This window comes from Cygnus olor, chromosome 3, assembly GCF_009769625.2.
Source record: "Cygnus olor isolate bCygOlo1 chromosome 3, bCygOlo1.pri.v2, whole genome shotgun sequence".
Lineage (NCBI taxonomy): Eukaryota > Metazoa > Chordata > Aves > Anseriformes > Anatidae > Cygnus > Cygnus olor.
The window spans coordinates 21,386,219-22,539,651 of record NC_049171.1 but is presented as its reverse complement, the minus strand read 5'-3'; the positions used below and the strand labels follow the sequence as shown (position 1 = coordinate 22,539,651).

The window sequence follows — 1,153,433 nt, the reverse complement described above, 5'->3', positions numbered from 1 at the left end:
AGGAACATTCTCACCTGTGAGAATTAAGCTGTCAGTTACAGGCATAACTCACGATCCAAGAGGGACATAAGTACCAAAAGTCCACTGCAAAAGATGGCTCAGATGAACAGCATCTCTCAAGGAGAATGTAATCTTTTCTTAAAAATTTAGGGTGATTTTGGTTTTGTTTATTGTTGCTGTTTTTTTTTTTTTTTTTTTTTTTTTTGGGGGGGGTGAGGGGAGTTAGGTTTGTTTTTTGTTTTTGTGCTGCTTCATTGATATTCCTACTACAGGTAACAAGTGGTTTCCAGCTTAGAGAAATTAAACACTGTCTGGGAAGATACTGTGAGTGCTGTGTCTCATGCAAGAGTACGTTTATAGTTCTAAGCAATTGTATACTGGATTCATATTTAACAACTTAGTTGAAATTTAGTTACTTTGGCTGTAATGAATTTCATGTGAATAAATCTGTATAGCACTCTATCTCCTGCAGAAATCAGAATCCAATAGTGATCCCTCTGGTAGAATGTGTGCTTTACAGATTTTGTTGCTAATTGTTGTAATAACTTAAAGATTAGCTTACCAATAATGACACAGTTGTATATTCAAAACTTATTCTGTTTCAAGATATGTGAGTATTGATAGTGTTTCCCAGCTCAGGCATCTTTCATGATGATAAAGCAGGGGCACCCTTCAGAAATTGCTTGTTTTGCATGATTCTGCTTTTTAACTAGCCTTTTAAGAGAATAAAGAGAAACCAAAAGATAAACAGTGTCTAGATTCCATGTCGTGTGCAAACAACATTATCAAAGTCATATAGGAAAAAGAAGTACTATAGTTCAATGGAACTCAAACTTTACAAGTAAAAGCACAGAATAAAATGAGCTTCATTTGGGGGAAAAAAATGCCATGAAACATAGTTACAATATGATGGAGCTATTATTTTGAACACACACTCCTTTTGATATATAAGGCTTTAGGACCAGAAAAACACTCAGGACAAGGTCAATAAGAGTCTGTCTTCTGTGACACAGGTGCTAGTAATGAACTATTTGTGAAGCAAGTGAAGCCCAGGAGCTGTTTAGCAAGCCTAGAGACCATCTTCTGCAGTGTTCAGACTAGGACTCAGGGAGATATGTCTCACTGAGACAAAGCATGACCTCAGCTCCTAGCTGGTAGTCAAAAACAGATAAAACCATTGCTGAAAATGCAAACGTTTTCCTGCTTTGCAAACCAGAGAAAAACTGGGGCAGAGCAACAGAATTTTCAGGACCATCAGGGCTATGAAATAAGTGAATACAAGGAAAGGTTATTATTTTATTTTTTAAATTATGTTTAACTGAAAGTTGGAGATGATAAACATAAATCAACAAATATTTGATCCATGATGATCATATCTGAAATGCATTAGTGGAATGAGAGAATGTTGACCAAAAAAATGTAGATTGCCTAGCATAATACCTGCAACAGAAATTGGCCATAATACAGAGCTTCTGTAGTGTAACTGTATTAGCATGGCTTGCACAGGTGCAGCATTTAGGAGGGTAGGCTCTTCTGCCAACACTGCCTAAGTACCAAAAACAGCAGAAGCAAAATTCACAAAATCCATACATATTTCAATAGTGATGTGGCTTATTGTTGATTAAAATAAAAAGGAAACAAAATATTGCAGTGACTACCTGATCTTATGAATTTATGGAATTGAAGAAAACTAATGGAAGGAAGAAAAGCATAAAACAAAAATTAAAAGGAATTACTCCTGTACGCATTTAACAGAATGAATGGGTGGATGTCATCTCATTTCTAAAAACTCTTGATTCTATTAAACATAGGAAAATACAAGTGTATAACATCCTCAGAACTCAAAAGAATTAAACTCTATATAATGTTTTCATTATCTGCACTTTCACTGTACATCTTCAAATGTAGCAATCAACTTTTATTACATTTCACTGTATTATCCTTGGTAAAAGTAAGGGTCTTGTGTGTTTGAAGTTCATCATTACTGGAACATGAATAAAGTAATAAAAATAAAATAAAATAATAAAATAAAATTATTAATAATAATAAAGATTACATTCAAGGGGAAACTAAAGAACCTGGGCTTTTTAGCCTGGAGAAGGAAAAGAGAGGAGGTGAACCTAGCAGCACCTAAACAGAGGCTACAGGGGAGATGAGCCTGATTATTCTCAGAGCTACACAGCAAAAGGACAGGAGGAACAGTCACAGTCTGCAAAAAGGGAAAGTCTAATTGGGCATAAGGAAGAAACACATCAAAGACAGAATGGTTCAACACACACTCACAGGAACAGTTTGCCCAGAGAAATTACGGAATCACCATTTTCTGAAGTCTCAGAACTCCCCTGGAGTGCCAAACTTGATACTGTCTTGAAATTAGCCCTGCTTTATCCGCAGTGCTGTGCTCCATCACTTCCAGATGCATCTTCCCTCTCTTCCCATTGAAATCTTTTTATCAGCCTGAATATCTCTAACACTGTTGCTTCTCAGTCTATCTTTGGTTCATTTTTTTACAATTGAGATTTTAAAGTCAGCAAAATAAATAAATAAATAAACAAAGAAAAACAATATCTGTTTGCTCAGATACACATATGAAGATTTCTACACTTTTCCATCACAGAATTTGGAAGCTCTTTCAATCCTATTACTATATAGTAATGAGGAAATTTATTTATTGGAGAAAGTGGTGCTTGACTCCCACAGATACCGGTTTCTTCGAACTTTAACTACAAACCCCATGCTTCTCTACATTTTTGTGTGTAATACATTTAATATATATATTTTTTCATTCTATATGTGTTCAATATAACATATACACATATTCACAATACATAAGCTCAATAAACGTACAGAAGCACAGGGTTTGTAGCAAAATAATGCAACGCATGTATCACACAGTGAAAAATAGAGAAACACAGAGAGCCTGCATAGAAATGTGGTAATCATGAGACTTATAAATTCCATGGGGATAAATTCATACCAATGTGTTGTTCATCTTTATATGACCCTGCTGCACAGATAAACAAGGAAAATTAATTATCATTTTCAATCTTAAAGCGATTTAGTTTATCCTGACTTTTTATGAACGTTTTTTGGGATCGAATACAGATGCAACCAAGATCCTTTGAGAAGCATTCGAGAGGCTTACGCAGACTTTTGGAGAGTCAAAACTTGCCTGATTTTTATGAATTGCTCTTTTTTAACAACACTGAAATACACTCATACGCTTATTGTTTTAGCTAATAAAAGTTACTAATGTGGCACTGATAGGGACTGCCGGTTGTCTTCAGGATAAACCTCAGCATTCAATGGTGAATTTTATTCTGCTCTAGGATTCTTTGTTATCAAATTATAAAGAAAAGAAAACTCTTAACTCTTTAACACTAATCAGTCTTTCTTCAAACATGGACTTGTACAAAATATTTCAAGGTTTCATACGTAAATGCTGATAACAAAGTACTTGTATTTAATCATTCATGAACGGCTCCTGTATGAAGTGCACAATCAACCTTTTTCCTACTTATGAAAGCCTCTCTCCCCTCATTTTTTTATTTTTGTTTGTTATTTTTTTCATGATCTGAAAAAAAAGATTCAACTTTGTGATGGACTATCAGTGGAGAGAACAGCAGTAATGGAGCTAAAGCATTCCCATGTATTTATGGCAACATTCACAGCTCTTAAGGTCTCTATAACTCTAATGTTGCTGTTTGTACATGCATAGTGTTCCTTAACACGTCTTTCAAAGATTCTTACTTCTAATTTTCTTCTGAAGTGTCACTCTAGCACATTTTAAGAGAATACAATGATGCGTTGATCATTTTCTCACTGGAATTAAAACATTCTGTTTTTCTCATTCTACAGTATCTTATTGCAGGCTTTCTTAGAGATACCATTCTAGGTACCACTTTGTAGTCAATATTTATAATAGTTCCTGTGTTTGTGCCATGTTTAAGAGAATAAAATCACATATCTACTGCAAAACCTTTGAGCAGTATTGCTGTGTTATTTCAACACCAAGCTTTTAATCTTACTGAATATCATCTCTATAGTTACTGCCTATCATCTCTATAGTTACTGCCTACGTGGATATCACTGTCACACTCACCATTGCCTAAATAACAGCAGTGCTATGAAAGCTGGTGCAGACTCCAGTCTGGATAGAGCTTTGCAAAGAGGAGAGTAAATTCCTAATTCTGCTTCCCTTATGAAAGGGACTAAATCATATAGAAGAGCCTGACTTTTTGTTTGTTTGTTGGTTAACATATGTTTCTGCTCCTGGGTAACAGAAAAATGCTTAGAGGGAAAAAAAAAAAAAAATCAGGGTCTGAAGGCAGACACAAGGAAACAGTGTTGCTGCATGAGCATTAGAAGAAACAGCAGATATTCTTATCTAAACTGGTGCAGTCTGGATGATTACATTAATTAACTCAATTGTTCCCTTTCAGTGGCACTATTGCTGTACATGGAGATGTAAAGATGGATACCAGAAATCCTTATCAGCAGAGTTCTAATCTCTTTTGCTCCTCAAATCTTATAGGAGATATTTCCCAGATTAAATTTAAGGAATCTCTTAATAAAATATACAAAATAAAAATATACAAAAATTATGAGGCCAGAATAAAAAGAAAAAAAAAAAAAAGGAAAAAAAGGAAAGAAAATCCTCCAATTGTAGAGCTTTATATATCAATGACATCCCAAAGCAATTAGTTCTGATTAAAATTCTTAACATTACAGGAGACATTACTAAATGAGAAATAACTACCAGTGGTAGTTATTTACCACTTCTTGATAAACTTAACCCTCAGGGTACATAATTAACTAAAACTAAGCATCAATCTCAGAAGTCAAATACTCAAACAGTTTTTCAAATTATACTCCGGGGGGGGGGGGGGGATGTAAATTGAAAAAATATATATCCAAAGGCTAGGTTAAATAAATTATTATAGGTCAGTGCTATGGGCAGTGCTGGGTATCATCACATTATAATATTTTCAGGTTTGTTTAAGCATATTAGGACTTTCTCATTATTTAGATAATTGAGAATTAATTTGTTTACATCAAAGCTACTTTGTTTTGTACATTTGATACTGAAAGAATACAATCCAGAAAAGCACTTAACATCTCCTACTGCCATTAAAGTAAATAAAAACTGAGACTGCTACTGAGCCTTCCGAGGACAAGGCACAAACACTAGTAAAATATTTTTCCCCACTTAACACCTAAATTCATTGCAAACAGGATTTTTCTCCTCTTGAGAGGACAGTTTCTAATTTAAAATTTGATTATCATTTCATTAATTTTAGCCAGTAACTTATAAGGCCTAACTAAAATTTTAACACTTTTTTTTTTTTTTTGGAGAAAGAAGATAAAGGAAGCTATATTGAATTAGGAATTAAGGTTTGTTGTTGTCTGTGACAATCTTTTTAGTTTTCATGTTTTCCCTTCTTTGCCCACTATGTTTTGCCCCTCAGCATTGTGCACGTACATTTTCTTCTATATGTAATTTTTCAGAGTATTTTCTAGATTTTTGTCTCTGTAAATAGTACATACACACACATAAATATGTATGCATACATAAAAATAAAGAGTCAATGTGCATTCCTATAGCTTCAGTGCTATTCCTTCCTGATTTCACTCTTCAAATTTACTTTTGTCATCAGACTGTACCTTTGGCAGTGAATTGTTATAGTCCTTCTTATAGATAGAAATTCTTATTTTCTACCACTAGGAAAAGAAACTGAATTAATTCAGTTGCATAGGTGCATTTTTTCAACAATACTAGTCTTAGTTCATTGTCTGTCAAGGCTTAAAAAAATTCTACACAATTATGCCATTTATTTAAAGTCCTAAATTAGAAGGGAAAAGAGAGCAGGATAAACAGCATATTTGCCTAGGTGATAGTTACTGCTATAGATTAAAGGAATTAGAAAACTTATCTCCTCTCTACAAGATTAATTAATCAGGTGTCTCTGCAGTAAAGCGTTCACAGAAAAGCGTCAGTTTAGTAGAAGTGCAGAAAAGCTAAAGCAACTCGATAGCTTCTGAAGGTCATGCACTGCTGCAGGACTCCACAACTTTCCCACAGGCTGCTGGTACCTGTTCCCTTCACTGAAAGGCCCAATTAGTTCTCAAGCCTGAACGTTAACTTACCTTTTGTTTGTACAAAGATAGACTCAACTGCCAAAAAGGGCAAAATCATGCTACTTTGTGTTTCACAGTCCTGGTCATCTTTTACTTGAAGAGTAGAAACAATAAGGTTGCAAGGAACTTCTGGAGATCTGTAGCCGAACCACCTGCTCAAAGTATGATCAAGTGAGATCAGATTGCTCAGGCCTATGACCAGCCCCATTTTGAATATCTGCTAGGATAGAGATTCCAGATCCTTTCTAGGCAACCTGTGGTGTCATTTATCCAACTCACAATGAAGAAGTGCTTCCTAGTCTCTAATGTCTAAGTTTTGTTTGCTTCCTCTCACCGCACACCACAAGAAGATTTTGTCTCTGTCATTGCTATATACATCTGCCTGCCCCTTCCTTCTCCCCCTCTCTACTACATAGTCCTAGACAATAGTAAGATCACTTTCTTGTAAGATTGCTTAAACCTACATCTCTCCTCATATGCACCCCAGCCTGATTGCTATTTAAAGCCTTGTAGCAAGTCAAAATTATACAGGTAACTTCACCTCTACCATTTGCATGGCTGTCATACTCTGGCTTAACAACAGATTCTTAAATTGTAATAGTCTCATTAACAATTTACCTCAGAGGAAGAGAGCAAAACAGAGAGACACATAGCAAAACTTTAATTCCTATTACAATTTTAACACCCTCACTATGTATGTAGACTGTATGCCATAAACTATATTGCCTTTGCTGTAAAGCATTTTGTCATCATGAATGTCAAGTTCTCTTCATTAGTACATATTAAGTACTGTAATGTTATTAACATTAACAACAAATCATTTTCACATGTATAATCTAATTAACTCTAAAGAAAGTGGCCAGTATCAATTAAAAGCAAAGGAGAAAAGTTATTTAACTTGTAATGCTTGATTAGTGAAGCTTCAGGCTCCAGTGATCAATTACAAATTAGTAATTGATTCTGATTAGCATCTTGTTGAGTGTTATTGAGCATTTTATACTATTCCTAGCTATAGTAAAATAGATTTTTTTTTTCTGGCTGCTTTATATAATAAGAGATAAAGGTACTCTGTATAATAGAAAATGATGTATTTTACAATTTGAATAATTAGAGAATTACAGTTATAGTTGGTTTTGAGCCTGAATCATAATTTAAAAAATTGTGAATGGCATGAAGGTGGCTTGAACATTTAATGGAGGAAATTGTATGTCAGAGGGAACTCATTGAACTGTCAGTGAAACAGAGGATAGCTTAGCACATTTCAGTTTATAAGAACATTTCCTCTCACCATCCCTCTTTTCTAACTTTCAGTGTGAAACAGCATCATTTCTCTCAATAAAGTTCTGAGAAAACAAACTATTTCCCTAACTCAAACTAGGCCACTATTGCTCCTTTCTGACAAAAAAGTAAAAAAAAAAAAAAAAATATTTTTTTTCATAACAAAGTAGAGAATCCATTTGCTGTCCTTTGTAGTAGCTCTTTGCTGTGGAGTCTGAAACAGAAAAGCCTTGCTAATGGGGGATTAGGAATTTACCTGAGTCTGAGGTCCTATACTGCCAATCCAATGGCTATTTACTGCATTTGTTTTTCCAAATCCTGATATTTTAAATCCCTAATCTAGAGAAAAAACATCTGTGTTGGGATGACCACTAAAGCCAGGGAAAGAGTGGGAACATGCAGAAGAAACTGTGTGAGGGCAGGAGGAGACAGGCAGCAGCCAACAGTTACATACCACACAATGGCAGCTGATGCCCAGGTTTAAAGAATGATACCTGGAAAGGGGTGCGTATTGCAAGTATGATCACAAGTAGGTGTAGTCTACTTGGGGTAGAGATCCTTCACTTGCTCTTAAAATTATAACTCATCATGACTTTAAATAATGAATAAATTGTCCTTCTGTATATTATTGGAATTTACTAAGTCCTCTAGAGTCTTATGAAATTATTTACATTAAGAAATCACATGGAAAGAAAAACTGTCATAGTAGGACTCTGAAATGTCTATAGTTGCTTCCAATTTACAGTACAGATGGGACTGTTAGGGGGCTCTTCTAATTTCAGTTCTCTACTTTTGAAAAATATGGACCTCCCCTCCATTCAATACATCACCTTAAAATAACATTATTTATACATATACATTATATGTATTTGTGTAGGTTTGCACAGTAATTCAGAAAAATTTGCTTGACATCATGTTTTTCATGGTCTGGATGGGAAATGTTGAAACAGAATCCACTGGTGCAGATAGGCAAAGTGCTGATTTACCCACCCAGTAGCAAAAGAATGTCATGAGGGACAAAAGATTGACTCTTAAAGGAAGAAGGGCAGCAATAGCTAATATCTGGGGAAACATTTGAGGTGACTATTTTTTTATTGTTCATTTCTATCTGAATTAAACTAGGCCCATGATAATGCCACTTTAAATTGTAGGTGGCATGTTGCTGCACTAAAGAGCAGCTAGAGCAGAGTGGACATGAATGGCTTCAACCGAGCAAGCCACCTGGATAGAGCTGTAAATTGGCCCTACGGTCACATGGTCCTAAAAGCATGGCCCTAGATCACAATTCACACTACACTGCTGCTGTGTATATTTCATTATAATTCTTTATGGATCTATTCCATCATTCATTCTTCTCCTCCCTTAAAGAATCAATATATATGCTATACTGCTTGCAAGATGGAGATATTCACCCTCAACATTATGAGTTGTATTTCTTATTTTTCTGCTACTCCAAACTAGTTAAAAGGTAGAAATATATATTAAGTTCTCTTCTATGTCTTGTTTGTCAATTATATTCATATGATGTATCATTTTCTATGATCTCCATTACCATAGTTGTGAATTGCTTCATAATCTCTAACATATTTAACCCCAGACCACATTTTACCAGAGTAAACTCTAAAGAGGGAATTACATATTTAAAAAAATTTGGGAATTTTATACTATTTCATAAGTTTTAGCAGAGCTATTTTAGGATCCAAGCTAGTTGCTTATCTACTTGAAATTTCCTCTCAAAATGGATAGGAAACAAACAGGAAAAATGGATAGGAAAACCAAGTCATAATGAGAGGTAGGGACATATTTAACAGATATGTAAGTGTTTTCTTTGTCTAGATTTTCTATTTTCTTCTGTAGATGGATTATGGAATTATGTACACTGCAAAGCTTAGAGTAAGGATTTAGAAGGGAAGATCAGGAAATCCTTTAATATAACACATCTAATGAGATTAGCAATTTGTAAATTGTTGCAACAAAACTCTTATTCTAAATCATATTAATTTTGGGTTTTCTAACTAAAGGCTTATAGTTAGAAAGCTATATTCTATTGCAGAGAACCTGGCAAGATTCCATTTACCTACGTGTTACAGACAACCCCTTACTTGGAATGATTAGCACCACGGACAATTGTTTTTTTTTGTTGTTTGTTTGTGTTTTGTTGTTGTTTTTTTGTGTGTGTGTGTGTTATTTTTTGTTGTTTTGTTTTGGTTTTGGTTTTGTTTCTGTTTTTGTTTTTATAACAGCAACTTTCTATCTGCACTGAAAAATTTCAGGAGTATATTCTCCTGTGACTGATGGATTTGTGAGGTTGTATTAAAAATAAACAAAATAAAATAAAATAAAATAAATAAAATAAAATAAAATAACATAAAATAAAATAAACACATACAAATACTGACTTCTTAGAGGGATTAAGACCTTTTACACAGGATTTCAGTAAATTAGTATTAAAACAAATCCTTAGAAGTATCTCAGCTATCTATTCAGTACTATATTTGCTTATGAATATTTCTAGCCTAATGTCAGAGCAATATAAGGTACAGCTGGAAATGTGTGATCCATAGTTACATAGGATTTTAGAAGTTATACAAAAAGAATGGACATCTATGGGTATGTATGAGGTAAATTATCCTCAGTTCAGTTCTTTCAGGGCAATAGAAACACAGATCTAGTACTGAAGATCTTGCCTGGGCATGGAGTTATGAAGAGCCCTGCAATCACAAAAGCACAACCACAGCTAAGAGATCCATAAGAAAGAGCAAATGAGGCTATGAAATAAATTGATTTTAACCTGAATTTTAAACTTTTCTTCCCTGTATCATATCCGGCCCTCCACTTTTTCATTTTTCCTGAGCTCTTTTGAGAATGTGTCCAGACTGAATGCATGTGCCTGTTGTTAGACAACATGATTGCAGTTGGTTAAGTAATCCTGATATCTAATTAACACAGCTCTCGTACAGTTCCAGATTTTATTAATTCCAGAAAAGAATAAAATAGTATTGCTGCCATATAATATTTAACTATGATGTTACTACTTTTATTATGAAATAATGTTGCATATTTGTGAGAGATTAAATGAAATACAGATAACAATAATAATAATAATTCTCTGTTTTCACTATGAAGCAAATCAAATCATTTCCTTACTGTTGAATAATACAAAAAAAAAAAAAAAAAGGTTTTTGGTTCAGGTCTAAAACCAAAATGGAGAGTTATATGCTGCACAGATAAGGTTAGCTGTCTTGAAAGAGCCGTTTTTAGGCAACAGAAGTGCTAAAGTAGCACAGCTGCTTCTTTCAGTTTCCTAGTGCACTTAAATAATCTGATTCTTTATATATCAGCTGGAGAGCAAAGCAATCAAACTATTTGGAAATACTTAGGACAAAGTGAGGAGGTGAGTAATGGCCAATAGGGATTTGTTATGAACCAAATATGTCAACCCAGTCAGACGTCCTCCTGTGACAGGGTTGCAGGCCTTATGGATAAAGAGAAAAGGAGACAAGCTACGTCTTGAATATAATAAAGCTTTTTGACACTTTCAGATGACATTCTCATGGATAACTAGGTAAAAGTATAAGAAGGTGGATACGAACTCTTTGGAGAACTGTTCCATAGAAGATCTACTGTAAGAGATTGTGCAGAGATTTATTCCTGTTTTGGGGTTAGTCATATATTAAATGTAATAGAGGAACACCTTATTTAATTTATTGATGATACCAGTAATGGTGTACTACAGATGTTATAGAAAAAGTCCGCTGAATTCAATATTGTTCTAACGAGCCAGGACTTCTGCAGAAAATAATCTTAGGCCTAGCAATTGACCAAGTAGCTGTGAACTAGACAGGCTATGCAACCGTATATAAAATAAAATAAAATAAAATAAAATAAAATAAAATAAAAAGTAAAATAAAGTAAAGTAAAATAAAATAAAATTAAATTAAATTAAATTAAAAAAAAAAAGTAAAACAAAGTAAAGTAAAATAAAATAAAATAAAACAAAAAGTAAAATAAAATAAAATAAAATAAAAAGCACAAAAATTGGACAATTTCTTCAATACCATTCCAAAAGCTTGGTCAACAAAACACATGGTGCAAGGCAATAGTCATTATCTGGCAAAGGAAAAACAGTATTCCAGAAAAGAATGTACATTGCTTGCAGTGATGAGCAATGAGAATAATCAAGAGGTCTTGAAAATGTGATCTATGAGAGGAAATGGAATGAATTTCTCCAGCTTAGCATAAAGAGGGGAAGACAACAGGAAATAAGATAATATATTTCAAGCCTGTAAAAACAAACAAAAAAGATTACTGCAGAGAGGAAAGAATAATCCGTTTTCCATGACCATGATGAATAGGACAAAAACGAATGGATGCATATTGCAGTAAGAAAGATTTAGGTTAGATAAGAATGGAAAATATTATAATATGAAATATAGTCAAGCATTGGAATGGATTTCCTGGGCTTTCCAGTACTGGATGTCTTTAAGAGCATGTTAGCAAAACATCTGTCAGGAGTGACACAAGGTGTAGTTAATCTGACCTTGAAAAGAGGAGTGGTCTGGGTGAAATACTGAATTTTTCAAACTTCTGATTTTGTGTTCTGATTACTTGTTTGCAGTATATTATCTGATCTATTAATTATTTAAAATAATATTACCTTTAAGTCACCCATGAAGTTTAATTATGATTTTGATTTGACCAAAAATGTATTTAGTTGCTCTATTTTATTTTTTTTCTGTAATGTTACCCTTGAAAATGGGTTTTGTTGAAGCTTACTTGCTGTATTTATTTATTTATTTATTTTAATTTCTCTCCATTCTTGGAAGTTCACAGTGCCTTTGGTCTTGATTTTATGATTTGGATCTTTTAGAAATAACGAGTTCACACTATTAGGAACAAACAAGTTATTTGAATTACTTGAGAAACATTTGGCCCTCTCTTTATTTTAAAATTGTTCTTACACAATCTGCATGAGTAGTAGAACCAAACTCCTTTTGGTTCTTGCTTATCTTAAAAAGTGTAACATTTGGAAATTTTACTACTTTACTCCAGATTTTATATCAACCCCTTACTGAATATATTCATAAACATGTTTTTTTATCATGCTAAACTGGACAAATCCACTGCTAACTTTTTTTTTTTCTTTTAATGACTTTGCAGCTATTTCCTCTGCCTGCTTAGTTTCCTTATCAGCCTTTTCCTTTTTTATCAAATGATTTCTCTTTAAAGAGCAAACTCATTATTCCACTGTTTCCTCTATTATCCATCGCCAACCTAAAACAACTCTGCTATAAATTCCTGACTCTTATTGACGGTCAAGTCAATGAGAACTGCTCATCTTTACCAGAAGTCAATGTCAAATAATATGCACACTAGACTAGCGGACATTCTGTTACATACATACAGATACTTCATTGTGTGTATATTCTAATGCCTCTAATGAGAAATTTTAGTCAGCAACTATCTGAAATACCAATTTAATTAATTAATTAATTAATTAGGAGAGAAAGAAATTGGAATGAGAAGAATTTGTACAGACTCTTAAGTGGATAATAACAATACAATTGGAGCCCACTCCGGTGTATGTCAAGACAACTGCATAGTGCATAATATGTGCTCTAACAGATAGGATAAAAACACTAAAATGATAACTACATAAATCTGTGTAATGAACTGCATTTTTTCCTCTTTTTTTCTTTTTTTTTCTTTCTTTTTTTTTTTAAATGTGTTTCTGTGTAAGGAATAACAACTGCCTCACATAATCATTTATAATATGTAGGATGGGATATCACTAGAAAATATTTAGTTTATCTAGAACCTGTGTAACAGGGAAGTTTCCTCCTTTGGGATACTGGCACCATTGTTTTCTTCAGACTTGCAAGTAACAGTTTTAGAGTAACAGTTGAGAATGGCAGGAGGTTTTAGATTCTCTGATGCCCTTCATCAGTTTTTATAAGACTGTGGCATGCCATATGAAATATAAAGGGTTCAATGCACAGAAACTACAATCTGTAATGATGCACAAGAATGCTTCTTCAAATTGGCAGATATGAAAAAACATTGCCATGGGGAAAAAAAAAAAAAAAGAGAGAGAGAGAGAGAGAGAGAGAGAGAGAGCATCTCAGCATTTTTCAGACATAGAAGAAAAACTTTGGCTTATTTTATATTATTTTACTTTTTCCTCCAGAGTACAGTCCCACTGCAATAAAATCAAAATTTAATTATATGATTAAGTAGGATTAGGACAGTAGAACTGTGTAATGGTTTTCCCATGGGAAAAAATAAAAATAAAAAATGAAAAAAAAAATCAACCAATATTTATTTCATTAAAAGTGTTTGTTGTTTTATCAGGCTTCCTTTGGTGAACTTTTTTCTCTGTTTCACATTTCCTCTCAAGTTTTGTCTCAGCCCATCAGTGCTTGAAGAAAGTTCAAAAGGAAAATTACCACTTTTTCTGGGATTTGTTTAAACTATGTAAAGTGTAAATGGTGTTTTATCAATTAGATGTATGTCTTATAATCACACGTCTATTTCATTGTGTCTGATAAGACCAAGTCCATGACATGGTATTATTTCATTCATCTGAAGATGGATGAGAACTCTGTTCATAACTGTAAAGAACAAATCCCATTCTATACAATGTTTATCTGCTGTATCACTCCATCCCCAAATTATTGTAAGTGGAAGCAAAATCAGCTTTACAGTGTATTCTCATTTTAAAACAATCAGATGAATCAACTGTTGCAGACTGACAAATGTAAAATGAAATTATAACACAGTACTTCAGATTAAGGTTGAAGAGTTCTAATGAGTAACTTATTCAGACTCAAATTTGTGCTCAATAAGAACTCATAAATTTAGCTGTAATGTCAATGCCACCTCAGATAAATACTACTGACAAACAGGAAACTATTAAAAGAAATCTCAAATATGTGTGAGTCTAGGACCAAGTAGTCTGTTTTCATAAAAAATACTGTACATATTTAATGTTATCTTCCTCTGCCAGTATTGTTAATTAGGCAATTATCACTGTCCAAGTACTCGGCTCCTGACTGAGTTATGGCCATATTTTTATTAAATCTGCATACAAATGTCACATTGTATGGTTCTTTTGAACAACTTAATGACAGAATTCATTCCAGCAGAAGTAACTACATTGGTGTTCAATGACATATTTCATCTGGTAGGTGTTCAGGTGGGAAAAGGTTGCAAATTTAATTGAGATTAAAAAAGAATGGTAATTAGCAAAATTAAATTAGAAAAACGGGATATAGGGGTGGAGGAAGTGAAGTAAGTTTGAATTAAGCTAGGTCGTTTCATTACTGGATTATGTTTTCTTTTGACCAGTATTTCAGAAATTCCCAATGTTCTGGACAGAATCTGGATTAACATAATCTGGCTATAAACCTGTTGTCTCTAGGTGGGAATAGTGTTCATGGAATAAGGGGATTTATTTCAGGCAGATGTGGCAGTAGACAAGGAAGGATACACTGGAGCAGGAAGGAACTGGTATTTTCAGGGCTTTGAGACGGAAACATTTCTTTAAATGAAGGTTGCTTCATTGTGCTTCTGAAATAAATGCTGTCCTCCCCTTCCCTCTTCTTCCCACCCTGGTTAATGGTTGATCTTAAGGCCAAAGATTTTTGCCCTCTCATCAGGTGATAGGAATGAAGTCAGGAAGGCTCGTAAAGAACTTTGAGACATGGACATAAAAATGGAAATAAAACTAATAATTTCAGGAACATTCTGTTTTAATAGTGTTCATGTGTTAATGACTTCATCAACTTGACTGAAATCCCTCTAAACTCTGCAAAGAAACCTGGATGTTTGTTAATCTTCCTATTCTCATGGTGAATGTTTCTAATAATGACAAATTCTATATGTCAATTATCACAATTGTACAAAAATACGCAACTTAATTTGCTAGCCTTTGTTTGCATCATAACCAATATTTCACATAAGACCAGGGCATATTTCACTGTCTTTAGTGTTCTCAGAAGATAAAATCTGTTGCGTTCACAAGATCTGTGACAAAAATCACAAGTAACATGTCTTCCTAGCAATAAAACCCTTTCTCACTTTGCCAGGAATAGAGATCTTCTGGACAACATGCTAAAATCCTTTCTTGCAAAGACATTGCACACAATACTCGCACAATAGCACCAATGGTAGCTACAGCATGGATTATTACATTTCTATATTACTACCTGCTTTGCCACAATGGTTCTTTATTTAACTGTCAAAGAAAGAGGTTTCTGAATGGTAAATTTTGTTTCAGTTTAGTATATTATGACTGAGCCAGACTTGTGGTAATTACAAGTCTTGTTAATTAACTTGGGGTCAGAAAACTCAGAGCAAAAAGGGGGTTTGGATTTCTTTTTGGAGATGATTTGTTTGTTTGTTTGTTTTGTTTTGTTACATTTTACCAGATAGGACCATCTTCACAGATAAAACAACTTTTTCTTTTTTTTCTTTTTTTTTTCCACCTTATAATTCACATTTATTTAAAATGTATTAGCTGATTACGGGTGTGTGATGGTATTTGAGATGTAAGGATCTCTATTTTGTTGATAGCGATTAATTAGTTCTCACTTGAGTGTTTTTCTAGCTGTGACATTATGAGATGTTCAAAATAATTATTGATAGATTTGGTTAAGTATATTTCAGTAATTAGGGTGCTGTAGGGATTTGTAATTAATTTAATTGAAGTTGAATGAGATAGTAGATATATGGGTAGCATATAAAAATGAACACATTAGACTGTGGGAGGCTGGAAGAGATTTGGAGGCATAGAATAACTGGCTAAGAATTTATGTTTTAAGTCTAAATTGCTTATAAGGACATATCACAAACATGTTTTCCTAATTTTTGTATTGCATGTAAAATTAAGGAATGTTATTTTGTATAACTGGATTTTAATATATGAACTTTTGCTCTTATGTAGTTGCTTTCATATATTTGTAAATATAAATACGCATATATATATTATATACATACATTTATATGCAAACACAGTTAACCTTTTAATATCTATTCTTGTTCCTGTTTTTACAACATGTAAATATATGTTTATATCTAGAAACATACACTCAAATGCACATATGCCATCTTTGTATTTTACATATACCTAAAATGGTAATGAAGGGAAGGAAGAGAATTTGTTTTCAGAGAACAAATCAGAAATTACCTGATAGCACAAACTTGACACAGGGAATCCAACCTTTAAGTAGAAAATACAAATCAAAAAGGTTTTACAAGAAGAACAAATAGGACTGAGCCAAAGCTGCATGACAAATATTCTGCATGCTCAGTCACAGGGACCAGGGAAAGCAAAATATGAAGTTAAGCCCATCGATCATTTGTCTGTCTGTGTTGCTGTATCTCCTCTCATCACTCACAGTAACTACAGGTTTCTCTGCGTGCTGGTGGCTAAAGACTGCAAGGACAGTCGCTAAGGATATTCTCAAAATACTTTGTTTGTTTGCCATAGGGGAGGTAGCAAGGTACCTCTGCTTCTGTGTGTTGAGCTAAGAGCCTTGCTTTGTATCCAGAGGCCAGTTATGCTGGCAGGCAAATTTGGACCACTAGAAATGTAAATAGCTTTCTGCTAACAGTCCAGGATCTCACTTGCAGTACTAGAGAAATTTTTCTTTGACATTCTTAAGGGTATGTGTACATCTGAAGTGTAAATATGTCTGAGTAGATTTTCCTTATTTCACATATTATTCACTCCCTTTTTACAAGCATAACTCAAAACCAGCACTGTGTAACAGTACTCTCTCAATAGACTCTCACAGTTTTTGGAAGTACATTTTGATACCATATGCATCACCAGAGAGAGGAGAGGTGATGTAGCCCAAAGACAGCAAAAACAATTAAGTACATACTTAACATAAAAAACTAAAATAATATTCTTGAAATATTGCCTGTTAGTTTATATTAAACATAGCTTAAATATGGGAACCACTTCCTAAAATGCGTCTCTACAATGAAAATATGAGCACATTTATGGGTCCATAGCCAGTTTTGGAAAACAAGTGTACTGAAAACCAAGGCAGATAAGATACATGAATCTGTTACACTCAAAACCCTGTTTATAGATAAAGACAAAGCACACCTCTCATGTAATGAAAGACAATAATTTGTTGTCAGTATAACTGGAGTGTTACGAGTCTAATCATTATTAGTCCAGATCTAATTGTTATAGGAAAAATAAATATTAATAATGCAGTTAAAATTGTTCTATAGACTCTTAGTTTCTATACATTCCCCTACTCCTGAGAGTCCTAAGGAAGGTGTTTTCATCCCGGGTAGATATTTATAAGAGTTATCAGTCATGTGGTGTATGGCCAAAAGGAGTGTGATGTTCAAGTCAATGGTGTTGTGGTTTAACCTGGCAGGTAGCTAAGCACCACACAGCTCACTCCCCCACCCACCCAGTGGGATGGGAAAAAGAATTATAAATAAATAAATAAACAGGTAAAACTCATGGCTTGAGATAAAGACAATGTAATAAGACAGAAAAGGAAGGGAACATTATAATAATGATAATAATTCATATATATATATATATATATATATATATATATATACATAAAACAAGTGATGCACAATACAATTGCTCATCACTCACCAACTGATGCCTGGCAGTTCACGAGCAGTGGCAGCTCACTACCCTACCCCTACCCCCACCCTGGACACCCAGCTTTTATTGCTGAACATGACACCACATGGTGTAGGACATCCCTTTGGCCAGCCTGGGCCAGTTGTCCTGGCTGTGTCTCCTCCCAGCTCCTGGTGCACCCCCAGCCTCCTTGCTGTCAGGGCAGCACAAGAAGCTGAAAAGTCATTGGCTCTGTGAAAGCACTGCTCTGCAACAGCTAAAACATCCATGTGTTTTCAGCATTATTTTTCTCCTAAATCCCAAACATGGCACATGCCTGTCACTATGAACTCTATCCCAGATGAAAACAGGACAGATGGCTTCTTCTTCCTTAGTCTAAAATCCATATGGGCTCAGTTTTTCATGTGTTGTAACTTACTTTTTTTTCTACTTTGTTCTCCGTTACCCCTAAATACATTTTTTCCAGCTCCAACTCTGCATCTCTTTAACTGACAGCGGGTGATTTGTTTATAGCCATGAGGTCTCCAGTGTCAAGCCTTTGCCCCATCACTCCACATCTGAACTTCCCTATGTCAAATACTGTGTCTCCATTTCTCAAGGCCTCTGCAGTCAAAATAGGCCTGTATTTTTCTGCATGACATCATTATGTCATAAATATCTTATTCTACATAGAACAACTGCTTGTTACACCTATATATATAAAACTATGGTTGCACTACACAAATATAAACAAATGCAAAATAAATTAGTCATAGGCATCCAGTGTACCCCAAGAAGTGTTGATTCATAATGAGTAAGAAAGATCTGAGTGAGAAAAGCACTCAGATTCTGCAAAGTATCTCTTAAAATGCTCTTTACTACAGCTAAGACTATAAAGAAAAACAGGATAGAATAGATAATTTTACATCCCTTCAGATGCTGTGAATTCCAAGTTTTATGGTGTTAAATGGGACACAAAACAGGGAGCAGCAATCTGCAGATCCCGTCCATGGAAATGCTATGTCATTTTGGTCATTTGAGCTCTTACAGTAATTTCTTAAAAGAATGCATTTTTATTCACTATTTCTACTGTCAAATAAAAAGGATGTTCACATAAGAACCTCTTGCTGCACTTTTAGATAAGGGCAGTAACATGCAATTGATGTGGTTTAATAGCAGAGTGGGAGCTGTCCACAACTCTTCTCTTACAACCAGCTTGCTATGCTAAGTTCATCCTGCAGCCAGCAGAGATGTGCAGCACAAGGTGGGTCTGAAAGTCATGCGGTATGAGTATGATGGCACAGCATTGCCTGTGTAACTCAAGTTAACTCTTTTGTTGTTCACTAATCTCCCCGATGTACAAAGGTCTTCTGGTCAGGATCACTACACCTGGTCATTTAGAGAAATTGCTGTCACTGCTAAACCAAGTGAAAAAAAGCTGCAGGCAAGTCAGGAAAAGTTGAGACAGAGCAGCTTCAGTCCTGAGCCTTGTAAACTCAGTACAAAGATTGTGTCTGTCACTAGCAATGGTAGTACTGCATTACACGGCTGTGTGATTACACATCAAAAACTATAACAAATATTGTTGATATTTTTAATTATCTTGATAGAACTTGGGGTTGCAGTTGAAATACGGACACCATAATTTGTACCTTATAGAGTAAAAGATGTTTTCAGGTTCTAGTGGATTAACATCTACAAAAACTTAAAGAGCAATCCTTGTTTACATTTTGAAAAATGTTTCCAAAGACAAAAAAGAAAAAAAGAAAAAAGACATTGTTTGAATATATAGGTTTCTAAGCATTAGTGAAAGGAGTAGAATTTGATTAATTTGATTAAAGTACATTGAATCTAGGAATTTGCTTGGATTATATAACTATGAATTCCACTCCAAACATGCTGAAATTCTCAGGGCAAGTTGGGAGGAATAATAATGTAATGAAAAGGCAGGGAGGGGAATAGAAAGTGCTTAAAGCTAAATTAACATATATGCAAAGGTTGTTCATGTCATCTAGCAATAAATACTGAAAGAGTAAAAAAGGTCAGTAGGGATGTACAAGAAAGTCTAAAAATAATTGAAGTAGGAAAATGGCCTATCAAAGATATAAAATATCCAGCAAGAACTTAGAAGAACATAGAATGAATCCTGGTTGAGAAAACCTAATATGGAAAAAATAAAAAGAAGAATCAAAGTGATGTGATATTAGGAACACATTTTTAAAAAATCATGGCCATCTCTACTAGGTAGGAGGTGTGATCACGGCAACTATGAAACCAACTCTTTGGTTCCTACAGCTCAGAAGGAAATAGATGCAGATGGGCATTTCATTTTATATATTATTTCAAAAGCCCACCACAAAAATTATAAAGAATTTAAACTACTTTGAGGACAGTTTTATCTTGTTCAAGTACGCAAGTATAAAAGCATAAGGATACTAATTTAACTCCTAACATTTTCCTGTTCCCTCCTCCCCTCCACAATATTTGTATTAGGATTGAATGAAATTGTTCATTCTTCAAAATATTTTAATTCAAGTTTAAGTATCAAGCAACAGAAAAAGGTTAATTTAGATACTATGAGCAGAAGTAGAAGGAAATTCTCTTCTTTCCTACAACAGACTGAGCCTTTGTGATTTTAGTTCAGTTATGATTTAATTCAAAATAAAATGTTGGAATGAATACTGGGAGTCAAATATGTGCTTAAAACAGAACTGCCTTTGAATTCAGATCAGGTTGTTCAGGACCTTCTCAAATTTCAGATATCACCAAAGATAAACGATATCATCAAGTTTGGCAACTTTCCTACGCAACCTGTTCCACTGTTTGATCACTTTTGTGGTGAAAAAAAAAAAAAAGTTTCCTTATAACTAACTGGAATTTACATTGCTGCAATATATGACCATGACCTCCTGTTCTTTCACAGTGTTTGAGAAGAAACTGGCTCTTGTCCTTTCCATAACCACCCACTGAAGACATTATTAGATCATCCCTTAGCATTTTCTTCTTCAAGCTGAAAAAAGTCAACTTCCTTGGTCTCCTATCATCCATATTCTTTAATTATCTTGAGACTCCTCCAATGAAGGAATTTCTTTTACAGATAAATGCAAAACTGGACATATTTATCCACTTGCAGTCTCACAACAGCCAGGTAGATAGTGATAATCACTTCCCTTGAACAACTGGCTGCACTTTGCTGATATGGTCCAGAATGCAACTGGTCTTCACTGCTGCAAGGATACATAACCGACTCCTCTTCAACTTGTTGACCAAGATAGGCAGATCCTTTTCTAGTAAGCTGTTTCCTAAGCAGCTCGTGCTCATCCTGTACTGCTGCGTGGCTTTGTTCTGACCTAGGCACAGAACTTTTTGTTTGCCTTTACTGAAATTCAGAAAGTTCCTGTCAGTGCATTTCTCCAGCCTGCCAGTTTCCCACTAAGCGGCAGACCTAACCTCCAGCACATTGATCAGGATTCCAGTCTAGTGTCTTCCATGAACTTGCTCAGGGTCATTCTGTTTCACCACCCAGATCCATTAAACAGGACACTAAATAGTATTCACCCATAGGAAATGCCATTAGTAACTGGACACTAACCATGTCTACTAGTCCCTGTGACAGTTTTTAACCCATGCTGTAGTCTATCTCATGGTCCGTGTGTCTCCAGCTTGGTTGTGAGAATCCTATGGGAGATACTGTCAAAAATCTCAGCAAAGTCAAGATAAAAACACTGAGCAAGTTATCTTGTTACAGAAGTCAATCAAGTTGGTTAGTCAATGAAACCATGCCAGTTGTTTCCCATTACCTTTTTGTTTCATGTGTCTGTAAATGGTTTCTAGGCTTATTTGCCTGGAACTCAAGTTATTTTCCAATGGTCTCCTTCTTTCCCTTCTTGAAGGTAGACAAACAATCTGCTGTTTTCCAGAACAGCCTCACAACAACATCAGCCAGCTCTGTCAGCATCTTTAAATGGAAACCATCTTGTTTGGTAGAGGTAATGTATTTCAAGTTTGTTTAAGTGGTCTCTATCTTGATCTGCCTGTACCATGAGCGTATCTCAGTTCCTCCAAGTCTGTTACAGAGCACATAGATGCTTAACCAAGTCATGCCGTTTTCTCAGGGAACATTTGAGATCTTCTGCAGTCACACTGTTCCATGTGTGTTTCCTGTCAGCTGTAACCCCATCCCTCCATTTCTCTTTTTGTTTTGATCTCCAATTTCTGAAATATATATATATATGTAGATAGATAGATAGAGAGATAAATTGATCCATCGGTCGATCCTTGTTGCTTGATTAGCATGTCTATTGGCAGATATACTTTTGCTCTTCTGTGTTGTCTGTCTCCTGCTCCTCGCCAGCATCTCTTGTTTCTCAAGGAGATAGCCAGGGGGATAAAAGTAAGTCCATAAAAGCCTGTCCATCTCTCACCTGTCATCCATAATGCTGTATAGCCTGCTTGCAACTTCCTCCTATCCCTTCATCAGCTCAGCTAGAGCATACTTTCCCAAAGTATCCAAGGCATTCTGGAAGAATACTGAGCACTCCCTAAAGCCTAAACCATAAATAGCTTTGTCCTGCCTCCTTTTTAGGTCAAGGCCTTTGACATGACAGTAAATTTCTCCAGAAAATTCTACAGGTCTAGGTCCTGTATAGCATCACCATGTTCATTGCACTTCAGTTGGCCTTGCATGCCAACTGTTGTGTTAAGCGCTAAGTCCCTATTTGCACACTCTGTTCACTAGCACTTCTAGTCAACGGGAGCACTGATGCTCCCTAGGTGTTAGTTAAATCAGAACTCAACTGCCTTGTGGGCAATTACTTCTGCTGTTTGGTTTTGCTTGTTTGGTTGGTTGGTTGTTCAGTTTGTTTCTTGACTGCTGCACGCTAACTGTGTGAGTCCTGAATCTCCTCTGGCACATTCCTTCTTGACACCTATGCTCTCTGTAACAAATGCAAAAACAAGTTGAAAGCAGAAACAAAATTATCATTGCTAAAGAGGTACCCTCTCTTTCTTTTTCTAGCTACAGAAAATTGCATTCTTGTTTGCTGATCAGCTGTTTTTTTGTTTGTTTGTTTGTTTTTGTACATATAAATGCATGCATGTGTTGACTTAAAAAAAAATAGGCAATGTGGCTATTTTTGCAGCTTCTTCATAACATAATATACAGCTTCCTCAGCTGTGTATGTACTACATTGCCACAAGTTTATTTTCATGATGTACTCTGCAGAACTATAAAATAAATATCTTCATTGGAAGTGTGAAAAATAGAAAAATAAGAAAGACAAAATCTTTCATGAGGAGATACTTTTCTGCACTTGACATTTCATGTGCTGAAATAACTACATATTCTACTGTTTGGTTTTGTGACTGTGTTGGCTTTTATTCTCCTGTCCATCTGTCTCCAACAAAACAGTTGGCAATAATTTACAGCTTGCATGAGCTTCCAAGACAGTGGCTACTCTGCATTTCACATCCAGAGGAAAGAATCTAGAATATCACTATGACAGGCTGAATACATTTTATTTGTTTGCTCCCAGTTTTTTTGGTATGTTTCTTTTAAAATTAAAGTGACTTGGCAGAGATGAGGAGTTGCTCACCAATATCCACACAGAACACACAAGCCTTTTCTTTCCTAGTCACATTGCTGCTGTGAGGTAATTGCTCTACCTGAGGGCAGAGGTGCTTCAACACTGCAAAGTGCAACACAGAAGAAAGAAGCAAGAACAAGGTCAACAAAGCTGAGAGCTTGGGAAAGTCCAGTGAGAGGAGCAGGGGGCAGACAGGGCCAGGCCTTCATGGTGACAGTAAGAAATATTTCCTAGGGATGAGACCAGAGTTTGCTGAAAGTCACTCAATGCACCAAAATAAGGACCTTCCCAGCAGGGACACAATGGTCAAAAGCAGATTTTCTTGTAAATCTGTCTTACTGCTGTTCTTTCTGACCTGCTCTTCTTTCTTTTCTTTTCTTTTTTTGTTTCGTTTTTTTTTCTTTTTTCTTTCTTTTTTCTTTTTTTCTTTTTTCTTTTTCTTTTTTCTTTTTTCTTTCTTTCTTTTTTTCTTCTTTTCCTTTTTTCTTCTTTTCTTTTCTTTTCTTTTCTTTTCTTTTCTTTTCTTTTCTTTTCTTTTCTTTTCTTTTCTTTTCTTTTCTTTTCTTCTCTTCTTTGAAAAGTGAGAAAGAGGATTAGTCTAGCTTACTTTTTAATAAAAGATGTCTTTTTGAGTGTAAAACCGCTTATGGTTTTCAATGGAGAGTGTACCAGAAGGAAGATGTTTAGGAAGTTTCACTTCAAAGCTCAGATTAATTTATGATCCTGTTGTGGCGCTACGCCAGTGTTGTAAGAAAGCTACTTTAAATTTATTTGGGTGTCATTGAAGGAATGTTGCTTTCAGTGTTGCTTACAGAGAAGTGTATTTATCTCTCTTCTGAATCCAAGACAGGACTAACCCGAGCATTTCTCCATTCAGACACTGCAGAAAACCCTGTAATGCCTTCATGTTTTTGGGCCCTGCTTACAAACCAGGGATATTTGCAATTGGGAAGTGCTAAGGTATTTTTCCTTCTACATATGTGTTTCTTAGATATTTTGAATGATCAAATAATGGAAGTTCAAGAAATATTGAGCTAAAAAATATTATTAGTATGTTGTGGCATAACTCCCACAATATGTATCTTATTTTTCCTTGGAAGAAATATCTATGCTGATTTGAGAAGCTTCATTTTCATTTCTTCTTTACGTTGAATTATCCAGGAAGATAGACTGAAAAGAAGTGAAGCAAATTCCTTTCAAGCTCTTTTTTGGTCCTTTTTGGTGACCAGATGATCTCCAGTTCCCAGTGTGGCACAGAGATCTGCAGAAATTTTTTTTGTAAACAGAGTACGGGTATTCCAGAGCGAGTACATTTGGCCTGCCAGTTCCTCTCACATATGACTTTTTCAGGAAGCTTTTCCTTTTTCACTCCCTATTTGCAGTTCTAAAAACCAATGCATACTCAGGTCCAGTTCTATGCTAACATGAACATATAGAATCTTTTTGTCGTTTTTAAGCATTCATTGTTTTTGTCCCTCATGTTTCTCACTGGACAGTCATTGCAAAATCGGGCACATTTTTAGTTTCTCATTTTTTTCCTGCACTATTTCTCAAACCTTGGAACTCTTCACTATATCTCATACTGGATGTGACAGCAGTGTTTTCATGTTTTCTGCTTGCATAAAAATTTTGAAAATGTTAGATGAGATGTACAATTTTGAAATATATGACTGACAGTTCCTTTATTACATCATCATAAAACATATTTTTTCCACTGAAATCAATTTACACAGTTATGAATAAAGTAAGATTTCATCTTTAGAGTCTCTACTGTTCACTGAATTTTCTGAATTTTCTACTGCTTCAACATAGTTGAATGTTACGAGAATGATTGCAGAAATTAGTGTAAGTATACTGCTTTCTGGACAATCAGCCCCCTTTTTTTTTTTTTTTTTTGGTCTCTGTCAGTGGATCCCTGTGTTCTGAAGCAATTTCTATTCCAGTTTGTCACTTTGTTCTCGTTTTGATTTCTCCACTTCTCAGGAGGTTTTATTCTTTACCTTCTAGACAGACCGGCTTAAAGAATCAGTGTGACAAAGTTATTTGTTGTTTTTATCTATCCCATGGTGCGTGCCATTCTCCCCGCAGCTCAGGCTTTTAAATTAATCCTTAACTTCTCTTCAGGTTTTTACATGCCGCTGCAAGACAAGGGGAGGAGGGAACATATAGTCTGCTAGCTGTAGCTGTCTGTAAGTTACCCGTAGTCTGCAAACAGAAAATTTAGGAGCATTCTTTTTTTGTAAATGATGACTCAAGTTATACTCTCATGACATTGTAAATCCAACTCTATTACTGGCCTAAATTGAGATCAGAATCTTTTCCGGTATTTCTTCTTAGTATGGGTATTCTACAGTCACTTTGCTTTTTAGGCTGGATTTAAGCATGCAGCTGACATAGAAAAGATTCTGTATTCCAAAAGAACAATAAGAAAAGTTATTCCCTGGGGAAAACAATAACAACAAAACTTTCCATTCAATTCAGAGACAAAATATATATTATATGCCTAACCCTGGTCCAAGTTCTTTTGCAAGGAAGGTGTCTACTGATACCATGGAAATGGCGTAGGATATCCCTAGTTAAATGATGAGGAAACTGTGTGTATAAACTCTTGTTACTCGTGATGGAAAAACACTGGTACAAGAATTTCATTAAGATTAGAAAAGGTTAAACAATTGTCTCAACTTGGTGATTAAGAAAAATTTCAACATTCAAGCTCTGAATATACCCTTCTGAGTGGAAGATTAACTCATTAAGTGGAGAAATACTCATCAAGAGGAGAGGGCTTACACAGGACAGACTACCACCAGGCAGCTGTTTACATCTTGCACAATTATCTTATTTCTTTCATGTTCAGATTCCATTTGTAAAACAGCATTCTGATTAATAAATGTAAATCATCTTAGAATACCTCTTTTCATTTCTTCTTACAAGGTGGGCAGGTGCCCTTCTCTTCCTGTTCATGCACAAGCATATTCCCATTAATTTTTGTGAAGGAGATACAAATGCTGCAGTCAGCAAAGCAATCCCCCTCCCCAGTCACAAAATACCAGAAGCAAATAAATGATATTTTTCATGTGCCTGAGATATGAACGCCAATGAAAAAAGACCCTTCAGGCTCTCTTGGAGATACTAAAAAAATCAAGCAAGGCTGAGAAAAAGCCTGAAAGCTGCCAATATTTAAATTAGCAGATTCCAGAGGTGTTGTTTTTGTAGTTGTTGCTGTTGTTGTTTTTTGTTGTTTTGTTTTGTTTTTTTAATAAGAGACTGGGACAATCAGGGAGAAAAATGTCACTGTAAAATCAGAACAAAAATAGCATGTTTAAGAGCTTGCTTTTTTTTTTCTTTCAGTGTTTCTCCATTGGGTTTAATTAAACTCTCCATAGCCTGATGAGCAAACTTCCAATTAAGCTCTTGTAATAAAAGAGTAAACATATAAAATAACTGGCTTCATGGGTAAGCGTATTTGAAATCTAGGTATTCTAGTAAATGTTAGTTCTGTGAAAGAACTGGCTTTTTTTTATATTTCTGGTTTTTAAACTGGTATATCCAGAATTAAACCAATATTCTAGTGTAAATGACTATAGAAGGTAATGAGGTTTAATTTTTATTGTTTATAGTACATTAATTCTCACATCATACAACAACTTAGTACTACCTGCAACATTTACCATATGCATATACTGAAATGAGTTGAAGGGTCAATTCACTAACTCTTACAAAAATTCTGTACAAGAAATATCAGGGGGGTGGGATAGAAAAGTTAAATGCTTGAAGGAGGGCAGAAAAAAAATGTAATTTGTTGCTTCCAAGAAGGTCAGGGGCTATAGATTCTTCAGCTACCATCCAACTACTGGAAGCTATACGGCATTCTACAGGGATGCTACTTAGCTTCTGAATGCTGAGGCCAATCATTGCTATCATCAAGTGGCTACCTCTATGGTATCCAGCTTCTGGAAGAAGTAATAAGAACTGATTTAAAAGAAAGAAAGGACGAAAATGATATACGATATCGATGTCAGGAGTCATGACACCTTGGAGGAGAAGAAATTTTGTGAAATCTCTTTCAGATGGTAGATGAGCACAGGAGCTCAATTGGCTTTATGAAGTTATAAGAAAAAGAATTTCAGATTTGATGGTTTCAGTGCATATGTTGATATTTAATAAAATGTAATATGACTCCAGATACTAGGTGTGTTAACGCACATCCTTCTATAAAATCATCTTCCAGAAAAATGTTAAATTCCTTATAAGATGGGAAGTTTATTTCAGGAGTTCTTATGGGTAGAAAATATTTTAATTGCATCATTGTTTACCTTCACAGTTGTCCCATCCTGGCCAGACCCTAAGAACAATTTTGTGGGAAGGACAGATGACCTTCCAAACCTCCTATTCACATAGAGGCTTGGGATGTCTGATCACATGCATAGTGTTTGTTACCTTTCTACTTTTCTCCATTTTGTTCTTGACATTGTACATTTTTATGAAATGTCACATTACTCTATAGTTGTATGACATCAAGTAATGCCATAACAACCTGAACAATGAACTGCTTTTCCCACATTGATTCACATTCACCTCTTGCAGTGAGCTCATCCTTTCCAGATTTTTCTCCATGGGGAATCTGCTGAATAGCCTTGAATGCCAACGTAATGGTAAACATAGACACTATAAAATAACTATTAAACTTCCTAGGTTATCAAATTCCAAATAATATTCATTTTCAGAAAATGATTAAGATTATTTCTTAGGTTTAAAAATACCAAATACTGGAACATTTGCATTATTATATATATATATATATTAATTTTTGTATTCTAACTTATCTCATAATCCACAGAGTTCCCTGATTAACTGGAAATATAAATGGCAATTTATATGGCAGTTTGTCACTGTGTGTTTTTTTCTTATTTTGATACAGCTATTCCACATTGACTATAGAAGTACAGTTTGTTGAAAATCGTTGAACTAAAAAGCTAATAAAGTTAATGCCTTTTCTTACAATCCAGGTTCATGCTATCATGCACAATGAGGTGAACAAATATCAGTTCTGATCTGCACTGTACTGTTGAGTCTAGTCTTCAATAATACTCTCAGTATTTGGCTGTGTGTCCTAGTGTACCAATCTCTGCATGAGTTTAAAAACAAACAAACAAAAAATTCAGCTCTATTTAACTGACTTGCATGGAATTCTGTGATCTCATTTATTTCTCACCTCTATAAATTCTTGATGATATTTGTTATATTTGTGTTATACAACACACACACACATATACATATGTGTTATATAACACATTTGCAGAAAGAGTCTGGAAAGTTAGTTTTGATGAAAAGTATACTGACATTAGTAGGGAGTATCCCATTATATGAGTGGCTTTTCAATAAGGACACAGGCCTTTTTAACAACACTTAGAGAACAGAAGTGGTTTCATAGCATTGATTAGCTAAACTCCACCACACCATTCACCCTCCTCAAAAAAAAAATATTAAAAAATTGTCACAGGTTGAGATAAGTACAGGGAGATTACTGACCAATTATTGTCATTGGCAAAACAGATTCAGCATAGGGACATTAATGTAATTTATTGCCTATCACTAGAAAACTAGAACAGTGAGAAACTAAAAGCAAACTAAGAACACCTTCCCCACTCATCCACACTCTTCCAGCTCCTCCCCCCAAATGATACAGGGGAATGAGGAATGAGGGTTGCAGTCTGTCCCTAACATTATGTCTCCACCGCTCCTTCTCAGTCACTCTCTTCCCCTGCTCCATGTGGGGTCCCTCCCACGGGATGCCATCCTTCCCAAACTGGTCCTTTATGAGCTTCCCACAGGCAGCAGCTCTTCAAGAACTGTTCCCACATGGGTCCATACCACAGGGTCCATCCCCCAGGAGCAAACTGCTCCAGCACGAGTCCCCCACATGTGGGTGGCAGCTGCCCCCAGACCCCCTGCTCATGTGTGGGCTCCTCTCCACAGGCTGAAGCTCCGGCCCGGGGCCTGCTGCTGCTGGGGCTCTCCATGGGCCGCAGCCTCCTCCAGGCCACATCCACCTGCTCCAGCGGGGGCTCCTCCACGGGCTGCAGCATGGAGATCTGCTCTGCCGTGGGACCCATGGTCTGGGGTATTCCCTCACATTTTCTTACTTCTCTCCTCTTTTTCCCTTTCTTTAACCTGCTTTACTCTTACAGAAGCATAACCAGTGGTGTTCACTGGCTCAGCTTTGGCAGTGGTGAGAAGTGGGTCTGTGAAAACTGCATGAAGGTCAAGTGCAAGGTCCTGATCCTGGGTCAGGGCAATCCCAAGCACAAATAGAGTTTGGACAGAGAATGGATTGAGAGCAGGCCTGAAGAGAAGGACTTGGGGATGATGGTTTTTGAGAAACTCAGCATGAGCTGGCAATCTGTGCTTGCAGTCCAGAAAGCCAATCATATTCTGGACTGCATCAAAGGAAGCATGGCCAGCAGGTCAAGGAAGGTGATTGCCCCCCACTGCTCTGCTCATGAGAACCCACCTGGAGTACTGCACTCAGTTTTGGGGCCACCAACATTAGAGGAACATGGACCTGTTGGAGTGAGGCCAAAGGAGGGCTGTGAGGATGATCAGAGTGATGGAGTACCTCTCCTATGAAGAGAAGCTGAGAGAGTTGGGGTTGTTCTGATTGGAGAAGAGAAAGCTCTGGGGACACCTTGTAGCAGCCTTCCAGTACCTACAAGGAAGCTGGAGAGGGACTCTGTCAGGGATTGTAGTGATGGGATAAGGGATAATGGTTTTAAACTAAAAGAGGGTAGATTTTGATTAAATATTAGAAAGAAATTCTTTACTATGAGGGTAGTGAGGCACTGGAACAGGTTGCTCAGAGAAGTTGTGGATGCCCCATCCCTGGAAGTGTTCAAGGCCAGGCTGAATGGGGCTTTGAGCAATCTGGTCTAGCGGAAGGTGTCCCTGCTCATGGCAGGGGGTTTGGAATTAGATGATACTTAAGAGTCCCTTCTAACCCAAACCATTCTGTTTCTATGAAGTTAATTTCATCTCAAATTAGAAAATAACTTTCAAATAGGAGAGGTCATTAAGTTAACTAGATTTTCCTGTGTCTTTACAATGGAATTAACTCTAGGCATTATAGTGTGTTCATATTAAGTGTTTAAATTGGATTAGCATACCTATGAAGTGAATATCCCAATCATTCCTACTTACTTTCTTTTGGTTCACATTACCAGCTGTTTTGAGACACATGAACTGGATTCTTTTAGGATGAAACTAAAGATGAAATACACTTCAGTAACATGCTTAATGTTTTTCTGAAGCAAACCATCATTCAGTTAGTGAGAACCAGTGTAGAACTAGTTCAAAATAGAAAACTCCTGAAAATGTAGTGGTAGGACCACCAATTATTTTACTCTGTACATCTACTACTTATCAGCAATGCTGGTTATGTTGACATAACATCAGTGTTTCCTGGGGGACGCTAAATTTTGCCTACCTGACACTTTGCTAAGAAACTGGTTGCCAGTAAGACTCTTCTTGCTTTATTTTTGCTGCATATGTGATGCGTGGTGTGCTGGGAAAGCCCAAGCTAAATAGTTCCTATTGGCTTTTATATTTAGGGGGAAAAAATAAAATAAAACCTCAGGATGCTTTAGACTGACAAGAGTTCAGGAGTTCTTTGGCACACCATTTCCTACTGCTTTTACAAGCAGCAACAAAAGGTTATTTATGGGAAAGCTTATTAAAAAGATGTTGTGCAGTTACAAAGTAGTAATACATAGTAATGAATTATATGACCTGTATTTTACATCTGGAGTACTGTGCCTGTCTCTGGGTTCCCCAGTGTAAAAAAGACATGGCTTTACTGGAGCAAGTCCAGAGAAGGGCCAGTAGATGATAAAATTTTTGAACCATTTGACAAACAAAGAGAGACTGAGAGAGCTGGGACCATTTGTTCAGCCTAGAGAAGAGAAGGCTCAGAGGAATCTTATAAATGCATATAAATATCTGATGGTGGGGTGCAGGTGTTATGGTAAAGAAGACTGAACCAGACTCTTCTCAGTGGTGCCCAATGACAGGACAAGAGGCAAGGGGCTCAAATTGAAACATGGGAAAATCAACTTAACCATGAGAAAACTCTTTTTTATTGTGAGTGGTTCATCAGTGAAAAAGGTTGTCCAAAGAGCTTTTGGAGTGTCCATTCTTAGATATATTCAAAACCTGATGGGACACTGCCACGAGCAATCTGCTCTGGATGACCCTGTTTGTACCTGGGGTACAGGAGGACCGGGGTAAAGAGGAGTACAGGAGGACTGGGGTAAAGAGACCGGCTCTGTCCTCTTTGCATCCTCCCTTCAGGTATGTATATATATTAATGAGATCCCCACCCCTGAGCCTTCTCTTTTTTAGCTGTACCGTCCCAGATCTATAAGATAAAGACATATGGTAGTTTGTCACTCTAATTTCAACAGAGATCAAAGGTAATGACTTTTTTGAAACTGTGTCCTGTTACCACTTGAAAATTCACTGCAAGTAGCTCAAAAACTAAATGTTTTTAATTGATTATTCCATGTGTCACTACAATGTTTGCTAATTAAATACCATAGGACTAATGTAGATCTCTTCAGCATTAGTACACATTGTATGCTCAGTATTTTGCCTTTATTTTGTACTACATCTTTTTTATCCAATCTTAACGAGCAACTACTTTTTTTGCTTTCAAAACAGAAGTCAAATGGATAATGTTTCCTCTTTTCCTCTCCAGCTTCATGCAAGTAATATGAAATTTAAAATACATTTTCATTTAGACAGACATCCTATAAGCAGTCTATATTTTCCCACAACTCTTTCTACTTTGCTGCAGATCCAGGGAATTGACATGATTGCACTGATATGACAGTTGCTGAACTACTGTCCACAGCCTAATGCAAAACCACACAGTAAGAGCAACTAGGGGCGGAGGTAGAAAAGCTCTGGCAGGGATTGCTAGTAGTTGGTCTTTGTTGCCTACTTTCTCACTCTGAATGAGAAATGGAGGCCAGACTACTGCAATGAAATTCTAGACACAGCAAAGGCAGAGAGTCAACAGAGGAATTTGAAGAGATGGAGCTTGAATCCAAATAAAAGCTGCAAGAGAAAAAAAAAAAAAAATCTCTCTCCAGAGAGAGAGAGAGAGAAAATTTAGAATAGCATACATTTATCTGTTACATATCTTAAATGTCAGAAACAAAGCTTTCTTAATTTTTCATCTTCAAATATGACGGTCTATTTTCTAGAGATACTGGTAAATGCTATTAAACTAATACTTAATGCCATTAAAGGGAGACAAAAATCTGAAATTTATCAGGTGGCCCCTTTCTTTTGCTCTCATTGTTATATATTGTGGTGTTTAACAACCAATGGGCAGCTCAGTACCACCACACCGCTCTCTCTGTCCCCCTCCTCAAAAGGACAGGAGAAGAAAATATGATGAAAAAAGGAAAAGGTTGTGGGTTGAGATAAGGAGCAGCTTAATTAAAGGAAAAGAAGAAAAAGCGAAGGCTGTGCAGAAGTAAAAGGATAAAACCATTATTCTCTACTTCACATCTGCAAATGATGTTCATCCATGTCTTGGAAAACAGGGCCTCAATTCATGTAGCAGTTGCTCAGAAAGACAGGCATTTTCATAACAAGAGCCCTCCATTCTCCTTCTGCTTCTCCAGCTTTTATTGCTAGGCGCAATGTCATGCAGTATGGGATATTCCTTTGGTCAGTATTGGTCAGCTGCCTTGGCAATGTACCCTCCCCACCTCTTGCCTCTCCCCAGCCTTCTGGCCTTTGAGGGCAGGTGGGTTGGAGATACAGCTTTGATGCTGTGCCAGCACTGCTCAGCAATAGACAGAACATTGGTGTGATATCAATGCTGTTCTAACTACAAATGCAGAGCATTGGGCCGTGTTGACTCCATCCCAGCCAAACCCAGTACAATTCTCTTACAGATGACAATGGGTAGTGTTCAGACTACATAGAGTTTGGAGTATATAGAGTATTCCCTCATTATCTAACATGAAATGTAGTCAATATAAGGACGCATGTTCAGAATGGTCTGGTTTCCAGCAATATTTTTAACTTTCATGTTTTAAAGACAAAATCAGATAAATTTTACTCCCTTCCTGACAAAAAATTGTCTTCTATCTCTACCTATGGCAGGTTAACGCTTCTGAAACATTCCATTTCTCTTTCTACACCTGCCTCCAAAAATCTCTTCTAAAATATGCATGACATTCTGGTTCACCAGAAAGGGTTCACAAAAAGCAGCAATAATTAATTTTTGCTAGTGTAACACAGTTTATGCATGCAGGTACACAATCAAATCTGTCCCACCTATTCAAGATGGACAGTAGGTCTATATCTTATTCAAATTTCATTCTAACTTAATTAATTTGAAGTCAAAATTAAAAGTATTACAGTGAATAGAAAGTTAATAACCTTCCACTGTCTTGGTAACTGTTTTGGACAGAATGAAGCAAACATTTCAGCCAAACATCTGTACACAGTATGTATGCTCTGCTTGGTCAGACCAAATGTAGCACAAAATTTGCTTTAATTATTTATTGCTGAGAAAAGTTCAAGTATCACAGAGATGAATGTGATTTATGTAGATACATACCCATGGGAAAAGATTTCTGAATAGCTGTGTCTTTAAAAGAACAAATGTGAGCTGACAGCATACCTTTAAACATAACATCACAAACCAAACATCTTACTGTAGAATTTTTATAAGAATCCCAGAATGATTCAGACAGTTTGGTAGTTGAGGCAACTTTCTCTACCAGATCATACATGAGATGATACTTGCTTTCTTTTACTTTGACTAATTCTATAAAAATATCCTTCCTGTAATCATATTTTATAAATTAATAAGTAAATAGTACTTGGACTTCCACGGGTTTTAGACTTTCCACGGGTTTACTTAGGTATCTGCATTGCTGGTGGTGAAAGGTTGCTTTCTCACATTATAAGAACATGGAGGTATGCTTCATAGGTACAAAAAGTAAGCAGATTACTTCATGGGGTGCTTCACAAGAAATACTTCAGTTAAGCAGTATAAGAAATAGAGACAAAAACTTGGCACTCAGGTTGTCATGCATTGCTTTCCTGAAAGCACACTGCATTGTTAATGAGTGAATTAAATCTGCTACAGCTTTTGGGGGTGAACAGAAAGATTGGTGTATCATGTGTTAGAATGTATGACAGGCATGGAGTTGCAGCTATAGAAATTTGTACACATTTGCATCAAGTAGTAGCGCACACATACTCTGAAGAATGCAGAAAGCATTTGCTTGATATGGGTGTCCTGAAGGCCAATGACAATATAATGTGACCCAAGTAAGAAAAGATGCAAATAAGATACCATCAGAGATGTGATGTAAGCCAAGTTTGCATACGTGTGTGGCAGAATTAACAGAATCACAGAATGGTTGAGATTGGAAGGGACCTCTGGAGATCATCTAGTCCTATCTCCCTGCTCAAACAGGATCTCCTAGAGCGCATTACCCAGGGCTGTGTTCAGGTGGCTTTTGAATATCTCCAGGGAAGGAGACTCTACAGTCTTTCTGGGCAACCTGTGCCAGTGCTTCATCGTCCACACAGTAAATAAGTGCTTCCTCATGTTCAGATGGAACCTCCCATGCTCCAGTTTGTGCTCATTGCCTCTTGCCCTGTCACTAGGCACTACTGAAAAGAAATGGACTCCATCTTCTTTACATAACCCCTTCATGTATTTATAGATGTTGATGAGATCCCTCCCCCAAGCCTCCTCTTCTCCAGGCTGAACAGCTCAGCTTCTCCTCAGAGGAGAAGTGCTCCAGTCCCTTGATCATCTCAGTGGCCCTTGGTATCATTCACACATACAAAGTCAGAAAAATAATCATGAGAACCGTTGAACTAAAGTGTGTGTTCTTCACTCTGCTGGATGTTATCAAATCTACATTTATGCTATTGTTTAAGAAAGTCAAGTAGATAATTTTAGACCTCAAAGGATGCCATGATAGTGTGCAAACAGAATATACATGAGTGGATTGTTTCAGCCAGGCAAAATATCAATGTGATTTTGCTTAAAAAAAAAAAAAAAAAAAAAAAAAAAAAAAAAAAAGAACATTGATGTGTCAGAAATACATTTAGAAGAAACAGTGAAACTTCTAAAAGCCTAAAACGCCTCTCAAATCTTTTCATCAGATATGCTTTCATATACAGGAGTAGAAGCCACCCTAAACAGTATGAAGCTTTTATCAATATAATCCAGGACACGTTTGTCGTTCTTGGAATGTCATTTTTCTGTTACTCATATTTCTTTAATTGCACTTTTGTAATTGGTAATCCAGTTTGCTGTTCAGTCCTGGCTTAAAGAGGGGATATTATTGAACCTTAGAAAGAAACCAAACAAAGCATCCAGAAAAGGCAACAGAAATGCAAGCAGTGGTAAAACCTTCAAATATCTAAAAATTGTTTTAAAATATTTTTGGATAAGCATAAAACCCCCAAATGAAGGGACAAGTATTTTTACCTTTATAAAGGTTTAAACATCATGGCATGACATGTCAAATCTCCAAAAATCATGTAACTGTTTACTTAGCAAATAGATATAATTCTTTTAATCATCTTGAAATACTGATAGGTTTTTTAATCAAACCCAAATATTATTTTGAAATAAATCTTGTTAATTACTACTTTTTTTTTAACACTAACATCTCAGGCAAGTCATGACTACTGTTTATTATCACATTTTCTGTTTTAAGGAACACACGAGAGCAGCAATGCCAAGCAAGGTGTTGGCTTTTGACCACAGAGCTCCAAACAACAATAACCTGCGGGCTGAGAGAAAATATGTTTAGCATTATGATCCCTCGTGGACAGTAGTGCACATAATAAAACTACCAGACATAAAATGTTAGGGGTATAAAAACTTAAATTTTGCAGAAACTCCCTATTGACTAGCTATTTGAAATACGACCTATAGGAAACATGGAACAAGAATGACATCTAGTGGTCTTGTAATCTTTCCATACAGGATGTTTCTTGTTTCTCTTCATTTGCAAATGTACAGTCATATATCTACATACCCATATACATTTCCTCAGTCTCATCCTTGATACTACTTTTCATACTCCTAAAATCAGTGTTGTTTGTCCTCAGGTAGCCCCTGACTCATCTTGCAATCTAAGATGACAGTATAAACACAAGGCAAAGGAGAGATGTTCTTAACTTTATCCAATTTAAATTCCTCATTTCTGACATTCATCTGCAGAATGCTGGTATGCACCAGCATGTGTATGCAGTTTTTTGACTTACATTCTATTTCATTCAGTAAATAAACACATTCATAATCTCCTACCCACTCCCCCCTTCCCCCCCATGATTTTTGGTTTTATTAACTGCCATATTTCTTTGAAGCATTCCTTGAAGAAGAGGTATTAAAAATAGCAGAAAGTGTTTTTGGACTTTGATTAAATACGGGTATTCCATTGTTATTAGAGAACTTCAAAACCGGCTGAGAGATGGATTACGGAGAAACAGCAAATGGAACTAACACCTGTGTGTAGATGGTAGTATTGAAAAAAAATCCCAGGCATAATTAAAATAAATTAGCATCTGTTCTTTTTTAAAGCTGTTCCAACAGAAGGGTTTTCTAACACTCAGTTTTATTTAGAAATTAATACTGCCGTCATGTTCGCTTTTTTAATATTTACTTCAAAATAATAATGTAAAGTCTTATAAAAACATTTATCCATGAAAAACAGAGAGGGAAAGAAAGAAAAAGAAAAAAAAAAAAAAAGCTTTCCAGAAACAATGTTCCTTAAATAAGCAGTAATGCTTTCATTGGTCCCTAAAATACTGTGCCCTGTGCTCTCCTCATAAATGCATGAATATTGTTGATTGACAAAAGCCTGCATAGATATGAATCAAAACCTTTTGTATGTTAATTTATATGGAGATGTAATGATATTCTACTGCATATTTTTCTGCTTCTGAATCCATTTCCATACCACTAGTAATAAAACGGCACTGCTTCTTTCAAAGGTCCAATTACAAACCTCTAGAGAAAACAGTGCAGTGGAATTTAAACATTGTCACAGTCACTGACCTCAAGATGAACAGAGAAAGCAAATCTGATACAGTCCTTCACTATACTTCTCAGTGGTGTTGAAAACCTACATCTAATAATGGTTATATTTATTTACATGCCATACTACATTACAGTAGCAAGACCTAAGATAATACCTGGTTTAAATCAAAACAGATAAAATATACTCTGCCCTTCATGAACTTATCCTTGGGATCCAATCTTGAGTAGTGCTATGAGCTTTCCTATACTAAGGATAACAAAGAATTTACTGTACCTGAAAAACATGATAGGCTGCTAGGTGTGTTAATATGCTGGTCTTTTCTCTGAGGATGCATGCAGGTTAGTGGGAAATACTGTTTTTATATTACAAGAATTGTAGCCTAATCTGACTGATATTTGTGAAAAGCTCTTGAAGACTGTTGGTATTCTTGATGAGGAAGACAGCTTTCAATAAATTCTAACATAATGGGCAAAACGTCAGTATTTCTATGATTTGCATCAGAAAAGGGGGCTTGTACATGTCCAGTTAAAAGATTTGTAGCTTTATTACTCTGTTATAGCTGTAATTCATTTTACAGAAATGAATTTATTCAATTAATGTAGAAGGATTATGCTCTTCTTTTTCAAGAAAAATGTGATATTTTTATTAAGTTCCTGGAGTAGAATGTAGGATTTTGTGGTTAAGCTTTTGATTTCTGTTTGGACCAAACCTAAATCTGAACTTGTTTTCAGCTTCTGGTTCTCAAAGGTTCAACCAGATGATCTTTCAAGGACCCTTTCAACCTTGGCTGTTCTATGATTTTATGAAAATGGAGAAACTAATTTCTTTCCAATCCCTTTTGTTCAACTCTACCTGGCTAATTTATAAGATCGTCCAAGTACAACATGTATTGACTTCTTTACATGTATAGAGTTTAGCAGCAACAGAGCATTGTTTCTGCTTAGGGCACCACAGGGATCAAACTGATTAGGATTAAAAAAACATGCCTGTTGCCTAACATCTCAGGTCATAGGAGCCTGACTTGTCTGTTGTGCCATCCTCCATGTTCTTCACTTTCTCATGTATATTTGAGTGTATCATACCTCTGTGATATTGAGATAAGTGATATTCATGTATCTGAAATAGCTGGGGAGTGGCATTTTGCAACTTCACAATCAAGACACTAGACAAGATAGTCTTTTCACACAGGCTCTCTTGGTTGTTTGCAAGTGGATTAGAGAGCTAGTTCCCAAACACGGGACTCTGTTATATATTGGACCAGATTGCCAGAAGAGCTCCTTGAACAATTGTCACTTTTCCAAACAATGCCTGGATGCATTTCCAGTTCCACAGCTTTCCTTTTTCCACCATTTCCAGTGGAAATTGTGAGATATATGCAGCAGAATGAGCATGATATGGTCAATGTTTAAGAGAGATGTTTTCATTTTGAATAGTCATCAGCAAAAAAATTAAAAAATCTTTTCTCATCATTATTGAAACATCTGAATTGTGGATTTGAAGCACATATTTGTGAAATTACTTGGCCTACAAACTCAACAAGAAACCTCGGAAGCTTTTCTCTGAAATTTCTGAATTATGGCAACTCCCTTTAGTCTGTTTTTTCAAAGACTTCCTGCATTTTTCTAAGGTAGTAAAGATACATGTTGAAATGAAAAATAAATAATAATAGAAAAAAACAAAGAGAGACTGCCCTAATTTTTCTTACCTATAAATTCTTAATTTAAATGGTATCTAAATTAATAATTCATAGAAAATACATTATGTGATTAATGAAGTCTCCTTTTGTTATGTTATTATGTTATGTTATTATGTTATTGTTTGTATTACAAATACACAGTGTATATTTTCTCAGTATAACTTCTTAAAAGGTTAGTTAGAGAAAAGAGCTGGAGTTTGTCTCTGGGGGGTGTTAGCATAAAAGCAACATTTTAAATGTATTTAAAATATTGTTATGGGGTTCTGTAAATATTGTTCAAATTATCATCTCTAAAATAAATTTACCACCATAGTATTTAGCAGCCAGCTGCAGAGTAGAAATTGAAGACCTTAGTGTAAAACCATGCAAATTACTCCAAGAGGAACTCCATCAGGTTATTTGCAGCTCATGTATACACACAGCAGGTCCTGTGTGTGTACATGTTAGATCTTTGTCTGGCTCACTTAATTTCCTCTATACCAAGTGCATTACAAGGGGAAACTGGACCCAGACCTATACTGTCACAAGCAATCTCCCATATTTCCTATTTGCAGCTTACTGATGTAAAAGTGAGATTATTGTCCCTGAGTTCTTTGTGAATAAGTCTTAGATTACCTTTCTTTGTGGATTCTTGCTAGAAAAGCATTGTACCCTAACTGTTCATTTGAAAGACATCATTAAAAATATGTATACACAGTAAAACAAATTTGAAGAAATATTCATGATAACGCTTTTGTGGTGTTTACCCTACTCCATCTTCAAGTCTGGGATAAAGGTTCAGGTCAGTTCTTGTTCTGTCTACACATAGAACAAAGAAAAAATCAATTTTCCTGTTACAATGTATGTGTCGAAAATCCACTTTAACATTTGAAAAAGCTAGAATTTGAAATAACCCTACCTTACCCAGGTAAGTCTTCATATGACCTGTTTGCTCAGGAAAGTGAGGAGACCATTTCACCAGACTCAGAGGCTGTTGAAGGAATTAAATTAAAATGAAAAGGAAACTCTATTGGACCATTTTATACATTCCAAGGCTTTCTGGTTCTTCATGCAATGAGTCTTGCTTGGAAAAGCATGGCCCCAGGACCTGTGATTAAGGACTGTTAAATACTCAACAAACAGTAGCAGTATTAAACAGAAGGAAGAGAAGAGAGGGTAGGAGGGAAGGAAACCTTGTAGATCAGGCCAGTGTAGGAGCAAAAAGTAAACGCTTATTTCATCAAATGCAGATGACTGCTGCAAACAATCCCTTATGAAAAGTGACTTTGCAAGGAAGATAATGTTAACTGACAACTTGGAAGAAGGAAAAAAATATTACTGATATTCTGAACCTGAATATAGTTTTCTGGGTAAGGGTTGTTTTGTTTGCTTTTATTATAACCCCGCGAGCTCTGGAAATTGATGTCTTCAATTACAAGTTATTTAAATCAGCTGTTCCAGTAATGTATTTGCTATTTTGATCAACTTTTGAATGCTAATTAGAGAATTCTTCCTACTGTTTTTCTCCTTAGGTGCCAGAAAATCAGCTGTGTAAATCAGTTTTTGATGGTGTACACAGTGGTATGTTGGACTCAGACCATTTAAAGAGAAAAGAGATGTTGCAACAGTGTATTTACCATAATGGCATTCTACTTCTCTTTGTCAATGGTGACAAAGAAAGTCAGAGACAAAATAGATAGCCTTGTACCTAAGAGGTTAGGCTGCAGTTCAGGAAATCAGTTGTTTTCAATCAGTTTTTCTGTATGAATTTCTTAAAAGGCTAGGTCAGTTCTTTTTCCACATCTTTCTTGTCTGAACTTACAAATTCTCTGTTCCAGTTCCCTACCGAAAAAATAAGAAATGAATTTTCCTGCCACACCAAGATGCTTTAAGGCTGGTTCTAAAGTTTCCATCATCTTCCTCATAAATTATGAGTGCTACATATGACCTGGGGAGTACTTTTATTTTATTTTATTTTATTTTATTTTAATTTTTAAGCAGTGGCAGGAGAATGAATGACATTTTCATTGACACTCTCCACGCTACCCCTTTCCCAACTGAATTTTCTTCATAATTAAATTGTGTCGGATGAAAAACAGTAGCCAAACCTAGTACATGTTGAAACCAATGTGATTTCTCCTCTCAGGGCCCTAAAGCAAATTCAGAGGACTTCAGGACACAGAGGGACTTATCTTTCCTGGGCTGCCGCAGTTCCTATTCTCCAGGTTCAGCCGGTGAGTGAGACTGTGTGTCTTCCCATTGTACAAACAACCTATACAAAAGCAGCCAACCAACAAACAGATCAATCCCAACATGGAAATAATGCCTTTAGAGCTGAGACACAAACAGCACTCATAAATATGAACTAGCCCATTCAAAGATCATGATCAAATGGAAGCCGATCAAATGGCCCTATCCTGTTCCTATGTGTCAGCTAATCAGATTCAAATATTGCTAGTAAATCTCACACGCACACACACATTCACATGAAGTCCTCTTGCATCTAGTCTAGGCTCCCCATTAGCCAGCCCCCAGATCTCAGGTTTTACTTACAGACTAGTCTACTTTGAAGTTTACTACTGTTTCACAAATGCTCATAGATCTGGCCTGTAGACCTGTGGTCTCCCCAGTATCTCCCAGACATACTTGCCAGCTTGCCTGGCTTGAAGTTTGCGAACTTCTCACATATAAATACACACAAACACAAAAAGCAGAGAGCACGTTCAGACAGAAAAATGTCTAGTGAAGTTAACAGCTATTTGCTTAGATGTGTCTATGTAGTGGGTTTACGTGGCAAGGTTTTGGTAGCAGGGGGCCATAGGGGTGGCTTCTGTGAGAAGGATCTAGAAGCTGCCCCATGTTTGGTAAGGGCCCCACTGCTGACCAGAGCTGAGCCAGTAAGTGATGTTGTTTTGCGCCTCTGTGAGAGCATATTTAAGTCAGGGAAAAAAAAAAAAAAAAACACGCTGCACCACACAGCAGCTGGGAGAGTGAGAGGAGTGAGGAACAGCCTTGCAGGCACCAAGGTCAGTGAAGAAGGAGGGGGAGAGGTGCTCCAGGCGCTGGAGCAGAAGTCCCCTCCGGCCTGTGGTGAGGACCATGGTGAAGCAGGCTGTCCCCCTGCAGCCCATGGAGTACCACGGTGGAGGAGGGTTCCAGCCTGCAGCCCATGGAGGAGACCACGGTGGAGCAGGTGGACCTGCACCGATGGAGGCTGCGGCCTGTGGAAGACCCCTGCCGGAGCAGATTCCGGGCCGGACCTGTAGCCCGTGGAGAGGAGACCACGCAGGAGCAGGAGACCTGGCAGGAGCTGCTGTCCATGGGGGATCCAGGTTGGAGCAGTTTGCTCCTGAGAGATAGACCCTGTGTTATGGACCCATATCTGGAGCAGTTCTTGAAGAGCTGCTGCTTGTGGGAAGCCCACGCCGGATCAGTTCAACAAGGACTGCATCCCGTGGGAGGGACCCCACAGCACAGGGGACGAGAGTGACCAAGAAGGAGCGGCAGAGAAGAAGTGTTATAGACTGACCACAACCCCCATTCCCCCATTCCCCTGTGCCACTCGGGGGGAGGAGGTGGAAGAGGGTAGATGGGGGGAAGGTGCTTTTGGTTTCTTTCCTTTGTTTCTCACTTCTCTAGCTTGTTAGTAATAGGTAATAAATCTTACTACCTCCCTATGCTGAGTCTGTTTTGCCCGTCATGATAATTAACTGTGCGATCTCCTTGTCCTTATCTCAACCCTTGAGCCCTTTTCATCGTATTTTCTCCCCGTTCCTCTTTGAGGAGGGGGAGTGAGAGAGCAGTTGTGGTGGAGCTTGGCCGCCCACCCGAGTAAAACCACCACAGTCTAGTCCTTTTTTTCCTCCTTTTTCTCTAATTTCCCATGCCCTTTCTCTCTGGATTCAGCCTTTCTCTGCTCATGTCTCTTGCCAAAAAAAAAAAAAAAAAAAAAAAAACAGCCTATCTCCAGTTGTTTTTTTTTGCATTGGTCTCACTCTTGCTACAGCCACAGCCAAGTCTGTTGTTTCTGAAGCACTGGAGAGATGCCTACAGGTTTGTATAAGTGAATGTCTCATAAAGGCAAAACCTCCATAGACAAAGAATGACAGTCTTGTTTGACCTGCAGAGTTAATATCTGTACCTGGATGCTTGTCAGTATATGTATTCTACTTTGTATGAACTTATCTGGTCAATGAACAGTGAAGCTTATCTTACTTATGTGCATAATCCTAAACTAACCAGGTGTTAGATGTCAAGAACAAATAAATAAGTAAATCAAAATTAGCTCAAAACTTATAATACTAAGTAAGGAAGAGGAGACAGCATCAGATGGAAAGTGATGTCAAAATTTAATTTGTATTTCATTAATTAAACCTTTTGAATCTCAAAAAAACACAAGCTTTTGCAGCCTGGCACTTCCCTTCATATAACTGAATACCTTTTAAAGCTAGCATTAACCACAAGCTGATTCTGAATTAGAATCAGAATTCTAACTTTACACAGAGAGCCAAGACTTGGCTGGATACCACTACCAGGATCTAAATTGATGTTTAGAGCTTGTTCTGTGGGAATATAAAATGAGTTTGCTGCAGTGGTATAATTACAATCTTCAAAATCTTTTCATTGTTGCATTTTGAGTTTGGGCACTCCTGAAGAGATCGCACATGTGTTACATTTCAGAGCAGTGTGCAATGTTCGTTGTTTCCTCTTGGGACTTGGAAAATAGTGGACTCATGAGCATGAAGTACGGAATAGCAGGTCAAGAGTTTTCTATTCATAAAAATTATACGTGCATATTTGTATGAGTAGTTCAGCGGACATCCATATTTGGTGATTCTATACTTTGGTAGTTGTGTATCTTATTGGCTGCAGAGGTATGCAGTGCTAGGGCCAGGTGCTTTGAATTTAATGGGAATAAACTACAGAAAAGAATTTTTGGTAGTGTGTACTTTATTGACTACTGACTTCAGTTTAGAGGAGCAGCCTACCAGTACAATGATTTTCATTTAATGCGGTCAGAAGCTCATTTGATCTTCTCTGCTAATTTTTTTGATCTCTGGGAAATAAAACATTTTCATTAATTCTTATTGTGATACTCATTGCTTATTTTGTTTATGTCCACTTCAGCTAATACTAGATAATTCAGTCATCATTTATTGAACCTGCCATTGAAAAGTGAAGAGTAGTCATGATGTTTACAACATAAAAATAAACATGTATCATGCTTCTTTTCTACTCTCGTTTTCAGGTTTTCTGCGCTGGTAGATAGTGACTTTAAATTAGTAGTTACCTTTGAGAGAAGCTGAAAATTGGTGTTTTATGGCTCTTGCAATGTGGCCAAGCACAAGTTAAAAACAGAAATGTAGAGAGCTATTAATGTGCTTCTGCTCTTATTTGCACTGGTATACAAAGGGGTTCACGACACTGAAGTGAGGAGAGCTACACTGTCATGAAAGCAATAAACCCAACATATTACATCCCTGGTCTGTCTTAAAACATTAGGCAATGAGCATGTACAGAGTGCTGATTTTAAATGGAGATTTCAGTAGCTTTGTTTTCACAGATCATTTTATCAACATGCACTTTAGGTGCTCTCCTAAGCCCCTGTGGATAAATCATCCTCTTAATATGATCCAAGTAAGGTGAAAGCAAAGGTACTAAATAATCAGGCTGTGCTGAGACTTCAGTTGAGTCAGTAGCAATGAAAAGTGGTAATGGCAAAAATTAAGCTAATGATGATGGGAGCATTAATAAGTCTTTTGAGACACTATTGCAAAGGGATTTTCCACTAGCTATTCCTATTAACACTAATGGGAGCTATGGAGGTGATTCTTCTACTCGTTGACCAATAACCACATTCCTTAGGCATAAAGAGTAAAAAACATGATCTTAAAAACAAAATGCTCCTATACTTTTGCCTCAAAATGTAGGATTCCTAACAAGTTCCCCTGTGAAACAATGGACAGATAGGGCTGAATTTTATTCCAATTTTCAGTGTTGTTACAGCTCTTTTCTAAAGACATCAGTATAAGAGCAAACAACTCAGTGGAGCTGCAAATGTTTCATATGTAAGCAACTGCATCTAATCAAATCTCTGATCTAATTTTATCGTGCTTTATTTTTATTGTCTCAAAGAGAGTATATACTCAAAGAGAGGCAATATTTTTTTTCTGTGGCAAGATTGAGGGTTTTTTATATTTATTTGAAAAAATGATTGCAATTTTATTATAAATAGGGGCTGAATATATTATTTTAAATAGCTCATACATACATTGCATATTATTGCACTGAAAAATATGAGACTGTGTAAAAAATATAAACTTTGAAGGATTTAATTTTATAATGTGGTCTAAGTAAATGAATAAGTATAAAGAAATGTCTGATAATTATAAAAGTCTTCATTCCTGTGCTAAGGACCTGTTGTATATTTTACCATAGGGTACTCTCCCTTCCAAAGAAAAATCCCATCATAAAAGTTTTTTTTTTTTTATGAGCTGTTCTTGGAAAGAGATGTTCATCTTAGTGAAATATAAATGATTGTGCTAAATTTTGAGATGGAGAGAGAAGTTGCTATGTGTCTAAACATGTTTCATATTTTGTAACTGTAATTACAGTATGCTTACGTCAATACAAATTAAATTCCAGGATTTTTTTCTGTATCTCATTACAAGTTTCTAAAATATTCATAATTTTCGCTTGTAATAGCTCTTTAAGAATTGTCTTTCATCGTTTTATCAAAATGAATATCCATATATTGTTATATCATGGGAGATCTTATACCGAGATTAGTATTTTACAAGTATTTTAATTATTTATGTGTCTAAATCAGCCTAAAAGCTGATTTGTATATCATATGTAGAGATTGGAGAAGATCAATGCCCCAGTCTCTGTTTCTAAGGTTCATAAACTGACTCCTCTGAAAGATACATCAGATGGTATCTACAGACTAGCTTTGCTCCATTCTGCATAAGAAGAAAATCTGTGAGAAGCAAGCAATTCTGACCTGAAGAGAACCAACCTTAACTCTGGATAAATCTGTAATCCTGAATAAGTGAGCAACATGTTTTTTTTTTTTAAACAAAAAATTCTTCCAACATCTCAGGGCAACGGCCCATTTTGACTCACATATCTCCAACTATGGCTAGTCTCTACTGATTCAGAACAAAGCAGCAAAACTAAAATAAATAGCATCAATCTAGCTAATAATACACCAAGAAAAAAAAAAAAAAAAAGAAAAAAAAGAAAAAAAAGAAAAAAAAACATTTTCATGAATCATCACATTTTAAAAATTACTGTTTCTCTCAATTAACTATAAAGGGTGACTACAAGGTGACTATAAGGGTGACAAAACTATAAGGTGACTGTCTCAGATATAGGTGAGTATATTTTGTAGGTAGATGAAGTCTATCCACCATGACTATAGAAGTTCTGGAAAATAATGTGTCAAAATCCTAGATCAGTGCAGTTTATTGTATACTCCTGAAGTGGATGTCTTTACAATAACAGCTCAAAGACTTTGTGTAAAGCCCACTCCACTCTGTGCTGGTGCAGCCTCACCTTGAGTACTGTGTGCAGTTCTGGACACCACAGTATAAAAAGGACATAAAACTATTAGAGAGTGTTCAAAGGAGGGCAACAAAGATGGTGAAGGAACTAGAGAAGATGTATGAGGAGCAGCTTAAGTCACTTGGATTGTTCAGCCCAGAAAAGAGGAAACTGAGGGGAGGCCTCATGGCGGCCTGCAGCTTCCTCGAGAGGAGCGGAGGAGCAGGCGCTGAGCTCTGCTCTCTGGGGACAGCGACAGGACCCGAGGGAACGGCATGGAGCTGGGACGGGGAGGGTCAGGCTGGGTGTTAGGAGAAGGTTCTTAACCAAGAGGGTGATCGGGCACTGGGACAGTCTCCCTGGGGCAGTGGTCACAGCACCTAGCTCGCTGGAGTTCAAGAAGAGTTTGGACAATGCTCTCAGACACATGGTCTGATGTTTGGGTGGTCCTGTGTGGAGTCAGGAGTTGGACTTGATAATCCTTGTGGGTCTCTTCCAACTCAGGATGAAAATTTTAGAATTTCCAAGTCTATGAAAATTTTAGTACATTGGCTGTTCATGTACTTGCATAGAAGAGAAAAACACAGGCAAGATAACTCCTGTTCATTATTAGTCATTATTTGTGACTTCTGGAATAAAATACAGGTCTTGGAAGGGCTAGAGAACCTTCTAGAGAGAAGAAAGAGGGACTTCCTTCTTCTACTGACTACAGAAAGAGTCTAGGGTGACTAAGTCCTTAAATTATGCATTTCATTTAAATGTTATGAAGGAGGAATCTGGGCTTCTGTATATTTGTATAAATCAGTGAACCGTCTTCACAGAAGCTAGGAATAAGAACAAATGAGTCTTGAAAATTCAGTAAGATATTAACCGTACATTGTGAAAATATAATAGCAACGCTGTTTTCCTTGTAGGCATGTTACAATAACCTTTCTAGAGTAAACTCTAAAACTGATAGAAAATAGACCAATAAAAGCACATTTGAATGAACCAGCAATGATCTAACAATATATAAATATGTGAATATTCTTCACAATATGTGAAGAAAAAGTCACAGACAGTTAAAATGACTGAGAATAGTGTATCAGGCTGAGAGATAAACATACAAATAAAAATTCTGTCTGAAATTAATTGCAAGGTTGGTTAAATATTACTGCAGAAAATCCATATAGTTTGAGTAACGTTGCCATGGGTTTCTTGATGGACAAGGCACAGAGGTTGGATATGTTGGTGCTGGAATCAGTGGTGCTGAATCAGTCCTTCTATGAAAACAGTTTTTCTTTCTGAATAAGCCCTCTTGCAAAGATAGCAAAATATTTATTTGGCTAGGTAGTACAGACCATAGTATTAAAGGAATTAAGTTTCCTTCTCCTTACTCAATGTCAACTCTTTCAGATTGGAAAGAGAGTAGAACCGTTCCTTGTATTCATATTCTACCACCTTTATTTAGCTTACTCAGTACTACTTTCAGTGCAACAGCTGGCAGATCAAAGTGCTATTTAGCATTGACAAATAAAGAGGGTGATGAAGAGCTGTCACAAAAGTTAATGTTTTTCACACTTCGGTATTAAAGTGAAAGGAGCTGAACTTTATTTCCAAGATGAATGTAAAAGGCAGCCAATCCTGCATTGCTGTTGCCATTCTTAAGAACCCTACAAAGAACTGCTGACATATGTATTTGCGGTCTAAAGCAGGTAGTACAGATTATACAACATCTATACATCGATTATACAACTACAAACAATTATTATTCTGATAGTACCATGAGGAAGCTATTGCATAGAGATACTGATATCTGATAACTATATCAAGGTTGACCATTCTTATCAAGATCATGACTACACTAAGAAACTTCAGTCTGAAGGAAAAAAAAAAAAAAGTTGAATACAAGTCCATACAATCACTAGCAGCACAGAGTGGATAGTGTTTGATTGTTTCCTTTCCCTTTCAGAATAAGAACAATGGAAACCAGAGAAAACCATTTGGGAAAGAGTTAAAAGCCAGCCAAAGGTCTTCTTCAAGCAAGTGGAAGTCCTTGACCAAGCATTTTGTGAATGCTGAAAATTACACAGATCCAAAGGAAAACTGCACAAATTCAGTAGATAAATCAACTGTGGGTTGTTAACTACATGGAAAATACATCCAGCTCAGGCAGTCATACAGCCATGGAATCACTGCACAATTTACATTGGAAAGGACCACCGGAGGTCATCTATTTCAACTTTCTGCTAGGAGCAGAGCTAATTTCAAAGTTAGTACAGGTTCCTCAGACCTGAGGATGAAAATCCCAAAACCACTCTGAGCAAACTGTTCCGGTGCTTAAACAATTACTGTAAAAGTACTTTCTATATATCTGCTTGGAATTTGCCTCGCTATAAGTTGTGACTTTTGACTATTATTAGTTGGCTGTGAATCTCTGAGAGGAATCTGACTCCTTTGTCTTTCTAAGTCCCCATTAGGTTACTAGGTACAAGTCATCCTTCACCAACAGAACAAACCCAGCCTCTCCAATATCTTTCCTGTTATATGGTCCATCTCTCTACCAATTTTAGTGGCACTCTGCTGGACACCAGTTTGCAAATGTCTTTCTTGGACATTAAAAAGCTGGACACAAGCATTATGCTTTGAAAGATTGCAGGTTGAAATTTAGTTTAGTAGAGTAAAATGTTGAGGAGTATCCTTGTTCTGTTCTTATACTCTTTTCTAGACACCCATTTTTGGCCACTGTGGGAGAAAGAACACTGTGCTAGATAGACTTTGTCTGGACCTAGTACATCTGTTCTTATGTTCATTGTTATAAACTTAAGAGTTTTTATGGCTTACTGCTTTTAGTTATTATTTTTATTACCACAGTGCTTTTGATCAGAGTTGTGTTGCACTAAACAGCAAAGCTCAAGGTAAAGTATGACTTGTTCTGAAGGGATTTATTCTGTCTCAGCCAATATCATGTTTTCCATTTCATTTCATGTTTTGTGCTTTATTTCATTCACTTTATTCAAATGATAGTTAGCCTGGCAGTGGTTTAATTATCAAAGACTTCTGTTTTTACTGTATTTATCAAAGACAAGACACCTAAAATACTGCATTTTAATCTTCTGTTTGAATTATGGTTCTAGAGAAATAAAATGTGTAAACAGGCCATTTTCTGTTAAAATAAAAGTGAGTGTATAAGCTCCTTTATTCCCTTTAAATATTTTAAATGAATAAATACATTTAAAAAAAATGCAAAATTAGTGTATTGTATTTAAACTCCACTTTAAAAATTGGGCAACCTATTCCATTGCCACACCTTCTTCACAATAAAAAAATCTTGCTAATATCTAATCTAAATCTACCCTCTTTTAGTTAAAGCCATTACTCCTTGTCCTATCACTACACGCCCTGACAAAGAGTCCCTCCCCAGCTTTCTTGTAGGCCCGCTTAAGGTACTGGAAGGCTGCTGTAAGGTCTCCCCGGAGCCTTCTCTTCTCCAGGCTGAATAAACCCAACCCTCTCAGCCTCTCTTCATACGAGAAGTGCTCCAGCCCTTTGATCATCCTCACGTCCCTCCTTTGGACTCACTCCAACAGGTCCATGTTCATCCACAGAGCTGAATGCAGTACTTGCATGGGTCTACCTCTCAAGCCTGTCCAGAGGCGTAGGCACCCCCAGCCTGTGGTGCCCACTAATGGAGCGAGCGGGGTCCCAGCATCAGCTACTGGAGCAAGCAGGGTTCTTCCGCTCCCTGCCACTGGAGTGGGAGTGGTGTGTGTTCTCAAACCAGCTACTGGGGAAGACGAGAGTGAGTGAGGTGAGTTTGGGGCTCACCAAACTTATGAGCTAGTGCCAGCTGCTGGGGGAGGCAAGAGTCTGTGTCTTCCCAAGCCTGCTATGCATGGTGTGTGTGTGTGTATTTGCTAGCAAACTTTAAGCTGGACTAGAAGGTGACTAGTAGGAACCTGGGGTCTGGACTGGGGTATCAAGCCCCAGGAAACTTGGGAACATGGTGTGCATGAGGGACAAGTGCATGAGTGGGTGCACGCTTGCAATGAACTTCAAGCTGGACTCATTGGCACCAAGTCCATGAGGCGGATAAAGGTCAAGGATCTAGGCAGGGGTGCCAGGAGGACAGAGGGGCTATACTCAGTGAATGTGTAGTGCTTGTGAACCTAGAGTGTGCTCTGTGTGTGCCTTCACTAGTGAACTTCTCTCTCTACCATATAGAGAGGAGGAAGGGGTCTGAGCTACCTATGCCTGCATATTATGCGAGTCCTTTTAAAGGAAGCTGGGGCAGCCTGTGTGTCTGGTCAGGTTAGTGTCCTGTTTTTGTCTATGTATGTTTGTATGTCTTTGGGATACTTTTTCAGCTTTTCTACTGGTTGCACCTGCAAAAGAGAAAGCAGCAGCTGCATCCCCCAGTCTGGGAAAGATTTCAGGTCCCCAGACACTGGGCTGGACACAAGCAGCGGGGCAGAAGCAGTCCTGAGGTAGAGTGGCTGGAGGATGCAGCTCACTTAACAGTATAAACCAGCTGGAATGAGACTAAAAACACATGGCAACATCTACATGTCTAGTTATTGAAGTGCTTCTGATTTTTCATGTTCAACAGTCTATTATGGCTGTATCTTGATAGCACTGTAGGATGAGATCCAGGCAAAATTCGTATCTTCCCCTTTCATCACATGCTCCGGATTCTACTGAGAGGAAAGGTGGGTGTACGTTTGGGATTCACAGCACTCTGCGTGGCTGCCTTTTCCAGGTAGATTATCAGGGTGGCAGGGTAGATTATCAGTATGTTCCCAAGGCAACAATGTGATATTTTCCTACCAGTAACTGGCAACACATTATGTAAAACTTGTATGTCCTTGGAGCACAGGTAGATTATGTTGTCCTCTCAGCAAATATGTGTTCAGTGTAGCACTCATAGATGAGAATGCCCTTCCCAGAATGTATAAACTGCTGATGGTATAAATATACTCAAAAATACTCATTAACTTTGGCATATTTTTTGCTACAAAGATTATTGTCTGCACAGTGAAGTTAAATACAAACATGCAGAACAAAAGTTCAAACCACTGTTCTTACCTAAGGATTTATTTACTGGTGCTACCTGCTGGTAATGAAAAGGTCTGTGTATTCTCTCTAAAAGTTAGTGTCAGTGTTTCAGCTCCAATCATTCCTTTTCATTTTTGCAAGAACACTGTATTTTTCCAATGCTTTATTATTCCTCCCACACACAGCCCCAGGAAAAAAAATAAAAATAAAAAATTTAAAAAAGCCTACCTAGAGAGGTGACATTTACTGAAGTTAAAGGATTCTTAAAGGATAACCACAGTGTTGTAGTGGGGTTAGCACTTCTAAGGAAGCAGACTTCCAACAAACAGAAGGCTTAGACAGTATATTAAGTAGGAAATGGAAAAGAACAGGTTAAGACAACAAGACATTATAGTTATTTTCAAACCAGAATTTTCAAACTCAGAATTTTCCCTGCTCCAGTATTTGGGTGTACACACAGCTATATCTTGATTGTACATAGAAACTAGTTCTGCATACATAATGTCACATTTGCATGCTTTTTTTTTTTTTTCCTAAGAAAACTATGCTCATGGGCCTTTCTTGTGGGTAATCTGGAACCAGATATCAAAGGAGAAGTAATCTGATATCAAAGGAGAAGTAATATTTGTTCCTCTGCTCTCTTCCTAGTATTCCTAGTAAATCAGGAAGGTTTTGCTAATAGTGGCTTTCCTTGAGGAAAAGGTAAGTTATGTGTGCTGAAACACATTGGGGCAGTCTTCGAGCTTTTCAGGTAGAAGATCAGAAGCACTACATGCCACAAACTCCCTTATTTGTTTTGGTCAGAGAGTGGCTTCTATTACTGGGAACACAATGGGCTAATAGCATCTTTGTGAAAAATTGAGAGATGACGCTGCCCCCACAATACAGTATGACAATGAAACTTCCATATAAAATGCAGAAACAAAAATGTTTAGGTGGGACTTTTCTATTTCTTGCCCATAAATGAGCTAGTCCACACCATTTCTATTGCAAGAATAGACACTTCCCTAACAATAAGATCTCCTGATAGTCTCAAAAAGCAATTGCAGAAGATGTCAGGACAAGACTAGGTCTAATGGATGTTGCATGACACTTCGTGATGAGCCTTAAAAGCACCCAAAACAAGTACTGTCATGGCCTTCATCTACAGAGCGTTGTTCTTACAGTGTGTGTTCTCTCTGTTCTTACTGCCATTGTTAAGTCTGGGAAGCAGCTCAGTCACCAGAGGCTCTCAATTAGGGACTCTGGCTGAGGCACCACACAGGAAATTTTGATTTCTTACTCACATAGGGCCAACCAGTCTGACTGAAAAAATAAGTTTTTGTCTATCCTCTGTTCAGAACTCTCAGCAAGGGCTAAATTGGTTACCAATTTCACTGGGATTTAATTCTCTCTAAAATTTCCTAGGGTTGCTTGGAAATATGTTCTCAGTAACCTTTTCTTTGATAGAAATGTATTTCTTGTTCCAACCCTTCCATGGAAAATCTCTTTCCATTTCAATCTTTAACACGCTGGTTAAAATAAATAAATAAATAAATAAATAAATAAAACTTTTATAACAATCTTCAAAATATATTTTATCTTCTCCTACATTACTGTCAGAGGCCAAGATATCTTTCAGTCTGTTTCCCTTTCAAAGATTTTGCCTTTACAAGTATGCATGGGTCTGATTAGAGCCCTAGGCAGGAATATCTCTAATGGCAGAAAGATTGCATTTAGTACTCACACTTAGTAGGAAAGAGTCATAAAGGAATCTGGAGGTGACCAGTAATATCCCAACATTCTTGAAGAATAAAACCACTGAAAGATTTCTCCTTTGTTAGAGGTAAAATTTTTGGACATTAGAAGTCATACATACCTAAATTAGTTTAAATTTGAGCTGAAAAGCAACAGCTTCCTCTGTCACAGGAGCATCCTTCACATTTGCTTTATCCAACTCTCTGCATCTGCAGGGAAGTACACAACATTGTCTCCTAATGCAGTGTAGTCCTTTTGTGTAACTGTCTGCATCTTATAGTGACATAACAGAAATCTTGCTGTTCAGCAAACAGACCCCTTGTAGCACCTGTGTTTCTCTATGACACGCCACAGTGATTGATTGCACTCTGCTGCACTGGGCTCTGTTTATTCTGGAGCTAAAGGCATCGCTGTACTGTACCTAAACAGCCTCCATCCTTCACAGCTCTGTTTTAGCAATTCCAGCAGGTTAAAGGATTAGAGCCTCCATAAATACGTAGATCATTAACCCTGACAAGGTAGTATTTGAAATTTATAGTCACCACCTTTCCCCAGAAATGTTGGTTCATTCATTTATAAACCTAGCCAAGGAATGCCTGCTTAGTAAACTGTAAGATCACATCTATTACACATATAAGATCTCTGGCACAGATGACTTAAGAAGTGAAGTGTTTTTGCAAAAAAAGGATCTAATTACTGGACTCTGCAAGTTCTAGTGTCAGTAGTAGCTTTATACCTCTTCCTTAGGGGCATGTTTCCTCTCCTAAGGGATCTTGTTCCATGATTTACATGACATTACAGTCCCACTTGCCCATACTATTTAGCTTGACATTACTTATAGCCTGACTTTTTTTTTCTCATTTAGTCATACTCCAGTTTTATTTGATATACACTACCTCTTCCTTTCAGTTGTTAGGATAACATGTTATCTACAAATCATTGTAAGGATGACCCAGGCCTTTTACAGACCAACTACCTTTCATTCTGGTTTTGCGAGTGTACACTCTAATGCTCACCCTCTGCATTTTTATTACCAGATACTGGGAGTGATTATAATACTATGTGTGCTAGTTACTCAGACTCCAATATGATTCTGATCTTTTATTACTGGATTTCCTTACTGGTTATCTGTTCACTGTCTCACTCCCTCTTATCCCCTTTTTGATCATTCAACTACCCATAAGCAGGTTCAGCATCACTACCTTTTGCCTCCCATTCTACGTTTTCTTCTGTTCAGGCCAATAGACTATCAAATACCATATTCTCTACTTGAGTTTGTGTTCACCATAAATGCTTTTGGACAATCAGGGTTTTTCAATGGTATCTTCTGTGTAAAGATTTTGGTAACCATTTTTATGATATTGAACAGTCAAATTTTCCCAAGGGGCACTGGCTGCTAAGACTATATATTTTCAGATAATTTTCATCTTTTTTTTCCACAATCCTATATTTAGCTGTTCATGTAAGTTAGGACTGTGTAATATAACCTGTCACACTCATAATGAAGAGCAAACTTAAAGGGAGAACTGCATTTGTCTTTTTGAGTTAAGTTTACTCTTTTCAAGTGATTGCTGGTTATTGTCACCAGGTTTTAGATGTCTGGTAACCATGTTTAAATCCTAATCATCCCTAGGAACTCTCACTCCGTTTTGATGGTTTTACAAACCGATTTTTATGCATCTCACTTAATTCTGGATATACAGGATAAATCCATTAAAACTACCTCACATAAGTTCTTGACATGCTCCGTGTATCTCCTGACCAGAAAATGTCTAGTAAAACCTTATTATTGCCATGAGTTTTAACTCACATATTAATTGTTGATAAAAATGCCTTTCTGGGAACAAAGTGGAGACTCAAACCCTCAAGACACTAAACCATTTCATCAGCAACAGTTAGTATAAGCTTCTATGCTCACTGGGAATGGAAATTAGACTATAAGCTTAATTTATGTAACTGAATACTAATGACTTATGGACCTTGGTGACCTAATTCAGACTTCAATGAACTAGATATGAAAGGCATAGGGTAGAACAATTTTCTGAAGTCACACTTTCTCTGTTTCTACTCTATTGAAAAGGCATTAATTACCTGTTTGCTCAGAGGTTCAGCAGAATAAAAAGCTGCTACACATTTTCAATGATTTACTACATGTATGTGCTCCCCATCTACTTACAATCTTCCTTCATTGAGGCCAGAGAGAGTTCTGGAGTGCTGCAACATATCTGGATGCTTTGGTTTCCTTCCACACCAAAGAGTTAGCACACTTAAATCATGGTGACTGAAAGACCCTCTACAGATGGGACCATTCAAAGGACACTGTGATTAAAAATTACTATAATGCTGTGATGGGAATGAAACCAGCTAAATTGACATATCAGTGTGTAGTAACTTCATTCCAATACTCAATATAAAGGCAGTCTGGTCTAGTGGTTTATGTTCCTTTGTTTGGGTGTACCATTGTTGTTTATGAGAGTAAGAATTTAAATAAATGACCCATAGGTTGCACTAGATTAGAAAATCCCCTGGGGATTTTATCAGGCAACTATGTGCCCTCTTTCTGGAATTCTTGCTCCCTGTACATACTTACTGTACGCATGCCCATTGCTTGTATGAACTACGTCTAATCCCCCAGAGAAATTTTAAAGCCTAAATATGCAGTGGTCATCCTGAAAGACTATCACTTTAGACAGCAGCCACTTATAGAACCACTTTGCTCAGAGTAGGGAACAGCCTTGTGAGAGCAATAAGTATGCAATTTCAACTGTTGGATCCCATCAAAGCAGATGTGCTTAGATTCTTTTTCCTTTCTTTTCAGAAAAGAAAAAGAAGAAGTTTTAAGTATCTTATACCATATACTTTCCTCCACCATGAATGCTATGAAAATAGTTTATTCTCTTCCTGCTCCTTTTCCTTAAAAGCACTTTCCATGTGTTGTCTCTTTTACCACTTCCTGCCATGTCAGTGGGCAGCATGGTAGAGTGTTGAATAACTGGCTGTAAATACAATAGGATAAAATGACACATAATTATAAACTTTGTTATTAAAAATAACAGATATTAAAATGGAGAGGGATAGTTTTAGATTTTTAAGTTTGGGGATATTTAAAGTTCTATTCCTAGTTAATCAAGAGTTCAGAAAGTTACAAAAAAAGATCATTTAATGATCTGTCAATGAAACTGGGTGAAATCCTCTTAGTGACATGTGAACACATGGTAAAAGATGTCAATGTTAAACCAGCAATCCCTTTGATTATTGCAGTTCCAGCTGCAGCAACTTCACTGGGATGGCATTTTTAATGGATGATCCCATTCATTGACATCCTTACTATAGAGACGTATCTCCAGCTAAGTTGTTGTTTGTTTGTTTGTTTGTTTTTATTTAAAACACTCAAAGATATACTCCATGTCTTCCAAAACATTTCAACATTCAAAATGAGCATTGATATGCCTCTGAAAGTCCTAGTGACTGATTCAGTGCTTGAAAAAGTGTTCTCAAATAGCTTTCTGTGCTATTGATGTTAAATGCAGTCTTTTCAAAGCAGCTAATTTACTGGTGATTTACTGAGGAAAATTCTCATTACTGGTTAGCTTCAAAATAGCTTTTCCCTTGAGACATCTTCCCCAAGGATTTCTGCATCCTGAAGCTAGTGTCACTTGCCAATAGCATACGAAGGTCAATCCTATTAGAAAGATTTTGTTTCATTCTGCTAGTGAGGGTGGTACTTTTCCAGGCTGACAATCAACTGACAATCAGTATCTTAGATAGTTTTTGACTAATGAAGAGTTTCCTAGATGTCTGGGTTCCCAGTTTTAATACGGCAAGCAGGTACTTTGTTTTTTGTCCCAAAGACCCGCCAAGGTTGATAGGTTAATCAACCTTCTTTGAAGCTATCAGATCAGTCTACTTGGCTGGTACAGGGATTTAAGATTTCTGAACCATGTTTTGAAGAAGAGAGGAGATTTAGAGTGGCCAGTATCCATTGACTGGATAATCATCGTTATTCTGTATGCAAAATATCTGCGTCCATAGAAAAAAGTTGTTTGCATTCTTTCCTGAATCTAAATTTAAATTCAGCTATTAATTCAAAGGGCAATAAAATCTCACTTAAATACTCATCATACTGATGAAAAGATAGAGATTAAAGGATGCAAGTACTTTATTTCATAAAATAATTTCTGCTTATTGCATTTCAGAGTGAGTCTGAAGGTAGTTTGTGAGTGGCAGAGAACCAGTGTGAACTGAGGCTGTTGTCAGGAATTCTGGACAGATGGATGAAACTCTTACATATTCATGACTGAAACTGAGCAGTTTTGATAAGACACCCCAGATTTTCCTGTGTCATAAGCAAAGAAAGGAGTAACAGGGCTATCACCTCCTCCCTCCCCCTTATCTTTCTAGACAGAGGTTCCAACTCAGTATTTCCTCAGTTTTGCAGAACTTAACTAATTCAAAGACTAATGTAAGTTTACAAACTGTATAAGCAGATGAATAATTATCGCTGCATAAGCTTGGGAACACAATTACAGTTACCATCTATTCTATGATGCCCATCCATGGGCATGTTCTGCTTCTACAGTAAATATGCAGTAACTTTCTCCAACACCCCATGAGCAGACAGGATGTTGTCAAGATTCCAGGTGTCAGAACCTGTCAGAAGTGCAAGTCAAAACTATGGAGCTGCTCAGCAGAATAAAATGATCAGCAGGAAGATAAAACCTCAGTGAGCCAAGCTGAAGTAGGAAAGATTCTTTGCCTGCTTTTCTGAGACTTCAGATAAACTAAACAAGGATTTTTTTTTGGCATGGTGAGAATATTCTTTGGTGGCTTATTTTTTCAATGCAGAATCTATGTTGATCTTTGGGCTGCATGATGCACAAACCTCTATACCTCTCAGACCTTGTCCAATACATGTACCAGATGTGCAAATGGGTTATGGCACCTTCACAGGGAGAAAGTAATTCTGTAGTAATTCCAAATGAATGAACACAAAATTACACTAAATTTTAGAAAGACATCCAATGTCTGCGTCCTCTTTCAGAAAATCTATAGAAAAGTATTATTCAGCAATCACTGAGGAGCAACTATAATTGACTGAAATATAATCATTGCTTGAAAGCATTAGAAAAATGCTACAAAACAGTCTAAGCGAGGGGGTGAAAGAAATATTTTATACTTGACACTATAGGTATGACTATATACTATGACACTATAGGTTTGACTGAGTTAAAGATCCACATACTTCACACTATTGCTTAAAAAATACAGGTGTCTTGTCTATTATTCACAAGGATTCAAAAATGCAGTAGTGGACTTAAAAATAATGTTTTCAGCAATTTGCCTATAGTACTTATTGGAGTACACATGTGGCAAGTAGCTAGTCAAAGGTTAACTTTTTGCACAGAATCTAAGGCCACAGTATCATCTATCCAGGAATACCAAGGGGAATTAAGAGTTAATTCATGAGCTTAATATGCTCACTGCCCAAACAGTTTAGCTAGACTAAGCAATAAATTTAGAAAAGATGGGACAGATACTGGACAACCATCAACGTCATGAAGTTCAAGACAGGAAAATTCTGGGTTCTGTACCTGGGATGGAGTAATGGTGGACACAGGTACAGACTGGGAAATGAGTGGGAAAGGAGAAGTGCTCCAAGAACCAATCATTTGTGAAACCAGGTATCCAGGACCTGGATACCTCCAGGACCAGGACCAGGACCTCCATTTCAAAGCATCTGCCAACAGTCATTACTGTCTTCTCTCTAGTCTTTAGCTGTCACCGGTGATTGCTGTCTCAGGGAAAGGCAGTAGAGGTGAACAAAGAGAAACTGAACCCCAAACAAAATAATAACAACAACAACAATAATAATAATACAAAAACAAAACACACATTTTGTTTGTTTACAAGATGAGAATTAATATTAATATTAATTAATTAATTAATATTAATACAAGATGAGAATTAATATCACTGGGCTCTGCATGTACAAGATGTGTGAGATAGAGTCACAGACAGTATCTCAGGATAGAACAACAGTAGTTGTGATCCTATTAAAGGCAATACGAACAATTCAGTACTCCTCTGAAAAGAAGTAAAAAAGGGACTTAATAGTGTCACAGCTTCCAGAACTGAAAGAAATCAGAAAACAGGATGGAAATATGTTGTTTTAATGTTTGCCTTTTTGTTTCCCACTACCTAAATCTGGCTATTTAATTGAATAATTATTTTTATTTATATTAAATTATTTTTCACAAGTGCCCATGTGCCCATGACACTAACCAGTATATGATCTCTCCGTCTGTACCTCAACATGTGAGCTTTCTTGTTCCTGTTCCTCCTGCTCTTTGCCCCACATCCTGCTGAGGGTGTCTGAGCAAGCAGATGGGTGGGAGTTTTGCTGTTAGCCAAGGCTAGCCCACCACAAATGGCAAAGTCTCAGACGTTATTCTTCAAGGTATATTCGTAACACACTTTCTCTGACAAGAGATCATGCAAATGCCCACAACGGGGCATAGACAAAAAGCAGTAGCCTGTATGCCAATACAAAGTTTATTTGGTTCTGACTCTCTTTTTGTACAAAGGTGGAAACAAGTCACACTAATTAAAACAGTTACTGAAGAGATTTTCCCTGTTTTTCAAACTTTTCTGAACCTTAATCCAAACTACATTCTGATATCAATGTCCTTGCCCTGTATCTATCACACAGACAAAGTATCTCCCTGTATTTACCAAACTTCTCTCCATTATTCCCCTCTGTCAGGACTGCAGACTTTGTACCGACCTTCTTCCCTGCTTAGCCCATTCTTTTAATTGATCAGCTGTTGGTTGCAAACACTATGAAGTCTCCTATGACTATTGCTTTAGCAAAACACTTATACAATCCAAATGCTAAACAACGCACCTACCAATATGTTCATTATGCTTGCAACTTTTTTTTTTTTTCCTTACATTTTGTCCTTTGAGGAAGAACTGTGGTGGGTTTTCTGCGTTTGCTTACTTTTTTGTTTTTTTTTTTTTTGTTTGTTTGTTTTTGCTTGCTTGTTATGTGTTTATCTTAATGGACTGATCAAAAAATCATCCCTCCTGAGTTAGCAGGAACACTTCCAAAAGCACAAGGTGTTCCACACTCAGATAATTAATTTTATAAATAGGGTGGTTCTGTTTTCACAGATTCGTTTTTGTCACCCCAGACTGATGTGTACACTTAGGAATAACCAAGGGCTCTTGCTTTATGTCTTCTTTCTAAGAAATTAGGTTTGTGAGTGTCTGAGAAAAAGGATGGGAGAGTTTTAAAGTGCTCTATACTTGCCAAGTTCTAGGCATAAATTAAGCTATGTAATTTTAGAAAGAACTCAAATCCCATTGGAAGAAAAAATATTAGTGCGATCTAAGTTATGCTGATATGCAGACACGTAAATTCAAATAGAGAAATGAAAAACAGTTTATCATCTAAGGTGTTCTAGTTGATTTCATAGTCATTTTAGAAAAGAATTTATCTTCAGGAAGCACGAGGTATTCTAAATTTGCAACGTGTAATGGGAGAAGCAGATTTCAGTAAATAATATCATTTATAAGTCATAATAACTTTAAAATCTGGTTTCTTGGAAGGTATGAAATGTTTCTGCTTCTTGTTTGATAAATTTAACAGCAGTTAAATTACTCTGAAAATTTATATGCAGGAACTGCAGTCACTAATTGGAAGTTGAAAACATCAGACGCTCCACTAGCACTAGCCTATTTCTGTAGCAAGTAATAGGATTATTGAAAACTCTGTCCTTATGTATTGTGCTCAAGGAGAAAAGCACTGAAAAATTCAAAAGCTTAATCTAGGCACAGTTAGAAATATATTTCAATTCTTGGACTATATGTAGATCAGCAAAACGAGCTACTGATCAGCGAGTAACAAACAGGGTATATAGGAAAAAAGAAAAAAAAAAAAGAAGAAGAAGAAGAAAAGAAAAGTGAATAGCCTTTACCTTCATCTCACTGTATGGCAGGTACATTTCATTACTGCATATATACATTTCGGTCCATAAAATTTGACAGTAAAAGGTGCACATGAAATATATATACCGTTTTCAATTCAGGTCAGGCTTCTTAATGGAGAGGTGTTAATATAAGCTATTTGCTTCACAATGTCCCTGAAATAAAATTGTTCATCAATCACTTCCTGCTAGACTAGCTGAGCAAAAATAACAGACTCTTAAATGTTAACATACTGGTTGTTATAAACACAACCAGTTCACTTGCTAACAAGATGCTTTATTCTAAGTTTCATCACACTAGAGTGTTATTTTCTTTAAGAGAGGTCATCTATCCCACTATTTTCATTCATAGACACTTACAAAACAGGCTGTTTGGGCCTATCCACTCCTAACAAAAAGTAGGAAGGTTTGCTCTCTTCTCATATGCAAGAACAAGCATTTTTTTGTACATATGTAAAATTTCCTTCTGCTGACTCTAAAGGATTTGAAGACTCAGTGAAAATCTATTTAACATGATCCGTGAAATAAGTCCATTTGAATGCTCAGGTTGAAATCAAGTGACTTCCATAAATATTTAATCTTTTTTTTTCTTTCTTTCTTTCTCTCTTCTGAGTAGCACTCAGCTATTCAGCTCAACTGAAGATAGTTAGACTCACTTATCTAAAGGTTGCCTAACTTCATATTTTCTTTATGCATTTCACATTTATGATATCATGAAGGATACTTTTACCTATGAGCAGTTAAATAGCTACTGAAATTGATCTAATTTTCTCTTAAAGGGAAATATTTTTTTCATGTTATGTTATCCTGTATCAAGATGAATATTTAAATGTTTGTATTAATTTGAAATGTACAGCTATAGACTGAATGCTATAGAAATATGAAACAATCTTAGTTCTTTGTTCACTTTGCCAGGCTCGGCCTTTCTGCTTCAGCAATTGTAATTGTGCATTTTTGTTTAAGCACTGCACAAAGTTAAGGGGGTTTTAATATTTTTTATAGTGAAGACATAGATTATTTGATGGGTATCTGTTTCTGTTCAGATTGCCTTTCAATAATAAGGGTATATTGAGAGAATATTCTATATATGATTCAGAAGCAGCCTTTTCTTTCCGGTGCGCAACATGGCAAGGGTTTCCCACCAGTGAGTGGAAAAGCCGTTGCGGTCAGGCATCTACCCCAGCTCTCCCTGGCTGTCTGGGGACAGGTGAGGACCCTTTCCCAGAGGAGGACCAGGTATTTGAGAGCTGCCTGAGTTCACAGCAGTTCTCAGTCGAGTTTGGGGAGGAGAGCTCAGAGCTATCCTGCCTGTGCCCACATTGCAAGGCTGCAGTAGAGCCATCTGTTGCAAAGTGTGAGAAAGAGTGGGATGCTTTGTGGTGAGCGTGCCACTTACGTTCACAGGCCTTGGGAACAGGGGGCTGAGGAAGTGAAACTGTGCCCAGGGAATTTTTAAGTCTTGATATCCATTTGTCCTGGCCCTGATCCTTTTCCTGTGTGTCTGTAATACAGGGGCACATTCCTATGACTTTATCCTTCTAGGGTCGTGAAGAAAAGAAATGAGTCCAGTGCATTCATTCCAAGATAAGATTTCCCCTAGCATGAAGGCTGGATACAATAAGGCAAGAACACAGAAGAGAACATGCATAGGCCTGCTGCTATCCTACACCAAGGGTGCCAGTTTTGTGTTAGGAATGGAAATGAAGAAGACATCTGCCAGCACTTCTGCCCAGTTCTGTGCAATGAAGAGTTGAAAGGGGCTTGGGGTATGAGCATGTTCGTGGTGCCAAATGCCCAGGATGTTTTCCAGTGCTATTACTTTTCCACTCTGCCTGCTGTCTTCCCATCTTTGTTGTCCTTCTGGGCTCAACTGTGCCATGCTGTGTGAACAAGATACCTCCCCGTAAGTGGTGCTGGATGCCTTTATGTCACACGCCAGTGGTGTGTGAGCAAACAACTCATCATTCAGAAATCATGTATTATCACTGCCTGCATGTATGAGTGTCCCCAGGGACTATGTACAATGTTGGCCGATTTGCTTGGTCCAGTATCCTTCATGGAGAGGGTGAGTTTCCTAGGAGGGAGTGTTGTATGAGTTACAGTGGCCTTGAGGGTCTTTTCAAGACAAATAATGAGCCATGTATGAAAAGGTAGAGTAACCCTGTTGTTTTGCATGCCTAGTTTTCCACAGAGATCTTCCAATAAATAAATAAATAAATAAATAAATAAATTAAATAAATAAATAAAGTCTTTCTGATAATGACAGGGATGTTATGAAGGTGTCCAGCGTCCAGGTAAATGCTATGGCCTGTCTGCTGTGAGTGTTTTGGTGGCTAAGTTATCTATTTACAAGTGGTTTTGAGCTGAAATGTAGTATGCATCTGTCTATACCTACATTGTCATAGATTGGCTGCTTGTTACATCTGTTGTTGGGATACAGCATTTGTGACTTTGTTTTCACTGTTATACACAAATCCCATTTCACCAACCTAGACACCAGGTTGGTGCTTGGCCAGCACAGCAGAAGTCATAACTTCTGTCTTAACACTTTTTGGAAACACAGATCCAATTTACACACAGCCATAGTACACCCAACCATTCAGACTTGTTATCCCCTTCATTCCTCATACCTGGAATCTGTTCCAAAAAGATTTGCATACCAGGAGCCACATCTCATAAAGGAGTAACAAATAAGACTTGATCCTACGAAATATCTTGCAGAAGCCAAAGATGAAGCAAGGCTGAAACCTACTGAAGCTTAAAGCACAACCTGTGGGACTTAAGGCAAGACCACTGAGTATACAAACAGCCGAGCTTCAACTAATTTGTAGCAACAGCTAATCCTAGGACATGACTGGATAGTTCTGAACACAATTAAAAAAAAATAAAAATGTTATGGAATGTTAATTATAGACAACACACATCACATCACAATGTGGCAAGTTTATTTTCTTCCCCCACCAAAATCAATTTTCCTTTTTTTTTTTTTTCTCTTTTTTTTTCTTTTTTCTTTTCTCTTTTTTCTTTTATCCTTTTTTTGTTTTATTTTTTCTTTTTTTCATTTTCTTTTTTCTATTTTTTTCTTTTCTCCTTTTTCTCTCTTTTCTCCATCTCTCTCTTTTTTTCTTTTTTGTTTGTTTGTTTGTTTGTTTTTCCCAATCTTATTCCTTGAATATGAAATTGTGTTGGTGTCATCCTTTGGAAGACACAAGGATTCCAGCAAGGTAGCTTTAGAATGCAAATTCAGCTCAACTTCTTTCCAACAAAGATGTCCTGCATCTTTTAGTGTCCTTGTAACATCATATTACTGCACTAAAGAATCTTTGATATAGAGAAAAATTCTTCAAGAAATACACATTTTTTTTGAAACTTGATGTCAAAAATTAAAAAATATTCATGGTATAGAGTGTAATTTTTATTTCTGATTGATTTAAAAAATATAATTTATCACATTCCACTTATATCTTAGCTTCAGCCAGTGTTTCTGTCTGAGGATGATTTTTAAGCTGAATATTTTATTTAAGAAAGAACAATAACATTTAACATTAAAAAGATCTAAACCTATGAGCTTTTTAGACAGAAGAGAAGACTAGTAAAATAAAGTGCAGAAAAGAATTGGTAGCAATTTGTAGGACCTGGTAACCAATGCACTAATGACAAAACAGATATTCTGGGATTAGTTTCAACACAAGAAGGTCAACAAGATATTAAGATTAGCTGATTTTGGAAATGCATTTCAGTAGGATTCTGCATCAGTGAATTGATAACACCTTAAATCTTCTATTCACTGTTAATAAATGTAAAGGTTAAAGAATTCTTTCTGATCAGATAGTAAATTGGACCTATTTTATATATAAAGAGTTTCTGAGGCAGGAATATCATTGGGATTCATTTCCAGTTTTTGTCATTATGAAAGTTTGCCTTACTTTGGCTGCTTAGTCAAAAGTTTAGAGAAATTTCATTTGGATGGGCTATGAGGCAGCCTTGTTTAGAAAGATAAAATCAAACTGTTCTAGAGGCTCCTGTGTCTCCTCTTTCACCACCCAGCTTCCTAAGGGAACGCATTTGCTTACTCACAAACCCATGATGAAACACGGGGAAAAGTTTTTAAAAATATTCTGAAAGACTGGATTCTTCTGAGGGGACAGATGACCTCAAACTTTAGAAAAAGAGGTAGAGGAAAAGCTTGATCATGTGTTGTCCCTGGTTGGGATGTACATGCTGAATCCCATGATCCAGCATGTATATTCTTCTGACTAATTTCAAAGAGCACATGGTCAGACCTCAATGAAACAACAGTCCATTACCCACAAGGAAGGTAGTACTGAGACAACACAGGCAAAGCTCATCTATGCCAGCTCAGGTTTCTGGGAGTTATCCCTAGTAATTGTGTGTACCTTGCCTCACCAGTGCAACTACTTCATAGTGTAGTTACGTTATAGAGTGGCCTATGCAACTGTCAAGCGCATTCACTAGCTGTACACTCAACAAGCAGCCGAAACTTTATGTCAAGTGTTGCAATTAGTTCCGCTCATGTGCTTTCTTTTATGATAAATGCTAAGGGTAAATCCTTATTTAGCACTTTCTAGATGCAAGTAAGTGCTTCTATTGGCTTTTTGGACCTTTAAGTCATGTGGATGGCTGTAGAGATTATTAGCACTATTTTATGGTGGGTGGGGATGCAATTTACTCCCCCTTTTTCCATTTTAGCAACATTTATCATTCTCTCCAAGTTGGAAATGTTTATTCAAATAGCATAAGTAAAGAAAAACTGGAAAGATGAGTTATTAAGATAAGAAAGATGATCCCTATTTTCAGGAGACACAAAATGAACATATTTCTTGAAATGGAACTGAATAGCAAGATAAGCCAGGTGGAGGAGGATTTAATTAAAACTTAAAAGTTGGAAGGAAAATTGAATTTTTTTTATTAACATGCAGTGAAGCTGAAAGGTCAAATACAGGATTCTCTCTCAGTTAAAAAAAAATAAATAAAATAACAGTATCTCTATTTGGTAGGAATGGAAACAATCTTGGTGGTACAGCAAGATGGAAATGGCCTTCCGAATATATATGACAATAATATAATTTACAAGGGAGATGAATCAGCAAGTCTCTTTTGCTGCATCATGCACTTCAAATTGAACATTATTTCACTTTGGCCTGTCAAAAATTATTGACAAAGACCCTGAAGCTTTTGGGAAATCTTTGCAAAGTGAAAGATATTGGACAGGTGAGAAAAACCCTGAGCAGAGTATCACTAAGACAAGGGATTTACCCTTGAGGAAACAACAGTAAGTACTCCTTCATTATGGTTTTCCTTAGATAATTTTCTAGAGGCCAGACTGTGTGGTGAAAAATGAATGAAACACATTGCAAAGAAATTAAAGCCAAATCTAAGAAACAGCATTTAGTGATAGAAGTGATCTCGTTGATATCTGACATCAGTTGTGTAAGTAAGCACTTCATGTTCAAGTATATTAGTGCACACAGTGCTGATGCACTGGGGCCCTCTGAGTATAAAATAAGCACACTTCATTTATACTTTGTTGTTGAATGCTTTTTTTCCTATTAAAGCTAAATAAAACATAAACGAAAAAAAAATTTGGAAGGAAAAAGGTTAGGATACTAAGTGACAAAATCTTAAGATCGATATTTATTTAAAGTCTTACTTTGTAACTGCAAGCAATCTATTACGTCTGCTTTCTTCACATTTAGTGTCAAATACTACTGTGTTTTTTACAGGTAATGCACATGGTCTTACACGAGTCATTTTCCTCATTCTCTTGTTCATGAATGAAGAGAGAGAGATTTTCAAGGGCGGTTCACTTCGTAGGTTGATTAGAGATTTATCTTAAAATAGAATAAACCTCTTTCTAGAAGTGCCTATCCCTCCTACAGACATTTGCAGTCATGTTTAAGGATCTATTGACTGCAGAGATGAACATCAGTGATAGAGCTATGTGGGTTTTCTAACTGTTCCTGTCAAATGAATATGTCAATAATGGCATCACATTCCAGAAAACAGCCTATTTTGAGGGGAATTTGAAGAACTGCTAACAAGAGTGCCTTTTCCCAGCATGTACCTGATGAATATCAAAGGTCCGTGTCGTCATGTTCCCAGAGGCAATGCTGGAATCCTGGGTGGACATATGCAATTGATTACCTTTTATTATTGTTTATTAATGTATTTAATTAGCTTTTATGAAGGCATGCTATGTGAGTCAGGATGTATGACAATAAGTTCAGAAAATCTAAAATAACTCCACTGCCTTCTTACTGATTACCTGATTGATGGTTTTCTACAAAAAGCTTACTACTGTGGCTTGTACTAAGGGAGTGTAATATGTTTTCATTACCTTCAATTGCCACTTCTGTACAGATTACAGAGTTATAAAGGAATCTGTTTAGTGCCTTCTCTTTTCAAACTAGTCATTTGAGGCCAAAAGACAAGAAAAGTAGAAAACAATTTGGTTTGAAAAATCAACTTGAGAATGTATAGAATCCAAATCTTGGATTCAAGTTATTCTTACCTAAGCTGCGTGTGTATACATCTACATGACAGAAACATATCTTGTCAGCATTGTCCTGCCTATCTTACATCCAGGAATTCTTCTTTGGTTTTCAGCACAGTCGAACATGATGTTATCTGTTTCCCGATGCTTCCCGCACTGTTTTATTCACTGATTTAATCTCAAATTACAAATTCTTTAGATTAGGGATTATCTTGTTTTTAAGTGTACTCATGATGTTTGGTACAATGGATCCTTGAACTTCGCTAGTCCATCACATCGCTAGTCCTTGAAAACTGAATGCTGTTAATGAATCTCTGAATACCATTAAAAAAAATGAATTGTGTGTAATGTCAAATCATTTAGCAATTTTTCTATGGGTGAATTAAGCAGAATTCATGCAGTGCTCAAAACACACTAATGAATAACAAAACACGCTGATAACCTGGAAATGACTAAGGGCGTACAAATGCTGAAATCGTACACTCTATATTCATCAGCACAAGAAATTTTAGAAGCTATGTCACTTCTCAGCTGATTGCTCTACTGCTATGTGAGCCATGTCTTAGCCTAATCTAGTCACATCCCCTGCTATGACATCACCTTTGGAGCACTGCAGAACAGCATTAGGCAGTCCTGGAAAGCATTATAAGCCTGGGGAATGTCCTCACAGTGAAGCAATAACAGGTTAAAAATGCAGACTACTCTGTAATACAGACTGGGAAAAGAACTCACTGAGAGCAGCCCTGCAGAGAAGGACTTGGGGGTTCTAGTAGACAAAAAGCTCAACATGAGCCAGCAGTGCGCACTTGAAGCCCAGAAGGCCAACTGTGTCCTGGGCTGCATCAACAGAGGAGTAGCCAGCAGGTTGAGGGAGGGGATTGTGCCCCTCTCCTCTGCCCTTATGAGGCACCACCTCAGTGCTGCAACCAGGTCTGGGGCCCCCAGAACAAGAAAGATGTGAGGCTGTTAGATGATTTATTTAGATTGATTTATTTATTAGTTACACGGCACAAAAAATAAGTAAGCACAAGATACAAAGAATAGAGTAACACAATACTCTTAGTGCAGGTGCAAAGCAAAAGGCAAGAGTCCTAATTTATTGCACAGAAGCAGGGGTCCACAGGTTTATAAACCTGAGTATGTGTGTTAGAGTCAAATTCCAAGATTAACAATATATCATTTTTACCAGAAACTAGGTCCCAACCATCTATTGGAATGCCAGGAATTATAAGCAGGAGACATTTCTTGTCACTACTACAAGAAAAAAATGTATTTAGTGACTTAAATTTCAATGCAAATAGATATACTAAAACTAAGCAAAACTTACTCTAAAATCAGTTGCTTAAACCAAGTCACAAGAATATAACCACATCAATTCAAATGTTCATTTTCTGCCTCAGCTGATGAAGATGAGATTGCAAGAAGAACTTTCATTGAGGGAATAGCTTGGTATATCACTGAGCCAGTGCACTGAAAATCTGTATACATAGTTAAACAGAATTTTCAACCAATTTATTCAAAGTGACATGCTTCATTTTCATTTAAGGTACGTGCTACTACACTTCAGTGCAGAGATGTGTATTATGGCCAAGTGATTATTTCTTCCATTGCACGTTGACTACATCACAAATTCTAAAATGTGAAATTTTATTTGATTATTTGAAGTGGAAGGGAAAAATTGTTTGGTGTAGGTGCACAGGAAATACTGGAAAGAAAAGTTTCTGTACTAATTCATGGCTATTTAAGGCTAATATCCACTATATACTCATTCTGGTAATTTGATTGTTAATTATCCTAGCAATTTTCCACATGGTACTGCACATAAAATATTTCTTGCATTTACTGAAATAGAAATTACTCTTCCATTTATAATAGCCAACCTTGTTTAAATTTGAAGAGACTTCTCCACAGGAGAGTTGGAATAATGGATTTGCCATTTTTTACTTTTTAATATACTTGCTCTTCTTAATTCCTCATTTCCACCTTATTTTTTCACTTAAGAGAAGGAGAAGATCTTAAGAAGTACTAGCAATACAGAAAAAAAATCATTCTGTTTCTTAAGGTCAGGGTTCTGGAGGTTACAAACACTGTATTTCTGGAGGGGAGGGATGGGACTCAAAAATTCTCACTTTTCTCTTTTTCTACTGTCTTTTGCTTTTGGTATCTTTCTCTAAATATTTTCCTTTCTTCTACTTCACAGCACCTATGCTGTTTCTATGACTCATCCACTCCACAGCAGCTGCCATCAAGGGGTAAAGGGAACTATTTTATGCTGGTAGTGAGGAAGCGTGTAAGAATGTCCCCACCTCAGACAGGTTTCAGCACCACTATTTCTACCTTTTGTTTTAATAAAGTTCTCAAGGGTTGCAAGAATGCAATAGCTGAATGCTACTTTGAGGGTCTTTATGAAATGTCTCAGTTCTCAGACTGTCATAACTTTTCTTAAAGCCTCCATGCATATCCGTAGGTGGAGGATTGGTTGCCTCTGTGCCTAACATTGCTGGAAACATCTTTTCTTCTGTTACACAGTACAGAGACAAAGTAGGATGACAGCTTCCAGCCATGATCATGGCAGTGCCTGAATTTCAAGGAATAAAACCTTCTCATGCAGCTTGAAGTTAAGGTTCAGGAGGGTCTCTTATGCCAACCAAGATCTACAAGGCAGCAATCTGAAAGTAGCTGATGGATGTTTGCTTTTATTAAAGAGATTTCAATGTTATTGGGGCCCTTCCCTAAAGCTTAGTGATTGTAATGTCTCTTTCATTACCTTTGAGTCCTCATCAGACAAGATGCAGTGAGGTGGCAGTTCATTCGTGCTACATATTATATAATTTAAAAAAAAAAAAAAAAAAAAAAAAAAACACTTTCCAGGCAAGGCAAAGGCAACCTGTCCTCTCCTCAGCTGTACCTTTGTTACTTTCCTAGCACTAAATGTACTTTCTGTATCTACATAAGTCTCATATGTATACAATCCAACATTTCAAAGGTCAAACATACCTCTCAGAAAAATAGGAATTAGGGCAAAAGTGAAATGATGATAAACCTCAGACACTACACAGTTTTAGTCTTCTGTATCTCTGAATTTTTAGAAACATCAATTATTTTTCTCTGCTTTTTAATCAATTTCTTAAATGATGAGGTAAACTGAAGGAAAAATATGCAAGAATTGTCATTATTCTTTAAACGTTCTCTGACACACAGGCACCTGAATGTTTTGAAGTACGTACCCAAATGTATGGTTCATATTTTAGCTTTCCTTATCATTTATATCTGTAGGATTATTTTGTCATATGTATTTATGGTACCTGTGTCCTTCATAATCTATAATGTATTTAGATTCCTAACATTCCTGGTGGCAGAAAAGTAATACTATGATGGATAGAGAGGTACCAGTAGTAGCAGCAGAAGCAGCAGTAGTAGTAGAAGTTGTTTTCGATTAGCATTATTGTATGGTACAGTAGCAGTATTGTATAGTACAATGTATAGAACAGTAGTAGTACTAGTATTATAGTACTACTATTTTACGTGTGGATGGACAGAAATATAGTAAAGACCAGAATTCTGTAAATATTGAGGCATGTACTGAGGTGACTAGGTGTCTAGAAGGCTATTGGCAATTATTTGAGCTTTTGAATATTTTGCTATTTACAGCTTTAAACATCTGTATAGTTTTAAAAAACTAACTGCAAGAGATAGTATTCTATGAGTATTTCATTGAGATAGTATTCTATGTTCCTGTTACTCCATGCAACTACAGGCACCAGGAGAATGTATTCTAATTTGCACGAAACTGTGAGAGGGGATAGGACTCCAAACAATCCTAGAAAAGAACACAGCTATTTTCACACAATACTGTTCCCACAACAAATGTTCAAAAAGGTTTTCTTTACATTGTATTCTTTACATTTGCACTTCATTTCTTTACATAACATTCATGTTTTGAGCAGCTCAAGGACATATATAATTATTGCTTCAAACTCCAGGTGAAAATACTGCAGATTGTGCAACATTTTACAAATTATTCAAATTTCTTAACTTCAGACTGTAATGTTGACTGAGTGCTCACTGTATGCAGCCATGCCACTCAAGCTCAGTACAGAATTTCCTTTACCAATGTTCAAATGTTGAATACAGGGTCTCTAACACATTGTCCCTTGTCCACATTAAAGATATAATGCAAATCCTTCTCAGCGGGTGATGCCCACCTTTTTTGTTGCTAGTTTTATGACCTCATTGCAATAAAATAATCTTTGTCCTACTGTTAACGAATAAGAGGGATAACAGACCTCTAGAGGGATACCAGTACATACACCTAGATAAATGTGGTAAAAGGGTACTAATACAAAGCAAATTATTCATTTCCATAGATTAGAAAGTCTGTCTGATTCTTGATGTGGCATTGCATTACTTGGTTAAAACAGTGAGGTAATGTAATAACTTACCTGAGTATATTCTTTCATCAGTCAATTTCAGAATCTTTTTGAAATATTAGTAAACAAAACCTTATAATATTCTAAATGGTAGGTTTTCCTAAAGGGACACAATAAGTAAAAATGTCACATTAAAATGACATTTATACAGGATTTTTGTTAGATTTTAAATTTACTATTTACAAAAACTACTTACATTGTACATTACATGTATTCATATTACATCATCATATATTAAGGTCCATTTTCCTGTTGCTAGACATACAGTAATATTGTATTAACACAAAAAAAAATCTGTTTTATTACAGAGTTAATTTAGAATTGGATGAGAACTGAAATATAGATTTCTTCAAATATCCAACACTAAGCAAAATCATGATTTCCTGCAGCTGACTACACTGCTGGGAGCCATAGGAGGAAGTAGGTAGATTAGATAAGAGATACTTCAATTGTAAGGTTGGCTCCCACCTGCAAATCAGCATCATCTAGTGCTTAGTGGATGATTCATGAGATAAGAAACTATGCCCTCCAGGATCTCTTTAGATGGTTACATGCCTGTTAGACAGCTAAGCAGAGAACTATTTCAGTGTTCCTAAATGAATTTGTTCAAGGACAATCAATGGTGGTGCTCAGGGTAGTATTGGTGTCTCATGTGATTCCTTCTCTCCTAAACAACTAGGTTCTTGCTGTCATCAGAGAATCCCACTAACTGCCATTACTGATTTGCACTGAAATAAAATGCATCTCCAAAGAACATTGGTTAAGCAATTTTCAGCCTTCTCTTTGATTTACAGTTTAACCTCAAATTAAAATATATCAGACTTTTAGAACTTCATTGAATATGTAGTCTGGACTTCAACCTGTTATAAAGGAGACCTCAGAAACATTTTTTCATACAGTTTTTATTTCTTAATGGCTCAGATTAAAAGAACAGAACAAAAGGCTAAGTTTTGCTTAGATTTTCAGTGAAGATGCATTGAAGAGGTCTCATAAAGCCTTAATTCCTCAGTACTTTATGAGCATATAACAGCATCTACGAGAGAAAATATTTCATAAAAGTCAAAACAAGAACCCAGGGCTAGATAAAGAGACTTTGGCACTGAAAGCAAAATTGGCATTGACCAGTAAGAAATATATCTCTTCCTCTCTAAGGCAGCAGTCTTGGACTGAGTGCAGGCAGAACACACCCTGAAATGATGTACAAGTAACACACTGTCCCTATATCCTGCGAAAGGTTGGCATGAGCCTGGGGGAACTAGTGAAATGGAACTCCTGTCCAGCCAGCCACCAGCATGAACCAGCCTCCCAGTCTTCACTAACATGGGCTACCAGTCTGCCTGGTCTATGCATATCAGCGTATCAGCAAAGTTGTACCTCCTGTACAACCAGTTGCTGCTCCCCTTGATAAGGGGCTTTTACAAAGCTCAGTTCAGCTCAGAATGAATATTGATAAATAACTGCATGAAATGGTGACCTGCTGAAATCAAGCATCTGCATGTATCTTTTCCAGATGTCTGTGATGGGTGATAGCGTAGCCTTTTCTCCAAACATTAGGTCACTGAGTACATGGCAATTGTTTATTTTCCTATTGAAGGGATTTTTGATGTGACTTCCCATATAAGAGGGTTTTCTACCAACAAACATAAAATCACAATATTGCTTAGTGCAGTAAAATAAAAATGGTAGTGAAGGGAAACATTTTTTACAGCATACTCTGAGTCAGCCTACTCTGATATGACAGCAAGAGCAGGTAGTGATTTGACAGTGAAGCTGTCTCAGGCTTCAGGCTTTGAAGTGTATGAGAAAATACCTTCTTTGATTCTTAGCACTGGCTATTCATCTCTCTGAGCTAAGCTTTTGAAATACTGTGAATTCAGTTTATACACCTTCTTTGAGGTGTGTTAAATAAATTCTGCATCTTTACTGTGGTAGTACATTTGCAGGTATGCTATAGGTTTAGTTTTAGCCCTAACCTACTAAGATACTTGCTTTACACGTTCCTTTGATAAAGACCAGGGAACCATGATGACAGAACAAATTGCTAACAAAACTTGTATCTTAAGACTAGGTTTTCTTTCTCCTGGAAAGACACAGAATTATAGAATCATAGAATCATTCAGGTTGGAAAAGACCTCTAAGATCATCTAGTCCAACCTTTAACCTAGTACTCAAGTCCACCACTATACCATGCATCTAAGTTTACATCTATGTATTTTTTGAAGACCTCCAGGGATGGAGACTCCACCACTTCCCTGGGCAGCCTATTCCAATGCCACACAACTCTTTCAGTGAAAAAATTTCTCCTAATATACAAATCTAAACCTCCCCTGGTGCAACTTGAGGCCATTTCCCCTCATCATATCACTTGGTGCTTGGGAGAAGAGCCCAATACCCAATGCCTAATATACTGAACTGAATTCTTCTTGTCTTTCACTATACAAATTCCACAGTCATAGTCCAGTGAGTTTCACTCATTCTCCCAGTGGCCATTGTACAAATATAAAAGATTTAAAAAAAAAAAAAAAAGATTCCTTTTCTAATCACACTCAGGTCCTCATAATAGTTTCATAAGGTTGATTTGCATGATTTAACACTACTGACAACATTTAATTTTAACTGTGCTTTTTTAAGTTCAGGGCAATGTAATGTAAGGTTTCTACTCCTTTGTGGTATTTCATTCATACAATATTATCAGGCAATGAAAATTATAACTTTTTCATCCAAAGAAGAAAAATATTTTCAGCTCACTCAAAGACTCTGTGGATAGTGAGTAGTATTACCTACTTAAATAAGATCTCCAATCAGATAATTAGAGTCATCAAACTCTTAATACAAAGATCATCTTTAATATATTATATTATAAAATTCATGTATCTGTAGCATTAGAACTTTCTTGGCTAATCTACAAGATGTGTGACAGTGACTCATACATTACTGAGAGGTAAATTTCCTGCCACCCTGTGCTGGGTCTGGCTGGGATGGAGTTAACTTCCTCTGCAGCAGCCCATACAGTGCTGTGCTCTGCCCTTGTAGCTAGAACAGCACTGGTATCACACCAGCGTTGTGTTGTCTATTGCTGCACAATACTGGCACCGCATCAGGACTCCCCCCAAGTCCCCAAGAGCCAGCAGGCTGGGGGTGGGCAGGTGATGGGGAGGGGACATCACCAGAGCAGCTGACCTAAACCAACCAAAGGGATATTCCATGCCATGTGATGTCACACTCAGCAATAAAACGTGGGAAAGGGGAAGGAGAGGGGTGGGCTCTTGTTGTGGAAGCATCTGTCTTCCCGAACAACCGCTACATGTATTGAGGCTCTGCTTCCCAGGACATGGCCGAACATCGCTCGTTGATGGGAAGTAGAGAGTAACTGCTTTTTTCTCTCTCTGTGCTTCCATGCGGCCTTTGCTTTTTTTTTTCTTTCCTTTTTTTTTTCCCCTCTCCCTTTTCCCTTTAACTAAATCATCCTTATCTCAAACCTTGAGCTCTTTGTGTCATATTTTCTCCCCCTTCCTCTTTGAGGAGGGGGAGTGAGAGAGCAGCCGTGGTGGAACTCGGCTGCCCACCCAAGTAAAACCACCACACACCCCTCCTGAAATCTGCTAAAAAAAAAAGTTCTTTTACCCCATTTCCAAAACATGTTTATTTCCATATCTCTTGCATCAGCTCTGGTCAACATGAATTCAGACTAGTTGACAGCACTTACTTCTGCAGTTGAAGTTCTCCCTCTCCTCTCCTAGCTTTCCCACATGTCTTTCCCTGCACCACCAGACAGCAGCTCTTGTTTCTTCCAGTACAAAACCAAAGTGTAAATCTACCTACGACTTGCACAGTACACTGTGGAAAAATGTGTATCTGCTTTCAGCCCTGTTCTTTTTAGCAGTTTTTATCCACAGAGATAAGTAAGGAAGGGAGCCAACCAGATAGGATAAGATCTCTTGAGCTGCCAGGGCCTGAAGTTCCTGCAGTGCCAGCCAGGACACCTGTCTGGGTAGGACTGAACACATCCAGCAATTCTGATTTCTGACTATCAGTCTTTTTAGAATCCCAGAGCATTTTATATTATGAAAAGTTAGCTAGCTATGTAGCAAAAGTATTAAATCATAGATCAAATTTGTCAAGTTCAGTTCCATTCAGATGACTATGTAAGGATCAAATATGGATCAAAATATACAATAAATGATAAAAGCAAAGTAAAAACTTTAAATCACCACAATTCATGCAACAGAAGACTTAGGGACTCAATAATGACAGTGAGTCACTTTTAATAAAATCTGTCAACAGAACACAAAAAAGGACACTGTGGTTGTCATGGTATTTAATATAAAATACATGGTAAGATAGATGGCTGATTTTTAATGAATAGATGTCTGTAATGCCACATATTTAGGCTCTAAAGCCATGTAGCACACACAGCAAATTGTCTGGATACAGGGCTTTGCTACTGGAATTGTAATTAGCCTGTCTGCAATTCCATCTGCACAATGACTTCTTGTCAGAACATGAAGAGATTCTGTTGTCGCAGCAAAGAAAATCATAAATATCAGTAAGAAGAATGACACTCATAATATGGAAAAAAAAAAAAAAAACTAAAAAAATGCTAATCCTAAGCAAAATCTTAAAAAATAAAATGCATAACAGCTGAAAAATTCAAAACCATAACTATAAGAAAGATTTGTACTTCTGTGGGAAAAAGTATCTGGCTCTTGTTTAGAAGTCCATTGGAAAGTTATTCTTGTTTCTGACTCACCTGGAATTATAGAATGGTTTGGGCTGGAAGGGACCTTAAAGATCACCTAGCTCTAATCCCCCCACCATGGGCAGGGACACTTCCCACTAGACCAGGTTGCTCAAAGCCCCAGTCAGCCTGGGCTTAAACACTTCCAGGGATGGGGCATCCACAGCTTCTCTGGGCAGCCTGTTCCAGTGCCTCACCAACCTCACCACATATTAAATAATTTCTTCCCAATATCTAATCTAAATCTACCTTCATTTAGTTTAAATCCATCACCCCTTGTCCCAACAGACACAGTGAGCTGTGTCTGTGACAAGCAACAGTGAAGCCCATCAGTAACTGGGATGCTGTCCCTATTTCTTACTATTCCGTTCTTTCAGTTGATACTTTTAAGGATCTCACTCAGGACTCTTGCATTAAGGGGTGCTAATGTTTATCTGCTGTAATGGTTTCACACTGATGGCTAAACTCCACCACAATACTTTCTCACTCCTCCTCCTCAAAAGAACAGAAGAAAATATGTTGAAAAAAGGGTCACAGGTTAAGGTTAGGACAGGGAGATCACTCAACAACTATCATCATGGGCAAAACAAACTCGGCATAGGGAGATTAATGTAATTTATTGCCTATTGATAACAGACTACAGCAATGAGAACTAAAAGCAAACTAAAACCACCTTCCCCCCATGCACCCTCTTCCAACTCTTCCCCCCGAGCAGCACAGGGGAACAGGGAATGGGGGCTGTGGTCAGTCCCTGATGCTTCATCTCCGCCGCTCCTTCACGGTCACTCTCTGCCCCTGCTCCACGTGGGGTCCCTCCCATGGGATGCCGTCCTTCCCGAACTGAGCCTGCGGGGGCTGCCCACAGGCAGCAGCTCTTCAAGAACTGCTCCCACATGGCTCCGTACCACGGGGGCCATCCCCCAGGAGCAAACTGCTCCAGCACGAGTCCCCCACATGCGGGCGGCAGCTGCCCCCAGACCCCCTGCTCCTGTGTGGGCTCCTCTCCACAGGCTGCAGCTCCGGCCCGGGGCCTGCTCCTGCTGGGGCTCTCCATGGGCCGCAGCCTCCTCCAGGCCACATCCACCTGCTCCAGCAGGGGCTCCTCCACGGGCTGCAGCGTGGAGATCTGCTCCATGTGGGACCCATGGGCTGCAGGGGGACAGCCTGCTCCACCAGGGGCCTCTCCACGGGCCACAGGGGAACTTGTGCTGCGTGCCTGGAGCACCTCCTGCCCTCCTTCTGCACTGACCTTGGGGGCTGCAGGGCTGCTTCTCTTCCATTTCTCTCCATTCTCTCCCAGCTGCAGTTGTGTAGCAGGTTTGTTTGTTTGTTTGTTTCCTTTTTTTTTTTTCCTTTTCTTTTTTTCTTTTTTTTTTTTTTTCCCCTTCCTTCAATCGGCTGTCCCAGAGGCCCACCCAGCATCGCTCCCTGGCATCGCTCCCTGGCTCGGCTCTGGCCAGCGGCAGGTCCCGTTTGGAGCCGGCTGGAGCTGGCTCTGATCTGACATGGGGCAGCTGTAGAGGCCACCCCTGCAGTCCTCCCACTACCAAAACCTTGCCATGTAAGCCCAGTACATCTGCTTACTAAATCCTTTTGTCTATTTTATTTGCCTCTTCATTGCAATTGTAAATACTCCCTTTTACTACTTTAATTACATATCACACATAAACTATTATAGCTGAACAGTCCTTTGCAAGGTGAATGATTGGATCCTGGCACAAAGTAGGTATTTTTATGCCTTGTTAAATGTGAGCAGTCAGTAAGATCTTGCAGGAATGGAGAGGAGCTCAGATAGCCGATGCCACAGAGTACTCCATCTATGACTGCCAAAGTCTTTAGGCATGCTTAAGAATAAATGTGCATCTGAAGAGGTTTGGTTAAAAGTGATGTAATAGGACTAAAAATTGGCCAAAGCCAACTTCTTCACATAAATTTTGGTGAGTAAATAATGAGAAGGTACAGATTTTGAGCCATAAGGGCAATGTTTCATTTAGACCTCTAACTCTAAACAATTACTGGAAGAACAGCTCTTTGAGCAGGGAAAGATCAGAATCAGTAGGCAATTTAGATCAAAACATTAAAGTTGAAAGGGAGTCTATTACCTGATCTTTGCTTCATTGAAGTGCGTATTGTTTTCTGTATCAGGCCTTTTTCTCTCCTTTTTTTTTTTTTTTTTAACTCATCTGTCCAAGTTTGGAAATGCTGTAGGTGTTTCATATTCTCTCTCCAGAAAGTTTGTCCAGGTTGCAGACTGCAGCCGTACAATAAAGCAGATGCATAGCCTTTCTCTCTGTTGTGCTTCCCTGGTCTATGATTTCTTCTCTCTGAGATGGGACACCAAACTCAGTAAAATGCAAACAATAGGAATAACAACAGGAACTGTAACACTAATTCACTGGTTTGGGGTTCATTTCTTGTGAAGTGCCCAAGTGTAAGTACTAGAACATAAAAGAGACAGACAGAATTAAGAGGATTGTACTTTCTCTATTATATTGTAATACAAGCAACATTGTGTGACATTAAATATGGTGATTATTTTAAGATTTTGTAAAGCTGGGAAAGAACATGCTTTGATTAATTACATTGAACTGAGTGTTCATTTAGGTTACACCAGATACAAAGAAAAATAGATAGCATTCATATTGATTTTCCAAATGTGCTCAAAAAAAAAAATAATCCTGAATGCACGCAAAAAAGCTGAAACAGCTTCCCTCTCGTTCTTTTCTTTTCTCAGCAAAAAACTTGCACTGCTCCTTCAATTACCTTTCCCAGTTAGCTCTCAGAGATCACAAAAAAGAAAAAAAAAAAAAAACTTTATAAGGGAAGGAACAATACACCATCTGAACTCGGGTTTCAGTATTTGTGTGTCTGAGACACGCACCTATATGTTCAGAAATACGTTCATATGCCCATATTGTATTCACACAGATGAGTAACAATCTGCTTCTCAGCAGTTCACTTGATCAGCTTCTGTTAGAGGCAAGCATAGCATATCATTCCATTATAAGCTTGTCACTCGTGTTCTAGTATTGCCAAATGGGGACAATTCTCAAAAACAGTGTTTCAGTAAAGGTATGAACCAATTTACAATAAGACATATCTGTCTTTTGAGCATGGGTTTCCACTGAAGTCCGTCATAAATATTTAAATGCTCCTCGTAGGAAGAGGTTAATGGTACAACTGGATGACCGCTATAACTTACAGTTCATTCTTTCAGAAGACAATTTAAAACCCGTAGAGTAATAAAATTTTGGGGACACAGAATAAAAGCTTGGGGCCAAAAAATGTTATAATAATGCTGCAGTACAATTTAAAAATATAGATGATGTGCAATTGTAATTAAGAGTTTAAATTAATGCTATTTCTTTCCTTTCTTGTTGGACAAAAAGCATTAAGAAGGAAATGCCTCAGTATTAGAACTCATTTTGGATGGTCCTCAGTTCTTTGTGATTTGAGGACAAGCTGAGGGCATAATTAGCAAGGACCTGATGTTAAAGTAGCTAAACTAATATTAGCATTTTATTCTGAACAGCTGGTGTTTGCTGAGCCAATCTTTTTATGGAACCTCTATTAAGTACTGTGTTTGCCATTCTGAAATTCTGCATGCTTTAAACTATATTCTAGGCTGTATTTAAACTTTAAAGCTTGTTTGTTTGTTTGTTTGTGTTTTTGTTTTTTTTCTCTGACCTTATAAGTATTAAATTAGAAGATGCCACAATTAAGTGTACTTCGTGGTCACATGCTTCAAAAAATAGGCAGGACAGATATCATTGTTTTAATTCTTGAGCTAGAAATTGCTGTGTGTTTTTCTCTGCATTCTCACTAACCTTGTGGGGTTTGATTTAAACATTTTAGTCACAACCTCCCTTAGTCAGTAATAGCTAACTGAATATACACAACACTGTACCTACTAAAAATTTGGTAATCTCTCTCAGCAGCCCTGAGACTGTCTCACCGAAAATGTCATCAGAGTATTGTGATTTAAGGGGAAAAACATTAAAAGATGTAGTTAGTGTGTCATTTTCTGAAAATAAACATTGTTTTGAAATCTTCAAAGAAATCTTATTACATCTCTAACCTCTTTGGCAAAGACTTGCTATGAGAACAAGTATCGTTTTTCCATTACTATGATTCTTTCATCTTTTTTATCAGCAGAGAAAAAAAGGAAGAAAATTCATGAACCAGCAAACATATTCACATGCCTAAGCTAACTTGCCATGCCACTCTGTTGCTGTATATACTTGCCTCCCATCTGCTCTGTGCTCTCTGTCAATTTTTTGTGGAGGAGCCATATGTTTCAGAGCCTTCTCTGAAGTATCCAGCTTATCTTTGGATACTGAAATATCAGTTATCACACTTAAATTGAGCAAAAGAGCTCTGACGATTTTTGCAGCTGGGAATACTAAGAAATTAATAGTTTATAACCTGTGAAAAGAGACTACTAAAACTTTTCCATCTCTGATAATAATTCCAAATGTGAAGCCTAAAAATGACATCATAATCTCCTTTCATAACTAAAAAAAATATATGACACGGCTGTGATGTTTACGTTTCCTGACTTGTGAGTTCCTGGTTGAAACTCCATGGTTCATGGTTCTTAACTCAAAAAAACATAGTAGCATTTCATTTACATTACTATTCTGATGCTGGATGCTTTGGGAGTGAAAGTGGGTCCAGGTTTACTCTTCTAACTTCAGAGCAAAATCTCACTCCCACCATCTTTCATAATGCTTTTTTCTCTTCTAGGCTGTTAATTTTTTCAGATTCTTTTTATTAACCATTTAGTTTACTTTGAAAATGTTTTCTTTGAGTACCTTTTACCTCTGTTTGGGGCGATTCTGGATTCTGTTTATTTATTTATTTATTTATTTATTTATTTTATTATTAGAAGGTGGTTGTGTTGTTTTTTTTTCATTCTTGCCTTTATTTTCCTCCTTCCTCCTCTTTCCTTGCAAGCTCTCTATTGCCCTTTAGATTCACCAATGTCCACTGTTCTAAGTAGAAGCAGAAAGAATAGAAACGGAAAGTTTTCTTCAATAAGTAAAATTGGTTATCAGTTAAATGTCCTGTTTATTTTATACAAGTACAGTCTTGAAGAAGCAACCAGAATATCTGTAAAGTCTGAACAGCCATCTGAATGTGGTCTCACAACTGTGACACGTGACTGACACTAATCCTATTCACTCATATCCATGAATACCTCTGAATAAGAGCCCAGGAAATCCCTCCTCTTCATATATTTATATGAGAATTTAAGCATTTTTTGAAAATAGTCCATCAAAAGTATCTCATCATGCCAACTGGCAACTACTGTGGTAAACTTCCTCCTTTTCATTATTTTGACAGCTTACAATGCACTGCAAAGGCTAAATTAAGCTTCTTACTAGAATATCAGTATTTGAAGACCTACAAAAAACAAGCTCTATTTCCTACAGTTTTTACTCAAGTGATTATGTATTTAATTTACTCTGCCAAAACATCTTTGTATGTCAAGGGATATTTTTTGTTCCAGAGTGAGTGCATCTGTAAACAAGAAGTTCACTGAAATACTCTTAGCCTTTTGACTGAGGCCATGGTTTTATGTCGTTTTAGTTTGCACAGAAGGAAAGTTATACTGGCATGGAAACCTAAGTCTAAAGGCTGGCACAAAGATGAGAGATGAACAAAGATGGTAGATACACAAATAAGGTTATTTAGAGATAAAGTTTAAATAAAGGAAGAGAATGGAGGACATGACCTTATGGGCACACACAGGAAACATTGATACGGAAAGACTTCCAAAAGATATGTCAAATGAACGACTAGACAGGCAGAAAAAGAGACACAGGTGAGAGTGGTCAAAGAAGCAAAGACAGAAAAAACGTTTCAAACAAAATAAAAAGCAGTGCAGAGGTCAAAGAAGATGAAGATGTATTTGAGAAGTTTCAGATCTTGCTAAAATGTCACTAAAGATTTTGGCAAAAGCAGTTCTCTTGAAATGCAAGGGAGAAATAGAGTATAAATAGGTGGGAAAATCCAGTCTGCAGTGGGCAATTCTGTGTTTAATGAGCTTGAAGTAAAAGGGAGGGACAAGATTGGGCAATAAATGAGGAGAAAATTTATGTTACAAGTGACGTATTTGTAAGGGTGCAAAGTCTGCCATGTTAGTACTGTGAAGTAAAAGATCCAGAAAGTAGTTAGAGATTACATTGAGAATACAGGCAAGGGTAAGAGTAGTGTGGAAGAGTTTTGGAGTTGAAGGTCATAAGAACAAGAGGAAAACTGGGAGAGAACTTGGAGAAAATATGCAGATCAACAGCAAGAAAGAAGGGCGATTGAATTTCAGGAGGAAAATGGAGGGGAGAGAGGGTGAGAAAAAAGTCATGTTGCATTTCAACAATGTAATCTTAGAAGAGTTGGGCAAGAAGTCGAAGGCAAGAGTAGGGTTTGAAGTCTGAGACAATGGTGGGAAAAAGCAGATGGTACTAAGGAGATTTAAATTAGTTGGGAAAATAGTTATTTAGCTAGACAGATGGCCAAAATGAATGGAAAGAGCGGGTTTGTACTGAAGAGAGACTAGCTTCACAAATACTTCACAAAATATTCCACTGTGTGGAGGAAAGTGTGAAATATGCAGATTCAAAGAAATAAGTACATGGTAGTGGTTGAATGAAATAGTGGAGATCCTGATCAGGAACAACGGTGAGGACAGAAGAGAAAATAAGGGAGAAGAGGAAGATGCTAATTCAAATGTAAGATCAAAACTCAGTGGAGTTTGTGAGAGAAGGGGATTCTATAAAAGAGTAAAAAATAATAATAATAAAAAAAGAGGCATTTTCCCAGTTCTCAGTGACACCCACAAGCTAGAGGGAGGGCAGTGTCATTGAACTGTGGGTATTCATGAACTTTTAGAACAGAACAGTTGCTAATGTATCACGTCTAGAAACTTTATCCCCCTGGTACATTGATCCTCCTGCAGAAACTTCTAGAAACTTCTACGCAAAGTACACATTTTTTTTAATGTCCTCAAAAATTTCCGAGGACCTTCATATTTTCCTAAAAAAATGGGGGGGGGGGAAGAGAGAGAAAAAGGAGAAAAGAAAGTGTGAATATCTCTTTGATTTTCTTCAAAATATATAGATTTTTTTAAGGTAATGTTTCAAGCTCATGAGAGCTCAACCCATGAGGAATTTTGCCAATGAAACCAAGCTGTGTGGTGCAGTCAGCACAATGGAGGGAAGGGATGCCATCTGCCATCCAGAGGGACCTGACAGGCTTGAGAGGTGGGCCTAGTATAAACCTCATGAGGTTCAACAAGGCCAAGTGCAAGGTCCTGCATCTGGGCTGGAGCAATCCCAAGCACAACTATGGGCTGGGCAGAGAATGGATTGAGAGCAGCCCTGAGGAGAGGGACCTGGGGGTGTTGGTGGATGAAAACCTGAACATGAGCTGGCAACGTGTGTTTGCAGCCCAGAAAGCCTACCTTATCCTGGGCTGCATCAAAAGCAGCGTGGCCAGCCAGTCAAGGGAGGTGATTCTCCCCCTCTACTCTGCTCTCATGAGACATTACCTGGAGTACTGCATTCAGCTCTAGGGCCCCCAGCACAAGAAGGACATGGATGTATTAGAACGAGTGCACAGGAGGGACATAAAGATGGTCAAGGGGCTGTAGCAGAGAAGAGAAGGCTCCAGGGAGACCTTATAGCAACCTTCCAGTACCTAATAGGGGCCTACAGGAAAGCTGGAGTCTCTTTATGAGGGAACATAATGATAGGACAAGATGTAATAGCTTTAAATTAAGAAAGGGTAGACTTAGATTAGATATTGGGAAGAATTTTTACTCAGAGGGTGGTGAGGCACTGGCACAGGTTGCCCAGAGAAGCTGTGGATGCCCCTGGAATAGTTCAAGGCCAGGTTGGATGGGACTTTGAATAACCTGGTCTAGCAGGAGGTGTCCCTGCCCATGGCAGGGAGATTGGAACCAGGTGATTTTTAAGGTCCGTTACAATCCAAACCATTCCATAAGTCTGTGATTCTATGAAGATGACTACATGCTGCCTCTCAGTTCCTTGTTGCTGTAAACTCTTCTATGTCATTGTTCTATCTGTGCAGATACTTGAATCCCTCCAAGTTATTTTGCCACATTTAGCTTTCCTTCCTATTCAAATTCCTTGGCCAATTTATTAGCTATTTCTAGAAAGGGTCATGTCATAGCACTGTAATTAGCTTTTTTTTTTTTTGCCTTTTTTTTTTTTTTCCTTTGGAAAAGCACTGATAGTTTTCTCCTACTTATTTTTTTTAAAATATCAAATGACAAGTCTTTCATTATTCTTTGATTTCAGCTGAGATACTTAGAATATCCACTGTCACCTGCTGTGCAGCCATTTTCCCCTGGGGAAACACAAAGTTGGTACACCAATAAATAGTGCCTTTTTACCTTCCTTTTTACCCTATGTTTCACCTTAACCACATATTGATTTAATAGAATCTTTACCTCTTTAAGGGAAGAAGGGTTGGTCAGTGCCACAGGGACAACATATGTTTTAAAAATGGCAGAGAAAAGTAATTTCCATTGTATTGATATAACTCATTTTCAAAAAGTGTAGTGTATTCTAAATAACAGATTCCACAGGCTGTAAAATTAAGCAAAATCTCTATAAATCTAAGATCTGAACATCTGAAAACAGATCAAAATTAGGGGAAATCTGAATATTCAAACAAGAATAACTACACTATGAATTTCTCACACATAACCTTGCATTTCAGCAGTGACCTTGCTCCTAATCAAGATTTAGGAAAAAAAAAAAAAAAAAAAAAAAAAAAAAAAAACCTCTTGAGAGGTTTTTAAATGCATACCTCATCAAGTTATCATAATTAAATCATCATTTTCATCAAGCAGCAAAATGTGACCAAATTACCATGCAAAACTATTAATCACAGCACATATACATTTCAATTGCAAACAGTTTAGGATGCATTTACAAAAGTCTTGCTAAAATAATCACCAACTAAAATTATGTAAATGTTTTGCCATTGGTGGAGGAGCTAAAAGTATTGTAAGAAAGATTATTATTAACAATACTTAATTCGTAGTCGAGAAAATTCTTGATATGGATAAGAGATCCATTTTGATACCTTTCTGTTTGGATTGTTGTATCAGCCATTAAGTAGACTGAAAAAGTTGAGCACGTTTTATGTGCCCCATTTTAAGTACGCTACACTCAAAGTTAGCTTCAAAGCTAGCCCCAGATCATAGTCCACAAGTATAAGCATACACACTACCTTAAAAAGGTTTGGTTGCTTTCTCATAGAAATCAGAGGAGTATTAATGCACAGCATCTGAATACCCATGCATAGGAGCTGGGATTTTGCCACTCTGATTCATGCTCAGATCTCTGAACTCAGTTTTCAGTGGAGCCAAGGCGATATCACATCCTGCTGAGAGAAATAAGTGGGACAAACATCCCATTCTCTGGATCCCCTGGATCTACATTACAACTTTGCTGGGAGGTCACAGTGCTTTCTGAAGGTTAGCAGAGCCCAACTTCACATATCTTCACATTTGTGAGCAGCTTAGGCTCCAGCTGTCTCTGCAGCAGACAGTGACAAGGCCATCTTGTCTACCCAAAATCAGCCAACCCAACATCAACTCAGATAAGTCGCGTGCAAAAGGAAGAGAGCAGTCCCAATGTGTTTTGCTCCTTCAGCTCTTTAAAACTAATGAACTAATGCAGCTAATACAATGAACTAATACTAATGCAATAATAAAGCATAAAAATCAGTGTGCTTTAGCGCTGAAAGTATATGTGAAACTTTCTTCTTTTTATTCTTCCCTAAGAAAGAATACAAACTGGATTACCTCAGCATCAGTCTCAAGTGGACTTTCGAAAGTACATGAAACAGGCCATTGGCAGATTTGGCTTTGAAACTGGCTCCAGGATTTTTCTGTGGGGAAACAACAAAAGAAAAAGTATAAAGTCTAGTTAAAAAAAAATAATAATAATAATTTAACACTCTCTCCTATGCCAATAAAGGACCACTTAAAGTCTTATTTGATCAGTACTACTCTGATATAGTCTTGTAGTGTTTGTTTGAAAGATAAAAGTGTAGATCGTATCACGGTGGAGGCAGCTGCCCAGGAGAACAGGCCAGAGCCCAATCTAGTACTTGAACATTATCTTTGAATGAAGTCATATTCAGGTAATGTTGGGGTCAGTCTCTTTTAAAGTTCTTGCCATTTAGAAAAGAGACTGCTATTGTGATTTTGTGTTTTTTTTGCAAAGCTCGGGAGAACTGAGCATCAGGACTCTTTTGACAATGACAGAAATTGGTTCTAACTAAGTTTTTCAGACTGTTTAGCTAATATGCTAACAGACTTAAAAGCCTGTTTATTTTTCCAGCAGAGATAAGTTATGGAAATTGTTTCCTTTGAGAGGACCAGTTTTATTTTGTTTGCTTTTTTGTCCTTATTTTAACTACTGCTTTCCTTCATAAGTAATACAAGGAGCTTGAGGAACAATGAAGTCTGCTGTTGCACTTGATGAAATAAAGATTGTATTTAATGCTGTAGATTCTGATTTTAAAAATATTCCCATTACTCTTAATTAGCGGACAGATGAAATACAATTTGGAGTATGTGAAACAAGATTGCTTACATTAATAAAGCTCTGCTGTGTTTATTACTAACATAATTTTTATTAAATTATTTTAAAATGTTAATCAGAGGAACAGCCAGCTGTTGTTTCTAACATATGGAACTTGGTTGACAGTGACAATATGGCTGAGGAACATGTCTTCATGAATTGTAATACAGCTCGAATATCTGAAATTAGATTTTGAGCCCAGAGAGTTAATTAGTTATAATCTCCAGTCATCAAGGAAAGGAGTCAATTAGAGAAACACACACTCAAAAGTAATCAAAAGCCAAAAAGGAGAACCAAAAGGAAAAGCATAGGACATCTAAAGCTAATGGATAAATATTCACGATCTAATTGGATTTTAAAAAATATGCTAAGTACAATCTAGCCTTATTTTGTTCCCTGACTTTCATTAAATTATAATACACCTTTTAAAATAATAGCAATGGGGAAGGAGACATCGCCTGAGGTAAGGCAACCTAAATAAATGCTTTTAGACAACTCAGTGAGAATCTGTGCTTACCTCTGTGCTAGTAAATTAATATGACAAGGGCACGGGCTTGATCACTGGTCCAGAATTATCACAAAATCACATAGTGTTTAATGTTGGAAGGGGCCTCTGCAGATCATCTAGTCCAATGCCTCTTCTCAAAAGTGTCAGCCAGAGCAGGTTGCTCAGGGCTGTGTCACACCACATTGTTGAATAACTCAGAGAATGGAGACTCCAGAATCAGTCCGGCCAATCTGTTCTAGTGCTTGGCCACACTCACAGTAAAAAAAAAAAAAAAGTGTTACAAGTGTTGCATAACGTTCAGAGGGAACCTTTTGTTTTCCAGTTTCTGCCAATTTCCTCTTGTCCAGCCACTGGGCAACACTAAAAAGGGCCTGGCTCCATTTCCTTTACACTCTCCCTTCAGCTATTTCTGTACATTGATAAGACTCCCCCTGAGCATTTTCTTCTCTAGGCTCAATAGTCCCAGCTCTCTTAGCCTTTCCTCATCGGAGAGGTGCTCCACTCCTTTAATCATTTTAGCAGCCCTGCAATGTAATCTCTCCATGAGCAACATGTCTCTCTTGCACTGGAGAGCACAGACCTGGACACAGTACTCCAAGTGTGACTTTGCCAGTCCTGAGTAGAGGGGAAAGATCACCTCCCTTGACCTGCTGGCAACACTTCTCCTAATGCAGCCCAGGATACTCTTAGTCTTCTTTGCACATTCCTGGCTCATGTCCAATTTGGTGTCTGCCAGGACTCTCCAGGTCCTCCCCTGAAAAGCTGCTTTCCAGCTGGGTGGCACAGGTTTTATTCCTTCTCAGGTGCAGGAGTTTGCATTTCTCCTTGTTGAACTTTATGAGCTTCCTGTCAGCCCAGTTCTCTAACCTGTCCAGGTAAAAAGCAGTACAACCACCTAATCTATCAGCCACACCTCCCAGTTTTGTATCAGTCACAAACTTGCTCATAGTTCACTCCGTTCTGTTGACCAGATAGTTACTGAAGATGTTAAAAGGAATGGACCCAGTATTGACCCCTAAGGTCCATCGCTAGTTACCAACCTCCAACTAGACTTTGTTCCACTGATAGATACTCTCTGAGCCTGGCCATTCAGGCAATTTTCAATCCACTTCACCCTCTGCTCATCTAGGCAATAATTAATCAGCTTCTCTAAGCAGGTCTTATGGCAGACAGTGTCAAAATACTTAGTGATGTCCAAGGAGGCAATACCCATGGCTCACCCCTGAACTACTAGGCAAGTCATCATAGAAGGTTACCAGACTGGTCGAGCATTGCTTCCCCTTTTTGAAACTATGCTGACTACTCCCTATCATCTTGCTGTCCTTCATGTGCCTAGAAATGGTTTCCAAGATTAGCTGCTCCATCACACTCCCAGAGATGGAGGTGTGGTTGACTAGCCCTTGGTCCCCCTTCTTGTCTTTCTGGAAAATAGAAGCAAATTTGCTTTCCTTTGGTCTTCGAGCACATCTCCCAAATGACGATTGATCAAAAATAATAGAGAGTGGCCTCACAATTACATCAGCCAGCTCCATCAGCACTCATGGGTGCATCCCATCAGGGCCCATAGACTAGTGTATGTCCAGCTTGCGTAAGTATTGCCTGACCTGAACCTCTTCCAACGAGGGTACATCTTCCTTGCTCCAGACTTTCCCTCTGGTTTCTGGGACCTGGAGGCCAGTCTTGCTAGTACACACTGGGTCAAAGAAGTCATGCAGCCTTTTCCATGTCCTGTGCTGCCAGAGCACTGTCCCATCCACCAATGGGCCCACATTTTCTCTAGTCTTCTTTTTGCCAGTTATGTACTTGCAGAAGTCCTTCTTCTGTTTGTTGACATCCCTTTCTAAATTTAACTCCATGTGGGCTATGGCTTTCATAACTGTCTCTGCATGCTCAGACAGAGTTAATATTTCTTCCAGGTTACCAGTCCTTGCTTCCAGCATTTGTAAACTTTTTATGTTTGAGTTTTGGCAGGAGCTCCTTGTTTATTCAAGCAATCCCCATAGCATTTTTGTCTGATTTCCTGCTCATTGGGATGGACCACTCTTGAACTTGGAGGACATGATCCTTGAATATCAACCAGCTTTCCTGGGCCCTCTTCCCCCACCCCATCCCCCCACGCCCCGCCCCGCCCAGGGCTTTCTCCCAGGGGACTCTACCAAGCAGATGCCTGAAGAGGCCAAGGTCTGCCCTCCTGAAGTCCAGTGCTATGATCTTGCTTCTTGCTTTACTCCTTCCTAGATGGTCAAACACTGGAACAGACTTCCTAGAGTTGATGCCCCTAGACTTCCTGGTTGATGCCCCAGGCCTGTCAGTGTTCAAGGGGCTTTTGAATAATGCCCTCAATAATATGCTTTAGCTTTTGGTTAGCCCAGAAGTGGTCAGGCAGTCAGACTTGATGATCTTTGTAGGTCCCTTTGCAAATCCCAAACTGAACTATTCCATTCTATTCAAATCCCTCCACCAAAGAATAACCTTGGTTAGCTCATTCTAACAGAGAAGCCTGTAGGCAACTCCCTTTCAAATGAATTTCTATTCTATTCTATTCTATTCTATTCTATTCTATTCTATTCTATTCTATTCTTCCACATAAAAGTAGGTAAGGAGAAAATGCCAGTGTCAAATATGGGGAAAATAAGAAAAGATGGGGAAATAAATAATTTGGCACACATTTGGTTTGTAAATCTTGATACAAAGACATGAGAATAACAACTTTAATATAAGCCACAAGGTATGATATTGGATTGAACAGGTCATATACTGAAACAATTTGAACAGAGGATGACTCTTTGTTAGTGGACTGCTTTGAAAAAAAAAATATATAATAATGTTTGAAAAGTAGAACAGAGCACAAAAAGGCAAACAAAGGAATGTAAAGCAGAGGAAGAAAGATGTTGGGAGAGAGGTTGATAGAAGTTGATAGAAAGAAAGATATTACTAAATTGTGCACTGAAGGTACAAATGCACTAAATAGATTACGTTTAGATTTATGGAGACTAATAAAGATGGACATAAGATCATTAATAGAGTATTATTAAAGTCAATGTATCCAAGTACAAGGAACACAGAAAAGAAATGAGGAAATCTTCAGCTATCTGCATACAGATAAACGTGTGATATTATGAACCTAACTGGAACTTCACTACGAGATAACAATAAAAATAAATTAGTATCATGGGACATCAATTGCTTTTGGAATGAACAGCCAGTTTAATGTTGCTCAGGCATTTAAGACAGAGAGGGGGCATTGTAACTGTAATATATAGGTAGGTAAATTTTGATTTTGCTGATATATCTCTTGTGTATTCTTCAGCTAAAAATATTTGAGAAGAGTTATAGCTGAACAGATCAGCATGCAGACTACATTCAGAGAGTAAGAACGTATTCTTTTGGCAACCACAGGTGTATGCTCCAGATTTGGGGGGATCTTAAGATATAGTGAAATTTATTAAAGTGTTTATCCCAGCTGGGAGACAACTTATTATGCTATTTTCTTTTATATTTGCTAATGTATGTGTAGGTCACGGGGGGAATGTTATCCCAACTAAATTCTTAGCTGCAGTTTAACGTGCCTCTACAAAACTATATCCTCTGTCTGAAATAATCCTGTGGGTTGTCATTTCCTCCCACATTTTTTTTTAACTATGCTTATTTCTCTTTAGTTCCTAAACATAAACACGATATTTTCAGTGAAGGCAATGGAACATGATTAAACAGTTGTCAGTGCCCATGTGCATGACTTACAAAAAAGCACAACATTAATCATTCCGGACATATGATCACCTTATCACTTGTTGTATTGGACTTATACAGCAATACTTTGGTAGCAGGGGGGCTGCAGGGGTGGCCTCTGTGAGCAGAGCCCAGCAGCTACCCTGTGTCAGATCATAGCCAGCTCCAGCTGGCTCCAAAAGGGTCCCACCACTGGCCAGAGCCAAGCCAGGGAGCGATGCTGGGTGGGCCTCTGGGAGAGCAGATTGAAGAAAGGGAAAAAATGTTGTGCTACAGCAGCTGGGAGAAAGGAGTGAGAAAATATGGAGGGAAACAGCCCTGCAGCCCCCCCGATCAGTGTAGAAGGAGGGCCCCTGCGGCCTGTGGAGAGGCCCCTGGTGGTGGAGCAGGCTGTCCCCCTGCAGCCCATGGGTCCCACATGGAGCAGATCTCCACGCTGCAGCCCGTGGAGGAGCCCCCGCTGGAGCAGGTGGATGTGGCCTGGAGGAGGCTGCGGCCCATGGAGAGCCCCAGCAGGAGCAGGCCCCGGGCCGGAGCTGCAGCCTGTGGAGAGGAGCCCACACAGGAGCAGGGGGTCTGGGGGGAGCTGCCACCCACATGTGGGGGACCTGTGCTGGAGCAGTTTGCTCCTGGGGGATGGCCCCCATGGTACAGAGCCATATGGGAGCAGTTCTTGAAGAGCTGCAGCCTGTGGGCAGCCCCCGCAGGCTCAGTTCGGGAAGGACGGCATCCCGTGGGAGGGACCTCATGTGGAGCAGGGGCAGGGAGTGACCGTGAAGGAGCTGTGGAGATGAAGCATCAGGGACTGACCACAGCCCCCATTCCCCGTTCCCCTGTGCTGCTCAGGGGGAGGAGGTGGAAGAGGGTGCATGGGGGGAAGGCAGTTTTAGCTTGCTCAACCCTTGAGCCCTTTTCATTATATTTTCTCCCCCTTTTCCTTTGAGGAGAGGGAGTGAGGGAGTAGTTGTGGTGGATTTCAGCTGCCCAACTGGGTAAAACCAACACACTTGTGGATGAAAGAGCCAGTATTTTAAGGAGACATTTATAAACTCTTTCAGGAACTACGAGGCAATAGATATTATCCCGTGGAATGACTTTAAATAAAATAAAAGGAGAACACATAACTTAATGCAACAGAATGTCAGATAAGAAAGAAAATTATGTTTTGGTTGCATCACCATTTCTCTGATGGAAAGATACTCTGACTCAAGGTTTTTTTTACCACGAAAAAATACATATACTCCTTCCACAATATGCTTCTAGTGGAAGACAGAAGTTTGATAGAAAGTTACCAAATGGTTGACATCAACTTGATAAAATACTGTCAGCTTATTATCTGATACTGAAGAATTATACCTTTCAATAAAATTATGCTGTCAGTCTGTGCTTCCAGTGGGAACTTGGCTAACCCACTGGTTACTTTAATATATATATATAATAAATCAGAGGCTCATGTTCAATTAAAATGCATAAAAAATGCCAAAGAGGAGAACAGAAAATTCCACATACTTACTTTTTGAATTATGAAAGTTATTTATTAGGAGACTTAAAATAAAAATTTGACGGTACAATCAAAGGCATCATGGGAATTTGTCATCAGTAAATTTACTCATATATTAAATTTATATCCAGATTTGATTCCTGCAGTACTTGAGGAAATATATTTCCATGAAGAAACTAAGGACTGGACCTGCCAAAGGAGAAGCCAGTCTGTCAAGGCAAATGCAGACCTTCATCAAAAGGTGGTGAAGAAAGTTTTTATGCATTTAACGTAAACATTGAAAATAGAAAATAGAATAGGTAAAAATAAAAACAGAAATAAAGAAATAGAAATCGAAATCGAAATCGAAATAGAAATAGAAATAGAAATAGAAATAACGGTGGAGAAAAAAAAAAACACAGGTAAAACCTCAACATGTCCAATTTCACAAGTGAATAACATGTTCTTAAAAAAATATTGAAATGTTGTCTACAAGCAAAAATTCCAGAAAAGCTGTCTAAAATGAATGCTAAAATATCCTGTGTAGGCAGCTGGACTTATCCTACCTTCATGGATTTTGATGCAAGAATAACACATTGAATCAAATAGTTTATCACAAAATATTCACTTTTATATTGATTAAATTAAATGTAGTTTAATGATATTAAGACAAAAATTTTCCATCACTGTGAACTTATAGGGAGCTTACTGAGACCAAGCCACCTTAATAATACTTATGATATAGAATAAGTAGTTTGGTGAGAGACAAACAAAAAAAGGCAGCCCTCCGCAGACATACATGCAGTCACCTTCTTTCAGACCTCCTTGAGCTTCCTTCTCAGCGCCTGGTCTATTGAATGGTCAGGTTACTAGAGCCAAGCAAGACATGGTAACCTCTGTTTCCCTTAGGAACTTCACCAACAACTGGAGACAGTGCAGAGGGGAGATGAAAACCAATGCATTAAGGCAGAGCTAAAACGTTATATGTTGAGGTTAGTGGAGAGATTCATATTATCCCCAAGGGGGAAGGAATAGAAAGGATTAGATGCTTCATAAACTCTGAAGGCAAAAACAACCAGCCTAACTTGTTGTATGTACCTACTACCGATAAAGAACACCCACCTGAAAAACTCACCTCATGATATCTCCAAGAGATTATCACCATTACAGTAATAACTAACTATAATATGTAGTATGTTTTATATAACTGAACAAGCTTTCAAAACAAATTTCTCCATTGCCTTTACTTACTATAGTTTCATTCTCGGAGATGTCCTGGTGCATGCAAACTCAATTACTTCTGGATGAAACTAAACTTCACAATTGCATATAACATCTAGTTGCTAATTCAGTCCACAGGAGCAGTCTTGAGATGCTCCAAAAGAAAACTCTCCAAAGAGAGTTTGGATATCAGATCCTAAGCACCAGTCACTTGATTATATCTGTCCTCTCCAAATGCATCACATAACTTGCTTATGTAGACACAGCTTTCTTCAAATCAGTGCTGGTATCAAGGTCCAAGATCATGAACGCATTAAAAAAAAATTCTTAAATCAACAGGTACCTGAGAGCACCTGATTGTGCAGAAGTGATCTGATGTAAAAGATTAAAAAGCAGAGGAACATCAGATACGTACAGTCAATGCAAAGTATTAAAAACAACCCAGGTATATTCATCACAAACAGTACACTGCTTCATTATGTTTCTAACTTGGTGTTTCTTCAGGCTAAAATGTTTTGACTACCATTAACTGAAAAAAAAATAATAATAATAATTAAAAAAAAAAGAAGAAAAGATGCAATTCTTGTAAATAAAAGCTTGGTCTACTAATTTCAGCTTAATAAGACTATGCTGTTAATCAAACTGGATATGTTATTTGATTTGGACCTATTTTTAATTCCAGTTCGATAGCTTTTAAATCAGGTCACTGACCAGTACACTTACCCATCTTCAGTTAAAGCAAATATATCCACATTATGCTTTGTGGATCATTTCAATGTAGTAGCAAGCTCAAAGATTGCATTAGAAAATCTTGGATAAAACTGCACAGAATTTTATATGAACAGCAAAACTATGTCAGTACATACACTTATTATGACTGTTCTTTACTTTTTGTATTTAACACCAAAAAATCCTAATTAGCAGTCAAAACAGTACTAAAATCAGCTGAGATCTCAAGAGTTGCGTAACTGAATAAGCAGGGGCAAAGTTTTAAAAAATCTTGAAGGAAGGAAACTGCATAAGTATGCCCAAACCAAGACTATAATAAAAGTAAGTTTTTCCCTTTTAGAAGTGTTTGTTCAACTGTTAGATATCTTTCTGAGTTCTAACCAGGAGAATCCAATACATGAAGGACCACAAGGAACACATGATGAAGTTTTTAAGCCTTCCTTTTTATCCCCTCATAGTATGCCACAATAAAAGACCTTGTTAAGAAAAAAAAAAAAAAAAAAAAAGAGAGATATCTTATCATAGACATAGTTGATATAAGCAAATTCAGCAGTAGCAGTAGGATGGTGAACACCTATTATAAATCTAATGTGTGAAATCTCTTTCAAAGCATCATGTCTGAGGAAAAAAAAAAGAAAAAAAAAAAGGAGAAGCAAAATTTAAGGTAAAATAATAGAGCAGTAAGTAGGAAGTAACAATAAGTACAGTATAAAAAGCCTTTTTATCTTTCTAAGCATCCTTAGATTCTGGGGAAAAAAACATAGTATGCACATGTTATACAATAATATAACAATTAAAATAACTCATATGCAAAGTGCTTGGTACTTAAAAACAGTCTTCATAATTTACCAATAGAAACACCTTAAGGAAAAAATGAATGCAATTATAAAAATAATATATTTTCTCACATATTAATCTATTTTCTTCTATCACGCTGATAGAGGTGGACAAAGAATAAAGTAATCATCTTGTTGCAAAAGAATATTAAAATTTGAAACTAATCTTATAGTTCATTAAGGATTTTTTTTAAAGTGTAACCTAATCAACATTCAACTTTTATATTCTAATTAGGTGATAATCAGTAATCACCATTGTCTCTGACTACATGAGCTAATAAAAATCTCTCCCAAGTGCACAATAAAGTGCCACAACTTTAACTGAATTGCATAGCAAGCAATTTTTGCTTTTAACATGCTTTAGTAGATTTGGTTGTATTGTTCTGATGGTGGGTTTTTTTTGGTTGTTGGGTTTGGGTTTTATTAATTATAGTGCGTAGGCAGAAATTAGGCTAGATGAGAGATCCTTTTCAAAATTAAAAAATAATAATCAAACTGATTCACAAATCTCATATAATTAGCTTTAGTCAGTTTCTATTCTACTGCAGTGTGTTTCAGTACAGTCTCCAGCAGAATTCTGCAGTGGGGGTATGGGCTACAGCCTGTACATTGACTTGGAGGAAATTTCCACTTCTCTCTCAGATAGCTTTGATAGCAAGTTTTGAATTGAAATGCTGCTGAATTAGTAAAGTCCCAATCTATCAAATCTGTAGATGATTCATTTCTTTCTCTTCTCTCCTTATTGAATAAGTTATGTAGAAATTATTGATGAAATGGTCATATGCTACTACATCATACTGAGCGTACCAGCTCACTCTGTAATTTATGCTTTCTGCTCAAAAAAAAAAAAAAAAAAAATCTATTTCCAGAGAGTGACAAATGTCAACATTCAGTACCTTGTGATCAATTTTAATTTCTGTATGGTATAAACACATACGTTAATTTCCTGTCATTACAGTAATCTTTCAGTAATTATAATTAAAATAAATATGTATCTGCAGTTCCTCTAGAGTTGTACCTTGAGCTATTACTGCTATTTCTGCTTCTAACTGTAAACATCACATAGAAATTGAACAGCTAGTTTTTAGTATAGCAAACACTGAAACAACAAACATTAGCTGTTCCTACAGTCTGGGGCTGGAACTGAATACACTCATGGATTTAATGAACTGATGAAGTGAGCAGAAAGATTTCAAAAGCAATATATTTTCTTATGAAATCAGATTGTTTACATTCTCAATGTCTGCAGCGATTTGTATTACTTTGGTAGATCTTTACTAAAGCTTAGGACAAAATTCAGAAATTGGTTTCTAATAGTTATAAACGTATGCCATATTTAGGAAACTGAACTTTTAAAAAATGCATAGCAAAAGCAACAAATGAAACCTTTTTTCTTGGTGAAAAATACATGTTTTCAATTTTTGTTTGAAAAAAGATTTTAACAATAAAATTCACCTATACCTAATTACATTTTACAAAACCCTAAAAATAGTGTAAAACAGTTTTTATTTCAGTTCAGATTAAATTCTTGGGTTTACCTATCAGTTTTAGATGTACTTATTCATCATTTTGTTGGAGGAATGAAAACAGGAGTCTATATAAAGTCTACACGCTTTATATTCCGGCACATGACCTTGGCTGAGGGAGAGCTGCAAAGCAATGCGGAGGAGATGTAGATTCCTGCTGGCATATTGTGCAGCTTTGCAAAAGTGTTCATCGATCTTGCAGGCTGCAGCTGGCCTCCCCACTAAGGACAGCCTCTGCTGTACTCTAGGACTCTAATTCCCTGGCTGCCATGGTACTTGCCTGCTCTGAAGACTAGCATGGTAGGGTTTCCTCGGCAGGAGAGTCAAACTCAGCAATGCCTAGCCTTATAATTGCATACAAACACCTTCTTAAGCAGGAACCGGCCAATATTAATGAGATATCATAGAAAAAAAAAACCACACTTCATATGTCTGCAGATCTGTGCACCAGTGTTTACTTGCCTTCATGTATAAGATGCTCAGTCCTGGCCCATCTGTTCACAACAAACAGCGCCTGATGTCTTGTCAGAAAGGAAGCTGCATGGCTCAAAAATAAAATTAAAATAAAATAAAATAAAATAAAATAAAATAAAATAAAATAATACAATAAAATACAATATAATACAATATAATACAATAAAATAAATAAAAATCTAATGTTTTATTTGATGTGGCAGTTTAAGTGTCTGCTCTGAGTTTTTGCTGGGCAAAACAAATCTTTCTAGCAATGAAACTCCTGGAAGCCACAAGTGGAGAACAAGTTGTGCTGCAAGTACCATACACATGCTAGAGTTATTTTTGACTCACAGCATCTACTGCACCTGACCATGTCTGATGCGTACTAGGCACATATCTTTTCCCTGTGTACAACAGAGGGGTTGCCAGCTTCTTTGCCTTTTTCTGTCCTCTGTACTGTCCATTAACAGAGCCCACAAGTCCCAGTCTAACTCTTTTTCAGCCCTTCCCCAATCCCCTATCAGCAATGCCGGTCCTACAAAGAGAGGAAAGGCTACACACAAAACCATGCAACAATAAAAACAGGATTTCAATTCTGCCCTTAGGCCACATTTTGCCTCATCTTGAGAGAGGATGCTCACAGCTTTGGGGAAGATAGGATGGCACCTTCTCAACCTTCTCCCACCTATTTTCAAGTCACTCCCAAGCTCTCCATCAAATGAGGATGGAAGTCATCTAGGTGGCTCTCTTTGGGAATGCCAAGCACAGATGCCATCAGGAGTCATCTGCAGTATCTGCAGGTGGAAGAGAAGGAACATGACTTTGCCACTGGCTCTGTACTGTGCATCTCTCCCTCTTTCGCAGTGAGCAGCATGCGCCAGTGAGTGAGCCAGCAAGGACAACCCTGCTGGGCCCACTGGAGACTACGCTGAAGGCTGGTGCTCCTGAAAGCATCAGGAGCCTTCTGTTCTGTCATTTCTGCATGGGGATAGGTATCAGCCACTCTCATGGCAACATTGCCAGCCTAGCCAGGATTACAGCTATGTTTGTAAAGTAAGTGTTGCCAGGGCCACACTTTTGTATGCTGGCAAATCTCCTTAAAACAAAATGGCCATATCCAGGTTACTTACTGGGGGTAGCCTCTGGCCTGTGCTAAGTCTATGGCATACCCAGCTGACTGGGACAGTACCAGATGGCCCAGGCCAAAACTGTGCCAGGTAGTATTGCAACAATTTCATGGTAAAAGCAATTCAGTTCAAGAGCCTGGCACTATTTAATTTAATAGAAATAGCCAACTATTCTAGGAGATGCTATTGTACCATAGGCTTTTAGGGAAGCATTTGTGGATTACCAATGTTTAAGTTAGGTCTCAGTGAAAACGCACCTGACATCCCCATGAAACATGCTGCAAAACAGGTTCTTCTCTTGAGCACTCACAATTAACACACCAGGCAATGCACCTGGAAGCTGCAGGAAGTGGAGGCACAGGGAGAAAAGCACCAAGCCCTATAAAGTCTTATGCAGATGATTATCTCTGCCCTTCTGGCAATTTTGCTCTTTCTGAGCTTTTCTATGTCCATTCCCCCCCGTTCCACAACTTCCTATTTTCATCCTTACAGAGTTTAAACTGCTCACTCATGTTCCTCCGAGTATACATTTAGAGGAAATGAAAAATTCACCGAGGACATCCCTTAGTTCTGAATATTTTTCATTTCCCAGTTTCCCTGAATCACAGTTTAAGGTAAGGGACCTCTGGAGGTTATCTGATCCAACTCCCCTCATCAAACAGGGCCATCCAGAGCAGGGTGCCTAGGACCATGTCCAATTGGCTTTTGAAGGCCTCTAAGGAAGGAGACTCCACAGCCTCTCTGGGCAATCAGTGTCAGTGCTCCACCCCTTCACAGTAATGAAGTGCTTCTTGAGAATTAGTTAGAACTTCTTGTGTTCCAGTTTGTGCCCATTCTCTCTTGCCCTCACACTGGGTACCACTGAAAATAGCATGGTTCCCATAGCTCTCATTTTCTTTTATATGTATATATACTATTTATGGGTTGTGATTTTTAATTTAACATTTGCTGCAATAATCTTTCTCATGTTAGAAAGCCTATACTCAGAAACCAGCACATGTAAGAAGGGTTGTCTTCTTCCAAAGATGATGAAACCCTAATGATGCTGACAGCTGAATCGCTGCAGCCACTTAGGAGACCGGAGGAAAAAAATCCAGTTGCTTAAGAACACTTTCAATTAATTGATGCTTTTGCTATTGCATTCAGAAGTCAACATCTTGGCTGTGATGAAAGAGGAAAATACCTGAAGGAAATTAGAACACTTTCTACAGCAGGTTTTTTTTTCCTAGTTTGTACATATTGACAGTCTGCAAAGAATATTTCCCCTGAGTACTGAAGTTGCACCAGGTTAAAAGGCCACAGGACTGGAAGAGATCTCCTGGATAAAATCTAGTCTCCTACTATCACAGATAACCCCACTGATAAATTGACCAAGATCCACCTTTGAGCTAACTCAGATTTCCCATACTATTTGTAGTGGAGCTTCCCAGAATCTCAGTCCTGTGGTGACAAGACTCTTTCCAATTTCTAGCATAAATTTATTCATAGCCCTTTAACACCTCTTTGTTCCTATATCAATATTGTCTAAATACACACACATTTGCTCTTTTACATTCTTATAAAATATTTTTTTCATCCCTTTTACCACCTCAGAATCCTTGGTCCATCCTTACTGAATACATATAACCAGAACTATCAGATTTTACCAGTGCCTTAGCTAATAATACTTCTTTATCTTTCCTGGAAAAACACATCACCCAATAGCACCCATGATCACATTTATTTTTTTCAGCTACATCACCGTGATTGCTTCCAGTCATCCTGCTATTGATAAATTCACCTTCCTCTTATTGTGTTTTCTGTGGCATGAAACAGATATATGCCCCTATTGTTTAGGACTCATCTGGGTTAAGATTAACTTCAAACGCAACAAAAGAAAATCTCTTTGGTAAATTTACCTATTACTGAAAAAGCATTATGTAGTAACCTCAATAGCTAAGACTGCATGATTTTATGTTTGAAAATTATTTGTTTATACTTACATTAAAATTTACTGAATTTTTAACTTTCATTATGGCATTTTGTGCCTCTGCTTTTTGCCTGAGGCATTTTTGCGTGACTTGGGTGAAAGCAGTTCAGCAATTTTTTAGTACAGTGAGCAAAATGAATACTCTGTTGCCATTATTTAAACATATTAGAATAAATTTAATACCTGTGGCTTGCAATAAACCCTTGATATTTGACAAGAAAAGTCCTGGGACAATAAAGGATCATCAGCTCTCTGTAGGAAATCCACATTTATCTGTAAACTAAGTTGAATTATTTTTAGATCCAAATATTCTACAGTTTTCTTAGCACCAGATGTGTGTCTACAACAAGGAACTGAAATATGGAGGAATCCATTAAAAATCCCCTGTGAATATATTTATAGGATAAAACAGAAACCTTACCTCATATCAGCTGAACTGAGCAACCAAAAGGCCGACAGAGAGGCAATGAAGTGCCTTGAGTCTATTCTAGAGGAAGGTCACGTAAAGATCAACAGTCCAATCTAATATGCTTACAGGAGTCTGCTGTTGTGTCCACTATTTGGACCTTCTAAACAGTTGCTAATTGTCTATCAGTCTCTTTCACTGAATCAGAATTAATCTTAGAAGATTAGATGATTTTTAAGGTCCCTTCCAACCCAACCATTATGTGATTCTATGATTCTAAGATGAATATTGGATCTTGGAAATTTTCCTGAATATGAGTGGTGTTTGTAGACAACAGAGCTCAATTCATAGGCCACACTTAAACCCTGATTTTACTAGTACAGAAGTTGTGCCAAGTAACAACTTTTAATAGAGGCCTGTCTAGGCAAAACAGCTTTCATCCATTCTACTAAATCATCCTGTCCTCCAATATAAGATAGCTGACTGCAGGTTCTCTACTGAGAATGGTCCATGGCCTATGTTGACCCCTGAACCATGCCAAGAAATCATTTGAGAAGTGATTTGAGAATGATTGAGCTGGTTCAAGTTAAACACATGCCACAAACTGCTCCGACAACTCATATGGTGAACTTTCAGCATGCAGAAATTTTCCTTGGCTTTATCTCATTAACTAATCAATGTGGCAAAAAGATGTCTGACTTGTAGGCCCTACAGCACAATTCAGCTTTGGTTAGATGTCTGTTGTAGACATCTACATCTGCCCCTGGGCCACCACTTCTGACTGGCCACCAACTGGATTTAACTCCATTCACCACAGCTCTTTGGGCCCTGACACCCAGCCAATTTTTACCCAGTGAAGTGTATGCCTGTCCAAGCCATAAGCAGTCGTTTCTGCAGAATGCTGTGGGAAACAGTGTCAGAAACTTTACTAAAGCCTAGGTAGACAGCATTCGCAGCCTTTCCCTCATAGTAAGCACATTGTCTTGTCTTAGAAGCAGATCAAGCATTTGAGAGGCAAGATCAGGACTTGCCTTTCATAAACCCATGCCAACTGGGCCTGATCATGTGTTTGTCCTGTATGTGCCACACTTCCGTTTATACATGCTTTCATCACAGCTTGACAGCATAACCTTTGGCTGGAAAAAGAAAGGAAACAAATTAAAAGAAGTGATTCTTTTTTCTTAAGTCCAATTACCAGCCTTACAGATAAATTCCCTTTCTAGGTGCCTGTGCTTTAAAACTCCACTCCTTTCCCAAAACGGCTTGTATATATGCACAGAGAAGGACGGGATACAAAATAATTTCCTCCACTTACATTTTCTTTTTTTTCTGTACAGCTTTTGTAATGTGCAAAACCATTCAAGTGAAATAGTTTCTTGGATCAAACTGAGCTGAAAAAGCATTTGTGACTGCCTAAAGCAACATAAATAAAAGAACAAAGTGATGCTTTTTTATTCAGTGTTTGACTTTTGTTCTTGTTTTCTTTTCCATTGCTGAACCACTCTTCTCAATGAAAAAGACACTGAATGTTTGCACTTATATAATTTCACCTGGGGACTGCAAGCTTTAGTTCTCAAAAATCTATTCCAAACCCAGTAGAAAACAAACTAAAAGATCAGGCACTTACAAGCACTGGGAAGTTTCCAATTTGAATTTTCTGTAAAGGAAATACAAATTTCAACACATAGACATCAAGTTAGCACCTTTGTAAATAAGTCTTGAAGACTGCCATATCCTCAGAAAACCTGCACAGAACTGCAGTAAATAGAGAGATTCAGATGCAAGGGCAGTACTGGTGAGGAGGGAGCAACCTTCTGGGAGGAGACACTTCTCAGCTAAGATCTTCTTTACATTACCTATGCACGTACGTCATCTCTAGTGCTCATGAAAGACAGGGATTTACAGTTAACTTACAGGTCACCCACTGATAGTACGGTAATGATTATCTGTCACCACTTGCCAAGAAACAAACAGACCACCTTACAAAATTTGATTTTCATTTTCATCACTGTAACCTCAAGCACACCCTAGACCTGTGTAAATGGACATTCTGTTAGGTATTATGATTCTTATTTAAATGAAGTGAAAAAGTAATAATTCCACATATTGCAAAGCAAAGTTAGTGATCTTATCGTCCCATTGTGTTGCATGCGTATTTGTTTATCGGCATGAAGCAGCTTCTTATCTCTTTTCCAAGCCCAAGGCAAACAAAGTTAACATTTAATTAGAAACCTCAGTTTCTGAACTTATAGATGTTGATGCCTTACAGTGATCTCCCTGTTCACAGATGAACACCCAAACAGGGAACTTTCTAAACAATTGCATCCTACTGATGCAGGAAAAATTGTTATTGAGATCACTGATTGCATTTTCTTATGCAAACTCCTTTATTTCAATGCCATTTGAAAAGCCATTGATCAGACATGGGTTGATGGTTAAGCTTAATAAGCTAGCCACTAATGTTTTAGTCTTGTGAATACATATGCAAATAGATGATGATGACTTAAATAGAAGTTTTGCTTACACTGCCCTCTAATTGTTGGGGTTTCGGAGAGAAGTGGGAGGGTAGGGGAAGAGCTACTCAGAGTTTGGATCCTGTGGTTCATACACCTTTTAAAGGAATGGGCCTTATTGTGCTTTTATATACTACTTCCATCACTTCATAAAATTTGAGGCTTCAGGGATCTTCAGATCATCTAGATTTCCTGGATATCACAGGCCATTTATTTTCATCCAGCAACACTTTTATTAGTAGAAAAGAGAAAAAAATAAAAAAAAGAAAATTAAAAAATTAAAAAATGCTTTATGTTAAAGCCTTTCATCCTCAGAAGCTGGAACTGCTATATAGCACAAGTAGAGAGGCAGGGAACCTTAGGGTACAGCAGCAGAACTTCAGGACCCCAAAATAGAAGAGAACTAAATAAATGGCATACATCTTGGTAATCCTGCAGGTGCTCTTTGCTTCATGTTGCCAAGGAGAATAATAAAAGGAGGAACTCTACAGCTCTGTGAATCTGAATGGCAAGAATATTTTTTCCTGATTCCAACACTGACAGTTGCTCAGGCTGTATTTTTCTGAATATGAATGATTGGTTTATTCCCCAGACAGGCAACCCAATCCACCTCAGGGCACTGCCTTACACTGTCTTTGTTACCTCTGAGGTGAGAGAGAGGAAAACAAAATCAAATAAAAGATATAAACAAAATACCTGCTTGGTTGTGCCTAGAGGAAAGCCATCCTTCCAAACCCCAAAGAAAATATTAGAAACAGTATTTTCTTATCCAGTTTGCGCTAATGCTGAATTGAACTTCTTTGGGAAATATGAATGCTCTCATAAAATGGAAAAAAAAAAAAAAAAAAAAAAAAGCTTTTATTATTATTTTTTAACTATCCAAACTTGTTTATATTTATCTAAACAATAGTGATTCCATCATCTCCCCATTGTTTAACTACCCACACCACAGATAAAATTAATCTTACCTGAAGACCCAAAATCATGTCTAAATTTTACTTTCAGACATTGAGTCCTCTTTTGATTTTTTCTAGGAAAGTTAGAAAGTTTCTAAATATCAAAGTCATTTGTGTGAAATGATCTTTCAGCCTGCTTTCCAATAAGTACAATAGGTTGAGTGCCTTAAGTTCCACATCGTTTTCCAATTGATAGTTCATTTTGAGTGTTCTCCTTCAAATGGTCTCCATACATCCCCCTTATATTACAGAGGCAGATTATCATTTCAGCCTTAGCAGCCAGAGGCAAGCTCATGACTCTATTTCTACTCCTTACCTATAAAAGGACCACATTAGCTCTTCTTGCACCCAAGATTATACTGTGGAGAACATGAGGAGCTGGCTATTCTTGGTATCTTGAAGCCCTGTTTTCCAAGATTTATATTCACCTCCTGTAGACCATCTGCATTTTTTACCTAAAATAACATTTTTCAGCATTGAAGTGTCTTTTGTTGGCATTTGACCATTTAACTTGGCAATTTATATTCCTGTATGAGAACATGCAGTTCTCATTACTTACTCTTCCATCAATAGTCATGTCATGGATAATATTTTCTGTTAAATTGCTTCACTATCATCATCACGAAAATTGCTATATAAATACATACTAAAATGGTAGTCCAAGGAGACACTTCTGTAACTTGGAACAAATAACAAGTAAATTTAGACAGTTGCAGAAGACTAGCCTTTAATTCATCTGATACATTTCCTGTTAATTTTATAGGTCAAACTTCTTAATTAGTATGTCATTGGATATCATATTATACCACACAATTTTCAACATAAATAGACATAATCCATCCAAAAGCAGTTCTTACTATGTGTCTATAATTATATTTTAGGCACTAAAATTCTTCAGTAAGCTCTAAATCCCAATCATTTTTCTGAGGATTAATGTCCAGAAACCAGTCCACAGCTTAAATTCTTTTAACTCCAAAAATCACAGCCACAGCTATCCATTTCTTCTGAAGTTCAAATATTAATAAATGAATATTTTACTTAATTAGCTAAAGAAATCTCCTTAAATAGTACTTTTAATATTCTCACATGTAATATCTATCCCTATTAATCTCTTGAAAAGAAATGATATCTTTTTGTTGTTACAAAATTTTAACATCTCTTCCTCCTTTTGTTGCTAATATATTTATGGAAGTACTTTTTACTGTCTTTAATGGAAGTAGCCAGATTAACTTCCAGTTGGACTTTGGCACTTCTAATTTGCTCCCTGTATAGCCTTGCAACATCTTTGTAGTCCTGAGTGGCCTGCCTCTTCTTCCAAAATGCCCTTTTTTTCCCTGATCTCTAGTCACAGCTCTCTGTTCAGCCAGGCCAGACTTCCCCACCAGCTCATCTTTCACCACATGGGGACAGCCTGCTCCTGCACCTTTAAGATCTCCTTCTTAAGGAGTGTCCAGCCTTCCTGGACTCCTTTGCACTTCAGGATTGCCTCCCAAGGTACCATGTCAACCAGAGCACTTTGACACTTTATTTAATCAGGGTTGTCTATACCTGACTAAACCATTTTAACTCATTTTAATACAAAAACATTCTAAATATATAAAACTGATAACCTTTTCTGCATCAGTTTTATTATTGGCCACCAACTGAAGGTAAGTTTTTAAAAAGATTGTTCCTCAAATGTATCTAAATCCATGCAGTCAATATTCAAGGATCACCTTCTACAAGCTCAAGAATGGTCCATCCCAGCAAAGAGGAAATCAAGCAGAGGCAGCAGGAGACTTGCATAGATGAACAAGAAGCTCCTGACTAAATGCTTATGTAAAAAGGGAGCATAAAGGATGGGGAAGCAGGGACAGCTAACCAAGGAAGACTATAAAGATGCTTTGTGATTGTGTAGGGATGGGGGTAGGAAAGAGAAGGCCCACCTGGACAAATAGACTGCAGAAATATTGAGTCCATAGGGCCTGACCGGTTGTACCCACTAGTGCTGAGGGAGATGGCTGTTGCCATTGCAAGGCCACTCTCAATTATCTTTGGACAACTATGGTTCCTGAAGACTGGAAAAGAGCAAATGTCACTCCTGCCTTCAAGAAAGAAAAAAAGAAAGATCTTGGGAACCACAGGTCAGTCAGCCTCACCTCTGTCTCTTGGAAGGTGAGGGTAGAGCTGCTCCTGAAAACCATTTCAGCCACAAGAAGGACAAGTAGGTGATTAGGAGTAGTAAGCAAGGACTTGCAAACAGGAAATCATGCTTAGTCAACCTGAGTCTTTAACAATGAAGTGATTAGCTTGATGAAGCAGTGAGTGTTGTTTACCTTGACTTTAGGACTATTGATACTATCTCCCATAATATCATCATAGACAAGCTACCAAAGTATGGTATAGATAAGTGAACAGTGATGTGGACTGATACTCAGAATCCAGCTGGATATGGTCCTGGATAACCTGCTCTGACTGACCCTGCTTGAGCAGGGTAGTTGGACCAGATGATCTCCAGAGGTCTCTTCCAGTCTTAACTGATTCCATGAACCTGTCAAATTGTCATTTTTATTCCATCAGACCTTAATATTCCATTGAGTCTTTTAGCTTTTCTTTTTAACCATTGACAACAATAATACAAAACTCACTTGAATTGCTACCCACTCTATTTTTTGCAGAAGCTGACACATTCATGCAGACTGACTGAATACTGCCAGGAGGAGGGGCCTGACAGCAGCAGGGTGCAACATCCAATACTCTGAAGTAATGGAAAGAATATTTCCTTAAAAATCCACAGGACACTGATTGTGATTCTTTTTAAGAAACCCACTGATAATAACTAGACTGGAGAGAAGACTAAAGGACTCAATCTGACAAAAAAAAAAAAAAAAAAAAAAAAAAAAAAAAAAAGACGCAATGGGTAAGAATCATAAGTTTTCACGCTTTTTATTTAATCAGGGTTGTCCATCATATCTGATTTTCCCCTTGTTTAAATTTTTTCTTGTTCCAGTTAATCATGCTTTTAAAGCACTGATTTCAAGCTTGGAAAACACTGATGCTTTTTGATGCATTCATTCTGAAGAACAGCTCCAATCTCACTGTACCCCTATGTACTTTCACCCATAGTTGTATTATGATGATTTCAAGATGACTGGCAAACATCATTATGCAACGTTCATGCATTTTTGTTTTTAAAAATGGAGCAGAAGTTCATTCATCCTGTACCCAGTATCCCAATATCCTCAAATGAAATGCAAACAGGATTATTTTACACTAGTTTTAAATTAACCATGTATAGTGTGTCCATAGCACAATGGAGAGGCCAGGGCTGCCCCATTCTGGACACAGCTGGTTCCAGCCAGCTCTAATGGCCCCACCACAGGATTTTGATATGGTGAGACCTGGCAAATTGACTACATCGGACCACTCCCACAAAGCCGCCAAGGCAAGTGCTACATAGTCACCATGTTAGAAGCAACTACTGGGAGGCTAGAAACATAGCCAGTAAACCATGCCACTGTCAAAACACCATCTTGGGCCTGGAAAGGCAAGTGCTGTGGCATCACAGTACACCAGAGAGAATTGAATCTGACAATAGGAGTCACTTCCAAAACAATCTTGTAACCTCCTGGGCCAAGAAGCACAGCACTGAAAGCGTGTATCACATCTCCATCACAACCCCTATCATCCACAAGCCTCTGGAAATGTTGAGAGGTACAATGGACTGTTAAAGACTATGTTACAAGCATTGGGTGCTGGGACATGGAAACACTGGGACTTCACCAGAATTTACCAGAAGCCACTTGGCTAATTAATACCAGAGGATCTGGCAACCATCCTGGTCCTACTGAAACAAAACCCCTACCCACTGTGGGAGGAGCTAAAGTCCCCTTGATGCGTGTAGGGAAGTAGCTGGGGAAGGCAGTGTGGTTTTCTCCTACCTTGGGAAAAGGCAAACCCACTCGTGGGATTGTCTTCGCCCAGGGACTGGGACACACCTGGTAGGTGATGCAAAGAATGGGGATATCAGGTGCATACCTCAAGGAAATCTAAGCTGTGTGTTGTATGAAGACGTTTCAGAACAAACAACAGGTCAACTTCACAAGAAGTGGGCAAGTACAGCAATGACTTGAGCTAAGCTGATGCTGGCATCCAGAAATCCTGCTCCACCAGTCCCGAGTGACAACTTTGGCAGATGAAGCCTAAGTCATCAACAGTTCTTATGGACATTTTGGGAGAAGCGTATAGAATGAAAAGAAGTACCTGAAGATATATCTGTTAAAGGACAGGGAACAGTGGTGATGAGAATACCAATGTACTGAAGTATGTGGAACCTGAGCGTGACACAAAAGTTGTAGAATAAGGGGTGGATGTTATACTGGGTCTGGCAGGGATGGTGTTAACTTTCCCTGCAGCAGCCCATACATGGCTGAACATTTCTTGTTGATAGGAAGCAGAGAATATTTTTTTCTCTCTCTCTTTCTTTGTGCTTCTGTGCAGCCTTTGCTTGTTTTGTTTGTTTTTTTCCTCTTCCTTTTCCCTTTAATGAAATTATCCCTACCTCAACCCATGAGCCTTTTATTTCTTTCCAGCATACTTTCTTCTTTCCTCTCTCTTCTTTTGAGGGGGCTGGGGGGGGAGGGGAGTGAGAGAGAGGCTGTGGTGGAGTTTGGCTGCCCAGCAGTAAGTAAATATTTCTACTAACTGGAAAAAAAAAAAAAAAAAAAAAAAAAAAAAAGTTAATTTCTCCAAATCAAGTCAGTTTTGTAGTTTTGTTCACAAGAGTAATTGGTAAATAATCTCCCTGTCATTATCTTGACTTGTGTTTTATCACTCTTTTTTTTTTTTTTTTTTTCCTGCTATTTTATCCCCTGCCCCACTGAGAGGGAAGGGAGAAAAAGCGGGTCCTTGGCTGCCAGCCAAAGCCAACACACCACAGACTGGGGGACTTCTGGCATGCAACTAGAGCACTTGAAACCTCCAGTCTCCGAGACTATTTGAATTTGTGTAGCCACTGGAATCAGAGTGTTTAGGGGCTAGTATCAGTTATACTGTTAGGAGGGACTCGTATTTTAGGGTGAGTTAATTTTGTTTGTTTTCAGTATAGAAAATTAGCTCTAGAAAATGTAACGATTCCAGCTGATGTTGCCTTTTGGCAGCAGACTGCATATTAGCATATGGGAAAGGACTGGTGGTACATATCTAGCTTCCCCTAAAAGTAGGCACAGTGGTGGAGTACTCAATGTTCCCAGTGTACTTGAAACAGGATCCCCAAGTTACACCTTAATTTGTGGTTATATTTGATCTATAAGCAAATGTCTTCTTCCCACAATAGCATTCTCAGGGTCAGTCATCGTTCTACTTTCAGCTAAGCAGATAGTCATGGGAAGGAAGCTAGCAACAAGAGATCGTCTGCTCATCACTTAGTGCTGTAGTGCTTATGTAGTCTTAAGCTGAAGAAAACAAGGAAACCTTGAAGAAAACAGGGAAACTGGTAGCCTTGAGCTAGCAGAAGCAAGGGAGATGAGGGATGAAAGCTAGAAAACACGAAGCAGGAAAACAGCTGAAGGAAGATTCGCAACTGAGGTATGGTAACCTTTTGCTCATTAAGGGCCATTAACATATGAAAAAAACACCCATCAAAATGCAAATGTATGGAAATATGTGATTTAGTGCTGCATCCTTCTCCCCTTCCCTCCTCCCCTCCCACTAGTCCTCTAACGTGCATGTGCATGCTCAACAGAGTTAAGTTGGGCAAGCTAAAACAACATGTCAGAAGGAGCCAGATAGATAGTTTCACAAGTTAGCTCTGTGTAAATAATGGTAGTTCAAGTCAGAGGTGTGCTTGTTTTGCAAAAGATCACCAAGCACCTGATTGTGCAGAGAAGATTCCTTTCAGGTCCTTTAACTGCAGGCATGGGCCAAGCTTAGAAGTTCTTACTGGAGATTGCCAGTGGGTCTGGAGTTAAAGATGACCTTTACTTTTAGTTCAAAAATGAGTGCACATTGAAGCTTCACTAATATTCAAGGACTCTCTGAAGAGATTATTTGAAGTATAGTCTACATGAATGGAAAAATTAGTAATTAGCCTTCTTTGTTTTGCAATGCATTTCCAGGGAAGTCATTGTTGTTACTGTTCTTTGACTGCGTTTCATTGATTTGCAGAAGTGAAATAATCAAGTCCTCAATTTTACACAGTGTTCCTAAGGGACAGAAATATTACTGCAAAACCAGAAAGGTCTCAAAGGTCCCAAGACTTATTGTCTCCAGAAATGTTAAGGCTCCTTGCACAGAAACATTTCTTTCAAGCCTTATTGATAGCTGCTGATTCAGAAACATATTCAGTAAAACAGACAGGCAACTTGAGAAAGTGGCAATAACAAATAATGAACACTCCATTAGGAATAAGAACATCTGATCATCTGAAAGTGTGGAGTAAAATCTGCAACACTTAAGGCCAAGTTCCCATTGTCTTCCGAATATTTTATCATAAGAATACAAACTTACTCAGCTCCTTCTGTAATTAATGTCAAAGAAAGTATTTCAGAGGGCTTTATCACAAAGCAAAAGCACAAAAGTAGTATAGTCCATTAAGAACATAATGTATAACTGAAGTAATGACCATCAAATAAAAGTGCTACAATCTCAACTGAGAATAAATTTTTGGTAATCAAAGCTGTCCAACATTCTTAGGTAACCTAAAAAGACAGATGCATGTTCTTTATCCAAAAGGCTTCTATAAAATAACACTGTATTTATGACATTGCTAAGAGCAGGCAATTTGAAACATAAAACATCTTCATATATTTGAAAGCATTGGGACAATACTATGTATTTCTTTTTGCTTCTGTGATGTATAGTGACTTGGTTTACCTGTTTAATCTGCTGCAAGGGGCAGTGGTTAAACCCTAATATAAAGAAATGATTTGTTTCAACAGGCATTCCCTGCAAATTTAAGTGGCCAATATTAATGCACGTTCTGTGCATTTCATCATATCTGTTTAGACTAACCAGACTGTGAGAATTTACAAACTTTTGAACTATCTACCTGTGTAAAACAAAGATATGCAAGATAAACAAAGCAACTACTGTTCTTGTCTAAACTTGATCAAAAGATTAAAAGCAGATAAGATGTGGTAGAATGAAGCTTAGATATAATTCATTGCACATACAGCATCTGTGTACTAACATACTCCATTTCTCATTTGAGTAAATTAGCCTTCATTTAGCTATGTGTTATGCTGCCAAGTTGATTCCAAGCACTTTGTTTTATCTCTACTTAATCCTGCAATTTAGACGTTCCATAGAAACTAAATATGAGTGCAGTCTTTAAAATCACAGATTTGGGAAAGGAACTGTAGAAACATGCTCTTCTGGTAGAGACATGAATGATCATAAATGGAGAAACAGAAAAAAAGAGAGGGAGAGGTGCTCTATGAGTTTATGACTGAAAGAGAAGGCACATTTAGGAAAGGGCATTCTGGAAGGCCCAGACCATATGCCAGAGGTCATTTCCAGGTATTGGATAAAATAAGCAATCTGTACAGCTGGTTTATTTCTTATGTCTGGACCAGCACATCATTTCTGCCATCAAAATTAAAGAGTAGTTGTCCTATAATCCTTCTGGCAGTCTTCTTGTTTTGTGGTTGTACTACAGATTGATCATGAACAGATTTGTTTGATGACAGACACCCACGCAGCAGCCACAGTGAGCACTGTCCCCAGGCTGTAGGGTAACTGGATCATAAAACCGAAGTGCTGTGAAGATTAAATGAGTACCTACACAGCACAACAATGAGACTGAGGAAAAGGAAAGTTATGGAACCCATTTGGGACACAGGAATCTCAATAGTCATCCACAGGGATGTTCAAGAACAACAGATTTGTACAAGTCAGAAATTTGGGGCTTGGGACTTTTAAGCAAATCTGCCTGATTCTGTGAAGGATAAGCTCCAGGTACAAGAATGTGCTCTATGTACTAGCGTATAAACACACAGATACATCGGAAAGATCCCTATTTCAGAAATTAAAACCCCAAGAAAATCAGTACACTGGATATGCCTGGCAATTGTGATTTTGGTCCAATGGCATCAAATCCTGAGGAACACGTACAGTGTTCAACCATGATAAGAGATCACAGCCCTAGGAGAACGGAAAGTACAGTACCAAGAGCTTGCAATGACTAGCTTGAAATGACTAGTTAGAATCAGTACAGAAAAAGATGCTGAAGTCTTCCTCATTGCTTTATTTTCTTCATTCAAGTACTCTTTGCCACAATGGCAACAAGAACATAGACTACACAGTATCTGTTGGCATGCAGGATTAGCACACCTCTCACTGCCTTCTTCTACACATCTTTTCTTGTTCCTCTGCAGACTCTGAACTGTCAATTCTGTTGGGTAAGGACTATTATCCTGCATCATATTTGCACGTAGCTCCTGTTTCATGCATCTGATTCCTTTATATTACAATATAAGTATATTACAGTACAAAAGTATTGCTTTTTATAACATAGCATATTGCAAAGATTTTATTTTGTAAAAAGATTCACAAAAGTTAGACATTGCTATACTTTATGTTTTATTGTCAACATATATACATATGTTCCTATACCACTGCAAATCAACAAACTTACACTTGATATTGTCGCAATTAAACTCTGGTTTACCACCAGCTACTTTTACTGTGGAACTAGATTTATCAGACTTTGTACCAGAATCCAACCCCCATATTAACAACTGAGATGGAACCAAGTTGCTTGTACATTTACTTTACCTCTTCTAATTAGGGGGTAGTCTTCTCTTAGCAATTTATAAAGATGCAGAAAACCTGCCAAATCAGTTTGAAGAAGTAACCCCCAGCAATGAATTGCCCTAGCCATATCCATGCAGCCAACAAAAATGCATAATCTAGTAAAGAAAAGAGGAATCGGTTTTATTTTAAAAGCAAGTTCTGCTTCATTAAACATTTTTTTTCTGAAAAATCAAAGTTGTATTCATATCTGAACTGAGCCATCGAAGAATGTTCACATACTTTCTTTGGCTTTATTTTAAACATCTTTAATGAAGTGAAGAATTCAAATAATTATAATCATCCTTTAGGAATAAAGAAGTCTGCATGTAACTTATGGTAAATTCCATTAAACTTTTAATATCTTTTGAATATGTTATTAGTTAGATGATTCGAAGACTGAAAGAACAATAAAGTGAAAAAGCCAGTTTTATTTTTACCACATTTATGTGCGATTGGCAGCTGTAACCCAAGGCTCTTCATAATATAGGATATTCTTTTAATTTGTCCTTCAGCCAGGCAAATGTAATTAATTGTATATACTTATTTGTGTAGCTGTGGAATTTGTAGCTGTGATAGAAATGCATGTCATGTCTTTTGGCACTTCAGCCTTTTGAACTTTTCTAAAACCCTAGCAACAACAAGAAACTGAGGTGGTGAATTTTTGTTCAGTAGACTACTGTCACACACTTGTACATTTCTAGTAATTGAATGTGTTATCTGCACACACAGAATCACAGAATGACTGAGATTTGAAGGGGATAGTGGAGGTCTTCTTGTGCACATGCAGAGTCACGTAGAAGCCAGTTGTCCAGGACCTTGTCCAGGCAGCTTTTGAATATCTCTAAGCATGGTCACTCCACAACCTCTCTGGACAACCTGTGCCATTGCCCAGTCCAAGCTTACATATAGGCTTCTTCAATAATTTTGATACATCGTCATGCCTTATTCATTCTCAGAAGACCTATTGGAAATGGGAGAGATTAGCCAAGAGATCCCAAATTCTCAAACATAGTGGGGCACTTCATGGTGTTCCTCTCATCTAGCCTCAGGTGTTGACGTCTACATTACTTTCGAGGACACAAGCCACCTTCTTCCTTCAGAGAGGTGGTCACCAGCTTGACATTATAGTCAAAGTAAAGAAATCAGTGTTGTGTTTTGGTTTATGTACAAGTCATTTAATGCTTTTAAAAACAATGAAAAAAAAGTTTATGATTAGCACATCACAGTAAAATGATACTTGTAGTATGACTACTTATTAAATCAAAGGTGTGAGTCATAATTAAAAGGAATACATATAGAAGATTTACACAAGTTGTTGTTGTTGTGTTTTTGTTTTTGTTTTTGTTTTTTTTTTATATATATAGGAAAGATTTCTTAAACTAGATTGGATCTTACTAGTCTTTTAATTTTGCAAAGCATGGCTGGATATTCTCACTACTTCACTTAAAACATCCATGCTAGAGATATTGGCATAGCCGACCACAAAGAGGAAAAAAAAAAAGTTTGCCTTCCTAGTGTTATTGCCAAAGAAAACTGTAAACACCTTTCTTCTGTCCCTTTCCTCTGCTTTCACTATTTCATTTCTCATTATCTTCTTAGTCTACTTTTGTTTTTCTTGAAGAGCTCACTTGGGGTCTCTTTCAGTATCTTTTTGCTGCATATAATTCAGTGACTCCTCTTTTTTCCTCCTTCTAGCTCCTTATGCAGTGCTGTCTCTACTCCAGTCCCTAGATTCAGTATAAGAGAATTATTGCACAGTGTTTGTTATGTGTGGTACATGGTGATCCCTGAACTTCCTTGGTGGGCACCAGGAAAACAAGTTATTTGCAATAGAAGTTAGTGTGTGGAAAATGAAGAATTAGTCAGATATAAAAAACATACTCCTAAAAGCTAGGGCAGACCCTCAACCAGAGTAAATGACTGTAGTTCCATTCTCCTCAATTTACTGATGTACCTTTGAGAAGCTGTTTATTGTTTTCTGCTTTGGAAGTAAAAATATGTTGTGGAGATTAGCTTGAGCCAATAGCTTCTGAACAGTTTTCAGTTGTGGAGAGAATGAACTGGATAGAGAAGCACTGATCCTTTCACCTTACAGTGAGCAAAGCCCTCCTCCTTTGCAAAATAGCATCTTGAGTAACATCAGCCAGGCAAGATTTGTGTGAGTGTGATGACACGCATCACTCTCTGGGAATGAAGGGGAACATCAGGAGGCAGCCTAAATGGCAGTGTATTTACTTCGGTGCTATTCATATATTCACACCAGCTGAGGATCTGGCTCCTGAAGCTCCTTTTCATTCCAGGGAAGCAAAGTGCCTCATCACAGAGCAACAAACTGTTCACAGTTGGTGCCATTCAAGATGCTTTCTTTACAAAAGAAGTACTTTGGAAATACTGGAAAAATGAAAGGACATTGGTTTCCTATCCAGTTCACTCTTACTGTCACTGAAGTACTCTCCTGCCAGATTCAGGTGAATCACGAAAGCCCTATAAGTGGTCCATAAACCACTGATGAAGCAAAAACCTGAATATGTACTGATAATCATGTTTGAAAATTAGTGACTCTTCTGTTAACGTGCATATTGTTCCATAAAAATCCTAGACAGTGGTTTGTGGTTATGAGATTATCTTGTTTTAATGATTCACAAAACTCCCTTTTTCAAGCAGGCAAGCCACTCAAGTAAATGTATAAATCTAAAAGAGGCAGATCCTGTTCAGATGAGTGTAGTTCAGCAGTGCAGAAAATATGCTTTGTTACAGAAAAAATATTCCTCTATCAAGGTATATGAGCAAGTAAAGTAATGATATTGGATTTTCATGTATTTCTTTATCAGGAATTGATTTAATTTACAAGCTAAGGCCAGGAAATGCTTACAGAAGTAGCATTGTTCAATTACATATTGTTCAAATTATGTTGTTTATTGCTTCTCAGTATGAGTGGATTTCTCTTGCCTTATTTTCTGAGCACTTTCAAGTATCGTGGGCCTAATTCATTCTACAGAGGAGGTTGAGGTTAGATTTTATAAAGATGCCACCGAACAGGGGACAACAGATTTGTTGTCTCAAAGAGAAGCTACATTTAAGTACCAGCCTGCCTCTGTGCTCCTTCTACATGTCATGTACACATAGAAAAGGAAAGCATACAGAATGGGAAAGCACTCTGGCTGTGGTAAATCCAGCTCTCAGCAGCCCTCTCCCTTCGTAGCAGGCCGGAAGAGCAGCAGTCAGTGAGGAGCACTGCTGTGACTTGTGCCAGGGAACATTTCTGAATCACAGAAATGAAGAAAACCATCGAGGTCAGGTGGCCCAGTGCTTGTAGCAGTCTGCAGTGGACTAGTGTTCAGTCACACTGGGAGATCTGTCTTTGCCTGCCTCCTCTCACCTTTTAGGATATCTGTGTGTATGAATTTGCAATTGATTTCTACACAGTTCTTCAGAAAACAGTCCCCTCTCCCTCTTTATTTTAACGAAAAAGAAAGAAAAATGGCAGAGAGGACACTGATGAAATGCCATGACAGCCATAGGCAGAGAGCTTATAGAAATCAACTGAAAATGAGGGGATGGTAGATTAAGGCAGCGAACTTGGTTGTGTATCCCTCTTGTCAGAAATCTGCACTTTATTGCTGGTAAAGGCTTCACCACAGGCTTGACAAAATCTAGCCCATAATGAAGACGAGAGCTTAAAATATGCACCTGTTCAAGCAAATCATATTTAACTTTTTCCAAAGTAATTATCACACAGTTTAGCAAACTCTTTTCCTACATCACCATCCCTCGAATGGGTGGGTTGGGGAGGCTGAAAGAGTGTTAACATTTAAATGGAGAGACTAGTAACTGATCTATGTTCTAGAAACCACAAGCTACAACTTTTCTCCACAACTGCTTCTCCAGCACCCTTCCTTCCATTGGCAGGACCTTGGCTCCCAGAGCTTGACCCATTACTCTTCTTCTCCATCATACTGCAAACCGTCTTCAGCAAGTGATTTTGCTCCAAATGTTTCACTGTGGGTCTGCTTTCATACAACTGCACGCAACCTTGCATTGCACTAGCCATGTTGTGCATGCCTGTGTGCAAGCAGTTTCTGTAGAACACATGGAAGCTATCTGAGGAAAGAGGTTGTAGCTTCCTTGGTCAAGCCTGTGTCAGGATCTGCCTGTGCATCAGAGTGGGGATTTGGGCAGGAGGCTTGTAAGAATGGGAAGAGAGCAGGAGCTGAGGGAGGGGGCAGTCTAATGGGACAGGCTGTAGGAAATTAAGACAGGCTAGTTGTGTGTGTGTTTTTTTAAACAACTATCTTGCAAAAGGTCTAGTCTCTGCATCTTACATTAAACCTGTATTTGATGTGTGCCCGTGTTATGTCCTCTTCTCCACGCTGGAATCACCAGTCTGGATATGCTTTCAAAAGCCATCTGTAGACTGTATATGTGGTCAATATTCTTTCTGCATGGCCAAGACCTGTTGTTTAGCAGGAAAAGCATGGAAATAAAGTGATTAAATATCATGTACTTATTTCTGCAGCCATAATAATACACCACTGTCTGAGCATAACCCATATATTCGCACTTTAAGGTACCGGCTCAAAAATGAAAGATGAAAACTTTCAATGTTGCTTGTTGCCATATGTTCAAAGGACAAAAATCTAGACAGAATCAATCATCTTCTGTATAACACAAGTATTAATTGGAGTGAGACTAATTAGTTGTCTACCTTTCATGAGAAATGAGAAATGAGATATCTTCTTCCCCTCTTTTTTTTTAAGTGAAAGATTTACTGCTCAATTTTAATGTCATTTTAAACATTTCCTTCTCTTTTAATCTGTGATACAAGTTTAGTATAGATATCTCTGCAGCAGAAAAGCTCTCTGCCAACTGATTCTGATACATAAGGTGAAGCAATATCATTTTTCAATGAAATGTAGGAGTCAACAGCAAGCTGAATATGATGTTCTGCTGTTGAGATCAATTAATAAATTTGGACTATGGATTTAAAATGTCAACAGCTGCTGTAAACTCTAATATATTATATTATAATTAGTACCTCTGACTATAGCATCTCCACTGCAATCTCTCTTAAAAGCAAACAAACTAATATACCTCTTGATTTGGTGTGCTGACCCAAGAAAGCCACACTGATTACCACACAGTAATGAATACATATATCGTGAAGAGTTTCAGTGGATTGAAAAAGATGTATTGTATGTAAACTACATATTAATGTCAAACGATCTTTTTATATACAGTTTATTAAGATCTGCTGAATGTAAGAAAAAAATCCACTCTTTCCAGTGGCTGAGATTTGATGAATGATATAGCCACCAGGTGTTGAATGTATAAAACATTTTTTTGGAATGTATGCTTCTTTGCTAGGTTATTTAAATGAGAAGGCTGAGCCTTCTGAAAACTTTTATATCAATGAAATAAGTATACAAGATTTCTCTCTTAGATCTTGCTGGATTTAGTAGGTTCTAATGTTGCTAGAAGTCTGTTGGTACATCTGTTTTTTCAGTTGATAGCATGACAAGTTGAAGAGAAAAAAAGTTTAACAAAAGCTTTATGGATGACCTCAAGTCTCCGGAGACTTTTGCAGAACAATTATAATTTTTCATGTCATGGTTCAGTAGACTCCACTAGTTCCATGCCTTTCTAGTGCACTATGATTTAACTTAAAAATGGAGCATCATTATTTTAGGCAACAATGTGATAGATAGAACATTATTGGCAAAGATTTACAGGGATCCAACTATATCCTCAGGACCTTAGCCTGAATGTTGATGTTCCACTGAGGAATTCACTTTCCCATAATAATTCATTCAGAGGTCACCAACCCTGTAGGAGAAAGGTTTTCTTGCACATATTTATATTTACAAACAACAAAAATCAGCTTTTCTCAATCTGTGTCTTTTTAGTATTATATGTCTGGATTTTGTATAAAAATAAGATTTTCCTTACACATTTTTATTTAATTGGAAAATTTTATAACGTTACGTATGGGATGAAAGTGCTGCACATTAAAAAAGACTTTTGAAAAAAAAATGCTTTCTGTTCTATAATGGGACCCATGTGCATATAATATGTTATTAGGGATTTACAATAATGATTCTTAGCATGGTAGTTTTGTCTATAATTTCCATTCTGTAATTTCTGAAATACTCCACTTTGTGTGTATTATTACTAAGGGAAATATTGCAATGCTGAACTTGGTCAAGAAGTGTGATTTCGATGGAAATATATTGGTCTGTGTTAGCTCTGGATCTGGCTCTAGATTTTTTCAAAGTAGCATCAGAATTAATTCACAATCAATTATCTAGCTACTACTGTGCCACCTTAAAATATTTGTGAAGGTTTTGCAGTACACTAAACTAGTGAAGGTCTGGTTAGTGTCTTAACTTATTTCACAAATGAGATTAATTTTTAAAGTCTCTGTATGCAGCCTCATGACAAAACGTAAACAGAGGTAAAATTGGACAGTGTGAGGGCTTTAATTCTGCTGCTGTTCCTACCTTTGGTTTTCTTTACTAGTAAATCACTTAATTTTTGGTGCCCTATTTCCACATCTCCAAATTAAAGATGATAAAATATATCTTGTACACTTTGGAGAAAATGCAGAATTGACTTCTTATATTGACTCCATTTCACCATATGGAGGTTACGTGGCAGAGGGGATCTGTAAATCTCCCGTCTAATCCACTGAAAGCCTGGGGTCTCAGGTAAGCGTTATTTTGCCCTTGTGTTATTTTGCAGCTAGAACATACCACCACTAAGACACTGCAAGAAACAACTCTCCTGCTGACCACCCTGGTCATCTCCTGTCTTAAACTCCATCCTCCCCTCTTTGTCCCAAGATCCAAATTACCTGCCTCCATGCTCCGTTAAATGCCTTTCCTAATGGGGAAAAAGCAGGCATTGAGGGGAGGGAAAGGGAAGCCAGGGGCAGAGGTTCCCTCAACTGCTCATATTAAGCATTGTTGAAGACACTCGAGCAAAACAAGTCCTGGTTCTCCTGTTAGTGCTTCTTGCCTCTTTGTCTTCATTGGCTTTCTTCCTGATAGCTATTAATTAAGAGGCACATCCGAGTTCAAATATTTGTTTCTAAGAAAAACAAACAAACAAAAAAACTTAGATGTTGAAAGAAGAGATGGAGAGAGAAAAAAAAACCTGTGTGTGGATGGAAAACCAAATGGAAAAAGCTAGTTCATGAACTGCTGAGAAGAAAGCTTTGCATGATTAGTTATTTGCTTAGAAAGAAAAAAAAAAAAAAAAAAAAAAAAAAAGTGTTTTGATATATCCCTACAAACTGAGTCTAACACGAGGCACAATATTCAACAAATCGAAGATATTTAAAATGCAATTTACACTAAGGTCAAAAACAAAAAAAAAAAGAGATAATTAATGATGAGATGATTACACTTAACAGAGTTCTGTTTATGGCTTTGAGATAGAAGATATCTACAAATGTCAAGCATTTGCCATCTTTCTGAAATCAAAAGAGTAAGTAAAGCCCTCACATGCTTTTCCTAAAACCTAAAGCAGTGCTTGTTACATCTGTGTATTTTACCACAGAGAATGTATTCTCAGGGAAATTTCCAACTTCACCCTTTACTTTTATAAGTTCTTTTAATTACAACACAAGTGCATGCAAGATTATGTTTAGCTCTTCATAACCCATCGTGTACTGACAACAACAACAACAAAAAAAGCTTTTTTCTTGACAATAAAAAAATCACATACAGTTCTGTGTGGTGATCCAGTAACATAACTTGCTTCAGTACTGTTGAAATACTAGGCCTTTAAATGTCTATGGAAAGGTAAAGGGATGGATTTTGATCCTCATATTCATGCTGACTCCTGCCCCAGACTATAGGGAGTTGCGCTAAAGCTGACTGCGGGTATCTAAGGTACAACTTATTGAAAGGTGAGTCAGAGCCAGATTTACGGTTTAATTTCCATGCAACCATTTTAAGAAAGGATAAACAAGTTCTCATAAGTATCAGATGGTCTCAGAGCTCATCAGGTGCTTTTAAACCTTAGCTGGGAGACTGAGGCAAACCAGAGGGCTGTGGTCAAGCAGACAGATTCAGAGAAAATGTTACACCTGAGTGGGCCTGCTAATACAGCAGGAGCTTAAAGCATTAGAGATGAAAAGAAATGCAGTTTTGAAATGGCTGTGATTGGTAACAGAAATCAGGCAACTTCAATTAGACTTGCCCCAAGGAGATGTCTGAAGCTGCAATATGAGTACAAATTGCATTGCATTCAGAAAATACAGAAACTGTCTCTTTCAGAACCACAGAATCTACTTTGAACAGACAATAGGCCTACTAGAATATCAGCTGGAACAAATTAAAACTGTCAACATCACAGCAACTGTTTTAAATCGCTAACTTAGCGTGACCCTAAAGCGGAATAGAAATTAGATGTTCTGATAATGGTCCGAAGAGTGAAGGCAGCGATCAGCAGTCTGCCCTAGCAAATAGCAAAGTTATAATATGTGGAGCCTTTCTAAAAAGTGTTGGCTCTCCCACAACAAAAAAAAAAAAAAAAAAAAAAAAAAAAAAAAAAAAAAAAAAAAACAGCTTTAGAAACTTTTAGTTTGTGCAATAATCTCCAATAATCTCCAATAGAATAATCATCCAAGGAAAGGAAGTCATTGCCACTGATTAGTCATCATATGAGTGATTTATCTCTACTTGTCTAAATAATCAGTCATGGTGACTGTGAAAACTTCAACTAATATTTTGAAAAATGTTATGGAATCAATATATAATCTCTGCTCTATTGCAATATGTAATCGGTAAAAGCATGAAAGGTCTGTTAGCATCTACCACTGCTGTCTTCCTTGTGCTGTTGTTTGGTTTAAATAGAAAATAAAGTTTGTGTATATTAGTAAATTCAAGAAAATTAAGCTCCTGCTCTTGGCATGCTTTTTCAATTTAACAAACTGACAATATGACAAATTCATTGAATAGATTTTTTAAATGTAGCTCCCAAAACACGCCCCATACACAAAGCAACCAGGCAGTATAAGAACCTATGTGAATACAGGAATCAAAGTGCTAGGCAGTGCAGTGCCTAACTTTTAGGTGCCCTGATGTAGGACAGCTAGATCCACAAATAAATAAATAAATAAATGGCATACCATACAGAAAGCAGCCTACAGGGATGTCCAGAAGAGTGGGTTTGTGCTGAATTAGTGCCTTAGCACGACCAGGCTGCACTGGACTTCCATTTGGGATTTGCAGTGTGGAAACTTCCTAGACTCTTTCTTCCTCGACCCACCCCACAAAAAAGAAAGAAGAAATAACTGCTTTCTTTCGGGGTACTGATTTTTGTAGGAGGAGAGGCCTGTACATGCTTTGTAAGTCAAAGACCAAGGTTCACCTCTCTGCAAACACTAGCTCAGGACACAGGAGGAAGAGGCAGATTCATACAGATAAAAGCTAGTCCCAGGGGCATCCCAGACACATCACAGCTGTAATTTTAATGCTCTGCGCTAGGTATTTAGCAAATATAAATGGTGAGGATTAGACAGAATAAAAGCTGAGTGAGTTTGAGGATCACAGTTTTGGTGTTAGGTGTTTCTATTCAGTCTAAATGCAGTTGGCTTCTATAGGTACATAAAAAGGAAGTCAAGGAAAACAAAGCATGGGACTGCGGCTCATTTCACGCTGGTCAGATAAATGTAATAATGTATTATTACGCTGAACTGATATGCTTGACTGGTTGCTTGCTGCCTGGCCCAGAATGTGCTGGAACTGCAGTATCTGACCTTTCAGGGGTGAAAGTTGCTCCATGGCATTGACATTTACCCAGGCTTTGGGAGTTTCTGTCTCCTGCCACAGTGACTGCTTTAAGACGTATTGCCCCACTCTGGTATATCCCAGGGAAGGGAAGGGAAGGGAAGGGAAGGGAAGGGAAGGGAAGGGAAGGGAAGGGAAGGGAAGGGAAGGGAAGGGGTGTAAGGAAGGTCTTCAGAAGCCAGGTTGCTGGGGTAAGAAAACAAGAATGCAAGAAATCTAGACATGCTTTTTTGTAGGCTGAACATTATCCCCAGGGAGTGGCAGCTCACCAAAACCCAATTAATTTTACAGCTGTGACTAAAACTGCATGGATGTTATTGCACAGATGAACGGTGACTGTTCCCCGCTAGGTCTGTCCTACTTTCACATGATTCAGCTGCTACCTCCAAACTTCTGTTTGTTGGTGTCCCTGGCTGCAGATGTTGCTCCCTGTTCTTCAACTAGATTAATTTCTGTTACTTTGTCTGTAACAATTATCAGCAGGTGATAAAACCTGAAATTAAGATCTTGAAATAAATTCAGAAAACTGCAAAATATACTAGGCTCTGACCAAAACCCCCTGCAATATAATAGATAATAGTTATCACCAAAAAGCAGGCAGCAGAGCAGGCAGGCAGGCAGCTTTAACATGCATTAATGTGATCACACTGTGGAAACTGTAGAGAGGATGCTGTTGCATTTTGTCAATAACATCACTTTTCAGTTACTGTCTCTTACACAGATTAATAGCCTTTTGATACTACTAAAAGCATTTCCTTGGATCTAGGCTTTACAATTAAAGCAAAATTAGTGTCCATGCTATTATGATAAAATAGGACGTAAAACAGAAACAAGTGCAAATCGAGGGAAAGTAGATTGCCTTAGCTTTTACCCTGTGTTCGAGATGATTTACAGCATTTTACTGGATTAAAAGGGCCAGCAGCAATCCTCTAGTGCGGCAGAGAAAAACATAACAGCTCCTGTGTTGCCTTCAACGGGAAGGCAAGGGAAGGGAAAAGCTTCCTTGCAGAGATTCAGCACTGTGCTGGCATTGCAGAGCTGCCATAATGGCCATTCAGGACCACTCACAGCAACAGTTTGAGTACTGTAACTTATGCCACCAGTCTGGTCTGATACACAGCTGGCCCAGGGTCATGGTAACGGCATCCAAAGTAATTTACTGCATCTGTGCACCTCCCCCAAGTTACGTGGTGTGCCTCACGGCTGCAGTGAAGAATCTGGATCATTAACTTTAGAGTCACTTAACTTATGCTTGCATTATGACTGCTGCCTGATGACATCCTACTCCTCTATCTGCTCCTAGGTTGCCATGACAAACTAAAAGTCTTGATGCAGTGAGAAGTTAGTAAATCAGATGAATTCCATGAGAATTTAGGTGATAGCAGCTCTGCCTCCAACATCTTACCAGATAATCATTTCCATGGCCACTTGACAGTGGCAACAGTTATGACTTCTGCGTACTGCTTCATTAACATTTCCAGGACTCAGCAGTCTGCAGAGATGCTGCCACTCTGATTCATGAACACTGCAGCAGTGCATAGAGACTACACATGGCCAAATATTCATTAACTTGTACTTAAGCACTCATGTGCGTGGCCTGCTTTTCAGCATAATCAGGAAACTTTAGCACGTCTTTTTGGCATCATGAGAGTATTTCTACTCGTATTTTAAAATGAAGTCAGCTCCTCTTCCTCATCTTTGCCTTCACCCTTCATATAAAGTGACGTTTGTTTCATAAAGTGTAGGTAGTCATTTTAAATATTAGCAAACTGTTTATTTTACCAAAGAAGGAGAGTTAAACTGGTTGAATTATGCTTCTTTTAATGAGCCCATCAGGTACTAGGTATCTCCTAGACCTTAATTTTCCCCTCTAAACTGTAAATACTAAAGGTTTTTACCTCCTGCTTTAATGTGAATTGGGTTCAGACTAACCTTTTTACAAAAAGAGTCATAGAAGTTATTTATTTAAAAAGTGTGAAAAATAAGGGCTTGTATTTTTCTTTTAAGGAGCAGAGACAGTTATGTTAATAAGCATAAGCATATAAAATTTGCTTTAGAGGAGAACAAGAAAATGTTGCAACATTGAAAAGGACAGAACATTTCATTGGATAAAGATGCTTATTTATGACTATGGCTAAAGATAACAGTCTGTCATTAAAGCTGTGCATCATATTATTGTATATTGCAGTAAGTAGACTGAAACATGAATATGATCAAAAGGACTTGCACATTGTTTTCCCTGGAAATCAAATCCATCCATGAGTTAACCTTTGGGTTTAGGTTTTAAGCAGGTTCTTTTCTGATAAGTCTTGATCCTCACACAACTTTAATTTCAGGTGAAGGTAAAATTAATTTAATTGTGTTCATATACCACTAGCTATCAGCCAAATGCCTTCAAGTTTATGGTGGTGTTGTAAGCCAGGAATGCCCACAGCCTGTGGGGCTACACGCGGCTCATTAGAACAACTCATTTGGTGTACCACTGCTTCCAGCATCCATCTCTCATCAGGCAGTTCAATAGCCACCAATGCGTGGTTTAAATCTAATAAATTGATTATCCCGTTGTCACGTCATGAGAGAAGGATTACAAGTAAAAATGGTGATGAGGAGCAGGTTGCTTTGTAACAAAGGCAGCTCATGCAGTCTGAGGAGAGCTTTTCCCATCTCATGCGGCCTCCAAGGAAAGAGGCTCCATAACAGCCAGTTCTGCAACATCCTCCAGTGGCACCAGTCTGCTCCTGGATCCTGGTTGCTTTTGTTTAGATGTACTGGGGGAGGATACTCTTTATGTGGTTAGAATGGACAAAATAAAACCACCTCTCCTGGGAGATGTAAAATGCACCTTTTTTTTTTCTTTTTTTTTTGTCATTCCTAAAGGGTACATACTCTTCTATTTGCTATCATACTCTTTCTATTTCTCATTTTTCTAGTTCATATTCTCAAAATTTTTCTGCACTACTACAAGGTTAAAAATGCATTCCTATATTTCAAATTAAAACAGATTATGACAGCAGCCTGGGACCTGGAGTCTAAATTATGAGGCGGTACAGTAGAAATTGCAACCATTGACAACATTGCATCTCATTGATAGGTCTGGTTTATATTTGTGCAGCTTCTAGCACCTTTCAGGTGTGAACTTTTTGAGAAATATGAGTGTTATTATAATAAAAATAGTGAACTTATATTTTTAGTATGATTTTTGGACAGTTTTTTAATCTGCCCTGTATCACAAACACCGCTTGAAAGGTAAACCATCAGGCTACTGAAATGCAAAACGATTTAATGAGACACACTGTTGTACTCTCTTACTCTCATCAGCCTTTTTCATTATCAGGGGAGCGCAATATCAAATTAGTTTAACTTCTTGACGTGCAAGAGAACACAAAGAGCTCACAAATTAAGATTCTCCTGCAAGAATGTTTTAGTGTCAGGATTAAATGTGAACGACCAGTTGATTGATTAGCAGAATTAGCACGGGTGAGTAAAGTCCTTGGGGGCCAAACCTTCCCTGTGCCCAAGAACATGTCACTTTGTATGACCCCATTTATTTTAATAATATGGCAAGCCTGTGACTCAGAATTTCAGCCTGAAGATATATGAGGAGTTGCACCCAACTCATGATATTTAATGATCCCCATCTCTTGATGCAAATACAGCTGTTTCTCATTATGTATCTGACACAGAAAAGCTTCACTTCTCCTCCTCTGTAAGGGAAATCTCTCACAGGAACATCTAGTCAAACTTCCCATTTTGGTTATTTCTCACTGCTATTGAATTGTATATCCTTCATGACGACAGTGCCACTGATTCTTTTGTTCAGGACCTGTCCCTAAATCCATGAGCTGAAGAAAGGAATTAGGGTTTCACTTAATACCTTAAGATCACCTGGGACTACTGCAATTGCTGTATAGATTTTTAAGGCAGGAAGAAAATAACTGCCTGGGGGAAAAAAAGAAAAAAAAAAAAAGAAAAAAAAAAAAACTAAGTTGGCAGGAAATTCTTAAATAACTTGTGATTTAACTAACATGGAGATATTCAGAGAGACCCTCTGTCTCCATTGCTATTGAAATCTATGCCCCACATGTTAACTGATCCTCACTGTTGAAAGTGAGCAACTTCCTCCAATGTGAATTCTGCTAGCCTCAAGGAGGGTTATTTCCTCCTAATATCTGATTTTGAATGTTTATCACTTAGTCATGTTGCAAGCAACAGAATGAGGGCTGGACTTTAGTACTGCTGATTTTCACAAAGCACTTTTTTCACATGCTTCTGTGAATGTGAGAAGCTTTCATGAATGTGAATGTGCTTTTTCATCATACAAGACACAGGATCATCTATTTGTTTCCAGAGTTATGTTCAGTGGCCCCTATGAAGAACCTAGAAAATGGAGAGGGAAGGATACCTTTGGAGAAAAATCCAGCAAGGACTCCTAATGCAGTCTTGTATGTCAGGGCACTGGAGGAGGAGGAATGAATACAGGACAATTTTTTTCTTTTAATTTCTTCTATATTTAGTAACAGCTGGTACCAGCTATAAAATAACTATTTCTATCAGGTTGTTTACAATTGTGTTGTCAGAATATCCTACATTCCGACTTGCTAATCTTACTCCAGCTCACAACTTCGATTTTTTCAAGAAAGTCTCGCTTGCCCACTTTCATGACACTTTTTATGCTTGAAGTGCACTACCTTTTCTCTGTTATCCTGTGCAGTTAATTTTTTTCTCTGAAGATTTTAAACGGTGCTTTGTTAAAGCATTTCACTTTAAAATATTCTTACAGTAAATGATAGCTAAGAAGTTGCCATTTTGGCTTGAATACGAATGTTGCAGCAGTTGTTGTCAAGCCTCCCAAATGTGATTCATACTGCAGAAGAGTTAATGCACTCAATTAAATCCTTGTTAAAAAAAAAAAAAAAAAAAAAAAAAAAAAAAAAAAAAAAAAAAAAAAAGGATGTGATACTCATGCCCCATCCAGGATTAGCCACCAAAATAGAATAAAAAGGAAAATTAGACATACTGAAGGAGCTTCCAGTTTCTCTTCTAAATTATGTTTAGGTTCATCATTGAGGCACTTTATTATTATTCAGGAAAATAAAGAAATCTAACAGTGCAGGGCTTAAAAATCAGAAGATTGCCATTAAAGTATATAAAATTGGATTCCTGCAAATGCAATGCTGCAACTATACCTTGAAAACAAAGTGCTTCAACAGATAAGAAAAAATATATGCCAGATTCTTGGCAGTTGTTTTGTACCATGCCATAAGAGCAAGAGAAACATTACATACAAGAGAGTCATAACATTAATGCTATGGCCACAATGCATCACTGGAGCTGGGTACAGAGAACCTGGAACACATTGTTGAAATTAGCAGCCACTGTATCTCTGATTATTTTTTCTATTAAAGGTATTGTCTTTATAAAACCAAAGCAGAAAGCTGTATGCAGCTTGACAGATGAAATCACTGCAGAGAAAATAGATGTGCAATTCCTTCTCTGCCCTATCTGAGATCCATCCTATTGCCAGTCAACCAGAAAAGAACATTTAATCGGGTTGTGTAGCCCAGGCATGAACTTTCTTTTGTTGGTAGTTCTGTTGTTCGTATTTGGACAGCTGGTGAGGAGAAGAAACTCCTCAAAATAAACAATTCCCTATCAGCATCCCCTCAGGAAGAAGAGAGCATCCCACTGCAAACACCATCATATAGCCACGAGTATACCCATTATCAATCTCCTCAGCTTGCAAGCTTGTTTCATTTCTTTCTTTCTTCCCTGCATACTCTGGCTGGTGTTATTGCAAGTCTTGCTTTAGTACTGCAGAGTTAGATCCTTTCCTTATCACTCTGGCTTGTGGTCTGACGTGGTCTTCTCCAGTCACAGCAGCATCTTTCTGCCAGGTTCTCACCAGTCTCTCTCGTAAGACTTACTGCTTAGATCTTTCCAGTCTCAGACCTCTTACCCCACTCACATATGATGCTCTGCACCCCTAGAAACTACCACAGGTGATAACACTGGGGAGTCAACAGCAGTTTTTATCAAATGTACTCATTTCAGATACACAGAGATCTCTATGATCTCAGGCTCTGCAGAGAAATACATGTCACCCAACCCCTGCTTCTGTGCTGGATGAGCTCCCGTCCTTGCTGCTTTTGCACCTTCCTATCCATCTGCTTTCTGCTCCACTGTTGCCTCTTCCACACATATATCTCAGCCTGACTGCCCTTCCCTTCGCTGCCGTCTCCCTCCCCTCTAGCTAGCATTCCCCATCATGGTTTCAAAACTCTCCTCTCTCCCTGAAGCTGCCCCGTTCCCTCACTCTGTCAGTCATCTGCCTTGCCATGGGCCCTCTTCCCCTCTCCTCCCTGGGCTCAAGGCAGTGCCAGCCTTCCCACAGCCATCTCCCGTCTCCCACCCCTCACTGGCAGCAACCAGCTCCCTTTTCCATGGGGAAGAAGGAGGAAGAAAAGAGCTGCTCCTCACTGTAGCATCCATTTAGGAGGAGAGCAAGAGTTGCCTTCAGCATCCCAGAGGAGTCATCTCAGGGAAAGGGCAAGCTGCCTGTCAGCTGGAGTCTGACCTGTGCACACAGAGCCATCACAGACTTTTACTTCTAGAAAATCTCTACACATGTGCTAATTACAATTTACTAGCATGGCCAAATTTAGACAGGTTTTCAGGAGGACAACAAGAGGCACATTTCTTCTGCAAACCCTCTTTCCCACTTCTCTCCATTCAATCACCTCAAGCCAGATTTTGAGGTCACGTTCAAAGCTCTGGGAGTTAGAAAAGAAAGAGTTTTGAGGGCTTTAATTTTCATAACATGGGTAATGAACACATTTTGCCGACATAATTTTGTAGATTTTTTTTATAATATGTAAAATATATGCATGTATGAGTATATGTAATAAACTTAACATAATTCCTCTTGAATTCGGTCACAGAAACAGCTGATAACAGCTGATATGTTTACAAACAACAACAACAAAAATATCTGCCTAAAATAAAATAATAGTAAAATAAAAACAACCTGAGGCAGAGACTTGTCATAAAGAACTTCAGAAAAAAAAAGAAAAAAAAGAAAAAAAAAAACATAATAGTGAGTCACACGTAAAAGCAAATGTAAACAGGATTTTTAAAAAGGAATCACTAGAGAGCTTTCATACATGCCATCTTCAGTCCGTGGGAATGTTGATTTCAAAGAGAAATAGATTTGATTCAGTTTATTCACATAAGTAGACCAGAGAAACAGAAATGTTCTCTTGCACAGTGTTGCTACTTAAAATCACTTCAAAAAGTGTTAGGATTGTTAAACTTGGCTTTTAGAGTGCATTTTCTTACACTGCAGATAGGATTGGGCTGACAGTGTTTAAACGATGAGCAACAATACTATTATCAGTTAGTACAAAGTCTGAACACACTGTATGCTTTTGTGTTTGTGTGCTTCCACATGTTTTCTAGCTGACTGTCCTTAATAAAACTACATCTTTAGTGGGAAATAAAAAATAAAAATTGCATAAAAGTGCTTTAAGGAATACATTTTAAATTAAAAAAAGTTGAAGAACTGACAATAAAAATATCAGGGTTTGGGGGATTTTTTAATTTGCCTTTGCATATATTGTCATAACACCATTGATTATTGTGCATGAATATTTTAAAAAACAGATTTAATTGTCATTTTTACTTTTTTTTGACCTTTCTCTCAGTTCAGGCAATGAATATAGACCAAACAATTGATATTCTGATTGCCTGTGGTTTTAGTAAATTCTAGTTTCTTTGGCACAGACCCAGTGTTGCACTACTTCAGTTGCAAACACTGCAGAGATCTGTTTATCTGTTGATCCAAAATACTTGAATAGATTGGGAATGTTCAGAGAATAAGAATGCTACTAGTAGTCTTAGGTTCTCCAGATTTTCTAAAAATATTATAAAACTCATATTTCAAGCATATTTGATATGAACAGACTTGGAATTTATTCGGTGCTGTTTTAGACTTAGTTTTCATTTCCAATTTATTTTTTTTTTGATTAGGACTTTGAAATTAAAATATGCAGCGCGTGAATTTTCTGTTTGACAGCTGTTTATACACAATAGCATGCCGTGAATGTTAATAGCACAGAGATGTTTAGGACATGAATGCAGCCACTCCCTCTACTACCCCATCCTTCCATCTCCTTAAATGAGCAAGGAGAAGGGCAAGAATTCTGTGCATATATTTGACTATATGTAGTCAACTGCATATAGTGGCCATATTCTAGGGAAAGGAAAAAAAAAATCAGAAAATAAGTTAGTTCTCAGTCCATAGCAAACCAGTAATTTTGTTTTCCTGAGTAGCAATAAATAAATTGAATAGTCAACTGAAGCTTGGCAATGTATTGTAAAACCTTTCAAAGCTTAGGTGTTGCTAGCACGATGTACGCAACTTCAAGTTAAACATGCAAGAGGAATCAAATCCCTCCCACAAGTACCTATTTTTTTATTGACAATGAAGCCATGTGGTCTTTCTATTCCTTGTTTTCCTTTTTTCAGTTATCTGCTGCATAAAGGGAATAAACACAAAACAACACCCTTGTGCCAGGGTTTTTTGCTGTCCCTAATCATTTTGATATACTATGAAGAAAAAAAGACTCCTGGTATAAAGTAATTCCAAAGAAGGTGTTGAGAGCAAATGTTCTTCCCACTGTCAGCACTTACTAACTCTACTACATCTCTGAATAGATCCTGAGGAACTGAGAGCCTTCAGGAAATGTCTAGAAAAGTACAGGTGCAGCTAGCAGTTTTTCTACATTTTGCACATTCATATCAGCCATTCGTGAAGCTTAGGAATAGGTAAGAAGCCATAATGTAACAAGCAGACCATCAGGATACAAGATCATCTGAAAGAAGAGAGATGAATATGAATAAGCTGTCAATCCTATAATGCCTGTGGAGTATCTGTAATTACAGCCCGAGGCCTCAGGAGGAGAGTTGGGAGCACAGTTGCTACAAAGTCATTGGCCCATGGCATTTTCAATTAAAGCCTGTCAGGCCCAAAGGGACTGTGCTCAGATGGAAGGGGAATTGCTAGCTGTGCTCCTCAGAATGGAACTGTCCTATCAGTTCACATTTTGGCACAGGATGGACGTGAGTGCTGACCGCAACCCACCAGGAAGCACCATGGAGGAGAGGCAGCTGAGCTCTCAAACCAATTTAAATTATGTTTCTGAGCCTTTAGTCCTGTGAGGTAAGGAGAAAGTACTGACAACAGAAATCGTGGTTAATTAAATGGGCTCCAATGCAGGTGACTTGATGTTACAGGACACCAAGGTCTGCAAGATACACTCTCTGATGCGCAATGGGACACTTCAGGCAGTCGCAACAGGATGGAGCACACACTTCAGACGATTCAGCCTGAAAGGAGTAAGACCCATGGGAATTTACCCACCTGAAACAATTAAAAGGAGAGCTGTGCATGTAAAACAGGATTGTATTTAAAGAGAACACAAAAGCAGGTTTAAGACCTGACGGCAACCTAAAAAGGCTCCACATGTCACGCTTGAAGAATGAAGGCCTGTCTGAGGCAACCTGGGAGACTATTTACCTGCCATAAATGCCAACCAGACGGGAGCAGCTCAGGTAAGCACCAAGATAAGGAGAAATGTCTCGTGACAGCCCAGCCTACTCCTGAAAGGTCAGAACACAACCGTTAGCAACAAAAGCTGCTACCAGTGTTCACTGAATGTAAGTTGGAGGCCTATCCAAATTACGAAAATCAGGAAGCTCTTAGGGTCTAGGCCTGCAAAGTGCTGCGTACAGCATTACAGAGGAGTTCAGGTACTAATATGCCAATTTATCATAACTTTTTTTTTCCCTCAGGTTACCCCAAAATAAGTGTATGACAATCAGTGGATGGTGATAAAAATGCATCATGAAGAGGAACGGGTCAGCATCTAGAAATGCTGGCTTCAGGACAGTACAGAAACACAAAGATGACTGAACCAAACATTTCATTAAGTTGGGCTTTCTTGCTGAAAGTGGTTGAGAACAGCAGGCCATGTTGACTCAATTACATACTTACTAACAGGACACCAAGACTCGATGCTATCACCCAAACATTTCATACAGCTGCTGGTACTTGGACACTTCAGTTACAAACTATGCTAGTAAATTAACCAGTGCCAAGGCATCAGCACTGAGCTTAACTAACTAGTACTTTTATTTGTTCACACTGACCTTAGCAAAGTTTTGGACTTAGGGTGGGTAAGGACTATCCCTGTTGGGCAGTTCTGATGAAGACACACTTTGGGGGGGGATGCTAGAAGAAGTTAATGTGCACAGGAGGTTTGCCTAAGAACTAGATAATCAAGCTTGGCACTGTTTTATTTACTGAATTAGATTCTGCCATTAAGGCAGTATCAAAAGACAGCAGACTGAATTACAGAGAAATGCAGATAATATCAAGTAACCATGAAGTCTAGAGAGTAATAGTTGAAAAGAAAGATAACAGGGAACTAACTAGAGACAAACAGAAGACAAGAGCAGACCAGGTCAAAGCCAGGACCAGGAGGATTCAGAGCTTTGGCCAGTTGCTTAGCTGCCTTCAGCGCAGGGGAAGATGTTTGGCACATGAGCCCCATGGAATCATGCTTCTGCAGCCAGAAGATGTGCCTGGCCAGCTCGACAGAGAAACTGCACAAGGCACATCTTATGGGCTTAGCAGAAGGGCACTAATTGACCATGAAGGGCTCACAGCCTCTGCTGATTGAGGTGTTGCCACAGAATGATGGCACTGAGAGGAACAAGGGCAGAAACAAGTCCCACACTAACAGCAAGAGCACAGCCACTCTGAACCTGGGTCAAAGACTTACATATTTAAAAGAACAGAAGGCCTGACACAATGTCTTGATAAAGGCCAAATCATGAGAGCCGATGATGAATTGGGACCAAGTGGCAGCTGGAAGTCTGCAAAGGCTTGCCCAGAGATTTCAAAATAACATGAAAATCAGAGAAGGGAGTAAAGACTGCAAGATACAAGAGTCTGCTGGAGGAAGCCAGCCTGTAAACACATGGCAAAAATTCCAGCTATTATGAAGCATCTCTGTAAATAGATTTTTCGACTAAAGAGCCAATTCAATTAGAGAAACATGGTGCAGAATTTATCACACCTAAATTCAAACATCAGCCATGTAGATGTCTCCCATCCAAGCTGGTTATAGTAATCTCCCTTTGCAGTCAGTGGAAATAATAGACATGATTCATCTCAATTATTTGAGACACCTACTTTAGAATTGCATGACTTGTGCCCTACTAGTACTTGTTTCTCTCCATTTTCTAAGAAGGGAGTTTCAGTGATTAGCTCAGATGGAGACATCTGCATGTGGCCTCATAACTCCCAGCCAGGGAGTCGTCTTGTGTTTTACCTCCCATTAAGCACCATGCAGGAGGCTGATTGCCATTTTCATATATGGAAGGCATTTTTTCCCAGACAGCAAAAGTGGCACACGACTATGTGGAGTTCTTTTTCACACATTATCTTGCAATCAGGAGGGCTAGCTTTGGGTTGATTTATGATTGTTGGACTGGCTTTTAGTGCACTTCATTCAAAATGGTCCAGCGGAGGTCACTAAGTCAGCAGACTAAGATTTTGATCATCCTTTTTACCATGACTTAACGTGTTAAAGAGCTACATTGGCCCCGTGTTTAACAGAAGTTGTAGCTCTTTCCATCTGCCTCTCTTCTACATGCTGTGTGCACCACCGTCATCGGATGGATAATGGCCTCCCACAGAGGCTCTTGGTTGGGTGGAGGGCAAATTCCCTGTTGGGGGACACTGGTGACAGGTGAAATCTGCATGGGACAACCCTGCTGGATAGTTTAGGATACCATGGGAAAGGTTTCAGCTGCGTCTATTAACCATATTACTACTAACTGCAGTGGGGTGTCTAAGTCTTTTTTTTCTACCAGGTGCTGCGATGTACAATATTAATGGAAGATAGGAGCAACAATAACAGAAAGTGAAGTTACATTAACTTAAAAAATTAGACAAGTTTATTACAATTCTTTAATGCACCCACACAAAGTTCAAATGTTCGTAAAGGAAATGAGGTGAGGTCAAGTGCGCTATTTTTAAAATATAACAATCTGATAAACCTTGAGCTAATATCCAAGGACAAAGCCAGTACTGAGTTACTGCACATTCCAATGAAGGAAGAAATATTAATATGGAAGGCTACTAGTAGTTTCTTACAGGTCCTAACATCACTGAATCTTGCAGTGGCAGTGCTGGGCACCAGATCCTGCACTGTCTGCTCCCAGTCCTTCTGTTAATTTCAAATGGAATCATCCCTCTATAAAGACTGAACAAAAATTGTAGGGCAAAGGGCCTCACAATATTAGAAACAGTGGAGGTTGCTTTGTCCAAGAGGTTTACCTTTAGAGCTTGAATTCGTATCTCCCCATGTCAATACAGTTGATATGCTATAGTTTTCACATCTTAAGAAGGAACTTGCTGTAATGCTGCAATATCTTGCAATATTTTACAAAGGCGTGCTTACCCTCTTAATGTGTATTATGTGCGGATTAAGAGGCAGCATTATTGCTTGCAGAATCACCTGCTATTTCCGGGAAACAGTCATTTGCTGGACCTGTCCTTGTCACTGGCATAAGTGTAATGCTTTTAATAATCTCCCATTCCCTAAGTGATGTGTTTGCATCAAAAAGATGGATATGCTATAGCTGGCAGAATTTTTTAAGACCTGTTCGTTTTTATATTGTTCTTCTGGTGCCATCTAGAGGTTTGATTCTCATTTCTACTAAACTGAAAATAAAGTGCTTTATTATATTTCAAAAGTTTCCTTTAGAAACTGTCTGTGCGTTAACAGCAGTTAGGGTGCTATTATCACTGAACCTCTGTCTCCCTACAAGAGCAGATTAATGTAGTATGCATACATTTTTGAACTTTGGGATGCAAGTGAACATTATGGGCTGGGAAAGATTTACACTGGAGGCAAATACTGTCATATAAAAAAAATAAAAAAATAAAAGACACTTTTTCTCATAAAAAGCACCTGTAAATTTGCCTTGGGAGGAATTTTCACAGAACTTGTTTTCAAGCAAATAAACAGTAACATATTAAAGCTGATTCAAAAGAAGCAGGTGCTCAGAGAAAAGGCAGCCTTGCCAGGCTTGTAGCAGAATGCCAACACAACAGACACAGCCACGGTTTTGGGCCCATCAAGACAACTGGCTGACATCTTATCTGCCTCCCGTGACAAGCCAGCGATGCTCCACGCTAGCACTGCCTAGAAGAGTGCAACATGAAACTCAGACAACACAAAACTCACCAGAGTGACAGAAAATCATTCTAACAGAAGCATTTCTTCTTGAGGGTAACAAATAGCTAATTCACTGTAATGGGCATCTGAATTTGTAAAAATAACAGGAGAGATTCATATTGAGTATAAATGAGATCCCCGTTTGCCTAGGTGGGGGTAGGCTCATTGACGTCAGACCCTTCCCAGCAAATCTTACTTTCTTCTCTTCCTCTTTCAAAGTGTTTATTAACTAAACTAATGCTGACAGCAAGTCTGTGATGGGTGTGTGCAAATGCTAACATGCCTCATCATGAATTCCATCTGACAATTACCAGAGCATCCTCTTTGTCCCTCTGATATCCACCCAGTTATATAGCCCCACTGGGCAGCTAGATGCACAGTCACTCTGAAAAGATAGTCCCTTTTTTAACAGAGTTAACCTGATTAACTTTCTAGCACTGATAACAAGGTTTTTAAATGTGTACAAGAGAATCAAAGGTACATTGAACACTGGAAAATGTTGCACAGTTTATAAGAAGTCCTTAGCCTTTTGAATACACTGTTCCTGTGAATGATAATTTCTGTACTTCAGCAGAGGATTAAGTGTCATAATAAATTATTTCTTTTTGCCTGAAGGGAAATAAGTGAGGCTTGCTTAACTAAGAAGGCCATCTAAAGGTATAACTGAGATGAGGCTAACCTTGTCTCCTGTGTCCAAGGATACCTCTGAAAATCTGCCATAACATGCAATAATTTGATAGTCTCAGCTAAAATTAACCTGTAGAAGGAGATAAGAATAATATTAAATTCTTGCTGATACTCACTTTGTATGCTACAGAGACTGGCTCTGATGCTTTGTGAGCCTGCCATAGAAAGATTTTGAAAACCTTAAAGGCCTTAACTACTAAATTAGGATAGAAAAGAAAAAGAATTTGAAATATTTTATTGAAAGATTTGCTGAAGTTCTTATGATAGCAGGTTCATACAAAAAATATTTTCTTGTTTTGATAGATATTTGGAAGATAATTCATCACTTTGCTTTGTGTTCTAAAATCTCTTAATTAAAATACCTTTCAGTAATGCCATGTTCTTGAGTGTTTAACCCTGCCAGATACTTGTCCGAATAAATGACTCGTCTAGTGGGAGGTGTCCCTGCCCATGGCAGGGGAGTGGGAATTAAATGATCTTTAAGGTCCCTTCCAACCCAAACCATGATTGTACAACTGGTCATGTTGGTTCCATAAGCACAGACGTGTTTTTTTTTTTCACCCAAAATAAGCATATATCAATGTTTAATGTAATTCCTGTTTACCTAGTTATACAAAGTGACAAAGGATGAATAAGTGGGAGAAGCAGCACTTCCAAATACAGGGAAGAATGGGGATTCATGCACTACCCTTGATGGTCAGAGAGAGAAGCTCAGATCCCCATGGACTGAGAAGAGTTGGAAGGGGAATGACTAAATGTTGCTCTCCTGTCTCCCATATGAGTGCTCCAACCTACTAGCTCTGGCAGTTTGAAAATTGGCTTCTCATTTCCTCTGCTGTTCAATCCACCTCAACAATAATATATGTTTGAATCAAGTGAAGTGTTTCTTTGCCAGACAAAAATTGGAATTTCTATGTCACTCAGATGAGAAAAAAGTGGGAGAAAAAAGGGAAAAAAAAAATCCCTGAGGTTAAATTTACTCTGGAATTGTTTGTGGTTTTTTTCAGCTTGTCTGCTGGAGTAAACAAACAAAAATAAAACAAACAAACCCAGGAGAATTATTTCCATATTTTCATACCTATGCTCTGGCATTCAGGCATGACCCCAAACAAAATTTACAGACCTAACATTTGCACCAAACACTTTCATCCAGGCTCTCCAGTGCCACTGGGGAATTTGCTGGAAGCTGTTTAGCAAATTACAAAGGTACATCTAAGCAGATAAACACACTTGTACTTAATAGAGAACATGTTCTAAAAACAAAAAACAGTGCTGTAGTCATCTACTGTGTATGAAAGATATGTGAGTAATCTCACTGAAGCCCATTCTACTTGAAGATTTCATGAAGCGTGTATATTTAAAGCTTTGCCTGGCAGAACATTACTCCACCAATGGAAGAGTTTTGTTCATTTTGTATAGAGGAGAATCAAAGACATAATTATCCTAAGTGACTGAGTTGTATACATGTCTTTTGGTATCAATTTGATCTTGCATCTTGACCTGTACTGTAAAGAGTGAAATTAATATTGTAAGTGCCACCCAGTGACTGTGATTAACCATAATTTGCATTCTTTATTGAAAGTCGATTGTCTGCATGCTACCAGCTGTGAAATTGTGCAATAAGCAATAATTAAACAATGAAAGAGTAAACAAAACTAGTTAGGTGTGATTTGGAGCAGTGAGTAGCAAAGGTGACTTTTAAAGTTTTATTAGCACAATGCAAGAAAAACAAAATACAACCATGTAACCTATGCTTCAAGGCGTAAACAGTGAACATCTGTAAAACTCTATTAAACTCCACTAAAGATAAATTCACACTATAAAATAACAATATCATTACTAAATAGGGACTATCCACTAAACTTGTGCAATCAGAGACTTCAAAGCCAAGGGGACTGTGTGTGTAGCAAAGCAGGAATCATTTCTGAACATGTGTCTAACTGCAGTTCACTACATTTATTGATGGGACATTTGTTCTCAATGTTCTCAAGAGCGTGCTGGATTGGTTGTTGTTTTTTTGTTGCTTTTTTTTGGAGCAGGGTGCAGATTGTTTGGTTTGTTTACTTTTCAGAGGAGTGGGGGGTGGGGGAGTGGAAATGGAGTTTTACTGTGGGTTTATGCAATCTATCATTGCACATGGAAACTTCTGGCAGGAATTTGGCTTTTTGTTACTTGCAAGTCCCACCGTATTACATGTATTTATAATAAGATCATTGCACATTGCACAGCTCTGTAGCACAACTACCTTCCTAAAGCAAAACTCCTAAAAGCTCAGTTTGCCTTTGGAGAGTACCAAATAGTTATGTGGGGGAATACCTCAGCTACAGCTCATGTATACTATTTTGGTTGTCAAATGTAGTTACACGCATTATTTATTGGATTTTGTCTTGCTCTCAGGTTCTAAGAACTAACTTCTGATGGTGGTATTGGTCTAGGTTTTGCAAGCTGGCCAGGTTTAACTTCAGGCATTTTTTCACCATGTCTGTACACACTTACAGTGACATCCACTGTTTCCCCACCATATTTGTTCTTGACATGAATGCTAAATTTGCCTGAGTCTTCTGAGGTCACTCCCTTGATTGTTAAACTGGCATATTTTCCTTGTTCCAGTGAAACCACATAGTGCTCGTTAAGTTCGAGGGCCTTGTCATTCTTGAACCAAACCACTTCTGGGTCAGGGTTTCCAAACACAGTACAGGTCAGATTCAGAGTCTGATGGAGGGAAAAAAAAAAGAAAAAAAAGAAAAGAAAAAAAAAAAAAAAAGAGAGAAATATTTTTAAGGGTTTGGCAGATTTGTTTAACAACAATATTCTCAGTATTGCTTTCAGGCATTTCTTATTCCTAGTTAATTAAAGTAAGACAGTTATCATGTTTCTGAGGACTGAAAAGTAGAGTTCCTATTTTGTTTGTTGCTTTTTTTATTTTTTTTTTTTGATTCCTTTCAGTCTTTCTACCATCTTACCGGTGACTGTGAAGCAGTAATAGCCCCAGGGTAACAGATCCTGAAGATGGTAAGTTGGACTGTCAATGCAGTCCTGCCTGCAGGAAACTCCTGGCAACCCATTAGTTTGACATGATGTTCAGGCAATGATAGGTTTAAAAACATCTTTGAAGATTCCTTGTACGCACCAAGGAGAACTGAGCAAATCTTTTCTGACCTAGGCCTCCTGAGGTTATTGCTTGAGATGATAAAAAAAATCACTTAAAAAATAGTACATAACATGAATCATTGGTCGTTGATTCCAAATGCTGCTGATTCGTAAAATGGAAATATTTTATGAAGACTAAATAATTCATAAAGGTTGTAAAAGTGTTGCATGCATGTACAGTGTATTAATAGAAAATAGCTGAAAAGACCTAGTAGGCCATCCTGGAAGTTCATGTATTTTCCAAGGACTGAAAAAAGTGTCATTCTTCCACATTTATATGGAGTTACCGCTAAACCTATTTTTATCACTGTATGTATATGTAGGTAAATTTTATGTATTTAGGTAAAATGATGATAGAATAGGTTTAAGAATCATTTGAGAAGGTGCATTGATAACTACCTACTTTGTTCACTTTTGCTTGAATCTCATTCTGCCCAGAATTCTGGCCTATATAATTTAAATCAGCATAATTTCCCATATGTGTTAAAAAATAAATACAAAAAAATGTATCAGAATGCTTCTTTATATTCCCTCCCTTCAATATTACCCTTCAGGTTCCACAGAATTCTAATCTAGAGGGAGGAGAGAAAGCCCATCTGTGCACACATGTGCATGTTTCTGTGCATTATTTTTCTTGAATTCTGATTAGATATGATATATAACTCAGTGGGGAAAAAAAAAAAGAAAAAAAAAAAACAGGCAGAAATTTTAAGTGATCAAAAGTACCGTACATTCCCAAGTAGAAGCAGTTCTGCATACTACATGCCTCCAAAATCAGAGAGGACCATTGAAGGAAGATTTACATGCTCTGGGTGCAACCTGGTGACAACCTAAGTGTGTGAGTACCCTTAAAGGAATGTCTTCATGTAGGATATAAGGTTAACTAACGACTATGGGAACTAGCTTACTATAAAATATTTAAAGGAGTAATGATGCAAAGATGAAAATAAAATGTTGGGAAATCAAACTAAATCTGATGGCAAACAGCAGGTTTAAATCTTACTGTCCTTTCTGTAGCTCAGGCAGCATTTCACAACTATTGCCTTCAAAAGTGATCTCATTTAAGAGTAATTAATAATTAATTCATTAATCAAGTCTTAATATGTTAATATTAAAAGCTTGCCAGAGAGCAGATATTTTCCACAGTCATTTTAAATCATTTGGGCCTGCTCTATTTACTAAATTATAGATGTGACCTAAAATCATTTATACCCTCTTAAGAATCACTAGTAAAACTTTGTCTTGTGTTCATACATTTGCACAGATAGACCATTCCATTGTATGGGGAAAATTCTCTATTGTGTGTGTGTGTGTGTGTACATGTGTGCATGTGTGTAGCTACTTCTCTCTTGTACTTACATGAATCTTGCATGGTAGCTGTTCATATTTAGTGTAGAGATGATTTTAAAATTTCACTTCCTTCTGGTCCATTTTGTTTTGCTTGATTTCAGGAATCAGAGGTTTTCTGTTCACACATTCAGTTATTTAATCCTCACACGGTTAGGCCTCCTTTGAACCCTTCTACTTCTGGAAACTTGTTATGTGGCATTTCCCTGATTTGAGGTCATGCTTTTTAGGGCATGATTTTGTATGAGGAAACTGCAGCTAGTATGTACATGCAGTTGGGGTGGGATGACGTTGCCAGGCTCTTTCCTAACAGATTGTTTTAAGATGTTGGTCTTCAAGTGGTTTATACCTAACCTCCTAACAGATTAGCTCTCTTACAGTGAAGTGCTTTTGCCTACTACAGTAAGAAGGCACCTCATGTGAATACTCAATAGAGACAAAGGAAGGAATAGGCCAAGAAGGAAATCATGTCAGTTTTGTCCAAAGTTGGGTAGCTTTCAGTATCCAGTGCAAGGCTCACATGATCCTCCAACCACTTTCTCTGGCAATAAGGACAATTTCCACATAGAACAACACAGCTGTAGTCTCTGAAGATGCACATCACACAAGAGACATAAACACCCTGATCAATATGTTCTCGATAGCCAGCAGATGGTATGAGTCACATTGGCTCACAAGCTAATCTGCTACAGTCAGAATAAAAGTCCATCTAGCTCTTTTAGAAGTCAAAAGAAACTACTTGAGAAAGCATACAAAAATGAGAATGAATACTGCTCCCTTCCTACTTTCCACAATTTGGTGGGTTATAAACTAGTTATAAGCATGAGCTGTATTGAGACAAATGTGTTTAATAGCCCATGCTAGACTTCTCTTCATGACATTGCCTGTTTTCTTTTTTGGACTCAAATCTATTTTGGCCTAAGGTACTAAGGAACAAATTAATTATGAAACACTTGAAAAACTACTTCCTTTCAATTGCAGTGACCATTAAATTAGGCACACCCTAGTTCTTGTGCCATGAGAAGTGCTGGATAGTCATTTCCAAGTACCTCCTCTGCACCATGCACAATGCTGTAGATTTTTGTCCTTTCCCCCCGTTCTCTTTCAGAGATTTTTCTATCTAGGCTGAGGAGACCTAGTTTCTCCCCATAGGGAAGGACAGAGCACACAGTAGAAACAGGCTCGTTTCAGGAGAAAGTGGTGTGGAAAGGATGAAATGAATTTTTCTGGACTGAAGACTTGGGTGTCTGAAGCCTAGAATTCACCCCCAAGGATGGAGAGACTAAACCCCAGAGCTTTCTTGTACTAGTAAGTACTGATAGCAGCTCAGACTAATAGTCTTTTCTCATCTTACTGTCTAGAGAATTTGGGCTCAGGTTGCATAAGATCCCACCCCACCATGACAAAAACCTCAGTGAGGGACACCTCCAGATGTGAAATTTCATCTCCACCAGACAAGCTGACCTAGGAGGGGACTCTGGGAATATTTACCAATTTTGACTTTGTTTAGTTATTACTAAATGGGTGTTTAGTTATTACTGATGTCAAAAAAACACGTGTATTCACTGGCCTTCAATCTCTTGTAATTATACATTGAAGTGGAGCTATCTGCCAACACTTATGCAAAGAGTTTAATCCATTGGACCAGGTAGGTTCTTTACCCTGCTTTGCTCTTACCACACATAAGGCTCTATGACTGGTCTGCTGGAGAATGGGACCTAGGTTTTCTTTGTTTTACACTGGGTCTCAGAGAGTGGCTGTCTCCTCCTCCTTCAGTTTCTACTACAGGGAAGGAGTGGACCCTTGAACTGTTCTGATCAGTACACAGAGCTGAAATCCAGCCCAGACTGGAGTATGCAGTTAACTCAGAGTCTCTACATAATCATCACAAAAGACTAGCACCAGGAGGCTGACCTTGCCTGCCTGAGAACTGAACTAGGCTGTGCCTCCCCTGACTATGTAGACAGCTTACGGTACACATTCTCACTTATGACTTGCATGTGCCTCAATTAAATAACCACCATTAGGTGGGTTAAATTCTCCTCCTTTTTCTCTCAGCTTCTGCAAAATCATCTGTATTCCTCCCCTTTCCACCATTAAAGCAAATATCTCACCAGTCAACTTGGCTAATTGACAAAAACAGTCCTTACCTTCCCGTCCATTATAGTAACAACATCAGGCAAGCCACCAATGACTTTACCACGATCTAGGAGTTAAAGAAAAAATATGTGGATTATGTGACGTTTAGAACTCAAAATGACTTATTTCTTCATGATTTTATAACTTAGTGACATATCAATCACAGCTGTAGTTGGGCTTATCTTAAAAACAAACAAACATCTGTAATGCTTGGTTAATGAAATGTAAAATAATACAATTTTTGAAATATTTTGTGTTATTTCCTATTTATGTATTTTATAATCTTCTCAGATTTTTAGCAGAGGTTGTGCTATGGAGTTCTAAACTGATACACTTAACATCCTTGAAGCTGCTTCCAAGCTTGACAGCTGGAGCTTTGAGCACCAAAGCAAAGAAGATGCTTTTAGCAACTTGGTGGTATCTAAGATTAGAGAAAAATCTATTTTGCCACTTTGTTTGTGGGTAGAAACATCTTTTCATTATCAGGGAACTTAATATCAATGTACCAGAATTCATGCAGTCCCTAACAGTAACAAGCTTCCCCACTATCTCTCTCTTAGCATCCATTGTACTCCACAGTCATTAGCATGTTATTTTTTGCTCAATAGACAGATCCCAATATAATTATTTGCTTTCAGAGCCAACACCTCCTTGTGTGACACCCAGAAGCTCACACCTCACCAAAACTCTGCAGACAAAAACAGACAGAGGAGCATTGCAAAATGCGTAAAATGCACATCAAGTGCAAACCCACAAATGGTTACTATTTTTGCACTATTCCTCAGTAACAGGAGATTTCTGCAACTTCAGAACTCTGAAAGCTATTCCAACATATGATGATAGATGCCTTAAAGAGAATACTAGACTAGATTGTAGAACATCTTTGATAAAATGTAAAATAAACTTACTCTTCTCAGCAAAAGCAGCTGCCCTAAAATTGTTGAGGAGAGGAAGAGACATACATAATGTTATTAATAACATTATTAATAAATATTTTTTCTGTAAATTAAGATTGTTGCTATAGCATTAAAATGCAAAAATTGTAGCACTTACTTGAGTCTCTGGAATTCTGCATAGGCATCATCAAAAGCTGTAACAAAGCAGTTGACAGAGTTATTGTACGTGAACATCACTTACATATGGGGCTCAGTATAAGCATTTAAACACATACCCATACTAAAGCTGTTTTAAAAACATTGTTACACAGTACCAAAATGGAAAACCAAACCTCTGGAACCCAACGGTGCTAGTGGTAAAAACAGATTAGAGACTAAAAAGATCATACCAGTTATGCAACTAAATTGCATCTGGTTTTGACCAAAGGTTTTCCATTTTTACTACATTGCTCTGTTTACTCCTGATTAATTCTACCTAATCCATGAAGTGGATTTAATCCATAAATTATGGTCTTATAAATATACCTTGCCCGGACAGATCAAGTGTTCGTTTGAAGGATTCCTTGTCACCGAAGATTTCAAAGGTGTAGTTCCCTTTATCCTTTTCAGTGGGTTCAGTTATCTGCAGCCAGGCAAAATTCTCTCCACCTCCAATCTTCATCTTTTCACCAGAAGAAATCTTAGATTCCCTTGAATGAATAGAAATGGGTTTGAACATTATTTTCATGTATATTTTCTGTAGGAGACCATCTATAAAAAATTACAAAGGATAACACGCTATTTCTAAATTACAAATAAAATGCAACTAATGAGAGCAATTTCACAGGAGATTCTTTTCTTTCTAGCATGGGTATGAAATAGAACAGGAACAAAAAATCTTTGCCTTCCATTAACTTCAAAAACTAATTAAGAAATCCGTGGAAGACTTGCATATAATTTATTATCCTCATATCAAGTCAAAATATACCTTTGTTTGTTTGTTCATTTGTTGTTAAGAACAAGACAAGAAGCAAATGTTCTAATTGCAGATAATTAATAAACATGTCTTAAAAGAAAAAATGTAGCATTCAATTGACTTATCATCATTTCCTAAGTTAAGAATATAAGAAATGCTCTGTTGATTCAGATTAGTGGTTCTTCTGGTCCATAATCTCTCCTGAATAATGGAAAAATGGAAATAGAAGAAGCTATTTAGGGAGAGCATGCAAACCAAGCTATTTTCAATGGTTTGCAAAGAAATTTCTTCTTTCCCTCATAAACTAAAGACATTTTTCTCTACTATCTTCCTCCCAAGCATCTTTAGCTGGATATTTATTTTCATATATATATGTCAATATATATATATGCTCATATATATATATATGCTTGATATTAAAGTAATCATTTGCTTCTCTTTAATGAGTTAATTTATTTGCATAGACAGGGCTGATGTGGCTTCATAGCTTGTTTGACGAGGAAAAGGAATTTTTACTATTTCCCTTTCTGTAAGAGAACTACATAGAGTTCAATGTACCAGGGTATATACTTGGATGGAAACTGTTATTTATTACAAAATACTACATTCCCCACCATGCCATGACTGGATAATGCATACTGGCTTTATGACTTATGTTTCCTGCAAAGCAGTATAGTTAATTCAAAGTTAATTCAAAGCAGTATAATTCAAAGTTAGCCGGAAATTTGCATGCTGTGTTTTGGGATATGCAGACAATAGTTAAAAAAATAAAAGGAATTATCTAACCTTTCTTTTCTCCAGGAGTAATTCTTTAAAATTCCATTTGAAAAAGCAAGAAGGTTTGGTGAGTCTGGAGGATGCTGGCTGGTTGGTTGGTTTCAGTCTTTGTTTTTGTTTTAGCTTTTAATAACAACTCTAGCTTCTAATCATAGTATTTAATGAAATAATTGAAATGTTATTTGTTCAAAATCTGTGTTTAATGATGTTCAGGATGATCAACATGTAAGGTTTACCATAAAATCTGGAATATTAGTATGTGGGGGAGGGAGGGAGACAGCAAATACAAATATGTATGCTGATTGTTTCCCTATTTGCCATGGAACATTCTCTAGTTTTACATTGCTAGGAAGTGGATGGTGGAATGGAACATCCCCTTTAAAACTCAAGAAGATACAGTAGAAGGCAAAGGCAAAAAGATATTTTTCTTCACCTTTTCTTCATACAAATATCACATTTACTGAAAGAAGGAGCAGAACCTGCTGAATACAAAGCTTGAATTATGAGTACAGCTGAGTACCCTTGTGGAAGCCTGCTTGAGCTCCCTGAACCTGATGATCACTGACACTTTTCTTACATTCCTAATTGACTAAGACAATGTGCAGCCAAACCAGCCTCTTCCTGTCCTGGTCAGAACACTTCACTGTGTGTCATCTTTGGAGGTCATCAAGGAATGTGAAAGTTAAAAAAATTTGAAGAGTTTTAAAATCCTTCAAAGCCCTACCTGCAGTTTCAAAAAATGAAGGCCTAACATAGCAAAGTATTTGAACATACATTTAACTGTAAATACACAGATATATAAAGAGTACCTCCAAAGGCTAACATTAATGCAACAGAAGAGACTGGAAAAGTATCTGGAATTTTCCAGCTCATTTCTAGTCATATTCTCAGCTCTGAGGGCTATTCTCAAAATATTCGGTACTTCTTGCCCCTCCTCCCTGTGTCGTTGAATATATTTTCAAAGAAAATGAATAGAATTAAAATATTTGGGGTTATCTAAGACTATATATTGAAAACTGTTGTGTTGTTTGTTGTGTTTTTTTTGGGGGGGAGGTGTTGTTCGGTTCAGGATTTGCTTTCTTGGTACAGGCTGGTGAGAGCAGATGTTTGGTATTCACCTACTCCTGGAAGAGAAATTTCATCTATTTATAGAAAAGGGCAACCCTGAGCAGAAAACTATGCTCCAATATTTTACTATCTTTGAACCAACTAGATATAGTGGAAGACAAACAGTCTGGTGTTGAATAAGAGGTTGAAATACTGTTGATTCTTCTTTTCTGGACATTACAACCAGGTATTGGACAAGTCTATTAATATTTCTTTTACCATATGTACTATGTGAAAAGGGAACATAAGATGCTGGAAAAAAAAATCACTAAAGTGCTCCACTTCCTAAATGAATGCCACAGCATAATATATAGTAAATCTTAAAGACTATATTTTTCTCAAATAAATTTGAATGTACACATGAACTTGAAAAAATATTCTTACCTACCTGTGAGACCAGCTGACTTTCATTTCTTCATTGTAGTACTTCAAGAAACACTGAAGCCTTATTCCTTCTTCAGTGCAGAGTATCTTCAGTGGAGAAGCTGTCTTACCTACATAAAATAGAATATATGCAAATCAAACAGGATAATGGAATAAACAGAAAACAGTCAAATGGACTGTTTGCAATACCAGGACAAAAGGAAATTCAAGATCTGATCCACTGTTCTCGAGTACCACAAAAAGACAGTGATTCATGCTTCTCAAAGATTTGCTGATTTACATCAGGTAAAAGTTTAGCATGAGTTTATGGTTTTATTGTCATATACAAGCATTATGACTGCTTTGTGAAGTAATAAGCTACTTATGTAATTACCATGAAATAATAGTACCATGATTTTATTTGCATACAAATTTTATTCCTGTACAACCCCTGTTCTTTCACTGGAATGACTCCCAGTTTCTTTCTGTCAATAGGATCAAAATCTAGTTCTCTCTGTATCATAAGGCTCGCTTACTAATGGGAAGTATGAAGAAAATGACTGCTATATCATCGTCACAGTACCTAAACCAAATAAGCCAGGTGGAACAATTCTTTGTTCCCTTTTAATAGTGTCAATTAGCAAGGTTGAATGCCTGTTCAGAACCTTAATAACATGCCCATAAAGATATAAGCATCATGACTCCCATAGATTTCCCACTTACAATAAAAATTGTCTGCCTCAGGCTCAGATGACTTTTTAATAAAAAAAAAAAAAAGACATGAAAATCCAAGAGAGACTTTGCTTACCACTGATTCTGCTCAATGCCAGAATTATATCATCATACACTGAGGAGAAAAAAAAATAAAAAGAAAGCATACGATCAAAGTTCAATCAGAATATAGCTTTGTTATGTTTAGTTTAATTAAAATGGTATGGGAAATCTTCACATCCTTAGGCAAAGAAAAACATTAAAATTGCAACAGGTATACAGGACAAATTGGAGACTGTCTGCGTACATTATATGAATTCTGTGCTGCGTTAATGAATATCTCTGCTGTATGCGGAGTCAGATGTGCTGTCAAATTTTTTCTCTTTGTATCCTTCATGCCAGAAACAATAGAAGGTCGTTAAAACTTGATAGTTCACATACAAAGAAGAGTTAAGAGAAATAAAAATTACTGCATTTTTAGAGAAACAGTTTTCACCTGCTCCCTGTAGGATGGCATTTGGCAAATGTAAACTTCTCGACAGCAGGAAGAAAACAGGTATCATATCAAGCTTTTGAAAGATGACAGAGCTGTTGGGTTTGTGGAAGGGGAGAACCTCAGACAAAAGGTCAGAAGACTAGGGCACTTTCTGTAGCACAAGTATCCTATTCAGTGTTACTGTGTAGGATGAAAAAGGGAGAGAATATCTGGTAACACGTAAAACCTTGTGTAGATGCCTATCATCAGTGCATTTTCAACTAGATCCTCTTATCTATGTTTGCATTTATTTTCATTTGAATTCCAATGAACATTGAGCTCAAACTAACTTGCCTCATAGAATATGCAGTTTCAAGAGCCCAGTTCTTACTCAACTTCTCTGTTTATCAGGGTCAAATCAACCATTTAGGGGATCCACTGACTGGTTTAATACTGTAGTTCCTGTGGTTTTGCTGGTTAACATTTTCAAAGCCTCCTGGTTCCACAAGTTAGACATGATATTTTCTCAAAACAGGCATTTCACTGTCTACATTTCCAGCACAGGCTAGTTTTTCTGTAACTGAAGTATACATTCCAGAAGTAGGAAGGGACCTCGATCATAAGATGGAGAACTACAGTATCTTCTGTTCATTCCAGTGATCAGGATAATTGTTACTTGAAAATCCTACTCTGATGAGCTGCAAATTCAGTTGTGTATGATTTTTATTTCTCTACATTTACAACTGGATCTGTTCTTTCACACTTTCAAAATTACAGCTTTACCATTTTACAATCAAAATAACAGTCAACGAGACTTCCACCTCAATGTATTTGGCACTTTGAAGGTCCTGGTGCCGTTAGCTTTTTTGTAGACATTAAAACTTACCAAATTTGACGGAGGGAAAGAGCTCTTTACAAAAAAAAAAAAAAAAATCCCACATAAAAGGGGAGTGTCTGATTAAAACTTACTTCTTGCCTGTGAAGGTGTTAAAGAGTAACCATTACAAAGCCCAATGTCACCCCTACTAAACTGGTCATCTGCAGATCGGGCCCCTATAACATAAGAAAAGAACTGAAAAAGGACCCCAAATATGCGTGCTGACTTGCCATTTGCAAAGATAGATCTTGAACACCTCTTCAGAGAATGTACATTATTTCAGTGCAGTAAACGGAATGTTACCTTTTCCTGATAATTCAAGAGTAGATACATCATGACCTCTATCATCTGATAGTGTTGCCTTATAAACACCTTCATCTTTGCGAGACAACTACAAAGAAAGCACAGGATATTTACTGAACAACTTAATAAGAATATATTTGCTTAACCACTGCATGCATTCACAAGTTAAACAATACACATTCTACTGTGTTCTGGATAAATAATCTTACTAAACTATAAGTGGCTTGTGCATGCTTTTTTATGCAGCTATAGTTAGTCCCTAAACCTAAAACATAATCTGATTTCAGTTCAATTGTCTTGAGAAGCTTTTTTTTTTTCCTTTCTCTCTTTTCTCTTGTTCCATAGAGACAAATAGGATTGATTCTGGTCAATAGAAATTATAAGTAGCTTAGTAAGATGTAATAAAGGGTAACTTCAACCCACACAAATTTTAGAAATGCAGTTTTTCTTCAACTAAAACTATTACTTTTTGGAGTCACTATGTGTAGAGCATGACAATTGATACATATCCTTTAACTGTCCAAGTATCAACTAAGTGGCTTTCATTCAAGTAGCAGCTGTAGTCAAATTATATATATACTAAGTAAATAATGCATTGATTACCCTTGGAGGGCTTACTTTCTAAAATCTAACACAGTGGTACTGCTTTAAAGGCAGTAGTTTCTGTTTGGGTGATCTTATTTTATTTTATTTAAAAACATGATGGGAAATATCTAAATACTTACATTCAGGTTAGAGGTTGTTTAATTTAATCTTAGATTTATACAAGCTCACAAACAACTAAATAACGGAAAAAGAGTCATATATTTAAATGATAAGTAATGACAGCAATTCAAAACAAGCTGAAACTACCCTCCCCCAGAAAAGTCTACTCAAAAAAAATGAAGTGACTGGAAATTCAGTATCCTATTGCAAGTGAAATGAAGGGAGTAAATAATAAGAATATGAAGACAATAATTAAATAAAATAATTAAATGGAATGCACATTATTCTGAAAGCAGAAAGACTTGGTCCAGGGGCGGTTTTGGCACTTGAGAAAGAAAGCAACTTTTTAAGGTAAAGCTTCAGACACAAGTTAGGTTATTTTGTTTGCATAAATATAAATCTTAGGAAGCCATATACCTCAAACCTATTTATTCTGGTAAATAAAACTGAGACAACTGTCAAATATGAGGTGCTTGAACAAATTGAAAAACTAAGAAGCAAGAAGAAAAAAAAAAAAAGAGTTCAACAAAGGATGCTGAAGCAACTTAAGCATAACCTGGCTGAGCTGATAACAAAAATATACACTTTTTTTCTAGCAGTAACAACTCACTAGCTAATTGAAAGGCAGCAAATACACCTTTTCTTAAAAATGGTTCATAGAAATCATGATAGCTGTTTTAGTGCTCTGCCTGGCAAATCTATAACACATCAAGCAGAACTGTCATTTCTAATCAGTAGGTGATACTGTACCCTGGGAATACGGAGGTGACATTCTCCCTTCTGCAGATCAGGGACCTCATCGACATCAATCCCAGAGCCATCCTTATACCACTTGAAAACAGTCTCCTTCTTTGTGTTCGCAACCTGTACAATAAAAAAGGCACATAAGCATGGCTATATCTTGATGAAATACATTGTAGTGTATGTAGTTACACAGGTATTTTCAGCATAAGAAGCCCTTTTTTTTTTTTTTTTAATATAATGTACATCAAATAGCTAAGTAGAAAAAAAACAATTCCTACTCAGCAAAATCTTAGTCCTACTTAGTCCTACTCTGTGCTGTATTTTCAGCACAGAACTGGTCAGAAGAAGTCAGCTCAGAGCTTAAGAGCACTATCAAATCCTTAAAGGCAATCCTGACAGTCTCCTCCCTTAAAGGATTTTGCATCCTTGTTTTACGGTTGTAGTTTGTCTAGAGATATCTATGAGAAGTATCTTTGAAATTACAGATGCTGAACTCTCCTTTATCGTTTTATGTTTGCCATGTGTCTCCACAGGCCTGCAACACATTCTAGGCCCTATCTGGGAGAACATTCAGCCAATTTGCAGATTCATCCTGGCCACCTAAGCAATGCCTTTCAGGGCCAAACCACAAAAAGCAACTGAAATTACTATTCTGAAAGCATTTTACTTTCCTTCAAAAAGACTTCAAAATTGTGAGCTGCACTAGAAATTCTTTTTTTACGCTACATTGTATCATATGGGAAATACAAAAACTTCTACAAATGAAGTCTCTTTCAATACAAAGGAGCTTAACAAAATGTTGCAGATACAGAGAAGGTTCTTGAAAGACCAAATTTTGCTGTAATGGTAGCAGCTGGTCTGAGCAATGCATAAATAAACTACAGCTATACCTAAAGTACTGCTATAATTTTGAAATATAAATTGTCTAATAGTGACGCTTAAAATATTGCTGGATGAATGGTCTCAAAGTGTGAATTCAAAGAAGTTAAAAGCCCAGATCTCCTTAGAAACTTTGGTAATATATTTTATTTTTCTTCCTTTCAGAAGCACTATGGTTTATTTGATATCACTATCCCCATACCCTTGCAGAAATCACAGAAATACAGTGGTATTTCTGTGCCTAGCCTGAATCCCCATCAACATGGCTTTGGTAGAAGGACAGGGCTGGCAAGATGTTTAATCCCCAGGCAGTCGCTTAAAAAAAAAAAAAAAAAAAAAACAAAAAAAAAAAAACATAAAGAACTGAACAAATGGATACTGGGCAGCCCAGAAGTTAGTTTAGTTCTGAGTTCTGAAATAGTTTTCAAGTGGCTTGCTAGGAGGAAAATATATGCACCAATTTCTAACCCTAATGTGAAAACATTAGAGGAGCCTTATTCTGTAGACGAACAGCTCTATGAAAGCTCTCTGTAGAGATGACCAGACAAATAGGAGGAATTTCCCCACCACCACCACCTTTCTCCTGTGCTGATTCCTGGAAGCTCTCTAAATCCTGTTCACATTAATCACGTATATTGCTGTTTAATAACTAGCATGGTTGCTATGTATCTCTGACAGAGTATTTAGGATCACAACCTGGCCTAAAGCAATGTCTCGCCTGAAAAAAAAATGAGCAGCATTTTACATTTACCAGTAACTACAAAGTGGCTGTTCCTGTAGTCATATGACATGAGTGGCAATTTTATTTGAACAAAGCCCGAAGGAACAAGCCTTTAATGCTTTTCAACAATTTTTCATCAAAGACTGTTAGTACTCAATCTGACAATAAATAGACTGAGATTCAGACACATGCAGTTTGCAGTGCTGAAGTTATTTCATGTTGACATTTACTATGAAAAGTTACCTTTTTTACTGTTTAACCACACACCAAAAATCTTGCTTTTAACAAATACAGTACAAATAAAGGTCAAGGCTATGCAAGAGTGGGTAGCTTCTGAACATTCTGAAATTTAGAACTACTTGAAGAAAAATGATAGTAGATGCTGGCATGTAAAGAAAAATAAACATGCAATAAAAAGGAAACACCATCAAATTGTTATTGAGATGGACAAACATGTCCCCCTCGCATTCAGGGTCTAAAAAGTTCATCAGTACAGTTCATCAGCCTCAGCTATTACGGAATTAATGATTAAGTCAAACAAAAGTCAATCAGGTCCAATCCCATAGAATGGAAGTGGTACCTGAGTACATATGCTACATTTTATGTTCTATTACATAGCACAATCTATATTTGTTCATTATTATTGACAGCACAGGAAGGATATGGACCTATTAGAACAAGTCCAGAGGAGGGCCACGAAGATGATCAAAGGGCTGGAGCACCTCTCCTGTGAGGACAGGCTGAGAGAGTTGGGGTTGTTCAGCCTGGAAAAGAGAAGGCTCTGCGAAGACCTTATCGTGGCCTTCCAGTACCTAAAGGGGGCCTAAAGGAAATCTGGGGAGGGACTCTTTGTAAGGGAGTGTAGCAATAGGACACAGAGTAATGTCTTTAAACTAAAAGAGGGTAGATTTAGATTAGATAAAAAGAAAATAAATTCTTTACTGTGAGGGTGGTGAGGCATTGGAACAGGTTGCCCAGAGAAGCTGTGGATGCACCATCCCTGGAGGTGTTCAAGGCCAGGTTAGATGGGGCTTTGAGCAACCTGGTCTGGTGGGAGGTGTCCCTGCCCATGGCAGGGGGGTTGGAAGTAGATGACCTTTAAGGTCCCTTCCAGTGCAAACCATTGTATGTAGAACCATACCTTACATATTTTACATATTTTTTTATATGTAGAACCATATAATTACTGTTATAAATCTGGATCGTACCATCAGTTATCTGTCTTACACAAGCTACCAGTTTTTAAAGTCTTCTATTTTATGCCATAGTCTTTGAGAAATTTCTGGTCAAAAGTTCTCTCTTGCATGTCACATCATGTCCTTCACATTATTCCAGGCTCTTTCAAGAGGTAAGAACACCCACAAAGATTATTTTTGCACAAAGGCACTACAAAGAGGTTAGAAGAGACCTGGATCTAGGCAAGCCCAGTCTTCTCTACAGGAAGCCAAATGAGCAGTGTGAATATGAGCCACTCTGAAGGAAATGGTATGGCCTAGGAAGGCAACAATTGCTCCTGGGATATTTTTATTACTGAAGATAGAGCCCAGGTCAGCCACACCTCTGACTTGAATGTCAAGTACCTGAAATTAGTCAGACAAATCCAGGTTTTATTGTTCATCTTCTTCCTATGTATAAATACCAGTTAAACGGCCATAAAAAACAATGGCCTGAACCTAACAGCCAGTCACATACTAACAGTAACAAACATTATAAGGTCAAAGGCATAGTTAAAAGGATGAATTTGCAGACTGCCCACATCCTATATTGTATTTACATAAAATGTTCTGACAGAACAAATGAAAAGTACACTGGTAAAAAGCATATAATCAGCCTTTCAAAATTTCTGTGGTATAAACAGGCTCTACTGTCAAAGACAAGAAGGATAATTTCAGATTAATTTGTAGAGAATTAACACTAGTATAACTGGTTCAGCAACACTTAATTAATGAAAGGATAAGCAGAGTTCATGCCTGAGGCAAATGCACTATGAGATTATAAAATGCAGCAACTATGCAGCGCAGTACCAGCAAAGGTACTGTGTTAGCTAATGAGTCCTGAGCACTAAAATGGGGGCACGCAGAATGGCAGCTTCACCACCTAGGTCAGTTCTGCTGGGAATAAATTGAGGTTAAAGGCCTCCTAATTAGTGAGCAGAGGAAAAAAAAAAAAAAAGGAAGAAAAAAAAAAGTGCATGTATATTACTCATAATGAATGATTCAAGTTAATCTAATTAAAAGTCAAAAACTTATTCAAAAGAATGAAGAAAATGAATACAGTAAAGTCTGTACAATAGGAAAAGGCAATGAAGAAGAGTTCAATGCTTGTTGAATTCAATTAACTTTGTTATTGAGACCTCTAATTAGTCATTCTAGAAAAGAGCAACAAAAATGAAAATATATCAGTTCAGAATGGCATATAAAGACCTTAATAGCAGAAGTTACTCTGAATTCTATGCACATATGCATAGTTATGATTCCAAAGTCATTAGCCAAATATAATAAAAATCCTGCTCTATAACTTCAATTCTAAAAACTTTTATTGCATGTTTGGTTACAGTTGATTAAATAATGGACAATTTGTTAGAGGAAGTTCCAAATCAGAAAACTGTAAGGAAAAGAGTTTGAACTGTGGCTATTGTTTGAGGAAGGAAGAAGGACCACTTAGGGCTGATTATTTTATTTAAATAATTCTTATGACTCGCGGTTATTATAAAAGATTAGATTATCTACATATTTCCAAAAATTGTTTTTTTCTTTTTTAATTTTTAAGACTACTCCTGTTCTACATTAAGGATTTGATCTTGTTTTTTCTTTTTTTTTTTTTTTAATGAAGACTTGCTGAAGAACAACAAGTCAGAAAGTTTGATTTAAAATTTGTTCAAATAAAAATATTTCAGTAGGAATTTTTCCATTGTAAAAACATCAAAATCTTTCCACACATTTTCCTACCTCAGCGACTAAGCAACAAATTCTAAAAATTATTTTAAGTATATTTTCTCACCTTACAAGCAAGTAGAACTTCACATTCTTCTGTAACTTCCCAATACAAAAACTCTGAGAAGTGAGGACCTAAGAAACAAAATAGTCTTAAAGCATATTTTGTAAAATGAAAGAAAGGATAACAGAGAGTTCTAGTGAAAGAAACAAAAAGGCTGATAATTACATTCTCACATGCCTACACCAGAATGATCAGAGAGCACTCCTGAACTACCCATGAACAAGAAGGAAAATCCTGCAGTAAGTATTCATTGTATTAACACAGGTGTCTAAAGTATAGATTAGAAACCTGAGGCATGTATCTATCGGTTTATAGGGTAAATCATGTAGCATTCCAAAATGTAAAACTGAGAAAAACAAGTAAGTTTACTAACTAAGTTTATGCCCAATTTCTAAGCAAGCATAGGAAAGAAACAGAATAGTTACAAACAAGATGAAGTGTTTAATGCAGGTGGAACTTGAGAATAAAAAACTGTATTCAAATGCTCACCAAACTACACTTTCAAAGCAAAAAACCCATGCCAGACAGTTTTTGTCCAAATTAATTGAAGTTAAAAAATATATATTAATCATTACAAGCAGAACAGGAAATATCCCTGTTCCCTATTTAGGTTCCAAAGTCAATTATGTATGTCCTTCAGTAAATTTACTGATATACATACTCTTTGAAGTTATTGTGGTTACTCATATCAGTAAACTTTTGAGTATGTTTTAATGTCTGGAGGATCAGGGCCTATAATTGCAATACCCACACATAGGAGGTAGCAAAGTCCTAGACTTTCACTTAAATCATTGATTGTGAGTATATATACAGTATAATTTCTTCCCTAAATCTACTTTTATCTTAGACACTAAAACAAATGTATGTACATTTGGTACCTGAAATTTTGCCTGGACAGAAACCACAGGTTCAGGATTTTAATCTTCCTTTACTGATGTTTTGCTGTCAGCTCTTCTGTCAATTATAATGAATGGACAACTTGTGTGCTTAAAACTAAACGTGCTGAAGTGTTTTGCTGGATTGGAGCCTACAGTAAGCATACTTCTCATGAATATTCAGCAAAAATAACCTCTTGTAGGGATTCCCACTTTATTTCTCTACTTAATGAAAATTCTGTCAAAAGTTGCAAGTATTATACAACAATGTTAGAAAATAAGATCCACATCCAGCAAGGGTTCAATGTCCCCTCCAACTGTATGATATACTTATCTTCTAATGAAGTCGACGGAAGTTAGAAGCACCTAGTATTCACCAGGAATGCATCATTAGCTGCAAAATGGGCCAAAAATCACTAATCTGTTCTCTTACCTTGCTTCCTGAGAAATTCCTTTCGTTGGAGCTCAGACTCAGCCAATACTGCCTTAAATGCTAAATTTCAGAAGAGGTGAATAAAAGATCAGTTAGTCACAAAAGTACTCAAGGAATAATTGAAGTTCATTTCTTCACCTGACTCACTGAAAGTTTCCATGTTTCAATGAACTTACCATCTCCAATGAGAACCAATGAAGACTGGTTCTTGGCCTTTCCATCTTGAATCTGTACTGTGTAGGTACCTTCATTGTCAATTGTGAATCGGTCCATCACCATTTCTATAATACCATTTGGACGGTCACAATTTATTTTATGCCTCTGAAATAAAGAAACAATAACTTTAGTATAGTGTTAATTACTTATGATTCACTACCAAAGTAGGCATGTTTGGATCCCCCAACTCCACACTTGATCTTTTTCATGTTTCCATTCTTTTTAATCATAAACTATAGGAAGAGGGCTGTGCTTTTATTTGCTATTGCACAACAAGGTCCCAGAGGTGGCAGGAACCTCTGTGTGCATTTGGAATCCTCAAATCATCATAATACAGACGTTTTAGATTTAAAAATAATAGTTTATTGTACTATGCACATTTGAAGAAGAGCCTCCACATCCAGCCTTTAGCTGCAGTACAGCTTCCAGCTCAACAAAGGGTTTTGCTAGTTTGAAACACTGTTCCTAGCAGAGTACAAAGATAGCTGCAAGTGTTAAGTTTGTAGACACAGACGTGGATCTTCAAATATGTACCTTGTAAATAAATCCATAACAAATTCAAACCATCATAACTACTAAATACCTCTGAGACATAAGTGGCAGCTTGATACAGGATTTTTTTCCTCACTAAAAAAAATATATTTAGAAAGGATATAATGATTTGCTCATCTTCTACTACATATTCTTTTTGGGGAACGCTAAAGGGTAAGACCACGACAGAGAACAGTAACTTGTGGCTTCCCTGTTCAAAACCAACAGAGATTCTGGGAACTAAGAAGATCAACAAAGTCCAGCAAAAGAGAATTAGGATTCTGTCAAAACATCTAGCTACCTACTAAAGTCCTTGGAGAATACCCAAAATACCAAATATTGACTTGACTTCTAAGATAAATATGGTTTTCACTGTTTGTGTCCTTTTTGTGTTTGCTTTAAATAATTAGCAGGAATCCTCAAGAAAATAGAAAATTATAAGCAAATATTGGACAATAATTGCAAAATGTGTTTAGAATTTGCAGGTACTATTTTAGACACAACCATATTATCCTAAATAATATCTCTTTCATTCAATGAGTAAACTATGAGGACCGTGTGTCCCACTAACAATGACGTTGTTTGAATCTCAACTAAAAAATTCCTAAAGTAAAGCAAAAAACAATTCACAGAATATACTTGGTGAATGTGTTTGGGTAACTAATACAGCCAAGGATGTTACACGACAATTGTTCCATTTATGAGGGAACAAAAGTATCACTTTTAAGTGATGCAGTAAGTTATTACAGAGCCTGTAGTTGTTATAAGGAGACAGAAGGTCTTATGAACAGAATATTTTTATTAACCTTCTTCTTGGAGTCCAAAACCAGAAACAGATAGATAAAGCCACAAGCTTTATCTGTGTGTTTAGGAAAGAATAAGAAAGAGGAAAGGAAAAAAAAAAAGGGGGGGGGGGGGGGGGGGAATAAAAATAACACTTGTTGAACTCTCTGGGACCAATTCCTTAAGTGGAAGGAACTTTAAGTACTTGTCTAAAATTAGAAAGAATGACCCCACATATATTTCTTCTTCACCTTTGAGGGACGCCTCCTGGCCAGCTTCAAGAACAGATTCACTATTATAGGGACAGCAAGCCTGGTAGAATAGCTCCCACACAGATGCGGGACTTAATGCAATGTGTGCTCACTTAAAGTATGTTCAGTACACCAAAACTACCAACTGGGGAAAACCTGCAAAAGTAGTCAACTGAAGGACAGCTATAAGGGTAGGGAAATCTGCCACACTTGCAGCTACCTGAGGTGCCTATCTAAGAATAGCATTGACATATTCAACGTTGTTAGCATTCATTACTGGTGCTTTCAAATGTACCAACAGTACAAGTGTAAATTAGGGTATGAATTTGTAAAGTGCTGTCAAGTTTATAACAACGTCAACAACAACAACAAAAGGAAAAATGCATAAATACATCCAATGCACATTATAAACCATATGATATTACAGAATACCTGAAAAAGGAAGAGTCAAAAGCACCTAGGATAAGACAGAACTGAAAACATGAAAAATATTGTAAATGCCATAAATGAATGAAAATAGAAAGCCATGGTTCAATTTAACAGAGAAAAAAAATACATGGGCACTAAAAATGAGACATAAATCCTTTAATGAAATGTCTTTTCATTCCCCTTCATCTTAAAACTAAAAGATCATTAAAAGAACATGTATTATGGAATTGTGAAATGACAAAAAATATCTTAAAATGGGACAGTAGGACCAGATGACATTCACCCTGTTTTGAATTGAACAGAGGTGGTGTCTGCCCTCTTCTAGAAATCAGAATAAGGAACACTGAGGCTTTGGGAATGAAAAGACTTCAGTGCAATTCATATGGAAATAATGGGCACCTGAAATTCAGAAAGGTGTTAGGAAGATATGGCAATCAATTAGAAAAGAAGGGAATGTGTAAGCTTCAGAAATTATTTATTCTCTTGTATAGGAACCTGTGCAAAGTGAACAGTTCCAAAATAATTAATATAACCAAAAATAAGTATAATTACTTATGTAAGAGGTTATATATATGAGTGGAGAAGATAGGCCAGGTAGATTTAAAAGAGAGGGTATAGTTGCAGCAAATTGTCAAACAGCGCAAATTCAAATTCTCACTTATAATTTCTTGCCCACAGAAGTCAAGGACAACACTTGCATGAATTTAATGAGTTCTCAGAGAGAAGGTTAAATTGAGATTTTCCAGAAGCAGAACAAGAAAAGCAAGGTGTATGTTTCAATCTGATCCTTTAGCACACTTCCAAAAATGTTTGCATTTCTTGCTTTCGAGTAAAGAAAAATCATTAAAAGATCAAAATTACAGCTGAGTAAGTGGGGCTCAGTTCATTCCATTCTCAGATTATTTCAAAATGTTATAGAAACTGTTCCCTTTGTAGGACCTAGAAGGAAAAAATTATCACTTTAGCCAGTGTCAAGAAACAGGCTACAATTCACCAGCATAATGGTCTATTGAACATGTTCAGTGACTGTAGTCCAGTCTCCAAGCAGGTTTTAGAGTGTAATTAGGCTTCTAACTACTGCCATTATGCAGCAAGATGAAGTTCAATGATTTTATTGGCACCATAAATACCAGGCTTTTATGTGATTTTCCACAAAAATATCATCAATCTCCAAAAGTAAATGTCACCTGTGGGTTACTAATTAAAGAGGTGAAATAATGCAGATCCACTTCAAGGCACTCTCTCCCTCTGAAGTCAACACTTTCAGAACATATGTGAACTAAAAATAGCTTATTCTGTTCCACTGAGACTGCCAAGACAGAATATTGCAGTTTCAATACATCCTAGTCTCTAATATTTAGGCTTTCAGTGCTAGAGTTTATTACTTCTTAAATTAAGAAATGCAGAGAAGAGAAGTATTTTGCTGAGGAACACTTCCTCTTCCACCTGTCAATATGTAATTAAAGGAAATGCTCCTTGCTTTTCTATGGTGTAAGAATGCTGACAAGCTTCTCTGGCCAAAAACAGGCTTTGCAACCTCAGGAATAAACTGAAACTTTCAAACAGCTGCACTGTAGGTGGATTTCTCACAGGAAAAGATATTTCCAGTACTGTACTTCACGCCCTTTATATGAACCATACTCCAGCTTGGCAAGGACATGACCTTGCTTTCTTCTCAGCCCAATCTTTTTAGTGTCCCTTAGCAAGAATGGTCTTCCTAGACCATAAGACCATGCATTCATCCTAGACCATGCATTTCTTCTGTTCTTTCATCTTCATGTAGCCATTCAGTGTCTATTTACTGTCGAGGCCAAAATTAAAAATAATAATAAAAATAACGGAAACAGCATCTAAAACTTTTGTATCTATGATTATTGTTGCATTGTCAAGTGCCTCCCACATTATACATAGAATTACTAGCAGTGGCCTCAGAGGGCCTCAGGGAAGAGCATCTTGCTGTTTTGCAGTCAAAATCTGTACGTGAAGCAGCTTTTTTCGGCTTGAGTTCTTTTCCTAAAATATTTGGGTGCTACTTTTAATCAGATGCATTTATTAAGGGTCTAACTTCTTTTTTGCTGTTGGTCATCTCGCTCCCCGAAACGAACATGGACTTCTGAGGGTTAAACTTTGGTCTCTTTTTTTTTGGTATGAATAAGATCACTCTGCAACATGAATTCTACATTATAAAAAAGATTTAGGCTAAAGATTGACACTGCTTTCAAGTATTATCAGACTGATACTAAGTAGTTTTAAACAACTATAAAAATAGAAAAAAAAAACACTATTAGTGCATAAACTGTTATTAAGCAAATTCACACATATATAATACTCAATATGCACTTACATCACTGTTTTCAACTTCTTTATCATTAATAACAAATCTGAAGGTAGAATCTGGTGATAAACTCTCAGCTTGAATCCAGAAACGAACTTCACCTTTCTCAAGAACCTCATAAGCTAATTCTGATTTCAGAGGTATTGCTGCAGGGAGAAAAAAAAAAATAAAAAAATAAAAATAATAAAAAAAAAAGGTAATCAGGAGTCAATAATGCATGAACCCTTCTTAGAAAAGAGACTATTGTAGTAAAACATTAGTATATCCCCATTATTTTTGGAATGCTGAATATAGAATTAATTTTATGCAGGGAAAATGCATCTAATGTTCATTTTTAAATTACTTTCTCAAAGAGAGAGCAGGGTTTACAATTTATTGTTTGCACAATGTTTAAGGAATCTGCTAGTAGCAGCCTATAACATATTGTCAAAGTAAAGTTAAACTCCAAAAAGACTTATAAGTAATGACAATTTTTATTCAATGCAAACTAATATTCTTCTAAATGAATAGAAAGACAAGGAAAGCAAGTTGTTCCATGAGAAATGAAGCTTCCATTGTCTCAGGAAGAACCTTTTGGGAACTCTAGTCATAACCACATAATTATATTTCTTCTAGAAATATAGAATAGATTCAGATCTTCAACTTACTTGGATTTTTTATTTCATTGCTTATTGCCATCAAACGTTCCAACTCTGAAATTAAGAAAAAGATGCATGTTTTCATTTATTCTGAAAAAGTAGTCAGAATATGAGTGTCAAAGAAGGTAGATAAGAGCATCAGCAAATAATTAATCTCCTTACGTCTTATATGTGAAATACTCAACTATCTTCAGAAGACAATGTCTTAAAAATAAGATTTAAGAAACTTAATTTCTGACGCATGGATTTAGTGAATGTTCCTATTTCAAGCATACTGTCTTATGCGAGAGAATCTAAACAGGGGATGAAACCTATTTTAAACTTCCTGTGGGACTGAAACTAAGGATGGGAGACAATAGCTTCTAAACAGTGCATAAGGCTCTTTTATCTGCTGACCTCCTTTCTGACAAAGTACCTGAAAATCTGGTTTTACTGGGGCAGGAAACAACATTGAGTGCAAATTTGTCTGAAAAAGGTGCAGAAAGTTCTACATTAAGTAGAACACTAAATCCTCACGAAGTCTGTGCAAGTCTAGAAATCATCTTCTTAGGTTTTCATACTAACCCTATTTATCATATTAATTACTAGTAAAGATCTGGAATATGAACATCACTGCCAATTCCATATTTACAGATAACACAAAGACTGATGAAAAATAGCAAGTATTTATGACATAGTTGAGGATTTAGCAAAATTACAGAAGAATTTATAGCATTTGAGGAAGTTGGCTGTGATATAATGGTTTTCAGTACTAAGACAAAAACTGACACTCGTTCAGGGACACAGTACAAATACAAGTGTAATTTTGAGTGACAGATATGACCAGAGAAGACGTGCTAAAAGTGGGTCATGAAACATCTTATCTTGAATAGAAAAACCTGGAAATATAAAACCGAAGGCAACAAGACCTATAAACAGTTTTCGGAGTGATGCTTCAAAACTAAACCAAAACGAAGTTCTCATAATCAAATGCAGGCCTGATCATCAATATCAAAAATATTAATCAAAAATATTGCAAGTTTACCTTCCCTAGCAAAAGCAGATATTGGTAATTCTAAGAATATACACAAATGGTCCATGTCCTGGAGAACCATTCTTTTTGTGGCTGCACAATAATTTATTCTCAACTTTGAATGGGATTGATGCGTTTTACACTGTGACAGAAGTCCTGCCTACTATCAGACTTGCACACAGTCTCATTGCTTCTTCTTGAATGTCAAAAAGAAGGTAAGTGGAGAGATAATCATGCTTAGTTTGGGAACTGGGCATAACAACTACAGCCTGTGGGCTGGGAAAGCAACAGTCATTTTTGTGAAAAAACAGCAAAGTTCTTCCCTTCACCTTTCACCTCAGTACCCCTTCATGGAAAACCAAAGTCAGACTGAAGCAAATTTGTTGTAACTCCAATGATATAGAATAGCTAAAATGAAGTAAAGCAAAGCTAATTTAAGTTTCTGTGCATCTCAGCTTTATTATATCATATGTAGAGCCTCAAGTTCTGCCTCTGTCATATTAGATAAGACTCCTTGTTAGGCAGCTAATGAAGAACCAATTATAAGGTATAAAAGGCTAGAAAGTCAAAGCACAGCATAAGTGACATACAAGATGAAGAGGTTCACAAAACAATGAAAAAAGAAATATTTTCTAGTGAAAGTGAAAAAGATCTTTGCGAACAGCATTATAGTCCCAGCATAAAGAAAACAAATCTAATTGGATGTATTTTTTTTTATTGCCTTAACTTATCCCAACTTTCATTATTGTGATAATCAGAAAAATAACTAATCACATGAAGTCAGTTGAGTTGTCTTTTGTTCTTCCTTTATGCACAGGAGAGAATGTGTGGTTTGATTGTTTTTCTTTCTTGGACAATTTTCAGTGCAGTCAAGGTGATAAAATGAAGAAGCACTTGAGATGGTAAGACCCTTACCTTCATCATCCATAACAAAGCTGGATGAAATTCCATCAGTATCACTAACTGAGATAGAATAAGTTCCCAAGTCTGATTTATCAGGATTCTTGAAGTACAGCTTAGAACTAAAATAATCAATAATGAAGGATATAATTAGTGGGTTTTCTCATGTTATAGAGATTTTTAACAGTACAGGCTTCTGGTACTTCGATACAAACTTGCATGACTTACTGATCTCCTTCTGTTTCAATCTTAAATTTATCAGAGTCTTCAATCTCTTCATATGATTTACCCCACGCAAAATGAGATGCGTCTGTAGCTTCTTTGCACTCAAAAGCCAGGTAAATATTACCCTCATCATCCACACCTGAAAAGATTTCTTTCGTTCCTGCAAAATGGGAATCAAATCAAATGTCAAAGGTACATTTCTTTTTAGGGTTGCAATTCAGAAATGATAAAAGCCTATGCAGATTCTGTCCTTCTCCACTTACATATATTGTTTTATTTGCATATATATAGAAGAATGTTTATGTCATATTCCGATTCAGCATCACATTCTAGCAACATTCTTACTCTGCACACACAAAAAAAAGGCATGCTAAAATATTAAAACTTATTGAGAAACAAAGCTATAAAATGAAAATGAATATGAGAATATGTAAACAATTTTATTATCAGTCTTGAAGTTTAAATAGACATGTAATGTTATCCTTCTTTTCACTCAGAGCAAGTAGCACCTCTGTTTATGAAAAGAAAAACTAAAATAACTGATTATCAAAATATTTCCTGCAGTAAATAAAGCAACAAGGCTTGGCAGTACCTCTGTACCCACAGAAGTTTTTAAAGTTTTAAGCCTAAGAGCTCCTGAACTCTCAAAATACTTATCTGCACTAAAATATCAAATCAGATTGATCAAATCCACCTCTAAGTATTTCAGTATTTTAGAAGTAGAGAAGATAAAACAGTTCATTACCTGGCCTTGCCTCAACAAGCACTGGTTCAGATACCTCAGATGACTTGCCTACCCCAGCATCATTCACTGCACGAACTTTGAACACATAGGTATGACCCTCATGTAAATCTGTAACCTTGAACATGATAAAGATCATAGTCAATTTAAGAAGACAGTCTAAACTCTTTTGTTTAACTATATGAAAATGTTAGCAGAAGCATATATGCATATATATCTATATATATCTTTGTTGTACTCAACCATGTGTTCTTAAAACTCAGTTTTGAATTAACACTAACTACAATGTAAATGTTACCTTAAAATAGCGTTGTGCAGTAGGTTTTTCATTAGCAGTGATCCAGTCCTCTTTATCTACTTCCTTATAGTCCACTAAATACCCAGTAATGGGGCTTTTGCCTTCATACACAGGAGCTTTCCACAGAAGAACCAGTGATGTGTTTCTAACTTCACAAACCGTGAGATCATAGGCAGGACCTAAAATATTTCAAATATTGGAATTTCACTTCAATATAATAAACTTTTAAAAAGTAGATATGGAAATGCACAATTTTGATTTTGTTTTGACTGTGTTTGCTTTCAAATATCTCCTCCTATACAATAAACTTAGTATATGTGATATTGAGGCACACAGTAATACCTGCTTTTTATGGTGAGTGACATTAGTATTTGAAAGCATGCATTCTTAGCTGGATCTCAACAACTCCATTCTAAGGGAAAGTTATTCATCTGGAAAATCCACGAAGTTTAAAATTTTCCAACGAGGAACAGAGGTTTCTTGTGTATTATTTAACTTTCTAGTCTCAAATCAAAGTTGTTTCACTGAGCTTAGACTCAGGTTCATAATTTAGCATCAGGATTTTTTTTTCCTGGTATACAGGAAACATGATCCTTCAGCCTGGTCCAAAACCCACCAGTACAATAGACTTGGGATCAGACTTCATGTGCCCTGGCAGAAAAGTATTTTTAATTGTGAGCTGAATAATGATAGCCAAGAAGAACTTCTGAATAGAGTATCTGCTAGGAAATTTATTTACATCTAAAGCATTCCAATGCTGTAGGAACATGTGAGCATTCTTACTTTTGAAGCTATCGGGTAATGTTCTCACTGCGATATTTTCCTCTCCCTTCACTTAACTTTTTTGGTTCCATTCGGTTTAACCTGAAGTATTATTCTTTTTTTTTTTTTTTTTTTTTACTACACTCTTGATATTTATTTATATCTTTAGGCTATAAAGGCATAACCATATCCATTTACTACCATACTGACATCACCTGTGACACAATACTGCTATTCAGCCAAAGAATGTAGATGGCAGCTTGCCTCTTGTAATTTAAATTTAGAGTGAGGGAAGATGAAAGTACCTGAGACTTAAGGATATACCAGTGTTGTCAGCTTGGCCTAAATAAAGGTAATACTTTTCCCTAGTTATTGTCTCATCATGTAAAACAAAGGAGAAAAAACTTACATGGCTGCCATTGCAGCTTATATGATGTTAACTTGTGAGGAACGAACATGAGATTTCTAAAGGTTGAAATTCAGCACATTACAGCAAAAACAGAAGGAGTTTCTCCATAGTGGATAAACACATTTCAGAAAAAAACATATGAGTATCTGCTGCAGATCTTATGAGGTTAAATATTACATTTCTTGTGGAGAGACTGCAATTTTCAGGGAGCCTAAAGTCTTCTCTCAGGGCTCTGGGAAAATCCCAACTTAAATGTCTATATATCCAAAGATACTTAAATTTCCACTAGCAGATGCACTTACTAGAAATCTAGATAGCAGAAGAAAATGCATAATGAAGTATGTTCTATTCTGAGGAGTTTGAGTCCGCAGATGTTTCTTTTCTTTTTTTTTTTTTTTAAAGTCATGTAAAATAATTCATTAGATATCATCTCTAGCTCACAGACGCTCACAGATATACCTAAGACTGAAGTTCTGTAGAATGATGAAATAATAATGGGCTCTGGGGAAGGAATACATCAGTCACACTGGAAGTCTTGCAAGGGGTTTTGGTCATTTGAAGGAAGCCTCTCTTCCATATCAAAATGTGGAAGAATATTTTGTTGACACTGGGAGTATATTGCAGTCACATTACATTAGTCTTCGATATCTTTAGTCAGCCAGGGAAAAGGATCAGCCTCTTTCTTCCAGTCTTAAATCTCAAATATTTCTTTTTGCTGTTGCTAAGCCACTGTTTAAAAAAGGCTTGGGAAATATTTTAACAGGTTTGGATTTGGGGAGACAAGGGGGTTGTTTCCTTGTGGTGTTTTTTAAGCAGGAAGAATGCAATACTCTGCTCAGCTGTTTCATAATGAGAACAATGTAATCAGCTAAGGTGCACAAAGGTCAGATTGTTCATTATGAAAATGAAAATTTCATTCTCTTCATTTCCTGAAAGTACCTTTTACTTTATTTCTTTATATATCATTTAAAATGAAGGATGAAGGATAGTCTTCATTGGTTTACACTAGGCAGTTTCACTGACATTTTCAAAACACTATAAATCACAGATCCATCCTTTCTTTAAGGAAAATATTTGTTCCTCTGATGATGTATTTATACTAAATATTACAGAATGATAAGAAAATGTAATTGACACAATGAAAGTTAAGGTCAAAAGATTAAACATGTTGTTATTGACAGCTTTGTCACGTCATTAAATCCAGAAGGTAAGATTTATGAACTCAGAGAAGAATTTAGCTAGAAAACATGGAGAACAACTCTCTGACACGTCGTTTTGCAGAAAAGAATCTGGATATTAAAAAGAAGTAAACCCTAAACTTAGTATAACAGTGCAATATTTTTTAAAAGACAAATAGAAGAGGATTTATAAACAGGTAAATAATTTTATGATGTGTGGAATTACTCTTTCTCTGCTCAGTATTGGTAAATCTTTATTTGAAATAAGGTCTCCAGTTTGTGTGCTGCCACTCAAGACATGAACCAACTAGAAACAGTTCAAAAGAGGAAAAAAATATATTTGTTTAGAGATAGGGAATACATGATCCAGGGGGAAATACTGCACAAACTGTTTTTTGTTAACTGAAGGAGAAAGCTGGGGCTCTGATAAAGTTTTAAACACAGGAAGTCTGTTGCAAAAAGGAAAGGAACAGTATCTTCTTCACATCTTCAGTGGACAGTACAAGGAATAAAAAGGATTAAATTGCAAGAAGAAAGATTCAGGAATATCAGAAAAACTTTTGTATTGTAAGCACAGTAAGATTAGGAATAGATCCTGCCCAGAGAACCTGGACTTCCCTCATGGGTGGAAGTCTTTAATGATGGATTAAGCAAGCCTCTGTCAACAGCTAGATAAGTATAGCTGATCCTGCATGGGGGCAAGGAGTCAAATTAGATGACATCTGAGGCACTTCCATAGTAAATGATTTTATTATCTCACTGAATTATTACTTGTTTCTAGTTCTAGGCAATAAATACATGTTACATAAAACAGAAAGGGAAAATGAAATTTTCTCGCCTTCTTAAGCTAATTATGCCTTTTTGAAATAACTAAAAATTCCAGTAGTTTTACAAAAATAATTTAAGGCATTTGTTTTTGCTTTATAGAGAAAAAATCTGCACGAACATTTAGGCATGAAGCAGATGTGTGTAGGTGTCAGACAGATCCTGATTACTTAAACAGGTATTAGAATGGATCCTTAATTGTATTCCGAAGCTCGGTGTCATAAGCAGGATACATGTTAACAACACAGCTGTGTTTTACAGCATTTAGGGGAAAAGAAGGTAGAAATACATAAAAGTGGTAGATGCCTGTGTTTCATTATGGGCATATATCATTATATATATTGTGACACCCTTTGTTTAGGGAAATCAGTACCAGACATAAGAACTAGTTTCAGCAAAAGTGATGCTCAGCACTAGTGAGAGTGTTATGAAATAAGCATAGTGGCCCTCAAAAGCCCTTTCACAGATTATTTACAGAACTCAAGCATTACTGAGGGGAATCAATTCCCTAGATGTCTAAAATTTAGGAACAAATTTATATGCTCACGAGATACCTATAGATCAACTTTTTATCTGCTGGGGGTCTCGAATTCACAATACTTCTTATTTAACTTTTTTTTTTTTTTTTAAGGAGATAGCATTGCAATTAACAGGTTTGGGCTGTATCTGCACTGTTAAACTACAAGCAACCTAAACACAGGTTTGAGTACCAGTGCACAATTGTTCCTACTATGTGGTTGTTAGCACATTTTTTTCTAACACTTGGCTAATAACAATCTGTCAGGTAACACCTGGGTACAATCTGAGGTAATCCCATAAATAAGGGAGCACAGTAGGTGAGGCCGTGAGAATTTAGCTGTAAGTTGTGGGGTATGTTGTGATACTTGCCCATAGGCCATGAAATAGGCCCCTGCTGTGTCTTATTTATGAACAAAACCGTAGTTTTGGGGTATGAAGCTCCAGAAATAGTCTTAATATACTGAAGTTATTGTCCTGGGTATAACACAAAAACAAAATATGTTGTACTGGTGAAGAGGGTGAGATGGAGCTTAAAGGTCTGGGGATAAAAAAACTGACAGAAATGAAAACACACAATAAAGGCTGAAGACTTTCTGTTCTGATATGGGCAGTGAAAGAAGGTGATGCTCAGCAAGCTAAGTAAGGGTCACCTACTTCTCAGGACATCCAATGTCATCAGCAGAGATGTGGAGGCAGCTTTTAACAGGCGATCTCAGAAGCAGTGGCAAAATCAACCGGTAAGTATGGCAAGAATGGACCAAAAGACATCCAGCAGTTCGGCTGGAGTGTTACAATGTCCATGTTTTAAGGACTTTATATTAAATGTAAATCCATGAGAAACTAATTAACTTACCAGGTTCTGGCATAGTCCAAGCTTTACACTTAAAATGCTCACTAGGATCTGAAGGTTGACCTATTCCAACTATATTTGCAGCAGCAATTTTGAATTCATAGAAGGCATCTTCTGTCAAATCCTCTACCTTTTTTGAGAAAATAAATTGATATTATCAAAAGCTATGATTTACCGTGTTTAAATAAATGAAACTCTTAAAAATAAACATTTTGCCATTGTTTAATTCATTATCAGGATTTACTGCTCTGCTTGGAGTACTGACAGGCTCTAATCTAGAGAATTTTACTCTTAAACCAAACACGCTGTAGTGGTCTAGGCTGTACTTCCACATTTCTGCCACATCATCCTAGAAATAACAGCACTCAATGCATGGGCATGAGAGGCTGTAAAAGATTAGAACAAAGGTCTTGGGAGCCCCACACAATGAATGGCCACCAGCAGGTAATAAGGGAAGAGTGTTCTAAGATGAAATACCTTCTTTCACTACTTATGAATGATTATTCATAAGCCATTCACTTCAGGAAGAGTTCCAATGGTGTTTTGGCCTACAGACGTTATAGTGGACTGAACGGGAGAGAGGAAAATGGGAAACTAAAGGAAAAGCCGATTCATTCAGTTCAGCAGTGTGCTGGTATAACACTGGGAAAGTCTCTCTTGCCAATTTTTTTCAGGCTTATGTGTCTTTTTCTTTACATTACCTACCATTACAAGATGAGGAAATAAGTATGGAATCCATGCTATGCCTCTGCCAACGTCCCTAGTTAATGAACCTGGACTTTCCCAGTGAGTCTATCACCGCATCACCATCTCAGATTTTGAGGTCAAGGTATGTAAGTTATAAGACATGAGATTTTTGACACCCTGAGCACCTCATTCCTTTCCCAGACCACAATAAGCAAGTGTTCTGCAACTCAGTCCTCTGGGTAATTTTCCCAGAGTTCTACTTAATCATATATCTCAAGAGAAAGATGCATCTGTGGTCAGTACATCTAGTAGCGGTAAATCTAGACTGGTTTAAATTTTCATGAATAAATAAACTATGACTATATTCTCTGGGAAAAGAAAAGAGAAAGGATTTTAGTGTGATATTTTTTATAGGAACAAACATATGATGGGATGGTTATCTGAGGCAAGACCAAAGCAAACAAAGTAAGCTAGGAAAGGCCAGGCAGTGATACAGTTTAGATAGAATTTCCTGACAATAGAGAGCTATATAGTATAAATTACAGGAGACAAAAACAGCTCAGCTTGTAAATATAGTTTTGAAAACCCAGATTACTACAGAAATAATGTCTGTGGGTTCCCATAGAATTATTTAATCAGAGAAGGTTACACTTTAGTGATTTCCTGGTGCTGTACTGTGTATCTGAGGGCTTTGTCTGCTTGTAGTATCATAAATATTCTGTGCTACTAAAAACTGTCTTCCTTTTATTTCCCATCAGTATTTCAGATTCCAGTCCATCAAAATAATGTATGAAGATGCACCTTCAGGCACAAATACAGCTACTAGCAGGACTGAGATTTAAATATCATATTAATTAAATTCTGAATGGTTTCCCTTAATTTACATTACTCATTTGTTTACAAATGCATTAAACAATGAAAATATTTGGAAAGCATTGCTTCGCATTGCCTTTTTGAGCCTATCCTATCCACCCTTTTTTTTTATTTCTCACCATCCATGTTCCATCTGCTATGTCAGAGATGCCAGTTATAAACTCAGTCAAAAGCATTCATACACCTGAGTATTGCCAACTGCCTTTTATGCATGAAATATTCTTCCTGAGCTCATCTGAAGCATTTTCTACTTTAGCATCAAATTTCTGCTAAAGACCTACTTCTGCCCTGGCATTTATGGAAAAGTTAATGGCTTGCAAAGATAATTTTAAGAAGCATTTGGGGGAAAAAAAAATCTGATTAACTTAATGTAACAAGCATCATATTGATTTTATCATATTGATAATAAGTATCATATTGATATTAATTACTTGCTATATCGTATCTTACTAATCTTTCCTCTTGGAGGTTAACATCAGAAACTTCCTCTGTTAAAAAACATTCAACACATAAGAGCTACCAGAAGTAATTTATTTCAAAACTAAAATTATTGATCTAGTACTCTGGAAAGGAGGATAGTAGACATAATGGTATGTTTATCAATATACTCCCCTTTCCATTTGCAGGCAAATGTTGAGAGAAAGAGCAGGGCCCGTTACATTCCAGCCCATCTCCATTTCATTTTCATGTCTCCAGTTCTACAGACAACATGGTAATCTGTCCTGCTAAACGCTTCTTCCATCTTTTCTCTGCAAGTTATTACAGTGGTGATACACATAGTATTCATTAATGAATACAGTTTATGAAGCATTCCATAGCTTATCTTGTCCTTTGTAAGAAACGTGCTTCACAACTATTTCTTCAAAAGTTTCCTCATCTAGATGGAAATATTGGTCTTTGAATTCCATAGCAACAGATGTCACTGATTTATGGTATCTCCAGCCCAGTTTTTAGGCTTGTTGCACTCCAAAATACACTGTGGGAGGGCCTGTTTGTATTGCAGTAAATAAACTTTAAATAATTTATCTGTAAGAAAACAGAACTCTCCCAAAAGCAAAGAAATAGCCCAAGTCCAGAAAGCTAAGGATTAAAAAGTACCAACCGTATAAATTGTCCGGGTAATAAGGGAAGAATTGACTTCGTGCCAGTTTTGATGGTTAGCTTCCCGTTTATCCATATAATAACCAAGGATTGGGGAACCTCCACTGTACTTCGGTGCTTTCCAGCCAAGAGTCATTGAATGACCATCACAGTTCAGAAGCGTAATACCATGAGGATATGATGGGCAAGCTATAAAGAAATAAGCATCCTGAGAGTTAGGACAGTCTAAAACACTGTAGTGTAGTTCTAAAGTTGCTAACAAACATTAATTTTGTCTCCAGGCATAAATGTGGAAGCTCCTGTATGAAACATCTGCCTAATGTGCTGCCCTCTCAGGAGACAGTAAGAAGTAACAGATGAAGATCTTCAGTATTGGAAACAGTAATGTCAACAAAAGTGTCTCCAGACCAAATATTATGCTGAAAGATTGAAATGGCTCAGAAGACATCTTCCTGCTAAGAACCAAATAAACTAATTAAATTTTGGAATGCATTAAGAATTAATCAATAAAAAATGGCAATGAACTTAAATGAAATGAAGTCATATGACTGTCTGATCTATGGCTTTCATGTTTTTCCTCCTATCCCCATGTTACAAGCCTACTATAGACTAAGAGTGCTATCTGCCCTTTAAGGAATAGAAAATATTTAGGCTTTCATTAGCTTAACCTATGTTAGACAGAAAAGACATTTCTTTCATGAGTTTACTCCCACCTGCGGCAGAAGCATAATTTCCATGTAGGCAGCTTCCTATAAAGAGAAGTGTTTTCCTGAGCTGCTTTTTAGACCTATCGAACTGGCAAACACCCTTTCTAGCAAGCACCATTTTGTATTTGCCGTCTGTGTATGACAGTTTGCCAGAAGACATGCCTTTCTTGCCCTGTTGTGCTACAGTCAGTACAGCCTAAGGTCCTGCACTTAAAGCTCACCTGATCTTTTCAGTTGAATTGCCAGTATAACTTGAGACAATGTGACTTTCCTCATGTAGAAGAGAGTATGTTAATAGAGACCTTGACACAGACCCTGATCTTGTAGCTGTACTAGTGATCAGCATGAAAACGGATAGTAATCAGCAGAAATGGTCTTTTTGTTCTTTTTTTTTTTTTTTTTTCAAACGTGGTGTGACTCTCAGAGGCCATAAAACATGGCCTTTGCAATTACTAGCACTTTGCAACTAAGAATGAACACAACAAACTCCATAAACATCCTTAAAATAATACCGCAGAAAGATTCTTTCCATGCAAATGTAAGTCACTTATAAATAGTCATGCTAAATTCCTGTTAAGGCTACTGAAACGGATTAAAGCCATTCACATCCCATAAGTGTTTATAAGATCCATGTGCTTTGTGTTTGGTGACATACCCCATGCAACTCTCATTTTCAAAACACACAGTGACAAATCAAAAGGTGTGAATGCATTTATGACTGGGTGACAGACATAGAAGTGTTTGTGTCCCACCTACCCATATGAGACACACTTTGTCCTAAAAAAATTGAAGAGTAGGTTTGTCAGTAACATCTCATTCAGAGTTAAGAAGGCATCCTCTAAGAGCTATTCTGAATTATAAATCTTTTAAAGGATTATTTCTGACAAGTATGTTTTTTGGTTATCTTCTCTAAGATATGGAGGCTATTCAGGGTGTGGGAAGTTGTTCCATTTTAAGTTTTTCAGTAAGAAACTGAAACTATGCAGAAATGAAAGTTGGACAACAGAAGCCCAGATCTGTGTTCTAAATATTTTTCAGCCCTCCACTCAGCACATATTATTCCCATTGAAGGTAGAATAGTGGATTGTTCATACGCTGAAATTTTGTTTGCAGGGCACAAGTGCAGGTAGACTGTTCTCTGATCTAGACCAGCCAAATGCAATTTTCTGTTTGGTCCAGCCACACAGTAACGAAGTTTCCTAACAGTCTTCTAAATGGAGCAAATGCCATACTAAATTGATTTTCACCACTCCAAGTCACTCAGAATCTACTGTCTTAATCAAGTTTATTTCTTACAGCTGAGGAGCCAAAGGCAGCCTGAGCATTAGAGTGAATCTGACCCAATACTTCTAATAGACTTTATGAATAGCATTTTTTTTAACATCATCTTTTCTCTGTAGAACAGTTACATGCCAGAGCATAAACTTCATTGAGGAGATGTGCTCCATGGCTACAAAATAAGACCAAAGGTGCTAGTTGCTGAAAATAGGTCACTCATCAAAGAAACATGAGACTGAGTTGCATAGAATCATACTTACTGAGGGCTGCCTGTACTTTTATAGCCTCTGACTCCTGTGAGTTTTCACTGAATCCTACAGCATTCACAGCTTTCACACGGAAGATGTACTGCTCACCAGTTTCTAAACCATGAACAACAAACCTGGGTTAAAAAAAAAAAAATCGCATCACATATTAGCATGGTTCTGATAAGATATAGTCTGCTATAACATGAAATCTTGGCAACAATAACTCAACTTCATGAATGCTTCACAAAGGAAAATATTTCCAGGAGGAAAACTGAAATACAATCATATGAGTTAGTACAATATAATCGGATGGGGCACTGGAACAAAAGTCATAGGACTCATATTAAATGGATAGTGCTGATCTACTGGGTAGCATCATGTAAACTATCGTACATTTCATCTGGACTTGGCTTGACAAGCTCCAATCTATTCCTTTTTCACTTTATTTTCATATTAACTACCCAAAATAGCTTTCAGTTATATTCTGAGGTTCTGGGCAATTACTGTCACATTGGAATAGTCAGAACTATCCTATTGTAGGATGTGTTTACCTATGCATAAATTAAATGTTTTTTCTTATTTTTATGCTGTCCCAATCCCTTTGACCAAGGACTTTTCTGCTTCTCGTGCTGCCCTGCCAGCGAGGGGGTTGGGGGTGCACAAGGCGCTTGGAGGGGACACAGACAGGACAGCTGGTCCAGGCTTACCAAAGGGATGTCCCACAGCATGTGGCGTCATGGTCAGCAATAAAAGCTAGGAGTGTTGGCCAGAGAGGCTGCCATTGCTTTAGGACAGGCTGGGCATTGGTCAGCAGGTGGTGAGCAACTGCATTATGCAACACTTGCTTTGTACATTCTATTGTTATTATTATTATTATTACTATCATTATAATTTCTCTTTCTTTTCTGTCCTATTAAACTGTATGTATCACAACCCACAAGCTTTTAATTTTTTTTCCTCCTGATTCTCTCCCCCATCCCACTCGGGGGGGAAGATGCTTAGCTGCCTGCTGGGTTAAACCAAAACAGTCCCCTCTCCTTCTCATATGCTTTCTCAAGTGCATCAGGTTTGTTCACCCCAAGGGGAAGTCTGCCCAGCAGTCTGAAAAAAGTCTAGCTCCAAGAATCTGCAGACTATTTTTCATCACATTCATTCAACATCCACCTCCCATGATAACACCTTTGCTTAACACATAAACTGGATTAAAATTAACTACAGTTTTCAAACCTCCCCAAAATACAGAAGTACTGTCAATACCTGTTATATTTAATAGGTTTATGGTTACTAGGTTCCCAGTGATTTGATCCCACCACAGAATAGTCAATGTAGTAGCCATACAAATCTTCTTCATGTTTTGGTTTATCCCATTGAACTACAGCTGATGTTTTTGTATTCCTTGTGGCCACTACCCGACCAGGTGCAGATGGAACAACTAAGAAAAAGAGAAAGACGTACTGTTATGGAACACATCAAAATAAAAATAAGTAGATACAATGCCGCATGCTGTTACTATGTTTAACCACTTTAGCTATGATTTATCCTACCATGTCAATATTGCTATATGATTTATATTTTAGTGTATTTGTTTTGCTAAGTCACTTGTCTCGATACTTCTATATGAATGCTTATAAATATATTTATTTTTCAATTTCTTTAATTACAGTAAACTTAGTCTAAGCTGCTAGGCTTCCTACAAGTCTGATTTTATACAGGTTTTCTGAAGCGTGAATTATAAGGGAACATATTTTCAAATATCAGTGTGGATAAAGGCATACAGGTATGAAAATGCTCTCTCAAATATTCTTTCTCAAATATGAAGTTTATATATAGTTCCTGTAGCACTACTGCATCAGTAAAAAAAAATGCACTTAAACTGTAAAGGTACAAATATCATGAGAGTTAGGAAATACCACCTGTCAGTCAACTAATGATGATGGCAATTCAGAAAAGGCCAACTTTTCAGGACAACTTCAAGTATATGTTTGAATGCTAAGTGGTTAGCTAAACTTAGCAAGATGGATTTCACAGAAGCATAGGAATGTTGGTTGGAAAGGATCTTAGGGGGTCACCTAGCCCACCCTGTCACCTGGTGAAACTATCACCAGCACTAAGCGAGATCAGTCATGGCTTTGTCTGAGTCTCACAAACTTATGACAATGGAGATTTCACAGTTTTCCTGCATAACCTGTTCCAGCTTTGCACTATTGCACCTTTTTCACCAAGAAAGTACTGTCAAACCTTGATCTTCTAAACTACAGTTTATGGCTGTTGCCTTGTATTTCATCATCTGGCACTGCTAAGATCAGTGTGGTACCATCATCTTTTTAAGTGACCACCCTAAACAAACCCAGCTACCTCTGGGACCCTGGCCAGCTTGGTTGCTATCCACTGGAACTCTTGATTTGTCAGTCCCAAAAGAATACTTACATACTCTTATAATGTATAAGTACACAGTACAGCAGTAAGGCTGTAATATCAAGTGGGAAGTGGGTTCAGCTTGAGATAAAGGTACCTACGTTTAGGAGTTTATGTGTGTCTACAAGCACGTGTTCTTAAGCTGGCATTATAGTCAAAGTTCTAGGGCTTCATTCAGTTACCCAAATTCATTTACTACCATTTTAGAGCATCTGAACCTTCTTCATGGAGTTGGCAATATGACTCAGGAGATACTGAACACCTGCACCCGTCTGAAATGGCAGAATGAAAGCATTTCAAAGGTTAATAATGTCTGCTTGGGCAACTGAACTGAGCCTCGGATCAGTGGTTGGTAGAGTGTTTGAAATGATTCATCTCACTCTGACGTAAATACCCCATAGCTGGTCAGCCAATTTATTCTCCAGGCTCCACTCACTGCAGTGAAAGGAGAGACATCCCAAGCACCTGAAGATGCCTACATGGAGATACTTAAATCTGGATGTCAATCTCAAATTGCATCCACTTTTACCACTCAAGTCAATTGTCTAGTACTAAGTGTCATTTTGGATGGCCTAGCATACCCTTTTTGCCCTCTAGTTTCTGCTCAAGAGAGAGAGCCACCCATAACTCATGTGTAATGTTTGGCAGCCCCATGAAGTTGTCTCAGCTACCCTCAGGAATGTGAAATGGCACTGTGTGCCAGCAACTAAATGAAGCCATGTGTGTCTGATGCATTTTAGCTCAGGTGGTTAACTCCATCTCTGAAAGTACTCCTACAGTTTCTCTTTAAAATAGAATCTTCTCTTTCTGCTTTCAAGTATGACTACAATTTATTCAAAATGTTTTTTTGTGTGTTAACCCCTAAGGGGTAGTCTATTTTCTGTACTAAGTTAAACAAACACAGTATTTTTCTTCCCTACCTTGGGGAATGTTGAACAGTTTAAATAATTTATATGCATTAATGAAACATCAAATCAAGAATACATAAAAGAAAAACATAATTTTGTTTCATTTTGCATAGCTACAGATCAAGCTGAAGGCAGTGGGCTACATTTTTTTAAAATTATGATAAATATTAAGAAGTCTATATCTAGCGATATTTAGTGAGCTATGGGTATATCAGATACTGTATTCATTTCTTACATTTCTAGCAAGTGCACTAATAAGATGTGCTCTGAAAGTGACAGCCGTCAATACATGAGGCTGTTATCTGTGACCTTTGCTAAATTGCAAAAGTACACCAAATATTTGAGCAATGCATTGAATAACCACTCCCTAAATTTTCATTTCTGTACTTGAATGTGGCCCAGAAATAAACACTTCATTTTCATTTGGAATTTTACCACTGAATATGAAGATGTATCTTCCCCCATCACTGAAATCTACTCATCTGCATGCCACAGGAATTCTGCACCAACAGTAACTTGCAACTTAGAATACTAAGGAAGAAAGGAAAGACTACTTTATCTAGCTAAAAGTGTAGGGAATTAGGTAGTATATAATTACCTGAGCCAGACAATACAATTACCTAAGTTAGCAATTAACACATATTATCTTATTTTTTGACAAGTCATATTAGTAGAGCACTCTGAGGAATGACTAACTAAAATTAATTTAACTTTTTAACTTTTAACTTTTTAACTTTTAACTGATCTTAGCAAGGAGATTTATGATCATTATGAAAAATTTTGAATGTTTCCAAAATTTAACATCTTGGTATTTTTGAAATTCAAAATGAAATTGATTATTATTATTGTAATTATACTAATCTAATTATAGGGAGAGTTGTCTATTTACATTTTGTATAACATCAATTGTATTTATTATTAATGCCTTACAATTAATGCCTTACCAACAGTATCTTGTGGTTGAATAGGTTCTGTGATTTCAGATGGATCACTGATGCCATGCTTGTTTGCTGACAGAACTCGAAAGACATATGATTTTCCTTCTGCAAGGTCAAACACTGCATAGCGAGGAGATTTTACAGCAACCTGTGCATTGACTCTTTGCCAGCTTCCACTGCCAACCATGGACTAGGAAAAAAAAAAAAAAAAAAGCTGCAAATCACTTCTGGGAACTGTCAAAAAGTGAACATATTGCTATATTGCATACTGTCATGAATTTGCTCATGAGCTAAAGGAGAAGGATCATTCTCAAATGCCTCACTTTAGCATATGCAAATTCTCATAGCTCATGCATTCAAATTCTCTACAATAAAGGTCTGAGTGCTTCACTGTCTCCCTGTCTGCCTAGACTTTGGTATATGTACTCTTGTACATACAGCTAACCTTCAGCTAGGGCCATAACTGTCACCCATGACTGGTACCAAAAGAGTTACTCTCATGTCCTGCAAAATTCACTTGAACACCCAAAGGTTCAGTATAAAGCAAAAGTCCTAATCCAGATTCAGCAAAAAGGTAGGGAGGGGCATGTTACTCTACTCACTGACAAATCTTTATGTACTCTGTTATGTAAAGTTGTTTCTCTAAAGCATTCGTCAAGTGAAGTAATTACTTCTGAATATTCTCTGTTGCACTGCTTTTGGTATAGTAGCTGAGCTAATTAGCATCATAACTGTACACAGAAGAGAGCCAGCAAACCAGCACTCTGGGAGAATTATGTTGTCCATTAGATCCCCTGGATAATCTGTTGGCCCAAAACAAAAATTAATCATGGTGTATTTCAGTGATTTTAGTAAAACTCAAGTGCCCACTAAACAGCTTAAATAAAATTACCTTCTGACACAGAAAGGTGCATAAAAATTAAATTTTCATAAGTTTTGGAACAGAGAGTCCATGAACAAAACCTGATAGACTGTAAACTTCTTACAGAAGAAGCAATGTTTCATGGGTTCTGTGAAATTACCCTGTATATAATGAGGCCTACTGTAGATAAATAATGAAAAGGTAAACAGCTGGAGCCCATATATCAAGATCTTTTCCATAGATACTGAACTCACCTACTGTTCTCAATAGCAAAAAGGAAATGTAACATCCATTTTCTTCATTAAACAGAAGATGGAATATATGAAAACAACATCATTTTGTCGTATATTTTACTTTCTAGTATAAAAAACATTAATTTTTGCATTTCAGTTTCACAGAGGCATGAATTAACATCACATTTTACTCTGTAGTTTGATTTGATCTATCTGTTAAAGAATGCTTTAAAGGAACATTGCTATTCAGCATGGAGAACTCAGTTTCAATTTGTGTTTCTTGAGGCCTTTAAAAACTCTTTTTGTTCCTCAGCACTGAGACTTCTTTATCTGAAATACATTAATTAGAAATCGTGCTTTCCTAAATTAACAAATGACTGTGAAAAGCAAAAAAATAAAAAGTAAAATAAAAAAATAATAATAATATTCACCTATGAACTGATTGGGCTATTCATATATATAAGCTATTTATATGCCAAAGGATTTTAGAGTCAGGTATTAATTAGTATAATGAACCTTTTTTTCTAATAATAGCCTTTTACTCCTCATTCTCAGTTTCACTCAGTAAGTTTGGCATTTAATTAAGATTCATTTGTTCCTCATTGCCACTTCAGTACAGTGTTTCTGAAGATGTAAAGCTATTCCTGTAAAACATGCAGATACATAAATTTTCTAATTCATACTTAGACTGAAATTCAGCTAAGTGTAAGTATCCACTCAGTAGACATTAACATCTGAACTTTTCATCCTGATGAGATCTGATTCTGAAAACAAGTAGGTATTTTCAGACCACATTTCATCCAACAGTAGTCTTCTAACACAGGATATCCGAACCATGACAGAAAGTTCCAGTTTCTCTTCCATCTCTCTAGGAAAGTGTAGCTAACTAGCTCAGATGTACAATTCTAAATTATAGGCAGATAAAGTTAGAATAAATCTTGTACTTGCCGTCAGATTGTGATCGAAAGCATGCTCCTGATGAAGGGCACGTTACTTATATTGCCTTTTTTTTTTCCTAAATAGAGTCAGTGACCAAAACTTCCCTTTCAGTTGATGTGTAAATACAAGACAAAGAGCTGGTTCAAAATGCTTAATTTCGTTGGCATGAAATTTATAGATAAGAGCAGATGTATACAACTAGGAATAAATACAAAGAAGCAATGACATGATATTGCGTGGCATAGAGAGAAAACAAGATACTTATTTAAATGGAAATTACCATTACCTTTCTTGAATGTGAAAGGCAGAGTGGGAGAAATCATAAATGTGCTTAGTTGAAAATCTAACTAGTGAGTGGACTTCACTTTATCCTTATTATTTCAACTCCCGGCAGGTAATGGATGCTGAATACAGTAGAGATAGGATATGAAGGGCTTTTGAATTGGGGATTTTGAAGTGACTGAGAAGAAAAAGGCAGGATCTGGTGACCTGCAAAAAGTGGGGTGATGTGCACAAAATGGTTAGCTAATAAATTAACTTTAAAAGAATGTGCTGAACAGTTGTGAGAAGAAAAAAAAAAATGCGTGGTAAGGATCTGCTGACACAATATTCAACATGGAAACTGAATGTGTGGCAGTTTTATGGACGGTTTCACTGTCCATGGATCATTAAGAGGGGGCATATGCTAGATCCATCATTCATAAAAACTAAGTATAGCTTGGCATGTAAGAGTTTTAGAGGTCAGGTATGAGGCCCATTTTACTTACTGAAGTAATGGGCAAACTTTGGAGCAAGAAGGAAGGATTACGACCTCTGGCTGTAATTCAACATATTTAATTTACACAGCTGGCACGGGGACAGATTTATCTAAATCTTAGTAGCTTAGATGGGAGAAGAACAAGCCTCTTCTACTGTCATCACCCAAGTTCCCTATCATGTCTAAGGGATGAAGAAGGCTGCCAGGAAGACTACCAGGGAGCAGTGAACCTGAGACAGACATCTGCCTCACTACTAGCCTTTTAGGGAATAAACTGAAAATATCAGGTTATAGCACAGGGTGCAGTAAGCCTGCAAAAAGAAAAGTGAGAATCAAGTTACGAGTCACTGCTTATTCCTTGCTCTACTGCAGGACTACCATAACATTCCTTGTAATACAGGCAAACTGCAAACTGGAAGTCTTGCCTGTAGGGATGTGAAATCTAAGATTTTTTTATTTTTTTTCCCATTAAACTGCTACCTTACACACATAGTTTGCTCTCATTTTAGACAGCAGCAAGCAAATTGCACAGGGGTATCCTTTTCCCTGGACCTTGAATTTCAATATTCATTAAATCATGTAATATGACATTTGATTGTCCATGCCTCTCTAACATCTCATTACCAGATCCTGCGAGACCTCAGAAAGTGTTAGTTTATTGCTCATTCTGCAGTTCTAAAAATGAGTTGAATATAATTGCATGTGGCAATGAAACCCCTCATAGCTGAATGCCTTTGTGCAGTACAATGTACCTTCTCAATGAAGTACGTCAATGGCTCCCTGCCACGGGGAACAGGTGGATCCCAGCTGAGTACAACATATGTTTTGCTGATTTCTGAAGCATGTACATTGGTGGGAGGGCCTGGAATCTGAATATCGCCTGGAAGAGTAATAAATGTAGCGAGTGTTAAACAGCAGATTAACCTCAGGGTCAGCTTTTACACTACAGCTCAACTTTCTGAACACCAACCCTGCAGCATAGTGCTTAGCTAGGACATCATCCATGCAGTCCACTTGCTCACTTCAGCTCCATTTTGAGGAATGAAGTATCAGCATTAAAAGTTAGTTATTTACTTTTTCAGTTAAAGTTAAATATGCCCCTGAAAAGCTGTGCATTTGTCATACATTTTTTTTCCTTTGATCACATTTGAATTACTTTTATCTGCTGGGCAGAAAGCCTTGGAAAAAAAAAAAAAACTCCCCACTATATGCAAATAAGATATATTTTTTGATCAAAGACAGAATTCCAATGTGGCATTACAAGAACTTAGGCTAGAAGATACCTGCAAGCGAAGTACAGTAAGGAGAAGAACAGCAAAGTGGAAAACAGAAAAGGAAACAGAACCTATTAACAATATAATGTGATGGTATTACCAGCTAGCATAGTCTAAAGCACTTTTAAAAACCACGGATCAGAGGCAGACGAATGTCACCAGCCCTTTGTTGACTCCATCAATTGGAGTGGCCTAGCCGAACCCCCTCTCCTCACTTGCCCTACAGTGTTACCAGCAAGGTGAGGCATGACCTGCGTGCCAGGTTGGAGGCAGTCAGCATGGCCATTCATGTCCGCAATCACCCACAGCAGCATGAGAAGCCAGTTCCCCTACAATGGTGTAAAGCAGTACTACATAGGAATGGCTCGGGACAATGAGAGACAGCCTCAGGCAAAACTACACAGCTCTGAAGAAGCTTCCTCTTGGTAATAGTTCAGAATTAGCAATTCAGCAGATACCTTCAATTTCTTTTTGTTTGTTTGTTTGTTTACAGTGGAGAAAGCAAAAAGTTTCATTCTTTTAAGCCAAATTTTGTCACTTCTCATGTTACCAGGGAGCATATGTCCTCTAAATGGTCAGCATTTGACATCAAAAAAGAGAAAAATGATTCTATAATAATCTCTAAATTATGGAAGTGATGTTTTAACATTTTATAAACATCTCTAGAACAAACAAGGCTCAAAATTCACACTAGTTATTTCATCATATCAATCTCCCAATCAAAACCAGACTTTTTAAAAGTAAATGGACATATCCAAAGAAAATTGGATACGCACTCTCTCAGTGCTTTCTAATATTTGATTTCCTACAGATAACCTTTTTCTTTAAGAAAGGCACATGAACCAGATGAGTCTAAGACAAATTTGCCAATTTACAGTCAAGAAAATAATGTTAATCATTAAATACAGCTATCTGCAACACAGTGCATACAGTCAAATGTCTTCCAATTGGTTTTACATAAGTAAATCTCAAAATATTTTTTTTTTACATTATTGAAAAACCTGAAGCTGACAAAGTTTCTAATGATATGACATGATAGTACAGCCCACTTGCTCAGAATGAAAGGTCACCTGGCACTGAAAAGGAAATACATTTGTGATCTATGAGATCACTTTTTCAAAAGAAGTATCCAATTTTGTGGATGAAAATAATGATCTATACAAGCAATAGTATGTGGAGCTTCATATTCCTCTATTAAATATGAATAAATGAAACATGAATCTCAATCTTATTATTTGTACTTACACCAAATTGGCTGTTTAACCTCCTGATCATTCTCAGGCAATCCTGAGAAGAGGAACATACCCTTTGAAGCCAAACAAGTTAAACAAATGTGTTCTGATCCTGTATTGTGATTCTGATCCTACAACATCCCTATCAGTTCATTTAGGATACCATCATCAAAATGGAGAAATTTCATCTGTCCCACCCATGCACTGGAGAAACTATTTAATGTCTAATTCTCTATTCAATTGCACCTGTCCTCAGGTGGATTTTCTTATATTATGTTATTATTGGAGTTACAGGTTTATAAGCTTACTTTGTTGAAGATAGTATAAAGATTTTTTTTATCTACTATGCCATTATAGTTAACATTTTTGACAGGTTAAGTGAAAAGAAAATCATTATGCAAGCCAAAATAAAAAATAAAAAATCATCACATATAGAAACAAACAGATATGGAAGACATTTGGGCTTTACTCAAAATTTGGAAATGATCTCTCCAGTTCTTCTGAGGAAAAACAATGTTTAGTTATATACTAAAGTTATATATACATTTTATGTATATATATTTATATATATATATTTTAGTTATATAAAATGTTTAGTCTATAACCTTAACAACCTCTCTATTCAGGGAGAGAGACATTAATTAAAGAATTGGGATGGATTTGCATAAGGTGTTTTTGTTTTGTTTTGGTGTGGTGTGGTGTTGTGTGGTGTGTGTGTGTGAGAATGCAGAAACAACTTGCTCAGATCATCAAATTCAGTCTAAAAAAAAAAAAAAAAAAAAAAACTATATTTAGCTCCCAGAAGGATAGCTGAAAAGGAAATTTGGGTGATCAAATATGTTCAGCTGTTCAAACTCAGCCTAGCACTGGCCAAAGCTAAAAGGTGAGGAAACTCTGTCAGCACATAATGAAACTGGTATGGTACTGTCTGTCCTTTTAGACCTTTACCTTTCACTTGTGTTCTCTTAGGCTTGCAAGCCAAAATATCTGACTATATACGTTCCTATAAAGAGTTTACTCAGTAGGCGGATTTCTTTTAAAGCTATGTTTCAAAATAAATTGCTGAAATCCTGGGATACAAGCAAATGGACTGAAATAATAGAAATACAACATACCTTCAAGGTCATCTTTACTGATTACAATCTTTCTCCCTTCATCCACATGAATAGCTGTTAAGCAAAGCATTCAGTTAGTTTCTTGAACCAGATTACTATATTTACAAATTTTGCAAATTACTGTTCATCATCTATCAAAAACCCTGTATGCCTCTATTTCTGTAAAACTCTGCTTTAAATCTTTCCACAGACGCAATCAACTCAAAGTCACACATTGCTTCTTTAACTTCCATAGGAAACCCAAACAAGACAGTACTATCTAAAGATGTGCTAAAAGTAAGAATCACAGCCACAATAGATTTATTCAATTGTCTGGCAGATTGGCAAACAATTGTATATTGACTTTTGCCATAGGTATTGGTCATAAAGCCAATGGAAGCATATTCAGCTCAGGTTTTACAAGCAACATTGGGACAGTGCTCTGCAGTCTTCATAATGACTTTAATTCCCTTATGTATAAAAGGAGCACACAAAACAGAAAGTGCACAAGCATACAATATATGGAATAAAAGTACTCCCCAGAGCAAGACAGCTTACTGTACTCATGGAGGAGCTCTCATAAGGCTCCTTTGCAGACTGAAGTGGCCTTTAGCACAAGACCTCAAAAGGAGTTTGTTTATTAGATTTACTTTTTCCATCTGCCAGAAAAGTCACAATACCAGATACCCCCAACCTGTAGCAGGGGAGCTTTGTGCCAGTAATGGCACTTCACTGAGGAGAAAAAAAAAAAAAAAAAAAAAAAAAAAAAAGTGGATAAATGCAGCAGTCTGTGGGATGGTGATTTTTTTTTTTTTTTTTTTTTTTGCTAAGATGGACATTTCAATTACTTTTTCAAATGTTTCTGCCAGCAAATATAGAAGTTTATGGGACCTCAGTGCCTGTCTCACATTAAAAATGTTACAAGCTTCCAGGGCATACTGAAAGCTTGAAAACATTGTTCCTGGTAGTAATTTATATTGTTTGTATTTAAAGCTAAGCAAAAACAGCTAAAACTGAGATGGAATCTCCAGGTCCATGAAAAATTGTCCATGTGGACCTTGCCATTCCAGCTATACACTCTCCACCCCACCCCCCACCCTCCCATTGAAATTAGTGAGATATTCATTCAAAGGAAGAAGTAAGCACTGCTGCTTAGGTTAACTAAGCAAACAGTATCCGAAAAAAATGTAAGATTGCATATTCATCATCTGTTCCAGCCTCGCAGAACCTACTTTGTGTTCTTTCCAGGTCAACAGGGTCAAGAGCTGCAACCGGTTCAGAGACTCGAGAAGGCCTGCTAATGCCAGCATTGTTCACTGCTCTCACGCGGAATATGTAGGACCGTCCCTCATAAAGACCAGTCACAGGATACTTGCAGATTTTTACGGGAGCATCATTGCACTGGACCCAGTTTTCCAAGCCTACTTCACATCTTGGAGTAGCAGAAGACAGCTTTTATCAGTGTCATCCCACAATAAAATACATTGTCCTACATACTAAAGCCAGAATCACAGAAGCCACCCTCATTAAATTGAAGGACTAAACCATGTCAGTCATCAATGAAACACTCTTTATACACTCTTTCCTCTGTTCAGACAACCAATTCTCACCTTGCTCGTATTTATTCATAACGCAGTTGCAAAGGTTATTTTTTTGTCCTTGTCAACTCTCTCTGCTTCCCTTCCATTTAGTTCTCTAACTTGTCATATGACACAAGTTATTCACTTTTATTTTTAATATGCATCTCTCCAGAAGATGCTGAAATTGGAGCTTTCACCTATTTTTTTCCATCTCTTTCTTGTCATCTTTTTGAGCAAGCACCGTTATGCTTTTCCCTCTGACAATGGTTTGACCACTGAGTCATCATGAAGCACAGTGATGTCCCCATAGTGGCTCCTTTGTGTGTACACATCTGTTTTGTCTCCTATTACTGTAAACTTTCATGGAGAAGACTGCCTCTTGCCCTGACAGTACTGGGAAAAATAGGGTCATGATCAAAGGCTACTTGGTACTGCAGCAATCCACGCAAAAATGTCAAAAGAAGAGCTCGCTAGATTGTACACAAAATAGGTGAAATACTCCTGTGATCTATGCACTGCACAAATTAGATATAAGTGACAGAGTCCCCAGGGCTTAAGTTAATTTCCTCATGCTGACTGCTATTCATAAGCCAACATTTTCCAGCAATTCCCAGACAGTTGTCTCTGAACTAGACCAAATTATAGGGTAGCAAATAGCAATGAGCTACAAATGTTGCTTTTGAGTGCAGAGCATTATACACTGTGAAATCATTTCAGTAATGTTTTTGCTGACTGTCAGCTTCAAATACTAAAGATCAGATGTTCTGCTCTGGCTGCAAGGGGCAAGCCTGCACTTCAGTGGAAGAGATGCAAAACAGCACTTGGGACCCTGATCCTGGGCTGCCTGCACTGAGCTGAAACCCCAGCAAAGTGCAAAGCAGACTAGAAGAGGGAGAGAACTGCCATTCTGATTTAAACAACCAGCTCCCAAAAGCCCATGACTTGAGCCCCTGATATACCACAGTTATGGCTGAAAGAAAAATATATAATAAATCCTAGATTCCAGTGTTTACAGTATACAGATTAAAGAGACTAAATCTAATTTCAGATACCTATGGATTCTGGCTTCTATAAATTAAATAATGCTAGGGCTCGTTCTCTGATTTGGCCACATACATACTATTGAACATTTTCATGGTCTGATAAAGTGTGGCTGCTTGCAAACGATTACTGCGAATGGCCCCTGGTCCTTACTAACTCCCTGACTGTGCTCAGAATTGCCTGAGAAACAACTAGATTACTAGAACTAAAAGTGTGCCAGAAAACATTCCAGTCATTTAACAAAGTAGGCAACCTACAGTGGCTGGGGTCTGCAAAAATATAGCTAAAGAACCTAAGTGGTCAAGGATATGATGGCATTTTTGTTGTTAAGTATATGCATGGTTTGGGCAATAAACAAAATTAAATAAATGCCAATGTTTACATACTTGTCAACAAAATATCCAATGACTGGGCTCTGAGAGGTCGTATTTGGTGGCTTCCAGGTAACAATAACATAGTCTCTGTTAGCATCATGGCACTTCACATCCATCGGTGCCCCTGGTGCTCCTGCAATCAGTGCATCAGCATCTGGATCACAAATAAAAATAAATCAGTTTTGACTGTGACTCCTCTGAAATCTACAACAAAGACAAAAGGGAATATTTTCAGTTCACTCTGCTGGTCTTTTACATGAATGGGAGCCTGAAGATTTCATTATACACTAATTCACTGCACTAATGAATCAAGCTCATGTGTCTCTCTCCCCATGGTTAAAAGTTTTCATGGATATTTTTTAGGGTGTGGAAACAGTTTAAGCATCAAGCCCCCGTTACATCTCACAGGAATTAAAAGCCCTACTACCCCATGTGTTTTTGATCTTTCCCACTGAAAGCTGTAGGTCAGTGGGTTACTGACCAGACCAAGGTACTCAGTAACAGCTATGTAGCTGAGGAAAATAAATCTCTTAGGAAATGAAAAGTTTCCGAACTCCTGGTACATTTCTAAGGCTGCTTTTTACTTAAAGTCTTAAAAGTAATGAATGTACTTTCATTAAGATATTTTTGTGTGGTTTCATTTCTAAGGTATTGATTGATATAGACCCATGACTCCTAGTGGAGTCTCCTAACAGGTTCTCTCACTTCAAAGAATGATTTCTATAATACAAAAACATCCTGTATAAAGGCCAAATTTATCCTTGTATGGATTTTTTTTTCTGAAATAACAAAGCAAAAGCTGCAAGTTTAATTTGAACCTTAACTTGGTGTTTTCCCAAATTTTCCTAAAATATCAGCAAAGAACCACTGTGATCCTATAACAATCTACCTCCCGCAAGGATAACCCAGACTTTGCTGTCCTTTATGCACATTTCTTGCAGATGAATTTGAGGTATCTTAGAGGAGGAAACCTAGGGACTGAGAAAATCATTTGCCATAATGCAAAGGCAATCAGTTTTGAGGTGGCTGATGCTCAGAATCAGGCCTGTAATCCCTTACAAGATTTATTTTCTATGGTCCTGACTGTACACGTGACAATGACTTTGTAGCATCAGATCACAACCTACGTTAAAAAAAGATGAGAGAAAGACCAACAGAGGACACTACAGACTCTGGAGGACATAGCTCAAGTCCTGGGTTCTGTGCATGTGAATGCATTAGACAAACTGCAAAATGGACCATAGAGTTACCTAAAATTGACCCACCAATATGCAAAAATCTTCTAGGAAAGTTAGTATACATTAGTGAGCATTTTTCGCTTGAGTAGTTCCTTTCTTAGAAGGTAATTGGGAACTAAAAATCTTCAGCAAATTGTTTCCAGTGAGATAAGGGTGGCTTGTTTAGGATATATTGCAAAGCTGATGAAGTCCATGTGCTAGTCCTGTGAGGAAGATGGACCTTGACCATTCAAAAAATCATTCATTGCTCCATGCAAACTGTCTGGAAAACACTTCTGCAAGACAAGCATTTTACAATACATTTCCAAGAACATCCCAGATCTCTGTAGGTTTAAAATTAGTACAGCTCTAATGGCTTCAGTGGGGCTGCTTCAGCTTGCCACTGCCGAACACGTTGTCCAATGTATTTAAGAGAGTGAAAGCATTGCTCAGCTAGAGTTATTCTCATCCTTCAGTAAAAGAATTTAAAAGGAAAAACTAAGTTTTATCTGGAGGTGCATGTGGGAGTTCATTCTCCCTTCACTGGGAGTTGTATATGCAAATGCAAGGGCAAATTATGACCTTTATTCTATTTTAATACATTTATCTTCCTTTTAACTATGTCTCTTGTGAAAACTGTATTTCTTCAATGAGCTAATTTCTTACTTTGCTTCTTTTCTCTGATTATTGAGCTGACTGTGATCGGTACATTGGTGGGAATATTTCTGTTGCTTTGTGCTGTCTCTCCTCCTAAGGCCAGGCACAGAGTATGAGAATGCCCAACGAGACTCATTCCCACTTGGCAATCTCTATAAGCAAAACAGTCACAGTGAGTACTGGTGCCATATGAAGATGTTTAGTTCCTATCAGGAAAGGAGAAAACAAAGAAACAGGCGCTTTCTTCATAAGAATGATTTATCTGGTTCCCCAGGAAGGAAGATAACATCAGAAGCATGTCCTTTTGAAGCTCCCCACTCATGTAAAGTGACTATGTTGTTTCTAGCACAGACTACTGTATACATCTAATGACTATGGAATACCACAATGCCAGCTTTCTTTTCTGCTTCATTATTTACATGTGACTTTTTAATAAAATAGTTCTTTCTACTGCTCTTTTTAATTTCTCCCAAGAAAGGAATGAACACCTTACCTCTGACAAACAGGTATGCACTGCATTCATTCACTCCACCTTTTGTAATCATACGCAGGGTGTATAAACCTTCATCATCCTTGTTCAGATGAGTAAAGGACAGAGCTGCCTGGCCTTCTCCAAAATACAGCTTTGTCCACTTGGAGTCCTTTATCAGCACATCTGGAACAGAAGACCCATCAGACCCGTCACCACACTGGCCAGAACTGCAAATGTCCTAGTGCAGCTGTGCAGCTCTGTGCTAATCAGAGGTACCCACTATGCCAGCTTTATGATAGCTTTATTCAGAGTGACAGTGCTTTGATGCTATGAAAACTCAAGCTGAGGAAACTTGTTTCCTCAGTGAATTTTACAGAATATAAAGTCTCAGAATACCCTATATAATGCCAACAGCAGAATTTCCATCACTGACACTTTGCATATGCTGACAGAGAAAAATATTATCCACATTTTGAAACAATTATGTGAAAACCTGTCATACCCTGTAATGAATGCAGGGTGGAACTTCATTTCATTATTAATAAGTTTTGCTACCTGTTCAGGTCAAACGTCAGATTACTCAATTTATTTCTCCAAGTTTAAGAGACGAGATTTCAGTTTAATCTGGACTACTATAAATACACACTAAATTTAAATCCTCAAGGCATGCCTGTTGAGCAGAGAATGAAATTAAATCTGAATTTCTCACAGGTGAGAGGTGGTGACCCATGATTAATGCAAATTAATCTGATTGCCTAGTGAAACCTGAGCAAAAGAATGGGCAGGATATTTTATGCTAGCCGAGAGACTTTCTTCATATCACCTTTTTAATAATTGATTGGATTATTTTTAATACCTAACTCCCTAAGACCTATTGCATACTAATTTATTCTAATTGATGCAGAAGAATTATATTTAAAGAAGCTGAATATCTATAAATGTTTATTACTCTATTGCTTAAATACACTCTGGAACAGGCTCTTGAATGATTGTAAAGGAATCAGGTTTCCCAGCTACCAGCTCAATTGCATAAGAAGGTATAAAAAATGAAACATGTTCAGATAATAAAGCATCTATAAGACACACTACTAAAACTTACAGCAGTAAATTACATGATCACCTAAACATACAGTTGTTTAGTGAGAAGAGTACAAAGTAAATTCAGTCACATTTGTTCACAGGAGATCCTTTTTCATGAGATCCTTGCACAGAAAATCTGTGTGTCCCCTTTCTGTCATGCCACAATGGTACGGATACTTTGTGTAGAGAGACATGAAGTACTTTAGATGAAATCAGAAAATGTCTCCACCTAGAAACTTTAACTAAGTGTGATTTCTGTGGAAAATCCTGAAGAAAAAATGAAGTTGAACAACCAGCACCTTTGAATTGCAGGTCACTTATTTAGATTCCAAGCTTGAGTGGAATCATAGACATTCTAGAGTGAATATATAGAAACAGCAGGAAAACCTATTTTGTCTATTAAGGCCAGAATCATCCGTTCCCACTGCTTATGTGCACCTTAAACCAGAAACTATGGAGGCAGTTGTGTTTGCTAAGAGCAGAAAAACTTCTTTCCTTCACACAAGGTCAAAGAAACACCAAACCCCTTAAGAAAATAAGGGGACTCTTTTTTAATGCAGTCTGGATGGATGACAAGAGAAGGTAAGAAGAAGATGAGAAGCCAAGAAGAACAGTAAAGGTATTCACAGGTTTTAATAGAGCAGGTATTTATGTACCTGTGATCACAATAATTTTACAATACGAGGGCCTCACTGTGGTGATCAAATCCCCAGTCTACTCACATGTTGTGCTCTGTCACCCCTATCAGAATTTACCAAGGAACTAACCTGGAAGAGACTAGCACTCAGATTCAGCGTGACTCAACCCTCACTTGCTGACTTCACTACATGAGATATTTTTCCTAAAACATTGTTCTGCTGAAAAACATTCTGCTGAAAAATCGCATATAGAGTGGGGAATTACTATAAGTTGAAGTTTCTCTTCATCATGTATTTTGGTCTGCTGAAATATAAGATCAGTTCTGCACTCTGTGATTTTTTTCTCTGAATTAAATTTTTTTATTCTAGATTACAGTATAAATAACTGCAGAATGCTGGTTTGTACAGCTTTATAATGTTTATATTACACTAGAGATCAATAACAGAAAGCTCCAGTTACCAGCTGAACTCACATCAAGATTGGATATACATTCCTGAAGTATTATTTTGATTTAGTTCTTTCAGTATCTTAAATTGTTCTAAGTGGGCCATGAATTGTAGACATCATACTCATGTTTGTCAAATCCCAAAACACTTTAGAGGATTTGATTCAGTTGACTTATATGCCCCTAGGAGTCTAGTAGACAACCTCAATAAGCTTCACTCATGTGAAGCTTATTAATACTGGATAAACACATATTTCTCTTGTGTATAATTATTAAAAGTAAATCATACAGATCCACCTCAGGGCTTTAGTTGTTATTATTTGATTAATAAAAAGTGAAAAATCTTAGGAAAAATACAGATTGTCTTAATACAAGAGTAGAATTAAATATTACCTCTCAAAAGAAAAAAAATAAAAATAAAAAAGAACATTGAAAGCACATAATGTTGTACAAATTATTAACCTTCTCATCATTTATATTTATGCATTGCCTCCAGCTCTCAAGAGACTCAATACAGGGAATTGTAGCACATAGCAAAGGTTCATAGCTCAAGAATTCCTGCTGTATTTGGAAACAAGTTCTGCCAGTTGATACATCTGTACACCTCTTCAAAATATTGTGATCCATGTAGGATCACAAGGAAAGACAATCTTAAGCTTGTTCGTATCATCATATTTTCCTGTAACATAAATAGAATAATGGGATGAAAGTCTATCTGACTCACTAGCAAAATCCCATTGCCTTCAAAGAGACCATGTTTTCATCTCAGGTTTTCATGGGGAAGGTAATCTTACGGCAAATAAGGGGAAAAATAGATCATAACTTTTTTACATATCAAGAAGAAATTATCTTGGCGACGTAAAGAATTAATCTGAAGGGATAAATTACTGTTCAACTAGTGCAAGAACATTTTACAGTGGATGAAAATTCAAACAACATGCGGCATCCCTTGAAAATTAGTAGTTCTTTATGGCTGTAGTTCCCAAAACCAAAGTTCAGAGATTTGGCACCTAGAGAATCTGGGTCCAGTAGGAGACAAAGTAAAAGTACCATTGAAAATAATGGCTCACCTCAGAGTCTATTGATAGCAATTTACAAACCCCTGTGCACTTCAGTGGGAACAGAATCTGGGTTCAAGGACGAGCCTTGTATTTTAAGTTATTCACCAAACAAAACAGCCATTTTTATTACTTCCTAATTTCATTTAATATCAAATTCATGTAAAACGATGTGCATGAAACAAAAGATATAACTATCAGCAATAAAAGACTCCTTTTTTGATTTTCCTAATCTCAGATTTTCTCGACTTCCTTATTAATCTTCTTAATACTTCTTTGTTTATGCACCACATTTTGTTAGCTATGGAATTTTACTACCTTGTCTAGGACCAATCCAAATACCAGCATTGGGAGTCTGCTACTCCCAAATGTTGTCCCTCTGGGGAAAGGTCTCACCATTCACTTGAATCCTCAGAATATTGACTTTAGGATCCTACACTGAGACTGTAGTTGGTGAAAAGTTGTAAGCTGAATATCTATGATAGCCTACTGTCTGTTAAAATTTAATTAGGTAGTTATATGTTTTTTGGTTTTTTTTGAGGGGGGTTTGGTGAACAAATACTACTCCTACAGGGTTGCTATACCATTAACGAAACACTGCAGTATGCTTCAGGGATGCTTTTTTTCAGTACTTCCAGTAAAGACTGCTTCACTTGGCATAGCATAATTTTTCACTGACAAAAGAGGCAAAGGCCTACAAATGTGGTACTTACACAGCAGAGCAAAAGCCTGTATTTCAGGCCTGATTCCTCTAAGTATTTCTGAACTATAAATTAAATATGTGTTAACGTAAAATTCATGATAGTGGAGCAAGATGGAAGGAGAGAACCACGCCCACACTTCAGTGCTTCAAACGTTAATTTACTGCTTTGTGAGTACCCTCCAGTTCAGTGGTCACAGCATTCAATTATAAGTTATGCTCAAATCTAGGAATTGACTTTGTTTCTCCACCTACTCAGTAAATGTTCTAACCACTGTGTTATTAGTTAATATGAGATTACCTCCTTTGCTGTAAATGTGCACTCACGAAAAGGTGGACAAAGTAATGTAATTTAGAAAGATATCAAGTCTGTAAATTCTAACTAGAGATATTTATTTGCTCTATTCTGAAATTAGTTCTGCGAATCTCATGTTCCAAGACTGATCAGTGTTTTCTCCAGCACTTTCCAGATAGCTTCTATTCAATGTACTAACTTACCATCTCTATACCACTCAGCACGGGGCCGTAGTCTTTTCAGCTCTGGGGTGACCAACACAGAACACTTAAGGGTCAGTGTTTCACCTTCAGTTGCAAAGGTGACTCCAAATTTCTCCAAAACTGGACATCGAAGTGTGTGAAGCAAACATCATATGACAGGGGCACTATGCATGAGAAAATGAAAACATTCTTAAGTAACTTCTAGTTATCACAAACAGATTACTGTCGAATCTGAAGAGGAGATAGAACTCTCTAGTATACTACATGCTGATCTAGAGATGCAAATGGGAAAGAAAAAGCATCTGGACAGCTCAGGTTGCTACTGAGTGCTTAAAGAGCAAAATCAGAAGAACCAAAGCATACTTTATTTTCTCATCTGTAAAACATTATTCTGACTTTTATTAACGATAAGGGTATACAAACTATCTAAGCAAAAAAAATATATTTGCTTACAGTGGAAGGGCATTATCCCAGCTGGGTGAGGCTCTTCACCCTCTCTGAACCCTGTAAAATACAGACAATAAAGATTCAATGACAAGAACATAATATTTATTTCTTATTTTAATCATGAAGTAGGACTTACTTCGTACAATCACAGCACAATTAGTTGATGCCTGCCCATGGACATTTGTTGCAACTGCTGAATAAGTAGCAGAATCATCAAAATCAGCTCTGAAAAGGGAAAATGGGAAAATAAATGAGTAGGCAAATACAAATGCTCTTAATGATCAATATTACAAACCAAGCTGTGTCAACCCTAAGCAAAGTGTATAAAGCTCTTTGCTCACATCACACTGTGCAAGAAGCTGATGAAAGACAATCAGAAATCTGGTACTGGTTTTGCAGTAGTTTTATCACAGATTAGTGTGCGGGCTGCATTAACTTAAGCAAACTGGAAATAACCTTTAAAGAATGATCAAAAGGAGATAGCTGGAATATGCCAGTCTGGCTCTTTCCTTTCTCTATGTAACCTTCTTAATCTGTCTTGCTCTTCTGCCACATATTTTAAGAAAGAGACATGGAAGAAAAGGATGTGATGCTTGCAGAAAATTCATCCCTCTGTGGTTATCCCCAGCAGGTAGATACAGGTATTTTTTGCCTCTCTCATACCTCTTTTTAGGCAGTACATATGAAATGATACAAAACCACGGAATATGACCTAAATTCTTTATAGGCACAAAAATTTTGGTTTGATTTATTTTTAGTGAGAAAAGATATTTATTATGTAAGGACAATAAAATAAAAAATAAAATAAAATAAAACAAAATAATAGTTAATTCATGCAACATAGGGCCCAGTGATGGAATGCCTTATTTACTGCATCCTCTATTGAAGGATAATTTATGTTAGCAGATATATGTCTAGTTAAGATACAAGTCCAAACCTTGGTTTCCCAATTCTTTACTTATTTAAAATGGGTTCAGTCAGGAGAAGTATTACATCCATGGATACGACATAAAATTGAGGTAAAGGAAAGGAAACTAATTCCTTACGTGCAAATATACTTTTGGTGTGATTACATGAAACTACAGTTAAATAAACTTATGTGAAATGTGTCTAATAAATATAAATATAACTCCCTATTGGCTAAAAACATTAAAAATACTTTAGATTGTTCTAAATACAGATTTAGGTAGAGTGATATCCACCCCCCCCCCCCCCCCCCCAAAAAAAAAAAAAGGAAGGAAGGAAGGAAGGAAGGTAGGAAGGATGGAAGGAAGGAAGGAAGGGAGGGAACTTAGTCTGGAGGAAAAAAATTATTTTGAAAAAGTTGAAATATTTCATTTTGACATTTCACAATTAACATTTCAATTCAAAAATATTTCAGAATTTACTTCTGCTTTATTTTTAGAAACATACTAAACACTCAAATATGAAATACTCCAATATTTTGGTTTTAAATAAACAAAATGTTTTATTTGGCCCAATTTGATATCTTTTCTTGAACTTTTTTCTTTAGCCAAGTATTCAAAAATATGTCTGTGTCATACAAGATTATTGAATTTTTTCTATTTCTTGGAATTTCTATTAGGTCTAGCCATCAGTTAATCAGAATGCTGAAATACATACAATTAAATCCTGCTTCTGTGTAGTTCCAGTGCATTTAATAGAGACACTCTCAGGAATTTCTGTTGATGAGATATAATGTCTGCATACACTTAGTTTCCTCTAAAACGAACAAATTTGTATCTTCTTGGCAACTGCCAGATGAAAGGGATGAAATTATGGTTGTACTTGTCTTCTAAGAGGTCATGTATTCCAGGTGTGAAAGAAGAAAGAATATGTAAAAGTGTTTGATGTAAATTGTATAACAGGATGCCAATTTGGGGCCATGTAGCACTTGTGATAGTCACATCAGACACCTGTTTTCCAGCTCTCGCATATATTCTGGACAGTGTCATATCACAAGAATGATACTATCTGTACTGTGATGCCTAAAATACAATTTGATAAAAGCTCTCTTAAATTTAGAGTTACCTCCCTAAACATACAGGAGTAACAGCTCCTCCTAGAGGTAAATCTTCGGCCACAATTTTCACAAAATAAAGCAGCAAAATACCAAGTCTATCGTACAATTAATTATTAAAGCCAGAGGAGTAACTCTTAAGATTAACCCACTTAACCAGAAAGCCCGCTGTAGAGTATGAAGCCTGTGAGTGCTCCACTACAGTCTGTATAGGAAAAGTCTGAAAAACACTATAGAACAACTGAAATACTAAGCTAAATATTATTCAATATCTTGGGGTTTTCAGGAAGGATTTAAAAAATGACCATACCTTTTCACAAACCTACATAAAGCTTAACTGATTTCTGGACTTGCTTGAAAGTTGTTGGATTTGGTAACACTAACTTAAAAACAAGAACAATTTTTTCCTATTCTGGTTTCACGGTATTAATGTTTGTATTATAAGATGCCAAAAGCAAGATAAAACTGTGGTACAGGATTTTTTCCTAAGTCACATTGTAATGTCTCTATATTGACATGTACATAATTCATACACTTTTCACAGCCAAATACAGTGCCTTGCTATAATGAAATAAGCTAACAGCAAATGTGGCATGTCAAAAGTTTTTTTAAAGGGGCATTGCAGAATTGACTGTAGTGGAACAATAAGGTTACTCTGCACTAAATCCATACTTTAAAGGAGGTATATATAGTATATAGTACATACTATACTGCGTATATAATGAAATATATATTAAACAGTGTTAGGGATTGTCCCCTGAAATTGTATTTTGATTACTCTGGTGTTGATGTGCTAGAACAGCCCTAGACATGCCCTGGTGTGTGACGGGTCCCCAGAAAGATTCCTGGGCACAGCTCAGGAGACAGCAGGATTCATTTCCCAGAAAACATTCTGGATGTAGCTGCCCTGTCCTGAAAGATAAGATAAGCAGCACGGATATAGTGCATCCCATGCCAGGGGGCCACTGTATCAGAGGATGTTTTTAGGTTACCATGGCAGGCAAAGTCTAGGACAGCAATTCCTGGTCACTGGAGGGAGGTATAGCATACACTGCATGTCCCCAAATGCATGCCCTATAAAGGATTCCTGTCCTCCTGCCCACTGTCCAGCCCCCTCACCATCCTACCTGAAGACTATGGAGGTGCACAAGGTCTTCCTCCAGCCTAGGTGTCCAGGCTTCTCCTGGAGAAGCCGTACCCTCCAGGAGCACAGTGCACACTTCCATCCAGCAGCACGTGTGCTGGGGGAGCCATGCTGCAGGTGCACTGTTGATCCATCCCTGGCTGTACACAAGTTAGGCAGCTTACAGCTCCCAAGCTCTGAGTGATGGATGACTGCCCCACCATTGCCGTACTGGGCTGTTCCCTTACATAAACAAAGCATTACTTCAGGCTGCTCTGCTTCATCAAATACAACTTAATTGCTCTTTAACATTTTGTTGTTACAGAGCGTTGGCACAAGAATAAAATAACAGTGTATCTAAAGTGAGCTTAATTCTGATTAACTATCACTTTAAAATAGTTATATTTTGCTCTCAGTGTTGGCTTCATTTTCTAGCAAAACAGCAGCTAAAACAGTCAATAGGAATTAATTGCCTTAAGAATTACACAGGATTCAGGATCTGAAACATGATTTATTATTAAACACCGGATGGCATAAAAATGACCCAGAAACTTTAGAAGCATATTCTGAACAAATGTGAGGCCACAGTCTGCTTGACCATGCCAAACATCAGAAATTTAGAGGTGTAAGAATTGCAAAGCTGTCTCCCTAAAATGAGGAAGCAAAATGCCAAATACCTGATTAATTTTTCAAATGGATGTGTAGCTGGGCTACTCTCAGTCCCCTCCCCATTGTCTTGCCATCTCATAACGAACAGCAAAATGCCTCTCATGATTTCCCTGATTGTGAGGGTCTCCAAAGCAGAGGAAACAGAAAATAATCATTAAAGTCTCCAGACAGGAGATTCACAAAAGGATTGTTTTTAACCCAACCAGCTCAATGTCTGAAAGCAACTATTTGACAGAGGTTGTCTGGATTAGTGAAGGAGTGAGAATTAATTTTATCAGAGGGTACAAAAGAAAGAAGAATTACTGACCCACTGACTGACCACACTTTTTTTTTTACAACACTTTTGTTTTATGATGAGAAACAAGGTCTTTATTGTTATTATGAACATATAAAAATAAGTCCCCAGTCCAGGCACTTTCTTCTCCTTAAGAGATCCTAATAATTCTACCTATTTTCTGGAGGTCACTGCTTTGAAACCATTTTATGGTTCCTTCTTATGATCTCTAACCTAGCTCGCCAGGGGATAAATCAAATCATCTTAGATAGCCTAATACTCAGTGGTCTGCCTTCAAACCTAGTATTGGAAGTGTATGGCATTAGTGGGTAAGGTCTACACAGCACATTGGTTTAATATACACTCTGAAAAAAAGTTGAACAGGATGGCAAGTTACTTCAAGCCCTAATTCTTCTTTGGTGCCAGGTAATACTTCGAATGAGGATTATCCTAAAAACTATTTGCTTCCTTTTATGCTGAAAATAAATAAATAAATAAAGTTTCCTAATAGCACTGCAAAGTGCACTGAGTTAAGACAACTTAGAAATCATATTTGAAGTACCCAGGAGGAAAGGTGTGGTCTCTCCAACAGTTATTCTTGCATCATGATGAAGAACGTGTTTTCCAACCTTTACAAAGGTCAGATAAAATATACAGAGTACATTTAGATAGCATGAAGTGTGAGGGCAGAGCTGTTTCTGTCCCAAGGTACTAATACTTTTTGTGAAAATTAAATTGCCCTGAATCCACATGAGGTTCTGAAGTGCTAATGTTTGTGCGGGGAATATTCCCCAGGCAGATACATCTGTTTAAAATGCATGTATTCATCCATCTGCCTTGTGGAGATTTAAACACAGGAGTTGAGAGTGAAGTAACATTTTTCCTGAATTAGAACACAATTTGGTGCATGTCAAGAACAGGAAGCACAACGTAGTAAATTACACAGAGTTAAAATTGCCTCCTTTGAATTCAAATGACAAAATTTTCAGTGTAATGTTTAAACGACACCAAAATGTGGAAATACTCTGCAGGAACACCATCTCATAGATTGATTCTCCAGTCAGACTGAATTTGACTTGTTCTTTTTGTTTGGTTGGCTTTTGCTTTTATTGAATAGGGGAGCTCTATTTTGGGGCTGCATCTTCCTCAAGCTCATCTCAGTGGCTCCCAGTTATTGCAGCTGATAGGGAACAGTGACTGACAGGCCAGAACATCACAGACCTTTTCATTTGGGGGATGTTGTCTGCGTTTCAGCAAGGAAAGAAGAAGAGAAGTACACCATACATGCTGACTATGCACACACTGGCACTGCATATCTGCAAAGCCCTGGGACCTGCAGTTTATCACCATGCAATCAACCCTACACAGCTCCCAGGATTTGCCTCCTGAACTGGAGGACTGCCTTTGCTGCAGTGCCTGCACTCTGTCCCGCTTCCACCCACAGCAGGAGAAAGGGCAGCCCTCATTCTCTGTATTTCCATTTTAAATCATTTTAAGCCTTCTGTTCCTAATCAAACTAAAATAGCACTGTACTGACTGCATAGTGTCATTTGTTAAATGACAATAGTTAGAAAAGAAGGCTCGTTCCATTTTAAGCTTTTTTTTTTTTTAAAGCAATGCTGACAGTGCTTAGGAGCTGAGCGCTTGATTAGGGGGCTATCTCTGCCTTCTGGCAGCAGGTATTACACTGCACTCTGCTGGCTTTGCCACACATTTTTGCTGATGCAACCACGAACCCTTTCTTGCCGCAATTAGAACATTTAAGCAATGACCTACTGAAACAGGAAAGGAAGAGGGCCCTAATAAAAGATAAAACACTGCCAATCTTTGAGCCTTGTACAAGTGGCAGTGTGCAGCCACATCACACTGACAGAGCTCTGGAAAATCAAGCTTCCTTCTCTGCTTATTCTACCATCCAACTCCCACCAGCTCACCTGCCTGCTCATTGCAGGGAGCCAGGAACAACTGGAGCATACTGCTGTCCCCTCTATGCCCCAGTCAACGTATCAGGAAACGTAATATAGCCTTTCATAGTTGCATAAAGCCTAATGATTCATTTAAGGAACAACTTAACTGTCATACCAGTGAAAAAACTATCCTATTCATCATAGAAAAGCAAGCAAACAAACAAACAAACCTGTGGCTAAACAAGTAGTGCCAAATAAGAAATTCAGCATGTTAGGATGTACTGCGATATACACTAACATACAAAATATTTTCCAGCCATGTTATAGAGCAGCAGGGTATACTCAACTATCTCCAATACAGAAATCTTTTCTTGGATTATATGCCTATCTCTAGTTTAAATTAGGTGGGATAAAGAAAACATATTAACCAAACCCACACATTTTCAGGCACGTATCCATCACTTCAGCTACCAGTAGCTTTCCCTGAGAGAATTCCTTTTAGTCTCCTCCAAATCACCTATCAGAAGTGAGATGAAAGATGAAATGAACCACTACCTCAGTGCAGGCTCCTATAACTGTGAGACGTGCAAAAATTCTAATAAAAGCTTCAAATCCCCCTTTGTTTTACTGCACAATGGAGATCTTGAGCCCAGGCTCCCAGCTGAGGAAGCCCAAAAGGAGCAAGAGAGTGGCACTATATGATATTGATAGCATTAAATTAATGCAGAAAATGTGGTAAATTGAGCACAAAGCATCATAAAAATATGAGACAGAGAAATGAAAATGATCTGGTTACTGTATAGGCTTATGGGCCCTGGAAGACAGCAAATGAGAGGGATGAAATTGTGTCCAGTTACTACTTTAAGATGACAAAATGACGTTCTAGTTTTGGTGCCTCAAGAATTTTTCCACTGGGATCAAGGAATACTCATAGGAATAAATATCACACTTGCATCAGAAGGAAAAGTTCACTCCCTAAGCTTCACTGAAGCACTAAAAAGGTAGCCAAGAAATTCCAAGGCCGTGCTGAGTGGCTGTGGATCAGATGACATGCAGCTCAGCACTTTGGTATGAACAGCTGAGAAGAGCACAGAAGAAGTGGATAGGTAGAAAATCCTAACTGTTCTACTTCTAGGAAAAAAAATAATACTTCAAATATGCATGTATAGAGATATTTATGGAGGATCCAGAGTTAATTGATACATGTTTATCATTAAAACATTAATAATATATATATATTAACCAAATACATACCATTTCATTGCCTAATACTAATACCACTGATACTAGTAATGTAAAACACTATCAAAACATTCTTCCATGTCCTGCAAGCTGATTTTCCATCTTTTGGGAAGCACAACACAGTTGATGGTCAAATTTTGAAATAAAATACGTTAGTAATAAAGATCTATATTCAAGCTTATATATATATATATTTAATTTAATAAACTGTATAAATCTATGGTAAATAAATCATAGCTCTGGGTCTATAATCCTCCAATGTCCTTTTAAGTGGAGAAGGGAGACCTGTCAGAGAGCAGCTGGGCATCTTTAGCTGGCAAAAAGATCACACTACCAGAGAGAATGAAAGAGAAACACAGCAACAGTCTCTGAAGATGCCAGCTTGGTTGAACATAAGGGACCATGTATGAATACATACAGATCTACACCTAGTAAACAGTGGATGATGATAAGTGTATGTGGGAATCAGAGTGGGTGCCAATAAATGACTCTAAGGTATGTCTGAACAATCCCAAAGCTGGTTGTGAATGCCATCTACATGACTGATAACCAGTATAAGAAACAAAAAAGCTCCAAGGGGTTATAAGACAATATCACCCTTCAGCCTGATGGTTACTGATGCTTAGAAAGCACCATCCACACCGATCCTCATTTCTTCAAAAAGCCATTTATTCCCAGAATGTCACAAAAGGGAACTATGCTACATATCAAGCACCAGGACTCACCAAGCAGCCACTTTTGAACACTAACCAAGGGAGATAAACACAAGCACAATCATTCATTGTCAAGAAGTCACCCAAATTTCATCCATCTCCTCACTGTCACTCACACCCATACAGAGGAGAACATTTTCCTTTTTACCTGCTGCAAGGAAGACGATTGCAGGAGGACAACCTGCTTTTATCTTTTAACCTCCTGCTCTCACCTACAAAAGTAATACTAGTGGGATAAAAACAGCTGTGTTGAGATATCTCACAGAGAGCAGTCAGCAAGTTACTCATGTCCTGGAAGTTGAAGACTTCAAGTATCTCAGAGGTACCTGTAAGTACTACTAGTCCTTGAGAAGTACCCCTTAAGAAGCAACAACAGAGTATTTCTGGCTGAGAATTTCTGTACAGGAATATGCTTCTCCCATCCTGAGCTATGGAAAGGTGAAGAGTCAAGATGGACTTCATTTCAGGATGACAAAGGCGTGTAGTCCTTCCCAAAAGTACAAGGAATGACACATTTATCTTCTGTACTAATGCCACAAGGCTGTGCTCAGGGCTGCTTCCACTGCTGACACGTGAAGACAAGGTAGAAGATGAATGTTTGGCTAAACAAGTGCTAGCCACAAAGATTCCAGCTATGTGAACACAGCTGATACTCATGTTCTGGAGAAATTAAAAACATCTTTTTTGTGTGTCTCTTCTCTAGATGTTAATTTTTCCTTTTGAATACCACTGTTATGTCCTCATTTTAATTTGGGTGTTTATATTTTTTAAAAAATCTTGTACTGAGTCATAGGTAACAGGTGATATTTCAGTGTTTAAGACAATCTAGTATTAGTTTTAGGAAGCTGTTTTACACAGGCATTTTCTATACTGCAAGATTAACATCATCGTGAAAAATAAAATGAATTAAATTATATATTTTCTCTTCTTTAACTTAACACTTCTTTTTGGAGAACAAACAAATCTAGATCAAAAGGAAAGAGAGCCTACCATATAATAAAACAAAAACTGATGATTGGGTATCTTTGCCATGACCATCTAAACTTCTGATTACCTTAAATAGTTTCATCATGACAAGCTCATAAAATATACAGACAACTTTCCACTTTGACTGCCAAGAAAATAAAATTCTAATATAAAAGGAACTACTTCTTTCGGCTACTTACCTCTAGTTTGCTACCTTCTTGTATATCGCTGGAGCTAAATAACAAAAATATCTAATTTTTCTTTTTCATTTCATTTTCATGATCTAATATCCAGCTATTTAGTGAACCTTCTATAGCCTAAATGTGAGTACCAACAGAGAAGTGTGTTGAATTTAACAACTCTCTTGCAGCATTTGTATGATTGTTTTATTGTATTTGATATAAAATATTTTGTGTAGAGTATAAAAATCTGTTGAATTCCTCAGAATAACCTACCTGTTTATATGCAACACATGTACTCCATATTTGCTTTCAACTCTGTACTTTGCTGGATCACTTGCAGGTGTAATCAATTCCTCATTTTTGTACCTGACAATCAAGAAAAAAATGAACTAATAAGCAGCTTCTATTCACTGTAATAATTCAGTTGATTTTTACGTAGAGGTATAATTTATTAACATCTGAGTTATATATTTATAAATTTTCTCTACCTGTGTACTTTCCAGTGTGTATGGATAGATACACATTGGGCCATGAAAGTGAAGGATAGTCATCACTGCAGTAAGAATGTGGAAAGAGATGTGGAGCCAAACCAGAAAAGCTAGCAGTAGAGAGAAGGCAGGACGTGACTTGAATTTTCCAATCCACTATCCCTGACATTAGATGGGAAGCAAATTTTGTCTTTGATCGCAATAAAGCACTTAAGCTCAAAAAAGAGAAACAGCAACAGAATAGTGCCTCGGGTTAGTTATTCACAGTCTGCTCTGTGGATGTCCCATATACAGGACGGTGCTTAGGCAGCTTCAGGGATATTACATGACTTTCCACTTCAACAGGGGCTGACACAAAGTGAACACGCAGGCAGTCTGTGAAAACAATTGTCTATGACAGCAATGGTGCTGTGCAAGTTTACCCAGGCTTAGCAAGTAGCCTGTGAGCTTTGTGTATTGGGACATTTGCTACTTCATCTTCAGGAAAATGAATGGCCAAAAAGACTGGAATGCCTTCCACAAACTGCCTTCTGAAATACCCAGCTCTGCTTCTCACAGTGCACAGGGCCATTCGGCAAGCTTTCCTCCCACTCCTTCCACTGTGGTATCAAGTGCTACAATCCTCATATATGAGGATTAAAAAGGGGTTTTAACATAGCCATTATGTATGCAACACTTATCAGTTATGCCATAGCTTCCAAATGGAAAAAGATTAACAACATTTTTAGAGGCCTGGATAAGGCCAGTCTCTTACCATTGTACAACAGGGGTGGGAAATCCTTGTACAGTGAAGCAAAGACTCACAGACATCTTCTCCCAGACAGTGTGAGACCTCAGGCGCACCAGGATTTCAGGAGCTCGACTTATTCTTTCCTCAACAGCATGTCTTTCCATAGCCATATTTTCTTCTACCTATTAAACAAGGCAAAATGATAAAAGCAGGTGAAGAAAGGAAGAATTTAGCACCAGACTCAAATGGGATAGAAGATTTAATTTTAAATCCACAAGATTAAAAGATGCTAAATCCCTAACGATATTTGAAACACAGACCTAAATTTTAGTATATCTTATAATTGTGCTTGCATAGGAACAAAAAAACTTCAGTACTATACCATCCTTTGTATAGCAAGTCTATCCAGTTGTTCCCTAGCACGGTGCCTGGCTGTGTGAATCTCTTTTTCCAAAGCCGACAACTCACTGGCAAACCGGATCCTTTTCTCTTCGCTAGCATGAGACTTTTGTTCATGAGTCCTGTAGGAAAAGAAAAAGGATAAGAGTGATAATCTTAAAGCTTTATGTTGATTACTCATATACATTAGGCAGCTGAGGGTTCTGAAACAATATCATCAGGATGTAAAATCTAGTTTAGGAATTATTCTTGGAGTCTATCTGTCTATCCTAATCTAAGAGGAAGCAATGACTACAATTTTTTCAAAATTCTTATAAAAAGTTCATCAAAGTTTTTAGGAGGAGCTAGCTCAGGCTCCTTCAATTGTGATGACTATAAGCAGCTTATGGTACTCTGCCTTGCCAACAGCAAGAAAGTAAGGAGCTGACTACCAGAAATTTCTAATATGACTGTCATTCTAGACTCTCAAAGTATAACGCAACATGTAGTAAAGCAAATGAGAAGACTTATATGAACTTCACCAATCAAGCCATGATTTCTCTGGTGTTTTTTGAAGTATTTATTTTTACTATTTCAGTGTACTTTGAATACCAGCTTTGTTCTGCCATGTATAATTTTATATTGATAAAATTTAAGATTATTTTTAAAATAATATATTATGCAAATGAGTTTGATTTTCCTGGAACATTCCACTTCCAGGGTATAGCCTTCAAAACAGTCAAAGTACTAGAACCCTATGTATGTGTACAATTCCCTTGACATGTTTTCTACAAAGATGGTAGAATTCACTCTTGTAGCACATATTCTCTACGTCTTTGTTACAGTCACTGTAAAGCATGGCAGAGCAGAAACAGTCAAATTCACTAACTGTAATATTGCTGTCAGCACATTTACTCAAAGACTTCATATCAAGTCTGTAATTGAGACATGATGACAAGTCCTCTGGTATTATGGAAAGAACTCAATGCTTAAATTGATCCAATCCAGAAATGCAGTAACAGTGCAGTAGATCTGTTTGAAAATATTTGGGATCCTAGGCAGATACTAATTTCTTTTGGTATTAAAGCTGTTTTCAAGGGTCAGGCTGGGGATTAGAGGGAACAACTCTGGGTTGAAATATGAGACTGAAAGTAACACTCAGTCATTTAGTATTCCAGCCAAAATAGATTAGAGAAGAACAGTGACAGAGAAGATTCCAGTCTTGCCGACTTTGAAAGGAGCCCTGGCAAAAGAGAGATACTAAATGGGACCAGAGCCACTTCACAGGTCAGAGCTTTACCTTTTCCTGGATTCTTGCATTGTTTCATGAGCCAAGGTGCGTGCCCTCCTGGCACAGAGTCTACATGTTGTTTTTCCCAAGCCAGATGATTCATAATAAGCAGCCTGTCTAGAAGCAGCCCTTCAAATATAAAAGACACCGTCATAACCCAGCAGATGTGGTAAAACATGAACTCGCTAAAGTCAAAGAAATTACTTTAAATGAGCTGAATTCTATGACTGAGCACCATTCAGTAAGAATGCTAGTTTATGCTAGTGCCCTAGTAGCTCTGATTCTCACTTGTCCTTCAGAGGCCTAATGTCCATCATTTGTCGTTGGGGATTGTTAGGCATTTTATTTCATTCAGTTCTATTAAATTTATACTTAGTCTCCAATCTTTCAAGTGCTATTCACTGTGCAGCAAATCATGAGGGTACCAGCTCGTCTAAGAAACAAGGCACACAGAATCCTTATAATACTGTCTATTTCTAAATATTCCTGCCTCTCTACACTTCACATAACCTTCCTCATAAACTCTCCTCTTTCAGAAGCGAATCTGGACAAGCTGGACAGTTAGTTAGGCATCTTAATTACTGAGGAGGGAGGACAGTGATTTTTAAGCAATCAAGATTCAATATTCCAGGCTTCAAGATAAAAAAGAACCTGTATCTTGTTACTAAAACTCTGAGATTTCACATAAAAGAAAAATGTTTTGTTTTGTTTTGTTGTTTTGTTTCGGAAGGGAAAAAAAATAGAAATAGCTAACTTCAGGAGTAGGAATAGCCAAACTTAGGAGAAGGAATATCCTCATGTTATATGGAAGAATGGGTATTATGCTTCTGTGATTTCCAATTAATTTCATAGCAATTTTTCTTAAGTCATATTGAGTTCAATCAGAGCTTAAAAAAAGGAAATTCCAAGTTGGAGGTAGTAAACAAAAATGATTCTCAGATAAAGGATCTGTGTAGATGAGTTGCTGCATAGCTAGAAAGTCTAGCTGTGGTGGTGGGAGAATACAGACAAGTAGCATCCCTGTGGGAGGACTTGGAAAACTAACATTCTGATTTAGTCACAAATGGGGGAGAGGAGAATGTAAATATCTTGATTCTAAGAACTATTTATCCAAAATAGAAGCATCTCTGTGCTACATATGTGAAATACACAGTACTCACTTTCTTGCTGCATATTCCTCAAGTACATATCTTGTCTGAATGTTGCGATAGGACTGATCGAAGTGTTTGTGCCTTCTCTGGTAAAATGGCACTGCTAGTGATGACATACTTCAGTTTGTTACAATCAGCAATTCCTGTAGTGAAATCACATTTAGCCATATATTTCAGACATTTAGGTTTGATATTTTTACATACATACATATACGTGTGTACAGGAACAAATGTATAAAATTTCATCACTTTGTGACAAATAGAGCCATCAATTTTATATATGCACATCTCAGACTGTATCTTATTAGCCACACAGTGAGTCATGGAATTACAGATGATAGAGCTAGAAGATAAATTGTTGGATCATTTTTCCCTTCTTTGTAGATGTCATTTAACACCTCCTTAGAAATTTTCAGGGACAGAAGTTCGCCAGTTTTGGGGGCATTTTCTAGATATTTCAGTTCTCCATTCTTCAAACCTTTTGCTTTGTTCCTTGCTGCAATATGCACTCACTGTTTCTAGTCCAGTTCACCATGACAACACAAAATAGACTATATCCACTCACTTTTGTAGCAGCCTGTTGAAGGTTTGAAGACTTTTTTTAACATCTTTCAGCTCTCTTATTTAAATCAAACAAAGCTAGGTTTTTCAATCATTTCTCATGTTTTTTTCTAGACCTCCAATCATTCTGGTTGTCCTCCTGCATAATTTCTCCACGACAAAGCACAGTTTGATCAGTATAGAAAGTTCTCAGGAGCGTTCAGGGAGCTCCCAGAAGCATGTGGGTGGGAAGCAAGTTTCCCACTCTGTTAGACAGAAGCAAATTCCCAACTATGGTGTTAAAAGAAGGCAGAGGTGTCCACATCCCTTTATGCTCATTAGGAGTACGATGATAACTTTTCGCAAAAGTTGGGAGTGCTACCTGCCATGTCCTGAGTAGGTGCCAGGTTGTGTAACTACGATCTGCTTCTGTAAGTCCTGTTTGCATTCTCATTTGGATGTGGGGCCACTTGGTCTAAATGGATGTGAGGGACTCCAAAAGGCAAATGAACAGCCAATGCTTTCCCCAAGAAATGGCTGCACTTTGGTGACAACAGAAGCAATTTCCATTCACAAAGTCTGTAAAGCAGCTTGGGCCAAGTCCTAAAGTTTTTAGTTAGGCAGATTCACAAAACAACATCTGATTTCTTCCTGAAAGGTAAGGGGAATGCCCCAGTTGTTATGTGGGATTTTGCCAGGGTCACACACAGAGGCATGGCCTGGGACCCACCTCAGAGATAAAGCACCACTAGTTCACCCAGGGGACACATCAAGAGGGTTCCAAGGCCCAGGGGCAGTCATGGACCTGACTGTCCCTGCTTAGCCCTCCCAAGGCCTTCCCCATGGCCCTGGATCCCATGTCAACCCCCAGGCCTCAGCCCGTGGCCCAGCTCCCCACAGCACTGCCCTGCCTGGCCACGGGCTCAACTGAGAAGAACTGGCCTGATTGAAAGCCTCAGAACCACACCAAATGTCTGCATTGGTCACAAAAAGCCCCAGAAGTAGGCAGGTTTATGACACATATAAAATGAAAGCTCAATGGAATTTGAACAGAAATCTTATAAACTCATTTTAATACAATGTGAACTCCCCTTAATTAATTTGATACTGACCAATTCAAATCTGTGTTCTGTTTCCTGTTGTATACCTGGAAAGGTATACATGCTTTGGGGAGAAAAATGAGTAGTACACACTTTAAAACTAGAGGAATAACTATTTCATGAAAACATGTTTCTGGTAAAATGAGATCTAATTCAAAATTAAAGAAACTCAGTCACTACTTGATTGTCAGCTTTCATATTTCAAGCATTTCTTTTTGTTTCATTTATCTTTTTACTGTGTGAAAAGTACATGCAATCAATTTAGTTCAGTAAAATACTGCTGAAAATAGTTTTTTAAATGTTTATTATTTATGCTGAAAGCAGTGATGTTTTCTGTCAGGTAACAGAATTTTTATTATTATCTCATGTTTTGAAAAATCATTTGCAAAATTTCCATCTAAGAACAGGAAAGCAAATATAAAATTGTTGAAAATCATGGATAGTATCAATAAATTTGCATTAATTTTAATGTGACTTTTTCATGTTTTTCCTAATTGTACTACTAGCCAGACTGTACATGCAGGAGTAATCATTTTGTACGTTTTGTTGCAGCAATTTATTCTTGAAAAATGAGTGCTAGATTTCTTAAACATCATATCATGCTTTTAGGAAGAAAAACATAAGATGATTCATTGAAAAGCTGTAATTCTCAGTTCCCTAAGTCTCTCCTTTTTATGTGTTTATTTGGCAATTTTGCCCGAACCCTTCAAAATCACACCCTAATTAATTAAAAGCAAACAAACATGCTTTTAAGTCTAAGAAATTGGAACTTAAAATATGGTAAATTATCTGCAAATACCCTATTTCCAGTATATACAATTATAAATTCCATCTGTGTCTGATAGTTTGTTTCGGGTATTCAAAAGCTGAGTCAGATGCCCCCATGTCATGACATTCTCACATCAGGTAGTCTTACTTTTCCAAGAAATATCTCTCTGCAGGTATATTTAGGTATATTTAGGAGGTATAGTTAATTGCAGAAACATCTTAGGAAAAAAAAAAAAAGCCGTAAGATTTAGAGGTGAGGTTTTATAATTTACCACCTGACAGCTGCACCTTCTGCACAGCCTATAGTTAGTTACCTTTTCAATCCTTTTTAAAGAGATATGAGAGCTTCAAGTCACGAGTGCAGGAATGAGAACTTCAGGCAAAATACCAGGCACTGCAAGACAAAAATAAAGCAGGTTGACAACATTAGAAACAGGCGTTGAAGAAATATATTACCACATTTCTAGAGAAATAAGAAAATTAACATCATCCGAATTAGTACACCATGGTTCAATACCCTGCAGAGGTGTGCAATGCTGAGCTGACATGATCCTATTTAACTCCTTATATGAGTAACACATTTTCTTGGCTACATAAACAGTTACACAAACACATAAGTAGCTCTGACTTCTCCTACTTTTGGTATCCATACATGACCCAATGCCTGCAGAGATCTAATACTGATTTTCTTCCTGCAGTCTAACTGCGTGGCTATTGTGTACATTACTTTTGACTTTCCCCTAAGTTTGTATGTTAACCAGACAGTTAATGGTATAATGTTCCCTCTGTTCTATTTTTAATAAGCCCTTTCACTTAAATGAAGGTGCAAATGGCAAACCCATGGATTCAGCTGACTCAGCTGTTACGAGCTACTCATGTTTACGTGTGGCCCAGTTAAACAATTCTGTGAATTTATCAAGATGCAATTTATGCGTTGCTATGTATATAACTCCCCCTGAGATCTGACGTATAAAGGTTGCAGAGTAATGCCTGTGTGTCTGGATGGATCACAGTTTGGGTTATTTTCATTTCTGAGAAAATATCTTAGCCATTTACAGTTCAGCCTTTTCCACTGAATGTAAAACTTCCATTTTAACTAGTGTATCTTCTTCTATTAATCAGCACCCAGGGTTTCTCAAAATTTGGGTTCAGATGTTCTTTGCATTTACCCAAACATCTATAGAATAGAAACAGGCATAGCCCTTTGCTCCCAGCCTCCATGCAAGCAATTAACTGAGCTTGTTAGCAGCCAGACTCATTTTGCCTTCTGTTAACACACAGGGGAGCTGCCTGGCAACAGTTCCAAATGTAATAATCATCATCAGTTAATTACAATGATGCTTGCAGAGTATGTATTTAATACTTAACAGAGCTGCAACAATGAGTATCTGAAGAGAAAAATCACAGCCCCACTGTAAAAACAGCTTTAGCAGAGTCTACGGAGCCCATAGGGTATCTTGAGTTTGGGATAAGATATAAGTTTCTATTGTCTTCCTAGGAACAAGATGTTGACTGTTTTTCCAGTTTTCTGTTGATATACATTTATGTGAGATGTTTGAAATATATAACAATATTTATTCAACATGCCAGTAACAGAGTTAGGTAATATGATACACAGATGACAGCTTAGCCCCACTGAAGTTACTGACTTAGGTAAATCAAGATTTTATTACTGGTAGTGGCTGGAGACATACTTATGCTGGCATGTCACTTGGTGGAACTGACCCAATAGCAAGATGCAGGCAATGCTCTGACAGAGGCATCAGGGGAAAAAAAAAATCCATTTCCCAATGAGAAATTAAAAATTTCATAACAAGATTACATAAATAGTCCAAGAGAAAGACAAATTAAAAGTTTGAATAATTGTAATAAATTAAAAAGCAAATCTCAAGTTTTGGTCACCAAGTTCTACTAGTATGTGACTGCAAGAGTGAACTGGGTGAAATATATAGTCTGTGTGTCACAAACAACCCTTGAAGTCCATCCATTCAGATTCTATTAACTTCCCTGGATTTCAAGAAAAAGATCTAGAGTTACAGGCCAAGGATTTTTTAAGATGTTCCTCATTTAGTTTCTTATCTGACCTTCAGTCTTTTGGCGGAACACAGCACAGTTGTATACCTACATTTTTATTTTTCATTCCTATTTATTTCTGTGTTTGTAAACGGTGGTTCTGACATCAGCAGGACCTAAACTGCACTAATCTGTGTGCTGTATAAACCACTCAGAGGACTATAAAATGCAAACAAAAACATTAGGTCAACCAAAATGCCTTTAAAGATTAATGATACAAAACATGGGTGAATTAGACCAGTTTACACAAATATACATTTCCTCATGTTTAGTAGCACGTATTTAACAATTTATGTACATGAATAAAAGAGTAAAACTCACAAGTAGAGGGCAGAATTCCCAGGCCAGGATATGCATAGTTTCAAGCCATAGTAATACTGACCTGAATAGAAAGCAATAATCTAGGACCATGTGACAGGGGGCCACATTCTTGAGCTGGAAGCCAAGGGTCTGATATAGAGACATTGTTAGCTTGATAAGTGAGTTAATTTAAGATTGAAAGGACAGGCAGTAAATTCTAGGATGATCATTCACCTAGCCTCAGAGAGCAGGCACACCACCAAATAAATTGATGGATGGGATTGACAAATGCCATGGGAAATAGAACATGGTTGTGCTCACCATAGATAGACAACTTGCACTCGGGAGGTTCCTGTCATGAGAGATGCACTATACAGCATGTACTTTCTCTGCCTGACCTGACAATGCTATACCATGCAACTTGCACTTTCTTTGCTCATCTCTGTCCTTGTCCATCTGCAAGTGCCAAAATGATTCTCAGGCTCTTGCCTGCCCTCACGTAGCCTATCTTCCTTATTCTGGCTGAAAGATCAGTACATCCTGCTCCTAAATGCATATCCTCATTCTTGAGCTTCCTCTGCATCTCATCTTTCTTAAATGTCTTTGAACATTTGCATTGAATCAAGAGTTTGTCCTGATTTTCCCCATGACATAGGAGCTGGTCCCTCTACCTGTCCGTGGTTCTGCTTGCTGTTCTCCACATCACTCAAAGTTTTTTTGGAAGCTCTGGTTTTCCAACTTATATGCCTATCATACATTAAAGTCCATGATATTTATGTGATAAAATATATTTAATTCCACACTACCTATATGTCACAACAGAAGATTAAATATATATATATATAAAAAACCACCTCCCAGTCATCAGTTGCTTTTAATGACCATTTTAAAGAATTATCACTCTGCCTCAGAAAACATACGGTCCTTTCCAGATGGTTATATCAATCCTGTAGAAATTACAGCAGATACATAAGAACATTTTCCTCCAGGAAATTCACTTTGGTGGAAATCTTGTAAAACCTGCACGAATCATTATGTGACTCATAGACACTGCAGTCTAAAACAGAATGGTATACAATGGTATATATAACAAATGGTAAAGGGTCTGGTAACATCTTCCCCATTTCAGTAATAAACTTATAAAATGCTAATATTTCTCTTCAGTCTTTTATCTCTGTGTGTATGTGTGTATTTAGATCTTAAACAGGAAATTAATTTCTGTGTATGAAAAAGGATGAACTAAAAAGAAAAAAATCTACTGTCATTTTCAAACACTTGTCTTTTGCATTGAAGTTTTTTTGTTTCTGCATAATAAAAATTCAGTTTCAATTTTTTGACAACAGAATACAAATGCTTCTGAAATTAAAAAAAGCATATGGAATTTCCAATGCTTAAACCATATGGAATTCCAGACATTAGTCATCAAGCTTTGAGATTCCTTGTCTTTTCTTTCCTTGTCTTGTCTTTAGCTACATCATTGCTGGTCTCACATTTTACTGATCACACCTCCTTTGTCTGGGAACAGTGTTAGCCTAAAAACTGGTTTTAAACAAAAATCTTGTGGACAACAGCTTTGATCTGGTTCAAGTCATCTCCGGAACTAGACACATTACTTGCCTCATTAAAGCTAAAAAAAGAATTCTCTCACTGATTTCTAGACAACTGAATGTCCAACAAAGCAACATTTTCACATCACATGTCTATTTTTTGTTAATAGATTAATAAGTTTTGAATAAGCAGACATTTAACAACTCATGAAATAAACCTGCTTGCAAAGACATACAGGTATATTAAGCATTTTAATGCAATCATTTGGCTGTAGCACATGTATGATTACTTAGAATGTGAATATTGACCTTGTAATAGTCCCTGAATGGTTTGCTTCACCTTCTAACCAGTTAGTGTGGAGGCAATTTGGCATATACCATGGGTGCTGATGGTCACAGCTGTAACCATTGATGGAGTTAACCCTCAGCTATGCTCTGCAGCATGTAGGTAGGAGGCAGAGCCATGGCTCTGTCCCCCTCTGTACCCTTCCCTCCAGTGAGGTCATTGCTGTGCAGGGGAGCACCAGTTCTTGCATGCTTGCTAGTCTAAAAAATACATAATTTTGGCTTTTCCACAACTCTCACAATGGAAGGGCGTTAAGATCCCATCCCCATCGTCTAATCAACGTATAACCCAGAGAGGGTACTGATGTAGGTGCTTTCTTATGAATTCATAATATTACTTCACTGGGAATTGAATGAGGCTGAATTTGGCCACATTGACCCGAAATTTTGCCATCCTAACACTCCAAATACAGATAGAGTTGCAACAAGTTCCAATAAAGTTTTAGGATTTCCCTTCACTTGGCTAGTGTACTACATGCCCTCAGCTGGACAACAAGGAGTGTGAGACAGGGAGATGGTGAAAGTCAGTCACTTCCCATCATCCCAAGCTTTATTATCTTTCATTATGATATTTTCATTGGCTCGCAGGTATTATCAACCCACAGGCAAATATTCAAGAGCATGAACATGATTTCCCAAGACGCTATCAGTGGTATTTAGCTGGAATTTTCATATGGCACAGAACACATCACGTAGCCTAAAGCAATACAGATACCAGAAAAGTGTCTTCTGAAGATGTATTGAAAAGTATGATAGACAAAAAGTAGAAGTAGAACTTTCTGTCCCAGCTACATTCTATTCTTCAGCACACCAAATAGTTTTGCCAGCTACTATAGAATGTATTTTATGCTTAATTATTTGTGCACAGACTTCACAAATATCATGCTTTATCTCTTCATACAGTATAAACCCATAAAAAACTGGCACTGTCAATATATGTGCAACTGTGAAAGCACATTGGCCAATAGAACTGGAGATTGGTATAATGTAGTTCTGTAAAAGCAGGGAGAAGAAAAAAAAAAAAAAACAGGAAATGTAATATGCAGTAAAATCAAACTGACCACGCACAAAATAAAACACTTCCTTTTTTTTTTTTTTGTCTTTTCATCAATTAATCTGTGTCCTGCTTATTGCTGGTTCTCCCCAAGGAAGGGTAATAATAATTCATTTTGCACAGAAAAGCACCCAACGCTTTCCCCATAATCCCCATTTGTTCTGAACAAGAACAAGCTAGATGAAGAAGGGACTTACCAAGGATATAGAAATACTGCAAAGCAGAGAGGAAGACCAGCCTTTCCCAGCTTAGCAAACTCTGGCTGAGGAAAACAAAAATAATTCCCCTCTCTGAAGGCTACTGCCCCTTCACTCCCATTTAAGGGCAGATGCAATGCTATATTTAGCACTAACCAAGTGATTCTCCCAAAACTGAGGTCAGCCTAATAGGCAATAAGAGTATGATATAAGGGCAGAAGAAAAGCCCTATCCCATACGCAGTTTCGAACTGTATTTTTATAAAATATAGACCTCACTTCTAAATAAAGCAGTTTCTTTAAAAGTGGGGTTTGTTTTTTCAGCAACACCAAGCACATGGGAATCTGCTTAATGCGAGAAAACAGTTTAAACATTTTGTTTAGAAATGGTTGAAGTTTTAAAATAATCAGTAACTTAGAAGACCTGTGAGGAGCCATAAACTCCAGAATCTTATTAGAGACATGAGATTCCCTTAGTGCCTCAGGCTGTAAAATGAGCCTCCCCATTGCCTCCTTAAGAGCTCCCTGGATTTTGGAGAGGACGGCTGCAATACGTTAAAACATAGCAGCTGTATAAAAAGCCTATTAACATAGGCTTAAAGAGAGTCCAATTCCTACTCACTGTTTCCATCTCCTTAATGTCACCAGTCAACCCAAGAGAGATTTCTCTGCTTCTTGTAGGTAAAATAGGAGAAATTAATAATCAGAGGCATATACAAGCAGAGAAAAAAACATACCCAAAGCTCACAATTCTGTGAGACTGATGGTCCCTATTGTCAACTAAAATGGAGGTTCGGTGCCTGTAGGGCTCGTAGATTTACATCTGGCAGCTCCAAGGCAGAAGCATGGATGCTATCATCGCACAGCACCACTGTGGTGGCTCAGACACATCCAGAAGAGGTAGGGGAGCAGCATTGCGCTGCAGGGCTGGTGAGCATGGGCTCAGCGGTGGTGCCCTGCTCTGGTGGTGAGCAACCCTGTAGGGTTTTGTCTGGTGACATGAACACATATGGGATGAGGGAAGGGAAGGGAAGGGAAGGGAAGGGAAGGGAAGGGAAGGGAAGGGAAGGGAAGGGAAGGGAAGGGAACTCCGACAAGTCTTTGTGACAAACATAAAGAAACAATCACATCCTCTTATTCTGTATGGAAATAAGGATAACATGTCTGGGAATATATGGCACACCTAATCACACCTCATGATTGGGCTCATAATGACATAAATAGTAAGTCAGCAACATCTAATAAGTAAGTGATTAATTGATGTCCAAAATATTGAAAACAACAAGAGCCATTTTCAATTCACTTATACAAGAAGGGGATCAAGACCAAAGTCACTAAGTGGCAATTAAGATCTTTCAGTGCATAAGTTTCATAAGAAACTTTGGTACATGGACGATGCGCTTCTAAGTCACGCTTTTTTCTAATGCATACATGTCAGGGAAGCAGAAAAAGATGTGGAAAATCCTTTAACAAGCTGATTCTAATCACATCTGCAATATTCATCCGAGGTGCCTAAATAGGTCTGGTTAAAGATCTTTCCCACTTTCTTATCACCATTTGCTTGACACAGACTTCTGCCTTCCTCCCATCGATCTTAAATTATAACTCAGTCTGACAGAATTAGAACTGCAGAGACAGACGCAGTGGAATGAGCACATATGCACCAAGCATAGATGTTACTTCAGAAACAGCTGTCAAAGTGATTAGTGTGTAATAAACCAGAGCAAACCCACTTTACTTACACAGCTCCCTCTCTCCTGTTTTCCTTTGGGAGGTAAGAGGTAAGTTTGCAGGAAAACTTTAAAGTTCTCATTACACTCCCTGCTTTTAGTTTCTTGTACTATATTTATTATCTATAAAGAAACAGAGGAATGTACAGCCTGCTCTGTCTGCCTTTGCACTTGAGCTCTCTTCTATTTTAAGTTGTTTCCTCAGGGTGTGGTTGGATGTCAAAAATGTGAAAGTGCAACCTGAGGGCTGTGGGGAACAGACCAGAGGCAGGACCCAGTCATGCAGGGGGGCCGGCCCTAGGTCATCTCCAGGTAAGTCAAAAAATAAATTATCCTTTTCATTATAGACATTCACAAAACAGGGTGGAAGGGGAAACTGCAATATCATGTTATTGAGTGGTAATGAAATTTAGGTGGCAAAGCACCTACCAAAAATTATCCAGCATTTTAATCATAAAACAATTTACATTATGGCCTCACACAGGCTTCCTCCCTGATATTGAAGGCATCTTCCCCTGATCCCTGCACTTCCCAAACAGAAATTCTTCCCCAAGAGGTACTTTTTTAAAGCCAAGATTAAGCAGGGTATCAAAAGGATTATTCAAGCACTTAAAACTGAGCATGTGCTAAAATCCTTTAGTGAATGTGGTCTTTCGGAATTACCCCTCAACCTTATACCAGTCCCTTGATGTGGGATGTTTAAATGCATGCAAGCTTAAGTAATGGCTTAGCTATTCCCATTAAGGGGGAGATCAAGACCTGAAATGGAGCTTAGGAAAAAAAAAAAAAAAAAAGATGCATTAGCTTTGTAGCTACTAGAGGAAACATCAAAACAGTATTGAAATGAAATGTAATGGTGTTCAAAGATGTATGTTTTTTGCCTTCAAGAGTGCCTTAATGGTGGCCTTGTGCTTTCGCCTTTCTCTGTTTCCAAGAAAACCTTATGCATCTTCGTAAGGCAGCTTCTGAAGACCGGCTTTGTTAATATTTTAGCTCTTGATTTCTTCAAATGTTTTTAGTATATTTGTAGTTTCATATGAACTAAGAGTTTGGAAACTAGAAATGAAATTCCTCATTTCAGCAGCAGTCCTAATTATTTACAAAGCCCTGTGGTGAGGTTTTTAGAGCCACATCATAAGAATAGATCTTGTACACTGGAAATCGTTTCTTGGATTTTTCTTCACAGCTACCCAGGTCCTAGCATCTCCCTTGGTGTTACGAATGAAAGACAAAACAATAGATAAAAATCCAACCATATAAAAAACGAATCAGGCTCTTTCCTCAGTTACCACCTTCGGTCAGAAGCTCGAGATTATAAAGTATGGGGTCCAGGTATATGCCAAGTATAATGTACCTTATCCAAAAGGGCAGAATATATGAAGCATCCTAAAATTGTCTTGTGAATCTAAATGATTTAATTCACAAAATGTTGGGGATCAATGCTCTTGTTTATCAAGGTTAGCTAACAAGAGAGCAGTAACAGCTGCACATGACTGCTGACAGCCCTGTAAATGTGTTCCTACAGCTGAGCACAGATCCCCAGGGGAAAACACACCTGACTGCCTCTCACAGGTGGGCAGAGGACAACCCCATCCCAGCTCCTAAGAAGCTTGCACAATTTTTTCTCTACCTCCTTCCTTCTGCTGCTTTTCTTTTTTTTTTTTGATGCAATTTCTTTTCCTTTAGTAGAACCTTTTTGTTTTTTGTTGAGTGCCCAACTCACAAGTATTTTAAGGCTGGCTACATGCAGTTGCACACTGCTGAAAGCTCAGACTAACTCCCCCAGAAACGAGGACAGGCTGCATCAAGATGAGCCCATGGGAGAGTGAGGATGTTAGCAGGAGAAGGAGGAGACACTTGCAATCAAGGGAAGGCTGTGCATCTCCTGGGAGAGAGGACAGCAACAGCTGCAAAAAGCACTTGCTAGAGGCAGTTTTAAGCAGCCAGATGAGGATTTTCTACAGGTAATTCTACAGAACTAGTCTGAACTGCATCCAGAACATCAGACACTGCCAGTATGAGCCCTCAAACAAATGCTAAAATACCTGAATATACAAAACATTGCGTTTTTTCCCCTGCAACATAAGGTAAAGTGAGCCTCTCGGCAAGTATCCTTATTTATATTTAAGGCAAGCATGCCCATGAGTTACAGTGAGTCAACCTTTTGAAAGATATTTAAGCTGTAATGTGTCACTCTGCTGTCCAAGGACCTACTTTGGAGCACATCAGAGTCAGCGGTAAGGTTTTACTGACTCAGGAAAGCTCTGAATCATATCCTTCTTGATTTAATGCCTCTTTAAAGAGTTGACAGAGGGTTAGGTCAAACACAAACTGAAAATATAGGGTTGCCTCATACAGCAAAATGTTTCAACTTCTTATTTTGTGAGTTACTGGAAGTGGCAACAAAAATATATTTTCCACTGCTTTGGACAGCATGAAATACTCTAAAGCTGGTAACGGGCTGACAGGGATATTTTAATCAAAATCAGGGTTTCACACTGTAGGATTACTTAACTAAATACGTTTTGCTAAATTTTAAGGTAAGCCAAGCAAGTTAGTCTCTTGCCAGTGGCTTGAAGTTACTGCACATATTGCAAATTATTTATTTTATTCAAATCTTTTGGAAGTGTTTATGATAAAGCTTAATGAAAACAGTAGCACTGACTACAATTAACTAACTGTAGTTAGTTAGACAAGCCATACCATGGGAGACCCCACTAACAGTATATAAGCAGCTCTTTCTTCATTTACCATTACAACCTATTTTTCAACCAGGTACAAAGATAAGATAATGATTTTGTCTTACCCTGGTACCTTTATTCAAGTATCACACAATACCTAGTGAAATGTTCTCCAGGTATGTGCTATAGCAACCGTAACCTTTATCAACTAATCTGAGCATCCTCCACCCACCTGATACCCATGCCTGGACCCAGGGCCCATTGAGTCCATCTTAGGATTTCTGGCAAATGACAGACGTGCACATCCCACACACACTCAGGTTGGGGAAGATATAGACACTTGGCACCAGGCACCCAGGCTGTCACCCATAGCCCTGCTCCAGGCACCCAGTTGGTTCCCCCCGTAGCTGGTCTGGGGACACACACCATTCCTGGCCTAGTGGCTGGAGGTTAAAGGCCCCCACTGGTTCCAGTCACTGGCTCTGGGGCCTCGCTGGCTCCAGCAGCTGGCACCAAATTCATTCACACTGGCCCCCCCCCATTAGCTGGCACTTCGGCACTCACACACACAGGTTGGAGAGTGAGGTTGCACCGGGAGACAGTTAAGAAAGGATATAAAGAAAACAGGACAGACAGCTGTGATCAGGCACAGGGCCCAGCCAGACAAGTGTGCTTACAAGCAACAGGTCCCTTTAAAACCCCTTTCTATCTCTTTCCTCTTTTGTTGCTCCCCCATTCCCTTCCCCTAAACACTCCTTCATCAGTTTGCACAGTTCTACCGGATTCTACCCTCCCACCCAGCACTCAGGATCCCCCCACAATTCCCCATATCTCCCCAATTTACAATCGTATCAGTTGCAAAGTCCAGGTTAGTCTTTCTGGGATAGCCCATCAGTCAGTGTGACTGGCAAGTTTTGTTTCTTCTCACAGTCTCCATCACTGTTTGTCAGGTCTGTATCTCTGTATGTTTGTTTACTATCACCTTTTCTAATCATCCTGATTTTAGGAGCTCCTCCATCAGACCATGTTGCTGGAATAAATGTTCTCCACTCCACTACCCTCCTCTAAGTAGTGCCACAAACCAGGTTTGTTACTGGTTATTGACTTTGTCATTGTTAGTCAGACAGGTTGTTTGTCTCTGTTTGTCTCTCCTCTTTTCCTCCTCATCCCATTTGACAAGGTCACATCACCTTACTGAGAAAAAACATTTTCCCGTTCCACATACACTCACGCAGATAACATGGAAATTATCTGCTCCTGTTTCACAGGGAAAGGGAGAAGGAAACAAGTACGTAGCAGATCACACGGCAGATCACCTGCACAACGAGCCCAATGTGAGAGCACGTGTGAACACATCTAATGGTATCGCGTTCAGGCATATCCTGCTATTTAGGGTTACTGAACTTTGTGTGACATGTCCATCAGTTTGTGTCACTGAAAGCATGTAGCTATGCAGCGTATGGCCCGTGCCACACATGATACACTATCTGACTTACATATGAATGTAAATGTCTTCTAGAGCTGTAAGCCTTCAGTATATTCCTGGCAGCAGGTAATTCTCATTAGAAAACATGATATTATTTGGTTCCAGGATTAAATTGTTCACATGCACAGCTGCTTAAAAGAATGATACAGTGGAAATCTGACCAGGATTTCACTGTAAACAGGCAAGAACTATTGATAATGCAGCCTGGGAACAATTTTCTTTAGGAATGATAGCAGTTGTACCCTGTAATTCCCATTCTTTGCTACTGCTGCAATTCTTTGAAGGAATTTGTAAGTTATATAAGTTGTGGAAGTTATAAATGAAAGGATTGAGTTCAACACAAATAGATACAACAACAAGTACGCTGACATTGTTGGTCCAAGTAAGGCCCCCAATTTACACTATTTTAAAAGAGAGAATTTGGCATTTTTAGTGACAACAAGGGACGAAACCCCTGTTTTGAAGAAATGCCAATAAGTCACGTTGATCCTTTTCCAACTGCCCTGCAGTTTCTTCTCTGGGTCTTTAGGAGCAGTGCTGCAGTCCTCCTAGTGCTTCAAACTAAGATACATTTGGCACTTACCAGCTCTCACCATTACTATTACCACTCCTCAGTCATTACACAACTGCAAGTGTTCCTGATGGGAGGTTTTGCTGGATTCTTTGCCCATGCCATTTAGCTGTTAATTTACTCTTCTCACTCTCTGGCATTCAGTTGTCAATAAATCAGTCACCCAGTGTAGTTGACACTAGCATCCTTCATCCTCAAGTTAAAGAATTACTTGACTTTAAAGGGTGTTTTCACCCAAGTAAAGGTAAGTAGGTTTTCCCACGTTAACACTCCTCACTTTCAAATGCAATTTATACAAGTTATTCATATTTTATTCTTTTTAGTTTTCTCCATAAGTCATCTAACCTGTGTCTTGTTTTGTGTCCTAGGCTTGCTGACCATTCTTCTGCAACTATATTTTTATCACGAGGCAATATTTACATCGCTGACTAAAGAACTTTTACAGATAGATGTATATATATTTTGGCTCCTACCTTACTGATATCTGAATCAAATCATTTGTGCATTATTGTAGACTTCAGATATACAAATAGCTTAATAGTATCGCAGAGATGGCAGTATATTTTATTCTCCACAGGCAGCATAAAACCTGTTTCTTTCTTGAATTTCTATTGCAATAAGGCAGCATTAGGTACCACTCTGGATTCTACTGTAAAGTATCTAAATAATAGGTAGGCAGATTCAGTGAGCTGCAAGACCAAAAAGGGCCTTCTTCCAGCTTGATAAATGTCTTGAGACCCAGATCACACCAGAGCTGCACAGAATGTAAAGCTTTGAATGCTTAGGACAGCTGTTGTCCCTCCCTGCCTCAGTGGCCTGCTTGGTTATGCTTATACCTGATCCAATCCGCTGGCAGCGTTCCCCAAGTGACACAAATACTACAGCAGAGGAGGAGAGGAAAATATCTCGAGCTGAGTGCAGTCGTCAAGATGTCTGGGCATTTACAAGAGGACAACAACAACAGCAACATCATTACATGGCAGCAACCATTGGGATTGCTTAGGACACCTCAGGGAGTGACAGATACTTGCCCTCTCCCTGAGAAAGGGACCCAAATTAACTGTTCAGTTTCCACTGCATGGGAACTCTTGAGTGGAAAGATAAAGTTTGAGGCCAGAGAATCATCATGGCCATCTTATTTGTACCTCACGGTCTATTCAGTTATGTTTGCTACTTTGGTAGAGTGACATCATGAAATTAATAAAATGTGCTGAAGTACATTTTCTAAAAAAGGAAATCTGTCTTAATTTGGATATGTACAGAGATTAATTCATCCCTGTTCCTTGTACTTTGCTCCAACATTTAATCACACTTGCTGTCAAAAATTGTACTTTTTTTCTTGAATTGGAATTTTACCTAGTATTGCCTTCCATTCAGTAGTACTTGTTGGCTTCTCAGTTTACATTAAAAAAGAAAAAAACAAAAACAAAAACAGTATTTTCTTCCTCTGAAGGTGCTCACACACTAATTCTACGGCCAGTTATAGTAGATTGGGAATGTCCTACGTATGTCTCAGTAATAGAAAGTATTCACCAAAATGTTTACAGAATAAAACCCACTCTATCAGCACTGGTGAGGCCACACCTGGAGTACTGTTCCTTGTTCTGGGCCCCACAAGTATAAGATAGACATGGACATACTGAAAAGAGTCCAACATAGGGCCACAGAGATGATCAAGAGATTGGAACACCTCTCCTATGAGGAAAGGCTGAGAGAGCTTGGACTTTTTAGCCTAGAGAAGAGGAGGCTCAGGGAGGATCTCATCAATATATATAAATATCTGAAGGGAGGATACAATGAAGACAGACCCAGGCTCTTTTCAGTGATGCCCAGTGCTAGGACAAGAGGCAATGGACACAAACTGGAACACAAGAGATTCCATTTGAACATCAGGAAGCACTTTCGTGCTGTGCAGGTGATGGAGCACTGGCACAGGTTGCCCAGAGAGGCTGCGGAGTCTCCTCCTTGGAGATCTTCAAAAGCCACCTGGACATGGTCCTTGGCAACCCACTCTGGATGTCCCTGCTTAAGCAGGGCCTTTAGTTGAACCAGATGACCTGCAGAGGTTCCTTCCAGCCTCAATCATTCTGCGCTTCTGTGAAATAGAGACTATAGGGATATAGGCAGATAAAGGAGTACCAGACAGTACTGATCACCAGCGAGGGATTTTCTGAGGTTGTGAACAGCACTTCACTTTCCCACTGCAACTGCTGGACAGAATATCTGTTTCTGACTATGATGCTGGTGCAGCCCACTAGCACACAGAAGTCAGGTATTCTATGAAATGCTAGAAAGGACTGAAGAAGAAAAAGTTTTGCTTTAGGATGTTTATAATTGTCATTTTCCAGACAAAGGAGAAAATACAGCAATTGATTAGACAATATTAGAAGTAGGCAATGAAATAACGAGGAAGTTTGCATTATATGTTGACCTTTGGAAAATCAATTGGAGATGAGGGAGAGACATAGGTCATGATAAACTTTAAGCAATGGAAAAAATAGTTTGCAGTGGTACATTACAAAAAAAAAATCTTGAAGAAAGAAGAAACTTGTTGAAAGAGGAACCATGTCAAAAGGACACCTTAAGGTTATGATCTTTTCAGAAGCTTTCCAGGGGATACTAACTGAGCAAGACTGCATTGCATTCCTGTACTGCGATACAAAAGCCCAAACTTGAACTTTAGCTGCCTGCATACAGAAAGATAGTATACTGTGATTTGTAGGTGTTTTTTTCCTGTTTAATCTTGATACAGTGAGTATAAATGTGTAAAGAGTGTAACAATGATTGCGATAGCTGCTGGCTGAAAGTCTGGCTGACAGCTTGGAAGGTCATTTCTTCAGAGGAATCATGAAAGGAGCCAGCAAACAAAGGCATGTGGAAGGGAAAGTAAGAACGGTCTTCTGGACTTGGTGAGTTTAAATGGGCAACAAGTGAGGCCAGTTTTTTTGTGGATCTCTGATCTGTTGTGTTTTAAGCTCACACATAATACATCTGGTACAGAAATAATGCCTTCATTCCTAGTTTTTTGTTTTGTTTTGTTTTTGTTTGTTTGTTTTTTAATATGGCACTGAAAAGAGAGCAAATCACTGCACATATATATCCTTTCTAGTAGAAAGGACATGTGAAGTGTCACACCTTTTCCAATGAAAGTATGGCAGAAATTTCCTAGTGTGTCACATGCCCTGGAAAATAATTATGCATAATGAGAAACACATGCAGATAGTCCATTAAAGCCCCAGTCTCAAGTAATATAGAGCAGCTGTTTCAACATTTGGACTTCTGCCTCACAGTTTGCCTTGCTCATTATCACCTTTTGCTGTTCCCCCCACATACCCCCAACTCCCTCCCTCCTTAATAATCTTCAAGCAGCAAAAGAAAAAGAGGGTGTTCTATTATTGGTGCCAGCCAAGGAGATGAGAGGAGGACCAGGAAAATGATACCATCTTTCACCACTCATCAAGACACAGAATCATCAGGGTTACATAGAGCTTACCAGCAAAACTAGTTGTGCCATCCCTCAATCTACAGGCAGTCACACGTCTGTTGATGGACCTCAGTGGCGCCTGGAACACAGTGGGCTGATGCTGGTCCTGAAAATAGCCCTCCACATCCAGCCCACCTGAACTCACAGCTGCAGAGGTTCCATGATCGTCTCAAGGATCCCTTAACCTGCAATTGGCTAAGAGGAAGAAAACTCTGGCAAGCAGCACAACGCATATATTTGCCCTGGTCTTCAAATTCTTCCTAAGCACCTGCTATTTGCCACAGACAGGGAGAGGACACTAGATGTACCTGTAGGCCTGGTCTAATTTTGGTCATTCTTATATTAAGATAACACGTGTAAAATATGCACCGAGGAATCTTGAAGAGGAAAGTGTCAAAGAATTGGTTTGTATTCCAGAAGCTAATAAACTTTTTTTGGTGAATGTAATCTGTTGAAAGAAACAACTAGGAAACAACAACCAAGTAAGGAGGTAAGATGAATCAGAGTGCATATAAAAGATATCAGAAGAGGAGACAAGTACAATGACGTCTTTCTAGGTAGATACATTACAGTTAAAGATCAAGACCAAAGATCAACAACTCCCTCCAGGAAAGAATTTTAATAGTAGCTGTCTTATATAAGGTGTTTAAATTTCGTAATATTCAGAATCATCTCAGATTTCTTTAAACACTCAAGGTAGTTTCATGACTTGATAATCTTTCCCTCCATTTACAAGACTACCGATTAATATTTCATTTGCCATCCTTGGATTAATTGTTATGTACATTATTAAAGTTTGCATACATAAACATTTCCAGTGAAATGCCATGAAAATGATTAAGGGATTGACAAATGAGGAGAGGCTGAGAGAGCTGGGACTCTTCAACCTGCAGAAAAGAAATCTCAGGAGGGTCATATGAATATGTATAAATACCTGAAGGGAAGGTGTAAAGAAGATGGAGCCAGACTCTTTTCAGTGGCGTCTGGTGACAGAACAAGAGGCAATGAGGACAAACTGAAATGAATGACAGTCTGTTTACACATAAGAAAAAGTTTATTTGTGATAAGGGTGGTCCAGAGATCCTTTCCCACTCAACCATTCTGTCATTTTATGATTATCTGCCTGGAAATGTGGCTCCCCAGGGCAGCCAGGCAGGGCCTGACACCAGGCCCCATCTCCACGGCAGCTGGGGGCACCAGTGCAGCTCCAGCCCTGGGCACTGGGCACCTCCCTGGGGACAGGGACAGGCCGAGGCTGGGTCAGTCAAGACATGGGCCTGCTCGTGAACCTGGCTTAGGAATTTTTAGATTAAATTTATTTTTATTGCAAAACATCTGTACCAAATTGACTTACCTTTACCTCCAGGGATATGGAATTATTAGAAAAGGCTTCTCAGGTCCAAGGAAGAGTTTCAGGCCACACTGAAGATATATTTCCATTGTTAATGAATTCCTGGGTTACGCTCTTTACTGTCTCCCCTTTCATGCTGGGAAAGCACAAGGCAGCAGATTAGCCCTGGATGTAGGGCCTCACCTGTACTGCCTAGTTGGAGGATGAGGTGAGAGGCCAGGCATGTACCAGCCATGTGGCTAGTTGTGAAGCTGCTCCCAACAGTCTTGTAGCTGTTACTGCTACTGGCTCGCCAGGCCTGAGCTCAAGGTCGGAATGACGGAAGCAGAAGACCTTTACGCAAAGGTATCTTCTGAGAGAGCCTGCTCACTGAGCTGTGAGAGGAGAAATCCATGGCACTTGGCCACGAGTCTCAAGGCTTAGCACCCTGCCCTGCATCTGCCCCTCAGCCCCATGCTGTTTGGGAGCATCTCTGTCCCTTCCACTGCCACTCCTCCTCTTTGACATTAACTGCTGCATGGATTTAAAAAGAGACTAAATCTCCCCTCTCCAAATGGCTGGTTTTGACAACATGCCCAGCTTCTCTAAAATCTGAATATTCACAGAGCAGTCAAATAAAAGAGAGAATACAAAGATTAAGGCCAGGACTTGAGCCTCAGTATGGGCATTGGAGGGAATTCTATTTATCATGAGTATCAGTACTGTCTCAATTTGAACACTTCTTCTGAAACTCAGAAATTACCTTATGGTGAAAAAAATATTTTCTGTTTAGTCTAAGAACGGAATATATCTGCAGTACAAAGGCTGTCTCTCAAGTAAGATCTATTCCCTGAAAACATTATCATCATTCACCTCTGTCAGCCCTTCACGCCTTTCCTCGGGAGCTGAACTAGGACAATTGTTGGACAGTGTAATAGCTCTTACGGGACCATTCCAGCTGCTGTAACTCCAGCACTGTGTTTCAGATCATTTATTCTGAAAGTCATTTTTTCCAGGATCATTTATTTCAGAAACTTTTTTAGCCCTTACAGACTGAGAAACACAGAATATGAGAGAGAGAGAGAGAGAGAGAGAGAGAGAGAGAGAGAGAGAAAAAAAACTTCTCCACGCCAACGAGCATAGGATTTGCACAACTAAAGTTCTGGCCCAATCTCTACATGACTCCTGAGACAGTGTAAAATGAAACCAGTCTATCAAAAGAGAGAAGTGTAAGTATTCTGCAAAAAGGATGTCTATTGTAGAAGGAGAAGAAAAAAAAAAAAAGCTAAAAAAGAGGCTGAAAACTGATGGATAAATGGATATGGTGTCAATAAGAAAAAAGGATAGGTCATCTGTCAATCACTCTTTCACACACACACTCACGTTTCTCCTTATAAACTCTTTCTCTTTTATAAGCAGTAAACTGAAGAGTTAGATTTTCAATGCATGGAAAGACTTCCAGACACTAAATCACTTGTCCTTTTTTTCCCCCCACTAAATTAGAAAAAAAATGCACAAAGGAAAAAGTGAAGAGAATAGCAAGATCATGGTTAAACAGTCAAAGTTAAAAAAAGGTTTCTTTGCCAACAATGCTCTTTTTATTTAAGTCAGACACTCATTTGTTTTGCAATATCTCTTCCTTGGGGATTTCATGCAGTGTGTTTAAATAACCCTGCTATACATTTTAATGAAAATAATCAAACCATCCTTTGCAAAATAACTTTTTGTGAAATCACCCTGTTAAACAAATTCAGGAATATTCAGTCTCCACCCCTTGTGATCCTCTCTGAATGTATAGAAAGCACAGAAACTCTTCAGAAATTGCTTTCAGCAGGGTTTATTTTAAATTGAAAGACTGGGAGCCACAGACACTTACAGACACTCTCTTGAAAATAGCTAGTTCTGTAAAACACATTTGCCAGAGAAAACAACTTTATCCTTACCAGATAGTTTAGCTATTTCCTTCTTTCTTTTCCTTTTTATTTTTTAAAAAAAGCAAATTTTTACACAGCTAGGGCCATATGTTCTGTCTAGCTATCCATCTTACTCCCTCGGGTTACACTGAACTAAAGTGCAATAGAAACCCAAATTTGGCCATCTGAACTCATTTGACAGATGTACTAGAAAAAATGTCATTGGTAAAAGTAACTTTGGAATAGTCCTAAAACCTTTTCCATTTCTCAAGCTACTTTATTTTCCTTTCCTAATATACATGTACAATTAACGTTTCATAACAGTGCCTATCTGAACGTGGTTACTGTCTTAGCAATCAGGCATATAAGCAGTTCTCTCAAGATAAAATACAGGTTTAAAATGTTTGGCTCCAACAAACCTTTTAATAGTGCTGGAATGCTTCCTATTTTCAAGGTTACCTAATAAGCCTCTTAATGTACGGATTACTTTACGGAGTAATACTGACATCCTGGAATCATTTACCAAGAATTGTGGAGTACTCAGTGAAATATTGCAGCCATTCCTTTAAAATAACCCAAGAAATGCAGGAGTACAGAATGAATGGACATTTTTGTTTGTTTCAGTTTGGTTGTTTTTTGTTGTTATTTTGGTTTGTTTTTGTAGGATTGAGATATGCTTCCACTGTCATGAAAATGCTTTGGCACAGAACGCAAAATAGCGTTGTCTATATAAAGAGAGGCAGAAACCAAATGACAAAACATCAGCAGGAGATGAATGAACAGAGTGATTTTGCTTGCGATTATTAATCTCCATAGGGATCTTCATATCAGCTCCTTTTAATGTTTTCTGTTTCCCAAAGCAACACAAATAAAACGGGTTTTGGTGCTGCTCAATGCAAGCTGATGCCCACTAGATGGAGGCCTAAGGCAAGAAGAACTGAGCTCACACCGCCGGTTGCACACCGAGCAGCTGCATTTCCAAAGAAATAAGGCAAAAAGTGGTTTGAAACAGCAGAACTGCAAACTGAGATCAAGCTGAGTTCGGAACTCAATTCATAAGGGCACTAGCATCTACAAAAAACGATGTCCTTAAATACAAAGTCCCCGTATTTTACCAACAAAATACAGAAATATTTATATATCTGTTTCTGACCACATAGGACTAAGGTTTTACACACCCACATGGGGGACATCAACAAAATTATGTGATACAAAGAGCATCATGTAATACTTCCCTGGTAGTCCAGACAACAGCAATGCCAGCATTCCTTAGGAAAATATGTTCCCCACAAGCAATAGTCCTTGGAGGCCTTTCAGTTACAGGCACCCAGCCTCTTGCAGAAATGCATCAGCTTCCCTGCCTGGCCTTTGCTTCATAGATAAATCCCTGCAGAAAATATTGGTATCAACATTATAAAACAAGAGAAGGGGACAAGAAGCAAAAATCTGTGCTTCATAGCCAGTGCCATTACCACTGATCCAGGACATTATTGGGATTCATATTCACTTTGGCCCACGAGTGTTGTTCATTTAGTCCATTCACAGGTGATCCCCAGCTGATGATTTGCCACCTTACTAGGTCATTTTCCTACAATGTGAATATAGCCTACTATTACTATAAAGGTTATCCCTACAGTTATACCTGAACTCAATACAATGGGCTACCTTTACTGCCAGTGCAGAAAGGCACTTCACAAATGCAGTTCATCCCCTTCTGACATAAATGTCTAAAATTGGTTGATCTAGGGCAGGTAGTTCAGACCCAGATGTCAAAATTGCAGAGGTCTTAGAGGTGGGCAAAAGGGCCCTTGTACCTACTTCTCAGAGGAGACACATTTTCTTAACTTTTTATTTAACAGCAGACGCAGTAGCCTTTTTTCTAATTAAAATCACAGGGTTTTCTCTCCTCAGGTTCATCAGATTTGTAAGCCAACTTTAAAACAAATAAATATCTGAAAATATCTGATTCTTTTCTGGGAGCCTCCCAATGAAGTGACAGAATTTCCACTTTTAACTTAAACTTTTAAGCCTAGGGTTACAAAGTCAGAAAGTGTTAACTGCAAAAGCTTCAAAGGTTTTTTTGGAAATTAGGAAAATGTGGGGTGGAAGATTATTAACACAGTAAACCTCATGCAGGAGAGAACATAAACCTTGAGCCTTAAGCTAATTTTTCCAATAAAAGATTGTCACATGATGATTTGACAGTACCATAAACTGCCCCACACAAAATTCTGTATGCTCTATGGTCTGCTTCTGTTCTGATGAAAAATCAAGCTTCTGACATTAATCAGCTTGCGAGAAAATGAATTTTTCATATCAGATCTGCACAGCAACATGTGTGGTAGGGGCCACCAGCCATTTAGGTGAAGACAACCTGGGCAGGCCAGACATCTTCTACTTGCTCGTGCCAAAATGGACAGCAGCCAGACCAGGGCTGGCGGAGTTGCTATCCTGTTTATGTCTGTCTGGTTCAGACCCTGGAGAGCCAGCCTTCACCAAGAGCAACTTCTGAAGGCAGAACTCAGTGGCTACTCATGAAGCAAACAGGAGATTCCCAGGCATGGTAATTCAGTCATCAGTACTCTTACAGTGTTAGAGTGCTCCTTGGCACCCTTTTGGACTAGGACACATTACTTTCCCAAGCAATTCCTGAGTACAAGTGGGTTTCAGCATGAGCAAGGGAGCATTGCCTGTGCAGGTTTGGATGTGGTCCTAATTTTCTAGTGGCGTAGAGAGCTCTATAGTGCAGACATGGCCATGCTAACTGTTTTAGGGAAGAGCCATGACAGACATAACCCTATTTATTTGATTTGTGTGTGTGTGTGTATACAGCTAGTGAGTATATATATATATATATATGTATATATATATATATATCGTTAGTCCAGACACTGGTGGATTTAAAAAATGGAGCACTTGCTGGGAATGAAAAACTTTTAAGCAATATTGGCATTTCAAGTGAGGCTAGGATAAGAGATGAGCACCTCAGAAGGAGTACAATGGTCAAGTAGCTTGTGCACATTTAGGCAAGGTCACCAACAAACTTAGAAGCCTGTAAGCAAGGGAGAAACATATTCAGTAACAGAATTGACAAAATTAAAATGAAGGAATGGAATCATTGAAGTGCAAATTCAGGATGCAACAGGAACAAAGAAACCAAAAAAGACCAGACTTTTCTCTTTTCTGTGTCCACGTAGGTTGGTACAGGAGAAGGAACATGAGCTCCAGATATCCTTGAGTATTTGTGGTGTCAAAAATAGGAAAGTGCACCTGAATAGGCATGCATGGAAAGAGGCAGTGGTTTCTGATGACACTAAGTCTTCCTCAGGAGCTGTGTAGGGCGCCTCCAGGCTGAAGAATGTTTTCTGTTTTCTTTACAGTTCTTTCAAACCAGACCCCACCTCCTATCCAGTAATTTAAAGAAGTGGGAAGGAAAACTATTACTTCATCCCCATGTATTTTGCAGCTTTTCTTTGCTGCCTCCTACACTTCATCTGCCACTACTTTGATCTGCCCACTCTCCCATTTTCATCCATCTCTTTTAGAGCTCTCTGTCAGGAAGATTTTCCTTCATCACCTGCTTGCCTAGCTTTGCTGAGGTCACTTTGCCACGTGCCTGCGACTGTTTCTTCTCCCCACAGCATCTTCAGACATTATTTTCACTAACCATTTAATCAATTAATTATTTCCCATGTTTGCATTATTAACTTCCTTAGGAGTTTTTGGTTTTCCAAGTTACTTTTCTTTTGTCCTTGAACAGATTATAGCATGCCTAGCTCTCTCCAAATTTCAGCATCAGAATTAACTGTGAAAGCGTGAGCCACTCAGACAATGCTCTCCAGATAATTAGAAGCACATATCATTTGGAATATGGCTTCTTCAAATTATCCAGGAACTACTCAGCAGACCTGCGTGGCCTGAAGATACTTCAAAAACTTACAACATGCAGAGTTAGTGTATCCGAAACACCTTTTACCACTGAGATTTATAGTAACAAAGTAATAAGGAAATGAGGATGTTATGCATCCTTAGGTAGCCTGATAGGAATATTACTAGTTCAACATACTTTCCATGGTATCCAGCCCGAGTCTTTTTAGCTGCAGAGTAAGCAGAAATAAATCTGATTTCTTTTTGCACCTCCAAAAGAAACAATGAGAAAACTGATCTTTATCTTCTTCAATAGCAACCTTGTACATAATGGAAAACTTTTCGTCTTCCTGACTAAATGTTTCATTTTCTAGACTAAACATAGACTTTGCTCTGAAACTTCCCTTATTTCCTAATCCTCTTATTCATTTTGCTGCCCTCTGAATTCTCTCTGGTGGGTCCACATTTCCAGCTAACAGCAATGCCTGAAAGTAGGTGCAGTATTTCAGCAGGTCTCACCCCTGCCAAGCAGAGAAGTTAAATTAATCTCCATTTTACGAATAATGCTGCTGTTCAGATTTTTCTTAAGGCAATTGTGTTTTTTTTTTCCTTTCGTATACTGTTTATGACACACTGTTTGTAATCCAGTTTCTTTTGCATTCCAACAACACCCTGAAGGATGTGGTGGGATTCTGCCACCTGGCCAGCTGTTCCCCACCTCCATTTCACATTCAATTTCTCATCTGGAAGAGCAGCATTTTATGCCATTCATTACTTTTGCTTAAGCTTTGAGGGAAATACTTCACTTTGTCTCCACTTAGGGACAGTCCACAGGTTTTCAGATCTGATTTCAGACCTCTTGCTTTTTACAATATCTTTTCGCTGCATGATTCCATTTCCAGAAAAGAAGATCAGAAAGAAAATGCATTCTGTTACATTCTCTGTGATAAAACAGCTGTGAAGAGCAGACTCCTCCTTGCTGTCATGAAGCTCATTTTTATTGCCAGCAACAACATATGGAAAAAAGCCACAGACACCCTCTGTGGATGATGCAGAAGGTAAAATCTGAAAAGGAAACAGGAGGAAACTGGTATGCTTGTTACTACAAGACAGGGACAAATATGAGACAGACCAAATGGTTAAAGCAGGCAGACATAAGGTGTCCAGGACCTTGTCCAAGAAGTTTACATGAAACATTATATTACATCAACAACTTAAAAAATATAAACCCTACATTGCCTAAACAGTCTGGGAATGGGATGCAAGAAAAACGTCCCTTTATTATGTCCAGGAGATGAACATTGTTCTGGTGAACTCCAGGAAGAAAACTCAAAGTCTGAAGATCTTCAGGGGAATAGTATAATCAGATCAGCAGCCTGAGCTCATGCTGGGCACTTACAAAAACAAATATACCACAGAGAATATGAGTTATTTACTGCTCACCTGGAAACTTGTGTACAAGGCAAGGCAGTCTCAGATGTGTTTCCCCGAAAACTGCATGACTTCAGTCATAACCTGGGACAGCAAAAGCAACGTCTGCATCTACCAACATATTCACATCATTTTTCTTAATATTCTAGACTCTATACTGCTCACTGGTTAAGAAACTTTATGTTCTCTGTTGGTATACCTTGAAGCTCTTCTTACATTTACTTTATGTTCTTTGTGCTCCCTCCTCTTGACAGAATTGCAGTCAGCTTGACCAAATCTATCCTGCAATTTCCTACATGTTTTCAAAGCCATTCTGGAAGAGAAGAAAGGTAAAGCCAAGGCATTTTATTTAGCCCTAACCTGTTAAAGCAAAGTCCTCCAGAAAAGATGAATTTCAAGTATACTTACTGATCATGAAATGAGATTTTCTCCCTGGGATATTTCTCTCAGTGCTTGTTTGCAAACATGACACCAGCGTGTCCCTGGCAGAACCACAGAATGGTTAAGGACACAGGGAAACTCTGGAGGTCACCTGGTCCAACCTCCTGGCTCAGGCAGGGACACCTAGAGCGTATGCTTATTTTTCAAAAAAAATACCCCACTGAACCCCTGGGTGAAATCTGATCCCCTGACTTTAAGAAATATATATAAATAAATAAATATTTGCGCTTTCCATTGACTCAGCTGGGTACAGCATTTCACCAATAAGACTGTTTTAGTACTCCTAAGCATAAGCACAATAGCTTGCAGATACAAAGGTTATTCTAGTCAAGGTTTAATAATATTTTATACTTATTTAGGAAGAAAAATCATTCATGTATATGTTACTATTCAGTACTCTTTAAGGTTATTAAAGCTACTCAAATACAGGAAAAAAAAAAGATGATGTGACAGAACAATAACCCTTCTGAGGAACTGGATATGGTTTTAAGAAGTCCGTGTATTTTATGTAAGTTGCAACGACCCCTTTGAACAGCAGAGGACTTTTAGTTACCCCAATTTGTCCCTTGAATGGTATCCAGTGAGAAGAACAGTGGGAACAGTGAGGAAACTCAGCTTCAAGGGCGAGCAAAGAGAAAGGCCCTTTTGTGCGACTGCCCAGGCAGAACTCCACACACTCACTTTCACACACAGACAAAAGGGGGACGTGAACACTTATCTCTTCTGTTTTTTCTATATTTTTTTCTCCAAGGCCTGCAGCACAAAATCCCTCACAGGCAAGTTGTCAGCAAAGAGGAAGCATTTTGTATACAGAGGCCCAGCCTGAAAGATTAGCAATATCATTTACCACAAAACTGACACAGCAAGAGAAAGTGCTGTGAAAGGGCTCAGCAGAGGAGAGGGCTGAGATCTGTGTGAACAAATAATAAGTACAGCTGCTGCTTTAATGATTGTGCTGAGCTTCCAATGATGTGCTCGATTCTCCATACTGCTGAGCCAATATGAGACGTCAGAGGAACTCCATGGTAGTCAGTGGAGAAGCTGGGGTGAATTAAAACTGAAGTAAAACTAGCATAGCAAAGTTAAATATAAGTCTAATCCTGCTCTCCTGCATGCACATCACGCTGTGTTGGTTCCTTTTGACTTCACTTGTTAAGCAAGACAGATGCACAGCAGCAACCGGGCTCTTTTGCTGGGAGGAATGCAAGTGCCAGGAGATCAGAGACAGCAAGAGACATCCCTGCCCGCAGCGCTGATGGCCCACAGCCAAGCAAGGGAAGATGGTTTTCATCCCTGACCCCAGGGCGCTCATGCCTTTTGCATTAAAACTGTGCTGCATAAACAACTGAACAACACTGAGAGCAGGGACCAGAAGTCTGGACCTGTCTGCAGCTGGGTGCAATGTCAGGCACCTTCTTGTGTCGCCTCTCTCTTGTCCTGTGTCTCTCAGCATCATGGTGCTGTCCTGAAGAGGGGTGAGACTGCCTTCAGCCTGCAGGGTCTAGGTGAATACAAAAGGTGCTAGGATTGGTCTCAGTGACGAAACTGCTAAAGAAGGGCATGGCAGCACAACTGCCACAGATTTTAAAGGAATAGAGCCAGTCTCGCACTTGCAAATAGTGATTTTAGGCGGCTAACACATGGGGTGAAATTCCACTGTCAATCCCAGTGAGCTGGAGCACTTTTCCAGAGAGACAAGATTTCAGACAAGCCCACGTTTCCTGTTCATTGGAAGATACTGCCTCCTCTGTAGCACACCTGTCATTGTGAATCTAATTCATCAGTGCCCTGAGAACCTAAATGCCCCCTTGAGCACCATCAAAAAATTAACAACACTACTGCACAGATCCGAATGTACGTGATCTCTCTGTGCCATCCAAGTCCGCCAAATACCCCTATCACACTTGTAAGGTCTCATTTACCTAGAACCTACATTTTGGATCACGTTTTGCACAAAATGCAGGGAGGGAGATTAGCCTTGTTGGTCAGAGGCAAGTTGTCAGAGCTAATGTGAGTGAGGGAATAAGAGTTTTATCCCTTTTTCTCTACCTGGGGAAATAAGAACTCTTATCATCACAAGGCCTTTGTACAGACAGCAGTCACAAAGGTTTTCTAGATTTTCTCACTCTTTTCTCTGCAAACTGCAGCACATGGCTTTGGATAATGAAATACCCGATAGGCCATAACAGGGAAATAACCATATATATAGACTAGTTTGGAGAGTAGTCACTGGCAGAAAAGGGACATGCATTCCTGTCAAATGTTCAGAGACTCCTTCAGGATCTTTTAAAAATAATCCAGAGTATTGACATTTCCAAGCTTTTTGATGACTGAAGCTGTAATGTTTTGCCCATACCTGCTTTACCAGTTAGCTCTACCATGAAGCTTCCCTGAGTGAAATGCAGCTTTTCCTGGCAGAAAAGCTTCTCTTCTTAATTATAGCATTGAACTTTTCCCCGGACTGTAATCGATAACACAAGCAGAACAACCTTCTGCCAGTTTAATTTACTCCATCCACAGCAGGCCATTCCTGCAATCAGCTGTCTCCAGTTTGAAGACCACACAGCTCCTGAGATCTATCACAGCACATCCAGCATCCATCTATGTGAAGCACGAGCCCACCCAAGGCGAAACCCAACCTGCATACCCCTCAGCAACACGTATAGGTAGCATCAGAGTTCTTCTAGGAAGGACACCACCATCTAGTATGTGCATCATAAAGGTCACTGACTTTGTTGTGAGGACAGGTGGGAATGATGGAGGTGGCTGGGAGGGACTGAGGGTGTCAGGAGCTGCCCACACAGCAGGGAACCACAGCCTTCATGAGGCTCTGCAGAACTGGGCGTTCTCGGCATTTCAGCATGAGTTTACATTAATCTGGGTGTTAATTTGCTTTGGATACAGCCCAGAGAGTGGAAACAGTGTGGAGAGCCAGTGGGCTTGGCATCAGAGGTTTCCTCTGTCCTGCAAATAGGATGTTGACACTACCAGAACCATAACAAGGGCCATAAGTCCCGTTTTATCAACCACCCCAGCAAGCTCCCACAGCCAACATCTCCACCACCACAACCTATCCCCTCTCCCCTCAGTACCCCCTGCCCTCCGCTGCTGCCACTGGAGCTGACGGGAGCAGCACCTCCATGCACTCAGAAGAAGCCGTAAGGAGCAAGAGGGACATAAGAGCAGGCTGCAGCTCCTGCCCTGGCTCATCGCAGGCTGCTAGAGAGACTGCCCTGGTGGCAGCAGAGCCTGTGGCTGCAGAGGGATGTCTGGTAATTCACTTCAGCTCTGGATTTAAGCACTTTGGATAGACTGGAGGCATACACAGCACAGGTTTGACGCCCTCCTCCCACACAAATTCCACCTGCCTGTACTTTATGCCACCAGTGCTTCTGAATTTAGAATAAGCTTGCAACAGATAACACAACTCTGTTTTGTCAGGGCATCCAAATATATATATATATATATATATATATATATATTCAAATATTTGAAATGGTTAAAACTAAACCATTAGTGAAACCATCCATAAAACTGCCTCAAATTTGGTTTCCATGTTGAATATTGTGTCAGCATGTCCCTACGACACTTTTTTTTTCTTCTCACAACTGTTCATCACATTCCTTCGAAGTTCATTTCTTAGCCATTTTGTGCACATCACCCCACTTTTTGCAGCCCACCACCTTGCCTTTTCTTTCTCAGTTCCTTCAAAATCCCCACTTCCAAATTCCTTCATATCCCATCACAAGACATTTTTGCAAGCATTCCAGTCGTTTCTCCTTATCCTGATCTGAAGGCAAAAAATACAAATGGTGCATCTTCTTCTGATGCAACAAATGATTTTAGGGAAGTGCAATAAGCAACGGCAAATATGTGACCCAGGGGAGGCGTCTGAGCAGGAGCTGCACATCGCTCCCAGGCGCTCTGCAAACCTTTCATCTGTCACTCTCAAGCCTCTGCTTTGTTTGTGCTAGGAGTTAGGAAGCAGAGTAGCAGTTAGCAATGCTGGTAAAGGAAACTGAAGGCTGGGTGTAGGAACAGGCCTTCTGTCTGAACACATTTCTTCTTATCTTCCCTCGATGCTTATGCTGCAGTCATGTCACATCTACTGTGACAGATCATTATCCCTCCTGCGTGTGCAGCACTCCTGCACTGACGGTGTCACTTCACTATTTGTCATCAAACCCACGGGTTCACATGTTTATGCACGTCTCAGCTGTCTTTTGCTTTACTAGTGCTCACTTCATTTAGATTTATATGCCAACTACTAGTAGTAAGACAATAGTTTTTTTCTTTCCATAATAAGTAATTTACTTCTGGAAGAACTTGATTTTTTAACAGTCATAGGAATATTCATCAAAAGACTCAAACTAGTGTTTCTTTGTCCTGGGATATTTCTGAATATTTTTTCCCCTCTTTTTTTTTTCTCATCTCCAAACCAGTACCATTGATATTTGCACTGATCAGACACACAAGCTAAATTAAACTGTTGCAACCAGCACTTTAGATTCTGCCTCCCATGTTTCTTCTTGAGCTGGGTTGGGAAGCACAGTATTCACAGTCCCAGCAGTCTCTTGGAGTTCTTTGTGCTAGATATCAAACCACACTATCATCCTCATAATTCAACCAGTAATTGTAACCATGGGATATTTTATTTTAAAATATGTTGGAGCATGTGTAGTCACAGTCACCTAGGAGATGCTGAGCGAGTAGGAGTTTAGCCACAGAGAGTTTTGACAAGTTGTGTTTTGCAGGGCGAATCAAATAATCCTGTCTTTAGCTGGGAAGTTGTCCATGTGACTATGGTAAATAAAACATTACAAATTATTTCTTCTGAAAATGCAGTTGCTTACAACTGTGCTAACATCTGGAACTTTATAAATAGTAGCAAAAGGAGTTGGGTAGAAGCAGAAAAGGGAAGAACTGTGTAAAGTGAGAAGCAACACACAGTCTGAGGAAATTATTGATATCCCAGTTACCTAACAACAGACACAGAAGTGAAATCTATGGGTCTTGTGTATAACAGTGTGAGCTATTGCCATCGGTGCTGTGCCCATAAAAACACGAGTGAATACAAGAGAAAAAGTGTCTTTTGTATATAGTGTACATAGATGAGAGAGAGAGAGAGAGAGAAACAAGCAAACAAGCAGGCATCCTTTAAAGAAAATTATAAACTTAAAAAGGTCATGTGAAAAGTGTCCTGCTTTTCCAAACAGAATAAAAATGTGGAGAAAACCAGAACCTTTAGGCTTAGCTCTGTTTGTCAACACAAACACTGCCCTGCAGACAAATCTCTGCCTACTGCCCCCTAATTAAAAGAGCCGTCCTGTAGTTTTCTGAGATGAAAGAGAGAAACAAAGGGAAAGAAAACTACATGGGGAGAGAGGAAACAATAGCGTCTCTGTTTCCTTTATGAAATTTACTGGGAGAACCACAGTTTTACTGCAGAACCACAGGCCTTTTCTATTTACAAAGTCAAAGCCCAGTGAAAAACTTTGGAAGATCCTTGTGCCAGATGCTGTTTCCAATTACCTGCACTCTGTGTTTTCATAAGTGGAGTTTCTACTGAAACCATAATCAGCCTGAAGTATGTAATGTCCAAAATTGCACGCTTGGATCAGCAGGCTCTTCTCCATGTCTCTGGTAGCCCCATCCTGCAGGAAAATACCTTTTTTTCCTGTCAAAAGAACATAGCTAAGCTTAAATACTTGGCTTTAATTTTTATGTGGGCCAGCAGCCCATGAGAACACTGGAAAGTGGACATAAGGGGAAAACGATAATAAGGATCCTTTCTATAACACCTTTTCATGGGTTTTCCCCTTCTCCCAAACAGCTTGCAATAGTGAACATCACAGGCTACTTCTGGGTGCTAAAGTGCCCTGTGTAACAATTACTTGCTGTTTGATAAATTCAGCATCTGCAGAGGATTTCCAGCTTAAAAGACTTCAAAGTTTCCAATTTAGGAAGGAAGGGGAAGCTATATATAGCAGAACTGCAGGAAGCAGCACTGTAGGTTACCAGGCTGTGCCCTTGAAACGGAGCAAAGCACCCTGCTAACCAGCTTGGATGAGGACAGAGTTGCCCATGTTGCTGAGGGGAACCGGCCAGGGTTGCCCCGTATTTTGTTTTGAAATTTTAAGCCAGAAGTGCTGTGGCAATTAGCAGCTGGCTAGCAGAACCAGGAACTGAACCAGTGAACTACCCCAACAAAAGCTTTTAAAATCCAGGCATAGGGATAGCTAGTCCATTTTAGATATCCTTACACCATCAGCTCCTTGCATCTGCACCTGGAAAGACGCTGGCAAAAGTCACCCAGCAAGCAGATTCTTGGGAAGCACAAATCAGCACAGTCCTGCTGACTTTCTGTATTCAGATTTGGAGCCCTTGACAAGACCTATGGAATCTAACAAAAATGCAGACCTTTCCAGGAAATGCGTTTGGCTGTTTCTTTAACCCAAATATTGGGGTGTTTATTTATTTTTTATTATTATTTATTTTTACTGACAGAATTCTAAATTCTCTACAGTCCCCAAAAGGAAGCATTTCAAAGCTCTAACAATATTTTATCGTTATAGGACTTCATCTGGAAAAGAATAAAAATGGATGTCCCACCTGTCTGTATTCACACGATGGATTCTAATGAACTGCTCAGTGGTTTTGGCTGTTACAGCTAAGACAAAGACATAATTAGCCCCAAAATCTTAAAAATATAGTTTTTTTTAAAAAAAGTTCAAATATGAACATTTGTAACTTTAGTTATATGTAAACTGTGAAATATTGAACTTCTCTTTAGAAAAGGGGAAGAGAGAAGACTGAGAGAAAGAACCCCACTTTCTTTCCACTTCTCTCCAGACTACATATCCTCCTACAAGTATACAAGAGGCGAAGGTAGAGGAGTAGGAGCAGTATTACCATTCCCAAACCATCTATTCCCATGTATTAACTCACCTGCTTCCTCCACCACAGACACCTGAACATGAACAGAAAGACAGGCATCCCACTGCCTTTTCTGAGCTCACCGGGTCCTGGTTTCAGAGACAAAGGATGCTGCAAAAGGCCACAGATAGGGACCAAAGTAGGAACAGTTTCACTCTACTATTTTTATTTTGTTCAGCTCCACAGGAAGAAAATATTCTGTTCATATGGAGCAAACATAGTAAAAAAAAAAAAAAAAAAAATGGAACAATGAAATAATGTGCTCTGCAGTGTCACCCAATATTCCCATAGTGCTTTACTTAAGCAAAAAAAAAATGAATTTATTTCCAACACCTGATGGGATGAATCACCTTCTTCCTCCCCCACACACTTTTCAGAGAAAACTGGAGCTTAAACAGTTTGTACCCAGTAATAAATAAAAGTTTATGGCAGAACCAGAAATAAAACCCATTGCCCATATTTCCTATTGTAAGAGCTCTAGAAAAAAAAAAAAAAAAAAAAAAAAAAAAAAAACACAACTCCGTTGCTCAGTCCTTGCTCATACAGATTTCTGCCTTTTTCTTTTTTAGACTGAAGATGTAGGAGTAAAAAAAAAAAAAAAACTTTAATAGGGAACTGTTTCCCAGGTAATCTGCACCTACGATTTCTTCTTGCTGAAAGTGCTTTTCTTAAGCCTCCTTTCAGTCCTCGCACTCCCTTTCTCCTCCACTGCCATCAGCATTGGCACAGCCATGCAGGTAGTCCCTGTCCCAACTGGCTGAGCTTATTTGCCTCTTTAGTGGCTTCAGAGAGCTGGTCAACTTCAAAAAAAAAAAAAAATAATAATAATAATAATTGCACATTGCCTCAACCTCTTTGCATTTAAACTGTGCGGGAGAAGGCCTGAGACTGATGAGGAAACCTACAGGATATTCCAGCTGGTTCACATACAGTAGCAACATCAAAAGCAGCCAGTGAAAATACAGATTTTTCATTGCCCCTTCAAAAATAACTTCCTTTAGAAGTTCTCTTTTACCACATGTAATCTGAGCTATTCTTTTGGCTCTCAGGAATCAGAGGCTACCTCGTAATTTGAGTTAGAGGAAGCCTGGAACTGTGCTCTCCCTGGAGATCTGCAAACAAGGAACAACTGAGCTGCTGTTCCTCTCTTGTTCTTGGGAGAGGGAATACACAGCTTCACTCCTTTCGGCTGGCATCAAGCCAGGCAGTCTGGTCAGGAAAGCAGAGGGAGCCAGAAGGGCTTCTGTTCCCTGTGTCCTTCCAGTTGTGGCTTACAACAGGGAGTATCAGGTGAGCAGCCTCTGTTCCTTCCTGTCTACAATGCCTCTTTCTAGACTGGGATAAAAGCAAGTTCTAGGCATATATACTGATAACTACACCGATATATGCCTACACGCTGACAGCCTGCTTGAAAAGCAGAACCCTGCAGTGCCAGCATATAGGTTGAGCTGAATGTGCTCCCTGGCTTCAGTACATCAATGCCAGCTGAATGAGAGACAGCGTAATCCTGTCTGGCTTTTCAACCAGACATTACATATGGTAATTAACACGCGTAACCATCACACCTGCAAACCAGAGTTGGACATAGCCAAAATCCGCATTAAAATAACACTTAGTTAATTGAGGTAGTGCTTAACAAAGAGATATGAATGAATTCAGGTGCTCCTCTCATTTTTCTCCATTAGTATTTTGACACTTCATTTTTATTTTAGTAGAGAGTGATAGAGTACTGTGCCTCTGAGGTATGCTATCAAATCACAAAGCATATTTAAGTTGACTGTGAAGTTAGAGTCGGTGTTTGTTTCCAAAAGATATGCAGGAGCACAGAAATAGGAAAGGAAAAAATGTTAAAAGAAAGAAGTGAAACCCTTCTCATTAGTCTGTAGAAGTTCCTGCACAGCACTGCTCCCGTCCAGGACATCTCCCACAGACATGCATAATTCTGAGAGATTTTCCTAATGGTTTTAATCGTATTTTTAAGAAGACTCTCTGCCTGCCTACAATTTCATTGTGATCTAAGAAGAGACAGGTAGTGCTGGCAAAAACTGATTGTCTTATTTCGTTTCCTTAAAGTTAATAAACTCTCAATCTCAGCTCTTATTTCTGATTCTAATCAAGATCCAGCATCTTATTTAATTAGAAAAATATGGGAGAGAAGTATAATCCATCACTGCAGATGACAGATTAATTTACCCAGGCAAAACATGTAGAAGTCACTACATATTTTCTACCTGCAAACTCTGCAATGATTTTTCACATGTGCAAAGAACTGCAAAGGGAAGAAAAATGTGGGGAGGGAGGTGGTAACCTTATTCTGTAATGCACTAACAAGTTGTCAGTAAATTAGGCCCTGACCACTGAGACAATGGTTTCTAGAAGGTGCGGGAACTAACTTAATCCTGCACCAGTTTGTGCTCCTCAGAGACCTCCCACTCGCTCAGTACTTTAATCCTGCAGTTACTTTTTCTCTGCTAAACCAACACTAACTGCAGTCTGTAGTGAATAAAGAATAGATGAGCTTAACAAAAGGAGTCGAACTCCTGCCTTAAGTTTGCACTGTGACTAATTTAATTGCTTACAGCTTGCTTTCCTTCAGAAGCAAGCAGCTTGGCTTTATTGTACTGTTCTGCCCAGGAGCAGGTGGATTAAGCCTTCCCCACCTGAACTGGAAATGTAGGGCTTTATTAAGGGGAAAAATAGCAAGCTAAGGAAGGAAAGTTCTTCCTGAGAAAAAGAAAAGGAGTTTCATTGGCTTTCAATAGGCAATTTTTCCACAGTCACAGACCCCCATATGGCCTATTGGAATATGCAAGCAGCGACAGAAATCCAAGCAACCTACAAAAAGAAGGGGGAAAAAGAGAGGGGGAAAATAGAGAAAAAAAGTGGTGGAAGAAAGGAACATGAAACAGAAAGAAAAGAGAAAGAAAAAGCAGAGGAAGGAGGAAGACATCACCTTCAAAGCTCCCCATGTGTGAGCTGCTCCCTTGCTCACGCAGAACTGGCACCATCAGAGAGCACAGCGATGGAGGGACCAGCAGTAAGGCTGCCAGGCATATATCGCTTCCTTCCTCCTTTCCAAGGGCTTCTTGTCAGCTCAGCTTTCATCCAGAGGATGCTCCTCGCTCTCGATCAGCTCCTTTCTTTTCTTCTTTGCTGCCTGAGTAAGCTGTCAAGCAGGTGTCACTGTTGTGTCATGGCTCGCTCCCTTCCCTCGGCAGCGGAGCTCACTCCGAGTTGCTCCCGGTGATATTTATGAAGTGCAGATGCTCTTCATGCTCATTTCAGAAACAAACCTGCAGGTACTGCCGTATCTGAGTAATAAATGCCGCCTGACCTACTTTTAGCCACTTAGTTATATTCAGGCTGTGGCTTCTTTCTCTTCTCTTTACAGGTGCCTGGACAACACAACCCTGAACCAGGACCCTGGGTTATTTCTAGGAATGTTCCCGGCAGGAACGAGTACTAATTTGAGTCGTCTTTATCCCCACCCTTAGGTTGTAAACTCATGTTTGTAAACTCATGTTGTAAACTCAAGTTTGATGACGTTGTTTTGTAAGTTTTGATAATTACTTGGTATGTCACGGGAGTTCCCAGATATACGTCTCTACCGCTTGCGTAGCCTAGGACCAATTTGTCTTTCCAGCAAGACCTCTCTGCCTTCAGGTGAATACAAGACAACACTGCACGTCTCTGGATGTTTTCATACCAAAGCCTTTGTGATTTTTGAACTCCAAAAATGGACACCAGTCATGCTAAAAACATGCATCATACTTGGACACTGATGGTAACAGGGGACGCTCTGCATCCAAATCAGGATGGCTTTCAAACCCAAATTCTTTGTGCCATGACCGGTAGTTTCAGTGATTCAGAACTGGAAAATTAATCCTGTGACATGACACAAGTCGTTGGATCCCACCACATCATTTACCAGTCTGTGGATACAACCAAAGCTAGAGCCTATGGGCTAACCAACCTGAGGAACGCAGGTGCCAAATGTTTAATGAACTGAAGAGTAGCACTTAAGATATAATTTCATTGGCACCACGCTTCCTAATGTCTAGTTCACAGCACAGAGAAAAATGAAAAATGAGATGGTAAGAAATTCACGTTGAAATTAAAGGAATTAAAGTTTTTAAAACAAACAAACAAGCAAACAACGACATTTTCAAATTAGTGATTGCCTGAGTCGTAATCTACCAGCAGCTTCTCCTTTACAATACAGGTCCCTAGTAAATTACATCAGACTGAACTCTGGGGCTGAATGAAACAAGTCTTCCGGCAACCTAAAAAAAAAAAAAAAATATATAAAAAAAAAATTGGTTGAGTTATTCCTGGTTTAACCACAGCAAAATTTGGCTGTTACGAAGAAAATGAAAGAAAGCTGCAATAGGTGGAGCTTGCATGTTGGGGTGGCTAAGGAAACGATGGGAATGACACCAGGTCAAACTCCACCTAGACTCTCTATGAATCTTGGTGTTTTCAAACAGGTTGTATGACTTCATTTCAGCAAGCTATTTGATGAGAAAATATGTAGGAGGCAACATACTGAATCTGAGTTGTGTTTGTTTCTGCTTTTACTTACACTGCTGTAAATCTGCTCTAGTAAAAAACCTGATGTGTGACACAACACAGGAGAGCATACTGCGAAAACCTACATATAATCTTCATAAACAAATAATACAGTTAAACATCCTGGCAGGGAAAAAGAACATAAAAGGAAATAGAAATTAACGGAACTGGAGCTTATGCAAATCTGAACTTAAGAAAGTGCTTTCACCCCAGAATATTTCACATTCGCAATATTCAGGATATGGCGAAATGAAAAAAAACATATATTTTTTGCATAGCATTAGAAACATTTCCTGAAGTTTTTTACCTTTGTGATAACCCGTATAATTTTGTTGGGTTTACGATAAGAGCAACGATGTTGTTTACTGGTCGGATGGATGACAAAGAAACACCAGTTACCCAGAAATCCCTATGGGGGAGCATAAGCTTTTTGTATGTATTTATTTCATTACAGCACAAGTTGGAGTACATAAAAAGCTTTACAGTGACCTTACCTATATATACTTCAAAAATGATCTGTTAATACATCAGTTACACATGTAATTCACCTGAATAGTGAACAGTGTCTAAAGCATTTGCATTAGTTAATCTGTTTTAAGTGGCAGCATCAACATTGTTATTTTATAGTTTCACAAACCCGTCAAAGGCTAACCCACTAAGACTTAAAAGCAAAGCACAAGACTCCTGCAAAAAAGTAGCTTATTAAGCACTGTGGTTGTTTGAGATGTACTGCAGGTGCAAAACGATAAGACTAATAATAATGGAAGAGGTAAAAACCCAGGCTGCTTCACAAATAGTTGAAAAAGATTGGTCATGTAGTCATCACTGTCTCAAGTACGACTCTGGTTTCCTTCCCCACTATTTATTTGTTCCTACTGAATATATAGTAGGTGGTTTTGTGTCCCAAATCTTTTCTCCCTCTCTCTCCCTCTGCCCCACACTCCCATTTCCTCCCACTGAGTAATTTATGAAGCTCAGAGAGCCTCCAAAATGGCCTGCTGCTTCCTCGTACTGATGGGTTCATTCCAGCAGCTCTTAAAACAGCATTCATTAGGCCAAAACAAATGAAAAGTCTGCCATTATACATTCCGAGTGCACAATTTTACTGAATTTGGGTGTCAATCTCTGCTTTTAAGAGCTGTAATGTAAATTCAGAATAGTTCCATTAATCTACCAAATTACAGAACTATTACAAACTCCCATTAAATTATCTCAGGGTAGGAGTTGAGCCAGAAATATACTTAAATAAAAACACACTTTGCTGCAGTGGTGCTTAGGATCATACTGGTAACAGCTACACAGAGACGCTCTTGTTCAGCCCAGGGTGAGTCTGAGGTGCTGAATAATGGCAGACACACACAAAAATAAATCATTAAATGCTTGTTACTACAACTGCTCAATGGTACTACCGTTTCCCTTCTTGTGCTTTCTTAGGTTTCCCAACCACTGAAAAAAAAAAGCCCAGGGAAAGATAATTCTAAATCTCCTGGGTTCATTCAAGTAGAAAGCACTACATGTCAGTCCAGACACAAAGCAAATCACCCCGGTACCACGGTTAAGCTTTGTGATAATAAAGGGCAAACCCATCTGTGGAGCAGTCAATGGGATGGCTACCACAAAGCAAGAAAGCAACAGGCCACTCACGAATAGTGCAACTCGGGATACAACACTCTGAGAGCCAACCAAACAGCACAGGAGAGTTACAGCTTTCATATGAATAATTTATTCTTTTATCACTTTAAATTTTACCAGGTACTTATTTACAAATATTTTATTTTTTCTCTGGATAGAATTTACATCCGCTACGGCACAATTTAGTTCCTTAGTAGGGTATGATTAGCATCCTTCCCATGTTGCTTAACAGTGCCTGTTTTGATCAAATAGGGCTATTCTTTTGCCAATTATTCCTTTGACTTGCTTTCCAAGTGTAAACAGAATTTGTACAAATGGCTTTGCTGCAATTAACATTCTTTTTACAGAACCAGTTAATAGATGGAAATAGTACATTTCCATCTGTTATTAGCATTTGCTAAGGCAGCTTGTTTCTTTATTCAAGCAGGGATTTAGCTTTAGATGCAACGAAGGCCCTAGGAATTTCCACGTCAGGCAGCGCAATGCCTCTTTACTACGGCATCGCCCCCGAGATGAACCCAAACTACCTGCTTGGTCTGCTGGTACCAGGCATCCAGCCCCTCACCTCAGACTGGCAAACCAAAATACAGACAAAATACCCACCGCTCAGGGTGCAGGAGCCTGTGTGTGCTTCTGAAGGATTTGGATGCAGGAAGGATTTGGATGCAGGAAGGATTCGTCCCTAGAAAAGAGCTATAGGATGTGGTCCCAATATTCTTCTAATATCAGGAGAATAATGTCATCCAGGTTTGAGAATATGCACACATGAAGTGGGAGTCCTGAGTTCCCTCCAGGGAATTCAAGCCTAAATCTTTTGGAAGATGACCTTGAAAACAGGAGTGCCCTAGGGAGGAAGAAGCATAAAAAATATTTTCTACATGTCCTGGTAAAGGAAAAGGTAAAGAAGAGGACTGTGAGATTAATGAAGAAGATCAGCAGAGAGGACTACGTCTCTCCACCTAGTTTCAGATCGTTCAGTGAGGACGGAGGCTTGAATTCACCAACCTGGATAATTTCCGAGATCTTTAGCCAATTAATGCATAATACAAACTATGTAAATATTAGCAGATCAGAGATGAACTCCACGAGGTCCTGCACTCCTCTAGAGACGTGGATGAAATCACTGCAGGCTAAGAAAGCAAACACTGTCTCCGTGCTCCCATGCAAATGCAGTAGCCTTCAGGCAATTACATAAAATAACTGGTTTAGAAGCGAAACATATGCAAACACAGTTTGAGGGTGGCCTGGCACTTCAGTTTGGACCATACATGCAAACACATTACAACAGTGGCTCCTGGCTATCACGTCACCTCATTTCCAAGGAGTTGAGGCAGTAGCTAGGCCGGTGCGCAGCTGCTCAGACACGAGCAGTGGTGGATGCATGGAGAGGGGCGTGCTCAGCACCTCTGCAAGCCAAAGGGACAGGGGCTGCTCAGTTTAAGTTAAACAGGAGAGTTCTGGGAAGATAATTTTGGTCTTTGGTGCCTGAAGTCTGCCTAAATTCTGGTTTTAGTACCCAAGTACTACATTTTGGCTGTGCTGAAGATGCAAGTGGCAGGAAAAAGAAGCAAACTCAGAGCAAACCTGCCTCAGGCTTACCAGGGAGGAAACAGAGGCCAGAAAGTAGGAAACGTGGCCAGAAACACGGTGCTGCTGTCAGTCACCAGGCTGTGAGCATGCAAAGAGGGCACAGAGGCAACAGACTCGATGGACAGCTACTGACGGAGGCCAGGCTCCGCTCTCACGCTGCATAAACAAACACAGGTGGGTAGGCACTTGATGCAACCTCTGCTAAAGATGTAAGCTAGCAAAAATACAAACCACGGAGGTTTGTAGAACGCTTCGTACTACAAAGATTATTCCCCAATGTATTTCCTCATGGAATATAGCAAGAAATTTTGGAAGAAAGGACACGTTTCATTCCTTCCTGAGAGCCTGTGGCATATTTTTGCAGCTCAAATCATGGAGACTTCCAAAAAGTCACTTAGCAACATTTTCATGCATTAATACGAATGAAAATGCTTACTTAATGATCAGTTAATAGGAGTGAAAAAGCTGGCTTGCTTCCTCACTATGCTGTAGCATAAAAACTATACTACAAAATATTTTGAACTAGGAAATTTTATTGTACTGTTAGATAAAACTGACATTTTCTTGTGTGTTTCTGGTGACTCCGCTAATTCAAAATCTGGCCTAGTGCTTATGCCTTTAATAATCCACCTAAGCACTTCACTACCCAGATTGAAATACTTCCTACAGCTAATGTAAAAAATGATGCTGAAGGCAAATACATCATTTTTCTTTCCTGCTCAGGCTACAACGCTGTAATTTCATTGAATCGGTATTTCCAAGGATTCTTGTCTGAGAATTAAGTCCATCATTCAGTGAAAAAAAAAAAATTGTTTCTTTGTGAACGGCTGATGAATATGCCATCTGTGGCATTAAATTCCTCTGCACCAACCTGTACTAAGGCCAGGATAAACACCACACAGCAGACCTGCAGCTCCCACCTGGGTGATGCCTAAATTATCTCACTAGGGAACGGGCTCACTTGGCTAAGAACTTTTAGGACCGAATCACTGTTTGCTAAAGGATGGCTAATCGGATCTGCTGTGTTAAAACCTCTGTGCAGGACAGATGGAGAGAAAAAAAAAAAAAAAAGGAAGGGAAGGGAAGGGAAGGGGAGAGAAGGGAAGGAAAGGTAAAGAAAGAAGTATCTATAAGCTTCACTATTGTCCTCTGTGAAGGTGTCTCTTAGGACAGAGCCTGCTGCCTTCCTTTGGAAGCAGCAATAACATATAAGAATGCTAATGTTCTGGTAATGGAAACATCTTAATAAAACATAAAAAGGTCTGCTGCTCTTTGATGTAAGGTCCCTATGTCTCTCTAAAATATGCATCTCTACTAGAACTTTGAATATAAACAATTCCCTTCCATAGTCCATGCCAATTCCAGGCGGAATCACTAACAGGAAAAACATTGGTTTTGTTTTCCAGAAAAGGTATCTCAGTGGTTTACTGTAAAGCTAAAACATTTGCTTTGTCTTCCGATCGATTTTTTTTTATATATATAAAGTGTATAAAATAAATGCAAGTGCCCTTTTCAATATAGTTTGTCTGTGTAGACAGTTTACACTTTTCCAGTTCCGAGTAACACGACAAAAAAAGTATGCTCCAACTTTCTCCAGGCAGGAAGAACCCCTCTCGGGCTATGTCTCCTTAGGATGCTGCTCCACAAACAGCATAATCCCATGACAGCGTGTGCCATCAGCATGTTCTGCAGTCGACAAGGGCTTATCGATTACAGCAATCAATCAGAATAAATAAAGCAGTCTCTCAATCAAAAGACAGGGAAATAACACCATGCCAGTGCACAATAAAATCAACATGTGTAGGACATCCCTGTTTTCTGTGTCCGCCTTTGATGGTCTTGCACCAAGTTGGAAAAGCCTCTTGTCACAGGGTACTGAACATAGAGCGAAACATTTAAGCTGTCTACAGATGGTTTCAAAGCATTTACATTTGGTTTAGGTTAATTTTCCTTGACCTGCAGTTAATTAAAGAGCAGTTGAAGTACAAAATATTTCCCCCAGCTCTAGTGGTATACATGCTCATGTCAATCTGTTACAGTCCGAACAGCTTCAGTCCGCTTTTGTTATAATTTAAAATCTCTGATAAAAAAGTAATAAAACAATGTATTTTTATATAGAAACCATTGCCTTTTTCAAATAAAGAACATATCGACATTTCATATCTGCTATAACAAGCCACATTTTAAAAAGGTAGCTTGCCCCCTTATTTTATTTTATTTTTATATTCCAAATATGAACATGTGGCACACATTTGTGTTGCTTAAAACCTTTCAGTCTGGTATCTGTTAAATATCTGTGGTTGAAATTCCTGGGACCACACAGTGCCATGTCTTCCTCAATCTATTGCACCACCAACGAAAGGCTGCAATTGAGACAATCCTCCTGTACTTCCCTAACACAGGAAATAGTTGGTTTAACATAAAAACGAATACAGCTAAGCGATGCTGCCAGCAGTGTTTATCCCTTGGTATCATCCAGGGGAGGAAAGAAAACAAATGGCAGAAAAGGCTCCAGCCCCAACTACAACTATGTGCATACACACAGCCAGCACTAACAGTAACATCTCATTATGACACTGTTGTCAGGAATTTTTAGGAATCCAGGTGTACAGAAGTTTTCTGACATCAGGAATTGGCACAAATGTAATCCAGAGATTATCCTTTATAGCAGCTTTTCCTTTTGTTTGCTCGGCTTTTCGCAGAAAGCACAGCAAACATTAAAGAGTTACGACCGAGTAACACCTTGGGAGGGGAGAGGAGGAAAGGGGGAACCCCTTCTCTCTGCAGACATGCTGGAGGGGGTCCCCTCTGTGGGAGGGAGATGGTGGGTCCCCCAGAAGCTACAATCCAGCTCCCTGCTTGGCAGCCCGGAGCCAGGCTGACCACCTCACAGTGGGAGAGAGCCCTCCTGGTCCCCTGCTTTCTCCAGCTTCTCTGGCAGGGTAAGCACAAAGGGCAGGAGAATGCCCTTGGCGTCAAAGGGAGCTTTGAGAAGCTCCCCGTCGAAGGTGCCCTTGAGCCCGCCATCTGCCTCCACCTCGCCATCCTGGGCTAAGCAGAAGCGGAGGGTGCTGGTCCGGTTGACGCAGTAGATGGTGTTGCCCAAGGCGGCGCAGCGGAAGGGCTGGACGGGGCCACCACTAGGCCGCAGGCTGGCACACTGGCTCCAGCGTTTGGCCACCGTGTTGTACCGGAAAACTTCCACGCCGCCGCTGGTCCCACCGCCTGGGCCCTGCTCTCCACCGCGGCCGCTGCTGATGTCGAAGCGGTAGATGAAGTTCTTGAAGGCCACCATGTCAGCGGAGCGCCGGCGGCTGCTGTTGTAAGGGCACTCCTGCCACTCGTCGCGCTTGGGGTCATACTTGAGCAGGCGGTAGAAGAGGGACCCCCCCGAGACGTAGATCTCCCCATTGCAGGTGGTGGCTTCGTGAGCCACGGCGAAGGCACCCTTGGGCAGAGGCGCCACGGTGCTCCAGCGGTCAGCCCGTGGGTCGTACTTCTCCACAGTGAAGAGGCACTCGCCCCCCACAGCATAGAGGTAGCCGTCCAGAGCCAGCAGCTTGAGCTGCGAGCGGGGCTGCGCCAGCGGGCGCACCTGGCTCCAGGTGTCGGTGAGGGGGTTGTAGCAGAAGACCTTGTCAGAGAGGCGGGCCCGGGGCTCGCTGCCCGCCGGCCCCGCCACGATGCCTCCCGCCAGGAAGAGGTAGTTGTAGAGGACGCACATGGCACAGCCCTTGGCGTTGGCCTCCTCAGGCAGGCGCGTCAGCACCCTCCACTCGCGGCTGGCCTCGTGGTAGCAGTGGATGAGGGAGCCGCTCTCCTCCAGCGACACCACGGAGGAGGGGCTCTGCGGGCGGCTGCTCTCGCGGCTCTGGGGCCGGCTGCCGCCGCCTGGCCGCTCGAAGGCGTCGCTGACCTCAGCCACCAAGAGGCAGCGCCGGCCGGCCTCCAGCCGCCGCTGCAGAATGAGGTCCCTCTCGGCACCGCTGAGGCGGCCGTAGACGCCCGGCTCCCGCAGCACCTCCAGGTAGTGGTCGCTCATGAAGCGGTAGGCGGCCTCCCGCAGCTCCGCCAGCCGCTGCTTCTTGGCCAGGCACAGCAGCTGGTAGCAGTTGTCGAGGCGGAGCTGGGCACGCATGGCCTCGGCAGCGCAGTGCAGGGCGCAGGGCATCTGGAGGACACGGGCGCCGCTCACCACCTCGGCCAGGTTGTCGTGGCGCACCTCGCCCATGCGGGCGGTGTAGACATAGTCAATGAGGAGCCGCAGTGCCCCATAGCTCACCCCCTTCACCCGCAGGATGTCCCGTGAGGCGCGGGCGCGGAAATAGTCGCTCTTGGCCGCCAGCACCGACTTGTGAGCCCGGATGCGCTGCCCTGACACCTCGATCACCAGGTCGGGCTCCTCCACCGGCCGCCCTATGGGCTGCGTGCCCGCCGGTGTCCCCTGTGCGTTGACGGCCTCCTCCTCCTCTGACTCGGAGGCCGCGCTGTTGATCTCCCACTGGCTCTCCACCACACGGCCACCGGTGGAGGCCGGCGGCGGGGCCCCGCACTCAGTGGCGGCGGTGCTGAAGCACAGAGAGGAGCTGAAGCTGCAAGGGGAGGCCAGGGTGAGCGGTGGGGTGCCGGGCCCGGCCCCACTCTCCTCCTCCTCCACTGCGCCGCTGCCCTCCATGGAGCCGCCCTCCGCCACGGCCAGGCTAGCTGCTCCGGCCCTGCGCAGTGCCGCACGGGACGGCTCTCGGCCGCACCGCTACGCCCATCACCTGCAGGTAACAGCACAGAGCACTGAGCCTCCGCGGCCCAGCCTGCACCGGCTTCCTTCTCCCCTGTCAGATGCTGTCGGTGAAAACCTAAACCTCTTCCCGGTGTGGATATTGCACCTCGATAGCCTGAGAAGCGGTTCTGGTTTTCCTGTTATTATATGAAAATGTTAAGCAGTTTTTATGCGCGGCATCCTTTTGTGACAACCGGTCCCACACTGTGCTGGGCAATGAGGAAGAAATGTCCTCTGAAGTCAGAGAGTTAGGAGTACTATCATAGCTTGTTCACCGTGTGCAGCTATTTCAGGGGAAGAGAGTGGTTGCAATCTGTTCTGGAAGGAGATTCCCCACTAGCCAAAGTCTCCTTGGCATGAACATCACAGAGGTTTCTTCATCTCACTGCTCCTTATATGCACTCCACCTGTTGAAAAGAAAGTGTAAAAAAAACAGTCAGTTTTAAAATAGATATATTCTCAGTTCACTCAGAAGTTCAGGAATACTAAAGTTATGTTTCCATTAACGGCACATCAATAGTATCCTGAAGTTACCAGAATTATGCTAGTAGAACTCTGTTTACAAAACGTAACAAAGGATTTTTTTGTTATGACAAAAGCAATCTGACACGTATGTAACAGCATATGTAGCTAGAATGACAATGTAAATCAAACTTCACAGGAACCGATTCAAGGTTTAAGATTTCTGCTAATATAAAGCAGAAGAGAGCAAAAATCACAATAGATAATTCGAACATGAAGGTTGTTTTTTTTCTGGGAAAATGTCAGGCTACAGGACACGGCTGTAAGTAGGTGAGTCCCTGTCAGCACAATCGCTACTGAGCTTTATCTTCATTTCACAAATGTAGTTTTCAGAAGAAAATGCTTTTTGACTCACTTCTTTATAAATTTCCTGTGTGGTTTAAGTTTTGATGAATCACATATAAAAATGGCCCAAATGTACTTAACTTCACATAATGAGGACCTGCAGGTCTGACTCTATTTTTAAGAAGGTCAGTAATTTCCATTACAATCCCTGTTGGCATATTTTTCGGAGTCCTGAAGGAACACTCCATTCTGTGTAAGATACAGCTTGTGATTTTCTTTCAGTAGAGGTGAGCTATTTACCTTATTAAATTACTGTTAGAAGAGTCAAACTTCTGGAGTTTTTTTACATGAAAACATAATTGGTAGATGGCATTGTCCGTACATCCCTGACATGGACGTAAAATTTAGAAACCCAAACTTGCACAAGCAAACTTCACTTAAATGGTAGCATCAGTCTTCTCTTAGAGGTTTCTGTTCTGTGCACTTGCCCTGCAAAGGACTTTCTATTACATTTGAGGACATTCAATTAGATGACAAATCAATTCTGAGGTCTGATTTCTGGATATTTGAGCCTGAGACCATAACAAGGCCTCGGCAGCATTTGAAAACTCCTTACTAAAGAGATCAGATTTCACAAACTTTTTATTTCTCATTTAGCTATTTTAAAATTTGGCACTTAGGAACTTTGTAAGAAGTTTTATGAACTTGGATATAGTCTCAGCAGCAAGTTTTCAAGGTCCAGCCCCTAACTCTGTATGTTAGGCTTTCTGCAGCTTTAACTGAATGAGCAGAAACACAGTGCCCTCTGCATGCGCTTGGTCTGTGAGATAAATTGCTTCATTAATGACTTAAAACTGGGCAGCATCCTTCTTGATGTGATTTTATTTTTCAGTGAGTCTCCACAGTACCGAATTCACTATCTAACCACTTATTTTAGTTTATTATACTGTAGATATTAAGATTAATCTATTTTCTTATCCAGGCCTTCAGCTTTGCTGGAGAGCAGCTACTCTACGTGATACTTGCAAAATGACAAAGGCCAAATGGAAATGGTTTGAAAATCACTTAGAATATCAAGCTCTGATGTACTGTTATATTAAGAAAATTGCTACCAGTATAACATCAATGTCACATAAGTAAGTACGTGAAACATTTTGTGTCTGCTCTGCTCCTCCGGGGGCTGAGCACCCTGATATTCTGCCCGTACCTTGCTACAGTTCCGGACAGCCTGACCTCCTCAACCGTTAACATTTAAGGGGTGCTAATATGCTTTCTCCCACTGCTCTCAACGTTATGATCTTTTGTAGATCCAGACAGCTCATTTCTTCGGCCACTTCTCCCAAAATCTCCTCGGGCTTCACATTCCCCCTCTACAAGAAGGAATGAGTGGCTTTAGGCAGCTTCAAGCTCTCAGTCTACTGCTTGATTTTGCAAATGAAACAATAAAGGAGGACTAAAGAGAATGCTCCCCAAAACAAAGCACGAATAAAAGTGAGAAGTCAAAACCAGTTATCTGTAATACCACTATTATCTATGTATAATGAAATGTATTTCCTGTGTCATGTCTCCGAGGAAAATCACCAGTTATAATATTTGAAATTTTAAAAAATGGCATCCAGGGAAAGCGAGCCTTTAAACTTTCTCCAGTAATGAAAAGAAAAAGGATGAGGTCCTCCTCAAGCACAGCAATCAACCTTTTCCCATACACACATATCTGCTGGGCCGAGAACTTTGACCTGCCACTGAAACCACCCACCGCAGTCCTACCAAACGTCTGCGTTACCATCCCCTTGAGCAGTCGCAGTGAGGAGGGAGGGCTGATAGTACGGCTTGCTAATGGCAGCAGCAGAATTCTGAAAAAAAAAAAAACACCTTCTGAAAAAAAAACCCACCTTCTGTTATATTTACAGCTAAGTACCATGAATATGTCGAAATTCATGCTGAGCATAAAGAGGATTGGAATCAAAGTATCACACGCAATTTAGTCAACAAAGAACTCTACGGGGAAGCCGAAGAGCTGGGAAAGCTACAAGAGGGTTTGGAGGACTTTGTAAGTTACAGACCAATGGCTGCTCTTCTAGTCTCAGCACCTTTGTCTAGCTGCAGGGATTACACAAAGATAAAGCTGAAAAAACAACTCACAGAAGCTGTGGAACCTTTCCATTACTGAGCAACGCAACCAATCCTCAGCGAAAAGGTCGTGGATTTATTGTAAAACAGGAAGAAGCTGGAAGGGACAGATGGAAATACAATACTGAAATCCTTCTTCATTTTTTTTCCCTATCTACAGCGATCGGAGTTGTATTGCTGACAGAGCATTCAAAAATTACAGAACCACAGAAGACACTTGATAACTTGGCTGATTTGAAGAGTTTGAAAAGTATGGCTTAAAACAAACATGGCTTTAGTACTTTTTTTCAAAACTCACAAACGGGATAAGTGCTGGAATACGAAGCAAGAGTACATAGCATCCACGGACTGATGTCACCTTTTATACCAGGGACTTTTAAGCCAGAAGCTAAATTACATGAGCCGGAGCTGTTTTCATTATCATGGGTTTGGTCTGGGGATGATGTAATGTTAATGGCCAGAGGAACTGCCAACAAACACGAACTGCATTTACAGGCTTGGCAATGACACGCTCCCAATGTCCTGGATGCGTGCCCCCAGCCTCAGATGCTGTGAGACGTTGCCCTAGGAAGAGAACAGATAAGAAGGCGAAGCTTTTTCTGACAGAGGAACTGTAAGGAAGACCTGCAGGTAGAGTTTCCTGGCATGGCATTCATTTGGCAGTTCTTCTGATAAAATCCAATTAAATGCTTGTTTTGCGTTGTTCTCTCCCTATTTATTTCTCTTCATGAGTGCAGTGCCAATAACCTCTGACCTAAACCCCGTCCTCTAGCAAGACGCACTTTCTCTGGGGAATATGCACATGTGGGAGGAATTGGATTATTGCTCTCCAGTTCACAAGTGGAAACTGCTCTGACTCAGTCTTGGGGTAAATTAAAGCCGTGCTTTCCCTCTCGTAAGCAGCTCTAATTTACATTAACAGGCGATCCTTCCCGCGAGACCATAGAACTGACAGAGTGCCACGCTGCTCCACCTTAGTCCAGGAAATGCTTTTGTAAAAACTTGTTCTGCCAAATTTCACTCCAGCGGAGAATTCCCTCGGGAGAGAGGAGTCATCTGATGGAGACGATTAAGGAGTCCAAAGAGGCAGGATCATCAAAAGAGAGAAACATCCCTTGTATTTATTAAACAAACAAACAAAAAAAGGTAAAGAAGGCTGTTAAAAGTAGAGCTGGCCAGTACTATCATGCAGACTGAAGATACCCATCTCTGTCTGGGAGAAGGCAAAATCTTCTGGAGGGCTGAGTCAAGTGTGAAGAGGTTTGCTTACTTATAAAAACGGTCTGTTGCACTCCTGCTCAGTGAGCAGATCCGTGAAATTCGGGACAAAAATGCTCTCTTCCTTACCGGAGAAGACATCTGGAAAATAGAGATGCCAATTCTCTGAAAGTGGCTGCTTGCAGCACCTGAAATCCTGCATCCTATTACAGATGTAAGCTCTAGATCTTAACTACTTGAGTTACCTCTTACTTGTCAAGAAAAAAAAAAAAAAGATTGTCTTTCAAAGGCCCACTCCAGGAAAATTGTAGATTTTTTTGCTTTTCCTTTATTAAAATTAGCAGTGCTCAAAACTGAGGTGACAATACACTGCCAGTGCCTTCGCCTGCCTACGGGATGTATGCTTTGTATCGTACCCACACTTGAGCTGCCTGCGCAGCTTCCCTGTGACCTCGTAAGGTGCTGTGATTTTCTCACAACATGCAACGGAGGTATGAGCTCTTTTATCTCTTAACTGCAACATTTTCATACAACCAGGATGAAAAACAACCATTTAAGAAGCGCAGCTTATGATTACAGACCACACAAGAAACATGTGGGTAGCAGTTCCTCATCAGGAGCCCAGAGGAATAAAAGGATGTGTGCGTATCGGGCAGGGTCGGGGGGAGAGGAAATCAGTCATAATAAAAACGTTATCAAAATCTTGATGGAATAGATATTCTAGCTAGCAAATCAAAACTAAAAATAAACAGAAGTTTTGAAGAGTCATCACAACCAGAGAAAAGGCTTCCTATCAGTGACATCTGTAGAGAATAACATTCATTCTCTAGAAAGGAAAATATCTTTTTGAGTTCCTTCCAGGTCGGACTCTTCAGAAGTAGTTAGGAAGGAGCAGTGTCTCTCAGGAGTTCTCACACCGAGAAGGAAACAACACTCCCACAAAAGCAACAGTTAACAAAGGTTAAGTGCAAGCCACCTCTAACATCTCTTAGAAGAAAGCCTAACAAAAACAGAAGGATTAGGAACGAGGCTTTGAATGACTGCAATACCCGTGGGGAAAACTCCAGGGCTGGTGTCTGGCACTAGTGCCCTACAGATCAGGAGGTAACGGTATGGCAACACCACACTGACTGCAACAAAACTTTTTTTTTTTTTTTTTTTTTACGGAGAATTGCTGCTCGATCTAGCTATGGCCTTGGAATTACTCTTCAGACACGAGGTGAGAGCATGTGGCCATGACTGGGTTGAGCTGTACGTAACACCCAGCGTAGTGCTACAGCTAAAAGGATGAAGGCAGCCTTTGAACTGGGAAGTAAGGAGCAGCAGTAGGGTAAAGGATACCTCTTCATCTACAGCATCGGTAGGTTTATGGGGTGTGTGAACATGCATGGCACGTGTATGCACGCATGGATGGACGGACACGCGTGCTCTACGTTTTGGAAGCAGCAATGAAAAATCTGTGAGGAGAAAGAGTACCAAACGACTTAAGAGCTATCAAAAAACACTTCAGGGAGAGACTGAGACTCTGCAGCCAGACAGGGGCCTGCTGTGGCTCCCCACAGCATACGCCAGACTTGAGCCAACCCCCAAGCAAAAAGGTGATACGAGCTTCGGCACCAGCTGGCAGCCACGCTTCCGAGCCTTTGGAGAAGGTGGTTTGTGCTAGCAGCTTGGAGAACTGGTAGCGCAAGCCTGAGAAACGCCGTGCAGACACTTCTCCAGGGCTTGGTATGTTTATTTTGTGACTTGATGACTGTGAACAAGTGTAGACACATGAACGGGCTGCATACTGATGGCCTTCTGCGGCTCGTGGAGAAAGGCCTAAACAAGCCAGTGGGTGGAAGCTTACACAAAGCAAAATATTTCCACCACTGAGAAAAATAACTAAAAAACACAACAAGAGACTACCACAGCATATTGTGAATACTGAAAGTTCGCATGTATCAATGGGGAGAGGGAAGAACAAGCTCATGGAAGGGAAATCTGCTGAAGGTGATTGAATACACGCTAAACACTAAAATTGTGTCTATCCAGTTTAGGAGGATACTGAACTGGAAAATGGTCAGAGTACTAATATTCAAAGATAAATTAGTATCCCAGGAGGAAAAACACATTTTTACCTTGCTGCACACTTCTTTTAATACTGGACTGTGGTCCGTGAGGGAGGCAGGATGCTGGACATCTGATCTGACCCTTATTCCGATGTGATTCATCCCTGACACAAATGAGGAAGGGAAGAGCTAGCTTCTTTACCTCTAGGTGATCCCCAATCACAAGCCTTGCTGAAAGACTCTTTGGGGGGATGAAATTCGACAGGATCAGACTAGTTGATCTCGCGATCCTTTCCGACTTAAATTCTGGACGTTGCCACACACCAGGAGTGCTGCCATCAAGCAAGGCATCAGCTTGTGATGACTGAAGGCCCAGCTGGGGTGTTGCTGTGGTTAACTGCCCTAACGTTGATGGCAGAAATGCTTTTCACCATTAAACAGTGTTGTGAACAAATAATTGCAAACGTTCAAAGTTACTTTGGTGATGATGATATAATAAAGGAGGGGGAGAATATCCATCAAAAAGCCAAGTCAGGTAAAGACTGAAGATTTCTACAAATAGATTTTTTAAAATAAAAGAAGATTCAGGTTTTGGTGTGCATTACAGAAGAACATTTGATCTCAAAGAACCTACCACATTTTTGCAACACACCTGCTATGTGTTGCACTTTAATACAGAAAATGGCTCCATATATATGGGCAAAATGAAATTCCTTGCTTAAGATAAAACTGGATTTCGTTTTTAATTTCATTACAGAACGGACATACAGATTAAAGAGCTGAAAGCACCGGAAATCTGTCAAAGTCTGTCACCGTTGTGCTTGAGGAAGAAAGAACTTGAGAAGTAACAGTATACTTCAAAGGAAAGCCAACAAAATCCCATTTGTCTGAGACTTATGCCTAGGAAAAGAAAGTAAAAGGAAAACTTCTAGAGAAGGGAATAATAAAACTACTTCTTTTTCCAGACTGAACAGGCTCATTGATTTCTTGGCAAATTATCTAAGCGATGCTTTGAAAAGCAGACATCCTTCAGATACGCAGTGAAAGGCATCCTTCTCATTTTTGGAGAACATACATTGTTTCTTTGCTATTTTTACCCAGATACTTTTTCCAATTGAAGTGAATTACAGTCACTCTAGCCACAGTCAAAAATTACAGGACATCTAGTTAGATTTACCAAATAGTTTCAGATTTCTCTAGACATTATCTCTACACAGACTTTGGACCAGATTCAAAGATGGAGAGACGTCTTTGTCTCAGCAAAGGGTGACTTTGAGGGCAGTTACAGATGGCAGGAGGCAATGCAGCAGATATACCTAAGACAGCCAGATCAGATAGCAAAGAGAGCCCAGCACGACAGCACAGAGCCCAGACTCCCTAATCTGAAAGGAAGCAAAGAAAAAGCCTGCAGAGACTCCCGTCTGCCATTGCAGTGCTGCTGGTAGAATATGCTGTTGGACCTATAACCGTGAATTTTTAGGTGACTCATGGGAGTCTGACATTTTTCATTTATTGTTTCGCGGAAACCAGGCCAAGGTAGAGGGAGATGGTGCAGGCCTGGGGCCATATTTCCACACAGCACCGATCTGTGGGTGGGATGCACCTCCCAGTTCTCCTGCAGAGGCAGAGGCAAATGGATTTAGTGTGTCTGAGCTGCGCTGCACGCTGATCTGTCTGCAGCCAGCTCCTGTGCTGGAATCTGGGGCATACGGACACGTTCGCACGCCATGTGTAGGCACAGATGAATGCCAGTTGATTGGGATCCTCAAGAACCAGCATACGAGAGCTACCGAGGGCTAGCCAGTGGAGAAATAACAAAGATTATGGTGATGAAACGCTTGACACGGATGACCAGGAGGTGTTAATTCTTGCTTTAGGTGTCTTAGCCCAGAATCGTCTCCAAAATAAACCTAAAGTGTTTTAAAATATACCAATACTGACACTTGCTGCTACCTCCCCTTTCTCTACAGTGAACAGAGCACCAACCAAGCCCCAGAGGAATCTTGCTGCTGCTCGTTCCTTTCTCTAACAAGCTTAAACCCCCCAGATGCCAACTGGGGGGCTGCCCAAACCATCAGGCTATGGACTGTGAGAGGAGGGTAACTCTTCTTCAGTCTAAAGCTGCAGTACTTTCCAAAGAAACAATCAAAATGTTACCGAGGGAGAGAAAAAAGAACGTGGGGTTCTGTTCCCCGATGAAAGGGAACTTTCCCTATTCCTTCCCATTGCATCCTGCGGGGCAGGGCTCAGTTAAGCTGGCTGGGGTACAGTTCTTCCCAGCTCCTGCTAGGCTTCAGGCTTTGCTGATCTGGAAGCAGAAACACGTGCTGGAGTCAGAGGTACTTCTGCGGCACGACTCTCCTGTCAGAAATACCTGCGAGCTGTCAGCACCGACTCCACCAGGCAATGGGGATGTTTTTAGCAGCAGTGTTGTAACTGAGGGCTGAGCAAAGTATGAGGCGACCCCACGTCGTCATCAGAGCTGAACAAGGGAAGAACAAAAAGTGAATGAGATGCATGCTGCTAACATTACTAGAAGGGAACAGTTGCAGGCCAGTCTGACACAGAAATAAAATAGGTTCCTACTAAAATACTTTCATTTCCACAGCCTGACATGTTTCTGCATTTGATGCATAACATTCTTTTTAATGTGAACTCCATAAGCAGAGTCTGGGTGTTGAGGCAAAAGCCTTCTAGCTGCACTGGTTTCTCTGACTGTACTCAACTTTGACATTTAAAATTTAGTGCAAATGACTCAGTATTTCTCATGATAAATATATTTTCTTCATTTAGCACAGCAAATCACTAACATTTAAGACGACTGAATTTAAAGGTCTGAAACGACTGCCTGGTTATCTAATTTTATTCCTGCAAGTACAGGCGAAAGAATTTTACTCCTGTACCCAGCCAATAACTTCTGGTTGAATTAGGTCAAAGCATTCTTCTGTTCAAATCATCCGTCTCACAGCTATACAGCTTCTCTGTTTCAGCTAATGACCTTGCTGGAAAATCAGGTGTCAAATGGATCACTGTGGATAAGAAATACACATGCTATGCTTTATTTTAGACTGCGCTTTTTCATCTTCTGTACTTTTATACCTGCTGACTTGCCAGCACTCTGTTTTTCCCAAATGATCCATGCTCTCTCTGAAGAGACATGCAGACCGGCAGCAGCAGCATGAAGGACGATGATGATCACAGCTATCTCAGGATTGTCCCGTCTGCTTTTTGAGTCCCTTACATAGAAGAAAAGCAAAGACTGTAGCATGACTGAGTAACCTGTGTTACAAACGTGTCTCTTCCGTGTGCTACAGGATGAAGGCTCGTTGATGGACGCGGTTAAGCTTGCATCAGACGCAGCAGCCATGGTGCTACTCTTGCATTTGTTAAGCAGCAATGTGGGCAGAGCTGAAGACAGCCAGGACGTGCAGTAAGAACCAAGACCATCGGATCAGGATGTGAGGAGAGGTATTTGGTTTTATGGCTAGGATTTGGGAGGTGTGAGAAAAAGCACAGATTCAGGGGTCCTGATTTACAGTTCTTGACCATTTTGAGATTTTGATCACTGGCTCCTATGTCTAAAGTTTTGCTGTCTCTGACTAGGCAGAGATTTTAGATACATACCAATGACATCTTCTCAAAGCAGATATTAAGGATTCAGCCACTGTACTCTGAAAAGTTGCCTAATATTGGGGGTGTAATAAAAGTACTTATTTCCCTCCCTGTAAGGCTGCAACAATGCTGTCTTGGCTTTGGGCTGACACATCAACAGTCTAACAGATATTTGCACCTCTGCTGCCCATCATAAAGGCCTTCTGGTTCTCTGCCACAGAAGTAGGAGAGCGGAGGAACAACCTACCTCATCCTGAGCAAGCAGGAGGAGCACCAGTGAATGTCACCATTTAAACATACACGAGCAGTCTTTGCCTTCCTCTTCCTGTACCACAGGGTAAAACATCTTGCGACACATGGAAGCAACTAACTCCAAAGTTGACAAAACAATACACTCAAGTGACATTTACTTTACTGCTTCGGCATTTGCTGTGGAAACCAAAAGCCTTCAGCACTCTATTATCAGTTGTTATTAAACAAGAAACACGTTGTCTCAGTACTGCCCACATTATCTACGTTTCACGGTGTCTTTTGGTAAGGGCGGGGTCTCACTTCACTTTAAATCCCATCCCTGCTACAGACACATTAACTTCACAAGCATCAGGATTTCCTAAACTGTACGTACTAATATGTACAGTAGCTTTTTTTTTTTTTTTTTTGAACTGAGGCCACTGAGGGAGCTGCAGCGAAGGAGATGAAAGAAAACTACAGGATAAGAGGAAAGCTCTCCCATGACGAGATTTGTCTTTGATTGACTGAATCAGAACATTTATTGTTAGCACGCCATTCCCATAGCAAAGGGCTGGGTTTAGGTTCTTACCATCTAACACTTTTAAAAAACGGGTCGCAGAAATCATAGCTTATCTCCAGTGCTCAGGCTCTGTTCCTCCAGTCTGCTTACAAGAGAGGGAGAGAGAAAAGCAGAACCATTTCCAAGGGAAAAAAATTAAAATAAAAAACAAAAAACATTGCAGATCTCTAACACGCTGATAGTCTGAAATGATTCAAGGGTCCAGGAGCCTTCCAGCAGTTAGGGATCCGCCGGCAAAGCTTACTCTGCTCCTTAAATACTCCTGGGGGAATCAGCGTCCAGAGAAACAACAAGCAGCTTTTGCTAATCTGTGAAGGTGTACGTGCAAAAGAATTTCAATGCTATTAATTAATGCAAATCGTGTTGTGACAGACAACATAACAGCATGGAAGCTGCTTGTCCAACTTCTGTGGAGTTGTATGGAAAGGTTGCGGTTTCTGGCCCGTTTCCAAGTGAACTAAGCAAGGCTGTCAACTGGGCTGTTTTAGCCAGAGGCACAGCAATGGCAGCTCGTGAAACACTGCACCTGAAAAGCATTTACGTGACACATCTTCTTCTCCTTCTGATGCACGCTGCAAAATCTGTAGAACTACTGGAGTTTTTTCAGCTTGTTTTGCATAAAATAAACTGACTAAACCGATCGTGAATTCCTGCTGTACTCACTGATGAGGTATAAGAAACTGGAAAGTACCAAATGTGCTTCGTAGAACAAAGCATCCAGCCAACACTTTTTATATTACCACACAGTTGTATTAACATATACCATACTGACCCAATCTTGTTATTCTTTCAAAGCCAAAACTGCCAGTTAGCATCCATGGAGGACAGAGAATAGGCTACAGGATTGCCAACACTGCTTAGTAAGAAAAAAAACAGCACAGCAGCATTTATGGTCCCAGTCCTGCAGGGATTTAAATGCAGATTTAAATGCTAGTCGCAGGACTAGCCCCACTCATAATGCTAACATGAAAATGTACACGTAAACTGTTTGCTCAAGTAATTGCAGGAGGAAGGCAAAATCTCTACCCATTTACTGTATCATCACATGCTTACTGGCACTGGCATAAGGCAGAGGGCAGAAATATACGGTCCAGGCTAGGGAAGGAGCAAGGTCTCTTCTCGTTCAATGAACGCTCAGTCGTGGGATCAGGTTAAACTGGTTGCCAAATCCTGAACTGCTGTAAAGTAATTCTTTGTCAATAAAAGGAAGTAAATCACGCCTGTTCTCTGACAAAATGACACCGAGACCAAAAACAAAACAGAAAGAATAGATGATGACAATCCATTAAAAAGTAAAACAGCAGACTTAACTACTGTCCTCAGAACACTGAGATCAAACGCAATGAAAATGTGCTCTTTTTTTAAAAATAGGTATTTCCAAGGACCTAAAGTGGTAGAAAATGACTTCTCAGCTTCTGCTGATGGGAAAGAAACGGCCTTCTAACTGCAATGCTGCAGAATCTCAGCAAGCATCAACAGCAAAATCCCTGTAAAATCCATACAGGATCTTACAAGATCAAAAACAAGCCAACCCCCCACAAAAGTTTAATTCTCCTCTAAAAGGAATGGCACAATTTCCTTTCATGTTTTATTATACCCATCTTTAGCAGCCAGCTGCCCCTAATATCCTCTTGCAACAGGATACTACAGGATGCTGAAACCCCCAGTAAGTAGGATCTGGATCCAGTCATCTAACCACATCCCTGTCTCTCAAGTAACCTAGGCCAGCCCTAAATACTATAATCCCGCTTTACTACAGTAAAGCCACTTAATGGCTTTCATTGAATGTGCCTGCCAAACAATGGTGATCTAATATTTATTGACGTTTCCAGCCATCATTTTGCCTACCTATTTGGACTATTTGTTACACGGAAAAGCGATGCGAGGAAAGAGTTTGTAGAAGAAAGGAAGCTATTAAAGATTTCAGACTTTCCAAATTGAAAAGCTGACCCCTAAAAGTGCCACTTCTGGCAGGAGTGAGACCCTGCGGAGCGAGGGGAGCTGGGGCAGACCGGGGACTGGTCCTTGGCACCTTGACAGACCCTGATCAGACAACACCATTAGTATGGGATGGCTGGCGGATCCCACTGGCATGCATCAGATGTCCTAATTAAAGAGGGAATGGATGGTGGGTGATGGGCCCCGGGAAGAGGAGCACACAGAACAGGCAGCAAAGGTGACGAGCCAGAGCAATGTTTTTTTTAAAAAAATATTGTTTTGCCTATACTAGTGACAGATTAATTATTATTTTCTATAAACATTTCATCTAATTCCTTCTTGGCAGACAGACGGTTAAATCTGTGAAAGATGGAGGAGCTCTTTAGCTTCTCAGATCATGTAAAAGGATTGTTCTAGTTTATAGCTTTTCTAATTTTTATTGTCCTACATTTCCCAGGTTTTTGTTCTAGTTTCTATTGTTCGCTTTAATTGCTGTGGAAAAAAAAAGCTTTACAGAATATTATTTCTAGAGGGCTTTTCTCCTCGACGAGTGAAAAAAAATTAGCTGTAGGATTTAATACCGTCATGTGCTGTGCTATGTGTAAGTTTGGGTTTGGGGGGTGGCCTCTTTTTGAAGGGCCAGGCGTAAAAACCTGATTTCAGGGGAACAAAACGCTGTAGGACTTGCCCTGGGGCATCGCCACCTTCCGCGCTGCCAAGCCCTGCGGTGTGTGCACACCTGGGGCTCGCCCCATCCGTGTGCTCTCGGTAACGGGCCATAAAAATATATATCTTGGGGAGCAACTGTGGTGGTGCTGCTACACAGCCCTACGCAGCAGTGCAGGGAGGCTGGGTCATTCGCATTTGCAATGGGTCGGCGGGAGTTAGGAGGAAGAAAAGATCATACACATGAAAAGCAAAGGCGTAGGTGTGATTCGGCTCGGCTGTGAGAGGCAGGAGGGTCGGGAGGTGCCCGGGGGCACGCTCGCAGCCCCGGCGGCAGGGGGGCCGCTGCCGATGGGACCCGACGGGGCGCCAGGATGCCGCCGTGCCGCAGCCGCGGCTCTGCCCTCCGCCACCACAGCACCCCCGGGGGTCTGCTCCCCGGCCCCTTCCCCAGCGCCTCTCCGGGACTCCGAGCCCTCCTCCTCCTTCTCCTCCTCGTCCTCCTCCCGTCTCCCCGGCGGCCCCGGGCTTACCTTGCGGCAGCGCGGAGACGGGCGGCGAGCAGCGCGGCGCTCCCGGCAGGGCTCCCGCAGGGCTGCCCGCCCGCCTCCCGCCCCCGCCCCGCCCCGCAGCCCGCAGCCCGCAGCCGGCCCGGCCCCACCTCGGGCCCGGCGGAGTGGTGGCGGTGCTGGCGGTGGTGGTGGCGGCGGCTCCGAGGCGAGCCGGAGCCTGCGCCGGCGGGGAAGGGGGAGGAAGGGGGTGGGGAGCGGCGGGGCGCTGCAAATGGCTGAACGCGGGAGCCCGCTCCGCGCTCGGCCCCTTTGTTCGCCTGGCACGCCGCTTGGTGGCCTGGCACGCCGCGGGGAGAAGCGGGGTCCCCCCCCCCCCACACACACACAGAGCCCCCTTCTCCGCCCCCGGCACAGACCTGTTGCTGAGGCGGGCGGCCCGGAGGCGGGCGGCCGCCGGGGAGCGCTGGGGAGAGGCTGCCCCCCCGGGAGGCGCCGGGGTCTCGCCTCAGCGCGGTCTGAGGTAACCGGGGGGCTCCCTGTGGCCGCAGCCCCTCGGCTGCTCCCTCGGTCCCTCCATGGAGAGGTGTCCCCACAGCAGGTACCTCCTTGGCTGTATTGTTACGTAGAATCATAGAATCATTCAGGTTGGCAAAGACCTCCCAGATCATCTGGTCCAACCATCCCCTTACTACCAATGTCACCCACTAAACCATGTCCCTAAGCACCACGTCCAACCTTTACGGGTCTGCTCCTGGTGAAGGCAGCCCTCCATCCCTCATATCCCGCTGCAAGCTTCAGCCAGACTTCCACCAAGACTTCCCAAACACCGATACCATGTTTTCCAAATCTTTACAGACCATGAGCGGTGCACAGATATTTCATATAGCCATCACAATGCATAGTTTTCCTGCGACACTTCCTTAAAACATTGTGCTTCTGTAGCTTTTCTCTTTTTCACCCTCTTTCCACTCACTCCAGTGTCCCGTCAGGCTGGTTCTTCAGCAGCAGCCCATCTCCTGGCCCTCGGGGACACTCCAAGCAGATGGGCAAAGCCTCTCCCTTCTCCTCATTCACAGTGAACCTGACTCATTTCTTCTTCTGGTGGCAGTGTGACCATTGCAGCTGTATCAACTTCCAGCTTCGCAGTGACGGTGGTTAAGCATGGCTGGGTGTCTTCTCAGCCATTTCGTCCTATTGCCCTACTTCTGAAGCCTTCTGGTTTGCAAAAAGTCTTACCGCATTATGTGTTGAATTAGTCCTTAATACACTACAGCACTTGCCTGCAAAGCTGGATAAGTGTAACCACTTGAAATCATTGGCTCCACTCATGTTACACGCTTAGTTAAGTGGAGTTCTTAACTGGAATGCTAGTTTTCAAGCTGAGGTCATGTCTCATCTCTGCTGAGAGAGGCCAGCATGCTTTCTGAGGCCACAATAATACAGTGTTGTAGGGGTCTTAGAATAATTGGTGACTGCAACACGTCTTCAGCAAAATTGTGAATTTCCTGCTATTTCCTCATTTGGATCAATTACGTTACTGGAGTGTTGGTTTCTGTACACGGTCCTGTTCCTGGCTAGCTGGAAGAAGTTTCCATGTGATACAAGGAGATCCATTAAAGCCTGCCAGAAATAACTCATCTCTCCTGCATTAGGAACTAATCTTCCTGCTATTTTGTGTTACTTTACATACTATATATTTCAAGATGACACTGAAACTAGACAACTAATATAGGTCTGGGAAATTACTTTCGGAATCCCTGTTGTTCTGCTCCTATGTGGACTATTATCTCTCCCTGAGATGCCTGACTTCTGTTTACATTAATGAGAGCTACGTGACTGCCAACAGTATCATAACCGAGATCATTCTGACTCACGCTTTCTGTCTATGTGGTGATTTTAAGCACTGCTGAATTTGTTTAGCTCCTCTTCAGGTTTTACTGTCACATAACACTCCAGGCTGGGTTTACACAGAGGTGTCTGAGCTATGGTTTCGAAAGACAATTGAGAATCAGTGGCTAGGAAGTAGTGTATTTACGTGTATTGATGGGTCATACTTGCCCTTGTTTGCAATTCCCAAACTTTCTGAACATCAGTCTAATGTCCACCCTCCGGTTCTGGTTCTCTCATTTCCTTGCAACTTGAATTCACTGAGGCTCCATTTATAATTAACGTACAGCAATAAACATGTCTGCAAGGTGATATTTCTCACCTAGCTTAGACATTGTATTTTAGGATGAGGTGAATCATCCTTTGGTGTTGCCTTTTTCTCTCCATTAGCTGTAAAGTCATATTGGTGTAGTAGTAGACGATTAATTTTAAACACCTGGATTACAAGGTGAATCATTGTCCCAGGGTAGAGAAGGCTCTGTCCTGAAGGCAACCAGGTATCACACACCTCTTCTGGTATCTCATTTGGTGCCTGTCATGCATTTTTGTAGCCCAGCCAACACAGCAAATATTCAGGGGTGCCGACAGCTTGTTATTGCTGCTACTGGCCAGCAGGACTTGAGGAGAAACCTATGTTATGAAAGGGCCGATTAGCCTGGAGCAACACCTGGAGAGTGGTGAAGACAGTGAGGTGAGTGAAGGCAGAAAGGGAAGAGCTGGGTGTTAGCTATGCTCTGCCCCAGAAACCTTAGCTAGTTGCTGCCCAGTTAAGTCTTCTGGACATACAGCCCCTCCTCTCTGTCTCTCATATACCAGCAACAGTGCTCAATAACAAAAAAGGGAACCGTTTGCTACAGCTGCTTGTCTGGTTAAATAAATAAAAGAAGGAAAATCCAGGCGGAGAAATAGGAATAGGAAGGTTTCTTCATCTTATGCACATAAAGTTGGAGACAAAATATGCACCATTCTCTCTGTTTAATACGATAGGGACACCTGGTAGCATCCAGATGTGGACAGATGTACATGTTTCCAGAGCCAGTCAGGGCTCTGGTCTTCCTGAGGAGGTAGCACATTTCTCATTCTCCCACTGGCTGCAATAGCAGCTGCACTGCTGTGATTCCCAACTCCATTGTGCAGCACTGGGCTACCCTGGTAGATGGGCAAAAGCACTCTTCTTTGGTAAAATTAGCAAGCAGTTCACATACAAAATTTATCATCTCATTTTCAGGGGCTTTGACTTCTAGCCAATGAAGCTCCTGACGTTCTCATTTAAGGAGGTTAGGAATCATTTAACAAAATCGTTTTTTCACCCGGATGAAATACTCAGTGCATATCCTACGGACCAAGAGGCTTTAAACCTTCCTAGATAAAGGGCTCAGAGTGTAGCCCATGCAGGCTAGATTTTTCCAAGAGCCTCTTGGACAAATAAATGTAGCAACACCAGAATTCTGGAACTGGCATGGGTAAAATCCAGCAGCATTGCACCTGCACATGCTGGAGCAAATGTCCGACAGATAGTGGCAGTAGCTGGGATCAGCAGTCCCTACAGTATCCAGAGATCCAGTTCATGGCCAGAAGCCAAAACGTAAGCAAACCAAACAAACAGAAAAGAAAACATGACTCCTTTTGCTCATCCTGTGTTTGACAGCTGAAGACTCCCATGTGAAATGCTTCTTGGTACTATAACACAGAGGCCTCAAGCATTGGTTCGGTTGTTACTGCTGGCACAGGGCAACAGTTCGTTATATTTCTGCTGAGCAGCCAAAGATGACTAAAATAAATCTTGTATATCTGGAATACGAAAAGTATACATGCTGCAGGCATGTTACACAAGCTATATTGTATTCAGAGAACAGTAGGTTTGATGACTCAAGCTGATCTACCTTTGTGTATTACTACATGCATGTAATACACCCAAATAGGAGAATGTAAAGAAAAAGGAGCAGAAAAAGGGCAAGTTACCCTTATTGGAAGGGTAATCAGCTTGTGGGAGACAGAGTGGTATTAGCCATAAGGAAAAATAGATCATAAAGATTTCTTTAGGTTTTGTTTTTAAAGAGCAAAGACCAGATCAATACTGTTTTTAATATAAGAAAAAAAAAAAGAAAAAAAAAAAGAAAAAAAAAAGAAAAAAAAAAAGGCAGAACAAAAGAGACTGGCTTACTGAGAGTTTTGTCACCTGGAACAATGCTCTGAACAGGTAGAACAGCTTTTAATTAGACTGAAAGCATTTGATAGGGTTAAAAGATGGGGAACATGCAGCACTTACTTAGATGAGCAGTTGGGAAAACAAGCACATAATCTCCCAGTTCACTAAAAAGATAATAAAAACCAAAGGATTTGAAAAAGAGAATTAAAGCCTACCCTTGCTCTTTACTGGAGGAGATTATCCAGGCAGCGTTTCTTCCCAGCCACAACCAAGGACTGTCACAGCACCTCTCTCTCCAACGTACCTCCATGGCTGGCGCTACGGCATGTGAGCAAAACACCTCGCGATCAGCAGGTTTCTCCCCAAATCCTGATACTCCCGTGAGACATCTTCAGGTAGAGGTGGAGGCTGTAACCGGCTGCTTGCCTGGACGGCTGGGTTCATGCAGGGAAGGGGCCGGCACGAGGACTCCACCTGATGCAGCCTCGGGACACGTGCGAGGGACAATTGAGGTGCTCTCGTCTCCAGCAGCACGGAAGCAGCTGACGTTAACTGATGGTGTCACTTGCATCTGATCTGGATTAAGAGCAGCACGGGCTGCTTGTAGCAGCGTTGTAGAAAGGTTGTTGCACTTACAGATCTTGGCTGAACTAGGATCCTTCTCACTGAAGTACGCGGTCTGTACTATCCAACTCTCCACGAAAGAAATCCCTTTCAAAAGAGCACCTTCAAAAAGCATTCAGAGCAGCTGGACAGGCACGTTCTGCAGCTTGAGATGCCACCAGAAGGAAACAGAAAAGTCCAGAGAAGAAGACCTGCACAATTTGCTTTGGTATGAGTACATTTTTTTTTAAGTGTGAGTACATTTTTTTTGTGCCAATGTTTGAAGTGACTCTGATGCCCAAGATGAAACCCGTTGCATTTCTCTCCAATCAGGACAAATGGAGAGCAAAAATGAGAAGCCTGGACCTCGTGTAGCCAAGCTGTGTCTGATTCCTTGAATTTAAAACCTTTCTTGTAGTCAGTAGTCAGTCATGCAAATACACAGATTTCAGCTGCAATTTGGTACTTCAGCACTTGTAAAAACTCTGCTAGCAGCTCACCTGAATCTTTTAATGTCAAAATACCCCTTAAATAGGGTTTCCAGTGAATACTTACAAAGATTTCATCTCCTCCAAGGCGTGCCATCTTCCTCCTAGGTGTTCTGGCTCATCCTCCAGGTCGGGACACACTTTAATGATCACTGTGATTATCCCCAGTGTGTAACAATACGTACAACAGCAGAATGTGCAGTTCTGCTGTCAAGGCCTGTTTTGCTGGAGGAAAAAAATCCCTTTGAACACCTTGGAAGGTCGTGCTGTGAATGACTAACCGCCTCTTACGAAGCAGTTTATGGAGCTTGGCCAAAGCACTTGAAGTGCTTTGGTCATATGTCCACATTGTTGCATTTAAATGGGCTTGCACAGTAAATCTTCCTTTGCCTGGGAGAATTTCAGATCCTTTCAGAACTGTTTCAGTGTTGCTATTTTTTTATTTTTTATTTTTTGCCTTAAAGGCAATGAGTGTTTCTGGCAGTTTGATAACTGGGCATGCCTCTCAGCAAAAGGCTATGATCAAGTAAGTACAAGTGTGGGGAAGCAGCAAATCAGCTAATTCTGAAGATCTTGAGCCAGATTTCTCAAATCAAATAGCAGAGAGATCTAGCAGAGCACGCGCTGCATTTGCAAGAAAAATAGAATATAGATTCCACATAAAGATCCTCAGTCTGAACGGCAATGGAAGTAAGCTGAATTCTGAGCTCTGGCACCATGCACTCAGCATACGATCCACCACTTGAGTCTCCATGTACCAACCACTGCTATCTGCATGGTAGGTGTGAAGTCCACGCTGATATCTACGCTCCCCATCATAAAGGCATAAAATAAACGTTTAAGAGCGGTGGGAAGAACCAACCTCTAAGTGCACCTATTTCTATTCCCCGTGTGTACTAGACTTAGGGTCTCAAGATTCAGGCTGCTAGGCTCCATCCCATGTGAAGCACGCTACATGGATATGCGTTAAGCTTCATCAGTACCAAGAGACCAAAGAGATTGACGCGGTTAATCGGCCCCAAACCACCCAAGTGTCAGTGCTGCCTGATGGGAGAAGCATTAACCCCCAAGAGCCTGCCGTGACCAGGACATGACCAGAGGCCAGCAGCGCTCGGGCTGTGGCCCTGGTCCTGCCCAGTTCACTAGCACAGACAGCTCAAGAGCCGCACGTGCGGGATGCCTGCAAGCAGGAGGCACAGCTTAAAGGGCTAATCATGGGTTTAGGCAGCAGTAATGTCTTTAATCTGTTTTCTTGTACAGGCTCATCATGAGGCTTCAAGTCAGCCACTTTTCAACTCAGCTTATTCCAAGCTACAGATATCAATTTACCTTCTTAACAGCACTATTATTACATGAAGTATTATTGCTGTGAAGATATACAAAGCAATCAGAAATACTGAATCAGTCCCCTGGTAACACTCATTGAAGTACAGATCAACTCTTACAGAGCCCTCCCTTGACTGCACCTTTCAAACTGCAGATTTTTCTCACCCCAAAATGCATTTCATGAAAAGTAATTCACCTTTATGCATTTCAAAGATCAAATTGGACGTAAGAGAGAGGAGAAATGAAGTTTAAGCACTGCACCACACTTCAGATCTTTCCCCGTATTCTCGTATGTGTCTCAAAGGGGCAGCATGCACTTTTAAACACCCTCATCCCACCCATAAATGAGTTGTAAATGCCAGTTGGGACAGAATCCAGCCTGAAGCGTGTGAATTTACAATATCCTGCACCCATGGAATTTGATTTCATTTCGTATCTTTGCTACTGCAGCAATAAGAATGGCAAGGAAACTCAAGAAAATACCAATGATCTTCAGAAGAGGGAATGAAAAGCTGGTGTTTTCCAGAACAATAAATAAAATAGATGTGGTATTAAAAACAAGAACAAAAAGCCAGGCTTTAATAGCTATTTATTTTACTTCAATAACTCTCTTCTTGTTTAGTTATAACAGTGCAGGTACACACAAAAAGGCTATTGCCGAGCCTGATGAATACAAGCCTCTGAATTTAAACACAATCAGGGGATTCTGTATGCATCCTTTAGGGCAGATTAATTAGGATGAACTGCCAGTTACCAACTGAAAATTAATTTCCTCTTTTAATGCTTTTGCTCTGCCATACTCATTTGGAGCATTAATGCATCTCATTTTTCTATACCATATGCACTGCCCAAATGCTGATTCATATTCCCTGTAGGCAGCATAGAAGAAATTTTGCTGCTTGGGTACTATTTGTGTCTATTCATACAGGGGTCAAACTTATTATGAGAGTCTGCATCACTTGCAGAAATTGCACTTGATGGTGCTTAAAACCTAGAAACTATAAGAATTCAAAAATCTCTCTCTCTTTTCCTCATTACATATCCTATTTTCCCTTTCATAACTTAATTATTTTTTATATATATATATAATATTACTCATTAATGCATGCCATGGATTCTAGCCTTCTTGTTAAAATGACGACCCGAGAAATGTACTTGTGAAGTTAATTTTTATCACATTTTTATTAAACATTTTTTCAGTTTATGCTTTGAACATAAATACATAAGTTTTATGGCTCATGTTATAAAAGACCCTACTATGTGTTAGAAAACATATACAGAGTATATCATAGTGGTTACACTTGCTCCCCTTTTTCCCTAATATTTTCCATAACTTCTATTAATCTAGAAAAGCAGTATCAGAAAGCAAGATCCAACCTACCCAGCAGCAGTCTGAAACGGCTATAAAGGTTATTTGCCTTCTGTAAAATAAACTTTGGTTCCTCTCTGCTTTCACAGTAAGGTAATACCTTGCTACGTACGCTGTGTATCAGAAAATAAGCATTGCACGTTGTGCTCAGTTCATTACTGAAAATCCAGTTCATGACAATGTGTGTCTCTAACAAAAGACATACAGCTTTTCTTTCTCTAAACCACTCAGTAAGACAAACAGATACGTTTGTTTTCAAAACAGTGTAATGTAAATGTGGTGCTGGTCTTACTGAAGTCAGTGGCAAAATACTGATGGACTTTCAGAAGAGCAAATTTGGATTTGTTTCTCCTGTTCTGTTGTCTGAACTGAAGAAAACATCTCAGCTGGAAGATAGGATGAATATCGCTTAACATTTTAAAACTCTCATGCATCGTTGCCAGCAGATTCTGTAATAGCTCCATGCATGGATTTCCAGTTGAATGTGTGGGGGACTCAGCTTACCATTCTCGGTGATAACGAACCACGAGAGAGTGGGCATAATCGTAATTCCAGTCCCAAAAGCATGGACATGGAAGCCCACACCCAATGGGCACGTAGAATCACACCTTTAGTCTTTTTGCTGTAAGTGTAGCAAATGGACGCTAGGTTATATATGCTTTATACACAGAAGAATCTTTTAACATGTTTTTCAATATACATACATTAAACTGTACGATTTAGTACTTCCACACAGTGGGCAAAGAGCAACTCCCAGGGCCATAGCTATGGAAGAGTGTAGAAAACACTACCAGCCTTGATCCCTCAGGCAAGACCAGGCACTAGGTCAGGAAGAGGAGGAAAATTTGGGGAAAATGTTACTGGCTGATGGCTTAGAGGCACGCTAAATTGTTTTGCTCAAGGACTCACGCCAACACTAAGCCCACACCAATGCTGACAACACCCAGCTGAAGCAGTGAGATGTAGATGGTGAAAGACACAGTGTAAAAGCACAAAACAGTAAGGAAGGACCTAAACCTACAATCCAACCCATAAGAAATTTCCTTCATGAGTTATTGAAGTCGATGTTATTATGGCTTAAGAAGCCCAAACTCATCGGGATGTAGGATGTGGGCCAAACCTCTGAAAAGAAATGTGCATGCATATCTGATTTTTGAAACGTCTATTTTAGTGCCAGCCAGCAGGCAAAGGTTTTCCGCAGCAGCATTCCCTCTGTCCCGCATACTGTGTGTCATGTGGCAGGAAGACACGATGGTCTCGTACTGCGGTGCTCCATCAGGCTTGGTGAGTCAGCCCACCCACTGACTTTGGAGTCAGCTTGATACAGGTTTGCTTTTTAGAGCAGACTGAGAATTTAGAGAGATACAAATTTGGTGAAAAATAGCAAAAGAAATTTCAGTAACGCTTATAATGCTGCTGCTATTTAAGAAAAAAAAAAAAAAACTATCTTATATTGAACAAACTAATCCAGTCTCTAGTACTGTTTACTTTGAAATATAATGTGCAGGGAAACCCTAATTATGGCTAACGTTGATTAAAACTATGCAGACTGAAACAAAACATGGTGTAATCAAGGAGTTTGTATTATAAGTAGCAGAAATAATTTGAGGGAAATCCATCCCCTTACTGGGATTAGAAGAGTTCCGAAGCAGTCAAAACTTGCACTTGACTTTAGTCAATGCAAACATCTGGCAGACTTTCTGCTTTGGACACAATTTATATTTTATTGAACTGATGGACAGTATTACAGTTCCTAACATATCCAAATGAAACTTGAGTCCTGACTTCTCTGCATCTTCCAGTCTATTGACAAGGGAAAAGGATGTTCCCCGTTCCTTCACTCAACACACATTAAATGCATTTTGATTGAATGCCGTGTCTCATCACCATTTTTTACGTCTTTCTGAGCTGAAGGCTTTGTCTTGTATTTCACATGCACAGAGACTAGTGCAAAAAGCAATGTCAGTAGTAATCCCCAAATTCAACATTACCTTTGGAAATATATTGATTCATGAAGAAAAGATGATTAATTAGGTCTCTGTTTAGATTTCAGCCCTCTAACAGCACCAAAGCAACACCTTTCCTCACTGAGTGAATGAACGCAAAGAAACTGTGCACACTATTTTCACAATATCCGCTTGCAAGACCATGTTTGGCTGAATATCTGGGTGAAAAGTTAGGATCATATCTCTGCTGTCTGCAGTTGTGCAGTGACACTTTTTGATAGGTGTTTGCCTGAGGATGTAGCAAAAATCAACTGACGTAGGGCAAATGCCCACAGTGATTACGTGCGCTTCCTATACGTATTGCAATGTTAGTGTATTTCTCATTATTTATATACTCGTTATGCACACCTAATTAAAAATGGCACAGTCCATGTCTAGCTTTGATACCAAGCTGCCAGGAGGGAATGTGTTACCAGCACTACAATGCACAGCTGTTCTACATCTGTATTTTCTATTTGCCCTATGCTGTAACATCCTTAGAACTTTCTCTATGTGACAGACACATTGCAACTACTGAGAAAATTAATGCACTTTTTATACTGCAACTTTTTTTTTAATAATACTGAGCATTAGAAATAAAAAACATCTATTTTTTACGCTGAAATAAACACGTGTCAATTAAAATAACTGCTTTTGTTCAGACCAAACTCTGGCATATGGAATGATGTTACAAACTATTATGGTAGTTACCAAATTAATATTAGCTTGCATTAGAATATTTATTGTTTAAAAATATTTGCTAATTTGTTAAAATCTACAGTCCATGCAATATGTCACTTTGGAAAAGGAAACAACTGCTGATTTACATAACCGAAAACGGCATGCGACAGAGCACATGTTCCTTGCCTTCCCTAAGTGCTATAGAACATAATGATATTTATAAATGTAAATATAAATAAGGTTTCTAAAGTCTTTAAAAGTGTCTAACAAACCCTTTCTGTTCTAAGTATCAAAGACAGAATCAACAGCTAAACTTTTTCCAATACTCTTAACACTGCAGAATGTTCTAAATATGTGAAGACTCTGCCTTGTATCTGTGATCCAGTCCTACTGAAACTGCTCTCATGTGTATAAGGTCTACTGGTTTGGGTCCTAGGCTGGCATTTGCTGTAAAAAGATACCAGACTTTGTTTAACAGTAGGAAGTTTTTTGGATTTTGTTCACTCAGATATTTAATAGTGGGATCTGCCAGACCATCACTGAAGATACTAATTCATCTTGTCGTTGCTGTTTGGTCTTCTTGTTCACTCTTCTGTGTCCTTGGCCACCAGAAATGACTAACACTGAAATTGCTTTCATTTTCTTGGATTTCTGTCTTTTACTTTTAAGTGAGAAATTTTGATCCTTCAAAAGCTCATAAATGTTACTGTCCTCTGGTCTATGCTCTAGGGAACTTGATCCGTGAGACAAAGTAAGGGATCCTGAAGATGAAGACAAGTCACTTTTTTGTGCAATGGATCCTACTGAACCTCCCAGCCAAACTGAAGTATCAGGGTTGTTACTAAGGGAAGAGCCTGGTCTGTCATTGTGCAGAACATTCTTTTGGTCGTCTTCTTTAGATTCTGAGCCAGGAGGCAGGCTGTTCCTCAACTTGTTTTTGTTTTTCTTGTTTATAGACGTAGCCATTACAAGAAACTTGACTGGCCCATTGTGTGCATGATATGACACCATTCCTCTTCCTGGAGCCAAAAAAAAAAGACAATTAAAGGATTAAGAATAAATAAATAAATAAAACACATAGCACTCTGCCCTAAGTAGTCCATTAAATTTGCTCAGGAATGCATAACTCTTAAAATTCTATTATATGCTTCCAGTCTGTCTGTAGCCTGTCTGTTGCCTTGTATGTACACAATTTACAGAAAAAAATGTAGAAAGAAAAAATTACCTATTGTGCCATAAAGGTGTTTTAGGACTGTGTTAATAAACCAGCTGAAACGTGACAGTATGAATTCAAATTGACTTGTGCTGCGTTCACAACAGCGTGAGTACAGAAACTTTCTACTAACTTTTTTTTTTTTTGGCATTGACACAAATATAACATCATGAGTTTTCTCCAGTAATCCACAAACAAAATATGTGGTTTTCAATTAATCCTACTGCAACTCTGTACCTTTCTAGAATAGCATACGAACATCTGTCTCATTGTAATAGAGCTCTCCACGCTATAAAGCAGGAACTAAAGCTCATCCTTCTGAATGCTTTTCTGGTTACCATGGCAGATTCATAAGGAAATGGCTGAACAATTTCAATTATTTTTTAAAAGTATTTAAACAGGGGGATGCTGGTAGTACAAAGAGAATTTACACTGTGCAAATCATTAGAATGTATGAAAAATAAATTGTATAGTGCTAAATTCAGAAGCTCAACCAACATCAGTGTATGTGGCTTTTACGGTTTATATATATATATATATATACATACACACACACACACATTATACAAAATCAGCTACAATATAAAAAAGAATTAGGCTATCACGGAAAAAAACAACTCTACAAATCACTCTGTCCATCCCTAACTCCTTAATACCTTCCAGGTTATAATAAAAAAAAATCTGCTTTTACAGAAAGTGCAATGATATTAAGATGAATTATCACTACTGGAAGCACAACTGGAAAAAGTCAGACATTTTTGGTTCAAATTCCAAATACTATATCTGAAGACTATAAAAATGTAATGCTGCTAGACCTGCGAAATCTGACAAGTCTTGACCCAAAATAAATGCAAGAATATGCAGATGACATAAACCACATCAAAAGAGAAAATGAGACAATAAAATGAAATGCTTTTTTGACTCTACGACTATGCATTTTTTTTTTTTTATTTCTAATATTGCTTCCCTATCTTTTAAGAAACATTCATCTGTTGTCATACTGGATTATTGCTGCGTATCTTGCTCAACACAGAGGATTACGTTTTCATTTTGAAAAGTTACATAAGCTTTTTTTTTTTTTTTTTTTTTTCTCCCCTGAAGGAAGTTACAAATAGCTTGCCTCATAAAATCTGCCAGCTTCCATCCACAGCTCAGCAGCTCTGGCAGAATTCTGAAACCAAAACGTAGAATGGCAAAGGGGTGTTTAACTGGAATAAAATATACTTAAACAAATGTTGTTTCTGCTAGCAGCTTAAACACTTGCAAAATGATACAGCAGCATTCATATATATTTCAAATAGGGCAATGTGAAACTAACAAAAGCATCTCTCAATGCAAAAATACTGATCATTGTCCAAAAACCAAAATATATGTTCTCATATATACCAAGTCTACAGTTTTGGAAAGAAAGGGTACAAAACCAATTTACTGAATAATCAGAAAACATACTACATTTTCAGTACCTATGTATCTAAACCTAATGCTTTCCCCAAATCTGGAAGAAAGATTGTTTGCACCACACTCTCTTCTCCTTCTCGTATTTTTACTGTACTCCAACAGGATTAATGCCTATCCTATTCTTATTCCCTAAATAAAAACAGTTGTCCTGACTCAAACAACTGAGAGAAATCTAGGCAAGTATCTGGATATGTGGCAAAGCTAAGGAAGAATGACAAATACAATTTCATCACAAAGCTCTGATAAGTATTTCAACATGTAATTTGGCAGTCATTTGAACTACTGACAGAAAAAAATTAAAAAGAAAAAAGAAATGTTCAGTATAACACCATTCTACTCAATCCATTTGAGAAATTTCACTCACCAGTTACTTTGGGAATCCCCTGCAGGCGTGGCACGGGCAATGCTACTATTATACCCAGATTTGTTCCAACCAGTAATAAACCATGGCACACCAGAAGGCTGGTCACAGAAACACGCTGCTGCCCTGTGAGGTTTAGGAAGCACTGCGTTATTTCAGGGTGATGATCTTTGCCTAGATCAAAGTAACCTCAAACACACACAGCTGTACTGTCTCATTCAGCAAAGCACTCATCAGAAAGGCAAACATTTTGCTGGGTTGAGGTATTAAACTTTTGTCACTACGTGGCAATTTAAATACAACTGAACTTCTTGTATAGTCTGTCCTTAATCTCAAAACCACAGTATCTAGAAGTAGACATAGAATCACAGAATCATTAGAGTTGGAAAAGACTTTCAAGATCATCTGGTCCAACCATCCCCTTACTACAATGTCACTCACTAAGCCATGTCCCTTAGCACCACGTCCAACCTTTTCTTGAACACCCCCGGAGGTGGTGACTCCACCACCTCCCTGGGCAACCCGTTCCAATGTCTGACTGCTCCTTCTGAGAAGAAATGTCTCCTAATTTCTAACCTAAACCTCCCCTAGCACAATGTGAGGCCATTCCCTCTAGTGCTATCACTGGTTATCTGCGAGAAGAGGCCGACCCCCAGCTCCCCACCATTCCCTTTCAGGTAGCTGTAGAGAGCAATGAGAGCTCTCCCCTGAGCCTCCTCTTCCCCAGACTAAACAACCCCAATTCCCTCAGCCGCTCCTCACAGGACTTTTGCTCCCGGCCCTTCACCAGCTTCGTAGCCCTGCTCTGGGCATGCTCCAGGGCCTCGATGTCCTTCTTGTAGTGAGGGGCCCAAGTACGCTTTTGCAAATACGCTATGTGTATTCTCAATTAAAAAACAAAGCAAAACAAACAAAAAACCAGAAAGGCATTCCACTTCCTAATGTTCAATAATGTATTACTATAACACGCCATACTCGAGACTCAAACCTGTTCATAATTACTTTTTTTCTCCTAGCTTTTATTTTGTGAAATACTATCAAAAGTGCCGTATCCACATTTGGGTTCCCCCGTACAAGAATGACATTGGCATACTGGCATAAGTCCAACAGAAGGTCACCAAGATGATAAGGAAACTGGAGCAAATAATGTACACAGAGGGATTAAAAAAAACACCTGTCTAATGGGACGGTACACAGAAGACAGAGTCAGACTACTCAGATGTGCACACTGACAGGAAAAGACACCATGGACCAGATCTGGGACATGGAAAATTGATATTAAATGTAGGGAGAAGTTCCTTCACCATGAAGATGGCTGAACACTAGAACAGGCAGCTCAGAAAGGTTGTGGAACCTCTGTCCTTGAAGATAATCAAAATTTGGCTGGACAAGTCCTTGTGCAACCAGATGCAGTTTGTCTTGTTTCAGGAAGACAGACAAGACAACCTCCAAAAGTCTTGTCCAACCAAAATAATTCTACGGTTTTCTGCAACAGGTTATTATTGACAGGATTGATGTTTTTCTTACGAAAACAAAGTCATTTTTTTTGCTTACAATGAGTACTAAATATGTTTGATTCAGTGTAGATGGATTTTCAAAACGATCTTGACAAGTTGCATAAATGGAAAATACTGCCTTCCCAAACTTCTGCCATGACCCAAGTTTACTCCGAGGAGCATTTAAACTCTGCTAAAGTCATCAAGGTTCAGAGCTTACATGTTTTTGGATTTACAATTAACTTTACATGCTGGGAAAGCAGTCATTCCTATCTTTATCATAGCTCTCAAGTTGTTAATCACCTTCATCAGTAAGCAAGGAATTTGGATTCTGCATCTGATATAACTTTGATGAACCTACATGTTCCACACTTTGGAAAAGCACCTTAATTACGGTGTATCACAAATTAATGCATTTTCCATCTCTTCCCTTGAAGCTAAGCCAATTTACAGCCAAGAACATACGAATCACAGACCCGGCAGGAAAGCAGGGAAGAGCAGCTTGACTGCAGCCCAAAGGTTAAAACACTCAGCTGGAAAGCAGCAGGTGGACCACAGTGCAAGTCTTTCCTCACAGAACTTTACAAAACCAAAATATTTATCCAGCAATAGTGTGTTGTAAAAGGGACACGTCAGCTGCAGGGCCAGATCTGGAACCTCGGCTTAGAAAACACATTCTAAAATACCCTAAAAGCAATTAGATCACCCTCGGCAGGTGTAACAAATATGAATAAGTTGAAGAGGCTCCATCTACTCATGCAGGTTTTCAGACACTGGCTTCCCACCAGTAGGTATCTCAGCTCCACCACACTGCTCTCTCTCTCCCTGTCCTCAAAGGAACAGGGGAAGAAAATACGATGAAAAAAAGCTCGTGGGTTGAGGTAAGGACAGGGAGATCCCTCAGCAAGTAACATCAGAGGCAAACCAGACTCAGCATAAGGGAGATTAATGTAATTTTTGCTTATTGATAACAGACTAGAGCAGAGACACCTGTGTTTTTCCATAAACTGTAGGTATTTATGCGGGTATGACGGCATCATCCCTCTTCAGGTAGGTAAGCATAAATGGGTTATGTCTATAGACAAATTACAAGCCCTTTGAAGCCCTTTTTTTTAATTAATGAGATTAATTTAGTTTCCAAAACAAAGTACACAGAAACATTCCTTCAACACTGGTTTGATGGAGAGCCCTCTGGAGAGACACAGATTTCTACCTCAGGAGTCTGAGGGTGAGGGACAGTAAGGCAACCACACAGTATCAAAAACCACATCAAAGCCTAGAGTGATGACACAGATGGCAGCCCTGAGAGTGAAAGAAAAACACTGAAAACCCCACAATAAAAACAAAAGACTGCTTGTGCTGTTTTCAAAGCTGTACATGTAAGAGGTGATAACCATTCGGCTGTCCTCAACCATTTGCTAATATAAATTTTGCATTTACCTTTATAATAGGTCAAAAAAAACCCTCCATATATTGGATTTGCCAAAAAGCAAGTCTTGAGTTTTGTCATTTAAAGCTCAAACCTGCTCAGGTTGCATATGATATTTAAAGATCTCCCACAACCTGTGTCACAGCAAATGCAAGGTAACTGCAGGTTAGCTTAACCTCACTGCATTTCGCCTACAGCTTGTTTTACAAAGTACAAACAGAAATAATTAAGTACATTTTTTTTTTATATATTGTAAAAAACACCAGCTGTACTTTTGCTTGTCAGACCCCTTGCAGAAGCAAGATGCTCATATTTTTAACAATTGATCTTTAATGCTTTTTTTTTTTGGAAATGTTTGAAATATAAAATAATATGCATGATTTTATACACCAACCCTGAAGCAACTTCTAACAGGTAATTGTTACCAGTGAAAACTGGTAATGTGCATTACTGTTTCCATAGGTGAAAAGAGCAAATTACAGCCAGCAACTCAGAATATTAAACACCAAGCACAGCCTCAAGCACGAAACATCTCTAGTGAGGTCAAAAGGAGTAACGTGTGCTTTGAAATCTGGGAAGAGCAGGAAACATCTGCATCTGAAAAAATCCTTTGAAACAGCACATAATAGCAGCAAAAAATACATATATAAACAAACTATTAAAATAGATATTAATTTTAAATACTATTTTAACTGTTACCCAAGGATTAACTCATGTTTTTCTTTGTTATTTTGTGACTTGCTTTGATAGAGTTCAAATTGAGAGAAAAAAATGTAAAACCAATTCTCCAGAAAGTGTTAAGCAGTAAGCACAGAAATCAACAACTTAACAAGCGAAAATCATAAACAGAAATGCCAAAACCAAGTATTGTTATCTTTATATGAAAACTTTTATTTCACTCTGTCCCAGTGCAATGATGCAATTGTTAAACTCATGAAATAATCTTACCAAGATCTTGACTTTACCAAGAACTGAAGCCAACAATTAAGTTTACACACAGACAAATAGTTTTAACTATGTTTCTGCTCTGTGTCCGATCTTTCTCAGGTCGCAACTTCTGACCCAGTCCAAACAACCACATGAATCCTCATGGTTTTCCACAGAGACCTGAATTCAGCTTTAGGTACTTGCAAGGACATAATGGTGCATTATCCTCTTACAAGAACTTGCTCTTCCTGTTATATAAAAAATTGTCTAAAAAACACACTGCACAAATATAATGGGCTGACCTCAAATCTTCACCCATCTTTTAATCATTTCTCAGCAGTAAAATCATAAAGCAACCACGTTTTATGGTGTGGCACCTGGTGGGATGGGGTCAAAATAAAGCTATGAGCCTCAAAGTATAGTTTGTTTTTTGCAGAGAGGAAACGATATATTTTTTTCTTTGCTCTTTCCATCTGTTTCCAGGAAACACACATGTGCCATCAGAGGATATATGGATATAAACAGAACACAGCAACATCAACAGAAATCACCTCTTTGTTAAACAGGTAACCCTTCATCATCCCCACGAGCAAAGAAATTACATCTATCAAGGTCACAGCAATCTTTTTAAAAGGCATGCTGGAGGACACTTTTGAATAATGAAATATTGAATACGAAGACAAAAAACAGGACTATTAATAACAAATGGACTGCATACCCATGTTCTGTACAATTGATTGATTGATTTAATAACCAGGCTATGTGAACAGTGATGAAGGTGGGTGAAAAGTTGCCTTTGTTGAAATTTCCACCACTGATCATAAATACTAAGCATAAATTTGCCCTGCTAGATGAAGCAGATTTCATTAGCGAGGTGTTTCTATTTGATTTTGAATGTTCACAGATTTGTTTCTTTTACTCCGCACGTCCCCTCTCCAGCTAACAGACAGCTTGCGCCACTTAAAATCAATCTCACTGTACTGTACTGTTGTGTGACCTATAATGATGATGATGTTCCTCAACTCAACAATTATCTTGTTTTTTCACATTGCATTTGTGCTTTCTGGTGGTTTTTGTTGTTGTTGCTGCTGTTTTGTTTTAATAGAACATAAGCTTGTTACGTACTATTAGGAAGTATGTTATGGCTTGTATTTTTGATGATGTATGAAGCAAAGGTTCTGTGGAGCATTCTGTACTAAACATACATCCCACAGTTGCCTCAGCAACCCAGGTTTACTTTCCAGTCCTGTGCTCCTACATACAAACTTCCCATAACTCCAGAAACCATTGGCCTGAGCTCAGACCAGGGTTGTTACTTACATCCCTTGGTGTATATGGACTGCCTAATGACTGAGCACAACTGCGCTGTATTGTAAGCTTTGCAGGGACATGGTTGATAGAGGATGTTCTGGGATACAGTAGCTGTTTAATACCTGCTCAGATGTCTCAGCATTTTAAGCCATTTAGCTGACATATATGACATGAACATAACCATAATCTGATCTATAACTTGGGGGCATTTTCCCAGTCAAGCTGTCTTTCTTTAGCCAGACCTTTGTAAACAAAAGGTGTAAGAAATCCCTACAAATGAACCATGATAAAACAGTGGATCTAGAAAAAAAATATTTTACTTTTGGTTCATGGTCTGTGGCTCTGTTTGCTTTTCTACATTACTCAACTTTGCCGAATTGTAATGACAATTTCCTGCTACATTTCACTTACACTTCATTATTCTGTCCTACCCAGTTGACTGCTGAGCTACCTTTTTCAAAGTAAAAGAGGCACGTCCTTTAGAACAAGGAGAGAAAGCAGTCGTGTTTAAAGCTGTCTTCTCCCCAAAACGGGGAAATCTAATGTTATGAGAACTGCTTACTGAGGTTATGAGAACCTCCTACTCTTCTGTCTTAATTGATTACTACAGCCATCCTTTAAATATAGCTTTGTAATTCACAGTGACCATTCCTAACACAGTGACAGTAAATTTTTCTTTTACTTTTACTGTGTAATAACAGAATAATTATAATTTCATTAAGTAAATGTAGTTATGTTCCTCTCATTTACATTGCTTTAAATGAAGATGCAGATAACTTGGTCAGGTAGCCTATTAGGCAAATATTACACATCACTGCTCCTACTAAAAACTTGGCAAAAGTAGGCCAGGTTTTTGGAAGTTATTTCATGATCTTGCACTCTCTTTTTTTCTTAAGATCCTTAGAAATATTTTTACATCAATTTCTTCTGTCTCATTTTAATACAAATTGAATGGTTACCCATCTTTTCTTTTTGCATATTAAAGAACTCCTGTTGGATTTCACAAAACTAAGAGTTGTTTCTTTTAAAACTAAAAGATGTCCTGTAGCACACTTACCCTTCCAAACATTATTCAGTCCCTAAAAATCCTTAGAAAAGGCGCAATACACAATTCTAACTATGAAGCAACTTCACTCCTCCTCCTGTTTCAGTTTTTTCTTCTTTTTTAATCTCAACATACAGAGTTTGATTTATTCTTTGTCTTCTTTTAGTTCCAAAAGTTTTTACTGCTGTTTATTATGTAAACCTCCTACTCCTCTGTCTTTTAGCCTTTGTTGTTGCAGCATTATTGGGATCATATAAAAAGGCCCAAGAGGTGCTGCTAAATAATTGAGATTCATTTCATTTATAGAATGGAGTCTTCCCTTGGAACACTTGCTGTAATAATGTTCTACTCCTGAAATAAATTTCCATTTCCATTCACTGAAGCACATTTTGTGAAGAGACAGAAAAGGAAAAGAAAAAACACCAAGAATCTAAAATGAGTAAGAATGACACCAAGGAGATATAATTAGCTAAAACTCTTTCACGAAAAAAGAAAAAAATCATGTTACATCAGCAGTTTTATTACCATGGCAATGAACACTAAAGCTAAATTTGTTTGAAGATTTTTATATGCAGGAAAGATGTGTAAGGGAGGCCCAACTTCCTTTTTATCCCCCTATAAACAACAGAACATCTTGGAAGTTGATCTTTAAAAAATCTAATCTTGATTTCTTTGCATAAGGCTGTTGAATTAAATCATGCAATCTATTTAAAACTATTTAAAGGCGGGACATTTGCTGTTGTTCAGTGTTGGTGCTACAGTCAAACAACACATGTGAAAAACACCCAGGCTAGAACACTGTAAATGGACACAATTTAAAACAGAACTTTATTGCAAAGCTAAGCTAACGTGCTCTTAAAGAAAAGATGGTAAGACTGAGACTGAAGAACTGAAACATTTTGATGCAAGATTTATACCTAATTCTCCTAAGAATATAAATATAATGTCAGTGCTGGAAAAACTGACGTCTACTAAAAGCAAAGCAATGAAGCTGGCACACAAATTCCAATAAAAACTGCAGCAGTTCAGTCCATTACAGTCTATAAACAGGGACATACAGAAGGAATGTTTCTCCCCTCAGAGACAACTCATGGTCAGCCATGCCAGTATCATTCTTCTGTCTCTGTCTTCTCCTAACATTCTCACATCCCCTACATGATGTGCATCTGCTTAGTACAGCGTAAGCCAAAGACATCCCAAAGCACTTACCCTCCAGCACTACATAGTCCATAATCATATTAGCCTACATCAGTCTGTAATAACACCTGTGCATGGCAATTGAAATAAAAAGTGCCAGAAACAGGTTTATCTCACTTAGGCACTTCCCACGTTATTAGAGAGCCACTCACTTGCAAATTTGATACAGGTCAGTGCAACTGTCTATGACACTGATGATTTTGGGATGATTAAAAAGCTTCTGTCTTAGAACACTTGAAGATCTGCTAAATGTCAACCCAACAACCACAGGTTCCATCTTTGCCTATAACACTAACCTTTTAATTCAGCAAACTACAGCTCCAAACAGCAAAACACTGAACAAACTCCTAAACGGAAGAATGTGAGTGGTTCAGCTGACTTCACTGGGAATACTGATGTAACTAAAATTAAGCAATTGCCTTGGTGGTTTGGATCCTAGGCTAATTGACTCCATCATGTACTTTGATATCAAGTTCCAGAAGCAAATGCTAAATTTTGCAAAGCAAACACATTTTCTTGGTAGACTGCACTGCCCTAATGTTTTATAGTCACAAAAAAAGAAAGGACAAAACAGAATACTCTGTCTGCTTATCTATATAATTTACAGCCTTTAAAGGAGAAGAACTGCTACTCAACGAGCTCACTGCACACATTGTTCTTTGGGAAGGCAACAGACTGCGACTGACTAAAGTAAATAGTCACAAGACAGTTATCAAAGTCTGAGACGGATGTTCTGATTCTGGCCTTATCTATAACACTCTGGAAAATAACATTGACAGAGGCGAATCAAAAATGTTTAATCATATGGTATGATTCAACTACCTGGCAACATATTGTGAACAGGCGTGGCAATGTTAATATCTTGGAGGTGTTTCAGCGTCTCCGTGTGGAAAAGGCGAAGCGTAGATCCAGATGTGAAGGCAATCCAGACTCCCACTCCAGCAACAGCCATGTGAGAGATTACCATCCCTTCCTCTTGATGAGCTTCAAAGTGGCTCTGTAAGAAAAACAAGATATAAGTATAATCTTCTGTATAAGATCTGTTAATTTTTCCTGTTACTTTTTTTCTGGAAAACACAGCATCATTAGTATGAAAAGATTCTCAGCTTTTGAACTAAAGTTCTAACTAAAGATAGCGTAACTTCACAGTAACTTAGATGGATGTTCAAGTGGTGTAGTAGGTTGCTAACTATTTCCCGTTCGATTTTACGGGCTTCATTCTGCTCCCTGCCTCTGTCTTCTAGCTCAGCAAGCTGGATACCCCGAGAAGAATTAGCTGAAGTAATAAAGACTGAGGCAAAAAAGTAATTAAGTATCTCGGGCTTCTCCTCTTATCTTGGCACTATGATTCCCCTCACATCCAATAAAGGATGCAGATTCTCCTTAGTCCTCCTTTTCTTGTTTATGCACTCAAAAAACCTTTTTTTTTACTGTTTTCTTTTTTTACTGTTTTTTTTTTTTTTTCACTGCAGTGGTCAAGTTAAGCTCTAGCTGGGCTTTGGCCCTTCTAATTTCCTCCCTGCATAACCTCACATCTTTGTAGTCCACCTGAGTTGCCTGCCCCTTGTTCCAAAGGTCATAAACTCTGTTTTTATTCCTGAGTTCCAGAAGAAATTCTCTGTTCAGCCAAGCTGTTTGTCTTCTCCATCAACTCATCTTTCAGCACACAGGCATTGCCTGCTCCTGTGCCTGCAAGACTTTTCTTGAAGAACGTCCAGCCACCCTGGACTTATCTTTTAGAACTACCTCCCAAGAGACCCTGTCAACCAGGTCCCGAAATAGACCAAAAGTAGCTCTACAAAAACCCAAAGCAGCAGTTCTGCTGACTGCCCTTCTTGCTTCCCCAAGGATCGAGAACTCTATCATCACATGATCACCATATCCAAGAAAGCATCTTTTTGATTGAGACATTTCTGAATTTAGTAGTAGTATTGGAAGATAATATTTAGAAGTATTAGCTATTTTGTATCCCTGACCTTCAAAATATTGATGCTTCTTGTTAGAAAGATCAAAATGCTCCTTCTGAAGAAAGTAGTAATGCCAGACTTTCAGGATCTAGTGCCTGAATTGTTTTCCTTGATCTGGTGATTTCACAGTTATGACTTCTATGTGGCTCCAGGAAGGCTGACACATGTTTGTGTAACACACAAAATAAAGTTGTAGTGAAGGTCTTTAATCATTTACAAGAAGTAAAGATTTTTTGGTTCCTTTTTTTGTCATGTCAGTAAACTGTTTATAAAGTTAAACACAGCCTTTTAATGTTGCACCAGCTATATCAAATACAGAGAGCTAGTCTGATAAACAAGACTTCCGTGATTAAATAAATGGTAAACTGTTCCTTGCATACAAATCCCTACCTGAAGGATATGTAAATAAATATCTTCATTAATATTCACAGTACATATTATATTTGCAGATAAAATGCAAAAGTACCCTGTTGCTCCAAGTGAAAGCATATTTCAGTTTTCTATGTGTTATAATTAAAAGTTACATCTTGGTCATTTTGCATGCAAATCTAAATTACAAATTTCTTGGGATAAGCCTAAGATGATTATGTGTTGAATGTAGTTGGGTTATATAGTTCAATTTCTTCATCTAAATTCAATGAATAGATGAAGATCACAGATGAAGAATAGAACTTCAAGCTTTCACAAAGCCTAACTTTTGATATTTTACTTAGAGGCCCTTTTTTATTTTATTACTTACCAGTACAAAATGATCCGTAAACTAGTACTTTCCACTGAGAAATTAGCTGCTTAAAAATAATGTGATTTTTTTTAATTTTGTTTATGCTATTCTTCAAATGTTCATTAAAAAAAATGAATAGTTTCTCTCCAGCTGTTAGGCAGTAGTTCAGATTTAGAGAGCATTACTATATTACTTTTTGACTCTTCTAATAACAACACTGCAGAATGCAAGGTAAGCACCTCTGACATGTACATTTATATTCATCGCTTTCCTCAATCTCCACTTATCTTTTATTTTTTTTTTAATCAAATAACATAGCTTTGAGCACCCTGATCTAGTGGAAAGTGTCCCAACCCATGGCAGCGGGGTCGGATCTAGTTGATCTTTAAGGTCCCTTCCAATCCAAACCATTCTGTGATTCTATGATCATGCAATTTACTCAACAGAAGTTACCCACAAACAACATCTTTTAAAGCCAGAAACAGATCTTATGACTAGATTTCCTGATATTCTCACAATGCATGTAAATGTTTTATTGCAGACAGCTCTTCATAACAGTAGTTTTACCCATCTAATTGACCAAGGGAAGCCAGCAGAGGTAATCTTTTTGGATTTCAGCGAAGTTTTCAATACTGTCTCTCACAGTATCCTTCTGGACAAAATGCTGAGCTTACCGCTAGACAAAAACATAATGTGATGGGTGAACAATTGGCTGACAGGTCAGGCTCAAAGAGTTGTAGTAAGTGGGGTTACACCAGGCTTGAAGCCAGTCGCTATTGTGATCCCACAGGTTTCCATTTAAGGGCAAGTCAAATGCTCACAAAGTGAGTTTGCAGATGACACCAAATTAGGAGGAGCTGCTGACTCCTTTGAGGATGGAGAGGCCTTGCAGAAAGATCTTGACAAATTAGAGGGTTGGGCAATCACCAACCATATGAAATTTAATAGGCACAAGTGCCAGATTCTGCACCTGGACACAGGCAACTCTGGCTATATATAATGGGTGATGAGAGGCTCAAGAGCAGCCCCATGGAAAGGGATCTACGGATTCTGGTTGATGGTAAGTTGAATATGAGCCATCAGTGTGTCCTGGCAGCCAGAAGGGCCAACCATACCCTGGGGTACATCAGGCACAGTACTGCCAGCCAGTTGAGTGAAGTGACTGTCCCGCTCTGTTCTGTGTTGGTGTGGCCTCACGTTGAGTACTGTGTGCAGTTTTGAGCACCACAGTATAAAAAGGACATAAAACTATTAGAGAGTGTCCAAAGGAGGGCAACAAAGACGGTGAAGGGTCTAGAGGGCATGATGTATGAGGAGCAGCTGAGATCCCTTGGTTTGTTCAGCCCAGAGCAGAGCAGGCTGAGGGGAGGCCTCATGGCGGCCTGCAGCTCCCTCACGAGGGGAGCGGAGGGGCAGGTGCTGAGCTCTGCTCTCTGGGGACAGCGACAGGACCCAAGGGAACGGCATGGAGCTGGGACAGGGGAGGGTCAGGCTGGGTGTGAGGAAAAGGTTCTTCACCAAGAGGGTGGTTGGGCACTGGGACAGGCTCCCCAGGGAAGTGGTCACGACACCAAACCTACCAGAGTTCAACAAGTGTTTGGAGATCATTCTCAGAAATACAGTTTGAGTTTTGGGTGGTCCTGTGTATAGTCAAGAGTTGGATTCAATGATCCTTGTGGACCCCTTCCAACTTGGGATATTCTATGAACTTTTGTTTATAGACTCATACATCAGTACACTGATCACATAATCACAGAATGGTTTGGGTTGAAAGGGACCTTAAAGATCACCTAGTTCCGACCCCCCTGCCATGGGCAGGGACACCTCCCACTAGATGAGGTTGCTCAAAGCCCCACCCAACCTGGCCTTGGCACTTCCGTGGATGTGGCATCCACAACATCCCTGGGCGACCTGTTCCAGTGCCTCACCACCCTCACAGCAAATAATTTCTTCCTAACATCTAATCTGAATCTCCCTTATTTTGGTTTAAAGCTGTTACCTCTTGTCCTATCATTACCTGAGAAAGAATCCCTCTCCAGCTTTCTTGTAGGCCCCCCTTAGGTACTGGTAGGCTGCTATAAGGTCACCCTAGAGCCTTCTCTTCTCTAGACTCAACAACTCCAGCTGTCTCAGCCTCAAGGGTAACCAATTGACTTTTAAAAACTTCTCAGGGACAAATCCAAGGCGACTGAAGTAAATCTTACCAGCAATTTGCACTGCTTGGAATAAGAAGAAAAACGAAGCTGATGATAAAAATTAATTTTCTCTGGTTTTCTGACCACAGAGGACAATGCTGTGAGTGCAACTGTAAACAACTTGCACAGGCATTTTTGTCACATTCCATTTTTACCAGCTAACTCATTATACTCCCACTTTGTCTGCCTTGCAGTTGGTAGCTGTCTGTTGAAACAGACACATTTAAAGGAAAACTGTAATATTGTCAACACCACAAGAAGCATAGAAAAAGAACTATTCTTCTCATTCAAAGGGCCTTCTGAGATGAAGCAGGAACATACCCAAACCTGTATATTCTTTTACAAACCACAAGTTTTTGTATAGAGGATAATTTTAACATCTGTTTCAATTACACGTCTATCTGAAATCCAAGAGCCGTCCTTTTTCCTCAAGTTCTTTTTTTTACACATTACAGGAAATACAGATATGAGAGGACAAAAATGTCTCATTCGCTTTGTTATTAAAAGAATTGAATTCCATTTTACTATTTTACTTTTCATAAATACGTTAGTCTCTGCCTTCTATTCAGAGCCCCCCCCCCCCTTTTTTTCCCCCCTCAGGCAGTCTTCTCCTAACTCTATGGCAACACCAGAGCTTCAGAACACATTCTGGATGCCACAGCAAGCGGAGTCTGACATAGCTAACTATTGTTTCAACAGCGCGGAGCATAGCTGAAATGTTTCTTTTGAGGGGTTGCCCACTTGTACCGAACAGCTGTGCCAAGAACTGAACCACATTAGTTCAAGGTTAATGAGAGATGCATAATGGGTATCATTGTCCACAAGGTGAAAGAAATTGTTTTTACTTCTTTAAAGAAGATACTATAGTTGGGCAACACACACTCAGGTATAGGGACTTTCATTTGTTTAGTTTATTCAGCTAAATATTTCCGTTTATTCTACTTATACATTGTTAAAACTAGAGCAGATCATAAATAGTTAGCCCAGTTTTAAAAACAAGACGAAAGAACAGGATGGAATGCCATTCAATTCTCGACTTTATTCTGTTAAATTCTCTAGCTTTTTTGTTGATGTTGTTGTTTTTAAACAGACTGCCTTTGCAGAGCTTAAGGGTCTACATGCACAGAGAACTCTATAGGATCAAAACTGATACTAAACAGCAATACAACTGCCAGACCTGGGGTCAAGGCTGAGGACAAGTTTCTTCTTCATAGGAAGAGTATCAGAAAATAAAATTAATACATAACAACAATTGATGTATTTCTCACATGGCCCTTGCCAAGTAGCTTGAGGCATTGTGCCAGTATGGGGCACTGTGCCGATAAAAGTGATTTCCTGAAACACTACAACTACTACAATAACATATCATTAAAACGATTGAATTGAAAGTCTTATCCAAGGGTGTTAAAAAAAGCAGGAAAAGTGCGTAACACCCAAAATCAATACATCGGATGCCAAATCTGCTCATTGGGTAATAGTTGTTTTTTTTTTTTTTTTTTTTTTTTTTTTTTAAGTTTAAATCAGAGTCTTAAAAAAGCAGGGAGGTGTGCAATGAGATTGTGTTCAGAGGATAATGTACTTTGCACTTAGAAATGCACGGGCAGTTAAATGAAATACCTATGAAGCTGGGAGTGCCTTACAAGGAAGGCGTTTATGAAATGATCTTGAATATATATGCTCATGGGCTTGCATAAATAAGGTCTTCAAAACTAGTCAGGTACCTTCATAAATAGTTTATAAAGGCACAGAGCACATAAAATGTATGCACAATAACAGAAAGCAATCAAGAAAAAAGCAGCAGTAACTTGAGGAATATGGAGAAACAAAGGACTTGCACAAAGGGAAGAATAACAGTTGAGCCTTGTGCAACACCTGCATTCCTGTTGACAGAGCAAAGATGAATATTACCGAACTTGACTCTGAAATTCTCGACTCAAATCTTTACTACTGACTGAATCTCCTCTCAAGAGAGGACACAGAGGGAGAATACACATTTCTTTGCTGACATTCCCCTCCATACAGGAACGCTTCTGCTCTGCACAGTACAGAAGAGGTAGCTCAGATATATTCTGTTTCTGATATTGTTAAAATATATCCTATAGAGAGTGTCTAAACTTCCTTGTGTATTAAACCAATATGGTATGGGCATCATAGCAGGTAACTTTTGGAAATATAAAACCAGGAAGTTATCAAAACAAGTAAGGTAACTGAGGAGAGCAATAAAAAGTAGTGAGCTGTTTTGTCTGGTGAGATGATAAAAACAAGATCAGTAACTGTGTATATCTTAGGATCAATAAAAAGCAACAGAAACCCATCATTTGTTTGCACCTCTGTGAGGAAGAAAACATGCTATGGTATGAGTATTTCTGTGAAATAAACATGATCATCAGCTAGTCATGCAAAAATTCATTACATTCTTGAATACAATTATCTGTGCTGCAAAAACATTATTCAACCCAGACACGCCATTTCCAGTTGCACCGTTTCTTATCTGTTGCTTGCTGCAGCATTCATTGCTTGTGTGTTAATTATAGCTATAAAGTCAGTGGATCTATAACAATCTAGGCTCTGAAAACAATGGATGGGTTAGTTTACAAAGCATCTGGGAAATGGAAAGAAACCTCCTGTGATGTTTTTGCAGGAAAACATGAAGTAAAAGCTAAAAAATGGAGCTACCATGTCTGAGAGAGATTGATAGAATATTATTTGTATCTCTCTGAACTTCTGTTTTCACTATTTTAATCGACTATGCCATGCTGTATTTTGGTAGCGTAACCTTAATATGTTCTTTAATCCTCCAAGCTTGTCTGGATTTGTTCTGTGCCGAAATAGCACACCATAATCCCACCTGCAGGCATACCACCTGACCTGGGAAGAACTTGGTAATTGAAACAGGCCAGAACTTCCAAAATTATTTACAGTGATCTGGCTTTATAAAACCAATTTCAGGAACAATCTGACTGTGATCTACTACTACTGCCATGAATATCTTGTGAGAATCAGAGAGATCAGAAAGATCACAGAATCAAAGAATATCCCGAGCTGGAAGGGGCCCACAAGGATCATTGAGTCGAACTCCTGACTCCACAGAGGACCATCCAAAAATCAAACCCTATGTCTGAGAGCATTGTCCAAATGCTTCTTGAGCTCTGCCAGGCTCAGTGCTGTGACCACTGCCCTGGGGAGCCTGTCCCAGTGCCCAACCACCCTCTTGGTGAAGAACCTTTCCCTAATACCCTGTCCCAAGGTGTCCCTCCCCTGTCCCAGCTCCATGCCGTTCCCTCGGGTCCTGTCGCTGTCCCCAGAGAGCAGAGCTCAGCGCCTGCCCCTCCGCTCCCCTCGTGAGGGAGCTGCAGGCCGCCATGAGGCCTCCCCTCAGCCTGCTCTGCTCTGGGCTGAACAAACCAAGGGACCTCAGCTGCCCCTCATACATCTTGCCCTCTAGACCCCTCACTATCTTTGTCGCCCTCCTTTGGATGCTAACAGTTTTGTATCCTTATTCTGTGGTGCCCTAAACTTCAGGCAATGCTCAAGGTGAGGCCACACCAGTGCAGAGCAGAGTAAGAATTCCTCACAGATGTCTATAGGACAGTAATTCCAGGTGCCCCAGAGGCTACCCCACACCCCACAATTAAGGTAATTGGAAGTCCATCACAAGAACCTACCCGAGTCACCATTTCAAAATCTGTTTCTCATAATAATATCCAAACTAACAACAAAACAAGGATAAAAGAAAAATAAAAATGAAAGGAAAACAAAGAAGGAAAACATATGATTCTAGCATTTACTTAGATGAAACAAGTCACCCAGAAATCACAGATAAAAACAGGAAATTAGGACATTTGCTCTCCCTGCAAACCCATGACAATGACTCACAGAATCAATTGTTCCAAACAGACAATTGTTGGGAGAAAACAGGATCATCAATGAAAAAAAAAAAAGCAGCAACAAAGCACACACAGAAGGAGGCTGTGATCTCATCACAGATTCCCGCCTGAAAGAATTTCATGGCTGTAAACATCACGGCACTCAGTATAATTGTACCGTAGGTTGAAGGAGAGGCTTTAATTGCTCACATTTCATCAACTCTAAACTTCAGGCGCTGAGACATTCTTTTGGTGGAGTGCTGCAATTTTAACAGAATTGAAGGCTTCATGCTTTTTAGAAAATGCGGTTGTAAATATGAGTTTGAATCCTTAACATTCTTCTGTCCTTCCAGAAAAGCTGACATTTGCAAGATCATTCATTTGAAAATGTTCTTACACAAAGGACATTTCTGTAGACCACTGAGAAACAGAAGTGATCCGAAATATGCTAAGAAATCCTCAGAAAGTAGAAGTCACATCTAACTATGCAGAGGCAGTGTTTTTGCATTAAAACCTTCTGGAATCAACAGGCAATTCCTACAGGCTGCTTTTGTTGCTGCTTTTCCTTCCAATCTCATTTTTAAGCAAACCTCTTCTCCTAAATACCCTACAAACATTTTATGTGGAAATGTGGGGGGTAAAAGAAGTAAGCCTAGATCTAATCACGCATCAGCAAAGAACATCATGGTAGAATTTCAGACTGCAGTATGTGGGATTTAACACAATAAATGAAACCATAGTTCACGAAATGCTTCCTAAATCTTCACATTTCTTAAAGAGATTTTAATGTTTAAATTTTACCACTTACACCTTGCAGCATAGCATGTAAATAATAATTAATTTCAAAAGCACTTACCTCTATGGAATGCGTCACTGTGCTGATTATAAAAATTTGTCCACCACATGCAGCCCAAATGGTATCTTCCATCACAAGCAGACTTCTGACAGGCAGAACCCCCAACTTAACTGTCTTCTGAGGTTCAGTGTTCCATGTCCCATCTTTAAGAAAAAAGAAAGAATGTGCACAATAAAATTGCAATCGTTATTATAAAATACTTTTGAAAACTCCGTGTTTTTGAAAACTCCGCAAAGCTGCACTTGGATTTACATCTGTTTAATTTTAACTTCCAGGGTAAGTTTGTAAGGGTAATCCCCTTACCTTAATGTTTTAAGAGGAAAAAAAAATGCTCGTGTATTTGTTAATTGAACAAATTTTATCTGGATTAATTGATAAACATGGAACCAAACCCCACGTTGCTGTTCTCATATAAACGCTTTTCTTTCCAGAGGAAGTAAAGTCAGAAAGCCACAACTGACACAGTTTTCTCCGACTCAGAAGGATCTCACAAGTGAACTGTTTCAGCTGAAATCAAATTCCAACTAGGACAGAATCTTACTTCAAGAAGTTAGGTTATTGCGGTAGGTTTTAATGAGCTCCAATAACTCTCTAGCTGCATATTGATGGGGAATGGATTTTCTGTTACTAGATGCTTCATGTAAGAAGGTGGTTTTTTTGGTTTTTTTTGGTGATGGTTGTTGCTGTTTTTAATTAAAACTGAATTCTGTGCTGTATCTTCACTTTTTCCGTTATTCCCCTATCCTGGTTTTGGCAGGGATAGAGTTAATTGTCTTCCTAATAGCTGGTGTGGTGCTTTGTTTTGGATTTAGGATGAGAATAATGTTGATAATACACTGAAGTTTTCGCTGTTGCAGAGCAGTGCTCACACAGAGCCAAGGACTGTCAGCTCCTCGTGCTGCCCTGCCAGCGAAGGGGTTGGGGGTGCACCAGGAGCTGGGTGGACACAGCCAGGACAGCTGGCCCAGGCTGGCCCAAGGGATGTCCCAGACCATGTGGCATCATGATCAGCAAAAGCCGGGGAAAGATGGTCAGGGGGTTGCCATTACTGTGCGACTGGGTGGGCACAGGTTGGCTGGTGCTGAGGAATTACATTGTGCATCGCTTGCTTTGTTTATTCTTTTTGTTGCTTTTTAAAATTATATTATTATCCTTTTCTTTCCTTCTTATTATACTGTCCTCATCTCAACACACAAGTTCTTGCATTTTTCAGTTTTCTCCCTGACCCCTCTGTGGGCTGGAGGGAGTGAACAAACGGCCACAGGGTGTTTAGCTGTCTGCTGGGTTAAACCACGACATCCCCCCAGCTATAATCCACAGTGTTTTCTGTGGACCACATTTAGCAGATCCAAATTACAATACGCAGTACATGTTGCAGAATCAGTTATTCAGAGACCTTTTAATAAGAGCTGCATGCCACCGCTTACTGCTGTGGTCACTTACATTTGACATCTCTTTGAAACAAGGATTAGCAGACCATTTGTCTAAAAAATTTAACAGCTAGCAATACTGTTGAAATATTTGCAGCTGTCTTTTATACATACATTTTGCCATTACTATTTTAATACTTTTATGAGTTTATATCTATTGTAAGAACTCACTGAACTTTCTCGAATACTACCTTTCTGTCCATTATTTAGTATTACTATCAAAATTTGATAACGTACCTGTTTTAACACTGAGATAAATTGTATTGAAAAGGCCCCATTTCCTCATTTGAAAGCCGCCTTCCTGCATAAGCTGCAAAAATGTTGTTTCCTTTACTTACACTAGTTTCAACTCGATAGCCACTTGAATTTTGATTTATAAGACCAAGGTAAGCACATCTTTAGTCAAGCACTTGAGCACATTTTTTTTTTCCTGTAACAAGTCCACCTTTCGTTATCTGCTTAGGCATTATCTGCTTCACAATAACAGCAACAATGATAAGCCTCTGCTTTGGAGTGCTTCTAATTGCTTCTGCCATCTGCATTATGCAGTCTTCACTGAGTCATTCCCAGGATGTGGCTCTGTTCTGAAAGCATCTTTGCAAAAATGGCATTTAGTTTCAGACTGTCAAAATCATTTTCATGATTTCAGCTTGCAAGTAAGAATGTTTCCAATTATTAGCCTGCGAACTCTCCCAGCAATGCAAAGTCACTATGCTCTTCGTGACTCATGTGTACCATTAGCAATAAAGAAACTTCTGGAAAAGTTTGCATTTGCTAGCATTCACACAATCCTCAAATTAAATTCTTAACTGGAGGCTGCCCATACCCTGTGAATGCTTTAACCATGGCGTGCAGTTCAGTGCACACAGAACTTCAGAGAACAGAGCTGTATGTGTGCTTATCCTGGCTTTCATTGCCTGTTATACTGAGAGCAGAAGCTGTAACAGCATCTAGTACATAGCACCCTCACATTTCCTTTTCGGACATAAACCCAGGATAATTCTACTACATACTTACTGTCTCTTCTGAAGGATATGCCAAACAACAAGCTACCTTTTTTTTTCCCTGTAGTCATACGGCCCACACTGAACACCACGTTAATGTACAGACAAAACTGCTCAAGGAACTCAATAGCTCTTTTTCTTACACACATTCAATCTATACATCAACCTAAATCTAACACGCAGTTGACTCTAAACTGACAAACGAGTGGGGATTGTCAGCATCTCAACTGTGGACCCCGGGATTTAAATTTTGTTTAAATTTCTTATCAATCACCTAAGTTTATTGTTTTTGTTTTGTTTTGTTTTGATTGAGGATCATGAGCATCCTCAAATTTTGTACAACTCCTCAGATGGCTTAGCATTAAGCCACCTCATTAATTTTGATCAAGTCTCATTTAAAATCATTATCTAGCATTTGCAGCAGTTTATGAGTAAAAATGAAAATCAGTACTGCTGTCAGGTGGATGTCAATTTTGAAAGAAAAAAACAACTTACTACAATGTAAGGAGGTGGAGTTCAGTGTCACTGACAAATAGCAATGTTATGAATATTTGATTTAACAATTATGAGTATCAAAACTCACTTATCAAAAACATTTTCACTCGGTGCTTTTAGCATAACACTTTATCAATTCAGTTACTTTTAAGATTTCAGGGGATCAGAAAAAGGTGAGATAGAGACCTGATGTCTTTTGCGTTTCCATGACTTTATGCAAAGAAACAGCAATCCCACTTGACATCAACCCAGGAAAAATCTGGAGCTCAGTATCATTCTATCCAGATAACCTAGATAAGTATCACCCTACCCAGATACCCTAGATATGTGGTAAGGCTATTCTGTAGTACTTTTTTTATTTCTTTTTGCAATCATTGCTGTCCTCCAGATCAGCCAGCATCTGAGACAGACGAAGTTAAAAAAAAAAAAAAAAAAAAGAAAAGAAAGAGGGCAACTGGGAAGACTCTCTAGCCTGGTAATGAGGACAGGATTTAAATGATGGGTAAGCTGTATTCTTATCCCTGCCTCAATGAACGCTTAATTAATTATACAAAGTGGGATGACACCAGGAGGAGAAATTAAGCTTTGCTTCTTTCTCCTTATTTTGTGACGGCTGTTGAAATCTCTTGAGAGTTGGAACCATGGGTACAAATCCTCTCAAGCAAGGCAAGGGATTAAGCTTGGTAATCCAACATGCTTGTGTGAATGCTTTAACCACAGACTCCTGGCTAAAAGCAAGGTCAGGACTTCATTTTGCTGACCAAGATTACTCCCACCGCCACCCCCTGCCCAACCCCCAACCAAAATAACTTAACAGGTCCGAATCTAGTTTACAAATAGATTCAAGACCACCAAAATCCCACTTTTGAGAAAACATACTGCTGTCTCTGCCTCTCCTTCGAGACCTCACCAGGTTCTATTTGATACTAGCCTGCACAGATTTCATGTTTGATGTTGGCTTTTTCATGTTATCTGTCTAATCCAAAGTTCATTGCTTCTAAAATCTAAGTGAAATACTATCTCCACCTGTGTAAATGGATGCAAATTCAAGACACGGTTATGTAAGTATGCTCAGTAAGTCGCACTATCTATTTAAAACTACACACAGCCCTTGCAAAAGAAATGGAAAGGCTTCATTTGAAGTTATAAATACTTGGTTAGATACTCAATTAATATATTGGTTTCCTGGTAAGGAAAAGAAAAGAAAAAAGAAATCGGAAATAAGAAAGTAGTAGCTGAAATAAAACTTTTGTCAGTAAAAAGTCAAGGCATATGACAGGACAAAGCCAGACCAAGGCTCCCAGCATGACTTCTTGCAGAGTCTTCCAAACTGTTTCGTGAAAAGCAGGAACTGATCAAAAGAAAAATAAGTAATGGAGATGTATATAATGCAGCTCACAGAGAGCTGGCTAGACAATGCCCTTCAGAGTGTCCACAGAAATGTGGCTTAAAATTCTGTTCAGTCAATGAACAGAATTTGTTCTTGTTTCTGTTCTCTAAATAATCATTGTTTTAGTTTTAAGATTTTCTGGTCATCCTTATCTCTAGACTGCTAAAAAGCCACAGACAACAAATTCTGCTTTAACCTACAGGGTAAGTATATAGATACCATATGAGATACAATACGCAGTACATTTATCCCATAACCAGAGGCTAGTCTGCATGTAGAAAAATCAGTTGTTGCACCCTGAGCTAATAGAAGATCAGAGCCTGACACCTGTGGAAACAGGAAGGGGAAACAGTGGGAGAAGAGAGAGGACTTTTCCTTCTGCTCTGTGAGAAAAGTCTGTGAAAGTATTAACAATACATAAAGATGAGCATATTTGCAAGTTTTAGTGGACTCAGATGTTAAACTGAGCACATCAAAGCAGGTATCGACTATTAATACAGATATATCAAATAGCTAGTACATAATGCACGACAGTCTCTGACAGTCTTTACAGACATCAGTTTAATAGAAGACATCAGTATGGACTGCAGGCAAGGTATTTATTTGCAAGAATGAAATGTGTCTACAAAACCTGAATACAGGGTCAAATATGTAATTTAGTATAGGGGCTTCTAGAAATAAGATGTGATAACTTCTGATATTTGTATCTTTTATTAATGTTTAAAACATGAGAACAGTTTTTAAGCACTGTTGTATCCACACACCAATATATTTTATGCCACTGTTTATAATACACTTTGTAAATTATATTTTTCCAGCAGTTATGTGCCATAGTTTACATCCCAAAGTTGAACAGTATCTTGCAATGCTCATATCAGGCTGCTTAGCTGCATCAACGTAAGATATCTTATGCACAGAAAATGTTTCTAAGCCCTTTACATAAAAGGGCATTGTTTCTATTAGTGCATTTTGCTATGTCTCATGATTTTTACGTATTTTATAAAATCAGTTATCCTGCAACTCACTCAAATTTAATCAAGTAGGCAAGAAAACTTTTAAAACAAATTTCATTTTATAAGAGAGAATAGTGACTATTTTATGATTCTGTGGTTTGTTTCCACAAAACCCAATGCAGTAATATTACTTTTATAGATGATTATAAAAATAAGTTTATTATTTAATTTTTAAATGATTGATTTTTAATACTTTTATAATTTGTGCGTGTTCTCAAGTCTTGATATAACCCGATAAAATACAGCTTACTTCTTCAGAAAGTCTTTTCAAAGTTTGTAGTAGTTTTCCCCTCCCTTACGCTTTCAGTAGAGCTGAACTAAACACGCTTTTTTGTTGGTAACTTCCTCTCTTGCTTCGCAGCACTATTCATTATTTCGACAGAGCTGCCAACACAGCCCTGGGAACAGTGGTTATTGGTTAATTTGTGCAGTGGAGCACAAACATTTTTTCTATCACATGGTATATAAACCAACACAGTTGAGAAGTAAGATAGTAGCTACAGAACTAAAAAAATTAGCACATTTCTTATCACATGGAAATAAGCTGAAGGACTCAGGTCTGCTCTTCTAAACAAGGTGTAAATAGGAATGTCCTGTGCTGCACATGCATATAGTTGATTTTTCAAATATATGCAAAAATTCTTCATGCTATATAGCTTATAGAGCCCTACCTAAAATTACAGATGGAGGTGGCACTGGAAGCCCCAGCATGAGATATCCAAATAAGACTGATAGCAATGTCAACACATTTCTGGTAGCAAGTATTTGGAAATATTGCTAACAGTGATAACACAGTCAAGATAACAGTATTTATTTCTTTTTCAGTATCACTGCTTTTCCCTAACAGCTTGGTACCATTCATTACTTTTCATAGCAATACCTTTCATCACTTTCTACCTCAAGTGTTGATCGTATACCAGAACCACACTCTTCAGACACACTGCAACTGTTCTTAGATCCTTGTGCTTCAGACCCAAGCTCTGAAGTTTGATATCAACCCTTTACATTCCACATTCCCCCTTTCTTCATTTGTCAAACTACATATACCTTGTTCAACTTGGCAAAATATCCACTTTGCTAATGAAATGACCTGCTCTCCCTTAACTTTTTAACCTGTTTCCCCCTACTCTTATATTTCCTTTTAATTTTGTTCCTTTTCCTTGATATTAATCCTCTGAAAATAACTAATCAGTGTCCTGAGGCCTCTTCAGACAGGGAAGTCATCAAACTCGTGACTAACTTCAGAGCTGCCAACATTTTTCCTAGTGAAGTCTTTCTAAAGAATGTAAAACTCTGCCCCGTGCACGGCTAGAATTGCCTCAGTTTTTGTTTACACAGCACATTAACATTCAATTGCAATCCTCAAAGCTGAGCTTTCCTTTATTCCTTAGACCTCAGGGCCAGAACCTAGCAGCATACATCTACACAGGCTCTGAAAAAAAAACCACTGGCAAACACTGCTTTCATTAAAATATATGAGGCTTCCACTTATAGATGTGTGGGTCAGTTCTTGCTATGGCAAAAGAAGATTCAAATCAGCATCTTCTGGATTCCAGGAGAGACCTCTAGCCACCTGGGTGAGCGCCACTCAAAATGGAAATGGCAGCAGACCCAGTGTCGTCTTTGTGTTAAAACTGAGCCACTTTTCAAAAAAGGTGAGAGGGCAACAGAGCAAATACAATTTAATACAGTTCATGTATTAAATCATCATTGGGTAAAACAGAGATCTCTCCACTTGAGAGCCTAGTGCCTTTGCCATTAGGATACAATACGAAAGACTGTATGTCCTCTTTCTCCTAACCTGTTTAAAAAGAAGAGGAATGATTCATCCTCAGCTTAAAAAACTAATTATAGATGCAAAGTCTCCACTGTGAATCACAAGCGGAGATTGGCACTTCTCTAGCTCCGCAACACCTGGAAAGAAGATGACATTAAGAAATGCCTTGTTTCAATTCTTCATTGGCTTGCTTGGATATTACTCAAAGAATCACAGAATGATTGAGGTTGGCAGGGACCACTGGAGGCATCTGGTCCAACCCCTGCTCAAGCAGGGCCACCCAGAGCAGGGTGCCCAGACCCATGTCCAGATGGCTTTTGAAGATCTCCAAGGAGGAGACTCCACAACCTTTCTGGGCAGCCTGTCCCAGTGCTCCGTCACCCACACAGCAAAGAAGTGTTTCCTGATGTTCAGATATTCAGTTGTGTCCGCTGCCTCTTGTCCTAATCCTGGGCACCACTGGCTCCATCCTCTTTGCACCCTCCCTTCAAGTATTTATGTAAATTGATTAGATCCCCCCTGAACCTTCTGTTCTCCAGGTTGAAGAGTCCCAGCTCTCTCGGCCTCTCCTCATAGCAGAGAGGCTCCAATCCCTTCATCATCTTCATGGCCCTCTGCTGGACTCTCTCCAGAAAGTTCATGTCTCTTGTACTGGGGAGCCCAGAACCAGACGCAGTACTCCAGGTGTGGCCTCACCAGCACTGAGCAGAGCAGAAGGACCCCTGAGCATGCAGAGTGCTGTGAACTTCATTTTCGGGTTGAGCATGCAAGGGCTCGCTGCAGGTACTGCACATGGAAGGGAGAGGCTGCAGACTGCAATTGCAGGCTCAGAAGTTAGGCACTGTAATCAAAGCAGCAAGTAAGTCTTTTTAGTGTATCCGTTCTCTCATCTGAACCAAACTCTTTCTGAAATCACTAACATACTAATTGTTCTAGTCTTTGCCACAATAATACTGAGATTTTATTCCTTTTTCCTGTTTCTATCCATACTCTTCATAAGTCTTCATGGGAAGGAAATGTGCATCAGTGTCCTGAAGAAAGGAAGTACCTGGAACTGACTACAGTACACCAGGGACAATACACCTACATTTTATAAAGATTGTGATTTCCTTTTCCTAAGATACTTTTTGAATGGAAGTCAAACATATGCTGACCTTTTTTTGCTATTACGTCACTCAGAAAACACATCTGCTGGTCTGTCTGCAATCAGCACAAGGAGGTTTTTGTTACATTTCTTACACAGACAATGCAATGTACTTTTTCCTTAACCTCATCTAAAAGTGTTTTGCCTGGAAATATTCCTAATAATTTGGCCTGAGGCAAACACTGAATACACAATATTTCAGAACGATAACTGTGCAAACTTCCTAGCACTGTAAACAAGTTCTCAATATGCGAAGTGTCAGATAAACACTACAATCCACATCACTACCATTCCCATATAAACATTTAATGCACTAGCTGTTTTATGGTTTCTCAAACTAGCTTTCTCACCCACAAAAAAAAATTAAGCATGCCTAGAGATAATTATTAAGACTCCTATTTCTAGGATTAATACACTAGTTCACCTGCCTCCTAGACCTTCTGTGACATTTTCACAGACCACCATGCTAGCTTACATTTTGGAACTGAGTAGATTTTAAGATATTACTGCCTCGCTGCTTTTAATTTATTTTCAAATACATTCAGGTTCAAATACTTTTTAACCCATGAGCGAAAACCCACCAACACAGAGGCGTCTGAGTAAACATGAGCGCCCTCCATGAAGGAGGAAGTTACACTGTGAACCTCCAACTCTCCCATTACCATGCCATGTGTTCTTCAGTTCACTATACGTGCTTTTTAGTTCCCATTTTAAATTTCTCCATGAGAAGACTTCTCTGTAGCCAGAGAGCATTGCAGATGCTGTCACCTGGACAAAGTTCTCTTGAGAAGAAAGTCGGAATAGAGTACTTGCTATTTCTAAACAAGCTGGATGCTTTTAGGTATTAAGCCATCTGAAAACAACAGGAGCAATTAGACTTCTTTGGGTAATGAATACCAAATGACAGAAGTCACAGATCTCTGACTACATATGTGCAGGCATTGAGCTTCAGTGACTGAACTGATCCACAAAACACTACCTATAACGGAAGAAACAAGGATCATAATTCTAATAGAAACAGGCAGATGGATTTTTCACCCCGGAAGATTACTTACTCCCTTTTATTCATGAAGTACCACGATAGGCTGTACAACTATCTTACCTGTGCATCCCCAAACATTTGTCTTTATCTGAACACAGGCTTCAAATCAGGATGTCTTATAATGCAGTCGGTTATATTTCACTTTCACTTTTAATTTTTGCCTTAATCTCCTTTATGCTGCCAGACCAAAAAAAAAAAAAGTTGGTTCCTATATGGTTGGAAGGTAACCCCCTCTGTAGAAGAGGGGTGACACTGACAAATTACACAAAGCTCTTATTAGGCTGCATTCTCTGTCCCTTCTATTTCACTGCTCAGATTCCTTTGTTTGGTAAAATAGGTCAGTGCTCATAAAAACACCCCTTCAGGGCTGAAGGATCACATGACAGCAGCAGAGAGCTATAAGGAATCCGAATGCTAATGTGGGGGCAGCTGATTTGCACTACTTTCATGAGGCACGGAGAACTGAAATAACAAACATAGACCAAACTGCAAAGGAAGGCACTACAGGATGAGTCAGGAAAATTTTTTTTAAAATGAATGCACATTTTGCATCTGAGCTTCAGCTATCCTGAAACAGAATGTGACAAGCTCCTTGAACACTCAGCTGCATAAAACCAGTGTCTTAGACGATGGGGTCACTATGATCCTGGTCAATCCTCCAGCTCATAATTCTGTCTGATTAACAGCTCTGCCCCATTTTTATCTCGCTCTGTAGATATGCAACCCATGCATCCTTTCTTACTTATACTGCTAAAGATGCCACTCTTGTTTTTCAATGGTCTTTTTCAGAAGAAGTTGAGCGACAGCAATTGCAGCACACCCATCCCTTTCAGAGAAGATGGCAGTTGCAATTTCTACCCCACACAGGCACATACAGAAACTGAAACATCAAAAAATGATGTTGCGAGACGAGGATCAAGGATCCTCTGCCTCCGAAACAAGGAGAAATTTGCTATTCAGTGGGGAAAAAAAAACTAAAGGCTCTGAAATGTAACGTCTGGCTTCAGATAAGAGAAGACAGCTCAAGAAGGAATGAGGAAATCCACTGAGTTGAAGATGGCAGTTGGTGAAAGAAAATCTCTTTCTCAACACTTCTTTGAGATTCTTTGTTGCTGGAAAAGGTATTTCCCAAACTCTTCGTATTATCTAACACTGGACAATACAGGTGGCATATCATTTGTTCCACAGATTTAAGATACTGAAGTTGGCTCTCCAGTTAGAGGCTGGCAGGATTCAGTAGTTGAGGTGTAGTGCCACACAAACGCAGCTGTACTGTTCACAGCACCTGTCTTATTAGAGAAGCACAGCATCAACACTTATGCACCTCAAGTTAACAAGGTATATTAGGTAGTAGTGCCAGCTCTGCACTTTGCAAGGTTAGGTGTGTCTGTGCTAATATCTCAGAGCTGTTTAAAAACTCAGGTGTCACTGCTCCCCACTGCTTTTGAGCTGAACTAACCGTACGTGTATGCAGTACTGCAGGAAAGTTCATGAGAAATCCTCAAAGTGCACAGACTTGCACCCAAGCCAGCTCTGAAGAAGCCAGTTCTAGTTCAGAAGTGGTACCTGGGATTCTCCTTTACTCAGATTATTTTGGACAAATATTTAGCTAGACAGAGCACAAATGGCCATAATGGCGATGAAAAATGAGTCCTACTGGGAAATAGATGAAACGCAACAAACAGGAAACGCTTCCATCTGAAAAATAAAAACTGACTCATCATTTCAAATGAGATATAAAGAAATCTCTACCATTAGGAAATCGTCTTACATGTACACAGATATTGAGAAGTAGAGTGGAATTAGCATAGTGCTATGTAAAATACAGCAAACAGTGTTATCAAATATAGTGAGTACATGACACTGAATACCTATGGTTTTAAGCTGGAGCACTGATCAGTTTTCATATGTATTTTATAGTACCAAATAAAAAGAACAGTATCAAATTATGTAGTATTCTTCAAAATAAGAAATGAAAGTGTGAAATATTTTTTCATAAGTATTTTTCCCCTGTAACTGCAGTAACCTTACTTCAGCAGTTCTACAGAGAGAAACAATATAGTAGTGGAAAACTGCTTGTGCCAAAATATACTGACATGCAAGTTCCTCAGGATGTTATCAAATCATATCACTACATTACCTTCTGCTTTTGTGTAGATTGCAATGTTTCCATTTACCAAGCCAGCAAACAAGTATTGCGACATATATGTTAAACTCATAACAGTTGATTTTTCAGGAGTGAAGAAGTGTTGAAGTCGAATTTTCTTTGAACCTTGGCAACTTTTGTAAACAGAAATGCTACAAAGAGAAACAAGAAAAAAATAAAACTGCAAAATTGTATTTTATTTAGTTCTTAATATGATAGGCACCAAAGAGTATATAACAAAATGCTAGGGGAAAAATTTACAATACCTAAAAATTAGGTTGCAACATTACAAAAATATTTATATTGTTCAGACATGATGTACAATGAATTAAGCCTCTTTCATCAAATATAGGTATTATTTTCATTTTATATAGTACAAAGTATATTTCAAAATCATGTGGAGTGTATTTTGTCTTGATTTAGGTGGAAATGATAAGTTCAGGTCATTGGGTATTCATGAATACATTTTTAAAAAGAAAACGTTCTAGAAAGTATCTCACACATTTTTGCTACAGAGTAGTAAAGCTAATCATATATAGTATACTAAAAATGAGAATCACCTTCCTTCTTCCATGCCAAGGCAAATAGTAGGCACATTAGAAGCTTTTGCAGGAACATTTTCAGAATCTAGAGACGTATTGCGTTCTTTTAGTTTCTCTTCCTCTGGTATGTAGACCATGCAAAGAATCCGTGATTCCACATTGAAGCACTCAATAACCTTAGGGCCAGAGCTCTGAAATGAGACTATTGCAATCTGGCCCATCTGATTAGTACAACTGCCAATCTGAATCAGGGGAGAAAAAAAATAAAATAAGACAAAGTCTGATAACTGTCTCCAGCAAGACCACCATTAACAAGAAGGAATACTGGAAAGTTAAAGAGTGCATCTCTAGTTGAACAAGAAAACATTTCAGCACAAACATAATATGTTTTTAAAGATCACATAAGAACACGGAATTCCCTCATATACTTACAAAAACACTTTTTTCTTTGAAGACAAGTATTATGATATGAGATGTTTAACTCATATGCATATGTACATACTGAAAGCAATGCAATTACAGAAAGTACCTGTGCAATATATTATTTTAATAACCAGTGTTCCTTAGTTATCTCAAATACACTTGACGTCAATAATATAGCTGAGGCTTGTCCTTTGTACAGTAACAGGTCTACAAATAAATGCTCTACTGCAACAGAAAGGGGGATTATTAATATCATCCCTTTTGTAAGCTTGCTGATACAGGCTCTTAAACTTCTAAATATCAATATATCCACAAATTGGTATATTTTAGGGATCTAGGAAGCGTGGAAAAATAAATTATCTGCCTGGGCAGCAATACACATTTACATAGTATGTTTAATTTATAACATACTTTTTATGTTTATATGAAATGTTTTTATGTTTATATGAAGTGAAAAAAACATGGCAAACAGGAAGAAAGAACATTATGCACTAGTAGAAAGGCTTTATTGGCAGGTATTTGTGATGACTGTTTACAAAGACCAAAGACAAAAAGAAATTACACAAGTCATCCTGAAAATGACCGCCAACAAAAACTTTTAACTCTGAAAGGTTCCAGAATATTGCCCCTTAAAATTTTAGTATTGAAGTAAGAAGAAAATCTACTGAAATCATTAAAAAAAAAAGTTTTGGCTATGTCACTTTGTCTGCTGGAATATCAGCATATTTGGGGTTGCAATAAGTCAGAATAAAACTATTTCCTATGTACAAACTTAAACAGATTATTTATGGCTAAAACATTTTTAAAATATGGCAACAGACAAAAGGACAGTGTGAGCTCATATGGGTTTAAGTAGCCCTCATTAGAAATTAGCACATAACTCATGTCTAACTGTGCTCAGCGCTTTGGAATTCATTCTGTGCCACACTAACAAATCACATACACATAAATGAAACCCTGCAGAGTACAGTGAGATCATGTGGACAAAATTACGATTTATCCTTTACAGAATTCCATCATAACATGATGGTAACAATAATTTCAGATCCATATGCTATTAAGAGTCACAATAAACAATTCAAGAAAGAGGAGACAAACCCCTTTGTAAGGCTAAGCTTACCCAAAGAAAACCGTGTTCCATAGAACAGGAATCTGACTCAGTTTCTCCAGAGAGGTACGGTTCAGGATTATAAGCAGCACATTCAATCTTCAAACAAAGAAAAAAGAACAGTTAACACATTAAAAAAAGATACGCTTGATTCTAGTTAATTTAGTCTGTAATTAACTAAAGCATTTAAGGATATCACAATGACAGAAGAGAAGGCAAGAAGTCAGTCTAGCTCAACCAGCTTTCAGTGTGCAGGGTCAACTGCATGTGCATCAATCCTAGCACATTCTTTATCTACTTTTACAGATATTAAAGATTAAGACTACAAATTGTATACCTGATGTGCTCAAATGCCTCATGACTTTTGTTGTTTTTTCAAACACCCAACCCAAAAACACCCTTTATGTAATTGCTAGCCTTTACTTCCCATGTTAGCCACTACATATTTCCTTCACCTCAGCAGTGTTCTTTTATAAATAAGGCTGCTATATGTTATGAACCTCCCTGAGTTTCTTCTTCTTTATGCTAAATGAACATTTCTGCTTAAATCATTCAATTATTTATAAAAATCTTGTTTTCATTTTTTAATTAGTTTATAAAATTCTTGATTATGATTCCTGTTTTAGAACTGGCATCTCCCTATCAGCTCTGAATATTTGAAAGTGCAAAACTTTCTAGAACTGAACACACTGTTCTAAATGAACCGTTAGTAACACTACATAATGATTACCTTTTATGAACTGTGTGAACCCATTGGTTATTTGCTCTTTGTAACAATATTACATTCTTAACCAATTTTTGCATTGTTGGGTTTATTAAAAATTACTTTTACAGACTTTCTACTCAACCACTTCCTCAATATCAACTTGTGAAGCTGCTTATTTCTGCCTGAGCATACCTAACACGTGCCTGTCCTAGTAGCTATCATCCTCATTATTTCTGTTTTTTCAGATTATTTCTCCAGGTGTTCTACTCATTTTGAATGATAATGCTATGCTCCAAAATACTCTCACTCACTCCCAACTGCATGTCATCATATCAATGTCAGTAAAGTAATAACCACACTCATGATTTTATCATTCAGGCCATTTAAAAAGAAAATTAAAAAAAAATGAAAGCTACACCAGACTCTATGCAAGTCTGTCCCATCTCAGAAAATCATTCAAGCACCAATACACAGCCTCTGAAAAAGGCATTTTTATGAGCAGTCATGGATTTCTACTCTCCCTGATTTCCCTAATATCCATGGAAGAGCTGCACAAAGTTTATGTAAACACTTTAAAATATATTCAAGCAATTCATAATAGCATACAGAGTAAAAGGTTCCTGATGAGGTGTGATATTATGTTTCTAGACAAGATCCTCTACAATTCACGCTAACGTTATTGTCTCAGACACCAATGACACTATGATTATATTGCTCATGGTTCTGCAGACTACTTGGTTAGTATTAACTTATACACTTCAACAGAACCTTGCAACATCATCTCAGTACAATGAATAATTTAGAAAAAAAAATAAGGAAACAAGAGCGCACATAAGTTAGAGTACTAAATTCCCACTTTATTTAATTTTCAAAAGTGCAAAGAATTTCACAATTCTCCATGAAGTCAGCAGGCATCACCAAGTGACTAGCAGTAGTAAAAATAATGGTATGTATTCACCAAAGCAATATACTACATGGATAAGACAGAAAGATCAGAAAAAGAAAAAAAGAAGTATCTATGCCAGTCTTAGCATGTCTCATTTAAAAAACGCTGAAACTATCTACTCACAATGGTGATTTGATTTTCTGTAACTGTGACAGCTAATTACATCACTAAAGAAAGAAAAAGTCTGCTGCTTGGGTATTTCTTGGGCTGTTTGTTACCTCTCTATGTCACTTTGTGTCTTACTCAAAACTGATGATGTTTTTCAGTCAAATCCTGGTAATTTAGCTCTCCATCTTGACTGAAGCCCTTTAGAGAATGACGGTGTGGGGTGTAAATTTGCTCTGATGGAAGTTGCAGACTCCCTGTACTACAGCCTGGGCATGCTAAGAGCAGGGTCAGCCAAGCAAAGGACTCTTCCTACCCCACCTGTAGGCCTACATCCAAACTGCAGCTGAAGCGTAAGTAAGATGATTTCATCCAGTAATATCAAGGCCTTAAGAGCATCAATATTAACAGCTGGGCTTGTATGTTCTCTTTAGGAGCTGTAAAACTGGTAGAGCTGACCTGAAGCTCAGGCAAACTCTGCCATGCGCTGTCTTCTGCTGAGGTGACCATAACAAAGACCATTACACAGCTGTATGGGCACCTAACCTTCCCTTCCTTCCAAAACAAACAGATCCTCTTGTAACTTGATTACAGGGGTTGAACCTGGGCCTTCAAGATAGTTGGCATGGACCTACAGAACTTGTAAATGCCTAGCAGTAAGGAAACGTAAGTGTTTTACATTTCCTTAAAAAAAATTAATCCTTTTGGTTATTTACCTATGGTGACATTAGAAAGTATTCAATACAGATAAATCTTAGGTTTTATTGAGATATGAATGACTACAGCTGTACAGGAGACTGGATACTTTCAGCAGACTGGTTGCTGTAAACTGCAGCTCTGCTCTGATAAAACAGGATAATAGGCATGACTGCATTTAGAATTGCTATATACATTTTGAATGCATGTCCAGGTAGCAATTTGCCCCTTAACATCCAGCCCTGCATACTCATGCTCGAAGTGAAGCTGTCAGATAAACTTCTTTCCTGTTTAGACTGTCCAAGCAACAAGAATCTACAGACTTATTCAGGCTTCAAGCAGTACTCATGTTATAACGTTAACACTGTCATTCTGGCCACACATACATAATTTTATCTCCATCGGTGTTTTTGTACAAGCCTAATTAACTGATACTCAATAGAAATCCTGCTGATGCACAGGAAAAAAAGAGTATCCAGCACCCTTTCATCTACTAGCTTTGACATGTTGTATTTATTTTCATCATTAAAGTCAGCGGTCAATATGACTTCAAACAGATTACTTTAGAAAATGTGCCATCAAGACAATTTCTGCATCACCTTTCAGAACAGGACTACATTTTATATAAGACCCCATAACACATAATTTTAAAAAAATATTTTAAAATTTACACACTGTGCATTAATTCAAATTAGAAATTTGAGCAGGAGTCAGCATAGTTACACCAGTACAGGACAGCTAACATGGAGACCAGTTTGCTGCCCTGATTGTAAGCTGAGGTTTACTTTGGAGCTTCAAATAAACATTTGGAAACCTCAAAAGTTCAAAACTCCTACCAATTTTGCTTTCATTGAGTGATGAGCTTACACCTGAAAATAAATTTCATATCATATAAAACTAAATACTATGTTCTCTGAAGTCTCGAATACTGCAGGTATTGTTCGTTCCTGTGACCCTCTTGGACCTTATATTGCTATTGGTCTTACATCCAAGAATAACTTTGTAAATTAAGGGAACTAATATATATATTTACAATATAGTATTCCTTAGAAGAAATATCACTGAAGAAAGGCAATTGTAATTTTGCATATCAGTTCTGTTCACCTTAAATTCCTGTTGCTTGGCCATCATCACTGGCATGTGTCTAACAAGGAGAGGATGTTTCTCCTTTTTGATTTGATTCCCATCATCTTCTACACAGAACCAACCTAGCAGGTTATCCTCCGCTGTAATGGAAAGAAAAAACAACAAAAATCCCACAATACTTTTACTGAATAATCGCTTACACCTCTCTACAGAACTAGAAAATAATTCCAGAATTGGTTAATAATGACCAGACTCTTCTCATGACACATATACTTTTGTTGGTATAAAGTTACATTACTACCATCTAATATTCATCATAATTACAAGGATCCACATTCTGCAATTATGGAGGTGTCCACTTTCCCTTCCTGTTTTTATTATTTTGTCTGCCCTCAGTGAAACATCATGAAAGTACCATATTTTGAGGAAATGCTGGCAAAAGTTGCTTTCTATTTTGCATATCCTCGACGTTTCTCAACTTAGGCATTCAACATCCCAGGTAACTATTGAAACTTAAGCGCCCTGTGGAAACACAGGAAACTATTAACCACACAGGACAGCACATTCTTTATTGCTCCCACTTAGATCACACTTGTTAGTAATAATTTCTTTAGTGAAGAGTAAAAGTTTATACTAAAAAACTGACCCTGGCCTCAAAATGAAAACTTGCTTCATGTATCCAACTAGAGAAATGTTTTATTAAAATTGCATAAATGTTTATTTCACGCTCATAATGCTGAACACGAACCCAACAGCTTTACTGCCATTTCCTAGCTAAAATAATTTTTGAGCTAAAACACAGGATTTTGAACTGAAAGGCATATGGTTGAAAAGTTTGTAAGATCTGAAAAAAAGTTTACAATGAAGTAAATTTATCAACTGTCTTGTAGTATGTTTTGTTTTGATTTAGATATACCAATTAAAAATGATTATCATAGATTTCATTAAAGTACTGTAGAAATTATATTCTTTGACAATGACATCCAGATCCTAATGTGTCCTAGTGGATCCCTGATGCCTAGATCATGATTAATCTGTAATGATACAAAATCTCTACTATCTACTTTATTAAAATTTTAACATCTGCAGATAGAATTTTGCCCCAAAAAATCTAAGAAAAAAATTGCACTGTACATTGAGAACTATCTTCTCAGGAAATGTAAGTAACTAAGAATTACCAAGGGCTAGTTTAGCCATTTGTAAATTGTTGATCCATGATTGTTTGATGGCAGGGGTAAATGTATTGAATACAGCTGTAAAGAAAGTAGGCCGCCCAGACCTGCAAGACAAATAAATAAAATAAATGAATAATAAAAAATTAAAAACAAACTAACAAAAAAAAAACACACAAAAACAGGCCATTCTAAATGCACTATGAGATACAGTCAAGGCTAGAAATGTTGAGCAAGAAGAAATTCCATTATTTTCTAATACTTAGACAAAGACACAGCCCTGATAGAAACAGAGGCTATGCAGGCTATGATATGCCATATGCCCCTGTTCCCACCCTTCACATGAAATGGTATGAAAAGAACAATCCTCCTTGGTGAATCGAAATAACAGGGTCTATTCCCTGTTAACTGTCATTGCCATAACTCCTAAGTTTCATCTTGCATCAAGAGCATAATGTTGAGGAACAAGAGAAAAAATACAGTGCTGTCCTGCAACATGCAAATTGCCAACACTGTGGTATGACAGCAGAAGTGAGAGGCTAACCATACAGAGAGAGGAACAGGAAGACCTAAAGACTCCCATAACCTCCCTGGTACATCTCTACCCACTTAGAAAGTTTTGCAAATAAGGTTACTACTGACTTGTCCTGTTTTCCTGGAAGCTGCAGCTGAATTCTACAGCGATCCGCTGCTCTGATTTCATCTTCTTTTTTCAAGATCAGTTTTTGTAAACCTGACGTCCAGTCATGGGCTACTGATTGGTTTAAGTTCTGAAAGAACAAAAAAATGGTAAGGTTCAACAGCCACTTACTGACCTATTTCCAATAAGCTAACTGAGGTAATCTCCACATATCAGTAAACAGTTCTTGGCACCTGGGTCTCATTTTAATCATGGATAATTTAGCCAGATTTGTAAACACATTTCAAAAATATCTGTAAAAGTATCTCAAAAATATCTGTAAAAAGGTTAACATTTTAACTGATGATTTACTCTCACACTGTTCAGAGTTTGATGATACATAAATTATGTTCCCAAGCATTTGTCAGATTAAGAAATGTGAATTTACATCTATTGCACGCGCAACCCTTTTACTTCATTTCAATGAATAGTTACAAAGAACCCACAAATTTTCAAATGTTTCTAAAGAAACTTCTGTTCTCAAGAAAACCTCTATAAATCATACTTCCAATGTGTTTTTGTTCAAATCTTTGAAGCAAAAGTATTTTTACACAGCCATCATGAAAGCTCTCTGTGTAGTTGCAATCTGCTTGGGTAGGATGCTGAAACAACCACCCTCTGCAACCTCAGTGTTCAGTCACAGAGGGCAAGCAGATCTGAGTGACACTGAAAGCATCAATAGTAACAAGCTATTTATACACAAGAGCACATGAAATGCCAATAGTCAGAATTTTATGAAAATTCAAGTATCTTTTAAAAATAAAGAAGCTGACCTCATCTAAACTGTCCTAATTATTTTACATGTTTCAACCTGGAAACATTGATCCCATTTTTAGTTTTTAGAAGGTGGTTGGCTCTGACTAGCAGCATAGGTGGAGAGGTTTTGTATATTTTAGCAGGTGAAATTCCCATAGTATCTGTGATATATATACTTCCAATAATGCAGCTAAAATTCACCTCCAAATCCTGGTGAAATTTTGTCCAAATGTACTGCTTCCAAAAACTTCCTTCACAGTACACATTTTCACAAAGTTCTGTGTTTTATTTAATGCCCTTGATTCTGAAGGTAAGATACCCCAAGAAACTCAATTTTCATATACATACTCACATACATTTATTTACAGCCTACGGTGGCAGGTAGGAGTTTTAAAATGTGTTTAAGCATACATAAAACATATAAAACAGAGGGCAAAGAAGAAAGCGATTTTTATTTATTAAGTCTTAAGAATGTGGAGAATGAAGAACACATTCTGAAATTCAGTGTTAACGTGCTGTATCTGCTTGCCAGAATAAAAGCTAAATGAAAGGGATGTGAACAAAAATCAAAGCAAATTGCTTTCAAAATTCCTCTGAAAATCCATTAATATTTTTGTGATTTGCACTCAGTTTTAAAAACACAATTCCACCCTGAAAGCTAGGATTATAAGCTTGTATGAGCATCAAGAGCTTTCTCCAAAAAACCACCCTCCTACTACACTGTCTAACTGTAAGAATCCAATTTATTAAGATCAAAACCTAATTCTGTTTCCATATAAGCTTATCAGCTACTGAGGAAATGCAGACAATTGTAGTATCCACCTACACTTAAAAACAATAAAGTAAATCAATATTAGAAAGACAGTTGTAATCTACTTATAACGCTAAACATTTAAAAGCAAATGAATTACTGGAGCTAAACATGATTTCTTTACAGAGAGAATTACATAAGGTCTTGCACAGACCCTAGGGAAAAACAATTATGCTACTTTACAACAGGAACTTATTTGGAAAATAAAGCCAGCTTTGTTTGTTACCTGATAGTTTCCTTTAAGGCTGCTTATTAATTGACTTATTTGACCAACTACATTCAAGTCATGCAAAAGGTTCTGCAGATCATGGTATAGTTGCCCTGGTCCCATATACAGCTTGTCTAAAATGAATAAGAACAGAAGGTTATATATAATAAAAAGAGGTAATTCACAGTTAAAGGATAAAAGCATGGCAAAGATAATACTATTTACATATATCATTGTTTCTTAACACTAAGAAAATTAGGCTTATCTAAATAGGCTTTGCTCTCCCTAGATCGTAAAAACAACTAATGCATCAATGTGCAGGTAGGTTCTTCGTTGTTTTAGTTATCGTAGCCATTTCATTTTGTTGCTCCAGGTGCTTCCAGTATTCTTAATGACAGATAATTGTAAAATGCATCATTGGAAATTACAGGTAGTAGTATATGTTATTGTATGCTAGCTTCGCATATACACAGGCGTTACCACAGCCATTTCCTTTCAGTTCAGCTGATTGTTCATTAGTTGTCTTTTTCAGTTTGCTCATCTATTAGGAAGAAGAGCATCATCTGTAGCTTTAAAGCATGCATGAGAATTGTGACAAATATCAAAGCTCCACTGGCTCCCAAACCTCTAGGTAATACTGAAATTTTGCTTAGCACCGACCACCAAATTTGCTGTCACACATTAGTTTGAACATCCTTCAAGAACATTGCTTTTCATCATGTGATGAAGCAAAAAAATTATTTGTAGCCTTCACTATGATGGTTTAAAACTCAAAGCTTGTATTATCTTGAGAGCAAGAGAATGCAGGATCATATGCCCACATCCCAACTCTAGCATGAATCTGCAATTTCACTGAACCACTTGAAATGTTACTGCAATCATGCTAAAGTGAGAAAGGAGCTGATGTGAAAACAGCACCAAGTCTTAGCAGCAGCAATATTTTGCCCTAGCCATCAAAAAGTATGCACGTTCACAGAGTAACACTGACTCGGAAAAATATTCTGACTAGTAGAATGAACTGCCTATTTCTATGCACAATGTTTTCAAAGCCCTGCTAGCACCTTGACTCCCAGACGTGCTAGAAGGATGGCTACACAGCTCTTGCAGAAACAACACTCTCCCTCTCCCCCAAAACCTCACACCCTGACTCATACAGAGGCAGCATGTTTCCCGCTGGCTGAATGACAGGAATCAGGCTGGATTACTTTTCCCAGGAACCCCCTGCAGATTATTTAGCTCATGCAGTGTGTTATCTGAACTATGGCTCCTTTACCAAGCCACAATTTTGGAAGCTAGTCTATGGGCAGCAAACTACCCTGAGCAGAAGGATTTCAACCCTGCGCTGGCAAGAACACGATTTAAACATAATTCTGGCTACGTATGCCCAGTCTATAGACAGCTTCTGCCTAAAAGTAATGCCAAACACTCATTGCACAAGGATTACATGGATATTATTCCTAGGACTGCAGACCACGAAGATGCTCTTGGAGGGTAAAATTACAAGGCCTAAGGAAAACGTTACAGGTTACTTTACCTATGAATTCTCCACTGCAGGAAAGCGCAACATAAACTGAAGATGTTATGCGTGCCCAGAAAATTGCAAGTTATTCCCTTGCCTTCAGATGTTCTGGTAAATTGAACAAATGAAAGGATTTCGGAGTATTGCCCTTGAGCACTAAGCAGGGGAATGACTGCACTTACTACTAGTTACCCAACCAGAGAATAGATGCAACTTTCATCCACCCTCCTTTGCTGTTCTGAATGTTAATTAAAAGCACAATATAGTCTTTCTTATCCTCACAAACAAATCAGTCTGTAAGAAAAGATTGTTACATTCATTGTATGCAACGAAAAGAAATAATTCCAAAGTAGACCTCAGAGGAAGAGTTTTTAAGATTACCTTCAGCTGAGAAATGATTTGTTTAAAACAAAAATTTAATACTTTTCTGGAATGGCAGACTGTGTACTTTCATTAAGCTGTATTTTCACTTTCTCCAATCCAAATACTTGAGAAAAACAATATCTGAAAATTGTAAACTCTTTTCTCCTTATATCCCTCTTCTGCTAGCTTAAAACCTTTTACTAACTAATGTCTACAGTAATTATAAATTATTAAGCACCAGAATCGCTAGTTCCTAGACACATCAAATTGTTGATTTCAATGGGGCTACTTGTAAAGAAAAGGACTGTTCAGTGTTAGAAGTCTGGTAAAACCTGGCTGGAAGCCATGGTAACATGTTTGTCATTGTAAAGAACACAAATGAAACCATTCTAGCCCAAATTTCTGTAACAAAAAGTTAGCTTCTGCAAAACAAAATTTAGAGTGATTGTAAGTAATTGGCAGTTAGCTGAGCTTCTGGCAGCAGTCCATTCACTTACCTGTCATTTATAAATCCCACAGTCAAACAAACCAAACTGCTGCACTGAAAAACCTACCACAGATATTTCCAAAATTTATACTTGTGGGTCTGATCCAAGAGAAAATTTAAAACTGCCACGCTGTGAAAAGCCGAAAGTTTGAGAGAATTCACTTGTATAGGATGGATATTTTCACTCGAGGGAATTTCAGCTACACTATTTTTAAAGTTTAAAAGCCAGGATCACTCTTTGCAGCCTCATAAAGACAGAGTTACCTGAGATTTCGTTTTATTACCGAAAGCAGGTCAGAGACAGGACACTAACCTGCAACAAATCAGGCAGCAAGCAAGCAATCTGGCAGCTCTTAGATACTGCAGGACTTTGTGCCATAGTCTTCAACTGAGGCCATAAAGCAAGCTTTAACTACTTACACTGACTGACTTCCCTTGTGTAGCATATACATCCACCACACCTGGAAGCAGCTGTCCTCTCCAGTCCTCTTCCTGGACCTTCAAATGCTTTTATAGATATCCTAGTTCCAGCATTAAGAGTAATAAAGCTTCAATTCCCTTCACTATTTGTCATCTATTTTGTTTGGATCATGCATATTTTATACAATTTTAATAAATCAAGATTTAAAAGGAAGCAATGAGAATGTCAACACAAATAAACTAACCTGGCATATGAAATGATGCCATTTAGAAAAGCCAAACGGAAGTCAGTTTAGGCTCATTCATTAAAGACCAAGTTCTTAGCACAGAAAAGAAAGCCAAAAACCAAACCAATCAATAATTAAAGAGAGCCTGACTCCATCCTCTGATATTCATGCATGACAAATGGTCACATTAAGAAGAAATTTTAATGGTCAGCCAAGGAAGAGATCAATAGACATGGCTATCATCGCTTCTCCCTGAAGGTCCTTAGTAGGCACAAACTGAAACAGGGAAAAATAACTGAGATCATTAACAATATATACTTCAGAAAAGAATTTTCTCAGAATTTACCACTTGATTTGTGCCTAGATATTAAGTTACAAGTTACAGCAACTTCATCTCTGAATCAGGTCCTGTAAGGGTTACTCATAATGAATTTTAAAATAGGATTAGCTTACTTGAATCCTTGGTGGCTAACAATGTTTTAACTATCAGTTGATTTAGCTGAGAGTTGTCTGAGTGTTTTTCCTGGGTGAAGGAGATGGTGACCGTGGTGGGGAGCACTGCAGTCTGTTCATCAGATGTGTTTCTCAGGTCAGAGCCAAAGGTTTGCCCACTTCAGCCTCCACATGTTCCCTGACTGTTAGATTGTTGGCTGGTTTGGGTGGGTGTTTGCTCTTTCTTTTTTCCACAGAGAGCACAGATAAACTCTTGGCTTCATTCCAAAGCAGATGATACGCTGTTGTGTGGGGGTGTTTTTTTGTACTTTGAAAAGTTTTACAAACGATAAAGTCATTTCCTTCCCATTTCTAAGCCACTCTTGCTAATTATCAAGTTCCAAAACAATTTTTTTTTCCCAATGTGGAAAAAAGCAGGAATCTAGAGAAAGTTCTTCCCAGCTGTACACATCCTACGTGTTATGCAGAATGGAGTTAGGAGAAAATGTCATGTGCTGTAGCCAATAACCCTGTGTATGGCTTCGGAGGCAAAGCTTTCTGCATTCCGCCTACAGACCAAGAGTGAAACCTTGGCCACATGCAAGTTAGCAGGAATTTTTTTCATCAACTCCTCTGTTGCTAAGATCTTACCAGAGGAATTCGTGCCTCCCTGCAACAGGCAAGTTTAATGCCAACAACCAGGAATTCATGCAAAAAAAAAAATCACGCTCCTTGCTCAGCATTATTTTGAAATAATATTCAGGACAGATTTAAGGGAAAAACCTGCCACTTATTTTAGAGGGAAGAAAGGAGGTTAACATTTAAATTAATTTTTACTCTAAGTAAAACCGGGGTGGCAGGAATGCTTTATTAAAGCAACTGATCATTAGTTGAGATATAGCCCACATACAGATATGGAGTCTAAGGAGTTGGACTCAATGGTCCTTTAGGGTCCCTTCCAACTCGGGATATTCTGTGATTTGAATATAATACTAAACACTTCTACCTGCTCACATCTCAGTCTGATGCTCAAGACCACAGCTTTAAACTCATCAGTTTTGCCTGATCTGCAGTAATTCTTGTAACTGTAGCAGAAGCTATTTTAGCCCATTTACATCAAGCCATTTACAAAGCCTGCAGGAAACTCCCTGGGTGTGGTTAAAGTCTGCTTAGTTTGGCTCAGGCAAAATTAGGATTTGGAAGGTTGTGCATAAATACACACGTAGAAGTGTCTTGGGTGTGGGCAGAGGGGGAAACAATCCCTTACCATCTTTATTTAGAGGATCTCTGCCACGCTTTGGGACCAAGAGGAAACAGGAGCTGAATTCACAACTCTCGCAGCATTGGAGGTTTTCCCTTTCCAAAGCAGCCGACCTTCCTGCCACAAGCCCTGTCTGCCCCCTGTGCACGGCACGGCAGAGCTCTGGCCGCACGCTGTTTGCCTCGGGAGCAGAGCCAGCAGCTGCAGCTCTTCCAGCGCGCAGCCAGCACAGCAGCAGCTGCCTTAATGGGTACCGGCGGTGCAGCCGCTCCCTGGGGATCGCCGTCTATGCGGTTCCTCTAAATTTTCAATTCTCACGGGCACCACGAGCATATTGGGTATTTTAATCCCGAACGGAGCACGCCCCATTCTGGCTCTCAAAGAATTACTAAGGGACAGATTTATTTAGTGTGGTGATGTGTTACTTGTACGCGTTCTTCCACAAGCTTCTGCTGTGTTCTGATTCTCAATTGTGACTTACTAATTTATGACAGATTTATGCTGCTAAATGGGGAAAAAAAAAAGTTACAAAGCCTAGAGTAGATGCAGATACCTATAAATTAAACATCAATGACTGGGTAAGCAGACATAATGGCTCAGGTGGTCCTTTCCAATTCCAAACTCCTGTTTAATTGCTAGTTAGGGGGATTTTTCAAAGTAATATCACATAAATCCAAATGGCATATAAATAAAATAAAAGCTTCATTAAGTATAGTCTCAAAATTACAAGTATTCTTGAAAATGTTCCTGAACCGTGTGTCATATTAAGCCAAAGATGGTTAACAGATACACACAGAATCACAGAACATCCCGAGCTGGAAGGGACCCACAAGGATCATCGAGTCCAACTCCTGAGTACCTCTTTTACTGCAGAGTAACCGATATTGACAAGATCTGCTTTGAGTACGATTATAGTAATGACCTTTTCCCCTGTGTGGTTCAAAACCCACAACACACCAATACAATGTGCTTTGAAAAAAACACAACACATAGACATGAATTGAGAACTGATGCATCAGAGAAATTCAAGGTCCTGAGAGAGATTACTTCAACTGATAGATGCAGAGCCCTGAAGTCAGACTATGCAGGATACAGAATGGAAGTTCATGAATACTCACACAACAAAGCCAGAGAAAGGCTATTTTCCCAACTATAGTTGCAGCTTTATTGAGGGGCAACACAAAGTTAATGGTACACTTGAAGAACGTGCCAGATTTACAGACTACGCTGAAAGGCTGATAAATCCCAAATCTGACTTGCCATTTGTGATTTGGTCTTTGAGGCTGACTGCACTCAAATTGCTTCCTCCCACTGAGCCATCTGTGTGTATCCAGGCAGCATACCGAAACGTCAAGTGTTATGAAGGAAAGAAATTTGGAAAAGATTCAATCCTCATCTTGAGCATAAAAATCATCTGGGATCTGAGGAGAAGTTATATATGTGGGAGGTAACTTTAAAAGTTGCTGTGTCTGAGGAAGGCATAACAAACTGGTAATCGTATAGAACCATGCACTCAGAACAAATAATAAAAAATAGGCCTCTTCCACAACATTTAAGTCTACATTAACACTGAGAAATTTGTGCACTGGGCTGGAAAGCAAATCATCACGATAACAGATGAGTTCTTGATCACCTCATAATAAACTGGACAGATGTCTGAGACAGTTTAGCCTGAACATGTTAACGATGATGATGTAGCAATAATATATTTAAAACTATTTCAGTGCTATCAGAACTGTCCCACTGTTTTGTTTTAAATGTGACTTTGTGACTATCCTGGAAAATTTTTCACTGATTTCTCATAAAGGAACAGTGGGCTGAGAGCATCACATTGCTCAGTTCTTGATGGCCAACCTTCAAGATGGACAAGAATGGAGAGAGAATCACATCAGAAGTAAAATAGTGCCTCCTTAGCTCTAGCTAAGAGCTAGAGCTAAGGAGGCACAGACATAAGCCATCTGTTTGAGAACTGATCAACGGAGTTGGCAAAAAGATTACGAATACTGGGAATATTGTCATTCATTTAGCAATTAATACTAATGCCCATTGCTAAATAGTACAACCCTTCCCTTTGCAAAAACCTTTGTCATTAAACACTTAGCTTTCACTGGAAGGTGGGTGAAGACAACTGCACCGCTGCTCCTAAACCTGCCCCCTGTACAGAACATGACAAATGAGCTCAGCAGCTGCACACAAGGGAAGTGCCTCCTTAGCACTGTCCTGTCTGAAAATTCTTCACAAACGTTAAAGCCGGTGACAAAGCAGATGAGATCTGATTTTTAGATGCTGAACTACAAGCTTCCTGCACACGCTGTTATGTAAGCAGAGTACTTGACAGCTCCCACACAGCACCACTCCTATTTGTGTCTTTCGACTTGCTTACACACATTGTTCCTGTTTCCATAGGCACCTCAGGAAAGCATGTGTGTAGGGTTTGTTTTCTGTTTTTTCTTTCACGAGTGTTTTAATAGCCAACTGAAATTCCAGTAAAATACCCAAAAAGTAGTCTTGGGAACCAAAACCCAGCTTCAGGGAGGGAATCTGAAGACAAACTTGCCTAAAGATAAATTTGAAGTTTGTAAAAGAAAAGCAGAATTTTATCTTGATCCCATTTGTTCCTTCATGCCAAATCAAACTCATGATCTCAACAGTTGTATGCCCCTGAAAAACCTAAGCCACTGACTGTTGCTCAAACCTAGTTCACCCTAGGTTTCATAAAATTCTCAGATCCAAACTAAATAAATATTTACAGGGTAGTGTTGGTCTCTAGGTTGGGAAGTTGAAGCAAATAGGAAATGAGGAATGATCTCAAGAAACAAAAGCTTAGCTGGCAGCCATCAACGAAAGGGCGAGCAGCTGTACTCAACGTAGCTTTTCAGCACAACCCTAAATAAGGTTTATTAACATTATTAACAACCTAGTACAGGGAAGAAGCAGCACAAACATATACATAGTATTAAGTGACAAGCAATAACACCCTGAGATCAGTAGAACATAAACTATTAAATTCAGACATGGGGTAAGCAAACCTAATTACCAGTACTGTCAGGACAGACCATCATCATCAACCACCATGAAGAGCATTATCATAAACACGAGGAGACATTATTCAAGCTAACCTCTGCAAAGGAAGAAATCTTAACTGCACTTTAATCATGTAAGCACCTACAGGTAATTTCTCAGAGCTAAATTACTGAATATGATAATCTGAGTTTCTAAAATTCTTTAATGTATTTATTCTCACTGAATAAAGAACCAAGTCCCCAGAGCCACCCAGTATACATAAAACAGAACTGGAAAACAAATCTCCCAAGTCTTCATTCTGACAAGTATTTTTAACATGCTTTGCATCCCTGTCAGCTCTTAAGTGGTAACTGCATGAGTGCTGAGACCTGCCTCAATACATGCTCAATCTATCAGATCTGAACACCAAAGAACTAGGTCACACAAAAATTACTGTCCAACCACAAAAGTGCTTATTCACACAGCTTGAGTAATGTGCACATAAAATCAACAGCTTGCAACTGCAAACACTGTGCAAGGTATTAAATGCAAGCAATTTATAGTGCTATACCATTCATGAGTAAAATTATGCAAGAACAACAAGCAAAGCTTTTTAAGAGGGTGAGAAGTAGCTCACACACTGTGAGCACGGTTTAGGGATTACATTAAACTTCAGCTAATCTTGACAGTGCAGGGAATTTTAGAGGTAAAACACCATAAATATTTTTCCTAGTGACAGGAACAGCTCTGCCAGTAGGGAAGAGGAGGGAGGGAAACAGGACGACTGATAGATGACATTCAGCCCGCAGCCCAGTTCCTCTGCAGCACACTGGGAGACAGCTGCAAAGTGCCTTCCTGGGCCGCCTACTGACTGCAGGTGCAGGTCAGAGCACCTCAAGTTTCTGCCTCTGTTTCTATGAGGAAAAAAAAATCCTGCAAGCAAAGAGACTGTAGAATGAAAGCAAAGAGGTGCAACAGCTCTTTCCTCACCCTTTCCTCCTGCAGGGTCCAAAGGGAGGGCAGAAGTAAGCTGGAAGCCTCCACCTCCTAAGAAGAGAGCAAAGCTGCACGGAGCCTCTGGAGCGTGACTGCATGGGTATAAAGGATATGAGAGGAACTGGTGTATTGGGCTTACTTGCCAGAACTTTGGAAGCATGGGTGCTGCAGGGGTGGTCTCTGTGAGCAGAGCCCAATAGCTGCCCCACGTCAGATCAGAGCCAGCTCCAGCCGGCTCCAAAAGGGACCCGCTGCTGGCCAGAGCTGAGCCAGGGAGCGACATGGGGTGGGCCTCTGGGAGAGCAGACTGAAGAAAGGGGGAAAAAAAACTGCTGTGCAACTGCAGCTGGGAGAGACGAGTGTGAAAACGTGAGAGAAGCAGCCCTGCAGCCCCCAAGGTCAGTGCAGAAGGAGGGCAGGAGGTGCTCCAGGCACGCAGCACAAGTTCCCCTGCGGCCTGTGGAGAGGCCCCTGGTGGAGCAGGCTGTCCCCCTGCAGCCCATGGGTCCCACATGGAGCAGATCTCCACGCTGCAGCCCATGGAGAAGCCCCCGGTGGAGCAGGTGGATGTGGCCTGGAGGAGGCTGCGGCACATGGAGAGCCCCCGCAGGAGCAGGCCCCGGGCTGGAGCTGCAGCCCGTGGAGAGGAGCCCACGCAGGAGCAGGGGGTCTGGGGGGAGCTGCCGCCTGTGGGGGACTCGTGCTGGAGCAGTTTGCTCCTGGGGGATGGACCCTGTGGTACGGAGCCATGTGGGAACAGTTCTTGAAGAGCTGCAGCCTGTGGGCAGCCCCCACAGGCTCAGTTGGAGAAGGACGGCATCCCGTGGGAGGGACCCCACATGGAGCAGGGGCAGCGAGTGACCGTGAAGGAGTGGAGGAGACGAAACATTAGGGACTGACCACAGCCCCCATTACTCTTCCTCTGCACTGCTCACAGGGAAGAGGTAGAAGAGGGTAGATAGGGGGAATGTGGTTTTGGTTTGATATTTGGTTTGTCACTGTTCTAGTCTGCTATCAATAGGCAATAAATTACACTTATCTCCCTGTGCTGAGTCTGTTTTGTCTGTGACAGTAATTGGTGAGCAATCTCCCTTGCCCTTATCTCAACCCTTGAGCCCTTTTCATTGCATTTTCTTCCCTCATTTGTTTTAGAAAGAGTGAGAGCAGTACGGTGAATCAGCTCAGCTGCCCATCAGGGTGAAACTACCACAACTAGATGTGAGAAGATAAATAACGACGTGAACAGGCAGTGAAAGTGCACGTCTGAATGTACTTCCATGATTATAGTACTGCAACGAACGATCTTGAGATAGGTCTGCAAGGGACCGTATGCTGGCCAACCTGCCAGTGGTTTCCACTGAATTTCAGACTAGAATATCTATAACTCGTGTGGAAATTGTACTGTGAGGGAGCTCAACCTCCTTTTTTCATACTCGTTTGCTCATAGTTTCTACTCATTTTACTACTCTGTGTCAAGATGTGAATAAGACCTCTGCCAAGCCAGGAAAAGGTTTCTGTGTGCTGAATGTCAAAGCCCTACAACCACTAAAAAGCGTATGAAAAGCAAAAAAAAAAGTCTCTTCTTAAGTGGGTGAGATAAAAATGTAACACCTAATTTAATCTACGCATAATCCACCAGTTGAAAACACGTATCTGCTTAACCAGTGAACTATGTAATGTCTCTAGGTTTGCTTGGCTGAACAGACTGTGTTTGGAGTGAGATTTATTTAAAATCTCTGGTCTTTTGTTCACATATATTAACAATAGTTCACATTTATGAACATGTTACGTTACTTTAGTATACAGATTATTTTCACTAGTTTTGAAACAAAGATTTACATTGTTAGTCCATACATACATCCCAGAGATGGAAGTTAGGTCACCTAGCAATTCATACCATTATCATCATTTTAAAACCTTATCACCAACGCTAGAGTTGATGCAATGTCCAGAGTAAGCAAGACTGAGTATTAAATAATGTATTACAATTGTTTAGCCTGAAAGTGATGACAAAGCAGCTTTATTTCCTTCCTACTATTTTCCTCCCCTAACTCCACATTTCTCATTAGACAAAGCAGCAAAAGTCAGTTTCATTGGCAATGGCTTTTACAGCAGCATTATTTCTGGTTTTGAGGAAAACTGTTCTTCCATTGAGTAAGAAGACACTGACAGAAACACAAGTGCTCACACGCTGTAGCCCATCAAGCACCCCTACCTGTTTCCCTGGTAACACTTGGAGACCTACATGAACTGACTGCATAAAGCAGAAGGAAACGCAGAAGAATCACGTCTGCACTTCAGTGTTGTGTTACACTTGACAACAAACAAAAACAACAGAGATCAAGACCATAAGCAAGCAGAAATGGAGTACAAATTTATCCAGAGACTGATCAGGAAAGCAGAAAAAACACAATTTAGCAAAGCTGAGGTTTGGTTTTTGCTATGAACTGAAAACCTGTGAAACAAACAAAAAAAAATTAAAACTCTGCCATAAACTCAAACGTGCTAAATCATTTCTTTCTTTTTACTGTTATCTCCCACACTCATCACTGCATGATATATATTGTACAGATGGGTCTTGCTCATTTTCTCTTTCAGCTTTTAGCCATATGGTTAAAATTAAATGGTTCTCTGCTTAAGTAATAGCCTATGCTGTATATCACTCCTAATGAACACGACTAGCAGCAGAAAGCCAAGATGCTGCTGACAGGCACAGGCTTCTCACTCAGTGATGGCAGTATGTTTAGGCCTCTCTCTTTGCTTCTGAGCCTTTACAGTGCAGTCTTCTTAAATAAAACACTGTGTAAAACTTTTACGGCTCACGCTGTTTGTTCTTGAGCTGCCCTGAGCATCAGTAAACAGACAACTCAGGGTGGTCGCGGTCACTGCAGCACCAAACAGAAATTCATCTCAGCACAGAACCCACATTTCACCACCCGTCAACAGTCCGCAGAAACTGCAAACTCATAAAAATACATGCTGGGGTCTAAGAAACAAACTCTGGAGAGTATATTTACCTATCATTCCTATATACCCCTTTAAAGAGCTGTGAAATATATTTTTTCAGTGATTCTATTTACAGAAGGGTGATTTGCAAGTGAAGGTCAACTTCTCATTCTTCTAGAGTGGAACACATTACATTTTAATGAGAAGTTAAAATTTTGCCTTTGACCATATTTTTATAACTTTTGGAGACATATTTAGGACTGGATTAAAAAACAAGCTGTGTTCACTGCTCTTTCACCCACCCTCTTTTTCATCACACGAATATAAGTAGTATTTAACTTACCTGCCACCCTCTTTCTATAAATTCAGTTGGCTTTTCCTTTTTGATTGAATGAGTATCATTCATTAGGATACAACACTGCAGTAAACTTCATCAAAAGCCAACAGAAAAAAAATCTAATAAACATGAAAACAAGGAAATAGCCAATAGGTAAATCCTTTCAACTACTAAGGATCATTCAGGATAAAGCAGCATATAACGGTGAAAAAAGATGGCAGAACAAATCTATTGATTGCTTTAGATGCTTAGAACATTAAAAAAAAAAAAAGACAGAAATTCAGGTTAGCAATACCTGGTACTTGAATAGCCTTGGATTACTTTTTCCATTCTTCTATGAGATAATACAATTATCAAAGATATTGATTTACCTGTGGTTGGTTTTAAGTGAACTGTGGTCTCCATTAGATTTCCACAAGATGCATTACATGCCTGAGATACTTTGACTGCTTAGGCCTCCCACCCAGACTACAGATCATTTTATAGGTGAGGAAACCAACGCACAGAACAGTAAGACTCACCTACAAACAGACGGAGCAAATATTAACATTCAGGAGCCCTTAAACTTGATGTTCGTTCCCTCAGGACCATAATAAGCACATACCTGTCTTGGACAAAAGCAAGCAGAAAAAGAAAGGGAAACCAAACCAAATCAAACTAGTAGTCCAGATGTGAACGTTGAATCTGTCACTATCAGTAGTGCAGATAGAGGAGGTGAAGTCAATGCACGTATCAACAGAACTGTATGGAAGAATGGAATTCACTAATTGACATTAAGTATTGAAGATGTGTAATTAAGGTAAGTGTCTCTTCTTCTGAGCTTTTCAACCATTTATTACCTAGGGTTCTCCTCACATTACACAATCCCTTTGCCAAGTTCCTTTTGGGTCCTGAATCACAGTTCTTGTTTCTTGCACTTCACAACCTCACCTAGCATTATAGCATCTTCCATATCTTACCATAAAAACAAATCAAATGCTCTCATAACCACCTAAAACATACTTCAAATACCAATTACTGAAATCTGTTATGAAACACAATTCTTCCAGCACAAGTGAATCAAAACTTCCTGTTCATGACAACAACATTCATTTTTTTCCAAATTAATTCAATTTTTCAACACTGTAAATGTGTCTATGCTTCTTCGCATGAACCAACGCCATTAAAAGGATTGGGAAGTAGAGGAGAATCGCAACAGCCTACCACAAACAGTATGTGGATTTACTGTGGAAGAACTTCATCTTGCATCCTGCTGCAAATGGTTCCACTGAAGAGAATCAACACATCAGACCTCTTTGGCACACAAAGTTAAGGTAGCTATTTCTCCAGGAACCATCTGGTCGGGGTGCCAGAGGCTTACACTCACAGACTTTCAAAGACTAACTCCAACACAGGGAACAAGACTCTGCCTGATTCAGTCAAAGAAATGAGATCCCCATAAACATGATGTTGTTTTTTTTTGATTGTTTTTCCTGAAAACTGAGAATATGAAATGGTTTGTGCTTTAAATATTGTTACAGGAAGCAAACAAGTTATAATTGTACTCCATGACAAAACAATATCAAGTACTGTACAAATATAAGGAATCTGCCAAACAGCTGAGACTTCAATCTTTCTCCATGTTCATAATTAAAAGACCTCATAATCTACTTATGGTGCTAGGGGAGAATAACAGGAATAAGGCAAAAGCACATCAAAGACAGAAGGATCATAGCAGGACAAGCTCAGAATTTTTTTTTCTGCTTTCCCCACACACACCCTCAGGCCACACAGTATCTCTTGGCAAGAGACAAGAAAGCCTTGGAAAAAAAAAAAGTTTAACTGAACAGCCCTAAATGGATTCTCCTCTAAAATTCAAAGACAAACGACTGGTACACAAAGCAGAACTGAGTAGAAAACTGCAAATTTATGATTTTGCTAACTGAAAACAATGTTCCCACAACCTTTGTTTTTCTACTTAGAACAGTACTAAAGCTAAATGGGAGAAATATTTAACCTAGTGTTAAATATTACACTAGGAGATGCAGACACAAACCTTCTTTTCTCAGTTCTCCAGAAATGGAAGAGGTGACCCCCTATTGCTTTTACACAGAATCATCATTATTCTGCACTTCTCCAGTTTCCACACAGAGAAACGCGAGGTGAAAACACAGACCTACACATGGTTCTACTTCATGGAAGCCAGGATTTTGCCTGTAGCATCCCAAATTGCTCTTGATCGTTAGATATTTAGGCTGTCTTGCTCTTGGACAGATTAAAATCACGTTCTATGAAGCCACAGCAGTTTCTTGGTATACTTCAAAACCAGAGGGAAACATAACATAACTTTATAATGACTACAAAGTGATGTATTTTCAGGCAAGCAATGATTGAATATTTTGCCAGTAATGCTTTGCCGTTTGTGTTAAACACCCAAAAAATTTCACTGACTATGCAAGACCAAAATGATAAGCTATAATACAAGACTACAATGATGATGCGTCATCATCAAATATAAAATACGGTATCTTGGTAGGTACAAATAAGCAACAGTGAAGCGCTACAGTCTTACCAATCCCTTCTCTCTGCAACAAGTATATTTTCTGAGCTTCTTTAATCTTCTGCAGCCAAGAAAACTGGAACTAAGAGAGCACCTCTACAGAAAAACTAACACAATTAAGCATCTCTTCAAACTTGTCTATACAGGTCATTTCGGACAAGTCTGCATTCAGAGTAACAGCTAGTGCTGACACAGCACTATATGCAAATAGCAAAGCTAAGCTCATCTCTTTCATGACTGATTATAATTGATTTAGTTGGATCATTTCAGAGAAATGCTTGATTAAAGTTGAGAGATTTATTCATTTATATAACCAGTATCCTTCATAAACTTTTTAATTATTACCTTTCAATCCTTTTTATTAGAAGACTGAATTAATGCAGTGATCAGAGCTTAGTAAGCAAACAGTAAATTCACCTTGCCTTTTATCTATTGAGTACCATTTAAATTTAATTTAAAGTTTGAGACTACAAATGATGTACAAAGTCCTTTTTTTTTTTTTATGATGTTACCACACATCATGAAACAAACCTAAAAACCAAGAAATTCAAGTAGGTTCTACAGGATAGTTCGGGTAAGGGTTTTTTCTTTCTCCCTTCATCCTCCACTTCCCTATGTGATCTTGTTGACAGGCAAGGACTTGATATAATCAATTATGAAGTTGCTGCATAAAGTTGCACTAGTAATATTCACTAAGCTGTTCCACCTACATACTCTTATGAGGGGAGCCCCAATTCTAAGTTATATGCTCCCTTGTACTCACTCCTCTTGGGGTCATGTATACAGCACCTGTTAATCTATAGTTTAAGAGCTCTAATCTCGTTGCCTAAACAGACCATTAACGTTTTAAAGGAGTTTAAAGAATGAGGTTGTCCTTGAAAGAGAGTCATAAATACCTATAAAAATGTTCTTAGGCTATTTACAAAGGGAGGAGCAAAAAGGCCTGACACTGTCATTGAGAATAAGGGGGGTATTAAATGCTGCAGCCACACCTCAGTTCTGAAGCATACTATTTATGTCTCCTTACAGCACAACTATGGAAAAATTCATGAGGCCAAGAGTGCAATATTAAATAAACGTAGTGTGAAATAATGCCCAGAGCTAGCACTGAAACCAAGCTAAATTACAATCCATTAACGCAGTTCACAGTCTAGATATATTAAATATGCTTACAAATACAGTATTTAGAAAAAATATATAAATATAATTCATTCTATATAAAAGGCTAGCTACTGAGTAAACTCTTGAAATTCATACATCTCTTGAGGGCAGTTGGCAAGCTTGTAGGAGGGATTAATAAGCACAGAAAGGACCTGCAAACTTCAGAGCCTTAGGTCATTTTTGGAGAGAGGTCGGGGCTGAGAGGAAGTTACCCATTGGCATATTTTTTCAAAAACATTCATCAAAATATTACAGTGCTTGCTTTTTCTTCCTCGAAGAACTTGCTACTGTGCTCGAAGGGCAGGATACTATAGACGTCAGAGAAGTATCTTCTGTCCTTCAGTAACCACTTGTGGCCAGACTCTTATGCCACAGCAACAGGGTGGCTTGTCATCTTTTTACTGAAGACAAATTCCTCACTTTAACTATGGGATAAGAACATTTGTACAACTAGCTACCACTGGATAACTGCCATACCACACCAAGAAAAATTTTCTGCATGTCCATACACATTCATGCTTTAAACTTCTAGAATTGTTTATGCATTCATGCATAAAACTCCGAAATAGGACAAACACAAGTAATTCATGTTGCAAGGCAAGAGATTGTCTTATCACCTGATGGATTCTCAGTTTCCAAAGGAAGAGGTTATGTTTCTGTCCATGTTACAGAATTCTTCATGCACCAAATGCTTTGTATTCTGTAGCCTGCTGTAATTGACATACGTATTTTAACAAAAAAATGAAATCTGTAAATGTGTAACAGCTGTCACTTACTTGGCTTAGAGTTAATGATGACATTTTCAGCAGAGTGCTGGGGTGGAAACCTGCAGTTCTCTCCTTGGCCCTCACTGCTGCCATACTCTATGACTTCCACTTGTCCCAGTGGTACGCTCCATTTTAATAAATACCTCTGGCCAGTTGTCACAGTGCCACTGCTTTCATAGGATGAGCTGGAAGATACACACAAATTATTGCTGTGACATGTCAACATGTTTTATGGCATTCTATTTATTAATTCAGAAAATCTGCTGCTTAGCAGACTGAGTACTGTGCAAAACTTTAAAGAAATACATGCATCAGGATGACTTTGTGACCGACCTTTGCTGCGAGTACAAAGATAGCTACGCAGGTGCAGATAATCCTGTTTACAGACAGCATAGGACTGCCCCACAACAGACCCTACATTTCTATCATTGCAGCTTTTCAGTATGTAAAGGGGACTTATAAAAAAGATGGAGAGCAACTCTTTGCTTAATCAGATAATGACGAAACAAGGGGGAATGGTTTTAAACTGAAAGGGGAAATTTAGATTAGAGGTTAGGAGGAATTTCTTCACTCAGATGGTGGTTCACTGGAACAGGTTGCCCAGAGAGGTTGTGGATGCCCCATCCCTGGAGGCCTTCAAGGCCAGGTTGGATGAGGCCCTGGGCAACCTGATCTAGTGGGTGGTGTCCCTGCCCATGGAAAGGGGGTTGGAACTAGATGATCTTTGAGGTCCCTTCCAACCCAAGCCATTCTGTGATTCTATGATCTTTTAAAATCAATGCGCATCTTGCCATCCTAATAGAAGTCCTTAGGATGATACTATGGCTCCACTTTTTCCTAATTCTTTTTGCTTGTACCATCTTTTAGGACAGTACTTGAAACAGTGCTAAAAAGCAGTAACTGCTACATTCAGGAAAGCCTGGATGACGGGAACTTCAAATGACTACCAGGAGGAGGAAGGTCAATGCAACCTCTCAAATGCTGACAAGCCAACATTTCTGCAAAGTCCAAAGCCCAGGATGTTCTTTACAGCAGACCTTTTGCAATTGCTGTGGTTTCTAAGAGGAATCTACGTGTGAGCTGCTGCTCACGGAAGTGTATATCACAACAGGCATTTCAGAGGAAACAGCACGCTGAGGAAGCTTACTTGAAATAGAAATGGTATTCACTGGCTCCTTTTCCTTTGTTTCTTTCATTCTGTTATTCACACATTCAAGCATATGTAACAAACATCTACTATCAAGCACAGAAGAGATATTAAAGGAAACAGGAATGTTTCCTTCACAGAAAGCACGGCTGAAGTAAGCAAAATAAGCGCTTTGGAGAAATCAGCCCTGAGTGTTTAGTGAGAACAGTATCTGGACACCAACGTTCAGCTAGTCAGATAATTATTCACCACACAGTCATACTTCTGTTTCAAAGGAGGGACAAGAATGAACAGAAAAAACAAAAGCACCACAACTTAAGGAAATATTTATGAACTCTAGATCTAGTTAAAAAGAAAGAAAACACACAGCTGTTCAGTCGCTAGGGACAGCATCCACCCTGTCCATCTCCTGCTACTTAAAAGTTAGGTCTCCAGTTTGAGCCGGTCATCTAGGCTACATGTGAAGAAGGACCTTCTGAGGGTCATGGACTTGCAGAATTGTGTCTTTTGTCAGCTACAGAATACTGTTCTGAAACCAATGGCTCCCAGGCTCCTGGGATGTCTGACTATTTCGGTAAAGATTGACAAAAGGTGATTAAGAAAATTGAGCTGACACGTGCTGTTCTGCTACCTGTACATGTAAATTCTCTGAAGTTTACACCTCCAGGGATCAATAGGTAGGCGTGCACAAAGCTGAGTTTGAAAACCACCCCTGTAACAGAAGCCTAGCTTAGATTAGATGCCTAACTTCTACACAGCTAAAACAAAAACAAATACAGTTCATTTGGACCCAAAATTCTGAACTGGATACTGGTGTGATCTATGAAATTTAGCATATTATTTCCTTCAGTCCCTAACTATATTTTGCATGACAAAGGTAATTTCTCCTGCACTGAAAAAACAGTTAATGTCAAGAACAACAGTGCTGTTAGTGATAACTGGAGCTGTTGACTTAACAAGGAACCCAGAGACTTGGCAAAATCATGAACTTTTCACATGGAAAATGAAAACAGAGTGCACATTGCCACTTCAGGGCCAACTACAAAAAATCCAAGACAATGATGTCATGGAAAAAGATAAAATAAGTGGTCAAAAGCTACTAAGGAACTGAATAAATTGTAAAGGAAAAGAATTGTGATTCCTGGGATAACTGGATATAAGCTTTTGCCGTGTAATAACTGCTCTTCAGAAAACGTACTTCTTGCTCACTAACGTGAGACCAAGCATTCACACTACTGCAGAAATATGTACTGCATTCAGACTTCATCAACGAACTAAGATATCAACTTATATTACGCTTAAGAAAAGCTGTTCTTGGAAGATTTTAACAGTCTACATTTTCTCCGTCAGAATGTACCAACACACAACGCAATTCATGATACAAGCAACATTGGAATGTGAGTGTGACCTTGGCATACACAGTGCTATAGTAACAGTAATAGCTACAGCCAACTAAAACAGAAGGCATGTTAAAAAAAATGCTTTCTTCAAAGCACCTCAACTTTAATCCTTCAATGTTTGGTCTCAGAGATAAAAACCCTTCCTCAGCTGGAATTTCATTAGTGAGTTCCTTTTTTTTTTTCTTCTAGCTACATGCATTAGCTTTGGTTTTGTTTTAACTTCCAAATCGTGTCAAGTTACAGATGTGTGACAGCACGAATTTAAGGAAGAAGGGAAAAAAAATCCTACAGTGGTATATCTGCACTCCACTCCACCCTAATGCACACTGATAATTCTACAGCACAGCACATTTCTAACTGCAATTTCCAACTGATATATATATAGAGAGAGATATAGATATATATATATGCACACACACATATATACGCTCACACACAAATTTATTCTGGAACTTCAAAATATCAGCAGGCAATTTAGAGGAGTGTATAAAAGCCAGCCGTCCATTCATTATGACAACTGATAGAGATCATTAGACACAGTAAAAACAAAACAACAAAAAAACTCTTTTCACCGTCATTTTTTCCAGCTTAAACTTGAATGATAATTTAAAAAATATTAATCAAGTCTTACCGTATATTCACTGTTGCACACATCAGCACATCATTTAACATGAAAAGTCGCCGTTCTTTGGTTTTGATAATTTCTCCTTTGTCGTTGTAAACTGTTTCAACCATATCATCAGTCCGTACAAGGTATCTGTTTCCACTGCTAAGTAGCTAGAGTTTAAAAACAATCATCACCATCTATTATATATTGTACATCTAACATCCAGAACAACAACAAAAATGCAATATTGCCATGTGACTACAAATGCACACAAGTGAATTTGCCAAATGAATTAAGTGTCTTTACTGATTTGTTTTTCATTTCCCGCAGCAGTAACATATAACCCCAGGATATGTCCTGCAGGGGTTTGCATTCTTCATATGGAACATGTAATTGCTCTGAAAGTCTTCCATACTGATAAAGGTCCTCTAATGAAAAAAAAAAAAAAGTCATAGCTTCCACAGTTTCCATTACTTCCTTCCTTCACCTCTTCTTTCATAGTCCATTTAAACGTTACACCTGGTTCCAGTCGTCCCAAAGGGGCAAGTCAGAGTGGGTGGAAGAATGCTTTTAGCTTCTCTGTCTACATCGGCTTACAAAACCAGCAAAGGAGTGCAGCTGGCATATTTCCACAGACTGCCAAGAACATGACATGTACGAAAGGTGCAGGACATGTAAACTGTTCCTGCAATTTTCCTTCAAGTGCTGAGACTCAGCCTTACGTGCAAGCATGAACCAATTCCTTACAGGTCAAATACATCTCCATAGTGGCAGAGAAAAAATGGTCCACAATGCACCCATTTCCTATCTATCAATTTCCTTCACCACCTGTTTCACCCTGCCTGACATTGTATAATGGCATTGTCTAAATCTGTATAAGCAAATATTAAGTCACAAGTTGCACAAGGCGCTAAATGATTTGAAGTGACTATGCAGCTAGATCTCAAATCTCCTGGTACAGAACGTAAGACTTTACAGTCACTATCAACTGATAAAAGGAAATCTGGACCACCTCCTAAAAGGCACATTCTGTGTCTTTAACTCCTTCAGTCATTTGTAGATAATCATTAGTAGCTAATTCGAAAAGCAGGAGTATGAGAACTAGAAAAGAAAGTAAATTACCTGAACCCGTTCTTTAATGCACTTAGAATGGAAATATTATGCCAGGATGACAATAAATTCAGTATTCCTTTTTTCATAAATAGCTTAGCAGAAGTATGTTCTGGTTGACTACTTTCAGTCCTTAAAACTACCAGGGTTTTTATGAATCACAAACAAAAGCACTCCTTGCACTCCTTTAGCATGCCGCCATTACTCCATGCCAGAATAAGTACAATCATCTATAACTTCATGAAAGCAATAACTGAAGCATTGGGAAAAACAGAAGCATTTATGATGCAAATAAGCATACATATATCTACAGTACAGATAGTTACTAACAAACTCAAACAAAGAAAATTGTTACTTCCCCCTCACTGAATGTTTTCTGCAGTTCTTCAAAAATGTTTCTATTATATGATCTAAATATATGAATGAAACAGACTGGGGTGTTCTTCAAAACAAGAAAGATATTGGACACATCCAATAGCACGCTCCCAACCACTCTGCAGTTGGAAGCACTGCTGTGTAAGAAACTGGTTCCTTCCTTTACATAGGACTAATTCCTTGGTTCTAGGATAAACTCAGAGTTGAATTTTCTCATGCAGAAGATCTGCATGAAAACTTGCTACAGAAAAAGAAAACAATGTTATTTTCTACACTGCCACAAAATACCAGCACTGCCACTGCTATTTCAGCATTTTACCCACCCCAGCACACAGTGGTTTAAACCAGTGAACCCATTCTGTCTTGAAGGTAACTCACATCTCACACCTACCACTAGAACAACCCCATGGTGTCAAGCACTACAGAAAAACCCGCAGGTGTCTCTTCAGAGTCCATTCTCAATATTGTTCAAGACCCAGAAACTGATAATATACCAACTCTTCCATCACACATTTCTACTTCCTAACCTTATTCAGATAACGTTCGTTCATTGCTTTTGCTATTTGTTTTATTTCACAGCGTTGATCTGCGTCCCTTTTCCTTTCATTTAACTTCTCTGCCAGTGTTTCAAGTTCTGTAAGAGCCATCTGTAGAGGTAATCTGTCAGGATGTCCCTTATTAGTGTTCTTCAACATATCCTGTAGGGAAATGATAAATGAAAACAAAAGTCAGAATTAACTCCAAACTCAAGTTCAGAAGACTACAGGATGTGCTGTGGACTTGTGTGCAGAAGTTACTGCTACATTCCATACCTGAATACTACTAAAGAATAAGACCAATGAACATCTAATGAATATTCAGACAGTGCATCACTTATTTTCCTGAATATCTTAATAGTTATTAAGAAAGAAAAGATATTGAATGGGGTCACATACAGCTTACTTATAGGAAGAAAGTACAGAAAAGAAACATGAAAATAAATGTAAAACCTCCAAATGTAACAAAAAAAGATTAGCGGAAGTTGCACACAATAGAAAACGATTTGAAAAGCAATATTATAATATGTAGGTGTCTAAACAATCATTTAAACTTAAACTTCTCTGATACTTCCTATTATAATAATTTTCAATTATCTTTATTACTGTTATTATTCCTCACTAATACACTGACAGCAAGATCATACTAAAGTAGGAGACCATACTTACTCTATGGAGGCTGCTAAAAACTCTTCCCTTTTGTAGGCACACATTGGAACAATTTGAATGACATTTTTGCTCCTTCCCCACAGCACTTAAAAATCACCACGTATTCGCTATGGCTTCCTGCCACAATAAACTCCATCTCTTGTGCTGTCTCAAAAGCTCTTACCACAGCTACCTACCCACAAGCTCCCACCACAAAAAACAAAACACAAAAAACCTCCAAACCTTATCCTGCATTAATTCCTGGACGTTAATCCTGAAACCTGCCCTGTGTCACACCTGCAAAACACAGCTAACTTCTAGCGCTCTCTGGGATAGACTTGACATGGTCTGGAAGGAGTTCTAAACACTGAAAATTGGTCTGGAGCAGGTCTACACAGGGGAACTGTGAATTACAGTGAATTGCCTGCCCATGCAATCAGAGATCAGTATGTAATGATGCACTGCAATTTTTTTCCTTGATATGTCCCCTGGATCCAGTGGTCGCTGCCACTGCAGCATGGTCTTCCAGCAGAAGACAGCTACCCAGCAATCCCACAAACAAGCCATGTGAGAATGCAGCAAGAACACTTATTGGGTGAATCTGTTTGGTAAATATTCTTTACCTGCAATAGCAGAATGAACTGTGGAAAGCGCTGGATAGGTTTCATCATTAAACCATACAGCGTAATCCGATCGGGGCTTGACTCCTGGCACTGCTGCAATGCAAGAAAGTCACACAGTTTACTCCCATAAGTGTATTTCCATCAGTTACAGAACGAAAAGATCTCTTGTGAATATTCTGTATCGTTTACATTCATTATAACAGTGGTACTGCAAAGATTCCTTCTTTTCATTCAGAAGTAGTAAATTTTTTTAGAATCACTACTAAGATGATGGTACATCACCAAACTGAAATGTCCTCCTTAAATAACTGCAGCTGGGATGAAGCCTCACCAGCAATGTGGTACCTACGTATACAGTGATAAACCACATTTGTGTTTTTGTTTACATAAGCAGTGCAATGAAACGTCTGCTTAACTTCAAGTACAACAAGATGAACATAGTTGTTCCAGTTCTTAAATCTGTAAATCCAAGTGATTTGTCAATTTATACTCTGCAATTTACTATTGCTGATCTGTATCTTGGGCCTAAGAGACCATAAATGTGTAAAAACCAATGTGTTTTTAAGAGGAAATCTGAAGAAAACATCGTTATCTCAGTATTGTGGAAAGAAAAAGAGACTTTCATTTTCTTTGTTAGAAGAAACTAGGGAAAAGATCATTGATTTATGCTTGGAAAGAAAAATATCAGAATCCATTACTTTGGTTTTCAGGAGTGGGGGATAAGAACAGACAAATTTCATTTGCACATGCAGAAGCCCCGTTTGTCTAATATATTTCAACTTTTTGAATATTTTGATCAGAATCACAGAAGATTCAAAAAAAGAAGTATAGAAGAAACACTCCATATTAAAAACCAAGCAAACAATATAAAACTTGTGTAGTGCTTACATTTCCACAAACACTTTTTTGCCCAACCACTGGTAGAGAAAATTCTTGCACGAAGTCTGTTAGTTGCAGTTGGACAAAAGAGAAAAAAAAAAGAAGGTACATAAATTCACTCTGTCCTAAGAGGTCAACTGCGACTCCCTACGTGGGAGCAGCACCAGAGCTGGTACTGACAAGGATTGACAAGAGTGTAAACAATGCCACTGCTGGAACAATGGGCTTTTACCTGTGTGAGAAGTAACCTTATAGAGCTTCATCTTGGTGGTGCCTAAGGCTTCCGGAATATAATCCTGTGTACTGCTGCTGCCATACCTCCAAAATGCTTTGAATTAATTTTAAGATCTGAAGATAGATTAGGAATCAGCTCCCCCCGCCACCCCCTTCCCAATCCTCTAGGCAAGCTAAGAGCTTCACTGTTTATTTTGCCGAGGGCACCCAACTTCAGCGTTTGATGGACCACTGTGGCAGACCTGGCAGAGTGACAGCTCTGAGAGGCACAACTCAATCCAAGACTCTCAGGAAAATGGGACAAACTGAGCTTCCAGGCTCTTAGCAGCTTAAAAGCTTTGCAATAAATTTTGCATACCCTCTGTAGGGCATCACCCCTAAGGCTTCCCAGCAGTTCCACTGCATGTGCCAGGCTCACGATGCACATTATCACATTCATCAGGGCAGTAAACATTCTGCACAAAAAATGACAATTTTATCCCCAAATTGTAAATATATATATATATATATATATATATATATAAAATAATAGGAAATTCTTGTGGAATGGAAGTATAGCTATATGACTCTGCACAACAGAATAAAGAGGTTAGAAATAAAATAAATCCCCAATACGAGGACTCAGATGGTGAACTATTATTTGAAGCTCACGTGATAAGAAAGAATCCCAATGTTTTGCCAAGTACAGTGATGCAAACACCAATAAACTGATCTGAACAACACTTTCAAACACATTCAGGATCTAAAATCAAGTTATTCTCAAAGGAGTGAAAGTGAATTCTCTGTAGACTTCGTATGCCTAAGCCACAAAATCAAAGTCCATAAAAAGTCACACAATATACAGTGTTATAGTCTAATTTCCCCCTTGTAATTTATACAGTCTCGTTCATATCACATGTCCAGCTGTTTTAAGCTTGAGTGAACTCACCTTTAAGAAATCCAGAAAGGCAGGTTTGGTGGCACATGTTTTCTTAAGAATCCCCACTGCTGTACTGAAGTTGTTCACATATTCACTGTACGCATCTAATACCATAGATTTGGAAAACTAAAAACATAAAAAGGTAGACCATAACTATAAGCACAAAGGATGCCTGACAGTATTATTTACAGCCCTGACTCACTTTGTTAGGAGCTAAAGGCTTTTGCTTGGCCTAGTGCTGGACCTACAGAAATACTGATGATACCCAAAGTAACTTTTCTGTAAAACGCAGGTTGGAGATCTGGAGATGTAGCAGCTATAAATTATAAAATGTAGATTTACAGAAATAGCTTCACCTTGGCTACAATCCTAGGGCAAAGCCTGGGGACTCTGGGTAATCAAGAGGCCTCCACTGAGATTCAAAGCAGCTGGAGGAATCCCATGACCACCTCACAGTGGTAATGCACTGTTGCCTATCTTCCAGATTCAATGAACAAGTCAAGTCCCAAAGCCTACACACCCCATCTTTAGCTTGATATTTAGCAAGAAAGCAGGTTTTGTAGCCTGCAAACAGCCATATGAAGGGCAAGATCACTGCACATTGCCTCCTAAGTAAAGACTCTGCAGAGCTCGTCTATTAAGTACGCCCCAACTTGCTTCAGTCAAAGCAAGACACATCTGGTTTAAAGAAAGAATCTTTAGTAAATATTGCATTTTTACTGAAATGGGGTCAAAGCACTCAAAACTGCACATCCCTGCTCTCTTTCAGCTGAAATGAAAGGGCGGGAGTTTCCAGCAGTTGGGTAGCAACAAAGCAAAACACTGAAACCAGCAGGTAGGCAGCTTTTTCCATCCACACACCTGCTGTGGGAATAACGTCTTTCTATCAACCGTGGCAACTTTTTGTTTCCTCTAATTCAAGCCAGTGGCTAGTTCAGTTCTTCACTGCATGAACGTTCACTAAGGGATTTACAAATACTCTTTGTGGGTGCTCCAGGCTGAGTTCAAACTCAGGAATTCAGGACATCAAGTACTGTGTTTGTTTGTTTTTTCTATTCCCAATAAATATGCAAAGTCCCACATACATAAAACTACCTGCTTTTTAAGAGAAATTGAGCTTTAATCTCATCTTAATTACGGTGAGTTTTTGAATCTATCTCATCTGAAAAAGAAACTGCTTACTTAAGTATCTCAAAGCTTGATCAAGGCCTGAAAATTTTGGCCACAATGCTTTCTCATCTGCTAACCAAGCTGAAGACACCTGTTGGTGTCAGCTTCCTTACCAGGGTGGTACATACATACTCAGACAGTTGCTGCAGGCATTGGAGAACATGGGAATAAAATGGTCAAGTTCAACAGAAAGATACGGAGACTGAATAACAATTCTAAAATAAAAATAGATTATCTGTTCCGATGCATTTGCTTACTGAAGCAACAAAGACATCGCCAATCATTTCAACAGAATCCCATTCAGATACACGACTCGCCAGTGCTATTTGAAACATTGAATGGCACTGAAGAATTTCCTTAATACGGTAAAAGACCATTTTGAGTTTTCTTTCACTCAGTAATTTTGGTTCCATTTCTGACAGGGGCTTCTCATATTGCTGTGGAAAAAAAAGATACATAAATATATTAAAATCACCTTAAATGGGGTCTTGTATACATAGAAAAAAAACAAACAAATTACATAACAGCACATACGCACAAAATCTCTCTGAACATTTGGCATAAAGCATCTGTAGCAGAACCTGTGAGTCACACTACAGATTCTTTAAGAATTTGATTAATTTTCGAATTTCCAAGCAATAGAAAGCAAAAGTCATTGCAGTACCTCCAAAATTCTTTTCAGAGCATCCACATAATTCTTCTCACTATCAACTACAGAGCCCAAAATATATCTTCTCACAACCTGTTGAAGAAAAAGTTTTCCTTGAAACTGATCAGGTAACACGTTCATCATAATTGGGAATGCTCATGGTAAAAATCTCACATTGATAAAAAGCAAGAAACACAAAGCAATTTAAATACTGGCACTGCCATAAAATAAACACTGTACCTCTTCAAGAGTCATTAAAAATAATTTTAGGGTAATAGTAAGTTTAAGACAACAACAGTTACTATAAGCCTATATAATCTTTGCTGATTGTTCCAATTTCAAGCTCTAATTTTGAAACATCTTTTATTTTTTGATATATCAATTTATTCATTATGAGAAATTATCTTAGTTGGGATTTTTTTTTTTTTTTTTTGGGGGGGGGGCGGATATTAATATGCCTACGTGAAAATCTTATCTATATTTATACCAATCAACAGAATTGAAAGTTTCAGGAAATACTATCATATTTCGTGTTTACAAACTCCAGGCTATTCATCATATATCCTTCTTCACTCCCTAATTCTGTTATTTAGCTGAAACATACTGTATACATGTGCAGGTAACATGAGAGGAAGGACAAAGAAATTGATCTCATTTAAAAGTAAACTTCCAACTGCTGTGGATTATATTTCTTGCTATTTTTAAGGATTTGTCTTCACCCAAATCCACCTCCTAATCCAACTTTTAAAAGGGGTGTTCTGCTTGAGGGAGAAGACGGTAGGAAGGCAGGAACACGCCACTTCCCCAGAAGTACAAGGAAAGGCAAAACTGCTTCTTTTACTACTTTAAGCTAGCCTAAAAGACCATGAAATTCACATCTCAGACTTGCTTCTCTTGAAACTCCTCTGCTTCTGTACCCCATGGCCTCCTGCTTTCTTCTCCACAGCTGCCTTTAATTCTTCACACTTGTATTTCATATTATTAAATTATGTGTAGGTCATGTAAGGATTTTCTTTCAAGTTCTGGCATTTCAAAGGAAGACTTCAAAATTATCTGAGGCCTTGCTTAAAGACATAAATGGTAAAATTCGTTGTGTCTAATTTGTGCTTAGACTAGATTTAAGTTTTTTATTGGGTGTAACGTATTGGCTGCTCTAATAAAAGATACTATCGCTACTCTTAGTCACAGTTCACCCTTTTGAAAAGAATAAATATCTTTGAATTATGTTTTTTTCAGGCTGTACAATACAGAAAATAAATGTTTAACAGCGCCTATTGTTCATCATGATATATATAACTTACAGTAGGCTTGCACTGAAGTCTTACATTTATATTAGCATTTTTGCTAGTAAAAATAGCATATAAACATAAACAACTTAAAATATGAATTCGAGTCACAGTCTTAAAATGACACAAAAGCTAACGTGATTGAGACCCGAAGCAGGACATAGTATTTAAACAGGAGCTTGCTTTTAAACAATAGCTACCATGCCACCTACTGTTTAAAGCAAGAACATCCACAAAGGCAACTCACTGCAGAGTAATTCAGGTTGGAAGGGGCTTCCCAGTCCAACTGGGACCCCCAGGGCTGCTGTGTAGCCTCCTGTCCCCTGCCTGTGCTGTGTGTGGCACAGGGATACTCTGCCCAAAAGCCAGGACTTGTGTTTGCCTTTGTTGAACCACTGCAGCTTGCTGTCAGCCCAGCTCCTCGGCCCATCACGGTCACCCAGAAGAGCAGCCCTACCTTCCAGCATTGTACATGCTGCCTGCATCAGTTTGGTTTCTCCTGCAGACATGCTGATGGGAGCACTGCAGCTGGTACCCAGACCGCTGATAAAGACATTAAGCAGCACTGGCCCTGCATCACCTCCTGAGGGAGGGACACCACTAACACCGGCCACTTCCTGGACTTTGCACCACTGATTACACCCCTCTGAGCAGGGTGTTTCAACCTGCTTTCCACTCAATTTATAGTCTGCCTATACGAATTATATTACACATACAGCTACAAGGATACTTCTGGAGATTGTGCTGAAGGCACTGCTAAAGCAAAAGTGGAATGACACCCTCCTTTTTCCCCATCCACAAGCTAGCCATCCCAAAGGCACCACGGCTGGTCAGGCACAAATGGACTTCCTGAAGCCTGTTCCCAATCATCCTTCTGTCCCTCACAAACTCAGAAATAGCTACTAGGAGGATTTGCTCCGTAACCTCCCAGGGACGATGATAAGGCCAGCCAGACCCTAGTTTCCCAGGCCCTCCTTCTTGAGGATGAGTGTGATAACTAAATTTTTTGAGTCACTGTGATCTTACATGATCAAGGCCATACCTTCAGAACCACTAAACATATATCACCCAGTTTCGCGGACAGGTACACGTCCATCCAGCCAAAGTACACCTTAACTGTATCTTCTACAACTTCCTCGCGAAGGGGAGTGGAGAGGCAGGTGACCTATTCTCTGTAAACACCAGTGACAGGACCCGCGGGAATGGTGTGAAGCTGAGGCAGGGGAAGTTTAGGCTGGACATCAGGAAGAGGTTCTTCACCGAGAGGGTGGTCACACACTGGAACAGACCCCCCAGTGACGTAGTCACTGCACCAAGCCTGTCTGAATTTAAGAAGAGACTGGACTGTGCACAGTCACGTGGTCTAAACTTTTGGGCAGACCTGTGCGGTGCCAGGAGTTGGACTTGATGATCCTTATGGGTCCCTTCCAACTCGGGATATTCTATGATTCTTCCACTGCAGGTAATGCTTCACCCTAACACAAGCTGCCTCTAGGCTTGGGGGCTTCAAAGGCCTGAAGAAAAACCTTACCAGTAAGAGCTGAGGCAAAGGTGGCACTGACTTCCTCAGTCTTCTCAGTATGCTTTGTCACTAGGGTCCCCTGTCCCATCAGGCAGAAGACCCATATTTATATCAGCCTTCCTTTCGCTGTCAGTGTACATATAAGGAACCTTTCTTGCTGTCCTTCACATCTCTCAAGCTCCAGATGAGCTTTGGCTTTCCTAACACCGTCCCTGCTCAGCTGGGCTGCTCTTCATGGGTAGATACACAATATATATCATGATCTACACAGCAGTTAACAGCTTACTCCAAACTAAGAGCTCTCTATCTTTCCTGAAGAAAATACAACCATTTTTAATTACCTACAAAAAAAACCAGTGAAACACTCAAAACCGTATTTGGAAAGAAAGAAAATACAGCTTTCAGTGATGCTGGGATGTTACAGTAATATAATACATTTGGTAGTTGTATCGTTACAAGATCTAGCACTACATTGTGCTAAACACATTAGAAAAACGGAACTCACCAAGCAAAACAAATGCCTGTACCACTCTTCAACTGCTCCTTAACTTATTTTTCAAGAATACCCTTAGCCTTGCCACTCATTTTTTTAAGGTACTGACCAACTCATGACTTCACACCACAAGATACTAAAAATTCTCACACAGTTATTAAACTGTCACAACAATACAGTAACACGAACCCACAGGATTTATTTTCAGCCAAAAATTCAAACCTATGCTGATTTCAGTGTCTTCTGACGTGGTTTCCACAGTGACCATAGAAAATGAGGTGGTGAACAGCAAACTATACTGTTCTGTAGACTTGACTTTATTGTGGACAAGTTTTTTAGATCAGGAGAAATCTTAAGATGCAGAGAGCACGCAGAATGTTCTCTGCATTTAAAAGAGAACTCCTAGAGCACCAGCAATGTGTTCTGACTCAGCAAAAATGCTTAAACTCTTATTTTTTATTCCAAACCATCACATTCAGCTTTAACTGTTTAGGCAGTAAAATGAAGTAATTACTGTAGTTCCTAATTTTATAATGCAAAACATTTTGTACCTCTGGCTGAATTCTGGATTGATACAATTCACACACACTCACCAATTTTCAAAAAACTACTTATTCAGGTCTGAATTTAATCTCCCTTTAGTTTATATTATATTATGTGCCAGAATGTTTGAAGAGGAAGGCACCTGAGAGCCACTGGTGCAAAGAAGGGGGAGCAAAAAAAGAGGTAAAAGACCAGGTTTTGAAAAGCCTATTACCTGCTGCTGCGATAATCCTTCGGGCATAGGGGTCATGATTGCTTCTGCATGCATACAGTCCACATCAATAAATAAATTTAGCTCTTCTTCTTCCAGACATGACGATCTATGATCTACAAATAGTTGAATAACCAAAACGTCAGCTTTTACAACATAGAGATTGAAAGACAAAGATACTTTTACCTAAGAATAGTATTTACAACGTAGCCTTATTTTCACTTACTGTACAAATGTAATTTTCTCAGCATTTCTGTATTACCTGTGAAATCACAAAAATACCAGCACTGATAGGCGCTCTAATACAGAGCATATTTCAAAAGCTATCTCAAAGTCCTAAAATCCACACAGCAGGAGATCCTATGCATCTTTTGCATGATTTCTCCTTCCTCTTTACAGCTAGGAGCACAGAGCTGTCCGGATTGCAGGACATGACAACTAGGGTTAAAGCTCTGCAACTCCAGGGCCTGCAGTTTTAAAACAAATAACCTTTGGGATGAAATTAAACACAGACATAACATGACTCAGTGTCAGAAAATTCATACAACTTTCTATTAACTGAACTAAAAACAGTAGCCAAACATATCAAAATATTGGCCTTCAAAAGAAATGAGAATAAGGAATTCTCCATTGGTCCCTATGGACTTCTCAATGCCACTAATTTCATTTGAAAAGCACCACCAAAGTGCAGTGATAGGTGGCAGTACACAGCCAGCAAAACAGCCAGACACCAGCAGAGGAGAGAGAAGGAACTGTGTGAGAAACTGTGGCTTAGAACACAAAGAGAATTAAGGGAAGCAGTTTTGTTGGCTAGAGGAATTAATGAGATTAATCAACAAATTTGTCACATGCTCCCTGCTGATTTGGTAAGTGGCTAGAGGATTAAATCTTCCACAGATATCCTGCATCTGCTACCTAACCTCTAGAAACGTTAAGGAGGAGTACTGGGTCCATTGTAACACTAACGAAGATGATTTTCTCCCGTGTAACAGCAAGAGGGTGAGGATACATTTTTGATCATTAAAGCTTCTGCAAATAATCTTCTATTTTATGGCTGTGACTCATCTAAATTTAGAACCAGTTATTAGAGGCCATAATGAGATGTGCACTAGTCCTTACAGATAGGATGCAGCTTTATGTTAGCTCACTTGCTAAAAACATCTTGTTCCAGTCTTGCGGTTTTGGCTTCTTAAAACTGTAGTTTTAAAAGCTCTGAAGTTACAACCGTTTAATTAGCTGGGCAGAAACTTGAGCAGAAAAACAGACTACCTCTCAGACTTATCCTGGAGAATAAATTTGTGTACAGTCACTACCACATGCAAAAAGTAGCTGTGGACTGTGGCTACTGAGGGTCATGACACAGGACTGATGTCTGTTTTAAATTAGAAGAACATAAATACTTCTAGCTTTCTTCTTTTAGAGCCTCTTCTGTTGTGACAGTTCCCAACTCAAAACTCAGCTTTTGCTAGAAATCAGCAAACTGATAAAGCAGAAGACTCTTTCCCTGCTTCCACTCTCAGGCACAGAGTTTTTGTTATCCTTTTTGGTCGTTATAGACATTGTAAATAGTCAGCTATCACTCCACTGAAATCCAGGTCATAACAGCAGAATTTCTTACTAACAGACACTCAGCAGTTATTAGATGTAGGGAAGTGGACAGGCTTAGTACCTTAACATGATTTCTATAATCCCCATATACCAGTATCCACCTAGCATCTATGACACTGTTATTTTTTAAGTGGACCCTTCTGTGTTGTCCTCAGGTTCCTTAGGTCACTGGGGCCTGCACCCCAAACATAAAACTACTCAAGATGCATGACCGTACTGTGATCTGAACTGAATGTTACACTATTGCTGACAGAGCTGATTTGGCAACCTGACCTAGTGGGTGGCATCCCTGCTCATGGCAGGGGGGTTGGAACTAGGTGATCTTCAAGGTCCCTTCCAACCCAAACCATTCTGTGATTCTACGATTTGATGCAGCCAGTACTCAGCTCCTAGTATAAGAAACTGCTAGGCCATTTGTTTCCTTTGTCAGAAATGACTAGAAAAAAACAACATTAGCACAGTATAACCGACACATACATACCTTGGGAAATAAAAGACTTAGTTCTAATGAAAGAACGACCCTTTTTCACAGCTGCTTTTGTTTTTTCAAGTCCATCTTTGGTACCTTCTCTAGCAGCTCTCATGAGCTTTTGCATCTGTAAGATAAAAAATACAGTCTACACGTTCAGCGAATAATAGCAACTGACTTGAGCATAACATGCAGAATGCTTTTGATCCAAATATCTTTTAAAAGAATGCTGTCAAGTGGTTTAGGCTATAAATACAGCCCAAAGTCAAAGAAATAGCTATAGTAAGTACACAAATCCATCAAACCACAGATCTCAGCATCTGTACTTCCTAATCAAATCAAACCTTGAGAAAGGGTCTCACTTTCTGACAACCTCATACGCACACCCAAAATAACAGGAATGCTTTAAGAACCCTTCTGCTTCAAACATCTGAACTTAAAATAGTCTCAAAAGCTTGACTTTACAATATATAACGAATAAACACTAAAAACTTATCATTAATGGTAAGGGTTCTTATTCATCTTCTACTAACTCTGCCAAAGTATTTCTGACCTAAAAATTCGGTTCTGTATTAACTATATTCTTGAATAAACACTGTGTTTTGCAGAAAATGTTACAACTAATAATTTCAGTAATTGAAGAAATCAGTAAGTTGATCTAATTAAATATATTTTGTAGTACAATACTACAGCAAAAAAGTTTAATGAAAAAAAGTGGTGCTGCTTTGCTAGGAAATGTTCATTAAAAACTGCTTTGTACCCTTCCTTTCCTAAATGCTGCCAAGGCAAAAAAGAAATATATATATATATATATAAACCCACTACTGCCAGAACCGTGCTGACATCATCAGCTGCACTAGAATACAAACAAAGCTGTCTTGCTGCACTCAGGCAGTTTTTTTCTGTCTGAGCTCAAGTTTTTAGCAAAAAAACAGCCTTTTCATGCTGGCTCCATTCAGAATGGCCAGCAGCGAGATTCTCTGTCCTACAATTTGATCCGACATGGACAGAGTGCCAGGGTCATGCTCGCCCTGTGGAGCTCACTGGGGTTTCACAAAGGCACCAGGGCTCACTCCTCACTCAGACTCTGGGATAAGGGCAGGCCAATGCCCTACCTGATCTTCTGAAACTGTTACAATTGACAAATAAACATGAGAAAAAGTCCTTGACAAAGCACTTTTAAGACAAACTACATAGCAATCCAGCACATTTAGAACTATTTTAAACAAATTATTGTCCACTTTTTCAAGCTATTATTAAAAGCCAATATTGTCTGTGATGGAAAAGCAATCATTTAAAAATAGCTAATTACAAAAATTAACTACACTACCTTCAGCTCATGTTTTTGCTTTAGTTGCTGAATCTCTACTGCTCCCACAGTGTTTGCCATCAAATCTTTCATCTTTTTTTCATAATGCTCCTTTAAACGCGTTAGGTCATGAGAAAGCTACAGTGCATAAAAAGACACAATCTTTTCAAAAAGCCTGTAGTGCAAATGTTATGCTAAAGTACTCAAATACATCATGCATGTTGCCCAGTCTGCCTCCTGACACACAGATAACTGAGAAAACGTTCGTTCAGGGAAGCTCCAGCCCGACGAGTGGACCGTTACTGCTGCAGATTGCTGGACTTACCAAAAGTCGGCCAGGCACCTTTGCGCTGTGCTGGCAACTATGTAAAGAGAGGGACAAAGTCACTTAGTCTAAGCTAACTGCATATTATTTATACCGTGCACATCTCTTGCAAACCATTTGGAAACGACACATCAGCTTCAAGCTCATCATTCAGAGGAGCACCCCTTGCCAGTACATTTCTGGCTCTCTCAAAACAGCAAATCAGAGGAATTCTCAAGGGCTGAAGGAGCTGCAGAAGTTGGTGACACCTGAGAAATTGGAGATCTACTGTACTAGCAAGTTGGGTAAGGAGAAAATAAGAAGGGAGGATGCACAGGCTTGTAGTTCCCACATGCGTGGGAGTTGGGAAGCATGCATCTTTGCTTCGTCACAGCCTCATTGAATGACTGAAGGCATAAGCACCTTGTACATGAGCACAAGCACTTGCAAGGTAAGGAAGTTCTCACGGAGAAATACCCTGGAGTACTAATTAATCCTCACTAAACATTTTGAGAAAGCAAGATAAAAGCAGCAAAAATTCAATCAGAAAAAAATAAATGTTTTGTGTGCCTTATAACAGAAAAGAAGCCTAATGGAAAAACCCTCAGCTTGATGTCAACAGAATTATCTGGCAAACAATCAAAGCATCAGGAAAGAGAAGGCCGGCTGAGCTGAAAACAAAGGGGCAGGTCCAGCATTTAGCTCTGCTAGGCTGGGTCAGGATGCAATTACCTCCAACAAGATGATTCTGGCATTACAGCAGTGTAATTAAGAACAGCATCTAGTTCACAGCTGAGAAATATTTGATAGTACAAACATTTTCTATTCTTAAAAAATAAAATTTAAGATAACAATTCAAAACTTATAATAAAAGTGACTTTGAGGGAAGTCATACCACCACTTACAATTAAAATCATGCCTCCAACCTTCCCATGCTTTTCAACCAACAGAAAAAAATAATAAGACAAGTCCCTCACAGGCTCTAAAAGACTTTACAAGGAGACATGCTGGGAAAACACTGCTAACATCCATCACAAGACCTGAGGAGAAGTGAGAGTTAGTCAAAGGAATGGATACAGGTAACAGGTATAAAGGGGAGTGGTTTCTGCCTATACTGAAATGCTGATGCAAGGGCTTGGTTGTTTATCTTAACAATCCTAACGTTTCAGTCTTTCCTCATCCTCCTCCAAACCCCTTCTCTAGCTTCCTGACTTCTCCAGCTCCCAGTAAACCCATACAGGTGTGGGTGGTCTCTCCAACTTCTCCATCCACCAGCAAATTTATTCCTAGGCTCCTCACCCCTATCCTCAGAAGAACAAAGCAACAGCCATGCTAAGACTTACAAGCTCAAGTGCAAAGTAATTCTCAGTCTCTTCCAAAGGTATTCAAAAACCAAACTCAGTTTTCTTCAGGCTAGTCCAACACCTCCCCAGAAAGAAACTGCTGCAATAGTTTAAACTTGTTCTTTCTAGTCAGGTCAAAAAACAAAACCAAAAAAAAAAAAAAAACCCACACTGAAACACACAACATCAGCACTCAGCTTACAAAGTGCTGATTTGAGTGGGATCAAGTTTTCCAGCTAATTGCTCACTCCCTGATTTCCAAAGGGCACGCAGCAAGGATGGAGGTCAGGGGAAAGCAGGTAAGGGGTACTGAAGGGAGACAAAGACAGTGAGGCTTTTGTTTTCATTAAGATAAGAAGCCTGCAAAATCAAAATAAGGGTGCCATGGAAGAACAAGTGCTGAGCAAGTTCCCTAATGTTCTTGTACATTTTCTTTTTGAAAGTGCAAGTGTACGTGGGGCCGCAGTCCCTGGAAGAACGGTGTAAAATGAGGTGGTAGTAGTTTAAATCAGGATAAAAAATATGCAGAGCCAAAAGCAGAAGGCAGCTAAAGAAAGCGAGCACACCTACGTTAATGAGAAAACAAGCAGAATGGGCAGGTTCAGTCCCCAGCCTTTGGTTTTTCCTCTTCCTACTGCTGTGCTACCCCAGCCATGGCAGCCTCCCTACACCCTACTGCCACTGGAGCATTTTGCATGCTGACTATACTCAATTACAAAGTAGCTTATAGCATCTCTTACTGCTTAGCACATGCCCAGGAAGCCCTGAGGCTTTTGCAGTGATTCCAGGCACCAGACCCCGTCCCCCTTCTCAAACAAGCTGTGCCCAGTCTCTGCACCGTGCCTGCATCCTCCAAGCCCTCAGAGCAGGGAAATGGCAGCGGGACGGCTGCCCCAGCTCCCACACAAGACTTTCTTCTCACAGAAAGGGCATGAGGGCAAAAGGAGGGTAGCTGAAGGAGACAGCACAGGAGTCCGGGTCTCCTCCCAACATGCAGTCTAAAAGATGCAGGGAGGGCACATACCCATGTTGTCAGTGTCTTCCTGGCTCCTGTGGCATGGACCAGAGATGTCACAGACACAGCATTTTAACCACACCACCTTTCTTCTCTCCTTAATAAACGGTACAAACTTCTCTTTCACACACACACACAAATATTTTCACACCTTCAAACAACCAAAGTGAATGAAGACAGAACCAAAGTGACCTAAGACAAAAAGGCAGGGAACACTAGCACAGTTTTATGACTTTTGAGTGCCCAAAGGATCCCAAAACTTCAAGTTTTGTCAGGCTTATCCCATTTCTTCTTCACATTATTTTCCATACACGTTTACCACTTACACTAATACAGTAGCTGCAAAACAGAAACTGTGAGGAACTGCCCACAAAGAAAATTCATCCTATTTTTAAAGACAGTCTCTTTAAAGGAGACAGATTTCTGTCTCCTTTAAAAAGATGTTGGTATTTGAAAGTGGATTGAGAAGAAGGGAAATACAGGTGAGAAAGGCAGGTGTTGAAAATCAGGATAACCTCAATGACAGCAGCACTGCAGGATACATACATGTCTTTTGTGGTTGCCTCGCAAAAAGGAGCTGGGCATTCCATTCTTACACTCAGAATCACTTTGTTCTTCATAGCTTTCAAACTCACTTGAACTCCACCCATATTCCAGCGAGCTGTTTCCACCATCATCACCATTTTCAACATCATCATAAATCATTTCTTCTGTAAGAATTAAACCAAAGTAAAAGAAAGCTACATTGAAATACCTTTTTGTTTAAACAACAAAAACCTTGTTCAGATGTACCATAAGGAATTATGCAGACTTTTGTATGCACGCTTTTTAACATGTTTAAAGCAACCCAAATTCAAAACATCCAAAATGGCAATTTGTTGGCAATTTGTTGTAACAGATTACTAGAACAGGACACATGACTGGTGTTCTGGGTACATACCATGATACCTTTAGAAACATGCCATGCTCAAATTACGCTGTTCTGTCCAAATGTTACAATATTTTTTAGAAGAAATTCAATGGAAGCTCAAACTGTAGCTGTGAAGATGTCTGCACTGAGCAGTAAACTTCCAAGCTTGCTAAGAATTTTTCATGATCAGCTCAAAAAAACAAAAGCTAAAACACTCTGAGAATCAAATGAAAATGTCACTATTTCAAGCAGAACAGACCAAAGTAGCAAGAAATACATTACAAAACTCTGGTATTTTATGACTCATCATTCTTGCAGTTATACTGGCACTCCTCCTGTGACTAGGATTCTCTCCTGTCTTACCTTGTCCATCAACTCTAAGAGCTTGAAGTATTAACCTTCTCAAGATCTAGGAAGCTATTATTTCAGAGGCTGACCAAAGTACCACCCATTAAAGTCACTGGAAAAATGTTTCCAAAATAGTTACTGAAAAAAATACTACAAATAATCACATTGCTTGGGCAACTTTTTTTTTTTTTTTTTTTTTAACTTTAAGCTTTCCGTCATTACCTCAGCTGCTGTTTTAGTTGGCACAGACATGTAGTAAATTAAAACAAAATGGAATTTTTTTTATTACCAAATATTTTTCAGGAAACAACCATGCATGCACCCTACATGCAGAATCCTTTGTTAATACAAGTAGAAAAGTATGGACAGTTCTGCCTTAAGAGGTTATAACTTAGCACTTAAAACTGTCTCACATTAAATTCAGTAAAAAAAAGCCATATGTTTATTTTAAGATTAAAGTTTTACTTAAATTGAGAAAAAAATATATACTTGAAAGAAAAGCTGACATATTCTACACATCTGGCTGATCCTAGGATTTTATGATTTAAAAAAAAAATACATTTTGACCAATAAAAATCTTCCAATATTAGCATTAATTAAACTATTTTGAATTACCATGAAAGAATCTCCTCTCATTTGAAATAATAAAAATGTAAGTTTTTTTTGTCTCCATGTATATCAAGATTGTCTTTAAAATAGACTGCCTGAAGGACCACATTTTAGTGGTAAACTAGCACAATGAATAATTTAAAAGAATGATCATAGTAAATCAAAATAATTCAAGACTTAAACAGGCCAAAATTTTGCAATGCAATTATTGGGACACACTATACCCAGTGATTTAGTGGATGTATCGTGTTTACATACTAATGTAAACTGAGCTCAGACAGATATTTTTTCTTCTTGAAACAGGAATGTCTGCCTGTCAAAATATATCAGCAATAAACATAAAGATCATGAATGTACAAAGATGAAATTTCCCCTGCTACCTATTTTCTCAGAAACTTTCAGTAACTCTGGGGACAAATAGAATGTCAAAATTTTAATTATTAGTTTCTGGGATAAGCTGAAAATTCTGACAGAGGTCTTCAGCAGAGCATCCACGACACGAACATCTCCTCAGGTCAGCCTCTGGCCTCGGTCTATGTGCTTCCAGACCAAGCAATCACAGCGCAAAGACATCTCTGCCCAGAGTGGCATAGTCCACTACGGGACCTTCCGGTACTAAAAGTATTCATGCCATTAAATGCAACATAATACATTGAAATAATAAACAAAATGAATGTTAGCAATAAAGTTTGCGAAACGTCTTGCCTGGATAGCACTAAGGGCAAGAAATGAGTAAGTTAAGGCTTTAAAGACAATTTTGTGCTTCACACCAGAAGTCCCAAGTGTTTTCTTGAACCATTAACATGGTTATAGCCAACTTCAGAATCAAATAAATGCCTGTACCCTGAGATCCATGACAAGTAGATGTAGTTTCCAATAAGCAGATCCATTCAGTTTGTTAGCAGCAACCAAGCCTTAAGTACAGACACTGTGAACAAAAACCACCCAACAAATCTGACCAAAAACTTGTTTAAATAGCCTTCTTGAACCCCCTAACTCCACTATTCCTTCCCAGTAAAGGTAAAATCTAGGCTTCAGCTACTACTTTAAGATTTATTCTGCCTCTTCCAAACACTGTCGCACAATAAGGAGCTAGACCACTCCAAAGCTGAAGAAAAAACATTTCTGGAGAGTCAAAGCCAGAAAGGTGAATAGCTGCCCTGAACCTCCTCTTCAAGTGATGTTCAGTGAGCTGAACATGTTTCCATCTAACAGGTATTTTTATGTGAAGGGGTACTTCCAAGAACAGAGCAGTTCTCTGTGCAACTGTGATAATGCTGCATTGTACTAGATAACTCTTTAAAACACTCCTTCCCTACCTACTTTGCTTTGTTTAGGTCACTACAGCTACAACACCCACCACTGTAATTTTCTAATATACAGAACACAACCACTTAGGGATTTCCCACAGTATCTATAAAACAAAGCAGAATTCAGCTTATGGGCAGAGTGGTGTAGGAGACCTGCTGAGACAAGACCGTGTTAAAAGTTAGTTTTAATTTTGAACTTTGTAAGACCTATTGATTACTGTCAGAGTGCTAATTCTCTTTACATGGAACTTAGTTAACGTATCTATTCATTACACATGCACATAGGCCATATGACATTGCTTTCAACTTAAACTAAAATATGCGTGGTCTGTATTACAAAGACTTCAAACCTGGTTCAGAGTCTGAATTTTCTCTTGGTACATCATCATAAATTACTTCATCTGGGTCTACAAGAAAAACAAAACAAAAAAGACATGAGCAATCACCCAAAATCTGAACAGGAGCAACAAAGAATTTTGGTTCCTTTTCCATGAAGTGCTTTTTGGAGGCTATGGAATAGTTCATCACTTTCTAAAGGAAAACACAGAATCATGGAAAAGTGAATGTCAACTTTGTTTTAAAATACAACATTTTGTTATGCTACTGAATATTTTTAACTGGGTACAACTGGGCTCCAGAACATGCCTGAAAAACCACAATAAAAGTGAACATGGACATTCCCGTAAAACATACGTGTGTGTACACATCACATACGCTGTTTATCACAACTTAAAACTGACCTTCTTCTACAGTTTAGCTCTGAACTCACTGATACTTACTTTCCATCCATGCAGTGTTTGCAGGATCTGCAACCCACTTTGCCAGAGCATCATCCTCTCTCTTGACCTGGTTATCTTCACTTGAGGGGAAAAAAAGGGGTGGGGGGGGTAGGGAGGTCATAAACTCATTAAAAGCTACAAGACAATACTTTTAAACAACCATGAAACCAAGTCAATAAATAAAAACATCTCACTGCCTTCCAGTTTTCACTTTTAGGTTGCTAGTTACTCAAAAACACTGCTTTAGTATGTAATTAGGATTTAATAATCTATTCTATCTGACAATTTTAGTCAATAAATTGAAAACACTTCCCCTTCCAACCTCAAGAAATGTTTTTGTTTTTATTTACTAGAACACAAAACTCTCAGATAGCATTTCCACTGTAAATAAGAGTAAAAATACAAAGAGGTACGCAGCCATTGGGCTGGGGGAGGCTGTTATCCTCCCTCTGGCTGCCACAGGTGAGGCTGAACCTGCAGTAGCCCATCCAGTTTTGGCACACTTCTCTTCTAGAGAGATGTGGGGAAATTGACTGGAGTACAGCACAGGGTTACGAAAGTGGTCTGGGACCAAAGCTCATGCCCTGCAAGAAAGAGGTTGAAGACAGGGAGCTTACTTAGCCAGATGAGAAGAGTGATCCAGCCGCAGCTATGACAATCTTAAAGAGAGCTACAGAGGTGATGGAGCCCAACTTTTTTTTTGTGTGCAGTATCAGATGACTTAGAGGTGGGGAATGGTCAACATATTGCAACATTTGCTTTGGATATTAAGGAAAAAAGAAAAATATGTAAAGGGTAGTGCAGCAAGAAAGACACTGCATTGGAAAGCTGCCGCATCTCCATCATTGGAGGTTTTCACAGCTACCATGCCATAGCTGGTCTGATCTCATGTTGGCAGTGGTCCTGCTGAGAGAAGCAGGCTACAAGATCTCCACAACTCTGGCAGTTGTTATGACTCTACAAAAATTATATCTTATTCCTTCAAAAATGTCACACATGGTTATACATATTAGACCTCAATCAGTGCAGATTTTGGTAAACAAGCAGAGCTATGGATTTAAGAAGATGAAAATAACAAAACATGGAAGCATCAGACATGAAAAATGAACTATTTGATTTATCAAATGCAAGTTTTCTCAGAAATTGAGGTTTTACAGATCATTAAAACGTGCTGAACTGGCAATCACCTATTTTGGGGTTCCTCTGAGTTTAAAGAATTACAATGACATTCTTCAGTTGCTGACTGCATACCTGCGAAGTAGAAAAAAAACATATAATCAATAAAATGCTTGGAATAATGTCAGTGAGGTTCAAATGGTACACTTTAGTATAAGAAGCTGATTTTACTAATATTGTTAATAAATAATCTACTTCCACACAACACTTTTATTCTTAAGTATGTCTAAAAAAAAGTATGAGTTTCTTCACACTACCTTTTCTATTTTTGCAACTGAAAGAATTCACACAGACGCAGCAATTTGGTATAAGAGTTACTAAAACGAAGTTACAATATCTGATGTATATAATTCTAATCTCTCAATCATATATTCCTCTTCAGGCAATAACAACAAAAATTTTGGTTTTACTCTCCTATATGCCAAATGGAAGTAGATAGCAAAGGCTGCAAAAAACATATAGTAGATAGAATTGCAGTAGAATTGCCTCCTAGATAAAGAGTAATGTATTCAAAACAAAACAAATTAAATAAAAAAAAGACAGGATATGGAAAGCTTTCTGTTCTTCCTGCTCTCTTGACATTAAGCTGTCAACTTTGCCAATTCTGGTTACAAAATAGGGGGACTGTTCCTGTTTCTGTAATAATCCATAGTTATTCCCCTTTCCAGTTTCCTCTTCCATCTTACAATCATACTAAAGGACAAAGAGAATTCACCAAATTATCAAGGAAAAAATCCCACAGCAATTCTAAATCCACAAGGTTTAAAACAAAACAAAACAAAACAAAACAAAAAAACAGAAGTGCATACAGAAAAGGTAAAAGGGACAGGAACTCTGCCAGGACCTAGATCAAGCACGATAAGGGTTTGCAAAGAAATCACTTGGCCTGAGCACTGAATTATTACTCTGGAAATTATTTCATGACATTAAGAGGGAATTAACATTAATCATTTTTAATGGCAAGATAAGACAGGAGTCCTGACTTGTGCTTTATGTTGTGATACGGTGCCAGCAAACTAAAGGTCAACCATCATGGACTTAGAAGGTTGGAAAAGAACTGGCTGTGTACATTCGTTTTTTTCTTAGACATCTTAATTTAACTATCTCAATCCTAACATGGCAGAGTCCCATTAAAATGTTTTCTTTTTCCCTTTTTGTTTGTTTTAATAAACTGATACTTCTAAGTTCAGCAAAATTTTAGTTCCCACCCCACAACAGAGCTGTTATTCTATTTTGACACCAAATCCCCCAGAGATGTCAAGGCTGAGTGGTACATAAGCATTTACAAAGCAGCACAGATATCTGAAGTTAAACAAGGATTCCCCATCAAATAAAATAAGCTGCGTAAATACAGTACCTTCTTCATCTACAGAAACACTGCGTATTATAACAGGGCTGGAGTATGCTGGCAGTATCAAAGGTAAATTGGATGGCACAGCATAGCCACAGGGCACGGGGACAGAATAGCCACCGGACACATTCGGACTTGGAGGTTCATCTTGAGGACTTGGTTCTGGGGAGGAGGATGGATCCTTCTCTTGCATTGGGGAAATATTTATGACTGAGTAGGGATTTACTTTTGTTGGAATGCCTTCCGCAGCAGGTTCTGATGCTCGTAGCTCCCCATTTCTTTCTAAGGTATCAGCCCCTTTAGTTAAAAAAAAAAATCAGTTTTATTTTTTATACCTGTTCAAGCTGCTTAACATTGTTCTTTGCAAATATCCTAAACATTTACAGGATCCTCACTATACAATCTGCTTACAGTCTATGACACAAAATTCCCACACAGTAATGCTCTCCTCCACATTTTACAGATCAGGAATGTAACGGCAGCAAAACAACTGGGTTACAAGGATGCCTACAGAAAAACAATAACTTGATCCTAAATATGGGATAAGAAGGTTTCTGACAAGTAGCCAGGGTCCCCTCTTGCTTGCCATAAGCACACAGCTAAAAACCGTCTTAAGCCCTCAAGTTGCAAGTCATATTTTAGAGGAATTTGTGTCTTATATACACAAATATTAGGAATAGCCATGAGCAAAGAAAAAGCTCACTGGAGGGACGCTCTTCAGAGAGCTGTCCTGAAAATGCTCTGATAAGAAAAGGGGAAAGAAAATAACTTTTCATTTTTTCCTCCTTGAAAATAAATTATTTTCTGATACACAAACTTCCTGGTATCTCTAGAGACAAGCTGGGGCTCAGCACAACCAAAGGCTACTCTGAAGCAAGCTACAGAATTGGATCCCAAGCGATCAGAAGTTTTCAAGCTGTAAGCATGTCTTTACAAAAGGATGAGCAAACAAGATTTTTTTCAGGGAAAAGCCATGTTTTAAGTTCCAGGTTGTCAATCTGCTCAATCACCTGATGAGTTATTTATCTCTCATTGCCATGAGCACAATGACTGCTTACAAAAGGAAACTGGATCAAAGTCAGCAAAATCAGCTGTTGTCAATTTGAGCAGAATACAGCGATTTCCAGAACACACCTCAGCACTGGGAACATCTGCAAGCGTAAAAATATTTTAATGTCTAATAAAATAAGACTCCTGTTATGAACAAGATTTTTACATTCTGACTTTATTTTTATTTTTTTTTATGCACATCATAAGATCAGCAACCAGCAAGCTTAGCTGTGAAGGCAGGTTATCTCGAGCCATCTTCATGCTATTACAGCTGCAAGGGCGTAAAAGTTTTCCTGTAGCATGGCACTAGGACTGAGACTGGTACGTTGCTTTACATTGGATGTGGATGGGAAACCTGAGAGGAATTGCGTGTGATCATCACTTGCCTTGTCAAATCTACCACAAGTACAGCTAGCACGAATAATCAAAACATTTGCACAGCTATTCTATGGATCTCTTTTTTACAAGTATTTTTATTCCATCATCAGTCTTGCCTCTTTACTTAGCCTAAGGGAGGCAGAGCCCATCGGGGTGACTTACCGGTGCCGTTAGCCTCTTGGTGCTCTGTGTTACTTCCAGGATCAGGAGGAGGTGGCACATGGGCTTGCCTGTCTGCTTCTGGTATCTCATCTCCACTGTCGAAGTCAAACTGCTCTCCCTCGTCCTCCTCTTCATCATTCGTACCCGTGGCTTTAGGCTCTTGCTCTAGAACTATGCAGAAAGACACGCTTTGTTTTTTTGCTCTTTAATAATGGATGTCTGATGTTAGGCAGGTGCTCTACGTTATGAATGAAGCCCATAAAATGACGCCTGAAAATGTTAGGTCACTGGAACAGAACAGAGATTTCTCAACATGTTGATACCCTCTGGCAGTTTACAACAAATCCTTTAATATAACTAAATTACCCAGAAAGCAACAGAAACTGACAATACAGATCCCTTTTTGTCCTAGTTCATTATGGCAAAAGCAAACAAGATTTACAAAAACATTAAAGCAGCCGATTCTTTAAACAAGAAAAGTTCACGAATGAATGTAGTTGGACAGGGACTCTTCTATATCAAATCACTTTTCCTTTCTAATTCCAATTTTCCATGCCTATTCTTTCTTAACAGAATCAAAATGACAGCGACCATAACTTTCTTCACGCACATCATTAAAGAGCAGCAGATTGTTTTCCTTACCCCAATCTGAGACGGTATGTTACACGAGGTCATTGGTTTAAATCTATTAACCCCATTAACACACACTTCAGTCATCGAGGTACATTTTGGAATGGGGGGGGGGGGTTACCTTTGAAAAATGAACAGCTTAAATAAAGTACATCCTAACGTGGCTGGGACCTGGAGCATTTGGGCTATTTTTATCTTTGCTTATGAGCAAACTGCATCACACCCTTGCTAACCCATGCAGGGGTGGGGAGCAAGAAGAAGAGCTGAGCAGTCTCCCTTGGTGCTATTGTTCTTATCCACATGAGCATGAAGAACCCACGAGGATTTTAAACTTCTCACTGCATTATCTATCTACTGCTCTTTTTACCACGTAATTGCATCGCATGAAACTTGAGGGCAGGATCCAAAGCTTCTGCTGGAGATGCTCTGCAGAGCAGGGGTGGCCACTGCAGCTGCAGGGAGGAAGCCCAAACCCCCCAGACCCCTCTGTTTCCACAAAAGGGCTCCACCCCTCCCCTCCCTAGACCTGCCACAGCTGCTCCGCTACCATCTGGAAAGAAAACTCGCTATCAGAGGTCTCTGTGCAGAAACATCTGTGGAAATTCTTCAGCCCAACTAACCTCTCAAGCTCCTCCCCAAAACCATTCTTAGACAGGAGTTCAACAATGCATTAAAATGTAATAAAAGCACATAGTTATAGGACAAAAATATATTTTAATAATGTAAATACACAAATATTTTATAAACAGATAAATGAAGTTCATAGGGTTTTCCCCCTCCTTCAGGTAACACGATATTAAAAACAAAGTCATGCAAGGACAACTGGATCTCCTGAATCTGGATGCTTATCAGCTGTTCTGCCATGCAGGACTGCTTGGATTGTCATGGTAATCAGCATTCTTGCCAAGGCTTCTGTTTCTTCGGGCAGGCTGAGCCAGCATATTTTATCACAGCCGCAAATAACAAGATCTTTCATGCAGTCTCTCTGTAGGAGAGAAAGTGAACTAATTGCAAAAATATTAAGGAACAAAAAAGGGGTTTCCCTGTGTTTACGGTCACGGTTTGTGGCTGAGGCAGCAGGACATTCAGTTTAATTTTGATGCTTTTTAAAACCCTTTTGTCAGAATGCCTTTGGATTGAGGCTTCTCATATTTGCTTTTGGCCATTAGCAATACTTTTCTTCTGAAAGATGAAAAAACGCTACTGAGCTCTTCCAAGCGACTTAAGACAACCACAGAATTCTTCCTGATTCAGCATCCACCTGGACTGCCTTTGTACTGCTTGCTGCTCAAAAGGAAGGGGAGAAAAAGTAAGGAAAGGGTTCTATTATTGTCGGTGGGTTTTTGATTTGTTTTTTAAGGTTTTCAGTTTCTCTCTATAGTTCAAATTTAGTATTTCACAGGTTTGTATTTTCCAAGTAGAGCGTTTTTTGGGATTACCAGTGCATGAAATAGTGGTTAGTCATCCAGACTAGGGAGACAAGTAAGTAGATGGCACTCAGAAGCTGGTAACAGCCAGAATATCACAACTTAAAGTGTGCACGCACTGCCACGGGCCACTCCTCTTGCTGTTCTATACAAGTGAGCATCAGCAGCAAACCCTACCAACACATAAAAACGCTCTTCTGCATTTCATATAGTGGGAGGAGAAGGAAGATGAGATAACCAGCAAGGGTTAAACTTGCTCTGCTCACTTCTACAGGATTAGGTCACACTCAAAACCTGGGTGGTGCTTGAGCAGGGCTGAAGGAAGAGCAGGAAACCCACCTGCTCACCAGAGGTCAGCTCTAGAATACATACATTTAATTTATGAAATATCCACACCTTGCAGGCAAACATCTAGGAAGCAACATGAAGTTTTGTGGCTGCTAGTTACGGAGCTTCTGGATCCATGTTTTTTTTTTCTTAGGGCCTATAAAGGTAGCTTAGGTATCATATGCCTGGTTATTCTCTGCTCCAGCACTTTCACACTGATGCAATTCCCCGGGCACACAAATCCAGCACAGTGTCATTTGTCAGAGACAGACAAAAACTGCCACTGGCAAAAAAAGGTAATTTGAGACACTAAAAGCAAAAGGAATGACTCAGGAGCCAGGAGCAAACCCTGGTCAACTGATGTGCAAATTCCCTTCAATTTTCCTCTCCATCTCCCCCCCAACAACCCAACCAACTCATACGTTACAACTGAGGGCAGAAAACCTAACAAAGAATTGAGTTCCTCAACTTAGATTAAAAAATAAATAAATTGAAAGGTACTACCTGATTTTTATTTTTTTTTCTGTCATGTTTGTTAATGCTGCCGTGTTGTGTTTACATTTACTTTGCATTGGAAATAAACAAGGTGCAGAACTCTGCAATAGGGCACTACAGGATAGAAAGAGCCCCTAAACGGTATCAGTGGGGGGTTAGGATGAAAAAAAGACAAAAAAGAAAGAAGTAAAGTTCCTTTCCAGATCACACATCCTTTAGTGATGGCATACTGGAGACGAATAACCTTCCACCAGCTAGTTTTAAAACTGTACTTCGGCTTTGCATCACTTCCACGTTTGTTTAATCCTGCAGGTTACGTGAATTCTTTGAACTTAGTGATCCTGCCAGTTTCATATGCAAAAGCGTTCTCCTTTGAACTTTTAATTTCCAGGGAATACTGTTTCGTTTTATGGAAACAACGTGTTTTAATAACAAAAATAAACAGAGGGTGGGGGTGATTTCTATTTGCTTCAAGTGAAGAACTGCTCAGAGCTGCAGATAAATACAGACTGTTATACAAAAAAGACATTTTGAGTAACTACAGTTTTGAAAACATGTACTGTTTCTACGGTTGTGTTACATCAAAACGGCACACACAGGAAAACATATTTTTGCTCTTGGGGAGTTCTACAATAAATTAGGAAGACACAAAACATAGTTAAGCTTGACCTGAATCTGACTACCGAAAAAACCAACATGTATCTTGCAAAATGTAATGCTTGTGAAGAAAGTTACAGTTCCTCCAATCCTTTAGGTGTAAAACAGAAAGTGGATTTCCAGGCAATTGTGACTGCAGAAAAATACGGGGTGGGAGGGGAATGTGGTAAGTGGTGTCCAAAGATGACAACTTTTTAACATCACTTTAAAATTCATTATTTTTTGGCCTAAGTTATAATCGTTTGGCATTACAGACTCTGCCTGAAATTACTTTGAATAATTAAATTGGTTACTAAAAATCCAATTTGCCTCTTCACTACTACTCACATTCTTAACTTTACAAGTGCAATGAGCACACAATAATTGATTAAACCTCTTCATCCTACGCCAATACCATTCTGCGGGGAATTACTGATCTTCATTAAAATCTATACCTGGAGTTTTAAAACATGGGGAAAAAAAAAAAGAAGAAGAAATCTGAAATAAAAAAGTTTCCTTCAGGGTAAGTGTAAAAATGTGATTTTTGAATTAGAAGACGGAATAAATACTCTCATAATTGTTAGCACAGCATATGAATTTATGACCTTTCTGTGGTATGTTATTCAGGGAAATTACTTTTTTTTAAGCTAACTTCAAAAACAAGCTAACTTAGGCTACGTTTACAGGGACCTGCTGGGGCATAAGCAAATTTAAACAATTTTATTTTGTTCTACCAATTGTGAAACATTCTTGGCACCATCTGCTTTCCCATTCATTTCCCTTAAACTATTTATAGTTTTAATAGCACAGATAAATAGTTAGATAAATAGAGTGGCATTAATTTTAAAGCTGAGATGAGGCTAGTGAAGCTTCACTAATAATTTTCTTTTAGAGATAATACAGAATTAAAACAAAATAGATCAGCACTTACACTTTGGACGTGTGTGAAGCAAACACACTTTGAATACAGTGCAAATAAAGGAGAAAGAAAAAAAAAGTAAAACTCTGACCTTCCTTGCAATCACGTAAATCAGAGATGATCCTAAAGAAGTCAGATGAGTTTTTTTTCATGCAAAATAAAGGAAGAAATTATAAGAATCCTAAGCAGGAACAATTCAGCAGTTTGGGACACTGTGACAATAACCCTGGAAGCCCTGGACATAAGAAGACACACCACCATCAAAATACTTGCATTTGAACATATCTGTTTTAAGGTTTTAACAGTGCCTTTGAAGACTGAAAGAAGGCTTCTACATAATCAGGAATGTAGTCATTGCAATCTGTTGTAGGTTTTTTTGTTTTGTTTTTACATAAAGGTTAGCAGAGAACTATGGAACAAAACAAGGAAATGTATCTACTACATTTGAAAAACTCCACAACAAAGAACAGCCCAAAGACTTCAGGACATGGTAAATATCCATGTTACCAGAAGGGCAAACTACTTTTCCTTTTTCCCTTTAGCAAGCAGTTTTCTTCCAATGCACTTTTTTTTTTTTCCTCTCAATTTTGCCTCTGGAATGTCTGTGATCTCTCTCGCATATTCACTGAATGCCAAATTTTCTTTTTTTCTAAATGATAAATACTTTAGTCACTTTTATCACATCACCAACTACACTGACCATAATGAAGAAAAGAAGTAGACATTGCTTCAGTAGGAAAATATCATTTAGTGAAAAAATATTAATGCAGCTGAAGCTAAAGCAAACTGGAAGGAGCTGCTTGTTCTTATTCTGATGTGCAATCTGAAAACATTTCTCTTTTCCACTCATGTAGTTTGGATTGCCACTAGATATTTAGGACAACACAGACCTGTTGTCTCCCTTCAAACTGAACTCCATGAATCCTTTACCTTGCTACAAATTCTTGAGTATCCTGAAATAGGGAAAAGCTTTCACTAAAATCATTTACTAAATAATAATATATTTAAATACATTTAAATAATTTAAAAAAAATAAATTTATTTAAATTTAAGTTTAAATTTATTTAAAAATAAATACATTTAGATATTATAAAATGCTAAAGTGAAGCTTACAAATCAAAGCAAACAGCCAGGCAAAACAATTCAAGTATTTATTATTTAACCTTGATGCATTCCAGAGATGTTCTCTTCAGCCCTCTTTTAAACTGAAAGATATGTTTGCTATTTCAAACCCTTATTTCTCAGTAGTCAGAGTCTGCCCAGTTCCTTATGTAAGTCTACAAGACACCGCATAGAAACAAGGAATGGAACTGTGCAGATTTTAGTGCTTTGCTGTTTTCTACCTGGGAAAATGCTCTTCATTAAAGTAACTGAAATAAATAAAAGTAAAAATATCTTCGTGAAAATAATGAAAGGCCTCACAATTTAACTTTCTGCAGGAATATATATATATATATATATATATATATATATATAAAATCTTGATTCCAGGATATATATAAAAAAATCTTGACTCCAGAAGGAAAAAGAATTACTCTCCCCCAACCTGAAAACAATTCCAGAAACTGTAGTTCCCATGTGGGTAAGTATATAAGCAGGAATAGATGAAAGCAGATACTTATTTTTCTGTCTCTTTCAAAGCCAGCCTCAAGCCAGAACTACTATTACAGCTTCAGAAAGAGAAAAAACACACATAATAATGAATGTAATCTCTCCTTAACAAAGGTAGAGCTGCGAACTCTGTTTCTTTTCAGAGTCTTGTAACAGAAAACAACTGTTTTTAAAATCATTATTACTTTTGCAAAACTAACAATTTGGGCCCAGATACATCATGCTGACTAGCTTCCAAGACAAATGAGCTCTGGAGAAGTTCAGTTTTTATTTCAGGTGAAATTTTGTAGCAGAGACTTGATACTCGTCCGTCCTGAGAAATGCTAGGAAGTAAAAGGAAGAACCTTAATTGCTCCTGCAAAAATTTCCCAATTTGGCCAACTTCAAACCTTTGAAAAACTGCAGCTGATTCATATTCAGCTGAAACTTTTTAAAGGGTGTTAAAAGACTTGGGTCACCACTCGATTAATCTCACAGCTTTTCAGTGCTGATTAGATTGCATTCCTACAGCTAGAAAGCAACAAAATATTTTCTAGCTGCTCACATCTCCCACTTGAGACAGCGACTTCTTCAGTACCAGGAGACAGAACTGAACTTAAACATTCTTTTGCTATGGTACTTGGCCTGAGTGCCTCTCTCCTGCTTTCGTCCCCGAGCACCTATACAGGGAGAAAGGTGAAGAAGAAAGCCAGCTGGCTCACATGCGACTTGCTAAATAGCTGGATAGGGAAGGATGGAGACAAGTAAGGTGACTGGTGAAGCTGGAGTTCTGGGTGAGATGGAGAAAGCACTTATTTCTGGGTAAGGAGGGGAGGCACCTGGGTGGAAAGGGGCAGCCCAGAGGGCAAGAACAGGCCTGGGACCAGCAGAAGAAATGAGGACTCATACAGAAGACACCACTGCAACAACAAGTTTAAAAATAATAGGCAGTCAAGCCATTAAAACCTGTTTCCACAATGAAAAAAAAAATTTAAAAAGCACAACTTTTTAAATTATTCAAGTAACTTTCACGTTTGGAATTTCTAATGCCCATTCAAGATCCCCAGGAGCATGCTGTACTAAGAGCAAGCAAAAGCAACGGCAGCCTCTGAGGTACTGCATTAGTACTTAAACGAACCTAAGGGCACAAGAGGACAGCTGGCTTTCAGAAACCACTATTTACTGACACTTTAAGGCCACTGACTGACCATTTCCATAAGTATGTCCTTCCGGGCACGCGTATGTGCAATTTTCTTCCAGAATGTTCTTGAGCACCAACCTCCACACTGCTCAAAGCCTGCAAAATCACTTCCAACCACTAAGTGTGGCTTTAAAGGATAAAGTCAGGCTGTAGAGATACTGTAACAGCATTTTTACTCAAGGCATCTTTGACAAGACACAAACATCCAGGAACAAACATTCAGGAGCTACCTCGTCACATCAGGACTCAGCAAACTCAGATCCGCTCCCTCAGTCCTGCCTACCCAGCGCTGCACCCCTGGAAAGGATGGTGGTGCGTGGCCTCCTCCTCTCCCTGTGTGTAACCTCCAGGCCCCAGCTCCCCCACAGCGCAGGCAGGAGCAGCCCTGAGGCCTGTTCTGGTTCCTGCCAAGATGTCACTGCGATGTGTCACCACGACAAGATGTCATGACAGCTGAGCACCCTCCATGCCACGGCACGGGGTCAGCCATGATGGCGGTTGTGGAGGAAGGCCCTCCACAAACAGGTGCCCCGGCAGTGCTTCTTACACTTTTCCAGCACACCACCAGTACCCACAAATTAGCTCCTTGTACAGTCACACAGGTGGAAAGCGTCTCCTTTGCTGGAAAGAAGAAAAAAAAGTCTAATCCAAAACCCCAAAACACGTGAGCTCCCCTCAGTTTACTTCCCTGGAAAGCAGATGGGAGCCAGAGGCTTTCATTCCCTGCTCACACGCAGTTGTGCTAAGCTGGTGTTACAGGAAACCCAGGTCCCCGCGGCATAAACACATTGCTAATTACTCAAAGCTCACACACACATCCAAAGCATGACCACAACGTGCGCATTAAAGGTCTCTACGGAAAACAGTCACAAAAAAAAAACCAAAAAAAAAAAAAAAACAGTACGCATTCAGAACAAGGAGCATTTCCAGTGGTGGAAACAAAAGCAAAACCACACAAATTAACAGGCCCTCCCTTCAAATAAACAACAAAGAAATAAGTAAAAACCCCTCTTTGGTATTTCATAAATATACAAATTACATACTAATTACACTGTCAAGCATGTACAACAGAAATTACTCTTCTGGATAAAACGCAAACTTCAAACTCAAGTCAAAAGAACGATAAATCTGCCTGTTCAAGCTTAAGAAAGAGGCTGCTACCAACAGCAGCAGACGTTTGGAAAGATTTACACATACTGCTCGCAATGCTAAAAATTAAGGTTGAAGTTAGCTACAAATTAAGAGTTGCAAAAACCAATGGGCTAAACCAAAAACCTTAGATATGAACTAGGCTGTCCAGAGAGTACTGACAGCAACACAAACAGACCTGTTCTCCCTGACTCTACAAGATGTGTTTCAATGCTGGCTACACTATATTTATATTTTGACAGGACAAGGGGTAATGGCCACAAAATGGAGCACAGGAAGTTCCGCACCAACATGCAAAAGAACTTCTTCATGGTGAGGGCGACAGAGCACTGGAACAGGCTGCCCAGGGAGCTTGTGGAGTCTCCTTCTCTGGAGATATTCAAGGCCCGTCTGGACGCCTACCTGGGCAGCCTGCTCTAAGGAACCTGCTTTGACAGGGGGGTTGGACCCAATGGTCTCTTGAGGTCCCTTCCAAGCCCTACAATTCCGTGATGCTGTGATTTACAAAGTGATTTAAATTTCTGCTACATAAAACCAGCATTTCGTGACTGTTTAACTGCCTTCATACTCTGCACACTGATGACCACTGGTATTGAGTGCCGCTGCCAGGAGCCAAACCCTGGTCCCTGGAAGGGCCATCTTTCCCACCTCAGAAGTGTATTTGCAGATTCTGCCATTAACATTTCACCAAGAAACATCACTGACGTACAGAGAGGGAAGTCCTTAAAACAAGGGGCTGCTAGGACAGTATGGACGGGCAATATTTTGAAATCTGCATGAATACATGATAAATCCCTATCTACACTGAAAAGCATCCATCAGTATTAAAGGCTACTGACTTTCCATTGGTACCGAAGGGGTTCCACCACATCACACTGCTGCGGTCACTGGGACTGAATCCATGTAAACACCACCTCATTTAACACGAGGAAGAGACATCAAAACAGAGGAACTACACATGCAGCATGACATGGCTGTTGCTAGTGATACGTGTAGCTGAGCACAGCCAAGGCTGCCGTTTATATGAATTGCTGAACTCGCCCTGCAATATGCTGCCAAATGCACAGCCCATGCATGGAAAAAACAGTAAGCGTCCATAAAATGGAAATCAAACAGCAGAAGGACAAGTCACTGGGAAAAATGAAGCATCCAGCTCTGGAAGAGTAGGGAAAGAGCAGGCTAGCTAACCACAGGATGCAAGTGTCACGTGAAGAAAGAAAGACAAATAAAGATTTTCTAGGAAAACTTTTTTTGACCACATAGTTGATATATTTGTGGGAAAATAACCATTTTTTTAATAATATCTCCACGAGAAAGCACAATCTGGCTTGTCCTTTACTTCTCCACTTTTTTCATCTATTATATCTAGTTTTCCAAATAATTACTTTTATATTGAAGCAATTCTTGTTTAATTGTTTAAGGAATATGCCTTTCTCTAATAAAGCCTGTTTAACTCTAATTAGCATTCTGAAGCTGCTACGTCATCTAATAATAGTTTGAACTGAAATGACTCGGTAGTCCTACAAGGCAGAAAGTGTCACTCATCCTAGGGGCCAAAAGCAGGTGTACCATGAGATCCCACTTCCACAGAAAGAAAACATACAGTTCAGGTACATGAACTGTATATCATACTAAAAAGAGCTGGAACCCACCCAAAGCAAAAAGCTGAAGTACCTTAAGTCTTGGACCATGTTTAGCAACATCCTTCCACCAGGCTGACATGTTTTGGATATGAAGTAGCAAGGCATTTGCCTTCAACTTTGGATTTGATTTCTTTCTCCTACCTTGTCAGCACCATGCCTTCACGTGATGTAGGCAAAAGGAAATCTGTACTCTGGATCATTAGGCCAGGGCTGAACAACCCTTTATCCAGCAATGTCAAAACGGAAACATTTGCAGTCACTCCCAAAAGCAGAGCTTTTAACACCTAAAAACCTTGACCTTCCTTGGAAGTGTTCACACGCTTAGCCTCCTTCCTTCAGTGGTAATGGCCGAGGTGTGGTCCAGAAGCTGCATGCTGCTTTGGGGATCGACTTGTCCTTTTGGACACACTGCAACAGGTTACTTTTCCCCAAAGATAATTCCACCTAACACTGCTCTCAAAGCAGTGCAGGCAACCTGTATCTTCTCCTCAGTGTACTCTAAACAATGAAAGACTTTAGAAACGCATCTTTCACAGAAACTATCATCTGGTACTACAGAAAAATGTATGTGTTAGGACAGAATGGTTATGTGTTGTAAACTAAAGAAAAGCACTGGAAATATGTTGGGTTTTAGCTGGCTTCTCAGCTAATTTCTGTTGTTCTCTCTTCCCCCAGCCTACAAAGCACTAAAAAGATAAACTGACATGTAAACAAAGTTTAATACACACACTGATGTAATGATAAATTCATTATCCCAGAAACTAACAGGGAATAAGTAGTCAACATTAATGCAGAGTTTTAATCCCCTGTTTTTAAGCTCTTTTCTACATTGTTATTTTAACAATAAGGATCAGCAGTATTGCCTGCCTGATTTCAAGCTTTATTTCAGGCTGCCATGGGTATGAATCATCTGATCTCTGGCTTTGGTTTACAGGCTCAGTACGGGAACTCCCCCAGGCATGGTCAGCAGGAGTCCAGCTGCTCCCAAATCCTGGCTACCACAGCTCACTGAGGTGGGCATGGTGATTGCTATAGCCTGCCAAGCTCGAATTTTATAGCATTCCCATTAAGTATTGTTTCAATGTGTCTTTGGAGCTCTTCTTTGCCCTAACACATGAAGGTTCTGCTGTAAGTCAAAAAGTACACCTGTAGAATTCAAGCAAACTCATGAAAAAACAGCAATTCTTACCATCCAGATTCACTAACCAAGCTCTCCAAAATTCTGTTTCACAATATCCTTTTAACACGGCTTCCACCAGAAACTCTATCACCTCAATATATATTAAGGTTTGAGCTGGGCAATGATGGTGTTTCCTTGGGATCTTACAGTCCATTGGCATCAGAGTCCTCCTCATCACCTCATTTCATCAGCTATGGAAGGGAAAGAAAGCTCTGCCTTGGCCCCAGAACTGGCCACAGACAGCTGACATAATCAAACCTCGTGCTTCATTGCTGCAGCCAGTCCACTTGGGAAATCACGAAGGGATTCCTTCCAACATGAAGAGTCATCTTAAGCACTTAGCTGGCAAACATTCTTCATATGCAAACATGAGAGGGTCACCGAAACAGATGATCAGATATGTAAGAACACTTCCAGCCAAAGTTAATTTTTCTTCCACCGTACTCTGAAATACCAGAGGTCACAAAGACCCTCTGTGCACTTTCACTGAACCAATTCAATGCTCCCCGGAGAACTTCGAGTGTCAGCACCTGAATTTCCCTTTGTCTCTCCCTACGACAGCCACGCACAGTTAGGGAAAGCCACCTCTCAACGTGTGCATCTCCATGGCCCAGCAGCACAAAGATCCTTCCTCCAGTCCCTGGCAAAACCTGTGCGAGCTTAAGAATATTTTTCAGGAACTTTCATGGTTTCACCTAATCAGTCACTGAGCAAGAACAGACTGTTTAACAACGGGATATATTCCTGCAAAGACCCTTCTTTAACTGCCTAAATCATCTTCTGTATTTCGTGAAACCATGACAAGGTCTCATTTTCTTCTCCAAGAAGAAACTGTATGGAGGGTTGTAGGGCTTTTTCCCCCGAATATTCATTAAGTACATTTTCTAGGCATAGTTTCAGTTCCTCTCTGCAGAGAAAGTAAGCAGCACCTAATAAACGTTTCATTCAATAATTCAGACACTTTATCTAACATATCATAATGCAAACAACTTTTACTGGCTCTCATACACAAGATAAAAGAATTCTAACAATGTATGAAAAAAAGCTAATCTCTCTGCATAAACTATACAGATGGAATCACTGCAGCGGTCTAAGGCATGGTTAGTGAATATTTACTGGGATCTGTGACATGGAACTAAACCAAGCCAAACAAAAATCCCTCAGTTATTTGGCCGCAATTTATCCTGGCCAGTTAGCACTAGATACAAATCCCAAAAGGCAAAAGAGGCAAAGAAAAAATAATTCGTAACTTTACTTGTATGCTGGCTCACTGTTTGAAATTAAAATTTTAGAACTTGGCTTCCACAATTACCCTTTGCAAGATACCCCTAATTCCTTTACAGTTTGCTTCTTCATCTTTTACAGAAAGAATATTAATTACCCCAGGAAAAAAAATAAAGTTTTGCTGGCATCCCCTAGAACCCCCTTATCTCTTCATCAACTGTCCTTTTCAATCAGGATATCTGGGCCTTCTCCCTACCCACAGCTGAGCAAGTTAAGTCCAGATGTGAATCGTATTACAAACCAGCTGAATGAATAGGAAAAAAAAATACACCCTATAAGTTATTACTCAGAAATAAAGCACTAAATATGATCAAAATGACAAAGTTAACCTCTCAGTTCCATGACAGTGAATGACACTTCATCTAACAAATCATAAACATCCAGCAAAAAAATTTACAGCATTACTTCTAAAAAAAGAAAATGTAATTACATCTTAAATTTTGTTTTCTTTGTAGATAATAAAAACAGTAATAGGTTTAATTAATCTATTTCTTTTCATTTTTTCCCCAACTCTCAAACATGTTTGGCTTGAAGAAAAACACATAATTAGGAGGGACATGTGACACTGTAACTGCATTTCTGCATTGGAAATATTCTTGTTCCTCTTTGTTACACAGCTTGTCTGAACTGTCACACGAAATAATTGATCCTTACCTTAACCAGTGCATTTTCCTTTATTTACTGAGAGCAACGTGATCTTTAGAAACAAATAAATTGTTCTATTACAAATGGGATGTCAGACACCAGCAAGCTATTGCTGGCTTCAAAAACAAGGGACCATTCATAACTACAATTCATATTCTGTTCTCATTCTCCTGAAATCTTGGCTCCCCTTTTACCATCATTTGTAACTGTCTGCATGCTGAAAATAGATATCTAACAAACAATGCCATTTAGCCTAAGACCAACTCCCTTTATAGCTGCTGTTTAATTTAAACAATGTTCTTACTTCAATCCCCCAATCATGCTAAGTAACATCTTTTTGTCCTACTCTCGTCTGAAATACAAGCACATTTCCCCACTGTTCTTTGCTTACATAAACTAAACTGTAAAATAGACAAGTGATTTTCTTAACAAAAGCCCCAGTTTAACTGCCTCTGATTTCTGTGTCAGTCACAAAATCAGCTTGTTAAAACAGCTAAATCCTAAATAAACTATGAAATCCTTCACTAAACAGGACAAAAGTTAATTGAATTATCTAAATTATTTTATATATAAATATATAAATACATATTTCACAGAATAAAAGTTCTTCTAGCAGAGAAATACACTTATCTCTACAGTACAACATTGCAGCTACTCAGCTGCTCCTTAATCCTTATTCAAGGGTTCTTCTAATTTTTTTTTTCCTTGGAATATGCAGTCACCTCAATGGGAACTTCCATGAAAGTACAGTTATTTCTACTTCTGTCTTACTGGAGAGTGCACTGAGATTCAAGGCAGACTTCCTTGTCAGGGACAGAGGAATGACGACTATTTTAGTGTTCCAGCACCGGCAGGAAAACAAACAAACAAAAAAAAAAAGCAGGAAGACACAATCACAGCACTTGATCACATACAGGATATCCAGATTTAAGCCCTTGGCCTCCTCACTTTATATCTTGCCGTAATGGAAATAAAGAAATATCCCACTTGCAGCCCTAGAGAGCTGATCGTTTACATATAAAGTTGTATAAAATCTCCTAGACACCAGTTGTGAAAGCATATCTTTTTTTTCAGCTTAAAAAACACATGGAAATGTCTCTATTTCAACCCACTGAAGAACATTTCAATCCACAATCTTTGGCAGAACAGAACAAAATTTCTCACCTGGCTTTACTCAAAGCATTGGAGACAGTGGTGTAAGTCAGTAAAAGCAGTAAGAGAACACACACCCAGCTTTAACAGCACCTCATGTTTCCCAAATGAAGTAGAGTTACAGACGATTGTCTCTCAGGTAAAAAGTGTTTGTCATTAATATGGAGACTACGCAACTGAGTTTTGCACATGAAAATTTGCACATGAAAAATAAGGAGGTGATTCATGACCGCCAACATGACTTCACTAAGGGCCATGTTCTGCCTGACAAATCTGGTGGCCTTCCACGATGGACTTACAGCATTGGTGGATAGCAGAAGAGCAACTGACATCAACTACCTGGACTTGTGCAAAGCATTTGACACTGTCCCCCATATCTTCATCTCTACATTACAGAGACACGGATTTGATGGGTGGACCACTCGGTGCATAAGGAATTGGCTGGATGGTTGCACCCAAAGAGTTGCAGTCAATGGCTCAATGTCCAGCGGGAGATCAGTAACAAGTTGTGTTGCTCAGGGGGTCAGTATTGGGATCGGCGCAGTTTAACATCTCAGAGTGGGATGAGTGCACCCTCAGCAAGTTTGCCAATAACACCAAGCTGTGTGATGTGGTTGACACGCTGGAGGGAAGGGATGCCATCCAGAGGGACCTGGGCAGGCCTGACAGGTGGGCCTGTGCGAACCTCATGTTCAATAAGGCCAAGTACAAGGTCCTGCATCTGGGCCTGGGCAATCCCAAGCACAAATACAGGCTGGGTGGAGAATGGATTGAGAGCGGCCCTGAGAAGGATCTGGGGGTGTTGGTTGACAAGCAGCTCAACATGAGCCGGCAATGTGTGCTTGCTACCCGAAGAGCCAAATGTATCCTGCGCTGTATCAAAAGCAGGGTGGCCAGCAGGGCAAGGGAGGTGATTCTCCCCCTCTGCTCTTCTCTCCTCTCGCGAGACCCCATCTGGAGTGTTGCATTCAGCTCTGGGGCCCCCACCACAAGAAGGACGTGGATGTTTTAGAATGAGTCCAGAGAATGGTCACAAAAATGTGCAAAGGGCTGGAGCACCTCTCTTACAAAGACAGGCTGAGGGAGTTGGGGTTGTTCAGCCTGGAGAAAAGAAGACTCCAGGGAGACCTTGTAGCAGCCTTCCAGTACCTAAAGGGGGCCTACAGGAAAGCTGGGGATGGACTCTTTGTCGAGGAGTGCAGTGATAGGACACACAGTAATGTCTTTAAACTAAAAGAGGGTAGATTTAGATTAGATAAAAGGGAGAAATTCTTCATTCTTCAGAGGGTGGTGAGGCACTGGCACAGACTGCCCAGAGAAGCTGTGGATGCCCCATCCCTAGAGGTGTTCAAGGCCAGGCTGGATGGGGCTTTGAGCAACCTGGTCTGGTGGGAGGTGTCCCTGCCCAAGGCGGGGGGGGGGGGGGGGGGGAGGGTGGAATTGGGTGGTCTTTAAGGTCCCTTCCAACCCAAGACATTCTATGATTCTAAGAAATTCTCTCTCGTGATGTCCTTGTATTGAATACTGAAATTCTACTACTTCATTCTAACATAAATAATTTTAATCTCCTATAAATACGAAGCAAAATATACCATCTGCTCCTGACTCCAGAACTGTACTGCAATGGAGCCACGCTCCAAGCCTCATCACTATACATAAACCTACCTTGAAAGACTCAATTAATTACAGAACAGAGCATAGGTCTTAAAACTGTTGCAAAAGGCAACTTAGTTTAGGATGACTGGGATGAATTATTGATAAGCATACTCAGGAAATACACCCAGTGCTTTCTAATAGTTTTCACAGAGAAATCACATGAGACCATGTCACGTGAATGTGAAGAATATGGGAACAAAGAAGAAGGGACACATGCAGAGAACAAAGTGCAAAACCAGGAGCCTGTCAGACACAGAGTACCTACCCTGCCCCACTTCCCTTCGGCAAGAAGCTTCTCAGGTGTCCATCCCCTGGGGCTAACAGAGATGCCTTCCCTTGTGAAACAGGCCTGACAGACCCAAACACTTAAAGGATAAGGCTTTCACTTTGCAAGATCCCAAGATGTTTTTCAAGTAAAGAAATAAACAGACAGAGACCTTATCTCCTCCCAAAATAATAGCATAAGCACAGACCGCCATAAGCGAACACCACTCTAGCATTCAATATCCAACCTCAAGTCACTGCTCAGCATGAAGATGACTTCTCATCAGGAGAAACACTACATGGTTCCCGATTCTGAGAATTACAAGCTCTTTAATTCCTAGCTGCAGACTCTGCAGCCCACAGCATATCCTTGTTGTAGGGACAGGTTTGGTTAACTGCACACCAATACAGCAATCAATTAAAAACCTACTTGTAACTTACAGCCATGATAAAATTTGTTTTGGTTCAGATTTCAAAGAAGAAAAATATTTCTGTTTTATTTCACAAAATAGCCAGGGAAATTCCTATGCGTATAGGCATTGAAGAAGTGAACACAAGCTAGTACTATCATCTCAAGTGTCAATTTTGAAGCAGCTTCCAGGTTATTCTCTTAGCCAAGGAAGCCTTTGCATCTGCTCCCCGGCTACTAACACATACATTCATTCAGAATATGTACAGAGAAAAATAGCAGGGAATTTTTAATCATAGCTAGAATTATTTTTTAAAAACATTCTGGAGGAAGGAACATAAGGATTTTTTTTTCCTGAAGTTCTTCAGTACTTGAATTTGCTCTGGGGTAAAGGAATTAACTAGCACAAACTTGTCACTGCCTAATTAACCATGCGTGAATGGAATGTCCAAACAGCTATAAGCAGCTATGTTGCATAAGCATAATAAATGAAACAAATAAAGGTTAAATTCCCTTTTTTTGTGGTCATATTTTCCTATCATACGTAGGTTTTTCCTTTCAAGAAATGGCAGAAGAAGCTCTATTATTGACCTTTACTGCACCTGAACTCATATTTCTCAAATGAGGTAGAGATTCAGATGATTATTGCTAAAGAAAAGACATTATTTAACATGAATTTAATTGCGTAGCTTTCACACACATTCTTACAACATCCCTATTGCGAAGATGAAGGTTTATCATTATCTTACCCCTTTTTATCCATAAGGATTGATACAAATAAGTTTGTGGAAGTTACTTGCCCCAAAACACAGGAAACCTATTAGATAAGAAAGAAAATGAGATTTATAGTACAGGGTATACACTATAAGTAGAAAAGAATCCACACCACTTTCAACTTCTGAAAAGATAGCAAACTATTCGATCTGTCACCACAGTTCAGGACTTTAGTTATGCAACAGCTAAAAAGATAAAGCTAAAAGATGTTGCAGAGTGTCTTGGACATAGCACACCATGGGAACCTCATCCTCACTACGAACCACAATATCCCACCCATCTGCCCACATTCTGCTCAGCACCTCTGAGCAGACCCCATGGGTGGGCAGTGTATATGCACACCAAGAAAAAAACCTCAACCATTATAAACCAGTTCTATACCTCTTATTCTTTAGATCCAGGTATGTGAATTTGCAGTTGTACTTGGCCCTAAAATTCTCACCTGCTTCCCACCTGCAAAATGGGTTATAAGAATTACCTAAAAAGTGAATTAAAATGTATTTTAGTGCAATTAAAAAATTTGCATTCACTGATACACCCTTTATAAATATGCTTTTTAAAAAGAATTTGCATTGGTAAAGTTAAAAAAAATATTCTAATTCTGATAATTTTGGACAAAGCTTTTTCAAATGACAGGGAAAGCATCCACTGATACAAGATCAGGCAGAACAGTACCTTGAGCAGAATCTCAATTTATGTTAATAAGCCTAATGCCAGCATATTAAGGAGAAACATGTCTGAAAATAAGCACACGATATACATAGTTCTACATGTTATGAAGAGCTTTGCAGCTGAATTCTGGAATCATATTGAACTACGTAGCCCTGAATTTTTGTCAGAGTGCCCCACGTACTGACAATCTGTACGAAGTTAGGGCTGTTGCCACAATTATTAGATGTCTTCGAACAATGGCAGCTCCTGCTCGAGTGGAAATATTGATTCCTTACAGATGACTCCTTCTCCACAGCACTACATTTCTTTGGAGACAGATTATCTGATAAAAGACAATTTCACAGTAACTGTCACTAAACAAAACAGAGTTAAATTCAGAGTCCTGATCACAATGGATTAGTACAAGCACAGGAAAAGCATTTTGCCAGCAATAACCTCAGTGGTATCTTGGAGCATAAATAAAACTATCAACAACTTTGTTCAAAAAGCTAACCCATTAAAAGCTGATTTCACAATTCTCTCCTTCTCTCACATTCCCAGTTTCCTAGGTAGTATCTAGTAACAGACCTCTGCCTGTGGCAGCGTCCAAGCTAGTGGGAAAGCAATTTTGTACCTAGGATGTTTATTCCAAAATTCCTAAAGAGTTATGACTGAGGAGAACCAAGATAAACCCTCTTTCATACTTAAAAAGGTTCATATAGCTATGGTATGAGTTAGTCTGTGAATAAACAATAATACGCTTATTGGACATTTTATTTAAAGTGACCTATACGTGTATTATTAATATACATGTGCTAGCATATACTTTATAATATACATTACCATATGAATTTATATACATGTTATTGCTCATTGAACATGCAAGTCCAATGTCAATATGACAGACAGAGCAGAAATTCATGGGAAGACTACAGAAAGTCACTATCTATACAAACTGTATTAGCAACTTTACCAAATTAAGAACAGCTGTACTGGGTTCAGCCACAGGTCTACATAATCCATGTCTCCATGAATTAATGCTTTGGGAAGAGCAAGGTGAAGACAAGCATATACAATACTTCTCCTAAGAAGGCTCCCAGCACCCAACTATTAAAAGCCAAATCCTTTCAAGACTTAAAATACATTAATACCAAACGACATTCAAAGGTGTGTTTACAGGAAATCAAACAAGGGGAAAAACAGCTATAGGCAATATTCTCTTAGAGCAAGCAAAAACGGATAAGACAATGATACAGTGTTTTGTAAATCCAGCCTTTGTGCCCTCTGAAACCTGGGCTGAACTAGCAACCATATGGCTGCCAGCACACAGCAGCCAAGTAGCACCAAGGGCTAACTTTACAGAAACAGCTCCACAGCCCAGCATACACAATAATATTTCCTAAGTTCATGTGCTCTGACCACAGAGAGATTTAGCCACGCACGCTTCCCCTCTGCTTCCCATGGGGACACGTGTTGGCTGAGCACAGAACTGAAGATCTGGGGCTAGAGAACTGCAGCATCCGAAGGTCCTTCGTCCACAGCCCTCAGCAGACATCGTCCTGATTAAGCAGGCCCTGTGGAAGCAGCACATGCCCTAACAGAGAACAGTTCACCCCCCTCCATCCTTCCAATTCAGACTCCAAATCTGTCCAGGCATTTAAGACACTGACCCAAATATCCTGTCCATGCTGCAGTCTTTGCTTGTTTGCTCTCTACAGGGCAGCACGTGCTGGAGGGCTCATAGCCAACGAAGAACAAGGTGAAGGTGTGATGATATGGTCCAGCCTAAGCTGCCTTAGAAAACGTTTATTTACAGATTTGAACTGTAAAGACCAATTCTGTCCCTGTTTCTTCCTCTTACAACACCAGTGCGCAACCTCCAAGAATAAATCAGGGTAGATGGCAGACGCATACGTTTCACTGGGGGCACAGTTAAATACCTGCAGGAGTAAGCCCCAGGGTGATATAGGGGGAAGGAGCACTGGGGAGGTAAAAATACTATTTAAAATATAACCACATTGTTACTAGGAAAGTACTTCCACAATAAAAATTGTTTCCGTTACCTTCTGGAGGTGGGGGAGGGAATTCTTCTGTGTCCATCCTAGTGTATCCACTGCCCCTTCAGCAGACTGAAAAACCCTGCAAAAATAAAGGGAGAATGTTTTTTAGATGAACATGATTTTCCGATATACAGACACTCCTTTTCAATTTGGCCAAGCTCAAACCTATTAGCTAATTCCATTATGGAAGAGAGGAAATGTGCTTGGCCTCTTGCTTCAGAAAATATCTAGTCCAAATTTTTATGTACATAGTCCTCAGTATTGGAGACAGTTCATGTAATGATCTCAATAAGCCAGCTGAATAAAGTTTTCAAACTGTTTAATATTCTGCAGGTCCCACTGTGACAATTGCAAACAGATTATTAAAACATGTTATTTCAGCGTCTGTTTGTGGCACATATTCTGCTTCAAAATCTTAATGGGAGAGAAGGAATTCTAGGAAGCTCAGAAGTTTTGATGATCCCTTTCTCCATTTGGGAATCAGAAATCCCAAGTTCTACCTTAGGAGAGGAGAGGACTATCTTAAAAAACTCTTTTTGAGCCACTTCATTTCAACCTCGCCACTGATGAGCAAAATAGCTCAAAGCCCTTAGAAAGCCTCTACAGACAAGGTATGAAAAGGGTAAGTTGAAGGAGATGGCGAAATTCAGGAACAGCAGAGAAACAATCAGCTAAATAAATCAGGATGCGGAGGTCAACTCATTTGCCACCTGCAGAGAAGTTGACAGTGGATGAAAGGAAGTGCCTCAAAATAGGATCCAACCTTAGAAGGTAGTCGAGTCCAGGACAAGAACAAGTAACTTCAGAGCCAGGGCTCAGAAAGGATTCATACACACACACACACACACACATCTGTCTGTAACATACAAAATGCTCCACGACACGCCTTCGCTATACAGCGTCCCCTCTAAAGCCTCTCTCCTTATCAGTTGTATCTGTAGAGCTCAAAGGCGTGCTCCTACTTACAAATGTCTGGAATGCATTTTGCCACACCAAAACTGACAGGCAAAATAAGGGAAAAAATAGTTTGAAGAGAAAGCTTTTTTTCTTTATTCTTCCATTTTCTTTATTCTTTTGAAGTTGAATCATCACCGGAACATAGGTTTTCAAATCTGAAACGTGCAATAAATGGTAAACCTCTGGAAGTTTGTCTCAACTCCTCTGCCAAATGCATGTTTAGAAGGAGAGCTAAAAGGCCCTCCATTTTTATTTTTTTTATATATATTTAAACAGGTTGTTAGTTTTCAAACACGCGGAACTTACTTCAGCAACGATTTTGAAAATAATTGTCTTCCTCACAAGCAAATCCTAAGAATTGGCATACAGAACTGAGCTATGGAAGCTTTCAATTTGCCTTCTCTTTTGATCCAGCTCAGCGACATGCTTCACATTACCCAAGAACTGTGTAGAGGAAGGTCACAGACCCAGTGTCCGAGTCCTAACCGCTGACCTGCTTTCTCTCATACGAACACTGCAGTTATTCACAAGAAGAAAGATACACTTTCTCTGCCTTACGGGTTGGCTTATATGTTGCATTAATTCATCTCCACGTTCCACAGATTTTTATCTACTTTTTAGATACAGAGAAAAACGTTCTAGCAGCAAAGGGAGCTTGTGCATTGTGAATTCCAGTAATACCCTCCATAAAAGTAAAATAATTGCCATTTCATGTGCCAGATATAACCATGCCAGCATTCATGGCACACCTTCCAACACCACCATACGCAAAACTTTTTCACTCTTCTGCTGAGAGACAGAGGAGCTAACTCAAATCAAAGGGATTTAGATCAAGATTAAGCCAGGCAATTTAACTTGGCTAGGAGTACACAACCTGTTTGGCATTTGTAAGCTCCAGTATTTTTTCCCCATTGATTCCAGTGACCATTACCACCAACAGAAGTGTCAAACTGTGTAGATACTTATTTAAGGACAATCACAGAAATCAAAGAACGAATTAAATTGGAAGGGACTGCTGAATGTTCTCTCATACACTCAAGACAGGTCTAACTTCAAAATTAGATCAGGTTGCTTTCTTGTTCAGGCAAGTTTTGAAAGCCCCCAAAGGTGGAGATTTCACCACCTGCTCCTGTACTTCACCAGACACATCAGCAAGAACTTCTCCACCACATCCAGCTGGAATTACCCTTGGAGCAGCTTGTGGCCATCAGCTCTCACCCCCCCGCTGTGCACCCCTGAATGAAATCCAGCTGCATCTTCTTCACAACAACCCCCTCTTTTGGGAGCAGATTCTATCTCCCTTAAGAGGATTCTACCCTTTCCTCCTAGAGCTAAACAAACTCTGTTCCTGCAGCCTTTCCTGACCTGGCCCAATGCTCCAACCAGGGCAGCAGCCCTGACTGGACTAGCTCCAGTTTGCCAGTCCCTTACTCATACTGGGTGACCCAAACCAAACATTTCAGAGCAAGATCATAAGCATTGAGTAGATGTTACGTCAGTTTAACATAAAATCATTCAAGAAACTGAACTATGTGCTTTTAAACCACAGGATACCAAAACTTTGTTCCAAAGGTACTTTTTTTAATTGCAGATAAAAAAAATAACATAACAAACATGGAACACATGAGCTATTATATTCGTGCTTATCACATTACAAAATTATGTACCTGAATAGCTGAACAATTGGCCTGAAATATTGGGTATGACAAAGTACCAAAATACAGAGCTTTTGTGTTTTTTTTCATTTAAAATCGATTTCTCAGGCACAGTATTACCACTAATTACTCAATTACTCAAACCGCTTCCTTCCAGGCTTCACCGAAATCACAGAAACACAGGGATAGAAAGAATCTCTTGAAGTTACCTAGCCCAAAAGTTAAGATTTCCCACTGGCTTCCAGCTGCCCAAACAGTTCACCTGACTCAGTGCCCATCACCTTTTTTCCTTCAGGTGCAGGTTAAGAGGTAGCAGTGGGTGCTGTGGACCATGGTGGTGCTCTACTGACTGCCTCCTTGTCATCTCTTTCTGCGCATTTCCCCTGTGTGCCCCAACATACAACAGATACAGGGTACAAGGTCAAGGCACATCCTTTCACAAAGGCAGGTGACCCTTCCTGGCCAAAAAACTCTCTGCTTTCTCGTATTCTCACCTGGTCCTCTCCTCTCAAACCGTTATGCGCAATAGGTAACGTTCATATTTACAGAATGAAAGAGGGAAGGGAGTTTTCTAACTTCGTAAGTTCCCAGTTTAATTCTCCACTTGGAATGGTTCAAGCAGATCTACACAAAGAAAATATTCTGAACCTACGAGCAGCCTAACTACTGCTATTAACAAAATTTGTAGCAGTGCTGCATGCTCTTTTTCCGGAAGTTTTGCTAGTAACTTTGTAAATTTGACTATCTTTACAAATCAATAGCCATGTTAAATGCAAGTATTTTGGAAGAAAAAGAATTATATGCCTTAATACACCGCAATACACTTCAAAATTTAGGTATCATGATGTACTTGGTAAATTGATACTTAAGAAAATATAAATATATTTAAAGTACCACATTAAAATCAGATTTTTTGGGGTGATGTTTCTCATGGAGCGAAGTCACATGCAGTGAAAGCAGTCAGATCTGGAATGGAACTCAAATCAGAAACGTATGAAAACAAAATTGTCCGAGTGTGTCTCCAAGGCCAGCTCTCAATGTTTATTTCAAATTTCCCACCAGGAGTGCTCGCCTGTGACCACAAAAGCCGCTATGGAAGGAGATGGGAGCCTGCAATGTCCCACAACAGCCCTTACAATCTCAGGAGCAGCAAGACCTCTATAACACAGACCAGCGGCCTGACATCCATAAACTGAAGTTCTGATTCCACTGCCAACAGCAATTTTAGCAAAGAAAACAAAGGCACCTTTGTACTTGTCCAAAGGCTACAGAAGAAAGTTGTATTCCTCTCTGACTCAGTTTCCCCTCCTGTGACATTGCTGGGATTATCTCAGCTGAGGCTGTGCATCAATAATTTCCTCTAACTGTGGGATAAATAATTGACCACCAGTTTTCAGCTATCAGCATACAAGTAATGATCAACTTGTATTATTATCACTAAGAAAATTATATTTTCTTTAAGGAATGTGCATTATATCTTCAGCGACATCAAGATTCTTTATTCTTAATGGTACAGAAAGAATGAGCCAGTGAGCATTAATAAAATTAATAAAAGCCAGAAAAGATGAAGCTAGGAGATTGATTTCACAGGTTGACTGACTGTGATTCATAGAGTGCTTAGTGTAGGCAAGCAGCAAAGTAACTTCTCTGGGGAAGTGTGCAAGCCTAAAAATTGAATTAAAACAAAACAACCAAACTGTGAAGATAAAGCCTGTGAATGTCCAAAATACTTTTGTGCCCTTGCCACCTACTCAATACAGCTGTGTAACGCCCAATTGAGTTTCAACCTATTCAACCTATAACTACAGAACTCCCACTCAGTAAATCTTCCTGAAATTTGATGGATAGCCTCTTTTGGGGGTGCAGAGAAGCAAGAAGAGAAAATAATCCAGGAGGAGGAAGGTAAATTTCTTTTGTGTGTACATATTTATTTATTTATAGGAAGCCTAATGTCTGGCTCAGCTAAAGCCAGGTGAAATTTTCTTACCAGCTACAATGCAAACAAGATCAGATCCACAGATCCGACATTTTTCAGAGCGCATACGGAATCCACTTGCCTGAAAGCCACCTCATTTCTTCTTCCACCACCCTTTCTCACACCAAGCAACATCCTGCTCAAACCTAGAGAAAACACAGCAGCAAGCACTGAACAAGAAGCAATCTACAGGGACACTCGAAAAACATGGCTGAAGATTGGTATTCTCTTCCCCCCTTTTTTAGGCAACATTTCTTCATCTAGAGTTCCTGCCCAGTACATCATCTGAAGGCAAAAAGCAGAAGACAAGAAGGATTCCACTTGCAGGTTTGTCTGAGGACTCCTACCCATGACGCAAGCAGAGAACACTACAGACATGTCAATATTTGCACTCTTATTTCACTCTAAGGATAGATTAGTACAAGGCAAACCAGAATCACTGATTCATTCAGGTTGGCAGGTACCTCAGATGGTCAGGTCATCCAACCTGCTGCTCAAAGCCAGGTCAGTTGTCAGGTGAGACCAGGCTGCTTCATCTATCGGGATCCTGAAAACCTCCAAAGACAGATACAGCACAACCTCACCAGGCAACCTGTTCCCCTGCTTGGTTGTCCTCCTAGAGAAAAATACTGCTCTCATACCTAGTTTGAACTACCCCCGTTTCAGTTTATGATCATTTGCTATTCTCCTGTCTTGATAACCTACCGGCGGGTGGGTGCAGGCTGCCGTGAGGCCCCCACGAAGTCTCTCTTCTCCAGGCTGAACACGCGCAGCTCCCTCAGCCTCTCCTGAGGGGGCAGTGCTACAGCCGGCAGCCATCATGGCGGCCTGGTGCCCAGTTCCCTCCCATTTATCCACATCTTCTTGTAGTGGGCAGGGTGAGGTGGGGACTCAATACTGGACACAACATTCTAGGTTTGGTCTGAACTGCTGAGTGAAAGGGAGTCCTTCCCCCTTCAGGAGCAATTCCTTCCCAGGTGCACAACCTTGCACCTGTCCTTGCTGAATTTCACTCAGCTCCTGTCAGCCCATCCTGCCCACCTGCCCAGGTCCTGTTGATTTCAAGAACATCCACTGCTGCTCCCCTCTTCCCCCAGTCTGGCGTCACCTGCAAACTTCAGAAACAAGGGCTGGTCGCCTTTCAAGTCACGCATAACGCTACAGACACATCCAACAACAGATAACTGGTGCATTTCTCTTGTAACCAGCCCCCAAAGAGGGTACAACAAAAGCTACCTCTAAACCCAGTCATCCAGTCAGTTTTCACCCTTCTAGTAGTACAACCCCCCCCCCCCCAAGATCGCAACATTATTCTGTAGAAGGCCTTGCTCAATCCAAAACAAACATTAACACAAACATTAAGAAACATTATTAAGCTCAGTAGCACTATGCTCAGTTTACAGATGGGAAAGCTGAGACCTACAAATATTTATGGAATGAGTGGGAGTACGGATGAAAAGTAATTGAAACCAGGAAGCGGAATAGGTTCCTGAGCATGCTCTTAGGGAATTTCACTTCTGCTGAATAAGCCTTTGCTTCTGTCTCTTCTGATGGCAACAGCTTGAATGCACACGGGTAAAACAGAGGCATCACCCTGGGTTTTGGATTCCATCCTGGAAGTCAGTTGTACCAAAACAACCACAAGCACCAAAGGAGCTAAAAGTGAATGCTGGTGCCACCTTTCAGTAAGGACTGACTTCTTTGTTCTGTGCCACACGAAACAGAGACTGCTGGTTGTTGTTGCTGGTTCAGGACCATGAACTATGTCACACACACAAGCAACACGGAAATATATTAATATTAGGAGAATATTTCTTAATTTGCCCTAAATTTGATTAAAATCAAGTAACTAACTTCATCGGGAAAAGTAATCTTGTTTCCAAAATTTCCACTTTCAACCTTCGTTCAAATTATTCTCTCCCAATATTGGAGATCAAGCATGACATTCAGTGGAAACATTCTAATGAAGATTTCTGGGTTTAAGTCAGAGAAGATCCTCACATCCTTCATAACTCTTCAGCTGTGATGCAAATTTATGTATGGTTTACATTTATACATGTTATTATAATACACACAGAATTATTAGAGACTCTATAAATGTTACTACAAAATATGCATTTACTCTAATAATTCTGATCAGCCTCACATGTAAAATATTTTTGTCACAGGGAAAGTGTCCCCTCCTGAAAACAGATTCTTACTCCAGATCAATCTTAGCTTGCAAAAAGAAGGAGGAAGAGGAGGAGATTGAGGAACATACTGGATAAGACACACAGAAGGCTTTAACACAAAGCCTTAAAATACATAAAATACAAAGTCAAGAGCCATAAACTCAAGGCTCAGTGCTCCTAGAAGGGGATTCACATACTGTTGTCTAGTTCTTAATAACTTATGATCCCATTTTACAGATAAGGAAATAATGTTTATTCACCCAAAATTTCTGAGGTGCATACTTGTTATGTATCTTTAATGAGACGATCACGTGAAAAAAAACACTGAAATCTTGGAAAACGTTCACATTTTCCCACATTTTTGCCAGCAAACAATATTCATATGATTTTTGCAATCTTTTCTAAAGCATTTCTAAAAAACAGATTAGAGAACAGAAATGAGAGTGAATGTTTGACCTTGAGCTTGGGTCCTAATAGCTTGGATTCATGGTTCAGTCCCAAGTAACAAGTATTGTACAGTACAGTAAGTCACTGAAACAGATTTTCCCCAAGATAATGCCCCTATTCACCACTGCATAAGTAGAACAATTTATTTTGCTCTGGTTAACTGCTTCACCCACACATTTGACATTAAGCTTCAGGCTTTCTGACCGAGCAGCTAACGTGTAGGACATGAATCAATGTTGTCCAGTTATGCATCACTTCCCACAGTCTTGCTGATTCGGGCAATTCAGAATAAAAACATGAATCAAGTTTTTGATCTAAAACCACAAATTTGCAAAAATATTTTTCAGATCTTGTTTAGCATTACTTGTCACCGTTCCCAGTGAAAACAAGTTGTACTTTTACGTGACTCTGGTTTCGAGATCAACTTAAGTATTTTGATGAGAGTAAAAGCCAGATTCCTGATTATAAGAAAATATCCAAGTGATTTAAATCTCGGAAGATGCTCCTAATGCAGCAGTCTCCTTCCACAGATGTGTCAGCTCTTGACTCCCAAGATCCTGCTCTCAACTCCCAAGATCCTGCTCTCTTCAAACCACATACGCATGCAATGACATTACTCAGAAAGATGGGAAAACAGAAAGAATATTAAATCATAGTTTCATACAGGACCGCAACAAGAAATTTGCTCTGTCTGCCTAACGTGCATCCCTACCTCATCACAAAGAGCCCCTCAGATCATGTTTGCAGTCTCCCTAACTAATTCTCGGGCTTTGGTTCATGAATTCCTGATATTTGCCAGGTTGGTAGGTTTTTGGAGGTATGGCTCTCCTGCACTTTTCTACTCTTTAAACTACTTCTAGAGTCAGAAAAGAATTTCCCAATATTAATTTTCCACTAACAGTGTAGTAACAAGGGGGGCTTAATACAAATAGGAACAAGGGTGAAAAAATATCCATGAGTTCCTATTTTAACAAAAGAAGATCTTGGATAAGACAAAAAAAAAAAGATGCCTCACTCCCATTCTGTAGAATACATACAAACTGAAAGACTAATTCATGCCACTATCATTGAAGCCTCATTTACTGCCCCATTAGAACATATAAAACATTCAGAAAGTATGATGCACTCCACAGTTATGTTCCCAGCACTTAACACTGTAACTCCAAGTGAAGTTTCTATAGGGGACAACTGTCACAACATATATTCCACAAGATGCATCCACCCACAGCATGCAAATCCAATTGCGGCTCAAAAAGCCATCAGAAAGCTGAACTTACTAAAAGTAAATTTCAAAAGTGCCTTTAACTTTAGAGGCTGTACAACAACTGTCCCCATGATATCCCTTTCACACTTCTAAACTAAAACTGCAAAATGGAAAGACATGATTAAAGAAGTCAAAAATGAAACAGGTGTCACTTGACAGAAGCAAAAAGAAAACAACTATCCACATATGCAAAGAAAAGTAAATACTACACACTGCTAATTTCTCCCTCACATACAAAACTGAGAGCAGTGCAGTATTAAAAATGCACAAAGAATAAACTGACTGCAGCTCCGCACAGTACACAAACTTTAATGTCAAAGACTGAATCAAAAATATTCCTCTTCCTTCAGATTGCAGAATTTGTTTCCTGGCTTGTTCAGAAATAGACAGAAGTTTATATATTTTCTACAACAGATTCTAAAAATAATTTCTCCTTTATATAGAAGCAATTAAAAGACTTCCTGTTATACAAATGAGTAATGTACTATTCCCAGTTGCATTAAATTCCATTAACATTTATGAAGTTAGAAAATAGTTTTATAGGTTTTAGACAAGCTTGTTGTTATTCCTTCAAATGTTTATAGATTATGCGAGGAACCCTAAACAGCTCAGAATCAAATGAAGAAGTCCTCTGGTGCTGGTATTTCTTCAAAACAGCATTTATTAATGCTGACACTAAATATCTTCAAGCAAAATAAAAAAAAAAAAAAAAAAAAAAAAAAAGGAAAGCAAAAGAGAACCATTCCCCATGAAGGAGTAAGTAGTAGCGCGTCCTGGCAAAAAAGAAATAATCAGTACAAGCTTTTACACACATAAAAGAATAACCAGAAAGCAAACAACAACAAAATAGCAATGCTGAAAAGCAGCTTATATAGACAGACACAGATACCATAAATCACAAAAAACATTTTTAAAAAGCTGTGATGTCTGAATTAAAAATTCAACCTACTCAAAACTAAGGCTGCATACCTTATAAAGTTTGGATCCTGGAAATCTTTACTTAAGACATGTCATTGAGCTACTGGGTTTAGGACAATCAGAACCACTTAATATTTGACATATTGACTACGATATTGACTAAAATAAGTATTTAGACTTAGTATTTCAACCTGGTGTAAATCAGCACACTTCCACTGAAGTTAACAGGGTAGCAGAAAAAGACGAGCCAAGATGCTGAAGAACCTAGACCCTTGATTTATTTTTCAAATATAATAAAGATGAGAACTTGAATACTATTTACTTAATACTATGGATTTTTTTAAACTTAGGCTCAAGAAACATTAAAGTCTGTTGCATAGTATTCCACTCGAGGAAAGTATTGCCAGGAAACTGCTGAAGAGCAAAACCATACCCTGTCTGCAGAGAGGAGCTGTGGATCCTGGTCAGAGAGGGAACAAGATGAGCATCTCTTTACAAGGGAAAGAGCATTTCCTGTACCTTGCTGCACTAACCACTGACCTGCCAAATCCAACAGCACAAGACTTGCACGTTTGCTCTCAATGTTGCACAGCTGCAACACCAACCCGCTGCACAGCACCACGGCTTTGCTCCGTACCCCACTGCATACAGACTCCCAGATCCAGGGGATCCTGCCCTGTCCATGTGCTCAGCAGGAGCTGCCGGACAGCACACTCCTCAAGCACCCACCTGCTTCCACAACCCTTCGTGCCCCTATGTCCACACATGGGCTTCAGCCACAAAAGCCCCGTGCGCTGGACACCCGCTGCCTTTCCATCACAAGACACCTGCAACATGTCATGGCTCACGTACTACCCACCCCACAGGTAAATCAAGATGTCCACAGCTTGCATTGAAATCTCCCTGTAAAGCCTTCAGGAATATCAAATTTCAAGATAGTGTCTGAAGAGCTACTGTTCATAGCCAGATAAACACATGTAACTAGTTCATGGGCTACCCAGCCTGAGGGTGGAAGAAAAAAAAAAGACAAGATGGATTAAACAAAGGAAGTCAGAGAGATTATCAAGATCAAACGGATCACCCAAGTGAAAGGAAGGAAGGACCCACTGAAGAAGAGAGCCGAAGAGCCAGAACTCCCGCGCAAATAATGGGCTTGCAACTATAGACGCCCAACATGCCCCGTGCTTAGGCAATAAATCTGTCCCTCCCAAGTGCCAACAGAAAATGTAAAAAATGCAATACTTCATTTCTACAACAGTACAGATTGCTCACCAGGTTCCTCTAGTAAAGAGCAAAGGCTTTTGGAAAACATTTATTTTCTTGACAATAATCACCAACTAATGTATGTTGATATATCCTCTCCATATTTATTCAGCACTGAGCAGTTTTTAAACAGCCAATCTTTCTTATTCTTAACTCAAATCTTTCTTATTTTGTGACTCATGCAGCAAGATGTATACATATACAAACCTTTTTACTGTAACAGTGAAACTGTATGACTGAAAATAAAAGAAAATACTTTTACATTGCAATCAAACAACTTCACACCTGCTACCATGAGATAAAAGCCATTACCTCAGAAGCTTTGGAAAAATAAGATAGGATTGAATAACGGCTTAAATGGAAGAAAACAGAATCTAGAGTGATAAAATCTTTTTGGTCAAAGACCAAGCACCACCTGAGGGGCTTTAAAATAAGCCCATGCAGTGGACAGATTATCAATACCTGTCTTCACAAACACCTGGCGTTGGCCACTGCCAAGGCTCACCTACTCACCAGGTGCCTGACCATCCCTAAAGCTCTTCTCGCCTCACCCTGTGAGCACCCGGCATCCTTCAGGAGCAGCTACGTGGTCCGGGATCACCACAGACAACTCGGGAACTACTTTGATAGTTTAAGCGTTAACTACAAAGAAATCGAGCGCGATTTTAATACCTCCTTTGAGAAGGAAATAAAAATGAGCGGTGCCAAAGTGTCTTCCCTTGTTTCTAGAAAGCCAATTCAGTTGCTGATTATAAAGTTGGTGTCGAATAGATAGGTTTAAAACAAGGAAAGCGGGGGAAGGAGAGGAACTCCAGGCAGCGCCAAGCCCAGCGCCTGGCTTTCCGTAGCCCTGCGCACCCCGGCCCCGAGCACAACCCCACGCGTGGGTGCCCGCACCCCAAAATCCTGGGATTTGGGGGCTGGGATTTTTGGAAAGCCGCCGCGGGGTCCGCCCGCACCCTGTCTTCGACACCCCGCCTCTGCTGCCCACCCCGCCCGATGGCTCCCGCTGCCAGCCGAGGGCAAAACACCGAGGGCCGGGGTGCTCGCACTCACCGCCGCCCGAAGCCGCCGAGTCCCGGCGGGGCGCCGCTCGCCCCCACCCCGCTGCAGCCCCCTTCCTCCTCCTCCTCCTCCTCGTTCTCGTCCTCCTCCTCCTCCCCGCCCCGCCGCCATTGGGGCCGCCCGGTTGGCGCAGCGGCCCGCCGCTCGCCATGAGGCGGGGCCCGGCCCCACCGCCCCATTCCTGCCTCAGGCTCCAGCCATGGCCCCCGGGCACCTGCGGGCTGAGGGGGAGCGAGAGGAAGAGGCGGCTGACTCGCTGCAGGCCTTCAGGACGGCCGGGATAGAGAAATCGGGACAAAAATTGACTTTTTCTAACGCCCCCCCTCCGCCCCCCCCGACCGCATTCTCAGGAGGAGCCCGCTGGTGTGCGCTAGGCCACCGTGGCCGTTTTAGAGCTTCATCTCATTTATCACTCTTGCATAGTTTGTGGAATTCAGCCTGTTTAAGCATACCAAAATAAAGGTTTCCTTAAGATCCTGCCAAGTCCTCCTTAACCCGCAGGTCTTCGCTGCCCTCTCCTCTCTCACTGCAGAGCGGTGTTGATCAAGTCACTGGTCAGGCTGTGCTGTGCAGGCATGTAATGCTTATCCCAAAAGTAATCCATCCGAGCTAACCCTCTGAATGTTCACATGGATATGAGTCAGCACCCCCTTCATAATTTACAATCATTTTGAAAACGTACTGTACTATACATCCATGTACCTCGTATGTACTATACATCCAAGGTACCATCGTACCTTGGGGTGAAAAGTGTTCTTAAATACATTATAATTTCTCAATCCCTGATATCAATTGCCATTATTTAATATGTATAAACACTATTTAAAATCTCTGGAGGAGTTTTAAGCATGAAAATGCCAAACTAAATGTTATTCAAAGATCTATGCATCACACAGTGATGACCCTAGCCTATTTAAGGGCATTCATGCTACGGCCAGTAATGAAATGTGCCCAAATATAGTAAATTCCTTACCATTACAGGAAACCACTATCCTATTTCTACCGTTTATGTTAGAAAATGGTAGCATTTCAAAGGAAAATTGATTATTCCACCTTTTTCCCACATTTTTCATTTGTCTGTATGACTGTCTAACACCAGGTATATGCATGACTGCCCCGTGCGTTCATATGGGTCCATACAAACTTAAGTCCAAATTAAATAATTGAAAGTGTTACTTTCAAAAATGTTTCAGTTTTTACAAAGTCATTTGTTTTTCATGCAATTTGTTACAGTACCACCTCAAAATAGTTTTCACATAGTTTTATAGGCCCTCTATGAGAAAGAAAATGAGAAGAGAAAATTGGGCCATATAGAAAGGTCAAGGCCAGAAATCCCATTATGGCATTCAGTTCAATTTCCAGTAGAGACCATTTTACCCTGTCATTTCTGTAACATTTAAAACATGCTGTATTTCACTCACATCCAGCTACCATTTGAAGAGCTGAAATGGCAGAGAATCTGTGTTTAGCTAACTGTTTAGTAAGTACTGTCATTAAAGGCCCCGCTAAAGAACAGGCATATATCTAGATTACATGCAACTTGCTGAATTCCATGATTAAAAATACCATCTACTAGCAACAAGCTGCTTCTTTCGGCAGCCGCCTCATAATCCATGTGCATTTACCTGTCCCTTTTGCATGTATGTTTCACTGTTAGAGTGACAAACTTCAAATCCTTCCTGTAGTTCTTTTCTGAACCCTTTTGACCTTTGACAACCACTTCTTTGATTCTGGTGACCATGCTTAAATATACTTCTCTGATTCCAGTAAAAAAGTTGCTGGGGATACCTGAGTATAACAAAGCAAGATACTAAATTCCAAAATAACTTCCTCTCTTCCCAATAGTTTCTACAGCAATCTCCTAAAAGCAGTGGTCATCTAATTCAAAATTCATTATTTATCTATCCATAATTAGTTGTCAATAATTATAATGCAGCTCATTCCATTCTCATTATGTAGTTTCTCTTTTTTTTTTCATTCTGTTTACCAGATGACATAGCAGGCAATTTCTCTTTCAGAGTTTTCATCCACTGAAAATTCAGAAAGTGTTTCTCCTGTTGCTCTTAACCACATTCCCCACAAAGAATGTATGTTTGTATGTCACCTGTAGTCCAGAAACCCCTTGGAGCCAGGACACCCAACAGCCTTGCTCAACTTGAGCACCTGCAAAACTCATGCTGGAGCTTCCTAGAATATAGCTCCCCTCCATTTCCCTTACCAAACACGAGTGATGAAATGTATATATATTAAAAAATAAAATCGTAAATCCAGACTATTACATCAGAATAGCATTCGGTTTAATAACAGCATTGCTCATCTTTCTGATATGATGCCTGCTGCTGCCCAGTCTTCCAGGTCCCCCTGAAGCATCAACACTACTACTGGGAGACAATCTGTTACTTCTGAGCGTACCAACTTACCCTAACAACTTAGTTTTATAATACCGTGATGTTTTACCAGCACTAGCACCTTCTTCATGAATGCCTTCAGGAGCTCTCTGCTTATGAGGAGTCTTTGCAAGTCAAATTCTCTGACTGCCAATTCAGACAGACAAGGCACACATTTCCATAAATTTTAATACTTCCCAGCACCAGAACCCATGTGACATCGGCTCCTTGTTGCCGAGGGTGGCACAAGAGTTACAGGACAGTTGATGCCATAACTTACCATGGTGGGTTGACCTTGGCCAGCAGCCAGACCCCACCCAGCCGCTCTCTCAATCCCTCTTCTCAACTGGGTGAGAAATAGGATGGAAAGCTCGTGGGTTGAGATAAAGGCAGGGAAACGACTTACCAATTACCATTAGAAGCAAAATAGATTCAACTTGGGGAACATTAATCAAAGTTATTGCCAGTTCAAACAGAATAGAGTATGATGGTGAGAAAAAGACAAAACTAAAGCACTTTCCCTCACTCTTTTTCCCAGGTTTAAATTCACCCCTTCATTCCCAACTCCTCTTTCCTCCTGCTCCCAGGCAGCACAGGGGAGATGGGGAATGGGGTTTGCGGTCAGTCCATGGCCATTCCTCTTTGCTGCTCCTTCCTCATCATGCTTTTCCCCTCCTTCACCATGGTCTTCTCCATCAATTGCAGGGGAATCTCCTCCTCTCCTCTGACTTTGGTGCTCACAGGGCTGATTCTCACTATTTTTCTTCCTCCCTTTGCCTGTTTTTTTTTTGTTGTTTTGTTTTTTTTTTAAAACATTTTCTTAGTTTTCCCCAGAGGTGCTGCCATTTTGGCTGCTGGGCCCAGCCATGCCAAAGTCCTAACATAGCAAAAAAACATCAACACCCTAAATATATCTAGGATGGATATCTGACATCATCCATCTGACTGAGCTGTAAACATTTCTAGGAACAGGGCAAGACTGAGAAATGTGGAATAGTCTCACATCTAGGGACTTAAGAAAAAATGTTTCTTTTAGCTGGAATGTTTACCATGGAGAAAGCACCAAGGAAGGAAAAAGGTGGCATGAATTAGCTGCCATGGGAGGACTACGAAGAACTAAGTATATACAAATGTAAAAGAAAGAAAAATGCAACCTTGGGCTAAAACAAAGCTACTTTCAGTGAGGGAAAGGAAATAGTAATGTAATAGAAGTTAAAGAAAAGACTTTATATGAAATACTATGTATAACTCAAAGCCACCAACATTTCAGAGGAATTCAAGTGGGAAAAGTGGCAAATAATAAGTATGAGGATAGACAGGAAAATAAAAGAGCAGATTGTTTTGTTCTCATGAATATGCAAGAGAGCCTCCAGGGGTAAAATTAATTATGTAAGATAAAAAGGCAATGATAGTACAAGAGTGAATGATTATGAATTAGAATTCACTGTAGGCTCTTTTGGCCTTGGGCTATACATTGCTTGAGAGTTCTGATGTCCTAAAAGAAGTCCTCAAACTTGGCTTCATCCAATATATGTTTTGATACCCAAAACATGCTGCTGAGAAAAAAAGAGTTAAAGCATCAGACAACCAACTTATTCAACACCCAGCTGCAACCTGATCAGCACTGTATAACACAACAACTGGTCTCAGCAATCTCATCCAAAGCCTCTTAATTTTTTTCGTACTTATTCCCTATGACTTCTCAAAAAGGCTGCTGCTGCTTTCAAGGACACACTTTTGCCCTGGAAATACAACTTTTAAGACAGACTGACCAAGCTCGTTAGATGCCCCCTGTCCATTCTACACAAACCACTTGATCCTACTTTTATAGTTTGTCTGCATGGCTTCGCTTTTCAAGGTATTGTAGTTATCACCTTGATTTCTCTTAAAAGATTCGGCCAGCAGAACTGTACGATCCAGAAATGCAGTAAAGTCAACCCTCTACCTTATACACGAGAAAAAAAAATGAATGTACAATCACAAGGGCAAACTTAGTCCTTTCTCTGGTATATTTTTTCCACATTTGGTGCAAGCCCTATACCTCAACTTCAGTGAACACTGTTTTGGTGACAAAACACTGTTCACATGGCGAAGTGCTTTTGGCAGCAGAAATAGCAAAACAGGAGAGGAAAAGTTGCAGACCTATACAGCATTTACAATATGAAAAAACAGGCCCAGGTGAGCAGCTGGAGCTGCTCTGATCAAACCAATACTAAAACCATGCACACGCTCACAAGTCTTTAAAGTAAATATCAGAAGACATTCACAGCATTCACAGCATCACTTCTAATGCGATGTGAGCATTCAAAGCAGCAGGGGAAGCTAAAAAGAGGATCACGTGAGGAAATAAATATTCCAGACGAGAAGTAATGCATACTGTATCAGATGAATCTAGCACTGAACTTCCGCTCCCTCTGCTCAGGTCATGCCCTGAAGGACCCAGAAGTGACCCTGGCTGACTCACCCGAACGCGCACAGACAGGGCAGCAGGTGACTGCACAGCCAATTTGCCTCATTTCTTCTTCGCGCACACGTGAGCAGGTCCCACTCCTCTCAAGTTAGGCTCGTCTCTGCCACTTTGAACGTTGCTGTTCTTGTACGTCTTGCACGTGTTCGTGGCGTTATTATCTTTGTCATCTACCTCACTCAGCATTGTTTTGCTCTGGGAAAACAGGAAGGCACAATGTGCTGCTTGTTTCTGTGACACCACCACTAGCAGAACACACTAATTAGTCGATCAGATCAGAGCCTGCAATGTCTCTTCCAACACTGCAAACCCATCTGGGGGCTGACAACTAAAGCAACAGGCATAATTTCCTTAATTAAAGACTTTCACTTATTTTTTTGTTCCAAATTATCAACTTAAATACCAGTGCCACGACACGAGATCAAAAGATTGCGACTGCTGAGTAACGCTGTCAGCATAACTGTGTGCTAATACATTTCTGGGAATATGGCAAGAGCTACAAAGTAAAATATATTTATCTATCAATTGAGAACATCTGAGTAGCAAAATATTAGCAACATGTTCCTTTCACAGATTGTTTACAAGGAAGGACTTTATTCATACAAGCATTGTTCTCCTCACCCCATTCTGTGCCCACACACATTCCACAGCTAGTGGAGCTTTGCACATGAACATCTCTGCTTCTGCCTCAATGAATCTTGGAGACTTCTCTGCAGAGGCAGCTACCAAAATTATGCCAGCCAGTTGCTTGTACAGTGCATTCTTATAAGAATAGTTGAAATGCCAGTAACGGCGATATTTTCCTTTAGCTCATTAATGCTAAAAGGCATCAGACATTAAGTCCTGCAGAGCACCACTCAAGATGCACATGTTCAGTGTTTATAACTGTATTTTGCTACTCAGAAATTAAACTTTTTTTTTTAAGTGATGCTAAACTATGAAGCATCACGTGGCTCCAGATGATGTCTTCATAGTTACAGCCTAATGCAAAAAACAATCACATGCTTCAAATACACCAACAAGAGTTGCTAAATGATACTTTTTAGCCATTTTTAGTACATGCCCACATACACAGGACAGTTTCTAGAGTTTTAACCCAAACATGCTAATGTTAAAAGTTGACGGTGAAAGGACATTAGTTTACAAGGCTTTAGAGCTATTGCCATGGGTATGACATTACCCTTATCAAGTTTAGGAGAGCATTTCCAAATAAGTAAGTCATCTTTAAATACATATATTTCAGACTGTATCAGCTACAAATAGCAAGTAAAAATAATTGAGGCATTATTTTCAACAGTAAAAAAACTCATGGTAGACAACGTTCAATAAAATACTTTTATTTATGCACTCAGTGTAAAGACGCATTCAACAAACGTTGCATTGTACAAGGAACAGACTTGAATTTATTAATTCATTAACATTTCTAAATTCACTTTAAGTGGGAATCTCCCTGAGGTTAAGAAGGGTGTCTTTCATAACTGTACAACATCAATATTTAATCAGTGTTATCAGGAAAAAAAAGCCAAAAACCTGAAAGATTTGGACTTCGGTATTTAACAGAAGAAGAGATCAACAGTAAGTGCTGGAAACTGTTAGCCAAAAACGTCGCTGTGGTACCGTGCCTGCTGTGGGATCATGACCAGGTAAGAGTAAATGTAACAGGTTTTGGAAAAAAACATAGGATGTAAGACACAAACGGAGGAAAACAAACTGTGATTTAGGGAGGCTGTATGAATACAGCCAGAACCAGATGTCTGGCCAGGGCGCCTTAGATCAGACACTTTTCTGTTTTATTTATTAAAAAAACAGAAACACCCCCAAAACAAACAAACAAACAACAAAAACAATAAAAAACACCACAAACCAAAACACAGGTTATCTTTTCAAAAAAAACTTCACCCAGAAAGGTGACACAAACAGCACTCCTTGGGTAAGCCTGCCCAAAAAGAAAGGAGGATGAAGTGTCTAACAGTCACCTTGGCAAGCAGAAAATTCACCCCAAAAAAATTATGCCAAAGGTTTCCAAATCATGGCAGTGGCACCCCCTGTGACTTGATCCTGTTCCTGCTGAAGTTGATAGTGAATGTTTTCTACATCAGACTGAAGATAAGACCTTACAAAAGAGGCCTGAGAAGGACTGGGATTAATTTCACATGAACAAAATTTATAAACAAACTGTAACTAATTTTTGGGTTGAAATGATTATAAAAGTAATTAGACAACAGAACCTTCAGTGTTTTTTTTTTCAGTCCTTTTCTTCAGAGCAGTAAGACAGTCACTCATAGTCATAAACCAGGAAAGGTTATTCTGAAGGGAGCAGCCAAAGAAGAAAAAGGAAGTAAAGAAAACACTTCAGTAGAAAAAAAAGAAGAGGCTCTGTGTAACAGAACTGATAACTCCACCTGCTGCCCTTCAAGATGGAGAAGGAAGGTTGTCTGTATTTCTATGTCGTGTTGTATTTCTAGCTGGAATGTAAAATCCCTTCACCCCTCCAACCAACAGAAATATGAAGTGAATGCTGTCATTTGTATTATTGCATAGCTCTCCTGCTCTAGCAGGTGTAGCAGTAGTTAGGTTAGCAGGCGCTCTTAGGTATTATTCATTACATAGTAAGACATGCAAAAGGTTTTAGAGATATACTATAAGGTGGTCATTACATGGAAAAAACTTGCACAAAGATGCGTATTAAAAGATTGCTCTATTCTGATCACAATACTTTTAATGAAAGATTTAAAGTCCACTTAAATTAATAGTTAACACGTCAATTAATAATACAAATATTAAGCATTAGAAGTCTGGTGTCACTGACTTAACTATCCACCTGTCTGCCTTGACCACACCTAACCTTATTTTTCAGCCCCAAATTCACTAATCCCAACCTTTCAAACTGCTTTATTTTAGCACATAGAAATTTCACTTCCTTTAGCCAGCCACTGTAAAAACCGAGCACTTAGCCCAAACTTCTTTTCCGAAGGTAATTTTCTGTTAGGATTCTTCACACTTCTGTAGCTAGGACTTCTGGTTATTACCATGCTTTATTGAATCCAAACCTTTGAATTCTGAGCTACAAGGAGCGCACCATCACCTTGATGCCTAGTGACTTAGCATCCCCCTTCCCCAGACTCGTATTCTGCACAATGCGCATTTAGATCACGTTTGCTGGGGACCGCCCAGCTGGAAAGCAGCTTTGCAGAAAAGGTCCTGAGAGCCCTGGTGGACACCAAGTTGAACATGAGCCAGCAATGTGCCCTTGCTGCAAAGAAGGCTGATGGCATTCTTGGCTGCATTAGGCAGCATGCTGCCAGCAGGTCGAAGGTAGTGATCTTTCCCCACTCTTCAGCACTGGAGAGACATATCTGCAGTGCTGGCTCCAGTTTTGGGCACCCCAGTACAAGAAAGACATGGGCATACTGGAGAGTCCAAGCTGCCCAGAGAGGTTGTGGAGTTTCCTCCTTGGAGATCTTCAAAAACCACCTGGACGTGGTCCTGGGCCCCTTGCTCTGGGTAGCCCTGCTTGAGCAGGGGTTGGAGCAGATGCCTCCAGAGGTCCTGCCGACCTCAGCCATCCTGTGATTCAGTTCTCTTTCTGAGGAATCCATTCCTCTTCTTTCTCCTAAAGCACTTTCATTATTACTCTCTCTCACGTAACCCGTCAGGAGAAGGACAATTTCTAGCTTCAGAGAACTCTTTTTTTTTTCTACAGCATGACATCCAGGCAGGCCATACTGCCAAAACACTACAACCTCATTCTGGCCTGCTTAGAAATAAGAAGATAGCACAAAATTTACATCTTCTGTACTGAATATCAGCAAGATAATAGATACGGTTGCTGTGTAAAATTACAATGATCTTCTCAGCCTAGTTTTGAACAGGCAATTTCAGATATTCACCACTATCAAGATCTGGATATAAATTTGTGACCTAACAGAAAGATTCCTCACCCTACCCCTTTGAGAGCAGTTCTTCAATTCTGTACTCATGCAAAGTGAATTAGGGAACACAGCAACCTGAACGCTAGTTTCCCTACCTTCATCCTAACAAAATCCAAGACATTTCTGCCAAAATTAATTAAATGGGCTTGTTTACACCAAAAAGTCCTCCCCCACCTTAATTTAAAACAGTATGTTTCACCACGGATCAGCAGACAAAGCCTCAACCTAAAATTCCTCACAGCCTGGGCTTGTCCAGTCATATTACTTTGGAAAATAAACCTGCGCAGCAGCAATGTCACAGCAGATGACAATGTTTCAATAGTTCAGTGCAACAGTAATTAAGCATATTTGTCACTCTCCTGCCACTAGGTGTCACTCTCTTCTATCGTGATCTCTATACCCTGATCAGCTGTCCAAAATTATATCCAGGACTGAGTGTTATCAGCGGGAGAAAAACCACCACAATTTGCTAAGCCCCAATCTAAAAAGCAGCTCTGTTCCCTAGGTCAAGGAAAGATTTAGAGATGTGGTAGATAAAGTGCAGAGGACTGTTAGTCTCACTTTGAGTGTTCTTCAAAGTAAAATAAAAACATTAAAAATAAAAATACTAAAAGAACAACAGAACTTCTAAAAGAGGTGGTATGGGCTTCCCTCCAAAATGGAGTCACCTCAGATTCTAAAATCCTCGATAACTACTAAGAGGCTTTCCAAAAATATGAGGAACTATAACAGGAGTACTAGTGGATCTAATTGCACAACTACTCATTTGGGACCCACAAAGAAGATAATCTCACCAGTCAACCAGCAATTTTTTCAAGGATTAAACAGCCAAAGGTTTTGTCATTGATTCTTGTTATCTCAAGTCCAGAAAGGAGCACCATGATTACCTAGCTCGACCACCAGCATAACGAACTGACACTCCCACTCCTTACTACATACATGTTTGTGGTGGATATGAACTCCCATACAAAAGGCAACCTGGAAACTACAACTCACTTTGACAGCAAGCACTCAACCCCCTATTCCTTTTCATCCTGTGCACTTAAAAAAATAAAATAAAAATCCAGCCATAACTACATTCTGCCACATGACCAATTCAACCACCGGGAACAATTTAATAGCACACAGGAACTAGGTACCCACACATACCTCATTAGGGCCACAGTTGATCTTAATAAACTTCTGAACGAGATTTTCAGTATCAGTATGTCCTTCACAGGTGAAACAGGAATCAAGCTAAACTTGATTCAAGCTGAGATCAGTGGACAAATTAACTACAAAGCCACTTAGAAGCATTAGGACAAAAGATACCATTAGAGAGCATGTCATTGCTAAATCATGAAATACCAATTGCTAAATCATGAAATACTGTTCACCCTGACAAAACACCTGCGTAATTCTTCACTAAGATGTTGAAGATCTTAGGTATGTATGAAATACAGACAATGATTTTAAATACTTCTTATGCTTACAGAATACTAACAGCAAGGAATGACTTCGTTAATGAGCTTCTTGCAAAAGCTTCTACATCATGGGCAGATTACTTCGCAGTGTATTTTTTCTGCTGTATGCTAATATCATACTAGGAAACAGATGTTTCAGTGTTACATCTTCTTTTGATGTGTGTCACCATTTAATTTTCCATTTTCTGTCGCTTTACGTTCAAAGTTCCAGTCAGTTGGGCTGAGGAGCTGCTGAGTTTTTTTGTATGTCCAGTACGGGTTAAGTATTAGTGTGACGGCAAATAATCCAGAGAATGAAACAATAAAATGAAGAAGTCCCAGATTTTCTATCACAGAACTCCAGTTGAAAATGAGCACCCACCACATGTGGTAAGTAAGAATCATGCGGCAGTGGAACAGGTGGATCATCACCCACTGGTTGGCCTTCCAGAAAAAGGTATTTGCACAGCCAGCCTAGAAAAACAAGAACAGAAAGTATGCAGAAGTGAGATTGTTATTTCAAGATAAGGAAGCAAAGAATCCCTAGAACTAATGCAAACACCCAGCTTTTGCATACACATCCCCTCAGGCATTTTTTCACATAGAGATATGGTGCTTCACATAGAGCTATGGTATTTTGTCACACGTACATCATCCCAAACCCAAACTCCAAACCATCCCACTATCCAAACACGGACACCATCACGCAGAAGTCTGTCTGGAGGACTACAGAAACGTGATCATGACAAAAACAGGTATCACAATAACATGGATGTCAGTTAAATGAACAGCCCTGCTGCAAAGTTATCTAGGCAAACCACACAGATTATTTACGGGGAAGTGAGATGCACAAAAGCTCTTACAAACATAATTTGGAAATTACCAAGTTCTTACCTTTAGAAGCATCCAGGAAATGCACGTTGAGGGAGTGCTCATCTCCAGCAACATTCCCATCAAAGGTAGATAATGTCCAGATTCTACATTGATTACTAGACCAGCCAAGCCACCAAAAGCAAGTAGGTGATGAACTACCAAGAACACATCAAATGTTCTAAAAACAATGTTGGACATGTGAACAGCTACATTTTCAAGCAAGAAAAATCCAGCAGCTATTAAACAGTTAAACCAGCTCCACTTTTGCTGTGAATACACTTTGTCTGCATGAAAAACGGGATCTATGAGCAAAGCCCATAGGCCAGAAACACAGCTCTGAAGTCCAAACACACCACGTGTGACTGCCATATTCCAAAACACCTTCTCCCTTGCATGCAAGGCACGATAAGTGGTACTTATCCAGGAAGACAACCAGTGGGACAGAAGAAATACTCCCAGGTAGATTAAAAAACCAGCAGCTAAAAAGGCCAAACGAACTTCCCATAAGAGATAGTCCCAGTCAAAAATGGTCCCAAACACTGGATCATCATTTGTGGGATTCATTTCTTCTTCTTTTTTTTTTTTCCTTGTAATAGATCAAAGTCTTGCAAGGGGCTGGACACTTCTTACCCACACTATTGTCTCCTTTATGCCTATTCAGCCTCTGCTAATATGCAAACCAGAAACCATGAACTCTTTTTTTTCCATCTGGAAGAAGAAGAAAAAAAAATAGAGTGAGTCTTTTTAATAATCATCTGTATACACAGCTCCTGAACTACATGAAACTCACTTTTATTGCAGTAAGACTTTGGTCCTGTTGCCATTAGGCACAGTCATCCCAAAGACAAGTAAATAAATGAAAAAAAACCAAACTTTTTTTTTTTAAGATTAACAACTGGCCTGGAAAATCTCTACTAGTACAAAGTAATTCACTGAAGCAAAAGAAGAAGAGGGCAAAGAAGGAAGGCAAGAAAGAGGAAGAGAAAACACAAGAAGCAAATCCTGTTTTCTTACTCACGAAACTCACATTTCAACAACAACGGGCTGTCACTAACCATTATTCTTCTGCTCCTCTGCTTTTCCCTCACTGATTTTCCACAACTTCTTACAGCTTTGAGAGCGATTCTGAATCTCACATACACCCCTGGGACATAAAAATATGAAAAGTTATCCCTGCATATGAAATAAGTCACATGGGATAACACATGGGATAACTCGTATGGGATAACAGCACAAAGCACAAAAGGGTTTTCAAGATCATGTCTCAAAACATGGCTTAGCAATCAGCCTCCAAAGATTAAACAACTTTCCAACAGAAAATCTATTCCAAAAATGCGAGAAGAGCGTGGAATGCAGACAAGCAACGTTAATGTGTGTTATTAGCAGCATTATCATAATTAACTGAACAGTCCTGCAGTAGGCACCTCAAGTTAGCTGAAACTTCCTGAACACACCGTAGGTGATGATCATGGACTTGTGGGGAGGGGATAAGAGGGAAATGTGCGAGTGCCACTTCGTGTTACAATTTACATGACACCAGCAGGACCACCAGCCCCACCGCCACCCGGCAGACCCCAGCGTGGCAGGAGCTAGGTTTCGGGGCTCAGAGACCCCAGCGAGCTGCACCCCCCTCGCCTCACCCTACAAAACGCCCCCACCAGGGGACGGGCCGGGGCCAGGTGTTGGGCGCTGCAGGGACCTGCTCCTCCCGCAGCTCCCCCGGCCCCATGCAGCCCCTGAGGGGCCCCGAGCCCCTCGGCGCCACACGGGCAGGGCAGCGCCCGGCGGCACCGACCCCAAACCCCCTCTCCTCGCCCCTAAGAGCCCAGGGGCGGCCCCGACGCACGCACCTCGCTCGCACCCGCCGCTCCTCGCCGGCAGCGCTGCCCGAGATGGCGGCCCGGCCCTTCCCGGCTCCGGGGCCGCCTGCGGCCGGCGAGACACCCCCCGGCCCCCCGGCTCGGCTCCGCCACCACCCCGCTCCGCTCCGCCGGCGCCATGCACCCAGCGCGCAGGCGCTAACACCGCCCTCCTCCTCCTCCTCTCCCCCCGCCCCCCCCGCGTGCCGGCCCGGTGGTACGAACCGCACCGTGCTGCGCCGCGCGGGTAGGGCCCGGCCGTACCACTGCCACCCGGTGGGGGGGGAACCGGTCTGCAAGGGCCCCGAGGCGTCTTGACACAGAAGGGGCTCCAGGAGCAGCAGGCACCCTCGCGATTTTCCTCAGAGGAAATCCATGAGGAGGACTGGTTTTTTTTTTGTTTGTTTGTTTGTTTGTTTGTTTTCCACTTTAAGTTTGAAAACAGCCTTGTTTACATTTTTCCCCCACTGAAACAGACTCCTCACTACCACTGAAAAGTTAATCGTATTTACTAGATGCCTGTTGGAAAAAAAAAAAAAAAAAGCAGCACCGATGCCACAGCGAGTACCCTTACCTGTAATTATCCAATTTCATTAAAGACAGCAAATTATAAAGGGGATGTCACAGAGTGCTGCTACATGATTCTTTCCATACTTGTCAAAAATGATCTTGTCATCCCCGTGACTCAGGCTGCCTGGTTCTGAGAGCAACACGGGAGGGCCCAGCGAAACCACACATGGAGGTTTCCTCAGCGGTGGTGCAAACCCATGTCTGGGTTTCAGTTTGGATCACAAGTCCTATGAGGAGCAGCTGAGGGAACTGGGGTTGTTTAGTCTGGAGAAGAGGAGGCTCAGGGGAGACCTTATTGCTTTCTACAGCTACCTGAAAGGAAGGTGTGGGGAGCTGGGGGTTGGCCTCTTCTCACAGATAACCGGTGACAGGACTAGAGGGAATGGCCTCAAGTTGCACCAGGGGAGGTTTAGGTTGGAGATTAGGAGACATTTCTTCTTAGAAAGAATGGTCAGGCATTGGAACGGGTTGCCCAGAGAGGTGGTGGAGTCACCACCCCTGGGGGTGTTCAAGGAAAGGTTGGACCTGGTGCTTAGGGACATGGTTTAGTGGGTGACATCGGTAGTAGGGGGATGGTTGGACCAGATAATCTTGAAAGTCTTTTCCAACCTTAATGTTTCTATGATTCTACACAAGTCACTGAGCTGACTGAGGGTTTTGCCAAGGGGAAGCTCAGTTCCATGGCTGACCACATGATTCCACTGAAAAATAAAAATCAAGCCACAACTTCCCTTACACGGAAAATTGGTCTAGAACAGCTGAAACCCTAAGCCGGGCGTGCTTGTGGTGAAAGACTACACCTAGGAAATAAAAGTCTTCGAAGTCTGACCGGTGCTCAGCTTCCAGCCCGAGAGGCAAGCAGCACTGCTGTTAGTGGTGGAAAACTGGGTGCTGCCAAAGTAGAGGGATATCTGGGGAGGAGGGTTTTTTTTTTTCTTTTTCTTTTTTTCTTGTTCATGTGTTTTTAATTGTTAATGTGATAACTTTGTCCCTGATGGACTCCCCAAGCTTTCTGAAAAGTTAAATCTGTTTATGTGCCACCTCAAGAGTTTAGACATGAGCAGCCATCCTCGGTTGTTCATATGAAAAATCCAGAAACAAAATCTACTGCCTTCTACATGCTGGGTGTGAGGCATTGCAAGCTGCCAGTAGCCCTTCTCTGAGCTCCTCTATAGACAGCCCCAAGGGACACCAGGCTTTGGTTGAAGTCTCGGGAAGCCTTGCCCACACACCCAGACACTATTTATGTGTCATTTGGTGAGTCACGTGTTGGAGCATTCCTGCCATGTCACTACGAGCAACCTCATCCCTGCCCGAGAGGCCCAGACTCAGCAGTAAGTCAAGGCCAAGAGATTTCAGTTAAAATAGTTATTTTGTACAGAGAGCACAGTCATGATCAAATGACAGAGATCCTAATGACATGCATTGGCAAGTTTCTCTTGCTGGTACAAGGATTCATCTTTGCACTATAGGAAATTTGCAAATAGAGCAAATTTGTTGCAAAGCTTTGTGGCCCCACTTGGAGTACTGCATCCAGGTCTGGGGCCCCCAGCACAAGAAAGATGAGGATCTGTTACAACAGGTCCAGAGGAGGGCTACAAAGTTGATCACAGGGCTGGAGCACCTCTCTTATGAAGAAAAGCTAAGAGGGCTGGAGGTGTTCAGCTTGGAAAAGAGAAGGCTCTGGAGTGACCTTACTGCAGCTTGTCAATACTTAAATGGGGCTTATAAAGAAGATGGTTGGCAACTTTTTGCTTGGACAATAACAGGACAAGAGGGAACGGTTTTAAAACTAAAAGAGGGGAAATTTAGGTTAGATATTACGAGGAAATGCTTCACTCAGAGGGTGGTGAGGCACTGGAACGGGTTGCCCAGAGAGGTTGTGGATGCCCCATCCCTGGAGGTGTTCAAGGCCAGGTTGGACGAGGCCCTGCGCAACTTGATCTAGTGGGTGGCATCTCTGCCTATGACAGGAGGGTTGGAACTGCATGATCTTTAAGGTCCCTTCCCAACCTTCTTTGGCTCTATAGATCTATGATACTGTCAGGGTTACCCTGATGGAGAAAAAGAGCCATAGAGTCTGAAGGATGCTAAGCAGATTTGGGGGAGCTGTCACCTGGGAAGTGCTTTCTAGCTGGTGGTGGGTATCTGTTTAATTACCTCTGTTCCCCTACCGATGCCAGTCCTGTCCTGGGTAACATAAAAAAGGATGAGAAAGCAGAACAAACAAAAGCTGAGTGAGCTATTGTTGAAAGATGTTGCATTACTAAGTGATATAGAATCATTGGATATCCTGAGTTGGAAGGGACCCACAAGGATCACTGAGTCCAACTCCTGACTCCACATAGGACCATCCAAAAATCAAACCCTATGTCTGAGAGCATTGTCCAAACACTTCTTGAACTCCAGCAGCTCAGTGCTGTGACCACTTCCCTGGGGAGCCTGTCCCAGTGCCCAACCACCCTCTTGGTGCAGAACCTTTTCCTCACACCCAGCCTGACCCTCCCCTGTCCCAGCTCCATGCCGTTCCCTCGGGTCCTGTCGCTGTCCCCAGAGAGCAGAGCTCAGCGCCTGCCCCTCCGCTCCCCTCGTGAGGGAGCTGCAGGCTGCCATGAGGCCTCCCGTCAGCCTGCTCTGCTCTGGGCTGAACAAACCAAGGGATCTCAGCTGCTCCTCTTACATCATGCCCTCTAGACCCTTCACTGTCTTTGTTGCCCTCCTTTGGACACTCTCTAATAGTTTTATGTCCTTTTTATACTGTGGTGCTCAAAACTGCACACAGTACTCAACGTGAGGGCACACTGGCACAGAGCAGAGAAGGACAATCCCTTCCCTCAACTGACTAGCAATGCCATGCCTGATGCACCCCAGGGAACAGTAGGGTCTTCTGGCTGCCAGGGCACACTGTTGACTTATATTCAACATGATATCAACCGGAATCCCCAGATCCCTTTCCTTAGGTATGCTGTCAAGCCTCTCATTCCCCAGTCTGTACGTATAGCCAATGTTGCCCCATCGCAGGAGCAGAATCCTGCATTTATTCTTGCTAAATTTCATGTGGCTTGTGATTGCCTGGCCCTCTAGTCTGTCAATATCTCTCTGCAAGGCTTTCCTACCCTCAAAAGAGTCAACAGCTCCTCCTAATTTAGTGTCGTCTGCAAACTTACTGAGTGTACGTTTGACTCCTGTGTCCAGATCATTTATAAAAACATTGAAGAGAAGTGGCTCCAAAAATGAGCCCTGGGGAACCCCCCTAGTGACTGGCTGCCAGCCTGATGTAACCACATTTACTATAACCCTTTGAGCCCGACCCATCAGCCAATTGTTCATCCGTTATATTATGCACTTGTTTAGCTGTATGATGGACATTTTGTCCAGAAGGGTATTGTGGGAGACAGTACCAAAAGCTTTGCTGAAATCCAGAAAGATTACATCTGCTTGCTTTTCTTGGTCAACTAGGTGGATTGCTGGAGCTGTCACAGTGCGGGCTGCTGTTCTGGCTTCCCCTAATTTTATTTTTCTCATCATTGTCTTTAAGGAATTCCTTTAAATTGTAACATGTTGAGGCAGGAGATTTGAGTTTTACGTACATGTAAGTTGCTGTGATCATACTGTAAAAATAAGGTCACAGATACGTTGTTTTTCTGAGTTTTTTTTTCTTCTCTGCTGCCTTTCTTGCTATTCTCAAGCAAAATCTATTTTTTAAGGGCTACCAGTCTTAGCCATGATGTAATAGTTTAGCGTTACTTTCTCAATCTACTGATACTACAACCGTACTTAGTGACAACTTTTTAATAGCTGTCTCATTATGGTAATTATGATCACTTCAAGTATTTCAAAATAGTTCTTCCTGTAATGAGTCTCATCTTCCATTTTATGTCATGTTCAGTCCTCCCTTTTACAGGCAATCGAGCTGGATCCTACCCCATGCCCTGTTTAAAGCTCAGTTTCCTGACTGTCTGCGCTGCCTTGGTTTTAGGCGACTTTCTTGGCATCTTCTGAATGCCACTGCTGGAGGAGCAAAGAGCACCTCCAGGCAGGGAGCCCTGCACATACACTCTGGATGATCTCCCCATCGTAGCTAGGAGCCTCTTTACAATGGCAGGGTACTGCTTGCTTGCTGTCAAGAACTAAACGGTATTTTTTGCACAATATTCATGTTTTGTTGCCTCAGTGGCTACATCTATACTACTAGATAAAGAAGGCCAAAGTCCATGTAGGGCCTGCCTGTTACTTTGAAATAGGGCAGCTACATCCAAACTGCCCATTGAATATGACTTTGGCATGAGCTATCCCCCAAAACATCCATAGAAATTCTGACTTCCAAGGTCATTTTGACCAGGCTTCTGCTCAAAATGGGACCAATGCCCCAAACCAGGAGCTGTCTAGAGAAGTACAAGTTGGCACAGGCCAAAATTCTTCCAGGCAGCATATTGATAATTGAATACTGCATACAGTAATGAATCAGTAGCTCCTCTGTTGTACTTACTAATATACAGATAGCCGATGACGGTTAACAATGTCTTTAGTTTTATCACTTTTTTCTTCTTCATTCTGCAAATCAGAGTGCCACAGTTCCATGTCCTTTTCCAAGTCCTTGTGCTCCCAGAGGCAGACTAGTACCCTCTCACTGGGGCATCCACAACCTCTCTGGGCAACCTGTGCCAGTGCCTCACCACCCTCTGAGTGAAGAATTTCCTCCTAACATCTAATCTAAATCTCCCCTCTTTTAGTTTAAAGTCATTCCCCCTTGTCCTATCATTATTTGCCCATACAAAAAGTTGCTCTCCATCTTTTTAATACCCTTCTAAAATATGAGGAATATATATTAGAATAAGTCCTGCCTGATGAGATGGGTCTCTGATCGTTTTATAGCTTGCCAGTGACCTCCATCATATTGCCACAACTGTTGATGGCATGCTTCATGCTTCTTGTTGAGCCCACCATACAGCCAATGCTACAAGGCTTTCTTCTGACTGGAGATACACTTGACAAATACGAGACAGGAACTGGGACCATGACAGAGCTCCCTATGGGTCCAGCTCTAGGGAACCCTGCAGCTCTACCTTAAGTTCCCACTGGAACAACATCACCAGTGATGGCAAGAGCCTTATATTATTATATTATTTTTAATAATCATTAACCCCTTAAAAGAACACTGGGTAAAAAAGTCATATATGCCCTGCTGCAGCATATTTTAGGTGGTGACCAATCAAAAATAGTGCAGAAATATCAGTGTGGCTAGACTAAGTAACAGATGGGACCTTTAATCTCTTGTTCATGTTTCATACATGGTTCAAATGAGACCACGCTTTCAGGAGAACCACAAAAACTTGGCTGATGAGGATAGGAAAATTTCGTATTACATCTGTGGTGAAGACTGTCCTATGTGTGTTGCAGTCTCAACATGACTTGTGCTCTCTGACAGTCATATTTAAGCCTGCAGCATGAATATGAATGAAATGTTTGAAAATTGGCCAGTCTTTCTGGGGCAGCACTCGAGCTGTGCTATTGATCAGTACAGATGAGTCCCAGACAAAGTCTCTTTTTCTTCATATCTATACTGTTTTTGGTAATGTCTAAAAATCTCAACCCTGGCTCCCTGAGAGAATGGAATTAATGAATGAACAGAGAGGGGGAAAAAAAATCTCTCTGAGTAGCATTTGAAAGTTACTGCCTTAGGTTCTCTTAGTTTTAAATTCCAGTATACCAAATAGCTGTAGTCAGTGGTACTATATGTAGAACTAAGTCCTATCAGTATAAATAAAACATGAGCTGGCAATCTTCCCCATAGCAGATTAAAAGTCTACTACTACTTGAAAAGTCAAGACCCCATTGACTTTTCAAAAGGTTTTAGCCCTCTCTTCCCGAAGAAAAAGGCTGCCTATTTGCAGACACAAGTATGTACATACACAAACAACTTCTGCTGACCTGTCACATAATCATATATTTTCAGTGGCATGCTTCTTGAATTCTTTTTTTTAAACCAAAATTTGTTCTTTTACCACTTGCTAATCTGCTGTCTACATTCAAATCTGTGGGAGCTGTACCACATACACCCTGCCTGAAGGAACTCTGTGGCAATACCAAATGTGTAATCTCACTTTGTTAATATTTTACACATACTCTCGAAGTTCTCCTGATTCTTGTCCAACAAGCACTTATGCAGTATTCCTACATGCAAACTACAGTTATTCCAAGGAGCACTTTGAACGTGCTTGTTTAAGGCATTTTGCCTCTTAGCTAATAGGAACCATACTCAACTTCTTCCAGAAAACCTGTATTACAGGGCTTTCATGTGTGCAAAGGATTCAGAAAGTCTGTATATTGCATAACATATTCATCTGCCCACGCTGGTTTGCTTTCTTCAGTACTTGTAGATCAGCAGGAGTTTCTGCACACTCTTTCTCTATTTTACTTACAGTCATTTTTAAATGAGTTAATCAACTTTAACTCCTTATGCTCCAGAACAGATAGTGATAGTACTCTTTATGAAGCACTTGATAGTCTCAAAATTTTATAAAATTCAGATTTGCTGAGCATCCAGATTTGGAACTAACAGTTTCAGCCTGCTTACATCTTACAAGATAATTCAGATAATGTAGAAGAACTGGAGATTCTTGGCACAATCCCTCTCAAGATTATCACCCATTTCTGTTCTCCCTATAAACACATTATGAAAATGATGGATGTATACAACTGCTGTTGAGTAGCGCTCTACTCTACTACGTGAGTAGACACGGTTCAGGATGTTTACCCTGCCCCTGCTGACCCTGTGACGTCTGGCCATTCCCTGTCCACTGCTTACTTGAACCTCACCAAGTACAACCTTTGGGCAATTATTCTTTCAGCCTTTCCTCCCTTCTCATTCTTTTACTTCCTTTCAAGACAAGATATCCTACCCCTTTTCCTTCTAATCCCCATTTATTTCCATTTTGATAAAAGACACTCTCAAGCTCTCTTCTGCTTGGCCCAATCATTTCTCTCAAGACTTTCTCTAAATCTCAGCTTCTCTCTCCCTTTAGTTCTGCATTTAATCTGCAATACCTGAGGTGTTGCTGCTTCACCTCTTCTTCGTCTCCTTAAGTTCACACCTCACTCCAAAATTTTCTTTTTTTCTATTTTGCAAGCTTCTCTTTATGTTCTATTTATCATAAACATGTCTTTTAAATCATTACTTACATATATTTCATCATGTAATTTTTCCTCTCTCTTCCCCCCAGCTCTGAGAAGGAGAGCCGTGGCCAGTCAGTACCTCCCTGAAGATTTATGCTCCTCCCTGAAGATTTTCACCTGCTAGTGCCCAGCATCACTCATGACACTATAACCACTTCCCATACAAATAATAAATAAGAATAATACTGACTGTGTCCAGTCCTGGATGCAAGTTCCTTGGTTGCTTCTGGTTGGCTTCAGGTAACTAGCATGATGTGATGATACAAGCTTGGGTTTCCAGTTGAACCTTTTTATTCCTCCCTCACAAATCCACATGTCTTAACAATGTTAACAGGAACAAGTTATTCTGCATTAGTAGTTAGGTTCTTGCTTCACAGCTGTGGTCATGAAGTGTGATCTAACTGGTGTTTCAGGTTTATCCAGAATCTCTAGCCCTTCTTTCCCATTTCTCACGCAGGTACCTCCTTTGCCTCTTCAGGAATCAAAAGAAAATCCTGTATCTGCCTAAAGGACTATATGCTTATCCTTTTGGAGCTTTGTTTAGCTCCAGATAGTCTCACTTGAATAGAAACTAGGGGCTTCACCAGGAGGCAAAATAATGTTTGCCAAGTTAGAAACAGACCAGTCAGTGGCTGGCTTAGATGCGGGTCTCTGCCAAGGATCTGATCCCACGTTACTACCCCAGACCATCTTTTAGTTGTGTCTGTAGACAGCTTCAAACAGTTCCTATGGAAACTGTCTGAGACGAAGTCAAGGGCTTTACAATTAAAGCTTGGTAATGATGGGTGGAAACCACAAACATTTCTGTGGCCTCAGTCACCAATCTAATAAGTTTACTTTTGGGGATTTCAGTAAAATGCCAGCAAATCCACCACGTGGACTAGGTTCCCAACAGCTTAAATGACTTCTTTGAATAAATAGTCCATAAGTGATAAGGAGTTTGTAAGGTGATGACTTGTTTTCTAGTTTCAACTTCATCCAGTTGGAGACACTCAGGCATTTCGCAATTTTCAGTGCTGTGCAATAATGACAACAGTATAAAGCTGATATCCTTGAGAATGAGGCAGGTGTCCAAATTTAGCAAAGCAACAATTAACTTCAAAAAATGGAGAACAAATGAAAAGAAAAAGGAAGTTTATTAAAATTAGAGATTGCTAGATATGGTTGGGAGAAACATAAGAGGTGTTTAAAACAGGGAGAATGAGCTTCTTTCATGGCAGGTTATTCTTGACTTGAAAAAGATGGAGATCCTTTTATATGTAATATATTTAAATTTCTTTAGAATAAGAAGATTCTAACTACGTACTCCAGGTATTCCTAAAAATAAATTATACTAACCCGAACAGCAATAATCCTGTCTCTTTTAATTGTTCATACATTTTGTAATTTATCTAAGCCTCTGATGATGAACAACCTTTTTGATGCCTCCTTTCTCTCCAAAGCTAGGTTCATATGCAGCAGTCAAAAGTCAAGCATTTGATCTCTGCCACAAATCTATCAGTGTTGAATGACCCTGGAGTTTTCATCATGGTCTTCTATATGTACCACAGCAGTTCTGTGGTGTACAGAAACAGGGGGCATCATCCAGCACATGACCACTGAAATGATTTATATCAGCCCGTGGTCAGACCCTGTATGGGCTTTTTATGTTTCCTTGTATTTCATATTTCCTGAATTTTCACTTTCAGTAAAATGTAGACTGGCCTTCACAGTGTTTCACTAGACTCTTGCACACTACAGTAGCTTCTTCAGACAGTTTAATGTGAAGAGTAAAATTTTAGGCCTTCCATTTACGAGTGTCTTACCCACAGAGAGGAAAGAATATATTTCAAGAGTGAGAAAAAGAGGAAGAGAAATGTGGTAGAGAACGTTCTGCCAAGTTATTCTCTCCTATTTCTTGCAACCTTAATCAAAACCCCACCGAAATAAATCATGACAGAATACAGATATAACTCATTATAGTAGCCTTTAGAAGATTTTAAGAAGATTTAAAGGAAAAAGCCACACAACTAGCAAATGATAAAATTTAAGGGAAATGAGATTTTATGTAATCTTACCCTTTGTGCGTAAGGCCATAGGAGATTTTCATAGTACATTTTGAACCAATTCCGGTTTCATCCAAAGTAAATATGTTCTTAAAAGGTACATTAAAAAAAAAAAAAAAAAAACAGCAGAAAAGAACTCCAAACTAGCACCCTATGAAAAGAAAGGTTGCACCATGAAACAGTAGTTCTCTATTCTGTTTGGCTACAGGTCCACCAGTCTTCACAGTTAGCCACAAAAGCAGAACCAGCCACAGGAGCACCTCATTCTGCAAGTTGTCAAGGACCATGGAAGACAGATGAGAGTAATATGTTAAGGAAGTATGAGAGAAATGTGTGGCAGAAAAATATCAGGAAACAAGTTTCCTTTGCTTTGTTTTTCAGAACAATTTTATCTGGTGATTGGTGATGGCTACTCAGAAGCATTAAGCGGCTTTTCAAGCCTAGTTCTTAGAAAAATTCTCACCCACCTTTTTAAAGATTTTGTTGGGATTCCTCACACTGAAAAACATGAATAATTCTTTGTGGAATGATGGTGCAATCTATTAATTTCTGTGTAAGTGTTTCCTTCCATTCAAAGGATTGGGCTGCAGCATAGCCCCACTGGTAATTGGCAGGCAATGGAAAGACCAGTTCTTAGTGGTCCAAAGACTGAGCAGTGCTACAGTTACATACACATTCTTCTTTCTTCAAAAAGTGATTATGCTACAGCACAACGCCTTATCTATTTGCTAGGTGCACACAGGATATCTGACATGGGTGTTTGTTACTGCTTGTTACATCCTTTCATTTTGGAAGACTTAGGTATTTGGAAAGAGAGCATAAAGCAAATTAGAATATAGTCTGTCATTTTGCAGTTCTAAGCTGATGGAGACATCTAAATGAAGCAGGCCTCAGTGCAATGAAAAACTTTTTACTAGACTATCTTTTCATTTGCACAGCATGACTGTGTATGAAGTCAGCCTGGTTTTCTCGTTCTTGTAAAAGGATCTCCATTTTATAAATATTTGTTTTAACTAGCTTGTAGTCTTTCTATATAAATTTTCCATGTAAATCTTCTTGTAATCAACTATGTTAATAAAGAAAACAAAACAAAACAAAACAAAAAACCCACTGAGGATTATACTAGAGGTCTTCACTGTAACCAGAGCTTTTTTTTTTTCACTCCAAAGTGACTGTCTGTACTGAACTTTGTACTAAAGTTGCTATTTTTGTGAACTGGCATAAAAAGTTGTACTCACTCAGACAAACTGCAGAAGTCAGTGGCCCTGATCAATGGCAACCTGCTCTAGTTGGCAACCTGCCTGAGAATGGGGGTTGGACTAGCTGACTTCCAGAGGACCTTTCCAACCCCAACCAGTCTGTGGTTGTCTGTAATTATTCACCAGTTACTTGCAAAAGAAAAACAACCCCCTCCACATCAGTCTTATCATATATATGAAGGAATCCAAATGAAATAAATGCTTGGAAAAGAAAAAGAGAACTCATTGTAGGCAGAAGAAGCTGATTAATTAGCCAAAACCTGTACGGTAGGGAGACAGTTTTTACAGCAGCAAGGAGCAGGATCTTTGCTATTCCAGCATCTCCAGCTGATAGGTTATCCTCAGAAATTAGATTTTATCTGACAAGTAATTCTCATTCTGATTCAGTCTTGAGGCAATTCCAAGTTTCCTAAGGGACAAATAAAAAATCCCCCAGGAAACATACTTCCAGCTCAGGAACAGAAAGGGGTGAGTGAAATGGTTGTGGGGAATGAAAGCTCCCTTAAGGTTTTTCAGCAGGAGTGAGCTCACTTTTTGCTATAAAATGAAACCTAAATTTCCTCTTTTACCTACACTACTAGAAATCAAACCGAGTACCAAGTAGATAGCAGGTGTGCTCATGAAATCATTTTAGGAGAGTTTGCTGAGCATTCAAGCCCTCAGCACGTATAAAGAGACTCTGCTCTGACAAGGCAATAGATTCCCATTTGCTAAGGTTATAGTTTCATTCTGCTGAAGTCACTGGATTTAAAACTGTGTGCCAAGAGAATGAGATTAATCATTACCACTGCAGAAGAGGATAAACTCAAAGACAAAAAAATACTGTGAGTATGTAAGAATGACAGATTTCTAAGGAAATTTGATCTTCAGCAGCATTTTGCAAAAGCAATAAGTAATAAAATACCAGCTTTACCTGAAGCCTGACCAGAAGGATCCAGATACCCTCCTCTTATTTTACCCCTTTTTTAGAAGTAATTATATGGTCCTTGTTCTCCATGTTGTTTTTACTGCAGAGCTGGGACTGGTAGTTGGAAGCAGCATGAAAGAAGTGAGTATATTGCTCATAAGCAACAAATCACTTGTTAAGGGCAAGTTGTTAAATTAAGTTTTTGTGACTTGAGTTATTATGACTTGTAAAGTCATCGTCTATCACAGAAGGTGACTTTTTCATGAACAGACCCTGAAGAATAGAAATGAGAAAATACCTCCAGCTTCATCCAAAGTAACAGGAATATGTCCAAGTACTAATTAGAGTGGTACTGCTGCATAACAGAAGTCACAACATGATCAAGACCAGTGTCTTTAGAAGTGAGTGGGAAGTGAATAAGAACAAAGAAGGGAGCTTTTAGAGTGCTCTATGGGCAAATTACAATTCCTCATTAAAGGAGAAGCACGCAGATTACATTGGGGTAGGTAGAAACTGCCAGAGGAAAATCCTTTTTCCTATCATGCTCTTTATTTTAGAGAGATGAGAAATCAAGAACTAAGGCTGGGGCACATACGTGTTCACTCCAAGATCTGGCTGTGTTCACAGAAGCTGTTGTCTTCAGCTGATCACCTTTCTTCTCTCCCGCCATCCATGTTGCAGGTTGCTGCTCCTTCTGTTCTATTCCTGAGCAGCTTCAGTGTCCACCAAATTGAGCTTTGGTATTTCGAACAGTGACCCTTTTCTGACCACTCCCATTTAGCTCCAAGCAGGTAAGGAACTATTCCACTATCAGCTCAGCTTGCAGCTTGGAAGGAACTATAGCGTCTGCCAGGAGAGACATTTAGCTGGAGAGACATCTGCCTTTTAACTGGCAGACCCAGCTGCTGGAGAAGTATCTGTGTCCATTGTTTGGCTCTCTACAATTAGTGGTGAATTCCACAACTGCCATTTGGCACAATTTCGTATGCAAAAGATTCATAAAACATAAACCCTTAACGGTAGAAAAACACTGTAAGAGCTTTACACCAAAGAAATCCCTGAGCAAATCCATACACCATAGACCTTAATCCATACACCATAGACATTGTGTGATGTGGCTATAATTGGCAAAAGGAAGGGCACATCGCACAAATGCATATAATTTGGCTAATACTAAGCAAATTGAAACAATCTTCTCCCTGAAAATACAGTTCTTTTTATCTACATATGCCAGATGTGTAGGTGTTAGCAAGTAAGTAATGGAAGAGAAATGGCAAACTGTAATAAAGGTGCTGTGTGAAACTTTACTAATGAGAATAGCTGATACAAACATTATGGAATGACGGTATGTGTGGTGAACCATATCAATATGTCTGTCCAGTTCCCAGAGCTTCAGTTTTTCATTTGGTGTATGAGAACAGGATATACCTTTACAGCTAAGAAATGTCACTTAGAATAAAGCCAAGTTGTCTAGGATGGTTCTTGACACACATCAAGTCATCTTGGTCACTCATCACTGATACAGGCGAGAGACAAGTCACTGTGCTGTTGTGTGTGAAATGCTGAGATGGGGAGCCAGTCATGTAACCTCAGGTTACAGAGCACCACATAATGCTACCTAAATGCTCCCAAGCCCCCAGAGAGCAGATTATTATTGTCATTTGACACACAGTCACAGAGAGGTTAAGTGAATCACAGCCAGCCAACAAATGGCAGAGTGATGATTAGGTTTCAGAAATGCCTGACTGCGAGCTTAACAGAGGCACACTTAGATGTGTATTATCTTGACAAATGAGCACATTGTTCCTAGGCTGTGCTGCAATGCATTTTAAAGGTGCAACACTAACAGAAACGTCACGGGACCTCTCTCGGTAGGATATAGTTACAGCCCCAAATAATGTCACCTGCTCTGAAATCCTTTTGGACAAGAGTGCTGGTGAAAATGTCCTTACCTGATCTCAGTGCGACCTCTGCAAGGGCTTGTTGACAAAGGTGGCAATATGATTTAGAGGACAGGATGTGTTCTAATGATCAATTTTATGGTCGTTGCTGGCTGTGGGAGAAAGGAGATATCCTCTGCAAGGATATCTTGATACTGTGATTAGGCTAAACAAATCAAGACATAAACCTTGTAACACATAACCAAGCTATGAGGTTGTTATTTGCGGTAGATAAATTAAAGAACTCAGTGATTAATATTGGCTTTACAATTATTTACTCCAGCCCTTTTAGTAACATCAGTCACTGGACATCTATTAATTCATTTGCTTCAAGCCCAATAGATGTTGTTGAATTAAAGCGTGTCTACCGAATAAAAATCCGATGGTGATTGAATTATTTTTAGTGATGGACAATCTTTGACAGATTATTTCAACAGTTAATATGCACACAGATAACTAATGAGAGCATTATTTATGGTCTGAATTAGTTTAGCTTCATCTCCCAGATATTGAATCCTATTATAGCTTCAACAGCTAGATTTGGCATTTATAAATTGTGATCAAGGGAACTTTAAACTTTGATTGTTTAAATAGATTAAGCTTTTAGGATGATTAAGCAATCTGTAACAAGTTTTGTATTTCTCCTCTACAACTGTTTTTTTTGGATCTTTCTTTGAACGTGGTATTCTAGTAGTTGTTTCTCCAGTAACATAAAGGCAAATAATAAGAAAATGTTATTTCAGTTTGCTAACCCACTTTTTTTCACTCAAGGATTACCAAAAAGACCTCCGAATTTCTTTCCACATTCCTGTTTCCTGAACACTATCATGGTGGTACGTCCTACGTTCTTTGTGCCTTACTTCTAGAACAACTTACCTAGGACAGCTGTGCAGACATTCCCTATGTGCTCAAGCTGTTGATCTCCCATTAATTCGCTGAAAGCCTGCTCATGTGTCAAGTTTGCATTCCTGCTGGACACATTAGTAGGTGTTAATACTCTTCATCTGAGTGCATTTTTTAACTGGGATGTTGTAGCTGAGAAGTTCTTCATCCGTAACTCTTTGTGAGTTCTTTTAGTGTATTCCCAGAAGACGGGATGGTGAACTGAAACCATTATTAAAGGACGTTTGTTTTGACACAACGTAGAGATTCTTACTTATCTACATCCAAACAGGCAGTTAAAGATATGGTTTTTAGAGATAAGTGTCTTTATACATGCATGCATTTTTAAATTAAGTCATTAAATTACACTTACAAGTATTGTCAACACTCCTTTGGACAAGAAAATGTGGTATAGCTATTTTATTAAAAAGAAGACTTTATGTTTAGAAAAGCTTGCTTTCTTAAGATGGTATTTATGAAAACCCTTTTGTTTTCAGGAAAGCAGCTCATAGGCAAATACTAGATGAGTGAAGCTAAACAAACCAAAGAAAGAAGTATGATGTGATGTGCCAGATCCATAGCAAAATAGGTGGGAAGGGCAGAAAAAATGTGAAACAGGCTGCTGTTCCAAGTTTGGTGTGAGTCTCACCCAGATGACTCCAGACAGTAAGAATACTACAGCTAAATTCAGAGTAAGATGGTTTAGCTAACCAAGTGGGTCACTAGGGTCTTCAGCTTACCAATACCATGCTACCACTAGGCAGCCACAGACAGTTAGCTATTTACAGTGCAGCAGCCACTCAACAGAAAACGTGCATCCTGGAATACAACAGGTTTAGCTATTTCTGAACAAAAAGTGATTATTCAACAAAAAAGGACAGCTAATCTGCTACTGCAAGCATGTTTTAATGTGCACCAACTCCCTGTCAGTAACGGCTTGCTCAGGAAGAAGGGATGGGGGTTGTGCCTGTGTTTGCACTGACAATGATCAGTGTCATCAAGCTTGTTTAGTAAATACTCCTGTTACATCCACTCCCTTCTTCCATTTTGCAATACCCTGAGGCCCAATTCTCAAATCCCTCTCACCTCACTTCAGTGTCCACCTCCACTTTCTTCTGCTGCTGCAAAGGAAGAACACACCCTCGTTGTCCTTTTTCCTTCCCTACAAAAACAATAGCCCAGTTTGTACCTCTTCCTTTCCCTGTGCCCCATCCACAACTCCCTGCTCTTGAAACTGTCAAACTACCAATCTATTCTCTTACAAGGCCCTTAGTCCAAAGCAATGGGAATGCTCCTGGGTCTCCTTCTCCCAGCATCTCCACACCATAGTTCTTTTCCTGACCTACCCCCGGTATTCCTTTCCTATGTTTTGGCCTCCTCACACTTGACAGGTCAGGTTGTATAAAACTTCTTTAAAAGACAGAGAAGGAGTGGGTTAGAGATTTGCTTCTTAGAACAAGGCTATGACAGTTCTGCTGGTAGCATGTTTGCTTTTGTTCTGACAGGATAACAACTTGAGATGGTCCGAAGGGAATCTTTTGAAACTAAATCTTCACTCTTCTGCAATTAATGCTTAAAAGAGCTCCTTCTTCACACAAAGAACAAAACTTAAGCTAGGCCAAAAGTGAGGCCTTACGCATATTTCTTATTCAGCATTTCTCGACGTCTGAGTGATGTTTCTTTGGGGGCTGAAACCCTGAAGGAACAAATGGCTTGGCGCCTTATCTGCTTTTAGCCCAGACCTCTTGCTAGATGTGCAATAAGATGTCAAAAGGGAATGGGAGCTAATTCAGCAGAAATGTACTAAATTTGGGAAGAAATATGGATTTGAGCCCATACAAGTTCATAGCCATAAAAACATTTATGTGCCCAGTTTTATGAGCTGCTGTGCAGTGCAATCATTAAGCACCATCTGAGGACTATGAAGGCTGTGCCACAGATGATTTACATCACACGTTTCACAACTGCCTGAAGTAGAGGACAGAAAATAAGCCCTGTAAAATTCAGGGACATTTTGCATGGAGAATAATTTAAATATGAGCATTTCTGTGTATGAAGAGTAGTGTCAATATTTGAAGAGACTATAGCTGAGAGGACAGAGATAGTGAACAGAGCCTAGATAATGTGGTAGAGTCATCAGGCTGTCAGGCAAATGTTTAATGTGTAGTGTTGAACATCTCCTCTGTTCAGCACATTAAAAACGTCTGCAGAGGAAAAAGGGGGAAAAATTGAGAAAAGACAAAACCGATTATGTGAAAAAAATAGCTATAAATGTATTTGGGGCATAATAAATCAAATACCAATTTAAAATATGTGAACTATGTTTATAGTGGACGGCCCCATTGCAGGAATTTTTGTTATTTAATGTTTCTGTTTCTGGTGGTGAAGAAACATTCTAGAAAGCATTGGAAAAATAAAAGGAAGAGTAGAATTTTTATTTTTGAACTTGGGAAGAGTTTCCGTATAAAACTTATTGTCTATATTAAACCTGGCTGCTGTTAGAAAACAAATGAAAAATGACTTTGAAACAGAGATTTTGCACCCTGTCAGTGTTGCAATTTGATGCCTTATTACTCAATCTTATTTTCTACAATAGTTAAAAATTTAGATTATGTTCATTGATGTGTCTAAAGGAGACTTGATTTTCCATTTCTTTGTTGTGATTTAGTAAACATGCCAAATAAGATAATGTTACAAAATGTTTATTTCTAAACACTTTAGGTCTGCTTAAATTTTGTTAGAACATTGTTTAACAGCCACTTGTTTTTCTAGAGTAGGTTTCCCTAATATCTCTCAGCTGTTTTGAGTGCAGTATGTGTTAGTTCATTTGAACAAATATATTCTAAACAAAGCATTGATGATGCATTACAGGGTTGCTTTAATAAAAAAATGTAATTTTCCTTAAGGCAAGCTGTGGGTGTACACCCAGCACATGGAAACACAAGTAGATGTGTTTGGGATCTCTCTCACTTGAATGCATGCTTCAGGCATGTAAACTAGAACAAAATGTAACTTAGGTATTTGCTTTATTTAGGAAATAGGGGTTGAGGGAAAAAGTGTCACAAGTGGTCACAGTTCAATTTGGTCTTCAGAAAGTCAGTGGGTGGAGAAGAAAAGGGATGCAATCCCAGAAGTCTTCAGGGAGGAGCTGGATCTTAGAAATAATAGAGTACAAAGGGCATTCATGGCGTCTAAGTCTGATGAATCTTATCTCCCCACTTTCCCTCTTTAGCTGATGCAGAGAACTAGTCTCCTCCAGGAAATGTTTCTCAGCAGCTGAGTGCTTCTCAGTGTGATCTGGGACCCAAAAGACATCAGGGCCTTGGTTGCTATCTTCTAGGACCATAACTCTCCTGAGGGCTTAGCTGTTGAAAATGTAGAGACTCAATTGTATGGAGATGCTGTTGCAATCAGCATAAGTCAGCTTCACATGGAGCAGAAAGGTGACTTAACCAGGCTGATGAAGAGAGAGAAAGAGAGGTGTGTTCCACCCCCCTTCCCCCACCCCATCTCTCTGGATGGGAACATACTGGGACACATCAACTGCAGAGCCAGTGGTGTTGGTACTCCATCACATCCTCAATTTCCCCATCTACTTACAGAGACAGCTTGAAGCAGCAGAACAGTCTTAATCTACTCAAATCAGACCAGTAAAGACAGATCAAGGAAATAGCATGGCATACCTTTGATATCGGGGGTATATCATACGAGCTCATCTTCTCACACTTTTTCTAGACCAGTTCCTTTTTGTCTGCAGACTAACCTGCAGACCACTGCAGCTGTGCAGGTCACTAGTGCTGATCCTGGAGTGCCTCCAGCTGCCTCAGGCTCATGGGATACACAACCAGTATGCCATCCTGTGTGGCGTGCGAGTGAGCATGTTCTGGTGGTGCGCCAGCACCAGGCCCTGCCAACCCAAGGCTCCTCAGTGCGAGGTGGGTGAGGGCATAACCTCGGAGATATGAAAGTTTAGGCAAATCATAACCAGATGACAGGCAAAAAGGGGACCCCCTTTGAACCCTTTTTTACAGAAGAGTTTTGAGAAAAGTGTGCAAGATCAATAGCCTCTTAGATAGCTCACTTCAATGTTCTTAAATAACAACTTTGTTCAATTAATTATTTTTATTTGGTTGAAATAGTGTACTTCTTTTTATCTCCTCAGGGATTTCTGAAGCCCTCGTGATCTCATTTTTGCCCTTCCCTGGCCTGGAGCAGTGTAGAGAGCAGGTATCTCCCCTGTGAACAGAGGGCAGAGAGTCCAGGGTCCAGTGCACAGCTAGTACCAGAGAAGTCCCTCTGCAAAGAAAGGAGCAATGGAGATGGATGACGACCATGACTCCATCCTGCTCTTCCTGTGGTTGTCAGGGCCCCAGGAGACCATAACTCACCAAGCAGGGGCTCAGCTACATGGGAGACACAGACGGGGACACAGTGCACACAGATGTCTTCATAGTCCTAGCATTTATGCCCGCAGTGGGAGAGGGTCCAACGTTGGCAGTCAGCGAGCATGTCTTCTGACCAACTGGCTTTGTAATGTCAGGAAGTTTTATCTTCCCATATCGACGTGTTTGTGTGCCCTGAGGCACCATATGGAAGCAGGCTTTGCTGAAGCTTTGGAATTCCACTGGAAAGGAAACAGCTCCAGTTAACATTTGTTTTCCACAGTTTTGTTTGCCTTCTTTAATTAAAATAGGATAAATAAAACACTCACAAAAACTACTGCAGCAGCCCCAAATAACGTAAACCAGATTCTTTCATAAATAAAGATCTTCAAGAAGCCAATAGGGTCAGTGGAGCCCAGGATGGGCATGAGGACAAGCAGCGTTTTGCTCTTCAAAAGTGTAATGCAGTGTTCCCTGGAAGAGGCTGATTAGATTCCTGTACATGAGCTCTACAATTTCTTACTGTATTCTTACTGTAGTCTGTTCTACAATCTTATGTAGTCTAAAAGCAGCCGATAAGAAATACAATGAAAGACTTTAATTATTGCCCTACTATCCTTATCCACTATCAGGTTAAATTATATATCCTTGTACATGATATAGCACTATGACAAATAAGGTTAAGAACAGGACAGGAGTGAGATCTGTAATAGAAGCTTCATAATAAAAACAGCTTTCCAAAGCTTCATAGTAAAAGTGATGTAGTTACCTTATGAAAGCAAGTTTTAAGATACCTTATGAAAGCAAGTTTTAAGACTAAAACTATCCTGAGTTTCAGTGCTCAGAAATTCATCGCCCAGAAGTTTTGGGTGCTGTTTCGAAGTATTTTGTGTACAAGGCACTTGCTTTATCTCATATGCTAAAGATTATGGCCACTCCATTTTTGGAGTGGCATTGTAATACACCATAGCAATAGAGATTAAAGGGTAAAATAGAATCATAGAATCACAGAATGGTTTGGGTTGGAAGGGACCTTAAAGACCACCCAGTTCCAACCCCCTGCCATGGGCAGGGACACCTCCCACCAGACCAGGTTGCCCAAAGCCCCATCCAGCCTGGCCTTGGACACCTCCAGGGATGGGGCATCCACAATAAATGTAATGTAATGGGGCATTCACAATAAATGCAATGTAAAAAGATGTTGTCCTTTAGATGGGAACTCAGATGTGGTATTTTGGTTACAAATGTCTGGCCTTTTTTGTAGAACTCTTCATGGGATTTATCACTTTTTGGCAAATAATTGGCAAGTAACCCAGTTACTTCTTTTTGAAGGAGTCACCTGCACTCCCATTTTTCTTTTCTTTTCTTTTTTTTTTTTTTTCCTTGCTTAAAAATATGGAATATAAACATAAAAATAGTTATCTCCCAAGGAAAGAATTACCCTGCCACGTCTCCCTGCCGTTTTAAGTCCTCTCTGCCCGAGCACCCCCGGGCTCGGCGCTCCCCCCGTGGCCGCCGCTCTGCTCCTGCCCCCTGGCGGAGGCGGCCGGCAGCCGGGCTCCGGGGGCAGCTCCGAGCTGCTGCTGCTGCTGTTCGTGCTGCTGCTTCTCCTCCTCCTACTGCCGCTGCTCCTGCTGCTGCTGCTGCTGCTCTGCTGTACAAAGTCTGAACTGGGAAGGGAGATCTGTTTGTCTTGCCATTTTTTTTTCCCCTTCTCGGTAGCATTTCTCGTCTGACGACATCTTATGATGGGCTTGTCAGTGTCTCAGATTTGTTTAAAGCTCAGCAATCCTAAAAGTTATGCGTTTTTTTCTGCAGAAGCCACTTTTCTGTATGTACAGGGGCAGAGAGGACTGGCAGTGCATGACAACACTCTCTCTTCATGTTTGAACATTAATCCTGGCTTGTTGGAAAGAAAGAAAAGAGGAAGCTCTCCCAGCAAGCATCAAAGTAGTGTGTTACCTGTTTTAACACGATAGCAGCCCCAAATGTGAACTAGGGGCATATTTGTTAGTGGTACCCAGACTCCTAATACAACTCACACTTGTCTTTCACAGCACTGCTGACCAACCTTTTGGTGCCTAAACCAAAGCTCCAGACCATAATATTCTCAGCTGATGCACCTCATGTCTGTCTCTGTGCTCATATAACCCATTTCCTCCACCGCACTTCCCCTGACCCACGTGGGGATGGGGTGCTGCTGCCCAGTGCCCTGCTCTCTGCTGGCACCCTGAAGTGGTGGGGCAGCTGTGGCCTCTCCCCGGTACCAAGAATCACGCGTGGAGGGGTTTTCTGGTATTTAAACAGCAACACCACTGGGCTGGGATCTGGATTTAAAATGCACCACATGCATATTCAAAATGAGAACCGATTGTAAAGGAACACAACTCTTCACCTGAAGAATGGCTTGCCAAGTAAATGGTAGCAGTGGCACTTTTTGATCCTCTGTTTCCTTGCTTCTCTTCAACACTTCTCACTCACATTACTAATAGCAAATCCGCTCTCCATTTAATCTTATCTTAGTGCTAGAAACTGTTGAGGAGTGGAAGAGTGGAAGATACAGTGGGGTGTTGCTTTGCAAACAGATCTGGTAATATCACTTAAGAAGATATAGTAGGCAGAAGGCTGGTGTGGGAACACACATGACACAAATCCACAGAATTTAAATTTTCTTACTGTTTTGATATTTATTTATTTATTTATTTTAAGCAAAGACTTACTTAAACATTTGCTGCTAGTAATGACATGAAATCTGATGCTCCCAAGGAGTCCCTAAAATCTTGCCATTTATCCCACATACCTGAGGCTACAGTATGCACAGTGGATGTTATTTTGGTGTACTTTGCTGTGATAAATGCAATGGCCCCAGCTCTAGTTTGTGTTAATGTCATATTAGTGTCAAAGGGTCATAAAATGAATTCAGTTTCTTATCAAGGCTTAGGAGCATATAGAACAGCAAAGCAATCATAGAAACACAAATGGTAATTGTCTCCCTGTTTTCTGAAGAAAAATGTATAAAATGGAGAAAAAGGTGGATTTGCTGAATTCTGATCATTACTCTGGAAACCAGTACAATGCTGTATTTACTCAGAGCGTTTAAGGACAGATGATATCACTGGAGCATGTAATCTAACCTCCCACACATCACAAGCCCTTACCATTCTCAGTCGTTCCTTTATCAGGCTTCATCAACAGAATTTGACTAATTCTTATTTTCATAAAGCCATTTTTTGTGCTTTTGAAGGCCAAAAGAAATGAAGAATTTGCTGCTTTTATTAGCAGCTTGCACCAGTGACTAATCTCAGCCTTAAAATGTATGCCTTCTCTGCAGTGTGAAGCAGTCTAGCTTCTCTTTTTGCATTGCTGCTAACACGTTTCCTTGCTAGATTAAGAAGCCTATTCATTCTCAGTATTTCCTCCCTGGGAAAATACTGATATATTGTAATCAGATATTGTAATCAGATGACATACTAGTCTTTTAAGGCTTTTTTTTTTTTTTTTTTTTTTTAATTTGGCGGTGTGAGGGTGGTTTTTTTGATAAATTGAATAGATTATTTTAATGTTCATTCTGTGAGGCATTTTCTCAAGTATAACTTGCAAGACTCTAAATTTGCCAGTGTCTTTTAAAGACTGTATCTCAACTATAAATAGATTAACAAATGCATCAAAGAAATTACTTTATGCCTAATTCCAGCTGAACTTCATTTCCTAGCTGTTTTACATTCAAATACCTGTTTAAAAATACTTGTTTCTTTTCATCATTCTTTTCTTTCCATCAGAATATTCTGATTCATGCATGCTGAGATGGTGTACCAAACCAGGCTGTTTTAGGAAGAAATTAGTAATGGATTGGACATTTCATTGTGAATTGACTTTCTTTTTGTTGTTTTGTTTTCTCAATGATTTTTTCTTTCTTTCTTGTGCAGACAGCATTCACCCAAAGAAAGTAATAGTAATATCCATAGCAATGGAGCTACTATATTCACCCAATATAGTGCATGAGAAGCCTATTTATAGAAAGAAATTGCTGTGAGGATTACATATAAGATAAAACCTACCCATTGTCATCTCTGCTTTCAACTAGGATGTCTCTTAGCACCCTGGCTGCCCCATTTTGACTCCTTCTGACTCAAGCTGTCCTCTGCAACGTAGCATCAAGCTCCAGTAAATCATCCTTTATTAGTGCTCTGAAAATCCATCTGTAGCCCATTAAAGTAAATCTGGAAGTGCCCCGTGTCTTTTCTCTAAGTGGATAAACATGACAAATATTTAATTAATATTTCAAGAATAGGGACAGAAAATTTTCCCAGCCCCAAATACACTAAATGATGTTACTTTCCTCATTAGAGAAATGTTACTCAGCACAGACTGAGCAAAGCTGCCTTCAGTGATTCTTCTGCTTGGCCACTGCCTATGGAGTTGGGCTGGAGCATGGAAGGGGGGCATTTGCAGCCTTGGGGAGGAAGACGCTTTCTCATGACAGTTTTTATCTTGGTCATCCTGCTTTTACCACAAATGTAAAATGTACATAAATGTTGTCAAGCTGTTGTCAACCCTTTTCTTCCCGAATTAAATTAGCTTTTTTTTTTTTCCCCTTTTCTTGCCAGTATTCAGAAAGATGTCACATATGCTTGTGCCACAGACCCTCATGCGGTCAAATAAATGATAATTTGTTCTCCAGAGAAGTCTGAGTGACTATGTGCTTTCATAAGACTTGATATACCTGAGACTCCATTATGTTCAGGGAATATACTGCTCACTCTCACTGACCATGACTTACTATGCATTTCTGAAATTAAATTACTTCTGTGATATTTTGTGGTGGGTTTGATCTGTTATTTTATTTTTTTACAAGCTCTGACAAGAACTGCATATCATGTAGAACTCTGAGTGGGGTATTTTTTGTAATTTGAATGAAAAAAAAAACACCCACAAATAAATAAAATGAGAAAAAATGTATTCTATGATTCAGCATTCTTGATGTTTTTATTTATTCGTTTATGCGTCTTTGCTTGTCTGGTAATTTGCAATGTGTCTGCTGGCCATTAATTAAAATTATTGAAGCTCCTCTGTGCTCAGGTAGGAACCTGGTTTAATTTCGTTATGTATTTTTCTTCTTGCTGTATTACAAAGCCCTGTGGTTACGTGTAGCTTCTCACACTCACTTATAATGTGGCAACAGTGGCAGTGGAAAAATGCGGGGAAGGTGCTGAGCTTGGTCCTTCTGCTTTCCACCAGCCCTTTTAGCCTAAGGTAGAGTTGTATTAAATCTGCTCTTTACTGGATGAGGAACAGGTGGGGGTTTGTTTGTTTGTTTGTTTTCTTGAGCTGAGCTTTGTTGCAGACATACTATGGGCTTCCTCATCAGTATGGCACTGGTGAAATGATTCTCACATTTCCTTCCTAGTATCACTTATAGAAATGAATTCTTCTGCTTGAAAACGTCCTGCCAGTAATTTCATCAGATGCTGACAATTGGCATGGAAAATTTGAGGTTGAATTGGCTTAACAAGAAGCACTTGGTAAAGGGGACTTAGTTTGTGTCTGTGCACACAGATGCATGCCTGATGTGCATAGCTGTTATGGCAGGTGAAGCTGAAGGGAGGAAATTGAATTAAAATTAAAGCAAAGTTCTTTCAATGGCACAGGCATGATGCAAGGAAATATTGGCAAAACTGTATGACAACCTGAAATCCCCCAAACTCTCTGGAAAATAATCAGATCAACACCATTCAAGAAAATACTTTGTATTGCATCAACCACTTTTATATTGTTTTGATACTTTTTTTTTCTTTTTTTTTTTTTTTTTCCCCAAGCTCTGTGTGCAGAAAATCACAGATTACACAGCAACATACACTGATGGTCCAGATGCACCAACACTGTTCCAAATTTTTGCTTCTAACCTCATTTTATGGGAGTCAAGGCTCCCTTTGCACCTGCCCTGCAGGTGCTGTTGCTTCCAATTATGTGGTGAAATGTGTTTTGTTGTCAGGCAATGGGTGTTCAGCCTCAGACATTAAGAAGACCTGAATTTTTTTTCTCTGCACCACTGCAACACGCTGACATCTGGAACAAAAAGCCTGTGGCAAAGGCACAAAGCTGGGGCCAAAGTATTCTTGGCTGAGAAGAAGAAGCACAGAAAATTCATCCAACGGCTCCACTGATCCTTGTCTTTGAAATGCATTTCCACCCCAACCTACACCGGCACACTTCAGAGCTCCTGTTATTCCCAAATATACCCGTTTGCAAGGAGAGCTGTGAGTCCAGAAAGGGAAATGTGCTACTGAGAACAAACTCTAGCCAGCAGTTCACTCTCAGTTTGAGGGCGAATGTGCTCAGAAGCTGCAGTGGATGGCAGTATCAACTTCTGCAGACCTGAGAGCGTGTTTCAGCGGCGCTGGCTGGGCTTGCACACACCGCGAGGAGCTCTTGGCCAGCAGCCATGCAGCCCTGTGGCCTAGCTGCATTTCTGCAGCACGCCGCCCGCCTTTGGAGGGCAAGCTGGGGAAGGGATCTGGTGCATTCCTCTCATTGCTCATGTCTTCCAGAGGAGGAAAACCAGGACTGCCGAATACTTGTTCCCTCCCATTTGACATTGCCAAAGAGAGCTGAAGATTTTAATGCCTTGCCAGGCTGTCCCTCCATGCAGTGTTCTCAATCCACCTGTGTCTGCATTTCTTTCCTGACCCACTCTATGTTATACTGTGTTTGGGAGAACCACATTTATGCTGGTTTACATTAAAGGTGCCTTTCATTTAGCTAAATGTAAGAAATAGTGAGGGTCCTTCTGGAAAAAGGTAAAATAAAACAAGACAAATGTTAGGGTTTGCTTTTAACCAGAGCTGCTCATGGAGGGAACTCCCAGGACCCTGATAGTGTCTATTTGCTTAGGGCAAAAGGAAAATAGCACCTACGCCTTTTGAAAACTCCAGAAAGGTGGTCAGATTAGCAGGCAGAGCACTGTGGTGTGACGGGCTGAAATGGCTGTCAGCCCCTCTGATGCTTTCTGAAATCCTGATCTCCCTGGGGAAGTGTCAGTTAATGCAAGGAGAAGAACTATAGCAAGTTAGATCCTATTTTGGTTATAATAGGTGTTCATTTTTAGCTACTGGAAATAAGCTTGTGACTGAAAAGCAGCTATTGTTCCCTGCTATCCATCTGTGACATGTCCCACCCACTTCCCCAGGAATGATTTCGCCTGTATATTTTACCTTGCAAACTACACCCTTGCATAAGTTGACTCAGAGTTACCACTCATCCTCTCCCTGACCTCACCTAGCCTTTCCTGACAGCTGAAAAGACAACAGCAGCTTCACCGGAAGCACTTAATCTTTCCTCAAAAAAGTTGAGTCCCCATGTACAATCTAACACTGCTACAGGACGGATCATTGCAGAAGACATTTGCAGAAGCTTCATTTGTGACAATAAAGACAAATATTAAGCAGCTCACGGGTCACCCATTCCATCTGCTTTCCAGAAGAGAAGAATTTGGTCCTTGAAAGAAACCAAACAAGGGCCACAACCTGTTAGGTCCCACAATGGAAATGTCATCGGAGTGAAACTCGTGTCACAGATGGTAAACACGTCCCAGAGGCTTCCTACATCAAGTCTGTCAAGGGACCAACAGAGTCCCTTAAAGTGCTGCTGTCTGGCACCTCCTTGGCCCATGCCATGTCCTCTCATGGTATTGCCTCATCCCCTTCCAAACCAGTTAATTCAAAGGAGAACTTTGTAACTCCCAACTTACAGCAGCATTGTGATTACATGTATTTTACTTTGATATTTGAAGATAAGTGAGTGGGGAAATGGCACACACGTGGAAGCTCCTCTGCACAGGCTGTCATATCTAGTACATTCATGGCCTTACGTGGTCCTTCCAACTGAAAGGATATAGATTCACATTTATCTCCACATTCACATTTATCTTTTATTAGCCTGTTTTCTTTGGTTTAGTACCTTCAGAGAGTAAAATCCTATGGAGAATTGTCCCTTCTTACTCATTACTACAAAAGAGGAGGCTTTAGCAAAGTTTGTTTATTCCATGTCACGTTAAATAAGTCAGCTGATAAAATGTCTTTTGGAAAGATTCTCTCAGGACAATGGAGTGAGCCTGGGTGCAGGAATACAAGAATTGGTTACGTAGAAGTTTCTCCCAAAACAGCACATCTACCTGTTCTAATTCAGGCTGGAAGGTATCAAAATTCATGATTTAGCTCATCTCATGCACAGACTGTTTGATTTCTTGTGCAATATGTGTATATTTGATTTAGGATCTGTCTGTAGAGATAGATGTCATGTGAATTAACCCCAAAATGCTATTTCACATGAAGCAGAATTATGGAAAAATGATGTTTCATGTCAGTGATTTTTTTTTCTTTATGGGTTTTTCCTTTCCTCAGCCATATTCTCCTCAGCTTTCTTTTCATTTCCTCTTCCTGTGACTTGGACAAACAAATAACTTCATCCCCATCCAACTTCATACAACTTCATACAGATAGCTGACACACAAAACCAAACCAAATAAACAGTTTTGTCTTTTTAAGAAAGTAAATGTATATAAAATTTACAGTTGATCTTGGTTTATTTCTGTATGGATAAATATATACATACATATTATATATATACATATACATATGTGTATATATATACATACACACAAACAAAGCTACATAAACTCATACAAATATATAAATATAAACATCCATAAAATTCTAAATACCAGATTTTTTTTCTAAGATGTTGTCAATGCTTCATAAATTTATAAATATTTTACAAAATTTACTTTGACATATTGAAATCCCAAAGCATAACACTCATCTGCTTCCCTCACTATTCACTTGTGATTTATTTCCTGTCTGGCAAAACTGATTTATCACATCTATTATGATTGGTTTTATGTCACTTTTTAATACTTAGAATCCTTGATTTTTACCAAAACTAATTTCCTTGTTAAATTTGTTTGAAGTAGTCTATTATGATATACTCCTCCAGGATCTGCATTTAAATTTGTCATTATTTTCCAAGTCATTGACCTAAGTCCCATCCTTGTCAAACATTTAATTGCCAAGTTCTGCAGTGAGTAGGATGAGATTCAGTTGCAATGAGTTCTTCTTGAACTAGCCAGAGACAAGTAAGACCCCTTGTATTTTTTTTTCCGGATTGTTTAAATAGCTCACACCTATGCAAATGAGTTAGTGTGGGTCACGAGGAATACATTAACCACACCACAGCCACAAGGACTTTCTAAGACATTTTGGCTAAGCAAGTTCATTAGTTCCAAGCTTGATCAGGATCTGAACTTCCATTAGGGGGAAATACTGAGGTGGTGTTACTTCTCATGGGAAGTGGAAACTTTCTTTTGATTTTTTTTCCCCTTAATTAAACATCTCAAGTGAACCAGTGCAAGCTATTAAAAGAAAGGAAAAAAAAAAAAGTAATATGAACCTAACACTGAGGAAAGAACATTACTGATTCAGCTACTATTACCATTTTCCTATAATTTCTTTATTTAGCGTTAAGGTCTTTTATCCAAGAGCTGCTGAGCTTCATTCCTTTATGACCTGACAGACCCATGCTACACAGTAAAAGGATCAGGGATCCGGCCTTGGCCCTGAGCATCCCACAGTGCTGAGCCTGGCTGAGGTACCTGTGAGCAGGGTGGTCCTGCAGGACTGGAAGTGGCCACAGACCAGGAGAGCTTCTGATATCCACCCATCTGGTCACCCTCTCCTTCTGGGAAGAGATGGGGAGACCAGCTCTCTCAGCAGCACTGGCAGCTTTGGCAGGTGAATAGAATACCTCTTTTACACCTGCAAATGGCCAGATGCTTAGAAAGAGGATCTCACCTCAAGTGAGAGTTGGGGACCAGCACTCAGGACGCTTCCCTTTTGGAGCTTGCATGGTGGCCCTGGTGGTTCTCCAGGGGATTCTGAAATGTCACGTCTGCAAGGTTGGCTAAGGTATGCCTGCTGCCTTGAATTACTGAGCCCATGCACGAAGTAGTCTTTTCCAGGATTCACTACTCTTACACAAGCAAACAAACAAAAAAGCTAGATTTTTATGTTAATTGTGAAAATAACCTTCTTTCAGGGGATGGGGGAAACAATTGTATTAACAGTTCATAAAAACCTTTCTTGTGTTGAAACAAGTCAATCTTTTCTTGATCCATTTTCTCAACTCTGTTCACTTAGGCCATGCTTTCTAAACCTCTTACAATACTTGTTGCTTTCTTCTGAATTTTCTCAATGTGCTTCTCAATTACTCCAAAATAGCGTTTAATACTCTAACCAAAACCTTGCCAGTGTTGAAAAGAGGGAAGCAAGCACTTCTCTGTAGCATACAGAGGATGTCCCTACAGCCCCAGAATTCAACCTGCCTCTCTCTCAGTGGCATAACTGACGGCTCGGTTGTTCAGTATCACTTTTAGATGTTCTGATGTGCTTCTGCCTATCTCACTAGTTCACGCTTTGTATTAGTTTTTGCCTGAGATTTGAACAATAATTTCAGATATTTCAATCTTCAGAGAGGACTTGAGTGGAAGTGTCTAAGCTGAAGACAGTGGGATTCAGAGAGTTTGTATCCTGCCACTGCCCAGACATGGCAGCCTGGTTCCTAAATGCACGCACACAGAAAGCACCCTGCCCTCTGCCCCAGCCCCACTGTGTTTCAAGCCTAGGACAGAGACATGCTTAGTTTTCACCTCACTCCTTAAATAGTCTTAGCCTGTTAGAAGTCCCTAGACACCTGACATGCAGCAAAATGCAATGGCCATGGAGATTATTGTTAAGCAGCTTGGTTGGAAGAGGAAAAGGCATGCCTCAGCTACCCAAGTTTGACTTTTCTGTCTCTGAAGTCTCATTCTTTCTGTGGGTAATTTGTTTTCACTTGGTCTGCAATGTCAAGTCCAATAATGTGTGCGCGCCACAATTTAAGTTTGTGTATACAAGGATGATTACACAGCAAAGTAATTTGTTAAGCCACACTAATTTAATGATATGCAAATGCATTCACTATTAGATTTCCCCTTTCTTTAAGAGCTTGCGTTGATTTAGCATCATGTTGACTCTTATTTCACTTGTGATCCACCACAGCACATCTTTGCTCTACTTTTTCTAAACCATATATTCCGTCACCTCTGAGCTTGATCACAACTTTCTTGGTATAGAGTTTTGCATTTACTTCTTCACTGAATTTCATCACACTGGATTTAGAAAAGGTGTCCATTTTTTTGGAGATCACTTTGATCATATCCTCTATATCAACTATAACCTCTCCCAGGTCAGCATCAATGAATGTTACATTTTTTAGTCCCTCATCAAATTTGTCAGTGAAATTACTGCCCAGGACTGAGACCAGCTTAGATTCCCTCATCAAATTTGTCAGTGAAATTACTGCCTAGGACTGAGACCAGCTTAGATTTTTGTAGGATTCTTGCTTTTGCTCCCACTTCTGATTTTAAAATGGGTCAAGCATATATACATAATTAAAATAGTATTTTCAGCTGCATCAGATTTCATTTTACAACAACTCCATTTAGATAATATTTTTCTAGTTTTCTGTTAAAATGTTACATTGGACCTTTATCAAAAGCCTTAATGAAGTGAAGATCTATCACAACCTACTGCTTTTACCTAATCCATTAGGCCATTACAAATTGTTTGTTCAAAAATTCACTGCAGAATCTGTCTGGGGATTATGTTAAAGCTGCAATAGGTTATGTAAGGCACTTGTCTACATTTCAAAATTTTCACACTTCAGCTGTGCTGCTACGATTAAAACAATAACAGCCTTCCACAAACCCACTGCCAGTGTCAATGCAGTTCAGCTGGAATAAATATGCTAATTCCAGAACATGTATTCTGCACCTGATTATTTGGTTCAGCAACTGAAATAAAATATGCCACATCCATGCTCCAGCTTTACTGACCTTACTAGTTCATCAGCAACGACTGTCCTCATTTATACTTGTATGCTTATAATGCTAAGGCTGATGTGTAACCATCTGTAATACTGTTGTACAAGAAACAGCTTGCTTGTTAGTCTTGAGATCCTTTCCAGATTGAAAAAAAAAAAAAAGGATCACCCTATTTTAGGGAAGTCAAGAAGGCTAAGACAAGCTAAATCATCATTGGAATTTCAGCTAGAAGTGATCAAAGTCTTTCTTAGTTGTAAAATATCACTACAGGACTGATGCTCTAGGTCCTAATATCCACTGCTAGGAGACAGACAAAAAGAAGTTTTGTTTTCATTAGAATTGCTGACATACAGCAGGAAAATTTTGAGCCTTCCATGACAGGTATTAAGGATGAAAATTATTTTATACAAATAATGAGCCAGCAGAGTACAGAATCTTTAATTTTATTGGTCTTTACTGCCAAGACTTTTCACAGCTTCTTCGTATACCACCTGTCCACAGCGTACCTAGCGTCATTCGTTAATTACTGAGATGTCAGCTTCTACCTCCAGTTCACTCATGCCAAAATTCATCATCTCTGTGTTAAATCTGAAACAAACATCTTTCTTGGACTCCCTTCCATCTGGGGTAGAGATCCCTGAGGGTAGCTTCCAACCCACTTCATTATCCTCTTTTTTTTTTTTTTTCCTGATAGCTATGAAACAATTGACAACTGATAGGCTGCTGGAGTGCTGCAACCACCACCCCTCATTTTAACGAACAGCATCTCGCTGTTTCACTCATTTTTTCTCCTATGTCTTTCTGTCTGCTGCATCTTACCTAATGGCTAGGTTAACTCTTCCTGTTAAGGGAAATCTTTTTGTTTTGCAAATGTACAGTGTTGTCTTGGTCCACAGCTAGGGATCCTAAGTGTTGTGGTAGTATATATGAGCATATATATATGAGTATATACTGAGCAATAAAAAATCTTATGATTTAAGGAACTAAACACTTTGACATAGCATTTATTGTACCTCCTTTATTTAGACTCAGACACTCCACACATCTTCGTTTCTTGCCTACCATGGCTTCTGTGAAGAAGCCACTTCTGCCACTTCTACCAAGAAGTGTAGCCAATGCAAAGCATTGATCACATTTTCTGCTAAGGTGCTTATGCCATTCCCAGAAGGAGACTTGTCTGCCCTGGAGGGAGCTGAAAAACATAAAATGGGCTCAAAGTTCCTTTTGGCTATTAAAACAAACAAAGAAAAACATACAGAGACCCTCCAGGATTCACTTTTCCAAAACAGTCTTCCAGTTACTTCTGCCTTATAACAAATGCTTTACATTCAATATCAGATATTTTACACAGAAAAGAGACTATTATTCTTTCTATTAATGACACGCAATGGTTAAAACCAGTGCATGATATTCTCTGCTGATAGTGTTAATCAAAACGTATTGATAGTGTTGCACAGCCATTATTTGCCAAATTATTTCAGATTTTATTTCAGATTTTTTATTTCAGATTTTTTATTTCAGATTTCAGATTTATTTCAGATTTTAAATGCCTTCCTTTGAATTCAGATAAAACCCAATCAAAATATTTTATTGAAAATGAATTTACAGTTTTTTTTTACTCAAAATTCTACATGGCTAAAGTAATAATTTAGTGTGGTCTACAAATTGCCTAATTGGAAATGGAATATTTTAACTAATGCAAAATTTTAAATATAATAAAGAGTATACTCTATTTTTCTCAAAAAATTTAATTGCAGAATTATTTACAGGAGATGAACATAAACAATACATAAACCAATTGAAAGAGGCAGCTTCATAAAAGAGCCATGGGGCAAAACAGTGAAGCACATTTTCTTACAATCAGCTGGAGGTGAGTAGAGAACCATGAAAAAGAATAACTCAATAATAAAACAATTCTCAAATATGTCTTCAAAGTAACAAATAACATTCTGGTAAAGAAGATATTACTGAGAAGCAAGAAATTATTGTAGCAATGAAACAACATACTGTACATTCAATTTAGGTATCCTGCATGCTACTAAATAGAATTTATCAAAAGAACCATAAAAGCATGAGAAAGAGAATTACATAAAATAGTTTAATTCTAGTGAAGTGTAGCTTTATACAGATGGTGAATATTTGGCACTCAGTTCATCCTCATTGTTGATATGATTTCTTATGTATATATATATTTATATATATTTATATATACTTTTAATGATAACTAAACAGCTAGTTTCCTGGTTCTAACATTCCTTGAAATTCTATAGGAGGCATTTAATTTAGTCCTTAGGCCACACATTTGTTTATTTTGGCATGTCACAGGGCAAATGAAAATACGTGTTTTGTCTCTGTGCAGAAAATCCTGCACAGTCATAGTGGCTTTTCTTCAGGAAAGAACAGTTCTAGAGCAGTATAAGTCAGATTTCTTGAAAGGGAAATTTTGTTAATTCAGGAAATTAATGTCTAAAGTGGACTAAAGAATACATACGTGCGGAGCCCTTTTAAAATGAGATGGCCATACTCTTAAACCTCCAGAGCACAAATCAAAGCATGGATATGAGCATGTGGATTCCACTGCTAACTATAAACAAAGCTAATATTTCTTTGTGAGAACTATGGTCAGAGACTTGAACCTACTAGCAAGCCCTCTGCTCGATTGTGACTGACTTGAAAGGAAGAACCACATCCTACAAAACCATTGTGCAGTAGCTAACACTTGCAGTAAGTCCCTCCTACCTCAGCAGGGCTTGCTGAGTCAGATGTTGACCTGAATTTTATTGGTCCAAATCTGACCTTCCAGATTTCATTTATATAATTCTAAGAAGAATTATATATTCTCTAATGCAACTGAGATAAGAACACAGGCCAAAGCTCTGCCATAATTCATCTCACTAATAAGACATTTTAATGATAGTTCATCTTTAAGAATGGGGAATGTTGTGCTGAATGAGAGAAGAATAAGGGAAGGAGAAGAAAAATTCTTACTTAACAGGATGTATTGGTGAATAATGACCATACCTTCAAATAAACCTCCACTTCATTTAATGTTAGTGAAAATATTCATGTTTTTATATTAGAGAAGTAAAAAATCCCCTCCAGCAACACCAATTTAGAAAAATAACAATTTGGCCTTAATAAAATAGAGAATTAAATTGCCAGCTGATGAAAACTGATCTGTTTGCTCAGTTCAAGTGCAAACTGTGTAGACACACTAATTTGTATTATCTGTGATGTGACTTCAGAAGCCCAATTCTGTGTCAGCAATGGATGGTAATGGCAGAAACACCCATGTGTGGAAAGGAGGTTCTCTGAACATGCAGTCTTTTTGTGTGATCATAATTTATAAAATGTGATATACATTTAATAAGAAGGGAACTGGAATATGGTTTTTAGATATAATGAATGTCATGGCCTCTTGCAGCTATTAGAATTTTATTTTGTTAAGGGGAGCTGAATCAGCCTAAATATTCTGTCCAAATTCTCTTTTGGGCAAGTTTCCATTTCAATTTCAGTTTTCTACTTGCTGTCCCGAATAGCCTATTATGTGGTTAAACAGCTGCAGCATTACACCATAGAGGTAGCTGCATTACAGAGAAAAACTAAGCAATTTCTATGTATACAGAGGGCTTAATTCTTGCCCGGAGTCTGCATATGCATATGAATATGCCATAAAACAGCTGTTCCCAAAAGATGGTCCCTGGAGGTGAACATGACGAGCAGTTGCAGATGGGCCACGGGACTGCATGGGACAGTTGGCCCGGCACATGGCAGTGCCATGGCTCAGCTGCAAGGAAGCCACACAGTCTGCAAGAACATGAGCCTTGACTGTGGTTCCTGGGTCCAACAGTCTGGGAACTGTGATGCTGAAAAATTATTATTATGTATATATGTATAAAATCCTCCTTCTGTTATCTGCAGTGTGAAATGGCTGCCTCTGATCTGCCTCTCCTGCCAGTGCTGAGAGGTGTCCCCATTGCTCTGTCATACAAAGAACCCTTAGGGTTAGAGCCGACTCTCAATACAGAGCAATTGCCTGAACCAAAGCATAATCCTTATGCCTAAATCCTGTGCTCCATGTTATCCCTCATGCTATCTTGGCTAGAGGGAAGAAGGGGAGAGAATAGGGCACTCTGAAGTTGTGCAACTCGTGGTGGCTGCTTTTGCAGCACGTGCCCCAGATCCATCTCTCTGGTTAAAAAAGCCACGGGGGATGCGCTTGTGAAGGAGAGACCTGCTGAGATCTCTGAGCAAGAGGGCTCAGCTCTTGCGCTCACCACTGCCCAGGGCTCTCCTGGCTCCCCGAGGTGTCCTCCTGGTGGAGCTCCTTCATCGCCAGGACCTCGCTGCTGTCACAAACAGAAAAGGCAGAGACTGTTCTGAAAATGTAATTTGATGTTTTTCTATCCCTGCCTACATCCTGGAGGGACACGATCAGCATCACCCTCTCCCCCTGCTTTGCTCAGGTTTTCCTCTTGCTTCATCAAGTATTCCCTACTCATTTGGCACAGGTGTGGACCATGTGGGTCCTCCCTGGGTGCTGGGAGGGTGATGTGGAAGGAAGCTCCCCGGCAGCATGGGGACAGGCAGGAGAGCCCTTGTCCATGCAGGTCCCCAGGCCAGTGTCCAGCTGCAGGCAGGGTGACCACCGTCCCGGCACCAGCTGGGGCCAGACCTGGGGATTGCATGTCAGCTAATAAAGTGCTTGGAGATCCTTCTGGATGAAAGGCACTGTATAAATGTAAGTCGACCTGCGATACGCCAGGAAGCACCTCTCTAGGCATTAACGAGTTTACTCCTGCTCCTCACCTTGAATGTAGCCTGCCATGGTGTCACCTCAAAGCCATCTGCTCTGGGAACAGCAATGGGAGTAACACTGCTTCGCATTTCACTTCAGCTCTCTGCCTAATACAAAGGCTCCCGCTCCACAGGATTTCACGGCTTTTCAGCACACACACCCTGGCACCTGGAGCTACCAGCTCAAATTCAAGCGCTCGAATGGCCGTGCACAAACCATACCTCGGTCAAGCTCTGATGTGTACCCTGCCTGTAATGCCAAAGAGGAAGGACATCTAAACCCACTGGCCAGCCAAGGCAAGCTCAAGAGGCAAGCTCCAAGGCAAGCATCCAATGATGCAAACAGCTGAGATGAGTGCATCTGGAAGGATGCCACTCCACCGATCGCAGTAGGGCCTGGAGAGACCGCAGGTCACTTATGGCACACAATCACTTAGGAAGAAAGTATTCGCCTTGCTAACCACAAAATGACCAAAAATTCCCTCACTAGATGCAGTGCCAAAGGAGTAGAAAGTAGAGTATTAATTTACTGATACAGCAGGACATGGGCTTATTTTAAAACAAATAATTTATATTATATGAAATGTATTATATAGACATGAAATCCACACACCTTCCTATGCACGCTTTAATTCCTTCCTGGTTAATCTCAAATCTAACATCATGACAAGGTTTAAGCATGAATTAAAATGTTTTTTTTTTGGTATTAAACTGTACAACATTATTAGTCTTTGCACACTGCCAAAGGCCATTCTGATCAGGTCAACAAGAAATAGTAAAACACTCCATAATATACTTCACCAATTTACAAAGAATTTCAAATCTAAAAAAATATACAAAGCAAAAAATAAGTATGGCAGATATCAACCAGTCAGGTCTTTTTCTTTATTTAACTTTTCACAATTCTGTTTATTATACTTGTGTTTTACAGGCAATGAAGAAATGAACAGAGACTTTCTATAATTTTTATCAGTTAAAATAAATATTAGTCCAATTAGTATTCAGTTAAATACTAGACCATTTTGCTGTATCTGGCTGTTCTGTGTGGATGTACTCCATGATGTCTCTAAGTAGAAAGTATTCTACTTTCTATCTTTATGTTTATTTATGCTCCTCCTGCATTGGTTTTATACTGAATTCTATTTTTATGATGTGGGGTCAGATTACAATTGATCTGTTTCTATGTTAAGGTACCATGTGCTGTGTTTCTCATGTCAGGGAATGAAAAAATTTGATTTATTTGCAACACAAGTATGATAAGCATAATGTTATTTTTCTAAACTAACAAAATGTACAATATGTAGATAGAAATGGCTTTCTTGCCTTCTATGATAGAATGTTACCTGTACAAGAATTTAATATATTGCACTTTGAAATATAACATGCACAGATAACATATTATCAAATCTTTCAGTAGGCTTCTAATTAAATTTTGATACTTTTTTTTTTTCCATTCTTGTTTTTTGGAACAAAGGTGGAACAAACAGAAATCATATGCATCTAACATTTATGTTGAACATTTGCTTATAATGGCATGGGAAATGTAAAATACAGGGTTGGCATCATTCTTGCAGGCCTATTTTTGCCTGAGAACATCCATTAAAATTGTAACATATCAAAAAAACAATGAAAATATGATTCTAAATTAAAAACTTAGATGGACTGCCCCAAGTAAGCATTATTAGGTCAACTGGGATCTAAGCACATCTGTAATTTTTTTTTTTTTTTTTTTTTATGATTTGTCTTTACAATTGTCAGACTTTTAAAGTCTGATTAGTGGCAGGATCAAATGCGACTTGTCTTATCACGTGAGCTGTCCCTGCAGATAGGAGTTTTCAAAAGAGTAAGTCAAGTGTGAAGTGTACAGGGAAATTAGAGAAAATGTATCAGCTGCCATATATGTATATAACAGCTCTATATATTTAGTTGTGTGTGCCGATTTTATATTTCCTAAAACTAGGAAAGACACTAGCTTTAGTTTTATGTGGATATTTCTAAATAGCAGCTCCACATTAAATAATATATCAGTTTTCGACACTAAAGATGACAGTGTCTGCAAGTACATTTGTATTTAAAATAGTACAACAAATATAGAAGTAGTATCAATATTGTACACTACCCAGAATTCAGCTCTTTCCTTAATAGAAAATGCCTTGAAAACACAAGGGATGGGAAAGATAATGTTTCCATCTATAGAAGAATATTTCAGGGAATTTTTTTTCTTTTTTTTTTTTTTTTTTTTTTTTTTTGCATTTTTGAAGGATATACATTCGTCTTGGTTTTTGCTTCCAAATATGGTTTAAGGCTATTTGGCAAAGTATATACCAGATATCAGGCTCAATTTACAGGGCTTTCTCCTCACAGAGACATCTCAAAACTTCATCTCTAAAGATTCCTATCTTGAAGCTAAACGTGCTTTATTAGCTGTGCTCCAAAGACAGAACTCATGCTTAGTACTATGCACTGTAGGAAAAAAGATAAAAAAGAAAAACAAAAACAACATAAAAAAGCAGAACCAAACCAAAACAGATTAGAAGCAATGTCAGATCTGCATAACCTATGATAATTCATGTTTTCAGTCATCTGTCAGGCTGCAGGGTGTGTGGGACACGGATTTAAAGTGCTTGTCAGGTGAAGAACCAAAGTGCTAGAGTATAATTTAATAGCTGTTCTGCCTATGGCTAAATACATTGCATTTGTTAAAGCAGGTAAACAGGAAATGCAGTAGATGGGACTGTCTGTCTTACTGTGTTAATATTGTTTTGACCTAAAGTAGTATTCAGTAGCGTTCCAACCTTGGGTCGGAGTCTGTGGGTTACTTATCTTATTGCGTCTTCACCTGAAGACTTCTAAGTGCTGGGTTGCTCACTTGGCTCTGGAAGGTAGGTGAAGTGGCATAATTCTATCTCAATTTGTTTTGATTTAAAGCCTCTTAATTGTGGGAGTCACCACTTCTATCTTCTGATAATGAGAGGCTTGAAAATACATTATTTTCCTTATATTCCATGGCTGGAAATCAGTTTTCTCTTGAGTCATGTTTGTTACGTCTGAAGCAAGCAAGAAGCTTATTCTTGCTGTAAGTGATACTGCATAGAAAAATAGTTCTAAAAAAAATACAACTGTAAACCACAGTTCACCTTTACCTTAACATAACCATTTAAACTTAGATATACTTACCACTCACATTCATATTTCTTAAACTGTTTACAACATCACAACTGGCATTTTAAACAAGCAAGATTTTTTTTTTTTTTTTTTTTTTCTCAAGGATACCCTGGAAACTCAATTGATATAACATTTTGAGAGTTTGAAATATTACATGTAGCGCAGCTCTTGAAATAAAAGAGAGAAGGTTTATAAAATAAACGTTAACACATAAAAGAACTGTTAAAAATGTGATGAGTGTTCCAAAGGAGTAAGTATAACTTTTTCTTTACACATCTTGCTACAGAAGATCTAACTTTTTAAGGCTTCCATTTTCCTTTCACCCATCACTCGAGTCCTCTTGCATTATAATTTTGCTTAGGTTTCAAAGTGTTGTTACACTGCTAACAGCAAACGTTTCTCAGTGGGCATTCCCAACACCACCAGACTTGTATGCTTCTTGGTTTCTGATGAACTTTGGAGTTTTAGTGGCTGGATATCCCTGTTCATCTCCAGAAACTTGACATGACATGAGAGGCCTAATGTTATTTTGCAGTAACAAAGATGAGGAGAGTGGCAGAGCACATGGGTAAATATTTTAGCTGGGTTCTAGGAAAAGAAACTGGAGGTCAGAGAGATAAATGGGTTCTTTCTTTCCTGCTCTTTACATTTGTAGCACCTTCTACTTGGATTAGCTAATGCCTCTAGTGAATGGTGAGATGCACCCATTTATAAGTTTGTTATTCTTATCCCTAATTATCACACATTTTATAAAAATATAAATAACAAAAAAGTAAGCTGGGTTCCATCTCAAGAGGTGTTTCTTGTTGTCCTCTGAGAATATACTGGATAAGTCAGGTCTCGACAAGCCCTATCCATTGTAGCTGATTGTAAGTCAGACAATAAATACAAAAGAAGTCGTTCTTGCGGTGAGCTCAGCAAATTCTGAGGAAATCAAAAGCATTCCACTGTGCTTATGGCACAAAGAACACAACAGCAAGGGCATATTTAGTGGAGAGAATGAGACAAAAATTACCAGGTAATTGACAAACTGTACAAGCATTTTGTTTAAAAAAGGAACTCTGCAGCATTCTGTCTTTAAAGCCGGGTTTGAGCCTCTGGGATGTAAATCTCGATGCTGTCTGCACGCTCTGTGGCTGAATTCTGCCGGAAAGATGCTGCTCTCTTCGCAGCCATGAGCCGTCTTCTGGCTTCTTGTCGCTGCCTGTCGGGTAGGTCCAGAGATTTTTCTCTTGTGATGGGGAATTTTCCTTTTGGGGGCTTCTTTGGTACAGGAGGAGGAACCTTTCTTTCTTCCTGCAATAGGAGGTGAATGAGTTCAAGGTGAATGGCGTGTGGAAGATACCATCAGCAGAACATGCAAATTGAAGACATACAAAGCAAAATACTCATTACATACATCAAGCATGCTCACTTTGTGCTCTCAGATCAGCTGATTAATGGATTATGTGAAGTGCTACCCATTCTAGAAACACTGACAGAAAACCATTACTTCAGCACAAATTCGGTCGTCCTGTGCTTTCAAATAGCTACGCTTCCTTTTACTGTACTTACAGGTGTCCTACACATGCAGTCTACATACCTCGCTTTCACATGAATTTATTTAGTTTTAGCTGACACACTATTACATTCATTATAAACAGAAACACACACTGGCTCTCCAATAAGAATTCAGCGCATCTGTGTGGTTTGATCAAGTGAAAAGACTGTCTAAGATTAGCAGGACAGAATTTTTAATTAAATTAATCATACTGAGTTTAGCCTCAGCTGGATATGAGATAGCAGCTGTGTATACATGTCTGTTAGTTTACTCTCCTCTATGAATTGCTAAATGGAAACATGCAAGCACCAACCAGAGAGAGAACATAGGCTGATTGTTCTCCTTGTCAGCCTGGACCATTTTAAAGAAAATTATACTGAAGAATTAGCAAACTATAAAGTGAAAGTCAATAGATTTTGCTACCAACGTAGCTGTAAATGGCTTCTGCAGGTTTTATATCAAGAACTTTTCTGAAGTATGAAATTGATATTTTACTCCATTATAGATTGTGGAATATCACATAAGGACCTTAAAAAGATATTGCAGAATCACAGAATCATATAATAGTTTAGGTTGGAAGGGACCCCTGGAGATGATTCAGTACAATACTCTATTCAAAGCCCACTTGAAATTAAACTCAAGTTTGAAGTTAAAACACTTTTTTTGTCATCATATTTAATACTTGGCTGAATATCTCCGAAGATGGAGATTCCACAACTTCATATGTATTGTATGGTTATTATGATATATCTTTCTGCTGGATCACTTACAGTGGTTGTAATAGTTCAGAGTATGGGCTGTTCCTTATGGAGAACACAGTTAATTTGAGGCACAGCAGGATTCAAATAATAATAAAAAAAGAACGGATACACCTGTGGTTTGCAGAATCATCATTACTTTTTTTTTTTTTTTTTTTTAAATTCTGAGTCTACTACCAAAATGCATTAGCCAAGACTAGAGTTAAATTTAAGAACATATTTCAATGTTCTCAACTCAACAAGAACAGTGCAGCAGCCTAAAATGCTGTTCTCCATGACAGTCAGCTCTTCCAGTCTTTATTTTTTTTATTTCCTGTTTTTAGACAGGAACATAAGGGCTCCATTCCTGCTGTCCCATCTTATTATTTTTTCACTTTTAATTATTTCGCTCTCAGGAACACCACTGTTGCTGTCACTACAATAATTTCTTACTTCCAATTGTCACTAGTAAGCAAGAGTTGCAAACTCACCATCCACCAATCAGTTGGCTGAAAATTAAAATCCAAGAGGAGCATGAAGAAATGAAAGAGTTGTCAAAATGCCTCCTAATCCCTCCCAAACCAACCAAGTATTCACCTGAGGCCAACAGTACTGACTCAAACCAAATGCTGCCTTCATCTGACTGATATAATAATCAGCAAGGGCAGTGGGATAATTTGGGAGCGGGGCTGGGAGTTGCTCTGGGAAGGGGAAAGGCAGTTTCAGGTTTACATTGTGCTCGTGGCCATGATGCCACCTGCTTTGGAAGCCTGGTGGCCAGGGGTGTTTCCCAAGCTGCACCACAGAGGTGCAGGCAGTTTGCCAGAAATTCTCCCCCAAACTTTCATAGCCAAGCTTTAGTTTGACCAGCGCTATGCTTTGTCATATGCTTTTGTCTCACTCGTGTTCCAGCACCAGTCATCTCTTGTGGGCAGGATTAAGCACCGTAATGCTCAGGTTTGTGCTGGCCCAAATGGAGCAGCATGGTGCAGTTTACCTTGACTGAATAATTGGGCTATTGTCCTCAGTCTGAATTAATCAGAACATATTTCAGTTGTAGCCTTTTTAATGTGAATCCAAATAATTTCAACACAAATGTTATAGAGCAGACAAACAGGACTTAGCAAAATCCATTTTGTTTGTTACACAATTCAGCTCAACATTACTAAAAAGAAAATAAAACCCCCTCACACCTGATGAAGGTTTCCATGTATAAATTGGGCCATACCAGTTAGGTGTTTTCTATCTTTGGGCTAGAAACCTTCTACACTTCACTACTGGATTTAACACAGGGAGACCACAGTACTATAAGTGGGAAGTAAATGGTATTGTCCACGGTCTGCTTACCTTCCTTTCAGGTGATTCTATTATTTTCCATTCATTGAGTTTCAGCTGGTGCAGTTCATCAAACTTCATGCTGACATCTTCAATCGAGAGCTGCAATAAGTCCCAGAAACCTGCGAGGTCCTGGGAAGTTGGTCTCGGCATGGCACTCGGGTCCTGTCACGCACAAAGGAGAGAGCATGAATAGAGCAGGAGGCTTTAAACAAAGTCCTCTGAGGCAGGAATGGAGCCGTGCCGGATGCTGTTGCTGCAGTGCTGCTCAGGGCTAAGGCTACACATGCTCTGCAGCTGGGAGCTGTGCCTGGGAAGCTGTGCCTCCTACACAACCCAAACACGAACAAGTTACATGTCCTGCGCTAGCCTTTCTGCATCCGTGCAGCACGGAGAGCTCCTCAACACCATCTGCTGTGCTGATCTGCATTTCTAAAATGTAGCACATGCTGACAACCTCTCTCTGCTAATTATTAAAGGAAATGGGGATGTGGTTTGTATTCCAGGAAGCCTGAAGTATTTCTGGTTAAAAATTACATCTGCGATAGCTGAGGAGAAGACAAAGCAACACGACGGGGAAGTTGTCAACTTGTGCTGGATTCGATGTTTACATTGTCTTGGGTTTTCAAACATGTGTGTAAGCGTTAAAATCCGGGTGGGTATGTTAGGATTTTGTTCTCCATGGGGTCGAATCATGCTCAGGAACTGGGCAGGTATTATTCTCAGGTACTGCATTAGGTGGCGCTAATAACCTGGTTATTAACCAAACGTTAATGCTGGATAAAAATTGCGTTAAAAGGTAGCATACAGACTCTGTACCTCATGTTTTATGAGAACTGGTACTGTTCAAGAAGACAGGTTTGTCACTTTAGTGAAATAGGGCTTAACTGGTAAACATCTCTATGAAGATGATGGAGAAGTAATCTCCCAGGGCAAGAGGAAGTAGTTAAGGTCTCTGCAATGGAGCTGGGAGAGATGCAGTTGAAATCAGGCCAAAGGAGCTCATGATTTCGCCCTCACTAGGCAAAAGCTGTAGTGGCTAGTTTACTGAGTAATAAATAAACTGTGGTGTTATTGATGAAGCAAGGCTCTGTGCCCTATATTCTTGGAATCTAATGGATGAGGACATTTTAGGTAGTGATCATAGCTCCACACAGTTATCTAAAACCTGGGAGAGAGATAAATCAGAATTTTATTCATTCCTAGGGGTATTATACTGGGAACTGCTACTTAAATTTGGGTTTAGACCACTGTGGGAGCTGAGTGGCTGGAGCTGGGCATGACGATGTGCAGTGTCGCCCGTACCTAAACCCCTTTTGGAACCCAGGCCAAGAACACCTGCCTAAAAGCCTATACACTTCAAAACCCTTGCTAGAAGAGTTTCCATTTCATAGGGAGTTTGGGGTTTAACAGAAGTTCCAGTACAGATTATAACAGACTTCTGGCAAACATGATGCAACTCCAGATTAGTGTTCACTGAAAATGTCTGTGTTGGGTAGATCCCAATTTATTCCAAAACTATTTACAGTGTGTGTCAGTGGTATTAGTTATTGTACAGAGGTCAATATCAGAGGCTTCAAGAACCAATTCCTAGTGTGAAATTTGTCAGGACAGTCCCACAGCAATCTGTCTTGCACTGCGATCTCTTCTCTCTGGCCTGGTCTCCTCAGTCCTTTTCCCCACTTTCCTCTAAACAGCCACAAAATGATGCCACTCATTGAAATGTCATTGCCTTCTGAATCAAGGCTAATTGCTCTTCTGTACCTTTGTGCTCTGCTCATCCCTGATGCCGAAGAGCACAGCTTCCAGAGCAGCTGGGAGGAGAGGAGCGTGCAGTGCATTGTGCGGACACAAGAGGGCTGCCTCCTGCTGTTATCATTTATGGATTCGCAGCCCGTGGATAAACGCTAGCAAAAAATGATTACTATTACAGCTAACTGGGCTTTGAAAAGAGTGGCTTAAACCTGCTTCTTTTCAGAAGTGGCTCTTTTATTTGTATCGTATTTGGAATTCAGCTTTGCAGCCTCCTTCCGAGGGAAGCCTAAAGCTAGCAAAAAGTACCTGGCCCGTGCTCATGATGCTCTGTTTTTGCCTGCAACCTTGACACACCAAGAGATGATTTCAAGAGCTGAGTAGGATCTGTGCTGACTAGGGTATGGAGGAGGACACTTCAAAGAAAGAGCAGGGTATTACAAGAGATAATGTGAATAATTCATCAGGGAGGAGTCATTAATCAGTGATTTAATTTATTAGTATTTTTTTTTCTAGTTATTGGGAACCATGTACTGTGTGAGATAGCCAGCCAGATTCTTGTAAAAATCAGAAAATCATAGAGTGGTTTGGGTTGGAGGAGAGCTTAGAGATCACCTTGTTCCAACACCCCTGTCGTGGGCAGGGACACCTCCCACCAGACCAAGTTGCTCAAAGCCCCATCTAACCTGGCCTTCAACACCTCCAGGGCATCCACAGCTTCCATGGGGAACCTGTTCCAGTGTCTCACCACCCTCACAGTAAAGAATTTCTTCCTAATATCTAATATAAACTTACCCTCTTTTAGTTGAAAACAGTTACTCCTTGTCCTGTCATTACATTCCCTGACAAAAAGTCCAGTTGTACGAATTTACTCTGAGGAGAGATCTTAACCAATAGCATCATCAAATATGTTGCCTGAAGTTCCTGTGACCCTTTAGAAACATCCATAGGCAACGGTTAAATTTCAGTTTGAGTAAGTACGTTCCTGTTCCTAAAACTTTGCTGCATTTTTGTATTGGCAAAAGTAGATGCTGTTGTTCTCTGTTGTACATTTATGGTTATTGTTGTTGAATACTGTTACAGAAACTGCTGTGCTGTAGCCCTGTAAGCACTAGTTGTTCTCCAGTGGGGGACTTCATAAACTGGCTGCTATCTGCCAGCATTCCCATGGGGCACCAAGATGCTGCCTTTGGAGAATATGTAAAGCCTGCTGTAGATAAGCACTAAGTGACTATTTAACAACAACAACAACAACAAAAAACCACCCTCTATCATTAAGCATAAGAAGAAAAGCCTCAAAACATGAACGAGCTAGAAGTCCGGTTCTGCAGTTGCTGCTTTCTGCAGAGCCCATTGCTGATTTAATGAAGCTGAAGAATATTCAGAGCTGAAATATCCAGAATTGGGTAAAGCTGCCATTAAGGAGTTCAAAGGTTTATTATCCAAACGAGAAGGAGAGAAAACATTGCCATTTTTTGGTCATGTTATCTGCAAAGCGGTAGATTTCTCCTACTGCTTTTGCAGTAACGAATTGTCAGCACTTCCAAACTGCCGATGGCTGTGCAGAGCAGGAGCTGCTCTTGTTATTACGGCAATGCTCTCAAGCACAAGTGTTGGACCCACTCGAAGATAAATGAAGTGCAATGGAGGTTAGGCTCTCCAAATCTTAGTTTGCATAGCTTAATCAATCAGGTAATGGAAGACACTTTGGAATTTGCAGTAAGAAACTTCTAGGCATTGATGAAGATTCCCTTCTTTCACTATCAAAAAAAAATAACGTATTAATAGTAATACACATGATATATTTGATACTACAAATGTGGTCATCTGCTTGCCTGACTTTGCATATTTCCTCTGTCATTCTGTGATAGCTATTAAATTTCTTGTTTTGACAGAATCTTTGAAGTGGATAATTGGATTCTTTCCTAAAGAAGACTATATATCTTAACCTTTTCTATCAGAAGGTGGGACTTTTTTGGCATGACTTTCTCAGCAATATTTGATTACAGTTTCAGGAATTTTGGATACTTAACCTTAAGGATGGAAAGTAGTATATGGGTCTCTGCAGAATGACTTTTACCTTAAAAATTGTGCAGCAAATACTAACAGAAAAAGAAATGTATCTAACCAGATATATAGGTCATGTCTGCTGTCCTGCATGTAACAAAATTCAACACATTTAATGTATGATGTGTAGGGACAGTCAAGAGGTGAAAGTTACACTTAGTTTTCAAGTAAGCCAAAGAAAGTATGTTTTGTACCACTAGCCTTAGCTAGAAGCAGTATGTTCTTCTATTGCTTAGTATCATCTTGCCACAACGTTTACATCACTGATGAGTGCTGTCATATTAACGAAGATAACATTTCGAATCAAATTAGTGTCTAATGAACTTCCAGAACAATAGCAGTAACTCCTACAAGTAATATACTGCATCTGTTCCTTTAGCCCTAGGACATCTTATATATAATTGGCAATGCAAATCATAAAACCCAATTTCATGAACAATATGAATGTTCCCATTTCCAACATCAGTCCTATTTTCAGGTAGGTAGAAAGCTGCATCATGTATCCTACTATTCTCTGCCTACTATAATTTGAAAAATTCCTCCTTTCTTACCAGAAATACAGTTACTATTTTAGGGTTTAACAGAAATAAGCCATAATATTATGTCTCAGAAAACTTGCATTTGTTCCCTTCTCATTTTTTTTTTTTAAATAAAGACAGCAAAAGAAAAAAAAGAAGACAACACCCAACTAGACTAAAATTACTGAAACTACATGTTGGCTTTAATAAAAAAATGTACTAACACTACACTTAAAGATTAAGTTAAAAAAAAAAAAAGGAACAATAAGACAAATGTGAGACATGAAAATGACATTTCAGAATGCTACTCTCTGGGTACACTACATCAGTTTTTGTTGTTGCCTTTGAAGTAAAGATATTCAATTCTAAAATTTACAGTTACATTTTGTGGAATATTAAGTATGAGTAGTCATAAACTCTTCAAGAATGGCCAGACATGGTGACTTACCAGATTTTGCTGACAGAGCCAATAAAATTGCTGGAATTTCTGAGACATGAGGAGCTGAGCACTTCCAACAGCACTTCGGATCTTACCTAGGACTAAGCATACAGAGAGGTTATTACCAGTAGATGTTTTGGCAGTAAATGTAAATGCCAGCTCAAAGAATATGTAGCTGAAATCATAGCTTAGTTTATACTGGAAGTAAATATTTTGCTGCTTTTGATTATACACATAAAATATTTTTGAAAAGATATAGATATAGGAAAGCTCTGTGGCATCTTCCCCTTTGTAAATAGTAAATGATATATTAATAACTCAGAACAACCAAGACTGTTTGCTTAAGAAAGTAGAAAAAATCAAAGGAACACAGCTTCCTGAAGTAGGCATATATACATATGTTTTTGAAAACAATCTTAAATTTTAAAGTAAATAACAACAAAAATAAAAAGTTAGTGATAAGCATTATCATCCAGATTTTTTATTTTTTATTAATCCTGACCTAACAAAGCACTTAACTACAAATATTTACTGCAAATGGTTCAATAGGTCTACTGACATTGAAACTAGGAAGTTATCACCAAACTTAAAGCTCTCTTTAAGTTATCACCAAAATTTAAGTCCATTAGCTTTTCTAGACTTATCTCTTAAGCACCATCAGGCACAATTAACAAAAATAAACTTACACTACAGACCTGATCGAGGAACATCATTTATTTATATGTCTACCCTGGAAAATACATGAAGACCTAAGCATGGGAGATTCAGACAGAGTGGGATGCAAGCAAATGCTCCAAGATTTTGCTGAATCACGACCAACCCGCCTGGTTTGTTGGGCTTTCCCCAGTCAGTGTGCTTGTTATTTACAGTGTGCACAAGCACAGGGGAAATGAACCCAATTCATTTTACTTCACTTTGCTTCCAAGAACTAGCTGTCTAAATCAAAATTTCTGTATGTTATATAATCAAAGACAGGAAATAGTCAGCTCATCAGCTCACCCATGTTAGGCACTTGTTTTTAGACATGATGAATCACCTCCTGAAGATGTTTCTTTCTATTGGCTAGAGTGCCTAAGGGGACTGGCTTATCCTGAGAAAACCAGCTTCTCCTGGAGTCCCACATTAGCTGGGATAGACTTCAGTTGGTAGCAATATACTTTCCTACACCAAATTGCACATCCTTCTCTATGCTGAAAAAGCAACATTTTAAAAAGCGTAATAAGCTGGGGTTTCAACGCAAGATTGAGTTTTCCAGAGAATTTCCTGATCTTTAAATAATCTTTAGGGGAATGATAGAGGTAGGTATAGGGGTAACATAATAAATACTCTGGCATCTTTTAATTTAAACAGTCTGCTTATTTGAGGGAACCAAATCGATAATTTAAAGAAGATGCATAGGGTAGAATGAAGCTATAATAGTACAGCAAAACTGAACTGCAACATGAGCTAGAAAAAAATGAAATTCTTGCAGGGCTTAAAATTTTGTTGTTATTTTAAACAAGCAGAGGAGAAGACTGAGTGGTATATGAAAAAAAAATATTTTGGTAATAGTTACATTTTAATTCTGCTTACTCCAGACCAGTAAAACGTCTGCTTAACCACAAGACGCAGTAAGAGAGAACCAGAAGTTTTAGGCTCAGTTTCTGTGAAAACATATGCATTTCATAGCTTTAAAAGCATAGATTAATTTGTAAAGCTATTTCTCAAACACTATTCTGTTTTCTGGTAGACAAACAGTTTGCAGCTGCGCCACAACACTAAATTAAACAGCAATATGCATAATTCATCTGTCCCTTGTGACACCCATTTGTGAAAGGGTTAAGTGTTTCAGGGCTGCATGAGCAATTCACTGGGGTTTTGTTTTTGTTTAGTTGGCCAAATGAAACAAAACATTTTAATTGGTTTGGGGTTTTTGATCACCAAACCCCTCGCTTTCCTCTATGGAGCTACTGGCTTAGGAAAAGCAATGTTTTGGGTGCTTTGGGTGCCCCAAACAAACACACAGAAATCTAAATTAAAAAGAATTGTTTCACTCGATCTGAAATAAATCACTTTCAGTAGTTTGTCAGCATTTTTAGCAAAGGCAAAAATGTAAGTGTCAACCAAACTTGTATCCTCCTTGTCCCTGGATGCTCTATAGCACAGGACATAGGACAAACTCCCAGTGTGGGGTCAGAATCCCCTCTTTCCTAAGATGAGGAATTCTGCTGTAGCAGGTCCCTGGCATTGCCTTGATGAAGCTGTTCCACACTCCATTCAACTACTCACCAGGCAGAAAAAGAGTGACAATGGTTCTGTAGGCTGATGGTTGTAGTGCTTGTCTCACAGGGAATAAAGCTCAGTTTTAGTTTCCTCCACTGAATTTTGTAGCTCACAGCTCAAGTATTTAGCATGAGGAAAATGCATTGGTTTGTGCCCTACCACAGAAATTTAGATCTTGACAGAATCTATATCTGACTGACATTTTCTAGTGAATCTTGCGGTTACTCCAAACCCCAAATTAAATAAACATTTGCTTGATCTTCATTATCGTGAAGGATCTTGTTGACAGGCATCTGTGATTTAAAGCCCAGGCAGACCAGACAAGACTTTAGGCACTGGCCATGCAGTGTTTTGGAGTGGTACACACCTCCATTTGGGATGTCAGACACTGTGGTTCTGCGCTACCTGCATGTGTCACCAAGTCAAGCTGAAGACTCCAAAGAAGCAACCTTATGCTGGGTGATGCTCGTGTCTCATGAAGCACAGAGGTTCCCCATTGTGCCCAAGAAAAAGACCACCAGAGTAAAATATGTGCCTGTGGTTCCTCTCCCTGACTTCACTTGGAGCTGCCTAAAGCTGTCAGCAAGGATCAGGTTGGTCAGACCCTTATTCCACTCAAGTTTTGGAAACCTGCAAGGAAGACAAACCTTAGCCTCTCAGGGTAGCCTGTTTCTTGATCACCCTCTTGGTGAAGAGCTTTGTCCTTCTGTCCAGTTGGTATTTCCCTTGCTGCAGCTTGTGCCCACTGCCTCTCCTCCTTTCAGTGTGTACCTCTGAGGGGAGACTGCCTTCACCTTCTCGGTTTGTACCCACTAGGAGAGCTGTAATTAAACCCCTGATTTAAGTCCTCTTCTCCAAGCTAAACAAACCTCGTTCCCTCAGAGCTACTCTACAGATAGCAGACTTAAACAACTTGCAGAACTAGAACCCCACTGCCAGGAATAAGGTTAGTTTTGAAGCAGCATATAGCACTAGTGAGCAGTCTTTCAAAAAGGCTCCAACAGTGATGAATACACATGTATAATTACAGGCCTACCATTTACTAAAGATCTAACTCTATTTCCATTTCAATAAGTAAATCAGACTTAATAAGACATAGAAGTTAGAATCTCTCATATTCATGCTACTCTGCTTTGCTGTAATTAAATTAAAGTATTAAAACACTTCAATTCATAATCTTTAGCACAATATTAATAGACAGCCAAAGCCTTGTTATTAATTTCATGCATTGGGGAATTATTCTGATGAGTGCAGATTGATTATCTCCATGAAAGAATGATGAATGTTAGAGACTGGAGAGATTGAGATGTTTGGTGATGCCTCAAAGATTTTGCTTGTAAATAAATGATGATAAAATCTACCAACATAGTTAAATATATATAATTTTCATATAATTCCTATACGTTCTCCCCTCCTTAAGATAATGTTATATTGACTTGAAAGTCAGGGAAGAGTCACACCACCTTAATTCTGCTCCCTGAAGCATATAAAGCACTCTATTTTTGTTGTGTGGTCCTGTATGACTTTTACTCTGAAGACAGACAAAACTCTTACTGCGACTGCAGTAGATGCAGACTCAGGATTTATATCCTGGATAAAGATTGTACAAGTTCCCTGTATACAACATGGAAAATTAACAAAATGGTGTCTTTTCCCCTGCAATAAGCATATTACAAGAAAATTGCAAGTAATATGTATTTATACATGTTGTATTGTGTGAGGAATGCTACAGAGTCTTATAACTGAATACAGTTTCACATCACAAAGGCAGGGGAAGAAAAGTTAGAATTATATTGATCAAACCAAGACCATAGTCTGATGCCATAACTCTATCTTTGACAGGTTAAAAGCTTTGTTCAGTTGCACCACTGCAATGAGATACTATAGTAATCAGTCTGCTTCTAGTATTAGTGTTATTTAAATGGTGAGTTTTAGTTTTAAATTTTCATTTCCCTTGATTGCTTTTATTTTTTTTTTCCTTTTATTTTTTATTCCTAAGCTTATAAATAAATTGCTCTACACACAATCTGAGAAAGTATGCCTGGAAAAATATTCTGTCACTTAGCTCATCATCCTAACGTAAACCAGAATATTTGTGCAATCTGTAAACCCAAATTTTTCTGAAACTAAGCCTAAATCTGTATGAAATATATATCTTTTCCACCGGCAACATATCAGGCAGGCATAATAATAAATGCATAATGTTTGGCATGAGATGACATTTTAGGACAGCACAGCCACCGATGTGTAGTGTTCTGGAGTGAAGGTATGGCAATGGGATCCTTGTGAACCCTGAGCCTCTGTGCATGTTCAATTTTTACCCGAATGGAGATGAGTTCAGAGAAGAGAAAATTTAAGCTCAGCAATACAAATGCTAGGAGGAATTCTTGGGTTCCTCACTATGGGACTGTCCTGTATTGATTTTAACTACTGTTTCAGGGAAATTAAGACATTCTGTAGTCATTTACAACACTCCAAACGTCAATTTCAATAGTTTCTGAAGGATAGAGTTGTGAAAGACATTAGGAAATTATGTCAGTAATCTCTCTTTGGTTAAAGGATAACCTGTGTTTGGTCAAATACCTAAGAAAGCTTTTATGGATGATTAACTATGAATGTACTGAAATAAATTGGTTGTGAGATTTCTTTTTTTCCAAAGTGCGGGAGATTTAACTCTACCTTTTCTGCTACAGTTCTTCTGTGTTACTAAAGCCCTTGCAGTACTTTGGAAACACCAACTGGAGGATTAGCAAGGACAATTCAGCATCCATGGAGTGAAGGGGTAAGGGGAGAGAAAGGTGATATTTTGATCTCTCTCTCTAATGCCTGATACACTAGAGATCATTTTACTTCAATAGGGCATAGCTGTACCAGCAGAGCTCCTAAAAATGATGCAGAAGAAAAATATTAGCAAAAAACCTCTTCCTGCTGGTATAGTTTATACTGGGCTTAAAGACTCTGTTCTATGAAAACAATTTTTTGTGCTGTGTTATCTTAGGATTTTGATATGAGAGTAAAGTCTGGGTGGCAGTTCTCCATTTGACCTGCGTAGTGAAATATCTCAGTAGAGGAATCTGTGGCATTTGGGAGCCTGTGATATCTTCTGTTTCCCTCTGCCACATCATGCCTGACCCCGTAAGTCACAGCTCCCCTCTGGGCTTGCGGGCTCTGCTCCTTCCTGTGCAAGTCTCCCTGCTCCCATCACACAGTGCAAAAAGCTGAGCTCTTGGGCTGCAGAGTCTTGGCCCTCTGTGTCTTCAGTAGCGGTGTGACAACCTGGAGCATTTTTCTTGTCATCACTTACATGCCAGCAATAGCCAAATACAATTTTCAGGGTGTAAAACTGAAATGCCAGTCAGCACCCTTGAGAAACACATATCTTTGCTGGAAGGCACCCTGCTGGTACAAATGATGAGATAGCTTACCCTGGGAACACTTCCAGCCATATATATGTTATATATATATATATTCTGATAAACACTGAGAACACAAATAACTGCCCACATGGACAACACTTGAACTTTACAGAGACTCCAAAATACGATTCATGGCAACTGACCAAATGAAAAAATACTGTCTGCAAAAAGAAAGTGTGAGAGGTTAGGTTATTTTTGTTGCAGTGATTATCTTCTCCTTTTCTAAGTCCTGATGAGTGAAGATCTTAAAACAACATTATGGGAGAAAAGCTACAGTGAAAGAAAAAAATCAATACAGCAATCAGACAGCTTTCTGTGATCTCAGGGCTATTGTGCTAACACAGAAAATGAAATTGTTTTCTAAAATGCAGCTCTGTTTTAACTCTTCCTTTGATTAAAACAAAATAGAAGTGGTAGCATAAAGACAGCCTTCTATGAGATGCAAAGCTATATTTGTTCTTCAGGTACAATTAATATACCCTGGCCGAAAAAAAAAAAAAAAAAAAAAAAAAAGATTCAGCATTAACAATGACAGTTTGAATGTGCAAACTTTTCTGTGAAGTGTCATGGGAACAGTAGTCCTGCTGGAAGATGGAGAAAACATACTTAGTTGCTTCTGGCTTCTGTATTTCTGAGTATTTTCTTCAGGGAACTGAGAAATGCTTAAATATGTCAAGTTACATTTCATGGTGGGATATCATTAAACTTGAGTTCTTATGGATACATACCTTCCAACCTACATAGTTTAAACAGAGGATACAAAATGTGTCAGAGACTCAACAGGAAAAAAAAAATCACACAGAAATTTAAAAATGCTCATTCCCTCGGTGAAAATAATTCTTTGATAACCTCCTTTTGCTTGATGTTAGTTATATTAAGCGAAGGGATACCATTTCAAAGGTAATGTAATTCGGAAATGATTTCAGGAGAATCTCTTGAAATGAATCACATAAGATGGAAAAGCAGAAGTCTGTGTGTCACTTTTTACAACCAGCTGAAGACAAGCATTTTATTTCATTTATGCTATACAGATCTATTCTATACTTCCTACTCTAACCTATTAGGGAGGCCAGATTATTCCCCCAAACATAGAAAATGAACCTATTTTGGTTAAGTTAAAAAGGGAATTGCAGAAGTCCATTTCAGTTGTATTTCAGTATCTATATGTCAGGGAATTGCCCTTTCTTTTTCTCTTATAGAGTCACTCTGCAAATGAGGAAACATAAAATACTGAAATTCCATTTTGTTTTCTCTGAAATGATTCTAGGTTAAAAGGGTCTCACTAACTGTGAATATTAATAAAAATTAGCAAAGTCCAATTTGTCTTAATGTCTTATCCTTCAAGTTCTTCTCTACAATTTTTGAAAACTTCCTAGCTATTGCAAAGTGTTTAAGGGTATTTCTGGAGTGCAAGTGTAGCTTTACATGGTGGAAGGGAGGGTCATTCTGCACCCAGGAATTGGTAGTCAATTAAAATCAGTTCCTCCAACTTTTCCTAACATAACACGTAGACAGCTTCATATTCTAGAGAATAACAGCACTAACTCCCTACCTGTGTCTGTGAGTGAGGAAGACACGAGAACATTTCCACTGCTAATTTCAGGTGGTTGCAAATTTGTTTATGGCTGTGCATGAGGAAGAGCTTGCAAAGAAAGGAGATAGCATATGATCACGAGCACTGATATCCCCACGTCAGTACCAGGCAACACTGAAAGCTCGTGCTTTGGGATATTTAACGATGGCAGAGAAATGTCAGCATTTAGCAGTGCAAAGATTTGGGGAATACGAAAATAAGATGTATATGGTAAAAATAAGCATTAAAAATAACCACTATGAAATAACATTTGGGAATCCTAACACAAGCTAAGCAAAGCAAAATATTTTATTATTTGTACTTAAACAGCACCTAGGAGGGTATTAAAGTCTTCATGTTATCAATGCAAAGAGAGAACTCTCAACTCATATCTGCCATAATGAAAATGATGACAAAAAGCTAAACTCTGGAAAGCACTGGAGGCTAAAGGAAGAAAAACAGCCTTATGTTCTCTGCCACGCCAAAAGCTATCTTGTTAATGGCAGACTTGTGCACAATCTAGTGCAGAAATATGACTGTAAAATGAAAATGATGAGGTAAAAATACAGAAGTTCCTTCTTCTGAAAAGGTCAGTGCAAGAAATAGAAATTGGCCTTTTAGTGACCATGCAGGCCTGGCCCAAGACCTGGGGGTAGATCATAAACAAGAACTCATTGAGGGGGAAAGAAGACAATTGGGAAAGAATATTCAGAGGTGATGCGTGAGAGTTGTGAGAGTGTAGGAAAAGATGCTAGTAAGAAAACTTAATATGAACTAATTTGTGATCTGAGAAAATCTGGACTGAGACAATAATTCAGATTGGCAGGGATTGAAATATTTATAAAACTAAGACCGGAGAACAAGGATAATTGACCTCAGAGGGAATCACAGGGAGCTGGCTACTGAGTGCTAGGACCACTTTGATGTATTACTATCATTAGTGCTGGCTTGGATCTTGTTCCAAAATAGTCTACATTATTTTTCACTTTTTCCCATCACTTCTTTCAAGGTGTCCACAGGAATTGAGAGAATAATAATGATTCTTGACAAAATTATAATAAGAAAATGCTGCTGAACTATGTGGGATTGTAGCTGCAGAAGTACTTTAACTACTGCTCTTGCTTATTCCTTCCTGTTCTTCTAACGGCCCCTTTATGATAGTCTCAAGTGTCTATAAAGGAATGAAAACATGTTTAAAATGCCTGTTCAAAATAGGAGGCAGATTCTCAGGATTCAGAAAAATGGCAAACAAAATAACTTCACAAAAGACCACTTTGTGTGCTATGGCAAAGGATCAAGCACTAGAGCCACAGAAGTGAGTGGGAAGAATGTGCCAGAGCTGGTGCTACAGATGGAGCTATTGCTCCACTCAAGCTGTATCTAACGCCAGGCTTTGATCCTGCACTTGGCTCTATGCAGTTGGCTCCTCAACTGCTTCCATAAAACCTTACTCTGGCAAAGACCAACTTGCACAGTTAGTAGCAGGACAGGGGGCCTATATCTAATGGTTCTGTAGAGTGTCTTTGGTACTGCAAGATGAGTAAGGAAAAACAACACACCATCAATTTATCCTAACAGTTTTCAGCAAACATCTGTAAGAAAAGATACCAAAATGTTCTTACTTTCCTCAGAAAGATCATTTTCTTCTGCCTCTCTTTCCATTTCTTTACACCATCCTTCCATTCTCTTAGTTTCAGTATGCAGCAACTTCATAAACCAAGATCCGTCCCGTCGACAAGGAGACATTCGACCAGTCTCTACTGTCTCAATGGCTGGCTCCAGCCAGGGTTCTGGCGGTGGAAGGTTTGAGGTGTCAACGGGGGTCCTGTAATCTTCTCTGTAACTGAACAGTCCCTGTGTCCGTACAGTTCTCACTGCGCTGTATTGGGTGGGGGTGCTGGGCTCTGAGTGCTGCTGGAACGACGAGCCAAACTGAAGTCCCTTGTCCTCCATGGTGATGTGTCCTGGAAAGCCCTCCAGCTCCAGGTCAGCCTGGACAGCTGCTGTTACACTGTTTGAGCGCTTAAATCTTCCATGTCTTGATAAAGAAGGAGGAAAGGAAAGGTATTAAGTCATATAAAGGCATATATGTTCATACTAGGCACAGAATAATATTTCAATGGATGGATTTTGGTTTTCTCCTTATATTTTACGCTAAATATTTTTTCTTTGTGCATATTCCACTAAAATAAGACAGTGAATAACAGCAGAGAGGAAAACCAAAAAGCATAGTGGCATCATTGATCTCAGCAAAGATACAAAAGAAAATCATTTAAATTATCTCTGGAAGCAAATATTGATTTATTCTCGTACTACAAAATACCATGTATCATTACTAAATGAACTGGAAATAACTAGCAGAACTGCAGGGTTGCATCTCCTGGTGGAAGACTGCTAAATATATGTATAAAAAATCCAAATATTAATGATCATAATTAGATAAAATGTGAAAATCTGCTAAGTTAGGACTGTTAAGAATTCTTTGAAAAAAAAGAAAAATAGCATCAGGTTTAAGAGTCTTTTTTTTTTTTTTTTACTAGCCTCATAGGATGACCGTTAAATGTTGATTTTCTATTGTAACATGCCAAGAATAATGACATTTTAGAAAAGATTTATGTTATAAAGTCAGATAGACGCTTAAAGATTATTTGTGAAATCTTTTCACATCTAGGTCTATTGTTTCAAATTACTTCTAGTCAATGTTGGTAAAAGGCAATTAGCAGACAGATACTGTCTGACAGCTGCCGTGAAATGAGATAATGGTCCCAGTCCGGTACTTAACAGGCAGTGCCTGCCAGGGATAACCAACCAGTGGGTTAGTGCATTGGCCATCAGTTTTACAAAACTAGGTAAAAATTGAACGAGCATAGAAGCTGATTCCAGCTTAGGATAAAGATACCATGCTAGCTAACCACTGTACCTCCCTAGGAGGCCTGGGAAGGCCTGAACCAGTACGAGATGTCCTATCAAACAAAGAATACCCCAATATACATCTCTTTGTATTTGTTCTGCAAATAATGAAAGGATATTAATACACTAATTTAAATCTTTCAGTTCCTTCATTACAATTAAAGCTGTAAAGTTAACTGAATGTTAAGCAACTGCTAAGTATTCTCTACAAATTTTACCAAATGACCAGCATGCATATAAGAAATTTGCTTTATGAATTATTTAGGGACAGAAGTTGCCAGATGTTTGTTATTAACACTGTTTATAAATGCACTTTGTTTTATGAAAGCCTACAGATTTTTGTATGTGCTTGAATTACCGTTTTTCATCTTCTACTTGTATTCCAACAGAGTGGTATTCCCGTAGGCCTCTGCTCTCAGTATCCGAATCGGTTGCTGTTTCCACCTAATTCAACAGAAAAGATACATCCACAGAGTGAGCACTGACAACTCAGCATTACCTGCACTTACTCAGAATAAATTATATATTTCCTCTCTTACTGCTACAAAACACCCAGCAATAAATACATAACTTAAATAAGTATTCAGCCTGTTAACATTGGTTTGGTGCTGTGTTTTCTAAAGCTCTGCACAACTACTTGTTTCACTGTGCAGTTCCCTATTTCAGACCTAAGCAGATGCAATTACTCAGGTCAGTGGAAGCAGGGAGTAAGCAGGGTGGCCTGGAAGAGCTATTGTTAGAACAAGGAATGCACAAGATTGTCCCTTTTTAAATTATTATAAAAAAAATATCTCATTATAGTCCATGATTTACAAAATAAAATAAAAACTCAAGTAGCCCCATAAACTTGCAAGTAATAAAAAGAAATACTGCAATGAAATTTTATCGACAGCCGTGTTGACAAATATAAAGCCATTTAAATGACGTGACGGATACATCAGAATGCCATATCTCACCTTTTTTAATAACATGGTCCCCAAAATGCTACATCAAGCAATTTATGCACCTTTTAATAGGATTCCCACCTGAAATACACTCACCAAAATACATACATTTTTCTTCATAACAGTACAGTTTTCTTCATAACTGAGACCACATCGTTACTGCAAATTTCTGTGGGATTTTATATAACACTCCCCACCACCACACCGCCCCCAAGTCTTTGACACAGACATAATGAGTGCCGCAGTATGCAAATTGTATTGAATCAAAGGAGTCAGGAAAAAAAAAAAGAAAGAATTGAACAGACTTTTCCTTTTGAATGATACTTTCTCTGCTAAATTAAATATATATATATATATATATTATCAGCAACCAGTTTTTCCACATGCACAATTCATGGGTGCAGTAAAAGACTATATCCTATAGTGAAAATAAGATAACTTTTCGTCTTGCAGTAGTGACAGGCACCCCTGGGCCTTTTTAGCTGCTTATTAGCTGCACAGTCTGAATCCCACTAGGTTTCTGGAAGCATGCAGGGAGAAGGTGGAAGGAGGGTGAAATGTGAGATGTGGACTCTACATCTTGAAGAAGCCAGTTGCTGATAACTTCTCTTTCAATCTTCAAGTGGTATTTCCACGTAAATTCACACTGAAGGGAATTCCAGTCAGTAATCAGTGTGCATTCATATTTACCTGGGTGTGGGTGATGGTGACTTTTACAAAAACAGCTAATGCAGAAAGCCTCTAGTAAATGTTACAGTAGGTTTGAACTGTACAGTGTAGCATCAGGCACAGGTTTGCAAAAAGCTCTGCATATCAGTGTGGTAAGTAACAAGGAAATATTTTCCAGCAATTCCATCTATTCTGCATGAGTTCTAGAGAAAGCACACTCTGTTGACTGTTCCCACCTCAGGAACTGCATGGAAGTTGGCTACATTCACTTGCACAGTGACAGAACTGTTTTTTTTTTTGTTTGTTTTTTTGTAAGTTATCAGTCTTGGTAGCAGTCTCCAAGATTTGGCGTTGTCTGTATAAAAAGAAAGGTCCCTCTTGACACTGGCAGTGAAAAATAGACTCAACCACAGAGGTAGGTCGTTTGTGGAAAAAAAAAAAAAAAGACAAGATTCCTCAGGGCTCACATCATGGCTTAATATGGAGGGACAGGACACTACTTGTCTGGCCAAAGTCAGACAAAAGTAAGAGGATAGCGGCCTGCATCAAAAGATATTTTGGGGTTTCTCTGTCTTCAGAAAAGGAGCTTAAATGATCGGCAGAAAGAACATCAAAAATGCATTTCGAAGGATCTTCTGATTAGATGCATATAAATGTCTGTACCAAAGCTAGTGACCTAGACTGACGTTATGGTCAATAGTGAGACACTGACAATGTATTAGATACTAGGTCCATTCCTCCCCTTTGACTGCAATGGAAACATCTAGGGTGTTACCTTAGATGTAAATACTATATATCTCTATTATAGATATACTGTTAATTGAAATTAATGCCATGTCTGGCATGTGGGTCAGTGGCAGAAATTCAAAAAAACACAGAGATCCTAGTTAAACAGATAGATAATGGGAAAAGGATGTGGATGGTCCATGACTAAATGAAGAGAAGCCAAAACAAGGAAACCATCTATGTGAGAAATTACAAAAAAGGCAAAAATTTGACAGAAAGCTTGAAAAAAAAAGAAAAAAAAAAAGAAAGAAAAGTTGCTGGATGCATCCTCCTGTGGGATGTGTCCCATTCTTGTGCCAAATATGAATTAGATTGTGGTTTGACAGTGCCCTCAACAGGAACTGCAGATTTCTCTAGTCTCAGGTGCTTGGGAGTACACACACAGCCTGAATACAAAAAGTAGCTAGAAAATAGAAAGTAATTATAATAAATTTTCAAAAGTATTTGCCTACTGGTAGAAATACTTAGCAACTTAATACAATTTCAATTTGTAAAATAACTGGAACAATTTCATGCTTATTTTTTTTTTCTTATTTATTCAGAAAGAGCACTATAAGCTGGCTTAGCTTGATCAGGTATTTCTAGTAGCTTTACTGCTGCTAGCCCTCTTCAGCTTTCTGAAGCATGATAGATATTGTTAATTTTAGTCATTTATCATTATTTATAAATTTCTGCTATGGAACTAGATATCTGTATTTCAGTAAATTCTGTGAATGCCCTTCTGCGGAACTACGGTAGAGGTATTTATTACCTGAAGATCAAGTTCTGGTCTGACATTATGGAAATAATTTTGGTTTAAAGTATATTTAATGTTAAGTTTATAAAAGAACATAAGAAACTAACTTGATTTAGATTAGGCAGGTTAGATTGTCGGATTAATGGTCAGAGTTGGTAATGTTTATGTTAGAGAAGTACATTTTATTCAGAAATCATCTAGGCATAAACCTGGACATATACAGTATTTGAACTGGTCAAATCAATGCTGAATTTCTGAAAGGAAAAGGGTACTTGAGAAAGAAAACATCTATAGTTAAAACATCTATTTTAAAAAGAGTTTCTTTATTAAAGCCTATTTTATGTAAGCATCTCTGTCAATAGGAGAGCTGAGAAAACTTTTGAAAGACACTAAAGGAAGAAAGGGCTGAAATGTGCTTCAGTTCTCACTGTGCAAGCCTGAATGGACTTTTCTTCATTTTTTAAGCCTGGAATTTCACTAGCAGAGTAGTTGTTATTATATGTCAAATGAATAACACATCAGGTTACACCAATGAACAGTCACACAGTCAGAGTGGCTGAAGTTGGAAGGGACCTCTGGAGATCAACTGGTTCCACCCCCCTCCTTAAGCCGGCTCACCTACGGCACATTGCACAGGATCATATCTTGACGGCTTTTGAACATCTCCAGAGAAGGAGACTCCACAACCTCTCTGGGTAACGTGTTGCAGTACTCTCTCACACTCACCATAAAGAAGTTTTTCCTCATATCCAGTTGGAACTTCCTGTGCTTCAGTTTGTGTTGGTTGACTCTTATCCCATTGCTGGGCAACACTGAAGAGTCCTTCCCCACCCTCTTGGCACCCTCCCTTAGATACTTGTATACATTGATAATATTCCTCTCTCACTGTTCTCTTCTCTGAGCTAAACAAGCCCAGATCTCTCAGCCTCTCCTCATATGAGAGATGCTCCAGTCCCCTGATCACCTTTGTAGCCCTCCTCTGGAGTCGCTTCAGGAGCCCCAGGTCTCTCTTGTACTGGGGAGCCCAGAACTGGACACAACACTCCAGGTGTGGCCTCATGAGGGCTGGGAAGAGGGGGAGGATCACCTCCCTGGATCTGCTGGCAATACTCTTCCTAACGCACCACAGGATACCATTGGCTTTCTTGGCCACAAGGGCACATTGCTGACTCATGGTCAACCTGCTGTCCACCAGGACTCCCAAGTCTTTCTCTGCAGAGCTGTTTTCCAGCAGGTCAGCTCCCAGCCTGTACTGCTGCATGGGGTTACTCCTCCCTAGGTGCAGGACCCTGCACTTGGCTTTGTTGAACTTCATGAGGTTCCTCTCAGCCCAACTCTCCAGCCTGTCGACGTCCCTCTGAATGGCAACACAAACTTCTGATGTGTCAACCACTCCTCCCAGTTTTGTAACTTCAGCAAACTTGCTGAGGGTGCACTCCATCCCTTCATCCAGGTCACTGATGAGTAAGTTGAACAGTATTGGACCCTGTACTGACCCTTGCGAGACACCGCCATCTACAGGCCTCCAACTAAACTCTGTGCTGCTGATAACAACCCTTTGAGCTCTGCCTTCCAGCCAGTTCTCAATACACTTCATGCCCACTCATCTAACCCAGACTTCCTGAGCTTACCTGAGGATGTAGTGGGAGACAGTGTCAAAAGCCTTGCTGAAATCAAGAAGACAACAGCCAACAGTCTCTCCTCATCTACTCAGCTAGTCATCCCATCATAGAAGGCTATCATATTAGTTAAGCATGATTTCTCCTTGGGGAATCCATGCTGACTACTCCCAATCACCTTTTCTTCCACATGCTTAGAGATGACATCCAGGATGAGCTCTTCCATCACCTTTCCAGACATGGAGTGAGGCTGACTGGCCTGTAGATTACTGTAGTTCTCCTTCTTTCCCTTTTTGAAGACTGGGGTGACATGGGCTTTCTTCCAGTCCTCAGATACCTCTCCTGTTCTCCATGACCTGTCAAAGATGATGGACAGTGGCCTGGATATAACATTTACCAGCTCCCTCAGCACTCGTGGGTGCATCCCATCAGGGCCCATGGATATGTGAGTGTCATATTTGCCTAAATGATCTCTAACCCAATTCTCCTCAAGAAAGGGAAAGTTTTCCTTCCTCCAGAGTTTCTCTCGTCTCCAGGGCCTGGGATTCCTGAGGGCTGGCCTTAGTAGTAAAGGCTGAATCAAAGAAGGCATTCAGTAACTCTGCTGTCTCTGTATCCTACGTCACCAGGGTACCCACCTCATTCAAGCAGCAGGCCCACAGGCCCTTTTGCTACTGATGTATTTGGAGAAGCCATTCTTGTTGTCCTTGACATCCCTTGGGAGGGATGGGTCCAAATGGGTCTTAGCTTTCCTTGTTGCATTACTGTATACTCCGACAATATCCCTATGTTCCTTCCAAGTGGCCTGTCTCCTTTTACATATTCCATATACTTCCTTCTTCTGTTTGAGTTTTGCTAGGAGTTCCTTGTTCATCCATCTCTTTGCTTGACTAATGGTGATGCACTTGAGTTTGGAGGAAGTGATGCTTGAATATTAACCAGGTCTCTTGGACCCCCCTGCCTTTTAGGGCCCTAACCCATGAAATCTCTCCAAGAATGTCCCTGAAAAGGCCAAAGTTTGCTCTCCTGAAGTCTATAGTTGTAATCCTATTCATTGCCCTGCTTTCTCTATGCAAGATTCTGAACTCCAGCATCTCATGGTCAGTGCAGGGGCAACGCTCACATCTCCAACCAGTCCTTCTTTGTTAGTACAAGGTCCAGCAGCACACCTCTCTTCACTGGCTCCTCCACCACCTGTGTCAAAAAGTTACCATCAGTGCCCTGCAGGAACCTCTCGGACTGTTTGTACCTAGCTGTGTTGTCTTTCTGGCAGATATCAGGGTAGTTGAAGTCCTCTATGAGAACTAGGGCTGGTGATCATGAGGTGACTTCCATCTGTCTATAGAAGGCCTCACCAACTTCTTCGTCCTGATCAGGTTGACCTGTAGCAAACACTCATAAGAGTATCATCCATGTTAGCCTGCCCTTTTCTCTTTACCCATACGCTCATAAACTCTCTAGCACTGTCTTTTGTAGTGTAGTCTAGGTGGAGATAACACTTTAAATGAAGAGTTTAGTGTGAGACTATGGTCATTTTCCCATTTTTCTGATGGGAAAGATGGTAAAAGTACACCACAGCAAAAATTCAGGTATGCTTCTAGAACTGAATGGATCAAGAATCTGGGAGCCAGAAGTGGGCCAAGAATCTAAGCCGACTTATTGCAAGGAGGCCTTAATTTTGCTCATTGGGTCTAATCCACTGCATCAGAAATCTGTAGGAATGGACTGGAAACTGTCCTGAAATTATGGCCCAAGGCTCATCCTGTAGGAACAGCAGCAAAACTCATTTAATAGTTTCAAAGGATTCAGTGACCACATTTTTTGCAATGGTATCAACTGGTGTGATGATGTGAGAAAACACTTATGTGTACAAAATATGGTAAATCATTTTCCTTTTGTCTATTTTTGCCTTTTTTTTTTTTTTCTGTTAAAGACTGACATTTTCCTACCTGGCAGTCTTGTGCCTTCCGTTCCTTCTAAAGCACTGCACCTCCTTCACAGGGGGATGCCCTCAGGATGACCATTTCTGCATACCATGCTCCTTAGACCTATTGAATGAGTCTTGCGGGATGAGGTGGGCGACAGAGCACTGGAAATGGAAGTAGTCTAAGGAAGGTCAGTAGTATCATACCTGCGGGGCTAAGGTACAGCTAGTAACAGACTGTAGAGGTCAATAGACAAAGAAAAAATTGGCTTCCACAAGGATGTCTCAGTGGCTCATACATAATGCTGTTGGAAACATGATGGTCCAAAGATGTAAACAAGAAAACGTCCATATGGAGAAGATCAGTTTGGCCAACTGATATTGTCAGAACAAAGCAGGCAGACTGGCAACATACACTTTTCTTCCGTTTTGCATATCAAAAGCATATCTGTTTTTGCCAGCTACATTGGTTTAGTAACATATAGCATGTCTTCTTTTGAACTCTTCTTCTGATGTGTGGAAGCCAATTTCCCTTTTATATTTGGAATGGGCTGGTGTCTTTCCATTGATGTAACATGTCCAGGAAAAGTCCTTTTCATTTACCTGTTTTTAAGTGCTTTCTTATTTGTATTTCACTTAGAAGTATATCCTGAATAATTTGCCGAAAATATGTAACTGTCACTTGGAATTACAAGAATAGTGGAAGTAATATACTCTAAAATTTTATTCAAAACAAAATTATCAGGAAAGTGATGGTCCAGGTACCAAAACAGAAATGGCATTGGATACCTATAAATATAAATACTTACCGAATTATCCTTCCCTCCAGTTTGCCAAGAGTGACACTGACTAAATGACCTGACAATTGCTTTCATATTTTAATGCTTTCATTTCATTTCTGTGCTTTGTAACAGCAGGAGAATGCCAAACATTTTTTGTGTGTGTGTGTGTGTGCAATCTAGTACTGCAAATATTGTAACAATCAAAACAAAAAATCTAGAAAAAGGAAGCAAATGCCAATGCAAGTAAAAATGGGAAATAAAAATATTCACTCACAAAGAAACAAATGAATAAATAAATTGCATTTCTGAGTGACAGATAGTAAAAAGACCGCTGCTAGAACACAGCAGGAAACTCTTTAAGTTAAATCAGATTGGCCAAGCTAGGTTCGAATGAACAGAGTAGAAAAAGTCATATGTTTGGTTTGATTGTGTGGCTCCTGAAACTTAAAGAGGCCTTAATAGATCTATTGTTAGTATCCATGACTCATTGTTTTGTATTCTAAAAGCCTTGCATGCATCGCATGTATTCTAAAAGCCTTAATATTTGAAAATTGGGCCAAGATCTCAGCAAAGCAAAATATTGTGACAAATTATATGTCTATCTGGTTAACAGGGACTCTCACAAAGAAGAGGAAACAACAAAATCATCAGAAACTGACCAAAAGCAGAAGAATGGGAGTACATCTAAACTATCAGATTATCTTCCTCTCCTCTTGCAAACAAAGAACTAAAACTTCTTTAAAATGCGGTCCTTTATGCTTTGAAAAATGTTTTATGGGCTAATAGTATGTCATTCACAGTAGGTGTATTGATGCATTTTGTTATAACTTCTGTCTTAATTGTTTTACCTTTCACAAAGACCAAATACTCCTCTCCACTGGTTTTGCTATCAACACATGGAGCATACAACACTGTAAAACCTCTGTGACCAGTCACTACTGAATGATCTAGCTCAAAATTTGAAAGCTAAGTAACAGATACTGGCACTGACTCAGTAATAAATGACCCACGAGTAAATTATATTTACACCAAATTATTTGAATAAGTGCACGTCAGTATTGCACATAACTTACTTGTTACAATCAATCTTGGTTTGTCTATAGACACTCATTCTAGTAAAGGAAGTACACACTGACTAAACTATTTCCACAAATTCTTGGTAAGCTTTCCTAGCTGGCAATTTTTAGCTGTGTGAAAGCAATCCTTACTTTTGTGTTAAAGTATTATTCTGCTCTTAAACATGAGCACTGCAACATAGCTTTGCAGTGTCCTAAAAATTACAGCCTAAGTAAGCTTCAATACATACTGTCTCTGAGGGAAGTTCAAAGTTAATATATGCAGCGCATAAGGAAACAGATTTTAACCTGGTATCTTTTGCTTTTCTCTCATAAGCATCAGTAATAAGAGTCCTTCAGGCCACATTATCTCTCCCCATGCAACTTCACTGCCCTCAATGGGTTTTCACTGCTGTAGTCGATGTGTTCTATAATTAGAATTTAATAAACAATCTCTCTGATGATGCACAGAAAGGAAAATAATTCACCTTCCCTCTCTTGCATAGGCTTCTCAGTGGTAACGAGAAAAAAAAAAAGAAAAAAGAAAATACTACATTTGATACTAGATCAAGTAAATCCAATTGTGAATGCATAAAACCATTCTTAGGTAAAGAGATCTCACTTGTATGCAGTGATTTCAAAGCAGGAAAAATACTTCAAATAAAACTACAGTACTAACTTCTGCTGCTTTAATTAACTAAAAGAAAGCTTTCATCAGCCAAAAAGCATATACTCTTTCAAAATGTTTTTTTTAGAAACACACGAATTATACCCACACTTGCATGCTGATGATTTTTTGTCTTACCACAAGGCACAATTTTGCTACTCTAGTACTTCCCAGTAGAGCATCTGGACAGGTCAAATACCTTTCATGGAATGGTTAAGTGCTAATTACACAATACATCATACAACAGGTTGAAAACTTCCACAGATCTTTTAAGAAAGTGCTTTGTGCTAAAAATTCTTGCCAGAGTTTAGAAATGGGGTTTGTGTCAAGCTTATATGAGATAGTAACAACAGAGTGATGCACACAGCAGTGATTACTCGTAACTTTTTTGGTTCCACAATGCTATGTGGCAAATTGTTCCGAACCAATAAATGTTATTGTTATGCAAGGCAACTTTCTGGGTCTTCCCCACTTAGAAAGTCTCATTATGTTAAATGGCATTTAACAAAATGAGCAACAGTAATTTGTGAAAAGAGTGAAAAATTAGACGTCTTTAAAATAACCATAGCTTTGTTTTAACTACTACTCCAACTGCTAAACTCCTTAACATTAAAGGAGGCTGAAAGGCAGCCACTGGCTGGGAACTCTGCTAACGGGCTAAGCCTGTGAATTGTCACTCATATATATATATATATATATATATATATATATATATATATGTATGTATATATATATATAAGGGTCTTTAAACTTAAGACCAAAGACCTTAACTTCAAAGGTCAAGTTTTAGCCTCTGTACCATGGATGCACTACCAAAATTTTCGTTGACTTCTACAGGCCAAGGACTTCACACACTTGTCTCCCAGAGCAGCAGTCTGAACAGGATTTTAAGAAAACCTCAAAGATTTTATGCTTACCTCTAAAAGATTGGATCATTTATGATTTAAAGACCAGTGAAATCAATAGGAATAATTCTTTTGATTGCTATGTGTACACTGCAGTAGAGCACTGGCAAGGACGATACAACCTAAACAGTACAAAGAAAATGAAGATACTCATCTTGGTAAGTATGCTGTGTGGGTGTACAATGCTTTGCCTTAATGGTACATTCCAGTTTGAGGCTGCAGAATTTCTTGAACCGAGTTTTTAACATAACGTGATAATTATGTATATATAATATACATGATAATTATATATATATTCAAAGATCACCTTATGACACAAAAAATTAAGCTGGCAAGTTGTTGCAAGTTATCATTCCTCCTGAATACAGCTTTAGATTTAGAACAATTTATTCAATGAAGATCCTGGAGAGAAAAAAAAAACACCACAACCCTAAATACTTTGAAGATCGATCTCCTGATGATAAATGAAGATGACAGAGTCCATTCTCTATGCTACAATTAGTACTCATCTCCAAAAATATCATCATGAATCAGTCTCCATACTTACAACATTTGTTCCCATATCATCTACTTCCAGGATTTCTCATCATTTGGAGAAGTCCTGATGTCTTTTAAATAGAGAAGAAACAAAGGACTACATATTTTGAAATACTTGAAATAAACAAGAAACTAATTTCTTGACATGTTTTCTTGTATATTTTACAATCCAAATGCTTTTAATTTGAAATGGTTTATAGCTAGAGCTGTTTTTGAATGTTAGTCATTAGCATATATACAAGGATATGCTAAAGAGCAAAGAAAAATCCCTGAAAAAGTATATCAGTAATAACCTTGCTCTAGACTTACTGGTTACTCTAGAAAATCTCCACCCTCCATTTTAATTCAAATACTTTGATAAGCCTTCAGCTGTCATGAAAGAAGACAGATATAAAGATTAGTGTTACTGGTATCACCAGAGTTTAATTATTTATTATATATATATTCTTAAAAATACCAACCATATTTTTAATCCCAGAATCAGTATTTTGCAATTTGCTTGAATATGTTAATTGACAGTTTTTTTTTTTTTTCATATTCCTGCTGATGTGTCTGAAAATATTCCTCTTGATTTAAATATGGGTGTTAAAAAAAAAAAATCAAACCTAAGACCAACAGCTATTTTTTGTACTTTTTTGGGGGGGAAGCTTTGTTTCTGAAGCTTTTTTTGTGTGTGCAAAATTCTCAGCTAGATAGGGCTAACATACCATGAGTTGGGTTACCACGGCTGTGCTGTTCTCTGTCCTTGTAAACCGGATGCTACTGATAATTTACAGAAAATCCAATGCTCCCTTAGAGAGTTGGGCTCCCTTTGCATGTGCATACCAATCCTATGGCACATACATACTGTGCTAGGACTTTTATAAAGGACATTTGTTAACAATATGCACAGTACACAAATCATGTATCCCAAAGACATGGCAGCCCTAGGCTGTGTCCGTAGCAGTTCTACACTCAGAGGCAGCACTGGTCATTCTCTATCTTTGTGCCTCTCTGCTACTGTATGAAGCTTTGTGGGCAAACATTCTCACACCAATATGTTAAAGGAATGAAACATCAAAAAAATGCACAAATTAACCATCCTGATAGCAAAATAATTAATGCAAATTAATGCAAATTAAATGCATTACCCTAGCATGGCATGCTAATGAGAAAACAAGTCATTTAGTCAATCAAAGAAATATGCAAATAAAAAACATCCTTTTCTGAGGTGCTTTGATGCAGAAGTCTAAAAGAAAAGAAATACCTCTGCTGTATTTTTGGGATACTAGTTACTGTTTATGTAGTTTGCAATAAGGGTATACTAACCTGTGTTTTTATTCCATACAAACTAGGCAACAAAAATATGACAAAATGTATTTTCTGCTTAGACATGCTGCAGAAAGGTATTTTTCACACTAATGTGAAGCTTGAAACTCACTGCAGGAAAAACAAAACAAAACAAACAAACAAACAAACAAAAAAAACACAAAAAAATGAACAGCCCTAAAATACACTACCAGGATACTGTGCTAAGAGTAATTTCTCAATTTTAACCTTATTTAATGTCAAATGTTGCAACTAGGGAGCTAGTACTTCTCATAAGATAACAGCACATCCTTCTATGACATGCTGTTGCAAACGTTTGCCATTTTCAGTGTGTGCACCTGAGGACCAGCATTATGGGCCAGGCATCAGATGATGGGTTGATACAGAAGATCCTCTGCCTCCGTGGAAATTATTGCACAGATGTTTTTGCAGATTAGAAACACTTATTCTTAAACACACCAAAAAACAAGAAGGGTCAGAACCCAGTGAGAAGTGGATGTCATCACCTGCAGTATGAAACAGGATCAAGTGATGTAATCAAAGTTTCAGAATTAATTGTTGAAATACCAGGACAGACTGAAGCAAGACACTCTTAATGTTAAATATTGCTGCTGTGCACAGCTGCTGTAAAGAAGAGATAAGAACAACACTAGATACAATTCCTTTCTGAAGAGTAAGTTTCAGGTCAGAGGCTAAAAGGTACCAAAAATAACTTGCTGCTCTTTTGAACTTTTCACCTTTATCCACTAAGCCCCTTCTCTGAACGATATAGGATACTCTAATTACTTTTTAAAACATCTTAATAGTAGCCATCTGCATATTTTACCATTGCTGTAATTTTTAAATTGCATTCTGCTCTTCTGTATGTAAAGAAGCAGAAGCCAACACTTTTTATGATGAGAAATGGACAAGCAGCTTGCTGACAGAGGCTAGGTATTCCTGTTAGTCTAACATGTTGAGGAACAGCAACATTATACTACAGAGTGATGTTCAATCAGTAGCTGTGACATGCTTAAGCCACATATTTTTCTCTGACTGAATCTTGAAATTAATGGAAACAGAATACTCACTTTTTAAGAAAATAATAATAACTTTTATGCACTTACTTCCTTGTAGATGAACAGTCACTCACTGGGCTTAGTTGCATGGGCCCAGTGAGAGAACAGATCACGCTATCAAGATCTATGCTGCCATCTCTACTATATCTGTAGCTATGCCATAATACATAGCATTTCCGCTATCACTGATTTGGCAAAAGTAGAGATTTTTAAGCACAAAAGCGAACCCCATGATGTAAAGGGGGATATTCACATATATAAAATTAAATACGTGTTTAAGTAAAAGTAGAACAGAAATGTAAATTTCCATCCACATCCTGTGTTTCAACAGAATGAACTTTCTGAGAGTTCAACTTTCTGATTTTTATTACTACTTGGTATTTCCTAGGTATTTAAACAAGTTATTACTACTACCTATCTAGTGCCTCCCATTCAATGAAGGAAATATCATGCAAAATCTGCATTGGGAACCATTTCATTCCCTTGACACAACACAATGTTGCTGAACTTTCTGTAGTCTGACAGACATTTTGCAAGATGTGATTACATGGTGGGCAAATGGGTGAATACTCAAAGGCTGTCCTTGTTGATGTTATTTCATTACTAGCTATACTGTAGCTATATCACTAAGTTTCTTTCCTTTCCTTGGTACCTTCTCCCCAGCAGAACACCTGTTACTAAAAGCAGGGTGGTGATGTTCTTTTTAGGTAGAATAATTGTTGAGGATCCATCAGCACCACACATTTTCCAAGGTCAAAAGAGAAAGATAATGGAAAAAATACAGTGAAGCATTTTAGAGCAGGCATAATTCTATAAAAAGGACTGAATTCATGGAGGGAAGGAGATGAACATGCTGTTCACCTGTAGCTCTGCAGTATAATTTTCATATCAAGTGCTAATGACAGGTAACCTCCCTAGAGATTTATTCATTCATTTTCTTCCAGGTACAGCATATTAGCGGAAGACTTCCCCGCACAGCCACGTCGCCATGATGTGAATTACAATTAACGCCAGGCAGCCAGGGGTTGTTTGTTAGATTATTAGAGCCAGCGAAGCTGAATGACTCATTCTATGCTATTTGCAGAAAGAAGGCAAGCAATTCATCACAAAACAGATGCTAATGATAGGCTACCTGGATCCCTATAGAGGAACGCCGGCTCTTGAGAAACTCCTCTGCTTTTGTGACGAGGATGGCCTTGTCACTGGTTCGTATGGAGGCGCCCTCCGACGCATGGCGCTGCGCAGCTGCAGTCTCCAAGGCAAGATTCATGGCCTTGTTACTGTCCAAACTGTCTGTGGAGTTGTACATCCCTCGCCCATCCTGAGGCCACGGGGAAATCCTCTGAGTCCGGCTGTCATGGTACGCATCCTGGGTGGATTCTGTGCTGCTCTGGGCCGTGACTGAGATCAGTGGCTTGGACGTGGTACGCGGGGGTACCGGTGGTGGTGTTTTTTTGTAACTTGTATAAGTTACAGCTATGGAAAGAATTAAAAATAAAAAAAGAGAGAAATTGAGATTAGTCTGGTGGAAAACTCACAACATTTTCACCTTAACGTTAAGGTTATGCTACTTGAAAATGAAGACGGTAAAACATAGCGTTCCTTGTGAACCTCGCCGTTAGTTCAGAGCATCTCTCAGAGTCAGACGGGTATCCATAGCAACATTTTATTTCATCCAGGAAGCAAGGGGTGGAAATGGGAGTCCCATATTATGGTGAAGATGAAAGGGAGTTAGTGAGGATTTGTGTGTGTGTGTCTAAGCCTCGAGACTAGGGCCAGGTAGGTACATGCTGGAGCTGCTGAGGTGGTTTCTGCATGGGGTAAAGCTGATAAGAGAAATAAAGGGATTTTTTTTTTCTTCTCTTGTATTAATCTGAACTGTAGGCTTGGTATCAATGCAGTGTATTAAAGAAAGTAATGTCAATATACTGGAACAGAACAGAAACTTCTACTTCATGCCACACTTTAACCTCTAGAAGTACTTCCAGGTGGACCGATTACTTACATAAGAAGCCTCTGTTTTAAAAATATACAATATATTTAACACAAGAAATTTCAGGCATGCAATATTTTATTATATGAAAAGCTACTAGATACATGTATAGCAACAACAAAAATAATAAATAATACCAAAACCAGTGACATTTTATCTGTTGTCCTGTAGTAAGCCTTAAACCTTAGAACATACGTTGAAGAGTTATATACTTAAATGCAGATAATATGGAAATACAGATATAAAAATGGGTCTGAAACACTAGGAGAACTGGATACACATGAGCAGTAGTAAGAATTTTAGTCTGATGAGCAGAAAATGTCTGAGGCTGCTTTGATGTGGATCCTGTCTTGCAGAAAAAGGGTCAATAAAACATGCAAGAAAACTCTACAGGATGCAGGATTCTGCCAGTACTGTGTCCTTATAAAATTTTTGAGATTTCATAGAGATAGGTAATTAGTGATTAATATCACACAGTTCAGTTATCTAATTGCTTAAGCCCTCTATACTATTCTTGTACTAATATAAGCATTTCTGTTGTGGAAGTGTTTTTTCCCCCAACAACATATACTCATATAATTCGTAAAGTTATTGACTGATACAAAAGTGCATTGTCATATAGCTTTCTACATTCCTGTACAGGAAAATCAAACCCAAATCATATCCCATATAATTACAGAAACATAAAGAAAATTATTATATTTTCTTGTATCAAAAATCCTGAAATAGCATATTATATACATGCAGAGATCAGGATAAAGAATGACTTTACATAAAGGTTTGCTTTTTGCAGGTGTTTTTAAATGTATTGGACATTACAAGGGTGACTCTGGTAACCTTGGAATTGGGGTTACTTAAGTCCAACAGAGATCCTGCAGATGTTCCTCTTCTCATTATACAGACATGACGTGATAAGCAATGCAGTCACAAGGAACACCTTTCCACTTGTGCTTTTTAATATCAGTCTATGTTGCAGCTCTCTGGAGGGAAGAGACAGGTTTAGGAATTTGCTAATACTTGGGACCACTGAGCCTGATTGACTAGGCCAGCATAATAGAAAAGTGAGCCTAGAGAAAGCTGTTCTTAAATTTTGATTCTTGATAATCATAAATTAAGCAGTGTTCATAAATAAAAGAGAGTGAGGCAGAACTAGGAAGTGAAAACCTTCATTTGACACACATTTTGAATTACTACTGATGTAGCTCAATTCTGGTAGAGATTTAAACAGAGTCTTGCTCTGAGCTAAATTGCTCTAACAGAGGGAAACACGTGAAAGCATGCTCTTCAAATTCAGGGACTGTGTGCATTTCTGAAGTGCAGTTTTGTTGTCCTATCACAAATCTTATCTCCTGTCAGTTTTGTAACCAGCAGTTAAGAAGAAAGAAAAACCCAATATTTTTCAACTGCTTTAGGGAATACAGAAAGCTCATGAAAGAAGGGAGAGACTGTAATACTTGGAAGTTATGACAGTGTCTTAGGAGCTTAAGCAATGTCTTTAAGTAATGTTTCCATTAAAGGAGTTGCCACAATACTGTTCCCTCACTTCCCCCTACAAATGTAGATGCAAGTGATCAAAATGCTGGGAAACATTAGAAATAGAGAAAATGGGAAAAAATAGAGTCAGTGAAATCCAGATATGAAAGCTACTTTTATCTATAGCATGAGACAGGTTATCACCGTTATAACTAATTTACTGTTTTTACCAACTATCTTCACCCAGTGAATAATGAAACATATGGTGAATGTGATAATGAAACACCACAAGCAAGTGTATCCCTGCTACTCTGGTAGCAGATCACTTTTCTAGCTAATTAACATCAGTGTTAAAAATGTTAAAATTGTGTGGCAACCCTTCATAGCTACTTCATTTTCATTCACATTTTTAAAAAAATTGATTCTCCATGTGGAAAAACCAAAACAGCAAAACAGTAACTTGCTCTTTTTTTTTTTCTCCCTAGGATTGAACATCGAATTTTGGAAATTCCCGATTTTTTTTCAGTGGGGTGATACATCTTAGAGTCACTAAATATTGCTGTTACCGTGGGATTCTGGCAAGCATTTGATCATGAACACTAAAAAGGAATTAGATTAAAACAAGCAAACAAAAAAGCCACACGCATATTCGACAAGGAGAAGTAAACAGTAGAAAGACTGAAAGTCCATGAGAAACTGTATGCATATTCACAGTGAAATATGGCAGAAAGAAATCCAGTTAATTTCTAAGCTACAATCACAGAGATCAAATGTAGAGCAGGGAATAACAAATCCATCTCTGCACAGTTAATGAGTTCATAGATGGACCAACAGTTTCAGAGCCACAGAAATCTGGGACTAATTGGAGACTAACAAAATCAGGTAAGAGGATGGAGGCGTGAATTTACAAGACAAATCTTGCCACCAAATTCTATTTGCTTTAATCACTCAAGCTGTTCCAGCGAAGTAAATAGGCTAACTTAAATGAATAATGTGACTGAGACTGGTCTTAGATAATCTTGGCATGTGTTACTGACTTAAGAGATAACTGTAATAAATTAAGAATATGCTACAGGAGGAAAGTAACCATCAAACCCATATTTTTATTGTTCATTCTTGGTCTTAGGTCTCTAATAATAAGTGTTGACTTAAGATCCAAAGCATGAAATTTTATGTCATTTTCAAACATTTTTGTAATTAATTGTTACGTCAGTGAATGTTCCTGTTATCAGAAGTAATGTGTGTTTGTATCAGCTCTAATTCTTGTCCCCAGTGGACATAAGTACCATGGGAAGTCCATATATTGGAAGAAACATTTCTTTTTCCTAATAGGAAAGGAACTTCCTCTTCATTTCTCATCCCCTTCTTATGCTGGTGGAGAGAAGCTCCTGTCAGCTTTGCATGATTTGCTACTATGCAAATTTTATTGGTCTTAGTGGTTACTAGTTCAAAGTAAGCATATAAAACATCCTCAGTGTTGCTTCATGTCTTCCCCATGTTTTGGTCCATCAGCCTACAAACTCCAGAGCTGTGGTGGGTTTTGTAAACCCAGCACTGAGGGTTGGCCAAGGGCAATGCCCATGGCCTTACAGGGAGTCGGGGCAGAAAACTGAACTGGGATAAATGGAGATGGAGCATCCTAGTCTTAAGTCAGGGTGTCAGGGGACAAGCAGGGTGTCAGAGCCAGCACAACAACTGCAGAGGAAATACAGCACAAGGATGGGGACATGCAAAAGCAGAGCATCAGGAGGGCAGAGCTGCCTCGGTACAACTTCAGACTGATTTAAGTTGTGGACATCAGCATAAGTAGAGGCATGGTTCATATTTTGACATACAAAACATAAATCCTGGATAATCTTTTTTTTTTTTTTTTTTTTTTTTACAGGGCTCACAGAACATGACCTGAGATTTCTGTTTATTTTATTACTATTTTCTGAGGAGTTTTGGTGTGCACATGCTGGGCACTCCTGATATTTCACCAATCCTGCTGCCGAAGAATGAGGCTCAAGCAAAGCAAAAGCAATGCCATTCTGTCACACTGTTAATCAATTTGTAAAATCTGCAGCTGCTCTGAAATGCAAAGAGAAAAAGAGTAGACAGCATGAGAGGAAAATATATCTTTTTAATGTTTAAACTGAACACAGAAGGAATTATGAAAAAGAAATTGAATCTTTCCTTCCTTTTGTATTCAAAGGCAATTTTAATATAGAAAGCTGATTTTTTTTTTGGTCTTTTTTAATAAAGCAGGAAAAATTATTTTTGGAAATCAAAGGAGACAGTCTGTCTCCATCTGTTAGCTAATAATAATAATAAAAAAGATAAAAAATGTCAAAAAACATTCTTCTAATTCTAACTGCATGGCTATTTCCGACTTCCATTTCAATCAAAGCATTAACTGTTCAGGCACTTGCACTTCAGTATAAATATGTGCAATCAGCTCCACTGGATCTTCCTTTAGGAAAGAACATTTGAAGACAGATGGAGAGAAAACAAAATGGTTCTGTGCTGCTTCATGGTGGGCTAGACTAAATGATGATGAAAACCATGTATAAATTGTTTAGGTAGCATGGCAGCATAATGTGCATTAATTTGGCTCTCAGGCAGGAAAAGGTGTAACACATCAATTTGTTCTCGTAAGGATCATTGCCTTTATGCAAAGAGGGCAGTGCCCATTTATGTCGGCTCCAGTTATCTTCTCCCAGCACGCGAGTTATGCTTGATACCTTAACAGCCAGATGACCACTTCCCCCCTCACATACACAAGATTCCCTGTCAGTGCTGAATCTGGCACAGCAATGGCTACAAGTGACATACTCTGTAAAGCACATTAATCTCTTTTATGTTCTTTGTGATACCAGCTGGGAAGCATCGGTCAGAAGCAGAGAATCAGGTATTATGGAAACAGCAGTAACCAAGAAAACAAACACAGCACTGGAGAACTAACGGTTTGGACATATACAGTAGAACTGCAAGGAAAGTTTCCCAATAGTTCTTAATTAACTGGAAGTTTTGTTATTTACTTCATATACCTGGAGCAGAATATCCCTTTTAATCTGCACTGCATTTGACTAAACTTGCTTAAGGTTGCTGTTGCTACTGTAGAAATAGCTGTAGAAATCAGTCAGTTACGCTGCCCGTATTTCAGTGCAAACACAGCTTGTACTAGAAATAAAATGACTAAAATGATTCAATTCAGATATAACTTCAGGTTATCCATAGAGATTTAAAGACAAAAGAGAGAAGGAGAGACTTGAAACATTTGATGAAATATCAGTGGCTGTAGGTGACATTCAGAACACCTTTCAAAAGGCAGCCTTTTTATAAATCACTGCTGTTGGTCCATTTGCCAGATATAATCACCTGAGGGGCTTTCACAAATCAATATAACCACTAAGCACTTAGTCAAAATAACATTATTTAGGCTGAGATCACAAAGTTAACTGGATGATGAATTTACATAAAAGCACCATCAATTAAAGGAAACGGTTGTCCCTTGTGACACATGGCAGGAGTAAACCGTATTTTTAGTTTTGCAAGGAGGCTGATTCAGAAGCAGGATAATTACTCTGCAGGGAGCACGGCGCTGCCCTGGAGGCAGAGCTTCCCGGGGCACGCTGCTGCAGGCAGACAGGATTTCTCCGAGGAACCACAGCACCGAGGGAAACACCGTGAGGGCTCCTAGGCTAATGCTAGGTCTTCTGTTTCACACAGGGAAGGTGAATGCTAATGCTACAACCATTTCAGAAGAGGAAAAAGAGACCTTTCTGTAATGAAATGCCACAGTTAAATCTAACCCTGCATGAAAAGTTTACTCAGCTGTCGGTATAGCCTTTTGACCATGCTGAACATTGTTCTAGGCAAAGGTTTTCACAGTCACAGATAACATGGCTGTTCTTCAAATGCCCCGAAGTTTCTTCATTATGTGGCATCATGGTCATCAGGACTTCTGATCTGCTCTTAAACTAAAAAGGCACTTGTGGATGTACAACAGCTACCTCTCAAAGCAAAGAATGATGAACATTTCAATACCATCAAGAAATGAAACAGGACTGCTGAGAAAAGACATCCCATCCACTGAAAGAGTTAATTTCACATTAAGAGAATAAACTCTTCGATCATTTTTCTACTAATCCATGCACGTCAAAAATAAGAATACAAGACCCTATTGAAAAGAGAGGATGTTGGGACACATCTTCCTATTTGTGACTATTGTCAACTCCCATTATACACTGGTTTCCGATGAAAAATATAATTAAAAGCAGAATGAGGTGTCACACTGGTCAGTTAATTTTTACAAAACCAGTCTGTCTTTTCCTAAAGTCAGATGCTAAAGTGTTAGAAAAGGGGTTTCCTTCTTGGGTTAGTTGTACCTTTAAAGTTCACTCCAAATGAGGTGATTTAGAAATGCCTAGTTTTGTTACGTGTAGCGCCTTGTTACTTAATTAAGAGAAAGTGATCAGCTACAATGAGGGGGAAACATTAAGATAAATTAGTCTGTTTGTACCTAGTCTGCCATTTTAGATATGTGCCATCAGTGGCTACCTCAAAACCTACACCTTTGATTTGGGAGTTACTTCCTTTTTTCAATGCTGCAGCAGGATGTGCTCAGGCTCTACCCAGAAAAAAAACATCTCGCTCCATTACTTGACCCTAGGCAGTGCTAACTGAATGTAAATGACTGTCCTTCAAAGCACACATCCACTTCTTACTTAAATTGAAACCACAGCTGCATGTGAATGTAGAGCAGGCAAGGAAGATGCCACATTCCAGTACAATCTTGATTTCTCCAGCCTTTCTCTTTGCTGCTCCCTGGGAAGATCCACACTTTTGCTTGTTGCTTTGCTAGTGAAAGATCCTGCCGTTTCTGAAGGATTTTCATGTTCAAGAATTTCTCCATTTGCAAGGTTATGAGAGTGCTTTTTTGAACTGTAAGGAGATTCAAACCTTGTAAAAATAGTCATTAAAACTTACCGATGTCATACTGTGCTTGAAATTCAAGAGAGAATTTTGTTTTTAAATATATTAATAATTTTAATGGAATCTACGGTTGATTTCCTTCAAACACAATCAGAGGGTTACTTTGTTTTTATTACTGTATCTTCCTGCTTTCTGCCTTTTCCTATTCTGTCCTCCACAGTGAATCCTAGCCAATAAAGGAGCCAGGAATCTTTCCATCTCAGTTGAGATAAAATATTTGCATGCTTGGATATCTGTGAAGAGAATCCTGTTTCTTGCTTTCCAGACCAAGCAGTAAGAAACAGATGATACATCTATGATGATATTTTTATGAGATATTTTCTCAGAAAGACTGCTTGCACCCAGATGAGATTTACCAGCATGTTTTATCTGACGGGCTACATTTTGCTTAAGCTACATAAAGCAAGGCATTGTCTGGGTGGTAAGCATTTATAACATTATTATTGTAACTTTATTGTAACATTATTATAACTTTATTTATCTTTTTCTCCCTGATGGGTATTTTACATGTATTATGTTTAGGTAAACTTGGATATTTGTCAGACACTAAAGTCAGATGTTAATTGATCGGGATCTCACATTGCTATGTCTCAAGATGATGATCTCATGTCATAGGCCATGGGAGCAAAGCACTGCATTTATCCTGTGCCATTTTTTAAAGTAGGATTTTATAGTAGCAATCGGTTTTATCATACTTTGAAGACACAGTCAGTATGTGAGAACTATGAAGTGGAATCCATCTCACCTCACATTAGCCATTTAAAAGACAGTCATCCAACTCTTGTCTGATCTCTTTAGAATTCCCAGGAGAAAAATAAGCAGTTCTGGGGGAAATTCTATTTTCATCTTAGATGTTTTTATTATTGTTATTATTATTTTTACCAGGCAATGAATCATCTTATGCAGGTAAAAAGAATCAGGGACAACCAGCTCAAATCAGGACAATTCTGAAATGCCTACATAGCTGAGATCCAACCTATGTACTCCATCCAGCCACTCTGTCCCTATGAAGGCAGTGGTAGGACTCTGGCATGCACTGGGACATAATCTCTCCTGTCTTCTGTTACCTGTGTTCATTGGAAAGGTGGGAGCTTCATCGCATCTGCTCCCTTTTGAGCTTGTTGTTAAAGCAAGGCTGTGTGGAATTTAAGTGTCTAGCCAAATCTGAATTACATTACATTTCTTAATCCAGCTGTCCTAAATGATAAGAAGTTCAGCTTCCAAACCCTTCTCCTGGACCTACTGCATAGCGACTACTAATGGTTTGGCCCAAGGTCCCTTCGAAGCTTCAGAGAAGTACTAAAAACAAACTGTGTATTTCCATTGTTTTAAAATTGATTGTACAATGTTAGACACTGGGATAGGTGATGCTGTTTAGCCCTGCTGAAGTTGATATTGAAAGTCAGTGGAATCAGACCAATTCACACAAACTCAGGATCTGGACCTTTATCATAATGTATTATTGATACAGGCAGGGTTCGTGCTTCTTATAAATTACTTTTTTTTTTTTTTAATTGCTTTTCAAAATGACATGTCACTGAGAAACTGCAGTCATATGAACCCCATATAAAATGTTATTTCTATGCAGCATCTGGTTTTGACCTGTCTCTGCTAAATAGAACCTATATAGCACTTGTGAAGAAAGAAATCATTTATATTTTATATGACACATAACCTCAATAACAATTTACCAGCTTAAGGCAAAATTACTGGATGCTATATTTTTATAAATCTGTGTGCATTAGGTTAGACTCAATAATCAGAGTAGATCCTTTTAGGCTTAAGTTCTGTATATCTATCTGATTTTGTACAGGAAACTAACAATTAAGTGGAAATGTGACCATTAAATTTGGAAAAAGCTGGAGTCTAAGAACACACTGCAATCTCCCTGTTAGAACTTGGAGGAGAGCGATATAAAAGGAATTAGTGTAATCAAGTAATTCAGTGCATAAGTCATTACCGCCATATTGAGGAAACTTAGGTCTGTAGGCAGCCCATGTTACGTAAACGATAAAATCTGTTTTGACAGTGTAATTAATGTTAGTCTCAAAACAGAAATGCAAATCAAACAAGACATCAAGGTCAGGAACTGTAAGCCTTTGCCAAAGTTAAAAGAGATATGGGCAACATAAACCTCATGGATTGCTGATGGACTAGTTGCAAAGGGTTCTATTTTAGATCAGTTAATTAGCGAAAAATTATAGCCTAACCAGCATCCTGTAGATGGCAAAGCAAAGTGCTGACAGCTGTTTTGCTCTTCTAAACAGTTCCTGTGTGCCTCTAAAATATTGAAGTTGCCTTAAAGAACATCATCTTAGTTTTTCAGTTGCAGGAAGGAAAAACTTACCTTGAACTATACTCTAATTTACAGAATGCATGTGAGGCTTTTCTGGAATACCGATTGCATGTCATACCACCAAAACAGTGAGAAGCAAAGAGAAAAAACAGCTCCAAAAGCTAAGAGCTGCTGTTGCCGGGTTACTCTTTTCACATTGAGAGCAATAGAAATTTTGTAAATGTTTTTCAGTAGAACAGATTCAAACCAATATTGCTGTCATTCTGTACTTAAAAAAAACTCTTTTCTTGACCTCCCACATACCCTTATCACTCAAGTCAAATAATTTCCAGCAGCCTCTTGAAATGCACTCACAGACATATTACGTAGGATTATCATTGTTTTTGTTTGTATATTTTCTGTTCACATTCTTACAGTAACTATGTGTAGTTTGTAGTTTTCTTTAACTTTCAGAAAGGAATTCCAGACTGAGTAGGATGAGAAAAACAATTTGCTCAGTTAACCTTAAGGAAGTGTTGCACAGTAGAATAATTTTAACAGTGCGTTATGATAACGGTCCTGTGTTAAAGAATTGAAATGATTACAAAATATTTTAATTAAGGATAATTTAATACTTTTAAATCATTCTTTTAATCTACAGAGAACTGCAAGTCTGGACAAAGCTCACTTTCGAGATTGGTAACAATACATGCAATAGTCAAACCAAGAAATCATTTTACCCAAGATACTCTTGGAGTTGGTGTCAGTGTGGAAAAAAAATGCTCAGAAAGATACTTGCAGTCTACTGGTCCTATATTTAGGTGCAGCAAATGACGCTACTGGGTTTTGAGCTCTCAACTCTGCAAGTCAGAGCATGGCTCTCTCCAAGTCAGTTATCCTTGTTTTTAGCAGGACCAGGATTTAATCTTTAGATTTATCCTATAATGCAATATGAATAGGGCTGACTTTTACCTCCCATTCTATGTCATCATTGTAGACTATTTTTATAGGCAACAGGGAGAAATAGGGATGTCAGAGAACAACTTATCTCATAACAGATACCAATCCTAAAGGAGATAAATCACATTTCATTGAGTATAATAGGACATTAATGTGAATGCATTTGACAGCTAGCTACATTTTAGATATACGTATTAGTTGAGATGAATTTTTATGACTGAAATTTTATTTTTTATTATTATTATTTTTTTTTTCTACTGGGGGATGGAGACTAGGAGTGGAAATATACATATTTTTCTGGACAAAGAACTATCCCCAAAGGTTCATTTGTATTTAATATAAGAAAAAGAAATGCATATAAAAAGTCATGACTCATTGATATGCCTTTGGTATTGTGTTCTTAGTCTCAGAAAGGCAAGCGATAGGTTACTCACTTCAAACTCAATATCTTCCTCAGACTTGTTTGGATGTCTTCTAGTTGCCTTTGAGGAGCAGTAATGAGCAGCTTGGATTGCTTTGGCATTTGTCTAAACTGTGGTTTCCACTGTATATAGTTTTTACATACCAGATTATATACTGATACTAAGGTTTGCCCCTTCCACATGCTGGAACAATTCATTTACAGAGTACAGTGTTTGTTGGTAAGTATGGTCTTAATTTTATTATGTTCTTAATGGTCTGAATTTTTGGGTAGACCTGTGTGGTGTCAGGAGTTGGACTTGATGATCCTTATGGGTCCCTTCCAACTTGGGATATTCTATGATTCTATGAAGTATCAGCATGCTATTAGGTAAGACACCTCTGTTAGTGCTCAGTAGGGTCCATACACTGTATTGAGTCTGAGTCAAACTCACCTGAACATAGATACCTTATACCTTTTTAGATGTCCTAGGCTCTTCTGCCTAGCACATTGCAGCTTGTCCAGGAGGAGGCAATTCTCTTGTAGGTCCCATGTAAATGTCTCAAATGGTACAAGCCACTGATCTTTGAACTGAATCTGATTATTTTTGCCATGGGAACAGACAACTAGTTTGCATTAAAGTACATACATTTACATGACTTGATCTGGAGCCAAATCCCCCTTCATCCAGCTAACCTGTCTGGCCAAAGGCAAATTGTCTGGTTATGCCCTGGGAATGTCACCAGTTATAGCATCTTTACTTTTAATGAAAGTATTGGGTTTACCAATTGCCCTTCCAGGGTTGTCTCGAGTCTGAACAAAATGCCTGGCACAGAAATGAAGACTTAAGTACAAGCTTTCATGAAACTCCATTTGAGGGAGATGAAAATAGAGGATGGGAGTTGCTGAAGGGTTGGCAGAGATGTGCAAGCATCCCAAAAAGTTTTTTACATTAACAAAACAGAGAATTTGTTAGAAGTAAAACTGAATGTTACTATAAAAGCTTTTCCGTTTTACTTCTGTGTCTCTCTACTCAAATCTAGACACAACTTTATTTAAATAGCAAAGAACTTGCTTTGCCTCTACCTTCATGCCTGTCTGTTACTAAGACGGATTTGAGTGGCAGCTGCCCACTAGGAATCTGTTCTCCTGGAAAAGGCAATTTTACAAGTTAGAAATAATATCCCTCAGGAGAAGCACATTTGTAAGTGGTGAGCATTAATCAAAACACCCTCACCGTAAAGCAGAATAGTAGTGAAAGCACCTAAACTTGCTTCCCTAAATGTCTGATAACATGTTTTTAGAAATAGTTTTACTAGCCAATGGACATTCTAGTGGCAGAAGGCACCCTATGGAAGCAAGACCTGCCCTGCCATAAAAGGGCTTGTCGTAATTTTGAAGTGCAGCTCTGTCACTTCACACACAGCCTTTACAGGCCCCCATACCTTTGCTAGTGCCCAGAGGAGAGGAATTCCCCAGTGTCTGCACACTGTTTTTTTTTTTTTTGAAGATTGTATGTACCGTAAAGAAGCTACAACACAGCTCACATCCCTGTTGTATTGAAAGCATAACAAAGCTGAGGGCAGGTTTGCCTGCAAGCAAAGTGTGGTCAACTTGAATACAGTTATTAAACTAGCTGATGGACCAAGGCCCCCAGTGGATGAAATACTGCATGCGAGCTTGTGAAAATTCAAATGTCAGAACTCAAAGTGACCTCTCCATACCCAGCACAGAAAGCATGCTAATTCCAGTGCACATTCTGGCTCCTGACATCCATGCCTTCAACAAAACCCAGGACTGAACATATGCAGAGCTTCCGAGAAGGCTCATTAGAGGGATTTTATTCATTCACTGAGGAATGCAGAAGGAGAATTGCTGCCAGGAGAAGGGTCCTGCCTTCCTTTTTACTACAAGTCAAAAGAAGCAGTATTCAGCACCAGTTTCAGCTGGTGAAGGCTCACCCACCCTGCAAGCTTCTCCCAGCTGCACAGACACACCTGCGAACAAAACCTCCTGCCAGCATCAAGCTAAATAGCTGGGTTGAGATTTACCCCTGCCACTGTTAGCTTCTATCATGTCAGGAAGGCTTCAAAGACCTGAGTAGTGAATCACCTTCCTTGCATGATTTTTTTTTTTTTTTACTTTCTTACCCACTCCTTTTTTTTTTTTTTTTTCTTTTCTTATACCATTCAGAAAATGAAGCTGAGGAAACTGTGAAAATTCATCCCACAGACAGCTTTGAAACCAATTCAGCCAGGAAAGGGGGCATGGGTGGCCTTTTTAATAAAAGAAAAAACAGCTGTCTGGCAAATCTAATAGGTTATGGAGGAATTATGTCAAGCACAGAACAGCAGGAGCAAGGGAAAGACAGTCATTACATATTTTTTAAACTAACCATAGATGCAAGGCAGGGACTTTTTTTTTTTTTTTTTTTTTTTTTTTTTAATCTTTGCCTTTGCAGATCATCTGCACGAAGGAGAATGAAAATTATAAAAAGCTGCTGGTTACTGCTCCAACTGTTTTCATGCCTCATCAGCCTGAAGAGGCCAGGCAGCCAGGCAGCCCTGATTAGCACAGCCTTCCTCCAGTCTCAGGGAATCCCAGAGTTACAAACAGTTGCAGTGACCCCTTGGCCATCCCCTGTTGAACTCCTCAAACCGAAGAACTTGTGTCACCTTCATCCCAGCGACTCCCTGGGCCACTTTCGTGATGTAGAGCTGCTATAAAATGCCAGTGTCAGCATAGCATCAGAACTTCAATATATTTAAAAGAATTAAAGACTAATTATTCCCCCCAGATACACCCAGAGCAATGAAAATGATGTGTGCATATCCAAGTGTAGAACTGGGCTCATTCTTTGTTAGTATAAGATTTATTCTCACAGTATAAGCACACAAGCTGGCACAGCATCAAAGTCTTAACTCAGGATCCTCAAGTGCTCCCACAGATATATGGCATGCTTCCTGCAGAGAATTAGAGTGCCAGATAATTCCATGGGGCCCCAACAGTAATTAAGCAAAGTCAATAGGCAAATTATAATTGAGAAAACAGCCTTCTATATCTTATTTGGATTTAAGATTGTGTGAAGTTTTAAATGTACTTGTTGTGGACACCACTGCAAGCTATCACCTAGCAATGGTTACCAATAATAACCCCTAAGACACAGCGTTTATTTCTATTCTCAGTATAGAGAAAACAGAAACTGTGGACCCAGTAATTCGTGCATATGTTTTCCCCCGTTTGGCTAGGTTTTCCCAGACAGTGCATTGGGTTAAGAAGATCTAAACAGCCACCTTAATGAAGTATCTAATTCTTGAGAAAATTTTAAAAAAAATCATGAATTTATAGATCATAAAGCATTTTTCTTTTAGGAACTGAAGAGTGCATTTTTCGGACCTTGAATATATATAGATAGCACTTGAGGATGGAGTATTATGACCACAGCAGCACTGCAGTAAGTCAGCACTGCATAGTCAAAATCAGTGTGGCACAGAATCATAGACCGGTTGAGGATGGAAGGGACCTCTGGAGGTCGTCTGGCCAACCCCTGCTCAAACAGGGACTCCCAGAGCAGGGTGACTAGGACCGCGTCCAGGCGGCCTTTGAAGATCTTCAAAGAGGGAGACTCCACAATGTCTGGGCAACCTGTGCCAGGGTTTGGTCACCATCAGAGTAAAAAAAGTGTTTCCTAATGGTCAGATGGAGCTTCCTGTGTTTCAGTTTGCTTCTATTGCCTCTTGCCCTGTCACTAGACAACACTGGAAGGGGACTGTCTCTATCTTCTTTACACTTTGTCTTCAGATACTAAAATACATTGACAAGATGCCCCCAGAGCAGAACAGTCCCAGCTCTCAGCCTTTCTTTACAGGACAGGTGCTCCAGTCCCTTCACCATCTTCATGGTCCTTTGCTGGACTCTATAAAGTAGCTCCATATGTAGCAGCTCCATGACTTCACCATTGCCTATGCTTGCCTATCCTCATATCTTTGAAGCAACCAACCAAACAAACACACATCTATAACTATTGTCATTAGTGTTCAGATAGCAACCAGGGAATTGGCCCTTTTGGCTTCCATAGGGGTGATGGTTCTATGAAACAGTATGACCTCCAGATGAATTATTACATTCTCATGCTCTCATGTTTGTAGGTACATGACTACGCAATCTCTTTAGTGACAATGTACATTTTCTGGCTCAATATCGAACATGCACTATAAAAATTCACCCTGCATAGCCCCTTATTTCGAAAATGGAAAGCTGAAAATAGCTTTAAGCCAGGAGAAAGGAAACCTGCAATTCCTCAGGCATTCTGAGCAACAGTATGAGCTGTAATTGAAAACTCCCTCATGCAATGTGACCTTGTTTGAATTAATGGTTTTGGAATTAGTGCTCAATAGTTCAGTGAATGTGGAATCCTCTAACATTTACTCATTGCCAAGTAGAGTCCTACTGGCTGAGAAAAGTAAAATGCACAAAAGACAATTTCATATTTCTGATCCTTTTCAGTATCATCTCTTCAGTAACCACAAGTTTAGTAGAGCTACCCAGTGTGAATTAGCTGAAAGGGTGTGCTTATACAGCTGATCCAAAAGGTTTGTATTATGCTACATTTTCTAGAGAAATGAGGTAAGTGATTGAAATAGAGTGTACTGACAACTTAGGGCCACTTAGGGCCCTATAGTAACTATATCCCCTAAAATTAGCAGTCCTTAAAATTTCTCTCTGAAAATCCCTGAAGATGGAGAAGAAGTAATCTTGGACTGACACTTAACATTAGGAGAACAAATTCAGGATTTCTTTATGTGCGATGAGCTAATCCCCATTGTGCTGAAGTCCATAGCCAGGTGGAGGTTTTTATTTTTTATTTTGTCATTAAACCATTCATCAAAAAACACTCTTTGTTGTTGCCAAATAACTTGGATTACATGAAAATGTGAACTAGTTTTAAGAAACTGATAATGATGCTTCCCTTTTATTCATTTATCTTAAAGCTAAAGAACTTAACTTAGGCCACACAGTCACTTCCTTTTGCTGGAAGAATGATTTCCTACCTGAATGGAGTACTTTAATTCCTGCATAACGAATATGCAGGAATATGTACAGTCTCTTCTGTTGAAGCTGTTTTACTTTGCCTATAAAAGCAATATTCACTGAGCAGATATCCCACCTGACAGGAGAATGTCCTGAGGAGCAGACTAGAGCCACAGTGTCTGTCTCAAAAAAATGAAAATGCCACCAGGAGAAAGTGAGCATGTCCCTCACATTTGAATCTACAATGACCTGGGGTTTGGGATGTCCACCTGGATGGCCAGAGGTGTGAATTCCAAATTACTCTCTCAACATGTTCTTCTGCTTTGCTACACAAGATCCTAACTGCTAGCTCCAATGTCATTGCAATTCCGTATTTCAACATTCATGGCAAAACCAAGCAATGTCAACAATATCAACAGGAAAAACAGAGCAAACATCCTGAAATATTATATGATTTAAAGAGGATGTTTTATACAGGACTCTATCGACATACAGAGCATGTAACATAAATAAGGTGACCTTTTGAGACAAAGTGGAAACAACCAGAGAGTGGTTAAGATCTTCCACACCTCTTGTCAGCTATGGTTTCAAAGTACAATCTATGCTGTACAACGGTATTTGAATTATTTTTCACTGAGACAGGTATTGCAAGTGGGATGAAGTGCTCTGTGGCACTGCTCCCAGCTAGCAGGCTCTGTTTCTCAACAGGGTTACACAGCCAGCACCCATTCTGCACCCAGCTGGTGATCCAGCTCCGCTACCACAGGTAGCTTGCGCGCCTCCCTGCAGCACTCTGCTGCACTAGCTAGACATTACCAGGCAGGAGCCTTCCACGCTGACAGCGAAATGCATAATACATCCAGATACACCTGTGCAGCAGGGAACTGAGCTGGTATTGCCTGGAAATGCGACCCAGATTTTATGCGCTCCTGAAAAGTGAAGCATTGCTTGCAAGAGCAAGATGTAAGGTGGTAGTAGTTAGGATGACTACTGCACTTTGTGACTTCTCATTCAGGAAATTACATGTTGTCTGTGATGGAGGGACGAGGTGGGAGGCAAACACAGCTGGAGCTGTATTTTCTCAGCTGTGCATCTGGCAGCTGCAACTGAATACAGTTTAGAGACAGAAAGGATACTCCATCATTCAGGACTTTTAACACGAAGTATTTTTTACTGGGTTCATTATCTCTTTACAGAATGAAACAGGATGGATAGAAATGTCCTAACCACAGAGAAATATGAAGAGACCTAGCAGGGTTCACACTGAGTCTGGTCCAGCTTCCAGCATGCCCACAATGTCGGCTGCCTCCACTGCATTGACACTTGTCTCATCCATTTACACCTGGGGCAACAGGTAGTGAGTGCCTTATACCTTGTCACACAGTCTCCATCAGAGATGGAAAGCCTGGTTCCACACATAGCTCAACTACGTGGGTCTGTGCAAAAGTTATGTGTTCATTAGAACCATGGATATTACTGATGAACCATCTGACTTTCTCTGTGAAGTTGTATGCACGTAAGAAGAGCTAATGGTAAATCTTTTTCCATCTATTAGTAAGCTGTCTTAGCAGAGTCCATTAGCAATGTCCCACATAATGCTCATTATGTTTGCAACCTTCCTACCTTTTGCTAGCTGTACATGCATTTAAGGAGATTTTAAGAAAATGCGTGTTGTAAATACATATTTTAGTTTTATAATTGAATTCATAGATCAAATGTTAACATTTTTATTTTAGATTTACATTTTTAGTTACATGAATTAATTTTTAGCTAAGCCTGCATATTATGATTTGATTGCTTTACAACATCGATAAGAGGCAGTCATGACCTATATCACTAAAATTTCAAGGAATAATTAAATTGCAATGACTGCTAATTTTCTAAGAAATTGCTTTAGTTTCTTTGCCAAGAAGAGTTTGTACATCAGAAGCTGAAAAGGAATTAATGCAATGCAATTTTCCTAAGAATTCAAAAGCTGAATTGGAATTGAAGGCTGATGCAAAACTTTGACCTTTTTTGACATTTACTTGAAGGAAGCACATATAAATGTTAAATATCTGCCAATACCATTTTCATATTTCAGACAACTGCTTCTTTTACAATTTTCAGAGAGGGGTGAAGAAGTAAGAATTTTGAATTATAGTAATAATAGGAAATGAAGCATCTCCTTGTGATGCTACAAGAGCTGAAGGGAGAAATATTGAAGAGTTTACCCCTAGGGTTTTATAAACAAGAACTTATCTGGCAACTGAAATTTTCAATTAATAGTGAATCACATAACCCTTACTCTTCTTGTAAATCAGATAAATATTTCTAATTCAAATATTTGTCTTATATAAAGCTGAGGACAGTGGCACAGAGATAATAATAATACAAAATCACACTCAGGTATATAGTCCATAGGCTTTGAATCACGGTTTTGGCTTGGGAATACATCTCAATTTTTTTTTTTTTTTTAATAAATAAATCTTTTTTCTCCTCAATGCCAATATCACCTCACCACAACAAAGAAGAAAGATTACATATTTGGGCAAGAAAATCTATCTGATAAATCATTCCTGAGATGAGACAGAAGCTATGAGTGAAATGAAGATTAGAGTTTTCAAAACCTCATTATTTAGCCAGCAGACTGCTAATCAATGCAAAACATTTTTCATAAGTATGAAAATACTGGGATGCAAACATGTTTATTGCCTAATCTAGTTATTTTCCCAAACATATTCTATTATTTGGCTTTGTTACTCCAGAGAGAATAATTTCCTCTCAGAGGAGAATTTGGGGTTCATCTAGCATATAAACTCAAGACAGCTTAGGTGAAAACCAATTAACTTGGTAACCAAAATAATTCTGAAAGTGTTCCAATTCAGTACCTGAAGTCAGATACCAAAACAGATATTTAGTACTGTCCCTTGCCTTAGAAGGTCTCTTCATGATAATCACACAGTACTATATGACAAAGATGAAACATTAATCTCTGAGGTAGCAATAAAATCTCATTTTATATCATGACAGCATCTCTATTAAACAAGGGATAGAAACATCCTTAAGAGTTTGTCACAGTAAGCCACAGCTCCTGATTTTATGCAAAGTTATATGCAGGAATTAAAATGTTATGCTGAAGATAAAATAATGTCTTATACTACTTATGGGATATTTAAGGAAAACTTCTGTTATTCGGCCTGGGTTTAATTCCTTTTTTAAGATCCCACTGGTCTGTTATACAGCACGTGTGTCAAGCAAATAATTTTAAAAGCATTTTTGCATGATACATTTTGAGCTATGTTTTTACCTCCTGTAGATGGGCAGCCTGCACTGCAATGTACGTGGCAAGGACAATACCATAATTAGGAACTGATACTAAGGTATTTGGAAACATACATAAAAGTAAGTTTGGATCACTTAGCAAGGAATATGTATTATATGTATTTGTTAATAGATTTCATTTTAGATATTTCACTGCTATCTGTGCAATCTTTTCTCTACCAGTACTTTAATTCTAAGTACTCTATCATATTGATATTCTAAAATGAATAAAGATATCATATTTGCTAAGCAACTAATAAGAGAGAGGAAAGTTGCTACAAGAATGTTAAAAGATCCTAAAAATGACTGGTGTAACAATGAATGCTAAAGGCTATTGATGAGTATATAATATATATATAATAGCAAATGCATGAAGATTGCCAGCGTTCATGATTCAGTATATTGATGCAACTGGCTATGCCTTTTCTAAAGTAAGCAATACTATTTGTGCTTGGAAACCTGAATGCAGGGCAAAGAGAGGTCAAATTATGGCTATGCTGAAATTCATCTCCATTGTATTATGCACACCGTATTCTCCCCAGTAGGAGCTTATTCCAAGCTGCAGCCACAATGTATTCTTAGTATTAAAAACCTAAGAATACTGGTATCAGATATTATCACTGCACAGGAAATTGTTTCCAGTGTCAAACATCCTTTTACAAAACAAGACTACACATTTTAACATGCAGAACAGTGGAAGGATCAGTGTAGATTTGCTTACCTGTGGTTGACCTGATAGTTGACGTGATGTTGGAAGATGCCATCGCAGGTATACATTCATCATCTTGGGAATAGCCTGCCTGAATGGCACGCAAGTAACTGTGGCTTCTTGTTCGGAAACATCCAGGGAGGTCAAGGGCATCCATTGCCTGAGCTTCAACTTCACTAAACACTGATTCACACACCGATTCAAATTGCCCATTAACCTCTGCTTCACTCATCTGAATAAACAACAACAATGCATTTGATTTTTGACTTGCTTTTTTTGTGATCATCACGGCCTCAACATCTCAAATGGACACCTGTACATTGATGAAGAACTGTTTTAGCAAATAGTTAAAATTTAGTAATCCCTTCTGATCACATTCACATTTTTTTTTACTTGCATCAGCTGTTTATATGTATATAGTAAGTACATTACACATGCCATACAATTAATTGTACAATTAATATCTTTTAGCCTATTCAGAAGATTATAAATACATGATTTAGCAGTAGCCAACCAATCTCAGGTCACTATGCGCAGAAATCCATGTTCTGCCTGCACCAGAGAACAGAAATTATCTACACTAATATTAGTCCCCAAAAGGTGAGGATGGATTGCCTGGGCTCCTCACTAACCAGCAAGGTTAAGACTTGTGTGGACATTCAACCTGTGCAGCAGGTTGTTTTCTTAATCTCATTACAAAGGAGCTCAGGGAAGTATCTCATACTTGGTTCTGCGAGTTCAAAGGAGGTGATGCTTCTGAAAGGTTTGAGAAGTATTGCATCTAAAGTTGTGCCCAGTGAAGCATGTGAAAGAATAACCATTCTTTGAAATAGCGTGAAAGGTGGTCAGATGAGAAAGTAATGCTTGGACCACCTTCAGGTGAGAAGTGTCCTACACTAAACTCTCATTTCTTGGTTAACTGTGAGCCATTCTACTACCGTGCAAAAATGAGGTACCGCCACTACTGCCTTTCCTTCAGCAGCATTATTTTAAGTCTGACACTTCCACCACCATGTTTGCTGCCTGTCAGAGCACGCTAGATGTGCCGTGACACCACCTACCAGATTGTCCCTCTGAGAGGTTTCAGCACCACCCTCCAGCTCCTCTCAGGGCTTGAACAGAAGCCAGTGTCTACCTGCTGACCCTGCAGGTTGGGCGTGAGACAGAACTGTACATTTTGAGGAAGCTTTCATGATTAAGAGGGTTTAGATGGGCTGGCTTGGATTAGGGAACGTCTTTGCAGGAAACTGAATTGCAATTGTGAAATGAGTGCCTAAATTCTGCCTAGACCATTTTTAACAGGTCAGCCCTGACTATCTCTAATAAACATAATTCAAAATGATCTTTATCCAAAACCAGATAGGAAGCATTTAAACACTGGACAGACAAACACATGACCTCCTGATAACTGCTTCTGATAAATTTTTTTTAAAAAGAGAGTGCTAGAAATCAGAATCAGTATAAATACCAAGTGAAATTAGTAGTGCCACTAAACGGTGCATCCATTTGATTTTACTTTTTCTATATTGGTGCTAAGTGCATTTTTCATTATTACTGTTCCTAGCACATTATTCATTATGTAAATAGAGTGAGTGCAAATGTTTCAAACGTTTTAGGATTTTGATTAAGTAAATGGAAATTTCATACAGAACTTCTGATGATAATGAATAACTGATATTTTAATTTCATGTAAGACACTTTGGCTACTAAATCTTCTCTGAAAGGAATTACATTACCCTTCATGAAATTTGCTTCTAATAAAGTTAAGTAGATTAATGCAATCTCAAAAAGATTTAAAAAAAAAATCTTACTCGGAAATATTTTGCATACATCATTGATCAGGAAATTTATGGTAATGTAGTCCATAAACACAGTAAGTCCTAACCACTTCTTTCAAACTAAGGTCACTGACAGTAGAAAAATAAAAGTTTTAGAACTTAAATTAGAAATATAAACTATGGAATCCAGCATCTTTCTTGACTGGATCTTTGGTAAAGAGTGAAAAAAACAAACAAACCATCTCATGAAAAAAAAGATATTAAAAATATCACAAATCATACAAACCGCTATTATGTAGATGGGACAGGAAAGTGATGGTGTCATGGAAAAATAACAGGAGACAGCAAAGGTTCAGAATGTGTTATTTTAATACATTTACTTCATGTAGTATCTACCAAATGCAGTTATTACTGATCTGGAAACAACTGGAAAGTGAGGTAGAAAGTACGTGGTTGACATAAAATTATGTGGGTTATTGAAGACTAAAAAGAAAGTAAGGAATTATATCCAGCAGGACTTAATTAATCTGGCCAATTGAGCAATCTAACTGCAAATGAAATCTATTGTGGACATCTTTGCAGGTAATGTGCATTGGAATGAAGAATTTGAACCACTGCTGAAACTAGTTAGTCATTAAGGACAGCTCAGTGAACATTTCCATGCATAGAGATGGTCAAAAAGGCAGAAGGTGTTAGACTAGTTCTATATTATAGCATTATCTTTGACAGCCAACAGCACTTGCTTTGAATGCTCTGAATGCAGGATCTATTTCTTGACAAATTTTCTCAAAAACATAGTAATAAAAATGGAAAATAAGCAAACCAGGGTAATGAAAACCAAGGCATGAAAATGTTGGGGACAGATTTCACAAGGAAGCTTATGAAAAATTTTAAAAGGTTTGGAAAATGACTGGCTGTTTCTAATTCTGATGTGTGCTATACAAGATTATAGTTAGATTTGTCCCACAAAAATAAAGGAAATTGACTGAGGGGCATTTGTCAGGCGAGTAGTACATCCCAATGCTCTACAGTCCGTGAAGACTGACAAGCACTTCCAGAGGGCTCTCAGCTCACTTAGGATATGCATTGTCCTGGAAGAAACTCTTTCACTCCACTAACTAAAGAGGAAGCGCTAGTTGTTGCCTCCGTTAAAAGCCTCAAGTTAGATGAGCTGAATCCAGGCCTGAATAGCCACGCAGTACAAATTGAATATGAATGAATAAAAATGCTTAAAAAGATTTTTTTTTTTAAATCATAAGCATCTCATATAATTAGCTACTATATCCTTAGGTGCCCCACTGAATGCTCAAAGGAAAATAAAGTACGCGTCTGAGAAGAGAGGAGGGTCCTGATGTCATGAAGCAACACAGGGAAAAAATGTTATGACCAATGAACATTAGAAACATTGGAAATTTTGTATAAAGTCCTCTATTAAACAGAATATCCACATACTTGATAAGGCTGTTTGTTCTTCAGGCCTGATTCAACATGAATTAGTACTAAATAACAAATATAAAACCAGCAGGATGTAAAAATGTCTCTTTTCAGAAACTCCTGTACACAGAATAATTGACGGGACTTATTCTTTCACTCGAGAAGAGTGAAGGGATTGATTTCAGAGATATCTTAAGCTGGCAACCCACATTTTCTGAGTCAGAATACATCGTTCCAGAAGATAAGTATTACAGGAGTGTGCCACCCTATGCTTGATCTGAATCTTCTTCTTGACATTTAAATATTTACTATAGACTGAAAATAAAAATACCAGTACTTACATTTTTTTCTGGAAAAAAAAAAAGGAAAATATTGTCTGTTATGGTGTCCCTGTGCTTCTAGCATTCAATATTTTTCTTTAAATTATGAACAAAGGTAAAATTCTTTAGAACTGAATTACTTTGACAATTCACATCCTCAGTTTGATATTAGTTAAAATGAACAAACAAACAAACAAACAAAACCCATCCCAAACAAACAAAACCCATCCACTCGTAACAACTCTTGCATCTGTGATTAACCCATAAGAAAAGTTGTAACAAGAGTTTCCCACCTGACTAACACAGCTGGCCTGACTGAGTGTGCTCACTGCTCTCATATAGCTCTGATTCCTTGAGCGAAACTTTGGGGAATTGTAGTTTGCAGAGGGATCCAGGTTATGACCCCCAGGCACGTCACTTGCAGTTTGAAGGTAGCTCTGACTACAAAGGAAAGAGGAAGAAAAAAGGAAAGGGTGTAAAACTATAGATGGAATCAATTAGGACACTAAAGACAATAATTTGCTGAGACTCACAAATCCATTCCACAGGGTCAAAAATCTTTCTCGGTATAGAACAGCATAGATCTCGTGTAGTCAAACGCCTTAACACAAGCAGAGAATCTGTTTGCAGTTCTGCCACCTGGATGCGATGAAATTTTAAATATCTTTACCGTATTTAAACATCATCAATCCTCCTGATTATTAATGTTGAACTTTCCTAAAAGAGAATGTCTAGGTCAACAAGAACAAGAGGCAGAGCTAAAGCATAAACCAAAGTAACCCAGAATGTTTCTTCATAGATAAAATCTGTTACTTGTCATCTGTTCTTCATCAAGGTGTTAGGCATCAAGAGACCTTTTATTTTCAAACGATACATTTTAGCAAAAGATCAAAATACTGTGTTCAGTTAAAAAGAAAAAAAGATGAATAAGGTACCCCTGCACAAAGCTTTATAAATGCTTTTCTTACAACACATCTCCCAGTTTAGGGGACCGGGACCCTAACACAATGCTGAGCCCCCTTCACTATGCTTTTACTACAGGGGCATGTTAGTCTTCATGTTTTATGTCAAATATATTGTTCATTTATCATTCCAGGAAAATAAAGGAAGCCTGGGAAAATAACTATGTTTTATTTTGAATGCAGAAGTTTTTTTTTTTTTAAAAAAAAAAAAGGTGTGAATGAGGCCTACCAGAGTTCTCAGAAAGTCTGAAAAAATATTTCAGGAGTCTTGTGTTGTTCCTCCCTAAACAGGAGTGCACAAATTAAAGAATATTTCAGAAATTTGGAGTTTCATGTGGTAAAGAGGCAGTTCTTACATTTATTGCTTAAAGGTAGCTTTAACAGAAATGCAGTTTCTGTGAAAAATGGATTTGCACCAGTTAAATGCCTATCAGTATTGGCAATACAGTTATTTCAGGCCAAGTTGGCAGTTACCCAGTGCAGCAGTGGCTGTAATGTGTGCCAGGGCACGTTCCCCCTGAAAGGGGAAGTTTCATCTCTGGAAAGACCAGACCACTCAGCAAATGAGAAAGCAACAAGTTTCATTCCTGGTGTGAAGGGCGGAACGAACCATGACCTTGCTTATATTTAAGAAACATCGAGCATGACCACAGGCCAGTGCTTGAGGAAGGACTCATCAACCTTCCTTGCTAAGTGGGCACAAACCTGAGCTTGGGCTGGGCTGGAAGCAGTCCACAAGGAGCACTCAGGGAGGAATCTCAGGCCCTTTATCATGGTGCTGACTAAAGGACCAAGTAGCGTTGAGCTCCATCTCCCTGTGTGACCACCTCCTTATATGTCAGGCATGTAAGACAACCCAATGTCCCCCACATCTCTAGCTGCAAGAGCAGATGGGATTATAGACCCCCTGACCTTCCACTTGGGAGATCTGTTCTCAAGCACTTCCATGTGTTGCTATCCCTGCCGTGGTCATTTCGGGGTCAACGCAGACATAGCTTTACTCCCTCAGTGCATCAGCTAGGCTATCTGCTTCTCTAAAATTGGCTGCCTTTTTCTTTTTCTTCTTCAAAGAAAAAGAAAAAAAGACATGTTTCATGCATTTTTTTTTTTAATTCTTAAGAAATTTTCTTCGACACTTTTTCTACTTCCTGCCTTTATTCAATGCCTTCCATAGAATACTTCTGTAACCTCAAGACAGGGGTAAACTATGCCATAACTGCTAAAACCAAAATGAAAATGTATGAGATTGATGCATGCCTCTGAACATAGGTTAATTAAATCATTACTGTCAAAGTGATTTGCAGATTAAGATAGCTCTCTGATACTGGGTCTAATTTGGTTTTAAGTGATGAAAACAAGAACAGTAGCGGCATTTTTTTTTGTTCCCATAGGTATGAAGACAAATATAATAGATTAGGCAAAGTGATGTAGAGCCTCCCTATCTATATTTAGTTTCTGTAAGTAACTAAACCTCCTTTTCTCTACAGGGAGCAGGCTGATGATTGTCACCCACTTTGTATCGTCCTAAATCTTTGCACATGCTTTACTAAATCTGTCTGGTATTCCTAATTTAGTACTTTTCAAAATAGTTAGATGAGTCGCTTCTGGACCCTCCGCTTGTCATCAGGTGGCAAAATGTTGGATTCTGAGTTCAGAAGCAGTTTGTGAAAGAGGTATTTGAGGTTTCTTCATTAAAACATGGGCCACATTAAGAAAAGAAAAAGTCAATAGAATTAAATTATAAATAAATAATTATTTTATAAACTGCTTAGAAATTAATTAAACTGGCTCCTTTGCTAAGCAATGCTTAACAACATAGCATTTCATTATGGAGATATGGGTTCCTTCTGAGGTATTGCTATCATTAAATACAACCAACAATTTCTACAGAAATAATGTATTAAAGGAAGAAGCCCAATATACCATGGTACTGTTAAACATCTGAGTTTTGATGAATGAGTTTGGACATTACCTGATAGTTAAATAATTTTTCACTTATCAGAGGAGGGAAATTTATTCAAAGGACTGTAGCAAAATAAATGTTACACATATTAGGCTGTAAAAGCAATTTCACATCCATTCAATTACTACTTTGAACTCTTTCCTGATAAAAAGAAATGATTAGTTTTCATTTCTAAGATATACACTCAAATTAATCCTCTAGGATAAATGTCTCAATCCATAGTAAAAATTATGATTGTGCTATAACCACGATCCAGAATCAAAATGTTATTCATTCAAAAGTTACAGAAAGTTGCCTTCAAATATCATTATCCATTGCTCAAGGAACTTGTTCTTGTCAATAATGCTACAAATACACACCGCATGCGTCTGAAGCAGCTGAACAGCAGCTGAACAACTTCAGCATGTAGTGCTGGGGGATTTCAGGCATTCCCTCTGTGGTCTTTACCACAGTACTTTGCAGAACTCACTTTGTTTGTCATTTTGTGTAGTGCTGAGCCTATGCTTTGTCATCACTGAGTTCAGATGCTGATGAACACCCAGGACAGTTTGCGGCTTGTTTCCTGAAGCCTGTGTCATCACTCTATGACTAACATTACTGTAAACTGGAATTACAGCACACAGTACTGTGCTGTGACTTACATAACAACTGGATGTTCTGCAGAAGACGCATATTTTGGTTATTTGGTTAAAAGGCACATATAAAGTAAAACAACATGTTTTACGTTTTAGGACACCCTGAAATTCCTGATTTAGTGGCTGATGTGGTCTTACACCTCATAGCTATGCCAGAGTCCAAGCAAAAGTAACAAACTCCCCAACTTCTCCCAACAAATTCAGATTCCTGGGTAGCAGTACTTGACAGTGAAAGCAAACCAATTAGAAAGAGATCTCTGTCACCCTATTTCTCGTGTTGTTTGCCTGTATATTATTTTCTAATGAGTGATTGGTATCGTATACTTTGTCATAAACCTAATAACTTTTTTTTACAAAAGTATGAACATGATGTCAACAATGCAGCAAATGTGGTAAACTTGCCACGACCACTATTTGATATGCTCACATACATTCAAAATAGTGATCACTCCCCAGAACACCTATTTTCTGCCAAATATTCAGCTACCAGTTAACCCTGTGTCAAGGAGGTACCAAAGGTGAATTAACATCTTCCAGGGCCTCTAAAAGTTGCAGCAAGAAAGTCGCTTTCTCACTCTGAAAGGACTTATCATCACGTTTATTAAGAGAGCATTGGATATAAAGAAAATCCATTTTCTGTTGAATTAATTTCTGGAATCGTAATATTCTAGAATCACATCTTTATATTTGCATGATTATTCCTGCATTTGTCAAAAAATCTAAGAATGAATGGGAACATTAAAGAAGGTACAATCGCCTCTGTTTAAATCAGTCCCTTCAATTCAGAAGTATCATTCTGGGACAAAAAGATAAAATTTGTAAAAAGAATTCATCTTGGGCACTGAAAAGGCAGGTGCATTAGGATTAGCAAGGTAACATAAGTTATCAAAACCTATTTTATCAAGAGATTTGCATTTCAATGGATATTCATTTCTCTATCCAGATCTATCTTAACTATGTCTTTGTAGGTACATGAAATAACTCATCGACCAGAATCTAATGATTAAGCTTAGCTAGCAGTGCCATTGTATAGCAGCTGTGAGTCATACTGTGTCTCTGTGGATCCCTGCTGAAGTCAATAGAGCTCTGCATGAGGGCACAGATGTGCCTGTATGCAGTCCATTGGAGAACTTGGAGTATAGACATTAAGTCTGATTCTCCCTTTGGAATAGCACAGTTAGGCTGGTTCTTTGAAAAATTGAAAGTACACATAAATCTGGAGAATTTAGTGCAGAATTTCTTTTCTAATCTCTGCCATACAACAGCCTCCTTTTTGATCAGTGATAGATATGAGAATTTGGGCCAAATTAAATTTTTAAGAGGCCTATATATTTCATCATTGACCCATAGCCTTTTTTAAAAAGGTGTCTGAAAGATATCGAACATTTGATTTATTACAAGAACATGGTAGGAAAGAGGTGGAGACTGCTGTTTCCCTCCTTATGAAATGTCCACTAATCACTGGAAGGAGAGAACCCAGTAAGTATTTAGGGATTTTGTACAACATGAACCAGAACAGAATGAGAGGAAATCATTCAGTACAATTAAAAAGTTTTCTCACTCTTTGCAAAGATTCAGAGGATGTGGACTCGATCAAACCTGTACTCCAAAACTCGCAACATGTGGATGTAATAAAAAAAGTCTGATGTGGAAATCTAAACTCAAAGCTATTGTTTATAAGAGGTGACAGATGTGCACATATACCTAATCCTACAAGTCTTGTCCCAGCATCCTATTTTGAGCTTGCCCTAGGGATTAGGCAGCAAACTGGTCAGCAACAACAAAACTCAGGCAGATGCTACCATGAAAACTTAAAGGCATTTAAAGCATCATGTAGCAGTTCAGGAAAGGGGTCTGAGGATGTAAGCAGAACTTAAACGTTGGATGTGTGTTCCTAAATCCCGTTATGGAATGAAATATTCATGATTTTTTTTTTGTTTGTTTTTCAGGAAGCTATTTCACTTTGTTTATTTTTTATTTGCTTTTTGTACACATGTGTACACATGCATGAAATCATAACTAAGCAAAACAAATGCCAACTACAGACTATCAGGACTCAGTAAAGCATCTGAGCATGAGCTTAAGTTAAGCACACATGTAAATCCATTGAAGCCAATAGGCCTTAAGCAAATAAGTGACTTTCTCATGCTGATGTTTAGGATATTAATAAGACTACATAATTTCTGAAACAAAATAAAACAAAACAAAACAACAAACAAAAACATAGAATTGGGAGAAATGGAAATATATACAATTTCTGCTTTTTAACAAACAGAACCTTATTTTTTAAATCCTTACCTGAAGTGTTTCTACACACACACTTTATAATTTATTTTTACTAAAAACTATACAAATGAAAAAAGCTGTTCTTGAATCATTTTTTACAAATGAAAATAAAAGTAACATATTTGTTGGAAGCAGGAATAGATAAGCACCCTCCTATAAAAACAAAACAAAATGAAAAACCAGAAACATATTTTCTTTTGGGTCTGAGTACTTATGCTTGTGAGACTGACCCGAATCTTACTGTATTTTCATCACAATCCATCACATAATTGCATCCTTCTGACAAAAGCCTGATTTATTCTTGAGAATACTCAGCACTTTGTTCAGACCCTTCGAATCCCCTTTCTGTCCCTAATCCAGGGTAATAGGTTTCAGCCCTACAACATAAAGCTGGTATCCGCTACAATAAGGCAGGAGATCTGGTTCAATTACTCCCTGGGTTTCAAGCAGACACTGGTGAAAGGCAACTGTGCTACTTCTAAGAGAACAAGGTGTCTTACACTGCTTAAGAGAATTTCCTATTATTCTGCAGAGGAAGAAAGGGTAGGGACCTTCTTCTGACCCCATAAAAGATGCCTCCTAGGTAGCCAGATGACTAGTTGCCCTTCATCAGCATTCCCTCTTAACCCTGTGGACTAATCTAACCCAGATCTTATTGACTGTGGCAGAGAACACTATCGCTGTGCCAGTGGCCCACTGATTGCATTATTAGTTGATAAGGCTTTGTAATTAGGCCTCAAACTCTCCTCAGTAAATCTCCAATTTCACCCCTCAGAGACTCTGAGTAGATGCTACTACACTACAGGGCCTCAGAAAGCTGCTAATGAAGTGTGTAATGAGGCTTTTTAGAGTCAGAAGATTGAGGAAAAACACAAAGATAAATAAAAAGCATATAAAAGATGAGGATTACTTTTCTAGTGATTTTTCTCAGCTCTTCTTTTCAAAACACACCTCAGGAACAGCTTCTAAGCCATTCCTACTTTAAAATGCAGAAGAGGATTTAAGGGTAAATTGAAGTTTACCTTTAAAAATTAAAATAAAGAGGCTTGCAGCAGTGGTTTGCAGCAATGAATGCCATAGAAATATGATGTTTTTCTAGCAAGGAAGCTGTGCTAAAACTTTCAATCTGTGAAGATTTTTGCAGCACCCCAACTTCTCCACATGTGCACACTTATCCACAGCCTGCAATATCAAGACTCCTCTCTGTGCACCTACCAAACAATATTTCTCTAGGAGAAACCCTCACAAAGCTGTCCATCACTGGAGGGCATGGCATTGGCACTGTCATGGGCAAAGAGAGATGAAAGGACAGAGGCTTGGTCTAATGCAGAGCTTCCAAACTTCTTTTGCTTTCACTTTCTTGCATTGTATGTGTGCTGTAGTTAGCACAAATGGTTACAAGTGCTATGACTTTTATATTTCTTTTTAAACAGAGATTTCCCACATGTCCTAGAGGCGTTCCATGTTACCTGCTGAGCCAAGGGCTCTGGCAGATAAGCGCTGTCAGATCTTGTTGCAGTTTAACCCCCTTTCTCTTTACTTTGACAATATTTTTGTTGCCAAAATAGAGTCTGCAGAACAGAACATATGGACCTGCCTTGGGTCATAGTCCAGATATTCTTTAAGTCAGCATAAATCATTATGACCACAGAGAGATGCAATCTCTCACTCTGAGAAAGGGAAGGGCAGGGAAAGTGTTTTTTTTTTTTTTTTTAACTCAGATCACTGCTTTAATTTGGTTTAACCTTGAGCCCCTTGAACACTTGTGGGTCAACCATTTCAGGTTAGATTTAGGCATATCAGCTTAAATTACTGAATAAAGTTGTTTTGCATTGAGGTATCTGACTGTGAAGTGGCTGAAATGTAGACATGCATAGTAGTCTTCCAGTGTGCTGTGAACTTTAATAACATCTGATACATTTGAGTGGAACAATGCTGCTTTCTCTGTAAGCGTGATTTCTCCATAAACGTGATTTATGAGACACTCACTTCCATAAATGGCCAAAAGATTGCAGAGGAGAATAGACGGAGAATATAGCCAAGAGAAAATAAAGCACCACTGATATTGTACCGTGGTTGTCTACCAAATAATTTGTGCTATGGCAGATTTCCTTCCTCACTGAAACACTACATCTTTATAGTACCTATCTGTTTACATGCCTTTCTGTCTGCTCACCCATCATCTTAAGGTGTCAGGACTACCAGCTGCCACAATAATGTCTGCCATTAGAGGATCAGGAAACAAAAGTACACATTGCTGTCACTGTTTTTATTTTATTGTAGTTTAACCTATTTCATCTTTATGTATGCAGCATCCAGTTTCCCATGAGTCACTTCAGAGCATAATGGAAAACTTCAGCACAGCACAATTATTCATTTGCATGAGTGATACCAGTATGATCTTCAAATAGAGCATGTTAACTTTGGGCTAAATGCTATTGTTATCCCTTTTGACTAAATGGTTAGACGGTTTTCAGAGTCTTTCACAACACTTCAAAAAGGAGATACTGAAAATGGAACTTGCTATTTCTACAGTGCTATCCTGTTCATTTACATAATCAGTATATTAAGTCCTCTTTTCCTGAATATTAGAAGCATCAAATAACTGGAACGTTTCCTTCAGTCACAGGTTTTTTGTTTTTTTTTTTTTCAATCACATAGACCAAAATTCTTGTTTTCTTTTCAGCTTTCCTTTCCAGATCTCAGTGTGTCTGATGTTTCTATCTCTCAGATTTGCTTGTTTTAGTCACAAATACAGGAAAATGACATTTACTAGGTTACAAATCACGTAGGTCAGTCTCTCTTCAAAATTTGTTTAGGATATTCCCTTTGTTTCAGCTACCATTTCTATTAACTGCTCATCTGTTTTGACCTTTATTATAAATGAAAATACCTAGCAACATGGGTATGTTGTACCTTCTACAAGCTATTTTCTGCAAACTACCTACCATCACAGTTTAACTCCATCCCCAGTAGCATCCCAGCACAGCAAAAAACAATGGAAAAAAAAGGCTTGCATTTCACCTCTAAAACACCTATATTTGTTCACGGGATACCAAAATTGACATCCAAAAGATTTTGTATGCCTAATCATAAAACAAACAAACAAAAAAACTAACAAAACAAACAAACAAAAAACAAACAAAACAACAAACAAACAAACAAACAAAAAGTTTAATATTTTTCCCTGTGATAACTGTGAGTCTAGATAATTTCCACGATAAATGGGACTGCTGGCACTATTCCAAGAAAGGGAAAAGTAGGAAAGGAAGCAGATTCAAGTATGTGTCTTGTCTCCAGCACAGCAAGCCTTATTGTATTATATTTCACTCAAATGCAATTTCGTAATAATAATATATTACACTGGCCTTTGACTTGATGTTATAGTAGCAAACAGTGTGACATACTACTTATTCTTTTGAAACAATATTCACAAAGAAAGAGTTGAAATGCATTTATCTTCAGTGAGTAATCTATAGATATCCAGATGCATTTAATTTTTGAAAATTCTGGCAAAATTTGAGTCACTTAGACTATATTTTTGCTCAGAAACAGCCTAGCTCCATTCTCTGCCCCTTCGGCTAACTTACCTGTGTGGTTTAAGTTTCTTATCCAGTAGAGAGGGTGGCTGGATCCAACACGGTTAGTCCCTGAAACGTGCCTGGGTTCTACCTAGCAGAGAGCCAGGTGGCCTAGACTGCAAGTGGGCCAGGGATCACGCTGGCTTTGCTAACAGTGTGACAGAGGTGGGGATCAGATGGCAGTGTTTGAGTACATGCCCTGCAACTACCACCTGCGTAAAACACCGGTGGGCAGGCCCTGGATTTCTTTTTAATTCCCACTTTACATGGGAAATATTCTCCTTTCCAAGAGTTCTTAAAGACAAGATCTCAGAATTTTAATGCTTCTGTTAAATCACATTTACCTATTTGTATGTTGTTAAACAAAATTATTTACTCATACAAATATGCATATTTATTTTTTATGATTTTTTAATGTTCAATTTGCTAAATCTTCAAGCAACATGAACCAAAAAAATAGGGGCTTACTTTTGTCAAAATAGAAGCAGAAATTAAATCAGTGAAAATTCCTTGAAAAGATACATGATAAAGCTCGGATGAGAAACATGCATGTATATCAAAGTTCTGTTGAAGGTTAAGTGAAAACTTTTCTAGTTTCCATTTTATCCTGTTCAGGATAGTGACAGAAAACTAGGCACATTCTTATGAAGCCCACCTATTGCAGCAAATGCATCTTTTTATACCACTGAAACTATCAGTATTCTTATTACAGGTTTGCTGATGCTCTGTCAGACCCCGGTTCTGAGCTATCCTGTCCACCCAAGCAAAGGACTTAGAGACTAAAAGCCCCATTTTATTTCTGTGCATTAGCTCCCTCCACCCTAGTAAACAGGCTAAAAACCAGCTAACGCAGCTGACATCTCGAATTATGTAATTTCTCATAATACATGCCAGAAATGCTCTTCAGTCCTGCTATACATGCAGGAATGCTGTTCAAAATCTTGGCTTCTGGCTCGGCAGCATGATCAGCAGTACAAAGGGCACTCAGCATGCAAGGGGGATTACTGAGCCGTGTGGGGAGGAGGGAGGAAGGCTCCATAACCATCACCCCTTGATATACCCTTTATAGCAATCTGCCAGACTTAACAGGTAACCACAGTGAGACACAGAAGGACTGGAAGGAGATGGCTTGTGGTGAAAACCCGGGTTTAGCATCAGCGCTTTGTATTCCTGTGAGACAAGAAATTTTCTGTCTGTCTGCTTGCCCAAAGAGCTGCGTAATATTAAGGGCTTCTGGAATTTGCAGACTTTTGCAAGGCAGACATACAAGAACCAGAATAGTTGTCACATTTCTGTCTGAAGTTCACTTGAAAAAATGTCTATGGCAGGCTGGCAGATTCAAACTACTGTCCCTCAGTTTAAGGATTTAAAGATATGTCAGCAACAGGCTGGATGCTCAGTTATTACTAGTGCAGTGTTTATAAATTCTCCACAGATCCCCTAGTAGTATATAACAGCATCACAACAAGTGTCCTTTTCCTACTGCAGTTAGTGGTAAATATGCCATTAAATATTTTGGGACCAGGAACAGGCACAGCTGTCAACCCCACTACACCACATCAGCAATGCACTGGGTTTTTAATCAACTATATTTTGAGTGGTATATTTGTAACATGGAAAAATGACAGAAGGCACGCCATTTGACATTGACCTCTGCCTTCAGAATTTAATGGATTGGAAAAAAAAAAAAAGAAAAGAAAAAAAAAAACCACTTTCATTTTCAAACATTACTTTTTAGAATATGTATGTCTTGAGACCCAGCCTGAATCTGTTCTTGGGCTTTGTGGGTGTAGGGTAGGTACCAAGACCTGCTGCTCACGGAAAAGTTTGTGCTTTTACCTACCTTAGCCTGGAGGAGGGCCCTTCCATAGCCCAAAACAAGGAATGGAATAGGAAAATATTTTATTTGGTTTAAATAAAAACTTGGAAAGTTTGAACTGTGTCTGAGCAAAGCTTTTAGCTTGTGTTCCTAGTGAAAAAGCTCATGGATGTGGTGCTAGCTAGCAAGGTTTCTGAATGAACCATCTTCTGAGTTTGTGTACAGTCTCCCAAATGCCTCCATCCCTGACAGCACACCCGTGTCTCCAGTTCTTCTGGAGCTGGATTCCATAATCCACCTGCTCGCTGACAAACCATCTGCCCACCCACCAATCTAGCAGATCCTGTTGCCTTATCAACTCTGAAAGTTAGACCTGTTGACATGATAACCAATATCACCATGCAGTATCACTGATACACACGTGTCAACTCTAAAGCAACACAAGAACTATTTTGTCAATGCTTGGAAAGCACACAGTAAGGCAGACCCAAGAACACAAAGCTAAGATTAGATGGATGCTTGGCTTTCACATTAGTCACTAGATAACACTAGTGTTCCCTGACACTTTGGGATCTAACTGGTGGGGTACTTGCTATTCTCCTCTGACTCAGTGGCCACATCTGTTAAATACATTAACCAGTGCCAGTGCCTGTCCTCGAAGCCAGCTGGTGTTGTCCAGCCATGACCATGCTCTTAATCATGCTCTCTCCAAAACAGGCTGGCTGCATCCAACCTGCCTTCTGCGAATGATCCCTGGCCTACACCACTAGCCAGGCATTGCCCAGGCAGTGGTTGGGACAGTGCCCAGAGGCCCAGATGACAACTCGGCCAAGGGACCACACCAAAACCCAGTCAGCCTATGTGGTCAGGTTTCTGTGCTCAGACCTCTGCTCTGGCACTCTTTAATTTACTAGCAGAAATACACCTGGTTGATATGTGAGAGTCTGAGAAAGTTGACTACCTCTTTTTTCCCCATTGCCTTCAGAAGGATCACTCTTAGCAGGCTGTAGACATTAGATCACTCTCCCTTATCCCACAGGGACATCTGCCCTTTTGCAGGACCCACAGCTTTCACGGCCACTTAGAAAACTGAGGACCAATGTATTCACGAAATATGCCTTTGCCATTGCTGAAAAATGTGGGCTCCTCATACTGGAAGACCTCTGCTGTCCCACTGGCATATACTCACAAACTGAAAATAAACCATCCTCTTTGATTCCCAGAGACTTTCATAAACCCTGACTGAACCAGTCAATACGTCCAGTGTGCCTCAAACACCAAATTCAACCCAGATACAATGACTGAGGGTATCACAGATTTCAGTATTGATTCCAACAGCTGCCTTTAAAAGCTCGTCTTCTGATCTTTGGAAATCAGCCTAGTAAAGGTCTGACAGCAGTACTCATGGTATAGGCCACGCTTCATCTTTGGAACTAATATTTCAGCAAATCCTTCAGATTCAGAATTTGGTTCAGTTGCCTCAATGCAGGCCTCTGGCACCTTTTGAGGTGGTATCCTGACTGGATTTTATCAAGAGCAGTCTTGTTTCGTGATGTCTCAGAAATCTTACACCATCTCACAGTACAAATGTTCTTTCTTTATGCATCTGAATGGAGCCTACAGAGTTGCATAAGCAAGCTACACAAAACAATATAGTTACTAAGTGTTCTCTTCCGCAGTGAAAGTTGGTACTTTTCTTCTAGATTGCAAGCTAAATAATTCAATTTAATTAAGCCAGGGGGATTTTTTGCCTGAGGATTCTGTTTCGTTTCATTTTATTTTATGAAAGGATGAGTCACTATGGTATACTATGCATGGTATTATCAACAGAACAATAAACAACAATCAAAGGTTTCACTCTTAATTTCTTCATTTTATGTATTTCTTCCAGGCAAAAAGATCAATTTTCTAAGTTGTGAGAAACACCCAATCACATTAATAGAAGCAGATTTGAAATGTGGCTACTACCTTTAAATTGTCTTCTGAAGTACACTTACAGCTTACTTACAAAAATGATATATTGAAAGATTGAAAAGAGAAAAACAAAGATCTATTGGAAAACATATAAAACTACACATTTTCCCATAGTCTTAAAATTTGCATTAGTTATTTAATAGGTCATATTGCAGGTAGAATGAATGCAAAAAAAAAAAAAAAAAAAGAATCACCCCCCCCACCCAATGTGTCAAATGCATATGATACAGTATAGCTGATACACATTGAAAGTACTGTATGGATAAATAGGACATAAGATGCCAAGTATATCTACAATTATCTGTTTGTTATTATAGCTATTATAGAATAGTGTACTTTCTATTTCAGAGAAAGCCATAAAATAACAAAGAATTAGAATAAAATAATCCTGCTAAAGAATATTCAGAATTCTAAAGATTTAATGTAAAGATGGATATATTTCCTTTAGTAGACATAATAAACTCTTTCTTAGGTAGCATGTTTGTTACATGAATGGAGGAAGACAGCAGTTTTTCATCCACTAATCAAGAGAATTAAACCACTAATTAAGTTAATTTAAAATCAAGTAAGACATAGTTAGCTTTTTACCTACTATCTTCTCTCATGGATACTGACCACTGCCAATAAGACACAAAGAAAAATGGCCTAAGTCATAGCAATTTTCAGAAAGGTTTATAACATGGTATAATAAAACTCACTTTTGATGATCTCCCAGTGGTCTTTGTCCAATGGATTTTAATAATGACTCGGGTCGAACTGCTAATTTTGGTGATGTCTTGGGGCTAGTATCAGAGTCTCCACTTTCTTCATCTCCCATGGCCTTAATATAGCTCCCACTTCTCATTCGTCTGCAGGGTATCTCTTCATCTTTCCCACTGGCAGGGTATCCTCCCCATTCATCCTGAGGTACCTAATAGAGATCACCAAACACACAGGCAAAATGTGCATTTTTTCATATATTTAAATATGCTTTCAATTTTTCATTTTACACTGACAAATTGTGAATTTTTTATTCTTCAGAAATAGATCACCTAGAAAGAAATTCTAAGGCCCACAGGAGATTTGGTACTTAAGTCCAATTTCAAGATGGGAAATGTTCAATCTATAAATGTTAGGACCTAGGAGACAAGCAAGTCATTGTTTGTAAGCTCAGCCACAATATCTATTTGTACACATGCTGTAAAATGCAGGAAATTTTAACCTCTTAAAAGTTTGCACGCAGATTTTCATCTGATAAACATTAGATTGATCACATGTCTCAGACATAAAACTGAAAGCTGAACACTTTATAGTATTTTGTCCACTTTCCTAATATGGGGCTTTGTCAGATTTTCAGGATGAAGCATTTAAATTGAGCTAAGCCATGATTTTTGCATAAATGTTCAGGACTGTGATTTAGGGCAAACTTCTGGAAAAAAAAAGGCAAATGTGGCAATCTGTCTTTTTTCTTATTTAGTTCTTATTTAGCAACTGCGAAATACTTCACAGAGACTGTGACATATCAGGAATGTAGTCTGTTAATTATTAATACATTGAAGCTGAGGCTGAGGCTGCTTTCATACGGTTGAGGTGGTTTTTCAAATAGTAAACCTGGTGGTCAGATAATCCATATCTGGTGGGTGTATATATGTCTGTAGTGGCAACAAATTGAACAGGAGTAGAATTTCCAATCCCCAGTGAAATTAGCCTTGTTTAAAGAGTTATGGATAAACTCAGCAAGTCTGTCTCTGTCAATATTGCATAGTCTTTGCTTTTTGTTTAATCTTTCAAGATGCTGACTCCTCTGGTCCTAATCCAGTAATTTAAGCATTTACTTAACTTAAACGATACAAGCAACTCACTCAAATCCATTATAATGACTCATGGTTAAAAAGAAGGATGCAACCGAACACTTTGGTAGACCAGGGTTGATGCACTTGGCAGCATCAAATACTTTATCAGAATAATGACTTCATATATATTACACCGTACAATGGCATCATTTACCAATACGACAAATCGGATCTTCAAGTTAAACATACATTAGGAGTTTCTGCAGAGCAGGATGCCAAATAAGATTTTCAAGTCAAATAAGTTGGAGACCTATAGAGAGAGTTCACTGTGGAGCTAAAGTAAATGTTCCCATTGATTTCAGCAGGACTGGAAATCAGATTTAAAGAACTAACATGATCTCCCTGTCATCCTTACAGCCCTTTCAAGATACATGCATTAGCCACACACCACATGAACAGAACTGGTGGTTTGAGTCCCAAAAAGGGACTCAAAGGGAAAAATGAAATTTTTAAAGAGGGTGAACAAGTAAAGATAGAGATATTAAAGAAACAAGCTCGGGAGAGAAGAGGGACTGAAGATACTGTCAGATTAGTTGAGATGAAACAGCACAAAGATCAGAAAACTGTTGGAGAGAAATATCACACAAATATTATGAGTTATATTCTTATATGAAATAACAAGATGGAGCATGTATTTAAATGAAATAGAGTGTAGATCATGCAAGGAAACAAACCTTAAATATTCAGCTTTGGATGGTGATTGGAAGGGAAACATGAGAAATTTTCCCAAACTTGAAGCCTGTAAATATGATACATCATCCTAACTGTTATTCTAAAACCTAATATATATGAAATTCATGTCAGAGGAAGGATTTTGGGGATTCTGGGAGACCTAAGAGATATTTACATGTAACAATTGTTGTAGTAGCTAGACTCCTAAAATATAGAAAATAAATATATTTTATTAAGCTTTGTTGTTCACAACCAGCAATACTGGTAACTGTAAAAATCTGAATTAGAGTACTATATTAAGAAAAATTAATTGATATCATACAAACATGCTCTCGCTTCTAATTCTTCTTTACTACCTCAGTATCAACAAGGTTAAAACCAAGATCCCAATGCTGGAAAAGTTTTTATGGACATCTAGATGAGTGAGCTATACTGTGTAATTTTCTGTATTAAAGCTGAATTATTATGTTTAATCTCAATACTTTCTTTTAAAAAAACACATAATTTTTAAATAGAATAATTATTTTGGCTTGAAATTTTTCTCTTTCATTTTAGCTCAAAGATATTTAAATAGAAAGTTCAAAAAGACAGATCAGCAACTTTTTAGTTACTCATGTAAAAAATGATTAGTTTCTCAACGTTTTTGTCTGAAATTCCACATTCAAATAACTAGATAAGGATTGGATTTAAATGAATAAACATAGATTATTTGCTGCTTGACATTGAAATCTTATTTTAAAAGACAGGGATGAATGATTTTTCACATTACAGTGTTTAAAAAATAAGTTTCTTTACTGTGATAGAGCTTTATGAGAACAAATCTTACAATGATGTGCCTGTTTTTGTTGATTACACTTCTTTAACTTTCTGAATTCATAACTTAAATGAATTCAGAAGAAACCTAAGAACTGAAAAATCCTTACTCCATTTGTGCTTGTGATGTACTCACTGTACGCACAAATGCACCAAGAATTCTTTTCCAACCAGAGTTGACTGTCTAACTGGTTGACTATCATAGAAGCCTTTATGATTGAGAAAGAAACATTATTTACAATTAAAATATGTATACTTTTTACCCTTGAGCCATTCAAAGGAGCAGAACCCAATGAACACAGGGGTAATGGTTCTGGAGCCTGGCAAGGAAGTTTCACAACACATTCTTTCAGGGTTCATATAGAGCCTATGAAAACATCTGGAGTCCTTCTGCTGTCTTCAGAAGCCAATGAAAAGGCCCTTGACATCGTTTTTCCTCATGGTCTGAGAACAGAAGCAAAATTTGAGTCCTAGTTTGGCCAGCACTGGTTCGTCATTCACTTTAAACGACTGGTTTAATACTTGGAAAAATCCAGGCCATTTCAGAGCCCAGCATAGCTTTAAAGAAAAGCTGAAGTGTTATAATAGTGTGGGAAAGTTTTTTCTTTATACTGAAGTGTTAACAAAAGTGTTTTACGGTGATTGCGAGGTTCATTACATGTATATTTTTCAAAACATGAAAAGTGCTTTGCAGCTTGCAGAAATACTTTCTTACAATAGTTACCAGTCCCTGAAATTCCCATCTGCAGGGTTTGTAGCTGCTAATTGGGAATAATTACCCTAATTATCTACTTGCATATAGCAATGAGTGCTGATATTTATAATGTCTAAAAAGCCTTCCTCCTGTTCTGGATGTTAACGTGGATCCTTGTATATGCAGTTTTTATCCACAGAGGAGTTAGACTGCATATTACCATATGAATTTCCTTTTGTAAGAACAACGAGCTGACAAGGTCTAGATCTTTTCATTTAATTTTGTCACCGGCTGCTGATTTGGTTATAACTACTATGGAAAATGATGAGTCTCTTTCATAAATTTTATGCACTGTTGCTGTGAGGAGCACAAGGAGGTTCGGGAAATGTAGGACTTCTTAATTGTTCTGCTGCTGATTCACTGTGATATTTTTGGTTAGTTACCTAGGGCCAGTGATATTACAGCACCTGGTAGTTAACTTACCTCACTATGTTTTATGCAGCTGATCCTGGGAGTGAACTCCAGAACCTTAGCTAGGAGCCTAAATTTGCCATAAAAGGTATCTAGGAGAGTTAGCTCCTTCAAAATAGCATCCAAAAGAAACCAAACTATTTCCTTAATTAATAATGGTCGGAGTGCTTAGGAAGTAGAAGACTTAGGGCTGATAGATAAACTGGCATGCTCTTCACCTCTATTTGTAAACCATCCCCTTTTCATGAAATGCTCACAGATTGCCTGGGGAGGGCTGCTTAGAAGAAGACTTTGTATACAAGAAAGGGTGTGTTGCAGCCTCATGATCCAGGCTCTTGCCTAGTAAAAGGGAGCTTAGTTATAGTCCCTGGGCTAAACACTCACATGAATTTTATGTGCAAGGGTCTTTAGGTAAAAGCTGTGGAGAATCATAACAAAGAAATAAGTGCTCACTCTAGACTGCCTTATAATCTTCTGCTCAGAATGCTCTTTGAAGAATTGGGAAGATGTAGGTATGAACTGATGCATGCTCAGGAAGAAACTCAATTCATTGCTTAACTGTGAGATTCTAGACTATGATTTCTCATATTTCCCTCTAATAGAAGAAAAGCCACTACCCTTGTGTTTTGTCAGAAGTCCTTCATGTTGGTTTTGCATATATTAGACCTGTCAGAAGAAGAGGGCAGAAGAAAGCCTGGCTTTGGACAACGGATTGGAATTCCGCAGTAGATCTGTCTCCTGATTCTCAAATTGCACAAATTCTGCATATGTAAGCAGAAGCATGTTTCTGTGAAAAAACAAGGATGAATTTACCAAGTATCTGGAAAAATCTTGTAATCATGGAATTGCTGAGACTGGAAGAGACCTCAGAGGTCTCTAATCCAGCCTCCAGCTCAAGGCAGGGTCAGATACATCATGTTACCCAGGACCACGTCCAGCTGGGTTTTGAATGTCTCTGAGAATGGAGACTCCAAAACTTCTGCAGGCAACTTGTTCCAGTGTTTGACCATGCTCATGGTAGGGAAGTCTTTCCTTATATCTAATCTGATACAGGCAATCCAGGCTCCCATTCATGCACTCCTGTTAGCAGTGTGAATATCCAACTTTGTATCTAAAAAATACTGATGTCAAAACTGGAAGAATCAATGAATTATTCATTCATCTGGAATCTGACTATTTTTAATTTGAGTTTTCAATTTAGGATTTAGCTAAAGAAGTCAAACCAGCAACTGCCACTGACATTTCAAAATAGATCTGCTTCTGTTGTTCCACCCACTTCAGTGGCATTTGCTCCCAAAGCCATGAGTTTTAAAGGTGTTCCACCACTTAACTGCTGATCTGCTTAAAATATGGCATATCATTTTACTATCTAAAATGAAACACTTGTAGATATATGGTTTCAGCTGAGGGAGTTATCACTTCTTCGTATTTCTCATTCTAAAAGGTTAAAATGAGGATTACCTTCCTCAGAGGAGTCCTGTGAAATTTAATTAGCATGCAGATGTAAAATGCACCAAAATATTCATTTTGACCTAAATCTTATTTTAGCAATATAAATTTCACAGAAGCAGAAGCTGTCTGTGCGTGAAATCAGACTATAAATGATAATAAGAAGGATAAGACTTGAAACCCTACATGGTAGATACATAGTTGTTATATTTTTATGCTTTCTCTGCCTGGTCAAGAAGGTGACCCAAAAAAAGAAGAACCAAATCTGAAATATAGGTAGGAGATTTTCTCTTAAATCAGGTCTTCTCTGAGTAGCTTAGAACAGCCTGTAGGCACAGCTGTAAATAGGTGAAAATAGATGACGATCTTGCAAGGCAGACATGGTTTAAGCATGGTAGAAAGTTTCCTTGATATTATAATGGGAGTTAGGAGCTGGATCTCCCATGTTTTCAAAAATTTTGCTGAAGAGGCAATGCTGACCAATGTACTATAATTTTCTTCTGAAGTTAATAACATTAATGGCATTCCATTATTTACTGGCTGTGGATGTTAAAACCTATTGGCTTTTTACAGGATGGAAGAGCATGCTGTCTAAAAATAAAGCCTTGTTTCATCTCAACACCTTTCTCTGTGCACAATTTTATCTAGTTTTCCTAGTTTTCCTTTTATTTATTTTTTTTTTAATGTACTGATTCATTGTTCAAACTATGAATTATACAATGAACCCATTCAAAAATCTCTACAAAATATGTCAGGGACTCCTCCTCACCAATAACAACGCCAATTCTCTTAATTAGCTTTAATTTTCACATGCCATCCCCTACTCCCTGAACTCCTTGACAACTCAGACGCAGGGTAAGTTCTTTCAGCATTCCCCACAGGTTAGTCAACACCACCCATCAAAGCAAGAGCTAATCTGAGAAGGCAAGAGACGTCTTTGTCTTGCCAGCAAATCTCTCCAGACTTTGATATGAATTGCCACAGTACCACAGGAAGAGGAAGAATATCACGTAGATACCAAACAACATAGGCTTTACAATGGTTGAAAACAACAGCATGAATTCAGGAATCTGGGATGTGGGAATGGATGGATACCCATGCAGATCACAAACTGCAAGTACAATACTCCAGCTGGAAGCTGTTCAAATAGGCAAAGCAGTACCAGCATTCTTTACTGGCTGATTTTATTTTTTCATGTGTAGTCCCAAGAAAGGTTCCACTAAATGATTCCTGGTGAGAAGACTTAAGTCCAGTGCACTCAGGATTGTTTAATCACCACTTTTGTATTTTCTACAGAAGTGTTCTTTTCATTAAAATAATACTTATCTCAACAGTGATGAACTAGAAAAAAATGAACCAACACTATGTTTCCTAAATATTTCTCTGCGAATTGTAATCCAAGGATGGTTGAAAGCTGTAAACAGTGTTGTGAGGACTGTCTGGCAATGTTATATTGTTTGGAGGAATGTGGGGCAAATGTCCACCTGTGCTTGTACTACCCACAAAGAGCCCAGCTGTTCAGCCACCTGCAAAACCTGTGCTCTGTTGTTGGGTCCCTCTGGGGCCCACTGGACTCCGCACCATGCTGAGATGGTGAAGCAAGGTGCAGTCAGATGTCAGTGGTGGGCTTGTCCCCACTATAAGTGATTTTTCCCTGCTAAGCCTGGGGCTCACTGAGAGCATACGTGAGATAAGCTTGGACTGAAGGGAGGGCTTGGCTTGTGCTTAAATGAGAATGTAGATACAGCCTGTCAATACAAGATACAAAAATTGTAGGGATTCAACCAAGAAACCTAGGTTCTGGACAACCACGTATTTCCTTTGGTAAGTGTCTTGGGATGCTGCTTCATGGTCAGCCTAAGCCGCTTTAAAAATATACTACCATTAACAAAAGTGGGGCAGGTTTTCCTTAAACAATATTCAGCTTTCCCAGCAACCCTAATAACTGTAGTGACTTAGAGTGCTGGCTGGAAAATAACCCTAACAACAATAATAAAGATAAGTAAAGAACATTTTCAGCTGAACCAGTGATTTGCTACAACTTGCTGTGGTGCTGCAGAATCATCAGTACTAGAGAGACCGAGAAGGATAAAAATGGTGTGATGATTACTTTAGGGTTGTGTGTTCATTAGTAAATGAAGACCCGCTTGTAGCCTGGAGGCCAACAGGGCTGTAATATCCCACATCCACACTATTGTGTAATCTGCCTCCAAAGAAGCGCGACTACCAGGAATGGTCCCTGTCCTGCGGTAAGTCCTGAACTGTACCAAGGATCTGTTTACGGAAATAGTGGCTGGCTTGGATCAAAACAGTGCCCAAGACAGGTTGAGCAACACAACAGTATAGAAGATCAGGTTGCAGTGCCAAGGAATCTTTCCTTACACTATTCAGTTTGCTAGTATGGATGTAGTCTAAGGTAGCGAGTATTTTAAAAATGCAGAAGCCACAAAAGCACCAAAGACTGAAACTTGGAACTTCTCATGCTTCCACAAAATACAGCATTGCTGCCAATTAATTTGCCATAGTCATGCACCCAGAGTTTGTTTTTCTGTCTCTTTGCCTTGTTGGGCCAGTTATTGCTGCCTTTTCCTTCACATCTTTCTCTATGAATTGAATTAATTGAGCTACAATGCAAATCCTGCTAAAACCAGCAGAACCAAGCATCAAAGTGCTACATAACTAAACTGGAATGAAGCTCCTCACTCACTGCAGGTGAAGGGGAGCCAGGCATATGCCTGCTAGCAAGGCAGTAGAGAAGTTCCAGGGGACTACAGTGTCAGCAACTGAAGCTAACTACAAGTTTTCCTGATGGATATTTTTGGAAAAAGTAGACTGAGCTAGCCATAATACATTTGCAGAGTGGGTGGAGCTCAGCTATCTGCACAGCACAGTGAATAAAAATTACAGAAAAAGAGAAAGCTCTAAGTTGAGTTTATGGCAATTAATAAACTCATGACCATGAGTATTCGTGAGGGTATAGGAATGATAAAGTATTTCAGCTAAGTAATAAACAAAAATATGGTGCTGCAGAATTATGAGCTGGTTACATATTATTTGCTCTCCATGTGCTTCTAAGATCACAGGCTCCAGGAAGAGGAAGGAAAAGGTCTTCTATTTTGTTGCTGCAATTTAATCAGACGTTAAGCAGAGCTAAAGAAAACCTGAGTGGAAACTAACCTTCCGTGAAGAGCTGCAGGGCATTTCTTCTGTCATGTGAAATTCTGTCTCTTCCCTTTTTCTGGACTGTGTGGAGTCCAAACTGAGTTGATGTGCATGGGGAAAAAAATGCATACAGGGTGGAAGACTTTCATATATGATAAAACCTAATTTGTGGGATTTCTGTTGTATCTTCCCTATTAATCCAAGACAGAAGAAGTGAGAAAAACAGAAGTTTATTGTTGGGAAGCTACCTCTTAGCTACTGTTTAAACCAAAGTCCTGGAAGGGCCCTCAGATGCAGCCATAAAGAACTTCCACTGCAGCTAATGGGCTTTGGGAAAACAGATAGGCCTGATTTTCTGCTGACTTGGAAACCCACACAGTAGATTTGGCTACACATGCATTGATGCGAAAGAAGAATTCTGGGGCTTTAATGAGCAATACAGTCAATTTCTTCTTGAAGAACATTCACTCTAGAAAAATCCGATTGACCTAAGTGCGTTTGCAGCATACAGTCTGTTTTTTATGACCGATGAATTTGGGGAGACAAGACTTCCAGAGTGCATGAGGTTCATCCTCCTTCTGCTATATCCTTTCCTTGTCACATTCAGAAATAAGAAGATAAAGCATCATGATCAGTCTATTCAATGCAGAGTCTCTACACCGCATGAAGTATCAGCCAAAACCACCTATAGGTTCCTCTGGAAACATCTTTGCTTTTAACAGTGTAAATGCAAAGGGAAATTCAGAGTTGTTACCTTTTCGTTACCCACATGCAAGGCCCCAAAGACCATTTATGGTCACTGAAGTGTGGAGTGAGAGACAAAAAAGACCTTAAAGGAAGGAAAGGAGAGGTGCTCCCCACATACTTAAAACACACAGCGTCTCCAAAAACACAGAGATGACAGATATAGTGAGGACTCCCACATTGTAGACCAACTATAAAGCTAGACATGCAAGAAGAGCTTAAAAGCCAGCATCCCCGGGCCTGACCTAAAAGAAGACCTGTAGTTAACAGTGACTTCTTTAATCTAAGCAAGAAATGATGCCACTTCTTTCTCTATTTATTATAAGGCTAATAGTGAAAAAAACAGTCTTTAAATGTCTTTAGAATAGTATTAAAGACTATACAAAATATATATTTGCTTTTTATCCATTTTTTTTCTCTATTAAGTGATTGTTTTGAATAGTAAGCTCCAAATGACTCCAATTATTTAGCTTACAAAGTGAAATGGGTAGTTTTGTCTTGTCTAGCTACTATGTAATGCTTAATTATCTGTACACTTTTGAAAAGATCAGTTCCCCTGCCAGAAGTACCAGGGACCTTGTCCATGTAGACATTCAGCCATTTAAACAGTCAAGCAACTCCACGTAAAAACCCACAACCTTTAAGTACAACACCGTAAGATGGACAAAAAATAATAATAATAAAAAAATAATCAAATGATCAATGACTACTTCACCATTTTTCTACAGTCACCTTCTTGCAGGAAAAATGGCATTGGCTGCTCAGGAGAGGAGCCAGGTGTGCCCAAGGCAGCACTCCAGCTACATAGGAGAGTGTGCGGTCATTACAGCCCCAAGCCTGCAATCCTGGCAGTCTCGTTTGACAGATGTGACTGGCCCAGGTGTATAAAATATTAAGTTACCTCTAGCTGAAAATTTCTTCAGACCCAAGGACACCTTTGAGTAACAACTGCAAAGGTCAGCCTTCAGCTTTGCTGAGGTTAATGTTGAAAAACAATTTGGCAACACACACTACTAACATTTTAAAGGAGGACAATTCCCCCTGATTAAAGGGCAGTGAGATCATGGCCTCCCTTTTCTACTCCTAGGTTTGATGTTTCTACTGTAATAGGGACTTATTTTGGCTGCTTTAAGAAAATACTAACTCTGAGATCTTCCTACTCCTCTTTGGAAAAAGAAGCTTCAGCAATTTATTTAAGCCAATATGAGCTTTCTAGAAAGGAACATGGAGGCAAGTGCACTGCTGATATCACTGGTTACTGCAGTAATTCAAGGCACCAGTAATGTGAGACAACAGTTTGGTCAGAATTTACACTATTATTCATTTATTTATTTATTTATTTCCCCTTGGAAGGTGTACTTATGAAGTATTCTGATCTTTGTGAAATACAAAACCTTCAGCATTCTGTAAATCCAGGCAAGCATCAGCTTTATGTAAAAATCTTTTATTTAATATTGTTAAAAACCTAAGTGCAATGTTTCAGAGATATGATGCATAGAGGGAGCAGCTATGAATAGATGAGGTCAGTGCACTGCATGGGAAGATGAGACCCTTACTGACCTGTGCAGAATGGCCCAGGTGCTGCACCAGCTGTTGCAGGTGGACACAAACACTGCCACAGGGCATGAGCCGTGCCATCCCTGCCCTTAGTGTCCGGGCTACACAGCCCTCTCTGGCACATATTCTTTTGGGGGCTTTGGGAGGGCACAGGGCTAGCTGAGGCATCCTTGTGGGACTGTAATGGGCTGCAGAAGTGAAAGCAGTTCAGCACATTGCCATGCTGACTTAGGATGCAGACTGCCCTGTAATCTATACATGCTTTTCCTGTTGTGGAGGCAACCCAGTTAATTTGGGAGTGGAGGTTGGTCATAAATCATCGTGTAGGTAGCGCAGGTGAAAGTGGCTTGGACACTAGTATCAGAACTCTGCTAGCACTGCCTGGTGGAGTATGGGATGCTGTTTCTGTAGTTCGTATATGGGTGTTATGTCAAGCTAACAGATATAACCTAGTTTCACAAAGATGAAGTGCTGAGAAAGGTGCATTGGGCTCAAATCCATCCTTGCAAACCAGGCTGAGAGTGCAGATCAGCTGCATGCCTCTCTGGGGCAAGAGTCTAGTTCGTGGGACTATGTCCTCTCCCCAGAAGAGTTCCTGGAAAAATGCATCTGAGGGTTTAATGCCAATTACTCCATTAGTTTTCCTCCAAACTCTTCTCCATGTAGGCACAACTTAAACCAGCAAAAAACCTTGTTGAAACTGCTTCTTTTTTTTTTTTTTTTTTTCTTTTTTTTTTAGGAGACCAACTCTTGTGCTTTTCTTTCATTCTGTAGAGTACACAGCTGACATTATTACCCACATGCTTAGCAGTGCCAGTGCTGTAACGGATGACGCTAGTACTTAAATGCACTAGGAAGACAGGAGTGGGCTGAAGCCATTTTTAGAACAACATGCTATTTTCTTTTTCAGTGCTGACTCATTCACTGTACCTTGTGGTATGTTTACCTTGATTGCTTGCTGCTTCACAGGCTGTTGAATGGCTGAGGGAGGAATATTAATCAGGGACACGTAGCATTGTGCTCCAGAACTTCAGTGATGGTGACTGCTATGCTCTTGCCTGTCTTTTGGTGTTAATGTAGGAATTAGTTTTCCTTAACTAGCATTCACAGGTTTTTCAGTCCTGGAAACTGTAAGCGACACTCTTGTATTCATAGTTTTGTACAGCTATCTAGCTCATATCCATTTTTTTCCTGTTGAAAATCTTTGATCCTCACTAATACTCATGTCAAGGTAAAAATAATCAGTCATTGTAGTGTATATCTGTTGAACTTAATTAGCCAAAACAACCAATGAAGATAAAATAGATCTCAAAACTCATTTATCTTTTTTGTTACATATTTTATATTAAAATCAAAATGTTATGGAAAGCAGTAGCAGTCACTGTACCTAAAGCTATTAAAAAGTATGCTTATAATGTGTGATCTCCATGGGCTCTTATGCCTGTGGAGTGAAATGACAGAAATGTTTGGTGCTCAGAAATGCATTTGTCTACATTCAAAAAAGAAATTGAAGGCCCACAGGAAAAAACTTGCTAATCATTCACAAAAGTTTAATAAATGCTATCAGTGTACAGTTACGAAACGGCTGCTCCCTGCTCTTGAACTGACTGGCTTGCTAGCCATCTGGTCTGGGTTCACATTGCAGCTAAGCTGATTTAACTAGCTGGAGCCCAAAGGGGCTTCCCACTCAGCCCCTCTCCGTTCTCTCTGCAAGCTCCCACCATCTCCACTGTAGAAGGAACGATGCAAATCTGGTCTGGTACTGAGCTTTAGATGAGAAAAATAATTACTACTTCATACAGATTTATGTCTACCAACTTAGTTCTACAAAACTGGCCACTGTAGGACTAGGTGACCAGCTCTTCTGAAACAAGACAAATGGCAGGGTGGCATGGAGAGCAGCGTGGCCATCTGGCTGAAACACCTCTAACTTGCACCAGCACACTGCCCAAGCAATGGGCTCCCCCAGCTATGAGGGCTGTGGAGGAGCAGGGACATGAGAAATCCTAAGAAAAAAGCCAGAGACCAGGCTTGGACAGATTAAAGAAATACCTGCTTTCCAGTCTAGGACATAACTTGGACATATAATGCACAGACGCTTTCAAAACCTCTTTTCTCATCTCCTGTTTTCATCAACTGTGAATCCAGTAGAAATTCACTTCTTAGAAAGAAATTTACCTTGTTCACTCTTCAAAAGTTTTAAGGAAAATGCAGCTCAGTAATTACTATGGAAGACAAAATGGAAGCTCAGAAACAGAGAACATGGTTTCAAGTACTGGCCTAAGACACTGCCATGCACTTACAGTTTGGGACTCTGTATTCCTGAACTCTCCAGTGGAAAACGGAAGTAGCAATATTTTATAGAGGTGTTGAAAGAAAGAACAACAAGAAGACTGCTGGATAGAAAAGTGAGTCAGATCCAGTGAATCTTCATATAAATACATAGCAGAGTAAGAACTATATATATAGTAATCATTGATAATATATAAACATGAAAAAATATTTTTTTAATGCTTGAGTATATGCATGTATTCATATAGAAGATCTTTGAAGGACTACAATGTCACTGTTTTGCTTTAAAAAGAATTTAAAAATATATAGCTGACATCACTAAGGGGAAATGCCTTTTAGTGTTTTAATTCTATAAACACAGAAATCCTACAAAGGCCCAAGGGTTTTATGTTAATCTGTTCACTTGTGCACCTCAGGGAAATCTGCTGCTACACAATCACCTCCATAATCCCTTGAATATTTTCATTTCCAGATATTCTGGAGCTCGGCAGTAAACTTTTCTGGCCAGGGATCCTGAGATGTTACTCTACCATTCTCAGTTTCTGAACCTTGTGATTATTTTCATTCAAACATTATTTACTGATGCTTATTTCACTGCTGTAAGAAAAGTTAAATATCTTTCCTCAGTTTTGCGGACAGAGTAATTGAAATGTATGGTGATTAACAGATTACATTTCCTGGGTCAGAGAAAAAGTTCATGGCAGAGCTAATAATGGGTCTTATATCTCGGGTCTTAATGATTACATTGTGACAGTGCAGCATCCCTCAAAGTAGAAGTTTCAAAACAATGCATGTAGTTACAACATTGACAGAATGGGGTCGCTTCATTCGTTTGCTGACCTTGGGCTAGTGAGTAAGCCAGACGCTCAGTCTGAAGGATATCTGTGTTCTGAATGGCATATTCAGATTCTGCAGAACTTGTATTTTACTTAAAAATTTTGTAGTGAGAATATTCCTGACAAATAATTCCTGGTATTACTGCTTTGGACACAGGTTTGGATCCTTTACTGTAGTAACTGACCAATTAAGTCTCGACAGATTGCCATTATAGCATCTCTGTGAATTGGGGAATGATTACTATCCAATTTGTTAAAAGGGTTAAAGCTGGATGAAGTTACTGGAGCAGCAAAAATTTAAATTCACATCTCTTAGATTTTAAGCTGCTTGAACCTACCAGCTGATGAAATGTGCTAATTCACTTCAGTTATCCCAAATTCACCAAAAGGATAAAACAAAGAATTATGAAAAAAAAGAAAAAAAGAAAAAAAAGGAAAAAAGAAAAAAGAAAAAGGAAAAAAGAAAAAAGAAAAAAGAAAAAAGAAAAAAAAAAAAGAAAAAAAAGAAAAGATAAAAAAGGGCTTTTCTGTTCCCTAGGCCCCCCACTGGGCTTAACCTAAAGCACAGTGATAGTTTGTGAACTCAGTGTTTCACATTCACTTGAGGATGCTGATACAGGTTGGAAGTAAGGACAAGGCTCATGAAAAGTAAAAAATGGTTTACAAAGAAAAAATGAGGTGTAAAGATGGGGGAAGAAGAAACAATGAAACATGATGAAAAGGAAAGAAAGACACCCACAGAGATATAGAGGACCCAGAGTTCTCTGTGTAGAAGTATGAGTATGGGATGGTAAGAAAAAAGACAGCAAAACGTAAACTTCTCTTTAATACCCTTGATTTTGTAACACGGACAGAAGTGGAAGTCTCTGCACAGGATGCACTCCAGTTCTAGCTCATTGAGTTAGATTAAAAACTTCCAGGGAAGGGCAGGCTGTTTCACACAGATGAGAACTGTACTTGGATATGAAAAAATATCATTGCTGTCAGACTAAATTGGAATCAATTTGCATGTAAATGCTGTGAGGGTTGCAAGTAATTATTTTCCTTTCTCTGCAATGAGGAACTTTTCCTCTTTCAGCAAGGAGATTGACCCTGGATGGCTGCATGTGCATTTGAAAAGATTTGGCCCTGCAAGTGTGACTCATTACTATTGGTTCCCTATTGCTCAGAGGGGAGAGAGCTCTACACAGAGGTAGACAACAGTCTGTGTCTGTTGGCTTCTGCAGAGTCCACAGGAATCGGACATCTCTAAATACATAAATCTGGAGTGGAGATTTGCCCACGTTAATGTGGGAATCAGTTAAATTCTGGAAAAGAGTTCATTAAAAGGAAATAAAAAGAGAAGACACTCAGAACAACTTTGGCTTTGCAGGCTGTGCTTGTTAAAAACACCAGAAGGAATATTTGTATAATATACTTTTTTTTCTTTTTTTTTTCCAATGGCAATGACAGCTGAAGAAGTTACCGTCCTAGCTACTCCTTCCTTCCTGTACTGCTCCCAGTGCAGTTCTCTGTACAGCCTGATGTGCTAATGACACTTGTCAAGGGACTGTGCTGGACTTAGGCCATGTAAGTGATGTCAACATCCAAAAAGACCTGTTTTGCAACTTTTTTTTAAGCCCTTATCACTTCAAGATCCAGATCATTGTGCAGCATCATAAATGGCTACACTAGCATGATTTTGGGGTGGCAAATGGCAGCAAGCAGCAGGTTTGAGTTTAAATGTAGGAGAGGGAACTGCTAAAGAAAACGTGTGTGTAGAACACGACCACAAATAGTCTGAGTACCAAACCTGAGATATCTCTCTTCCCAAGGTACTCGTGTAACTTTCAACAAAGATAGCTTATAATATGAACTCAAAAGAGGCTCAGTTCAACTTGATTTTGGATGACCCAGTCACTAAAAGGATATTTGTGAGTAATTATCATCACGAAAAAGCAATTGAGTAAGCCAGTAAATCTATTATTTTGTTACTTAACCTGGAGAAAAGAAACACAAAAACTGGATTCCACATAACCTATTTTTAAAATCACTCATTTACAGTTGTATTTGACACATTTTTTTCTTGCCCCAGACTTTGGGAGAACTGCCTCTTTTTCAGCTTGATTTATGAATTTTACTGAGATGTGCAACATGAATTCTGAAGATGACAACAAATCTACTGACTTTAAACTAATTTATATCACACCACTTTTATTTGTGTTTTTACCTGTGCCTTATACACAAAGACTAAAGCAAGATTTTTTTCACTTTAATGGAATGTCTGAATTCCACACAGATACACTTAAGAGAGATACGCACAGGACCCTTGCATTTTTACAATAACTTTATGACATCAGCTGTGTTTCTGTTTCCATTACAAATATTAAGAAAGTCTTCCTCTTACCTGAAGGTAATGGCATGGCCTCAAGGAAGGTTTGATTTCCTGATGAACCAGAGGCTTATCTAAGTTCAGTGATGATTTGCGATAAGCTTCTTTAGCTTGACTTACTGTAAGCGTGGACCAAGAACTCCTTTTCATGTATTTACCATCAGGGGTCATTGCTAGCCCTTCACAAGCTGAACATTTCACGTCATTGTTACTTTTGGAAGTCTTCAATGAGAGATCCCCAAAATGTCCCTGGAGTGCCTCAGGGTAGCAATGGGATATATGATCCGTATGGTGCCTATTTACCACGCTAGGGGTTCGATAAGTGCTATCGCTGTCCAAATTATCATCAGAGCTCCACCAGCTGCTCATTCCAGATTTATGCTTGCTTTCTGGTTTTCGCTCCTTGCTTTTACTCCTTTTGCTATGCTTGGAATGGTGCCCATGATGATGGTCATCCCCTCGACTGTCTCCCTTTGTTCCATTAACATTGCCCTTGGATGATCCTTCCAAAGAATGAGATTTAGTAAAAAGTTTCTGGACTGAATGAACGAGATGGCGTATTCTTCCTGGGCTCTCACTGCGTTGTTCTGCAGCCGTTGAGGTCCTCTGGTACTGTAAAGTGTGAAACCCATCCCGGTGAAGAGGAAGTTGTTTTTCAAACTGGTCCAAAAGATTTGCAGGAATACGGTTAATCTTAGGGTTACCGTGAGACATGGCGCAGTCGTCTCTTGTGTCGTAATGAGAGCTGTAGTGCATTCTGGGGAAAGTGCTACTTGACATGTGATCGCCCATTACCATGGGCATCATCATGCATTCAGAATGAATGGAGCTGCGTGGTGAGCAACGATGGTGGTCCATCGGGCAACTCTCCGTGGGGCTGAGAAGATACGATTGCCTTGGCTCCTGCCCATGGTGGATATGGTCGTGGGTGTGTTCGCAGTCTTCAGGGGATGCTAAGCCACAAGTATGAGCTGAACATAACTGTGGTTGGTTGCGACTGCCAGATAATCCTTTCATATTCCTCGGAGCAGGAGAGTATCTTTCTTCATTGAAGTGCTGAGAAGGCGACCATGAGTACTGCTGGTCTGTCAGGAGAACACATAAAATGTATGTTATCTGTCTGATTAAAAGATTAACTTGCAAAATCCAAGTACATTGCAAAACTAAACTAATTTTCTCTATAAACTCAATGGAAGGTCTCATCATTCATAGGATTTCATTCACCATTTTAAAATGATAAAATTACTCACTATAAGCAATTTATGAGGTGAATGCAGTCTCCTTCCTGTCTGCAAAATTGTCTGCTAGAGGCTTTACAATATCATGAAGTTATTCATTATGCAAATTTACTCAAATGCATTTAATGGATACACTCAAGTATTCAGTTTATTATCTGATATTTGGAATTCATATGTCAAGCTTTGTGTCTAGTCATTTAAACAATGTGGGTCTGATTTCTATTTCTGGGGTTCCTCAGTTGGATATATTAACCTAAAGATACATAAAGAGTCATTTCCTTATCACACACAGCTTCATTTTCTTAAATGAATCTCAGCTTCAGGATCCCAAGTTCACTGTTCATAAACACAGAAAATAAACAGTACAAAGAAAAAGAATATGAACATGCTGAAACCAAGCTCAATTTTTAGATCAATAAATGGCTTATGAATAAGCTTTTCATACTATTTGAACATGTATTATCATTCGTCCAGATCTATTATCACTATTCCCATACATGTACAAACATGTCTATTAGAGCATTTTTTTTCCTTTGTTATCCAAACTACAAAATATTTATTTTAAAAATCTGTTATTCCTGATAGAACAAATATCTTTAGGTACAAGCTACTGATTATTATATACTAGATTACTTGTTCCTATGGATCATGCGCTTCAAGCTGTGGTTATTAAACAGGCATGATTACTCAATAAATGTAGCTTGTAAGTAAAGATTTGGATACTTGAGCCTTTGATATTTTTTTCTTTCATGCAATTTCTAGCAGTAGTCAAATGCTACAAACAAAAAATCAAACACTTTCCCTCTTCAATTTCAGCTTATTTAAGCAACAATTCAAAATCTGACAAACATATAGGATGCATGACAATCCTTTAGAGGATCAGACAGATGCATATGTGTTTATGCTTACAACCCACTTAGCTCAGTCTTTCTGTAAATTTGCTCTAAAAAGCAATCTTGCACAGGTGCCTGATGTAAAGAATTTGAAGGCCTGGACCAAAATGGAAACCAGAGAATATTGTTATATATAGCAATATAACCTGACACTAAGTACCAACCTCTAGAGATAACACAGTAGCCAAAGAGCACTCTGAAGGATGTCTAATCATATATAAAATCTGTCCTAAAAGTTCCCACTGCTGGTGAAAGCTCAACACTTGCATATTGTCCTGAAACAAACCAAAACCTATTCAGCATTCAATCTTATAACCTAAATGCTATACATTTCCTATAGTGATAGATGCTTAATTAATTTTATTACATCTTAATTTCAAAAAAGCTCCACATAATGTTTTAAAATGAATGTAGAATTAAACTAATAAACAATAAAATATTCTTCATCCTTGGTGCAATCCTGCTACGCTAAAGTTAAATATGGACTTGTGTCCAAACTTCACCTCTAGACTTTATCATGGTATATGTATATGTACATATCCTTTTCTGCTTCCAGTTTGTTTTTGTAACAGTTTCTTTTACTTAATTTTTCACATTAAAATAAAAACTCATTACTGTTCATTACTCAATCTGTTGTACTATTCAGCTTATAATACCCTGCATAAATATAGTTACAAAAAGGAAATATAACTGTTTCCCTGAAATAACATAATTTGGATTATCCAATTAGAAGTACAGCTATATATAGACAAAGCAGTAAGTTATAACAGTGTATTGGGATTCAGCCACATAAGCAGCATTGTAATAAATGGCACTTAACCCAGCATATTACCAGACATTATCAGGGGAATAATAATGATCAATGTGTTGAACTTAGACTTTACTTCCCACAAAGGGTTTCCAAAGCACCTGACAGAAATTACTGCATTAGCTCTTACGATCCTATGAGATGTGGAAGGCACTATTCTCCTTTTACAGGAAAGTAAACTGGAACATAGTCAACGTTTTCTGAAATGCTTGTGGATTTGCTGATTTTTGTTTTCACAGTTGTATGAGTCAAGAGAGGTGGAAGGAAGCTCTTCCGTCAAAGTGACACACAAGAGCCATCCCCAAGCCTTTTCATCACCATCTTGCACATCTACGAATGAAGGTAACTCTTGCACTACATCTGTGAATTGCCATTGCATTTCAAAACAAAAAAGGAAAGGCATGGCAGACATGCAGAAGGAAAGAAAGAGCTAGCCAGGAGCAAAGAACTCATTTAAACGAGTTCCCTAGAACAGAACTACTGGCCTCACACAGCATCAAACACAGCCCAGAAGACTTCGAACATTTTAATCCTGATACATCCCAAGGAATGTGATACAGCATAACTTGATTGCACTGCAATGGGCAATCTAACAGCTTTTTCCATCCCTCATGATTCTTGATGATTCAAGCACAGAGCAACTATAGAAAAAATACAATTTTCTGTAAGTTGTTTTCATAGTTGTATGGCATTTTATGTGCCTCATGGAAATTTTGATTTTTTTTTGCTTGAGATATAGTAGCTGAAAAGTGCTATAAGCATTTAATAAGCATAATCGAAATAATTAAAAACTGAATTAAAAAGGGGTACTTTCCAAAAGTAATTTTCGCCTCTAAAATCTGCCAGGGAGAGTAACTGGTACTAAATAAACTCTCAAATTACTTACACGTGCACCTTCTAAATTTATTGCTCCAGTTAAGTCTGTGATTTGTTCGGGACATTAAACCTGTTTTTACACACCTTTACTTCTTGTTATAAAACCTCTTAAAATATTCAAAATTTTGCATTATTATATATATATTTGTCAAGTCACCCGTGCTTTGTACTATTCATTCAACTTTGTTTGGGAGGTCTGTTTCAGGGCTCAAAGAAACAGTTGAGCTATGGCTGAATGAATTACTGTATGATACCAGGCCAGTGTAATTGACCATGTGGTAGCTCTTAGCCTGCCAGAAACACAAAGAAAAATGTGCTAGCTTAAAATTCAATTAAGCTAACATGCTTTTCTAACATTTGTAAGAGGCTGAAAGTGTGTCTATGGTCAACATCCACAGCTCAGTTGATTCATAAAAATTTGTAAAGCCACAATATTAATATATTTTTTTTCCTGATTTGTTTAAAGAGAAAGGTAAGACCATAAAATTTTGTATAAAAATAATAAATGCCAGAATAATCCAATAATGACAGATTGGATAATGACTGGAATGTTACATATTTCTTGAAGATAATAATATATGTAATATACAAATTTATTATTATTATTATTATTATTATTACTATTACTATTACTATTACTATTACTATTACTATTACTATTACTATTACTATTACTATTATTTACATCAGCTCCTATAATTTCTTAGGGCAATCACTATAAAAATACCAAAGTAATTGAGGACACTAATGTGTCTAGTACCTTAAAGAAATTGCTACAATCAGAACCAATGAATTGAAGGAACACAGAAGAACAAGAAAACATAACTCCAAGCAAACAGAGGAATGGAATAAGATAAAAATACAGGTGGGCACAGGAATAGCTCCTTTTTTCAGGTTCAATCACGGAGAATCCAGTAGTTCCAAAATCCTGAAAATCCCTCAAAGCTCTTCTTTCCAGAAACTACTGCACAAATATAAGTAAACCTTTAACCTTGACATACTCAAGGATTCCTGTATCCTTTCCTGTCTCTTACACCTCTTTCCCTGTTAGGCCATGTCCTCTTCTGCTCTTTTTTCCTGGTTATTCTTCTCTACTTTCTGATGCTAAAACAGCTGCTCTCCTATTCAAGGTAGATGTTAGTTTTATGTCTTCAGGGACTGGTCACAATTTATAGAGCATTCAAGCTTCTTCCTTGTGTCAGTCAGTATCAAGGAGAAAAAGAGAGATAAAATGACCAACAATATTGTATGAAATGATGAATTAGACTGCATGTGAATGTGCTAGGGCAAAAGGGACAAAAAAACTTCAAGAAATGAAAAATTAGGATTTTGCATCTCTGAGTTCCTGGAACACTGCTCTTTGCTAACAGGAATCAGTGCAAAAACACTGGGAATCTCTGACTTTCAAAACAAGTGTATGCCTCCACAAATCTTTTTGGTACAAATCTTTTTTGTCTGTTATGCATTGAAAGCAAGCTTGTGAAGCATCATAATAATACCTGGAACTACTAAATGGTGCCTGATTTTTACCTTTTTGATTTTTTTTTCAAAACACTTCTTTTTATTCAAAACTTAATTTAAATAGCTTTAAATTTATAAGGCTTGGCAAACTGCTTCTAAAACATTTGTGCTATTTTCATTGAAGAAACAGCTCTTTACGATGGTGTAACAAATAAAACACAGTGCTGAAAAGGGCTACCTAATCCAGCTCTGAAATAGATGTGGTATAGAGACCCGGGCTGCTGCACTGTGCAGTTTCACTCAGTTTAATTAGTGCTGCAATGTATCATGAAAAAAATCTTCACAGCCTAACCTGTAACTAATACAAATATTGAATGTTGTAAAATCAAGTATATTAATCAAATAAGTACATATTAAATCTTACAAATGCATAAATAAAACGTGTTAGCTGGAGATTTGTCTGTCCAAGGACTGCCGTCCCCAGAATTAGATGAGCACTGTTTCCTCATTAACTTGTTGTGATATTTTTCTCTGTTTTAGTTTGACCATGAAAAGGAACACTTTCAGGGATTGAGATGAGTGACTAACCTGCCAAGTGCAAGGAAGAAATTCTGGAAATGCCCTAAGTTGTTATTCTGAGATTTCCAACCTATCTATGTAGCACAATACCTCATATAAAATTTACATTAAGGTGGAAAGACTGGGTGATTACCTGGCTTTAACCTCCAGCTTTAGAAGATGGCTTGTATTTTCTGTTACATTGGCTTGATGCATTTGCACAGCACATGGTACTACCTATCTGTGACTTCTCATTTAACACCTCAGGCTGCTTACTTGAAATATCGAAGTTTGAGGGGTAGCATATCCCCAAAAATAGATAATCAGCTCTACCAGGGCTATAGCAACAAGGTTGTCTATGCATCCAATGTCTCTGTACAGTCAAAGGAGAGAAGTAAGCAGTTCTGAGGATGTAAAGCCAAGCGCCAAAATGCTCAAGGCTATCAAACAAACATGAGTCACAGGCTGTATCTGAATTCCTGTCTTGTTCTGACACTTAGGCACCTGAAACAAGCCTGAAAAATAAATGCCTCTCTGTTCAGTACCCTGAGTGGTCTTTGTGGTAGGCACATATGGCAGTGTTTATATTAGTAGACTAAAAAGAGCTAAAAGAGGTGATCAGTCCATAGTTAAATGGTTGCCGTTGTAGTTTCGGACAATGTAAATAGGACTTTTCCAACCAAAATGTAGATATGATTTCAAGCATAGCACGGGCCAAGAATTATTGCAAATAGGACATTTGGATGTGATTTTATTTTGGAATGTGAGACACCAGCATGATTCATCTCATCCTGAACTATGTGTCTCAAAAATGTCGGATGTATACCATCCTTCAAGTACATATTTATCTCTGCTGACTATAGGGAAAGATGTGGGTGACAGGTTCCAATGCAGAAAACTACATCATAAATATCTAAAGTTAGGTGATCTGAAGCACGCGTCTAATGCTAAAATATGGAAAATGATTTGACAGCCCAAGCTAATTCAGTGGAATCACATGATGAATAATGACCAAGGATAAGCTGGTTTTTATAACTCCTGCGTTAGATAAAAATGGACATGCAAATTCTATTCCTAAAACAGCATCAGTGACCAGAACATAATAATTTGGAGCAAAGTCAGAAAACCCAAAGGGAAAAATAAGGAGCATGTGGAGTGCTGCCATGTATTTAGTACATTCACAGTTTTGAGCACTGACGCAGATACCTGCAGGTGGAACAAATATTTGATGGCACCCGATTATATCTTTCAGCACAACAATTCTTTTACTTCAGCTCCATCCATCTTTCAAATAGAGATTAGTAGATTGGCAAAGTAACAGCCCAATGGATTTATTTCTCAGATACTAAGGGTGTATAGTAAAGGAGTGAACAGTAACACTGTCCATGAGTGAGAATGGGATCTTTGATATGATGGTGGTTATAGGGTACGGGGGTGACATATTGAATTTTGGGGAACACAAAGTAGTATTAACTGGTAGGAAATAAACACCAACAACCATGATCACTAGGGAAATCTGCGACCAGGGACGTGTTGAAGCAGGGTTACAACACAGACCCCTTAGAATGGAGAATGGGGCATGCCCTAAGTTAAAAAGGAGAAATGAAAGAAAAGGAAGGAAACATGGATTGACACCATACCCACTGCTTACAGGTGGAAGAACGGGACCTTGACTTGTCTGGGAGAAATGAGAGGCACAATGTTGCTTCCAAGGTTGCAACAAGGGACAGGACAGAAATCCCAGAGAGTAAATAAGGGAATTGCAAGAAGCTCCAGGGGTTGAAGTGGAGGAATGCAGGGAGCCCTCAGAGTGATGCAAAATTAATTTCCATTGGCTTGAAGTATATGATGTCCTAGTATTGATTGGTATGTAACATACAGATCTGCATAGTGCTTTTCACGTTCAAAGTACATCACCACTATTCACTTTTACAACAGTGCTGTGACAGAGTTAAGCCCACAAAATGATTCATGACTGCCACTTTTTCACAGACTGTGATCATTGAAGCGATTGACAAAAATATAAAGTACCAGAATTTGATTGATCTAAACTAACTAACGTGTAAACATTTTCCTGTAATCTGGAGAAATACAGTTGTATGTAGTTAAACAGGGCTTCACTATGTGAGTACTATTTAAAAATAGGCTATAAGAAAATTGTCTGTGATGATTCCAAATACTGACCAGAAATGCCAGCCCAACACCATTAAACTTCTTTTGTTCCTTCTTGTACATGGTTTTACAAACTTATTTTCCCAAAATAGAAAATTTTGGTACTTCTAGTTATTAGTTCAAATGTAGAGGACAATCAGATTCCCTTTGTGTCATTAAAATGCAACCACTTTCTCATCAGAGACTCTGACAAATGTGTTTACTATGCAACTAAGCAACTAAAGAGAACTAGAGTAATTGGGTAGTGGAGCTCAAGGATTTATAGAGGAATCTGCACATAACTCTAGAAGAAAAGGGGAAATCCTTGTCACATTGATGGCAATGACAAATCTCCCATTAACTTCACTGGGACTGGAGTTAGTCCTAAACATTTTGCTGAGAAAAGTTCTTGTTTAGTTTACCCATGAATATCGTCACTTGAGGAGGATCACCTCTGATCAGGGCTCTGTATCATAGAAAGCAGAACTCATCCTGGGTTGGAATAAATGTACAAAAAGCCTGCAAGGGTCTCCATTTGGAAAAAGGATGGAATGGGGGTATGAAACTGGCATGAAACTGGTTCTTCTGGAATCCTGTCATGGATGTCAGTGAGACCAAGATGTAATCCCAAGGATCCAAACCACTTGGACCAGCAATTCAGCCGAATGGACCTACTGAATTTCCAAGGTTTATTTTCTATTAGATGAAAAATAAACATAATAAATAATGCTGGTATTTATGAACTTCTTCCTTGAATGATTTTTTTTTTTTGGCTTAGTATTTCTGAAATTCTTCTTAATTCGTCCTTTATTCATGACTATTCATGACAGGAAGTTTACCATTCTCTGTAGTACCACTCTCTAAGGGGACTGCAAGAACTTATGTTTCTATATCCAAGCAAAAATATTTACTGTACATTCCTTCTAAATTGCTGCTATTATTCCATAAAAAACGAGCGTATTTTAAAGATTCACTTATTTTGTCAAGAGCTCTTTTAGGAAAGAAATAACGTAAGCATTAATTCTCAGAAGCATTGATTATTGCCAGAGAACATACGGCTGTTCAATTTAAAATACCTTTCTATTTCAAAATACCCTTTACTTCAAAAAAAACAACAAAACACATTTAATACAACCTTTAAATTGTCAGAACAGAAGAAAATTATTAAGAAAATTATTTGTTTTTCTGTTTGTTTCATCATCAGTTCTTTGTAGTCTTATATTCACCAAAAATGTCAAAGTTTCAGCCTTGGTTTAACCTAAAACAATATTTTTTTTTCACTTTTAAGAGTTCATCATTATCTGCTTGGCTGTACACACTTGGTGCTGCCTCTTGCTGCTTTGTCATTGTATTGTGAACTTTTCTGCTCTGCTCAACCCACTGAGATGGAGGAGGTCTCATCCTGATTTTCCTATGGGGTGCAGGAAGAAACAGCAGCCTGGTGACAAGTTCCCTTTTAAACATGTTGCCATAGTAACAGGCAGACAATCTCCCTCTTTCCATAACCTTCAGACTGGGAGTTTTTCAAATCAGGGTGCTGTCTCTTTTTCTGCCTGACTGAGCTCTATTTTGGGTCTGTGAGAAACACTGCAGATATTCATTGCCTTTTCCTGCAACCTTTAGCACCCGTGGATGACGGGTCCAACTGTGTTGGGTCCGACTGTGAACCCTGCTCCTGGAATGAGGTGGTGGTGGTGTAAGTTCCATACACCCATACCAAATACGAGACAAGACATCTTATTATGATGCTGGCTGGTTATTTATAAAGAGAAAATGACTTTGTAGAAATGTATAGAAATGAAATGGAATGGCACGAGAAAGTTGTTGTGAAAGGTGAAAAAGAACTCAGTAGTGAAAGTCTGGACTGTATAAACAGTATTTGCTGGTGTTTATCCTGCTACAGTCACAGTAGTGCAAAGCTCCTTATGAAGAAAGACTAAATCAGTGGCTGGCACTGTGAGACACAGCCATGGTCGTGTACATCCATGCTGGAAGTACCTCCACCATCTTGGCTTTACCAATACCAACTGTCTTGCTCTAGACAGAGTCTAAGCAGCCCATAACAAACGTGTGGAGGCAGAGCATGTTTTTTTTTTTTTTTATTTTTTTTTCTGGAGGATTGACAAGCACATCATTTAAACTGCCCATCATGGGAATACCTTTAAAAGGCTGCACGTTTTATCCTGTTAAAAGGAAACAAAGAAGGGAAGACACTCAGTGGAGAAGGCAAGCATGGTGAGGCATTCAGATGAGTCACTCTCTCATCTTCACTGGTGCTGTTCCTCTGTCTGTAGAAAAGTAAGTGCTTTTGTCTATAGAAAAGTAAGTGCTGAGGATCAGCTGTATATCCAGGTGTTACAGAGGTCATCAGAGCATGAGGAAGAGAAAAAAAGTCCCTCATTTGCTAACATCCCACATTCCAAGCGTGAAATATAACTCAAACTGTTTCATCACCTTCTCATGTCCCCTCTCTCTCTTTTCCTTGGAAACGTCTTTCATTCTTTCTAGTGCAGATACTGGAGTTAGTATTCCAGATGTGGTCTAACAATTGGACTAAGTTTCTGTTTGGAAAAAATATTTCCTCTGCTACTGAACTTAGGAGCCTCCCCAGCTGGCCAGTCCTGTCTGAATGCATAACTCATTTAGACCAAAAATATTTTGCCTCTTGGTAAAGTAACAAATATGTAAACTCTTTTGTATTTGGTAGTAGAAATGGATGAATAATTCATAGCAAATAAGCCATTTGATTAATCTTACACCCTTAAAAATATCTTTTTGTGTTTGTGAATTGACCCTGGGCCTAATGGGATTTTTGCAGAGTTATCTGATATCTGAGGTGTTTAATTTCTACAAATAGCTTCTGGTCTGTAAATTGTTTACAATCATTTGTTGCCAACAGCATATAATTAAAATGCACAGTAGTTTGTTTGTATATGATGCTCAGGCCATATGATATGATTCTGTTCTGTGAATGAAAGTAATTCAAAGAAATCTGCTCTCAAGCATAAGTTCAAAATTTGTTCTCTGACAAACACTCCCCACTATCTTCTGAGGTCTTGATCATCACATCCATAATTTTCTACACTACAACTTCTGGGTATAGGAAAAGCGAGAATCTGATGTTAAATTATTTAGAAATATGCTGGAGTATTAAACAAAGAAGCAATTTTTTTTGCAATATCTGTTCAGCTAGTCTCAATGAGCAAACAAGAGACAGGTGTTGGGGTGTCTCATATTTAAACCCACCCATAAATTTAAAAGACTTCCATACCTCTATACCAAACTCTCTGTCGAAATAATTTTATTATATGGAAGAAGGATAGTGCTGTGGTTAGAACTTGGGAAAGTTGCAGCCAGGATTTACAGTCCAGCTATGATTTTTCTTCTGTGGTCTGGGATAGGGCCATGGGAAGTGATAACAGCTACAGACAGGCTTGCCCTTGCCTCACTAGGTTAAAGCCAGCCTTTGTGGGTATCTCTTGCAGACTCCCTACCTCAGTTCTCCTTAGCACAGGTATAAAAGTAGTCTCAGTACCTCTGAGGGCTAGTGTCAGAGTGGAGATACATTCAGCCCACTGATATATATATGTTCACTTAAGTATTAAGTATAATGCCCAAGTAAGTATTTAAGATGAAGCACCTGTTACTATGCCTGCTAATTACTGGAATAAGTGTTTCTGTAGCAGTTTATTCTGTGTGGCCAATCCTTCTGACTGAATGAAGTCCCATCAGTTCCAGCCCCAGTTTACACCTGTTTAACTATCCCTGGGTGCTCTGAGGAAAAGTGGACTGAGGCGTGGATCTGGCACAGAGGATAACTGAGTGCACGTCTGTCCTTGGGAAATTTTCTTGTCATGTTTGTTATAAGAAACTAAAATGCGTGAAAAGTGCACAGTGTTCAGACTGACTGTGCTGAGCAAGGCTGGATAATTAGGTAGAAAGACAGACAAACTGGAAAGTCAGGCCTTTATTTATTTTTTGATTTCAAGAACGGCTATATCTTTTTTTTCCCTTTCAACACGTAAGGTCATAATGGCATGATCATGCAATCAAAAGTGATTGAATAACCATGAGTTACTGGCTGACACTTGAACCATACCAATTAATCAAAAGCATGACTGCAACAACTGTGAAATAAAAATACATTTTTCTAACCCGTCCCTAAACTCCCTTACAGTTTGCTTTGCAACTAGGGCAGGTTAAGAGCACTATTAGTAAATGCAACCCGTTTTAATAAGTTTTAACCTTCTACCTAACATCAACTCAATATCCTTTCATTTCTTGAAGTCAGAACAAATTTACTGAAGCAGAAAGCCTTTAATGCAAATTTTCTTTCTTTGCATAACACTGGAAGCTAAATGTTTAACTCTTGTAAAATAAATGCTTTTCTTGCCTATAAAAAGGAGTCAAAATATATTTTCAATAATCTATTTTCCCTCTGTACTGTGTGCGTATAGTACCAATTAAAATCTAAATTTACAGAAAATTCATCCTATCTTCCATATTCCAATGTTGGTCGTTTTTATTCTATTTGAACAGCATTTAAACATGGCACATTTTCCATATGCCTCTTGCCAAGATTGCACTATTTGTTTTTGACACCCAAAGCAAATTGTTGCTTTTTCCTACACATGCCTAAAATGAATAAGACTGCGAGAAGTTTCCAGTTTATACAGAAAAGGGTAGTTCCATATGTGACATTGTTCAGATTTTATAACTACCGAATAGAAGAAAGCTTGGAACTGGAAGAAATCCAGTTTCCATGCTCAGTGACATAGAGTGAGTTGCTTGAGATCATGTTATGTCAGAGCTCTTCCTCCTGCTACCATGCCCTGCTACCTTATTTGCTTATTCCAGACATTCCTAGTGAAAAGAACAGGATTTTCTGGTGAGTGTGAACCTTGTAACCATGAAAATACTTATCACCCTGACCTCTGTTAAAGAAATGGTAATGGAAAAGCTGCACAATATTGTTCTTGAGAAAAGACTATGAATGCTTGGGTAAGCTCTTTTAAAAGAATCCATTGCATTTCTGCCTGTATTAACTAATGAGCTCTTTTAGAGAATCAATAATGTAACAGTTGAGATCAGTCCCATCCCTTGATACCTTTTCCCAATTAAGACAGTGGATCATTGTATTAATAATATTTAGTGATTATTCAGCATTTTCACTCTGGTGAAATACTATGCAAACACTAATTAATTCCCACCAAAGCCCAGAAACCTCAGTAGGAAATATTAAGCCTATTTTACAAATAAGGGCCTGGAGCCAGAGATCTTTCAATACCAGAGAGATTGTAGCTTGAAGATCCCTGAGACAGTGAGCAGGTATAAGAATCCAACATAATGAATGGCTCTGCAGTTAGAACTACCATAAAGAATATCATCTCTACTCTGCCTTGACTTGGGGCAATTACTGTACTTCTCAAGGAAAGCCCTTTCTTTTTCTTTTTTTCTTTTTTTTTTCTTTTTTTTTTTTTTCTCTAGCAGTCCTTCAGACTGAGAGACTGAGACAGTTCATTCAAAAAAAAATATTAAATAGTCACTTGGATAGAAAGAGAGAGACCTGTTCCATAGCCCAGTGATTACAGCATACACACAGATTCATATTTCTCTCCATTGAATACTTATCTTTGTACATGTTGGTATCTTGTGCACTAATAATGGATCATGGATTTGAAGTCAAACTCTCAGGTAACAACATCAAGAGACAGACAACTAAGTCTCAGCTGTCTACAATAGCACAGCTGCTTTTATCTATACTGAACTCAGCTGACTATCCCAGAACTTTCAGAAAGCGCTTCACAATTTCCATCTTCCATACTATGCTCCTTTTTAACAGAGGTTCTTTATAAAGGAGAATAGGACGTCATATGCTTTTACATTACTGGTGGGATCCAGTCCACCTATTTTTGACATTTACAGTTTTGCAGTTAAGTAGGGAAGACAGTATTTTCCTTCTAGAAATAATAAAGGTATTCACTTCTCTCCATTCATTATCTAGTGAACTTTGGCACTTATTAACGGAGGACATTAAAAGGGACCCAACATTTAGGAGCAAAGATAGTTCTTTCTTTGATTTTAGTGCATTTTTTCTGTCCTCTGGCCAGAAACTTCAGGACAGCTGAAGTTTTCTCAAGCAGTTTAGTTTGTTTGTAGAGTGGTTCTTTGTAGAAAGACTTTGTTCTTGTTCTTTACTTTCCTGTTCCTCATTTTTTTTGACTCTTCCCCCCTCTGCTTTGTAATGAGTGCTGGATAATTGATCAGTTTAGCATATATCTTTGTGTTAACCTTTGATTAACTATTTCATATGAGTATCCTTACTCCTGTAGACACCTAACATTTAATATTATTGACTTATACTTGCTCTGACTTCAGAAATCCCCCATTTCTTTCTTAAACAAATGGGAAGGAGAACAGTTTTGACATACATCTAGGGCATGATTCATTTTACCCTATGTTAAGCTTCTAAAGTAGGTCAAATCTGCTATGTCCTAGAAAAGTCCATCACTCTTCATTGACTCTAAAGGAAGTCCAGATATCTACAGTTTAGATCTACATCTGAACTACTTTCCAGCTGTTAGAGGCAATGAATTCTGCATCTGAACTTCTGGCTATGTCCTGTGAAATGGGACAGCAGGACAAAAAAAAAAACACAATAAGACTGAGAGACTTTCTCTTGTGCCTTTCTGTGACTTCTCCATCGGATTCATTTGTGACATTGCTAGGGAGCCTCACATTTAATTATATCTTCCTTCTTTCGCAATCATAATTTAGACAGAAACTGAGAAACCAGTAACCTTTGCCAAACTTTGAATGATCCCCAGTCTCTTCCTTAACACGTCCATTGGTCCAATCTTTGGAAGTTAACCCCCCCCCCCCCTTTTTTTTTTTAATCTTACTTTTTAATATTAAGTGGATAAACAAGGCCAATATAGATATTTTTACACCAAAGGTTTACAGAAATCCTTGACGTGAGTGTAACTTAGTCATGGCAACACTAATTGTTTCGGAAAATCCTGTTCAAAGAATTTATTTAAACTTACTGACATCCCTTGTCTGAATTCATGCTCCTTGTTCAAACTGTTCTTTTTTCCCCTTAATATAGCAAGTATGATTTATCTTCCTATCAATATGCAACATTAAAGTCAAGGTGAGAGTCTACAACATTGTTTTCATATACAAAGATATAATAATAACACAGAATAAACTGTTGTAACGTATTAACATGAACATATGCATAAGAGGACAAAAATTACTATGTTCTAAAATGTAAGTGTGCTCACTTTGAATAAAGGGAGCTTTAACTAGCAATCATACAGAAAACACTTTCTGTAGTTCTATTCCAAAAATAACTACATAAAGTAATTGCATATAAAACAATTTTTGATGGATTTCACATAAAACAGTGACAATCTGAATATGAAATTCTGGGAACAGAAACTCAATTTTGCACAACATAAAAGGTATTAAACTGGCTGCACAGAAGCCAACAGGGTATTTTACTAATAGCTTTGAGATACAGATGTATCAAGATTTCACTTAGGAGCTCTACGAGTTTCTACTTTCTTTGTGCTTCTGTTATATTTTAAATTTAAACGGTAACATTAAAAAACTCTTTCTGTAATTATTATGCTGTCTGGAGGGTAAAGAGAGAAAAGACAAAAGAAGGAAAGCCGATAATTTCCTTGAACACTTTCTTTTGAATTTTCTGCCTGGACGTTACCCAGAGCTGACGTCTTTCTGCTTTCGATTCTCTAACCTTATGTAGCAGGTGAGAAACTCCTGGAAGGACGGGGCTGAGAGGCTTTTGGCCACTCTCATTAACACCGCCTGGTGCCATGCTCGCTGTGGGCTTTGTGGCTGGAGAAAGGCTGTGCCACAGAGTAGCCTCCTGCCTCCTCACCCCCACAGCTGCACCCAGCCTTGGGGTACAAGCAGTACAAGTGACCTGAGAGACGAGATCTGTACCTAGCTCCTCCTCTGGCGTCCCTGGAAAACTGAAGCCCGACTTGAGCAGATCGCCACCCTCTTCTTCTGAAAAGACAGAAACAAAGTAGCTATTTAATAATTCTGATATTTCTGTTTATCCAGACATAAACTCGCCGCTGGTTTTGACATCCCAATGATACCTCTTACCATTCAGTGTCTCTGATACTGTGATGCTGTTGGGGTGCTATTAGCTGCGGTATTTAATCTTTTTTTTGCCACTTGTTCTAGTGGTTTTTGAACTTTAAAATTTTGCCAGATTTTTTTTCCATTATTAATTGTTCTTTTCAACTCAGTCACATTAAGTTCTGTTTCTTTTCAACCTTTTTTAACCTTTTTTTTTTTTCTTCATAAAATGTATTTATTTCAGGAAGAATCATTGTAAGTCCTCCAGTTGTACCTTTAGTACTTCCCAGCTCTGATGACAATAATGCCACTCTTGATTCTCAAGCCTCTTTCTCTACTTTTTATTCACCACCTTTTTGATTCTGCATTTTTTTTCTCCTATCAGTAACATTTACTTTTGTGCCACAGGCAAATTCTGTAATTTTCGAAGAGTGGCTCAAGCCCAGACAATATGTCTGTGCTGTATGAATGCAGTGAGGTGCACAGAAACCCGCTAAATGGCCTGAGTGCAGCTCTTAGCTACCCTGCCTATACAGCTTTCAGAACTGCAGGCTGTTGCCTCTGCCTTTCACTCACATCATGCTAGCATACAAATTAATTTGAATCTAAATCTTCTATTTCTAACATGGAGCTATAACAAGAGTCAGTAACACTTAGGTTACAAGAATGGCTTGAGAATATATAGATTAGGTTGCAAAATATCACAGTAATATGTTTCATGTATGCACACAAAAACACATTTTTATTTATCATTTTTCAATGCTTTTGCCCCAGTATTCATATTTACCAGTGTTTTAGCCAAATGGAAGTAGTTTCATATAATTCATATGGCCTTCTGCTATACTCTTTCTTTCCGTCTGTGCTACAAGCACAAATACCTCAGAGCAGTAAAAGAATGAAGTACTCCATAGTCCACCACTACACGTTCAACTAGCAATTCCTCAAAGAAAGGCAAAATCACGTATTACAGAACATGGTTTTGCCGTGCACGACTGAGGACTGATGACTTCTACGTAACTCACAGGCAGATATCCCTGCAAATTTAAACCGACTCAAACTTTTCTAAAGAATACCTCACTCTCTATATCAGACTTTTATTTATTTATTTATTTATTTTATTTTTGTTTGCTTGTTTGTTTGGTTTGGTTTGGCTTACAGGACACACCATTTTGCCTGGTTTATTGCTCCATTTGACAAATACATGCATTTTGTATATTTCTTGGTCTTGGTTGCACTTTTTATTTATATTATGATTTCTTGGCAATTATGTCACTGAAAGCAAAATGACTGAATATACTCATGTAGACACTCAAAATATTGTTCCTGGTTTAGACAATTCCTGAGGTTAAGAATATACAATAGATACCAATGGGAAATATAGCATAGATAATGCATAGAAAACAAGTCCTGAGGATGTTAAGAAAGTTGATAAAGCTGATCTGTCAAACAAACATCTTGTTTATAAACTCACTTGTTAAATAAACTCACTCTGCTAGAATACAGCCTACTAGAGATCTCGTTAAGTGATGGATAAAAAGTCATACACAATTTAAAAAATGACTGGCATATGAATTCAAATTAAATTTCATTTTGAGAGGTAATGGACAACTCTAATTAAATAAAAGCACAAATTAGGCAGTTTCCATGGAGACTTTGCTCATGTGATTTGGCTATATTGTATAACTCATATGTTTATCCTCTAATTTGGCTGCACAGGACTAACGAATCAAATGAAAGTTATAACAAAAAAATATTCTGAAGGATCCTTTACATTCACGTAAGTAACTTAATCTTACATATAACTTCACAATAAATTGTGATTGTTTACATTGAAACAATAGTTTTGCATTTTTGAAAAAGAATCTATTGATTCATTCCAAAATTACACAATGTATTTAGAAACACTTACAGAATGATCTAAAAATAAATAAATAAAATAAATAAAAAATAAATAAAAAAATAAAATGCATAACATTATTTCTCCTGGGCCAGAGGTCAACATTATTCTCACAAACACTGTTCAAAACTAGACTAAAATTTCAGGGATGGTCTAAGCTAGAGTAGATATTTATGGGTTTGATATGTTTGAGAAAAAGACAATTTCATTTTCAAAACGAAAGATAAAGGCCACGCAACTGGATCCATAACTCAGATTCTGACTTTGCTGTAAGACTCCTGTGTAAATTTGGACAATTCAGTTATTATTTCTGCCTTAGTTATCCTTTATATTAAGCTTATAATTTGTTTCTTTTTGATAGCTATCCTGTATGAACACATTTGTTAGTGTTAGTGAGTCTGTTGTCTAAAAAGCCTATAGAGAACATAAAAAAGTTAGAACTTCCATTCTGCAAAAAAGCAGTATTCTGTTTTGTAGAGGGTCAATCATAAATGTTTCAAAGGAACTTAGAATTCCCCTGTGATATACTGAGATTTATGAATCTGCATGACGGATATGAGTAGCTCTTAGTGATTAGTTTACTTCCTAAACATGAGGAGTTCTTATTTCTTTATACTTTATGACTATACCTATTCACATCACTAATTCATTGTTTAGACTGTCTTTTCAAAAGGCTACTGTCAGTGCCTTCAGTCCTTGAAGAGATTCAGTTTTTGTATTCTGCACTTATGAAGCATAAATTAATCTCAGTGGTTCTTGCAGTATTATAAATACAATCTTTGTGTGAGGTTGAACTGTACTTCAAAGTCATATTATTCCTTCAATAACAGACATACATAGTCTTTGTTTGTTCAGCTTACTTTTTTTTTTTTTTTTTTTTTTCCCCCTAAGAATTACCATTTTTATTACGGACCATAGAAATGAAAAGCCTATCTTTCACTCGTGAGCACTGCAGTAACCTTCACATCTCATGGCAATGAAGCAAGGCATATCATCACAGAATTTTCATGCATGCTAAAATTCAAGTGTCATAAAATGCATGTATTCATTTTATGTCATTCACCTCCTCTGCCTCATAGATCAATAGCATTTCAGCTTGCCAGTTGGTCAAGATGGTTCTGCTGGTGCAAAGTTTTACACCACTGGATATGCGTAAAAATGGTGGTCTTAACTTGGAGTATTTTGACTGGCAATGAATTGCAAAGAAAGATGAGATTATTAAAATAGGATGATTTACAATTTAAGGTTTCAAACAATGTGAAGAACATATAGCCACTAGGCAAGGGCCACAATTACTAGCTAAAATCCTTTCTACATGTACAAATGGCTGCATCACAGACTGGTCTAAATAGAAAGCAAAAACTTGTGTCTGAAATTGAAAATGAAAAATAGTGGGAAATTTCTTCACTCTCAACAGGGCTCAAAATAGTGACAAAAATGATAGGATTTAAAAATATAGAGATATCTGCTTCTGTGAAAGCTGGATGTATAGTAAAATGATGTTGTGATCTGCCTAAAGAAGAGAGCACACACTGTCGTTTACATTTAATATCTCTTTTTCTTTCTGAAAAACTTGATGGATTTGTCATGCATTCCAGTGCAACACTGCACGGATGACACTCGAGACTGCAATAGGAAGCTTTCACAGCTGCAGTTCTCCAGACTTATGCTTCAAAATATCAGGAGACATTGCTGAGCTGGAACCAGCCTGACAGATCCAGACTGCTTATTCAACCCTGAGGCTACTACAACTACAGTGGGAAATGAAATGGGCCAGTGCTTGCAATCAGCTTTTTTCCTCAGAAAAGGCTGGATGTCTGGAAAGTGCCTCAGCTCCAGCTTTTCCTCACCCTGCTGAAGAGACACTGCCTCGGAAATGTTCATTGACACGGGCCAAAGGAGCAAGAGAGTGCGCTGTGGTGGGGATGACTGTGTGCCATTGCTCAGGCAGTGCAGGGTGTTTCTGATGAGTGATCAAGCACAGAGTTAGCCTTAGGTTCTTCTATCTGCTTCTCTGTGTCTAGAGATTAGGTTGCACTACAATGTAAGTCCAAAATAAAACTGCTGAAGGGCACAGAATTACATCCATGAAAGACCTGGGTAAAGGAGATGCAGCTGATCTCTTGCGGTCAAGTTTTCATTGTGCCTGAACTGCACTTGGTACTGGACTGTGAGTCAGTAGGATATTACTTTGTGTTTGTTGTCAGGGAAGTGAAATTTCTGTATGAGCTAACAGAGGTATTGTCTCTTCTACCCCGTTCTCTTCTGTTTGCGTGTGGTCTAAGTGAGCATTTTGACAGGCCCTGCACAGAAGCCATCTGCCATCGCTTCTTTTCCTCGGCTTGATAATCACCTTATCCATCCATCAAATTTTATCATCTCAGTTTTAACCTTTCAATCTGTTCTCTGAACCTGACATATCAGTTCAAATTTGCTTTTTTCACCTTCCAACTCCTGTACCAAGATGTGTCTCTATGTTGGCCCTCATTTCTTATGCATTCATTCTGCCCTTAAAAACAGGCATGCTGTTTCCATCTCCAGAACACACTTCTTCCATAACCCATCCATCCACAAAATAGGCCCCAGTATCAAGAGACTTACTGTTCACATACTTTAGAAGGCCCACATCAGCAAGACTTATAATCAATTAACTGTCTTCTCCATCACAATATGAGAGCAAGACAGAACTACAACTGCTATTGAATTTCTCAGTTTATTGGATTTTAATTTATTTGTTATTGGCCTTCCCTGGACCTCCCACTGATCTTTTTCTCTCTCTCTTTTTTATTTTATTTTATTTTTTTTTCCAGCCTGTAAGCTCCCTATCATAGCTGTTCTTTTTTTTTTTTTTTTTTTTTTTGATTTTATTTATTTATTTATTTTTATATAGCACCTGGCGTATTAACTCTGACAATGGATGAAAGAAAATGTCTGGATTAAACAGCAGGTGCAACTTCATTTGATCACATAATAACCAAGCATAAAATGTGTCCAGAGTATGAATAGAGGACTCTCACCATATCACTCCATGATCAAAGAAAACCAAATCACATCCTCCAGACTAGAGATACCTGGATACCTAGAAAAGAAACCTCCTGTATCTCAAAGTCCAGTAGCCTGCTATCCAATTAAAGTATTTCTTGTCGCTGTCCTTTGACCCTAACCAAAGATATCCCCAATCTGCTAAAGGGTATGTATCACTGAGAACTGTCATTCTCATCCTGACCTAAGTGAAATGACCAAATGCCTGCATGCCCGCGTATTGTTATGCAGCCCCTACCTGGGAGATAACTAATTGGCTCAGCTTGGACCTTCCCCAAGTAGCCAAAGTCCTTTGTGGCAAACTTTTTCTAGCCCAGACTCCAAGGGTTCACATCCAAACAATTCTACAACATCTATATGGTAAGTTAGGCATGGGGAAGGCCCGTTCTCTGGCCATGAAGCTAACGGGCATGGTCATGCCATATCTTCTGTAAGAGGCTGGCTCCATCCAAACTGTGTTGGGAATGGTCCCTTGCCCATGCTAACTTCCCAGTCAAACCTGGGAATTATTTGAGAGATTGCAAATTAGTTGGCCAAGGACAAAACGAAGGCAGGGGCTCCTCTCTAACAAACATTGTAAATAATCAAATTCCTGTTTGTTGGGACTTTGTCCTGGCTACATTTAATTGACTATTACAGATGTAGTCCAGGTGGCAGTATTGTCAAATAGTAGAATACTCTTGTCATTATTTTTGATAGCATGCTGATAAAGAGCAAATACACAGAAGCACAGCAGGGCTAGGTAAATTCTGATTCAAGTAAAAATTAAAGGTGATGATAGGCAGTTTAAGATTATTGTGATTTCCTTTGCAAGAGGCCTGTGTGAAAACATTAACAGTAAAAAGAAGTCATTGTTTAAGTAAGTTGCTTTCATTTTTCTCATCACAGCCTCTTTTTTTGGTTATTTCTATTTTTTCTTACACACACATAAAAGTGTCCCTGATAGATCCAGCAGAGATCCATTTATCCCAGAAGCTGGTTCCAGCACTGGTCCAAAGTGGATGTCAGAGAAAACAGAATAAGAGCAGGACAAATATGTAGATTGCCTAGAAAACCTTTCCAACTGCCTGAAATGAGCACTTAAGGGACTTCCTGAGATGTAAGTTTAATCTAGATCATCGTTTTTAATAGCTACCAATGGATCTATCCTCTATGGATTCATCTAATCTTCTCTGAGCCCATTTATACTGATAGCCTCTACCGCATCCTGTGCCAATGCACCTCAAAATTTAATTATGTGTTATTTGAAAAAGAATTTCCTTTTTGTTTGTTTATCAGGATGCCCGATAACTTAATTAAGTGCCCCTAGTTCTTCTGTGATGGAAAATAATGGATCATTGATTCCTATTCACTTTGTCTATATCATTTATAATTGTGTAGACATCTGTCATATCCCTGCCTCAGCTATCTCTTTTCCAAACTGAGGAATGTATCTGTTTAGTATTTTATCATTGTGAAGCCATTCTAAATCTTTCATCGTCCTTCTCACTCTTCTCTGTTCATTTTTGTTGCTCTGCTATGTCATTTTCAGACACAGCATCCAGAAATGTAATTGGCTTTACAGTATGTATTTTTCCAGTCGTGAGATGTAGTTCTTTGCTTTTTAAAATTTTATTTATTATTTTATTTTAATTTTTTTCTTAATATTTTCCTCTGCCCATTTCATAACTCAGAGAATTCATTATTCATATTAAGTTGTGCCCAAGAGAGACAATTTGTTTGGCTTTCCAAACACAAACACATTTCTCTTATATATTACTCTAATAAATATTGAAGAATCCTGGCATTTTACTTAGCTTGGGTTACTAACAAGACTGCTCAAACCCAACAATCAGTCCTCCCCCGCCGCCTCCAGAAGAGCAGGACTGAGGAATTCCTAGTCTCTTGCTTTCATTGAATCTGTCCTATTTTATGTAACACAGTGCCAGAGAGCAGGACTGTGAAACCAGGATTCGGATGTCACAGAAAGTAGCCAGGCACACAGCCTGTTAAATCAAGGAGAGGAAGTTGGCAGTGTCCCTGATGTCCTATCTCTAAAAAAGCGTAAAATGAAATATATTGCAGGGAATCACAGAAACTGCCAGGGGTCATCTCGGTCTTGGCAGCACCAACTCCCACCCTCTGGCTTTTGGCAGCTGAAAATTATCCACAAAACCCGAGTTGCCTTAGCAATATTGTGGTGATCACCCTGAAAGGCTTTGGTTCCCCACAGCAGCCTTCTCTGAGCTTGCCAGCATCCTTTAGCTCCTTGGAAGGAGCTTTCTGAGCTGCCTTACCCCTTTTACCCTGGAGATCTGCAGGTTCCTCTCCCTCTTCCCTGCCCATCTCCAAACAACAAATGCAAAAAGGTGTAGGATGATGCTGTAGAGCATTAGGTTCATTTTTCAGTCATGCTGGAATTTAAATGATTAATTCAGTTAAATAACTGTATCTCTCCTTATCAAAATTTACAAATGTCTTCAAGCAAAGAGAGAGAGACAGGGATAACATATTGTGTTCAGACACAGCTCTGTATGATCATGCACTTCAAACAGCCTAGGAAATTCCTAAAGCCCTTTCCTCCCTGATTTTGCACAGCTAAAAGGCTGTGTCAAGTTCCTGAATGAGCCATTTACCTTTTACTGCTTTTCAGGATCTGTGAGAGAAATCCCAAATCTTATATATTATAAAGTGAGAACATTAAAGAATATATTATCTAATTATTGTGAATAAAACCCCTTAATCCCAAGCCCAAGACTTCTAGATATCTCAGGAAAAAAAAATAAAAAAAATATCTCTAGCTCTTCCTGCCTGCAGTTCTTGAGAATCCACCCTTTTTTACATGCATTTGTCCTCCACCTACAGTGACAGCTCTTGGAAAGACTTGCAGCGGCCTCCACAGTGGACATTTGAGGAGGTCCAAGAAGTCTTTCTTGGGCCTTCACAGGGAGTAAATAGAAAATGGAGGTCAGGAGCACAGTTTTCATGATTTTGCCAGCTCTTAAGGCTTCACTGTGGTGTCAGACAGGTAAGGGGATGACTGAGTTTATTAAAATGCCTGAAGAAATTGTATGAAAACATACTTAAAAGAGACCAAAGGGAGGAATAATACCAGGACAAAGTGTAGGACATGGTTCAGTAGTTAGAGAGGAGTGTACGAGTCACATAACTTGGCTTATACCTCTCCTAGCAGTATGCAAAAAAATGTCCCTGGATTTTCCTGGTTTGTGATAAGAAAATACAGGATATTTTTAGTAGTGGACAGATGTAGGTACTTAATGAACTTCTTTCTATCATCTGCATATGCATAGAAAATACAACAGGCATTTAGAAAGAAAACACTGTAGATGCAACAATTAGTCTTTTAAATGTATTTCAAATGCTTTCTGATGAAAAGCATTTCTTTAAGACTCTCCTTAAAAATGACTGAGATCTCTAATACAAAACTATGTTCGTCAGAGCACATTTTCTATGACCTTTCCACTTTCAGGTTAAACCTAGAGAAACAGTATGCTCATACCACGTTTATTTGACTATTTGGTAAAAACCACAGTCAGATATACAACAATTGTTACTAGCTGGTCTTGGTGTTGTGTTTTTACGGGTTTGTTTTACGGTAGGGCAAAATGTCTGAGCACTGTCCTTGTCTTCCAAATGTTCAATAAATAAGATCTTTCAACATTAGAGAACCACTGCATTCGTTACACTGACCTGGGATATATGACAAGTCAGAGTGGTCACCGGTTTACCAGCACGGGCGACATTTAGCATGAAAAACCTTTGACCCTGCTGGGACGTGAAGTCAGCACTTCCACTGGAGACTGAAATTAGCTGTCAGTAGCTGCAGCTGTGAAAACCCTCAGCAAGGCCTTTTGACATTAGATGATGAAGCTCTATATTACCAGAGACAGAATGAGTATGGGTTTTCCTCTATGTGAAAGGTTGAAAGGGGAGCAGAGGGAGGGCTCAAATATATTTATTCCTATATTCATTCCTACACAAACCAATTTTAGTGAGGACTTCTGTGAACACATAAGTGCTGGGGTGGTATGATTGACAGCTCATGGTTTTTTATTTAGTAAATATGATTACATAAACTGTAATATGCAGCTTCTTTTGGCAATTTAAGGAGATACAGAATGCCAGTATCTTTTGAAAGAGCTGTTTTTTCCTCTTAAAAATAGCAATAACCAAAACAAGGTTACTTCCTAGAAAGCACCACAGGTCTGGAGCAACTGTAGCAGGCAAAGACTGACAGATAGGGATTTGTTGTCCTATGTTTTCATTGTCCCGTGGATATTACTAAAGTTATGATCAGCAGCTCAGATTCATCCCCCAGACTATCTTCTCCTAGTGTTTGGTCTTCATTTCTACCCCTTCACCCCCCAGTACTCTTGTAACAGAAGTCTTGCTCTCTCATCTGCTTCCTTTCATCTTTCCCCTTTTAACCAGCTCCATTTTTCCATCTCCCATATCCCTGTATTCTTTTCTTTTCTTTTTTTTTTTTTCCCCATCTCCTTCAGAGGTCTGCTTTGCTTTTTTCTTTTTCTTTTTAACACTTCCCCACCATTCTTTCTCTTTCTTTTCTATTTTTCCTGATCTCTCTTATTTACCTTCCAACTTCAGCTGCAATACTGTTGAAGTGCAAGTAATATGTCACTTGTTAAAGCTCACCTGAATATCTTGTTCATGCATGCATGCTCCCAACTGTTTGCTCTACTCTAGTTATTTGTATCTCAGAGTCTTTAACATAGAACTGCAAATAGTTAGAAACAGCAGAGAAAATGTTTCCCCTTCCCATAGCAATTTTCAAATGAAAATTAAAAAATCCCAACTTAGAATCAACTTAAAATTAATAAATTTTTAAAGTTAAAGTCTCAAATGAAAGCAACTTCTGTATTTTTGAAATAACTACATACAGTTTTGACATTTTTCATGAGGTACAGAATATCAGAAACAACACATTCAAGTTGGAAAAAATGGAACTTTTAAAAACATCAAAACAGGGAGTTTTGACAACTGAAAATCTTTTTTTTTTCCTTCATTTTCAGTTGTAGAAGGGATTTGTTTGGAACTGACCCATAAACCAGCTTCAGGGAGGTTGCACTTTACAACGAAAAGGCTTCTGCCAGGTTCCTCATGGTGAGCTTTCTCACTAATGCACTTGTTTAGCACTCCGCACAGTGGGTGCAAGCCTCCTCAGGTCCTCACTGGTTGCCCTAGAAACTGTGTACTATATAGGAAGTATTTCTGTGATCACTTAGCATACACAGACACACTGATATTTTGCGCTTACAGCCCAGAAGGCCAACTGCATCCTGGGTTGCACCAACAGAGGAGTGGCCAGCAGGTTGAGAGAGGTGATTGCCCCCTCTGCTCTACTCTTGTGAGGCCCCACCTGGAGTGCTGCATTCACGTCTGGGGCCCCCAGCACAAGAAGGATGTGGGGCTGTTAGAGCGGGTCCAGAGGAGGGCCACAATGATTATCAAGGGGCTGGAGCATTTCTTCTACGAAGAAAGGCTGATAGAGCCGGGGCTGTTTAGCCTGATGAAGAGAAGGCTCCGGGGGTGACCTTGTTGCAGATTTTCATGTCTGCATTTGTATTTGAAGCTGTTATACTTGTGGGGGGAAACCAAAATTTTTTCCACATTTATATGCTGCTAGTCCTACTTCAGTTATGCATACAAAATAGGTTCAAGACCTTGCTAATATAAGAATTTCTGATGAAGACCATGCAAGACCCTCTACCCTACTGTTACATTTTGGACAGTATTGTTACCTTAATACGGTATCGTTGAATTGCAATCTTGCTTTAAATCTGTTTAGGACACCCATTTTTTGCTGGGATGTTACATATAGTAGCAGTACGTGGGCAGTATTTGAGCCAGGGCTGCGTTTAAGGGACGCCTTTTCCAGGGAAGAAGAAAGGCTTGCCCTAGAGTCTTTAAGCTCACATTACAAAAGGGAAACAAATGGTTGCTGTTGGGCTCATTTTACTTCTTCATGTCTTTGTTTATTCAAAGCCATAAATAGGGCCACCAGAAAGGTCAGGGAGCTGCAAATGGAAAACTGAGAGTTTCATTTCTGGTGCATTGCTCAAATCAAGCCCAGGCTGGTAGTGACAAAGTCATTGGCTGAAAATGAATTAGCAAACTCTGTCAATTGCCACAGGAGACATGTCCATCACTAAAAAACTTTCACCTACTCTTTGTTGTCTCAGAATGAAAGGGCAAGGGGAATAAAATAACTTGTCAGCTCCCCATGTTCTCACCCCATCAGAGTCAAGTCACATCAGAAAGACGGTATTGGGAATCTTGCCTCCACATACCCATTATTCACCCATGTAATTGGATATGGTTCCTAGGCTGTAATTCTGGTATCTCTTAAGGACATTTGAGAGTGCTTCAGAAAGCAAAACTGTATTTGTTCTGCAGAAATCCATGAGTAAGACCTCCACATTTTTAGCAAATTTGGTCTCCCAGTAATGGGATTTCAAATGGGTTTAAATTTGTATTTAATTTCTGCTCTTTCAGGACAATGGCAGTGATTAGTAGTAATGTTTGACTTCCAGTTCCAATTTTTTTTATGCAGCTGTAGTGCCGTCTGAATTTGACTGCTGCTTTAATGATTACTAATGACTTTATTTTGAAAGTAATACAACTTTTTGTATTCATTCTCTGGACTGTAAGCAAAAAGCCAAATTGAGTTGAATTATGCAGTCTTTTCATACAAGACCTTCAGTTGGATAAACTTTATTTGGAGTCAGACCAAAGGAAAATGCCAAAGCCACTGAAAGCACACCATGTATTTAAACAAAAGAAGAAGAACACGACTGTGTGAAAGAAGCAGCTAAAACTAAATACAGCACAATCACATCATCCTGATAAACAGAATACATCAATGACTTTACAACCATCAGTTTCTAACATTGAAGGTGTTTCTTGGGTTAAACTTGAGAAGTGGATCCATTGTTCTTAAACACAGAATAATCTCCCATAGGACATCAGTTCATATGATCAGAGCTATGCTCCGTGCTGTACACACAATTTCAGTTTCTTATTCAAAATATAGTATGCCTTATCGTATACATCCCATCTTCTTGGATTTCCTGAATAATTTTTAACATGACTTATTCCTCGAGGGAATAATTCCCTTTTTGCTATTCTTAGAAAATACCAACACTTTGAGACCTGATTTATTTATTTATTTATTTTTTCAGGAATGCATCAATTTTTGATGAAGGTTTCCTATCCAGTCAAAGAGAGAAGGAAATCTGCCTCAGAAGAACTTGCTAATTTTGATACTGGTTCAAATTCAGAGAAGCAGCTGTCAGCTGTTAGTTTATCAGAGTCAGGTCTGGGGCTAGAAAGCAAGTCCCCCACACTTTGATCAAGTGTTTAAATATCTTTATGTTCTGCCCTTGATTTTTCCTTAGTTTCTTCTGTTGGAGATATTTGAATTAATTTAAATGAGTAAATATTCAGTAAGACATAGGGCGGTAGATACAGCATGCCAAAAATCAAGTAAAGCTAAGAAAATTTTAAAAAGCAGAAGATGGCATTTGGGTTTCCCATACTGTCACCACTGGCCATATCCCTCTTCTGCTTGTTATTAAAAGCAAAACAAAATGAAACAAAACAAAAGAAATAAAAAATGATGAAAAGTTTTAGTGTGTACTGGGTGCATCTGGCTGGGATGGAGCTAACTTTGTTCATGCCAATCCACAGGGTGCTGTGGTTAGCATTTGTGGCTAATAGAGGGTTGGTATCTCACCAGCGTTTTGCCTGTTCCTGCACGGTGCTTGCACTGTGCCAAGTCTTTCTCTTTTTCCCCTTATGGAAGGGGACACAGCCAGGACTGATGACCCAAACAGACCAAAGATATATTCTACATCATATGATATCGTATTTGGCAATAAAAGCTCAGGAAAAGAAGGAAATGGGGACATTGGCCATGGTATTTCTCTTCCCAAGCAACCATTATGGGTGCTGAGGCCTTGCTTTCCAGAGAGTGGCTGGACACCTGCTTGCCAATGGGACATAGTAAATGAACTCCTCATCTTGCTTTGCTTGCACCTGCAGCTTTTGCCTTACATATTGAACTTTGATTATGTCGATCCCTGAGTGTGCTCGCCTTCCTTCCTGGGAGTGAGCAAGCAACTGTGTGGGTGTTTGGCTGCTGCCTGGGCTCAACCCACCACACGGTGTTGTTGCAATTCTGAAAACTTGCAATCACGACAAGTCCTGTGATAGTGGAAAACTGCTTTCTCTTCAGACCAGTGCAAAGCAAATGTTCAGTCCTTCAGATAAGACCAGTAGCCGTTTGAATATCCTTTGCTTTTATTTTGCATTACCACTATGTGCATCACACAAATGCACAAGTATGAGGATATATTTTACAGTTCACTCTATAAAATGTAGGGAGAAGGGGTCTTTTCTCCAGAGACCTTTATCCAAAGTTTTCAGATTTATGGATAAATGGGGAACATATCTTGGTTGAATGATTTCACTGGTACAAAGGGACACTAAATTTTACTCTACAATTCATTTTTTTTTTTCAGAAGTTTACTGCATCATATAGGCAGTGACGGCAAGACCTCCTATGCCATCAAGTTCATTTCTGTAGTTTTCCATCTCCCATATGCGATTGTTTTAGTCCATCTCCTTCAGCTCTCTGTTCTGACACACATGCACACACTTGCTCAGTATCATATGTCTTTCTATTAAGAATGATTACAGCACATGCAACTATAATCTGGTTAGAAATCAACAGCTGCTAAGCAATAGCAACTCAGGCTTTAGCCACCAAGAACATAAAAAGGGTCCCTAGCAAAACCTTCAATGAACCCTAAATAGCCACAGCTGTATTACTATCAGTACTGGAGCTAACTACATCAACCAATCTGCAAAACTAATCAACAGAAATCACACTTGATTGCAATATAAATATGTCCAGGGATAATATTGTCCAGGACAGCTTGACAGGGCTTGTTTTGCAACACCAGTGTTCTAAATAGGTGGGGCAGACCCAGAAGCCTCTCAAATTTCTCCAAGTGTTTTGTTTGTTTTTTCACTTAGCAACACCTCTCTTCTTCCCAAAATGCCAATTAAAATGTATAAATAACAAGTAAAACTCCAGTAAAAGAACTCACAGGCATAGAATTATCACGATATCTGCAAGTTATGACTCAGTCTGCATATTGTAGTAATTTCTCCCTGTATTTGCTTATCTTGGGTTTATGAATTATAGGTACTAGTCTTCCATATCTGAAACATCCCTATAGTTGTGCCTTGGTCAGCTCATGGTCTCCTGATGTTACAATGACAGACTTAATGCATGAGTAATAATAGGACCAATTTGTACTAGACATTCTACTAGTACTTGCTAGTAGTAGAAAAATTATTAGTACTGACAAAAGTGCATGAAGAAAGTGCACAATTTGGGACAGCAAGGCTCTGAAATGAAGGTTAGGGCTGCCTGATGTAGCATGGAAACACTACAGCTGTAGAATTTTTCACCCTGGTCTTTTTTATGAAAACTTCTAACTTCAGGGCAGGGCTGAACAACAGCATCAGAAAAATCAATACAAGCAACAAAGAAGCAAGCACTTGGGTGCAATAAGTAGGAAATTAACTCTTGCATAGACAAAGATTCATGTAACTGGAAGGTAAACATTTTGATGATATACATGTTAAACTTCTAGAAACTAACTCACTAGCTTACCATTAATGCTAAGTAAATGGACGTGTAAATCAAATGGCAATGTAGGACTGCAGTGTCAATTTGTATTGAATTCAAGGGCCATGATTAATTGGCATATATATTTCCATTTACGTGAATTTGGCCTCCCCTGGAGATATACCTAAGCTTAAATAGAACATGTATAAGAATGAATAAACGTATTTTATTTTTTTTTCTTATATTTAAATCTGTAGTTTATGGAAAGTACTGCAGACTTTTTGTTTTGCTTTTTTTTTATGTAGTATTTTATTATAAACTATCTCAGGGACTCTTTCACAAGAAGCCACTGATGCTTCCCTTGTTTGTTTCCACTTTTCTTCCCCATCTACAAATTTGACCATAATTAGGAGAAATAACATACATCTATGGGAAAGAAAACATCTGACTGAAAAATAAAACTTTCTTACATTGTAATTCTACAGATTATGAGACATATATTTTCCAGGCATAGTGGTAGGCATCTACTGCCTGCTTGACAAATGCAAAGTGTAAAAATAGTATAATAAGCAGGAGCATCACATTTAGAATTGTTCCTATCTGAAATGTTTAAGACATCCCTCTGTAAAGTATATGTAAGATGCTGCTTAAGAGCCTTTGCCACAACTACTACAAATCCACAACTACCTCATACAAGTGTTCTTGTTTTTTTTTTTTTTTTTTTTTTTTTTTTTTTTTTTTAATAAGCCAAGAACATATTTCTACTATTTTTGGTAATTCACTTGAAGAAGTCTCGTGTTTTGTTCAATCTTCTGTACTTTCCTTGGCAATGAGGTCAAAAAATAGGGGGCTAACCTCTCAGAAGATAATTGGTAGGGTCTTTCATCATCTAATTACATGTCCAACCTCCTTTTGTTGCTGGCATTTCCCTGAATGCACCACTTACTTCACTGGCTTCCTTAGATTTTTTTAAACATGTCATCAGGCATTGGAATGGGTTGCCCAGGGAGGTGGTGTTGTCACTATCCCTGGGAGTGTTCAAGGAAAGGTAGGACCTGGTACTTAGGGATATGGTTTAGTGGGTGACATTTGTAGTAGGGTGATGGTTGGACCAGATGATCTTGAAGGTCTCTTCCAACCTTAATGATTCTACGATTCTATGATTTTTTTCTTATGGCTCCAAATTCTTCTTGGTGTCTCCTTTTTGAAGTTAACTTTCTTCTCAAAACTTGCTCACAACTCACCTCTACATGAAATAATAGTCCTTATAATAGCCTTGCTTGTCTCAAACTCAACTTTTCTCAGTATTTCAAACCTATCCATTATGTGCTGAGAAAAACAACAGGCATTCTTACTTTGTACTTATGCTGTGCCTTAATTAATTTCCTCATTAAACTGTAAGCAATTAACATTCCCTGGCATTTAAACTGCATTTTTTATATCAGTGATTATTTATCTAAAGATGTTCAAGATTTTCTCATAAACTATCAACACTGTTGTTTGTTTCTCCCCATTAATCTCACATAAATTTTATCATTCTGAGTCTCCCATAACATGAGGTATCAATATACCCCACAAGCCAGTACACTTATCACAGCTGTTGGCCATGCATATGCCACTGGTGAGAAAATGTTAGCACCAGCAAAGTTAAATGGAATATTATTTTGTCTGGATTAGTTGGAATGGGTTAAAGGCCAACATTTATCCAAGAACTGTTTTAAAAGTATAGCATATGAGGTGAAAGACAGTTCATGAACGGATGAGAAAGACTAAAAGGTTCATACTGATAAAGAGCTTGGATAAAGCCAAGCCTTCATGTCAAAACCCAGAAGGAATCTGGTTAACAGCAGCAATTTCTGGCTCCTGTTCACTGGAGTCAAAATGTTTTGTGGAGATGTTTTGGTCCTGAGAGAACTCGGGAGGGGAAACAAATTAATTCTCTCTTGAATTCCTCCCTCTGCAGCCCAGAGAGCCACCAGGTGGCATCTGAAGCTTTGAGACTGGCTCGCAATGGGAACTACCCAATCTCTTAGAATTCTTCCATCTGAAGAATTTGAATCTGTGGGGAAGGGGGGTTTACATTGATTTAGAATTAAATGCAATTTCAAAATCCTCCATGAATAGATCCCTAGGTCTACTTTCAGTGTTTACTTATTGAAAAAAATACACTGTGTTTGGAAAAAAAAAAAAGAAAAAAAAAGAAAAAAAAAAAGAAAACAAAAGAAAAAAAAGGCCCTCCTGGGAAAGGAAAAAAAAATAGAAGAGCTTTTCTGAAAAGAAATTGAAAAATATTCCTAGAAATAGAAGGCGGGAGTAATGCAGAATTCAAATAAGGATGTCTTTTAGAAGTAAATGGTATAAGTCCAATGACTCAAGACGTTTTAAATGATTGTTCTTTAGACATTAACCAGAAGAATTTGAACACTGATGATAACTCAGTGCTTGACTGAGACATCAGTTTACCTCTTTAGTCTGTATAATAATAAGCCTGTACCATAGCAAGATGTACAGGTGTCCACCTCCTCTCACAGAGTCAAAAAGTAAATGCAAATGGACAGTCAGGTGTCTAAGACATACATGTAACTGAATCCAGCCTGATATAAAGAACAGAGGGTCTTATTTATGTGTCCCATTTTATTTGTCTGGATGACTACTTAAAGACAATATATTACCCTCTCCCTTTAATTATTAAAAGCCTACCTGAAGACAATAGCAAAGACTTCCCAACTCAATACTCAGTTAAGCATTTTAAGATAAAAAAGTAACTTTTAAAAAACTTACAGAAAAGCTTATTTATATTTTAATCAGTTTCAAGTAACTTTTAGTATCAATGTTCTAATACGTATATAAAATAACATTTCTGGCCAAACTGAACCTGTCATTGTTTACTCTTGACAATGACTTCTGCTTGATGAATTAATATGAATTGATTTGCATTTTGCATCTGTGTGGGTTACAAAGTTGCAGTAGGCAGTGTTATCACCTGCTTTTCGAGATTTTTTTTTTTTTTGCTTTTAATCATTAGCAAGAAAAATAGAATTTAGTTTACTACATGACTGGAGTCCTGAAACTATTCTCTCCAGATATGCCAACTTTTGTATTTCTCTAGGCAAAGCCAACCTTGTGAGAAAGGCAAAGCAAAGCAAAGCAAAGCAAAACAAAACAAAAGAAAGCTTTCAAAAACTTAAAAACTTTGCTTAAACTGTATTCCAAGTAACTAAGTCAATGGAAAAATATACTTTGGGGATAATATCCTGCATTAGCAATGACTCACCAGACAAACAATAGATCTTTTCTATTCTAGATCTCAAACTATGTTCCAGAGTATCCTCAATCTGAGTCACTATCTATTTGGGGCCTATTCCTGCTATAATAAAATGTTAATATTTACACGCAACTTGCCAGCACTGTGCATCAAAGTTAAAAACTAAGTGAGATGAAATGTTGTCAGCTCATCTTCCTTTTCCATTTCTTCATTCTGTACTCTTTTCTCCCTGCTATTCTGGTATTCCTCTTGATGATTTGTACAGGTTCCACTACGCTAAAACAGCTGCAACTTGCTTTTTCTTTTTTTTTTTTTCTTTTTGCTTTCTGAACATCATTCTGTTTGCACTGCACTTCTCACTCTGGGTCTTCTATTTGGAGAGTGATGTGTCTGTAACAGGGAGCTGATTTTCCACATTTGTAGGGTGCTCAGAGCAAAAGGAATCAGATGCAAGGCTTGGAGTGTTACCTCTCTGCAGATAACAACAAGAAGGACAAGGAGAACTACAAAGTCCTAAAGATAAAAAAGATTAATTGTGCTTTGTAATGTATAGAAATATGTGAAGGGAAATCCAAGAAAGGGAGTACACTGCTGTAGAAGAGAATCTCTTCCTTCATGCTGAGGTTTTCTTTCATTTCTAGAAACAAATATAAGGTGATGACAATGACCAAAATGCAAGGGAAGGACAGACAGGAGTCAAAAAAAGCACTGACCGCAAGTCTGAAATGATAACAAGTATGAAGGCTTAACTTATTTATGTCTGAGCAACTGGAAAGCTGCAAAAAACAATCAAACACCAAAAACAAACACATTTTTCAGGGTTTGGGCAGACAATCAGCTGGCAAAATGGGGTCCAGGAAAGTTTTAACTTCTATCAAGTAGGAATGGGTGGAAGATTCCCACAATATTTTTTAAAAGATCACCTCTGGATAAGGAATTGGAAAGTTGAAGAAGCTAGATAACACTTCACTGTCCAGAGAATTTACTTCCACAGAACTGCTGTTGGGCATGCAAGAAAGGCACACCTGCAAGCATGAGGAATTTATGAAAAGAAAAACAATAAGTAGGAAATGTGAAGCATGGTTCTTGGAGGTGAATTACAATGGAGTCAAGGGGATGAATGGCAGTAGGACAAAGTTTGATGGACTAAATGAAGAATCTGCATGGCAAGGTTAAGGAATGAAGCAATATTTTTGCCTTAGCTATTCACTGAAAATCTGTGCTGTCCTTTCTGCTGCTAGACCACAATGGAAAAAGTGACCTTTCAGTATCTTTTTCCCAAAACTTTGTGTGATAAATATTTCATTTTAACATGCAAAACTGAGTTCAATATCCTATTCTCAATTTTCAAGAGACAGGTTAGTACCACTGCTCATGCTTTCCAGCGCATGTTGAGGCTCTCATGCTCTGGTCTTTCAAAGGGAGATGAATTAAAATTTACAACTACAGTTAACTTTCTGGGGAAAGAAAAAAAAAAAAAAAAAAAGCAAGCTAAAGGAATGGAGAAGTGGCAGCATCTGGGCAAATGAGTGAAAGCTGTGAATCAGGAACTCATGGTTCCTAATTACTGTTTTTGCTGCTGGTTTGATTTGAAACCTTGGGCAAGTCGTTCTGCCTGAGCTACTCAATCTCCGTAACATTAAATACAGCTGTACCCTTTGAAAACAGCTTCCGAGTTTCTCTTTTTGACTGTATTCAGGCCTTCCTTGCCAAAGTGCCTCTGATGGGCCCACCAAAAGCACTGCTGAGGAGATGGAGTTGAGTACATGGTACTCATGTACCAGGATGGTACATCCGCCTGTTCTTGTACTGCTTGGACAGACCCAGACAGCTCCTGCCCTTGCACCTCCCCGAGCTCTGCCTGCCCCTCTTGAGCTCACAGGTTCATAAATATAACGGTTGCAAGTATAGTGGTTATAAAACAAAATCCAAAGTAACTGTTAGTCAGGCACTGTGTTTTCATTTTTGTGTCCTATATCCTAAAACACACATACACTGGGTATCCTAAAATACTATTACACCTCATCCAAAAGCAGTAGGGAAAGAAGCTTAAATTCTGTACAATTCTTTTGGATATAGAATTTTATTTCATCAGTCTGCTATTTACAGATCAGAATGGCGGTAAGATTTTCAAAAATATAGGAGTAGATTATACTGGTAATAAAGACAGTGCAATATAAAGACTCAACACAGTATGCAAACACCTAAATCTGTTGGTAGTTGCAACATTTCAGCAACACTTGGTGTAAAAGTCATGTGCAAAACAAACAAAAGAATGAAATAAGGGAAACAATCTGCTTTTCATTTAAATTGAAGTAATTTTAAGAGAAGATGGCAACACAGGTATTAAAAAAATGTTGCTATTCACCAAATACATATTTTACTGTAAAAGCTAGCTGTTTTCCTTTGACTAGGCTGTCTGCATAGGATCGTTTGAATTTATTTCTTTATCTGCTGTCATAATTTCAGTTTGCACTGAAGTGGGTGACGAGAGAGATTTTCAGCACACTTAAAGCTGACTATTATTCCTTCAGTAAAAATAATAGGAAGAAATCACACTGGAGAACATATTCAAATACAATACAAAAATACCTGAGTTACCTCTAAAAGTCAATAGGCACAGCACTATAAAGTAACAAACTCATATTTCAGTACCCTGTGAGTTATATCTTTGTAGGGGTTGATTTTATTTTTATTTATATTTTTTAGAAAATAGGCTAACATAAACATAGTGAGTTAAGCTGTATTTTCATGTAAGAATCATTCAAATTTAGACTATATTTAACATAATTATTACATATGCTCTGTCAGTCCTATACTATGGTGCCATCCTGCTCAAGGCAATGTCTAAATTCTGTTTCCATGGCACTATTCATCTTCCCATACTACTTCTTTGTGCATTGCTAGAAAATCCTGAGAAATGTTGCATCTTATACTGAGTCATCATTATAAGCTGTGGGAAGGTGAACCTTATTCCCTGATTTCCTGGATCAGTGTCTGTTTTTTTTTTTTTTTTTTTTTCCTACATCGATAACCAAATCACTACATTTCATTCACAGCACTGTGACACTCTTCCAGACCAGATATACCACATGGGATACAAAGGAAAACTGTTCAAGTTATACAGATAAGTGCTAGCTACAAGCTGTAACTACAATAACAAATAAAACAATTGCCAGGGACATTTCCAGGTTCTGGTGCGTAGTCAGCTATATGGATAAATTGTTAGATTGGTCTATGGCATGCCTTTTGCTTGTGCTACCCAGAAAAAAAAAAAAAAAAAAGTTCTAAAGCATTCCTGTCATAGGTATGGAAATCAGAATCTTGCAGACAGACTAGCAGATCTCTTCCATGCCCAACAAACACGTTGCATACAGGCGTTCATGTGCACAGACAAGTTGTGGAGGCTGACAGATTTACCAGCAGAAGGTAGGTCAGGCTATGCCAGCTGGCATAACTGCCCGGCACCATTCCTGGGCATGTTTAGTTTACCTGAATGCATTTAGCTACAGTATCTACCCCATGCTTGAATGTTAAGGCCAACAAATGGCTCTGACAAGCTGTCTGACCATGTTAAATAAAGGCATTCACCTTCTGAACATCTGGCTGTCATACTTAATTCTTTTGGAAGATATTATGGATGAGACTTAATTCCTAGCTGCATACTTAACGTAGGTGTCTACATGTGTGCTATGCATCTGAGCTGCCATATACTCAAAGGAGATTTGTTCAATATGGTCAATGGAGTCTGCAGTGTGAGCTGATGCTCCACCACCGAGTCCTTCACAGATTATAATGGGATCATAGACATCATGTCCACATGTGGATACCTGTATTTGACATTCTAATTCAGAAATGAGTTCTGCCCCAAATATTCCTGTTTGCCAGCATTACCTGAGGTCATTCTAAACATACTGGCACTAGAAAAGCAGAATAATGTCCTTGATTTCAGCATTGTAAGTGAAACTGGAGACCAGAAAGATAAATCAACAAAACATAGTTTTAATTTATACCTGAAATCTCGTTCCTTTTTCTCTGCTCCAGCATTTTGGCCAACATTAAAGGCAGGCAGCTTAGGGTGTATAGATCAATTCAGATGTGTCTCTCATTTATGACTCGACTAGAGCATATTCCAGGAATTCATGTTCCATATTGCACAGGAACAAGGGCATGGGAAAAGCAGGTCACTCTATGTGTCTCCCCCTCCTCTCTCCCTTTTGGTGAGGATGGAAAGTTTCAAAGTCCAAGTTATTCATAGTACACAAGTGCTGTTTTTGAATACCTAAATTTAATGATTTTCATAAGAAGTTACTTTTGAAATTCAGATGTATGAAAGCTAGCTACTTGTAACTATTAAACTGCTAAAATGATTTTAGCCAGTATTTCTTTGATGACTATCACCCAACGCATTTAAAAGATTTATATATCAGAGAAGCATGCGTTCCATTAGTAAAACCAGATGATTTTATATTTTTAACAAAGGCCCAACTTACATGACTGATTTTCATTTCCTTTGAATTGCAAGTTAATTTATTGCTCAAATGATTTTGTAATTCCTAAAATGATGTTATTACAAGTGTCTGACTGTGACTGGGCAAATACTGGCATCCTGACCTATTTATAACACTTTTCAAATATAGTGTAATGTCTGATCTCCATAAGCTATGCAGCAATAAAAAATGACAAAAAGAATAAAATATTCCCAGTGGACAATCTTCCAGTTATTCCACCAGTAAATGGTCTAGAGTGTTAGCATATTCATAAATACATATATTTTATGCAATTTAGTGACAGGAGTGCACGATTATCACATTGACAGTTTCCCTCATAATATATTTGCCTTCAGCAATTTAGGCTTTCTATAATGAGAATCCTGGCCATTTTATTACATTTGGCACAAAGTACTTAGATAATATTCAGAGCCTGGAGAACAACATAAGATAAATACTCTACCATTAATGGTGTAGCTTTCCTCCCCCTACACTTAGGAGAATTCAGCTGTGCTACTGCTGTTACCAAACTATCACTGAAGAAATGAGGCAGTTCTCCCCCCTTCCCCTAACCTTCATTTATTGGATTTTCTTTTAACTTTTCACCGAAAATAATGTTTTCACATGTGAAAAACATTATGAACATGAAGATAAAGGCAAGCTGTGCTAAATTACATACCGTTCCAAAATGTACCCTCCACTTCTCTGTTTTTCATTCTTGCCTTTTATTCTCTACTAGAAATACAAAACTGAAAGCAAGGGAGATGAAAATGGTCTCAGATACTATCTGTACAGTAGTTTCCTTTTCTACAGGCAATAATTACTGCCTGCTTCACCTCTGTGCACAACCGTATATACATCTGTATTACGCATATGAAGTTCATACATTTGCTTATAATTAGTGATATTCTGGAAAGAAATTTGGTTCAGACCCTTCTTATGGCACTAGTATAGACGTGAGAATTCAAGTAGTCATTTTGACAAAGATCTATTTCAAACTTAGAGAAATCATTTTCAGAGCTAGATTTACAAGAGGATCTAGATCCTCAAATTTTGTCTGAATACATACATATAAATACTACCTATACGTCTAACAAAGGTCTATATACCTAAGTAAGAATCCAAAGGTTTAAATCTGAGATCCTTGCTCATCTACCGTCTCTCCATCATGTTGCTACCTCTAACATTCCCTCAGAATGAAAGACTTTTTCATTAACTGTATTCATCTCAAACACCCTGTGCTAGGTAGTGAGTTGGAAGTACACAGGCCCCTTCAGGATACACACAAGACAGGTATTTTTTTTCACATTTTGCCTACTCCCTCAAACTCTATTCCTAATGCACTGAGAGGCCTCTCAAGATATCTATAAAATTTCCTATCTTAACACTTAAGATGCACTAAATATTATCCAAAATTATTGTTCAGTGAACCAAGAAAAAAATAATTTTTATAATAATACCTCTTCCTAGTATGTGCCTCTCTTCATCAGTGCATCAGTACATCTCAGAATGCTTTATGGGGTAGTTGGGGTGATTATTCACATTTTATGAACTGTGAAACGGTAAAAAAAATGTTGGGCTTTTTTTACCTAAGTCATGCAAAAGGCTACTTTAAGAACCAGGTCTCCTGAGTCCCTGGTTAGGACACTATTGAGACAATTTATGAACACAAGAGAATGATTAAAGACAGAAGCGATGGGACAGTTCCTCGTAGACAAAACACACAAAAGGTTTTTATGCTAGGTGGAAACCTGAGATCTGGGATGCTTTCCACTGAGATGAAAAAGCAGCAGAGGGAAACTCAGCTAAGGTAGTTCTGCATTCCAGTTCCCTTTCACATTTCACTTTCACTCTTCTGAGCCATGCAGTATTTAGGCTTTTATAGGAAAACCAGAGCAGACAGTTGGGCTCAAGAAGTGGCTGTGTCTCAATCTCATTACCACCATATAAGTTCAGTGTCTGAACAGTTATTTATAAGCAGACATGTTCACTTGTCCATTCTGCATAGCTCATGTTTGTGAGATACAAAAAGCAATTAGCATGGTGATGAGCCTGAGCTAATACACCCATTGTGAGGGAGGCTATATTATTAGCTTAGGGTCAGCATGGTGTTAGCCACATTCAAGCAGCTTTCATTTGTCCTGGAGCAGGACACAGCATGCTTGCTCTATCCAGAAAACACTTTTTAGACCCACAGCCAACAACTGTTTTGTCAGCTCTGTCAGCTTCACACAAAGTTTCTGATTGCATTGCAGTCAGCAGCAGCTCCCCCTAAGCTGGCGTTTCCTGGTGCATTGCTGCAGGTGTACTGAGTAAAGCCAAACAGAGCTGTAGCCTAGGATGGCTGCTGTGCAACCTGTACTTACAAAACAACCACTTTCACAAGTACTGAAGTCTCAGGACGGGTACATGATTTGCAGAAGCGTTAGAGTAGGACAGACATACAAAGTCTCATTCTGAACATTTATTATCTGGATGTAGCATCCAAATGACTACTTCAATATGTGACCTCAAATTCTGATAAGGTGATTAGTCTTGGCTGACGACTTCAAAGAGTACTACCCTTTGAAGTGGTTTTGAGCTTTTGCACATATCTCTGTAAAGCACCCATTACGGCCATTTCCAGGAACCATATGAGGATAACACACATAAACTCTGTCTTGAAGGCTCAAATCCACCTTTGGGCATAAAAATACAGCTCTTGCTGAAGTCAATGAGCTGCATACATATGGTCCTCACTCTAATCAAAGGAAAAGATTCCAGATCTTGAGCCTGCTATTGCACAGATCTCTCAAGAGCCTCCCTGATTATGTGTAATCGAGGTATTTTCTGATTCCCCAAGAAATTCTGTTAGAAAAACTTTCAAGAGTTTTGCTGTAGCACAGAGCTTCCACAGCCAGCCTGAAGATATAAAGCCAAAATATGCCTGAACAAGCACAGCTTTCTAAAATGCTTCTGTTAAGAATAACATATGTACTTGATTACATGTAGAAAAGTACCGTACAGCTATGACCTGTATCTATGAAGATACATTCCAGAATAACCCTCGATGATAATGGGAAGACATTTAAGTGCTGCCTTCAGCTGTTTCTTCTGCTTTCCCAAACAGGCTACCACTTTACCTGAGTCTCCAGGTGTTCCAGAAAGGAAGAAAAGACCTTGACTGACCCTAAGAGTGGCAGATCATCCAGCAGAGAGCATCTCTTGCACAAGGAATGGTAGAACAGCAAAGCCTTGAAAGTTCAGCAATAGGAAATGGGCTATAGAGAATTATCCGCTCTGAGGACATTCCTCTAAAATGAGAAAGAAAAATTTCAGAACACCTACTAGACACAGGCGTCGGTAAAGTGATGTTTCTGGATGATCTCTCCTGACATTTTTCCCTATTCTCCCCCTGCAACTCTTCCAGTCACAAACTCAAATACTTACACCCCTTTAATAAGTTCAATTGACTAAATCCACCAGATTTTGCATATTCAGTAGGAAAAAAAAAATCACTTAAAACTGTTTCTGAACAGTGTGTCTCTTCTTCATAAATAATATTTTTTAAATGAGATTTGGGTCTTAATTTTAATCTTCATTGGAGCAACATCAAAACATTTCAAAATTTATCATGAGGGACATGAGACGTAAACACTGCTGTTAGAGAATAGCCAACAGGCAAATGGTCAGATGCCCAGCTTGGTGCCTATACTCTGCTTGCCTTGAAGTCGGGACTTGACTCTACATCTCTCAGTGACAGCTGAGTACCCTAACCACCAGGCTAATGTTATTTTCTCTCCAGTTGGAGCTGTTCCATCTTGTTTAAATAATTAAGAATCTAGTGACCCATGAAGTGTGTCTCTTTAATCCAGTGACTAGGGCATTCACCTGGCAAATTGACCCGTTCATCTGGTAAGAAAGCATTCTGCAAAGACATTTACAAGCAAGTCATCCCTAACAAAAAGGAGAAATTTGTGCTTTTTCCCCACCTGTGTGTTAATTCTCTCAATAACCACCTACTGTGGGTTGCCACACTACCGGTAAGTTAGTAAGTCTCTAAGCAGCGCAATGGCAACGTGTAACAAAATGTGTGCATGTAAAGCCTGTAGAAGGTACCAGAATAATATTAAATGGATTTAGAACAGTTACTCCCAAAATTCTTGTTACAATTTGTTTTGGAAATGGCCTAGGGAAAAGTGGTATATACACACTAATAAAGTGTACACTACATACACTTATGTATGCTTACTCAATGCCTGTACATGGAGTTTCCATCTTTCATGTTACCAGTGCCTAAAAACTAATCTTGAGGAATATCTAGAATGCTTTCACAGGGTAGCCCGTTAGATCTGAAAGGCATCCATATGGTGGTGTTGAGGGTCAGGAAATTTGATCTCTGTTTCTGCAGGAGGCAACATCACACTTAATCCCTTTCTGAACCTTATTAAGCAGGAAAAGTATCAAGGACGCTAGAAGAATCACATCCTGAAGTAAGACAAAAAGTTTGCTAGAAGATTGCCACATGGCTACAACATGTTCCTACTCAAATTGGTGTGATGAACACCACTTACAGCTGCTCACTCTGCCATCTCTTCAATGTCTCTGCTCAAAGTGCAAAACTGTAAAAAAAAAAAATATGCATAGCCACCATTTATGCCACATAGACATAATGGAGTCTGCTCGTTTCCAACATTTTTATCTGAAAACTAATGAAGAGTATTGGGGCAGACAGGTAAACATTGTTACAGTTACCTTCATGGGATTTAACTCTTTTAACACTCTGCTGGCATGGGCTTAAGCCTTCCCAACTGGTGTCTCACCAGGCAACAGCCAGCCATGTTTTGGGCCTCGTCTTTTGGGGCAGTTTGGCTGAGATAACCCTGAGAAGGGGGAGTTCAGCCACTCAATCCTTACTAAAAAGGATTCAGTGAAAGAAGTCAGGCACAGCTGATAACTTCTGCAGACCTGGGTCTTCTGCTCAGGGATTCATGCTACCTGCTGCCAACAGCCTTTTTCATTTATAGCTTGGTTTCAAGTGGAGCATGCAAGTATGCCTTTGGGAAGAACCACTAGGGTGAGCTGGTGCTGGTACACAGCTCTGGGAAGACCCAGGGAAGTCTGTCCTTCCTCCCTGCCCACCAGACCCACAGTGGGGCCAGGCTGTGGCATGCGGCTGCTGCTGGGAAGAAGGGTCTGCACCATCTGGACTTCACTTCTCCCACTGGCCACCCACCATGCTATAGTGAGGACTAACTAGAACAACCCTTCAAAACATAATGAAACAGAGTTTAAAAGTGCAGAGCCCTAAAAAGTCTACACAAAGTCCATGACTGACCGCATGGGCAGGTTTTGTAAACCTCCCCCTACTCTTTTTCCTGTGTGCCGGCGGCTGGCTTGTTTTCCCATGTGCAGTTTTTCGGGAGGTGGCACGAGGCTCAAGCAATGCAGCAGTTGCCATGGCGAGAAGCTGGGGTTTGCACTTTATTTATTTAATTTATTTCTGAATGGCAGCGTGATGCACTATGTAAAATCTGCACGGCTCACTAGCACACCGGATGCCACGAACCTGGGGCTGTATTTAAGCGTAGCCCGTCTATTGAAAAGCACAGTAAAAAGCTGAACCTCATTTGCAGCTGATTCTGTTGCTTTTGGGACTGAATTTCCCTGGAGATTCATTGCTGAAATGTCCACTGAAGCAGAATTAACACTTACCTCAATTAAATCACATTTTTTTACCTGATACAAAGGCAGCTTATGTCAGTTCTTTAAATATGCAATTTCAATGAGACTTTCAGGGGGAATGCAGCATGGTCTTTTCATCTTTGTTTTATTTATTTACATAGCAACTGGAATCAAATAGAATCCCTCCTTGACAGAACTTGCAAGGGAACATTTGCAATTAATTAACAACGAAAGACACTCCTGAATTTTGTTCTTCAGCAGTACAGTAAATCTTGTCATGCTGAAGTGACACTGGAGGAACCTGTACAAATATATGAAGGTCACTTTCCTTTCAGACTCACTAAATCTAATGACACCAAAGCTGTGTGCAACTGTTGGTTAAAAAATGTGTACAGGATAATGAATCTCTTTGTCCTTCTTTCACTTCCTCTCCACTATTTTTTTGAAGCTTTTAGAATGGTCATTGTAGAATGGTCATTGTATGAAACTAAAACCCACAGAAAGAGTGAGTCTTTATTTGTGCCGCTGTCACTAAGCAAAGAGGGTAGAAAGACAAAGTAATTTTTTTGAATTAAACGGATAGAGAGCCAGCTGAGGATGTGAACATGGGACATAGACTCTGATCTATCTGAATATTAGAATTCTCATCCTTTTACATAAAAACATACACAGCTTTTATATATCTATTCTTTTTTTTTTTTTTTTTTTTTTTTTAAATATATATATATTTACAGGACTACAGTGCACTGGATGTATGTAGAAATCTTAAAACTCACATTATCTCTCTGGGAAAATTCGGCTGTTCATGACACAATAGCTGGATGGGACAGCATCCTTCTTTTATCCATTGTATCATCTGGTGTTCTGTGCATTCCCTGCTGCCTGTGAAAACAGGCGTGCAAAACAGCAACAGAAGCTCTATAGGCCAAGCACTATGTCTTTGTTCTTATTTTCTACCCATTATATATTTCCAAGTTGCTTTGACAGTGCTAGCTATCTTTTTGTTGGTTTAGTAGGTATTATATGGTTTAGTCATACGCACTGATGATTAATTAAGCCAGCTCATATCTGTATTTAAATTCAAATCTAAGGAGCAATATTAAATTTTGTCCTCTACAAGATGAAATAGATGTGTAATCGAAGAATAAAATAATAGAAAAAGATCTTTTTCTCAGTTATAAAGTGATGGAAATTAATAGATTGACTCTGATTGGTGACTGCACTATTGGAATTATTTAATGATGCACACACTTGCACAGTATTATAGAATTAATTTTAAAGTAAAACATTTAATTAGCACAACGTCAAAGAAGTATTATCAAGCTTTCATTGTTATGAGATCCATACCTAAGAAAGCCAGATGACCTGTCGTCCCTGCATGGGGGAGTAGGCGAATATTTCAGCACTAGAGCTTTTTGCCCCTGTTCTGCACAAAGTTAGTACTGAATTTTCCAGAAATGTGCTTAGCAGTCTTACAGAACTGAAGCAAACACATAGCAGACAAAAGTCCCTGAAAGAGTTAGTCAACAAAATGTCCATCTTAAAGATTTTGGAGACTCTAAAAGGAAAGAAACCCCTGAATGTGCATATGAATGTCTTATTATGTGGCACTTGCTTTCACCTGGATTTTAGAAATCAGATTCAAGATTCAGGCAATCTTAAATATGGACATAAGTAGAATCATCTGCTAAGGAAGATCCAGAAATTATCCAGCATCTCCTGCTCTTCACTAGTAACTTCTTGCTTGCTCAGAAAATTCCCTTCACGATATGTATTACTGTTTTTGAATAGTTATTGGTAGAGAACCAGACCTCTGAATTTTTCCTGAGCTCCATTACAATCTAAAAATCACAGGCCAGGCAGCTGATTTCTGTCTGCATTTCCACTAGCGCTTGATCTTTTAGGCACTCATGATAACGCACGTGGACAGTGTGGGGTGCAGCACAAAGCACGCCAGCACGCCACTGTCCTGCAACAGGCAGGAATCCTAATCCTCATCAGCTGGGAGCTGGTTGGCAGCATCATGCACTCCTTCCACCTCCTCTCTGAGCCCCCCATTGGAGGCAACCACAGGGAAAGTGAAGGTGACACCCACCCCCTGCAGAGCTGAGGGGGCCTGTCTCCTGCTGGGGACTGCCATTTGGGAATCTGTCCCTACACTTAGTGACATACAGGATATCGACAATAAAAATCACCACTCCGTGAAACAGCCCTAGCTTCAGTTTTCATTATTTACTATAACCTTTCAGAAATAGAGCCTAACATTTGATTTCTCTAGGCTATGCTTACAAAGCCCAACAGCATGCAACCAGCTGCAAAGCACAGTTAAGTGGCTGAAATTGCAAAAGGGAGGTCTCTGGGCTCTTGCTGGACAAGTTGCTACAGCAGGTGATACTTCAGCTTAGAAGAACAGCAGTAGACTTGAACAGATTTCTAAAATTTTTTTATTTTTCCTCCTTTGTGATACTATGGTGGCATACACCTTCTCCTTCAGATGTGAACTCTCTTGCTGAAGGCTATGCTCTTACAGACTAGTGACTTGAAAAGGGTTAAATATATTAGCCACTGCATTCAAGAAAGGAACAGGATTGAAAAATGCAACTCAGACCAACCTATTCCCTAGACAAACCTCTCATATCAATCATTAGGGAAAACAGGGTCTACTTCTCTGAGGATGACAGACAGAAAAAAAAATCCCAAACTCCAACTTACATTTATTTGCCAAACAAATCCAAATGAGTTCCTTGAAAGGGTGACCGAGGAAATAGATGATAGAAAGGTGATGAAAGCAATCTGTCTGTATTTCACCTAGGCATTTGATAAGCTGTCACATCAGAAATTGGTGGGAAATGAGAAGACAGGAATAAGACATCATGGATTAAAAAACGGCTGTCAGCCCAAACCAGACAATGTTAAGTGTTTAAGGTGACTAGTTAATAGGTGGAGAGGCAGAGGTCTCGATGTCACCATGTCCCAACATCTGCGTTCATCCTGAGATTCTTTTATTATATTTTACATGTGATTTCTTTGGAATTATTTCACATGAATTAAAAAATAGATGAAGCGAAACCTTAGAAAGGAGGACTGTAGCTCCTATGATTTCTACTACAATTGAGAAAAGTATCTAGACTCCACACACGTATTTTCCTCCTCAGATTTCTATTTAATAGCCTTATTCTTTCTCATCTGCAGAAGTAATTTCTCTTTAAGGACTATATGAAGTGAAAAATCTATCTTTTGAATTCAGCAGAAATCAAAAACTGGTCACAGAAAATTATTTTTATTATTTAGGATTAGGACCATGCTGTATAAGCTGCACAAAATAAGAGTATAAACAGTAAACTGTTTCACTGAAATAAATGGAAAGCCCACACATTCAATTTAAGAAAACACACACCAAAAGATTTCACTCCTGCTTCCAACCCCAAAACCTCCTAAGCTAAAGCCAAAACAGTGGGGAACCTCTGACATGTCTCCAGAGCCAGCTGAAATTTAAAGTGTTATGTGAAGACAAATAGGAAAAAAATCAGGACAAATGTGGGATTTGCTTCAACTTGAAACAGAAAAGAATTAAATGAAGAAGTATGAGAATTTGTTGGGATTTCAACTAAAGGGCATGTTTCTACAAAATCTCTTTTACTTCCTTTCCTTTTTGTATGATTCCCTATGTAATTCCGTGGAATTGCAGCATTTCAATTTTTAAGAGATATTCATAATCCAGTATCAGATCTTGTATGATCTGTCAGTTTTTTAATAACGTATCTTCAGTTTACATTCAGACGTCAAGAAAATTGGAAACCTGAAAAGATTAAAGCAATTGTGACAGTCTAAAGCAACGAAGTACACCTACCCAAAACAAATATCTTCACTTTTTTCCTACCTTATTATTAATAATACATGCATAAAGTATATTAAGAACTACAAAATACTAACATGTCACACTTCTTTCTCTACTGCAGTGTTCGAAGTAGCTGATTGCTCATGAATAACAGCTTCAAAAACTGTGTGAGGATATACTTCCCACTACCTCAGCATTACAAAGAGCTTTAATCTCGTCTCAAGACGACACATCTACAGAGGTATTACTTAAACATAAAAATCTGATCAATATCCTAAAAGACCCATGTACAATGTAATCTTTCAATGTACCTTCTGTACCTCTGAAAAGATGGTAGATGTGAAAGATGCACTTCATTACACAGAAAAGTCCAAATTTGGTCTAGTTGATATACAGAAGTTATTAGACTGGTTATTATGGAAAGCATGATTATTTCTCCTCTCTTACTTTTTTTTTCCTCACTGAACATGGGGAATAATTCTCTACCAGAGTTATGTGGAGCTACTGCAGTCTAAGCAACGATTATCAGCAACAAAGCAAATGTTACTCCTGCTCAAAACCAAAAGCATAACAGTGATAACTCTCCCAGAGCAAAATTGGCAGCGTTGGGCAGGTAACGGTCCTGATTATATTTCTCGGATGCTTTGTGCTACCGCTATTCAGCTCGCCTTTTGTAGCTGGCAGTGAGGAGGAAGCTCCTTCTCATGACCACACAGTGCCCTCATCATCAGTTCCTGACAGTGCTGACTGCTCGCCAAGCCAGTGTGTGCACACTGCCATAAATTTCCTCCGCTCAGTGCAGTTACAGTGACCTACATTCGATGCTGAACTTCTCCAGGAAAGCAGCACCTTCCGTCATCCCTCAGCTGTGGCAGTGTTTCTTAGCGGGGACCATTTCAAACAGCGAAGAAAGAACAACTGCAGCGTTTGAAAAATCAAGATTGCACTGTAACACCAGAAATAAAGTAGGAAGTAGATCATTGGCCTGATCTGTCTGTGGGTGCATACAGTATTTTAAGACAAGACTATCAAAGCGTATAAGTATAATGTAATAAGTAACTTGTAAGGAATTGCACAGACCTGAGTTATACAGCCTGCTTTCTGGTGCAGAAACCTGGATAGAACTGACCAAATGAATATGTGGATTTGGCTCAAATGATTACAAAAGCCCTTTCAGAGAAATAACTCTTTGGCTTTTCATTTGTGTGCTTCACCTTCCTTTACAAAGTGTATCAGGAGTCACGCTTGTTAATTAAAAGATTCATGAACGATAACTGAAAGTAACAGTGTAAAAGAAAGCCTAGGTAAATACTAGACCTGATAACAGACTTTGAGGTATAGTTATTGTAAATAATGTGCATCTCTTTTACGAAAAGGTGGCTGAATCATTTTAGTCCAGGGGCCCTTTAAAATCCTTCTCTCTTTCTTCCTATTATTATTTTAATCAAGTCATTCCACCCTTAGCTTCTATTTTGTGTTTATATATATATATATATATATATATTTATATATGTATATCTTAGGGTGATTCCAACTAGAACATCACTTCTGAAATTTGAGCGTATGAATGAATATAAAAATGAATATAAATCCTTCTCCACAATACAGCTGTGCTTTAGGAATGGGATTATATTTGCTTTAACACATATAGGTAAGTGTTTATATGTGACTCAAAACTTCTAGAAGCATCCCTAATCCTATATTACTCGGAAAGCTTCAAATTTCTAGGTGAATGTATACAAGCACACATTTTTAAAATGCAGATAAAAATGTTTTTATAGATTCTTTCTGAAAGATATTGTCCTATAGGAGTGAAATTTGCTGTGAGCAAGTTTCCAATTTGACAAGAAAAGGAAAAATAATTCCCCCAAACAGCAAAGGTAGCCAGAAGGCAAAATTGTTGTTCTTGGATATTTCTCAGAGCACCAGAGCTTATCTTTGTGTGCATGTATTTATACTTCTTTGGTGTTTTTTCACTATAATATCTCTATGCTAACACAATACCCACTCTCTGCACTAAGAGATGAGTGGACATTTCAGGACAAGGAACCAAGTCTCCCTTCATACTTTTTATAATGCATATTTTAAACATCCCATGTGTTTCCAAAATTCTTTTGAGCATCTTGTTTGGTATCCTGGCCCAAAGCATTACTCCTTCACCTCCTATCAAATTCTGTACGGCAATGTGAATATTTGTAGTGAAATCTTCTTGTAAATTTAACAAAATCATATAGATTAAATTTTAAACTACAGGTATTCATTCTTAGGATGCTTCCTTTATACTCTGCTTTTCTGCTGTTCTCACCAGTTCCTCAGTAATGTAAGTTCATTTGTTTAACAAATGAACTTGGGAATTCAGTGAGTCTCATTTAACACCCAGAAACATTGACTGGACTATTTTCAGTGATTTCAGCATTCTTGGGATCAGGCCTGTAGAGATTTAGCCACATAATACTGCCTCTAGAAATTATCTCTTATCGGTCCATCTGGAGCAGTACTCAAACATGGAGTAAGATAATATCTGTATCCGAAATACCCAATTCCAAAGACACTTTGAGTTGAAGTGGAAACAGCTGCATAACCAGAAACATCTTAGTGTACTGACTACTAATAATGAACTGAAACAGACTGTTTTCAGTGAGAATGACACAAATGTAATGCATTAATATTCATGAATATCACATATGTTATCAGCATCATTAACCCCTATTCATACGTCTGTTGTCATGGTTTTGGATAGGTGGACAGTCTATCCTTGTAGTGGGTGGAAAAACACTCAGGACTGCTGAGTTTGCAGTGTTGTGATTAGTAATAAAAATTCCAGCTGGTATCTGGATACTAGTGGCATCTCCAGGGGTTAAAACCAGGTTGAACATCTTCGTTAATGTCTGGATGAGGAGACAGAGTCCACCATCAGCAATGGTCTCAGAACAAGGGGAAAGGTCAACATGCTGGAGACAAGGACGGCTAACCAGAAAAACCCAGGAGGGCTAGAGAAACAGGCTGATACAAAATTCAAGACATTTAAGACAAATGCCAAGTCCTTCACCTGGCACGTAATAACCTTGTGCCACAGCTGAGGCTGGTGGTCAACTGGTTACAAGGCTGTAGAAAAGGAATAGGGGTTCCTGGTGGACACCAAGTTGAATGTGTTTCAACAGTGCACCTTTGAAGGATGTCAAAAACTATAGCAGGTTTTCCAGGAAGACTGGAGAAATCTCCATCTTTGGAGATACTCAGAACTTGACTCTGCAAGGACCTGAGCAACCACTCTGTTGGCCTTGCTTTGAGTGGGAGCTGAATGAGATGCTCTACCAAGGTCCCCGGCAATTTTATGATTCTAGATTTTAACTACCTGCTCATAAAAATATGGAATACTACACTTTAATACCAAAGATTACAAAAGTACTACTTCTGTTATGCACTACACCCATCCTTTATGATGGAATAGAATTGTGCTTGAGTATTCTTGTGTAGTTTGATGTCCACTTCAATTTCCATTTTAGAAAAATAAGATGGCATATTTGTCATTCTTAAAGCAAGAAATAATTTTGCAAGCCTGACACTGACACAATGAAAGTATAGTTTATTTTAAGACAGATATTTTCTAGCTAACAAGATATTTGCTAGCGTCTGTTTAATATGATTTAGTTCACTACCCTCTGCATAAAGCTAGCACACCATTCGTAGCATATGCTCTTTGTTTAATAAATAGATTGCCTTCTGTTCATTTGATAACACATTTACTTGTCTTTTAAAAATGACTTTGAATACTCTAAAAAAAATCCCTTGAAGAATTGGATTTACTTTATAAAACATGGCATTTTTTTGACTGTATCATGCAATTAAAGGATGAATCTCTGAGCGTACACAGTTACCTAGAAAATAAAAGTTTACTGTACTCATTTCCTCTGCTAACTGACCTCTTTTCCAGTGTACCTCTCCATGAAACTCTGCTTCCCGTGTTTTGCTTAGAACTGCTTTTTAGCACCCCATGGATTTTTATTACTTGCATACTAAATGTTTGGCTGCATTTTAGTTAACCTGAAGCCTTTGAAGAAAAAATAGAGACTTTACTGTGTGGTAGCTTGGAGGCAGCAGAGTTCTTTGCTATGGAGGTATAATATGCACTTGTGTTCTTGTCACAGCATCTGTATAAATATCAAGCTTGTTCTCTACTGCATGTTGACAATTTTCTGGCTCTGCATGGTATTCCTCCTGTCTGACACCATGTTCTAGGTGTCATCTTTCCTGCGCTTCCTATGGTTTTTCTCTACTTTGTCTCCTTTTGTCTTTCTGTCTTGCAACAGAAAGCAACATATGAATGTTAACTTTTATCTGACACAATGAATGTGACTTCAGATTGTATTCATTTTTGTTTATAGTTGCTGTTGTTTTTACCGTCACTCATTCTAATTCTCCTCTGCACAAGAAAAATATATCTAATTTTAAAAAAGCTGATTCTTGAAACCCTCTAGGAGGTGATGATCCTTTAATGCTGGTATCCACCAATTCAGTACTGACAAAAGTAAACTTTCCCCACCACCCAGCAATTTCATTTCAGACATTACCAGCTTCTAAATAAAAACAATGAAAATAAATACCAGGTTTTCTTTTAAGAAGTAGGATTGAAAGAAAGCAATCCCTGTGAAACTCTTCATTTTCTGAGCTCTATACTTTGGACCAGTTTTCCTTTAATAAAACTCTGTGTTAAAAAGTCAAATAAACCAAGCTTTAATTCAACTGCAGTGATGTTTCCCCGTGGTTCTGAGGAATTACAATGTCTCTGCTGAGAAACAAAGTACCAACAGAGATTAAATTTCACACAGCCATTAAGATAACCATCCTTCAATAGCCCTCCCTGTTTCAATTGGACTTCAAAGGGGCAACAGCAACAGATTGCCGGCTCTCGATATTTTATATAGGATTTATGTCACTGCACAGGTTTTGCAAATTGATGAAACATTGCAGACAGTTCATTTGCAATAGTGAGTTCTGAATTTCTCTCTTTCCAGAGTTTATTTTTCCTACACCAGCCATTCAAAAACATCTCATTCACCTGCTGATGGTACATAAAGCAACGCAATTTAATTGAGATCTCACAGCTTTTCCCTCTGAACACATGTCCAAATTCTGAGGTACATAAAGACTCCAAAGACAAAAATAACTTAACACATTTGAACATTCAGTTTCTATGGAGACAAATAAAAGTAAAATATCTAATGTGAGTTCTTATTCAGCCTGATACCTTACAGATTAGAAACACCTCACTAAACCTTAGGGACAGGTATTATTCCATAAATAAACAAACAAACATAAATAAATACAAGAAACACCCCAAATCCTAAATCTGGTGTTTCTGATATGCACTTGTATATTCTAGTTATGCAAGAATTACTGCTGGCAGTCAGTTCTTCTTCTATTCCCACCCCACATTATAGCCTTATTGATGTACTTGAGGTATGGTTTGTGTCATTTTCAATAGCAAAATCTTTTTGTTGAAACATGAGCAAATTCAAAGCTCAGGGCTTTGAGGCTTCTAGCCTTCACTTCCAAGGGGTTAGAGAATAATAGCTGCAGAGTTAACTGCTACAGATGTCTGATGCTGCTAGGTCAAAGTGATGAATGATACATGAACTGTCTGACCTTTTAAGCCAGTATCAGCAAAAAAAACAGGCCTGAAAAGCACAGCGTCATGATTAGAGCTGTAGAAGTGCTTGTGAGACTTCTCGCAGGCAGCTGGATGCAGATCCTGCTTTTTAAAAGTGCAGTTTAAGTGGCACTCTAGTCAGTCTTAAAGATCATATTTGAAGAGGTGCTGTTCACAATTATCATCAGCTTTAATGGTGTTTTCTGAATCCTGTGCCTCTGCAAGGCTTATTAGTTAGACTAATGTCTCAGTCAGCTCTTCCTTCACACAAGCTGCAGGTAAAATACAACATGAGATTACCAGTACTGAGGGTCTCTAAAAAGCTTTCTGCAAAAAGATGGGCTCTGATGATTATGTGTGAGCCAACTTCTATGCAAAAGCCATGCAAGTTGTCATTAGCACAGCATTGGACTTCATCTCACTTCTCAGCGGAGCTTTATTAGCTCTATATTGTATCACACTAATTATGGCTACATGGTTTTTGGCCTGCAGTTTGCTCATGAATGACCAACTCTGAGCCTGAGCAGAATGAATTCATGCATGACTAAAAGTATAGACAGATAGAAGAAATATGAAATACAGTGCAAGGGTATTGCCTCAACCACCTTAAGTTGACCCAACTTACTTGATTTTCATACTGACAAGGCTCTTCATCTATCCATGGATCTGCCAAACGTGTTGTGTGAGAAAGGACTATATATCTGGCCAGGTAAAATTTACTATGCACAAAGATCTCGAAAAGCAGGGTAAAGTCAGGGATGGTGCTAATTGGACAGAAGTCTGCTGAGTTAACCAATTGTAGCACAGAGGTGGGCAGGAGCCACATCATAAGAGGTCCCAGGTGAAGGACAGCAGTGGCAAGGTCCCTCAGGCCTGCTGTGGGCAGTCTGCAAGGTCTGCCCCTGCTCACTACCAGCCAAGGATCTGCTATGCTGCAGATGCGCTCGAGGAAGTTCTGTACAGACTGGTCCCGGTCTGCAAATAGTATAGATGCGTACCCACGGAACTGTGCTATGAAGAGTTGCTAATCAATTAAATAGTGATTTAGGGATATCTGTACTTCATATTCCACAGGATTATTAATGTTAGTTGTCTGCAACTGCACGTTCACTGTGGATTCTTTTAGCTTTATTTACATGTCTTATTTGTACTTCTAGCACAGAATAATAAGATCTGGTTTGTGCAATTGGGTAGTCCATTTGTCTGGCAGTTGGCAGTCTCCAACTAACTCAAGGAATTCAAGGGCTGATGTAGAAGAGAAACAGAATTCACAGAGATAGTCGTAAAATGTGCAAAGGAGAGATGTGCAAGTTAGCGTGTCCACTGAGGCAGAACTCAGCCATGATACCAGAGCTGGTGGAAGGCCAGTGCCCAGATAGCACAGGGATATTAGTAAGGTAATGCTCAGGCAGCTCCGGGTTAATGACAGATTTGCTTCTGTATGGGCTGTTATGTGGGGAAATAAAGGAACAAGGTGAAGGAAGGGATGAAAATTCAGACAGAACACAAATGCATTGGAAACTAGCCATCAGTACCTCTATCTGTCTAAACAGGAATTGTTTTATGGAGATTACCCTGTTCATCAATTATCCTGATTAATTAAGGCTTGCCTGTACAACAAATACATTACCAGTTTCACGAAGAGTAGCTCATGGAAAAATACATTTATTCATCATTCAAAAAACAAACAAGCAAACAAAGAGATGTATGTTACTTGACTAGAATTCTACCAAAATACTGACACGCTTTCAAGTCCTTTAGAAGCCTTACTTCCTGAATTTTTCTTGCATGTTTATTTGACTCAATAGCAGCAAGATTGAACTGCCTAAATGAGTTTTAGCAGTGTCTTGAGTCCATATACAGGTAATGTGGAGACAAAGTGTTTTTAGGGTGCTATTCATCTAATCCTAAACCAGACATCTTAAATAGGTCAGATGAATCATATCCTGAAAGTACTTGCTTTCCTCCATTTAATGTAAAGTGAGGCTGGGGCAACTACCTTTAACACACACACACCTGTAGTGTAAATACTTAGGTGAAATGAATGTCACCTTTGAAATTCATGTGTAGAATCAGATAGCTAATGCATAACTAAATGATGTCAAAGTGCCAGTAGTAAAATTCTTTAACAAGAAAACAAAACAAAACAAAAACCCACAGAAAAATCTCATTAAATCTCAGGTGATTTTTTTTTTTTTCTTCATAGAAGTAAAGCCAAAGACTATACTTCTCCACTGCCTAACATAAGGAAATCAGCCTCCAGAGCTCAACTACTTGCTCCAAGGTAGGTCCTGAGAATTGCCCCAGCTATTCTCATACTTCCATACCAAGGTAAGGTAATAAAAACATAGGCAAGCCTGCAAAGTAATTTTCAGGAATTTTGAACTTTGTACCAGTGTTTGAGAATAATACCAGTTGCCATAACAGTCTGGATGGAAGTTGTACCAAGGCTGGTTAGGAGCCTTTGCAGATTTGTAACATTTCTATTTTTCATACTTTAAAGGAATTTTTTGAATATGTGTAATACCAGGAAAACAGTTTAATAGCAATACAAGCTATAGCTTGTATTTATATCTTGTCCTAACATGTACAAAACCTTAACTAGCATTCTTTGCATATCCAACATTGATGGAAAAATAGATTTGACTTCAGCCAAGTAACTATAAAAAATTCCTAAAATCTTTTAGCACACCTCTATTTTAAGAAAAAAATTATTTTCCCTATTGTGCAAATCAAGTATGATTTTGTTATCCATTTGAGAAAGTTTCTGTTTATAAAATGTAGTTTCTTCTCATAAAATAAACAAGATGACTTTGAAAACACAAATAAGATTAAAACAGTCACTTTATCTCCATAATTTTTGCTGCAGACATATTTCCTATTGCATGCCATGTTGGAGAGGTTTGCAAAAGGTCATGCAAACTATATGTAATATTTTAAAGACTAAGTATTGAAATACAGAAGAGGTCAAGAAAACACAGACTATGATCTTAAACACAAAAATAGGAACACACTTTCTGTAACTTTTTAGAGTTTATGAGGAGTGAATAATGTAACATCTATTCAAAGCACAAAGTTCACTAATATCATTAAAAAGGTGTGACAATCACCAAACACAGCTATAATCCACCTTGGCAGAAGTTAGAGCATCAAGCAAATCCTGACCCAGGAAGCGGATCATACTATAAAAGTTGTTTACAAGGCAGTGTAGGAAGACCTTTAAAGCTTTTCAGTTAAAAAACAAACAAACAAACAAACAAACAAAAACCAACAAAACACATCAGGCTATTCTGAGCTTGATCTTGAATGTATCTCTAGAAAACTCCACAGGAATTAGAGAGTGGGGATGAATAGGGTTATAGTGCCATAGCTCAGTTCAGCTCAAAGGTTCCACAGTAATGTATAGCAAAGGAAGAACTGCCCCACAATTTTATGCAGGCCCAAAGAAGGAAAACTCAGCTAGCTATCTGGTGGCCACAGGAGAAACAAGTGCAACAGTCATAATGAGAGAATATGTCAGTACAAGTACAAACTGTTCCTCAGGAATATCAATAGTGGCTCTGTTCATGCTTGCAAATAAAATGGGCCAGGGACATCATGCTGGCCTTGAGACAGGCAGACACAACACAGCTCTTGCTTGCATTCTACCATTGAAATCATGACACTTCTGTCTTCAATTTCTACAAATGAGATGCCTGCATCAAAATTGTCTTTTGGGACAGATGCTTGGCCTACCTGAATTCTTGAAACATGCTGAGACACATGTTCAAGGAGTGTGCTAGCGCTGTAATTACACAGATGGCCTCACAGCAATGGACCCTGGCCTGCTGTATCTTGCTAGTCAGGGGCAATCCATACAATGAGTGGTATGGCCCACTCAATGGGTACATGGGACTCAGAACCGACAGGCACAAAAGGGATGACCCAGTCCTACAGTAAGAAAGGTTGGATAATTATACCTACAAGGAAGAAAGAAAGGAAGGTTTGATCCAGGAAAGTAATGAAGAAAAAACAGATGGCACACTGTGCAAGTCTTGTGTCAGTGGATACCTCAGTTGCCCAAGGAATGTATTTGTTCTGCGGTTTCTTTGAGGTGAAGACAGCACAACTGCAACATCAAGAAAAAAATATCAAGGCAAATGGAAGATGAAGAGCTTAAAGAAAATAAAAGCTTTGTTTAATGGGGTTATCCCACATTGTAAGATGACTGAAAAAAATAGTATACTTTTTAAGGTTAAAATGCTTCCTAGATTCTTCAGTGTGTTAGTGAATGTATCACCATATTCATAAAAAATTGTTTTCTTCTCATAATATTTATCTATTTTAATTGAAGCACATGCTTAACAAATACAGGGAAAATATTGTTTGCTTGGCTTGTTTCTGGTCTCTTGCAGGTAGATAATCCTCTGTTTATTTAGCAACTACATAATGTCATAAAATAGTATCGTGGGGAAAGTATAAGTTCCAAATTCCAATTTCTGATATTGAGACAAATATAGCATTTTTTATTGAATAAGAAATGAACAGCTACTGTGTATCTTGCACAGTGTAGAAGTGTGTTACAAGAATGTAGGTAATTCTCTTCAGGGAAAAAAACATATGTTTGGCTGTATTCAATGAGAATGTCTTGTAAGATAATACAAAATTAGGTTCTGGTTAAAACTCATGAGGGATTGGGCTACACTTCTGAAGGCTTTTTTAATATTGATTATTTTGGGGTACGCCTCAACTTGTGACAAAAATGATGTAAAGGGGACAGGAGGCAGGCAGAGTCTTAATTGCAACATGCAGAATAAACAATGCTTTCTTAGACTGATTTTTTTCTTTTCTTTCTTTCTTTCTTTCTTCTGTATCTACACGTTTAAACCATCGGCAATGGAGATTTAAATCAAATTCAGGGTTGGTATCTTCCTGATTATGTTGCAATTGGAAAATTGCTCAGTTAATGATTATGAAAGATATTTCTATGGAATGGTATATTATTTCAGGATTTACTCTTGGGGATTACTGCCCAATATTATTTTTAAAACAAAGCAAAAACCTGATGCTGGATGAAGTATAAACATTTCTCTGTTAGAATAAGATGTCATAAAAACTGTAGCTCAAGTGCTTATATAAAAAAATTGTGAGCTACTGTTCCCATAGTAACAGGCAACATATTTTAGCTAACATAACTGCTTTCTTTTCTAGGGACTTCATTGTCATTGCAGTTTACAAAATACAAAAGTAATTCTTCTAAGACTCTGACATGGTAAACAGGCAAAACATTGGAAACCTGTTGAGGAAGGTATAGTTTTCATTTCGGATGCAGTCTAATAGATTGTTTGTTTCTCACATCACCCGTATTTCATAGCATTCCCTCCCATCCTCTAGCTATCATGCAGTACTTTAGTTCTCCTTACGGTGCAGGAGATCCAGTGAAAGACACCTGATGCTGGCCTGCCTCTACGTTAGTCTGATTCTTTCTAGAATGAGCAGAAGCTTCTTTACTGGCAGATTCCCTCCTTCTCCCCTTCCTCCTCTCAGTTACCAGAATAAGATTCACTTCAATGCACAGAGTCAGCACAACATATCTGGGGCACCTGTTAAGCCTTGCGTTGAGCCTACACAGAGTTACTAATTTAATATGCTGCTGACACACTCCCATAGCCACAGGTCTTTTGCTTCCCCAATGGTTCTGAGAATCTTGCTATTAATCTGAATAAAGTGTTTTTTTTCAAAGTGTTTTTTAAAACATCTGGCTCTACAGTTTTCAATTAAATGACTTAAAAGAGACACCAGAACTTATATTTTCATTAAAGATACCCTGAAATTTCACACTTAAGTGCCTGCAGTCCAAATGGAAAGATTAGGGGGAGCACCATTGATTTCTATCTACTGGAAGTTTAGCATTGCCAGCCTGCATTCCTTTCCTTGCGAAGAATAATGTCTCACACTATTTTCTCAGTAAGGCTGGAAGATTTCCTTCTGGAGGAGAGATCTAATTGATGTCAGCAAGTGAATCACCACATGTCCATGGGTAACTGATGCTTTTGAAAGCAAGCTGTATCGGCCACTGAATTTGATAGACTCTGTAATGAAGTGCTGGCTCTGTCTCTGAAGTTCTCCTGTTCTGAGCTCCTGACAGGGACCCTAAGGCACCTACCTCTTCACAGATCTTCCTTCCTGAACAAATATATGGAAGATAAAAGCACTAAGTGGTTAACTTCACAGCTGAGAATTACTTATGCATGATATTAGGATGCAGATAATTTATCTGACTTTGAAGGTATTTTCTCATTTTGGTGAGTTGGGCTGTGCACTAAAGACAAAGGCTGACACGGGGCTGACATCTGTGGTGCTGGAGTACAACCATCTGTCCTGATGGGTAGGGAACATGAAAATTTGACAGCAGCAATTCAGGCATCAACGTGTGAGATGCAATATATGCTACTCATGAAGTTCACCTACAAAAATGCAAAGAGTAACCATGGCAGCGATTTTTTTTTATTTTATTTTTTCCAACTACAACACGGTGCATGCCTTTTTCCAGACAAAGATGCTATGACAAAGAAGAATAATCCTCTACTTACTTCCACATCCATCCAAACAAATATACAGAACCTGCCTATTATTTCATTCATATCAACTAAAAGTGTATGATACAGCACCTTGATGAAGCTGTGTTTGACCATTTAAAAAATAAATAATAAAAAATAAGCATTACACCTACCACAGTAATTATTACAATTTTATCCTGCATCTGAACATATACAATAAATAGCATTGGGTTACTCTACTCAAATAGTGCATTAGCATTTACTGTCCTACAGTACAAATTCTGCAATCCCCTGTCACAGATTTCATTGCAGCAATTTCATGTTCTTGAGCTGCCAGGCAGGTTGAGTGTGCCTGTCAAACTAAAAAAAATAGTAAATATCCTTCTTCTGCAAAAAGTGATCAAGTGGTAACAACCAGGGCTGTAAAAAAGCCATCTCCATATTAACTGGCAGTGCTAGGTCTTTCATTAAAATCACTCACATACAAGTCACTGATCTTGACAGATAAGTCTAACACTATCACATTCAAAATTTCTGGTTATATTAATCACAACTATGTTAAGTCAGAGGTAGAGTAAACTATGCAAAAACTCTAGCCATTATATCTCTGATCCTTAGGGTCATTATGGAGTTGGACTTGAAGATCCTTATGGGTCCCTTCCAACTCGGGATATTCTATGATTCTATGATTACCAGTGCTGAGACCAGAATTAGGAAAGAGTTCTAGAACTATCCAAAACTGAAAAAATGTCAAAAGAAAAATTTAAATTCAACATCATTTGATCTGGATAGGCTGGAGCGATGGGCTGAGGTCAACTGTATGAAGTTCAACAAGGCCAAGTGCCGGGTCCTGCACCTGGGGCGCAACAACCCCAAGCAGAGTTACAGGCTGGGAGATGAGTGGTTGGAAAGCTGCCTGGCCGAGAAGGACCTGGGAGTATTGGTTGATAGTCGGCTGAATATGAGCCAGCAGTGTGCTCAGGTGGCCAAGAAGGCCAACAGCATCCTGGCCTGTATAAGAAGCAGTGTGGCCAGCAGGTCTAGGGAAGTGATTGTGCCCCTGTACTCGGCTCTGGTGAGGCCGCACCTCGAGTACTGTGTTCAGTTTTGGGCCCCTCGCTACAGGAAGGACATGGACGTGCTCGAGCGAGTCCAGAGAAGGGCGACCAAGCTGGTGAGGGGTCTGGAGAACAAGTCTTACAAGGAGCGGCTGAGGGAGCTGGGCTTGTTCAGCCTGGAGAAGAGGAGGCTCAGGGGAGACCTTATCGCTCTCTACAGTTACCTTAAAGGAGGCTGTAGTGAGGTGGGGATTGGTCTGTTCTCCCACGTGCCTGGTGACAGGACGAGGGGGAATGGGCGAAAGTTGCGACAGGGGAGTTTTAGGTTGGATGTTAGGAAGTACTTCTTTACCGAAAGGGTTATTAAGCATTGGAACGGGCTGCCCAGGGAGGTGGTGGAGTCACCATCCCTGGAGGTCTTTAAAAGACGTTTAGATGTAGAGCTTAGTGATATGGTTTAGTGGAGTGCTTAGTGTTAGGTCGGAGGTTGGACTCGATGATCTTGAGGTCTCTTCCAACCTAGAAATCTGTGTCTGTGTCTGTATCACATTGATTTGGAAATAGTAAGGACAGTGCATGACTTGTTAACTTTGACTAGTGTCAGTTAATAATTTCAGAAGAAGCAGCTTATATAGTGTTGTGATTTATTCTTGTCAAAAATCTTGTAACAGCATTGAAAACCTGACTCATGATCTATGCAATACATTAAACATATGCAGATTTTGTTGGTTTGCATTGACTTGTCTTTAACATCTATTCTCCTTAGCATAGCCTTAGTAATTCACAGATGAGACTGTTAATTACAAAAGAAGTAAAAAACTCAACATTTTAAATAAATGTTATAATGTAATTACAAATTAAAAAAATATTTTGGGTTAATACTGATTTTGGGAAAATAATGTTTAAGAAAGCAATTTAATTAAAAAAATAAAAAACATTTTAGAACTACAATATAGAATTATTATTTTAAAATTTACCTTCACTTTTAATTTAAGGTAAATTAATTATTTTTAATAATAGCGTATGCAGTCTTAAAAGTTGTTGCATAAACTTACAACTAAAATTCATTAAGATGCATTACTTCATCACTTAATTGATCTTGAGGATCATAGTGGGCATGATTCACATTGTGTCCTGGAAAACAGATACATACCATAGAATAGTATGTACTGACATGAACTGCTTATTTTGTAAAATATTCTTGTCATAACCTTCAGCTGCTTCAGGTTGGCCTAAACATAGGACTAAGGAGTAGAATTGGAAAGTATGTAATCACAGTTAATTAGAAACATCGTCACTACAGTATTTCATACTTGTCTATTTTAAGCAGCTACCACCCGAAAATTTCCAAGCAGTTCAGAAACTGTAAGATAAACTACTTTTAGTTTAGCTGTGAAAAAGCTATGTTTTGAACAGGTTATGAAAATGAGAAAATTAAAGGAAAAACATATTAAGTGAGGAGGTAAAGATCACAAGAAGTCAAGCTTTAACTTGGGATTGTTAGACTTCTGTTTCAAACTTAAGACAATTCTTTTTATTTCCTGACAGCATTAGAGAGAAAATAGCCAACAGTTTTTCTCAGAAACATAGGATCTACTGCAAAATTAGAACAAGATATTTTTTAATAGTAACTACAATGGAAAGCTCAATAGCTATGCACAGGACTTCATAGATCTGTCAGAATCTATAAAAACACCATATTTTGGCAGATTAATGTCAAATTTATGCCTTGAGCCAACATGGTTGTCCTCTTTTCAATTCACAATCTAAATTATCCTCCTTAAGGATTTGCCTATGGCTATAACTCCAATTTAATAACTTTCTTCATATGAATTCTTGTGGACTATAAAATTAGTTTAAAACATCTCAATATATTTCTTTTAGCAGACTTTAACATTTCATGGGCTTCATTTGACCTGTTTCTCTTAACATTATAAAGTGCTGGGGCTATTTAAGATGTTCTGCAGCATAATAGGTTCACAACAATTTCCAGCAGCATCACAGGCTAAACAGAGAGCAAGAATAGTTGAATGACAGATTAGAAAAATCTCTGCCTTAATATACTGTTCGGGATAATGTGACAAGCCCAATATCATAATTGCTGTTGCCCTTGTAGCTCTCAAATAATTATGTTTCAGATTTTTTCTAAGAAGAAATGTTTAATTAAAAAAGAATCAAGGCATGAATTTATGTATTTGTAAATCAGAGATACATCGTGCAGCTCTGCAGTAACTGGTAGCCAGAGTCCAAATCTTTTTTTTTTTTTTTTTTCCTTTCTTCATTTTATTTCCTTTTAATTCTGTTTGGTGGTAATGAATGAAGTATATAATTACTCTGATTCATCCTGTATCCTTAAATGAAGTTTTGTTCCCCAGAGCACTTCAAAACAATAATTAATAAAATATCAAAAAAGAATAAATTAAAAGCACAACTAAAAATTAAACCCTTAACTTGATATTAAACATGATCAAGAATTGTAAAAATCTCATAAAGATGAATGTTATAGAAATGGTTAAGAAATGAAGTCATCTGTACCTCTATACCAACAGCTACTTATATAGTTCTTACTGAAAAAATATAGAACAGGGAAGAACCAAAAAAGGAGTCCAAATAAACCTAAAGAGTAAAATCAACCCATATAGCAAAGCACCTGTGTCATATGTCTCTCTGAAACTCCTCATTTTAAAGGATGTATATATAGGTCCTTCTAATTCTGAAATTACCTAATTTTCAAAAAAAAAAAAAAAGAAAAAAGTGTCCTTTTCATTTGCCTGTTTACCCATATTTAAGACGGAAACCAACAGCTAAAACTGAGGGCACAAAAATCAGTATTTAATTACTGCCATGAAATCTACACAACTGTCAGGTTCTCGCAAGATTAACCATTTTTGACTGTTTTCCTGTCTCTGTTAATAGAAACCTGAACTCTGGAGCAGGGACATGACACCATGCCATGCACATCCCAGGTCAGGTCCCAGTGCACACCCCAATCCCAGGGAAGGTTTGCTTGGTGCCTTCTTGCTCCATCACCCATAAGAGGCTGGCTCCAGAGCAACCCAGCTGGGAAACTCATCAGCTGTGTTGGACCAGGAGCCTGAAAGACCTTGGAAACAGAAAAAAGAAAATCTCAAATTTCAATCAGTTTGAAATATTTTTTTTTATCTTTCCCTCCCCTGTGCAAAGTCTCATATCAGACTTCTTTTTGGCAGGTTCATCTGGCATGTTCATGCAAAATTTGTTTGCAGGTTCATCTGGCAGCCTGATATTTTGAGCAGCAGGACTATGTACTGTTAAATCCTACTCAAGACTCAAGGCAACAGAGGTGCAGTGTACACACACCTTCTCCTCACTGTTTTCACTTGAGACCAAGAAGTCAAGGGGCAAACATAGAAGTGTAAGAAGAACACTTTCTGTGTAACAGAACTGAAGAATTATGAAGCCAGATAAGACTTATACCAGATGAAGTGTAATAGATGAAAGAAGGCTTATTTCTTCTTTGAGAACCTGTCCTTGAATTTTACAAAACAGGAAGCACAAAGGGAGCTCAACTGTGAATGACTTTTTTGTTTGTTTACTACCTTATCATGCTCCATCTCCCTGTGGCTTGTTGGCTTTCATTTTGTTTTATTTTTTTAATCAAGATTATGTTCAGCCTAAGCAGAAATATTTTGCTCTTTTTGAACTCGATGCAAATCAAAACTAGTGGCACTAAACTTCAGCAGAAAGGTTAGGAAAAAAGTCATTCAGACAGCCTTCAGTTCAATGGGCAGACAACTCCCTGGACAAAATCAAGAAGACAGCTAGCCAAAAGCATCTCCGAAATAATAATTTCTCCAAATTTGTTCTTTTAAGATGTCACCTCTAATCAAATAACTTTGAACTCTGATATTCTGTTATTGATACTCTTAGACTAGGTTCCATTCAATGTTTTTTGTTCTAAAACACCCATTCTTCATTAATATTCTATCCAACTTTAAACGTGCTTTGGGCAAAGGCAGAGAAAAAGGATAAACAAGGTAAGGACTCTCTGTACTTCTGACTGAATGCTACAGAAACTGCAAATAATATGGCTGAGCAGACATTTTCAAATAAGCTTTGATTTCAGACACAAAGCCCCAGTACTGGTATAATGAATGAGATGTCCATTTAACTTCTAGACCTAGCAGATCTCTGAATAGGAAAGTGCACAGTTCAGTAGGCAATTAACTAACCTGTGAAATGATGCTCATTATACGGTCAAAGTGTTACTTCTTCTGGAAAACGAGCAGGTCGCCAACCAACTTCCTTGATCAGATACACCCAGGAATTAGAATGGATATTTTGTGTTCACACTCGATTAGCATTTGAGATCCTCTTTCTCTAAACACTTTCTGCAGGACTGCATGTGCCAAATTCCCACCGTAGCTCAAGCTATTATGCAAAGACCTGAGAATACTAATTCCATTTGGCTCTACCTTAAGTCTACCAACAGCGCTGAAGACAACATTATTTTCCTCAGACTATGAAATGACTGTCAGAATAAAAAAAAGAAATATTTTGAAGTTGAATTGTAGCATTACATTGACGACTATGAAGGACTGTTAGAATAAATAACCAGACATAGTTTTGTTCCTGAAGTATTTTATGAAACTTCAGGTCTATTTAGATAGATTGCAACAAAATAGTATTTATTATTAGGACAATGAAAACTAAAGTCTGCGGATCATACTAAAGAGTTTGGATGCTTTAGTTTGGGGTGCTAGTAAGTAAAGGAGAAAACACTCCAAAGTGGAATTAAAAGAAACTGCAACAGAGAGGTAGAAGGCACATTTTGACTAAGTACTGCAGATTCCTAATTCAGTGGACAACCAATTAATACATACATGATTCAGAATATGAATTCACAGGCTCATTCACAGCTAACGTAAAACAACCAGAAAACTGCTATTAATTTCCCTCTCCAATGTGTTAAAGGTACATTAATAATCTGTTAAGTGAACTAGTACAAGATATTAGGTATAGGGATGTGTATGAACTAGGGCATAATTTAGTGTAGAAATAAGTACCTCAGTACCTTTACAATTTGAAGGGCCTGAGTTCACATCTGAATATGCAAAAGTAACAGACCTGAAACACAACCTTTCTCCTTTAATATCAGTGTTGCTGCCTCTGTCTACAAGAGGATTGAGCCATTCTCCATCTCATGTAAAGAATTAGGCTATTGTGCAGAAAGGGAATGCAAGATCTGTACTCGCACAGACATACTCTGAGTGAGCAGTCCACTCCTAAGGACACTCCCTTGTGAGTCAGGGATGCATCAGTTTTACCTTTATATTCACCATAATTTATGTACTTATCTGAAGACTTCAATACCAACTACTTAACTTATCCTTCAAGTAAGAAACAGAGTCATCCAAACTCTATTTCTTCCTCACTACCCATGAAAAAATGTCATAAGGAAAGCAAATAATTGCTTTGGACAAGCTGCTGCCACCAAAATGTGTTTTAAAGCAAACAAACAGAAGACTGAGAAAATGTGACAACAAAGGACTTGGGTTAGACACACAGCATGGGAGATTCTGCTCTGGGAGGTAAAGATCAGAGGAAGGGTGTAAGGTCATTATAATCTGGTCAGTTTTGTGGCACATTTACCATTTGGATAGAAAACCCTGAAAGCCAGATCTCTCATGGTTCTGCTGTGAAGGCATTACGGGATTAAGAAGGAATGTAATTACCTGAGTAGTTCGGTACGAACACTCAGGGAAAGCCTTTGGTTATAGTAGATTGACAGCACCATATTTTCTGATTAGCAGGATCATGAAAATTAGAGTAAGAATACATATTCTTGCATGTTTTGAAGTCTGTCATTTTTTTCATCCTCCTTCCTAGAGGCATGCTGGCTATTCCTCCTTCCTCTTCAGATTAATGACCACCCAAAGCTGACTGCCCCCATAGGCATCAGCAGGTTGGAAAAAGCTGCTTATTTTTTACTTTCATGTGCTGCTTATTCATATAAAGAATGCTTATTTCAGTAAACATTCCCTTCCACTTCTGATCTCTGTCAACCACATCAAACTGGAGGGAAAACCATTCATTCCTAGTCTATCAGCTACATTTTGGGATTGACACTGGATTGCTTGACAGAGACAGTCACTGCAACCTGAGCTGTCAGTTCAGAACTGTACCTAAATGCCTAAAAAGGGGGAGAGAGAAAGGAGGCATTATGTACAAAAAAGAAATGACTTTGCTACTATACACAGCATTTTCAAAATTTCTACATGAATAGATTCTCTATGGTTCTCATAGGTTTTGAAAAAAAAAACAAAAACAAAGCTTTTAGGACAGCTGTCAGAAAACCAGTCTTACAGTGTGAGCCTTGAAGAGTACAACATAACTTAGCAAAACAAAAGTTGAAAGGTGCCTTGATTGCTATATATAAAATTTTAGTTGTAGTAGGGGTGTTGAAATTGTGTTTGTACAAAGATATGGAAGATGCAAGGTTTGTAGGTCAGTAACTTCATTAGGCCAGATGGCACAGTCAAAAATGGTGCACAAGCTTCTGTGCACATAGGCTTTTCAACAGGTCTCTGCAAATAATCAATTTTTCACAGACACTTATTCAGCAAACATATCTGGGAAAGGGAAACTTTTCAGTCTTACTGACAAAGGCATAGCAAAAGGAAGACTGGCAACTGAAATTAGACAAATGCAACCTTTCCACAACAATGCAATTTCCTAGCACTAAGGGTAATTAAATATTGGAACGGCTTACCAGGGGAGCTGGTGGACTCGCCATTGCTTGGAGCTTTAGGACGAGATTAGATATCATTGTAAAAGAGATGCTTTAATCCAGCTTCTGGAAGTTCTCAACATGCCCATAACACTTGCAGCTCTGCATTAAGACAATGACTATAATCAAATCTCGTACTTTAGGGTTTCAGCTGATCAACTGCAAGGGTTATAAAGAATTTATTTTTCCCTTGACATAAAAAACCAAACTTTTTGGTGTGGCTTATGTCCTGATCTGTCTCTGAAGCAACAGAGATTGCCCACATCTACAGAAAACACGGGGGAAGCCGATGTAGTGGCTAGTGGTGATAGGGAAAGTACCTTTTCTTAGTCCAAGCAGTCATATCCTAATGTGAGCTCACTTTGTTTGAATTTGAAGCCATCTGGACGCAAACCACCTCTGAACTGGGAACTATGTGATCAGGTCAGTGCAGACCAGGTTTAATCTGTGTGCCCAGCTAAGGGCTTGGCATTCGTTCCCGCTCAACACTGTGCTAACGCAGCTACGTGACTTTTGGAAAAGAGCCGCTTCATGCTTGGCCACTGCGGAGGACTGGCAGAGGGTCAAATGAAAAACTATTGGCTTACCATACCCTTAGAGGTTTTGTTAATAAATCTTATTGGACTGGCTCAAAGGGAGTGCTTTCCCCAAGATGAGATAAATAGAAATCTCAATTGAATTTGTTTTGTGTTTGTTCAGCGTGAGATCCAAATCATATGTTAATACTCTAAGATCATCTGGGCATATCTCATCTAATTAACTCCTTGATATTGAAGAAGTGTAATTAACACCTTGATCTCTTTTGTCTCCTGAAAATTAACATGCTTTAGCCTAACTAGTTATAATACTTATGCACAGGTATCAGGATGAATTTAGTGGTCTGTGATTTCCATTATAACTAGACACCTAGGCATCCTTTTTGGTGTTTAATTTAGTTATGTCTGTAACTACACAATCTTCACTATTTTAGCAGAATACTGTCATGACTTAATTATTAAAGGCAAGTAAAGCTGAAGACAAGACAGGACATTCTGCTGCTATTATAGTTTTGTGTGAAAAGAGTATGTCTCAAGTCTGTCAAACAAAGCAGAAAATGAGAAATGGTTCTTCTAGTGATTTCCGTGAGTTGCACAGCGGCATGTTCACTCTGTGAGTCTCCAAGTGAAGATCTATTTAAGTCAAATCCGCATTTCCAGGCTTTTATTCTTCACAGCTACCTATAGTATTCTTCTGCATCCCTTTGTGACAAAGAGTTAGATTCAAAGATATTTCTGTCTGTGCAAGCCAATGGGCCATTTGATGGAGCTGTGCACAGCTGCACCTGCAATATAATGCAGGAATATAATTCTCCTATCCTCTAATTCAGGACGTTTTCCATATAGAATAAAGATGATTTCTCTTACCCATAATTCTCTAGTATACATATTAGTGTAAGGCTCTGTTGTCAGGATTGGTCATTATGTTAGAACTGCTGTATTTCACTCACACACCATGATAGCACTATATAGTATCATAAAATACTTATGTAAAAAAAAAAAATAAAAATGAAAGCAGACTCAATTTTTAAAAAGGAGGGGGAAAAAAAAGAGATGCATTCATGCTGCTCCTCTCAATGTCTCTCTTGGTGACACATGCATATTTGACAGCAGTCATGAAGATCAGATTTATATGTTAAGCAGTACATTATTCCATGAGCATCCTTACTCAAACCAAACCAGACTACTCAGAATAATAGTCTCCTCATCTGGGATGAAAATGGCAAAATCTGCACTTACAGAGTTCTGATTTCTCAAACAGACTTCACTTGGTCTGTTGCTGTATTTGAGTACAAATAGCCCTCACAGATTGTACTGAGATCTGGTCCACACTGCAAACAAATGTCATGATGAACTTCTAATTTTATTTTTTTTCGATCATTTGTTCTACTGAGATTCTTACAGCATACCCAATGCCCACAATGCAGAAACATTTGGAAAACCTCAGATACAGCTACTGTCCCGTTATTTTTATAGACTACTGTTTAAAGGGCAACTGAAGGAGGAATATCATATTATGCAGTAGACAAATTAGAAGCTAATTATATAATAAAGACCAATAATTTTGTAATGACAAATATCGTCACAAATTTTGTTTTGAAAACTCATTGGAAAAAGAAAATTATGCTTTAGTTTTTACTACCTATTCATTTCAAGGAAATTCAAGAGAGAATTTTGAGTACAGAAAGCATCTGCATGTTTGCAAAACATGAGACTTATCACAAAGAGTGCTCATTTATGTTCTTCCTGTCCACAACTTTGACTCAAGAAACACAGAAGTTCACATGATCACTGAGCATCAAATTCTCCTTTCCTGTATTTCTGCTGAAAAATTCCAAACTCAAAATTTTTGAATTTTTTAAGTCATTAGAGGTGCAAGAATCTAAAGTTTTTAATTAACTGAGTGGACTGTTTTTAAAGTTAATAAAGACTGTTTTAAAATTAATTTCCACACAGCATAAAAAAATGGATGTGTACAGTAGAATTAAGAGAATAAACATAATTGCATTATCCTCTTGATTCTCTACTGAAAATGATGCTCTTACTGTTCAAAACCTGTTTCCTACACATTTCTAGTAAAAGAACTTGAAAGTGTCTTATAATTCTTGAATCTTAGCTTTGCTTAGCCATTATAGGGTGTTTTTTATCCTTCCTTACAGAATCACATGCCAGTTTGAATAAAATTATAAAATTTTCATTGGAATTTGATATTTTGTAAGGGGCTTTTACCCCCTTAGCTGGTTTAAGATTAAAGATACTACAGTTAACAGGTAGTTAAAGCAGGTTTTCAACTCTAATTTTAAAACTAGTACATGTAATATCTCTCCCCTACATTTATCTGAAATTAAAAAACAACTATCAAGACAATTTTGACATAACAAAATGCTGTAAGAATCACACCAGTTAAATTTTAATCCCCCCAAATAAACTGAATAAACTCATTTTAAAACATGACATTAACATAATCTAATCTAACTGTCCACGTTACCTGGAAATGCATGCCCTGTTAGAGAATCCAAATCTGAAATTAAAACAATGAAAAAATAATCTTTAATTTAATATTAAAAAAACAAATCCACAATCAAATCTGCCACCAAATATCACATTATCACCAACATCAAATTTGAATCAAATATATGAAAAACAAAAATAGCACAGTCATCATTAGAATATGGAATTTTCCCTCTCCATAGTTTAGTACAGATGTAAAATAGGAGGTAAAACTGAAAGTCCTGAACATTATGAGAAGCTAATTTACTTTACTATTATAAGACAGACAATGATTTTTGACAATTTTACACTTTTTTAATGAACCTGTGCTTTCAGAAGCTTATATCATGAGTATAAGTACTTGTTCTAAGGTTGTACATATGAGCAATAATTAGAAATCTACTGAAAGCTCTTTAAATCATACATTTTGAAAGGAAGATTTTCTTTCTTGACTGTAACAAATAACAAACCTCATTTTGTCTATCCTACTGCTCATTCTTTCAGACTTTTTCCAAAAACTACCTGTTTTAAAAACAGGAGTGTTAAAGAAAAAAGAACTGGAGGTATTCCCGCTGACCCAAAAAAACATAAATTAGAACTTCACTAGTTGACCTCACCTGAAGAGAGAGCAGGCAGGCACACCAGTGACACCAGTACAGCTCCTCCCCAGCTCACACTGGGACCAGAACTGCAGCTTTGTAGTGCACTGCCCCACCTTTTGACATTCCATGATCTTACCAGAGACATATTTAGTAACTTTTGTACTCAGAGATTCACTTTTAAATCTATAGCCAGAACTAAAGAGTTGTTAGCTCTAATAAGGTACATTCACAATATCAGCTAGGATTGCTATTTCATAAAGAAGGTGTAAGACTAATTCTTAGATACATGCATCCAAAGAAACTTTGTTAGGTGGTGTACTTACATGGAACCCAAGCTCTGGAGCCAGAAGCAGTCCACCAATAACCAATTGGCTTACCAAGACAGGATAAAGCATGTGTGACCTTCAGACTCTGCTCCTTCCCATCTCACAAGTGGGATGGGAAGAGGGATGCAGTTGCTGGGTTCTCTTGGGAGAGCACAACAGGCAGATCATGTCTTACCAATCTAACCTAACATATGTATACATGAGCTCACTTGACTTTTGTAGGAATTGAATGTATCTATAAGCACTGCCTGGAAAAAAGTAGCTGGGCAACCTCTGCATTTTATTAGAAACTTCTTGTACCATTTTTAAACTGTCATGGTTTGGCTGGAGTAGCCAATTTTCTTCATAGCAGTTTCTATGATGCTATGTTTGGGATTTTTGATGAAAATAATTGTTTCAGTTGTTGCAGAGCAGTGCTCACACAGACCCAAGGACTTTTCTGCTTTCCTGCCAGCGAGGAGGCTGGGGGTGCACCAGGAGCTAGGAGGGGACACAGCCAGGACAGCTGGGGGAAAGAAGGAGGAAGGGGGCTGGGGGCTGGGGGAGGCATTTTATCTTGCCACGAAGAGGAGAGATGGCGTTTGTCTTCCCGCAAAACCTTTCTGTGTGATGAGCCCTGCTTTCCTGGGAGTGGCTGACACCTGCCTGCTGATGGGAAGCAGCAAATTAATTCCTTGTTTGGCTTTGCTTGTGCATGTGGCTTTTGCTTTCCCTAGTAAGCTGTCTTTATCGCAACCCATGAGTTCTCACACCTTTACCTTTCCAATTCTCTCTCCCATTCCATCTGGCTCCCCAGGAGAGTGAGCAAGTGGCTGTGTGGTACTGAGTTGTCTGCCAGCATTAAACCAGAATAAACACTAAACCATCTAAAACTAAACCAAAGGATTTTCATTTCTCATTGGAACAATCAACAGAATCAAGATTCTTGGTTATTGATTGATTCCACAGAAATCCTAAATTTCTTGTAATACAATTACTGATTCTGAATATCAGTGAGAAAGTATTTACCAGTGAATCCTTTGAGGCAGGAGGGAAGTGTGCTTGGCTTTAGTAATTTATAAGCGTTCAAATGAGATAAATTTCCTGAGGGCTGAGAACATGCTCAATGTTGTAAGTGAACATGGGGAAAAAACAACCCAAAATGTGATAAATATACTTTCCAAAATCCAAGATAGTGAACACAATGCACTATCTAACACTCAAGCATGTGGGGTCACAAGCTTTATCATGTCAAACTTTATCCTAACCTAAGCTAAAAGAAGAACAAATCTCAGCGCTTTTCCTTCCAGAGCCTGAGATAAAATAATGTTGTGGCCCCATAAAAACACAGATTATGCATAAACAGAGTAAATGGAGCTATGAGGTGATTGCTGTCTGTAAGTACTGAGACTGGATGTGGCCATCACACAAATCTGAGCCATACCTAACAACCTCTTAATACTTGAATTGACCAAACTGCTGTCACCGTGCACGTGCTGTGGCTGCACATCCTGCCACGGCATTAATGCGTTTAAAAACATCTGTTCTATATCATTTTACTCATGCAAGTGCCCCAATGTAAAACATTAAAAATCTAGGAAAACAAGCATGAAAAAAAAAAATATAGTCTACCTATAGCCGTAGAGCAATATCTACTCAGACACTGGGACTTAAAAGAAAACCAAAAACAACAAAAAGTAGGATTTATTTCTTAAAAGTGAATGAAAATATTGAGACTTGCAGAAGAAATCACTGCAAAAATGTCATTCTGAAAATAATGCAGATGACAATGTAAATTATTTAAGCGCTTGTCCCGGCATAAAACAGCACTCCTGTATAACACTACACATCAAGCTAAAGATGTGAATTGTGGATGTGTTTGATTTCTTACACGTTAACCAACACAAGGTGAAAATGAGGCAGTTTTTAACCCAAGCACGTGTCCTATGTGAACTGTTAAATAAAATCAGACCTACTTTACTAGCTGAAACCAAGTTTATGGGATATTGAACTCAAAAATCATGGTCCACATGGCCCATTTCCATCACTGCATTTCACTAAGACTGATATGAGCTGACAAAGCATAGGCAGGCCACATAAAGTTTCCCATAGAAAGACAAATACAGTGTGCAGCATTTCCCTGCTAGACTTCAGTGCATGCAATTACCGCAGTTACAATGGAATCAAACCTTTGCTGTGACTGAAACAATTGCGGCATTCAGTCTCTGCCATAAGATTTCTTCTACTCTTCTATACTCAAAGAACAGGAGAAAAATCAACATTTCCTGTAATTGTTCTGAAGGCTTTGCAGTTTCTTGAACTGATTTTCAATTAAGTCTGGTCAGGTGGAATGCAATTTTCCTCCATTCCATTTATCTAATGAATTGCCCTGATTTTGCATCATCCAATTTTATTTTCATACATAAGATTTTCTAAGCAAAGAGCAGGAATATGAAATGGAAATGGAGAACATGCAAACGAAACACATTTCCATCCCCTTTTTAGGGAAAAATAGCTACCATGTCCTCAGTAGCAATTAGCAATGAATTGCATTCATGCAATCCATACCTGATTCATACTATAAATCATTTATATAAGTAGAAAAAGCAGTGATTTGAAGACAAAGCTGACTTCCAGTTATATTATATAGCATGTTTTTTAGAAAGGGAAAGAGGATGTACTTCTCAGCAGGCTGTATCTTTGGTATGCCACAGTGATTTCATTAGCTCAGGGCAACAGACATTGGAGATGGTACAAGCTTTTCATGCCAATAAGCTAATTGTTTTTTCTTAGCGCTGATTAGCAAAGATGAAGTCCTGTCTATGTTTTGCCTCCAGGGCCCTGTTCCTCCTATTTAAAAACAACATACACTGCACAATCATCCAGTACACAACCTTTGACTTCCACTTGCATAGTACCCTTAGCGCTGTGCTTACAGCAAAATACCAAAGCACAGCGAAGCTGCCTTCTGCGACAACAGTACCACTGACAGGCATCAGGGGAGTATGAACACCAAAGAACTGGGATGGACAGTTTTTAAGTTACAAGGGAAAACATACTTAAGGTACAGAGCACATTTAAGTCACTTAACATCAAAGACTCTCCATGGGATTGTCAGGGAGACGATGAAATACTAAACTAGATCTGGGAACTGGTACCTGCTTATAAAGGTTAGGAGAAGCTCTAAACTACGTTCTTTCAAAAATAAAATCTTTCTTCTTGTTTCTAAGTGTTTCAGATATATTGCCAGCAGGAACTGAATGACTCTGCTTTGCTAAGCTTCCGCAGTTGGACTCAACCTTATTTCACTGAAAACCCATAACTGGGCAGCAGAACTTGGGAGCCATGGTGGAAGTGCAGAACACACAGACCATGAATTCTGCAAAGCTTGCGCCTTCTTTAAACCAGAAGAGAGGTGTGAAGTCCAGCCCCTCATAAAACTGAGGATATAAAGGAGGAAAAATAAACAGGCTGATCACAAAGAAGAAAGCGGAGAGTTGACATGCAGCTGCAGTGGCTAAAGATGTGAGATGGTTTCCATTTATCACAAGTTGCAACTGTAGCTCTGACAATTAGCTCGGTGAAAAACATTGACATATAATTCCTAGTGTTGAATTGGATTGTCAGTTTGGAAGTGTCCAGGTTTAATTTGTCATTACCCAAAACTAAAGCCAGTGGCTGAACTAGAAGTAGATAAGCAGTTCTTTGCATTAGCCTCTAGAGGGGGAAACTTCCCTTCCACTTAAAAATTATGTGCATTATTCACTACAAAGTTGTTCGTGAAGGTAAAGCAATTCTTATCCAGTCTCCTTGCTCAGACTGGGATCTGCACTTCTTACATTACCTGGCCACTGTGCCTCAGCCTACTGCAGTAAAACTGTTTTCAGCTCTTGCTTATTTTCATTGATATATTATTGCATTCATTTCCCTTTAATCTTGTTAACAATACAATTATCATTTTAATGTGAACATAACCTTTTCTATGTGTATTTCCCGACGATGAAAAAAGGAATGAGCTTAAAGATTGCACTCAGGAATTCATAATCGTACAGTCACCATTTTACAACACCACTTCTCACTTGCATTGGTTGCAGGAACTGGTTTTTAACGTTGGAGATAATTCAAAGAAAAATACAGGGAAACAGATGAACATATTATTATGAAGATACAGTATAGTGTTAAAAAAAGGCAAAAAATCATTTCTCTGATTCAACCTTTAATCTATTGATTAAAATTTGCATCATATTGAGACAGGTAGACCACACCTACAACATTAACCAAGGTTTATTTTCTTTTCTATGATATCGTTAAGAGTGAGGTTCAAGTTTACATTTCCTCAATAGAGGTGTCAACATGTCAGCAAAGTATCTGAGCTTCTATTAGCTTCAATGAAGAAATAGTTGAGATGCAGTCGATTCATTACATTGAAAGCTAGAAATCAGATTTGGTCAGTGGAAGAGTTAGAACAGCTCTGTTCATTGATAAGATCTCTAATAATTCTAAATAGTGAGAGTTCAGACATCTACTTGCATAATCTTTACTGTACTGTAAGTATTTGGAGCTGGATCTCAACATGAGAATATCTTTAAGCATGGATTTCTAATCTGAGACAGACATGAGAACAATATGTGAATAATTTGGGCATGGAATTCTAGCTGATCTGCTGTTGGTAAATCAGATAGCTGCAGATCTTTGAAATAGCTAGTTAAAAAGTCCTGAACTATAAAAAATACTGTTGTCAGCCTCCGAAGCAGAAGGCATTTTCTCCAGGTTCTTAAAATCATGGGATAATTATATAGGATGATGCTTGTAGTCTTAAATTTTGCCTTCTAGTTTAATATTGCAGCAAGAACTTTAACAATGGGCACAAACTGAAACACAGCAGATTCTGTCTAAGTATCAGGAACTTTCACTGTACTGGTGACAGAGCCCTGGCACAGGCTGCCCAGAGAGGCTGTGGAGTCTCCTCCTTGGAGATCTTCAAAAGGCACCTGGACATGGGTATGGGCACCCTGCTCTGGGTGGCTCTGCTTGAGCAGGGCTTGGACCAAATGGCCTTCATAGGTCCCTTCCAAACTCAGTGATTCTGTGAAATAATACCAATTTTGAAAGAACCCAAGAAATGAATGTCTACGTTGTTGTAAATTCCTTTTTCCTGATGTGGGTGTTGAACTGAGAGAGACAGGTCACAGCCAATATTTATTAGAAGAGCTTTTAGTAAAGCAGCTCTTATTAACAGAACCCACCTGCTATCATTAATAGCAGGTAACCCTCCACACTGCCTGTGTGTGTCTTCACTCACGCAGTTCACCCTTGCACTTGCACATCCACAATTACCCACTGGCACATGGCTGGGAGGCCAACCCCAGCTGTTTGTGCCGAGGCACAGCATCGTACTAACTTCCTAGTAACTTCCATACACCTAGGCATCTACAGAAACCATTCACACAAGCTCACACAGAAGGCACTTTTATGGCAATGCAGCCTCTCCCATCCTGTGCAATATGCTTTAGCAGAAGCAGCGAGTGGCAGAGCTAAAATCCTGTTATTCCAGATGCAAACCTATCCAAATATAGGAGTTGTGAAAAATCACAAGAGCTGGTAATACTACCAAAGGCAAAATCTCTAAAATATTCTATTCAAAACAACGTGATAAATGAAGAAAATACACTTCCAGATTTGCTAAAGCATCCTATTAAAACAAATGCTCTCTTGAAATACAGTTAACTATTTGGCATCCTCCTCCATTGGATAACAAGTATTAATTAAATGTATTGTCCTTAGTTTCCTTAGGATAAATTAATTTCTGTGTTCTTGGAACCGTATTTTTTATTTTGTCTTAAAATGCCACCACCTTCTGTAAGGAATAAAAGTTCATATCACATTCAGAAAGAAAAAAAGATTACATCCAAAAATATTTGGAATAGTGGACAGAGTTGATCGTAAACATATCTTAAGTCTAATTAGACTTGACTGAGCTCCTTCAGTAGGGTCATAGTGGGTAACATACTTTGAAGGAAAAAAAAAGGGGGGGGGGAAGGGCGGATATACTGACCCTGGCCAGTTGAACTAGCTTGTGGTCTGCTTGTCTTTCTCCACAACTTCTGTTTTCCTCGGTTCTTTACTCTGTCTCACTTTCAAAAAAATAAGAAAAACAACCCCCAATAACAAAAACCATTTCCTTATATTCGGAAAACCATCATTTATCCATTTTCTTCTTTTGCTCATCTTAAGCAAGCTGCTTACTTCATGCTTCCCAGTATAATCATGGCCTCGGGACCGCTTTATCCAAACTCCATACAGGGTTTTAAAATAACATCTTAAAATATGTTGTAGAACCTACAGCTGCATACAGCCATCTCCAGATCTGAACATTAATGCTTTCCAAAGTAGCTCTCACCAGGAAACCCAGAGTACATTACGGCAGAAATTCCAGCCCTGCTTTCCTGCCGTGTTGTGTGCTGTGGTAGCAGCACCCACTCCGCTCTGCTGCGGAGATACTTAATTTAGGCAGCATTCAGCAGCGTTTAGATAGCAGCAATGAAGGACATGTATCACCCGTAGTAAGTGCACTGTAATTTGGAACCCCCCACAGTTCACCACGGATGCCCTGTGTCAAGCCAGAGGACTACAAGAGGTGTGCTATCCTCACCACTTGTAATAAACCCAGTGCCTTGAGGAAGGCATGCTTTGACTGCCAGTGCTACAGCTCCTAAAGCCTGCTCCAGCCCACACTGTAAATTTGTGAACCAAACACCCACACAAAAAAGTTTCTCAGAAACATCAATAAAAATAATATTTGCACTTTCCCCTTCCTCTCATGCAGCTGGTATAGGCATGAAAGATGTGAAAGAATTAATTTCTTGAGGTATATTAATTTCTTACCATGTCTACAAACATTTTTAAGCTGAGTAAGTAAGACTTTTGAAGCGATGCACGGCTGATCATTGAACAATTAACAACTGACTTTTGAGAAAGGCTTAATTCTAACCAATTTATTTTAAAGACATTTGTAAAGTTTGTGCAGTCAGGCCAAATCTAAAATCTGAACACATCCAGGATCTGTGGCGCAGTGGTTACACATTACAGCGCTATTCTTGAGCTAATAACGTAAGCCTGAACTTCAGGTCTGAGCTGATTTCTATCTCACTGCCTGAAAGGGCAAGTATAACCCTTCCGTATTTGTCTAAAAAAGACCACATGGGCCTTTGTGTTGTATCCCACAACACAATTTCCAAATTAAGGAGGCTGCTAACAGACAGCCGTGGGTTACTAACACTCATTTAACCTTTGAGAAATTGTTTCTTGTAGGTGGAGTTTCAGTATCTGACAGGAAATAGCTGGTAGAGTTTTGAGTCTAGGTGAATCTGAACTATGCATTCAATCACGCTCTATTCCCATATGAAAACGTAAATTTTTTTTGCATTAACTTGGAATATATGTATTCCATGACCATGGAGAAGCAATGACATTATACACATCATGATATGGGGATATTTTGACCTTCAGAAATATCAAGCTATCAAATTTTCCACACCAGAAAACCATATAACAGATTAAGTAAAAAACATGTTAAAGAAAAAAATAAATAAAAAATTAACTCATCTGTTCATATAAATACTGAGAGGTTTATAAAATCTTCTGATGAAATTCTGGAGGCAGGAATCTCACACAAAGGTTTAACAATACAATAATAAAAAAATGGTTTCCTGAGAAGTAAACCGGAAAATAATATATCTGCTCAGTTTTATTTCAGACCCTTTCTAAATCTGCTTTCTGCATGAGGAAGGCAAGAAATCCTGTGAAATGCAACTGTTCCACTTCATGCTGCTATTCATGTCAAACACTCTGACATGTCTTTCAGAAGGTGCTTCCTCGCGCTGTCAGATTCTTTCAGTTTATCTTACTTCCTTTTTTTTTGTTGTCTAGAGATGCCTCTTCTCTGACACTTCCCTGTTTTTAGTGACTTTTTTTTTCCTTTCATTGAAATATATATATAAGCTCTTCAATCAGCAACCATTTCTAACCAAAAGATAATTCTCCAATTTTCACCTCAGCATCGACTTCCCTTCCTCTAACTCATGTCTGGTTGCTTTCAACTTTGTGCTCAGCTTGTCCTGATCTTTCATATATCATTCATTATCTTCTGTTGGCCAAGCCATGGGTATTCTTTCATGTTCATTCTCCTGTCTTTTTTCCTTTCATTAGATTAAACCAAGCACTTGTTATTCTTTCAAGCTTTTGATGCCCTGGCTGGTTTCAGAGGGACTAAATAATTATTTTTATAAATTGACATGTAAAGCATCAACTTCAGACTTATATGACACAGCTGGCTCAGTGATTTACTAAATATTATGATAATTCCTGTTATACAAGCTGAGTCTTCAAAGTATGCTGGAATTGCAAAAGTCAGTAGGAAAAAAAAATAAAAATCAGCTACTTAAGTACTGAAAGAAAAAAAATAAATCATTAAAAGTGTAGGCAATGAAGCGTTTCAATGAGGCAAGCCCAGGAGTGTGCCAATAGATAATGTCTTTTCAGAAGGAAAAGTCAGAAGAAATTTGGCACGGTCTATGCATATATTTTTGAGATGTGCAAAACTGGTATATTAGAAAGACTGATTAGTGCTAGAGGAATGCTTCTACATAAGACATACAGAGAAAAAAAGTAAGGAAAAAGAAAAAAGTTGTTCAATATTAATTTAAAAAACCTACAAATTTTCTGAATTTCTACATGTAAGACAAGTCTATCACCAGTTTAAGGACTAAGGAACTTAAGGTCTGAAACTGAAAGCATAAGAAATCTGTTGTAAATGGTATGGGAGTTGAAACCGATAATTTGAGAACTACACTAGTGAAACTACACAAATGTAAGTAATGCTATTTGGCATTAAATCTGCTTCCACGTTATTTCAAAGAATAATTGCACAGATCTCTCAGGGCTTTTAAATCATTGAAGCTAAAGCAGATCATTTTGTTATTTAAAATTAGTATTCTGTAGGAGGTTTAAAGTTTATGTCAGGTCAATAAATACTTGGACTTCATTTCTTTGAGAAGAACATCCTTTTGGGGTCCAGCTGTATGATGTGCACATGCATGAAGTCAGCTTCCATTGCAAAGTGAGTATTTATCTCTCACCTGGATCTTCGTTTAGAAAACTAGCATGCTCTGGCAACTGTTCTGTGCACTCTGGAAACGAAGGATGTTTTCTCTTAATTATTTTAAAAATAATCACTTGACATAGATGTTAAAAGATCATGCTGCAATAAGATGGTGACTGCTGTTTTGTTTTTACTTTCTCTTTACTGCTCACTGCTTCTTCAAACTTTATGTTTAGCTAAAACTTTTCAAGCCTGTGGCAATGTCTGAAGAGCTTGTGTTAAAATTAATTAAATCTTTGAAAATGTTTAGCCACAGTCCTGCTGTTATCAAGTTTTCTCAAGAGTGACATCAATAAGAAGAGCAGCAGGTGCAGGTTTTCCTTGTATCCTATCAAATCACAGTATTCAAGATATAGATGGATTGTGGTATAGGTTTGTGAAAGACAACTTTGTGGGGGGAAAAAGTTACAGAAACTTTTAATTGTAAAATTGTTATGATTTCACTGAAAAAATAATTAAAAAGACAATGTATTTTTTCCCTGCTAGGAGCATAAAGGGCCTAGAAGGAGTTAAGAACCACGTAAAAGCCATGTACCACTAAACTTCAGAACATGAAATAAGCTACTCCATTTTACTGATTCACTCCATGCAACAAAGAGATGTATGAATTAGCCAAGCTGTCAAAGGAAGCAATGGAAATTAGGAGAGTTTATTGATTCCAAGCAATGTATGTGGCACTGTACAAGAAGCACGAGCGTGCCTTGGCTTATTAACACTGGATACAGGAGCAAAAGCAAGCACATTGCAGAGCCCCTTTGGCTCCACACATACTGACCATAAAGTAGTACATTCATGACACACTGCATCCAAGCCAATAAGCCATTTCCAGATTAATAGCTGTAGTCCAAAGCCATCTGAACATAGCTACAGTGCTTCAGGGCCTGAGTTGACAAGTCCTTATCTTGCCAAGCTGTTGCTTTCTTTGCATATCTTACCCTGAGAGGAAGCCTCTACTGAAATTAAAATAAATAAAAATCACAGAACTTGCCTTCTTAACTAACTGACCTCTTTCCACAACCAGAATGGAGAGACAAAGGGACGACAACCTTTTTTAAAAGGACTAAAGGAATGGGTCAACAACCTATAATGCAAAGCAGCACTAAATGAGTGCCATAACAGTGTGTTGTTCCTGTCTTGTTCACTGAACAATATTCAGCTTCTGAAGTGGTGAGTTAAGAAAGTTGTCAATGTTTCCAGTGATGGATGCCAGAGGTGGATAAGAAACGACTGCAAGACTCCCTTTGATTTCATAAGGGTAAGAATTGCACTGAATTCAGAAAGAAAAAAATGAAACGGGAGTGGATTTCATGGGAAAAAGTTTGTGATAATATAATTAAAATCTCTATGCACAAGGGAACAAAGTTAAGGATGAATTGGCTTTTGCCCATAGGCATTTCTAGATTTGATTGCTTCACTCGGTTGGTTTAGCATTCTTTCAGCTGAGTTTTGTGCGAGCATATTTTCAGTGTTTTCTCACATGGAATATAACCAGAGGAGAAAAATGATTTCCAGTATATAACTCAGTGAAGTCAGTGGAATTATTCCTGTCCAGAATATGGATCACCATCAAAAGTAGTTGAATATTTAAAACCTATAGAAATCAAACATTAGATGAAATAACTATTTAATAGTAACCTAAATCCTGGGTATGACTCTTCTGATTGTTACTATAAAATGCATGGATTCACAGGTAAAACAGGGCAAACAGTTATGTTATCATACCTAAACCCAGGATATATGTTTACGAGATGCACATTAATGAATAATTAATGCAATGAAATGCAAATAGGCAGGCAGCCAAATTGCCATGGGTCCATTTCACTTTGACTAATTCCATTTTGTCCTCAAAAAGCTTTTCCAAGGAAAATGCCACTGCAACTGCTTTGTTGTATGGGATAGACAGTCTTGAAAAATCAGCAGTTTCAAATGGAAGGAAAAGGTTTATCAGAGTATTATAAAATAACTATTTGAAGGCCAAGCTTGGTCTGCAGTATGTAACTTGATTTCACTTTCTCTAAATGACAAAGGCTTTCATGTAAAACTACACGTCTATGTTATACGTAAATGTGTGTTCTGTACTTAACAAAACACCTAAAATAATAATAATGAAAACTTCCTATTTTATTTTTTTTAAACAACTCTGATATGGAAATAGATCTGACTCCACAATGAACTGGATAAGCTTCATAAAACCAATGTCCTCTCATCTGGGTATATTATTAATATGAAATTTCATGTAACATTAATTTTCATATCATGAGAGTCATAAAACAAAACCAAACCAAAAGAAAACTAAAGATCTACAACTCTGGAGGTGCGCCATAAACAAATTCTGGATTTTCCAAAATGAACAAACATTCTCAAAGTTGATTGTTAAGGATAGCAACACTTGCTTCTATTGGCAATGGTAACTGACTTTGGTAGCATGTTTTTTTCATTTTATTTTATAGTGGGCCTGTCAGGAATTTTGGTTAAAACAAAAATGTAGAAAGAAATAAAAACAAGGAGAAAAACAGTCAAAACAACTGCTGATTCTTGTCCTCACTTTAAACTTTGCATTTAACCTGACACAATTACGTTCTTTGAGAAGGCCTGTTGTTAATATAATAAAACATGTAATTTTTACTGCTCTTGTTCAAAAAGATTCAATTGTTTTCAGGCACTTATTATCAATGAAATTATTTTCAGGAAAGGGAGCTATATTTTGTGTGTCCTACAAATCTTGCAGTGATTTAGTTGTTAGAAACACTATTGCACTGATGTAAAGTGGAGAGGATAATATCCTTCTTCCACATTTCTTAGCTTAATTGTCTTACTGCAACTGAATATGACATGCAATGTAAGAAAGATTAATGATGAGAGAAATCTAAAGTCAGCAGCCTCAGGCAAGACAGTTTCTCAGAACTGGCTTTATAATCTCAGAAGAGACGATTAACTTTAAAAGATTTTGATTTTTTTTTTTAAACCTCTTCCTTCTTTTCTGAGGCAGCACTACAAAACTTGTTTTTCAAATCCTTCCATACTCTGAAGAAAACTTCCAGCTTTCCAATTTTTGAACAGATTTTAAATTAATTTAAGCAGTATTTTAGCCAACCATATTAGGCAGTGTCAAGAATTTGCTAAAACTGGTAAGTTTTTTTTTTTCTTTTTTTAAACTTTTATTGAGAATATCCCTATCACATCTGAAGTTTCTTCATTAGATTCAGCTCTGTACTAAAACAAACAAAATGGGATCTAAGCCATTAAGAGCATCAATAGTAAAAAGTATTTTTTTGCTCCTGTCCCTAGAGACAGACACCTTCTGTCCCCACCCATTTCTCTTCACAATGCACTTCTGTTGTTCCTCTTCCCTGGTAGGTTGTGCCTAGTCCCTGGCCCCTGCTCCTCCTCTTCACACATACTTCTAAACCACACTTCTTTTCTCATCAGATAGATATTAGGACATTGACAATTCATCAGCTTTCTCTCCAAGTCTTGGCTACGTGGGCAGCCCAGCCAGGTCTTAAGAGAGCTAAGCCTGAAAGAGAATAGCGTGGTGTTATGGTAATGTGAGTAACAGACTAGCTGAAGTGATGGAACAGCGGCTTCTGACATACAGCTCAGACTGCTTCCCCAGAAAACTAATCCTGGAATGGATCAGATGTTGCTCAGAGAGGTTGTGAAATCTCCTTCCTTGGAGATCTTCAAAAGATGCCTGGATGTGGTACTGGGCAACCAGCTCATGGTGGTCCTACTTGAGCAGGGACTTGGACCAGATGCCTCCAGAGGTCCCCTTCCATTTTGTCTTTCTGGTTCTCTCTCTGTTCCATTCTGCCCCTAGATTCTACTAAAGGATATGTGCCCTAATTCTCTTCCTCATAAGGTTTCCTAATTTTTAGCAATATCTTTGGTATTGTGTGGAGGGATTCACCTTATTTAAGCAATTATTTGATTATATTTTGCTTTATACACAAGATACTAAAAATTCGTATAAAAACCTTTGGAATGCTGAGAGGCTTTGCAAATATTCTGTCAAACAATTTCGAAGACCAAGGGACAAAATACTTAAAAATAAAAGAATGAGAGAATAATATACTTCATATGACTTTCTTTTTTTTTTCCTCTCTCCAATAACCTTGTTCCACATTGGCCAATAAAAAAAAAATAAAAAGTATAATCAGTTACATATAAAGTACTTCAAAAAGCTGGAATCACATTGATCTCCATTAGTATAATTAATATATACTATCTCAAAGTCTAACTGTGAGGGCAGTTTTCAAAATGGTATCTGGTAATTTGGTACATAGTACTTAAAGTTGGTGCTGGAATCAAAAATTGCTTTAAAAATAAAATTGTTATATTCCATTACATTCAACATTACCCAGATTTTTGAGTCCTCAGTCCTGGAGGAGAAAAAAAATTCTATGCATAGGCTTAACAAAGGTCGACAAATTTTGAGATTTTACCAGCACGTTGAAGCTCTCCTTTGTAATACAGTGTAAAAGGAACAACAATATAAAATATAGAATGGCCAGATCAAGGTATTCTCTGTTACTGGCCTACTCAGGGAATAATTAATTGCAAGATATTAGGCACAGCAGTTCTGCCTAAAGCATCTATTCTATAGAAAAGTGATCTGCTACTACAGTATACCAAAAGTTAAATATGAGACTATATCATGCTATCTGTGGAAAAAAAATAAGCTCTTTAGTGGGATGTATAAACAAGAACATAAGGTATAAGATATGGAAAGTCATTCTTCTCCTACATCCAGTGAAGGCTAGGGCCACAGCTGCGTACAGATTCAACTCTCCATGTACAGAGAGTACAGAAGAGAGAGCGATCAGAAATCTAGAAAACATGACCTATGAGGAAAGATTGAAAGAGGTATTTTCCATTATGTTTTAAAAAGATAAGAGTAACAGGGCACAACACAGGCACCCAAAAGGTGCTGCTAAAGGGAAGGAATAAACTATTTCAGATTTCATATGAAAAAAATAAGCTTACTGCGAAACAGGGAAGACTCAGGTCAAACATTAGTTGGACTTCTTAACACTAAAGATCATGAAACAGAGGAACAGATCTGCAGGTAATCTTATGACTTTTCCATTGGAAGAATTGAAAACCAGGTTGAAGTAAACATCTTGTCAGGATCACTGACCCTGTAGGGGCAGGGGACAAGCTGGGTGTTCTGTGCAGTTCTTTTCTTGCCTTGTTTTTTTCTGAAAGAATATGTTCTGTTCATTACAGTGATCTATTAGCTATATTGTGAATGAATGTTAGATTGGTCCTCATTAATTAGTTTACAAATCTATGTATTTTCTAGTTTATCAGGATAAGAGGAATCTCAATGCAGTAAAAATAGCTTAAAATAAAAATAAATGCAAGTTTAAAAGGTCCCTTAAAGAACTCCTGAAGGAATATTTCAGGACACATAATGCAATACATTTTCAAGCAATTCCTGTGCTGATTCAGGTTAGACCAAATGAATTAAAAAGGAAAATGGAATATCATAATTACAAGCAATAATGAACTTCAGCAAGCACTGTGGAAAACACCAAAACCTAAATAAAGTACCTGCATTGTTTAAAAAAAAAAGATTCATTTACAGACTACAGCATGGTGCTTACTTGAAACTCTCTATTAAAGTTAAAGCAACTTGAGACCAAAAGAGCAATGTTGGATAAAAAATTTAATACCACAGCAAAAGCAATGGACATAAAAAAGATTTTTGTATGTGCAATTCTGCATTTTATTTTATAAGCTTAGACCTGACTGAGATAACAATAAAAATGCAATTTATCCCTTGCTTATAGACAGGCTGTGGAAATAAAGCCCTGGTTTGCTCTTTCATTGGCCTTAAGTGATTAGCATCTACTAACACAATAATTTTGTTTCTAAGCACATCGCTAATGTTATTTCTGAGCACACCACTGTTGTTATTTTTATTTAGAAAGTTTCTCTATTCCCAAGGAATGCAACTGTGACTTACTAGAAATACCAAGTTTCAGTGAAGCTTGGAATGCTACAGGTGGTCTTCACCTAAGGTGAGCAATAAAAACAGCTATTAGGAAGTCCTTCTTTGGTTTATCTAAAACAAAGGAAGACACCGTAAAGGTCATCATGATAAAAGCTGTAGTAAGAACTTAGGTAAAATATAAGGGTTTTTTCTTTTCTCCTTGGGAGTTCTGCCTGGGTAGTATTCCTTGTAGCCCTTAATCACAAATGATGGAAGAAAAACAGAACTCTGAGGAATTGTAACAGGATTGAAGGGAAAAGAAGAAGAAATCAAGAGAATTTATTTACCTCCTCCCTTGAACTATGGCTTGGACAGCAGTGGGACACCCACTAGCATTTCATTCAGGAATGCTAATCCTTAAAATATATAAGCTTAACACTTTAAAAAATACACATATTGTTAATATTTAAGACAATTTTAGTAAAATGAGGTACCATGAAAATAGGGTATAGGATGAAGAACTTTCTTCCTAGGACAACCTTACATTCTGTTTTTATCACAGTTAATGCCACTGAGCTAAGAACTCAGATACTGCTCACAACATTTACACTCCAGTCAGCCCCATTTCACCAGCCTCCCACTGCTGCTGCAAAAGCATACAGAAACTGTGCTGGTTCTGACTGGAAAGGACTTTGAGACCACATCTACCAACAACAGAAACTGTGTGAACAGCTCACATGAAACCCATGTATAAATGTTTCAGAAGTACGTTATTTTAATTGCTAAAGCACAGCAAAACTGGTAGGAGATGGTAATTGAGAGGTTTTGTGCTGAAACAGTTGTATTGGTACAATTGAGGAGACAGCGTTTGATAGTACTGTGACAAAATGAAGCATTCATGTAAGGAGGGGTGGCTTTAATTCCAGCGGGTCCCCAAAGAAAACCAAACACTGCATAGCTCCCTAATTTTCGCCTAGTGAATCATCCATCTAGAAATAAGCATCGTAGATAGTGTCAAAGAGTTAAAATCCTTGACTGTCTTCAGTGACACATGCTTCTCTCTGTTGCCTATAAGTATGGGACTCAGATACTTTAAAAAAAAAAAAGGAATTTGAATCAGAAGTTGTGAATATATTATATTATACTCATAATAAGACAACCTAGGATCGTCCTAAAAAGGTCAGTGTATTAATTACAAAGAAGAGAGCATACTATGATTTTCAGTTTCAGAGTCTGGTCCCCAAACCATCTGCTGAACTTCCCTAAAGAAAGGGAAATCTATTTGACTGTAACGGACAATGCCTATTTTATTTGTCTACTGTATGCAATGTTACATTCTTTTAAAAGATTTGGTTGGGCAGATGTAATGATGGAAGAAAACTCCTGTTTGTCTTCTGGTGGCTGCACTATCCATCTAGTGTAGAGCACGGAGCAAGGTGGAGCAAGGGCAGGACTGATGCTCCCCAGGGGAGCACAGAGAGGTTTCCAGCATGGGACCAGAAGGAGGACAGGTGGACGTGGTGTGGTCAGCTAACAGCCTACGGTACAGTCAGGCCTCATGCAGCTATGGCGGTCATAGCACAGACATTGTGGCAGGCCCTAAGGAAAGAGACTCCCCAGGGATCAAGAAGGGACTGCACACAATTGCTGCAGTGCAGAAGTTGACTGAAGACTTCCTGGCCTGGGTGCAAGATGGAAAGAAAGTACCCCTGCCACCTGCAAGGCCATTGGAGCAGGAGGAAAGTTAGCTTGGGAACTCCATTTGTTTCAGTCAAATCACTTTGACATTTTTATATTATTTTCAAATGCTGTTTGCTCTAATATCAGGTCAGAGAAAGCTAGCTTTACAATGTCAAGACCCTTGACAGCATTTCTGAGGTTCCCATTAAAGGTGCAGTATAGGTCAGAAGGTACACAGCAAGAGGTCTGATTGACTCAAGTCCCTGAATCTTCCCTCTCCCTTCCCTTTTCCAACTGATTTTGGGATAGCATTCTTCTAAAAAATTGCTTAAGAAGCTACAAGGTTATACATATACTTCAGTAAAAGCAATTGTTTTGCATCAGTAAATTTCTCTACATGAAAGTCCAGAGTAAAAGAAAGGTACGTTCTTTGAGAAGATTGACAAAAAATATTGTAGTTGTGTGTAGTGTGCCTCTATTTAAAGCTCTGTTCTTATTCTAAAACCATGTTTTATGTTAGGTTTTGTGATTTATGTATGTTATATATACATTTATATTTAGTATATATATTATATATAAAATTTATGTATATTATATATATCTCAAATGTTTTGTTTCTACTATAACTATACTCCTCCAGTGTGAACAAGGATTTTTATGTTCTCAGTTATTTGGAATTTCTGGGATTGTCTGCTCACTGTGGATGTAGAGAAACTGAAGAATTATTTATTGTCACCTTGGTCACCACATTCAGAAAATACAATAAGAATCCGCGATAGCTGTTTAACAGAATAATGAATGGTTTGGAAGAACAACTCTAATACTGTGAGCTTTCAAATACTGCATCTGGAGGTCAGTTTTGCAGAGAATGTAAATGAATAGCATGTGGAAACCAGCAGATTGTTAGCACAATCTGGTCTTATGTATTTATATATAAAACTGTTCATACATAAGAGCTCTTCAAACTCTCAAACATTTGTGGAAATGAAGTGATACTTCAGAAGTTTTGAGATAAGAACTTCAAAGGCATTGAAAAACACTTTACCATACCATACAAGAGCTTGTAACTTCCAACACGTGCATTACCTGCAGAATCTAGAAAACACAGCTTAAGGACCTGTCCAAGACCAGCCACTTGAATTGTACTAACACCAGGAAGAGGCCTTCAGCAAACACAAGAGATCTGGATCACATTTTACCCACAACTAAAGCAAGTACGCTGAAAGCTACAAGGCAGCATAGCCTTTCTGCTCTACGAAGTCAACACAAACAGAGCTCAAAGAACACACGGAAACAGAGGCTAAACAAGGTGAAGATTTCCTGATGTACAGCAAGGCCCAGCACTGATCCAGCAACAAGAAAAAATATAACCAGCCACATTTCTTCAATAGGTCACCCTAAGGTAGGAGGTTTCCTGCGATGACAGTGTCTCACGTAGTTGGTGAGAAAGTTTCCTGTTGATATTAATTTTCATTTAGTACTTCAGTAACTTCATGCTATTTCTGGTGTTTTCCTGCTAAAGCATGAACAGCTATGTATCTCTGAAGAACACAGAAAAACAAATGAAAATGGGGATTTACTGTCATTTAACTAATGGGTATTTCTAGTACCTTTTATCAAAAATAAAATTTAAATATCACTACTTAAAATTAAAAATATATATATACACTATTAGCATTGTAGAAACTTTGACATCATTCTAAGCAAATTGAGGTGTGAAAGAAAACTGAGAAACCCAAGGAAATGTAAGCAGACATTTAAATCCCTCTTATAAGCTTGAGGAGCTTACCTAGCACAGTAATAAAAGAAAGAAAGAGAAAAAAAGACAATCGAGGCAGTGATAGGAACAACTGTGTATTGCTAGGCAGGATAATAAACTCTCTAGTAGGGAGAAGAGCACACAACAAAGCTTTTTCTAGATGGAGTGGGTGCCAATATGTTGTTTTCCTTCAGGTACCTCTTACTCCCTGCAGTAGGATACAGACTTAAAACGACTGTTGCTCTGATCAAGCAGAACAGCTCATAGGTCCAGAAGCAATCCTCCATAGATTCAACAAGAAACATCAAAAAGTTTATCCCTCCTAAAAAGCAAAAACAAAGTCTGTTCTTTTGTTCTCCCGTTGATGTTTCTTGTGACATGAACTCATGCTGTGAACGGTCCTTCTGGGAAATACTTGCAAGAGAGCATAGAAAGCAAGCGGAGCAGCCATAACTATAATCACCAAAGAAAACATGGTCATACTGATAATAATGCCTTCTCATTTCAGTAACCCTGACTGCAGAAGCTTGAAAAGGTGCAACAGCTCCTGAAAAGTCTATTACAAAACTGAACCCGTCCTGCTATCTTGTCACAAAGGGGGAAAGTATGCAGTACTTGTCAGAGCCCATGGCAAATTAAATCACCCATTAGCTTCTTCCCAATCCATCCCTTGACAGAGTTCTTGCCAGGAAACACTCAGATGTCGAATAGCAAGGAAAAGAAGAGCAAGAAGAGGTCTTTTAATAAGCAAGGTATTTTGACGCCCCATTTTAATAAAGCCTCTGACAATTTAAATTACTACAGGTGATTTCAGTTTAAATCCAGAGTTTTCAAAGTAAATGCATATAAAGCACTAATCCATCAGAATGAGGTTAAAGGGGATAAAATTCCTACAACTGCAGTTTTAAATTACTAATTAGCTACTTAATAGAACTATTGCAGCTGTTCTTTTTGCTAACCATTAAACTATAAAGATATGAAGACAATGAAAGGAGAATGACCTTCTATATGTCAAAGAATATTGCTGAAGGCATCTGCAGCTAATGGGCCTGTGCTTGCTCGTGCAGAAAGAGTAAATAGGTTTATTAGCTTATTCAGCTGGAAAATGCTTAGCAGCTACTGGTCATCTGATAACAAATTTAATTCATAGTTCATTTAGCTATAAAGGGAACTGAATTTTTTTTATACTGTTATTCAAATGTCCTGAAACATAATCTGTACCCAGAGGGGGTTAGACAGACTCATGAACCCTGGAACAAAATGTTATCTACTTATTCTGACCTAGTTTGCATCCTGTACCACCACATGTGAGTTTCTTACAATTGAAGCATTGATTTCCTAGGAAAAGATTAGCTCTTATAACTAGAGATAACAAATGGAAAAATCGAAACCTTCTTGAAATCCGTACAAGCCTTGTTGCAAACATACATCACGTAATTATGGAATTTATGAAAAAACAAACGTGTAAAAATATTCTGTTGTTCAATTTAAAGCAACATAGTTTCAGAGTACAATTTTCCTTCCTTTCAAAAAACACTTTTTTGATTTTGTTTGAAATTATCATCCTTATGTTAATTGTGTTGTACTAGATGTTAAAACAAGATAGGGTCATGCGCACAAATGTTTGCCTGTAGCTACTTCAGTGAACCCTTCCCAACCACTGATCTTCTCCTGAGAATTTTTACTATATGCTGAGGAAAGAACTACTGGTAAGAAAGGGGAAATGAACGCTCAGGACAAAGGTACAAATTTCTCCCTACTCAAAATATCCTCATAAATTAGTCACAAAAATCAGTGCTACAAGTTCACCTGTGTTAATTTATTCCCTACAGAAGCCAGGTCAATGACAAAGACTAAAGCAACGAGAGAAGTTTTTCATAACAGAGTTCAAATGTAACCATGTTATTGAGGTACCAGAAGACAGTCATAATCTATCTAAAACTAGTGCTAAAGCATGTTTTTTTTCATACCATATATTGTTCATGGTAGGAAGGAAGGGAGAGAAAAAGGAAAGAATCCTATCAAAGCTATGAGTGATTTCCTTCATTGACTTATTTTTTTTTTTTTAGTTTAGTTTTTTTATTAAAGACATTCATTTTTAAGCCAGGTATCACTTCTCCCACTCCAGTGAAATCTTAAATGTTCACTTTTTGTTCCAGTAATAGGTTTGTTCATTACTGTTTGCTTCTTCTATAGGCTTTTTAATGTCAATATTAACTCACAGAATGGGTGGAAAAAGTAGAAATATTTTTCTAAATTTCCAGAATATTTACAAACTACATTAATTAATTCTCTGGCCTAATGTATCAATAGGATTTTGTAACTATCTAGTATTCTGGCAGTTGAACAGCCATTCTGAATGTTTCCACAGTCATCCTCATACCCGTCAAGTAACCCATCAGAAATTTTCTTATTCGTATAACACAGAAAAGAAAATCCGGTTTGCTGAATGAAACTGCTACTGCTTATGACAGGCATTTTTATGATGGATTTATTTCTACTTTATTTATCATAGCTTTAAAGCAATTGAAGGAAGACCCTTTAATTATCTTTGCAAAACTGTGTGAAAAAATATCCCACTGATAAATGAAACTGAGAGGTTGGATTACAATCAGTCTTCAGCACATCTTTAGATATCAACAGTGCTGAAACCTGATGTAACAGAAAGGACAGAATTCATTTGTCACCCTGTTTGTCACAGCCTGATCTTCAAACAGGGAACAAGAGGAGCTCTGTCATTTTCTGGTTTAGCTCAGAACAAATCTAATAATGCTAGTCTCACAAACCCTGTGGCAGTGTGAGCCCTTTACATGGGTTATGAGGGATTGAGCCCTGCTACCGCAGCCGTATTTCCTTTGGTTAAGTTGCATAACCCACAGATCATGGTCACCTAGGATGTTCTTTAATCTTCACTCAAGAAATGGCATGACACTGTTCTATGGCAGTACTCTTTTTAGATCTTAAATGGGTATATGCGCATGTATTTTCTTTTTAAATGGCTGCAGTAGTAACTCATCAGAAGAAATGAAATGTTCAGACTACAGCAGTGTCTTTTATGTGCTTTTAGAGATGTCTCGTGGCTCAGAGATGTTTTGCATGCAGACTGCCAGGTTTAAACGCCCACATGAAAAACATAGTTTATATGTGAATCACACACTGCAGCGGAAAAAGCTCATCAGATTTCTAAAAGGGATTGTATTTTTGTAGAAGTAAAGATGCATTAGTCTTAAAATATCAGCAGAGGACAGTAATAAATATATCCTATTTACACACATCGCTCCAGCTCCACACAGCCTGAAGTCAATCAATGCTCTGGTGCTTGTTTTTCCTATTAACTACCTCTAAATGAATAGCTTCCCACCAGAGGAACTATAGCTAAGAGGAAATGGCAGAGTCTGATGTGCAGATACACCTTAGATTGGCTGACTCAAGAAGAATTAGCAATAAGCTAGAAGCTAAGGTCTCTGTTCACCAGCAGAAGCCTCATCTCCTACAACCTCTGCTAAGGGAATGAAATGTTAGGTGTAGCATAGGTATGAGCTTACAGAAGAGAGATGAATAATATAGGAATTCAAGGAGTGGAGAGGTGAAAGGGAAAAAGAAAAGGAAAAACTTCTCTGAACATGATGAAAAGGTGAAGAGGAGAAGAACAAGCCAGCCTAAGAAAGAAGGAAGGTCATGTCATATTCTGTTTATTTTCTGTTGGAAAAAATAATCAGAAAGACACTATGAAAAGAGAGAGGTGGAAGCTTTGAGAAGCAATTCAGAAGCATAAAGGTTGCTGGAACTGTGGGTATGGCATTCATGTGTGCTGAAGATGTAGAGCTACTGTATTCACATGCATTTGATCATAAAACTCACAGAGCAATAAAATCTTTTTCTTGCTGCACCCTGCCCTTTTATCATACCTAGAAATGTATTTGCGTTTGGTACTTTTTTTTTTTTTGGCTTATTGCCTTTTGGCTTATATATGTTAGACAATCTTTATTTTTTTCCCCCTTCATCAGCCTCAAAGCCTGAAGAAGCCCAAAATTAAACTGATGTGGGAGTTTCACATCTTGTAAACAAGCTAAGCATGCGGTGGTCCTTTTTAACTCCCCCACATGTTCCCTGAATATACTTTATGGAAAGAAGAAGAATTAGGTGAACAAAACAGCTGAGTAACTACACTAGGAGAACTAATACCAGGCACAGTTTGGTTCTCTGGAATCCTTAATAGAGACTAGTAAAATATAAATACCTAAAAATATTCTATGTATCTTGCTTGTTTTAATTCACTTTCTTTCCCAGTATGAAAGATTTTTTTTCAGTCTGATATGAGTAAGTATTTGTTGGACTCCGAATAATTTAATCGTTGTGTGAGGCTAAACACTGAGGAGCAGTAATAACTACTAACTAACTATTTCACACTATTTTATTAATCAGAAGTTTATTATTGCAAACAAATCTGTTCTCCTAAAAAAAAACAAAAAACAAAAAAAAAACAAAGTGGAAAACAAAAACCAAGGTATTTTAGCTTTGGCACTGCGTATCTATTTACCAGTATAATGAACTGTATTATTGCAAAAATTTCAGCTCTCGTTAAAACACTGAAGTAGAAAACAAAACCAAGATATTTTTGCATTGGCACCGTGTATTTATTAACTAATATTCTGAATTGTTCTTATTTTTTTTTCTTAAATGTTTCTCATGACAATTTTTTCCCTTGTGGCAAAAAAAATTTCTTGCCCCAGTCCAAATCTTGGAAGTCCAGTGCACTTCACACCAAGCTGTTGAAGAGTTATACAACCACTGTTCAAAAAAAAAAGGTCCATAAAAATTACAAGTAGGCAACAAAATCATAGGCATTTAAATACAGTCAGCTGGCTCTTAGTTGATGAGAACCTTTATTTTCCTTGGGGTAAGAAAATGAGGCTACTTATCATGTAATATTCAGTCAGCTAGGACTGAATATTTTGGATGGTATTTCACACAGCCTTCAATAGTCTGAAAACCCAACTGAACCGAAGTAGCACTGTTCTGAGGATTAAGAATTTATGAAAATAAAGCCATGGGATAAGACAGTAAAGACAGAAACTCCCAGAATATAATTGCCTTTCACAATTGGCTAGACAAAAGAACACTGGAACTTACAAAACAGAATACTGGGTTCTTATCAATAATTTGAGCATTATACCAGACTAATTCCACAAGTTTTGTTCTGCCAATATATTCCACTAATTTTTGTGAAACTGCAAGAAAAACAGCTCGATGTCCAAGTGATGAGTGGTGTTCCTCAGGGGTTGGCATTGAGACCAGTGTTGTTTAACATCTGTATTGGTGGCATGGGCAGTGGGATTGAGTGCACCCTCAGCAACTTTGTCGATGATACCAAGCTGTGTGCTGTGGTTGACACACTGGATGCCATCCACAGGGACTTGGACAGGCTTGAGAGGTGGGCCTGTGCAAACCTTGTGAGGTTCAGCAAGGCCAAGTGCAAGGTCCTGCATCTGGGCTGGGGCAATCCCAAGCACAACTATGGGCTGGGCAGAGAATGGATTGAGAGCAGCCCTGAGGAGAGGGACCTGGGGGTGTTGGTTGACAAACAGCTCAACATGAGCCGGCAATGTGCGCTCGCAGCTCAGAAAGCCAGCCGTATCCTGGGCTGCATCAAAAGCAGCGTGGCCAGCAGGGCAAGGGAGGTGATTGTCCCCCTCTGCTTTGCTCTCGTGAGACCCTACCCAGAGTGCTGTGTTCAGCTCTGGGGCCCAAAGCACATGGAATATGTGTACAAAGGACATGGAACTGCTGGGGTGAGTCCAGAGGAGGGCCACAAAGATGATCAAGGGGCTGAAGCACCTCTCCTATGAAGACAGGCTGAGGGAGCTGGGGTTGTTCAGCGTGGAGAAGAGAAAACTCCAGGGATACCTTACAGACATTCCTAAAGGTACTGGTACCAACAGAAAAGCTGGAGAGGGACTCTTCTCAGGGAGTGGAGTGATAGGACAAGGGGGAATGGCTTTAATCTAAAATAAGGTAGATTTAGATTAGATATAAGGAAGAAATTCTTTATTCAGAGGGCAGCGAGACACAGGAACAAGTTGCCCAGAAAAGCTGTGGATGCCCCATCCCCGGAAGTGTTCAAGGCCAGGCTGGATGGGGCTTTGAGCATCCTGGCCTAAGTGGGAGGTGTCCCTTCCCATGGCAGGGGAGTTGGAATTAGATGATCTTTAAGGTCCCTTCCAACCCAAACCATGCTATGCCAAAAAATGCTGAAGGAAAAAAAAAAAAGGCAACACAAAAAACCCCAACCATTATTTATGAACATTTTATGTTTCAAAACAGTAAAAAGTACAGGGAGGCAGTAATGTCTCACATAATGGAACTTTTCAAATATTTTTATAGACAATGAAAACACACACATGATAGAGGTATTTAAAAATCTTAGTCTTTTTAATGCAGTATACACTGTACCAGAGGGAAGATTAAGCAGAACTGTGTCTAATGTTACTACGCAATACCCTGCAGAAACAGCCTCCTTTTGCCTAAAATGAGTTTCCAACCAAACAACACTTGAAGAAAATCTGAAAAAGATGTGAGTATGTGGAGGTTTTGAGGAATTATTTGAAGGTCTATGTGGTGTTTTATGTATCCACCTCGAAAAAATGCAGTCCTCTGAATGTAATACAATTGCTACTATAATGAACAGAGAAACATGGCCACATTTTTAAGAGCACAATATAACATTCCATACCTCTTCCAATCGCTATTGACTCATCCTACATATTATCCGTTGGATCACTGGCAGAATTATTGAGGTCTATTACCAATTTTAAATGTAGAAAATTAGGATGATTTAATGTGATAACCAAAGGCAATGCCCTGTTTGTGGTGTGAAAACAGTTCTTAAGACTGATGATAGTCTGGGTATATAGAACCTCAGATTAGGAAATTGTCAGGAAAAAGTATCTATTGATATTTGGAGGTTGTCTTTAGAGGTCACTCTGCATCACCAGGTTAGATATGTTATGAATTTGCTGGATTGTGTCAGAGAGAGTGAAAAACATGAAAATGTATTTTTACAATAGAACTATACCTACCAGGTGTCTATTTCTGATTGAGCAGTCATGATTATAGCAGGTGCCTTTCAGGGTTAAAACACAGGAGGATAGCAAAAGCCTTAAAAGACAAGCACAATATGGCATGAAAAAGCCCAAGGGTAGGCACACAAAGCACAAATGGTAAATTAATGATCATTGAAGGAATATAGCTCTGAGAACAGGGCTGAACCAGTCTTAGGCCCTAACAGAAGACAAGGAAGATGCATCTAAGACACAAACAACCTAAGTTTAGTGAAAGTACATAGAGGTAACAAGAATGTTTGAGAACAGACTGCAAAAACGGGAGCAGAAGAAGAGGGAAGACGAACTGCTCCAGCAGTGCCTGTCCTAGTTAAGTCTGCTTTGATTGATCAGCACCCAGAGGTCTTCCCTCCCCTGTGGCAGAGAAGGCAGCACTGCCATTCACCAAATTTCACTGCTGCAACTCAGCAATTGTATGTTGTGTTATCTTTTACTATATAACTGGGCTAAGCAAACAAGAATTTTAAAGAGGAGCGTGCCTCTGTTTTCTGCTTCAGTTTTCCCACATGACAAAGTAGTTGATCCTGTGGCACTGAAAGGTGGGATGCAACAGGTGAATAATGTTGTTGGGTTACTTATGGAGCCTATTTATCCAAGGACTTCCTACTGCTCTGAATAGTGACATCTGCATCATAATTATGAAATCATACCTGAACAGCACCTAGATCCTCAGTCAAAAGATATGGAGGTGTTAGTAACTGCAAATGGGGATTACCACAATACCTGAGCCAAAAAGCTCCTTTTTTAAAGCTCCTCAGAAACCACAACAATAACTACAAGGCAATTATTTTACCCTGAAAGCAATGCAAATAATTCTCTTGTTTTTGTCAAATGTCAAGTTTGCAACTGGACCTTTGTGAAGTATTCACAATAGATGTCTTTAGGTACCCAGACTTCCTAAACTGATCGAAAGAAAAATAGGTACCTGAATTAGGGTCCTCCACCTAGCCTCTAGGAAACCAGCTCTATTTCTTGACAATGTTGGAAGAATAATGAAAATAGCTAACTTAGGCACTTACAAGTCTAATGTTAGGTCCTAGGAATACTGCTGTATGTTTCCAGGCTAGAGTTATTATTAGTTCAATGTATACAATATAGAGTGTTTGCTGTAGTATATGTGCAGTATTCTTTGGTGTCAATCTGTGTTGTCAAACAGCTATGGATCGATGTTTCTGCCTTTTCTGAAAACACTCTCAGGAAAAACGTGACTAGAAAATGAAAAGCAAGTTTAATGAGCAGATTTCTCCTGCATCCTTCAAAAAAAAAAAAAAAACTGATCAAGTCACAACACCAAAGATGACATTTTAGTATTCCTGAAAAAATAAATCTATCTATAACATGCCTGAAAACAAGAGGGTGCCATTCTACACTTACTCAATTACAACACACTGTTTCAGGGTCACTTTTTGTTACCTGAACAAATGAGGTTTTCTGGCTCATCTAGCTGAGTGTTGAGCAGCAATATACTGGAGTTTGAACTTAGGAAGATTTTTAAGGGTCTAAGTTTCGTGGGTCTTCTTAGGTAAGTTTTTTATTCTAATTTATATTGAGAACTTTTCAGGAATTAGTAAGAAAATAATTGCTACTTGCTAGGAAAAAAAAAAGTATAGAAATCTCTTTTGTAAAAGGATGGGTGTCTGAACAATGAAGCATGTTGTGTTGAAAAGTGGTACTAAAAATTATCTTTAGAAGTACATTGCTGTAAGTCACAGTTCAGCTATGAGTGTTCCTGCAAAAACCTACAGGTATAATTTTTGTATTGCAAAAAGTGATCTTAGTATATATTTATAATAATTAAGAGTTATCATGACAATACCTAAATCTCAGAAAAAAATGCCAAGGTTACAAGATGTGACAGTGAAAAATAAGCGGGCCAGATTCTGCCATTAACACCAACTTTGGAATTAACATGAACACAGGCTTTTTGTTTTCAGTGAGCATATCTCCTTAGTACTGCACAGCAAAACACAAATATTAACCTGATCTCACATGTATGTACAAAATTTAACACATTTTCCTTTAAAAGCAATATACTATAGTTCCTCTAAGATACTGGATCACCTATTAGTAGAATGCCTCCTCTTCTACTTACATTTCTCTCTCTGAGAAACAACTGTTGCAGTAAGTAAAAGAAATGGCACTCAGAATCTGTATTTCTATCCCCTCTGTCTGTGTGCAGGGCATTGGTGCAGAACAGACTCTTGTTCCCTGTCTTTTATGTAGGAATCTCCTTCAAAACTTGAGGCCCTTAGAGAAACTGGTAGGACTTAGAGATCTACACCAGTAAGTCTGTCTTTTGGAAAGACATAGTGATTTTTTTTTTGTCATATTGATGCATCAAATGCCATGGCGTCTAAAACTGTGCATTGTCTCTACTGGGAAAGGGCACAGACGTGGATGCTTCCACAGAATGTTTTTTTTTTTTTTTTTCAACTAGTTGGCTGTTTTCAAGCTATTCTTCCGTGTTACACAGATTCTTTGTGTCTTCTACACTAACAGAGACTGCTTTACTCTAAGTGAATGCGTTACAGGAAAGAATCCATGAAGAACATAATGTAGTTAGTTATATACCAAATATATACCAGAATTTAATATTGAAAAAAAGTAAAAATAAAATGACGGTGAACGTTGTTGGCCATTTGAAAAAAGTGTTAGTTGCCAGTAGACCTATTTAAAAAAATAATCTGTCATGTCACATTAATATTGCCTTTTTCCTTGTCATTTGCTTCTGAACAGTTGGTTAATAGAAATGAATACAGCTTGCTAAGCATCTTCAAGAGCAACAAGGTGAAAAAAGAGGTCAAAAGATAAGTAGGAAAAAGCCTTAGGCACTATTCACCATGGAAGAAAAGGACAATTTTCTCTTTTCCATGCCTGAATATGAAAAGGGTTCCACAGGTTACAGTTACACAGGTGAGGAGACAGTGATTTGGACATAGTGGAAATCTTATTCTACAGATGCAATAAAATCTCTTGTATACATGCAAATTAGGAAGGAGAGCAGAATGATGTTTGTGATTTTGGGATTAATATATTTTAAATATTTTTTATATATTAAATATTTTAAAATAATAAACATGCTGCTCTATTAATTTGAATATGTGTACTGATTTATTTATTTAGCCCATGTGGTTGCATTGCCCAAAACAACAACCCAATGTGTTCCTCCTCCTTCTTCCATTCCTTTCTCAAAGATACAGAATTAAATTTAAGCATATAGAACTCAACAAGCTATTTGTCTGAACAAGGAAATTAATGAGCAAATAATCTTTCATTAAAAGCATTTCTGAAATTATATTAAAGATTTCTTTGACAATATTCTTGATTTGTGTCAGTTACAGCTTTTGCATCCTCAGCTGGCAGTTCATTAAATGGGGAAATCACACAGTCCATCAATCGTTTGACTGAAGGAATGAAAAATGGCAGGCTGTTATCACATCTGTTTATTATTATTTTAATGTGGAATGATCAGCTGCACTGACAAACAAAATTCATTGATGGTTAACATGAAGAAGGCACAGCTTGTGAACAGCTCAATAGGAACATTTGGGGATCGTCCTTGCTGCCATTTGAATTAATGGAAATTTTGCCATTGAGTTCAATAGAAGCAAGACCAGATCCTATACAGTGCACTCATAATTATGCTAATATAATTTGAAATTTCAGTGATAGAAAAGTAAATAGCATAGTTAAATTGGTTTAGCACGGATAGAAAAATGACATCCCCTCTCTTGAGCTCCTAGAACTTCTGCTAATGAAATACATCTACTTAACTAAATACATATACATATGTGAATTTATATATTATATTCCAAAGCCTTCCAAATATTTTTTTGTTTGTTTCAGAATGTTATCACCTGAGATGTAACACTAGATTGCATTCATGAACATTTGAAATTTTAACTTGTCATATTCTGTCAAGGTCAACGGAAACACACTTTTCCAGAGAGACGATACCACTGCCATGAGATGGAAACCACTTTTTCCATTCCAGAATTGAGTACTATTTCTTTAAAAGGTCTGTTTTTTCTTTCTCTTAAGGATTAAAATCAAATTTAAGAATTGGCTAGCCAACTTTCCACAATACAGTTTTATTGGTACAAGACCTTACAGAAATCATGTCATATGCAATAAGCATAGGAATTTCGTAATTGTCACAAAGATGTAGAGGTAGATTGCAGCATTTTACAAAACCAGTTAAAATGGTTGCTCAGTCATGCATCTGTGGCCACTGTTTCTCTGCCTCCAAAAGCTTAGGCCTTTCATAATCACCACTGCTTTTTCTTTTTTTTTCTTTTTTTTCTTTTTTTTTCTTTTTTTTTTTTCTTTTTATTTTTTTAATGCCATCCAAATACAATTGCTAATCTCACTCTCTGTTTTACCACATTCCTCCACATACACCCTAATTCTCTTCCTCTTCAATCCTGTTTCATACTCAGTTATTTCTGTGAAACCAAAAGGTACTGAAGTTTTTTTATATGTTTTAGGTCAGTATATACGGGTCAGTATAATAGTTGACTGCTGCTAGGCAATCACCAGAAAGGATGGCTAGTTTCTAGAAGAAACATCTTTCTCCACAACAGGTGAGCAACAACGTAGTCACAAGCCACCTAATGAGGTAGGTGAGATAAGAGGAGTGAATGGAAAGTTCCACCAAGTTCTGTTTTCTGTTTTTTAGTCCCATGCAGACTAGAGCACAGGAAGCATACCAGTTTATTCACTAATCTGCTTACTGCTTCAAAGATACATAGGAGTATGAATACGGTAACTAGAGAGAAATGCAGAAGAGAGATTCAGAACAGAGCTACATTCATTTCTAAAACTAAAATGTATTTGTAGACACAAATTAAAAGACTTTTTATAAATAATACTTTAGTGAAATCAAACACAGCAGTTGCTAGCTTGAGAAAGAGAGAAGTTAGGTTACTTGGATTTTATGATTGTTGTGTCTTTGTGAGTTTTAGAATCTATACTCTTTCTATTATATTAATTCAAGATAAATGTGCATTTTTCAAGTTGGATGAAATGAAAGGCTTTTTTAAATCACAAATTAAATTAAAGGAAGGAAACTGGAAGTACTGTTCTGGATACTAGCTTAACTGATGGCTGTCAGTTTTTCTGTTCTTGCGTATGTCACTTCTCTATTGAGTTTTGCTCCCTCTGCTCCTCAAGTTAATGAAACAATCAGATTTTTCTTTTAGAAATATGATTGAAAATATAGTATTGCCTGGATCTACTCATTCATTTTCTCTTTCAAGACGTTCAGGTGGTTCTTTTCTGTCTTATGGTTATTCCCTAAAATATTCTCCTAAAATATTCTAAAGACTTTTTTATGCCCACCCCCACCAAAAAAAAAAAAAAAGTAAAATTAACTATTTTTGTGTTTAGATTTTCATTCCTTAGATAGTTTTTGATGGGATAATTCAAAAAAAAATGTCGCTCATTTAGAAGCAAACAAAAAGTATGTAATTCAGAGGTGCATTTAAAATAATGTCATTTTCCATCTGCAAAGACCTGGTCACTATTACTGTGGTAGGAATGGGAAGTCATAAGGAACTCATCTTTCACTAAGGAATAGCCAAATTAATGTGAGTAGAGCAGATGTCTCAGCAGATCAATAATATCCCCTTGACAGTCACTAACATATGCCAAAACATAACATCTGAACAACAATGAGGAAGAACAAGACAATAAGCACCTGTTACACTATCCCAGTTTTATCGTTAAGGTGACACTTACCAAGTATTTCAAGCTGAATACAAATCATCCAACAGAAAACTTGTATATTCTGTTTAAATATTTAGTACAAATTTAAAGGAAGAAAATTCAAAGACTACCTTGGAATTTACACCACTGTGGCATGGGAGGCACAGATTCAGTAGCAAGGAGAAAAATAATATACTATCATGTTTTTAAGAGTTTAAAAACATTAGTATACTGGAGAACAGATTAAATTCAAGTTGATGTGAGATTCTGTCACTAATATTATTACAAGGTCCTGATTCTGCTGCTCTTACATTAGTTTTTCCTTTATTCATCAAACCTATATGCTAATATGGGGAAACATTGGTAGAACCCATCTCTAAAATAAGTAATACAATCACACTGGAGTATGTTGCTTGATGGAGATATGAACAAGGACAGGTGATGAGAAAAAACTATAAGAGTGACTTCCTTAGAAGACAACAGAATAATTTTAATTTGTCCACAAGTGTCTATTACAGATAGTAGCTAACTTTTCAACGCCACTACCACTGACAACTCCATCTGGATAACTATACTGGGCTTGCCAAAACTAAGTCAAACAAAAGTTCTCAACATTCATTATTGCTTATTTATTTTTAGGAAAATATTTCTAACTTCATAATTTAATTTACAAAATAAAATTAAGTTATGAACACAATGCAGATTTGCACGTTTGGAATTCAAATGCCCAGCTTCTGAAGAGAGTGTATAATTACAATGCATCTCAGTGTCTACCAAGCCGAGGTTCCTCAAGAAGAATGAATGGAAATCACGTGCACTCCTCTAAGACCATTTTTGTCAGGGCACTGAAAGCACTAGCAGCCCTTTATGGCCTGCCCAACATCCCGTGTCCTTGCCCCATCCCCTGCCCCTGCTTCTGCTCAATCCCAGGCCATTGGTCCCTGCCTGAGCGATGTTGTAAGTGTGTGTGAGTGTCTCCAATTCTGTCTTCTTTATAGGCCTGGGACCTGAGCTGTTGGTAACTGATTTAATCCATGGGCCCTTTGTACATATGCTGCAACTTTCCTGCAGTTCTGACTTTGGACCTGGCTCCTGCATGGACATTAGACCAATGTTATAGCCCTGTCTCTGGCCCTGTCTCCTCTTACTCCTGGCTAGAGCCTCAAGGCACACCCTGAACTCGATTCATTGCTTGTCTTGCCTGTGTCCAGCCCGTGTGACTTCACCCCATGGATAAAGGGGCAAACTCTGCTGGGTCTCCCTGGTGCCCTGGCCCTGAAGAAGCAGCCAGCCCCCTGCTCCCTGACGATTCTGTATCAACCTCTATATATGCAATAATCCCTAAACAAAAAATGTTAACTTCCTATTTGGTATCTAATTCAGCTATGTTCAAAATTGAATTTATGTGCTAATAATCACAGAATAATAGAAAAATGGTCTTGAAAGAACTATGGGATAAACTATAAAGTTTATCTACTTAGCCCGCAGGAAGGATAAATGATATCTACATTGTTTCCAATGTTACATCAGGAATCTGGAGAGGTCCCAGCTGACTGGAAGCTGGCAAATGTCATTACAATTTTCAAGAAGGGCAGGAAAGAAGACCCTTGTAATTACAGGCATGTCAGTCTCACTTCAGTGCCTGGTAAAATTATGTAGAAAATTATTCTGGGAGGTACTGAAAATCACCTGAAGGACAATGTGGTCGCTGGTCATAGCCAACATAGGTTCACAAGGGGAATGTCCTGCTTAACAAACTTAATTTCCTTGTGTGACAAGGTCACCCATCTAGTTGACCAAGGGAAGCCAGTTGACAGAATCTGCTTGGATTTCAGTAAAGCTTTTGATACTGTTTCTCACAGTATTCTTCTAGACAAAATGCTCAGCATACAGCTAGATAAAAACATAATGTGATGGGTGAACAAATAGCTGATGGGTCAGGCTCAAACTTTTGTAGTAAATGGGGTTGCATCAAGCTGGCAGACAGTCACTAGTGGGGTTCCTCAGGGCTCCATTTCAGGGCCAGTTCTCTTCAGTATTTTCATAAACAACTTGTTTTGAGTAAGTTTGCAGATGATATTAAATTGGGAGGAGCTGTTGACTCTGTCAAGGGTGGAGAGGTCATCCAGAGAGATCTTGACAAATTAGAGAGCTGGGCAATCACCTACAATATGAAGTTTAACAAGAGTGAGAGCCGGATTCTGCACCCGGGATGGGGCAACCCTGGCTATAGATATCCCTGGCACAGACTGGAGGATGAGAGGCTGGAGAGCAGCCCTGCAAAAAGGGATCTGGGCATTTTGGTCAACAGCAAGTTGAACATGAGTTAACAGTGTGCCCTGGCAGCCAAAAGAGCCTGCTGTACCCTGGGGTGCATCAGGCATGGCATTGCTAGGTGGTCAAGGGAAGTGACTGTCCCTCTCTGCTCTGGTGTGGCCTCACCTTGAGCACTGTGTGCAGTTTTGCTGCCACAGTGTAAAAAGGAAATAAAACTATTAGAGAGTGTCCAAAGGAGGGCTACAAAGATTCTAGGTTCTCAAAGGTTCTAGAGGGCAAGACATATGAGGAGCAGCTGAAGTCTTTTGTTTTGCTCAGCCCAGAGAAGAGCAGATTGAGGAGAGCAGAAGGGCAGGCACTGAGCTCTGCTCTCTGGGGACAGCGACAGGACCTGAGGGAACGGCATGGAGCTGGGACAGGGGAGGGTCAGGCTGGGTGTTAGGGAAAGGTTCTTCACTGAGAGGGTGGTCGGGCACTGGGACAGGCTCCATAGGGCAGTGGTCACATCTTCGAGCCTGCTGGAGTTCAAGACGTGTTTGGACAATGCTCTCAGACAGATAGTATGATTTCGAGTTGGTCCTGTGTGGGGCCAGGAGTTGGACTCAGTGACCCTTGTGGTTCCCTTCCAACTCAGGATATTCTATGTTTCTATGATTCCAAGTCCTGTCTATCTGAGCAGTTCTTAAAAATGTCCAGTGGTGGAGGTTCCATCATTTACCAAGAAATCCATGGCAGTGCTTTATTGACTTTGCATTTGAAAGTGTTTTCCAATAGTGAAATAAGTCACAATTTTCAGAACTGAAATCTATCTCATTTCTTCTGGACTATGTCCACTGGACCCTATATTTCTCAAGTACAATTCCCCAAATTGCAGTTGTCTAGCTGGCTAGTCTAGCAGAGACTTCATTTATTCCTGAGTACAGGATTCCTTCACGTATCTGTCTTGTTCTACTTCTGCTTTGTGCTTGCTTTCTCACAACACTGTGTGTTCATACTCAGCTTTTTCTGAAAAACTGCTACCAAAGCAGCTGTCTTCATTTTGTATCACTGCAGTAAATAATTCCTGTGTTAAGATTTCACGTGCTTTGCCACTTTGTCAAAATCATTTTGAATTCTAATTTCATCCTCCAGTGTACAAGCAGTCTCTCCCAGGTTTGGATCATATGGAGATACAATAAACTCACTCTCTATTCTATCATTGAGGTTGTTGATAAAGGGATCCTAGACAATGTATCGCATCAAATATAAGACACATGACAGCTAGTGCTTTGCTCCTCTACTCTATTTGACTTCTTGCTCTAGAATTTTTCTGAGGATTGATGTTAACTGCCAACAATTGCCAGATTGTTCTCTTTGTTCTCTTTACAGTCAAGCGCTGTGATTGCCTTTTTCCCAATACTCTAGACATCTTGTCTCCTTCTACAAGATCTCAAATATTGCTAAAAAGAGTTCTGGATGTGGACATATATATGGGGTAGTAATAATCTTCATGCCATGCAACAGCACAGAAGAGTCATATTGCTAACACAGCAGAAAGCCCTGGAGTTCTCTGCTCTAAACATGAATCATGAAATACACTGGTCTATGCCAACCTGGCACGATGCCATGCATTTGTTGCAAAACTGATCACCAGGGAAGACCAAAATTGTTTAAATAAAAGGAGAAAAAATTGTGCTGCAGCTGGCAGTCACACAGGACACAGGGCACATGCTGGGTCTAGAATATCATCTGCCACAAAGCAAGGACTGAGAGAGGATAATGAAGAAACATATTTCTAAACATAAAGTTATTAGTCACCTAACAAAATCTATTCCTTGGAACATAAATAAGGATGATCTCTTAGAAATAATAAAACAAAAAAACAAACAACAAAATGAAGAAAAACAAAACCAAACAAAAATGGAAAAAAATAAAGCCAAGCAACATTTTATTTTGAGATAAGGGCTGCATACAACTACAACAAAATAGCCAATTAATACTTAACAGTGAGATGAGAAAAACTCACTGATGAAAATCTAGCAATCTCCCACAAAACAGAAAACTCTATAAGAGTTGTTAACAGCACACAAGAGCAGCTGTGCAGTTCATCAACTCACTAGGGAGTCAGTACAGGTGTACAAAGAAATAATGTCAGAACAATGTACCAGGGAATTGCCCCACATCTAGATGTCAGTCCTAACAGCAATATTAGTGTTTGCGTCTCTTCAGAAACAATTCACGTATCAATGCAATTCAGAACTGGGCTTAAATCTTGACAGTAAGTAACCTGCTAACTACTCTTTAAGAAAACTAGGAAGAGCTGGTAAGAAAACTATGATCAGACTTCAGAGCTATATAAAATACTTTGCAAAATGGATATTGAAAACTGGTATTTAATGAATACATATGCATTTAATCCAATAACGTTAATGAAGTTTTAATTATGTTTTAATTATATTTAATATCATACCAAATTTTAAAAGTAAGCAGCCAAAACTGTAAATTATTTACTGCATCCTGGAAAAAAAAGGTTTTGAATATTCAAGGAAGGATAAAATCTGGATTTCAGCTGAATTGCAGGATTTTGATTGGGTCTCTAAAAGCAACAACAAATAAATATATTTATCATTACATATACTTTCAACCTGTATGAATCAGCCATCCTTGTCAGCAGCAAAGCACCTAATGGCACTCAGAATACATCAGTGAAACCCCCTCTTGTCTCTGTCCCCAAACTGAATGCATTTAGAATGACAGCTAAAAGTTGGTAATAAATCCTGCATCCACTTAAGTCCCAGACAAAGTGTCTAATGACTGCAGTGCAGCCAGGATTTTACATCTTAGATCTTATCATTCTTACATCACAGTAGATTTCCAGCCTTACTTTTAAACTTCCTTACAATGGTAGCTAAATCGGAGTTTTTGTATGCTGATATCATCAGCAGAATTATAAATGATAAAGAAAGCAAAAGTTTATGCATCAGGTAAATATAATGTAGTATATTCCCCAAACACAACAGAATGCAATGCAAAAAAAAAAAAAAAAACCACAGCGAGGTGACCTTGGTGAAATAGTCCTTACCAAATAAGAGTCCTTAGCTATTTGGTATACACATAGTGCTTTACAAACATATTGTAAAACTATTCAAAGGCATTTTTTTCCTTCCAGTCTCTCTCTCAAATATTTATTTTATCTGCAATTCTGCATTTCTTGGAATGCACCCCACCATACCATTTCCTGTTTATTATATGTTTCACATTTCATTTTAGAAATAAGCAATAATTTTTTTCCAGCAATTTCCGAGGTCCTACCATATTTCACTATCATGCCTTTTATCTTTTGCTTTGTAATTGGAAAAAGGAACACAGAGAGAAGTTTGAAAATATCTGCCAGTGCAGGATGTTGCTGATGGAATGTGGGGATGTTTTATCAGTCTTTATTAACATCAGTTATTTAGTTTTTATTTGATGTCCTTCTGTGTTGGGGCTGCAGAAGCAGAAATTAAAGGATAATTTATCCCTTGGAATTAATCACCTCCTGATGGCTGGATTGCAGTTGTGATTGTTAAACAATGAGCAAAGATATGAGAAAGGTGATCACAAGTGTCATCAAAGAATACAGGCATTGCCTCATTCAATTTTGAGCCTGCAGAGTCTGTTTTAAGTAGGATATATGAAAAAAAGTAATCACAGGCCCTACAATCTTTCTGTAAGTAGAATCTTTTAACATATCGTTAATGCATCATTAGTTACATAAATTACCTGTTATCTTACTTATTTCCTTTTTCTACCCCATCTCATGACTTCTCCAGCCCATCAGGGCAAGTAAGTAACAGTCAATTGCAAGAGCGATCTATAATGCACCATAAACTGCACAGACACGTTTGGAGTGCCACATCGTTAAGCCAAGGTCTTGACAAATGGCCAGTTCAGTGGTAAGAGACTCATCTAGTGTGGTATTCCCGTACCACAGGAGAAAAAAAAATAGCCATTCTGTTGTTGAAATCACTTCAGAGCAGGAAATAGTAGAATGAAATATCTGCAAATTATTATCGTGTTGCAATGGCAGAATCTGTTGTAATTGAGGTTGCAAAGTACTTTCCAATCTAGTTCCCGTTTTCACATCCTCATTTTAAAATATTCACCCTCTGGGCTTGACATTTTCCAGGCTTCTTTGGTGAAAAATACATTTGTTGATAACATATATTTGCAAATATACTTTCTACTGTTTTTAATTTTAAAAGGAACAATTGTAAGTCCTTGTTCTTCAAAAGGCTACAGCACAAGTGCCTCGGCAATGCTATCACCTTCTCAATCTCACTGTTGCTCAAGACCAAACTCTGATCGCCTATGCAAAAAGTAAGAATTTTTCCAAATAGGCAAATGAGCCAGCAGCAAAATCCCCATTGCCTTCAACGGGGCCAGAACTTCACTCACACTTTAGAAGCTTAAGACTGATAAGAGGGTGATCTTTAGGGAAGAGTATATAATTCATTAAGTTTGTAACAGAAGTATTTAGTAAATACTGGTAATGTCTGAGTGCTGTATTGCACATATGAAAGATGCACTTCAAAGAAGAGGCAAGTGGGGCGCAGGCAGAGCACACAAAACAGAGTAGGTCCTGGTCTCTATAATATTCTTCTGTTAAGTCTCACCTTCAGTCTCTTAGGTGTTGCTTCAAACCATTTCCATAGTTTCTTTCTGTCTTTAAACGAGGCAGCATTAAAATGAACTAAATCCTCGAAAGCCATTAAAAAACTTAACCTCTCCAAAGTCTCATACATTCTACATTATCTGAAATATTAGACTGCCTTACATTAGTTAAAAAATAAATAAATAAAAGCATCGCAAATTTGATAGCTACATAGCCAAGAGACAACATAATTTATGAGAATCTTGTACCTACCTAAGGTTATATACAAGGAAACAGGAACCTAGTCTGAAATCCAGCCTCTTCAGAGTTCTTCAGAGTAAACCTGGCTTTTTGGAAATAAAATATTGCTACTTCATGATTTTCCATAGGAGGGATGGTTGGCTAAAAAGTACTTGACAAACTGTAAGTTATTTTTTCTATGGAAATGTTTGTGGAAGTTCAAAGCTGAACTGGGATTCTACATTTTCCTTGGTACTACAGCATGTTGTCATAGCAGCTGACCTCTGTGCTGTTTGTGTGAATTATGGGGCCTTGCAAGAATCAATCATACATCTCTCAGGAGAAAAAAAAAAAAAAAAAAAAAAAAAGAGCAGAGAATAATTAGAAGTCGGGACCCCAAAATCATGAGATTGTTTCAGACTTGTCTTTCTTCAAATCCCATAATGACACCAAAAAAGAATCTGAAGAGGGGACTGAGGTGTAAAGGGAACAGGGAGGGATAAACCTAGGGCATCCAACAGAACTCAGCTTCTAGGTATGGGTTTTGCAGACCACAGGGAATCCAGATGAACAGTTCACAGGTTACATGGCTGTGCACAACTGCTGTTAATGTAAAGGCAAAGAGACAAAGTAATATACACAAGGAAAAACTCGGGTTAGATCACCCACAAGCAGGAACCCAGCCTAAATCCTGTGCCTCACACCATATTTTCCATTTTGACAAACTTATGCCTCTGAACAGTATTGATCTTCTCCTATGTAGATTTAAGCAACAGATGTACAAATAAAAAAAAAAAATGAGTTGAAACTCGTATGTTTATGCTGTAAACAAGAGAGAGCTATTATGAACACTACTGCCTCCTTCATCTCAAGTATTTTCTCCTACTTTATCACCTTTGGTACCCTTTCAACATTCTGGCATTTCAAAAGAGGCAAATTCATAATATGATTAGTGACAAACAATTTGGAAATAAATAGCTCACATAGGAAAAATAACATATTTGTAGTATCACACTTCATATTCGTTTTGTTGGATTATTATTATTATTATTATTTTAGGATTTAGACATTTCCTACCCCAAACAGGATTAAACACTTGTTTACTCATTAGTGGTATTTATACCTAGTTATTCCTAACAGCCTCACACTGGCATGTTTAAAAATACTGTTATAGAAGCAGTGCTACATTTCAATCCTCTTTGCAAAACAGGAGGAAAAAAAATCAATGAAATATTTATTTTTTAAATGGAAAGCCATTTTTTAGGAAGACACAGGTGGTATCAATTTTAAGAGAAGTCCTCAAGAGAATGATAAAACGCAATTGTACATTGGTTTTACAGCTGAAAGACTGAACAGATGGTTCAAGGATGGTTTCAAGTGAGCTTAACATTTGTGTACTAGGCAGAACATGGGCAGAGGGTTGTATGATTACTACATTAACACTGAAGCACTCAGAAGCCCAGTTTTGGCTTTTTTTTCTCCATAAAATGTATTTAAGTACTCCCTAAGTTCACGATCAGTGGGAATCAAATTATACAAATCTAACAGCAAGAACAGATTACTAGACTAAGAAACGTCATTCAAAAAAAAGAAAAAAAAAAAGGCCTTGATTAGTGGTCAGCACTTGTTAAACACAAATTTTCTTCATACTTAAGAGGTTTCTTTGCATTATCCTTCAGGAAAGATAGTGGTTGTCTAGAGGTAAAAGCAAGGTTTAACTCATTACATAATAAATATTTTCATACAATGAAGAAGCTAGCTATTTTTTATCTGGAATATGTGAACAATTAAGAGTTTGAAGCACAGAAAGAAACTAACAACTTACTAAGCATCTTTAAAAGATGTGTGAGAAATCAATAATATTACTCTTGAAAGTATGCAGCTAGAATCATGTAGTAAGGTTGATGATAACCATTAGTTAATGTTATTGTTTGTGCACACAGTGTACGGAAGGCTTATCTCCATATGAAGCACCTCACTAAAGATAATTTAACTAGGTGAGATGCTAGGATAAAAGAAAGTTTCTTTTTATCTGTAGTGATGAGCTCTAGCTTTCCTGGGGTTTTTGATACATCTGAGCTAAATGGTGAAAACTGATGAAAAGGAACATATTCTTCCTATGTTTAAAAGGTACGATTCTAAATGCTGTGTTCAGACTTCATATTGCCAAAAACTTCCCAATAAGATAGAACTATCATTGTGACTCCAAATGCAAAAAAAGATCTGAAAAATACCCTGCCAAAACCATACCATCCAAAATCATTGCAAGTGGTGAATAGTCATGTATAAACCATAAGTAATTTAACATATTTACAAACATTCGGTCTGCAACCCTGATCAAAGTTGAATCTGCTCACAGGTTTCCATATACATTCACCTTGCCCGCTCTCTGCCAAGGCAAACCTTTCTGGTGCATTGCTCTTGTGCTTTCAGTGCTGCCCACAAACAAGAAATCCTCCCACCACAGCCTCTTTCTTTCTCACTCCTGGTTACTCTAGGAATAAATTTACCGTCTTTCTAGCCTTTTGCTCATTGTTCCCTCCAGTCAGCATCTGAACCACACCAAACGTGGCACAAAGCAGGTCTGAGTCAGGCTCTGTCCCAGGCTAGCAGCACAGCTGCCCACCTGTATTGGTTTATGTGACACAGCTGCTGGGCTCCACAGTCAGGAGGTCCCTTCCAGTCAGTGCCCCGCCATGCAGTGCAGCACATGCTGCAAGACACAGTGGAGAAGGCTGCCAGGTGGAGAGGTCCCTACCTGTCCTGAAGACCTGCCCTGACACTGTCCCCAGCATCTCTGCTGAATCCCAACCTGGACATTCCAGTAATGGCTTTCAGAAGTGACTATCTGCAATTTTTTTTCATTTAACTGGGGCAGGAGGACCAGCTTTTGTCTCCATTACACTGCACCACAGTGACAGCAAAGCCACATATCCTTAAGCTAATAAGAAGAACAAGTAGCAGTGTGGATGCATAAGTGGGTAATATTTTTAGCATCTGGGCTTATCAAGCACAGCCACTCTTAATTCTCCACACGTTTCACTGACAGTGGTGTCATACTCTTAAATTAATGTGTGAGAAAAGAAATAATCTGAAAGAACAGCAGGAGGCACACATGACAGATAGGGAAAACAGAAAATTTGGGGATGGAAAGGGGCTGGGAGTCTTCTACTCAAGAGGCTCTGACATCCGTTTCAGAATGCAAGATAATAAAAATTAGCATAAATTGTAACTACTACCAAACTTTTTAACAGCCCATTTCAAATTTCAGTCTGTCAGAACAGTCATGTTATGTAATAGAGTATGAATAACACTACATGTAAAGGTTATTTGGCAGGCTGTACATGTGGTTGTATTTGTATGTACATGAATTCATCACTAGACGTTACATCCTATTCTAGTTTGGCAAAGACACAGTTAGACTTTTTGCTCAGTACACTGTGGAGGGACTGACAATGCAATCTTGATTTCTTCAGTTTGTTCCTAACCCCTCAGAGCCACACAAAACAGCAGACAGGAGCCTAAAGTATTCCTGCAACAGGCTCTGTGCTCCCTGCTCAGGAAATGGAAGGGCAGACAGGAGATGGCTGTCTTCTCACATGGGATTCAGTCCCCAGATGTATGAGCAGATTATGGTCTTGCTTTACTCCTTTTTTTTTCTTCTTTTTTTTTTTTTTTTTTTTTTCCTAAAGATACCAGTTTTGGACAGTGTAATATTCTGTTTTGATACAGACTGCCCTCATTAAAGAACTGAAATTACATGAAAATTTCAGTACATATTCTTTTGTATTCACACACTTTTTCTCCTTAGGCTACAAAGTGGTGAGCAACGTAAACTCAAACTAGCATAGGAAGGACAGTATAGGAAGGAATAGAGTGTTCCCCTGACCAAATATAGATATTCAAAACAGAAATGTTACCTACTATGGTCATCTAGGTTCCCTTTGAAGTCAGTGATGACAAACAGGCCATTCTCTGGCATAATTTTACCTTATCTTAAAGCTGAGGTCAGATGAATTACAGTCAGCAATTGCCTACTTCTCTGCCTTGATTATGAAGATTGCCTCAAACAACTGATCCCCATACAGAAATCCAAATTGCAAAATCTCATGTTAAATGAGATTAATTCCTTCCACCTTCTTCCGCACTAAACACCTGCACACGTACCACATTTTTGTTTCAGACCAGATTTTTTACAGGTATTTAGATTTTGAATTTTCTCCTTTTATGTGTTTTGTAAACCTATTAAATGGCTCCAAACCATCACAGAACTCATCCTTAACTTACATATTCATTCTTTATCTCTTTAATCCACCATCTATTAAAGGTTCCTAGAACCCTTCCATCCTTCTCAACTTCCCGAATGCTTAGAAATTGCTTATTCCTAAAAACAGAAGTTTAGCCCTTCCAACTTCACTGACTTGTTGCCATCTCATAATCACATCAAAACAATTCCCATCTCTTTACTACACATGGTCTCTTCACTATCCTTTCTTCTCCACTGCAGATTTATGCTTTTGTCACCCTGTAAAATTGATATAAGTTCATGTCTTTCTATAAATCAGAGTAAAATTTATCTTCATGTGCTTCAGTTTATGGATTTCTATGTGGAGCATCTTATGATAATATTCCTTGTGAAGGATTGTTTGTAAAGCAATAGTGTTGCTTTCTAGAGTAAATATTGCTTTCCTATAAACTAAAGAAAAGAAACTAAAACTTTTTGCATTAGTTCACAAGTCAGGTGTGAGTGCTGAATACATAGGAACAATTTACAGTAAGCACTAAAGCTTTTGACAGAAATTCAACCACAAAATATTAAAAACAACAACAACAAACCACTCACAAAAACAAACAACACCTCAAAAACACCAAAACCCAAATAGCCTCGTTTCTCATAGATACATTAGATTTATAATTTGATCACAACAGACACAGAGAACTCATTTCTGCATGGATTTGAGATAGCATAGAACAAGTGTGTACTAATATACATATATAACTAATACACATATTGCTCCCATCTGCTCCCATATCTGCACTGGTTCTGCTGTAATTGTACTTAACACATTGCTTTATGAACTGCCTTTAAGAGTTCGAATACAAAAGAAGTTATTCTCCATTTTATACTTCCATTCTCTGTTAATATTTTATTTTCAATACCAGTATTTTCAAGCTGACAACATATTTTTGGAAAACACAAGTTTTGATATCATGGAGTTTAAGCAAAGAAAAAAGAATAAGTGAAGAAAAATGCAGATGTCATACTCTTAAACCTGAAGTCATTTTTTAAAGCATTGCTGCCAGTTTCTATTACAAAATATTGGATGTGCTATTGAAACTATTAAGATAAATGTAAGGAGTAGCTAGTGTTTGTGTACGCATGTATCTATGCTTTAGGTGGACTTTTACATCCCAGGAGAAGCGTACTTTTTCATAGCTTGGACGTGTCAATAAATAATATGCAAATAAATGTGTTCTAGTAAATAGAACATTTACTTTTTTTTTTTTTTTCCAAATTGACTCAGTTTCTTAATATTCATTTCACAAGAAGTAATAGAAATATTTACTTTTAGAAATCAGAATAAAAATTTCAAATTGTTAAAAATTCACAAGTTTTCGTTTTCACCAGTATATGACTATGTATGTATGTGATTATATATATGTATATAAGAATATATATGTGATATATATGATACATACATATACAGTGTGCATATACATATGCCTAGTGTTGTTATGGTTACAGTACCAGCTCAGATGCTTGTTCTTCTTGAATGTACGCACTGTATTTGCCTTCCAAGGTTTTCATTATTAATTCATTATAGTCTTTTTCATGGGGCCCACTTTTAACATTCTAATGAAGTTTGCATAGGCCTGATTGAACTTAACATTCTCTGTTAGTACCAGATTTACTCCGTCTGTCCAGATTTACTGTCATTTCTTCACCAGGTTTCCCAGTCTTTCCTGTGCTCCATATCCAACCATGCCAGGGATGCTAAAAATCCTTTGTCCTAAATCAGACCTGAAAGCTCACATTTCCCCTTTGTGCTCTCAGTCATTTTGATCAGCACTAGAGACCACACTATTAAATGAACGAACACCTTGTGTAAAGTGCCTTGAAATGTCACTGCATGATACAGCACATAATTCAAAGCTGTTTTCTCTTCCCTCTCCCATTTTTTTTTTCTCACTCACAATGTACATCATTTCCCTGGGTCTAGGTGGTATAACTTAGACACAACTTAGCAAGCGTTAATACTTCTCATCAACTCTGGGTTGCTAAAACACTTCAGAAAAATGCTCTCTGTGCTAGGAGGCCAGTCTTCAGTATTAGGTTTTAGTAACAAATTCAGCCCAGAAGCATACTGACATTTTTCAAATGATGAAAACACAAACCTTTTCCACAAAGCATCATTACTTACTTGTGGTGGATAAGGTGGATTTTTTTTTTCCTGTGTGTTAAGTTGTATTATCAAAGGTTAATCACCTCATGGTGATGCAAAGACCCCAGTGAGGATTGGAGGAGCAGTGCCATGCAGAGGAACCCAAGTAACCTAAGCAGTGAGGGGCTTGCTGAACTGATGGCTCCCTAGGGCCACCAAGGAGACCGGTTAGGCCAGTCTCAGGGGTGAAACCCCCTGAGACGACCTGAGGGAAGAAACTCCCCTGCATGGCCATGTTCCACACCAAGGGGGATGGTTTTCTACCAGGGAATGAGACTCACTGTGGGATGCAGGGGGGTGAACATCTGGGGACTGTAAAATTTACATTTACTTACATGAGATGTACTGACATGAGATGTTTTAAGGTGATTGTGGGAATATTTGAAATTTATTATGGGATGTTTAAAGGACAGACTGCAAGTACAGAAAATGAGGTATCTAGGTGTCTCAGGGAGGAACAAGAATTGGAACATAGAGGGGAAATAGGATGAAAGGGGTCAGCAAGTGGAAAGAGACAGTGGTAAAATAACCCCACCTGACTATGCCCTGTGCTTGCAATCTATCCTATACACACATTAAATCCTATTTTTACCTAACTTCTGTATGGATGTATGCTCTATTCTGAATGGGCATGGGTGAATGCTAGCAAATGTCAATCTGGACCAGGTAGTGAGTAGGATAAGAATACCAGCAACTGGAGCAGGGTTGCATGCTTCAAGTCTATGTGCCAGCAACAGGGAAGACCTGGGATCAAATGGGCAACTAAATGGTGGGTAAATTGAGTGTCCAATCCCAGCTACTAAAGTGACTTGTAGATTTCTATTGCATTTGTCTATATATACATACATACACATATGTATGAATGTGAATAGTGATACACTATATATAGTATATCTATATGTATATATATGCATGCACATATGTATATATTCCTATCAGAAATATGTGCCCAGCTTTGCTGAGCCTGGGGACATGGATCCATAGCAGCCATAAACCATTGGGCTACCAGATTCTGCAACCTCTTGTAGCATCAAAAACAAATAATCAAAGGTTCTGAACTTAGGAATGTCTACAATCACAGACATCAACATACACATGCTCAGTATCTGAGTTGGAAAAGAGAAAAGTAACCAAATGTAGATGGCTTTGGAAAAGGAATCACTCTAGTAACTGGAAAGATCACAGCGCTGTGGTGAGAAAGCTAGATTGTTTAGGGTGTAATGATAGAAAATGAGGAAGGAAAAAAGTGAAAATTTTAGACAGAAGCATAACCTTAAAAGTACTGGTGAAAGGAGAAAAAAGAATGAGAAGAACCTAGCAGATGAAGAAATTTGTGGTGGTTCTGGGGGAAAAGAAAAGTAAGGCAGTATAACAACACATTTGGTGTATAGGAGAGAGATTACCTACATAACTAGAAAAGCCAATGCAAAGGTGGAAATCATTTGGCATGATGAGGACGGTGTGGAACTATCTATTATGATGAGATAGGAGCAAGCAAAAAATATGTGAAAGGGGAAACCACCAGTCATGAGAGTGAAATGGGACTCCCTCAGGGAACATGACCTTCATAGATAATTCGCTTCAGAGAGATTATAGCTACGTGGGTACCCTTTTCTGCATTTCTTCACTTTGTGTTTCAAATGATCAGAATTACAGTAACAAAGACAGACAATCTTAGCACTTTAACTACTTTGCACAAGAGGTCTTGGTAAACTTTGATTTTCCAACATAGTACATAGTATTCATAGCTTCTGAAGTTACTATTTCTAGCTCTCCACAGCTGACATATCTTAAATATTTTAAAACGTGTGAAAATTCTAGTGAATATTTAAACATAGGTGAGCCCACACTTCAAATCTGAAGTATCATAAATAAATGTTAATACTTATTTAAATACAAGACATATATTGATGAATTGGAAAGAAAGTGATCCACTACTGACATGCCAGAAAAATGCCATCTGTCCATTCTGGGGGAAAAGAATATATGAGAGAAACACAATGAGATCCTATCACACATCCCTCCACACCATCCAGTAGGAAATCTTCTGGATGCTTGCATTTGCAGAGGAATCTGGGCAATGATTCTAACACGAAGTTTTATAAGAACTTGACGGCTTCTGTTCTGCACTGCTTTGTTGCAGGAAGCAGTTGATTTCACTGGACCAACTTCTGATCTGTGTTTCAGTCTTCTAGAGTATTTGATAGCTATGAAAAGGGGGATGTTCAGTCTGTCAGAGGCAAGAGATACAATAAATTGTGCTTTCTGAAGCATACCCTTGACACTTTCCCACAGCCTCTGTTCTCAGTTTTTTTGCTATTTTGTGCACAACTACATACTTGGGCTTAGGTTTTTGCTGCACACATATCACAGTGAGGTTGCTATGAGAGATGAACATTTCTTAGTCCTACTATTTCATTTTGGCAGGTTTTCCACAGTGCAGCTCTCGCAGCTTTCTCTCTTTCTGATTATAATGTGTATGGTTCCCCCACAGGGTAATAGATGCCAAGGAAACAGCCTATGCTCCTAACTGAAGCAGTGGAGAGAATCTCATCTTGCTCTACACAGTCCTGTGGTCCAGGCAGTTGTACACGGTCACCCAAATACCAAAACTCCTAAGCTGGGACAAATACAAGCTACAGCTCCCTTTGTAGAGGACATTGAGGGAAGACATCCCTTTCTATATACAGCATTTTCTTCAGAGGAAAGTTTACAAGTATTCCTAGGTTCATAAATTGGAGCATTTAGTCTCAAGCATGTCTACAGCGCCTACAGCTGTTGCTTGCACCTCCTACTGAAATGTCCACGGGGGTTTTGTTTGTTTGTTTTTGTTTGTCTTTTTTGGACAGAATCTATTGCTCACAGTGAAAATTAGGACAAGCAGCTTGATATTCTGGAAAGGCATTAAAAGATATCATTCTGCACAACAAATAAAAATAAAAATGGTATTTCCATTGAAAAGCAGTAGGCAACGTAACAATTAATTAGACTTTCAATCACAAACAATAACCAACCAGCAGCAAATATATTTTATACACATACACATACGCCCACCAAAAAAAAAAAAAAAAAAAAAAAAAGCATTGAAGAGCATTATTTTCAAAGTGATCCTTTCAATGGTCAGGAAGTGCAAGAACTACAGTTTCCTGGGGTCCTTAAATTTGCCACCCTGGCTTTATTTTGCACAGGGTTCCGGCTTCACTCAGAACTCCTGATGGTGGGTGCTCACTTAACTTGCACCTGTACAATATTCTATTGTCTCAATGAGCAATCAAATGACATCTGTACTTATTATTACTGTCACAGACTATACAACTCCAGAGTTTAAGAGCTCTTCACAAACTGATTTTTCTTTACTTCCCAGATGTTGCATGAAAAAGAGAAAAAAGTCAGAAGCTTCAACTAACATTGAATGTCCATTCTGAACTGCCTAGGAGCCAATCTTTCAGATAGTTTAGTTTTATGTAGCTCATCTGATACTCAAAGCAGCCTTCCCAGTGACCTCTGTCCTGGCCCAGGAGGCTCAGCATTCCCCTGCAGCAGGCCCCACCATCTCAAGCCAGGTGTGAGGAAAGAAAGAACACAGTATTTGTGACCCCTTGTAGAAAGCATGGTGAAAGAGTATCATCTAGGAACCAAAAGATGTACAAAATTTTCCTAGATTTTGTTTTCTTCCCAGTGTTTTTTCCAGAGTAGCTTAGCAACCCCCTAATGGTTAGAACACCTTCTCTTCCTCAGGCACTGAAATCACTAACAATGTTCCCTCTTGCTTTTGAAGGTATTTTACATTAAGCAACTCTCCTTCCATTGGTAAGATTACATGTAAACTAATATATGCATCTCTCATTCACACGAGTAGACTCAAAGAGGTTCCTCATACATGCAAATGAGTATGTAAGGGATTAAGGCTTGCAGATTCAAAACCTATTGAGTCCTTCTTATGAAGAAACATCTGTGTTGTCTTTCATGTCCCGTGTAAACACTGTCACTTGTGGAAACGAGTGCAGACTGGATGTAATGAAGCCACGCGATCAGAGTAGTGATATTCACTCTTCTTCCTGATTAGCTCTCAAAAAAGTGTGAAAGAATAAGTTCATACAAAATACTGTAGTGCTGCTTTCTGACTTTACTGCATTTGCAAACAGCTCCATGACAAACGGTGAGATATTATGCAAAGCTTTGGAAATCCACATAACACTATCTGACAAAAATTCTCAAGTAAAATGTATTGGTGTCTGCTGCTGCATGATAACATTTTTCCTATAGAGAAGAAACTGTTTCAGCTGCCTAAAAAATAACTGGTGCCCATACTCTGTAGCTTTCAGATTATTTCCTGACTCAAGCAAGTTGCTGCTTGTATTTTACAGTCCTACCAGAGCCTGGTACATACTTGTACTCTGGAATTATTTGTGAAATCATTTTCTCTTAAGATAGAACATTCTATCTTTCCTACTAAACAACCAAAGTAACAGAAAAACTGTTATCACGATTTCGTGTTGAGACAATTCACAGAATTGCAATATTGACCTGAAACTTATGATTAGTTTTGTAAGGGCAGGCAAAAAATGAAGTGTTATACTGCATAACAAGAATGCCTCCTCTGAATTCAGGAGGAGGGAAGAAGGTAGTTTATTCAGTGCCATAACAGGAGGTCTAAGAAGCAAATGAAGATGAACAAGGCTTTCCTTTAATCGATCCAGTGAGCAGCTATGTTAGTTTTAAGTTTGATTAATAGAGAGGAATTGATTGAGGATCCAGAGGAAGAAAATTAATAGGGAAAACAGCTATTATAGTTACTACTTGAATTAATTGGAAGCTTCAATAAAATAAATAGGGATAATGGACTTCAAAAACCTCAAATGTCTCTTGAAAATAAAATCAAAGTTGGCATAAGCAAGCTAAGATAGAGATGCTGAAGACAGCAGAGGTACATAAGTAGTGCTAACAAGGCACCAAGAACTAGGAGTGACAGTATCGTCAGAGGCAATCCAACTGCTGGTTCCTGCTGAATCCCAGGCTCTGCAATTGGCAAGAGCTGCTATCTTGCATAAAAGAAAGTTGTAAGTGATAATGTGATTGACAGCATCTGTCTCTTTGAGAAGCAGTATCTTCCAGTTCCTGCTGAGACTTACCCTTTGGGGGGGAAAAAAAATGCAATCCAATTGCTTATGCTACTCTTGAAATAGTCCTGACCAAAACATGAAGTGCAGAAGAGCTGACTGCTCTTGGTTCTTGTAAACAGCCACAAAACAAAACAAAACAAAACAAAACAAAACAAAAACCTCAAACCGTAAAGAACTTGCTAATAGAAGTGACTTGGTTTGCTGAAAGCTGAATCCTTTGCTACTTCACTACCATCAATGTCATGAGAAGTTTATCATCTTTCTATATACACTTCACAATCTGTCTTGCCTTGTCCTTTTCTGAAAGCACACAGTAGTATATTTAGTAGCTTACTCAAAAAATACATCCTAGTAACTACAGGAACACAATACGACACATTTCCACTAATCTGAGAGTCATATAGTTCCAAAACATTCACATTAGCAAGATTTACTTTTTATTATCAAATGCACAAAGGCAAATTATGTGTATGTGAAGGAAACAGAGGAAGAAAAGTTAGACATCTTTCTGGCTGAGTCAGAAGCTCTTTAATGATCTGAAAGCAGAAAAGGATTCACAGAAACATATGATAATGAACATGTATCACTAAGGATAATGGAATAGTTTAAATTCATGAGAAAAGAAATCAAAAAAGCTAGTATACAAAAGAAAAAAAAAAAAGTAACAGAAAGGGTCCATAACTCTACTTGAATGATGAAAACGAATGTAAAAGAGGATGGAGACTGCATTACAGATTATAAAAAGAAGGGTAACCTGTTAATTGCCCTTTTCCCAAATTTCCATGCAAAAGATAAATTATGAAAATCCACTAAACACAATTAATTTAACAAGCACATTAAAAAAAAAAAAAAAGATGGAGAAAACATGCAGAAAAGATACAGTTCAGTCAAACGTGAGCATTGGAGTGGAAACTGAAAATATTTACTTTGGAATTTTTAGGAAATCAGCCATTGGAATTCTGAATATTATTATTTATCAAAGACCTGTAGGAGAAGAAACAAACAAACAACAACAGAAGTCCTACAAATTCTCAGGGCTAACTGAAAGCCACCAATTTAATAAATTTAGAATACAAGTTTTAAACATTATATCCATGACTTCCTAGAAGACAAGATAGTAAAACAACCTATATTCATGTCTTAAGAAAATAAATCATGTCAAGCCAGTCTACTTTCCTTCTTTGACAAGCTAACTGGATAAAGGGGAAGTTGTGCATATGATATATCCTGACTTTTAATTAAAGCTTCTGACAGTATTCCATATAATATTCTCATAAATAAGCTAAGGCAGGAGATGTAATCACCATCAGGTGGGTGGACAACCAGTTGAGAAATTGCTCTCAATGAACAATTATCAATGATTTGCTGTCAAATGGAACGAGAATTTCAAGTGGGACTAGATAGGGGACTGTGAGGGCTGAGATCTACCAAGCATTTTCATCAGTTCCACAAGTATCAGCACAGACAAAAGTAAATTTGATCATTAGACTGAGGAGGGGTTTTAAGGACCCTGGATGCTGGAATGAAAATTATTTTTAGACTAAGGGTTAAAATTTCAGCAGACGGCTGAAATTCAGTAGAGGCAAGTGCAAATTGTTACACCTGGGAAACAGCAATCAAATATACAGTCATAACAGGGTAAGCAGCAGCCAAGCAGATAAAGATGCAATAATTGTGTTCAGTTCAGCACCAGTGAGATCCAAGTAATGCAGTGTCCTCTTTTCACAACCACAGTTTAAGGAAAATGGAGACAAAATTGCAGGGAATAGTAAAAGGGTTTAGAAGAAGAGTAAGAAAACATAACCTGCAAGAGGTATCATTTACTTAGTTTAAAAATGAGAAGACTGAGTAGTGATGCACTAATATTCTTCCAACATGTAAAAGTGTGTTAAGAACAAAACAATGATCTGTTTTACAAAGTAGTCACCATAGGATAGAGAAGAACCAATGTAATTTGGAATAAGCACTCTCTAAACTACAGTCAGAAACTTTTCAGTTGTGAAGGTGGAAAAAAAATAGGAATATTAGAGAATTATTTCTTTGGAAGTTTTTAAGAACAGATATATTCCTGTGACAGTTTGTTTAGGTATAGTCAATCCTGCCAGGCAAAGCTCAGAGACTGGACTAAATGACTCTTCAACTTTTCCTCTTAATCTCATCTGCTTGAATCTGTCATTTGATATTGACCACGACAGATTAAACAAGTACGAGGAATTAATATATGCCACTATCAATATGAGAGATTTCTGATGAAGTCTCCTCAAGCTTTTAATTTATTTGAATCATTGGGATGAATCCGTTATTTTGGTGATGCCAACTTAATAGCTGAAGTATGTATTTAAACAAATGGGCAATTAATTGCTGGGAGGAGTATAATGTCTTTATACACTAGAGTGTCTGTGAAAACCTCTGCTGACTTGCTTGACTTCAGCAAGGCTTTTGACACTCCTGGAACATAGAATCATATCATAGAACCATAGAATGGCTTGGGTTGGAAGGGACCTCAAAGACCATCTAGTTCCTGCAATAGGCTGGGATGCCACCCACTAGACCAAGGTGGCCCAGAGCCTCATCTAACCTGGCCCTGAACCAGGGATGGGGCACCCACAACTTCTCTGGGCAACCTGTTCCAGTGCCTCATCACCCTCAGAGTAAAGAATTTCCTCCTAACATCTAATTTAAATCTCCCCTCTTCTAGTTCAAAACCATTCTTCTTTGTCCTATCATCATCTGCCTGAGCAAAAAGTTGTTCTCCATCCTTTCTATAACCCTCCTTTAAAGTACTGAATAGCTGCAACGAGGTCTCCCCACAGCCTTCTCTTCTCCAGGCTAAACACCCCCAACTTTCTCAGCCTTTCCTCATAGGAGAGGTGCTCCAGCCCTCTGATCATCTTTGTGGCCCTCCTCTGGAACTGCTCTAACAGCTCCACATCCTTCTTTTACTGGGGCCCCAGACCTGGATGCAGCACTCCAAGTGGGGCCTCAAAAGGGCAGAGCAGAGGGGGACAATCACCTCCCTCAACCTGCTGGCCATGCCTCTGTCAATGAACATCTTCATAGGTAAGCTCAGGAAGTGTCAGCTAGATGAGTGTCAGTTAGATGTCAGCAAGATGGATTGAGAACTGGCTGGATGGCAGAACTCAGAGGGTTATGATCAGCAGGTCCTCTAGTTGGAGGCTTGTAGATAGCAGTGTCCCCCAGCAGTAGTACTGGGTCTAGTCTTGTTCAACTTATTCATCAGTAACCAGGATGAAGGGACAGAGTGCACGCTCGGAAAACTTGCTGATGATACAAAGCTGGAAGGAGTGGCTTGCACTCAGAAGGTTGTGCTGCCATTCAGAGGGACCTGGACAGGCTGGAGAGTTGGAAAGAGAGGAACCTCATGAAGTTCAACAAAGGCAAGTGCAGGGACAAAGCACTGGAACAAGTTGCACAGAGCGGCTGTGGAGTCTCCTTCTCTGAAGATATTCAAAACCCACCTGGATCCATTCCTGTACAATGTGCTGTAGGTGACCTTACTTGAGCAGGTGGGTAGAACCAGATGATTTTCAGAGGTCCCGTTCAAACTCAGCCACTCTGTGACTCTGTGCCCATGACAAGGCTGGTATTGGAACCATTACAATATTGAATGGACTGTGCCACCCATCACTTTAAACTATGAAAAGGTTACTAATTTTAACATCGTCTAAGTTCCTGAGACAGTTATTGGGAAAATTTTCTGACAAAGGAAGTGTGATACAAAATTAAACCAGAATTCCCCATATGCTACACCCCTTCTAGATAACACAGTTCTATTCTGATGTCCACGCAGTCTAGATAAGCTGAGACTTTCTGCATGACACTGATTACCCTGAAATATTATGAGGACATCCTGATTCAGGCTATTATTTCACATAAGCTTAACTACTAAGTTACACAGCAGTGTACTAAGGTACAGGGGAAGATTTCTATTCATCCAGAACCCAATTTAGAACAGCCACCTGAAGGTTAAAAACAGGGACTCCCATCAGTTTCACTACATATGTAACATTTCTGCAAGAATAAATAGCTTAATTTACCAGAAAACAATGACATATAAACAAAACAGCGCATACTGGTAGATACAATATGATGCAACATGAAATAAAAACAAAACAAAACAAACTCTAAAAGATCATCAAAAGTTATAAAATCTTAACAATACTCAAAGCACTCTAATTTATGTAGAAGTAGATTTAGTGCAGCTACAACCAAAGGGTCATCGTCGCTCCCAGGGAAATCACCAGAGACATTTCTTTTAATATAAATAAAGTGGGATTTCATTTTTAAATTACGTCCTTCTGAAGATATATTGCTACTCTTAGGGGAGTGCTACATAAAGAGTATTACCTTGGTTCAGAATTTGCATTGTTACCTCAATCATAGCCCTGTGTTTGAACAGATAAGCAATCTGCACACCTCTAGGTCCTGAAGAACACCTCTAGCTTTCAGAGGGAGAAATGAGTTGATTTGTTACTATGCTCAAGTCAAAAAAAATATATATAAAAGAACTTTGTGATTTCTAACATGGCTTTTTGAAGCAGACAAAACGGGAATCAGAAAATCATCACATGCCTTTACTGTTCCTTCTAGTCCTTTTCTACTAAAAACATTAGTTTGCTCTGAGTTCCTCTTTTTCACTTTTTGTTATGTGCATCCTCAGTGAACTTGCTCACAATTTGGGAACAGATCTTATTAGGCAGTCTTTGGGAATTCACTCTTCAGCAACCCAACAGAGAGCCACAAAACCCAAGCGGAGACATTCCTCTGGGTATAGCTACATCATCAGGAACTTCCTTAGAGAGAATTATTTCTCACATAGTAATAACATGCCAAAATATCATCTGATACATATATATAATATATATATATATAAAAAAAATAAATAAATAAATTATATATATATATTTACTTGGTAACTTGATTGTTCCTCTTGAAATGGTAAAAACTTTTAGGCAATAGATACAATATTGTTAGTTGCTGTTTCATCTACTGTTTTTATTGTCTATAAGACTTTGGCTTATTTCCATGAAGTCTCTATGAGTATCCTACTTTACAAGACTGCTTCCTTATCTCCCTGTGTACTTCATGCATTAATTTTGCAAGAGACTACATCAACTTTTTTTTTTTTTTTTTTTTTAACTAAGCTAGCTATGAATGAGAGACAAGGAAGTCACAGTTGTCATTATGCCATGGTGAGATAAAATTCAAACAAGAATTTGGCTACATTTGAAGTGAACGTTCATGCAGATTTACTCCATTGTCCATTTTACCTGATTATAGGTAAGAGCTAATTAAAAATGCATAATAAAATTGAATATAAAATTAAAGAAGGCCCTGAACACTAATGTTGTAAATTGTAGCTGATTTTCATGAGAAACTATTACAATCCAATTGATACTCCATTTTTCCATGACACTGAATTAGCACTCTTGTACCATGGCAGGGAAAAGGTATCGATAACATCCCAGCCTCTGCAATATGAACCATCTATCAGCAATTACTGAATTATACAACATAGATCTGTTTATCCAATTCAAGCTTTGAACAATTTGTTCCAATTTAGAGAAAGGTAAGAGGACATGTAAAACTGACTGCAATAGAAAACGTCATACCTTGTAAATACACTTTATTAAGAGAACAGAAGACTCAACAGACCTACTTTAGATGTTTGGCTTCATTTAGCTGGAGTACAGAGAAAGAATACTATCAGATTTTTCTGCTTTGTTTTAAATCAATAAAAGACATTTAAAATACCTTTATAATTTTTTTCAAGTACATGAAATTATTCCATTGCTTACTACAACATAAATACTAGTGATAGTCCTAGTAAAAGGTAATTAGCATATCCAGTGATCCATGACACACATAGCTTTCAGAGTGGAGTTTAATTACCATAGCCTTACTCTAGGCCAGATATTACATTGAAATTTATGAGAAAAAGAAAAGATGATGATCTTGAATACACTTTTGGCAGAAATAGACTACTCATGTAGACTGAGAAACATAAAAGGTCTTCAGGATGGAATTCAGTAAAACAATTCAAATCATATGTTCAGGACGCAGTGTTGGAGGGCTCTTACTGGCACTAGCACTGCTAGGGCTAAGTAAGAGTTACTGTCTTTGTGTCCTTAGTTAACAAAGAAACTCATGTATTCCAACAGATACAATTAATCCAAACCACACTGAGGATCTTGTGTGGTAGATTTGAAGTCTTACTCATGCTCAAGGGCACATCAGTGTATACTGGCACTGAGCATTATATCCAGCAAGAAGACATTAAAATGAAATAAACTCAACTGTAGAACAAGAAGCAACTGAATGCACAATGGAACATATTAATATAAACTCTAAATTACATAAAATAGAAAGTATTTCAGAACATATTCTGAAATTTAGTTAGTCCAATACACTTTTTAAGACCTTAATAGACTTAAATGGCAAATTTTCCCTTTGTTACTTTGGTTAAACTTTCAGCTAATTTTGTAGATAAAAAGATAAGGCAGATGAGTAATATAATGGAATGAAGCACTGTAGTCATGTGATAAATGTAAATATAATCTATGGTGATGCAGCAAACACACATAGAAGAATCTGAAATATTATGCAGTTTCAATAATTCAAACTTATTTTGTACTCTGAAGTTGCTCCTGTATTTTCGAATGTCAGAACCTATGGCTGCAGTGGAGCTAGGGTTGCATATGGAGGAACTGACTGCTCAAGTAAAAGACTGGAATGGACAGTATTGTTTAGCAAGAATAATCCCTTGCTTCTGAAATAAATTCTTTCAACTTCTTTGGAACTGTTTTACTTAGCCCTCATATATAGATACCGAAATAATTAGAAAACATGTAAGAAAAATGATGTTGTTCCCTTGCAGGTCAAGAAAAAATCAAGCCAAAGTTTTAGAATCTCTCCATTTCAAAATGAAAGCATCTGCATTGAAAAGGACAAATATATTTTAATGAAATTGTGCTTAATTACAAAACAAGGAAAAGGCCAATCCAAGTAGGTTAGAATTGATGCACTGAAAATTTGAACTTTCATAAGGGCACAATCTCTACTGCTAAAATACGTTTTCCTTTGATCCTGATCTATTCATCTAATCACATTGGCTAGTCTTCAGAAACTAATTTTCTATGGGTTTTTCACCAAAATTGGATATATTATATACTCCATTATGAAAGTAAAATTTCTTCTTCAGTCACACAGGTTTCAAACACAATAAAAGTGTTTTGTTTTTAATACAAAAAACTCCAACAAAACATTTCAAAAGCATAAAAAAGCCATATTTGAATAAATAGAAGAAATGTGATTCCCATTAGAAATAATATTGAACCTTGCACGCTGAGGATAATGAAATATTTTGATCGTGAATTAAAGTCTTCCTAAATTAAGAAATGAAAATGAAAACAATCAAATATTTTTTAGCGTTTCTAACTAGAAAACTCAGAAGAATACTCCAAAGACCTCCACAACAAAAGAAGCATTAGGAAAAATGTTACTTGTATAGCAACATCTTTCTTTCCTCAACTGAGTATTATACCAGTTTTAGCCACCTTTAGAGTTAGAATAAGGTCCTGTAATGCTTGATTTTCCGGGGCTGAAATTAGTGTTAAAGCAGAGAGTAACACAAAATTGTAATGTGAAGCTGACAGAACAATACTCTGTATACTAACAAACATGAAAATTGAACCTGGACTACAGAAGAAAATGAAGTATTTTGAATGAAGTTGAGCTGGTATTATCTTTTGCAGCCATCATTGGAAAAAAAAAAAAAAAAAAAAAAAATAGAAACCTAAACTAATGTTAACTTAATGAAAGAAATGAAGACATTTAGCCAAAATACACTTTTGATTTTAAAGTCCAGATAAGGACTTCTCTTGTCTCAAGATTCTCATTAACTATATAATGTTTTCAGATAAATATCTTGTTCTAAGTACCAATAACACATTTATACTTCCTAATGGAAAAGCAAAACAGGTATTTCTCAAAAATGGTACTACAGAAGCATAATGAGTTTTAGAAATGTACAGATAGACTTTGTCCAAAGAAAGACTTTCTAAAAGTGCATTTCTACAACAACTCTATAACTGGGAATCTTCAGACTCTCACACTGAGGTCCCCGAGTGCTATGTTGGGCTGAACCCCTGTTTTTCTCCAAGCCTTTTCCTAGTAACTGCACCACCAGTTGAAGGAATTCAAGGTTTGCCAAAGGTCTCCCCACCTTTTTGCAGAAGACTAATTGCAGTCTTGAGAACAGCAGTGCACGAACCACAGAATGGATGGTTCAAGAATGAAACTTCTGCTATTCCTCTGAGGTCTTTCCAAGGACATGTTATTAAATCAGAAGTGCCGTGTTAAGGTCCTAGTATGCCTGTAAATACTAACCCAGCTACTTAGGCTTCCAATAGCAGTGATAAGTCTCTTCACCCTGCAATGTATAAGCAAGAAACATTTCCTACACTCTAAGCACAAAATGAGAGCATTAGGAGTCCGCGAAGGCTCCAGAGGAAGAACCAGGCAATCCAGACAGCAACAGGTCATGACTGAATGACTCACAGACTGCTGTATCAAATGATCCAGGCCTTGCAAGAGCACATTTCAAAGAAAACTTACAGTTTTCTTACAGTTTCAGAGCAGTTACTGGGGGTGGAATTCATCTGACCAAGAGCTGACATATGGAGTTTCTGTGGTGTCTGTTTCTGTCATTGCTTTTATAATCAGTGAAGATTCATCTCACCTTAGAGACATCTTTAAAAAAAAAGATCAGATGAGAAGACTTGAGGCATGGGTATTTCCCTTTGGTGCTTGTAGTGGGAGGAAGGTGAAGGATATTAGATTATGGCTAAGGGTATAAAAAAAGCAAAACTGAACAAAAAACAGAATTCATGAACAACATGCAGAGAGAAAGAGTAGTACAGGAATAAAGTGGGAAGAGAGAATGAGAAAGCTTTAGAGGAGAGAACTAGAAACAGAGAATAAGGAAAGAAATAAAGAAAAGAGGGCTAAGAAAGCTTCCTTGCTTGAAAAACAAACACATCCAAAAGGTTAATAAATTCTACTTATTCATGTTCCTAATTACTTGAATTATTCATTTTTTACAGAGTGCTATTGATGTTTTTGGCACTTAAGAATAAAGCTGAGCCTCTGTATATGAGAAAGTCACAACTTTTTTTTTTTTTTAATTTTATTTTAATGGGTGAACATGATTAACCACTGTCTCACTTAAAAGAAGAAGGCACACTTTTCCACCTTGCTAAATCTGTCAGTCAGAAAGGTACTTAGATAACAGAGGACAACACGCTGCTTTTGTTCATCCTCTGCACAGGAATTAGTGTTCATGTGATAGGGCTGCTCTCCTGACACATAAAAATCTTAACGCCACCAGGAAGAAAAAAAAATCCACAGATAAATAGTGAATGAAGAGCTGAGCTGGGATTACACTTTCCTAACTGCAGTACTTTATTTCTTCAGTGACTGAAATAAATAAAATTCCTGCCTGGTTAAAGAAGGTAAAAATAGGGGCTTGACAGTTAAGTCCTAGCAAGGATTCAAAAGGTGGTTTTGAAGGAGAAATATTAGGTTGCTTGTTGTAATTGAAGAAGGAGGCTGTTCCAGGCAATGCGAAAATACTGCAGAAATTAAAGGCTCTGCAAGGCGGGCAGTCAGTAACGCGCCCAGAGTTCTGGATGGGTGCATTTTAATTAAATCAAAGTAAACAAGTCACAGCAGGGCCAAGTGTGAGCCAAGCCGTAGGCAGGCTTGACAGAAGAGGTTTGAAGGTGAGTCTGAGGAAATCTGAAGTTGCTAAGGAATGAGAAGAGAAAACAAAAGAGAGAGAGAGAGAAGAGCTGGGTGATGTGCCTGGGGCAGAAAGGACAGTAACTGTATCTGGAAAATGATTAGTAGCCCACAGCAGTGAGAGATGACGGGTGTACAGGATGGAAGAGAGATGGTGTTACCTGTCAGCATGTGGCTGAGATATATAACCCACCCAGGACATATTAGGAATGGTGCGCATAGTTTGCATGTTTTTTTCAGTCCTTATCTTTACTGCAGACATCAAAAACAAAATATCCATTTGAACCATATTTTAAGGTTCATATATAGGTCACTGACCATATTTTGCATTTTAAAGCAAGTTGGTCCATTTCTTCATTCTGTCACTGGTGAATTGTGCAGCATCTGAGTAAGCAAGATATGCTCTACTTTCTGGAAATGAGTTTACGAAGAAGTTTATGAATGTCTGTAGAGATGACATCAAAAAAAGTTCCTCAGTTTTGCTCTGCAGGAATTCTACAGGTTGGGACTAGGAATATAAAACAAGCAAACAAAGAACATTCGCCTCTTTCATGACAGACGTCCAATTCTTTAGGAACTGCTTTATGTTAGAGAGGAGAAGTGCAACATGATGGATGGGTGTAAAAAATGTATACAAAATGGAAAACAAACAAAAAATCTACAACTAACAACACAGAAGTGATAATCCTGAGCTGTTCCCCTTGCAGTACACTTGTTTCCCCAAAATGTTTTCCTTGGATATTGGACTGATGAAAAAATAAATAGAAACTTAGTGAAAAATCTATGCTAATAAGAAATAGCACATGGCAACAAATGGTAGGATAACTAGTAAAAATATGTTTTCCCCAGATGTTTCACGATATTACAGGAAAAAGTAAATATTTACACAACTTGAATGTTGAAGTAATCTAATAGTTGAAGCTGTGACATCGTTTAATCTAAAATGAGAATATAACTTTTTATACTAAGATGATTAAATCTAAGGCCACTTATCTTATGGTGACTTAGACTTTGATTTCACTGATTCACAGATAAAAATCATGGACTCAGCTGAATGCACAAAATAATTTCATGTACCTATGGAAAGCAGACTTATCAAATGCTAGAATATTCCCAGAATGCTAAGTTTCAAGACATATTGAATTAAATTAATCGTGAAATGCTTTTACAATTTACAGTTAAATGAAAGAGTTTGGCAAGTCATTAACTGTTCATACTTCTCACCTTACATTAAATTACACTAAACATATTAGGCTCAAAATTGATTACAGTGATGAAAATGCTCATTTTGAATACATACATTTTTGGCTGAATGTCGCTTGCAAGAAAAATGGGATTTGGCTGCTTTTGTAACAACAAAGACACCTGAAAGGAGAGTTTGTTCAACAGCAAATTAAACTTCATTCTCTGCATTTATGATGTATAAGGTAACCAACGGAGGTGTCATGGTATATCTCTGTATAGAAAATGCACTTGTTTGATAACACAGATGTAAGCATCCTGACTGTCAGTAACAGCAGCAATGTTCTCATGGAAAGTAGGCTTTTAAAATATGGCTTTGCATTCAGAAAATATTTCATAAACAGACCCCATCTCAGATCTTTTTTCTTTTTCTTTTTTACCAAGACATACTTTACTTCAGCTCTATTTTGTAATTAACTTGATTATGCAAATACAGCAGAGATGAGATGCATACAAGCACCCTTGAAATGCGCAATGTGTAGTCCTGAACCCCCACGTTTCCACCCCATCTCACTTTGTGTCACTGTAGTCATCAGTCTTGAATTCTTGACAATTAAGCCTGACTTAACAATTATGAGCCTAGCCAACACTGACTTTTCAATGAGAATTCAATGGCAGGTGAAGCAGTCCTATTGATCCGCAAAATAAATAACCTTTCTTTTGTCACAGCTGTCAATCAAATATACCTCATTCAACAAAAAAGACAGCATGGGCTTAAATTGCTTATTATTGAAATGTAATGAAATGTTTAAACGTGACTGCTTAAGAAAAAGCATGTGCTCAATTGCCGAGCCGAATAGACACCTAAATAAATAACGTACTAACCTTTTTTCCCTGACACTAACCAGCAATTTCACAGTTGAATTTTATATGTAAAATTGCATATACTGTTCAAGACCTTACAAATGTGTACTTCAGAATACCTCCTGAGATCCTGCTGAGGATTTGTTTTCAGTTTCTTCATGGAAACTGACAGGTCAACAGTCAAATGCACTTGTGTCTTGTGATAATAATCTTTTGACTAACTCACAAGTCCAGCTGCTAGATAATACTGCATCAGCAATATTTTTGCTGCTTCCATGGCATTGCCTTCCTCTCTCTTGTTTTGTTTGTTTTGTTTTGTTTTACCTCTTTAGTTCTGGATTTTCTCCAAGAATAGATTTTTATCACCTTCCTCTAGTAAAGGTGTCAGTAGGCAGTTTGCTTATCCTCAGCTACTGAAATATTTATTCTTAGGGTTATATATGCATTCCAGATACAGAGCACTTCAGCTGTAATTCTGCAAGTGAGCTTTTTTTGCCTCCTTCACAGCATTGCTGTGCTTTGGGAATGGCCAAAGCTCTGACATGCCTGTATTCTGTAACTACTGAAACACTCCAGTCCCACCAGACCTTTAATAGGGATGCCACAGTTGATCAAACAATTGCCAGTCTGTTGCAAATCTTCTGAGAGCCGCAGCAGTTTTCATTCATCATCACACACCCAAGTAATTGAACCTCCAGGGCAATTCTGTCAAGCATCGTACTTACAAGCCTATGACACTTGTGGTATTGTTATGACTGCAATTCATGGACATTTAGGGAGAGAAAGCAGCGGAAGTGTAGAGAACGATTTGAATTATTTTTCAAAATATTTGACACTTTTCTATACAAGAGAGAAGAACTATATGTTGGTCTTAATTTATTATTTCTTTTGTGGTAAGTTTCCTCCCTGTCTACCTTTCCAGCTATTTTGTCCCTTAAGTATACAACACTGTAAAAAAAAAAAAAAAAAAAACAGTTAGTAATCAAAGCAGTAAGTGTTAACATTCTGTTATTTGATTTAAACTTTTACAAGTTTACTTGGTAGAAATAAGATATACAGGAAATCACTGAAGGAAGAGAGGGAAACCATTTGTGGACTTAGTCAGCCTTCTTTTGTACATGAGTTTGATAAAAGAAAGAAAATACAGAAATGGATTTGGGTGTCAAACTTACCTAAGAAACTGAGATGTTCTGCTCGTTCTGTTTCAGGATTATGTTTAATTCTTTTATATGTTTAATTATAAAATTTACTTCTTTGCATTAACACCTTTTTTTTTCTTTGCTCATAAAAAAACAAAACTAAAAACAACCTACTCTGTGATCTGCACTCAGGCAGCAGATCTTTGAGCTTACCTTTGTTACTTGATGTAAACACCCAGATGTGTTTTGAGGATCAAGGCTGTTTCACCAAAATGGTAAGAGACACAAACTGAGAGTAAATGAAGCATGCTGAAGAATAGAGTACTATCTTCTCTTTTGGTTTCTCAAATGCATTGAAAACACAAAATCCGACATTAAACGGTCAGGCTTGGATTAGTCAGTCATTGTAGGAGGGCACTTGTTCTAGACTGAGTTCGAAATTAACCCTTGGAAACTGATGAATGGTAGGATATGGCAAGGCTAGTGTGGTGATCAATGGGACTAATTAGTCCCATCCCCTTAGCCAGGGCTGTATATTCAAGCCCCTCAGTGCGCACAGTGGCTTCAGTGTCACACTCAAATGAAAGCTGCCTGTCAGTAAGGAGAATCCAAAGCATACAGGTTGAAATCACCATCATAAACTTCATCCACAAACCTAATGGCAACTAGCAACCAGCTTCTCCTTTAACTATTCCAAACAAGATGCAGCAAAATTGCCTTTGTAAATACTGAGACATTACCCCTAGTAATCCATTCCTTGGTGTCTCTGAAATGTTATCTTCCAACAAATGTCTCCTAAACATATTGGGATATATACGAAGAGGCCACACTTTAGTTATGATTATCCACATTAACATTTGTTAAATTGGAAAAATGTGAATAATAGCTTCAAATTGTTTAGTTTTTGCTATGAAAATAGAATAAGTCACTGAAGCAGAGCTCATCTCCATGCAATTTCTTAGTTTCATTTATATTCCTTACAAATGGCATCACAAGAGGTCAACTGAGTTTTGTTTCTGTTTTTGGTTAATGTGTTTATCCAGTTCTCTTGCACCATTATGGATAAACAACCATCTACTGTCTCAAAGAAAGAATGATTGATTATATAGGCCACTGGATAGGGCAGTCACAGAAGAGACCTGTTCTACATGAGGCAATGATACAGACCAAGGCATTCATCTGGAAGTTGGGCTCTCAGCTTCAGTGTCACTTCTCTGAATTAAGTGGGGACTGAAGGGTCTCTCACATCTGAATGCAAGCTTGTCAATCAACGACTGAGTAAATTTATTTTACGAAACATTAGTAAGCACACAGTCATCTGAATTCCCACATTTCCATGAAAAGTTTTCTTTTCAACAAGTTTGATCTTTTTTTTTCAAAGTGAAACTCCACCTAAAATTTTAGTTCACCTCTTTAACATTAATTATAGTTATTTGCCTCAAGTGAGGAGAGATGCTGTATCAATTTTACTTCGCGGAAATTTCAGTTGGAAAGACAAGGCATACACTAGAAACTTGGCAAAAGCTCAGTACTGCTGGGAAGCTTAACTTATCACCGCATATTACCTCTCCAATAAATTATGCAGTATTTATTAATCAATGTATTTACCTGTTTAAACAAGAAACAAAATCCTCTACTGTGCATATATTAACAGTAAATGGAGTATGATACATTATGCTGCAAGGAACCAGAAGGAACGGTGTGGGAATTTAGGGCTCTAAATTCACGGTGAGACAGGAGAGATGTTTACCACAGAGTGAAAAATGTTCTATAAGGAGTTGGTGAGTTGAAGAGAACATCAAAGCTGTGAATATTACAATGCATTTATCTATTTCTAAGCCAGTAAGGGAGAAAGATCCTGGCACTTCTTGGAATTGCCCTGCTGTGTTCCCACATTTTAGTGTGAAAACAATTATCATTCATTTCTTCAAATTACATTGAAGTGTTGCTTCTGCTAAATAGTGTCACTTTCACTTCACAAATTTATTTTGGCTTCTCTGTACATTTGATCCATTTTTAGATCATACGGTTTGTTAAGTGGGTCTCTGTGAACTCAACCAAAACATCTTAGACATTATTTGAAATTGGTAATTTAGTAACCAACAAATACAAAAGAAGCACAAAATCCTGACCAGTGCATACACATTTCGTATCTAAAACTAGCTATATCTATCAGCTTCAATCAGCTTCTATCAGCCTCCTATGATCATTGTCAGCCTATTGAATGGCACAGCATTGTGTGATGTAATCACTGCCAATTAGCAATAGCTTAAGATTGAGCATTGACCTTTTAAAATATTTGGATTAAAAAACAAAACAAAACAAAAACAAACAAAAACAACAATATGCACATTTTCCGAAAGAACCCTTGTTAGCAAATCAGGCTATAAACCCACAAAATATCCTTGTTTGGGATTCCTAAACATTTTTCAGTAATAAATTGCAGTGTTTAAATGCACTGTTTACTACCATAGTGTTTAAACTTTAAAAGCCATCCAAATGCTGATTTCTTTTTTCTAGTTCTCAGTTGGAACCACTTAATTCTCTGGCAGAAGATTTTTTTTTGGAGGAAATACCCTCTAACAAAACAGAAATACTGAATGTCTTATAAGAGTGACTGTAATCTTTTATTTTCTTTAGCTATAATGATATATATTTAACAATGGACCAGAAGCAGTGTCCCAAAGCACAATATGGAACTTCACTATCTCTTTTTAATTTTAAGTAATTTATTTATGTCTCTGGAGTTTGTTCTTTTTGAATATTCAACTGAAAATACAACTCTTCAAATGTTAATAGGTAATCTAATTTTCAGTTGTGGGTATAATTTAGGTTTGCTGCAAAATGCTAGTTATTTAGAGCCAAGTAGTAAGTGTACTTTGATCACAAGACCCTGTGATATGTCAGTTGGGATAGCAGCTGATTACACAGTCAGCTAGGACTGTATTTTGTTTCTGCTTCTGTCAATGTCCCACTTTGGATCCTCCTCCAGTTCTTCTGTTATCTCCATCATTCTTGGAGACAGTAACAAATTACCTACTTCCTTCCCTTGTGAGCTGGAATGAATAATTTGTCAATGTCTAGTTAAAACTTACTATAAAGTAACCAACAGCTTACAAATGTCTTTATATGTCTTTATATTCAAAGGCTGATCTATCTGAAGGATAGTGCAGGGAATAGAGCACAAATGCAGGCACATCTAAAACCTCACTTCTACTTCACAGTGGTGGCTTCTCCTTTGTTAAGCTAAATTTGATCCCTTCGTTTCCTGAAGTTCTCCATCAGCCAGTTATTATGTTGGTTATTTACCAAACATGTGGAATGCGTATTTCAAAACTGAGTTTATCCTCGGCAGTATGTCTTGGTCTGTGGGTGCTACTATTAAGTCTCTGATTGTTGAAACTTAGCAGACCTCCATTTTCAGTCTTCTGTATAAAGAAATATTTTTTTCTGTTACCTTTTTTAAGGTTTTAGATCAATACAGAGACGTTTAGAAATACCAAGTATAAACAAGACCAGAGAACCTCTGGTATCAAGCGGAATTGCTAAGTTACATAGTGATGCCCTCAAAGAATTTCTAATGGAAGAGACGGTCATAACATGTTCTTTTCTATGACCATTTTTACAATATGAAATAAATCATTCCAAGAAATCCTCTCCCAGGCTGGGTTTAAACTCTCAGCAGCTGGCTAGCTAGAAAACATAATGCACACATAAACTTTACAGTTTCAAGAATCAGATTGAGCTAAAAGGACAAAATTGGAACTTCATGGACTTTTCTTGATCTTAAAGTGCCTAGCATGCTAACATAGGCCAAAAACAGCAGAATATTTTGGCATAGCTTCAAGAACATACTCCAGCATCTCTGTGCTGTTTCTGGGATACAAGGCAAATATTGAAGTGGTTAAACAATCCCTTAATAAGCTGCTTCACCACTGCCAGGAAAGTGAAAATCAGTATCTCTAGCACAAAACTATTTTTAAAGCAATTTCTATACAGTGAATACAAAGGAAAACAACAGGAAGAAGAAAACACCCACGTGTTCTTTGTTGGTACTATGGGAATTCATTTTCATCTATATCAGTATGAGCTGAAGAGAAAAAGGCAAAAGTACAGTCTCTATACTTCAGTTCATGACCACACAGAAATGTCTTAAAGTCAATTTAGAGCCTTATTTCAGTTCATAAAATCCATAATTTACAATAATGTACAAGAACGTTGTTCCATTACTAGTTCTGGATTCTCTTGTTAAAGCACGTCAAAGCCTGTTAAAATGGAATTATATCAACAGTAACTCTTTTACGTTAGTTGAGAAGCACTGTAAAGAGAAGTTTCTTTCCAGAATGGAATCTGGTTTGCAAACACAAGACGTTCAGTTCTCAAAAAGAACACTGCCATGTTATACTTACAGTCAAAAAATGCAATGGCTTAATGAAAATGCAATCCTTAAAAAATAGAAACCCCAAGAGCTTACTATCCCTACATATTCTCAAAGATAAATGATTTCCAGGTTTTAATAATTAGTTCATCTCATAAAGGAAGCTGATAATGGGCATTAGTGAAACTGACTGCAACACTAGAACTTTCTAATTAAAAAACTAGTCCATTCTAAAAAGAGAAAAAAAAAAAGACAAGAAAAGATTATTAATTTGCATCACTGAGGCAAATAAGTTGTGAGAAAAGAACCCACACTGACTCATGTTTCAGTTCTATTGTGTGGGGTTAAAACGGGTAAAACCAGTACTGGGGTAGGAATTCACTGTGGAGGTGCCTCTTGATACACCTGGAAATCAAGTTTTTAAGAAACCGGAACAATACCATAGAAATCAAGTTTTTAAGAAACTGGAACAATACCACGTCAAGATTTTATGGAAATCTTTTTCAGAGTCAAGCACTGAAGAGCTTGCCTAACATTCAATTGTACAAGCTAATTGTTACTAATACAGCTGTTGCCATCATGTTATTCATTATTTTCATGGAGATTCAGTCAGCAGATACAAGAAAGTATTTCCAACTACATATCCAAAGCTGGTTTTTGTCACTTATTATTACAGACAAATGTTGGCTTTAATATTTTATAAGGTGTGTGACAATTCCAGTGACTAAACTTGTGATGAAATCTGATGGAAAATAATCATTAGGTACAGAAGGCTAAGTCATTCTGCTTGAAGTTCTTTGCTGTGAAAGTCCTTGGCCTTTTCCTACATAATACTTCCATTAATATCAGTTGTAGCTCTGCACGGGATAAGAACTCAGGATTTTCATACATCATTGAGGTGAGTGTTGCCAGAAGTTATCTAAGATTTATGCAAACACACTCTAGGAGAAGTCAGTGTTCCTTCTGCATGGAAGTCTCATTTAAATTAATGCAGTTTTTGGCTTAAGGAAAGGATTCCTTTTCCTAGCAGACTGTTTCTTGACTTTTCAGATTGATGACCCAGAATCAAAGAAAAAAATCAGTCATGATCTGCTCTGTCAGAATGAAATGCATACATGAGTGCAATTATAATCATATAATTTATTTGGGTATGGGTTTCAAAAGATGGATAGGAAATATTCAGGCTTGAAGGTCACTGTGTATGGTGATAGGGAAGGAAGTTTTTCTTTGCTTTTTTATTACAACTGTACTTCTCAAACCTTACAACATTTGATTCTTACAAGGTTTTTCCCCTTACCCAGAAGAATTTAACAATGAGAAACTGTAACTTAATTTTGCATACAGAAGATCCCTTGATACTATACAGCATTTTTGCATCTCCCTGGTATTCAACTGCTAGAATTGGCTTCACTAGAAGAAGGAAAATATATTGATGATTCCACTGTAGCACAAGGTTCTTCGATCTGCTAGATTTTGAGCTGCAAGCTAAGGCAGGTCTCGCTTTCCTTAAAAACCAGTTGTCTGCAGAGGCCAGACTGATTATCTGAGCATGCCCTGAGTTTGGGACTAAGAACAGATCCAGGGAGTGATTTGGTGAACATCAAATCAATCTTGCAATCTATCCTCCCCAACTTATCCAGTGCAGAATTTAAAGTTGACCAGTAACATCTGCTGCTTCACGTTCACTCAGTCAAGTCCTTAGTGATTTAAATAAGAAATTAATATTGAAATATGTCTCCTTTATAAACAAACAAACAAACTTACACATTGGTAAAAATCCATCACATTTCTTATCCTAAGACACAAAAGGATCTTTCTAAAACATAAAGTAAGCTAAAAGCTGCATGCAATATTCAGGAGACATCGCTGCTCAACTCGAAGAGGTCAGCTATGTATATGTACAAAGGAGTATTACAGTTAAATAAATACACAAACCCTAAGCATTGCAGAGCATAAAAATTAGATGCTAAGGGAAAGCAAATCATTGTCAAACACAGACAGTTCAAACTATATGAGATAAATGTTCTCATTTATGATACGTCATTCCAAAATAACATCTTTAAGAGAAATGTGCTACGGCAGAAATTAACATACGGCAAACACATCTGACATACAACAACGACCGCTCAAAACAGGGCATGTCATTTAATGTAAAAACATGCTAAACAGTTAGCAAAATAAGAACAATGAAAAAAACAATAAAACAAAAAAAACGCCTGTATATTATACACATATATAATTCTCTTACAAGGCTGATTTAAAATATCAGCATCTTCTATGCTGCACTCACTTTGCTTATATTGGTTCCTACTCCTGCAAATGCTCTGACCTCTATAGGACTAAAAAACACATGTAACTTCATTCACTGCTATTGGAGGGAATATTCACATTACTAATGCTGCATGCAACCTAAAGCGTGCACTGACAATAACCTTTGAGACCAGCTCTTCCCACACAGAAATCAAATGAGCTTTCCATTTATTCATTCATAATGAAGCAGGAAAGATGAGACGATTCTTGTGTTTGCTTTTGTTTTGTTTTTTAATCACAACAATGTAAAATGAATGTACAAATAATACGTTCTGCATTTGGGATTACATCGTATTTGTCCAAATTAAATCTTTTTTTTTTTTTTTTTTCGTTTGCACAACCCAGGAGAGTGAATTGGTAGATGAAAAGAAAACAAGGACAACCATGCTGTTTTGAGTACAGCCGTTTCACATACATACGAGAAAGAAAAAAACACTGAACAATGAATTTAATTTATTTGAAATATAAATTACAAATGAAGGCCTCAAAAACACTTTTTAAAGAAAATAATTTATTTTCTTAAAAGAAACCTGAGAACTTTTTCCTTTTATTTTAAAACTTTGTTCTTAAGTTACCACAAAAAGCTCCATTAAAGAAACATAAAAATTGAGACCATCATACCTCACAGTTGGCTTATATAGGTTCTAGTCCTTTAAATATCCCATTCCTGACTTCAGTCTTTCCTAAAAATCATGACACACATCTCAACTCTTTGTTTTATATTTAAATTTAGCATACTTTAAAGCATAATACACATTGTGAATATACTACAACTTGTTATCCTAAAGAAATTAATGAGTAAAATCAGACACATTAGCCTAGTTAGAAAGAGATTTAAAGATATTTAGGTTCGTACATTCTCCAAATTTTGCAGATTATTTTATTGTGAAAAATGTCTAGCATAACTTGCGTATTTCCTTTTGCTCTAAGAGTAAAAAAAAGATTTAATATCTACAGACTACACAATGGAGAATGATAGCAATACATTTCTATGCCACTTGAAAAGGTTTCCATGAAGATGAAAAATAAAACTACTCTGCTTTAAGAGAAGTAGCTAAAGCATTAAAAATAAAAGACAGCTATATCAGCCATACTCTGATCAGGAGCGAGTTTTATACAGTAAGAGATTTTACCAGAACCTATTATTAAAATGTTAGCAATGAAGTTCACACAGGCGTACAAATGTGACTGTTCCTGAAAACCAAGGAGCTGGCATGCAAATGGATCAAAGCAAAATTCACTTTAAGACCATGACTTTGTATTTTCGTAAAATCTTTCATACAGGACAGAATAAAGGTGGAATTATATCAATCTCTTCAAGTATTAACTATGAATTATTATTAGGTTGAGAGCAGGAACACTTATCTATATACCTATTTTAATGGTACATATACAGAAAAAGAAACTCTTTCTAATTTAAACAAATAATATGAAATATTTTTATAATTAATATGTAAACAAAAATACTAAAATTAGGCAAAGTGGTTTTTATTATGTATTAATGTTTCCTTAAAAATGTCAGGATTATGTGTTGTGAAACACAATTTGCTTCCAGTAAAAACTTCAGGTTTTGTTACTAATAATTGTTGGTTCAATAAATACAACACAACTATAAAAATGTTAAAGAGTACAGGACTCTCGAAAGTCATTGCTAACGTTGGTAAAACTGCCAGTTTTCAGTGTGGATTACTGAATGCTAAGATTAGTGGAATGAAGATTAGCAAAATTCTCTGGAGTTATTAATATGCCTGTAACAGTTTTCCACTAGATACCAAGGGAAATGTTTATATTTGGAGCCAGAACTACCCAGATGGAGCACTGTCAATATTAAGATGTATCACCAATTTTAAGATACTTTTCTGAACTGCCTACTGGCCAGAATTCTTTATCTTAACAAAAAACAAACAAACAAACAAACAAACAAACCAGATTTATTTCCCCTCAATCTCCAATACACTAGAATTAACCGGAATACAGATGGCACCAAAGCTGGCAATACCCGAAACAAATCCACCACTCTGATACTGACATTTGCATGTACATATCCTAAAAAGCCAAGTTTTCCTTCACTAAAGAAAGAGGTTTTTGTTGTTCCTGTCAATTATTTACAATCAAAAGTTAAAGTTCCTGTATTTCCCAAGTTCTGCTGAATAATTTATACATCTTCTGAGCAAATGCACTCAATACAACAGTACCTTTTGTTTTAATAGTAAACATTAAAAAATCTTTTACTAAAAATAATTACTTGCATCCTCAACTTTTAATCATATTAAAAAGCCTTATATGTTTAATTGACATAAACTTTTGTATGGGTAAATGAGTCACATACTCCCTAGCATTCTTGTAACTGCTACAAATTTTGCACAAACTCATTTCTTCTCACCAACAGAAAATGTTGATTGAAACTAAGATGTTGACATCTTAGTTTGAAATTATAAATCAACAGCAAAAGACAATCTTAAGCTTCTGATACTTGAATTTACTTATTTTTGTCCTAAAGAGGAGTCATGCATTATCTATGCACTGGCTGTTTAAACTATTAACTGGTTAACTTAAAAGAAAAAGCATACAGAAAAAAAATAATATTCATTTTGAGATGAATCAAGAAATAGGTCTAGACTGTCCTGTTACATGGAACATTTATTTTATTATTTGACAGAAAGGGTTCTAGGGTTGGTATCACAAGCTTGAAGCCAGTAAGTCTAGCAGTGACTTCTTGTGTTGGTTAATTGCAAGAAATAACGGGAGACCTTACTTCAAACTCTAGGTACACACCACAGCCCAGAACGCATGTAAGACACTGAGGAATAATCTGAACTATCCGGACATACTCCTAGGAAAACTGTTGAAGGTTAAGAGCATACAGGAGAAAGAAAGAAGTCAAAGCACCAGGAAGTGCATGACAGAGTTTGCCAGTATATAGATTCTCCCTTAGGAGAGCTTTGCAAAAACATGCTTTGGATCTACAGTGCTAAATATGAGAAGATGGTTACTTGTGGGAAAGAAAATTTCTCCTGCTTTGAACCCTTCTTTGCCCAGGACTTCCTAATTCCTTGCAAGCCTACAGGAGACTGTTAAGCAATCCCTAACTTCATTGTTAGCTCCTCTAAGCTGGGATAATGTGTAAGACTCCAGTTCTGGCTGCCACTTTGGTCACAAAGGATGGAAATACTAAGAATATCACAGTCTATCTGCCCTGATATCATTGGCTTTTCACACACATGATGTGTGCAATACATGCAGCACTATATTGGTCTGGTCCTGTGGTAGGTGCAATGACTGTCTCCTCTTCTCATGTCAGAGCAAGACCTCTCTGAACATCCTTGTATCCTTTGGTGGAAACCTTAGCACGTGTTGAGAGAACTGCAGTAAGTCAATATATATCCTTTGGATAAACAGCTGCCTCACAGAATGAACATACCTAAGAAGACCCACTCATCAAGATGATGTAGAAAAGGGGGAATCTTTCCAGTTCATTCTTCAGAGGCTGGCTTTCAGAAACTCACAAGCCTTTCATAGAAGTGATATAAAAATTTCCACAGTGAAGCAGGCCCAGTAGGGCATTCAGTTTCTGGCTACAGTCACTAACAAATTAATCAAAACCAGAGATGAATAAATGGCTTATGAAACAATAACCTACCCCTAGGGGAAGCATATCCTTTACCTATTAAAAGAGAAGTTATTTTGTTTGTATAAAACCATTACTGATAATAATGAGACTTCTTCCTATCCCAGATCCATAGGAATGTTCTTACTGTTCATTGAAACATCCAGTGCTAACTGATCTTGAAGTCAATCTCAGAAGTCACATTGTGGCAGCAAATTCCACAGCTGTATTTGTCTTTCCAAGTTATACTTGTTCTGCTTTTGAATATTTTCTTGCTCAGGATATATTACAAAACTGGAACGCATGGTTTTCATGATCCCATGGAAAACGGATGCATCATTTATCAGAAACATGCAGTAGTTGTATTTTGCTTTCTTTTAATGGTACTTTCTCTAAATTACACAGAGCAAACCATCTTGATGTTCATTCACATGGGACTGCTCCTCACATATTTTACCAAGTTTACTATATCTAGATTCCTAATCTCTTTGCTATATTCTTTTCTGGTGGTGGTGGTGGGTGGGTGGGGGGGGCAGCAAAGATTCAACTCAGCAGTATTTCAGGATAGGGTACTTCTAATATGTACAAGTGGTGCTTTAATGTACTGCATTGTACTCTCCATCTCATTCCTTACAAATACGAATATTTTGTTTTTCTTTAACTACCATCTTAATTAGACGTCTTCACTGAACTGTTCATAATGAAAGTTGTCTTCTTTCTATGCTTTTAAAGCAGATCACAGTAAAGTACAGAAGTACTGTTACTCATAGCCTTTGTGTATACCAGTATCTTTTTGGAGAGCTAGACTTGATTACTAAGTGCTGTGGAATTGAAAGGATATTTGCCAGATTATATATGCAGTAGAATGAGATATGCATATTACAGCCTGTATGTAGACTGCAAGATCAAGAGGTACCAGATAACAGAGAGAACAATAGGTTGAACTGCCTACTACCTACTCCACAGCCTTTGCATAATTGCTCAGAGTATTCTATAACTTTCATAATGCATCAGGAGCTTCTACACAGAGAAGCTCATTTACATCATGTAATACTTCTAAATAAATTGGAAAGTGCTATCAGCATCACAGTAACGGTGGAGAAAGCTTAATACCTACAGCAAGGTTAACATGGGTTTTCTCTTCCATGGTTATCAAAAAAATATATATATATCCATTCAGAACCACTATTCTTTAAACTCAAACTGATAAGAACACAAGCCTGTAAGAACATTAACAGGGTCAGATCAAAGGCCAATACTCCCAGTGTTCTGTCCTCTGTGATTGCCAGCAGCAGATACTTGGAGAAAAACATCTTTCCATGCTCTTCTTAGATTTAGGACAGAAGTGTCTAAGTAGAAGCAGAGCATACAATGATGTTTTATGTGAATCCAGCAACCCATAGCTTCTAGTTCCCACTAGCTTTAAAGATTTCCTAAGGCAAGATGAATCATTATCAGTATTTTCTTCTGCTGAAACGGGTGATAGCCTGGACAGAACTGGAATTTGTATTAATTCTCAAACTTAACTAGAAATGGCTCCGTGCAGAGGTATTTCTCTTTAACACCACACTTTCCAGATAAAGCTTGTGCTGTCAAAGAATCAGTAGAGGTGACTCTTTATTAAAATGTTGAAAATACTGGTATTGTACAGGACTGCACATTTATCTTTAAGGAGGAAAGGAACAGAATAATCATACTGAGTACTGAAGAAAAGAACCATGAATACCAGAATACTGAAGAAAAGAACCACAAATTGAAACAGTCACTACTGGAGTTGTGAATGATATAAAACAGGTCTGGAAGAAAGCTTCTATTTTCACAGTCTTTGAGAAGACAGAGTGGTCTACCGAAATCTCAGCTGTCACAGAATTAACTTGTTTGCCATTTTGGTAACATAGCAAAATATATTTGTTAATATAACCCTTTTGTGAACTTCTGTGAATAATTGACAGGAGTTAGGAAGAACAGAAACAACATCTGCTTGAGTATTAATGGATGTAACTGTGCTGAAACATCTCATGACTACACCAGTCCTTCTAACATTGGCTGTCACAAAGACTCAGTCAGATGTGTGTCTATAACATGTCACACTCACTTGAGGAGGAGCAAAGAACAACTCCTAGCAGGAACCAACTTTCTTATACAAGGCGGAAGATGCTGTTCAGAAACTCACCCCTAGCAGCCAGTAGTTTTTTCAATAAATGGCATAAACAGCTTCAGAGGAATTCAGATGTGGTAAGATGTGAAGTCTTGTCTCCCTCTCTTCCAAATCAGGGAACTTCCTCCACATCTACGTGCTATTTCATGAACGAGTCTCTGCTTAACATTTTGGAAATTAACAGAAGAGGCCTATGCCATGTCATATCCGTCCTGCTATTTTGAAAATTCATCTTAATATACTAAAGTAAATTAATGCACTTAAGGTTATAAGGAAGGAAAAAAAATGGAGGCAAATGGTATCTATGATTAGCTTATATTTTTGAAATTTTCTTAGATATCGAAAATTCAAAATACAAGCCCCAGGGCATCTCAAATTTCTGAAGAAAGCTACAGACAAAAGTCATAAATTCCAAGTAAAACACTTCAAAAAGATGATTTTTGAGTTCTTCCCTAGTTTTCTTAGCAACTCAGTTAGTTTACCATGAGACCATACCATAGTTCCAGAGGAAAATTATATTTTTTGAGGTTTGAGTTTTTTTTCTTTTCTTAATTTTCCATGTATACACCAAAGATGTAAAATTTCTTTTAGAATTGCCTTCTAAAAACTGAAATTATATCTACTGAGCAACTATTTCTTCATCACAAAATGACATACAAAACTTCTGCAGATGTTCAGTATTAGGTTAGAGATTGTGTTAATGTGACAAAGAAAAACCTTAAGATTCTACATCTTGTCACTAATCTAAGCTGACATCATTGTCAATGTTTTAAAATTGAGGCAGAGAATTAATAAGCAGCATTCCAGTAATCATGTGCAGAGTTTGGAGATCCAGGAGACATTCACTGGGGAAGTTCATTTCTACACAGCTGAAAACTAAACATTACGTTCCTGAGAACTGTTCTTACAGCAATACAGATAATTATCTTTTGATTGTGAGATTTTAGTCACATAAATGTTAAACATTTTTATTACATATTTTTTTTGGAATTCACTTTTTTAACAGTCCTTATGCATTTATTAAAGTTTGCAATGCTGAATAGTTATGAAAGTGCAGTAATGAAAAGAAAGACAAATTATTGTTAGAAAGCAAGAATAGCATGCAAGAAAACAGAACTAATCCAGTGTCTAACATTAAAGTTGGACCAACCTATCATGGAAGAAATATCTCGTGAAAGGCAAATAAACACCTGTCTTATTTTAACTTTACTTATGTGTGTCCGTGCTATTATAAATTTATCGAATAAAAGACAATGAGCATGAACTAATCAAGAATTGACTGTTTATAAAAGGAATGCAAAGTCAAAACCAATTCTAAAACAATTATTTTTTTTCAGTAGGTTACAAAGGAGAAGATGATAATGGATTTTTAATTTACTGAGTTATATTTCACGAGATGCAAGGTCTCAAAGCCTTTCACTTCTATACTTCATCCCCTGCTAACTTCTCCCTACTAAATTTATAAAAAGTTACAGGTTTAAACTGTGTTTCAGAAACTATTCAAGATACAAAGCTAAATCTCTTTGGGAACAGCTCAGAATCTATAATTTTTTTGAAGAATATACTTTGCTTCAGCAGTTACTTTTGCTATTCCAGACTACTTTTCTTAGAAAGACTCCAGATGGTTGATCTGAAACTAAGGTCAGTTTTTTTTTGACATTTTCTTTAAAACAGCATCAATATGTGTGTGTGTGAGAGAGAGAAAGAGAAAGAGAGAGAGACACAGAGAGAGATTTTCTTCGATGATGGCCTACCTCGAAAATCATAATCTCATTACTGCAATGTTTATTTAGGTAAATTGTGGGTCTCACCTTGGCATTTAATTAGTCACTTGGAAAAAAAACCAGCATACACCTTCACTTGGGCATATATTTGCACTGCATAACAGTTATTGCTTAATTATCCGTATTTCAGAAGCAATATTTATTAACTTCACCTGCTAAAAAGTGTTAGCCTCTCTGTTCTCTGTAAACCATATCAAATATATAAACATTTTCTCATTTCCCCTTTATGCCTAATCTCTTTGTTTTCCATCCTCAAAGTGGTGTCCTTAAATGTCTCTTCACACTGTCTCTTACCCCAAATTAGTTTGACAAACACACAAAAGAATAAGAAGTAAATATTTCCATTTTTGCTCTAATGGAATATTTGTCCTTTAAGTTATTTGCTGCCTGGAGCATGTACTGTGCTTTACTCAGCTTAATTCAATTCATTTTTGGTATCTAACATAAGGAAGAATGTCTTTCATTGGTTCTCATCATTCAGATTCCATTTCCATTCTATTGTACACACGTATCATTTGAGTCAAGCGTTCATCACTAGTTGCTTTGAAAAATATGAAGAGTAAAATATGCTCACCTTCAGGCTCCCCACAGAGTGTACACTGTGACTCTGCAAAGAAAAAGAGAAAAAATAAAATTTCTTGTTTTTAAGATCTGTGTGGTCTAGAGTTACAAAATCATAATTACATTCAAATAAAACAAACCTTATGGAACTCAAATTTAACATGGAAAATGTATTTCTATTTTCAGCAACTGCTTTTTTTTTTTCCTTTTTTTTTTTTTCTTTTTAAACAGCTGCAATATAACTTTCAAAGAAGAATTTTTGCTGGAAGAATTTTCTAAATAGAACTATGTAAGTCTCTAGTTATATTTATGTAACTATCATCTCCACAGATTCCAGCTGAACGAATTCAGGTAGCAGGAGTTTTTGCTTCCACATGACTTGTTTTGTATTTGTGGCTGTACAATACTGAAGTGACAACAGCCATTCAAAGTTTAAGCCTCCTAATATTCTATCGTTGGAGGTAGCAGACAATAACAGAAACAAAATTGTTACATTTCTTTGTCATAAAAGACTTCCAAGTCCTCACAAGCAAATGATATAAGTCAAATTGTCAATGTGCTGTTATACAAAGTATTCAAGTATAGAAATGAAGAAAATACAACTCGATCTTAATAACCACAGGGTCTCCAAATTTACAAGTATTATTTTATTCATACATCACTATTTGGAAGTTGGTTGTCAATTATTTGGCATAATGTACAAATATTTGCACAGACGTTAAATTATTTAAAGCATCCCTTGCTTGAGATTTAGCTTCTTCAGGTGTTGATATCAAGCTGAAGAACAAAGTTATTATTTAGAATCCAAACACCAGAATCAACTGAAATCACAGGGATTGTAACCAAGTTGGCAGATAATTCTGATAGTGCTAGAAAAAGACTTGTTCAAGACAGTTCAGTACATGTTTCAATAACAAACCTTTGGAATCTCCATTTTAAGACTCAGATGAAAAATGACAACTAACAGCGAAAAGTATGCTGAAGAAAAAAATACATATACACGCACACACACACGTATGTGTGCATCTATCTTTATACAAATTAAGTGCAAAAAACAGTTTAACATTCCTGGTTATATACAAATCCCTTAACTCCTGTTAATATTTTTTTTTCTATCAAATGGCAAATAGAAGATTGGACTTTAGCTGTGATCTTGTCTTTAAGGGAAAAAAAAAAAAAAAAAAAGCACCAGAAACTAAAATATGAGATGCATGAAATGCATGAAATGCATACACTGAGTTGATTGACCTTTACAGTGCTTCTGTAACATTGCCAGTTATTTAGAAGTACTTCCTCCATACAGATAAGAGGCTATCACAAAATAACCCATTGTTGCAATGGTACTTGACCCTACATCTTCCCTCTATTTTAAAAATTTTAGTTGTTGCTTTTTAATACTGTCAGAGATTGTAGTATACATGATGGAAAGGAATGAGAAAAGTTATGTTAATTCAGGCAACTCTACTACTGCTCTTAGGTGGATCACAGTTTTAAAACAGCATAAAATGCCTGAAAAAAAAAAAAAAAAAGAGAGAAATTAATTTTGATGCAGGTCAGCACGGTGAAGCATGTAGTTGAATGATCTTTTGATAGACTCATTGGTGTCCCCAGCAGAACTGACAAACTGCAAACAACGCTCCAGTGGCAAGCTTGGGAAAACCCACCAACGAAAAGCATAAAAAATTTAGTCACAGATATCACAGGACAGTTTTTTCCACGGCTGAATGAAAAATGCACTTGCCACAATCCGAAGTGATGCAGAGGAAGCAGCTCAGAAGATTTTTTTCACTTTTAATTCAAAGACTTTCTGAGGTTTGACTGAGAGGGGCTGCCTGTCTGTGTGCACTTTATTATCCTGATTGATAAGGAAGAACAAACTGAGACTTGGTTTCTGAACTCCTGGCTTTTTGCTGATCCTCTATGTCCTGCTAACAACCACTTCAGTGGCTTGCTACAGTCCAAAGAGTCTGCTTGACATTTTTTGCAGCCCTCAACGCCATTTTCCAAAGGTCCCCATTCAACAGCACAAATTATTAGCTTCCCTCTTTTCCCACCAACATACCTTAGTGCCAATACTTGAATAGAATAGTGCAGTTGGAAGGGACCTACAGAGGTCATCAAGTCCAACTGCCTGACCTCTTCAGAGCTAACCGTAAGGTAAAGCATATTCATGAGGGCATTGTCCAAATGCCTCTTGAACACTGACAGGCCTAGGGCATCAGCCACCTCTCTAGGAAGCCTGTTCCAGTGTTTGACCACCCTCAGTGTAAGGAAACTTTTCCTAATGCCCAGTCTGACCCTCCCCTGGCACAGCTCTGTGCCGTTCCCTCATGTCCTGCCATCAGTGACCAGGGAGCAGAGACCGGCACCTCCCTCTGTGCGTCCCCTCCTCAGGGAGCTGCAGGGAGCAGCGAGGCCGCCTCTCGGCCTCCTCTTCTCCAAACTGGGCAACCCCAGGGTCCTCAGCCTCTCCTCACAGGACATGCCTCCCAGCCCTATTACCAGCTTTGTTGTCCTCTGGATGCTCTCAAGTCCCTTAATACACTGCCACAGAACTACTGCAGTCTGGAGCAGGACAGATAGTCTGACCGCGAAATAAGGCTTACAGATAAGACTGGTGCCAGAAAGTTGTCCAAAAGCTAGCTCTCAGCATTATTCCTGACGGGCAGCTGCTTTTTTTGGCTTTCTTTCAGGTGTTTGTTTAAGGTCCTGTGTTGACGGGCAGGCCAGGTGTTTCTTCTCTTACCTCATATACATGCTTGGAGAAGGTTCATGTGGGGATTTTGTTTTAATTCATCACTGTATCCTTCCAGAAGCAGGGAATCATTGCAAGCTGACAGCAGCGCTGGTAAGAAGCAGACTTTGTGGACGTGGATGATTCACCAGTAATCCTGTGCTTACAAATTCCCCTCTCCCCATACTCTGCTGCTGTGGGGGAGGACTAGATACCCATTTTGTTGTGCTTGACACATACGATCAAGCGACAAACAGAAACACAACTCCCTGTGCTAGGCACGTGAACAACATGACAGGGAGGATGTACGGAGCATTGCTTCCCACGGAGCCCATGTGTGCATGTGCCTGTGTTGAAAATCTCAGTGATTATAGCTACACCACAGAATGAGGAAAAAAAAAAATCAAGACCACACTGGTTTTGCTACTATGAATGGCAGTTAAAAGACATATTTGTACTTAATGTGGGAAATAATTAAGTCTATTCTATGGTAATTGTTGAAAGATTTTATGTCCAATGTTTCTAACCCAAAAATCATATAAAACATGCATATCACACTCAAGATATTTGTACATTTACATTACACATAAATACATAAATCTTTAAAATCCTGTAAAAAGATGTGTCTTGAAACTTATTTCAACTGACTTTCTCTGGAAGGAAGTTGCTGCATCTTGATAGAAATGATCTCTCTGGAAGATAGGTCAATACTAAATTCCTGTATTAATTTGGAAATTTATTTTAAATCTCAGTTAAATTTCTGAGATGGGATGGCAGCAATCAAGGACATGACAACAGTGGAAAAAGTTACCGTTCCATCAGCTGGAGTGACATTACTCAGGCTGAGATGCACCTAACCTAAGGATGGGTAGCTCAGCATTAATGCTCCAGATCTAAAGTAGCCCTTAAAGACTTTTCTAATTAGAGGGAAGAAACACCTAACCTGCTGTGGAAACCTAAGTTAGCATGAATTAAATCACTTTTTATAAGTACCCACTCCTTCATTTTTTTTTATGTTGTTACAGGTCTTAGATGTAGGCTCTGTCTTCACAATAACATTTATAGCAAGACAGAAATGTTCACTGGAAGCGATATCTGGAGGTCTTGAAAGACCTCAGCCTCCCACTGAAACAGGCTGCTGTCACAAGTTCAGCTTAGCCACAGCTCTGACAGACAGGTCTTGAAAGCCACCAAGGATGGAGTGGCAACCTCAGTGGGCAGCCTACATTAATGCTGCATCAACCTCCTACTGTGCTACTTGAACCTTTCAATATGCAGTTTGTGGCCTTTCTTCCTTATTATATCACCCAGTACTGCCAAAAAGACTTTGGATCCACCACCTCTGCAATTCTCCTTCAAACAGTTGTAGGCTGCTATTGGACCTCCACTGGAATAAATGAGCCCAGCTCCCTCAGTTATTTTCCTTGTAGGCCAAGTACCCTGACCAGAGGGCCCTTTGCTGGACCCCCTCCAACTTCTCCCCATGTTTCTTGAAGCAAGGAGCTCCAAACACTGAGCACACATTCCAGGTGCACCTCACCTGCACCAAGCAGAAGGAAAGAACCACCTCCTCAATCTACTGATCATACTCATTGTGGCACACCACACTATTCAGCTATTTGCAATGGGAGAACGACGTTGGCCCATATGCAACCTGCTTCCTTCAGAAATAAACAAATGAAGAAAATCAAGTCTTAGTGAGAACAGTCCCCTGACCCAAGTCAGCCGTCTATCATAGCAGTGCTAATGTATGGCACAAGAGAGGGAGGGAGCGTGTGGCCAAACATAGGCAGACCAAGGCTGCTCTTTTCAGGGGCCACCAGACCACAGATCAGCTGCAGGGAATTGTGAAATTTCAGTCTCAGGCATACAGCTGTTGTATGACCATGCTGGATAAAATGAAGTCTAAAGTGAAAATGCTTAAGCTACTGCACATTGTAATGGAATAGAAACAGTGACATGTCCCATTCCAACATTTCAGACAAGAATATTTATTAAACATCTCTTTCTGCCATTTCCTATTAATGGATTATGCCTCTACATATCTGATTCATCTGAAGTATTATGATGATATATTCACAGGAGGTATTCTTTCTTTTTAATACATTGCTAATCAGCTTCACTTAAAGATGTTCACTCTTGCAAACACTCATACATGTGAGAAACTTCTTTGTCATTGTTCTCAAAAGTAAAATGACTAAGATGGGCAAGTGTTTGGAGATTTGGGACCCAATAAATCAATAGAACAAGGAAAACCTGTATTTATATTATTAATCTCACTCTATCATTTTGAAATTGGCTAGCCAGCAGAAATAATTTCCCCAGATATAAGAACTTGCTGACAAAATAGGTCATAAGAAGGATCTTTTGAAGAAACAAATTTATCATGAAGACACAAGCTCTTTCTTTTCCCCAAATAATATGAAATTTATTTTATTTTGATAGTTTTTCTTGTCTAACCTAAGTAATAAGTAAAACTAAAGTTCATAAACCCAGACATGTAAAAGCTGACATTCTTTCTCCAAATAGCTGAGTTCAGTATCCAATTTTAAATTAGAGTGAAGATAAATTATTCTGCTAAACATGTGCACCCTTCCTTGCTTTGTGAATAGCTTTTTTGGTATGGTTGATGCAAATACAATAAAATTCACTATAAAGGGCTATGATAAAGAATACAATATATGGGCCAAATGAAAGACACGGAATAGCCATTATGAATAAATTACAATTCAAAATACCTGTGCAAGCTATGTAATGTAATAAGACTAAGACAAAACAGTATTAGTAATATTCAAAATCAGTTTAAAGGAGACAGTGAATTATATTTCTTAGTTAACTACACTTTAAAATACAGTATACTCTCAGCAGGGTCTACCCAGATTATGGAGTCTATCTTGGATGAGTTTTGACCAAGATGTACAGAAGTGCCAGTAAGACAAGAAATCATATGCAAGGTGAGGAGCAGAGTTAGGGATAACCTCAGCACGGCATTCTGGAAATTGATGCGGTCAGCCCTTCTGACTGCCTCTTGAACAATACCACACATCCAGCTTGTATCCCCACTTCATTGCTGTTAACACTATTTTCTGTCTCTCAGAGGCCCTTTGCAGCCACCCTTCTCTATATTATTTTAAATTTTAACTACAAGCATAACTTTGTTGGACTCATCGAAAACAATCCTTAGGTTTTTGCTTTGTTTTGTTTTCATTTTTCATTTATGCAAACTAATAGTAAAAATTAAAAAAAAAATAGCAGTGAAAAAATGGATTGAGTTTCAGTAAGGAGGTTTAGCTGATAATGGTTTAGGTTTTCATTTCACTGGTTCCAACGGCAACAAGTGCAACAGTTTTTGGCACTATTCCAGCAATGTCTCTTCGCATCATTTTACTGGTGCCAGTGAAAGGAAACTCCACAACACCTAAAGAGACATAGAGTAGCCATGCATTATATTGAGGTTTAGGGCAGCTGAAAAGCAAGGCATAATTTAAGGTTATGCTGTGGGACTTCTAATCATTTTCAGGATTTTAGTCCAATATTTGTATCTAAACATGGCTATAATAGTGGCAATAAAAGCCAACTGTATTATGAACAATGTTTTTCATTCTCTCTTTACATGTCTATTTTTTTCCCCTGTACCTTTTGCCTTATCTGTGTCTGTTTCTCCTGTTGATATCTCACTGTTGCACAATACCATCGGGTGAAATATTGATGTGACAGACCTATAGGATATATTTTCTCATGTCTGCCAAGAATCCCTCATTCACAGTTATCCTCTTGCTTGACACTGAAGCCAGAGCAAATCCTCTGGACATCTCCCACTCTGTGTTCAGTCATCCATGTAGGTAAGGTGTTGAGAGATACCTACAAAAACCATCTAGTCTAACCTTCTGCAGAGTACACTAGAGCTTTCCCTACAGATTTTTTTTTTTTTCTAAAATATTCCCCAAAATCTCTGATGACAGGAAATACAACCCTCTTCAGGTAAATTATCTCTGTTGCTTTCCAGATGGGGAGTTTTTAATATTAAAATCAAATCATATATACATATATATATGCACACACACACACACACATCCCAAGCAGACATTGTTTTCAACTATGCAGATGGAAAATAAAATCTCTAATGCACTTACCAAATAAATAAATAAATACATACATACATAAATCTATTCCAGATTTTCCAGATACTCTTTATTTTCTTCAGGTCTTGTTTTTTCTGTTCTAAACCTTGTTCATCCAATTTTTCCTCCCCAGTCACGGTTTCTGATAATCCTCTCATCTTTGCTGTTCTCCTCTGGACTCTTTGCAACTTTGCCAATCAAAGTTTTAAGTTCCTGACACTGAACACAGTACAATACTGGAACCCTTCAGCTGCCAGGTAGAGCAGAATAGTTACACTCTTGCATATTTTTAATATTTCTAAGAGTGCCACTGGCACTCTTTGGGTATCACTATTTCTGCATTTTGGAGAAAAGAAAAAATACAATAGAAAAACAAACAAACAAACAAAACAACAACAAACCAAAAATGAAAACAAACAAACCAAAAAAACACTGCCTGTGAGAGACTAGCAGTTGGGCTATATTGGGAAAGACAGAGCAAGGGGAATAAGTAGCCCTGGGAGAGGAAGAGACTGAAAGAACTTTAAATAAAAATAGAATATAGAATAGCCATTATTAAAATAGAATGAGCTTAAAGCAGAAGAAAATCAACCAACCTGGCAGCTAATTTTGTATCGTTTTGAGCAAATGAACTGACATCCAACCAAATACATAAAGCAAGCACTAAGAGCCCATTATTTTCCCCAGATAAAAATATAAGGTTCGTGCTCAAAGCAATGCCAGAACTTATTCACAGTACTTGCACATCAGATCCTTCTCCATACGGAGTTTACACATTACATGTGCATTAACCAAGCCAAAAGATATTTCAGAAAAGAATGATGAGACCAGGCAATCAAATATTTTCATAGGAAAACAAAAGTAACTGAAGCAATAAAAAACAAAATACAAACCACTCATAAAAAAAATCTAATGTTTTCTCTCTTGATGATTTGAACACAAATACTTTCTTTTCAGAGTAGCAGCCATAAACAGTAATAAAATGGATGTACGTTAGCACATTTCTGACACACATTTCAAATGCACACTATTGAAGTGGAGAGTTCAAATATCCTTGAATGAGTCCAAAAAAATAATAAAAAATAAAAAATCAGGTGTGCTTATAAAGAGCAAATCTACATGCTTTTCTCATTTTTCTATTCATTTTCTAGTATTTGACATTCTATGGTTATAGTGAGTCATCTTCCTCACAACTGAGGGAAAAAAAACTCACCAACCCCTAATCACACTGTTGCATCTTTATGAAAAGCACTAAGTAGAGGAAGACTGATGATAAAAAATTGTGAGACCGTAGATACATGAGAGTGCTATGAAACACCAAACTGAAGGCATTTTGTGCCACAGGCTTGCTCCAAACCCTTCTGAAGCCAATACAAGTCTCATTGGAATTCAGTGGACATGAGGTCAAACCTCAACAGCATACTAATGCAAATAATTGCTAGGCTATCTGTCACCATTCATCCCCCTCTGTCTTTTCTCTCTTCTTTTACTTAGCTTACATTAAAAGATTTCATCAATAATTTCGCAGCCTCATAAGAACAAGTAAAAATGGTACAAATCCAAGCTGAGCATGATATAACAAAGAACCAGATAGACAAATGGCAAAAATATAGGATGGGACAGCACAGTTATAGACTAGATCACATAGTCTGATACTCTGGTACTCTGAAGGTTAAATTGATTTTATCTCCCCTTTCTTTTCTTATCTGTCATATTGGAATCAGATTTCAAACGGACTTGAATGGGGTGGAGAGCTGACAAACGGATTTAAGGAGGTCATTTGAAATACCAAGGGTGTACAAGAAGTGTGAAAGAGCATGATGTAACCACTAGAGTGGTAAAAACGAATTTAAAATGAAAGCAGATGAAGTTCAAGGTGTATCCACATCTGAGCAAGAGAAAGTCTCCTCACCAAGACTGTGGAATGATACCCTAAATGTAAAATCATCAATGTACATGGACTTCGAACAACACAGGTTGGAAGAGATGTCTTGAGTCTACCCCTCAAGACAGAGCACTGTCAATTTCAAAGTAACATGAGGTTGCTCATGGCTTTGTCCACCCCAGTTTTGAAAATTCACCAGGAAGGAGAATCAACAATTTCGATGGTCATCTGTTGTGGTGTCTGAGCACCCTTACCCTGAAGATTTTTTTTCCTCATGTCTAATTGAAATTTCCCTTGCTGCAACATCTGTCCCTTCCCTCTCATCCTTTCACTCTGCCTGTCTGTCTGGCTCCATCTGATGTCTGGATCCATCTTCCTGTATTGACCCATTAAGCAGCTGAAGACAGCAATTATCTCTGCTCTCCTCTTAGCTTCCTCTTCTTCAGGTTGAACAAACCCAGGTCTCTTCAGCGTCTCCCTGTGCACCATGAGCTCCAGTACCCGACCCATCCTGGTGGCTGTATTCTGGACACACTCCAGTTTGGCTATGTCTTCTACTGGCGCAGGAGCTGGGCAGGGTTAGAACTGGGCTCTACTCCAATTGCAGCATCTCAAGTGCTGAAAAGAGGGGAATAATCACCTCCTTCAACCTGCTAGCTGTAAAGACACTGCTGAGATTGTAATAAAAGGGCATTTAAACGTGGAAGGACTCTGATATACAACTAAAGCTCTGAATTGGTCCAGGCCCAAATCACCTCACATGCTAAGTGATTACTTGAGGAGGTTACAGCAGTTACCCTAATGTGCCAGGCAATGTGTCCCAACAGCTATAGACCATAGCTCAATGTCTGACCTGTCATATAAGCCATTGATACTGTCCTAAGGCTGGGTGGAAACAAAGCCTGTTTATATGAGGCCAGAGCTATCCTCTGTAAGGATTTCTGTCTTGACCAGTCTATAATGTCTTTTGGCATCTAATGGCACCACTAATTATATCTGCATACTCATTAGAAGAGCTTCCACATAATCTCTGCTCTCCATTAGAGATGTTATCTTTTGGTGGGATAGAGCAAATACACAAGAAACACAAATTAAGTGTGAAACATTAAACTTAATTAACAAGCAAACAAAAATCTGTATAGCCTTTACCACCAAACTAATAAGTGTTAATAAACATAGTATGGAAAAAAATTTAAGAGTGAACTGACCAAAATATGCTTCTCCTTTTCTCTTGAACGTTCTCAAGAGTCTGCTCCGTGGATGAGTCCAAACATTTCCATTTTACTGGATTTATAAACGATCACTACCACAACCATTACAAAAGCACAGAGAGCTCACTGCAGGGCTCAGACTAAGCTCAAAGTAAGAAGAGTGCTTAATTTTGACTTTTACAATAGAAACTAAAGATTTCTTCACAGTAACATAAACTTTCCAGTGGGTTAAACAGGAAAAAAAAAAAAAAAAAAAAAGCTTGTCATTTTCCACAAAACTACTACTAACTTCAGCTCCAAGCTCATAACTTGTTCTGGTGCAGTGAGGCTCCACACCTGTCCAGAACCCCTATACTAGAACAGATTGTGAAATTGGGCACATCTGGAAATTTTTTATGCATGAAGTTTTCCACAGCGAACATTCCTCAACATTCATAAGTGAAAACAAGCCAAAATTCCAGCTGCAACTAAATGAACATTAATAAGAACTGGAAATAGGTCCTTTGACAAAAAGATGTAAAATTGAGGAGTTGAGAGTCCAAAAATGTTTCATGAAGCTACAACTGAGACCTTGAATTCAGGAACTAAAAAGTCTGTTTTTTTTTTCAGAAACACTCATAAATTTAGCCTTAAATAGCCAAAAGCAAAGTTGAAACAACAGATTTAAAGTTATTATTTCTCTTTAACTACGTGAATAGTTCTTTTTCTTTCTGCAATACATCATGTAGACAATAACGGATACATCTTTTCAGCCAACCTCACCTTTTACTTTCCTGCAGCAAACCAGTATTCACTGTCACTGATCTGACCTTCACATTCTTAACATTTTTTGTCATGGTCTGGTGATTTCTTTGATAGTTAGCTACAAGGTAGTCCAGATCTGCAGTGTTAGAAGTCTATATACAGAGCACATTCATCAAAAGGAGCCCGAAGGTCTAAATAAAAATTGTGTGACTTGTTAATATGCACTATGCCATAGTCGTAACTGCTAAGCATCATGCATCATGTGTTGATTAGAAACTTTGGGGAACATGGAATGCAAACACCCAAAACTCCTATGGGATGCTTTTGTCCGACTATTAAACATCATTGAAATTAGAACCTCACTATAAACCTTGTAAGTATTTTAGACGTTATTGATACATTCATAAAACTCTCAAGCTCAAATTAATGTATAAATACTGACCTAATTAAGTACAAATCATTGGTATTATCATAATTGGAACAAACTTTCACTGACAAGCACAGCCTAGGGGTAAGATACTGTTGCTAGCCCCATCTGAATGTTATTGCATTTTGGAAATAAAACATTTTGTTGTGTCAAATATAAAATGAAGTTGTATGATTACACATCACTTTTAATACTATTAAAAGACACTAGTCCATATTAAGTGCTTGTAAATTCTCAGATTAGTCAACTGAGTTTGCAACAAAATCAGTTTATCTCTACTTTTTTCCCCAAAAATCATTAAATAAATTTCTATTGTAACTGAGAACACCTCTTTTAATCTTAGAATAATACAAACTTTTCTCTACTTCCATACAAGATACTGGAAGCAAGTCTACAGAAAAAATGAAAAATTACAGATTAACTGAGCAGTTTCTCTTATAAGATACATGATCCAGTTCAGAGACTATGCCAAGAAACTGCCACCCTCAGTTTTCTTTTCTGTCTGAGTATTTAAATGGGAGAAAATTTGTTTCAGTCACAAAAAAGTGTTTTTAATGTAGCTTTTCTTTTAGATAGTGATACTATTCTCTGCAAACTGACCCCTCAATAGCCTCTTAAGTGAGGTTATCTGCAGGACCAGGCATGCATTTAGAGATGATAAACCCAAAAGTTATGTGATTTCCATGGCGTTACTGGCCTCCATCAAATTATTTACAAGATGTAACTAAGGGGTAAACGACTGAAAATTTGAAACTAAGGGGATTCTTATCACCAAGGATATAATAATGAATTACTTGCAAGAGACAGTGAAAAAGTTAAGATCCAGCTTTCAACAGTAAAATGATAAATAATTATACACAAGTTACTCATAAATAAATGTCACAAACTACTAGTTTGTAATGCTAAATTCTCTTAATCACAGAAACACTGCTGAATTACTAATCAAGACAAAACAGACACAAACAGGTGTGAAATTAGCTGTCTGCCAGATTTAATTCTTCATCCTTGGAAAAAATAAATAAATAAATAAATAAAAGGAACATGATTTACCATGGCTATTTTTCAGCACTATTTATCTAAGTATTCCTATTTAAAATCTTTCAATCATTGGGTGATGTACTTAGACAAGTACCATTTGTCTTCAAGAAACAATTAAGCCTCAGATTTGGTTGAAAAACAGTAAAGCATAACACTGGCTAAGATGGAGTCCAAATGTAAACAAGTTTCCCAATATACATAACTCTTCATTAAAATCTCAGGCCCCTTTAATAACCATATAATCTTCATGATCTAATTGTATGATGAGCTAGTAATAACACGAATCTATCCATTAGACTTAGAAATGCTTTGGCTTAAGTGAAGTATTATGGTATAAATTGTCCTGCCTTGTTCTATGATATAAATAACAATATAACAAAAATTCACTTAGCAGCTAAACTACCTGGAGGAATCTGAATGTTTCCTTGGAGATTATTCATAAAACATAGCTTCACATATATTTTTGATCTCTCCATGCTCTGAAGGCTCACAAATTTTTCACTAGCTTTGGGATTTTGGTTCTGTCTGGTCCCATAGCAAAAATTAATTTTTATTTTTTTTTATAAAAACAAAATAAAACTCTGGATGTGAAACTACATGCTTTCACATACACACAAGGAATGCCAAACCTACAGAAGAAACAGCTAAATACACTGAATTTTAAACACATGATTTATTAACACTGATTTCATCAGAACTAAGTACTCCTTTATGTATATTTGATGTTGAGGAACTGAGGCTGGGAATGATAAGGCTGAGTCTCTTTGGGTTAGGATCAGAGGGAAGGCCAACAAGGCAAGCATCCTGGTGGGGTCTGTTATAGACCGCCGAACCAGGATGAGGAGACGGATGAGGAGTTCTACAGGCAGCTGGCAGAAGCCGCGAAATCGTCAGCGCTTGTTCTTGTGGGGGACGTCAACTTCCCAGACATATCCTGGAAGCACAACACAGCCCAGAGAAAGCAGTCTAGGAGGTTTCTGGAGAGCGTGGAAGATAGCTTCCTGACGCAGCTGGTTAGTGAGCCTACCAGGGGAGGTGCCCCGCTAGACCTTCTGTTCACAAACAGTGACGGACTGGTGGGAGATGTGGTGGTCGGGAGCTGTCTTGGGCAGAGTGACCACGAAATGGTAGTTCTCTATTCTTGGCGAAGTCAGGAAGGGGACCAGTAAAACCGCTGTCTTGGACTTCCGGAGGGCTGACTTTGAGCTGTTCGGGGCACTGGTTGGCAGAGTCCCTTGGGAGGAGGTTCTGAAGGGCAGAGGAGTCCAGGAAGGCTGGGCACTCTTCAAGAAGGAAATCTTAATGGCTCAGGAGCGGTCTGTCCCCACATGCCCAAAGACGAGCCGGCGCGGAACTAGACCGGCCTGGCTGAACAGAGAGTTGTGGCTCGAGCTTAGGAGAAAAAGGAGGGTTTATAATCTTTGGAAAAGAGGGCGGGCTACTCAGGAGGACTATAGGATGTTGCGAGGCTGTGCAGGGATAAAATTAGAAAGGCCAATGCTCATCTGGAGCTCAATCTGGCTACTGCTGTTAAAGATAAACAAAAAAAAGTTTTTACAAATACATCAACACAAAAAGGAGGACTAAGGAGAATCTCCATCCTTTACTGGATGCGGGGGGAAACTTAGTTACAAAAGATGAGGAAAAGGCTGAGGTACTCAATGCCGCCTTTGCCTCAGTCTTTAGTGGCAAGACCATTGTTCTCTGGATACCCGGTACCATGAGCTGGTGGAAGGGGATGGGGAGCAGGATGTGGCCCTTACTATCCATGAGGAAATGGTCGGCGACCTGCTACAGCACTTGGATGTACGCAAGTCGATGGGGCCGATGGGATCCACCCGAGGGTACTGAGAGAACTGGCGGAGGAGCTGGCCAAGCCGCTTTCCATCATTTATTGGCAGTTCTGGCTATCAGGAGAGGTCCCAGTCGACTGGCGCTAGCAAATGTGACGCCCATCTACAAGAAGGGCCGGAGGGCAGACCCGGGGAACTATAGGCCTGTTAGTTTGACCTCAGTGCCAGGGAAGCTCATGGAGCAGATTATCTCGAATGTCGTCACGCGGCACTTGAAGGGCAACCAGGGCGATCAGGCCCAGTCCAGCATTGGTTTATGAAAGGTAGGTCTGCTTGACGAACCTGATCTCCTTCTATGACCAAGTGAACGCACCTGGTGGATGAGGGGAAGGCTGTGGATGTGATCTACCTTGACTTCAGTAAGGCTTTTGACACTGTTTCCCACAACATTCTCCTCGAGAAACTGGCTGCTCGCAGCTTGGACTGGCGTACGCTTCGTTGGGTTAAAACTGGCTGGATGGCTGGGCCCAAAGAGTTGTGGTGAATGGAGTCAAATCCAGTTGGAGGCCTGTTACTAGTGGAGTCCCCCAGGCTCAGTGCTGGGGCCGGTCCTCTTTAATATCTTTATCGATGACCTGGACGAGGGGATTGAGTGCACCCTCAGTAAGTTTGCAGATGACACCAAGTTAGGTGCATGTGTCGATCTGCTCGAGGGTAGGAAGGCTCTGCAGGAGGATCTGGATAGGCTGGACTGATGGGCTGAGGTCAACTGGTATGAAGTTCAACAAGGCCAAGTGCCGGGTCCTGCACCTGGGGCGCAACAACCCCAAGCAGCGCTACAGGCTGGGAGATGAGTGGTTGGAAAGCTGCCTGGCAGAGAAGGACCTGGGAGTACTGGTTGATAGTCGGCTGAATATGAGCCAGCAGTGTGCTCAGGTGGCCAAGAAGGCCAACAGCATCCTGGCTTGTATAAGAGCAACGTGGCCAGCAGGTCTAGGGAGGTGATTGTCCCCCATGTACTCGGCTCTGGTGAGGCTGCACCTCGAGTACTGTGTTCAGTTTGGGCCCCTCGCTACAAGAAGGACATGGAGGTGCTCGAGAGAGTCCAGAGAAGGGCGACAAGGCTGGTGTGGGGTCTGGAGAACAAGTCTTACAAGGAGCGGCTGAGGGAGCTGGGGTTGTTCAGCCTGGAGAGAGGAGGCTCAGGGGCGACCTCATCGCTCTCTATAGGTACCTTAAAGGAGGCTGTAGAGAGGTGGGGGTTGGTCTATTCTCCCACGTGCCTGGTGACAGGACGAGGGGGAATGGGCTAAAGTTGCGCCAGGGGAGGTTTAGGTTGGATATTAGGGAAGAACTTCTTTACTGAAAGGGTTGTTAGGCATTGGAATGGGCTGCCCAGGGAAGTGGTTGAGTCGCCATCCCTGGAGGTCTTTAAAAGACGTTAGATGTAGTCCTTAGTGATACGGTTTAGTGGAGGTTTGTTAGTGTTAGGACAGAGGTTGGACTAGATGATCTTGGAGGGTCTCTTCCAACATAGACATTCTGTGATTCTGTATTTTATAAATTTGTCTACTTTGAAATTGACCCAGATTAGGAGATCCTTGAATGTCCATATAGCAAAACCAAAATCTGAGGGAAATGAAAGAATATCCATCCCTCCTCCTTACCTTTGTCGATTAAGAGAGAACACATTCTGATTATGCTAATATAATATCAAGTTGTGGCATAAATACATTAAAAAAATGGAATGGAGAAATACACACGTGAAAAAGTTAAATTGCATTGGAAAGGGGAGAGGAAATAATCACTCACATGAAGCTTCAGGTAAATTCCCAATTAGCATTGCCTCATGTTGCAGACATTGAATATGATGCTTACAATTACCATTCAATTGGTATTTCTTTTGTTAAGTGGAAACATCGAGATCAGTGACATCTTGCTGTTGAAACAATATTAGGAATACAAAAGGACTGGTAACTCTGAGGAAATCCAGGCATTTTTTAAACATTTCTTTGGCTTGCATTGTCTAGCTAACTGGAAGCCTAGGCTCTGCTTTTAAGAAGACCTTCAGAAAAAAATATTATCATTGCTGATGTTCAAGATCAAATGTTGCAATAAACCTGGATTCACAATGATTTCAAGTCCTTGTCATGACATTTCAGTCACGTTGCCCAAACTAATGACTTGCAAGGGTTACACTTATATGAAACATTTTTTCACGGTGGGAAGAAACATCTCTATATAGTTTTGTATAGGAGATCTCTTTACAGTAATAACTCCAAATTCAATTTATCTGATTTGGAAATAAGAGAGTCTATTGTGAAAGAAACAGATTCTCCCATGTAAAATTAGCAAAAGATCAGCAAGTATACAGACAGGAACAAAGACGAGAAATGAGCTTTGTGATAAAAAGCTAGGTAACAAGAATCTAGGATGGAAGAGAGCAACTTGCAAAATGAACATATTTGTCGTCAAGTAAGAGAGCAAGTACCGAGAGGTAACAAGCACCCACCGAACCAGAGCTGAAGGCTTAAAACAATTACACCAAAATCATATACAGAAAGGCTGAAAAAAAAACAATAGATCCAGGGAAAAAAAGAAAAAGATATAGATGAAAATTAAGTGTGTTGTTGTCGTTTTAAATGCTGAAAGCATCGGCATTGTAAAACATCTGCAGAAGTTCACATATGCATAGCTACAAATGAATGCTCTGCATTAAAGAGTTTATGCTTACTGAAACAATGAGGCTCTGCGGAAGTACTACGAACTTCCTATGAATTCCCTGGAGAGAGTACACTCAGAGTACAGATAAATGAAATACTCATTCACAGTAGGAGCTTGGTCTAAGTGTGGGAAACACAGCACCAATACCGTACGTGAAAATTGAGAGAAGCATGACTCAGACGTTTATTTTTTCTGAAAGACGGGGAACTTAAAATATACAACAGTAGGAAGTGAAAGATCAGGATCTCGGTATGTGTCACCATGGTTCAGCCAAAAATCAAAGGAATCTCACTGTTTTTTATCAATTATTGGCCCAAGATCTTCCAATCTGTGGGTAATAACGCAACTGGAGACAGAGCCAGTAATTAGGAGAATGCAATTGGATTCAAAAGGTTTTCCATTATTTTTTGTGACTGGATGAGCAGATGGCAAATGCAGCTTAAACACAGAAAAAATGTGAGATAATTAGCAGGGAAACCAAACACCAAGTTAGAGAATATGTACTAAGTGGAAATCTCATCTAGCAAGCTAATCAAGAGAGGAATTTGGGGTTATTATGAAAAATAATTAAAACCATCAAATCATTTCGCAGCTGCTGGAAAAAAAAAAAAAAAAAAAAGAAGGCAAAGATGATAGCAGGTTACATTAATAGATGGATACACCACAAAGTAAAGCGATATTATTAGTGTTCAAGGCACTTATTAAGTAAGAGCCTCTAGAATGCTCCACCTGGCCTTGCAGGCGCAGGGCTGCATGGCGAGGCAGTGCAATAGGGATGAAAATCTGGCGTGCTGCTGGTACTCCCTGCGTAGCAGGCTCCCAGGGCTACGGAGAACGAGCCTCTCCCAGCCTCATTCATGACTTGACAAATTCCACCTGAGACCCAGTTAGGTTATTTTTGTTCCCACTACTCTTACAATGCAGTTTCAGAGCCTCGGTCTTGGATGGTTAAAACCATCAACCTCCATTTATTCACGGCCGGTTTATTCTAATTGCAGCAATATCATTTAGGCTGTATCACTCTTCTTTCTTCCTGCTGTTTACCTCCTTGATGTATCCATAGAGAGCAATCATATGCCTTCTTGGCCTTCCTCTTGCTGTGTAAGACTTGTCAAGACATTACATTTTTCTCTTGTAAAGTAAGCTCTCCACTTTCTTGATCACCACAGTAGCCCTATAAGCTCAAGTGCACACTTCTACTCCAGTGCAGATTTCTGCTGTGAATAGTTCTTGTGCTTGCAAGGATCTCTTACGACATCGGCATGTGTTAGCAAGCAAGGAGCCCCAGGAAAGGGACACAGTCAGCTGCCGTGGCAGCCAACAAGCCCATGAGGCTGCTTGTTGGGAACACCCCCAGAACGTGAGGGCAAGGGGTTATTTCGGACATACTGGCATCAATTGGACCTGGTTGGGGTAAGAAGAGGTGGGTATGGAGCTCTCAGCTTGGGAGCACCCTGTGGGAGAACGGAAAGAGGGAGACCGCAGAGTGGGAGGGTCGGTGTTGGACTGGAGGCCGGGGTTTGGGACCAAGGCTGGGGCAGGGTTTTTGGAGGGAGAGGGGACACTATGGAGAGGGGATAGGTGACTGGTGTGGGTAGGGGGAGTCATTTTCAGGGTCAGAGAGGGGTGTGGGTAGCTCCAGGTGGGCTGGGAGGAATGGAGTTGCTGGGGAGGCTCTGGAGCAGTATGGAGGCCATTAATCAGGAGTCCACTTGAGAACAGGAACGCACACATGCAGACTACTCCCTTGCTCCCACTTTCATTCTACTTTAATTTTGCTTTGACAAGGAAATTAGATCCATGACCCTTGCCCTTTGGCAGGTCTCGAGACTCCTTCTATGCAGTATTCCCCTCACCTGCGCCCACTGTCCTGCATTTCAACAGGGAGCTTGGTGCCTTGAAGACAAGTTGCTAAAAAATCTGACTAATGTTAGCATCTGGGCAGAGGAAACAGACCCAAATTAAGACCCCTCATTGTAAAGGCAGACATACAAACTCAGCAACTATCAGATTTGTTCGGTCTCCCAATCAGCACAAGTATTATGTTGAAACCAGCTATTATACAAGCTGCTTCTTCCCCAGCAGCTGGGATTTAGGGGACATGGGAGAGAGCCAAGCGTATTGTGAACAGGGAGGCTTAGCAGATGTTACAGAGGAAGTGAAGATACTACTTGGGATGAGGGGAAAGTTATTAATAAGGAACTGGAGGAGAGAGGACTGGGCTACCATAACACGGGAACATAGGTCACGAATCCATTAGATGCTATCATTAGTTCCTGCATCAATCAAACCACTTGCTTACTTTCCAAATACAGTGACTTTGTTCATGTGGCATTGGAGTGTTCAGCATAAACCTAATTTTGAACTAGTAAATTACTAGAAGTCAGAGCCAAGGTATTCAGCAGAAGAAATTTAATATAGTGACTGATGTATAGCAGGTCTGATCGCAGAACAGAACACATTTATAAATGTTTCCCTTAATTGTGTCCCTTAAGCTTGCAGGGAGTTGGTGATATCCAAGTACTTTTTAATCAATATTGAAAAATCACAACAAAGAACCTTAACAAAACAGAGAATCTCTAAGTTACTGTTCTTCAGAACATTTTCCTAGAGCTTGACTGTCCTTGGGAGTGCTTTCAACCCACATCTACGGGAGAGAACTAGACCTTTACTGTACATTTTTGTACGCAAACTGTTTCTTTCTTGCTCTTTAACCTGCTTCCTCTTTTCTGCCAGGTAGGTGGGAAGCATTCAGTCTTATCTGCATATAACAATGCAACCACAAATTTACTTGTACTGGGTAAAGTGGCACTTTGCTTCTGTTATTGTCAGCCATCTGATTAGTACTTCACTGAGCAATGGGAGTGAAACTGCCTCAAAGAGACTTCATCCCCAGGATGCTCCTAGGGTCATATACTTGCATAGAATTAATTATGTGTCATTTTATTTGGGAATAGCATAGTTATTGTATAAATTAAGACTAGTTTTAAAGTGACATTCTAATTCACTAACACCTGGTGTACTTAGCATCACGTCCAGGGCAGGTTTAGTTAACGGGGCTCAGAATTTCTACCTGATGGTGAAGTTCAACATTTCAGCAATTGCTTTTGTGCCCAACTGGAGAAAAACCAAAACGCCAACCCATTTGTAGATCAAAGTTCTCCTGTTTAAGCTGAAATGTTTAACTTTTGGCTTATCAAAGAGAAAGGAAATATCTTTGTTACTGTATGATTTAGTTTGGTCAAAGTCTGTTGTGCTGCTCCCACTTCTCAGACCTCCTATCACATTGACAAGCAGAGTTTCCCAACCACTGGGTAACTCTTGTGAGGCTGTCTAGCTCCTATGAAAACACAGGACTATGTATATCATGGGAGAGAGCCTAGTCCTGGAAACCTGATCCAAAAAAGTGCACAGCTACAAGGAAGGCCTTCATAACAAGTGTTAAACTGCACAAGTTTGTGCAGTTCAGTGCCTGTTGCAGAGAAAAGCATTCCAACACAGCACAACCCTGTTAGTGTGGCCGATCCACCTTGATGTGGAAATGATTCTTTTCATTATGTCACATTCAACAGAATTCAACACATTTGGCAATTTTTGATTTTGCAGGAAATTCTCTCCTCGATCATGAAATATGCAATAAACATCATGGATCTTCTTAACAAAAATCAACTTTAATAAAGGAGTCTACCACAGGGCCACTATGAAACCTGCACTATGTTAAATATTATTAAGGCAAATTCATGTTTTTACCATCCAACAAGAAGATTTTCTCAATGCTATCAATATTTTTATTACTATTTTTGTTGCAACCCTTTTATTTTTGTAAATATATATATATTTAGGTAGAAAATGAGAAGAAGGAAACAGAAGTATGCCATTTTAATCAAAAAATAAACTATGAAAGGCTACTGAAATCTGTTATATCTCCCTTTGACCCTTCATCTGGGTAATCACTGTAACTTTTCTGCTGGGTCATTCAATGCTGCCACGCTGCCTACCAGCCCGCAGCCAGCCAGCCAGGCTTAATACAAAGGTTCCCCCAAAAAAGCAGCTGCATTTTCCCTTCTGTAGGAAGTTGGAGAAAAGAGCACTGTGCTTGAGAAGTGTTAGGTATTTTTTACAAAACTCTGGTGCATTTATAATCTAATCATGTAATAATGCCTTGTGCTCACACGTTCTTCTAAGTGCTTCCATTGCTTTATCCCCAGGGGGTACTATCAAGCGAGGTTATTTTTTCACGTTGACAGCCTATTGTTCAACAAGTAGTTAGAGAAAGGACCACGGTTTTTTCTGAATGTGAACGAGTGGCCATTGGGGGATACAAATGTGACGAGCACGTGGGTAGGGGTCACAATGTCCTAACACACATTTCATAGGGAACTGAAAGACTCTGCCAGTAAGTAGTATTTCGCTGAACCCTGTACAGGACAGGCGTGACAGTGCCATAAGGGGAATACTGGAAAGTAAAATTCCTCCTTCAGCTTCCTGATAACAGTGGTGTTTACTCATTTCTAATCTCAAAAGCACAGTCAAAGGTGTTAGAAATAAATACTTTCTGCACTTATCGTTGCCCAGGGAAGGAAAATATAATGATAATAATTATTTTAATGATAATTAATGAATTTGCACAAGGGCTTCTTGCTCCCTGAGTACAGGTTAGGTCTCTCTATCTTCATTGCCTGTGTCTTTAGTGCCATTTTTCTTTTCCAAAGGGGCAAAAAGAAAACTGTATGTGCTGGCTAGCAGCATATGTTTTTTTTAGAAAATTAGCTCCACATCCTCTTTGCTGGAAAATTGCACCAAAAGAGTATCTTATTAAATTTATTTGTTTAATCTGTCATTATAAGCTAAAACAATACTGTTACAAATCACTGAGACCATATTAATATATTAAATTGCAGTAGCTGAGGAATAAAGTAGGCATTCATAAACAAGGAATTTTGATATTGATTTTTTGTTAAAATGGCATATAGAAAGGCCATTAAGTTATATAAGGTTTGTGAGAAAATGGATAGGCACTACTGTTTAAATTTCGTATGATTTAGCTCAGATTCCTCTGGGTTAGCAGAGCAATGTTGGACAAACAATTCTATCTATTTAAAATATTCCCACTCTAATATGACCTCTCTTCTCCTTTATCTGACGTAGAGCACATGCAATGATCCTTCCTTCACTGCCTATTGAGAGCAAGAAGGTGGCTGTCAGTGACCCTATGGGCGATGGCATCCTTGAGGCAGGGTTAGGGTGCCACGCGTACACAAAAGGTGGCAGAGGTGCAAGGAGCTATGCAGCACGACCAAGTCACCCAAGCCCCAAGGGCACGAGGAGCACAGGCTGTGCTGGCAGCCACCGCTGCCACTCTCAGGTTGGCGAGGACATGGCATAACCAGCCTTCCTTGGTGCGAGGCAGCATGCCAAACCATCATTCCAGACAAGTGCTTTTAACAGCTGCAATTAAAAATATAGCAGCATCTCTAGAGACATGTATTTTCCCTCCTGTTAGTGCATTTTTCCTGCCATTCTCTCACTTTCGTTCCTCCCCCATATGACACTATCCTAAAGGTCCAAAATGTACAAAAGGAACCGGTGACAGGCTTGACATTCAATATCTGGCAATTCCCACCGAGACAGCAAAGGGCACTCATGTTACTGGGAAGTGAACATTCCTCAGAGGATCCCAACATATGTCTCACAAACACCCTTAAAACTGAGATTTTTTTTTTGTTGCTACTGTACAGAAAGCTAGCTTAGATCATTTTAAGTCAGATCTCAGTAGTTTTCAGTTTATAAAGACAATGGAATACATATTAAAAAAATCCTAACACATTTACTCAGTATATTACAGAGACTTCAAAGTTGTGTGTGGTTTTTTCTCTTTTTAATATATAGTCTACAGAGGAATACACGATGATTCCTGATGGTACAAGTGTTCTGTGTAAATATACATTAATCTTTCAACATAAAAGCTGACAACAATTGTTAGATATTGCATTCACAGTATATCACCTATGTTTTTTACTACACTTTTTACCATACATCCTCAGAAGTTTCCTAGGCAAAAATTTTGGGAAAATAGATGGAGAAACTGCATTTGTATAGATATCGAAACCATTCCGTTTGTTGAAAAATCAATAGTATATTGAGCCATTGCGCTCATCTGCAACACAACTGAGATAGCAAAGAAAGGTAAAAAAAAATGATTTCTATATACCATAAATATTAAAAAAGCAACATTGTTTAGGGAAAAAGATATATATATATGTGCCCTTTTTTCTTTTTTTCTACTTCAGTAATAATTTCAGCAATTCTTACATACAACAGAGGAATTTGTCCAAACAGATTGCAAAGAAGTCAAGGAGAATTACTGGAACACCTACAGCTTTGCAGAAAATTAAGAGGGATTTAACCACGCTGATTCTTGTTTAGAAACAAAGAGGTAAAGCAGCTCTGTAAAGGGTTAAGAGAAAAGCAACTATGGCGGTGTCTAGGAAGTGCTTCTGACTGCAATTTCTTTATTTTAAGAGCTAAAGGGAAAGACTTGAAGTCAGAGTGATGTTCCATGCTGTGTCAAGTTGCTTGGATGGCACATTTACGTTTTGGTCTTTTTCAGTCCTCTAATTCTAGTATTTCTGAGCTGATCGACAGAAAGGCCGAAAACACAGGGGCTTTGCAGGCCACAAGAGAGCAGAGATGCAGATGGCAAGGCTACCAAGGCCAGCAGGTGAGATAGCAGGGACAAAGGTATTATTCATAACCACAGCGGTGTCAAAACGTTATGAATCAACACCACTGGCTCCCACCTTCTTATTTGTCTGGTTTAGATGGGGTCACGAGTACTTCATCGTATGGCAGCAGGTACCAGTAGTCTAAAACCAGGTTTTCTATGACTACAAATGACTGAAATTTGCCAAAATTACATGTATAGGATGAGCTGAATTTTAAGTCAAATATGCTTGATTAGACAAGAAACATGTATTTGGCTAATTGTTTTTATTTTTGTGAACACAGCACACTAGAGGACAGTAGAAAATTTCATTTGGGATCTGCACAATAACAGCTCTGGAGCTGTGATATACACATACTACATTCTTTACCCAAATGAATGACACAAAGATTGCTTGTCATAAGTGAAGTCAGTGAACATTATATGGAAAAGACATCAGAACAAAGAGATATATTTGCAGATGATGTTAGTTCTGTGAGAATAAGAGTGATATTTATCAGTGCCGAGTCAGAACAATAGAAATAATTTTCAGATAAAGTTTGAAAGAAAAGCAAGGAAAAAAATGTATTTTTATCACAGTTAAAGTCTAAAGTTGTGATGATTGCTTTCCTGATAGACTAGGATGATTCACTGTGAAAAAAGGAAGCTAAATAAATAATTCCCCCTTCACCTAAAAATGTGTCGGAGGAAAATCCATGGGATTGAAACACGTTCCATACACAGGGGCAAAAAACCACATTTTTGTTGGTTTTGTTTCTGACTATGTCCTGAGTCCTTACATACCCCTTACTGTATTCCAGGTTCTCCCTGGGTAGTAATTGCAGTTTCTTTATATTCACTTTTTTCCTTAAAGCAGATCCAGGCCTCTGCCCAGCTGCTGCCCAGCTGCCGTGCCAGCACTGTGCCGCGGCTGACCTCTGCGCTCAGACAGAAGTCCTTCTGGCAGTCTGACCCAATTTGGGTCATTCTCCCTTCCCTTGCTAACTAGCGGCTCCTACAAAACCTAAAATCTTCACAACTTCGAGAGTTATAAGCCTTTGGAAATGGAATCTCATGACCCACCATAAGGCCACAGGGGTAACTAATAGTACCTGAGGGGAAGCAAAGAGAGTTTTAAGTTGGGATGCTGGGCACCTGGGTGAGGTTGTGCTGCCTCAGTATGATGAGAGGAAATGGTTGCAAGAAGCCTTACAAAACAGAGATTTAATCATAAAATACAAATCTAGAAATCAGACAATGTAATAAGGCAATAAGAGGAATAAAAGTTAGAATAACGGAATTTATCTGAATATTCCCATAAATGCCAGATATTAGGGTATAGTAAGGAAAACATAAAAGCATCTATAAGCACCGTAGGTATCAAAAAGACATAGAAATAAATGATTTTTAGCCAGCACAGGCAAGGAGGTGTTGAGTTGCATATTCTAGAACACTCAGTCTGAAATTCAGGAAGAACTAATAAGCTGTTGGATGTCTCTGTGTTTATACAGCAAAAGCAAACAAAGTCATTGCCAAGAAGTGGCAATGGGCTTGCGAGACTTTTTTTTTTTTTTTTTTTTTTTAGGACTCACAGCTCATCAAGTATTCGTTGCAAAAGTCAGTGAGTTACAAGAGGTGGTAAAAAATACCGGGGAGGAACTATATTAGATTTGGTTTTAACAGGGGAATCAACTGACAGTCCAGGGCTACAATGGGGTCATGACAAAATGATGAAGTTTACCATATGAAAAAAATAATGAAGTTCTTGTTCTGAGTTAAAAAACAGGTTATTAAGAGAGAAAGAAGAAAAACACCACATTTAAGATCTCTCAGAAAGATAATCTAAAGGATAAATTGAGCACATGAGACCCAGTACACACGGAGAGAAACTATGTTGAATACACAAAAGCAGACCCCTTTTGAAGTGTAGGAAGGAAAAATATGAAGAGAATATTCTAACTGCATGACCTGAAAGTTTTTAATGACCTGAAAATACAAAAAAAGAAAAAAGAAAGAAAGAAAGAAAGAAAGAAAGAAAGAAAAAAAAGATCATTATACAAGTGGAAAACAAGGGCACATGATTAATGATAGGCATAATGGATAGCTCACCTGTTCCATATGGATAAAAATCAAAAGGCTGGTGTTGCAAAATGTGTTTCAATTAGCTAGAGACATAAAAGACAGTGAGGAAATAGTCTATAAATACATTAAGTAGTAATGGGAAAACAAAAGAAAGGAAGAGAGCATTATTTAATTGGAGAGGAGACAAAAATATGGACGATAACAGAGAGATGGCTAAAGTATTCAACACCTTGCTTCAGTTTTCATATATAGAAAGCATTAATTAAATTAGCTACCAAACAGCAGACCAGAAAAGCAGAAAAAGCTGAAGGCGGACATATATTTCGGAGACTGGATCATTGTAGAGAACTTTTCTAACTAGCCAGATCAGTCTCTCAACAGAGACTTCACCTTCAAGAACACATGGAGGAAGTAGCAGAAGAGCAACCAGAGTGCCTTTCTCTACTGGGATAAAGAAACACTTGAGGCAATTCAACACACATTAATCTAACTTGGAAAGTCAAATTATTGCAAATAGTATCAAACAAACATGTTAAAAGAATAATAAAAGACAATCTTTAAATATCTAGTAAGAATTTGCCAAGCATAGTAAAGCCAATGCAATTGCCTGCTGATCAGCAAATATGATATAATGATGACTTTAATACGGTTGGCATTACTACTGCAAATTTCTATAAAACATCTTGGTAATTGTAAGAAAACAAAGCATTCCTGCCATTATCAATTGTTGGTCATCAAACCTGGAATCACCAAACTTGGAGGACATCTTCAGTGCAGGTCCAAGCCTGGGTCTATATTATATTTTCAACAATGATTTACACAAGTGCAGAAGAAGTGCATTCATACCTCTCTAGGGATCAAAACTATTTTGCCAGACAAGGTCAGAATCCAAAAGGATTTTGACAAAGTGGAGTGAGTTCAAAATTCAGAAGAAAAAACTGAATAGAGACCAGGTAAAGTATTGATATTAGAAAGGAGCAATCATGCACATAAATACATGAGGGGAACTACAGGCAAGAATTGACGGATAGAAATCTAGGTGCCAACAGGGAACACAAAGTAAACAGTAACATCAGTGCAATTTCCCCAAAAGTATGTGCCTCCTTCCTTCTAGGTTGTTATAGGCGATGCCTTAAGACAGGGTGCCAGTCATTTGGCTTCCTGAGCTAGTGAACCCCTCCAAAAGTTATTATATTTTAAAAGGCAGTTCCCTTTAGGAAAGCTATAATCTAGAGCAAGCCCAGGCGAAAACAATAAGACCAGCACACTTAAAGTGTTTTAACCAGGCTGCAGGATTGAAGGAGATGTCTTAGTAGTAGTGCACTCATATTATACGGTACGATGCTTCATGCAAACCTCTTGTGGGTAACTGTACCACAGCATACTCTATAAAAAATACCTGTCATCAGCACACAGATTTTCATAACAACTCTCTTAATACAATACAGAACATTCTCTGTTCCTTCTGATTCCCCATTAGGGTAATGACCTCAAACTGAGAAAAAGATACGTAACACAGTTAAGTAGAAAAATGTAGCGCTGCTGAAACAACGTTTGGATCAGGTATATTTGGCAAACAAAGTAGAAAGTGCATTACAATTTACTGTAGCATTCAGTTTATTCTTCAAATGGTTATCGAGCTTCAGATATACTGGAGACACTAAGCAGGGCATTTTTACTGTAGGGGCTTTTAATCCCTCCAGGCCTCCTGTAGCTCTTAACAAAAGGCTTCTCCATGTTTTTTATGCTTCCTCTTCTTATTTTAAACATAATTTTAATAATTTTAAACAATTTTTAAACAATTTAAAACAAACATTATCCTTCCTCATCTGTACAAAACATAAAAACTTAATCACGATTCAGCGTAAGACACAATGTTGAGGTCTAGACTGATGTATGTGCAAATGCAGCAGATTCCCCCCCTGCATTAAGAGTACGAAATCGACCTTGGCAATGACAGCACCAGCTGTGGTCAACAGCAACGTTGCAGAGTTTTGTTAGAGTAAGTGCTCAGTGGGTGATAGAGTCTATATTATATATCTATATCTATATCTATATTAGACCCTCATAATGAGGTCTGCGTGGTAGGAGGGGTCCTTGAGAGTAAAAGCAGAGGATGACAACAGATGTCTCAGGTAACACAGGGAACCCCACGGGAGTAAGCACATCTTGCCAATGGTCGGTTCCTGGCCACTAGAGGAGTGCAACTTGGACACCCCCGGAGAAAAAAAAAGACAAACAAACAAAACACAACACCATACAAACAAGTAAAAGTTGCTATTTATGGTGAAAATTCAAAGGAGAAAACAAAACCAGTATAGAAGATCATAGCCCATACAACAATGATAACAGATGAAAACAGGGAGCGCACTGCTGCAGCGGTATCTCCCTGGTAAAGGATGCTGAACCTGATCCCCCTGTGCCCCCTCCAAAGTGGAAAAGAAGTGCTTTTTGGTTTGCTCTTTACCACATTTTGCATCCGCAATTCAGAAACTGTATGAAATGTTATTGGCTACTATATAACTGCGTTAAGTAAATCAGAACTTTAAAGAACAGCATGTGCACGTGTGTGTTTTTATTTACCAACGCTCACCCACATGGCAAGGTGATTGATACTGCGGCACTAAATCACAATGAACTTGGATGCAACAGTATATCATATTTAGACTTGAACTGGAGAAGTTTTGCGTTGACATATTAAAATAGAAAAATATATTTTTTTTCAGTGCAGCTATAGCTTTATCAGTGCTGATAACTGGCACCCAGTTACCCTGCCATCCTTCCTACAATTGTATCAGGTCTAACATGCCCATTCACTTCCACGTGTGATGTGCTAATCGCATTCAGAAGTGGCAGAATAAACCTCTGTGGGTTGACGTCACTGAGTAAAAACGTCAAGAAGCTTCCACTCAAACTGGCAAGAGTCAGGGAGGGGATACAGCTCTAGATGTTGATAGACAGTGTTTTAGACTGTATTAGGACTGAATCGATTTGCTAAATAGAAATCTATTTCTAAAGAAAAAATAAATCCATGGATTGGTAAACAATTTCCAAATTATCACTCCTGTTTTACATGAATGACTGAGCCAAAATAAAATGTTATTTATTTTGTTTAGCCTGCTGTATCACATCCGGATTCATCTCTGTAAGGTTTAGTCTGTAAGAGAGGATGGAGGAACCCTGCGATAGAGCCCTATGCAAACTACCCAAATGTTAGGCCCCAGTGTGTAGGAGTAAACCAGACTATTTACCTAGCTATATCTTCTTTGAAACAGGTGGGCAGAAGGAAGATAGAGAGGGATGGGGGAATGGGAGGAGATTAAAGTCTTTTTCCAGACTTCTTGGCCAGAACAGCTGCGCCACTGCAGAGAGATACTAATTTCCAGAAGTAAATTACTATTCCCTCTGAGCAAGGAAGAAGCAGAAGTGAAAATGTGATTCAGAGGAATATCTGAGTCACCATACTTCCCCAGGCTGACATTACACGGATGCAGTTCACACACTGCCTCTCGCTCGAGGCTATGCCAATAGGCACAATCTTACCCTAAATAAAGAACAGGACAGTTGTGTCAGCAACTTACAGTTTCCATAAGTAAGCTTTATATGCTGCTGTGTTTAAGGTTTAAGGGAAGATCAAGAATCTAGGAAGCTATAAGACAGAGCATTTGTTATGTTCTCATACTAAAATATCCCTGTGTCACATGCTTTGTGTCTTTTCATAGCACAGAAAGTCCCCTCTGTAGAATAAAAACCCAGATGGATCATTTTATAATGATTAGGCATCACTGTTTAAATGTAGACACCATGAATCACTCTGGAACAGCTGCCAGCGATTTGCCTTGGAAATAAAGCAATCATCCACCAAGTTTAAAGAGCTACTTTATGAGAAAGGGATGGGATACGCGTGTTCAATGGAAAAAAAAAAAAGACACAAAAATCCAGAAAAGGGAAGTGATTTAAAAGTTTTTTCAAAATACTCTGTAGTGGGTACAGCCTATCATCTTTTATATTGCAAGGACCTCTGTGGGGTGATGTGGTCCAACCAGTGGCTGAAATCAAGACCTATTCAGACTAGTCATGACTGTAATAATGATATTCACCATTTAAATGTGATTAACACTATTGAGGTATTCATGTTCTTTATTATCAGAAATAAAAGGAGGATGTGCTACTATTAGCTACTTGTGAACAACATCTGTTTGGCATTTAACAATAAACACATTATACTTCAAGACAATATTATTCTGTTCTGAGTCTATGATTTCTAAGTATAAAAACTTCTCTTGCTATATCTGAGAAAATAGGAGTGGTCCTACTTTACCAGATTTTCTGCTAGAAGAACGGAATTAGCATAAGAGGAGTAAATGCAAACAGCAGACAAAAAGTGAAATATCCTACTATGTACATGGCTCGCCATTTTATTAGCAGTTTTGTAAGACTACCATGGAAAGAGTTGGCTACCTGAATAAGATTATTTTTGCTCAAATTCTTAAAACTGCTGCCATCTTTGAGCCCCTACAACAGTACCTCTTCAACTACATTCCCTTCAAAGGCTCAGAGGTAGGCATTCTCAGGTAGAGAGGTTTAGAGCCTGTCTAGGACACAAAAAGCCCTTAATTCAGCAATAAGATCTCTGCATCAGTGGCAACTGATATCAATAAAACCCAAGGGTGGCAAGTAAGAAGGAAGGGAATTGTTTTCATCTTTTCTATACCAGCCTAGAGCCGGCCTTATCTAGGAAGTAGGATTCTGTCACACTTCTCTTTTCCCAGGAAAGTGACCCAATGATCAGGTTGGAGGCAAGGCTGGAGTGGGAATAATGGTCCCATTGAAACTGTTGCATTGGACAGTAAATAATGAAAAAATCATGGGATGTGTAGCTAAACACAAGATGCAGTATGATTCTGTATCTGTTAGAAGGACGTTCACTTGGGAATAGAAATATCTTTTTTCCTGTCCCTGCAGTCAACCTTGTTTATGTATACTATCCCCCAGCTAATCCTCTGACAGCAAACGCTGCTGTGGGACTTTGGAGAATTCATCTTACTACAGAACATCACAGTGAAAAAAAATAGAGAGGATATCATAGGAGTCCTTTGCCCAGATGATAGGTATAGCCCAGGCCCTCAGTCACTACAGAAACAGTGGTACTTGCTGCCTTATTTCACTGATCTCTGAAATATACCAGCATGTTCCTACAGTCACAAAGGGAAACATCCAGTTTACTGTTGTTCCAATAAAAAGTAACAACCTGAGAATTTTGACTTCCTGACCAGGCCACCCATGAGTTTCATGTTCTCTGTAGGCCTGGCTTCCAGTGTCCTTGATATGTCTGACTCCACTCTGCCCGTGGACTCCTTCTGCTCCTTAGTATTCTTCCATTATTTCCTTACCAGAACAATGGTAACTTTACAGCAGTGATGTGGCAAGCCGGTCATCCATCCCTCTATCTAGGGAGAGGATTTACTCCTTGAATGGCAGAAGACACTGCATCTGAGACCCTTGTCCAAAAACTCTAAATTGCCTGTCAAGAAGCTGTAGAACACGAGGGAGATGTGGGAGATGTTCCTCTCAGCTTACTCCCCTACAAAACCATCTGGCCTGCTGGTTAGCCCACATCCCATGGAAAACTGAGCCATATGACTCCATTCTCCACACCGCTAAAGAAGCATCCCATCATAGATCTGAATGGTTTAGAAGCCATGCAATCCCCATTATAACAGAATTAATTTTCAGCTTTTTATTTACAACACAAAAAACACTTCTCTACTTACTCTCTGTTCATGTATAGGATCTGTCAGGATGAGACACATTCTTATATGCACAGCCTTTCTCATGTTTCTAGATAAATGATACTGTGAGATTAGAGACAAAAGTTCCCCTAACCACAAATGACTGTGCTGTGGCTGTATTTATCTGACTTTTTTTTTTTTTGGATGAAAAGCAATCACATCCATTTTGAAATCCTGCTGTGAAAATTTAGGTTCAAAATATCTGACCACATTAAGAAAGAAACATTTTTCTAAGACTATATATTTATGTGGACATTTTTATTATCTACAAATGTGATGCTTAATGTAAAAAAAAAAATGGGGGGAAAAAAAAGAGTAGCAATGTATTCTGCAAGACTAATGGACAGCTAAACATTGTACATTAGACCAGACAGGCAGCATATAGAAAGAGAAGTTAAATCAGGCAGGAATGACCTTGGACTGAACAGCTTTTCTAAGCTAGTCTACTTGATTTTGAATTTATTCTGGGGTGTGTCCTTTTTTATTATGCAGCGAACACTATAGAATGGGATTCATATAATCAAATGTGGACAACTACATTGAATTGCATGTAAGCTATCTGGGCCTCCACGGTCACTTTAAGGGCACAACTCATCCCACGCAAGAGACATGAAAAAAGGCAGAGCTAAAACCACCAATTTCTCACCATCCAATACAAGAAGGGAGAGGTGATCAGTTCAATAAATAGACATCTCTATTATACCAGTATTAGTTGAAATAAAATCCATCCAGAGGGACTAAGAAATTCTGGTCTTTATAGCTAGCTTCAGGCATCCAGCTTAAATTCCAGCCAGGGTTTTAATTTTAGAACTGGGGATGAGGAACATACCAGATACAATAACGAGGCTTACCTCCTACCTCCTTCTCTAAAAATACACAATTTGTCTCCCAACTGCAATATACCTCAAAATGAGCAGACTACTGAATCATATAACGGAAACTGTTCTTCTCAGGTATCTCTCTTTTTTTTTTTTTTTTTTTTTTTTTAAATCATAAGGAACATTTTTATCCACCTTGCAAGGTCTTAATTAGAATACAAGGAAAACTAATATACGAAGCTATATATTGCAACAAACTTTCCTTTCAAGAAAATATTAGAATAATAGCAGAGAGCACTGCCTTTCTCACTTTCTGCCTTACAGACTTATTCTCAACTGCAGTCTCTTTCAGCATCTGGCTCAACTTGTGCCGGCAACATAAAGTGTGTCAGGGGGAGCAAAGAGAGTCACAGCATCAGGTCTGCACTACTCAGAACATGCATGGCGTATCCCTATATAGACCCTATATAGTTTTCTAGCTCTTCTCACTATGTTTTATATCGTAGAAAGCAGCAAGGCTTGACATATCTGAATATAGTTAGTAAACACAGGTATCCAGCTGTGATGTTGTGAGGTTTTTCTGTGTTGTTGCTACATAATGACTTAAATAAGGCACGGGGCATAGTTTTCAACAGCAAATACCGAATGAGCAATGGAACTGTGAAAAATGAAGCTTTCAGAATGTAAGACATTATTCATCTGTCAAAAGCATAAAAGAATCTTCCTATATGTCCTTTTCTTCCTAGAAAGAAGCACCATCCTACTCACAAGATATACTGAAGTACTAGTTATAGTTCAGCTGCAACAGCAGAAAAAGCTTTGAATAATTTATCATTCAAAGGTAACATTTTGTAAATGGAAGAAAAAAAAAGAAAAAGGAATAACCCTGACATACTACTTTATGACCTTCTCATAATTATTTTAATTAAGCTTATTGGCTCCTTTCATGTCTAAGAAATATATATTCTTATATATTTATATGTATTTTTGGTAGTAAGTTAGATTCCAGTGACTGTTCTTGTGCTAAGCAATATACCGGTACTAAAACGGCTAGGAAACGTCTGAGTCAGTGCTGAGAGATAGTGACAAAGCGCTTCACAAGCTTCAAGTCATTGCCAAGACACAGTTGTATTAAAAAGAGAGTAGGCTGAGGGCAGGACTACTGAGTACTGATTCTACTGCCCTTGCCAGTTTCCTCTTCAGACTCTGTCAAGTTGGTATATTTTTATTCTGAGTTTTCTGTTTAGAAGTCTTTGATTAGATCATTAGGTCACCTTAATAAAGACCTCTGAGATATAGAGACTGCAAGTTTAGGGAAATATAGATCATTTTAATAACACAAACCAGACACATATATAGTATGAATAGTATAAACTTCTTATCTGCTAAAGCCAAATGATGACAGAAAACTTAAATTTCTATAAAACGTTTCAGTAAAATAGGAAAATATATTTACCCCTACAAAATCAACAGCTTAAGGGCCATTTTGAAAATGACTTCAAAAGCTTCATATGCAGTGACGTTCAATGAATCAAATTCTCTTTATTCTTTCCACATACATATCTTCCACAAACTGTTTATTTTGTTTGTTTTTCATTTGTTTGGTTTTGTTTTTTGAGATACACAATGAACTTGGTCCAGTTTTCTGTCCTTTTGTTAGAGTATTCCCATTCAGTCAGTGAGTTTAAGACAGGGAAACCTACAACATTTAGGTCCTTAACATGGATTAAAACACCAGACTATAATGCAAACAGCTTGCTTGATTTCCTGTGCACACTAATTCAAATCCTCTGAAGCACTCAGAATTTTCTTCTTGCTGGTACTGTACAAATTCTCTCTCTCCATGCAGGCACTACAACGATAATATTCCACAGCTTCCCTGGTAACTTTACCAGAGCACAATTAACATTGCACAATCCCAGCAAACAACTATTTGCAAAGGCATTTAGTCATACTTCTAAAGTTAATAATTATTGTCTCTTTTCATTAATTATAAAAGCTGAAAATTTTGCTACAAGTGTCTGTGTTAAAAAGATCTAAGGAAGACAAGATTTGGATATGTTACATAAAAGCATGCACTGTAAGAGCAGTGTTACATTTTTTAAAGGGAAAGTTGTCTTTAGCACTGAAATTCATCAATATTCACCCCTTTGAGACATTTGACTAGGAAATAACTGACCTTGAAATAGGTTATGCATCTTCACTTTAGGATGCATAACAAGTCATGGTCAATTAATACAGAACAGAGCCCATAATCATGGAGATTATTGCCTGATCTGGAGAAAACATACTCAAGGGCATTACAGCCTAATTTAGCTTCACAGTCAAATTGATAACTTCGGCACCTCAAGTACTCTGAAACCACAGTGATCAGCACTCTGGAAACACACACAGATCTCTAATAAACACTGACACTCTATAATGATGTTTAAAAACGAGCTGTAAAACTTTAATAAAATAAATATTAGGCCCATAAACCTCATTTCATAATCTCCCTAACACATAATAGCATGGTCCAGAACTTGTCCCCTACGGCTATTTCTCGACAGAAAGCAGCCACCCAAGACAGAGGATTCAACCCTAGGCTTCTCCTGCCCAGGGACAAAGAGATATCGGCCAGGAAAAAGGACGCCAGGCTGATTACTCCCTGATCCAGGCCACTGAATAGCTCAGGCCAGACAACTGCTGGAAATACTCTTCCTGCTCTTCAGAACTCCATACTAAGCAAGCATGATGGATTGCCACCCCTCTTCTCCTCAGCATCCTGCTTAGATCTGCTCAACCAGAGGAAAGACTGCCAGTGCCAGGAAAAGAGGATGAGTTAAAAACAAGGAATAAAGCTTGAGGCTGCATTTATTTTTAATTTGGAGTTTGTAAGAGAGCATTGTTTTTAATGCCTTTTCTTTCTTTTTTTTTTTTTCCCTGTAGAGGATCTGAACATCAATAAAACTGTGCTCATTCATTCCCGCTGCAATTTTTGCATATGCTTTTTCACTCAGAAGATGACTCCCCACCAAAAAAAAAAAAAAATCAGATGAAAAAAACTGCGCCCCAAATTATGATTGTCTTTTAAATTAGAAAAGAGTTTCACATATATCCTGAAGCAGATGAAAATAAATGAATAATAAATAAGCATGCCTTTTACTTACAGTATTTGGAGCCTTTAATCTAAGGATTTTAATAGTGCTCTAAAAAAGTATTTACTAATTAACCTTGACTTCAGCAAGAGCAAGACAAATCCTCGTAACATTTCTTTTAGCTCAGATAAAAAAATAAGAAATAAAAAAGTAAAGAAATTGTGTGACTTTCCTATTTCATGCTCGCAATCAATAATGCACGGCATTAGCTTGAGGTAAAAGTCCTTGTCACCATTCTCCATGCACAGAAGTCTCACAATGAAGCACTGCTTTAAACTCCACCTAGCTCTCTGATCTGGAGGTGAGGATCAAAGCTCAGATGCTGGTGGTACTCCGGCTACTACAGCAGTGAGGAATCAGTGTAAGAAATGGGTAAACTTTTCCTGTTGAACCACACCAGGAGGCTGAGGAGCTACAGAAAAATGAAGAAAGTCTCTTCAGACCACCGGCCAGAAGATGAGATGCTGAGGTTACGAGCCCCTAAGGAAGTCATTGCTTTTAGTACGGCAGGACTGGAGAAGCTTGATGGCTGGGGCTTACATGTGAGAAGTAACCTCAAACATTTCAGTCTGAGATGGAAATTCCCACTCTGAAACTCTTCTAAAAGAAGGGCAAATGGGTGAACCAGATTGCTGGCACCATCATCCTCACCTACACCAGTGGTTTTAGGGACCAAGCAAAGCAAAGAGATCTGCAAACAAATACATTCCACTCAAATGAGTGGCTTGCTTTGAACTCCATGAAACTGGCTAAAAAAAAAAATCACCCTGCCCGACTCAGCTAGTCCGTGCAGTTAATCCAATCGCTTTGTTGCACCTTCTCAGTTACTTTTCAGTTTAACTTCTCTCTCTCAAGGCAGGCTGAATTGACAGAAATGAACTCAAATTCTGATTTTTCAGCACTTGTGTCAGTCAAGTTCAATAGGTATTGATTCCTCCCTTTTCCACATGAGCTGCTGGCGTGGGGTGGAGGTCCAAGAAAGAATAAAGGAATCTTGAAGATTATCTGAGATATGACTCCATCTTCTCAGGGAGAGGAAAGGGGACAGTGGTCTTGATCAGCAAAAATGCTGACTGAAGACTTCCAAGCCGGTGAATCCTAGGACTTCTACTGATGACAATGATGACTAGGAAATGATGCAGATGGTCATGCACCCTATCGTCATAAAGTAAATCATGAAGTTGTTTGAGTTTCAAAAATGATAATGGGGAAGAGGAGAGGGAGTTCATTGTCACAAGCAAAATAGTAACCAGAAAAATATGCATATCTGTGTATTCGAAATACACATGGCAAGTGCAATAATGTGTCTCTGAGTCCAAACTAAAAATAAAATTTCCTGGAACTAGTTCTAATCCTCATCTTATTTATTTTACAGGGTCACTGAGATCACAATACTAACCTTATTAAATTCTATATTTGTTTATCAGTAACAGTTCCACGTTTAATACTGAGAAGTTAAAACTGAGGGACACAAAACAAGATTTCTATTGATTTTCTTATTCCACACATTTGGTCACAAAATTCAAGCAATTTTTTTTTTGTGTGTGTAATGTATTTACTCATCTGTTGAATCTTTTACTGGCTTTCAGTTGTAGCTACCTGAAGAAAGACCAGAAATGATAACCAAGTGCTTTTTTTTTTTTTTTTTTTTTTTTTTAATCCAAAACCCAACCAATTACCTAGCCTAAGGTTTGACATGTCATCCTCCCTGCAGCCTGCCTCTCACCACCATGATCCCTAATCTCTTTCATCTCTCTTAGGATGCACACCACTCTTCCACACCTCCCCACTTACACCTCCATCTCGGAGCGCCCGTTACACTATACACTGCTCCTGTTCCAAAATTCACTCTACAGACTCTCCATTTAATTTCTGTGGTCTCTGTGTTCCTCCAAAACAGAGGTCTTGCAATACCCTCGATCCCTTCCATCAATATTTGCCGCCTTGACATCAGGTCAAGATACTCTGTCCACAGTATTAGCCAATACACGTGCTGGTTACTCAGTTGAGTGCTCACAAGTAGAAATGATTCCGGCTGAGCCATCCTTGCCCCCCATCTTGTATTCCCTCCACCTTCTCCTGCCTTGGTGAGGCATTCCTCTGTCAATCTTAGCCGTAGGTTCATAATGATAAGGGAAGAGATTGCTAGACAGAGCGATCATACGAACCTAGCCTTCTTAGGAAACAAGGGCACAAAAACAAGGCTACAAAACAAAAGAGGTGAGGACAAACAGAACACATAAAGCTGAGGAACATAATTTAAGGCAACTGCATCATCAATATAAATTTACTCTGAAGACAGATTCACAGCTAGCTACTATTACACAGAGCACACTGTGACTGTATCAAAGGGAGATGTCATTAAGCCATCCTCATTAACAGCGCCTGCCAAGGACAGGTAGAGCACAACTCAACAGAGCTGCAATTCGTATCAACCGGGAGCAGGAATGAAGGAGCTGGAACTGTTCACAGCATAACAAATATTTACCAGGCAACTGGGCAGGACACAGACAGCTTGGGACACGTAAATGGGGGCTGTTAATGGGGGATGGCTGATGGTCTGGTACCTTCAGGGGATGAGATCAGTCTCAGACTTCTTACCTCGGAGCAGCTGCAGGATCTGCAGTGCCTTTCTGCTACAGGCACCTCAACACGCGCCGTGAGTCAGGAGCCCATGCGCTCCCATGAGCAGGCTGTTTGAGGAGTGTTTGGCAGTTCGCAGCGATGCCTCCCACCTGATCTAACTCAGCTCTGCTTGTGACTCACTGAGCCTGCTAATCCAAGGAGAGGCAGCCTTTAACTCGTGTGCATTCCTGTTACTCTCGCTTTGCATAGTTATTGTGGGATGGATTGGAGCATGTTACAAAGTTGCCATGTTGCTGATTGCTCATTTTCATACTTACCTTTGTCGCTTGGATTTTGCTATGGTACATCTTTTTCTGTTTCCATTATCCCATCTATTCTACATCTTGAGAAATAAACCATTCAGCTTTGAACGAACTTCCCCCTCACCACATATGAAATATGTAATTCAGCACTGAGTGTTTGACCCCATTTACATTTCCGTTTATCATCTATGTATCATTTTTGCTAACGTGTTCATATAAAGAACACTGACCAAATACATCAGTTGATACTGCCACAAGTTTTCCCATACTTCACACTACACTTGCTCCCTGGTTTTATATGAGCTAGCCCTCTGTCCATTTCAATATCTGGAGCTACAATGTGGAAACCTTGGAAACAGATTCAGACAGAGTATGAGGCACTCTATCAATACTGGGCATGTCTTCTGTTGGCTCTTTTCTGCCCATGAGCTTTACTAATATTTTTGAAGTTTCTGGGATTAGGTCTTATTTTTCTGGTATGAGTTTATATAACCCCGTACAATCTGACACAGACAGTAACATTATCCTGGATTAACAGATGCAGGTAGACATCTCCAGGAGTAAGGTATGGTGCTGCAGCCCAGTAAATACATTCTTCCATGCCGTGTGGATTACTGGGCTGCACACTCTCACTAAAATGTGACCTGAACCACCCCACACATCTGTCTGGCTCATGGTGGTGACAGTAAATATGACATGTTCTGCCCTCATCTCAGCAGACCTAGCCTAGCATTACATGTAAAACACTAAGTAAGGACCACTTACAGACTGCGAGAAACATACACTTTCCTTTGGGGAGTGCCGTTAGTCTCAGAATTTCCAAAATGTCTAAAAACTATCATTATGTTTTGAAGTGAGAATTACCATTTCAATCTCTACTATATAGATATTTTATGCTTTCTTTGCTGGAGTTTGTTTTTAACAGAGTCATACTGCAGATAACAGAGACAGGAAAAACTACTCAGTTCACTGTTATGACCAGTCGATATTGAATGTCACACAGGCTGATTTTCTTCTTACTCATCACAAACATCAGGAGCGTTTTACATTAAAGTATGAGACATATGAGGACCCTTTTGGAAAAGGAAGGAAGGGAGGGAGGAAGGGAGGGAAAAAGTTGTGTCCTATTTTGAAAAGGAACTGTGTAAAAACTGTGTTTTTACTTACATGTATGTATTTGGAGTGTGCAAAGAGCAAACTGGCTTATGCTTCTGCAGATGCATCTTAGGACTGTTCCATTAAGTTCTACATATTTATAACTGTGCATGCCTCTTAAAACAAATAAAGCTTGGTCTGATAACAGGGTAGTCTTTTTTTTTTTTTTTTTTCATATTGCTATATTATGGAATAAGTGATCAGAATAATAAGAACACTTCAATGAATAAGCAGGAAACTTTATACTCTCAGATGTTATCACTTCCCCCAAAACAGAGCTGAGTTCAGATCAAGAGACTTTAATATAATGTTTTCAATTTTATGCTAAGACTAAATTCCTTCAACAGAGCATAGCACATACAGAGTCTAGGTTACCATCCTTTTAGCATAGTTTTGTGGCAAATTATACAGCCTTATCTGAGGACTATAGAAATACAGATTTGGGTAACTTTACATTACTTGTGAGAGTAGTGCTTAGCTAAAAAATGAAGATTAGATTTTGAGTCCTCTCTGAGATCAGTGTGCCCCTATGGCACAAGGTCATCTTAAAGAGATCTGTCAGAATGCTGTAACTTCATGGTGTTTTTTTTTTTTTCCTGCAACTTCCTGGGATATCAGTTTACAACAGAACAGAAACTTCCAAAACGGTGAAGATACTCATACTGGTAAATGCGTATTATTTTATGAGATATTTAAATCTAATTAAAAAATATCTTTTCTTAATGATTTCTTTGTAATTATTTACAGGAAAGTTGTCTGAGAAAAAGCAACTACAGTTTAAGTGTTTTATGATGTTTGCTTCAGAAATAAGTGCTAGCTTACCATCTCAAAACATCAGAGGCAACATTTTAACTACCATATTAATGACTAAATACTTTATTAGGCGAGATTGTTACTAAATATATTCAGAATATGCTCCTACTGTTCTTCCATTGAAGCAACCCATTATGAAAGAGATGCTGCTCCCTAAGCATCTGGAAACAACTCTTTTCCTTGTGTTAATTAGAACTAAGGTTTTAAGAGATGCCCAAAGAACCACAAGTGCCTGGCAGGCACTTTAGAGTTTATAGCATTTTACACTGTTAATTCATTGCCTTTTTCATACTTACAACATGAAATATAAGCTTTAAAGACCACAGGGAAACGATAGTTAAACATGGAACAAAATTACTAGTCTCTATTGTATGGAAGATATTTGTAAGAATGCAATCTCACCCTGTCAGGGTTAGATGAATTCATAAAACACTTGTCTTCACCTTTAGCCTTGACAATCTTGTGATATTTATGTTCTCTTGTAAAATAAACATCTCTTAGCTGATCATGAACAACCAACAGAGAAAATATGTTTTGGATTTGCACGACAGATATTGAAGTAATATAGCAGAAGGTTGTGTGGAAGACAAAAAAGAAATATTATGTTATTTATGGTCTCTTTCATGGATGGCCAACTTTCCTCTCTTATTGGAACATCTATTAGTATGTTTTCTCCTGAGGACACTTCTCTCAAATGTGTCCTGTCTTAATGTCTGTTTTCTCTGCTTCAAAATATTGAGTTTACACTAAATCTTTTTCCTTTTAAGTCATATAAATTCATTCTTCAAAGAACAGAAAAAGTGGTAACAGGCTTTCCTGGGAGAAACTTTACTCTAAAATCTGATTTATACTTTTGATGAAAGCAGATACTTTGTAAACTTCTACTGCACCTCTGTACAATAGATGACTAACATACGGTTGCCTAGAAAGCAGATAAAGGATTTTCTTTTCTTAACAACTAGATAAAAAGACTTTTCTTTTATTCTGTATGCTTCCACGTTCAGTTTCCAGCTCAGAATGGCTAAGTCCATACTGGATAAGCTCATTCCTGAACTTCCAAATCCATTGGGGTCCACTGTACCACGCTGGCAGCAAGGAAGCTTTAAAATAAGTATAAATATAACTTACACCAGATTATTTTATATTGTTTAAGAGTGGAACTAGGAAGCTGAACCTCGACCTCCAATGGCAACTCCTATGCTCTCCACACATGGAGAGAGTAACAAGTTGCATGCCCAAATATTTCTAAACTACTGTTAAACCTTTCTCATGAGTAACATTGGTAAGAGTGCATCATGCCCAAAGCAAACACTGCCAGCCACAACTGATTATTTAATAAATATTTTATAATTCAAGCTGGATTTTGTTTGTGTGCTTCCTCTCTGCAAGTATATACAGTTATGCTAAACACTTTTTTATCCCACTTCACCTCTTCTAAGTGGTCTCCCATCTCTACTTCCTGCTATCCAATTATTAAATCTTTATGATCTCTTGTATAGTTTTCTGTCTTACAGAGAATACTCACAATTTCTGAATTAATCTATTTGAATCCTACCTTTACAGTCTAAGAATACTATTTTGGTTCTTTGAAATAAATGAGCAATTCATCATCACATATATTTTACTAAGAAAGGTATACTTTGTGTTCTACAAAAGACTGGGAAAAGTCAAGCCCCATGCAGACAGACTGCCAGTACAGTTTCTACTACTGCACAGCAGATGACAGTAGCCAACGCATAGAGTGGTCAGAGAGCAGAGAAAGGAGCACCACAGAAGTAACCACTGAGGTTAGGAGCATACACTGGAAAAGGTCTACTGTTTTTCCTTTGTTTGGTTATTATTTCTAATTTAAAATAATTAATAGATTTTTGATATCTTTGTACAGATATTGCTGAAAAGAGTTAAGGATAGAAGCCTTCTAGATATGATCTTGAGACTGGTTTCTATCAGAAGCTTTACAAAGAGTTAACTATAAAGCTAGCATAAAATATTGATGAAACTACCAAAAGCTGCACATATTACTGAATGCAAGGTTTGAAGTGTGAACAACCAACCTACTACCGCTGACAATTATAGGCTACATAAAAATAATTTTTTTATCATCTTATAATGCCAACATATTTGCAGTGTTTTGCACAGTATAAATATAATGTAACACAGTGACAAAATTTGCAATAGCCAGAAACGTTGTTATGGTAAATATTACCAAAGGGTGGCAAACAGCAGAGAAAACTCTTTATGTGTGCATTACTGCTGAAAGTATGGTCAGGAAACCAATTAACTTACTTACCCTGTGTAAGACTAAGCAAAAAATGGGAATCCTGTAACTGTGTGTGTGCATGTGGATAAAGTCTGCAGACTTACAATATGATGAGTCCTTTCACACTTCTGTTGCCTTCCACATGAATAGAAGGCTCTCAGCACCCAGAGGATCTGCACTCCATTGCCTTGAGCTCACGCATATCAATGAACAACAAGTGTTAGGATCTGCCCTAAGTGGTTCAATTGGATTTAATGGGACAACAGTGCACCTGAGTATTCGAGAATTCTGATTCAGTAAATAAGGATTCCTAAGAGAAATTATCATGCTAGCAGTAAGAAACCTGTCACAGAACATAAACCAATATACGATGCCTATAAAAAACGAGTATTTGACTAGAAAGTGCTACGACAACTGGTCCTTACACTGAACCAGAAAAGTAAGGCTATGCCTCCAATAAAGCAATGCCTACTCCATTTTTTAAAATTTATACGTTTAAATGACAAAATAAGATATAGTACTAAGAATTTAAAATGTTCTGTGTTGATTGAACAATTGTGGTAATTCTGAGCTATTATTATTCACTTAGTTCATAAATTTCAGTAGAGTTCTGCTGACTCACACAAATGGACACCCTGGCCAACTGGGTGGATATATGACTTGATTACTATACTGAGACCAAATACGCAGTTATGTTTCTGCGTCATATATTAGCTTATTGATTTGACTATACAGATTGTGCAATTCAGATATTCAAATAATTGGAATTTAAATTCATCAAACAACTTGTTTCATTCATAAATATATAGTTGAACTGATAGCCATACATAAAACAGAGGAAAAAAATATGCCAGAGTAGATGCTTTCTACACATAGTATCAGCTTCAAGAAGAGGTCTCCCATTTCAAGCCTAGAAAACACTATGTGACATATCACATGTTGCTTCTTAGCCATCCTGCCAACCTGAAGCCAAAAGCTGTTTCCTTTATGTGGTTGTACAGTGCTCTCACCCTTTCTAGACGGAAGGTGCTGAATTTGAAGTTGGTTTGCCTAAACCTACAAATGTCTCTCCAGTAGGAGAAATGAAGATAGCAGAATTGCTGAGGATGGTGCACAGGCAAAGGGCTGTAAGCAACTGGCCTGGAAGACCAAGAACAGAGACATCCTTCAAACTGTGTCTACAGAACAAAGCACTAATGCCACCTGGACCTGTCTGAAAATAAATAAATAAATAAATAGATAGATGGATAAATTCTAGTCATTTAATACCTATTTTGTTTTTACTAGACACGCCCATTTAAAAAGGGATATATATCCTAAGGGTGGCCTGAAAGAACAACAATATACAAATAATAAGTGATGACAGACATTCATATTGCTTACTTATGTAACTTTATCCTGTCTGAATGAGCCCTTACTGTAACTGCAATTTCATATTACAGTTTCAGTGAAACATAAGGAAACATGAATTTCCTGGGCAGTAAGCAGTGGATCAATGCCAGCTTGGTTTTCCAAGGACTCAGTTATTTCTGAGTACATTTTACAGGTCATGCTACCTTCAGTATTTTTTTAATAAAGGAGAAATTCTTGGGTGAGTCAGACAAAACAAATTTTCAGTATAAAAATGACCATACCTTTAAAAGAGTTTAGTCCATGCAAGTTTCCTACCATTTGGGTTTCAACTCCATCCACCCCACCTCAGCTTCAACATGGGCTGCTTTGGGAGGTGATCACTTACTAGCCACTGGGCTGCCACTAAATGGTCACTAAAGTAACTTAGATATATGTTACCTTATATATATTACTTATATATAACTTATCTATATATAACAATTAACTTATGTGTGTATATATATATATATACATATATATATATATTATAAAATATATATAAAGACTTCACTGGGTATAACTAGCAGGGTTCAGCTGCAGGATCTGCCCAGTACCGGTGTGTGGCAGGCAGCTGTGCAGGTCTCTGTCTTGGCCCAGCTGGTCCAATCCAGTCCCAGCTGGTCTCCAAGCATCTCTACAACCCACCCCACCCTGCCCAAAGCATCAGCTACTCAGGGGGATATTGCACCTCCTTAGAGTCATTGCGAGGAAGGGATGGCAGCCACCAGGAGTAGGACTGCAGGAGGAGATGCACCTGTGGAAGGAAGCACCTCATACCTCTGAGCCAGACCATGAAGAATCTGCACCAGAGTAGAAGAACCGAGCAAGAAGGAAGAAGTCACAGGAAGAAACCATGACACCCTGAGCCCACCCTCCTGTGCCACCCGAAAGGCCTGTGGTGGTAACAAGGGAGCGGGGGCCAGGAAGTGAGGAGAAGTGTCTGGCCTAGAGTTCGGCCTGGGGGAGGAGCAAGAAGTGGTGTCTTCCCTAAGTGTTTGTTTAATTGTTTTCTTCATTTCTCAATGCCCACATCAGTAATTATGTCAATCGATAAGATACTGAGTGAAATTCCCTTAGTTGAAAATAATGTGCCAGGCCACACTATCATTTTGAGGGATTAATGGTGTATGTACCAAGATGTTGTGTGCCTTCTGAATCTCCGATATCCTTTCAAAACACTTCTATGTATACAAAGTGATTCACAGTAACAGCCAACAGAATAAATTACCTAATGTCCATATAAAATATACACACTAATGGACTAGCATCACTTCTGGTCATTCATAATCATATATGGTAAACTTCATACACTATTTATGCATACATACACCTAATACATTTGCTATATTGTATGATCGCACAAAGGGAATCTCAGTCATTACACTAACAATATACATGTGCAGTGTTTGATGTGCAAATATGCTTCTTTCTTTCTATTTGTCTGTTCTCATACCTTTAAAAGTAGTGACAGGCTGATGACACCCACTAAAAGGTGGCAGAAACGGTACATGTCTTTGGGAAATTCAGCAGCCTCAGTTACCGCGGGGCAGAGGCAGAAAGAGCAGAGAGAAGAGCACACCCAGATCCTGCAGCTCAAAGAGAGCTGAATGATTGCTAAGAGCAGCTAAAGGGCTACAAGGAGGCTGAGAGGAGATACTACCAAGGACCAATAAGCACGGTCATAGTTTGTGGGAACTGAGCAGTGAGCAGCTGACTGAAAACAAAGATTGTGCTGGAAGGTCACAGGGAAAAGGGGGTCACTGGTTTATGAACCTTGTTTCTTTCCATTCTGCTTCATCAGGCTACTTCAAGTTCTCTGTAGCTTTTTTAAACTATTCCAGTTCATAGCCTAAAGAACCTGGCTTTTTAAATTTCAAAGTCATTTGGATCCTCTTCGGAAAGTTCTTTATGAGAAGAAGGTTCAGGAAGCACTACCTCAAAGCTCTGGCAGTTTTAGGCTCAGACAGTTCTCAGTTCTCAATGAAAGCTTAACAGAAAGTACACTTTACCATAAGGAACATAATGCCTTTAACAAACTACAGAATGGAACCATTGACAAGTACAACATAAAGGACTTGTTTGAGTGTGTCCTGTATCTCCTACAGATTTGATTTACTCAGCCATTATGATTCTTCATTCATGTTGTTACTCTCAAAAAGGAAAGAAATGCAGTAGTATCTCTGTTACAAAAAGTCCAGGCGATGAATGCACTGCAAGTGTCTACAGTAAACTGCCTGTGAAGCTGGAGTCCAAGCTGGGACAACAGTACATTAAAACACAGACACCTGTAATTGTGCCACCAATATCTGCAGTTGTACAGCTAGAACAGTACTTTAGTGCCTTAGATGCTGCTTTCTGGTATGAATTTTCATTTACAGTATTTGGTCTTTAACAAATGAACATTTCACTTGGAGGGAAGTCAACCTGAAACTATTTGAAGTGTACCCAATAAAGGCTGTCATAACTGGCATTAATTTCCAAACATCTACTTTAAAATTCTAAAGAATGTTGCCATGATCAAAGAGTTCAGGTTCCTCATCAACTCTAGATGTTATGGATTATTGCAGTAAGTCTTAGAGAATCGAATTACTGTGATGCTGACTTGACATGCCTTCTTACTATGTGCCAGTGTAAAATGTCATGCAAATATAAAGCAGTGTTTGAGAATAATGCTGCAAAAGTCCAATTCTATAATATTGGAAGTTGTCAGTTGAGCAGTAACATACTGTTATATGTTTGTTTGTATATGTTATGTTTGTATATATATGCCTGCGGGGTTAACAGAAAATAGAAATGAAAAATATCCTTTTATAGACAAATTCACTTGATCTCGGTCATGTAAATTGCTTGTCAGATTTATGCTGTGGAGAACAGAAAATTTGGTCCAATGTTTTAAAGTTATTTCTTTAAAAATGAAATAAAGCAATATCCTAACACTGGCATTTGGAATTTAATATAGTTGCACTTATTCTGTAAAGGGAGATGTGCAGATAACTCCCCCTGCTCAAAAATAAGTAAATAAATAAATAAGTAAATCAACTGAGAAAAGATTCTCTATAAAGATGAAATAGGATATTTGGATTAATTAATACTATAAAATATTCAAACCGTTAACACTATGAATGCGCAACCAGCATATTAGTAGAACAAATAAAGTATCAGGCTGGATTAATCAGTATTCTGATGTTACTGATAAGAAACTTCTCAGTTCAAAGCTTTGGAGAATTTGCAAAAAAAAAAAATATTCAGGGTTTATTCTTCTCCAGTGGCTGTTCAATTTGGGAATTAAATTGATGAAAACTGACTCAAAGCCTTTTAAAGATTTCTGAGATTGTCTCAGGAAAACTTATCAGGTATTGAAAAGTGATACGCTGTGGAATGACTGTGAATTTATTCTGCTCCTAAATTTACAGAGTCATTTAGAGTAAGGTACAAAGTGGTATTCAATTTCATTCACCTTCAGTAAGACAGATTTCTTCACAGCTCCTTGTGTGATTAGTATTGTTTTACCTTTCAGCAGTGGTGGTGGAGGCTATTGAGATCCTCAACCACATGGCAAAAAACAGTTCATTTTTATAGAATCATAGAATGGCTCGGGTTGGAAGGGACCTTAAAGATCATCTAACTCCAACCCCCCTGCCATAGGTAGGGATGCCACCCAGTAGATCAGGTTGGCTAAGGCCCCATCCAGCCTGGCCTTGAACACCTCCAGGGATGGGGCATCCACAGCTTCTCTTGGCAACCTGTTCCAGTGCCCCACTATTGTTACAGTGAAGAATTTCCTCCTAATGTCTAGTCTAAATCTATCCTCTTTTAATTTAAGACCATCCCCCCTTGTGCTATTATTATCTATCCAAGTAAAGAGTCCTTCTCCATCTTTTTTATAAGACCTCTTTAAGTATTGAAAGGTCACAGTACTGAAATTTTCTACCTTCATGAAGAGGTAGAAAGCATTCTGTGACTAATTCTTCTACTCCTGCATTCTTTTTCCTACAGAATAAATATTGCTTCAATACATGACAGCAAAGATGGCAAAATTTTAATTTATTTTTTGTGGGACCACAAAATTCACAGGCCGTGAATGTGATCTGAATTTGTGGATATGCAAAATGGATGACAAGCTGTTTTCCTGAGTTGACAGTAGACATATAAAACAATTGCTCTATCAAAACACAAAGTTAAACTAATGGAAGATATGCAGCTATTTCTTCCCACTTTTTTTTTTTTTTTAATAGGCTGTCTAGATCTCCTCATATCAGCTTATCCACACTACATTAACAACAAAGGCTTTGCTCCTCCACTACATCTTTCCATTCACACATCATGAAACATACCACACATCACAAACTTCATAAAAATAATTTTAGTAAAATATTAGTAAAAATATTTTACTAATGAGACACTGATGAACACAAAATTAAAAATATATACACATATCTCATATATCATATATCATATATATCATATATATCATATATTGTACTTATTTATAGATTTCCCAGTTCTTTACAGAGGCATAAACTGTTGGATTTTATTTTATTAGATAGGGGAAACCATAAGATGAAACACCCTCTTCTTCCCAAATTTAGAAGCTTTCAATACAATTGATAGTGTAGGGCTTTAAGATTTTGCTATTTTTGTTCAAAACATTATAAATAGAAAACATTATAAATAGAAAACACATTCTGATTTCTCATTACAAACTCTCTAAGCCTCTCTACCAGTGATGTGCATCACATCTAGAGAATGGCGAATGTATGGTTCTTCTGAAGATAAAGATGCATTTGCTTAACAAAACTCTGAATGGAAAAAATGAGGTATTCCTGAATATTTCTTTTGTGTCTTTTTGAGAAATGCAATGTCCTCAAGCACTGGTGCAGTTATTGATTGGTACCATAAGAAAGCGATATTGTAATACTGCACAGTTTTTACAAAGCTCCTTTAATAGGTGAATATGTCAAAATAATGTACAAAGTAATTTAAAACAATTACAAATCCTTCAAGCATACCAAGCAAGATGAAATTAAATAATGTTGTACTGAAAGGAGATTATTTTCATATGTGTATTGAATACTTTAACTCTTCAGTGAAAATCTGTGATGCAGATCGGCAGATTCAAAAATAATACACTCCTTGATGTCTGCGAGTGTCTTTAAAAATTACAGATGGTACTTACTTTCTGTTTTATATGCTTACCCAGCACCTGTGACTGCATTATTTGGGTTCTTTTCAGCCCCATTTACAGGTGGGAGAAAAGCACAGAGAGACTAAGATCAGTGTCATATTGACCATGACGCTTCTTAGGATAGAACTTAGAACCTCACATTTAGGGCCAGCACCTTGACCATCAAATTTCTGATTCTCAGTAAGGCCCTTGAATTCAGTTTACATCAGCTTTGTTTTCTGGTCTGAATCCTGCAAATGGCATCCCATCTGATGACAACCCAGTGCTTCTGCACAGAGCCGTACAGATTGGAGAAAGTCTCCTGGAGAATCACAGCTAGAATACAAATGCAAATTATTTTAAACTGTTTACAGATGGCTATGTCCTTTGGAAAAAAATAAAGAGAAAAAAAAGAACAGTGTTGTGTGGTAAGTGCTACCAATTATGTTCTATGCCTGGAGTGTGTGGATAATTTTAAAGATTAATAGAGATGGGTGTTAGCAACAGAAATCCTGAGAAAACTTTGAAGGCAAGTAGGGATAATACATGAACAGTTTCATATTGAAGGGCTTTTGCTTCAAAGGAATGGGGAAAATCCATGGCTCCTAAAATATGCATTATTTTTGAAGCTGCATTCTCACAATATGCTGTTGTTTTCATACTTAAAATGCTATGCACTTCATGTTAACATATTTACAGAAGTCTTTCTGGCAAATATATATATATATATATTCTTTCTTTGTACGTCATGTTATAAATCATGGCTATAAATCATGGCTACCCCACCATTTCCTGACATTACATGTATTTCTAATGGCACCTGGTTTTGAATATCCACTCTGGTACTGAAGGTGATAAAAGTAAATTCAATTCCATTAAAACTAATGGAAAGATGTAGAAAGTTTTCTAACAGCATTTGCAGCTAATTTTACACATTTCTTACCTCTAAAATCATCAACTTAATCTTAAAAATGAAAACTTCTTAGTTTCTAATGCAATACCATGTTCCTCATCCTACTCTTACAGCAAGAATATAATTACTGATTTCCAAAGTTGGAGTTTGGAATGTTTGTTACGATGCCATCTATACAATGTCACTGCCAGACACCAAAAAACTATAGTAGGTAGATATGGAGATTGTGAAGGGAAGTAGCTATTACTGGTACATCTTTATGACTCTATACAACAGGCAAAACTCAAAGTAATTGATGGGATCTTCAATTTCGTAGTTTTCACTTGCTGTTCCTCCCATTGACTTAATACCTATTCAGTGGAACTTCTGAATCTTTGTCACTATTCACAGAAATGGCGTTGGCCATTACAATGTTCTCGATGATTTAGGCGAAAACCACAGCTGGAAGAGGATGAAAAAGATGTAACTGTCATCCCTCTAAAACAAGGTAGAGAGAGATCAAAGGGCTAGGTAAGAAGAGCTGACACAGCTAAACAAAGTTTAAATCAAAAAAAAAAAAAAGGTAATCTGAGTGAGGAGCTTAGCTTGTTTTATTGGTGAGGAGCTTAGAGGCTTAGCGTGTTTTATTGTACACTTGCTATAAAAGTCAAATAAGGGAGCAGAGGGAGTATTCTGACTAAATGAGTGTGCAGGCTGCCTTTTAACCTGTTTTTGCGTGTCTCTTGTAAAGAAACCTGAAACAATCTGTACCACTGCCAAGATTAAGATTTTAACTGAAAGACTTCCCTTATGTTAATAGCTATGTAGCTATTTAAATACTAACAAATTTTGTCCAAATGCTAACGCTAAAGAATAGTTATAGCTAAATGGATTCTTACAGTTCGTCAACAGCTACAAGAGTTGCTCTCTATCCAGAAGTGAGCAATGAATGGAAGAAGTATTGATACAAATGCTTTCATTGTTCTTCTGCCTTTCTCTCAAAAATAAATAATGAAACTATAGTAAATAAATAAACTCTAATAATAGAAACCATTAAAGTATTTTTTGCTTTTTACTTACTAAGCAGAACAGTGATCTGAATCTTAATATCCAACTAAACTGTAACAATGTAAACAAAAGCTTCTGTAAGAACTAAACAGATTATTGAATTAAAATATGGCTGAAGGCTGTACCACCACTCTAATTTTTAGATATTTCACACTGATGTTTTATCAGACTCCAGAAATAAACGCTTTTCATAGCATTAAAACAGTACAATTATTGTTCCTATCCAGGTAGATGCTGGAGGCCCATTCTGTTTCCAAAATTAACTCAGATGGTAGGCAAAATCATTCTGTCTGCGTAAATGTGTATGTAATAATAATAACAACGCAGAAGGGAACTATGAAGTTATTAGGAAAAGAACATTTGATAACAAGTTGCTAAAGTTTCACCAATAAATTTATTGTGAAGACAGAATTTGTTTTTCCTCAATGTATGGTGTGCACATAACTCCAAACCAGATTCTCCCTCTTTGAAAATTTTCAGGCATTGGAAAATTCATATCCAGAGCAAAGAAAATCTGTGAAGTATGAGTTTCCCTACCAGTTGATCCAAACCACTAATGTTTGTCTTTCTCTATTCAGAAAGATGAAATTTCCCGCTATGTGACACCTTAATGTTAACAAAACACAAAGAAGTAAGGCAGGAAGGAATAAGCTTTCACAAGAAAAAGAATGGGTTAGTTTCAAAGAGCTATAATTTGACACATCGCCTCTAATCTTAAATTTCCCTGGGGGGAAAAAAAAAAATAAAATAAAATAAAAGCCAGGGAGAAGAAGAAAGGCAACATGGACATGGGGATTTGCCCTTCATTGCTTCACGGCAGGACGAAGGAGTGGCAGTTGCAAAGGTGTTCCTTATGCTGTGTATAGCCTGAAGGGAAGACTTGAGTAAAGAGCACTGTCAGCCTGGCTTCCTTCAGGGGCACTACATTCATTTACACAGAAGATAACTCCTGAGACTAAATAAGGTGCTAACGAGAATCAATTTTTCCCTGGCCATGTAAGATCTAACATTATTATTATCAATGAACCTTCTACATTCTTTTTACGCAAGGTGGTAAACTCAAACAAAACATAGATTTTTACAATAAATGAAATATTTCCCCTAAAAGTATCCTGACCGTGTTAGGCATGCATGAACGAACCTATGTATTTATTAAGCCAAACTAGTAAGGACTAAAAGGAAGAAAGCTGCTTCAATGTTCATCACGTTATCTGGACTTAATGAATAGCTTCTATGTCATCACCACTTTTCCAGTGTCTGGGTGATACATGACATAGGTCCGAAAGCATATTGCTGACTCAATCAGAATTAATACTAGTACGTGCTCAAAATGTAGAATTATCAAATTTGTTAAATAATTAATATAGGAATTTTATAGTCTTTCTTTTTACTTTCTTTCCTGGCCCCTCACTTAGTGCAGAGGTCAACTCAATGCAAGAAAAAAAAAATCATCTGAGAAAAAACTCTTCAGATGACATGCTACTTCCAAGCAACTAATGAGATTTCTACTGAAATGATTTATCTCCTAAACTGGTCGATATATATCCTCTTTCACAGAGAAAAAAATTAACAAAGAGTCATGTTCCATTGGCTTAGTTAGCCCTTCAACTGGGGGCTATGTTTTAAATAATGTCAGAATAAGTCTACAGTTCCAAAGTAGTGACCAAATGGGACTGTAGCTAAGTACCTGTAACTAATCTAGGATTGTCTTAGTTGTAGTGCCTACATAATCCAAGCATAACTTGTTTCTGTGCCCAACACTAACTGTACCTCAGCAGATCAGAATTCCCATCGATTTAAGTTGGAAGGAAGAAAAGATCTACAATTTGCTAAAGTTCCAGCATTCAACTGTGTGATAATGATTTTGTTGTCTGCTTAGGAGACAAACTGGTTATTTGTCTAGTGAGAAAGTTCTGCAAAACAGCAATATCCACTTTTCACTAAAATATTAATTAAGTTTATAGTAGCTAACCACACTCCCACTACATAATCAATGGGTTATTTCCCAGTGCTTCATAGTGTGGGTGATATACAGAGTGCTAAACTCTTGCTTACTTTATTTTGAGGTTAAATTCACATGTATGATAGATCCAGTTGCCATTAGGTAACATTTCTCCAATATTCAAACAAAACGAATTTCAACCTCTCAAAAAAAACGTATTTTTTGTAGATTGTTCAGATTGTTTGGAAGAAGACCTTTAGCATAATATTCTATCTTCTAACAAAACATGTTTTTCTGACCTATTTTTTCCGTCCAAGATAAATGGAAAAGTAAAGTTCCATTTCCTAGCTGTACACAATATCTCTCCCATTTACTACTTTTCGCTCTGCTATATAATACCTGTATTGGTAATAAACTGTCTTCACATAGATATAAAAACTATTACTACCTTTACTGTATCTTTAAGTCTGTTTTCACTTCCTATTTTTGTATTATTTTTTCCTTCAACTCTACTGTTCACTATTATAATTTGTTATTCTGGTAACAGCCTTGATGATACATTATTAATAAACAGCTAACATATCTAGTTTTATATCTCTATATTGCATGTCATACCAAAGCAAGTATTTAAGTTGATAATCTACTAATAAATGCAATTCAAGTATTAATATGCAATTATGCCTATGGCACAAAAATGAGGAATATAACTAACATAGCCCTTCCAATTGGAAAAAACAAACAAACAAAAGCATTCTTTTTAAAAGTTCTCCAAGCCTCCAGGACCTTATTTTTGAAGGTGTGATATTTACAGCATCATAAAGTTAATTTTCTTTAGTGTTCTTCTAGTTTTCCGATTATTAACATTGGATTTTTTTTTTTTTCCTGAATTTTAGCCTCCTCTCTTGCACTGTCTGAAATTAGCTATTTTTTTTTCACTGTCTGAAATTTGCACATTTCTACAGAAACGTATTTCTGTCATTTAACTATGTGAGCATGATTTGCTTACTAATGCTTTCCAGTTAACAAAGCATTTACTGAGCTTTCACAGTCAATACTCTGTGATGGCAAAACTAGCTCCTGAAGGACTAAAAAGTTGAGACCAAGCCCACTATTCAAGGATGCCATGAGATAGGGCAAAATGTATAATCACCAGCTGGCTTAGCATTTTTAATATATATTGAAAACAATTTTGTTGCAACTGGCAAGGGAGTACTAAGGAAAGCTTAATTCCATTAGTCAGCCAATATGAATGTATAATAGGAATGTCTTGCATAACTAAGCTGATAGAACTCTTTGAAGATAATGCTGCTGCGATAGATAAGAGAGTGACGTGGACAGTAGGCATTTTTCAAGAAGAATTTGATAAGGATACACGTCAAAGATAATTGGTTATCATAAGGAAACCTGACACAGAGTATAACAAATTTTAGAGAAATGGAAAGTGTGTATTATCCTAAATATACAAAATTATTCCTCTTGGCAACCATAAACTACAAGACAAACTCAAAACACACAAACTTAAGATGCTTAAGTAGCACAGACAACACTGGACACATGAGAACACAGAAATAAAAACACGTGGAAGCGCGTACAGTCACATTCTGCTACACTGAAAGATACGGGTACGTACTTCCCAACATTTTAATCCTTGTGAAAGGCATCCCTACTCTGGACCATTGACATGAATAGGAATAAATCAATTATTTCAATTTTATGTCAGTGCTTCTAATAAATATAATATATGTGGAGGTCTAACACTGAAGTTGGTCTCCATTTTTTTAATTGAAGGCAAGAGGTCACTTGTCTACTGATATTTTTATTTGTGTCCTCTTCCTCTTTTTTCTTTGCCCCCTTTTCAAGAAGCTGCACTAAGATTATTTTAGCCACCTAGCAGTGGAATTCACTGAGCTATAAAACAACCTCTAAATAAAAGTACAGAAATCTTTAGATGCCTATGTATAAACTGTATAAAGTATTAAAAAAACACGCCAGGCTGACAGTTCTGGTACTGCAGTGTAAGAGTAAGAGATTAGATGGTTTAAGTGCTCTCTGAACTGTGAATAACCAGATTCACAGATAGTCTACCTCCTTTGAAATTAAGTCCCCAAAATCTTTGAAGCTCCACCACTGGTCAGCTCATACCTTCATGTTCTCAGCACACACATTCCTTTGAGATCCGTGAATCTATCATTGCTCCAGAGCAAATACGTGTACATAAACCTGCAGGGCCAGTACAGTATTCAGGAAGTGTCATCAACAAATTGTAATTATGGCTTGAATTGTTACATTGCTGTTTATGCCTGACAACTAATAAAAATGCCATTTATTCATAAACATTAGAAAACTAAACATAGTCTTTGTGCTTTTGATGAATATTGAAAAGTTAATAGTTACTGTTCGCTTAAACTCATATGACAAATTTTTGCATCTAACCTCTGAAACTGTTTCATAATGAGCTCTCAATAATGACAGACTCCACTGAATTACTGTCTAGAATATCCATTGACTGACTGAACCCATGATGCTGAAGCAATTGTTTTCCCAGGAGCATCTGTGCTTATACAGCATATGCAGTAATACATCTTTGCTTTGATTTTATTTTAAACCTTATTGTGAATTCTTTTGCCTACTTTCCATATGTCCGTATTCTTATAAGAAATATGGAAGCATTGAACCTAAGTGCTTATTTTATCTACTGCTCCCATTAATCAGCCCTCTAGTACCTGCTTGCAATCTATCTTGTGTACACTTGTTTTACTTTTACCATAAACATCTTTCTTTATTTGGAGTTGTTTTAAAAATATTTTATAGCATCGCTATTTTAAAGCTATATTCTGGTTATGCCAATCGTTCTAGTCAAATGCTGATAAGATTGGAAGGAAAGATGATGAACATCAGGATTAAAGGTTGTTTACTCTCCATTATTCCCCAGTGGTCTTTCGCTGCCATTTTTGCACAAATAGAGACTCAAAAATGATAAAGGGTAGACCAGTAGGGACATGTCTAAACTGTTGAGAGAGCATGAAAAGCATGAATTCATCTTATGCTTAAAAGTATCCTTCATATAGTTTTGCTGGCTTTGACAGCTTTTAACGTTCTTTCAAGTTTCTGTCACATGACAGCGTGGTTTTGGGCTCACACATTTGAAGCATCTGCTTTTTAGCAAAATATGCTAAGAAGTACTGGATAAAAAAACACGTTCAAGCTTCCCACTCTCACAGATAATTCCTTTCTTTTACAGCTAGAATGAGCACTGCTTTTGTTTTCACCGACATTTTTAATCTAGCAAAAGTCCACCTATAAAGGAACTAGTAGAAATTATTCACCTGAGAGAAAATTAGCTTTGCAGGTTCGAGAAAAAATAAGAAAGGTATTAATGTAAAAAAAAAGCAAAATGTCGATTACTATTACAGTCTTAAAACATACTGTATGACAAATTAAAAAGACCTGTCTTGTTGTGACAGTTAAAACTAAAAAGAATCACGTAAAGATATTTCTCTTAAAATCAGGAAATTATTTTGGTCTTATTTTTCATTTTATCCTTCTGATTCACCTTATTTAACCAAAGTTAAAATGTTTCAGTTAGATGAAACTTACCCCAGAATGAATAAGATGAATTATAGTGTACAGGAAGGAGCCTTAGTATGATATGTCAGTACATCACACCTTTGGGCCTTCAGAATAGAGTTTAGCATTTATTTTGACATGAGAACATTTAACTTCCAGGCCTTTAGTATTTCTTTGCATTCAGAGATGGAATCAATGTTTCCATATGAGTATGCAACAGCTCATAGGATGTAGCCACCATAATCTCATTGCTCAGCGATTTCATACAACAGACAGACTCACAGAAATATGTTCCCATGCAAAGGCATGCAATTAGAATTTATATTTTTGTAGATATATTCATAGAATTCATTTCTGATAATTTGATCTAATTCAATCTTTTTAGACATTTGGCTTCATAAAACAGATGTAAATACATTTGGATGTCATTTTGCAGCACTGATGTCAAGATAGATCTGAATCAGGAAGAAAGACGTTCTGGATGGATGTGAATGAGCCAGAATAAATCTGACATTAATATATGTACAGCTGCACAGTTAAGTACAAAAAGGTATCAAAAATGTATATTTTGCCATTAAATTTTCAGTCAAATAAAGACATACATGAAAAGGACTTACACTCACTGCAGTATCACTGTGACAGAAAAATTATGTTCGGGAAAACAGGATGAACACAATTGTGAACCATAACTTGTAAAGTGCAGTGAAAGAGAGAAATTCAATATTAAAGTAGACTCATATCCCCCCAAATCAAACCAAAACAATACTTCTAATGCAAGAGAGTGCCCCAGCTTCCCTCACTTGTTTTAGAAAGTATTAATAGCTTTTAGAAAAAAAAAAAAAAAAAAAAAACCCTTACTGTTGCTATCACTGTTGCAACAGAAATCATAAAACCTTAGGCCATTTTTTGTTTCCAGAGATTTCTGCCTGATAGTAGCCCTATCTTTGCTACTCAACATTGCTGTCAGAGCAGAACACTACCTTTCCTTACACCTGAGTTCAGGACGGGGTTAACATTCAGTGGAACTAGAAACATATGAACAGATTTTTTGTAGTTAAAATTGCACAGCTCCATTCCATTCAGAAAGTTTCACAGAGTGACATGAGTATTTCGATTGTATCAGTTACAAAGATTATTGGTCTGTTATACAGTTTCAATTCTTACCACATAACCTTGAGCATTTCAGTAAAATGGAAGCTGGAGACATTCCATGCCTCTACAACCACTAGGGAGAGACAGAGGTAAACATAAACTAGCTATTACCTCTGTCATCTTAAGCAAAGCATTGAAATTTACCTGCAATAAATATTGATTGTTCTCTATCTTCACCCTATTGTGTGAGCATAGGATAATCTTAAATTCTTCTTCAAAGAATAAGGAATTATTAATCTGTTAAAAAAAAAAAAAAAAAAGAGTTTCTTATAGGCAGCAATCAAACCCACTGACATATACACTTTCATAATCACACATCCCAGGATTATGATATAATGGCTTCAAGCCATCCACATATGTGAAGCATTATTCAGCTCTACTCTGATGGCAATGCTGACAGCTGTTAAAATGCTCACAGAAACCATGCTGGATATTCATCTTTTGCACTATGTATGCCTTCTAGAATGACCTGAACTTGTAAATTACAGTATCAAAAACTGTTGGCTGATTTTCATAATAGAAAGTGGAGAAAAAGGTTATTCTGGAGAAGAAGAAACGTAATTCTAAATAATCTTCCTAGTAAAACATTCGTTATGAATAGGTACCAGAGGACAGCCAAAAATCTTCACTCATTTATAGGTATTAATATTCTGTAAATAATGCACTGTAGTTGTCTTCATGCTTTCCTCTACATATCAGCCTGGATCATGATAGCGATGAATTCCTGGGTCACAAAGCACAGCTGAAGGCTTTTGCCCTAGATCTTCAACGTCCATGCTTACTTGCAAGAGAAAATTGGCACTTAACCCTCTTGCATCAAGACATATTTGTGACTGAAGCACAATGATATAGGCAACTGCTACTACTACTCCAACAAAGCTACCAGGACAATCCAGGTCGTAAATTATTCTGAAATAAAGGAAAAATACTGCAGAAGTCCAAAATTACACAGTATCTGATTTTCAGTCTTTCAAGTCATTTGGTTTAGAACAGCACTGAATTCAATTGAGGGACAGGGATCCATTGAACTTGTTTAGAGAGCACGTTGAAAGTGAAGGATTGATTTGACCTCTCTTTGCAAAGGCATAAAGAAGTATGCAAAGCATCAAGTTCTGATTTTTCCTCACATCTCTTTTCTATCTACTCCAGTTTGCTCTTTTTTTTTTTTTTTAATGAGATTATTGTTCCAGATTTAAACTAAAGAATAGTGTGAAGACAATAATGATAATTTTATTTCTTATATATTCCTGTGTATAGATATTGGGTTTACTTGGGAAGGATTTGGTAGCAGGGGGCTGCAGGGGTTGCTTCTAAGCAGAGCCCAGCAGCTGCCCCACGCCAGATCAGAGCCAGCTCCAACCAGCTCCAAAAGGGACCTGCTGCTGGCCAGAGCTAAGCCAGGGAGCAATGTGGGGTGGGCCTCTGGAAGAGCAGACTGAAGAAAAGGGGGAAAAAAGTCTGCTGCACCACAGCTGCTGGGAGAGAGAAGTGAGAAATGTGAGAGAAGCAGCCCTGGAGACCCCAAGGTCAGTGCAGAAGGAGGGCAGGAGGTGCTCCAGGCACGCAGCAGAAGTTCCCCTGTGGCCTGTGGAGAGGCCCCCAGTGGAGCAGGCTGTCCCCCTGCAGCCCATGGGTCCCACATGGAGCAGATCTCCATGCTGCAGCCCGTGGAGGAGCCCCCGGTGGAGCAGGTGGATGTGGCCTGGAGGAGGCTGCGGCCCATGGAGAGCCCCCGCAGGAGCAGGCCCCAGGCCGGAGCTGCAGCCCGTGGAGAGGAGCCCACGCAGGAGCAGGGGTCTGGGGGGAGCTGCTGCCCGTGGGGGACCCGTGCTGGAGGAGTTTGGTCCTGGGGGATGGACCCTGTGGTATGGAGCCATGTGGGAGCAGTTCTTGAAGAGCTGCTGCCTGTGGGCAGCCCTCGCAGGATCAGTTCGGGAAGGACGGCATCCTGTGGGAGGGACCTCATGTGCAGCAGGGGCAGAGAGTGACCGTGAAGGAGCAGTGAAGGAGTGGTGGAGATGAAGCGTCAGGGACTGACCGCAGCCCCCATTGCCCATTCCCCTGTGCTGCTCGGGGGGAGGAGGTAGAAGAGAGTGCATGTGGGGAAGATGGTTTTAGTTTGCTTTTAGTTCTCATTGCTCAAGTTTGTTATCAATAGACAATAAATTACACTAATCTCCCTGTGCTGAGTCTATTTTGCTTGTGATGGTAATTGGTGAGCAATCTCCCTGTCCTTATCTCAACCCATGAGCTTTTTTTTTTTCATCATATTTTCTCCCTTTGCCCTTCTGAGGAGGGGGAGTGAGAAAGCAGCATGTTACTGCTTGGCCGCTCATCAGTTTCAAACCACCATGGTTTCCTAAGTAATGGAATTTTCTACAGTTTACGAATGAGTAACTCTGTCCCTCTGTTATACTACTCTCATTACTATCTGGTAACAGGACAAGAAGCAAGGGGCAGAAATTGAAATACAGGAAATTCCACTTAAGAAAAATCAAATTACTGTGAGCGTGGCCAAACACCAGCACAAGTTGCCCAGAGAGGTTGTGGAGTCTCTGTCCTTGGAGAGATGCAAAACCTGACTGACATGGGCAGTGTTTTGGTCAACCCAGTCAGGACTCTGCTTAGAGCAGGTGGGGTTTGACTGGATGGTTTCCAGGGATGCCTTCCCACCTCAAAGATTTCTGTGATTCTATGAAATAATTCCAGTGTAAACCACCTGCTGAAAATGCACTACCAGCATAAAAGCTGAGATCACAACTATGTTCCTGTAAGAGAACTGAACATCTATGAGCTCAAAGACAGCTTTGACACTGGAAGTTATTATAGCATTTCTAGCCTGATAATCTGAGGCTTTACCCTACACTGAAGTTGTTGGTTTTGTTGCGTTCAGAAGGGAGCTTTGTGAAGAAAATGTTGCAATGAAACAAAACTTTGCCAGTCTAGGCAATTTCTTTAAATAAAGATGGTAATAATACAGTAAGCTTATATTCACTATTTTATTTTAAAGATCGTTCTTAACTGATGACTCAGTCTACTTCTTTCCCTCGCTAATCCTTCTCTTACTGAATGCCACACTGGAGTGAGATAATTGGCCAGTGTTTGAAATAACCCAGTTTTGCACATATAATTTAGAGGTCACTGAATGGTCAGAAAGGTATTTCAGAACTGCTTTATTATTCCATTTGTGGAAGCATGAAATAATAGTGCATAACCTGTTTTTCCATCAAAATATTTTCCTCCTGCTTCACTACACAGGCTACCTTCGCAGAAGCAGTCTGCCATTTCTTAAGGTCTACCCGTAGGAAGTATGATTAGCCACAATGCAGAGGATAGAAACCATTCCAAAACTTAGTTCTGTCTTTATTCTGGGGGACCAATACTGCTTCACCACTTCAAAGCAAGAGCAGATTCCTTCTTTTATCTATGTCTGGGCACAGATGTCCAGGCAATCAAGATGCAGAACTTCTTTCAGATCCATCTCTTCCTTGCCCTTTGGTTTAACTTACAGTGCCAGTCATTCTCCTGTTCACGTACAGCTCACAACAGCTCACAAGAGTGCTGTGTGTGAGGAAGATTCCCTTTCCTTACTTCTTAAATAGCCAAAAATTCAGAAAAGATGTTTGACATTAATCTTTTAAAATTGATAGGTAAGTTCCAGTGTCTGAAACACGTAAAATAACAGTATGTTCCCCCAAAATCTGGAAGTCAGTTTAAATCTAAACATTTAACCCCTCTTGCATAAATGAAAGCTATTAATTAAAACACTTGTTACTTGCCAGCACAGCTTCACCAAGGGCAAATTGTGCCTGACCAATCTGGTGGCCTTCTATGATGGAGTGACTGCATCAGTCAACAAGGGATGAGCAACCAATGTCATATACCTGGACTTCTTAAGGCCTTTGACCTGGTCCCACACTGATCTCTAAATTGGTGAGATCTGGATTTCAAGGGTGAACTATTTGGTGGATAAAGAATTGGCTGGATGGCTGCAGCCAGAGAGTTGCAATAAACAGTTCTATGTCCAGGTGGAGGCCAGTGATGAGTGGTGTCCCTCAGGGGTCCGTCCTGGGACCAGTGGGTCCATTTATATCCCAGAGGGGATATAAATGAGGATATATGGAGGATAGAGGATCTTTCTTGTTTTTTGGCTGGAGTACCTCAGAAGGAAGAAGATGATGCTTTGTTATCTCCAGCCTACTCAGCATTTAAATCTTTCTGTCTTGGGTGAAATTTTATCTGCTATGCCTTCTGCCTGGCAAGGGGAGGGACACAAATAATGGAACCAATCTGCCAGCTTGGATGACTTTCTAAAAAGAAAAGGATTTGCCCTCGGTCCTTTTCTCTACCATCATGCATGTTTATCTATTATCTAACCCTAGTGATCTTGCTGAAACAGAGACAAACAGGCATCTGTGAATGCTTAATGCAAGAGATGGGACACATGGAGCAAGAGGAGAAGGTGCACTGTTGGCACAACCTGGGAGGGGGGAAAGGGACAGAATTTGGCAGAGAGAGAGATTGTGCAGTAAGAAAGCCTCCAGTATTTCCAGCTACCAGCAGAACTGTTGGCAAAACTCATGTCAAAGAGTCCTTAAATTACTATCTACATTTCGTTTCCATTCATTCTGATCCAGCCACAGCTGGGTGAGCCCTGCAGTGTACAAAGGCCTGAAACATTACTAAAACTTGCCCTGAGTAAGTGAGAGAGGTACTACCTGTTTTAAAGAGGGCAGTCAGAGGATAAAGCAAGGCTCATATCGACACCTGATAGAAGAAAGAAAGCATTTGTTGTTTGTTACTCCAGTTTGCTATTAGTTGGCTAGATTTACTCTGTTTGCACGTTTGGATAAATTCTCAGATAAGCTGCTTTTCTTCCTTAGGTGCTGCCATGCATAGCTTTATTAATTCCAGCCTGGATTTCTTCATAGCACTCTACATCCTACGTCCATTGTGAAGTGAAGCTGATGCAACGCAACTGGTAAATAATATATTAATACCAACACATTGACTTGTAAGGGCTGCTGCTAGATTGAACTGAAAGGCTTCATTTTTATATAGGGAGTTTTTAGCAGCCTCATCTCTCTTTGAGACTATCTTTCAGCTACTTCTGTTCTATTAGCGATCAAAGGTATCTGACTTTAATAAAACTCTCAAAACAGGGAATTTTCCACGCAGAATCTCTTTTAAACATTTTTTGTTTTCTTCTGTTCCTCTCTGAAACTGTATCAACTTGAAAGGGACCCTTTAGTCTTCAAAACCTCCACAGAAGGGGGAGAACAAGAACACACACCAGGTACGGAGAAGAACATCATTATGATTCATTCCGTGGTTGGATAATTCTGTGTAATGATGGAGTTGTGATGAAATTTACGTATGAATTATTTAAGACTTTAAAATATAGGTCATGGCTTCTAAACGTTGAAGGAAAATACTCCTCATTAATCTATGCGGAACAAAATAAAGACCGCTAGAGTCATCAGCTGTGCAGTCTGTCCTCAAGCCTAATTTCTACCTCGCCTCTGACTTCCGCTGAGTCACCTCAGGGCTGAAAATTGCAGAGCTGCCTTCGGATGCCACATTCCCATTCACCTTGATAAGACTTGGGTGTCCAAGGCCTTTGGGATGCCTGAGGAAATTCTGACATCAGTCTGTGACTCACGTCATGGCACCCGGCCACCCTCCGGGGTCCGCAGCTGCCTCTGCTGCCTGCCTCACACGCAGCTCCTGTTGCTCATCCACCGCCATCTCCTAGCTCTCCTCAATCCTACAATCACATCTGCTCCACAACTGCGGTTACCTCTCTCCCAAGTCTCCTTTTCTGCACTTCTTAACACCCAGATTCAGGCACAATTCAGAGCAGCTCTAAAAGTGGTGTCGAGCTCTGTTCTCCGGCAGGCAGGACAAGCCCTGATTCTACTGAATCGTGTAGGAGTTTCTGGTTTAATTCACTGGCTTTAGTGTCAGCTAGAGCAGAATTAGGCCATTTGATACTAAATTCTTAGGATGTGCCTGAATAAAAATAGTACAAATGTTGTGGAATTCAAGCTCTTCATCCATAATATATTCATCTTGAAGTGCACAGCTGCCATGCATATATTTATGTAACTGCTATCCGTAGAAATATTTAAGCATTCAGTTCAACTCAGAAAAAAATATTTAGAAAAGTTAAGGATGGCTAAATGGTGAGAGCAAGGAAGGGGAGATAGCCATTAGATAGGTGTGGCTTCAGAAGGCAGGAAACCTTTTCATCTGAATCACTGAAGAAATGTACAGAGAGGGACAAGCATGATCAGAGATATGGAACAGGGGGAAAAAAATAAGGAGACCACATCTTTTCAGCCTACAATTAGATAGCTTAAAGTGGCAGTGATAAGCATCTCTGTGAGAAATATTATCCACTTTTCACAGTAAATATACTTGAGGCAATCAGTAAGACCCTCAAACAGCAGGCTTGAACCAAAGACAATGTGATTAATTTAGAGACCCCATTTCCAGAACATGTTTCTGAGACCAATAACGTAAACAGGTTAAAAAAAAAAAAAAAAAAAGTTGGATAAATTTATGAACAATTGATACACCAGAAGCTTTGAAACATGGTATGATCCACAGCCCAAAAAGATCTGACCCAGCAGAAGCCAGATGAGGACCAGAGAGGAAGGCAGCAGCAATCTCTCTGAAACCCCTCTCCTGTGTTCGCCTTCACCACCAGCTACCAAGATCTCAGGTCTCTCCCACCACAGCAGTTGTCACACACTTGCTCTACCCAGTTCCCAAGCTCCAAAGATAAAAAATAATGCAAATAACTCGTTCTATACATGCAGTGAGTACCAAAGGCTGCAGGAACATCTGTGCCTCCCCACTCTGCCCAGCTGCCTGACAGCCATGAAGAACCTCATTACACCTTCATCCACTTTTTCCAGATTTCTGTTTCTTTCCTCTCTAAACTCATCTGTGACAAAGTCTTTAGTATCACATGGTGTTACAACACAAGCACAGTCGTATTAATCAGCAATATTTTTATCCCGTTGCTTCTCTGGCAGGCTCCTGGCAGTATAGCAACAAACATTCCAGTAATAAATGAGCTTTTAAGTGCACCAGACTTTACTATTCCACTGCTGGCATGTGGTCTCTGATCAAAACTTAACTTATACAACCCCTGTATAGGCAGCAGACCAAGTAGCAATAACACCAACAACACTAATAAACAATATAAGACATTGATCTGACCTCAGTTTAAGAACACAGGTCAACTCTCTTCCTAACCATACCAAAATCTATTACTTTAGAGCCTCTTTTCCGAAGCTATACCAATACACTGCTGAATTACAGTGCTGTAGGTAACTAGGAGTGTGATGCCCATTAAATCTCCATAAACAATTAACTTTCGCAGCTGAGCTCTACAACAAAACACCCTGCCTGCTGCCGTGGGATGCTGCTTCGCTTCATGTAGGTCATTGGTGAGGTAATAGACAGTTCTAACCAGCAACAGCAAAAATGCAGCAAAATCCCAGCACAACACATCCTGTGATAGGTCTTAATAAAAATATAGATCAAGTTTATAGCACATAAAATGAAAAAAAAAGCAATTACCTCACTTTAATGTATTTTAAATGTTTTTAAAGTACAACGAATTTTACTGCTAAAAATACCCCAACAAAACATACATTCAATGTAAAGAAAATGCCTTAAACTTACCTCTTAGTTTACACTGATTTAATATATTTTTTCTTCTACTTTTCAACTTTCCTTGCATCTTGGGAATATAGTGGTTTTCTCCACCCGCTTCCTTCCTCTCACCTCCTCCCCCTCCAATCTGGCCTCCTTTCCTTCCTTGGAGGTTTTTAAGCTTTAATTTGAGAGTGTAAAGCTGAAAAATATTTGATACAATTTTTTTTTTTAATTAGAGAATTGAGCTCCTCACCATGGTTGAAGCATTTCTGGGAACAGCACCAAAAACCTTGCAGCTACTGCACTGAGTAGCCACAGCATCTCTTAAAATCATCACTCATTTATTTTTCCCAGACAACTAATGTTTCAGCATTTTACTTACAGACATGACTGCAGTTTAGGAGACTGAGGCTAGAAATGAGTCTCTTTGTTCAGTTTTGGAACATGAAAACCAGATTCCCAAATTCCAGCGTGGGCCCACCTCCAGCTGGAACGGGAGCAAGACTCACCAAGTGGGATTTGACAATGTATGAGCTGAGACTTTGAGTTAGTCACATTTTCAATGAGCTCAAAAGGGTATTTATGATTACATGTTCTAACTGGAGGAGGTGGTTGTCAGTCTGCCTGCAGTGTGCATGTCACCGCAACAGGGAAGGGGAAGTATTTTAGAGCTTGTGTGGGATTGGGCTTGCTGAATGGAGCATTTGGAAAGTCTCCTGTAATTTGGATATTGTTGGGGAAAAAAAAAAAATGGTTAGATATAACGAGCTAGGGCCTCTGCAATGCACATTCACACCGAGGGGTGCTGAAGACACTCTGCATTTCCAGGAGCTAGTGAGCAGCAGCCTACGGCCTATTTTAGGCTTACACTTACTGACGCTGGGTTGTGCTTTACAGCCTCAATGTATTCATTTTTTAATTCTTCATTTAATATGGCAAGAGGTTGCTTTTGCCCAGTAATGAACTTTTTCCTGAAATTATATCAAATTCTTGGCAATGCTGAATAAATCATATTTTGCCTAAATGCTGACGGATATTTCAGTGATGCAGATTGTTTTATTCTTCCTCTCCATTCCTTGCTTACTCGAAGCCATTACATTTCAGTCTTTCCTCCTAAATCAGTCTCCTAAACCACTGATTTTTATTTGCTGTTGCTTGAACAACAGCAAATTGCTCGTGTTGGTGTCAACTTCAGCAATTACTTGTCTGCTCTTTGACAGTATCTCCACATTCTTCCAAAGACAGTATTGCCCTTTGAGGTATTATACTGATCACAAACTGGTCCTTTGTCAACCAGAAAAAAATGTTTTAGCATATTTTAGTGTGTATATTTCTCTATACTTAATATGTATTAGCCATATAAAATCAGTTCTGAACTAATTTATCCCAGACACATTAGCTTCTCTTCCTTCTCAGTCTGAATATGATACACTGATAACCCCTCTCGCTCATGTTTCTAATCTCTAAGTATCTTCTATTTTCTGTTTCCTGCTGTTTACATCATCTGCTGACTTCATTAACATGCTGTTCACTTGCTTTCTTTAATACTATTAATGAATCTGTTAAATAAGGTTGAAACAGAGACCAATTGTGATGGTACTGCATTGGACAATTGGGATGTGTCATCAGCCAGGTTTTCTGCAACAAGGCCTACAGGCCCGTTTCTCAAAATCATTCCTTGTAATTGCTTTCAATAAGGTACTGTTTATAGAATTGACTGTTGTTTAATCGTGGCATTACCAAAAAGCTGTTTGGGAAACCTTAGCATGGAAAAGCTGACTGTTTATGTAAGCGCTCTTGGTTAAACCAAGCCTACAGCAAAGTTTGGATTGGGTTAAGAATGGGATTTAAACTGCTGTTTGCTTCAGTTCTCCTTTCTATTTAATCTCTTCACACTCACTGTTTCATTCCATAGTTTACCTTTACAGATTTGAAATATTTCAATTAACTCCATGCAATTGATAAAACAATTTAACTTGCTTAAAAGCTGTACAGAAGGATACATGCTAACAAACGATATTAAATAAAGGTAATATTATTTTTTCAATAGACACAGATAGTGTAAATATATATGACTGTACGACAGACACAAACATTTCTAAGTACATTTCCAGCGTAACTAAGGGAAGCATGAGAGGTTTCTCTCTGTTAAACACTAAAAACAGATAAACACAGAGAAGGAAAAGACCGATTTTACCTAACAGTCACCGGTGGCCTGCAAACAGACTAACTGGGAATAAATTAGGCTAGAAATGAGAAGGTATATAACAACCATCAGGAACGTGAGGCTCCAGATAAGTCTTCCAATACATGTAGTCAAGGCAACGAAACTAATGTCTTTAATACAAAGCTGGATTGGTTCAGGGAAGGAATTGTCGAGTGGTTGCTCGAAACAGCAGCATTCCCAGCCCCGATCTCACACATGCCTGTCCCTGTCTTTCCATCATCTCCACAAGCACAGCAGTAAATAACAACAAATCTTGAAACCAAACTTGCTCTTTGAAATTACTGATTGTTCGCAAGCACCTTTTCTTCATACTGAAAGTCTGAAATTAATACTGCACATCTTTGATGCACCTAAATTGCCTGAAATCTAAACTAGGACAATAAAATTGTTATTCTTTATACTAGGTAGAAGGTAGCAGCTAAAATTTTAAGTGCCAGAATTCTGGCACCTCAAACGTTAATTATCAGTGACTACACGAAGGGAAAAGCTTCACAAGCAAGGGCACTCCTGAAAACAATGGACCTTTGTATTGGCCAAGGTCTTTGCTGAAAAGCTCAAGTTCCCTCCTCCTGCCTGTTGCAGAGCAGCTGTGTCGGGTCCGCTGCCTCCCCAGGTGTATCAGCACACACCTGGGAAATAGGAAACAATCCAGACTACAAGAACACACCCTTGCTGTTTGCTCTCCATTCAGCCCCAGAAAGCATGGAAGTCTCTCATGGGTCAGAAAAGATGGAAAATATTTGAATCCAGGTCCCTGGATCTATTTTGGATGTGTTGGAGTGTCAGAGCTGACAGCAAAAGGACAACTGGGCATTTTTGTTCTTGAAACATTTGGGGTATATAGGTCATTTCATTCTGAGGTTTTCATTTCAGAAAAAAAAAATAAAATCAGCAGATCCCTTTTTATACATTGAGCACTGGTTTCAATTAAAGAGAGTATCAAAAGGTTTGCTCATGGATATGTATGAGATTTCATGGAATGAAGAGTTCTTGGTCCTGCTTGGAGCATTCTCCTCTCAGTTTTTAAATCTTATTGGTGGGAGAGGGACCATCAGTGAAAGGACCTATTTAACCTTTATAGTGTATTATTTACACAGACTACTCAAAGAAAACTAACAGGGCTGTTACTCTAGGTATGATCTCTTTATATGGTTGAATAGTTCTTAGCCTCTTGAAAATACACGATTCATTGTTTTCGATCAGCCTATGATCATAATGATACAAAGAAAAATCACAGTAATTATAGAGCAGTCTTCATAAGAGCTATATTTAATAAGCTATGTTCATCTCTGTTCCAACTCCACTAGCTTCTGTCAAAAGCAAGGATATATTTAACTGTTATGTGCTAGCTTGCATAGCTACAATAATTATTCTTGAGAAAGCAGTAATGCTCTTTGGTCCATTTAGAGGTTAAACCTTGCTCTCTGTGTATGTTAACAAAAATACTGAATAGTTAAAATGAATCAAGAATGCAATAAATGTTCACAGAGTTCAAATAAACCATTCTTTCTGAAATGTCATATTAAAAACGCTAGATTTTATTTTTCACTTTTTAGTTTGGCAACAAAAAGGGTAACAAAAGGTAAGCACTTACATATACGTGCACGCATGTACATATACATGTATCTATGTGTGTATACATTCTAGGCTGCTTGCATCTGCAACCCAGAAAGCCAACTGTATCCTGGACTGTATCAAAAGCAGCGTGGCCAGCAGGTTGAGGGAGGTGATTCTCCCCCTCTACTATGCTCTCATGAGACCCCACCTGCAGCGCTGCATTCAGCTCTGGGGGCCCCCGCACAAGGAGGACATGGAAGTATCAGAACAAGTCCAGAGGAGGACCACAAAGATGATCAAGGGGCTGGAGCACCTCTCCTATGAAGAGGGGCTGAGGGAGTTGGGGTTGTTCAGCCTGGAGAAGAGAAGGCTCCTGGGAGACCTTATAGTGGCCTTCCAGTACCTAAAGGGGGCCTACAGGAAAGCTGGGGAGGGACTGTTTGTCGGGGGTGTAGTGATAGGGCAAGGGGTAATGGCTTAGCGGGTAGGTTTAGATTAGATGTTAAGAGGAAATCCTTCACTCAGAGGGTGGTGAGGCACTGGCACATGTTGCCCAGTGAATCTGTGGATGCCCCATCCCTGGAGGTGTTCAAGGCCAGGCTGGATAGGGCTTGGTCTAGTGGGAGGTGTCCAAGCCCATGGCAGATGGGATGGAACCAGGTGATCTTTAAGGTCCCTTCCAACCCAAACCATTCTGCAATTCTATGATTCTATGAAATACATATATAAACATATTGGCTAGAAATACCAGCCATCAGCATACCATCAAAACTCTTTGTTTTTCATTGGATTACTGATTACTGTAGCATTTAAGAACTAGATTCAACATCAGTAGTCCATAAGAAGTTGCAAAAAATGAAAGAAAAAAATACAGTCTTTGTCTAGAGGAGACTACAATCAAAGTATGAGACAGCAGGAGGAGACAGACAGCTGTGTAGCACAAAGAAAAAATGGGAAAAAAAGTTTCTCAGAATACATCACAGCACATGAATACATAAGCTGAGCATTAGACGTTCTGTTGCCATCATCAGGCAGTGTAAACATATATCAGTTATGAGGCCTCTGCAAATGCTATTTCAAATTTTTTCTGGAAATTTATTTCAATATAATATGAACCAATAACAAAAACCTCATGGTAGCAGCAAAGCCAGGTGCTATTTTAGCTGTTGAATTTAACTGGGGGAAAAAATTCAGACGACACTGCAGTAAGAAGAGGCTGGTTAGTGACTTCAAAGGGCTCACTAACAGTAACATACATCTTCCAGTCTGGCGTCATTTCAGGCTCACTGACTCTTGATAATTAAAAATACCATTTACTTCATAATGTATTTTTAATAAGAAACAATGTAATTTATTTTGTGGTGCTTTTTTTTTTCTTTTTTTTTTTTTTTTTTTCCCTTGTGCTCCTTGCAAACACATTGTGTTCTGCCACGCACGTGTTTACCAGCCACTGTCCTGAAGAGAAGCCATGTGCACACCGGGGAGGAAGAACACAGCTTGGAGAATTAAATGTAAAGAATCATCATGCGATAATTCAAAAGTAGGGTTGAGAGGGATATAGGGGGAAAATTCACATAGAAGTTATGAGAGTTCATTGGGGCTAAACAGAAACTCATGTAATACTTAAGGCCACGCCAGAACTCCACACTTGTTAAAAAGCATGGGGTATCCCAACATCTTGCCATCTAGCCTACTGCATACAAGATATCCATCTTCCCACCCTGCTATCCAATACAGCTCAGGATTATAGTCTTATTAGCCCCAAAATAACATGTGCTATTCTCTAAGATAAAACTTTGAAAGCATACATTGTGTTTAGAGGCAGGCTCACTCGCAGGCTTCATATATTTATGTGCTTGTATTTGTGAGCGTATGAGACAAGAGCATTGAATCTATTGATTAATTTCTAATTAAAAGGGAAGAGAGTGAAGCGTTGGGAAAATTCTGAAGCAACCTTGTATTGTGATATGCAGAAGAATGCGAGCTGCAGTTCATTGGTGTCTCCATAGAAACAAGACATATTGGAGGGTGTAAGACATTGTCAAAGGACTAAAAAAATTCAGCTTCAGCAGAAAACAGAAAAGCACCTAAGGGATTTTTTTTTTTAACCGGGAAAACAAAATTAATTATTCATTTCCCATATATGAAGCATCTGTTTTCTTCGATGAGTTACTTAATATACATCAGGATAAACTTATGGACTGGCTAATCCTATGATTTTCTAATCCATAAAATCTGTAGCAAATGCATGGTTACACTTCTAAGTATAACACCAAAAAGGAATATAAGTAGGCTCTCAATGAATAATTGAAAGCTGTATTCAGTGTGCTGTTAATTCTTGGTACCATTTTCACACTTGCCTTAGACACATTGCTATGCATTGCTCTGAATACCGGCCCATCTGCAGGACCCTGTCGTGGTCTCTGCGAAAAGTGTCCCCAGGAAGATGAAAGTCAGTGGGGAGAGGTTGCTTCAATATGATGCTAAGCTCCAAACCTACTCAGCATTCCTCCTACTTCCAGGCTCGCAGCATGCAGCTGCAGTGACTATTTTTAAGATATCAACCCCCCCCACAGGATGGGTTAAAAAAGGCTCATCTCCTTACGCCAGACCTGAAACTATGGTTTTTCATATGTGACCAAGAGACCCGAGCCAGCTGGTAGCTTCACAAGCCGGGTTGCTTTTCCCTGATTTTCTGCCCAGGCCTGGCTGCGGCAGCCTCCGGAACAGTCTGCCAGCTGAACCGGCCTCACCACCGTTGGCCTCCTCTCCTAAAGATGTTTCTCACCCATGGAGCTGGAGACAACTCTACCTCCGTTACTGCTGAAACTGAAACACCAGGGAAATCAGCTAGCAGTTACCCATCAGGTCGCCCCTGCTCCATTTTCACAGAGGAGCGGGAAGGCTGTCAGGTTGCCTCCATCGCCCTGGGCCACAGTTGAAGTATCTTCACTCTACTCGTGCTGCATAACCCAACTGAATTGAACAACAGCCATTAACTTTTGACTGGAGGTCATGGTAAGCTTAGGAGCCTTGCTGAGGGCTGCATTAAGAGAGGGCATGTCAGACTCCAAAAGAGAAAAGGTCCTTCTGAATAATCAGGCCTTGTCCTGGTGGTATTGCGTGCCACCATGCCATGGCGATGTCCAACCCTCCCACGACAACTAGCTGCTTCAAGGGAGCTTAGTCACAAAGACGAGGATTAAGGAACCGGATGAAACGCATGAGATTTCCCATCTGCAAATGAGAATTAAAGGTTCCAAAAAGATGTATCAGTCAGTGGAAAGGAAAAAAGAAGGCTTAAGCTGAAAAGAGTTTTTTGGGGGGTACTTTGGTGTGCATGTCACATAGCCAAGTTCTGTACACAGCACCCATGTTAGCAGAAATATTCAAAGGACAAAGTGGAGACTATTATACGTCTTTTTTATCATTTCTGGCTTTCATCACAAATATTCAGGCAGTAGAGCTCTGTCACAGGATGCAGAATGATTCTCTAGCCCTCTACAAACTTGCAGCAGGATGCAGTCAAGAACAGACACATGCCTGTAATTAATAAAACATGGCATATTCCACTCAGTTCAAAACACAAAAATGGGAGTATGAGTGACTATGGCTCATGTGTGTCCAGCTGTGCTTTTCAACATTTGTGAAAAGTCAAAAATCCTTGCTATTATATGACAGAGAAGTGTGAAGGGAAAGACACTCACTTACACTACCAGAATATGTACATGTTCTCCAATCCATGCACTAGAGCTGAAAGCACTTTACTTGCTTACAATCACTTGTCTTTCACAGACAGGATCACAAGCACGTTGCTGCCTGCACAGGGTCATTTTCCAGCTAAATATCCCTGAAAAAGTGAAAATTGATAGGTACACATGCAAAAGGAAAATATTTTAAAAGACCTGGAAGATTATGAGAAATAGTTAACGTCACCTATATTTTCTAAGGAGGATAAAAAATACAAATTACTGGGATTTATTTCTGCTCTTATATGGACCAATACAAAGGCCTTGCCAGTGTTTTTTGGGGCTTCTTATAATCACTGATCATCACTATATCATCCTATGCCTTTGCTTGTATGTGCCGTTCTTCCCCAAATAATCTGTCTTACTGATGTCAGGGCCATTTCTTATGCAAGTAAAATTTACAGAAGGAATAAGAGATATCACCAAAACCATGTTGTTCTGAAGGACTCAGTGCAAGGCCGCACCTTTAAGGAATCTCTTAAACTCCTTTTTTTTTTCTTTTTTTTTTTCTTCTTTTTTTTTCGTATAAAGAAACAGGCAAAAGAGCTGTGTGATCTCTAATATTCTAGCTTTACATCCTTCACAGTGGTCACAGCTTTATCCTTCCGTCTTACTCTTAGGCACTGATGTAAAATGAGGAAAGGATATACTAGTATGAAGTTTCTTTTCTCTTTCTTGTACCTCCTACCCATTTTCCAAACAAGTCAATTAAAAAGGGAAATGATTAACACTGTCACTAGTCATATTACTTACTATTAAAAGTCAGATTGAAGGGACACTAAGAAATAGCACTCAGAAAGGAAAAGTTATGGTGCCATAACACCTGGTACACGGTTGCTGATGTCTACATCATGATCGCGTATTACTGTAATTCCAGATTAAATTAGATGGAATTGTGATGACATAGCTCATGAGACAATTAGCTATAGCCCAACCAATAAAGTCTTTATTATCTGTGAAGTATGCTTGACACTTATTTTTACTATGTATGATACTTCCTAGTAGCCTATCCAAACCATCTGAATAAATGCTTTATCCATCACAGTTTATAGCTGCTTTCTTCGATATCGGAGATTTATCGCATCAAAAGCACATATCTGCACTGTGCACTGATGCAACTGAAGCATGATTCTGACATTAGCAGTATACATTGTGTTCCCAGTAATGACTCAGTTTGTTTAGTCCCATCATGCTTACATGCATGTGTGAAGACAACTTGCACACTGGAGAAACTAGAAATGATCCTCCCATACACTCTCACTCTCGCTAGCTCAGCCAAGAGGCAAATCTATTCCCAAACCTAAATGTTTTGATTTTATGTAGCAAACATCAGTGACCCTAATGAGCTGTTTGCTCCCAAGACTGTATTAGAGACAATGCTGAGGGAACACAGCTGAATTTTCCTACGCTCAGTTCTAGGAACAATGAGATCAAAGATACGTGCCAGATCTTCTGTGGTCAGATTCCAGACGCACACAGATCCAAATTTTCCAGAGATCCCAATTATCTGAGTAGCCAGGGCTGGCTGAGTCAGCACAGGATATATGAAGTCGCAGCACAGTTACTGGAGGAAAAATATTGACCACATTGGCTGTCATAGAATTTGGACACACACAGCTATCAGAGGTGGTAAGAAAATTGTGAATAAATTTTATGAAAGATTGAAGACTGTGTCCATCACTTAGGTCAGTGGTTACAGCTGTAGCATGAGACTGGTAAATAATGGGTTTAATTCCATCGTTTGCCAAGGGCTTCTTAAGAGATATGACGGAAGTTAGAGAGCCTTCGTTTAATACTTAAAGAAGGGATAATGATCTTTCCCCACTTCAGACGTGTGCTCAGATGAAGACTGAGGCATGTTGTTGTAGTGTGAAACAGGTTCACATTAGTTTTTATATAGTATACACACATATATACATACACACACACACATAGGTATCTGTATTTCCAGTAATGGAACGATGTCAAGGACCACACAGAGTGAGTTTAGATAAATGACCCAATTTCATGTGCTTTCCCAAAAATTTGAAAGCAGCAATTCTTATTTAGAAGGGGAGATGATTTTGTAAATATAAACATCTTCACAATATGCTTCTTAAATCCATTGGGGACAGCACAGTGCAATATTCTTCCTTTAGGTATTTTACCACTTTGGCATATAACATATTGATTGTGAGCATATATAAGTGGGTTCATTTGGGCTTTTGCATTTTGTATTTTTAATGCAAGCTTCTTTGAACAACTTTACTACTTCCCTTAATTAAAATAAAATAAAGCAGAAAAGGGACACATTAATTTTCCTGCCAGAGTTGCATTTAGCCCTAAGCACACTGAGCAAGGCACAGCAATGCACAATATGTTGCATAGTAATTCTGCCTGAGTAAAGCTCCTGATACTGAAGAATAACCATACATCCAAGAGACAGTCAGCCTCAGACACAGACAGATTGACACAGCATGGTGCAACTTTTTTTTGGTCCAGAATCTGGAAGTGCCTGCTTGCAAAACTTTGGCAAGAGTAAGTGTGCACCATGTGCATCTCCTTGTAAGTTTAATTGTCTGTATATAAGCTATTAGTCTACCTTCAGGAGTTACTTTTCTTAACGTTCTCCTCCTTCTTTTCCAGTGTTCTGGCTAAATGAAGATGACTGTATCAGAGAAATTAAAGCCAATCAATGGTAACTTGAGGCTTTTGAGCAAGCCTGAAGCCAGAGCCGATGAGTAAGATAAAAACAATTTTGGCTCCAAACCAGTACTGCTATGTCACTGGCTGAATTGTCGAAGGCAGAGGTTCTCAAAAATTTCCTTTTGTGTGAACCACAGTTCTCCAAAGCTAACATGTTCATCTCCTGACATCATTGCACCATAGTGCAGACCTCATTCTCTTGTGTTCCTCATTATTATCTCTTCCTTGTAATAAATACTGGAGTTATGTCTGATGAAAGGGGATATATATATATATATTTATATATATAAATGCATCTAATAAAAAGTTGCAGTCAGAAACAGTGTGGTCAATCCCGTTGCAACTGCACAACAAATCTGCAGCAAAATCAGAGATTTTTTAGAATTTGTATGCTGATTACTTATTTGTTAACAATAATCAAAAGAATGCTATATAGACAGATCAGGACACCTACAAAGAAAAGCCATTTACTGAAAATAGGCACAATACATTTCATGTCTCCACCTTGCATTTCAGAACCACAGCACAATGAATCACCATGTGTAACTGGTTCTTTGGATGGTGTATCTATCTCCCTGCTAAACAGGATGAACTGTTTGTGGGCTGAGGTTAGGACACAGGGCCACATGCACTGTTCTGACTTGTACAGTGCTGGATGCATGCTGTATTGCCTCACAGGGTCTGGGTCATGTTGGAGATGGAAAAAAAACCACAGTACAACATGAACCTCATTGCTTCTTTAAATATATTTTTCCTCGTATTGAAAAGTTTTTTAAATAGTTGATCCATGCTATCAAACTGGAGTGTTTTTTTTGTTTGTTTTGTTTTGTTTTGTTTTTGGCAAAAAGTACAGGGGAATAGTACCTAAAAGAGCATCTTTATGAACTGAAAAACTACAAAATCTATCAAAACAGTTATGCAATATTTCACTTCACTAAAAAAATGGGTTTTCTCACCTGAAAATTTTCTGTGACGCTTTTAAAATCCAGTGCAACAAAATCTCCAAAGACATCAGAATAAAACAGATTAAGTTTTAAAGAGAAGAAATTCAGGACAACTTTGAAATTTCAGATCAGGGTTCATTTTTCATCCAGGTCTGTCCTACACTGTTTCTCTCTCATGAGAGAAAGGCAGGATGCAACTCCAGAAAAAGCTTATAATACTGAATTTTCTATTTAGTTTGCCTACACATCATTACCTACACATCACTTCTATTACCTAAGACTCTAAATTGTTGCTCTGTACTGTGAAAATCACATATATTTAGAACTTTATATTTTAAACATTTCCGAAAAAAGCACTGTACTGGGTGTAGGTGGCAAGGTGCTGGCAGCGGGAGGCTGCAGGGGTGGCCTCTGTGAGAAGAAACCAAGAGCTCCAGAACAGCCCCACTGCAGGGCACAGCTGAGCCCATCAGCCGAGCTGGTGGCACATCTGTGAAAAGGTATTTAAGAAGGGACCAAAAATGCTGCATGGGCAGTGAGGAGTGAGAGTGTGAGAAACAGGCCTGTGAACACCAAGGTCAGAGGAGAAGGAAGGGGAGGACGTGCTCTGGGCTCCTGGGCAGAGATTCCCTCGGAGCCTGTGGAGAGATGATGTAAAGCAGGTAGTTCTCTTGTGCCATGGTGGATGTGCCCTGAGGGAGGCTGCAGCCCATGGAGAGGAGCCCAGGCTGGAGCAGGTTTATCCCAAAAGACTGCGGCCTGTGGGAAGGACCCATGCCAGAGCAGGAGAGAAGTGTGAACAGAAGGAGCAGCAGAGAGGAGCTGTCATGGACCCACCACAGCCCCCATTCCTCTTCCCCCTTGCACTGCTTGGGGGTGGGAATGAAGGAGCAAAGCTGAGCCTGGGAAGAAGGAGACTCTGGGGAGAAGGTTTTCTTTAATTTGTCCCCATTTCTCTCTATCCAAACCTATTTCTAATCTGCGGTAAATTAAATTAATTTTCCCCAAGTCGAGCCTGTTTTGCCCATGATGGTAAGTGATCTCCCTGCCTTTAGCTCAACCCACGAGCTCTTTCATCTTATTTTCTACCCCATTCTGTTGAGGTGGGGGAGTGGGAGAGTGGCTGGGTGGGCGGCTGGCAGCTGGCCCAGGTCAGCCCACCACAAGCACTGAACTCAGAAATATACACTGTTCTAGCAATTAAACACTGCATCACATCAGATATTTTGTTAATTGAATGAAAAGCACTGTTTTAAGTCATCAATACAAACATACTTTAGAATTGTAGAGGCTCGTAATTATAGCTCGGGATTACAGAAGAGGTTAACAGATAAATGTTTATCTATCTTTTTACAACAACAGTATTTCATAAAATTGTTAAATAACTCGGTGGAAAATGCACTGCTCCTGGTTGCTTTCTCCAGACTGAGCACTGTGGAAGCCTTCTTCTGTTGGAGGTTATCTGGCAAGTTTTGATAGCAGTGTAGGGACAGGGATGCCAACGCTCTGCCTAGACAACTGATCTTGGCACTGGAAATGGCACGTTTAACCCCTGCAGTACATCAGAGGCAAGTGAAAGAAAAATACCATGAGCGGAGTAGGTGGGGAATGGACCATTTTCTGGGGCTAAGCAATCTAGTCCAAGCTAACGCATAGGGAAATCAAATCAACTCCCCAGACTAAACCTTAGTTACAGTGATGTAAACTGGAATAATTTAAACTAATGCTGTTGTGATTCAAAAGATAATCTGCTTCATAAAATGCTAAGTCACTAACCCCTCCACCAAAATGGATCGCAGGTTTTACAAGAAGATGATTTAAAAGCATGTTCTTATTGATGTTCACGAATCAACGTTGTCTTGCTGAAAATAAGGATATTTCAGCTCTCAATTCAGATTTATGCTTGCTTCTTGAGCAAAAGGCTTACTTTTTCCCTCTCTAAACAGCATATGCTACTTCTTTCTTATTACCACAATACATCTGTCCAACATCTTTTATTCTTGCAGTACCCTAAACTATGTTCTTTTTTTTTTTTTTTTTCATTTAATGTTGCTACTGTGATTACCAGTGCATCACCATTTTTGTTTTATTCTTGTTTTGGTAGAGAGAAAAGAAAGCTACACAAAAGTCTCCAGAAAACCTCTCCAGCTGATACACGACTGTTGTAATTCTGATTTGCCCAGGTCCCTTTTGATGCCTCCATAAATAAAGTGTGTGAGGAAAACCAAGTGAGTTTTAGAGCTTTCTATCAGCATCTTCATTAATATTATGTCTAACCTGGTTTGAATATATGAAAAGCAGCTAACAGATTCCCACAGCTTCCTCATTTACTCCCTAACCCCATTAATATGATTGCTAAAAGATGTTTTTCATAAGTCAGTCAAGGCCAAAGTCGTAGCTTAAGATGGCAATGTGTTGAGCAGAAAGAAGCAAGTTCATATCTTCTAGGTGAACATCAGGCTACTCTTGCATCAGATTTTGCCTAACACCCCAGTGATTTGATGGAGCGGGTCTGTAAGTTTTTGCTAAAGAGTAAGCAAAAATCACAGTAACATTGTTCTGAAAACAATCTATAGAATACTCAGTCATGTGCCTGAATCTGACTACCAATTTTGTAGATTTAGGGGAGCTTCAGTAGATCCTCAGATCCCTTTACATATATTGATTTTATTCCTCTCAGATTCTGTACAACTTCTCCATAAGAGTGTCCTTCATTTGAAGAGAACAGCTGCTAGCAAGGTAATCACAGTGTCCCCTTCTGTGTCTGAAACGGTCGCTAGGAATCCTGTTCTCAATTATTTTTCTGTTCATGACACATCACAGCTGCATGAAGAAGACCACTTAAATTTAAGCATGAAAACATTAATTTAAAACGTTTTGTTTGGAGGAATCTCTATGAGCCAATATCCAATACTGTTTTGATCTGTTCACAGATTTCAATGTCTCTGAAAAAATTCCAAGCACGTCAGCTTTGTCTGAATTCCCTTGGAGCAAGGGCACAGGTGCCATACCCACGTGTCTGGGAGCTATGCGGTCCCCCAGCCTGCAATTCCATGGAAATCTCATCTTTTCAAAACCAATTGACTACCCCAAAACAGATCCTTAATGGCAAACTACCTGGAAATTCAAGTGCAGCCTCTTTTATTTTCAAAGTAATCCATTTGAAGGCAGACAGTTAAGCTTACTTGTTACGACCATTTCACATGAGTGAAAATTCTAGAAAGCAAAAAAATATAGTATTTCACCCTTGGGGAATAGTGGGAAAAAATGTTCATATTGTATTCTGAAAACTGGCAGTGCAAAAAAAAAATATATATATATATATAATGGTTGATCTCATGACAACTAGCTGCTAATAGTATTTGGAACTTAAATCAATAAAATAGGAATTGTGCCATTAAATTAATATTATGGCAATACCCTTGACACATAATGTCAGATATCTGGGGTGAATTCCAGGGCTGAATGCTACTTATGCATATCAGCTCTCCTCTTTCATTCTCATGCCCAGTGCAGGAGGACACGGTGCCTTTGGGGCTATCTGCTTTTCTCGATGCTTCAGTACTAAAATACAAGAACATGCAGAATGTATTGAAAAGTTGCATTTAGAAGAACTTCTTTACAATAGTCTTCAACCAACTCAGACCAGCAGCACCACGTCTCATGTATTTTCAATTTCCAAACCTTTACTTTTGGAAGCTAACTCAAACCTAGATTATTTATTAGGCCTTTAAGCCTGTCCTTGCTTGACTACTCCTAAATCTAAAGAATTGCAAAAATATGTTTGAAGAAGAGGTTGAAAAGTGAGCACAGTAGCAGCCAGGTTCCCTTGGTGTCTTCACTGATATTTACATGTCAAGTCTCTTTCACTGGACTTTTTCAACCAGACTTCCAGCAAACTGACAGGAGCAAATCAATGGAAAAGCATGCCCTTCTGTGAGGATAATTTCCCCTTCCTCAGCATAGACAGAAACATTTATGGACACCATCAGATGTAATTTCTATCAATTTATGTCGGCAGCACTTCCCAGATATATCAAGTGGCCAACTCCTGCGCATTTATCTCAAAGAAGACAGCCTTCTGCTGCCTGGTGAAGAATTACCATCCCTACTTCACAGAGGATTGACTTGCAAAGAAACTGCATGGCTTGTTAACAACCAAAAATGTTTTCAGCACGGTCATATCTCCACTTTCCACTACGATGCCTGACAAGCTCCTTCTGCTTTTCTTTAATCAGCCATAACGTATACATCCCAGAGTTTTTTTTCACCAAATATTCAAGTATTAATTCATTGTTTTATATGCTGTTAACGTCACGAGCAAGTAAGTGAAAGAAAAATACCTGAATGAGAGGGATTAACCTGGTAAAGAGCCAATATGACTATTTTGTTATTTTCTGAAAAAAAAATCATGTATTGGTTTCCCAGGGGCCCAACTTGCAAAGACCATAAAAAACAGTGTCATTGCATGAAACGGTGAGGACTGAAGTGTTTATGAACTGGTTAATTTGCAGCCCTGGGTCTGGATGAGGCTGTTAATTATTCATGTACAAATTAGGAGTGGAAAATGTATTTACCAATAACCTTATTCACTTCAGAAGTCCGTCACTATACAACAGTTATCAGTCCAAAACCTATCTCTTACTCACTTGGTTATTAAAAATGTGAACAGTTGCTGAAAGGGTTTATCTGTGGATGGCATGCCCGTGTTTAAAACAGTTAGGTGCAGAACCCAAGCCTGCAGGGTGCATGCAGGCATCTGGCTGTCATGGTCCAGGCTACCTGGCAGTACCTTGGAGGAGGCACACGCTGCTCTGTCTGCTTCTCTAACTGAAAGCGTGTTTGTGTACATGAACATGAGATCCGAGGAGAACAAGAGAGATCAGAAGTGAATCTCAAGATCGTGTTATATCCAATATATATCTGTTCTTTTGCTTACTTATATCCATAAAGCCTCATGCTCAAATTGGACACTGAGGGGTTTAATACAAGGCAGTTAGAGTCTCGACAGCTTTGTCCTATCTGGGAATCGTGAGCATGATAAGAAGCAGGCACTCCCTGCACAACCGGCACAGGAGGGATCCATCAAAGCAGAGCTGCAACTAGCTTCAAGGGAGACTGAACACAAAAGGCTGAGCTGATGTGCACGGTCCTGGGAACAGGGGTTTCCTATGTCAGAAAGCATTTCCTTTTTCCCACGGGGCCTTATCCCCGAGCCTGCTAAAAACAAGGGGAAGCTCACATTCATTTTCATCTACAATGCACTCACACTGGTGCTGATTTCTCTTATAAGGCAACGCTGCATTACAGGACACAACGCTAATTTTGACACAAATAGATTAACAACCTTGTAACTGATTGCCACGAAGCTACACGCAGGTTTTCACTGCACCAAACTCTGTGGGATGTAATTCCACAACCACCTGCCAGAGCATGGCCGTGGACCTATGCACAAAGCCTGCAGAGCACCCAGAAGACTGCACAATGCTACTGCATACCTTAACCAAAAAGTGTCTCGGGGCATCTGACTTCTCTGCCACATTACTTAAAAATCTTTACATTGCAGCAGGTGTGCTGGTGTTGTTAGCTCGACATCCCAAATCTGGTTTTGTCTGTTTCATCAGCCTGCTGAACCCATTTTGACAGCCGCACTGTCAATGTTAAGGAACAGTGCTTGCCTTTGCTTCCACCTATGAAAGCAAGGTTGTACTCGTATGGTGCTTTGTGCCAGGAAGTCCTCATCCTTCATTTGAATTATAGGTGCTGTTAGAATGGGAATTATAACCAAGTCACCCTGTTTTGCAGGAATATGAAAGAGAAACACCGTATCGGAACTGGCTGCAAAAATTTTGCAGATACTTATCCCCTTACTGGAGGTTATTAATTGGTTATCCATTCTATTCCTCTTAGGAATCCAACATTTAGATCAGGTAAACTTACCAAGCTAGTTACTTTGGCTGTACATCTGATTTAAGAGGCTCTTACTGGTAGCTGATCTTGCTGCTTGTTCCAGATCTTTTCCTGTACCAGCCTCAAAGGCCCCACGTCGTGCTGATCAACAAGTTATCTGCTGTGCTTGGAAGTGGAACTGTGAAACGGTGCATTCAAAGAAAATGGAATTATGCAAAGGAGAGAAAAAAAAAGGAAATAAAGATTTTTTAAAGGCCCAATTAGCCTTTCTCTGTGTGCTTTCGAAAAAGCCAGCCACTTCAAAGCCACTGTGGTTTGGAGCGTGGTCCCGGAAAGAGCCGAGTCAGCACAACCGTGGGCGCTTTGGGCAGGGACTGGGAAAGAACAAGTGTCCGTGGGCAGGATGTGAACCTCTTCAGATGGCTCTGCTAAAGGAAGAATGAAATAGTGCCACAGCTTAAGCTAAAGTAGGGGGGAGATAAATGCTCAGTGGGCTGTTCAGAGCAATAGCACAATCGTCTAATTGTAAGACATAATTTAGGCTTTTATTATGTCTATCAAGAGGTATACAGATTATGTATTTATCAGAAAAATACCATTGACTCCACATAATCAATAATATCGAGAGTCCCTATGAGATTCAGCTACTTTACCTGCCAGTCTTTTTGACATTACAGTATTATTCCTCTTGCTTTAAGATGTTTTCTCCTTTCAGCTGCTACTAAGCCTGCACAAATGGGAAGGAGCCAAATGATTGCACTGAGGAAACAGTGAGGCTGAATAGATACAAAATGCTGTCAAACACACCGAGTGAACAGAAAAAATATGTCTTTAATTTCTTTTAGTTCTTGCCTATTACTTCTACCAGCAGTTGGGCAGGGGGAGCGGGAAAATAAATCAGATGTGAGAAAGATTGTCGGGATGACAACACCACACTTAAAGAGATACTGATAAAATTTACAGGATTAAAAATGCATGAAGAAAGCTGTGTCTAAAAACTCACTCTTGAAGAAATGTACAGAAGAGCCCCCCAGTTCTGTGCCCTCTCCTAGCTGATGTGAGCAGGGAGGGATGTGAGGCTCAGGGGTGTTTAACTGAATCCTTGTCTCCAGCAGCAGAGCGCCAGCACAAGAAGGGCTTTCTAAGAACAAGAGTCTCCCAGCAGAAGTCCAGTTCCACCAAAAAACAAGATCGCAGCAAGGCCCAGTCCTCAAAGCAACGCCGAGCCCACTGCCCCCTCCAACCCAGCAGCAAATGAACTGCCTCTGCTCGGGTTTGCTTGTCGTCGCCTACAGGAGGAGCCACGGCAAGGGAGTTACAGTCGCTTTGTGCTGAATTAACATCTGATCATGAACACTAGTGTGGCTTTTTGATCCTCTGCTTCGAAAGCAGAGGACTCCACTGGTGTCCTGGTGGCAGGGTGCTGAGGTTCTTCAGCTGTGCCCCCGGGGAGCCCCCAAGCCAGGCGTGCACCAGTGGTGCCACTGCGAGCCCAGTCCTACAGGAACATTTGTCTGGGCCTGCCCGGCCTGCCCCTGGCCCTCCTATCCCCGTGGGCAAAGCACACAAAGTCTGGAGGACTTTGTCCTCCTCCTGAGGCAGTGGGAGGTTTCTGCCTGCAAGAATAGCACTTGCATCTGACAAGTGGAAAAGCAGCCTGATATCTTCCGGCCTGTGTTATTAAATGGTGGGTTGCCCTCATCATGGTCCCAGTTAAGCCAGTAAGTGTTTTGCCAGCAGCTTCAGCAGAAGCGTGTTCAAGCCCCAGGTACCAAGGATTTGATGATGGCAGGTCACCTAGAAAATGAACTGAAATTTATAAAGGATGGTGTTGCTCTCGTATCAAGAGACAGAGTGGTAAGGACCGGGAGGACAGACAACACATGACTGTTTTCACAACACATTACTATATAGATCAGCTAAAACTTGAGCCTGGTAACAAACACCTTTCTCAGAAATTGCATCGAAATGTATGATCCTGACGTGATTTTCTGCTTCGGATCTCTTTCTCTCTTTCTGTTGATGGCCAATGGTCACCTTTAAATCTGCGATACAGCAAATAAAGATTTCTACCGCAAACGCTGTGGTAACATTTATTAATTGCAAACTGCATCTCTCAGGATGTTAATGGTGACTCTGATGCAGCTTCACTTTCCTTCAGCGAAAGAAATCTTTGAATTACTATGTGGTTTTCTCTCTATACCACTAACTGCTCTCCTGTGCGGGTTGCGTGACAGTAACAGACTTGTTACCCTATTTGTACCTTGGTAATATGCTGCTAAGAGGAATTAATAGCTTGCTAAGCAGAACGACTTTGCTACTTTCTGCATACTTTGCTGGTATTCACACTGTCTTGTATGATGTTTGGGCTTTAATATCAATTTTGTAAGTGTATCTGTCAAAGACAATTAAATTATATGACAGCCACAATCTGTATTGGACCAATCCATGCAAATCTTTCGTTGTTGCAGGTATGAATATTTTATCTTACACAATAAGAAACTAAAAGCCATTCAATTTGATTTAGCCATGGGGTCTCCAGTCAAGGATGTGTGGTTTTGCACATAATCCAGCCTTCTTCACTGACCTTGAGCCGAATTTTTGAAGTATATATATTTAAAAAAATATTGCCTGTGGTATTTAGAGAAAATGAAGCTGGCACTGACAGACCCCGTGCCATACTAAACTCTTATCAGTGAACACAACTTCCCTTTAAAACAAGCATAAAAAGCCAGTTGGTTTTCCTCACCACTCTAGAATACTTTACTAGGATTTTATTTTTGAGAGCCAGGAATGTGGACCCCATATTCCTTCCTTTGTGTGCACACTCAACTCCCTTTATATTCGTGTCAGAGACGTCTGATCTCACTTACACTATACTCATGAAACTTGAACATACATAAGTGCAGTAATTCTTGATTTTCCCTGATGTGCTCCAGCTCAAACTCTAGCCTTTCTCCTCAAAAAAAAAAAAAAAAAAAAAAAAAAGAACAAATTATCACCTATATGAACTTATTGCAGTGACGAAGCTTAGAGCATAAAATTAAGTATGTAAGAACAGGAATTCCAAGCATATAGATTCAAAAGTTTTCAGAAAAATGTCTGAGATTTATAACATATTGGTAATATAAGAATTAAACAAATAATACCTATAAGGAAAATTTATGGAGCATAACTAATATAAATGTTATCTATGTTTTGCCGTTGTACGACTCCTGGATATATCAATTATGAACTCATTAGATAAAGCAAAAGTGGAACATTGTATGCTCTGTGCTACAGTCATTCCTCCTTCCTTATATTTGTTAAATTCAACTAAGAGCTGTATATACTGTTTTAAACACATTGGGTGGAATGCTTTTATTTATATGTCATTCGGTGTGCTTATGAGTCTAATTATATTGATTATCTTTCCTATTATTTAAAAATTATTTTATTGTTTTTGAAAAAATGCTGCCAAATCTCTTTTCCTTTAATGGAAAATCATACGGCAGATGCAAAATAGACAGAAAATTATTAATGCAATTAAAAAAATATATTAAAATAGTAGGCGGACTACAAGAAGCAATGACTACACAATCATTTCTTTACATTTATTCTCTAAGTGATGCACCCTGCAAACCGCTCAATATTTGAAATTTGATCAGCTAAGCTACCAGCGGTTGTATGCCTGAATTACAGAGCATGTAATTTGGCCTCTGCATCCAGTACATGCCACTTTCCTACAGCTTTTGCTTTACATGCATAAATGAAATCTGTGGAAATGTCTTCATTTTTCTAGATCACTTTAAGAGGCATTTGCAGTGAAATAACTTCCATGAAACACATTAAGCAGATCTAATTATGCAGTTCTGAGAAGAAAATAGCCTGTACTCAGTGTTGTTCTTTGGATTTTTTTGACAAAAGCAAAGGATAACGTCTGGCAGAGTGCTACTGTTTGATATGCTCATGTGCTGATGCACCTCCACTTGCCTTCTAGCATTTTAAAATAGGATGTTTCATTTAAAAAAGGATGCTAGTAGTCACAAAATTGACTAACCACATAGATTTTGTACACCTAGTACGTATTGTTTAACTGCTTGTACGTTTCTGAAGATACACTTTAAAGTGCACTGTGCTGGGCACTCGTGATCATGTCGATCACTTGTTGCTAAATTAAAGGGATGTAGGCTGTCTCAAATGACAGGGAAACATGACAGATATGGATCCAGGAACTAATTATCAGCAAATGTAAGAGCTGACACTAACGCGTGCCTGTAAAATTATCACACTGGTAATACAGAAATCAAACCCGAAAACTTCTCAGCAGAAGTGGAAAAGCCACGGTAATTACAACTTGTGAACTGATGACAGTCAGCCTCTACCTTTGTTCTTATTTCATACAGACCTCACTTCTTTTTCCCTTTCTTGGCTCTGTTCCTGAATTAACTTTTAAAAAGCCATCTATCTTACTTGAACATCGGAAGCCGATACTGGCAAATGCAAATGTATTGATTTTATTGATTGATTGACTGATAGGCATATCCAAAACCAGAAGGGCTAACCCTCTACTCTTGGAAAGTTTAAGACATGGAAGAAAAAAGAGACAGAGAGAGAGAGAGAAGGAGACAACTGCCCAAATCCACACATTTCAAGCCATCTGAACACTGTTCACTTGCGGCAAAGTTGCCCAGCTCTAAAGCCAGGGCTGAATGAATCTCACTAAAGGAGACCTAGTAACCCAGTGATCCTTCAGACCTCTGCTTCAGACCATTGTTTCCCTAAAAAATTCTGATACCAGATTTTACCCTTTCTGTATGCTTGATGTTAGCTGTTGGAAAGAGTGCATGTTATGTGCATGTGTGTGATCACAGTGCTATTTTAAAGCTCTTCAAAGAATATTTCTGCCTGATACCATTTTTGTCAGCCACGTTTCTGTAACATAGAGGTTCCTACTGCTGTGCAGCGAATATGTGGGTTTTTTTTGCTCTTATCTCATGTAGTGCACTTGATAAGGGGTACTACTGAATCTTCTTCTGCACGCTGCATTACAAAGAAAACTGTCTTTTTGCAAGGCATTTTCTCTCCACTGCTTGCACAGAAAATAAAGGCTCTTGTAACTGTACAGACCTGACTGTATGAATTCTCAAATGAAAACTAGAACCCTTCTACTTTATCTGAAGTATAAATCCCCCAAAGATTCTTGCCTTTCAAATCGTACTCGCTGTAATAAAGGTTAATATTGGACTCAACTTATCGTATTCTAGCATCACATGTGAAGTTCCAGATCTGTGTGTATGATCTATTTTCTTCTTCATTGTTGAAATTAAAGAATAGGACAAAACGCTGTATATATTATTAAAAATAATAGAACAAGAGTATTTTACTTAAAGACAGTTCAAACCTACTGCTTTCATGAGGAGGAAAAAAAAAAACATGGTGCAAAGTACCGGGGGGAGGGAAGGGAAGAGCATCTGTTGAAAATTAACTACTTCAACATTAATTAACACATAATTTTCTACCTGATGAGATAGTGTTGTAGAAAGTATAAATTGAAGGCACAAGAGTAAGAAATGAGTCATCTTTGACTTACCGTATCAAAGACTATTGCTGTATTGCAGTCAGCATCCAAATACAGAGCATGAAGCTTCTCACAAATCAGAAAAATATGCAGTCAAAGAACGAATCACATTCATTGTAAAAATAAAGGCCAGAGATTAGAGTACGTATCCAAGGGTCTGGTTAGTCACAGCTTTGACTAGCCTGCTACAGAGCTCTGCAAAACAAGTATACTGCAGCAGTGTGGCAAGCATAGGATTGCAATGCATGTCCCATATATTCAAGCATAATAGAAAACATGGTCTGGAGCTTATTCCATGTGGAAGTGGGGTTTGTTTTATGCAGGCTGAAAAAAGAGATTTTTTTTTCCCACATAATAGAATTAGAAATGAAGATTTTTCTTGATTATTGTACACAATAATTCCCCAGGATATCAATTACATAAAGCAGGTGCCTCTGTCTCCTGTTTCCCAGATAAATGCCTGTAATCTCATTTCACAAATGATCCTATTTAGACAGGAGCCACCTATTGTGATGATATCATTTGCTCTAGTATCCATAAATGGGCAACTTCCTACCAAACGTCATGACCACTGACGACACAAATCTTTATAATATTGAGTGGGCAGGGTGGTTGATGGGGTCCCATCAATCTACAGCAGCTTCTGCTGATGAGATCTCACGAAACCTGCAGAATCATCTAAAAAGCTGAAAATGAAGAGAAACAGTAAACCTGTCTGGTGGAGCTCATTACAAATAAATAAATAAATAAATTTGAAAGGAACTGGAGAGGTAGTAAAGGCAAATAAAGCATAACCACACAGCAGTGGCACCTTTTCAAATGTCTCATGCACTCACAAGGCTACTGGTAGATATGATATGAACAAAATCACTCTCAGTTAAGAAGTGCAGCTGCCAGTTTCCTTTTAGCAGATCCTAAAGACTGTACATACTCTTTCCTTGCAATTGCAAAATATACACTGACAGCAAAAAGGACCGATGCTTCAGTGATGCACAAATTAGCCCACTCTTAGGGAATATTTTTAGAATTAGCAACTGCTTGTCACAGTAGCTTGGAATATGAACTCTGTAACAAAATCTCCTCAGACTGTTTGAAATCCAGTCTGCTAGACCGGTTTGCTTCATGCTCTAACTGGGCGGATCATGCATGGATTTAATTTCCCAGATCACTGTTTTCGTAAGAAAAATCATTCCATTAAATACATGAATTTGGGAAATATTATGATACTCACAATTAGCAGAAATTAGTTTCCATCTGCCTGCTTTAGCACATGGAGATTTGAGGAGAGGTTAAGGTGATGCAGGGTTCATTGGCTTTCCCACCCTTTCTCCAAGGGACTCAGTTGCTCCTAGTGGCTAAAGCAAATTGCTGAAGAACCTTGTATGGAATATTTTTCTTGGCAGAAGTTGGCAAGAACTTCATATCAAGGCCCCCAGTTTCAAAGAAACAATATGAGAGCATTTTTCAGTGTTATCTCCACAGATCTTGGTTTACGTAGTCCTTTTGAACAGGGGCACAGCATCCAAACAGCTCCTTTTTACTACACAGGCATAACATGATCCACCCACGTTACTGTTTGGACAACGCTCACTAGAACCCCAGTCAAGCTGGGGATTTGGGGTAGAAAACTTTAAAGTTTAAAAGCCCAGAAACTGTGATGCTTGTCTGTATGCCTGATGTGGTTCCATCACAACAGGGTCCACTTCTCAAGACCCAGCTCCTACACTGAGCACAGTGCTTGTAATACCTTCCGTTCACTTCATAGCATCTTTGGGACAGGGGCCATCTTCTGCTGAATTTCTGTTTGATAAATAGAGAGGGTCCCAACTGCAAGTGGTGTAAATGTTAATAATAAAAGCAGTACTGCCACAGTGACTCACATCAGGTCTAGATGGGGTGGAAGCAAAATTTGAGCACAACATCCATGGCTTCAAGACAAAGCTATGCTGTCAAAACAGAAAAGTTAATGGATTTTCTGAAAACACCCTAAAGAGTTGAACTCCTTTCTCAGAGACAAAAATCAATGGAGAAAACCACTTCAGAGGACTGAACAGCAGTTTAGACATGAGCAGGTGCTTTCCTTCTCCCTCCCGACTGTGCTCATCTTCAAGATATCACTAGCTGATCTCCCTAGATAGGCTGTCTTGGCAATGCCATAAATGTTGCTTTGACTCTGGGGATCATAACCCCTTCATTTCTGTACTGGGTGGAAGTAGAAAAGCATATACTCTGCATGTCCAGATGGCATAAATATTTTCCACATGTTTCCATGACAAAAGATAAAGATAACACAAGAAATGGTTAGAAAGTGGAAGCATGTGAGAGTGTAACAGAGATTGATGGTCCAGAAGTTTCTCTCTTGTCTAGATAAAAAATGATGAAATGTGAGTGAGGGGAGAAAAAAAGGCAGAAAATAGCTTAAAAGAATATTCATCATTGTTCCATCAAACTCGGTCCTGCCTTGGGAAAAGCCAACTGTCAGATTTTCTTGGTAATGTACAAAGACTTATAAGGCTCTTCCAGACCCTACTAGAAAAGCACGAATTTTCTTAAAGCAGTATATTTTTGAGCATCTGAGCTACTCTTCATTAACCTAGTTTTGAGCTTATCAAACATGCAGTAATGAGCAAGAACGGCTTTCCCATACAGAGCAGGATGTTAAACATGGTCCAGTGGAAGATACCCTGATGGTTCTGATCTTTGCTTAAAGACATCTGGACTTTATAGGAGATAAAGAGAGTGGGACATGATTTCCAAGAAGTTCCCATTTGTGTTGGAAGATATTGTGAGAAAATACCCCAAACCTATTAGTATTTTAGGAATGGGCTTAAAGACTCTACTGAAAAGAGTCACTTTAGAGAAAGGAAAGCTGCTGAACTGGGTACAGGGGAAACTGCCATAAGCCACAACATCCAATGTTAAGCAAGCAACCAGTGGACATGTAACAAAACTGCAGACCACACAAGACAGTATTCTGCCCCTCTTTATATCTTTGCTTTACATTTGGGATCATAACGAAAGAACTGAGACCCTAACGAAGAAGCTGGAATGTCCTTAGACTACCTTTGAAATTCCTACTTTACTACTGTCTTCCTTTTATTGGGCTTATTCTTTTCCAGCACACTTGGAAATGAAATCTCTCCAGACATTCGGTCCAGTCTATAAATCTGCACGTTCCTGGGCAGAGAATAAGCAGATAGGACTTTCTTTAAAATGTTTAGACCTTCCACTAATGAGAAGTGGGACCCAAATAATAAAACACCACTGGATTTTTGAAACTCCATTCTGAAAGGGAAGAGACAGCAAGGTGTTACCTTCTCGCATTATCACCATTAGCACTGCGCTTCTAAACACCTACTGATATTTTAGTAGATAGTATCTTCAAAGAAGAGATGGAAGAAACTGCTTCAGTTAAATAAGCTTTGTCTGCTTATTTGAGTAGCAAGAAACCCTGCCATCTCCAGTGTCACTGTGGCATTTATTAACTAGTGGGAAAACATGGAGACAATCAAAAATTATACTAAAAAAATTGCAATGCCTTCCTCTTTAAACTGCAGACAACCAACAATCAGTGCCAATAAAAAGTGTATCTTACATGTCATCCTTTTGCAGACATGGAGTAGGACAACAGTTACTGCAGTTTGTGCAATGCTTCCTTTAATTGTGTTAGTAAGATCTGCCCTTGTTTGTGTCAGTTAACGAGGAACATGCAAACTAAGACAAAGAAAAGCCTTATAAGAACTTGTACCTCCACTCATTTCTATGGCAAACAAACAGGAAAATTAAACAAGGCTCTTGGACAAGGAAAGTTTAATCTGCTATCCTTTTCTAATATTTACAGTCAGGATCAGAAACACTAAAAGCTAAAATGTGAATCCTCCTTCTTTTAGCTAGGTCTGTTGTGCCCAAAATCTCTTGAGTATTTGAACCTAAGTGACAGGGCACATTGGACAGACATTACTACAAGATGCATTGCATTGCTGTACCTAAGCAAACATTCTTCCTTAAATCTCTCTGAGATTCATCACTACTGCTTTTCAACAAGACCACAGAAAACTCCGAAGGGGGATTTCAGCCTCTTAAAGCCAAATGCAATTTGGCATAATATAATAATGATGTGAAGAACAATCTATGGGTTTTAATTACTTGTCAAAATCCTATTACCCAACAAAACCTAGAAATACCTATTGTCAATATCAGACCTAAATGAATTCTCAGGAATATCAATCCCAATATATTGTTGCTTAACAGACAAAATAATCAGCAAAAAAACCTCTGTTCATAAGCTCATTTCTATACCACCAGCTGCAGTGCTGGTACCTCAAAGAAAACATGAATGTTCATTTTAATTTCACACTCCATTAGAAATACAGGTGTAAAAATATCTAGAAAGTGAAAAATGACATTTTCTAATGGGAAAATACATAATTTTCATGTCCATATCAATAATAAAATAATTGAGATCAGAAATATTTAAAATATTTAAGGGGGGGCTTTCCTTTCTTTTTCAAAGCCAAGATAGTCCAGTTTTTGATCGATAGGGTAACTACCATACTTTGCATCTATTGACCCTCTTATACAAATCACTATCATTTGGGAGATTGGAAGAAATTGTTAAAAAGTTCTGTCTGACGCAATTTTCCTTTTGAAACTGTGCAGTTTACTAAGTCACTGTCTCCTCAGTATAAGTCCCCACTGTTCTGAAACAGAATTGTGTTGAAACATTTATGGCCCAGTCATCTGTGCAAAATGCTGCTTAATGTACCCTCTTCTTCCATAGACCTCAATCCTGTAGGAACCTAGAATGGTCCTGCTATTGACCAACAAAGGTGATCGTAAATCTGTGACATGTAAAAAGGTTATTGCGGGCAAGGATGTCAGCAAGTCTTTCTATTCTTCTGATACCACCTAGGTGGAAGATGCAGCTGTGAGCAGGACTTTTTGTGAAAAATCCCCCACTAAGGGGTGATGCAAGACAATGTTTTCATGTCAGATTTTGCATTTTACACTTTCCTAGTGTTTTTGAGGAGCGAACAGGAGACTTGATGACAAGACTGGAGATGGCACTCTAAGAAGTAGAATTGATAAGATATTGGTAAGCAGCAAAACCACCAGAACCAAGCTCCTGGTTGAGATCTCACCCAGTCATACAGTTTGAAGCCAAAATGTCATAGAAATAATGGTGAAAAAGATTTCCTCTACTTACCTTTGGATTGAGTTTAATTGTTTTTACGTCACAATAAAGAAAAAAGTACTGGAAAAAAAGGAACGCTTATAATACCAGCCGAACTTCTGCTTGCAGAGGAAAAGAGGATCTGAGGTTGTAGCCCAGGGAATATGAAGAGTATGACTTGGAAAGCTGGCTTTGTGTAAGAAACCAAGGAGGAAGAATCAGGGAAAAGCAAAAGCAGATAAACAAGGCTTTGAGGAAGGGGAAGAGAGAGGTACAATGGCAACTGCAGAGCTGAAAGGCTTTCTCAAGGCCCTGCACAGCCAGAGGAGCCCCCTGCCGATGGGGCTCTCCTGTGGAAGCACCAGCTCTGGGTCATGGCCAGTAGGGTTAGACGGCAGGTTGTATGTAAACACAACTCTTCTTCACGTAATCCTTACCTCCAGCATACAAATACGATTACTATGTATGCCTAACATTACATGTGTGCTAGAGCACCAGAGTTTGGGGCTTTTCAAGCGTAAACATACTGTAGGGATTGACATTGTGTTCAGGTCCTTGTTCAAGCTGATACACAGTGATCTGAGATGACAAACTTTCTTCTGAAGGTGAAATAAAGTCGAGTTCTGTAACCGCAAAAGTTGCCATGAGACAAAATAGTTGTCTTCTGGCCATATCTCATCGCAGACACTGGCACTAATCCATTTCCAGGCCTCACAGCTCATAAACTCAGAACTATTATGGACTCGATAAAGGCAATCAATACATTAGTTAAGTGAGATGGAATGATTTAGCTCTTAGGAAAAAAAAATATAGGGCTCAGTATTTTTGTCACTGTTTTTGAGCATCTCAGAAGAGCATATTAAACCTCAAGAAAACTGAGTTCACACAACAATGCCTTGGCACATCCACTTGAAATCGAATCAGGAAAAGAAAGATTTTTAGTTTTGTTTAAATAAACTGAGAGGTCTTCAAAGCAAGGGCTGCTTCTGACTGTTTTACAAAGCCCTCTTGAATGGCTTTTCTTCTGAGGCCCTGCTTCATACTGAATATATGCATCAGCTTGACAAAATGTTGTTTTCATTCCCTATAAATTTAAGAAGTCAAACTTTAAAGTATCCGCATATCACCGGCAAACGTTTCAAAGGCAGAAAAACCTACAGCGCTTAAATGAGTTTTCCCCAGTGTCAAACCTAAGCTAGATAGAAAAAACATGGTACAGTGGTTATGGGAGGAAATGTGGTGCACCGGGTCCCACAATATGCATTAAAAATAACATTCTGATACAAATACTCTTCAATCTTACGTGTTAACTTAAAGTAATAAAGGTAAACAGCTGTGTATATGACAACATAAAAATAATCAATAGTGTTTGCTGACTTCTCACAGTATTTAAGAGGCCTATTTTATCAGCGACTCTGCCTTTTCCTTTTGAAACTAAAATGAATTGTTTTAAATGCTTCTTTTGGGGGGAAATATATATATATATATTCACAACATGGGATAGGGAAGCTATGTTTTTGTAATGAAGGAACCTCCAGAATACTTTCATGAAATTATATACAATATTCAGTATTACAATATTCAATACTGAAATACACGGTAATTTGACATAATAGCAATTACATCTTCTGCCTCCCCAACCAGCCTACATTTTCCTTGCAGGGAACCTTGCTCCCACCCCAAAACAAAGTTCTCAGGATGACCCGTACCACAACTTTTAATCCATTTTTTTAAAATCTTGAATAAATCTAGAGGCTTCTAGCATAAGCTGTGGCTGTTAAAATGTGCAGTGAAAGGACTGTTTAGCAGGTCTACTAAAAATAGTAAAGTTATTTCTGACACAGCAAACAACATAGAAGAAATATGCTTTCAATAGACTATTCCTATTAAGTTTCACATTTCTTGCAGAAAGACAATGGATTCAAGGCTACTTATTAACAATGGTAAGGTACAAGAGGTAAAATCCTCTAACAGCAGCTCAGGAAAGCATATTACCATACAACTGTCCACCCGCTCTTCCTTAAGTGTAGCTGAGAGCCAGGGAACAATACGACAAAAAAGCAGGTATCACCGATAGATTATTTAACCCTGCCAGCACGCAAAGGAAAAGCATCAGCAATAACATTAATATTCGCAGCGGCAACCTTTGATGCTTTCATAATTCAGGTTTGACCTCAGTGAGGAGCTTGGCAGAAGACCACTGTGTTTCTGTGGCTGTAGCCCTTTATGTAAAGGACAATGACCCCCCTGCACCAACCCTTCATTGTAATTGCCCAATAAGACCCTACAAATGTTTGATAACTAGGATTTTGCAGACTAGAACTGAAGCACACTGGCAAAGCTTGTATGTGTAGAAGTCACTATGGTTACTGCCTACACTTGCTTTGCCTCCAATAAAATCTTTCATTTCATAAGCATTAAAATTCACCAAATGCACCAAAATTATTCAGACAGGAAAAAAAAAAATCTCTTTGGTTTATCAGCCTTTTAGCTGTGCTGCTTTTACCTTTTAAGTTGAGACCCTTAGCTGAGGCATATTATTACGCATCTGGGTATGGGGACAATTACTGCAGCAGCAACCTTGCGGTGGGAATGCTTCATTAGGCAGCAGCTTCAGCAGCGTGTGCGGAGCAGCTCGCTGCTCTTGGCCAGCGCAAAGCTGAAACCCAGAAAATGCTACAGCTGGTGCCAGATGAGAAGCATTAGCTGGGGACTGAGCCAGCCAAAGTCAGAGGAATACACTTAGCATTGTTGTAAATCTTTCCGTTTCTAAGAAAATTAAAAGTTGGTCTTCCCTGATTAGATTCCCTGTCCATTGGAATAAAAAATAGCCACACGTAAAAAACTTTTTTTTTGTTTGTTTTGCTTTATTTTATAGCAATCAGCATGATTCTTCCTATCAAGTATTCTTACATAAATACCAAGCTGGCTAAGCCTTACATTTCCTTAATTCATTGTCATTTGGTATACCATAAAGCCACTAAACCCCATTTCCTACTTCTATTCTTTTACTGCTGGTAGCTTTCTACTCAAGTTCCTCCCGGCATACTAAGAGATTTTGCTCACTGCTATTGTCTGTTACTCTGTTACTCTGCACAGCTGCCTGAAGCACCGTCCCCACTCCTGCGACACCCAGGTAACTCATTCCTCCTCTCTTCCCCTCAATATCTCCTCACAGCTAGTTGCCTTTAGTCACCAAGTGACCCGTCTGGCAGAGGTGGATCAATGCACTCTTTATCAGTTCAGCTATTTCCCTTCATTTCCCCTCTATCTCATTTCGCTGATGATCACTTTAGGTGAAAGCTCTTAATATTACTCTTCATATCCTCAATGAGGTCCTCTGCGAAGGTCTCATTGTGAACCTTTCCCTCTTTTACAGGAAGCACAGAGTGCTCACTGGCAACAGAAAATGCAGGCAGAATGCTTGAAATCATCAGAGGGAATTGCACCGGACTACAGCTCCAGTTTATACACGATCTACAATCCCTAACAACACCCAGTTTCACTTAATTTCTTCTAGCTCTGCCAGCCAAAAATACTGAGACAATACCACCCCAGACAGCCACAAACAGAGCTTTCCCATAATCACAAACACTCTTACAAGATGGATATGCAAATCGCAATTGATGTTGAGTTTTGAGCAGGTAGGGTGTACTCAGATCAGATTTCTTCCTCACTCTGAGGTTGGTGGGGCACTGGCACAGGCTGCCCAGAGAAGCTGTGGGTGCCCCATCCCTGGAGGTGTTCAAGGCCAGGCTGGATGGGGCTTTGGGCAACCTGGTCTGGTGGGAGGTGTCCCTGCCCATGGCAGAGGGGTTGGAACTGGATGGTCTTTGAGGTCCCTTCCAACCCTAACCATTCTATGATTCTATTTCCAACCTGTAAGAACTAAGAATATTGTCTGTCATGCCATTACTTTCTTATTCCAATAGAAAACCAAAAACTTTTCCTGTAATCCCTCAGTTTCAGAATATAAAATATTGGGCAATGCATTAGGTGTCACATGAAACAACAAACCAGCTGTGGCCACCTTCTCATAATTTCCATTCATGGCATACATTAATTCATATGTTAAAGAGGAAGGAAGGTACTTCCTAGAAAATCAAAGAGCTTAGCTGCTAATTTAAAAGAGTTTAATCCACGGCCTGAAATCTCCACTCTCCAAGGACAAACATGTCACAACTACTTTATGCCTTCAGTAGAAGTCATCAGTATCTATACGAGTAATAGAAACTGGTTTGAATGATATTGAAGAAAATTGTTGTAATAATAATGAGAATGAGAAAAATGTTCCTTCTGATGAAGTCTTACTAAATAAACGGACTTGTGTCCAGGCTTCAGCAAAAACAGAATAGCAGATTAGTGGGAGTTTACAAAAGCTGGGTAATTGTGGAAGGAGAGCTTCCCAAAAGGCTTATAGTTATTAGTAGAGAGCTACTCTGACTTTTAAGCTGTTTTCTGTTATTATTGCCTGCATACTTGTGCTACCATCTTCTTTCCTGGGAGAAATGACAAAAAAAATAAAGTGACCTCTGTATACTAACCATTAAGTATGTCACATCGTGCTACTTAAAATATGTTACAGGCTGGCTGGCACATAAGCACATTTTCTTCTGTTCAGAAACACACATACCCAGCACAATGAAAATTCACAGCCCCAGCTGTTTGAGATCCTAAGTAGGCAGCCCTAAATATGGCTTAATATAGGGGTTCAGCTACAACATTACAAGATAGGGACCAGAAATGACAGAATATCCTACTCCATGCACAAGCTAAACCATAATGAGACAATATTTAAGGCAAATACAGATCTTGTTCAGATGAATTCAATCCAATTTAGCAATGAAATGTCCTATAAAGCTGTGAGTTATGCTTTAGAAAGCATTCCAAGTGAAGTTACAAGCACACAGAAGACATGTCCTCACTTTACCTAAAGCACAGGCAAATACAGTGCCCATTCACAATCACAGCAATTGAGTACACAGTACAAAGAAAATACAGCTATTAAAAAGGCATTATCATACATACGCAGCTGGCAGCTAGATTTAAGTAGACAGTGAGGATGCTGAGGAAATGGCAGCTTTTGTGGGCCTGGAAGATGCTAAGAGACAAAGTGACCTGCAAGAAGTGAACAAGGAGAGGGGAGTACAGGAAGCCTGAGAGAAAACAGCCAGGGGTGGGAACTGGGATAAAAGGCTTTGCTATTAGCAGAGAAATCTGTCCCACAGCCTGCTCTACCATACCTACATCTGTGCAAGAGGCAGAGGGAAATCTGCAACTGCTCTCCCCTGTCATGCTTGAGCAGGGCATCTGCTGGCAACAGGGCTCTGGCTCTGCCACCCAGCCCTCCAGGAGAAAGATTTCTTCTTTAATCTTCATGCTTAGAGTCAACTCAGTTATAACACAAGGGAACAGCTCCATCTAGAGGGCAACTATTCCCTCAGCTGTTCTAATGGCATAACTGCATTTCCAATGTCTTTTATTTATCCACAGGTCAGCGCATACTCCAAACAGCACCCCAAGCGCCGCTCCCTTGGCAGCGATCTCCAGCGGGAACATGCGGGCTAACCTCAAGCCTCAGCTGCCTCACCTTCTGCAAAGTCTGAGCAGCCAAAAAAAAAACCCAGCTTTCCCTGAAACCTACCTCTTTGTTTGAGTGGTCTCCAACACCGAGCCTGCTAGCGTGATTTTGCAGCATCCATAAAATGCCACAGGTTGAAGGCTACTCCCACCCTGGGGAACTGCATGGAGCCCGAAGGCAAAAGACTTGTGAACTCTTTGCCACTTAAGTCCCTGAAGAAATAGGCAGCCAACCTATTTCTCACTAATGTATTCATAATGACATATATATTCAGTAGCAAACTGAGCATCAGTAGTTAATATCAAGATAAAGAAATGTTTTAAAATGCTGAGATTATCAAAAAAAATGTTTATAATCCTTTCCGTTGCAAAGACTTTCTTTAATAACGAAAAACAATTCTTTTTTTTTTTTTTTCTATCAATCAGTTAACAAATATCTCCAGCAACATGCATGGAGACTTTTAAGGAGTCTGACAATCCTGAAAGCATCAAATCCCACTTTTCAAAAATGCTAATATGCAAGTTTAACTTCATCCTCTCCATTACCGTGATGTGGGCTGTGTGCCAGGCTATTCTCACCATGCAGTTTCTCTTCTGCACTGATCAGGACTTACAAAGCCCTTGAGTAGATGTCTCTGAACACCCCTTTCTCCCTGTTGCAGGCCTGTATCACCATGTAATTTTAAAAGCTTAACCCCATTGTAGCTTGCTATATTCCTATAAGGGCTTATTTAGGTAGCCAACCAGTTATACCAACATTCTTCTTAGTCACTGTTTTGCAGGCTTACAGGATATGTATCACCAAATACGCACCTTTTATAAATCAATATATTTAGATTCAGGCAAGCTGTGTATCTGAGCAACAGCAAAGTGAGATTGTTGTCCATGCATTAAATTTCCTCTGATTACTCATTTATTATACAATAGTGTTCTAAATTTTACCCATCACTTCCTTCTTGTGTTTGTTAGCGAGAAAGAAAATTTCAACTCAGACAAGTTTTCTTTTTTCATAACGACATATTCTGTAAGCTAGGTATAAGCAGTTGCTGTGAACCAATTTAAGATTAAAACTGCTGAGCTCATGACTGTACACAAGACATGCTTGGGAGGAAAAAAAAAAAAAAAAAAAGAACAGATGACTGCTCCTTTTCCTACAAAGTTTATTCACACTACTGGTTACTCTTTTCTTATCTTTGTAAGGGATTCGGATTTTAGAAACCATCACTTAAAACAAATCTGGCAAACTACAAAGTCATTTCTTCCCTGACTTCTTCCTACCGTAGGAATTCTGATGCAGTTCACTGTTTCTCAAAACAAAATTAGTTGCAGTGATGAGTCACATTTTTATGGTAGCAAGGAATATGAGATGTATGGCTTTTTGTGTATCAAATGTAGATTGGTGCATCTGAAGATTTTTAAGGTCTTTTCTAACAAAAGTTCAAGATCGTGGATGAACAGCAGAGTCAATGGTGGCAAAGAAATTTCAGTCACCCAGTGGACTCAGATGGTTATGTAAATACCACATATTACTCAATGGCACTGAACCTGTATAAATATCTATGGCAAGAGATGGGTATCAATCACATGAAAACACCAGAGTGGACCTCCAAGCAGGTATACTGATCATCAGTCATTTACACTTGAAAACATTCCCACCTTGCCATACAGTAATAGAATCACTAAGGTTGGGAAAGCCCTCCGAGATCATCTGGTCAAACCATCACCCTACTACCAATGTCACCCACTAAACCATGTCCCTAAGCACCACGTCCAACCTTTCCTTAAACACCCCCAGGGACGGTGACTCCACCACCTCCCTGGGCAACCCATTCCATTGCCTGACTGCTCCTTCTGAGAAGAAATGTCTCCTCATTTCCAACCTGAACCTCCCCTGGCACAACTTGAGGCCATTCCCTCTAGTCCTATCACTGGTTACCTGGGAGAAGAGGCCGACCCCCAGCTCCCCACACCTTCCTTTCAGGTTGTTGCAGAGAGCAATAAGGTCTCCCTGAGCCTCCTCTTCTCCAGACTAAACAAACCCAGTGCCCTCAGCCGCTCCTCATAGGACTCATGTTCCATCTCAGCTTCATCCCTTGGCTTCAGACCCAGACCAGGCCAGTGCTCGGGCAAGTCCTGCCTCTTTGCAGCCTCTGTCAGAGCTGCACTGAAACTAGTATCTCCAAACTCAGTGGGCTAGATGGCCACAGAGGTGGCACCACCAGTGCACCTCAAAAACACACCTCACTGCCCCAGTCTTTACATGCGTGGTCCAAAACTGAAGAAGATGCAGGTGAGAGATGGACAACAAATTTTGTTTTTTGGAGGCAGTCTCTTTGTTAAAACCTGAATTAATCTAGCTGGATAAAAGAGAAGAACAGCTTAGGTCAAGGTACAGTGAAATGTGAATAAAATACGGAGGGCAAAGTAGCCAGCTCAGAAAGATGGATAAGATGGTCTACTATGGTACTTATCTAAAGAAGTGGTATAGGGTAGAGATCATTTACATAAATATTACCCGGCCTTCTCTGTGTGTCAGGAATATGCACAACACACAAAATCCTACCTTTTCTTTGACATTTAGAATCGTTTATCCCTTTCTTGCTCTACCTGAAAATGGTTGAATATATGAGCAGTGACTTCCGCAGACCGAACTACAGAGGTATAGAGTGTAATGCTAAAACTTCAAATGTCAAAAATGAAACAAGACTAAGACTATTTCAGTCATTGTAGATCAGTGTTCTTGGTCTAAATTAGTCAGCTGCCTGTTATGCAAGATCATCCTCCTTGCTAGTCATTCTCACAGGGTATTTACAGAACACTACATGGGAACTGGTGAGAATCTCAGTGAAGGTACCACCAGGAGGAGGCTACTTAAAAAAGAACATACTGCATGCATTTCCAGGCAGACATTTAAATAGACATTTCTAAAAAGCATTTGCTTTTTCATATTCCATCCCATAAGCACACACATATATGTAAATACACACATGCACAAACCGTATTTGCATGTCATTGCAGGTAATACGAGAAGAAAGAAATATGTAAATATGTTTTTAAAACTATTTCTAAGCCTTGAAATATTTCTGATACTTTTGGATAGCATACACTTATTTGGAAGTAGTTTTCAAAACGCAGCCTTCAGAGAAGAGTATTTCACAAATCAAACTGATTCACTCAGAGCACATTTTGCCAAGATAACATTTACTGGAGTAGGGGGAAGAGGGAAGAGAGAAATCAGGGAAATTTGTTTTTTATATTAACCCAGTGGAGTCATATTTTTCCTTTTCTGGATGTTTGATTCAATGTCCTGAACAAGTTGTAAACCATATCATTAAAAAGATCACAACCAAATGCACACAAAATATTTTAGCACAATAATCTGTTGCTCTTCTACTGTCTTTCTACCTTGCTCTCTGATTTCCTTACCCTAGCTGGCTTGGGGTCTAGGTACAATTTCATCTGTATAGGATAATTCCTACCTGCTTAACACTTGCTAAAAAAATTCTTTTTGGGAAAACTTAAGAAGTGAAGTGAACATGAACTTGACTAGTCAGAAAAATCTCTCCGAATAGCCTTTAGCTCCTTGTATCATACGACAGCACTGTTCTCTGTGCAGTTATCTCAATTACTCTTCTATCAATACACTTACAAAGAAGCCAGGGAAGAGGAGACCAGTAACATTTCAGTTTGCCATCATCATTTTTACTGATGTTTTCATTTTTATTTCTTAAGAGGTATAGTACATGAATTAAAAATAGTTTAATTCATATTATTTACACAGAATACAATCTGATCTGCACTGATTCAGGGTCCGTAGTATCTTATTTTCTAATTCATGGGATACGAAATTGGGATTGCTGAACCAAGCCAAGAGGTAGGCTACTTTTGTTTGATAAATAGAAGTATTTTTCAATAGCACTTGACCAAAAATGCAGGAGTTTCAGCAAAGCCCGCCAAACTCCAAATGGACTGTCTGATGGTTTGGCACAACTTGAGATAACACTGAAAGCAAGTATGGCCAAATTAGTACTTGCATTCAGTTAAAATGAAATGGACTATAATATAAATAGATCAAAATTGGGCCCAGATCCTGCAATTCACTATGCAGGCAGATTGTCAAATGCAGAATCAGCACTATGGTGAGCTGAAAGCTAATGAAGGAAAGCTCTAAAAAAAAAAAAAAAAAAAAAAAAAAAAAAACGAAAAGAATTGCTAGAAGAAAAACTCTTGAAATCCTGCATGTAACTAATATTTGCTAAATACCATAGACATTAACAAACTTTTTAAGAGCAATTATTTCCAGCCCGTAAGCAATTCCTTTACTCAATGTAGTGAAAGGAATTTCATGCAACAGTGTGTCAAGCCGGTTTGGAAAAAGCTCCAAAATAACCCTGACCACTATGTTTACCCACAGCAAAGCAAGTGTTTTAATAAGTATTAACCAGTCCAAGTAGCAGTGCACTTCCTGATCAAAATCCAGGTGACGAGATTTTTGAAGGAGATTAAGGATGAGAGAGGAGTGAAAGGTTAAACATACAAATCACAGAAAGAAAGGAGTCTGTAAATGCTGGGCTTTTTTTGAGAATTACAGCCTATAATGCAGTTCCTCTGCTTCATGTTTGCCCTAAATTAAGAAAACAAATGGAGCAGTTCAGTACTATGAAAGACCCAATTTTATAGATAAATCTATTTACATTAAGACGACAGGTTGCATCATGTTATATAAATCCAATCTTTTACTGTGACTCAAGGATCTGCTAGGGAAGTCAGAAATTCAGTTGAAAGAGATGCTCTGAAAAATCGGCAAACCTAAACACCAAGGAGAAAAAAATGAAACAGAAAACAGAACATGTTTCTAGACGTTCTACAGAGAAAAAATATGTACAAATAATAAAGGAACAACAACAACAATAACAAAAAGCCTTACCATGATGTTTGCACAACTGTGTGTCTGTAGCCCATGCTATAAATGTGGATCCCTTCTATTCCCATCATCTCAGCCCCTCTAGTGGCCAGTACCTGAAGATCTTGCCTTCAGGAGGGACAAGATCTATCAGTATGTACCATTTGCTGCTGCTCTGGTATCTTGTCAAAGATTTTTTTACTTAATTGTGTAATTTTTTCAGGAGATATAACTTGTCACCTTTTATTAGCATTTTTGTCAGTGCTGCTGCTACGTGCATACATTTAATTGCTAAGCAACAAAGAGTAAGCTCTCACAGCACATTCAATTACTGCACTCCCTTTGCCATGCATTGTTACTGGTGCACTTACATAATCTGAAATACAAAAAAATGTTGAAAATATTTATTTCTGTTTCCATAGCATCTAGAAGCCACAATCTGGAAACAGACTCCACCGTGCTAGCCACCAGGCTGAGAGCTAGCAAGGGAAGCTGAGAGCACATGAACTGATGCAAAGTGGAGGAAAGTTAAAAGTAAAGCTGTGTTTCAGCATTTGCATAGATGAATAGGCTAAAGTGCTCAGAGGCGACTGTCCACTTACAGCTAGACAGCAGATGTTTTCAGACATTGGGAAACTATCCCTCTGGCTAAAATTCTTTAAATATTCAAGGCATTTGTAAGCATGGTGGTCTCAATGTGCAGATCAATAACGTTGCGAAAGCTTATCAGTTTGGAAGAAGAGATACATCTGCACTGTGTCATGAAATGATCTCTCTTCTCCCTTCTCACTTCAAGGTGAAGAAGAAAAAACAGGGCAGGCACTATTTCCTCACCAAAAATGTACTTCCCCATCTATTTTTCCCAATCAAATGTATATATGCCCCTAAAATTGAAGGATGCCATCTCAGAAATCTGTGCTTAGCGTGAACCTGGATTTTTGGTTTTATCATAAGAAAAGATTGCAATTCTGTCATTTATTGAAGAACAGATCAGATATGTTTGTAAAAGAATTTTTTTTTTCTCCTGAAATGTAAAAGGCCAGTGCTCCATGCTTGCCGTTGGCATTATTACTAGCCATTATACCCATCACAGTCAGAATTGCATTTCTAAATAAAGAGTGCTTTATCTGCAATATTCAGTGGGAAGAGCAGCTTGGAAAATGAAGCCATTACTGTTTGGGTGTATGAATTTGCACAACCACATATAACTATTTTTATTTCTGCAGTGAGATGGGAATTTAGGCATTGGGCCTGACTCTCACTGTGTCCCTTTGACATCTCCCACGTAGCACAAACTGCAAACTGCCTACAATGAAGCAGCTGAGAAGACCTGCTAGAATCACCCCAAACTTGTATTTCAGGATATCAAACATCAAGTATAATAGCATGGATAATTTAAAAAAGGTATCTGATCTATTAGTCCCAAGGATCCAAGAGGAGTGTTAGTAAAACAGGCAGTTGCTATTAAATCATGGCCTTTCAGTACTTAAAGGGGTCTGATAAGGAAGATGGAGACTTTTTACCAGGGCCTGAAGTGACAGGACAAGGGATAATGGTTTCAAACTGAAAGAGGGTAGATTTAGATTGGACATAAGGAAGATTTTTTTTTTTTTTGATGATGGAGGTGGTGAGGCACTGGCACAGGTTGCCCAGAGAAGCTGTGGATGCCCCATCCCTGGAGGTGTTCAAGGCCAAGCTGGATGAGGCTTTGAGCGACCTGGTCTGGTGGGAGGTGTCCCTGCCCATGGCAGGGAGTTGGAATTAGATGATCCTTAAGGTCCCTTCCAACCCAAACCATTCCGTGATTCTATGCACACAGTCCTTTTGAACAGTACCAATACTTACTTGGGGTTCCAACATTTTAATTTAAGCCCTTCCAATTAATACTTTCATAGAAAAAAAAAAAAAAGAACAATTTTGCCCACCCCAGCATAGTAACTCATATTTGGTAAGGAGCTATCTGAAGGAGGAGATACAAAGAAATTGAACTTCTCCAACAGACAGTGAGTCTTGTCTCATTTGGAGGGACAGAGACAGGTCTGTGGTTGTGTCCTAGATGCACTGTCCTGCATACTCCCATGGGAAGACCAAACAGCATTCTTCTAAACGAAACACTGCAGGAGCCCACAAAGAACATTATCAAATTCCTAAACTAATTAATTAAAGCGGTATTTAATCATACAAAGTGCTTTTGCATTAAGCTACTCAAAACATTAATTATTTAACTCCTAAAGTATCTGTGTGAATATATTCTTTTTATTATTATTTCATAAGAGGGGAGACGGATGCTCAGAGAGGCCATATATTTCCAAGAACCATGGAAGTCAAGTTCTGTAGCTTCTTGACCCAAAACAGATGCCAGGTGGGAGATGTGGTTCCTGCTTCCTGGGTGACTTTGGATGATTTCTCTACCCAAGGTAACAAAGTCTAGCATCAGTATGCTTAAGCTGACTATACAGTGTTGATAACATAGGCTTTTAAGACAGAAATTCTGAAAACCCTCTCAATCTGGTATATTAATGGCATACTATACTCCATGTGCTGATAACAGTAAGGACTTGATCTTTTCCTCACCGTTTAATCTCTGAGCATTCAAAAACTACTAAATGCATAGGCATGCCTCTATATTTCCTAAACATAATTCATTTCTGAATTCTCACATTTAACATTAATAGTTTCTACTGCTTAGCTCAAGACAGCAGGTTGTTTGATGGGATTTTCCCCAGGCATTGGCCTAAACACCAGGCACACCTGGGCCCAGCACAGGCATCAGGAATTCAGTGACAATCTTATAAAAGTTTCAGGGTCCGCCTCTTAGTGATGACTGCAATGTGACTGTGGAGCATTCAGTGCACTATGTATCCTCTGAATGTGGGTTCCCGTGACAGCATGGACAATACAGCCAATAGGGAGGAAAAATAAAGGTTACATACGACCATTTCAATCACACACTACAGCACAGAGTTCTGATAAATGCTTTGTTATTCCCACATTTTTATAATTGCCTTTTCATTCCTTCGGAGGAGAATTTTAGCCATAATCTGTTGGCTTGTAGGAGCTGAAGAGGAAATCATACAAGTTAAGTGTTGGTTATAATTGCTAAAGACCACAGGGTGATGCCCCTGTCCAAAGGTGTGGGCTGCGGGCATACGTGTATCCGCAATGCAGCAGCTCTGAGCAGAGCTAATGGGATTTGGGAAGGCAAATTTTTTCCCTATAGAGCCCCACTACAGAATGTGCTTGCTTACAATAATAATGAAAGGGAAATGGACATTAACATTGCATTTTCCAGACTGGGACTCTCATCAGTTAATCATCTTTTATTTGACAGAGCACTGACAGTAGCAGTAGGCTTTGCTCATAGATGAGCAAACACCCAATATCATGAGTGTTAATGGGGCCACCTTTCTAAATGATGTGGCTGGAGAAGGACTTACTGGGCTCAGAAAATGTTCTTTTGCTGCAAATAATAAAATTGAATAGTTTTCTGTCCATTACAGTGGAGTTTTTCAAGGACTGCATTCATCTCACATAAACCAGCAATAAGATAATTTTCAGCTAGTACTGAGCTTATATATATACATATATGTATATATATATATGTATGTATGTTTATTTCTAACTCAAAACATGTCACCGAAGACTAAGTCCAAGCCAAATTAGAACTGTGGATTAAAAAGACATTTTCAAAATGTATGTGTGCATAAAGCTCAAAGATATTTCTCTGTTCATGACACAAAAGTTGTGTTTTGGTGCTTTCAATTATAGACAGATGATTCAAAGTAAGACAAAACCACACGTTCACTGAAGACAAGCATATGGACCTCCTGATGGAACCCTTTACATTTCTTTTTGTTTCTTAATATCAACAACTTCTATGTTTTTCACTGAACTATTATTTTCACTTTTTCTATATCTACTATTTTTGAGAGGTATGTCTTTGAACCAATCTGTTAGCATATGTGATCAGAGTGCTCTTTTTTGCCACTCCATTGTGGGGAAACAATTTTATCCTTTATCAAGTCTGGAAGTACTCAGGACAGAAAGCAAATGAATAAAGACCTGAACAACAGCTGTGAATTTTATTGTTGTAATATTATTAATTTAAGCCTTCAACAAAACAGTTTGTTAGGGATGGGTATGACAGAGCAGAGAATTACAGAAATTTCTGTAACATAGTACCTCAGAGCTATGAACGGTACAGGATATCTTCAAGAACTTCTCTCCAAATCAGTGCTTCCTTGCTTGTAATGCAGAGGCAGGGAATGTTTTATTTGCCATACTTCAGAAATGGCTAAATGCAGCTCAACAGACAATACTTTTAGAATCTGTAAAACACTTAAGCTTTGAACCTGCTAGAGACTGATAGGATTTACACATTACAGAAAAATGAGATCTTGAGCTCGGGAATACTAGGGTATAGTCAATCTCAATTATATTCTAAATTTTGCTATCAAAATGGTAAATGAAAAATCCTTCCCAATCCCAAATGTTTAATTTAATTGAAAGTAGGTTATGGGGCAAGTGAGAGATGGACATGACACATCCCACACAATCAGTATCAAACGTAAGGAAGTGAGGGGGTACAATTTCTAGAAATAACTCAAGTTGTGGAGTAATATCTCTCTGTATAAAGGCAACAAATATTTGATGAAGTTTATCAATCTGTAGAAAGCACTTTGTGACACATGAAAGAGGTCTTTGCCCTTTGGACGCATTAGTTCATAACCAGAACAAAATACAAAAACACATGTATAAATGTTCACAGGACTTTATTACAACATACATATTTGTATATCCAGGATAAAATTCAAATGCTATCATCTACACTTCCCAGAGGAAAAGGAAAGGAAGGGGCTTAAAGTTCAAAACCTTTTTTTGACAAGACTGTTTTGAACATAGACTTCTACTCTTTGTAGCTGTTGCCGTCTATCAGCTCTTATGCCCATGACATTAGTTTCATGATATTTGGTAATTTTGTTTATATCTTGATTCAGTCCAAAGTAGTTCTCCAGCAGATAAGACAGGAGACCTGTTGGGGAAAAAAAAAAATCTAATTAGAAATGTTCAGGTATTGAAGACCAGACTAAATTTTTTTAGGAAAGAATATTCACTAGGCTGAAGAAAACCTTCATTCATTTTCTAAAATAATGAATGTATCGGATGAGGTTCACTTTGAATTCTTTACTATAATAAAAGTGGGAACAGATTTGTATTGCATATTCTAATGTGAAGATGAAAACTGTGGTGTTCTACTGGCATGCAAAAAAAGCGTATCTGCAGTAGTGTCATATTATGTACAATATAAAATTAAATACAGCAGAATTATGCAGCATGCTGTCCCTCACTAGCACTGATAAACATCAAGTGTTTTCACAAATGGAACAATAGCATCCATTATGTTGTCTCAGATTATGTGTGCTTCATAATTAACATTATTAGAAGAGGAAAACTATGTTCTGTAAAAGCAGTGCAGTTAAGTGACATTCATAATACCTACCATGCAGTCCATTAACCTCAGCAATTTTAAGTAGTGTCATAGTCATCCGTGGCATTTCAGATTTCTCACAGCTTCAAATCTGTGGGCAGCTTCACAAGCTTTTTGCAAAGTTTCTCATGACTAGGACATCTGTAAAATTCCCTCCAGACTTTTCTTCAATTAATCTCGTTACACACCCGGTAATTCATATCTCTGAATAAGGATAAAGGTATGACCTTAAAACCATGCTCTACTATACACAATGTTTTCATTTTTTCTTAACTTATTGATAATTTGTGGTGCAATAAGATATTAAAAGTATTCTGTTTCTCAATCTTACCTTTTTGTCTCCATTTCAATGTGTTTTTGACGAGCAGCTTTCCGAGTTGAGTCCTACAGTGAGGAGTCAAAACAATCAAATATCGATCTTCTGGCTTTTACCAACTAATCCACTGTTTAACATAGCTGTCCTCAAAGGTTTAAACAATCTCACTATTTAGGTGAGAAAAACTGTATATATTTTATAGTCATATGAAACAGTGCAACACTGACTGACGTGTTGCTTAGAGACAACAACTCAACGCAGAATCCTAAAATATTCAACGAATTACAGTATTGTGTATCAGTGGCTAGTATTTTAACATTCTCGTTTCATATTTTGTAAAAGAGATTTTTAGTCCAGAAGACAGCAGAGGGAACCCATTTCTCTTTTGATAAGTAGCCATTGAAAGTTCTCATGGTTTTTAATTTCCACTTAGTTGCTCTTGAGTTTGGCCTCTCTCCTGAGGTTCATTTTGCTGAACATTTTTGTTATTCACTAACTGTGAAAGAAAGAGCATTAAACACTGCTTCACTGTCAAATTTTCTTCCTGGATGTGTACTCAGGAAAGATGTAAGGGTAGTACTGGGATGCTCAATTTTGGCATGCTGTTTTTTTGTTAATTTCTCTAATCCACTAAGGGGAGAAATTGGTGCCTCTTCGTTAATTCTAATCTCATGAAACTGGTATTCTTTTCCTGCAAGGAGCTGATGCAGATTTCATCACCAAAACTGAAGCAGAACTGCTATGACAGTAACACCTTTAAGATACTTCTCTTAGGAAATACTAGTCGTCCTGCTTTCTTAACATAAATACTTTTATATTTATGATACAGATGTGTAAGAGGATGACGCATCTTCCCCTGTGGCTGGCAGTGCTAAATAGCGTTCTATAACATAACTCAATGTGATATAATATGAAAAAGATATTTAGATCCTCAGACAATGTTAGTGTGTAAGAAACACAAAGTGCACTGGGTCTACTACCCCAGACCATACACCCAATTCACATCAGTGCTAGAAGACTGCCAAAAGCCAAATCTTCTCTGTTCACCTTGTATGATGCAGGCATTACATAGACAGCCTCCAAACAGCATACAAGTGCACAGCTTTAACTGGTCTGGATCACACATAAAAAGACTCGTATCGGAGGGGGTGTAGAATTTTGTGACTAAGCTGCAAATTCCAGAATTTTTAAGGACTGCATGTGCTTGTAATGTCATGAATGGGGAGAAAAAAATATTGATTTGTGATTTTAGTGCAAGGGACAGGCAGTTGCTTTGGATCTCGGTTCTACTACCCAACTAAATTTGCTTAACTAAAAACCAAATTTGCAATGGTTTATTTGTATGAGGGTAGTTACAATTTGCCAACTTGTAATGAACACAGGCAGCAATCGTACTGAATGGCTTAGCATGCTTCATCAGAATTGTGCCATGCCAAACCATGCTGTGCCAGCAGACCACTCATTTTGAGCTGGCAGCTTTCCCATTCTATCTATTTGCCCTTGTTTAAGCAAACTTTTTGACAGAGTGATGCCTTACATCTCTAGGGGGGGGTCTGGAAAAGGATTCTCTGGAGCCACTGGCCCCTGTCCCCACAGCAGAGGAGACCAAGCCCCGCAGCCGATTGCAGTGCTCTGCTTGCCTGCTGCTCCCACAGGCGCCGTGAGCTCCACTTCCACAGCTCACGAGCACTCTCTGAATCACACCTTGTAACGTAAAACCTCCCTCTGCAAAAGGGTTTCTTCCTTGCAAGGAAAGGGAGATGGTACTTTAACTAGGAAAACAAAAATAAATAGCCAAAAAGTGGATTTTGTCCTAGGAATGATGCTGTAACCAACATCCCAGACTCCCTGTCAGCTCCATGCTTTTTCGAGCCTGTACAAACATGGCTTTAGAAGGGGGGAACCAAATTTAATATTTGCTTGATTTATAGGAGATTGCACATAAAATCAAAGACAATGATGTATAAAGAAAATCGTTATTTCTACTTTTGACCATATTCCAGTGCTGTCTACAAGTCATTTTTTTTTTCAAAGAGAACTGTAAACTAACTAAACACTAAGAATGTGTATGATAAAACAGAGTATCCAAATTTCTAACATACAATTTCTAAAGGTAATTTTCTGTAATGTTACACTGATTACCACCTGATTAAATTGCCTACTGCTCCAAATTTAATGAGAGACTGAAAATTCTCAATGGTAATTGGAAGAGCCGATGTCTTTAAAGAGAGAAAGTGAGTGGGTAGCTAGTTGAAGCACAGAAGAATACTTATTAGTGTGGAGGTGGAAGAAGTCCTTACTGGGAAAAACAATTAAAGACTATTTTATTTGGAAAACACTGATTTTTTATTTGTACTATTTCATTGGAGTCCTGAATACAGTATCTAGCCAGCACCCTCTTTTCTGCTTTCAACTGCAGACTGTATGATAAATGTAATGATTTCACATTTTTCAGTATAAAAGGTTTTTGAATATTGTCAACAACTCTCTAACTGATTTGTGTCTTGCCCTGTATTTCTTAAAAGTAAAAACCTTGTTACTCAAAATAAAGCCATTCTCAGGAAATCCAAACACACATAAAAATACAAAGACAGAAACAACAACCTGAGTTTATGTTATACAACCTCTAGATCAGGAAATAAGAAATAATTTCAGCTTAATTAATATGAAGTCCTGTAAAGGCACTAGGTATTATTTGTGCTCTTGCAATAAGATATATCGAAAAAGTATTAAAGGGGATTGAAATGGCTTTAAAGTAAACTGCTGTTAAGGATGTGGCTCAGATGTGCATTAGGGAGACAATGACAAAAGGCCAGCTGTTATTAAAATTACCGTATTTTTTTAAATCATAATCAGATTTTTCCCCTAAAAAATACAGTCTACATAAATATTACTTAAAGGAAGTCCTCTGAACTGTTTTATATAGAAGATCAGGCAAAGCAATTGCAATAGACCTTCTGGGTTCATACTCAACAGAATTACTGCTATTATTATTTCTTTAAGCCTGCAACTCCATCTTGATATCCATATTTTACCCTGAGTGCAAAATGCATATCGGAAATCTGGACTGACTTATTTGCAAGTTAAAATGTAACATAAAAGCAACATTATAGCTTATTAAATAAAATTGCAAGCAGTTAAGACTTTAAAAAATATCATTGAAAAAGGGTAACTCAGTGGTTCTAAATTAGAGGGAAAATAGCATAAGGAAAATCTTTAAGTCTGTCCTAGTTCTGTGAAATGACCAGTCCAGCTATCGGGAGCTATGATCAGTTAGGATCCTCAGGTCATTGCCAGAAGAACTGCAAGCGTCCCAGCAGCAAAAGAGCTCTTTCAGAACCTGTATCTGATGTTCCTTATCCATCCTCTGCTGGGAACATGCCAAAAGATAGATTAATTGTCACTCAAAACTGGGGTTAAAATCTGTCCTCAAGCATATGACTGTGGTTTGTTGCTCAGCTGAAAGACTGACTTGTTTTCGAGTTCTCAATTTTCTTTTCTTTCAGAGCAGGTATTTTATTTACAGTCATATCTGGCTGGGTGAAAAGGACAGACATCAACTGTTATTCATTGGTCTGGTATAAAATGTTTAACAAGTAGGAGAGCGGCAAAACGTGCAAAACAAACAGCAAGACCAAGCTGTAAGCAGCAGAAGAGATTGAAGCATGAGCAACCACAAACATGAGTCACCCGACCCCTGTTCCAAGCAGCCAGGAGAAACGTGCCTCAGTAAAATGTTATTTCCTTTTTTTTTTTTTTTTTTTGAAAGCAAATGCAGGTACAGGCAATTCCCTTCAGGTCTATTGCTATTTACAATGGATGCAAACATCACTCTTAGCGTGGTGTTCAAGGAGAATGGGGAGAACAGCAACAATCAGCAGAGCAGAGACTTAACTCTTAACTCAGCACCATCTTTCTTGTGGGTGATACAAAGGGACTTGGCTAATTATGGCTTACTGATGCTATTGCATTATCAGTTATCATAAATAATTGAACAATAGAAAAAAAAGAAAAATGCCCAGGCACAGTAGTACTTTCAGATTGCCCACAGAAGGGCTTCAGGATAGAAAATACGTTGCTCTTTTGAAAACTTTTTGCTTATCTTTGCTTAAAAAGACTGAGATCCTTTTGCCTGTACCATTAATCAATATTACTTTCCTCTAGCCAAATGGTGTATTGGCTTACCTCTGCAGGCTTGGAGCAGATACCCCAGTCCCTGGTAAGAGGTCTTCACTTCTCTGCCCTCAGACAGAGCAATTTGTAAGACTTTTGATTGCAAATGGAAAAGGAAGAACTCTTCACAAAGCCGTCTGCTCACAGGAAGATTACTCTTGCATTAGAGGTCCCCCCAACACCACCAAACCCTCATTTCCTGCAATAGATGAGAGGGACGCAGCAGAACAAGATGTCTGTGCAGGTGAGAGGGTCACAGAGCTGGTATAAGCTCCCCAGGAACATTATTTCATCAATAGCTCAAATCAATCCTTCAGCTCCTCTAACTTCAGGAAGTGTCACATAGCACTTGTTGCCTTGTCAACCTCATGTGCCCGCGACCGGTGTTCAAGAGGGATGACACACGCCCGGGGCTTATTTGATGTTTGGAACATGCCATAAACTCACGCCAACAAAAAAAGCAGCACGCTAAACTAAATATCTATACTCCTTCACCTCACCGAATGCCCTTACCAGGGCTTTGGGTTGTTTTTTGTTTGTATATTTGTTGTTGTTTTGGTTTGATTTGTTTTTTTTTAGGGCCTGTTTGAATGTAGTTGTGTGATTATGATTGAACTCCATTCTGATGTAGAGGAGGGAAGATTGGAGAGGTTCCCCCCATCACCCTTAAGCAAGGGACAGTGAGGAGCACCCATAGTGGAGTCCACTTTTCTTTTTTTTTTTTTTCCTAGTTTTTCAGTCTTTGAGGAAAAGTTAAAATATAACAATTTTTCTGCTTTAATAGAACTTTCAAGCCAATGTTTACCAAATTATTTCTAATTCTGGGGAGAGAAAAGGAAAGAGAAAAGGAAAAAGGGGAAAGAGGGAAAGGGAAAATGAGACAGAAAGAAGTGAGAGTATAAGGGGTAGCTTAAATGCTCAAACCATAATATTTCCAGAACTGCTTATATATTGCCCAGATTTCAGTGGAATTATAAGAAAACTATTTAGTGGACTAGTGACCAAATCACTGCCTTAGAGAAAGACAATCCTTGACAGAATAGAGAGGAGAAAGGTGAGGTAAGCACAAGACAGGTATGATTACTAAACTACACAAGGGGTTATTCATTTCACCTCAAAAGAAAACATACTTTATTATTTGCTCCATCCAAACTCTGTTGGGTAAGCTTGATTCTTTAAATACTAAAGACTACTTTACTAAAGTACCAAATGAACATAAATAACATTTACATTCAACTTTTAGGTCCTGTGTCACAAAGCTTAACAATGCCAAGTAGATAAAATCAAACAAATCTAATTCACATTTCATGACAGAGAGATTCAGGAATAATAAAGCATAACAGTATAATAGCAGAAAGGAAAAAACAATAAATCCCTGCATCATAATGGGTTTCATTTTCTTCTCTGAGAGATACCCATTGCCATTAATTTTGCAGGCTATATACTAAGACAAGGACACTTAGTCATGAAATCACTGTCAGAGAACTGCTAACTGTCAAGAATCTGTTCATCACAACACTTGTTTCTTCTTGATTCACTTAAACTTGAACAAAACTGAATATTAATGCACAATAAAAATAGTAGTCTTTGCATGCAAAACTTATATGTTTCACTGAAGACACCCCCACTTCCTCCTACCAAACAGCTGTGTACAATAGTATATTCCAAAAAATTTACTTTAATGCTAGAATACCAAAGAATGGCTGAGGTAAAAGGAAGTCTTTTTGTCAAATGCCTTGTTTGGTGAAGGCACTTGAATGTATTTTTATTTTATTTACCAATTATAAAACTGCTAGTGTATTGCATAACTTATTTCAAGCCAGAATTAATCCACAATAAAGCTATGATCTGAATGAATCTTTAAAGAATTATCGTCACTTTCTACACCATCTATTGGTGAGCTAAAAAGAGGCAACAAATGAAGTCTTACTAGGAAAATAAACGTTATGGATAGACATAAGAATCTGTTATTAATCAATTATTCAAGTGTGCAGGGGGAGCAGAGACGTGTTGAGAAGCATACTTTGGGTCCAAAACAGGAAAAGCAAACCTCAAGACAGACACATGGACCAACAAAAGTAGTTCACAGAATTTATCCTGAGGCTAATCAGTGCACTGAATAAAGGATGTTATATATCACTATGTGCAAGGTTTTTGATGGCTCTGTTATTGGGAAAATTTGTATGATGGATACCTCTTGTGTGGATGTGTTAAGTTCACAAGCTCATACTAACATCTTGATTCATTTCAGCCTGCAGGGAGTTTGTGCAAAATGACATTAGCCAAACCAGGGCAGTTTGAATGCTGAAGGGTTGGTTCTGGGAATATTTATTTCAGGATTTTCATCCAGTAAAGCCAGCAACTGCTTAGTGATGTACTGAATACCTTCCAGGCTGGAAGGACATGCAACGACCAGGTGTGCAGAACCAACACCAGTTTTCTTTTATGCTGTAGGGAGTTCATGCATGGTCACCAGGTGGTATACTCACAAGCTTGACCTATTTTTACTAATACAGTATTCTCAAAGATTAACAGCTTCATTTAGACTGTGTACTGGGCCTTATCTTCACTAATTTGCCTGTTCATTGTGCACTATCCTGACTGTAATCATGCTGGCTACCCATTTAGCATTAATTTAGGTTTCCAGCAGAAATCCAAAGAAGCCACATTTTTATTGAAGGACAACAGAGCTGTAGCTAATACCGTTGAATGAAACAGCATTGCACTGAGGCTGTAGATCCAAGAAGATAATTTTGCGTCTATACAAAACTAAAGAAAACTAAAGGATGTTCCTACTATTGGTGAAAAAGTATTTGTGCCCACAGCTTTGCGTCAAGGAAGAGATGGCTGGGAGCAGTGCTTTGGCCTCTAAAGCTCTTGCTTCATTGAGCAACGTCAAGTAACCGCTGCATGGACCACCAGGCCAAAATCATCATACTTCAGCAAGGGGATTCCCAAGGGCCCAAACTTCTCAAGTCAATGCAGGCAGCAGTCAGGATCTGCTAGCGAGCATGGCTCAGGAGGTCACAGAGGACAGGTTAAGTCAGAGCTTGGGCCTGGCACTAACACACAGCAGCTGCAAGTGGGAGAGACAAGAAGAGGATGGAGTAGAGGGAATCCATCATGGTACTTTCAAGGAAAAGAGACAGCATGGCCAAACTGGACGCAAGCATGCCTGAGTGTGCCCTGTTGTCAACCAGCAGACAGAGAAAGGGCTGTGCAGAATGCAAAGAGGAGAAAGAAAAGAACCTGTTAGAGATATTTGCCCATTTGACATTTGTGCTAGCAAGTGGAAAACTTGGGACGAGAACTACTCCTGAAGTGAAGCTGGGGCGTCTCCACTCCGGCGTTCCGCATACTGTCAGGGAAGCGCTGCTGGAACTAGTACATGCAGAAGAGAATTTCATCATGTTTCAGTATTACAGTTTGCAAACATGACCATCAAATACCATAAAAGGACACTTTTTCTCTCTGGAACAGCAGGCAGAATAGGTGTTTTAGGCAAAAATTATAAACTATCAGCCTCGGGTGGGGATGGCGGGGAGAAATTGACGATAGCTAAACATCAGAATCCCAGATACTAAAGTTGATTTTTAAGTTGTTTTAAAAACCTGATTTTCAAGATGCTGAGTTCAGCCAGTTATGTGTATTTTCCTATGCTTGATGTTCACTTCAGCTGAGCTCTGCTAATTATAACCTCACTGTACTCACCCTCTCCATGGGGCTCCTATTTTGCACAGGGCCACAAGTTAATCAAAGAGAATGTTTTCTTCTGCGCCGGTGATGCCCAACCAGACCTCCTTGCAGAGTTTTCCTGTGGTCCAACTGTTTACATATATAACAAATGGGTGCAAAGTGGTAAAATAGCTGCAGTCCTAATGTGAATGACAAAAAAACTTCAGCCTGTCTTGCTCACAGGCTGCCTCCTTTCTTACTTCAACTTTCAAATCTGTGTGAACACTGTTCTGCCTCTTTTTTTAATTTATTTTCCTTAGAATTATGCTGTAAAAATATTGAGACCTCAACAATTCACTCCAACAATGGTGAGGAATATTTATATTAATTGACAAAACTGACGGAAGTGAGAATAGGAAGATTCTTTCTTCCTCAGACCTAAAGATTTCACTGAAAGAAAATTACATTTGGTGTTTTCCTTGCATGGGCTAGGCTTTTAGGCATAGACCCAACAGGAGAGATTAAGAACTAATTATTTCCATTTACCTTGCAATATTCAAAATACAAGGTGCTGCCATGAAGAATGTGTATGAGACCTTAACTGGAATAACAACTATAATTCCTTTTCCTAATCTTCTCAGGTAGCAAAGAAGTAATACTAGAGTTAGCAAGAAAAATATTCTTATGTTAACATTTCACTGAAAGATTTTGTACATTCAACAAATTTGAAAAATGTATTTCCTGTTTGCACCATAATTCAAGCTAATAGCCTAATTAAATGTCTGTAAATTGTAAATTACATTTCTCTAAATTATAATCAAGAGAAAATTCTTAATACTCTAAAAAGTTAAAATTCTGTAGGCACAACCTTTTTGCACACAGGTCTCTCACCTTACATAGCTCTATAGTTTTGTATGTCAGATCACAATTATTGGTCACAGGTGATCCTCGAGGTCTGCTCCATGCCACAGAACTGGCACTAAGCCGCTCAGTGATGGCACAGGAACAACTTACCCAGGTGTCACTAGCCTGGGTGGCATGGTTATCCTCTTCCCCCTTTGCAGTAACCAATCTCCTAGTGGAAAAATTACTGCCTCTACACTTCCTCCAAATCATTTGTCTATGTGTAATTTTGCCATTTTGCTTGGAATGATGGAGGTAGCTGTATATAGCCCCACTGTACAACGTGCATTTCTGTTCTAATCAGGCTTAATGGGCAGAAGCTGAGGAACAAGCTGACAGAATTGGAAACCTCTGGAGGATACACAGCAGCGACCACTAGGGCAAGGGACACCCCTACATTGGCAGGACAGTAGCGGGGTCTAACCCTACCCTCTCCCACTCCTGCTAGTCCATCCTCGGATGTTCTCACGTACACTGCCAGTGCGTTACTACCTTCATTCTAACATTTAAGCAAAAGCCTTCTAGATGAGAGCAAGCTGTAAGTCATTGTTACTATTTTTCATCAGAATGCAAGATGCCGGTGATTCAGCACCCATGCCCTTTTCAAATCCCAAGTTCCCAAGTTCCCACCAGCTCCAGCAGAGGCACTATCAATGTGCCAGGAGTGTTTGCTGCAAGAGCATTCAAGTACTAGGGAGAAAGACTTTTTGCACCCAAAAAGTGGCTGAGACAAGAAAATTGCCAAAGAATATTACAGAAAATAGGACATTAATAAAGTCACCAACTGAAAAGGACCTTTAGAATAATATAGCCTCCATTCTTAAACAAAATAGGTCACTGTCTACTTCATTTACCTTTTTATTGGGGTAAACATGAAGAACTCAGATATTTGTGGCCAGGAACAATTGAAGGCAGTTCTCTGAATTCAGGGCATATTCATATGTTGTTTATATTTTAAGAGATTTATTGATAGACTTGAATGCCCACATATGAGCAATGCCCATTATTATTCCTACGTGTGTATGCAATTACCAAGAAGCAGTGACCTTTTTCTTCCAGGCACTACGTTTTCTACAGATACACAGCTTGTCAACTTCAAAGAGCCTTTCAGTACAATGTGAGGACCAAAGCAAGAATATATGTCATTTATTGCCTTGATCCAAACTTTTGAAGCCTTGCTTTGCTTCAGTTGGCTCAGATCACTAGTTCACAGTCGTTCTCAGAAAAAATTAAATTCTTCGTAAGAACAGCCACACTAAGACACAGGGTTCAAAGTACGTCTGGTATCCAGGGAACACCAGTATTGATTGCAATGGGAAGTTCAGAGGTGGTGACTCAGATTTCCTCAGCAAGAAGTGAACCCGGACTGGGCAGCCTGAGGAAGAGAGACAAAAAAGAGCAGTGCTAAGGTGCAGAACCACCACCAAGGTGTTGGAAATAGGAAGACAGAAGGGATAACCTTGATCATTATCAGGAATTCTGGATACTCAACATTATTTTCCTAGGGTCACAGCAAGAACCTGTGAATCCCACTTGTGCTTCCCAGGCCACAGACTATAAAAAACCTGGCCCAGATATCTGTTCACAAAGGTCTGTGCCCCATCAATACCAGTAAATAACTTTCACCAGGGAACAGTCTCTCACTATGATGCCAACATGCACAGCCTTTCCACACAGCTGTCTTACACCCCAAAATAAAGCGGCTGCATTCAAGAAGCTTCCCACTGGGCAGCTCCTTAGCCTCAGCCACCACCTGCCCATGTCTAGGCATTGTCTGAGGCCCCAATCAAAAAAGAAACCAGTGCCAAAAAAAAAAAACTTATGCTAACAAAGGTTTTGCATGGAGCAATAAGAAGATCTGCGCACTGCATGGTCCTGTTTACTAGTGCAGATGTAGCCTCAGTCCTTATTTACAGTCTGGCTGAAATCATATCCATAATTTCTAATTTAAAAGAAGAAAGAAAAAGGAAAAAAAAAGAGCTCAAAGCAACAATCTGAAAAGTCAATCAACACAAAATCTAAGTTAAAACGTACTAAGCAGAACCTGTTCTCAAGAAGAAGAGCTCATGTCAAACTGTTCTGAGGAACACAAACATCTAGCTACCAGCCCTGTAAAAACAAAATCCTGCAACCAGACTGAAGTTTTGCAGTCCTAGATAGGAACAAAATACTCCTTTCAGTGCTAAACACATTATTATCTGCACACAAACCTGGAAGACATAACGTGGTGAAAAAAAAAAAATAAATTTTTTGGAAATTCAGTGAGTAGCTGTTGAAAAAATTTAACTCTCTACTTTGCAATAATTCTCTGCACCTAACCCTGCAGATCCAGGAGTGCTTAGGCTGGAAACCTCAAGGCAGCTCTGCCACCTCAACATTTGACCACTTGGTTCTTCTGGTGTTGTAACGGGACCTGCAGCTGCACAACTGGGAATCAATGGAGGTTAAAAAGGTAAATTTTCATCTGGATTGGTTCTTTGCATGTGTTCAAATGGACATTTCCACAGCCCTGGCAGTGGGGGAGTTTAGGATTGGTCAGCCAAGATCAGGACTGACTCTTCTCACCAAGGTAAATCCCTGCGGGGACCGTAGGGTGATGACAGGCAGCCAAACCTCCCTGCAGTGCCCCTGCACGTGTAACTCCAGCAATGTGTGCCCAGGTTCATGGTGGCCTCACCTGTAAGTTTTCAGAAATATTAATAAAGGTAATCTGAGGTTCCAGAAAACCTGTGGGAGCTACCACAGTACAAGGAAGAATGATATTTTGATCTCTCTCTTACCTAATTTCTCACTGCTGAATTTTAATATCGCTGCTGAAATGGGATAGTACCACAGGCCAGAACTGGCACTGTGGGAAATTAATTTATGAGCAAGCATTCAAGACATGTCCTGCATTCAGCCTCGCAAACGAAAAAGTGGATTGTGTGCCCCTATTGCCCTACCCTTGCTGTGCTCCCAGCACAGATACAGAGAGTGCTCAGGCTTGGCAAGCCCACCGATTCTCCAAGAGGGCAATCTCCTACCACCTCTAGTAATGCTGCAGCACAGCTCACAGATAATTACTGCCTCATCAAGTTTCCAAAATGTTCCCCATCCATCTTACCCATTCTGCTCACTAGCTATTGTCAGGAGCTTTACATATTTGATAGCGTAATCTTCCCTTGCTTATTATTTGTTTTTATTATTATTGTACCATTATAATCTCATTATAGTCTTTTCTAGTTTCAATTATTGTATTTATTTTTTTTCTGAGTCACTGTAATTGCTTTTAGTTTTTAATAATGTTTAAAATTTCCACTCTCTGAAGCAAGCATTATCATTCCCATTACAAAATTCAGTTAAGAGGTTGTCAACAGTCTTGGATTGCGCTGCTCTTGGATTGATCTTTTTGCAGTGCATGATACATGGAGCATGTCTTGCCAATGTCTCCAGCCTACAAAAGTAAATTCACTACTAAACAACAGACTCATCAACTTATAAGAACTCGTTGCAGAACTTGTCTTCGTATTTGTATGAAAGAGAAATATGTTATAAAATGCTTAAAACCCAGGAGCATTATGCATTTATTTTCCAATTCATCCAACTGTGGGAATTACTGGTTTTCTACTCTGGGTGTGCGCGGCAAAACTACAATTTTATGACAAGACTCTGAACTTCTGTGACTCAGCAGCCACCAAGCTTCCAAAACATAATCACATCAATAAAGTAATAAAGTAACTCCCCTCTGACAGAAAATAAGACATTCTCCTCATTTCCCATGCTGTAACCTGTCAGGAACCCACTTAAAATCAGTACAACTTTACTCGGTTGCATGGCTTGTCCATGAGAAATGTTTGCAGAACCACTGCTTGAAATTCTAATGATGCCATTATTTATTTAACATCGAAAACTTTGCTATCACAGCTGATTAAATTAATTTACATGCTTCTGACATATCAGGATTGATGTTTTCCTTTAAATTTAAAATGCATTGATATTGTGATTTTTTTTTGTCGTTCTTGGTATTTTAAAGAAATTGCTTAATTACTCTCTTGTGTAGGCAAAGCACTTATGTAGTAAAAATACTTTTAAAAGAATTGGGTTTTCTTTTTGAAAATAAATTTGGACCTGAATTCATGAATAACTTGGCAACAGCTTGAGCCCTCCTTTATCCAGGAGAATTATTTAAAGACGTGTACACGTCCCACTGCAAGAACGACACAATTCGCACATGCAACAAGAAAAATATTGCACTGCTCTCCTCAAGAAACACTTTCCAATGTTTTGAGAAACATGCCTCTGCACTTAGTCTCACACAAGTCACATTCATCATATACATCATAAGCATGTAAAGTTTTCAGACTTTTAAAATTTGACTTTGAACTCAGCAGTTAGATGCTGAATACAGCACTTATTTGTGTACAGAACTAGATTAGGAAAGTTTCTGAGTATTTGTTGGGGAAAGACTGCTCCAGTGGATGCATGTACCTCTCAGCAAGCCACAGCTTGGCATCCTGTTATTCCGTGTTACACTTAACAGCCAGATACATTCAGAGGTACTGCAATGAAACTGCTCTTCAGGTTGTTCATCTGATCAACTAATGATCACTTTAAAGACAGAAAGCTCTATCCATGATAGCATCAAGATGAAAGTTAAGAGCTGTGAAGTTAAAGACAGCTGGGAATAAGATAGTAATTTAAGTGTAATTTTCAGGAGCATACACAGGCTGCATTGTACAGGTAGTAGGCTCTGATGAAGAAAGAATTTGGGCCTGCCCCTGGAGCCCTTAATTACTGGAAAAGCCACTCACATACAGTTCATTGTTTCACAAAGACCTGGAAAGGATCATTAAATCATCTTGCTCAGTGTGTATTTCTCCAAAGACATCTACATTTTACACAAAAACTCCAGACAACTTGGTTGTCTAAAACATAACCTTTTGGAGGCACTCATCAGCTCCATGTAATCCTGTTATTGGCACCAACACCTGCAACTTGACCACTGAAATTGCAAGGCACAAAGCATTTTCAGAAAAAACAACATGCAATAACAATGAGAAGAAAAAAAAATTGGTCTACATGGAATAGCATTGAGAAGGAAGGATTTTTCTTTTATTTTTTTTTTAAGTTTAGTGGTTACCTCACTGCAGCTAATATCTAATTTTATATTTAGCCAAATTGGCAAACAGTAATTACAGTCTTAATGGCAATCAGTGTATGCACTCAGTTGCACAAGTAAATAAGTAAAGCAGCACAGATGAAGATCTTTAGATTTACCTGAAGCGCATTAGCGAGGTATCTGAATGACAAGTAGTTTGCAATTGCCAATAAATGAAGATGAAAAGGCCTGGTGTTCAGAAGGGTTGACATTTGGATAGGAATCACGGCGCATGTCTCATGCATATTCTATACATACACCTCTGACTAGACAGGCCTGATCTCCCTGAGCTGAAAGGGTCAAACACAAATTCCTTAGGTACGATAGGTGTGATACAAAACAGATCTGAAATGGAGAAATGAACAATTTGTTATGGGAAAAGGCCATTCCACTGGCTAACCGTCTTCACCATCAAAAAAATAAAAAATAATTAAAAAAATGTATGCAGTCTGTCTGTGTTCTTGTTCTACTTTTTCCAGATAGATTGAAGAACCTTGTATTAGAAAATGTTTTTCACCCTGGAGTGATATTCATCTTGTTTAACCCAAATACACCTAATTTTCTGAAAACCCAAAGATCAAGCTCTAAGTCAAACTGTGAGGCATTTTACCCAGATCTTAAGGTGTGGTGTTTTTTTGTCTTTTTCCTCTTTTCTACATGTCCACACGTTTATCCAAGATTGCTTGCATACAAGAAACCTGTAATGTTCGAATATCAATTCAAGAGTCCCATTTTTAATTCTCTTCCTATTCCCTAGTTCTCTATTTAAATACCCTACCAGCAAGTCAGACCTTTAACTCCCACAAAACGTGTTGAGTCCATCACCACAGAACAGAAAAAGTTGAAACTTCCAAAAATATTTTATTATGCTGCTGTAGTCAATACTAGAATTGTGACCTTCCTTTATTGGTCCTAATAGACCACTTCGCTTTCCCCTAAACCAAAGCAGCTTTGTTGGAAGGTGTCCAGCTTACTAGGCACATATGAGATTGATTTATGTAACTGGCTACTCTAATAGCTAATTCATGGTGTTCCAGTTGTTCATTTCAGATACAAACTTTAAAAGATATTTTTTCCCATTTTTACCTCCAGGTTAGTGCTGAATACGGTTAAACCTGATGGCACTTGCTTCACATCTGTTCCACAAACAACCCTGTTTCAGTGCAGTCACGACAACATTTGAGGTCTGTCTTTTAACCAGCATCTGGCCCATTAAGTCTGTGTTCTGCTAAAATAGAACAATGGTTTTAAAATTGTCTGCATCGAGTCAAACTGCTTACAGCACTCTATACACATTTGGCTGAAATGAACTAAAACCTCAAAGAAAAAATCCATTGGCAAGACCTACTTTCAAAGAAACATGAAAAAATTACAGAGTCTAAAAGTGTAACTGTTTACTAACAAAAAATATGAGGTAGGATTCAGTTTTTGTACCAAATGAAACTCATTTGTTTCTGGAACTATCCTGATTGCTACTGGGCATGCTGGTTTAACACTGACGTTTACCTTTATAGATATTTCTCAGTTCTCTCTGAATTATTCCAGTATCAATAATGAATCAGAAAACTTTCTCAAATAACTCTTTTCATATATCTAGGTATAAATGACCTGACTTTACAGATACTAACATTTTTCTTAAATAGCACTGGTGTGGACAGTCTAAACAACTAACATCATACAAGGCCTTCAACCTCTAAAGTCATATACAGAATAGACTAATTTATTGAAACCCTCTGACTCCTTTTTTAGCATCTTCCACCTTCTCCAACTACGATGGGCTTATTCCTCTGCTAAAACTTTTTTTTGCTCTTAATTTTTTTTTTTTTAAATTAGACTTTTCTCTACCAAGTATGTACTTTTCACTGATGCCCTTGAGCTCACTGAAAATGATGAACACTTTCAAGTGCTTTGCTGTATCAGGTCCTAATCAAGGAAGAAATCAGGCCTACAGAAACTTTCCTATCTGTGATGACAGAAAGCCCAGAAGCCAGCTCTGCATCATTTTAATTTACACATCCATATTTAGAAATAACCTTTGCATTTGACAACCAGGCTGATGCGATCCTCAACAAAGACAAACTCACCGAACTTTAAAACATTATTTTAACACACTTCCCGGATGCATTAATGAACATCCCAGACAGAATATAAAGCTATTTTTGACTTGCACAGCAATAGTTGGAACTAAAATTCCGTATGCAATAAATAAATAATAATAATAAAAAAAATAAGATTTTAAGTAAAGGCTTTCAAAAAACCCAAAGCAGCTATAATTGGGCTACAGTTTCTTCAGACTCCATTAGAAAAAAGTAACTGGCACACACAAGGTGAAAAAATGTTTTAATACTAAAAAATTTGCAGGGGAAGAAACCTAGGTGGAAGACAATTATGCAGCTTTTACTACATACATATATGATCTTTAAATCATTTGCATAAAATACTTAATGTTCAAATTCATTATTGCAGCAAGATGCCTAACTGAATTTGTATATTTTGTATAACATAAGAAAACAGAGCGATTAAACTCCTACATATTTACTTCTTATTGTGTAATTTGAATGTGACCATATTCAATTAAAAATACTTAAGTAAAGAAAACACAGATTACCACTGGGATGGTAGTTATTTTATAAAAATATGCCAATATGGAACGTAGAAATAAGTCACTGTAGTCAGTCATCTGATTTTTGACTATCACTTACTCATTGACTGGTGAACATGCAATATTATCTGTGCACCCCAAAGTCAGTAACTACAGCACAAATTAAACTTTTGTGTTAAAAATTCCAGTGCTGACATTAATGAGAACATGCTAAATGTTTTTCTTGGCTTTCTGCAAAGATCACTTCTAAATTAATTCAATGGAATGAACTAAGTACTATGGATAAGGATACAGAAACAAGAATTCTTTTAAAAAAGGCATGATTTACCACAGATGGAGGATTTCAGGAAGGCTAGAATGGAGAGAGGATATATTCGATAATGAAGAACCAATCTATAAATGAACATACAACGGCCTTCCTAAAACTGAGCTTTTAAACTGAGACTTTCTTCTTACGCTTCCAATTCACATAATTTAGGAAGCATTAATACTGCTGGGCTGCTGTGTTGGCCTGCATCATTTGCTTTTCAATTAGTGTCAGAACAGAGGCAAAGCTTAATAAAATTTTTAAAAGTTTGTGTTTGGGCAAAAACAAAACAAAACAAACATATATACACACAGAAAACAAACAAACAAACAAACAAAAACATTGAATAACTACAGGACAGTCTTGGAATCAATGAACTCTGGTCACATTTTGTTCCCACTGAAAGAGCATATTTCAATGCAATCATATCACACTCCAGAAAAGGACTTTGTGAATGCAAGATTTACCTTTTCCCATCAGGTTTAGAAAATACAGTCAAGGGCCAAGAATCTATTTCGATATTTTTTCCTGGAAAAGAGAAATCTCAAATGCAGGGTAAGTTTCCTGGTACATAAAAACACCACTGCAAAAATAGAAGCACTCATCTATCCTCTGTGTCCATGACGGACTGAACAAACACCAGTAGGTTTAAAGTTGCAACAGGGTACATTCAGTTTGAAGAGTTTTGCACAATATCTAATTGTAAGGCTAATCAAACATGGACCTTTCTAACATAGCCTTAGAAAGTTGTGGAACCTGCCCTAAGCTACACAGCCATCAGGAGTGACCTCCCAGTGGGTACAAACAGAGTTTGCATTAGCGAAGGATGAAAGACTATATGATCTATCATCTGAATGAGTTAAAATGGAAAGCACGGGAAACCCATGAAAAGCCATCAGATCAGATACAATTACGATGAAAAAAAAAAGAAAAAAAGAAACCTAATTTCTCCTACTACAGTAAGTTTTAGATTAGATTAAACAATATGCCATTAGGCAGAATTCTTGTATATTTCACATTCTCCAGACAGTCCACCCGAGGAGAAATTATCATTCACATTGCCATTAAACTATATACATATAGCTTACACATACATACATACATACATATATATATATATAACTATATCCTTCCAGTATCTAAAGGGGACCTACAAGAAAGCTGAGGAGGAACTATTTATCAGGGAGTGGAGTGATAGAACAAGGAGTAATGGTTTTAAACAAAAAAAGGGAGATTTAGATTAGGTATGAGGAAAAAATTTTTCACACAGACACAGAGAGTGGTGAGGCATGGGCACAGGCTGCCCAGAGAAGCTGTGGATGCCCCACCCTTGGGGGTGTTCAAGACCAGGTTGGACGGGGTTTTGAGCCATGTTGAACCATGATGGGGCTTTGAGCGGTTGTTCCATGATTCTGTACAGAATTAGGCAACAATTCCACAAGAAGTTGTGTTCATAGGCAGATTATACTGTAAGTTCACAGTCGCCACCCATAAGGAAAATACCAAAGGTGACAGTACAGAACATGCTCATGAAGACAAAGATAGAGATATTACTAAACTGTACCGGAGAGCCTGAATTATGGACAAGCTTTATTTATCACCTATCTAGAACTTAGGAAATGTAAACCATGATTCTTGGAAAGGAAGAATATTTCTGAAAAGCAAACCACAGGCAATAGGAATCAATTGTGTTAGAGAAGACATGCTGCTTGTGGGAGTTTGAAAACTCAATCTAAAGAGCAACAACATTGTGGCATGACTGACCTGCCTTCACTATGGCTGGCCAGGGTGCAAATAGGAAAGCCAGAGAATGTAAGCATGGATGATGCAAGTTCCGTCCTTAACTTTACTGACCACCCACAAAAACAAAGAAACAAAATACAGCAACACATTTTTGTTTCTTTTGCAAAATGAACAGACTCTTGGCACTCCCATTCTATCCTACTCACATGTCTTGAGAGACAAAATTTAAGACCTACTGTGCTGTGCATGCATGCCCAATGCCAGGGGGAAGTGGATAACCAAGAAACACCAAAAGATGTGTAGTGCAAGCAAAACCTCCCAGGTTCTCTTAGAAAGCTTAAGGTTAAGCCTTGCCTTCCATCAGATTCCTTAAATGGGAAAAGAAATATTTATGGTGCAGCTTTTATACCTTATTCAAAAGATCCAACAGTGAGGCAACAAAATTCAAGACAAATAACAACACAGTTTTTCAGGAAGCCATATGTCTTCTAAAATGCCAAGCAGAGATGTCAGCGAGAGTTAAAGATGCTCTGCAGTTTACTGTTGAGAGTAATTTGTCAATAACTTGCATGACTCTATGTTAAAAGATTTTTTTTCAGAGAAATCATCCCAGCGTTACCCAATGCCAAATAGTTAAGAATGTGCTAGCCGCAAAGAGTAAAGTACTTAAGTTTAAGCACACTGAATATCAACCTAAGAAGTGTCTCTTACATGATTTAAAAAAAAAAAAAAAGTGAAAAAATAGGTAAGTTACAAAGAACAAAATCAGATAAAAAAGAAGGACGCAAAACTAGAGAGAAAAAACCTACAGGGAGCCACAAAACATTAGGCATGGAAATCAGCAAAATATCTAATAAAGTGATAAAGCTGACAAATAAATAAATAAAAAAAAAGGATGAGAAGAACTACCAACAAGGGAGAAGACTGGAATTATTGACTATGCTGAGTTGTGAATGGCCCTAAAGGAAAAGGAAAACACAAAGCATCAGAGAATATATCTGTGATCTGTGATGCTCTTGAGTTACAACTCAACAAAATAAAAATAATGAAATGACATAGGATGTCTTCCACAAGGACTTATACAATAGAGTTTGAAAAGAAGAAGGATGACTACAGCCTCCCCACACATAAATTACTTGAGTAAACAAGTCAGAGACTAGCTGGAGCAGAAAACAATGAATACAGACCAGCAACGATTACTTGTAATGGTTCCCAACAGAACTGTATCTTTGCGGCTACAAGGTTGGGGTTTTGATTAAGTCCACCTTAAGGGCAAAATCTGCCTTCACAATGAAGGCAAATCTCATGCAATTAAAAGGACAAGCAATCAAATCTATTTCAGATCTACCTTTTCTTGAACTTCAATTCCCAATGACATGAAGTCCAATCAAAACTAAAAAATGGACAATGCAAACTATTTCAAGGTAATGTAAGAAATGGAAAGACAATCATATCGCAGGCGTACAGTCTATCTTCCATGAAGGAAAAAAAAAAAAAAAAAGAACAAGTAAAATAAAATACTCTCCTAATATAAATAAAATACCCTCCTAAATCATCTTTTTCTGCCTATACAATCTGATGTTCTTGTATTAGCACCTTGAGTTCATCAGTTATGAGGGCTCCCTCACACAGCTAGTCTCTCTGAAGTGACAGAAAGTATCTGAAGAGTTTCTGCCAAACTTTATGACCTGCCTAAAGAAGCTGTCTCATTTGGATGATACCAAGACACTTGTGTTTTTATGGACAGAAGTAGACACCTATTTCTAGCCCCATCCAACAGCCTAGTTCTTACTGGATATCAAAGGATTCTGTTGCATTGGTCGCCATTGTATCCAAAAAGTTTCTCGAGTAACAACAACAATAAACATAATACTGTTAAAGAATCTGAAAAAATAAACCTAAAAATTGGGTTTTTGGTGTCTCACTACTGCCACCAGGAGAACAGCAAGGTTTTGAGCTGTGATTTGTGTTTCTCAGGAAAGGACCAACATCTTTCCTTAGCCCCAGCATCCACATCAATTTCTCTTCTGCATTTTCAAAACCAACTACCACTAAAAGTTAGCAATTGTTTTTGTCAAATACTAACACAGCCGTTCTTCAATGAATTAAGCATTACACATTGTCCATAGCAATGAAAAATATGAAGTATCTTGCTTATTGGATGTCAATTCTCTGTAAGTTGTTAAAATGTATTTAATATTACAAACTGAAGTAAAGGTAACGGCCTCATTGCAATCCTACTTGACAGAAAGAGTTCAGAATAAGTTCCCAGCAACTTGAGTGCCAGCAATCTCTTCACCACACCAAAAACAAAGAGGCTTACCCCTTCCTAACTTTGGGTATTTCAGTTTTGACTTCTTCATTTCCAAAAAACCACTCAAGCACAGGTCCTGCTCAAAGTTAAAAAGGGAGAAAATGTCCTATTTTGGTGAGGATGCCTAAATGAAAATAACTTGTTGCTATGACAGTTTAGTTTACTCATTTTTCATTCATCAAATCTCTACATTTTTGAAGAGTTAGACTCTTTATCATCCATGAAAAGTGAAAGAATCTAGCAAAGTCATCTTTTTGATATAGCACTATCTGTTCAGTCTGCCCCTGACTCTTGCTATAGATTTCACTAAGCCACTTGAATTCTTTCACCACAGTTTTTATCTTTAAAAGTCTGACTACCTCTTTCAGCAGCAGGGGAAGGCTCATTCCTAAAACATAAGGCGAGATCAGTAATCCTGCAGGAAGTTCATTGTATCAACAGTGAGTTGAGAATTTGCCTCCTCAGCTCAAACTCCCTGGTTCAGCACGTGTGCCTGCAACACACGTGGCCCTCAACATGGCAGGGGACATGCTTCATGCTCCATGCTCCATGCTCCTTGCTCCAGTGCTGCCAGGCAGAGGTGGAGGCCAGCCTCCTCACCATCTCTGTGGTGTTTAGCAGTCCAGAACACACACAGCTCTCCCTGCTGCACAGAATGCCTCTAGGACCGCAACAGAGCATCGCTCCAGAAGACGACACTCCACCTTATGAGATGTAATTTGTTCCACGAAAGGCATATCGGTTATTCTTAGAAAGCAAGACCTTTACAGCTACGCCCCTGGAAGACAACAAGCAGGTTCAAAAGAACCCCAGGCAAAGGAAGTTTTGTTTTTCTGTCATTAGCGAGCGACAAGTTTACTTCTGCACTTTAAGATTTTCCTGTTTTTGAAGCACGTTAAATGTTATTAAGCACCCACTACTCTATGAGCTAAGCAAGTATTACCAGCAGTAATGAACTAACTACTGACACATACCACCCCACCGTCGGTTCAGGAAAATGATTAAAGACCAAAGCAAAAGCCCTCAAAGGTAGCAGGGAAGTCTTCAGTGAAAAGGAAGTAGACACATTACTGTTTGGACGGTCAGACGCACAATACCTGCCACCAGAATAATGTGGACAAATATTAATAAAATGAATGTCCTACTGAAGAGGAGGCTTATAATACAGCACATTTGTTTATTGTGTCTTCTTACTATTACAGTTTCCATAGAAACTGGGAGAGTTCGAAAATTTCAGCACCGGGCAACAAATTCTAATGATCTTTTTTAAAGAATCATTATAGCATATATTTAGTGCACACAGAACACATCAGCAAGATTTATATTCAGGTATATGAAACACGGATCACCGGTCTTAATGCAGAGGTGCTCCGGACTGTACAGGATGTCTAAGTCTTTGTGGCAACGAGAGAGAGATCGCTCCTTTTAACACATTAATAACAGTCCACGCCATGCTCATTCCTGCTCTTTAGGCTTTTCAATTTCGTGTTGCTTCCTCCAATTGCCCTTCAAACAAGCACAGGAGCAAAAAGTACTGAGGCGTTTTCAAAATGTGCTTCCCTTTCCCCAAAGCTTATGTGATATCTTACCCCCTACATTTATAATCACCTACAGTTTAACCATGATGTAATTTCTTGTGCCTTGTGGGCTGACTTCTGTGACTCACCATTTCCAAATATATTTGTGAAGGTGGTTCATGAATTAAAGTTCTGTCAGCTGAAGCCTCCAGCATTGTTCTGCCCATGTTCAGTATGGAGGCTCCTGGCTCACAAGAAGTTTTAATGGTACAGTACAGAGGATCAGTCCTCAGTTTACAAAGGACACTCAAGAAGCCGTTATATAATGTAAGACAGCCTGCAAATGCCCCCATGGCTTTCTGTCATGCCATCGTTATTCTTTGGGAAGTTTAGGTTTCCTATATATACCACTGAAAATCTTCAGATGATTCATCCCCAGGGTTTGCTGTCAGATGAACACTGTTGTGAGTTATGCTTCTCGTGGTTTCTGCGGGGCTGTGCTCTTGCCCATCGCCTCTTCCCTGATTTTAAGCCACGTCCGAATAACACCCTTATTGTTTGCTTGTTCACAGCACCCTCTTAGTCAACTACAAATTCACAATTCCTCACTTAAGCAGTTAACTGCCTAAGTCTAGCAGACTAATATATTTCAATAAAATTAATAGCATCTACAAATGACAATGTGCATCCAGTCTTGCAGAATTACTTTCACAGAGGTGTACGGAAATGCCACTTTCCTTCTCTGCCCCTTCCCTGCCCCGGTGATCCTTGCCACAAGGGAGATAAGCTAACAGGACACTTTTTGCTGTTCCTGAGCTCTTCATCTGCTTTTCCTCCCTGCTCAACAGCATTCCTCCTCTTGCCTGCCAGTTTGGGAGAGTGTCTTGTCCAAAGCAGAGTCACACTGAGACACCTAAACCACATGCATGGAAGCATTTGCTACGTTTTAATCTCAAGTACAGAGGCCACAGAGCTGCCTCCCGTCACGTACTTCTACAATAACCACCACTAGCAGCTTCGGGGATCGGATGCCTTATTGGTGCAGAAACATTTGATATTTCCCATCATGACAGAAAGGAGACAAGTGGTTAAATTACTGCCTGTTGTGCACGATTGTAGACATTAGCAGCTGTTATTTATAGTGCCTATTATGTTATAGTATCCCAAAAGACAGGAGAACCACGTCATGCAGCATTACTACAAATAAAACCATTCTAGCATAGAACAACCCTTTTAAGCATAGAGAATATCACTGTAGGTTATCTTTAAATGGAAAGCATGAACAGCTCTGATGTTTTGATAACAAAATGTAGTTTTAGTTCTCCCACCCCCCCAGCTAATAGAAGAAGAAGAAAGGAGGACGGGAAAAATTGTACATTAATAAAGTCAGGTGAAAGAAAAAAGGTAGATCTGGCAGAAGTCTCCACCAGTGCATCAGTGGAAGTGGGATGTCTTTTTCTGGAAAATGCACAGCCCATGTTTTTCTCATGGAGAGGCTTGTATGCCACAGCTTTTTAAGTCTGTTATTTAATCCTAGGGAGTTAAATACAAGTCCTAAACATTTGGCAGACTACTTCAAATTAAGCACCATGCCTTAGAGCAAACCAAGCATCGCTCGGGCATCTTATGAAAATAAAAATAAAAATTATATAATAAATAAAATAAAAAATAATAATAAAAAAAAAAAGTTACCTAACACTGAGCATCTCAGACACAGGACCCAATTCCCCATACTGTCCCACTCTTCTAGTAAAAATGGGGGTAGGGGAAGGACAAAACAAAGCAAACATGATTTCTGGAAATATATGTATATATATTTTTAGGAGTTAGCAATGTGAGCTCTATTCCTCATTTTTTCTAACTTACATCCTTTTTACAAGAAAACTTTTAGCTAATATCCATTATTCCCATGTTCCCTGAAAAAAAAAGAAATAATGTTTTGTTCTTCAAAAGAGGTTCCACAAAAATGGAGATTATCGTAGAACTGAACTGAGTCTGGGATAAGAGCCTAACGGGCACTTACGATGCTGTCCCTCCTCTCAGAACTGGGATTCTTCCCAAATCAAAGAACAATATATTTTTAGGACAACAAACTAGTTGAAAAATTGAATTTAAATTTAAGGAGAAAAAAAAAAGTATATAATGTTGAGGAACTGGCAACAAATAAAAATGTGTTTGTTACTTCTGTGTGTTGCACAACTGAACGATTAATGCATACCAGTCAAAAGATCTGTCCTAATTTTCAAGTTGCCTCACAGTGGCTGAGTGAGACACGACACTAATGAAACAGGGAGCACAGATAGTTCAGCGTAGGCACTGAGACCTTTAAAAGGTGAGGGAACAGTTTCTTCTGGCCCACAATCAAAGCCAGATCCTCCAGTGGGAACGAAGTCCCAGCGTGGCCTGTTGCATCCATACGAAACCGATGAATCCAAGACTCCTCCAGCTGCATTACAGCTATATTCCTCCAAGAGCAATATGAATTCCCTGTGCTCCTCGCCATTAATGGGTGGTTGTTCTACAAAACAGTACTAAGATTTTATCTTCTTTAGAAGCACATTTTACCTTACAGCATGAGTAGAAATTTGTCTTTCGATTTCTCTGCTCAATTACATGCTCTTTACCTCTACCCACACACTGCACTGTGTTGGCAACACCGTACATTTTGGCAGTGGACCTCAAAACTGTATTCCTCTGCAAGAGAATGCCTGTGTATAGTACACTCACAGACACATACACACCCCCTCAGTCCACGTGACTCATATACTGCCTGGGCAACCATTTCACAGATAGATGGAAGCACTGAAAAATAAAAATCCTGACCTCTGGCATATAGAAATCAGCCATTCTACTCGCTGTTTTCGTTTAGCAATGCTTAGCCACATTATTAACATGACTGGTTATCAGAGCTGTATGGAGTTTATGATGTACATTTGTTATCTCTTCCTTTGGTAGCCAAGCTGTACACACTGGGAACGCTTTACAAAACATCTCAGAAATAAAGGTCAAGTAAGCTTTCCTGCAAGAGATGCTGTTTTCTGAAGAGAATTTCCTTCCTACACACCTTCAGCCACCAGAGCTCTTCTGATGCTAGACAAAGAGATGGCAAACACATATGCCCACTCACATCTCTGCCTCTAGAAGTAAGCTTTACCAAGTTAGAGCCCCTTCTTCAGCCCCTGCTCCCCCACACATATCCTCGTCAATGCACATGAGGCTGAGATCGCTGTGAAAGTGGTATTTTACAGCTCATGGGTTATATTTAGTCCCCAGAGCACCAGGGCTAGTCAGCCCTGCCTTTCAGGGGAGGATGTTGTATTGATCTCGAAACATGTAATACGACATCCAAACATCTGCGAACTCGCTTGCTCAGTTTTGGTTTGGGGACTACGTAGTTTGGGGTGAAACACAATCATGACTTCCAAAAATGGTAATGAGCGGGAAAAAACATCAGAAAGGAGGGAGGAACTGGGCACAGTGAAGGATGCTGAACACCGAAAAGGACTTCCAGCCAGCTAGGGTACTATGAAAAGGCTGAAGCAGTAGAGCACTGTGCTAAGATGGTGGTTTTGGCTTCATAATCCAAACGGCACAGAGATCTGTGCCAGCTAGAGTCTTAAACAATTTTATCCTCACACATATCCAGAATCTCCTGACCTGTCCAACTATTGCATGTAGAACAACAAATCTTAATTAGCTCTAAAGCTGAAAGCATTGAAGACATTGAAGTATTCAAGGTTCCTGAATACTGGAGCACTGGCACAGGTTGCCCGGAGAGGCTGTGGAGTCTCCTTCTTTGGAGATCTTCGAGAGACGCCTGGACATGGGCCTGGGCACCCTGCTCTGGGTGGCCCTGCTTGAGCAGGGGTTGGAGCAGATGCCTCCAGAGGTCCTGCCAACTTCAAATTCTCTCTGATTTTGTGAAGATACTGAAGAACTTGAAGTATTCAAGATACTGAAGCCTGAGGCCCTACCAACCTTGAGATAATAGCCCTGTCCCATTTGAAGTCTGAGTCTACACCAAACCACCTGTATTTTTGCACCACACAGAAACTGGATTTTAGTGCATTAAACTGGACAGCCATAAGTAGAACCAAATCCAATACGACAGGGTAGTCTTCTGTCTGGTTTGAGACTACAAGTTCGCAGTTCCTTATTCTAGCTAGACATCTCAAAGCACTAAGAGGTCCAAATGACCCAAAGGATGCAAACTAACATTAGAAAATGATTTCTTACACAGCCTGCTGGCTCCCCCTTGACATCACTGCAAACTATCTGCTCTTCAGCTCTTGCCAGTTGCTCCTTATCCACACGCTGAATCATTGCGAGAAGTGGAACCAGCACCCTGGTCCCTTACAGCCGTTCTCCCTGTGCTGCTGATCCTCTGTAGGTATTAGAAAAGCTAGAGTGAAACACTGACTGAAGACCCAAGTTGAGGTAATAGGCTTGTATTCACCTTGTGGGCTGGGTGAGGGGAAGAGAATCAGGAAATCCAGAAGTGAAACCCCACCCACTCAGGAATATTAAAATAAAAAAGTTCAGTATCTTTACCCAAACCTCCTGATTTTTAACTATTTTAATTTCACTCATTCCTACCATCAGATCATCTTTCCAAAAGAAAAACAAATAAAAAAGCCCTTCTTTTCCAAGTCTCTAGCCAGAGTTAACATGTTCAGCCAAGTCAATCAAGTCTTCTGGAAGAAAGGACACAGACAAAAGTATATGAAAGTTTATGTAAAGTAAAAATGGAAAATTAGACATGAGCTAATCAACAATCATGTCACGTTTAGAGAACAGTTACACTCTGCACTCTTTTCTAAACAAATCCAGGTGGGAATAAAAAAGGCTCATTGAAAAAAAAAAAAAAAGGCAGTTTTAGATGTATGCTAGTGTAACATACATGGAAGAGGGGGAAAAGGGGAATTTTTTAGCCTAGATGACAAAACCTAAGGAGAGGGAAGACCAAATAAAGCCTTCAGACAGGGTATCTACAAGGAGCTGGGGAACAGAAGGCACCTATTGTCCAGATGAATTAACGAGCTCAAGTTGCAGCAAGGAAGACATGGGTTATGAATAAGGAAAAGTCTTCAGTGTTAACGTCAGGAAACCTGAAAAAAAGGCCTGGAAAGGCTACCAGACATCTGTTAGGAAAGATGTGGGTATAACTGATCCTCCCTGGGCACGGCGGAGGCTGGGTCCCTCCTGTTCCTGCCTCCCTGCTAGCTTGGTTGATCACTGCTGGCAGAGTAAGGAAAACAGTCCAGAGAGCCCAGACCTCCTCTTCCCAAGGAAAGGCTAACATTAAACATAGGCTGAGGTTCAGCCAGTGGGGAAAGGGCAGAAGAGTGAACATAAGCATGAGTTGCTTGCATTAACTAGGACATTCACTCCCCCATACACCCCTTCACACAGCTTCTGTTCTGCAGCCCTGACTCTGCTGGTCAGGTCAGGTCAGTAATGCAGGGGAAAAGGGGCTGGAGAGCAGGAATCTCTAGGGAGAAATAAGAGTCCAAATTATGCTTCAAATGCATTTGAAGGATATTCTTTGTTTCACACTCAGACTGGAGCATTTAAATTAGATCTTCTCTGGCCAGGATGTTTTCCTCCCCCAGGTTCATTCTCCAATTAATTGCTGTCAACATTTTTCACAATGTGAGTTACATTTGACCAGAACTTCTGTCACAGCTTATCACCCCTGCCATGGGATATCACTTCACACCCTTTCATCTGTTTATGCTTGCACAGTCCAGTTCAGTTCTCCCTTCTCTATCCTTTACTGGTGACCCCATGCACCTCTACAGAGTTATTGTACCTGGAATTGCTCACAACAGCTCTAAATGAGAGGAATTTATTTATTTTTTATTTTGCAAGGGTTAGCATCACACGACTGGCCAACTAAAAGCAAACAACCTTGATAGCAAGGTATGAGAACTTCCGGATTAAGCAGAAGATTAAGAAAATACTTACTCTTGCTTTATTTTCACCCCTCTAATTCTCATTTCCATGGAAACAGGGCTGGAAAGTACCAGCAGGCAGCCTGCAGCTGAACATCTGAATGAGAGTGCTCGTGTTGAACTCAGCAAGCAGGCAGCAGGTGAAGCCTGCAGGAGCTGCCTAAAAATCTATAGCTGCGTTTTGAAAGGAAAAGGACAGCCTCGAGTCAGGCAAAGGACTTCTAAGCAGGATTACACGTAACCCTAGTGAATATTCTTGCGTTGCAACAGCTGCTAATCTGACTTCATCTTCTGTAAAACGTAAGGATAAAATTTCTTTATCTCAGCTGCACCAGGCAAAAATCCATCACAATTAATTAAGTACCCTGAAACGTTCAGATGGAGGATGATATACTAGCAAAAAGGGTAACTTATATTTGTAACAGAGCTTTGGCTTCCAGACACTGTCCTGTAATTCCTTCTGTGAAATCAAACTGGCTGCTGCCCAGTCCATACACGTGTTGTTTTGAGCCCAGTCATATGGATGGCTCTTTTCATAAACATCCATTGCAGTTTAACAAATGTATATATGGGAAAACAAACAAACAAAAAAACTAGAAGTTAGTAATGTATTTGCTAGCTATAAAGCACATTGGTTCTGAGCACCACTCCACATTCCCTGTGTTATAAAAGCTACTAGGGCAACCCAGTTGTACATATTAAGGAGGAAAAAAAAAAAAAGGCAATGTTAACTTCTTTACTCATTTTAGTAAAGTTTCATAGAGGAATTCTTTTTAATACCATCTTAGATTTTTCTCCTGTTCAATATTTGCTCTTCAAGCAACAGGAAGAAAAGCAAACAAAAGAAGGATGAAACATTACTGTCTTGGGCTATGCTTTACCCAAACAAGAGATCGGTTATTATTAAACTCCTGCTTTTGTATCTAAAGCAATTACCACTTTCTCAAACAGATATTATTCATTCTTTGTAGAGAACAGAACACTGGTCCCACTTTGTGTCAATGTAATTTCAGCCAATATAATGGACAAAACAGAACGATTATAACGAAGGATGTAATGTCTTGGGCAAGTTCAGTATCAGCACACAAGAGCTGACCTGAAAATGGATGATGAAGAAACTTGAGAAAACATAAATCTTTCTTTTCTCTTTTTTTTGAAGAGTGTTATTTAAAGTTTAACAGAGCTATTTATCAGAATCAAGTCATCCTGATAGGTGTGGCTGTGCTTTATTTTACCTCCGCTCTCCTTTGCCATCAGAGAGGAAATGCGAGCTTAAAGCACCAGAGAACGAATCAACACAAGAAGCTGTTAGTGACTACTGATTCATTACTTCCTCTGGGATCTTCAGCAGAAAAAATGAGCCCAAATTTAGCAGTCCACCACGTATCAAACTCACAGCTATGACGGAAAAGGATAGTACAGAAGCTGCTTGTGCAATTTTCTTGCATCACAGGAAACTAATAACTGTGCTTCAAGAGCACATCCACGGCAGACACAGCATACACCCATCAGCATCTCTGCGGTGCAAGAATATTCATTTAACAGCTGCAGCAACGGTAAAAATTGCACAGAGCACACTCTGTTAATGAGTCCCACTGATAACTCCCTTTTTGCTATACCAGGTATATTTGTACTCACCTTGAGGATCACTTACAGGGCCAGATCACAATGCTGGGAGCCCTGGCACAGGCAAAAATCAAACTCCAAATATTTCACTGATCTAGTCTGAGCCTGCTTAAACATAGCATACACAAAAGCGTAAGCTTTCAGATGTATTTCCTCTTTTTCTTTGTGTGAAAGTATCTATAGCTAAACAACCCACATGCACTGCCTAAGAGCTCTACTTCAAGCAAGACCAGAAATAAAACAATTTAAAAAAAAATATTTTAAGAAGTAATCCACATCACTGAACACTGACTTCTCTTTTTCAAAGCTGCATTTCTGCTTCTCAATTTTTTATTTTTTTAATATTTTTTTTTAAGGAATGACAAGATATTCTGTACTTAAAGGCTATCTTCATTTCAAGGGTAGAAACCAAACGCGCTGCTCGTACTATACAAACAGCTCTCCAAACCATCATCATAACTGCAAACCTTGCTAAGGGGAGAAGGGAAATGACAGCCTTGGCATCTGTTTAAGATTTACAGAAGTGCTCATACAGCAAGAGAGGGACTTGGCTGACGAGTTCCAGTAGGCTGGGGATGGATCATTCCTGGAAATATTTGTAACGGGAATTATGGCTGGCTGCGCTGGCTGCATGCATGCACCAAGGGTGGTGGGCATCCATCAGTAGGAGTGGCTTATTTCTTCCAGCTGCAGCTTGAAAGAGAGAGGAATATAATTCAAGGAAATAAGCAAGCTGCTCCCTGCCAGGTCATTAGTACCTTCACACTGTTTCCCCTTATGAACTTGTTAGTAACACCTGTACAGAGCATGTAACTGGTTTTCTTCCAATTAACTTTATACCTGCTAATGCACCCAGTTGCTGCTGGCTGGTTAACTTAAAGGAGATGGAAAGAAACCAGGACGGGATATCAGTGAAGCTCTTTGTTGTGCTTAGGGCAAACAAGAAGGAAGTACAGAATAAAGGTGTCTATCTGGGATGTTTTGCCTCTGGAGGCATGGGTTATGTGACAAATACAGGTTCTGGATACCAGCTAACATGGTAATGAACACATGTTACGCCAATACATGCCGTATGAATTTTTTTAATTTAGTAATGAAAATATACTTGTGATTAAAGGAAAGCCACAAATAAATTAACACTTCAGAAATGAAACATCATCATCTATTAGAAAAGTTTAATGCAAGCACTCAACTCAGACATTGAGATCTTGTAACTGCTTTACTTGTTTAAAAAATAAAACCTTCCACCTTTGAAACACCTAATCTTGTTAAATACGTGTCTTCCTCCAAAACTGCATTGCTAGATAGCAGCTGAATTACCTTCTATCCTCCTTTTTGAAAGGCTCTGCATTAAATGTTTTCATAGCCAAGCTATAAGCACTGAAAATAAAAGTTTGCAGTAGATGGGGAAGGTGATCCGTGCCCCTGTGTCGTTTCTTCCCATGCATAGCTCTGTCCTCTGGTTTACAAATGCAGAATATTGACACCAAGAGAGTACGTGGTGGCACTTCAACTTTTTCCACAGTGAAGGAAGCGTCAGTGGGACGTGCAATTTTCCAGGGCATGGGCAAGACAGGGCCATACTAATTCAAAGACTTGTTACATGTATTCCCTGAGGCTCCAGGACAGACAAGGCTTGAAGGGCAGCCAGGTGAGGGGATGGCCTGGCAGCACTGGCTCCACCATTCCCCAGGGCTCATTTCCTTCTTGGGGGTGCAGATCCCCAGCAGCTCCTGCGCTAAAACTGTGAAAGAGGTTGGTCAGAGTGGCACTCTTCAACCCGTAGCTGAAGACTCCTAAACTCCTGTACTGCTGAATAGATATAAACAAGTGGGGAAACTGCTACTGCTTCTGCCTTTCACCCGTCCTCCTCCCCACATCTGTGTTCTTCTCTAGTGGTTTTGGAGGTCTTGTTTTATGCTTCTTCCTCTCTTTCATCTCCCATCCCCCCGTCCATCTCTTTCTCCCTCTCTTCTTTTCATTAGGAACAACACCCAGCTCTGCACATCCCTAAATTCCTCCAAACACCAGCAACTGAACACAAAGATCTGAAGCTTGCAATCCGGCTGTTTCTCCAGACTCAATGAGAACAGAGCTGGCCAAGATTATATACAATGTACACGTCTGAATTCAAATAGCACTTTCCAAGTTTACGGAAATTTAATGAATGCCTTCTTCTTAGTGTGGACTCGTGGATTCTGACACAATCAAACAGGAAAATGGCTCACCTATCTCTAATCGACTCCATCAACCAAACTCAGCGTCCCAGCAATGTAAATCCCCCACCGTGAAGTAGTTCCAAGCTGCCTCCATCAAGCAGACACGCAGATGACAGGAAGGAGCAAAGAAAGGGCAGACAGCCTTAATTATTCACTCTGGGTTACATGAGAAAACGTGAATGGAAGGGGATGCAAACTGAGCCCTTCTTTTCAGGGCTGCAGAGGGCAACCCCCCCTGCAAAGGCCACAGCTCCACCCGTAAGAGCTCCTGGAGAGCACAGCTCCGCTGGTTGAAAACAGACTGACAAAATGTACCCCCACAAAATCCTGGCAAGAGGGCTTGCAGCTCAGACAATACACTAGTAATCTTCTCACTTCTGTTTAACCTCTTTTGTGTTGGGATCCTACAACTGCACCTGCAACCTGCTAGAAATTCAGTCATTCCTCTCCTCCAAGAAGAAACTGAAAAACCCCCCACATCCTCTCTGAACTCTTCTTCTCCTCCTTTCTGCCAAGGATTTAAACACCATAAATGAGGGAAACAGGGAAAATGGAACACAGACATTATCTACTTTGCACCTGCTGGCAACTCCCAACTACACAGTAGGTAGGCATAAAAATACTTGTAGCAGTCACATAGAAGCAGTAGAAATGACAACTATTTTCATACCTAAGTGTGCTTGGGTTGTACAGAAGTTGTTACATGCCAGAAACTGATAGGATTCTTCTTCAAAGAGCCTAGGTCAAAAATCTTCAAAACAATACCAGCAATACCAATTTTACCAGCAAGCTTCTCTCATGCCCAAATGAACGCACTTCCGAAAGTGAATGGGATTTAGTAGGTGCTTGGTATTCTATATAAATGGCTTTCTTGATATTGATTATGAAGGCATATTTCACCCTGTTTAGCCAAATGGTCAGATTCTCAGTGCCCAACACCAGGCCATCACACTGGCTTTGCCCTCTACTTGCTGCACTTCTGTACAAGTCAAGAAGAGTTTGGTCATCGATGGAACCTGGATCAAATCTTTCTACTACAGATAAAATTTAAAAAGGTAATCAGCACAGGATATTAACACACAAAACAGGCTTTGGTCATTATACAGTGTCTCCTTGGCAAAGTTTTCAGGAAACCATGAAATAAATACAAAGGCAAAATCTGTCTGCAATCTGTTCACTAATTACAAACTTTCAAATTCTTTCCAGAAGAGGTGTATTATTAACTGTCTTACTATAATGTACTCCTCCCATGTTCACAGATGAAAATGGAAATGAGATTTTAACTTTTCTTTGAGGAGTTGCAGGTAACCACAAGTTGCACTACAGTTCAACACAGTCGTCAAGTTCTCTATGCAATTACGCTCAGCGCAAACTGCACCTGAAATACAAGTAACAGCAAGCCAGGGAACAAACCGGTTTGTTTTAATTGTCGCTACTGGAAGGGGGGGAAAAAGAGGGAAGAAGTCTTAAGAGCTGCAAGCATTCATATATTATACACATATATACACATATATTCATATAAAAAGGTACTGAAAACAAGCTGTGTTTTTTTCTTTTGCCTCTCTGAAATTAGTCTGTTAAATCAAACTCACAATTCCATCAATATTCTGTCAGTTTCACCCAATTTATAACATTCTAAAAAGGATTTTAAAGCTAATTTTAGAAGAAATTGTTTTCCCTGTAATAAAAGAATGTAAAATTACTTAATCGTTTTCTTCTTGTCCATGTTATTGTTCTCATCAAGTGATTTGTTCTGGTCACAAACTTATTATTTAAGTCTCCTCCTGCACAATAGCAAGGCATCATTAATGATACACCCTGTGTCATATGCTAACCCCTTAGTATCTAAAAACTAAGCACAAAGCAAGCATTTATCTGCAGTCAGAACTAGCACAAGACTTACTGCTTAACACTTTTGTGAGTCAAGAGGACCGGATTTCAGACTCTTTCTCTTTTCTCTCCAGAACTGTAACTTTATAATTAACAAGAGACACTTCAGAAATTCATACAAGTACCCTTATAAGCAAGACCTGATAGCAATCTCTACAAAAGCAATAGCTCCAGAAAGCTAACAGAAAACACAAAATCTTCATATGAAAGCAGATGATTTAAACAAGCTAAGTACCCAGTCCATCGCTAACTAGAACAGACTTCAGTGACTCTAAGTAGCAAACAGGACTTCTCCATATAATCCAGTTTGTGTTTGTATTTCTCCAAACCATAATCCAATATTAACTCATTAAGAGAAAAGTTTACCTGTGTTCCTGTCAGGCAAAATACAGCAATGCTTCTGCAGTATGCCAGGCAGAACCTGTGGAAACAAAGAAGCAGACATTAACATAACATGTATTTTCAACATCACATGAAGAAGAGCTGATGATTGTCAGAGTGCATATCTGATCAAGCTTTGTGCTTTCATTCTCAATGCAAATTAACTGTTGTACGGTGCAAATTTGAACCTTACTCATTAGGAACCACACACTGAGAAGAATGGTACAAGACTACCTTCTTACTACTAGGTAAAGGTACTGATACCCTCTCCCATAGACTACAATATTGAAAACTTGAGTAAAATAATATAAACACACAATTAATTGTGCTCAACTTAGAAAGATAGCATGTTATCAGTCAATGCTGCTGCTATTCCTTATTTTGCACGTTTAGCCCTGGGGCTATGAGGTTCAGCGTTTCATAAATCACTGAGGATCAGACTCCAGATCACAGCACTTCACTTCTCAGATGCCCATTTCCAGTAGCTAACACAAAACCACAGAAGTCTGAGAAGAAAACTCAAGGGAATGCGGACAGATGAGGTCCTGTGCTTGTGGTTCACCACATCCACTGTGCTGATTGCCACTGGCAGCCACTGAGAAATGCTGAAGAAGCTTCCCACTACCGCTGGCCCTTTCTTCTGGGTAGGGACCTACATTTCTTCACAGGTTTATATACTGGAGTCACTTGTTTTGGTGCTCCTACCAGCAGCAAACTATACTTGAAGCACCCAAGACCTATTTTATTCTGACTTTTACATCTAGAATTAACACCCTCTACAAGGCTATCAGCATCTGTAAAACTGCAGCTTAAAGTTTAACGGCTCTTCCTTTGCTGTTTCAGAGAAAAAGCCAATTAAAAGCCATGCTCTGAGATGTCCTCTATAAATTGTCTCGTGGGGGTCAACCTGTACCCTTTAAAGTCTGAAAGGCTCAAAAAAAAAAAAAAGCTTCTACAAACAGGAGATCAGCATAACCACTGCGTGGAAATGCCAGCCTTCTAACCACTGAGAACACCCTAGGCACACCACACAGCTCACGTTAAGTTTTAGAAATTCATGACAGAAGATACTTCAGGGCCTAGGGACCTTTTATCACAGACTGCTGTTGCAGTTTGGCCAAGGTTAACAGCTAGGGATGAGGGAATTGGACACGCAGTGCCCTGCAGCAACACCACAGGGCCCCGTCCCTCCCTGCGGCCTTGTCCAATACACACACTGATAACCCCTGGGGGACCGACACCTCGGCTCCTCTGTCCTCCAGCACAACGAATTAAAGTCTTGAGAAACTTGCTGCACCATGCTTCCTCCTGAATGCACACATGCAGTGGCACCACCACTGCGAAATTGTGCTTTTATTGGCATTTTAACTTGAAGAGCCAGTCTGAGGGCAGAAAGCTGTCCTGGACACAAGGCTGCAGTGAGAAGGAATCCCCCCCCAGCTCCTCCAAACTCTACTGAAAACAAAGCATTTAAATATAAGCTCTTGCAAAAATAAATCTGGCATAATTCTAAAGATAAGCGTTTTGATAAAAGGGAAAGCAAGGTGGGTTTAAGTGGTGGATGTTAGGCATAGAGTAATCAAGTCAGATCCACAGAAACTTCTCAGCATATCCCCCCAACTAATTATGAGGACACTGCTTTGTTGGAAATTCAATTTATGCTCACATTTGGGGCTTTATCACATTGTAGCACCTCTTGTAAACCTTTGGCTTGCTAAGCAGCTTATTTTTCTCAGACTCCTTCAGCTCACTCTTGCAAACATACAGACATGTGCTTTTGTCCCTGCGAGGTGCAGGGCTGTAGCTGCCGGGATTTCTGAAGGCTGCCGGGCCAGTGCTCCCTTCGCTAGACATGACATCGGTCACCAGCACCACTCTTGGAAGTCCACAAAATTTGATGGCAGAAGGAAAACCTAAGTTTCAGGGGGGTTCTTACCAATGTCTGTAACTACCTGAAGGGAGGGTGCAAAGAGGAAAAACACAGGCTCTTTTCAGTGGTGCCCAGGGGACAGGACAAGATACAATGGGCACAAACTGAAGCACAGGAAGTTCCATCTCAATATGAGGGGGCACTTCTTTACTGGGAGGGTGACTGAGCACTGACACAGGTTGCCCAGAGAGGTTGTGGAGTCTCCTCCTTGGAGATCTTCAAATGTCACCTGGACATGGGCCTGGGCAGCCTGCTCTGGGTGGCCCCGCTTGAGCAGGGATTGGACCAGATGCCTCCAGAGGTCCCTCCAACCTCAACCATTCTGTGATTCTGTGATAGGCTTACAGCTACCTACTTCTGAGCCATGTACTGCTCCTTTTACTTCACTCTGTTGTTACCCTGTTTAAAGAGGTCCCACTGCCCTTAATTTAACGCTGTCAGAGCCAAAGCCAGGTTCATGCCTCTGAGCCACAGGGCTTCAGGAGCAGACTCACATCCTTTTGCCCCTGCAGGAACAAAACAACAGGAAGGTTGTTTTGGATGCATGTAAAAAATAACCATTTAAGGAAGCTCTATCAAAAAATGTTGTTGCAAGCTCAAGCACTCAGTGTTAGAGTCATTACTGTCCGCAGACAGACAAAGCTGTACATGCATGTGCATGTTTGAGAGCTGATACTCCCAAATTCCTGTATGCAGCTAAATACTGCCCCTTCTCATCTCTTTTGGAATACAAAAGACCTTTCAGCATTGCCTCCTTAAGCAGAAATCCTTCTCACTTGAAGTAGTCACAAAACTAGCCTGCTTGCTTCAAGTAGGACTATTTAAGGGAACAGAGGAGGTAGGACTTGAACCAAAGTATCAGCTTGCCTTACCCACACTTACAGACAGCAGGAAGCCTGTATTTTAAGAAGAATCAATAGCACAAATAACAATATTCTACTAGTAAACTATACGTCATTCTATACTGTTTCTTGAACTTTAAAAAATAAAATAAAATAAAAAGTGATTCTTAGGAGTGCATCATAACACTTAGAAACTATAGCATTTTCCGTATGGCCATGGATATAAATAACAACATAGTCCTATAGGCATTGAAAGCATAAAAATTAGAACCAGAGAACAAAGAAATCCTAAAATGAGCGGAGACAGTCTTTCAAAGCAGTGTAACACAAAGACTGAATTTTGAAAACACCCTGTCTTACTCAGACACAAAGTAACACTTAGTTCCTAGTGAATCTGTCATATTTTTTTTCCCCACATTCACGAATCATGGAGAAGCATTATGAATTTATTATGAGCACCCAGTTAATCAAATTAAGGCTGAAATGAAAAGAAGAGACAGAAAAAAAGCAGGTCTGGAATAGCAAGACAATTTCATTGGGAAAAGAAAAGCTCTAGAACATATTTTTTACATTCCTGGTAGGCATGATACAGATAAGAGAACAGTCACACTGAAAGGCACAAGCTTGAAAAACATTTGCTTTTGCCTTCCCTCTGCTGTCTTAAGTGTTAAGTAGGCAACCAGCATGGAAGAGGCTAAAACAATGCTGCCTTCTCTCCACCCCTTACCATGTTTACCCTGTACAAAGCCCGTTTCTGGCTGGTAGGAGTTTGATATCAACCTCCCACTTACTTATCTACAGTATACAGATTTTTACACTGTACCCATCTCCATGGTACCCAAGAGCCTCTTCACACTGCTCTCCTCCCACCTTCTCCCCACTCCGTTCCTCTCCTCCCTAGGGAAAATGACATGAGCATTCCTCAGCAAAATTGTCACCTTTCCCTCTCTACATGTCTCTTCTTTCCCCTGATTCTTGCTTTTCATTCATTTGAATGTTGCAATCCCTGTCTTATTCCTTAAAATGCCTTTACATCTCAGAGTTTTTTCCTTATTTTCATAGATAGATACTGTATTTTATTATTATTGTTGTTGTTATTATTATTGTGGCTTGAAACTTTACCTGAACAGGTACAATCTGAGTGACAATCTCAACCACAACCAGACCTGGAGTGGTTTCTGATAAAGAAGTCAAAACATAGGAGCAACAGCAGGGCTTCACATGCAGAAAAAAAAAAAAAAATGTACAGAGAATAGAAGATTGTTTTTGAATATGCTTCTTTTTCCTTGGGAAAATTAAAAAAAAAAAAAAAAAAAACAGGTATCAATTGCATTAAGCTGAAGATTTAACCTTCAGTTGTTTTATAAGCTGTCAGCTGGAAGCTAAGGCATTGCAATACTAAATTAAAACTGGACGCAGAGACACAGAAATAGAATAAATAACACAGCAGGTAGTGTGTCCTTATCGCCAAGGTGCTTCCCTAGCAGTAGCCAAATTAGTTCTGGCCCCACAATATACAATTACGTAATCGTGTAGCAAGAGAGCAATCTTAGATCATGGTGTCAATGTGAAAACTTCCTCAGATTCAATGAAAACTTCTAATTGATGTCAGTGGATATTCGTCAGGATCTGTTCATAATTGTTTTCATTACAGCTTGCTGTGTGTATGTATATATATATACACACACATATTTAGATGCCATAGTTAATGCTCAAATTAACACAATGTTCAAAATAATATATAGATCACCTATAGATATAGAAATCCAATAGGGATATGCAGAAAGCTTCTCAGAGCAGCAGAGTACATATATATATACACATATATTTATATAATATTCTTATATGTATGCTTCTTTCATTTCACAAAAATAAGACATTTGAGTTCTCTGCATGTTCACTATGCAATACTTTTTTAGTGTGGTTTAACAAGGACTAGAATTAATTCTTACAAAATCTGTTTAAGTTTGGAAAGTACTAACACCTAACACAGTTTCAAAAAGGAAAGAGAAAGAATCATAGAATCATAGAAACATTAAGGTTGGAAAAGCCCTCCAAGATCATCTGGTCCAACCATCCCCCTGCCACCACTATCACCCACTAAACCATGTCCCTAAGCACCACGTCCAACCTTTCCTTAAACAACCCCAGTGACAGTGACGCCACCACCTCCCTGGACAACCCGTTCCAATGCCTGACTGCTCCTTCTGAGAAGAAATGTCTCCTAATTTCTAACCTGAACCTCCCCTGGCGCAACTTGAGGCTGTTCCCTCTAGTCTTATCACTAGTTATCTGCGAGAAGAGGCCGACCCCCAGCTCCCCACACCTTTCTTTCAGGTTGTTGCAGAGAGCAATAAGGTCTCCCTGAGCCTCCCCTTCTCCAGACTTAACAACCCCAGTTCCTTCAGCTGCTCCTTGTAAGACAAGGAAGAAAGAGAGAAAGAGAGAATGAGAGAACGAGAACGAGAACGAGAACGAGAACGAGAACGAGAACGAGAACGAGAAAGAGAAAGAGAAAGAGAAAGAGAAAGAGAAAGAGAAAGAGAAAGAGAAAGAAGGAGAGAGAGAGAGAGAGAAAGAAAGAAAGAAAGAAAGAAAGAAAGAGAAAGAAAACCTTACAGAGAAGCTGAAACATGAAGTAAAATAATCCTACCATGAAAAAATGCCTCTGTGAAATTGATACCTACCCACTTAAAAGGATCTGTTGCAAGAGTATGTTCAGACCTCTCAATGCTATTGAATGATAAAGATGTTCTGATTGCTTTCTACTCCACTTATACTGTTAAAATGGCTATAGGAAAGTAAACTGTGTATTATTTTCTCTCATCTATTCACATTTGTTTACTAAATTAAAACATATTGCTGGAAAGTAAGTTAAATGAAGATAAACAGTTTCCCAGGTCCAAAATTACAGAACTCCCAAATCTGGAGTCAGAGCAAAATTCAAGGCAGAAGTTAAAGGGTAGTATATACATTTCCAGAAGGGAAGAACGTCGGCTTGATTTTCAAGTCCCAAACTGTGATGGGATATTTGTCTCTGCTTTTTACATCCTAGAAATCCAGTGATCCCAAAGATTGCAAAGGTAGAATATCACCTTTTGGCCATGCCAACCATGCTGGCCATCTACATTGTCCATGTGCTTATGTTCGACCTCTGCCAAGGACTGCCTCTGAGATAAATCCCTATCCTCTTAACCTCCCTCCCCCAGAAGACTATTATAGTTAGCATGTGAAACATTTTAGTGGCAAGATTATGGTAATATTCAGAAGAAAATCTGTCATACATATGGTGGGCAAATACATATAGGTTTACAAAAATATTGAGAAAACATATTACAGAATTTGATCTTTACTCATGCATTGATGATTACAAAGAAATGGTCCTTGGGCAGAGCCATCTCATAAAGTGTCCCTTGCATTTTATTTGGAAGCAGTACTGTACTGGAGAGAATAGAGTTTAGATGTTTTGGTGTGAACCAGTGAGTTCCTGTATTTTTGTGTTTTGAATGTTGTGTCACTTTTTTAAAAAAAGTCAGGCACCCCCTAGGCATTGCTATCTGCATTGCTCAATGCTAAGCATTGCTTCTTTCCTACAATCCGCACAAATTACAAAGAAGGAATTGTAATTTTTTTCATTCTAAGGATCTTATCCATTATATCTCCATATTTGCTTTTCCTTATATTTGTCTTGGAACTTATGTTTTAGGGAAGATTTCCTCATCAGCTGCTACAGAGATGTTTTGAGATGGTGTTTGTAACAACTAGATCTTATAAACATTTGAAATTCTGCACTCACTTCTGTGAAGGTCTTTTGCTGTCTCTTGTCACTGCAGAGGCATAATCTATTTGGGTTTCCTTTTTATTACTGTTTCTCTCTTTTGGACTTGATACCTGAGGATTTTAGACGTCTGCATTGTCAGTGGCACTGTTAAAAGGAGAAGGTCCTACTCATCTGTAACCTATTCCCTGCTTCTCATTCAGCAAAAAGGAAGTGTTCAAGATTCGGCCTTTCGTTGAACCACAGAATCGTTTAGATTGGAGAAGACCTTCAAGATCATGAAGTCCAGCAAACAACCTGACCTAGCAGTCAATGAACAAGCAGCCAGTTATCTAACAAGTCTGTAAAGGTATTTGCCCTCAGACAGGGCATGAGAAGTAGGCAAGGTTTCGTGTTCACAAGCTGTTGTGTGATATGGACCATCATAAGCTAAAGGGTTATCATTACAGCATTACTCTGTTTCTTCTTTCAAACCAGTCAGGTACTTGTAACCAGGTGCTGAAATGGAAATGCTTTATAACTGTTTGCAGTGGGTTCAACCTACAAGAAGCTGAATCTGCACTTCATTCCGTTCTCACAAGCATCATTAGATTTTGTTATGCTTTTTAAGAGTTATCTAGGGATTGTATCAACACAGTATAATGGTATCATTTCAGCTCCTGTAAGTACTCAGAGGCAACCTAAGATTACCAGTGGCTCTTTTTTAAGTCCCACTTGAAGCGGTTAATGGATACAACCCACACTGCCATCAGCAACACTACCAAGTTAGTCAACAAACCAGCCCTTGAAACATCTAGTTCTTGAGGAGAGCGGCAGGACCAGAGGGCCCTGACCTTCCAGCTCTTACCCAAACATGTGCGTGTGTGGTGCCAGAGCAATACCAACCCCATTCATAAGTTTTGGGTGTCACAATATAAGAAGGACATAAAACTGCCCAAGGGAGGGCTACGAAGATGGCAAAGGGTCTGGAGGCGAAAATGTAAGAGGAGCAGCTGAGGTCCCTTGGTTTGTTCAGCCCAGAGCAGAGCAGGCTGAGGGGAGGCCTCATGGCAGCCTGCAGCTCCCTCATGAGGGGAGTGGAGCGGCAGGCGCTGAGCTCTGCTCTCTGGGGACAGCGACAGGAACCGAGGGAATGACATGGAGCTGGGACAGGGGAGGGTCAGGCTGGGTGTTAGGGAAAGGTTCTTCACCCAGAGGGTGGTCGGGCACTGAGACAGGCTCCCCAGGGCACTGGTCACGGCACCGAGCTGCTGGAGTTCAAGAAGTGTTTGGACAATGCTCTCAAACATAGGGTCTGATTTTGGGGTAGTCCTGTGTGGAGCCAGGAGTTGGACTCAGTGATCCTTGCGGGTCCCTTCCAACTCAGGATATTCTATGTTTCTATGATAACGGCAAAGCCAGAGGAAGAGATCGCTGTTCACATGGAAAATATTGACTCAATTTTTAGTGTATCTAGTGTGGCTGAAAAACAGTGGAGCTTTTTTAATGTCTTTCAATCATTCCCTGCTGCCTGTCAGCTCCTCTGCCCTCCCAGGGAAACAACCTTTCACCATGACTCCTGATGAGCAGCACCCTGCTGCAAAGACAGGCTGTGCCAAAATGTTTCCCACCCACTGCGGCTCGAGTAGGAAGGCTGTCTTGTCAGTTTATTCCATTGTATTCTGATGAGATGTCCCAGGCTTGTCCAATTACGTTACTTCAAGACTTCACTAGATTGCTGTTGTCCAATATCCAATTTCACATATTCACTGGTGAACTTTCATGCTAATTTAATGCCAAAACAGAAGTTGCTAATGATTCATCTGCTTTGTGTTCTTTGGAGTGAAAGTATTCTCTTCTCTTACCATCCTGAACCTTACTCTACCATTCCCAGTTAGATACCAACAACATAAAGAAAACATGTTTATTGAAAGGACAAGTTATATCGAAAAAAAAAAAAAAAAAAAAAAGACAAATCATATTTACCACATATCAAATACTTTTATGTTGTATTAATGTATTTATCATAGCATATCAAATCATATTTAAATACGTATATTGTCTCCTTTTGATTTTGAATAAAAATAAATGTTGGGTTAAGGAAGATATATCCCAGAATTATTCTGAAAACATTACAATATCCATACTAATATGTTGGTGTTTTTTTTCAGATTGTATTGCATCTCAAGAAAATGGATTTTTCTTAAAACCCTTTCCACAATTAAAGGAAGTATTGATACCAACAACAGAAGCAATGTTTCTGTAGCAGAATTTTCAAATAAAAGTGACAGACATTTAAGTAATGAGGAACCCACTGACTGCGTAATCTATTCTGTACATCTGAATCAAAACTAAATAAGGGAAAGAAACACTAGAAGAAAAGTTGTATTGTTATAAAGCTCCATACACTATCTTTTTTTTATTCCTTTTATTGAAGTCACCATGGCAAGTTAAGCTGAAACACGAGTTTGATCAATTTTTGACGGCCCAGGAGAGAAAATATTATTGTCACTATGACACATTTCAGATTCATTTGCATTAGCATGAACTAATTAGAATTGTCCTGTGTTTAACAAGCACTTATGAAATATTTTAAAAGTTATCATCTAAAGTATGCTCCCTTCACATAGTTCTCATAAAAATATAATATGCACACTAAACAGAGAACTAGGCAAGTCTCTGGAAAAAAAATAAATTTATGTGTTCCGAAAGTTAGCGCACATCTTGCTCTGAAGTGACCCAGTTAAATAACTTAGAACTGCCTTTTCCCTATATCATTATATTTAATGATTTAATGATATAGGAAAATAACTGGTGGTAGTAGGAAGAGCCTGTAAACCTATTGCTTTCTGACTTCTTCTTCAGTATTTAGACTCTTTGAGAACAGTACATTAGCAACAATAACACCTCCTTTACATCTTTCACTTTTCAGAAGAGTACACTACTCACTGACAGACCAAGACCTTGCTATAGTGACCCATGTATTTGTGAACTCCAGGTCCAATTACCGTAATTGACTGCACTTAAAAGAGAATCTACAGATTACTTATGATGCCTCAGACTAAACACAGTGTGATAAACACAGGTCCATTGGGAACGCATCAGTTTGGTGTCAAAATAATTGCACTGCTGTCAAAATTAAGACCTTCAAAAATCTGGAACAAGCAATGTCAAAGTGCTCTGAATCTGAGAGATGATGATGCCCCCAAATGTAACACTGCTGGGAGGAAAAGACCAAGACGTTTCAATTGATGCTATAATTTCTTTTTCCAAAAGCAAATGAAGAGGAGGATAAATCTCAGGACAAGAGCAATTATATTTTCAACTTTCCTTCAAACGGTGTATTTCTAACAAACTCAGAAGAACAATCACTGCACTACATATAAAGTGACATAAACAAATTCACTTGCACTTGCAACTGGACCCGAGAAACAGGTTTTGGTGTAAACTAGAAATCACAAATATTTCTTTCATCTGTTACCGCCGTATGCAGCAGTAGCATCTCCTACCTAGTGGCAATACCTACATGCAGGATATCCTACTCTCTGGTGTGGCTTAGGTGATTCACAGGTCAGAAATAACTGTAGCAGACCACTAATACTCCAAACGTTGGTCACAATTCTCCACAGATAATCTGCAGAGGCATGAGCCCAAGCGTCATCTTCTTCTGAAGGAGGGAGAGCAACAGACTCCCCTTGTCAAGGGACTGACAAAGGTCCCCACGGTGGTGGAGGGTGGCAGCTAGTCACTTACGGGGGTTGGAAGGGGAATGAGCCTGATCCACAGGTCACAGAAAGGAAGCAATGGGTAATAACAGCTGGATATTCTCTTCTGGGGAGTCAACGACACTTATCTGCTGACCAGACCAGCTGTCTCAGGAGTTTGCTGCTTGCCTGGAGCCCACATCCTGGATGTCCTACAGCAATGGAAGAGGTATACCCGTCCCCTGGCGTCACTCCTGAACTGTGTGTCCAGGGGGATCAAAGAAGAGATCACTTAGGCCAGCTGGATATGGCAAGCCCATAGAGCTGGGTGGGATACAGTGATGAGTGTGAGTCCTTGTTCTGCTGTCTTTGGAAGGTGGTGACCTTCTCATGGTGAGGGACTGGGGGGATCCTGAGAGAGACAAGAGGAAGCTAAAGAGGGATCTAATTGCACTGAAAGCATTATGGAGAAGACAGAACAAGACTGTCCTCATAGGTGTACAGTGAAGGGATGCAAGGCAATGGTTTCAAGTTACAGCAAAGGAAATTGTCTGGACAGCAAAAAAAAAGAAAATCCCAGAGAGGCTGTGGAATCTCCATCCTTGAAGATTTTCAAAACTGAGATAGAAAAAGTCTTGAGAAACCTGCTCTAACTTTCAGAGTAGCCCCACACTGATCAGACAGTGAGACTAGACAGCCTCTAGAAGTCTCCTCCAACCCAAATTACTCCACAGTTGTAATATATTAGATTTAATGTACTAATGGAGTCAAAAATCACAGTATGATATCCATTAAAAGGCAACAGTTCCTCCATCCTCCCCCAAATTTATGTATAATAGACAAATGCAATTTCTATTTCTACTAATGAATCTTAAATGTGAATAATGAGCACATTCACATCTACATGCAAAACCCCAAACCCAAAAGCCGTACAGAAGCATAGCAGCTTTAGGAGTCAGCTAAAGACAGCTATTCCCTCCGAAGTTACGTAGTAGTCACCCCGGGGCTGCAATTGTTTAATTAATTTAAGAGTAAAATGTGGAGAGTGATTTGGCAGAAGAATTCACTTATCTAAAGAAATATTTGACTGAGTTATTATGATTTATTTATCTTTAAGCATCTGACTGTTTAGAGAAAACAAACAAACAAAAAAATCTAGCGCTTGCATATATATTTTTGACCAGATAAAGCAACTTCATTTTCATTCGCTAAAATGCAAAAAATGCTAATAGTAATCCCTTTTCCCTCCGCGTTAATCTGTTTAGCTACAAAGTATGCGAGTCCTTTGCAATGCCTAGACTGTGAGGTCTCCTAGTTGGAGATTATGGTACTACAGTGGTACAGATAAGCGATGATGTCGTGTGAGAGAAAGCGGTCCTCCAGGGGAAAAGCCTGCCCTGTTGCTATTCCTGGCATTGTGGTGCTGTGAGGTTCCCCAGCGTGGTCGGTGCAGATAAAAGCAAGCACAGAGCAAGGCCACAGGACACCACAGTAAATGATGTCAGCCTGGAGAATTGTAAACCCTTTAGCAGAGAGGCCCTGGCTACCTCCCCGCGCTCCTCCTGCACTGAAGTCGGCTGATGGGCTGTCAGCACGCACGTGGGAATGCACACACACTGCAGAGACAGGTGCCAGAGTCCCCGCAATGGAGATTTCTGGTCTCTTCAGTCATTTCTCCGGAGCAGAAGTCACAGTCCTCATCATGAGTCACCTTGGATCCTAAATGCCAACCTGTTCTGCTCACAGGCCTCGGAGCTGAATCGCTGTCAGACAGACATGGATGCTGCTGTGGCTGCAGCAGCCTGTGACAGAAGCACACAGAGGGAAAAAAACCTTCCCGACTCAGGAACACCACAAAAACAGTGCTGGAGAATGTGGAAGCACCTGGCAACTGAGGAGAGGGCTGGACCTGGTGGTACCAACATGCGTCATGCTTGTGGTGCCTCAGTGGGCAGTATTTAACCCCTCAAAGGTTTTGTCAGAGCAGAGGTGAGATGATCATCCCGCTTCTACCTCGCCCACACACAGCTGAACAAAGCCAGTCATGTCTTGGTCCCCTCAGGTTTTGTTAGAGGAAAGCTGAGATGCTCTGCTGGCTTTCGTCTCACCCACACACCACAAAGCCAGCCGTAACTTGGTCCCTCAGGTTTTTGTCTGGGACAGTGCTGTGGAATGCCTTTATACTGTGGCTTGTTACAAAAAGTCTTTTTAATTCACATCTTCAATAAATTATGAGATTCTAATGCACATATTATTTACACAATAATAATATATGCAAGACAAATGCCAGTGAACCCTGAGTGTTATTCCTCCTTGCTGTTCTGGAACTCTACTTAAGATTTACATGTGAAGCACAGGGATCCTAAAGATTTTGATACCTGTATTTGCACTGGAGAAGCTCATCCATTAAACACATAAAACAGAGTAAAAGTCCTCCCCTGCATCTTTGTTAGAAGGAAAGTAATCTTCATTAAAAATGAAAGTTTATGGTTTTGTACCGGGTCCTGGCAACAAAACTCTCCCAATGGCCTGCTTTATTCTACTGTGTAGGAGTCACATATATACAGAGAAATTCAGTTCAGAAGTTATGAGTAAGATGAGCAAAGTTGTTTAGTTGTTTTAAGCATAAAAGTTAACTCACACACACACACACACAAAAAAATCCTGTTTACATGCGTTTATGGTACTGATTTCAGAGACCTTTCTCACTGTGAATCGAATCACAACTCATGTATCAGAAGGGAGTGGTGGGTCATGACGTGAACTAGCAACGAAGTCCCCTAAGAGTTTATAATTTATTACTGGTATAACTATGACATATGGTTGCTTTCAGAAGGTATTTGCTGTATCTAATTTCAAGTTTATTTATAGCTAAGAAATAGAAGTCACCTATACATACTTCCATCTATACACAGTGGGAAAATTGAAGTCCCCATTGTATTAGGACCAGAGTATACCTGTTAAAATTATGTGGTATTGTACTTCAAAGGTGACTTTTATAATTCTGTCACTTTGGAGCACTCTCTTTCCTCAACAGGACAACGGAAGAGATGAATGAGGTGTCTGCAATTTTACCTAGCTGTCTCCTCTGGCCAGGTGAAAGATGGCCTGAGAACTGCAAAGCAGGCATAGTTTACCCAAGTCCATTCTATCATCTCTTGGCCCAGCATACTGAGGTAGCAGCACACTACAGAATTCATGCATACACGGAACTGGGGCATTTCACTCCTGATGGACAACTGCAAGTGACGGCAGAAAAACAGAGAAAGAAGGGTTATTTTTAGGAATACTTATTTCGTAGATTTAGGTTACACAAGTCTTTCATGCAAAGACAGCAAACAGAGAAGGATGTCTGAGCCTTGTTCATGCCCTTAGCAATGTTTGATGGTACAGGGGGATATAGATTTCAAAACACGAAGTGACTGCCCATACCTCCATCCTCAACAAGCAAGCATTCTCATGGAAATAATAGCTTTCTCTTTAAAAACAAAATTTATCTTTATTACCCATGTTTCATTCAATATTGAACAATATGACAGGTTACTGCAAGACCCAGTCATCTGGGGAGATTTTGCTGAAGGTGAGATAAAGCAAGGATAGGTCTCAGATAGCAGGGTATAATTTTTTCAATTCCAGATGAACAGATTTTCTTCTGGTGTGGATTTTTGAGGAAGGAGTGCATAATGTGTGCAGTCGGGTTTTGAGAATACAAATGGGAAGAGCAGCAGGGCAGTTTTAATCTGTGAGCTGATGATACCATGCTGTTAAAACTGTGTTGCTTCCATAAATTGTTCTAATCTTTTACCAGCTTGGGGTCTATGTACCACTAGAAAACTGGAAGATGTACCCATAGAAAGGTTATTTTTGATGCCTATAAAGGTGAAAAGAGAGATCAAAAACCTGCACAAAGGTCTCACCTGAACTTCACGGTGCCTAGTCCTCAGCAGGTGACACTTCTCCAACACTGTGGGATGAGCCAAGAGATCCTACATAATCCCCAAGAGCGTCAACAAAGTTGGTGGTGGAGATGACAGTGCTGCCTCACCTCTTGAGGAATACACAATGGAGGCACAATTTATCCACAGTCAGGGCGACTGAGTTGCAAGTCAAACATCTGCCACACGGACATGCTAGGCTCTTAGCTTTCAAAAGGCTGTCATGGTCCGTTATTGCGAGATGAGATGCACCTTTTGGGATGACGATTTCCTCCACTTTGCACAATTAGCAAAATGTTACTCAGATCACAAAGGGCTCTACAATTTAGCACTCAGAGGACTTTCTAAAAAAAAGCAAGTTCCTGCCTCTTTGCTAACAGTCATTTAAGTATTTTGTACAATGAAGAATTACTTTCACAGGGTCCAGTGAAATGTCCCCAGTGATCCAGTACCAGAGTGGGTTAGAGCACTCTCCCAAGAACAAAGAAGACCAAAGGTGGACACCTGAGTTTGAATTAAGCAGAGTGTTCGGACCTGTCTCAGCTATATCCCAGAAGAGCACGGAAAGTACACCTTTAAAAATAAGCAATTACTCTTTCCTTCAGCTCTGTATGCTTTGGGAGTTTGCAAGGGGCAATGGGGCTGCACAGTTTTCTAGTTTTCTTACAATTTTTTTTTTTGCTGTTCTTTTGCAGTGCTTCTAGAGCCTTCATTTCTATCAGAGAAATAAGTACAAGAACTGGTGGAAAGATAGGGCAACATTTTTGTTTGTAGATACATATGTGGAAAAACAGCTTTTATATATGTTCTTTCTTAACTATAGGCTAAAATAAATGTAGTTTTAAAGGGTTTTTCCCCTTCCTTCTTGGCTATCCAGTTGAAAATACGTTGTTTTCAATCTGTTTATTTTTAATTCTTCCTTTCATGCTGCTTTCAAGGAAACGTCACCTCCTGAGAACGAAAGGTTAAGACACGTAATGCTGAAATATATAATCAGTCTGCTTGACAAGCCTAGCCTGCTGAAAACATTGAAGAACTAGTAACTGACTAGTAGACAAACCATCTCCATTGGCATATGCTCCTGTTTCAGCATTTTAATTATTCTCATGGGTCATCTGACCTTCAGACACTTCAGCACTGACGTTACCACATCCCTGGTAAACTCTAGCAATTTGTGTTTGTTTGTTGTTTTGTTTTGTTTTGTTTTGTTTCAAGAATGGAATTCTGCCTCTTCAAACCTGAATCTAGAATTAGCAATGAAGTTGCTTGAGCCTGTTCCAACAACATGGTCCTGACAAAAATACAAAGGGGCTCTGACACTCACTATTCTTACTGCTTACTCAAGCCAAAATGATATTAAGTTACCCAAAATGTTGGTCTGATACCAGCCAAGACTCCAAAGGGTAAGTGGCCTGTTTATTTACACAAATATTCTGAAAGGCATTTTGGTAAATCAGTGTGCAACAGAGGTGTTTGTGTGGTTTCTGAATGTGTGACAAGCATTAAAAAAATCCTTGCTATATTTGAAGGTTGTAACGATATAAAATCTTTCAAAATATTGCCCACTCAGAGTTAATGGGGAGTACACACCTGGACTCTTCTGACAGCTTAGGAAAGCACTATTGTAATGTCTCAAAAAATTTCAGACTGCCTTAGACCAGTTTTTGTTATTTAAATACACAAAAAGCCAAGAGGTTAACTGCAAGTAATTGGCTGTCCAGAGTGCTTGGAGTAAATCCTATGAAAAGTAGGGTGTATGTTGCAATAAGTACAGATTGTCCAGAAAACAGTATGCAGTCAAATGCTAGGAATCTTTGGATGTTTCAAAGTATCACCCTAGAATCTTGAAAATTTTCAATCCTTTCTGATTTTCCTGTGATTACTTTATATTATCTCACAGCAGCAATGACAACTCATTTTGTTGAATTCTCTCTTTATAACACTAACAGGTGACAATTGTATTTATGAGAAAGAGGAGAAACATTATTGTTATGTGACATAATGAAGAAATTCGTATCACTGCAAATGTGAAAAAATAAGTGTTAAATAGAATCAAAGTTTTCTAAGAAAAACTACTTTTTTTTTTTTTTTTTTTTTTTTTAATACTGTGGGTATTCCCCTTTGACTCAGCTCTAGGAAAGGATGCTCCTTCCAATACCATAGTGAATTTTGTGGCAGGTGAATAAACATTCCCTGTCAAAGGTGACCTGCTATTTCCTGACCATTTATTTACATGTAAGATAAAGGGAGCAAGAGGAACAGCAAAATTATGTTTATGATCATATAAGGAAATGTGGTCGTTTGTATTTTTTCATACATTGGGATACTAATGGAAAAATACTTGAAGACCTCCCTCATATTCACTTATAAAAAATATTTCTTGCTGCAATCTATTCAAGTTCATGGGTATGCCATAGTCTAAAAAAAAATAGCATGAATGCTGGTCCACTTCTCAGTGCTGGAATCCTCACTGGCACGTATTGTGCACTTGTCATCTTGTATAAGAAAGATTTAGAGCAATTTGTAATGGGAAGCAAACACTTGGCATCCTTTGCAGGAAATCAGACACTTAAAAGCATGAAAAATCGAAAGTCAGACTGTGGTTAAAGATTTAACAACTGGCATCAGGGATGAAACAAAGCAATAAGGCTTTGTTTAAGATATTTGCACAGTAATGTCAGCAGAGAGTAAGATTCACGAAAATTGACATGTGACTGGCGGAAGGTGTGCTTGCTCTTATACTCAGGGCAGTGATGTCCTGCTGGAGCACAGATGCTCACTGCAGTTTAGTATTTTGCTGAGATTAGTATCCTCTCATGAGTCACTTACTAGAGTCCCAATTCAGCAGTCTCTCCACATTTAATCACACACTTAACTTTTAAGTATGTGCTTTAGCATTTTGTTAGGACACAGCATAGATGTTATTAATAGTAAATGCATTATTAAATTAATAAATATTTAGATTAGTGAAACTAGTAACATTCACTACATACATGTTTGGGTCATAACTTTAAAACCAATGAGTATTTCAGCTGAGAAACTTAATGCACAACAACATAATGCCAAAAGTAAACAATTGTCCCCATTTGCTATCATTTCTTAGATAATATTTAATTCTGTGACCAGCATGTCAAGGGAGGTGATTGTGCCCCTCTGCTCTGCTCTCATGAGGCCCCACTTGGAGTGCTGCATCCAGATTTGGGGTCCCCTGCACAAGAAGTGGGACTGTTAGAGTGGGTCTAGAGAAGGGCTACAAAGACGATCAGAGGGCTGGAGCACCTCTCCTATAAAGGCTGAGAGAGCTGGGGATGTTCAGCCTGGAGAAGAGAAAGCTCTGGGGAGACCTCATTGCAGCTTTTCAATACTTAAAGGGGTCTTATAAAAAAGATGGAGAAGGACTCTTTACTCGGGTAGGTACTGACAGGACAAGGGGGGATGGTCCTAAAACTAAAAGAGGATAGACTTAGATTAGACATTAGGTGGAAATTCTTCACTGTAAGGGTAGTGAGGCACTGGAACAGGTTGCCAAGAGAAGCTGTGGATGTCCCATCCCTGGAGGTGTTCAAGGCCAGGCTGGACAGGGTCTTGGCCAGCCTGACCTAGTGGGTGGTATCCCTGCCTATGGCAGGGAGGTTGGAGTTAGATGATCTTTAGATGTTAGATGGTTGGAGTTAGGTGATCCCTTCCAATCCAAGCCATTCTATGACCTATGATCTGTGATCTAATACAGCTACGATGCTGACATCAATATCTATACCCAATGTTTTGCATCCCCTGCATCACCTTATAGGTGCCAGCCCATCTCATGGTGGCCCTGAGCATGGTTTATTACACCTTTGATACTTTTGGAGCCTTTCGCTGAGAAAGAGAAAGACCACACTGGACAATAGAAGATGACAACTAATTGGCTATTTTTTGGCTTATGGAATCCATAAACAGGACTGTGAGTATGGCTACTTTGAATACTCAACACATTTCAGACTTTCTTTGCAGAAGCAAATTAGGAGAACACACTGCTGATCTCTAATTATTAGTGTCATATATATATATAATATATATGTATGATGATCGTTCTTTCATTTAAGGATACTTCACTCATAAATGTAAATGTAAGTTCTGAAGGATTTGGTCAGTATTTTCCTGTTTTAGTGTCTAAGAGTAAAATTGATCCTTCAGGCACTGCTTTGACGATGAAAACATTCACTAAATCAGAGGCAGTCCCATGAGGACAGCAACACCACTTCTGTTGACTCTGTCACACTGGAGCAGGTGGGTTTGGATTGAGAAGACAGGCGTTGCCACCAGTATAAGCAAAACAGGGATATATAGTGTATGTTCCTGTACTTAAAAATTTAAAGTTTTTATTTCATACAATGTTAGTAAAATGAAAGAGTTTGCATTTTCTCTGAATGTATGTGTGGTTTTTCTGTTTGTTTTGGTTTGGTTCTTAATTTGTGTTGTTTTGTAATTGGCTTATTTATCATTTTTAAACTAATGCTGGTTACATTTACTTTTTTTTTTTTTTTAAACTAATACAAACTAGAAGAGAATTTGGCACTACTCTCTAAAGAGCTACAACAATGTAGGAATGAGAAAGAAAGTGTGCATAACCACTCCTGGGATCTGGGGCATAATGTTTTGCTCCCTGCTGCTTTGCCCAGCACCACAAGCCCAAAGAAGCAAAAGCCATAATGTTTACATAGTTCAATGGTCGAACTTGGCTCTACCAAGTGGTGCAAAACAATCATTACTGAAGTATCACAGAACAGCTAGACCATAAAAATGAACCTGGCTGTGGTTCAAATTAACACAGTCTTTCACAGTATCAGTACATTACTAATAGGATTTGTTATAGTAACAGCTAGGAGCAATAACCTTTTGTTCTTCTAGTTTACACAGACATTTTCTGATGTACTATAGTGAATGATACTACAACAAACTAGAGGTGGTTTGGTTTTTTTTTTTTTCAATGAGGGGTGATCACATAAACAAGAACATAGAAAATGTGAATGTACAGCCTGAACCACCTGAATTTTGGGTGCTATTGTACTTCAGAAAAGCATTATTAGTTTGTGCTTTTACCAAACAGGCAATTACCTTATATATTTCTATGTACACCTTTACAGCCTACATGGTATCCTAGGTATGTTATTCAATAAACTCTAAAAATAGCAGAGTAAATAGACAAAACAGCAACTCCTTAGTCTTCCCACATTTTACCTGATTAGACAGCATTATAGCTTTCACAGCAGCAAATACTATAATTAAGTCTATCAATTTCATTACATCTTCACTGTGTTCACCTGCTCATTCTCCTTCTCCAAAATTATCCTTCTATAGCTGGTTTCATCCAAAGTAGCATCTGGGATCTGTGATTATAGTGTTGGCTTTATTGTGGCTGCTGGTTTTGGAAAGTCCATAAAAAACCTGTTCATCCCCATGAGTTAGGTATATGGGATAAAAGAAAACAAAGATGGGCTCACATGCAGACTAGGGGACGGTCTGCTTTGGGACAGCTGTTGAGGTTGCTGCCCCTCGCTACCCACACCGTCCTCGTCACAGAAGTTATGTCCACATCGGAGGTAGCTCAGCTATCAGACCATCAAGCAGTAGTCGCTGAGCTGTCCCTGCTTGCAGCACGGAGTACTGGAAGGTGATTAAAAGGGATGAGAGCCAATGTTGCCGGTTGCAGAAGATGCTGTCCCGCTGCCCCGACACCTTCTCTTACGCTCACTTGGCTGCTTATCAGGCCTATGCTGAGCCCATTCACTTTGCTGGCAGAAAACGAATCCAGAAATAAATTAATAAAAAAGTAAGCTAATTTCTGCTGGTTACTGAGCTAGATCACCTTCAGGGAGAGGGCAGGACCACACAGCCCTGGCTGAGGGGAGGTGAGATGGAGCAGAACCACCGCATCTGATGCCAGCAGGCCAGCGGCTTGACAGAGATGAGCTCTGTGCTCACCATCCGACTTCACCCCAAGTGCTGATTTTTACAGCAAACCCTTTTGTTAGGTGTTTAAAAGTTAAACCAAGTCCTTTAGATGAGACAGCCCTAGATCTGAGGGGACCTCGGCAGGAGGAGTGAAGGCAAGAAGCACGTGGAGGCAGCCCAGGGCCTCAGCCTGCCTGGCTCAGCTGAGGCAGATCACAACCTTTCTTCTCCCTTCAAGAGAAAACTTGAAAGAGCTTAAACATAAAAAATCGAAACTTGACAGGAAAGAAAAACAGCAAATTCTGCAAGAATTGGAGACAGGAGTAGTCAGAAGAATTTTCAGCTGAAATCTGCTTAGCACGATGAAAAGCAGGCACCAGGCCTGGCTGTATCAAACCCTCCTAGGGGAAACCCACGTTGGAGCCCTTACACCATCAGCTACACTTTGATAAGAACAAAGGTCATTTCTCATAGTGTTGATATAGCCAAAACCAATTTTAAAAAATAAATAATCAAAATCACAAACTAATAATCAGGTTTCCAGAGAATTATCTTTGCCCAACACTGTGGCTGTCATTTTTGCCTTCTTTTTCCTTCAAACATATCTGATTTTTTTCAAACCACCAGGACAGTGAAACTGCTATATGTGAATGACTCCTTCTTGTGAAAAACTCTTCTGTGTTCTGTAAGCATTATAGGAGCTCAAAAATTATGTAGATATCTCTTCTGAGATTGCCAACGGAATTTATGTGCAGTTTGTAAAATGTACGTGAGGTTATAAAACTGCCATATCACTGAAAACATTAGTGTATGTGAAGCCTGCTACTTCTGGTAACACTTCCATTAGGTAACTCCCAGGACAGTGAAAGATTATTACACCCTGAAGACATCCATATAGGTAAGATGATCATGGAGCAAAAGGCAGGTGAAGGACCAGGCATGACTGGGTAGAGCAGTTCGCTGCATTTTTCTTCAGAAAGAACATGTGAGGCAGGGAAATTTCCCTGGATAGCTTCTGCATTTCATTCGGTGACTATCTAAACACAAATACACGAGATAGCCCAGGAAGCAGGGATCAGAACCACACACCGTCGCTGCCAGCGGAGAGCCCTAAGCAGACAGCTGCACCTTCCTTATCTCCTCCCGGAGAGCAGCTACATTTCAAAAGAAAAGCAATACAGAGTTTTTCTTCTCAAAAATGACCTATAGCAGTTACAAGACTTATTATGACTCATGTTTAAACCTCCAAGGACTGAAAATAAGACTTCTTCAGCTGCCAGGGAAGGAAACTACTCTGTAATAAGCTAGGGCTAAGATATACCCTGTGAATTCAGCTCCTGGAGACAGGCACCTGACTTGAGATCCTTTCAGATCTGGACCCGAGAGTCTTAACTGCATTCCCTAACTGCACTTATCTAACATTTTTCATTAGTCAGCTGCTCCAAAGCAGGTCTTGTTCTTGTACTGCACACAAAGATCATTTTTCTTTAGGCAGATTGCTCTTGAATTTAATGTTACATGTTGTAGCATATGGACACATTTGCAGATAAATTCACAATATCTTACAAAATTCTGGCAATGGAATAACATTCTGCTGTATGTGCTTTGGCCTCAAGAAATCTTCTTGTGTGCTAAGTATTATAATATTAAAATGAATATATTTGATCTCTCATTCTGTCATTATAGATTATCATTATGACCTCACGCTAATGTGCTATCTTCCACATGTCCAGCGATTTACAAGGCTCCCTCATGCCTTGAAACAAGCTGTTAAATATGCAACAAAAGCATTATATCTTTCCATTTCCAGTCTAATCATGTATTGCTGCATCTCTGTTCTTTCCTGAGGCTTTTCTGTTTTCCAGAAACCAAGGGCTGTAGTTACAAAAGACTAATGTAATTAGTGCCTATTTCTCTACAACATCCCATGTAAGATGGCAGAGGACAGCAATAACACATCATTAAAATCAGAAATACACCGACTCACTCTTAAAAACCTTTTTCTTTTTATTAGTCAGATAGTGGCTTGGAAGAGGAAATGAACAACAGTTCTTTAGAGCATCTTCAACGGTCCTTTGTAGTTCACATCCAAAGCACTGGCAACTGAACTGTTAATGCATGTTATCTAGAGAAGAATTGAGTAGACTTGTCCTTTGCTACTCTTTTTTTTTTTTTTTTTCCCCTCAGAAATGCTGTGGAGCTCTTACAGAAATCCCAATCCCATGCTCCAGATGGGAGAGCATAGAGGAACACATGATGGCTCACTCTCTACTTATGTGTTTGGGTTTCTGTCCAACAAACAGTGACGGTCTGGCCTGAGTACTCAGTTGAAGGTGCTGGGAAATGCTCCAAAATCCCCCAGTTCAGATGTGCCCAGAGAAGCTCTTCTGGCTATATTTGTTACTTTTAGCATCTCATGCAGTCACGACTGAAACACATCTCACACTGATTTCAAAGCGAAGCTAGATGAATCCATACAATGAAACTGACATTTGCATCACACTGACCTTATGTTTTTATAAATCTATGCATCTTTACCCCTTCCAGAAGGGCTAGAAACAGGTACTTTGGCTAATTGCTTTGTGGTGGTGGCTGCTGTTTGAACTCTACTAAATGAGCTACTCTGGAAGGTTATGTGGAGAGGCTGCTGAGCTAAAACACCAAGAAGAAATGAATGGTGTGGATAAGAAGCTACAACAGCATTTGCAACTGGCAGCAAGAGGTCTGGAGGAGATATCTGGTCCGTGCGGAGTAACAGGGGGAAAGATTGTGAGGCAGGGTAGAAAACAAAGCTGATGAGAGAGAAAGAAGGAGAGAAACAACCTCGGAGGCACCCACAATGCATATTGCTATAGCTCATTCAGAGCTAGCTCAGGTGCTAGAGGAAGGTGGTATACAGGGCTCCAGCACTGCTGTGGCCCGAACCGCTGCCCTAGGGCTAGTTTTGGAGGAGTACAGTGACAGCCAGCTTGTTCCTTTTCCCTGTGATGCAGTGCCTGTGACATGGTGAGATAACGAGTTGCAGCATGGGGAATCCCATGACCTTCATGTCAAGCAGCAACCAGGCAAGGTGTGCCAAGAGACACTGCACTCCGTCAAAGTCATCGGGAGTGCAGCAGAGGTTGGTGCAAACATAGCAGGGATCTGCCCACTGAGAGCTGTAAAACAGACAGTGGTTGCTGGAGGATGACCAGATCAAGCAGCAAAGGAAGATCTGGAGACAGACCCAGGGTGTGGAGAAGGCTTGGAACCAGGGTGTGGAGAAGGCTTGGAAGAGAAGACAAATTCTGCAGCCTCTCAGGGGAGCACAGTCCCAACACAGTGCAGGCTTTCCCACATAAGCTCTGCCCAATGCCTTGATGCTGGCTTTCTTCTTTCCTTAAAGTCTGGTGTCTTAAAAGTAAAGACAAGAAAGGTGCTACAGGGAACGTATCATCTGCTGATCTTTAAACACAACCACCAAGAATTGAGCCACCTACCTGTATCTCCCTACCTTTTAAAGCTGAATCGTTAGCTTTTGCCCAACTGGCAAAAAATTTGAAATGTGGCTTTGAAGGACTTGCTTAGGACTGCTGCCACCTTAGTGAGTGCTCAACTTGTGGAAATGTTAGGCTGCATGTCTTGGTGGTGATGAGCACTGGCATGGTCACAATTTGCTCTAACACAAATGCCAGAAATAAAGGGACATACAAATCTTTTGAAAGGTTGTTATGGCTAAGTACAGACGAGTGTTGTACAAAGAAGGCCTTGGGATGTGAGCTCTTGATAGAGTTACCTACAAGGACTCTTGTTGATGTCTTGTTGATGCTAAGGAATGGTCAATGGGGTGGGAAGAAACGGCTCCTGGCCTGTCTCAAAACTAGGTTCAGTTCTGAGGTTGAGTCCAAGTGCAAGATATTTCAAGTACAAAGTATACAAGGTATTTCAAAGCTGACTCCCAAGCATTCTCTAATTTATTTTTATTTTTATTTTTTGAATTTTCAGTGGTCTATCTCCTAGAGAAAGCAGCATATCTAAAACGTATAGATAGTAAGAAGAAAAAAAAATGTTTTTGAAAGCAAATGCTGGCTCAAGATAAGGGCAGTTTGATATGGGAGTCATGCACGGGTTAGAGGATTTAGTGCCAGGTTGCCAGCAACGACCGATATTATAGAATCATAGATCATGATGTCATAGAATATGATATGAAGTCTTCCATGGGATTTAAGCTGTTCATCTTGGGATTTGTGCCTTTAGCTAAGCTGCACCTGGTACTGCTTTTGAGGAATGTAAGATAATCATGACATTTACTTTGCTTTCATGCAAATTTTTATCATTTTTATTTAGATTATTTGTTGTAAGAGTGACTCTGTATAGACAAGCTTTCTCCTAGAAAAGAAAACGTTATGATTTATAATGAGCAATGCCAAAACGTTAAGAGTTCAGAACTGACAGCTGCCTCACAGACACATTTAAAAGGTTTGCTCAAAATGGACTTTGCCTTCTGTGCTCTTCCACTATTACCCAGGTAGGGTGCTGATGATGGAAGCAGCATCAGCAGCTTGACGAAGTGCTGTGGAGCCCAAAGAAGATAAAAAGTGGCTACAAATCCTGAAATCCTTTGCCTGGTACCTTCAGAACCAGAAACCCAGAAACCCTGCCTGGTGCCTTCAAACCAAGGTGGGCCACGAGCCCGACAGCTCACTCTGGCGGCCATGAAGGTCATTTCTCCCTTGAGGCCTACAGAAGCTAGACAGGGCAGATCGAAGCAAGGTGAATGCCTGGTAGAATGATGAATCAATTGCACACCACCATCAAAAAATGGCTATGGGATATGGGTGGTGTGAGCTGCCCCAACAGGTAACACACAGCTCATGGGCTGGTCACGCCTGATCTAGGAGACTTCTACAGGCACATTAAAGCAGAAATGTGCCTGAGTGAATTAACTTTTGAAGGATGGCAGCCCATCACTACAAAGATTATATTTGCACATATATATATGCCTCATGCATATGAAAGGCTGATGTCAAGTTCTTTAATAATGTGGTTTCTGTGGCTTGATTTATTGCCCAGTTGAGTTAGCTTGCCTTTTTTTTTTTTTTTTTAAACTTTCTTACACTCATTTCCGCCCCCCCCCCCAAGGGGGCTGTAGTGACAACATTATGAAACTGAAGCCTAGCACATCTCACATTTTAATGTGAAGGCTTTAAATTATTTGAATTTAAATAAATATGGAAAAATGTTATCTCTATTCATCTTTTTTAGTATTCCCTATTTCTTGTGCTGAAATTTTCATTCATTCAGTAAGATAACATAGTATAGCATTGCTGACTCATGATTTTATTTTACTTTCCCATTATTTTTCTTGAAGATCCAGATCATTAAACCAGGAGATTGCAAAATAAACATAAGTTTCTTAACTAGAAAGTTTTCTAATCTACAGTTGCAAAGAAAAGCTTGAAAACATGAAGCAAATGAAACCCAAAGGCCAAGTAGAAAAACAAACTGCAGAAGTATTTTTAAAGGCAAAAAAAAGAAAGAAAAAAAAAAGCCACATCATTTTTAAACAATCCCATGATTTTTTGAGACTGACTCATGATTTGTAATGTTTAAAGTTGGCAATACTGATACCCTGTGATTTAGATGACTAATCACACACTGAAAAGCTAATAATCAAAGTAAGCAGTTTGTGAAGTACCCACAGACTAGCAAATATGTATCTCAACTACTCAGCAAAGGCTTATGCATAAATTGACAACAAATAGAATCAGTTTATATAACTGCTTCACAAAGAGAGAAAAGAGCTAATCAGTTAATCAGTTATTTTATTTGTATTGCATAATGCTACCAGCTGCAGCAGCGAGCGCGAACAGGAGAGAATATGGAATAGACCCAATAAGAGGAGAGCGTTTAAGCAATGCGTTCGCAGGGAACAGGGAAGGATGTGCAGGGTTCAGCAAGCAAAATTCGAGAGTGAAAACTGTCTGAAAGAAGACTGCAGTGATGTTGCACACCAGACAGGAAAATACGTGGGGGAAGGAGGGAAGCAAGTACAAACGAGTCGGGAGACAAGTGGTCAGCTGGCTGCAGAGAGCTAAACCTCGGCACAGTGTGGAATCCGTGGAAGACGACAATGGGTAAAAACAAAGACAATTGAAGTAACAGAGGAAATGTCATTCAAAGGCAGGTGGAAGCAACGGGGCTGAATCCTGGCTTCTCAGTGGGTTTTCTGATTAGATCGCTTGTTAGTGTGCAGTAGTTCTCAGCTGGATTCTTGCTAATCTTTTATCCTATCTGATATTAAACAGGCAGCAGAAGGAAGCACATTTAGGGCGTGCTCAGTACCAACTTTGTGTCCTAACAAGAAGATGGATTCTTTTCTGAAACATCGCTCACAACAAAATGGCGTTAGTAGAATTTAAACCATCTACAGGTGCTGATGCTGCTCAAACAGCTAAGGTCCCTCAAAACAAAAATGTTGAAAAAGGACGACTTCTGAATTTCAGAAGCTCTTTAAAGAGAAGAAATATAGTGGACGTGGCAGAACTTAATTTGTTGACTTGGGAAGATAGAAAACAAATTTTGAAAAGAAGCACTACACATTTTTGTAGCTACTTCATTACAAGATATAACAAACATGCAAGTTTATAACTTCTTTATCTAAAATTTGTAACTTTTTATTTAAAATTTATATTCTCTTTATCTAAAATTAAATAGGGTTGTTAGTAGTTTTAGATTTTTTTCCTGCAAAGGCATATTTAATTACAAGTCTGCCAAGTGGCAAAATTTTCTTTTGAAGAACATGATATAGACAGGACATTACATTAGCAGGATCTCTAGTCTGATCCTATATGGAAGCTTCCATATCCCTAGGGATAAAAAGAAACAAACAAATAACGACAAAAAATGCACTATTTGAAAACAAAGGTCAAATCAAAGCAAGCAAAACCAAGAAATTTGAGTGAATGAGGCTGAACGATCCTTCTGTATTAGGGCTTTCTATAGAGGCTGTCACCTATCAGCCATCGCTGGAATGTCTGAGGTGCTGCATAACTGCAGCGGATGCTAAAATCTGAGGGGAAATTACAGGCTAAATGGGAAAGACAGAGGGACGTATTTCACAGCTGTCCACCAGATAGGAAAGATATTCCACTTCTTACTCCGGCTGGAGAGCAGCTCACATTTCCATGTGGTTTGGGGGTGACTGAAGCACACAAACTCATTCATGAGCTGCTCTCGCAATGCAGCTTTTTGAAAATGCTATCGCAGTGTGCACAGGAAGGGGAAGGGGTGTCAGCAAGATGAATCCCTTAGTGAGAACCAGGAGTAGGGTCACTGAAACTGAGTACTGTCACAGGATACATTTTGGATTCACAGCCTGTCTATTTCACTTTATATTTTTAAAAAATGCCTGAACATTAACTATGGCACTCTAGCTGCAGGAGACCATCCTCTGGTGACAGCCTTCTACCTCTGTTGACATCGTCTCTTAATTACCTGCAAGTGTGAGGTTTAGTCAGAAATATTTGTATAGAAAGGCGTGAAAGCACACAAAGGAAACCATATTTAAATAAATATATTTGAGGGGGGCAGAGAAGTCAGTGACTAAAAGGCCTAACAATGTGTCATGCAGAAAAAAAAAACAGAGAGCACGTACATCAGGTGGACAGAAGTTGCTGTAAACATTAGCAAAGAGCAGCTTGCTATGCAAAGCACTGCCAACACACTGACAGAACAGCCCTGTGTATTTTCAAGGGTGCTTTTAACATCCAGAACACTTCTATGCATCTATTTTCCTGAAGCAAACCATTCATATTTTTGATGCAAAACATGCAAAAACTAGAGTGAAATCAATCTTCATTATTCTGCCTTGGCAAATAGACTTTGAACAGCACATTCTGCATATTCCACTTGCTCTAACTACTCATAACTGTTGAATATGTGTCTACATTGCACTGCTTCATATTGTTCCCACCTAGCTCACTTCTCCCTAGGTGCCTGTAAACTAACATGCTGATCTAATAGCAGACATTAAATATGACAGTTTGTGGATCTGCCTAGGTGAACTCATACATTTCTATTTTATTTCGTGAACATTTTGCAAGCTTGTAGCCTTGTTTATGTTTTTTATTGCACTCTTGAATCATTTGTTTTGTTTTAAGGAAAGGAGATATTGATATATGAGGGATGGTTTGCATGTTCTTCGCTCTTGTATTTTGCCTAAGTATGATTAATATAATAATAACTTTGCCAGGATCCTGCTTACCCCTAACTTAAACTTTCACAGTCCCTAATGAATGCAACAGCAGTCCAGAATATGGACATGGGAGAACAGGAAGAAATTGTGCACAAGCTGTTGGGAGAAGAGAGTCCCAGCACGGCTCGGGAGGGCAAGAGGAACTGCACCACAGAGCTCAGCTCTCCAGAGGAGACATCAGCCTTGGCGTTTGCATCCTCAGGAGTCTTCAGGTGCTGCCAAGGGCCAGGTCAGGGCCTCCAAGGGTTTGGACAGAGCTCAGGGAGTCCTGGAGGACCAGATCTTCTCAGCACTAGAAGGTTACAAGGGGAACTTTGGACAGCAGAGAATGTCACTGCTACAGAAGCAGTAGCCCAAGAGCACTGCCTGGTGCAGCAAGCTCTGGTGTCATCCTGCGGAGGAGAAGTTCCCACCAATCATCTAATCTAACATCAATAACGAACCTCTTTTATTCCAGGAAATGCTCTGCCCTTATGATTATTAGCTCTATCTGGCTGATGTCTTCTCTCAAAAACTGTAAACATGGACATCAAATGAAAATTAAACCAAAAAAAAAAAAAAAAAGGCACAACTTTATGTGTGAACATGAATTCTTGTACTTCAGTCTGCATGACACCTCACAAAAAGCTGCCTGGCATCCACCATGACCTCCTCCTTGTTTTACTCCACACGCCTCATGTGACTGCATGCTCTGCAGCCTCTAAAGTGACCACAGAAGCCTCCCTAAGTAATGTTCTTCACCGAAAACCTGTTAGCCTTCACCAGATCTGTGCTTTGTGCTACAAAAAGAAATTACAGGCAGTCATCACACAGAACCAGCAGTGTACATTTTACAGCTAAGAACTGCCAGGATACTTCCACCCTTACCTTCACACTTACCTAAGGATCGATTATCCTTATGGGTCCCTTCCAACCCGGGATATTCCATGATTCTATAATTACCTTCCTTCACCGGTCCGTGATGGGTTTAGATCCCTTGAAGCACAAGCAACGTATTGTTTAAAAATAAGCGACCGTGCCCTGAAGGAAAACGTAAGAGGAGACAACCAGCACTGTCACAGTGCAAAGGCTCTAGGCCAAGGTGTGCAGTGGGCGAGCTCCTCTCCTAGCAGCAGTGGAGCTGGGGATGAGATGGGAGCCCATGGGTGATCAAGAGCCTGCCAGGCAGACAACAGACAGGCTCAAAGAGCTGCCAAAAAGGCTGCGAGCAGCAAAAAGCCAACCAACCACAGCTGGATAGGTGCTGTAGAAACATCGGATGGGACTCATATCTGCTTGGTTGGGATTCAGATTCTGTTCAGCTGTCAGAAAGCAGTATGGCTAAATCTTGGTTTGTCACCCTGGATACTCTCCATAGGCAACAGAAAGAAGCAGGCACCCTAAGAGAGTGATCCAGATGGGTTTCTATGGCAGAGAGATGAGCCATCTCGGAAAGTCTGTTCCCTCCATTGACTGCAAAGGCTGACTACACAGGATCCACAGCAGTGCACTCTGCCGCCCAAAATAAATTGAAAGGATTTCATCAAAGTTAGACTAACTATATATATATTTTTTAAATCGCTCAATATATAATGCTGGATTTTTATGGCTCCTGAATTTTGAAAACAAATCACTTATCCCTGCTAGTTTAAATACCACAGTCACCTGTCAGTCAGTTTCATGTTTTGATTCTTTTATATTATATGATAAAAGGCACTTATTTTTATTATAATACTTACAATTATAAATATATTCACACGCGTGTATATTTAGCCTACATATACACATAAACATGAAAACTTTTTTAAATTCCTCTGCAAGTCTTCACCATCAAGTTTGTTTTTTTTAAAAAAGCTTACATATGAATATTTACATTTGAAAGAGTGCTAGGAGAGATTTACAATATGCTTTTAAATAAGCTGTATCTCAAATGCACAGAATTGCATACATCTCATTTTTGCTTTTTTCAATAGACTGGCATAATCCATTTTATATTTTGCTGGGCTCTTGTGCAGCGATCAATTTGCAGTGATTTCAGTGGGCTTTGGATTGGACTTTGTATTACCTTATTAACACAGGCAGCCAAGCTCACTTCTATTTTACAATTCTCCCCTGTGTTTGGAGCTAGAATAGCAACGGTGTCACTGAGAAATGCCACACAATTTACCTGTGGGGCAAGACACATCTCTTGTATGGACATGGTTAGAGACTAATATATTCATTTGGAAAGAAAACTGTAGTCGTAGAAGTCACAGCCTGGAAGTGAAGAGCAGTCAATGTAGTGGCTCCTCTCTGCTTTCTCATCTGCTTCATTCTGCATTTCTACCTAGGTTGATATCCACACTGCAAGCTCCACACGAAGAGCTCTGGGCAAATCCCCAAGTCCCAAACCACAACTCTGTTAATTTAACTTAATCTCCAGCCCCAGGTTCTTGCTGTGCCTTTGCCTGCAAGCCAGAAAAGCATGCTCCTGTCAGACACCTTTATCCTGCTCGAGTGCTCATATTGTCACCTGGTGTCCCCTCCACGGCCCCTTCAGTCTGAGCAGCTGGAGCTACTGGCACTGCCCTCACAGAGCTCCAGTGCTGGGACATCCCTTGAGGACCTGCAAACCTGCTGTGAAAGGCCAACAGCAGACCACGGAACTCTGACAGCAGTCCTGTCAGTTCGGGACAAAATTTTTTCTCAGCTTCTTCCTCATCGCCCTCCCTTATACGTTCAAGAAAGCAATAGCTCTGCAGCTGGAACATTTACCTCAGCTCACCTCCAGGCAGCTCTCCACACCTACCGCACGGCCTCTCCCACGTACTGCCTCCCAGGACGGCCCTTCCCTTTCTCTGCTAACAGCCTTCATTCCTTGTCCTCAATTCCTTACGTTGCACTTGGGTTAATCACAACAAATTTTTGAACAGAAACTGTTTAGAGAAGAACTCACATCACTTCCCAACATCCGTGTGCCTTCCTCAAACTTTACCAACCATGTTTTCACATAGACCATGCCAAAAAACACGGAATAGCTTTCATTCAATAACCGGTCTCTGCAGATCCACTCAAGGAAAAGACACAATCAAACCTGCAAATGAGACAGTTGTTTATCCCTCTTACACACCTCCAGGTTTTAATCAAAGCACCCTGCGATACCAAGCCAAATACCTTGGAGAAATGAAATTGCCTCTGTATCCACACAGTTGCTTGCATCAACCAATCTATAATCCTGTCAAAGAAAGATAACACATTTACTTGACAAGATTCCCTTTCCATCAAACCATATTGACTGATATTATTTGTATTTTCTAACCATCCTTTCCAAGCTAACCATTCCAGCATTTTACTGGAATCTGAATTCATACAAGGAGTCAGTTTCTAGGTCCTGTTTTCTACCCTTTTTAGACATTTGAACTGCATTAGCACTTTTCCAATTCTCTGAAATTTTCTTAGCTCCCCAGGATCCACACTGGTGATTCAGAAGTTGCCTCAGCTACTTTCTCCATAACTCTTGGGAGCAAATTACCCAGAACTGACAACCTGGAAGAGCCTGGAGGATTTCCATCATCTGAGGCAGGCTCACAGCTTTCACAGAGAGCTGTCTGCATTTTGCTGAGACAACAAGAGAGCTCGGCCACTTCACAAACAGAAAGGGAAGAGAATCAGGCAGAGCTGGGGATAGAGAAACAGGGGACACCCTGAAGAGTCAGGGTTATCGGTCCCATTGCTGTTGTTCCTATGCAACCCTCCTCAGCAGTTGGGGTGCACATGGCCAGCCCAGCCTTGGAGAGGCTGCACAGTGTCACCAACAGCCCATCTAGCTTTCCATGGCCATCACATACCCAGAGCCTAAAGGCAGTGGCTCTTTTGTGGCACTTAAACCATCTGCTTGACCTCTAGATAGAGCTGACCCAATTTGTGTCTTACTTTTTTTTCTTACCGTGCACTGAAATGACCCAATGATCTCTTTGCTCTCAATATACGTTTGAATAGTGCTTTAACTGGGTAGTTGGCTATTGAGATTCATGGGCACTTTCAATAAGTTTTATTATTCGTCCACAGCTTGTAATTTATACTGCTACCAGTTTTCTTCAGTATAGCCATATATATACCACAGCAACATAAGTTGCTGCGTGCGTTTATTACCATTTTGCCATTTTCTTCTAAATAAAATAATAACTAGTGAAATTATAAACCAAAGAGACCAAGAACTTGCCACTCTGTCATTGCTACCTGTCTACACAGTTCCATCAGAACATGCACAGTTCCAGATTGGTTTCTTGAGAAGTACTGCTAGTTACACAGCTTTTACCACAACTACTACTAAGCATAAATTCAATGGAAGAAAATGAGGAAACCAAACTAGAGTCACAGTAGAAGAAAATAAGAAGAAATAATTTAGATTTTACCATGAGGACAGGAAGGAAATCAAAGGACAAGGATTTGTCTTTTGTCTTTTAAACGAGGTATTTTGTCTGTCAGACTCATTCATCTTATACAAAGAAGAGGAATAATATACATTTCCAAGATAAAATCAATTATGCATTATCTTAGAGTTGTACAATCTGATTCTCACAGAGGCCTTAATACAACTTACTTGTAGCATAATTCTTATTCCAGATCTCTGAACAAAGCTAAATTTCACTGACAGTTCATTGTGCAAATTCCAATTTACAGTCAGTTTTTCCAATATTCTCAGAGAGTATAAAATTGTAAAGGCCATCTCTGCTTGAACCAGAATATGAATTTTGAAATATAATAAAAATAAAGTAGCAAATTAAGAGACCCATTTGATTCAATTCATTACCTCAGAACACTTTTGCTTAAAATACCCTCCCATATTTTATGTCAGTTTTTTAAAGGAGTGAAAAAAGTTTTTTTTTTCCTCAAAAACTTCTGAACTGTGGCCAATTTAGCTGCACTTTAATTAGTTTCTTAATTTATCTCCATTATGAAATAAAATAGGGAAATAACTCTTGTTTCTGTATTCCATTAAAATGGTCCTGTACAAGTTAAAGACTGTTTTGTTATTATAGTATTCTAAGTTTTAAGCAACTTATTTTTGTAAAAGCTAAAAATAACATATCACACTTTAAATAATCTTTATTTGCCGAATTTTGGAAGAACTCACAAAGGTACATCAGAACTTGCTGGAAAATTTACAGGGTTTATAACGCTTAACCCATTTTCAAAGGAAAAGATGATCCTTATTCAGTTCATTTCCCTTTCCAAGAAGACTTTTTTAGAAACACAGCCTCTTTTTTTAGCATGAAGCATTTCAGACAGTTGAATTTGAGCTTTTTCTTGACTATCCTAGCTGTGATCATGTTGTATTTCAAGAGCGTTCTCACTGGCAAGTTGGTGGCCAGCCTATTTCACTCATTCACTCTGAGCAGACCTATTCCAATTAAATCATGCTCTTGACATCTCTTACGCAAGTTGGAGATGGAAGGAATGAAAAAGAAAGCTACAAGGTACTGGGAAAGTGAGCCTCACTGAAGCAAGGCAAAAGATGATTTTGAAAGTGTGTCCTACCCTGGACAAAATTTTGCTTTGAGAGCATGGACGAGGTAAGGTACATTCACTCAGGGTGTCCAGAGCTTTTCTTTTTAAAAGGACTATCACAAAAAAAGCAGAATCACGCAGTCCCTACACAGAACAGCTGAGTGGTGTGCATACAGAAGAAATGTGAAATTTCAGGCAGCAATGAGAAGTGCATCAAGCCAGCTATGTGTACCGTGCTTCTTTAGCAATAACCATTACTTTCTAATGAATAAGACGTTTTTCAAGTTGTCCTCAGTGATAGTATTTTATGGAATAAAGCGTAGGTAGGTAAGCAATCATCAGAAGAGCATTAATTGTAATGGACAGTACAGAATCATCAATATATCCCTCAAGTCTACTAGATGTGGGAGTACTCACAGCATCCATACCTGATGAGAAGGACTGACATGAACCCAGAAACCCCTGCAAGATGCCCTAAGGCAGCATGGTCAAACCCAGCCACTTGCTGCCAGCTCCTGTGGATGACAAGAGATGCTCCCCCCACACTTGTGCCTCCAGGGACCTGTACCAGGAATCTCTTTGCTGCCTCTCTGCCTCTACAGTCCCTCAGTGGACATGGACGGGGCACACATTTTGAATAATATCCCAAAATAGCAACTCTCTATTTTGCATAACTGTGATATTATGCAGTTACTGCTTATTTAGTGCTGTATGTTTTACCAACAGATAAGGAGACAAAATGAGAGTCATTTACGGGCTTAAGTGCTGCAAGATTCAACGCTTCACTCGTAGCCTGCTGCAACCCGCAAGGCTCCTTTAGGGACCTAGGAGTGCAGGTTCTCTATAAAACTCATGAAAACAGCTGCATAAAACAGGAATCACAAGACCATAGCACTGAGTGTGGGCATTGCCTAGGCCACATGGAAATAACTGAGGGAGCAATGTGAGGTGAATCCTAATTCTCTCAAGCACTCAATTCCAGGCTGCTGGACCTCCCCAGCTGGAATTTTCTTCCATACGTGGGTGCCCACAGCAGCTCTTTCCCACAAAATAGAGCTGGAATGCTTCAAACTCCAACACGAGGTGAAAAAAACAGGATTAAAATTTGTGCCACAGCTGACTAGATTCAAACAACCAGCGTCTTCTGTCAGCAAGGTGAATGCTCTTGCTAAACCACTGTGGAGTTTCATGTCCATGATCCCTATTACAGTTGCTATATCATGCATGTTTTTTTTTTCTTTAATCAGCACTTTTTTTTTGTTTTTTTTGGATCTGAGCAGGACAAATATGCAGGATGGGGGTGTTGCAAATGAATTCCTCCTTTAGTGAGTAGAGCTATTCAAGTGAGTACAGAGTAGTAAGCATTCGCAGAGAAAGCACAGCCATTCCCTTGCCCAGACAAGGATCCTCAACAACAAGCCTCAGCATCTCTTTTTTCTCTCTTGCCCCAGTAAGACTTAATTATTCATGCTAAAGACGAAATTCCAAAGACTTCCTCCAAGATGAGGAACTAGGGAAGTCAGCCCTACTGCCCACAGGAAGCCTGGAGCCTGTGTCCCTTCAGACAGAAGAGGGAACCAAACATCACTCCATCTAGCCAGCAATGCTGCAGCTGTTTTACTGCTGGAAAAGGGGTCTGGTCTCTGGCATGCTTTCTTGTGCAGACTACTAATAGGAAAGCAGCTTCTCAGAATGAAGCCCACAGGCAAATGAATATTTTAAAAATTCTAGGATTTAGGCAGGAGACCTTAGATGCTGCAAAATTACCTCTCCATTTCTATCACATCTCCTTGATGTACAAAGCAATTTGGGCTTTGATGGAAAGGAACTGTGTTCGAAGAGCACAGCTGGAGTGCAGTTGTGTGGGGATGGCTGCTCACAGTACAAACATGGGAAGGAAGAGGGCAGTGCAGAAATCAAACCCAGCAGCCCCAGGAACGCAAATGATATAGCAGTAGTTCTCCCTTCCCCTCAGAGACCTCCTCAAGCAGCACAAGACTGAGTGCCCATCCAGCAAATGACTGAAGGGAGCCCAGACCTTCTGATTCCCATTACACTTACTCAGTAGTATTTATTTTTTTTTTTAATTTTATTTTTTTAATTATTATTTATTATTTTCTTTACCATGTTTGTGTTGTTTTGGTTTTGTTTGGTTGTTGTTGTTCTTTTTTACAATCTTCATGAGAGTTTTTGCTCAGTCAGTTGTTAGGATTTGTACACTCCTTGCTTGACTTCATCAAGACTCTGTTGAAATAACCTAGTCTTAGCACCTGCTTTGCTTTCACCTACACAAAAACTAGCCAGCGTTTCTAGTATGGTACAATGCAGTGTTCTATAAAATAAGTGGCACCATTTATAGATAGCAATCAAACTGTACTTTACAAATTTTCCAGCATATATAGCATGCTTAAGTCAGAAAAAAAAGGACTAAGAAATATATTTACAAATACTCTAGGTTATTTCTGCTGATCCACAGTGGTAAATCCCACTCAGAACTAATTTCCTTATTTGCAGCTTAAGAAAATACCATGCAATCCACATCACATACTACATTCGTTGACTAGATAATAGCTGGGGAAGACAGTTCATGGAGAAATACATGGGAAGCAGTAGTAAATTCTGTGACAGGTGCCTCAGCATGCTCATATGTACATTTATACATATATGCACACTTACACAGTCTAGCACCTGTAATTAACTGGGATATCTAAATTATCCTGCATAAAGCTCTAGGCTTCCTATCTAGAACTTAACTGGGCAAAGCTAACCTCTAGCTCTGCAAATATACCGTCGAATTCTGGCAGGTAAACAACCAGGAACCACAATATTTGTTAGATTACATTATTTGCACACATGGTGCAGCCTGACCATTTACAACAAATTCATCAAGACACTTTTCTATTAAACTTGCTTAATGGTTACCAAATTCAAATGTTTAGAAATTAACTTGAAAACTGCACTCTTTTATAAACTTTTTGTCTTCAGTGTTTGTTTAGGACCGTATCAAGTTTGTTTAGAATAAACAAGTTTATAGGATACTAGTTTGTCATGGTGTATGGGATGAGCTAGTTGTCAAAGCTGTCTTATAACAAGACAGTTTATCAAAACTTGGGAGTACGACTCAGATTGCAAAGCAGGGTCATTGTATATATGATCCAAACTGTGCACTGGTTTATAAAGCATCGGGCAGACTCAACAAAGTCAGCAAACCTCCCATATATCTGGAGTTGCTCGTTTCAATCTATTTCAACTCCATTAAAATAATATTAGTATCAGTGTGCACTAGTTAGAGCCTGTGCAGAGCTTTATTTCAGAAAATGTTGCAACAGTCAAATCTTGTGACTTTCAAAGGGGGCTTATAGCATGTGCAGTGCTCAGAAAGCACTTCATGAAATCCACAGTAAATACCAAGTAATAGCAGTACGAGAGGATGTGGGACTCAGGAGTAAGATTGGCTGTAGCCAGCCATTAGCGATAGATGTGTTTGCTTGCTTTCTGAAGGTAAGTTCTGATTTAACCACCAGAAACAGCACGCTACCCGCAAAAAGAAGTAACAACAATGCAAGCTGAAGTGGTGTTTTGTGTTTATGTGCTTTCAATACATAAATTTTACCTTTTCAGGGCAGCAGCGTTGGGATTGATGCAGAGTGATCACTTAGAAGCTATCACCTCTCTCCTCCACACTAACAGCTGAATGGTAAAAACAAGAGAATAGCAAGGAAAACAGCAAAACCCTAAAATAGCTCCAGGAATACTTGTGTAAGCCAAGATACCACATATTGAGAACTAGGAAGCAAATTAGGCTCTGGTTCTCTGCATCTGAGCTCCACTGGCTCTGAGGAAGGGATGCTGGCTTCTGTGAAGTCAAGGAATCTGGTGCAGGGTGAATTACAGACCTACAGAGTCACTTAAAATTTACCATTGACGCTGCCCAATTAAAAAAGGCCTTTAATAGTATTGAAATTGTAATGAAAAATAGAAACAGCTGACCCAAGTCAACAAAACTAGCTAATCCTATAAAAAACATTTCAGAGATTTGACATCTCCTGCCAACCCAACAGATACTTAGGAAATGAAAACTTATGGCTTCTATGTTTCTCCTCATTTCACCACTCTGACAGAAAACTCAATAGCTTTTCTTCCGTACGTGTCACAATACAGCACTTGCTTCATTTTAGGGCTATTTACATTGTCTTTTACTTGCTATCTGTGCCCCAGTGAAACAACCGTATCACCTTTCCAGAGAACAACTTGCCAGCTGAGCTGACCTGCCAAATCTCATCGGAGCTACTCGAAGCCGGGGACGTGGCTCTCCCTTCGCCAGGGGGTGTCTGTGTCCCCCAGGCTCATGGCACAAGGTGACCCTCAGAGGGCTCACCAGCAATGTGCTGCACCCCGTCCGGCGGTGCTCCACCACTATAGGTGGTCATTGACGGCAGGTTTGCCACCACGTGGTCTCGTCTGAAACAGACTAGAGGGTCTTGGTTGGTATCCCACAGGCATCACAAGCCATTTGAGGTGCCCAACAATAGCGCACCTGGCCTCCAGCTCACTCTGCAGAAGCACGGAGCTCCACCACAGATCCAGTGCCAGCCCCACGAGATGCCACGGACACCCTCAAGTATCTCAGAAGACAACAAAAGACACAGGTGCTGGCAACTGAATTGAGCCCTTTGTGTTTAATAGACCTTCACATATGTCCCTTACCCAAATCAGTCTGATTAGAAAGCTCTGAAAATTTTGGCACCTGAAGGATCCTGCAGCAAGGAGCCTCACACCTATGTGCTGTATACAGACCCGTCTCCTTTCACATACCGTGAACCTGCCACCTGCAAGTTTTAGCTGATGACCCCTTGTCCCCATGTGGGTAGAAAGAGATGTTTTCCTTGTTCACTTTCTTCTTGCAACTTTTAGACCTTTCTCAGCTGCTTCTTTCCCAATCTAAAGCATTTCTGTATATTTAACTATATAACCAATGGTTTTTCAGAAGCTCTTTCATATTTTCTTCATCTTCTTTCCTCTTTGGTGTTCTCCACTTCTACAAGACCAGGCAAACAGCTTTCTTAGGTAAAACTGAAGTGGCTGCTCACTATTTACCAGTGCTGTGTGACCTGAAGTCTTGTTTGAGTAACTCCAAGCTTGATTACTATTTATTTTTATTTTTAAAAGGAACTGGTGACTAATGGGCTTAGTTTTCTCTACAATTTGGATAAGTGGTGAATTTATGTGTGGCCAGATTTGAATACAAAAGAAGTACACAAACAAATCTGTAGCTTAAGCTTGCAGCATGCACACCTGAGGGAAAGAAGTGCTTTGTATCGACCATGGGGATAAGTAACATCCATGTCCATAGTCCTGGAAATCAGCTGCTTCTGCCTGAATTTTAGACTGTCACAGTTCAGCAGCCTAACCAAAATGAGACACATATTAATGCTCCACTTTCAATGGCAATGGTGTCATCAGCTCTTGTAGAACAGTTGCTGTAAACTTTTACTTCCCCAGTAAGAAAAGGTATCATTTGACCTTGGGACGTAACTGAAAAATAAGCCATAAAGCTACACTGAAGAAAAAGCTCTTTAGGGGCATCACGAGGTAAACTAGGCCAGGTCAACCACAGGCAGAGCTATCATCCGATCCTCATGATGTTTTACCCTCTGAGAAAAGCCCACAGGGCTTTCCTACAGTGACTTTATCTCAGGATGGCTTGTGTCAGTGAGTTACCCTGCAGCAAAAACACGTTTTTAAAGCAAAAACTACATGCTGTAACCAACGAGTAAAAGCAGAGATAAAGAAAGCCATCAAGTCCCTTTTCGGTGTTTGTTGAGCTGTTTAGCCTGGCTGGCAGTTGGGCGCAAGGCAATTATTGATGTGCAAACAGCACTTTGCACACAGTTTTAATTTATATATTTAAATAGAAATCCCATTAATCTTTTATGTGCATACACTTCCCCTGCAACAAAAAATTACTCTTACAAAGTAAATTCATTTGATTGCAATATGAAGTTTCAGTACCACGCTCACCAGAAGCAAATATAATACACTTCTCCTGTCCCCAGTTTTATTGGTGCCCTTCTTTCTAAAGAAGCATTATGTTACAACATATTTCTGGTTTTCAGCGCTATTTTGTTGTTAATTCTGAGACTGAAATTATTCCCATAGTAATTTATACCCCTCTTCTTCCACATCCTTCAACCAAAGGAGAACAGAAAGATTTCAGATAGGAGAAATTGTCCTTTCTTTTCCTTAGGAATAGACTAGCAAAGGCAGTAACATTTAAGGGGAGAATCCCCAAAGCTTGCTCTGTCATTATATGCAGTCACCTAAAGTGACACAACTTCAGAATCACCGGTTTTGGTACAAAATGGTTTATGAGCAAGGGGAGAGTGGGAGACCTATGAGTTATTCAAACTTAGCTTACACCATCAGAGAGCACAGACCAGACCCTGAGCCTTTACAAAGCCATAGCTTTCTTGTTTTGCTTGTCATTGCTGTGATTAGCAGTGGGTGCTGGGCATAGTGGCTCCATCAGGATAACCATATGCAAATACAGCAGATGCTAGATGTTTTATTAAATAAGTTGCTAGAGTTGCAGTTATAAAGTATTTCACGCTGAAAATAATTACAAGCTGAAAAATAAAACTGAATAAAATACAGTTAAAAGGCTGCTGTACATTGGTGCCATATATGCATAGGGTATTGAAAGCATGATTTTAGAGGTCATCATATGTTTGTAACTAGTCTTCTCCAGAGAACCTGTAACATTTGGTTGTTATGTAGGAAAGCATGTAAGGAAAAAAACACTGAAAATATTAAGATTTTCATCTAGGTCAGCAAGAGTGGCTATAAAAGAAATATGAAAAAAGAAGGCAATGGAATAAAGACGATAGCTTTCAAGATTATAACTACCCTATATTCAACCCAATATTTTTAAATTGCTAGGCTTGGAAAAGGTCACAATCTTTATGATTCATTCACAATGTATTTCTTACTGGGTTACTTTTTATATGATAACATATATCTTCCTCCTCATAATGACACAGATTTACATCTCAAGCAGCTCGCCCATACTAATGGCCAACAGTTTACTTTGCAAAGCTGACCACAAACAGAGCTGTTAAAACTAATAGCCTTCAGTATTTTACAGTTACTGAACCTATACTATAAGGAAAATACTAAGATTTAAACAATCTGAGGCATGTATCTGGAAAAGACGGGCTTGGATTAATTTCCTTTTGCATTCTCAAGGTTCTCTCCATGAAATTCCTGCATTGCCACTTTAATTCCTCACGAAACACTTCTCATGCTGAAATATATTCTTAAAGAATGTGAGACAAGTAACTTAAACTGTGTTTTGTACTGTATCCATCACCTCTTCACTTTCATTATTCATTTCTCACCATCATATTTTTACTGTGTAATTAGAAACTGAAGTCAAAGCCTAGAAAACAGACGGCTTAAACAGGCTTTGTAAATGTCGCATAACAACTGTTCTGTGATCAGAGTTTTCAGATGAAGCTTTCATCCATATTTTTAGATATACTTTTGATAGTACATGGAGACTATAGAAATATTAATCAACTAGATATGACCACACAGAGAAAATGGAATCTACACAGCTGTATAAAATCTACTAGGTGTATATTCTGCCATACTTGACGTTATTTATAGTTCATATGGTTTATAATCCACCCTACCACCAGCTACCATAAAATTCAATTTCAGGTCCTACTCTTCTACTTACACAACCATGGCTTAATTAATTATTAACAAAAAAAGAGGAAAAAAAAAAAAAAAAGAAAAAAAAAGCCTACACTTAGTTCAAGCATTTTCAGAATTACAGTAACATATTGATTTTTTCAATGTAATAAAGCTAAATCAAATCCCAGCAGCACATGAGCATCTAGAATGTACTTAAGGCTTAGAATTTTTATTTCTTGAGCTTTAAGTTCAGGGGAAAGAAAACCTTGCACCAGAAATTTATGGTCATTCCGTAACATTATTCGGTCAATTAAAAGTAATATAGGTAACTAACACATACTCTCATATTGCTAGGAGAAGGTCAAGTACCCTGAATCTGATCTTTTTCTAATGTGTTCTGTGTCTAGGGCAAGCAGAGAAGGATAAAGCTGTCTTCGGTACAATGGGATCTTGCCTGGGAAGCAGCCACACTTTATCGAAAGCAACGCTAGAGGGCATTGCTGTAATATTCTTAGCCTGGAAGCTGACAACTTCAAGGCATTTCTTCCCATGAATGTTAATTGCCTCCACTTTTAACAGAATTGGTCTGTTTGTTAGCTGTTGCAATGCTGAAGTGTTAGCCATAAAAACTTCACTGCACTGAAGCAGCCAACGAGCTTTCTGGAAAGCGCTGTACTGTGCAGGGCCTGCTGCCAGCAGCCAAGGCCCGTGAGCAGACACGAGCCAGTCCCTTTGGGCCATGACCTGCCACTTCTGTGAAGCTACCACTGGTCCTCCCCATGTGTCACAAGTAACCCACGGCTGGCACCACCTCAGGGCACACCCAGGGCGGTTCTGGTTGCCACCATCGGTGCCCACTGGTCACCAACCGTTTTGATCCATCAGCAGGGCCTACAGCTCCCACAGACAGCCGCACCAGAAGCCCCCCCTGAAGCTAGCCCTGTCAAACCGATCTCAGCTGCAATCCATCTCAGCTGGGAGGTTTTAACAAAGTGCTCGGTGGGTTTCTATGCGGCAGAGAGCCAAGGAAGGAGGGTTTGGGGCAATTTGGGGAATGTCACCACGAAGGGAGTGATAAGCATTGCCCAGGAGCAATGACCTCTTCTTGGTCTCACCACCCCAGAGGCAGTCAGTATTCCGTGCTGTTCCCACCATCATGCCGAGGCCCAAAACTCATACGGTATTCTCAGCCCACTGTCTTTGCCAGAAATAAAGGCTTTTGCCCTAGGAGCTTAAAGCAGTACCTGAGATGTCCCCATAATGTGTGAGTCTCGTGCCTGCTGCAGGCATTCCCACGTAGCAGCAGTAGGTGAACTCGTGGTAGCTACTCTGGTGCTTCAGAGGATGAGAAATCCTAAGATAAGGAATGAATAGGAATGGGGAAATGCAATGAAAAAATGCAGAAGACCCCACCCCACCCCCACCCCCCCCCAAAAAAAAAAAAGAGAAAAAGAAAAAAAAAAAGGAAAGGGTTTTAAATTCATATTGTGTGCACACAGAGCAAAACCAAAAACATGGTCCCAAGCAGCTTTTAATTCAATTAAGCACAGCAATGTAGCATGAAACAAGCAAGCACAGGGACACATACTGCATGGCAACAATCGTACTACAGAAAAACCTTTCTGATGTATCCAGTTTTGCTATAGTATACTGCAAAGGTTTACAGCAATCCTTTTGCTCTTTACATGCAAGGTACAGGAAAACTGCAAAAATCTGGAACTGTATGATCTAATCATTCATTCACAAAGCATGTTGGACATTATCTTTTGAAAAGATTAAATTAAAGAAAGAGCTGAGCTTGTTTAGGATGATCAGCATTGAAGCACAGGTAACAGAAGTCCAGTGAATGGAAAATGCAATGTATTACTATATTGAACCCTCCTCTACTCAACTCAAGAAACATGATACAACAATGGAAAAAGGAAATGTTATGTCATTAACAAAAATGAGTTAAAATAATGATGCTAACTAATACCCAGAACCTCCTGGGTCAAATCAATAAAACCACCTGTGCAGTCAGACAAGTTTTATATTGGCATAAAAATAGATAGATAGATAGATAGATAGATAGATAAAGCATGAAGGTGCACTTTTGGGGAAGATTGTTTCATTTTTGATGAGAAATTTGCAAACAGAAACACACATGGAAAAAACTGTATATTGAATCTGATGTATTTGAAAGTCATCAGACTTATTGTGTGTACCCCAAGAGCTGACCCACACATGAGCAGGCATCATGTCTGGACAACAGTGCTGTTAAATCAATACACATCAAAGCTCTGGGGATATCCAAGGGACACTTTGAACAACATGGCAACTCAACTGACAAACAGAAACTTACTAATCTGCCACAGTTCAGGCTCATTGCATTATATACTCACACCCTGTCCTTGGTTCACTAATTGATGAAACAACAGAAGCTGAATTTCATGGCAAAATTTGATCATCCCCAGCTGAAGCTTCACTGAGGTGGCCCTGAGGGAGTTCCCTGGGAGCTGGTGGCAGATGCAAGGGCTAAGACACTGACATATTGGCAGCTATTTCTTCAACTGTCTGTGAAAGGAGCTAAAAAGTAAGGAGAGAAGAAAAAGCTAATAACCTGGACCCGAAAGGACACGGACAAGTCCTCAGATGCCATTATTTGTACAGTATTCAAGGAATTAAGGTTTTGGCTTTCTTCCATTATGCTAAGCAATGCAGTACCTCTATTCCAACTGGATGCCCAGACATCTTGAGTCAACAGCATCCAAAATTCAATATTCTTTTCTATTCTACTCAGTTTTTAGGCTTCCTATACCATATCCAAAGAAATCAGAGGTACCTAACAATGTGTCCCACCAAGGGCAGTACACCAAAGCAACCTACTGCAGGCTATGGAGATGGGTATATTTTACTACCACTTTTTTTTTTTTTTTCTTGAATTCAAGAGCTTTCCAGAAAACAATGGGGAGGAATTTCATTCTCTTTGGGGACTGATGCACTAAGCCCTTAGTCCTGGATCCACATTAGGAAATATTTTCTTTTTTCTTTCATAAACTTTAGATGTCCTTTCTTTCATAAAAGATGAACAGAGAAATCTGACTTGGTAGTGGCAAGATTTGGGCTCCGTAAAATATTCCCATGAATTCTCACTGTAAATATGGCCACTCCTACATGTAGGAGCAGGTGGAGCCTTACCAACAGAAACTTGTTACTTCATGTTACGACTTTCTTTGGATTTGTATACCTACCTCCTGCCTAGAGTTCTTTTAAGATTTAATTCTTTATGTGCATTCTTAGTAGACCAGGCTGCATTAAGAAAAGAGCTGTCTTACAAACCTGTAATCCCACGGAGCCTGGATGATGCCCAGACACCACCAGAAACCCCTGCAAGAAAGAAAACTGAGCCGTCTTCTCAGCCACACCACTCCAAAGACCAATACAACAGCTGAAGACCTGGAACCACTCACTCCTAAGATAAAAGCACCCTGAGGAACATGGTGACCTTTTAATAACAGGGATATCTCAGTTCCCTCCTCCCAAAATACAGGGCTGCATCAGGGCTACTTTCAGGGGGTGCTCCTGCAGGCAAGCAATGTGGATGTGTAGCTGCATTCGCCTTCATCTCATCCTGAGGCTGCATACAGCAGCATAGAAACAGCCATAAACAATTTTGTTAGATACACTGGCATTTAAAACTGAGCTAAGCTCTTTGGTTTGATTTACAGTAGAAATGGAGCATTTTTATTTTAGCAAAATCAAATCAAATCTAAACAATTCCTACTCAGAAGCCAGTAAAATCATTTTTTCCATAGCCTTTAGAAATGAAATGTTAGTTTGACTTGCCTGTCAGCACTGAACACTGAATTACAGCTCATCTCCTCTCAGTCTAACAAATACTATTTGCACATACCAAGTCAGTCTATATGATGTTGGAGAATTCATCCTTGCATCCCACTAGTTTTCCTCTGTACAGTGTGGTCTACATTCTTGCTTAATGCTTATTTCCCCACTGCTTCACTGTACGCTGGTTCACAGAGAACAGACAGGCTGGCTTATATGGGAAACAGATTTCACCATTACAGGATAAAGTGGCAATTTGGCTTTCTCTGAATTTTATCCCAAACTCCACCGAGATGACAAAAACAGCATTGACTAACCGTACTACCCATGGCTACGATGGGAGGGGAGCAAACCCACAAGGTCTCAAAAACCTTCTCCTCCACCTGTGTTCTCCTACCTTTGGAGAGACACTTGGGGACAGGATGATGAGAAATATATGTGAAGCTAGTAATTCCCCATTAAAAAGTATAAATATTACTTGTGTTTATCATTGTTTATATCCTTAATTGCTGTTTTTAAACAACAGACTGGATTCATTTGGATTGGACTGGATTGGATTGGTTTGGATTAATGGAATTAGTTTATCGAAATTGGATTTATTTCCAGGTGCTCCCCATCCCTCAGTGCGGAGGGGTTGAGACCGACCACCCTCCTGGCATCAACCTCTCTGTCCGCTCCTCACCTTGTGCAGGGCCAGCAAGCAGAAAACCAGTGGACTCTTTGGTTATACTTACTTGCTCCTGAAGCTAAGCAAAGGCTAGCAGAAAATTTTTATCATCTTAGAACTCAGCTGCCTTTGAAGCATACTGCTGCCTGGTGCAATGGCTACTTTACATGACATTATATGATATATACAACACAGATCATAAGTACCGTACACCACAGTTTACATTCTTCTTGCTGAGAATATCACTGAAAATCTAGTCCATGTTTCCTAAAACTAACGATTTGCCTGGACCACTTCAGTTTTGTTGATAAATTCACCGAAGTATATAAACAGCAGTATATTCACCAAAATATTTTCAAAGGCTCTTTTTGGAATAAGGACTTTCCAGTACCATAGGACTATAGAAGAAGACTTTCTAGCATTACAGGCCCTTACTCTCACCTACACTAGGTCAGTGGGAGGAAGCATGCTACCAAGCAAACAGATGCAATGCTTGCAAGAGGCCCAGAGAATGCCCCCATAGCTTCAAGCATCCTACTTGGAGGTGAGAGGCCATTTCTCTCAGGCAGGGCAAGAAGATGCCTCTTGTGAATACCCCAGGATTCAGAACAGGACTAAAACCACAGCAGGGTGTTGACTTTGTTTCAAAACAAAACCTTAAAATAAAATATATTTTTTTAAAAAAAAGGAAGAAAGGGTGTCATAATATGTGCTTAAGAGAATTTAATATTATCAGAGCCTGAATAGAGGAAGGTCCCCACCATATGCATCTAAATCTTGCAAAAGTCTAAAATTTAGGTCACATCTATTTAGGACACTGAGCATCCCTTCTGGCTAGTTCGACAAGACTTCACACTGAGCTACGTGAAGAGCTGTCTTGTTTGACATGCTAGCCACTTCACATCCAATCCTGAAATGCTCTTTTCTCCCCAGGTACCATATAAAGTTTCCATGGGCTTCATCTCAGGACTGAGGACTCTGCTCTCAGGAGATGGGACCAGAAATAAGGAACTGCAGTGCTGGGGATGAGTGCACACATCTTTCACAGTGGCATTCCTGAGATCTCTCAAAGTGCTTTGTTGGCAAAGGTGCCTAAAAATGAGTGCGCTACTCTAAGTCATCTGAATAGCATGCTGTGTCTTTGTGTAAAGAAGAGTCTGGCCAAATTTATCTTAACTATAGACTTACTAATACTTGGGTCATACATTAGGAAAATCCATCAGGATTATTAGGAATTTTTTCTCATATGCATATGCACAGTCAGTTCTTAATCCTCAGCGTTCTTAAATTAGTATTCCTCCAAATTGCCAAGCCTAAATTCCTCCAAACAGTCATTATCTGAAAGCTTTCGCATGGAGCCTATGATTCATTCAGTCCTGTGTATATTCTTTGTCTGATCCTATGCCCCCAATGGTTCAGGAGAATATAGATGCAATTTCAGAGGGCCATTTGTATAAAGTATCCTTTGAAGTATGAAGACTACAGGATATGTAATAACTCAAATAAAACCAGTACATCTAAGAACGGGACAGCATGCATCAGTTTAATGTTTTCCTTTTACTCTAATCTAATGCATTACCCAAGTGCTTACTAGTCTTTGAACTAACACAAAACTTGGGGAATTTTAAAGTAGGAAATACAGGAGATAAATGGAATGGAGAGCATCTCATCATCAGCTGGGGTTGTACAACTACCAGATTTAGTGTAAAAATTGACATTTGTAAGCTCATTGTTTACACTGCAGTCTAGTTTTCAAAGTAGATTCTGCATTTGGGCATTATTTTAGACTTTGGCCCAAGCAATAGCAAAATTACAAAAGGAGGATTATTTGGATAATACGTAGCAGGAGGGACAAGCGTAAACAGGCAACGGTAATGTTTAATTTGTGAACTAAAGCTTTCTCCTTCCACGCAATAACTTGTGGTAACATCGACACAGGAAATATATGCCCTCACTGCTAATATAGAATACAGAAGGTGTTTTTCAGTTCTTTTCACAGAGTAGTCCGACTGTCTAGTTACCCATGTGTGGATCCACTGCAGGCTAAGGAAGTATCAGGTATCAAAAGTTATCCAAACTTGAGAGAAGAAGCATGTTGGAGTGAGAAACAAATCAGCTATAAACCACTAATTGTTGAAAAAAAAATCATTTTCTTTGGAACACAGTGAAACTGAGTTATTACCTTCTCATTTGCTCAAGTAGCCATCTTGCACTTCAATGGATTTATTGATGAACAACTTAGAAAAAGACCTAGTAAGTACCTTGGAAACTTTAAGGCACATTTTTATTGTTCACAAGTGAGATCCCTTGAGCTTGCAACACTGCTGCAGATGAATAAGCTGGGTGACCATATGTGAAGAATGTAAGAATTTACAAGCTTTGGCTTTCCCTGCTTATTTCCTTATTATTCAAATTATACAGGTAATTCTCTTGAATATTCATGTAATATATACACAGATATATTTTATACACAAATAGATTACACAAATATTCAAGATAATTACGACAACTCTTTTCTTTCATTGTGGGAGATCCCCATGCATCAAGGAAGACACTCACCCCTGTAGCTATAAATCCGTACCTATTGTCTCTGCACGTGTGTCTCAGGTCTGGAACAAAACTTTAAAATGCCTGTTTTGTTTACTTATTTGATAATCGTTTGTAAGGATTAGCTAGTGTTATTTTAGGCATAGGTAGAACACTTCATGAAAACCTTTAATTAGGTATTATTAATATGGTATAATTGCTAAGTGATATCTGTAGACAATTTATTCAGGAGAGCAAGTGAATGTAAGACTTCTAAAAATAGAGAAAGAGAGACAAAAAGAGAGACCTTTTCTTGTGCAAATTTCAGACTGCAATGGGTATGGTCTCCACCCCAACATTTTTTTTAATACTCTTTAAAAGAATACGAAGATGCTCTCCATTTGTAATAAAGAGAAGTGAAGCCGAGGAAGGTGTTTTCAAAATATCAACTTTGAAAAATAAAATTCTTTACATCATCTTATCTTCATCTTAAAAGAAATCAACTTTTAGAAGTTCTAGAACTCTTAAACACACTGTGGTGTTTTTTTATAAGCACATCTTTATCTCCGAACTCCAAGGAGACCATGCCCTTGGTATGATTTGGAAATGCTTCATTTAAGGGAACATTTTATTGACACTGAAATGTGAGTATATAAGTAGTAGTATAACCTTTTATGTACATTTGAATCTGGTTTCGATGTAATAGCAAGCTTTTATACAATAATTGTTTGATGCTGTAATTATGAAAGTAGTAAAATGTTTGATGTTATAGATACAGCAAGTTCATCTGCAGAATGAGTTTGTTATAGAGCAGCAGCAATGACTCACCTCAGCTACCAAAGACTGATGAAATGTAGGGGTAGCGCTGGCAGAGGCCTGATACAGTGCAGGAAACCTAACGATGCTCTGAGAGGTTCCTCACAAATGAAAAACACTTTCAACTCTGTGGCATATGTATCAGCAGATTGCAAATTCATGTGCTGGAGAGGCTTCCAAAACAATCTCACAAAGACTGCTGAACACCAATGAAAGGGCAACAGTGCCTGGTATTTGAAACCAGCCAGCCCACCAAAGTATGGAGATTTTTTCTTCCTTTCCTCTTTCTTCAGAATGATTTGGAAAAGAAAGGACATGAATTTCTCTGAACAGCAAAAATAAAGAGCAACACTTTCCATTCTAGCCTATTAATTTCCACAAACTAACAGGAGCCGCAAGGAACAAAGAAGAGAGAACAAAATACCAAGTAGCATTATCCTTCTACCAGTACTTTTGCAATGAGATGGCACCCCTGAGACATTAATATCATTGCTGAAAGGGATTTTAAGCAATGCACCAGAGTGCAAGATCACTTGGAAATCGCATTATTGCCTAGATTGGTTGAAGTTTGTCCTCATGTACCTTACTGAAGTGAAAACTGAAAGTGGCCCTGCCACTTGCATCAGTCAGGGGAGAGCTTTGTTTCCTGTTGTCTTAAAGATACAGCCTAGGAAAACTATTGAGAAAATATTAAAATAATGCGACAACCCTCTCTGGGCTGGAGGAATAAAACAGCAGTCCACAGTGAAATTTTAAAATCAACCAATTTATGAATCAAAATAATTGGAAAAGGACTTTTTCAGAAGTGCGACGACTAGCTGTCACCTTTCTACGGACCAAATGGTTTTAATAATGAAATAACATTGAAACTTCCTAACCAAACAGATTGAATCAGTTCTGTATTAGCAGTCACCTGCATAAGTGCTGGCACATCCCACGGTGGATGTTGACCCCTGCCCAAAACACAGCTACAAGTTGATGAGTTAGAACATCAGAGAGTTCAACAATAATAAACACTTCCAAATAATTGTCCCAGACACAAAGCAGCAACCAAAAACCTTTAATGTTAAATGGGTCTAACAGGCAAACTATTGAACAACCATCACAGACTAACTGGACATCTAAGGAAAAAAGGAAGTTTGATGCAAAATTTCCCCTCCACTCAGCAGCGGTGAGGCTGCACATCTATACTGTGTCCAGTTCTGGGCCTCGCAGTACGAGAGCTACTGAGCTACTGGAGAGAGTCCAGCAAAGGGCCATGAAGACGATGAAAACACTGGAGCATCTCTCCTATGAGGAAAGGCTGAGACCTGGGACTGTTTACCCTGGAGAAGAGGGGGCTCAGGGCTCTCATCAATGTCTATAAACAGCTTAAGGAAGGGTGCAAAGAGGATGGAACCAGGCTCTTTTCAGTGGTGCCCAGTGCCAGGACGAAGGCAATGTCACAAACTGGAACACAAGAGGTGTCCATCAGGCAGCACCACGAGGCATGGCGGGGGATGGCTGTGGGATGGGGAGCTTCCCAGCCTCTGTTCCACAGCAGAAGTCTGGGAAGGGTAGGAGAGGTGCGAAGGAAGATGGGGAAGGGTGGGGCTGGGAGTGGTGCTAACCCAAACGCCACTATCTGGATTGGCTCCAAGGGGACCTGTGACTAGCGGGAAGGAGCAGACATGGTACTAAGGGGAGAGGAGGATGCAAAGTCACCGAGAACTGCCTAGAAATGTTAGGAACTGCTACATTAAAACTAAGTAACCTTCTTAAATTAACATGAATTCGCTTTCTCCCGTGAAAAGAGAAGTCACTCTAATGTGTCTGGATAAGATAACATACAAGCAGATAAACATACAAATTGACTATGGCTTTCAAGTACTTTCCTTTAATGTTTTGTCTCACTAGCTAAATGCTTCCTACATAGTAGCTGGGGAGTAGCAAGATGAAGATGCAGGAGCATTCAAGCAGACTTGAATAACAGCAGAGCTGGAACGGCACCTAGATTCTGGTAGCAATGTAGGTTAAAGGCTGAGCTTACCTCCCGACACAGAACAGGCATAAGACCTGACACCGGGAGGACTGGCTCCAGAGGGACCAGAAATGGGACAGAGATACTATTAATTCCATAACTGTGTCACCAGTCTCAAGCAAGGACTTATGGCCAGAAACTTCTCAGAACTGTACAAACCCATCTCATGCTTCTAGTCCTCTGTCTATACAATATATATATGATTGCCTACATCTTTAAAGATATGGCCAACCATTTTCTGGTACGGTAATACACCTTGAAATACTCTCTATTGGTATAATAATAAAGATAATACTCCTTCATGGAAAGAGATGTTCTAAAAACTAGAAATCGTTCATATAGGAGGCACAGATTAATATTTTAATCTTTTCCCCACTGGTTACTGAGAAAAATGGTGTAATAAAAACAAAGAACTCCCAATTGTTTCTGAAAACCTTCTGAGCAAAAATAAATCACTTGAACTCCAGAGATATTTTTGACAGTGAGCTAAAGGTGTATTATAAGAGAGTAGGAGGCTTGGTGGGTGAATATAATAGCTGCTTACCTAGGAGGGGTGTATTGGAATCTATACAGAGAAATGTGTCGTTGCCCCCATTTTATGGACATCAGCCAGAACAGCAGTCCCATAATTCATTTCTGATAGCAATTCTGGTGAGTGTGGTAGGTTTTTTTAAAGCAGAGCCATGTATCAGCAATAAACACAATTATTCAGTTAGATGGCAAAAGATGGTGTAGCACCTCTGCTCCCAGTAAATCCTATTTTTCTCATTTTCATAAGAACAGAAGAATTGAAAGAGTAAAACTTTTCAGTTTTGGTGTTCCACTTCACATTTCTCATCTAGATCTTCACGTAGCTAACTATTACTATCTCCTCAGTATTTTCTAATAACTTCTTAATGACCTAAATGTAAACCTGCATTCAAGCACTGACAGTTTGAAAAATGTTTTGCCCTATTAAGAGAATTCCTTTGAAACGCAAATAGTGATTTATCTTAAAATATTTTGTTAATTTATTGTGTAGTGCTAGTACATGTAGTGCATTATACACCAAGCTCTCTAGTGAGCCTTGACAAAACAGATTTAAAGGAGGTATGAACTAAGATAATATGGTTTGGTTATATAAGATATTGTTAAATTCTCTTCCTGTCTGGGGTCTTCTCTTTTATAGACTTCTGTTAGGACTCTGTCAGGATTTTGCTTTGGCCAACTTGGCTAATACAAACAAAATTACAGTTGCGCCTCCACGTTTACCATGGGCAATTTTGCTCAGATTCACGTCACTCATACAGTAAACTAAATAACCAGTAAATTGTTTCAATATTCTGAGTTAGAGGTGGCTTAAATATCTTTGTTAATCTTTAATTATTTCAGCTGAACCTTCATTCACAGTGCAATGTAATCCATGACTAACACTTCTATTACGATTTTTTTTTTCTGCTGGAGTGTTCCTTACCTTCAAGACTCATCTTTGCTGAATCTTAGCATCTGATTTGCAAAGCCAGGGATGCTGTCCAAAAATATGTTCCAGTTTCCGTACAGTATGTACTCCCAACAAAGTGTTTCACATGCATTTTTAGTTAGTGCTCAGTATTCCACATTAAGCTTAGCTGTCAGTTCCAGCATTCATAATTACATTGGTTGACCATACAAACAAAGCTGAGGTCTGTTTGTTTTTCACTAATGTGACCAATATAATTAGCACTTCATGAGCCCTGCTATAAACAAAATATTGGGTCAAATCAGTTATTGGTATAACTCCATTGAAAACAACAGAATTACCCCTGAGAATAATTTAGCCTATTTAGTTTTCATTTAATTGCAAATACTTACCTGTAATCATCTGCTTATTAAAACACAGCTACATCCATTTTAGTTGATAGCTCTGGGCCACATCCAAAGGCCATTCTAATCAGTGGAAGACTTTGCACTGACGTCAGAGGAACTTAGCTTGTGTCCAATATATGCTACACTTGAGACTTTGAACTCCACAGAAAACACACTATTCATTATCTTGGTCACAGAGCTGAGGGTACTGAATTAAACTGAGACCACCTTTGCCTGACCAAACAGCCCTACGGCAGGAGAGGCTCAACAGCTGTCCCTCTCCAAAACCCACAGCCAAGGCAGTGTGATAAAACAGGAAAGGCAGAGGAGGGAATTTAGAAGTGGGATTATAAATCATCGCATGAAATGGCAGCCCAGAATAAAAAGGTTGATGAATACCTGGCAGTGCTTTATGCCATCTCAATACCCTGCTTTACTGCTTCCCCAGCAGAAGAAAGTCTTACACAAGCACCTCCTGTCACAAGCAAACAGGCACATTTAGGAGTTTATAGCAAGAGTCTTGTGGCCTAAATTTGAAACTTCTGATAAAAAGAAAGGAAGCACCTGAGTCTCTTATATACTATAATGAAAATACAATATGTTTCAAGGTGGGAACCAAATGTTGGCTGCGACCTACAATGCCTTGTGTGATTTGGGACCATATTACTTGAGAAATTGCTTCTGTCCCTGTGAAATCATACTGCAGCCAAGATCCACAGGGATGTTCAACTGTATTTTTATGGTATAAATGAGAAAGATTTTTTGTGATGGGGTCTCAGTTTGGGATTCATTTACCCCCAGGGTTTCTGAATGCTCAGGTCTGTTAACCTTCAAAGTGTGCTGTAAAACTCCTCTCTCCTCTCTTTTCTTAGGCTATGGTACAAGGACATGCTAAAAGCAGTGGAAAATTCATGAGCTGTCCTCTAGTACTACTTAATGTCTGTTAACGTATAGAAAAGATAAGCAGAACACAGCTGTACTTGTTGCATTGCCTGTAATTACAGCTTATGTATTAAAAGGAAAGGGGCATGTAGGACAGGTGAAGGAAAAGTGCTGACTGGTGAGTTATTAAACCCAACTCACCAGTGCTAGTCGCGTGGTAAGCTCAGAACTGGAAACTCATCTAGTCAGCCATTCTGCCCCAAAACAGTATTGTCTTCCCTCTATTGCTACTTCATTGCTACTGTCTGCTTTAATTTCTTCTGTTTGGAAAAAGAAATCACTTACTGTAATTCCCTACTCTATTTTCTCTCATTTCATCTCTGTCTTCTTTGTTCCTTTTCTCTCTTATTCTGTAGAATAGTAATTTCCATTTTTTTTCAAGAAGTTGATGACTTGAGGCAGGAAATCTTGGATGCAATTTAAGGGGAGGAACCTCCCACTCTTTGCTGACCGATGGGTAACAATCATAGCCTGGTAATCAGCTCTGGTAAATGTCATAATTTCCTCTGTCAGCCTGTTTCAGACTTTATAGCCTAAAGTCTCCATGAGCAACAAGAGGCAGTCTTGGGAGGAGCATGGGTTGAGGACCACTGGTCCCTGACAAGCAACATCCAGGAGTCAAGTTCAGATATTCAAAGTAGTACTTTTAGCTCTAAAATCTATGAATCAATAACGCTCTACTCTACACCCCACAGTGTCATCTTCTTTCTAGACCACAAGTGTAACTGGCCACTACACCTGCCTCACAGCAGTGCCTCAAGCAGGGTGAGCAGGCCACCCCCATGCTTCATGCAATGTAATGTGCAGCAGAAACACCATTTGATGTGGAGAATTTATAGATTGGATAAGATATTTCTACAAAAGGAGAAGAGGGAAAGCCAAGTGACGATGGAAACACTGAAAGTTCCCATGACACTACGCTGGATATGAGGAATAGGGTTTCCTCAGTGATACATCCTGCCCAAGAGAATTGAGTGTCAATTAGACTTGTCGAGATATCAGCAGAACTGCTTGAAAAGATAAAAAGTGACAGAGGACTCTAAGGTATAATTCATGAGGTCCAGGAGAGGAAATCTGACACAAGAAAGGCCTGAAGGGAGCTAAGGAATAAAGGTACAGTGTGAAATCGAGGAAGCTGAAGCAGCATTTAGTCTGTGCTTAGAAACCTGTGTGGTGGTTTCACCTTGCTGGGCAGCTAAACTCCACCACAACTGCTCTCTCACTCCCCCCACTCAAAGTAATGGGGAGAAAATACAGTGCAAAAGGGCTCAAGAGTTGAGATAAGGACAGGGAGATTGCTCACCAATTACTGTCACAGGCAAAACAGACTCAGCACTGGGAGATTAATGTAATTTATTGCCTATCACTAGCAGACTAGAGCAGTGAGAACTAAAAGTAAACTTTCTCCCCCATCCACCCTCTTCTACCTCCTCCACCCCCTCCACACAAGCAACACATGGGAACAGGGAATGAGGGCTGCAGTCAGTCCCTAACGCTTCATCTCCTCCACTCCTTCACGGTCCCTCTCTGCCCCTGCTCCATGTGGGGTCCCTCCCACGGGATGCCGTCCTTCCCAAACTGAGCCTGCGGGGGCTGCCCACAGGCAGCAGCTCTTCAAGAACTGCTCCCACATGGCTCCGTACCACGGGGTCCATCCCCCAGGACCAAACTGCTCCAGCACGAGTCCCCCACATGTGGGCAGCAGCTGCCCCCAGACCCCCTGCTCCTGCGTGGGCTCCTCTCCACGGGCTGCAGCTCCGGCCCAGGGCCTGCTCCTGCGGGGGCTCTCCATGGGCCGCAGCCTCCTCCAGGCCACATCCACCTGCTCCACCGGGGGCTCCTCCACGGGCTGCAGCGTGGAGATCTGCTCCATGTGGGACCCATGGGCTGCAGGGGGACAGCCTGCTCCACCAGGGGCCTCTCCACAGGCCACAAGGGAACTTCTGCTGCATGCCTGGAGGACCTCCTGCCCTCCTTCTGCACTGACCTTGGGGGCTGCAGGGCTGCTTCTCTCACATGTTCCCACTCCTCTCTCCCAGATGCTGTTGCACACCAGTTATTTTTCCCTTCCTTCAATCTGCTCTCCCAGAGGCCCACCCAGCATCGCTCCCTGGCTCGGCTCTGGCCAGCAGCAGGTTCCTTTTGGAGCTGGCTGGAGCTGGCTCTGATCAGACATGGGGCAGCCGCTGGGCTCTGCTCACAAAGGCCACCCCTGCAGCTGTCCCGCTACCAAACCATTGCCACATAAACCCAATACAACCTGCAAACATAAAACTATATTAAACCACAACAGTTAACTTAATTAATTTAAGTGGGTAATTCCACAGACGGAAGTATTGGCAGTATTGGGTACTATCTTTCTGTAGACTCTGAGATACAGGGAAGAAGCAGTAACCCTTAGAAATCAATTACATATTAATTTCCACTACAAAATATTTGCCATTTCCTTTGAAATGTTCTCTCCACAATTTTCTCATACTTCAAAATTTAGCAGGTACATAAATCAAGGGGGTACTTTTTGCGTTGCCTTGGGGGGGAAAAAGAAAAAAAAAAAAAAAAAAGGAAATTATTTGGAGAGGATCACAGAGCACTGACATTTCTCTTCCATGCCCCAGATACCACAGGGCACTGCTGTCAGTGGTATTACTCGCTATTTTACTTCTACTATGCAAACGTTGCTTTAGAATTAATATTGGTTAGGAAGAATTTCATAACGTATATATTTCACTCAGAACAATATCTGGTTCTTGAAAACACTTTTTAAGAGAGTTATTTTAGTGATACTGGGAAAAATAGCTAATAGTCTCTTATCTTGAGCACTGACCAGTGATGTGGAAAAGGCAAATTAAGTTAAGCCACTAATTCTATTTGCAGTAAGAGCTGAATGCTGCCCTTTCACTTTATAGGGAAACACCTGAAGCATCCTGACAGTATTCAGTTCAAAGGAAATGGAAAGCTAAGTGCTGTCTGATATGGGTATGAATAAATTTAGTTTGTTTTAAACACTTAAAACAGAAAGCATCTAGAACAGCATTCCGAAATATGAAAAAGAGGGCAAAAAAAAAAGGAAAGGGAAAGGGAAAGGGAAAGGGAAAGGGAAAGGGAAAGGGAAAGGGAAAGGGAAAGGGAAAGGGAAAGGGAAAGGGAAAGGGAAAGGGAAAGGGAAAGGGAAAGGGAAAGGGAAAGGGAAAGGGAAGGGAAAGGGAAAGGGAAAGGGAAGGGGAAGGGGAAGGGGAAGGGGAAGGGGAAGGGGAAGGGAAGGGAAGGGGAAAGGGAAAGGGAAAGGGAAGGGAAGGGAAGGGAAGGGAAGGGAAGGGAAGGGAAGGGAAGGGAAGGGAAGGGAAGGGAAGGGAAGGGAAGGGAAGGGAAGGGAAGGGAAGGGAAGGGAAGGGAAGGGAAGGGAAGGGAAGGGAAGGGAAGGGAAGGGAAGGGAAGGGAAGGGAAGGGAAGGGAAGGGAAGGGAAGGGAAGGGAAGGGAAGGGAAGGGAAGGGAAGGGAAGGGAAGGGAAGGGAAGGGAAGGGAAGGGAAGGGAAGGGAAGGGAAGGGAAGGGAAGGGAAGGGACTTAAATCAGTTTTATTGAGGTATATCATGATGTTATCTCAGCGGTCCAAGTGACTTTTTTCAGTCCTAGATACTGTGTCCCTGACAGGGTAATTTTTAATGAAATTCTTGCTTTTGGGGCAGGCCCATTCCAGTATCTCACCATTACAAAATGAAGCAGCCATGTCAGGTCAAAAGGAAAAAAAAGAAAAAAGGGAAGAAAAGGAAAGAAAATCATCAAATGTTTCTGATGCATCTTTTATGTCTTTTTCTCATGCCAGTCTTATCTGGCATGGTAACATTTTGTGGAAAAGGCACTTGTTGTTTTGCAGCCTTAAACAAGACATTACCTTTCTCTGTCAGCATGTTTGCTTTCTCACCACTTGTGTTTTAGACCGTGTTACTCATGCAGATTTTAAGAAGCAAATACAGTCGGGACCTTTAGACATATGTTCCACTGCAATGCAAATAAAATAAGAGAAATGCAGCAAAACTAAGCCATGTAGCTACAGTGTCTTTCAAAATCATCCAAATACCTGTGCGTACTGCTGAATGCATTTCCCACCATTCCCAGTTATCACCCATCTTCTCCCCATGACTGGTCTAACTAAAATAAATGCCTTCTGCTCCTATTGGATCAATTAATTCTTAAGCATGAGTGACAGAAAGTATGGTAGCTAATATGTATGCTAGCGATGCACAATTCATTAAAAATATTAACATTTTTTAGTTACAGAAGGATCTAGACAAGTAAAATGAAATATTTGTTGTAAAGTTGTAAAGTCAGGAACCTGAAAGTCAGGGAACATGAAATACTTTTATTTGGGCACTTCTGAATATGCATTAGGATGCAAACTGAAATTACACAGTGACTGACTGATGATCAGGAGGACTCCCATTTCATTTATTAAGTGTACAAAATAATTGTCACTCTGCAGAAAGCTATGTTAATGATTAAGGAAACTCTGTTGTTGCTAAGGATAATAACAGCCATACTTCACTAAGTATACACCGAAGAGGACATTAAATTACTTCAGAGAACAAGATAAATGAAACAACACAAGAACATCCAACATCTAGGCCACATACAGAATTGCTCAGAAGAGATTCACCAAGCCCTAACTGCAAAGTACATGAGGGGCTGAAACTGCAAGCAAAGAAATATTTCCATGTTACTCAAGGAAGAGGAAAAATAAAACACACACACACACACACACAACAACAAAGAAGGCATTACTTCAGTCTCTAAAATTTACCAGGGAAATCAAATGAATTCTATGCTCCTATAAAACAAACTGAAAAGCTCAAAGAAGGATAACCTTTTAATCTGTAAAGGGATAACAATTAACAATATATAATTACAGATTTAGAAAGTCAAAACCTGATAGCGAAAGGCTTACATGGGATACATTAATTAAAATAGTTTTGATAATTTACTTTCTTTGCTGATGAGTAGTTTTTAAAACTATTGACTGGGAAGCTCTTTTATGCAAGTCATTCCTAAAGACCAGGATTAAATTCTGTAAGTCCCTACGCATGGTAGATACTTTCAAAGAAATACGAGATGCTAAGGCAGAAACTCGATTTATGTAAAGTGCTTTAATTTCTTTAATGCAAATATAAAGAATTTTACTAACTCAGGATTTGGCCAATGTCCACGTCCTTAAGACATTAACGCAAGAATGGCTACACCAGCTCAGAGCAGCGTCCATGTACCACTAGTGTTCTCATTTCACCAATGGTTAGCAGGGGACACTTAGGGAAACAGAAGAAGCAAAATGATCCTTCTCTGAATATATACTGGCTTTCAACAGTCAGCATGTTCAGTAAAGTAACTATTTTTGATCAGCAAACACACAGAAATCAATAAAAAAACCTATATGAATGAAACGACTTATATGTGTAAAAACCTAGTCCAGTACAAAGAACCGTTCTGAATTTTGCCATGTTCTCCGCTCTTCCGGTTCCCCAGTTCCTTCCTAAGTCAACTGTGCACTTGCCATCTTTTGGGTCTGACCTATGATGATAGCTGAGCATTAATGACCAAAATATAACTCCTTAAAGGCTGGAAGAACTGTGTTTCCAATAGCAGGTCCTCTTGGGATGATTAAGGAAATCATTAATGATTAAGGAAACTCAAAGCACTCAGGCTTTGAAATGCATTGTTCACAGAGAAATTCCCAGAAGCGGAGACATAGCTAAGTGATGAGGACTGGGAAGCAGTAGGAGTAGAGGAAGGCATGTCCTGTGAGGAGAGGCTGAGGACCCTGGGGTTGCCCAGTCTGGAGAAGAGGAGGCCGAGAGGCGGCCTCGCTGCTCCCTGCAGCTCCCTGAGGAGGGGACGCACAGAGGGAGGTGCCGGTCTCTGCTCCCTGGTCACTGATGGCAGGACATGAGGGAACGGCACAGAGCTGTGCCAGGGGAGGGTCAGACTGGGCGTTAGGAAAAGTTTCCTTACACTGAGGGTGGTCAAACACTGGAACAGGCTTCCTAGAGAGGTGGCTGATGCCCCAGGCCTGTTAGTGTTCAAGAGGCATTTGGACAGTGCCCTCGTGAATATGCTTTCCCCTTTGGTCAGTCCTGAAGCGGTCAGGCAGTTGGACTTGTTAATCTCTGTAGGCCCCTTCCAACTGCAGTATTTATTCTGTTCTTTTCACTGAACGGAATACGGCTGGATGATTAAGAGCGTGACTGGAGTATGATAAAACAAATAAAAATGGAAAATGGGGGAGAGATGAAGAGAGCCAAAAACCATACAATAAAAGGTTTTGTAGACAATATAAGCTCTCATTTGATGAAGCTTAGTGTTGCATTAAGCTCTTTTATTAATGTGATCACATTTTGAACTGCTTCCCTATCTTTCATATATTGTAAGCTTCTTTTGTCAACTCTCACTTTTTACAACAGCTATCAACACTTCCAGAGTAATTTTTTTACTACAGACATATCCATTCAAGATTTCAAAAGCTGCATTTTATGTTCTTATTATCCTGAGGTAAATTTAGAGAGAAAATCTGAATAGAAAGTGAAGAGGTTGTGCTGCTAGTCTGCTTTTCATTCTCCATTTAGGACAGGAACACCTTGATTGAAAAGCAATCACATAAAGGCACACTACAATATTTCAGAGGAGTAATCTAATTTTTTTTTTTCTTAGAGAAAGACAACTGTGATTGACAGAAATTTTAAGAGCTGGAATAACAATGCAAATTCATGTACGGACTAACAAGGCTCCCACTGAAATTAGTATCAGGACTGCAGCTTTACTATTGTGTCAATTCCCAATTCAGAGCCTCTGAAACAGTTTTCCTCTTCACATATCAGCAAAACTATCACAACATTGTGTTTCTGATGTCACTCCAATGGCACAAGAAATTATTGAACAGAGCGTGCACACCAGACATCTCAGTTTATCCTGTTTAGTTATTTACTTACATCTTTTCTAAGTGAGGGCAAGGTGACTATAATATACTATCAACCCAACCTGTTTACCCTCTGACCAAGCAAAATTTTCTCCACAAATACAAGACAAAAAAAAAAAAAAAAAGAAAGAAAAAAAAGGGGATTGTTCTGTAGGAAAATCACAGTGCCTGAATTGAGAAAACAGGTTAATCCAAAAAGATAGTTGTATATGAAGTCTTATAAACCTCCATGAGTTTACAGACACTTAAGTTTTAAAATAGATTTTGGAGTGGTGCTACATGTTATAGAAAGCTTCCTTTCCATATGGCCAGTTTGAAATATTTGTTAATTTCTAATATTTATCTCAGCGTAAATGCCAGTCATTTCATGTCCAAATATACACGATGACTTGCTATTTTCCCAAGAAACACGATGACCAAACCCTTATGCTCATCAGCAAAAGCAACAAGAAAAATCACTTGAAAAGAATTAGCACATTCATTCACAGACACAGCAGGGTTTATTACACTGTATAGAGCATTGCCCTCACACAGCTTCACAGCTTTTGGACTAGAGATACTCCTATACAGTCTGGTTTACCTCCCCTCCATTTCGTGCAGTAGGTGCGGGCAAAGCAAATACACATTTGTCCACTGCTACACTTAGATACACAGGTTCTTAACAGGATTCATGCTCATGTAACTCCCACAGTTTACCATTTCCCTTTTGTGTGGATTCACTTGCAAACTACTCACACTTCTGGCCTTTCATCTTGCCTGGCATTTTCACTAGCAAAGACAAAGGGCTTGGAATTTGGTACTAAATCCAGATTGCTACTAATGGACTTGCCCTTCCCTATTTAAGTACATTTGAACTTTCCTGAGTTTAAATATTAAAAATTGATGATCAATTTTAAGATACAAGATATTAAATACATTTCTTGTGGCTACAGCACTTGAGCAGGTTTGAGGATATCTGAGTTCTCTGGCTATACTGACTTTACTTAGATTATTTATTCCTTAGGAAAAACACTCTGTGAATCGCTTAGTATAGTTTTGCAAGTACTATGGATATTCCACTATGCACCACTTGTGGTTTCACAGCGAATGTAAAGCTTAAATATTCATCCACTTTAATGTGAATTAGCAACATGCTGTTTCTTTTTCATATTTAAATCATTTTTTAGCCTCTGAATACAGAGAGGAATTTCAAAGAATTTCCGAGTAAATTGAGTGAACAGCATGTGAATAATAATATTATTCAAAAAACAAAACTGTAAGATATTCAGCATCAACCTAGTCATTTGTTTCAGTAACTGAGTGATGCAAGTCCCACACACACAAATTTACTAAAATCTTACATGGAAACTTTCATAGTGTTTTAAGTTGCTTCATGAGGTTTTTGGGGGGATGGGGTATTTTTGTTTGTTTCATTGTTTCTGACCTCAGTAAAAGCTGGCAGAAAAATGTCATAATTCATAGAATCATAGAATCATCCAGGAGTTGGGCTCAATGATCCTTGTAGGTCCCTTCCAACTCAGGATATTCTATGATTCTATAATGCTGGAGAATAACAACAAATATTCTGTAAATCCTACTCATTAACTTTGAAAGACTACTGTATTTTCCTAGTAGAAGTATCAGGCATGACTGTGAAGAAACATGGCTCTAGGACACCATACATAATTAGGATGAGAGTGAGAGTGAGAACTCAGATGAGTAAATCTGTGCAGTTCCAGCGTGGATGCCCTGTGCTTCCTCTGAAATCCTCATTGCTGCAAACTGTATAGAACATGATTTTCTTTTAGATGAGAATAACTCAGTGTTCAAGAGATCTAAATATAGCTGTTTACACAAATATGCCTACAGACATGCTAGGTGAAAGGCCATTCTTCTCAGGTGAGATCTAGGAATTAATACAACTGCTTAAATGCAACTGTTCCAATACTGCTCGAGATGTTTTTGGAGACAAAGCTAATTTTTTGCTCTGTGGATGGACTTCCTGAGTTTAGATGCCTCAGCAGTACAGCAGATGCAAGGCAGATGACCCTCTCCCCCATCTCCTGAGCATGCATACTGCTTTCAGTAATGAGTTGAATCGATCAATTGACCATGAAGACATAACCACTTAGCATACTGGAACCCACTTTCATGTAGACAAGTAAGTTTATGGATGTTAATCTTGATGAAAATCTTACCAACTGTCCACATGTGGACGTCCAGTGCCACCTGAACACTCAGGCACCAGTACCCAAGTCGCATGCACAGTGACCATCACAGGTGTGATGCAGAACCTATAGAAGACCACACCTTCCTTAAGTGTCAGCTGGACATAAGCATGGGTACATGAGGACAGGATTGCATGAGATGTGTGAGGAAACTGAACAAAGCTCAGAGACCCCTTTACGGAAGAGCACGGAACTCCTAGAAATCTTCCTCAGTCCTGCAAGGCAAAACCTTGTTCATTTCCTTTCTTACTGCTCTAGATGTCCACACAGACATAATGGGTATTGGCCTTGTGTTTGTATAAAATGATGAAGCAATTATTTTGTATTTTTAATTAAATGAAAATTCTGATACAGCACTGTGGCAAATGCTTAGAACAGACATTCTGAGACTGAGTTAGCACACATCTGGTGTGCTAACTGTGGCTCAGTAAAATTAAATGTATATTTTTAAAGACGAAATCATAGCAGTTTTGCCCACGGAACAGGTAGGAGGAGATTCAGTTCTCCTACATCTGAACTACTCAGCCCCAGGCATCCTTTACAGTCAGTCTGATCTGTTTAGACACCTACTTTAGAATGAGATTAATTGCACTTTACAATAACTAGATCTTGACTATAAAGAAATCCAAGAAGCTCAGATGGAGACGTCTGCACTATACGAATTCCACATATTGTGATAAATGTAAATAAGACGTGTGTACTGCCTGCAATATTTTTGGCTGCAACAACACCCCTGCACTTGCCATTTTAGATGGACTAGCATACCCTCCCAGCTCCTCACTGAATATGGAAAAAGCACTACTATCCAGCTGAAGGAGAAGGTAACAGTATGAATGATTTTCCCAAGGTCTCAGAATGCGTTTGTAGCGTCTTTTTCATTCACTACTCATTCTCGAAGACATGAGCACAAGCTAACAATACACACTTTGCTCTGTCGTGATGTTAATTAACGTCTGCAAAACACTTTGAAATCCTTAGATAATCCAGAAGTGTGAGGTACTGCTATTGTAGTTATTACATAGTTTGACTTTGGCCCTGACTTCTGTTCATACTTCCTAGCAGCACTTTGATGAGAAGGTTGCCATAAACCTCACATTTCCACACTTTACGCTTCACAAAATTGAAGCAACATTTCAGTAGTAAAAGGTCAATAAAGGACTTGAAAAGGAGCTTCTAGGCATGGTTTGCCAATCATGGTCCTAGCTACTTGGATGCTGGTTCATCAAAATTAGTGATACTTGTTCAAAGATTTAATCAGCCACAGAAGATGTACATAACAAGGTGTTGTTCGGACGTTAAGTGAACATCTTGAATATGATTTATAGGCCAAACTCTATAAATGGGTTTGGCCTATATGGGACTCTTCAGTTGATGGACTAGTAAAGTAGTTCATATACATGACAATGAAGTTTTGAGTTGCCAAAGACAAACAAAGAAGAGAAAGATGCTAAATCAGTATCCAAATCCTCAGTAAGGTGGAATTCAGCTCACAGATCTACAATACCAAAATTCAGGCGTCAATGTTACCACAGTGCCTGTGCCTCCCTTAGTCTCAATGGAGCCTGTGAGCACACAGTGAGGGCTCACTTCAGCTGCTCACATATCAGTGTCTCGTGTCACTGCAGGTGCCCTCAGGTATCCTGCCTACCCTCCATCTGCCATTCCTAAAGAACATACATCCTCTGCAGGTCCTACAAACCCCTTCTAGCCCATGCAGACGTCCCAGATAACCTAAAGCACCTGAAAGACCATGGGATGCCTAAGTTTACTGCACACAGAGTGGCTGATGAACTGAATTTCTCTGCTGCCTTCCCTGTGCTGATCGGATCTCTGTGCACTACAGTGGGAGCTTAGGCATGTAGGAATCAAGTCAGTGATTCAATCAATCAGTACAGGTGTCTAATAACTTCTGAGGCTGCCTGTTTACTCAGGAGTTCTGCTAAGGCTGAGAAAAATTACACAGGACCTAAGAAAGATTGGAGCCCTTTAGCCTAGCTGAGAGCCACAGAGAATAACTTAGGGCTTCTGAAAAGGCGCTAGATGTCTGAGTTTATGCAGCTGAATCCCCTCATATATAGGCAGACAACTAAATTTAGGTATCTTAATCCTGAACTGAATATCAGACGTAAATTTACCCCAAGAATTTGTAGCTAGATGGTAGAGTTGATTAGAGCAATTGAATATACAGATGTGATTTTTCAAAACTAACCATTTTGCTCAGAGAAGTGAAAAAGGGTCTGATGTAAGGAAAGACAGTGGTATGTACAACACTGAAATTTATTAATTAGTAGAAAACACCATTCCTTTGATACAGAATTTATACAAAAGTGCAGAGCCTCACCTCACTTCTTTTCATGATGAGGGTGGTGAGGTTCTGGGTGAGGCTGCCCTGAAAAGCCGTGCCCCATCCCTGGATGTATTCAAAGTTGGGTTGGAAGAGGCTTTGAGCAACCTGATCTAGGGAAAGACATCTTCATCCGTGGCAGGGGTTGGAACTGGATGATCTTTAAAGTCCTTCCCAACCCAAACCATTCAGAGATTCTATGAAAACATTTTAACCTTTCCTTCCACTTTCTTTCCATAAAATTCTGTATGGAATTGGAAATGGAAAGAAAGTGCTGGATTGCAATATGAAATTCAGCAGGAAAACAAAAATATTTTAACTGAAATGGTGACAATGCATACAGGCTACAGTTATGCAGAAGTAAAAAAGCTTAGTCTTCCTCCCTGTAAAGTATTATCTATCAATGCTTAAATCAAATTTAGAGATATGTACTACACCTACGTATAGTAACTATACCTATAAACTACTTATTTACCTCATTTTAGGAATAAAAAAATGTAAAAGTTTTACTTAAATATTTCTGCATTATCAGTATACAACTGATCATGACAGCGTTGATGAGGATTGGAGGGAGAATAGTCATAATTGTATTACACAGTTATCTTCATTTTCCTCTGGGCACTGCAGAACTAAGCTAAACCAAATATTCAATAATCAAAAGCAACAGAAAACAATTTAGAAATCAGCTGGACACAGAAAAAAATTAAGCTGCCCAAGCAGCTTAAACACAAAACACATAGGCTGTCTGGAGGAACAAAAATGTTGAATATCCAGTAATAAAAATATCTAGGGATCTATTGTAAAACCTTTTGAATACAGAACCACAAAATCTGATTTGATTTCATGCTTACAGAACAACAGAGAAGAACAACATATTTATGAATGTACATGTTCCTGTTGAGGATGCTAAACTCAGCAGGAAAGGGATCACTTACAGATGTTTCATTTGGAGTAATATCAATATCTATTTCATTTAATTAGAATGTTTTTATAAACCTTGAAAATCATTAGATATATCTGCTGATATAATGGGTATGTGTATAATGATGTATATAATGTATGCTGACAATTTATCACTTTTATGTTAGCTGGATTATGGAAGTATAACTTTTTGACTAAACATACAGTAAATGGCAATTTTCTCTTTAACATTACAACAATCAGCAGCAGTTTTAATTCACAAAATGCCAAAATAAGTTCAGTTAGAATTAAAATGAGAAATGAGTTCTTTTTCTAAAAGGCCTTTCATTACCACTTACGATTCATTTTTTAAAACTTTTTGTTTTTCTACCTTAATTCTGGGTTAAGTTATTTTAAAATTGATAGCATATCAGCCATGCAAGTACAGGATGCATATGCCCTAAGAGCAATATGGATGGAGTTCATGTTTCCAGGTCATTATAAAGCTTTCCACTTTCTAGAGTTTTGAAATCAGTACTACAACTAACTAAAAATGAAAAATTATGTTAAAAGAACCAGCTTTGAGATCAAAGGTCTCCAGTTCAAATGTGGCTGATGAGAGACCTCAAGCCCATTCCTTACAAGACTGCTAAACCTCCCTCACCAATATTTGCAGCTTCAGGCAAAGGCAATGTCAGGTATTTTAAGATGACACTTTTGCCTCCGCTTTATATTCCTGGATTCTTAAGTGTACCCTATTTCTTTACCCATCTACTTCTCATGCCAAAATATTTTATGCATCTGATATTTTTATGTACTTAACTACAGGGAGCAATTAGAATGCTGGCACTTCCTGGGTATTCACATTTAAAGCTTTTATCACAAGAGAGAAGGAGCATGTCATGTACTCGTACAGAACAGAATCATTACCAACAACTGCTATTATTGGCATGTTCCAAATAGGCTCCAAACAAGCTTTTTTTTCTTCGTCTTAGCCTCCCGTTGCTCAGCAAGGAAAAGAATCACCAAGCAAAATGTATTCACTCATTTATTTATTTATTATTTAAAAAAAAAAAAAAAGCAATAATCCCAGCCCCACTCCTGTCTAGAACTACTCTAGATCAGACTTGATCTGCTATGAAAAGTGGGTGTGCATGCAGGACATGCAACGCAAAGTTAACAGAGGGCTATGATGCAGTTTTTAACTTCCTGTAGAACTCAATGCATGAGAACAGTGGGTTTGACTGCAGTCTTATACCAATGAAAAAATAGGTATTTCTGATGTCTTTATGCATTTATATTGATCTTTACCAACAGTGAGAAGCTAATATGAAAAGGTTATTCCTTCAAGACCTGTTTAACTGTGTGGCCAAAATTCTCCTGGAAGATATTCAAGCAGAGACTACCTGTACATCTCCCAGCTGGAATTCACCGTACCAACATATACACCTTATGATAGAAATCCCTTTCTAAGCAAGTGATCTCAGGCTCCAGTGTTGAGATCGGTAGCACTTTTCAGAGGCAATGCAGCTGAATTTCTTTAGGGTGAGACTGAATCCCTCGGGGCTGCCCATCTCGCCCCACTCACCTCACACGAACTGCGAATGACCAGTAGCTGTTGAGGTGGAGGCAGCTACCACACGTTTAATCAGATGAATCTCATGTTCAGTGACAAACGTCTCAAAGAAAGAAGGGAGTCCACGAGTCCATTTGGACACAAATTCACTTTCTTTTAAAATCAGGATCACAAAAGCATGTAAAATATATCAAATAGTGTGAGAAATAACAGATGTAAGTTATGAAAAGGAACTAACATTTCATCAAGATTCACAGACTTTGCTAGGCAACACTTCCGAGTACCATACATATGGGACTGGCATTATCCACAGATGTAAGCAATGTTCTTATTTATTTCAGAAATTTTTCAATACAGCAAATCAAGGAACCAACAACATCAGAATTCTAATTGAGAGGCAAGAAGATAGCAAAGAGAGAGCATTAGGGGAAAACAGCTAGCCAGGGAGAGCCACGTTAATTTTTATTAAGAACTTAAAAGTGCTTCTCTGTTGGAAAAATCCAATCGATTCCACAATATTGGACTGCGACAGCAGGGGCAGGGGAAAGGTGGTGTCTGCCAGGTGCTGCTGTAAGGCAAGGAGCCTGGAGAGGTCAACTGTGCCATGCCAGCTTGTGAAGCGGCAGTACGGGTGAGGGAGGCACAAAGCAGGGTGTCACCAGCACCTGGCTTTGCAGACGGCTACAGAGAAAAAGCTTGGGAACATTTCCTGATGCACACGTGGAATCAAAGGAGAATGTGGTCCAGGGTTTCTGAGGAATAGGGACCCCAGAGAAGAAAGGGAAGCCTGGAATAAAGGAGGAGACACCAAAAGCGCACCTGCTACTACTCACGCCTTTGAAAGGGCTTCAGAGTGAGAAGGGTTTCTTGGTTTTAGTAAGCTGTTTGCTTTACAGAAAGGAGAAGCCAAATAGCTAAGGGTTGTTATACCAGCCCTGACATGTGATAAATACTGAGCGTCACTGGATTTTATTTATTTTTTGCTCACTTAAACCTTATGCTGTATTTAATACTGCTTATTGATTTAATTTAGACCAAAATAATTTTATCTTCTGAAGCAGTATTTAAAATAGATCATGCATTGTAAGCTCTTTCAAAGGAAATCTGTAAAAATGATGGAAAAGCACACACAACACTGTTCAGGGTGGACACTAAAGCTGTCCCCTTGCATTTTCAGTCATTACTTGAGATCAGCAGAGAGGAATGCTGACTGCGACGTTCCCAAAACACAACAGCCTGAAGGGTGTTCAGTGCCCGTGCAATGGTGCAAGGTATAGAGCTTGTGATTGTGGTTTGGTAGTGAAACATTACATGGTGCTCCATGTTGGCATGGCCTGAAAATGGCATCTTCCACAGAGAAGGCAGCGCCCTTTGGGCACCACCTCCCAGGCATTTCCACAGCCAAGGTCTCTCTCCTTCTTCAGGTTTCCCTGACTCCAGACAAACGGCCCACAGTACTTCAGGAATTCCCACCGTGCTGGCGACCAAGGCAGCCCTGAGCAAGTTCGGTGAGATGGGCAACTCGATGACACCACAGACAAATAGACTTGCCCACTTGGCAGACAACTTCCCAGCTGCTGCAAGCCCCAAAGGTGGTATAACCATTGAAAGCACAGAGGCTGAGCAAGCCCTGTTATGGCACCAAATGCAGTGAAGTTTTGGCTACCTGGCACACCTTTAGTGGTTACTGACAGCTGGGGAGGTGATAAAACAAAGGGGACTATGAAGCTGGAGGAGCATAACTTGGTGATATTCTCTCTTCAGTCACCACTGAGTTGATATCCCAGCCTGCTGTTTTGGGGCATTTTGCTCTTTTTTCTGACTACTGCCAGAACAGAAGGAAAATGCTGTTTCTCAGTGAAGGAACATGGATTATTTGCTGGTATACAATACAGTTGAGCTGAAAATACAGTTTCTCTTTTAAGCAGTCTTATCAGTTGAAAATGCACGTTTTCTCTGTCCAACCAAATTTTATGATTATTTTTAAGCACATTTAGCTCAAAGTATATTTACGATGATATATTCAAGCTATTCTTTCTGGGTAAAGATACAGTGAAAAGTATGACACAGCCCAAATATGATACTAAAACCAAAACCCGCACCATGGTGAGGCGTGTGCAAAAACTTCCTTGTTCACATGTAACTGAAATGGCGGAGTTCAAACATTTCAAGTATTTGAGATGGCTAGATTTCATGGGGAAACAGACTAATTTGTGAAAACTAAATACAAATAAGCTGAAGTCTGAGCAACTGACAGCTCAAATTTGCACACAGGCAGCAGAATGTTCTCCAAGCACATCAGGAAAGCACTTTTATGTGGGCTCATTTATTATATCAAATAACAAACACAAACACACATAAATCTCTAGGATCCGTTCATTTTAGATTTGTTTTCCCTGTGAAGTTGTTTCCATCAAAGTCAATGCTTAGAGTTAGGTACAGCCTCTTGAACAGCTCCCTGTGTTGAGATGGAAATGCATGCCTAGGGCAAGAGTTGGTTACTTGCGAATCGGTGCCTGGTGTTGTTTGGGAAGCCGTGAGAGACCTGAGGTCAGCAGACACATATTGAGCTGGTAGATACGGCACACGGGTTACGTGGGATCCTTAGGAACGGTGACTGAGGGGCAGAAGGGTGACCCCAGAGCACCCAACATGGCCCAGAACTCCTTGATGGTGGCAGGAAAGGCCTGTCCTGCTCCCACTGGCCAGCCCTGGGCAGCTGATACTCCTCGAGTATGGTGCCCCAGGTCCAGGCCATAGCTGGTCTCTGCTGCACCAGTGAGGTCTGCACGAGCATCTTGGAGGTGCTAAAGCACCTCAAACCACACGGGGCCTCAATGGGAGCCCAACTGCATCCAGCTGCTGGCACAAGGTAGTGCTATCAAAACATTTCCTCCTGTTGAATATGAGGATTCTGCTTTCTCTTTCACCCCTAAGCCATCCAAATGACACAGAAACAAGCACTGCTAAAGCGAACAAACCAATGGTGTGCAAGAGGAAGCCTGCAGACTTTGTAGGGACCAAGCTACAAATGGAAATAAGAGACTTCAGTCAGCCCCTGTTACTGCAAGAAACTAAGTGAAGGCCCAGGTTCATGCACAAACACGGGTGTAGGGTATTTTTAAGTGAAATCAGAAATCCGTTCATTTTAGATTTGTTTCATCACTTCAGCACCAGCTGAATTTTCCCAAAAGTCTGCTGAAAATGGCTGTAGGGAAAAAAAAATATTAAAATTTTATTCATTTATCAAGGAAGTTCACAAAAGTATGGTTGTTTCCCGTTGACACACGCAAATGTCCTGGAAATTCATTCAATTGACTTCTGAATAAAAGTCAAAGTTTCAAGTCATGCATATGAAAGAAAAAAATCCCATAAATAACCCCTAAATTATATTTTATCATATTTCATTTTTAACAGGAATCAATGTTATTCTCTTACAGGTCATATTTTTTTCCATATACTTAGGAACTATTAACTGCCTCCTTCCATATGGATAAAAGTAAAATTATTACTAGTTTCATCTTCATAATGACTGTATGAATACTAATTACCTATTGCTCAGTATTGTTAATTCTATACTGTCTTGTGACTTTCCAGTTTGTTTTATTTTATTACACTTTAGTAATTTATTTTAGAATTATTTTTTTTCTTTTGCTTTGTTTCTCTGCAGGAATATTTTAATTACTCTTAAATTCCATGAAATCTAAGGATACTAAAGATGTGAAAAAGTTACTGTTAAGGCTGTAATCTAAATTCTTTCTCTGCTCTTCTATGTGGAAAGTATATTGATGCTTACATAAACAGTCTGTTTTTCTAATAGGTTTATGGTATATAGGCTTGCATAGATTTGTGTTAAAACAATATATGAAAAATCAAGCAATTTAGAAGAACACCATAAAACCATCTAGATCAAATCACGCAATACAAGTAATTATAGCCAAAAAAATAGTTGTACTGAATGGCAATGTAAATTTTCACAGATAAAGTTTTTAAGGAAATGCATCCAGAGGCTTTTACTGAGTAGTATTTCAGTGTATCCACCATCCCTTCATAACCAGAACATCTTGCATGCACGTACATTGCTGTTTATTTTGGTATTTCTTGAAAACCTTTCAGTTGAGATCTCACCGGTGGTAGCGATTACAAGAGCTGGACATATTTACAAAGGGAACGCAAGGCTGGAGAAGACAATTTTAAGTATTGCTCTGAAAAAATGAAGACTAATGATCACACTGATGTCTTTCAGAAGAGAATTCATATGGGAACAGCCTGTCTGCCAAGAATACTTTGTTCCTTGTGCTCCAAAATCAGAAAAATAGGAAATTTCATTCCATTGGTCAGGAGGAATGTAGCTTGCGTGGTAAGTCATGGTAATAATGGGTAAGATATTTCTTCAGGGTAACTTGGGCCAACCCCATGAAATGTGTTGAAAAAGAGAGACAAGTTTTATTCAACGTTATATGGAATTATGCAACTGGAATTAAGAGCAGCATAATGCTTACTTGCAGTAAATGTCTTCCTGTTTTTTGTTTTGTTTTGTTTTTTGACCAATTACCCTATTTTATGGCTCATCTTTTCCAAGTAAAGAACAGCAGAAACACAGCCTGACAGCTACCTTGTGATCAGCTGAGCCCCTTCAATATCAAGATGCATATACGCACCCAGTGCTGATGAAGGTTTCTATCATCTGTGCAGCTTTGCAACACGGAAATATTTAAGTCTTTCATGATGCAGTTTGTGAAGAGTGTATGGTATCTCAGAAAAGAGGTGTTATGCAGCTTGTTCCTGTTTACGCAGCTTGTTCCTTTCCCCTATTCTTAGCCCACTACATTTAACCAGAAAAAGACAACAAAAATAGTCTTCCACTGCACTGCCCTATTAGGATCTCTTCACCGGTTTTCCTGTTACATTCATACACTTCCACCTATATCCTTGATCATTTGTCTCCTTTTCTTCTGGACCCAAGCCATATCAGAATGCTTCCCTAAACCCCTCCGTGACACCTTCCCTTTTGGCTACCTTTCCAACATTAACATGGGCTCGCTCTAATACGCGACCTCTGGGGCTTATAAATTGCAACATTAAGAAGTGCAGGAAAGCAGAAACGTTAACGTGGCAATCTTTACTTGTAGCACTGATCTTGCAAGCAGTGAAGCAAGATTTTGTCTTTCATTTCAACGCTGTAGTCAGAATGTAAGTCTTCACACATTCTTTGGGTTCCCGGGCACCACATTTAGTTTGCTAAGTTTCAGTGTCCATGTTCGTGCTGGGGAGTAACAGATGGAAATTTTTCAGAACATTTTAAATGAAATTCCCCCCCCCAAAAAAAAAAAAAAAAAACAGGAAGAATACCACCGTTTGTTTTTTTTTTTTGCTTGTTTTGCTTGTTTGGTTGTTTTTAATAACAATGTAATTTAAATAGATTAACAAATACACACACAAAAAGAGGTTATACTGAAGAAGTCATGAAAAGTCATTTGTTATCTGGCTAAAAAACATGAAAACAAAAATGTTTTACATTACTTGGGTATGCAACTAAACAGGAGGTTGCCTACAAGCGGAGGCTAAGAAATCTCCTGGAAGAGACTGCAGTCTGAATATGATACAGTTATATGGGAGAAACTTTTCTATTTTATTGATCAAAGCAGCACGCTACAGCCTGGCATACACTGCAGCTCTCAGCTCTGTATTTTTCCCTTTCTGCATCATTTTTAGGACAGCAATTCATGATAACTTTGGAAAGCAGAAAGAAGCAGAAATTCACAGGGAAATGATGGGAGACCTGACATCAGTTAGTAAAGAAAGTGCATTTCGTTATTTATGCATGATAAGGGGTATTTGAGAGTGACTTGTACCCTGAAAGGACCTCCCTGCTGTAAATCGTAAGCACATTTTATGTTAGCAATAATAATGTTTGAGACGTTTACTAACGAATGTACAGTCTCCAAAAGCACCATAAAATGAAAATGCTATTTTGAAATGCAATAGTTAAGAAAGAGAGAAGAATGAAGTGTGTGTCAAAAAGAAAACTCAAAACCAAGCAATAACCAGTAACATTAACCACTCTATAAATGACCTCAAGAACGAACACACATCACTACAGGGGATCTTTTACTAATGGCCATAAGAACATCTCCACTGATTTATGTAACCTGTACCAATTTATTTTAGCTGTAGAGAAACATTTTCTAGGCAGGAAAAAGATAAAACTTTGGGAAGCGTCCAAAATTACCATACCACTTCTCAGTTTGAGAAGAAATATAACAGACCTTCAAACTATTGGATTCAACTGTTTAAATCTATTATAATGCTTTGGTCATCTATTTCATTATTCTCAAAGGTCAACGCACGTGCCTTTCGATTCCTGAAGTAATATATAACTTCCTAAATCTTCTTGCAGCTGAAATTTCGAAGCGTAGATAGGTCAAGTTTTCCTAAGAAAGGTCAGTGTTATATGAGGTTGCTTTATCTTCCAAAAGGAGAAATGTGGCTGAAAATATTGTACAGAGAAGAGTTTTCTTTTAAAAGTGTTATCATATATGTTATGATTTTGGAGTGGTAAATTCCAAATTACCATGAAAGAAAACTTATCCAATTGCTTACAACGCACATTGCTGTAAAAGAACAGGATATGATAACTCATGACATCCCTCCTTAACGTTATCAAAATAACTTCTTTTGAAGCAGCTCGCGTTTTACACGCACCTCTTGCATAACGAATAAACACAGACGTAGCGTGAAGATGAGACATGCTACAGAGTCCAGTGCATTCCAGGACTGACGGCAAAAGTAACGCTGCATTTTCAGATGTACTGCTGCATCACCTGCATGCAATGCTCTAACCTGCTCTCTGCAGATACTTGTGACAAAAACACTCTAATCGACAAATCAGAGTGTATCGCAGCTTAAACAAACTGCATGCTGTGAAGGAACTGTATCTAGTCTGTGTGTAACGTTTTGATTTCTCAGCCTACTAAAACTCACAGATAAAAAGCAACAGTCCCATTTACCCATTTGAATTCCCAAAAGAGAACAGCAAACTTAAGATTCTGTTACAGAGCTAAGAAAACATCACTTGCATTAGTTATTTTAAAATAAATCTCTTAAATAGCAGAGTGATTCTCTTAAATTCAATAATAACCTGTATTTGAAAACTAATATTTGACATTTGTGGTACGAATACAAATGACAGTAGCTATTCCTACGTGACGCCATTTGTAAACAGACCCTTAAATGAGCAAGATCAAAATCTTAGTTTGAAGTAAAAATCTAATGTATACAATGTATAACTGGAGCACTGAACACATTCACATTTTTAAAACGTCCTAACCTTTCAGTAAAATGCTACGGCAAAGATAACCCTAAAGCAGCCAAAAAAAGTGGCCAGAGGCTGGACTGACAAAGCCACAAGTCACAATCAAAGCAAAGAGAAAAGCTATTTCATGTCCCACAGCGAGAAAGAGAGAGAAACATCAGAGGGGCTGAATTTGTCTTCAGAGGGGAGGTGAACTTGGGTCATCCTTGCCAATAAGAGCCCAAAGCCTTCCCGACCACGGGACATTCATACTTACTCACTCTTCTTGCTACGTGATGTCTTCATGGCCCAATTTTAAGAAGACAAATACTCATTATTAAGTCCACATATTTCATCTACATCATGCTACAGGAAGCCTGTTTACGGAAATGATGAATAATTCAGGCAGATGCACAGATTTTTCAATAAACACAGTCGTGCTTTTCCATTTTCTTTTCTATTGTAAAAAAAAAAAAGGTCCAGGTTCTTCCTGTGGCTTCAACCAGACAGGATTTGAAAGGCTGTGAGCTCAAGGAAAGTAAATGAGAGGAAGAAAAGCAAGCTATGTCCTCCTTTCTGCTCATCAGGGAAGATGATTGTTATTCATCTCTAAAATTCAAGAATTTATTTGTTCATTTAGAGTGAAATGTGCTGTTGTGCAGAGGACACAAGGTGGGCCTGGTGCTGGTTCTCTCTGGAGAGAATTTTGCTCCACATGAATGAAGCGAAAGTGTCATCTTTATCTTACTTGGGCTCGGTTTAGACAAATTCGATTGAGCAAGAGTGTTTATGCTCTGTAGCTTTATATCCCAATGACTTATTAAGCCATAAATCAATAAAAATGTGAGAGTAAAGATCCTCTGGGGTTTTTTCCTTCCCTCCACCTTTAAAGATTACTCTAGAAGAAATAAAAGAAATAGTAACATCGTGAGATTTTCTCCCTTCTGTCTGCCATTCAGGGGGAATAAAAAAAAAAAAGAAAAAAAAAGGTCAAAAATAACCTCCCACTTGTGGCTACTGAAGCCATTTGCTCTGTGTTATTTTTATGGGCTACTTTTGAAGCTAGAAGGAAGGCGTGAAAGCGGGGAAGTTCTTTCTGCTCCTCTGCCAGCAAAACACACATCACTTAACACACTTCTGTACCCCTGCAGCTGCATGAGCTCCCAGTGAAACGATTTGGGCAGTTTCCTTAAAGGCTAAGTTGATTATCTGCATCATTAGTAAGTCCATACATTGTTTTCAGGAAAAGTCACCAGCCTGTCCAATGACAAGACTATCAGAGTTGCTGGAAACTTTGCTGATATTTTATTTTATGCAATTTGCATATTATTATTAAGGCATTAAAAAGTTTTACAATGCAAGTCATACTGTCGAGAAGTAAAGAATCAGAGACAACTAATTCAGTTGACCTCCAATGCACAAAAATAAATTGTATGTAAGAAGTCAACATCTTAAGAAAAACACGCATGCTAAGGGCGATTAGATTGCAGACAAGCTTAAACAATTGATTTGCATTCTCACCCACACCTTAGGGTTTACTGAAAATACAATATTGCCTAAATTAAAAGAACAGAAGAAGGATAATAAGGAGGCAGCTCAAAAAAAATATTTTGAATTGTTGCTGTCAGTACGGACCTGCTACCTCTCCAGGGCAATGCAGGAGAGTTGCTTCCTCCTAAAGGCAGTGCTCCAGAGGTTGAACACCACCGGAGCAGCCTCTCAGCGTCCAGGATGAAATATGCATCACGGGCACCTTAAATGACCACAAGCAACTGGTGTCCAACAATAAATCTGTGTCCCTTAGTTTTATGCCTTCCTTTCCTAACTCTGTTTGCAATTTCATTAACAAGACTTAACCTTTACATTTGCTAGAAGAAAACCTGTTGTTGCAAAACTAAGCTCAGTGTATCAGGCAAATCTAAAAGGCTCTTCTTTCCTCTGACATAAATGTACTTTTTAAAGACAATACTTAAAATGGGGGATACAAGATCAAGAGTGGTGGAAGGACTCGGTGGAGAGGGAGCAGCTATGAAGGATGAGGAGGACCTAGAGATAGAAAGCTCTGGTGTATGGTCCTCCTCAAATTATTTGTGCATATATAAAACCTGAGTTTCTAAATTACTGATTTTGCCTTCTTGGATTTATGCATATATTTGACTGTATTGTTGACCTGTTTCATTACCATCAATTTATCTACCTTGTCACACATAGCACTAACAAGTTTGAATGAAGACAACAGGCACTGATTCCCCATGTGAGACGAAAGCCACCCTCTGTGGCATACCTCATACATTTACCAGCAGATACATATTACCACATACACACACCACATTTACTACCAGAAGTGGAAAGAAAACCTTTTTGGATGGTAAGAATATATGGTTATAAGACCACAAAATAAATCAGAGGGCTAAGGGCCAATGCCATACTGGAAGCTATTTGTTGTTCATTTTTCTGAACTGGCAAGGACAGAGAAATGTGAAAACATGGAAGGAAAATGCATAGCAACTTCCGTGCACAAAGCAAGTAGTTAAGAAATCACAGTGAGAAATGGGTAAGAACAAAGTGAGAGCTGCGCTCTCCATACTGTTGTGTGTGTATTCTACATGCACATTTGTAGCAACACTGATTGAGAAATCTAGCTGCAGTGATTCCCTGCCTCTCATTACAACTGAGTGTGTGCGAAGTGAATAAACTGCTGCTTGACGTTTCCTAAAAAAAAAGAAAAAAATGTAATAGGAACAGTACTTTGCTTTAATGAATCATTTTGGCCCCTACAGCAGAAAGTAGCTGTGATGAACTATAATCTCTTTCGGGAAGCATAATTCTATGATGGAGATATATATGGGCTGAAATATGAGAAGTTGTAGTCTCAGGCAGGCCTGCTTTAAAGGAGATTCTGAATCATCCGTGCCCACTTCTACTTATATTTGATCATAGCTGTTGACATATTGTATCTGCCATGCATAGATGTATTTCTCTACGAGAGGTAAGAAAGCCATATGGTTCGTGGATGACTATGAATTTTTGCAAAGCAAACTCATCTACATTTAATTCCTTTCCGTAGTTATCCAAACAAAACTACCCATTTAGGAAACAGAATACTGTGGACTCAGGTGGGACGTTTTGGTCCTTACAGCAGAGCTTTAAGGACTGAAAATCTCTCCTAAATACAGTCATAACTGATGAGCTAACACTAACTTTCTGCATTAGTGGTCGCCCCCTTTACCACGTGTGGTTAGATAAACTAATTCGCTGCGGTGATGAACTGAAGCATCTAATAGGAATTGTCTTGTTCACGCAGTAGAACTGAAGCAGCTGTTTTTGTTTGACTGATGCAGTTTGAAAGGGCCCCCTGATGGTACACCTTCGAAAAAACAAGGGTTTATTTCAATGTTCTTTTTATTACCAAAACTACTCATAGGATTATCATCGCTACGCAGGGAAATTGCTTTGACTACGTGTAATTGCAAGCAGGGAAAAAAGTTCCTGTCTATGAAAGGCAGGCGTAAAATAATGCTTTACCACCTTCGCTAAGGTACACAAAAACCATCCCAATAATTATTCCAATTTCCGTAATTTAGCCAGATAAAGCTCTCAATCAAGCCGAAATGTAGTTGTTAAGGCTGTCCATGAATATTTCCTACCAGAACATCCGCTGTCAGACAAAAACCTGCTGTACCCTTGGCCAGGAGGCTCAAGGGAGCTGCAGCGGCCGCGCTGCAGGTGGGATGCTCCGTAGTGCCCAGGCACGGCAGGACAGGAACACATTTCCCCCTAGAGATATCACACCTGCTCACTTATATTAAAGCAACTTGCTTTATACCTATTAGAAAGAACTATCAGTTAGCCGTAACAGTCCTCATCACGCTCGATTTCTGTCTCGACTCGGCAGCCGTTGGGAGCTTGGCACGGCCAACAACCTCAGCGCTAGCAGCGGCGGGACGTTTCCCTGCACTTCGTGACACCCCGCCGCCGGTCAGTCACTCGGAGCACCACCACCGCCGCGGGGCTTTGCCGCTTGCACGGCCAGCACACGCTCTCCTCGGCCCCTCCGCTGAGCCGTCCGACTGCTAGCCGCTTCCCTGAAGCGCTTACAACTTGCCTCTAAGTGCACCTGCCGTTTGTGGCAGAAATTTTAGGCAATTTTTGAGGGGCTACAAAATCTAGAAAGGTAAGGAGGAGGGACGCCCGGCTTTGCCCCAAGGGCAGGCAGATATACGTGTAACTAGATGCTAACAGCACTGTGCGGTGCTAAAACGACAAGCTGGAAGTAATCTAAAATAGAATCAAGGAATTTATTTGACAGTCCTAGTTTTTACTTCATGTTTAACCGAACAAGGGCATAATAAAAGCATTCTCCAACTTAGGAATATTGTGTCAGATCACACAGGGTCTGACTACAGCACTCAGAATTAAATCTCCAACACACAATAGCACTGTAGTTCATGGAAGTATTAAATACAACCTGAGTCCGTTTTAACCACATACCGGGCGTTTCAAAAGCATATAAAAATGATCGGGGGGGGAGGGGGGGGGTTGGGGGCACGGGGACACGACACACAGCCTTTCCAATACCAAGGATAAAATCTGGTTAGCCCTGTAAACGCAGCTGCGTGCAGCACAACGAAAACTTGTGATTCTGAAAGGAAACGCTCCGCCGAAGCCACCCGGGAATGGCTTTTGGAGCCGTAACTGCTGGGCTGAAGCGCAGCAGCGCCAAACTTTTACTCGTCCCGCTTTACCTGCTCTGCCTGGGGAATGGCGGGGGTGGGCTGAAGCCCCCCCGCGGCCCGGGTGAGGGGCTGGCGGCCCTTCTGGGGGGTCACGACACCCTGCTCCGCGACGGAATTTGGGGGAGGTTTGGGAGCGTCACCCGGGAGGGGTCTGGGAGCATCACCGGGATGGGGGGGGGTTTGGGGGCATCACCGGGGGGGGGGGGTTGGGGGCATCGCTGGGGGGGGGTTGGGGGCATCGCTGGGGAAAGGTTTGGGAACATTACTCGGGAGGGATTTGGGAGCATTGTTGGGGAAAGGTTTGGGAGCATCGCCAAGGATTTGGGAGCATCACCCGAGAGAGATTTGGGAGCATCAACCGGGAAGGGTCTGGGAGCATCACCGGGAGGGATTTGGGAGCATCACCCAAGAAAGGTTTAGGAGCATCACCCGGGGAAGGTTTAGGAGCATCACCTGGGAAAGGACTGGGAGCATCACCGGGAGGGATTTGGGAGCATCACCCGGGAAGGTTTGGGAGCATCGCCCCGCTCCGCACACCCGCCGACCCCTCGTGCCCTCTCCTCGCGACCCTCCCGACAGCAGCCCCCCCCCCCCCCCGGACGCCCACCCCGTGTACCTGGGGGTGCTCTGAGGCCGTGAGCCCCCGGCACCGACCCCCCCACACCCGCCCGCGTCCCCCCAAATTTCAGCGGCGCTGCCCTGGCGGCACCGTGCCTTCGCCCCCCCGTGCCCCGTCCCGATCCCCTCAGCCCTGGGGGCAGCCCCCTGCCCACAACCCCCCCCCCCCGCCCCCGTCCCCGTCCCCGTACCTTTCTCAGCGCTGACATTCTAGTGCATTATTACCGGGGCAGGGGCGGGCTGGGCGCGGGGCTGCCGCCTCGGTGCGGGTGCGGGTGCGGGAGGAGGAGGAGGAGGAGGAGGAGGAGGAGGAGGAGGAGGAGGAGGAGGAGGAGCAGCGCCTCGCACCCAGCAGCGCCCCGCCGGGCCCCCCCCCTCCCTCACTCCCTCCCCTCCTCTCCTCTCCCCTCCCCTCCCCGTGCGCGCCCCCGCGGCTGTGTGTGCGCGGCCGCGCGCCCCCTGCCGGAGCCCGCGGGGAGGGAGGAGGGCCCGCCCCCCAACCCGCCGCCCGCCAATAGGGAGCCTTGAGGCTGTTGATAGACAGGCCGAGGCGGGGAGCGAGGAGGGCGGGGCCGCCGGCGGAGCGGAGGGGCCATGGCCCTGGGCTGGAGGGAAGGTGAGGCGGCGGCGGGACGCGTAATGGCGGCTAACGGCCCGTAACGGCCGGCAACGGTCGCGGGGGGCGGGTAACGGCCGGGGGCTCCCCACAGGGGAGCCGTCCCCGCTCCGCCTCGCCCTGCCGGCGGGCTTGGGGGCCGGGAAGGGGGAAGGAGCGCGGTAGGGTCCGTGCTGTGAGCTCCCGGGGCTCAGCACCACCGCCCCTTATTGATATTTTATGTTATTTCTTTTAATTTGAATAAGCTCGGCTCGCTCCCAGGCTGCTGCCGCGGTTCCCCCGTGGCCGTGGGGCTGGGAGCGCTGGGGGAAAACAAAGCTGAGCGGCCCGAGCCCAGCTGCAGCCCGCTCGGTGCGTGTTCGTGCCCTGCGGGGCTCCTTGCCTCCTATCCCCCTGTGCGAGGGGGAAAACGGGGGGGCGCGGGGGCACCCTGTGCCCCTAGGGGTCAGGGCGGCCGGGCCGCGAGGGGCAGGGCTGAGGGAGCTTGGGGCAGCTCTGGAGGAGGTGCAAAGCCGGAGAAGTGATCGCTGCTCCGGGTACAGGCACTGCCAGGCGTGGTGGTGGCGGGTGGGGTAACTGCCTGCCTGCTGTCTGCATGCCCCTAACGGAAGAGCTGCGCGCCGCTGTCCGGTGGGAGAGCGTGAGTTGGGAACAGCGAGCTCGTTCCCTTGTAAGTAAACGTGGGGCTTTAGGGCTGAGAGCAAGGAAAGCAAACGCCAAAGGGCTCCAGCTTCTTAAAGGTTGACTAGAGAGCTGCTTGTTTCTCTAAGGTGGATGAAAAAGCTAAACCGATCGTGCTGAGCGACTGCCTTTAATGTTAGGAACTGCTCCTGTCCTCTTCAGCACCTCTAAAGGACGCTGGCTTGAGACTGGGAATAAAATACAGCAAGGAGTAGAAGGATGATGGGATACCTTGTGGTCGCCTGGGGTGAAACGGCAAAGTTGAAACAGTGTACAACTTTATCTGCACAGGCTTGGCACCTGATAGCCTGTATGGGAACTGATGACTTGCTATTCTGTAAAACTATATGCCTTTAAGGGAAAAAAGTGTCTCAGAAAAGAGCTGAAAAAGGTTTATTTGCATCTCCTTAAGGTCTCTTTTAGTCCTGTGTATATAGATCATGTGTTTGTTTTTGGTTTTTTTTTGTGCGTGTCTGTATTACAAATGAGCACTTGAAGACAGAACGAAAGGGATGGTCAACAGCTTGTAGATTGTGGGACTAATTGTCATTGAAGAGAATCCAAATTACTTACAGGTACCTACACTGCTGGCGTACTAAGTAAGATATAAGTAGGATTGACTTTGCCAGCACTAGGTAGGACAGGCCTAGCTGAGAAAGTCAAATGCTTTTGGGTTTTGTATGTGTTTTTTAGTTGTTTTTCGGTCACATGTACCAATGATAGATAGCAGGGCTAGATGAACCAGCATTTCTCATTGTATGCATTATTGACAGAATGATTATCTTTACTGCGCTGACGAATTTGGAGTTCACAGCTGTTAAACATCATCAGTTGCTGCTTCAAAGCCACATTCATTGTTCTTGAAAGCTTGTGTGGTTCCAAGGTAATGCTGTCATACAGGTTTATAGGGTGCTGCTCCAGCTGCTGGAGGGTAGGCTTAAGGTATGGGTGTAGGTGTCATACACATCACTGACCTTCACTGCTAAGAAGTGCTACAAAACTTAGAATGCTGTAAGAAGTGATACTACAGGACGCTTCCTGTCTGAGATTTGGGTAGTTACAAGAACAGCAATGCTTAAAAAAAGACTTCGGAACAGTGAGAACAGTGCTTTGAGGAATGCCATCTCTGCCTTTTTGTGATAAGTCTTAGGTTTGGGGCAGGAAGCTCATACTTTTATAGGGATTGAAATGAGATGGAGAGTTGTTTGTTTGGTTTTGTGGTGTTTTTTTCCCAGTTTTGTGGGTATGGTTATTATTTTTTTTTTAGCTTACTCTTTTGAAATAATACTTTGGAGCATTTCTTCGCTACTTTTCAGAATGGTCATGAGAGAGAGACATGATTCTGTGTGAAGATGCTAGGATTGTTTTTTTTAGGATTGAGTGTATATACTGTTATTTGGTAAAAGTGGGGAAGGGGTGTCATTTCTGGGCTTGGTGTTTTATCTTGTTTTTTAAACAATCAATATGTGGTGTCTTTCATTCCACAAAACTAGCTTTTAAGCTGTTAATTAGTAGTTTCCAACTATCTAGAAAGATAGTCTATGGATTATCTTTCAGCAATCCTCAAAAAGTCACCAGGTTGTCATTTCCAGTAGGCATTTTTCTGGTTGTCTTTAGTTCAAAAGGTTGAAATTAATGTGTCTAGAAATGTGCACTTCTATTGAGGGTTGCTTAACGGCTTATATTAAAGTACCCTTTATAACTAACAAGAAAAGAAAAATCCTCTCTCACTGAATCTTCCAGTACTTGGTAATGATGGGCTATTTAATATGATATTGATTTGTTGTATGTGTGTGGGGACATCTGCAGAAATTGTTGGTTCTTATGTCACAATCAAATAGTCACAGCAAAAAGGGGTATATTTACTCCCTGAGGATAGTGATGTAGACATGCAGTTGTACTTACATTTTATAGAAGGGTTTATGCCCATTGATACTACCCCTGATAGTGGTTGTTTCCTAAATACTTTTATTTTAGGCATCTAGTTTCCTACAAGCAAAGAGAGCAAGCTTGCTTTAAAATTTCCAGATTTTTTTCTTCCTTTTCAGCAATCTAAACTCTGAATTGCTTTTTTTCACTGGTTTTCAGCTATTCTTACAGCAGTGCTTCAGGCCATTATTGTACCGCTGGTTTGTTTTCCCTGTTACCTGCAGCATCTACTGTAGGATCACTTGATGATGCCAAAGGTGTTTCTGTATTAGAACGGAACAAGGGCCTGACAAGATCTAGTAAAAACTTGCTGTGGTTGCTCAGAAGGAAAAGGCTACTGCTTTAACTTCAACCAGCATGTGTGTGCTACAATGTGCTTGCTTCAGGCCATATGTTCTTTGCATCTCTAAAGCAGGGTAAGAGTTTTTCAGGTGAAGTGGTCTCGCTGAAGTAGGGTTTAAACTTTCTGAAATCTAGAAAGTTTATACCTCTGCTGGCAGGGCTGTTTTTGGTGGCCAGTGATGTTGAAGTGCACAGTTTGGGCAATTCATGTTTTTTCCTCAACTCCTCCTGCACTTCCCCACTCCCCATCTGCTTCTTGAGAAGAGAGGGTAAGTCATGTCTCCTAATGCCAGGATTTATGCTTGGCCCAACCTTGAGTAGCAAGAATTATCATTTTTAATCGGCAAAGTTGAGCTTCTTTCTTAAGAATGTGCATGAGATCTCTAGCTCTTTTGAGTGGGGTCTGTTTGGTTGTGCAGTGTGAGCAATGTATTGTGAAAGGCGCCTGGAAGCACAGGTAGCATGCACAGATTGGTGCGGTGGTGAAGATGCTGGGTTTTCCCAGGACTGTAGTAAGAATACCCAGCTTAACAAGGCTTCACCACGAGGCACGCAGGGTTCTTACGAACAGCTGAAACAAAATCCTGATGTTCTCATTGTGATGGCTGCGTGTCTTATTATCTGCATCCTGTGTCATGTCAAGTCAAGTTTATTAGATGTCTGGGAGCCTGCGGTCGCGACTGAGGTGGCCTACTGAGAGATCTCTAAAGCCTTTGTTGAGACAGGGTGGCACGATCTATTAGTCAGAGTCGTATTGAACTACACAGTCATGTAGAACTCGCTGACAGATGTAACACCAGTATTACTGATTTGAAGCTGCGATGTGACACAGATCGTGCTTAGTGAAGCTGAATCAGTTTCATCTTAGCTAAGAAGAGAAAATAAACGTCTGCTTTCTGTAGTGAGTATCTTACTGTTTTGTATCTACAACTGCCATGAACTGTGGTGGTCTGGGTGCCCAGAGGTCAACCTTTGGTAAATCACTTGCCTGTTGTGACTTACTGCTTAATTTAGCTGAATACAAAAGTGCGGGGTATGCAGTCACTTCTATATTTTTTCCTTTCCTTCCTTTCTCCTCAAATGACTTGTGTTAAGCCATATACTTAAATGAGTTGCTCTCGTTCAAGAGTTGCCTCAAAGAAAGGGAGAATGATAAATTACTGAAGTTTCGGGTAGCAGTGATTTTTCCATGTATAATAAAACGTAGTGCTAAGTGAAAAGATAAATGGAGACGCTTTTTTATGGACTGCTGTATTACAGCACAAAGCTGGAAGTTCTTTAAGCTATGTAGTTATTGAACTGTGGTAAAGAATAGGATGAGTAAAATCTAGGCAATTAGTATCTGATTTCAATGTCTAATGGGACATGGAATGCTAATGGATGTTGTTTCGGAGAGAATAACAACTGAGGTCTTGAGACAAACCTTAAGATGGTGAAGTTAGTATTACACAGTAGATTAAAAATGACAACATCTGAGCTTCTCATGCAGCTCCTCATGATGTTATGGTTAACAACTGTTCTGAGATGCAGGCAGCTGACATCTAGCAGCTCAAGCACAGACTTCATGTGCCCTTGAATACAAGTAAATTCTATTTGATGCCCAAGCAGTGTGTGCTCTTTTTCCACCTAAATAAATTCTAATAGCTTTATTAAGACTAAAGTTACCTGCTGTATGGAATGTCAGTGAGATAAATTGTAAAACTGGAGGAGAGGACTGTTCCCACCTTGTGTGGACATTCAGCCAAAAAATGTACAATTTTCCCTTTAAGCTGTCATTCATGGTATTTCAGGGTAGTAGAACCGTAAGGTTCTATATGGAGAGGCGATTAAGCAGCAGAAGAAACTTAAGTGAACTATTTAGTGCTTCCACTTCTTGAAGGGCCTCCACAGTCTGTTGGGATAAGTTATATGTATTCAGACACAAGTTGGTCTCGGTGTGAGTAGGTGTGTAAAATTATTTCTTCCAGTCCTTCAGATTAGGTGGCCTTAGTGCTCTTTCTGGCCTTAAGGTACAAGTGAACTCAATACTGAAATTTGAAGCCGAAAAATTACTTGGCAAATTCATCAAGAAAGAATTTCAGTAAATAAGAGCTTTTAAGAAACAAGGACTGCAGGGTGGCACGTGCTTTGACCAAGCACAAGATCTAAGATCTGTTGGCCTCTGTGTCTAGGCCTACAAGGGCCTCTTTCATGAGATTGTCTGCTTCAGCCTGAATTTTCTGCAGCAGCTCTTTTAGACCTTACTTTTATCCCGTTTTGTCCTTTAGCTGCCCTCATAAGAACCTCTTACCATAGCTTCTCCTGCAGGATGAGGGCTGGAACAGAAAGTGAAATACTGTAAAATCGAAAGCTTCCCATTTCTAAATTCGTAACACTGTACCGTGACCACAGCCAGAATTCTGTATATCTTGCACCCCTTTTTCCTTTTGAAAGATAGTTTGGTCACCCTACACCAGTGTTTTGCTTCGGCTTGCACACATTCTGTCTATGGTGGAATAGAAATATGTCAGGCTTGGCAAAGCTGGTCTCATTGGTAGCAAGAAAACTATAACTTTTTTCTTTTCTTCCTCCTGAGTTCGACAAGAGCATCCCTGAAGTATGACGTACACCCTTATGGCATGGGCATCTAGGTTGGCAGCAGGTGATCTTTAAGGTCCTTTCCAACCCAAGCCCTTCTATGTACTCAGTACAGCTTCATTTGTACTGAAAGCATTTTGGATGCCCGTTGGCTGGCCATCTGAATTGCTGTCTGGTATACACACCAGCTCTCCTTGGGGGGGGTGTCTAATGTCTAATCTGAGTATAATGCCTTGCACGTGTCTATCACTCGGTGGTGTAACTTCAAACTGAATTTTGTTCCTGGTGTCTGCAGTGTGAACTAGGTGCTACTTGTCTTTCTGAGACTTGCACTGATTCTTTGGTCATGGCTCTGTGTGTCAGGCCAAACAAATACAAGGTTCATCAGCTTGGCCAGCCGAGCAACTCCTTCAGAAATAATCCAGAAGACCTAAAACATGAAACTCGGTCTTGCATGATTGAAGGGGAAGTAAGCTTTGTAGAAAATGGCTTAATGGGAGATGGAGAACAGCTGATATCCAGAAGTACCCATCAGTTTTCCACCTGCTAGCTGGTAAAAAAAAAAAAAAAAATGGCAGTCTGGCTAACATTTTCTGTACGCAGTGGTCTCTTAAAACACTTCTACACCCTGAGTCTTACTGAAATCCAAGCATGTTAACTTTTTTTTTTCCTTCTCCATGTGGTGTCCTCGAGTGTCACTGGTCAAGAGTTGACTATCTAGCTGTGGTTAGGACGAGCAGGGTATCCACATAATGGGATTGTTGAACTTGGCTGGACAAGGCCCTAAGCAAGCTGCTCTAGCTCACCCTGCTTTGAGCATTGGGGTTAGGCTGGATGATGGCTGGAGGTCTCATCCGTTCTGTGACCATTCTGTAAAGGGACTGTCCCATCAAAGCCTTCATAGGAGATGTAAGATACTTGCATAACAAAAGGGACTTCAAGGATTTGAATTCTCTTGAGTATCAGAGAGTAATTGTGTGCTGACTGTTCAGATGAACTGTACGTTTTAATGAAGCCTCGTCCATAGTTCTGTGTGTGCATTATCGTTATCAGCTCTTCCCATCCTCTTCTGTCCTGCTGCACTCATATCTTCTCAGCATTAGCAGAAATAATGCGTTGAAACATCTTCCACATAGCTGGCTTCGGAAGAAATACCCGGTTCCCTAGTTGCCCGGCACTCCTGTCTGTAGGAGAGAGAGATCAAGTAGGGCAAGTCACAAGCCTCTCGGAGCTCTGTGTTCAGCACTCCCGATGCCGTTTATTTTATTCTTGCTGCCCAACTCCTATTTGAGTAGGCAGCAGGCAACCAATTGAGGAACGCGGCGGGGGTGCTCACAGTATACGTGGCAAGTAGCCAGAAGTACGCGGCGAGCATTCTCCACAGAAATGCTTTTTGAGGACAGCGTCCTCCTACACTCAGCCGGACAGGAATGCTTCTGCTGTTGATCAGAACTTTATTTGTTTAGTTATTCATCCTGCTTTTGTTACAGTCTGTGGTGTTAACTGAGTTTTCAGTCATGCTGTCAGCTCCGGGGGGACCGTCATAAATCTGCAGTGCTGCTCCTGTCTCGGCACTTGTGGGCAGTTTGCACGTGTGCGTAAAACAAGAAACTTAATGGTGTCAGTTCAATACTCAAATACCAAACAATGCATCTATTCGAAGGAAGGCTTTTCAGTCTTAGACAGCTGTGTTGAAAAATTCCTGGAGGTTCACAATTTGTACCTCTACCCAGTATATATTCAGTGCTCTATTTCTTGGAGTTCTTGTTTTGCTTCTGTTATGTCAAACTTCAGGTACCTGATGCTTTTTTTTTGTTTTTCTGATGTACTTCACTGTTTATACACACCAGTTGTCAAGAATTAGCTGTGGAAACAGTTTGGTACCTGTTGTAAGTTCTCCTTTCTGAAAATACTGGCTTCTTTTCATCACTGAGGAATTCCTGGAAAGATGCATCTTCGGGTGTTGCTTTAGTTTCATTATGCAGTAGGAAAATCCAGTGCTTTAAGGTACAGGCTGGGTGTTTTGGTAGCATTGTGTAACTTTGTCTGGAAAGAAAATAATTTTATTTCACTTCAGAAGTCTAAATAGAAATCCAATTCAGAAGACGATACCAGAGAATGTATGTTTGTTTTTTTATATATTTGTAGGTCTATCGGAATTGAAGTTTTCTACTGAAATACACCAACTGCTATCTTCGTTTTGTGACTGCAGCTCTACATCAAACATGCAAGGCCCCGTTGGCTTTTGTTTGTTTTCTTTGAAGCCGTGTACTTCACTGTAAAATGACTTACGAACTTCCCTCACAGCTTTATTACCAGCCTGTGTTTAAATACAGTTATACTTTGAATGAAAATGCAGTGACTGTCTGTCTTCCACCGTTGGCTTCTTAAACCGGTATCTGCTTCTACCATAAGCCACATCGCACTTCCTTTTCTTTAAGTGGAAAACTTGATGTCAGTGGGATTTATATGAGGAACTGAAGCAAAATCTAACCCTAATGCTTTAAGTGTAGTTTATATGCATTTCTACTTACTGCTCTTAAATGTGACTGTGCCTTAGGTGCTCTTGGTGGGCACTATGTGCAAACCAAATTTAGGATCTTGATTACTATACGAAGATCATTGTGTTCTTTACCCTTAAAAAAAAAAAAGTGCAGTGGGTATAACTCAACGTACTTACGAATGTCTGCCTTGTACACTGTTAGTGCGTCTAATGAAAGTCAGCCTAGCTGCTGCTGTTTGTGTTGTGTCTCCTTTTTGCTGGCTCTAATGTCAGAGACGTGTTCTAGATTCTTCGTGTTCTAAGTCTATCAGATAGTGGATTTAATGAATCTAGAAGTTGGTTTTTTTTTTTGTAATAGCTTTACCGTTATGTTTGGAAAACTTTGATTTCCCTAGTGAGCTTCATAACCAAGACATTTTTTTTTTCTATTTCCTTTTAAAAAACGCAGGGTGCAGTGTGATCACATACACCTGAGCTTTGGCTTAACTTTTTTTTTGCATGTCAGTAACTCAGTGTTCATCCTAGATCACTCCAGGATTCCTCACAAGGTTAAATGCAATCTTCAGGAGTCAGATCTAGCTTGTTGTTGTTGTTGTTAGAAACATTGCTGTAGGAGTTAGAGTTCAATGCAAGTGACTTTCCTAACTACTTTATTTTGACCTGTTAGTTTTTCAGCTTTCTTCTAATAAACTTCTAGATGCTCATCAATGCATTTAGTCTGGCAGTTCTTATTCACTACTAGTTTCTAATAGTTTTGTGACGTGGTCTTATGCAACCTTATCCTTGAGCTATGTAACAGTTCTCACCATTTCATACTTAAAGTTCTTTTGGCATTCGTTTGCTTATATTAAACAGCCAAAGCTCTCCTTATTCTTCCGTGTCTTGCTGGGTGTTGCAGAAACTTTTCTGTCTGCCCTGGTTTGAGTTCAGTAGCTAGCTTGTGTGCAGCAGACTTAAGGCTATGTAGTGTTACCAGCAAGGTCTTTCTAGGTTCATATTTTAATGTTGTACATCTTCCTGTCTCAGATTAAAAAATATTTTGCCTGGCAGAGTCTTGGATCACACTGTCATTGTACATGACTTTAATCACGGTAGTGGCTGGGTCTCTCCCATGATTGATAGTACACACAGGTTTTCTTCTGTAGTCATTTCCAGTTTATTAATCTCCACTTAGGAATTTTTGCTTGTCTTTCTAAGCATGGAGGGCCCCCCACACCAACAAAAATATAGTCCTTAAGGCTTCATTTTTCTCTTTTATCTTTATAACCTTGTTAACAGAGGCAGTGTCGGTCTAGCTTAGTCCTTCCATGCAGGAAAGGAGCAGAGACTCTCTTCAAACCCTTAGAATTTGGTCCGGATCCTTCTGTTAATATTATTACTGTGCAGTGCCTCCTCTTCACCATTTCTGTGATACTGTGAAGTTTCCCTCTTGCAGGGTTGAACTGTGTTTTCGGTCCATTCAGCAACCTTGGCACAACATGCACAGCTGTGACCCTCCACACCACATGCACCTGTGAGCACGTGCAGTATGAGGTCTGGCAAGTCCAGGTAGATTTGAAATGCAAAGTCATCTTTAGCTGATGATTATAGAAAGAATAATGCTCTTCTTGTCTGCAGTATCTCAGTTTCAACAGCATATACAGAGGCATTAAAAAAAATAATCTACCTGTTATCACTGCTGAAGTCCTGTCACCTTCCTAGAAGGGAAAGAGCGCAAAAAAATGTGGTAAAAACTTCTTTGCAATTTTGTTTATGCTCCTGTTTGGGTTGTAAAGACATCAAATAGACAAATCTTCCCACACGCTATACTGAACTAAAATTATAACTCTGCTGTGATGACACAGAACCCCAAAATGTGGGGGTTCCTGTGCCACGTTCATCTAAGCTGGAGGCTTAGAGCTTCCTCCTATTGTCCCTGTGTGACCAGGTGTTCGGAACGGTGTCTCCCTTTACTAATGTGTAACTATGGGGAAATTTTTCCGCATGTTGCAGAATACATTCCCTGTGAAACTCAGAAAGCATCTTATTGTTTGTATCCTAGTGAAAATTAGAGCTCTCCAGAGACAGTTATACGTGAATACACTCAAGAATGTCCTCCAAGACTTAGAAGACATTAAACCCTCTGATGCCGTGCACATCCGCACTGTATGTGTGTGGCAACTTGCTGTCGTTCAGACTCCAAATACCTCATTCTTCATCTTCCTGTATTTTATAGTCAACTCATGAGGTGTTCTAAAACCACATCTCCAAATTGCTTGTGATTGTTCAGAAAGAAGTCTGCTACCAAGAGTGGAAATGTATTCCTGGGCTCTTGAAAGAGCCCGCAGATCTGCAGTTCCTCCCTCTGTTATATTGACCGGAAAACAACCCAATAAATATCTGCACATGCTTAGCTGTGCTACTGGCATGCTGAGAGCGAGTATTATTCCATTGTGGAGCTCTGCGATGTTAGACGTATCTCTGATTGCAGATGTTTTTCCTTGAATTTTCTTAAATTGCCTATCTCCCTTTAAGAGGTAGTTATTTTTAAGGGTCTGAGCAGTTTGTACCAGGTTTACAGATGCTGCATAGTACCAAAACCTCCAGGTTAAGGAGGGTTTTGAATGGGGAAGAAAAGTTCTTTAGCATCAGGCAAGAACAGCGTCCTGTGGTTAAGCCAATACTCATGGATATCACAGGATTTTATCTGTTTAGTAATTGCAGCAGGAAAACCCTGAGGAAATGGTATCCTCTATCATCTGAAAAATCTTTTTGGTAGCTTAGCTCTGCGGTGCAAAGAAGCAAAGCAGATTGTTTCTTTGAAACATGTAAAGCTGTTGAGCGTGGCAGGATAGGTATTCCTCAGAGCAAATTTCCTTGCTCCTTGATACACAGGACAAACTTGATCAAAAAGGTTAGGACCACAGGCAGGTTTCTTTGTTTTGTCCAGGCAAGAGTATATTTAGGACTTCAAGTATCTCAGACTAAATTAGTCTTTTTTTTTTTTTTCCAGCTACTCTAATGATACTACGTTTTTATTTTCCCAAGGAAGGCGTGCTGCTGAGTTGCATTCCTTCCTGCTGCGTTCAAATGGCCCCGGAGGTGTTCAAGGCCAGGCTGGATGGGGCTTTGGGCAGCCTGGTCTGGTGGGAGGTGTCCCTGCCCATGGCAGGGGGGCTGGAACTGGGTGGTCTTTAAGGTCCCTTCCAACCCAACCCATTCTGTGGTTCCTTGTCTGGTTCCAAACAGGGAACTTGTCATGCCCTACATGTTGCTGCTGCCCATTTCCATTCTGTTGTGGTTACAGGGACTTATCGCTCCCCTGAGGAGGTACCTCTCAGTACTGCAAAGCTGCCACCAGGTGTGAAAATACCACAAAGAGCTCCCCCACTTTGCACCCAGCTTCTTCTTCCTGTGTTTGTGCTGAAAACCAGAAAGATTGGATACTGCTTGTGTTGGCAGATAAGCCACATCTTTGCTGAAGTAACTCCATTGCTGTTAATGATCTAGATACATGTTTCACAAAAATCTCTCTAGCTTAGAAATAATGCTTTCCTAATATTTGTACCCTCCAAAGGCAAGTGTTGTACAGCTTGCTTTCTCAAAACGTAGGTTTTACAGATGAGGAGAACCCATGAGAATAAGAACATCATAAAACTGATCTCATATTGCTTTCCGAAGCAATGCTAATGTGCATTTGAGTATAGGAATTTATTTTTAAAATGAAAGAAGGGGGTGTTTGAATGGATGACTAGAAAAATCCAATTTTAAGGTGGGGAGCATAACCTCCACTGTAGCTATTAGGAAGCTGGTTCTCTTCAGCAGATTTGGAGAAAGCGTGTTTCCATATATAGCTTCATCAGTATCTCAGTGAGCACTTGCTTTGGGAGAAGAGCTTCCTCAGTACAAGTGCTTGAATGTCAATTTGGTAACAGCACTACTGAATTTCAGTAAAATGTTGCAGTGTTAGTAGCTGTGCTCAGGGAAAGGATCCGGAATAAACTTCTTGATAACTTGCTTTAAAGTCAGAGATCTGCAAAGACCAGTAAACTTTTTCTTACCGCGCTGTTTATTTCTGTCTGCTTTCTCTAAATTTCCTGTAAGGCCAGTATATGTGGGTTTTGTCTTTCTAACTGTAGACCATCTGGGCAAGGAAACATTATTAAAAGAAAATACACGTTCAATGCACATTCAGTTGTTGAAATCTATCTTTCTGGGAACAATAGTTTTAACACCTTGCAAAATGGATTAATTCTTAAAGGGGGTGTCACTGGTTGCTTGTCACAGGATTTTTCATGTCACTTTATGATGGATAAGTGTAGAAAAAATAAATTCAGGCATCATAGGCAATGCTTTCTGCGCAAGTACCTCTTCAGGCTTAACTCTTTTCTTAGGTCTCTTGATAAAATCAATGATTATTCAAGAGATGGGGTCCAAGCTAAGAGTTAGTGATTATGTATAAGCTACTAGGAGCTCAAAAAAGGTTGAACAAGGTGTTCTCAGCAACAGCTATTCATTTACATGACCATTGAAACATCACCAAGGTGCATGTGGGGAGATGGCAGGAAGATGAAGCTTTTCTATCCAGGACTGGTGGTTCAAGGATTTCTCACCTTGGTGAAGTTGATTCCTTAGCTGTGGAGGAAAGCCATTTATTGAAGAGACTTATCTGATCATACTACACTCTTCTGTAAGCTGCAATCTCCATGCAGGATTACTTTAAGAATCTTCACCAAGTCACTTGTACGGTGCCTCTACACTTTCTGTTAAACTTACAATTGGAATCAAGATTACATATTTTTCTCCAAATCTCTCTTCCTTCCTCCTCACCTCCCCACCATCCTGCAATATCTGGTTGACCACGTAGAATTTACGAAACAAAGGATGTTCTGCAATAGACAAATGTTTTTAGTGGTACTTTATAATTTTATAGAACATGTTTCAATCACTTGAAGCAACATGCATGCATTCATATAAAGATGATAATTTTGTTGATGACTAGATTATTTACGTATTATTTTTTTTTACTCAAATGCAAGCATCATTTGATTAAGTAGTAGCAGATTGCAGGTGTCATGAGAAGGTGGCCCATAAGAGGAAGAGGCGTATAAGAATACTGCTACTTCTGTGGAAATAATGAGGTTACCATGTGTTCTGCTACTGTCTAATTTTAGTTTTTCCATGTGATTAAGCAGTTGTAGCTTACTGATTTTAATGAGCGATTCAATTGCAATGCCTCTGCCAGAAGAGACCTGCAATTCGAGCAGCCTTGTAACACTTGTGTAGGAAGATGCTTGTTTTTAAAAGAAATTTTAAAATTAATGTGTGTTTAGCCTGCAAATGTACTGTGTTAATTTATTGCCAAAATCTAGTCAAACGTATGTCATGTCACTAGTGAACTCTGGGGTTTTAAAGTTGGTTTATTCTCATGCAGTTTAGGACTTAATATATTAATTTTGATTTTATTACATGGGAGAGATAGGGACTACTGAAGACAGACTTGCACTGAATGTTTTTATTTTTTAATGTCTTCAACCACCTTTAAATCACTGATTTTTTTTCTATTTGAAAATGTTTTATTCCCACACAGTGTTCATAAGGAACGTACTGAAACGTCTCTATCCTGAAACTTCATCATCTCTTGTGCATACTTCGAGTGGAAAGGAGGAGGTGGTTCTCAGAAATCCGGGCTCAAAATCCGGAGAGAAGGACTTGGAAAATGTTCAGACTCTGTCAGCAGCTGCCAGTACATCAAGTGATGCACCCAGCAAATCATTTCAAGGTGAGACTGCATGCTCTTTTTTTTTTTCTGATAATATGCTCTTAAATATAATTCCTTTACTTGAGAACAGTGTAGTATCTACTTTTTTCATTCAATTGATGCTAGCAGACAAATCTGAATAAAAGTGCTAGTGGTACTTGATACCTAGAATGCTTGCAGTCAGTGCATAAGTCCTCTGACAGCCAAGAAATAGCCTTGGTGTATGTGTGTGTATGCAGTGTCTAGCAGTAGCTAATACGAAGCTGGAGCCATGAGCTGGACTTCTGATCCTAGTGGGTCCCTTCCAACTAGGGATATCCTATGATTCTGTAAATGTCTTTTATCTGTTTAACAGTGAGAAAATTAATTATACTGGTACAGCTCTGCTCAACTATTAGAGTTTGGAAGGATTAGATTGGAGGGGGTACAATGATCAGCAGTAATTTTCTGCCCTTGCGTTGCAACAGAAACCCCAGGTGGTTGTAAACCCAACAGAAGGTAAATACTAGTTCAGGCAATACATCCGTGCCCTGCTAAAGAGCGTTATTTTCAGTGTGTATGTGTGCGCTGAAAGCGATGTGAATATTTTGACAGGTAAGTAAAAGTCTTTTTTTCAAATGGTTGTAAAACATGGGTGCTATTGCCAAAAGGTGACAGAGCTGTGAAATGAAGTAGCTGTGGTATTACTTGTGGGTGAAAGGCTCTGTGCTTACATGTAGAACAAGTGTGAATTGCTTTGTGTTGTAGCTCACCTAAAATCAAATTTTGCTGTAACTGAAAGAGGTCATTAAACTGTTTGACTTGAAATACAAAGGCACGTTTCTTTAGAGTATAAAAAGCTTTCTCTGGGGATGGTGCTTAGCTAGACCTGTTACTCACAAACAGAGAAGAACTGATCACAGATGTGGTGGGGGACAGGAGATTAAAGTCCCAAAAGAAATGAGTAAATTGGCTAGTAGAATTAGAACCCTGTACTACATGAGAACAGACTTTTGTTGTTCAGGGATCTTGGTAGGATCCAATGGAAGACTGGTCTGAATATACAAAGAAGCTTGGGAGAGTTGGTTGATCGTCAAGAATAACCTTCTCGAAGCACAAGAACAGCCCATTTTGTCATGCAGAAAGCTGAGCAAGTGTGGCTGGGAACCTGACTGAGCTTAGATATGTCAGGAGTAGCAAAGGGAAGGTGAGGCAAGGCTAGCTGGGACAGCAAGGCAGTCACAGGGGGCAGTATCTTCACTGTGGAAGCAGTCCCACGGTACCTGAAAACAGAACAGAGCAGGTGTGGTAACAATAACCAGGCTCAACCAACGGTCCAGTCACACAAGGCTAATCACCACGTCCGTGGTCAAGCCAGTGAGTAAAATCTGAGTCAGGGTGTGCATCAGCTGGGGTATGTGGCCAGGTGCAGGCATGCTGCAGTCTGACTCAGGCTGGGATTGAGGGTCAGAGCCTCAGCTTGAAAGGCAGCTCCTGAGTGAAGTGAGGAGAGGCCCCAGTGAGGCGGTGCTTACACATCTTCATAAACAACTCTTTCTTCACAGCAGTCTGGATCGACAGCTGGCCATAAGTGCAGGCAGCTAAGCTTGTAGGAGAGGACTCTTGGACCCTATAGCACAGAAAGAAAGTAGAGAGAAGGGGAAAGCAGACATTAGCTTTTGTGAAATGCATTTGTGAGGCATTCATGAGATGTGGGAAGAAACAAGAAGCAAGGGGGCAGCGTCTGGAAGGCTAAAGGAAATGTGGCCTAACTGCTCAATGTGCAAGGAACTAGTAATTAAAGACAAGGAAAAGGCTGAGGTGCTTAGTGCCTCTTTTGCCTCAGGTTTTTACTGTTAAGATTTGTCCTCAGGCCTCCAAGGACCCTGAGCCTAATGATAAAGTCTGTGGGAAAGAATCATTACCTAGAGTAGATGATGATGATGGCTGGGGAGTACTCAAGCAAATTGCATGTCGGTGGGACAAGATGGTGTGCATCCAGGGGATCTGGCTACTGGCTTGTGAAGCTGCTTTCTATCATCTTTGAAAACTCATGGTGACTAGGAAAGACAAACGTTATACCCATTTTTCAAGAAAGGCAAGAAGGAGGATCTGGGAAACTGCAAACACGTTATAGAGTAGATCCTTCTGGAAGATATTTCCAAGCATGGGAGGGACTAAAAGGAGACAGGGAGCAGTAAGCCTTGATTTAACAAAGAAAGGTTGTGCCTCATCAACCTGATTGCCTTCTATGATGGCATGATTGGCTTGAAGACAGGGACAACACCATACATGTTGCTTAATTTTTAGCACGTCCTTCAACGCAGCCTACCACAGTGAGTATTCTCATGAGTATTCTCATCACCAAAGTGGTGAGATATCAGCTAGGCAAGTGGATGATCGGATAGGTGGATAGACTGCCAGTCGTCAAAGTTGGTGATCAGCCATACGAAGTTCAATAGATGCCTTTGTGCTAGTGTGGACCTGGGGGATTAATACTGGACTGCAAAGCCCTGTGCCTGGCACAGAGTAACTTACAGGGCAGGCTGGGGATCAAAGCAGCTCTACCAAAAACGACCTGGGGTGCTGGAGGACACCCAGCCAGGTGAGTCAGCAGAGTGCATCCTTGCAGCAAAGAAGGCTGACTACAAGTTGTGCTGTATTAGCAATATAGCCAGTAGGTCAAAGGAAGCAGTCGTACCTTTTGTGAGAACGTAGTGAGAGTAGCACCTTACTTGGGTGAGACTGTATTGGAGTGAGGCCGTACTGGAAGTACTGTGACCAGTGGGATCCTTAGTAGAAGGAAGGTAGGGACAAACTAGAGCGAGTCTAGTGGCAGGCACCATGACGGTCAGAGAGCTGGATCGCCTTATGTATGAGTAGAGACAGAGAGAAAAAAAACTTCCTTTAAGTTTTGAGATAAGTAGGAGGAAGCATCCTTACTTTAGCTACCAAATGGGTGGAGGGAGTAAACAGAAGACTGAACTGTACGACAAACACATTGAGGCAGGTATGATTCCCCAGGGCGGGGAGGCAGGTGGTAAAATTCAGCCTTGAGGCTGATCAAGCATTGGAATGAGTTGCTTAGAAGAGGGTTCTGGTATCTCCATCCTTGGAGATGCTAAAAATTGAGCAATGTACTGGGAAACTTGATCTAATTGAATCAGTCTTGAATGACTGATGACCTCTCTAAGTTCTTTCCAACGACCACTATTCTATGCATCTGTTGCCTTTTAGTGTTTGTGGTTTTTGTTGTCTTTGTTTTGTTTGTGTTTTTGTTTTTTAACCAAAAGAAAAAAGCAAACCCTCCACTCCTCTGCAATGAGGATGGCTAGTAACAGCCTGGCTACAGTGCTTTCTTACATCTGTCCATAATGGAATTTGCCTTTGAAGGTTTGTGTGGCTGTTGTCCTGTGTTGCATCCAGTTAAAGTTACAGAACATTGCCTCCAAGTCTCTACTTGTTGCATTTCCATTTGTTTGCCCGGTTTGTTTTTCTGGATCCATACTTTTCTGAAGCTGATTGATAATGAGGCACAATTTGGAAGGCTGATAAAGCGTTAAACTTATGCTATAAAGTGATACTTAATAGCATTTGGAAAGAATTGTCATTTGGAAACAGTTAACTGTTTATTTCCTATGATGAAGACACACTGAATAAGTGTAACTACAGGGTAACTTCTTATGCTGAAAATGCCTTCATTTGTACTGAGTGCTTGGCGTTCCATATAAATTATGGTCTGCTCAAACTCCAGCTTGAAGTGGGAGGTGAGGAGAACTTAGTTAATCTTGTGATGTATAACTCCTCTGTTTTGTTAACTTTAAGAACGATGTTTTAGGAACCAGGTATAAACACGGGCTTTTTATCCAAAATCTCACTGCAGGTAAAATACAGCTCATGGGAAAGAGAAGGTGAAGCAAAAAAAGAACAGCTCCTTATCTCCTTATTTAGGATTTTCACAGTAAAGCAACAAGGCTGCCCTTTAAATTAGCAGCAAACTACCGGAGCTTATTTTCTGTTGGAGGCAAGTAAATGCTATGCTACTACAGAAGGGGTTCCGCCTTAATTGATGTTCTATAAATGTCTACTAAAAAAAGAGAAAAGCCTTGGAGAAGGTTGTAGGGATAGACTCACAGGAAAAGAGAAATTGGTTACCCAGCTGTGATGCCGGCAGATAACCATTCTTTTCTGGTAATGGCTTCATTCAAATTTAATAAGAGCTCTTGCATGAGTAGTCATTTACAAGTTGTGATTTTTATGGCATTGAACACTGAAAGTATATGTTTAGTGATAGGCTGTAAGATTTGGAGCAATCGACTGCGTAGTCTTGGAAAAAGAAAGGCATAAAGGCATTGATCAATTTTTCTGATCTTATATTAAGTAACCTCTTTTGTTTTTAGTACAACAAGGGTTATGGGCTTTGGTAATTATGAAAAAGCTGGCTGTTTAAGGGGGAGTAATCTGAGTTCAAGATGGAGCATGGAAAATGAGAGCGATTTTTAGCATAGATATGAACTCCTTCCTAGTTTGAGAGTGATTGTCAGTTCTACAAAAATGTACTGAAAATTTAAATTTAGTGTCAGTAAGAAATTGAGGATTTCCATAAAAGGAACTTGACTTAAGGCCCAAGTATTTTCTAGCATTAAGTAACAGCTTTTACTACAAAGCTTGTCACGATGTTCAGCTTGCCTTTAACACCAACTTTTAAATTGTGAAAATAGTGTTACCAATATTCACAAGCTAACCCCTGCCCCCCCAGATTCATGTATTTATTATAATGCCATTTGTAGCATTGCTGTAAGTGTATCTTGAAGTATAATAGGAAATATGTCCATAAAATTTTAAGATTGTACTTTTGAATCTTGATCCTGTAAATACTTGCATTTATATGCATCTTTTCAAATCAAGTAAGTTAAAGTTAAGATGCTGAAGTATTCAAAACACCAGAACCAGTGTTTATGGCTGGTTCTCATTTAATCTTGAAAGGTGTTAATAGTTTAGTATCAGAAATGATTGTCCCATAAAATTCCACACACAGTTCTGGAACTGAAGCTTACAGAATAGTTGGAGATGAAATAAAAATTCTGAGGGACACTGTCCTTTGTGACTACAGACTGATCTTCTGAATTACATTTTCTTACAGATGCTGGTAGTTCTGTTAGGGGTCGAGAAAACGTGGAGATGCCACTCTTCTTCTGAATCCCAAAGAGGGAGAATAATCGCTTATATCTCACTCTTAAAAAGATTAAGTGACTTTAAAAAAAAAAAAAAAAGAAAGAAATCCGTGGCCAAAATTTTGGGAGTATACTTTCCCTTTGGATTCTAATTTTCCTAAATCGATTTTTTCCCCTATTCTGCCATAGTATTCAGTAAGAAAATTAATTTAACCAAAAAAAAAAAAAGGATTTATTTAGCACTAGGACAATTAAATAAGACTTTCTAAACATTTCTTCCTTTCAGGAACCTGATTTTTTTCTATTGCAAGAGTTACAGCTCTTAATTTCAGAGGATTCCGAATAGAGGTTCTTCTTGCTTCAACATAAAATTTAAAGAGGTTCTAGACAGCCTGCTTTGTTACCTTAAACCTTTTAAAATCAAGGCAATTAACCTGAGCCTTGTTGAGTGCCAAAGTATTAAAGAGCAAATGGAAAACTGAAATCTCCTACAAAGAAGGGGATTTAACTTTCCTTTCCATGACCTTGCAAATATGCTTTTAAGTGTAAATACCTAAAAACTTCTTGTACTGAAGGAAAAGAAAAAGTGTCTAGCAGATGACTAAGGAAGCGTTTCTAAGTATAAATTACTCACTTAAATGTGGCCGTTGTCTAAATTTTGTATTTTGAGGATTGATTTTGTTCATTTCCAACCCTTTTTAGGGCAGGATCTACCTGCAACAAGGATTAATTTCATGGTGATGTTTCTCTTGAGACCTGTAATTCTGTGATTTCTTTACTTTTGTTGATACTTTAAAATCTCACTAATTACTCATAAAACCTTTAATAGTACATATTCAAAAAAGACTTCCATGCTTCTGGCTAGAAACTTGAGACTTGCTACCTTTCGAATTGAATTTTTAATGGCCTCCCTAATCGTGGGTCTTTTTCTTGGCCAGAATTATTAGCTATCTTTTAAGGGACTTGGGATTTACTGATTGATGTTTACCATCTTCGTTATGAAACTTAAAATCTAAGAAATGAAGATGAATAATTGTATACAGGTGAAATATATATATATGTTTTCCTTCAATGCATGTTTCACTTTTGGCTTTTTTCCCCTACTTCTGGAAACAAAATCGAAATGCAGAGGGCCTAGACAGTGTGAGATCTTGTGGAGACATCCTACCTATTCTTTTTTGTTTATTCCTTTTGTGGAAGTGTTAATAAAGAAAAATGTGAAGATATTACTATTCCAAAGGTCAAAGTTTTAATTCGGAGGGTTGGGGGAGAATACTATATTATTCTACCAGAGTAGACAAAAATGCAGTTTAATCCATGTTCTTAAAATAAAAATGTGAATCTTACCACCTGTGGAATATCCCAGCATCGCTGGGTTCCATATATGGATTTCCTGATAAAATTCAATGCAGCTGTTAGACTTTTCTTTCCTTGTGTGGGTTGTCCACCTTACCCTTTCCCTTAAAGTTATTAATGCTGTCAGTACACCGTGTTTCAGAAATTATTAGAGTTGGGATACATGGACTGTCTCCTTACTAGCTCTACTCCTGTAGTGACAGAAGCACCTAGAAGACAACACTTGTCAAAGAAATATATATGTATGTATATGGTCAGCACTGGCTTTCAGCTGATGAAACTGCTGAAGCGCATATGCTTAAGGACTCAAACTCTAGCAGCACACAGTGCAGTGAGCAGCTTTAGGGACTGGTTCAGCATCACTTCAGCAGTAAATTGCTCAGAAAGGCTGTCTATTGTGAATAAGCTCAAGAGCAATGGAGATTATAATTACACACCAAAGTGTTGTCACACAGTCTTGTGTTCTTCTCTCAAGAGTCTATAAATTCTCTCATTACATGCTTTATTACAATGGCTTTATGCTGTGCAAATGGAACAAATATATCCAAAAGCGAATGTTTGACAGAAGACACCAACCTCTTGTGGTTATGGTGGAAACAGTGTTCAACCAGATTTCTGAGTTGGTAGCTATATGCTTGAAAGGGAATGTAAAGATCTGGCGCTTGGGGGAGGAAAAAGATATTTATATCCTGTCTCTGTTCAGAGTGAGTGGGCTGCCTGTATAATATCTGTAACTTCAGTTGTGACAGAAACAGCCTTGTCATTTGGTCTCTGGTTTCCCTAGCAATGCTTTTTTGCTGCTGGTTGACCCGTTCTTTCCTTTTCCAGTGTTCTTGCATATGTACGTACACTTGCTCTTCTCTTCTACATCTTCATTTCAAACAGCTTAGCTTTCATAGAGAAATCTGCTGGCTTCTGTGACAACTGAAAGCAATTTAACAAATAGCTCATCTAATAGTATGTAGCAGTTGCTTAATTGGAGGAGAAAATGCCAGCTTTAGCTGTATGTGTAAACAAGCTCTAAACCTAACTGTAGCCAGCTGCAGGGAAGCTCATTACCTCGAGAAAGGAAACAGAAAATGGCTTGTGTAAGGTTATCTCGATAAAATGGACTTGTCTCAACTAGAGAGAGGCTGACAGACAATCCTGAGGTAAACCTAACTTCATTGTAGTTCGTGTGTGTGTTGGCATTTGCACTGTCCACTCTGGCTCCCTGTTTGAAATTATTTCAATGCATTAATGACAAAACAGGTTGTGCGAGATGCCTCTCATGCTCCCATGTACGCTGTGAGTGTAGAACTTCAGCTGTCATTGTCAAAATTGTAGTTATTCAGTCAAACTTCATGTTTGCACTGCTTGCTTCCTACTTGTCTTTCCCACCAAATGTACCTTCTAACCGTTACTTGAAATGAGTGGAACTGTTACACTGGGAGTTTGTTACTGAATTAAGTTCAGGGCAAAGGATTTTCCATATTTTTTTTACTCCTGGGAGTTGCATTATTTTTGTAAGCAAATGAGAGTGGACTTCTACTGATGACTATGAAATAAAAATTGTGGGTTTGGGGGGAAAAGGAGTGGTTAAAACCTTAAACTTTGTTTACTTTTATTCTGATGAGCACATCTGTTTGTTTCCAGACTAGTTTCAGGTAAGTCCCAGTAATAACATAATCACTTAATCAGTGAGTGCAATTAGCTAATTACAACATAGACATGGCCTTTTAGATTTGGTGCTGCTACATTATTTTTTATATTGATTGACAGGTGGTATAAATTTGGCTTTTGAAAGGTGTGTTCATATTTGTGTGAACAAATAAGATCTACAACACTAGGAGAAATGATAGTTATGTGCTAACTGAAGATTTTTAAGATAGCTTTATTTTCATGTTTATACAACTTGATTTCTTAGACATATAACCAAAATATCATCTATTATCATATTCCAGGATGTATACAAGACAATGAAGCTGTTAAATAAGTAGCTTAATACTTTAGCTATATAGTGTTTCATCATTACCTCAGATATTCAGTTTTCAGAAAGTTCAAAGTGGTACAAGCTGCTAATTTTTTTTAATAGTATATACCTCACCTGTATACAATTATTATTCTTCTGTCGCAGCATTCTAAGATTTTCATCTACCTGTAGTCAGATTCTGTTCTGGAAAGTATTCGTTTTCTTGGTTTCCTAGCTCATGGTTTTTCCCTACTTCATTCTCACTTTGTGTTGTGCTTTTTCCAAAGGAATGTTGATGTTTCAATAGTTCATATGTAGCTGAAGAATGAGAAGAGGAAGAAGCATCTCTGCTTTTCTTTGTTTTCTCTGTGACAGTGTTTGCCAGGTCTAATGTAATGAAGCTGAGTTTGGGTAATAATAGTAAGTCCTATCCTCAATAAAGTGAGCTATAATACAGCCTTTCTTGGTGTCTAAAAAAGTGAAATCTTAAGAGTTAGAGTACTTGTGGGAGGTGGTGAGGCAAATAAATTTGAGCTCTCTTGTTCCTTGCTTTTTATGAATTTCCCATCCCAACTTTGGGCCTTGTAAAATGGCTATATCTTTATTGACCTCAATTTCCTTCTGAAGTTTTTGATTTCCATCAAGCTGAGGGAAAAGACAGTGATGAGGAAGTACTTTTGATTTTTTTCTAAGTTGCTTTCTTTTAATCCTCTAGTCCTCTGAGCACACTTGTATTTAAACTTCTTCAAGCTGCAGACTTTAGTAATCTAATGAGGTATATAAATTCCTTGTTTAACGATGTCACTTTCATTGATAACTTCTTCAATTATTCTGTTGGAGATATTAACAGGAAACAAAATGGTTTACAAATGTGTTTTAATCCAAACTTATAGATGAGAGTGTCATTTTTCACTGGCTACAAAAAAATGCTTGCAAGAAAAAAAAGGAAACAGTTCCTTGTTTTCTTTTCTTTGTATAGCTATATAATGACCTGTGGCGTACTTTAAAATAGGAAAAGAAAAATCTTTATTAGTTTTTAGATCATCCTACACCTGTTTGAGCTCTTAAGAAAGAAATTGGATTCCTGCTTTTAATACAAATGAGTATATAATAAGGCCTAGTATTCAGTGGAAACAAATGTTAATCTTATACTATATAGAAGCTGCAATCTACATGAAAATAAATACATGGCCATAAAAAGTGTGAGATGTGCAAATACGCTGGTAGAAATAAACTACCAGCATTTAGAGTCAGAGAAATCATGAGAGACAGTACAGCAAAATGCTAATAAATGGGAAAGACTTCAATGAGCCTGCGGCGTAAATAATGAGCCAGCTTTGAGAAATAGTTATGGGTGAATTGCCAAAAAAAAAAAAAAAACACGCCCTATTCTAAAGTCCTTAAGAATGGGTACTTTGCCCTTAGTTGTGCATAAGCCCTAATAGCACTTTAGGCACTGAAGATCTCAGTGCTGCTGAATGACAACGTTATAATTGCATACTTCTCAGCTGGATGATGAATCTGAATAAGGAAGTGTTAAGATGACCTGTGATGGGTGTTTGAACCTTAGATTTTAAATTAACTTCCAATTTTATTAAAGCAAAACACTTTAAAAGCAGAACATAAAATCCAAAGTAGATGGCTTGTCCAACGTAGCCAAGGCTTAACAAAAATAATTACATTGGCACTACTTCTAGATGTATGAGACCTTTAATATAGGGTAGGCATGTGGATCATTGTTAGTTTGGGTGCTGTTATTCATCTTTCCATTCCCCTTCCCCTCTAATCAAACTTGTGCTTGAATACATAGGCTGAAACATAGCTTTTTAAATGTGATGTAGACCCTTCTTTCCCAAAATATTGCAATACGCTTAGCTGAAAAGGCTTGGGAGTCTGTCCCACCAAATTTACAGCTGCCAGTGGGTGGTTGTATCTAGTTCCATTGAAAAATCTAGTCATTGTCTTAGGACGTTGGAAAGGACGAATTGTAAGGCTGGACAGCAGTTACCCTCTTCCTTTTCCATTGTGTACAATTTGCATAGAATCACTAAGGTTGGAAAAGACCTCCCAGATCATCTGGTCCAACCATCCCCTTACTACCAATGTGACCCACTCAGCCATGTCCCTAAGCACCAGGTCCAATCTTTCCTTGAACACCGCCAGGGATGGTGACTCCACCACCTCCCTGGACAACCTGTTCCAATGAGTGACTGTGCCCGCGGGGAGAGAGCTGCTGTAGGCGTTGGTTCCAGCCATACCTTCCGTCTGTGTTAAGCCATGGGCGAGTGCTATCTCCCAGAGGAACTGCCTGGGGAAGCCTTGTACTCATCCAGTCTCATGAGAAGCTTGGTGGTCATGTGGTGCTTAGGGATGTGGTTTAGTGGGTAATATTGGTGGCTGGGGGACCATTGGACCAGAAGATCTTGGAGGTCTTTTCCAGCCTTTATGATTCTGTGAGGACCAGGTGCAGATTATCATACATTAGTCTTAATTCCTCGAAGGAATTAAGGCAGGATGAAAGAGAAACTGCTGCTGATCATCCATCTTGTTAGCTTTCCAGCAGTGTGATAACTTGCACAAGCTGCTGTGGGCCAAGGGTCTGTGGGCAGAAGACCTAGTTTTATTTATTTAATTGAAGTATTAAATCACCAATTCGTAAAGGGAATGCTTGGGAAAGACTTCATAAGCACTGACTTTGTTTACTTTATAGCCATTTCCATTAGTTGAGCAGAGGGAGCAGCATCTGTAACTTCAACTTTCTCTTTTTAATGAAGTGTCACTTAGAGTGACATGGAGTGTCAGGATGGAGGTTGGAACGAAGTGACTTGAGTGACAACATGCTGCCAGACACAAATGGTGTACAGCCGAAGAACAGGGAGTAGACTTGTATAATGTGGCCAGGCTTCTACTGCCAATTTGGGAGTGAAGCAAAAACATGCTATTTCTTGAATGTTGAAGGATAGCAGACCTTTTCAGTCTAAAGACAACTGTGTCCACTGTAGCAGAAAATAAGGTCAATCTAGAAATTTTAGTACTGCCATCTAAACCGCTATGCAGTGGCCAATGGTGTTGCTGAAAAGAGTATTGGAATAAAGTAGACATATTGTACTGCTTCTGCTTCCCACTAATGTTGTCCAACAGTTCATAACCTGGGTATTTTCTGAGCTGGAGGAATGCACTTAATTATATTTTTTTTCATTATTTATTTATTTGAATCTATGTAAATTGTACAACTTCGAGTAAAAATGCACACTCTGAAATCTTACCTGGCAAGCAGGGGAATTTATCATTCAAAACAGAATAGCAAACATCTTTAAAACTGTAAATCTGAAGTATACTCTGCAGAAGAAAATGATTTTTCAGTATTCTGATGCAGGTATTGGTGCCAATGAAATACATGACAATAGCAAATAGCGTAACTTGAGATCATTAGATATCCAAAAGCCATTCAGTTAACTTTTATTTAGAAAATGATGAAGAATCTTTGGAAGGTGTGTATCTTTACCCAACGACTGGCTTGAGTGGCTCTCCTCATTTAAACAATAAAGTACATTTAATGAGGGGGATGGATTGGATACTAATGTTTGCAGATGAGAAATTATTTAAGGATTAATTAAATCAGAAAGATTGGGCACTTTAGAGGTGTTAAACAAGCTAAAACAATTACCGTGATAGTAAATTATGTCTATTAGCTCTTCGTAAGGGAGTTCCTTATCTTCATGAAAGCTAAGTTCCCACCTGTAACAGTGACTTTGTACCTAGCAAAGTAGCACAAAGCTTCCATTAGTGTGATGGTTGTCACTTGGCTAAAACAAATGTCCTAGTTTTCATGTCATAGCCTCAATCTAATTTATATTTAATGAAAATGAGGGCTAGAATATAGTCATATTCAACAAATAAAATGCACTAATGCAAACATTTTAAAGGAGATAGCAGACCACCTTCGAGCCTCACTTTTGTCAAGATCCTTTCTTCTGCGGTGGGGTTACAGTAAATGCTAACCTGAAGAATATCGACTTCTGTAAAAAGCTCTGTCACTGGATTAATCAGACCTTGGCTTTGATCCAGCATCAGTCCCTGCCTTCCTGGGGTTTCCTGTAAGGAACTCTTTTGAGGCTAAACTCTTCTCCTGCACTTCCCCAAGTGGCTGCTGGGTGTTTCCTAGGCGTAACTTCCTAAAGTCAGGGACAGCTAACTTGCCTCTTGGCTACTGTGTAGAAAAGTCTGCAAGAGGTTCTGGCTGACCACTGGTCCTGGGTCCTCTATTTGCTCTACTACTTCCACCCTGTGGAAACAAGGGATTGAAGCTAGATGATCTTTAAGGTCCTTTTCAACCCAGGCCATTCTAAGATTCTAGGAAACACAGTGCTTGGTTATCGAGGCTTTCTGAGTTGCAGGAAAGCACTAGCCAGTAAAGACAGATTGGGAAACTGTATTTGGTGGAGGTGCCAGGGTTTTGGTAGCAGGAGTGCTGCAGGGGTGGCATCTGTGAGAAGGGTCCAGGGGCTGCCCTGTCTTGTTCCACAGCTAACAGCTAATTCCAGTTCCTTCCAAAACAGTCCCACAGCAGGACTGTTTGCTTCCCAATACCCGGACCTGTAATTAAATATTTATATTAACTGGCAATAAATTAACTTCTCCTAGTGAAGTCTGTTTTGCCCGCAGCAGTAACTGGTAAGTGATCTCCTTGGTTTTATCTCAGCCCAGGAGCTTTCCCATGCCTGTTTGCCCTGTTTGTTCCCTCCACCCCATCCTCTCTGGCTGAGGGGAAAACGAGCGAGCAGCTGGGTGGGAGTTTGGTTGCTGGCCAGGGCCAACCCACCACAGAAACATGAAGCCTCATCACTACCCGGGGATTAATCACTTTTACCAGCAAGCACAGGGCTGAGGTCATACAAATGCAGTTGTGGCCAGAACATGTTCAAAGTGTTGCCAGGTGTGACAGCACAAAGATGTTCAGGCTGAAGCCATGCTGAAATACCCGCACTCCAAGTTGCAGGTAGGAGAAGGCTTTAGAAGCTTTAAGATTCCAAAATTAACCTGAAACAAAATACACTATCTTTACCTGAAATGATGACAGACTGAGCAGTTGGCAACTTTACTTGGCTAAGGTGAGGTGGAAGCTTTACTCTCAGCTCCTTAAGATGTCCCATACTTGTGTGTGGCAGGGCAGCACGCGATAACATAGCTAGCTGGGCTGCTGCCATCCTTGCAGATGTAACCTTGGTAACGATGCAGTTTAGATGCACTTCCCCACTCCGTGCACAAGGTTGATTTATATGCAAAGGGGAAAGTGTGTGGGGAAAGTTGTGGACTGGAATATGAATAGGAGACAAGTTGATCCAAAATATTTATTCTGTATTCTTAGTTTACCTTTAAGAACGATATTTGTTCTTTTTTGATTTTTTAAGCTTTCTTTAAATGTTTGTCTTCTTTTATTGAATAAAATAAAACCACAGAAACTGTAAACTGTTTGCCTATGCTACCTGTGGATAAGCACCTAACACTTTCTGTGTGCAAATACAGTAAGACTTCTGAGTTTTCTCTTTGTGATGCATTAGACAAGAAAAAAACACCCACTATGCTTCTTGGATAAGTGCATTTGTTCGATTTCCCATAACGTGTTAAGGTTACAAAAATGTGGCTCCCTCTAAACTGTATTTCTTTTCTTAATGATGCTGCAACAAATCACTTAGAGATTGACTGATAATTGGTTTGATCTAGTTTCGTTACTGGAAATATCAATTTGGTGAATTCATGACTTTTAACTAGTAGGAAGAAGGGCATATTTGAGTACTTCCAGTATCTGATTATTTTCATTAGTTATAAATATACGTATATATTTTAAAAATAGTATAATGTCATGTTTTTATGTGCTTATCTGCTTTGCAACAGTGTTTAGGACTTTATAATCAATCCGTCTCTGCTTAGCCCAGGGAGACTGGCCTCAGTCTGGAAAACTCCAGACTTCATAGTTTGAGACTGAGCAATTGATGTGTTGAGATTATACAGCTGTGCTTGTACTGTTTAAGATAAGGTAACTGTGTGGTTTTACATACTTCTACAGGATTAACAAAGACTAATGCCTTATTCATGGTTTATAAGCTACTTCAAGATGTACATAGAGTAAATAATGTGGGGACTTCCATTTAAAAATTTCTTAAATTTCTTTTGAGTGCTCACTCCTTTACGTAATAACAGTTGTTAATGTTCTTCTTCACAAGAGTAGGTGTTAACAGATTTTCCCCCAAATGGGGTTTTGTTCAGCTGTTTTGTCCTAGGAGGTCAATATATCTCCCAATAAATCCAATTCTTGTATGATTAAAGGGTTTAAGTTAGCCATGACTACTGCAAATTGAGTTTAATGTCTTACAGTTGTCTATGGTTTTATAGAACTCAAACATAAAGGGGTGGGGGGGGAAAGGTGTGAAATGCAGGGAAATAATTTTAAATTATTCAGAAGGGAATAATTCAAAATACATTTACACATACTTGTAATTTAAAACTATCACCAATTAACACTTCATCATTAATCAACATGGGGGGGAACAATGCAAGTACTGCCAGTTCAGTGATTTGGCATCAGCTTCACAAAAAGGACTTGTAAAAGAATTACTCAAAATTAATTTTAGTTAATCTTTTTCCAAATCATGTAATTGCTCTTCATCATATTGTATTAATTATTTAACTTCCTTTATTATCCTTTGAAGCATCATCAATGTCAGTTTGAAATTTTTTGGCTTGTTCAAGAAGAACAACTATTTTCTCATGTATTATCAAAATAAAAAGATTGCATCCTGATAATAAAAACCACTGTGATATGTAGCTTTTCAAAAGTGCCTTAAATATTCTGAAACGTAATCATCACAGATATCTAAGGTGATCAGTCATGCTGAACTCTTTGAAGTGTTTTATCTGAGAAATTTCAACCTGTATAGATAAATTACATACTTGGATAGAAGAGAACTTAGTGAAAGCTATTTTGTTATAGAAATAATTCTTGTTAGGGATCTGTGTTTCTATCAGACACAACTACATTTTAAATATTGAGGTATTTATCTACCCATTGCTACAGCTTGGTAATGGGCTCAGATCATCTCAGATCTTGCACATCTGTGAAGAGGCTAATTTTGTGCACCTGCCAAAGACCTTTTCACCAAATAATATTACAACATTTACAACATTTCCATCTATCTTTAAATGGGCAAGTTGCCCTCAAGGAGGGAAGCTTTACGCTGTGTTGGTGCTGGCTTATGGAGCAAGCTGATGGGAAAAGAACATGCTGAACCGTCTAAAATTACAGTGCAGCATCTGGAGACAACCTGAACATCTTGGTCTTCTGGATGGGCTTTTGTCTCCCTGTAGTTGATCCCTACTGTTGTCATTACAGAGACGAAAATAAATAAAAAATAACTGGAACAGGGAAGCATCAGTCATTCCTACAGAGTTACTTCTTGCCTAGCAAACAAATGTCAAGATTGTGCAAGAGTGGTAGTACATTTCTAAACACCTTTTCAAAGGGGAAAGAAATTCCACAAAAACAGCCTACTGCTATTGTAACAAATAGTATTTCTTATATAATGAAATAGTTGGGAAGCTGGCCCTTGGCACTCTTTGAGAAGAGATGGGGAGGTGAACCCCCTTGGGCAGGAATTGCTGAGGCTTAGTCAAGTGTGGTTTTTCAGACTCTATCTTTCTGCCATTTACAACTGCACCTAGATTATATCTTAAAAAGTCTGCAAATAGACGAACCACACTTCTGTGATTCTACTTCTGTGTTTTTTTTTCTTACTTGTATCACTTTTTCCATCTTCTGTGAAACAGTTCTCACAAAAATAGTGTCTGCTCATGCTGAACAGGGAGAAATATGTAGTGTCTTTTAGTGTATCACTTTAAGTGGAAGCTTCTTAAGTTAGGGCAGAAGAATTCTATGGCCAAAAAAAAAAGTGTTTCTAATGGAAAGAACTAACCTCTGGAGAATTAATTTGTAGCTGCTACAGAATTCAGTGCAATTCTGATGGTCATAGGATAATTTCAGTATTCCACATCTGATGCTTTCTCACTTTCTCTTTAATGATTTTGAGACCGCTTGTTATCATTGCTTTAGTTGGCAAAATGTTTGAGAAAATCTTTACCAAGATCAATAGCAAGCCACCTTGTTTTTCTGTTTTGTAGGTAATGACAATACAGTTCTGCCTCCAAGGAGAATGTACACAGTGAATCTTCCTCCTGAGGGTTATGTTGCAGTTACTCAAGATACTAATAGTATTTCAGTTTCTGAAAACTCGGAGGATAGTGCTGACTCTACAGGTAAGTTTGTATGGTTGTTACTGTGATTAATTTTTCTCAGAGAAACTTGCTAGCAAGCCTTACGAAGTAGATCCAAATTGCAACAATTAAGTATTTAAACTCTTGCTGCCAGTGGGTGTCACTGTTTTGCAACATAAGCAAAATTGAGATGTATATTCTTATGGGTTCATTTCCTTTGTTAGTTTGAAGACCAGATTCAGTGCTCGTTTATAACCATACAGTACTGTTGATCTTGCTGAAATAACATAAAGTGTATCTGGAGACTAAGTCTTCAGCTTCTCCCATTCAAGTACCACATGTATATAATGCCTGCTTACAGTCATATTATTTTTAAGAAGAAAGCTAGGTAACATCTGTTTTACTAAGTCATAATGCTGATATTCTGGCGAGTTACCAGAGGCTTACCTCTCCCTGTTGGGAGAAGTTCACTTGATGGGAGGTGATAGGGAATCAATACCAATCCATAAGCTTTGAGAGGTTTTCTGAGGAGAAGTTGTGACCAGATAATTTCAGAACCTGTCAAAGGATAGAAGAGAAGCAGAACAGGATTTGTAGAGGAATAGTCTCTTAAGTGAACTTCAATAAGAAACATGGTTTTCTGAATGTTATTGCTGCAATTAAAGTGATTCCATCTGTCTTAGAAAGAAGTGCTAAGCTTACATAAGACAGATCCATTTTGTTGTTTTAAATTGCTATGTTTCTATGGATGTGTTTGTTCAAAATTGTGTATCACTGTCATTTGCTATGATATTATTAACAGCTACTAGGAGCAGTCCACAGCAAAGTAAACATCTAGGTAAGCCTGCTGAAGTAAAACATTTAATAAATAGTAGTTTACCAAATACTGCTTATTTCAACTTGGAAACTGACTAAGGAAAACCTGAGACTCAACCTGCAAATATAGAAAGGCAAGTGTGCCTTGCCTTTTGAAAACAGTACCCACATGGCTGAATTTTCATCTCAAAAATTGGGTCTGTACTCTATTCAGAGCTCTGTTCATGATATAGGCTGTGGTTAATATCCTGTTTGTTATACGTGGGTAGGCATCTCACCTTTGTGTGGGGAAACATGCCATGAAGGGAGCCTGATACGTACTTGAATCTGCATACGAGGGTAGTGCAACAGAGTCAATGTACTGCATGACTGGTGGCACACTGAATGTTCTTTCTCACTGTGAAATTAAGAGATGTTTTGTCTTGGATTAGGGAAGAAATAACTTTATCAGAGTAATATAACAGTACATCTTGATACTATCAGGATTAAGGTAAGGAAGGTATTTCAGTGCACAACTTGCAAGTTTTGCTTTTCCCATTGTAAGATAGGATTCACACTCAGTCCAGATTCTATTCCTAAATTATCCTTACATTTTAATTATGTAGTTATCTTTGGACAATTCATTGGGTTCTACAGCATTTCAGGTTTAAGATGCTGCTTATTCTGATATTAAAGCAGTCTTTTTCTTCCTCCATGTTGTATAATCTCTGCTTAATCTTTGTGATTTCCTTTCAGACATCAGAGGAACGCTTCCCTTCTTCTGTGTTTGGCAAATGAATACATTAAGTCTCGTAATACTTTGCTGGTAAATAGCCCTGTAACATTCACTTTTATATGGGGACCTGAATGACTTCTAAATACAACTTTAGAGCCCAACCCTCTCAACACTTCTACAACTGAGATATACCCTTATCTTAGGATATACTGATACTTAAGGTATCGGTACAGAATTTTTGTGGTAGAGTTACTCAGCTACTGTTTAAAATCTTGAAATAAATCAATATATGGTGCATGTTAGATGGTCATATATTGCATAGCAGTAAAGCAGAATAGAATTTAGGGTTGCATTATATGTCCCTTCTTAGGGCCATATAAGTATTTGTCTAGTTTTACAATGGATATGTTATTGAACAGTGGCTTTACTTGCTCTTTGTTGGCTTTAATCTTTTTTTTTACTCTAGCATTGAGAACAAACAAACAAAAAATACTATTCAACCACCATGGCAGTTAAGTAGTGCTCTGGTGTCACTTAGTGACAGTACTGAGCTGGATGGTGATCTCTTACAGCTGATCCCAGTTCATTCAGTAAGAGTAGGTTTTGAACTTAAGGTTCTGCTTTAACAATTAACAAACACATGTAATTTTGGGAGACACATTTTTGGGCTGATTTGCTATTTGACTTTATAGGTTATCATGGAATCAAGAAAAAAATAAGTTTGAAGTGTTGTTTAGGCTTTTTATGTTCTCTTTGCAAGGTAAGCTTGGCTATAAATGTCATTCTTGCCAGGCATTTTCCTAATCTGTTCTTTAAAAACCTCCAGGAAGAAAGATCGTCTTACCAGCATTTTTCCATTTGCTCTCGTGTTTCACTGTCCTTTTATATGTGCTAAATCTTGCTGCAGTTGAAGACACGTATTTGTTCTATCTGAATATGGATTACAGAATTAGACATTTGTGCTAATCCTGCAGAGTTGAAGAACAAGGTTAATTTTACTCATGTATTTGTGTCTTATTGTATGGAATTTAAGGATATACATAAAAATGAGACAAAGGCTGCAAGTTCAGGCAATGCTTATAAAATATGGAAAAAATCATGCCATGTATTATTTAGTTTCCTCGTCTAGATTTGGTTGTATACCAGAATAGTTGGAAATACATCAAAATGTGATGTGATGCCCACAGGAAAGCAGAAAAGCGTTACAGTTCAACCTCTAGTATGTGTGTAATGGTAAAAGCTCAGAGGTCTTACTACCTAAGCAGTGTTGCCTTTCTCGAAGATACTGTGTTATTGAGTTTCCTGTTTGACTCCTCAGTTTAGGAATAAATAAATTAAACAAAAAACTTTCAAATATCCATCCATTGATACTAGATATGCATATGAGCGAGTATCTAGGGACTGATTCTGAGGTCAGAATCTATGTGGATTTCAAAAACATAACAAAATCCCTCACACACCCAAGTGGATCAGTCAAAATGTGACAATGATAAATGTCAAATGTGTGCCTTCAGTCTATGTTCATTTAACTCAGTCAAGGTTAAGCCTTTGAGAGGCTGTGCTTTTTTAAATTTCTTCAAGTGCACATCTGTTTACTACAGATTGTGGTGCAGCTAGTGCCTTTCTAGCCTTTTTTAGCTTTTGGACCTAGAAGTAAGGGAAATAAATTTTGTGGAAATTCTCGTTTATTGAACCTGCTTATCTGAAAGTTATTTTCTATCTCATGAAAATACTCTGACCTTATTTTGGGATTAAAATTTTGACAGGACAAGAGGCAGTGGTCACAAAATGAGAAACAGGAGGTTCCATCTGGACATCAGGAAGCACTTCTGTACTGTGCAGGTGACGGAGCACCGGCACAGGTTGCCCAGAGAAGTTGTGCAGTCTCTTCCTTGGAGATCTTCAAAAGCTGCCTGGACATGGTCCTGGGCACCCTGCTCTGGGTGGCCCTGCTTGAGCAGGGGTTGGACCAGATGCCTCCAGAGGTCCCTCCTAACCTCAGCCATTCTGTGAACTTAGTTACATATCAGTGCAGATTTGATGCATGACTTTTTCTATAAACTAAGAAAACTAAATTTGTGTCTATCTAAATTAGTATAACAAGATTATCAGGAGGAATAGATGCGCCATAGCAGTTATTTCACTGCATTAAATTCATCCATGGAAAAATGAAATAGTCACTACACTAATTTATCTGTGACATGTTTTTGAGTTATTAAAAATTGAAGTTAATTACATTTATAAATTAATTTCTTGTCAGCTATAAAATAAATTTGTATTTGTCCATTCTTCTTCTTAAGCTTGTAGCTATTTTATGGTTGGTCTTGTCATAATGAAACGAATCTTGTCCAGACTTTCTTCTTAAGAAGAAAAACAAAAAAGTTGGTCTTTGTGCATATTTCAGTATGTCTTTCTCTGTCTGCCTCTGCATGTTGTTTTTAGCATTTCAAATACTTTTCCCTATTGTGTCAAATAAGTTAATTGTGACCAGTTATGCCCCTGACCTTATGCAACTACCTTGTAATACATACATAAATGACCCAACAGAGTTGGGTTTTAGAGTTGTGTGAGGTGTCTTGGCTTCTTTGTGTAATTTCGAAGAGGTGGGGAGGGAGGGAAATAAAGTTTTAGGTTTACTTCCTTTGTATAAGCTGGTGGTTGATGAACGTCTCTTAATGATAAGAAAAATCTAACACCGTTTGGTCTTTCAAGAAAATAGTGAAAGTAAAATTTACCCTATGTTCATGGGACAATAAATCAGACCGTGTTTTCTATTATTTTAAGAACTTCCTTGACTTGATTATTTTGTAGGATTTGAGTCACTATGATGGTGTGGTTAGGTCAACCTCCTGTTGATAGAATTGAATTAGATAGTAAAGAGAGGAAATAATATAGAGAACTTACTTTCTTTTTCAAAGGTTTTTGTATTTGCTTTGGTACATATTAATGCATTGCCAACTTCGTTTTAGTGATAGACTTTATACTTTTGACAGGGGCATAAAAATATGTGATTTTGAGCTATAAATAAATATCAAATTCTGGTCATGAAGTCAATATTTTCATAGCTTAAAGCTCTTTAATTTTGATCTCTGCTTCTATTTATTTTTATCTTTTTATTGAGAAGTATTTTTTCAGGAGTAGTCCCTTAAATACGCACCACGTTTTAAAGGATGCTCTCAAAATAAGGAGAATCCAGGAGACTTTAATTATGTATTCATTAACTTACTCCAAAGCAGTAGCTTAGTTTTGATTTGTTTTGCTTAGTTTGTTTTATAAGATAAAGCTAAACTGTGGAGTTCTTGCTATTTATTTTAAGACAGGTGAAACAATAGAAATATTATATCTTCCATTAAAATGCGAATGCTAAAAGTGTAGCCGTGTTCCTTCTAAAAGATAACTGTTTGATTTCTCCAGCAACATTTCTTCCTGAACATTCTAATACAAGCTAAGATAATAGGATATAACATAAAATAATTTTATTGTGCACAAAGCACTGGGCTGGAATATAATTTCTCTATGAAGTGTTTTAATATTAAATCGATATTTTTATAGAGAGTCCCAAAGTGGTATTTGGTGTTTCTTAGATTCATGGCAGAGCAAATTCTTGACCCAGAGACTGTGGAAAATAAAGACAGTATGTAACAGTTCAGGAATATGCAAAAGTCAAGGGCACGTGAAAGAATAGAGGATGCAAAGAGTCATGTTCTTTAGAGTAATTTTTTATTTTTAATTTCATAACCCCTTTTTGTTCTTGTCAAGTCTCAACTATTTTTCCTTCATATTCTTGAACTGCAGTGCAGTATTCATCTGATGATATCCTGTTGTTTTATATCTTGATAATAACCTACCCAGTTTTTATCTTGATGATAACCTACCCAGTTTTACTGAAACCTTTTACATAGACAAAAGGAGCGAGACCTAACTGCTTTGTCCTACCTCCTAATGGGTGCATTATGAGCTAGTGTTTTAGCTACAGAGTCCAGCTCAGATACTCCATTGCCAAGCTGTAAAGAAGTCAAGTTAGAGAAATGGAAGCAAGCAACCCATTTTCTTCTACCTTTTGAAAGCTGACAGGTCTGAAATAATGTGGAAGGTACTTCTCTGATACGTATCCTCACCTCCTTAAAAGTATTTGTTGGCCCAGGGCAGTGTGATTGTATGTGAGAGATGCATACAAGTCAGTTGTTAATGCAGCTGACCTTTGGACTTCTGATCTTTGTTATTTATTTCTTTCAATTAGTGCTGCTGCAGTAAGAGGTTTAAACCGAGGCGATGAACTTAAGAGATCTCTCTCACAAGTCAATTAAGGTATTTGAACATAGGCGCAAGATGCATCCCAGGAAATTGCTAGCCGTGTGCATGAGGGATAGTGGCTTTGGAGGGATCCTTAGCAAACCTTCTAAAAACTACTGCATTTCCAAGTGTGGTTCTGCTGGCAAAAATGTTTGAACTTACTGATCAGCAAAAGACAAATTTCTGTACTGTCTTCAGATTCACTTAAGGTTTAAGGCAGTCATTTTAGGAAGGCTTAATACTACTTAAGCCTCTATTTGTTGTTAAGGAGATGCTAGTTGGAATCGTGTGTTGACTACTTACATTCTTGGCAGGTGGTTGGAAATCTGATGCATTACAGAACTGATGTACTCAGCACACCAAGGGAACAATATGTTTTAAGGCTAAGGCTGCCAGTGAACCTGTTCAGTGGTAGGTAGCACCACTTGTGAAATAGAAAGTTACAAAAAGATTCATAATGCATGAAACCAGAGGGATCATTAGACCAAGTAATTTAATCCTCTGTACCTCCTAGAGAGGTCTTATACAAAGCTCAGCAGCTTTTTTGCAACAATAAATAAATACCATGTGCATTTCAAAGATGTCATAAGGCTCCACTACTTTCTGCTCATTTGTTCCAATAGTTAATTGGCCTCACTCTATCTTAAAATAAGTAAATAAATGAAAAATGCTTTGTTCTTCCTTTTTCCATTGGAGTAAAGAGCCTTTTTTAAACAGTGTTTTCTTCCTACAAAGAAGCACCGTAATGAAGTCACCCATCAATCTTTTTGATTTGATAAAACATTCACTTATCGTGTGTTGCTCTAAGATACTTACTTCAATCCTCAAGTTATTTTTGTAGCTCTTTTCTGTATCTCCTTTTTCACAACATCCTCTTTAAAATATGAACTCAGTATTGCTTGAAATATTTTTGGTTTCTACAAGGCCATGTGTTGAAATAAAATAGTCTTTGTATTTCTACCCACTACTGTCTCTTTATATATATAAAAATAAATATGCCTAGAAATTGTATTAATGTTTTTCTGCCACAGCACTGCACCAAGACTTCGTGGTATTTGAGATATTGATACCCTGGCCATTTTAGTGTTAGGTCAGAGGTTGGACTCGGTGATCTTGGAGGTCTCTTACAACCTAGCTGATTCTGTGATTGTGTTATTCCAGAAGTCAGTCTCTTGGATAATGTTTCTGATAAACAGCTGCATTGAACTGTGGTTAAAATGTGTGGGTTAGCATTTGTTTGTTAAGGACTATATTACCAAGTACTACTTATGTATCATTTCCCTATTCTCATTGCTTTTTTTATCAACAGTAATTTTAATGTTAATTACTGATGAAGATGCCAAGTAGCTGCAAGCTTCCTGCCAGTCCCTGCAGAACCAAGCTTTGATTACAATTTTACATTGGCAGCTATTTTTTTAAGCAGTCTCAAACTGTATCTCTGTGCTATGAATTCATAGGCAGTATGTATTGATAAGGAAAGGGCATCCAAATCTGTAAGTATTTGTATTTTCTTTATATGTTAATAGCTCACCTCTTACAGTTGTCATTCTAGGAGTCATACCACATGACTTGAACATGTCCCAGCATCTCAGTTTCAACATCCCAATAACAGCAGATTTCCCAGAGTTGTCATTGAAGAAACTAATACTGTATCAATTTAAAATAATAATAATTGAAAGAAATAACAGTAGAAGACAGTTAAGAAATTACATTAAAAAATCCCTGCACTTCTAAATGCTGATCAATCCATTCATGCTTACAGTTATCTTGGTGTTAAAAATATATCTTGTCTTTGTAGTATGTCTCAAGTATAAATAGTAATGTTTAACAGTACTCAGCAATGACTGCTATTACCAATTTTATATGATTACAATGATATACCAATGATTACAGTTCGGGAAAGAACTTGGAATAAACTCCACTTATCTTGAAGTCTAAGAAATTTAAGCACACATGCAATTGCTTTTCTGAATCTGGTTTTTGATCTATGACTAAAAGCTGTACTTAGGTTGGCTGGTACGATGGTCCTAGATTGACTGGCCTGACTGTGGCAGCTCCCTGTGTTCTGAGTATTCAAAGTGTTTAACAAAACATTTTGAGGGAACTGTGGAAATTTGGAAGTGCGGATACTACATTTGTAAACAAAGTAATAAAATTTCTTCCTTCCAGACTTGTTCCATTAAATAATAAATCCACCAGCTAACTAGTTAAGGAATACTTGCAGATAAAAATAACATCTAATTTAGGGCTTCATTAAATAAGTCCAAATAACATATGTAAATTAAATGCTCTCAAGTACGACTCTTAACTTAGTATTATGATCAGTGTTTTTGAAGCACAGATTCACTTATTATATTTCAAATGATAGCATTAATAAGTGAATATGATTTATAAGCAGATGTCCTGACTTTTTTCTACAATTTGCTGGGGGGAAAAAAAATGATTTCAGCTATTTCTAAAACTGTACTGCTATAATGTTTGTTTCTGTCTTCCTTTCCTCAGACCATGGGTCTTTTCCCTTCTAGAAAGGAAAGATAGAATAAAGGACTTGTAGGTTGATAACCTAATGTGGAAGAGTTACTGTTTGGAAGAGTGTTTTTCAATAAATTGGCAAGGGAAAAACAGTGATGTTATGATTCTGTACTAGGAGGCAGGTTAATTTTTTTTTAATTTCTATTAATGTTTGATGTCCTAATTGCCCTAGTTAATTTTGGATGTTCTGGTTTTAATTCTCTGCCAGTTTAGATGTCACTGTTTATCACTAAACCAATGTCTTCATGCATGACAAAGTTATAGGTCATAGAGTCCTGTAGGTCAGTTCTGTCCTTACAGAAATCAATGCATGGCTCACCGTTTGTGAAAGGCAGATTTTCCTGAGCTGTGGACCACTTCAAGCATTCTCGTGTTTGCTGTCCTTCGAAAGCAAGCTGTAACAATAATGACACTCTGTTGAGGCTGTTAAGAACATTATGGAAAAGCTTATATTGATGTTTATAGATTAATCAATAACTTGAAAGGGGAGATGTCTGTGAGGCTAAGTAACTTTTTTCTCTCAGCCAGTTTGTTCTTCAGCTTAAGCGTACTTGACATTTTGGAACTAGTTACAGCAAAAGATGCAACAAACAAGTAGAGATGGGTTCAGAGATATCTGAGATACCTGAACAGCCTGTACTTCAGATTTTTTTTCCCAAAAAAAGTTCTGTCTGTAGATCTTACATTTGTTGATAGATGCAATGACATTCCTAACAGTTAAAATTACTGCAGGTAATTCTGAAATTGATAAAATTAAAAAAGCATGTGGTTTTTTTCAGATTTCAGATAAAATATATAATTGCTGTGTTAAGCTTATTAAAAAAAAAAGTAAATGTAGATCCAGTGGTTCGTATTTACAGTTACCAGTTGAGTTATGTCATTGGAATTAAACTGCAGGGTTAAGAAAGATTTAAATCAAGTTCTCTAATGATGTTTTGGGGGAAAAAAATCCCTAGTTCTATCTGAACATGAGGCTTCCTTTTTAACGTAGTACCTGATTTAAGTATCTTCCAGAATTCTAATTATATATATGCTTGAAGGTCAATGCTTGCTTATGTACCATGCTGCAAAAGCTAGGTGACTAGTGTGACTGCTTTAGGGGTAGCTTTTTTTTAGTGTGCTACATGTGACGTTATAAACACTTGAGGTGAATGTAGCTTGGACAGTCACTTTCAGAAAACATCCCCAGGATACCGGTATCTTGTAGTAGTATTACAAGCAATTTGTGATCTGTCAAGCAGCCAGACAGAATCTAGTAATCATGTCTCTTGATTTCACAACAAACAAGTCTGCACCTCCTGAAGGTGAGCATGAAATTCACTGCTGCCCACTGAAATTTTTTAAACACAGGATTGGGCTATCAATCTAAACTATAACTATGAATCATGCAGTTAAGGTTTACATAAAATACACAAACCAGTCACTTTTAACTTTCCCTGTCTATAACTATTTACATCTTCTAAATGCCAATATATCCACAAACATACGGGTTTATTACAGAACTTATGCATTATGGTATGGATTAGAAGTTGTTTAATGTCGCTGAAGTCTTCAGTAGTTCTGTGTAGATAGATGCTGTTAGACAGCCCATTAAAAAAAAAAACACTCTGGAAGTTGTCATTAGAAGTCTAATGGCAAAGATTTTTGTCCCAGAGCTTTAGTGGAAATTTGTGATGCTAGGGAAGGCTGAAAATGTATTGAGGAAAAACAAAGATTGTAGTAATGTGATATACTGATAATGATTTACTGTAGCCATGGCTGCATGTTAATGGTTTAGTTAATATGATCTTTGATAGTTCTGTAACTGTAGGTGAATATACCTGTGGAATCACAGAATGGTTTGGGTTGGAAGGGACCTTAAAAATCACCTAGTTCCAACCCCCCTGCTATGGTCAGGGACACCTCCCACCAGACCAGGTTGCTCAAAGCCCCATCCAGCCTGGCCTTGAACACTTCCAGGGATGGGGCATCCGCAGCTTCTCTGGGCAACTTGTGCCAGTGCCTCACAGCCCTCTGAGTGAAGAATTTCTTCCTTATATCTAACCGAAATCTCCCCTCTTTTAGTTTAAAAGCATTACCCCCATCCAATCACTCCACTCCCTGAAAGAGTCCCTCTTCTGCTTTCCTGTAGGCCCCCTTTAGGTACTGGAAGGCTGCTGTAAGGTCTTCCTGGAACCTTCTCTTCTCCAGGGTGAACAACCCCAACTCTCAGCTTGTCTTCGTAGAAGGGGTGCTCCAACCCTCTGATCGTATTTGTGACCCTCCTCTGGACCCACTTTTAACAGTTCCATGTCCTTCTTGTGCTGTGGGAGCCCCAGAGCTGAACGCAGTACTCCAGGTTGGGTCTCAGGAGAGAGCTGTAATTAATTCATTTTGTGCATACTTTTGAGAAAGCCTTAAGTACCTGAATGACAAAAAGGTACCTTTGAAAGGAGATCTTAGTGCTGTGTGTTTCCATAGTGCAGAAAACAAGGTACCCCTGATCTTGGTGTATGTCTTTACGTTTCAACAGAGGAAAAACACTTGATGGAACCCCAAGGAAAAGCTTGTGCTTAAGCAGAATAAGAATTGATGAACAAGTGCATTTTATTGAGACCTGTTTACTCTGCTTGTTACCTTCGCTGTCTGTGGTATACTTGCCCTTCGTCGTTTCTTTGTTTCTTATTTCGCCCTCCATGATACAATCAGGGTCTCAGACTGAATCTCTTGTTTACAAGTCTGTAATTTGATTAAAGTAGCTTCAGCTAATCAGCTGGCAGTATGTGAAGCGGAGAAAATTAGGGCCCTTATCTCTGTGGCATTTTTTCTTGCTTTTTGTTTGATTTTAGATGACAGTGATTTCAAACATTTATGATGAGCATCCCCTCCTCTGATAGATAAGCATCACTGAATCAAGAGGCATGGTGGCCTTCTATTTTTTTTTTACCTTTCCAGACTGCGTTCCTTTAGCTTCCCGTACTGCTTTTCTGTTCTTGCCCCCAACCCACTCAGTCACTTCTCCCCCCAGCTGGAGTGTGCTCCTCCTTTTCCCCTCCTTGCTTCCAGCCATGTTGCAGGCTCCATGTTGTCGTACTGAGGCAACTGGTAAGAAACAGGAGAGAGAGAGAACAGGCCACCACCACGATTCCTAGATCCAAGCAAAAAGTCAGCATGGTTACAATTGCTGCCTCACTTGAGCAGACCCCCAGCACTTCAGAAACGTGACACAGCTTGACTACTTCCACCTCCTTGTTTCGTAATGAACACACAATCGAGACCTAAGCTTTTGTAAATTGTCATGGAGCAGCAGGGTAAAGTCAGTAGGGTACTGGCTTAGGGGGAAAAGGCATGTCAGTAAATTTACAGATTTATCTGTGTCTCTGACTGCTCAAGTGCTTCATCATTCTGTATCTCACTTCATCACCTGTGAAAGCAGGAGATTTGACTGTTTTGTAAATTTTGGAGAGGGTGTTGGTTACCATTAATGTACGTGGCATTTTCCTTTTGACTGCCTATAGTTGGTGAATGTAAAATGGGGACTGCTTCTGCTCTGCCGTAGCTTGTGAACCTGTTAGTATTGAACCAAAGCAACACATTGATGTCCTACATGTTAAAACCCAAACATCTGCTGACAGACAACGCACTTGTGAATACTAAGCAGAAGAACATGACCCTGCCTCATCCTCTCACTGTTAGTGCTCATGTTGCTTTTTGTGTCTAACCTGACTTGTTTCAATGTTGTGTTTTCAATTCTCACAAATTTTTAAGGTAGGGGGTGGACGCAAGAAGAAAGTGGTTTGAATGCAGAATTTCTATTGTTATATGCTATCACGCTGTTTAAATACTCTGGACACCATAAAAGCAGAGCAAAAAGCTTGGTTCTAACATGAAGGGGGAAATGAAGACAGCAGGAAAAAGAATGTGTGCATAGTAATAACCGTGGCTCTTCTAGTACATAACAGCTTTATGTAAGTATTTTGTATAATGTACAGAAAATGCTGCTGATAGAGTTCTTGTGGTAGTGCTTCTGCCTCGTGTTGGAAGCCAGAAACAAGCCTACCCAATGATTTCATTTTATCACTGTTCTGTTATAGCAGCTGTTGTAATTTATGGCAGTTTGTAGGCTTACAGCCATGCATTGAAATAGATTTCAGTAGCATGTCTCCATTCAGCCTCCACTTGGGAAATTTCCCAATCTCATATCCTTTGCCTTTGGTTACTGTTCTTTACAAAATTTACAGGTTTCAGTCTTTTTAATGTACTTAACAACCCTCTGTACAATTGTAACCTGTATCAAGGAAGCTTTGAAAATTGCCCTCCATCTTGTCTTCCCAGTATTTTTGTTAAATAATTCTGTTTGCTAGTTTCATGCTATCTTCCTTCAATCTTAGCCCTGCAAGTGGAAACTGGTTCGTATTTGGAGCATGCCCTGATAGTAACTTGCACTCTGCAAAGCCTTCTGGGGAAATGTATAGTAGACTAATGGAAATAAAGAAAATCCCATACTTCACTCTAGATTCGTGATTGCTCAGTATTACAGGATACGCATTGCATGTGCTACAGGTCAGTCTCACTCACCTTCTCACTTCCTAGGGATCTGTGGGGAGCTGAAAAAATTGAAGTTATGTTGATACAGCGAAAGTCAGAAATACTGGCACACAAATTTATTGCTGTAATCTATCCAAAATGCACTACCAGGAATATAAGTGCATTCCAGGGATCCCCAGTAGCTTTGGACAGCATGTTCTGGCTGACCAAAGCTACTGCAGTTTTTCATATTGCTACCAAAATGGTGTATTCCTTTGCTGGATCTGCGCACCATTAGTTTCTTTTCATTTCCAGGCTGCTTTTGGCAGCCACTGCACAAGCTGGCTTTGGGGCAAATTTGCAGTCTCTTCTGATGAAGAGCGGATCTCTTCAACAGCTGAATCTCTGGTTTGCAGTACTGGATGATTTGTAGCTGGCCGATGATGCTCTACCTCAAACTCCTCTGCGTGAAATCTGGGTGTTCACAGATTTTCAGCTGGGGTAACCAGCGCGGCTGTGCTGGTGTGAGCAAATCTGCCAGCTTACAGTAGCTGAACACTGGGTGGCTGTAGTGGGGATCATCACCTCCACTGACCCATGGACCACTGCCAGCATCTGACACTTCCCTTCTTTTCTTGAGGCAGATACAATAGTCTTGAGCCTCCAGCCTTAGCCTAGTTGATGTAATGATAGGTGAAATTGTGTGAATTCATACATGTTCTGCTTGCTCCTGTACTTTTTCATAAGAAATGAGTTACTGTACTGTCTCAGAGCTATTTATTTCTGGGTGGGTTGATGACATTTGCCAAGGACTTCTCTATATCTCACCCTACAAACTGTTTCTCTGCCTCTTTCTGCTGAGGGAGAAGGAGAGAACTCAGAACTTGTTCTACAGGACTATTTTTGCTTCTTTAGCCTGATGATACCAGTCTTCCACCAACCTAATTTAATAAGCACAAAAAAAAAGTTGCTTTTTTATAAGGGATTATTTAAAACCAGTATTTATAAATGTTAGCTGTTAATTTGTACCACTTAGACACGTTAAACATCGAGAGAATGCAATATAAGCTTAATTCACTGATAAGTCCAACTTTAAGGTGTGTAGAGCAGGATGAAAAATGCAGTGTGACATAAAATCCTGACTGGTACCAACACATTCTGTCAATTCAGGTTTGTTTAGTACACGAGTCTTAGTGGGTGATGTGGTGGTGTGATTTTGGAACCTGGATAAAGGTGCAAACAGAGCACTGCACCAGGTATTAGCACTCTTGCACAGCTTGCCACAAAAAAAAAAAGATTGCTTTGTTTTTCACTGGCAAATATCAGTTGCACTGTCACAATGCCAGATATAAAATTAGATAAAATCTTTATTTTGGTAATGTGAACAATAGACTAGATGCAATAATCTTAAGTAAAATGTAAGTAAAATGAAACTAATGATTGCAACACCTCAAGGAGAACCTAGGAAACATCTAATAAAAAACACCCTTCCTTAATACATGATAAGCCTAATTCCTTTTACACTGCTGTCTTAAATACAACTTAGATATCCAAGTACTTATCTAAGTACTTGCTTATCTGGATGGCTTAGGCTCACAGTGTTTTCACAGACCATTCCAGTATGTTTATGTTTTTAATGTGCTCTCAGTTCCATCAGTATTTCAGCATTTCCTGAGTATTTACAAAGGGAAACATCTTTTCTCAGCCTGGACAGATAAATAGTTCATCTTATTTTTTGGTCATTATCTTCTAAACCTTTACCTTTAGAGAGAACGTGGCAATGGTTTTTGCAGAATGCTTTATCATCCTGATTATAAAACAATATGTAAGTAAATGATTTGCAAAAATGACAAAGGCATGCATCTGTAAAGTTGATAGAAAAAGGATTTGCTGTGAAACTTTATGAAAAGTGACTAGCATTAAATATAGGGACATCTGTATTAACTCAGCTAGTATTTTAAAGAAAATGGTGAATAATGTGAAAACCTCTCAAGTAGCTCTTAGTGCTCAAGTGTAGCAACTGTATATTGACTAAAAGATGAAAAGAACTAGGAAGATCTGCAAAGATACTTTAGCTCTACTAACTAGTAAATCTGGGTCAAGTTTCCTGTTAAGTCCTTTATTTGTCTGGTTTCAGTCTTAGCTGTTACCTTGGGTCTTTGTGTCTCTCTCCATTGTCTATATAGATACTGACACAGTGAGCCCAAACATCTTTGGGTGCTGTTTTAATAAATAATTGTATTGGATTTAAAGACAAGGTAGCTTAATTGAGTGTGTACCCTAATTAAGAGTCATTCCCAGGGAACGAATGCTCAGATCAATGCACTTTTCATATCACAAGCAATACACATATCACAAACAATATATTATAAAGTAATAAAACATCTGCTATGGCAGCCCAAACACACAAAGACAGGAGCAAAAGTATGTGTACAGGAACATGGTTGAACTTGACTGTGTTGATACATCAGCACAGAGAGACAGCAGCTGCTGTGGGGTACTGGGCTGGTCTCTGTGTAGTTTCCTACCCTGGACTGATAGACTTGTTCCCTTTGTTTCCTACCCTGGACAGATTTGTGCAGGGACCTGGCTTTATTCCTTCACTGAAGCCCACCAGAATGCCCTACTAGACTGCTCATATAATCAGCAAAGGAGCAAGGCATCTAATGGCATTACAACAAGTGATAAGTCTAGCTAGGATCAGGCTTATTTGGAAAAGCTTGTTTCTTTTTCTGTGACCACAGAAGGGGGAGGGAATGTAGTGGTAGCTTGCACATCTCAGTTAAATACTGTAGCTGTACTGTAGCACTTTTACTGAAAAGAGCGTAACGTCCATCGTTCCTCATGTTCTGCCAGAGGAGAGAATTGGTTGGTTCTGTTTTCAAGTACTTCACTTGGTATATAGTTGAACAGCATAGAGGAGAGGAACGTTACTTTGTGCATCTTACAGCTCCTTAAGAATTGGCAGTACATAGCCATAGGCTTTAAGACCTGAAGTAATAAAACAGTGATACAGCTCATCCCTTTTTATCTGACGTTTATCTCCACTAGTCAGTCACTTTTTGTTGAGCTGTTAAAAAAAAAAAAAAATCTGCTGTCTCTCTCAGTTTTTCTACTCTTCAGTGATTCTTTAGCTATGTTTGCATGTGACTGTTCTTAAAGCATGTAGATGCCTGGTGAAGTAGGCATCTGTAGTCAGTTCTAAAATGCTGCTCAACCGAACTGTGGAACCATAATCCTGAACGTTGTTTTGATGGGTTGAATATTTTAATGCTAAGTATTGTATGGTTTTTTTTCTAAAAAAAAAAATATATATATATATATATCAAGGAAGAATGAAAGATGATCAAATGACATATATAGTGTTTCCTTTCTTCGTATGAGTGCATATGCATGTATATCTATTTCTAATTTCAGATAGATTATAGGATATTTCAGTGACTGCATGGAATTTAGAACTATGTTTAAATAATTTTAGAAATTAATTTTCCCATAGAAAAATTCTGATACATAATGTCCTTCGGCACACATCTAGAAATTGTAATTATAATTATTAAAAATATACAGCACACACTAATAATCAGAAATGAATGCATTTGAAAATAAACATCACGCTTTAAGTGTTAAGCTCAAAACCTTATATATGGTGTTGAGAACTTCAGCAAAAGCTTTATAGATGCTATAAGAACTGTTGTGCTTATGTAGAGAAATGTGTACATAAAAATGCAGTGGTTAAATTACTTGACTGTGCTCTGTAGTTGTCATCTACAGCGCTTTTCCTTTTCTCTCTATATCTGGCATTTTTGTTTTGTTAAAAAACATTATTGGTTAAATATGCATGTACTAAAGAGAAATGGTGTCTAGCAGTTTGTAATGTAATATCATTGTATATTATGTATCATAGTTCAAATTTGTTTACAAATTTTTTATGCCTTCTCTCTTAATGATAGTAATTCTGCACACTTAAACTTCCTTACAGTGAAATGCTTATCTTAAAAGCCAAATAAATCGAAAGCTCTGAATTATTCTGAGCTGTTTGAAGTCTATTTTCTGGTGAATTTCTGCCAGCTTTTTGTGTCACCATCCTTGTTAGTACAGTGGAAATTCTCTCTACTTGCTACACATAAGGTAATGGTAGAAGTGAATCCTGTCTGAAGTCCTGGTTGGCACATCTCCTTCGGCGAATTAGTGAGTAGTAAAAATTGAGGCTACACTCTCCCTTGATCTTCTCTCACCCAAAAAACTAGCCAAAACTGTGGAGCCAAGCACCTCCTGCCTCTCTCCAGGTGGCCAGTCCTGCTTCCACAGAGGTCAGAGCTCTGGCCATTATCTCTAGGGAGCCCAAAGCCATTGGTGCATTTTGTTGGTCATGCCACTTGCTGTGAGATTTATTGTGAACTCTTCAGTATTCCAGGATGAAACAAGTCCTGTGAATGCAAGAGCTGGCTACCAAAGTCAAGCTGCTAATTCTTTGAGATTGCAGAAACCTGGAGTGGGTTGTCTCTTTTCTAACTTGACTAAAGATAGCTTTTCTGAGGGGTTGGGAGTGTGGTTTCAAGCTCAGCATTCCAGTGAAACTTTAAGAAAATTGGTTTTGCTAGTGAGCTGCGCAGGTAGCCTGTAATCTTACTGTACATTTCTTGGATTTTGTTTTTGTTTAAATAACTTAATTATTTTGAGTTCCCATCCTGCTTTCTTGTTGCTGTTCATCGGTGAACAGGACTGATGATCCTTAACACGATCTGGTTTCATTTTGCAGCTCGTTTAGCTGTCCTTTGGAAAGAATGGAAACTGAGCTGAGTTGTGCCTAAAAACTTGCGTATTTAGGACCTGTGTAGAACATAGCCCATTAATTTATTTAGAAAAGGGGGTACTTTTATAAAGGACACAACCATCCAGAAATTCTATGCAAAAATTACAATTACTGAGAAAGCAATTTTAATCTCATCTATCCTGTGATACAAGAGTAATAGTAGCAGAGCTTAAAAGACTCAGATATTTTGTATAGATAGGAACAGTAGCAATCATGTAAGGTATGTAATTATTCCAGAGGCGCGCAGATCATTTTAAATTCCTGATACCAAGTTAGCCAGCCTGCATTGTATAATCAGCTGCAAAAGTGTTTGTGTTCTGAAAGTTCAAAAGAAAAGGCCAAATGAAGCTATACTCTTTGACTCCAGGAAAACATTTGCATTTTCAATGACTTTTTTTTTTCACCAGACTTGCACTTGTTAATTAACATTCAGGAAGCTGTTACTGTTTAAGCTTAAAAAAAAAAAAAAAAATGTTCTCAGACCTATTTTCCTTGCATCTCGATCCAGCACCTTCACTTTATGCCACCTGGCTTAATGATGTAGGGGAAGATTTTTTGTAACTGGAGCCTATAAACAGACTTATTTTTGTTCTGTACAAATAAAACGAAGAAATCATTTTTACATTGTTTCAGGTTTAAACAGAACTCTGTGTGGGATGTGTCATGGAGCTCTGAATATAAAATACATTTTTTAGTGTTAGAAAACTTTCTGTGGTATACTACGTATCTTGGGGAAAAATCAGTTATGACTTGGCTACCCTAAGTATTGGTGGAAGCAATTTCTGCAGCGTTAATGTAGTGAGCCTGAATACCCCTTTGCAAACAAGTATAAGTGAGATGAGACAGACTAGAAGCAAAATCTTTATTATGGAAAAATGCTATATTGTTTGTTTTCAGCTTTTGAAAAGGTTTGAATTAAAGTAAAGCGGAAATCCAATGCAGAAGAAATACTTTGCCAAATAATGTGATTTTGTACATTGACACTACTTCAGAAGAGCTGCTTTATTGAAAACTGAGTCCCTTACTCAAGTTGAGACAAAGTTTTTGACAAAGTTCTGAGTATCTCATTATGGGAATGGTGCTGAGATACCCACTTTGGAAGTGGGATGCGGGATATTTTCCACTCTGGAAAGAAATGTTTACAGCTGGAAAGTCTCTACAACTGGAAAGAATAGTGTCAAATTGCAAACGTAAAGAAAAACAGTTTTGCACCACAAATCAAATTATTTTTAGGCAGAACCAGACGAGGAGGATGGAAGTGGGGTTTTTGAAGGTGTTTTTATTTATGTGCACATGTTAAAGTTTAAGCTTCTGGGCTATGGCCTGATAATGTAATTGTATCTCTTCAGGAAAAATCTATCAAGTAAATTCCAGTGCCTCACCACCCTCTGAGTGAAGAATTTCCCCCTTTCCTTTAATCTAAATCTCCCTTCTTTCAGTTTAAAACCATCCCCGCCTTGTCCTGTCATTATCTGCCCAAGCAAAAAGTTGCTCTCCATCTTTTTCTGTAAGCCTCCTTTAAGTATTGAAAAGCCGCAATGAGGTCTCCCTGAAGCCTTCTCTTCTCCAGGCTGAACACCCCCAGCTCTCTCAGCCTTTCTTCATAGGAGAGGTGCTCCAGCCCTCTGATCATCGTTGTGGCCCTCCTCTGGACCTGCTCAAACAGCCCCACATCCTTCTTGTGCTGTGGGGGCCCCAGACCTGGACGCAGCACTCCAGGTGGGGCCTCACAAGGGCAGAGCAGAGGGGCACAATCCCCTCCCTCAACCTGCTGGTCACTTCTCTCTTGATGCAGCCCAGGTTGCAGTTGGCCTTCTGGGCTGCAAGCGTGCACTGCTGGCTTATGTCGAGCTTTTTGTCCACCAGAACCCTAAGTCCTTCTCTGCAGGGCTGTACTCAGTGAGTTCTTCTCCAAAGTCTCTGAGAGAGACTTGGCAACTCCATCAGCCAGTTTCTCAGGGCCCTGGGAAATGTCATGCATGTCATTGAGCCCCATGGACTTGTACCTGTTGAGTTTCATCAGGTGGTCTCAAACCTGCTCTTTGCTTGCAGTGGGAGGGACTTTGCTCCTCCAGCCCTTGCCTAGAGGTTCAGGGATTTTAGAGACATGGGAACATAGTTAATGTGTCCCAGGCTTCATTCAGTGACACAGTATTACAATAAACTCTTAGGGCTACTAAATGTCCTGTGTTGTCATCTTTTTCCCTGAATCTTGTCTAGATTGTGGAAAATGTAGAAAGGAAGAGTCACTAAGGTGATTCTAGAGAGGGACTTGTTAGACCTAGGTTTATTCCCCTCTCTTTCTGTCTCAGTTTTCTTACCTGCTCCTGGGTATTTCATTTAGGGAGAAGCTCCTTCCCAAAAGCCAGCATATAGGTTAAAGTTAGGTGCTTGCATAAGAATAAGTTCTCTTTGGGAGAATATTTTTATTCTTCTTCTGAAGTGATGGCTTTTTATGGCAAGGGAATTTGCCTTCCTCCCAAAGGCATTATTAGTAGCATACATCAGGCAGTGCACTAAAACATGTGAGATAGTCAGTTAGTAATAGGCATCTAAGTACATGTGTAGATATATCAAAGGGAAAGAAAAATTATGCATGTCTGTACTGTATTATGTGTAGTCTATGATATATCACTATTGATACCTGAAGTTCTATGAGGTAGAAAAGAAAAAACTTAATTTTCAGTTTGTAAAGGTGCCAGGCAATACACCAAGTAAAGCAAAGAGAGCAATAGCATCACCACTATTCTGTACTGAAGATGCAATATATGATGGAAAAAAAAAATGTGTTCTGCAGGCAGGTGAAAGATTTTAAGATTTGTATGAAATATAATGTGAAGTGTAGGCAGGTGAACGAATATTCCTTTATCGTAGCAGGGTTATTTCACAGATCATGTCATACAACTGAAAAGCAGTAAGAAAGTCTCTCATTTTCAAAGAAGGATACTGTCCTTCAGTGAGAAGCTGAACAACTTGGTTTTCACCAAATTAAATGGGAACTAAAAAGAACTTGGCATATTACTATGTTGGAAAGACAGGTCAATGTGCTCACGTTGCCATTTTAGGTGCTTCATTTATAGGAAGCAGCATAAGGAATCTTGGAAATGGTAGACTGACTGATCCGTGTTATCCCAGTAATGTTTTGCTATGCCTAGAAGTAGGAGATCTAGTAACACAGAGTAAATGTAGATGGGGATCAATCTCTAGGAGAAAAGAGTATGCGTAATGTATGATCTGTTGTGGAGAACACTGTTGGGGTTTTACCCTGCTGGGCAGCTCATCTTCACCACAGCTGCTTCTTCACTCCCCCTCATATTTGCTCCCCACAGGGAACAAATACAATGGAAAGGGCTCAAGGGCTGAGATAAGGACAGGGACATCACTCACCAATTATTGTCACGGGCAAAACAGACTCAGAGTAGGGAGATTAAGGTAATTTATTGCCTACCACTAGCAGATTAGAGCAATGAGATACTAAAAGCAAACTAAAAACACCTTCCCCCCATCCTTCTACCTCTCTTCCATCTCCTCCCCCAGAGCTGTGCAGGGGAACGGGGAATGGGGTCTGCGGCCAGTCCTTAACGCTTCACATGGGGTCCCTCCCACGGGATGCCGTCCTTCCCGAACTGACCCTGTGTGGGCTGCCCACAGGCAGCAGCTCTTCAAGAACTGCTCCCACACAGCTTCGTACCACAGGATCCATCCCCCAGGAGCAAACTGCTCCAGCACGGGTCCCCCACGGGCGGTAGCTCCCCCCAGACCCCCTGCTCCTGCGTGAGCTCCTCTCCACAGGCTGCAGCGTGGAGATCTGCTCCGTGTGGGACCCATGGGCTGCAGGGGGACAGCCTGCTCCACCAGGGGCCTCTCCACAGGCCGCAAGGGAACTGCTGCTGCGTGCCTGGAGCACCTCCTGCCCTCCTGCTGCATTGACCTTGGGGGCTGCAGGGCTGCTTCTCTCACATGTTCCCACTCCTTTCTCCCAGATGCTGTTGCACACCAGTTATTTTTCCCTTCCTTCAATCTGCTCTCCCAGAGGCACAACCAACGCCCCTCCCTGGCTCAACTCTGGCCAGCAGCAGGTCCCTTTTGGAGTCGGCTCTGATCTGCCATGGGGCAGCTGCTGGGCTCTCCTCACAGAGACTACCCCTGCAGCCCCCTGCTACCAAACCATTGCCACATAAACCAAATACAAACATCAAAATTACTCCAGTCGCTTCCTAAACATTTATGTAGAGGGTGGTACCACTTTTTTTTTTTTTTTTTTGGAATTTGTTAGGAGTAATCACAGTATAGTATCATATTTAATTCTTTGAAACACTGTAGCTGTCCAGGAGAGAAGCCCAGATAGAGTCCTTAGTTGATGAGGAGACATTTGCTGAAAGAGTTTAACTCCATAGAGAGTAAAGGGCAGACAGGTCTCTGAGAGATGATGGTGGCCAAGGAATAAGCCTGTATACAGCAGAGACCAGACTTCAGCTAAGAACAGCAGGTACCCAGGCTTCAGAAATGATAGAGGGACTTCTCCTCAAGATCCAAAGGAGATGGTGTAGACTTTTCTGCAGCTCTGGAAGTCACCAATGTGCTGGACTGAGAGCAAGCCTGAGTAAAGAGGACTGGTTTGCAAAGATGGAGATGTGTTTACAGATTGTTTAGTTTTGATTTGCCTTGTTTTGAGTTTTCACCCCCAGAAAGGCACCTGTCCTAGTGCCTGTTCTAGTACAACCCAGCTTTCCTATATAAAAACCATTTCAGTATTTTAAGAGTGCTCCTTGTGGAAAAAAGGAAAGCGCAGTCAGACCTCAGAGCTCTGGCCAGGTGAGAACCCCACTGCAGCTTGCAACCAAGAACAACCCACTGCACTGGAAAGACTGTGGCACCAGATTCCTGACTATTGCAGATTGGCAGATTACTGGTTTACATAACTATTCAGGATCTTCCCTGTGGTATTTCTCATTATCACAGCATACCTGTTCGCATATTTATGTATACGATTAGCTTAACAGAACACTTCATCATTAAGAAATGATTTACATGAATGTTTTCAACTGTTCGTTAAAAGGGAACTATCACTACAGTGTGATTTACAGAGTGATTGATAAAAATAAGCTGAACCCAGACTCTAAAGCATCCCTGTTTTTACAAAACTGCTTAGACACTTTGGCATGAAATTTAATTAAAACTGGAGTTAGTATCCAAAGACAAATGGATAAAGGAAATAATGCAAAATGAAACACAGGGAAGATTTACATTCTTTCAGACTTCCCTTTTCCAATGTATTCTGAAATATGATTCACTTAGAGAAGCATGTGATAAATTGTAGTTGTGGCATCTCTTTCATATGTGATGTTAAATGTGATTGGTTATTGCATGCTATATAAAAAGTTAAGAAATGTTGTAAAATACTGCAATAATTGTATTAAGAAGTTATCACATGTAAATATTTGATTACTTTGATATGAAGTTGATAAATTGGGTCTGGGTTTTGTTGCTGAGTGTCTTCATTTTGCTATTTCAGTATCCATGTACTGTTAGATTGCAGTTTAGATCTGCTCTTTGATGCTGTTTTATCGCAAGGGAAAACTAAGTATCAGTTTTCCATTAGGTTGCTTATCATTTAATAGTCTGTGGTCCTGTAGTCTAAATAACTTCTTGCACATTTTGGCTGGTATATTTGGAAAGATCATTTTAAATGCTGATCAGGATTTTAAGCTTGCAGCTGTTCTTATCATTTCTGATGTTATTCTGAGCAAAAGGAGAGGTTTGGATTCTTTTAACTAAGCGTTCATTGGAAACTAGATCTGGGGAAAAAAAAAAAAAGATTTTAAAGAAAATTACTTGAATGTAAAGTTGTTGCCTGCAAAGTTAGATGAAAGAACAAGTTTTTTAGTGTACATGCGACATCAAATGTTTAAAATGTCTCCCATTTTTAATATAAATGTTACAAATCTTCCCTTCCAATTCATGGTGATGCTGTCTGTTCAAATACAAAAACGTAATCTTATCAGCCAAAGACTAAGAAGATTTCTGTATTTAGAAGCAATTAGTCTTTGCAGCTGCTAAACTGTAAAAACACTGTAGGCAGCTCTAGGATCCTTGAGCATTTCTGATTTGGTAGCCTTCAAAAGTTACTGGTTGTCATTGAATCTCTGTTCTTCATTCATGGCTGTGAATCTGCTTCGTTCTCTATTTTTCTCACTGAATTTCTCAAAGAGTTTCTCACTGAGTCAACACAATCATTCTCAGTGTTCTTGGCGATCACCACTGAGATGATCCCATGTAGGAAATTCTGTGTGATGCCTGCCTTCAAAGATGACTGGCTTAGGTTGTTTGCACATCACCCCAAGAAAACCAAAATGAATGAAGACAGGGAGCCTGAAATCAGAAATAATAATAACAATAATGAGAAGGATCATTAACAGGTCAAAATATTTGCTTTCATTTAAAAATTATGTCACTGAACTGTAACAGCTAGGTTGTTATTTAGGAAAACTTATTAAGGCCTCCGTAAAGAACATTTTGCATAAAATGACAGGAGGCCTGAAACATATTGTCAATATTAATTTATTCATTGGAATCATTTCAAGTATCTCCTGGACGCCTTAGATCAATGTGTTTGTGTACTGAGTGTACATATCAAAAAGCAAAGCAAGCTCAGAGTCTGTTTCATCAGGTATCCAGCTGGGATGGTGAATACACATTGCTGTGTGCTGGAAGATCAGAGGAGCAGCAGATACAGAGTAATGATGGGGTCTTTAGTTTCTCCCTGTGCAGGTTATGTGACTGTCACAAATCAGGATGTTGTGCAGTCTGTTTTAAGATGCTGTTAATACTTGAGCCATTGGTTAGAGGGGCTGTAAGAGGAAATACGGCCCTGGACTTTGTACTGAGTGGAGATGGGTTCTGGGGTTCAGAAGAGGCACATTGCAACAGCAGCTGTAATGTAATGAGGCTCAACATCCTCCTGAAACAGCAACAACAAAACCACAACAGTTATGATCCACTTCTCTGTGATGCACACAGAAATAAAGATTCTTACTAAGAACCTAAGAGATGTCAGCTGAGCGAAGGAAGCACCAGGTGGTGAGGGAGCTACTTGAGGACACCATATGTGAAATACGAGGCCAGCACCCACCACCTGTTTTGAAAGGCTTGAGAAAAAGCAAGAGGAAGACAGCACAGCTAGACGACAGAGCAAATGAAGTTGTGAGAAACAATTGGGTGTCCGTTTAAAAAGCTGAATTCAATACCCAAATGACATTTTAAACAGATTTAAATGTAAAAGCACAGTAGGGCAGGCTACGGGAGGTTTGAGAAAATGTGCAAAGAATCAAAATCAGTAAGTCTTACTTCTGATGCATCAGGACCAACCTGCGTGCGAGAGGTGGTTGAGCCAATGGTCATGGTGTAGAAGTAATTCTTAAAGAGACCTGTTTCAGAGAACTTAAATAAATTCATTGTGTCTGTGTTATCTGCAGAAGAAACTGGAGAATCCAATGCTGGACCATTCCTTATTGGGATTTCCCAAAGGATGTATGAAAGTGATTTAGTAATCATGCAACAAAGCAAATGATATGATAAAATTACCAGTACCAGACTTGATTCACCTAAAAATTCTAAAAGAATTTGAGGAAAAAAACTGCTCAAAGTGCTGACAGTAACACATAACCCCATGCTTAAGGTTGCCATGTTATCAGAGACTTTGAGGCTGGACAGTGTGATGCCAGTTTTTAAAAACGGTTCTTGTGTAGCCCAAGGAACTGCAAGTTTATAATCCTTATGTTAGCCTTAGGCAGTTCAGCACAAATTACAATACTAAATAAGATTCGTGGATACCCAAAGAACTATAAACTACATGGGACAAATAACATGAATTTTCCAAAAAGGAAATCTGCAAACATCCAGGAATTCTTTGAAGAGCTAGGAAATATGTGGATAAGGGTGGTACTACAGCTGATGTGCTTTCCTTAAATTTCCACAAAGTTTTTAATAAAGCTCCTCACCAAATGTTTTTAAGAAATAGCATAAAAAGTAAAGTTTCAGAGTAGGTATTCATAAAAGTAGAAAATAGCACTTCTCAAAATAGAGGGAGGTCAGAACTGGAGGCTTGCATTCAATTACCGGTCAGGTAAAAAGAACAGTGAAATCACAAGGTTTCTCAATGAAGCACAGATGTTAACTGACAAGAGCTTGTTGCAATGTCATCTCAGATTGAGTGACTTGTCAAAAATGGCAGGTGAAACTCATTTCAGATAATTGTCATGTGATACGGTTAGGAAAAAACAACCAAATTCCCCTGTAATATGATGGGCTCTCAGCTGGCTGTTGCCAAGCAAGGGTAAATTTTCGCAGTATGATAAATTACTCTGTGAAAACAACATTTCAAAATGCAGTAGCAGTCAAAAATAAATAAAATGATAAGAATTACTAGGGTAAAAAGTACTAAACAATGAACATCATTACACCACTGTATCAATATGATGTTTACCTTATCTTGAATGCTGTGTATGGCCACTGGGTGATACAGGTTACAGTAGCAAGTAGGTTGTTGTGACCTCTAATGGCAGGAGTTCAGTACAGCTTATGAATACGAGAAATTCATCTGTGTATAGAGCCAGGTAAACGTTTAGGATACAAACCCATGGCAGACAATGGGGTATCTGCCTTTACATACTGTTGTCATCACTGTTGGTTGGATTTGCTTTAAATCAGAAAGGCAGCACTCTATTGTTGTTGGCAGCGTATATGCAGCATTTACCCATTTTCATAAAAACCCTTCATTTGTGAGTTTAAGAACATAGAGCAGTACGAAAGGACAAACAAAAGACAGTCCCTTTAATGAACAGCTTCCAGTCTTTTGCAGTTTTCTCCAACATCAAAAGGGTTGAAGCTAACTAAAACCATTAGAAGTGGAGGGGTTTCAGATCTCAAATGATAGGTTGAAATGATTTCCAAAATAACGCAAAAGAGACTGAAAATATTAACGTGAAGTCCTGTGCTCCTGAAATCTTTTCAATATTGCTTTTATTATAATGATCCATCACATTTTGTTGTGTTTGTTAGCCACAGGTTTTCTGTCTTGGTCAAATTACAGCCTGCTGATATTTTAATTTGCACTAAAAATGACACTTTTTCTCTCTTGCAAAATCATAAACCAAAACGAAATTCTTCTGCATCGGCTGCTTGGTACACCGTGGAAAATCCATTACTATATCAGGGAGAAAAGTTTAAACTGGATGAAAAATAAGGAGAGAGAAACATCCTGTTTCATCTCAGCAAAAGAACAAAATTACCATGAACAACGTCCGGAAAGCATTCTGTGGGAGTTGGTCCTTGAGCAGGAGAGCCAGCTGCCATACTTGAGTTATGACAAGCACGTTGCAGAGGAGCTCAGAGGATGTTCTTTGACTGTCTTTTCCTCAGACTACTTTATCGTTTTTTTTCTTTTTTAGGCTGTTGGGGTTGCTGGGCTGTTCTAAAGGAATGTAAGAATGTTCTAATAATATTTTTAGGGACTTGATTCTTAAAAATCCTTAGCATCATCAGTGTATTCTCAGATACTCAAAGCCAAACACTGCAGTTTGGCATGATGTGGGACTTCGCATACCCTAGACTTGCGGGCCCCTAAGCAAATAGTCTCCCATTTTTCATTGGTTTACATGATTCTTTCCCTGAATGTTTCCATCTGCCATTGTCTGAAGGAACTGAAAGAGCACATCTGAACTTGAGGAAGCTCTTTTCAATCATGTAGCTGCCAGCAATGTCCCCATACTAATGGTTAGTCTCAGTGGGAGATAGAGCCAGCAGAGGCAGTTTGCTCACCTTAGGGCATTTCATCTCTGTGTCTCCCTGCCTGCCCTGATGAATTACATGGTATACCTCACTAATATAAAAGAAGTTAATAAATAAAGTCAGCATATTCAAAGTCCTAATGTAAATCATGATTTTTAATATTCTTTTTTTAAGATATAAACTGGATGTGCTGACTTTTCATTATCAAAATTCAGTAAGCAGTTTTTATAAACTAAGTCTTCGTTTCAAGTCTGTTTATTGATGGAGCTGTGCCTCTTTTCTGTTAAAGTGACATGCAGTTTACATGGAGAAGAGTTTTTAATGCTTCACACCAGACGAGATAAGTTGTTAGTAGATGACTTTTTCTTTTGCTGCTAACCTTCATTTTTCGGGCTACTCATGCCCACTTCCACAGCATCCTGTCAGGCAGACGAGTGTGACTGCAGCCGCATGGTAAACTGCATCAGGGAAGGCTTAAAATAATAAAGCAGGACAAAAAAGCAAACAAGTATTTTCAAATCTTAGCAGTTCCTGAAGAGGCTGTTCTTACCGAGGCTGAAAGAAATGCTTATCCCATTGTGATGACCATGGCTAGAAAATGTTCACGACCATTTTGGTTGGAAGCTACTCTGCTCAGTCTGACTGAGGGCACCGAGTCCGGGCTAAACAGGTTAAAGACAATTGCTTCTAGGTAATAAGATTATGTGATAAATTAAGCCACCTGTGGAGCAGAGATGGGTCTTTGGAGAGAGGTGATAGGCCATTAAGGATCAGAGAGAGAAAACAAATCATTAGCTCTTGTGGATTTAGGACAAGCTGACGATACAGTTGTGGTTATGGTTTGCCTGGTCCAGAAGCTGATGTTTCTATCAGTGTTACTGAAGTATCTAATCAAGGTGTTATTAAGATTGCTTCTGTAGTATACATGCCGTGTAGTTGTTACAGTTACGCTTCTTTGACACAGCAAGCCTCTGCAGTCCATGGGAAAAATTATTGTAGCCAAAGTCATACCTCCTGAAATTTTATCAGGCCCTTCCTACTGCTTTGAAATGTAGAGAATCAGTCAAAAGGGTTTGTGCATAAAACGGTGATTTTTTTCATTAGCAAAAAATAATTAAAAAAAAAAGCAGGCTTTTGTTAAGAAGCATATTCTTCCATATTGTTAATTTTTGTAAAAGGGACGAATTCTTCTCAGCTGTTGAAAGCAACCAGTCCAAATTCCCTGTCTACATTTCCTCTGTAGTTAAGAGAGGGAGGGAGAGAGAGAGATGCAGACCTTTAGGGTGCATTTTCATCCCAGGTGGTTTAGGATGAGGCAGATTGCTTTAGGAAGCTTCATAGAATCATGGAATCATGGAAAGGTTTGGGTTGGAAGGGACCTTAAAGATCGCCTATTTCCAACCCCCCTGCCATGGGCAGGGACACCTCCCACCAGACCAGGCTGCTCAAAGCCCCATCCAACCTGGCCTTGAACACCTCCAGGGATAAAGCTTCCAGCCTCTCGGTTTGTTAGCAGGAGCATAGGTCTAAGTACGCACTAAGTATTTACTTTTCAGACAGCTCAAGTTATAGGAGGTGACTCCCACTGAACATTTCATTTAATGTCACTCTGAGGGCTGTGACTTAAACATTGTGGTTTATATTTCTTCTACAACTCTTATTTATGTGTTAGCATAGCTGTTACAGCCTTGCTGCCTGTATAAACAACCATTTCGTGAATCCCATTAAGCTCTTGGCTTCTGTGCTTACCACACACATGTGAATTCAATAAGTTAATTGTACTGTTCAGAATTTAAGTGTTTACTTTATTCTATTTGCTTGTGAAACTGCTCAGATTAATTAGATGTCACCTTCTTCGTGCATGAGGAGGCAGAAATAGAGCCCATTTTATTAATCTTTGTTTCAAGTCAAATAATAAATAACTTTTGGGCATGTCTCTGATAACTTCTGTGAGAGTCAAGTTCTCTTCTGCCAACATCTTATGCTGGGACTATGCTACGAAATAAAGCGTGACAAGCCTGAAGAGTACAACAGATTTATCTAATAGCTTTGTAATATTGTTCCTGTTATTTTCTACACTGTTTTTTTGGTATGCAAACAAGGTGTTTGCTGATTTGATCACTGATAGTCACTGAACGAATGTTTTCATAGTGACACCAAGTCTATGGAAAGGAGGTCTGGGTTTTGTTTTGCTTTTCCTGCACTGACAACAGGTCACCCTGACCGTAGCAGTGAGTTGTCCAAATTAATCCCTTTTCTGTGCATTGCTTTGCATTTATCAGCATCTAATTGTATCTGTTCCTGATGCCAAATCACTAGTAGTTCCCACACGTGGGGCAGTAGTTGGGGCTGAAATCTGCTCACTGTCCAACAGGGAGAACCCTGGAATAATTGAGGCAAAATTTCAGCCTTACTGAAGAGACGTTATGATATATGGGAAATATAAAGGATATATAGGAGAAAGAATGTCAAAAACAACCTGCTAGAGGACTGCCAGGTTAACTCCTAAAGAGAACTAGGTAATGTCTTGGGTTTGATTTGTCTCCTGTGTTGGAGGAAGCTCAGCACAGTTCTGATTTCCTTTCAATCAGACATTTATCTTAATAACATATATTTGGGAAGACTACATTCATTCTGCATTTTGACAGCTTCACCCCTTCTGAGAACTTCTGCTGTCCTGAGCTACCATGGATAAGGAAACTTCTGGATTTGACTCAAAACTTCAATTACCTTAAGCCCTCTTCTCCCTTGTGTACCATTTTTTTTAAGTGGTTTCAAACCAAGAGAGGGTGCTTGACTGCACAACGTGCCATAGTTTTGATGTGATTTACTGGTTCTTTGATGCTTAAAAAGCATGTTGGGCCACTTTGCTGAGAGCACGAATTAGAGTAGCTGTGTTAGCAGACAGCGTGTTCAGGTTCACGGAGGGCTGAGAGATTTTAAGGAGGAACACCTTGTCTGTGTTCATAGTGGAATTCACCTATTGTAACAAAAATACTCCCATGCAATTCCAAAGGAGATCTTAAGATGAAACATTGATGTTTTGTTTATATCATCTTTCACCATTCGTATCTGCCTTCGGTTCTGATATTTCATTCCTACAGGACTGCACAGTCGTTATCTTTCCCACATCCCATATGCCCAAAATCATGTATAAAGATATTTAGCTCAAATACCATGCGTGCAAAACATTCCACGCTGTGGGTACAAGGTGACGTTTGGTGTGTCATTAACACGCTGTGGTGTTCAATTACAATACCGCGGATTTATTTTTACACAGCCTTCTTCATAGAAAGTATGGAAAATTGCTTTGCGGTGAGTCATCTGTCAGCTAAAGAACTAAAAGTCTTGTAGCGATATTTAAAGAGAGAAAGTGGCTCAGAGCTGACAGAGTTCAAGACAGAAAAAGAAACAGAAATGAAAGAGAGGGCCTCTGACTCTGGAGAAAATAGAGGCAAAGACTGGAGGGGGAGGAGTGATGAGGAAGCCAAGCACGCTGAGGATGTCAGAGGCAGTTCAGGACACTGCAGAGCATTTGGAAACAGGAGATGGGCTACAGGTGTCTGCTGCATGACTTCGGCGTCGGGCAAGCAAAGATCCTTGACCCTGAGAGAATGGCATAAAACCAGGTGAAAAAGCCCACTGGGCTCAGCACATTGCGAGGAATTTAGAAACATGCAGGTTGAGGGAAGGATAAATGGCTGAACTTTCTGCAGCAAGGCATTGGAGGAACACTGGCTTTCAGGGCTCCATGATTAAATGTGTGAGGATTTTGTTAGACTAGGGAAGAGGGGATTTCAGTTAATTAGACAGGAAATTATTATAGGCATAAATACAGATTTCAGCAGCAGTGCAAAGGCAAGATGGATTCTGGCAGCCTTCCCTTGCTAGTGCCAGGAAGGCTTACATTCACAGGAGAGTGTGTGTGGGAGCAAGTCAGTTCAGGGTCAGAGATGACTTCAGAGTTCTGGCTTTGTGCACGGTGATAAGATCTGAACAGAGAAACATGAAAGCTGTCTTGGAGAGCAAGAGGGACTTCCTTCCCTTGACATTTGAGCCTTTTGAAGAATTAGCTCGTAAAGAAATGAGAATGTAGCAAGGGAATGGCAGAACCAAGACAGGCTGCTAAAGAGATCAGAGATTACTTGCCAAGGTCACTAATGCCCTGCGTGCTTTACCATATAAAGCTGATGGCCAAAGCTGAGCTAGCAGGAAGGTATCCCAAAGGAAAATGATGTTTAAGGAGGAGAAAGAAGAAGAGTCAGAAATAGATGACTGGTGTTTTTAAGGCACGGTACTACCATGGAAGGATGCATCAGTCTTTTGTTGTGAATTACGTGCATTCTTGCCTTCTTGGTCAAGTCTACCAACTGGTTGTGTGGACCTCTTGGGGGAGCTCCTCGTCCCATGTCTCCCAGCGTGTCCATATTGGTTTTTGCCTTGGTAATGCTTTTGACCTCACTCTCTGTGTAGAACCACAGTATCTGCCTTAAGAAAGTAAATGTGATGTAAAGTATATAGCACAAAGGACAGTACAGTCTTTTTTGAAAGCAGAAGGCAAAAGAACCTTTCTTACTCTCTGCATTCACAAAAGTTGGCTTTGACATTGTAGCACTGAAAGGCATTCTAATCATAAAAGTAAGGTTAGAGCCACTCAGACGTCCCAGAGTTTGAAGCGAGTAATATTTCATTGTATGCAGTTCCAAAATGCTTATTACAGATCTTCTTATTTACAACTATCATTTCTTTTTTGAATCTGCAGAGGAGTATCAAGGACAAACCAAGAGAAAACGCATTCGAAGGAAGAAACAAAAGAACAGTTTGCAAAACTCTAATAATCTACATGGAGAACAAACAGAATCCGGAATGCAAGAGACTCTTGTTCAAGATAATTTACAGCTGCAGCAGATAGACAGCCCCAAAATAAGCAAAAACAAAAAGAGGAAAATGAAAAAGAAGCGACAGAAAGAAAAAATGAGAGCAGCTGGCTTGCTAACAAAAAATACTGGTGTGGATTTTACATATCAGCCTGACAAAAACAACAGAGAAGGAGCAGCAGACTTAAAAGACATAGATGAAAAGGCAGATAGCATCCTGGATTTCTTGCAGGCAACACAACAAATTTATTTTGCTGACAGTATGTATCATTTTCTCCCTATTTTTTTTTGTAAGTATTACCACGTTGAGGAAAATAGATGTGTGGTTCTTATTTCTGTAGAATGGGCCAAATCTACCAGAGAATTATCTTTTGAATTCGTAAGAGATGCAGATGCTTAGCATTTGTCCCACGTTCTGGTGTGTGCATGAAAGCATCCACATCAATGTAGAAAACTGTGGTCCTAATCTCTTTGTTTCTCTGTCTTTGAAAATGCACATAATATTCCTTTCTCATTTTTAAAACATCCCCGTGTGCTTGGGTAAGTGTAGTGGTTAAAATGGACCAAATTCTTCTTTTCTCTGAAAGCAAACATCCAGAAGGGTTACTTCCTTTCAAAAGGCTTCAAATGAGGGCAATAATTGCTATTCTAAACTACTTTCATGCTTGCTATCTCTGAACCAACCTACTTTTTGAAAAGCTCTTCTTCCCAGGGGGAGATTTATTTGTAATGTATAATGAAATCTAGGCAGACTGCATCCGAGAGGAAAGAGGAAGATACTGTTGGCATTGGGAAAGGGTATTGGCATAAAGTACTTGTGAATGAGATGAATGTCATCTAATGTTCAATGCACATTACATAGCACTTTAAATAGGATTACATGGATATTTTCCCTAATGGACTATTGAATACTCATTCTGGACACTAAAATCAGGGAAATTCATATTGTTGTAGCTAAATATGTTTCTTCTGTTGCCCTCCAAAACAGCTGTTTGTATGGTGCTTATGTCATTAATGCCTTCCAGAAATAATGATGTTTTAATGATAATTAAAACAGATAAAATTATCTGTACGTATGCCAGCTTACGTTGGTATCATCTGGAATTAAATATTCTATCTTAAAGGCAAGATGCAGTGTTCTTTAGTTGTTCAGCTCAGAACATAGCTTTAAAATGATAACTGCCTTGTTAAACTGGAAAAAATCAGTGAAAATATTTTCAAAGTGCATGGCCTTGACTGTCTTTGTGGAGCTACATGAAGATTAAACAGCTTACCTACCTGTATGAGTCCATCTTCAGTCTGAGCTGTCAGCCCCTACTCCCATAAAATTCATCTCTAGACTACAGAATTACTTTAAAAACCCTCTTAGGGTGACATCAGAGTTTTCATTTTTTTTCTTAAGATTTATATACAGAATTTTCTATGCTTACTGTTACAATATTTCCCCTGTGTCAGGTCTTCATACGCTGTCTAGCATTTGAAAGCCACCCTACTTTCTGGCTAATGTACTTCCATCACCAGAAACAAGGATCTTACTACTTCAGCGTATGGCTAAGTAAATGTAAACTACACTGCTTTTTACATTTGCAGTAGTGTATAACACATGGTCCAGAACAGAAAACTGGTCAATTGTCCGCAGCTGTGTGACATGTAGAATGTTAACAAAAAGTATTTAGCTGCCCGGCTTCCTAGGACATCGAGTTCAGGTTTTAGCAGTGGTAGACAGACTGCCTAGCCCCGGTGTCAAACCTGCAGATCAGAAGGTTGGGCCATCTGCTGGTAAGATCTCACATCCTTAAATCTGTGTGACTAACTTTCTTGTTAGGCAAGTCCTAGTTTAAATATAGCTCTGGCATCATGCTGTTTGCCTTTTCTAGTTGAGTGACTTTAACACTCCCCGTTTGTTTTTTTTTTTTGGACAAAATTGGAAGCCATTGCTTTTAGCAGGGTTTTCAAGTGGTCACATTGGATTATACTTCTTGTACTTATGTCAGAAAGCTGAATCAGGAAAAATCTATTCCTATCACTTGGTTTGCTGGTAAAAAAAAAAAAGAAAAAAAAAATATAAGATTATAACTTAAAAGGGAGTCTGGTTAAGGAGACTTTCCATTGTTACCAGAATGGGAGAATTAATTTATGCTTTAGCACCATAGAAACAAAGTGTGTCCTTCTCTGCTGTGTCGCATGCTGTAATATCCACTTCTTAAATAAAAACATTAAAGTACAGTAACAAGGTAATTGGATGCCTCCAGAAGTGCTTTGCAGTAGTTCCACACAGTTGTTTCCTGCCTCCACGTGTGCATTTTTGTAATATGTACTGTATAAGAAGGAAAGTCTTTTGTCTTCAGTACAGTCTCTTCATCGTACCAAATTTAGATTCCTCTTGCATTTGTGTCATGATGAATTCTATTGTCCTTTTTACTTTTTGAATTTGTTATTTTCCCCTCTTATTATTGTTTAAATAATTAATGAAAAATTGTACACGCTGCTCTTTAGTACATGATGTTTGATTGTAAGTTATACTAAAAAGGAAGATACTATCTTTGAAAATTCTCCATACTTGTTGAATGTTTTTAATGTGGTTTCCCATCATTTTCCAGATAAATCAGAATGCATGGATTCTGCTGTAAATTCAGCAACTACCCAAGAACTTTTACAACATCTTGAATCTCGCAACATATCTTCCTCAGATGTGACCCGTCTACATCAGCTGAAATCCCTTGTATTGCTACAGGATATTGACAGACTGAAGGATGCTTTGAAACAATTCCAAGAACATTCCATAATGCCTCCTGGTATGTACCATTCAGACATGATCATTCACTGATGTTCTTTTTTGTGTGGATTAAAATTCAGATTTGTCAGAGGTTTTTGTGTAGGGAAGCTGTAAATAATTTTATAGTGGTTAATATGTGCTTATACAAGATTTGAAACCATATTTCCCACAGAAAAAATAATAATAACCAAACAAGAAACAGGGCATTACAAGTACGGAAACTTCATTTTCTTCAATGACTGCGGAGTACAAGATGATTAAGGTTCTTAAAACACTTTTTTTTTTAATCTGAATTATTTTAGTATTTAGTCATGTTTAAAGCATATTTTAATATGCTGTCTTTATAATCTTTTAAAATCATTGAAATTAACATGTTTATCTTGGAGTTTTCAGTCATCCAGTTTAGGATGTGTTTTACATGCATATGAATCAGTAAAGCCCATTATTTCATTTCGTTTTGGTTACCTACCTGGCTTCTTCAACATACAGATTTTTCTTGCTAATTTTGCTTTACTGATTTGTTATTATTTAAATATAAATGTCAGTTTTAAGTTGCTAAAACCACTGTTGATTATGTAAAAAAGCAAAGTCTCTATAATAAATAATAATGTCATTCATAAAAAGAAAAAATATTATGTTACTAAACCATTTCATCCCTGAGGCCCAAGTCTGATTCCACTCATGTTCCTTTTGTTCTCTATTATATCCCCTGTAATTTTAGTAAGATTTCTTCTTGGACAGTTAATAGTTCCTCAAGTGATTGTGAGATGAGCATGTAGCCCATACAAGGTCCATAATAATTCATTTTTGAAGCAGTTGATATTTAAATGCTCATTCATACTTGTCATTAGTACATTTGTTGGTGGCATCAGCCAAATCTACAAGATGTGCTGAATTTTCTTGCCTCCCAAGGAATTTAATCAGAGTTGAGAGCACTTGCTATGGCACAAGAGAATCTCAACCATTTCAGATCACCCTCTAAGTTCTTTTAAAAGTAATGACTCAAATGGTAGTAGCGTCTTAACAGAGTAAATAAGATCATAGCTATCAGATGCTTAGCAATAACATTCAAAGAAGAGAGTGCTGTTCACAACATCATTAAATAATTTACAGCATGATAGTGGCCAAAGATCACAGTCAAGATTGGAGCCTACTGTATGCTGTGTTTTGTTATAATACAGAAAAGAGAGAATTCCTGCCTGCAGAGCTCATAGCTGATAAATTTTGAAAAGGACACTTTTGTAGAGTTAAATGTGGATTCTTTAAGATGTAAAAAAGTTTTATGACAGCCCTCCAGGTTCTGATAGATACGAAGTATGCAGGTATGCTTGGAACAAAATCCTTCTTGCATTCAACCATCAATTTCAAGCCTAGATTCTATGATCTTAATTCTTATGAGATAGTCTCACTGGATTTAATACACATTTGCAAACTATACAGGACTCAGCAAGAATAGTGGTAGTGGTAATTGGCCCTTTATTAAATGACCTAATTCAGCTTCTATTGATTAAATCAAAGTGGAGCCATTGAAGTGACCACATTCATGATATTTCTTACAGGCCTTATCCAAATTCTACTGAATACAGTAGGAAATCTGTTGGTTTTGACACCTTTAGGCAAGCTGCTGTTTCCTTTTATATACCAGAAATGTCAAATTGAAGAGAGAAGAGAAAACAGAAACAAATTAGAAACAAATCCATGCAACTACCCTGATTTTCAGGTGGATGTCTTTGTCACTTGAAAAAGCAGAAAACAATTTTCTGAGTGATTTTTTTAAGTTCATTTATGTTTCTGCTGGTATAGCCTGAAACTGTTTACTCTTCCTGTTGATTTTTTTCCTAGTAACTGTTGTCACTCCAGGCTCTAATCTAATCTCATGCCAGGTTCACAGTGGTGTAACTTAGTTGATTTGATATTCATGAGGTGCAACAATGTGAGGAGAAAATATATTGTTATGAATTATTAAAGGATAATTGAGCACCTGCTAGATATTAATTTAGCTCAGCAGAGTTTAACAATACATTCTATTTGTAACAGAGGAATTTCGGTGAATGAGAATATAATGCTATGAAATTTTACCTTGAAGTAGCCTTTTAATTATATGTTTATTTTTACTATCTTTGTCTCAATAATAGGTTGTTGCCCAGTTTCTAAAATTTTAGATTTCATTCCCAATGAGCAGGTGATAGTCAGTTATAAAAACTTGTTGTCTCAGCAAATTCAAGTTCTTTTAATAGAAATGCAGAGTAGGACTGTTTATGAAGATAAAAATGTAGAAATCATAGAAATCATAGAATTTTTTTTTTTAAGATTGTATGATTTTCTTGCCTTTTTTTCTGGTTTTGACTATTTTTACTGGGGCATGATGTCCTAGAAGGAAAGGTTCTTCCTTCTTAACATAATGAAAAGAAAACAATTTTTCTTAATTTTCGCAAGGTGTATTATTTTTACAAAATTAACCTATTTTATAGGTTAAGAAGCAGTATGTTAACCCTTTTTCAGTAGCTATGATTCTACTTAAGGTGCCAGCATCAAAGAAGGAATAATGGGTGCTATGTTTTGTCCAGTTTTGAATTTACTTCAAGGAAAGAAAGAGTAGGAAAAAACCATGAGAAGGTATCTGTCTTTCTCATATAAATAAACATTCTCCATTAGTAAACTACAAAGTAAACATACCATTATATAACTTTTTTTTTTTTTTCCACTGGTTCTACCAAATTCCATTTAGCAAGGTAATGCCTACTGGTGGCAGCCTTGCTTTTCTGAGTTACTTTTCACAGTACTTTTCACAGCTTTAGAGTAAGGCTATGGACTGGCCAAGGTCTTCAGAAGGCCGCAAGCTGTAAAACCACTGCATCAAGAGCATGCTTTGGAACTTCCTTCACGCATCCTAGCACATTATTCAGATTTGGAAACATGGTTCAGCCAAAAGAAGAAAGCAACAATGAAATAAAATAAAAGTTTCTGTTTTATCTTCAGCTCTTAGATCTCACTATTTGCCATGTCAAAGAAAGGTATAAGAAGGTTGGTGGTGGGTCGGAAAACTTCTTCAGGAAGAGTAAATTGCTAAAGAGGTTGAAACAGAGAGATGATCAACAGTTATGTATTATCTTTAGCCCTTCATCCAAGAGAAAAAACATACTTGAAAAGAGCAAGAATCTCTATGATTAAGAGATACTGGTTGATCTGTCTAGACATCACCTGTTAAATGGGAGACTGCAGAGCATCTGAATAGTTACCTTGTACTTAACTTCAGTGATCATGCAAAATTGATGGTGGTCAACAAATTTTGTTTGCAAATGGTTAGCTAAAGTTTCGTTGTTCTCAGGTTTTAAAAAAGGAACGATGTCCTATTGCTACTTCCCTTTATTTTGTAGTCCTTGATGAAAACACGTAGCTCCACCTACAGTCTTCTCTAAATGCAGGGAACAGAAAGCTTAACAAGTCAAACAGACACACATTTCTAGTGATGGGAGCTTTGCTGGTCTGTCAGAAACCAGGTGGCCAGATGCCTTCGTGATCCTGCATACTGCAGTGGGCAAAAGCAAAGAGCTGTACCTGGAAGTAATGCTCCATTTGCTGGGTGGAAACGATAGCTTTGAAATGAGGGCTACTTAATTCTGATTTCACATGAATTATTAAAGCATAGGTGATCACCTAATTTTAAAAAATATGTCATTAGCTCCTAATTTATGAACTCATTCGGTTTCTACTCATCTTCTTTCCATTATCTACTAACATTTTTCCTTTGTTGGTTAGTATCAGGTCTCAAATATACTCTTCCTGTGTTGCCTAGGAAATTATCACTCGCCAATGAGCTAGAAGCTTCTTTTAACTGTAATTTTTTGGAGATTTGTCCTTTATATATGTCTCCTTTGGGGGGGGGATACATTTCACAAACCAGAAGTAATAGAATTACTGTGCACCAATACGGATACACAGAAGCCCTAAAATGATAAAATTTAACTTTTTTTTTTTTTTTAATGAGCATTCAAAGAAAAGGAAATTAAACGTGAAAGCTATATTAGCATAACATTATAGAATCATCTTAAATGTGATATTATGTGATAAGTACCATAGAAATTCCTATCATTAAAAATAAATAAAGTTAAATAGATAAACCTTGAATTAAGACAGGAATGTGGGGGCTTTAATACAGCTGTCTAGACGTGATTTAATACAAGAAGACTTATTCTCAACCGGGACTGCTAGGTGCTACTGTAATGTAAATAATAATGTGTGAAATTACACTCCAGAAAGAAAGAAATGGAGAAGATCGGACTCTTTTAGTGTTACCCATATGATCATATCATTTAAATATTTTTTTCTGAATTAATGAACCATAATAAATGAAGCATTCAAAAATAAAGAACCAAAATTGTATCTCATACAAATAACTGACCTCTTACAAGAAAATGCACCTGTTTATCTAGGAATTCATATATATTAGCATTCAAGCTCCAATGTCTGTATTGTTTTTATAGAAATGCTGATATCAAATGGAAACAGATGTTCACATAACTGTTTTTCTTTAATGTTCAGAAATTTTATTGAGATATTTCAGGATAAATATTCTTTCTTTGTTTCAGATCATACCAAGACAGTCATTACTCTGTTTCACTACTGGATTACAGATATCCTTCCTGTGAGGAACAGGAAATAAAGCCTTGCCTGTGTCCATATGTGCAGGGTTAAAATTTAATATACAAGCTCTTAAACAAGTAGCAATTATTCAGGAAGAACAGTGTCAATATATGTTCTACACCTTCAGGTAATTTAATATTTTTCATTGTTACTAACTCCAGAAGACAATAAACAGGGTACAACTACATATGATTTTTGTTCTTGGTCAAGAATTATAAATATGCTGTATGGCCTGAATCTTCAGCTGGATGAGTATGTATATTTCACTTTGGGATATGGGCCTTATCTAAAATGATTAAGTTTGTATCAAGTATTTTGTTTAAGAGGTATAGTAATTTTTATCTGTATTAATTGATAGTTCCTTTCTGGAAGTTTTATATCTTGACTTTTCTGGTTTATGTGTGATATATATCTGTCTACCTGAAACATAGAAATATTGTATTTTTATATGTATTTTTATATTTATTAAATTGAAGCAAAAATGCATCTGAGGACTGTATTTTTGCTGAATAAACTGATAAATTATGGAAGTCGATAGATTTCTACACCTACATCATGTAGGTACTCTTTGGAATTATACAGGAACTTTAATGGCATTTTCAGAACAATTCAATTGTGTTACAATTTTGTGGGCTTCACTGACTGCAGAACTACAGGACTGGATTCTCCTACTGATTACTGTGCAGTCCTTCTGCACCTGCATTTAACTTTGTGTAGATGATATAATAAATAATATCCATGGCATAGTTGTAAAATGATTTTGAATCCTGAAAAAAAGTGCTTTGTAAGCGAGGGACTCTTCTCTCAGCTGAGTCATTCACCTGATAGGTGATACAGGAGAAGCCATTTCATGTCCTAGTGTGTTAGTTTCCTCATCAGTACGATGGGGGCAACATATTTATCTCTGCCAACATGTGCTTGGAGATATATTACTGGCAAGTACTGTATAAATATTGCATGTTTTTTGTTTTGAATTTTTATTATATTGCCTGGTATATCCTATTGCAATGCACTGTTTTAGTGATACTCTCGTATATACAACCATACCTCATTCTCGTTAGTTTAAAAAAAATAGAAGGCTCATGCCAAAGGATAGCAGGTGCAGAAAAAATGGTGTTATGGCTAAGTCAGGTGTGTGAGCCCTAGAGAACTTGAGTTAGGTTTGTATCTGCTAGGAGAGATATCTAAACCAGACCTCGCACACAGGAAACTAATAGCATATTCCCTGTTTTAAAGTTCCTGACTTGCTAACACAAGCACTGAATTGTAGCTGTGGTTTTTCACTGAGCTGCTGTGAGCCTCAGTCCCACAGCTGGAGAATGAAGAAAGTATCACTTGAATGTGAGCACCTAGGTATCCTATTGCCAGACCCCACAGGAAATTAACCACCTCATCCTCAGATTGAGGTTTGAATACTGTGCAGTAAGTGAGGCCTCATAACCGCACAAAAAGGGTATATAGCAGCTCTTTAGGTAAACATCATCTATCCCGTACAGTGAAAATGAAAAAATAAAATGAAACTGTGTAATTAAAGACAGTATCATAAAACACGAGTCCAAAACAGGTAGAATTAGGACTGTGCAAACAACTGTAATTCCTGTGTTTCCTGATACTTGAAGGACTATGCTAAGGGATGCTATAAGGCTGCTACCTTTGGTGGGCTCCAGGACCTGGGGATTTGGTTCCTGCTCCTTGTCTGCTGGAGCCCAGCCTGGTGCTCCTAGAGACCTGGATGTCCCTCCGTCCCACACTGATGGATGCAACTGCAGCTCTCGTGTTTCCAAGTTCAGCCTGTAGTGAGGCATAGCACATATCCCAGGGAGACAGACGTGCACATACACACGTGTACGCAGACAACAGTGACTGACTGACAGACTGCCACAGTCAGGGCACTGTCTTTAACAACATGCATGTGTAACCCTGCCAAGCCTCACATAAAACCTAAGTACAGACAACCATCTTCTCTGCCCTATTATGACCAAAGCTCACTGGTGAAAACACACAGGCCTTCACTTTCTAGATGCACAGGCATACTCATGTTAGCAGATCCCTCAAATATCAGCACAGGCACTCAGCCTGTCTGATATCCCTGCCTGAATCCTGGGCCCTCTCAACTGCTCTTTGGGTCTCCCACTCCTCAGCTAGTCCAGCCTGACACACTCCATCCAACAGATGCACACCTTCACACTTGTCACACAAGCACTCAGATCCTTCAGGTATCAGCCTGGCCTTGGCCTCTCTGCCCAGACCCTGAGCCTCCTACTCACTGAGTAGTCCAGCTTGAAGCTTTGTACATGTACAAAGACACACAAATCAGACTAGGAGAAAATAAAAATATGGTTCCCCCCTGTTTCTGGTGCTGAGACCCTCGCTCAGTCCAGTGGCTGGCACCACAGACGTGGAGGCTGCTGTCACCCAAGGTCTGTCTCCAGTTGCTGGTTCTTAGTTCACTTGCTCTAGCTTCTGCATTGGAGGGTATCTGGAATTTGCAGCACTCATGCAGGGGACAGAGAATGAGATTTACATGGAAAGACAGTTTAAAAGGATTAGTTAGAAAATGGGATGGACTGTGGTGATCAGGGGCAGGGTTCAGTTAGATAACTGATCTGACTTGTGGCTGCTTACATGTGACTGGCCCCTTTTAGCCTTTCTCCTCTCTATTCTCCCCTTTTTCCTCCCCATTCCCCCTTTTTCTCTGTTTTAGCCTTTCTCCTAAACGTTCCTTAATAAGTTATGCATTGTCCCACGGGCCCTCCCTGTGTATCCATAACCCAGTTTATCTTTTTACCCCTTCTTATGTTACAAAGTCCAGATTGGTGATCTCCAGACCTATGCCTGTAGTTTCTTAATGGACTATCAATTAGAGACTGGAGAGCTTTAGTCCTTACTATAATCTCTGTTATTGCTTGCTGTGGGTTTTGTTTATTGCTCTCTCTGTTACTTATGATTCCCTTTGAAGTGAAAAGGTCCTTGATCTGACATGAATGAACATTCCACATACCCTTACAGATTGGCTTTGTAACCTTAGTAATGTTATTTTCACGTAAGGTAATGGATTTTGTTGCTGCATAAGCAGTTTCTATATCGTCTTTTTTAACCCGTGTATGTCAAGAAAAGGGTTGCTATTACCCAAACATACGAGGAAAAGAAACAGTGCAGAAAGTCCCTTAGTTCTTACTCATAGTAAGAAAAACTTCAAAAACTTTCTATGCTGTTGGTAGCCCATACAAGTCCCTGTACATACTGTAGTTAGATAGGGTCATGTTCCAGTTACTTCCTATCTATTTGTTGCCTTCCTAGAATTAATTATACACAGTGCTGAGGGTTGTGGGTTATTTATGGACTGGGAGAAGCTAGGATTCCCAAAAGAAATACATTTTTGATGATGTAGAAACGTGTTTTATATGTATATACGTGACATGTACAATAGGTGGGAAAAAATTACACATTAACTGAGAGTAGGCTAGTGGTCAGTTTCCCAGATTTTACATAAACATGTTTTCTGGGATGAAATATTATTTTGCTTTTTAGTTACTTTTGCAGTTTATTGGGCAATTTTATTATAATAGGACCTTAACTTTATAATTGTTTTCATTGTGGGTAGGACCTTTCAAAGAGGTGGTAAAATAATTTAATTGTGGAACGCCATCCTTAGTATAACAGAATTCTGCATTAAGAATTTCTCTTTATTATTTCTGTTTCAATGCTTAGCTACTTCTCATACTATTAAAATGATTTATTAATTAAGCTGAATTTCAAATAGCTGCATACAGAGGAACAGATATGGGTATCTTTGCTAATCAGGAATATTTTGTACTATCAGCAGTCTAATCCCAGAATGTGAATAAAATTTCTTAAATCAAAAATGTTCTTTGCTTGAGTGGGGCAATAATGGAGAAAAGACTGCGTTCAGTCTCTCTTTTTTCCTTTCACTTCAACCACTGTATAAGCCTTATATTTAGTGCAGAAATGAACAGGTCCTAACAAAGCTAGCTTGGGAAACATTTCAGAGCATAGCAACTTAGAGGCAGTGATATCTGATGTCTTTGTAAATGACCTGTGATATGAGCTGAATCTTATGCTTATCAAACCTACCACTAACAAAGATTATAAAGAGCAGAGGATAAAGTAACATCTGAGATGTCTGAGAGTTTAGAAAATAGGACCAAATCCAAGCAGATACGTTGTAGATCGTCATTGGAGATAAATGCAGTCACACAAGTGTACTTGTTTCTGAAACAAACACACCAAACAATGGTGTACTCAACTGTAAGATGCAGAAGGACACTTTAAAGCAACATGTGAAAGTACATAGTAGAAAGATCTAGTTTAAAAGCAAAAGAAAAGGACATTACCCATCCTCTAATAGTATCAGTTAGGCAATGTACTAAAAATGACGGGAGGGAAGCATTATTCGGTTCAATTTTTAACACTCTATTTGCAGTAAAAAAGATTTCACACACCAGAATTTTAATGCGTAGTCACTTTTCTGTGCTCCTCTAAAAGAAGTGATGCTGATTCTCCTATACCTTTTATTGTTTACTCAAACAGGTTTATAACCAACACATCCAGAATATGAAAACTGAAAACTGTAAATTAATATCCATCAGTAAACACAGTGTGTTTTTACATTCCACTATACATGGCTCCTTCAACATAGAAATGAAGCATTTATTGCTTTCAATCCTCATGCTAAACCTATAAATGACACAGGAGACAGACTTGAAGTTTTGCTTCTTGCACATCATTCAGTCTATTGAACATGCAATATTGTGGAATTTTTGAGGCATTTTTGTGGTAAACTTTGCATCAGAGAATTTCAGAATAAACTCTGCATACACTATTATCAGCATATTTCAGATTTCTGAGAAGATATAACTTTTACATTTTGGTTTTTAAAACTTAGACTCCAAGGGTAGGAAAAAATTGAGGATCAACTAGAAAGCAGCCTACGTGTGGATTCAAGAGTTAATTTTCTAGTTTGCATAATTGAACATTACATAGCAAGGGAGAAATAGCAGCATGGTGGAAGAGAAGACAAAGACGGGCTCTGAGTAGATGCCGGTCCCTTCCCTACTCCATGTACAAAGAAAACAGGATGAAGTAGTTTTGAGCCTCTGCAGTAGTGAATATCTGGTCACTGCTTGTATGCAAGAGTATGAGTCCAAAGCCATTATTGCTATATATAAATACATGGTTTATTCTCAAAATTGCCTTTAAGGCCCTAATTCTTCTCTTTTGTGGATAAGTTAATATGGGGAGCAGTCCCTATTGCTATAGAGTTTTACTGTTTCTTAAATGGTGCAGTATTTTTATAGCACTTTGCAATCTTGTGGGGTTATAAATTCCCTAAAGTGTTTTCTGTGGCAGCTGGCTTTTCTCCCCTGCACCAGTGCAGGGGGGTGCTGCTCCGTGGGCTGAATCTCTGAAATGCCATGTTGAAAAAAAGCCTTTCAAAAAAAGCCATGGAAGGAAAAAAGTGGTGAGTGGCAGCATGAAAGCAGAAAATTGTTAAGCTGTCTTTGAAGAAAACATACTTCACTCAGTAGTATCTGGTATATCATAAAAACAGTCCACAGAAGTAGAATGAAAAGTCATGTGTATCAGACTTGTATGGTATGCTGTGTATCAACAATAGAGTAGTAGTGAAAAAAAAAAAGAAAAAAAAAAACTGTAAGATTGGAAAAATGCTGATATTTAGGCCAACCTCAGGTTGTAGTTAAGTAGATTTTGTGGTTAATTGCTTCAACCCTAGGTTGTACGTAAGGAGGGCTGCATTGCATATGCTTGTGTAGTTAATTTAGCTTCATTGTTAACTACTTGGTTCTCCACACTGCATCTAAGTAATATTTTTTTGAATAGGATAGTTATAATGTCTGAGTATTTCACGATTTTTAATACGTTTTCTTAAATGAAGAAGATTTATATTTTTAAACTGCCAAATATACGCTGAACAAAGCCATGGCAGAAACACACACTACATACATATCAAGAAAAAAGAGAAATTTAGAAATGCTGTGTATGTTTCCTACATCTAAAGATCTAGGGAAGAACTGTATATTTTATGTATTATTCGAAAACAGTATAAATGCTCCACAGTCAGTAAAGGCCAGATGTACAGTTTTAATAAGGACATTCTCCAAGTTGAGTGCTTAACTTTGTAGAATTAATAGTCTGTGTTCAGCTTAATGAACTATATACATTTGTAAAATACATAAGCGAGCTGTAGTTCTCTTTTACATTGTTACATCCCATTTTAGGGTGCATTTTAAAAAAAAAAGTGTTATCTAAGATTGAAGAGGACTGCACAAAAATAGAGAAGGAATGAATCTGTGGTTTAATTCCTTCTTTTCTGTTACATCAACTGTAGGCTGCTATAGGTTGCGTCAACTAGAGGCTGCTTTTCTTCTCTTTCAAGGTCTTTGCCAGTCTCCTCAGTCCCTCAGTGCACAGATGGTTCCTCCATCCTCAGCCTCTGGTACTAGTTTCCATCACCCATTTGTTACGTTTTCAGATTAACACTTGTGTGCTTTTTCTCCACAGGCCTCTACAGAGCAGTCTTTCTGTCTTCTTCCTTGCCTTCTTTAAAACTGTCCTTTGCCATAATGCTGCTCAAAAGCTCGGCAGCAGCTAGGTCAGTAGTGTGCTAAGACAACTGCCTACTGTGATGACTAATGTTGCCTTATTGTATCTGTATACTCCCACATCAATCTGCCTATTTTCTCATCTGTTTTTTCTTAAACTAGCAGCAATTTGACACAGGGATCGTGAATTTGTACAGCACCCAACACAATGCTATTACATCTCAGGTGGCAGTGTGCTTGGGTAAATTATTATAAATAATATGCTGGAAGATTTTGTAAGCAGGGGTGCTGATGGTTAAAAATGGCATAATCATTTTATACAGCACAGGTGATCTGTCTACTGAAGCAAGGACTAGGTACTCCACCATGTACACATTGGAGGCAGCGTTCATCTTCCTAAGGAGAGCTTGGAGGCTTGCAGGCTGGGATTCATTTCTCCTAACTTCTGATTTCTGCAGTGTAGATGTTTCCATCTGAGAACCTTTAAAATCACTGGATGAAATAGATACCTGTACAGCCTGGTATAACTGATTGCTTCTAGACATCTATTTTAGGATGAGAACAGTGGTACAGAGAGAAGAACTTACGCCTTTATGTTGGCTGTTATGGGAGCATAAACAAGCAGGTCAGATGGAAACATCTACGGTGCAGGCACCTGGATCTTGTTGAAAAAAATGCACTCACTGCAACTGAGAAAGAGACAGGAGGGTACATTTTGCATTACTAAAGCATCACCTGCTCCAGGTGCTGGTCTGGTAGTGGCAAGCTCCTTCAGCTTGGATGGGGCCATGACCCCTCTCCTTGCTGCTTTCACACCTTCTGCTGGGAAGCCAGTGTCCAGAGGTGGTAAAAGGGAGAAGAGAAAGAGCTGTGTACAGCTGTGCTTAGAACTCACCCAGTGCATGCTGATGAGGGACTTCTCCTTTTCCTCTCCTTCCCTTTATGCACTCATGCACAAGGTGGCCTAAAGCAAACTGGTTACCCATTACCTGTGTTTTAGAGAGTGAACCGATGCAAATATGGAGTCAAATCATAGGAGTAATCGCCAAGCTCTGTAGACGTAATGATAGCTGCTTGATCTGTTAGCTGTTTGATCTGAATCTGACATGGTAGGAGCTGAAAATGAAGGTCATGTTCAAATCTGATTGGAATTCAGAGAAAGCACCTTAGCTTATTACCATCACTATAGTGCTGGATTCTATTTACATTGGTAAACAGTTTAAAATACTTGACATGTTATTCAATTAAATCTCTGATTGCTAACTGACAGACCAAAGTGCATCGATTTTTCCAACCACATTAAGCTAAGTACATGGCACAGTGTTTCATTAGCCCGTCTGCTTAACCCTTCCACATTAATTCAATTACCCAGTATAAAATTAATGTGTAAAATATTAAATAACTCTAAACTTCTAAATTAGAAGGCATTGCGAGAATATATTAATCTTGATAGTTTCTGACATATACTTATTACCGGGTGATTTACAGTCTGCTATGAATCACATTGTTATACAGATGGCAAAAGTCACTCAGGGAGTTTTTTTCTTTGCATTCTCTCAGTAAATTGATAGATTGATGGAGGTTAAGGCTGAAAAGGACAGGAGATTATCTTCTATGACCCCATCTGCATATCAGGCCATAAATTTTCCTTTTACTTCAGGGTGGAGACCAGTAACTTGACTCTGACAAAAGCACAATTTGTTTTTTTGGCTAAAGGAAGTCTTGTGCAGAGACAGGCAAGCTTGATTTAAAGACATCAAGAAATGAAGACTTAGCCTCCTTGGTCATTTATTTCAGTACCCAGTCACTCTCACCGTTAGAAACCTGTGTTATTTTTTATTTGAATTTGTCTAGATTTAACTTTCAACCATTAGTTCTTGGTATGCTTTTCTACACTAGATTAAAATAGTCCCTCACTAGCCAGTATTTTGTCTGTAAAAGCATTTGAACACTGTAATCAAGCTACAAGGCAACCTCCTTTTTGGTAACCTGAGAGGATTGTCTCTTTAAATTACTTGCTTTAAGGCATTTTCTACGGTCTTCAAATCATTTTTATGGCTCTCTTCCACATTGTCTCCTTTTTTTTTACATCACTTAGAGAACAAGTGTGTGTGAACTGCACACAGAATTTCATTTAAAATCTCAGCAGTGCCAACTTTCTCCATTGTTTATATCCACTTTTTGCCATAGGATTGTGTAGAGAGTCCATGTTGAATTATTTGCCATGCTAGACAAGTACCCATCTTGAAATTTATTGCTTTCTAGGATAAAGTCCCTGGTTCTGTCCTTCTTGTTCTGACCTTTTTGTGGTCATATCAAGTGTCTGACCTTTTGTGTCGTCATATCAACATTAATTTTCTTTGACTGTGTCTAAATTAGTAAATGATAGATTGCTTTGTGTGCCTGTACTGCTTTCATTAATGCCTACTATCTGATAATCTTGGTGTCATCTGCAAATTTTACCAGCAATGATTATGTTTTCTTACAGATCATTAATAAAAAATTCTGAACAGTGTTGAATCTAGTACAACTCTTTATGGGATCCAAAGAGAAATAACATAATCCAGTCACGATGCCGTATTTCTTCCTTCTTTTTGAAAACTGAACACAGACCAACTGATTTCTAATGTATTTAACATGCACTTTATTGTCTTGTACGCTTTTTTTCTTTTGATCAGAAAGTCATGTGGCACTGGGTAACTCCACAGGAGTCTAAATAGCACAATGTGTAATGACTGATGCTCCCAACAAGTGTTTCTTCATTTTTCTGCAAGAGCAAGTGTTATTTTTTTATAGGTAAGGATAAGAGTCCAAACTAAAGACACATTACAAAAATATGTAAGTCTTTGTTTTTAAAGTATGTTTAAGGGGAAGCAGAATACGTGAAAAGTGTTCACTTAAATAGCCTTTCAACTTCGTCTTATGTGTTTATTTTGAATTTGCTGCTCTGCAGGGAATGGTTTGTGTTAGTTAAGAACGTTTATTCTGAAAGATCCCTTGTTTTTAAACATCAAAGGAAATTTTGTAGCTGTTTCTCTTCCTGCGATATGTGATCCATAACTTTAGTTCTGTCACCAAAATGCAATGCGCTGTTGTGATTCCAGTATTCTCTGTGTTCAACAAGACAATCCCATGATGGTGTCTAGTGTATATATTATTGGTTGTGTTGCAGCTGGTAATTGAGGGAAGATCCCTGCAAAAAGCACATTATCTACTGATGAAAAATATGATTTGAGACTTAGAAATTTGCGTGGGAAGTAGCATTCATAGTTTTATAGTGGGGCATAAAAATTTTCAAGTTTTTACAGAAGCAGTTCTCTGAGCAGATTTCCGGGGACATAGCACAGACCTTTAACTCTCAGTGTTAGCATTAACTACCTAAACATTGTCTACACCCTCATCGATTGTTGGACACCAGTGTGAGGATTCATCAGAGACATTCATCTAACGTCTTATCTCCCAGCTTCTACTGCTCATGGAATGCCCAGTTGCAGAGGAGAGGCAATTGGTATCATGAATCAAAATGCGGGCTGCATTAACATTTTCTGCTGGAGCTAGAAACAGCATAGAGAAATCCCAGTTACTCTGTCCAGAGCTGTCACAGGCCAGAAGGATGCAGGAGCAAATACTCAGGAAGATCCTTATACGAGATTGAGCTGCCTGTGGGATTCCCACTTCAGTGCAATGGTTCATCACCCTCGTGGCTCCCTTTAGTCAAGGCTGTATCACAGGCTGGCCCCAAAGCTGCACAGTGGAAACACAGCGGAGTAATAACAGCATAGCAGCACAGCAACCAGCAAAGTCACAGTAAGGCCAATTAGCACCAGCACTAAACATGAAAGGAAACAACTTATAACTCGTACCACCCCAGCACCAGCTGCAGGAGCCTGCAGTTAGAAGGCAGAATTAAATGTTTTGTACCAGAAACTGGAAAAAAAAAAACAGCCAAAGATAAGAGATATTCAGAGCAATATATTGATTTCTTCTCTTTGCGTGAATAAAGCTGGTGAATGCAGTTCTGCAGCTTTACTTGAGGAAAGTCTAATTGCCCCAGCCAGAATCTGACCTGTGGCTGTATAAACCCCTCATACAAACAAGTAGTATACAGCCTACTGCTCCCAAATTCTGTCTCTGTGCTAACACAGAACATGTCTTTTAGGGTTCCAAAATGTTTTTTTAACTCTCCCATAAAATTTCTAGGGAACAAAAAGCAGTGTTTCTGTCAATATGTCCTGGAAACATTCTTTCAATCTGATTCCCTCATGCATAAGCAAAAGCTGTCGAAGTTAAACATCAAGCCAAGAACATTTCAGGTGTCCTTGTCAGGGTACCTGAGGTACAAATACTTAGCTGACTGTTGTGTTTCGAGAAGCCTACTCCACTTTCTCCATACTTAGCAAGGCCTTGCCCCACAGGATGTGTAAGGCCCCGTTTCACAGAGCGAAAAGCGGTCTCGCTGCCTGGCAGGTACCACATGATGAGAATCTGAACATGGCAAGGTCCTGGGAAGCAACTGGCAACGATGACTTACCAAGGTGATGTGAGCAGGAGGAAAGGAGAGATGGGGCTATGCACGTGTGGTTGTGGTTTTTCCCATGTAGAGTGTGATGGTGGCTCACAGAGCTGTTGTGCGCTGTGCTTAACAGCACCCTTGTGAATTTCCTCAGGCTTGCACTTTCAGATGGGACTGGTGGGAAACTTGGCACATAAAAGTCATGAACCTGAGCTGGTATTGAGGAAATACCTCTAAGAGGATTGTTAGTCTTTTGAATAACTGAGGGTCCTCTTTATCAACCTTAATGCCTATCCAGTTGTCCAAGGCTGATCCAAATCATCAGAATTACTGTTACCTAGAAATTACTGATGCTTTGTACAGCAGTCTCTTAAATAGGATTTTCTGTGAAGCCAACCAAAGAAGTTTGAAAAGAACCCTATAGTACTAACAAAAGAATAAAACTAGCAGTTAGAAATACAAACTAGGCTAGTCTGTCACCTTCTTTTTTCTGAATCCCTACATTTTTTGTCATTCTCTGTGCATGTCCAGGATAAGCAAGTCACCTGAAAGCCTACCCAATAAAGGCATTGTACACACCGTTTCTGTCCTTTTTCCTTTCTGGGTTCAAATCTGAGTTCGTGGACCTAGATGTTATCTCAGTGCATGAAACTGTGTGCTTGCATTGCGGCTATGCCCTTCAGGAATATTTATTCCTTTTCCCAATCTAGCAGCATGTGCTTGTGAGCAAGAGTCATTTCAGCCGAGTATTCTGTTCTGCACAATGCCCTCACGCGGTGGAAACTCAACTCTCAGCTCAAGAGTATTGTGCACCAGGATGTTAACTGTAAAACTGGCAGTATTGCTTTGGTGCAGAGGCTTCCTCCAGGCACCCACAAGACAGATGGCTCTATCAGTACACAGCCATTCACCTCTGCATTGCAATTGGGAAGAAATGCAAACAGAAATTTCTAACCATCTTTACTAAGCAATTTTACAGCTGTCTGTCTGAAATTAAAGCACACTCCCTTGGTTGTGCTTTGCATTTTTATAATGACTGGCTTTTTTTTTTTTTTTCCTTCACATTGCCACACTGAGAGTAGCCTTCCACTGAGCTTTTAATGTTCACAAAAATACACTAAGCTAACCAAGGTCAGTGCTTCAGATGGTAGGGAACCAAGCAAAGGAGGATTCTGCATAATCTATATCCCTTGAACACTTCCTATAGATGAGTTTAAAAAGCAATCTCTGGTAGGAAAGGACTTTTGTGTAAAAATTAAAAAAAAAAATAAATGTGTAGCAATTAATTGATTTGTATCTCAAAGAAAGTCTTCATGGAACTTATCTGAAGGATAGCCTGCAGCCCATCGGTCCTGTTCCTCCTGGACCAAACCACGCACTGGTCTTTGAAACGATGTGAGCCAAGGATTGAAGCATTGCCTTTCTCATTAATTCAATGCCTGTCTTTGGCTTAAATGAGTGGGACTCCCTGAATATGTCTCTCAAGCTAGAGTGAGTTTTCCACTGGAGTCAAAAGTTGGTCAGAGCTAAATTTTAAGTTGAAGCAGCCAGGGTATTTGCACCCCCTGGCTATTGCAGTGCCTTTACTCCAGTTTCCAAATAAAATTAACACAGATTTCCCATAAGTGACTGAACTATGCCTAGCTGGTAATACCACCTACCTATCAGGGAGGAGCAGTTGGCTGGAACTGATATTTCTGAGTGCTGTAAAATGGAAGGAGTTTGCAGTAAGCTCTGCAATTACCTTCAGAGTGAGACAGTGTGGCACAGCAGCTCCTAATTCACAGGACAGCACTGCATTGAAAGCAGCCCATCAGCCTTGAAACTAGAGAAATCAACATCTGATAGTCAGTAAAAATCTTGTTGACAAGGTTATGGTGCAAGAAGGAGATAAAAATCTCAAAGGAATACTTTTTTTCCTTTGTATGTGAGGGGGATGTTAATCCTTATGCAATTCCTCCCTTGGAGGAGTACAGGAAGATTAGAGAAACCCTTCCCTTGAACTCAGGGTAAGGAAAGAAAATCCAGTCCATATTCAAAAAAAAATTATTTTTCTGAATGTCTGAGAAGGCTACAGAAATGTTGGTAGGAACATGAGAAGTAGAGGAAGATGTAGGAAAAAATAAGCAGGAAAGAGAAGAGTAAAAGGACACATCTAACTTGAAGAGTCCTGTTTACACATTCTTCATAGAGAAACTTTTCTTACTTTTGATTATATACTTTTTGCACATTCCTGTATCTTTTTCAACTCTGCGTCATCCTTTTGGAGATGGAGAACCAAAACTGCCCATGTTATTAAAAATACAGGTTCACCGCATATTTTTGAAGTGTTCTTTGATTTGTTCTGTAGTCTTTTCCAAATAATTGGTTGCTTTTTTGACCCTTACTGGTTACTGAGCTGACATTTTCATAGAAATGCTATTTCATTCCTGAATGATCATAATCAGCCTACATAGCTATATGCACACCTTTGCCATACCCTATATAGAATTTCATCTGCCATTTTATCACAAGTTGTTCATGATCAAAGTGTGCTTCTGCAGCTCTGCACAGTCAGCTTTCAATTTTTGTCTCTGTAATAAACATAGTGGAATCAGCAGTCTCTGTTCCCCCATTATTCATCACCTTTTTCAGGTCATTTAGGACTTTGCTGAGCAGCACAGATCCCGGCACAAAGTCCCATGGGATTGCATTGGTGATTTCCTTCCAGTGGGAACGCTTGCATTCCTACCTTTTCTTTAGTGTCTTTTAATTGCTTATTCATACAAATGAGGATCTTCATAGCCCATGAGACTTCCATTTATGAGATTTTTTTTTCAATTTTTAAAAATCCAGTTTAGTACACCTTGACCATTTATTTGCCAATTCCTCCAAAAATAAAAATAAAAATAAAAATAAAAATTAATAATAGGCTTATGAAGTATGTCTCTTCCCTTCCCATGAAGCTTCATGCACTGTTGCCCAATGCATTTTTCCATGTGTCTGCTCGTTCTGTTCCTTGCAATGGTTATTACTGATTTGCCGAACGAGGACATCAGGTTAGCTGGTCTCATAGAATCATAGAAATATAGAATATGCCAAGTTGGAAGGGACTCACAACTCTTGGCTCTATGCAGGACTACCTAAAAATCAAACCATATGTCTAAGAGTGTTGTCCAAACTCTGGCAGGCCTACAAGGATCATTGAGTCCAACTCCTGGGTCTCCAAAGGACAACCCCAAAATCAGGTCATATGTCTGAGAGCGTTGTCCAAACACTTCTTGAACTCCAGCAGGCTTGGTGTCATGACCACTGCCCTGGGGAGCCTGTCCCAGTGCCCAACCACCCTCTGGGTGAAGAACCTTTCCCTCACACCCACCCTGACCCTCCCCTGTCCCAGCTCCATGCCGTTCCCTCGGGTCCTGTCGCTGTCCCCAGAGAGCAGAGCTCAGCGCCTGCCCCTCGGCTCCCCTCGTGAGGGAGCTGCAGGCCGCCATGAGGCCTCCCCTCAGCCTGCTCTGCTCTGGGCTGAACAAACCAAGGGATTTCAGCTGCCCCTCATACATCATGCCCTCTAGACCCTTCACCATCTTTGTTGCCCTCCTTTGGACACTCTCTAATGTCCTTTTTTATACTGCAATACACAAAACTGCACACAGTGCTAAAGGTGAGGCCGCCCTAGCACAGAGCAGAGCGGGACAGTCACTTCCCTCGACCAGCTAGCTGTCTGTAGTTCCTCAGATCACCCCTGGAACCTTTTGTAACAATTTGCTGTTTTACCACCATTTTAGCAGGCCTCTGATACTGAAACAATTCTCTGAGATGTTACACACCGCAGTTAACATTTGTGTCATTTCATCCTTCAGTTGGTTTAGAGCCCTTAGGTGAATACCATCTGGTCCTAGTGATCTCTTAGTCTTGTGATGTGGGAGATGCAGTCTCTGAAGAGAGAAGTCAGTGCTAAGTCCAGGGTGTCATGCTTAAGTGCAGATGTTCACTACTGTTCCCCTCTTGTTTTGCTTTCCGCTCCTAGGTAATTTAAATTCTGTTTTAATCATTTCTGCTTGGCCTCACAGTCAGACAGCCACAACACTTAATCAGAATAAAGACTGCCTAATGAAAAAATAAACATTATAGAAATGCTACTCTTTTGATTAATGAATTTTTCATGCTTTATTTCCTGCATAGGTTGTTTTTCACTCTGCTGAACCTGATGAAAGAATCTTCTAGGGTTCAGCTAGAGAGTTCACAGCATAAGAAATGTACCTTTACTCGGGATTAGGCCTAAAAATAGATCACCAATCATGCTAAGTACCACAACTGTGCCGGCACGATGACATTCCAGAAATAATAGAAGTCGTATTAAGGGATTAGAACTTTTAAATAGTAATACAGATAGTAATGGATGGGAACCGTATGTAATCGGCAATGTGAGGGAATTACAAGGAAACAAAACAAGGGGATGTGTCAGAAAGTGTGCAAGAACAGAAATTCAATGAGAAAAGTTCCCACTAAAACAATGTAATGTAGTTTATAGTTTTGAAGCATTTTCCATCATACTTGGAAGGCTCCAGTAATTTATTATGTCTTACTATATCGTAGTTTGAAGTCTTACAGGACAATTTACAGACCTTTTGTATTCTAGGTGGACTAATTCATTAGCCTGTGCAGTGGAAACTTGCAGCATACAGCAGTATATGTTCAGGCTTTTATATCTACAATGATGGATCAAATCCTTTACATTTTCCAAATTAGAAACTGTCTGTGGATGTTACAGATCTAGATATCCATAATCACCAAGTGTAAGTAACTTTCTTATCAGACCACTAAGAAAAACTTCGGATGAGTAGTTTAGAACTTCTTGATGTTCATACACATTTCTTTATGCAGTAAGGGTAAATCTGTATAAAATTCTGCATTTTGTTAATAACTCCAGGTTCATTTTTACTGTGATCACATGTAGAACAAGTTCTAGCCCTTCCAAAAAGAAGATTATTGAGGCTTTAGCACGTAGATCAGGTGCCTTGAAGTGTAAACCCTAAAGTTTTAGTTTGGGAAAAAAAAAATAGCAAACCATCGTTGTAGGATTTATGACTCACAATTTATAAAACCATATGGAATATACTAACCCACACATTTTGAGTATCTGAAAAATTTGCTTGAAAAGAACAGAAATGTACCAGTGAAATGATTGACTGGAGTTGTGTACTTCTGTTGTAAATCAGTACTTCAGAATTAGAACAAAAATTATGGTCGTGCTTTGAATATATCCATATTATCTTCTTAGAATGAACCCTTTTCCATTCCAGAGTCCTGGTACCTCAAACTTTCTTACTGCATATGTTTTTCCATGATGTGGCTCTGCTCTGAGACAAATCAAAAATGTCCCTAGCTAAAGAGAAAAGCAAGTTACAGGTGACAGGGTACTGTACATTAGGGTTTTTCTCATACATAAAATATGACAGTTCTTCACAAGCCTCCCAGTCATTGTCAGGCATCACAGGAGATCTCATGGCCTTCTATCCTCAACTGCCATACTCAGATGCCTGCACTTCCAGAATTACATGTCAGAAGGCTATTTCTTAAGATTTCTCATTTGTGGGATTCACTGGGAAGATCTGGCATATATGTTTCAGTGTGGGATGTAGAGGAAGAAGGGGAGAAAGAACCCTGTTCAATAGCTGCACAGGCACCTGCTCTTATGCACTGAATTACTGTTGAGAAAATTTTACAGCAGCAATATAGAACTGCTGGGAATGATCTGTCCAGCTTCATACAAATGGTTCAAATTCAAAAGTCTTTAGGTTGTGTGTATATATGTATTGGGTAAGTAACAACCCAGCAGGTCTGTATAGCTGTTCACTGTGTATCAAGCTGCAGAAGATACCTGGGACACTGTGATGGAGCCTCTCATCATCTGGGACTCTCTGCAGATGGAATGAGGGATGTCTGTGAGACCATGCAGTCTGACAGTCAAGCTCTTTATCTCATCAGCAGCAGAAGACACAACACGAAGAGTTCTCATCGCAGCGATTTCTCATATTGATTCTCACAGTGCAAAACACCCACTGAGGACTGGCTAGCCAGGAACACATGTTCAGCCTGGCACAGGAGCCAATGTCTGGTGGGTGTCTTGATGTAGATGGAATCTAGTGGGCTATGGGAAGGAGACCAGTGTTGAGGGGACATGTCTTGTTCCTTAAGGAGCTCACCTCTCTTTGTTCCATCTCTTCTAAGTGAAAGGGAAATTGCAGGCTCTTCACAAGAAAGAGCCTAATGCCTTGTTTCTTTGCCAAATAGCAGCCATTATATGTCACTCCTTTAGAGCAACAAATAACATACCACCTTGGATTAATAGCAGGTAATTGGCACAGTCACAGGATTGGATGTGCTCTTGAGTAATGATGTGTCTTGTAAGTGTTCTGTATCCAGATATATCCACAGGTCTGCCATAAGCTTCCCTGGGCAGAACAACAGTGACACAATAGTTAGAATATGACATTATGGTCTATGATTACATCCACCTTCTTCACAAACTGACAGGATTGCGTTGTGTGTGCTTCCATTGCACCTCCTTGCTGAAGTAGTTGGCGTGTGATCTGAATGCTGGGACTGCTGCAAGACAGTGCATTGAAGCTCTATTACCAACTATTTCCAGGGTTATCTGGGACCTCCACTGGAAGTCTGTTCACTGCCTGCTAGATATGGACCTTCCCCAAGTAATGGATGTGGATAAATCTTTCCGCCAATATTCACCTGAGGTAATTCCCAGGCCAATGAGAACAGTGTGCAGTGGTCCAGCATCTCTGGTATCATGTTGTGCTGGCTGATTCCTGAGCCTAGCTCAGAAGCAGCAAGGCATAAAGCTGTTGCTTAAAAAAGACAGTCATTATTCCACTCTGAGTTTTAAATACTCAACCCACATTCCAGAAGTGGCTTTAAAGCAAAAGACACAACAGGGAAGTACTTGTGGTGCAACGTCACTTGCACAGCAGAAGCGGACAAGCTTCTACCCTCTCCTCACCTTGCCCATATCTGCTAGCCCAGTTTTCTGTTGCAGTTCAATCTACAGTTCCTGGAAAGTTGTACAAATCATTAAGGTGGAACCAGACATCAGAGTTGCCAGTAGTTGGTGTGAGCGTGTTGAAATGTGCTAGTTGCCATTAAGGTCTTCAGACCTGCAAGACCCCAAGTGTTGCCTCTGCCCTTTAGTTGCATTGTTTGGTTGGTTGGTTTGGTTTGGTTTGTTTTTATTTGTTTCAGGGTTTTTATTTTATTTTATTTTGGTTAGGTCTTTCTGATTTTCAGTTGTAAAAGGAATAAACATATCTGCCCTATTGTACACCTTAGCTACAGAAAAGCAGGCAATGGGTTTATTTACCCAAACTGATCACACATGGATCAGTAACAGTCAGGACTGGCAATGTTCTGTAGGGCAATAGCTGTCTGCTGGGACAAGGGAGATGGGGCCCCCAAAATTGCTATACTTGCACATCAGATCATATTGTATACCTCCTCGTGCAGGCCCTTAAATGCCATCCTTCTTATGAGATGGCTTCTCCATGTGTAGTGGGCCACTCCATAAGCCTCAGTGTTGCTTTCCCTCTTTGAATACCTGTACTGAGTGAGGGGAGGTGGGCCTGAGCTATTGACTCTATCCAGTAGCTGGGAACTAAGGTAAAAAGCGCTGTTCGAGGACAAAGTCACCTTTCTTCAGTATCCTAGAGGAGAGGAAACGTTTGGTGATCCTATGCTCTGAGAATCCTTTAATGGATCACCTTATCCCTTCCCATGTGTTGGAATAGCCCTTTGGGATGATTCTTTGTGGTTCAATATTCCAAAGCAGCAGCAAGAGAGAGCCAAAAGAGGGTGGATTGATCTTCATGACCAGTCTGCTGATATGGTCAATGTTTATGGAGCAGAGAAGGCACAAAGGATGATGTAGCAGGAGAATTTGGATTCTCAAGATGCAAAGGATTGTAGCACAGCTGTCTCTCTGGACAATATGCCGTACAAATGGAGTCCATACTCCTTAGGAACCCTGAAGCTTTGCCAGCATCCATGTGAGCCTGACCACGGTGCTTTCTCATGATCCTACCAAAGACAGTATAGACATAGACTATCAGTTCTTCATGCTCTTGAAAGTCACATGTCAGATGTGGCAGTGTATGGATTACATGCCAACCTTGAAAAGCCTAAAGGAGTGTATTGGGTTTACATGGCAAGGTTGGGTTAGGGGGCGGCGCTGCAAGGGTGGCCTCTGTGAGCAGAGCCCAGCAGCTGAGCCATGTCAGATCAGAGCCAGCTCCAGCGAGCTCCAAATGGACATGTAACTGGCCGCAGCTGAGGCAATGACATAAAAACATAAAACTGTTAGGCAGTGTGCGAAAAAGTGTAGCCCACACAGGGTCAGTTCGGGAAGGACAGCTAATCTCCCTACATGGAGTCTGTTTTGTCCATGACAATAATTGTTGAGCGATCTCCCTGTCTTTATCTCAACCCTTGAGCCCTTTCCACGGTATTTTCTCCCCTTCTTCCTTTGAGGAGGGGGAGTGAGAGAGCGGTTGTGGTGGAGTTCGTATGCCCAGCAGGGTCAAACCACCACAAGGAGAACTTCAATAGCATTCTTGTACTGACCTTTTGAGAAAGGGTGGATCTCAAAGACCTTCCACATTCAAAGACTAACACTAAATGAGACTAAGAAAGTCTCCATCTTCTCTGAGTAGTGACAGGATGTGCAGGCATTTAATCCTTGACAGCTGCCTGTCACAAATATAAGTAAAGAAGCAGTTTTCTTCCTTCCAAACTCTCACAGGTATCAGGCAGAAAACTTAAAAATAAAGCTGTTTTTCCTACAGTAGCAACAAGCACCTAGGAAATTCCTGGAGAACAGCAGTTTACAAGGTGTAGTAGGAAGGCAGTTAAGTACAGCGGTACATGGAGCCCCACCTGGACTGTTTCAATTGAATGCTGTGCTGTAAAAGTTCAATGTAATATAAAGAGGAATGAGGATGAGTCATTTCATTACTATGTCTTGTGTTATTAGGAGTCTAAGAGTAATTTCTCTGAATGCTTTTACAGTGCCATAAAACTGTCAGCTCTTTACTACCAGGCACTACAATAGGAGTAGCACTGTTCCAAAGAATCTACTTCTTGTCATATAGCCCTTGGTGTCTGTGATTTAAAACAGCTAATAAGGAATCAGGTGTCTACTACGAATTCATGCACCTGCTTTGTCAACCGTTACACTATGTGATGAAGTTTCCATGCAATAGCATAAGATCTAGAGACACAGAAGAAAGGCTAAGTTACACGTTAAAACTATTTCATCTGCTTTCTCTTTTGCAAAGTTTCAGAAACCCACTCTACATCAGAAGTCGCCTTATTTTCATAATAGATCTCTTCATGGCTGGAGTTGTTTGTGCGTGCAGTATTAACCTTTGGCCTAAGCAGGAGTTCCCTTTCTCTGGTATTTGTTCCCCTTCGTATTTATAAGAAGCAATTTTATCCATTCCGGTGTTCATTCTGCAAGGTTGAACAAGACAATTTTTTATAACTACTTCTGGTGATTTATGCTTTTCATATGCAATAGTCATCTTTGTAACCCTTCCTCGTACCAGGTTTCTTTGAATTCTCTTGTTCTAATCAATGGAGTGCAATCCATGTGACTGTGTTTATGTTATTGATGTCTGCATCTGAGCTGGCTGTATTATCTCACTGTATTATCCATCATCACTTCTTTGCCTTTTCAACATAAATGTCTAAAATAGGCAAATTACATTGGTGGTTTACAGCAACTAGTTCAGAGGCAGCCATCTACACTGTGCAGGTCTAAAGTTAGGGGGGAGGAATCTAGCCCTGAGTGGCCAGAACCACATGCCAGAGGAGTTGTGCTAGTGCCTTTGTGCTATGTCTGTGCTACTGCCGGTGACAGCAATGCTCACCTATCTTTACTTTGGAAATACTTTAAAAAAAAATGCCAAGATCACTTTTCCTATTTCCACAATTGCATCACAGTAAGGGCTCATAGAGTTCTTTTGAGAAAATATGCATCCAATTCTTTTTTTTCTTCCTTTTTTTTTTTAATGCACTTTCTAACAAATACAGTCTGCAGTAATTTCTAACATACAATTTTCTTTCACAGCAGAAGTTCTCCTTTCTCCATAGCAGAAATTAACTTGATTTTCTGGTATTATGTGTGTTTTTTTTGCTGTTAAATTTTTGTCTGTTTCTATTATTCTGTCCCTCAATGTCATCAAAGCAATGTGGGTAGGCTGGCTGCAAATACAGGAGTAACCACTTCACACTGGAGCTGTGGGAAGTGAACTAGTCAATTCTCAGCATGAAATAATGAGTAGTTTAAGCTACTTCATTGGTAACTCCATAAGCCTCAACAACACAGTCTCTTGCTACTGTCTATCCATAACCTTAGATGACTTTGAGGACTGTACTATTTGCAATGTCAATCTATGCCTCCGCTCATCCACACAGTGTTCCAGTCCTCTTTTATTGACAGCATTTCCTACTTCCGCCAGCAGCACGCTTCAATACAGCTCTCTAATTTTGTGCCCCACAAAGATATTCCTGTGTAATGCAACAATATGACTAACATTGTTCTTGTTCCTTGCCTGTCTCATCATCTTAAAATTCATTAACCACCTTCAGATCCCTCCTTAACACTGTACTTTGCTGCAACGCCTACAAAAATTTGGAAACAATCTGACTGTGAGTGAGCTGAGAACATTGCCTCCCGTGCCAAGCGCTATATTCTCTTTGTTTCTCAGTGCTCCTCCATCTGTTGGCATCCATCTGCTTCCACGTGGATTGTAGGCTCTTTGGGGCAGGACCATGTCTTTCTTCTATGAGCTGATGGTGCCCAAACCTGTTGCTGCTGAAGAGCTGGTGTTTCAAGTTACATCTGTTTTAGGCAAAATTCCTGTTAGCTTACCTTTCATTTTTAAATATCGCATGTAATGATTTGTGAGGAAGTACTCTCAGATCTAAGGACTGTTTATGTACAAAAAGCCCCACATTTTTCATATGGTTGTGTATAGAGAAAGATTTGCTGGTTTGTTTCATTCATATGGTTTGTTTAATTTGTTTGCACAGACAGTATTGTGTGGTACTCCCATCCTGCACATAGAGTTGAAGTCATCTGTAAGTTCAGAATACTGGACATACTCCTTCCCTGGCCTGTCTAAGGATGGTAAATTTGGAAAGTACTTCTTCAGTTAAATATCATAATTACTTTCAAAATTATGACTTCAAAATGATGCAGTTTGCTATTGTTGTCCAGGTATAGAATAAAAATTGTATTTGCTTTATGGAGAATTCTCTTGTACAATGCTGCACCTCTATCAGTTTTGAAGACCTAGTGTAAAGCAAGCTCAATGACCCCCAAAGCCAGCAGAGAATATTGCTTTAAACCAGTTTATTGATCAAAAATGGAACTGCACATGGGGGATGTCCTGCAAACAGTCTTTGTCTTTATCATGTAGGAGGAGCGACAGCTGCTAAGAGACATTGGCTTCAGTCACTTGAGCATATGGCAGATCACAAATAACTGATGCCCACAAGCAGGCACACTTACCACCACATTGCACAGTGCCTTGGGTGTCTTTGTGTTGCCGACAGCCTCCTGTGTGCAGGTGTGCACCTTCCTTCCCCTGGCAGCGGGGTGCCCATCACCCCGACCACCCAGGCAGGGTCCCCCAGGGCCCAGAGGCAGGGTGTTCCCCTCCTGGGCCTCATGGTCCTTGCCCCAGCGAAGCCATTAACTTGGCTGCAGTGGGTCCTTGTGATCACTGCCACCAAGAGTTTGAGCAGGTCCCAAAGAAACCCGTGTTATTTCTTCAGGAGTGTTATGGGGGGACCCTGCAGTGCTGGAGGGGAGCCCTGGGAAGGCTGCTCGCCTGGGGAGCACCATCACTTATCTTCCTACTGGCCACTGAGCTTTCCCTTTTCCCCATTTTTATCTCCTCTCTTCTTCTCCCTCCCCTTTCTTCTTTGGTTTCTGTTCTTGACCAGGAGTAACTCTCTCCATGTTAGACTTGGGGTATGGCAGCAGCTGCAGACCCCACTGATAGGTCCTCGTGCAGGTGAACCTGACTCAGCATCCTTTGCAGAGCACCCACGTCTGGCTGCAGCTCTGCAGTCTGGGCTGCCACACAAATGTGAAAAGCTGCTCTCACCAGCTGACGATGCCTGTGCTCCCAGCTCTTGCACCGTGCCAGCTTGCCTCACTCCTCTCTCCCTCTGCTTCATGACGGCTAAAGATGTGAGGAGGCACTGGCACAGGCTGCCAGAGGAGCTGTGGATGCCCCATCCCTGGAGGTGTCCAAGGCCAGGCTGGATGGGGCTTTGGGCAACCTGGTCTGGTGGGAGGTATCCCTGCCCATGGCAGGGGGGTTGGAATGAGATTATCTTTAAAGTCTCTTCCAACCCAAACCATTCTGTGTTTCTATGCTTTTCTGTTCTGTTTAAGATACAACAAAGCACAGTGGGGAAAAAAAAAGTATGCAATGGATGGCTATATGGCTTAGAGTCACCTACCATCCAGATTCTCCCAAGTGCCACAAACCAGCAGCTATAAGGGGCTGCAATGGCAAGCCCAAACCACCAGATGAAAGCAGCACAAGTTTCTCTTTTGAAGAGAATTTTCTGGCGCTAAATTTGAAATATTGATGTAGAGGGAAATGTTGAAAAAGATTCCTGTTCTTGGGGACAAAAGTAAATATACTGGAAAGTAGATGGGAAAATGAGCTGGAAAACAGGAATCGCTGACCAGAGCACAGACAGCAACAAAACCCAGGAAAGTTGAGCCCGGTTTTAAGAGACAACAGCAGGATGATTGTTAATTCAGGATGATGGGAGAAGCAGCTGTGTGTGAAAGAAGCTAACCAACTCTGGGGCACATACGGAAAGCAACAAGTCCAGAAATGATTACAGTGTAATGTCATCCTTAATATTTGAGGCACGCCTATCAGAATGGTCAAAGGCTCGGTGTGGGCTACAAAACCTTCCTTAAATCAGGGTCCTGATTTCAAAGGAACTGAGGCAGACTTTTGCTCAAAGTCTCCAGAAATGACTTGTGTATGTGATTCTTTTAGAGTTGTCAGGAAAGTCATAGAGATTTTGGTAACACCTGCAATTACAAGAAAATTTCGTCAGTTTAACTGTGCTGAGCATGGCCAGGAAATCACTTTTAAAGACAGCTGTGGCATGCAAGACATACTGGTTCCGTTCCCTTTTATTTTTTCAGCACAAAGATGCTTGCTTGGGAAGCTCTCCTTTCCTGAATGCCACGCCCCAGGAAGCTCCCCTCTTCTTTCCGCTGCCATCCTCTGAACTGAAAGAATCACACACACAATTACAAAAATTGTCAGTAGTACATTTTTGAAGCTACTGAAATTTTGATACTGCAATAACTATCTCTTGCTCTGAATATGAGCCAGACAGGAAATATAAAGGAAAAAAATCAGTATTCTGTGTATTTCCAAAAGAATGCAAACTCAGGGGCTCTAGCAGCATGCTCCAGGCAGCGATCCTAGGTGATTTTCTGTTTGTACAGAAAAGTTAGCATGTGGAGTACTCTGAGAAACAATAACAAGAAAAAAAAAAAAAACTTTTGCCTTTTTCCAGTATTGATTTTAACCCCAAACTTGTTTGTATGAGCACAGTAACTTGTATTTACTACTAGGCTGTGTTTCAGTGGTTTCTTCTGTTAGGATAATGTGAACCCAAATCAGGAAGAATTCTTTCCATGAATTTCAGCTGGCTCCAAATTTTATGCCAACTGTTTCCCATTAATACAGTATTTCCTATAGCTGAAGTATACAGCAGTTAAGGTTTAGCAAGAGTCATTTTACAAATGCATGTTAAAAAAAGGCCCAGATTAGCAGTTTCCCAATCTTTTAGTATTTAGATTGATGCTACAGGACTAGTACAACTCAATTACCTTTTTTATGGATGAGACATAACTTCACTGATGCCAAGAGAGTTTGTATGGTATAAATGTGGTGCAGCACAAGAAAAATAAGATCTGCCTGCAAAGCAGAGCCTCAGAATAAAACAGCATCATTCCTTTATGTAACATTTAACTAGGCACCTGCTTAACGAGTTACAATAATTCTTGATAACTGGTATCGTTGTGGAATTCCTAATGTAGAGTATTTCTCCAGGTAGGCATGTTATGTGTTTCTGCTGTTTTATGGCAAGAATATTTCTCTGAGAGCTACAGAATGCCATAGTAGAGAGACTAAAGGAGTGAAAGTCTGTGGTGGTTTCATACAGCTGGGCAGCTGAACCACACTCCCCACACTCTTACTCCCCCTCCTCACAGGGAAAGGGGGAGAAAATACAATGCAAAGGGCTCAAGGGTTGAAATAAGGACAGGGATGTCACTCAACAATCAACATGGGTGGCAGCTCCCCCCAGACCCCCTGCTCCTGCGTGGGCTCCTCTCCACAGGCTGCAGCTCTGGCCTGGGGCCTGCTCCTGCGGGGGCTCTCCATGGGCCGCAGCCTCCTCCAGGCCGCATCCACCTGCTCCACTGGGGGCTCCTCCACGGGCTGCAGCGTAGAGATCTGCTCCATGTGGGACCCATGGGCTGCAGGGGGACAGCCTGCTCCAACAGGGGTCTCTCCACAGGCCGCAGGGGAACTTGTGCTGCGTGCCTGGAGCACCTCCTGCCCTCCTGCTGCACAGACCATGGGGGCTGCAGGGCTGCTTCTCTCACACTTTCTCACTCCTCTCCCAGCTGCTGTTGCACAGTGTTTTTTCCCCTTTCTTCAATCTGCTCTCCCAGAGGCACAACCAATGCCTCTCCCTGGCTCAGCTCTGGCCAGCAGTGGATCCCTTTTGGAGCCAGCTGGAGCTGGCTCTGACCTGACATGGGGCAGCTGCTGGGCTCTGCTCACAGAGGCCACCCCTGCAGCCCCTGCTACCAAAACTTTGCCATGTAAACCCAATACAAAGTCAGTGCTGTTCTGCTGAGCGCTTCTGATGAACAATGTGAGTTCACAGTGCACACTGGTGCTATGCTGGCTGACATCACCTGAAGATTTACCTATTGTGTTTAGAAGTGTGACCATAGTTGGAGCTAAATTGTGCCTTGCTATCGTTACTCAAGTTGCATATATTGATAATGGGAAAAAGGAGCTTTCTTGGCACAGTGTGTCCATGGACACTGCTTAAAGAAAGAGAAATTGATTTTGTAGACCAGAGTTACTGATTACCATTTTTCACATTGTGTACTATATAACCCCAGGAGCAGAACTGAATCCAAGCTCACCACAGTGAAAAGAAATTGCAGTTAAGAGAAAGTAGTAATAATAGTAATAACAAATATTAGATTACATATTTTCTAGTTGTAAAGTTTCAGCAGTGGAAAAAGGGGCAATAACATGTATAATACTGCGTAAAAAAAGAGTGCTATCAGAAAAGAAAGAACTTATTTTTAAATGTGCCTCCAAATAGCCTTCTTATATTAGCACATCCTTTCAACTTGGGTCATGGCTGAATTAAGCTTCCTACACAGCCAGGTTGTCCTGTGGATATAAATACATGCTCAAAGTCACATAAAAGCAATCCAATCCTATTTGCATTGTCACTCTATGATACAAAATGCTATAATGACCTCTTTTTTGATGTCCAGTGCTATCTATAAGACAGGCTTAAGCCCTTCTGTTCTTAAGGAGGTCAGCTATTGCTTTGCTTTCTTAATGAGCTTCAGACATTCCCAGAGAGTCTCCTGATATCTCAGACATACCTAGCCCCAGGCAAGACACTTGTGGCCTCTGCCAACACCTAAGCTTTGCAGACAGATCACATGCGACAGGTTATGCAACTGAACTGGCCTTTATATACTAGCAGGACGTTAGCATGTAAGGAGCTTACGAGGAGAAGAGCACCAGGTGAGGAAAAAATGTTTGCATATGTTGCTTCTTGGAGTGCTTTGGCTCTGTAACAAAGCATATTAGATTTAATCTTCTGTTTCATTTGGAGGTCACTGTGTAAAAATCCTTGGGAATTAGTAATGTTTTCTCTGTTCTAAAATTGCAGGGACTGAAGTTCTACGAATACTTAGAAATGATGGTAATTCCTCTACGGAGAATGACACCTGGGTATATAAGGTTGTTGCAGGTATGAAAATTCTGACTTTTTTCTCCTTTTAATTAGATCTCTGAAATACCAGTATTTTTCTTCCTCAGACTGATTTTGTTTCAAATTATTACATGACCAGCCCAAGGGAACCCTGGCTTCTGGTGGGTTAACATTCATAACAACTCAAAGAAATCTTAATTAAGCCTCTGCTGAAAAGTAAATGAACTATGATAATTGTTATAATGCTGGAATACCAAAGGCAGAATACTGGACAAAGCTTGTATATCTGCAGTGTCTAAACTGAAACTCCTTCTCCCTCATTGTAGATTTACAGTGTTTTTTTGTGTTTGGGGCAGTAGGGAAACTTTTATCGGACTGAGAATGATAGGGTTTCAAAGGAATTATAATGAGTTGTCAGTGAAACACTTCAATTGACTTCTATGATTATAATCGCAGAATCATAGAATGGTTTGGGTTGGAAGGAACCTTAAAGACCATCTAATTCCAACCCCTCTGCCTTGGGCAAGGACACCTCCCCCCAGACCAGGTTGCCCAAAGCCCCATCCAGCCTGGCCTTGAACACCTCCAGGGATGGGGCATCCACAGTTTCTCCAGGCAACCTGTGCCAGTGCCTCACCACCCTCTGAGTGAGGAATGTCTTCTTTATATCTAAGGACGTAAGGATGCTAAAGAAACCTCACAGAGTATTGACCTCTGGAACATTGAGGGTCCAGAGTATTGATTGTTAAATGAAGAAAAAATAAAGATATGAATAGAAAATATTTTAAATCAGCTGAGTAATTGAGAATAATACACCCATAGGAAAGATACTACGAAGTAGGGCATCTTCCATATTGTACTCCATATTCTGATATTTACAGAATGTATGTTCTTTTGTTGGACAATCTCACAGCTGTTAGCAATGCGATCTGCATTCAAACTCATAGTCTTTGGTGGTTGAGAAGTGCTATGGCAGAGCTAAGACTACTGTGTTTCAGTCCTAGCAATCAATTTCTTCCATGCATCCCTGCTTATCTTTCGATATCGCTATTACATAGTAATATTATTTGGAATTTCTTTTGTGTTTATTCTCCTGCTGAAGTAGCCACACTGTCAGCCACATTTATCAAGGTCAGAGCACTGATCTCTGATTATTAAAGCTCAAACAGAAAACATTACAGAATCTGGAAGTGAAAATCAGGCTCCTTGGAATGGAAGCTTTGTCAGTCATTTCAGTGGTGCCATACTTCCCATCCATTGAGTGCAGGAGAGAGCTTGAAGAATGAAGTCTTTGTGTAAGGCTTAGTCATCATTTCATATAAGAAACGCCACAACTAGAAAGATGCACAATATGTTTTAACTCACAGTGTCAATATGTGCAAGAATTTGTGTTTTGCTCTGTAGGGAATCTATGCAAATGTGCTTCTGCTTCTTGGTCGGTGTATCATACACTTGTATTAGGCAAACAACAGTAAATTATTTTTTTCTTATTGTTATTCAGATAATCAGTAAATAATTTTTATCTTTACTTTGATTGGCATTTCCTGCTGCTTTGTCAGACTTGATGAAGAGCGAACCTGTGTTAAAGCTTGTCTGCTTGGTCTAGTGCTGCCTGTGGAGCTAATGAAAGACATTACTGATCCATTGCTTTCCTTAATTAATAACTAACATTTAAGGGGGCATCACTGTATTAGGAGCTAATCTGTGGGAAGGAAGAGACCTTTCTATTTCACAGAACGAGAAAGTCTTTTCTCCTTTATTCCTAAGCCTCTAAGCTTGATTCAGCTCTCCCTCTCAGCCAAGTTGCCAGAGGGAACCCCATCACTGAAAATCAGTCACTGAAATCACTGAATTATAAATGAAAGAAAAATCAGATCAGAAATGTGTCCTTTGTTTTACAAAGTGATAAAAAGAAAACCCTTCCAAAACATTTAACAGCTTGTGCCAAACACTCTTCAGCAGAAAGCAGAGTCATACTATATTAAATGACACGAAAAATTTAAAAACTGCCTTGTAGGTTCCAGAGACTTGCTTTTGTGTCGCACTCAGCAGAATTAGTGTATAACTGGCCCTGTTTTCCCCATAGACTCAGGCTGCAGGAAAAATAGTTATCAACTCATCGGACATACTGCTGCAACGGACTGCCTTGCTCCTGGGCATGTTTGGGATCAGTCTCTCCAGCTACAGCACACACCAGTTGGCTCAACAGAAGAGACTTCCCGTGACCCTTTAAGCTGTGTTGGGATGTGGCCCAAGAAATAAATGCTTGTGTCAGGAGTGCTGATGAGTAGCTTTTCTGTCTCCATTACCAGTGTGGAGGTAATGAGACACTTTGCAGCCTTGATTTCTACATGCAGAGTTGAAAGGATGGAAGGATACAGATTTCTTCAAGAAAGAAAAAAGAATAATGGACTAAAGGAGGCATCAGATTTCCAAGAATTGTCTGTAAATACAATGGATTTCCTTTGTTATCCAGTGCATACATAAAGGGACATCCGAATGTATAAAATACAGTTAAAATCAGAGTAGTTGTAAGCAGATTGATGAGGATGCCATGCTTAGTATCGCCTTGCTACAGCTTTTGCACATTGACTCCTATTCAAAGACTGGTTTTGAAAAGGAAACATGAAAAGAGTTAAACTAGGTAAAAGTCATCTCTCATAGACTATTTTTACTGTTATAGCTGAGATACACGTTTATGTGGATTACAGAATTTGTGCACTGTAACCTTTACTATTGAATCTTAAACATCTTTTTGATGCCTCTTGTGTAGAAATGTTTGTGCATTGAAACACATGCTGATATCCTTGTGCAACAGCAGAGATGGCTGGAGGCTATATCATCAGTACATTATTGGAAAGGAACCGTGACACCAGACCAGATAGCTTTGTAATCCTGTACAGAAACTCTAGAAAGGATCAGTAAAAATGTTGGGTTGGGTTTTGTTGTAGAATTCAACATCTGATCATTATTCCTCTGCAGAAACTCGTCATTCCAAAATATGCATTCTGATTAAAATAAAATAGAGACTGACCTTTTTTCCCTCCTTTTCTCTTGTTTTCTTGTTCTGTTCACTCAATGTAATATCTTATTCAGGAATGTTCTGTTACTACTGGTTAGCATTTTGCAGCTGTTTCTGATGCTTTATGTAAACATGGCTTAGTAGGCACTTCTGTACATGTTATTGTTTGAAATCCTTCGTTCTCTGTTAATAAATGCATTTTTTTTTCAATGTTTAAAGTACTTTCTTCTGTCAACAATATTTATATTCAACCACTAAGGGGCATCCTACACAGATGAATGTTTTGAAATCTTCAGATTGTTCAGCTTAATTTTACAAAGCACAAATTGAAAAAGGTTGAAATTCTACCTGTTCTTCTTAAAATTGTTCTGCGTCGTTTTCCATTCTCACCCCCTCCAAGAGATGTCTCTCTTCTCCCCACAACTGTGGTTAATTTGAAGAAGATTAGAAAATCACTGTTTACAAGGTCCTTTTTTTTTTTTTTTTTTCAATTTACCAAGCCACAAATTGCCTCCATCTTGTACAGCCTTCTGTTTATATTTAAAATTAAAATCATCATGTAATGGAATATTCCATCTTCTGCCTTCACCTACAAGAAATTAAAATGGACAACAACAACAACAACAACAATAGCAACAAAACATGATTCTTTTGAAAAAAGTAAGTGATATAGCTGGAAAGCATTTCATCACATTGACTGAAGATATATGGAGTGACATCTCCCTCCCCTCTATGTGTAATCTTCATGACTTTCTAATCAATGCATATGATCTTGGTGAGCTGTGTTTTTGTCAACTATTTTCCTGCACTCATGCAAGGTGAATGCAAAATCAGCATGTTATCACTTCCATTACTATGCTAATATGAATTCTTCTTTTAGATAAAAGCTAAGTATAATAACATGATGCAATTTTAAGTACAATAACAGTATAATTTTCAGAAGATACACTAGAACAAATTAAAATAAATGCTAGCTTGACCAGTGACACCTTCTCATCTTACTGCATCATGGAAATGGAGCTCCTGAGGACCACGTATTTTTTCCATGAGAATTGCTTTCAATAGTTTTGGAAGTTTTACTTGGGACCAATGAAACCTTCAGAAGAACAACACAGGCAATAGACAAATTGGACCATGGAGAACTCAGCAAAGGTATGGGACTTAGGAGCCTCAGGAACATACAGTGAAGCAGCAGGAAGGTAAAATGGAAATTAGTTACTGAATGGATACATTTGAATTTGATGATGGGGATTTGGGCCTGGACAGAAAATCATCTTTGGGTGAAAAGTTAGGACTCCATCCAGCAGAAAATGTCGGCATCTATAGCAGGCCTATCTGCTGCAGTAAAAATCTAAATCCAAAATTTAGATTTTCTAAGCCACAGCTGCCAGCTCACACTGGCCGTGAAGGACATCCCCTTGCCCATCCCTTTTGCTGCTGAAGCTCTCTGGAAGATCTGCTTACAGGCTTCCCCGCAGCCAGGTAACCAGGGCATGAAGAGCAGGAGGACATTAAACCTCGTATGGGTGCACAACGACACGGTCATCTTCTCGTCCTCCCTGTGGCTGGAAGGGAGACTGAGGTCTGCCCAAAACATGTCTGGAAGACAACATCCCCTGTTCCCTTCTGTCCTCTTGTTTGTTAGAACAAGCACTCATTGGCAGAGGAAGAAGTAGAACCTGTGTGATTCTTAGAAATGAGCCATTGGCACTGTGCCTTCTTCCTCTTGAGATGGTTTCCTTGGCAGGACTGGCATGGTCCCGTGGATTCCTGATCCTACAGGAGGAGAGTCATGATATGACCTTCTCAGAGCTACGCATCCACCACAGGAAGGGGCCTATATTCAGAATTAGGACAAACTAAAGACTTCTTCCTCCTCATTACTTACTCACAGAGTTCACCTCCTTTCCCTCACCACAGCCAGCATGTCATCTTCTGTTCTTGGACCTGACCTAAGTTTGCCATGTTTATAGACACCTAATTTCAGCCTGCAGACTCCAGTAAGAGACGGCTCCCGAAAGCTGGGCAGGATGCTGCTCCGTGTTGCAATTCCCAAACCTGCCTGCAAGTTTAGTCCTTCAAGCTCTGAGCACGCCAGACTTCAAGCACATGTTTATGTCTCATTGAAGTCAAAGGGGCGTTTAAGGAACATCCTTGTATCTTTTGCCAAACGGAGGTATTTAATCTCTTCCTTGATCTCCCCCAAAAAGCATTTACATTTTAAACATATTTGTACTTTTGTTTATATGGATTTTACTTCAAAAATGTTGGCAAGTTATCAGCAATTGAATGCTGATGAAAGCTGGGAGCCTGGTGAACTTCGGGAGGCTAATGCTGCTTGCTTAGTTTTGCAAGGCTTTTGAGAAACACCAGCAATGGGTTTCATTTGGCACATAAGTTGTTATGTTTGCGGAATTATGCTCCAGGAAATACTTTTTACCTTTGCTAGCTTGTAAAAATATTGAAGCAGAAGTAGGGTTTAAATAAGTAAATATTATACCTTCTTCACAAATACACTTTAAAAGCCATTTCATAAAATTTGCTTTACAGATTTTCTGTTGAAAATCAGGCAAATACAGGTTAATATCTCCTGATGCCAAACAATTTTAACTAAGCAAATCCAATTCTGTCAGCAGTCGCTTCTCTGGTTTGAATTATGCCTCGATACATCAAGCTAATTATTTTATTCTTTGAGAAGGAATCCCAGGAGATTTTGTAACTGCGTGGTTTGTATGCCCGAGTCCACCTCCTGAAGTCAAGTGGAATGAAAGTATTAAATAATCAGAAAACCAAACATCTTTGGTATTCTCTTCAAATAGATGTAGTGTAGACGGGAGAGTTGTTTGAGGGGAATGGCATTACTAGTGTATATCAGGGAGCATTCAAGCTTGGCCTGTTGAGCTAAATAAAGTCCATTAAATTCACTTGAAATGGAAAACTTTCACCTATGTATACTGAGTTCTCCAAAGCAGAATTTCTGTCTTCTTCACATCAGAATGGACAGCCCAGGACATTTACTCAAGATAACACTCATTTAATAAGAAGTAAAATATAAAACAAATGCAACATCTGTTGTATCTTTTTGCAGAGCTTCTGAAAATTATGTTTCTGCATCACAATTCCCACTCTAAGGCATTATTGATCTATAAAACTGGAGGGTATAGAGCTGCAGACTGTGTATCTCCAGATATGCCACAGACCAAGAAGAACTTGAGCAGTTACCTGTCAGCGGACACTTGGTCACTCATTTGGCAGTGGTAATGGGATCGTCACTCTGTGACTTAATCTGCATGTCAAAGAGAGAATAAAACCAAAACAAGGTCTCTTCTAGCCCTAAATTATGTACACACCTGCTTATACGGTCTGAAGAACCAAACGACTGGGATGGGCTATTTTCTGTCCTTCAGCTACCCTGAAGTTTCATGTTGGACAAAACGGGCATCCATCTCCTCGTTTAAGGAGCATCTGCCCTGGCCCTCAGGGGAGCTGCTGCATGGCTCTGGGTTGTTCTGGCTGCACAACCCTTGGTACTTTGCGGAGAAACCCTTCACTTTATACTCTGTGTTTTAGCTTGTGCCAGATACATGGACGCCTGACCTCAGCTGAGGTTTTGGGTGCTGCTGTGATGGTAACACACCAATGAAAATGCAAGCATCCTTGTCAGTATGGTCTATATCCACATCTCCTTTCAATTCCCAATTAAACTTCCCATCAATGATAAAACAAACAAAAGATGTCAATGTTTATCATTGCTTTTTCCCCTTAGTTGAGTAGCCAGTGACAGCATAAATTAATCCCCTCAATCTGTCTTGTCTTTCATATGACTTTCTTGTTACTCTTCCACAAAGACAGCAAATTAATAAGGTAGCTGAGAGGTAGTTTAATCAAACAGTAGATTAATATGTTTCCTGGAGTTATGTTCGCTTCAGGTTTTAACTAAGCATGTAATCATGAGCTATGGTATGGGATTGACTTTTAATCAGAGTTCTCCCGTCTTTGTAGTGAGTGTTTGAAAGTATAAAAATAGTCCAAGGAGGCCCAGAAAGAGATGTTTCTCCACCTCCATGGCAGAATTTCTGTGAAAATGTCTTAAGAGGACAAAATGCTTTGAAAACAGTAATCCAATCCTTTTCCAAAGTTTGTAGGAACTTCATATAATCCACAGCACCCCCCAGATGAAATCCATCCTGCAAGGGAAAAATTTGAGGCAGGGTGGTTAAAGGATGTGTCTGATGCCAAACTGAGTGAGGATTTGGATTAACTCCCAGTAGTTGCTTCAGTATGTTTCCATTCAGAAATTGTGGTTGAGACTCATCTCAGCGAGCATGAGCTACCAAAAATTTGGGTCCCATTAGCTCCCTCTGTGGGCAGCAAAGGCTGGCTTTTGCTGGACAGCAAAGTGGCTTCTGGAAGCCACTTCCACCTTGTGGCCTGGCAGCCACCAGAAGGGACTTTAAAATGAGTTGAAGGAACGTGCTTGGTTTCCTTGCACAGGGATTTACTTCATGTTTGGAGAATATTTTATTTTTTCAGTAATTTTCCTGACTGGGGAAAGGGGGTGTATCTTCTTCCTGTGATTTAAACCAGAGTGAGGGAGAAATACCAATGGAGAGTGATCCTGCTGCTGATAAACATTTTGAATCTTTTAAAAAAAAAATAGCAAATAACAAATTGTTTTGTCCTCCACTGTGTGTTCTTCGGTAATGAATTACAGGAACTTGAAACTATCAGCCCAAAAGGGATGGTGGCACATAAAGCCAAAATGCATAAAGGCTTGAACAGAATCATCACTGGCTGGGAATAACTCAAGCAACGTGTGGCTTTCCTGTCATAACTGAGCCATAATTCTTTTTAAAGAGCAAGCTTTGCCCTAAGGAAAGGGAAAAAGAAGTGCATAGGAGTGTATGCTGCTCCCAGCCGCACCGTGGTAGACCCTCACTGTAGATGGGGAAAGAAAGGGTGGGGGGACAGCACGGAAACCCCGGCTTTACCCTCACTTCCAAGGCTGCCAGCATCACCTAAGGGTTGTTTGTACTGTTTCATCCCCTGCTGGAATTAGACTGTTAATTTGATTATATTCGTAACAAGTGGAGAAACTGCAGAAACACTGGCAGTGTTGGCCATGCGAAGACACCTGCAATGTATTTTTCCTCCTTCTTGTCAATTTTTCAATAAAGAACAGTTCAGCTCTTTGTATTCGTGTCCCTCCCTGCATCTGTCTGGCCTTTTCCTTGCCAAGCAGAAAGGCACCAAGGCCTCATCTGACCCCGTCTTGCAGAGCAGCGAGTGATGAAAGGATGGGCATAATTCAGCACTGAGCAAGAGAGGAGAGCAAACATCCCTCCAGAAGGAGGAGGGGAGGTGTAAATCTGACCTCACGGGCCATGCAGGGAGCCCAGCATCCATCAGAGCCAGAGGTGGATGCCATCAGCCAGAGCTCCTGAAGATATTTAGCAGCACTGGGGACTTGAGCCCTGTGTAGTTTGAGCTGTGGTTTAGCTCTCCCACAGCCTCAATGCAAGTTTGTGCCAAAAAGACAGGAAGGTGAATGTAAACCCACCAGCTTATACTGGGTCACAAACAGGTTTTTGTGGGTTTGGTGTTTGTTTTCCTTCCTCTGTTAAATCAAGCCGTCTGACTTCCACTTCATAGCTGCCCTCCCACACTAAAGCAAAAATCTTTCTTCTCTGCATAACACGTTAAAAAGCCCAGAGTTTGCTCAAGGATGTTGCCACTGAAGTAGGATGCTAGACCTTTATCTCACTAAACGTCAGACACTGCATATTAAATGTTCAGTCTAAGCTATTTCTGTAGGTTTTCTCTATAGCCAGTGCCAAAAATTGATATGTCCAGAGAGCAACTGATCCCCTCTGGAGGTGCCCAGAAGAGGAGGGCCAGTTCCACCACTGAACATGTGCCTCTCTCCTTCTTATGACTGCAGAAATTGTGCAAAGAAATCATTTGGACTGGGCACCTCACCTTTAGAAAGCCCAAGGGGGGGGGGAGGGGGGGGGAGACAGTAATTTCCCATTGAGGATAGATACTGAGATAATCAGTTAGCAAATTCAGAGGCATGATTGCCAGGATCTGGATAGCTTTCAGAGGGAGCAGCTCAGTTGCAGTCCAAGAAAGTGGAGTCTGGGCACTGACCCGAGGCACTTGGACAACCCAGAAACCCAGAGAGCCTAGAGCAGCACTGAGTAAGGTTATGCTTACACTGGAGATGTAAATGTGTACTCACAAGCAAAGCACACCACTGTTGGCACTCATTTGTCCCAAGCTAGCGATGCCACAGTCCTCTTCAGCCAGAATTAATGCTCATCATCCTGAGATGCCCAGCACCCTGCCACAGTGCAGTGCATGCAAACAGGGAATGAAGCAGCACAAGAAATGGTCTTACACATATCAGCACTGAAACACCTCCACCCCGGGCCATCCTGTGCTGCTCATGAGCTTCACTGTCATCTCTGAGATCTGAGTAAAAAGTTAGTTGTGCTCCACCTTGATTTGCTTGGTTCGTTTAAAGGTAGGCTGCATATACTCAGTCTCACAGCCCTTCCAATGAAATATTCTTTTGTCAATATCTATATGATAGTATTCTTTCTGTTAACACAATGTTTGGCATAAAATGTTACTGGTTATTACATTCTTTAATCCCAGAGACTGCTGAGAAGTTCTCCATAAATAATAATTTTCATTTGCTTTCAATGCAGGCGTTTATAAGTAATTGTGTAATATCGCCGAGGGTGAGTTATCAGCTGAGCCATGCTGCACCGTAAAAAAAGTGCTGCGTGCTTTGTGCTGTGTGAGCAGAGGTGGTGCCAAGAACCCCAAATCATCCACTTTGCCCCACGGGAGAGAAACAGAGAGGGTACTTGGGAGCAGCGTCAGGCTCTATGTGCCTGTCCGATGGGGATGCCGGTGGCTGTTTCCATGGCAGGCAGGCAGGCAGCAGCCTTCCCTTGCCCTCACGCCTCTGCTTTGCCCGTGGTGGCCATTTCCAGACACCGTCAGGTGGAGCCACCAAAGATCTTTGGTCTTTGCTGCAAAGAAAATGAGCTGATGCCACAGGTAGAGATGCAGCAATGAAAATAATGGTCTCTGTCTTAAAAAATAAAAAAAAAAATTGAACAGAAATGATGGCCTCCTGGGTGCCTGAGGTCCTCTCCCCCTGAGAACACATCCAACCTTGCCAAGATGTTAAGTCATCTGGCTCCACATCCATCAGCAACTGACTCAGCGGTCTTCCCTTCCTCCAGCTGCATAAGTAGCTTGTTAAGTGTCGTACAGCCAGGGATGATATCAGTCCTTAATGAATGGATGTTTACAACTGCTGTTGCAATTGCTCCTGGAGGCCCCAAGGATCTCCCTGTTGTGCTTGGCACACACAAACAAGCTAAACACAATATCCTGCCCCAATGGTTTTCCATGCAAATGAGCACGGTGCAAAGTGTGACAGGTCACCCAGACAACCTGTTAGAGTTTCTGAAAAGTCAAAAGGGAGCAATAGAATGTTTTTCCTGCCTTATTTGCCACTGGCTCCTAATAAAAGGAGGGGGAAAGGCATCAATAAGCTTGTGCAGAGAGAACGAGGAAATAACTGAATCGCTCAGACCATCAGTCTCACTGAAAGTGTCCACGCGGTATTAGATAATGTTGAAAGGGAGTTATGCCAAGGTCTCAGATGCTTTGAATATACAAAGTCTGAAACAGTGCTCTTAGATGTTATGTCTAATTAATATAATCTGTGTATGGCTATTTTAAGTAGTATTTTAGAATCAAAATCCATTACCCGAGAGGTGCTGCTGCAAGAGAGGAAGCACTCACCTAATAACTACGCTATTATCAGGTAGACCTAAGGAAACTCTCTCTGGAGTACATTGGGATCTGGCTGAAGCACTCAAAGCCATTAGTGGTTGTATCTGAAGTTCAGGTGAGTTCCCAGAAGACTAAAAAAGGGTAAATATCCTAAAAAGCCTAGGATAAGCTTGCAACTCAACAGCACTCAGCAAACGCTCAAGAGTACTCAACAGATAATCATAGCTATCTGCAAACCCACAGAAAACTAAGATGATAAAAGGCAGCTAACTTGTTTACCAGGAATAAATCATGCGGAACCAGCCCAGTTCCCTTCTCTGACAAGCTAACAAGCAAGTGGGCAAGCACTGTCGTAAGTTAGATGGTTGCAGAAGAGTCTCGTAAGCAAGCTGGGGAAATGTATTCTTAAATGAGTTGCTGTAATGAGATCTCATCTGAGAACTACAAAGAATGAACAGTATTCTTTGGGTATCTGGGAGAAAAAGTACAGAATGGGTTGCTGCACGCTGCTGTGAACGGGGGCTGCTTGGTATTTTTACTAATGACTCATATTACGAAAGTGGGTATGCATAAAACATCAACCCAGGAAGGTCTGCAAGTGCCTAAAGGCAGGAGCAGAATTCACAATGATCTGAAATCTGGAGGGTGATCTCAAACCGGCAGTGCAATTCCGGAAGGATAAGTGCAAAAAGCCTGATGCCTGGGGAAAAGCATCAGCTGTACAAACACGGGACGAGCAGGAGCACAGGATCAATGGGGTGAATCACAGCACAAGTCATCCCTGTCAAACCCCCACGGGGGCGGGAGGCGGTCTCGTGGGGACATCTAGAGCAGGGCTCTCACACCAAGCTGGTGTGCTTTTCACACTGCACTCTGGCAAAGCCAAGGCCATCCTGCCTGATGATATTTTAGCTGATACTTAACACAGCCCCAGATAGCCTCAGTGTTAATTCCGGATAAAGCTGGTTTGGACAAGAAGCTCACCAAGCCCAGGCTGAGTGGCCAACACAACAACCAGTGCTTGATACTGGAGAATCACCAGAGGGAGGATGCCACCTAACATTCAAGCAGGGACTGAGGGATCTCAGACCTTCTCCTTCCCGCAGTTTGATATACAGGCACATCAACATGCATGGCGGCATTGCCAAGTGCTACCGAGCATTGTTCGGTACAAGGGCAGAGCTGGAAGTCATCAGTTTTCAATTTTATTTAGTAAAAGAAGTGCCAGCAGAGTCAATCTCTTGTTGTTCTGCCCACTCTTCCTGGGAAAGGGTCCATAATATTACAGGAAAAAAGAAAAATAAAGTCTGTCTTAGATATATAAAGGCACTGAAGCCAAGCCAAATCCAGGTGGCTTTCTTCAGGTATCACAAAACTTCACCTCACTGAAATGAGCAGTGCCATGTCAGGTGGATGCCACAGCTCAGAACCACAGAATGGTTGAGGTAGGAAATGACCTCTGGAGGCATCTGGCCTCAAGCAGGGCCACCTGGCCTGCTCAAGCAGAGCCACCCAGAGCAGGGTGCCCAGGCCCATGTCCAGGTGGCTTTTGAAGATCTCCAAGGAGAAGACTCCACAACCTCTCTGGGCAGCATGTGCCAGTGGTTTGTCACCCGCAAGGCACAGAAGTGCTGCCTGGTGTCCAGCCAGCACCTCCTGTTCCCCACTCCCCTCAAGGGTAGGAGGAAAGAGGAGATCTGCAGAGCAGCCCAGAAGGCCTGCAGGACACCAGCGCTGGCCAGGGCAGCTACTCAAAAATACCAGTCTTACATTTGAGCCCTCTTCAGCACTTTGAGCCCTGGCAGCCCAGTGGTCAAAGTGGCCGTCCCAGGATGAGGAGGGCTGGAGGTGGCACCAGGAGCTCCACGGGCAGCCCCCTGTTGTGGCCTCTTTAGCAGGGCTGGGGAGGAGGCAGGGTCCTGCTCCAGCAGAGGTGGTGCACAGGGAACACTGGTGAGCAGCAGCAAAACATCATCCAAAAGCTCGAGTATGAAACCTGGCCAAAACCTTCATGTCATGGATCTCTTAGTGCCTTCCCTGCTCTTCCCATGGTTTCCCAAAGAAATGTGACAGCACACACAAAAAACAGACTGACTGAACTTCGACAAAAGTAATCTGCTAAATTAATTCTTATTTCTGTTATAATCTCCAAGACAGAGCTATGAGCCTGTCTGTGCTCTAAGACTGTTTGCAAGTGGTAAAAACTTCATTCACCGCTGGTGAAAAACCCAGTCCTGAGAGAATCGCACTGCAAGACTGCACCATCAAGTAGGTCTGCAATTGCACACATGGTCCTTTCATGGGAAGAACACCAGCAAGTTTCTCACCTCTATGCTCACCTTCTCCTTGCACTGTGGGGCTGCTGGACCATAAGGTCTCAGGGTTGGACCTGGTCTCAGCAGCCACAGCTGCACATCCACAGGGCAAAGCCCCCTGAGGCAGTTAACATCCACCCCCTCCTCTCTTTGAGCCTCCACTTTGCTGCCTTGACCAGAGAGGGAGTTTGGTGTCCAGCTTTGGTGCAGGAGCCCAGTTCCCATTTCTGGAATTTTTGCCCAGTTTTAGCATTTTATCCATTTTATGCCCCATTCTAACATTTGACTTTTTAAGTACAAGTATCTCTTCTTGTTACTGCCATTGTTGTTCATGGTCCAATTCACCAGCCCAGTGTTGTTGTTAGTATGTTTGTTTGGTTTTTTTTACTATCAGCATTATGTAACCCAAATAATAGTTTATATGCCTAAGGTAAAGTCAAGTTAATACGAAAGCAGAAATTCCTTGTTTATTTTTAGTAACAGAGTTTTTATTTCACATGGTATTGATCATCGAGAGACAAAATGTTACTGTGGGTTTCCTTCTTAGCTCTGAGCTGTTCACACAGCGCTGGCGTGGGTGAAGTATGAAGACTAAGAGAGAAGAGAAAGGATATTTCTTTCAGAAATGTAGGCGCAAATAGAACTGGTCCAAAAAAAAAAAAAAAAAAAAAAAAAAAAAAAAGATAAAAATACTCAGTGAAAAGTTCCATCTCTCTGTTATTCTCTTGTTGAAATCTAGCTCTTTTTTCAACCAGCTCTAGGACAACCCAAAGAACTTGGGCCAACACCAGGCCAAAACTGTTCTTGGCAATATCCTGGGTCACCTTTTGCAGACAGAGGGGTTGAAACTTTAACATTTGCTGTCAGAACCAGCATTGTTTTATCAGTTGCACAAACTAGGCAACAGCCTTGCCCTGCTGGATGACCTCCATGCAAACCCTGATGAGATACCAAGTGGAGGAGCATGGAGGAGCTCTTCCACCCCGCAGCAGCTGGTGGTGTGTCGGACACATATTGGGCCCAGAGCTCCGGACCCTTGGGCCCCTCAGCAAATGGATCCGGTCTGACTCACTGTACATCATTTTTCCGTGTTGCCTGCCGAGACTGCTCCATAAAAATGACGTGCATCTTTCATTTTAGGTAATCTCTGATGACTCGTAGACTTGCTCTTTGGAATAACTGAATCTGAATATCCATTACTGCAAGGAATTTGAGGACACATTTCCAGATGAGATCCTTAAAGCATCCCTGTTACAAGGACATATTCATAAACCAACCTGTGCAAACTCCTGCCTTTACAGATGTAAGAAGACAGACTTTTTTTTTTTTTTTTTGATGTACCATTATTTTTGCCAAACCAGGAAACTTTCAAAAAACAGCAGTGAGTAAGAATTCAGTCAACCCCTTGTATCTGTGCTTAAAAGATAAAGGAAGAAGCAGAAGAGAACAGAGAATTGAAAAGGAAAATAAATTGACTCCTAGCCCCAGCTGCTGATTATTTTAAGTGCTGTGAAAATTGTAATGTTAGCAAATTTAATTTTTCCTCCTTTCTGCAAGCGATGAGATATGTTCCTCTTTAGGAGCCTGTGAGCACAGAGCTGGGTGTGACTTCTATTTACCAGCTGAGTGTATAACAAGGTTGAGTGGTTTAGACAAATGAATCATCCTTCTCATTGCTGCCAAAAAAACGCCTCACCCCGTGGAACACTGTACTGGGAATAAGGCAATCTCTGTCACTTTAAACTCTAAATATCTTTAAAGAAGGCAGAAGATGTTAACTTGATGCAAAAGCTGCTGGGTGAAGCTCTTTCTGTTGTGCTGCGGTCACCCACGCTGGTTTAATACATAGTGGTTCCTTGTGCCTGCTAATACATTTGTGGAGAGCATGTAGAGAAACGTGCAGGGTTATTATCACAGTAGGAAATGCTTGGGACCAAATGGAAGGGCTGGGCTATTTGTAGTGATCCAGTTTGCTCCTACCGCGATACATGGAAACAGAAATTACATCAGGGCTAGAGGTGTGGTGAACGACCCTTTAAATGCCATCCATAAACAAGTGCTGTAGGTCAAAGCCTTCTTAGAATCAAAGACTCATTTTGGCTGGAAAAGACCCTTAAGATCAAATCCAACAATCATCAAGGCCAACCATTGTACTTCATACAATGATTGTGAGGGGATTTCTGGAGTGAATATTCACCTGAAGTACTTCAGTGTACAAAGAGGGGTGGGCTGGTTTTCACCTTTCCTTCACTCAATCCAATTCTGGACATTTAGATTGTGTAGTTCCATCCTGATTTAAGTGGGTGCACACAGAATTATATCAGCAGTATGTTTACTTAGCTGCTTTTAATATATACAACAGCTCAGTTACTTCCCCCTACAACACCCTCAATGGAAGCAGAGGTCTCATGAAATTCCTCTGTGTTGAAGAAAAACATGAACTCTATCTATCTCAGGGAAGTTTTCCCTGAGAAGAAGCATTAAAAGCAACCAGTCCATAAAAATGCCCTCTATGTAGCCCACAGGGATGACGGTCCCCATGAAGACACACTGGTCTTGCACCAAGCTTCTGCTGTTAAAATGAGGGATGCTCCTTGCTGTGGTAGGACTGGCCAATGGGATTCTGCTCAGCAGGTTCTGCTGCTGGTTTGGCTGCACACCCATCAGTATGCAGAATATATAGTGGTACAGCAAGTCTGTAACTACATACATAACCCATTATTTAGTGGTACACCCTGGGGAACAAGGGAGGGGAATTCTCTGCAATTAATCTATGAGAACTTGCTCTTTAGGATGTCTCTCTGACAAAGTGCAACTAACGTGAAGCGTGGCTCCATGAGATATGGTAAGTTTTGGGGTGCTGAAAGATAAAATCCCATTGAGGACAGAGCTGACTGACATCACAAAGCCTGAAGTGGGAGGCAGTTCAGCTCATGGAATGAACACTACCAGATATCTTAAAACATCCCAGTCTTAAGTAACTCCATCACTCTGGAAAAATAAAATTTTACTCGTGAATTCAACCCCACTTCATTTGATAGCACTTTGCTGTTTTACACGAGGGAATAATTTGACAAGACAGTCCTTCAGAGTCCGAACTGATTTAATATTTGCCTTGCTTGCACCTCATGTGTAGCCCATCCTGCCTGCTCAGTCTTGCCTTTGCACTTCATTTGCCTGCCTCCTTAGTTGTTCTAGTGCATCAGCTCGGGGCATTGCACCACACACCACACAGCAAGAGAGGTCAGTGTTACAAGAGGTACTTCTAATTGCGAATCATGCCACTCTTCAACCTTCATCTGGGGCTCAGGTGGAGAGCAACAGCTTCCACCCATCTGACCTTGTGAAAGCCAAACTGAGAGTGGAAATAAGTCAGAAAGTAACAGAAAGTGGAAAAACATATCTATTGCTAGGAAGACTTCTTACTACTAGGTTTTATGTATGTAGTTAAATGTGCTGAGAGGAAGGACCAATTACTCACTGGTAATAATGCATTGACCCACAGAGACAACACTCCACAGACAGCAGAGAAGGTCTGGTGATGATGATACTCCTTGTGTTGACTACATTGGGTTTGGATTAGGATCTAAATTCACACAAAATTGCCATCAAATAAATATCATTAAAACTTTTGCGCTTAACCCTTGGATTCTACAGACTTTTTTATTATAGAGTTGTTTCTGAAAGATCAACGAAGAAAATAATAGATATGTTGTTTAGTAACCCGTGTTTTACACATTTGTAAAAAGTTTGTAAGATTACAAACTTTTGGATAACTTTTCAAAAAAGGAAAAAAGAGGATGCCTGTCAACTTAAATGAGTAAACTGGAATTTCTGTCATAAAAGCTAACTGAAAGCAGTTCTGTGGAAAGCCATAGAGGAAAATTTAAAATATATATATATATGTATATATGTGACTGGTCTGATCAGATAAGTGTCAGTGTGGTTGGAAAATGGGAAATCAATCACTCCTCTTGGCTGTCTGTACATATTTCTCCCTGAGCTGAATTGCCCAAAGCTATTTCTCAGAATTGCAGTCTCAAGTCTCTGCAACCACCACGTTCCTTTTCACATAATAATTATTAGTTGCCTTTTTACTAGAGAATTCTGAGTATTCTGCTTCAGTAAGAAGTGAATGCAATGATATGTATTACTTTGAAAGTACAAAAAAAAAAAAGCACATTCTTCCCAGTAAATACTTTCCAAGTGCTTTAGGTAACCGGCTCTTCAAATGTTTTTACTGAAGTAGCTTCATATTTCTGGAGCGAGCTGCACGTGATATTCTCCCCACAATATAAATCTCACCACTCCCAGGGAAATCTCCTACCAGTCATTGTTCTCAGTAAAGGAGACATCTTCAGAAACCTTTACACAATATTTAAGTTTTGTCTGAGCTATTTCCTGGGAATTAAATGTGATCCATAAAAACAAAATAATAAGCATCTGGACAAAAGTGTCGAGGCAGGAATGTCCTACAGTGGTGGGGCAACATTAAAAGAGCTCCTACACAGCCCTCTTATCACCACCAACATATTTAGCTTGTAAATATTTTCACTGGGAAATGGTACTAAAATGAAAAGAAGCAAGAGCTGGATACCATAGTGTCATTTCTCAGTTTGAAGTTTCAGAACGGCTTTCTCAGGGCACATCACGGCACCTCTGCTCTCCCTGTGCCTCAGGAGCTGCTCTCAGTGAATTCAAAGAGGGCATAAAAGTGGGTCCAGGCCCCTGTCCCCCATGCCCTGTCCCACCACCATTCCTCAGGAGCTTGGAGCCTCCATCTACTGCCCTGGGGAGCGCACGTGTCACCACCCTGCACATGGAGACCAGCCACCCTCTTGGTCCTTTTTTTGATAAAAGAGGGGAAGAGTGAAACCTCAAGGACCACCCATGTCTGTGGTGTCTCCAGCAGCCAATTTCACAGGGTTGCAAAGCTCGGTTCTGGCTTCACACTGTGAATATCAGAGCCAGGAACAGCCTGGATACTGGTTATAGAACTAGGCAAATCTTGAGGCAAATAGCATGCTTTTTATTTTTATGTATTATTTTGTAAAAAAACTCTTTCAATGATTAGCAACAGATTTTGTCAAAACATTCTGTGTTAAAGTCAGTGTCTTCAAGCTCCCACTACAGTGCTGGAAGAATCAGGATTGTCTATACGGGGTTGTTTAAAGCTTTGGGAATAGTCTTTCACTAGTCTGTGATATTTATTGCTTTACATTGTCCACATCAGGTTAATTTTTTATTTTGGACATTTGATACCTACTACTAGGTATACAGTTGGTGTAACTCAATGTAATGAGTCCAGTCAGTCTTTTTCTTCCAATCAACAAGAATAAAGATTCTTTCAAGAGGAACCTGCTCACCAGTGACTTCACCTACAGTAAATAGCCATCCTGTAAAAAGTAACTGAAGTGAAGATAGTAACTTGCAACTTAATTTTACTCCAGACTTTACAAATGTTGCATCCTTCCTCGGGGCGCTCCTGTGAAGGAGCCACCGTGCACCAGCTGAGCCAGAAAGGTTAACTGCCAATGAGCCCAAACACTGCAAGACCAGTTTTTACATTCATTTCCCATTCATCATCCATGCCTTTGCTGTCAAACCAGTTGGGTCTTACATACATAATGAAAACTGCTCCGTTCACACACACACACACACCAAAGCCATTCTGTTGTTCTCTGCGACATTGGTTCTTCTGTTAGCAAGCCAGAAGCGACAAGTTATGTGTTGTAATTTAACGTTATTTGTCCAGAACCTCAGGGCATCAACAACAGCTCAGATATATAGCTCCTGGAAGACATATTTGCACACACACATCCCCATATGAACATAAAATAAGTTCATGCATAAGCTCAAAATGGAAGCCCATTTTCTTGCTAATGCTGTCATCAAAAGGCAAGCAAACAGCCACGAGATGAGGATTTGGAACTATCATGGAGTAAAAACAAAAATTCACCCTCCCAAAATATAACAAAACCCTACTACAATCTGACATGCTTCAGCTGCAATGCTCTTGTGTTTAAGGTAGCGGTGAGAACCAGTAAGTGCAGCAGAGAGTCGAGTGCCCTGGGCCCACAACAAAAAGGCACAGGCAAGGCACGCTCAGGTGGAGGATGTCTGAGCTGCTGCTTGGTGAAGGGAAACAGGAAAAAACAGCAGAGTAGGAGCTTAGAGAAACTGAAGTCAAAACAGGAACTGGAACGTGACCCCGAGAAGAGGAAATAAAGAAATGTTTCAGCCGCACCCGGGCAGGGAAAGAAACTGGGAACCCTGCGCACAGGCGCTGCTGTTTGCTCCGTAATTCCTACTGGTAGCAGGAAAACAGCCACATCAAAAAGCCACCCGATTCCACCATCAATTTCTCCACCTATGTATTAAAAAAATCTTTCAGGATATAGATCTTCTTAAGTTAGCTAGTACAAGGAAGAGATACCACTGGCAGGGCCCCCTGTAGAGTATGGTCTGTTATGCCATAGCACTTAACTCCTGGAGGAAAAGTGTTTTCAACAGGTCTGGAAGAAGAAGGTAAAAAGGCAATGTTGAGGGGGAAAAAAAAAAAGAGAGAGAAAAAAAAAAAAAGAAAAACAAACAACAAAACCAAGAAGATAAAAACAAGAGAAAACTTGAAAGCGAACAATAATGTGGTTGCAGCTGAGGTGTTGGAAGGTTCAGGAGGAAGGAGAAGAAAGATGAAAACAAGAACTGTGTATAGTTATGCCACTGATCATGATTACAGCCCTTGGAGCCTGAGACTAAAGACAAGGAATTCTCCTGCTGCCTCCAGACCTTCAACCAGAGCACCAGCTGCTCCAGCACACACCTCTTGGGGCTCACCTCAGCCAAACCTCTGCCCACCACATGTATGACAGCCCAGAGAGCAAAGGGTCTGGCTTAGCAGGAGAGGCAGAAGTACAGTGATGTGCCAGCGCAAGGATATGATTACAGAACAAATCATAGAATGTTTTAAGTTGTAAGGGACCTCAAAGATCACCTAGTTCCAACCCCCTGCCATGGGCAGGGACACCTCCCACCAGACCAGGTTGCTCAAAGCGCATCCAGCCTGGCCTTGAACACCTCCAGGGATGGGGCATCCACAGCTTCTCTGGGCAACCTATGCCAGTGCCTCACCACCCTCTGAGTAAAGAATTTCTTCTTTATAGCTAATCTAAATCCACCCTTCTTTAGTTTAAAGCCATTACCCCTTGTCCTATCACTACACCCCCTGACAAACAGTCCCTCCCCAGCTTTCCTGTAGGCCCCCTTTAGGTACTGGAAGGCCGCTATAAAGTTTCCCTGGAGCCTTCTCTTCTCCAGGCTGAACAACCCCAACTCCCTCAGCCTGTCTTTGTAGAAGAGGTGCTCCAGCTCCTTGATCATCTTGTAGCCCTCCTTTGGACTTGTTCTCATACTTCCATGTCCTCCTTGTGCTGGGGCCCCCAGAGCTGAATGCAGCACTCCAGGTGGGGTCTCGGGAGAGCAGAATAGGAAAATCATCTCCCTCGACCTTCTGGTGATGGTTCATTTTTTGCAGGCTAGAATACAGTTGACTTTCTGGGCTGCAAGCACACATTGCTGGCTCATGTTGAGCTTCTCATCAAATATGGGGAATATTCTATTACTGAGCAGAGAAGGAGAACAAGGGAGCAGAAAAGAAGGGGGATTGGGAAAAGTAGGACCTACTTCTAATATTTCTTATCCAGAAACAAGACTCCGGAAAATTTCCCTTTTCTTATTGCGAGACTTCAAAGCTGGGACTTCTTGAGGAGAAGCACACCTCTTCCTGCAAGTCAGCTAGAGGGTGAGAGGGTCCCCACCTTCTGCTCCCCAATCAAGACCCCTCCATTAGCTGCCTGTCCCCAGTCCCTCACAGTCCAAGGGACCGGTCACCAAAGAGCTGTTATTTAAAGTGTCCTGGCTGACCCTGTTCTCTCTGATGAACATAGCAATCCTAGGAGGAAGACATCCAACATCTCCCAGGCCATGGGGCAAGTTTACAATGGAAGAAGGATAGTTAGCTGGAAAGAATATGCTGGAGAAAATAACCTCCTCATCTGACACAGCTGCACATTTTTTCTAAATATAAATATGAATGTTAGCTTAATTATCCTGATTATTTAGCATAAGATTATTAGTTGTTTATTTCCCTTGTTCCACTCTGATTGGAATCCTAATTAAATTCAACTGTTGAGTAACCCGTTCCTATTGTTTCACCAGGCCTTTGGGCATGATGCTGCTCTCAGGATTATGGACCTGTAAGCATGCTATCCTGTAAATTTACTGTGTGTTAGCTACAGCACAACAACTGCTAATCTGAACAATTTTACTCCGTGGCAAACACGATGTTGTTCAATTCTCAGTGGAAAGCAGGCAACCTATCTGGAATTAGGCTGTATTTCCCATTGGGTCAGAGAAATGTATTTGGGCTATTACTATTAAGCTATTATGAAAGTAGCCTGCTAATCCCTGGTGTGTTGATGTCTTCAGTTACACTGGTATAAATCAGAGCTGGTTCTCTTGGGGATGACAGGTGAAATCTATCTTTCAGTAGTGTAGTTTGATTTGAAAGGAAGCACTTGTATCTTGTTGCCTTGAAGAAAGCTGTTGTTATTGTCTTGGGCTGACGTATTCAGGCAGGCCTTGCTGTTGCTGTGGTGTGAATCAGGAACACCTTTTGTGCTGTCCCTTGTATTTCCAATGAGAAGACACAAGAGGAGGTACATGTATGATCCACAAGGGGTCCTTGCCCTTGACTTTTGCAGTCATGAAGGAGAAAGTGACTTAAAACGAGAATATAAACCAAATGAAGTGCTGTGACTATTACAAACTCTTATTTTTCTGATTACAGTTGGACTGTAATTATTAAATTATTTCCAAGTACATTTCTTCTCTTCCTTGTGCTACCCCTTGAGGCCGTGCTCTTTGTGCTCTCCCAGCCTCCTTGATGCTTTTTGCTTCTGGCACATTGACATGAACAGCTGTGCTACAACTAAACAACCAAGCTCCTGCACTTGGGATTAGGATCAAATACTGTTCTACCTAAATTAATTCCTGCTTAAACCTTCCTGTGTGGACTGGTGCTTTGGCCTGCACTCTGGTATTTCAGTTGTGGCACTCAGTAAAGAAGTTTCACACTGGAGGGTAATTTGCTAAAGTACCTGTATAAAACCAAAGAAAACTGTAAGATCAGAACATAACACAGGGTATTTGGCATATGAAAACTCTCCATGTCAAATTTGTGTTGAATGGCCAAGACTGAAATTCTCTCCCAGTTAGAGGAAGAAGTCTTAATTTTCACCTTGCAATAGGACTCTTTTCTGGGGAAGATTTCTGTCGGTGCTGTCCCCTGAGTCAATACTGGGCTGTCTACTGGAAGACGACCAGCTCTGCTTGGAGACTCTGACCCCTCTGTGGTGCAGCTCCTGGAGAGTGCAAAAGCAATGTGCAAGTTAGATTAGACACCTAGAAGAACTGTGTTAATGGGTGTCACCTCCACTAACAGGGAGCTATTAGGATGAGATTGGCTACATACTCCTGATTGCCTCTGAGGAGAATGAAAGTCAGCAGAAAAGCATAGGCTTGAGCTACTGACCCAATGCAATGGGAAAGCTGCTCTAAGGATCTGTGCTGGGACCACTTTTTGAACAAAAGTCTTGACATTGTAAAGTGTCCCTGAATAGCCTCTGGATATTCCATACTACCAATGAAATAGGTATGCTGAAGCAGTGAAATATTGGTTTGAGGGTGGAGGACTTAAGGGAATGCTTGAATTGTCTGTCAGTGGGCCTGTCATTGCTGCTGACTTGTGGTGATAGGAAAACAGACTATATCTATATTTCTGTCCATAATGCAATGGCCTTTTGAACCAGTATCAGAAGACTATGATAAATCGGCATTGCCTTCCCTGGCTGCATGGTAGACTGAAGATGTTTTGATTTGAATACATATAAATTCCTCCTATTATGGAATTCTGTATAAATGCCTAAATTGCTTTGCAATCTAATGTGACAAGTAACAAATTAAACTTGTTGCTCAGGGCTCAAGAACTTGGAATAGATGCTCGTATCCTCTTGAGACCAATTTCTTACAGCTGGAAGTGATTGAGGAGTGTTTACTTATTCCAGAAATTCTGATCATGGTATGAACTGGTAAAGGCACAGGAAAGTCTGATGACCCGCATGGAACTGATAAAATGCACATGTTCTTTCTACGTGTTTAACTGACAACACATCACAGCACGCATAGATCCAGTCTGGTTCATAGCGGGGCCAGCTCAGAAAGGGTGTGTAGGGTATGATCTGGGGCAAGATCTACCTTTAAGCTACAAATTATCTGGGAAAAGTAGAATTCTCATCCCTGTGGTACTGCTGGCTTGGCAGTCTCTGAAGATTTATTGTGTTGTGTAGAGACACAAAAGTACTGTGAGCTTGCCACGAGCAGGAGATACTTCTGTTGGCCATCTACTTGGTAATATGGAAGTGGAAAAAAACAAACAAACAAACAAACAAACATCTTTTAGATCAAAAGTGACAAACTAATATCCAGGTCTTCTGAATCCCATCTTTGCTTGGGTAAGAGGAAAAAGAATCCTATTTTTTAATTGAAGAAAGAAAGTATCAGGTAGAGAAGTTTCTTCTTCCTTATGTTGCATCTTCCTTGCAGATCCTGTGCCTTGCTGGGGGCAGTAGGAAAGCTCTTCTTCACTGTCATTTCACACTTAATACTGTTTGCTGCTTTGATAATTTTTTCTCAAATTACACTGCTATTTTTTTTTAAGTGAATAACTTTATAAATTTTTTTTTCAGAAATCGAGTGATTGCATGATTGAATCACTTGAGTGATTGCTACTGCTGGGTATCGCATGCATCAATTAGTAATTGAGGGAGAACGTATTCCTCGGACACAGCCTCATACAATTTTTGATCAGAAATATTGTTTCAAATTGCAGAAAAAAACTGCCCATTGAGACTTACTTTATTGCTTTTTTTTCTTTTCTGACATCAGGAACACAGACATATGTTAACACTGGGATCTTCTCCATAGATAATTTGTCTTCTGTTTTGTCACTTCTTTCAATTTTGTTGTCAGTAGGGCATTATGAATGCAAGGAATAATCTCTGAAGCTGATTACAGGATCCAGGTTTTAGCAAAGTAATAAACAGCAACTTGTAAACCTCTGTAGTTTCACAGCAGAGTTCTCTCCTTTATTATTTGTATTAATTAGAGTGTGTGTAAATCAAAGAGAAAGATAAATGTCAGACATTCAGTAATGTGAACACAGAGTAACCCTGGAAATCAGCACAGAGAGAACTTCAGACGAGCAGTAAGTTAGCAGAAATTGAAGTGGGTCTCCTTATTTCCTTCTCTTCTGTATTTTGTCTTGATTCCATTATGAAGGGCCACTAAAATGAAGGACCACAGCACTTCCTTCCTATTTATTGCAAATAAATGTGCAAGGAAGCAGAAAGTTTAAAGTGGGAATGAGGAGAATGATAGACAGAAAAGAGAGTAGGAATGGGGAAAAAGAAGAGAGGAAAAAAAAAAAAGCAAAATATGATTAGATTTGGGAATATGAGAGAGAAAATGAAAGCTTCTGCATGGCAATACTTGTTCCAGGATTACTTTGGGATTACTGTATATATGCTGCTCTTGAAAACACATCCGCTGTTGTTCATTGCATTTCAGCAATAACAATTCAGCCATCATTATTACTTAATGTTGAAGTTATATATTCATAATAATGAGTGGCCACTTGTTCTATGGTGTGCTCAGGCAGCCGTTCCACATTGAAGCTGAGGGACAGTAACTACCAGTAGCTATTTAACCCACTGAAACCTGTTTTTTACTCAGTATATTTAAAGCTAGTGATTAACCTCAGCCTAGCCCTGCAGAAAAGCAATTGTTGCAAGGGGAGTTGTGATTTTATGAGGTCAAGATGGCTGGGGATGATAGAGGCCAGGGCACTTGAAGTCTGTGCTAATGAGCACACTTTGCGTACAAGTATGGCAAAATATAGTAACCTGCTAGTGGTTTGATATCTTGCCTCAGTGACTAACACATCTACTGAATCAAACAAGCCATGGGCTGGTTGCTGCTCTTCTTGGTGAGGAGGCAGGATCTTGATGGAGGGTTCTTTGCTGATCCTTCAGGAGCTGGGGTTGGCTCCTGTCTCTTACAGCTGGCGCACTTTAATTCCCATTAGCTGCTATATGCACAGAACTGAAGTGATACAGGTGTTGGCAGGACATCTGGTCCTATTTTCCAGTTACCTCATCCCAGTTTCGTCTGAAAGCTTTTTGTATCAGCAGCAGTTTCATTTCAACAAGCAAGCAGCACAGCTAAAAATCCCACTTATCAGCAAAAGACTCTTCACTGCTGCGGCTATCAGCAAAAGGAGTGTTTAGAAGTTCCTGCAGTGCCTGGGTGAGTGATTAATAAATCTGTGCATTGAGCTGTGCCAAAGCCAGGGCTGTGTCGGTGCTGCGAGGCTTCAGCAATGCTTACAGCTGGGGTAGCAAGGTCGGTGTACAAGTTTCTGATTTCAAATTAACGGGAAACTTTTAATTACCCAAGATGGATAACAGTAGAGATCAGATATCATACTTTTACTCTTTTTGCCATGAGTGCTCAACTCATTTACAGTGACTTTTACATTCTTGTCAACAGGAGAAAATGACGATGGTCAGCTATTTTTTGGATACGGTCATGTTTATTGGCAAATGGTGTTCTCATAAGCTCAAAGATCATACAGAGCCAATTTCCATTTTCATATTTCCAAACCTGCCCTCCAACTAGCATTCTGTCCAAAAAGTGGCCCTCTGTTTTTTATTCCTGACTTACAAATGTGACTTTTCCTGTCTGCGCGGCTTTCTGCTGAAATTCTGCCTGTTCTTGCTTCCTATAACACAGACGCACGCACAGACAATCCCTGAGCTAATTAATTCCCAGTGTTAGTGTTTACATTCAGTCTAGCCTTTGGCAGCTACTACCATTGTTTTAGGTCTGACTGAACAGCGGGATATTTAATTGTTTGCTCATTTAGTTTGAATAGAAAGCAGCCGGCATAACCATAAAACCCAGGGAGGATTGTATGTGACCAGCTTGAAAAACAAAGATAGATGTGCTGGATTGCACCCAATCTCCTGCAAAACAATGCTGCAGCAGCGTGTTTGGAGAAGGGACACTTCACTACTGGGAGGACCCGAGGGGTCCCTCATGCAGAGGACCACCCTGTGCTCTGCACCACAGGGCCCAAGCAGTGGAAGGGCATAAACTGTCCCTAATTGTGTAATTTAAAAAAAAAAAAAAAAAAGCCATGCCATGCATTGCTGCTAGCAGTAAAACTGGGACATGAAATTTAAGGAAAGGGAAACCCTGAATCCTACACTTCTCTTGCCAGTTCTCTGCCTCCAATTGTTCATCCATATATTTGGGACCAGGTGACCTCCAGAGGTCCCTTCCAACCTCAACCATCCTGTGATATTTCTGAGGACTTCCTTAAGGAGTTATTTAATGGCTTTGAGGTTCCTGAAAGGAAGACCATGCCATTTATAATAGAAGTTTGTTTACTTCCAACGCTTGCAGGTTATACATCAATGGGACAGTTTCCGCTACCACAGTTCCTCTGCAAAGATACTGCGTATGTGTTTCCACTAAATAAATGGTCGGATGAAGGAATATAATTTGTATAATTATTTTATGTCTATAATTTATCCATTTTCATCACCCATTAACTCATAATTCATAATAGCAATTTATTCCTCAGTACTCATGCAGTATTTAACTCTTCGCAGCAAACAGCAGAGGCCTATTTCTGGCCAGCATTAGTAAAGCAATTAACAAAGTGCCTTGGTGTTTATCTGCTATGCTATGGTCTTGTAGCAGCAACTATGAGAGACACAACGGCCTGACATCCACCTTAGCATCTTCTGGGTCTTGAACACGGAGAAATTTCAGTCTTCCTGTTTTTGCAGTGATAGAATTTATTATAGTCCTGGAAGTCTGCAGGGATTTTAATAACTGTCTGAGAGCCATGTAATCCTCCCTTACAGGTGGTGGAGTGAGGGCCTCCTACTGAGGCCTTCAGAGCACCTCAGCTTGGTGGCAGCTCTTGGTGGTGACTTGTCCTCTGAAGGACCACCAGTTAGAGAGGAGCTGCCACTGCCAAGTGCCATAAGCTCAAGGCACCGATGCCTTTCCTCCCATGCTTTCTGACCCCTATCTTTACATTTTATTACTAGAAATAGTATTTGATTGGTAGTGCTCCTTACTGCAACATACATAGCAAACACCTGGCTGGCTCCCTCCATCCAGTGTCACTTCTGCTTTCTCTGGCACCTTCCCTGGGGCTGGGGACCGCGGAGAGCACAAGCCATGAGTGTGTCCCCGGGCAAAGTCCTTCAGGCCCCAAGGCACAGAGCCAACCCTGTCCACTCTGCACCACCTGGGGACCAGCCCAGATGTTCAGCAGGCTCTCCCCAAGCCTTGGCAGCGTAGTTCGGACAGGTGGTACCCACCCGGCCTTGCAGGTGAGCCCGGGTTTGAGCCAATCCCGACCTGCTGCCTTGTTTTCCCCACCTGACAAGAAAGCTGGCTTGCACCAGAGTGCCTGCCGACTGGGACAGTTTGAAGCATTTTTGGTTTAAATGAGATCTTGAGATCCCAGCTACAAGGACCTAGCTTGAGGTTACCTCTTGAGCACCTGTTGCCAATACCTGTAAAGCCCGGTCCAAAAAAACATGTCAAATAAATAAACTTCTGTATCACTTCAGCATCCGAAACGGCATTTCTCTTCCTTGCCATTAATTGCCCATGAATCATCTTTATTTAAGTTTAAAGCAGTGAGTAATTCAATGACGCAACAGAAGCTACAGCTCAGAATTCATCTCTTCAGGCACCAAAAATAATGTGTGATACCTTTGATTGATCTATTGTCAAAACAACTGCAGTCTAGAGAAGCTTTTTTTTTTTTCAAGGTTTTTATTTTATTTCCCAGGACTTCAGGAAAAGGATTTTTCTTCACCTGATTGAGAAAAACACAGGTGGCAGGACACTCGGGGCTCACACACTGGAAGAGGTATTCCTGAATAACTGTATTAGATGCAGAAACAGGAGTTGTAATTATTATTCCAGAACAATTATTTTTGAGTAGCTATTTTGGTTTGAGTCTCTGTGCTGCCACGCTGTTACAGAATTAGCTCTGAATATGGATCACAGCCAGTCCAAAAAAGCGCTCCTATTCTGAAACAGGAGCATCCAGAGCGGACGTGTGCCCAGATAATGTTCTGCAATTGCTATTTCAGAGACTTTCCAAGTGCTGAGAAGCCCCGAGGGCAGGCAATCTGAGGTCTTCCAGCAGCGTCAGGGTGGCCAAGTTTTGTATTGTGGTGCTGTCAAGTCCAGGGATGAGAAGAGGAACCCCGAAAGTGTCTCAGCCCCCTGCCCGGTTCCCAGTGTGAATGGTGGGGAGGGCGAGCAGGAGCATCCCAGCCCTGCCAGAGGAAGAGTGGAAGGCGAAAGCTGCCTGAACCAGCACTGTCTGCACAAGAATCTCTTAATAATTTAGATATTTCTTCTGAAAGACCAACAAGGGGGGGATGTCCCAGACAGATCTGTGAGTCTGGAAAAAGAAGTCAGTTCTCAGAGAAAATGTTTTCCTTTTCCCATCCCCATTCTCTTTCCTCACCTGCCACAGAAATGTGAGGAAAACTTGAAATAAAACTTTCCTGAGAAATATTTTGCTTGGACTGAAGAGTGAGATAATTATTTGAGCATTAATTACAGCATAATAAATTTATACATGGAGTTATCAAATATTTGCATGTTTATTCTCCTGGATTCTTATTAGAGAAATGCAATTTTTCATTCTATAGCAATGCAATCTATTTACATATATGATTATAACTTTTGTTTTTACTAAACAGCAATAGCCATGCCTTGTTTTAGGTGTTTCTGTTGTTTTTCTATTGCAGACGTACGTTAACAAGTACAGTATATACGTAATTGTACATACCTCATAGCCATGAATGCAATACAAACTGTATTTGTCACAATCCAGAATAAAAACATACTTATTTCCTAAAGATGAGTCTTTTGATCTACTAACACAATTATGCTCAACATACAATGTATCATTTTTTGAAGAAATTAATAAAGTGAGGGTTTGCATGTAGCTACTTCTATCCCTGCCCATGACAGAGGGGTTGGAACTGGATGGTCTTTAAGGTCCCTCCCAACCCAAACCATGCTGTGATACTTCAGGTATTTCCCAGGAGCACCAAGGACACCACCAGCATCCTATGGGGCTGACTGTGGATACCTGCAAACAAGGTAAACAAGGTTAAACAAGGCTAAACAAGGTTAGAGGAATAATTCGGAAAACAAGATACTAATACAGGTTGTTGTTCTGTTGTTCTTGGTCTGGATTAGTTCCTTGATGCTCTTCTCAGCACAGACATGCACAAGGTTTTGCCACCAGAGTTAAAAGGAGGTAATGGAGCCACAGGAGTCAGCATGGAGAGCAGCAACAAAGTATCAGCCAGGAATGCAGAATTAAGGAAAATCAGGGCTATCATGGAAATTCATGGTGTAGCTGCATCTTGAACATCAAATATTATTTTTGTTTCCACCTTAGAGAAACAGAACCTGGTGCAGGAGATGATGCCTCTATAATGACAACATCTGCCCATGGCCATGATGATGTCACAGAAAACCGGAATGGAAGGCAAATCATGAGAAAACACCATGACTTTTATTTATAGCACAGACGCAAGAGTTAGGGATCATCCAATTAAATAATCTGGCAAAGTTTGGAAAATAAAAAATAAATTAAAAAAAAAAAAAGAAGAAAACACTTTTTCATGCACTGGAAAAGCAAAATGTTAGCATGCATTGCTACTAGATGTGAAAGTCAGGTGAGTAGCTGCTTCAAGAAACTACTGGACAAATTTTTAGGAAGATATTCTGTCAAAGGTGGCTACTTTCCCTAAGCAGGAGAGTGATGAAAGCTAAAGAAAAATGTGTCTGGAGAAACACTGCTCTGTACTGTAATCCCGTTTCCCTGAGGAACAGCTACCAGAGGCTGTCAGACAGCAGAAGGACAGACCTTTGGTCTGACTCATTGCAGCTGCTCTTATCTTTGTGACGAAAACTGCTTCTCGTAGGCATCTGCATGATCTCCTGGAGAAACACTTTTAATGGTTTTGTCATATTCTGTAGTATAGGATCACCGAAGGGGAAATATACGCTTCAGAGTAATTTCAAACAATAACACCTTCTCATTTGAGGCACCCACAGAAAGCTGAAATATATTAGAACAGAACAGAGCAGAACAGAACAGAATAGTTCAGTTGGAAGGGACCTACAAAACCTAGTCCAACTGCCTGACCTCTTCAAGGCTAACCAAAAGCTAAACATTTTTCTGATTTTGAAAGTGGCCCCAGGTGATTCTGTGGGACACAACGTGCCCTGGTGTTGTTATTGCATGAATTACAACATTATGGGTGAAAAGGGAATCTCAGTGCCTATGGTATGCCCATACAAGTCTCATTAAAAATTTCATACATTTCAAGTTTAACTAAAGAAGCATTTAATACAAAAAGCATTAGGGTTCTTTTTCAAAGTCTATGCTCACATGCCCTCTCTCATGCTGGATATACTGGCTAACAAAAAGATGTATACCCGCAAGCACCCAATGATCTCATATCTTTCTGCTTTCTCCTCCGCGGTCCATTGCTCTTGCAAATATCCGTCTTTTCACAGGGATTTCACAGCACATCTCATGTGAAGCATAACTGACAGCTAATTTTGAAAAACATGAGATGATAACACAGTCATAGGGGTGGGGTTTCCCTTGCTCTAAATGCACCTACCAAAGCAATAGAGGGATAGTGCAGAGATAAAGCTGTACAGAAATAATAAGAACCTTGATAAAGCACTTTAAGTGTGCGTTTACATGCCAAAATTACTGCCTGTAACTGTGAAAAGAGCCAGCCATCGTGTTTCATGCAGTCTGCCTTGGAGATGATGGATATGGATGATTGCATGCATGTTTGCTTCTGAAACCGCTGTTTTCAGAAGAGTAGAAGGTATCTGCCTGGTCACAACAGCACGCTTTTTATATACGGTGGGGGAGTGAGAGAGGAAAGAGTCCTGTGAAGTGTCTGGGGTGATTACTGCTTCCTTTCAGAGCTGGCTGAGGCCTCCAGTCGCTGGCGTTTGGAGTCCAGCTCAGACACCTTGGTTATTCAACTGCATGGAGACAACGCACTATGATGAGATGGCCGTCCTCTTCCCGGTGGGCAGAGCCTGGCCTTGGGTGTGGGAGGAATTGTACCTTTGGCTTTGTCTGCTCAGAGCTCTCGTCCTGGACTCCAACAGCTTGTGCCACTTGGTGGGTGCCCCTCTCCCCTGGGAGAGGTCCTCTGGGGACAGGGACAGGTTTGGTGCTGGAGGGAGGCTCCTTGAGCTCTGCTACAACAGGAATACAAATACAGGTTGCTTTTTTTTTTTTTTTTTGATTTAAAATAAACAAACAAACAAACAAAATCTGTTCTTTCCTGTCTAGCACTAATGATCAACATGCTCTGAACATATCTTTTCATTTCTTCCTTCCTGCTGTAAAACCACACACACTTCTCTGCACACTCTTGTAGCTCTGGTTTTGATTTTCCCTGGAGGATATCCGGTGGACCTTTACCAAAACAAAACAAGAAAAACATTTTATCTTATATATATATATATTTTTTTTTCTTTTGTTCCTAGATGCAACCAAACCCTTTGTACTGAAATAGGATGCTCTTTCAGGCTTTAATGCAATTCAGATGCAAAGTACTTGCATATCTCCCCTGAAACTTTTACTCAGTTCACGCCCTGAAGCAATGGCTACACCTGGTTGGTGTGTGTCACCAAACGTGTTCGCTTTGGAATTTTTATCTCCCTTTTGCATGCCTTGAAATACACCAGAACGGCTCCTCTGTTTGGTACTGTGATGGGAAAGATGTCCTATTCCTGTGGGAATGCAGCTGAAATGCCAGCATGCTTAAAGCTGCTGTTGTTTCCCCGTTGTCTACAGAAGGCTAAACCTGAGCCTAGAAAAGGTTGTGCTATGGCAATGTCAGTCAGGAATACTATCTCTAAGAGATAAATAATTATACCAACACATTATACTGACAAAAACATAGTTTTTTTTTTCTTTTTTTCTTTTTTCACTTTCTTGCAGCTATGGAAAATGATACAAGTTCTATCAACAAAACTCCAAAAAACAGGGTCAGGTTAAACCAAGGGGATTTGATGTCACAGGAATACATTTTAGTGGTGTTCCTGTGATTTTGGTGATCCATTTGGCTTGGGTTACCTCTCGCTGTGGTATTTCAATCTACAATAAATGTGTATCATTTCCTCATCTAGCAGACAGGAAACGAGTGCCTGTGATGTCTTACAACCACTGTTGTTAATTCAGTGGTCTGCGAGCGGAGATGCAACACGCTCATTTGGGTGGCACTATCTTCCTCAGCCACCAGCTGCCAGGCACTGAAAACATCTCACTGGCTCTTTTGTTCTCCACAGAGCACTACGCCTTGAAAGGAAGGGCTGAATCTGAGACATTCACGTGAGGCAGAAAGGTATTTCTACGTGTCGGTGTGTAAATCTTTGCAAACCTGCACATAAGATTTGCTGCAAGGCAGCACGAGCGCCGCTGCCCAACCCAGCACAGACGAGTCGCCGAGCCATCGCTGTCCCTGCAGTGGTTAAATGAGGCAGCATGGGATTTCTTTAGAGCAAACAAATCTCCACCTCTCCGTAGTCACTGAGCTTCCCTGCTCAGCTGCGGGCAGCACGAGCACGGATCTCATTTAACCCCCCCTCCACGCACTGCGGCTGAGGGCACCTTGTAGGCGATTTGGCAGCCAAGTGAATGGGGGCACAAGCTGTGCCACCCCTCCAGCAAGGCTCCGCAGCCTCTGACAGCTCTTTGCTTCATGTTCAAGCACTTGTAACTGTGCAAAAGGGCATGAAGTGCCTAGAAGTATGCAGAAGGGAGGAAAAGGTTACTCCCACGCTGCACTTCTTTCCACGAGCTTCAATATTTACAGCGTGCTACGGCTGCTGACTCAGCCCCAACATTTTTACGCTGGCAGTCAGTAGTTCTGAAAGAGCATTGCCAACTGTAAACCCAAAAGAATGAGATTTAGGCTGTAATTCCATCAAACAAAAAAGAAACTGGTTTCCTCATGCTTTTGCTAGCATTTACAGAAAGCTGTCCCATAGATCTCCCAAAGTTTGGGGAAGGCTAACTGCTGCTAACAGAGGATTTTTTTTTTTCTATTGTTGTTGCTTTTTCAAATATCCAGAGGTTTCAGAGAACATCTTCCAAACTGAATGTCTGAGGTTACTTGAATGCATAGTTAAATATCAGGCTGGTGCTCTGCGGTGCTGAGGGGGCTGCAGCATTCCCAGCATCCTTTGAAGACTGGGACATCTGGAATTCTTCAGCAGCTTTAAATTCCATCTTTAGGTGTCTGAACATAGATTCTAAATAAATATTTAAGTATCTAGATCTTAAGATATTTATTATGCTTTTTTTTTCCTCCTTGAATATGCTAACACATTCCTCCCTTATGCTCATATTTATGGCAAAGCCCTGCAAGGTCTCCATCAAAACTCTTCCTATGTGAGAAATACAGAACGGGATTGAAGTGGCACCATAATTATTTCATAGAATCATACAATGACAGAATGGTTTGGGTTGGAAGGGACCTTAAAGGCCATGGGCAGGGACACCTCCCACCAGACCAGGTTGACCAAAGCCCCATCCAGCCTGGCCTTGAACACCTCTAGGGATGGGGCATCCACAGATTCTCTGGGCAGCCTTTGCCAGTGCCTCACCTCCCTCAGAATAAAGAATTTCTTCCTTATATCTAATCTAAATCTACCCTCTTTTATTTTAAAGCCATCAATCTGTGTCCTATCACTACACTCCCTGACAAGGAGTCCCTCCCCACAAAATGTCCATTATGTCAGGTCCATTATGACTTCAATAAAGCTCAGGGTAATAATAACAATATTTTATAGTTCTCCCATGTCTTTTACTCAGGAGTCTTGAAAACAAACAAACAAACAAAAACAAAACCAAAGCAAAACCCTCCCAAAACATTAAACCAAGAAGAAACAGAGGTGAACCTAGCCCATTGACGCTCAGAGTGCTCCTGCCAGGTAAGTGGTACACCATGTGGCAAGAGAATGAACCAACACTTGGCAAGAGGACAGAACAGAAACAAAATTTAATTGGGAGATAAATGGCTGCAGTAATAACAAGCAAGTAAATGTTTTCTCTTCTGTTTTTGTCATCCGGACTTTTCATTCTCTCGTGTGTGTTTATTTGATCTGCTTTCTTCTGTCTTCCCAGGATTAAGGCAAGGACTCTTCCAGACTGGGTTAGATTTAGGCTGTTCCCTTGCTCTGGCTTTGTCAGGTGGATTTGTGGAGACCAGAATGAGGTGCTTTATAATATTGAGGATATCATCATGATGCTTTTCCCTGACTTTGATTTCCATTGAACAGTTTTTACAGCTTTTTTCTTTTTTTTTAACCAATCCAGTCCATGCCCAGACCCACATTCAAGTAAAAACTGGGCCACACAAAGCTCTAGAATTTACCAATCTGACATTTCTACTTTGCTCTGTTGCATTAAATTGAGACGTAACAAAATCTTCACCTCAGTGAGTTATGCTAGCCACTTTGTACATCACATTGTACATCACACACAGCAATTTTGGACTGAATATAAAATGGCCCTTTCCACTTCTTTCCTTTTTTGCAGCTTATGCCATAACCTTAATTACATTTGCATATATTTTTGTGTTAATATACCACATGTTAAATTATTATCATCCAACATCCAACATCAGCAATGCCAGCTCCATCAGAATGCACAAAGCTTTGCTGCAGCTTTCATTCACAACTTTAATAGCTTCAAGACACAACTTGTCCCTGAAGGACTCGCATGTTATGTTGCAGCAGCCTGGCAACGTCCCCACAGGCACTGGCAGTGCTGTCACATGCTTTATATTTCTATACAATAGCTTAAAATGAAATAGCTACTGACCACTGTAAAAGGCAAGAGAAATAAACCTTACTATAGGCTCATGGAACACCTCCAACCACACCAGATATTCATTAGCTGAAGAGCAAATGGTACAGAAGAGTTTGTTTTCTGCTTGAACTAAATAATTATAAAGGATTCTGCTATTTCTGATGGTGTAGCATATGCGCTCTACTCTCAGTCTTTTAGTTGAGACATAAGTGTAGTGTTATATTAAAGTGTTCTCTTTTTACATTTTAACTAACACAGAAGCATCACTGAGCACATAAAAATCAAAATATCAGCAAGAAAGTTTTGAATGCCAGTGTCTACCCCTGATGAAGAGCATCCTCGTTTTGTAAAAAATCACATTTTTTACAGTGCTGCAATTCATTCTTCCATGCCAAAGTTGAAAACACTTACTTCCATTTTATGGGAGACAAATATTACAGTGAGCCACAGTACAAAAGTATTTTCTTGCAATATTTCTGCGTTTTATAACATTACTTACTCATAGATGTCTTAATCATTCACAGATGGGAATGATAAGATAGGAGATAACAAGGGTGATAGATACTAATAAGCATGACAGATTTTGTACAGATTATCTTAAACTTAACAACATACAGATTTATAGCACAATAGCACACTAACAATCATTTTGACACATGCATAAAAAATGAATAAGAGTTCCATCAAATATAAAATGTGCCTTCCTTATTTTACTGTGGACAGGAGTTTTGCTCATTCTGAGACTGAAATTTCAGATAGTTGCAACAACAGCTCTCCTTCACTATTCTGTAGTTGCGGAATTGGATGAGGAAGTGAAACTGGAGTGCCTCATCCTGGTACTACACCTTGGCACTATGGATATTCTGTCCCACTAGCCAATGCACGTGACTAAGGCGCTGTTTATCACTTTATCAATATCACTTTGCCACATTTAGTGGCAAAGCAACTGTTTTGTTTGTTTGTTTGTTTGTTTTTCCCTAGTAAAACATGTAAAAATGGACACTTACCCTGCAATAAAAATATTTTCCATTGCTGACTGAACAAATGCTGCTTCAAGAGCAATGCCTACATGCCAAGAAACTCATTGTGCCTGGAGTGATAAAATTCTACTGGAATAAAGAGGAACAACCCCATATAGACAACACATGAGATTTGGGACCATGAGGAGCCAATGTTCATTTATACCATACTGCCTTTCTAGAATAATCAGATAATTTCCATCTCTAGTAGGCATATCTAGCAATAAACCCGTTAGAAATGCCACTACCCAGCCAATACAGGTGGGTAAGGAGTGGTCACTAAGTCATCCTCCAGGTGGGTTTGCAAAATTTAGACATGGTGCTTCTCATCTAAGAACTGTGGAACATTATTAACATCTCCTGCCTTCATAAAGCAAAATGAATCAATAAAACAAAACAAAACAAAAAATATACAACCAACCAACCAACAAGCCCAACTATCTTTCGATCTTCGTCATCTATTCTCTGACTCATGTCATCATGCATTACAACCCCTGCTTGGGACTGCACCGAAAGACAAAAGCTGGGCTTTGCTAATGTTATATTAATTTTTCTGAAGACCCGCAGGAGAAACACTGGTGACTTTTTTCATAGAGGGGGGTCAGCACTGGGATGGCTATTTTTATTGACTAGATCTATTGATTTATATGCTAGTGTAATTCAGTTGTTTACTCAGGCATTTCCCCGTGGGCTTGCTTAATGGAGAAAATCTCTGCATACATGTATGACTAGCTGAGTTGCTTTGCACCTTTTTGTCATTAGGTATAGGGCTTTTGTTTTGTTTGCCTAGTTATTGTTATACTTATTGTCAAAGATAATGTCATGGTGAAGTTCTCAAAATTCAACAGTAAAATTATGCATCCAGATCTCTTCACAATTAATTAAAGAAAAATATGCAACAATATATGTTCAGGTACATGCCCTCTATAAATTTCTCTTTCTTTCCTGCAGCTGTGGTTAAGGCAGAGTCTGCATTACCTCTGCTAGGCAGCAGAGGTTTATAGAAGAGTCACGGAAGGACGTCCTCATTTTGGTTGGCTCAGATCCTGCCTGCTGGGGATCTTTCTTCAGTAGCATGAGGATTACTGGCAATGGGTTAAGATGGGGGCACTGATCGTTGAACAAAATGGGAATCAATGCACCACCGTTGGGTCTCCACGTTGAGTAACTCAACCCATGTCTGCACGTGCTGCGGCAGATTTGTTGGAGGAGTATTTTGGTAAACAATCTGAGCAAATCCTTTTTATTTATTTATTTATTTATTAGCAATGGAGAATTTTTTTTACATGGTAAAATAATCTCTCCATTGCTATCTGCGTAGATAGTTCTCTCTATATCTCATTGCATTGTACCACAGTCATTGAAAGGATGCTTATGGAGAAAACACGAGGAGTGTTCTCTGTGTATCTGCTGTGAGGGACAAGGTCAGCTGCCATCTGTGTGTCTGTAGAAATGCAGGGAGCAGGTCCCCTTTGTATTTCTGCAGGAAAAAAAAAAATAATAATAATAATAATGGGAAAGGAGAGAATTAGAGTTCCAGACCCTGCTTTCTGGAATATAGCTGCTCTTTGCACGAAACTGAGTAGCTGCAACAGTCATGAAGGAGCGTCCCTTAGGGATAATTCATTCCAGCTTTAAGAAAACCTCCTGCTTCACCAGGCTCTTCTTTTCTGTCCTTCTGTCCTTCACCTGCCTTCTTTCCAGCTGGGCAATGGCTTGCTTCAGCAAGAGGGCAAGGCTAGGGCTGCTGCCATGCCCAGGATCCTAGCAGCAGAGACACCTCTTTTGTGGACCACCTTGTAAACAAGAGATGGTGTCACCCTTGCTGAGACCTTCAAAGACCTACTGTGGGCCAGAAAATCAAAGCTTTTTTTGAGGAAGCTTAGCAGAAATAAGATGTTTTCCTTTTTAGCGCCAGGGTGCAGTGGAGGCCGGACCTCCTCCCCTCAAATGGGTGCTGGTAAACCCAGGGGAAGCTGGATTCCTGCAGTACAGCAAACGTCCTGGCCCCGTGTTTGGGGAGTTTGGTGTCTAAAGCAGGTTTTAGCTGGACAACAGGTACTCAGCTTGCTATCTAGGTCAGTGGGATGTGCTCGGTTCCTGCTGAAACGGCCTCACTGCTGGGCTTTCATCAGCTTACACCAGAAGGACGTGGTACAGTATTATACTAAAATGCCAAACCTCTATTCAAGAAGAAAACAAAAGAGGAGCATTAAGATCTATCATGTATAGATTGGTTAATTTAGTGGCTTGATAGCTGAGCTATCCTACTCCATCTGAAACAGTTCAATATTTGCCTTTAAAGGCTGTGGCAGGACTGATCAAGTGCAGGCTCCTGTGCTGCTGAACTCATCCAGAAACCTTGCACAGGATGACTAAACCAGATGTTATTTGCTTTGAAATTCAAAGGTAATTTTACTTACTGGGTATTTCTTAAGAGCAAAATGCAGGATGACTGACTGTGCACACACACATAATGGTGTGTGCTTACCTTCAAGATCAACAGGCTAATTGCCAAATCTAGCATGAAGGTTTAAAAACATGTTTGCAGAAGCAGGAATATGAGATTACAGCACTATGCAACAGCACCACAGACAATGGGAAATTATTTTCAATGGCATTTGTACATCTAAACATTTGTCCTCATAGGAAATGCAAGCTTACTGGTTTTGATATTGATCTACACCTTTCTGAAGCACGCGGATTTCTCAGTCCCAAGTAACTGATAGGCTTTTTGATTTTTCTGCTAACAATAAATGTAAGTTGATGACCAAATGAAAAACTGCTCTAGACAGTAAATTATCACGATTTTAAAAGCAAAAGGATGTATGACAAGTACCTACTGAGACTACTAAAGACAGGAGAAAAGTACAGTGGCATTTCAAAGAAGCTGGTGATTTTAGAATATTACTGTAATGTGAATATGTAGGTTCATCAGCAGTGGATGAAATAAAGGAATGGAAAATCTATGAAAAAAATAAATAACATTATTTCAAATTTAATGAAAAGTATGCAAATTTAAGCTACAAAATTCTTATGAGAAATAAGTATTGGTATGCAAATTTCCCCCACGGAAGATAAACTCTTCTAATTGAAGCCTTTGCTAAAATCTCTGAACTTTCCAAATCAAAATAAGCTTCTTAAGCATAAGCAAATTCTCAGCCAGCATAAATCTCTCCAGCTTTAGCCTAAACTGAATTCCTAGATTGGACTAAACCCCTTGTGGCTGAAGCAAGCTTTATATTCCCTTATTCCCAAACATAAGGGATGTAGTCTCTTTTACCTGACCTACATTAAAAATAAGACACACATACAAACCACTGTAAGTTTTCAGAGAGTAACTAGCTCATCCGTACCTACCTCACAGTAGACTTTTCTTGTAAGTATGACTGAACATTTTATTATTGAACACCTGGAGAAAAATTATTTGGAGCTAAAATTTTAAGTGGCATAAAAAAAGTGAAAAATCTACATTATTGTAGATCTATGTCTTGCTGGAGATAAGAAACCTTTTCCCTAAGAAACCTGTAAGGTATCAAACTTCCAGTTTCCTCGGTGATCTGCACTGGATTTAGATGCTAGTTGCATTGAGAACAGTGGTGGACAGCAAATGACTGTTGAAAACTTTATGGTTTTGGAAGCACTTTGCATGAGCTCTGGCTTTGGAATGATTAAATGATAAGAAAAACATTTTCAATGAAGGTGAAGATAGAGACTGGCAAGTCTGCAAAGACTCAGCCTTGTCAAATATTAGCCAGATTTCCTAAGTGTAGATCATGAAAATGTCGTGATTTGAATGTTCTGCTTCCGACTCAGAGCCTGACTGCTTTTTGTGTCTGCAGCACTATACGTAAAACCCAAATCTGCCAGGACTGGACCAGAGTTTTCAGAGGGTTGGAGCCCCAACTTGTGATCAAGTGAAAGGTGCCTCAGTGCTTGGACAGGCTTTTTTTTTTTTTTTTTTTTTCAGTTGTGTTCCTCACCCCCCCATTGGAGAGTCTTTAGAACTGTTCAGGTGGAAATAACTTCAAAGAATCTGAATTTTAGCAAAACAGAATTTAGGGACCTGGCCCAACATCCGCCGAAATCTATATGCCTCACTTCAAGCATTCATTCAGAAACATTTTAGGTAAGACTCTGCCAGAAGAAATGGGGCAAATGCTAGACTTCCTTTCATATTGTGTATCTGATAGTACTGCCACCATCAAGAGGGAACAGAGAAGAAAAAGCAATTCTCTTTTAACTAGTTCTTGAAGCAGCTGAAGTGAATCTTTCTCTTGTGAACTCTAACTGGATAACAAAATCTCATTTTTAATATTGATCTCAAAGGCATAAGGGACAATAAAACTCCATGGATGTATTACTAGCATTTTCATTAGCATGATTAGGAAATTTCAAATTAAAAATAACTTGATCTATCCATAGAGAAAAGTCTTACCAAGAGTTAATCTGCTCAAATACCTATTTAGATTAAATTGATCTTCCTATGCTGTACATACACATGTAGGTTTTTTCTCTCCCTTTCATATAATGTTATTTTGAATTAACATACATCTCTGCTAAAGATGATGAAAACTTTTATCAAAAATTTCAGTGAGGCCACGATTTCAGTAAATTGGTTGAAGCACAGAAATAAAAAGAAACTCTGTCTCGCATCATTAGCCTGTGCATGGGAACATATTTTTTCATGCTAATTCATTAGAATGAGAAGAAAATTAATAGGAATGGCACTTTCTTTAGGCAAATTTAGGAAAATGCCACTGGCTCCTGCATACTTTATTAGAAAAGTAATTAATAATCAAAACTGAGTAATGACTTCTGTGGAAATATTTATAGCACTCTTCCTTACCCTGTCATTATCCAAGGCTACAGCAGAGTTTCCCACATTTGTGTGTCACACTAGCCTTGATTATGTAGGAGCATTCAGGAAAGTGATCTGAATTAACTACAGGTGTGGCTTTGAAGTGGATTAATAAGACTTCCTTTAATCCTGTGTGGACACTGGTTCAGAATTAAAGGGCACCTTAATTTAATTTTGCACACTTTACTTTGGAAGCTAAGTGAATTAAATAAAATCAAGGTCAAATTAATAGCAAGTCTCTATATATGAGGAGTAAATATAATTTAGTTTACTTTTCAAAGACTTTCAAAGTATAGTAAGCAAAATTAATTTAACTGATTAATTCTGAATAGGAGATTCACATGTGGTTTTACTGAGGTTATAATAACTTGCTTTAAGATAATTTTGAACTTTGAATGGTCATGACTGACAAGTCTTACACTGCAGAACTCTATGAAAACTATATGCATATAATTTTATAAGCCATATCTCTAACACCTTCTATCACACCGTTGGCCCAGTGTAGTTTCTTAGCTAGTATTTTGTACCATTTTGCAACTCTCTTCAAACTTAATTTCTCAATGTATTTGATTGCATTTTCTTTTTTAACTAAAATTCTATACCTCCATAGTGCACTTCTATACCGCATATAATTCTATACTCCTGTAAATTAGAAACTGAGCATATATTTCTGAATCTGAGCTCAGCATTCCACTGGCATCCTCATACTTACAGACTATGGAGTGTTTGAAGGAGAAAGTGATTATGTGTCTGTATCTTAGGATGACAGTAAGACCTGAAATGCTTAGTAGACTTTAGGCTAGACTTTTATCCTCTGCCAGCAATAGGAAGTTAAATGATGGTAAGGTCTCTCCTCCTATGAAAATCCTCACTATGCTGCTAGAATAAAGACATACCTGAGTGCTGGGCACTCTGGCTGTGTGCAGATCAACACAATGGGCAAATGGACTTTTGATTCAGTTTCCCTAATGCAAGTATCCCTTTGCTGTTCCAGCAGGATGTTGGTCTTTCAGCAATATTGCTTCTCATTCCTTGGGTTTGCATCTGTTCTGTTTGTTCGTAAACGTGGTTATTCCTACAGCTGCACCATAAATAGCCTTACACATTCCCTTCTCTCCAGGGTGAGGAGATTCATGCTCTTTCTTTCTTTCCAGACAGAAGCATGGTATTTAAGTGTCTTATTAATTTATGTGAGGCACTGCCTGCAATGTCTTCCTGCCCGCAATCTGGGCTAGCAGTGGAGAAAATAAAAAGTATTTCTCAAATATGAAGGTTTCATATCACATTGATCCTACAGCAATAGAAATCAAAACTCCAATGGGACAATTGCTTTGAGGGGACAGGACGTTGTGGAACTGGAAGACTCAGGAAAAACATAAACGAGGCAATGTCTATGATCCTGTTCTGCTGCAGGCTGGATAAAAGCTTCTGTGACTTTGAGGAGGTTGTATTGCTCAGATGAGAATAAGCTGGTTTTGATCACTGAAATAAATTTATTTATAGATTGGTTATACAATCCATGACTACTTATTGACATTTCTGCAACAATACTTGCAAGTGTACATGTGGTATTGGAAAAGAAAACAGGTTAGTAAGTAAACAGCGAGTAAGTAAACATGCAAAGTCAGGAAATTGCTGCTTGCTTTGTAACTGATTTGACAAAGCTTGCTAGAAAAATATGTGTATGTTGGCTTCCAGCATATATAGCACTTTATTATTAATCATGATTTGTTGTTTGATTCCGGTAATAGCAAACTTTGCAAAAGAGGCAACAAAGATAAGCTGCAGTTTCCAGCTATGAAGATATTATTTGAGAAATACATTGTCAGGATTAATTCACTAATATATAAGTGAGTACTTTCAGATCATTGCACTGAAGCTGCACTATAAAGGAAGCGTGTAATTTGCTTTCTCACATCAGAAGCCCATTATTACTATGGCAAATAAGGAACATTTTAAATGTCAGGAAAGAATAGAAGTTACAAGTAAACAAAATTCTGCATTAAATCACACATGACATACAAAAAGCAGGCTTTCTTGATGCACAACAGCATTTCAGTCCCTCCTAGATTAAAGAATGCTTACTCTTCAAGCACATTTTCGTTAATGATTACCTGAGATGTTTGTAACACAAGGGATGGTAAACACAGGACCTATTCATCAGCCTCCTCCTGATCATGGCCAAAGCAGCCATTCAAGCCACCAGGAGAAGCAAGCACAGTCAGGAGGGACCCTGCCAACTGACCAGGTGCTTCCAGTCTTCCTTCTCTTATCAGCCAAGTGCTTCAGTGCTTACTTCTCCTGTCAGCCAAGACATGAGCAGCATCCATTGCTTCCCTGGGCACAATCCAGGAGCGATGGATGATGTTGAGGGGTGCTCTGCTCCACTGTCCTCTCAATCTATTTTTGATTCACACATCTTCCTTTTCACCATTTTTTTTTTCCCTAGCCCTTTCTCTGCTCTGAGGGCTTGAAGGTTTGGTTACGGTTGGGCTAGCACCTGGCTCTAAGAGGCAGAATGACAGCTAACAGAGTTTAAACAGGACTTAATTAAAAAATCTGAGCTCCTTCCTGCATGGTCTAGTGAAAGCTTATGTGCTCGCTGCATCACTCAGAAATACTTGCAGAATAATTGGCCCCAGGAGAGTCATACGCAGGTGCCTTGAGATTCTCCCTCCACACTGAGTAGTTCCTTTGTTATCTTTCCACTGCTGATGTCAATTGGCACAAGAAACGTTGAACTGCAGTGTTTCTGGAGTGTTATTCCTTGTCAACCGCTTTGTTCTGTCTGTGGTATTTTTTTCAGATTTTTTTTTCAAGAACTCACCTCACAATGCTCTGAACAAGGAGAGAACTTGGAGGTGAGCTCTGCAGCCTTGTGCTGTAGATTTGGACCAAAGCTTTAGGAAAAGTTTGCTCTCCAAAGAAAACAGGTCACCTCTGCCATGTGGGTCTTAACAATCCCAGGCGGTGTTATGGGCTTGGGGAAGAATGTCTGGAAAGCTGCCTACAGGAAAGGACCTGAGGGTGCTGTTTGAGAGCCGGCTGAACGTGAGCCAGAAGTGTGCCCAGGGGGTCAAGAAGGCCAAGGGCATCCTGGCCTGCATCAGAAATGGCGTGGCCAGCAGGTCCGCGGAAATGACTGTCCCCTTCTAGGCAATGCATGTGAAACTGCACCTCGAATATTGTGTTTAATTTTGGGCTCCTCACTACAAGAAAGATACTGAGTTGCTGGAATGTGTTCAGAGAAGAGCAAACAAGACGAGAAAACAAGACACATGAGGAGCAGCTGAGGGAAATGGGGTTGATTCATCTGGAGAAAGGAGGCTCAGGGGAGGCCTCATTGCTCTCTACGGCTACCTGAAAGGAAGGTGTGGGGAGCTGGGGGTCAGCCTCTTCTCACAGATAACCAGTGATAGGACTAGAGGGAATGGCCTCAAGTTGTGCCAGGGGAGATTCAGGTTGGAAATGAGGAGACATTTCTTCTCAGAAAGAGCAGTCAGGCATTGAAACGGGTTGCCCAGGTGGAGTCCTGTCCCTGGAGTTATTTAAAAGACGTGGATGTGGTGCTTAGGGATGTGGTTTAGTGCTTGACTTGGTAGTGTTAGGTGGATGGTTGGACTTGATGACCTCAAGGGTCTTTTCCAACCAAAATGATCCTATGATTTTATATCTTGGCATATCCCCATAGTACAGACCCTGACCAGCAGCATTGATAGACATCAGTGTGTAGGCAAATCAGACCAATTTTTAAACCCAACATGCTTTGTTTTGTTCAGATAATGGTAGAACAAAAAGCCCTATCTGTCAGAAAATGCCTTCCTGTTGGGTTTCCTGGTATATCATATTTCAGGCAAAATAGGCCTGAATCTGGAACCAAAGTTTTACTGTCAACTAAATAAAGTGCCAAGGAGGTTTCTTTAGGCTTAACGCTAGTACTTCCACTGCCAACTTGATATCTGAATAGAATAGAGGATTTTATTATTTTGATATTGATTATTTTTGCTGTTCTTGTACAAGACTGGGTAATATATCTCATGAGTACCATACCCTGTGGCTTCAATATTCAAGAGTTAGTCTGGTAATTTTTCATTCCCATTAGTTTTTGATAATTCAAAATAATAAATGCACTAGATTTCTTGAAAATCTCTTTCTGACCACGGTAATACAAAAACCACCATACCGCAGAAAAATGAACTGCACCCACTTAAGATTCTGACATTTGTTTCCTGCAGACAATGAAATCTTAGCACTTGGCAATCTTCTGAGCACAGTTTCTATCCAGTGCATGTACTGCAGAGAACAGTACTAATTCAGGTCACCGCATGTTAACCCTTTTATGCCCAGGAAGGTTTGTTTACAAGGATGTGTAGAAAGGAAAAGGTACGTAACAACAGAGAGGTCAGGTAGTCATCTGCTTTATCAGTCTACATCCTAATTTCCTATTTCCAGTAGAGGTTACTGCCAATTTGATTTACATTACAGCAAGAAATCCTGCAGTAGAAAATAGTGGAATACATTCTTATAACATTCTTATTAACATCTAGCTTCTGAAAACTAGCATATTCCCTGAAATCTGAGGCTTTTTTGGTTTCTACTTGTGTTACCTGATGTTCTTGTTATCCTCATAAACTTCCTGTTTCTGGAATCCTACTTCAATGACATTCTTTGGAAATGAGTTCACACAGCGTGCAAATTACACAGTTGAGTAATATGTTTCCTTTTGTCAGTTATAAATTTATTATCTTTTGATTAAATGGATGTTTCCTCATATATGTCTGGTGAGAAAAGGCAATTCTATTTCAGTAGTTTTTCAGTATTTGTCTCTTTGCATTTATTCCATTTCCTCTTATTTATTTCTGTTTTAAAATACAGTATTTATCTATCTTCATAAGAATGTTTTTCCATGTCTAACAATCTTTGTCATCAGTTCTGGTCTTCTTCTATTTTTGCTATGTCATCCCTGGGGACATAAAATCTCTATAATAAATTGCAATGACAGAGTATAAATTAATTTAGTATGCATTTCCATGCACTAAACTTGCTTCCTCTAAAACTTCTGGTATTTCTTGAACTGACTTCCAGTCAATTCAGCCAGCTGTCAATTTTTTTAATAAGTGGATCTTTCAGAAGCATTTGCTTTTATTCCTCACACATTTTCTTTGGACAAAGGGACACAATGAATAAGTAATATGCCAAGCCACAAAAAGCTTTCTGATACATTTCACTATTTTAAATCAGATCATTTTAGTTTCAAAGCCTTATTTCTATCAATAAGAACTGAGTTTGGTTAGAGACAGAAGATTTCTTTTGCCTTAAAGGGTTGGACCTCACTTTCATGTTGGAAAGGCTTAAAATAGTTATTTAAGAGTGTAGAAAATAAGCTTAGACTTTTTTTTCCTTTTTTTTTCTTTTTTTTTTTTTTTTCTGGCCTGTATTTTACAACTTGTTTTAATCAGGAATTATATAATTAAGTTCTGAAAAAGTTAAAATGCAACCTTCTTCGCACTGCTCTAGAACAGCTTTTCTGCCATAAATGTGACAAATATCTGTGTATAGGAGGGTGAAACATAAATATTTTATTTGCACACTCTGATGACTTGCAGAACTCATGTACTGTAGTCATTCAGAATTCACAGTCATAAAAACTGCATATCATATCACACAATATGTATTCTCTCATACATATTACATATGGTTCAGTTTAAAATATTGCTAGGGAATCACTAGAAAGTGTATGGGGGGAAATCACGAAGAAGAAAAACCTTACCATCCCTGAACTCCTTTACTGCTAGTCACTGAAGTTGCCTCCCCTTCTACAGCTTTGAGCAGGTAACACAGGCATTGCTTATTTTATGAGCTTTGCTATGGTTATAGTTAGATGCCTACAGTAAGCAGTTGGGGAAGGTATGATGAAAAAGGCAAAACCACAGAGTATTTCTCTACATTGATTGGAAAGGGAGAATGAGTGCGAATACGCATTCAGTTGTTCAAAATTTCATGAGATTAATTCCATCCTAGGGCTCTGGCACTACCACCTTCCAGAAAGTGAAAACCCCTTGTTTCTAACCTGGGGTAGGAATCCAGGAAAGGTTATGTGGCTACTCTACAAAGCCTGTGCTACGTCCTGGCAGGGAGACATGAAGATGGTTCTCACCACAAAATGGCCAAATACAGGCCGCTGCTGGAGGAAGAGGATGTTCCTAATGCGTGCCCAACATTTCTGGGAAGTGGTGAGCCTTATCTCGGTGGCAAATGCACGTCTCCAACAGTTTGCTTAAACCCTCTGAGTGTCAAAGTTGCTGGTGGTGGCACCAGCGGTGGATTTGTTGTCTATGATGCAACACGGCTCGCCATCCCTGGGCTTCTTTCTGCTTCTTCCCTAGAGCAGCAGAACCGCAGCTATGTTCACTTTCTCTCGGCTTGCACGCTTTTCAGGACTGGGAGCCACAGTCTAGATTAGCTTGCCAAAGGAACAGTGATAGACCCTGCACGTGGGTCTCGTAGATGAATGAGATGTGCTATGAGTAGTAGCAGGGATTTAAAAGGCAAGCCCTGGGAGATCTTGAGGTAGATGGAGCTCCTGAAACCATGGATGGAGCACAGGCAGCCTGCAGCCTGGAGTCACTGAAGTACACTGAAGTTGCCAAGTGTCATGCAGTTGCTTGCCACGGTATGGCACAGCAGGTCACCTCTCTATTGCTCTTTCTTACCTTTCCCATTTTGGTTTCTGTCTCCTTAGAGTCTGGTTCAGTCTGCCAAAGCAACCCTGTCCTCTACTGGGTGGGAGCCTGGATGAAAAGAGCACAGGAGAAACAACTATTCTGGTAGCAAAATGTTTTGCCAGGTGATGAAGTGGTTGCTAAAGACATGTTGTCTGGCTTTGCTTTCAAAACAGCTCAGTCTTCGATGAGAGTCAGAGACAAAGGCTGTATTTTCTATTACCTCCCTCCCTATTTTTTTTCCTGTTTTGTTTGTGTGTTTCCCTTAAGGAAGACGGGATGAGAGCTCAGAGGCAAAATCATCCATTTTTCCTCATAATGATATTTACAAAGATGTTTGTAACATTTTAAATACCATCCAATAAGATTCTCAAAGAGGATTTCAGAGACCTCCCCTCCACAGCACTCACGAAAACATCACAGTCTAGATGCTTAGAGGAAGAAACTTCATATTTAAGTGTTTTGTTTTCTTTTTCATCTCGGGCAGTTCTGTGGATGTCATCTTCATCCTCTGGAAAATTTGGTTAGATGTGCGTAATTAGTTTTAAAAGGAAATAATAAATTTGTAAGCACAAAGTCTGTAGAACAAATCAGCAGAAAAAATATTCTGTTTAGAAGAACATTTTAGTGCTCAGCCATGCCTTGGGGTCTCACAGAAACAGAAAATCTGGACTGATGCTCGCTCTCTGAAGTCAATTGGACCTATTTTCAGTGACTCAGTTAAAGCCAGGATTTCATACCAATGTCCAAAAGCTTAAGAGAAAACATAAGAATTACACAAACAAACAAACACAAAACCTTAAGAAAACTAAAAAAAAGACCCCCCAAAAGGCATGCAGTTAATTTTATTTGTGTGCATAGTTGTATTGGGAAAGCTGAGTGGATTTCTTCATGAGGCCAAAACTGAACACAGCCATAAGTATTTGTGGGATTTAAGCTTAATGGTAGAGCTGATGATTCAGATAAGGGTAAGAAAAATAGCGTAAGGAAGGCAATGGATTAAAATATTAGGGTCACATGGTGACTGATAACTTATTCAATTTTTTTAAGAGTATAAATACAGAATTGAAATGAAAGAAAATACTTCACTACTTAAAGTTACCCCAATATGAGTCAATGTAAATTAGAAACATGGAGCCCTGCCTACTTGACATTTTTGTTCATAAATTTATAAAACAAGGAGTGAGAAGATAAAGAACTAGTTATAAATTGACCTGGCCTTCTAGAGGAAACTCATGCTAAGCCTGATCTGTCTTCAATGACTGAGAATGTGTTTCATCTCCTACCCTCTTGTGATTTGGTTAATATTAATGCAAGATGGAAAATGGAAATCTGCACTTCATTTTTAATAGCTTTTAGTCTTGCATGAGAAGGGACTGAAAATGAGATAAAGATTTTTAGAAAACTATTGTAAAACTAAAGGCTTTTCCCATCCTTCCAACATTGGTATGTTTGCTTTCTGCATGCAAATATAATTTTGCTAAGTTCATTTTCAGGCAGGAGGGCTAGAGCTGTGCTGGTGTAAATTCTGTGACTTCAGGTTCAAGGGAAGCGCATGCCTTTTGTGTGGTTAGGTAATAGAGTTACCTATATGGCATTCCTCAGTCATTACAGAAATCTTTAATCAGTACTACAATCTCATTTTTGCACTTATCAAGGATGATGCCTCTGAAGTTACAGTGCCAGTTGTACAGGATAAGGATGTTCTATGAGAGTGTTATTTTATTGATTTGCAAACTTTGACTTTGTGGGTCTTTGTATAGCACCGGGATGAAGCTGAAGCAATGTCCATTATGCACGCCGAGCATGCAGAGCTGGCATTCCACCTGAGGTCGGCCCTTTTCCAGCTAAGCAGGTAGGAGCACATTGCAGCCGAAAATGCGCTAGGTGAAGCACTGCTGTTGCCTAATTGCCGTTTTGCCCCCCAAAAGCTCAGGCAGTCAAGGAAAGACCTGCACATCTTTCCGTGATGCATGAGGAGTGCATGACGGTTACGGCCTTTCGTTGGAAAACTTGGGAGTAACATCAAGCAAGCAGAAAAAAAAGAAATGGCTTTTTAGAGCACTTTCATGGTTCTTTGGACACCTGACCCTAACTCGGAGTTCGGAATAATGGAAAAACGAGTGCCTGGGCGGGGATTTTTACAGAGTAATGCTACCTTGTCTGTTTGAAAAACAAAACAAGAACCGTCAGAAGTAGCAGCTGGTGCCTAGGGTGCTACATCCACACTGGGCCATTTGGACACCAAACTGGGAGCTACTGGGCCTGGGGTCGGGTGCACCAGCCTCGTCTGCTCTGAGGGGAGCAGCAGTTGTGGGGCAGCGAGGTGGGGTGGGTAGGTGTGTAGGGTCACTGATGTGAGGCAGCAAGATTGGACAGGTAGGGGTATAGGGTCACTGCGGTAGGGCAGCGAGATGGGGCAGGTAGGGGTATAGGGTTGGTGCTGTGGGGCAGGTAGGTATAGGGTGACTGCTGTGGGGTAGTGAGATGGAACAGGTAGCGGTATAGGGTTGGTGCTGTGGGGCAGTGAGATGGGGCAGGTAGGTGTAGGGTCAGTGCTGTGGAGCAGTGAGATGGGGCAGGTAGGTGTAGGGTGACTGCCGTGGGAGGAAGGGGGGAGCATCCGGGCCCGGACCCGCCACCTCGGCGTGTTCCCGTCCCCCGTCCCCCCCCGGGTCCCTCTCCGGCCCGGTGCGGGGGGCCAGGAGCCGGCCGTGCCCCCTCGGCCGCGGTCTCCCGGCGCTGTCCGGGCCCGGTTACCGCGGCGACGGCAAAGCCCCGCTCGGCTCCCCCTTCGCCGTCCGCCATCCTCCCTCCGCCAACATGGCAGCGGCGGCGGGGAGAGGCGGCAGGTGAGGAGGGACGGCGGGGCACGGCGGGGCGCTCCCCTCCCCTCCCCTCCCTCCGGCCGCCGGGAGGGGCCGGGGCCAGGCCGGGGCTGGGGGCGGGCTCCGGGCTCCGGGCCCCGGCAGGCAGCGCTCCTCCTCCGGCCCCGGGGCTGACAGCGCGGCCCGGCCCGGAGCCACCTCCCGGCTCCCCCCTTCCCCTCCTCGGCCGGCCGCCTCCCCTCCCTCGCCCGCCATGTGGAAGCTGAACAAGAGCAGCAAAGTTCTCCTGGACGACTCCCCCGAGGAGGACGAGGCGCGGCCCCGCGGACCCCCGCCGCCGCCCCCGCCCGCCGCCGCCTTCGCGGCCCCGCAGGTAGGGGACCGGGACCGGGACCGGGACGGGGACGGGGATGGGGACGGGTTTGGGGTCTCGGAGCCCTGCGCTGCCCGGCCCTCCGGCCACATGAGTAATCAGTTTTCCCCCGCCGGGCCCTCGGCTGGCACCGCCCCGGCCGGGTCCCGGCTTTGCAGGTGCGTGCGGCGAAGTTTGGGGCAGGGGCGGCGTTTTTTGGGGGGTGTAGCTGTGGGTGGGAGCCGCCGGGTGCCCTTCGCTGGCCGTGAGCTTACGTGGAAGCATCCAGCCAGCACCCAGCATTAAGGCGGCTGGTTCAGCCCTCTGGCAGGACCGGCTGTATGTCGGCACCGGGCTGGCCCCGGGCACGTCCCAGGGCTGGGGTCTGCAGAAACCCACCCTGTGCCCTGCCCCGTCAGGCCTGCCTCGCTGGGAGAGCTGGAGGGAACCTGCACAGCCGTCCTCTGCCCGAGTTTCGGGGTGCTGGCTGCCAGCACAGGGCCCCCAGTGAGGAGCAGCCTCCCCCATTTCCAGCAGTTATTCCCTCAGAAGCCCAGATCAGCTGGGTGAGCCCCGGTGCTGCCCAGCCTCGGCCTCTCTCCTGCGCTGTGGCCACAGGAGCCCTGTCCCTTGCTGCCTGTTTGACAGCAGCTGTGAAGATGCACGTAGACAAACAGGATCTCCTGTAACAGGAGGACTTTCATTTCGGAGACTCATTTCAGAGATCACTTCAAGGGGTGAAGGGGGCTGTGGGGTCGGAGGTGGCCCCATTTGTCTCCTGCAGCCTCTCGTCACACATTTCCCCTCTCTCCTTCCATGGTTCCTATCCTCAGATGCTTGCAAACTTTCCCTGCTTTCACTAAGCTGCTGGTTTGCTGTCCACAGCCCTCCTGGGCTTGCTTACCTCCTGCCTCCTTGTCTTCTCCACCAAAGCCAACCAAATGCTTCCAGGGAATCCCATGGACTACTCGCTGCTTCTCTTCTGCACCCACAAATACCCCCAAACCCCTCTGAGGCTGCTGACCTTAGCTCCCCCAAATCAGCAGGTGATTCTTCAGCCTTTCGTCCTGACAATTCTGCCATTATTTTGTCCTCAACTTTAGCAACTGAGGCTTGTTTGGGGTTTGCTTGATTTTGCCCTGTCCTGTTGTCTTCACCAGCATGGACTTCTCCTTCGTTAGCGGGAGGTCTCAAATTATAATGGCAATGATTTCTGGTCCAAAAGGTTTGAGTTTTCATCAATTTTCATAAAACTCCATTCCTCCTCCCAACAGTGTCTGCTCCCAATGGCTCTGAAATAAAAGATGCTTTTTTTGGTGTAGGAGATGGCAGTGGAAAATAAATCATTCCCAGGCACTAAATGAAATATTCTTGAAGACAAATGATTCAGGAAAGTTAGCAAGGCTGTAGCCTAGATTAGCCCAGAAGCTGTCATGAAGACCATAAGCTATTAGTTGTTTTGTCTGAGTCAAGTCTGCTTCATTTTTAAATTCAGAATTCAAGAAAAAAATTTTTTTGAAGTAGTTGTTGTAGAGTTTATTTAAACTTTAAGGCATGATGGACTATATGGAAAACCAGGATCACCTGATTAACATTTTAATTCTTGTTGATCTACCAAAGGCAACATCTAGGTCGGACGTAGGTACAGTATTTCTAAAACATGGCTTGAGTCTCAAGGGGAAAGTAAGGTAATGTACTTGCTCAGCTTGTAGCTGGTTCATGGGTCTTTGCAGTTTTTCACATTTCATCAGGACCTGGTTTTGCTCCCAGATCCCACAAGGGGGTGGGACACAGCAGAGTGCAGGGGGATTCAGCCATGGGCTGAATTTTTGCTTAGGGCTGTGCCCTGGGGGACAGTCGCGATGCCACAGTCTGCTGCCGTAGCCATGCAGGAGAAACTCTCAGCCCTGCTGAAGTTGTGGTGGCACAGCCTGCCCGAGCTATGAATGAAGGATTTCCTCATCAAGGAGGAAAGCAACCAGGGCTTCCCCGGTTTTCTGTCTCTAGGGCAAGCTCTAAATAATTCGCTGGAGTGCTTTTTAGTGAATTAAGAAGGCCCAGCATTAGATTTTGGGCAGAAGTTTACTGCTTGATTTCATTTCCTCTAGGTTCTGTTCTGATCTGTCATTTGGTAAAACAGAAGACTAATTGTCATCATCACGTTGTGACTGATTTATGCTGCTGTATGCTGTTTGCTCAAAGCTGAGGAAGAGTGAAGGAGTTCTCTCTGTACAACCTCATAATTAGGACATTGCAGTGGCAGACAGCAACAGAGAATTAGGCTACAGAAACTGAAAAAACAACAAACTTTGTTGCTGCACAGAAATTTTAGTAATCGTATTTAGATATGGAAGGCTGGTCTGGGCTTACTCAAGCAGACATTTGAACTTGTAGAAGTTTGTAGGCTCACTTTCTTAAATAGGAAAGCTTAGTATTATCTAAAACCAGAAGTTTTGATGGTTCTGGGTTTTTGGAGTACAGAGCGGTTTGATTTTGTTCCAGGGGAGAACAAAAACAAATTTCAGAAGATGAAAATTGCAGTGGGAGGGAACTGTCAGCCTTTAGCCACTTTTCAGCAGGAGTTTCTGCATACATTGAAGTATATTGAATTGTTAACACTTCTTTAAAATAGTAAGCTGCTTCCTGAGATAAGAAAGGCAAGTGAGTTCTGAAACTGTACTTGTGCACATGAGTGTGCGAATTGTATATTTTTTCTTAGATCAAACAGTTTTAGACTGAATCATAGAAGTTAAATTCAATTTATGCTCCTGAGCATAAATATTTTACGTTTATGCGGTGAAGGTTCTTTATTGGCTAGAGTTACAATTAATGCAAGAAGGCAACTTAATACATGTAAATAGTACACGTGTATAAAATGAAATTAATGTGGCTCTTGTGTTTCTCTCCCAAAATACGCTTGGAACTTACGGTGATGCATGCCAAACTTGCATCCCGTTTGTAATATGCTCATTATGTTTCGAACTGTAGCTGTATTTTTGGAATGGGAAAAATGTTTGGCGATGTTTTGGCAGTCCTGCTGAGTTCTCCTTGATTAAAGCCTGCTGTAATCTAATCAGCCCTCGGAGATGTCAATGATGTGTCAATACCCCATGCTACTCTTACGTAAAATGGTGCTCAGCTGTAGAAAATATGTGTGTGAGGGTGGCAGGTGGGTATCAGGCTAAACTGCCTGTGGTTTTTGGCAGTGTTGCCTTTCCTGTGAAATGTTTCGGATCCTTGGCCTTGACCCGCTCTCCTCCGATTGTATTTTTGGTTGTATTCGAAGGGAATATGTGCGAAGACACGCTTGATGCTGAGTTTTGTTTAGACTTGCTCGGGGGATGTCTCAAAGCTGGGTATGCAGATCTTTAGCTCTAATCTGTTTTAATTAAGGCGTTTGAGGCTCCGTACGATTTTAGTACCAGCTTTCATCTGGGGCTGAGGCGAACTCAGACGGGCCCCGAAGGAATGGGCGGGAGCTGCGCAGCGTTTCGTGGGGTCTGCTAGAGCACTGAATAAGAGGTGGTGGTGGTGGTGGCAGTGTTTGTTTTTTAATTAAAAAAGTAGTAAATGTTAATCCAGCCAATGTCTTCCCTTCGCTTCCTAACCTTTTAAATGCATCTTAGGCTTTGCCTGCAGTACTCTTTTAATTCCTTTATACGTTCTCTTCTATGCTAGCCTGCTTTTTCTTTTCATCAGAGTTGTTCTTGTGACATTTTGGTGACATTTTCCTGGCTGACATCCATCACCTGTATTCTGTCATCATTCTTGAACATTAGATTGTGGGCCCGGCAGCGAATACTCTCCCTTGGCCAGCCTTTTTTGCTTTTCTTCCTCCTGGTCGCATTCATCCTTCAGCAGCTTCTTGACTGGATCCTTCGTCTTTCTCATGGCCTTCATGGAGCCCTGCGGAGCTGACAGTGTCTTGTGGGGCTTTGGGCTCTCTTTTCTATTTATTTTTTCCACTTCTGAGGTACCTCACTTTCTGATTTATCCCATCAGCCTCACACCGCTGACCCTGCTCAGGGCTGCTGCTTCTCGCCTCCTGCCCCGTGTCTATTCATGCTGCCCCAAGTCCTCCAAGGCACCCATTTTCTGGTGGCCTCCTGCTGCAGGCAACGTCAGCGTCCCTCCTTTTCTCTCAGCGAAGCCTGGAAGCTGAAGGCTGTCTGTGGTTTACATCCACTGCTCAAAAGAGAATTCGCGCCCGATACTTTACTGCTGCTTCCTCTATATAGTCCAGGTCAGCTTTTTTTTTTTTTTTTTAATTTCTATTATTTTTCTTTCTGTCTAGACAGCTGAAATTCTTGCACAGACCCCCACTTCCCATCCTGATGGTGATTACTTCCCCTTCAGCCCCTAATACCTCTGCTGTGTTTCCCCCGACCTCTAGTTTGTGTAAATCCCATCGCTGATACTGCTGCTGCTGCTCACGGCATCAAGCTGCCGTCATCCTCATCCTCCTGCTTCAGTTTCTTCAGCTGGCCTCCCTTCATCTCAGGACATTCACGTTCAGATTTCTGGCCTAGCTTTCAAGGGTTTTCTTAGCGCATCCCCTTCCTCTCGCCCATGTGTCGCTTTTACCACTTGCTGTATCTTTCCTCGTGCCGGTTCTGCCTTACCAGCCGTGACAGCCTCAGTTTGTCGTCACCCGGTCTGTCTGCGCCCCTGCGAGCCTGGCACAGAATTATCTATCCCCTTTGGCCACGGTCTTCTCCTCCACGTTGTTTCTGGAGATGCGCCATCCCGAAGCTATTTGCTGTATCTTCACATGGCTTTGCAAGGTTGCTAAAGCCATGCTGTCCTGGAGGTGAGGGGGTCGTGTGCCATTAACGTACAAACAAACTAAAATACCGTTCTTCCTGAGAAAGAATTGATGCACTTCAATCTTTACCAGTAAAACAAGGCTACGGTTTCTTCCCTTGCCTTACTAGAAGTGTTTTGTCAGGCTGCACAAGGCCGGGGCTGTGGCATTGCCAGCAGAGGTGATGGAGATTTTCCATTTCTCCAAGCGGAGAGGAAGGCAGCATCTCAGAGGGAAGCAGTGTCTTTGCGGTATAACCAAAAATAAAGCCTTCAACCTGTTTTGCAGAAGCTATACTATGGAAATACTGCCATTACTCATGCAAGAGCTTTTTCTGGGGGGATGTGTAATTTAATTGCAAATGCCATGCGTGACTGAATAAAAAAAATTGTATGTCAGATAATGTCTTTTGAGCTACCGCCGGTTGGTCCGTTTTCTGGATCAGAAAACAGCAAATACGAAATCCTGGTATGGACAAGTTGTTAAAAAAAATGACTGTCAGAGAAATTTTGAGTCAGAAACATCATTAAAATGGAAAACTTCATTGGAATATTCAAATCGCTGCAGCAATTCCAGTCAAATTGATTATCTGACCTTCTTCATTTCGGCTTTGACACTGACGTTATTTCTGTCTTAATACAGTTGTTTCCAGTTCTTGAAGCACATTTTTAATATTTAAAGTGGGGCAAAAGTAAATTCTTAATGAGCTCAGTTTTTTGAATTACTTTTAAGGTGTTTAATGACATCCTTCCAAAACTATTATGAGAAGCAAAGTCTGAGTAAGCTGTATTATAGTGACTTATTACGGAGATACACGATAATGTGAACAGTTAATGGAATAACCTCCTGCATTGATGTAAAAACACCGAGCACAGGCATCTGCTGCTCTAATATTTCTTTTTGTAATGCTGATAAAATGCACAACTACAAAAGTATTCTTATGTAAATACTTACATTCGGAAATCAATCTTCTCCAGTAACTCTTGCCATTTGTATCAATTGACAGGAAAAAATATGGAAATAATCTAGATATTCTGTTTTAAAATGTGAAGGAATGCAAAGCAATAACTGAGGAATAAACGGTTGAATGAAACGGTTTGTGAAAATGCTAAACAAGCTTTTTGACAGCTGTGGATGCTGAAGGAGAAAACATTTTTGTTTGGATTCTTGCGGTTTTAATAGTAATTTAAAAGGTGAAAAGATAGGAAATCTGTTTTTCATCTCCCAGTCAATGTGGAGGATAATAGTTCATTACAGCAGGCTGGGACCAGGGGGAAGAAAGCATTTTAGGACACGTTGGATAGGATGTCTGCTGTATCCGAAATAGTCACCCGGACCTCTTAAAGTCAGCGATGTGGAACAAATAGCAGTGCATTAACAGCTGAAAGTACACTTCTTTAAAGGACTTATTTTTGATGTTTTCTTTGTGGACGAATTACTTTCCATTTTGCCACCGAGTGGCAGAGGAGGCTTGCGGGGTGGGAGTCACTGTCGCCAGCAGCCACAGTGGCGTTGAGGCTGGTGGTTGTTGTAATGGGGGGAGCTTTTCTAAGTTTGGTGAGCTGTTGGGAGCACCAACGTGTTCTGCAGAGAGGAGATAAAACAGTTTAAAATATCAAGGAATTCTTGAGAAATGCCTGGTTTAAGATTTCTCTTTGGTGATATTAATTTTCAATTTGCACCAGCTGCCCAGATGGTTGGTTTGGTTCATTCGCGTGGTTTGGGGACGCAGAAATGGAAGAATGAGATGTAGCAGCAGATGAAATATGGACAGCACTAATGAAGTGGTCTCGATCTTAATGTAGACTTCCTCTGCTGGAAAGGAGCAGAGGAAATTCACGGTTTGGCATGGGAGTTGGGAACACGCTGCCTTGTGTGAAAGAAAGCTGTGCGTGACCGAGGAGTGCATCCTCCAGCTGCCCAGGCTGCAAACCTCGCTTCCTCGGAGGGCACGGTCGGTGTTGGGTGAGCGTTTGGGTTCAGTTTTATCGGATTCAGTTTTAAAACAGTGCAGTTTTATCCCTCAGCTGTGTTAAGAGTACGTAGAAAATAGCATAGCTGCTTTTCTGTCCGTCTCAACATGACCACGGTTGCTTCAGTTTCATTACTGGGTGGAAAGCGTGTATCCACACACTGAATTTTCCAGGTGTGTGTATGCACAGCAGAGAAAACGCGTCCCAACACCACAGTTATCTGCTGATAACTTCCTCCTTACCTACGCCGGAGAGCAATTTGCATTGGTTTTGATTCAGATCCCACATTAGATAAGCGGAGCAACTTTGGCATTAATAACCTGCTTTAGTCTCTGTTTCATTTGATGTTGCAGCAAAGTGGTGCCCCAGCCCAAGGAAACCGGTGCTTTTGTTAGCTGCAGTTTGAGATAGCGATCTGGTGCTGTGATCCGCTTCTCTCAGCGTGAGCCCGCCGTCTCTGGCCGGGCATGTCTACAAAGCTGTTCTGCTCTTGGTTTGTAGTCAGTGCTTTGGGAATCTTTCCAGCTTCAGAGGTTATCTTTCAGGTGTGTGATCTCCTGGGTGATTTTTTGTTTTTGCTTCTTTGCCATCTCCTATTGCTGAACTGCTTTGGGGGTTGTGGAATACTGGGAGTTGGGTTAAATCCTGCTCTGGCACGTATCTCTTCAGGTGGTGCTTGTGTTTTGTTTTGTTTTGTTTTTCCACTTAAGCTGTACATTTGTGGTTCATACTCTAATTTGCACTTACGGGCACGATAACCTAGCCTTTAAATTACACTTGGTCCTTGATGAGACGTGGCGGTAGGCGTGGGGATGTAGCAGGTCAGTAGGAGGGCAATAATTTGCACCAAAAAGACCTACTTTTAAAATAATGGCTTGTTTATCCTTACGTGCCTTCAGCTTTGACGACTAGTATGTGTATGGTAGGGAGGCTCCACAACTGGGTAAAGAAAATCGATAACGTGCCTTTTCATGTGCTAGAGCAAGAGAAGGGCATGCAGGGTGAGGTGATGCTATTATTTGCCTTAACTATTCGATGTCCAGCGTTTCTCATCTCGGACTGAGTTATTAAAGCGAACGATCTAAAGAGACTAATTAATTACTTTACCGCAAAGGAAGCTGAGGGAAGTAGATTACAATTTTGATCTCTGTACAAAAAGGTTTGTGTGCTAGTTGAATTAATCCCTTGAGTACCTTATGGTTTGCAGCATGTCCAACAAAAGGGCGCTTGTTTCCTTAGGAAAACACACAGTGCATACCAGCGTTCCCGTGCCAGAACTGGAAGGCTATTCAAGTTGATCAGCATTTCCCACTCGCCTTAGCATTAAGTTGCCTATTTCATTACCACACGCTATAATGTAGTCCACGTCTTTCTTTTAAGTTAAAGTAGAAAATGAATGGTCATAATTGTGAACCACTTAGACTAAAACACGCTGGGGTAGCTCGTAAATGTTCACAGTGTCAGTGTTCATTATGCAGTGCCATAAAGCAAGTTGATCTTCACTCTTTACAAATTCCTGTACATTCAGTCCTCCCCTTAGGGGAGGGGGGGAAAAAAAAAAAAGAAAAAAAGAAAATTAAATGAAGCCACACAAGTCAGCATGTGCTGTGGCTGTCTCCCAACGTGCCGGTGCTCCCACCACGCTTTCTTCTTGCCATGCTTCCCTCTGCTCTCCCTAGCCAGAGGTCTTCCAGAAAACGTGTAGAAGTCACGTCTCTCTGAGATGGTTAAATTCAAACCTACTGGCGCTGGTTGATTGAAACTCGATTGGTTTCAGTTGTGAGTTACTGCGAGCACGTGGGACGTACGGATGGACGTCAGATGCACACCAGTTGGCCAACTCTTCCCCTAGGCAGGGGGTCTGAAAAGATCCCGACCCTCTGCAGGGGTCCCTGGCCTCTTGATAGGTCTTCCGCCCCTGAGACATGTATTTTAGGCAGTTGATTCTCGCCAGTTGTTTTCTTGAGGTTTTCATATCTTTTTGTCTCTTTCATATCGTTTAACTTGGCGTTGTCCTCCGACACACAGCTCTGCCGTGCGTGCATGCTGCTGCTGTCAGCTCCTGCCTCAGCCCACAGGAGAGGCGCGTTGCGTGCCCACGAGCAGTAACATACGGATGTATTAACAGACACACACAGCCCTAGCTCTCACACTTGGACAAAAAGGTTGCTTCTTTTTTATTTTCAACTGTTTATTGTGAATTACAACTTTTCTCAAAGGTGACGTTCCAGTTTGACGGTGCCTCCCTAGCCCCACAAGGTGCTTGCTGTGGAAGTTGCTTCACACTTGTGTTCCTCATGCTCTGGCTTGCTGGAGGCTGTGTACCTTCACACTTCCATCTTTTCTCCATGCTCTGTCATGTTTTTAAAATCATTCCTAAGGTGTTTGCAGAGCTGGACGAGTGGAAGTGAGAGGTGTCCTTCCTCTGGAAGGTGCGAACGTGTCTGTTCTGGAGATGGGGTTTGTGCTTGTTGCAGCTGGCGGCTCTGCCAGCTCTGGATGTCTGAAATCATTTTTCCTCTTACCATTTCATGGAGGCTTTTCTATTCTTTTTGGTAAAAATTTGGACTAATGAGATGAAATATTCTCTGGCTCTTAACCCTGTGCCAGAGCAGAGATACCGTCACGTTAAGGACGTGTTTGGGACCTCATCCAAAAGAATGAGAGGTGACAGTGTTAAGGAGACACGAGAAAACTTTTGCATTTTTTTGGCGGCATTTCCTGTTAAAACATTGCCAATGATCCAGTGATTTGCTTTTTAAATTAAAAAAAAAAAAAAAAAAAAAAAGTAGTTTAATTTTAGAGTTCTGCACAGATGTGAACTTTGTCATGTTTGGTATCCCGTCTACAATAATACCTTCCTGTGTCAAAGACAGCTGGCTGAAATCCAGAAGTTAAATAACTTGGTGAGGTCTCCGGGAAGCAATATTCTCATTTTGGATGATTATAGGAGTTCCTGACTTTGTGTTCTGCCCCAACAAGTCAAGCTATCTGTCTGCAGATCGTGATTTCCAACGTAGAGTTACTGCTGAGCTGTAGTGTGACAGTCTTTGTGCTGCTTCTAGAAATGCTCTCGACGCCATCCTTGTCCCTTGGATAATATGAACTATTGCCTAATATCATAAAAAAAATCATGCGTGGGATCTGAAGGTGGTCCCTCAGAGAGGAAGCTGATGGATCTGGGTCCCTGCATGACAAGAAATAGCTGCTGCTTCTCCTGCAGGCTGCCTCACCTCTGCCCAATGCTGAAGATGCAAAGCGACCGCGGTCATGGAGCTGGGCGTTTTGTGTGTCTTGGCATGTGTGCGTGCAGAGGTCTGTGTTTTTGTTTATACGGAGTTACCTTAAAAACACTGAGCATATCAACTCCTTAGCATTTGCTTAGTTGAAAAGAAGGGAGTTGCTCGGATTTGGTTTTTGAAGCAGTATTTGGCTGATGTAAGAAAAAAATGGACAGAAGTAACTGCAGGGGATTCTGGGGAACTGTCACTTCAAAGATGCTTTCCACAAACTGTTCTGCTGTAATTTCTGTCAGTTTTCTTTGGAATTGCAGTTAAATTATTTAAGTTATAGATTGCTGTTCTTATTCTGTATTTGGGGACTATTTGTATATATAGAGAAAAAAACTTCTCATTAAAACACAGACTGAAAATATTGAAAATCATGTAATTCCTGTATACTGTGCCCCACATATCTTTCTTTAGCCCATAAAGTATTCCTGGTACTGATCTTGTCCTGTCTTGAGGAAGCTGTTGATAGTATGATGGCTTCAGTGCACTGAGATACCAATGTAATTCAGAAATGGACAGAAACGTTGCCTAATTGAATTGCCTTCAGTGCCATCTTCAGTACTCTGGTTTTCTTCAGAAATCTTGAGTTAAAAATCGAGGAGAAAGGAATGTGGGCAAAAGTTTGCCTGTTAGTTAAGGAAATGTAATGCTTTTTAATGTGAAATGTCTTAGAACATGCCCCACTCCAGCCTATAGGCACTGCATAGACCACCACCTATGACAGTGTTCATAGGTGAATGTAGATCCAAAATATATAGACACAACTCGTAATGTAAGATTCATATTAAAATTTTAAATGTTAATTGTGTGGAAATCATTATTGTATGAGGGTATATGTGAGCTCTCTTTTGGGCATTTTCTTTTCTTTTTTATTTTTAGTTTCGTAGAGGTTTGATTCTGCGTTTTTACTTCTGGTACAGCATTTTTCATCATTCTAGATGGAGGTTTGATAACATGTTGTATGTTAGTAGTGGTCTTTGCTTTGTTCTGCATTGCGATCATATTTTGTCGATTTTCTATTATGATGGGTTGAATAGAATAAAAGCATTCATGAATACTGTAAAATATGTTACTGCGGATTGTCCAGCTGAAACTAACTATGGGCCTTTCTTTTTTTATCTTTTTTTCCCCCCCCTTTTCTTTTTTTTTTTTTGAGAATAAAGACCAGTTTCTTCATGATGAAGTTCCGTCTTCAGTATCACAACTTGCAACAAAGGTAAATAAATACCTGTAATACTTTTTGGAAGTGTAACATGCTTTATGTCATACATAGTTCACTCTGTGTGTGTTAGGAACTCACCTGTTTATCATGTACATCTTGAATTAAGGGGGATATTTATGTACTTTATCGATGATTTTATAATTATGTTTAATCCTTCCTCATCCTGTTGTGGATTTTTCATTCAAGTGATAATAGCAGTGTAGTAGTTAATTAGAAAGCTGCTTTATTTCCTTTTGTTATTGGGGAAAAAGAAAGTACCTTAACCATTTTTGTTCTTTCACATATATTAAAAAGCAAAGTGAAAATAAGAATCCACGGGAATAACTAAAGTGAAATCTAAGGAAGTACTAAATATTAGCTGTAACAGGTGTTGCAAACACAAGTAGTAGGTGAATTTTTTGTGTGTATTCAGTTATACTTGTAAATCAACTGTCTCTGACCACAAGAGATTAAAGACTTTATCTTCTATCTCTTTCAGAAAAGTAGGCATTTGAGTTAATTTTTTATTTTATTTTTTTACCTTGATGTGTGTCCAAGACTTTTTTTTATGTTCTTAAAATACATTGGTAGAAGATGAAAGAACTGGAAGTTGTTATGATATGCTAGAGCTTGTTTTGAAATTCCATAGGTATAGAGAAAAGCATTTAAAAATAGTTTCATTAGAGTAACAGAAGACTTCACATTAATATGTATAAAGTGAACATCTGCCTCTGTTACTTCTTTCTTGTTCTACTTCAGATGCAGCATGATTTTTCACTGAAAATGGAAGTGTAATTGTACTATATCTTTTTCTGCTTTTTAGAAACAAAATGTAGCCTTTTTTATGGAAACAAACTACTGTTTATTTTACTATAGGTGATGTATGTATGTTAAGGAGAAGAATCTTAACAGTAATCTGATTTTTCTTGGAACTTTTTTGTCCATTTCTTAATTATTCAGGAAGTCTTGCTAAGAGTGTGTTTTGATTTCAAAAAAAAAAAAGTCCTCAGGCAAACCACTGAGCTGCAGTGTTTTTCTGTTGTAAAGCAAATTCCCCTTGTCTTAAAAACGTATTCACAAAAAAAGCTCCTTATCCTTCACATCTTCTGTTTCTTTATTGTTGTTTCTGAAAGTACTTCTGTATTTCATTTGGTTGTTCTGTCTTAGAAGCTGTCGGTACAGTGGTGTCCCACAACTTCTGAAATCTTTAATATGTTAATAAAAGGCTGATGAATTATATGTGTGGCCTTTTCAGTATGTGTGTTTCATGAATAAAGCAGTCTCCATGTTGAAACAGCACAGTGAAGAACAGTGAAGCTCTTGAGGAAAAGAGAAGCAAGCTTGGTATGTCTGCCCCTTTGGGAGATAACCTTTATGGGATCTTAAAGCCTGACTTTTAGACCAGTTCCCATTCCCAGAGAAAAGCCTCTGACCTAGGTTTGAAGGTGCGCAAGTGGGAGCTGGTCCTCGTGGATGGAGATGTGGGTTGCAAAATGGCCTTGGTTTTGCTCGTGCAGGAAGCTGCCAGCCTGGTAGCAAGCACACGCTATCTCTAACACTAAAGCTGTTTCCTTCCCTCTTCACAGCTCACCTGAAGGGTGGGCATAGCTAGTTAGAAAGCCTCGTGGCCTCTCATCTGAGGAGCTATGAACCCTCAGGTGGTGCGCTGGGAAATGCTGAAGCTGGAACCCGTGTTCACGTCGCTGCTGCCCCTTGGGCCTTGGCTAAGCTCATCTTGGGGCCGACCTAAGTGCTGAGGTCTGGAGTTACAAGCATGGGGGCATCGCCTACCATTGTTATTAGGACAACTGTTGAAAAGAGGCAAATTGTGTTCTTGAGAAACAAATTCAATCACTAATAACAGAACTGGAGATGCTGGGAAATCCAGTGGGGCCAAATTCCAGCCTTTCAACTTGTGCACCCCAGAAGAGAGTAATTGTTGGCCTGTACTCCAGCAGAGTTGAGAAATTTTCCCTCTCTAATTGCTTTGATGTCTGGGAGACAAATTTTGAGGGGTGGGGGGTGTTTTTTTCCATTTTGAATTCTTTGTTATTTGAGTTCTTGCATGTTATGAATAGGCTTCCTATAATGTGGGAACAACACTTCTTTAATTAAAGCTGATTGACATTTTTTTATTATTGATTGACATTTTTTATTATAAAACACTTAGTTGTAACTTTATTGAACTGTAAAGTACTTATATGGAAAATTCCAGCTCTGGCTTTTAATTTACGCCTCATTTTGCCAGGGGGAGGAGGGAGGGAAGCTGCAGAACAAACAGTTGTTTCTTCTCAGTCAAGGTTGGGAGAAAAACCCATTCATCTTGAATGGATTCATTTAAAAAAAAAAAAAAAATCTGCAAGTGTTTTGTGGAGTGCCTCTACTTTGCTGAAGGATTTTGCACCAGTTGTCAATCCTGTGTGAAAATATTTGTGAAGGTCTGCTAAAACTTGGCCAAAATATAAATTTCTGGAAATCTCATTTCGTACATGCTGAGCAGAGACTTTTTAGGGATTAGCTGCTTAACTACACAATGGCATTGAACATGCTGATTCTCACTGCAGGTATACAGAGCTCAAAATTGCTCTTTTTGGTTGCTAAGACTCTTGACGTGTGGCTTGTTGTAGCCCACAGAGAGTGACTTCTGTGCCGTGTTGGTCAGCAGTCAAGAAACCGAGAAGTCTAACCAGAACTGCAAGTGCTAGTACCCATTCATAAAGCACTACCATTTTAGAGTCATATTCAAACATACTCTAATCACTTGCTATGAAATGTTAACCGTTTATCATATACCTCTAACAGAATGTCCCGGATCCTTCCTACTGTTCTTTCACCTGATTGAATTCTACACTTCTCCCCCCACTCCTCAGCAGCGTGTTCTTGCACATTTAGCTGCTTTCAGTTAAATTTACAGTTGTCTTCTTTAGTATCTGTTCATCTATATGTCAAGATACATTTTTTTGCAACATACTTTTTCAGTTTGCTTTTAGGACTCTTCAACTTCTTTACTATATAACCAACTATTAGTATTCCTTGTTTGTCACCTTTTAGCTTAATTTTTCATGAACCTTCTTGCCATCTAGCGGAGCTTTAATTATGAATTTTGTGCTTTTGACAGCAAAATTAACTGAAAAGTCATCTTAGTGGTGCTTTGCTGTTTCCCAGTAGATTCTTTGATTGTTCATGTAATACATGTAATACTCATTGCCTGTCTACCTAGTATGGGAGGCTGAGAGTTGTGTCAATCTTCTGAATTTGTTGGCATGGTTAAAAGTGGTATACTTAAAGTCATTAATTTGTAGTAATGCCTCTCAAGTTTACAGGAGACTTCCATCTTAAGGGACCTGTCCCTTTCCGATATACTTGATAGATTAAGTTTGTAGATAGACATTTGTTTATACATACTTGATTCGCTTGTGTCAATATGGGCAGCAAAGCAGGAAAACCTTACTGTAAGGGTTGAGTTTGTAGAATGAACCGACGGGGGTAAGTTTGGGGAAGCCACGCTGTACGTACAAGGCTGTGTGGAAGAAAGATGACCGCAATTTTCAAAGGGTGCTTGAATTGATAGAGTAGTTGCTGCTACAAAAACAAATTTCTGTTGCCCCTAATCTCCATGTTCGCTGGTGATCTGACATCTTTTAATGAGCTGATTCTTACCCTTAACCCAAAAGAATGCAAAAACTGAATGACTTGGGTTTCTGGTGGCTTGGTGAGTTGAACTGGTTCCCGCAGTACCAAACCATGGCATAAGGAAGGCAGTACAAATGTGAGCAGGTAATGGACCGGGTCTACCCTTTCCAGCAGCAGTGTCTGGTAGACCAGATCTGCCATCTCGTGAAACTTCTCTCCAGGAATCTGACAGATGGGCAGTGATACTGAAGCGTCGGCAAGGCGGAGGGAATGGGAGTGAGGGGGAGAAACAGCAGACAGTTGGACCAGGGATAGACAGACTGCATCCTTTACACAATGTTCTAGAAGTGACTACTTGTACTCCAGTTTCAAAAGATACACTAATTAAATGGCAGCTTTTTCACGGTAAAGAAAGTACTTCATAAGCTGGAACTTACTCTACTGAAGGAGAAGAATCTGTGCTCTGGGTGTGAGACCTTTAGATGCCTATTTGGACAGAAGATAATGATGGTTTTTCAGTAGTCTGCCAATTGGTGGTTTAATTTACATCTGTATTTCACTTCTACTGATCCTTTTAGGTGATTGCACAGGGTATTGTGCTGCAGATTTTCATGACCTAAAATGGAAGATAAGGGAGAAAGTTTATTAGTGGCTGTTCTGATTGGGGTACTCCATGCTCTCATAGTCAAATAAGCATGAGACCAGTCTGTAATCATGCTTCATACAATACTGAAATGGCATCTTGAGAAGTTTCTCATTGGCATTTTTGAAAATGGCTGCAGCATCCAACCTGGTCCTCTAAAGGCTTGGACTTTTTAACGTCTGGTGTTAGAATTGTAGTCCCTAGTTGTGCTCTGTTTTCTCTGCAGTCTCTTACGGACCTTTCACTTGTCTACTTGTTTTGTTTATAAATTTTTACTTTTTTTAAACTTAGAGTTTTGACTGTACACTCAGTGCTATTCCAATGTTGTCAGTCAGCTTAGATTTTCAAAGATCACCTCCTCGAAGCTCAAGAGTAGTCTATCCTGTCAACCAGGGAAAGAAGCAAAGGTGACAGACAGAAGGCCTGTGTGGGTGAACGGGATGCTCCTGAAAAGAAGCATAAAAAGGAAGTGTTCAGGACATGGCAGAAGGTTCAAGTGTTGGGGGTGAAATAAAGACATTGTCTGAGCATGCAGGGATGGGGTTAGGAGTGCCAAAGCCTGCTTAAAGTTACATCTGATGAGGGAAAGAAAGGGCAACAGGAAAGGTTTCTGCAGGTACCTTCTGCAGCAGGAAGAGTATGAAGATTATGGAACCAGACTCTTCTCAGTGGTGTCCAGTGAATGTGCACAAGGCAGTGGGCACAAATTAAAATGGAAGAAATTCCATTTAAACAAAATATGCTCTCACCCTGAGTGCGGTCAAGCCCTGGAACAGGCTGCCCAGAGGTTGTGATGTCTCCACCTGTGGAGATGTTCGAAATCCTGGGCAACCAGCTCAAGCTGACCCTGCTTTGAGCAGTGTAATTGGATGGACGATCTCCAGAGATCAGCCTTAAGGACTCTGTGATCCTGTGAACTTCAGAGCAGTGGACATGTGTCCACTGACTCATGGAAAAAGTACTTCTAAAGTTTGAGAATATGAGCTAGTCAACTATGTTTAGAGACTGAAAATTGTAGGAGTACTACTTTTGAGTTTTGTGTAGACAGTTACATCATAAAAATAAAAGAACTTCTACAAGTGGCTTGATACTTTAAGCCTATATCCATGGTGTATTTTCATATTTTGTATAACTTTGCAAAGCTGTTGAAGCTGCTGCATGTCAAACTAATGGTTTCAGCGAATGGTGGCTTCAAGATCTCTTTCCTGAGTCGTACCTACCAGCAGGTACAGTAGGAACTATTCCAGCTGTAAGGATTGCAGCAGGCTGTTTTGCAGATTTTTTTTTAGTAGGTGACAGTTGCATGACAGTCATGGTCAAAAAGAAAGATCATGGTCTTCAATAGTTTAGCAGCTAGAAGAAGGCTTCTTATACTAGGAGAGAAGTATTTCACCCCTGCCTTTGCTTAGGTTTGCATTCTGTAGTATGGTACCACTGGGAAGACTATCGAGAGTGAGCTGTACACTCCTTTTCAGTTGAGTGGAAAGATGCTTCCGAGTGCCAGCATCAGTGGGGGCAGATCTAGAACAGGAGGCTTAAATGTGGTAGGCAGAAGTTGTGGTTTTACTGTTGCACATCTCGGGGTTCTTTCAGCATAGTCCATTTTATATCCACTAGGCTTTGCACAGTGAGTTTTTAGAGAATCACAGAATGGCTGAGGTTGGGAGGACCTCTGGAAGCATCTGGTCCAACCCCTGCTCAAGCAGGGCCACCCAGAGCAGGTTGCCCAGGACCATGCCCAGGTGGCTTTTGAAGATCTCCAAGGAGGGGTACTCCAAAAATATGTTTTGACTCCAGACTCTATGGTATCCCATATTAGCAAAATATGTTCTGCTTGGACATTGATGCTGTTATATGGATTATTCTGGCAGTGTTTTCTTTGGAAATCACAAATAAATAAGTGGTGGAAGTATGTCTTAAAGGTTTAGTGGATCCACTGTGGGATCCATGAAGCTGTAAATTGGTAGCTGTTGAAGGAACAGTACAGTGCTGTGTACATATTTACTGATATACACAGAGGTAGGAAGTGTCTACAGCTCTTTCCGCAGACACCCAACTACTCTTGTGCAAAATGAGAGAGCTTCCATGCTCCCAGTTGCACTGCACAAGAGAGGGAGGACTGGTGCTGCGCCTCTGCCACCCAAGCAGTCCCGCTCTCTGCCTGAAGTCTGTAACACACACTGATGGATGTGTCTGCTTCTCTGCATAGGTTCAAGGCGCAAGTTTCCGGGGCTGGAAGGAAGTGACGTCTATGTTCAATAAAGATGATGAACAGCAATTGCTAGCAGGATGCAAGTCGCCGAAATCCAAAGGGTGAGTTAAATTGATTGTTCTGTCTGCTCTAAAAAATACACAAACTGGAACAGAAAATAGCTCTGAAGAGTAGTGAAGGTAGAGGCTGAAAATCAGTAGTGTTTGACTCCTGGAACTTAAATCATGGAGAAAGGTTTATGTGCATTTCAAAATTATTCATTGCAAGTTTAACGTGCGTGCTATGCTAGGAAAGGATGGATATTGTTGTTAACCTTTTTAGGTATATCAGAAGGAAGAGGGAATTTAGCTGTGTAATCCATCTTTTTTTTTTTTTTTTTTTTTTTTTTTTTTACTGTAGAACAGTAAAGGTTTATGAGTAAAAGGGTCATCCACGTTTCCCTTTCCTCTTAAGGATTAATTACAGTTGAACTTAGGAATATCCTTTTTTTTTTTTTACATGCTTTGCTTCCTCTTTGAAGTCATGTCTGCACCTGAAGAGGTTAAGTGGTGTAGCTGTACCAGGTTCTGCAAACCTTCCCTGTTGGAGCTGTGTGCTGGGTCGGGCTGGGATGTTAACTTCCCCTGCAGCAGCCCATACAGTGCTGTGCTCTGCACTTGTAGCTAGAACAGCACTGGTATCACACCAGCGTTGTGTCTGCTGCTGAGCAGTGCTGGCACAGCATCAGGACTCTCTCTAACCCTCCTAAGGGGTGGGCAAAAAAGTGAGAAAGAAACATCACCAGGGCAGCTGACCTAAACCAACCAAAGGGATATTCCATACCATATGATGTCACACTCAGCAATAAAAGGTGGAAAAAGGAAGAAGAGGGGTGGGGTGGGCTCTCGTTGTGAAAACGTCTGTCCTCCTCCCGAACACTGGCTACACGCGTTGAGGCCCTGCTTCAAGGACGTGGTCAAGCATCGCTCATTTGTGGGAAGTAGAGAGTAATTTCTTTCCTCTGCACTTCCACATAGCCTTTACTTGTTTTTTTGTTTGTTTGTTTGTTTTCCCCTCCCTTTTCCTCTTTCCCTTTTTTCTCTGTAGTTAAATTGTTTAATTAATAATAATCTTTCCGTAATAATTATTTTTTCCTTTTAATTAAATCATCCTTATTTCAACCCATGAGTTGTTCTTTCCTTTACTTCTTCCCCTCCTCTTCTAAGGAGGGGGAGTGAGAGAGCGGTTGTGGTGTTCAGCTGCCTAGCACGGTAAAACCACCACAAGCTGAAGTGTTCACTTGGCAGTGCTGCTGCTGCTGTGGCTAGGGCACGTTCCTGAAGAGGCAGACCTCTTCCCAGGATCGGCTATTTTGCTGTTACAGCCAGCACATGTCGGCTTTACCCACCTACCTAATTACCTTGGTTACAAACAGGAAGAAACATGCTACCCAGCAGTGCAGGTGTTCCAGCAAAATAAAAGCTTTGCCGTAGTATATTTTGTTTCCATTTTACATTGAAATACATGTATTTCAGTATGTTGTGCATATATGTAGATACATGCATGTAGATATAAAAACATTTAGAATACAAATACATGTATTTCCTTTTGAGCCTGTTTAAATTACCCAAAAGTTCCCTGTACAATTTTATGGGTGTTAAGATGCTAAATTCCTTTAAGGATCCTTTGCAATTTATGCTGAGGATAAGAATTAAATAACCCAGTGAAGAAAGCAGATGCATTATGAAAACCGAGTTCCCATAAATGTGGAAAGGGATTTTTAGTATTCCTATGAAAATTGGCTGTATTTTAAGTTTATAACCGTATGCCCTGATGTTTAGTTTATTTTTTAAAAAAATGCAACTTTTCAAGTGCTCTAGCCACAAACTATAAGAGGAGTGGTTGGAGTCTATGACTGGCTTTAGCAAGATGAGAATTCTGAAAATGCTAAATTCACTGAAGAACTCATTTTAAAGATATTTTAAAGGTATTGCTTCTACTTAAATATGATAGTATCAAAATCCTTATGTTATGCTTTTGTTAATTGGCAAAAACTCTTTTAATAGAAATATTCATAAAATTTCAGTGGTTGTTTTATTTGAGGCTAAAGAATTTGTATGCTAATCGTAGGTAATTCTTTCAATTTGTTGTTTAGCTTGTTGAACCCTGAAGGTTGTGTGTTTCAGCCTTTTGTGTTCTGTTGTTGGTTACATACATAACCTGGTACATAAACGTATGCATAAATATTTGACATTTTGTACTGTAAATGCTCCTCACTGCAAATATGAAATAACTCAGGTTGAAAGTTCTTAATGAGATAAGAAACATTATCATGAATGAACACCCTTTCAAATGTCTCTGGGAGAGAAATTAGTACGGATTGGGAAACAGTATGAATTGTTATGTTGGGAAACAACCACACAAAGGTTGTTTTTTCTTATTTTGGGGAGGGGAATTTGGGGATTTCTTTTCAAAGTACTGTGCATAACTTTATAGACACCAGGATTTTTTTTTTCTTTAAGTCCTAATACTGTAAATCAAATATTTTAGGATATAAGGTATAACTGGAAGGGTTGTAACAGGTATATGAAATTGAGGAAAACACTGAGTCAGTATTCAAAGCTGGTGGTTGACAGAATATTTACATAGTGCTTCTATCGTACTTCTGGTTTTGGTGCTTGCTTTGTTTTGGCTGAAGTCCTAAATTGTTCTAATGCATGCTAAAATACTTCATACATTTCCAAAGGCAGTTCCAAAGGTAATTCATTATGGGGTAGGTGAGGTTTATTATAATTGGAAGTGGTCGTACTCAGCCTAGTTCTGATTTATTGCTGCCAGATTCTGCTGGGCTTAGCCTTACGTGTATAGGAAGGTGTTTTTCCTGAAGACAGCAGTTTTGGATGCGCTGTCGTAGAGTGGTGGCTGACTACTTTAGTGAACATGCAGAGCTAGCTTTGGATAAAATTCAAGATGCTTCTTTTTGGTTAAACAGTATTTTAGTGTTTATTACTATAAAACATTAATTGAATGTTATAAATAACTGTTGAATGCATTGTTAAATGAAGAAATTAATCACCTCATCATTATTATTTTCTAGAACAAACCTAAAGTTAAAGGAAGAGATGAAGTCAGAAAAGAAGACAGGTTTTTGGGACAGTTTGGTGATAAAGCAAAATGTCCAATCTAGGAAACCAGATGAGATTGAGGGATGGGAACCACCACAGATTACTGCTGCTGACTCTGCCAGTGACGCAGCAACTACTTTAAGTGACTATACAGCCTGGTCAGGCTGGGAAGATGAAACCAAAGGCTCCACAAAATACACAAACCTGGCCAGTTCAGGAAACAGTTCCAGGTGGAGTATCAAATCAGCTGGAAAGCTGGTTAGTATTAGACGTCAGAGCAAAGGTAACCTTACTGACAACTGGGAAGAACTAGAATGATACCGGTAATGTGAATTACTTTATAGATAAGAAGAGAAAGGTTCCATGATTTACTTGTATGTTTAAACCAAAATCAAATCTGCTCAATATTGCACCTTTATACAGTACTTTGTTTTATTCAGATTGTTACGAATTTTTGCTCGCCTAATAGTAAATTTTCTTATTACATTGTTAAATAGCTATGTTTTCCACACTGAAAAAAGTAGAGAATCTATTTTGTGCCTATATTTCACATTTAGACTGCAGTACGTTGGATTGTTGGTTTTACCAAAAAAAAAAAAAAAAAAGTAATTCCTTAGTGAATGTATACACTGGTTGTAAATTTGACTGCCTTATGTAGGAACTTCCACTAGCTCGAGGTCCTGTTTTTTCCTGGTATTTGAGGGTCACTCAAAATGTTAGTTTTGATGCTGTCCCTTTTTAAATAAGAATACGGATCTGTAGATTGCAGGAAGAATGTTTATACTTGGTGGACTGTTTTCCAAATCTTCAGCCTCAGCATATGCTTCAGCTTGTGCACACAAGATGCTCAACTGTCACACTGTGCTGTACTGTGTAAGAAATGGGAAAATACTACTCTAAGGTAATTCCTTCCATTACAGGAACTTCACCAGTAGTCAGGTCAAATGGGTCTTCCAGAGTTTTTTTTATAGTGAATGTTGTTTGACAAATCTTACCAGTTTTTAAGATGCATGTCATACCAAAAATAAAAAAATATTGAAAATTTGGAAAGCAGTAGTGGGTAGAGTATAAGATCTCAGTATTCAGTATCTGTAGTCCTGAATCTAGGGATGAATTGCTTCTTATGGAAGGGCAAACGTGTTCATTTTTACAGTAGCTTTTTTCATTTCCTACTGTCTGTTGCCCTTTCTCCATCCCTCCCTCCATAAGCAGTGACTGAACTGTACCCTGACATTTTGGGATAACTGAGCCATTACAGGTATGTGCATGCACACAACTTGTGAAGCGTTTTTGTTATAAAGCTCTGTCTTATTAGCTACTGATGCTTTCGGCTTTGGTAAAAGGGGGCGAAGTGTTGACCTTGGGATTTGACGTGTATATAGAATACTAAAAGTGCCTCTTTCTAGCATATTCTCACTCATTATTAGTGCAGCCAATGTCAGATCCAAAGTTGGTTTCCGTTTTATTTATATGACTGATAGAAATGCTACTTTAGCATTCATGGAAGAAAATAAAACCAAAAGTCCCACAACAAACACAAACAGTAAGCCTTTTCTCTCCGGATTGTTAATCTGGTGTAACTGAACTGAAAACTTGTTGACTGCCTAGCAGTATGGCCAGTACAATAGGGAGACCAAGTTACCATTGGAGAGAAAATCAGCATTTTGAGAAGGAAACACATACCTTTATACTTAATGGAAATCCTGCAAATGTATTTTTGCAAGAAGCTTGTGAAAAGGGATGCATGCAGTTTTCTTCTAAGCTTGTACCTTGTTTCTGTTACTGCCACATTATTCCTTTCTTAGCGCTCTTTCTCCTCTCTCCTTCAATTCATGTGTAGTTCTCTGGCTTATGGCTCCTGCGTAGCTATTCTTTGGAAATTCCTGTTGAGATGTGCCTGGAGGGAAACAAGCAAAATGGCTTTTCATTTGTTTGTTTGTTTATTTTCTGTTTAATAGGATGTTAAAAGATATAGTCCTTAATTTTGTGTAGAAAAACGTTGGTGTTTTGGGCTACAAAACAGGATCTTATAACTTGTAAATGTATTTATAAAATTGGCATTATATATTAAAAAAAAAAAAAAACTAACAGAGGAGAAAGGGTTAGCATTTATACTGCATCATTTAGTCTGTGAGTAAACTCCATATTTGCCTTTGGCAAGTACATATGCTGAGGTTAATTATAGGAAAGAATTAGGATTCTTGGGTAAAGTATGCTGCATTTTATAGTTTACGGAATACCCGGTAAGGCATGAGCTAGTATTTAGTTTGGATGTTGGTGCTGACATGAAAGAACAGAAAAAGATCTGCTGGCAGCCCTCGATATTTTGCTCTCAAAGGTGGGCTGAGAACTTTTAATTTCCCTCCTGAAGAAACTGTTTCTACTGTGACCAGTAAAGGTTTGCCTTGCACATTATACTGTCAAGTGCCTGTTTCTCACCTTGATGATGTGTTTGATGCACAGCTTAGCTGCAAAATTTTTCAGTTTGTTTTTAAATTTTTGACAAAGAACATGCTCACAAAGCTGAAGTCTAGCATAAAACAAAATTGCATCTAAGTGGGAAATTGAGATATGTAAACTTAAGGTATGACTCTTAGTGATGGAAGTTTTGGTGTGCTTTTTAAGTGATACTTCCTCAGAAATAATCGTTCTAAGGATGAACATTATTAAATTTAATATAATTTATTGTTATGCTTTGATAATGTATTTGTCTTGAGAACTCACTGGCGTGAGCTTTTCTTCTCTTATGTTATAAACTTGTCTGAATTTTCAGAATGGGGTCCCCTTTTCTTTTACCTTCTTTAAATGCTTAACTACATTATACATTTATGGGCTTAAACTATACACGGCTCCATATGTGGAATAAGTGTAGAATATGTCCCTTACTATTTGTTTTGAAATTGCATTTCAATCTATGTGAAATGGTTTAGAAGAAGATAGCATTAAGATTGTATAATAAGATTGCACAAAATAAAATATAGTTTATATTGCTTTCTCGTAGCCAAACTGCATGATTGTTGGCGTGGTTTTAACGGGAATTAAAAGCTTTGTGTGGCTGTAACTAGTCACTTAACTCTCAGCAAAGTTTTCTGAGTATTTTTATTTATTAGCATCATTTGCAAAAAGAAAAATAGTATTTTCCATATGAATAAAGATTTAGTTTGAACTGAAATGCCTTACTCTTTGATTTTTTTTGTTCTTTATTTATCGTATGAATTTGTTTCCATCTGTGTGGATGTTACTTACATGATTGTAGAACATGGCCAAGGGAGTAATTGCTGCGTTTGTCCAAACGCAGTGAATGATGACATTTCAGAAGCTGCAACACCCTAGATTTAAAGCTTCACCCGTTGCTTTCATAATGGGAAGAATTTGTTAGCTTTGACAAACTGAAAATGTTTTGCTTAATTGGTATTTATTGATTTAAAGGGGTTTTATTTTTATTTTTTTTTAGTTTATTGGCTGTTACAAAAGCTTGCGCAGAGCAGGATTCCTTTTGCGTAATGAGGTGAGACCCGCACGTCCTGGAACGTCCTCGCTGCATCTAACAAAAGTTAGATGCAGCCGCTCGTACCCGTAGATCAGAGATAGAAAGAGTATCGTCAGCTTCTCGTTCTTCCTCTCGAGTTTACAGACCTTGTTGCTGTCTAAACAGACTTAGGAGGGATTGTTGAGGCAAAACACTTCTTACCAGAGCAGGTGAATTAGCTGGAAGAGAAGATTTTATTCGTACAGGTTGCGTTCTTGGGGGGAAAAGTCCCAATTTAGAGACATCTCTGACTGTAGCCAGGTGGGCCAGCTGCACATCTGGGCAGGTGAGGGGGAACGGGGGGATGGACATCTGCGGACCCTGGTTGGACAAGGAGCCTGCCAAATTCTGAGTGCATCCATCTCAGTTTCCAAATCTTTCTGAAATGCTTGTTCATATACATGAATGTCAGATGACAGAACTATTGTATGTCTCATCTCTGTAAAGAATATGAATGCACATGCTATTTAGCTGTTTTTGTACATCTAAACTGTTCTCATTTTTTTTTAATTATTATTTTTATTTTTTCTCTGAATGCCTGCTAGTTGGGTTCTTATGTGCGAGTGTCTGGGAAACAAAACCAGCTCTTATCAAGAATGCAAATAATTTCATAAAAGGCTTAGTCACTGGTGATAATTTGCAAAGGCTTACATGATTAGCCTGTCTCTCTCAAAAAACCTTCTTGCAGCATGACTGCTTTGTACCGTACAAGACATGGAATTGGACAGGTAGGCCAGTGATCCAAAGTTTAGGAATGGAAAGGACAGAACTGCATTTATTGTAAGGGCAACCAGCATAGTAGCAGAAAAAAAATATGCTACTTCTATGGTTGCAAAGTAAGAAAGAGTATGGAGAAAAATCATAAAGTAAGGATAGGAGTAATATTAATAGAAAATGATATGAAATATACAATACCAAGTGAAGTATAAGGGAAAGTTTTCCGTAAGATATTTATAAAACCTTACTGCTGATACAGAATAAAGGAATACTTGTTCTGTATTTGGGAAGAAAATTCTCCTATTCTGTGTTTGGTATACTGGTGGATGCAAGAAAGCTACTGTATTCTTTACAAGTCCATAATAATCTAGTAAAAGCTTGGCTGGCATGTAAATTTTTATGTTCTAGAGACCTAAATAACAGTAGTGAAAGCTTAATAATGCATTTTGAAATAGGAGCTTGTAATTGGAAAAAAAAAATCACTCTTTGTAGCGAAACGTGCACGACGTCTGTGTTTTGTAAGCCTAGTTTGTCCACTACTGAAAATAATCATGATACCGTCCTTTCTGGTAGCTCTAGCACATGGTATTGAGAAGACTGAGCGAGCAGTTGAGTTTAAAACCTTTTCAGAGAATTGGCTGTTTTAATTGTTTGGGGTTGTATAGGAAAATAACTCAGATTTGAAGCAGCACCATTCCTTTAAGTTAGCAATGTTTTTCAGCTTTTCTCATCTTTCCTTGAAAACCTCACTTGCTATTACTTTGAACATCTTGTTTGTCTGGGAGACTTGCAATTCTCCACGAGATTACACTGCTAATTGCTTCTGGCGTTGGAAAGACAGAGAAAAACGTGTTTGCTGGAGAAAGGAAGGGAGGCTCGTTTATCCAGAGTCCAAATATTGTCCTTAGTATACTAATTTTATTTTATTTTATTTTTTTGCTACTAAATCTTTATGTGCAAGAGAGTTGATACAAAGTATTACTTGCTTTCTTTTTGTGCTTGTCCCTTATTAGCGACTTAGGCTAATTTTTTTGTCACTTATGCAAAGACCTCACTGGTTATGTAAAGACCTAATCTTTGCCATTTCCCTCATGACGGACACCCATTTTTAGACAGACTTGCGTTTAGTTTAATGCCTGTAAACAGTTTATCTTTTGAACATTTGGACAGAAACTTGGCAGCCAACATTTGACAGGACAAACAAAGGAAAACAAATCAAGCATCACTTCCCATTAGGAAGTAAACTATTGTTTGATAGGACGAAGCACAAGATTTCCAAAACTGCCAGAAGCCATACTCCAGATGCAGTAAGGCTTCACATAGGATTATTTTGAAAATTAGAGACTTATTTTTATATTTTATTCAATTTGTAAACTTACCATTGCTTGACAATGGTACAACTAACTGCTAGTGTCTGGCATGTATAAAACTAAAAGTTGTCGTTTGTGTGGTCTCAGGCCTTTATTGAGGTTTAACAGGATTTGGGCCTTGCTGGTGCCTGTAATCCTTTGGCATCACTGCGTGTCTGCTGGTACAGCCAAAGAAGTTCTCATCAATCAGCTGGGAGGAGGGAAAAAAAGTACCTGTGGGTCTTTGTCAGATTTTCCAGCTTGCTATATTATAAGCAGCTTCTGTTAAGCTTCTGTCACTCAATTCCTGATGTGTCTGGGTAGCAGGCATGTAATGTTCCAGTATTTTTTTTTGCTTGGTTGTCCCATTAAAGAATACGATTTTTGGATGTGGTGACTGATTGGAAAGGATGTCCCCTGTAGGTACAAAATGCAGGTTTTGGTCATCTCTTCAGGGATGAAGGTGCCTTGAAGATTGGTGCTGCATAACTCACGGCAAGCACTTCTCCTGATCCAATCCACGTTACAGTGCTCATAAATGAGACCTGATTCATCAAACACGCACAAGGTAAGCGCAGGTAGTAGAACACTGTAAAGCACACGCTAAAAAGTCAGGATATGAGGAGCTTACAGTGAGGACTTAAGTTGTGGTGCGATGAAAGTTGTGGAAGTTTTATGTGAACTCAGCAGCTCCATGCAGTATTCTGCTTTGTTACATACCGTACTTTTGGCCTCCTCTTTTTTTCTGCTTTCTGACCAGATTACTCAGAGCTTTTAAGCTTAAGAGCTGTCCCCATCCTTCCCTCTCTTCTCTGAGGCTGCTGGTTTCAGGGTACTCCTCGCAGTCTGTTTTCTTCATCTGGAGACATTGTTCTTCCCTTACACACGTATTGATCGTGTGACCTGCCTTTCCATTTATTTTTCTGATTCCTGTTTTCCTCTCAGGTATGACTTTTCTAATCCTTCAAGAAAGACAGCCCAAATTTTACTTCTCTGCTTCAATTTTCAGCAATTAAACTCCCTTTGAACACCTCTTCACCCTCAGTAAGGGTGGGATGTTTTCCAATTTGGCCTTGTTGTTGTTGTTGTTTTTTATGATTATTGTCCAAGTGAACTTACCCAACAATTAATTTATTATTAATTTAACTTTCAGTCATTGCATGCTTTTAATCTATTGATTAAGCTTGTTTCCAGCATTTGTATTTTACAGCTTTACAGTTTTTGGTGTCTCAGATGATTTTGATGATTCCCTATTAGTGTTGGGATATAGATGTTGTGCTTTTTTTTTTTTTTTTTTTCTCCTACTGAATGAATTACAGACAGGAGGTCAGTTTTGTTGTTTTGTTTTCTTGCCTCTAAGGCTGTGTATCTGTTAATTTGGGAAGTGTTACCTGGGACTTGACTGTTTAGGAATGGATGAGGCTATGGATGAGGCTGTGGTTGGAGTGCCCTGGGCATGGCTCCTGCCCGCATGCGTGATGTTTTGAGCAGTCGGAAGCTGCAGACTTACTGGTGGGGCCATAGCTTCAATGTGTGTGTCCAGTACTCCTGTGGCTGTGATGTGTGTACCTGCAATGGGCTGAAGACCTCACGCAGCCAGCCCTATTCCTTAGATTTGGGGTAGCTTCCTGTACCCAGGCCTGGTAGGAGTTCCTCAGGTCAAGAACCTGAGGAACAAATATAAAGCTTAATGTGTTTTACTTGTATTTGTACAAGAATGTGCGCATAAACCCGCAGGAAATGAGCATTGTCAGCATTATGTCTCAAAGACAGCAGGACAGGTCTGTGTGCTGCACAAAAAATGGGCCTTGGAAAGGAAACCCAGGTTGAGCAGCACTATCCCCTCTGCCACCTCCTGAATCCATTCGTCTTTCCTGTCCTCAGGTACACGTTAAAAGCTCTAAAGGTCACCTTTCTCCTGCTGAAATTTGTAGGAGTTAGGAATTACATTCCACGGTCTTCTAAGGACTTGGATCCAAGCCTTGTGGCTGAAAGCACAGAAGGGGCACAACTGTATTACCAATTTCCAAGCACTGGATAGCAGTTTCTTTATTTAATGTTGGTGTCTTTGTATTGAATTGGCTGTCTGAAGTGGATATTAAGCCTAACTCTAACGCCCAGTATACAGAAGGGAAAAGTAGCTGTCCCCTGTAGTCACTTCCCCTGTAGTCACGTTAGCGACGCGAGTTGATGTGTGTGTGCTCGGTCGTACAGGTGGCCACGCTGCGTTACCCTTTCTTTTCACTAGATGAGTACCTGAACATCTATCCCAGTAATTAAATACTGAGCGTGGGCTAGAAAAATGAATTATTGTATGCAAGTGGAGTAGGTTCAGCAGAAAAGACTGAGGAGGGATGGTTCCCTGAAAATTATCCCTAAAAATAATAATTTCTCGCTGTGTTTGGCTCAGCTCCTTGAGCTGACTGGCTGACTGCATCGAGGCTTGCTGTGGGATGAGGGAGGGGAGGGTGAAGCCTAGGCTAAGGGTAGGTAGGGACCCTGAGAAACCAGCCCTGGCTGCTGCTGAGCTGGGTGGGGTGACATGGGCTGTGATGCTTGTTTTACTGACAGATCTCGAATGTAGCTTCCAGGACAAGGCACCCCCAAAAGCTGTGTTTTAGCTATGAAGATTTGGGGTAAAACTGGAACTCGTGACGTAGTTCGAAAGAGGTGAGCTCCCCTCTTCAGCTTTTCAAAGTGAAAATGCAGGTGGCAGGCTCCCAGAAGATTCATGTGCATGACCTTGCTGGAGAGAAGTCTCTCTCTGCCCAAAAGTCAAGCACCTGAGGCTGTTTTCACTATTTCCTGCTGCTTGACTTAGCATCGTGTTTGCTCTCTGGCTATTGTGGCAGCCCTTCTTAGGCAGTGAGTTTCCCCATATCTTTTTAAGAAGCTATGAAGAACTTGGTTTGTTAAATTTGGGTTACAGGACTTCTAAGTATTGGGTGCTGAAGTACCTACAACCAATTTTGTGAAGTTTGAAGGTTGGTGAAAACAGCTTCTGGTGTCATTGTCTGACTTAAAGTGCTGAGGCTTACCTCTCTTTGTGCATGTACATATATATACACACACCACACAAATGTATCTATATACGTGTGTGCGCATATATATGACAAGACTTAAAGGTTGAAAGCAACAGCATAAGTGCAAAATCAATGGATTTTTGCCTCTTATTCATTGCCTTTTTTCTCTACACTACATGAATTACTTTAATGCTTATTATTGGCTCAGAAACACACTCACATACAAGACCATTTAGCTAATACACTTCTTTCTTTGCCAATGATGGAGCTGTAAATATGCTAGGTATGTGCACCACTTATCTTTTAAAGACAAATCCTAAACTTTGTGCTACTACTTTCCATCCCCCCTTCCTTTCTGCTAGCCTGCTTTGTGTCTACCTTCCAGACAACAAAATACCTTTATTCTTTTGATCATAAATGTAGCTCTTTTCTGAGCAAGGATTTTAATTGCATTTCAGCTTCTCCCTGAAAGGCATTTTATGCATTTCACAGGGCTGGGGATCAGAGGAAAGAAAAAGGGCACAGTTCTGCTCCCTGCTTTTTCCAGCTAATGACTGGGTCCTGTGTGATGTGCTGGTAGGAAGGCTCACACAGAACCTCTGAGCAGGCCCCTATCTACTCTTTTTATAATCATGGTGTCTTTCCCCAGAAATTTTCCCCAGAAATAAGAGAACAAAACTGTTCAGAGAGAACGTAATACAACAGCTAGCATCGCTCAGAGATGCTTTTCAGAGTTAACAACCATGTGGTTAGTTAAGACAGTGCGTATTCAGGAGCTGGTAGGGATACAGGAGGAACCCATTTTTTTTTTAATCATAATTTTAACTCCTTATGAATGGGCAGAGAACATCGTGGTTGCCTTTGACGGTTTTTCTGGCCTAGAACTGAATGAAAACCCCAATCACCTGAGACTGTCAAGTGACCATGTAGAGGCCATGATTAGAATATGGTTTGCTGTTAGAACTAGTGCAACATATGTAGTTGCATATAAAAAAAAATAGATCCAGGGCTGGCGCAAAATAGCCCTGTAGTCATTTAGTATAGGTTTCAAGGTATACTTTCCTTTAGGAGACTTTGCATTTCTTTGCATACAATAGCCAGCATATAGGAGGACAGAGTAATTGATGTTTTACTTTAAGGCATAATGCATCTCATGGGTTACAACACTTAAGGTTACATGAATAAGAGATTAATTCAGGTTGTCAAAATACATTCTTTACTACAGGTGAGGGATTACCAAGATCATTATCCTCAAGGTAAAGTCCTTACATCTCAAGAAGAGCTTTAAAAAAAAACTTTATTGATCGAAATCATTGCCATGGCTTTTTACTTTGGTGGCACAATTAAAATTTGACTTCTCATGCAGCTGCTGAATTCACACCATGTACTTTTAATCAAGCTCTATGGTATTTGCCCAGTCTACAAAATATGTTCACTAAATATTTAATTAGACTGTGGAACTACTCCCAAAGCTCAATTTTGCTGTGTTAAAAGCTTATAACAGCTTATAACATTGCTCATGACAGTATGATTCTGCCCTCAGTCTTAAGATTTAAAAGAAAAAACAATCACCCTTGCACTGAAATGCTTCTTCTGTGATATGCGCATCTCCCTTCTCCATTTTCTACATTTAAAAATAATATATTTTTTAAAAGAAAGGTTGATAAGCTAGCAATATGCTTTTACTGCTAATAAGGCTAATGGTATCCTGAGGCCACAGCTGGAGCCTGCTGTCCAGTTCCTGGCTCTCACCTCCAAAGCATAGACATACTGGAGAGAGGCTAGCAAAGGGCCATGAAGGTTGTTAAAGGACTGGAACATTTTTATGATGAAAGGCTGGGACTGTTTAGCCAGGAGAAGAGGCAGAGGGTGAGAATCTTAGCAATGTCTAAGAATAATTGAAGGCAGAGTGCATAGAGAATGGAGCCAGGCTCTTTTCAGTGGAGCCCAGGGTCAAGACAAGAAGCATAAACTGAAACACCGCAGGTAGTGTCTGAAGCACTTCTTTACCATAGGGGTGACAGAGCACTGGCACAGGCTGCCTAGAGAGGCTGTGGAGTCTTCTTCCTTGCAGATCTTCAAAAGCCATCTGCACAGGGTGGTCCTGCCTGGGCTGTAGGGTTGGACCAAACAGCTTCCAGCCATCCCTTCCAACTTCAGTCTGCAGTTGTCCAGTGAAATCCTTGGGGTGAAGGACTAAAAGCACACGTCCTGCTTCTTGTCACCTTAGCTACTTACCATCTGAGAGGCCGTGAGGGCCTGGCAAAGGCTTTCTGCTACACAAGAAAGAGCAGGACAGCAAGTAATTATAGGGAAAGATTAAGCCTGTTATGATCTGACACTTAAAAGTTTGAATTAACAATTTATTTTTTCCCTTTTTAAGTCTTAAAATCCCTTTTTTTTTCCTACTCAGTTCAGACACTAGGGGAAGTCACTTCCAGCTGTCTTAGGACCGTTCCTGTAAACTTGTTATGTACAAGAGACAGAGCAGGTTTTATGGAGAGCAGCAAAACTCTAACCTTGATAAAAAAGACGAATGAATAGCAGCATTCTTCAACCACTGCAAGGTTACAAGGGCTCCTATAGACAGGAAACAACATTTGCAATGTTATGGGTGCAAATCTTCATTAAGTAAGAGCTGCTGGTTCCTCAACAAATCCAGCAGCTAGAGCCATGCTCAGGCCAACAAGCAAGGCTTGCAGCAACATTATGAATAGATGTCACAGCTCCACAGTTCAAGGTTACAGTAACCATTCACTAACAGTTCTTCTTAAGGGGAAGAAAAATAAACAAATCCCTGTACTGAAAAATCCACATATCAGTAAGTTAAAAGAAAAGGATTGGTATGACTTAAATTTGAGTGAATAAAGCTATATTCTAATAGTGTCTTCTTGTGCAGCCTATTAACAATCTTTAACTGTCCCATTCAAAAAAAGATGTGCTGATACAACCAATTACTGAAAAGCAATGGCACTTGAACTACTTGCATTTTTCTCATTCTGTTACGAATCACTACAAAGAACAGGCTATAGAAAGATCTTACTATAAAATTCAAATGGGTTCATCTATGCAAGACAGACTTAAAGGAGTAATAAAAACCATGATTTATTACACTGTGCAAAACTAGATTCAGAATAAGCAAGCGCAGAATATAGTAAGTTTTATTTTTCTGTACATCACACATTATTGGTTAAATTTCATCAACAATACCAACACTTCTCAGACAGGTAAAGGAAAAATTGCAGCTCAGCAATTACTTTTGCTTTACAGAATAGAGTAAGATAACTTCCCAGAGAATTTGTTACCTGATTAACCTAGCAGAAGGTGCTTCACCTCAGACTACCTTCCAGGATTTTCCATAGCTTGTCAGGTTGGAACCTCAGTTTGCATTGTCCTGACACAGTCTAGAAACAAGCAACTCCATTCTCATTAAGTTTTGGTAATGTCTTCTTCTTAGAAGATGAATTAATGCAGTTGCATTTGCAGTGTAAGTAAAAGCTGTAGCTACAAAAGTCACTTTCCAGTAGCCCCAGATGTCTCTGAGTTAGAGTGTGCTGAGATCGGTTATATATTTAATAAAGTCCTCTTAAGAAAAATAAGAATTTTTGCATAATGTACATACAAAAAATTGGTTATTTCCTTTATTTATAGGTTCAGATATATAACTACAGCTATTTTATTCACTAACTCACAACAATTAATGCCTTGATGGTAACTGATACAAGTCCAAGAGAATTATTGGCCTGTTCTTTATAATGGTGTAAGTTATATGGAAGTGTTTTGAAAACAGTGGCTTAAAGAAAGAGGAATCAGCAAAAAAAAAAACTCCTTTGGTCCCTGTAAGACTAATTTAACTCTTCCAAGAAATTTTCAAAAAACTCTTCCACATGGTTTTAACTGATTATTTTAACTGATTAAGGCATCAAAAATGTATTTAAAATCACAATTAAAATGGTCATTCAATGCAGATTAAGTATTTTCTCCTCCTCAGCTCTCTTCTGCTGAAAACCAACACTCCAAATATACCTGTCTGATAATGTCTGATAAGGTCCCCCCATATCCATTTTATAAATGACAACAAAACATAACAATTAAATATATTGCACAAGAAGCATGACAGATCCTGCCTGACTCCCCACAAAAATGGCCACAACACAGGAGAACAGCTACTGAACATCTCAAAATTTGAAGAGGTCAATGAAATGCTGAGGAGATACTGGCATAAGACAGGTGTTTGGATCACTGGCTGTGCAGGGGTGTCCTCCATCCTGCAAAATGAGAGAGAAAATAATAAGTTCTTTTCATATCCCCAATCTCTCTACCCCCCCATTAAAAAAATGCAAAAATTCATATATAAGGGACATGTAACTACTGCTACTGTAAGCAAACTGATAATTTAAGAATTCACTTATATATAGATATACATATATATATATATACACATATGTAAAAATAGGCCTCTCTCATTTGACTGTGGTATTGAGATGCTTCAGATTTCAGGAAAAAACACCCCTCCTCCCCTCAAAAAACAGAGCCTGAGTCAGAGCTCTTAGAAAAAAGAGTACATTTTGTTAAATGTAATTTAAAAAACAGCTGCTTTGTTGAACCTAATTTGTCTGTTCAATGAAAAACTGAAATCAGATATTACTTCAGGGGAAAATGAGCTCTTTGTTTTCCAAGTGAAGAGCAGACGACAATTCCCCCCGAAAATGAACAGAATGTTTGATGTCCCAGTCAACAGACGTTTTTCTACCTTTGCTTTCTTCAACACGTTTTTCACTCCTACCTTTCACCCGGCTAAAATTGTTGCCTTAAACTAGATATTTGTACCCAGGCAAGTTAGGAATATAGAAGATGGACAGGATGTATAAAGTCATGCAGAGGAAGGAACTGCCTCAAATCATTACCCATTGGTGTAATTAAAGCAATACATAGAACAGAAATTAAGCCCAACAACGATTTGACTAAAGGAAGGACATGGTACAGATCTTGCACAATGAAACAAGGAAGGTAGAGTTCACAAGCAGTTGGGTCACATTCAACCATTGGGATGATGATTGAAAGTACAGCTTTCTGAACAGCCCAGAAATAGTAAAGTCATATTAGTTTAGGGCTACAGACTGTCAAGGGCCTGGATTAATCAGTTGGCAGGAGTATTTATGTAATGAGCAGATATAAAAACGAGTTAGAACATGGCTCGAATGTTCTAAAGTTAACACTGCAGTGTTGTGACCAGCTCTGCAAAACATTGGCTATATTGGGGTGGATGTACATACACACATGCCTCTCTATAGAGAGAATCAATAGCATAAGCCCATTATGGAATAGATCCCTCACTGAGGCAGCAATTATAAGCTACGAGGAAAGATTTCTATGATAGCAAACAAGTATTTGCACCTCTACCCACTGAGATTTTGTTTAGCACAGACTATTGGTAGGTGAAGTTTCTGGAAGTGAGTGATTAACACAGCACTTAAAGCTTCCTTGCAATGGTTTCCAGTTTAAACATGGGAGTGTTCCATTGCAAAGTCTCCTATTTCTTTGTTCTTAGTATCTGGTACAAAGAAACAATTAGGTGACAGCAGTCCTCTACTGTGTGATACAACCAGCTTAATAAGTCAGTTAAAACTGAAATACAAGAGCTGTAACATGAAAAGCTGTGTAATCACAACCTGTGTCACTGCCAGCCTCAGAAAGTTACATGTAGCTTCCTCAGTCTTACCGAGGAAGCTGCAGAATGCTCATTCTCTCTCACTTCCCAATAACAAAACATTTCAAGTTAAAATGAACTTTTATTTTAAGTGTACATGCATTCAGTTGTGGCCAGATATCCAACATATCATTGATCTGTGTTCTGCAGCATATTGAAAAGTCAATTTTCTTCACTCTATTAGTTTTTGAACTGGGGACATCAAATGAAAAGGCTCTCTCATTCTACGTTCACCAAACCTGCAGTGCTTTCTTTAATATTACAGAATCTTGAACTCAGCACAATTGTCTGATTATTCAAGGTTCAAATTCATCTTATAATGGAAAGTTCAGTTTTGTACCTTATTGGAACCCTCTCCAGGAAAGAAATGCCAGAGCTGTAATAAAAAGAAGGCCCCAGACAGTTCAATGAAGAGGTTAAACAAACACCTTGATGAATAACAGTCCAAGGCTCAAACTGTCATCCCAGGTTTTGAGGCTTCTCTCCCTTTCCAGTGTCGATGAATTTACAGCGTAGGATGAGAAAGCTAAAGTAAATATATGGTAGGTAGATTGCAGACTACTGCAGTCTTTGTTTCTCTCATTTCCATGGGAAATGAAATTATATGCAATTTGGTTAATAGAAGGAAGGAATCTGGAAGTGGAGTTTTTTTTTCTTACTATTTTCTTTACATGAGTTCATCAGAGATGCCACACTCCCTTCCAAAAGGTTTGCACCACTGAAGTGAGTAAGCCAAGCATATGTTCTAAATGGTACTCAGCTTTTCCAATGAAAATCATTACGCTATAGACACATTATTTGTAATTTTCATTAAAAATATAGATGTCCATATGAAAATACTATGTGACATCTCATTCTCCCACTTTTAGTACTTGCTTTAGTATCACTTGAAAACCAGCTGTTACATTAATAGCAGGAAGAAAAAAGGAACAGAAATAGGCAGTCCTACTTGGAGTTCAGTCCATGTAGACAAAATACACAATAAAGGTTTAGTAAACGTTTCAGTCTTTTGCTCTACTGCTTTCATCTTGAGATGACACTTGTAAGGAAGGGAGATGCCATAGCAGAAAAAGCACACTCCCAAAGGTAGTTGCTAATAATCTCTTCTACTCATTGTCATGAGTAGAACTTCCTAGTTTCCAGGAAATAAGATTCTGGGAAAAGTTAGTTTATTCTCCTTTAGTGCTTATTTATACCTATACTTGTAAATATTTTAGGAAAAAAAATGTAACGTGCTTTGCTCCACGCATGATCATAAAAATGCTTTCAAAAGGCTCTGCTCAGTCAGGAATTATAGAGCCAATAACAACCTCGGTAAGATCAGTTCTTGTTTAAGTTACTAAAATGGAAACAGCAATTTTACAGTTAAAGTGATGCGGATTGAAGAGGAGAATCAAACTTCCTGTAATTATGAGTATTCCTCTTTCCCTGAAATTACATTTATTAAATACTGAAAAGTAATGAACAAGTCACACTGATCTTCTATATATCTACTTAAAGCTAAAACAATTCTTTTGAATTAACAGGAGAATTCACCAGGAAAAATGTTTACTGACAAATGTAATTGTTTTGTTCCTCAGATTTTTATCACAACTGCAAATTACAAAGCTCCCATGACAACTTTGGAGCTACAGTCCTTTTCCGTGTAATTATTTCTACCATCTCTTCATTCAGAAAATAACATTATAATTGCCTCTCCCACCCTCCCAAGTCATATGTAGCCCATTTTGGGAATTTCTTTTCAGAGAGGCTCTTTTATAAGAACATGAGTATTCCAAGTGGAATAAAACAGATTGCAGTACTTTTGCTTAACAGAAAGTGAGGTTTGTGTTACTCTTTTCAGATTTCAATACTGAATTAAATACATCAGGGAGCGCATGAACAGTTACCAACACTGAGTGCACAGACCTGTTTCTTAGCGAATCTAACCAAAATTTTGTACTCATGTTCATTAGATGTTGAATTATGGTCCCCGGTTTTAATGGCAATAACAGGCAATATGGCAATAATAAAAAAACGAAGATGAAAACTGAGATGGAAAGTCACCACTACTTATCTGATAGGGACATGAAAATTAATTAAGTATTCCTGCTGATGTGGGGAAACAAGAACAAGTATCAAAACAAAGAAATGAACATGTTATACACTGTGACATTACACACCAGTTAGCACTGAAAACAGATGAGACACATAAGAAATACCTTGAGTAACAAAGCAAGATGGTAGTCCTTTGAGATCGTGAAGAAGGAAGCAGGAAGGAGAGCCATAAAGTGAAAGAAGCAGAGTTAAGGTTTATTGAAGCTAAGGTTTATGTGCCATTTAGAAAAATAGTCTTATTCCTGTGGATAGTCACAAGCAATCGAGGAACCAAAATCAGTACGGACTCCAAGACTACTAAAACCAAGTGTGAAATATACCACTTACACAAAACAGTTTCAGTACACCCTGCGTTTTATGTAACACTGTAAGAACAAAAGGCTTTTCAACTTCTATGGCCATCCCTGGGATATCTGTAATGTACTACTGAGTTCTGTAATGTACTACTGAGTTGGCCAAGAAAGTAAGAGAACTGCCCACAATGGCAATGTTGCCTAGAGGAACAGAAATAGTACTATATAAATGAAGAGTACGCATAATAGCATATAGAAATAGTAATACATTATGCTTCTCTGAACGCTTTTATCAGTTTGCCCTTTTTGAACTACTGGAATTACATATTTTGCTCGCTTTCAATACGGAAAAATCCTCACTTTGAGAAGTGAATGAAGAGTCACGCAACATGAAGAGCTTCTTACAGTCATTCCCTCCTTTAACACAGAAGAGTACAAGATGATTATACCACTGCACTCCCTGCGATGAATTTAGAAGTCTCCTTACTGTACTTAGCATTACTATGGTCACAGGTTTTAAACAAATACAGCAACACATGCCTCAAATGCTGCTGCTTGAAAACTCTTGAAGATTATCATAACATACTGAAAAATTAAAAAATTTCCCTTACTTCAACTGTTTGCCAACTCAATTCACCAGTCCTCAGTCCCTTTTTTGTGCAAATCTTCCTTTAAAAAGGACAAAATAAAGGACCAGATGAATTGCCTGGGTAAGATTTAGTTAACCCTCTCTTGTTGCCAGCTTTTATATTATCGTTTTCACAAACTGATGAAAGTTCTCCTCAGATATAAAACACAGGCATAACTAGTGATATTTCACGGTCTCACTGCTTTGGTTCTTAAAAACTTAGGCTCTCAAATATTACCACAACTAGTTTCTACAACTCGTACTAAGGGATAGCCCTGAAGTAATTCCCCTAAGTAGTCTAACATTTATTCACCTCTTCTGTCTAAGAGTTTCTGGAGAGCAGTCACATTCCTTCTTAGATTTAATACAGCTACGTTAAAGAAACTGAACTATCAGTCTTAATTCAGAACTTTTCCTCTGCACCTATGTTTTGCACCAATGTTTTGCTTCGTTCTTGAATGAAGGAAAAAAGTTATGGCAACCCCACAATGTGCTCAGTTCATTGCCTGAAGCTCTTCTGAATTGTCAAAGCCAGAAATAGTTTCCTGATTAATATATTCACCTAACACATCATTTTGCTAGAACTGATAAAGTTCCCCCACACATGCACTTTGTTTCTCAACTTTGTTTAGAAAGCTTGGGAAAGGATATAGGTACACGTGCCTGAAAAAGCAGAACCATTCTCCCCCCATACAATTCAGTGTGACTGGGACTAGCAGTTCTTTACTCACATTGCCCTGCCAGTGTCAGAGGAACCGTTTTTCAGACCACTGATTAACCTCTTAGTGATAAACCTCTGCCAGTAGTGGTGCCAGTTGGTCAGAAATCGATTCTTTAAACAATCTTTCAGCCTGATCAAATATTTATTTTAAAAATCTAAGCCTTGTCCTTTTCTAAAGCCTAGTGAAGCAAAACTGAATTCAGGCTCACAGAACAATTGGGCTGGAGGTCTCCAGTCCAGCCTTCTGTTGAAGGCAGGGTCAGCTATGAAATCAGACCAGGTTGCTCAGGTCATCAAAATGGATGGAAACCGCACAATCCCGTCAGCCAAACTGCTCCCTTGCTTGGCTGTCCTCATGGCAGGCTCTTACATTCCTCTGAAGTGGTCTTCTCCAGCCTCTCCTCACATGGCAGGTCCTCAAGCCACCCAGACCATTTGGACCTTCCCGGAATTCCACCTCATCAGCTTTTTTTTTTTTATACTGGGGGACCCCCAGCTGGGTGCAGTATTCCAGATGCAGTCTAATGAGTGACAAGAGGGACGATCCATTCCCTAACCCCTTCTGGTGAAACCCACCCAGGCTGCCAAGAGCCTCCATTGCTGCCAGGGTTCACCACTGGCTCAGGCCCAGCTCACTGCTCACCAGGACCCCCAGGGCTTCAGCAGAGCTGCTCTAAGGCCTGCCCCGGCCTGGATCACTGCCAGGGGCTCTTCCTTCCCAAGTACAGGCACTGGCATTTCTCCTCATTCATGAGATTCCTATCAGCATATTCATCCCTCCAGCCTGTTCCCTCTAACAGAGAGAGCTGCCCTACGGTGTATTTATTGAATGTGCCCTCCAAAATGGAGGTATCTGCAATCTTGAGAGTACTCTAATGCCTCCTCCAGTCACTGATAAATTAATTTATCAAAGAAAGCTGTGTGTTTTCCATGCTCACAGTAATATTTAAAATTGCAAACCACCTCCAGAATTTTAGTGCGAAGCATACAATTAATCTATAACTACAATCACTTTAAGACCTGTCCGAATCTCCAGGATGTCAGTCAGCATTGCAACAGCAATCAACAGGTACTGCTCAATCCAAACAAAGTACCTTTAACAACTCATTCTGTTGTGTTTCACTAAAAATATAACCCACAGAGCAAGTGCTACTATTCCAGTAATACAATGGAGTCGGTAAGGTAACAACATCTGCCTGCAGAGGTTCACTGCCTCTCACTGTCTCATGTGGTCTCTGATATTAAACTCCAAACATTTAGTCAACAACAATATTGAAGTGTTGTACGTTCAATTATCAGAATGAGACAGAGGTAAAGTGAAAAACAGTAAAACCAGACAACCCAACAAATCTGATACCAGAAGTACCCAGCTGCATGTACACTATATGCTTTACCTTTAAAATATCTTTCAAAGAAAATATGTTGCTTAATATGTAGGGTGAAATTAAGACTTACTTCACTATAATGGAATGGAATGAACACTTAGTCATTCTTGACACAGGTTCGTTCTTCAGCAAGTATCCAGGCTTTTCAATGCAAAACCAATTACCACTATCTGCTTTCCTACTATTAATTTAGTGAAATACACTAGTACCTGCAAGAGCTTCTGTGATATGAAGAACCCTCAAGTTTAAAATATTGTAATTCAATATCATGCTATTTCTATGAAGGCTGGCCTATTCTGTTCAATGGCCTCATTTTTATATGGAATGAGGTCTCACACTGACATGCAACTCTTAAGTTATAGAAAGACGACATAAGAGCAACTAATTTCTATGAATTATAAGATAAATACTTCTTGAGATTAAGATTTCTCAAATATTTCTTATTCTTTGTTGTCTTAGCACTACTCATATGTGGTTTTTGAGCTGTAAAGTTAAAGAAACCTTACTGACTGGAAGGCTGAATTATGGTACAAAGTAAACTCATAACTTGAGTTCACACAAGTGAAATAGGAAAATGCTCAACAGAAATTATGATCATCCTGTATGCTTCATGGTCAACATTAAAATCAACATAAAATACACTTTGAAGTTTCCAACATTCCTCATAGCTTCATATAGGACAGAAACAAGACTATAAGAATACAGTTTTATGCCAACATGGTAGGAATGCTACAGTAATACCTTACTATAGGCTTTTATTGATTGCCATGCCATCATTAGAAGAAGGATGCCATAAATGGAAGGTTACTTCATACAAGCTCAGAACTTCGCATAATATTAAAGAAATACAAGAAGACAGACTGCAACTCTTCCCCCATGGCAGTTTTCCTTGTAATTCTAAGTATTAAGATTGTCAGATATAAAGATAAAAATGCTAATTCAGGAACAGGTCTGGAATTCAATACTAATTAAAAATATAAAGCTTCCATGTGAGCATTAGATATTAGCTGTCCAACCACATCTCACATGATAAAACTGAGAAGATGATCTTAACTTTCATTTCAGATAATCATCAGTAACTATCTGAACCCATTTCTGGTTATTTCAAAGCTCTTACCTTCCAGAAGAGAATACTACAATGTCGACAGAAATGCAAGGTGTCTCCGTACTGCTCCTTTATTGGATAGCATTTCTGAAGTGCAAAGTACATCAGCTTCCAGTCAATATGGCCTTTCTCTGATAGAATCAAATGCCTACAAAACTGGACATAAAATACTTTCCTTTAAATTGGTTAAAGAACTAGTCAAATCAGGTAAAGGACTAGAAAACTGAAGGTATCTAAACTGAAGTGTCGTAACAGGCATTCTTTGAATGCAATCTGATATCATACATCTCTGAAAAGTAGTGAGATCCAGCCACAAAAAAAAGTTAACACACTAAAAATAGGAGTACAGATTTGCCAAGAAAAAGTAGGTCTCATACAGCTGATCTAACTCCACTGTCTTGAAATGATTTTAATTATAGTCAGTGATAACTGCATAATAAAAACAATATTTAGAGGCATAAATAATTAATTCTTTATGTCAGGAATAAGATAATTGTGCATTACATTTCATGAATTTCTGGTAAGATGGTAACCATGGATTTACACATTTTTTTTCCATTTGAAAAATATACATGATTCTTTCACATCTTATGGTCTTTCTAGAAGCACAGCAATAATAGTGATTTACTTGAACATACATCTGCATGCAAAGAGTAGCTAATGCAGAATGACTATTTCCCTCCATCTTAATCCACAGAAAAGGTTTAAGTGTATTTGCAAAAGGCTCCTTATTCCACTCTGTCTGGATTAAATGCTAATACATTACAGGCTTTCTTCATTCACAAGACTACTGCCACATGGGTGAGAACAGCACTGCCTTTGTGATTTCAGCTACACTTCACTTTGTTTCATAATAGTTTCCCTGTGTAAAGTTCTTATTTTTTCCAAAAGTGCTCTTCAGATATCAAGTATGTTTTTGTAGTTGTTTCAATGACTCAACAAATACACTGCAGAGGAGAGGAAAAACAACCTAACTCCACTCTGTAGCTATTAAGGCAGCACATTCTTAAACAGAAAGAGCAGCATTTGATAAATTGATATTGAAAAATTACTTTGTATTAGATTATTCTAATAAAAATTGGATGTGAATATTTAGGAATACATTGGCAACACTGTGCAGAAGTATTATTTATAAGACACAGGACTAGCTCATTATACTGAAATGATTAAGTGATCTTTTTCCCCAGCATTACCTTAATATAAATTATTCTCTAGCTATTGTCACTGTTCAGATGACCTTACCTTACCTACCCTGAAAATTCATTCAACCATTAGACTTATCTTCATCACTTTACCTTGAGTTCATCCCACCTTGAGTTCACCCGAGCTGCCTCAGGAAAGTTTTTGGCTTCCCTTAAGCTGTATTTTCCAAAAAGTTCACCCTGAAGTCTTTTATCTTACAAAAATTCTTATTCGAGTCAACTGCATGAGAGTTAACTGATCTTCTCCTCTACCTTTCCCATTATACTAGTAATTAATTTGCTAGTCTAATTTGCTAGTCACTGACCAAATGGTACCACTTCAATCTGTCAGATTTAAGATATTTTCATGTCTTATCATGAATATCTGATAATCAAATGTCTGCCTACCTTGATTAGCAAAATTACATTTTAGATACTGAAAATAGTGACACCTTGAAGGTATTCTCTACCACACTCATGACTGCATAGTAAAGAAAAGTCTTGAGACTTTCGTCTTGAGACTTTTGTCTTGAGAGACTTTTTGTTTTAAATAATGTAAGGAAACAGCCTAATCGCTACCCTAAACTCAGACATATTGAATACGATTTTTAGTATGAACCACAAAAAATACTAAATATTACCACATGCTGCCACATTTTTATCTCAAAAGGATGAGTTCAACATGCTATCTGTATACTGTATTGCAAAGAAAGTTCACATTTATACAAATGATTATTACCTGTTTTTCTGCAAAATGGTACTGGCATAGTTTTTTCCACAGCTGTCTGTCTTCACTGAGCATGTACAGAGTTGGGGTCACTTGCCCTAAGGTAATAATGTCCCAGCCATCAGAGAACCTGTGCAAGATGTTACTCAGCATATGCAGAGGGAGATCACTAAGCGTAAGACCATTGTTGACTTGCTGGAAATAAGAGTTGAAGACTTAGCTATAAAAACTTGATAGTAAAAGGTACAAATAGAAATCTTGAGATCTCAGGTCTTAGTTTAGTTCATACAAACCCATTGAGTATTATCCATGGCTAACTGATTATTAGCACAGTAATCAAAGTAAGGTTTGAACTGATTATTTATAGGCTAAGTTTCTCAATTTTTATTAAGAACAGCACATGAAAATTTCTCTTAAGAGAACATACAGGCAATTTATGTCAATTTCTAAGAGAATTTGTTGGAGGCTTGGACCCTGCTGGCAGGTGAAGAATGGAGGCTGCTTGCCCCACCTAGTGGAGCTGCCCTGCCAGGGAGACCTGGCCCCGCAGCAGCTGTACTCTAGCAGACTCTAGGTTAAGTTGTTTACTTCACCACCATTTATCTCACTTTAGACTAGACTTTCCATGGTGTCACTGTTATAAACATCCCTTAGACTATCGTTCTGTTCAAGACCATTCTGCTTGCATTGTACTACAGATGCAAGATCTCTAATCAGTTATTTCAGCCAACACAAAGCAGCTCAGATGCAAGTGGCACGCTGGAAAGAGATTCAACTGCAGTGTCTCAAACTCTTTGCTGTGGTTGCTTGGCACATGAAAACTGTTGAGATTAACTTTAGAATAGAAAAATGAGGAACCTAGTGACTTATTCAGATGCCCAGCACACGCAGCAAGGCCAACTCCAAAGCTGAAAGCAAACAGATGAAATAGCTGTTTAGTTTTACTGCATGCAACATCTTGGGAGTATTTCATCCAGCAGTGCCCAAGACAGGCTCAGCCTTAAAACACAAGGTTCTTGCTTCAGAAGTTTCCACTTTAAAAAAAATCTGGAGCAGCACATTATTCCACATACTTTGAATAAAGTTGTACAATCAGAGTCCAGACACTGAAGTCATCCTTTTTTTTCTTTTAAACAAAAGGCAACAGTGCTAACGATTAGAACTGTGGAATTGCTACTTAAAATTGTTTTCCTGGTCCATGGCTAAAATTCAATTTAGGTTGTATTTTTAGTACTAAAATATTTACTTCGGAATCAAAAATTTGTAGATTGTTAGGCAGACAGAAAAAAAGAAACATTTTAGAAGTTGTTTGGGTAATAAAAATTTACAGCTATGCATCTGTCAGAAAGCAGGAGTACAGGCGCTGTACTAGCTCCTATTAGAGAAGAGCTATGAAAATATTAGAAAACTGTTTTCATTTCAGTAACTTCATATTACTTCTCCAAAACCAAAGAAAACTGAACTGTGGGCTTCTTGTTTCTCTCAAGGTAAGTCACGTATCAGTGAGCTTCCTGTAGTAGAAACTTCTTTCAGCCAAGTTCATCTGTTTAAGATTTATTTAAACTTTTGCCCACTTACAAATCATGAACTAATGTTCAATATACTCTCTCCTCTTCCACCCCCCCCAATACCTTATCTGCACAATTTAACAACATACCTTGTTCATCTGAAGGTTTTTTAGTTGTTGTTGCCACAAAAGGATAGTTTCTAATCGGCAAATCCAAATATTAATGTTTCCAACCAGAACAGATTTTCCTACTCCCCTAATCAGTATACAAAGAGTAGAACTCAAATCCTGTAGGAGATCTTTGATTAATCGTGGATTATATTGGTCTTCCATGACTAGAAAAAAAACACATCATGCAAATTGAAAGACAACCACATTATTAATTTTATTACAATTCTTTCATCTAACACATCATTCATCACATTTCATAGAGTGAATTTAATAGCAGTCAACAGTTTCTGAACAGAACTTAGTTGTCATTTAATTTCAATCTGTTTCAACAGATAAAATGCAGTAACAGAAAACATTCATACTAGATGGCAAGTACTTCTATGAAATCTGAAAAAGCAGATAGATTATATAATAGTAGGCCTTACCTTTCCGCACAATTTTGTCCAAAATGTTAAAGTAGTTCTTCTGTGCTGCACCACTCAGTGAAGTTAACTGGGACTTTGCAATTAACTGCAAGAGCTAAAACAAAGAATTAAAAGTTATAGGGAATCAGGGAGTCTTGTGATAGGACGAGGGGAAATGGCTTTAAACGAAAAAAGGATAGATTTAGATTAGAAATTAGGAAGAAGTTCTTTATTCTGAGAGTGGTGAGGCAATGGAATAGGTTTCCCTGAGACACTGCGGATGACCCATCCCTGGATGGGTCTTTGGGCAACCTGGTCTAGTGGGAGCAGTCCCTGCCCATGGCAAGGGGTTTGGAATTAAGATGGTCTTTAAGGTCCCTTCCAACCAAAACCATCCTAAGACAGACAGAAGTAAAAGATGATTTCAAATACACTTTCAGTACATACATTCACTTAAAACAGCCTAGATTACTACAACCATATCATGAAAATAAAGCTACAGAGTTTGGAAAATGAAGCAAGACAAATGCAGAAAGCTTCAGGCATTCCCAGTGGCATTCCATGACCAACTCATGGAGAGGAATGTATTTGTACAGTATTTTGAAAATCTATGTATTTATCTCTATCATAGAGCACATGGCATATGGTCTTTGTAAACTGTAATAAAAGAATGTGTGTTTTGGAAGCTCACAAATACAAAAGGTAGTTAAGTCCTGCTTATTCGCTTTTGTTTTAGATTTGGCTTTGCAGCTGGTAAGGATTGCCCCTAACCGAAAATGGTCTCTAAAGACCTCTCTCAGATACAAGAGACTTCAATATTATGACAGCACTGTAATGTTTAGAAGCTCTATGATTGCAATTCATAACACTGAGTTCAGGACAGAATTTCTCAATGCATCAGAAACGGAAAGCAGGGAGCAGAAACCACAATTCGTACAGAGTACTCTGAACACCAGCCTGCAGAGCCATGCTTTGTAGGAGAGAATCAACTGTTGGCACAGAGGATGAGCAAAGACTTAGCCTGTCAAAAATTATTTTGTATCTTCATTTCTAAAACACTGACTTGACACTACACTCAACATTAATTTTCCTTTGGAGGAGGAGGAGAGAATACACCTGTTTTCTCCCTGATTTAATGATGCTCCTTCTGGCTTCTCTGCATGATCCCTGACAAAACATTATGTACTGTGAAAGGAGGAATTAACTCCTGACGTATTTAAATACAATTAATCTATTTATACAGCTTTTGAGACTAAGTATCAGGACCTCTTTCTTGGCATTTTTAAAGCCTTTTAGTTTGATTAACAATTTGGAGAACACCTAGATGTCTCTGGCAGTTTGCCAATTCAAGCAAGAATGTACATTTCTCTTGATTAACTTAAAAATAATTAGTCCTGTCACTTAGACTGCAGATCAAATCCAAGAAACAAATTCTACCGTAGCAATGGCTTATGCTGTCTATTAGGCATTACAGCCTCAAATGGATCAACTATTTATTCAAATGGAAACATTTTCTAAAAAGGCCATCCATATCAAATTATGTATCAGACATTTAATAGCTAAGAAAATATTATAAACAAGCACAGGTGAACAGCTGATCCACCCTCTTTGAGGCTAATAGGTTAGGTAGAACACAGTGGTCTTAAAAAAAATAGTGTGCATATACCAAAAAACTAGAGGGGACATAAAACAGCCAAGTACCCTAACCACTAGCCTAGGAGCAAGTTTATTTTTTTTTCCATTTCCTCTGGTCCCATAACTCCTGTTTTTCTGGAGGTATAATACAGTTTCATAAGGATGGGCAGAACATGTTTTCTCTCCAAATAGTAACTCCAGTAGTTAGGGTGTTCTCTCAATAGGCTTATTCAATTATGTTTTGTGTTTTTTCAAGTTCTGAATACTATCCAACCACTACTATTTTGTGATTGGCCTCAACACTGAGTTGAGCTCTATGCCTGATATCTCACATTTTGAGCTACTTTAGGAGCAGGGTAAAACACTTTACTACCTCAAGTTAAATCAAAATAGTTGGGTCTGAAGACAGATCAATACCTCCCAAAACAAGCATTTCCAAATGAGCATTTGTTTATGCATCTAGGAAGTTAAGGCATGTGGTTCGCTTGAAATACAAGTTAATGAGTTTTAAAAAAACACAAGTGGGACTGTTGTCTAAACTTCCAGGTTTCTTGCACTTAATTCTCAACTTAAGACTAGATCTGACCCCACAGAAGCTAAGATAATGAGAAAGGGCCTTTCCGAGGAGGAAGAATCATGACATTAACACAACGTAATTGTTTCTGTAAACTTCAAGCCACTGCATTATTAGAAAAAGAATCTGCAATAAAATTGCTAGAATACAAAAAAGTTAAGGAATATTATCAAAAGTAAGCGTCTGAAATATATGCTCAAAAATAGTGCAGGGAATCACATTCTCATTAAGTGCAGAAGAAATCACAGAATATTTACACATCAAATATTGTTTTGGAAATTGCTGTTTTAATTATATTTAAGATGTATTATGCTTTACTATTTGTTTGTGTACGAAATATTCTCCTTTAAAGAGGTTTCACTACCCAGACTGAGGAACAACTGAAACCACCATCATTATTTCACTGTAAATGTATAGCAGAATACTGGCCATCACCATCATTCTCAAGCTATAGGCTTTCACAGACCAATATAACCAGTTTTCACCAAAGAAAAATCACTCAGTTTCACGCAGAAGCCCAGCGGCTTAATGCAGTATGAATTATGTACACAATATTTACACAAAGTGGTCAATGCAACATTTTCTGTACACATAGGCACATCAGAAAACACATTTGTAAAAGACATATATAAAATAAAGAACTTACTTTGACCACGTAATTGAACCTTCTGATGTCCTGAATTGCACTTGAAAAATCTAAGCGATTAAAAGCTTCTCCCAGGGTACAATAGCCATGTCTCTGAGAAGAGAAATAAACACTGTAAATGGAAAGAAGCAAACAAGAGAACACCCCCCTCCCCCCCAAAACTGTTAAGGTCTATATAAAAGCACTCTACCATGCAACTGAAGCTTATACATACTGCACTTCCTAGAACTGACATAACTGGCCTGAAGATTTTATTTCTTGTAGAACAAATGAAGCCAGATATGCTATTTAGAACTAATAGGTACCCAGGCAACATTACTCGATTGTGAGACCTTTAAACTCATAGTAACTGCACAGTCTGTAATCCCTTGTATCCATGTGTCCTGGGAACCTGTTCCACTACTGCATGGCCACCATGCTCTGTAATTGCCTCAGCACAAGGTGCACCTTGCTGAGACAGCAGACTGAGCATACAACCATATGCACACACTGACTTGAGTTTACATTCACATTTGAGGTAAGAACATGACTACCTGCTCCTAGAATTGGAAGAACAAACGGTCAACATCTAGAATTTATTTTCTGGGCACTAGAAATTTAACCACACTTTTCTTAGATAACAAAAGCAAGAGAAATAGCTTTTCTTTTCAGTGCTTCTGCACAGGTATAATAAGGCAAAAGCAAAAGTTCCAGAGGTTGTTTTCGCATTACTTAGGGTGGTAGTGTCAGCCTGAAATGCCATGTGATCAAAAACTGAGTAAGTGTATAGCCATGCAGGAGACTGCCACAGTGACCTCCTTGAGGCAAAAAAAAAGGTGAAAGGCTTCGTAATACCCTTCAAATGTAGAAGGGCAGCCTGTGTCACCACCCTGCAAAAATACTTATGTAGAGGTGAGACTGGAGGATTTCATTTTCTACAACACCACTTTCTTCCTGAAGACAGTACTCAGGTGTCTCTCAGCTCCAAAATGCAACGCCAGCTTCTGCCAGTTTGGCTAGCATTGGACTCACCTCCTCCCCTCTCTGCTGGCTGGCATTACTGTGTTGATGAAAGGCATTCTCACAGGTGTTCACAGGTGTCCAAGTTCCACCCATCCCAGATAATCATAAGAATCAACATAAACTTTGAGACAGTTTCTCTCTACATATAATGGACATGTCAGCTTCACCTTTCCCTTTCCAGGAGGTCATTTCAAGATCCTTTGCAGTTACATGATACCATTTGTATCCCAAACAGGAAGAAGCATCTGAACTTTGGATACAAGGGTCCTCTTAGCAAAGTCTGGGCCTTAAATTTCACTCACATTCAAATTTACATCAAGATACCAAAATATCAAGTAGCTGCCTGCAAACACACTATTTGGAGATGTTTTTTCAAAACCTTATAATTATACATAAGAGACAGAGACAAATGGACTTGGAGAAGTACCAGAGGCCTACTACATCCATCCTTGTGAGTTCTCCCATCTCTGCCAGGATGGCTCACATAAGTCACTTTGTCACCTGCCTTTGCCTCAGCAAGTGACGATGTACTACAGTAGCAGTGAGGAGAGAGTTAAATACAACTTTTTAGAAGTCACAAAAAATTGACAAATGGCTTATTTTTAAAAGTTAAGCAGCACAAAGATGTTAGAAATTGACCCACAGCATACAGGACTTACTTCTCTGGTGCTTTCCTTATGGACATAAATCCAATTTTCACGATAAAAACCTGAAAAAGAAATAAGCTTTTTTGAACTTCTATTTTAGATAGCGCCTTCTAGGAAGATGAAGGAAACAGACCATCCTCAAAATGCTTCGTAAGTGGAGAGAGAATATAGCAATTTTGGTGAAGGAAGTTTATTACAGCCAAAGAGAATGACTACAAAGTTTCAGAAGTTGTGTACTTCAAAAACATGCACTAAAGTTAAACAACTTTATAAACCAAATACAGGAGCTGGGACACAGTGTGCAGATGTAGCACAACTTTTGTTGACTGTGTACCAACAGCAGCCATTTTCTCCTAAAAGCCCTGATACTTTTTGGTTCACAGGGCTCCTTAGCACAGCAGAGTATAGAAATGTGCAACATTTTTGTTCCTGAAGGCTCTACTTTTTTAAAGTATTTGCTTATGTAAATGTGCCTGATCTGCATCCGCTTGCTCCAAGTAGTTGAAGAATCCTGCACAACTGAAGACTAATAATGGCAATTTACACAGACATTCAGCTTGCGGAAGTCTGGATATGTTGTCCAATTAGTGTGCTCTTACATATAACCACCTGAATCTTCTGAAATACTTTAAACCCACACAAACCTGATGATGCTTGTAACAGAAATAGTCTTGGAGAAATCTGCAATGTTAGGAAGGTACAAAATAATGAACATAATTTCAAGATCAATGGGGGAACCCCCCCCCCCAAAATTTGCTATCAACTTGCCTATTTCTACCTACTCAAATTCTGTACTTCAAGAAATTTTGCTATCACTCACACTTGGAGTCTAAAACAGGTCCTTTTTAAAAAAAAAGGAGTATGACAAAAGTGGCTTTGGTATTTCAATAGAGAAATTTCAAGAAATTCAGTGAAGTCTTTACCAAGAGCTATAGGTATTACACCAAACGATATTTAGTTCTGAACCAACTCTAGAGCTATTTCTGTAACTAGAATTTGAATTAATCAGAAATAGAACTGCTGCTCTGATAAGCAGAGACTGCCCTAAGCATCAAGAATTTCATCTAAAACCAGTAGTTTTTATCAGAAAGTAATTATTATTCAGGAATTGTTATTCTTAAATGAATTACCTTTGGATCTCTAAATCCCACAGTAGGTGATCAATGCCACAGTCCAATTAAGATACATCACTTCTGACACCAGAACTTGTTGTCAGTACAGAATTAGACATAACTTAGAAGGCTACTCTCTAGATACATATATACAAATGGCTATTACATTTTTTCTTCCTGAACCTACAACAGTCTTCCATCCAAATTAAATGAAAATAACCCAGACTTACATTGTGAATCTGTGTTATTCCTACAGTGGTCTTTTTTCCTTTTCTTGGCTGCAAATTCACAATCCTCTGTAGTGTATATTTCTTCATCACCAGTTAAAATGCTGAAATAGAGACATAATTAGAACAGCAATGATTAAATATTTAAGCTGCACATAGCTTATAGTTCTCTACATTTAAAAGCCTGCCAGCTGCAATAAAAATCATATTTAAATAATGCTTGTCTACCTGAAAGTCTACAGCAACACATCTTGAGAGAAGCTGCCTTGCTCTTTTCTTCCTAGTGGTGCTGAATTTCGTATCAAAGTGATTAAGTGTATACAAGTATCTTCTTAATAGCTCTCTTGTAAGTCATTAGTGACATTTAAGAAGGATTACTGAGGTGGCTGTACTAGCTGGACAACTGGCAGTCTGCAGTGTTCTAGAATACTAAAGTCACTATCCAAAATGGACCAAGCCTTATGAAACTGCAGCACACTGGTGAAGTCAGTTACCACACAACCACTCAGGCAGAAAGCCAGCAAAAAGGCATCTCTTCTCCCCTCACAGTCAACTTTGGGGCAAATTAAGAAAGTCTCTTAATAAAAGCATGAATCACAACACTGTACATAATTTAGGTATTGCCATACTGTTCTACCACTTGTTGTAGGGCATCAAGAACCATGTAGTCACCTCCATCTTTCCCAAGAGGGATCGACTGTACCTTTGTCACTTCTGACAGTAAGTTATATAGCCTGACAAAGACCACCTATACCGAGTGTATGTATATAGTATATACACACACTATATACAAGCATATGGACATGCTATTAAATTTTGTTGGGTAAACTTCCTAAAGTGCATATACATTAAAAACCTTACCTGCGCTATGTAAGTCTATACAACAAAGATTCTCCTTTCCATTTTTTAGATAATTCTAAGCAAAAGCAATAGAGGTAATGGATATGCATTTTTCTAGTACAGGTGAGAGAGATCATTCATATTACGGCAGTAATATTGTACTGATAACTACAGTAACCAACGAAGTAATCCAGTGAAGCTTAACTATAAGACTATTTTATAGTCATTTTTATAGTCATCTTTTTTAGAAAAAAAGAAGCTGTATAGAACACTCTACCCATTCATTACATTTTTTAAAATCTGAGTTTGCCAGCCAAATCTATTCGTCAATGTCAGTTTGAACTTCAAATTGCACCAGCAAAATCTGAACATGAAAAATGAAGATCACTGGTTCATTCAAAAATAACCTGCACTTCAGCATTAAATGGCAAAAGAACCCAAATCATATTAGTCTATTGCTACTATTTAATAAAGTTAAAAATTTTTAGGCCTGAATCATCTTTTAAGGATGATGACTAAACACCACGGTACAAAAAGCTTTTTATATATTTGCTCTAATCACTATAAATACTAGCTCAAAGATACACAAGTTTAGAAGACTCAAAAATACAAATTTTTCCTTACCTGAAGTTTAAACCCTGAAAAAAACGCCCACACCTGTATTCAGGTAGAACTCAATTCAAGGTGAGGGCCTTGGTTCATGCCTTAACATTTTTAAATCATAGAATAGACTTCACAATTTCAATATTCCATGCAATATTGCCGAACATCACATCTAGTCAAACAGCGAAAAGAGTTCAGAGAAAAGGAACTGGCAACTGATGGAAGTGAAGCATCAGTGCTGACAAGTTACTTTAATTACGTCATGTTATACCAGTTCCTACCCCCCATCATGAAGGGGATCCTTTTAAATTCACTAGAACAATTAATTACGCTTTAGTGTATGGACCGTATCAACACATCACATGGCAAGTTGTTAAAGAATCAGAAATAGAGCTCAGCCCCCCAGTAAAGCTTCTGGCTTTATGATCCTAGCAACAGATATAAGGCTACAGAGATACAGGATATTATACAATATAATCCTGTCAGAACAGAAACACACCCACACCAGTTTTGCAGTGAGCAATGCAGGGCAGGCAGCACTGCTGAAGGCCAGCTTTAGAACAGGAAGGTTAATCTGGTTCCTTCTTTTGTTCCTGAAGAGAAAGAGTCCCTAGAAAGTGACACAGAGCAATAACATATCTGAAGTTATTTAAAGCCTGCTCTCCCCCTCCCAGTTCCTCAAATACACACTTCCTCGAGTATCAGACACAAAAGCAAGGCAGCCCAAGGAGGACAGTTAATTAACACAAGGAATCAGAGAGCTATTTCAAGCACATTAGTCTGACTTCCAAATCCACCTGAGACATTCTGGGAATTCATGTCATTTTAGCAAGAAGATTGGACAATCTGAGGATTTTCTCATATGAGGCTTCTTCTTCTCATGTTCTTTGTACTCTCCATGGAGTCCTTCCCTGTGTAGGGAAGGTGTGTACCTGTACTATCAGCATCATTCTTGATAAACTTTAAGGGGTTCACGTGTTTCCAGTCTTACTGAGAAAGCAAGCAAGGGTCTCACAGCTATTAGGAAGAAGAAGGTAATTACAGGTACACCCCCAGCAACTTTTAAAGTTCCTTTAAGAAATCTGAGGAGCTGGCTGATCAAAGCCACTTCACGAAGAACTCCTGCCTCCCCAACCACCAAACTACAGTTACGCTAAGACAGAAGAAACTGAATCAAGTGCTACACGAGCCATATGGCATAACAGATGACTTGAATGTTTTTACTGTAATAGCACATGAGATCTGAGTGCACCTGAAAGGATCTAAATACATACGTAATACTGCCAATTTACAGCTACTCTTATGTTCTTGTCTTGATGAAGCACTTTCACAAAATTTGTTCTATAGCTTCTAAAAGCAAAGCATTTGGTGTCCTACAGATACTTTAAGACTACAATACCCTACATAAATAAAGCATGCCAGAATTTCAGCTCTTTCAAAACAGCAGCTTCATAATGGTGTATGTTAATATCCTTTTGGGCATGACAGTTAAAATGCTGGAAGGCTTGACAGGGCTATCCAAACTGACTGTTCTTAATCCCCTTACTTTTCTTGTGGAGGAAGGAATTCCTAAATGTCACACAATTACCTACAGAGAGGCACTAAGTGTTCCAAGTGACACTCAAAGCCATTTACAGCTTGACCACGTATAGAAAATCCTGAGTTAAGTGCCTGCACCACATTTGTCAAATGCCAAAATTATCTAAGACCAGATCAAATCTGAGGACTCCCATCCAGTACTAATAGCACTTTTGTGAATGAGATGAGACTACAGATGAATGACTGGCCTGCCGGCCTGGGTAGTTCATGTGGACCTAACACACAAAAAGGCATACCATGGTCATGAAAGTCTTGTCATACGGATTCTCTTTCTTGTACCTCAAAAGGAACATGTAAGAGGGCTTTACTCTTGAGAGGTATTTAAATACAATTCTGTAAGGCTGTGCTTTTCTCTCTCCACCAAGCTTCAAGGACACAGCAACACAGCACTGGAAACACACAGCTGTACTAGAGTTTATAGGTACAAACTGCAGATAGCTGTGGCCAGCATTCAGCCCACAGATAACGTGCTTCCCTCAGGTGGAATGAGCTCTGCCTCAGCCACATTTCCCACCGCTGGATACCATGAATACAGTGCTCTCCTCACTTAAATAATTTCATTACTTATCTAAATGAGAGCTACAAAACTGGGGGCCTCACTTTTTCCACATCAGGTTTCATAAACAGAACTAATTTGAAGTGTAGCATTTGAGCATTATTCCCAATCATTTATTGCCCCTGCATGATAACAAGTTATGTTTGTTCGAGCATCATTATTATGTTCACTGCTTTTGACTAATTCCTCAGCTGGATTCACCAAAGCACTGGATGACTAACTGAACAAGGTGAAAAGTTCTGTTTTAGTGAAAACATTTGTCTTGAATTTGTAAGAGTTACTTACATGCCTGGAAGCTTTTTCTGAATCTGCTGGTAAGTAGATCTTTTTAACTTCTGCACAGGAGGTATTTGGAAGAGATAGAACACAGTTTGGCAATTAACTCTATCCATGCTTTCTCTCACAGAAGAGAATACAAGCAATAGTAAACAGGGTTTAAGTCAACTACATAGCTTGAATTTTATTTCTTTTTAAAGGAAAACTGCTCTAACCAGAACACAATACTCAAGTACTACTACTGCTGCTACATAAACTTCTGCAGAGTATTTTGGTGAATAAAACACTGCATTTAATTGATAAAATAACATCCTATTAGGACAGCCAGACTGGCATACATCATCATTCCTATTCAAGTGACAACTTAAGAGACCCATAAATATGTATATACTGTTTACTGTATGCTTCTTCCACAAGGAAGGAAGCATTCTATAAAGCCTTATTCTTACTCAGCGCTACATCACAGCACCAGATATCCTAAGCTGAGCTGTCCATTCAGTATACATAAGCTATTTGGAAGCAAGTGTTTAAGATGGTACAGAGAACTCAGTCGGCAAGACACAGTATGCTGCTCTATTTCCATGTGAAGTCCTGCACATGGGATAGAAAGCCCCATGCACAAGTATATGCCGGGTACAGACAGGACAGAAAGCAGCTTTGCAGAAAAGGAGCCAAAGTCCTACAGGATAAGTTGAACACTGGTCAGCAGCATGCCCATGTGTTGAATAAAGGCAGTCACACCCTGGGCTGCATTAGCAACACCGTACCCTGCAGAAGTGGTCATTGCCCTTTAATTGGCACTTGAGATACCACACCTGGAATACTGTGTCTAGTTTTGGACTCCCTGGTACAATAAACAGATTGATGTACTAGAACAAGTCCAGTGGGCAGTTACTGAGATGATTACTGCTGGAGCACAACGTGACACATGAGGATGCATCGGAGAACAAGCTTGGTCAGTATTAAGAGCAGGTGGTGAGGAAGAAGGAAATATGATTCGTGCCTGCATCTACTATGAGGGTAGAGGAGGTATACATTAAGAAATTAAGCAGCAATGGACATGATCTGTAATAAGAAAGATTCCTATTAGATTTTAAAAGATAGGAAATAAAGATAAAAAACTACAGTGAAAATAATGAAAGTTGGAACAGGAGCCCAGAAAGGAACCTCCATTCTTGGAAACAAAGGCCAGCTGGGCAAGGCCCTACAAACCATCTCAGCTGGTCCTGCTTTGAGCAGGGGGTGTGAACCAGATGACCTGTAGAGGTCCTTACCAACCTGAATTCTGTATTTTAGGCAATTAGACATTATTCAGTGTTCAGCAGCAAAAAGTGGACTCACAGATCCAAAGCTTGCAAGTTGTAGTGAAATTACTTGGTACTCGGTGTAGTAGCGCTACTTCCAACTCAAATTCTGCAGTCTAATTTTGGACAATACACATTCTTAAATACACAGAAGCAGAACAAATAGGGCTACAGAATATGGTGTGCTTTGGCTGCATGAAGCAAGAGACAGAAGACTGGAAACCAGGGAATCACTACAGGTGAGGGCATCTGTTACAGACTAGGGTAGTTCCCGAGTTTGGGATTCTGACAAGTTGGGAAGCTAACCTACAAAATTCAGATCACGCAACACCTCAGATATCAAATATTTCTTTTACCCAGAACATTTCATGGCCAGTCACTTCAAATTAATGTTCCTATTTTAATTCTGAACTTTAAGACTCTTTGTATCTTTCCAAGCAAGACTTGTTTAAATCTGTTTCTAGCAATACCCTTGAACTCTACGAATTGTTCTTTCAACACTAAGAAAAAAAATCTAGTATTTTTGCTTGAAGAAGCAATAAATGCAGTCTCACCTCACTCTCTGGAGAAAAGATTGTGTTATATATATAGACATATATAAGTGTATGCACAGACAAAAATCAACATCCAATTAGGAACAGAACAGTGAGTCCTCATTTACAATGATACAAAAACAATCATTTAATGAATATTGTTTGGCAAGCGTGACATAAAACAACCTACAAAATATAATTTAGTAACTGTGCAAGTAGCTATCAAAATTAAATTAGATTTCATTTTCCAACTATATTAAAGCTACATGAAAGAAGGAAGAAGAGATTTTTCCAGAAGTATTTAAGGCAACTTATGGAGGCTTTGTGAACACCCTTGCAGACAAACATTGCTTTTCTTATCCACAGTGGCCAGACTGTATGGGGAAAAAAACAGCCACTATCAGTGGCAGATGAGCACAAGAAGTAAAGGCACGAAGTAAACAGTAGTTTGAGGCAAGCTTAATAATGATTCTTCACTGCTTGATTACTCCCTTGAGGTTCATTTCAAATTTAGAAAACACAGGTGTATGAGTAGAACAAGTCCTGGCTTGCCAGTAAATTCCCTCTAAATCAGATCAGTTTCTTTATCATTTACTAGACTAACAGCAAGACACTGAATGTTCCCTTTTCTCATTATGAGCACATTAAGCTGGAATTTATAAACAAGAATGCTAACCCTGAGAATTACTTCTTGGCAAAGACACAAAGCAGGAATTTGTCTGGACTAAGCTATCTGTATCACACCAGTCTGTGAGCATCTGCCATCAATATTACTTTACTTCACTCCCAAACTACCTAGTATGTTTCTCACCCATTCTACAGGGGCTCGTATAATCATATACAATGTTAGAGAATTGCCTTAAACTACCATTAGTCATGCATTTAGAGCAAGTACCCTAAATAGCCCTAATTCGACAATCACCAGAAAGGTTTCACTTGTTTCCAGGTAACATTCCGATATGCTCGTTGTGTTTGCAACTCGCAGATATCACTAACATTAAAAATAACACACAACATAGGATGGGATCTGGCTGCCTAAAGTTGTCACTGTTTCACGAGTTGCCTAAAGACAGACAGTCTCCACAGGGGTCTCTGCCTAAATAAACAAAGCACATGGTTGCATTTGTGAGCTTCTCTCATGCATGCAGAGATCACCAACCCCACTCGGTCTGAATGGAAGTGGAGTCAACCTTTGCCTTCCCACCTGCTCCACAATCAGTAATAAATGTGGTTCTGCATGAGTTATTTAACAACTTACACAGTGTGACTGATGTCATTAAGCTGATTGTTCTTGTTCTCAAGTGCAGGGCTGAAGGGTTCAAATCGTTTCCATCCATCTTCTGTTTTAACCCATCTCCATCCAGGGGACCTCCAGTCTTGGCCCAAAAAAGGCATGGTTTCTCTGTAAGCAGCAAGAAGATTGTCCAGGATTTAACTGTTAACAAAAGCTATGAAACTTATTTCAGTTCTCTTTAACCTTAAAAAAAACTGTAATGAGGAAAAGGAAGAAAGTTTCCTACAGAGTATCCTCTTAAGAGGCTCAATGGTTTCCCAAGTACATTTTTGGTTCTCTAACCTCTGAAAATTCCTGCTGAAATGTCCTTTGCTATTTGTTAGATCAAAGTAGGTTTCACAGTTCTTTCAAGAAAATGCAGAAGAATCACCGTAGTCCAGGAAAGGGATGATACCAAACCAAGCGAGACTGACCACTGCAGAGCAGATTAGCACTTACAGAATGTAAACAGATTACCAGTTTGAAACCCCACTAACAGATTGTTTTTCAAACCTGGTAAGCCCAAATCAGTGTTGCTCTTCTTATTTTCCTATAAGCCTTCCAAACACTGAGATAGTGTAACACTGTAAACAGTTACGTTTCAGTAAAGGAATCTGGATCTTCCCCAAACACTTCTGTTGTTCTTGAGGATCACCTCTCTAGCTAGGCTATTAGATACCCCCCACAAATGGGGACTGCAACATAACATCAGTAGTTCACTACTGAAATTCCTACCAACAGCACGCAGGACAGCACACGTATATCATTCTACAGTGCTCTGTCACCCTTTTTCACAAGGGAAAGTCACTTTTAATATATGAATACTAAGAATTTGGAGAGAGCAATTCCCTATGCTTTAAAGGATCCAAGCTTGCCAGCTTTTGCCCTCTTCTTCCCGTTCATCATGCATACATTCTGCTTTGTTTTAACCAGAGATTTCGTGTGCAGACTGCACAGGGAGAAAAGCATTATCGTATTTGAAACATGTTAATGTAACACCAACAGCTTCATTCAAAGCAACTGTTCTCTAAACATCCCTTCACGGTGAAAAATATTAGGCCAGACCAGTGAAACATCACTGAATTTATTTACCCATTTGCACTCTGGACCAGCATCTGTCCAACATATTAGCACTGGGCAAGACACTGAAGGCTAGAAAGCCTGAAGAGATACAAGCCAAGAGCATCATTTTTATTTAATTAAAAGAAAAACGAGACTAAAACATCCCACAACATACCACACAAAACAAAGCTTGCTGTCTAGCCTTCAGCACTGATGAAAGTCCCCCTGCTATTCACAACTCAGCCTTCCTCTGAATCTGACAGGAATCATTTCCAAAGTTTACCACATCCTTTCCTCCAACCACCACAAACTCTATTCATGCCTATCTGTTTTTCTAATCTTTTCACTGCTTACCAGGAGATACGCATCATAACAGACTTTTCTCACAGTGTTTTAGAATGCCTCATTTAGACTGAAATCAAGGCCTCTCGTCTTTTCAAACATTTACAGTTGGTGCTCATGAGTGCATTTCAGAATAATATTCAGAATAATATTTTCTTCCAATAAGATCAGCAGAGTTTACCTGAAAATTCAAAAAATAACTGGAAGAGACTAAAAAAACAGCAGAACATAAACCAATTTTGAATCATGTCTAAAGACACAGAGCTCATGAGCTACTTCTAGTCAGCAGTTTTGCTATAAAAATTAAGCACTATTATAGATAAACCTCATTACCCCAAAAGTTAAAAATATAGAAAATTCAAATCCACAGAGAACATTATAGGCTGAATGGGATTACTTAAGTGTACATTTTAAGAATACTCAATATTATGAATCAATAAAGAATCGTTGGGAAAGGAAACAAACACACTTAGACAGAACTTGCATGAAGGTGAACCATGCATTGTTAAAAAGTTAACAGGATAAGTTACAAAAATAAGGGTAGATGTAAAGCTTCCTGAAAACACCAGGAGAAAGCCTGGAATATTTTGTTCGAGCGGCTGGCAGTAGCAGAAGCCCGAAGCCAATCACATTTTACAGGATAGCAATCTTAGTATGCTTTAGAAATCCTTGAACTTCAGAAATAAGGGGTTTCGAGCTATCAGGCCAGTGGTATAAGTACGATGTGTAACTTCCTCCTGCGGAGCTGTAGAGGCATTTAAAATAACACACTTCAATACTTACATGCTCTAAACCAGACTACTTTCCAGATCTTTAAAATGAAAACTGATGGTCTTTCATTGCAGGGCTTTGACACAGAATGAGTTTTTTATCACCCCTCTTGCAAATAGTGACATTAAGCACGTCAAAATAGTGGTATCAGCAAGTATACACACACAGACTACTGAGGTCTGCTGCAGAAATCCTGGAAAACTGTACTTAGGACAAGTTTCATAAAGAGATACAAATAGCTTTTCTAAACGTGTGGTACGTTCAGTACGTTATCTTTTAAAAAGACAAGGAAACACTACTAGAAAAATCACAGATTAAACTTTAACTTAAGAATTTGTGGGAGAAAACTACAGAAAGTCAGCAACTCTGGGAGGCTGGTACATGTTGACCTAATTTTTTTCCCCAAACAGATATTCTCAGTCCAAGACACAGTTTCACTACTGCACAAACTCAGAGTGTATCCCATGAGTAGCAACTCCAGAAAGTGACTTGTACCCACGGCAGGGACTTGGAATGAGTTGATCTTTACACTCCCTTCCAACCCAATCCATTCCATGATTACATGGAAAGTTGTACCTCAGACTCAAACCTAACATATTTCTTTTAGTAACAGCACATACACAGCTAGGACCAGAAAATCCCATTGCTTCACTTCCTATAGGACTGAAATGTACATTTGACCATTGCTGAGAAATTCTCAAGTTTTAGATAGTGTGTCCTAAACATCTCTCCTACACGTAGCCCTCAGAGAGCAGCTGATTACTGGGTATGTACAAAAATTCATGCTTTTGCTCTGCCTGCACTCAAGTTTTGCTTCCCAGCACGGCATTGCACTAAAGCATGCATGTGGCTTCTCAGAACAGAGCTTGCTTTCAAGAGTTTACATACCACATGGAGCACACCATCAGTAATAAGTAATTTACTATCAGTTTGTTAAAACTGTCATTACAACAAAAGAAGAGTCCCCTAAGCTTAGATTTTGAGGAAAATGCAGTGGCACAGGGCTCTTTAACACTCAAAACAACTTCTGTCCTTGCTGTTGATCAACCTGTTCCTTTTCCCCAAAAAATTACTGTGGAGAAATCAATCTGATGCTGCGTAAAAGAGAAGGAAGCTTCACTGAGTGAAATTTGGTCTTAATGAGCTGGACACAGTTTAGCAATTGGACCCAATAGATCGGGTTGGCATTTGGATTTGATTCCAAAGATCTTTTCCAACCTACATAATTTTATGGTCATTACCTAACAACCGGGCTTTAATAAAATACACCACCTGCGTTTAACTTGCTCCTAAAACCAAACAAGAACACTTTGCATCATACGTATTTTCCTAAGGAGCATGGAAAAAAGGACTGTGGAGATAAGAGCCACCAGAAAGAAGCACGGAAGGGACAGCACAGAAACCTGTCTATGCCAGGCTTAGTGCAGCTTGGGATTACAGTAACTGCTCCAGCCACTCATCCACCTGTAAGGGAGCTCTGTTTCCTATGAGGTAGGCAGCTCACCACAAAAGCAAACACTACTATAAAGACACTCAGAACTGCAGCAAGACACGCCAATAACCTGTGACTGTACAGTAGAAGTTGTCTTCTGTGTATGCATCCCTGGTCTTAGCAAGATACAATTATGACCCAAACCATTCCTGATACTCAGTAGCAAGACTGTCACCAACATGATGAGAACAGTAAAGGCTCTTCTCCTTTCCCAGCCTCCCCACAGCACAGCCACCCCTTCCCTGACGGCCCCAGTGCCTGCCCAGCAGCCCAAGCTCCCGCAGAAGCTGCTCCTGGAGGCGGTGACCGGTTCTCCTGGGAGCCAGCCCTATCAGCCCTCTGACTCACAGGTCAAAGGGCCGGTTAGTCTCCATCCCAAGGTGTTTTTTCACTGCTTTCCCCCACACCCAACGCCCACCTCAGCCCACACCACACCAACCCACGGCTCGGCCCCTCAGCTCCCCCCTCACCCCACCTGCCGCTCCCCCACACACCGCCCCCAGGCCTCATTCCCCAGCGGCTGGAAACGCTCCTTCCCTTCGGAAGATCCCCCAAAAGCCCCCCAAAAGCGCAAAAAGCCCCCAAAAAACCAGAAAAAGGCCCCCAAATCCCCCACCCGCTCCCTACCTGACAGCGCCACCACTCCCCGCAGGGCCCGGGCCGCGGGGCTATTGCCGGAAGTAGCGCGGCACCGCCCCCCCACCCCGCTGATTGGCCACCGCCCCTTGTTGCTACCCGGCAGCGCCTTTTCCCATTGGTGGGGCGGGGTGCCACGTCAGCCGCGGCGCGTCACGTGAAGGGAGGTGGGAGCGAGGCGCACGTGTCAATGTTTTGGTCGGAGGGGGGAGGGAGGAAGGGGGCGGGGCCGCGTAATGGCGGCCCGACGGTAGCCAACGGTCGCCCAACGGCCGCGTAATGGCGGCCCAACGGTCGCTCACTGGCCGGCTTACGGCGGTCCTATCAGGGGAGCTCCGTGCCCTCAGCACTCTGTGGAGCTGGGCGGAGACGCCTCCAACGCCGGGCTCCTTGTTAAAACAAGGACCGGGGGACACGGGGAGCAAGCTTTAGGTTGTGAATTGGGGATTGTGTGAGCTTTTCCGCTCTCAGTTAGAAATCAGTAATTTTCCCCACTAAGAATGTGGAGTAAATACAGAATCATAAAGGTTGGGAAAGCCCTCCAAGATCATCTGGTCCAACCATCACCCTACCACCAATGTCACCCACTAAACCATGTCCCTAAGCACCAGGTCCAACCTTTCCTTGAACACCCCCAGGGACGGTGACTCAACCACTTCCCTGGGCAACCCGTTCCAATGCCTGATTGCTCTTTCTGAGAAGAAATGTCTCCTAATTTCTAACCTGAACCTCCCCTGGCGCAACTTGAGGCTGTTCCCTCTAGTCTTATCGCTAGTTATCTGCGAGAAGAGGCCGACTCCCAGCTCCCCACAACTCCCTTTCAGGTAGTTGCAGAGAGCAATAAGGTCTCCCCTGAGCCTCCTCTTCCCCAGACTAAACAACCCCAGTTCCCTCAGCTGCTCCTCATACGACTTGTGTTCCAGGCCCTTCACCAGCTTTGTAGCCCTTCTTTGGACACGTTCCAGGGTCTCGATGTCCCCATAAAAAAAAAATATAAAATCAGAATTATGTTTTAATAAATTTCAATCATTTTGTGCTGTAGAACAAATTGTTAAGCTGTAATTTTTTGAATGTTTAGGACTGACAATATTGCAATAGTGTGGTTGCTGCCACTTATCCCTACCTGGAAGCATCCCCTAATCCCCTTGCAGCTTTTTTGTGTACACTGGGATGTTTTATAAGGGCCTCCTTTCTGTCTTTGAGCTGGAAAAAGTTATATGAATAGTTCTTTGTGAGATGAGTTTGATTTTAATATGTCCTCAGGATGTCACTTTTACTAATTAAACTACTGTATGGAGAGAGGATTTGTCTCTCTTTATTCAAACTGGGTGTTTTGATATTCGTCTAAGTGGCTCCCTAGCTGGTTAAATGATTTGGCCATGATGTAATTCCTACATATCAGACAGCTAGTTTTTATACATACATATATATATATAATATGAGACCATACATGTATGTATGTATGAACATACAGACATACATGTATATACATCAGTAAGATACACCCACAGATCCCCATATCAGTGATGCTGCCTCTCCACCAGCAAAATGGGTGCTGTGCTGACAGAGTCACTGACAGATGACAGTGGTGAGAATGGGCAGTGACAGGTAGGGGGGGAAGAGGACAAGAGAGGCAACCCCAGGGAACGCAGGACACCAGGCATACATAGCTCCCCACAGTCTCACCTCACCTGTCTTCTCAAAAGCTGCCTGAAGGAAAGATGTCAAGTCCCAGAACTGTCATGGAAGTCATCGTTACCAGCAGCACAGACCTGGACCTTGTGTCAGCCAGGGTTTTTTTGACATTTTTTTTTTTTTCAGGACCCTGTAATCTTGAGCCAAATACAGCCATGGCAAAGGCAGCAGCTTCTCACAGAAAAAGGCCATAGTCCACACTGGTCCACACATTGGTGAATACAGTCATTGAAAAGTTTCCCAATGTGAGGCAATACTAAGAGTTTTATGCTGGTCTTGAGCCTTTTGTGGGGTCATGCACTCATAACTGTCAGCCTTGCTAGCACTCTCTCATTTCCTCAATCTCTTATTTATTTCTGCTAGCCTAGGTTCTTGCTGAGATCACTGGCGGCTGCTAGCAGCCCTCAGCCTAACACAACAAGACAGTTGAGTCTACCTGCAGTCATCCTCTCCTTGACTGGCCCAAATGATTCTGTCATAAATGTGTGTCTCAGCCACACTGCTCTGCCAGTAACATGGGACATTGCTTGCCCAGCCCATAAAAGAACCTTTCTTGCTGTTTTGCATGTTGATCTAGAAAATTCCTTCCTACTGGGGCAAAAATCCTTCTGTCTGTAGGTTCTTTCTCCATTTTCTCTCAAGGAGTTGTATGGAGTGCAGCCATAAAATTAGTACGGTATAAAATGGTTACCTTGCAGCTTCGTTGGGGCTGTCTCCTAAGGGGAGGCAACCACTAAAGAAATTCCAGTGACGGGAAAATGGCAGAAGGAAGCTTTGCTATACAGAAGCCTGGCACCTTCCAATCCCATTTGACACAACTTCAACATGGAGAAGAGAAGGATTTAGATAAAGATTGGCCAAGCAATGGACACTGTTGCTGTGCAGAGCCTTTGAGGGCTAGAGGAACTTAGAAGCATGCAACAAGTAGTAGAAGAGTTGTTTGTAAGCCATAGCTGCCATCTGTAATTATTGTATTTCCCCTGCTGGCTTCAGCATATTTATATTAATTATACATTAGAGGGAGCTGCAACAATGTGGATTATTTTTTTTAATTTATTTTTAATTTAGTGCAAAGTCACTTGTTATAACTTAAAGATTTTGTGTATGTATGGTTATCTTCCAAATGTATCAAAATCTTGGGCTAATTTGACAAGCAGATGTAGTGATTACTGCCCATAGTGTTGTACCATCCTCCCTATTGCAAGTGTAATTTTAGCTACTCCCCAGAGAAGCCTTTTTTTTTGATATTTACTATGTATGCTTTTTGTCCATCTGCCTTTTTTATTCTTATTTTTATTTTTTCAATAAAGCTGATAATATTTCAAAGAAGCAAATTTAGATATATTTCATATAGAAAGGAATAGTTGTTAATCAGATTGCAGAGTACAAGCTCCTACCTATAAAAATGTCTGGTGTATTCAGGTTTAAGACTGAGAAATATTTTTTTAAAAAAATATGTGTAGTACATGTCTAAGTTAAAAATGTACAAAAGAAAATATGTTGTTCATTTTGGGGGAATTTCAAACAGAAAAATAATGTAATGAAACTTGGAAACTTTTAAGACAATTCTAACCAACAATGAACAACTCGACTCTTGAATAATTTAATAATGTTTGATACTGTTCTGCTTCAGACAATCTTCATAAAATTCTGTGTGAATTTTTCTTTTCTAGTGCCACAGACCTCATCTGGACCTTCTCTATTATGTTTTATTTAATGCTAAAGCAGTTTGAACCTTTTGTACTGGAAATTGAACAAACTGGTCTGCAGCGTGACTGTAATTGCTTTTGATTATTTTAGAGGGAGATAAAATGAGAATTACATTAAACTCGGAGGGTCTCTATTTTTGCAGCTTGGATGGTTACCTTGGTGTTGGTAGCAGGTCCGTGTGAGTAGTACAGATGAGGGCCTCTAGATCATTGTCACATTAACATGAAATTGGGGACCTAAATAAAATGGCAAAGTCTGTCTCTCCCATTTCTTTCTTATTAAAATTACATAAATTATTATTTCTATCTAATATGCCACAGCAAAGGTGAGTTCTCTAAATGAGATTGTACTGATAGACGAGCAAAGTATTTTAAGTTATTTTGCTTGTAAGAGCTGACCCACCCGATTAAAAGCAAAATAAATGGTGTTATCTAGGGTGGTCTAGGATAACCTCATGGAGAAGGTGAAACAATTTTTCATCTGCATTAATGTTTCTTGAATCATGAATCACATGGTTTGGAAATATACATCATGTTTAATGGATTCAGATTTTTTTTCTGAGGAATCGTCTCAGAATGAGGGTTGCTGTAGATGCAAATGACTTTTTCTGCCTCTGGGAGAATCATTTTCATTTTGCTGAGTGATCTCTATACTTATTTTAAAGAACAGAATAGTTATGCCAAAGAACACTGCAGACTGATTCAGTTACTTAGCAACATTTAATGCTAACAAGAGGAAAGTGATGCAGATACAATGAAAGGATTAGACAGCAGAAGAGAGCTTATGATGATAATGAAGACATAAGTCATACTCTTTCATAGGTGAACCAAAACTGGAAAAGAACACATAATCCAAGCAGTTACAATTTTTCCAATGAGTCAGTTGCTTATAATTTCATTTTACAGGAAAGCTTCCAACTAGTAAAAAAACAGCAAAGCTTGGACAAAGGCCTCCTTGTTCTGACTATTATTTAATGTGTGATTTCCACTGTATTATACAGTTCTTCAGAACTCTCTTTTGTGGCTGGCATCATTTTTTTTTTCTAAATATTTATCATCAGTACTGCCAAAAGCAAGAGGTAGTGTTGCTGTTCTTCCCTCCTTACATTTATTACTCTCCCAAATTATGAGAAAATAACATTTAGGTGTATTAGGGGAAGCCTAAATGCATAAGAGCATCCCCCTTCCTGGAAGCTTGGCTGCTGGGGCTCAGGACCAGCTCAGCAGTGACACAGGGCAGCCCCCTTCCCTCTAGGGACAGCAGTGAGAGGTTCAGGGCTGGGAGCAGCCTGGCCTGGCCATGTAACCTGCTGAACCAGGACCAGGCTGGCTTCCTGGCTTGGCCTTGGACCTGGTGACCTGGTGGAACCTGGCCACCACCTCTGAGCCTGCCCCATTTCCTCTGGCCTTGCTGGCCTCAGGATCTCTCTCAGTTCCCAGCTCCCCATGATACAGGGAATTGAGATAAGAATCATCTCATGTGAGCTTGGTGAAAAAATTAATTCATATTTATGGAATTTTTGAGCAGCTTAGTAACAATTACATTCAAATGTTAACTATTTTTTAGCAGAAATTCACCAATCAGTGGTGGATGTCAAATGTTAATATGAAAGGTGTTTTATTATATAGTAACCTATAGTTGATTGTGAAAACATTTTGATTGTAAGAAACAGTATGTAGTATAGGGCAAAGAGTTTTGAAAACTAGCAGTTATTTTTGGAAAAAAAAAGTTAACAGTTTACTGGCAAATAACACTAAGGGAGAAATAAAAGTTCCAGTGTTGTGATGAAGAACATGATTTTAGCTAAAGTCCAGAGAAACAATCTAAAAAACGGCATGTACCATATCTTGAGACAAAACTTTGATTGAAAGCACTGGGACACCACTGGAAATTACACAGTTTGATCAATGACAGGTTGGATCAAAACTGAGTTTTAGAGGAGAAATTTTCATTTTTCAGAAAATATGAGCTTTGCTTATATAAGCGAGATAACTAAGAGGAAATAAATCAGTTTAGGAAGTTGCTGTGTGGGGTAAATTTTTTGTGGTAGTTCAAGCTCTAGAAATTAGTAAGAAATGACTTATAAAAGTGAGATTCATTGCTTTTGTGCTAATGAATGAAGGACAGTGAGAGATTTTCTAACCTTCTATACGAAGCCTTTATTCAGAAAACAACAACAAAACCCCATACAAACAAAAAAAAGCCCACACAAGTTTTAGGAGGAGACTTGAATTGGTAATTGAATTTGAGTGGCTGACACTCCAGAAAGCTGTGCTGCCATTCAGCGAGACCTGGACAGGCTGGAGAGATGGGCAGGAAGAAACCAAATGAGGTTTAATAGGAGCAAGTGTAGAGTCCTGCACCTGGGAAGGAACAACCTGACATATCAGTACAGGCTGGGGTACGACCTGCTGGAGAGGAGCTCTGAGGAGAGGGACCTGGGGGTCCTGGTGGATGACAGGTTGACCATGAGCCAGCAGTGTGCCCTGGTGGCCAAGAGGGCCAATGGGATCCTGGCATGCATTAAAAGGAGCGTGACCAGCAGGTCAAGGGAGGTGATCCTCCCCCTCTACTCTGCCCTGGTCAGGCCTCACCTGGAGTACTGTGTCCAGTTCTGGGCTCCCCGGTACAAAAAAGACAGGGATCTCTTGGAAAGAGTCCAGTGGAGGGCCACAAAGATGATACGGGGCCTGGAGCATCTTCCCTATGAAGAAAGGCTGAGAGACCTGGGTCTGTTCAGCCTGGAGAAAAGAAGACTGAGAGGGGATCTCGTCAATGTTTATAAATACCTGAGGTGTGGGAGACAGAGGGATTTGGCCAACCTCTTTTCAGGGGTTTGTGGGGACAGGACAAGGGGTAATGGCCACAAGATGGAGCACAGGAAGTTCCGCACCAACATGCGAAAGAACTTCATGGTGAGGGTGACAGAGCACTGGAACAGGCTGCCCAGGGAGGTTGTGGAGTCTCCTTCTCTGGAGATATTCAAGGCCCATCTGGACACGTACCTGGGCAGCCTGCTCTGAGGAACCTGCTTTGGCAGGGGGGTTGGACCTGATGATCTTTCAAGGTCCCTTCCAACCCCTTCAATTCTGTGATTCTGTGATTCTGTAACTCACCAGCTGTTTTTACTGTATTTGTCTGCATCCATAAAAACAATAATTTGTTTTAGATCAGTGGTTTCAAATGTGTTCATAAGAGAAAGTGACTGCTGCTGCAAAAGCTAGGGACATACAGCTCAAGGAGGAAACAAATCAAAACTGAAGACAATGTTATCATAATTAAAATAGATATAAAATTAATCTAGAAATGTGAAGACATCTAATCTGTATAGGAGAGAGGTTCTCCTTCCTTTTCCTCTCTCTCAGGCTTTCCCATAGGAAGACTTGGAACAAAGTTACCTAATTAATTTTAAAGAAAAGCTTAATCAGTATATAAAAGGGGCTACGTGATGTAGTTGAATCTGACTGCTGGGAACTGAATGAGAGCTACTAGAGGTAACAGGAAGACTAAGAAAAATTCTGCTCTACAGTTCTACAACGTGATATGCATTGGTGTTTACAGAAATCCTCAACTAAAGGCGATAGCTAGCAGAACTGCTAGCTGCAAACGGTAGGCTTCCATAGGAAGACAGAGACAGAAAAAGATATAAAGATACTAGAGAGTTTTTAGAGGAACTAGATGCTCACCAGCTTGGCTAGGCCTGATAAATAGGGTTGTGCGGACAGTAAGCAATCTCAAACATACCAGCAGTTACATAGAAAACATGGAAGATTTGGGGGAATATTGCAAAAGGACAAACGGTACGTCTAATTTAAAAAGAAAAAAAAATAGAAACAAAAAATTATAGTTTATAAATTTAACTTCAACTTCCGATGGAAAAATCTGGAATTAACATATTCTCCTTAGTAAGTTGAAGTATGGAATAGTGTATGCATGGTAAACTGGTAGACAATAGGAATATGGGAGGATCTGTAACAATGTGGAAAGATATGCTAAGGATAAAAAATTACCTTGGAGAAGTGTTTTGGAAAAGAGAACAAAATTCCCTGCAGACCTTCTTGTATATATCTAGTCGTAATTAAATTGTCTGCCCATATTACACTTCTATTCTGTCTAGCAATTTGTGAAATAACCACTGTTTAATGGAATTGCATAAAAACTAAAATAAGACAAACAAACAAACAAAAATCTTAAATTACTAATGCTGTGAGATGTCTTTCTCTCAACAGCAGAAGCTGTATCTGGTAGAACAGTAACATTATTCAGAAAAACAGGACCATTCAGGACATAAAAAAGAAATCATTTTAAAGAAAGAAGGTTAATGAGCTTTACTCTGCTTTTGCTTATACAGGTGAAGTACCCATAAATAATAATTGTGGTAGTCAGCTTACGTTATCTTACTTGTGGTAATGTTAGGACAGACTCAAGTCTCTCTGATTTATCAAAAAATTTAATGGAAGACAACAAACGTTTTAATCTAAATATTTCATCTACATGAGATGCAGAATCCTAACTTACAGTAATTCAAGATAAAACTAAATGTCTTCTTGGTTGCACATACACACAGTTAGTACATTTTAGCTCACTGTTGTCAATGAAATGTGGTTCCAGTTCAATAAAGTTTCCATTTCAGATTTGCTTTCTGAAGTGAATTGCATGCACATATTAATGAAAAAAAAGGTCTTTTACAATGAAAAAGTTACACTGAGAACCCATGAAGTCAATTTGTCTTTCCATTGACATAAGCAGACTCCAGATTAATTTCTAAAACAAGCTAAACAATTTCTTACTACAACTACTTTGATTCTATACCTATGCTATTTTTCAGAACTGAATAATCTTCCATTCCTACTGGAGATTTTCTCTGAGAAATTTTGCATGTTGGATGGCTTAAATTCTTGACTTTGTGATATTTTTCAGTTTCCACGTGTCATATACTTGCAACTTTGACAAGGTAAAGGAGGGGGGTGTCTAGGAAGAGATAGGGATAAGAGGAAGAATGTGAGTTTCTGAAATAAAAACAGCTATTTCTGTAGAGGTAGAGAGCAGAATTAGGTCTTGGGGATAATCAGATGATGAACACTGGAGCATCGTAAATCCTGCTGGGGAGTATGCCTGCTGCTGTGGGATGCACACTCCGCCCTGATGCTCATTTTTTACTACAAAGGTAGTTAGTGCCCTGGGTTATGTTTATTACCTCATTCTAAGATTTAAAACAAGAACAAAGTCATGTGGCTTTGTGACAGGAATCAATGTTTTGGTGGCTTTGGGGCACTGAGTCATCACAGACTCTTTGTGTATCAGATTGGTTTTTAATAGCTACTTTCTTTGGGATGTGTTATTGCTGCCATTAGCAGTGACAAATAGATGGATACAGTTTATGCTTTCATCCCTTTCAGGTGTCCTGTAAGACTCTGAAATCTCCCATTTTCACTCTGTCTTTTCTCAGGAGGTTCTGAGTTATGATGGCTTTCTCTTCAAAAACATTGTTAATTCCTGAGCTCAAGGCTGCTCCTGGCTTTGGCCAGAGGGAGTCACTATCATATTTAAAATTCATCACCTTCTCCTAGCAGCTGGCAATTAGCTTATTTGTTTGTTTGATTATTTATTTATTTATTAGTCCATATGTAAGCCTTCCTATTAGGCTTTTATGAGAAATAAACTGTGGTTATAATTAACAAATTGTCCCTTGTTTATGTTAGATCGATTTGCTGTTTTGCTGAAAGAGAGTGACAACAATGGATTTTCAATCTGACCCAGAGATGAAACAGCAAGCAAACTGACAAAGCCCGTAGCTGGTAAGGTATAAGATTGATGAGTTATGGAATTATTTTAGCCTTTGTGGGAAAGATATGAATTCTAGTGAATAAAAGTAAAACCTGAAGGCTGACTGTTATATAGGTTGCTGTATTCACGGGTAATTTAGCTACTCAGCAATCTACCAGGGATTAGTATATGATCAGTAATTCTATACCTCATTGTTAGCAGTCCTCATGACTAGTAATGCTAATGATCCATGGTTGTAAAGCATTTCCTTTGGAAGTACTAAATGGAGAAAGCCTTGATAAGTAATGTAACTTGTGAAATTGAAGCACGATATACATTTAAGGTCCTTATTCACAGTTTTGCTCACCATTTAATTACTGTCCCTAAGTTCACATTGTCTACTGATGAATCTGAAGTGCTAGCTTTTTATTGTTACTGTGAGTTTGTCCAATAACGTTTTGTGAGGTTAACTTCCTGCGTTTGGTTATTTGTTCTTTGCTTACTGTAATAGTGTGAACAACACTTTGTATGACAGCTTTTTTTAAGTGCCATCCAAACCCCAGTGGAATCAAGGAGGATTTTGACCTTTACTTCACAGGAAATGAATCAGGCTTGTTTATACACGAAAAAAGCAACTGCATATGTGCCAGTACAGTTGTAAACTTTATAGCTAAATTCAGAGCCAGTCTAGTACCAGAAACAGTCATGAAAGATCTGGGCAAATATCAGGTTTCCTTCTTTTTCTTTTTCTTTTTCTTTTTCTTTTTCTTTTTCTTTTTCTTTTTCTTTTTCTTTTTCTTTTTCTTTTTCTTTTTCTTTTTCTTTTTCTTTTTCTTTTTCTTTTTCTTTTTTTTTTTTCTTTTTCTTTTTCTTTTTTTCTTTTTCTTATTCTTTTTCTTTTTCTTTTTCTTTTTCTTTTTCTTTTTCTTTTCCTTTTTCTTTTTCTTTTTCTTTTCCTTTTTCTTTTTCTTTTTTTCTTTTCCTTTTCCTTTTCCTTTTCCTTTTCTTTTTCTTTTTCTTTTTCTTTTTCTTTTTCTTTTTCTTTTTGCTTTTTCTTTTTGCTTTTTTTTTCTTTTTCTTTTCATTTTCCTTTTCTTTTTCCTTGCAAGAAGAAACAAGAAAAACCAACATTTTATTCAGAGGCACAAATAGATTTCTCTTGGGACTATTCTATTGCACATTGCAGGACTCTTTAGCAGTCACTTTATCCAGATCTCAGCAAGATTTAGAACTATTACTTCTGAGTATACATTTCTTCACTTGCTTTTTGGAAACTTTGATTATGATTTTATAGATAGCTTAAATATAAAATCTGTGGAAAGGTATAACAATTTTTAGGAAACAGACAAAGGTCTTATGCATAGCAAAATTCTTTTTACACAAGTATTTTGATAGAAAAGGGAGGATTATAATTAAACTAAGCATTGTCATCGTCAGAAGCATATAGGGCTGAGAGACACATAGATTTCATTCATTATTTGAAACACAAGCAATATGCAAAGAATTAAATCATTTAAAAAGCCTATTAAGATAAAACTGACTCATTAACACCCATACTAGCCTAGAGAAACAGCAGGAAGTGAGCAATGAGCCTTTCAAGTTGGAAATTTATGCTAGCAAATACCAATAAACAATGTGAATAGTCTTGCTGATAGCATCAGGCATGCTATTTAGACTGACTTTGCATAGCTAGGTGTACAGTTATCCCACCATCTAGAGGCAAGAATCACTTATATGTCTTTCTCCTGCACGCACCCTAATTAAATGAACACACAGCAGTGATCAACTTATTTGCACCTAAAGGATAAATAAATGTTTTTAGAACTCTGGGAAAGGAACAAGAACCACAGTTCCTTGATTTTCATTTTTTTTCTTTGCTTTCTTCTGCTTTTTTCTTCCTACCTTGACTTTCCAGGTTTCCAACACTGCACGTCCCACGCTGCTCCTCAATAGAAATCAAAGGACTTGCACACACACAGTAAATCACCATAGGCTCGAGGGCTATCACCTTTCAGTTGGCTTCTGTTTTTTTTGTAGATGCTTTTGCTTTTCCCAGTTTTGACCTGAGAAAAAAGCTGCCCAGGATGTGTATTTTCACCTCAGACTGGGTCATTATCTGCTTTTTTGAAAATAAGGCGCTTCACATCTGGATCATCCTGTGGGCCTTTGGGGGAAAAAATATAATAATAAAAAAAAAGTACCCGATGGCTGTATCCACACTGTCATGTGAAACATCCTGGGAAATTAATTTCTTGGCAAAATGGCACCTTTTACATCAGAGCAATGTAACAGGCATCTCAGATCTTCTGTAGTGAATGTCACTAGTATCCCCCAAAGGAAGCTCTGGGCATGCACAGCACTTAAAGCACCCTGCAGAGCTCATCACCCGCTGTTTGGATCTGTCACTCTGCAGCCTCTGGATGTTCCAGCAGCTTTTGCAATGATGGCATCTGGTAGAAAAGACAACCTGAAGGAAAACTCCTAAGGATCCTTTATAGAAAACAACCAGTATGCAAAGCTGCGTGTGAGGGCAGTATGTAAACCAGACAGATACGCTGTCTTTAATAGTCTGTATGTGTTTCACCCTGCCAAAGCTGAAGAATTTAAATAAGGGGGCAAGTTAGCAGTCACTCCTTATTACTAACAGTAGGTTTATGTGAAGAACTGGAATTTGGAGAACATGAAGTGAAGAAGAGTTGTAGCCAATTTGATTAAACATATAGCTAACTTGACTGAAGGTGGACCAATCACATCCCTTATCATCTGTGACATATAAAGTCCCATTTGTCATGCACCCGTGAAAATTAAACTGAAGTTGCAAAGAATTTTGCCTAAGTAATGGCAACAGGATTGAACGCTGTAGAATTCTGTTCTGGGTGATCTTCATCACATTTATATCAATATGTTTAAAAGAACGTATTTATGTTTGTACTATACTATGATTGTACTAGTAATAAATTGTTGCTGTTAACTTCTACCCATATGTTAATTCTTCAGCTTTGGGAGGATACAGGAATTACTTATCGATCAGGAGAGTAATCACATCGTTCTGATTTACATGTCTGAAGGATGTTAAAATTTGTTGTTGCTAAATTAGAAAGTTAATCGCTTTCCTGTATTCATTTATATTAAAGAGATGATTTCCTGATTAAATTTGCTGACAGTTCTAAAGTGTAAATGCATCCCATGTACTATTTTTGTGTCTCTATGTTCCAGCACAGTGATATTTTATATATTTAATTAAATAAAAAATATGAGGGAAGAAGTCATTTATATTGTAGATGCTAGATCTTTCAGCTCCAGAGCTGGGATCTCTATCAAGTGTATTTGGCATAGCAGAGAGTTGGGGAAGGAAGAGGGGAAGGGAAGAAGTGTTTTTTCACCCTTAAAGCTGTACTAGGTTGAGTTCCTATAATGAAAGACGAAGTTTCATCTGGATTTAACTACCATTTTAGATGCTTACTCCTCTAGTAGTCACTTGCATGCTTGTTATACTAGCTGTGTTAGGGAGTGTTAATCTTAACTGGAAAAAAGTGATGCTGAAGAGATTACATCTGTGAGATGAACTGGGCTCAGTAACTTTGATCAGAAGTTGGCAGGGTGAAGACTGGCCCCAAGGTACTTTTATTCTATAAGATGTTAAGTAGGAGCAGCTTCATCTCTTGGATGCAGGCTATGTTATTCCATAACATGGTTCTTTCACACCGGAAAAGCTATTTGCCAAAATATCTGCACACAGAATCAGTCAAAGTCCCAGGTTATAGAGTGCAACATTAATGTATGTGGGGACAAGGAGACTTAGCCTGCATATTTTCAAAATAGCTCCCATCAGTTTGTCAGCTCAGCCTCAATCACATCCCATGGCTCCTGCAGCAGCTGCTCTTCATGGTGTCACAGAATCACATGAGCGGTTGAGGTAGGAAGGGACCTCTGGAGCCTATCTTGCCCAACCCTGCTCAAGCATGTCCACCCAGAGCAGCTTCCCCATGACCATGTCCAGGCGGTTTTTGAAGATCTCCAAGGAGGAGACTCCATAGCTTCTCTGGGCAACCTGTGCCAGTGCTCAGTCACCCTTAATTCTAGAACATCCACCTCTAAGTACTGTTCACAAGATTATAGGAAGTAAACCAGCACTGACAAAACTGTCCAAAGTCCAGTGCCTTTCCTATGAGGATGCCGAAGATAGATTCCACCCATAGTTTTGCCCTCAGTAGTCAACATGGCTAGTAATATGGCATGGCTAGTAATATAGCATGGGACTGGTGCAAAGCCTGGTACTTGGCATGTTCTGGTCTTGCAGCCTTCTTGAATGCTAAGGGAGTTGACCTACATGCACATTTGCTCATAGCAAGAACCCAGAAGTTGGCAAAACTTTCCTCTGGGTGAAGAAGGAGGAATGAGACAAGTGATAGAGCATGTTCTGTTTTTGTCCTCCTCACCTAAGACCAGTGCATCCTAATCCACACTTTTTATTATGTCAGAGGAAATATAAATGTGGTAGAAAGAGAGGAAGCAGGTTCATTATGAAGTGATAAAGAGAAGATTTTTCAAATAAGTCTGGACCAGGCTGGAGAATTTATTTTTTGAACTGATTAAAAAAAAAAAAAAAAAAAAAAAAACTATTTTATGTAAGACGTACATGCTTTGAGCATAAAGTCCGTCAAGAGAGATGTTAGCAGAACCTTCACAGCTTCCAACACAGCAGGAACGTAACGGGCAGTACTGGCAGTACTGGTGGAAGGAATAGACTGATGAATTCCAGCGACAGCAGCACTTCAGTGGCTGTAAAGCACGGATTTTGGAGGATGGAAACACATTAGGCAAGTGCTATATACTTTCACTAATCTATCACAGCACAATCTATCATGCATCTCCTTTTCTTTGGATGAAATCGCCTTTTAGCAACATCAGCACAAATATTTGGAAGAAGATGGAGAAACATATGGCTTGCAGTACTTCACCGACAAATTGCTTCAGCAGAAAGCATGCCTTTTCATTTACCTTCCCAGCCAATCCTTAGAGTTAATCACAGCAACTAAGTGCCACTGCTGTGCCATATGGAAGCACAGCTAACTGCATTACAGAAATTTAAGCACTGGAGAGTCCCACGAATTATGAGACCTGGGAGTGTACGTTTAATAGTCAGGCAGGAACACTTCACAAAAAGAGAGGAAAAATTTGCACGTTCCTTGAATCTTACTCTTTCCAAGACACTCTCTCTTTTGGCGTAAGCTTTCACCTCATATGCTCCTTCATATATCACTGTGCAAGTTTTAGTTACTTGATAGAGTAGGCAGCAGTAACACTGAGAATGCAGTCCTGATCGCACTGAAATCAGTGGCAAGGCTCCAGTGGACTATGGCAAGCCAAATTTTCTCTTTTAATGTGGATTCAATTCTATGAAAAATGTTGGCTTAAAAAGACAAAAGACCTATTCTGCTGTCTTTCTAAATATTACAGGAAAATGCCACAACTGGATCCCTTTTCTCCAGTTACTTGCCATTATAATCAATTATTGGATTGTGTTGTGCTTCAGGGTTCCAGGCCTAACAGGATTGTCTTGGCAGCTTTGCTGTATCTTCACTTTAATCAATTATGTAATCAAATTGTCCTTCTTCCGCCAGTGCTCTATAGATCTCTCTTGAAATGATTAGAAAAGATTTAGAGGATACGAGGTGCCCTCAGTGAGCACATAACTCCAAAATCTCATTACCATTCACAAGGAATATTCAGAACAGGGCTATTTAAATGAGAGACCTAAGTCCCAATTTGGATGGTTAGTAAATTTTTTCCAGACCTTATGAAAGTGAGTTAAGGTCTGTTAAGGTTTGTCTTATCTGACTTTAGCCACCTCTGCTCTAAGTATCCTCACACTAGCTTTGACACTGGAACAGGCTCCCCAGGGCAGTGGTCATGGCACCGAGCCTGCTGGAGTTCAAGAAGCATTTGGACAATGCTCTCAGACACATGGTCTGATTTTTGGGTGGTCCTGTGTGGAGGCAGGAGTTGGACTTGATGATCCTTGTGGGTCCCTTCCAACTCAGGATATGATTCTATGAGCTTACTATCTGTTGCTGTGTATGTAGTGGGGGGAAATAGGCAATTTTTAGGCACATCAATAATTTCACCTGTTTTACATCTCTACTCCAAGATGAGATGAACTGGTCTTTGAGAGTGCCTATGTCTTTCCAATGACTAGAGAGGGAGCCTAAAATGTAAATGTCTGCCTGGTAAATATATCTAGTTAGGTGAGATTTAGTTCCTCTGTGATCACCTGCAGGAGATCACGTTTGTCCCAGTTCTTGAGGAACGATTTCGATTGCCATTGTCCCAGTTCTTGAGGAACAATTTCAGTTCCCACCATAGCTCCGAAATGGCGTACCACGACTAGGTGGCAGAAATGAAACCACAAGTATTGATTCCTAGCTGGCCTTGGAGATGTTATGCAGTAGACATGGTGGAAATTGGGTGGTCTTTATCACACATGGTTGATACATTGAAAAGAATGGATACAGAGGAGAATCAAACTAATTAAAAAATCTGTGGAGACATACAAATAACCTAACCTAACCTCATAAAAATCAAAAACTTTAAATACACTGCTGATTTTTGACACTAGATGGCAACAGTACACATTAGAAATAATGGTTTTCTCAAACAGTAAAAATAAATATAGAGAATGAGTAGAATAAGTAGAATAAAAAGACTAATAAAGATTATTTTTAGAACAGATTTTTAAATTAAATTATAAAAACAATTAAACCACATTTAGACTAATTTACCATTCCTCTAGCAAGATAGAGAACCTAAAAAATTTCTGATCTAAAACTAGTAGACCTATGTTTGAGAAGCTTATAGTTTGGGGACCTCTGAGTTAGAATCTGCCCCCTCATAAGGGAATATTTATTGCAGGTTCACCATTCTAAACAAAGGCTACGTGTAACTTTTACTGACTGGATGACTACCGAGGGTCTGAAGGTCCACTCTTTTGCTCCCCAACTTCCTGAACAAATCAGTGCATGCGTAAAGCTTGAGAGCAGTTTTATGATCAAATAGATTTGTAGCATTTACAAATTTTCATTTTCAGCTCTGAAACAGAGGGTAGTAGCCAGTACACTGTATGACTCATTTAATAACAAAAAATAAAAGTTAGAAGGACGGAAAGGCTGTAGAGAAATGCAATCATGGCATTAGTTTGGGAGGAGAGATCACAGCTGTACTTCTCCTTTCACAATGATTGAATCCTTTTTGTTTGGCCAGTGTCTTTAGCCAGTGCAGAGGAAGAGAAGGATGTGAATTTTTGATGCTGGCAGCTCCTTTTCCTTACCCAATGCACTTGGGATACCGTGTTGCGGAGGTAGCATGGCTACGCCTGTATGGGACTTCACAGCTGGATGGGGAAACTTCTGCATTCCTCACTGCTCCTTGGTTTAAGGATAATTTCTTTGAATATATCTTTCTCATTGTGGTGATTTTTTGGAAAAATTTCTCCATCCCAGCTAGGCCCAGTATACTCTCATTTGACGGTTTCCGAATAGTGTTGTTTATGGAGCGTCCCATAGCTGTCAATACCCCATGACTACTGATGAGCCATTAGCTTGTGATAGCACAATAATTCTCTGCAGTAAATGGGAATTTAGGACGATTACGGAATAGAAGAAATGACTCTTTAAGGATTACCAAAATAAACTTTCTAGTCTATGCACAAATATATCCTTTTAATATTGCTAAAATTTTGAAAGAAAAAAAAAATCCTATTTCTTTGGTAGAATGTTCTTGTGGGCTACAGACAAGTTTCCTGTAGAACAAAGTGGGCACTGAGTGCATTAACATACTGCAGAATTTTCTGCAGGACTAAAACCAGAGACCTGCTCATGGCTTCACAATAAAAGAACATAAAAATATATTTAAATATATGTATAATATACATATGTGCTTGTCCTTTTGTGTATATGTGTGAGCTACCTGCTTTTTTGATATAAAATCATACACCAGTGTAATGATCTGGAATTTAGGCATTGAGGGTGTCTTCCAAACTGCAAGAGCTGTAACTATATTGTCTTTTAAGTGTACTCTTCCTTCTACCTTCAAGCAAGAGCTCACTAAGCATCCACTTTATCTATATTCAGGTCTGTGCTATGGTCAGATAGTGTGTGTACCCAGGATTCCGGTTTTGAGCTTGCCAGTGGGTAATTCTGTGGAGAGAAATTCTGTAGCATTGAGAACTTGCAAACTTTTAACCCAGTCTTGAAGGTTTAAAATCCACAGGATAAATTCCAGTTCTCATGTGACTGTGAGGTGAGGTTTGTCCTAAGGGAAATATTTTTGTGGGGAGAGAAACAATGACCTTTCTTTACTGTTAGGTGAATATGGTAACTTCATAATTCACAGATGTGGAATACGAGGCAGAAAGATTAAGTGAACTGCTCAAGGCTATAAAGAAAATTTTGTATCAGAGCCCAGATCAGAAGGAAGGAACTGCTGACTCCCAGTGCTATGCTAAGATACCTCTCTCTGTTACAATAGGTCTATAAATCATCCTAAAAGCCAACAGTAATGCTTTATGATTCTCAGCACTGCAGATGCTATTAGTATTGTTGAGAAGGAAGGGGTTTTTTATGAATGTGCAGTAATAATCATTCTTAACTCTTAAGCATTTATTCACGTTCAAAGCACTTAAAATCTAAATCCAGTAAAACTATGCTGTGTCAACCCTGCCATCCCAGGACTGTCTTTGGATATGCTTTTATCTAAAAATAAACAAATCCTATTATTATTATTGTTTTATAAAGTATAGTTTCCAAAGCCTGTGAAAATGATCTTGTAGTCATGTCAGCCTATTGATACTGCCTGTCTTTTCCACCGTTCTGAGGTATTTAAAGGGCATGGTAAGTTTCTTGGTGGCAACAATGCACATATACAGAAAAAATAACTTGATGTGAACTTTTGTATTCAGGACATATCTCCATTTGATTCTGAATGATAACATCTGCTTATTTTCTGTTGTCTTCCAGATAGGAACATTTTTCTTGTCCTTGTCTGCTGAATAATGTGTCTGTATATGAGACAGATTCTGCCTAATCACCCTTCCTGAAACAGCCAGAGCAGAGGACTTGAGGTGAAGCTCAAATGATCCTTTTGCTAGGGAAGGTAGAGAACCTAGGATGTCTGGGAAGAGGAGAAAGACTTTTCCAGGCACTGTAAATCTATGTTCCAGAAACTCTTTCTGTCTCTACAGAAGGGGATTTTCAGGTTCAACAAGGGCAGACCCGCTGAATACGTGCCTACATGAGATCCTCTCTTCTTTGGTGCAGACAGCACATTAACTCTTAGGCTCATACATCTCAGAGGACAGTGATTCAACAGAATGCATGCTAAACATAAAACACATGCAAATTCCTCAGATGCCAGTGGGATTTTAGCATATACTAACTAATGTACCTGCCTTATCTGAAGCCTTTAGTTGCATGGCAGTATTTTAACGTTGCTCTACAACTTGCAGAGAATATTCCACTTCCCAGAACCTGCAGGACATAGCTGGCTTCCCAAGGCTCTGTGCTGGGACCTGAGGACTTGGACTGTAATATTTATGGTAAAACAAGAGAAAAATATTTTGGCAGTGTCATGGGTATTTCTTAACACATCTGACTAACGCTTACAATATGATGATTTGAAAGTAAAATAGAGGTAAAAACAAACACCTCATGTTTGAACTGATGAGGTATGGTAAGACAAAAGAAGACTAAGATTACTGTCTTAACATCAAATTGTCTAATTGGCTATATCATGGAACCAAATATACTGCTGTACGTGAAGGCACATATAATGTAAATTGAACTCCAAAGTGAGGAGTTACGAGGTACAGAGCATTTCTGTTGTGGCAGTTCTATATTCCTCAAGGGTTGTTTCTCTGCATAGATTTAACTGGCTCAGAATAGAGGGTTTGCTGTTGAGAGGGCAGGTCTCTGCAGAGGGAACAAAATGCAGTATCTGCTCTTGAGCTGTGCCACTGTTGAACTTCTCTGTTGAAGAAAGAAAAGTGCTGAGGAGAGGCTGCTTCCAGCATATAGTTGAAACTGAATGGTTTCACTTACAGTCTGTACTAGCACTCTCATTGCTTGTGAGGAATAACAATGAAGCCATTCTAAGTGTGAGACTCCTTTCGCTTTATTTACTTTCTCATCTGTTAAGATCAGCTGGATCACTTTGGTTGACAGTTTCTAGAACATGTTGGTTTGAAGTCAAAAGGCACACTCCTCGAGGTCACTGCTGGAACAAGTTGTTGCACAGAATCTCACTCACAAGGAAGCATCAAACATGAAAGAAGTCTAGTAAAATGTCATCCAGATTCGGTAACCTCTGAAATGACACCATTAATTGTTGTGGTGACTGATGTCTCAGACAAAAATCCCACCATGTTCTCTCATCTGGAAAAAAAAAAAAAAAAAAAAAAAGAGCTTTCTGTGTTGTAAGTTTCCATTTCACTTTCAGACATGAGCTCATACAGATACTTAACAGGAAAATCTGTACAGGCTTGTTTGTTTACAAACAAATACTCAAATACAAGCTCATTAGCTTGATATCCTCAGAAAATCACTTTTAACGAAGTGTGATTTTATTTTATTTTTATTTTTAAATCATAGATGAAGTCCCATATTTTTCATTAAAATTACATGCTGCATCCCAGGACCACTTTTACTACAGAGAAAAATATAACAATACTGTTTTTTCCTTAATCAATTATTTGTATATAGCTAACTGCATAACTAGCATCCTTGAACTATCACTGTTCACATTTATCATACCTATAATGTCATATTTTCTTCTTCATTTAGCCATTATCTCAATGACTTTCCTCGATTAATTGAGGTTCTGTGGATCACCATCACATGGTTTGTCCTAGCATAGGTATTCTGCTGTAAAGCTACCTTTTCTCTGGAAGAACTTACATATATGCATTCATAGTAATGTTACTTCTTATAAGCATTATAAAATCTGCCCATAAACATTTTAGCGTAATGCAATGTATCAAGCATTTTACACTCCTTAGGAATTATCATTAAAAGGTTTAAATACTAATTAAAAAATATTTCTCTAAAGTAATGTAAGCTATCTTTTTGAGTAACTTTGTTGTTGCAGCTGCTCCAAGACACTTCAGAAAGAGCTCTTAGCAAATCCCAGCAAGCAAGTGGCTTACATCCACCCGGCTCATTGAGAAGAAACCAGAGTCTTGTAGATAGTGCTTGTGATTGTGCAAGTCTGATCCTGCTGTCCTTCACATGAAACAGACATCAGTGCAAGTCCATTAGCCATTAATTCAGGTATTAGGTTTGAGTAATCTCCAACACAGAAGTGGTAAGATTGCCCAAGAATTAGCAGTGAATGAGAACCCCCAAATGAGGGGAAGGCCATTGTGCCAGTGAAAGTGAAGGTGAACGGCTGATAAAAAGCATGGTCCTAAATAACTTTACTTGTGAAATAATCCAAATGTTTTTCTGAAAAAGCTGAAATAGTAGTTACAAAGAATGGCTTGGAGCCTAATTCCATTGACTTTATCCTGGACATGTAAATTGTTGCCTGTTTTGAGTAGTATGATATTCTTTATTTCCTTATCAGACTGGCTTGAGCTGTTACCATTAATCAAATGCCAGAGGCAATTCCAGAAAGCCTTTATATCTGTAGTGAAGAATGATGGATAGTTCATAAAATATTTAGGCATCCTTCACAGAGAAAAGTGCTGTTTAGGTGAGTGTTATTTTTATTATGGTAGGTCGATATGGTTTGTGTATCAAGAAGAGCAACACAGGAATTGCTTAAACAACATTAAATCTGCTATCCTGTTATTACCATGTTTAATCACCAGATGTTTCAGAAGGGGATTTAATAAAGTTCTTAATACAAATATAGCTTTACTGTGATTTCATGGGTTAAATCCTTCACATAATACTGGTATTGAACTATAAATTTGTAATCAATATAAATCATCAACTTCATGAAGCGAATGTAAAAATGCCATCAGAAAAAGACCCCCAGCAAATATGAAAGTTAGGACTGGATGATCAGTACTTTCATCACTGCCTGTTATTATGGATTTATCATACTTCTATGATCAGGCAGTATTCTTGGCTGTTCATTATGTTTCTACTTACACCCATCAGAGCTGAAACTTCCAGACTATTTCTACACCATGAGGCTAAATACAGCCAGGACACTCCATTGCCTATCCTGTTAATGGTTAGCTTGAAGCCTGGCAAAATTTTGTCCCATTAAAACTAGCAGCCTCCCAGTGATGCCTGGGCATAGTTTGCTCAGCACAAGCCAGGGAGGCAGTCAGGCTGTGGATATTCTGTTTTGTGACATAAGAAAATTTAGCTGTATGCCTGCAGGCTGTTTGTGATACTTGGCTAGGCTAGTGGTAGAGAACTGTCTCTGGAATTTTTTATTTACTAATACAGTCATAGCCTAAGTGTCAAGTGGTAGCCACCTGCTGTTTTGTGTTTGTTTGGAAATTTTCAGTGAAAACACAGAAACTTTCTACAAAGAACAGGGGAAAAGAGAAATATAGTCATCTTCCCAAGGTAAAAGACACTGACAGCCTTTTTTTTTTCTTTTTTCTTCATTTTTTTCTGTCTGAAAAAAATATAAAGTTCTTATGTCTTTGAGGCAGGTTGGTTGGCAGGAATGGGCCAAAGGGGCATTTAAGACTTTTATCAAGCCTCCAGCTCTTAAAAAAGATAGTCAGAAAACAAGAACACAGTGATCATCTGTAAAATACTTACCTAAAAGGAAGCCTGGCATCACACAGGAGCTCTGTGGAAGAAACAAAGTAAGAAAACAACTGGGGGGAGGCTGGAAGCCAAAAGGGAAATCTGCCTTGATTTGATCCTCAGCACAGCTGGAGAAGAACTGTATGCAGTATGTAATTAAACATTGTGCTAAAGCAGACATACAAGAGAGCTTAATAATGTTATCCACACGATATGGAGACAGATATGTCACACTGTTGGTACTGGTTTTATTACTATAGATAAAATTTGCTATGATTAGAACTCTATTGCATGAAGTCAAGTCTCAGTACTAAAGTAGGTTGATTATTGCAAGATTTTTATCACACGCTCTGATAAACAGAATTGCTCTGATGCTCAGGCTATAGTTTCATCTTGGTGCACCCAAGCTGTTCCATTATAGAAAAATTCTTTATCTTCTTTAAAAGTTTTACTCCCTTTCCTGCTCTTACAGTACCAGATCTGTCACAAAAAAAATAGGCTGGGGGCATCCTGTTTTCTTTGAGCTGTTTGCACTGCTGAGCTATTGCTTACTGTAACTGTCAACATGTAGTAGAGTATTTTTGGTGCATTTTCTAAATCTCCTTGTGCTTTGATGCTAACAGAGAAGCAAGAAGAGATTAGACAGTGTGACTGCCTTTGAAGCAGACTGCAAGACCTCCCTGTTTGATAAAGGTACCATTACTAATAATGATGGGGAAAGCAAGAACCAGGTGGTATTTCTTAGATGGATCAGGAACCAAGTTTCCAGTGAGTTCCATTTGTAGAGTGAAATAGAAAATGAAAATGTCAGTGAAAATGTCAGCTTTTACCTTAGATATAAAGGGAGTGTAGAAAAATACAGGATTACAGAAATAACATTGACTATAGAATATATTAATTACCAATCTTAAATTTTACAGTGTCTACTGTCACAGTCTTTATTCCATTTCCTTGTATAAATGCTGTTGTTCCTTTTTTTTTTTTTCCATGTCTTTTCTATGAAATTTCAAATTAACAATGATAGTTGCTTCAATGCATTCTGTTAGCTTGTCTATGAAAGATTAAGACCTACTTTTTTATTTTATTTTATTTTTTTTAACCCCCCAGTTCTGGGACATCTGAACACAGGGTAGTGTGAGCCCTGCATTATTAATGGGAGTTTCCATATATATATATATTTTTTTTTTTTTTTTCCCAGTGACAGTGATAGATGAAAATAAAAAGATAATTTCAACCATGTAGAGATCTCATGTAGCTGACAAACAGGTTTTCAACCAATCTTTTCACCATTACGCACTCAGCCATTAAACATCACTTGTTTCATTTCTGAGATCAAAAGTCCAAGAGAAGGATCCTATCTGAACATGGCTCTGTGAAAATTCAGGAACTGCAAAGCCCCAGTCCCCCAGTCTGGTCAATGCCTTCTACTTTTTTTTTTTTTTTCAAATATTAAAAAGAAAAATAAATTAAAAAAAAAAAAGGGGGAGTGGGGGGAGGGAGGTAAAAAAAAGTTATATTCATTGTAAAACCTTCTAAAAGTGTTTGCAGTCAGGTAAAGCCAGGGGGCTGGGGAAGAGGGCATTTCTGGAACAAAAGTTGAGTTCTTATGGTATATGCAGCTACGTGGTATCTTGCCTACTGAAGGCTGAAAAATAAGGAAATCATTACTTTCAGCATCTTTTGGATGCTCTGATGTATGCTAAGAACTGCATTCATTACTGAGTCGTTCAGACCTATCTAAGGATAAAGGCATCTTCACAGCATCTTTCATCTTTACCTTCACTTTTCTGCACTTTGTCTTTCCAAAGAGTCATTGAGTTCCAGCTCAGGAGTATCCCTGTGCTGCTGCTGTTTGTTCTGTTACAGCCTTTGACAAGTAGAGCCTAGTTACACTTCAGGCACGTGCGGCAGGGCAGGAAGTGTAGGTAGCAAAACGTACCTCCTCTTCTTGACACTTGTCAAGTTAACTCAGGCAAATAAACTCCATGTCAGCTTTCACTTCCTGCAAAATCAGTGTTTGGAAAAAAGATAATGCTTCCTCACAAGCAGGAAAGAAGTTCTCTACAAATTTTTCCTTTTTTTTTTTTTTTTTCAATCAGTCACTTTTTCTTGGCTAAGCAGTATTGAGTATGCAAAAGCGGAGGCAGAACGTGGAATTTAAAGTATTTTCTTTTATCTGTTTGCTATCTCACTTGTTGACAAATATTCAGTTGCTGACAACTGAATTACTAAACATTAGTCGAAAGGAAGAAAATAAATATAAATTCTCTTTTCATTACTTCAAGAATTTTTCATATCACTTAGTATTACAATAGCCTTCTTTACTAGCATGCATATCCTTATTAATACTCCTATAAAGTAAGGAAATGTTATTGTCCTTGTTTTACCAATGAAATGTAATGAGAAAAGATTAAGCTGCTTGTTGAAAGTAACACCAAAGCAGTAACAGAACCAAGTTCAAAATTCTAATTTCTTGAGCCTCCATCCAGTTCCTTAACAATAAATTTCCTTTCCTGTAGCCAATTTTTCTTCTTTTTTTTTTTTTTTTCCCTCACAGTGTCAGTATTATTAGCCAGTTATTTAAGTTGTAACTGGTATTCTTGGTGATTGCAAATGGGCTTATAATTTATTTTTCAATCATAAAAAAATTAAAAGAGGTAATCTTTAGAAAAGGAAATCACAAATAAAATTAGAAATAGCATTGTAATGGATATGCTGTTATTTTTACCTGAGATGACTTTTTTCTTTCCTGAAAATATGTGGGGACAGGCCCACATCCATCAGAACACGTTTTCCATTTTAGTTATGAATATAATAGCTTAAGAGAAACAGACTTACTTTTCATTCTAAAAAAGTATATCCATCACTGATATTTTCACACTGAGAGAGAAGACAGGCACAGTATAATCAAGTGATCATCAAGCTTCAGTATCCCAGGAAAAAAATCTTAAGCTAATCAGTGAAAGGTCTCTGTGAAGGGCATGCAACAGTGTCTCTCAAAGCCACTTTGGATTCAGTACTCTGAGAAAAAACACCAGTTCCCTTTTCCTGCATAGGAGAATATAGGACTACCCCAAATAGTCAGCTATAAGTCTAAATCAAAGTTCCAAAATTCTGTTTTAGGTTTGACATTTAAAATGTTTTCATGAATAGCTTGAGGGATGGAGGAACATTTGTGGATAACAATTAGCCAGAAATCGCACAGAAGAGCAGAAGTATCTCATGTAGCTTCATATGTCTTGATAACTCTCCTTTGATTCCAGCACACAAAAAGTGTGTGTACCCCACCTTAGATTAAAAGTCAGAGTGAGATGGAAATCTCTAGCAGTCATTGTTGGGCGGGTTGGTATTGAGACACATAGGCCTGAGCTACATCAAATTCATGCTTCTGGGTGGAACTAACTATAAATATATATCTTTTGGATTTTTGTCTATGGACAGTAGCTTGCACCCCAGAATTGGGAATGGTTTTCTTAGGCACACAATCACAGGCATTTTCTTCAGTAATCTTTGTATCTTGTATCTTTCAGTAATAAAAGATACTTGGAATAAGGGAGTATGAGTCCTGAGTTTAAGTCCTTGCTGCTAGCACTGGTTCTCTGGTGGGTGTAGGACTATCACTGGGTGAACTCCTCTTGCTCTCTTGGGAGTTGGAATATGAGGAGTTTTTTATGTGCAAGGCAATGCAGCCTCCTTCCTACAGCACTCCACTGGGATGGACCTGTATTCAGGCTTTCTGCTTTCTGGGCCCTTCACAGAATCGCAGAATCGTCTAGGTTGGAAGAGACCTCCAAGATCACCTAGTCCAACCTCTGACCTAACACTAACAAGTCCTCCACTAAACCATATCGCTAAGCTCTACATCTAAATGTCTTTTAAAGATCTCCAGGGATGGTGACTCAACCACTTCCCTGGGCAGCCCATTCCAATGCCTAACAACCCTTTTGGTAAAGAAATTTTTCCTAATATCCATCCTAAATTTCCCTGGTGCAACTTTAACCCATTCCCCCTTGTCCTATCTCCAGGCACGTGGGCCCTATCATCGGGCCCTTCCTCCTTTGGTTTTGCTTCGAAAGAAAACTGCCTAGTAAATACTGCTTTGTAGTTGAAAAATGCTTATGTTTAGGAGACAGTACTGAGCTGTGGATTGCTGGTACTACATCCCTGTGGTTCTCAGCCAAGAATCCAATTCCAGAAAAGGGGAGATGTAAAATCTGCTCCAGCAGAGTCCTATTGATTAGCTGTACGCAATTGCATTTCATTTTAAATCCCCTTTATAAACATTTAGCTCTCTACATAAAGAATCAAAATGTAAAATGTGGGTTCCCATTTCCAGGACCTGCTATCAAATGTTTAGGTTCCAGTATCCATTGCTGAGTATGGCCCATGGGCCTTGGACCAAAGTGTAAAAGTCTTCACTTTTCAGATAATGGGTTTCTTTTCCTTCTCACAGAATCCAGTGAGTCAGTAAAATTGGGAAGCACATTTACATGAAGTATGGCTCACATTTTTAATTAAAAAGTTGGCAAAAATAATACCAGATATGTGGGGGTTTTTTTGCAACATTCATTTTGCAAATTGTATTCAACTGCTGCCAAAACTTCGGTCATTACTGTTGGTTATTTAGTCCCATTAGCAATATTTCTTTTGGTCTACCAGATCTTAAGGGCTTACTTTTCTAGTCACATGGGAGTGATGTGTTCAGGTAACTCCCCTTCTTATGAACTGGAATAAAGGGCCTAAGCCAGGTGCACAGTCCAGTAAATTTCATTTGGAGCTGTAATGATTTAGTACCTTCCTAGAAGAACTGCATGCATGTAGTTCTCACATAGCCAGAAGAGAACGGGCATCTTTAAGACTTAAATTTCATGTGTTTTTAAGCCAAAAATTGAAGTTATGAATGTGTCTTTGTAATTCAGACCTCTCCATGTCTCCTTGGTACTGGCTTTAGAATAACCTCTGACAATTGTATTAATACCAAGTGCTACAATTTGTCTTATATCTACTGGAATTTGTCCAGGGCTTCACTCTGTTTTTCTTTCATAATTCAAATGATGGAATGTTAGAAAAACCCAGGTCTAAGAAAGATCCAATGAAAGAAGACCAGTGAAGTGTCTTGTTATTCTGCTATTTGCTTGCATACACAGATAATACTTAAATATTTAATATATCTCATTCAGATGAAGACGAAATACAGCTTGCAAGCTGTAGCAAGTAATCCTTATTCTTTACTTAGCATTAGTGAGGTTTTTGGAGAAGCAGAGGTTTTCAGCTTGTGGAAGAGGAAAAGAAGATATTCAGGAGGAGATCAACAAAAAGAGCCAGAGGTCTGGAAAACATGACCTGTGAGGGAAGACTGAACAAGCTAGGGTTATTTAGACAAAACAAGGGAGGACTGTCAGGGGAAAAAGACAGGGAAAGGAGTGCCAGATTTCAAATACGAAAAGGGCTTCAGTGAGGATCAAGGAAATATTTTGCTCCCTATGATATATGTATATATATATATTTATGTATATATATATATGTAACAAGATGTAAGGGCTTAAATTACATCAGAAAATCCAGGTTAGACACCATGGAAGTATTCTAACAGTAAGAATAGTAAAGCTGGAAAAGCTTTACTGGAAAATGGAAAAGCTGGAAAACGGAAAAGCTGCCTGGGGAAGGTCATCGTATATCTGTCTTTGAAGAACTTCAGGAAGAGGTTAGAGAGTTGTCTGTCAGAAATAATCAAGGTGCAGGTGATCCTGCTATGGTATAGAAGGGTGGAACAGAGGAACTTAAGGTCTTTTGTAGTTGCTGTGAATCTGTCAGACCAGTAACAATAATAATGCATTTGTTTGATTTTTGTAGACTTCATTTGTGCTTTCCAGACAGTTCCTGATGCTAGGAAAACAAATTTCTCCAAGAGATAAGCCAAGATTTTATTGGCAAAAAAGCTTAAATTTGACAAAGCCATTTCTAAGGAACCAGGAAAGAAACTCAGAAGGCTGGGTAACACTGAGGTAATGGTGTTTCTTTTCTAGGGAAGGAAGTCAAAGAATAGCTGCCTTGTTGAAACCAGGTCAGAGTGGATGACGACTCCTTCCCTGGGTACTGGCCATTTGTCTTTGGGTTCTGATCTTAGGAAACTGCAAATGCTCTTGCAAATAAATGTAGATATTAAGATTCCAGCATACCAGTACCATAGAAGGACAACATGCTGGCACTGAGGAAAAAACAGTGTCCCAAAGGAAGCATGAGTGAAAAATGATTTTGCGCAAAAGACGGTGATTTCAGTTCATGAGAAACTTAACAATTAAAAGCCAGTTTGGCTTGTGCTGCACTGCTGCAAACTCCCTGTGTTTTAGTGAATGAATATCGTGTTGATGTATTGGAAGCCCAGAAGGAAAAGCAGCAGCGGCACCAGCGTGCAGCGTTCCTAGCGGAGGAGAGCTTCTGCCACAGTTTCAGCTGGCTGCTGAGATCCAGGAGGGGCTGGAAATCCCGCAGACAGACATGCTGTCAACAGATTCCTGCCTGACATGGAGGCACCATACTCCAGACACCTGATTAATGATCTTGTGCAGTTGTGACACTGGGGCTCTAGAACCAGCGTGCTCTGTGGTACCTGGAGAAACTCAACAGGAGCACTGGCTCCCACTGTGAACACAGACTTCTCCCCTCCCTAGATCAGTAGTATACCTACCTTCGAGATGAAAAACAGTGGTATGCCACACAGCTCCATGGGGTGGTAATAACAACAATAACAGCAGTTAGTGGAGTGGAGCCCTAAGTACCCTAAGTAGGTAGGAAGTGACAAACTAGTTTTCCTATTTGCTGAGAACACAGAAGACTTGGTTCAGTTTGTGAGCTTTGCTGAAAGAAAACAATACAAAAGCTGTTGCTAAAATGTAAGCGGAGACTTCAAGCAGTTCTGAGCTCATTACCCATATGCTCACTCTTATTGGTAATAACTTTATCTTACGTTGGGAAGCATTGCTTTATGTTCATGGCAAAAGTTTTGCATAGACTCAAACTAACAAATTTTCATTATTTTTTTTTCAGGACATCTTGGGAGAGTGCTGTCACTGATTTTGTAATATCTAGGAACCATGCATAAAAATAGAGGTTTGGGTCTGTTTCATGGAAATTCTTAGCATGCACAAATTTCAAGGGTGTCAATAAAAAGTGAGAAGTGCTTTGCACATTGGAAGACCAGATTCAGGTACCAGCTGATTATGAAAATCGATGTATTATATGGAGGGGCAGGAGGATTTCCCACTACTAGGAAGGATGCATTTAACATACGTCACTGTGGTGGTTTTACCCTGATGTGGAGATAAACTCCACCACAACACTCTAGCACTCTCTCACTCACTCTCCTGAAAGGCGTGTGTGTGGGGAATATGATGGAAAGAAAAAGGCTCGTGGGTTGAGATAATTTCATTAAAGGGAAAAGGAAGAGGAAAAACAAATAAAGGTTGCATGGAAGCAAAGAGAGGATTATTCTCTACTTCCCATCAATGAGTTATGTTCAGCCATGCCCCAGGAAGCAGGGCCTCAATATGTCTAGCAGTTACTTGGGAGGACAGATATCTTCATAACGAGAGCCCCCTCTCTCCTTACCCTTTCCCACCTTTTATTGCTGAGTGCTCTAGCTACAAGTGCAGAGCACAGCACTGTATGGGCCGCTGCAGGGAAAGTTAAATCCATCCCAGCCAGACCCAGCACAACCTCCACTCCTTATTCCATAACATTTGTGTCACACTCGGGTTCTACATACTTCAGTGTATTGGTATTCTTATCACCACCGTTCCCTGCCCTTTAACAGATATATCTATAGGTACTGCTTTTCATTCTATAGGCCTCTTCCAGAATGTCCATAAGAACTATTGATGATTTAGGCCTCATCTGCCAAAGCGTTCACTCGGGACTGGTGGAACACGGTATCTGGACACCAGTACCAGCTTAGCTCAAGTTGTTGCTGCACTTGCATGGTTCCTTGTGAAGATGACCTGTCATTGGTTCTGCGGTGTCTTCCTATAACTCAGATTACAGGTTAGTTTCTCCCCAAGGTTAAATCTCCTTGAGGCACGCACCTGATATCCACATCCTTTTGCATCATGTACCGGGTGTACCCAGGTCCTTGGATGAAGACAATCCCATGAGTGGGTTTGCCTTTTCCCAATGCAGGAGCAACCCCCACTGCCTTCCCCATCCACTTCCCTACATGCACGTACAAGTGACATATTTTTTGATGTGTAGGGAATACTGTAAGAGTCACATTTCCAAACAGTTCCAAAGCTGGCACTCAGCATTTAATCTTGATATTAAGTATAACAATTGGTTTCCAGTTTCTGAGGAAGCTTATTTAACATTGTTGAAGTTATTCTAAAATAAGTTGAAAAATCTATGTCTGCTGGTCAAATTTATCCTGTGTGTACTTCAGTGAAATGAATCTGGCTCAGATAGCATTTTCAATTTCTCCTGAAATGTGACCACAGTGCACAATCTGGAATGGAGAAAAAAACTCAGAATGTCAAACGGTTTCTAATATTATAGGTCTGACCTGTGAGATAACACTATTAATGCAGTAGGCATTAGTACTAAGGAATACGAAGGAATTTAGGAATCTTGTTAAACCTAGACGCAATGGTTTGATTTATTATTAAGCAGTAGGAAAGCTTGTTTGATCGTATCACACTTAGTCATTATTTTTCTGTTGAGAATAAATATGTTTCACTTTGTGTTGCATTGTGGAAAACGGTCTTCAGAGTTGCTAAGCATTTTTTCTTGACAAGATTTGATAATTTCAGACAGGTGCCATGTAGGTTTAGGAAAGATGTGCATGTAATGCATGAATTTGTCAGGGTTCTGAGTGCATTAACTGGCTTTAATGGCCCTAACCACTCTTACCTCATGAATCTTGGAATTTTGCTGCAGCCTTGTCTCCAACACCATTTCTGTCCTCATCTCCTGATGGTTTCTGGATGGACCTGATTCACCTCCTCACCTTGTCCAAGACTGTCCATGCCCCCCTAATGCTAGCACTGTGGCACAGATGC

General features: G+C 39.2%; 8 protein-coding genes and 3 long non-coding RNA genes across 51 annotated transcripts; 2 read left to right on the top strand and 9 right to left on the bottom strand.

Moving 5' to 3' along the window:
* Positions 1 to 139,545: 139,545 nt before the first annotated feature.
* MYOM2 (myomesin 2) lies at positions 139,546 to 218,275 on the bottom strand. The gene is given in 39 exon segments (XM_040553395.1): positions 139,546 to 140,705; positions 144,641 to 144,696; positions 145,538 to 145,560; positions 145,683 to 145,719; positions 146,051 to 146,214; positions 148,753 to 148,858; positions 149,536 to 149,574; positions 151,094 to 151,181; positions 152,549 to 152,662; positions 157,143 to 157,210; positions 158,448 to 158,507; positions 158,624 to 158,768; positions 163,002 to 163,138; positions 163,640 to 163,684; positions 165,558 to 165,664; positions 165,771 to 165,927; positions 166,513 to 166,627; positions 166,808 to 166,986; positions 171,354 to 171,480; positions 174,013 to 174,200; positions 176,257 to 176,378; positions 177,502 to 177,676; positions 180,512 to 180,695; positions 184,049 to 184,176; positions 186,918 to 186,971; positions 188,129 to 188,328; positions 189,904 to 190,045; positions 192,259 to 192,420; positions 196,658 to 196,774; positions 196,777 to 196,821; positions 197,111 to 197,161; positions 197,241 to 197,329; positions 206,474 to 206,566; positions 207,443 to 207,600; positions 207,801 to 207,939; positions 209,097 to 209,216; positions 210,248 to 210,381; positions 212,961 to 213,040; positions 218,163 to 218,275. Coding segments are annotated over 37 exon segments (4,353 nt in total). The 5' UTR covers positions 210,355 to 210,381; positions 212,961 to 213,040; positions 218,163 to 218,275; the 3' UTR covers positions 139,546 to 140,393.
* A 22,407-nt stretch (positions 218,276 to 240,682) lies between these two features.
* On the bottom strand, positions 240,683 to 244,214 carry LOC121068393. The gene is made up of 4 exons (XR_005818847.1): positions 244,044 to 244,214; positions 243,708 to 243,756; positions 242,628 to 242,749; positions 240,683 to 241,895 (listed from the first exon to the last, which is right to left on the bottom strand). It is a non-coding gene; the product is annotated as an uncharacterized LOC121068393 (long non-coding RNA).
* A 4,729-nt stretch (positions 244,215 to 248,943) lies between these two features.
* KBTBD11 (kelch repeat and BTB domain containing 11) lies at positions 248,944 to 275,290 on the bottom strand. Of its 5 annotated transcripts, none has more exons than XM_040550773.1 (4): positions 270,366 to 270,565; positions 265,905 to 266,041; positions 265,180 to 265,287; positions 248,944 to 257,006 (listed from the first exon to the last, which is right to left on the bottom strand). In XM_040550773.1, the coding sequence occupies exon 4, from the start codon at positions 256,495 to 256,497 to the stop codon at positions 254,710 to 254,712; it is 1,788 nt and encodes a 595-aa protein (XP_040406707.1). In that variant the 5' UTR covers positions 256,498 to 257,006; positions 265,180 to 265,287; positions 265,905 to 266,041; positions 270,366 to 270,565; the 3' UTR covers positions 248,944 to 254,709. The 5 variants fall into 5 exon arrangements, with proteins under 5 accessions (XP_040406707.1, XP_040406708.1, XP_040406710.1 ...); XM_040550774.1 differs by lacking the exon at positions 270,366 to 270,565 and adding an exon at positions 266,665 to 269,410; XM_040550776.1 differs by lacking the exon at positions 265,905 to 266,041.
* A 2,673-nt stretch (positions 275,291 to 277,963) lies between these two features.
* On the bottom strand, positions 277,964 to 398,897 carry ARHGEF10 (Rho guanine nucleotide exchange factor 10). 12 transcript variants are annotated; one of them, XM_040550762.1, is made up of 30 exons: positions 398,283 to 398,372; positions 397,732 to 397,868; positions 386,580 to 386,655; positions 366,485 to 366,655; positions 364,901 to 365,191; positions 363,555 to 363,618; positions 362,368 to 362,447; positions 361,939 to 361,995; positions 358,958 to 359,121; positions 355,771 to 355,887; positions 354,453 to 354,567; positions 352,367 to 352,479; positions 348,324 to 348,401; positions 347,917 to 348,096; positions 346,499 to 346,615; positions 344,458 to 344,550; positions 343,178 to 343,348; positions 341,190 to 341,335; positions 338,021 to 338,196; positions 321,572 to 321,687; positions 319,742 to 319,869; positions 319,106 to 319,206; positions 317,946 to 318,067; positions 314,401 to 314,487; positions 312,876 to 313,099; positions 312,310 to 312,467; positions 300,875 to 301,017; positions 292,092 to 292,266; positions 283,868 to 283,990; positions 277,964 to 281,851 (listed from the first exon to the last, which is right to left on the bottom strand). In XM_040550762.1, exons 3-30 carry the CDS (start codon positions 386,614 to 386,616, stop codon positions 281,337 to 281,339), a joined length of 4,062 nt encoding a protein of 1,353 aa, XP_040406696.1. In that variant the 5' UTR covers positions 386,617 to 386,655; positions 397,732 to 397,868; positions 398,283 to 398,372; the 3' UTR covers positions 277,964 to 281,336. The 12 variants fall into 12 exon arrangements, with proteins under 12 accessions (XP_040406696.1, XP_040406695.1, XP_040406704.1 ...); XM_040550761.1 differs by having other exon boundaries at positions 397,740 to 397,868; XM_040550770.1 differs by lacking the exons at positions 397,732 to 397,868; positions 398,283 to 398,372 and adding exons at positions 383,841 to 383,908; positions 384,247 to 384,343.
* On the bottom strand, positions 307,352 to 312,292 carry LOC121066935. Its single transcript, XR_005818029.1, has 2 exons — positions 310,230 to 312,292; positions 307,352 to 308,824 (listed from the first exon to the last, which is right to left on the bottom strand). It is a non-coding gene; the product is annotated as an uncharacterized LOC121066935 (long non-coding RNA).
* Positions 398,898 to 404,466: 5,569 nt separating the features above from the next.
* CLN8 (CLN8 transmembrane ER and ERGIC protein) lies at positions 404,467 to 419,219 on the bottom strand. Of its 13 annotated transcripts, none has more exons than XM_040552444.1 (4): positions 419,188 to 419,219; positions 410,420 to 410,536; positions 409,414 to 410,100; positions 404,467 to 408,993 (listed from the first exon to the last, which is right to left on the bottom strand). In XM_040552444.1, the coding sequence occupies exons 3-4, from the start codon at positions 409,954 to 409,956 to the stop codon at positions 408,682 to 408,684; spliced, it is 855 nt and encodes a 284-aa protein (XP_040408378.1). In that variant the 5' UTR covers positions 409,957 to 410,100; positions 410,420 to 410,536; positions 419,188 to 419,219; the 3' UTR covers positions 404,467 to 408,681. The 13 variants fall into 13 exon arrangements, with proteins under 13 accessions (XP_040408378.1, XP_040408387.1, XP_040408385.1 ...); XM_040552453.1 differs by having other exon boundaries at positions 410,448 to 410,536; positions 419,188 to 419,206; XM_040552451.1 differs by lacking the exon at positions 419,188 to 419,219 and adding an exon at positions 419,004 to 419,022.
* Positions 419,220 to 448,861: 29,642 nt separating this feature from the next.
* DLGAP2 (DLG associated protein 2) lies at positions 448,862 to 911,159 on the bottom strand. Of its 4 annotated transcripts, XM_040552625.1 has the most exons (17): positions 911,016 to 911,159; positions 872,816 to 872,925; positions 830,052 to 830,106; positions 686,374 to 686,406; positions 607,588 to 607,620; positions 552,550 to 552,615; positions 536,609 to 537,678; positions 520,399 to 520,610; positions 506,774 to 506,921; positions 502,961 to 503,180; positions 482,960 to 483,303; positions 469,196 to 469,281; positions 467,550 to 467,965; positions 458,686 to 458,777; positions 453,913 to 454,065; positions 453,057 to 453,074; positions 448,862 to 451,584 (listed from the first exon to the last, which is right to left on the bottom strand). In XM_040552625.1, exons 2-17 carry the CDS (start codon positions 872,828 to 872,830, stop codon positions 451,366 to 451,368), a joined length of 3,180 nt encoding a protein of 1,059 aa, XP_040408559.1. In that variant the 5' UTR covers positions 872,831 to 872,925; positions 911,016 to 911,159; the 3' UTR covers positions 448,862 to 451,365. The 4 variants fall into 4 exon arrangements, with proteins under 4 accessions (XP_040408559.1, XP_040408558.1, XP_040408560.1 ...); XM_040552624.1 differs by lacking the exon at positions 872,816 to 872,925; XM_040552626.1 differs by lacking the exons at positions 453,057 to 453,074; positions 872,816 to 872,925.
* Positions 911,160 to 911,370: 211 nt separating this feature from the next.
* ERICH1 (glutamate rich 1) lies at positions 911,371 to 1,012,117 on the top strand. Of its 3 annotated transcripts, XR_005818296.1 has the most exons (8): positions 911,371 to 911,440; positions 925,042 to 925,233; positions 941,848 to 941,982; positions 974,167 to 974,541; positions 976,882 to 977,076; positions 981,647 to 981,828; positions 1,008,840 to 1,008,920; positions 1,010,968 to 1,012,117. XR_005818296.1 is itself a non-coding variant. In XM_040552008.1 (6 exons), the coding sequence occupies exons 1-6, from the start codon at positions 911,419 to 911,421 to the stop codon at positions 981,718 to 981,720; spliced, it is 993 nt and encodes a 330-aa protein (XP_040407942.1). In that variant the 5' UTR covers positions 911,371 to 911,418; the 3' UTR covers positions 981,721 to 982,764. The 3 variants fall into 3 exon arrangements, 1 of the variants encoding a protein (XP_040407942.1); XR_005818297.1 differs by lacking the exons at positions 1,008,840 to 1,008,920; positions 1,010,968 to 1,012,117 and adding an exon at positions 989,846 to 992,215; XM_040552008.1 differs by lacking the exons at positions 1,008,840 to 1,008,920; positions 1,010,968 to 1,012,117 and having other exon boundaries at positions 981,647 to 982,764.
* LOC121067459 lies at positions 945,182 to 956,454 on the bottom strand. The gene is made up of 3 exons (XR_005818298.1): positions 951,291 to 956,454; positions 950,616 to 950,719; positions 945,182 to 949,411 (listed from the first exon to the last, which is right to left on the bottom strand). It is a non-coding gene; the product is annotated as an uncharacterized LOC121067459 (long non-coding RNA).
* A 47,554-nt stretch (positions 1,012,118 to 1,059,671) lies between the features above and the next one.
* Positions 1,059,672 to 1,083,848, top strand: LOC121067779 (testis development related protein). 2 transcript variants are annotated; one of them, XM_040552622.1, is made up of 4 exons: positions 1,059,672 to 1,059,932; positions 1,071,135 to 1,071,194; positions 1,077,665 to 1,077,768; positions 1,080,744 to 1,083,848. In XM_040552622.1, the coding sequence occupies exons 1-4, from the start codon at positions 1,059,813 to 1,059,815 to the stop codon at positions 1,081,087 to 1,081,089; spliced, it is 630 nt and encodes a 209-aa protein (XP_040408556.1). In that variant the 5' UTR covers positions 1,059,672 to 1,059,812; the 3' UTR covers positions 1,081,090 to 1,083,848. The 2 variants fall into 2 exon arrangements, with proteins under 2 accessions (XP_040408556.1, XP_040408557.1); XM_040552623.1 differs by lacking the exon at positions 1,071,135 to 1,071,194.
* Positions 1,083,849 to 1,092,469: 8,621 nt separating this feature from the next.
* On the bottom strand, positions 1,092,470 to 1,122,559 carry FBXO25 (F-box protein 25). Of its 8 annotated transcripts, none has more exons than XM_040552495.1 (12): positions 1,122,440 to 1,122,559; positions 1,118,131 to 1,118,274; positions 1,111,165 to 1,111,265; positions 1,109,835 to 1,109,884; positions 1,108,174 to 1,108,266; positions 1,105,340 to 1,105,433; positions 1,104,894 to 1,105,078; positions 1,103,249 to 1,103,431; positions 1,101,341 to 1,101,484; positions 1,098,769 to 1,098,854; positions 1,097,301 to 1,097,369; positions 1,092,470 to 1,093,657 (listed from the first exon to the last, which is right to left on the bottom strand). In XM_040552495.1, the coding sequence occupies exons 2-12, from the start codon at positions 1,118,265 to 1,118,267 to the stop codon at positions 1,093,345 to 1,093,347; spliced, it is 1,455 nt and encodes a 484-aa protein (XP_040408429.1). In that variant the 5' UTR covers positions 1,118,268 to 1,118,274; positions 1,122,440 to 1,122,559; the 3' UTR covers positions 1,092,470 to 1,093,344. The 8 variants fall into 8 exon arrangements, with proteins under 8 accessions (XP_040408429.1, XP_040408431.1, XP_040408432.1 ...); XM_040552497.1 differs by lacking the exon at positions 1,122,440 to 1,122,559 and adding an exon at positions 1,122,071 to 1,122,214; XM_040552498.1 differs by lacking the exon at positions 1,122,440 to 1,122,559 and adding an exon at positions 1,119,562 to 1,119,584.
* Positions 1,122,560 to 1,153,433: the final 30,874 nt, after the last annotated feature.

What these genes read in the sequence shown, in the direction of transcription:
- KBTBD11 (XM_040550777.1), bottom strand. Translation starts at nt 256,497, where the DNA reads ATGGAGGGCAGCGGCGCAGTGGAGGAGGAGGAGAGTGGGGCCGGGCCC.
- ARHGEF10 (XM_040550760.1), bottom strand. Translation starts at nt 386,616, where the DNA reads ATGGACACAGAAGAATTCCCTCCCCCACCTCCAGAAG. An exon ending in CATCATTAACTCTAAGCCAA is followed by an intron (nt 321,688 to 338,020) that starts GTAAGTGACAGC and finishes TATTCATTTTAG; the next exon opens with ACAAGCTGTATATGGGACCA. An exon ending in GGGGATTCCCAAAGTAACTG is followed by an intron (nt 281,852 to 283,867) that starts GTGAGTGAAATT and finishes TTTTGGCTCCAG; the next exon opens with GAAGAGGAATGGTGTCATAT.
- CLN8 (XM_040552444.1), bottom strand. Translation starts at nt 409,956, where the DNA reads ATGAATCCCACAAATGATGATCCAGTGTTTGGGACCATTTTTGACTGG. An exon ending in TTTCCTGGATGCTTCTAAAG is followed by an intron (nt 408,994 to 409,413) that starts GTAAGAACTTGG and finishes TTGTTTTTCTAG; the next exon opens with GCTGGCTGTGCAAATACCTT.
- DLGAP2 (XM_040552624.1), bottom strand. An exon ending in AACAGGGCATGCATTTCCAG is followed by an intron (nt 552,616 to 607,587) that starts GTAACGTGGACA and finishes CTGTCTTTTCAG; the next exon opens with AAGAAGAGGGTGGCGATCTG. An exon ending in CAAGTAGAAGATGAAAAACG is followed by an intron (nt 467,966 to 469,195) that starts GTAATTCAAGCA and finishes TTCTTTATCAAG; the next exon opens with ACATGGAAGATTTAAGCGCT.
- ERICH1 (XM_040552008.1), top strand. Translation starts at nt 911,419, where the DNA reads ATGGCCCTGGGCTGGAGGGAAG. An exon ending in ACCCAGCAAATCATTTCAAG is followed by an intron (nt 925,234 to 941,847) that starts GTGAGACTGCAT and finishes TCTGTTTTGTAG; the next exon opens with GTAATGACAATACAGTTCTG. An exon ending in ACAAATTTATTTTGCTGACA is followed by an intron (nt 974,542 to 976,881) that starts GTATGTATCATT and finishes ATCATTTTCCAG; the next exon opens with ATAAATCAGAATGCATGGAT.
- LOC121067779 (XM_040552622.1), top strand. Translation starts at nt 1,059,813, where the DNA reads ATGTGGAAGCTGAACAAGAGCAGCAAAGTTCTCCTGGACGACTCCCCC. An exon ending in CCGCCTTCGCGGCCCCGCAG is followed by an intron (nt 1,059,933 to 1,071,134) that starts GTAGGGGACCGG and finishes TTTTTTTTTGAG; the next exon opens with AATAAAGACCAGTTTCTTCA. An exon ending in AAGTCGCCGAAATCCAAAGG is followed by an intron (nt 1,077,769 to 1,080,743) that starts GTGAGTTAAATT and finishes ATTATTTTCTAG; the next exon opens with AACAAACCTAAAGTTAAAGG.
- FBXO25 (XM_040552495.1), bottom strand. Translation starts at nt 1,118,267, where the DNA reads ATGCCTTTTTTGGGCCAAGACTGGAGGTCCCCTGGATGGAGATGGGTT. An exon ending in GGTTCAATTACGTGGTCAAA is followed by an intron (nt 1,105,434 to 1,108,173) that starts GTAAGTTCTTTA and finishes TCTTTGTTTTAG; the next exon opens with CTCTTGCAGTTAATTGCAAA. An exon ending in ACCATTTTGCAGAAAAACAG is followed by an intron (nt 1,101,485 to 1,103,248) that starts GTAATAATCATT and finishes TTTTATGTCCAG; the next exon opens with TTTTGTAGGCATTTGATTCT.